The following is a 923,228-nucleotide window of genomic DNA, read 5'->3' on the forward strand; positions in this document are numbered from 1 at the left end:
CCATCACCATATCCATGCAACTCCCAAAGGACACCAGTCTGCAATAGATCCAGCATCATAACTGCCATACCCAATGTTGCTAGATATCCTAGGAAGTCCCAGATGGCTCCAGATGTCTAAGTTTCGGCAGCCAAATCAAGTTCTAGATGTCCATGGACTCCAATGGTCTACAAATATCTAGCTCACAGGCAAATACAGAGATACCTTATTCTACAGGCTCAAGTTCCTTAAATGATCGCTTCTGTCACAGTATTTTCTAGACTATGTGAAAATGATGCAGGATCTGCAGTTCTGAAGGCAAAAGAGTTTGCAACAGATGTGCAAAAAGCTAATTTTGACTAACATTGTTGGAATTAACATACCCACTGACTTTGGATTGAGGTGGTTATTCCATTTTCAAGTCTTACTAATATACAAGCACACCATATATGGTAGGTGTGCTTTGGCACCTTGGAAAAACTGTCTCTCTCTTCTCAAAAGGGCTTCAGAAACAAGACTTCACTTGATTTCCCTTGCATGAAACTGAGCTCTTTGAAGCCACCACGCCATGAAGATGGGTTATATGGCAGCTTAGTTCCTCCATTGTTGTTACTGTGGAATCCCTAGGTAAGAACTTTTCTCTTATCCAGAAGATGGAGACTCTTGATTGTATGCATAAAAGCAAGATGTCTTTCATTTTGTCACGTTTTTTGTCTCTCTTCAACCTGCAACAATTTATATCAGTCAGATGTTACCTTGTTGTAGCCTGAGTGACAAGAATACTTCATTCCTGCTTTCTTCCTTTCCCCCAGGAGGAAATGTGAAATCCTTGGAAAAAGAGCTAAGCACATATCCTATGTTAATTTTCTCTTCTTTTGATTTGAAAGGACTACATAAATTATATTTTCTTCCTCAGGTCCAACCATCTTTTGTGCATAGATCTCTTTTCATGCAAAGTCTGTTACTTCGTGGTCCTTTAGGCAGATAAGAATCCCAGAGGGAATACTTCAGTGTTTCCTTCTCTTTTCCTGTTTCTTTATTATTATTATTATTATTATTATTATTATTATTATTATTATTATTATATCATCATCATCATCATCATTATCATAATCATTATCATTATTACTGGATCACTTGAGCATGAATCTCCCTGCTGTGATGACATGCTTACACCCAGTCCAGTGTTAGTTAATGATAGGCCATTTATAAATTAATTAAAGTATTGAAAAGGATAATTTATGCTTAGGTGAAATAGGTCTGAGCATATTTTAGACTTTTTAAGAATATTTCACATATTTCACCTCAGAACAAAGGACTCCCTCTTTTTTTTTTTTCTCATATTAGGTCAATTGTTCTTTCAAGAGGCTGATCTTTCTGTGACTTCTACTTTGCATAAAGAGGAAATCAGAACATATTTTCTATCCTGCTCAGGCATTCCACTGCAGGCTTGTTGTGTTTTGGGGACCTCCCTGAGGGTACTAAGTTACCAGGCACACAAGATGAAGAATGTTTTCCTCAGGAGAGACACAGTTTCTGCTTCTATTCTAACTCCAGTAAACCTTAAATAACATATCATCTCCAGAACCAGACCCCTTTGGCTCTGCGGCCACAGCTGCTGACATCTGAATGATAGCGAGATGCTAAGGAGAAGTTCTACTTTCATTTAGAAATAAAGAGTTACATTCTGGCCTAAAGGACGGTTATAAAGCAATTACTGGGGTGGAAGGCTTGTCAATGACTTATTGTTTTCTACAGATCACAGACTGTTCCCAGCTACATAACGTTGGCTCTTGTGGTCATTGAAAGATAGACGGGGATCTCTGATATTTTGAGAAGACTCTAGATCAATTTTATGTTTGTAGGGGGGCAGTGACATATGAGCTCCCATGAAAAGCACCAGGGCTGCTGCACACTCCCAGCCAGCTGGCTGCAAGGTGGCCAAGCCAGCTCGACTTCCCAGCAGTCTGTGCAACACAGGCATACATGGAGGCTCACTTAGTTTATGGTGTTTTGCAAACTCCATGGGCCACTTCTTGCAATATAAACCTCCATTTCTGTTCACTATTCTTCGTCTCCATAAAACAGCATAATGATGTTTAAGTATTACATAGATAGAGATCTGGCAATCAAGCAGTACATCTGTATGCATAAATCCAGAATCTCACTAAAATTATAACTACTGGAAAATTTCATCTCCTAACACTTTTGTTGGTGTTGACAGTAAAATTTTCCAAATATTGGCGATCAGATACCCTCATGGGGGAGGAAAAGCATATACAGAAGCCCCTGTGTCTTTACATACTTGAGTCTTATACTTCCTGGAGTAATAACAGTTCCACAAAATCACAGAATTACAGGTGTTGGAAAAGACCTCAAGAGATCATTGAGCCAACTCCTCTGCTAAATAGGTACCCTACAGCAGGTTCATAGGTAGGCATCCAGAGGGATTTTGAATATCCCCAAAGAAGGAAACTCCACAATCACTTCGGACAACCTGTTCTAGTTCTCTGTCACCCTCACTGTAAAGAAGCTCTTCTACATATTTGTGTGGATCTTCCCATGTTCCAGGTTTTGGCCATTGCTCCTTGTCCTGTAACTATACACCACTGAAAAGAATCTGGCCTCATCCAATTGCCTCCCTCACTTCGGATATTTATAAACATTGATCACATCCCCTCTCAGTCTCCTCTTCTCAAGGCTGAACATCCCTGGGTCTCTCTGCCTTTCCTCATAAGAAAGGTGCTCCATGCCTGTAATCATCTTTGTTGTCCTTTGCTGGACTATTTGCAGGAGATCTCTGACTTTTTTTGGACAGAGAAGCCCAGAGCTGGACACAGTACTACAAATGTGGCCTCACCAGAGCAGAGCAGAGGGGGAGGATCACCTCCCTTGATCTGCTGCCGGCCAGTCCCTTTTTAATGTACCTCAGGATCCCATTGGCCTTCTTGGACACCAGGGCACACTGCTGGCTAATGGCCAACCTGTTGCCCATGAGGGCAACCAAGCCCTTCTATGCAGAACTCTTCTTCAGCTGGTCAGCCCCTAACCTGTACTGATGCATGCAGTTATTCCTTCCCAGGTGTAGTCCCAGGTGTAGGAACTCTACACTTGCCCTTGTTGAACTTCATCTCTATCCAATTCTCCAATCTTCCCAGGTCCTGTTGAATGGCAGCACAGCCTTCTGCAGTGTCAGCCACTCCTCATAGCTTTGTATCATAAGCAAACTTACTGAGGGTGGGCTCTATCCTGTCATCCAGGTGCTTCAGGAGAAAACAGCAAACTTTGACCATAGCTGAATGAAAATAGTTAAAAACGTCATAGGTGGAAATAGTCTCCTAGTACTTCTATTTTTTAATTTGGGAACAAATTAATTGTCAACAACTGGACCTTTGTCTAGAGAGGTAAAGATGATCTAGATGCGGATCATCTTCTATCCATGGTGGATAAGGGTAACTTCAGCAATAGGAGAAGAGCAGGAGAGGAGAACTGTTCACTGTCCCACTTCTTTCACCTATTTTTCCTTCCACCTTCTATTTTTTTTTTTTCCATCAGTGCCTTTCTACTTCTACTTCATCATCTTTTCCCTCATTTCTTTATTCTCTATGCCCCATCACTTCCAGTACCTTCCAGTACTCACACAATCCAGCAGAGTACACAGAGAGGGAGAACATGTGCATCAGCTTCCATCTTTTCTAGTGCCACAACTGCCATGTGTGGGTGCCACCACCTTGCTGCAGGGCTGAGTCTGTGCAGAGAGCCCAGAAGGTGCTGCCCTGGTGCAAGGGTGGAGCTCCCTGTGTAGGACTGCAGCGAGTGGCCCTGCTCAGGAAAGGGAACTTTGTAGGGTTATTTTTGCACTGTAGCACTTGGGAATCCCAGTCATGGCCCAGGACTCCACCATGCAAATACCACAGAATCATAGGGTCATAGAGTCATAGAATATCCGGAGTTGGAAGGAACCCACAAGGATCATTGAGTCCTACTGCTGGCTCCACACACCACCACTTGAAATCCAAACCCAAGGTCTGAGAGCAGCGCCTAAACACTCCATGAACTCTGGCAGCATGGGGCTGTGACCACAGCTCTGGGGAGGATTCCATGCCCACCACCCTGTGATGTAGACCCTTTCCCTAACCCCCACCTGTCCCTCCCCTGACAGCTCCGTGGCATTCCCTCAGGCCCTGTCTCTGACTCAGGGAGCAGAGCTCATCACTGCCCCTCCGCTCCCTGTGAGGAGCTGCAGCCGCCATCAGGCCTCCCCTCAGCTCCTCTGCTCTGCGCTGAGCAGACCAAGGGATTTCAGCTGCTCGCCACACACTGTGCTCTCCAGACCCTCTACCATCATCACAACCCTCCTTTGGATGCTCTCTAATAGTTATAGGTCCCTCTCACTCGGTAGCAGCGCTGGGCTTGATGTACCCCAGGGCAGGGTTGGCCCTTTTGGCTGCCAGTGAGTACTTGCTGGTTGGGATTCATCCTGCCGTCAGCTGGAATGCCCAGATTCCTTTCTGCGGGGCTGCTCTTCAGCTTTTGCCCCCACTGGAGCAAACTCAAGCCTGACCAGAACTCTGTGCAAGCATTACACCAGCAGGGACAGTGTCCAGAAACACCGTTTGGGGGTTGATTTATGTGGCCCACGGCTGCGTTGGCCGTTCCTATCACTGAAACCACTTTACGGACAGAAGTCTGTTTTGGGGGAGGGTGAGACTCCAAGGGTCGGGACCCTCGGGGGTGGGGGAGAGACGCGGGAGGGGGGGCTGCAGGAGGAGGGGGTGGCGATCCGCAGCCGCCCGCTCTCCCTGCGGGGCCGGCCGAGCCGAGCGGTGCCGATCCGCTCCGAGTATTGCCGCACGTGGGTACGTGACGGCGAGCCGGGCCGGCGGGGCAGCGCGGCTCCTCCTCCCCCGGCGCCCGCCGGCGACTGGGCGCCGAGGCTGCGGCGGGCGACGCGGGGCGGGGGGTTGTTGCCTCCTGCGCGGCGGAGCGGGGCGCAGCGGCAGCCGGGGCCGGAGGCGAGTGGCCCGCGCGGGCGAGGGCGGGAGGCGTCGCGGGGCGGCGGGGACTGCAGGGCAGCGGCGGGGGCTGCGGGCGGGGTCCGCCCCGCGGCCGGCAGCCGGTCTCTCCGCCTCGAGCCGGGCTTCGCCGGGTGCTGGTGGTGCGCTCTCCCGCCGCGGGGCTGCACAATGGCAGTCGTTCAGTAGGATGGATCCTGCCGTGGCTTTTGTTCTGCAGATCCACCCATCCTCCTAGCAGTCAAGTGCCAGGCTATGGTTGTCTCTTTGGGGATCCTTCTGCCGCGTTCTGCCGGTGTCTCCGATGAGGTTTTGGCCTCGGCCGGGATTTCTCTACCTTACTTTTCGTTTGGCTTCGCGCTGAAAAGGGATTTTTGTTTTTTTATTTTTGTTTTTGTTTTTTTTCTTTTTTTCTTTTTTTTTCTTTTTTTTTCTTTCTTTTCTTTTCTTTTTTTTTTCTTTCTTTTTTTTTTTTTTTGTGCGTGTGTCTCTTCACGCTTTTGGTTATAATCCAATGTTGATCTAAGGGGAATAACCATTGAGCCCGGCTGAAAAAAAAGCATCCATTGAAAAGTCTCAAAGAAATATACCACGTGAAGAAAAAAAAAAAAAAAAACCAACAAAAAAAAACAACAACAAAAACCAACAAAATAAAAACCAACAAAAACTGTGAGAAGATCGGAATACAACCGCCTTTTCTATGATAAAACTGGTGCCCCTCTTCAGGAGAACTGGTCTCAATTTATTATTATGCAACCGCAAGGATCTCTTCTTTCTCAGGGTGTATAAGCTGCTGGATTGCTTTTCGCCCAAATCAATGTGGTTTCTTTGGAACATTTTCAGCAAAGGATCGCATATGCTGCAGTGTCTTTGTGGCAAGAGTCTTAAGAAAAACAAGAACCAAACTGGTAAGCAATGCATTGCACCGCGTTGTTTTCCTTTATGCTGCCCTGTCTGTTGCTCGCCGAGGTAGATCTGCAATCCTGCCGAGAAGGGGGGATAGAGCGAGGCCGGCACGGACATGCATGTATGTGTATGAATAAGCAAGGAGCGGTACAGATTAGCTTCAGCCACTGTCACCACGGAGAAAATGTATAGATATCTATGACCAAAGGCGACCCCAGGCCGGGCTGCATCTCCTAGTTTCGTGGGCTATTTCTGAGGATGAAACTTTTATATCGGAGGGGCAGCCAGTGCATTCTCCCCACTGTCCCCAGAGCCCATCCTCGGGGCTGTCGGCTGGGAGGGGGCCCGGCCTCGTGCGTGCTGCTGCCAGCCGGCCATGTACCTCACTTTGTGCTCGATTTACAGCGCGTTCCCCCCTCCGCACCCACCCACCTCCCTCAGCTCTCTGAAGTCAGGCCCCCCCACCTTAGCAGTCCCCCCCAGGGACCTCGGGCCAGAGTGGGGAGGTGAGGAAAGGGTCACTTTCCTTGGACCGCTGCCCAGACGGACACTGAGGCGCTGTGCCCCCCCCTCCGTCGCCTGCTGCCGGGCTGACCCCTCCACTCGGCCCCGGCCCCATGGTTGCCTGCAACCCGCATCATGAGCTTCGCTCCGGTCCGGCTCCGACAGGGGAAACTTGCGGTGCATTACATAAGAAATGCAAATGCGGCTGCCCCGGGCCGCCTGGCCCGGTGGGTCACGCTGCTGCTGTTGCATCCTTCCCTCCCGCTCGGGGCGGCCGGGATGCGGCGGGCGGGGGAGCCGGCGGCTTTTCAGGGAAATATGGCCCTCCCACCCGCCTCCCCCCGGGCCCGGGTCCCCCCGGAGCCTGCCTGCTCCCCCAGGCCAGCGGGATGTCCGCAAGCACCTGCGGGCGGGGGGAGGCGAGGGATGCTGCGTGTGTGTGCGTGGTGCGGGTGTGTGCCGGCTGCCCTGCAGCGGCAGCTCCCGAGCAGGAGGCTCCTGACGCCGGCACTGCAGTGTAGTAGATCATAGGCTCTCGTTGCCTCTCTGACACCCCAACACCAACAAGCGGCAGCCCTGGTAACCCGCACCCCTCTCCGCCCCCGGCTCTCGCTTTGCCCAGCTCGGTGCCGCTGCGGAGCTGTGGTGGGTGTCTCGGCGGATTTATTGGCTCCCCACCTCCCCAGGTTCTCCTGTTCTCTCCCGGCTCTGCAGCAGCGAGCGGCCACCTCTCAGAATACCAAAGAGGCCGAAATGCCCCGCTGGGGGCTGGGGAGCGGCCGCAGGCTCAGCTCTCGCGGGCTCCGCTCCCCTTTGGCGCTGCAGCGAGCCTGGGGGGGTGGGGGGAGGCAGCTTCCCCCTGAGGCGGCCGGGGCAGGTCAGCCGGGGGGGGGGGGGCGGCTCCTGCAGGGCTGTGAGCGCAGCGCGGAGCGGAGCTGAGGGGCGATGCTCCGAGAAAGGGTTCAGAGCCGGGGTGGTCTGCAGCTCTTCCAGCCCGCATCCCTGGGAGCAGATCGCAGGCCGGGGTCAGAGGTCCCTCTCCGGCCGCTCCGCTCTGAGCGGAGGGATGCGAAATCTCGGCCCCGCGGCTCCTGGGGAAGGCTCGGCCGGGCCACCGGTATTTGGGCAACAGGCGCTGCTGCTCCGCGGCACTTCCCCTGCGCCAGCTCCGCGGTGCCCGCAGGACAGCGGCGACTCTCCCTCTGCCGGCGGCTCTTCCCGGTCCCCCGCCCCCCCATCCCTCCTTCACCCACCAAACTTTTCGAGAGCTCTTAGGTCTCCCGAGGCGCAGCTACTGCTGAGCTAACCGGGTAGAAAATCGGGCAGGTTGGGCAGCTGCGACCGCAGGTTGCTCAGCTATTTTCGGCCTGATGCACTTTTTTTTTTTTTTTTTTTTTAACTCCTTGAGGTAGCTACTTTCTTTACAGCAGTGGGTGGCTCTTGTCCAGGTGCTCTGTACTGTGCCCTCTCCATGTGCCCACCTCCAAGACTCAGCGGCCACTCTGAGAGCTCTGCTGTGGCAGAGTGAGGCTGAAGCTAGGGGAACACAGTGGATGGTGTCTGGGGCTCTGATGGGGCGGCATCAGCTCTGGGCTATCTGTTGGAATGCTTTGTTTCTTTGTTTCAGATTAGAGATCCTGGAAAGTGCCTTTTGTTCCCTATAACTATTCACCTCCATTAGGAGAAAACTTTGAGGATGAAGTGTGGCTTTGCTTGCTCTGATTCTTTTTTGTAGGGCTTAAGGGGATATGGGAAGGAGAGTACCTCTGAGTGGTTTTTAAAGCCAACAGAGGAAGAGCCAAACATTTTTCACCCAAAGCCAGCTGCCCATGGGAGATAGGTTGGTTGGCTGGAGCGGGACATGTCCCCATGGATCACATTTCCCTCCTGGTGGCATCCAGCAGACAGAGGATGTATCACATTTCCTCTCCATTTACCTCCAAGGAGAGGCATCTCTCCAATTCAGTCAGGGGTGCTGACAGGAGAGTAGATGGAAATTGGCATTGCTATTAATATGTTGCTGATAAAGGAGTTTAGTTTCTGGTATTATCAATCACAGATCAATCTCAGGCACAAAACCTATTTAAAAAGAACTTCTGACGTGTGGGTTGTGCCTAAACCGGGATCTCTGTGTCATTCCCATAGAGCAGTCAGGCTACTCTTTCATGGCTGCTCATTGTTTAAAAAAGTTTCTAAGCATAGTCATGCAAAATGAAAACAGAAGCTTGGGTTCTGCTCATAACATCTATGGTGAAAATCGTTATCCCTATCTGAAGTAAACACAGGCCACCCTGCATTTCTAACTCATGGAAAACAAATCTCATACTGAAAGACTAAGAGCCTCAGTAGGCTGCAGGATTGGGCCCTTGCAGTGCATTTCAAGCAGATTTGAAAACATCTCTGACTGCTTAACCCCACCATTCCTACACTGTTATGAGATCCATGGTGTGTTTCTTTCCCTTGGATGTAAAACTGCCTATTTATGTATATCTCACCTACTGAAGTTCTGTCCTCTGTGGAATACATTTTCTAAATTTATACAAATTTGATTATTGTTGATCAAATTAGATTGCATATTCTCCTTGTTAAGGGGTGAAATTTATGCCTGCTCATGAATCCCCCTCCTGTGGTGAAATGCTTACACCCAGCTCAATGTCTGCTAATGATGGACCATTTATAACTGAGTTCAGATATACAAAGGATGACTTACACTTAGAGAAAACGTGATAAATGTATTTACAGATATCATTTGTTCAAATATTTATGTGTATGCAGTTTTCCTTTGAGAATGATATTTATTCTTCTTACCTGCTTAGATTATGCTAAATATATTAATTTTGAGCTAAAATACCCATTGACTGCAAATTTAGGGGAGGAATGATTTAGACATTCAGAATTGGTCCTCGTGCAAAGGTTTTCTGCCTGGTCTATAAAAACATCATCTGAAGAGGAGAATGAGCTTGAAACTGGAAATCGGTTCTTCAAGAGGACTTCATGACATTAAAAAAAAAAGCAGCAGCAAAGCAGTAGAGAATTACAGCAAGTGCTTAGTGGTAGTTTGTGGGGTCACTACTGAGATTTCTGTGTAACTGCAGAATGAGATGCTGTACGTCTAGAAGGTGATTGGCCAGATGAAGCAGCTGTGTGCAGACCGAGCTGTGCTGAGTACTCATAGACGTCAGGCTGCAGTGTGCCTGTAGCACTGCATCCTGCTGGAGCGGGCTGCTTGTGGCCAGGGTGATCCTGTTTCTTTGGGAGCAGTGGCTCATTTCTATATCTCATTCTGATGAAGAACTCCCTTATGGTTTTGGACACACCATTCCTGCCCTTTGCCTGGCTTTTCTGCTTGTTAAAAACTGCAGACAGTTTCTAACACGGCACAAACGTGCTGCTGATGGCTTTGTTTAGCTCATTACGTTTCAGTGAATAATAGCTTTTTAGAGACAAATTACTAGACAAGTCTGCTGAACAACTTACTGAATAGTAAAACCTTGCTTTTAAATGCTAAAATCTCTGTTGTGAAAAAACCTGTTGCTGTGTAGCAGAGGCTTGAATAATTAACGTACCAGGAGCTACTTGCCACTGCATGGAAAGGCTGCATACAACAGACAGAGTACCTGGAAATAGACTTTGCAGGACTGAAACCATATGTTAGTTCAGACAGAGCACACTTCATGCAGTGTGTTTCAGCTGACAGAACACACTGGGAGCTGGGAAGAAAGTCTTCTTTTTGCAGGCCATGTGATGAAATGCTCAAAGGAGTACATTCATCTTCAGACTGGATATTAAAAGAATTATTTATCATGTGCTTGAAGTGGATCCTGACATGTTATGAGCCACTCAGATGAACTGACAATTATAATTGCAAAGAGATGGTGCTTATCTCTGTGATGGGCTGAACTAAGAGTGAGCAGAATGTATGCATGCAGTGTGTCCTTTTGAGTATACTGTACAGTGAAGGTAAATAGCAAACAAAGCTGCTATTCAAATCAGGAACACACTGTCTTTGAAGAGGATCTTTTTGAGGGTGAAGCCTTGGAATTATTAAGTGACAGACTTCTAATGGATAAATGAAATGCAGAATTTGTCTGTCTGCAGCCTACTCTATTAAAAGCACTCACATTAAATAGTATAAAGGGAAGTAAACAGTTGCCGATGAGAGAGTGTTGAGACGTCAGAATAATAGCATCCAGAGTAAAAGTCAGAATAATAACATCTTCTGTACTAAAGTTCAATATTGTGTTGAACAGAACCAGTATTTTAATAATGAGAGAGTTAATACTCGATGGTTGTGTATGATAAACTGGATCAAGTGGCACTCCATTGGTGATAGAAATTGATGATGTAATTTTAATGTCCGTATTCTGTGTTTGGACTCTGACACCTGCTTATTTTACTTTTAACTTCTAACTGGGAACAGCATGAGGAATTGCATCCAACAACTTTACTGTTTGTATGCAGGAGGTAGTAGCCTGGAAATTACTTGGCCTGATCATTTGGTGGCACTGAAATTAGCCAGGTCCCATAGGAAGTAGAACTGTACCAAGGTTAAACATTTTAATTCCACTGGAATTGTTTAGGCTTTTCTATCAGACCATGACACAAAATCAGCTGTAATCCCTGACGAAAGATTTGTTTTGAGGAGATTCCAGGAAGGTATGACATGGGAATAGACTTCGCTGTTCTCTGAGAATTCATCACATCACCCATGTTTTCTAATGTAGCTGTAATTTAAAAAGATAAGAATAGGATGAGGATGAAGAATGTGTAGGACTGGTGCCTCAGCTGTTGAACATCTCCTATCTCCAGCACCAAGCAGTAGTTGGAGTAAAAAAAATATAATAAACAGGGCAAATCTACATTTGATCCTTCCCCTAATATATCCTGCCATTTTTCAATAATTACTAGACTTTCATAAATCTCTTTCTTCAGGCCTCTGTGTTTATCAGGCTCTGAAGGAGCTATGCACCTTTACTTGTCAAAGAGCATTTCTATTTCAACCTTCAAAACCTTTGCATGTCTCCTCATGAGGATCCATGTAACTGTGTGCTGTGCTGTGGAAAGGGCACGGAGGGGTTGTGCTCCTTTTGTCTTCTTTGAAAAAACAGAGGTGGACCCTACTATTCCCAAATTTGCTTTTGTGGTTATTCCTGAGGAATTTTTCAGGGGAACCTTATCTATAAGGTGAAGGTCAATTCCTTTGCAGTGCATTCTTCCTTGAACTGCCAGAACACAAGCAGCATTTCTATAGTCTCTATTCCCAGTAGATAACTTGCCTTTGCTTAGGATGTGAGATGTCTCTGACTTCTGAGAACAGAGATGAGATGACAGCTGACACATCCCTTTGCATGGGGAATCTGCTTTTGTGGTCCTGCTGCAGCCAGTGGATCTTCTAGGCCTATGGGGTACAGAAGCACCTTCCACAAAACAAGTTTCCACAAAGCCTTTCTTTTTGAGGGAAAAAGTGGATATTGCTGCTTGAACAAGCTTTTAAGGAATGAAGCTCTAGTGTCACTGAAAACTAGAATTTATACACTGTTGAACAGTTGGAACAGAAGAGAGAGTCTGCATATAAAATCAAAGTCTTCTGTTTACATAAGAACCTCTTGGTTCTCAGCAGGAAATCTAGAAGAATTTCATTGTCCCTTAATGAGGTTTTGAGTTGAAAATGTTAATTTAAAGAAAACAAGTTTGCCAGACTTGTTACTTTTTCAGTAAATGTATTTCTAAGCGTGTCTTGCTACATTTAAACAAGATGCCCAGATAACAGTTCCCAGTTTCACACTTCTCATCAGAAAAGTGCTTTGTGGAGTACTGCTTCTGCCTGGTAGTTTCAACACATATCATTCATTGCTAAGATAGGTAAATTTACAGACATTAAATGACATGAACAGGAAATAACAGCAAAATGTAGAGGAAAATATAGGAAAAGATGTGGAAAAATTATAAAGTAGGGAGTTCCTTAAAAAAAATATTCCAGAACTCATTAGCATAACAGTATCTTACAAAATAGATTGTCCTATCAGGAATATCTCAATGAAAGTTAAAATAATAGTAATGCTTATTAATTCTTAGGGCTCATGGCATGAATAAAATAGTTTACAGTTTAGATATTCTTGCAACTAGAAAGTGTTTGTGGATACACATAACTGCTATTAGTCCCTGAGAATTTGAACCCAAACATGGTTTTGATGGATTATCCCACTGAGAGATCAACCTAACATTTCAGATGTGAATTAACTTCAGGTCAAATGTGATTTTGTGTCTTGAAGTCTTTAAGCTTGCACTAAAATCTATGTTTTTAAACGGCATTAACAGGTGGATTAAAACTTGTGGAGACTTGTGTCCCCCAGCAACTTCCTCCTAGACCTGTTACTTTGTTTCCACATAGTGAATTTCTGGCTCAAAAAACAAGATTATACAGACTTTCAGTACCAATATTTGGTAATCTCCTGGGTTTACTCAGACCTGTTGCATCTCCATGAATATGACCTTGACCCATCCCAGACACTGCAACCTCCACTGTAGACTTTCGCATCTCTGTTTTTTCAGCAGCTGCTTGTGCAGACACCTCACTTTTTTTCTTTGGATTAGGATCTGTGAGGAAAATTAACCCTTAATTATGTTTTTTTTCTGATGTTTTTAAGTTTCCATGCTTTGAGTAATTAGCTAGCGGCAGTGAGCAGAGCTACCTCACAGGTTATACTGAAGTAACTGATATTTACGATAAATGATGAATTGTTCTCTGTTTTATGGGGCATGAGCTGTATGAGTGATTAGTTTCCCACTTTCTGCTAATTTACAGTAGCAGAACAGTCACAGAAGAACATAAATGTAGAGGCAGCAAAGCAACAGTGACTGGTTAGGAAAAGACAGTAAAGTCAGCAAGAGGACTTGTTTCTTGTTTGAGGATAAAATACTTTACGTGGGATTCTGCAGTTAAAGAAGGGCAACTCAGCTTCCAGGAAAATTTTCTGGATAATATCACTGATCTTTTCTTCCTTGACCTGGAACAGAACAGGTTGTAGGTCCTGGCATTGTCTGCTCACAGAGGTGCCACGTGGCTCCTTAAAGCTGCTCCCAGGAATTGTCAGAGAACTTCACACATGTCCATAACTTCCGCAGGGTACAGACAGAGTGAACTTGTAGTCTGCGTCTTCTTTACCTCTGATTAACCTTTCATTAAGCTTTGATTAACCTTGTTTGCCATTCATTGGACTTCATATTTCATACTGCGGTTTGGAGACATTATTGTATGAGAAGATTATAACTTGCCCTTGTAATGCAATATACTCTTGGGTTCCTGCTGACTGGGGACATTTGTGACAAAACAGGTGACTGTATACATTTTACCTCCCTGTATTCTGAAATATTGAGCTCTGCTTGCATGCAAAAGAATTTGAAACATGTTGAAGATTCACCTTTGAAACTGTTTCTGTGGAACAGCACCTAAAAAGAGTACAGGATAGTTTTACAGCAAATATGTCATTACGTAGCGATAGTGTTGAAGACCAGCGTTTTCTGAGAAAGGCCTTATTTTTTTTTTTTTTTAATGCTGACAATGGTGAAGTTGTAGAAATGTAATAGGAGAAGAAAAGTGGTTGTAGCTTCCTCAGCAATAGCTGTCTGGGTAAAATCAATGAGTTTAATCATGGTGGGAGGAATGGGTGCCAAGGAAGTAGGAATGGATTCATTGTGATTTTGTGTTCAGCTGTCTTTCCTCATTTCAGATTGTCTTTGCAGTTTATAAAAGATGATATTTCTGGGGTGTTTCTGACATGAAGCAGAATGAATACTGTGATTTGTGGGCACACAAGATATTCCCTCTTCACTGAACGTTTTCAATGGAAGTGTACTTTAGAAGACACTGGCTTTCTTAGTACTATGAAAGAACATATCAATTTTGAGCATTGCCATACACCAATGAGGAAAAATGCAATCCAAGGATTTCCTCAAAGTGCTGAATTAGACATGGTGCTTGCTCTTAAAAAAACCCAAATCATTAAAGACAATGAGAAGAAAAAAATAACCTAAGGATATACAGATGAAAAACATGTCATTTTAATGTTTATCTACTTAACTTTGTGACCTCTTAGACGGTGGATCAGAATGATTTTATCCCAGCCGGACCAGCTGCCTATAGGATGACAAAAGAGGTGGCAGTTTAGGACCTTATAACCAGAGCAGAAGTAAACTGTAAGTTGTGCAGGCTAGGTTAAAACCTTTTAATAAAATGTCAGGAGAAATGGCAAAATGAAAGTTTATTACATTTTCTGAGACCAATTTTCTTTTGCTTTCAGTGACTAACTGCAATGATTATGGCTTAAGTTGGCTGCCATGCTAATAAATTTCAGATGGAAGATTAGAAAAAGATAAATACTAAGCCCTTCTAGTTATATATATAGGTAAAGAATTTGGGGGTGGAACTTGATGAAGTTAGAACAAAAGTAAGTCAGAATGTGATGTTAGTACATTAGGTGAGATTTTTTTTAAAGTGCTATATAGATGATACTTGAATAGTGTGGGATGCTCTCTCTCCCACTTATTCTCAGAGGGAGATGAAAAACCAGAATGACAAAAGAAATTATAAAGTAAATAATAAAGGGATTAAAGGAATCTGTAGTCATTTAGAAAGGTTGGCAATAGAAAGTCCTCCAGGCAAACAGTCTACTTATCAACTGAAGAGCAAACAGACCTGAAATTTAAGGACATTTTCATGGAAAACATCTATTTCTAGAAGTGTTCCTTTACCAAGGACACATAAGAGTTATATTTGATAAGAGTCTAGATTCTCTGAATGTATTCCATTTATAGCTATCTTGCTAAAGGTGAGATACCCTTGTAAATGTTGCTTTGCTTTCACAAATGCAGGTACTCTCATGAGTCTATTGTTCACTGTTGCACAGCTCTGAAGCAGTGGCCTCCAGGGTGACCTTTGCTGAGTATCCTGTACTGCTTGCCTCCTTGCTGGCATGTGGATGTCTGCTATCCATCTGCATGAGCATGCCTAGCAGCCCTTGCTGTTCTGAACCTGCATGGGCATGAAATACCCTCCATGTGCCCTAGCTGCCCGGGTTAACACCTACAGGCTCACCAAAGGATTGGCACTTGTATCTGCCTGTGAGGGAGGACATCAAGGTAACCTTAAACTGTTGGTGTATCTGCTGCTGAGAGGAAATATATTCTTTTCCCCACCCAGAAATTTGATTTAGAACACAACTATTAAAATGCAGCATCTATGGTTCTTTGGATCTTTGGCTAGGTGAATCTTCTCATCAGATACCATCAACTGAGCAATATAGATGTATCCAACACTGGAAGCATTTATGTAGCTTTTTTTCTTTACTGAGAGGTTTCAAAGGCATTTCTACACTCCTGTGGGCATTAGTGCAGGTTTGACATTAATTTGAGTTTTTCTTCCCATACTTTTTTATATCCACAGCCAAATAGGCCAAGAAGGTTAGGTGATATTGAGACCAAACAGATCACCATAAATCTCCAGTAATAAGCTTATTCTGGAGATCTTAAAGTAATGTTGAAGGGAAATACAGTCTTTTCTTGTTAACAGTTGACAAGTAATGATTGTACGACCTATACTACTTCAGCTGGGCTTTGATATCCTTCCCCCACCTTAAACTCTTTCTACTAGCTGGGAAACTGAAGCCTCAGTTCATACTATTTGATTAAAGAGGGAGAGGGATTAATCCATGGCCAAATGGCTCTGACTGTCTCCTTCCAACATGAGCATTTCTGTGATTCTATATTGTTTCCATATTGTAGAAATTGTATTGTGGCTCAGATGTGGGATGTTCTCTTATCTTTAAGAACAGGTTAAATCTGATATAGTTTGAGTGTTCAGAAAAATGAAACTGGATTTTCTTATTTTGTGTTGCTTATACAAAAGGACGTGAGGTTCAACTCAGAACTGGAAGCCCGTGGATGCAAATAGGAAGTCCTGAACTTAGTCTTGCTTCCTTCCTTGTGAGCAATATAAAAACATCCTTACTGAAATCATTTATATATGTCAACAAATGTCTCATATAACAGACCTGAATAGGCTGGTAATAAAATAAAGCAAAGTAATTTAGCAAAGAGACAAGGCACACTGGTTTTCCCCTAGTGGTTACCAGACTGTAGTATTTCCTGCTTGCTTAAGTTGCTTATTTGCTCTTGGATTATTATTATTATTATTATTATTATTATTATTTTTGATTGACCCAACAAAGAAGAGTTTTGTTGCAAGAAAATGCCTTCTTGAATTTAGCTGTGTGAACCAACACAACTCAAAGAAATGGAGTTCATTCTAGCTGGAGATGTTTGATATTTTCAGAGCAGCTCTTCAGTCCTTAAGCCAAACATTTAGAAGTAAATGCAGAGTATAACAGATTGAACACTGTTAGATATTTTGGAGGTTAACTGGGGCTTATTATTTAAAAAGTTTGGGAATGATTCAGGAGTTGGACTCGATGATCCTGATGGGCCCCTTCCAACTCAGGATATTCTATGATTCTGTGTCCTCATTTCTAATAGTTACCAGCATCTTTAGCTGATTTGGGTAGAGAGAGCTAGCTGATGCGGTCCGAAACTATCCTGGACCTAAGTAACAAGTGTGGATGATCAAGGGTCTAGCACTTTTATTTAACAGTATAAGCAAAGCCAAACATGACCAGAAAGCCTCTTTCAACTTCACTAAGGCAAGTATGAGCCTCTTCCTATAAAATAGAATGTATTGTTCCAGGGTAAGGAAGAGCTGAAGGGCAGGAATTTTCCTCCATTTCTAAATTAAACCTTTCTCTCCAACTTCACAGACTTGCACTCACTTTCTTTCACACCGATCTTATTAGGGATCACCCTTTCACCTGTGTGTGTATGTGCAGCAAAGCTGGTTGACCAACTAAGTAACATGTTGTTTCACTGCATGTTTATTTTCCATTTGTTGAGCTCTCTGAAATCAATCTGAGCTGCTGCTGCACATGCTTCTTGATGTTCCTTTTAATTAAAAGATATCTATTTCTTCCTATGTGGCTACAAGTCCCCTCTTTTCTTATATAGTTGTGAGGAGTGTGACTAAAGAAATTGCTACTGATTATTGATGTTTAGTGTATTTTAGCAGGCTAAATCTGGATCATGGTCTGATAATTAAAAGGGTCTGACTTATAGTCTGATAGTATGTTTCAGTATATATATGTGCATTTTACCTATATTAGTGAGAATTAGAGATCGTAAACCAGTTGTATATGTGCATTTTAAGGGAAAATCAGTTTGTACCAATTGGAATCACTTAATTCCTTCTTCTGAGGATTCAAAAGGTATGTTTACTCTTGCATTAACTGCTAAATATCAGAAGCTTGAATTTAAGCAGTGGATTTTCCTCCTTCTATGAACTCCCTAAAAATCTTAGTGTAGTCCTTACTTGTACTGTTTCTTTGCAGATTATAAATCTGAAGAAACCCAAGGATCATTACTTAATCTGGGATAAAGAAGAGTGTATATTTAACACAAAAAGAAATGTGTTTGCATTGCCTACAGTAAACCCAACTGTGAAATGCTCTGATGTTAGGATATAGTTTTGTTTTGCCTTAAAACAGAGCGCAGTGGAGGGCAGTGTTCAGCATGTGGACTTGTCACAGAGGTGGGATTTTTGACCGTGAGGCCATTCATGTGACGGAAGTAGCTTTTGCTTGAGGAGGGAAAGGGAGAGTTTTTCACTTCTGGCTGTGCTTTGAATTTTTGTTTTCTTTTTCTTGCTAACTTTAAATATTCAGATTGTTTCTGACTAGTGCACCACTCTTTAGTCTCCATAAGGAAAAGACCCTTTATTTTCTGTAGAAGACAATAATTTTCTTGTACAGATTAAATGGTTCTGTGTCTAAGCTACTCTTATTTCAATAATTCCTACAGCATCATTCTAAGCCTCCTCCATCTTCTTGTCTATTTTGACTTACAGTGGCTAATTTGCAGAACAAGTGTGTCTTCTCTAGTTTGCATCCAAGGGAATTAACACATAATGAAAGTAATCTAGATCTACAGAAACCAAGTAGAGCAAGCAGCAAATGAAGAGCTGAATGAAGAACAACTCTCCACTCTCATGCACATAGTCCTCCTGGGTTTTCCTTCTAAAGAGAATTGAGGGCTTTTTTTTTCACAGAATCTGTAAGTTCTCGTTTTTACCTTTTCACATTTTTCTTTCATTCTGTTAGGAGCAGGCAATGGAGGAAACCAGAACAAACCAGATTTTACCCAAGCAGAAGTCTCATTTTGTCAGACACGATGAAGGGAGGAGAATTTGCATTTGTTTGGACAGAATCATAGATTATATTGAGTTGGAGAGGATATGGAAGGATCATTGAGTCCAACTCCTCGCTCCGCAGAAGACCACCCAAAATTCAAACCCAGTATCTAAGAGCACTGTTTAAACACCCCTTGAATTCCTTCAGGTTGGGGCTGAGAGCCTGCTACATGCCCACTGCCCTCTGGTGAAGGACCTTTTACTGATATCCAATCTGAACAGAGACAGGAGGATGCTGAAGCTCTTCTGTGACCTTATTGTTTATATCAGCCCATTCATTGATCAGCAAGAGCTGATGTTGCCTTAGGGATATTTGGGTTGATGATCTCCCATGAAGGACCTCAAAGCAAATTTTTAAAACGAAGGGCTTGCCCGAGTTAGCAGGAATTTTTAATCCTTTTGAAAAATCCTTCCCCAAAACAAGAATATAAAAGAATGTAATTTCAAATTACTAACATTGCAGTATGCAGACAGTGAGCAAGCTGCCTGGCAGTCCTTTCCACTGATACTCAGCACTGATTTTTTCTCCCTGAGAGGGATGTGCAAAAACAGTACCCCAAGTCCCTGATATAATCTTTTTTTTTTTTTTTAAATCCAGTACAGAAAATTCTGGCTAGTGCAGAAAGATGTGGCATCTGTTGCTATTAACAGTACTTTTCAAAGGGTAGCACTAAGAATACTAATTCCTTGAGAATTAGATTTAATGGTGAGTTTATGAAATTTGTGAAAGAGCACTGGTAGAATGGCTGCCCTGGAGTGTACCAACTCACATTATGGGCCAGTAGGTAACATCCTGCCCAATTAACTCTTCAAACTGACTTCAAAATGAGGGTCCATCACTGAAACAAAACATGAAGATTCTTACTTGATGTTCAGTGCTGTTTGACTTAGGAGGGCAGCTGAAGCAGAGGGCTCCGCAACACTGAACGCACTGTTCTTTGTGTCCTCTGCCTTTTGATCTGAGGTTGCACAGAAGCAGTCAGGCAGCCGAGTTGGTGAAGCAGTATTTTCTGGAGGAACCAGTTATATGAAATTCATTTAAATTAGTGGTGAGCGGTGCTGCATTAACAATTGTCTTAGTGATAATAAGGAGGAGTGCCCAGAGTGTAGTACTTCATGTGCTCAGATTGAATCTGCACTCCAAGAGGAGCCAGATCTTTTGTCACTCCCAATGCTTTCTTTCAGAAAGAGCTGCACCGAAGCTTTCTTGCTCAGATATTTTTACAACATCTTTTTTACATCAGTATGTGTTTGCTTTCTTCTTTTTTTTTCTTTTGTTCATAACTAGGCAAACTGCTAGCACACTCTTTTCAAGGTCAGGAATTAGCCATTGCTTCTACATTTCCTGTCACAGCCTTGTGAAAAGACAACATTTTAGCTTTAGTATTCCACTGCAGATGACTAGGTAGACTGCTGTTGCCCCTGGATGCACAGTAACCTAGTTAGAGATTAGGCAGTGCTTTAATTTGTTATCCAATTACAGAGTACTTTAACCTGTATTTCCTCTCCTTTGCCCACAGAAGATACAGGAAATTAATTTTATCAGCGTTGTGGTTTTTACCACAGTCCATCTGCTTATTCTCTTCCTTCCTGCTTCAGCTCTCACTTTTTATCTTCATTTCAGACAAATTTGTTAGAAGCAGGGTGAAAATCCTGCTTTAGAACAACCAGCTGGTACATTTTTCCACCCGGGAGTGGGTTCTGGAGCAAGGCTTCCTCACCGCTCTTCCCATTCCTGCAGGTGCCCTACAAAGTCACTTCACATCCTGTGCTGCAGTGGAACAATGCATGTTTCTATGCATTTTAAATCCTGGCAGATTTTAAAAAACCTGAGAGCGAGGACAGTACTGCTGTTCTCCATGACAGATCTCCTGGTCTTCTTCTCATCCCTCTAGCAATGGGAGAAAGAACCATGGAGCCTTCTTTTAACACCAGAGTGACAATTTCTGCTTAACCGTGCTGCCAGGTGGATTTAAATGTGGCGAAGGTGTTTTGTAATGTAGGAGAGAAGAGATTTTGAGCTTTTGAGTTAATTTTCCTGTGGGGTAAATAGTGCCCTTCTGAAAGCAAGCTCTGCTCAGAACAAATTGGGGTGAATAACAGATGGAAAGGGAGAAAGCTTCTAAAATTGCTCTGAAGAGCACAAACCTGGCTAGTTGTGGCAGCTAGCCTGTGTGTAGTAGGATTTGCATGTGTGGAGTCAAGGGAGGAAAAACAAAGGCCATTAAATCCATTTATACCCAGATGTCCTCCTGCACATGAACTTTGGTTTTGATCCTGAGGTCTCGAAATATTTCACTATTACTACTAAAAGTTTTCCTGCTCCACAGAAGGTGAAAAAACAAAGTTTTAATTCCAGTTTAGAGAGCCTTCCTGCTCTTCCTCTATTATCCTTGCTGCGTGCTCCTCTCCCTTCCTGCTCTTCCAGACTCATGGGTACCACATGTCTGTTAATGCTTATCAAATTACCTTTATTTTGATTCTTCTCCTACATGCTGCAGCCATTTCAGTTGTGCCCTCTCAACTTCACTCCATCTCTGGGCATACTGTAATGAAGATTTAAAAAGATATCTAAATTAGAGTCAAATAATTGTATTTATGATATATTTAGGATATACAAGGACATGAAAGACCACTCAAAGGCCAACTTTAGTATTGGTGTCCTGATGTCTCAAAGTTTGGTGGGCACAAAGAAGTACGACGGATTTTTCAGTGGGTGATAATTCTACCACATTTTGTTTCTTTGTGGATAAATTTTAGTTTAAAAAGTCTTGCGAGAGGTAAGCAGGTTAACACACATTGTACAAATGCCCATTCTACTGTTAACAGATTGCAGAATATTCTTGAAGGTAGAATGCAAATGTCAATGGAAGGACTGGGGTAGTGGTTTAGCTTTAATGTCTGAGAATATCAAGTGATTCACAAAAAAAGCCTTTTCATTTGGAGCATTTGAGGCCCAGACCAAAGTCCTTTTCACTAAGTGTGATCAGTACTCTTGTCTTCAATGAATTTTTAAGAGAAATTTGTCTTATGCTGATATAATCTGTGGATGGAAGGTGCAATTGGCCTGTTTCTGTTTTAGAGGAAATAACATTCAGTTTCTTAACCAGAGTCTTTCCCAGAGGTATAGTTTTACCAGTGCATTTCAGCATTGTAATAAGTTCAGTGAAGAGCTCAGTCTTTCCAAAGCTATATCCTTTTGGCTCACAGGCCTATTGGTGTCTCAATCTCTCCAGGTGAAGCTGCTACCATCTGATTGTGTTACAAGGATTAATAGCAAAAAGCATGTACAAATTTACTATGATTAAGATGAGTTATTCCTGAAAACAGTGTAAATGTTGTGTTTATCCTTTAAACACCAGGAACTTATTCTTTTCGAGTGTCTTTCCTCCTATCTTTTGGGTTTTTTTGCTTTCTCTTTGCTCCTGGAGACTGGACGAAAAGCACTGCACACTGTTTTCGCTCCCTCCCTGAAGGTTTGAACTCTTTCTGTCTTATATTATCCCTCATGAGGCTAAATAAGGTCTGATTTTACTGCATTAACTGGCTCGCAAAATAGCGTGTTTGCAATGAGCTTCACACTGTATATTCTGTGCCACTGAATCAAATCTCAGGCTGTAGCTTTGAAGAGGTATCCGTGCAAAGATTGCAATTCATACATTTCTTGTGCCTGAACTGGTGCTTTTCGTTCATATCCTGAGCATAAAAGAAAAATACTGCCTACATTAAAGGCTGAGCTGATGCAAGAACCACTGAGGTTGCTGGGCCAAAGTTGTCACTTGGGTAAACAGATGAAGCCACACTGACTTATCTTTTTATAAACTGGCACTCATCATGGTACATAGCTTTCCTAAAAGATCTGGTTTAGGAATAGTCTGGAGGCCTAATGCGATAAACAAACAATGAAACAAAGTTGCTTTTGGGACCTTATTCATTGAGGTGGTAAACATACAGCAAAATAGTTAAGAAAGAAAATGAAAGATATTTAGGGTATTTTTATAGCTCAGAGTAAGAATAATGTTTGTATTTAGTAAGAAGCATGAAAACAAATAAAAATGAATTCCATTTACATTTTTTTATTTAATTCTATTTTAGCCTAAGGTGATTTTACTTATATAAATATGAAAACATACTACTGATATCTTAAGAATGTGCTTTAGAACTTAATGACTACTCTTTGTTTATTCTGTTTAGCTTGATCCTAAAGAAATTTCAGTGTGAATCTCTGTCTAGGAAAATATTCCAGAGATACAAGAAAGATAATGCTTCATTTGTCTTACCAGTAACTTGCCCTCCCTTAGAGCTAAATAGGTCACAGAAGCTATAGGCGTAGAGGCACTGAAGACTTGCTGGTGTACATATTCTCTTTTAGAACTGAGATCGGAAACCTATATTGCCTGAAATACCTTTTCAGGGACAAAGAAAAAAAATAGGAATAACGTCATCGAATGGTTAAAATAGAGTTTTGGACAGTCTCTGTTCTTCATCTGAAGATCACACAATGATTACTGCTGTCTGCCCAGATTCAGCACTGCAGTGGGGAGAACAAAGGAAAGGATTTTATTACTGACTGCCTCTACTTTGTCTACATAGTATTGCCATTATTATGACAAAAAAAGCACTAAAAATATGAGCTGATTCTTCCAGATGCATCTCGGAAAAAAAAAAAAAAAGAAAAGAAAAAAGAAAAAAAAAGAAAAAAGAAAACAAAAGAAAAAAGAATTTAAAAATTCCCTGTACACACTCATTTAAACAGTGCTACTCACATGGTCTGTCATTGCCATACCAAAGATAAGACAATGCCTAGTTCCTTTCCTCCCTTGTTTTCTAGCAGACTGGCAGGCTTATTTCTTCTATTCTGAGCATAGAAAGATGTCCAGGAGGTTACTGCTTGACAAGGTGGGAAAAGTCACAGCTCTGTGACAGCTGAAAAGCTAGAGCTAACCTGGTGGGCTGTAGGATGTGCAATAATCACCCATTTCTCGTCTCAACAAATCTGACTCTGACATCACTAGCTGGTTTCAGCAGTGCTACTGCTTCCAGTGCTGGGCTCCCCATTCCAAGAAATAGGGAACTTCTGGAGAGAGTTTAGTGGAGTGACACAAAGATGATTGGAGGCCTGTAGCATCTCCCTCATGAGGAAAGGCTGAGACACCTGAGAATGTTCAGCCTGGAGAAAAGAATGTTGAGAGGGAATCTTATAAATGCTTGTAGATGTCTAAATGGAGGGAGTCAAGTGGATGCCTAACGGTAGAACAAGGGGCGCAGAATGTTTCATAAGCACACAAGGAAAAACTTCTTTAATGCAAGGGTGATGCTGGAACAAATTGCCCAAAGTGGCTATGAAGTCTGCTTCTCTGAAGATATTCAAGACCTGCTTGGATGCTCTCCTCTGCAATCTACTCTAGGGAACTGCTTTAGCACTGTGTAGGACTTGATGATCTCCAGAGGTCCCTACCAACCACTTATGCTTGTGTGATTCTGTGGTTGAACAGGCTCCAACTCCCTGCTTCCCAGAGATGTGTGGGACACAACCACAAAGTCAGCACAGCTAGCAATTCAAATTGACAAAGTTTGCCTCAGCTGTTCATTGTATCTTTTCAAACTGTTGTTTGGCAGAACTTGAGCTTTTCATTCCTCAAACATTTGTCCCTTTGCAGTAAGGGGTAGTTCTGCTTAAGCTGTAATTAAAATCTGTTTTTCCACATTTTCTCTGATCAGTCAGTATATGCTACTATCATATATTGTGGAAATTAAGAATAACAAGATACAGGATGTTACTTCAAATATTTGACAAATGCTGACTTCTAATGGCTATTGCTTGTGGGTGTAAGCAGGTTAGCTGAATGATGAGGGCTTAGAGAATCTTTCATCTCAGAATTCAAGATGTGACTCATATATGGTTGCTAACAGTATTTACAAGAGGAAAAGCAATATTACCTGTTCCACTGCTTTCTGAGCATCTGTTCAGGGCAGGATGTGCTTGGTATCTGGATGACTCTAACACTACCCATGAAATGCAGACATCAAGACCAGGGTGTATTTTCAGTTGTTCGTGCTTGAGCGAGAGTGACTTTGACAGTCAACTAACTGGGGAAAAAGAGAACCACCTCTTGTTTGCTGCAGGATTGAGATCATTCAATTTTCTGATATTTCTGGTGTTTGCTTTTAAAGATCAGATCTTTAACTATGGCTGTGGCACAAAGTTTGTGCACGGGCATATGATGTAAATAAACATCCTTGCATCAGACTGAGTTTCTAGTTTTCTGGCTCAATTTAGAAATGACTCTTAATACTGACCCCAAGGGGTTCAAATGACAGAGAGGAAGCAAAGAAAAGAAGCTATGCCCCAGTTTCTCCGGCCTTAACCTTCCCTCTATGAAGAAGTGAAAGAAAATCAGCCAGGAGCCACAAGCATTTCTCTATATGATGTGGAGGCAATGTTGACAATTCTATGTTTAAGCAATTGGATCTACAGCAAGATGCCAGCAGCCTCAGGAGAGGAATTAGCCAAAATTTCACCATAGAGCAACATCTCAGCTGATGAAATCTGAACGAGTTGCTTTCACATCAGTGATGCTGTGGAGATTTGTTGCTGTCACAACAGCACTCTCTTCCCAGGACTGCTGTATAATGCAATATCTGAAACAAGAGCATTACTTTTTATTCAGTATGAATAGAATTAATTAAAACTGCTCTAGCATGTTTTATATCTGTAGTGGTTTTAAGGAGAAGGGTAAACCTTGTTGACTGTTTTTATTGATGCTGATAAGCATTTTTATTTTTATTTTTTAATTTTCTTTTCAGGGAAAGTAGTGCAAATAATAATTAGTACTACAGAAACTCTATTACTAGTAGTTATACCCTTCCCCTCTTCCCCCCTCCCCCCAGTATCAGGTCCATGTAACTCCATTCATTCCATGGAGTTCTGAAGGAATAAGGCAAGTCAAGGAGCTCTTATTTTTCTGTGTTCCCTACAGTAGACAGAAATTCCAGTTTGCAGCATACAGATCTTCTCAGATCCACTATAGAAAAGAGAGACAATAAAAATGAATTGTATTAAAGCGATTGCATCCACCTACTATCACGTATTATTCTGCAAATGTTAATTATAATTTCAAAATTTCTGTGGGCTAAGGCAGACTTACTAACCTCTATCTAGAGATAGGAAAATGAGGAATACAAAAGTCTAATGACTTAATATTTTTCTATGATACTCTTCCTAAGAACTCAACCTTATTTTTCATTAATCATAAAACTGTTTGCTCGCTAGCCTTCATGAGCTGGCATCCAGATATCTCAAGGAAAGTAAATTGCTGCTGCAGATGTGAGGCAGGTAAACATGCTGCATGTAGTTGTAATGCTTGTTTTCAACTTGTTTTCATTGCTGACAATTGCTGACTGCTTGACAATATTTGTCAATACATTATTAAAAACAAAAAACTAATTTAAAATACAGAAAAAGGAGCTGCCAAATCCAGTCATTCATGTTAAGTTTAACCGACTTTAGACAGCTATATTTCTTTAACTATAGCAGTAAGATTAAATCTTTTAGTTTGTAGGCAGTTAGTTGTAACAGGAAAGAATAAGTTTCCCTGGTATAAAGCAACCTCCTCTTGGTGTAACTCTTAAATTTGTACTTAACTGATCTCCATTATATGCATTAATTATGATAGATTTGGACTTTAATTACATGATTGCCTGTTGCTATTTGTTTTTCATCCTCACTGCCTGAGCACTGCAGGAGCACAGGAGGGGGCACCTCCCAGGCAGCAAAGCAACTGGAGACAGCCGTCCCTGCCCACTGATGAAAACCCTGGGCTGAAGTATGCTCAGCACAACCAGCATTTCAGAGGCTGAAGCTACTAAATTCTCATACGTCTGTTATAAATACACACTCTGAGGCTTCTGTGGTTCTTTTTCAGCCGTCCGCTCTGTTTCATTGATGCAGTAGACCTTTTCAGAGCAATGGCGGAGTTATTTTTTTATGTATGGGTAAGACATATTTCCAGACAGCTCAAGCTGACACTAATAAGTCTCAGGAGGGCTTATTAGATCAGGTGTGATTAGAAACTGAGCTGTATGTGCATACTTGTGTTGTACCATGCTCAAACTACCTGCTGTGCTGAGAAGTGTTGTGTGGGGATGGCCGAGTGGCTCCATGCAAAGCAATCTGGATCCATCTGAAACAGGTACTCATCTATGACATAAAAACCCTGATGAATACAAACTGATGTCAGGTTGAAAAAAAACAAACATGACACTGGTGCGTCTTGTTGTTTGTGTGAGCCTGACTGCGGAGAAGTGTCTCTTCCATGCATGTCATGAAGTCAAGAAGTCATGATGTCAAGAAGTATGTCATGAAAGTACTAGTTCTTCTGAGATTTCAATAGCCAAACACCTTTCAGAGTTGAGGACTATCACCTAGTTAACTGCATAGCTCCATGGAGGAAGTCTAGGTGTTCAAGTAACATTTGGATTTTGTGTTGAGGGACATGATTTAGTGAGTACTATTGGTGATAGATGGATGGTTGGACTGGATGATCTTGAAGGTCTTTTCCAACCTTGGTGATTCTGTGATTCTGTCACTTTGACAGAGAAATAGTTGTAGTTGTTATTCAAGTTGACAACTACATGAACTGATGGAAGTATGCAGGATTTATAGCTTTATTTGCTACTAGATTGTAATTAGCGTGTTTCCTTCTTTTCCCCTTATGTGTCAACATGACTAGGCACTAAGTATTTCATTTGTGGTGTAACTTTATGCTCTATTTTTATGAAGTTGCATGAACACATTTTTTAAAGTTATAAGAGATAATAAAAAAATGAAAAACAGTGTTTCACCACCAAAATGGAATGTTTCAATACACTGGACTTTCTAAGCCCCTAATAGGAAGTGTTTATGGAAGGCTTATGTTTTTCAAGTGTATGTAAGCACCTACGTACCAAAGTATTGAAGCAAAACCAGTGTAGGCACTATACATTTTTCCTTTGTTATTTTCTGTAGCAGCCTGAGTTTTGCAGTGTTGTTTTTCTAAGCAAGTATTATACAACTTGCTAGACCTAGAATATTGTATGGAAGTCTTGAAAGGAGGCCTAAAAAATTGTTAAATGTTGTTTTGAGAAAGTAGCTTCAGTACGCACATAGTTACACGGCAAAAAATGCAGCATTAAAAATGCTGCTTGAAATATTTTAAAGACAATTTAAGTCAAGTGGGACTATACTTTAAAAAAATATTATTAGTTTATCTGTAGCAGTTTGCACAATGCATATTTATGGAATAAAAGATGTATACCTTTGGAACCACAAGGGAAAATAAAGGAAGATTTTATTTTGGGGTCATGCACACAGACATACATATTTAGTTTTGTGCTTATTGCAGATTTTTGGGTTTTGTTTGAGTGACATGTAATATCAATGGTCATGCCAATTTATGTATTTGATTGTTTTTTGCATGTAACCGTAATCTTGACAGTAGATGGAGAGTCTACTTATATATATATATGTATATATATATATATACTTATAGGGCCATGGGAGTTAGGAAGGTGCTGAGGAAGATGGGATGGGGTTGCTGGGGAATGTGGGATGAAGATAGGAGGCTCTGTCCTGCTGGAAGCTTCTGGTTGTGAAGACCTAGTGAGTGGGAAGACGACTCCAGTAGGCTTCCTGCTGTTTTCATGGGGAGGAAGATTTGAGGCAGCTCTGAGATGGGAGAAAGGTTTCAAGGGAATTTTTGCATGCAGTAACCTGATGGAAAAGGAGTCAGGATTTAAGACTGGGCCCTTTTTCTTGGGAAGAAGGTGGTTGTTCTTAGTTTGACTGTATGAGATGGGATGTGTTGAAGTAGTCTCATATGTCGTGATGAGCAATAGTAAGGCTGCCAGCTGCCTGCCCAGGTTGCTCTGCTGGGTGCAGAAGGGCAGGCTGCAGGCTGAGAGTATATGACGAATCTGCCAGAAAAATGGATGCTTGGCAGCCCTTGTCACTTCATGAAATGCAGCATTCATCATCTGAGACTTCAGAAGCAAAGGTGAAACAGTAGCATCTCATGAACAACCTCTTCTTGAGGTCCAGAAACGTCTTTCCCTAAACCTTTCTTTAACACTTGGTTTCCAATCTTATACAATTAGTCCTACTCAATTTGGCAAACTTGGTGGTGCTCTCCAGGCTTTACAGTCCAGCCTGGATAGCAACTATATTTTTGACCTTCTGATGCCAGCTGTCTAGGCACGCCAGAGCAGCTCCGACATCAGTGCCTAGATCAGTAACATTCTGGCTCCTTTCCTGCACTCCAAGATCAGTAGTTTGAACGATTAGGCTAAGACCGTGTAGGAGGTATACAAAACTGCCCTTGAGACTCTTCTCTAAGCTGTAAATAACCAGTCTGTAGCTTTCTCTTCCAGATATCTTTGGGAGGAAATGGATGGAAGAAGGAGAATGAATTGGAGAAAAATCTCTAATTTCATCCTCTGGCTGCTTAAATAAAGATGAAGCTAGTAAATTCATTTTTCATTCCTATTACTGTTTCTCTCTTTTTGTTCATAACTCCCAAGCAATCCAAAATAAAATGATAGAGTTTCAAAGGAAAATTGGATTATACTCTCTTGGAGGGAGGGTAAAAAGAAGAAAGCAGGCTTTATACTTTGACAGAATTTAATGCAGATTTCTAAAAAATTAAATGCAATACTTTTGCAATATTTTGTAAGACTGTATTCTAAAGACTCAGCTAATCAGATATGCATGCAGATTTAACATGGGTTGCCAACTCTCATGAATTTTTTTTTTTTGCTACAATTATGCGGCGTAAAAATTGGCCTCTTGTGAGAAGTTGCTGACAGCTCAGCAGTTCTGCTTCAGTGCTGGCTGCAGAGGGTGGGACAGCTGCCAAAGTGAAGGGTGGATAAGGCTTTGGACAGAGGTGCAGCGTGCTTCCAGTTGAGGCAGCTGTTGCACAGCTTGTGTGTGTTTCTGCTGCCCTGGAGGTTGTGACCTGTGGGGCAAACAGAGAAGTCTGCTCTATCCCCTTGCATACCCTCTCCATTTACTTGGGGTTGAAGTGGGAGAGGGAGAAGGAAAAGAGGTTGTGTAGCAGGTGACCTGGATCTGTGTTTCTTGGTCTTATAATCAGATCCCAAGAGAGAAAATGTGAGCAGAGAGAGGGTAAGAGATATTAGGACATTAATATCCAGGGACTAGGAGAGCTGATCACCTGGTCCATTAATTAGTCACACTGGGTGGAGAAAAAGGAAAGCAGCAGTTTTATAAAAGATGGGAGACTGGGCAGGAGCAGAGCCAGCCTGGTGCTAGAATTCATGAAGATATAAGGCTAGGAGATTGCCCACTGAGGTGGAGGGTCACAGAGAGAGGCACGTGGAGCAAGGAGCTAGGGGAATTATCCCAGCAAAAACAAAAAGTGAAGGTCCCTATGGAAGGTCTCTAAAATAGTTTGCATGAAAAACAGATAATTCCTTCCAAATTCTGGCCAAGGACAGGCTGGAAGTGCTCTGCTCAACAGTGTAACTGTGTTTGGCTTTGCTTGTGGGTTATGATCTTGTGAAGTTGGTTATTTTATGTATAACTCTGTACAGTATTATAATATTTGCAGTAAGCAAAATCAGGAAGCATTAAAGCATTTTAGAACATTTATCTATTACTGTGTTATTTAAATACTGACGAGGTAGCTATTATTTTATTAATTTAGAGCCTTGTTTATTTGGCTCTTTGACAAAATACCTAATTACTTCTGTAAGGAATTAGTCAATTGATGTTAACAATCCTACACAGAAGCTTATAGCATTTAGAAGATGGATGCAGTATAGTTAATTGTTTTCTTATATTCCATACGCCTTTGTTTTTCAAAAGACAATAGTAAATCTTAGCCAATATTATTATCTGTAGCGAGTCCTGCTGAATGGAAGTCCAAGACAACCCATGAAAATAAGTTGCTTTAGAAAATTGCCAGGTGCTTTGGTTTATGCCAAATGTTGGTTGGGAAACAGAGCTTCGCCAGCTCATTCGTCTAATTACAAGCTCCCATTTTTTTCTGTGGTCAGATTGGAAATTTCAAACCATAGAAGACAGCAAGTAGGAGCAAGCTGGAATGAAGAAAAATTGTCATCTTTAGCAGTCTGCAAATATGTGGGAGTGAGAGCTAGCTGGTAAACAACTTGGAGAAATGTTAGGCGGACTTCTTCACTGCTGTGCACGGTGTGAGGCCTCCTGTACTCGTGCAAAGCATAAAGATGCAACTAAATCTGGCCTGTCTGTTTATTCCGCTCCAATTCTGCATAGTTGTGAGCTGCACAGCTTAGAGGATGAAGGATGATGACTTACTGGTGATTGCATTGCGTACATCTCATATTGAAGCTTTCAAAAATCAGCAGAATTTGAAAAAAAGGTTGCATCACCATAGCTGTATCTGTTGGTAAAACACATGCTGAATATCACTTCATCAGGAAAATAATAAAAACAAAGACCAAGGAACAGGCTCTGTCACCTCATCGAGTTCATACTCCAGCTCAAGCTGGAGATGTGCCACATAGATCCAAAGCAGATTGACTTCAACACCTCATGGCACTTTTGCCACCAGCTCTGCACTGTTCTCCTAAGTCCTGAGTGGAGGCTGCAGCATCATGCTCTCTCTGGCTTCTGGCTCAGAGTCCCCTTCACCCTTGCCGGGAGCTGCAGCATTTCCTGAGCTTCTGCCTGACAGGGAACATACAATTAAGCTAGCATATTGGGTACTGCAGAAGAATGTTGTCACATGTTGTAACTGAAATGGTGAGATTTGTTGCTGGAGCCATAATTCCTTAAGTGTGAATGTTTTCGAGTGCTAATTTTAACTTAAAGACCAAAGACTGAAGGACTATTTTTAACTTAAAGACTTGAATCTCTGTGCTGGGAAACTAAAACCGGGATATATTCAAAAGGCGTTATAAATACAGTGTGCCTATTCTAACTCCTTTCTCTCTATTTTGATCATGTAATGAGTATTCAACCTGAGTGATTCCTATTGTAAGGCAATGTTGACTTTTTTACAAGTTATAATTGAAATTAAAAAGAGAGAGATGGCAAGCTGTAATTTTGTAGTTACACTGTGGTTATACTATGGGTTGAAAAAAAATGGTCCTAAAATCCATGTCTGGTGCTGTGGCCTTGGTACATATTTTAAAAAGCTCTTTGTGGGGAGGCAGCATATCAGAGCTGATGAATATCAAATGGCTGACTTAGGTGTTTGCTGTGAAATTACTAAACATTAATAATGGCATTTACAGAGAGAGAATATCTGATGTTTTCTTCTTTTATACAAATGCAAGAGGAACAGAATGATCTTAATTTCGTGACAAATACAAAATGTTTCTCTCTTTAGGATTTTCTAGTCAGCTCCTTTGATTTGTGCTGAAGAGGAGGAACAGTGCTAAATGAAGCTGTTTCATTTGATTTCTCTCTGTGTGTAGTTTGACTTTTCTCGGGACAACACGGTTACTCATAGGAACAGTTACAAAACAGTATTTTTTATTAATTATTGTGGAATATTCATGAAAAATAAATATGGCATTCAGGCTTATGTATGGATACACTGCAAATGAGATGAGTTACGCTTGTGTAATCAGCAAGAGACATTTGGTTTGAGATCTGTCTACTTTGCTGAAGTTTTGAATTGTGAGTATCTAGTTTATGATGCGTTGTTGCAATCCTAGAATCATAGAATCTTTAAGGTTGGAAAAGACCACTAAGATCATCTAGTCCAACTGTCAACCCATTACCACCTTGCCCACTAAATCATGTCCCTCAGCACCACATCTACGTGATTCTTGAACACCTCCAGGGACGATGATTCTACCACCTCCCTGGGATAGCCTGTTCCAATGTCTTACCACTCCTTCTGAGAAGAAATTTTTTTTAATATCCAACCTGAACCTCTCCTGGTGCAACTTGAGACCATTCTCTCTCGTCCTATCACTAGTTACATGGGAGAAGAGGCCAACACCCTCTTCTCCATATTCTCCATTCTGTTAGTTTTATAGAGTGATAAGGTCTCCCCTAAGCTTTCTCTGGGTTAACGAATCTCAGTTTCCTTAGCTGCTCCTCATAAGACTTATGCTCCAGACCCTTCTCAGCTTCACTGTCCTTTGGGCACACTCCAGCACTTCAACATCTTTCTGGTAGTGTGAGGCCCAAAACTGAACTCAGGACTTGAGGTGCTGCCTCACCTGAGATCTGAGTACAGGGGAACAATCACTTCCCTGCTCCTGCTGGTAACACTATTTTTGATACAAGCCAGAATGCCATTGGACTTTTTGGCCGCCGGACACACTTCTGGCTCATGTTTAGCTGAGCACTGACCCACACACCCACGTCCATTTCTTCCCCGTAAACTTCCAGTCACTCTGGCCCAAGCCTTTACCACTGCATGGGGTTGCTGTGACCAAAGTGCAGGATCTGGCACTTCGTCTTGCTGAAGTTCATACAATTGGCCTCAGCCCAGCTATCCAGCTTGTATAGCTCTCTCTACGGCCTTCCTACTCCCCTGGCAGATTGGCGCTTTTCCTAGCTTGGTGTCATCTGCAAACTTAATGAGGGTGCACTCAACTCTCTCATCAAGATCATCAATAAAGATATTGAACAGGACAGGTCACAGTAATGACCCCTGAGAAACACAACTTGTGATTGCTTGCTAGCTGGATTTAACTCCATTCACCACCACTCCCTGGGCCTGTTTTTCACAGAGTGAATGAGCAGATTATTAAAGTCTGTAGGAGAGAAGCTTCATGCATTAAAATTTGCTCAAAGGTTTTTGAATGATGGATGCATTTGTGGAAAACATGTTATGTTTTTAGGAAATTCTTGTTGAGAAATAAGCACTAAATTTGACTTAATTGCTGGCTATTATTATTTCTCACTGTTTCATGTGGTAAAGCCATTGAAAATGACCCAATTTTTTGAATAAGGGATTAAGTATAAAGAAAGTGAATTAGCAAGGACGATTTATTCTATTGTTTACTGAGAAATGCATTCTAATGCACTTTACAAAAATAAGGTGAGTTTAAAGTAATCTGGTAAATCTTCTCTAATAAACAGAGTGACTTTAACATATTGTAATGGCATGAAATCATGTGGATCAGTCAGGGTGTGAAGCCAGTTGTAAGAATTTGAGTCCTGCTCTGAGTTTGTGCCAAAGACCTGATCTGATCCAGTTCTACCTGCACAGTGGACCGTTGGTGTCTGAGAAGTAAAGGAAATCAGATGCTATTGAAGATATAGGAACTACATTGCTCTCCTGGATTATTCTCTTGGCTATAGAATCCTGTACGCCTTAACCTTAGACTGATATTGTAAAAAAATTACACTATATCTGATTGGTGAACATATCTTTAACTATCTGTTGTACCAGGCTTTTGGGATGTGGGTGTGAGTATGTGTGAATGGGCATGTATAAGCTGTAATGTTGCAGAATGAGAAAATATTACTATAGAAATTTCCATGGTGTCAGAAGGTTAAATTATTTACCAGATCCTCACTGCTTATGAATTATTAGATATCCTGATACTCAACCTTTCAGTGCTTTGAAAATAGGGACTAGGGCCTTGAGCCTGATATTCAGTGGAAAATGCATGCAGTCCAAAGGAAAGTCTGATATAATTGAAATGGGTATGAAGATGTGCTCTGTTAGGCTGTGTCACTTGGTATTTGCTGTTCTGTATAGATTAAGTGGCTGATATGCAGCTGAGTGGTGTTGAACATAAAAACACCCTAGGGAACTCACCAGCTAAAATGTAAACGAAATGCAATTTCACTACAACAAAGAAAATCAAGTAGATTCCAGACAAATAAATATGCACTAGTTTTTTGTGCCACTGGTTTGTATGTATATATATGCCTACACGCACACACGTATGCATTTACATATGCAACATCATTTAAAATCCAATCTGGAAGGCAATAGAAAGCATTTCTTACACTGTTCATGCCACCACATGTGCACATCTAGAGTTCTATGCCAGAAGGTAGACTTCTGTGGTTACACACAGTCTGATTATGTGCTGCTGGCCCTGAATATAATACCTGTATGCTGTTTGACGTGTCAAGGTATGCAATTAAAAGGTGAGTTTTCAGATTAGCTATTTGTACCTGATAAGAATAGGGTGAGTCTTACTTCATTTACATCTGCATGTATACACACCTGAAGTTTTGACAGAAATGAGTGAAGTTAAAATGGTCTTTCTGTAGTGTTCTTTGTTCATGTAATTAGGAGAAGGGTAACCTTTATGTAAGGCTTTCTTCAAAAGTGCTTTTCTTGGGGAGAATCCCTATTTTTGCTCCCAGGCATAATTACAGTTGCATGGAGCCTACATGGCCAACTTCTACTTTTCGTACCCCCTCACCTTCTTATTCATTTCCCCCCCCACCCCCCCGGTAAATTTTGGAACAGATATCTTATTTTGTATATTAAGTGCAAGGTCATAAAATAGAGCAGCATACATCCATAGCTGAGACAGTACTGCAGAAAGAATAGGATTAGAATAAGTAGTCATCAAAAAGACTGAAACACTAATTTTGGATTTCAAAGCCTGTGTCTTTCTTAAAGTGCAGGGATCTCATTAGGCATTGTAGTTATTGGGTTTGATTTAATAACTGGTCTAAATCATAGGAGAGCCATTGGCACTACATCAATGTGCAGCTGACATGAGCAAAGAGAACTTTCAGATTATATGTTAGTCCTTTTTTATGGCCTTGAACTGTTACATTTGAGATTGTCCTATGCAAACTGATAGCACACTAATACTTTAGCTGCTCTGTGAAAATATATTCATGTATTTCTTCTGCTTTATTCTTTGGAAAATACTGTTAAATTGCAAAGTTAAATTCACAAAAGGTCTTGTTTCCTTTTATGGGAGCTAAGGCCTGTACGGTTCAGTTTGTGAATAAGGATCCAATTGTTTCTTGTTGGTTTAGTTCCCTAAGAAACCGTGAAAATAATCAGGCCCTGAGAATGATAACAATACTGATGCCACTCCCGCACACATGAAATCATCCATGGAAGCTTCTTTTTAAAGCACTCTGTAGAGGATAGGTGCAAAAATGTGATTGATTTTCTCAGTATACGAACACATGGTTCCTGTGAGTTCAAAATCTCCCTTTCTCCTGAAGTTACAGTTAATAAGATACTTTTATCAAAAGTCAGTTTTAGTGCCGCAGCAGAGCTCCGCTTACAACATCAGAAGGAGAGGTGGGATTCATACACTGTGATTCATCAGGCACCCAGCATGTTCTTCTCCATTACTGACTGGTGCAGCACAGAGTGGTAAGGTTAAGGCCATTGCATTTCGTTCTAAGGGCTCAAAGTGCACACAATAAGTATACTAGTAATGAAGTTCATGACAGCTGCCAGCTGTAGGTACCCATTGTGTGCCTATACTCACAGGCAGGAGGAGGTTGTGCAGGCTCCATCCTTGGAGGTTTTCTAGAGCAAACACTGGAGTAACCTGGTCTAATCTTTTTATTGGGAACCTACTTTAGCAGGGGAGATTAAGTCAATGATCTCTTGAGGTCTCTTCCAACCCTTACAATTCTGTGCAGTTCTGTGTGTAGTCTCAGAGCTGATCTTGGCCTGAGCAGAAAGATGGACTGAAACCTCTTGAGGTGACTTCCAACCCAAATTCTCTTATGATACTGTTAGGTAGTCGGAAACAGATTGCTCTTCAGCTACTCAGCAGTGTCTTGGTGTAACTAGCATTTCCATCCTACAGGAAGCAGCAGACGCTGGAGGACTCTGTCCATATAACAAGAGGAGTGCCCCAAAGGCACCATGCACACAGCTTCAGCTATGGGGCCACTAGAAGGATAGAGCACATCAGCAGTGAAATGAAAATGTTAAATAAAAAAATAGCCTCTCCCTGATAGTAAGTGTCTGGTATGGGTGTACATTCTGTTGGTACTGTGCCGATGAGGGTGAACTGAATCTTAGCATAACTTGGAAAAATCTCAGGGTTGTTCAAAATGTTATCAGGCTGTCACAGACCTGATCAGTCTGTTTTGGCAACAGATGCTAATGGACTAATATTTCTTCCTAACTTTTTTATTTCTTCTTTTTTTAATCCCATTTTTAGTAACTGGAAGCAGTGGAACATGATTCGTTCTATACTACAGTTGGAAAACTCACATATTGGCAATTAGTCTCAAATTGTTACATTAAGTTAGCCAAAGCTAACTGGTTGCATTGTGATATTTAGATTTATTATTTTTTTTTAATACAACAATCACTTCTATTTGTTATTATTTCCTCATTTGGTTTGATCTAAATTGTATCTTATTTGAAATAAAAAGTTAGAAGTGGTTTCTTCACATGGCTTTCAGATGAATATAAATATGGCGCTATGCCAAAGGATTCTTTGTTTCAGGCCCCAGATCTATAATTTTACTGTTATAAGAAAATCCAATCAATTTTTTTTTTTTGTAATTTAAATGGAAGTATTATGAACTCAGGAATAACATTTTTTCTTTATGCTGATTTTCAGATGGCACTTAGAATTCTCTTCTTTATATACATGACAGTGAAATTTCCCTTTTTCACTTTTCCAAGAGTAGCTATGTTCAGTTAAATTCTTCAAGAATTATTTTGCTTTGATTTGCTTAAAAGCATCATAAATATATCAGGGTCTATGAAATAATTATCCGTAACAGCTGATCTGTGTATGTTTCTCAGTAATTCAGAATAATTTAATTGACTGAAAGTTTCACTTGCATGTACCTGAATGCCAAAAAGTTTGTATGAAGCCTTTCTTATCACATAATAACATCCTTCAACATTTAAAGTTTTATAAAGACTGTTTTAGTTTTTATTACTCAGCATAATTGCTTCTCCTGAATGTGTGGGGAACCAGCCTTTGTATAGATTAGATTCAAAGCATAGCTGTAAGTGAAAATATTCCAGGACAGTATCTATATATTATTGCTGTTGATAACAACAATTAAGTGACTCTAGGCACTGATCGTATACTCACAGGAGACTCAGATACATTTGAAAATAGCACATTAAATTGTTTCAATGTCTAGACTGAATACAAAAGAGAACATCTGATTGCACACCCTCATAAGATTTGCTGAATACTCCTTCTGAATGTTCAGAAGGAATGGCAATGGGATGCTGCAAAGGGATGCTCTGACCCTTGTTTAAGGGCCAAAAATCATGAAGCACTCGTAGATAATGACAGGTTTGTGTCTATGCCTACTTCAACACAGCTTAAGAATATGGGCAGAGATCATAAAGGATGAAGATCAGTTGCAAACTAACTGACATCTTAAGTAAAACGTTCATATAGTGAACATCAGAAGGGAGTGATATGAGTAAGGCTCAGTCTGTGCAGAACCTCATAAAAAGTCTACTAATGTTTGCAAGTGGTTCTTAAAAATTCTGTGGGTTTCATTTCAACTTTGTGAACTGTATGAAAGGTACTAGATCTGGAGGTTTGCATGTTGAACTGCAGATATCTACTCTTATTTGTAAATGTTGCTTTATTGTTGACAAAGAATTTTCAGAATTTGCCAATATCTTCTAGAAGACTTTGATATTTTCCCATGGAAATATACTGAATGTAGCAGACTATATATATATATATATATATATATATATATATATATTTTTTTTTTTGCTATTCATGTGTTATTTATTCACAGGAGGAATATCATCTCAATTTTGTAAGAAACTGAACTTGGATTGACATTCATAGAAGTAAAAGTCACTTAGTACTTTATAACACTCAATATCTTCCAGTATCACTATTTTTGTTGTTGGAATAAAGTATGACAGGATACATTGAACGGGATTTAAACTGTGCATGTTATTACCAGTTCTTGTGCTGTAAAAGGGGATAGTGAGCAAAGATTTGTGTAATGAAGCCAAAGCTTGATTTTAAGAACAATGCTTTGTAGTTCTGATGATAGAGCTGTCCAAAACATGATAGTTCTCACCAGAAAGTACTTGATTGTTCATCAAAGACTTACTGTTACAGTGAGTAGGTTATCTACTGATCTTCATAATCAGAGTGAGAAAATATGAGTGTTGATTTCTGGGTCATTGATACATAAGGCAAGCTGTTTGCCTTATAGAATCAGCAAGCATATTTTAAAGAACCTTTTTTTCACAAGGGCAAATTATAAAGAGAAAGTCAGAGTTGGAAATGCAAAATACAGAAGAAATATACGGTTTTAGATAAGTGTAATTACAATGTGATTTATTGCATACTGAAAACTGGTACATACTCTATATGTAGACAGTGCTTAGAGTATCTTAATGGGATGTTTTCTTAACAATGTCTTGAAGTTTGTAGGTATTTCTCAACATAAGTATGCTGCAATTAAGTAAGAGCAGAGTATTTCTTTAACACATCAACTAAAAGAATTTAGAATGCTTTAAGTTCTGCTACCACGTTGAATTTCACATTTCAAAATAACAATAAATGCAGACCGCAGCCTCCTCCCAGCAAAGTACCTTCTGATAACACTGAGATCTAACCTGCAGGCACAAATGAAAAGAAATTCGGACATTCAGTGCACACAGCATCTTCACATAAAAAAAGTGAATTAATAGCATCAACACAATGGTGCTTATACAGACTGCTATCTGCTTTAAACTGAATTTTCAACTTTAAATGCCAGAAGTGATATTGGATGTTATAGGAAAGATGCTAGCAGGCATCACGGAGGCCAAGTTAGTTAATTTTATTCTGTAGATTCTTCTAGATCTCCATCTAAAAAATGCAGATCTTTACCCCATACTTATGAATAAGTATGAACTAGATGATGTGTGCAAAAGGCATGTGATCTTTACAATTGTAATATGGCCCTAGCAAAGCTTGTGGATTTGCTTGGGTAAAAGAGTGTTGTTCTAATACAGACAAATGCTTATGATTGATTAACATACATGTTTTCAATACAGTGTTTTAAGGACTTTAGTTTCTTACCTTCACACTACAGTGAGCATATATGTGTATATATTTCTTTGCATCAACTGTGAAATAACTTGTGTCTGGAAACCATGTTCATTGCTTGAAATAGAGGAGCAATGCTTGCAGGACTTCTTTGCATCACTTGTGTGTTTTGTGAAACCTGTTTCTGGAAATACTGCCATGCTGTGTTTCTGTGACTGAAGAAATGTCAAAAGAATAACATGACAGAAGTCAGCACTATTATTGGAAACCCATTATGGTAAAATGGATTTTTGTACATTGTATGGTTATCTGTGTACCGACATCATGTTATGAGTTATGTATCTCATTTTGGAATAAAATGTGCCTACATGGGTCATTTAACAACCTTAATCTCACTTTGTAGGAGAGTAATTTATAAATGTCATGATCTCCAAAGAAATGAAATTGGTTTGCATACACTTTGTTTATGTAGGATAAACTGAGAGCCAAAGCATTGCAAGTATTGTTATTTATTAGTGTTACATCTATTATTGACTTATTTAAAGAATATAATAAAAGTAAACATTGCCAACAGCCTTTATAGGAATAAGAAGGATAGAGTGAAAACTAGTGTTTATGTTTTGTATACATGCTTTTTGTACTGTATTCCAGTTGTTACAGGCTCTAGATATCTCTTTTCAAAGCTCAGACAATTTTACAGTTTACTGACAGGTACAGCAGCTTTCAAGTGCATTGAAGGTACTTTGTCTGCATTGGTTTAAGGTCATGCAATGCTGTAAATGTCAGAATAAATTTAATTGCATACATACTGCATATGTTTTAAAAAGACATATCAGTAATCTATTATAATGGCAGTAGCCATGTGATTAGAATTGCAAAGGTTCAATTCTTTTATAGCATTTTATAAAATAATAAAAAAAGGTAGAGGGGGCATAATACCCACTGTTTTATGAGAATAGCATAGTGCTTATTACAGACAATTCTTCTTTATTACGTTTTTAAGATATTTAAGAGTTATCAACAACAAATACATTTCCTATTACTGGTGCTTTATGTTCAATAACCAGCATTTTGAATTTAATACAAGCTTTGCTTCTTGTTGATCTATGTCCCTCTGATCACTCATACTATTTTGCATTCTTCATTTTAGTTCTTTCCTTTAAATTGAATCGTTAGCACTTGAAATACTGCTAAATATTGTATTCTCACACACAGATAAACAATGTCAAAGCAAGTCTTTATGTTAACAATTACACGTCGCGAAAGCAGTGTCTTACACAGCGGGCAGCTAAGCAAAGTATGTGTATTATCCTGATTCTTATTTAGTTACAATCACAATTTCCTTTCTAGAAAAAGAGGCTTTTCTGATCTTCTTTCCTATTGCTGTAACCGCTGCTGCTTTTTTATAAAAAAGCATAATTTTTCTTGTGCTGCCTTTTTAAATCCAGGTTTATCGCTAACAATTAAGGTTTCTGTTTGCACCTGTATGATATAAATAGTATCCTTCAGTTATTCATTATTTGATTATTAGTGAAAAATGCTGTCCCTTTCCTTCATCCCCTGTGTCTATCATTCATTCCTATTCCTTTGAAAAAGGCTGAAGTCTAGTTCTCATCATGTGTTTCCATTTTCCTTAGTGATTGGAGAGGAAGATCAACCACGTATCTGCTCAGTAAATAATACTGCTGAGAAAAAGACCATTAATTAGCCAGGTGCATGAGCATCAATAGACAGCAACCTAGAACCAAAGAAGGGCCAAAATGGTTCAGCATTGGCAGAGCTTGGGCTGTGTTTTTACCTGGGAAAATTTGGGCACAGCAAGGCTCTCCCCAGTGATTACAGTCACACTAAAACCTCAGCTTCTGATTGTTATGTTCCAAAATGTGACCACAGTGCCATGGAGGCAGGAAAAGATGCAGGTAGTATAATACTTTGTTTACACTTTCTCCTTTAAAATAGAGTCTTCCACATGTGGGCTATATTTCTTACAAAGAGAAAGTGAATATATCTGGTTAACCAAAAATTTGTCTGTGGATGCATGTAAAACATTGAATCTGTCATTGGTTTCCAATGAATGAAAAGAAAATTCCATAAAAATCTTTGATAGTAGCAAGAATAAGTGTTGTAATTTCTTCACAGAAAGCTGTAGAACTGAGGAGCCATAAATCTGTGTTAGAGTTTAAATAGAGCATTGTGAACTGCAACAATAGGAACTGCTTTAGTTCAAAACAATGCTATATTAACGGGTCTTTTAGTGGCTTTGAGCAAATGTTGGTTTTGTAGAGTAAAACAGAATCATTCCCACAGCTGTAACTTATGAAAAAGAGTGAAAACTCATAACTATTTTCCTAGTTCAGACTCTGACAAGAAATGTGATGGATAGATATTATTTGTATCTTGCACAGGAAGGAAGATATAGTCAAATCACAAATGTGGCTTGAGCTAAATGACTGACTGCCTTGGCTATGTCCATCAGCATCAATAAAGCCAAAAAGGATGTCTACTGGCATTGGTTTCTGTCCATGTCTATCTATGTAGCCATCATTTTATGCACTTAACTCTTTTATAGTCCATTCAAGAAACTTGCTGTTATACATTGGTACTCCACAATAAGAACAAAATTGTAACTTTGCTTGTGTGTTCATTTCTGTGTTACTTATATCCCAGAACAGTAACAATTGGTCTCTCTTTTCAACTTCCAACATAATATGTTTCCTGATGGACACTGAATTTTGCAATTTTCTCCAAGGGCTGAGAGTCGCTTCACAGAATTAATTCCAGCTCTGAGCGGGATGTTAAGAAAAACCTCTGATAGTTCTATGAATTTCACTAATGAAGACGGAAGTCCTATTGATATAGAGTGATATAGTAGTTCTGATGGATCACGTGAACATAGTTGCATGACAATCAGCTTTAAAATAGGAGTTCTTGATATTGAATTTGACTAATTTAACAGGGCAGACAGCTAGTGATGCACTTAATCACATGCTATTGATTTCTCTGTTCCGACTGAATTAGGTCCTTTAGAGATTAGTAATGTCATAAAGAAAGAGGTGAATTGTGGAGACCACTCAGAGTTGTAGCTATGTAAATAAAGAGTCTTTATATATGAGGCATTATAGTTCAGTCACCATTTGCTAAGATGAGGTCCATCCTTCTTTAAGTTCTGAGAAGTGGAAGATGTTTTCATAGCAATGGCTACAGATATACAGAAGTAGTGATAAATCGAGGTAAATACCCTGGTTTCAGCAATCTCAGGACAGGCATTCATCCTGCAATGTGTTATTATAGAATAATTTGTGTATTTCCATCCTCTTTTCTCCTCATTTAGTTCTTGTAGCATTTGGTCCTTCAGCCAGTTGTTTGTCTCAGTTGCTGAGGATCTATTGTGTTTCATGTGGCCAATAAAATGGGAGTAATTGTCTTAGGCACATGTCTGCTTTTTCCTGTTACTCTATGAGTAGGTACCCTCGAGAATTGGGAAGAAACTCTGCTGGAGTCCCCAGGAGATTCAACTAGCAATGCAAAGTACATTCACAAGGCAACAGTTACTCTGAGGTTACTATGACAATCATACTGATTGGATTATGATATACTTTAGGCATGTATATTTGCTGGAAGTACAATACTTCATAACGTCAAGAGATTTGGTATTCTTGGCTCTGTAAATGCAAGAGTTTCCAGTAGGAATGTGAATATCATAATCCTGAACAGGTTTGCAGTGTAATATCCTCTTTCTGGAGCTCCATGTGGATGAGCAGGAAGAGAAAAAAATACCTTTAGGGATCTAATGTTTCTGGTGTTATTCTTGACAGGGGAATATATTTTGATTTAGTGAGGGAGCTAACAGTCTTTTACCTCTTCCAGTCAGTGATAGCCTCTGATCTGCAATGCAGCACATACTGTAAATATCTTGATTTGACAGACCTCTGTCACGCCTTTTCTACACTGAAGGCTCCAGGATGTGGTAATTCAGAAGCTGGTTGCACCAACTTCATGGCGACTGGACTGTACTGTGAAAGGTTACTTGCTTCCTTTTGTGGATAGACAAAGAATGCAGTGTGAAGTATTTAAGCAATACTGTGGAGCAGCAAGAAATTTAAGGGCATGAAAGTGATCACAGATATGACAAAGTTGGTAGAAATAGGAATTCTGAATTCGTTCATCATCCATCTGATTCCTTTCATGGCCTTGACATACTTGCTTTACCAGAGAAAATAGCAGTAGCTGCAACAGCTTTACCATTATATTTTATAGCCATTGTGCCTAGTCTGATTAAAAAAAACCAAAAACCAAAAAACAAAAAAACAACAAATCCATTAGACTCTTGCACTTTCTTCATTACGTCTATACCACGGGCTTTGAGCGTATGTTGCAACTAAGAATTCAGCTGAGTCACAGCAGTATACTATGGTTAATTCATGAGGATGTGATGCAAGATTTTGTAAATGGCACAGGTGGTACAGTGCCTTGTTATTTTGAAATAAAATTCTTTGCTAAGGATTCACCCTTAACATTTTGTTTGTGCAGTCCTGTTGCTCTCTGGAATACAAAAAAAAAAAAAAAAAAAAAATTCAGCTGAATACAGCAAGTGTCCAAGTAGCCACCATTAACAGCAGGAGAAAAAATTGAAGGCTGGACTTGGAGTTAAACTTAAGTAGCTAGTCAAAACCATATTCATATTGCTTATGCATAAAATATGTCCTAATTCTACACCATACATTTTTTTTTGTAAAAATATAGATTTTGTATCTTGTGTTTGTTTCTTAAAATAAAAAAGAGGCAAAGGTGGTAGGCCCTGACTGGTTGTAGATACACTAATCTGTGACTCGACAATTCTCAAAGTGCCCAGTTCCACTTCTTTGCCCCTCTGCTCCCTCAACCCATGTTGGCACTCATATGCTAGAGACATGGATGGTTTTTAATAAATGTCAGAAATCCTGACTTTTTCTCTGGAGACATACATGTATGTGATATTACTGCTATAAGGACACCCTTTGGCCATGATTTTCCTTCTAGAAAAAACATTATCTACTAATTTACTCAGGAACTATACATTTGCTTTAACAAAAATCCCAACAAAACAACCCTGCTTGCCAAGTTCCATCAAGGACATGTGTAATGGGGAACTAAATAGTGGGCTTAATAGGTTTAATGAAATTAACTGTTTTTCTGAGAACAAGTAAAAGTACAGTCTATTTTGGGATATTGATTTGCTGTTACTGTTAAGAATGTGTCAGCATTTTCACTGTAGAAACGTTTCCTGGTTTAATAGAAAAATATTTTCTATTTTCTAAATCAGTATGAAATTTGGAATGCTAGCTCAGACCCTATTTAGACATCTAGGCAATTGGATTCGTTTTATCAATGTACTTATCATATTAAAGCCAAAATGACACAGAAGTAGAAAGCTCTGCAGCAGGCATTCAGAATTTTTGGAAATATTACACTATGATTGAGGAAGCTGACATTAGGCAATATTTTTTAAAAAATTTGAGGCTGAGTACATAATAATATGTACTACGGAGTTTCTGTATTAGGAAGACTATCTTAAAATAATCTACCAACCAGTTTTTCTAAGTCTATGAACGGTTTGCTGCCATGATGGCCTACCTCTTCCTGATGAAACATTCTAAATCTGGTTGTTCCTTTATTTGAAATACATTTTATCTACCTCTCTCTAAGCAATGTCAAATCTTCTGCGTTACAGCCTGTGCTGTCAAAACATCATCAACGCCTTGACACAGTTTTAAAGTGGGAAATCTCAGCAGCTGAATGCAGATTGGAAATATGAGTAAGATTATCTGGGACAAAGAAGTTAGGGAGAGGTTGAAGGATTTAGGTAGTCTACAATTCTGAATTGGGCTTCAGAAAAAACATGAAGAATTTTACTCACTGACTTTCTAGGTGCTAATTAGCACATACTGGTTGGCTTAGATCTAGTAGTTTCCTAATTGTTCTCAGCAGACCACTGGAGTCTTTAAGGCCACACTAAATAGTACTCAGCTGTTCCACGGAAGCAAACAGCTGGTAGTGTTTGCTGGTATCTCTATCGGCACTAAGATAGCACAACAGAGAGTTTAGGCCTTAAATGGTATCTCAGAGCCTTGAAATTTCACAGTAGATGTAAAGTAGGATATGGAGATAAACAATTACAATCCTAATATACTAAAGGAGTGCAGCAATGACTTCTGGGTACTTTTTAGAGTATGCTGACCAAGTTATTGTCTTTGTGTTTTACTTAGACAAGGAAAGAAGGAGATATCAAAGGAAGAAAAGTGAAAATAATTGCAGGTAAAATATACTAGAAATAATAAACATTTTGTCTGCATACTGGAAATAGGTACCAAAGAAGGTTATGGTTTATGTAACCATAGGCAGTTAGTATTTATTCACATCTTTCATCCTACATAAGAGCAGCTCTAAGACTCTTCAATAAGCTAATAAGTTTTTACTTATGCCTTTCTTTCCCACAATGGTTGTATAACTTTGATTTGTTTGTCATGTTCTGCAATTAGTATTATAAGTAATGGTCTTCTCAAATAAGTCTTGTGGAGTAATTCATTTAAATCTGTACTCATTTGGTGAAAACTTTTGTTTCTCTTCTGCCTGTAACACAATTTGTCCCTTGGGTGGTATTAGGCATGTTGCTTACTGGCAAAGCATTTAGCGGTTCATGAGAAATATCAAGATTTGGCAGCAATCTGTTGGTCCAGAGTGCTTGGAAACTACTAGTTAGACTAAAAAATGTTTTTCTTGGTTTTTCTGAGCTCCTCCTTGCAAATGGTAGTTATGTAGGTTCCTAGTGCTGTAGTAGATCAAAGGGCTGTGCCAAGTGTACAGAGGAATGTGTGGGTACAGAGCTTTTGCAATATCAGGTGAGACTGAGTGGTGAGAACTGCCAGAGTATGCTGAAAGACAGGGTAGCCTGCAACAAATAGTAGATCTGCTTAATGTAATTGCTGATGACTGACCTTGGTTTGCTGTTGCTGAAGACATTATAGCCTATCTAGCATATCAACAGGGTACTTGGGGGAAGGACAAAATGTGATTAAGTTCTGGTGGGAAGAGGCTATAGTTTCAAAGACTTTGATTTATTATATCTTATTTTTTAAAAGTAGAAAATAGTAAATAAAGCATTTTGAAGCAGTAAACTAAGTGCAACAGTGGAAATTTCCTTTTTTAGGTTTGTTCAAATATGAAAGTAGGGAATTAGTCCATATATGAGGAATGTTATGCATTAGGGCTTGACTTTTCATGTAGGATGCTGTAGAGAGCTCTGTCTTGACTGGGCTGCTCTGCAATAGAAGATGGGGAGCTGGTTCTCCTGACCATGAGTGCTTGTCTCTCATGCTCTTTCCTCTAATGGAAGCCAGCTTATTGGTGTTCATGTGAAAAACTCATTTCCTAAGCCCCAAGACAGATTTCTTGTTAATTATCAAGGCCACTATACTGGGCATGAAGGAGGGGGCAGAATGTACATATGTAGTGACAGGTGCTGCCTGTCCTACCCTTTGGGACAGCAAAGGCCAATCCTTTTCACAAAAGAAACACCGCTTCCCACTAAAATTGCTTCTAGTGTATTGCTGCCCAATGCATAGCCACAGCTCTGCTACATTTGCTGCTCTGGAACTGAGAATGCATCCTCTGGAAGCAGCATTGTGGATATTCCTTACAGTATTTGCAAACGAGGCCAGATTTTCTACATGCCTTCTGCTGGGGGAATGAAAAGAAGGAAGACTGATAGGCTTGAGGGGGGCGATGTGCTATTCTCCTCTAACACATGTCTGAATGGTGAAAGAACTTCAGGGCTCAAAGCAGACAGTTCTTGGAGAAAAGGCTGGTTGCTGTAGTAGGCACTATTAACTTAGCCTTTTGTTTTTCATATGGATAAACAAAATGAAGTGTCACTCAGATGGGAAAAATTATGTCAAATTATGTTGTTTTTCCCACTCTTTGGATGAGTTAAAAATGAGGAATCCTTGGATGTTTTCCTTGTTTTATCAGTTTAGCATCTGGTATTGTGTAATCACAAAGCCATGCTTTATCAAGCCTGCATATGGCACATCAATGTATGCAAAGCAAACTATACGTTTCATCTTTTTTCCTCTGTAATTTATGATATATGGTAGAATAGTGCTTCTCTATCCACAAGCACATTCACTTTTATAGGTCTGAAATGCTGTGAGGATGTGGGAAGTCTCTCAGCAGAGTGTGCAGAGGTCATCGCTGGTCACTGGTTACTTAGCTCAGAGATGCCTGTGCTGGAAGGTGAGAGATATTTTGAAAGCCTTTGCCTGGCACTCTGCCTGATATAGCAGAGCAGTTGTGGAGTTATAGATTCCCTAGGCGATCTGTCTACATCTGTGATATGTATGTGCAAGGCAGGGTGTGCATCTTGATATCTGTCAGGCCTCGTAATGCTATGCTTGGTGCACCAGGCAACAAAATTATCAGTGCAGTGTGTGCAGGGCCACAGGTACTGCTGTTAGCTGAATGAATAGAGCTGGGCTGGGGGACAGGGAGGATCCAGGTCTTTCCTGTCCTCTGCTAAATCAGGATGGACCAAATGTGCTGATTGCATGTTAAATGATGGAAATAAAACTGTTGGTAGAAGTTTTAATGGAAATATTGTTGACCTGGAAAACTGACAGTGAACATCAGAGGTCCTTAAATGGGTGGCCCAGGGATGAGTAAAACTTTACTGACAAATGAATCACAAAAGATGATTTTAATCTTGTCATGCCAAACACCAGTGCTTTTTTCTTTTTTTTTTTTTTTTTTTTTTTTTTTTTTTTTGCTACAATCATGCAAATGAACTCATCCACCTCCCTGGGTGCAGAGTGCCAGTGCTGTGTGAGCTGGGAACGGAGCAAGAGCGGGTGATTCAAACAAGTCATTGCCTACTCTCCATTTCCACTGTTCTAGAGACGTTCTCTGTGTAATACAGCATGGCTCTCATGTCACCTCTTCCTTTTCTACTCAGCACTACATAGAAGTGCTGAGAAAGTTCACCGCGTAACTGTGTGTGTGATGTGGAGAAAAGATCAATTTAATAATTTAAAAAGGCAAAGCAACAAATACAGGAACTGCAACTCATGGAGAAAAGAGCACTGCAGACACCCACCTTCCTTTTTGTTTCATATCAAAATATATCTTTGTAGTTGTGCACGCTGTACTTATTTTTGTGAAGAAGTCCATTGTGGTATGTTAGAAAGAAAACAGATTTGAAATGGGACCACGTTTCTGGCTTCGATTATTATTATTTTTTTTTTAAATGTTTCCATAAGTTGGATTTTTCACTTTTTCTTTTCATCCTTTCTGCACTCTCTCTCCTTGTTCTAACCTTTATTTTTTGTATTGTATAGACATAGCCACACTTATTTTTACACAGTAGCTGTGGATCTAATGGTGTTACTGGAAGGTGAGAAGATGAAGCAATGAGCAGTGCGTGACTGGTAGGGTTGATCTCATTTCTTATTAATTCTTTTCTTACAGTATGAGAAAAAAACACTTAGTCTGAAGATGGCACACTTGTGTGCTCTCAGGATGTATTTGCACATATGAAGGCTGCTGAGGAAATCTTGAGTTTTGGGTGCTCATCCCCACATTCCCACCTCAGCTCTCCAGCTCTGTGATTTTACAAGTGGTCTGCAGATGAGTTCTGCATGCCAAGACTGGGAAATAATTTTAGATATAAATATCTTTCCAGAAAATTATGCATCTGAGAACTGTGGCAGATGCACAGGGACCAGAAGAGAGAGTGGGAGTCTCTTAAAAATGACTCCTTCTCCAAGAAGAAATATTTGTGGAACTGTTGACATACAGAAAGACACACACACATCTCCTTAATATGATGCAGTAGAATCTGATCCTTCAGAGAGAACCCAGTTCATCTACAATGCTCCACAAAACAGTTCTGTAGGTGGGTCCCCATGGGACAGGTAAGACAGCCCTTTGCTTTATGCCCCTGGGCTGTGGTCAGTCTGACACTGGGGAGCAGCAGCAGGAGGGAAGGGAAGGAGTATGTTAGGATGCCTACTGTGGGCTGCCTGTGAGGGGTGCTGCCTTTCCTACCTGCCATGCTGTGAGGCTAGGGGCCTGATGGCATCACAGACTTCCCCTTTGGAAGGTGATGTTTTAAATGTTTTAAAAGAGAGGGTAAGGTGATTAGCAGTAGAATAATAAATGTTTGTCATGGGAAAGTTAAATCTTAGGCAAAGCGTGTCTTGTCATTGTTTTTCATAACAATGTGACTTTTTTTTCTGTATGGACTTATACTGTAGAATATATCCTTGAGACCTGATCATACACTGTTTCCTTTAAATTAGGATTGTATGTTCTAAAACTATTAATATCAAAAAAGATCAAGTTAATCAAATGTCTCACCAGACACAGTTGAAGTGACATATGTGCTGTTTTGGAAGACTGGTATACTGAGTGACAGAAATAAAAAAGCTGAAATGACCAGATGATCTTTTCTACTGTTTTTTTTTTTTTTTTTGATGGTGAATGTCAATTATTTTTATACTCAATAAGTTTACCTACTTTCTAAAAATTCTAAAATAATTTATTCATATACAAAATTAAGGCTATACTTTTTTTTTTAGGGTGAATTGGTAAAACATCTTGCAAAGTAATAACAAATTCAGTTATATTTATGGTTGAGCTACTGATGGCAGGGAAACACCTGTATTCCACCTTCATCCTGTGTGGAAAGGGAAAAATAGCAAAGTCACTCATCCTGAGGACAATGCTTTCTTCTGGTAGTACTATGTATTCTCAGGTCAGATTGTGGGTTTATAGCACAATTTTGTGGAGGTTGATGACAGTAGAGCATTAGGCACAAGAACTATGCGTATCACCTTTAGATTTTGCTGAAGCATGTATTGGTAAAGACAAATGGAAAATGTCTTCCCCTTTGTGGCTTTCTTTCATTCCATTTTCATCAGCTTCATAAGCAGAAAATCACATCTAGTTTCAAATCCTTACCATTTCTTAAATTCATGTCTTGAAAGCGCCTTGCTGATTAACTTGCTGTTAATATAAAAAATTTCTATCTTGGTTGTTGACAAAGTGGATTTTTAAAGTACTTCTTAGTATAGTGTCTAGATGCTGAATTTTGATTGGAAAAATAACCAGGAGTCTTTGGCTCTTGTAAAATGACAATGATGATTTTGAATACTGTGTGATAGCATGATTTCATGAGAATAATAAAGAATCATAAATGTTAGTCACTTGAGAAAACAGTTTAGAAAAGAGTTCCTTTTGTACAGTTGGCATAAAAAAAATCATTGGCTTAAACTATTTAAATTTGCCGGAACAAATTTTACCAATCAATGGGGCTTCAATCCCCAAATTATGTAATACTTATTTGACTTTTTTTAGGTTGTAAGAATGAATAAGGAATGTTTGCCCAGGGAGTCTGTGGAGTCTCCTTCTTTGGAGATATTGAAGACCTGTCTGGATGCCCAACTACTGTAGGCTACCTGCTTCAGCAGTGGAGTTGGACTCAGTGATGTCTTGAAATTCCTTCCAACCCCTGCGATTCTGTAATAAACTAAAACCAGCCTGACAGTAGTCTGACTTTTGGGATTTTAGTTGTTAGCTGCTTTCCTCACTCCTTAGCAATTCCGTATGAATAAAGGTTTGAAACCAGAGATCTTGGTCAGGTTTTTCTGAACTCCAGAACCTATTAAAGAGAGGTTACACTGCAGAAACAGAGCCTAAAACTCTTCAGGAGGTGTGGCTAGTCAGAAGGAAGACCACAAACAGGATATGCTGCAGAATCCTCATCCTGCTGGAGTCACCAGTTGGAAAACCTGGCAACTGTCACTTGGGATAAAAAACTTACAGAAAGAATTGGCAGCAGAGTTCGCTGCAATGCTGGCCACAATACAAATTGTTATTAACCTTGATTAAATATAAGTAATGGCTGACTTCTCAGAAAGATTGAAATCTGGTAGCTTTGAATGGGTAACGGCAAGCTGCCTTGCAATTACCAAGAAGCAAACATTATATACAAGATTTAGTATTGTGGTCATCTGATTAGCATTGCAAATATAAGTAATTTATTTGTAGCACCTAATTAAGTTTAAATGTTCTTCAGGTTTTTAGGGAATATTCTTTCTGTTCTCTATCTAGCAATTTTCAGGCCTGATAAATATTTGCAAGATTAAATTACGATGTCAGATAGCCACAAAGCAGGACTTTTAATATGGAGTTTCATTAGTAGTCTCTTCAGAGCTTAAGCTTCTCAGCAGTTTGTTATTTGGAAAATTAAAACTACCTCTGAGAGTAGTTTCCAGTATCTGACAGCAGTGAGTGACTGCACATACTGCACAAACATACAAATGTATTTAATAGAAGTCGCTTAGGAGAAGAGATCTGCTATTCCCAAGCAGGCACACTGCTATCTATGGCTCTGGCTTATTTCACTGGATGTTATTCTCATCTTGTCAGATATGAGTAAGTCTACTAGGAATAGTTAATTCCAGACAGGTTCGCTTTTGGTAGATTTACTGTTCTGTGTATTGTTTACTTCACAGATTTCAAAAGGAAGCTGCACCTTGTTAAATGCAATGACTGTACCAGGTGTCTGTGAAAGAGGGATAACTTTGGCAATGGGAGCAACACAGAAATTATAGAAAAGGCAACTATCAATAGGAAAATGTTTTCCAGAAAATTCAAATCATTCTTGATGCTCTTGAAGCAATGCAGTCTCTTCAGTACAAAAGTTCATGAAGCTCTTTCTGCTAAAACTGAATTTTGAATAATTTGATATAACAATCATGGTGAAGATTTTTTTTTTTTTTTTTCAAAACAAAACTCCACAAAGCTGTCAATCTGAACAGAAGTTCAGAGCCAAGAAATGACTTAATGCATTGTGATGTCACTGCTTGTTTTATATAAATGTTTTATAATTTCAGCACTTTATTTATTTATTTATTTTAAACAAAAGAAGAAAGTTAAAGAAATACTTTCATTCCTTTTATGGATAGTTTCCTCTCTCAACTCTATACTTTCTTGTGTTCATGGGAGTGAAATTTCATACTAAGATCCAGTAGAGACCAATGTTATTTTATATGGCTATAAAATTCTCAAGTTTCACAGAATTCTTAGACTATGCTTTTACTTCTGTTAATGTAAGTAGGAATACTTAGAAATTGGATTCAGCTATTCAACTTTATAACAATTTATGAACTAAGCAGTAGATATTTATCTTGACCATCATAGTTTCTCATTATTTTTTATTTTCAGAGATGTAGGCAGTGAAATTAAAATTGCAGTTACGGACATTTTCTAGTATTTGTAATAAGATACAGAGATTGATACAGCATTACGGAGACTTAATGGTTTCAGTACTCGAAGGATGTAATTCATAATGTTCACTGGAAGCTATCAAAAGTTTTGTTCTGTAAGCAATACAAGATTTTTTCTTAAAGCTGTAAGAGTAGAGTGATTCCTTGACAATTTTTTTTCTGATTTCCCATTTTCTAGAGTCAATAGAGGAGAAAATCATGGGCATTTTTATTGGCTTGCTTATATTACAGGTGATGTCACAAACCCATAAAGATATATATGGCTCAGGAATATTGTACCACATGCAGCTAATGCATAATGGAGATTTAGTCTTCTTAGTTGAAGAAACTTTTGGAATGTCCCTAAATTTAAATGTGTTGATAGCAAATTAACTGATTTGAAAATTAATAATAATTTTATATTCAAATATTTTTATATAGTAGTAATAATGCTAAGTAGTCTTACACAAAAATCTATTTGTAGAGCAGCTGCTATTATGTGATTTTTTTTTAAGTGTAAATTATGTGGAAATTCAAAAAGCTCTAGTTCTGTTTTTGAGAGATGCATTACACAGTTTCTATTAAACTTTTAGCAATTATACATAATTTCATTATAATCATATGAGCTCTTTATACCATTTTCACCTTTTTGAACTAGCATATTTCTGTAATTTCTTTCAACGGAATTTGTAGGTGAAGAAGAACGGGAAAGAATTGATCAGAATTAAATTTCTTAGGCTTGATGAATAAGATATCTTTCCTTGAGAGCTTAGCAAGAAGTCTCTTGTATTCCACAGTGAGGAAATAGAATGGGATGACTCCTTGGCTTTTGTGGGAGCAGGTCATTCAGCGGAGATCACTGAAGGATAAGCAGATGGATTTCCAGTATTTTCCCTTTTCACTTCTTTGCTTTGCTTGGACCAATCTTATGGCAGTTGATTTGTATCTAGAATGACAAGTACCCTTTAAAAGGTTAAGAGAATGAAGAATGTGAATCACAGAATTGTAGTGGCTGGAAGGGACCTCTATATATAACACATTAATATATATTCTAGTATTTGGATAGACATATGAAGATGAGAAGGAGGCTTTGTTCTTGTCTTGCTGTATATGCCTTGTTATTAAATCTCTAAATCTGATCTTGTAATCCTAAATTCATTTTTCAGATGATAAAGGCAATTTCAGAAGTTATTTCATCTGACTTCATCAAGACAGCTTGTTTGTGCTGGGGTGGATTGCTCTCTGGATGCACCAGGTTTCTATTTAATGCAGAGTGCTTAGGTTGCTCAGCACAGACCTGAGTATCTAGAATTAGATTTCTGTGTTCAAGCAGGTGAATTTCTCCTGGATTGTAGAAGGCAGGACACAGTGACCTGGTCAAGAAGAGTGTTTTATCCTGATATCGAGGTTCTAATACATCCGCAGTTATTGCATGAAGAGCAGTCAATGTTTACCTTTCGCATTTTCAAAGTCAGATTGTTTCCTCACCAAAAAAGACAGCACTGAGAGACAAAGAGAAGAAAGGTCACTAGCAAATGAAGTAGTTTCTGTCCAATCCAATCAGAAAACATATAGAGAAAAATGTTCTGTGATGATCCAGTAGGTCATTTCATGAGATTTCACTGTGTGAAGTGACTATTTCTCAAGAGATCCTCTTTAAGTAATTAAGGCTGAGTAGCTCTAACTTACTGAACTATTTTAGTCAATGTGTAAGCCCCTGTGAATGACTGCCTCACATGGCCGTGCTACGGAAGATCAGCTGAATTTTAAAAGGCCACATTCTTCCATTGTCCTAAGGACTGCTTTATAAGTTCAATGCCTGGCTCCATGGATCATTTTCTCTGACATGTAATTAAATTTTAACCTGGAGTCTAAGACCTTGAGAAGCAGAGTTTCATGAGCTATTAAAACAGTTAATATCTCATGAGTTTTCTTCACGCTTTGGTTAAAAATTTTACTGTACTCACTCTTTACTTTTGTCTAATTTGTATAAGTTTCTCCACATATTTATTTAAATATCCCTCTCTGAAAATTAGTCTCACGTTACCTTATGGAATGCTCTCTCTCTAGAGGAAGTTAGACTTAACTGTATTGTGTCACTGTTAATGAGCAGCTCGTCTGTACTTAGTTTGTGCACTGATTCCAATACGTTTTAAAGGAGGAAGCTGAGTGTATCTTTTAGTCCCACACACTGTAAAACAAGCTTTTCTGAGGGGGCATAGTCTTGAGGGTTAAGCATGTGATATCGAGCTGAAATTTCCATAACCACTTGACATTTGGTTCTCTTTCTTTTGTATTTCTTAAGTTTTTGTAAGTGATTTCCTTCTCTTGGTCAAAAGGCTTTTGAAATGGATGTACTATGTTATATATTTATAATACAAGATTATTGTTCAATCATATACAGTTGTAGGTATATCTTTATTTATTCCTTATCCTATTTTTCAGATATAATGCTCATTCTTCCCTCTTTCCTGTGTGCTTTTGGAACAGAATTTACATCTAGCTGCATTTGTAGTTGTTTTCTATGCTTCTGTGACCTTATATCATTACCAGGCAGATTAAATCAGCTAGTTTTGTTTCTCAGATTATCCCACTGCATCTATCTTTTTTTTTATTACAGGTGCTTCAACTACGTGAATAAACCCCCCCCTGTATCACAGTGTGCTACTCCTCAGAATTTACTTCAGATGCTTTGCTGCCATGCATATTAGGAATTCTCACCTTACCTAGATACAGAGTTGTGTGTAATGTGAGGAAAGAGATGCTGATTTTGGATCATGTGCTCAGTTTCCCACGTCTGATAATAAAAGAGTTTTTGAAAAAGGCAAGAAGTCTTATCTGAGCTGCAGTATGTTGCTTCCAGAACAAAGTTGTCATTGGAATGATGAATCAATTAGTCAGTGTACTTGGAGGTGTGGGCTATTTGGGGACCAGAGACTAGCAATCACAATATAATTATGTTCATTACAAGTAAAACCAAAAAATCTCAGTGATAACTTGTTTTGTTCCTCAAAAGAGTTAAATAATCAAAGCTAAGAAACCTGTGAGAGCAAGTAAATATTTCTGAAAGTATAGAAAGGAATAAGTGGTACCTAGGGGCAATGTCCTGGCAAGTATCATTTCTTGAGCTATTGATGTAGGGATGGCAGCAGTTAGAAATAATAAATCAAAAGATAAAATGATGGGGAAAAAAAATAAAGGCGATATGAGAGGTTACAAACTACTAGATTTTTGTTAGAAAGGACAGAGTTGTCAGAGGAAAAATCTATGTCTGAGCTAACTGTCATAGAAGACTTTTTTTTTTTTTTCTTTCCTATCTTATAAGTACAAAAGAAATGTTGGAAACAGTGTCAATCCAGTATAGAACGGCAATGATTACATTGTCACTATGATTCACGGAAAACAAAACTACTCAATAAATATCTTTTTCAATGTAGAAATAGGGTTATGTATTCTTATTACCTGAAAATCATAGAATTACTCATGTTGGAAAAGACCTTCAATGTCATCAAGTCCAACCACAACCTAACCATACTTCCCAAACTCTAACAGCTCGCTGCTAAATCATGTCCCTGAGCACCACATCCAAATGGTTTTTAAATACATCCAGGGACGGTGACTCAACCACCTCCCTGGGGAGCCTGTTCCAATGCTTAACAACCCTTTCTATAAATATTTCCTGATATCCAACCTAAACTTACCCTGGTGCAACTCGAGGCCATTTCCCCTCATCCTGTCACTAGTGAGAAGAGACCAAACCCGCTCTCGCTGTAAGCACCTTTCAGATATTGGAAGAGAGCAATAAGGTGTTCCCTCAGCCTTTTCCCCAGACTGAACAGCTCCAGATCCTTCAGTCTCTCCTTGTAGGGCATATTCTCCAAGACCTTCACAAGCCTTGTTGCCCTTCTTTGGACCTGTTCCAGCACCTCAATGTCCTTTCTGTACTGAGGTACCCAAAACTGAACACAGTACTCGAGGTGAGGCCTCACCAATGCCGAGTACAGGGGCAGTATGACTTCTCTAGTCCTGCTCACCACACCATTCCTGATACAAGCCAGAATGCCATTGGCCTTCTTGGCCACCTGGGCACACTGCTGGCTCATATTCAGCTGACTGTCCATCAGTACACCAAGGTCTCTTTTCATCAGGTGACTTTCCAGCCACTCCTCCCAAACCTGTAGGGTTGCCTAGGGTTGTTGTGACCAAAATGCAGGACCCAACACTTGGCCTTATTGAAAATCATACAGTTTCTTAATAAATTACTTGTTCTGATCTTGGTTCATAAACAATTAGTGTATTAAACGAAGTCTGCCATGGGTAAGCAGTTTTAAATCAGAATAACTTGTATGTAGTCGACTGGGATGGTATCTACCTTCTTAATGTTAATCTTTAATAAATATCAGGAAGATATTGCAATTTGAGAGAACTATCACAGGTTGATATTGTTCCACCATTAGAAAAGGATGCAATTATTAAACTTTTAAAGGATAGGAAGTTCATTAATGCTTGTCAATATCAATTTATGGAAAATAAGTCTTATCAAACAAACCTTATTTCATTTTCGAAGGATTATAAATTAGACTGAAAGAAAACTGCGTAGATAAAATTCCGATTCATAAAGCTGTCAGTTTAGTTCTATGTCATTCTAGCTTTGAGGATTTTAGGACCTTTTTTTTTTATCATAAAATTTCAAAACTAAACTTAGAAGCCACTGTTGATTTAAAACAAACAAAAAGAAAGATTTAAAACAGGAGACTTATATGTTCTATGCAGAATGATAGTGCAACTTGGCTTGCTGAGAAAGTCTGTTTACCAGACCAAATTTACATGGGAGACAAGGGAAGGAAAAGACAGACTGGAAGACTGTTGGCTGAAACCAAAGTCACGTTACTGGGCATCATTTTTTTAATGGTGAAAGTGGTTAATTGTTGGAATAAATTATTAAGGGCATTCTCTGTTTTCTTATATATTTATATCTTATCTTTCTGGAAAACAAGTCTAACTTAAAACCATATTATATTTTTGCTGTTTTTTCTAAAACTAAATTCTTGAATTATCAGGCATCGCTTGGGGGTGTAGACAAGGGATTGTTTTATCTTTATCCCTACTCGGCAAGGTATCTGCATGCTGTCCTTATAGATAGTATTGTGTGTGACCTCTCCTAGGTTTTTTTTTTTTTTTTTTGGTAGGGCATTTAACAGAGCACATAAAGAAATTCATGTTTTGCCGCAGTTCTCAAGTTATTTAAAATAAGGAGTTGATGTTGGTACCATAGGCATTTCCCTGTTAGATATTCTACTCATAGCTTGCCTCCCTTTCTGTTGTCCTTCCATTCTCCTTGGACATTACTAACCCTGGTGTTTATCCAGTACTCTGAGAGTGCAGAATTCTCTTTGGGCATTTCATACAAAACTGTAGAAGAAATACAATTTGTATTATTTAAATGGAAATTTTTGTCTCAAATTGATATCTAAGTTAAGAAGTTCCAGGCAATGTTTAAAGTCATTCTAATGCATTTTCATATTTTACTCCAAACACTGACAAAATTCCATATTTTGGGGTGATGTCTCTCACAGCACTCAAAATTAAAAAAGAAGTCTAGAAGTCAGAGTGGTGTTTTTGTTTTGCTTTGCCTGAAAGAAGCATACTTTATTAAGCACATTTGTTGCCTTTTTTCTTGTTTGATACATTTTACAGTCTACAGGATATTTAAAGTAATGTTTTCCTCTTTGCAAGTTGATCACGTTTCTTCTGACCTTACCCCTTAGAAAATGTCATTATTTAAATGAGGGATCTTTGAGATTTCATAGCATAGCAAATTGATAAAAGACATGTCAGATAACCATTTTGTTGCAGCCATTTCTAGGGAAAATCAGCAAAACTAGGCTCTTTTGATGTTTGTCAGGTGGGTAAGTGAACCTGTCACTTAAGACTGCAACACCTATTGCCAAGAAGTTCTCGATTAGAATTAATTTTGACTGTCTTATCACATCTAATTGAAAACAACATTGAACTCATAGTAAAAAAGAAGAGTGCGCAAAGACATTGTGTTTTATTTATTTACTATTTATTTTTGTGTTTATTTATTTGAGGTTTTCGATTCATCAGAGCATCAGATGGGAGGCTATGTATGTATTTTTTTTTTTTTTTTTTTTTTTGTGTGTGTATGGATTCTGTTATATAATTTTTCCCCTACTTCTACCCAACTGCTAGAATGAAACAAACACCTTAGTAGGCAACTTCTATTTTTTTCTTCCCTAAATGACTTCATTTTGGCAGGGAGGAAGCATCTGCACAGTACTGTAATTTCTTCCCACTGATGTTCTGACGAGAAACACAGAGGACAAAATCAGTCCTTGCTATATGTACAGATTAAGGGGGTGGTATTTTCTTCATTAAAAGCCTCCCTGCTCCAATTTGTTGTAGCTCCGTAATGATAATATTTGGCAGGGATGTAGCCCATGTCTAGGTGACCTTGCCACTTGCATGGGAAGTGATTAGTAACAACTCACACTAACTTCATTTTCTTATGCACGTAGACTCATTTTGAAAAACCTTGTGCAAATATTGCTTGACTCTCATTAATGAACATCAAAAGAGGCATGGCCATGTTAAAATCTATTCATTTTAATTAGAAACCTTCATTCCCTTAATTTTAAATTTCTAAATTGTTATTTTAGATTTGAATATTAACTTCATAGTTTAGAATTAGCCTTATTTAGTCTTTGGTGTTAAAAAAAAAATATATATATATATATATATATGTGTTAATTTCTTCTCTTTTCTCATTTCCAGAGAAGGCTTCCTCTTTCAAGTGATATTTTCTTTCAGCCTGTAAGAAGTTCCATACAACTATTTCTTTCTGTCTATGTACTTAGAGCAAATACTTCTGAAAGTTCAAACATTATTAATCTGATTTAAGATTGAAGATTATCAGATAGTTAGACACTTCCAATGGAAAATACAAAATAAGTTGTTTTCCTACAACTAAGAAGACGTTATCCTGAAATTTAACAAAGGTTGGGACTCTCAAAATCTAAAAACAAAAAGCAGTCTTTCAAGACATGGCTTGACATCTCCCCTTTTCCCTTGAGCAAGAGGTAGGTTCAATTAAGAAAAGAAACATGTATTTCAACATTTTATTCTCACATTGACATTAGATAGCATACAGGTCATGTGCATTTGACCTGAAGGACTCTCTTCAATAGATGCTATCTATAGATCATTGACAACTGCTTCCTTATAGGAAAAAGTTTGAGGTTGCTTTGTTTGTTTGTCTTTGCCAAAAATCTTGCCTTTCAATACTTCCAAAATAACACATTTAACAAAGAAACATCTTATATAGCCATGGAGTAATTTAGGTTCAAAGGGACCTCTGGAGTTCATCTGCTCCAAATCTTGCTCAGTGTGGGCTCAATCAAATTGTTCAGGATGGAGTGTCGAACATGCCCACAGTCTCTCTGAGCAACCTGGTTCAGCATTTGACATTCCTTTGTATGTTAGCAGACAAATGCAAATATATGAAGGAAATGATTTTTTCTTTCTTTTAGACAGTGGTTTTTCTTTTACACAAAGCCTTCATAAGTGACAGAAAATCAAGGGAGTTTTCCTGTCTTACTTTTCCACTATCATATCAATGTGTTCCTACTAGCTCATGGATAAAATGTGTACTAGAGTAACAGAAGTCCAAATAGTCCCTCACTTTTCCTTTTCCCTGTTAATTAAGTCATCTATACACAGGTAGGCCAGACCCATTATAGTTTTGTCTGTCATTTTGTAAGGTATGGTTTTGTACGTTGTCTGTGATCATCAAGGAAGGATTTTCAGCTGTCTAGTTTTTAGTTTGGAGAATGTCTGATCAAAGGAGATAGGTTAAGGTCGATGCAGGAGAAACACTTTAAGTTAATTCCATGATTACTCAAGAGAGTATCACTTAAGAAAAATGTTAGAGTTACATGAAAAATGAGGTGTACATGGCAAATCAACAATCTTTATAATAATTTCTGCAATATGCACAGAGCTAAAATATTTTCCATCATGCCCAAATGGAACAAGCAAAAATACATAAGGAAAAACAGTTTAAATATGTGTTACAAATACCTCTATATATCAACAAAATCAATGGCTGTTGACAAAGAGTTAGAGGGTTAACAGCATGACTGAAAATATAGATTACAAAATATTCAAACACAGATTGGGGAAAATGGAAAAATAAAAATAAAACAACAACAGCAAACCAGTAACTAGGCTGGTGCCTCAACCATGGTCACTGAATTGCATACATGCCAAGGACCAACCTCTGGGATTCTGGAACATTCATTATCTCAATACTTTGAGGAATGACTTAAACTTTAATTTCTGTTGGATTAGGGAGTCTTTTTTCTTCTGAAGTTGTCCTTTCATAATTGCCTTTTTCAGGATTTCTTTTGTCTTCCTTTGAGGAGATCCAGGAAAGATGATATAGGATTCATTACTAGACCAACCAGGTCACCAGCTTACTTCTTATGTACTATGCTGAAGCAGAAGCTCTGTGTGTTTGAAATGGAACTTGAGCATCTTTAGTAGTGCAGTGTGATAATTACAGTGTCACCGTGATGCTCCTGAAATAGGATTTAACATTCTGCAAACTCTCATGGCAGCTTTCATAGGACCAGATGCTACAGCTCAATCTGTGTTGACTCAGCTCAAGTGAAAACTGCTTGAAGTTTTTGCAGTTGAGGGAGAAGTTGCTGTCTCTAGGAAAAAGAAAAAAAAAAGTTTATTTTTAACTTTCTCTTACTGATTTAAGAAGCTTTATTTATTTTATGAAAAATATTTTTTGAGAATACTTTTGGTTTACTGTAAAAAACCAAAGCCTCACAGTGACGTTATAGTCACTGAAATCTGCATAAAATAAAGCTGTTTATACATGTAAAGATTTTTTTAAATAGATTTAAAAAATTTTCTTTTTAATGTTTAAACAAGTATTTATCAAACATGTTTTGACCAGGTTCCAGCTGCAGAATCATAAAAAATATGTTAATGACCTCTTAGTTTTCCAGCTCCATCAGCAAGCTATGTACACGACTCTCACTTCCAGGGGTTTCTTTCAGTTGGAGTTAATCCTGACAAAATGTTCCCCCTGGAAATCTAAACCATGCATAACTCTTAATAACTCAGGCTTTCCATGATTTCCTGGTGCTTTATCTGAGTGGAAAATATAAGGAGGTACCTGTATTATTGTAAATTCAACTATGTTAATTTGCAATTATTGATATTTTCAAAATTTTATATGATTTTTTTGAGGAAAGATTTGTTTGAAAGAAGGTATGATTGTCTTATCAAGTGTAATTAAAATGTAAATCGTTGATTCCTTAGAACAAAAAATGAATTTTTTTTTTTAATGGTGATTCACTCTGAAGTAGATATGACCAATTTTCTCAAAAGAGATATCTTTTCTTCTTCTTTGCTACTGTTTTGAGTTGCTAAAAATTGGGATAATTTTTCTGTGGTAAGTCATTCCAGCTTCCTGACAGTTCGGATAATTTTTGTGGTATACTGTCATCCAAATGACTTGATGCATTTGGTATGAATAGAGATGGGAACATTTTGTAAGTTATAACCACAGGATAATTTATTCATACAGAGAAGGCATTGTATTTGATAACTGATAAATTTCATTCTGTTTTCACGATAAAAGCAAGAAAGGGTGTGTGGATTGCAGCTGCTGGCTTAATAACGCTGCTGATGACTAAGAATGGAATGGATCTTTCTGTGAGTTATATAATCAGTTTAAAAGCTCTCCACATTCCACCTCTGACAATTTATTAAAAAAAAATTAAAACAAGATGCTGTGAAAGAGATTAAAACAAACAAACAAACAAAAAACCCACAACACGTTTACTTGTTATAAATGAATGCAATTGCCAGATAAAGATCAGGTGTGAATTATTTGAACAGTAGCTCCAGGAATATTTTTAAAAGTAAACGCTACATCTTTTCTGTATTAAAATGAAACTAAATATTATGTTTATTTTGGCTCAGAGACTCTCATTTAGAAAACTATGAAGGGAAGTGTTGAACATTTTGCTCTGATTAATTGTGAACTAACTTAGAATTATAATTATTAACAACTGAGAGTAATAGCAAATAAGAGCTCTTTCCTTATTACACTAGGGGTTGGTGCTTCCTAAAGATGGAGCCTTGACTGAAACGATGATAGCCGAAATAAACACAGAGCTCACAGAGCATTCTGGTTGCTTTTTAGCCTGGGACTCATTATTAACTCAGCAAAATATTAAGTATAATCTTCACTTCTGCCTCACTGAAGATCTTTTATATACACAGCATTTATGCCTGCCCAGTTTCTATTTAAATGGAATGCTGTTTAGAAGCCATGGTAGAAAAACATCAGAAAGAAAAGGAGTTGAGAATGAAAACAAACTTAAAATAAGAGAGGAAAAAAAAAAAAAAAAAGAAAAAACTATCAACAACAAAACAACCATAAACACACAGAAGGTATGCTAAATGACATTTTTTTTTTAGGTTTGTTTTTGTTTTAACAAACACAACTTCAGAGTTGAAGACTTTTTTTTTTTTTTCCTAAGCCCAGAGGTTTCTTACCATTTCCAAGGAGGCTTAGGGAGGATGTGCCTCACCTGTTTTCTTCTCTGATCCTAGGAGAAGTTAAATAGAGGGAATGAAGATTTCTGCTTTTATACCCTTTCATGAGAACAGAGTCTGTCACAAGCTGACCAAAAGTCGGAGAAGAGAAACAACAAAGAAAACAAAATAACTGCTTGATTAGGATGGGAAATAAATTTAAATACGTAGCTGGAAGAATCCCAACACAATCAAAGTAGTGTCTGGCCTTTCTCAGATGTCAACCTCCATTCGTGGTCATGATACATACAGGCTGTGTTTGCTCCACTATCTGCATTTTCCTTCACTTTTTCTTTGTTTTGTGTTAAGCAAGTCATACCTTGTCTTGAGACCTTGGCTATCTCAGGTGTAGGATTGAAGAGTTATTCCCATCCTCCTGTAAAGTATATTAGGTCTTCCTGTGAAAGATTCTAGCTCAACACAAAGTGTCAGCACTGTATTGTTGAACATTACTGTCAGATTATTTTTTATCAGGCATTCTAACTTTCTGTGCGCTTTCCAATTTCAATTTCACCTTTATTTCTTCACAAGATGTATTAATCTCTTAGGGTGCTTTTGTATTTTCCATAATCTTTAATAACTTTACACCTTTACAAAAAAGATTTTTTTTTGACTCAAAAAGTATATGTCAGGCAAACCAAAAGTAGAATACTGCAGCATGTATTAGTTTTTTAAAGATCAAGCTTGGAGAGTAACCAATGGAGACTGGCTAGCTATACGGCTCTGCTTGTGTGCAAGAATGATATGTATGTGGCAGGGAGAAAGGTGAGAGAGAAGGAATTTAGAGTCTTAATTTTATGAAGGCCTAAGGGGACACATTAGAAAGAGCAGAAAAATCTATCCATAATGGGAGTTGTGTCTAGTTCCTAAACCATTTTTGCGTATTCCTTCTCCTCTTAGGTAGTTCAGAGCATACCCAATTATCTCTGGCAAAACTGATCATGTATGTGAAGTCAGAAGGACTCAAAACCTAGTAAAGAAGCAAGACCATATCAGTTCTGACAGAAAAAAATAAAGTGACTCTGTGGCAATGGATGGTCTCAAGTACTCTAAGATAGAAGTTAGAAAAACATTATTAGAAACCCCACACTGCAAGCTGAAAGTTTAGCATTATGTTGAAAATCAGCAAGTATGTTTTTGCAACTGAGAGCTCCACCAGTATTATCTTGATGCACCTGCGAACTTAGTTTCTTCTTGACACAGCATTCAAAGTGCAGAGGAAGTCTTGCTGAGCTGGTGACTCCAGTGGTCAGCACACCTGCTGTGTGTGGCCACATGCACTGAGTTCTACAAGCCAGTTCTCAGCCCTATTGTATAAACAGCCACTGTACACATTTGTTTGTGTGCTCAAAAGCACCACAAGAAAGCCAGCACAATCCTTTTTGGCTACTGACTTCTGTATAAATAAATAAATGTAGTAGGATAATGTGTTCGCTGCAAGATTATTCAACATATAGTCAGATAGTTTTCATTTTATAATAATGGAAAAAAAAAATATTGAACTGCATGTTCTTTATACCAAAACACTTACAGCAAAAGAAGAAACTGAATAGATAATATTTTAATGGCCTTTGCTGCTACTGTGATTTCCAGATAACCCTATGATTATGGTCTTGAACAGTGGAGCTTTTCAGAAAAACTAAGATTTGTTACCTTAGTCTCAACTGATGAAACAGTTGAAAACGCAATGTTTTCATCAGATAGATTTTTGAATGGCTACCACATGATTTATTATCTTCTGAGATAATGGGCATACATAGGAAGTTTGAAGGACTTATTGATTCATTGTCATTTGGGCTGGCTGGCTGAGGATTAAAAGAGAAGAAATAGACTTGATCACTCATCTGATTGCCTTGCATATCATACGGTCATGGAAGACTGTATCTAGGGCATCTGCCCAGTAGTAGATTATTGAATTGTTTAATAAAATGATTGTAAAGTGGTATGATTTGCTCCTGATATGGGTGTAAGGTAGACCATTACCTAATGTGATACGTGCATTGTGCTCTGCCTGGTGTTGTGTTGATGTACTGTAAATAACAATAGTACTTTCTAAATCTTTAGGAAAAAAGGTATGCTAAGATATCTCCAAGAGGGTTTGGCTTAGAAGAAAGCAGTAAACGCTGTGATTTTAGGCATTGATATCACTGGAAGGAGTACAAAGGTGAGAAAAGCCTAATTACTCAGATCTGTAGTATTCCTCCTTACTCAAATGGCATTGGTAGGAGAGGATGGTCCCATCAAGAACAGAACTGTTACTGTGGCTACAAGGATGGGAGGATCTGTCATGCTTGTCTCCTGGAAACACAAGGTCAGTCCCTGCATTTCAGTAGGGAATTACAGCATTATTGCAGCATTATTGAAATGATACTCACTTCTGTTTTAAAACCCTCAGAAAATTAGATTTGTATTTCTTCTCCTGTCTGATGATTCTTCAGCTGCATGCAGAGTGTTTTTGTTTTTCTTTTTTAGTCTGGAAATGTGCGTAAATGTGCTTCTTAATCTTAACATTAAAAAAATAATAATAATTACTTTTAGTGTTAAAATATCTCTTTTTTAAAATGGCTTTAAGAGCCCACAAATATTAGGACTTGTCCTACTCCCGTACATAAGCAACTGTTTTGTAATGAATGCATCTAATCCTTTTTCATGCTAAACCATTTTGTACTCCCTCTTATCCTCTTTATCTAATTATACATTGCTGTTTAGATAACACAGTGCCACTAATTGAATCTGATGATTCAAAGGTAGTCATACTGAAGTGCTAAGGAAGGCACGCACCAATCACTATAGGTGTTTGAAAAGGGCAGGAAATGATTCTGTCATCAGAAAACCTGAAAGACATCATCTTTAACTATACTAACTTGAAGTTCATCATCAATAAGCACCTTTCTGTCATAAAAGAGCACAAGTCCACTGAAACAAATGTCATTTTGTCTGTATTCTGAATACTAGCTTTCACTGATAATACTTACCAATTTTAGTTTCGGAGCACTCAGTGGGGCTTATCTCATACAATCAAGTACACCTGATTGATTAAGTGTCCAGGACATGCGTATTTAATTTTAAACATGGGACATGCACTTTAGCACTGAATACTGGGAGGGTTTCAATAGCTTAGATACAAGTGACATGATCACTGATAGTCAACTTACTAAAGTTATACTTTTTTATTTCTTCCAAAATCCAAGACTGTCTGACTGAAAAGTTAAAGGCACTTAATTTTTCCCTACTGGCACGTCCCTTCTCTCAATGTCTTTACAAAAAATCATGCATTATAGTTTAAAAGTTGATTATTTCCTGTAGGTAATCAGTAGATTCTATTAATCTTAATAGCAGTGCTCTTTGATGAAGAGTAACAACAAGGGGATACTGCATATTTCAAATTATTTATTCTTTAAATTTTTTTTTTTAATGAAGACTTGCACTTAGGGAATAAATAGCTTATTGCCTCTTCCTAGTAATCCACAAGCTCCTGTGCACTACATACAGTGTGCAAATTCAGCATGTCTGCATTTGTTTTCTCTGTCTGATATTTTGTGCAGATGAATGCAGTTGAAAATACAAAATGCATATTTTGGCACTGAATTGTTAAAAAGAGATTCTGCCTTGCACCTTCACCAGCTCTGAAGCAGATAAAAACAGCAGTAACAGCTTGCACAGGGAACTGTATGGGTACTGTATTTTTTTCCTGAAGGAAAAAAATAAATAGATAAACCAAATCCATGGTCCTTTTTTTCTTTTCTTTTTCTTCTTTTTTTTTTTTTTCCTGGATGGAAAGGATGAGATCCGTAGCAAAAATAAAAAAACAACAACAAAACAAACAAACAAAAAAACCCAACAGCATAAGAGTTCTACTGTAACCTTAAACAGCCTAAATCATATTGAGGTCCGTTTTAGCACTTCAGAGAACTGCAAATACACAAGTTCCATAAATACAAGAGCATATGTTAGTCCTTTGCAGAATGAGTCTGCTTAATCTAGGATAGCAGTAACTGTATATGTGCCATTTAGTTGATCAGGGCATGGGCAACACCAAAAATGCATCAGATTGACTGCATCCATATGCATGCTGTCTGCTCAGTGCAGAGTCAGGCATCCCAGGAATGGAAGGCTATATGCATATTCACTTGGAGCTGATCTAAATTTATGCAGTGGACATTTCCTTTTGATTTCTGGACATGCGGCAACATGGACAGGACTGCTGCTATTGTACAGATTAGCTTGGTGAACACCAGGACTGCTCTCATATCGCCCATCAGGCTTAGCATTAGTGTAATTACTAGGTGGAAAGAGAGATGTGTGCAAAGGATATAGACTCTGTGATATTTGTGTTTTGCAGAATAGCACTCGGCATGTTGAGTCAGATAGAAAGCTGTTTTGTATGAGATATGGTCATGAAGCAGCACCAATGAAGTGATCGTTCCTGTGGTGGATCAGTTTTACTGCAAATAAATAGGAGAATTTATACTTGGCTGCAGCTCTATTTTGATGATATAACAACTTATAAGCATCACTGTATTTATGCTGAAAATCTAATGTTTTAAAAGGACTCAGCTGCAGCAGAGTTGTTTTGTCTCATTTTCCTCATTTAGTCATTCCTTATTTTTTATACTCAGACCATATTGGTATGCTTTGGTTATAAATGTAAAAAACTGCTGTCACTATCACATATTAAAGCCAAGGTTAACACTGTTCTGGTGAGAATATCAATCTCTGTTCTAACAAATATTTTATATGAAACATTGCTTAGGTAAATGATCAGTGTTTCTGGGGAAGTTTTGCATGCCTACTTGTAAGGCACCTCTTGTATGTATGCTCTTTGCTCCAGTTAAATATCTCCATCACTTTCTCCAGGCAGGAACTGGATTAATCTTCAGGTATTTTTCTAAGAGAACAAATGAACATTATTTTGTTCTAACCCTAAAAAAATATTTTCAGCTAAAGCTCTATTAGCTATTCAAAACCCAACAATTCCTACATTCAAAAGATGTACTGGAACCATTTCTTGTGTTTTCCTATGTCATTGTTTCCCAGATTGGTTAGGTGCTTTAAGTTCACATGTATATTAGAGTGCTTAGTAAGTAAATATTATGCATATAGCTGTCTTACTCTTAGGATATAGAGTATTTCTCATCTTGTTTCATTTGATTTGAAAATCTGAGGGCCTTGTAATAGTATCAGAATGTTTTCTGGAAGTGACTCAAAGCAAGTTTATGCAGATTGTAAGAATAGATAAATCAGGTGTGCAAGAGACTATACAGAACATAAAATGCAAACTCTACAGAAGCTGCATTTTTCCTTCTGCTTCCAGAAATAGCCTATGCATAGATGGAGAGCATGAAAAATAATTGAAATTTCCCCAAATAAATCTTTCTTGCTATGTAGAATAGCAGTACAGGAGATGATTTAAATGAAATGCAACTGAAGTTAGGAAACTGTCCTTCTGAGTCAGAATCACTGCTTTGAGGAGTTCAGATGGTGTTTTACCTTCTGTGAGTGAAGTTAAAAAATGAGAAGTTAGGAAGTAAAGCTTGTTTAGCTCTCTATGTCTTGCTGTGGAGGATGTAGACCAGGCAGGGGATTGACTAGGTAGACCTAGATTGAGGTACAAGAGCTCGTTGAAGAGGTTTTCCACAGAAAGTTAAAACTGGTCTTTGCCATCTAAGAAATAAATACAGCTTTAAAGAAACCCAAATTCAAAATAAGCATACAGAAATCAGAGAATTGCAAACACACAATTTTCAAGAATTTTTTCACGTTGAATCCATGCTTGCCAAATTCAAATATAAGTCTAAAAAAAGTTAGCATTTGGTAAGTGCAGTTTCAAATCTTTACGCAGTCTGATCTAGCAATTTAGTATTAAAGTGTCACGTGCGGATAGAATACTTTTTTATAATATTCCTTTTATGTGTCTTCCTGAAGATAGTTTTTAAAGATTGGGTTGAGTTTAGGCACTTGATTGTCTCCTACATTGTTATAAAACCAATTTAAAGTAAATGATAGAATAATTTTAACTCAAATAGTCTTGATGATTTCATAGGAAATAGGAAAAAAAAAAAAAAAAAAAAGAGTTTATAAATAATTAGATCTGTACAGAGAGATTTTCTGACTTTCCAGGCTGAAAAGTCCTCAGAAAGGTCAGAGTGCATAGGGCAGCTTTTCTCTGACAAAGATTTGATCTGTTTGGCAGTGCCAGAGAGAAAAGCAACATATGCCTACAAAAGGAAATATATATATGATGTATAATGAAAGGTATAATGAAAGGAAATGAGAGCTCGACTAAGTAAGAGAGTAGAAACAGCTTATAAACTATGAGACGATAACAATAATTAGAAGAGCTAGAAGAACTGTGTTCTACTTATTTCATATTTATTTTTTCTATCTTATGCATTACTTAAATGCCTGTCTAGTTAATCAGAAAGTTTAAAAGATGTAAAATAAACCAGGAAAACAGAGAGCAGAGAGGATGGACAAAGATAAAAAGTGTTAAATGGTTCTATGGAAAAGCAATGTAACAGTGATTTGGCTGTGAAATTTTTGATTTACAAGTTCTTTGAGATGGCTTATAAACTGCTTCTTAACTAAGAGATAATATAACACCTCTTACTCTGATTTTTACTTCTTGAGAGAGTGAAGTTTCCTATCAAAAGGAGAAGCTCTTTTTTGTTTAAAACTTTTGTGCTTTCTGTTCTGGTGGCATGAGAACGTCTTGTTTAGCACTTACAAATTTCCCATGCTGTGTTTCCACTAGACTGCAAAATATCTTGATATAACCCCCCATCCATGTAAGAGAATAGGATAGTAAGATTGAGACATGCACACAACTTCTGCTGTTATAGGAGTGACTATTTAATTACCTTTTGTCATGTTAACTGAAGCAGTCAGAAAAGGCAGTGAACTCCTGCACACAAAGTTGTGCACACCCTGGTGCCTGAGGCTGTTCACCTATTACTTCAGACTCTCTCAGGTGCTCAGATAAAATAAACTTTGTCTCCCTGAAACCTGGGCTGTCCTCATGTAATGCAGAGCGGTGATGTAGCCACTACTGCCTTTGTGCTGGGAATTGAAGAAGGTGGCTTCTTGAGTTCCTTTTTGACAGACTCTTCAGGCTCTGAGCTACTTCGAGGTGAGCTTCTATCACATCAGACCACCATGGCACCTTCTGGACAGCTATACAGTGTCTGAAAGTAGTTGAATTCCCTGATACTGCTGACAAACACTGTCTCTGTTTTGCTGTCAAGAAGACCTACACTTGAATTGCTGTGCAATAACTCTTGTCTACTGTGGATACATTATCGCTTACAGACTTAAGAGGATCACTTAGACTTAACAGGAACTGCTAATACACTTATACACACATATCAGTTTGCTTGATTTTTCTGTTAAATCCTCTGCTTTAGTCAGGTGAAGATTATGAGTATTATTGTTGGAATTAACTAAACTTTTACTGGATCAGAATTTGATCCCTATGCATGTGTGAGGCTCACAGTCTTTTGTGAGTCTACCCACTCTCACTGACTACAATGAGAAAAGAACAGATAAGGAACTTCAAGCAACAGACTTTCTCTAATCTGATCTAGTTTGTGTATAAATTGATTTTATTCTGACTCAAAGAAAAGATGATTTTAAAAATTTATCTTTACATAAACCAGATCGGCTCCTTTCTGTCTTGAAGACTATGCATTTAAATAATTTAATAGCCTGAAAGCTGCAAATGTAGGTCTCTTGATGTGCTCAATATGAAGGATGGGGAAGCAGAAAAGAACGAAAAGCACCATGGGAGATACCTCCCTACAGGGGCCATTGTCACCAACTGAGTATCTCCGACTATTGAGGATACCCTAGATTTTGAAGACTTAGTCTTATCAAGACCATTGCAGTGTATTTGGAACCCTAACAAGCTGTTTCAGCAGGAGCCCTAAATAACTTCAGTCCAGGTCTGCCCACTTTGGTTACATTTGGTGCATTAACTAAGCAAAATGAAACCAAGCAAAAAACCATTTCAAAAAGATATCAGTTTCTCTCCAGTCAAATCTGTTTGCGTACAAGTTTCTCAACCCTCCCACATAGTTTGGCAGCATATTGAAAGAGTTTGGACTCGTTTCTTGTGGTGCAGAACTGAATTTATATTCTTCTTCTGTTATGGTGTCCCCTTTGTTATGAGGCAAAATACTACCTTCCTTCCCTATTCTGTCTGTACTGAGGGTCTGCATCCTCAAAATATTGACTTTTTAATATATGACTATATAAAAAGTCAATATGACTATTTAATACACTAAGGATACATGCACAGCTAAAAAGAGAAACTAGGGGTTTTGATATGATTCATTATCCACTTTATTTGGATTAGCTTCTCCACGTCATTTATGTCTGTTAACAGCAGGGCACCTGGACTTGCTTTTCCACAGGGTCCTTGCATGGGGAATGCATCGCTGCCCATCTGACCAGGATTTGGATGCATGAAACCCAGGCTATTACAATCTTGGGGAACAGAATAAGTGCCAGAACTCATGAGTGTGCAAAACTCAAGGAAAAATCACACCACGTGGTGATTGTTATTAATGTCTTTTGGTGCTGTCTGTACTTCATGGAGTGAAGTGTCTCCAGAAAGGTGACCAGGATTTTTTTTGGAGGGGATAGTAAATGGAGGCTTAATCTCAGTGAGGATGTAGCAAATAAGCAGTGAGAGTGCCCAGAAACTTTGGTGACTTAGTAGAGCAGGTGTGCCATGAGAATTTGGCTATGCACAAAGTTCCCCTCTGAACTGTGTTGCTGAGGAGATATTGTGGGTTTCTGGGATATTTAATTTTACTGCAAGCAGATATGTGGGGTGAAGTTATTGGTAGATGAAAAACTAACATGCGTCAGCAGTGTGCGCTTGCAGTCTGGAAGGGCAGTGGTATCCTGGACTGCATCAGGAGAGAGGTGGCCAGCAGGATGAGGGAGGTGATTGTCCCATGATTGTCCCTCTGTACTCTACACTTGTGAGGCCCCGTGTGGGGTACTGCATCCAGGCCTGGGGCTCCAATGCAGGAAGGATGTTGAGCGTTTTGGAAAGGGTCCAGAGAAGGGCCATGAAGATGATCAGAATGCTTGAGTACCTCTCCTATGAAGACAAACTGAAGGAATTGGGCTTGTTCTGTCCGGAAAAGTGAAAGCTGTGGGAAGACCTCATTATGGCTTTCCAGTATCTAAAGGGATATTATAAACTGGAGAGAAATCAACATTTTACATGGGTAGATAGTGATAGAACAAGGGGGAAAAAAAGGAGGAATTGTTTTAAGCTAAGGAGGGAAGATTTAGATGAGATATCAGGTATGCTTTTCACTGAAAGGGTGCTGAGGTGCTGGAACATTGTCCAGAGAGGCTGTGGATGTCCCATCCCTGGAGATGTTCAAAGCCAGGTTAGATGATGGCTAATCTGATCTAGTACTTGATCTAGTGGTTGGCAACCCTCCCTGTGGTGGGAGGGTTGGAACCTGATGATCCTTGAGGTCCTTTCCAACCTAAGGCATTCTATGGAAGTTAATGTAGTAACATAACATTCTCTCTACAACTAGAGTTTCTTTATTCATCAGTCTGGAACTTCAGAGGAATTAGCTTGTTTTGTGTGTGGCTTTGTTTATTTGGACATTCTAGAAGCCCAGAAAAATCCTTTTCTCCTCACTAGGAGAATCCCTTATCCTCTAATAACCTCAGAACTGAGAGTTTGTGGCTAACTTCCTGATGACTCTGAGTCATGCTCTGAGACAGAATTTCCTAATGAAATTTATCTCCAAAGGCAGTTTTTCTCAAATATTTTTTCCCATGTATGCCTGTCTCTCTTGATCTAGTGAAAAACAGCAAGTGGATTTCACTATCTAGATGGCAGGCTTGAAATCTCCCAAGTTGATGCTGTTGCAGTTGAAGAGCCCCTGCCTGCTCTAGGCTCCAGCATCTTTGTGGTTGCCAGTGAGTCCTTACTGATGCTCCTGCTCTGTAACATGTCTCTGCTCTCTCTTCCAGGTTATGGATATGGCCAGTAGTTGGATGGTTTTGCTCAGAGGTATGGCTTTAAAGGGTAAAATATTTTACAGAATTGTCATTCTTTGCTTTCAAAGTGAATGGTCCAGATGGTGTCTGAGTATTCTTCATCACCTTCAGGAAAGTATCTCTGCGGCCATTGAGTTAAACTACTACATTATATACACACTTCAGTTCTTTACCTGAATTCTGTTATATAATGAGGAAAATACAGCTCCTAACATTGAATTCACTCTGTAGCATATCCAGGTTTTCTGCGCTCCTAGGGGAAGTTACAGGACAAACTCAAATTGACTATTAGATCATCTGATCTGACCTTATTTCTTTGACTTAAATTATTTCACCCAGAACCAAACCAGCATTAGGAAAAGGATATGTCCAAAGTTCATATGTGATTGCTCTATTGATTTAGACTTGGTAATTCATTTACAAGAGCCTGGGCCTTTCAAGTATGTCAGCCTTCACTTATATATAGTATGCAATATATTCCCAGCTGCTTGTCCAACTGAGAATTGCATATTAAATCAACAGCAAGAGAGTTAGAGATGAACATTTTCAAAAAATAGATTAAAACAGAAGGCAAATGTGAGATACCAGATCTGGCTGCTATTTCAAGATGATTTACACAGTTGTGTGTTTTCTTTTTAACTGCTATTGTACTGAAACAATATCAAGTGTTTTCCCTGAACACATAAGAGAATCACGAGAAAATATTTCTTAAGCAGAATGCTAAAATTTACTTTTTCCTTTGAGAAAACAGTACCTTTGACTTGATCTTTTCTAGCACAATTTATTGAGATGAATTTATTCATTACTTGGTTTTCTTATTGGAATTTTTTTCTTTATTGGTATTTCTTTCACTGTAGATCTTCATTTTTTTGGTGGTTTCTTATTGTTTTTAAGAGTTTGATTCAATAAAAAGACAAATCAATTCTCTGATTCATGTTTCATACTCAAAACAGTTCAGGATAATCTGAGACACTGTGAGCATCAGAGTTTGTACATGTAGGGGAACAGTTAGGTCACAGCTGAACTGATGATTGAGCACCTGTTAAAGAGGATGACTGACCCAGGGAGCACAGATGCAAACAATTTACATGTGCTTCCAACTTGACTGGAAAGGCCCCCCCCTCCCACCCTGGACTCATTTAGGGGCTAGCCTCTGAAGGGAGACCATCTTCTGGGTGAAGACTGCTTCCTTAGAAGTAGTGTTCCTCAGGTCTTGATTGCTGGCTGGTTGAGTCAGCCTTTTTTCCTGGATTTGATTACTTGTGTTCCTGATGATACTTTACTTGCTATCACAAAGAACTTGTCATAAGCAGTTTCACTGTTTCATAGGTCGGTAGGACAAACAGTATGATTTAGGATAGGTACTCACATCTGAAAATTCTAAATCTAAGAGCTGAGGATGATAAATATACTGAATAACAAAGTGCATTTCAAAAGAATACAGAAGTGACAATTACTCATGTGTCCTGTTTCCTTGTGTGAGACTACTACCAATCTCTCAACAAAAAGCAAGATAAAAATAATAAGTGGGAAATATTCTGAGACCTTGTTTGAAGCATTGTACTCCAAACAAATGGCCATAAATAAAAAAATATGAACATCAACTTATATGATGTAGTACAAAACAGCCCTAGTTATTTTATCTCCTAGGAAGTATTGTCTGAGTGGATGTTTTCCTGACACGGCGTACTACAAATGAAACCACACTTTCCTTTAATCTTCTTTTAGTCTTGATATGCTCTTGTATTCAGTTTTTTTCTTGTCTTTTTCTTGATTAAAAAAAAAAATATATAAAATTCTTGGTTTCCTTATGCTTCAAAATGTGGCTGTTTCGGTTGTGCAATGATCAGCATTAAGTGGATGTGCCCAGATCTTGTAAGCATGCTGTCAGGGCCAGTACCACACAGGGTTTTGGGTTTGCCTTTAGTTTAATGGGGCGCTTGAAGCAACTGCTCTTATCCAGTAAACAATTCAAGTTTTCACTCAAAACAAAGGAAGCATAGATGCAAGATCAGATTCTGTAATTAGTATACTTATATCATATCCTTTCTTTCACATAGTTTGACTTTTTCTTCATTGTTTCCTTTAAGATAAAGTAATGTCCATGTCCATTTTTAAAAATACAGCCTCCTTTTTTTTTTTTTTTATTTAGTTTAGTCTACTGGGGGATGTTGTTAGCTCGATTGCAATTAGTTCTTCCTTGTAATCTGCCAGGCTTCACTTTTCTTATCTATCTTCTTTGATGGTGTTTTCATGAAAGTCTTCTGTTTACAAGAGTCTCCATTTGTTAGTACTATCACCACTGTCTCAAATTTCATATGAAAATGGAAATAAAATTATAGTAAATATATCAGGCCGTTCTTGCATTTGAAATATTAAGCCATAGGGTTACAAAGATATAAAAAGAGAGTTCGTAAAATCGGGATTCACACCTTCATAATACAGTGCTCATATGGCCACACAGTAATTATATTTTATGAACTCCACAAAATCAAACTGTGAACGTGTCTTACATTTCTGCAGATTCTATTACCACCTGTAGTTTTTCAAACAGAGAGACCTAATAAATTATCAGCATAGGGATTCAGGCACTAATAGAAAGTGAGTGACTGTGGAATCCATGCCTTTCTTTGCAACAGTACAAATATCTGGTAAAAGAGTTTTACTACCAACCTACTGCAGAGCTGGGCTTTTCCTGGAGTTAGCCTTTGTGCAAGAAGTTGATGTTATTGACTGGTCTAACGACAGGTCTGAACTGGCTAAGATGATGATTTTGTTCCCTGGATATGCTTGAAATTCACCTAGATTCACCTAGATGCTGTCTTGGGCACCAGAGTGTGCAGCAGTCTTGCTTTGTCTTCTTAAATTTGTATGAGCATGAGATGCAGGCTTCAAAATTACCTAGACTGCCACTGAAAGTATTGCTCTTTTTTTCCCCAAGTGACCTTTTTCATCCTTATCTCTTTGTTGTTTTTCCAGTCTAAGACCTCAGATTGTCTGTACTACAGTAACCCTTGGGATAGACTGACACAGCTTTGTGAGGACTGACTCTGCTTCCAGTTGCAATCAATCCCACTAATTCAAATAATTTATTTTCTTGCCAACACCAGAAGATGAGTTGCTGAAGCCAAAACAACAGCAGATTATAGTGGAACGAAGACTAAAGCAAGTGCTAGATAAAGTTGTAAATCAATGCCTGAATCAATTTTAATCTTATTTCAGTATTACATATAGGTATGCATGTATACAAGCATATACATGTAAACTCACTAAATATATACCCTAATATTTTGGATTTACTATCAATGATGGATTATGATTTTATGTTACAGTACTAGTTATTTCAGTCTGCAGTTTTATAAAATTCTAGCTTGAAGATAAAAGGAAATTTAACTCTTGTTTGCTTTGCATTGGCACTTTAAAAGATTATGTCATTTACTTTAATGGAACATTTTGTGATGCTAGTTAACATTCAGAAATAGTCCGGTTTATATTTCAGCTCCTTGACTGAGCATCTGGGTTGGGTGATGAAGAGCTTTTTGCAGCAGAACACATTTGGGCAGTCTTTAAGCTGCATAATCAAGTGTAAGTACCTAATTAATGTTCATTGTTCTCTGAGAAGATTGATAGAGCTCGCTGACCTGAATGCCCACTTTGTAATTAGGAAGATGTTAAAATGACAAGCCACCAGAAGAAGACCTGACAGATTCCAGTAGCCTAATAGGGCTGCCTTTCTTTGGAAAAGGATTGAACATGAACTGTTATATCTCCAAGTTTGATTGCAGTATGCATCTGGGAAGGATGACTATGAATACTGACTGAAACATTATTTTATCATTTCAGAGTCTTTTAAAAACAGAAAGTATGAATCAGCAAGAATTTTAACTTTAATTTCCAAACAGAAAATCCTTTCTTTCATGGCCTTTTTGAATCTTGAATACTCCTTTTATCTTCCTCAACACCATATCTGTTCTTGTACCATAATAGGTAGCAAACTCCTATTACTGTCCTAGCCTCTGTAACCTAACTGCCTGCTGCTTGTCTCTCCCATGTTATCTCTAATAAGAAAGCCAGACTTGTTTTGGCATCTGTGTTAAAGTGAGGAGTGTATAACACTATTACATCTGGCAAGTCATATGGATGCCTTGTTGGATCACATCAATCGCTGACTTGGTGGCTGAGACTTTTTAATGATAGTACTGAGGGCATTAGAGGAATCTGGCTGAAACAGAAAAGACTGGCCCCAAAAGAAGAATGTCAAAATCTAGATGTGTCTCAAGCAGATTTCAGAAGCCAGTGCAATAAATTGCAATGTGGAAATGTTGCTCATCTGCTCCCTAACCCTGGAAGAGCAGCATAAATTCTTCTCTCTTTGATTATAAAATTCCTCAGGCATCTGAAAACTAACTTCTGTCTATATTCTATTTTCCATGCCAAGAGGTCCTGGAAGTAAAAGGCAGTTGCTGACGGGCAGTGTATTTTTCTCAAGTAACTTTGGATCTCTGCTCTGGATCTCTAGATGTAAGACTTTGTATCATTGTTCTTTTCCATAGCATCTAAATGATTATTTTAAGGCAGAGGCAGCACAAGAAGATTCCTTTGGGTGTATGCTACAGGATGTTTTGTTGCCTCCATCCTTGATCCTTGAATCAGATCTCTGTGTCTTCCACCCAGAGGAAAGTTCCAGAGGAACTGCATCCAGGTCTTCCTTTGCTATGTTTGACCAGACAGTGTGGAAGCTCCAGGTTTCTTCACCTGACTGTAGCCATAAAGCATCTGTATTCTTTAATTCTCTTTCAAGCTTTTAGGTCACAGTACCTGATGTGAGATATGGTAGCTGCTGCTTGTTAGAAGATTATGGGAATTGTGGATGCCAAGAATGCATACATGTGTGGGTGTGGATGTTCCAAGCTGAACACTTGAACTACCAAGCAGAAGCCTACTACTTGCTACCTGCAACCAGTATTGGTTGCCTGTAAACTTTGATGACACCTGGACTAAACAAAAACAACACCTCTCTAATTTAGAGAGACATGAGCCAGAAACAACACTGAGGTAGCTGCTCACATGCTTTGCTTCTGCACACAGACAATTTAGATTAAGAAAGCTGGAGGCTTGAGACACTGGAAAGGAGGGCTTATGCCAGTAAGGATGGTTTCTGGAAAAAAAACAAAAGCAAATCAGAAAAAGAAAACCATAAAGAATCAGTCTAAGAAAGAAGAAGAGAGCTTGAAAGGATAGGAAAATATTTTGTCTACAAGATCCTAAAAGTGATCCTGGATGCCACAGGTCTCGACAAAAAGCTGTGTGGGGATGAATGCCAAAGGACACCCAAGTGCCTTGGCCTGTAAAGCCAAGGCTGGTCGCAGCAAGCAGTAACACAGCTGGAACTTGCTTGACTTGCTGCCTGACAGTTCTGGGCCAGCAGTGACATCTCTGCAAGAACTTGTGACCTGAGCACTTGCAGGAGCAAGGGAATGGGTGCTTGAGGTAATTCAGCAGGGTAAGATTCTTATCTCACTTGTAGTTAAGTAAATCCCAGTATGTACACCTGGTCTGGATTGTCATTTCCTGTTTCCCCTGTGACATTTTGACTCACGAATCCTGAGGCTGCCATGGTCCTGGTGGCTTGGGTAGCCTTACAGTTGTGCAACTCTACCTTCCCTTAGGGAACAGAAATGTCCAAAGGATTTTTGATTGCATCCATTCTCCCTCCATCCTGCCTCAGCAAAGCCTACAGATATTTCAGGCCAGGAAATCATATGAAGTTAGCATTTTCTACTAAAACTGGGTCTTTGGAAGGGCTTATAATTATCTAACTGAATGATGCGACCTGAACTCTTGTAAGACAGATGGTTTTAAATATAAAAATATCCTGCCTGTGGATATGTAATATATTTTTGACTTATTTCTCCTCTCCATAGTGAATTACAAGTATTTAAGGTATGCAGAATCCTCATCACCTCTGTGGCATGGTATTTTCATATTCCTCACCTGTTTTTCCTTCTCTCCAATTTTAATATCCCAGCTTTCTATGTCTTATCTACATTTCCTTTTCACTGTTGTACTGTATGTTCAGCTCATCAGTACATTTCCTTTTCCCTCACTGCTCAAAGAGCTTTCATCAGCACAAGTTCATTGCTGTGGAAGCATCTTTCCAATGCTCATGTACATTTTATCACAAGGAATTGTAAGCAGCAAAATTTAGTGTACCATTAAAGGAGGAAAGGCCTCTATTATCTTATCTTTAGTTGAGGAAAACCTTAAGCAACAAATTCAACTTAGACATAATAATCTCATTAGTTCTACTTAGATTGTTTCAGTTTATTTGTGGTTAAGGTTTCCTGACTGAGATGCATCTAGTAGAAGTCACAGAGCCAGTTAAACTACTGGGTGGGACTCATAGGAGAGTGTTTTTGTACCATAGAGTAGTGTTTTTGTACTAAAATGAGAAGAGAAAAAGGCCATATGGGACACAGCTAGTAATACCACTGGAGGTACTTCTGGCACAGGAAGTGTACATGTGCTGGAATTAGGTCATGCTCCTTGTCCAGTTTCTTGCACAAAATTGTCTGACCCTGGCACTTGCCCCAGTGCACCTGAGGGAGAGCGTTCTGGCCCAGCATCTGTCATCAGTTTTATATCTCGAAGTGGAGATTTATGATAGTCTGTGGAAAAATCAGTGCTTCAAGGAATCTACCATGGGCTGCAGTACTCTCCCTTACGGCGTCTGTGATTCTTGACACACTCTTGGTTGCTTCTGAGTAAAACAGGGAACTGGAAGTATTTTTTTTTTTTTTTAAAGGACAGTAAAACAACAGTTCTTACAAGTCTACCTAAAACAGAACATTATGAGAAGTTATATCTCTATAAAGATTCAGTGTGCCCAAGCTATATACCTCAGTTCTGACTGAGACTTTAGAGATGTTTGCACCTTTTTCTTCAGCATGGACCACAGCATACCAGCTAAAATTATCTGGTTATTTCTATAGTTCCTTGTCATTGCAAGACCCTTAGATGTTGGCCTACCTGTCAAACTATTCTACTACTTACATGTAAATAATGACTGTTCAACCTCTTAGGAGGTTGGTTTTGCTTTTTTTTACTTATAAATAAAATGGGGCAGGCCCTGTAACTGCCTTGTGAAGCTTTTCTTGTATCTTGAAGATGATGTTCTTCCTTCTCAAAACAAAGGTGCACAGAACTAGAAGAAACCTTATCAGAAACAGTAACAATTTAATCATGTGAATGAATGCTTGTAAATGCATGGATGTATCTGTTGGTACCCAACAGATGATAATCTAGCCAAGGTCTTTGGGTATTTTTGGTGTCAGCCATTCTAGGTGCAAAATATTCCTGATGAGCTGTTGTATATCTCCCATTAAAGCTAAGGAGGATGCCAGTGGAATTTTAACAAACACACAACTGAGCAGACTGCAAGCTGTACTGATCTGAAGGTTCAGTGTAGGGTGTGTACTTGGCATGTGACATACACTTGCCTGATATCCTCAGTCAGTATGTTGTACTAGGGTTTGAAAATTATATTCTAGAGCTTTCATGATCAATAAAATTTAGACTGCTGGGAGAGGCAAATGTTGCAAGTTCCTGCTGTATTCCTGTGCAGAGATTTATCCCCGTGTTCTATTAGTAATGCTGTAATCTAGAATTAAGCAGATGTCAGTGCTTTAACTATACAAAAGTTGTAAGTATTTCAACTTTTGTTGCTGTTCTTATTGCATTGTAATGTAACATTTATCCTATTTATTGCTCAAATGATCCTGTGTCTTGCTGTAAAACTGCATGTTCCTCTATAATAGAAAGCCCTTGTGGGCCTGGTGGGAATGATGAAGGTAAAGAATTTCTTTTTCTTACAAAAGGAAGCTTCTGTGCAGGGGAATGGGGGAAAAACAAATGATTGAGGAATTTAGCATTATATACCACTGTAATGTTAGATACACATCAGTGACTGGATAACAGCAGCATGTTACACTCTTTGAAGATGATAAAATGAATGCCTTCTCTGTCTGATGAACAGCTTAATGCTAGAAATAACTTAGGAAGCTCTTTTATTTCAGCCTGCTGTAAAGAGTGGCAGTGTTTTAAGTAGTGCAGTATGTTCTGTGAGTTTGGTGCAGTGCAGCAAGCTTGTATAATATTAGCATCATCTTGATGTTACATTTGGATCTTAACTTCGAGAAATGGAAAGCATCCAGTGTTTTGCCTTTCTTTTCTGCCTCTCTTCCCCTCTTCTTCTGTTTTTTTTTTTTGTTGTTGTTGTTGTTTTTTTTTTTTCCTTTTTAATAAATTGTAGCTCAATGGATGAGTTCCAGTACAATGTTGCTACCAGCAATCCCACCATTTGCTGGGGTTTTATTTTTCCGTAAGACAGATTTAGACTTCTCAAACATTCTACTTACTCTGGGAAGCCCTGTCTCTAAGCCTTTTCTTGCCTCCATGTAGGTAGGAAATAAACTACAGAGATGCTGCTAAGCATTTCTCAATTTTACTTTGGTTGTAAAAATACATTTTAGGAACATACCCACTCATAACTGAATATTGAGAAAAAAAAAAAGCCCTAGAACTGGTGGTCATTTCGTGATCAATATTTTATACTTTGTTTTCCCCAAAATTTTCAGAAACATACAGGAAATACATATTTCACTTTCACTACCAAGTTTGCTGTTTACTCACTCATATCTGTTTCCACATATTAAGAATTAACGATCACTTCCCTTAGTTCCAGAACCATAGGTTCTTTTAGAAGAGCAGAAATCATGAGCTACTTACTGCCTTTAAGGCTCTTCCTGTAGCAAAGGTGTGTGTGTTTTTCCAGGCCCTTTTCTGCTTAGTCTCATAGTAATCTTTTCTGCTTACTCATAAAGGGACAATCTAATTTGGAAGCCTATTTCTCCTGAAAGATAATTTTTTTTATCTGCCAATTTTAGCCTCATTTTTTTTTTGGAATGAAGTCATCTTTTTCACAACTGGGGCCTAAAAATGATGAATGATTTCATTTATTTACCCAGGCAGAATAATGTTTTCTCCCTTTTGTTATTTTTAGATATTAGGCTTATTTCAAAATGAACTCACCTAAAATACAGAGAAGTCATTTTTCTCATTTTGATCAGCTTATTTTATTGATCATTAATTAAATTGTATGTAAGCATACTTCGGCAGACTAAATTGGTTTATGGCCATAACACACATCAGTGTAGTTGCTAGGCTGTTTGTGTGTGGTTTGAGTATCCTGCAACCCTCAGGAAGAATAAAAGTAATGCAGTAATTCATAATTTTATTACAAAAATATTGATTAGTAATCATAAGTTTCTGGTGCTTTCAAAAAAGAAATGTTTTTGCAATTTGTCTTTCCCATAATATTTACTAGTGGTTAAAACAAGACAGGAAAAAGAATAATGGCCCAGGCAAGTTCATTTTGTACTTGGAATATGTGAAAATACATAACATACATAAAAGTGTACCACAAAGCAACATCTCTTGTCAGTCTGCCCTCCCTTGTTTTCTTCCATCTTCTCACTTCCTAGTGCGGTCTATTTCATATCCTACTCTTTTTCTTTCAGCTTCCTGAACCTACTATCTACAGAAGAAGCAGTTTCTGATTCAGTTCTATGTTATATAATTCCTGCTAAAGGAGGGAAGTTCTTAAATGAGAGTTGTAAATTAGCTTTCCGACAGAAAATGAGTCTTGGTGCTGAATGCTGGACTAAAATCTGATGATGCAGAAATCTGGGCTAAGGCAGGAAGAAGAATTAAAACTGGTTTTCTTTTTTTGAACTCATTCTACTGTCACCACTGCACACATGAGCTTTCTCCTTTCTGCCTCCTAGTATGTTCACTATCCTCCTTCTTCAGTCTTAATTTTTATCCTTCAATAAATTTATGAAAACTGGAATCAGAAATCTTAAATTTATGTTTTGTTCGCTGAAGCTCTGGCTGCCCTGTACAGGAAGCGTAGTGTAGCTTTTCTTCAAGGGCATTGCATGTAGTGATATAGAAGAAAAAAATCCCCTGAAAGTCTGTTCAAACCTCTACTCTCTACTTGATAGCTTCCTATTCTTGAAGTTTTCCTTAAAGCCTTTTTTTTTTTTTTTCTCGTTAAAGAGAGGCCTTATTCTCCCAGTATTTTTAACACTGAGTGTAAAGGATGGTGAATTTAATGACAGCCACTGCCCAGATGGTCTCTCTGTTCTGTCAACAAAGAATTTTTTTTTTAATCGACACTACATGTTCACCATAGGATGAAAGCTGAAATCTTTCTTTAGATAGGATGATGCAAAACCCAAGTGAAAATAATGTTTTTTTTATATACTTCTCAAATACAATAGCAGATCAAAGGATAGATTAGGATGGAGCCTTGAAATCCTAATACATCTATAAAAATACCATAGTCTGATCTTCAGCAGGACTTCAACTCAGAAATAGCTACCACAGTTAAAGAGCAATTTTGTCCTGAAAAAAGGGCTACAGGAAAGAAATAGCATCTGTTTCACATTCAGAAAACTGAAATATTAGCAGCAAGAGATACAAAGGCGTGGAAATAGCTGGCATCTGTTATCAAAATTTGTTACTTAGAATGCCATTTTTGAGGGTATTTTGCTCCTTTGTTTAGTGGGGAGAGTCCAGCTGACTAGTTGCAAACCCAGAAAGTGAACATGAGTACAAACAGTATCACTCTGCCGTTTGGAAACATGAAGTCTAAAGGTAACGATAAAAAGCTGTGAAAGTTCCATCAGGTGTCATCCCAAATAATTGTGATTTCCAGAGACTGAATTATTTTCCTTCTCTGCACTTCTCAGTATTATTATTAGTTTCTCCTTTTCTCTTAAAAATTTTTAATTTCCTTCAGTGGAAAAGCATTTTATTCACATTACTTAAGTGAAATAAGCGTAGCAAGGCTTCTGGACTACTAAACATCTGCCACGTTACCTTTTACCTTTGGGAACACTTATTGTTTAAATGGGCTTAAGCATCTTTTCACCTGATGCTCTGTTTTGTTACTTTTTTTTTTTTTCATGCATAGGAAAGACTCAATGGCCCATGATAATCAGATTATAGCACAGTGAGATGATTTTATTTTAAGAATAAAACCTTTGATATGATCTAAGCCATCAAGACATGATAGAAAAGCTAGACACCTTTTTGGCCTTATTGTTGTTATCCCCCTTCAGGTCTTCCTCTTCATCAAACTTGCTAGTAGTCGTTGAAAAATGGGGCTTTAGGTCTTCATATTTTCCCATATTTTATGAAATCCATTTTTCAGTTTCTTTCTAAGAGAGAAAAACTTTAATCATAAGGAGCACAGATTTTCTCAGGTATTTGTCCAGTGAATGGTTGGAAGACACAATCTATCAAACCTTTGTTGAACAGCCCAAAGCAAAGTAAGTACAGAAGGCTTTCTGCCTGTGTTTTACATGGCCAAATTATCTACCTGAAATAAAGATCAGAGATATGAATTTGCAGATGGAGCTTCTAATTATTATGCCAGTAGGGTGATGAAAAGCAAATGAGAGGGTCTCTAGTGATTTGGAGAACAGTAAATCCCCAAGCAGCATTTTACTGAAAAGCTGCAGTGAGTACTTTGCTCTGACATGTGATATATTTCTAAAACAATGGGACAAGACAATTCCTTTCAGCAAAGTCTGGATATTTCTTCATCAGTGTCACTGGGAAATTTTCATCCTATCTCAGCACAGGAATATAGGTAGATAATTTGTATTCTGGCACTGATTTTTTTTTTTTTTTTTTTTTTTTTTCTTGTCTCTAAGGAGATGTTAGTAAAAAAAAAAGGGTGTCAAAGCGGTAAGTAAACTAGATACCCCAAAGAGTCAAAACTGAATATGAGTTCTATAGAATGGAGGTGAAAGACTGTTTCTAAACATTCATTCTCTTCTAAAACTGGGACTAATTTGGAGGCTGAATGACCTAATAAAAGAGACTAAGTTGCCAAGAAAATGTAAGTGTGTAATTCCCCAAATTGGACTTCTGATTTTATTTATTTATTTTCAACTGACCCAACGTTCTCTCTCTCCTCAGGATCACTTCACCGTTTGAGGTTGAACAGAATATTTAGTCTGGAATAAATACAGGGTTATGTGTTGCATAGTTACTTTCCAGCACTAAATTAGTAAAACTCTATTAAAAAAAAAAAGCATAAATTTCTTAAATTCATTGGCAAATGACTTAAATATGAAAAGAATTCCAGAGTAACAGTTAGTAGATTATATAGATCAATATCATTCTGAAAGGATGCAGAATCTTAGCTCTACAGGATGTAAGGAATAGGAGAAAAACCACGTGAAATGATTTTCCAACACTTTAATATTGTAACTGTATTTTAAATTACTCTTATATTTGTATTCAGTGCTGCCATGGTGGTAACATCCCGTTGGTGAGTCAAGGTACAGTGTCTGCAGAGAATAGCAGTAATTGTCATAAGGCTCCTCGTTATCCAAATTACTACATGCCATGAAATTTGCTCTCACCTCAAATGCTGTTTCCACAGCCTGCATTTGAAGATGTATACCAATACTTTACAAGTGGTCTAAGTTGCTTTCAACTTTGTATGATAACTAGCAATTTTAGTATCTTCCCAGGGATGACAAAGATAGAGATGCTGTTAATATCATAATACTAATATCTGTTTAAAGTACGTTTAAGGTTTATAGGAAGCAGTTTGAAAGCTAATAAAAATAGGATTTTATTCATGGTAAACTTCGTGACAGTCATGTGAACAGTGAATTATAGCAAGATGTTCTTAAAGTACTGATAAATAAAATCTTCTGTGGAAATGTTTCATTAGAAAGCAGTGTGACACTGCAAAGATTTATTTCTAGTGTATTACTAGTTATATACCTTTTCATTTTAATTTTAACCAGTATATTTACTTTAAGCTAATGTACCTATTACCTTGTCGATCTCACTTTCTTGGCCATTCTGGAGTTATGAAGCTCAGTCCAGCTTTGAAAACAGCAGTGGAAAGATCACACTGTGGTCAAAGGGAAATAGATTGCAAAACTTGCTGTAAATCAATTCTATTTAGCCTGAGCTTCCAATTAAAATAAAGTTCAGTTTTTTCACATCCAGAGATTTGTGAATAAAGAAAGATGTGTTCAAATGTATTAAAACTGATAAATGCTACTGTGAATTCAGATTGGATTTTTTTATAAATTGAACAGTACATATGGAGGCAGTGCAAGCGTACATTTCAGGAAAAAAAAACATGTTATGTGGTATTTCTTGAAAAGACTTCCATCTCATTGTCTCTTTTCCATCCAGGAAATATAGTACCTTAGTTTTATCCATTATCAGAATAAACATTAATGGTAAATTATTATGCTGGGTAAAATCCAATAATAAAGGGGTAAATCTCCCTCAGTGCTAGCCATGAGAAACAAAAACTGATGTTTAAAATCAAAATACATCAGTATGTTCTTGCTTCAGTAGAAATGAAACCAAACTATGAACTAATGGAATCTGTCAAATATACAACATGATGTTAACGGCAGAAGAACAAAATAATCCCTTTTAAGTAAGTCCTCATTTGCTTCACAGCATTTTAAAACCAGATAATGTAAAAGTTGGCATCACAAATAAGTTTACTTTTGAGATGACATTAAATGCATCTTTTTATAAGCTGCTTCATTTAACTTCCAGAAGGGCTGCTCCAAATGCCATACTTAATTATGCTGGTTGCAACATCAAAGGTGGATATTGGTATGGCAGTGGAGGCTGAACCTTCCTACCAATGCAGTTGCTTTTTTTGCCACACAGCAGATGGCAGCAGAGGGGAAGTCTGACAGATTGGCATCTGATATGGAAGTGTGTATGGAGTAAATAAGAACTGAATTCCCATATGTAGGAAAAATGGCACCCATTGACATTCATTGACGCTTGCTGCATATTTCTGGATACTGGTAGATGCAAGTACAGTAACATGTATCTTAGTGGTGATAGTGGCAGTGGTCCACTTTGAGGAGCGCAGGTTTTGATGAGCATGGCATGCAGGCTCTTGTTCATTGCTGGGGAAAATGCACAGCCAATGGTGGTAGCCATACTAAAATGCGTGTTTTGTAGCTGAGAGCTTCCTCAATCAAACTGTGTTATTGCTCTTTGTATCTGTTTCAGTTTCCATGGAAATAAATAGGAGACATTACTTCTGGAGCAACCTATGTACTACTTTGTTACCAGATTAATAATTTTTGTGACTTTTTCCTGAAGAGATGTAGTGCTAATTTACTTCTTGTAGCAGTACTGTTCAATTAGGCAGTCACCTTTGTCTGCACACAAAATGCTGTCACTTTTTTCAGCAATGGGTTCATTTAAAGGAGTACAAAATAAAAACTTGAAGTAACAAAACAAAATAGTTCTAAAATACAGCTGAGGCCTATTTATAGAGTTTATTGATATTAGTGTATCTCCATTGTGAGAGAAAGTTCCATGTATATTCCTATGCAGAGTATAACAAGTTTTTCAAATTTAAAATTGTTTAACCAGATAATCCTTTTATGACTTGTAAACTCATTGAAAGCTTCATATTTAAGTTTGACTGGATTTTTCTTACTTTGCTTGCGTTAATATCTTTTATCCTTTAAAATTCTTACTGTAATCCCTAAGATGACTTTGAAGGATAAACCAATGTTTATTCTTGCAAGAATATGGGAATTCTCAATAGACTTGAACATCAAGAAAAATAGATGAGTCAGTCTACAGATACACAGTCACACAAAGTCATTGGGAAGGGGTGACACTTAGCATCATCAATTTCCTGTAGAAGGCTTGAGCCTCTAAACTAATCTGCAGCATTCAGAACTTTCTGGGGCAATTTTGGGAGTAAACTCAACAGTAGTGGACCTTTTCTTGAGGTCTTCGGTAACACCTTAATTTTTTGGTGTATAGGAAAAGATTATAGAAACTTCAGTAAGAGCAATAAATATTCAAAATTCCAAAATGTGGTTTAAAATAGGTCATTTTGAAGTACTTAGTACAGATGAGTTTAAAGTTAGGGAACGATTCTGAACACTTGGTTCAGAAGTAAGGGAAGTCATAACCACACAATGCTTAGATGCTTGTGGATTTATAAGCAATGAAAAATACCCCAGAATTATTTTTCATATTCTTTGTTTAAAAAAATTAAATTCAATTTCAAAGAGCAGCAACAAAAAAGAACCCACAAAAAAATAAAACTCAGAAGCAAACCAAAATGCCAGAGCAAACATACAAAAAAGAAAATTTGTTGTGAAAATAACACGCTTACAACTCTTCTTATTTTTTTTGCAACTTCCCTCCCACTTCTTTTTCATGTGGTGTGTAACAATTGGGCAAATCAATATAACATGAGGATCAGCACAATAGAAAGGCACTATAAGGGAATAGAAAAAGGATTGTTTACTTGTATCAGAAGATTCCAGGTTTTCAGGGGAAAGCTCTACCAGGAAAGAATCTTTTTTTGGAGATTCTTCCCCACTGTCAGTCAGCCCTTAAATGAGGTCTAAGAGAGGTGCAGCCAGGCTCCACCCCTTCCTGTTGCAGGTGAGAGTTGCCCTCAGCTGTGCTCTGTGGGCTGACCTGGTCCTTTCCCCAGGGATTTAGGGTTCAGGCTGTGACTCAACAGTTTCCTTACATGGTATTTTCAAGCTTTTCATCGCTATCACAAAGACTAATTTTATAGATATATATGTTTATTAAAGTTTTTTTAACTTTAATTAACTTTCATGATTTCTAAATTAAAAAAAAACAAAAACAAAGACTTTTTATAAAGTAATGAGTGATTGCAGCGCTTGTTTGATGGCTTACTATGGCATTCCTGTCTTTAGGATTTGTCATAGTCTGTGAAAATGGAGGAGTAGAAATCTTTCTATGTTCTTATAATTTACTTGTTTTTTTAATTAAGAATGAAAAAAATTGTGACCATTTAAAAATAAATTGTTCATGCAATTACCTGTCTCATTGAAGTGTACTCTTCTGTTTGGTACTTCAGTAATGTCAGCTTTGCAAAGCTTAAATCTTAGTACAATATGTCCTAGTTATTGGCCAAATTAATCTAGTGCTCTATGTAATTAAAAGATTAGTGCAAATTAGATATTGACAGGGACAGTTGACCTATGTGCAGACAATCACAAAGGCTGGATACCCAAAATTTTCAGAGGAATTCAGTGTATGTAATTAGCACCGTGTGAACTGCCTCTATGAAGTACTGTATAAAAAATAGTTCTTTTGTAGCTAAGAATTGTTTAGAGCACTTTAGTATTTGAACTTCATGGTATTTTAACCCTTTACATAGAAAAGTAGAAGGAACGTGATAATTGACCTCAGTTAGACCTGTTAATGCTATTAAAAAGAATTAAAATGACATTTAGAAGTGAACAATCTCTTTAGGAAAGTTTAGTTTTCACTTTTGTAAGTAAAATAAGTGTCATATGAAAAGAAAGTTAACACTGAACTTGCATATTTGGTACAAAAGAAAAGTTATGTATATTTTTGATGGGGTAAAAGAATTGTTTTTTTTGTTTTTTTGTTTTTTTTTTTTTTAAATTTTGTAACTATTTGGTGGCAAATACTCCATTCCTGGAGGTGTCAGTGTTCAAGACCAGGCTGGATGAGGCCCTGGTCATCCTGATTTAGTGCCTGATGTAATGGTTGACAACTGTGCCTACAGCAGGGGGTTGGAACTTAATCTTTGAGAACCCTACCAACACAAGCCATTCTATGATTCTATGAAATTAACTTACTTAAAACTATTGTCAAACACTGATTACTAGCACAAATCAGAGGGCAGAGCATAGGAATGAAGGACATGTAAATGCTCTTTAGAATACATTCTAATGCCAGTTTGGGTTTTCTCTATAATATCAACCTGTGATGATTTCTTCTAGGAACAAAAGGCTGTGTGCCTTGTTTAAAAACTTATTGGTTGAAATAGTTGTTTGAATTAATTTGGTTATATGTTTGGAACTTGAAACCTTTGCAGGAGTTTCTTACTTTGACTTGCCAGTTTGTTGCATTGCAAACCCAGACATATAACCCACACATTAACCATGCTAGTCCTTACCCAGGCAGGCAATACAACATGATCCACCCTGGGCCAGCAACTTTTAGCTTGCATCTAAAAGCATAACGTACATCATAGGATGCTCTCACATACATTTCACATGTAGTGTCTGATGCTATATGACAGGTGGAATCAAGTCCTGCTTGCTGGAAGGTATTCTTGGCATCTGAAGCTGAAATACTCTTTGTTGCACTTGAAAGTGAACAGCTGAACACTTCAAAGCTCAGACATGGGGTTTCTAGTGGTCATCTTTCATTTTTTGCCCCATGTGTACAGCTTCACAACATGAATCAGAGAGGGATGCTTTAGAATAGGTTTCTGCTGGTTCCCATTTATTTATTTATTCACTTATGTATTTTGCAAAACTCCATTTCATTTGCACAAAGCAGATAAAATTAATTATACTATACTGCAGATAATAGTGCATAAGGTCATCCTTTGAATTGTGTTTTTCTTTGGTATCTTTTTTGTGCTTTGAAGATAATGGTGTGATGTTGTTAGTACGCTGTGGAGTGTGTTTATTTCCCCTGGGGAGCAGATTCAGAAAACAAATACGATAGTTAGAATAGTGCATCATAGCTCTTCTGCAGTGTTTATCCATCCTTTAAATGTCTCTACTGTTACAGGAGTGCCTGATGACAGTGCAGAGGTTCTTTAGTTTGCTAATGCAAAGACATCAGTTTGGGGACTATGAAGGAGATCCATCTGTGAGAAAAAGAATGTGTAGGGCAGGAGATCATTAAATCATTCAAAATGGTTTGCTGCCATGGTGACTCTTTATAAGCCCCTTCCTGTGCAATCTCCTTGCTCCTTGTATCCAGTGCTGGGCAAAGAGTGTCAATTCCAGATGACTTTGTTCTTGTAGAAAGGTGTTTTATTTATCAGTCCTTTTCCCATGCACAGTGCAGGAATGTAAATGAGGTTACTTGGGAGAAATGTGTTAGGTCTCATGTTCCTTTGGACAAGTGCTATGGGCTTACTAATGGTCACAGAGCATATGGTTCAGCTTTTCCACCTTGAGCTGTGAAACAAATATGTCATACAGACAATGAAGATGCAGATAGAAGACAGAGTGCACTCGACACTTACTTTGGAAGAGATTTAATCTTTTTTTAATCTCTGTAGTTGTCACATGATGTAACTGGCTGGGTCCTACCATCATGTTTTGTCATGCAGTTAGCATGTATGTGTCTAGTGCTGGAGGCAGCATGATGGGCCAAAGCACCAGGAACAGGGATGTGCACACCTGCATGAGCACACACTCAGGGTTGTGTGGCCTTGTTGCTTTCTCTGCTGCCTGCAAAGCAGCTGGGTGGGAGTGAATTGCCAGGACTGTGGCACTGATGGGAGTAGAAGGTAATGAGTGAGGAACTGGAAGGACAATTCTGTTGACATATCAGCCTAACATTTGAACAGTGTAGTTGTGAATATGGGTCCTTATACAGAAGTTAAAAGAAAAGCAAATGATATTCACTGCTCAAATTTCAACTGGTGTTGTTAATGGGATAGTTCTCTCTTGGAATATATATGCTATAAGCATATTATTATATAAGCATATATAAGAAATACTCTATTTTGCATTATGAATGAGTCTTACATAGGTCACAGATACTAAATGTGAAACTGTTTAGAATAGATTTGGGTCATCTGCACCCATGGAAGGATGCAGTATATCAAAAGTACCTAAAATAAGCAGCAGCATAGTCTGAACCACCTCTGATGCCTTTGATAATTACCATGTGATCCTTGGCTATTGATAGAAGAATTTCAAAGGTGATACAATCTTGAGGAGGTTTTTAGTGCTGATGAGATCACTCATAATCAGTAAGCGCTTCATCATGATGCTAAGAAGCCAGCTGAGAGAAATGTTTTGGGAAAGCCAGTGATACCCAAAAAGCCTCAAAGAAATGGTGTCAGTCTCAAGTTACTTGTGCCATTAGATGGATTCTCGCCGTAGCTTTTCTTCTGGAAATAACTATTCATATTAAGCAATATTTGTTTTATTAAATGTTTGTACCATGTGGTAGGACTCAGTCTTGAAGAGCTTAAATAAAGGTTTTGTGGAATCACATGTGGAAGCTCAGAAAAATTCTCATTCCTACTGTTTTCGCTGAAAGGATGATAATTATTATATGATGATAAATTTCAAAGAGAAAAAAAAAAAACGAAAAAAACAACAGATAGTGAACAGTTCTTAAATTCCTAAATTTAAGAATCAATTTGTTTTGAATGTGATTGCCTTGCTGACAGATTAAGACTGTAAAGGAAAGGCATGTGTGCTGTGAGAGCCCCTTCAATTTTGGGAAGCGTCTGGCTCTTGTCACATCGGTTACTTAATCTAACGGCAGTAAAAGCCATTATATAATTCTGAGATTCTGTCAAGGACTTTTCAGAGGTCCAATAAACTAACTGTGGATATCCAAGGCAACTTTTCTGAAAGAGTACATTTATGAGTCCAGGCTTACTCATTATTTTCCTTGTAAGCAATTTTACAGTAGGATTCATTCAGGGCAAATCTCCTTTTCTCTGGTTAACTACTCTATGTCTGGAGGATCTGTAGGGTACTTTCTTCTTCATCAACCAACCTTACAATGTATATTATATAGGGAAACTTTCTAATCAAAGACAATGCCTAAAAACATATTCTCTGTCAATTTAGAAGAAATTAAAAAAACAGTCAGTGACCAGATAATGGTTCTACTCAATGCTGAGACACCAAAGTGACTGAGGTTTGCAAATGGGCCAGCTGCTTAACCATAGATTTCAAAGCCAGGCACAAATCTGTCTTAGAGGACCTGGGCCTTGTTGTAGAGGAGGATCAAAGGGTAAAATACTCCACAGATCCAAATGCTTTCTCTCATCAGTGACTTTCAGTGTTGCTGCACATCCTCTGAGAGTGTGCTGGAGTATGTTAACTCATGTGACTGCAGTATTTGATCTCATTTTTCTAATGAAAGCTGGAGGTGAATGAAGGCACACCACTTTCTGCATTAGTCTAGAGCAGATCATATTTAGGCAAAATTTCATTGTTTTATACCCAATAATTCTTGAGTCAAAAGAGAGACAGTAGGAACACAGTATGTTCAGGCCTATTCAACAACACAGGAAGCTGAACTGTTTCCAGAGAGCTTGCTTTGTCTGCTGGCAGACTCTCTGAGACAGAACATTATGGGAAGATACCTCTCTTCCTCCTCCACCTCTCATCTCGTCCTTTATCCAGCGTATTCTGTATTCTTTTGTTTTCTTAGCAAAGGCCTGCTCCTCTGAGTTGCTGGGATGTGGGGTGCTGAGTCTGCATTCAGGAATTTCTTCTTCAGAAGAATATGTGGGAGGCGTGAATATTAAAAACAAGATGACTCATATGAATTGCTTAGAGCAGGGGGCTGTAGGTCTCTCACAGGTGACCTGTGTCTCATCATCCAGCAGGGAACAAAGTAAAACCTTGGGACTCATTCACATAAGATGTCCCCGGAGGAAGAACAAGAGGCAGCAAGCTCATCCCCACAGCCTTTCTGCCTGGAAGTGTTCTCCTTGTGGCAAAGCACAGTATCAAACACTGGGCTCCTTTCTCTAGAGCAGTGATGGCTTTTGTGTGTTTCATGCTGAATCAGAGAGTAGGCCTTCTCACCACCTTTCTTGAGCCATACAGTGTGAATGAGTACTGAGGTTAACAAGCTGGGTTAGGGCTGCAAATATTTTCTTTACATCAGCACAAGATGGGCAGATCCAGTAGTGGGAGGAAATGTGCTGTGAAACTTACCTTATCTCTACCAGTCATGCATATCTGCTGATGCTTTAGTAAGGCATCTGGCTTGTACATGCCTAATCACTTTATGCAGCATCCTGGGCAATATATCTCTTACTGCTGTGAGCTCTGCTCTTCCACTGCAGCACAAAAAGTGCTGAAATCCAGGCACTGAAGCAACCAGACCTTTCCTGAGGTGGCCACAAATAGAAATGAACCTCTTTATGTTATTTCTGGACACTCATAATTCCAATCTGAACTCCTTTGCAGTCTGTTCTTTGATAACAGTGCCACGTTGCATCCTTGAGACTGTCTCTTTTCCTTGTTTCTGAACGTGCTTGGCAGTCGTTCCTGTTCTTATATAGAGCCAGGGAGAGTGTCTGCATCCAGGCATGCTATGATGAGAGCAGAGGGCTCATAAATTCCTCATTTCCTTTAGGACTTATAAGGATGATGTAGCCTTTCTCTGAACTCAGGAGACAGCATCACCTGATCTAGGACAACAGCTTTTGTCAGTACCATCATATCAGCAAACTTTGTCCCTTATCCTTAATTTTAAACACAGATTTACGTCTCAGTGAAGACTTAGATGTCGTAGTTTTCTCCTAAAAGCATCTGTCTCAGCTAGATAAGGCAATATTGAATATTTTAGATTCTGGGAGACTTTTGTGGTTTCTTAGCTAGAAATGTCAAAAACGATCATGATTTCATACTGATTATTGTGTCTACGAATTTGTTCTAATTATTCTTGAACCACAACGGCTATGCTATTACAGATCAGTTACATAAGTATGAGACACACCTTGTCCACAACAGTACTCTACAGTGGCTACTATTTCTGTACCAGAAAGATGTTTGGATAAACTCAGGACCCTTCTGATAGCTGAGAAATATAGAGCTCTGTTTGGAGTAGACCGCAGTGTTCATCACTGTGAGGCAAATTTCCATATATTTCTCAAATTTGGGCCAGTTAGGATTTTCACTTTAACTGTCCCTCTTTATATCAGAAGTTTGGAAAGATAAGTGATTTGGTAATCACTCTAAAATAGTAACAGAAGACCTCTGAATAATAAATAAGAATTACATAAATGTAACTGTAATTCAGCATAAACACCTAATCTAACCTAATCTCTATCTGGAACAGGCTGCCCAGGGAGGTTGTGGATGCCCCATCCCTGGATGTATTTAAGGCTAGGCTGGATGTGGCTCTGGGCAGTCTGGTGTAACGGTTGGCGACCCTACCTGTGGCAGGGGGGTTGAAACTAGATGATCATTTCATCTTTTTAACCCAGGCCATTCTATGATTCTATGATGATGAATTTTCTCACTAAAAAGTCTTGGATTCGCAAATAACAAGATCATAGATGTGACTTCATGCCTACTACAGGCCCTTGACTGGATAGTTGTCACATTGAGTTTTTAAAGGTTTCCATTAGAGGTTCCACAACTCTTCAATATCCTGAAGATATTCACTAGAAGAGATGCCAGTTTGCCCTCCTCTTTGCTACTGCAGTTTACAATTGCAGCCAGTTGCTGAATGCTCGGGGATGCCACACACCATTTTCTGCCACGCACCATTTTCTGCCTATTTACACAAATCCTGTGACACTGTGTGCCGTTTCTTCCAAATACATACCCAGTCCTTCACTGTTTAGCCTTGAAAAATCAGGATCACTCTGTTAGATTGTATAATTCATAGAGAAATTTTAAGAAATGCAGAAGGACTTTTTTTCTGAAGTACTTCACAAGAAGACATGATTCACAAATCTTCCTATGAACTCAATGGCAAAGTCATGTAAAGGTGGATGTACATTTGGAAGATGTTTCTAAGGAACTGTATTGAAGTTTGATGTTGGAAGTTGGAAGTGATCTAAACTCAACAAATACATGTAATGGACTTTACATTTTGTGTAATTGGGATACTTGCTGAGAATCAGACAGCATTAAGAGAGAATTAAGGCATAATGTAGATTTCAGTATGTTTAACCTGACAGAGACCATTCAGTTTCTGTATAACACTAACATTTACAAGCTGATGGAAGTGCTACATGGAAGCGTGCTGTCCAAGTTTTCCTACTACTGTTATGCATATTGACAATAGTTAAATGTAAGTGATAGTGCTTACGTGGTCGCTTTATTGAGAGCATCTGCCATCTATTCTGAGGAGCAAAGAGGTGGAAAAGTAGTGGACTTAGCGAGAAGAAGTTAATATGTGCCCTTGCAGAACACTGCTCTTCCATGGAGTTGCTCTTCCATACATCTTATCACTCTTCTGTAGCTCAGTTATATTCCTTTCTAATGGAACAGAAGAACTAGATCTGTTTGGTTAAAGGAGACAGATCTGAGTTTTGATTACTGTCATGGGAGGATGTCATAAACAAATAATTTCTCTCTATTTTTGCCTCACTCTTTTCAAATTCAGATGGTACTTACCATCTCTTGTAAAGAGATCCATACTGCTTGGGGTGGCAGTCATGTTTGGTTTCATACGTGTTAGTTTCCAGTTGAATTGTCTTGTCCAAGACAATTCTGGACAATTGTCTTGTCCTGTGGCTTTGTTCTCACACTGAAGAACTGCTCTGTGGCCCTAGGTGGTGGAAAATTTGACCTTGACACACAGTTCCTTCCAGGCTTTTGCCTACCCTCTGCAAAAGATACCAAGTGAATTTTTCCCTTTTGGTTTATGTCACTCGTTACAGGCTTCATTGCCAAAATGTTCTCCAGCTTCTGAGTAAGTGGGCCTTATTGGACTGAAGGATTTCATCCAATCTTTCAAATTTTTACATGAAAAAAAAAAAAGGTGAAATTATATTTGATCTGCAAATATTGTCCAAATATCTAGGCACAGCCATGGGCTGTATCTATTGATGCCCAGAAAGGGCAATTGGAAACTGGAAATTGTAAGATAGTGGACTAAGAAAGCATGAAGGGTGAAGATGGTTAATGTGGAAATAAAGACCTCACATCTAGTTCCTGTGACTGCTAAGGTTGTACTAACTGGATTAATGTACTAACTTTTTTTTTGAAAGTCTGTAGGCTTTCTATAATCTTCCCAATTAAGGCTGTCATTTGGCACACTGTGAAACCTCTCACTATCACTCAATAGCAGTCTTCCTATGAAAAGGGTAACAAAATACGGATTTTTCATGCCTTATATGTAAATGCACCCAATCTGGACTTTCTTTTCCAGTGAAGCCCTGCTTCAGTGAAAACAGACTACAAAAACATTACTTTATGCACTAGCATCTCTTCTTTGAGTAATCAACTGATCCCTGGGTGAAGGGGCATTGATGTTAGACCTTTTCCTTTGAAACAAGTTGCTTCAGCTTCTAGAAGTTTTGAAAGAATTTGCACCTACGGTGTTTAACATGTCAAAATATGTAATTTTTTCATCAAATAAAAATGTAGCTCCTGTATTGCATTTCACAGAACATAAAACAAAGTTCTGTTTCATGATTAACTCTTGGCTAGTTTATACTGTTGTTTTTTTTTTTGTTGTTTTTCTTTGTTTTTTTGTGTGTGGGTTTTTTTTTTTTTTTTTTTTTTGAGACTTTATGTACCTTAGCAGATGGTGCTAAGTTTTCTGTGAATAGCTCAATTTAGTTTCTTCCCACTTTCTTAAACTCACCGTTTGTTTTTGTTTTGCTTGCAAACTAGCTAATGTGAACTGGTTGAACAAGCTAATGACAATGGATTGTAGCTGCAGGGTAAACTTTAGGAGGCCAAAAGGTTAAGCAATTAACTCATTTTTAAAAGAAAACTTTTCAAGAATGTATCAACCTCTTTACTGCAGGTTGTTGCGTGTATACATATACAAGTAAAATCTATTGTGACAGTTCTTCTTGTATTTTGAGTATATAGAATATTGGGTAAGTTGGATTACAGTTTAGGCAAATCTAGTTGCAATCACACTGAAAAGGATAAATGCAAAGATAAATTCCAGCTCCACCTCTGCAAAAAATGTCTTTTTGTGCAGGACGCTTCAAGAATCAATTCGTTGTCAAAAACAACAACAAACTGTCACCACAGCAGTAACAACAACAACAACAAAAAAGCATTATGAGAGTTTTTATTCAGAATTATTAAAGAATCACAGAATTGTAGGGGTTGGAAGGATCCTCTGGGGATCATGAAGTGTAAATTATGGTATAACATCTCCAAACATCTAAATAAATAGTATTTTCTCAGATGTACAATATGTTCTATTAGTAGAGAACAAAAATATCTGTAGGCTGATTTCAGTTCTGTGTTTTGAAACTTAAATATTTCAGGCAGGAATCATTTGCCAAAACATAATGTCTTGAATTCTGCTAGCTAATGTAACACAAGATATTTAGAAAACTCTGCCTCATGGAGCTATAGCTAAGGTTAGGCAGGATACTTAACGATGCTCAAAATGGTGTCACAAATTTTAGATGAGATATCTGTATCCAGACATTGGGATCTTTGGCGTATCCATCACCTTTGATAGTCATGCACGTATCTAAGCATATGTCTTGCATAAAAATATCTTGGGGAGTGAAAATTCTCATAATATACTTTTTAAAAAACCATTATTACTCTCATATCTGTTATTAATGGCCATCTCCCCCCTTACAATATTGTATTTTTTGCATAATTTACTGCAGCATTTTGAATGTCTTTTTGCTAACAAACTGTATTTGATATCTGTATCTGAACAAAGTAGTTTTACAAAGCCTTGTTTATGCCAGTGATATCCAAGATAAAAACAACAACAAAAAGCTACAGAATCATGAAATATGATTTTCCTTTTTGCACTCAAAAAGGGAAGAAAATTGTTTATTTGAATTTTTTTTTCCCCAGAACATATTAGAAGTGTCTAAATCCTATGTCATTTTAGAACTCTGCCAGTAATTAACATCTAAGAATTTTGGTTAATTCTTCTGGAGTCCAAAGATTAACCCAAGTGAATTTTAATCAAAATTGAAATACATAAGTTAAAATACATAAGTTAATATATACAGCTAATGGTAATCAGTGAAACTAGCTATCCCATTTTAGGTTTTTAAGACCAGGTGTTCAGTTATTAATGTGTAGAGGAAAGAGAAAGGCATAGGAGTCAGCCTTCATAGAGCTGTCACCGTAATGTTGTTACTGAATATAAGAATGACTAATTCTAGAAATAGTGTTACACTGCACAGTGAGCACACATAAACAATCATTGTTAAATATGTATCATATAGCTATACAAAAATGATATCTTACACTTAAAAACACTGCATATTGGAAAAACATTCAAACATGGCTTTTAACAGTAGGCGTTTGTGCAAAATCAGTCTAGTTTTTCACGGTAGTAGAGGATGAAGTGCCTTTACAGATATACAAGAAGTCCATAAAAGCAGTCAGATAAATAACTTTTGGAAGACAAGGTTGATAAAACTGTCTTAATACAAGTATATGCTTTCTTGCTGGTCCTTTTAGGCAAATTTAGAAGACTGAAACTGGTATGTTCTTCCTCATTTCACTACAACCTGGTAATAAGTAATGAAGAAGAATCTTATTATAGTAAAATCTCCTAATTTTTCTCTATTTTTAGAACTATCTGTAGGTTTTAACAGCCACCCTTTGCTCTGGGTGCAATTTTTCAGTCTCCTCGTCCATAATCACTACACTCTCCCACTCCATCTCAGCTCCATTAAAAAACATCTATTTCACTCAACAGTGAAGTAATAATTTATTTACTGGCAGACTAACATCATTTGCCACCAAACAAAAACAAAAGTTCCAGCTACTTTGATAGATTTGCAAAACTTTCAGGTTTGTTCTTATAAAAAAAAGGAAAAGCTACATTTAGCCAATTACATTTGCTGAACTGCAGCCTGAATTTGTAACTAGTTTTCATTTTGAAGTTCTGTTTGCTTCTTTTTTTCCTTTGAATATTGATCTGTCTTGTAATATTGGCTCTGCAGGAAGAAAAAAAAGACCAAATTCATGTTAGAAGTAGAAATGACTGTCTACAGAATGCTTCAAAATGCAAATAAAGTCATTCTTGCCTCATCCCCTTGTCTGAAATTCTGACTTTAATCTAACCATCTTCACTGCTTAAAATAGCCTCTTCCTGACAAGATGAAATTAATCTCCTTTTGCACCTGTTATGTTAACTAAATTACAGGGCTGTAAACTGTGTTAAAGCAAAGGTATATGTGGCCCTGCTGTATGTGTGATTTAGCTCTAACCTCTCTAACTGGAGCTTTTCTCCCCACTGCAGAAGCATGATAAAGCTATTCCATGTATGCTGGAAATTCATAGGAAAAGATATAAATGTGGACATGTTAGGTGAATGCTTATTTGCCCTAACATTTAAAGGCTGTCAGTAATAAACAAAGCTTATATAGCTGTGAATGACAGAGTCTAGTGTTTATTCCTTATTTTATTTTGCAAGAAACATTGCTCATCTCTTTCAGCCATTGCTTTGTCCTTATGGTTGCTATTATAGGTAAATGAAAGTCATTTTTTTGGCTGCTTCTGGTATACTTCAATAGAGATGAGATGTTTGAGGATTTTGTGCTGTCACTTTGACTTCTTCCACCAGATTTTGCCTGGAGAAAACAAGGGGCTTTTCTTAAGTCTCGGCCTCTTCTCTCAGGCAACAAATAGGACCTGAGGAAATGGCCACAAGCTGTGATAGGGGAGATTTAGATTAAATATAAGGAAAACTTTTTGTCTCAAAGAGTGATTAGGTGCTGGAATGGCCTGTCTGGCGAAGTGGTGAAGTTGCCATCCCTGGCAGTCTTCAAGAGGTGTCTGGATGAGGTGCTGCGAGGTATGGTTTAGTAGCTTAGTAGGTAGAAATGGTGACAGGAGGATGGCTGGACTACATGATCTTGTAGGTCCTTTCCAACCTTGTGATTCTGATTCTAATCCATTGGTAGCACGTATTTTAATAGAGTAATTGCTTTCTTATTTAGAAAGTTTCCCATATATTTTCTGTGAACAAGGAATAGATAAGATTTCTCCAAATAGGAAGAAAAATGAGAACAAATGACAAAGCTTAAATATGTAATAACATCCTTTGTATTATCTAGAAAATATCTGTAGTGGAAGCATTAATTTGCAAAGTTTCCTGTGTTTTGGCATTTTTATAATTTTAACAAAATCTTTATAGGACATTACTTGCATTTTTACACCCACACTTACATTTTACTGCTTCTGCCGTACCTGTTTTGCCCCTTTTACTTGGTCTATTGAGTAGTTATAATGAATAATGTATTTGAAAAATGTCCTTCTTTTCTTCTTTGTGAGCCAATAACATGCTGTTACAGATTTCCAGCACTTATTTGCCTGTGGCTTTTCCAAGACATCTGCACAGTATGATAGGCTTCATCCAAAGTAGAAAATGTATTTTTGTCCTCTTCCTTTTCTTAATAGTTTAATTTAAAATGTCTTTAATACTTTCCAACAAAACCTCTTCTCATTATGTTTTTAAAGTAAGGATTTTTGTACTGCAATCATCAGTGAAACATCACTGATTCAATTCTCTTTTAGTACATTAATTTTCTTTCTTATTCTTATAGTTTTGGTTTTTATGTTTATAAAAGCTTATATTACTCATAACCTTCATGGAACATGGATAAAAATCTTCTAAAATATACACTTATAACCAAATGTTTATTCTCTCCCTTCCTGTCTACTGATTTTCACCCAAGTTTACCAAAGCATTCACATGAGGCTCTTGTCACCAGGTTTCTCATGAATACCAGAATACCTCTCTCTAAATTTTCTGCTCAAGTATGCATCAATAATTGAATGCATTAGCATTACAGAAGTGAATAAATATTTAATTAATAGCTATATCAGAGGTTGGAAGTCAGATTCTATTGCAAGTATGTGTTGCTTCCAAAAGAACTTACTGATGAGGACCTTTAATATAGGTTTCAGGTTTAGACTCCTAATGTGTACAAATGTAGTCTCCTAAAATATTTTGGTAGAAGTGGAAAGATTTAGATATTTCAGAGGTGTTCAAAGAGAGAATCTTTCTGCCCGAATCTGTGTATTTGTGTTAGACGGCCATGCTATTCCCCTGGAAGCATTTCACATTCTCCATTTGCAATATGGGGAACTTAATTATTTCCTTAAACAACTACCTCACTGGCTAAAATTTAAGTGCAAATTAGGTGCTGGAGTTTTGCACATTGAATCTTACTGATAAGGCTTAGCCCAGTTGTAAAATCTTGCTTAAGCAGAGTATAATTTGCATCAGGAAATGTGTGCAGTTGTGTTGTAGGTAGCTCAAGGTTTCTGTTCAGTTCCAGGTCAGCCTTTCATATATAAAATGTTCATTAGTAATTGTACGCGGTTCAAGCATTTGTATTAGAAGTGCCAAGCAGGCTGCCCCATTCAGGAACTGAATGTGGAAGGGAAAGGAATTAAATCTCCCAGTCAAAGAGCAGTTTGGACTCTGTTTTCATCTGAAATTTAGTCCTCTCTTTATAGTTTGGCTTAAACAAGTGTATGTTTAAAGAAAGGCACAAGGGGGAACATTTTAGTTTGGGAAACTCAGCAAGTTGAAAGTATTTAAACAAGTCTTTCATTGAAGTCTAAAATTATGTTCTGGCTTGTTTCCAGAAAATAAAAGCTGAAAGAAATGCCTATCGTTTTATATCCAATCCATTATTTTTGGAATAACAACAGATGAATGAACAACTCTAGCTGAAGATCCACATACATATGTTTTCACACGTGCTCACAGTATCTAGCGCTGTTTTTCAGTCTACAACAGTCTATCTCAACAAATTTTCGAGTATGTATTGACTGGTCAGAGGATCTTATGCTTAAATGAGAAATGAGAACAACTGTTGCAAATAGTTACCATCAGAAAATAACCCCTTTGGTTCCAAGTTGCTATTGCACAATCATAGAATGCCTTGGGTAAATCAGTCAACAAAAATCCACTATGCAAATTGCAGAGATTAAGAAAACTTTTGTTTAATTATTTGTTTGGGTAAATAATAGGTAAAACAAAACAACAATTAAAAAAAAAAAACACAACAAACTGAGACACAGTAGATTTAGGACACACTGAAAATAATAGATAGGCTGGGAAGGACTAAACTGCCCATAGGCCTTAAATTCATTACTGATTAGGAAGTTAGGAGAAATATAAATACCAGAAATGCAGTTATAGTCCTTAATATGTTCTTTGCTCCAGGGCCTGCAAGAAAAAGTCAGGAAAAAAATGACTTTAAATGTTGTTTAAAAATAGTGAAAAACAAGAAAAATAAAGGATCCTAAACTCCATTCTTCCCTTACTCTGTTGCCTTGTAGCTTGTGGTGACCTGACTAAACACTTGGGAATAGAGGAAGGCTTTAGGGAATGCTTCAGCCTTATTTTTATTCTTCATATTATAATTTTCTAATATATTCTATTCTAATATAAAATTTCTGTTCAGAAATAAAGGCTGCATCACAGAGATGGGGAGTTGCTGGTAATGTTTAGGCATGTGAGACTGTAATGCCATGGAGGGAAAGAGAAAACTCTATCTCTTGCTCAGGAGAATAAAACAAATGAAGGGTAGAAAGACATAATCAGTACTGAAGAAAATATCCCTGCTCCTGGGACTTTTGCAGAGGAGATTCATACTATTGTTGAAGAGATAAGTGTTGGCTAGAAATCTTGAACAGCCCTTTCCTCCCTCCTTCCTCCCCTTCCCCCAATTCTCAATGCCATTTGTAATCAACACAATGAATTTTAAGTAATTACTATTTATTGAATGCTGAATGCACTATGTGCTGGATGTTGCGTGGCTTCAGAGAAGCTTCTGAGAGGCAAGTGGGTGAGAAGATGTAGCACAGAAAGCATTCTTTGCTGTTTGATTGCGTCAGGGTTTGCAAATGTGTACAAACAGATTTAAAGTACTGATGGAGAAATCTGAAAGAGAAACTTATTCACAACAAGATACATATCTCTTATGTGCTTTTATTCTTCATGTTATTAAAATGATGAATATGAGCCGAAAGCCCAGGCTAAATGTCTGAAGAAAGGTATATTGATTTCCTTGGCTAGGTGCTGGTACTTAAGACAGTACTTAATAAGACAATCAAAACAAACTCAGAATATCATTATTTCTATTCCCTTTGGACAGATAAATGTAACTGACAGCTAGCTACTTAGAGACAGGATAACTGTATTGGCATGTGGCCACTGGATAGCACTTAACAGTATTATTTTGCTAAAAGACTTATCAGTTGATAAGTTGATATTGATACTGAGACACTCTCATTTCCAAGCAATGTGTTTGGCCAACTGAAATCAATTGCAACCTGATATACTTTTTCTGGTGGCTGCACAAACCATACATGAATTATATTGTTGTAAATGTCAATCTTAACAAATCTGATATAAGCAATCTCTTGCAAAGTAATATCCTTCCAGTTCATTCTTCTTTGTTCAATTTCCTATTTATTAAGACATGAGGATCTCTTGGAAACTCAGATATCTGGCAGAAATGGATCAATCATCTCAAAACTTTTGGACAATCTGTACCTTCTCTTTCCTCTTGTTTCATTGAACTCATCTGCAAACTGGTTCTATTCCACTGCATTGTGAAAGAAGATGCTGACTGTAACATGGATTTATGATAATCTGGAATGTTTGACTATGTTGACCAACATCCCCAGATCCATTTCTCCTACACAGTCTCCCAGTCACTCTGGTGCAAGCTTTCACTATTAACTGGATTTGTTGTGACCAAGGTGCAGACTGGCACTTGGTCTTGTTGAACTTCAAACTCAGCCTCAGCCAAGCTATCCAGCCTACCTAGATACTTCTGTAGGGCCTTCCTATCCCCCAGGCTGATTGACACTTCCTTACAACTTGGTGTCACCTGAAAACTTATTGATGTTGCACTCACTCACTCCCCTTTCCAGGTCATCAATAAGATATTAAACAGGACAAGCTACAGTACTAGTCATGTTTAGTTGCCAGCTAGATTTAACTCTATTCATCACCACTCTTTGGGCCCAGCCCTCCAACCAGTTTTTTACCCAGCAAAGAGTGTACTAATCCAAGCCACTGGCTGCCAGCTTCTCCAGGAAAATACTGTGGGAGACAGTGTCAAAGGCTTTGCTGAAGTCCAGGTAGACTACATCAACAGCCTTTCCCTCATCCACCAGGTTTGTTACTTCATCACAGAGGGAGATTAGGTTTGTTTAGCAGGACCTGCCCTTCGTGAAACCATGATGTCTGGTCCTGATCCCCAAGTTGTCCCACACATGCTGTGTGACATCACCCATGTTGATCTACTATATAACCTTTCTTTGCACTGAGGTCAGGCTAATAGGCTTGCAGTTCCCTGGGTCTTCCTTCTGACCATTCTTGTAGATGGAAGTCATATCAGCAAGCTGGCAAGCCTCTAATCCTCTGAGACTTCTCAGGTTGACCAGGAATGCTGATGGTGAAAAGCAGCTTGGCAATCATCTCCACCAACTCCCTCAGATAGATTCCATCCAGCCCCATGGACTTGTGACAGTCCAGATGGCGTCACAAAGGTCTCTGTCTCCACCTGAATTGTGGGGGATTTATTCTGTTCTCCCTCTCAGAATTCTGGGTCAGGGGGCAGAGTACTCCAAGAACAATTGGTCTGACTATTAAAGACAGGTGTAAAGAAGACATGAGCCTTTTCCTTATCCTCAGTGGTCCCAATCCCTGGCACATCCAGTAAAGGATGGGTGTTCTCCTTAGTTCCCAAACCACATAAGGTTTTGAAACATACTTACTCAAAAAAATAGGTTGTAATCATACAGGAATGTAAACAAATAGTTCCATTTCATTCAATAATAATTTTGATACACAAGGAATTATATATTTATTTTGTGCTGTTTAAACCTTAAATTATGCAATTTTTTTGTGAGTTGATGATCTAGGGATTGGAAAGATAGTGCTTAATACCTCAGAAAAATGTATATGTTATAGAGACATTTTTACATGGTAGCTAGCATTCAGGAACTGGAAAAACTTCACAGAGTTGTTTATTTTCTTTCTTTTTTTTTTTTTTAAAGGCTTTAGTATTCATAGTTTTATTTCTACCTTCATTTCTTGGTCTTTTTAAAGTTTTACATAGTGATGAAAAAGTATTTCAGATCAAAAGGAAAATGATCAGATACTCCTCTTTTCCAAAACTTGATATGTTTTATTCTTCAGAACAGATTTATTCCTTCAGATATTGTAGGAAAATAATCAGTTCTTACTAAATTAAGAATTCATTATATAATTCTTCTTCCTTTATGTGGAATTATCTGTGTTGCTGCTGCTGCTTGTTGCATGGCAGTATAACCTCTTATTTATGTGAAAGAGTTAATCTTTTTTGTTGTTGTTCTGTTTTAGACTGTGTCCCCAGATGGAAGGAAAAAAAAATGCAGTTTCTTCATTCATGGAATGAATTCTATATACTTGCAATGTTTTATTTTCATTGTGGTTGAGCTATACTTGTCACCATTACTATGTTGCTGCAGTATGTGGGGTGCTTAAATACTGAAGAAGACTTTTTGAGAGAAAAAAAATGTAAATTTCTTCTTTCCAGAGAGTCAGAAAACTTTAATTTTTTCCATTGTTTTATTACTTCTACAGATTGTTTCCTTCAAAGGCAATAGGTTAGCAATCCATGTGAAATGAACGTATGCACCTCAGTATGCACAGACTGGATAAATGCTTATAAAAGCACCTGAGGTGGCAGTGGTGGGTAGGGTTTACAGGCTCTTTTAGCCAGAGAAGTGGTTAAGATGGGCACTAGCAAGATAGCAGATGGGATGTTGAAATGCAGCTACAAGGGATAAATTCATTCAGGAGAAGTTTGACAGGTGTGAGAGAGTGCTTGGGGAGATAGGAGGGAATACTAAGAGGAGCACTACTGGAAAGGCATTTGTGAAGTTCAAGATGATATGTGCTTCAGAAAGGTGTATGAAAGCAGTTTCTTTGTGAAGAGGAAGAGAGAAAGATGCAGTTCTGGGAACAGGCTAGAGAAGGCTGAATCTGGCAAGGAGGAGCCCTGGTATCTCAACCTGTTTGTAGGCTCAGCTCTCTCAACTTCAGAAGTCTTCTATATAGTATAAGTTTGTGTTTGAGCTCAATGATGTTGGCCCCTTTGCTGTCAGTGGAAAGAAACAGATGCTTTTAGGGCATGATTCATCTGACCTATTTTGGACACCTGCCTTAGGAAGAGATGAATCATGCACTGGAACTGCTTCTTTCTCTTCATTGACTGCAAAGAGAGCCTGGGGCAACTAGCTCAGATTTAAATACCTGTATGAGATATCTTGGCTTGACCAGATATAAACAGTCCTGAAGAACACCATTTACGTGCTAAGGTAAGTGCCTGAATTTCATCATTTTGGCAGCTTTGCATCATCTCAGTGCTATAACAGTTTATTTGTATTTACCTTTTACTCTGCATCGTTTTTTCTATATGTGATACAGTCCATGGGAGAGAGTGGCCAATGCACCTCTAACAGTGTAATTGCCTGTGTACTGGTATGCCTGGCAGGTGTTGCAAAAATGTATGCCTCTGTCAGCCATCCCATAGCCCCTTTGGGTCTCAGCTATAAGCTTTTTGGTTCTCAGGCTTTGATTCTCTTTGAGTTTCTGGGGAAAATTTCAGGAAGGTGAGAGGGAGTGGAAAAATAGGAACAGATCCTTCCTAAGAATGAAATTTGGCAAACCTATGATGTTTTTCTGTGTGTTAAAATATCTTGCGCTCTACTTGTGAAGCAGCTCTTCAGTGATTAGGAGGAAGACTGAAATTTTAGTTGCAGGAGAGATAAAGTTATCTTCACATCAGATTTTTCTGTCAGACCTGTGGAAACTCTCAGTTCTGCCTGAAGCATGAACACCTGTATATCTCAGTTCACGTAAACCCAGCAGTGGTTGTGGAAACTTCTAATGTTACATCATTGCATCAGTTTCCCAGCTGTGAAGTCATAGGAGAAAGCATCTCCTAAGCCCCTGACCTTTAAGGGAGATTAACTTTCCTGAGGCCTTTGGTTAGCATAAATGATGGCAGCCTTCAGAAAGACCATGATGAAATGTTGGCAGTTGTTCAGACTGGGATTTGAGTCACCTGCAGTAAATACAATTTTGTGCTTAGTGTAGAACAGCAAACTAAAAAATAAATGTTGGATAGCTGCTGATCATATGAGCACTGTCAAGACAGTGCACTTAATAAGACTTAAGCATTGCAGAAAAATATTTTAAAGAAATGTACATGATTAATTTTAGCATTCCTGAGGTCTGAATATGAGTAAATAACTTCTGTAATCATTATAGTATTCTCTAAAAAGGATTGTTTGAAGTTTACTAATCATAACAGTGGATATAGTCTTTGCAAATAACTGTTTGAAACTGTTTTCACTGTATGTAATATTTTGAGGTAAGAACTGAAATGCTTTTTTTTTTTTCTTCTTTTTTTTAAATTCCTGAGTAAAAAATTAAAATAACTGTAATCTCCTTGTGAGCTCAATACAAGCCAAGTTTGGCATATCTCCTTTCCTCTACAGTTGGGGATTGGATAAGTGTCAACACAATGGAGTTGGCTAGAGGAAGTGATCAATCTAGGTCAGACTAAAGATCTATAGTCTATATTTATTCTTTACATTTACAGTAAGCAGATATCTTCAGAGACTTTTTAAAGAATATGGTAGTTTCACAATTTATAAGTGTTAATAGAATTATAATTATTTTATAATTTATAACATTTTTTGCATACTTTTCATATTATCCTTCCAATTACTTCATACTTCTATTGTACAATAGATAATTTTTCAATTTCATCGTTTTCCATTAAACACCTTTAACGGACCAAAGTAAAGAAAACACTAGCCTTTGACTTTTTTTTTTTTTTTCAGTCAGTGTTTTGGATGTTTAGATACTGTGCTTTTCTTTCACAGGTGATTCAGTTGATTCAAAGAACTGAAAAAAATTATCTAATGACAAGTACGTGCACATTTGCAGAATTGAAGCAAAAAGCTAAATTTGAATAAACTGCTATTTTGTTCAACTACTTGGAATTTAAAAGACAGATGGCCTTGATGGCATACTTAGATTATCTCCATTTATTTGGGTATTTCTTGTCTTAATGCTGGAAGTTGCACTACATGATCTTTAATGATTGTTTGAGTTCTGTGTTTTTATCATACTCTAGGTGAGCACTGAAATGACACAAGTCACGTTTGCTCCCTTTCTATGCTTATATGGACACTGAAGCCCTCTTCTAGCTAGGGGAGAGTGCTTCCAGCTCCTATTCCAGTAACAGGCTTAGGAGAAATGTGATTAGGGCAGAATTTCAGAATGGTTCAGAAGAAGTCAGGTAAAACAGATGAGGTTATTTGATGTCATTAATTAGAGGTCAGCGAAGAGGAAAATACTCACAGCCAGCCAAAACCAAATAGTTTAACAAGGCCGCATGGAGCTCAAGTTTAAACTGTCCCAGATTAATTTATTTTCCTTTTGTATGAAAAAAAAAAAAAGACAAAGATGAGGGGGTTGCTAATACAGTTAACACTGCCTTTTAAATTTCTACTATGTTATCTACTCTGAGCTGTTAATTACATTAGATACTCTGACTAATCAAGTATAATTTGAGCCGTAGGTTTAAAAGGAGAACATCAGAAATATGTGGGGAGAGCTGCTGTGAAGCAGAGAAATCAACTTATTCATTGTTGATAAATGTATATGCGTCATTTTAGCTGCACATATTGTGTTTGTGTATTTTCGCAATTATTGAATAGAAGTAATCAATAAGACCTAATATTGTTTCTGAACTCTAGCTGAATTAAGAAAACTTCTGAGGCAAACTAATTTCTTATGTTCAATGTGCTAAGAAAGGATTTGAATAGTGAAATAGGAATGGGAAATGCCTGTTCTCTGTGCGTTAGTATAAACAAATGTTTTAGCATCATCCTGATTCTGTGACCTATTCCTGCATTAAGTTAATAACCATGTGGATGCTTAGTAACCTTTATATCTAGAATCTTAGATGCTTGCTCATGTATTTATATATATATATGTACATATACACTGTACGTGCACTTATATGCACTTATGTGTACACAGTGTATGTATTTTTGTAATTAGAACTTTTGGTCACTGATAAGACTTCTTTCATTTCCAGTATCAGGATTATATTTCTTTTTGCTCAGCCTTTTCAATACTGTATCAGAAATGAGCTTAGTCCAGTATGATCACTGACCTTTTGCAAACTGATGGTTAACTTTTTTTTCCCAGAATTAAGTATTAGCTGCAGTTTTTCCTGTGCTTGCTAAACACTTTTGGCACAGATTCTAGAAATACATACTACATATACATTCTGAGCATACTTCAATAATAATAACAGAAGCAGGATAAGTCTCTCTAAACTGAGGGAGTAGAAAACTTTCTAGGAAAGTAAAAACAAGTATGAAAAATCAATAAAAACAAAAATAAACATACAAAAGAAGCCCGAAACTGAATATTTGTAGATGATTTATATTCTAGGAAGTACAAAGTCTGTGTGCCAAAACCTGGTATAAAGTCATCCTTTTGGGGTGACGGTCATAACAAGTAAGGACAGAGTGAAACAGGTTAAATAAGTCACCGTCCATCTGTTCACCTGAAGAAATTCAAGCATGATTTATTTTTGAGTGGGTTGATTGTTAATTAATATTAAAACATCAGACAATTTTTGTATTTCTATATACTGATTAAAACTCCCTCCCCCTCCTCCCTTCTCCTATCCCCCCCTCTTACCCCCTCCAAGAAAACCCACATCTTGGACAGATAAGCATGTATTCTTAGGTATTTAAGAAGTACTTTGTGGTACTTCTGGACAACTGTACTTACAAAATCATTGTGACAACTTTCATGAGTATATGGGCAGTTCAGGGCTTAATTCTCTCTGGAAGACAGTTATAGTGTGCATCTCTCTGTTCTCTGCCTTGGAAAACCCTTGTTCCTGTGGCCAAAGACTGCAGGAGGAAAATCTGGGAGAATATCCTTAAGAAATTATGTAGATTTTTCTCAGTGAGTTGATGTGGCATTGATAGGCAAGCTGTTTTCCTCTTCCTTTTGTCCTGAGTGTCCAAACTGACAACTCATTTAAAACACATCAATAACTTCAACCAAAAGAAATATATGTTTTAATTACCTTTTCACAGTGCATAGGATAGGTCCATTCCTTCTTTTTTTTCTCTTTTCCAGTTGGTCTGAAGTGTTTCCCTATTAGGTTATGGGAGCAATCACTGTGATCAATACACTGGAATGGGTGAATGGGTGCATAATAACAGCTTTATAGGTATAAATGTCAAACTGCTATTAGTGTTGAGAAATACTGTTTTGGCAATAGGAACAACCTAATTTTTAATAATATAATTTGCTTAATGTTACATATTCACAAAAGTAACAGCCATTGAAATTTCCCTTGCATTTTCTTTCTGAATGGAAATAGTTTTGCTGTCAGATGCCATGTTATTAAAGAACATTAGCTAAATTAAAGTTACACCTAGGCTAAGAGCATTCATGACACTTAATGTACGTTTGCAGTTTACCTCCAAGCACTTGCCTACTAACAATATTAGAGGCTTATTAAGAAGAGTGCATTCATGGGGGAAATTGCGTTCTTAAAAAATAAAACCACTTTCTGCTTTCTGCATGTCTTCTAAGCCATAAATCTATCATACAGAACGGCAAGCTTCTCTTCTGCCATCCTTGCTGCAGTATGGGACAGCACTGAAATGTAAGAAGAGGCAAGTAAAAGGTGTGCTTGCCCCAGGCACTCTGAATGAAGCAGCTTGTAGAGCAGGAAGGGAGATCTGAGCTGCACTGATCCACTGTCCTTGGCAGCAGGCTGGTCACAGACAGTATATGTAAAGATCTGAAGGTGGAAGCATGGAGAAATATGCCCAAGAAAATTCAGCTTCCTTCCCTCTCTTCTTCTCTATCTTTACACCACAATAGTTTTTTAAGAGTTATTTTGCAACAACTTACATTTAATTAGAGGTTTGTTTATGGATTTATGGTCTCGTGCAACTTGACAACTCCTCTAGACAAGCAGAGTAGCCTTCTGCCATACAAGCATATTATTTCCCAAAACTATCAGGGTCCCAGGAGACTTCATCACTTTTTATAAAAGATCTCTAAATGTTCCTGTGAGAGGTGTTTTATATCCTAATAGCTGTTGTGAAAGAGGTCCCACCTTCCTCTATTCCACGTCCAAAAAAGTGATAAACTCCGCAGTGATAATGAAAAATTCCATAGACAAATTTTTTCCTTAAAGGGCCATGCCATACCTGTCATGGGATTCTCCACATTGGTATTAAAATCTTGCTGTGGTAGAATGGAAGATCTATTCAGATAAAAATCACACCCTGAATTATACCTGAAGCTAATGCCAAAACAGAAATAAAATATTTTGGGGTTGACTGAAAGCCATGCAACTTCTTTTTTTTGTACTCTTTATCCTCATCCCTAATTAAATTTCTCTTACCATTACTTTTGACACTTTGTACTGAAAGAAGGAAGTCAAAAGCTGCTTTATCCATGAGACTGTTCTAGCATTTCTCATCTGCAGATAAATCTGCTGGACATTTGGCTGCTTTCAGATGATTTTTCTTTTAATCACTGTGTCACCCTTTGGCTTGCTGCTTGTTTTTTCTTCCATGCAAACAATAACCAGATTTAGTAGCCATTGGCTTAGCTGTGCTATCTCTGGATGGGACAATGGGGATTAAATCATTTTCTAAATTATCTTATGTTTTCTTTGTTGTGTATAATCAAATAGTGCTCTATAGAATACAGGCAACTGGCAGCTGTAGCTGGGTTTTATGTTTTGTGATCATTCAAAGGGAAAGATTTGAGATTATGCTGTTCAGCTTCAACATTTAACAGCCACTTTCTGTAAATGCTGTTTTAGGTTAAAATTAATAGGAGCAAAACATGTAACAAGAGTGTCAGTGACTAACACAAATCAGATACACCACTCTAAGCTTTCAGAAGTCAAAAGCAGAAAGTCAGATTTTAATTCAGCATCTTGGATCGCAAACTTTCATATCAATACTTCCTAAAAATGGATACTGCTTTTCCACTCACTATCAAAGCATTCTGTGTTGAGTGGAATGCATCTACTTTGTACTTGCTTAAATAAAAATTTTCATTTTTTTTTTCATACAAATGCGCAGATTTAAATATGCTACTAACCAACATAGAAATCTTAAAGATGTTAGAGCTTTTTATTAATGATATCAGAAGGAAATCTTTTACTGAGGAACAGGAACAGAATTTATGCTTCCATCTTTAATAATTGTAGGACTAAAATAGGAAAAGTAAAGCTTTCTGGTGGCTATACTGGATTGCCCAGCAAAGGAAAAGTGGGCCCCTTTCCCGTTTTCCCTTATTTTAAGTCTCTTAATTTAAAAATGGCAAAAGAACCTCCAAAATAAATTAGGAAAGGAAAAAGCATGACTTCAACTACTGCTTAAAGAAGCAGGGGGCAACGAGCACAGATGTCTCTCATAAATACCTGGAGCCCAAATTGTGTAGAGGGTGAGCAGATGAGAATAACCAGGATGTGTCCCCTTATTCTGCTGACTGCAGTACTGTAGAAAGGTGAAAGAGCTCTATGAAATGTAGCTCCTTAAACAGTACTTATCTACTATCTAGTAAAAAAACCTGTTCTTCTGAATGCAAGCTGGATGCAAACTTGTCCCTTTATATAAAAACACTCCCTATTGAAACAGACAAGTTGACTTTTGCGTTTTACTAATAATTTACCTGTTCATCTCTGCAGTTGTTTTTATTGCTCTGATTTGTTGTGATTTATGAGACACATTTAATGCTAGATGGGAATTAAAGATGAAAGAAAAAGCCCTGCACTGCACTGTCATTGTGCATAAGCTTACTGCTTACTGTATGTTAGTTATGCCAGATTTTGGAAAATTCCTCTAAACTCTACATTTACATGCAATGCATTAGTTACTTATATGGGGAAAAAAAACAAACAACACCATATAGATCTTAATATACCAAGACACAGAGGATGTGCTTTAGCAACTAAAGGAAAATATCCAAACAGACCTGTAGTCTTGAGAAAACAATAATAAAAATGATGATTTTTGCCCATTTCTGCAGGTGGCATCTGCAACTCTTCATGCAATCCAGGTTAATCCTAATGTCAACCTTAATATAATCTCAAGTAGCTGAAACTGCACAGCACTTTGTAACCCAACACAGTATCAAATTCATCATCTCCTGACAAGATTGCTGATAGGGATTGGAATATAATACTTGTACAAGTTAAGTGGCATCTTTTCACATTTTTGTATGACTTTTCTTTAGCTCATGCCATCAGTGCTTAGGCCTATATATATAAATGTGATTTATGGAAGAACATAATCTGTATGATCTTCATGATAGAAATACTATTACTTCAGTTTTAAAATGTTTCATTTTTCCTTGCAGTGATCAGTGTAAGATAGATTTGATATTTGGTGTGTAATGGTGAAAATACATTTAATCAGAGATTCAACAACCACAGTGTACTCGATTGCCTGTGTCAGTATCTCATATGAAATAAATAGAAAAAATCAGTTATAAATAGATTGCCCTATTTTCCTTTTGATGTATAAATCTTATACATAAGGCTTTTATGTGTATTAATAATGTACAATAATTTGTTAGTTGTCTCATGTAAGCATAAACACGTTTTTTTCTCTTAAGTAAGTTTCACTATTGGATTTATCTCAGAAATGTATTTTTGTGGAGAAGAGAAACAATGTTTCCAATAGTGTGTCCAAAATCAAGGCTTTCTAAGCCTATACTGAATTTTCAAAATAAAAAGTTAAATATGAGTAACATTTCTTTGTTTTAAGTAAAAGAGGTTGGTTAGATAGTGTTGATAACCCTAGTCCTTTAGGGTTAGACATGATTATGCATTTCTCAAATATTCATCAACCAAGACACAAACAATGAGCTGTAAACATTTAAGAGAGTCATTTGGGAGAGTAAAAAGCAAACGTTGTCCATGTGAAGAGTTATGGCATGCAGAGAGGCACTGACTATAATCTAATATTAGCAGACATTATCCTAAATTTGGGTAGCCAGCACTGCATGATTCCTCTTCCTGTGCTGGGTTATGTACAGTCAATAGTGGTGGCCCTCCAGGTATCTTCTCTTCACTGTCTATTGGGACAGGTTGGGCACATGGCTGTGAATGGTTTTGGCTCCTGAAGCTGGGTTTGTGCAAAACAGATCCAGAGCAGAGCAGATCTGATATGCCACTAGTTGTAACCAAGACTATATAACTCACAGAAAGATCCCCAAGTCCTTTTGTGCGGATGTTTTTACATATATGAAAATTTTCAAAATTTGTATATGGCAATTAAAGACATAGATGCTAGTTAATACTGCAATATATTTTCTTTGTAGATATAATTTTAAAATGCCTTTTCATCTGCGAATGTCAAAAATGATTTCTGTTGAAATCTTGTTCAATACAGGAGTGTAGTAACTAACTCCTGTATAGAGGTTAATACGTAACTTTGTATAATACAAGATGGAAAAAATTAGTTACTACTAAAAGATACAAAGTTAGAAGAAAAAGATTTCTGTAAGCTGAGTGTTTGAAAACTTGTCCTTTTCAAACAGCATGTTTCTCGGAATGTTCTGAACACTTCAAGATTAATTAGTGTAGAAGATGTAGTATTGTTTTCATTGAAATGTAAGCTGATTCCTACTAGCCAAATATTATATTTTCATTTTTGGAATGCTCAAAGCAGCTTAGCACAAGATTTCACTGAAAGTAGAAGTAACTGTAAAAAAAGTAACACATTTAATTATGAGATGTATCCCTTCTTTATTATTTAATACATATTTAATCTTTTTAAATTATAGGATCATAAAGGTTAGCAAAAACCACTAGAATCGTCTAGTCCAACTGTCAACCCATCACCAACATGCCCACTAACCATGTCCTTCAGTGCTGCACCTACATGTTTACTGAACATGTCCAAGGACAGTAACTTCGCCACCTGCCTGTGCAGCCTGTTCCAATGCCTCCCCACTGTTCCTGAGAAAACATTTTTCCGTATATCCAACCTGAACCTTCCCACGTACAACTTAAGACCATTACCTCTTGTCATACTGCTGTTATCTGGGAGAAGAGGCCAACACCCACCTCACTACAACCTCATTTCTGGTCATTGTAGAGGTTTCCCTGAGTCTTCTCTTCCCCAGGCTAACCTTCTCCATACTTGCCAATCCCATTTCCCTCAGTCATTCCACATACATTGTACTCCTGACCCTTCACAGTTTCACTGCCCTTCTATGGACAAGTTCCAGGCCTCAGTGTCTTTCTCGTAGTGAGGAACACAAAACTGAACACAGCACTTGAGGTGCAACCTCACTAGTGCTAAGTACAGAGGGATGATCACCTCCCTGCTACTACAGACTGCACTCTTTCTGATAAAAGTGAGCATGCCATTGGCCTTCTTGGCCACCTAGGCACACTGCTGGCTCATGTTCAGCCGGCTGTCAACTAACACTAATATTCTGGAGCAGAAAGCAAGAAATGGGAATGTTGGGGTTGATTTTAAATGGAGTGGACCCTACTAAGAGAAGATTCAGTGGCTAACTGACAGACTTGTAGCTTTGCAATTGGAAAGAATACTTCGTGGCAAAGGACAGAGTCATTAGATGTTTTCACCAATTGATGTGATAGTTATATATCAAAGTAGTTTTTGGATAATTTCTACTTCGTTCATAGGATGAGCTACAAGAGCAGGACTGCAAACCCTAGCATAAGAGTTTCTGAAGTTTGCAAAACCCTTTCATTTCTAGTTGTCCAGGTTTCAGTCACGACGACGTTAGCAGCACACCAGTGTTTGGTTGTTGCTGAGGAATATGGGAGTGTGCTCAGGGCCAGGCTGGGCTGCTCAGTGGGAAGAGCTTCTGCCATGATGACATGTGGCAGAGTGGGACCAACAGAGGTGCCTGAATGAGGCTGGGGTCATTCTGTACCACGTGTCACCATGCAGAAGGGTGTAAATCTTCAGGCAGTTGGCTAGTGCTTGGCTGCTGCATGTCAGTTGGTGGGGTGAGACACTGTGATGTTGGTGAGGTGTTGGTTGGTCAGCAGGTGGTGAGTAATTGTTTGTGGGTATTTATGTATTATTATCATAGCTTTTTTTTTTTTTTTTTCCTTTTTCTGTCTTAGGAAAGAGTTCTATTCTTTTTCCAGTTCTCTCCCTCTTCCTACCTGGGGGGAGTAAGGGAATGACTGAGTGGTACTGAACTGCTGCAGATGCTGCAAAGTTATACCACAGCACTCAGTAAAGGCTAATTTTCAGATTGGTGCATAATGACATCCCTCTGTTCTGAAGTGAATTGTGGATTAGATTGCTCTTTTATCCTTCTTGTCTCTTGATAGGTTGGCCTCTTTGCTAGATAAGTGACAGGATTATTGGCCTGCTATTTGGCTACTTAGTGCATATAACCTGCAGCTGATATCCTAGTAGAGGAATAAAGCAGTGTCAGCTGGATTTTGAGGGGACCCTGCTTTCTGAAAGAGTGTTTTCTTTTGGATAAAGTTGTGTTTGGAGCTGAAGGAAGGAGCTGTAGCAGTTTAGTCATAAATTAGTTGGAGCTGCCATCAAACTGCACACCATGTAAGTTCATTACTCTTCTGAAGGAGTTCCTTTTTCTATTTGGGTTTTGCTTTCTTACGCTTCTCTTGCAAATATACTCATGGAATACCTGCTTTATTGCACTTGAGCAAGTTGGACAGAGTCTGTGACGTGGAGGCGTCACTTTGAGGAATATTGAAATGGAGTAAGGTGCAATTCCATCTGTAGCTTAAATCAATTTACAGTGCTGCTGCTGCCAAAGGAGATTTGTTGATATGGTCACCGACTGTATTGACGTTCCCTCACCAAAACAAAAAACCTTTATCAGCTTGAATAAAAACCTGCAGTGGCCGAGGGAAGTCATTTCACTTATCTAGCTGAGTGGAGTGGGGATGGGCATCACTTGTTCGTGGTTGTATTTCTATAGAAAGATATTCATAGGAGCTGAATGGCAGCTGTTTCTGGTTAAATCTACCATAAGACAGTTGTGTCTACTGCATACTCAGATTGTACTGAATTACCTTGAAGAAGCTGGAAAGCTCTAAATTCACATCAGCCTCATCAGCTTCCTTTTGTAGACAAGTCTGTAAGCCTGTTACAGTACGTTTTTTTGAGTGTAGGGAGAACAATGTGTGCTTGACTGGTGTGTTGTATTCATACATCTGAAAACTTGGACAAAATTCAAATATTATAACCACAAAAATGTTACTGATAATAAAATTGCAGATTTGGAGGTGGTCAGAATGAATTACAACCTACTGACATTTAATGAGTAGAAAGTAAAATCCTTGTTTATGTATATGTTTTATATGGGCTAATACCATGATTCTGGGCTGCTGACTTCCTTAAGTGTATCTGATCTTTAAACTGCCAGGCAGGTGAGGTGAATACAAGCTGCAGCAGTAAATTGCTGTCATGGTGGGCTCACCTTGGTACTCTTTCTTTCAAATCTCAGGCTTTGTCAATGATTCTTGCAGGGTATTTAATATTTTAAAAAGCAGCAATATCAAAAAGAACTGGAAATATTGATAAAAAAAAAAAAGCTGCCCTTTCTTCTTGTGAGTCCATGGGTGTTTGGATGTGGAGAAGGACAATTCTCTTTGTTGGGATGAGCCATAAAGCGATATCCAATAATACCACTTGGGAGTATCTCTTTTCTTCAGTATTACTGCAAGCCAATGTTTAAACCTACTATGTACCTATAATTGCATTGAACAATTTTATTCTTTTTCTTTTCCTTTAATTGCTGTTTTCTTCTTTTCCAAGACTGCATTTTCAATGGTCTGTTTGCTAATTTGCTATTTGTGTCACATCTTGTTTTTTTCTGTCATAGATGAACGTGATATAAGGTAATAGATTTTGTCTGATGAATTTCATCTAAAATATTTGGAATAAATTTTGCCCAAATGTACAGCCACTCAGTGATGCAAAAAGGTCACTTTTCCTTTGTCATAAATAGAGTGAGAGCTGATCAACTCATTTAAAAACAAAACAGATTTGAAAAATATCACATGAAGAAAAAAGATGAAAGATTAGAGCCTTCTGAAGACTGAAGGCTTAAGATTTTTTTTCCTCTCAGTCTCTTTCATAGTATCAAACTGTGTAGACATCATGCTTTAGTATTCACAATGATAGTAAAAATAGAAAACTTACCTGAATAAAGCTGTTGAATGAATTTTTTTGGGCAGGAGGAATAAAGCCCCCTATTCTTAAAAAAGAAAAAAATCAGTTATTTCAGTTTTCTATAGAAATTGCAAGGATGAGAATCAAAGTTTTTTTTTTTTTTTTTTTTTTTTTTTTTTTTTTTTAAATAAGATAGGCAGGTAGAGAAAGAGGGTTGATTGCATTCTATGAGGTGTTACATGACTCTTTCATAATAGATTTTCAAAGTCAAAAATATAAGATAAACATTTGTTATTCTGGCACGCATTTGGAGGATGATACAGCTCCTAATCAGATACCTCTATTGAAAAGGCATTCCAAATGCCTGGCTGAGGTGAACATGAGCTTGTTTGCATGGCAAGCAGGATGAGAACCTTGGTGAGGTACAAGAATAACTTGTACCTCACCATCTAACTGGTAAGTCTATGTCACCCTATGTTTCTCCATGGGAAAGAACAGTCAGTGACTGGTTCTGGAATAGGCAGTAACAAAGGGCTGGCTTATGGGATCATGGAAGTCTTAAGAGCTTCCTTATTAGTTTGAAGATAGACTTGTTGACACAAATCTAGAGGACTTAGAGTGGCCATTAAATAGTGTCAGGACATGGATAAATGTGTTTTTATTACATTTCCAAAAACAAGACTGTCACCAATGTAATCTATGCCGTGTGTGTTCTTCTTTAAAAAGATTGGATGGGTTTTGGTTAATTGATGCATCTTCAGAGAGTGTGTTCTAATTAATGGTGGTTTGTGTAGTACACACGTCATGTTTCCAACAGAAGATTCAGCTGTGAAGGAGTCTTGGAGGGATGTAATATAATCTCAGTTTGCAGTAAGGCAATTCACTCCCTAAGAAAGGAGTGAATTTTGGTTGTCAAGTAATATTTTCATGGTAGAGCTAGCTGGGGGGAGTACATTTTTGTTTGTTTGGACTTATTAGATGATCATGCTTAAAATATTGTTTTTTTTGGAAAAACAAGAAAATGTGGTTATAATGGATATTCTCTATAGAGGAAAAAAAGAGCATAGTTTATACTTTACTATAAACTTTTATGATAGGATGTTTTATTGATTCAAGATCAGAAGATATTGCCTTGTAAAAAAAAAAAAATATGCTTCTTATTTTTGCTAGAAATGTATTCATTGGATATGTACTGGTTAAATTATTTCTGTAATGAACATGAAGGTGATATAGGAAAGTAAATAAGAACTCATTTCTGCCTCTTCTCAGTATCCTGCCAGTAGCAGGAAAATTGAATAAGAATCTTCTCATGTTTTTACTACTTTCTAATAATTCTGAAAATTTGTTTTAAATGCCATGAAGAGGACTAAAAGAGCTGTTTTGTTTAAATTAAAACACAGTAGTTGATTTAGAATGATTGAAATGCTGTTATTTCTCTTGAGTAAGAAATAAAATATTATCAAACTTTCATTTACCATTTTTTAAAAACTGGTGGTTTTTTTGTTTTGTTTTGTTTTGTTTTTTTAAAAAACAGTAGTCATACAGTTCTAATACCAGTGAAAGAAAATTTGCCTCAGCTTCACAAAGAAAGCAGATACAGCAGTAGTTTGTAACTTCTGACTGAAGGAAGTTCAGGTAGCAGGGCAGCTTAGTGATTTCAGTTTGAATTACGAGGCACTTGAATAGGTATAAAATAGTTTTGTTTTCAATATTTTTTAACTGTGGTACTAAGTAGGTACTTCACTCACTTACAGCACTCTGTGACAAGTTGAATGTTCTAGTGTCATCCAAAATTTTTCAGGACGAGTAAGGATCTTGAGAAAATACCTCATTAATGAACTTCTGTGCTTCTAGCTATCACTGGTGAAATTGTACATGTGAATAACTCAGTGAAATGGAAAATGTATATTTTGGTTTACTTTCTCACTCGAATCTACAACCAGGGTTTATTTTATTACTGAGTTATACTACACATAACTGCAGTTTCTAGCACTTCTGACTTTGAGGCTTGGATTAATTTTGTTCTGAAGTTTTTCAGAATCTGAGAAGCATTTGTAGGCTTTTCAAGCTACGTCAAAACAAAGAAACTTTGTTTGAAAACAATTCAGTATTAAAGTATTAGTCAGTTGATTTTGAAAATGTTTTGTTTTGTCTTTAAAACATGGAGATTATGATTTTTTTCGAGTAGGATGACTCCATTTGTTCTTTTACTTATCTAACTCAAAGCAGGTAAAGGCCACTTGAGATTTGAAATTATAAGGCATTCCCATGTATAGTGCAAACCTGTAAAGGGAAGATCACGTAGATAGATGGAAAATTGAGATCAAATAAGATGAAATTTTGAAATATAGGTGGGTAAAGAATGGAACTTAAGGAAAGATGGAATAGTCACTGACCTCGAGAAATGAGGGCTAGATGAGAAAAGTTAGCAAAGCATATCTGGGAGCTCAGATTTACAGCATCTCTGCTTTAAATCACATCCCTGCCTCAGTGCCCAAGAATGCAGAATCACTGAGAGGCAGGACCACATGTTCTTCCATCAGCAACTGGTGTGTGACTTGCACAGCAGCATCCCTGCTGAGCAGAGCAGGGAGGTTACAATTGCTCTGTTAGCCTTCTGTACCCACTGGATATGAACAGACAGCAATGTTAAAAATTCAGTCTGAGACTTATTTATTAAAACATGCCTTATATCTCTTTCATCAGGTAACTTAGAGTTTTTGCCTGTTTTGAATAGGTCTTGGATCAGGTGCTTCCTTGTTGCTGTTAGTAAACAAAGCATTAAATTTATTAGCTCAATATGAGCTCCAACCTTTCGGAACCTACAATTATTCTCATAGCACTTAACATATAGATTGAGCTCTCAACATAGGCTAATAATAATAAAAACTTAACAGCCAAGAATGTTAATGTTGTGGCAGGCAGGAATGCACAAATGAAGTCACTCTTATATTACTTGTCTTTGTGTATGCAGCCTTTAGTTTTCTCACTCCTATTTAAATAAGAGAAGCAAGCCATTGTTCGGTGCCTATGATTAGGGCTTGTGCTCAAGGAGATCTGATTGCTTTCCTAAGTCTGTATGCCTTAGTAAGGCTAAATCAAAATTTGCTCTGACATTAAGATAATAGTACACTGTCCAAGTAGGTTTATAATGACTGCTACGGCAGTGCTTGATTCAAGTGGACTGGGTAGATGGTGTTTATAAGATGGAGTGCTTTAATTGTTTCTTACTAAGCTGCACATTGTTCTGGAATTAATTACGTCCACATCATAGAACCTTAAATACAAACAGGTATGTGAGTCACCTCTGAGAAGGTTTCCTAATGTCTAAAAGAAAAAATAACTTTTGTTGAAGGTGCGACTCAGATGTGACTGATTCATCTGACCTGACATTCAGGCAGGTATTTAAAAGACACTTGGTAAAATTTTTGTTGATCAGAGCATTAACAAAGTGTGGGAAAAATATGTACCATACCTATTCCATTTCCTTGAAAATTTCACTATCAAAAATGATTTTGAACTAATATGTGCCTTGTTTGGAATTAACACTTCCTCTGATCAGCTTTTCTGTGTACAGTTTTGCTCATATAAAAATTTACTATATTTAATCTCCAAGGTGCTAAGAGAGATCCTCAGATCTTGAAAGTTTTTCTGAAGTTCATGTATGCTCATGGTTCCAAATATTTTGCAGTATTAAACTCCAATAATGCTTTTACAGTTGTCTTTGATCTCTGAGGCTAGAATATGTTTATTGAGTAATGTCACCTTTTAGTATTAAGGATTTTTTCAGCTTGCATACTGTTTAGTCAAGGCTGAAGCGAGATGATAGAGGTTTATCCTCTGTCCGTTGCCTTCTGTCCCTTTCCCAGCCACTGTTGCCTATATTGTTTCTTTGCAGGAATTTCCTTTGCCTGAGCAACAACCGAGAAGCAAATCTTTCCATGCTCCTCTTGTGCTAAACATTTGCTTATTGATTGCACTGAAGATTGACATACACAAAATAACAAGCAACCTTTGTTCTAAGAGAGCAATCAGATTAAATTTACATTACTTAAAATGAGCTTTGCATTCAGTTAGAGTATAAGCCTATAAAAAAAAATGTTAACTTGAAACATGATTGCTTGAAATGATCTCCACAATTACCCAGTCCTTTGCTTAATGTTAAGTCTACATATAGAAAAAAAAAAAGTGTATCAAAGATTATTAAGTTGACACATGGAGTCTCACAAACTAGCAGCAATCTTCAAGTCCTCTAGTCTTTGAAAATGTCTTCCTGTTGCCAGACTTTTTCCAGTCTGAGTCTTGTGTGTGCAGGATTGTATAATGTCAAATTCAAAAGGGAAAAGAATGGAAAGCTATTTGGGACATTGAAAACTTTGTTACCAAATTGGCCTAGTGGAATACAGAACCACCTTCTTCCTGCTAACTAATTATCTTTTCTTCTCTTATAGACTGCTTTTCTGTGCTCTTATAGGCTTAAAGATAGGATCTAGTAGTTAAATTGAACTCTCATTTGGAGATGAGCCGCCAGCAGCTGTAATGACTACCAAAAGAATGCTATAGACAATTTGTAAAGATTTAGTTAAAACGGAGTGAAAGTGTTCTCTCTTTGAGGAGGTAAAGATGGGAGAGATGCGGAAATGTTCCTATCATAACATGAACAACTAGAATGGCAAAAAGATGGAATGCAAGCAACCCAAGAGATTTTGAACAGATGTGAGATATCTCTTCATAACACAGGTGCTACACTGGCCAGCCAAGGATAACAGTCTGCTGGATATGCTATGCTAAGCAAGAAAGAATTGATTAGGGATGAGATGATTAATTTATGGCAATATCAACTGTTAGGTCTGTGAAATACTGTAGTTTGGAATCAAAGAGGCATGAAAAAGGCATTTATCTGAACACAGATCCTGATCTTCAGGAAAGTGGTCTTGCTTCTGCAGAGAATTTTTGCCAGGGGAGACTCTGAAGGGCAAAGACAGTATGTAAAGTTTCTTAAGGAGACCATTCTTCATTATGATACTCAGGAAAGAAAGGAGACTGGCTTGATTAAATGGAGAACTCATGAATGCACAAAAAGAATGTACACATGGAGGCAAGGGTAGGTTGCAAAGGAGGAATATGGAAACGCTGCCCAGGCTTGTAGGGATAATGTTGGAAAAGCCAAAGCTCTGCTAGAGTTGGAAGTGATAAGGGATACTCAGGAGAGTTGCTACTTCTATATTAATAATAGAAGGCAATTTATGGAAAATAGGAATTCAAGGGTGAATAGAGTGGGTGATTTATAACATTAAGCACTGATAGGACTCAATGATTTCTTTGCATTAGTCTTCACCAACAAATTGTACTCTGTTCTTAGTGCGGAACTCAGATTATGTCCTCAGTGAATTGAGAAAGGCACATGTTAAACTTGTCTTCATAAAAGGTGAAAAGGACAATCTGAGGTACCAGAGAGGGTCAGCCTTACTATGGCCCCTGGAGATATACAAGAAGTCTTGCAGCACATTTTTGAGTACATAAAGAAGCATTATTTTGGCAGGGACTAATCATATTTGACACATCTGGCTGCCTTTTATGGTACAATATCTATTTGTGGGTGAGGAGAGAGGAGTAAATACAATTCACTCAATTTTAGCTAGGCTTTCAGTGCTATCTGCCACATTCTATACATTCTATACATGCTAAGGCATTAGATTAGGCTAGTGGATTACCAAATGGTTGAAAAAAACACAAATGAGCTCTTGGGGTAAAGATCAGTGATTGTGCTCGAGAATCGAGAAGTCAGTTACAAGTACAGTACTGTAGGAGAGACTTCTGGGTCTTTATTGCATTTAATATCTTTATCAGTTTCCTGGACACTGGGATAGAAGGTATCATCAACAAACTGGGAGGGGGTCAATAACCTTGAAACTAGGGCTGCCATCCAGATGGACTTGGACAGACAAGAGGAATAAGTCAATAGGACAGTCATGAAATCTAACCTAGGCAAATATGAAGTCCCACTGCTAGGCTGGATAATCTCTCTGCAATGAAACAGACTGGGGAACAACTCTACAGAGAGGAGATGAAGATCCTGGCAGACAGTGATCCGGACAGAGCCAACTGAATTCTTGCACAAGAGACAACTAACAACATCCAGTCCTGTGTCATAGAGTTCAAGGCAGTGGTCTTTCCTTTTGGCTCCACATAGCACATGGATTCCTGCCTATGGTTCTTATCCTATCTAGAAAAAAGAAGATACAGACAAATTCAAGTCAGCACAAAGGTCAATGAGTCAGTCAGTGGTGGGGCAGACAGAGGAAGAGAAGTTTGTAAGGCTTGAGGCAGAGATGGCTTCAGAGGACATAAGAGCAATCACATTGTCCATACAGGGAGGGATAAGGGAAGGGAGAGTTGCTATATCTACATTAATAGTAGAAAACAAACCGTGGAAAATATGAGGTTAAGAAGATTGAACTAGACTCTGATGTGTATGATGGATGGACAAGTGACAGTGATCATAGACTGAAAAATGGAAGGTTCCAAGCATTTATAAAGCAAAACTTCCTCACAAGTAGGAGAATTAGGCAGTGGGACAGGTTGTCCAGGGAGGTAGTTCATCCTCCATCCTTGGAGTTTTTCAAGATGCAACAGGGAAAAGACCTGAGTAACTTGATCATATCTCAGAGCCGACTGCTATGAGCAGGCTTTAGATTGGATACCTTCTGAGGACCCCTCCAATCTGAGTGATTCTGTGATTAAATGGAAATAAAAATATATTTTATTTTTACACAATGTCAGGTAAAATATTGATTAGTTAGTTCAAAACAGTATTTTGAAACTGGGACATTAAGTAATGGGATATCTTTATCTGTAATCTGTGTTCTTTCCAGAATTTGAATATCAATATTAACAAGTACTGGGTTGGCAGAAGCAGAGAAGAAGGGAGGGAAATACATCTTCTAAACTGGTGATGTCCTCACTTGCTTTCAGTCAAAAGCAAGTATTTTGCTTGATAGCTGGATTCCATACTCCTCAATTTCTTTGAGATAATGTAAATCCAGTATGATTATTTACTGAATAGTGTTTCATGTTTCTTTTTATTATTGTTCTGACATAAATTTCTTATGTAGACATATAAAAATAAAGGCGGGAGGAGGAAGGGCAGTGAAAGCTTAGATTAGAAGCCCTCTTAACAACAAAATTGTAAATCATAAATCAAAAAGTTGGGCTGCTTTTTCTTTCCCCAAGCTTGACATTATTTTTTTCAGATAAAATTTCTTTCTTCTAAAGAGTGAAGAAAAAAATTGCAACTTTGTTTTGCAAATATGAGAATCTATGACACAGAATAAATTACCAGCTATTGGCTTGATTCTGAAACCTTAATTCAAGCACATGGTTGGTTAGTCATACAAATATTCCCTAAGCCAGCAGCTTATTCTCAGGTGTCAGGTTTTTATAACTGACTAATATGTGATAAACAATTTGAGATATCTTGGGTGGATCTGAATTTTAGAATGATAATTATACCTGGCATGGCTTTATGGTCCCTTTCTGGTTAGTGTGTTTCCAACCTAAATTTATGTAAGTGCTTTGAAAGCACAGACTGTTCTTTGTGTTTTAAAAAAAAATAATAATAATAAAAGTGCTACCACAATACAGAACAATTTTGAAGAGAATTTAATGTATCACTTTGAATATTCTTCTATTCCCTACTTTCTGTTAAAGTAAATACAAAAGACCAAGATCTGGTATATTTGTTATTGCTTTAGATCTGCCCACAGCTCTCCCTTGAGGCACACAAGATTTGATAAGCAAACCTTGCCAGATGGCTAATGCTTGAAGGGAACATTTTGCTTTAAACATTGCAAAGTAAAGAAATTTTAAAGTATAGCAGCAGTCTAACGGCATAGAACTGCACTGTACTTAACTTATATGATCAAGTATCTTGTCTTCTGGAAAAGGGACAGATGGCTGACTTGGCTTTTCAAGTACTCTTGGGCAGAGCTGAGGTTAGCACACGTTTGTGTTACTGTCTGAATTAAAAAGAGAGCAAAAATTATTCAAAAATTAAGTTACCTTCATTCTGCAGATTTCTCGTCCTTTTATGGACTTACGAGATTCTGGACGGAGAGAAAGAAGACATGAAAAGGGATGGAAAATTTGGTAACACTATTAATGTTAAATTGCCACTGCACTGCATATAATGTGAGGGGAGATCAGGATCTTGCTCAAGCTTTGCTTAAATACCGGCTGGTGAGAAAGCAGTCTGCTGTATCTCCTCTGTCCCTGCCTGTGTCCTTGCTTGTGGCTGGTAAGCAAAACAGTATTAGAGTCGCAGAGGCATCTGCTTCAAATGAGTAGGAGTATTTTAAGCAGAGGTGCTCTTTGGTACTTTGATTGTTGTGGATTTGTCATCAAAGAAAGTCTCTCTGGTGTTGCAAGACTGGCTCCACTTGGAGTTATATTAGAAAATGTGTTTCAGGAAAAATAAACTGAAAATGATGTATTTTCCTATATCCTGTCTCAACTGTTTTCTTAGATTTTGAACTTTTGTGAAGAAACAAGGCTGATTTTTAAAACATGAGAATCAAGCCCTTAAGCCATTGGAAAGAGTAAAACACCAAAGCAATGCAGTAATTCTGGATGTTGGTGTTATGAGAAATATTGCATCATTACTTCCTAAAACACCTAATCATGAGGTAACTTTTTTCTTACCAGCCTTTACGTAAGCAACAGCTCACAGATCAGCTGGAGAAAGAATCCTAAGTAGTGGACTTTTACTGTTGCACAGCATCTCTTCCTTTAATGTTCATGAAGAGGAGCTTGATGAGAAGTCCAAATTTGTTTCCTTCATACTATAAACATGGTTATGTACTAAGTGTTATGACACAAGTGCTGTTCACCACCTTTGGATGGCAGTATGTTTGAATTGCAAATGGGTATTGGGAGATACCCATGTTTTACTTTTGGGGGTTGGAACAGTGCCTCAAATGAGTGAGGTGAATTAGCATTCATTGATAATTTGACAGACAAAGGTAGTTAAGTTACAGATAAATTTTCTGCTATATTTCCAAAAACTTTTTTTTTTTTCATATGAAAACTATTTTAAAACACAAAACAGAATTGAAAGATAGTGAAGACTGTGTGTGCCAGGTTTTGAGTGTTAGCTGTTATTGCTTTAGCCTTTCCTTAAGGATTTTTTTTTTTTAAAGATAAAATATCAGGGCAAGAACACTATTTTTCAATCTATGACTTTTGAAGGCAAGAGAAAATATATGATTACCTGCAGTGCTGCCAATTAATGCCTAGTAAAGTGCTATATATAGGGAGAATTATTTGTAGGAAGAGGGGGCCAAATTCTTGCACAGATAATATTGATAAATAATGTACCTCAGCAGTTTCCCTGCAATGCTTAATCCTACCTGTTTTAAAATGTTTTCTGTAATTGTATGAGTAAACTACTCATTATACATGCTAAAGTGGTTTTATTATATTATTTTCTTCCCTGCCTTTGTTATGATCGATCGTGTAGTACACCTCAGTTCTGGCAGACGTGAAATGGAAGGCTTTGTAATGCATGCCAGTCACTCTTTCTTCAGAAGTAAAAATACACTCTTAAGCTGCACAAACTTATGCACACCTGTTGTTGTTCTCTGGAGTCAAGGCTGGATTGGACTGAGGAGGTTTCTGTATCTATGTACAGAAGGTCCTTCTGCATTTCAAGGGAACCTTTGCAGAGGCAAATATGAGGCATCCAGAGCCCCATAGCTCCTGATAAGACTTTGAAGAATGTTCAGTTGATTTGAAGAAGAATATTTCTGCTTAATATAATAAGAAAGGCACTAGCAGAGGATAATTTAATGAGAATAGAGCATGACAAAGGATGTTTGATTTATTTATTTATTTATTTATTTATTTATTTATTTTGTAGCTATTAGGATGGCTTATGGTATGTTTGAAAATTTTTTGGGGGTGGGATTTTTTGGTTGTTTTCTATCTAATTGCATTGAAAGATCCTGTTTAGAGAGGTTTACAACTGTCAGTCAGCCTCAGAGTCTTGGTTGCTTAGTGTTCCTTTTTTTTTTCTATATCAAGTTCAAGAGAAGTGCATATGTTGATTGGAAACAAAAGTTAAATGATTTTGAGGAATTTAAATCTGAATGTATTCTGCAGATCTTCAATTCTTAGCTGAATGTGACTCATCTTAGATCTAAAGTAGCTAAGTGCAGCTTTTTCTGCATCATTCTGCTAATTGTGAGACAACTGTCATGTGTGAAAATGAAAATGTAATTAATGACTGATACAATTTTGCTTGCACAAAAATTTAGAATTTATAGAAAAGTTTTCTGTTTAATAGTCTGACTTTTGCTCTCTGGTTAACTGCAATTTCAGCACGTTCTTATTTAATATTTGTAATGTTAGTTTTATGTAAGTTGTTTGTGTGGATCATACGTTTGTCATTGCAGATTGGTCACAAATCCAGCATAAGCAGAGTATGTTGGATCTGGAAGGGCATGTTAGTCACAGTAGCTGGCTTTTCCTTTTACCAGATGCCAGTCACCACACACACCTTAATTAGAATGCCTTTTCAGTTATTTGCTGTATATATAAATGGATGTGATTTTAAAAAGAAAAGTGAATATTTTTAATGTATTTTAAGCTGAACTTAATGAAACGAATTTGTCAAGCAAATTTAGAAGTAAAATATTAATCCATGGATAAGTGACAGGCAAAGATATCTCAAAGAGCCTAGTGTATGATTCTAACCCAGTCATCACTCCAACAAAGTAATGGGTGTGTAAGCTTTTGCTAAGGTGAGTTACCTTTTTAGAAGAGAAGTACTAGAAGAATGTTTTCTCTGATTTACTGCAGTGAAAGTCAGAGTACTTCACCTGCTATGATCATAGAATCATAAAATGATTTGGATTGGAAGGCACCTGTAAGATCATCTGGTTCCACCCCCTCCCCCCCCCCCCGATATAGGCAGGGACCAGGTTCATAATTCTGAAATCCATTCAGTATTTGTGTGGTGTTACCAATATTGCTGCAACACAATACAGAAGAAAAAGCAGAGTTTCATTATGTTTCTATAAATAAACCTCCTGAATCAAAGATGCTTAATGTTTCTCTCTGTGAGTGATGAATTTAGAGATCATTTGCGGTTTTGTGCAATGAGGTCTGCATCTATATCAGCATTTTAGGCGATGCCAGGCTTCTAGCTGCAGCTGCTTTGCTCTGCAGACCCATTCCTATTTCAACAGTCTACACGTTAATGTAGATGCCAATTGGTACTGTAGCTTCTTTGCTCATTTTAGCAACCTTTATTAAACACTGAGCAGGATAGGTGAGAAAGGAGGACAGGCAGTGGCAAGCAATGAAAATTTTAAACACAAATTGAGACTGACCTTTGCAGTGTTTCTTCATTTTCATCTTTCTTTTTAAACTTCTTTTCTAGAAAGCGTGTGGGTTTGTTTTGGTTTTGTTTTTAATCAGGAAGAATCCTGCTCAACTGTCTTTTACTGTATTTCAAACTATCTAGCAAATATTCTCTGAGGTATTAGGAGAGGAATGGAAGAGAAAAAGTGAGGTGGACTGATGCTTTAAAGCCTTTTTTTCCTCAAGACAAAATGTACTAGAAAAATAGTAGCAAAAATAGAAAAAAGCCACTCTTGTCTCAAGTTCTGGAAAAATATAGGCAGAACACATGGCCTCATCAGCTGCTTTGCAATGTGGCAAACCTGTAGCAGGACTTGGTGGTGGAGAATATTATTGAGTTAACCCATTTGTCACAAGTTCATGAAAGTATGCTGCCTTGTGAAAAAGATGGCCTTGCATGTCAAAGTGGCATTCTCAGATGAAAGAAATAGGAAGCAGTATAAAAGAGACATCTCCCAAGACGTCTTGCTCAAGATTTTGCCAGAGGTGCTGAGCATGGTAGTAAAATCTGTATCTGCTTTTCTGCTAGGTTAGAAATCAGAAGAAGCTGTAATCCACCGTAATCAGTAATTTCTATGAGTGGAACCTCTTTTTCTCTTTTAAAATGAAACAACCTGAACCCCAGTTTCTGAATCAATTTTGCAAGATTAAAAACAAAATAATAAAAATCGAGGGGGAAAGGAAGGAATGATAGGCCACCTACTTAGAGAGCCATTTATCAACTTGCAATCCAACTCATGTACAGAAATAGAGTTACAGCATGTCCCTGCATGGAAAAGCATGGAGAGAATTGACTGTGTCTGGGTGATGGCAGCAAAATCTGGGTTAGAAACTTTGATTTTGAGCTGTGTTCCTTGAGGAATGGGTGGTAGAGGCATTTCACCGGTGAGAAAAGTAGTATGGAGTAAGATGCTCCACTGGCATCTCTTGCAGTGCAGCCCAGCCAGCATCTGAGCTGTCTAAACACTATGGGTGGTCACCCACATCTACTGGGGTGGGAAAATTGCTTGCATGACTGAAACTGGGAGCTGCTTTGTAGGCTTCTGCTTCTGTTTGGAGACTGGCTGGGGGTAGAGGGGAACCTACGGGGATATGATTCATTCCTGATAATGCGTGGGTGAAGCACAGGCAGGCAAAAAAGCTGTGATTCAATGAACCTCCTGAACAAAGAGGATGGGAAGAGAGCAAGCAGCAAGGATGCTTGGAGAATAAGTTAGTGTGTACCGTTTTAAAAGTTGTGCTTATAGTGTTCGCTTGGACTAATGTTTTTAGAGGCAGTTTCTGTTCTTTATAACCAAAATACCTAATGTTGTAATAAAGATAAATATTTCTTCATGAATTAGGATATTTATTTCTGTGATTTCCTTTATTTTCTAGATAAGAGGTTGATCCAGACACCATAAGAAAAACTACAAATAAGAAAAAAATAATCCTCTTCTGAGAAAGTATATTGAAGTATTTTACGAAATTGTTTTTGAATATTTTCTCTTCAGTCAATTCACCTTTTGGAAGTCTGTGTGACTAGAGAAGTAAAAGAATAAGGAGAAATTAGATAGCGTGCTGCCAATTTCATGGATACATTAGGTACATCATCATGCTGCTTCCTTCATTACACAAGTTAAAGAGTGTTTGTCTTTCAAATAAATAAGTAAATTTAAACGCTTTTGTTTTCCTGTGCTCCTCCCACCCTGCTAGCTTCATCTGCAGATTTTCTTTGAAAGCTCTGACTCCTTCTTTATTTCACAGGCAGAAGCTACAGACTATGTAGTCTTATGGCTATTTCAGGGTTTTGGCATGGACCATAAAGTCTAGCTTATGAATTTCAGTGCTGCACAGACTGTCAGATGGCATGCTCTCTAGGGCAAAGATTATTAGCCCTTCATTTGTGCTTTGCAAATCCTGTTCTATATATTATCCCTAGACAGACACGGGCTCTTCTGCAGCAGTGAGGCCCCTGGTGACAGGGCACTGACACTGTGGCAATGATGTTTGATTGCTCTCACAACTCTGGCAGGGAATAAGGAGAGCTGATAAGATTTGAGCCCTGGCTTTATTTCCTGAACTCAGGAATATGATGTGTGTCAAAAGATATTTGCCTGGCATTTTCTGTGGCCACTTTTCTAGTCCTCACCTAACAACATTGTGTGCTTTCTGTCTCACTAATAATAACTGATTGGTTTCTAACCAGGGTTTTTCTTCAAGATGGTAAATATGTCTTAGGAGAATAATTTAGGAGATAGCTGTATAGCACTCATATGCAGGAATCATGATTAATAAAAAAAAAAGCATGTCCATGGATAATACTGCTTTATGTTTAGAAAATTTAGTAGGCAATTCTGAAAGAACAAATTATTTATTCTTTGATCAGTTCTAGGCAAGTCTGTCCTGAGCTTTCCCCTAGGCTTTCTAAAAACTGTCATGACAGCAAGACTTGCACCATGAAGGGAAAGTGAGAGGTCAGATAAAACACTAAAATGTTACTTCGTAGTCAGTACTCAACTACTCATGGGTATAGTTGATGAATTAAGGAAGAATTTTTCCACAAATATTTCTGTATGCAAAGAAACTGCTGTACTAATGAAGGCAGGCAGAAGGAGCAGGCAGAGTATTTTAATACATCAAGTTATATGATCTGATATCTCATGTTAATTTTAACTGGTTAATCTCAACTAGCACAACTGATGGTGAAGCTGAGATCTTCATGAATTGATTTAAAGGTTTCTTCCCTTTTGTAGACACCTACTTTTGAAATCTTTTTATATATACTACGTTACATCTAAACTGGAAAAGTCTGTTTGTAGAATTCCTACAGAACAGTGTAGAAAGGAGTTGTGCCACTTTACATGGTGAGCATATGAGAAACTTAATAGATTCTCTAAGTAAATTGAGAAAATCCTGAGTTGAGCCCAAGGTTTATATTCATGAAATGGTGGCTTGTACCCATGAAATTCTTTCTATTAAAATGCTTTGCATTCATGTGAAAATATATTAAAACTGTAATTATGAAGACAACATAAAAATCTACTAGTGCAGTGTTTTATCCATTTAGAAGGCCTTTAACAGGGTCTCTGTAAACATTAGTCCATACTGAGAATTCATCGTCATATGAAAACTTAGGGAGGGGAGAAAAAAGTTGAGGAAAAAATGATGTTTTTGCAGCCAGATCATTGATTTTAAAATCTATAGTGCAAATATGACTCTTGATGACTGATTTTTCAGAGATTTCATGAGCTTTGCAAGGTATGCTTCAGGCCTTTTTTGTCTTATCTCAGTTATGCTTTCTATTTTAATCAGAACATTTATGATGGCAGACTCCACACTAGGGCTTGGTATGTGTAGCTGTTCTGTTGAGGCATCCTGTTCTCACATTTAAAGTAGAGCCTAAGTGCAAGCATTGCTAAAAACACATTAGAAGGCTTATTTGGGTATACTCTATTCAGGGCATGAAAGAATTTGAAAGAAGTTTCTTCAGAGCAAAGATAAATGTGATCTATGACAAAGGTTCAAAAGGAAAAATGGGAGGAACGGTTACTGAATCTGTTCTGAATGCTAATTCACCTAAGTTCTGCGTACTTAGGCAAAGGTATTAAACCAAGAGTAACCTGGAAAATATAATGTTCACGTGGGACTGCCGAAGTGACTAATAATTTTACACGTACTTGTGGGCAGTCAACATTCCTGTTCTACATGAAGTCCCAAACCTGCTGTGTTAATGAGGACTTGAGTGGTGCTGCACTCAAGGTGGTAGCAGTAAGTTGGGTTGAAAACCAGCAGGATCTACTACTGGGGCAGGCAGAATAATTACATAGCAGTATTTAGTACTGAATATTTCTGATAAGTCACATGTAAATATAGGGGAAGAGTATAACTTCTTAAACGGAAGGAAACATAATTTGAAGGAAAGCTGAAAGAGCAAATATCTACATTTCCACTGACTTCGACAGCTGCATTTTAAGCTTTGAATACTCCTCTAAACAAATCCACTGAGTCATTAATGTTGTTGAGAGTTTTACATCTGAGCATTGTACAGATATGAAAAATAGATGGATTAGATTCAAATAATTAGAATTCAAAAATTATACAATTGTAGAACACTTAAAAACTGTATGTGAGAGGGGAGACAAGGATTTTTCTTCTTTTTTTCTTAAAACTCACTTTAAGATAATTTTTGCATTTCTATGAGGTCTTTCTTGTTCCCATACACTTGGTTTCTCTTCTTTCTGTTCATTAGGTTGCTGTTTACTGAACCTCACAGAAGTCTGCTAAATCTCCGCTCCATTTTGCTGTCTTCAGTGAAGGCTGGAATTATTTGCAGTACAGGGTTAAACTCAGATTTCCTAGTCACTGTGCTCCTTGAGTTCCACTCTTACTATGAGAAGTTAAATCTATCTTTTTCTTGCTCCTGTCAGAACTGATTGTCATAGGGAACACAGTATCTGACAGTGTGCCAGGTGCAAGCATGATGGCTTGAGCAAAATCTCCAGCTTTAGGAGTGAGCGTATCTGTCTTTTGTTGTTACATGAAGAGCGGGATGTGTTGATATTAAAAAAATATCTTAGGTTTGTTAGCCTGTTTAATTTCCATGTTTTCTCCATGGAACTTTACCAACATTTTCAGAAGAGCAGCAATCTTGGATAGCAATCCAATCCCAAAGCAAAAGACAACTGCTGTTGCTGATATCTCCTCACTGCTACATAAGGCAAGTAGAGTACAATGCTTAGGAAATTACAGTGCAGGCATTTTACCATTTTAAATGCACAGAAACTAATGACTCACTTCTTTCAAATAGAGGTTTTCCCCAGAGGAAACTACTAGGACAACTAACTAGGGTTTGTCATTTTGTACGTCTCATTTAAAGTAATCTTTGTCTTGGTTTTGAAAAGGTCAGCAGAAAGATGAGAAAATTATAGTGGTTGAAAGTGAAGTTTTGGTTTTGACACTGTTTCTTTTGCTTTGCCCTTGGTAATACCAATTACATTTCATAGGCAATGTTTTCTGTTTTGGAAATGTACTAGAAAGCATCTATCAAATCCATTGATAATGTCACTGAGAGAGGTCCAATAAAATACAATCATAAGAATGAGGGAAAGCTTTTGACCTATTGAGGGAAGGAATCATAACCCTTTGCCAACAAAGAACTGGTGGTGAAGGTAAGATTGAGGAACTACAAGCCTACTAAGAAAATAACAGTAATGACATCATCAATTGTTATCCTTGCATTGTCAGCTCTAAACTATAAACTATAAAAAGATGTGACACTTTAAAAAGTATCCTGTAATATTATTTTGGAAAAAGGTTTTGATATCTCTACATGGAAAATGTAAAAGGCAATTTAGAGAAGATGGGAGTTAACAGGAAAAAAAATCAAATAATACAGTGGATATGAAGGATAGGCTGGGACAGACTGGGACTGAGAAGCAAGTTTCTAATAGCTGCTGAACTGCAAAGAAACATGCAATTAAATAATTTGGTTTAGATTAAAATAAAGAAATTATTTACTTACTGCAATAGTTGCTGCAAATTGAAGGGAATCTAGGATAGAAAGGTCAGAAAGATGTTGAAATTTGCTGTTTTGGTTTTTCAGTCTGTACTCTTTTTACTTCTGAGAAAAGCTTTGCTCTTCTTCATATTATTTTATAATTCACTCATCTAAGAAAAAAGGTTTCTAAAAAGTCAGGAAACTCTGTTTGGCTTGCTTTTTCTTTGTCCATTTTCTTTCTCGGCAAAGTGACTCGCAGTCTTACCTGAGAGAATGAATTCCTTCATCTGTGATATCACTCATAGTGTTTGAGGATTACAGAACAATGCAAAAACCTATTGAAATCAACGAATCTCAGAATAAGCTCTTCAATATAATGGCTCTTGCTGAAAAGATCCCAAGGTATTTTTAGCTGATGAACTCCAGGTTTGTTTAAAGAAGGCATTACATTGGTGTGGAGTAACTATCTGACGTGAATATTTCTGAGCTCAGAAAATACTCTTAGTATGTCTTGTATAAGCCTGAATCATAGCCAGCTCCAGGCAAGAAACAGGTAATACTTATAGAGCTTCTGGAGAAACCCAATGGAAAATGAACTCTCATATCCAGAGTCTTGTGCCAAGTTTCTAGCTGTTATATTGTAATTGTGGAGATGTGCTCTGCCCAGTCGTCCGTCTATTCCTTGAACAGTTCCTCGTAAGCAATTGAATGCCACTTGTGAAAGATAATCCTGTAGCCTGTATAATTCATAATGAAATGTTGCCTACTCTAAGCTGTATATCTTCAAGTTTTTGGGTTGTTCTTTTCCCTTTCAAAATCTCCCAAACATACCCTTTTTATGGTTGTTTTCTTTTTTCATGTTTGCTGGTGGAACAACAGCACCACTAACTGTATTATTCACATGCGTTACTTAATGAAAACAAGGAGTTATTAAATCTCCATATTAGATCATTTTCAAAGCAGATGCAGAAATAATGCTTTGTTGTAGAATGCTAACTTTAGGCTTCTTATGAATTTAGTTTTCTCAGCTCATCTAAAAATAAAAGTTCAGAGGCTTTATGATCGATTAATTCTTTACTCTCTTAGATCATGATGCACAGATTACTCATCAGTTTTATAGGGTAATGTATCACGCCACTTATAAATATCTCATTACCTTTTCTATTAAACATAACTTGTATCAGAAATATAATTGCTGAACGCATGCATTTCCCTTGGGAAAAATAAAACTTCAGACTCGTAGTATCCCAGCCCTGGTTGGCATACCAGGTTTCATGTAGGTTTCTGAGAGTCTCTTCTAAGCTCAGGACAGTAGTAAAATACACTCTAATCAGAGCACTAGGCAAATATTCAGCTTGCTCTTTGACAAATCAATGTTATGTCATTCTTCATGAGATGTTATTCCTTTCCCCTTGACTTCTTTTGTGAATTAGAAGTTCAGTGAATACATTAAGAAACAATAATGCTTTATTTGTAGGGCTTGTTTCCACATGCAAGATCCATACAAGCGACTTCAACAATTTTGTTATTTTCAATGTTTTCCAATATTAATTTTTCAACCCACAACTTCAGAAAATGTATTAAGAGTCAAAGAATTAGTGAGCTAAAAAAAGAAGGTTTTGGCAAAGGATCCTGGGGAAAAAAAAAGTTTCTTTTTTTACTACAAAAAATCTTTGTATGCAGCTTCAGAGTATGCATCTCACTAAGTAGATAAGAAAAAAATCATAAAGTTTTGTTCAAGGATCCTTATATCTTAAGCAGCATAGGAATTGTTTTATTACAAAGAAAGTAATGTATTTATCAAAACTTGAAACAGTATTTTAGACTGTAGTTTAAGAATTTCAGTCCCCCACTTATATCACAGTGCACTTTGTTAGATTCTAATTTTGAATTATTAATTCAATGAGAGGTTGCATATGAATATAACAAGTTTTCAAAAAATGCTTTTTGTCTTGGTCAAACTATTTTTCCAAGCTAAAATATGTTATGCAGTAAATAAAAATACTATAATAAACAGCCCAGAATATTGGCCTGAAAATAGATTATGCCTTTGAGGCAAGTTTAATGTCTTTCCTTCCATGTATTCCTTCCATATATGTCCTCATCTTTAAAGAAAATGGACTAGAAATGATGTCCTGTCTAAGAGATGATTTTATTTAATGTCTTTCTTTTTTTTTTCTTGTCCCCACTATGTTGAAATACCTTCTTTCTAGATGTTTATACAGCCTTCTCAGAGCAACATTTTCAAAAGAATTATGTTGCTCACTGTTTGTACCCAGATGTCTATTTGTGTGGACAGAACTGATGTCAGAGATGAGGCATTTACCAGGAGAAATCCTTTCTTTTTCCTGAAATAGCTATGTTAGAGCTCTTTATGACCTTAGAAATCTCAGATCTGCCCTGTCTAACACTAGCTATCTGAAAGTTACATTCTTGAATTTCCTAATTAAAAAATCAGTATGGAGGGATTATCTGATCTGGTATTCTGTTTTCATCAGTGGCTATAGTCATCTGTTTCAGGAGAATACAAACAGGTACAACTACATACTAAACTTCCCCTGAGTACTTTCCTGTGCTTTCCTAGTTTCCAAATGTTTTCCACTCAGATGATTTCCAGAGTCTGATGTCATTTTTGTGTGTTTACTAACCCCCAATGGATGCTTCTTCCAAGTAGTTATCTATTCCTTCCTTGAGCATACTCAAAATGTTAGTGCTCAAAACACTTCCTATTCTCAAGTGCCTTTTGTATGCTTCCCATTGCACAAAGAACTATCTTGTTTCTTTGTGAATGAACTCCTAGATTCATCTGATAACTTGTTTCTGTATTGGAAGTGGCAGTAAGCACTCCATCTGCCTCCTTTTGCCATTGCATTCATGATTCCTTCTATAGAAGCTGTTCTTGCCTTTGATTTTGCTCACAATCTCTTCCTGAATCTTTTCCAATTTTCTAATATAACTTTTTTGAGATAAGGGGTAAGAGCTACATGAGTGAGCCACATCTTCGCAAACTTACAACTTGTTCTTTGATTTTCTATTCTCTCCCCATAAACTCATAACAATTTATTTTATGATTAATTTTTAATTTATGATTAATTTTATGATCAAACGTGGAAGAGAAGTTCCAGGTGCCTGAAGAATTCTGAAAAACAGATTTTGAGGGCTTAAAATTTTAATCTTTTAGTGAAAACTGATCTTCCTTTATATAGAGATCAAGATACGAGGAAAGAGAAAAAGGATAAAAAATGCATTTTTATAGTTGAATCACTTTCATGAGTTTTGCATGTAAAAACAACTAAACTCCCTTTAATTTAGAAGACATGCATTATTAATTCAAGTGGTACAGTCCACTTGTATTGATTTTTCTGTAGGAGTAACTTGTTTTGCATAACATATGAAGCTTAATATTGGACAATAGTTAAGTGATGAGTCTAGGGCTATTTTCTGTGAGACCGGAATATGCCATCCTAGTTGAAAAGATGTAGGAAGTAAACCATCTCTCATTTGAAAGTGAAGCTAAGGCAGCCCATGACAGCTGGTGAGCTATCTACAAACACGTAGAAGATATTTCAGCAGCTGGTGTAACTTATCAAGCTTATTTCTATTCTCTCGTGTTAAAAGATAAAAATACAATTTATTTGTGAATGTCACAATAATGAAAGCCTTGTTTTGGTCAGTTTTAGGTTTTGTAGACATTTGATGGAGCTGCAGTATTACTGTCTGAGTTCTTTAATGCTAGGCTGGAAGGAGCTCCTTGTGGGCTTTTTCAGCACAGAATGTGCTGTTTTGTTCTAGATTTTTTTATGGTCATGCTTAGAGAAAATGTTTAACTAGTGGCAATTCACAGGTTTGAAGTCACTTTTCAATATATATGACCCTGTGGACTACATTTCATAAACAACATCACAGGGATTTTAAAGATCACTTTTTGCTTAACATAGAAACTTTTGTAATACATTTACTTTGTGAAAATATTAAATTTCCATTAATACATCCATTCCTGTTTAACAACCCAGTAAAACTGCATGAAATCACAACTCCCACTGAAACCAGAATTATCCCTTAACTGCAGTATCATATACAAGCATTTATATTTGTTCCATTTTATATCATGCAGATTTTTGCACTGTAGTATCTGAGGCGTTTTTGAAGAGTAGAAAGTATTGCGACTAGAATCTATCATTTCTGCTCTTGCGTCCTTTCCCTGTGGGAAAAATGAAAGTAGTGGAGATGCTCTGAGTTAATAAAAAAAAAATTTAAAGCTGAAAATAACTTTGGCACACAGATGTCCTTTGGTTACTCAGGAAACATACTCCACATACTTCTCCCTGGAGTAAAAAATGTTCCTAGTGCAAACAAGCTTCACCCTCGCTATAGAAAATTACAGTATATTAAAGAAACAGTGCTATTGGCAGCATTGCTAATGGTGGCCGTTCAGTTAACCTTGGGTGAAGCAATGACGTACCTTGAAGATAATATCTGAGACCTTGGACAAGGATAAATGCAATACAGAAAATCAGTTTGGGAAGCAAAAACAGATTTACTGCCCAAACTGTAGACCAAGTATTTTGAAGGAAGCACTGCAACGTTTTGAGCTCTTTAGTGTATTCTAGTTGCTGAAGACAGCAAACCAAGTGTGCTGTGTTGCCTTGCTCGCTCAGAGTGCTTCATGCAAATACATGATCAGTACCCACTGGCACAAAATGGAGGACTTCATGTCAGTGCAGAAAAGCAATCCAACTGACAGACTGATGTCACCACTTGCAGGTGCCTTTAGCAAAAATATTATTTTGAGCTGAGTTTTAGGTCTATCCTGATAAAATACCAGCTCTAATGCCATCCTCTGGCTAAATAGAAATACTAACCAGATAAAAAATGAGATCTCACATTTTTCCACCTAGAGGGATTATAATTTTTTTTTTGTATGGGGATTTCACAGCAGACCCAGATATTAAAGCTAACAGAATAATTAGTCTGACACCTTCCCATGTTCTGCAGTTGATCTAAATAAATAAACCCTACCCTTAGATCCATGCAGTGATCTTTTAATGCCTAATGTTGCTCCAAAGCCATATACCTATTGTTTTTTCTTCCATGGGGGCTGTTTGTGTATAACCATGGCTGAATTTTGCCCCATAACACTGAATGTATCATCACTCTTTCTAATGTAGGTCAAGAGAAGATATTAATGATGACATTGTGCTGCTTGTTCTGGCATCTCCCAGGAGCTTGTGTGGTCCCTAGTGATCATCTTGAATCATTAATCAAAGGATAACTGCACTGTACAACCCACAATATATTCTCAGCAGACACATGCATTGATGATGCTGCACCAAGAAAAAGGACTTAATTGCGTTGACAGTACAGTTTTTTCACAGTTTAGAGTGTTTATCAAAATTGTGCTTGTAGCATCTAAAAATACTGTAATTAATGCAGCTTTTGGCCTCTTCACACAGTGTTTTCTCTTTAGTTTCTTCTGTTAAAGAAGGCAGATGTTTGGTAGGAAAACAAATTCATCTCTTTTCCTTCTTTCTCTCGCCTCCTGTTTTGTATTTGAGTGCATCAGTAGGAGGCTCACAGTTTGTTGTAAATGTTCATTCACAGTTTCTGCAGATTCTTACATTTGTATTCAAAAGGCAGAATATTTCAAGATGTCCTTCACATCAAGTTACTCTTACTTTGCATCAGACATCTATAACGAAGAATACAGAGTTCAGGGATTTTGCTTCACAAGGCAAAACAATGATCCTCATGGGAACAAAACACATTTTCCTCAGGGAGAATGTGAAAATTTGAGTAATCATTTGTTCACTTTTAAATTATCTCCTTTCATTTCTAGTTTAAACATGGCTTGCAGGTATTATAATGTAAAGTGTATACCAGAATAAAGAAAACTGACCATCTTTGATCAGACAAAACAACTGTAAGAAAAGGTAAGGCAGATGCTGGTGCTTTTGCTAGTGGAATAACCAGGCAGCTGAGGTTGGTCAAGATGAGGATTTTCTTTTCCCTATTAGGTATTCAGGGTTGTGAAAACAGGGGAGGGCACAAAAATATGAGATTGGTTTGTGTCATCAGCCGCAGCTCCCATGCCAGGCAGCCTGCACATATCTACAAACCTGCAAACCCATGAGAAACCCACCCTGGTTAGCTGCCTGCAGACTGAAGTAAAGGATCTGTGGATGTTGTCCTATCTAGAGGAGAGAGGCAAGAGCAATGGAAATCTGTGATGAAAAGACATCAAATTAAGTGAAAGAAGATACTGAATAGATATCTTTTTGAGCAACAAGAAAAAGGAGACATCATTTTGCTTTCACCTTTAGAGGAAAATATTATTATCATCACTCATTTCCATTATTTATCCACTACTGTTAACTACTGTGAAGTGCTTTGCTCCCTCAAAGATCCACATCAGGTTTTAAAATACAGATTTTAAAATTACATATTTCCTTGTAAATCTTGTATCACAGTGAGGAAGACTGTGTATGCAGCAGAGCTTTGTAAGGCTGAAATTTCACTGAAATTACTATTATTACTTCATAGACTGAAAGGGTAAAGCTCAAGTGGTCACAGTTTATGAAATCCTAAGGTTAAATAATGGACTTTATCGTAATTTTACAGTGGACTTTATACTTCTACCACTGCTGTAGGACTTGCAACTCTGTTAAGACAGGAGCTTATTGAAAATCTTTATCAGTTTCTGGCATAAAAGCCGGCAGTCTGTTCACACATTGAGGGCTCAAGATTGCAGAGGAGGTGGGAGAGAGCATCTTGAGTTCATCAAATGCTGTCTGAATGAAGATACTAAGAGCCAAACTGCCAGTATATGGCTACTTTACAATGAAAGTAAGATTATTTTCGAGTTTACTAGTCCAGGCTGCAGACTCAGAGACCGTTCAGTTAAATGATTGTACGACAGTTTGGATGGCCCAGTATGGGGATCTACAACTGTTCAAACAGAGCCTACTGAGCAGCACCAGAGCTGGAAGCAGCTAACATGAAGGTCCTGCATCCAGTTCAGCCTACGGGCACATTTTCATCTTCAGTGAGGATTGGATGGGTTTGAAAACCAGCAATAAATTCAACAATCAATCAATCTATGAAACAATCAAAACCAAACACACGCATGAATTATTCACATAAATACCTGTTCTGGGGTATAACGGGTGTGGGAAAAACGTGCAACCAAAAAAAAACAAACGCGTTTGAATGGACATTTGAAGTCCAAAAGAGCTGTGTGTGTTTCATAACCTTCCCAATGATGACAGATTTGCTCCTTCTTTCCTTCAGACTCTAACCTGTGGCTTCCTGGCATTCAGTGATTTACAGGGCAAGTAAAGAGAAATATTCTGGGCTGTTTTGTAAAGGTATATTTTTTGTTGTACTTGTCTCAGTTAAAAATGGTTTTATTTCATTTTTTTTTTATATCCTAGGATATGCCATTTTATTTGGAAAAAAAAATCTACATTCATGAAAGTTGAATTATGAATATTTAATGTTTCATTTTCTCCCTCTGTAAATTGAAGGATAATTCAATCTTACCATCACAATAACAATCAAACATTTATGAATTAATAACATATACAGAGCGCTGAAAAATGACATTAATTATAATTAAAGAATAAAATACACATTTTTTAGAGAAAAACTTAATGCAAATAATTATTTTAAATAAGATCTTTATATGATAGTGACTGTCTTAACAGTAGACATTCTCAATAGACAGTAAATGTACTTAAACCTGTCTATCTCCTTCAATATCTTAAAGCAGAATTTTCATAGGATGAAACAACTCAAACATTTCTACAATGTAGTCTTATATATGTGTATATATATATGTATTAGATTATTTGGGCTATGAACATCTATATGCTTGCAGAGTCATTTGATTTTTAAGTTTTGAAGGGAAGGTGCTACTTTCTTCTCCAGTACAAACTTTTGTCTTTGAAGTGCTGCTGTGCAGAGTAAAATAAACATAATGCAATTGGACTGTGAGTCTTAAAACCACTGAGGAAGCAGGCTCCCTAGACTTGATGTGTCGGCTTGAGCTGGCATCTCTTTCCATTCATTACTAAGAAAACATTAAGCTGTAATGATGATGCCACTGCTGCTAAAATTGCATCAGGACTTCCTTTTGAAGGGGGTGAAAAAGCACTGAGAACATATTCTGTACCTGATACTGTTGGAATCAACAGTGGTCTCTACATTGCAAGATTTTTTCTATGTATTATATGACTTAGAGAATGATGGGTGCATCCTATGAATTCTCCTTTGTCTCTGTTACAGAAGCCTGTAAATGAAAAATTCTTTTGTGATTGAATATTATTTTCTGTCTTCAGAAACCGTGGCAGTCTGAGCTGTTAGATGAATAGGAACAGGATAAATCCTTACTTCACAAGGACCTGTTTTGAATTATGACTCTAAGCTGTTGTTGAGGTTTTTCCAGCCTTTCAAAGAGGCTGTCATAATGGATGAGCGTAAGGACATTAGAAAGCCCTTTTACACCCTGATGCTGGGAAATGCTGGCTTCCCTCTCTCCCATCATTTACAGCTTCATTTATTTCTTAGAAATAGGAAAGCTGTAATACCAAGTCACTACAATGATACTTCAAATGCCGTCAGACAGAGAAAACACAACAAAAACAACAACAAAAAATACACTGGCACTACAGTTGCTCCCTTAAAGAAGCAAGTGGAAAAGACATCAGAAAGCAAACTAAATTTTGGGCTGGGATCAACCTGAAAGAAAAACTGCAGTTCACATGTTACTGGTTACAGTTTATTCAGTGTAAGGTGATCTCCATACAGGCAGTCATAACTATCTACTTCTACCCTTGAGCTTTCTGTGATTTGTCAATTTACAGAGCCTTTGATAAAAGTCATCAACTATAAAAATATGCAGGAGCAAAATATCAGTTTATGTTCAACTTTCACTCTCATTTTTTTACTAGATATCTTCATGTAATTTGGCTTTTGTCCTGCACTATTTTAAAAATGCTTAGTAATATCAAATGCTAAAATGCAGGTGCTATTAATAAATTTTAGAACTCTACAGTTAAACTAATACTACAGTTCCGAAAATGCTACTGCTTAGATAGAGTTTGGGTTGAGACTCCATAGGAAACATATCTGGGGAAGAAGAAACCAGCATAACCTGCAAACAGTTCCCATCAAGAAGCTCCAATTGCTTTATACAAAGCCAAATTGTTGTTTTCAACAACTGACTGCTGCACAGTACATCTGATATCAAAGCCTTGTGATAAAGTGATCTACATCTGCTGTCTGTTACACTGAAAAAAAAGTCTGGAAAATGGAATTTTCATGAGATGTATAGGTAAGTACTTTGGAGAAAGGAGTTTTAACCAATTCACTGTATAAAATTTTAGGCTGCTCCTGCTCTTAGAGAGTAATTCTTAGTGATATTTCAGTTGTCAGTAGACTTGAAATGTTGTAAAGGTTTTGTTCCACATTTAAATTTTACTCTAACTCCTTTAGCAGTCACAGGAGTTAAGAACACTGCTGTCTAGTTTCCTATTGTTCTAACACACAATTTTATATTTATAAGTGAATGACATAAAGGCTTCTTTATTTATCAAGGATGTACAGATTTCGAACAAAGCTGAGTAGTATTTACAGAAGCACCTGTGGTATTTTATTACTTCCTGATATTATGCTTTCATTAGGCAAATGGAATTATGTTTCTTCAGAAACAAACAATTTTTTGTCATCCTCCTAGAAAGGAGAGATGTATAAGAGTTGAGGCCAATGACTGGAAACCACTTTGGTCTTTATATTCCTGTGGCATTTTTAGAGTTGGTGCTGTTTGTGGAGTTTACTGCCCTGAAATTCAGACTGCACATCTCTCCATTGTTTTTTTTGTACACTGTTAAACAGTATAAGCTGGGTCACTGAACTAGCACTCCATTATCCAAAGGAGTAATAATAGTGGGTCACAATCTTCCCCTGCCCTGAGCTGGGTGTTAATAATGTTCCTGTGGGTTTGGGTCAGATTTTGTTATCAGTACAAGTGTGTTAAACTTTCTACAGTCTAATTTGTCTTGCTTATGTAGAATCTTCTCTTGATGCCCATTGTGTGGTGCTTCAAGTATTTCTGGGGCTTCATTGCAATTCACCAATGTCTGATCAGGATTTCTATGCGATGTCTATTTCTTTATTACTCCCATAAAAAAAAATTTAGAAGGATATGGAATGAAATCATTCCCTGATTTGAAACCATTACCTAAAATGCCATTTTTTCTGTTTGTTGCTGAACACTACCCTGCTCTTCAGACTTGCCAGTAGGTGTGTCCCCTGGGTACCCAGCATGTCTCAAAACATTAACAGCACCAGACTCTGTTAATGTGATAATTTTTTCCACTACATTTACAGCTATCCCAAAAGATAATAGGTACTATTAGTTATCCCCTGGCTGGTTGTACCTTAGCTAGTAATGCCTTCCAGAGGCAGTGGACATGCACAGTGCTGAAGTCTAACTTCAGCCTGTGAGGCTGAAGCTGATGTTTTCATTTTGCCAAAGATCATGAGTACTGGTTTCATTGCCTGACTATTGGGATCCCCTCCTTCACTTCTACCAACTGATAGATAAAGGCTGTAAGTGGTTTCTTATTCCATTGGCTGCATAATCTCTCAGGCTCTCCATTTGTTTCTTCAAATGTTATTGTTGTTCCAAACTCCATTCTCATGACTCATCCAGAATAATAACTGCATGTATTTGTTTTACTGTTGTATTTATTTACCTTCTCTTTTGTGTTTGGGTTCCTTAAGCTTTCCTTCTTCTTGGAGAATCTTTCCATCCTTCCCAGTCTGTCCTTCCTGGTCTACCTGGTTTGCATTAGTGGGTTTCAGAGGTCCCATAAACACTTGCAATCAACAAGTGAATCCTCCAGTACTATGGTTTTGAATATTAGCTCATAACTACAGACTCCACTTCTATCCAGCACAAGCTTAACAACTACAGACAATAACAGCTTTCTAACAGTATGTAATTCTAGAACCATTTGGTTTTTGTTCTTCCAAATGAAGCTCTACAGGCATGAAATCAGCTGCCTTAACAGATTATAACACTAGCTGCAACCACTGTAATGGCTGCTATTTTTGGGAGTTCAGCATTACAAATGGCCTATTTTGTGGCTGCACAGGACGCCCTAGCCACACAATTTTGATTTAGTATTAGTAAAACCAAGCTGTGTTTTTTAAGATAGCAGCACCCTTGCATAGATATTTATCTTCAAAAGTCCCAATTATTTAGCTAAAAATCAAAACTGGGTAGGAGGTAATAGTATTTTAGTAGTCATGGTCTTGATAGCTTCTCTCATTTGTGCTTTTCCCTGCCCTGCTGTTTTCACTGATACAGGTTTCCCTGGTTTGTATTGCTGTCCCTCATTGTGCAAAGGGCCATAAAACTTTGGGGTATGTCGCTGGCTGAGGACAACTTACTTTCACAAGGAGTAGGCTCTGTTGAACTTGATCATCCCTATGTCCCTGTGTCAGTCCTCAGGATCCCATTATGCTAGCTGTTATATTATTTGTACCACAGTCACTTCTGTTTAACATCTCAGTTATCCTTTTGTAGAAGTCCTGCTTCTCAGCCTCCTGACTCCCCTTCTATATTTTCTCCAACACTATTGTTATAGCTACCCTAGCTTGATCAAACTTATATTTGGCTCTTTTTGCTCTCTCGTTGCTTTACATCTGAAATTTCTCACTCTCTTCTTCTACCCAAACCATCCCCTCATAGCTACAGCTGTTTTTCCCCTCTGCAATCAACTTACATTCCTCGGCCTTGTTCCTGCTTGTGAGTCCTCTACAGCACTTGTTGTCTTCCCCTAATGCACTGCTCTTATCTTCACGTGCTCTCATGTGCTGCTGCCCACTGTCTAACATTCTTCTAGCCCAGACTGCCCTCCCCATTAACTCCTCCTTTCCCATAAGCAATCCACTCTTTCTAATGCCTTTAAAACATCATATAATTTTACTTAAAAGACTTTTTAAGGCCTCAGATGTCCAGGGATCAGGATTTGATTTGACTTGATTTGATTTTTTTGTCCATGCTCTTTCCAAAGTAAGTCTTGTAGCCCTCCCTCAATGGCCAGCAGTAGTCTCCATTCGGCTTGAAAACCCCTTTCATGTCATGCCTTGGGATACACAGGTTATGACCTTTTTACCATCCTTCTATTCAAGCGCTCTTGTTCATTGTTTATGACGATACAATTTCTATTTCTGCTCCACTCAGACTCTCACATTCTTGCTCTTGTAGGATTGGCTTGTTGAGCTGCTTGCATTCCCCATCAATCTGTTACACACAATAAAACAACTCCTTTTTCTGCTTTCACAAGAGAACAGAGCTGACTTTGTTTCTAATCAAAGTTGGAAAAGACTGATAATAAAAGTACTGTGCTTGGCAATACTTGGGAACATCAAAATGTGTATTAACTTACACAAACTCGCAGGGAGAAGCCAATCAAAAGGGAATCAGTCCTTGCCTGGATATTCACATGGTAGGTGGACTCTTCTGTCCAGTGGTGTCACTGTGTTGTCTCTGTACTTTTTTATGTCCACATTTTTCTTTACCAAGTCCAGTTTCACAGGAAAGCATGCTTTATCTAGTCTGAATGAGCTTTGTTTTGTACAATTTACTTTGAAGACATAGTTGCATGTATACAACTATATCATGTATCAGCAAAATTTTGTTTTGTGGGGGTGCTTTAGTTTTGCAGCAGCTTTGCAACCTACTTGTATTGCAAAGCATTTAGTTCCACTAATCTGCTAAGCTTCTGAGAGCCCTTGGCAGTTGCTTTCTGCAGCAAAAAGTCATGGTCAGCTGCAGTGACCAGTATTTTCTATACTGGATACCATATACTTCTTGCAAAAGTTCAGTGTAACTGAAGTGGTTCGTGGATACTCTTTCAGCTCTATCATGTATTGCATTTCTCACTTGAATCCTCAGGAGATGAACAAGTCTGTCAAGTCACTGAAATTGTTAAGAGGTTACATTCTGGAAGTTATAGGCTTCCCTTAGGAGTGAAAAAAAAAAAAAAAAAAAAAAAAGCTTGATAATGGAATATGCAACAAGTAAAAAGGTCCCAAAGTAACCCCTTGGGTTTTCTTTGTTTTGCAGTGAGAAGGTTTTTTCCAGTGAATCTGTAGTGGGGTTGTCTCTTCATCACTTGTCCCATAATGAGCCCAACAAAGGGCCTGGTCATGAGTATTGATGATGGAAAATTAAATTTAATTGTATTTTTCTTGTCTATGTTTTTATTACTTGCTGTCACTAACACATTTAGCTTACTCTAAGCAAATATTATTTGTAGTGTGCTGGTTTTCAGATGTTCCTAATAGGCTTGAAATTTTAAGCCTTTGTTTCCTGTACTCGTTGTAACTGCCAGATTTGACAGGGAGTATATGCTGCATTTACACAGAATTGTGGAATAGGGGTTGGAAGGGACCTCTGGAGATCATCTAGTCCAATCTCTCTGCCATAGCAAGTACCCACAGTGGGATTTACAGGACAGCATCCAGATAAGTTTTGAATATCTCCAGAGAAAGACTCCACAGCCTCTCTGAGCAGTCTATTCCAGTGCTCTGTAATTTTAAAGCAAGTAAGATTTTTCCCTTTTTCATACTGAACTTCCTGTGTTCCAATTTATTTAGTCATGTTTTGATCAGTTAAACGAGTTGACTTTTATATCTTTTTTCTTGTTGATAAAAAGTATGTAATTCTGGAAGCCTCAGATTATTCCATACCTTCTTCCCACTTGCGACTGGAATATTGGTTATAACTCATTGAGATTATTACAGGTTTGACTTGCAGGATCACCGAGTCTTAATGGCCTGTGGGAAGAAGAAACTGAAATAACTGACTGAATTTACCAGAGCATTCTGTTTTATGGTGGCCAAAGTCTGCCAGTTAGCCCCATTTGATTTAGGATTTCCGAATGAATAGTGAAGTTGGTATAAAGCAGATAACTTAGATATCGTTATTAAAACCAGCTTGAGAGTTTAAATGGATAGAATAAAAACTATTCAGTAATGGAAATGGGTGTGAAGCAGTAGCATTTAGTGAAGTTAATATCATTCACTCTTAGTACTGGTTAATCTAAGAGGCTCGTTGTTCAGAACTCCTATATCAAGAGTTATGTAGCACTGTTGTTGGAAAAATGGCCTAATAAGAATGGTCAAAAAACAGTCTCGGACAATCTCTCACTTTCAAAAGAAAGAAAAGAGACTGCAGATGTAGAAAAACTGACAGTGTTGCAGATAAAATCTACATTCATCAGAGAGGAGCAGGAATGTATTTATTGATAGAATATAGTGTTTTAACAAAGCTTAATCATAAATAAAACAGCAAGATCACAGATGGTGAAGTACAATTGATTATTCACAGCATACATAGTTATCCAGAAGGCCCTCCCATTGAATCATGAGGTTCAAAATGTACCTCATTGCTTTCTAAACTCCTTTAGACAGAGAGGTAAGAAGTAGATGTGGGTCAATCCACTCTTTGTCCTAGACTTTTTTGCATTTTAGAGATTAAATATGCACATCTAAGATATAATCTTAATGAAGCTAACAAAGCTTAAAACTATCGGTCATATACCACGTATCTGTATCAGCAAGGTTTCTTGACATCAAGGCATAAGAGATCTCTGTTCAGGTGTAACTTATAAGTGTCTCTGCTTAAGTGGAGATCCTGTCACGCAGTCAGCTTGGGCTGGTCCTGTTTACAGTGTAATTACATTAACTCATAGTCATAGCATTTAGAGCATGCCCAATTGGCATTTGTTCAACCAGCTGTCTGCAATTAGTTCCTTGAGCACCCAGTTTGAGAGAATAGCATGATCATAATCTGTCTTGGTGATACTTTGATTTTTATCAGTCCTGAGCAAGGTGTGTGTCTCATTCTGCACATGAGCAAGGCCTTTTGGGCATAACAGCCAAGGTGAAGGAGAGTGCTGGGGGCAGAGGAAAGCACACTGATACACACAGCTCATTCCTTGTGGAGTCTGTGCTCCTTTCTGGCCTTGTCCAGAATAGAATTCCTCTTTCTTCCTTTAGAAGGCTAAGGTGCCTATGACTAGGTACAGATGTATCACAAATAGTATGGGAGATTACATTTTTTTCTGAATTCCTCCTCTATGAGTCTTGTTTTCCTCTGGATCTACAGGTGGCTTCTGTTCTATAAAAGGATTATACTAATGGATTCACAATGAAGATGGCTTTGAAAATTTTTAGGATTTATCATATGAATAATTACATGTGTCTAGCAACATGACTGAGTTGTTTCCCCTTCTAGTCAATCTGGACACTTTCAACAAGATGCTTAAACACAAATAAAAATTGAGATTGAGAAGAAAGAATTTGATTCCTAGATACCTCATACTCTCATTTTTTATATAAAAACCTGAGAACAAAAGATGTGTTCTTTATGCAACTACCAAAGAAACCAGTAACGCAGAAGAGTGCAAGGAGTCAAGATTGAATGTGTTGCAATGAAAAATGAAATCTGCTATTAAAGTTGACCACATTATTCCTTTCTTTTAAGCTTGCAAAAACCAACCAATCAACAAACAAGCAGAAACCTCATTAGCAGAAATGCATGAATTAAGGTATCATTTTAGGTATCATGGTACCATTTAGAAAAAACAAAACCATATTTTCTTCTGCTTCTCTCCCCGACTCCCTCCCAAAAAAACCCAGCCAATAAATAACAAAAAACAAACACACACACACAACCACCACCACCAAACCATTATAGAAAATAAGAAGTATACGTTTCCTAGTTTTGGTAGTCAGCAGCCTGTTAATTTTCATATTTTAATCACAGGAAAAAAAAAATCTGAAAAGTGTTACTTTCAAAGTATAAGATATACATGTTCAGCTGTGTTACATAAAAAACCCTTATCCCTGACCCATCTCATTTTTAGATATAAACTTGCCAGTACAAGGACATTGGTTGTGTTGACAGTAGATGAGAAACATGAACTTAGTTTTCTGCTTTAACTCTTTTGTGAACGTTGAACGGATTATAACATTTCTTGAACTGGACTGGAGGACAAAAATGTATACTTCAAAAAGACTAAATAGAGGGCTCAAATCATCTGAAAGTGGAAAGCATACAAAATGTTCCTTCTTAACAGTACACACTTGCATTTGGTAATGTGTGTGCTCTTGGTACAAAGAAAACAACATTGAGTTGTCAATAAAATTTCATATGATGAGTCAGCTTTAGGTTTCCAAATATTAGTCATCATCCTTGTTGAAAAAAAAAATAAAAATCACTGTACTTTATAAATTATGTGTATGTTAGAATGATAGTAAATTGAGCTTATAGGTTTTGCTTTGAAGAATACTTGATATCTTTGATTAATATGTCCTATCTCATTGTATTGTAGCAAATTCAGTGTTTCTATGAGAACAACAAAATGTTAGTAAGGAATCTCTTTCTTTGCAGCTGCTGCTACATAAGGTTAGGTAGAGCTACGCACCATTTAGAATATTATGTTTTTCAAAATGGTAGTTGTGAGGTCATTTAACCACCACTGAATGCTGACATAAAACAATGAGACAAAAATAGATTTTGTTTTTTTTGTCTAGATTTTGTTTTTATCTTGAGCATATTCAAATTAAATTTAAAAAATGCTCAAAAATGGATTCGAGTTTAACTATTACCTGAATTTTTTTTTTTTTTTTTTTTTCAGTGAGAATATGCACTTACACAGATAACACATCTAATTAAATGTCTTGTGAAACTTTGATCATTGATCATGCTGCCATCGCTGGCTTTGATCGTTAGAATCATTAGAAATACTATGACTTGAACCCCTCTAATAATTTATTTTATATTTTCCTTTTTTAAAAACAACCTTTGATCCCACAATTTATTTTTCCCACTTCATTTTTTGTTTTATTATTTATTTTTCCCTTTATGTTTCTTTGAGTGAATAGTAATTTTTTTTTGTGACTGTTCATTCAAGACATTTATATGGCACCCTCAACCTCTCAGTTGCTAACCTTAAAATGAGTAGGCATCCCTGAGCAGAGGAGAAAACAGGGTACAGAATGGGAGAAAAGAAAGCATTTATTTCAATATTTATTTTTCAATGTATTTATTTATTTCAATAAATGAGGGAACTGTAAACTAAAAAATCCTCAAAAAATATTCTTACTGCTATTTAAAAAAAAATAAATCACATTCAAGTGTTGTAGCTGTAGTTTCATTTAATGCTTGTTTTGCATTGATTAAAGAACATTAATTTAAACACACAATTGTTTCTACTGCTGAACTACCGAAAAAGAGAAATAATTGAATGAGAACTCTGAGAAATGACCCAAATATTCTTTAATGGAGATGTAAAAAGAAGTCTTGATTATAGGTAGAAACTCTGTCCAGTATGTTTGTGTTCTGTTCAAGATGCTATCTCACACAAACTTTTCTCCTCCTCATGTGCTGTATACTTTATTTGAAAGTATCTAGCAGTAGCCTACTTCCTACCCTGCTCACCCACATATCATAGATAGGGAGATATCTAATTTATCTCTGAGCAAATAGAAGCCCAAATTAAGTAACTGAAGAAAAAAAATGGCAGCTTATTACATCTTTGGTGAAGGAATACTTTGCTTCTTATTTGTTAAAGCGTAATTTAAAAACAAAACAAAAACCCAAACAAGAAAACAACAGCAACAGAGAATTTATGAACAGAAATAAACAAGCAAGAAAAACACCGGAACATAGCATTCCTTTGCAACTTCAATACTTTTACCATACTTTGAGCCCATTATGAAAGTAATGTTTAGAATATCTGTGGCTATAACTGAGTCTTTACATATGATCTTCTTAGCTGGGGCAGGTGTAGGTGGCAGTCCCACCAACCCTATGAAGAACAGCCTAGACATTTACACAGTTTACTCTCTTGAACCTCTATTCACAGTATTTCTCTTTTCTTAAGTTTGACCTTATTTAATCTATTCATTTTTCTCTTCCTTTCTTCTTACTACTCTCTGTGGTTTCCTATTTCAGATACACATCTTTATCATTTTCGTACCCTACTAAACCCAGCTGTAAGGGTGGTTGTAGAATCACAGATCCATTTGGATTGGAAGGCACCTCTAACAGTCATCTAGTCCAATTCCTCTGCAATGAACAGGGACACCTACAGCTAGATCAGGTTGCTCAGAGAACTATCCAGCCTGACCCTGAATGTCTCCAAGGAGGGAGCATCCACCACCTCTCTGGGCAACCTATTCCAGTGCTTCACCACCCTCATTGTTAAAAGCTTCTGCCTTATATCCAATCTAAATCTCCCCTCTTTATTTTAGAACCATCTCCCCTTGTTTTATCACAAAAGATCCTGTTAATAGATCCCTTCTTTCTTATAGCCCTTCTTTAGATACTACTGATAGTCCACTAGTAGGTTTCCCCAAAGCCTTCTCTTCTCCAGGTTGAACAACTCCCAGTTCTCTCAGCCCATTTTCACAGGGAAGGTGTTCCATCCCTTGGATCATTTTAGTGGTCCTTCTCTGGATTCACTCCAACAACTCCAAGTCTCTCCCGTACTGAGGAGTCCAAATGTAAATTCAGTACTCCAGTTTAGGTCTTGCCATCACAGAGCAAAGGGTCAGGATCACCTCCCTCACCCTGCTGGCCACACTGCTTTTGATGCAGCCTAGGATATGGTTGGCTTGCTGGGCTGTGAGGACACATTGCTAGCTCATGTTCAGCTTACCATCCTCCAGTACTCCCAAGATCTTTTCAGCAGGGCTATGATTATATTACAGCTTTCTTCTTCTGAGTATCATTTCTCTTCTCTGTGGTCAGAAGTCCATTTCCTTTTAGGTTATCAGGATCTTTATCTCTCAACATTATTTTCCTTGTGACAGCTTTGTAAAATATTCACTGAGTACACTTACATTAGCCACTGACACAGCTGTAGCTTGTTGAAAGCTAATTGGATATCTCATTTACCAGTAACTGATCAGAATGCAGGTCAACTCTACTACTACTTAATCTTATACATTTTCAGCCCATATATGAAGTTAAGGAGTTCATTTACCTAATCCCTGCTATAAAAATTCCTAATGCTATCTACTATACGTTAAGCACCTGAGTTGTTGATTAAGAAGTTAAAAATTATCGTGTTTTCAGAAAAGAGAAAACAGCTGTGGCCTGTTGTTTCTCTCAGTGACCAATGGTAACACATTTTTGTTTTTAATTTTGCATTTCTTTTCCTTTCTTGCACCTGCACAATATTTATAAACTAGTTACAGTGGCTTTAAGAAATATCACATATAGTTTTTTCATTAGGAATGTCAAATGTTAGCAACACTTTGGCAAACAAACTGCAAGATCTTCTAAAATGTACCTAATCACCTGGGACCTTAATGCCATGTAACAATTCTGACTGCTGTCCAAGGTTGAAACTCTTATTCCTTTCAATTTCTCAGAATTACATTGTCATGACACAAAAGAAAAATAAATTGGTCTTTCCATGCTTTTCTCATGGGATTTCCATGGTACTATTTGTTCCAGTCCAGAAAGCATATCTTCAGTATTTTTATTTATTTCCTATCTTGGTTTGTAAGTTCAAGCTGATCACTGGGGAAAAAACAAAACCAACAAAAGCAAAAACAAAACTTGACCAAAAATAATGATGCACTGTATGCTCATCCATGCATCTATTTTTATTTTTTTAGATTGTGGCGTGGATGAACCAGAAGAACAGCTTTTTGCCAATAAGGCAAATGTGTACCAGGCCATAATTCTGTAGAAGAAAATAGCACTGGGAGATGTTTTTTTTTTTTTCAGCATAAGTTAAAAAATGCAATTTATACCAGCTTATTATCCAGGGGACTAAAGCGTAATAGAAGCCAGACTCTCAGAAGAAGTTTTTTTTCTCTTCTGATATTGTAATATATTATAAGTAAGTGAATGTTATTTTTTTTCCCTTGGCGCTTCTCTGAGTAAATATTGAAAATCTCTTTAACATCCATTTCTGTTCTCTAAAACTGATTTTTATCGTACAAGTCTTGACAATGTTTGCTAACTTTCATTAGGAATATTTTATGCCGTTACAAAGAAAAAAAGAAATTCTCTTAGAAAATCATTTCAATCCCCCTTATGGAGAAAACTCTGTGCTTTTACATGAATTAATGGTGCTATTTATTTTCTTTTCTATTTTACTTTATCTGACTGTGGTTTGCTTCCAGAATCTCCAAGTATAAGGTTTTCTTTAGCGTCAAGTCAGAAATTCCCTTACAAAGACTCTTGTATGATATTTACTAAGTTTAAATGCTGTTAATTGCCATTACTTCATTTCAACAAAAACTTGTGTTTATCAGCATGCATTAGAAATGAGAATTTGTATTTCAGTGCAGCTGAAATGAGCTACCATACAAACTTCAGAAACTTCAGTCTAGACATCTACTGAACATGGTAAATTAAAAAAATAATTATAATAAAAAGAACAATAAGGTCTCAGGAGAGATAAAGAGCCCCTCAGAACAAGAAGATATTCTACTTTTGCAAAGAGACTAGGGAGAGTGCAAGGTGCCTTCTGGGAATGGCTTGTCTCTGCTACAGCCTCCACAGAAAGCCTGAGTCTGTCACAGCTTTCAGACAACCTGTAAGTCATACTGGCTTGGGCTTTTTGTTATTTTAATGGAATGCAGAGCTTCCCCAGGGGGGCTGCAGCATCATCCACCATCAGCTGTCATGCTCTCAGAGTATCTGCACACATTTGCTTTGCAAGGTTATGCTTTATTTCCCCAGATGTGCACCCCACATCACAACTTTAATAATGAAATCAACATTTTCCACTTTCTTTTGGCCCTGGGAAACATCTTACTCTTCTTTCTGATGTGCGGTGATCACTAGGAAGATGAGATTTTTGCAGTTACTCTAAAAAATGTCTCATATTTTCTCTTGGACGGGGACATATTTCCTTTTAGATAGGGAGAAATCTATAACAGCAGTTGATAGAGGATTTGATTCATTTCTATAACTCTGCCTAAAACTACTCTCTGTCCACCAGAACTCAATTGGAATGGTTCCTGGGAAAACTGCTGGAATTAGAGTCACGTGGAACTCAAGTGACACAATGATAAATCAGATCTATTCCTTTTTTAGCTGTTTTTCTGCATTGCTGTTCATATTTGTACTGCTTCTAGAGGTATGCTTAGTAACTATGCCCATTATGAATGCTATCTTTGTGGGCTTTCTGGATGCCTACACGTCTTTGAAAAAACCATCTGGTGAAATTTGCTTGGGGTTGTTATTTACATGGCATTTAACTATGCTTGTGTAAGATTCAGCAATATAATGGAGACCAGCAGTTTCTACTGTGCAACTCGTTGAAATGAGGTTGTACGGCAAGCTATATCCAACCATTAAGGAAAAGGAATCAGTGTGGAACTTTAAGGGAGTTCCACTTAGAAAATATGAAAGTTTTGTCCTTAGTGCAATTCTTGTTTTTTTTTTTTTGTTTTTTGTTTTTTTGTTTTTTTTTTGTTTTTGTTTTTGTTTTTTTTTTTTTTTTGTTTTGTTTTTAAGGAATCATAGAATTAACAAGACTGGAAAAGACCTCTAAGATCATCACTCCCCATCCCAGCAGTTGCCATGAGCAGTACCTTCAATGTTGGATTTTTTATCTTAATCCTCACAACCTTTCTATTTCATGTGATTTTTCTTTGGAATGCTTTATTTTGCTTTCTTTCCAATTAGCTACAGGAATAAAACTGCTAGGAACAGAGTCATATTGACAAGTTCTCCAACATAGCATACAAAGGTTTAAGGCAATGCTGATAATTTTCTCTGTTTCCATTGATGCAATTTTGAATCATTATGACGCTGGCAAAGGAGGCTATTTAGCCACATTATTCTCTTGCTATTTATAAATGGGATCTCATTTATATTTAGAACACAAAACCTTCCTGGGTGGAAAACTGCCATCTTGTGTATCTGCATGCAGTGCAGCGCTAAAGATCCAACACCATCACTGTCAGTACTGCTGCTGTGATACAGAGAACAATAAGAACATTGAACTGCCCACAGGGCTCAATTCTGTAACCTTGTCATGTGCCAATCTATGTCCTCACCGGTACATGATGTTTGAAAGGGACTCCATGGTTAAACACATGCATTTATGAAGGATCGTGGGACAGCTGATATTCTGAACGGGTGTCCATCTAAACTGTGAGAACTCTGAATTCCAAAGAGTGCATCCCAGGTGCACCCCAGAAACACAGTGGAGATGCAAAGAGATGCCTACTCTCTCCTCTTTCTGTCTTCTGTCCTCCCTCTCTTTCCTCCACTAGACAGCAGGCTGGGATGCTGGATAAGGATGCTGTTGGAGAAGGGCAGTGGGAGAGTGGAGCAATAGGTGTTCCCTGAGGCTGCCCTACAGCTCAGGTGTAGCTAAGGAGAACTGGCTTTTCCCAGCTTGTTTACATTGCTACCAGCACTACAAATAGATGACAAAAATAGTCAGAACTGCCATCCTGCTGCAAATGTACAGAAAGGAAACTACGTCACTAAATAGGACTGCTTGTGGTTCAGATTAAATGTTCCGGTTATTGCTTTAATTAATATCCCTCAATCTGTCCGAAGTCTTTCTGATATATGCGAGGGTTGGCTTCGCAAGTTCAGCTCTGCTTTTACTATTTCAGATTCTTAGAATGTGTTATAGGTAGTAGTCTTTATCCACGTACAGCAGATAAATCTGTTGCATTGAGTGATTATTCAAGAACATAGTAAAAGCATCCAGCAGGCATCTTTGTTATTTATATACATATATATATATTATAGCAATTGTATTTAGGACCTTTTATACATCCAAGTAGATGCATTCCTTCTCTCAATTGAGATAATAGTGACATTTAGAAGATTTTTGAAAGCTTTTTCTCTTACCTGTAATTTTTGTAATTTTGCCTTATTTGACAGTATTTGGCATTGCCATTTTTGTGATTTTGTCTTGTCTGGTAGTACTTGGCACTATCATTTTCAGAGCACTTTTCTTTGCAAACATTTTGTAATAAAAGTTATATGAAACGTGATTGCTCCCAATCAGAAATATTCTGTAGTGACGTAGGCATTTTGAGACACAATTATTTTGTGTGGGAGAGGTTGTTTTTGCCATCTTAAGTATCATTTATGAAATAATTATTATTCAGTAGTGATTACATGAAGTAAGTGCATGAATACAAGCTAGCCACATAGTTCATAATAGTTTGAACACTTTGGATTAACAAATTAGTGCCAACTAAGCAGCACTAACTTGCCATGTAACAGTTACAAAGAGGATTTTTATTACAGTTAGTGTAGGTTTTATTAAAATTCTTCTTGGATCGTTCTATAGTAGAGCTGCATTTGTATACAGCTTGACTTGATGTTTGTGTACTTTAACAATTGAGCCCCCACAAGTCACCTATGTATAAGCCTACAATATTTTGGTAGTTGTAAGGAAATTACAATTTTCAAATAAGACTAATAGAGAAAAATAATCATTTATGGTCTTATTAGGAGATTTCAGGACACCAGATTGCATTTTAACTATATATTTTATATATTTTATGTATATATTGAGTGTGTACTTGTGGTTTGAGTTTTTTTGTGCATTTGAAGAATACTTGAGCCAGCACAGAAATAAAAGTTCAAAGTCAGGAATTTAATATTTGTATGAACAAACAATATCTAGTGAAATTCTGTGCTATAGAACACAGACATAAAATTCCTAAGAGTTCAATGGAGCCAAATGTACAGACCTTTACTAAATATATTCCAAGTTACCTATTGCACTGGCTGATCATTTATAGAACTACTAATTTATTAACCAGTGAATGATAGTAAACTGTGGTGACTTCAGAAGTTCTCTTTAGATCTGGAACCTACATATTTTTTTTGTTTCAGCTCTCCCCAGAGTATCACACTGAATTCATAACCCAGCAGTGCAAGGTTTCAGGCTGTAGAAATACGCTTCTGGCACTGATGGCTGCAGAAGCTCTGCTGGTGCTGCTTTCTTTGAAAGGTTTTTCTTTCCATAGGAGATACAGTATTGTTAAAATGACATACTGTAAATTTTTAAGTTGGCTTAACTACAGGATCTGCCCACACCCATTCAGTTTGATTTGTGTCCCTTTTTTTTTGCCTGTATTCATTATGAAGACTCACTTTTCACACACAGATGTGGTGATGAGAGTATGTGATGAGCTGTTCAGCAGAGACTGATTCCCTGTGCAGCAGTGTCTCCTTGAACTGCAATGTCTGCTGATTTCAGAAGTGAAAATAGGACTCTATTATACCAAAATATACCTTGACAAAAATGCTTTTTCAGGACCCTTACAGTAGCAACAAGTCTTCCTGCATTATTCAGCCATCCCTGAGGCCTTCCCTGCCTCGCTTATATCCCACGACCCCATTTCAATCCCAACAAGGCCATAAACATTTCCCAAGAAATCACGTAGCAGTCCTAATGGAGTCCTCATAAAAGAAGGAGCTTCAGAGTTTCAGTCAAGGTCTGTTAAAGTCTTTCAGCTTGAATAACAGTATACTGCACACTGCTTTAACCCACTACTGAAATACCTATTCCAATATCATCTTTCCCTAAGTTGCTAGGGATTTGACATTAAGCTGCTTGTACCTTCACTGCTCTCTTTTGGAGGTACATGCTTAACTTGATGAGTCTTTTAGGACAAGATCTATATTTCCTTCTTGTTAGAATATGCAGTGGCCATTGCTTTTGCACCTTCGAGTTGTCACTGATATTGCACTATTACCAAAGTGCTGAGGCCTATTCTGCCTTTCTGAGTAAATGCATTTGATGGCGAAGTTACTTGTTGACGGAGAAAACAGGTCACTCCCTTGTATCTTCATGTCTCCTTATATAAGCAGAAAAAACAGTTCTGGTGGTTAACTTCTGTCAGTTTTCTATTTTTACCTTTGAGTTATTTTATCCTTAGAGAGCATTAGTTTTATGACTTCTTGTCTCTGTTCCGCTATGTGCTTAGGAATTAGCATTGTGGTGTTTGAGACTGAAAAATCTGTGAAATGCTAAAACCAATGAAAAGTTGGTCTGAAGAAAGGTTTTTCAGAAGGTAAAAAAAGGGTCATGCGATGACCATTATTATATAGACATCATGTTTGGTAAAGTGGGGAAAAGAAAAGAAAGGATACATCTACAATGAGAGGGATGAGAGTGACTCTAATGTTCTAGACAAGGGAAAGGCAACTCATCTTCTTAACATTAAACTTACTAAAACTTCATCTTCAGAGATGAAGCATGAGACATAATGCTGGATTTTCCTAAGCTGGGTACCTGTGAGCACAAAAGTGAGATAAGCTTGCATATCTACTGCTCTTCTTGCTGTTCAGTCAAGCTACATTGGGCCTCAGAAGGAGAACTGGTTTGGAATAGCATCTCAAAAGCACAAACTCCTTCCAAGGACCATCCATTTGGGACACGTAGTGAGATTTATCTAGCTGCTCTGGAACTAAAAAGATAGCACTCTGTTTCTACTATCTGATCCGTCTGTTCCAAAGTCAGTCAGCAAACACTGCCTTGATGTGCTTCGAGCAGAAAAGACATCCTCATATTACAGTTCATCCTGTTTCTAATGAACTTTCCTTGAGAGGTTTAGAGTAGAATCTTGAAGTGAAATTGATGAGGAATGTGACTCAATCCAAGAGGATGCTATTGTGTCTGGAGATGGTGTCTATGGGCCTCTTACAGTCAACACAGATATGTAGGTGGACAAGAGACAGCTTTTCAGCTGACCAGCATGCATGATTGATTATGGTGCAGTGACGCTTCCTGCCCCTGTTGGATATGCTGACTAGATCTGCAGTTATTGTAAAGGAACAACAGGCACTTAAAGTTAGATCTTTGAATAAAGATTTGTACCTCAGTAATAGATGCATAAGTTCTAAATTACGAAAACTAAGTTAAGGAAGTTTACAGCTCAAAGAAAAATAATTTTGTCTTTTTTTTCCTTCATCCTACTCAGGATTTTGAACCTCAAGGAATCAGGTTCCTTCATTTTTCTGCTTTCAGTACAGCATTTGCCTTTATTGTTTTCTCTGCTCTTTCAATTAAAAATGTGCCTATATCCACAAAAATTAACAAAACAACAAAACAATGTATGTTTTTTCAGGTGGTGAGGTGACCGTATTAATTGCTTTAAAAGAGTTAAACACTCCCTTACATGTGATTTTTAATTTTTCCAAAAATTCGGTTTGTCAGTCCTTACCAAGAATATATCTTCTCTTAAACAATTTGCCTAGATACTTTGTTAAAGAGAAGGTCCTCCCCCCTTTCTTCCTGAACATACATTCTCAAAACAGAATGACCCATGCAGGCAATTGGCAGCCTTTTTCTTTCTGCTGAAATATTGACTTAATATTTGAATTTGGATCTTAGTTTGAGAATTGGGCCCTAGTCTTGCAAAAGATGTATGCATGTGCTCTACATTTAATAGCATGAATAGTTCTACTGAGATCTGGGAATGTATTTCAGGCAAAAATTAAAGAGCTATAAATCTTTCCAAAATGATGCTGTTTGAAAGCAAAAATTAAACTGAAAGCTCACAGTCAATCAAAAGAAGTTGGCATGCTACATTAGTAAGATCTGATATATTTACATTCTTGCATTAATGATTTTTTTGAATTAATGAAATAACACATTCTGTAAATTGCCAAAATAACTAACTTGAATTACTTTCCCATATTTTTTTAATGAAAACTGTTTCTTGGCAATCAAACGTTCACTAATGTTATTTCAAAAAAAAGTTATAATTTATTATGCATTAAGTTTGTTGCAGATGACAGATGAAATGCATTTGTGTGTGTGTAAAATTATTTTTTAAAAAGCTTGAAAAATCTTCTTGCTTAACCATGCATCAGTGCTTCTATTCTCAATTTGATGTTATTTCTGTTTGGGTCTAGGTAGAAAACTCTGAAATTACCAACCTTTTCATAAGATTACTGTCAGGTTAAATCTACGTTTGAAAAGGTTACTGGAGTTTTGTTGTATTTTCTTTTGTGCACATTAGGAGTGTTAGCTCTACTGAATGTACTGAATGTCAGAAGTGTTATTTTTAAAAGCTGTTAAAATGCCTAGTCAATGATTTTGACTCCCCCCTCCTCCACCACCATGTTCATGAACAGGTAACATGAACAGTTTGTCTGGTTTTGAAATGTTTTCATCTATATACATTCATCAAAGCATAATGTCAGGGAAGAAAGATGATAGGTTTAGATACCAGGTGAAGAAAGCCCTTTGGAAGGGCTTTACTATCTGTGTGCTCCTGTTCAGGGTAAGTATACTCCAAGTGTTTTTTATATCATTGATAATTCGCCTCTCATGGTTTTATATATAAAAGTTAAGCATATTCCAAAGATAATATTTGTGGTATTATACCTACATGTATGTTTTAGCTTTAGTTTTAGTTTAGTGTATCTGTTATTGGTCAACAAGTTGTTTTAGCTAAACAGGAGAGCAAAGAGTTTTCCTCATGGAAGCAGTGCATGATGAGAAGTGGCAGTCCTACTTTCCTCCTGACAGTTCTATAATTCCCAGTTTTAGGTGGCCTTTTACACAGCACGAGGACTCAGACTTCCTTTAGGTTTATGGTGAGAATATGCCACCCAGAGTTCTAACCACCTTCCATTTCAAACTTTCAGTTTCATTTCAACTTTAACTTCCACAATGAAATTTAGTCATCAATCCCTTGGATAATGTTTTGGAAACTGAAGTAAAATGGTAAATGTCCCTCATCTGTTTTCTTCAGTTTCAGTGTCTCACTTGTAAAGCCTAGAGCCTGGAAAAGATGCAAACCCACAAGGCTAGCAGTCTGCTGCAGCTGTAGTTACCAGTAGCGATGTCTGTGTTTCCCTTTCCAGTTAGTCAACCTTGGAGAAATGTATTTTTTACTGAAAAAGAGGGGATAAGCATGTAGAGGGAGCCTATAAATATTCTTGAATAGATGCAGTACTGAAGAATCGGAGTTCTCTAGTAATTTGTCAAAACACTCTGACTGAAGCAAGTTGTGAGATCATACTTTTTCTTCATAGCTGTGACCTGTTAGTTCTGGAAATGAAGCTGGTTGGCTTGAGGCCAAAGCAAGTCTCCTCTTCCTCCTCCATTTGCTTTAAATGATCCTTCCCTTCCCTTCCCTTCCCTTCCCTTCCCTTCCCTTCCCTTCCCTTCCCTTCCCTTCCCTTCCCTTCCCTTCCCTTCCCTTCCCTTCCCTTCCCTTCCCTTCCCTTCCCTTCCCTTCCCTTCCCTTCCCTTCCCTTCCCTTCCCTTCCCTTCCCTTCCCTTCCTTCCCTTCCCTTCCCTTCCCTTCCCGTTTCCTGTTCTTTTTTCAGATACTTAATGCTTTTAACCTTGTTAGTGTATTCAGTATGATTGAAACACAAAAACCATTTAGAAAGATTTGGTGGCTCCTTTAATTAAATGGATTCTGAGAAGACCACCTTTTTTCTCCATCTATGATGTGTTATATTAAGCTTCCTTATGAAGAAGAAATGTTGCAGCATTAAGTATAGATGATTCTCTGACACCCTGTAGAATGGATCATTTCTTTGATCATCCAAATTATAAAATAGCTTAGTTTTGAAGGTATCTTAAATCCAACCTATGTCCAGTCCACTGCTGAGGACAGGGCTGCCCCCTACCAGCTCAGCTGCCCAGAGCGCTATCCAACCTAGCCTTGACTGTTTCCAGGAACTGTGGGGCACCACAGCTTCTCAGAGCAGCTTGTGCCACTGCCTCACCACCCAAATCCAAGGGAGAAAAAATCTTGTTCCTTCTCCCTGATAGTTTCCAAACACAATGCTTATCATAATGCACTCGATTCAACCTCTTTTCTAAACCCAACATCTTTTATGAAAGAACTGAACCCACACTTGCAGGATGAATTATATCACCTGTTCCCAGATCCTGTTGTCTAAGTGATGGTATTTTGTCTGAGGACCACATTTCAGGTCTTTAAATATATTCTCCAATACAGTGTTATTAAGATTCCAGACTCTTTTCAGCAGTGTGTGGAGACAGGACAAGGGGAAACGGCCAGAAACTGCAGCATAGGAAGTTCTGCTTCTTTACGGTGAGGGTGACGGAGCACTGGAACAGGCTGCCCAGGGAGGTTGTGGAGTCTCCTTCTCTGGAGATATTCAAGTCTCGCCTGGACGCGTACCTGTGCGACCTGGTGTAGGGAACCTGCTTTGGCAGGGAGGTTGGACTCGATGATCTCTGGAGGTCCCTTCCAATCTGTGATTCTGTAATATGCTGGACAGCTACCACTGTTGAAGTAAAGTTGGCTCTGGTAATGTATTTTTTCAGTGACTGGTGGAAACATATGGTGTATAGGTACACAGCTGTATTCGTGTTGAACCTAATAACTATCATACTACAAGCCTGTGCTGTGAACTATGGTCTTCTTAAAATTCTTCTTATGATTTTTACAAATGATTGGTAAATAACTCAATAAGATAAAACAAACAAACAAACAAAAAACAAAAGACAAAACAACACTACACCTGAAAAGGTGCATTTATATATTTATAGAGTAACTGAGCATTATTTGACCATTGAACAGTAATGAGATAATATGTGTAGTGAAGGAAATAATGGTAATACGAAATAGCATTAATAATTGCATAATTTGCAAAATTCTATTCTTCTAGATGGAAATATCACTAGATTTGATATTTAATGATTTTCTTTTGATTGCTGTTTTGCAGACTTTTTATTTGAGAATGTTGGGATAGAGAAGGGAGTTGAGATTTGATGTGAATTAGTCTGATAGGGATTGCTGCTGCTAATTTAGTACTTGGGCAGAAAGTCATGATTTTATATTCTGTATGTTAGCTGATACTGGGTGCAGTTTGGTCTTTCAAGGGAATTGTTAGGATGGTATTTGGATTTGGAATGAAGAATATGTGAAATATCTGTGGAAATTGAAAGTATGCAGTTGTGAGGTTTTCAGCCTTATTGTTTCAGCAGAAATCCCGCTGGATGCTCACTGATCCTTTATGAAGTCTTGAAACAGCTGATGTAGAATTGGTATAGATCACTGTTTTCATTTCATGTCTGTATTCTAGTCTGTGTTAAATAATATTAATTTAAAAAAAGATAAATAGTGAGACATGTTCTATTTTTCTTTTTATGAGAATGAGCATATTTGTGTTGTTGTCACAGATGAAGTGCTATCAAAATAATTCAACGTGCTTGCAGAATTTTCAAAGGGAGTTTTGGAAGGGTGAGAGCTTGTGATTGCAAGTACTATTTGTTGACATGTACAGCTTTACACCAGAATTGCACTTCTCATTTTGTGTGTGTGTGTGCATGTGTACATAGTTTCAAATAATGTGACACATTAAATCTGTACCATGTGTCTGGTGGCAGCAGTACTAAAAATTCAGAACAGAGGCACTGTCCTCATCTTTCAGCGAGCCTGTCATCAGAGTTCAGCAACATCACAGAACTAGAAAATGCAATCTTTTTCCAAGATCTCTCATGTTTTTTACAGCTCATTAAATCTCTGTATAAGCAGTAAAATTAGTGCTGGTAATCCATTCATATAATCAGCTACATCTTACAGTCAGAGTAACAGGGCTTTTCTTAGTATGGGTGTGCATAGGGGTAATTGGGTCTTTCTCAGTGTGTAGATTGTGTGTTCTGCCCCGAATCCTCTTGGTTCACATAATCCCCCTGGATGCATGCGAGGACTGCATCCTCCAATCGACCTTTCCTATGAAGGGAATTAATTTGTTATATATATTAATAAAGCTGCCAAGAAGTCTGAGTGGAAAAATACCCAATGAAGTGAAGCTCTTTGTAGATGATGGCCTTGGTGAAAATGATATTAGTACTTTCTGCATCAGTGTATGATGAATTCTTACTATCCCTTGTAATGTGTGAAAATTGTTTAGGAAAATTAACTATTGCAAAGCATAGAAGTACTGGAGTAGTATTTTTAATGAAAAAAATATTTAACTCTATGTGAACTGTGCATATTATGAACAAGCCTAAATATAGTTTTGACTGAACTTTCAGGATTAACACTGTTCTTATTACAGAATTTACTGTTTTTGTGGTAAATAACAAACGTGTCTGAAGGTAACCTAGGAGAATTGGAAATACTGTGTTTTATCTTCAGACACAGGAAGCCCTATACTAACAATACCCAGTGGAAATGTAATCTTCTTCCCATTAAGATCTCACTGTCATTGTGCCTGAAATGTTCCTTTCTCCAGAGAGGGTGTTGTAGGCATAAAGCTTTCACACCGCTGGGGATGCTCTCTCCCCCCTGAAAAGCATAACTTGCTATTTCCAAGAGATGTTTTCATAGCTTTGAACACCTAGCTTTGCATGTCCGGTAAAAACTGATTTAAAAGAGAATAAAAGCTTAGTCTAGGGTTTGAGAATGCATTTCTTTTTCTGCTGTTCTGCTGTTGTGCTGGACCCAGCAGTGTGAGAATTGATTGTCTCCTGAGTGAATTGCAAAGAAAGTAGAAGAAATTGTAGAAAAAAAATAAAATAGAACTTAGCTTTCCTATATAAGAAGAGAAAGGAATTAAGAAGCACAAAATGCAATGACAGAGAAAATGAATGGAAAAAAGTGTTTTCCAAAGATCTCCAGTTAGAATGAAGACCTACTTTTCATCTAGAAGGGAAGAACTAACCTATCCGCATTGTTTGTGCTCAGAAAAGATCAATGATGAGATCTGAGTGCAAATTTGTTTTTTCATTACTCTGCCAGAAAAAAAATATTTTGCCATTGAAATTCTTCTGAGTTCTATGTGAAGAAAACAGGGTTTGGAGATTGGTTCTTATAAAATCCTAGCAAATACAGACCCAGCCTTGTAATGAGCATGCAGATCTCCACCAGAATTAGTGAAGGCCCCTATTTAAATTTGATATTGAAGCCTAAGTGAGTGCCAATGTGTTTTTTTGTTTGTTTGTTTGTTTGTTTTCTCTACTATAACAGTAGAATAAACAGTATTGGAGATTTAAGTGAGTAACTACTTCAGACAGATTAGTAATAGACAGATTTTTTTTCAGATGACTGTTTCAATGCAAACAGAAAATGCCTTATATGTCTTAGGGAATGTATAAACGGGAGGGGGCATGATTCTTTACAACGGTGGATAGTGATAGGACAAGGAGAAATGGTTTTACACTAAGACAGGAGATGTTTAGGTTAGATATTAGGAGGAAGTTTTTCACACAGAGGATTGGTGACGCACTGGAACAGGTTGCCCAAGGAGGTTGTGGATGCCCCATCCCTGGAGGCATTCAAGGCCTGGCTGGATGTGGCTCTGGGCAGCCTGGTCTGGTGGTTGGTGACCCTGTCTGTGACAGAGGGGTTGAAAGTAGATGATCAATACGGTCCATTTCAACCCAGGACATTCTATGATTCTATGGTTACATGCTTTGTCTCTCTAGTCCAATAGAGCTACAACTTCACACTAAGTTACAGTGGTCCAAGCATGTAAGGTCTCGTGAGTTTCTCACCTTGCATTAACTCCAGACTCCAATTGTTCTAACAGTGTAAGTTCTCCTGTTTTGGAATGCTTGAGGGATAATTAGCTTTATTCTGAATTGACATTTCCGTACTCTTTACATATTTGTGAACGTGATTATTGTAATATGAAATTTCTCTGCTGCAATTATTTGAATTATTGAAACAGAGGGCACTCAAATACTTTTTTTTCTACGATCATTCCTGTAGTACAAGTGTTTGGTACAATATTTGTGAAAAGCTTTAGATTTAACTAGACTTTGTCTATTTGTGTAGCATCTCTCCAAACAATGTCAGAACATTTTTCATATGGATTTAATTTTTAATATCACTTGTTGCCAAAACTCGTCCTCAGTTACTTGCTGCACTAAGCTCAGTGTTCTGACCTCACTCCTTCTCAAACAACCCTGGGTTTAGCAATCAGTGATGTAATGTTTTTTGGAGAGTATGCTTAGGAAGGCAGTAACGATACTCAACCTCATAAGGGAAAGCATCAGTGCTAGTGAGAGAACTGAACTAAGATTTAAGAGAAAATTAATGCTGGAAATGTTTTGTTAGTTTCTTTATTGATCTTTCAGTTCATTCTTAAACTTAAATGTGGATTGAACTGATTAAATTTATTCAGTCTATTGGATTTCTGTGTACATGTAAACACGTCTGTAAGCTTTCAGAACAGTCTATTGTCAATCCATGTTGTGGGGAAGAAAACAAAGGGCTGAGATTGTGTTTTCCAGACTTTCTGTGAGTGAACCAATTGCTTAAAGAAACATCTGTCATTGACTAGCAATGAGCTAATGAGCAAGCCCAGTTTAATCTGGTTTATTTTTTTCTATGCTAAGATGCGTTTTTATTAAAAAATGTTTGCAACTTTCAGTAGTCAAAGTTAAATTAAAAAAAAAATATATATATATATTACAAGAGTAGGAAAGTGAACTGCTGAGTGGTACTTTTTTGTTTCCTGCTTCATCCTGTGGTTATTTCTGAATCTTAAACAGTGTAGAGGTGGTGGGAGGGGGGGGTGAGTTTCATGCCATTCTCCTTTGAGGTAACTCAGGTTTTAGTGCCAGTAGTCTAAAGCATGGGATGTTTGTGAATAAGATAAACTGCAGAAACACAAGCAGTAAGTTGTGCTAAGAAGAATGTACAGGGTTCATTTTCTCATACCTTGGAGATGGGAAGGAGAGAAACAGACTTACCCCTGCATTTAAATGCCAAAGCTGATGTAGAACAGAGGCATGACAGCTCCTGCTGTGCTGCAGTGTTTGTGTGGGCTCCAACAAGTGGAGTAGGCAAGAGCAAGCAGCTTTTCCAGCTGTTTTCCAGAGAGGTCAAGCATTTTCAGTGTTACCCCGCCTAATGGCACAAATTCCCAGATTAGTCTTATTTTTGTATGTTATTTTATATATATATATATATACACAAAATAATTTTGTATATTTGTATATATAATATACAAAATATATATACATATATATATTTTATATATATATACATATCTATTTTATTTTAATATATGCACATCAAGAACAAAAGTGATGTCCTTCCTTAAGTTAGTTTTTGTTGTTGCTATTTGCTTTGTTTGTTTTGGAAACTTTTTTTTTTTTTAAATTGACTATGATTTTAGACTTCCTATAAGCCTTCAAAGGCACAATTTAAATGTAGTCAGCCTAATTTTGAACCAGTGTTTCTCTGGTAAGAAGCATGTATGACAACATTATAACTACTTTTTTTCTTTTAGAAACAGTGGAGGTGTTCTCTCAAATGTTTATTTTCTCTATTTAGTTAGATTTTCCTTACTAAAAGAGAGAGGGGAAGAAATAATCTATTGAGCATACTTTGTAAAACCTCTGCTAGATGTGTGAAACAATCAAATTTAAGAATAGGAAAAAAGAAGGGAATATTTTAACTTTGGATCTACTGGTTATATAGACTGCAGCCTGAAACTGCTGAAACTATCCTTACAGAGATTTCTCCCTGTGTAAAATTACTGGCTCCTGCTTGAACATCTTTCTCCCTAGATGGTGCTGGTTATGCAACAGACAGTTTGGCAGGAGGCTGAGAAAGGTGGATAAGTTTCTCCCTTGTTTTATGGTGTGGAATATACATTTGACTGTATGATATAAGGAAATCCAAAATTTAGGTTTTGAATTTTCATTTTCCTAAATATTTTTCTTTCAATTATGCTTGTTGTTTTTGAACTATAGCTTTACTGGTCAGTGTTAATAATAAATAAATTGTTTTATCTAATGACTGTTTTTGTCTTTAGTCTTAGGAAATAGGAACAAGAAAGTTTTTGGGGCATAGCCAGCTGTTAGGCAGCCATGTTGGGGTCTGGTTCTGTCAGTGCTGTCTGTACTGTAGCTGGGCTTCAGAAGAGACAGCTAAATCTCAACCCATGGCTCTGATCCCATAGGTTGTGAGACACTTCAATCTGGAGTTCACTTTGGGATCTGTTACTGCAACTATATAAAGAAAAGGAAATAACGTGCCCTCTGCTGCTCCTTGTTCATATCTTGGAAAGATTGTCTGTGGACATTGCTGGCAAATGAGATCAGGGCTGTGGGTTTCAAGAAGGCTGGCAGTTGAAGCTCTGAGAAAGATGAACTTACATCTCTTGTTTTTTGTATTTCCTACTGCAAAGCTTTTGGTGAGCTCCCACTCAGAACACGAATCCCTTGCTTTGTCTTTAATTCTCCTTGTGTGTTTTGTGCTTAATATGTGCGTCTAGCTCTGAATTTTCTATTCTGTTCTTTCACTGAGCTTTAACAAATGAGACATTATTTAAACATTGACATTTAGACATGCTTAATTTAAGACAGCTAGTTCTTTTACAACAGCTAGTTTTTTACTGGATTATTTTTTAAGACCTTTTATGAATTCAGGCCCAGATATTCTAAGATTTGGGCTTCAGATGTTTGATGCTATACTGCTCTCAGTTACTTTGTAGATTTGTAACAATAAGTTATCTTGAGTGGTTTATGGAAAAGCAAGAAATGGAGTCTGTATCCAAGGCTAGGGCTCAAGTCAGGAACATCTTCCTGAGGTATATGATCTTCTGAGTTGCTCTGCTTGTTTGATTGATGGGTGTCAATGGATTGCTTTATAACTAAGCATGATTCTTACTGTCATGTTTCTGAAAATAGGATTGATTATCTATACAGCCAAGTAGGATTCATAAGCAGCAGCTCAGTGTAATACTTGTCAAATCATAAAAAATGACTTGAATTTTTTTTCAAGAGTGAAAGACAGTTCTCACAAATGTCTTTGATCTCTTGGCTGATTGGAAAAATCTTTTCTCTGGGAGAAAATCTGGTGAGAACTAGTTTCCATTTAGTGGTATGACCTATGAAGTCAGACTCAGATTCTTGCCATTGTCCAAGGAGATGGACAGCGGAAAAGAAATGTGTAAATGAAAAAATTAGGTCATATATCCATTGATTTATAAGTACATTTTAATTTTTTAATAGTCCTGTTTCTTTTTGAAGTGTGCTCTCCTTGGATTTTGATAAGCAGTCTGTCCATTGGGAAAAACTAAAAATCAGTACAGTGACTATGTTTATGTACAAGATGATACATTTTATGTTCATGCTTACTATGATCAACCAGAGCTGATGAAATCTAACTCAGAGTCTAATCACCACCCAAGCCCCAAAGGAGTTGCAGCTTCAGTCTTCTATTTAATTTTGCAGCATGCAGTTGACTCAGTGATTTCCTTGTAGAGAATTAACTAGTGAAAACTCAGAATGAAGAGAATCAGTGGACAATCAGACTTATCCATTTGTCCTGCAGTTCCATCCATGCTCTCAAGTGTGGTGTGCATTGAGGATTTTTTTTTTTATTTTTTATTTTTTAAATAATGAGAGTGTATAGCCATTTTTTGGTGATGGAAGTTATTAACCACATTAGCCTGTTTAGGTAAAACCTTTCTAAGGCTGTCCTACAAAATTCCACTGTCAGTAGATTTCTTTTAAAACAAATCTTACAAGATAATAAGTCAAGTTCTTGATGAAGCAACAGACCTTTACTTCCTTCTGAATTCTTGCAAGTCTCACCAAGTAATTCTTTCCATAAATGTATTTAGGAATTTAAGGTAGGTTAGAGTTTCTCTCTAATACAGCTGAATTAATATGACCATAAGGACAAAGTTCTTAACTGTGTTTTAATGCAAGGAAGATGCAGGCCACTGAATAAAAATAACTATTTCATGTCTTTCCTCTCATGAGTTTCTATTACTCGGCAGCAGTGGACTAGATTATTCCTGATACCTTCTTAAATGATTCAAAATATGTAGCAGCCAGTGCTGATGTTCTAATGCCTTCCAGAACAACCTCAACCAACTGGGACCGTGTTCAGTGATTTTTAGTATGTGCTACAGAAATAAGTGAATATCATTAGAATTTCTATGCCTGAGAAAACATGAGAATAAAACTTCCTGAATACATGAAACATGGTGATGAGCATTCTCCTGAAACAGGAACAGATCTGCTCCTCATGGGTGGACCCCGTTCCAGTAACTGCAAATGCTGTTGCCTGTGTCTGCACCTCCAAAACGAGTTCAAAAATTGCTATGGGCTATTGTTGGAAAGCCTTCTCAGATTTTATCCCTGTTACACCTGTTTTGGTGAAAAGACACAGTCTAAGAAAACCATGAATTAATGTGGAATCATCCAGGAGTATGGGATACCACTGTATCTATATGTATACTATATATACTATATATATATATATATATACTATATATACTATCTATATGTATATAGATACCACTGTATCTATATGTATACTAGCACAAATGTGAAAGATTAAATAAATGTGAAAACCTTGTCAATTCAAGTTTAAAAGTTTGCTGAATTCTGGATGAAGTTGAATTGTAACAAGGACTGATTGCTATGTACAACAAGCTGAGATCTAAGAATGTTAAGTTTTTCTTCCTGATATCTGGAATTGTACTATTTAAAATTAGTTCTTGCTATGTTGTAGATAGCCGTAAAAATATATGTCTTATATAAGACATAAATTTAAATCTCAGCATAAAGGCTGATGTCTTCTACCTATATTCTTACTTGAGAGTGGAAAAAAAAAGACCACTTCATCAACTGAAACAAATCTTTTCTTTCAAACATATGAATGCATTGTTATTCTGAAAAAAAAAATATATATATATAGTTCCAAAGGAAAAAAAAAAAAAAAGATTTTCATTTACTCTCTCATGGCTCCTGCACTAGGGTGTCTAATTAGAAACTGTCACCCTGAATAAGTCATACCTTAAGCCAATAATTTATGAACCATGTCTATTAGGAAACAATTGTTACTTGGTAAAGTACCTAGCACATATGCTAGACATATGTCAGAATCTGGACATTGGCCAAAGCTCTAAATGTGTGTCAGAGTAGAATAAAATTCAGCATTTCTGTTATAATACAGACAGTTACCTAATGAAGTTTTGATGGCAGAATTAATATATCTGGATTTTGCTTTCAGAAAAAAATATACACCCTTAAATATTGTTCTCTGAAGGGATTTATTTTATCTTTTATTAAATCTTTTTTTCTAAAATGCTTCACATTATTTCCTGAAAAGTTACAGCAGATACATCTTTATTTACAAATAGTGTTAACAGTAAGATTATAATATGTTTTTGTAACAGCTAACATACCTTTATAATCAATAGCCTTCTTCCTTCAAACCCTTCCTCTCATTGCCAAATTCTTTAAAATATTGGGCATAATGTGTATTAAATGGGTCATGGTTTCCTCCTTTGAAAATTCAATTCAGTAAAGATGATCTAAGGCCAGCTGGATGATCAAAGGAAAATCTCTAGATAAATGATTTTATTGCTTTTTAGGTCTCATTCATATGAGTAGATGATTTAAAATAGAGCTTTTCCTCTGGTGTAAATATATCAGATGTGTTGGTTTCAATATTTGTGAGATTTCATCTAGATATTTAATTTATCCTTTTAATTACAATTAATTAATTTCAAAACAAAAAAAATAATAAATTTTGTTATTATTCTGCAACAAAAATTAAAATCTATTGAAACACAATTTTCACATTAAGTAGGACAACTTTTGCTCAAGTTGATCTGTTGCTGACTACAGCATTCAGGAAGATGATCTGTACAGCCCAGTTGCTGAAGGATATAAAGTGGAAATATGCAAATATATAGAGATAAGAATATTTACTTCTCTAGCTGACTGCTCATGTTTCTGTCAGACTTCTCAGACATGGTATCTCAGCTGGATCTGGACAGCTGCACATCTGAGCAGCTTACAGAATTAGCATAGGTTTGTTTTTTGAATTTCAGAACCATGTCTTATGACAGCCGCAAAGTGTAGAATATTTAGTGCTAATGTTCAGACCAAAATCATATGCAAAGTCATATGTGAGCTTTCTGAAAAGGTTTGGAATAAAATAGCACAGTTATATGTGTAATTTTTGCAAATTATTTGACCTAGAAGTTACCTCATGTTTCTGTGAATATTAGCATATCATATCACAAATGCATCTTTTATGCCAACACTTTGAAGCTTGTGAAAAGCTGTTTTTGTAACAACTAACTTACCTTTATTATCAATAGCCTTTTTCCCTCAAACCTTTCCTCTCATTGCCAAATTCTTTAAAATATTGGGCATAATGTGTATTAAATGGGTCATGGCTTTCTTCTCTGAAAGTTCAATTCAGTAAAGGTGATCTAAGGCCAGCTGGATGATCAAAGGAAAATCTCGAGATAAATGATTAGGCATGTTTTACTCTATTGCTAATAAAGTTTCTTTACTGCACCAAGAAGAAAGCCGCTTCTTGTTAGAAAGATTAGAGGTAAACTTCATTCATGATGCAAACCACAATGTTTTGCTGTCCAAGTGTAGGAATCCAGACATCTTAACCATCTGATTACATAGTAATCTCTGAAGTATGAAGACCATGTATCCTTCTGTTAGTTTACATTCAAAGTGTGTTAAAAAGAAACACATTCATTCATTTCTTTTAGAAAAGAGCAGGTCTAAGGCAAAGGAACTATGAAAGATCTTAGAAGTGTGAGAGATACCAAAATTTTAACGACATGTTTTGCATTTGAAGCCATCAGTACAGTGTTGTGAAGCTGTGTGTGCCTTTCTACTAAGAGAGACACAGGACAATGCAAAGATCTCATGATATACAGTCATGGCAGGACTGCTTTCTGCAGACTGTTATGGCTTTTTCCAGGTTTAGAAAACCATGCATATTTCACTGAGAAGACTTTCCAGAGCTGAACAAGATGTGGTCTAAGAACATCCAGTTTTATTACCTTCATCTGAATTAATTATGTTTTGAATAATATTTTAATTGGCCCAAACTGAATTATTTTTCCATATTTAACATGGTTGTTAGTACTGGAGAGATGATCATGCAAGACAGTGTTATCAATTGTGCAATAAATGTTAGTAAATGTCCTCAGCCTTTATTTATGCTAAAGTTTTTCAGTGCTGCTCTTTATCCTTGTCTCAATTTCAGGGCAATTTCAAAAGCAGTACAACAGGAAAAGTAGTACAACAGGAAAAACTAGAAAGAAACAACTGTGTCTTGTTATAGATGTTAGTCTGTTTAGTCAGCATGGGTTCACCAAGGGGAGGTCGTGCTCGACCAACTTGGTGGCCTTCTATGATGCTGTCACATGCTGGGTGGATGGGGGAAGAGCGGTAGATGTAGTCTACCTTGATTTTAGAAAGACATTTTATACTGTCTCCCACGACATCCTTATAACAAAGCTGAGGAAGTGTGGGATAGATGAGTGGACAGTGAGGTGGGTTGAGAACTGGCTGACTGGCAGAGCGCAGAGGGTGGTCGTTGGTGGTGCAGAGTCTGGCTGGAGACCTGTGACCAGTGGTGTCCCCCAGGGGTCTCTGCTGGGTCCGGTTCTGTTCAACATCTTCATCAATGACCTTGATGAGGGGACAGTGGCCACCCTCAGCAAGTTTGCTGATGATACGAAGTTGGGAGGATTGGCTGACACGCCTGAAGGGTGTGCTGCCATTCAGCGAGACCTGGACAGGCTGGAGAGCTGGGCAGTAAGAAACCGGATGAGGTTCAACAAAAGCAAGTGTAGGGTCTTACACCTAGGGAGGAATAATTGCATGCACCAATACAGGCTGGGGGATGAGCTGCTGGAGAGGAGCTCTGCAGAGAGGGACCTGGGCGTCCTGGTGGATGACAGGTTGGCCATGAGCCAGCAGTGTGCCCTCGTGGCCAAAAAGGCCAATGGCATTCTGGGGTGCATTAAGAAGAGCGTGTCCAGCAGGTCGAGGGAGGTGATCCTCCCCTCTACTCTGCCCTGGTAAGGCCTCATCTGGAGTACTGTGTCCAGTTCTGGGCTCCCCAGTACAAAAAAGACAGGGATCTCTTGGAAAGAGTCCAGCGGAGGGCCAAAAAGATGGTGAAGGGCCTGGAGCATCTCCCCTATGAAGAAAGGCTAAGTGAACTGGGTCTGTTTAGCCTTGAGAAAAGACGACTGAGAGGGGACCTGATCCAGGTTTATAAATATCTGAGGTGTGGCGGCCATAGCAGTGAGGCCAGTCTCTTTTCAGTGGTACGTGGAGACAGGACGAGGGGAAACGGACATAAGCTGCAGCACAGGAAGTTTTGCACGAATGTGCGTAAGAACTTCTTCACAGTGAGGGTGACGGAGCACTGGAACAGGCTGCCCAGGGAGGTTGTGGAGTCTCCTTCTCTGGAGATATTCAAGTCTCGCCTGGACGCCTACCTGTGCGACCTGGTGTAGGGAACCTGCTTTGGCAGGGGGGTTGGTCTCGATGATCTCTAGAGGTCCCTTCCAACCCCTACAATTCTGTGATTCTGTGATTCTGTGATATGTTTCTTCTACACTGAGGTTTTATGCATGCAGATTTAAAATAAATAAGTAGATAAATAAAATCTCTAACTTGATCTTCTGTAAGATCTCTCTGGGAATATAGAATTATTTTGACTATGCTGGCTTATTCTGGCTTCCTGGAAGACCTGTAAAAGAAAGGGAGTTACATGAAGGAGTTGCTTTAGTGGATCTTCATTGGTTGGGTTCTTCATTATTCAGGGCATAAAGAGTTAGTTTCATTTATTTCGATTTCTTCTGTTACTAATGACATGGAAAAGTAAAATAACATAGCCCTGGCTGGCAACTTTTTCCTTACATAATAAAAGCACGTGTTTTTTAAACAATGTTGGTTTCTCCATTTTTGTTTAATTCCAGAAAGTAACAGACCCTGACCTTGCTTTCACATGTGTTAATGCAAATGTTTTAATTAAGTTAGTCTATCTCCAGGAACTGAAGATTTATTTAGCACTTGTATGCATTTGAATTTAAATGTTTGTAGAAAATATCCGTTGTATGTAGAATACAAGTTCTAGCAGTATACGTACTACTGCTCTGAAGATAAGAACTGAAAATATTTTACACTGCACTTATTTTTCCTTCTTTGCTGTTGAGAGAGGTATATTGGCTAACATTACCATTATCTCCTGTTTTATACTGGATTTGCTTTTAATATGTTCTTTTGAATACATATGTACATACATCCCTTGTATTCAAGGGACAATGACTAGTAGCACATTGTGAAATCAGAGGAATTAATAATACGGTCAAAAGTTCAGTTTCTTCTCAACCTCTGGACAACTTTTCCCTGACTCAGACTCAGCTGACATAATATCTGAATAATGTCTTTCTAAATGTTCCCACATTTCTGATGAAACAAATTATACCTTGATTGCATGACTTTTGGGAAGTGGCGTAATCATGGCTAAGTGAGAGCATCCTTTAGTACCAAAATAAAGGATAAGTGGGGAATGATTTTTCTCTCAAGCTCTAGTCCTCTTTGGTTCTCTGAAGAATAACTGAGCAATGGTAACAATTAGATAATAAGACTTCATGCGATGCCTCATGGTAAACCGCTTACCACTATTTTACTAACTTACAAATACAATTTAAGGTAGCCAAGAAAATAATACAGAAGAATGATTCAGATGCACAGGTACCACAATAATTCCTGATTTGTTGAAGTCTTTTTACGAAGATATTGTCTGGAATTTGCATTTACTTTTTTGATACATGATCAATATGAAAATGAACCTTTCCCCAGCCATGGAAAAATAAATTCTTACAGCAAGTTAATAGGTACAACAAATATCTTGTGCTTAGCAAGTTGCCAGCATGAGGGCGATTGGAAAGGATTTTTCCCTAAGTACTAATAAATGCAATAATAAAACCCTGATAGCTGCCTTCTCTCGGAATCTCAGAAATGTTACTCTTTGCTCTGTTTTGGAGAAATAGAAGGGGAGAAAGTGAAGGGCCCAAGTAACTAATTTCCTAAAAGCCTCAAGCTGTTAAATACCCATATCATGTGTACTTCCTTACATTCAGGAACACAGTTTGCCTCCTTAAAGCAAGTAAACTCTTTGGTGTCATTGAATGATACCATAGCAGCAACCTTGGGATGTTCTGAGAGGTCTATGGCAGTTAAAAGCAGTAGTCCATGCTTTCCTTCACACTCTGTGCTCTTGCAGAACCAACCCCCTGAATGGTACGAAAGGAATTTATAAATCTTTGCAGCATTCCTAAATTAGCTCTCAGAAAATTGTTTCAAAGATGGCAATAAAATAACTAGGTAGAAACAAAATGTTTTGTTTGTTTGTTTGTTTGTTTGTTTTAATTTATTCTCTGAACACAGTCTCTACTTGGTGGCCTTTTGAGGTTAAGAGTATATCTCATAGGTATACCTCGAATGTCAAGCTGATTCTTCAGGATCCCTCCCACTATCCAGTTTTTTTTTTTTTTTTTTTTTTTTTTTCAGGAATCGTTACTACACATTACTGTTTGGTTTGTCCAAGGTCATCTTTTTTTCCTTTGGTTACTAAAAAACAGAAAAAATGATGTCCTCCCAAAGTGACCCACTTGCCTGTTGTTGAGTCTTTTTGCAGCAACACTTTGATATTAGATGTTATGATCAGAGTTTCAGTTGCAGATACTACACCAAAAATGTCACTTGTGGAGCTACTTGTGGGTAGTGATAGCCACATCAAACTCATGCCAGGGAGATGGGATGAGCTGATTTCTTTCTCCTAGAGGAAGAGTGGCATGTTGTCCCCATAAACTTCATAGCATTGGGCATCACATAATTAGAGATACTCTCTGTTCTGATCTGGAAACAGGATCAAAAATCCAGGCTTTTCTTTGATTCTCTTTGGTTTTCTCAGTTTCTTGAGAAATGTTCCTGAAGCTAAAAGGAAGAGGTTTTGCAATAAACAAAATTTCACTTCCTACCTTGAGGAGTTGAGATGAGAGTGCTGCAGAAGAAAACTGCAGAAAATAGTCTGTAAACAGTGCATTTTCAGCCTATAAATAAGATTTTCCAAGTCATACTGGGAGAAAGGGAAAAGGGAAAACCAAGGCAAAGAGGAAAATCAAGTTCTGGGACTTCTGTTTGCTAAATAAAGGCAACAATTTTGGTTAAGAAACCTTCCCTGAGTAAGCTGGAGGTCAGATCTTTGGATGTGGAGGGCTGCATCCTGACCTGCTGCTGCTTCTGTAATTTCACATAATTAACTGGCAACATAAATAACTTCTCCTGAATGAAGTCTCATTTCTTGCAGTTCCTTTTTTCTTAACAGTTTAATCAAACTAATTGTGACAAGCAGTGTATTTGTATAAATATTTAAATGCAGAGCATGAGGATTGAATTATTTATTCTGCAAATGTAAGCTTAATGTAACTATCTTTGGAAACCATCTCATTCTCATATGGCTGTGCAATTCGGTTGTGCATACCGTCTGCTGAATTCCATGTTTTATGTTGCAAAAGGCTCAAATAAATTATATTATTTGCATAAAAACCAAACAAGATGGCAGAAGAAACAAAGCAAAGGAGATTATCTTGTTTTAGCACAGAAGGAATAGTTATATTTCTAAATCCTAATGTCATAGGAACTTTGTTTCCTGAAAATGGGTTAACACAGATGATGTCTTTTTTTTTTTCTTTCTTTTTTTTTTTTTCTAATCTTCTCTCATGCAAGAAGAGGCATATGTTCTGAGATGGAAAAAAATTTATAACATTGATGGCAGATGCCAAGCAGCACAGAGACATTCTGAGTCTGAATCTCAGAACTGGATTTTTCTCTCACGCAATGTGGTGGCTTGCAGTGCCCATCTTAGGGGAGAATGCAGGACTGCATATAACATGAATAGACGAGTTATGGCTCTCGAGGGAAAGATATAACAAAAACCATCCTGCATCCCAGCAAACGGGGGGCTGGTGGAGTATTTGTCTGACTGCATGCATTAAAGGGTGGCTTAACGATGCATAAAGACTTCTTCCTTACATTCTCCACATTGAGCCTCTCTGGTTGCTGCTGCTCCCATGGGCCAAGGCTGGGGAGCTGTTTGCTGGGAGCTGTTCTGGCAGCTTTACTTCTGAGACACAGCAACGAGGAAGAGAGCAGAAGTGGAGATTTGAGGTTGAATATGAATCAATGTTTTGTGTGCTCTTTTTTCATGTATATTAGGCACTGTTTCTGACCATCAATGGTGAGTGCTTCACCTTGTGCCACTGTCAACGGTTTGCGGGCTGGTTCAGTCCAGTTCTGTGACTAGAAGGGTGGAGGGATCCGTGGATCCGCGCCCCCGGAAAAGGAAAATAAGGAACCCCAAAATAATTGAAAACAGCGGCAACAATCTGAGGTGAAACAAACTAATTTACTAAATATAGTATCAGCAGAATATAACGAGAGAGAGAGAGAGAGTGTGTGTCTGAAAGGTGGATCGGCCTCACCACAATGCTGAGATGAGAAGTGCAGTCCAGTTGAGCCAATGAAGAAGCGCAGACGGAGAAGCGCAGGCGAAGAAGCACAGGCAAAGAAGAGAACATCAGGTGACCTTGCCAGGAGTTATATCTCCTCGCTGACCGCAAAGCCCCCTGGGGAAATGTAGTTCTTCTCCTCCAGACAGGCACCCGGAAGAACTTGAGCATCAGCAGTCAAACCCCCAGTGCATTACATGATGTTATGATGTGGAATACTGATAACCAAAAATCATAAAATCATGACAGCCACCTCTTCACTTGTAGTACTGTGGGGTGGTGGCAGAAAACTTCGGGGATGTTAGCGAGCTGAAACTGGTTAGCAACAGTATAGTCCAAATTCAGCAAGTGAAATGGGGAAAGTGAATTTTTTTTCCCCCAGATCTCTAAAAAAGTGTGAAAACATTTTCTGAGGATAGGATTCAGTTGTTCACCTCCCACTGACAGCCCCCAGTGTTGATATCACCGACAGAAAACTCAGAGAAAGCTTTTATTTTCTGACTTCTGAGACATGCAGCAGAGATGCAGCAAAATAATTCTCTTTGGCTTTTGAAAACACCTTTTTTTAACATCTTTTTATGAAGATTTGCTTGTTTGGTGTGTCAGCTCTACTTCAGACAAGTTTACTGGTTGATATTAACATTAGAAGACTTCAGTGGGAGGTAAATTGTATTCCCAAGTCATACTGGTACAAAAAAACTGGGTATGTGCTGATGCCTTCTGGGCCTATTTTATGTTATTATTCTTTTCTTCCTCAGTAAAATTTGTAGAGATTCCCAGTTTTCCTGCTCAGTGAATGAGAGTCATTTGGCCTAAAACAGGATGGATTTGCAGTTCTATTCACAAGCAGCCAAGTTTGTCTATATTCTTACTGTTTGAAATGTGAGAGAACCATGTGCACACATCTGTGTTGATACTGGGACTGCTCTGTTGAAGCATATTTTTGGATCATAGGTTTTTGAGGGAGAAGTTGTTCCTCTTTCACAAAAAGTCAAAACTAAACAAGAAAAACAGTTTTCAAAACTTTTGGAGGAATTTGATTTTTCCATCTTATGCCTGCGTCCTTCAGATTCTCTGAAGAGAAGCAGTATGAGTATTTCTAGAGACAGCTTCTGAGCTCTATGATATCGATTTCACTAAGTTTAGCAGAACTGCAAAAATTTAAATTAACAAGCTACTCAACTTTGCTCAGGAGTAATAGCTGGATCAGCAAGTAGCATTTTCAGAGAAACTTTTTTTCAAGGTTTCTTTCACTGAAAGGGCCTCAACAGAGTGAAGAGAAAAATTCAGGGAACAGATCAAAGGACACCTAAAAACTGACCATGTCATGGTTCTGGAGGAGATTTTGTTTCTCTCTGTCATGGTTTCTGATCAAGAGAGTGAATATAGTGTTACAGAATCTTTTTTTCTGAACCATTTGAAAAATTACTAGTTCATCAATCTGAAGAATATTTTCATTGTAAATGTGTAGAAATTGCAATCTTGTTTTTTATGATGATAAAAGGAAACCACTAATAAATTCCTCAACTGAGAGGTACATGGTGAAGTAGAAAAAATATTCTGCTGGATTCTGTGCTATTTCAAAATTACAGTAGGATTTTGCTGCAATATTTGTCTCAGTAAGAATATCTGTGGAGTCTCACTGAGATACTGGATTTAAATATTCCTTATGCTCTGCTGTGTAGATCAAAATCAAACTGTTTAAACTTCAAATAAAACTTTTTGTTATAGAAGGAAAAGATGTAAATACGTGAAATGCTAGAGTTTGATCAGTTTTTGAAATGTTAGATTTCATTTAAACTCATTTAAACACCTGAAAAATTCTAAAAACTTGGAGTGGTGACCATAGTTATCTTCTAGAAGGGAAAATGTTAAAAAGCATGTGCTTCTTCTCAACTTATGCAAAAAATATATAGATGCCTAATGAACAGTCCTTCCAAAGTGAACATGTTAAGTATTACTCATCTCATAAGGGATATAAGCTGATGGGATAGATATGGAGGGAAAAAAAAGTCCTTTTGATATCTTCCAGAGGAGGTTTTTCTTCTCCAGATTGGAGTCCTGTTGGCATGCCCATGCTTCACCAAGCACTGTATTTAAAACAGTGTAGGAACACTCAGATGTCTTTGCACAACAACTTGCAAAGTTGCAATGTTGAGTGTTGCATGCTGTGTTGATACACTATGTGGCTGTTTCTCAAATTATAAAACTGAGAGAAATTGATGTCGGCTTCAGAGTATTTATTTATCTCATGAGTGTTAAACCAACATATACCTGTCAAATCTTCCAGCATATTTCAGGGTTAGATACCTTAAAAAATGTTAACTGTGCTGAATGCTGAAAAGTTGTTCTATTTTTTCTTCAAGTACATGGAAAATGTCAAAGTTCTGAAAATTTAAGTGCTTATTTATATCCAGAGTTTTTTGTATATATCCCAGTAATTTAATGGAATATATTCTATATAAGAGTGATAGCTGAGGTGAGTGACATTAACTAGACATTTAGAGAATATTAAATCATGAGAATAAATTCATTTAAGGAGGAAGGAGTGAGTGACTGAAGCAGTCAGACGCTGTTAGACACAGCAGAAAAGACTGTGCATAGCAAGTAGTTCAGTCAACATCTAAGCACTGCCACATCAGAATTTCTGCACTGCTATCCATTTAAATTATGAAGTTATCAAGTGTGATGAAGTAAAGGCAGAAATAATGAATTGTTTTTTCTTTAAGGAAAGTCAGGAGGTATCAGAGCAGCAGTGCCACATTGCGTATTTCAGCAGAAGTTGTACACCAGCTGTAAAACGAGCACTTTTCTATCTGCAGGTTTCATAGCTTGTACTGACGATATTCAGATTAATAGACCAAAAAGCTGTGAGTCAGTGACAAATTTTAATAAATATGATACTGGTGATGCATTTTAGAGAGCTGGAAAAAGTAATGGCTCATTATTCTGCAATTGTTTTAAGTGTGAATACAGATTTCAAACACTCTAACCTGGTTAGATCATCACCAGTCCTTGAAGTCACCACAGGAGATGTGGCCTGTAATATTTTAGCAGATGAACATTCTCTTGAGTCAGTCAGTACAATTTTATGAAAAAATGCAACTTTCACAAATACTTTAGTGTTGCTGTGTCATGCAGAGATGACAACTCTGCCTGGTGGCTGTGTTCCTGTAAGGCATGTGATTCAGAATTACCCATTCTTTATTTGGTGTTTGGTTTTTAGCAGCCTCGTGTTGAGCAGGTTTATTGCACTTACTAAGATTTCTATCTTAACAGGCTTTCTTACAAATACTACAGATCTTCTAATGAATTTCTTAAATTCATGATTATAATTTCAACTACCTTTCCTTTAGGAACCGAAACTGCTGGATGGAATATCAAATAGTAATTGAAAATCTAAAGGAAAAAATGTGAATGTTTTTGTTTAAATGCATAATATTTTCATATTATGTTAGATAATACTGATAGATCTAACGGATAATAACTATTAGATATTTTATGGAAGTGAGGGTTTAATTTCAGTTTAGATTGATTTGAGTTTCCTATTAGATATTAAGTAAAGCAGATATCTGAAGTCAAGGTATAAGCAACGCTTTCTTCTTTTGGCCCAAATACCATCTATATATGTTCACAGACAGTGAGAACAGACATTTGGATGTACTTGGTCATATGGGCACTCTTAGCAACTTTGTTACGTTGGCACAAATGACTTTGTCTGTGAATGGAGGAGAAGCAGCTCAGAGAACATCATCCAGTTGTATGGAAACAGACACAAGGCCAGTAACAGACACTGAGTGATTGAACAGTGGTGTTCTTCCACACACACTGAACCATTGCTTGTGTACTGGGATGGCAAACTCTTCACAAAATCTTTACAAGTTGCCTGATAGGAGATTAAAGTTGACATAGAAAAAGAAAATGTAGTATGTAAGACTAAATAGTAGGCTGAGATCAGCTCATTTTGTAGTATGCTGCCCTGATTTATTTTTCTAAAAATCAACGAAATATATGTCAGTGTAGAAATGCAATTTTAATGTGCTGAATGTTAGCATGTTGCATTATTTTTCCTATGCATCAAGTGTCTTAGGATATTTTTATTAAAGAACTAAGCTATATATAAGTATTATATAATAAATTTTTAGTATAGATTCTGGTTCATGGTACACCAGCTGTCCATATTTACGAAGGTCTTACTAATATGTGTTGATTCATAAGACAGGGACCTTGTCAAATTCCTTAGTCTTCAAGTTGTTACTAAAGCATGAGAAAGGAAAAAGTACATTTCAGAACAGTTCCATTCTTCAGTAATATGTCTGCTATTAAAATGTTTAGTATTCTAAACAGCTTTTATACTGAAAAGTTTTTAAATTTATTTGAGAAACTCCTTGTGGATCAGCATAGATGCTTAAAAGATCATGATCCTAAAGATGAGCACTAGAAAGATACTGTTGATGCCAACCTTTATTAAAAGTGATTGAGATTATCACATCAACATTTGTGCTATAAGACTTGATTGCATTTATTCTTTGCTAATTAAAAGAAAAAAAAAGTTTCATCTGTTTTAATACGCTTCAGAGATTTCTTGAATCTGAAATGTCATTTCTGACAGTCAAATTTACAGGACAGTTTTATTACGAACATTTGGGTGAATCATAAGTAAAATAAGTAAAAGAAATGCAAGAATATAACTTATATCCTCATAAAATAGACTAGGTTTCTTATTTATTTATAATAAAACCTGAAATCATTTGGACAAATAGATGAGTTAGAAAAGGTCATTTTGGTAACCCTGAATGTTGGGCCTTATGACTTGGAGGTGCTTGTGCAACTTTGTGCAGAAAAGGGAAAAAGGTAGAACATCCTCCAAAGCCAATTTAGCCTGTACAAAGTGCAGTGCCGGGAGTGGCTTTTTCACCTGGCTGGTTTCCTCTGTGTTTTTTAAAGTGCTTGAGTCAGAAGGCAAGAGGCAGAAGTGACTCATTAGCTCCACGATGTTTTCAACCCTCTGAGGGTTAAGGCATCCTGATGCCATCCATAGCTCCTCTGGCTATGATTGGCAGCTTTAGGCTTTTTTTCCCCAATGAAAAGAGATTTATCGTATGATGATCCTAGAAGCAATACAGGTAGTATGCTCAGATCCTGTACAAACATACATATAAGAACTATTTTAAAAGTATGATATAGTAATGATTTAATTCTAGAATGCAGTTTTATTATGGAACATAAAATATTTGACAAAATCTAGAATTATTTTGGGATATATATTGTTTAGAACATATGAATTACAAAAAAGAATTGTAAGGGTTTCTTTAGACTGGAATTAACAGGCAAAAGAGCAATGTAAATATAGACAAAAATTAAATAAAAAGGAAAAGAAAAAAAGATGTTGAGTGTCTTGAAAACAATTCTAAGAAGAGTTAGCAATGAATGTATTCCTGTAACTCAGTACTAACCACTAAGTTTGGAAAAGTTAGATATCCACAACATACATCTATACATAACTTATTTGTACTACTGGCTTAGTGAGAGAGGCTAGCATGCTACCAAAATACCATTCATCCGGAGAACTACTGATATTTTCTGGAGTTTTTGAAGTTAGGTTCTATTTTGTTATTTTTTGAAAACAGCCCTGAGATGGGTGCTATGTCTTAGCAAATCTACTGCTTACTAGTATTTAGAACCTTACCAACTCACTAGACCAGACCCAGTCTATACTACACCCGTCATCTCTACAGTTTAAAGAGAGTGAGATGACTTCTGGTTCACTTTAAGCATTACCAGAAAACAACTCTCTGAATTGTGTCTGATATTTCCAGACAGAGAACAGCAAGATTAGATACTTAGAGTTTGTGTTCCATCCAGTGCAAGTTTTACTAACATCACAAGCCTCTCTGCTGCTTTCCTTCAGCTACTGTTTTTTCTATGTCTTTGCCATAAAAATTTACAGCATCTTCTTACTTCCAAGTGCAAAATATTTGGCAGAGTAAATTCACCTGCTCCAAAACTGTGAATTCATTCTCTGCACCTGCATTTAAGGAATTGAATGTCTGCAAACTGGAAAGCCAATATTAGATTGGTTGCTGTGGTAACAGACTCATTTTCAGAAGATTATAATGAATGCTGCTAGAAGGAGGACTGCTATTCTTGAATTTTATTTATGTGTGTTTTAAATACCTTCCTCTCATACTGCATCTTCTACTACTAAATTTCAAGTATGAAGGTATTGTGATTTGAGATTTCTCATGCAGCTGAAATATCAGTAGGACTATTCAGTTGGGTGAAGTTGAAGTAAATTTAGACAATTCTAGAAGACCCCAATTTATCACCCCAATTATTTCTTTAAAACCTACCTTCAGAGCTGACTTTTAGTGGAGCTCTGATCTGCTTCTGAGTTTTACAAAACCTCGTAGAAGAAAAGACCTTATGGCCTCTTGGTTTTTACCCAAATTTTTGGAGAGAGAGAAGGAGATGGCTCTCTGATGCCTCAGAAACTAGGTATATGTTTCAGTTTAATAATGATGTTCTTGGAGGCAGGAACATTGTTCCCTGGATTTCCTGCAAAGTAATAAAAGCTCTTTAAATCACACCACAGAAATGTTAAAAGGATGTTTCATCATTTGTAAAGCCACCAGTACCTTTATGAAATACTTTTGTTTTTCCCCTCAGAGCTTGAATCTCTCTGGAATAACATTTTAACAAATATATCTGTGCACATTTATCCATTCTTAAAGTAATATAATGAAACTTGTTGGCCTGCTCTTCTTTGTCCTGCCTCTTGCCTTAATCCCCAGCACTGTCGCTGTCAGAAAGCAAAGCTCAGAGCTTCTTCTCCACTTCCTGTGAGGAGCTGCAGCTGCCATCAGGCCTCCCCTCAGCTCATCTGCTCTGCATTGAGCACACTGAGGGGCCTCATCTGCTCCCCATCAGATATTATTTTTTTGCTTATTTATGTCAAAACCTAGGAACTAAACTCTCTAGCCATAATCACCTTGAAACAAGAACCAAAATATGCTAATAATAAGAGATAAGAGTAGTTCGAAGCTTAAAACACTGGTGAAAAAGAGATGTAATAGTTGCTGAACACTGTCTTTCTTACAGAAAATAACTTATTTTCACTATATAACAGCTGAATAAAGCAAATAAAATGAGCATAATTCTCAGAGTCAGATATTTTCCAACATAGAAAACATACTTAAGGGGATTTTTACAATCATTATAGAAAGTTAATTCAAAAAAACCCTAACCTGCAGCCTATAGTTTCACAGTGAACTTGGAATGAAAGAAGTCCACCCCTGCAAGGAAGGGAAGATGGAGAATGATATGACAATTGAGACAAGACAGGAATCTCCTAGAAGGAGTCCATCTCAAGGCACAAAGATGATTGTGGGCCTGGAGCGTCTCCCACATGTGGAAAGACTGAGTAATCTGGGTCTGTTGAGCCTGGCAAAAAAAAAAAGATCGAGAAGGGATCTGATTAATGTTTATAAATATCTAAAGGGAGGTAGAAGGCAAATGGATGAGGCTCTTTTTGATGGTGTATAGCACTGGAGCAGGTTGCCCAGACAGGCTGTGGAGTTTCCTTCTGAAGATATTCAAGACCCATCTGGATGCCTGCCTGTGGGACCTATTATATGGTATCTGCTTTAGAAAAGGGAGTTGGATTTGATTATCTCTTGAGGTCTGTTCAAACCCCTGCGATTGGGTTCAACCCATAAAGATTGAACAATCCTGTGATTGTTCAATCTTTATGGAACAAGTCTATCAACATGTCTAGCAAGATTATTTTATTCTCAGTTTGTTGTGAAGAGTTTTTCCTATAAATTAGAATTACCTCCTTTTCATTTAAATATACATCCCTGATATATAGATGCTGTCTGTCCTGGCTGCATCTGAAAACTATGAGAACATATATTAGAAAGATCACACTGGTGATTTGGACACGTTTGAGTAAAGTGTTCTTCAGAGGATGTCTCACTCACTTTCTTTCACATTACTGCATTTCTGTCACAGCCTATATGCACTCTAAGTGGAACAGACAAAAAGAAGCTATGGCTGTATTGCAGCATCTAAACCATGTTTCCTGTCACAGTATGATATTAAATGAATTCAAGCTTTCTACATAGTGTGAGGATGTTTTTGGTTCACTCTGTTGCTTCTCCCATGGAAAGTTCTCAGTACATCTTTTGAACATTTTTTTTCCATCTTTCTGCTCCACTCAAGAGTTAATAATATGCTAATGTACCAGAGGCATGCAGATGAAGTAAAGATAATTAAGTACATGGGATTTTTCTACAGTTTTTTGAAGTGCTGCTAAATATTAATTTGAAATGAGAATTGGACACCATATTCTGTAGAATAAGAGCAGCAAACCATCTGAAAGCCCAGTGTCACTGCCATCAGAGTTCGGCAGATCTTTAAGTTAATGTTTAAAGCTGTGCTATTCTTCTGCTCAGAACAGAGATTTGAAGCAGAGGATAAGGGGATTTAAATATTCTGCAATATTCAAAATTTGTAAGAACCTGTAAAACATGCTCCAAGGAGTGTGGAAGTCTTGGGAAGGATGTTAAAAATTGTGATGGTAAATATATTTGAGAACTATGAGTTTGAATACAATCTTATTTGTATTAATTTTTGGAATTTACCATGTGATTAACATGGTCTTGATGGGTATGGGAATAGGAGAATTAAAATTAAGATGCATCTTAAGCATCTTAGGACGAGGGGGAATGGCTTTAAACTACAAGAGGGGAGATTTAGCTTAGACATTAGGAAGATGCTTTTTACTCAGAGGGTGGTTCCCCAGAAAGGTTGTGGATGCCCCATTCTTGGAAGCATTCAAGATCAGACTAGATGGGGTGCTGGGCAGCCTGAGGTGGTCGGTGGTAGTCTTGCCCAAGGGAGAAGGTTGAAAATGGATGATCTTTAAGGCCCTCTCCAAAATAAGCCATTCTATTATTTTCATTTGCATATAAAAAAATTTCCCGTAGAACCTGTGTATATTAATAAAATATTTATGTATTCATAGAATCACAGAATCACAGAATCACAGGGTTGGAAGGGACCTCAAGGATCATGAATCTCCAACCCCCCCTGCCACAGGCAGGGCCACAAACCTCCCCATTTAATACTAGGCCAGGCTGCTCAGGGCCCCATCCAATCTGGCTTTGAACACCTCCAGGGGTGGACGGGGCATCCACAACCTCTCTGGGCAGTCTGTTCCAGCACCTCACCACTCTCTCTGTAAAGAACTTCCCCCTGACATCCAACCTAAATCTTCCCTCCCTCAACTTAAAACCATTTCCCCTCGTCCTACAGTTATCTACCCTTTCAAAGAGTTGATTCCCCTCTTGTTTGTAGGCTACCTTTAGGTACTGAAAGGCTGCAGTGAGGTCACCCCGCAATCTTCTTTACTCCAGGCTGAACAAGCCCAGCTCCCTCAGCCTGTCCTCACAGGGGAGGTACTCCAGTCCCCAGATCATCTCTGTGGCTCTCCTCTGGACCCTCTCCAACAGCTCTCTGTCTTTCTTGTACTGGGGGCTCCAGACCTGGACACAGTACTCCAGATGGGGCCTCACAAGAGCAGAATAGAGGGGGACAATCACCTCCCTGTCCCTGCTGGCCACTCCTCTCTTCATCTTAGACTATTTCTACTGTCCATAGCAAAGCACTTCAGGGAACAACTAACAGCATTTGTCTTCCCTTTTCATGTTGTTTTACACAAGTTTTGAGATAAATTAAATGATTTTTCCAAAACCTATAGCAGTTAGCTATTCTGACTCCAAAGCTGAAGCACATTCAAATGAAGTATAACAGGTTTTATTCTTTGATAAGAAAATGAGGGGAGAGTTTATTTCCTTGTTAATAAATTAAAAGCAGTTCGTTCTTGTTTTCTCATTTCAAATCCCTGATTTCCCAATTAATGGGAAAGAAATAGTTTGATAGTACTGGTAACGCTATGGTGCTATGGATTATATTAAGCAGGGGAAAAGCTGATGTTTTCACTATTCACTACTGATAAAGTCTTCTCAGAACCAAAATCCATTTCTTCCACATCACTGTTGTGGTTGTCAGAATGATCCTGATTAGAACTGACCTCAGTAAATCTGTGCTTGTTACAGTCATGTTTCTAATTGCACTGTCTGTATCCAGTTCGTAGACATTTATGTAGATATCTCTGTTTTAGTATTTCCCATTTCCACTAGTTAAAGTCAAGCATTCTTGCTTTAAGGAAATGGCTTTATTCACCAGTAAATGACTTTAATCACCACTTATCACAAAGAGTAGAAGCACCAGTACTGAATCTTGCTGGTCTACATAGCTAGGTATGTTTGATATGTGGGACAATGAAACATTAGAACCATTTCCTGGGTTTCACTTAAAGTAAAGCTTAAGAGTCATGATCAGAAGTGCTATAAAAGGTCTGAGAGACTAGAGATGCTAAAGTCATATTTCAAAGACAGTGCAACTTGAAAACTATGATTACTTCTGTGTATCTGTAAAAGCCTTGCATGAGTATCTGCTCCAGGTGACTTCTAGGGTCCTCTGTTTCCAGTGATACATCAGCACGCTCACTTGTCCTGGCTACCAACTTTCAATGTAAAACTTCCTTTAAGAGACACTGAAATATTTCACTGTTTCTGTGGAATGATGGAATGAAACCTTATTGTGTTACAGCACCCTGTGTTCAGAAATAACACTAGAACTAGCACTATTTAAATAGTGTTTTATATCAAATTCTAAAGAGGAAAAATAATTACCAGCTTTCAATACTACCAGTTTCTTGAATTTCTCTCTTTTCCTGATGAAAAAAACTGTATAAGGTTGTATAAACTGGATTTACTGTTTATTTTAAAATCTGACATGTATGACATCTGGCATGTATTAGTAAGACATAAGAATAGATACTTAAGCATTAAAAGTGAGGGCTCCACTGCAAACTGCTTGTTGATAAAGATACATAGTATTTGTTAAAGAGTAAGCCTTTCTTCACTCCTTGTTTTGTGTTTGCTGGTAACAATGCAACATATATTTATAAGGTAGTAATAACTTCCTACATAATGTCAGGATATGCTTGGAAAAAATTACAACTTACTATTAATGTATGCCTTGGAAAATAGAGCCTAGAAATGCAAACGACTAATAAGACCATTGTATTTTCTCTACCAAGTGAGAAGTATGAAATATAAATGTAGAAGACTCAAAATGGGGCTATTTTGAAAAAAGGATGCCTTTAATAGAAAGCATTTGTTTCATTCCTCTGTTGTTCATTTTATTTTAGGATATGTTCCACAGTTTACACCCTTACCTTCTGGAACTTGTACATTTCTTTAAACCAGATTGTTGTGCAACATATTTAGTGCTTTGAGTATTAATATCAAGCTATGTTAACCATCTGAATTTCTACTAACATGCAGTAAATGGCTTAAATTATACTAGCTCAAATAAAATCTGTTCTTTAAAAGTGCCACGTTTCAAACACCTAATTGTACAGTGGTTTGATCTGTTTATGTCGTGATGTTTTAGTTTCCTTTTATCATGCCATTTTCTGAGAGGAGGGGAACACCTGCAACTGACTTTTAAGGGAGTCAGAGTTGTCCATATGCAGACCTGCCTTCCAAGCTCTCTTGAGGCTGTTTGGATGCGTCTGGTGTTTGTGGTGGGTTTGGTGGTATGCACTGACAAACAGGGTGTACACGCATCTGTGTGTATACCATGTGTTAGTTGGGTTGCTTCTACTGATTATTTCTTTTTAGATGATGTCTTCTGTTTTGCTGCAAGGAGTAGTGACTTCTGCTATTCTAGAGCAAATACTTCTTGTCAATAGGTTCAATATGTGCCTGAAAAATATATAGGCATATAGTCAGATAAAGGACATTTCTTTCAGGGTGATTATGATTATCTGAAGACTCCTATATGCAGTAGTGTGAGAATCACTCCAGTGGCTCAAACCAAATGTTCACCTAGCTCTGTATGTCATTTGCACTCACCTGGCACAGAGCAAACAGCTTGTTTGGAAAGAGAAAAACAGAGTGGGCAGACAAGGATAGTTTTCCCAGAAACTCATTTTTCAGTGACAGGAAGCTCAGGGGCATCCATAATCAGAGGAAGCATGTATGGATTTAGCATGACTCAGGATTTTCGCTTGATATTTTCATCAGTTTTGCGTCCTATCTAAACTTTGATTCACGATACCAGTGCTGAAGAGCTAGACTACTGCTTTTGTTTCTGCCACACCTGCCCTCTCCTGATCTCATTTGATATCACACTTCTTATATTCTTGCTTCCTTTTCATGGTCTTGGAAGTAATCAGTGGCTGACTTGAAGGCTAATTTTTCCTTTCCTGTATCAATTGCTTACTGGAGCATTCTAATGTTTTAGATAAACATTCTAACCAGACCTTTTTAAAAAAAAATATGTCCCCTGTACACACAGGACGTATTTCTATATTTCTAGCTGCACCACTAGAAAACAATAAAGGATTAGCTTTCCTTTAAAGTGTGTATGTTCATGTACGAGTGTGCATGAGAAATATCAGCAGTTGCTATGGAAAATAGTGTGTTGAATCATACTTTGACTTTTCTTGAGTAATGACATTCTGTTTGTTTCATAACAATTTTAATTACAAATAATCATTGCAAACTAAAATGCTGGGAATTAGAGTCCGAATACACTTCAAAGGTGATGCTTTTTGTAGTTGATTGCACAATGTGTGGCTTTTTAATTTCACACTATAAAAGAATAAGTATAAAATTGTTTCTAATAAAAATAGTGTATAGGAAGAGCTGGCAGAAGTATTTTCCCTGTCTATGTAGTACATATTTCAATTTAAATGTGTATTCAGTTGCAGTGGGACTAAATATTTGGAGATGATCTGATGGGCATTTGTGTCCATCACAGAATAGTCAATCATCCAATTAAGATATAAATCCGTTTTTTTCTGATTCCAGTATATTCAGTCACTGGACCAAAAAGAATCTGATAAACATCATTTGCTAGGTTATGAACAAAAGTTTAAATTATGTGATGTAACTTTCATAGCAAGTGGGTTCTAAACATCTGCATGTTTACAACATCTGCATGTTTACAACATGTTTACAACAACATCCTTGTTGGCAAAGTTTTTTGAAAATTACTTCTTTAGATTTTCTTTTTTTTTCTACTGTTTTTCTTTCCTCTTCTCAATAATAATAGTAATAATGGATTTGGCAAATCATTATTTTGACATCTTCTCACATCTGTTTCTTCTCCTTTAAAAATAAAGAAAAGGAAAAAAAAGATGAGCTGCATTTAGATCATTAGGTGAAATACCCAAGAAGCATTAACATTTTTGTGCAGTAGCCAAAGCAAGTTAAATAGTAAGGACAATGAGAAATGGAAAATTATGATAGCAGATTAGTACTTTGCAAGTCAGTTTATGGCATGTAAACATTTAAGGTTTCAAAAATTTGATTTTGTCCATCAGCCCCTTTTAGAGAACTTAAAATCTAATGTGATCTTGTGAGGTTTATAAAATGGGAAAAAAATCACAAAAACGGAAGCTGGTATAGCCATTTTTAGACTGTTCTGTCTCCCCTGTATAACTCTTCTTTATTAAAGTTATGTCATGGAAACCTTAATAAGAGATCAGAAATGTTCGTAAAAGGTCTTATTCATTTGGGCCTATTACATTTTATTTTCTTTATGCTTAATATAAAGAAAATTGTGAGTAATTGTTGGCTATTGAAGTAGAGAATTCAGGTTGTCCTAACACTTGTGACAGAGAAGCTATTATAATAAAAGATATTGGACTCGATGATTCTTATGGTTCCCTTCCAACTTGGGATATTGTATGATTCTATAACTATGCACAAGAATAAAGCAACAAATCCCTGGTAGTATTAAATGTATTTCAAAATCTGAAAATATCTGAAAATTTCTGAACTGCAGAAAGCTTTTGTGTTTGTATGTTTAAGATCTTTTTGCTTCCTCATATATTTTTAAAGTTCTTTGTTTTATGTGCACTCTCATGCTAATGGTTTCAGTTCATATTTCTTAAATGGTTTAGTACTAAACAGTTTACATTGCTTAGTAAACTGGAAGTAAATGATCTTATAATTTACTGGCTTTTTTTTTTTTTTAGTTTTTAGTGGAGTCTATGTTTTATCTTCAAATTAAATTACTTGAACAGTAGGTAAATAAAAGGAGTATTGGTGAATTTTATGTATTTATGTATTTATGTATTTATTTATTTATTTTGACAGCCCTGGTCTGTATCTAACAGTACCGTTTCAACTTTAAAATAGAATCAATATTAGGTCTCGAGTTCCAAGTAATCGAACCATCTTTTTTGTCATAACACTTTGTAGTTGTTTGCTACCTTAGATTGTTAGGGTTTTGTTTATTTATTTATTTATTTATTTATATTCATGCATTTGGAAAAGCAAAACAAAACAGAATATCTTGTGGTGGAATTCCTTTAGTTTTATTTGTTCTTTTTGTTCTATGTTATCTAAAAGAATTTCAGGTCAGTAATAAAACACTGTTGAAGCAAATTCAGATGAGTGGGCAAAGTATAGAAAATAACAAAAAGATGGTGAAGCAGAATAGAGGCATGTGGGTGCTTTGTTCTTTGTTTTATTGGTTAGCTTCCCCCAACATACATCTCATCTGAATCATTTTGTTTAGATGATGTTTTGTAGAAAGCTTTAGCGTATTTTAACGCTTGCATTATTTCAGGAATTCTGTATTGGAGAAATGCTGATCTACCTGATGTTGCAAATAAATGTTCTTATGGGATTGCAACATTTGATTAAAGAAAAGTTTGGAATTCTCTTTCACATATGTTGAAAACACATTTTCATTTGGTTATGTTTTACTTCTGTGTGTTTCTATACTATGTAGATGCCATTTGACAAGTAAAACTAAGATATATTTGAGGTTTACTTGTTTCCAAAAAAATAGTGGCTTTTTTCAGGATCCATGCAGAAGTTATAGATATGTTCTTTCAAAGAGACTGAGACACTCTGTCTCTTGAACTTGCCCAAAGACCAGGATTTTAACCAGGAATGTTTCTACTTCATAGTGCCTTCTCATGTTAAAGCTGCAACCCTTAAATCTGCTATGCACATTTCACTTTTTGAAGAGATTTTGGAGATTAAAGTGTATAATGGCCTACATTATTTTTTCCTTTGTTTTCCTTTTTCCTATTATATGGGATCCCAATATAGGAAAATTTAGGAGTCAGACGCACTTTTAGTGCTAGTAGTCTTTCTCATTTTCATAACTCAAACATGGACTTCCAGCATGAAGATTTTAGCATTGACAAGGTTGTTATTTTCCTTATGACCTGAAGAATATGTGAGGCAGTGTATTTCCTCTTACATGCATGCTCAGACTAGCTAGTAAAATATGAAAATGTTGTTTTATTTCATTGCAAAACCCTCCAGTTTTGCAGTGTACCACTATAAGGTTGTTTTGAAGAGGCAAAAACCTATAAAACTTTCAGAAGCATAGGAAAAAATTGTTTTTGAGGATTGGATCCATGATGGTAATAATAGATATTTATAGTACACATAAAAATGTAATGATTTTGCTGCTAGTTTAAAAAAAATACAAATTTTTGTTGTTATATTTTCTGTTGTTTTTTTCCCCCTTGAACTATATTTAGCACCATTCTTTCTTACCATCTCTTCCATTCATTTTCTCTGCTTTCCTTAAGCCTAAAAAGATGAGGTTTTCATTTGCAGAGCTGTAGAGTTTTATATTCTATTCAGCTTTGTATTTTATGGCTTTATTCCATATATTAATGATTTTCTGTGCCTTCTCATAGTAGCTGCATCACTGTATGATCTGCAGGAGGTTAATTTTACTTTCTATCTGATTTTTCTGTTCTTTTCACTTTTTCCATATATTGTTGTATGTAGATAATTCAATGAAAAACTTGAATTATTCTAAGTTTTCTTCATTCAGATGTGCATATGTTTAAATGAACAGTTTAACTATATAATATTTCAGTTACTTATAAGAAACCAAGATCATGAGCTTTTTTTCTCAAGCTTTTTATTGTTATTTTTCTAATATTTTTTCTAGCACTTTTTCTATTTGATAAGTTGCTCTTAGCTTGTGTCAAAGTTTTATTAACCGAAATTAATCCTCCTAAACCTGTACAGCATCATATCTCATTTTTTGCTTCAGTGTGTGTATCAAAACTTTTCCATGTAATTTTCTGCTTTATATACACCAAGGAAGAAGTTTGGTGTGCTAAATTACATTAGTGTTTAAAAAGGGAAACAGTCTAAGAATCTTGCATGTTTCTGATAGCAGATCTGTCTCTAGAAGACTGGTATCTTCTTGTCATCTATCAATAGCATAAAATCTGTTCTATGGTCCTATTCTGATTTAAGCTGGTTTAAAAAAAAAACAAAAACATATATTTTTAAACATGTAGTCGTGTATATATATATTATATATATGAGTGTTATATCCGTGATTTGGCTAGCAATGTGTTTCTTCATCATTATAATGTTCAATTCATGTGCTTGTGTGATGTTCTATTCCCTGTTTTGTGAGCAGCAGCATTGGGTTAACGGGCAACATCATTTCTTAGCAAAGCAGAAAGTGAATTATACATAGAAAAACATTGCTATTGTGCAGTCCATCATCTTTTTTATACTCTTCAACTTATCATTGGCACTTGACTGTTTAGATAACATGGAGCTATTCCAACCTGTGATATCAGTAGTGTTTTTATTTTGTTTTAAAGTCTATTTATCTTTAATACTTGTCTAAAGAAAAACATCAGATAGGTGAATGTGCAAGTATCATGCTGGCAGTACTGAAGGTATAATACTGCTTATTATATGCTTCTGCACATCACAGAAAACGCATATGAATAATATGGTTACTGTGGAAGACAAACAACAACTTAATGCTGTCTGTGATGGTACTTACCTTCTCTCATGGTGGAGATTAGGTGGGTATCATGGGGGTTTCTTGCCGTAAAATGTTTTAGACTGTAATGACATGAGTAAAACTGAAGGCAAAGAAATGTAGAAATACAGGTAAAATTACATGTGGCAATTATGAATATTTTCTATGAATTTAGATATATAATTGATAAATATCACTGCCTCCCTGTTACAGCTAATAGAGATTTCTGGACAGGTGGTTGCAATGAATAATGACCGCAGTTTCAGTGAACTTGTTATACTCATCCAAACTCTTCTCTGAAAAACATTATTTACACAGTATAATTAACCTACTGCCTTTTCATGTTCCTCCTGAATACAAGCAAGTGGAACAAATGGCTCTCTTATAATTATCTTCATGCACTTTCTTCCCTGTCACTTATCTTTGAAAAATTATCATAACTTTCACTTTTTTGTCTCCTATTTTGTTTGCAAATTTTTAATTGTATGTTGACTTCACCAGAGTAATGGAGAATCATTTTGTTTGAACAAAACTGTCAGGAATTTTAGAATACAGTGACTGAGAGGGACTCAAGCAGAGTTTTCTCCTCTTATTATTACATTCAGCACAGCAATACATTTTATAATTCGCTCCACATCAGTAACTGATTTTCTTCTCCATTACTATTCTGGGTAAGATGCAGTACAGTATCACTGGTCTGATATTTGAAAGGTTATTTTCCTTCCGCAATTAATTTTCTCCTCCATAATTTGAATTCATGTTTTTCTTCAATCAATTATGTTTCAATTTTACCTGTAAACATTTTTTTAAAAACAAATACTTTTGTAATATATATATTTTCACAAAATCAAATTCTTGTTTTCTGTGAGAATAACTCAACATTTTGTTGTCTTTGATTTAAAAACAAAACCTGCAACTATTTTTTATTTAGTTTTTTAATGCAAGTACTCAGCTTTCCTGAAGTCATTACAAGGTGCAATTCCCAGTGCAAGACACAGCTGCATCACAAAAGAAAAAGATTTTGTGCTGCCCCCGCAGTGATACCTGTTTTGACTTTTTTTCTTTTTCTTTTTCTTTTTTTTTTTTTCTTTCCATATTTTCTTCCTTTGGAATGGTGACAGTTCATTACTGCTATTTTAACTGAGATTGCTGGGCCTCTTCAGACTTGCCAATCCAGCTTTGTTTTCTAGGAAAAGAGACTTCAAAAAACGACCACATCTGGAAACCAAAACCAAATAACCAAACAAAAAAAGTAAGCAACGGTTGAGAAATTAAGTGTTTTAACATGCCATTTTTTATTCTATCATTTATTAAGAATTTAAAAATATTTGTTTAACAAAGATAATATTCCTGCACCTCTGATCACAAGATGAGGAATCAAGGCAGTGATGTCCAAAATGGCTGTGACTGGCACCCCAGATGCTGCTGATGGTGGTACGTCTGACTTCTGGTGTCCTAATCTCACTCATTGCCTGACCCAAAGCAGCATCAAGCAAAGTTTGGGGAGATACTCTATGTTGAGGGAGTTGCCCTCAGGTAACTAACTACTGATCTACAAGGAGAGTTAGGAGCGAGGAACCACTGAAACTCTAGAGAAAGAAGAACGCTCAGATGTTTTTTCACCTGAAGGTGGCTTTAGACTGTGGTCTCCTCAGCTGGTATTTGAGGCCAAGCTTATAAAGACTTAACAGGGATACGAAGTTTACCATAATTAGTAGTATTTAATCATTCTGTATTCTGAGTGTTCTCAGGAGCTGCTGAGTAAGTGACTGGTGAGCAGAAGTTTGTCTGACTAGCTGTGCTCCTTGGAATATTTCTTTTACATACTCCTGTCAGAGACAATAACTGGAAATCAATGTCTTCCTTTTTTGTGTCTTTTCCCTAAAATGAGTTTGAATTGTGGATGTAATACATATTTTGGATTTTAACCACTCTGTACTACATGAAGTGAATGTTCTTAGGAGAATAAGAATTTCAGTTCTTCTATTTTTCTTTTGATTGCTATTTTTCATGAAGGTGTTGATAACATAACTATAGACATGACACTTGTATCATCTGTTTTGACCAAAATTAATAATTCTTCTAGCTTCCTTTATTCTGAGAACAATAATTTTTAGTCATCTGTGTGATTTTTTCTTTATAATAAACTGATTCACTGTATAATGTTAATAAATAATTTTGAAGCTTCATTGAAGAATTTGTGTTTTTGCTTAGTAATAAAGCAAGAAACACGCCTTCAGCCTAAATCAACAGATACTTTTTTACAGATAGTAAAAGATATCTACTGTCTTAAGCTTTGTTTAATTGGAATTCTGAGGAGTGGGGCAGAAAGGGAGGGATATTGAGAGATACTTTAAATATAAGCAGGTATCACTTTCATTCTTTGTTGCAGAAAATTTACTTAAAGACAATTTCATGCTCAGATAGATTTGAGCCCAACGACTGTGGGGGAGAGCAAATATGAAGTCTCAATTTGTATTTAAAAAAGAAAACATTTCATGAATATTCCTTGGCATTGCTCTAGAAAGAGTGCTTTGCACAGTGAGAAACATTGCCAGTAGTTAAATTCTTCAAATACATCAAGTTTTTCTGATTGTTAATGGGAAAAAAAATCTAACAAGTAGTTGTAATCCTACAGGCTTCATAAATTCTATATAAGATCTTTTATAAGGCTGAAGGATTCATATCCTTATGTTTTAACTGGCTTTCTGGGGTAATTTTGCAATGGGCTAAGTTAGTCCCATGTGGGGACACTGTGTCCAAAATGTTTAGCATTCTCAGACATGCAGCATCCTTGAAATACGGTAGTATCATCCCTCTATGTTAGTAACAGCTGATTTCTACTTGTCCTGATTCAGAAACAGCTGATTAGTCACTCTGCCTGCTGTCAGCTAAGAGGGACATTTCTTCTCAGGAAGATGTTTATTTTATTTTTTTTTTTCTGTGCTGAAGCCTTAACCTGTTGTACAAACTATTCATTAATGTGAAATATTACTTGAAAAAAATAGATTATAAATAATTTTTAAAGTGCACATCAATAAAATAATTAAATGTATAAAATCTAGATTTTTTTTCCCTGTGTTGTTTATTGTCCTTTGTTTTTTTATTAATGTCTGCATTTTAGCCATGCTGATAGACACTGAATATCCATCTATGTCATGATTTGTAAGGTGAACATACATATATCCTAATACATCTCCCAAGTGAATGTATTAGTACAGAGCATGTTCCTTCAAAATTGACTGGGGGGATGGAAAGAAGAGGGAAAGAAGATAGATATTTAGCAGTAAGATGTTAACTAAAATTCTAAGTTGTTCTTTATCGATGATATTACTCTTATTCTAAGCTGGACTGGTGGATGTGATGTGTTTTTAAATCCCTATAAATGAAACCATAATTGATTGAATACAGTCAGATCACTCAAATAATAAAAATATTCCTTTATATTTGTAAGGGGGAACATTCACCTTTTGTGCTTTAAATTTCATGGATCGCTTGATAAAAATATTTGAGGAAGTTTGATTTGATTTTTACCAAAGTATTCCAGCTCATGTGGCCAGGAATACAATGTTATTAAATTAGGCATTTTCCTTTTCTGGGATGTGTTTTTTTGTGGGTTACTCAACATTTACATCATCTGAGATGGGGGACTGGGATCAGTGTTAGAAATATTTTCATCATCTGAGATACAAATGTTAAAGAAGAGATAGACGTTTTACAAGCCGAATAAGACTCTCAGAAGTTTCTTTAAATTGAACTCCAGCTACTCATGTTGGAGAGTGCTGAGAGTCCTTTGAAGTTTGCAGGGAGTTATTCAGTTTGCAGTGTCTGACCCACTGAGCTAAGAAATATGTATGTTCCTTCAGGCAGCCCTCAAAGCACTCTTAGATCAGGGCTTAAATTTCCACTCTGGTGATAGTGTGATGCTGGATTGAATCCAGCTTTTAGTCCTTGTCATATTCGGGGCATTCCAAACTCTTCTTGAGTTAACATCAAACATTTGAACTGAGTAATGGATTTTCGCTTGGTGTATTGTCAGTTACCTGGAGAAGTTTGAGGAAGATTGTGGATAACCAGGTTGCCTGGAATTTCCTTGATTGACAGCTGTCTGTGAGGACAGGAATGGAGATTATAATCATCCCTAAAAAATTTCTGTCCTTTGCTCCTCTGAGGAAATTCTGCAAAGGGAATGTGAGGAGACAGTTTTGCCTTCAGAAACTCATGACATGCAATGACAAATACCATTTCCCTTACTGGTGTGTGTTATCTAGCTCTATCTGTGCGTATTCCCTGGTCTATAAACTACTCACACATGAGGAGTAAGAGGTAAAATATATATCCTATACATATGGATGTGCAAGACTGTGTCATTCCCAGCTGTTTCTAGATGTCATCCATTTTCAAATGATGCGGTGTCAAAGAACTAGGAGGATCACATACATCTTGGGATTAATTCAAGGGAAACTGTGTATCCTACCTTTGCTGCAACAAGTATACAATGTGTATGATCATTGTGTTAATTGATATGAAATTAAATTTTCTTGTGTTTGCGTTACTTACCAAGGAATTTTGAGACTAATTGAGATGGAAATCCAGTCAGATTTTATTTTCTTATTGCTAGACAACTATAACTGAAGACTTAATAGTGGGATCTGGTTCCAGAATGGCTGAATTTAGGAAATGGAAAATTTCAGGCAGACTATGGAAATAAATTGCTTAACCCAGATGAGTCTTCTGTTGTAGAAATTAGGAAATATTCTGTTTTATTCACTAGTAAGTATAGTGTGAATACTTTATTTCATAGCTCTGAGTACATTTGAGTTAGTAGATTCTTCTTTGTATTGTACGTTAACTTTGGTATGTCTCATGGAATCCTCCCTTGTTATTTCAGAAACATTATAATAATGTATAGCAAGCCAGATCTTTTTTCACGTAAAATGTTTGCAGAGATGGAAAATGTTTTTGAGATTCCAACTGGCTTTAGAAGGGGCAGGCAACTTAGGAAAAATCCAAGGATGTTGCTAGGATATACAGAGAAAAATTAGGAAGGTGAACATCTAGCAAGAACTTAATCTGGCCAATGTTGTAAAAGATAACAAAAAATGTTTTTACAAATGCATTGACAACAAAAGGAGGACCAAGGAGAATGTCCATCGTATACTGGATCCAATATGGAACATTACCACCAAAGACAAGGAAAAGGCTGAGGTACACAATGTCATCTCTCCTTCTGTCTTTAATAGTCAGATCAGTTTTCCTCAGGCTACTTCTCCTCCTGAATTGGAAGACACAGACGGAGAGCAGAATTAACTCGCCATGATTCAAGAGGGAATAGTTAGCAACCTGCTGCTTCACCTCGATTGTCACAAGTCTCTAAGTTGCTGAACATTTTGAAAAAATCCTTTAGGCACCCAAATGGAAGTTAGACAATAAAGAAAATTGTCTACAAAGCATTTCTTGATGGCCTTTTCTGAGGCTGACACATAGAGGAACGTTGTAGAAGACTAAGAGAAGGAAAGCAAATCTGATCTTAAATAGCAATTCAGCATAACTTATGAAGAATGAGTCATACTTAAGGTTAAAAAAAAATAGGAATTTAATAAGGTACAGGGGATGTGTAGGTACATCATTTTCTATGGAGTAGGTGATGTGTAGGTACTTTATTTTCTATGGAGTGTGCATTTTTTTTTCTACTTTTGAACCTGTTCATGAGATCTCTCCTGTCCTCTGCCTACCTGTACAGCCATTATCTTTATGTTCTCAAAATGATCTGATTTGATTTTTTTCCCCCAATTTCCTCTACTTTCAAGACAATTGGACATTTCTTCTTCTACACTATGTGCTGCACCCATAATTGTTGGTACAAGCTAGGTACCAATCAACAGCTGTCTGATATGCACACTGGACAAAATGTCAACATTGAATTCAAACTGTTAGAGCACATCCTAATGTGTTATTACTTTAGCACATACTGTTCTCTGAAGAAAAGTTAATAAAGCAATGCATGGTGCATCAACACCTCTACACCAGACATTAGTCAGCTTAGTTCCTATTCTAATCCCAGGAGGGATGCAAGTTTTAACAGCAGTCCAGTTATGTCAGAGTGAACTATTGTAGCATACAAAGAGACCTCAGCATTCAGACACAGTTGTGCAATGTTTGGTATTTAAATTGTACCTCTAAATGTTTGGATGTATTGCATATTTCTTACAGATTCTGAAAAATGTTTTAGGCATTTAGATATTTGTGCTATTGAGACCAACAGAAATACTGAAAGTTTCCTGAACTTGTTGAAGGGCCATTTATTTACTTGCACTCTACTTCCTGCATGGATGTTTCTTTCACATTATTATTTCTTTTAAGATCAACTGTCTTTTCTTAAAATCAATTTCCTCCTCTTTTTAATATCTGTTTCTCTCTTGTTAATTATCTGCTACTTTCATTTCTTTTGATGCCAGTTTCCTCAAACACACACATGTGAATACGTGAGAGCACACACGCACTTTCTCTTACAACACTGTCCATTCAACCTCTATCTCTTCTCTATTCCTTCATGATATTCTTCCTCCTCCAAGTGTATTTCTTCACTCTTTTCATACAGAATTCAGCTTTTGTGGTTGGGAATCATGCCTTATCTTCCAGGTTAGAAGTTCTTGTCATCTCCACTTTTAATTTTCATATGAAACGTACACTTAGCACTTCTCATCACTTGCTCAAGTTCACCTCTCTTATAAAAGTGCTTGCAAGTGCACTTATAGAGGTCTTTCTCTTCTGTCTTTCTTGATGTCCATTATATGATGTTCACTGAAGTGTGTTATTTTAGTATTATTATACTGGATTCAAACTTTGGTGCTTTGTGTTAGAAACAGCATTATTCATTTTGTATTCTCCAATGGAAGAGTATATATGGCTAGCAACTCAAAATATTACAAATATGTCTTTGTCTTGAAGCAGAGTTGAAAAAGAAAGAAGTCTTTTCAATGGATTTTTGGAGTAACAACCATAACTCACTAGCTTTGCACAGATTGTATATTCATACATGCTACATATACATCAGTAGTACTTCAAAGGACTAGCTGTGTTCCAGAAACTGACTGTATACTGTGAAACTGAAAAGAAAGTAAATTCCTGTGCTATAGCTTTTATAAAAGTGAGGAATTACATCCTCATTTTAAGAAACATCTCTTTAAATTTGTTGGTGCAGCAAAATTTTAAATGAATGATTGTAACGCTAATCGGTGCAAAAATGCCATAATTCTAATATTTCCTCTATTAATCTTGTAGAGTAATATCAAAAACATTTTGACTTATTTTCTGGTGTACCTTGCAACCTCCATAATCATATCTTATCGGACCTGAACTTAAGTACAAGTTATGTTTATGTTTTAGGGAATTGTTTCCTTCCCCAAGGCCTTTGTGTGCAAATGAGTTAATATAATAAGTATGGCATTGTCAAACTCCAATTGTTTATAAAGCAAACATGAGATAGGAAAAGGTAGTAATTTATAAGTAAAATAATCTCATTTAATTATACAACTGTATTTTTACAGTTGCAGATAGTTGCTTGACACATTGCTTGTTTACAGTACTGTGCATGATTGGCTGTTGTGACTAGAGAATAATTATAATTATATTTCCGTTTCTGAACTATTATGTATGTATCTAATAACTTGGGTTGTGCTATGAAGACTGTTGGACCAGAAGAGGTTAGTTACATTTCTGAACAATTAGGAAATATTCTCACTGCACGATGTATTAATACATACTGATGCTGATATAGTGAGCTATGTAGTACTAAACCTAATTGACCTAGGCAGTAGATCTTTGGTCTAGAATGTATGTAGAGTATTATTTCCTCCATTTCTGCTTTGAAAATTCCTAGAAGGTATTATTTCATTATGAAAAGGTAACTCAATTTCTTCAAGTTTTAATATAGATCAATTCAGAAGAATTTCGAACAAAAAAAAAAGACATCCGATTGTAAAGAGTAAAATGGTTAAGAAGCTGATAATAAGATAGGAATTATTTTTTATTGATATTCCTGAAACTTGTGCTTCTGAGCTCAAACCTTTTGCTCCCAAATTGCAATGGTGTTCAGGTATTAGGTGTATCTTCTAAATTATATTCAAACATTTGTTGAAATTATTGATCCACATGTCATAGGTTGCCTCCACCTCTTGGAGAAGTAGGTGAAACAAATTTTACCAGCTCTGAGTGCTGCATATTTCTGTAGAAATATCTTGTATCACTGAGCTTTTGGCAGAGCACAGCCAGTTCATTGTCGTCTCATTTCCTGAGTTTACTTTTAAAGACTCCAGTGTTCATTGGTAGCTATTTCAGTATTATTTTTTTCTTTTAATCTTTTCCTTTTGTTTACCAAGCACAATTTCAAGGAAACCAGGACTTCAAGTGTTTGAATGTTATTTTCAAGTGTATGTTTCTTGTTTTAGCTCATGCCAAATATAGACTGCAGATACAGTTGGATAGTCTCTAGAATTTTGGAAGGAATTTCACTCTACATTTTTTTCTTGCTAAATCACAAAACTCCTTTGGCAGCCTCTTCTTAAGTTATTGCGTGTGTTACATAGTTTTCTAATATTTTGGTTAAGGAAATTTTGTGTGTTAGTATTTTTTCCTCACCCTAAGTATTCTGGCAGCTGATATGTTCTTTTACAATAAATAAAGCTGTGCTTCATCTCCAATGCTCAGTAGGTGGACTTGTTGTAACTGTTCTTATTATTGAGTCTTTCTCATTTTTTAGAAATCATTAATTCTGTACTCTTAATTATATGTACATTCACCAGTCGCTCAATAGAACATATCTAGAAAATGTGCTCTAAACAGAGCACAGTTAGAAATGGCTGTCCTTTTCACAGAAATAGCTTCTTTTCTTTGTCCACTGCCTGTTTTTGGACCTACATTATAGCTGTCTTCTACTTAACCTGGTGGGACACATTGTTCAAGTAATGACAACTATATGGATACAAAACTTTATAAAGAAAAAAGTGTTTTGCAAATCTCTAGAACTCACAACTGGAACAGTATTCTTCTGAAACTTTTAAAATATATATATTCCTATTGATTTTGAGATGATTTTGCAAGACAACCTTTGGATTGTGATATTTACCAAAAACAAACAAACAAACAAACAAACAAACAGAAAAACACGTTAATTTCAAGTTTTGATTGGTACAGTGTTTCAACACATATTTCCAACATGTTATGGTTTTTGTATAAGAAAACCACCTGACTCAGGACAGTCTCCATAGAGCTTCTGTAACTTCAGTAGAGCTATTCGGACACAATTTTTTTCCTGAAGGATGAAGAAAGATAAAAAAAAATAATCATCATCATTTCAGTAAAAATGTTTAATTGAAATTAATGTTTCTGTGTTTTTTATTGAGGAGCAAATATTGAACTTAGTTGTGTTGGAGCTATGCCTAGAGAACTGCAGCCTGTGGGAAGGATGGCATGCCATGGGTGGGGCCCCATGCTGCTGTGGGGGCAGAGTGTGACCATGAAGGAACAGCAGAGATGAAGCACTAGAGACTGACCACAGCCACCGTTCCCCTGTGCCACTCAGGGGTAGGCAGTAGAAGAGGGCAGATGGTGGGCAGGTGTTCGTAGTTTGCTCTTTTCCTCACTGTTCTAGTCTGTTAGTAAGAGGTGATAAATCATTTTAATCCCTATGTTGAACCTGTTTTGCCCACCATATTTCCTCCCTCCTGTTCAGCTGAGGAAAGGGAGTGAGAAAGTGGTGTGGATAAATTTAATTGGCCATCAGTATTCCATTTACTGTGCAGGCTTTACTTTGATTAATCTGGGCAGGCATCATGTATCTGGCAGCAAACTGCTTTTAATGATGATGTAATCCGACTGCCAGATTCATTTGAATATTCCTGCTTAATCAATTGTCTCTGACTGAGGGGAGTTTGAATTTGCATGAGAAATCTAGGTATGATGTTCTCCATCTTCAGTGACTAATACACGTAAACAAGATTTGAGTTGAGGTCAAGGCTGCTGTAGGGTCAAAATAAACAATACAGTCAAAAACACGGTGTGTTCCACAGTTCCTGATTCTTCTCCTTATTAGAATATCTACCTGAGATTTTTTCTCCTCTAGAAAATATTGCTCTATGTACAGCAGCAGAGCTGGTGTGACCTCTAGATCTGTAGCAAGATACTGACTTTTATTCTCTTTGAAAATTCTGCCTTTGGTTACTCGGTCAGGAATGGCATATTTAGGAAGTCAGATGTTGCTTGATACCTGCTGGATGTGTCTGTATCACTTGCCTGTGTGCAGTTGCTATGGGATCCATTTTGTGTTGTCCTCCCTAACTCAGTGTGTCGTCTGGTGGTACTACATTCCGCTATTGTCTTTCAATTTGCACCTTTTCAGCTTTCTAGATTGCCTAAATGTGTTATTGTTAGTAAATATCTGTTCTTTTTTACCTGAAAAAGGGAAGTTTATAGCATATTTTTATCTATAATGATGCAAATAGATAATTTATTTTGCTTTCAATATTTTTAATTTATTTGTTCCCTTGTACTGAGAGAAAATTTCATTTATCTCATAGCTTCTCTGACTTCTAGTTTATTGTTTTCTATTTGGTTATCTGGTCTTCAGTCTGTCTTCAAAGTTTACTTCTGTTGATTTTATTCTTGGAAAAAAAGTGGCTTATAGATGCTGAATATTTATTTAGCCATTTAGTCATTTCTTGGATTTTTCTTCTTCCATCATACTGCTGTTCCCTCTTGCTCTGTCCACTCACTGTAACTTAATTATATTATTCTAAAGGAGAATTTTAAAGGCATTGAAGAATTTTAACCTTCATGTGTTCACACCTTTGCATCTGGTGTAGATAAAATCTTGTTTATCATGCCAAAGTTTGTAAGCCCGTAATAATTATCCTAAAATGTACACCTTAATTATGTTCCAGTTACTGTAGCTTAGTGACTGAACTGTAGTCCCTATGTGAAAGGAGAAAGTGACTTACAAGTTTCTGAAGAACAGCTCTTTCATAATCTAAATCTAGTAGCTAAAACAAACATGTTTCTAGCATCAGCAACTGCTTTTCTAAAGCTTTTCCTCTTGTGACATTTGACCAGTTAATGTAGGAGTATATAACTCCTGACTCTTTCCCTTTTGGCTTAGTTTCTGGCTCATTCTTTGAGATTTGATTGTGCATAGGTACAGGGAAATAACATCCTGTAGCAAGGTATTTCAACAAAAAGTCTTTCAATCTTCTCAAGCTTATCTACAGTGAATTATGCCCCACCTACCTTACTCTTTGTAGTAATAATTTCATCAGATTTTTCCTCTAACAATACCAATTTCTCTATATCATTAAATATTGTAGCTGTTTTTCAGCTGTTCAGCATTTAATTTAAGGTAGATTTTTACTGAAGTTATAGGGTGCTAATTCCTTCTTTCAGTAAGGTCATTTAAGAACACTTCTTTGAGCTTAAGAAACTTCTGTATTCTGTATATTCAAGATACAACTTGACAGAATATAACAAAAAGATAGTATTTATTTCAAAACCGGGATATTCCAAAATTTTCCGTCTCTGAATTTGCTCATTTGCTTCTACAAAAACACCCTTTGGGTAAAGAGGAAGACCTGTTTATTTTTCTAAACCAACTGCTTACAGACAAAGCTGTGTAGCTTGTCTTTCTTTCCTTCAGTTTTCAGCATTATATATGATTTGCAGTAATTCTTGGTTTTCATAGAAGCCATCAGGTGGCAGTGGTCAACTTACACTTGCATCTTCCTTAACATAGATCACGTTCATATAAAGAAGACATCTGTTTGATTCTGTGGGAAAGGAAATTATCAGGAATTCTTGAAATGAAGACACTATTGGGTACAGAAAAAACATACCTGTTTGCCTGTCAGTGAGCAGTGTTTTGGAAGCATTTTAATCTTCTGGACCCAAAGGACTGAGGCAGTAACATCTGGTGTACATAAAGCTGAGGTCTGATTCTTCATACAGTTCTTGCAACTACTGCTATCAACAAGAGTTAGTCTGGGTGATTTTGACTGGACAGTTCCTGAGGCTGGCAATATAGGGAAGCCTATCATCTCCTGGTTTCATTTCTTACCACTTCTGCATATTGTATGGAATCTTATTTTGTAGGATGGGAGGAGACAGGACATACAAAAGCATAAAATTACGTACTAGTGTTTATCATAGTCTTGTTTTCTCCCATCCTACCTTCCTCCCTCTTTCTCCTTTTTACATTATAGTGATTTTGTTCATATCTTTATATTTCCTAAGTCTACAGTGATTATTCCTTCTTTTTTTCAAAGACTATAAGGGGGAGAAAGGGTGGAAGTCTGTATTACTGTATGTAATACCCCTGTCTTTTTGCCTCCTGCTTCCTAGTAGGTAGATAACACTTGCTGTATGGGATCTTGTTTTGTAGGGTGGAAGAAGAGGGAGGACTACAACAAACACAAATAGTGGTATGTAATTTTCCCTTTTTCCTTTGTGTCTCCCTACTTACCAATCTTAATACAAAATGTTCTTGATCATATAATGTCTTGTACTGCTATTTGCTGCTTTTTATTAAAAACAAAACAAAACCAAACAAAACAATACGAAAACCACATCTTCCCAGTTTTCGTTAGTTAATTTGCTGAAGCATTTTAAAAAAGAATGAAAATTATATATGATGTATGATACAAAGTTACTGAGATAGACTACAGTCTGAAGTTAAACAGAGCAGATTATATATTCCATTATTATATCTGAAGTCCTCTGGTCATCCGCTATCTTTTAAAATATTTAATAGTTTGCAGTATGTCACATTTTGGAGAAAACAGCTGTGATGAGAAAGGGTAACTATCTTTCTGTTTAAAATAAAATCTACTGTATGCATAGTGTGCTATCTTTTCAAAAAAATTAATCCTCTGGAACTTTCAGATAACCGCCTGATTTTCTGGGTCAAGTTTCATGAAACTATTGTAAAATTAAATTCTGCTTGCAAATTCTTAATTAGTTTGAATGGCACAAGGAGAATCTACTCAGCTTTGCATAACACGATCCTCTAGAGGTTAGAGGGACTTCTCAGAAAGTGAAAGGGACAACTGGTGCTAAACAGAGAACTTGTATTATTTTTAAAAGTAAGCCTGTGCTTTCAAAAGTACTGTACTGTATAGTTTTTGAACATTTTGCTCAAAAGCACAGGATTTAAAATTGTCATTTTTATTCTATTTTGTTTCCCTCTCTCTCTCTCTCTCTCTCTTTTTTTTCTTTCTTTTTTTTTTTTTTCTTGTCATAAGGCTTAACTTCTGCCCATCAAGACTGTAAAAACTGGCAGTGTTTATGAGGCAGATTTATGAAGAATCATAGTGGTGGCACAAAGATTACTGACAAAATGTTTCACTGAATTCAGTTACCAAGTGGAATAGAGAAAAACAAACTTGTTTCATAAAAGATATCAACTTCGTTAGAGCATTTTTCCTTAGTGTTGTTCTGGGTTATCAGTTCACTGTTGTCTGAGAAGGAATGTACTTGCCCTGTGAATCATTTCTAGTTTCTGTGACACCCTTAAGATCTCGGTAGTACAGCTAGATAAAAACAAACAATAATAATAAATCATACTTTCAATTCTTAAAAAAGAAGAATTACAATTATGAACTGAAAGCTGCATTTGTATTTGCTATGGTGATAAGAAGGTTCTTCCATTTCAGCTGAAAACAAGAGAGAAACCCAACTGATTAGTGTGTCTGTACTCCTTTCGATAAGAGCACGTTAGGAATCAGATTCTGTATGTTAACTGATCTGCACAGATTGTGTGACAAGAAAGTCACTGGAAAAAGTGGAATAAATGCTATCTGATACTCAGTAAAATAGTCTCTGCTAGGAGAAAAGCCTGAAACCTATTATAATGGATTATGTTAATTCTCAGTGTGCCAATTTTGTTTTTGGTCTGGCCTGTGATGCCTGTGAACAGGATAATCCTTTTCTTTCTACTGTGAAACTAGAAACATTTTTATTTTTTTTTAAAGATGTATCTGTGCCTCATCTACTTAACAGGAAATTCAGTTTTCCAGTGGAGAGATAATTCCCAATGTAGGGTAAAACCTAAATTCACATTGTCAATGCGGAGCAAAAACTACTTCATCATGCTAAGAAATTAGTCTCCAAAGTATACTTTATGCAGATAATAACCCAATGTTTTGGAAAAATATGAAGTAAGATAATAGAGAACTAATTAAGATGTAGAGGTTTTGCATGTCTTTTCCTTCTGGCATTTGGAAAAAGTTAATTGCTTTTATTCTGAGGTTCATAACATTACCATTAATTGCCATTATAACTTTGTTGCATAGAAATGACATGTACTGAACAGAGCTGTCTGATAGAAACTGCATGGGCTACTAAGATGTCAGAGAAATGGCACTTCTAGAGTTAAAATGGATATAGATGTTTTTGTTGATCAGGTACTATTTGAGCTGCATGTAGAAGGGATTGCTTTTCTTATTTTTTAATTTTAATTTTATGTGCTCATAATTAGTCTGAATAGCAATCAAAAAACCTATGGAAATGATAACCATCATCTCTCTATGTGACCTCGAAGGTTGACCATTTTAATTCAAGAGATGTTCTTGCACTGTGCTAAGGTGATCACCATCCTCTTGTTAATATTGGTACATATTCTCTTCATCTCAGTACTGTGGGTGAAAGATGTTTTAGTGGTAATAGTTTGGACATAGTGGCTCCTATCAGTTGAGGTGGAGAGGAACGTGAGGTCCTCCAAGATTTCTTTGCACTACCATGACACCTAGAAATTCTGGTTAGCAACAGAGACTATAATCTGTGTTGTCAGAATTGTGAGTGTAAAATATATGTTGCCATACACTAGTATTGCATTTGCAGTATTTCCTGCGAACAATATTTGCAGTAACTGTGTTGAATTACATGCAGCAATTTGCTAAGAGTACTATAAACCTATTTGAGCAAAACTTTCCTGTGGACATAAGTAAATACTTAGGAGCAGATGTGTGGGTGTGTTTTCTACCATTTTTTAGATTTTTATAATATTTCTATTGTAAGTAATGAAAGGCAAAGGGCTTATTTTGAGAATGAATACCTAAAGTATGAATTTTAATATATTTTTTTAAAATTCAGATTCTTTAGTCATACTGAAATTTCATAATGTAAATAAGCAATGCTGTGGTTGAAATTGTCTCAGAACATGAAATATGACTTTCAGACGTAGTAAATAAAATTGATAGTAGTTTCCTGTCCATGTCTGTTTATTTTGCATCTGGGATACACTTTTGATGGGGTTTTCTTTGATTCATAGTTTATAATTTTCTTGTTTTATGCTAACTATATAATGCTAATTTTACTGTGAGTATAATGATTTTTCTCCTTAAAAATCACTCCTGGTGCCCCTTTTTTTTGTTCTTTTAGGCTATAGTTACTGTATCATGTTTAGAAATGTGTCTATCCACTGTTTTGCCCATTTTAAGGTATTTATAATTCTCCCCAGTGGCAGTAGAAGAGAAAATTTCACTTGGTAAGCACTGAGAAGGCATTCTGAAAGTAATATGAAAACAGTTAGTTGTGAACTTGTATTGAAGAAAATAGACGTCTGACGAAGGGAAGCAGAAACTTTCTGCATCTTCCTCCTAGGAAAGGAGGATTGCAATATCTTTCCTGAAGGTGAGGCAAGAGAAACCTATACTGAATATGCAATGAAATGAATTCCAATCTAATGCTTGTCAAGAAGCTTGACTTCATGCCATTGCTTCCTTCATGTTACAGCACCACTGACTACTATGAAGTTATGTCTGACATCTCCCTTTAGCCTAAGAGGTGTGCAATGCCTATGTGTTTCTTTTTCAGACTCCATAGAGACTCTGGTCCCAGAACCTGATCCTTCCCAACCATCTTAGATAGATACTTGTCTCCTAGTGTCATGATCATGCTTGGGGCAAGGTGAACTGTTGTTTTTCACATTTCTTGTCAAGATATTTGTAGCACTGAGAGTGCCACTATTTTTGTTCATGTCACCTTTTGATAATTCATACACTATATTTCTTCTGCATTTTAAATATGTATATTAGATTTTCTCTATATTAGATAGAAGAAAAAATTTTCAAGGGGTGATTTTCTCCAGTGAAAAGAGTTATGTAGTTTGTAACAGTTTGTTGTGCAAAGTGAGATTACGATCTCAATAAAAGTGAGAATTCTTTACCTTACAAAGAAGGAAGCATGGAGCTTTATTCTTTTGCCTAAGGAAGAAACTGCATGGTATTGTTTTATTTTCTGATCAGAAAATTGGTATTGTTCTTCTTCAGAGAGCTTTCCAAAGTTATATGCTTCACATGGTAAACATACTTAAAAAAATAAAAGTAGGCATTCAGTAGATAATTTTCTCTTCAGTCATTTCATAAAAGAATTTGGTTCATATTTAGTTAATTTCTTCTATATTTCTTCAATGAGCATAAGAACAATGTGTATAAAAGATGCTTGTGAAGGAATATGGAATCTGCAGTAATATTTTTTAAAAAAGCGTTTTGTAAAATTACTGGTCAGAAAGTATATTGAGATATCAAGCCTAAAAGATGTTTAATCATCAAAGATAACTAGACAATTAGGAATTTCTCTAAGATAACACAAGATCTTACTGAGAAATCAGACTTACTTGATACTGTACAGGTCTTTTTGTGAACGCACACAGAAAGCCCCTTTTTTTTTTTTTTTTTTTTTTTTTTTTTCTTATAAATGAGCCTGTCCTATATGTTCATTGCAGAGAGTAATCTGCCGTCTTATGATCAGGATCTGTGAAGGGAGTGAAACATGCTTGGTCAAGTATTTCCGTCTATGTCTGCTCTGTTCTCTGCTTGCATACTAAAGACATAAATGTATCATAGAATCATAGAATTACTCAGGTTGGAGGGGACCTCAAGGATCATCAAGTCCAACCACAGCCTAACCATAGTACCCTAACTCTAACAACCCTCTGCTAAATCATATCTTCGAGCACCAAATCCAAACGGCTTTTAAACACATCCAGGGACGGTGACTCAACCACCTCCCTGGGGAGCCTATTCCAATGTTTAACCACCCTTTCTGTAAAGAAGTGTTTGCTAACATCCAACCTAAACTTACCTTGGCACAACTTGAGGCCATTTCCCCTCGTCTTGTCACCTGTCACCAGTGAGAACAGACCTACCCCACTCTTACTGTAAGCACCTTTCAGGTATTGGGAGAGAGTAATAAGGTCTCCCCTTAGTTGCCTCTAAACAGCCCCAGCTCCCTCAGCCTCTCCTCATAGGGCTGATTTTCCAAGCCCTTCACTAGCCTCGTTGCCCTTCTCTGGACCTGCTCCAGTACCTCCAAGTCCTTTCTGAACTGAGGTGCCCAAAACTGAACACAGTACTCGAGGTGAGGCCTCACCAATGCTGAGTACAGAGGCAGGATTACTTCCCTAGTCCTGCTCACCACACCATTCCTGATACAAGCCATGATGCCACTGGCTTTCTTGGCCACCAGGGCACACTGCTGGCTCATGTTCAGCCGACTGTCCATCAGAACATCAAGGTCCCTTTCCATCAGGCAGCTTTCCAGCCACACCTCCCCAGGCCTATAGGGTTGCCTGGGGTTGTAGTGACCAAAATGCAGGACCTGACACTTGGCTCTATTGAAACTCATGCCGTTAACCTTGGCCCATCGATCCAGTCTGCCCAGGTCCCTCTGCAGTGCTCTTCTCCCCTCTGGCAGATCAACACTCCCTGCCAGCTTGGTGTTGTCTGCGAACTTACAGAGGGTGCACTCAATCCCCTCATCAAGACCATCAATGAGGATGTTAAACAAAAGCAACTCCAGTACTGAGCCTTGGGGACACCGCTCGTGATTGGCTGCGAACTAGATCCAACTCCATTGACCACGACTCTTTGGGCCTGGCCATCCAGCCAGTGCTTCACCCAGAGGAGCGTACACCCATTCAGACCATGGGCAGCCAGCTTCTCCACGAGAATGTTATGGAGGGCAGCGTCAAAGGCCTTACTGAAGTCCAGGTAGACCACATCGACAGCCTGACCCTCATCCACTAAGCAAGTCACCTTGTCATAGAATGAAATCAGGTTTGTCAGACAGGATCTACCATTTGTAAACCCATGCTGACTGGGCCTGATCCCCTGGTTGACCTTTAATTGGTCTATGATGGTTCCCGAGATTATTCGTTCCATAACCTTCCCGGGCACCAAGGTGAGATTGATAGGCCTGTAGCTACCAGGATTATCTTTCCAGCCCTTTTTGAAGATGGGTGTCACATTTGCCAGTTTCCAATCCCCCGGGACATCCCTGGTTAACCAGGACTGCCGAAAAATGGTGGACAGTGACTTGGCAATCTCATCTGCCAACTCCCTCAGCTCTCTAGGGTGCAATCCATCTGGTTCCATGGACTTGTAAGCATCTAACTTTCACAGCAGGTCCAAAACTATCTTGTCATGGATCATGAAGGGCTTATTCTGTTCCCCATCCCTATCTACCAGCGCAGGGGGCTGTGTTCCCAGGGAGTAACAAGTCTTACTATTAAAGACTGAGGCAAAGAAGGCATTAAGTACCTCAGCCTTATCCCTATCCTTGGTGACCAGGTTGCCCTCGGCATCCAACAAGGGATGGAGATTCTCTCTAGCTTTCCTTTTGCTATTAATGTGTTTATAAAAGCATTTACTGTTTTCCTTTACCTTGGTGGCCAAGCTCAGTACTAACTGCACTTTGGCTTTTCTAATTTTCTCCCTGCACAGCTTCACTACATACCTGTAATCCTCGTAAGTAGCTTGCCCACTCTTCCAGAGATCATAAACTTTCCTTTTGTTCTTGAGTTCCAGCCAAAGGTCTCTGTTCAGCCAGCCCGGCCCCCTTGCTTGTCGGCTCATCTTCCGTGACATGGGGATAGTCAGATCCTGCACCTTTAAAACAATTTCCTTAAAATATTCCCAGCCTTCCTGGGCTCCCACGCTCTCCAAAACTATCTTCCAAGGAACCCTCTCAACCACCTCCTAAAGAGGTAGAAGTCCGCCCTCTGGAAGTCTAAGGTGGCAGTTCTGTTGACTCCCCTCCATGGTTCAACAAGGATAGAGAAGTCTAGCATCTTATGATCACTTTGCCCCAGATGGCCTCCAGCCTTTACATCCCCCACCAGACCTTTTCTGTTAACAAACAGCAGGTCCAGGATATTGCTTCTCCTCGTCGGCTCCTTCACCAGCTGTGTCAGGAAGTTATTTCCCACACATTTTAGGAACCTCCGGGACTGTATTATAGCTCCAGCAGATGTCTGGGAAGTTGAAGTCCCCCACCAGAACAAGGGGGAGTGACCTAGAGACCTCACCCAACTGTTTATAAAGCATCTCGTCCACCTCTTCATCCTGGGTGGGTGGCCTGTAGCAGACTCCCACAATAACGTCAGTCTTGTTGGCCTTTGCTTTTATTCAGATCCATATGCTCTCAACCCTATCATCAACATTATTAATTTCCATACATTCATAGTCTTTTTTAACATAGAGAGCTACACCACCGCCTTTCCTACCCGGCCTGTCTCTTTTGAAAAGCCGGTAGCCCTCCATCACTGCACTCCAGCTGTGGGAGTAGTTTCACCACGTTTCCATGATGGCAACTATATCATGAATTTCTGAACACACAGTGACCTCCAGCTCCTCTTGTTTATTATCCATGCTGCGTGCATTAGTATAAAGACACCTGAACTTGGTCTCCTTGCGAGTGGCAGTAACCTTAGTACCTTCATGACCACACTCAGGTGTTTCCATAGCCACCAGCCTCACACCTGCCCTCATGTTCTTCCTACAAAGGGGTGAGTCATCCTCCTCTTCCACCAAGGCACAAGACCATGGGGTCTTACAAGCACATCCCTCTCTTGCAAGCACAGGGACATTATGTTCAGGCTCCGTATTAGTGACCCCAGTTACACCCCCACCCCCCTTCGTACCTAGTTTAAAGACCTCTGAATAAACCTAGCCAACTCCCGTCCTAAGATCCCTCTCAACCGGTGGGAGAAGGCACTCCTATCAGCCGCTAGCCAGCCCAGTCTCGTGTAAACAGAGCCGAGGTCAAAAAACCCAAACCCCTGCCCGGCGCACCAAGCTCTGAGCCAGGTATTAATCCATTGGTCCATTATATCAAGTCCCTCATTATTCCCTATAGCTGGAAGGATAGAGGAGAACACAACTTGTGCTTCTGAACCCTTTACCTGTCACCCTAAGGCTCTGAAATCCTTTTTCAGAGTCCTTAGGGAAGTTCTGCCTGAATCATTACTACCAACCTGAAACAACAGCAAGGGATATTAATCAGTGGGCCGGACTAGGGAAGGAAGTTTCTTCCTCATATCCTTAACCTGGGCTCCCAGGAGGCAGCAGACCTCCCTGTGTAGAAGGTTTGGTCTACATATTGGCCCTTCTGCTCCCTTCAGCAGAGAGTCGCCAATAACAATGACCCATCGTTTTTCCCTAGTTGATGAAGTTTTAATGCTAGGTGAAGACTGATCAGACTTGGGGAGCACCACCAACTGGGGAGAACCATCATCACCACCATTGTCCAGTTGACCCCGCAGAGCACTGAACCTGTCTCGCAGGGGCAGCTGGGGGGACTGGGGACTCACCGGGAGGCCGAGCAGGGGCCTTATGCCACTGCCCTACATCCCCCAATTCTTTGTCGTTGTTCCTGGGTGGTGGAGAGGATAGTGGGTTCACTGCAGCAGGAACACTGCCTGCATGTAAGTAACCCCCCTATCACCTGTTTGCAAGGCGGCAAGGGGTGACTTACTTCATGCAGAGCCTCACAGAATCACAGAATCACAGAATTGTAGGGGTTGGAAGGGACCTCTAGAGATCATCAAGACCAACCCCCCTGCCAAAGCAGGCTCCCTACACCAGGTCACACAGGTAGGCGTCCAGGCGAGACTTGAATATCTCCAGAGAAGGAGACTCCACAACCTCCCTGGACAGCCTGTTCCAGTGCTCCGTCACCCTCACCGTAAAGAAGTTCTTACGCACATTCGTGCAAAACTTCCTATGCTGCAGTTTCTGGCCGTTTCCCCTTGTCCTGTCTCCATGTACCACTGAAAAGAGCCTGGCCTCACCACTATGGCCACTATGGCTGCTGAGATCTAGGGGCTGATAAGGTTTGGTACCAGCAATCAATCTCCCTCTCACATTCCTTAATGTTCCTCAGTCTCTCCACCTCATCCTGCAGGTTGGCTGCAAGGCTGAGTAAGTAGTTTACCTGGTCACATCATACACAATCGCTGCTTCCCTCACCTAGCACTGCAAAGGCCTGTAGTGCCAGGCTCTGGCACTCACTACAGCCAGAGAACTGCACACCAGCATTTTGGTTTGGGATCTCAGTCTGAGTACCATCATTGTTCTTGGCAGCAGCCTTCCTTTTGTACATGTGCGGGGCCTCAGTCTGCGTCTCCACAGTCCTCTTGGCTGCTGTACATGTGTAAAATGCATCCTAAGCTCTATCATTACTTGGTGGTTACCTATACTCTACTCAAACACAGGAGGATTATTTGGCTGTTTATTATGTAACTTCAAAGAATATTTCTAACACAATAGTAAATAATTTCTCAATCAAATTAATTTTAATAACTAGATAAGCAAAATAGAATGATGACAAAGGGAGCACTTATTTCTTAATGAAAACATAATACTTCTTTTATACAGGTGAGGCAAATAAAATGTTTTCTGCATTACAGCAGAGTTCTGAAGAGTTACAGAAATGCCAAATTGTAGACAGGAGAGAGGTCTGTGGCTGAAGAGCTCTTGCTTTTCTATCTCTTGAACTTAGTATTTTGTTGTTCTGTGTTCTTACTTTATTTATTTTGCCTAGTAATTTTTATTACCTTATTTCAATTTGATCGAGTTTGGAGTATTAACAATGTTTATTAAGGGTATCAAATTCAAATAATTTACCATGGAAACCAAAGATTTCCCAGTCTTCATGTGATATTCTTGGAGCCTGTCTTAATAATGGAATTTGTTTTGCCATCTGCTTGCTGCAGCTGATTTTGTTCATGTGAGCTGAAGCAAAGGCGATGAGATGGACTAAGTGATTCTGAACACATCTCTTCTTGAAAAAAAAAAAAAAGACAAATATACCATATATATGAAAGAAAACTAATTAGCTTTTTATCTCTCTCTTTTTTTTTTTTTTTAATTTTTATTTTCCTGCGAAGTATCCTCTTCATTTATGAGGGCTGTTCTGGAAGTAATGTCTCTTACTTTATTTTGTTGGCCTATGCCATCAGAAGCCGATGTTGGTAGTACGGCATTAGAAGTTGAACCTTCCCACCAATATTCTATTTCATTTTGTTGTCATGTGACATGTGGCAGCAGAGGGGTAGTCTGACAGAATGGCATCTGACATGGAAGTGCATGTGAAGCAAAGGAATGTCATCAAATTCCTTCATTCACTGATGCTTTCTGGATGTTTATAGAGACCAAAGCAGTAGCCATGAGCACAGTGAGACAGTGGGTGGTGTGTTTCAGCAGTGGTGACAGCGACAGTGGGTCAACTCCACCAGTGCATATTTTCAGGAGTGAGACATGCAGACCTCTTGTTCATCAGTGTTGAAAATGCATTGCTAATGGTGTTGACTATGCTGAAAGGTAGTGTTGTGTAGCTGAGGAATTGCCTCTATAATAGTGTTATCGTGCTCTTTGTATCTACTGTAGTTTTCATGGAAATATGAGGCATCACTTCCTGAGTGACCCACCTTAAACCTCAAAGTACCATGACTGAATTTACAATGGTTCTGACTGGCACTCTGCAAGTCAACAGGAGCTAGGACAGTCTGCCCTCTAAAAATACATGCCCTCATTTTTAGAATTTTGAGAAATTTTCACTAAAGCAAGAAAATTGTCACTGCCAGATGGCGATGGAAACAGTACTACAGCAAGGAGATGGTAACAAAGATATACTCAGCAAAGCAAATTGCTACTATATTTAAAGGACGTTAAGTATTTTCCAATAAGTAAATAAAATTAACCTGTATTATTTAGATATCTCAGTAGGAAAAATTAATTTTAGATGATTTTTTCCTTTTTGAAATGGTTGTATTTTATCCATAGTCAACTTAAAACTTTGTTACAATGCTCTTGCTGACCAAGTGCATTTCTTTCTAGCTAAGTACATTTATCAGCTTTATTTACTTTTTATTAAAAAAAAAAACAAAACAAAACAACCCACTACTTACTTACTTAGTCTTTGTCCTTTCAACATTCTTCCAGCACATCTCTACAACTGAACAGAGCATCCTTTTTTGAGAGCATCCTTTAGAATTTTATAGCATAATACAACAAATGCTGACATTAAAGTTGGTGTTATAAAATCATAGAATCATAGAATCATAAGGTTGGAAACGACCTATGAGATCATCTAGACCAACTGTCTTTTCTTTACCATTGCTACCACAAGCTACTAAATCATATCTCGAAGCTCCTCATCCAGATAATAAAAGCTCCAGAATGTCTTCAGTTAGTGACTGAAAGCCCACTGTTGTCAAACTAAAAGGCAGTTTTATGGAACTGTATATGCACTGAAGAATTTAGAATTCATGGTAAGCTATCATGAAGTGAGCTAGATAAAGCTTTAGGTGAGGGAAGAGTTTGTGTTAGGAAAGAATGTTAAGCCAGGAGCACTTTAGTATAGGAAGTAGTGATGAAATATTTGATACCACTTGGTCATGGATAACATCTTTACTGTTGCAGCTGTGGGTTGTGGGATTTTATATGTCTTGTAAATGTTATTTGAGCCAAAATTTTATTTGCAGAACTCTTATAAATCAAAAGATATACATGGAACATGAAAGGAGAAAATGACAGAGAATCATGTTCTCTATCAAGGGGAAAATTATACCGGGTATTTTCCTCTTTCTCTTTTGCTACAGGTAATGATCAGATAATATGTATTTAAATAAAAATTGTGATCCCTTAAGCCAATAAAAATAAAATTAAGGCCAGTCCAGAAGATGTGTAGAAGTGAGAAAACTCCAGTCTTTACAGGGAGCAGTGATGAGGTCTCAGATGTTCTCTTGTGGAGTTATTTTTTTCTTTGTTTGAAAGAGTGTCCTGACAAAAGCCTGAAAAGGTTGAGATGTGATAAATTGAGGTTCTTGAGCTAATTTGACAACTTGTAACTTTATCTTGGAACTGTGGCAGTTATGTTGCCGTTGAGAGCAAATCATTTTCTTTTTAAAGTGTTCACCACCAACTTGAACATATGGAAAATTGGTATTGCTCCCGTAGCTGGGCTCTCCATTCTGCAGGATCACACTGTGTGCTGCATTGGCGCCATCTGTCACTATTTTAAATATTTAGATTAATGGTCTAACACTAATCCAATGTCTCAAACTATTAATTTCTCTAGATCTGTGGAAGAGTAGACAAAGAGAATCTGATTTCCTCCAGGAAAAGTTATTCTAATGTAGTTTTTCACTTAAAATATTTTGTAGATCTGGGCCAAATGCACTAATTCACTTCAAGCAAGCAAAATATTTGGCTGTGAATAATCCATGAATATACATAACAAATCAAACTTAATTACATTTTGAAGTCTGGATAGAAGCCAGTATGTTTTGTCAGGTCTCGCAGGGAAACTGCACGGGCTATTTATGCATCATTTCATACATTGTTCTACCACTATGCTTATTTTGGTTCTTCAGGCGTATTTTAAAGCTGACACAATCGGCTAAGTCCAGCATCATATTAAAAAGGAAAAACAAATTGCATCTTAAAAGCACTGAAGAACATTCCAGTGAAACTTTTTCACCCAAACCATCTGAAGAAGTTTCATGTCTTCTCAGATGTCTTTTCGTACTTCTTTCAGCGTAATGCATTTCACCCATTAAGTGACAGCTGAAATTTAGTTTGTTATATTAGGCAGTCTTAGAAGCTATCTCCAGCCTCCTTTCAAGAGTCAGAAGAGTTAAAAAATCATTTTGTATCTAAAATGTGTCATTATTGATGATAAAAAACCTAGAGTAGCTTTGTTTTACTTACTCACTTCCTGGGATGCAACTTTTTTAAAAAAAACATTTAATTATTTTGTTTTAACCCTTTTATTTGTCTTCTCTGTAGTAATAAGTACTTCATTTTTGGTTGTTTCATAAGTAGATGAAGATTACAAATATATTTCTAGCCAGGCCAAAAGCAAAATCCAGAGGAATCAAGAAAAAGAAAAACTATTTCAAATGTACAAGAATTATAAATTAGCTCCATTGTTACGCTAACCTTTACCTACACATATTTTTGTGATGTAGAAATGTGTGATCATAGATTTATTTGTCTTGGACTAGCTCATCTTTTCTAGGCATTAATTTGCATGAATACTTTGTTTATTATGATATGTATTGTTAAGATAATGCTTTGATTTATAAAAGGTGTTATTTTCTTACATGTGTATAATTTACTTCACTGCAAGGAACAACAATTTAATTTGCCTTTGTTTGTCATACAGGCTTGCAAACCCAAACAAATAAAGTAAATCTAGCAGAATCAAAAATCTACCAGGAAGGATTTGGGAATGGTTGTTAGAACACAACAGTGCTATTCTTGGTTTTGGCCAATAATACTGACCCTAAGCCATGACTAAATATTGCTGCTAACTCAAACCTGCATGAAGCCTTGAAGTAAAGGTGATATCTCCTCTGGAGCATATAGGTATCCATGTCATAAGCAATGTCATCTCTTATGGCAATTATTTCCTTCTGTATGCTCATACACTTACAGTTTCTTGTCTGAAACAGAATCATCCTTCCACTTTAAGGTTCTTCTCCTATTGCATTTACTATTGGCAGACCATTACTGGCAAGATTCACCTGTTCATATCAGTTTTCCATGGCACGTGTTTTTGTGTCCTTCATGAAATAAATTACTTGTCACACATCTTGACATCAAATATTTGAGACTTCCAGTTTGTGAATTTATTTATGAGGAGTTCTTTCGTTCTCTTTTGTTGGAAGCTAACAGTCCATTTGGTGTTAGACTTATATTTAAGTGACCTTCTATTTGATGTTATACGTAATCAAAATAGTTTACAATTAATATAACATTTTATCCAACACAAATTGCTGCAGTTGAATTGTGTTACCTGAAATAATTCCATTAAAAATATCTGCCATTTTTTGCTAAAGAAAAGATTAAATGGGAAGATGTAATATATAGATACATCTGTATCTATAGATACAAAAATGTACATTTGTATATGTATCTAGAAAGTACACAATCTACAGGACACTTGCATCCCTAAAATCTTTGGGGTTCTTGGCTCTTTTGGTGGCAGCAAGATGGGAGGTGGAGAAAAAGGGAAGATGGGAAAATAGGTCTCTCTCTCCCTATATATATATATACTTTTTTTTTTTTTTTCTGAGAACTTAAATGATTAAATAAAAGCTGTAGATGCTACAAAAATAATTATTATAGATATTTATAAGGTAGGCAACTTATTTTAATTTGCGTTTTACCAGACAGTGTTCTGATGATTTGTTTAATGAATACCAACTATTTAATCTTCGTAAGATTCAACAAAACTTACTTGTTTGTATAAAAAAAAAACGTGGAAGGAATACAGTTCAGATAAATGTCTATATTCATACTGAGGAATATCTATTGCAAAATAAGAATGTCTTTTGTTTTTGTAGGTATTTTCTTCTTCCTTCATTGTCTGAGAAGGACTTTTTTTAAAGAATTTTAATCAGAGGAAAAATCTGAAAGAGTGAGGTGTTTCTATTGTGTATGCACTATGCCATATAGTCTTCAGTAGTTTCATAGCATTGAGAAAATACAATATCTTTTTTCCACCACTTATTCTAGCAAATTGCATTAGATTGGACAGTCGGCTGAATATGAGCCAGCAGTGTGCCCTGGTGGCCAAGAAGGCCAGTGGCATCATGGCTTGTATCAGGAATGGTGTGATGAGCAGGACTAGGGAAGAAATCCTGCCCCTGTACTCGGCATTGGTGAGGCCTCACCTTGAGTACTGTATTCAGTTTTGGGCACCTCAGTACAGAAAGAACATTGAGGTGCTGGAGCAAGTTCAAAGAAGGGCAGCAAGGCTTGTGAAGGGCTTAGAGTATATGCCCTATGAGGAGAGACTGAAGGAACTGGGGCTATTTAGTCCGGGGAAAAAGAGGCTGAGGGGAGACTTATTGCTCTCTTGGAATATCTGAAAGGTGCTTACAGCGTGAGCAGTGCTGGTCTCTTCTCACTGGTGACAGGCAACAGGATGAAGGGAAAGGGCCTCAAGTTGCACCAAGTTAAGGTTGGATATCAGGAAACAATTCTTTACAGAAAGAGTTGTCAAGCACTGGAATAGTCTCCCCAGGGAGGTGGTTGAGTCATCATCCCTGGATGTGTTTAAAAACCATTTGGATGTGGTGCTCAGGGACATGATTTAGTGGAGGACTGTTAGAGTTATAGTAGTTTGGTTAGGTTGTGATTGGATTTGATGATCTTGAAGGTCTTTTCCAACCTGAGCAATTCTATAATTTCATGAATTCAGTTATTGCATATCTTAAACCTTAAATCTTAAAATAAAATTATTGTGAAATCATGAACTTTATTCAAAACTTTTAAATAAAAGCCTTATCCTTTTTTTTTTTTTGTTATTGTTGCAATTTGTTGGCTTATGTACTGAGGTAACTAGATAGGAAAAACTACTTCGCTATAGAACAATTTGGTGCTGTTTGTTTAAAATAATTTCATTTACTTCAGTGACTAGCCTTTTTTTCTTCTCTATTCAATGTTTTGAGCTGAAGTTATGCAGTATATCAGTATGATTATCTTTGGAAACATCAAAATATTGAAGTTAAATTAAGACAAAAAATACAAAAAATTTTAAGCAATAGATAACTATTAAAAACAGCACCCAAAAAAACAGTATTTAAACTTCAAATGATTCTGAATATGTAATGTATACATTACTACTTCAGATGCCTGTCTGAAATCAAGCACCAAAATCCTCTACAGCTGCACCTACTTTGAAAAAACAGATCTTTCAGAATATAGGTCTCTTGCAAGATTATCAGCTGAAGTTTGATAATCATAGGGAAAAAGTCTAAGCTAGTATTTTCTTTCCTCTTATCATATCTGAAGTTGTAGTCTGATTCTAGAGCACTGGGCAGCCTATAAAAGTTTCCACATGTAATCTTGTTTGATAATATGAATTTTATTTTCAGGCAATTTTCTTCCAATGTCTATATGCATTATAGATAATTTCTAGGGAATTTCTATTTCTAATAAAATTTCTAGGGAAAAGCTTCAAATATTCTCTCAAGTCACAGTGCTTATATACCAGGTACAAAAAACTTTCCATCTTGGGAATAACTGTTGTGCTATTTGAAATTTTAGTGAGCACACATTTATTGTGCCTTTTAAAAGTTTTTTTTAAATGTTTTTAATGTATCTGCATTTAGCTTGCTCTAAGGTTTTGGTTTTGCTTATAGTGCCCTCATCTGTAACTGGGAGCCAACTGCAGAAGTTTAGCAGTAAAAGTGGCAATTTTGCCTGTATCTTAGCCTGAGAAATACCTCCCTAAATATGTTATTTTGACAGCTGGAAACAGCTAATATGTTCCAACTGACTTGTATTAGTTTGAAAGATTATACTTGACACATTACTGAGGCTTTTAGTGTACCCTAAACACAGTTTACTTTTATACCAAACCTCAGTTGTGTGCTTTGCCTCTATAATGGATCCTGCAAACTACTAAAGAAGCAATTCACTGGCGTTTTAGTTATAGGTAAGACCCTTGATTTTACCATTTATCAAGCTGTCAAACAGAACAGATGAAGTAATTGGGGTAACAGAGATAAAATTAGTTTAGTTGCTTTTTTTGGTTGGCATTGTGCTTCTTTATTTCTTCTTTCCTCAGTTTAGTTCTGAGATTTCTGCAGGTGAAATCCCTCTGAGACATTCACAAGAATTCTAAGCACATTTTCAGTAATGGACTTTATTCAGGAAACTTTTCAGAAACACAAAGAAAACTAAGAAGGACTATCAACTTACTTTGGACGTATTTTATTTTTATTCTTTGTTTGTTTCAAAACTACTTAAACATCCCAAATATTCATGATTTTAAATCTGAACACAAAACGAATAATGCATAGGGTAAAAAGCATTTACAGTTTATACAGTTTTCTCATTCTAAGATCATCTTGATTGGGCATAGGTTACCAATTCAATGTAGGCCACTTGAATTTACTCTGTGACTCACATTTTAGTACACAGTTCCAAAGTATCAATAATATAGGTGTTTTTGTAATGCCGGAGCAAATGAATGAGGTGCAGTATCTTCTCCTTGACAGGGAATTTAAATCTGGCAGGATCTGAGTGCTTGCTGCATTGGGTCACTGAGATTTTGCTGAGGACCTTTCTCCTACAGTCTTCCTGATTGTCAAAGTTCCTGTGTTGCTAATTAGACAACAGAAGCTATTGGATATACAATTGTGGAATATCAGATGAAAAGAGAAAAAGATTTCTTCTTTTAAAATGGAATTATTATCATACAAAATGTAAGCTTTTGGTCCAGAAAGAAATGGTGTGGACTGGGAAGCGGTGGACTGGGGACAAAGCCTGCAGATCAATCTCTGCAAACTCTAAAAGTTTAGGACCATATGCCCTATTTTCAGGGCACAGACAGCTTTCTTTAGGTACATTTTCCTGGCAGAAGCTGCTTGGCGTTTAGGGATACTCTTGACAAGTTCTTTTTACAAGGCTGTATTCTGTCAGTCAAAGCTTGTGCACTTGCATGGTGATGCACCCTCTTTCCCTCTTCCACCTCCCTGCAAACACACGTCTGTTCATTTCGTTCATACTAGACTTAGTATTTCTCTCACAAATCTCTGCACTGTTAACAGTGTATAGTTTAAACTTCGTGCCTAACTAGATACCAGTAGGTTGTATTTAAGGACAAGTACCTGGTCTTCATGCATTTCAGAAAGGTAGATGAGAGAAAAACATATTTAGGTGGATTTTGTATGAATTACTGAATTCCTATCTGCTTTATGTATGTGTGTGTTCATTTACACATGGTTACTTTTCTCCTCAAGTGCCTTGGCCTCTTAAGCCAAGACCCCACTGTGCTGACGCTGCTCCAAACAGCCTTTCTGGGTTTGAAAGCCAAAGTTAATGGAACGTATGGGACCACAGCCAGTCTAAGTTTAGTTTTCACCATATGTATTCCACTATTACAGAAATAATTTTTTCAATTTTTTTTTTATTATTATTTTTTCTTTTTCTTTTTTTTTCTTTTTTGTTCACTTCCCTGTTTTCATTATGGTGCAGTAGATGGACAATGAAAAGGAAAAAATGCTAGAAGCAGTTTGCTTAGAATAAATACTTATCACGTGGCATATTTTTACTGAAATTAGGTTTTCAAAGAATATCTTTTCATCTTCCTTTTGAGACACTTTACATAAGCGACTATTTCTTTCAATAGCATTTATTACAGCATTCATCCTCAAAATTTGCTCAAATATACAGCTCTACCTTATCTTTTTTTCTCTTTTCAAAACATTAGGTTATTTTAGAAATCGTATCTAAGCTGACTATGAATATATATATTTTAAGTGATAAAAAGCTTTGGGAATCTGTGTGCATATAATAGATGGAAAGCAGTGTAGGAATTTTTGTGGCCTTGTAATGTGCTTGACATTATAACCTTGGGCAAAAAGTTTGGTTTGGCCTTCCAAAAAAGAAAGTTAGTAGACTTTGTAAATGTTAGAGGTGGATAAGTTGAAATCCAGAAAGCACAACTTTCGTATTTAAAAGCCTGCTTTTGAAAGCTTTGGCCTAGGTTGAATATTAGGATGACAAATATAGGAGCATCTGGTAATGAAGCAAGCTTCTTGTTTACGTGGCTGAAGAGCAGAAAGATTTCTTTTGAAATATCCTTTAGATCTAGGACCGGAGCAAGCTGTTGCATGATTTTTGTCCAACAGATTATTTTTAAAAGGAAATACAACTGCGAACCTTTAGCCTAAGAACAAGGCGTTCTTAAAGCTGAACAGGGAAAAAATATCCTATTCCCTTGGCTTTAAATAGGGATGTGCAAATCTGCCATTGTAACTACAGCTTTAATGATACATTATTAACTTGAGTTGCTGGTTTGGATGGTGTTTAACATTTCATTTTCTTTACTGCTAGTATGAGTTCCTGCAATTAACAAAATGATAACTGCCTTTTAAATCTACTTTAGGGATGAGACTCTTCCCATGCAGCCTCATACAAATATTGACTTAATTTTAGAAACAGTCATAAGAATTGTAAAAATCTGAGCCAGAAAAAAATATAGTATCTTCACATTTTATTTATTTTTTATTTAAAAAGCACACTTTTCCACTTTGATGACACAAAATGAATTTAGTTTTGATTTTCAAACTTGCCATGTATTCAATCCATAACTAAAATGCGAGTGAAACAAATTAGTCAACATGTTTAACAAAGATCGAGCAGAGGCTTCTGGCATGAATCACATATCAGACAATAATTGTTTTCACGGTTCTCTTGCTGGAAGAAAATAACACATTTCAGCAAAATACATAGTTAAAATTCTTTTGGAAATTATATATTCTTGTATTGATTTTCTGTTTGTTAATTCTTCTGACTTTCCTGCAGTTTGGATTGTCATAATTTTTTTGCACATTTAGTATCTACTGTAAAGCTTCATAACAATAGTGAAATATGGTGACTGAGTTCAGTGGCAGACTAACTTTCACCAAGATTCTGCAGACTTTTTTTCTATTATTTCTAGGAATTGAAAAATTTATGCTTTTATGTTCATGAAGATTTTATTTTCCAGCATATTTCTGGTGTTTTAAGTGAAGAATATCTTCTGTAAGTGGCAGCATATTCTTTCCACTCACCTAAAATGTTCAAACAACTTTTTCCTCAATACAGGATATTAAGTTTTTGATATGTATGTACTTCGTAATCATTTTCAAATCTTGTTTCTTACAGAAGAAAATCATTTGTTTCCTTAATATAATGTCTGAAATCTATTTCAGTGCTATGTGCTTTAGGCAATAATGCCCATTATTAAGTCTGACTTACATTAGAGCAGTTGCTTCCTAAACAGTACTTTCCTGTGTGGTTCCAAGTTTCTTTCTATGTTCCTATATTCCTTGCTATAGGAACAATTAATTAATAATATGCACAAACCAGCAGATATTTGCAAACATTCTGGAAAGACGTATTGTCAAATTTTAAACCTGCCTATTAAATTTGTGATTAAAAAAAAAACAATAATAAACAGCAGTATTGACAATTGTGTATTCACTAATTCCAAAATACTGAGGCAGATATTCAAAGACCAGCTTCTGTTTCCAGCCGTCTAAATTTGTACATATAAAACTGTGACTATATTTTAATCTTTCTGCTTCACTGTGGAAATAAAAAATCCCCAGTGCCCATCTCATGTTTAACTTTTCTGTTATCTGAGTATTTAGGTACATATAGTTAAACTAGTATACAGTTTTATAGAGAACCCCTATGTGCTTTATTTCACATTATTCACAACAAGTAATAAACCATGCTCTTCTTATGTGCATGTACTTATGTCTGGTATGATATAAAATCTTGATGTAACTGCCTAATGAAATTCTGCAACATTTATTTCATTTCACAGTATAGAAAATTGAGAATGAACTCAAAGATAACTTATCACACAGTCACTCTTGTGTACAAAGCCATCAGTGAAGTGCAAATGATCTTAATTCAGCAGAATGCATAGATAAACAATGTTTTTTTTTCTGAATCTCTAGTGTAAGAATGGAGTCCTTTTCTAGGAGCTATTTTTGTTTACTTTTAATTCTTTAGAGGAAATATCTCTTAAATGGAAACTGCATTTGGTTCTAATACCGTTGCAGATGCAAGGAGAACACTTTTTAACATTGGTTTTAATTTCTGTGTCCTGCCTCTGCTAACTCACATGTAAACCAGATATCAGTGAAATTAGAAAGTTCAAACTTTAATTTATGTTTCAGCTTAACTGGCTATTTCAGTAACCATTAAGTCAAACTATATTAAAAATCTTTATCAAATATTTTACTAATAGAAATAGATATGTGAAGGCGATAACAAATAAGAAATCACAGAATCATAGAATCATAGGATGGCCTGGGTTGAAAAGGACTACAATGATCACCTAGTTTCAACCCCCCTGCTATGTGCAGGGTCGCCAACCACCAGACCAGGCTGCCCAGAGCCACATCCAGCCTGGCCTTGAATGCCTCTAGGGGTGGGCATCCACAACCTCCTTGTGCAACCTGTTCCAGTGCGTCACCACCCTCTGTGTGAAAAACTTCCTCCTAATATCTAACCTAAACCTCCCCTGCCTTAGTTCATAACCATTCCCCCTTGTACTATCACTATCCACCCTCGTAAACAATTGTAAAGGAAGCTTTAGCGTTTTTATAATAAATAAAACAATAAACAATTTTCTTAAAGCCGACACTTTAAAAACAGTTATATTAACTTGACTTACATTCTTCATATTTCATATTTTTGTGTAGAAATTTTTCTCTGCTTTCTTTTTTGGGTATATCAGGCTTTTTCTTCCTATTTTTATCCTTAGCTCTTAAGACAAATCCTGCTTTTTACTTATAAACAGCTGGGGTTCAGTGCTTGGGAGTTTAAATTAAAAAAAGCCTTCTTGTGGAGGAAGGTGGCACAGATCTTCTCACTGATCAAGACAACAGTGTTCTACATTTATTGTATAGGGCATTTGTTTCAATTTAGGCAGCTTTTGGCTGTAAATTTCTAATGGGTTTCATTAAACTTATTATGCAATATTCTCTGACCATCACAAAAGAAAACCTACAGACCATGTATACCGAAGTGTTTCATTATGCTTTTTCGTATTTCTTGATGCATAAATAAATGTGAGCAGAAATAACAAGCAACAACTCTCTCTATACTACCCCAACAGAGATGAACATTTTAAAATGCATCCAAAATCAATTTGGAGTACTGTACTTGGCAGCTGTTTTGTGTCCTATCTATCCAAATCACTGAAATTTTGCCTTTCACTTAATTAGTGTTATCACTATAATAAAAATAAGTGCTTGCTATGAAGTAGGCTGGCATAAAAGAGGTTTCAAAGTCATATTGAATACAAATTTCAATTTCTATGTTCTCTCAAACAAGGTAATCAGATGAATCTTTGTGTCTGAAATAATTGGGAAAACAGGTCAGTGAACAGCTCAAAACAGAATTAATATGCAAATATGCTTTCTAGTTGATAAATGATATTTTTATCTAAGGTTGCTTAGATGGGCCAACTGAACCAGTCATTCGTATTTACTGCTGCATGAAAAGGGCAGAGAATTTTGTCAGAATAGAAACCTTCTTTGTGTTTTAGCTTGTCCTAGGGATGGGTGAGCTTAGATTCTGAGTGATGATGCTCAATCAGCACTATAACTCCCATCATGTTCAGTACACTAATTTTCACAATTATGGATTTAGAAATAGCACATGGGCCAATTAATCCAATCACATTCCAAGTGGTTCTTTTTCAAATTCCCTTAAGGAATCTGGCTGAGCCCAATGAGAACTCTCATGGCTAGATTAGGAAATAGTGCAGTTTATTAAATCTACAGATTCTACTGAACTACTGATGATAAATTACTGTCTGCAAAACCTGTGAAGTTAACCAAGATGAATAATATGGCCGACGACAATTATGTTAAAACGTGGAATGACACTATAGAGATTTTTAAGTTCCCCTGGGAAGCCACTTGGTGTAGATGAGGGTGCAAACCTTACCCAATAGATATTCCCGTGGTGGGGAGAAATGTTAAGCCCTTTGGTTCTGGAAATCAGCAGCTTCTTCACAACTTGTCTGTGATGGTATCTTCCCACTTGTCTGTGATGGTATCCTTCTCCCCCAAATTTCTTCTCTCAAGCCATTATTTATACTGTTTTTCTTACTTTCAGGTTTAGCTGGAGTGACTCTAGTCAAACTTACCTTTTTTCACAGTTTTCTTGAAAACCTGTTTCTGATAGGAACATAGAAAACTGCTCAGAAAAACAAGTTAGTTTATCAGTTTGCAGGGTGGTCATGAGTTTTGGATACAGGGCCTCAACCCACCTCCACTCTCCACATTGTGTTTTTCTTAGAGTCAGCTTACCAGCCTCTCCCGGTGTTCACTAACAGATAAGGTCATAGGTCATGCTGCTTAGGGAACAATAAAGGAACAAATTCTCCAAAGGATTCCACCCAGGAGGTTTACCTTCTCTCAAGGTTGTACATTTCAATAAGTCACCTCCAGTAAATAATTCACACTTACTTGTCCAGTAACATCTTTGAAAAAAACAGTGGAAAGTTGATTTGATCTGATTGCTTCTATTTCCAAGACAAATTAATTCTCCAGCACATTGTGGTTTTCTTCTAGATAATACTTTTGATTGAGAGTGAGAAGAGAATTGAATTTTAATTTAATTTAGAGGTCACCAGCCTATGCTGTTCTTCGTCATTTTAATTCACTGCTTGTAGTCTTCTCTTTCAGAGACTGAGATAGATCTTCACAGATATCTACTGCTAACAGTTATGACATAATCTGAAAAGAATTGTATGAGGAATCTATGAATGGTCTGAATGCATTACTAGCTTCCTAATGTCACCAAATTACTACAAGGATGCAAGAACACAGTGCAGCAGATTATCATAGGGCTTGTTTCATGGTGATAGTTCTTGTGTCAAGTGTCAGTTAAATCTGGTGAGGAGTCCATAAGCCTTTTTCATCAGAAGCTGTAACTGAAACTTGCATCATAGTGTGTCTTCTCCGGAAGGAGAACTGGATGAATCAGTAACTTCCATTGATTTTTTTTTTTTTTAAACTTGTGTTAATTAATTATTTTAAATATGTATGGAGCTTTTGTGGAGGAATATTACTATAATAGACTTCCAGTAGCAAAAACTCCCTCTGTGCTAACAGATCTCAAACTTATACGTAAACTTCAAGATATTCAAATATGCAAGGCAACCACCTCTTAGCAAGCAAAGAAATAAGAGGAGACTTGTGTTCTTTGTGGCCTCATACTCCTTTCCCTTGCAATATGAGACGCCAAGTAAGATCAGTATGGTGAACTGGCGGATATAAGCTGCTGAAACTAATTTGTTTTTTACTATCAAATCAGCTGCTCAGACTCCCCCTGATGATGCTGGTCAATGGTAGAGAGAAGTAGCAATCAATGGAGAAAACTGAACACTAGGGTTTAGATTAACATAAAATAATAAAAACTGCAGTTCATCAGAATTTGCCTAAACAGCAAAAGAGCAAATTAAAAAAATGAAAGTGCTTTTATCTCCACAGAAAAGTGGATTAGTGTCTTCAGCAACCAGTAAATTGCATTTCTGTATATCTAAAGATTTGCTTATTTCTTCACTAAAATGAAAGGACCTGTATTTTTCGCTTATGACTTCAAAATGTGAAAAATTTCTCTCATTAGACTACTAAGGGAGTTTCCTGGTCAAGAAAAATCACATGCTTTGTGAATAAAATGTTTCATCTCTAGTTCCTTGTCCTTACTAACAAAAGTGAATTTATTTATTTTATTCTTCAATTGCTTTATAAAATACTCTGGGATTATATGTATCTTTCAGTCTGGTATATACAGCCAAAAAGTCTCTCCAGAGGTTAGGACCTGAATCCTTTCTGTTACTTTAAACATTAGACCTTAGTTAATTTCTACTGCATTCATGCACAGCTGGTGCAGCAGAAAATTATGCTCATTCTTTGATACAGTCTCTGCAGATATACACTTGCTTGCTTGCAGTTGTAGAAATCATGAGACAATTTTACTGTATATCCTTTTCAGACACTGTGAGACTTATAGTTTACAAACGAGGCAATGACATAAGGCACTCTGTTCCTTCTGTTCAAGCGGTATCCTTGCGCTATGAGAGAGGGAAGCAGTGGGTGTTGTGGTAGCCTTGTAACAAAAAATTCTAAATGAAATAAGGGTTTTGTGACTGAATTCTTGTTCTTGAAGCATTCTTCACCCTACTCAGTGACTATTTAGTGCAAAATTAGTTACAAGACAGTTGAATAAATGCAGAATTTAGAATGTTGAAGAACTGTGGACAGAAGGGAAGCAAAAGAGAGAGAAAAGTTGGAGACCAATGGTAGTAAAAGCAAATTATATAATTTCTGTTACTTTTCAGTACAAGAAGCAAGTCTGATCGTATGTGATTCACAAAGGTTAATGGCTCGGGAGATTAATAAGGTATTACGTAATCAAACAAGTGCCACATAATCCTCAAAAGTTTGTACATCATTCTTACTGCTCAGGGCAGCAATAAATATATATATATATATATATATATAAATAAAGAACAAAGAACTTTGATCTTGTTGTATGCAGCATGTAATTATATGGGTGAGCTTAAGCATTACTGTTGTTCTTTGTGCCACCAGTTGGTTGCAGCATATAGAGCAAGGAGAGGAAAACATGCCACTTGTCCTAATGGTCAACTTCTCAGTGAAATTACCTTGTTGTTTATTTGTCATAAACTAGCTACTACTTTCAATTGCAAATTAATTGCTTATGGAAGCATTACAAATGAGATGGGTAGTTCTGACTCTTTATGCTCTGGGCTTGGAAAGAGTATGTCCTGATTTCCTTTTTACACTCATAAAATTTTAATATTTTTTTACATCTATTTTTTATTGTTTTTTGTCTTGTATTTGACATCAGTCAGGATAAGCAAGAGATGTAAGCAAGGAAATTACCTACAATTGATAATAATAATGAGCACGACAAGAATAAACTGTATCTTGTTTCTTCAGATTTCTATTCTTTTCCAATGCTAAGATTATCAATTACTACTATATGAAAAGAGCATATAGACACCAGTGAGATTATACCCCTTTTTATAGAAGAGAGCATGAATTTTTACTATGCATCAGAACTATTTATATGCTCTCATGCTGGCAACAGCACTAATTTCCTTCCATTGTTACATACTATGTGAGGAAGCCATTGCTGGTATGGATAAGTGATGAAATCAGAAACAGTGAAAGTGTGGGGATCATTGATGGTCTTGGAAAAATAGAGAGAATATTTAGATTGCGCTTGGGTTCATCTGGAGCAGAGCAACTTGAAACAGCACTTTAGATAGCCTTTTAATTCAAATGATATTAAAATTCGTTTTCCTATGTACCAAAAGGTACTGCTGGAATGAAGGAATCAAGTTGTCTTATTTCTCAAGAAAATATGTTTCATTTTGCAACCAAACTACATCAAATCGTTTTTTTAATTAACAATTCACTTACCTCAGTGAACATAATTAGCATTTGGCACATATAAAGCGCCAATGAATTATATACTATTTTAAGAGAAATATTCACCTCAGCTAAGATATGCATTCTAAAATGAAATATTCTTTTACAACCAAACTATTTGAAAGAGTTGGATGTTTGTCTTCTTCTTAGAAAATGTTTTGCAACTTGGGAGTGGTTTACAGCAAAGAGCTTCATACTTTCATCTAACGCCCTTCCACAACTACTACCCAAAAAACCTACCACTGTTAACAAAGCCTTTGCCACATATCTGCAAAGAAGCAGTAGAAGAGAGAGCCAACTTTAAACATAAACAGAATTTATACGAACACTGCTATTATTTACTGTTAGCTAGATAACAAATCTCCTAATTTTTAAGTTCTGTTTCAATGCATACATACTAAAGCTGCCTTACGTAATCTTTTAAACAGAACCCATGTTGGCTTTTGTGAATAAATTTGAATGGTCTAAAGATTTCTAGTAAGTATGAGCATTATAAGCACCAAAAAAAAAAAAAATAAAAAAAATAAAAAAATTGGGGGTATTTCAACTGAACCTGGAATGCTCAGTTCAAACAAGATTTATGAAGTACTAACAGTTAATAACTTTTTAAAAACTTTTAAAATACCCTTTTAAATTTCCTTTTTCAAAAGCTTATCTGAATATTTTGTATCAGTTTAAACTCCTGTAAGAACTTAAACACTCTAGTCTATTTTTGACATTAGAGGGGAATGTAAATCCTGTGATTATCGTTAGAAATAGCAGAAGAAAAGTGATGTCTTGCATATAGGAACTGACTCAAAATCTATGTTAGCCAAGTGCCCCAATATATAGGATGTGCAATACCACTATGAAGGTCCCTATTAATTCGAATTCTGTAGTAATTACTGATTACCTTATATTGCCATGAAAGGATTTTCCCATCAAGTCCACTAATACCTCAGTCCTAGTTTTTGTTTGAAGCAGATCAAAGAGGCACAGAGCAAAGCTTTTCCTGGAGCAGTACCCGTGTCTTTTATTAGAAATGATACAATTTCTTCTCTTTTATTCTTAAAGTTGTGATTGAGATCATTCAAGGATTTCTGCCAGCTCTAATTTTATTGTGATTGAGATTTCCATTACAGTAAGATCAAATCTGCTGATTGCTGACAGTGTAATAGCCTTAGAGAATAGATTGTTATGATTTTGCTGACATACTTTTCCACACCTGCTTTTTCCACGCCTGCTGCCATTTATGTTGGAAAAAAATAAAAAGTTCATTTTCAGTCAGCAGAAGAGGGTTTTTTTTGTTTGTTTTGTTTTGTGAATATTTGGAATGAAGAAAGCAAATTGCATGTTTTTACTAGATTTGTTTGGATTATTAAATTGGTCCCTAGTTAATTTGAAGAATATCCCCATTTATTGTTCAGTCTGTTTCATGTTTGTGTATTCTATATTTAATATGCGTATAATGTACTTGTAATTCCTTTGCCCTTGTAGTAAAAAAAAATTCTGAGAATTTTCAAAAATAGATTTAATCTTATGTCAATTCATCTTCATTTTTCCCCTTACATCTGCTCTTGACAAGCTATGAAGCTGTTTGTTCAAGAGTATGCTCTTATATTTCTGTTGGAAAATTATAAGCTCCTATGCATTATATGAATAAATATACAACTTTTTAAAACATACTTATTAAAGAAATTCTTTTTAAGTAAAACTTTATCCCATAATAGTCTTTGGGAAATAAATCTAGTTTTTTGGAGTTTGAGAGCTAAGTTGTGACAGCTTTGCTAAACAATGCTGATAGTCATATTTAAGCCTATGTAGACCACTTGTAGATTAATTTCCCTTAGAGTGAAAGGTTGAATCTTGTGTTTCATAAATCAAGGATATCAGAACACAAGTTTTTGATAGTCTACTGGAAGTTGCTTGTAAATACTGTGTGTGCTGTGGAAAATGTTAAGTCACGTGAATCATATAAGGAACAAACAAGACTTAAATCGTCAACAGCTCATTATTAAATGTGCAGCCTTCTGGTCATAAATAATTTCAGAGAAAAAAAAAAATGTGTCTTGAGAGTTTATAATTAAAGTATTTTAAATTCTTTTCCATGCATTTTTAATTTCAAAAAAAAATCCTCCTATAAAGCAGATGCAGAGTAGAGTTTTGGAATACAGAAATATCAAATTTACAATTTTCTGTATGTTGTTCTGATACAGGTCTGCATGCACAGATTTTTCCTTTACAAATTTTTTGTAGGAGGATGTCCAGAGGTCCCTTTCAACCTAAACCATTCCACAATGAACATAAACTAGGTTTCAGTAAATGTATTTTCTGTACTTTTAATCCAGAAACCTGAAACCTTTTTTTAATAAGTAGAACTCCTGTAAACTTTTTTTATACATTCTTGCAAAACCTTACACAAAATAGATAGCAAAACCCATCATTATTTTAGATTGCTCTTTCTTTGTATTTGCCTAAGCCTATATCAGGGTTCAGCAGGCAAATTGGTTTAGGTGTGGTACAAGTCTTGAAATACTGAAGAAGCAGGTCTGCAAGTTTCTGACATTTTTCAAAGGTACAAGATTGATCGTATTTCCACAATGTACTGGAAGACATTGGTTTCATTCTTTTGGGTTTATTTTAGCTTGCTTTGTTTGTTTGTTTAATTAGGATATTTAAAATAATAAGGATTGATTTCTATGGAAGTTAACCTGCCTGTGTCCAAGGCTTTAGCAATCAGGTTAAAAAATGAGAGTATAATCAAACCACTATTATTTTGTGTAATACAACTTTAAACAAAATCATTAAAAACTTATTTATATATATTATAATTACAGTCAAGTATAGTACCCTATTCCAGATGTGTAAAAGTTCAGTGGTAAATAAATATATTTTCTTACAATAAATGATGTGTAGGTTGCTTATGCTTGAGACTCTAAGGCCCAGAAATGATTGCTTTGTCTTTGAAGAGAGAATATTAGTCAAGGAGCTAGTAATTTGGCTGCTAGTACGTTCCATTTATAATGAGTTCTGTTCTTCCCTATCAGTATAGCATAGCCAGAACCACTCACTTATTATTTACAGAGCACAGCTTTGAATTGCATGAAAGAGAGCTTCCACTCAAGCTGTTTCCTGGTACTAATTTAGATCTTCCTTCCTACATCTGCAGCTAAAGCAAGTTTCCACAGTGCATAAGTTAAGGCTGGAAATAAATAAAAAATATTTGATACTTGGTGAGAAATTTAAATATGTTTTCATACATATATATACATATATATATATACCTATTCATTTTTCAAAAAAAAAAAAAAAAAAGTGCTACATTTCCTAATCTGAGCAAAAAAGGCAAAAGTAACATACACTTGGAGACTTCTGCTAACAAATGAGTCCAAGAGGCTTGAGATCAACAGTAGCAAGTGTGGTTTCAAGATAAATGCATTGAGAAAAGTGAGCTATGGGAAGGAGCTGTGTTCTGCCTACCTGTGTTCAAGGCTAAGGGTATGTAAGAGCTGAGGGCAGTTTTATTAGATCTCTCAGCCTAATCCAATTATTCTGATTATTTGATTTTATTCATCCATGGACTGATGGCTTCTCATTCACTCCTAACCAATTAGTAAGAGGCTGTGAATCAGTCATCAACTCAGTGGATGCTAAGGTTTTTCAAGTATTGAAATACTGCCAGCTAGAAGCAGTGTAACTCACACCAACCCTTCTGAACCTTGCAGCTTTCTGGGAGGCAATTTCAAAATAGTCTTAGGCTGATCTGAGACTGTCCTGCCACTGGGAAATGCATGCCCACTTCCTTGCTTCATATACAACTTTGCCAGCTTTGTATATGGACAAGACTGCATGGTAAACTGTACCAACGCACAATCAAGCTGAAGAGTAACAAGTAAGAAAAAGAAAATGTTGAATCTGTGATTTACTTTTCACATGAAAAAAAAGGTGTAGATCTAATAGACTTTCTGGTTGCCTTCTGAATACATACTGCCTGCAGATTATTAGGCCTTGTATGAAAATTTTCAGCTACATTAGCCAGGTAATGAACATCACGCTATTAAGAGAGCATGTATCCTTAAGTGAAAAGTGCACTTGTATAATAGAGTTAGACTGGTATGAATTTTAGGGGGAGCTTAGTAAGACACTTGAATATTGGGATTAAAAGGTGATTGCTGTAACTTGTAGCTCTAGGAAGATAATTTTTATTATCTGTGATTAAGTCTAAATTAATTTTCCCAAGTGCTTGGATCTTCTTTCTGTCTAAGATGAATGGAAAGCCTCTTTCAACAGGCTAAGTTGATTCATAGCTAATCATTCTTCCTCTCCGTGCTTTGATGTTTCAGTTATCTCTTTTGTCTCCTTAACCAATATCTATGCTTCAGCTTAACTTCTGCAAGCTTAGGAAGTTAGTATACAGTTTACATTTTTTAACTTGTTGATTTTATAGATTTTTTATATAAAAATTTTATAGAAGCAATGCAAAATAGCAAGATATTTAGAAATGTTTACAGAATCATTGTGATAACCATGAATTTGTTAAGAAGTGGAAAGAATTTTAATTTTTTTATATTGGAACGCTTTCTACGAATTAAACTGATTACAGTGAGGGGTGGAAAATCCAACACACGTAAGTCTGTATTCATTTTTTTTTCAGTTACCTTAAAATAACTTTCTTTTGTCTTTCTTTTTTTTTTTTTTCTTTTTTTTTTTAAAGAAAGGCAGAATGTAACTTCTACCATGCAGATGTTGGTAAATATCTCAACCACACAATTTTAACTCAACTTTTAACTGGTACAAATAATTCTAGGTTCTTGCAGCAGTGCAAGTAGTAGAAGGAAAATATACCAATTTGTGTTGCAAGTTATTCCCCAGTCAATATATCTGTAGATAACTAGTGTAACACTGTCCACTGCTGGCAAATCAGATAATTGCACTGCACATTAGAGCAATATGTTGTTGGAATGTTTTGCTGAGTTAACAATCTTGATTGTAAAATACTTAATAGTTCAGGTTTCTAGGTCACTGTAGGATTATTGGGTCACTATGTTAGAGTATTCATGCTATTGCTGCTAATAATAAAGGCTATGATATTTGAGCTAAACAGAATGTCAGCTTAGTATTATCCTGGTATTTTTGCAGAAGATAACATTTTGTTTTGGTTTGGTTTGGTTTGATTTTGGTTTTGTTTGTTTTTGCTTTTTTGTTTTGGTTTGGTTTGTTTTTTTCCTTTATAGTGTTAAGCACGTGCAAAGAAAATCCTTCTGTTAAAGAAAATATTGCAGAATGAAAGAAATGTTAAGTGGAAACAAACAATAGCAGTTAATTATGCTAATAAAAATAGCATTATAATGTCAGATATTTCTGAATATCTAAATCAACTTTAAAAAAAAGAGAAATTTATATTTGTCATTAATTTATTCAATAGAAATAGTAGACAATGCACTAAACTTGTTTGTTTAGAAAGAAGGAAACAGAGCATGCAGCTTTTTCTGAAAATATTAGTTGTGACCGAACCCCTAATATGAACAGATCTCAGAGGAGAACAAAGTTTACCCTATAAATTTACCAAGACTGCAGTATATCTACTTATTCTCCATTCAGAGACTCACCTTGTCCTGGTCAACAGTACCCAGAGATATACTTTATTACTCTGCCTCTAGAACAAGAATATAATGGGATTTTAGTTTTTAGGACTTATTTTTCCTTGTCTCCGTCTGCAAAATAGTACCAAATGCCTTGCAAAATTTGAAAATTAATAGCAGATGAATTATAAAAAAAAGACAATTGTTATTTTAACATATTAACTGCACTGCCAATTTTAGATTAGATAGCATAAAGAAGGCTATTTTTTTCTCTACGTTATTTGCTGTACCTGTGTGTATCTGTATGTATGTATGTATGCAAGTGCACACAGTTGTGTTCCCCTCACCAGTGGGAATCATTTTATTTACTTACAGGATTACTGGATTTATTTTAGGGGGAATTTCTGTTTCTCAGGCTAACAATTTATGTATATCTACCAAGCCTTGTTTTCAGCATTTCCTTTTGCTTATAGTGTTTTGTTTTTTTTTCCTCCTGACTTTCTGTGAGATAGCCAAAATCCAGTACCTCTCTTATTCTTACACTCCAGAGTATAACATTATTACATGTTTTCATATCTGTTCTCAGGAAAGTGAAAATCCCTTATGTAAGGTTTTAAAATAAGTATTAGGAAAGACTTTAAAAAAAACACTGTCTGGAACCTTGATATATATATGTATGGTTTCCTACTAACTTAAGTCAGAAGATGTTAAGTTCAATGTCTAAGCTAGAATTTATACATTGTATAATGAGTGGGCAGATTATTCACTTTAGAATGGTACCCAGAAAAGGCAGGTGAATAAAGTATTCCCATACTAAGCATCCCAAATTCTCTTAAATAGAAAAATCTTCTCATGTTGGTGAGATTTTATATATTCATATATTTTCTACTTGTATATTTTGGGTATTATTTGTATGCGGTGATGTTATTTATTTAACAAATAAAAAGATTAAAGGACCTGACTCTCTTATCTAGATGTTGGCTGGAATATAAGTATGTAATTAACTAGTAAATATTGTGACATAATGTCAAATGTATATGAAACGAATCATCCAATGACTGTATCCATGTTTATATTCCTAAATCACTGTTATCCAGACAGTTGAGATTTTTTTCCTCTCTAGCTGGAAATTTTTGTATGATGGCTACTTATCTGGAGGCCATAAATCATTTTAGAATCATCAAAAATCCAGGTGTGTGAAGGACCATATTTGTTCTGATTCCATTCAAGAGACTGATTTTTTTTCATTGTGATCTTCTTAATTTTTTTTTCTGTTTTAAGAATAGGAATCCTTCAAAGGAAGGTATTAAGTCAAGCATGTATAATATGTATTGTCATGCTCTGTTAACTTTATAGATTCTAGAGGAAGTTCACTGTAGGCTTGGGACTGGATCTCTATTCTCAGGAATAGGGTTTCTTTTGTTTCTGTACAACAAAATAGAGTAGTCTCATATTGTGACTTTCATTTCCTTGAAAAAATGATGGCAATGTCTGCTATTTATTTCTGAACTCACGCAGAAGAAAACACAGTCCTGTTGTAACTTGATAAGCAAATGCAACAGATGTTGATTTACAATGACAAATTACCATAGAAACTCTTCACTGCTAATACTGCTCTATTAGTAGGAGTAGAGATGGATATTATTATTTTTTTTTCTTTAATGACAGTTGTTATGTTTTGTCACTGGAGTACTGTCTAAAGGACACTGGTGGCAAATTTTTGGTTTTAGCTACAGCAGAAGCAAAATAAAAGGCAGTGCATTTCTCATATTAGTACTTAAGAATCTCTCTTCAAGAGGGCTATTTACTATGGAAAGTTAAAATCCTGTGTATGATTATTATTGCAGAAACAATGGTGCATTTCATGTTTAATTACTTCTATGGATTTGTCCCTTAAAGTAATCATGGATTTTATTTTTTTTTCCACTGTTAAATAGAGACATTTGTTGGAGAAAAGTTTTGGGCCCCAATCCCACAGGGCTTCTTATGACCTGTGTGCTGTTAAGAGTATCCTGTCAATCCAGGTGTTATCTTTTATTCACCTAATCTCAGAAGAGGAGGTATCAGAACTAGCAGATAGATGATAGAATGAAAACTGGGAACACACATGAAAGATGTCACTGGAGAAGCATTGAAAGTTAGGAGCTATAATCCTATATCTTATCTTGCTGAATAATTGTATAAACAGTTTGAGAATCTCTTCTCACAATTCTCTGTAGAAGAATAAAGAGTTACACAGTGGAAATGAAAGCGAAAATTTAAACAATTAAAACAGGTATTTTTCTTGACACAGCACTATTTCTTAGACTCATCACTGGCAATATAATCAATGCTAAATTGAACAGAAGGAGGAAAGTAAAGTCACAAAAGAAAAAGCGAGACTAACCAATTTGAAAATTATGTTATTTCTAAAGAATAAGCCAATAAGAAAATTCATTGCTCTCTTATGGATCATCCACTAAATATTTTATTCTGTTTCTTAAATGAATCTGTATCTTTACTAGCATAGACGTGCTTACTCCATTGAGTTGCAGACATATCACAGGCCATGTTTGGAAGAAACTGATTGATGTAAAAGAAAAATATTGCATTAGCTAAACAATTGGCATTGAGCTGGTATAATGACTTAAATGTTATGCATGTTGATGTTTAGTTTCCCATACTTCTCTGCATAATCAGTAATCTAATGTATGACTTTACTGCATGGTGGGTTAATTTATTCTTGCACATATATTATTTATGCATTAAGAGTTCTTCGAAGAACTTAGACACATACAGTCAAGTGCAGAACCTGTGAAAAAACTGTATAAAATATGTGATGTCCTGTAAACAAAAAATATATATAATATAGATATATATATGTAAAACCTAGAACTTCTTAAATAATCAGTAAATTTTAGCAGATAGGAATTTTGCTTCTTGAGTACATTGTGAATCTAGAGACTGAAAGGTGAGTGCTTTTGACACACAGCAGTGTAAAAGCATAGATGCCCAAGTTCTGAACAGTATTAGCATATTTAATAAACTTCATTCTTAGTGCTCTTCAAAGTCTAGCATCAAGTGTTTGAGGCATTCAGGATTTTAAGTTGCTGCAGTTCAGACAGGTTAATAGTAATTTATAAGGAGAATAATAGACAAATTAACATGTGCAAAACAGATAAAATTGAACTAATTCAAACCATTTAAAGCTCACTGCATAGTAATATTCACCTTATTATAAGCATGGAATGCACTTCAACTTTCTGAAAAAAACATTTATTACCATAATTTGTGACTTCATATGTACATACCAGTATGGTCACAAAAAAATAAGACTTTTTATGTCAACAAATGTTTTTTAGATTATACATTTTAAAAAGTGAAACATCTACCAGCATACAGAGTAAGCCTTTGGTACTATTTCTTCTATCTTGTTCAAGTCATGAAGTTAGATATCTTCTAGCTTTGTGCTCCAAGAATATCACATTACAAAATTAAAAGCTACTATTGCTTTCAAAAACCCAGCCTCCTCCATTTGTAAACACATTGCATACCTGAGGCAGATACAAGTTTGTATTTAAATGAGTGATCCTATCTACAGTACTGTACCAATTTTTCTTATCTTTTCATTATGCCTAATTTGACAGGTTTTAGTATATAGAAAGAATTTAGACACTCAAATTATATTCCAAAAAAATTATCAGCAACTTTCAATAACTTTATGATCAGTACTGAGAAGTGTTCAGAAACAAAACCCTAGCTAGAAACAGCACTCCAGTAATCAGACTACTGTCTCATCAGATTCACTGGAAAGTTGATTCAATTAATCAATTGGAACTTAAAAACAAGTAATTTTCACTGCTGAAACGTCTTTTCAAGAATTTACTTTTTTTGTTGTCGTTGTTCAATTGCTCAGAGGTACTATTATGTATACCTTGTAATTCTTAAGCCTAGATTGGTAATTTTATTCCTAGAGATACAAAATGATCTTCAACTCATTAGAGTCTTGAAGAATTTTGAGGTTCACAATATTCAACAAATTCCTTCTAGAATATAAAATAAGATGAATTTGCAGGATCATACTCCAGAGTAGTTAGCTAGACAGGAAAGCTGTGTCAACTTCTAGTAAGCAATTGCAATGAAAACTAGTTCTCATGAAACAAGGATATGTTGAACAGCAATGAAATTGGCATTTTACACTTACACAGCTCTCAGAGACATCATGGTATTTTTCTTAAGGTTTGATTTGGGTTTTGGTTTTGATATAAGTAATGGTTTCAGGTTATCTGGGTGGAAAATATGTAGAGGGAAACATAACAGTAGTAATACCTTTTTGTTTATATTGATTTATGAAAGGAAGAAGAGTCTTCATAGCTTTAAACAATAAGGATGACAATTTTGATTCTGAAAATTTTGCAGTCCAAAGATCTAGGCGAGGTTAGGATATAGAGCATAGAACCTTATTTTTAAAAATGGAAGTTCCTATGAAAACCTATGAATATACACTAACATTAATGGTTTGTTAAGTATATTAAACTTTGATACTTGAAAATGGTACATTATAATTTACATTTAAAATTAGCTGATGCTTTGTTTTCAGCAATATACTGAAAAATAAATATAAGGAAAAAAAACTGTTTCATAGTCTAGTATACGATAAAACAAGTAGTTCATATACATGTTATAACTGGTAAATGTCTTCCTCTAAAATTAATTTAAACAAGTAACTTTAAAAAAACTTTTTTTTAATTTTAGCAAACTCTAGAAATTAAAAATACATTAGTAGTTAGAAATGAACAGATGGGAAAATAAAAAGTATTGAAAATCTCCTCTTTTCTGCTTTTAATATTTTGCTTGCATATCCAGACTTTATTAATCAGAAATGAAATTCTAGCAAAAGATATAACTAAGATATTTCTATTTCTTCTAATGCATAATCTTATGTATTTAGTAGTCTTTAAGATAGTAACTATATTCTTATTTCCACAAGCCATTTGTAAGTCAGAACTTCATTCGGACTAACTTGCACACATTTTTTCACAAGTTAAGACAGCAGATGGCTCTCTTGAGTTTTCTTTGCAAAACTCATGCTGTAAACAACTGCTCTGCATTTTTGAGATGCAAGTAGAAAGCTATTGTTTTTGATCTCTGCAGTAAGAAACGCAATTCGTCCTGTCTGTAGCCTCATCTTCACCTTCGTTCTTCCCTTTGGCTACCACTATGATCATTATAGTATTGAAAAATATTAGGGCGTTTTGGCAAAAGTCCAGTATTCGGAGGAAACCGTGGAAATAGAGTTAGATAACATAGAGTAGATAGTATCGTTGGATAGCATAGGGGAGTTCTTACAGCAAAAGGAACGCGAAACTCACTTTTTGGAGAGAGTCTCATAATAAAAAAACAAAAAAAAACAAAAAAACTTTGGGCTGTTTGTACGCTATTCCTAAATTCCCATAAAAATTCAAGATAATGGAGTGTTTGGCATTGTTTCACTCTGCTTCTTGTTATTCACTCCTTTGTTTGGATCCAGGATCCAGGTCGAGAAGGACATTTCGAACTGTGTGTGTCCCGACACCTCCTCTACTGGTGGTAGGGGATGGTGCTCCAGGGACACCAGTGTTGTCTTACTGCCGCTGTCCATGGTGCTGAAGCAGATATGAGCAGGGAACGGGAGGGCGGGACTGGGCTGGTGGGCGCTCCACTGAGGGGGCATAGAGGGAAAAAAGGCAAATAGAGGACCTAAAGAACACAGGACTATGCCTTCTCTGCTTGCTACGAAGTATGGAAAAGGGAAGCGTACTGCAAAACAATCACAGTGAAATTTAAATTTGGAAAGAAACCAAACAAACACCAAAATCTAAAAAACAGCCGTCTCTCTAATTGCGTTAGTTAAGGTAATTGTAGCAGTTGTAAGGAAATCGCTGCTGTGTAAAAAATGCCAGACAGAAAATCCAGTGCGAGTGTTTTAGCTGAATCTCTTTAGAGACACTTTCAAATAGAATTAAAACCTATTATCCAGATCCGATTGCGCATATTCTGCTCCTAGTTGGTCTAGAATTAATACAAAATCCTTGTATATGGGAGTTCCTTCCATTCACTTCTGCTCTTTGTATAAAAATAGCTCTTTGTAGATTAAAGGATTTAGGGAAATAATGGTCAATACTAGAGATGCTGAAGCTTCTGCTAAAACAAGAACCTAAAATTACCAACAGGTCCCATATTGAAAAGTTGGGAATTATTCTAGATGTGTATTATTCTGGATGGATATTTATGCTTAGGGAAGATCTTTGTTACTTAGGTTCCTTGCCTGGTTCATTTGGTTCCCAGTATTTTATTTTTTAAAAGAAATGTCTAGAAATTAGAGCACTTTAAAAAAATATACATATCTATATCTATCTATCTCTCTATAAAAAAAAAAAAAAAAGCTTTTCCCTACAGAATAACTTTACCTTATTTCTGTGTAGCTACTGACTTCCTTTTTCTGTTTACCTCTGGTTAGTCACAACTTAGGAAGTTTCACCATTATACTGGTAGAAAGTGTGAAAAACATTGAATCCTTATTTTAAATGAGAAATCAAAGAAAATTGATGAGTTGTTGTATTTTAGATAGTATTTATTACGTGTAGTGTATTGTGAACTCCCTGGGGCAGAGACTTGTTAGACTTTCTGTATTTAGTGAGTTTAACTACAAAAAGCATTTAGAAAGAATTTCAAACAGTCCTGGTGATACAGTGGTTGTGTCTGCTCGTGGATGATGTCTTGGAAAACTCCTTCAGCATTTCTGAAACCTTGGAAAAGAGTTTATGTTCTGAGTTAGAAGTCTATTCGTGATCTCCTCTATCAGATAATGGGCACATACTAGTTTCAATGGAAGGTCCCCACAGATGCCTAGGTGTACCTCTACTTCACCACCCCAAATCCTTCCCATGAGGCAGAACCCCCTGGACCGTTGGATTGGTCCCGGCACATTGCGAGAAAGGGCCCGCTTGGGCCGGGACCACAGTCCTCCCTCCTCGCTGACCTCTGCCCTCACTTCTCATCCTTGGGATCTGAGTTTCTCGCGTAGCGCTGCGCAACAACCCCGTTGGCGGCCTGAGACACGGCGAGCGAGAGGGCGGCAGATCCGTGCAGCCCCCGCAGCGGCTCGGGGGGGCAGAGTGAGGTGTGAGTGGTGGAAGGGAGTCGGTGAGAGGGCGTGCCAAGGTGCCTGCATGTGAAGAGGGTGCCTCTGTGTGCAGGGCCACGTGTGCCTCCGGCAGCGCCCGGCGCTGTCCTCCCCTGCCCGCGGGGAGCCCCACACGGGGAGGCCCGGAAAGCTTAAGGAGAGCGGTGATTGCTGGCAGAGGATCCGCTGGGAACTCGCCGTATGCCACCAGAAATCGGCATCGGCGGCACCCCCCGCCCCTCTTCCTTTATTCTCCCTTTCCTCCTCCACCCCCTTTCCCTCGCCGCCCCTCAGCTCGGGAGGACAAAAAAGCTCCAGCGGTGCGCGTGTGTGTGCGTGTGCGCGTGTAGGGAGGCTGGAGCGGGGTGGGACTGAAGGGCTGTGATTACAGCTCTCCCAGGAGAAGGAGATTGCTCTCTCCAGATGCTGATTTCCGAAGCACTTGGCAATCATCAGGCAGGAGCCTGGAAGAGGCGGCGGTAGCCGCCCCAGCCGCGCCGATGGCAGCGGCGGGCGAGCGGGCGGTGGCAGCGCGGGGCTGAGGGGCAGCCGGGGGAGGCGAAGCCGCCGGCCCGACCGGGCGCCGCGCAGCGCGGCTCTGCCCCGAGCACGCCTCGCTCCGCTCCGCGCCGCTCCGCCCGCAGCCGCCGCCCGAGCGGGCGCCCGGCGCCAGGGCAGGGCGGGAGGGGCGGCGGGGCACCCATGCGGTGACCCGCGGCGGGAGCAGCTCCCGCGGGCCGCAGGGCGGGGGGGCCCCGCCGCAGCCGCGCCTCGCCCCGGAGCAGGCTCCCGCGCCCTCTCGCCCGCGCCCCCGGGGATGGGGCCCCGCCGGGGCTGAGCGCCCCGCCGCCCGCCCCCTGCCCATCGCGGTGCCGACCGGCGTGGGCGAGCCGGCGAGCAGCCATGGCAGCGGCCATCGCCAGCGGCTTGATCCGCCAGAAGCGGCAGGCGAGGGAGCAGCACTGGGACCGGCCCTCGGCCAGCAGGAGGCGGAACAGCCCCAGCAAGAACCGCGGGCTCTGCAACGGCAACCTGGTGGATATTTTCTCCAAGGTCCGCATCTTCGGGCTCAAGAAGCGGCGGTTGCGGCGCCAAGGTGCGTGCCTGTGGCCGAACCCACCCGGGGGGCGGGCGGGAGCGGGCAACCTGTGGCCACCAACTTCCCGAGCAGGGCGAGCCGCCGCCGCCCCGCTCAGCTCCTCCCGGGGTTCGCGTTGTGGCTGAGGGAGACGGGGCTCGGGGACTTCACACGGCGATGTAACAGATGTAGCGAGTCATGCTTGATCGCACCCCTATCACCACTTCTCCCCCCACCCTTTTTTTTTTTTTTTCCCTTCCCCTTTTCTTTCTTTTGGTGTGTTTTTGAGGATGCATAGTACGCAGCACGGAAAGCTTTCCAAACGTCCGGTGTCTGGGATGGCAACCTGACGGAGCCGTCGCTAATGAGTCCCCATTGATAAGCTGCCTGCTTGGTTTTTCTGTGCAGTCTGCAGCCGTGCTACCCAGTGCCTGCTCCATGTTGCCCTAAGCAGCTAGAAACAGTAACTTCTGAATTGCCAAAGCAAGAAATATGTCATATTTGGCAGCTTTGGGAGCCCATGCTTGCATCCCTCTCTGTATGTCTGCCTTCCAACTGCTCTTCCCCAGTTAAGGCCTATCAATATAGACAAGGAAATCTGGCAGTTTTTCTCCCGCATGGATCACAAGTAGTCAACATGTCCAAGGTGTCTAAAACTGGTACCTTGAGGACCAGTACATTGTGTCAGGACTCTAGAAATAAAAGGAGTTAAGTGACACTATGACTACTTCCCCAGTTGTTCTTATTTTGTGATATTCAACTCCATATTCAACAGTGTTCAGAACTGGTGATGACTTATTTTGTACTCGTCCTTGGGAAACAAGTAGCTTTAAAACAAAATAATTGTGTCAAAAGGAGTGAAAATCTTAGGTATAACTCAAAACAGACACAGAAGCTATACTCTCAGTAACATTAGAGAATGCCACCATGTGTTGTAGATTGGTATGTATAGTAAATTATACTAAATCACCTCTGTAAGTTGGGTTGGAAGATAATTCTAAGAAGCATAGTTAATGATCTACTCTGAGAGATGCCTCCCGTGCTTTTTTTTTTTTTTCCCCCCCATGCTTCGTATTTGAAATATCATAAATTTATACAGTGAATCCTTTTTTTTTTTTTTTTTTTTTTAACACGGCTTTATTACCTAGGAACTATTCCTCATAACTTCTATTAAATTCTAATCTTGCCTTTTTTATATAGAGCAGTGGTACAGGGATGATGAGTTATCACCATCCCTGCATGTCAGTGGCAAAATCTATGCAGGTTTATTTTTAGGCAGTCGGTATATGAGCTTAATGATAAGACTAAAGTATTTGGTTTATAATGTTGAATTCATGTATGTGATATTTGTTTATGAAAATAAGTTTAGAAAGAGAAATTCCTAACTGAACAATTGTTCTGGGCCACCTGTTCAGTCTTATTTGGTGGAAAACTATGTGTTTGGCTGTGTTTGAGGAGGTGCGCTCCTCACAGCACTGAAATGACAAAAATTTTCTTAAGTAGGGTAGAGCATACAATAGACTTTGAAACACATTTCTTTTCATTTGTTCCTTTCCCATAAGACACCTTGTCTCTATGCTTGCATAAGAGAATTGGATTAGTATGCATCTTACCTTTAACCCATACCATTGATACAGATTATTTGAAAATGGATTATCACAACAAGGACTATCCACGAGTAAAGTCTGTAGTACCAAACTTGTGAGTTTATTTCCTCTATGTCTTAGAGGTCTCAGATGGAGACATCATAATGTTTGTTCATTTGGTTTTTTTTTTTTGTTAAAGTCTTGGAATTAGTGCTCATCCTAGTATTCCTGCTGAAATAATGCTATCATGCTTTTGACTTTGTATGTTCATGACATGTAGTGTGATATTTGGAGTACCTGTAGATTCAGAGATGTGTGTTATATAGGAGGGAAGCTGAAGAAACAAACAGAAGTCAATTGCTTTAAATGCTTTTTTGTACTTACTAGCTTACCTAAGCAGAGTTAAATGATTGTTGAATTCTTCACTGAAATTTACTGTCAAACCCATCCGAACAAGTCTTTGCCAGGCAAAACAGGATGCATTTCTAAACATCTGTTGTCAGAAAAGCACAATGGAATTTTGACAAATAAACCTTATGTGGATGATATACAAGGTGACATGAGAGCACTGTGGAAAATGAGCTAACCGAGATGTGACAAGCAGTCTGCAGCTTTTTCTTATTATTCAGTGGAAGTACAGAAGAACATATTAAGTAGTTGTTATATTTACCAGCAAAAGCTAGGCTCATAGAATGAAGTGCTTACTTGGTAAAGTACATGTAAAATAAATGTTTTTGAAATAATTAGGCAGCAAAAATCAGTGATGCTGCTTTTTAAATTCAAAATACACGTTTACTCTTTTCTGTTAATTTACAATATATGCACACTTACTGCACACAAGATGTTAGCAAACTTTATTTTTAAACTCTTTTTAAAAATGCTCATTAATACTCTTCCTGGGTGTGATTCGTGTACAATTCAAGCAATTATAAATGCAAGACAAATTAAAATCTTATGTATTCATAACTAAGTATTTTTTTATTTTTCTGTCATGATTACTGATTTTTTGTTCATAATTTGTCCTTTAAGGATATAGTAAAATATCAAGAGAAATACGTTTTGAGAGACTAACACTTAGGAAAGGTAGTATTAAGGATAGATCCAGAAGCTTGCTCAGGGTAAAGGTAAAAATGTTTGTATTTGCTTACATATTGGCTCTACTGATAGATGCAATGGGAGTTATAAAAGCTTTTCTAAAACTTCATTAATGAATTTAGCTGTCAAGCAAAGTGATTTCTGCAGAGAACTTATCTGGTAAGCTAATGAGTGAATGAAACCACTTTCATTCACCAGGCAGCTTTGATTTGTATTGTTTAGTATTATGATATTTCAAATTTCTTTCATCTTCTTTTGATTCCTCTTGTCATCTGATGAAGAAGTCACTGTCATTAATTTCCAGGTAGCCATGAAGCCAAGATATTGCTTGACATTGATGCCAGACATCAATCAATTATAAATCATCTGCTCCTTCTAGATGAGAAATTGTTCAGTTCTATTTATTTCCCATCTTATGTAAATATAATCTCAATTGGGATACTTGACAGATGAGATTTTGGGTTGTTACGGGAAATAACCTCATATAACCTGGGACTATCCATTAACAAGAGAAAACAAAACTAAGTACTTTATCTCTTGCTACTTCAGTGCACAGAGATTAGAAATGTATGCTTATTTCTGCTGCCAATTCTGACTTCTTAGCCTATATTTTCATCTACAAATGTAGCTTCTTTGCTCATCTGAAAAAAATCATCATTTGGTTAATTAGGTCTCTTGAGATTATTTTATTGGAAAATATGCAACATTTAAATCAATTAAAAACCAATGGTAATCTTTACTGTTTCTCTGTGCTAATACCAAATTCAGACTAATACATTTATACTTATAGTGTATATATGAATTGAATGAGTTGGCCTCTTAGTTTTTATACTAATATTTATTAATATTTATGAGCAAGAGAGACCCAGGGAACATGTTCAGAAAATACACTGATTAGATTTTACTGCATCTCCAAAGAACGCATTTTTGAAAAATTCCTGACTACAACAAGTGATGTCCTCAGGCAGATGTGGGAATGGTCCATAATCTCAGATGTAAAATAATTCTCCATTTACATAGCATCTGAATGAGTTTTTAGCTCTCCCAAATGTGGGATGAAAAGGAGATTTGTGCATGCTTGTGGAGATACCTAATTTCTTGAAACTCAGGAAAGTGCACAGTATTCCAGTCATTTAACTTCAGTCTTTGGATGATCTGGCTTTTTGGTTTTTCACTGAACCAAAACCTGTAGCTTCACTTTCCTATGTGACTGTATCCAGAGTTAATGATGCTGGCAGTTTGCTAAAGCCCTTTGCTTTTTCTGTGACCAGAAGATGCATGTCTTTTTTACTGGGCATTTAACCGATATTACTTATTCTTGAATGCTTTTATTCTAATGAGATTGATTAACCTACAACCCTTCTGGAATTACAGACCTAATCTTATCAATATATATCTAAAAGATACATATATATCTTTTCTTTACTGCCAATCTATCTGAAGGATTGCATGTTCATCACTAATTAAAATAATGTACAAATGAACCATTTCTCATGTAGAATATTCTAAGCGTATTTAAAACTCATTTTTTAAATATGTATTTTTTAGTTTACTAGACAGTGTCAAGTTTTTTTTCCCCGTGTATTCAGTTTTTCACATAGACTGTGCTTCCTAACAGAGGCTTTAAAAGAAAATATAGTGATGGCTGGACTGTCATTCTCTTATACTGAATTGATCATGGTGGCTCTAAAAGTGAAGAATGAGATGTTTTTGAGATGGGAAAAAGAACTTTAAAACAGCAAACGTAATTTTGGGGACTATTGATTTTTAAGAATATCTCAAATACTGGTGGGAGAATTTGTTGGTCTTTAGCCAATATGTAGTGCTGTACCACTGTTAGTTCAGAACATCTCTTATCTGTGTCAAGGAAGTAGAAAAACTTCACTTAAACATTGTATATCTTAAAATATTATGCTTAAAGTGGAAATCAGACTATTTCACAGAGTAGGAAATATTTTCCATACATGTTTTCTAAATATTCTATTTGTTGATTGTTGCATGTTAAGATTTCTTTGAAATCATAGCTATTTGGGCTTGAATTCCTTGTTTCATCTGTAAAGTACAGGGTGTTTTTGTTTTTGTAGTTTTTTATTTTTTGTTTTTTTTCCTTGATAAACACTTGCCCTCATTTACTTGCCTCAAGAATTTTGCATATCTGGGGTATATATAAAATTGGAGAGAACAACATTTCACTTTTCCTATTAACAGTCATTGCTTTTCACTCTTTCCAATGTGTAACTCCTGATTTAACAATTCATTTGCAAATTAACTCTTTGCTGTTGTGTGATCTTGCTAGATGTCCAAAGTTCAGGAAGTTCTGATCCACAGGTAGCAATCTTTCTTTGTAAAGTGTATCAGTTATCATACCTGCTAAACTTATGTATTATAGAAATAAGATATCTGGTAAACTGAGGTATTAAGGGAGATTTTGGGATAGGCAGTTTATCACTCATAATAATGTAGCGATGGATATGTTTTAGGTGTTGTCAGGTTTCTGTGTTGTTTTTAAAGACTTAATAATATATAATCTATTAGTGGAAGTCCTGTATTTTTCAAGGTATTGAAGTGTTCATTTCATTCAAACAAAAAATGAGTACTTAAAATCATTTTGAATAATGAATTTTTAAGACTGTAATTTATGAATATCAGAAATAAATTGAAATATGAAGCTAATTAAAAGTGTTTACTGCAGAAGATTTTTCTATTGAAGTATTTTTCTTTAGATTCCAAACTTAGAAACTTAAATATATACAGAAGGGTGAGATTAGATGCTCATTTATTTGAGAGTGTACAGAAGCCTATCTTGCTTGGTTGTATGTAAGCTCATTTTATCTTTGGCAAATAGTAGACAGTGGTATGTAGGAAGGTACACCCCAATTCCATTTATTCTCATTTGTGTCATCAGCTTTTTCTGAAAGTCTTTGAAACTGATACTTTTTTGTTTTCTCAAGTTATTAGTGCTTAATCAGATCTTACACTCCTCTACACTCTGAGTGGTGTGAAAATGGAAAGAACAGATGATACTGCATTCAATGTTTGAAAAAAAAAAAAAAAGAGAAAATTAGTAAAGTTCTGAATTTATCTATTGAGACCTAAAATCAGCAACCTACTTTTATTGCATTGTAGACCATAATATTTCTGCACATTTACTTTTGCATTTCAATTGTATTAATCAAAGGATCACTTTGACGTGATGAAGTTCTGATCTTATAGTGTGTTTTTTTTCTGGGAATGAAAATGAAGGAACACACCTCTTCCTGGTGCTAAGACAGAAACTGCCTTTTGGTGCCTGGATTTAATAATACTTTCTTGGAGCAAGAGGCAAACATGTAGTTAAGTTTAGAGCTCAAAGTCTGATTCTGTGTTACAAACATGCTATGATTACAGCATACTCTTAAATAGATGACATCACTTAAATTTATGTTTCAGTAAATAAATAAATATATAAACAAAGAAAGCTGAGAACTCTGCTCTTTCAAAGAAAGACTAACACAAAATTGAAAGAAATAAATGACAAAATGTTGGTATAAATTTTAAATGTATGTAATAAGTAGAAAAACATAGAGAAATTTTGTTACCTTAAGGTTTTCAGTATGCTATTCTCTGTAAAATGGTGAATGCAAGCTAATAAAAATTAAACTGTTCATTTAAGTAAGATCTGTGTAGATGAAGCTGGACAAAGTTGACTGGAAGGGGAACGTGAAGTATATCCCGTCTCTAGGATGAAAACTAATCTCTAGGATGCAATTAAATTATTTAATTAAAATCCATGGTCTTTCTTCTAACCCACTGCCCGGATCTAGACAATTTGAATGGCACTGGAGGTACTTTGCTTTTACAGCATAGGTTAGGATTGCTGATGGGTACTAATTGGCATAACTAAATGATGTAACTCAGTGGGTTTTTTTAAGCATCATCAAGTACATTATTTCATGTAGGAATGTTTCTGAGTTATGAAACACCAGAGAAATCTATCTCTCTAGACATTAATTAAAAAAAAAAGTTAAAAAATAATATTTTAAAGTACTTAACTATCATTTACATTGCAAAGCTTTGTAATTTCCAAAATGTGTAGTTCTCTTTTGTTACTGTGAAACCTGCCTCTACAAAACATGTCTTTTTGGTTGTTGGAATATTTTAAGAATTGGGGCTTTTTAAAATACAGATGAGAGAAAGGAATTTATTATTAGTATTATTTTTTAAACTAGCCCATATTTTAAGGGTTCATTGTGTAGGTAAACCTGAATAGAATTTCCAGTGACAAAGGACTTTTCAAGCCTCAGGATGTTTTTACTACTGATTTTGAAGTCTCTTTGCAAAGAGATAGGTTAGACTGAGTTAAGAAAAGGTCACAAGGTTTCATCACAGTGGAGATTCTTATGAACGATAAACCTAGAAGTAGGAGCTGCTGCTAAGATCTTCTTTAGTGAACTAACGTGACATAGATATTTACCGTTTAGTTTGGATGAGAATGTGCACTTCAAGAGCATTGTACTGATTAAAGTTCTTAATTACCAGTATTTTTACCAAAAATACAAAGCTTTTATTGTAGGATTTTCTACAGTATGAATGAAAATGTTTTTGAAATGCAAATATTTGTTTCAAACTTCGGTGATAATAAATAGTATATTTTTGGTTTAAATGTAACTGTGTGTGTAATCATTATATATCTGTAGTACCTATACTATGTTGGTGCTTTTCTTGAAAAGCGTATTTTATAGTAAAATAGTACTTCACCCACAGTAAGTCTATTTCAGTATGATACTTACATTTTCTTTGAAAAATTTCTAACACATGACAGCAAACTTAATTTTGTGTATGAATTTTATTGGTTATTCAAAAAGGCTAGTCTGTTTATTAGAGACTATGTTAGAGATTATACACAAATTTGATGTTCGTGTGGTTTTTTTTTTTTGTATGTAAGTTTTAATCTATGATTTTTCTTTTTGTGCTTCAGAGTAGTTTTCAAATGACTTGATATGTTCATAATTGCGATGAAGCAGGATTTTTCTCCAGTGATTCTTTCTTGTAACCTAAATTCTGTAATTCACAGGTTATAGTTCATAACTTTTTCAACATTTTGCAATGTTTACTGAGTATTTATTTGCACACTTAACTGCTTTATGCATTGTCAATGTCCCAGCTTAAACAGATGCTTCTCTAATTTTCATCTGCATAGTTTATGTATAACTGAGACTTGAATTCCTTAACTTTAATTAGTACTTTGTATCCCTTCATACAAAATTCTGATGAGTTGAAAAATTTACCTCTGTTATCTGTATTCCATTGACTACAAAATAAATGAACTCTTGAACTTCATTGCTCTATTTCTTTCTTTCACTTTTCTTGCTATGTAATCAGAACAAATACACGTGAATTGTGTAGTATTTTGTTCTGAAGAGCATTTTAAATTGTGATATTTGAACCAACAAACATAAGACCCCTGCTATAGAATCTCTTTCTATATGTAAGAGGTTTGCATGGGAAGATGGCTTTCCTGGATTTTAACTAGGCTCCACATGTTCACTGCAAGCCAGTTTGTCTGGCTTGACTCTGATCAGGCTTGTACCTGGAGTTGTGCTTATAGCATTAGTCCATTATACATGCTTTACACTAGGCTTTTGCTTGCATGATTACAGAATGAAGATTTATGTATGTTGATCTTTTTCTTCACACATTTGGGGATACACAAAAAAGTAATAATGGATTTGTCCTGCTGTTAATCCGTTCCCATGATCTTCTCAATTATCTTGGATCATGACTGTGTCAAGAAATGGGACTGACCATAAGATAACACAGGATGCTTTAGTAATTTGTATATAGAAAAAACTGTTCCTGAAGTTGAAAAGATTGAGAGAGCATCATCTCTAGCAATGGAGGTAGTCTGAAGAAATGCAAGTCTTTCTTTGTTTCTAACACATGTTCTTTAGCTTAGCTTATGTATGCTTTAGAAAATTGAAATACATGAGTTCCACCTAAGGAACAAGCTTGAGAATTATTGCCAGTCAAATACATCAGCAGCAGTCTTCTCTACTGAGCAAATTTTTTTTTCTTTAATAAAATGTTTATCTCAATCTCCAAACAGTCTGGTGCACAGATGATTTATACCCCTTTAATAAATATTAAAAAATAGAGCCTTCATTATTAGCATAGTTTCAGCGTGCTAAGATAAACAATCTGGTTTCTAAGAATCGCCTTTCTCTTCCTTTTTTTTCTCTCTGAAAATGGATTTGCTCAGAAATTCTTTCGCAGATCAAGTCTTCTAAACATTAGATTGGTAAATCCCACCTCGTTATTGCTTCTACTTATTATATAAATAGATAAATACTTATCTATTTTAGTTTTCTAACAAGGAAGAATGAACTACCATTCTAATTCCGGTGTCCAAATAATTGTGCTAAAATAAGTGAGGGGCCCGTTTCCAGAGAGCCTCAATAATGATTTTTACTGGCAATTCTTAAGAAAAAGAAGATGTAAACTTTTTAATTCTAGCTCTACAGGTTAGATGACCCCAAATTTGCAATTTGTATGCAAGTAAGAAAATTAGCATTTTTGTCCTTTTCTTGGATGTAAATTTATTCAGCAAATTCTGTTGTCTAAATAGCTTGTAGGTGTTGAAAAACAGTGAGGATGTGACATTACTACTCTAAAAACAGATCTTTTGATGTAATGCACATGATTCTGGAAATCTTTGTGAAGTTAGAATGTAATGCTCTGTAAATATAAAATATTTTTATCATAATCAATACAGTTAAATCCATCCATCTGCAATATCTGCTTATCAAGGTTTCGTGTTGCAGATATGTTTGAAATGAACGAGTAGCGTAAGCAAATATTTCTGATGGCTTGTTAAGGTTGTTTGCTAGTTCGCTGGATATTACCTGGCAGATTCTAATGTTTGTTGCGGATAAACAGTCATGAATTTGGAAACTGATGTACTAAAGCTCAGTTTCCTTGCAGAATTCTGATAATATCAATTAAAAAATCCAGTATTTGAGCATCCCCAATGGCACATGCATAGGCTACATGGTGAATCTGATCTTAAGAAATAAAATGTTTACACGTAAAGATTCTTAACTGTGTAGGTTTTTTTGCTCATTACTAACTTCGTATCGTGTATTGCATTTTTTGGTGGTTGTGTGGTTGTTTGTTTTTTTTTTGCAGTTGGCTTTTTTTTTTTTTTTGTAACATAGCTAGGGTACATAAATGCAAGATAAGCCTGTTTTCTACCCTTTTCTAACAAATACTTAACTAGTAAAAGGATTACAAGTACTTAAAGGAGAAACACATTGCTAGTAAATATTGGAAATGCTAGTAAATTACTGATGCTGTTATTCCAAAAGCACTCACTGCAATTTTGGCTAAATGTTAAGAAAATTAAACAATGTTGATGTGTGGAAAGAGTATGTTAAATGCATCTAAGCAATTATGTATAGATTAAGTGAAGTTGTAAAGAGAAAGTTATATTTTTTCTAGTTTATCTCCTGATATTAGTATTCATTTAGACATAACTGGAATTGTTTGGAGCAGTTATATTTGAATTTAGGCTTCTTACTCATGTAACTAGTGTGATTAACTTCAGTTCCTAATTATGGTAGTGAAACCAGCAACTTTCAGAACCTAAAGAATCATAAAAGCTTTGTTTCTTTTTAGGTATCTTTGTTGCCATTAATCATAGAAAAGATGACAAGGAAGACTACAGATCAGACTTGTCATATAAACAGTATTTCTTTTCTATTTATTAGCATGTATTTTTTTAAATGACAGTTTATGTTCATAAAATGGTGTCAGTTCCAGTTGATTTCTAGATAGGTTTCTACTATCGTACGCAAATAGTTTTATTTCTAAAACAGTGCAGCTGTGACACCAGAGCACTAATGGCACAACTCTCCTCCTGAGTCCAAAAGACTGTGGCATACAGTGTTCTTTTTTAGAGATATGTCATAGATGTGTAGGAGGTGAAAAAATGTTTCTTCACTTCTGCCATAGTATCAGCAATGTCTCACACAGTGGCTCTAATATGTTGACAGCTCAGTGAGTCCTGAATGCCTTCATTTGATTGTAAAGTTGAATTTAAATCCCTGTGAAGGCTTTTTTTTTTTTTTCTTTTTTTTCCTTTAAGTAGCATGAAAATTGCACAGTTTTGGACTCCACTGCCCACTATCACAGAAACTGAAGTGTCTTTAGGGGACAACTACCGAAATAGCAGGCTATTTTGGTCTTGCATTCTTTGCTAAGATTCAGGAGAAAATTTTCACGATGGATGGACCTTTTTTTTTTTTTTTTTTTTTTTTTGAGTACTGGATGAAATTGGACTTTCTGCATTTGGAAAGTGGTTTGCTATGTTGATTCTTCTCTCTCCACTTGTTCAGTGATTTTTGAACAGCTGTTAGGAAGTTGGTTGGTGAACTCATTTTGAATATTGTTGGTTTGTCTGTTTTTTTTCTGGTATCTAAGCTCCTGTTTCAGTAGAAGATGAGAAAACTGAAATAATTTTCTTTACTGGGGTCATTCAGTTCTTACCTCCCTTCCATAGGCAGAGACATTTCCCACTAGATCAGGTTGCTTAAAGCCCACCCAGCCTGGCCTTGAATGCTTCCAGGGAGAGGGAACCACAACCTTGCTAGGCAGATATCATAGTGATTATGCGCCACTTATACTTGTGTAACTATTTGTCTGCAAATTAAATATGAAAAGTGTTGGAAGGGAGAGAATTTATTTTGACTCTCCTAGCAGCAGAGTGTGACTCTGATACATAACACATGCAGATCATATATGATACTAGATCATAGAATCATAGAATCATAGAGTAGCTTGGGTTGGAAAGGACTTCAAGGATCTTCAAGTTCCAACCCCCCTACCACAGGCAGGGCCACCAACCTCATATCTAATACAAGACCAGGCTTCCAAGGGCCCCATCCAACCTGGCCTTGAACACCTCCAGGGATGGGGCATCCACAGCCTCTCTGGGGTTGCTCCTCTGTATAACTGTGGCAAGCATATATGATGGAGATGTTGCTTTCATAAGCACCTGAAATCTTGAAAAGCATATGGCTCTTTCTCCAGTGTCAGTGTGGCCATAATTATTCTTAGCTCTGCTGTGGCAAAGATTAAATTGCTAGAAAACATGCTACCTTGTGCCTACACTTTGAGACCACTTGAAAAAACCATCCCAAAAATAGAGAAGTGTTTTGCGGTTTGCTTTATAAGCAGCTCCTAACTGTAGAAACATAACAGTGCTTTGGAACTGTGCTGGCTGCCTAAAAGCTGCAGCTTGAAAATCAGAGTAGTAGGAGTATAAACAACTTATTAAACAAAGCTGTCATCTGGGAAAACAAACCGCCATGTAGTTTTGGAGGGTTTCATATTGCTAAGCATGCTCTATTCTCTATTTTGTCAGAATAGTGATTCCAGTAACATTTGATATGCACATCCTGTCTGGGCAGGACTATTTAACTATATTGGTAAGATATCTTATAACACAAGAGAAAATAATAAAGTGTGTATATCTTTCTCATCCCATCTAAAAAACAAACTACAGTAGATTTATAAAACAATGAAAAAGTACTGTAACATGAAATAGACAAGCTTTAACTTCTATTTCACTAGTTGTGTAATTCCTCTTATCTGCTTTGCTCCTACAGTTTCATGTGTGAAAACATAACCAAGGGGAATAATAGTTTGTTTGTGATACAGTACTTAATGGCAATTATGTAATTTTGGTCAGTGGAATGGAGCTGGCAGCAAAGTCAGGTTTCGCTATGAGTGAAGAGGCATTTAATGATGAGCATTGCTGGAAATTGTCTGCAACAGCTCTGAAGTGCGAGCTTATTACTCTATTCTCGGTATATCTCTCTGAGTTTATTTTTCTTACAGCTTTCTGCTATTAAAATTTTCAGTTCTGTAAAGGCAAAATAAACTGTAATTACTTGGTTCTGGTTCTGCAAGGTAGGAAACTGCTGCCAACCCTAACTTAAGTTTATATAGATTTTGATAAACTCAGACATGTTGAACAAATTTCCCTGATTTCTTTAGGTATAGAAGCTATCTTTTAAAACCGAGATTCACATTTTGCCACCTTGAGCTGAAGAATTTGCTTTTCATTCTGTTGCTGTACTTAGCAAAGGAGGCTTTGAGAGCAATTACTGCAAATTAGAAGTAACCTTGGCAGTGGTGTATACATGAACAGACTTTTGATAAAGAAAAAGTGCATTTAACACTTTGGAGAAAAAACATATTTATATGTATTAGTTGCATATGATTCTGATGTCCTTCTGGCCTTCTTTACATCTGTAGGTTTTAACAGCATAGCTTTATTATCACAAACTTCAGTGTTGCTAATGCTCAGGATGTTTATGACACAGTCTTTTATGACCTCTATACCCGACCCCTTTCTACACTACTGCTGAAATATACCAGTGAGCGATGATCTGATAAAATCGCTAATACATCCTCAATATGGTCCATGTTGCTAATTTGATTTTATTTGCTAAGAGCATAGAAGGAATTTAGTGGAATTTCACTATTTAGTGGATATCTCATCACTACCTAAAATCCCATAATCACTTGTTGCTTTCATTTTTTATCAATCTTTCCATTTCCATTTCCAGATTTTTTTTCCTTCCCTGATTTCCTATTTCCAAGTGCACCTAACTGATAATGAAAGTATACTATAATTATTGTTGGTGGTCCTTAGTGGCTTCATGCTGTCTGCAGTAGAATGTGATATTCCAAGGGAGAAGGATCTCACAAAGGGTACATAAGTGATGGTGTAAGTCGATGACTTGTTGTATGTCGAGAGAATATGTCTGCTGTGGTAGACTTCTGAGCAGGGAAGCCAAGCAAGCTGCATAAGATGTAGTGAGTGACAGTCAAAGCTGTATACTGTGTTATTTATTTTCTGTAATTCGTACTTTGAGCAGGGAGAAAGATAATATTTCTGGGAATGTTTGTGTTCGTCCTCTTGAGAAGCCAGAATGACCCTAGCACCAATTTTACAAATTAGTTAATTGAGAGGGACGGTTATAACAAATACATCTTCCCCAGTAATCTTGCAGATAAAAGATCATTTATTTCACAATTTAAAAAGAAGAATAGAATTTTCTACAGCACTAAAAGAGGTAATTTTCTGTTTCCAAAGAATAAAACCAACACAACAATTACTTTTCTTTCTACATTTTAAAGCTGAATCTAAACCATGTCTTCATTTAAGTTGACATTCATTTTAAATATACCAAAATGTATCTACTGATTCTTTAAACTGTAGTCTGTTGCAAATAAATACTGGAGGTTTTAATTTGAAATGTATTTTATTTTTTTCTAAGTGTCAATGATTAAGCTATTATTTGTTTCATAAGAAATTAGACTTCATTTAACATATAACTAAAATCATTCTCTTGGTGGATGTTTTATTGAATTGAACCTAAAACAAACCATGCTCAGCATTCAGACAGATTTCAATACATTGCATTGGTCATCTAGCATACATTCTTAGAGGACTTGTTCTATCAAGTATAGGGTAGCATGCTGAACTTCAGATGTTGAGGTACAGAAACAAACTATCTTTAACATCAAGAGCTGTGTAACTTCAAAACTTTACTCATCATTGCAGTCATTGTGAGGAAGCAGAGCAAAGTATGGTACATAGTTTAGCAGCTTTACATTTAATTGAGGACAGTGATAGTAGGCTTCACCTTTGCTGATGAGAGTGCATCTGTGTGCATGTAAAATTTGAGATTAGCTACTTCTATTATGGCAAATTTGAAACTCTGCCCTGCTACAGCTCTAAAGAGTTTCAATAAGGGATTCTTCAGAAAATCCAGATAATTACTTTTGTGACTTATTCAAGTGGTCTTTTATTGGGCTATGTTTAATTGCATTTTGTTTTGTTCTTTATGTTTGTAACTCATTGCTCATTGGACTAATATTTTTATTTTATCTGAAACAACTTTACTCTTCTGTCAGGTCTGGATAGGTTCCAAGCTTTCATCAGTACAGAACAGTTTTGTTAAAACTTTTCGTTGGAGAAGTGTCTTGTGGCAGGAGAATTTTTTTTTGTTGATCCCCAGGGTGTATCAAACAAATCTGTGGCTAGAGCACTCTTCTTTCTACATAGAAGTTTCAAGTTTAACTTCCTTTTCACTTTGGTTCAGACAAAAGGGCTTTAACATGTATCTCCACTGAGAATACTTACTGCCAGATTGCTAGTTATTTCTCTGTGAGTAACTCAGCTATTGTTTTTCCCTGGATGAAATGAATGCCTGTGGCACTGTTGTACACTGTGATAGGGTGCTAAATGTTTATGCAATCTGCTTATTGCTTTTGAAGGATCACATCAAATTGTTTTTCAACAACTATGTAAGAAAGATATCTATTCAGGATCAGGGAAATAATTATTCTTCTAGAATGCTGACAGTCTGTTCCCCTTCAGGTACATCTTTAGTGAAACATTTACTACTCTAATGTTTTTCTTCAGACTTCCGTTATCCCCTCAGACAGTCATCTTAAGTGCTTTGGAGAGAACCAGAATTACTGAGTAAAGACATTTTCCTTCTTTCCCTAGGAGGAAATAGTTTTCTGTTTAAGACAGCATTTCTTTGAAAAAGTTCCGCTTTTATGGCAGCATTTCAGAGGGTTTTGACATTGATCGTATTCATGCAACTCACATTTTACAGAGGAGATTCAATATTGTCATCTACTACATAATGAATTGTTTGTTGCGGTCATTTAACATTAATCAGAATACTTTTTCTGGGATATTTTTATTTCACTGAAGTTCCAGTATGCTTTCCAACTCACCATAGGTTGGTTGCCATGAAGTTTCTTATGAGATTCACTCAAATCAGTTGTTGTAAATGTTTCCTACATACACAGCCATACTTGATCATCTTACAGGTTCATATTCTGACTATCATGCAATTAATGAAAGAAAAGGTGGCATTACGAAGCAAATGGCTTCAGAGTTTGTGAAGGGAGCCTTGGAGGACTAAATCAGATATATGCTAGACTGGAAAAGTTAATGACTCTGCTTCCAAAGTCTAGTCTAGAAGGAGTTTGCCTGAGGAGAGTTTAGATCCGTGAAAATACTACAGATCCCAAAACCAAGCTCTTGATATCTCCTGGATAGACTCTCTGTTAGAGTGCGAGCCTGAGCTGCTGGTGGACCTGCCCTTGCATTGGAATGGCTGCTCTGCTTCTTAGTGTCCCCAGCTCTGTAGAGCTGAAGAGAGAAAAGGATTTTTCTCTCACAGAGAATCATGGCTTCTAATGAAGAAGGAGTGCTTTATGGTGGAAGAAGTAGATCTTAATGTTAGCTCTTATCACTAACATTTATCTTCATTTAACACTAATAGAGTACGGACATTTTTTGTGGAAGAAACTCGAGGCATATAGTTATTTAAGAGATTCTGAAAACTTCAATATTTTAGACATTTGTTGGTGTCCCAATACTATATAAGGTAATCTTCATATTGATTTCCAATTTAGTTCAGCTTTAATTGTCTCATAAGATTGAGAGAAGTCTTAGGCCTCTTTCCAGTATGTAAACACTGCCACAGAAATGCTTTGTGAGTTTTCAAAGGGGATAATTCCGCTGAGAAATTATCTTTTCTGAACCACACAAATCCAGTAGTTAGCATGAGTTGCCCAAAATATAATTTGAAAGCAGATTATTTTATTTAGAATTGTCTAGAAACTGTTGATGAGGGTGTAATTTATTCTCCTTCCAGTTGCATTCATCAGTACATATTAAAGCACTGAGAAAAGATTTTATAAGCTGTCATTCTGCTACACAGATAGAAGGCTTCTGATAAGTTATGCGTATTTTTGCTGACATCCATTTATTTTATTAATGGTTTTTCCGTATTAAAGCTTTTTCCCCTTGCCTCAACTCCCCTATTTGAAGCTGCTCTATTAAAATCCTTCCATTTCTCTGAATGATTTGAATATTACTGTTATATTACACAAATGAACACATTCAATTTAATGTAAACTCAGGGCAGTAACTGGTCTCTGGCATGCTTGTAAATTGTGGTTTCTGTATATCCACTTGTTAATTGTATCTTTTCCGGTCATTGTACATCCTTCTGTACAGCGTTTTGTACAGGGGCTTCTATATCCTTGACCGAGATGCAGAAAACCTCATTTTTATTGCCACTTTGGACAAAGCGTCCATCCTATTTGTGCTTCTGCTTAGTTATCTATAAAGTGAGAATGATACTGATTCTGGTGTTGAGGATCTGCCTGGGAATCTGTTGGCAGCTAGAACTCATAGCAACAAAAGAGTTTTCAAAGACAAGATTGTGGGACAATTAAGAGAACCTGGAAGCAATCTGGATTAAGCCTTTTGTTTTCAGATAGACATTTTCTAATTTTTAATTATTTTTTCTAGTTTTGAAATAACTTTTAAATTTGAATTATAAGTCAGTTTAACCTTAAAATAACAGTATTGAACACTTTAAATGAAATGTTTGCTCTTTGACTAAATCATCTAGTTGTGATATGAAAAATGACTTATGCTTTTGTTTATTTATTTTGGTGTGGAGAAATCATGCAGCATTGCCCACTTCAGTCCTTTAGAAATGGAGCAGTCTTTAGCACTGGCTTCTCTGTCCATTCAGAAAGAAATTCAATGCACACATTTGTGAAACCTAAAGGCATACAGTGTAAATATTTTCTAGTTGCTGTGACATGAATAGTTTCTGAATGGCAAAGCTTTTAGTCCATTCTTTACTGCTTTTTATTTTATTTTATTTTATTTTATTTTATTTTATTTTATTTTATTTTCCCTTTAATTCTTGAAGAAAAATGTGGGCCTTTTGTTTTGGAAACAAAGACTAGCTGTCCTATTTCAGGCAGCTCCTCGTGATTTGAAGAATCAGATATGTCTTTTTTTCTGTTGCAAATATAGTGGCTAACATCACTGTTCCCATACATCATCCAATTTTAGACTTCTGTCTTTAGCACTGGGTTCTCTGTCCATTCAGAAAGAAATTCAGTGCACGTATCTGTGAAACCTAAAGACATACAGTGTAAATATTTTCTAGTTGCTGTGACATGAATAGTTTCTGAGCTGTGTCAGTCCTGTGTAACATGAGTTGCTACTAATTCTCTACTTCATTGTCACGAGGAAACATCTAAAATTAAAAATAATAATAATGAAAAAAAGCAATAAACATCTCTGTTGCTTTGGTATTACAGTGGGCAAAATCTCAATGATTACCTCAGATAGTGAATGGCCATGATCTTTAGAATTCATTGAAATCAAAGTCGTTGCTCAGCTGCTTTCCCATGTTTTGTGCTTTCTTTGCTGTGTTGCTATGTTCCCTAGAAATAGCTGAAGTGATACTTTGATTATAAAGCAGCAGAGTTCTGGTTTGTTTGCAAAAAAATGCACCAGAAAAAAGAAAAACCTGCTGTAAGTTTGTAGCACAGCACAGCTGCAGTGTGAAAGCAAATGGGGAGTGAGGAAAAAGGGGAGGGTGTTTGCTGCACCAGAGACTGCATGCTGCCATCATGTCACCAGAAGTATGACAGTATATTAGTCAGGGTGATGAGAGTTTTTAACTTCTTTTTCCGCTTTCCTGCTCTTCCTTCTTTGGTAAATCCATGCTTTGCATACCACTAAAAATAAGTTCTTAGAAAAATGAAGTGTAGCCTGCTTGACAGGGCCACTTACATGGATTTTAATGAAGAACTTAATAAAGAATAATCAAAGCCTACATATGCCCTTGCATTCTGTAGAAAAGTGAATGTGGCTTGTGTATCAAATTTGAACAAGGTCTATATCAGGGATTTCTGCTATTTTTTTTGTGTATAGAAATAGAGAACTGTTCCAAAGTCTTCTAAAAAATATCATAAAATCATAGAATCATAGAATGGTTTGGGTTGGAAGGGAACTTTAAGATTAACTAGTTCCAACCCCCCTGCTATAGGCAGAGACACCTTCCTCTAGACCAGGTTGCTCAAAGACCCATCCAGCCTGGTCTTGAATGCTTCCAGGGAGGGAACATCCTCAACCCCGCTAGGCAACCTGTTCCAGTGTCTCATCACCCTCACAGAAAAGAATTTGTTCCTCATACATAGACCAAATCTACTCTTTTTGAGTTTAAAGTCATTTCTTTTTCTCTTGTCACTACCTGCCCTTTTAAAAAGTCCCTCCCCAGCTTTCTGGTAGGCACCCTTCATCTACGGGAAGGCCACTAGTCCTCACAGAGCCTTCTCTTCTCCAGACTGAAGAGCCCCAGCTCTCAAACTGTTCCCATAGGAGAGCTGTTCCAGCTTTCTGATCATCTTCTTGGCACTCCTCTGGAGTTGCTCCAACAGCTCAGTGGCCTTCATGTACTTTACATACCACGGAAGCTCTGGTGAACACGACTGTTTTATGAATTAGAAATATCCTTTCTGTTATTTTTTTTCTGGCTACCTTTAAGTGAGGGAGAGGTTCTAATAATAAATTGAGGTGTTAAGTATTTCATGCTATAGTTAATTGTTATGAGATACATGTAAACATGCATGTGAGATGTGATGTAATGGTAAACCATACCAGGTTTCAGTTATAGTATTGTACACAAAGCACTGCAGCAACTATGGTGAAGATAATGGAGAGTAACCTGCAGGCACTGTACCAAATGGTACAAGTGAGAGCACATGAGTGTTAGAAAACAAAACAAGTTTACACCATGCTATATTATATTAGTGAAGGGGTTTTGAAGTTAGTGTGCCAGTGTGTTAGTGTGCAGATGGGACTAAACCAAGAGGGTGCCAGCTGAGCTCAGCACTGCTGCTGGTGGAGCTGGGCACTGCCTGGCCTGCAGCTGGACTCAGCAAACCTTGCTCTCACCCTTGGAGGTTGAGGTGCCAGATGTGAAACTGAAGGAAGCCAAGGGTAACATTCTGTTGAAGGCTGTCATTTAGGACATGGTGTCAAATTTACGCCAGTTGTTCCAGCTGCTTGGTCATACCCACTAATACTGGAGCTATCACTGGAGAGTAACCTGGAAAAAAAAAAGAGAAATTGCTGTGGAAATCCTGGGTTTGAATTTCCTTGTTTTCAATCTCTATTCTTTCAGCTTCAAATAACACTTAAGTTCTTGGTATAAAAAAGATACAGGAAGCAAGTAGAGAATTTAATATTAATATTCAGAAAGCAGTGTAATTTGTACTTCCTAAGCATACCTTTTTGCCCTTCTGAGACAGTGTCTCAGTCTTTGCTGGGGTTAACAGGATGCTGCTGCAGTACAAACAAATGAATCCAGAGAATGGAATTGATTTCTGTTTAAAACACGCTAGTTGAATGTTGTGTTCTGCAAAGGAGTTTTCAGGACAAGATTCCAAGAGAATGGTGGGGTGGAAACTGTTTTGTGATAATCATCAACAGTTGACAGATTAGGATGCTAAGCAAACTAGTTTAAATTTAGTTGTGCCCATATGGCAGCATTTGTTTATAGTATATGTGGGTCTCCTAAAAACAAAACAAAACAAAACAAAAAAAAACAACACATAAGAACCTGAGAGAGTTATTTGGGTCATATCATAAATTCAATCCAAACAGAATAGTCTGGGAGAGGCTGAAGTTGCTTTAGGGAGGAAAGGTTCATCCAAAAGCTTCTGTGTCTCCTGAGAATGAACAGTGCTGAGCAGTGCACAATGGCTGTTCTGGGTGGATAAATAAGTTCTCTTCGGTGTAATTTCCTTAATGCATTTTTGACCTTTGCTTTATAAAAGAGTGAAATCATACCTTTAGCTGTCCATTTCTGCCCACCAGTATGAAGGTACAAGTGCAAAGTCCTGCAGCTGGGAGGGGCAATCCCAAGCACAGACATAGGTTTGGCAGAGAATGGCTTGAGAACAGCCCCGAGGAGAAGGATGTGGGAGTGTTGGTTGAGGAAAGACTCAATATAAGCCAAAGATGTGCGCTTGCAGATTAGAAGGCCAATTGTATCCTGGAAGCATAGCCAGCAGGTTGAAGGAAGTGATTCTGTCCCGCTACTCTGCTCTCATGAGAACCCACCAGGAGTACTGCATTCAATTCTGGGTCCCCTAACACAAGAAGGACATGGAGTTGTTGGAGCAGGTCCAGAGGAGGACCATGAAGATGATCAGAGAGCTGGAGCATCTCCACTACAAGGACAGGCTGAGAGAGCCGGGATCTTCAGCCTGGAGAAGGCTTTGGGGGGGCCTTATAGTGATCTTCTGGTATCTGAAGGAGGACTACAGGAAGGCTGGGGAGGGACTTTTTAAAAGGGCAGGTAGTGACAAGAGAAAAAGAAATGACTTTAAACTCAAAAAGAGTAGATTTGGTCTATGTATGAGGAACAAATTCTTTTCTGTGAGGGTGATGAGACACTGGAACAGGTTGCCTAGCGGGGTTGAGGATGTTCCCTCCCTGGAAGCGTTCAAGACCAGGCTGGATGGGTCTTTGAGCAACCTGGTCTAGAGGAAGGTGTCCCTGCCTATAGCAGGGGGGTTGGAACTAGTTAATCTTAAAGCTCCCTTCCAACCCAAACCATTCTATGATTCTATGGTTCTATGGTTCTATGATAAGGAGTTCAGGGTAGTTTGCTCAGATGCAGACGTCCATACATGGTCAGTGGAATCTCACTTGTTTGGACTTTGGAAGACACCAATTACAAGTTGTGGAATTTGTTTTGTTTAGTATCTTCATATATGTAATTGGTCATCTATTTAAGAGAGAAGTCCAGACCTGACGGGTAATGATACTGTTGTATCTGTCTTAGACCAAGCAAACAGAGAAGAGGGAAGCCATCATCATTGAATTGTGATTAAGCAGACTTGAGGAGTTTGTTTTGGTTTTAGTTTTGGTTTGGCCAGTTTTATATTACACATCATAGGAGAAAACACATGTTTAGAACTGCCATGGATCTTCATTTTGAGTCATTGTTCTACAGAATGCACTGATGAGTTGTTAGCTGTTTTGGTTTGTTGTATATGGCCAGAAATTACAGACTATTATTTCCCTGGTAGCTACAGGGTGTAGTTTGCATTTTTGGTTAAAAGCATTTTTACCCTAAAGATAATCTGAGCTTTTCCATAATTTTTTAAGGAGAATATATGTGATTGATTTTTTTTAAATTTGTTTTATTTACTTAGGTTTATGGATGTGTTTTATTATTAGTGTTGAACAACAGGAAGGAGTGCAGTTTTATGTCTTCCTGGTTGCTCAACTTAGGTGGAGATACACAGTTAAGAAAAGATACTGGGCTGAAGAATGTAGTAAGCAGGGAGTGAAAGATAGTATGTGAGAATCAGGGCAAAGAGCCTGTCAATTGAATAGACTTTAAAAAGGTACTGGAGATAGATGTATAACCAATTCTTTATGGTAAGGGAGATGGACTGGAAGCAAAGGAAGATTAAAAACATGTCATGAAGTCACTGCGAGAACATCTACATGTGATGAGAGATTTGTTTTTATATCTTATTTCACTTTACGGTTATGTATTTAAAGCTTTTCTTTTTTTTTTTTTTTTTTTTTTTTTAATAAACTTTAGCTGAAAGTCCTTTCAATGGTTTTTGAGGTGTTTTAGGGTATGCTTCCATCAAAACTAGCTCAAAGCTCCTTCAAAGCTCAGCAGACCTTTGCAGTCTTTTGAGATTTTGCAGAATTCTTTTAATTTTTGGAGGTGAACAACAGATACTATTTACTTCACAGAGCTCTTGAGGAGCTGATATAGTCACTACTGACCCTTCACCATATCATCAAAACACTTAGAGCATTTACTCCTTATGAATTAACAATCTGTTTATTTTCCAGTAGGTGCTACAAATAAAATTCTACTTAGTTTCTGGTTAGTAGCTAAACCTTATGGATTAAATAGCCAGAGACGTAATCATGGTGGGACAAATGCTCAATTATTATTTTTCTCTCCAGAGATATTCATTGGCATTAAAGCAGATGGCCATTTGTATTGATTTTGTTCTTACTAAACAGAGGCTTGAAGTAATACTAGTTAGAGAGAAGCAAGGTGACAATATTCATGTGATGGTCTCTCAAATAAGAGTTTGGTAAGTCACCATTTATGGCAGTTTTCTATGATCTGTCATGCATCAGTGTCAAAATCCACTGATTTCCTTTAAAAACAGCTCGTGGAGTCATTTCATAAGAGTTTATTTTCTGTCTACACGTTTCATGGTAGCAGAAATGGAAAAGGAGACAGAAGAAAAAGCAAAAAAATGAACAACAAAACTTAAGCCCAATTCAACCTTGAACTCAAAAAACCAAGCAGGAAGTACCTCCAGTACAGGGACACTGCTTTGAAATACAGATTATAGAAGAAGTAAATCTGCAGTGCTGAATTAGAAAGAGAATAGACTACGTCCTTAAATACAGGGGATTATTTTCTTGTGTCACTGGCTGAAGATCAGTTTTCCAAGCTGCTTCTCTTAAGACTACCAAATGCATTTAATACCACAGATTATGAGATCTTGCAGTCTGTAGGCAGAAAATGATTCTTGTCTTTCTCATATACAGAAATTGGAAAAAAACTTGATCTCAGAAAATTAAAACAACAGTATATTTCTTCCTTTGCTGTCTCTCCACATTTTTGCATTCTTGCAGACGTACAAGTGCTTGTACACAGAGTAGAATAGAGTATAAGGAAATGTCTGCTCTTTCTTCTGCAGGTCCCTGCTTAATTAACACTTAGTTCACTGAAAAAAAAAAATTAAAGAACAACTGAAATACTTTGTACAACTTGCTGTTTTCTGGTTCAAAAAGTTCTCAATAATCCCCATCCTAGAACTCATGACATTTCTTGTGTATATCATTTAAAAAAAAATACAGTAGATACATGATTATACTTTTTGGATATGTTACCTTGATTTCTTTTGTGTTGCTGTTAGGGGTTTCAAGATTAAACTGTATGTAGCAATGCTTTTTGAAAAAACAGTGGAATGTTATAAAAAGCACTAAGTAATTATTAATGGTTCTGCACATAATGATATTAAAAATTCTTTTATAGAGCTTCCACGTGAACTAATGACATTGAATTCATACACAAATATACATTTTTCTAAATAAATTAATCAGTTTATTGATATTAACAGTGCAAACTTAAGCTTGTCTCATGGGAACACTCTAATCTTGCTTTATTCAAAAACGATATAGATTGTTCCTAGCCAATAAATAACAAGTATAGAAATGTATATTTTCCTCTTTCATAATGGGATTATCCTTTTCACATTGGATAATCAATAATTCTTTTACTCAGTCCGCGTATCTTTGGAGTCCTCTTTATATCTCCAGTAATGTTACATGTTCATGAAGAGGACTGAGATGTAATTTGCATTTAACAGTTCTCATTTTTCTGGGACGTTATTACTTTGTAAACAGATCTCTTCAAATCATATTGTTTAATGATGTGGTTTGACAGGAGTTTAATGATCTTGTTCAACATTTTCATCAGTGGCCTGGATGAAGGGACAGTGCACCCTCAGCTGATGATAGGAAGCTGGGAGGAGTGGCTGACATGCCAGAAGGCTGTGATGCCATTCAATGAGACCTGGACAGGCTGGAGAACTGGGTGGAGAGGAATCTGATGAGGTTCAACAAGGGCAAGTATAGAGTCCTACACCGTGAAAGAATAACTGAACATATCAGTACAGGTTAGGTGCTGACCAGCTGGAGAGGAGCTCTGCAGAGAAGGACCAGGGTGTCCTGGTGGACAACAGGTTGGCCAGGAGTCAGCAGCATGCGCCTGTGGCCAAGAAGGCCAATGGTATCATTCAACGGTATCATATCAACAGTGCATTAAAAAAAAGGTGGACAGCAAGTCAAGGGAAGTGATCCTCTCCCTCTACTCTGCTCTGATCAGGCCTCATCTGGAGTACTGTGTTGAGTTCTGGGTTCTCCAGTTCAAGAAAGAGAGGGAACTTCCAGAGGGAGTCCAGCAAAGAGTGACAAAGATGATGAGGGACCTGGAGCACCTCCCTTACGAGGGAAGACTGAGATATCTGGGACTGTTCAGCCTGGAGAAGAGAAGACTGAGAGAGGTTCTTATCAATACTTATAAATGTCTCAGGGCAAGATTCAAGTGGATGGGGCCAAGCTTTTTGGTGGTCAAAAGGACAAGGGGCAGTGGACACAAACTGGTAGAAAGAAAGTTCCATCAGAATATGAGGAATAACTTCTTTACTGTGAGAGTGACAGGACACTGGAACAGGCTGCCCAGAGAGGTTGTGGAGTCTCTTTCTCAGGAGATATTTAGAATCTGCTTGGATGCTTTCCTGTGTGACCTGCTGTAGGGAACTGCTTTACCAAAGGGGTTGGACTCAGTAATCTCCAGAGGTCCCTTCCAACCCCTACAGTTCTGTGATTCTGTGATTTATGTTAAAACATAATGATTAAATAACAATATAGAGAAATAAATAAATGTTCAACCAGGGAAAAGTTTTACATTCTCCACTTGTCAGAAGTTTCTAAGTCAGTTTACTAATTTATATTCTTCATAGTAAAATCTGTCAGGAGTAAATAACTAATTCCTGTTTAATACATTCTTAAACACTACATTAATTCTTAATTAAATTATAATCTTGTAAATTTTTATTTCCTTTTGAGTGTATTTTTAATTCAAATATTAAACATGTTTGGTTTTAGTCACGAGTTAATGTTTTTATGGTTTTATTAATCAAGAGTTTATATTTGTGTACTAAATTGTTAGCGCAGATAGAAAGTGAGTCATGTTTCTGTTGGCTTTCTAATGTATGTATTTCAATCTGTCCTAATCTCAGCTCAGTTCACTCAAGTTAACTGAAATGGAAATAACAATTTGTGATTTTTTTTTGTGTGATTTTATAAATTGCTTATGGTGGTGTCAGTAAAAAGTTAAGAATGCTGCATTAAGAGAGATTTGTAATCCCTACATTTTAAACCTGGAGAGGCTTTTATGTTATTCAGCTACCAAAGAAAGTTGAACCTCTTTCCTCTCCTATGAATCTGTGACATATATTGCAATTCCTTGCTACTGCTTTGCAACTGAATAAAATCTCTTTTATGTCAGCTATTAGCAGTGTAATTTACCTGCTTGCCTGCAATTTCAAGGCTAGCCAGTAGTCAAAAAGGAAATTTTCTTGAAAATAATGCCTTCCTTCAATATTTTGTGCCTCTGGCAAGAAACTAAGAGTATGTAGAACACCCTCTGTTGAGGAGATACAGTTCAGAAGTGATTATACTTCTTATCTAAGCCGAAGGAATATACTGCTTCATTCTGTTTGCTTTTACGTATTCTGTCAAGTATTAAATGAAAATAATAACAAGTTAAAGACCTTTGCCACTTGGCATTATTGAGGAAGATTCCTCTATATAAAAATAGAAAATAGAGTGTGGTTAAAAATATAATATATTGCATTGCAAATTATCCTTCTATCTTCTTTTCATTGAGCATTGCCATGATAATTTGGACTACTTTCTCAATAGATTTCTTAGGCCCTTTCCAAATTTCATTCTAAGTCTATTTGTGAAAGAAATACAGACTGAATTCAAATATTTCATCACTTTGTGATACAGCATGAAAAGAGAATCAAGATTTTAAAAATAAATGTAATGTTTAATCATTTCATTCTAAAAATAGAAAATATCTAGGAAAAGGAGAATCAGATTAATTCTTTGATAAGTCAAAATTTAAATGGTAATAGAACCTGTCACATTGTGTTGCCTTATTATTTTCTAAAATTTGGTTATTCATGAAGCATTTTTATAGGAAGTTACCAAAACCGACTCCACTGCAAAAATGAGGGCACAAAAATTGCTTAACTTCAGTATCCATTATTTAATGTTTCCGTTTTAAAGAGAAATGATAAACAATATTTTCCATGATGTTTTATTGTCTGAATTCAGAAACAAGAATATATTAGTTAGAACTAAGATGTTCAAGTATGCAAAGAAGTCCGAAATAAGATACTATAATGAGGCTGAGTTTTTTTAAAAAGCAAGAAGATTCATTATAACAGGATACTTTTGGGGTTATTCAAAATTAAAATTAATTAATTAAAATAAAAATTCCAAAAGCACAGCTAGTGTAATATAGAATTTAGACAATAGAATTTTCTTATTAGCATTTTCAAATAAATTTTGAGAGTATGAGTACTGTTGTTGAAAGATGAATTTTAGTGTCTGTGGAAGATGATACCTGTCAGGCAACAGTTAAATCCTTGAAGCTGTGTGTGATTAGTGATAGTTGGGTAACATATCACCAGGTTTTTTAGACAGTGAGAAATTACAAACCATTGAATTTCAATGTATTATAAGAAATTGAGCCCCTCACTACAAGAAAGACATTCAGGACTTGGAATGTGTCCAGAGTAGGGCAGTGAAACTGGTGAGGGGTCTGGAGCACAAGTCTTATGAGGAGCAGCTGAGGGAGCTGGGATTGTCTAGTCTGGAGAAGAGGAGGCTCAGGGGAGACCTCATTGCACTCTACAACTTCCTGAAGCCAGGTTGTGATGAGGAGGGGTTTGGCCTCTTCTCCCAGGCAACAAACAGGGCCTGAGGAAATGGACACTAGTTGTACCAGAGGAGGTTTAGGTTAGACATAAGGAAGAACTTATTCTCTCAGAGAGTGGTCAGGCACTGGAATGGCCTGCCCAGGGAGGTGCTGGAGTCGCCGTCCCTGATCAAGAGGCGTCTGGATGAGGAGCTACGAGATGTGGTTTAGTGCTTGTGGTAGCAATGGTAATGGGAGGATGGTTGGACTAGACGATCTTGTAGGTCCTTTCCAACCTTGTGATTCTATGATTCTATGAGTCTATGATTTTAAATATGGATCAACAGTGGTAGGCAGTACTTGGAGAGAAATCACCAACAAAACCATATGTCGGAAGATCGGAGTAATTGAAAATGTACAGTATAGTGCAGTAGGAAGAGAAATGCAAATTATTGAAGAAAGTTACTAGTTCTAAACTACCATGATCTGCCTAAAATTTTGTTTGAAAATCATGTGGTTTCATAACAGTGTAAACCTCTTTCCTTCCCAAGAAATACCCTGCAAAAATAAGATAGCTGGTAGAGGAGACTGTTACCAATTATGCTATAGGCAAGTCTCACTAAATCCAGTCACCCTGTAAATCTGAACAGACAAAAATCATCACAGTGAGAAGCCAAGTTGATGTAATTCTACTCACAATCACGTTTGCTTAAGTAAAACCACACAGCAAGAAGTAAATTTCATGTAGTTGAAAATATATTGTAGATCCTAGAGACATAACATCAGTGCTCAAGAGATCCTGTTTTGCAGTTTACATTAAAAAAAAATCCCAATAGATAGGCAATGACACTAGCACAGAGGGTATGATTCTATGCTTTCAAGAAAAGCAATCATTTTGCAGAACTCTGACTTGCTTTCATAGTTTACGAAGAAATTACATCAAGACAGTGGAAATATGAATGACGGTGCAGACAGATAGGACTTTGTGTCTCTCTTAAATGTGTTCTCAATACGAGGTTCTGCGGGAGATGGGTTTGTGATGTTAGGCATGAATGGACAAAAAGTATAGTTAAAAATAAACACCAAAGTTGAGTGCTCTGCAATCATTGTGAAGACAGAAAAATAAGTGAACATAGAGAAATAATCTGTCTAACAAAGCCACAGCATTTCAGAATAAGTACTATTATTACTTACGGGAACAGGGAATAATGGAAGCTATTGCTTTTCTGAGTTCACATTATGTCCTTTTTCTGTCTGTCCTGAATAGAGCAAAAATTTTCTATGAAAGACATTTTATTTTAAAGACTTTAATTAGGTTTAGTTTTCTGATGTATATTATATTGAAAATATTACTCCTAAAATAAGAGAACACTGATATATAAATGTCCATATTGTATCATTTTCTATTAACAAAGAGAGGAAGTAAAAACAACACAATCAAAAAATTAGAAACAGAGTTGCTGATTGTCAGAGAGACTGACAAGACAGCTATAGGAATAAAAAAGGAGTGTGTAAGGCTTTTGAATGCAAGAGCTGTGTTGTAAGAAGAGTTGCGGGGTTTAACATTCAAAATGAAGGAACTTGATGGCTTTAGATGAACATTCAGTTTTTTGTCACCTTTAAATGCACAAAATCTTCCATTTTGAACTCTTTATCATCTATGTGCTTCAAGAAGCCTTCCTTCTTTATTGTATAACATATTAGAGGACCAGCTTTTCTAAGAGTTGGGGTGATTGTGCCAAACCTGCTCTTTTGCACCACCACCAACATTAGGAGAATGATGAAATTCACTGTATTGACTGTATCTCTCAGAGTGGTGCCAAAAAAAAATAAAACAGCAACAGTGTGCTTGAGAAAAAGACCACTTTTGGAAACTGGGAAAAGTGTTCCAGTAGAAAAAGGAATACTTTAAAGGAGAATCAAAAAAAAAAAAAAGGGAAGTGTCATTTCACATGGGATTTTGTCCCTCCTTCTGAAACTGGAAAATATTTCTAAATTACTGAGTAGTACTGACATGTTTTAAAGTTTGTAAGGTCTTCAGAAATTTATAAGAAACATTAATTAGTTTCTGCAGGAAAATGAGGTGCTGGAAGCTACCTTTAGCTGTGTTCTAATGCATAAGCTCTAATGCTACATGTATTGGCCAGACTGGCTTCAGCCATGAAGACTGCATAATCCAAAACTCTACACCACACTATAATCAGGATACTCTTTTGTGAGAAGGGGACAAAAAGTGGCCTTCTGCACATCCGTAACCTTAAGTACCTTAAGCTGGTAGGTGGGTGTGAGGGATGTGAGACGCACCTATGCTTTGAGTGGGTGCTGTGCTTCACAATTTCACAAGAAACCTGTGAGTTACTTTCCTTTTTTTTTTTTTTTAATACAACAAATAAAATATATTAAGTGCAAGTAAAACGTGAAGGACCTAGATCTACCAGCAGTTAGCATGGGTTTAATGCTATTCTATATGAACAAAGTATACTTCTTGATATTGCCATTTGTGTGACTCATTGAGGAACTTGTGTCAGATTGGTAATTGGCTGGTTAATGCAGTTTATTCTCCATATGAGCGGATAAGAGATTAAGTCAACACTTGCCATTTCTTTGTGAGGTCAAATGTATTTAGGACATTTACTCAAAAGAAAGAGTAGCTAACAAATGGCAGGCCAAAACAAACAAACAAAAAAAACCCCACCACCACCACCATCAACAAAACTCTGGTAATTATTATTGATTTTAAACGATAACTTCAATTTTAATTCTTAAACTTTTGCACCAAAAACAAGACAGAAGGAGCATGTTGTAAAATCAAAACTTCAGTGGATTTTAAGGAATTTCTTGTTCATGATATTAAAGTATGTTGGGTGTCCTTGGCGTTGTTCTTTGAGCATTGCAAATTTATCTATGTCTGAACAGAAAAGTAAAAGCTGCAACACATTTTTATTTTTTTTTCCTTGTTTATTTTAAAACTATAGAAGTTCTGAGGAGTGAGAGAAGAGGAGATGCTAAAGCCATTCTGTTTGTAAATAGAAAGCATTTTGTTTTATTATTTAGCTATATTCTCTTGTCTTTCCCTTTCATGTAGGAGGAAAAAGGCATGTGTGGGATGTTAAAGGCAAGGGTAATTGCTTTTCTGTTTAACTACACAGCTGTGGTGGGAGTTACAAGCATCAGATATCAGGTGCACCTGTAGAAATACATTAATCTTTTGGGTGTGTTTCAGCCACTGCTTTTAGCATCTGTTTTCAAATAGACAATAATAATAAAAAAAAGGTGTGAGCAGGAAGGATTTTGGAAACTCATTTGCAAACTGTTTGAAGTGGAGAGTGTTTCTGTGGTATTATCAAGTGGCAATGGGTAGATGAAATGCTGTAATAATTCAGGGAACAGAGGATTTCTCTGTACTACTTGCTGCCCAAATGTTTCAAAAAGGACCTGAAATAATTGTTTATCTTTCTGCATGGAAAAGGGATGAATTCTTTGCCTAGCAGGCTTGTCTGTTTCTCCCTTAAGATATTTACCTTGAGGCTATATGGAATAGTCTTTCTGACTATTGCTTATTATGAGATTAACAAGCCATTGCATGCAACATCATCGATAATTTGCTTTGCCTTTTTGCTAGGATTAAAGAAATACCATATTTTATTGTTAAATTCTCCCAGTATTTTGAGCACTGTTCAGCTAAAGCATGTAGTTTGTCTCTTACTTTTATTTATAGATTCGAGATGCTGTTTTAACTAAATATGGCAAGCAAGAACAAGTAAAAAAATGTCTGATTCCATTTCCTGACACTTATTACAGTTTTTATTGTGGTAAGGACAGGTAGAATCCTGAAGCAGTAAAGATCCTTCATAGGAGGGTGGGTAAATAATATTCTAATAATCCACAGGAGAAAGGTTAAAAGTTGCAATTGCTAGATTTTCTGGGGAAAAAAAAGACTTTTTCTGCTATGTTTTGCTCTATAGAGATCTACATGGCATAATCAAAATATTAATTAATATCACATTATTAATACTAAATTTCAGTTTCGGATGAAATATTTAAGTGAAAGAGACATGTTTTGTTCAGTTTTCTTACAACCAAAACTTACACAACTCTCTACCTAATAAGATAAAACAAATGACTAGAGTCCTTTTTATTCATGTTTTCTATAGTTCTTATTTTACTGAACTTGAGTGAACGAATAAACGGGGAATTCATGCCCTGCCCCATCACATGAACCCTCAAATGCTAGCTGAAATGCAGAGCTTCTCATCAGATTATTTTCATTCAAATGTAGTTTTTGCCCAGAGATGTAGTTGATGCCCCATCCCTGGAAATTTTCAAGGTGAGGCTGGATCAGGCCCTGGGCAACCTGCTTTAGCTGTGGTGTCCCTGTTCATTGCAGAGGAGTTGGACTAGATGGCCTTTAAAGGTCCCTTCCAACTCAAAGGATTCTATGATTCTAGTTTGGAATAGCTGGTAAAACGTGATTAACTTTAAATAATGCTTCTGGAGAAAATGATTATGTGATTTCTTGTTAGTAGATTTTATTAATAAATTTAAAAAATAAATAGATTGACTATAAAAAACAATGTTGAGCATCACTTCTAAATTTTGTACTTTTCCCTAGGAGCAGTAAGTGTAAGCAGTAGGTTGACCCTAATTAACCTCCTGTGCAATACTTTCTTTAAGCTAGAAGCTGATTTTTTTCATGTTTGTTTGGGTGTAGAAATGGTTTTTCAAAATGCTGATATTTTTCCTGCAAATACTTTCTAAGCCTGTAGTTATAAGAATTTATAGAATTATTTCCTTTAGTCTTTTAAGATGCAATATACACATGTATAACAGAAGTATATTTAACTTCCAGTTTGGAAGTACAGATTGAAAGCATGCATTGGAAGAAGTAACGTCTTTTATTTTCAAATGATGAAAACATTTTTGATTTGCCTGATATAGTTAAGAGAGTACTTTGAAGCAACATAAGTTTTACTGTATTTATATATTTAAAAAAAAAAATGATTTTTTTCTGAGTATTCTTGTACAAAGACAGAAAAACTTTTGCTCACAACAATCCCCAGAAAAAAAAACAAAATAAAATAAAACAAAAACAGACAAAAACTTTTGATGTGCTTAAATGTTAATCACGAAATATTTATATTATTTATTTCCGTGTCCTGAAACTTTTAGTGCTAACATTTCTAATAACAGCTTCTATGATATTTACAGTTTAATTTTATATTTCAAATTTAGATGTGTTTATTGTTTCATATGACTTTGTGTACTTAAGGAAAACTTTCAATTTTCATAAATATTCCATGAACTGAGCGTTTGTACAAAACTTCAGAACATTCCACTTAAAGAAGGGTTTTTTATTAGTGCTTACTCCTTTCTTTCCTGAGGATAGTGTAAGTAATTCAGCTTGACTGATAGTGAGAACAATTATAATCAGATATAATCTGACCACAGGTTTGCATGAAAATTGTTTCTGCCTTACTTAAAAATTCACTATTCATTTTATTACTTTTCTGTCTCAAAGTCTTTATGATTTTAGTTCATTATTGCAAAGCTGTGCATGATGAAATATAGATGCTTTTAATGCCACGTCCCAACATATGTATAGTTTACTGAATGCCTGAAGTTGGGCCTAATAGTTTATGTGTAAAAATATTACTAACAGTATAAAATATGAAGCACAGGTAGTGCTGTTTGTTTTTTTAAGATATGATGCCTTTTCCCTCAGCAATGTACCAATTCTCCAGCATCCTAATAATGTGTTTATGTAAGGCACCGTTCTTGAGATGAACCATAAAGTTGTCACTTGGTAGCCCCCTACTCTATGCTGGACAATGATTTTCACAAATGCAGAGTTTTAAATAGCGTACCTTAAATGTTCCGCCTCCTGAATTTCCCATTTACTTTTAGCTTACTCAGGTATTTTTCATTTTGTTTTCTGCTGAAGAAGGGTTATGGCAACCATCTTGCTATTATTGTAAATGTTATTCCCTGGGGGATTGGAGAGGACAAATGAATTGTATCTGACTCCAGGCTGGTATTTTGGGAACTCTTCAGGTGGGACTATTACAAAATATTATACCAGACAATTATGTGACTTTGGTACAATGTGAAAGAAGGCAAACGTTTTTATGCTTTTTTATGCAAGTGATATTAAAATGTATGTTAAGTATAGTAAGTTACTAACATTTATGAAATGTATGGGTTTTGTTAATTTTTTTGAAATATTTTTTTGATTTCTGCAAGGTTCTCTACTTGTTGCTGAAGTCTGATTTTTTTTATTTTTTTTTTATTTTTTTATTTTTTTGGTAGAGCTTAATGTAGTTTAAGACTTTTGACTATGGGTGCTTGGGTTACTACTCTTTTGTGTTTGTTTTACCACTGTTAATTTTAATTAAGGACATTCAAGGCAGATAAGAGGACATGAAACTGGTGTAATAATAATTCTGTAGAAAGATTTTTCTCCATCTCCATCAGCAACCACCTTGTTCTAGTACAACTTTAAGATGGCAATGGTGCTGCATCAAACTTCCTTCTACAGTGAGAGGAAGTAGGGATAACTCTTGGAAAAAGTTTTGAGGCTAGTGACAAAATATGTTTGTCTTTCAGATCCCCAGCTCAAGGGTATAGTGACCAGGTTATATTGCAGGCAAGGCTACTACTTGCAAATGCACCCCGATGGAAGTCTCGATGGAACCAAGGATGACAGCAGTAATTCTAGTAAGTGACTGCCGTAGGGGAATGTCTTAATCTCACACGCAGATTGAATAATTCAAGTGTATACATGCAGACACAGTTTTAATGTTTTTGGAGGGTTTCTGAATGTGTTTTGTCAAAAGGAAGAGAGTTCTGTCAATTGGAAGCCTAATAACCACCGGCACTTCTTGTACAGGACATTGGCCTAAACATTTTCCCTCTGAAGGTGTAAGTGCCAATGGACCTTGGGGGTGAGATATTTAGGCCAGCTTTTTCTTCCAATAGCTTTATAAAAATGATAAAATTATGTAATGTTTTTGAAATAAAACAATGTATTTAACAAAAATTTACCTTCAAATTAATAACAAAAAAGAAATAAGGAATCCAAAATTATTTACAAATCTGATCATATGAGCCTTGATTCAGCAAAACAAATAAATACATGCTAATCAAAATCCTGCTCTAAGTATATGATGAAATGTCTTGCTGAACTGGGGCTGAAGATTGATCATCCTACAGTCTGTCCCTATACCAGCAAAAATTCCAGTGATTTTGACAGGATTTCTGCCAGTGTAGGGATTGCTATAGTGGGAATTCTTCAAAAATACTCTAAACAAAAATGGTCTTAAAGGATAGTAATGATCACTACGCTGGTGTTATTTTCCTATGATACTGCCAGTCAGTGTATATACATATACACATTTGACAGCTTCAGCTGCAAATGTTAATTAAGCAAATCTATTCTTATTCTAGAAACACTTGAGTTTTAATTTTTCATTTAGCAGAGAATATGTGTATTTTGTTTAGTTTAATGATAATGGAATATTTAAATGATTTATTTATATGTGGTCTTGGGGTCTATTTTAAGCATTTTTAATAAAAAAGATTTATCTGCTTATTATGCTCTTATAAATAAGCCTTTAATTTCATTTTAAAAAATGTTGGAATTAGACTATAGAAATCAAATTTAGGGATTTGAGGTTTCTTCTTGAGACTCCCAGTTTTACCTGTTAATGCATGGCTCCCGTATTTAACATATTTCATCAACAGATAGCATGACCATGTTTTATTATTCTACTTTTCTAGAACTGAGAAAAATAATTGATTAATCTACTTTGATGTGTATTTCTCTCTCTGCTCAATTTCTGAATGTTTCTTTTTCTTTTTTTTTTTTTTTCTGTTCCTTGTTGGTTTGTTTTTTTTCTTCCCTTTTCCTTGGTGTGCTCATGCCTCATGCCCACTTCTGTACTGGACCTAATATCAAGAAGTATTTTAGAGAAACTTTGCCTTTATGAGGTCTAAGAAACATGTCTTAGAATGCAAGCTTCTATTCCTCTCTCTCTTCCTGCCTTTCTTTTATTTTCAGCTTCAGTGAAGAGGTGTGTATGACAGCAAAAGTTTTGGAACATTTTATGTCATTTCTACTTTTGTCTCTTAGAAATCTTCCATCATGCCATAATTTCCTTGTTTCACTGTCAGTTTTACAAACCTCTTTTATTTTTGCTTACTGTGTTATTTGCCCTTTCTCTCCTCTCTTCCTCACCTTCTGGATTTCCATCTGTTTTTGTATCTCTAACTCTTTTCAGTTGTTCCAAAATTCAGAACGAATATTATATATTATAAATATTTTTAAATACAGAACTTGTCCAAAGCCAACTAAATTTCATATTTTGTATAAATGCTGTTAGGTAATATTATGTTTTACTTCAACATTATTTTTTTGGCTAACGTGATTCTTTCTACAGAGGAATTTTTTCTCTCCAGCTAAAGTGCTTCAGTAGTCCACTTCTGTAATAATGTTAAGTAAAGACATATTAGACACTAAAGCTGTATAAAATCATAAAACCAGTGTGTTTGCCAGGAAAACATACAATTTCCACATTAAATTTTGATAATATATCTAGTACTATCAACACTATATCAAGAGTTAAAAAGATTGATTCATTCAATATAGTCATGAATATATAAGTGTTTCTTTTGTGCTGTCAATCTTTCTCCTCAATTCTCTTCTCGTTCCACTCTATTTCTTTCCATGTCTTGTTGAACTTTTTGGTTTTTATCTCTTTTCTTTATTTCAGCATATTTTGTTTTTCCTTTTGTACTTAAAAAAAAATAATTTGCTTGTGTATATAATCCTTAGTCTTCTGATCAGCTATTTTGTGAGCTCCTCATTGTGATAATTCATGTCTGATGCTTACTGGTAAATAAGTTTTGGCAACTGCAGAGGAGGAAGCATGGCCCCATACTGTTGGGTTTCGCTTGGGAATGGGAAAATTTCTTTTGACCACTGAGCTACCAGTCTGCCTATTTAATCCACCCAGTGAGCGAGGAGATACATTAGCTTTCAACAGGACCGACTGCTTACCTTTCATTTGAACTGTGTTTTTTAAAAAGAAAGAGAATTGAGATTCCTGAAGGGCATGCATCTCTGTCAGCCTTCTAGGCGTGTTGTGTTCTATTCAGTGTCACCACAGCCTGTGAAGGAGTCCTCATCACCTTCACAGCTTCCAGGTAGCTTGCCGTTTTGGAGAAGCCAGTGAGTGAATATCAAAAGAGAAAAGAGAAGTGATTTTTGTTTTGAGCAAGGAAACTGAAGCTTAGTCATTCTGCTACTTTCTGTTCTGCTGCAATTTATTGTATCAAGCAGTTAGAAGACTGCTTGAAGTTAAAATTCCCTGACATGTATGTCATTTTCTACTTATTTTATATGTACACTAGTATACATAAAAAAATATAATTAACATACACTATTGGAGTCCCAGCATTATAGAGCATTAGTGTCTGGAAAGACTGAAATGTGGTCTATTCAGATTGTTAGTACTCTTTTTTGTCTTTAAAGCTTCTTGGTAATATTTTTAATGTGGCTTTTTCCTTCTATCTGAAGTCAAAACGAGTTCTACCAGTGTTTTCAGTCAGCTGTTGTAGCATAACCCATTGCAGAGTGTCAGCCATTGCAAACAGAATGATGAGTTTCCATTCATTTTTGTAGTCTCCTTCTATGTATTTTACAAGACAGTGATGTTTTGTGATAGAGTATGATATAATGGATCTATTAGTTAGTATTTAACAACGCTGTTTCCTCAAATCACATCAGCAAAGTAGGGCTGTAATTTTGCCAAACTCTCAGTAATCTGTGTAGGGAGGATTTATTACATTTTTTCTCTTATTTTAGATGTTTCTCTTTTTTCCTTCATTCAGTGCCTCGCAGTTTCTGGTATTTGTTTTGTTTTGCTTTGTAGTGATGGCAGGAGTAACTGTGGTTAAAACTGTAGGCTTTTTTTTACTTTTGTCTTGCTCAGTATAGCCGTCCCTCTCTTGCTTTGATTTTAGAAGGTTTACAGTAGTTCATAGTGTTACTTGTTGCAAGTGGAACTTGCTCTAGGAGTAGGTGCTCACAGTGATCTCGTGGGCCTCACTGTTATTACTTTGGAAAAACAACAGAAGCTATAAAGAAATAGATGTCCTTTTTGTACTTGTAATAACAATCATTACATTCTGCTCCTGATCTTCCACCCAAAATATCTCGATTTCTGGCTTCGGTCTATCTTCAGCATTCTGTCTCATGAGTGAAGGACAGTTTTAGTATGAAGACTAATTATGTTTGGGAAACAGGGAATTCTGATTCTTTAATTTCTGAGATGAAAACTCCGAATCTCTTGGCCCTTGTGGATTATCTATATTCACTTGCAAAGCATACCTCAGACAACAACCACTGAAAAAATTCAACACTGTGATACTTCCTTTGATGCATGGTAGACCTGATTTTAGCACTCAGATGTTGTTATTGGGCCTCTTTTGAAATTACAGTCATATTTAAAGCATATTAAAAGTCCATTGCTCATTTGTAGTCCTTATTCATAAACTGGTAGATATCAGACTTAGGACTATCCAAGCAACTTTGACTTAGCTGTGCTGTGCACATCTGTTGCTTAATTATGGTGCACCATGCTTTACTTCCTTCATGACACTTGGTGCCTAGAAGAGCTAGTATTCAAGAACTCATGCTCCCATTTAACATGCCTTTAGTTTCATCATTTAATGCACGTTCCTAGAACTCCAATTATATTTTCCAAATTGAATATGGAAATTTTAACTTTTTTAATGTCTTTCTAAGGTACCTACCACTAGAATATTTTGGTTTGAAGATATTAATAAATAACCTTCACAGCATCCTGGTAGGATAAAAGAAATAATTAGACAGAAATAAGCATATGGAGATTAAAAAACAACATCTGTAACATATAACACTGTTTAAATATAGATTACTAAACTGAAATGTTTGCTGCCAGATTTTTAAGCACTTTTTTTACTGCATTTTTTCTTCAAAGAATTGCAGAGGCATTTGCCTATCTATTTAACACTACCTTTAGGGTAAGCCCATTTCTCCCATTGGTATACTCCTAGTCAATATGACAAGATCAATGAAGGCCATGTTCAGTCCTGCTGAAGCACAGCACAATTTAATAACATCTTGTATTACATCAGTCAGGTAGAATGTGTTTCTCCACCAGAAATTATTGGCATATCTGTGAATATCAACCTCCCCATAGTCATTATCAACCTAAAAGATGTTCTGGTGGAATCACAGTTTTTGCTTGTGGGCCTGGAGATGGAAATAAATTAAAGAGATAGTTGCCTTGATCTGACTGCAGATTTGGTCCTTTGGGAAGTTTTCTTAACTGATACCAGTGTAAGGCAAATACAGAACAGAGAGCAAATTATAAGCCTTATGCAATTGGTTTCCAGCAAGTTTCTTAAGAAAAACAATAATCTGTAACAGTAATTTTCTTGTAGCAATGAGCCAGCTAAATAGGCTTTCTCAGGGATATCAAAATATCTGATCTCAGGCATTTCAGATCTAAATGTAACTTACTGTGATAAATTTCCAGAAAAAAAAAAAATGGAAAAGAAAAATGTGTTGGGTTTGAGTTTTGCTCAAGGAAAGGAAGGAGTTACTACTTATCAAAAAGTGGATTTTAGATATAACTTTGGCTAAAAATTTTGAAAGATTAGAATTCAACTCAAATTTAGCCCAGCAAACCTTTCTCATGATACGTAATGATGAAAATTCTCATTTCTGGGCAATTGTTGCAGTTAACTTCCACCCAACCCCATGTTCTGATTTTGCATGTACTGTGAATAGCATTGGAGGATTAGGAAAGGGAAGAAAAATCAGTTGTTTTATTTTCATGGTTTAGATGGAATGCAAAAGAAAGCTAATGCAGTGTGCACAGGCTCAGATCTGCACAGGATGAAGGGCTATAGTCACACCATTTCTTTCAGTTGGTTCCCTTGATTTCCTGATGTTCCCACCTCTTATTTGTCAATGGATTTACCAGTGTCTATACTTAAACATGAGATATAGGAGAACTGAGCACTGGGCTGTTGAAGAATATTCTCTCTCAGCTAATATATGGACAAATTTGGCTAGATTTAGGACAACTGAGATGTTCAGTGACCAAACTCCCCACTTATTTTTGGGTTTGGATCATTATTTTAAAGACAGATAGAAGCTGGATGCATGGTTATTTTTCACCACCATTCAGTTAAGGGTATAATTTTGGCTGTGTAGACCTGATATGCCAGCAAACTCTGGAAACAGCTTTCAACTCTTATGAAACAGAATTTTATTAGAGTGGAGGATAACACAAGAAAATCTTAGGCAGGTTTTAAATTTGCAATTAGGCGTGGATGTCCTGCTCTTAAATAGTACTGCACAGCCACGTTCTTGAGGAAATTGATTTTCCTTTGGCCAACTTCAGCAAGTAAAAATCACATGCTGTGCATTACTGATGTGGTGTTTTGCTGATCTCAGTATGAAGCATATCACTGAGCATTTATGAATCAATTGTAGACTAGCCTCCCTACTTTCACTGAAGTCTGAAAGATTTTTAGTAGGTACTGAATATTCAGTATGTGCAGAATTACAGTAATTCAGATCACACTCTAAAATTTTATGGTCTTGCACTAACTATAGCAACTCTGACAATATCTCATTAATACTTGGTGGCAGTGAAATATACATTATGTCCCCTCCTTCCTGCTTTCTAAATTCACTAGCAGCTATAAGATGTTCCATTAATTTTATAGATTGTATAAAACATTGCCATGTTACAGGCCTCTAATTTTCCTTCAACGGTTGTTGGTTTTTTTCTACTTCTGCAATTTTATTTTTACTTGTAATGCAGTAAATGAAATTTGTGTTCCTCAAGTTTTGATTGAAGCACTGTAATTTTGGGTTATTTTTCATCAGCAGTTTGTCATGAATGACTTATTTTTTGTGTTTACCTTTTTTTCCTCATACAAGTATTACTTGGTTTTCCTTCCTAGTGTTCTTAAAATATCTACTGCCCTCCTCTAGTAGAGTGTTCGTATCCAGGTTTCCTTCTGGAACTTCTTTTCTTCTTGAAAGAAAACAAAACTAGCTACTTGTCTCTCCATTTCTTTTCCATTTATTTTTCAGTCCCTTTATCATGAGTAAAATGTCCTGATGTTAATCCCCTCTAGTTTTGCTGTGACAGACTCATCCTCCACCACCCAGGATAGTGCTATTGCTGTTTTTGACATTGTTTCATTTGAGGGCATTATCTATTTAAAAAAAAAAAAACTTTCTATTTATACTTGAATATATGAAATCTCTCAAGTCATGCTGTGTTTAAACAATACAGTCATAGGATATCTTGTCTGCTACTGCTATACTTCACTGATTTATGTTTAACTTTTATAAGCTGAGAGGAAGCCTTTTCTATATACCGTATTTTTATAGAGACCAGCCCAATAATATCCTAAAATTATTGAAACTTTCAGAAACTACTGAAATAGTAATGCTACGTATTTGTGTTACTTCTTATCTGGAGTCATCTCTTCTATTCTTCTTTGTAAATCCATAACTTTATTTTTTGTTCTTCCACACCCCTTTCTTTCTACATCTGTAGAAATTGCTTTACTACAATTTTTAAATTTATATTGGCTATATGTTTTCATAAAAAGGTCTAATGATACATATGATTCTGTGATTCTAGATCCTTTTTCTTTATGAGAATATTCCAGAAAATGTTGTTTTTGTAGGAAAGCTCTTTTGTTTTTTGTTGTTGTTGTGGTGGTGGTGGTGTGTGTTTGTTTGTTTGTTTTTGCATCTGTTTCTGTCTTTAAATTCTAACAGGCAACCCACTTTTTTTTTTTTTTTTTTTTTCCACTTCTAAACATTTGATCAGCTTCATCATAAACTATAATTTTATATCTTGGGACCAATCAGGTGTTTTCGTATCTTATGAAAATGTGCTTAGATACTGTAAATTCACTGTTCTTTTTCTCTTCATTTGGGCTTTGCCACTGGCACTCTAATTACAGGCAGCCTCATAGTCTATGCATTATGGTCACAATTAAATTTTGAGGAATTCACTGTAGATATTACTGTGCTCCTGTAACATGGCTTTGTACAACCATATACTTATGCCGATACTGAACATACAAGTTGTGCTTTTGGTTATCATCCAAGTACTTGTAAATCCATAACTCATCCACAGTGGAAAAGTGCTTTGCATGAACTCTGGTTCATCCAGATCTTTTCTTCAGAGACTGATGTGTACTTCGCATTTGTTTTCTTGAAACAAGTCAGTAAATTTAGTATAGTTGTGTTTGCTGCCATAATTCAAAAAATAAAAATTGATCTATGTCTTATCTGCTGAACATTTGTATTTTTAATGAGTACAGTGGGCAGTAGGGCTCTTCTAAAGGTATCTTTGAGGAATCTTGTAATCTTTTGGCTGTGCTTCTAGTTCTGAATTGGAAATACCATTTAGGGTCCTGTTCTTGTACTGCACTTGAAGCCCAGAAAGCCAACATTACACTAAGCAGCATCAAAAAAAAAAAAAAAAAAAAAAATGCAGCTGTCAGGGTGAGGGAGGTGATTCTTCCCCTCTATGCTGCTCTTGTGAAGCCCCATTTGGAGAACTGCATCCAGGCCCAGGGCCCCCAGCATCTGAGGGACAGGGAGCTGTTGGAGCAGGTCCAGATGAGGGCCATGAAAATGATCAGAGGGCTGGAGCACCTCTACTACAAAGACAGGTTGAGTTGGACTTGTTTGGTTTGGAGAAGAGAAGGTTCCAGACAGACCTTATTGGAAGAAGCCTTCCAGTACCTACCCAGGCCTACAAGAAAGCTGGGTAGGAATTAGTTATCAGGGAGTATAGTGAAAGAACAAGCAGAAACTGTTTTAAACTAACAGAAGATAGGTTTACATTAGTATAAGGAAGAAATTCTTTATTATGAAGATGGTGAGGTACTGCAATGTGTTGCGCACAGAAGCTGTTGATGCTCCATCCCTGGAAGAGTTCAAAGCCAGTTTGGATGGGGCACTTTGGTCTAGCGGAAGTTACCTATGGCAGTGATCTTAGAATTAAGCGATCTTTAAAGGTCCCTTCCAACCCAAACCTTCCTATGTTTTTTCAGGGGAACAGGTTACTTGTTTTTTTGCTATTAAACAACTGGTTTAATATAAAATGTATGTATTGGAAGTAAAAATTTCTTATATTTTTACTTTTCTTTTTCTGTTGCTGTTGTGAGAATAGTACCCTTCTTTTCACACTGATCGTTTTCAAACTAGTCAAAGCTGTGTCTTCTTTTGTTGTTGCAGAGGTATATATCATCGCTAGGGTATCTGCTATTAGCTGTGTTTTTCTAGTTAAATCATGTTTTTTTCCAGATCTTGAGCTTTTGAACATGTTTTATATTCATCTCAATATGATTTATGCACTTTTAGAGTCAAACACATATTTCAGTGCTTTCCTTAATTAGGACAAGAATCTACCATTACCAGAGGCTTGTAGAAAATACATCATTTACAAAACCAAATAATTTTTTTTTGGATTTGAAACCATGGACCCCTTGAAACCAATCATAACAAATAAAAATATCTAAGAAAATATGAACATACTTGGCTGAATCAGAAGATATGTGTTCTGCAGGATATCTCTCAAGTATTGCCCTTATGATCAGTTTATACTGATATAGTGAACAAAATGTTGGACTCTTTGATTATTTTGAGATTGTCTGATATACTTTTGTCTGCAGTGTTTTGTATTTGCTAGTTAACGCTTATGCCTAATACTGTGTGTTGCAGGAATTACTGATACATAGACACTCAGGCTTTAATTTTAAGGGTTAATTTTACTAGTAACAAGACTTTCTGAACTAGCTAAATCTCAAAATCAGAAGAAAGAACCAAAAGAAATAGCTTTATTTCTTAATGTTGTTCATTAAAATATTTTAATAACCACAATATATTCATATCTGGTCATGTTTTCTCTTCACAGCGTTATTCAACCTTATACCAGTGGGACTTCGAGTTGTTGCTATCCAGGGTGTAAAGACTGGGTTGTATATAGCCCTAAATAATGAAGGTTTCCTCTACACATCAGTAAGTACCTTTCTGAACTCTGTTAGAGGCAGAGCTGAAGATGAAATCTATGCTGGAATGTAGATGTGCAGTCACCTGTAAGAAGTACTGTAATGTCTGTATTTTTTATTTATACATATAGTACACCCACCTGTGTACTTATCTATGCATGCAGCATATCTATAAATGATATAAAGTAGAAAACACTGTGTGCTGTATGTGAGAATATATGTGTTAATAAAACACATATTTCCTGATAAGATATACTGGTAGTGTAAATACACCACAAAGATTATTATTTTCAATTAAGTTATCAAAAAAATGCAAATAAAGACCTGAAATTATTTTCTTTCAGAGTTGTTCAGAATCCAGAACCTGTTAAACAGTTAGGTTTATTGATAAGACAATAATTATAATTATAAATTCAGTATAAAAAGTAATTTATAGCCTTACGTTTACCATAATGTTCTAACTGTATGCTTAGCACTGTGGAATTTTTAATGTTTGCTATCAGAAACAATGTGAATTCAATGTGAAGAACAGAATTTTTGTAAAATGATCAAAGTATAAGAAAAATTCTTTTGAGTCATAAGCAATTGCTGTATAAAGTGATTGGAAATGCCTCTGTTTGTTTAGGATGTTTCAAAAGATTTAATGCTAATCAGTCAGTCTGTTATGAATATAAAACCCCTCAATTTTGTGTAAATTAGTGTCTTAACATCCTTTAGAAAACAGACAAACTTTAATAGGAGCAGGCAGTTCTGTCAAGCCTTAAGAAGGGGGCTTAAAGGATTATTCATTACTATTTTGTATTGCCCTCTATGTCAAATTTATTTTAATAGCACTTTTTCCATTTCTTGCGTCACATAATTCTTAATTTCCCACTGAGTTACAATACACTGCTTTGTTTTCAATATCCATTGAAAGGAAATTGGACAGATTAAGTTTCTGATGCCTTCAGGGGAAGTATTCTGTTTGTTTCATAAATACAATTGTTTGGAAAAGCTAATTAGGGGGAAAAATGGAACTAATCTTGAATGTCAATGTCAAGACAAAGAGGAAATTGCTGCTTATAAGAGATCTGTTGGAAACTCCACCAGCCTGTGTAAAACATTTTTTTTCTTCTGTTCAAAACAATAATAAAAAAAAATCTAACACAAGAAAACATCATATGACATGCAATATTTTCTGCCAGAAGGAAGAAATTTAGAAAATAAAATATGGAGCTTGTAGTTTTAGCACATTACTGACTTCCCAGTTCTATGTGGGAAGTTCTTTTCAGTATGATGAATACTTTTTTATGTGTTACGTGGTGGTACTGCTACATCCCTGTCCAGAGCTTTCTGAAATAAGTTCTTCCTTCCTTCAAAAAGAACTGCAAATTTCAGAAAATGTATCAGTTTCCTGGTGGTCATTCTGCTCAAGGAGAGACTATGTGAAAATTTTCTGGTGATTTCCATGCATACATATTTTTCTGAAAATGGCCCAAGTTTTCAGAATGGTGCCATCTGGGCAAGGGAAAGGACATGAAACATCCTGCGAAACATCCTCAGATCATGCAAGGTATTTCTTCTTACATCAGTGGGAATCTGAATTGCCTTCTTCCTATGTCTTCTTAAACAACACAGATTATTAGATTGTGAACAGTCTTGTGGATATAAATAAAAGGTTATGTCAGTCAAAAATGCAATCCACGTGTAATGTTTTGCAGGATTGCATATTTTTCATTGCCACTAGTAGTAAGCCTTTTGTACTTGGTGACTTCTTATAATCCTGTAGTTACTGGAAACTTGTTAGGAACTTTGGAACTTTGTTCTGTGAATGTTTTTATGTTTTTAATGTATTTCATTTAAAGATTTCTTCTTGGGATAGTGTCTCAAACTGTCATTTTATCTTGTGTGAGGTAAGGAAATTAAAATTTTGGGGATGTACTGCTTCCTATTACTTGTGCAGAGAATAAAAAGATGAGTGGACAATTAGTTGACAAAGAGAAGTGACACATCAGAAAACTGAGTGGAAACCTTGAACTTTAGTATGTCTACAACATGATTTTCAACTTATACTTTCGTCAAAGATGAAATGTAGTAATATTCTGGAATTTAATGCAGATTGAAAGATGGTCATTTCCCATAATGCAGGTTCGATTGTTTCATGTTAATGTATTGAAAATGTTGATAATTTATTTTCATTTCCATAATTGCCTGCCTTTAGCGTAGACAATAACACATTTGAAAATAAGAAGACAAAACGTGAGAGAGAAAAGAATCTTCTCCCTGAGGATCAAGGTGAAGAAATGCTGCATGCAGAATGTTCTAAATACTGTCCTTTGCAGAAAAAAATGTTTTTATCCAGCCGCTTTCTATTAGTGCCTTCCCTGATTCTTGGTCACTATGGTGTATCTACTGCATCTACAATGCATATACAGTATATTATGTGTTTTCCCCTTGGCTATTCAGGGGAGGCTTGGAGAAAAAGGTTTTCTCAAGATAAGTTTGGTATGCTATCTACTATCATTGAAATAAGTGCAAAATAATGGGAGTGCTTGTTAAAATTTTCATATATTTAAATATATGAAAATATATAGCTAGAAGAGATGATTGCTGAACTGCTCTCTATCATCTTTGAGAGTTCTTGGAGAATGGGAGAGGTGCCTGAGGACTGGGGGATAACCAGTGTCACTCTGCTCTTCAAAAAGGGCAAAAAGGAGGATCCAGGGAGGTACAGACCAGCCATCTTCACCTCTGTCCCTGGAAAGGTGATGGAACATCTTGTTCTGGAAGCCATCTCCAGAGAGTTGTAAGAGAAGAAGTTATAAGGAATAGTCAGCATGGATTCATCCGAAGGAGTTCATGCTCGACCAACTTGGTAGCTTTCTATGATGTCATCACTGTCTGGGTGGATAGAGGAAGCGCAGTGGATGTAGTCTACTTTGATTTCTGCAAGGCGTTTGATACTGTCTCCCGCAATATCCTTATAAAGAAGATGAGGAAGTGTTGGATAGATGAATGGATGATGAACTGTGTTGAGAATGACTGACTGGCCAATCTCAGAGGGTTGTGATCAGTGGCGCTGAGTCCAGTTGGAGGTGTGTATCTAGCAGTGCTCCCCAGGAGTCGGTGCTGGGTCTAGTCTTGTTCAACATCTTCATCAATGACTTTGATGAGAGGATAGTGTTCACCTTCAGCAAGTTTGCAAATGATACAAAGCTGTGAGGAATGGCTGACACACCAAAAGGCTGTACTGCCATTCAGCAAAACCTGGACAGGTTAGAGAGTTGGGCAGAGAGGAATGAGATGAGGTATAACAAAAGCAAATGTAGAGTCTTGCACCTACAGTGGAATAACTGCATGCGCAAGTACAGCTTGGGGGATGACCTGATGGAGAGAAGCCCTGCAGAGAAGGACCTGGGTGTCCTCATGGACAACAGGTTGACCATGAGCCAGCAGTGTGCCCTGGTGGCCAAGAAGGCCAATGGCATCCTAGGGTGCATTAAAAAGAGCGCGACTAGCAGATCAAGGGAGGTAATCGTCTGCCTGTGCTCTGCCCTGGTGAGGGCTGACCTGGAGTACTGTATCCAGCTCTGGGCTCCCCAGTACAAAAAAGAAAGAGTCCAGTGGAGGGCCTTGAAGTTGATAAAGGGCACGGAGCACCTCTCCTATGATTAAAGGCTGAGAGACCTGAGTCCGTTCAGCCTTGAGAAAAGAAGACTCAGAGGGGATCTGATCAATTTCTATAAATATCTAGTTTGCAGGAGGCAAAGGGATGGGGCCAGACTCTTCAGTGATGTGTAGTGATAGGGCAAGGGGAAATGGAGTCTCCTTTTCTGGAGATTTTCAAGACCCGCTGGACACCTACCTGTGCAACCTCGTCTAGGGGGCCTGCTTTGCAGGGAGTTTGGACTCGATGATCTCTAGAGGTCCCTTCCAGTCCTCACAGTTCTGTGATTCTGTGATTGCTGACTAATTATAAACATTTTGAAAAATGGAAGCGTGAGCTAAAGTTTAAGTGGTATTTGTATTGTCTAAGCTGAGATCAAAGTCTCAATTATTTTTATCATAAGCTTCATTAATTTAGCAGTAGCACTGACAGGAAAGGTATTATGCGTGATCCATCTTTCTCTGATATGAGGTGTATAAGAAGAGGAAAATGCAGGTACATTGATAGAGACCAGTTCTGCTTGCAGATTGTCATATGCAGATTAGCAATGTCTTCTTGCTTTGTTTTTAATTATTTTTTTTTTATGGCTCTTTTTTTGCCAGTTTCAGAGTTGCTTGTTTTTGTCATATTTTATTCTGCCATATTTGTGTAAGACTTTTTTTCCAACTAATTCACAGAATTAAAATTAAAAAACCCAAAAGTCAAATAAATCAGATAGATGACTGTTATGGCAATGTTTCTTTTTTAAAACAGAAATGCAGGGAAACTAAATTGTGTCAGAAAGTGATCTGTACTTGTCTCATATAACAAAAGTTTCACAGAGAGGATATTAAAAAGCACATTCCAGGGAGTATATTCCTCTGTAACTTGGGATGGATTGCTTGAGTGGTAAAAGAAAGCTCGAAATGTTCCAGAAGTAGTTGAAATACAGTACTGGGGAGGAGGAAAATGTCTGCATGGTTTATGCTTATTTATATCTGTGTTTGGAGATAGGTAATTTGTCTCTCAAGTTCCCTGCCAAAAATAAATAGAGCAAATTGCTAATATATTTATTAGCACAGTTTTGCAGAATAGAGCTGTAAACTAGTTTATGGTGATATCATCACTGTGGAAGAGTCTGATGCTTATATTTATAACTCTCTGGAAGTTTAGCATGTAGAAATGGTTACTATTTGAACTACTGTTCATAGTATTTATGTAGTAAAAGTATGCTACTTTTAATACACAACAAAGATCACTAGAACTGCAACAGTATTTTATGTTGGCTCTATCTGTGGCAGCTTTTTCACTCTGCTACCATTTAGACTCTGTAATGGGTTTAGTAACACCATTTGTCTGAAAACTTGTGGTAATGTTTCTTGACATTTAAACCAAATATTTATGTCCTATTCATTGAGGTCCACAGTATCCTTGACAGGCCTTGTTCACAATTTTTTGTTTGTAAGAAAAACTTTTATATTTGCTTAAAATATTACTTTTCCTTTCCTGTGTTAATCCCTCATATGCACATGCAATAATCTCTTGATAATCCCTAAGATTACAGAAATGTGCAATCAAGTAAATCCTGAAGGTTAAAAAGCAGCTTGTCCAAATTTCATGTCAAAGAATGGAAGATTAAAGACTCAACAGCTGCAGTTGAACATTTTTCAATTAACAATTTTTTTTGACAAAGAATAGTATCTGTATGCTAAAATGAGGGCAATCTAATCTCATGCTTCAGGAAATAAGGTGATGGCCACAAGGATCAAGAGGAATGCTTTCTTCATTATATGGCATCCTTTTCTGTAGATGCACTGAAAGAAGTTTGCATCTGAGTTATTTTGCAATTGTCACAGCCAAAGGCTGAGCATGGGCTTGATGGACCAGCAGCCTAATCTAGTCTGTCAAACCTGTGCTTCCAGCATTTCTTGTTTCTCATGGTAAGATCTCTGTGCTTTTGGCCAATGTTTGTTTTGTAACAGAAACACCACTTCACTTTTCTGGATGGTTCTTTATCCTCATTTATGGTCAGAGTCATATGGTCAGATAGTCAGAGTTGTCTGCAATCCCAAATGCTAAATGTTGTACACCATGTAGTCTTTCCATATCCTTATTTTATTCTTTCACTTCCACAGTAATTGTCACCACACAAGCCTATCAAAAAGATCATGTTCAACATTTCTGATTTTCCATTAATTTCTATTCAATCTTATTCACATGTATGGCTATTGAAGATTTAAAATCTCTCAACTTTTAGAACATTATCAAAACCATGTTTTTCATCAAAACCTACTGCTTATTTCCGTTATTAGTTAATTAATATTTAAAATATGGAAGACAATTGTAGATGGATTAATGGTAAGTAGATATCCCTTCCAGAACATGTTTGATGTAATTAAGACTTCTCACTGGATGCTCAAGATTTCTGGGTAAGAGATAAGCAGTATGGAGTAGATCAGACATAAGTGGAGCTGTCTATCACTGGTGTTGCTGAACAGCTAAGGTAACTTCTGTTATTCACTTCTGATTCTGAAAGATATATGTCTAGGCATCAAGATAGCTGAATGTGAATTAATTGTGACTTTTTAAATATAATATCTATTTCCAAAATGTTTGTGGTGGGCTGAAGAATGGCTTTAGGTAGGCAAAATTCTGATTTCATTATCCAAGAAAAGTTCTGTACTATCTTGCCAACATGAAATAATCAGTTACCAGAATACCAATTTATATCCCATAATATTAAAATATAATATATCCCATAAAAGAGGAAAACATTGATTTACCTGTATAATTAAGGAAAGCTTTGTAAGCATTTGTTATCTTCAAGAAGCTTGAAAAGTGCCAATCACATCCTATTAGGAAGCTGTTGTCTCAAGTGTAAGATTATTAATATGTCTGCATATGTTGACTGCATTGGTAGCAGGGCATAACTGAGCAATTTTAAAAATCCCTCTTGCAAGGGTAAAAAGAGATTTGTTTGCAATGTTTTTTTCAACATATTCTATTCACTGTCAGATGAGAAGAAGTCTTGACTGATTCCTGTTGACTTGACAAGGATTCTTGTTTTTTAGCGGAATACAATTACAGCCTTAGGGAAATACTGTCTCCCCCCTGAGGGCATCTCAAGAGAAATCATAAATCTGTAGAAAATAAGCAGTCAAACCTGAATTCTACACTAAAAGCTTTGGAGGTGATTCACCTCATCATGTTTGAATTCAGTTATGAATGTACTCAACATTCTGTTCTACTGATATATTTGTCATTAAACATTTTGTCATAAAAGGTGACATGAAATCACTACCTGGCAAAACACAAATCTCTGGACTTAATATGCAGGATCTGCAGGAAAATTCTGTACTGAAAAGTAACTGAAAAGCTGAATACTTAATTCCATCTGCGCACCTGTGGATTTCTTTTTCCAGTAACACATGATGTTGCAGATAGCTTTGGCTTATTAACAAGATGGTAGAGCTTCTTCAGCATTGCCAAACATTTAGATTACACTACTCAGTTTCTTGTGTGGTTGAGGCTGCAAGTCTGAAAACAGCGTTTCAACATGAAAATGAAACATCAGTAGTTTGCAGCTTTGCAGATGTACTCAGCTAAAGACCTAGAGTTTTCCACAAAAGGGATGTGATTGCCTAATTCACCATGGAATTGTTTACTTATTGCAGAATTGCCTAACAGCTGATGAGTTAAAAAAAAAAAAAAAAAAAAATGTGGAAAAAGAATTTTATGCCACTGGAACAAAAAAGGATTTTATACCACAGGCAAAAAAAAAAAATATATATATATATATATAACCAACATTTCAAAAACATAATACGTTTACTTTTTCATGTCCCTCTCGGCCAGCATCTGACTTCCATGTTATGACTGATGTTCCCTAATGGTTATACCCTGTCACATTTCCATTAAGTCTACAGGCCAAAATCAAACACAGTCCAGATCATCAACAAAGAGAATAATATTATGAAAAGACCAGCTCCTAAAGGTAGCTTAGAAGATATTAAGGGTATGTAGAGGTATAAGGGTTTCTTTATTTAGTTGCTAAGTATTAGTACTGCTACTACTACAGCTTTATTTCCAAAAGCTAGTTGTTGTTGTTTTTTTTTTATAATTTTTTATAATACTTTAATTAAAAATTAAACCTGATGGTAATAAAGCATTTTTTTTTCTTTTTAAACTAGAATATGTTTGAACCTTCCCTTCTAAGAGAAGAGCAACTCACATTCTACTGCAATAATGTGAGGACAGATTGGTCACACAAAAAAGTAAAATGTAATTGATAAGAATGATCTTCAAGTTCTATCTCCATAAATGATTGATGTTCTTAGGGAGACACGAACAGAAAAATGTATTCTGTCAGAACTCAGCAGCAGTAGTAATTTCATACTTTCATAAGAATTACTTTTCTTTTTATAATGGGATAGAATATTTTGTTAGATTTGGTAGAAATTTTTCCATTACTTCCAGTGGAATCTGGAAGTATATGGCTTTACTCCATTAGGTACCAGAAGGATTTGTGTCAGTGTAAGTATCCTAATTCACGTTCATCTTGAACAAATTATAGCAGGGAGAATCTCTGTAAAATAAAATAGAATAATTCAGTTGGAAGGGACCAATAAAAATCATCTCATCCAGCTGTCTGACACCTTCAGGGCATACCAAAAGCTAAAGCATATTAATGATGACATTATCAAAGTGTCTGTTGAACACTGACAGACATGGAGTGCCAATGACTTTCCTAGGAAGCCTGTTCCAGTGTTTCACCACCCTCACTGTAAAGCAGGTTTTCCTAATGTCCAGACTGGGTATCCACTGACGCAACCTTGTGCTGTCCCCTTGCATTCTATCATTGGTTACCAGAGAGAAGAGACTGGTGCCTCCCTCTCCACTTCTCCTTAAGAGGAGAATTCAACATCCAAATGTTGCTAGCAAAAAGTATATTTAATTTCAATGTCTATACCACGTGCAGTTGTTTCCCTCCCTTTTTTTTCTTTTCCTCCAGAGAACTTTTAAGGCTTAGAAAAAGATAGTAGGAGACAGTATTTAATATTCTTTTTCAACACTTAAATTGTTCTTGAAGGGGACTGCTATGACTGTTTTGTTCTTGACATTTAAAGATCGAGAGTGTGCCCTTGTCTCTTCATTTCCAAGTATCTGTTGGCACCAGCAGAGGAGATGAAAGAATCAGCCTTTCAGGCACTGGAAGCAACAACTTCAGAAACATTAACTGAGGCAATTCTATTACCCGTTTAACATTCATTTGAGCATTGAGGGTGGCTGTGGAATAGCCGCTGGGAAAAGAATAAGAGATAAAATTGATATATACTTGTGGAAATTTCACTATATCTTTGACAGCTGACAGCACCTTGTCCTGTGCCATCCTACTCAGACTTGTAAAAACTGCTTTTCCTCAACTGACATGAGTGGAGGAGAAGATAGATCAGCTGAGCTTTGATTTCCAGAGATTATTATATGGAGATAACTACTCTGTAAAGGACATGAAAAATAGTGAGACACTGTCTAAAATACTTTTTGATTCATAACTTTGGATATATAAATATGTCATCGAGGGAAAAAAAAAAAACATGGAGGCAGCAGAATGGATTAGGATGGCTAAACCTCGTCATATTAAGTTCACTTACTATTCTACCAATAATATGAAAACAGTCTCATTAGTATATCATGTGTGAAAATACTCAAGGTGAAAACAATCACACTAGAAACTGTAGGAATTACCCTGGTAGGAGATGGCAGGGGCGCTCAGCTATTAGATACAAACAAGGCAGAAGGCTCACAGAAAGTGTCCTTTAATTCTCTACTGTCACAGATTTTATTACTGAAGTGTCGTGTTCAACTTCATTAGTCTATAGATCATGGCAAACTCAGATATAGCCTGAACCTAGCTGGCCCAGGCTCTGAGCAACCAGATCTAGCTGTAGTTATCCTTATTCACTGTGGGGGAATTGGACTAGATGACCTTTAAGGGTCTCTTCCAACTCAAATGATTCCATAGATTCTGAGAACTGCTGTTATTATAGAATCATAGAATGCCTTTGGTTGGAAGAGACCATAAAAATCATTAGTTCCAACTCCTTTGTATGGTCTTATGGAAAATATTCCATAATCTTATTGACCCTTTCAGAGGAAATATGAGCCAACAGTAATGGAAGGTATTTGGACAGTTTTGTGGAATGAAAGCATGTACATTTCAGGAAAATGTTGATGTTTTAGTTAGGTGTAAAGTCACAAAAGAAGTCCTCAAATGTAACTGTTAATATATAATTGAATGAAGGAAAAGTGAAGAACAGTTGTGAAATCATAGCTGTTCACAACGCTAATTCCTGAATACTAAAAGGGAGCAAAGTTGGTTATGCACAAATATCACCTGAGTCAGCAATAAAGTGTGGGTTTTTTGTTGTTGTTGTGGTTTTTATTTTGTTTGGTGTTGTTGTTGTTTGTTTCGTATCTCATGGAACTAAATACTAAGTGAAATGAAAGACCTTACTTAATAATTATTTTCTGTTGCATACATTCAAGATTAGCAGTAAGTACTGGAAAATCTTGTTGTTTTCTTAAAGCAAAAAAGTAAAAACAGCTTGTGAAAAGCAAAATATTTTGATTTAAGATGTTAACTATAAATTTGAAATATTATGAAAGAGGTACTTTCCAGTTATCCTGGTAAACAGATGATCTATTTAGAGAAATAATTACTAATCAAAATTTTCAATATCTTGAATTGTATTCTGATTTAGTTAGGCTTGAGAAGAGTGCTTAAATCTACCTAGAATTTTTAGTCAAAATTTCAGGAGAATCGCAAGAAAATAAGAGTGTGAGTCTTAACACAGTTATCATGCTCCTAGAGTTTGTATATGAAAGAGGGAAGGTAACATAAAGCATCCCCCCCACACACACACTTAGAAGTAGTGTAAATTATACATAAATACGTAGTTTAATCACAGACATTACAGTAAAACCATTGTGGAAGGCCACAGTGAGGTCTTTTCAGATCCTTCCTTCTCCAGGCTGAACTAGCCCAGCCCTCAACTTGTCTCCATAGGAGAGGTGCTCCGGCCCTCTGAGTATCTTTGTGGAACTCCTCTGTACCAGCTCTAGCAGCTCCACAGAAATCAAAGCAGAAAGCTATGCATTTAAGAATATGTAACAATAACTTCATAAAAATGCAGAGAGCAATAGACAACTGTTTTGCTTCTTAGTTGTTACCATCTCTTTGTAATTCCTAACCAGACTGGATGGCATGTGAAGAAAGGGTCTTCAGAAGTTTGCTAAATACATTTGTGCATGTGTGATGATTTTTCCTCAAAAAAAAAAAAAAAAAAAAAAAAAAAAAAGATGGAACAACTTCTTTTTTTTCACAATCAGCAAAGCAACAAGTCTTGAAAATCATCCACATCTATTTTCTTTTTGTCAAGTCCTATTTGTTAGAGCAATACAGATCTCCTTTATCTCTAGATGAAAAAAAGGAATTTTATTTGGCATTTTATGGCATGCTTTTTTTCAAGGTTTCCAACTCAGTTCCCCTCATTGGTAGGCAGCAGGGGGCTTTCTAGCTCATGCTTGAGATTGTTATTAGTATGTCTCTATTAATGTCAAATTGATACTGCTCTGTGGTTGGAATGACCTAGAAAGCAAGCTCTGCTGGATATACTCCTATTAGGATAGCATATTGTGCTTTTATTGTGAGGTAAATTTCTAGATCCATTAAGGCAATAACAAATACATCATAAAAGGACTAATTTGCTTATTTTACAGTGTGAACAGTTAAAATAAATATAAGTGTAAGCAAATATGTTCATTAGCACATTTTTCTTTGCTATACGCATTCAAATCATCACTACTGAGAGGAAGGCAGGTTTTTCTAGGATGTGTTGTTAAATCAGTAATCTGATATTCTGCTAATAAAAGATTACACAGAGGAATGCCTATATACGTAATCAATTTGATGCTTACAGGTAGCCTCAGTGAGGGGAAAACTGCTGCTTCTTTGAAAAAATCTGTGTGAAACCAGAGCCTGAGCAGTGCTAGCAAATACCAATAACACAGCGACAGAGACTTCTTGTTTTGCTAATGGCTTCCACCTGAGAATCCCACAGAATGTGCCCTGTAGGAATAAAATCAGCTTTATATACCATGTTAGCTGAGTATGAGGCCTTGTAAACAATCTTCCTTTTTCAGTAAATAAATAAATGAAAGTATTTAGGATGCTGTGCAATTTAGAAGCATTTAAGTGACCATGGTAATGGAAGCATGTATTAAGTATATAGCAAAGATTTCAGATATGTGAACACGTAAAGCTCCTAAAGCTACTCTCTGCAGAGTCCCCAGTTCTTTCTGTGCACTGTTGTTTAGCTGGGATTTGAAAAGGTTAGATGATGGGTATCAAAATTTCTCACTGTTTTCTTAAATCTTAAAGTCATAACAAATTCAACGCAGTGCCATGGGATGTAGTTTGAATGCAGTCACAGTGCCTTCTCTCACCTGGATAACTTCTACTTCTAGAATGATTGACCTAGATTCAAATGATTTGAGATAATTTTATGGTAGAATGAATTTAATCTCTGAAATATTTTTTTCAGCCCGCTTGTATGTGGTCTGAAGTGTTGAATGTCTTACTTCCTGCCACTAAACCATGGCAAAATTGCATTTTTCATCCATAGGCTCTTTCCAGAAATGTCTCTTAAGTAGATCCTCTAAGAGGATCCTGTCTCTTTGCCATTTCAGCCGAACACAGTGGCAGAACAGAGAATTAAAAACACAAATATTCCTTCTTCATACTGTTTGTTTGCCATAGTCTAAAACCTCACATACAAAGTTACTGCCTACAGTGAGTGTTTTTGCTTCTCTCTTTTTTCCCTCTGGTGACTGCTTCTTATCTCAAGCCTGTTTTGTAAGCTAACTATATTACCTGAATACTTCTACTAAGATATAATTTCTCCCAGGAGAATTTCATATAGAACCACTTTATCACTACACAGATACAACTCCACTTGCACAACATATCTGACTGGTTTGATCCTGACAGAGGAAATCTAGTTGTGCCAACGTAAGAAAAAGCAGCAGTACCAATGGCCAACCTGCAACTTGTACTATGTCCTCGTACTTCTTGGAAAAATTTTGCTAAATATGACATTATCTTCTGGGTTGAACTTCTGCAGAATAGGAAAATAAAATTAAATAAGACATGAATAATAATTTCAGATATTAGATTAAGCATATAAACTGAAAAATATAGTTCTTTAAAAATGATTTTGGGATAGCAGTTAAATGAAATCCTGTGTAATGTTGCAAACTCCAGGCTATGATTCTGGCATCCCTGCAGAGTGTTTGGAGCCCAGTGATCTTCAAGGTCTCTTCCAACCTAAGCCATTCAATGATTCTATAATCCTGCTAATACTGCTGTTAGATTGGGTCCATAGTTTTTAGTATTAATGGCCCCCTTTACCATGATGAAACCATGGTGATAAATCAATCCTGCAGAATAATTTCAGCAGTCAGAATTACACATGCTGGAGTATTAGGCAGCAAGCAGCATGCCTGAGGGAGTCAAAATAGTGAAAATTATGCAAGTTGCTTATGCAAAACTCATCTACAAACTATTTTCCTGGAAAAAATGCATATGTAACAGTTTCTAGCGTCCAATTTTCTGGTTTTGTTTATTAAGATTGCTGTTTCCAACACAAAGGATGGCTATGTATTTTCATTCTGTATAACCCTAAATTAGAATGGCAGAGCCAAAGACAAATGCATCCTTTTGTAGTATAATTAGTTAAATGTATATACATGGAGTTAGTAAGCTCTTAACAAAAAGTATTTTGATATGTTTTTCATACTTTCCATAGTGTATAATCATTTGCATTACTATTCATAAGAACGCTTTTTTTGCAGGAAAGAAAATCTTTTAAAGGGAATATATCAGAAAATATCATATAACCTAGCCATAGTGGATTGCATGATGCTGGCTAGCTTAAAATAAATAACTGTAATAAAATGTACAGCTTACTTGGAAATGTAAGATAGTTATGTGAATGCAGTTTTCTAGTGCACATCTCTGAGTGGCTCAACAGGTCAATTAGCAGGAGGAGGTAGACGAGTGCACTTCATACCCATAGGTATGAAAGATAAATCGATGTGGAAATTGTTTTGAAATTAGGGAGTCCCACATGATTAAAAGGGTGATGAATCAAATCTGTTACCGGAGGTAAATGATGAGAAAACCTGTGAGTAAATGTCTCATACTGCTGAGAACTGAAAGGTAATTTCTGATTTAAAACTACAAGAATAGAGGTTTAGTTTGTAAACATGAATGCTATCTATAGCACAAATAGAAGCCTTATTAATATGTCATAAAGGTTTTCATTTATTTCTCCCCTTTTCTTTAAATACCATTACCACAACCTGTTACACTCAGGAGGCGATGGTACTTTACCATTATCAAAAATAGAGAAGATTTTTGGAGGACCATTTCTTGATGGAATTGAATGTTTTTGGAATTTATGTTTTTCATATTTTATTCTACAGTGTGTATGGGAAGACATGGGAATATGAGTTATGGAGTCTTCTATCTGTTCTTAGCTAAGAATAAACAATACACTGCAACCATATTTGACATTCACATGATGTCATTTATTTTCCTGTCTGCAACTGATTCTCCTGAATTTGTTAGAATGTGCTTTTTTTTTTTTTTCCCCCTCTGGAAACATATGTATAAACATATATGTGGTAGATAATTTATAACCTTAAACCATAATTCTTTTACATTAATTAAAATGTTGACTAGAACATATGTAATTTTTGAAGGTTAATATACATATAAATATATTAGTTTTGAAGACTTGAAACCATGAGTATAGTATTTTTCCCAATTGTATTTCTTAAGCATTTTTCGATCTTAACCTTATTTTATGTAGAAATATAAAATCACTCAATTGAAATATTTTCTTAAGGTAGATCCTTAGAAGTAAATTTAGCTCATATGTTCTTGATGTTTGATGGTCTTCAAAGCGTTAAGAATAAATATTTTAAGAATTTCTGATAACATAAATTTTTGGGTTCATTTCTGACAAATAAGGTAAATAAAGTATCTTGGAATTTATGAATTATGCCATGAAATGAGACAGAAAAATTCCAAAGAAAAAATATCTTTTTCCTCTAGTTCTTTTAATCACAAGCACCTCTTAACAAAAGTGAAAACATTAACTACACTGTATGTTTCTCATTTGAAAATATGGTTATTTACAAGATAGAAATGGTGTTAAATAGGATGAAAGAAGTGATTTCAATACAAATAATTGTTTTAAATAGTATAGAAGACTTATTTAGGAGGGAATAACATTTACAGTGCAAATTAGTCTGCCATATGTTCTGTTAATTCAGTATCTGCTTATTGATTATCTGATGGAGGTGCTAGATTGTGTTATCTTCCCTCAGAGAAAATAGCTGCAAGTGCTGATTTGCATAATAATACCGTATGCCTGTCATTGCTACTACAACCCTTCCACTTTCCCTCCCTCCACCTCTGTTCCTGTGTAGATAGAAATTATTGTCCCCTTCAATGTCTCTTTTAGACAGTTCTGTATATGAATTGAAATAGGTGTACGGCACACCTCAAACAGAGACCACCTTAATTTCATTGGAGCTTTGTCTGGAAACTTATACGAATACAAATGTGCAAAGGGATAAAAAGGTATCTAAAAACCAGTATCTCAGATACCCTCATCCACTCTAGGCACAAACATTCAGTGGATAAACTGGGATGCAGCTGTATTTTGAACTGGTGGATTGGGGAAACTTGAGTTCGGCTGCTTTTAGTTAAATGTATTCACAAATGATGGAGTTGTTGCATTAAGGAGAGTTGATGGTTATCAAGAAAGATCAGATTAAGGAAAAAAGCAGTCAAACATCCTAACACAGAAAAAATCAGGAAACAGTTATGCAAATTGTAGAACAGATGGAAACAAGGATGTGGGAAAAGTATGGATATGGAATAAAAACAAAAGTAAGAAAAAGAACAATAAGCTACTGGTCTACTTGTAGCAGATTGAAGAGCAAATGAGTGGTCCATTATTTTAGTTTTCACAGAGAGGTTTGTCACCAGATTTGAACCTAATTGGGCCCACAAAACTCAAGACTCAATCAAGCTACAATATTCGTAGACTAGCTACGCGTGTTTGATCAGAACTGCCTGATGTGGAACACTGACCTTTGACATGCCAAGGGGTAACGTCTCAAAAGACACAAAGCAAGGCAAAAGATATATCTAGCTTTGAGAGATAGGGTGGGAGGAGGAGATAGAATCTAGCAAACAATATCTTTCCAGATATCATAGGTAAATTCTTAAAGTATCATTTTATAAGCATGGAAACATAGTAAGAAACAGTCCGTGAGAACTTACCAGGAAGATATTATGTCAAATCAGACTCATCACCGTCTGATAATGTAGTTCACATAGTGATAAGAAAAAAGGTTTGCATGTGCTAATATTGGATTCAGTAGGATTTTGATATTGAAGGAACTGGATTATGTTAATCCGTACTGTAGAGTCACAAGAAAGGCAATCAATTGTTTTTATGTTCACCTAGGATAAGACAAGAAGTAATTAGTTTAATTATCAGCAAAAGTCATGTCAAGAAAAAAATCTGTAACTGCCAGAGAATTTTACTGGAACAAGCTAAAAACTTATTAATGATCTCGCTGGAGGTTTCTAGCTACGAGTTAGACAAACTTGTCATCATGAGCTAGTCAGACTTGCTTCTGATTCAGAGCAGGAATCTTCAGCAGGGCCTGTACTATAACAAAACTGCCTTTTCCAGACGAACGTTGACATTATTGCTCTAGTTTACACAGTCTTTGACTCTTGGCCCTCGAGAGATAATGCAACCAACTGCAACTCTTTTTTTTTTTCTTTTTTTCTTTTTTTTAAAAACATTGAATGTATTGGCATTCAGCCTGTAATACTTAATCAAGCTGTCAAAATAGAAAAAGAAATAGCTAGGGTACTGTTCATTGTAGGATTTCAGTAAGTCCAGTAATAATGAAATGATGTGAAGTTGAGTTTTTTCTCCTAGTAACCTCAGTTAATTGGAAATGTAGTAAATGTATTGTCATTTAGAAGAGGAAGTGTCTTATATTTGAGAAAGTAGTAAGCATCTGCCTTTATTTCCACTAAGAGCTATACAATTCCGAGTGCTAGCTCTGATTTCACAAGATCGATGTGTCTGAGTCAGCATTTGGAGTATTTTCCACAGATTTCTTCAAGTGACACGCATTGCTAGAATAATTCCATATGGTTGGTATTATTTCTGAATCATTCTGGAATCCTTCAGATACTGCCAACTTAGAAATGCAAAGGGATGTGAATTAGAGGTAAGGTTTGATTGCTTACTATACAGTAAATTCAGTCTTTTTGACTGAAGATTGTGAGAACCATGTGGAATTTGGACTTACAGGACTGAAACCTAGAATTGTCTGTTGTCTTACCGAGGAATACTTTTCTAAGGTCAATAACATTCAGTGGTGCTATGTGAACCTTCTTTTGTTTTGTTTTTAGAATTTCTCACAGATGTCAAACTTGTTCGGGGAGGCTTAAAGGATACCAGTGTACTTAGCAGCTGGGCATGCTTCAGAAGCTGAGATGATTTCTGAGGCTGCTTAGTTCCATATGTGTGAGTCACTAGGCAGAGCTTTTAGAAAGAAAAATGAAAAAAGTATCTGTAAAGGAATAATGGTTCAGTTATATAGCATTGGCTTGTACAAGGTATTATTAGGTTGTTGTCAATTTTGTGTATAATACAATTTTCCTCTTCTCTCTTACCTGCGTATGTGAGCTGGTGGTAGACTGATGTATCAGAAATGAAAGTTAGCTCATGCTCTAAAAAGCACCAAAACTCTCCAATGTATTATCAGAGCTTTTTTAGCTTATTAAACCACAGGACTGCCTAGTAGAGAACATGACCAGCAAGGAGCTGCTCTCGGGGCTATGCAACAATCGCTTAGAACTCCTGTCTCCTTGCAGGTGTCTCTTTGTCCTTTTGCAAGATCCTTCCTTCCCCCTAGAAGGAGACACTTCTAATCTAAGACACTCATCTCTCTCCTTCTCTTTCTCTCTGAATTTTTGTGTCCTATCGTCATCACAAAACACGATCCAGTTAAGCTCTTCTTTTCTCTCCTGTACCTAATTTCTTCTAGCCATATCCTTGCTTTATTCCATTTGGAAATTTCTATTCTGTATTAAGGGATAACGGTTAATTGTCACAGCAAGGACTGCACTGTATTTTGTCTCACTTGAGAGGATATTTGTAATGTCTGCACAGCAATTAGCCAAAAAAGAAGATATGTGGCAGTGTTATTAGTGTTCATCGTGCAGAAAAGACTGCCTTCATGTAAGCTGTTGGACTTACAGGAATATATACATATTGCTCTTCCACTTGTGTTTTTCATTTTTAATGTGTAAGTAAGTCTTATAAATCAGTGTAATATTAGTAGTAACAGTGTTTTCCTTGAGTTCTGAAAGCTGTGAATTAAAATCTGCTTTGCTTATTTGGGTGTTGAATTAACTTCAAGGAATACTGTGCAAATATGAATATGTAGACACCTAAATTTACTCCAAGAAAGTAAGGTGAAGTAGTTTGATTTTTATAACATTATTTAAAAATAAAAAATAAAAAAATCAGTCACTGCAACAAGTAGCTGTCATTGTATCAATTGTTATGGATTTAATGTATATAGTTCAAAGACAGTGTTTATACCTTCCTTTTGAAAAAGGACACACTTGTTATGTGACAGCAAAGCTGTTGAATTCCGTGACAGCAAACAAAACCTGGTGCTCTGGAGATCTGCAGTGAGATAGTTACATCACTAACGGCAATCCCCAATTTTTTTTAATCTTGATCCTTCTTACAAAATAGAGCTAGAGCTTTATTTTGAATGTTAGTACAGAAAAAGAAGAGTACAGAAAGCAGATCAGGGATGATTCAAAGTAAGAATTAACTCCAGTTAGAACAACAGATAAAAGAAAATCCTTCCACTGATATTTTGTCCACATCCATTCTTTTTTGGGTTGTTTTTTTTCATGGTTGCTGTTGGCTTTTTTCTAGTTTCCTGCCCTGTAATTTTTGTACTAGAGACTTGCTTTTATTTGAATGTTCAAAGATAGAAATGGGTATAGAAGAGGTTTTACTATCAAATGTCCTATATTTGAGCTTGAACACTCTGGTCTTCAGTGCTGCCCTTTTTTACGGGAAATCTATACTTTCTTTTTTATTTTGGAGGGAGAAGAAATTAAGCAAAAGGATCTAGTTTAAATTATCTATCAGAAAACATTATCTTTGCTCTCCAGCATAGCTTAAAGAAGTAATATGTGGCCTCTGTCCCTCGCTGAAATATGATCAAATGACAGCACAATTTCATGGCTATAGTATAGATAACATCTTCTTTAGCAGCTCCAGTGACCCAAGCATAGAAATGTTCATTTTAGCATAAAATTCTCACTAAATTCAGTTGGAGCAAAAACCAGATAAGGGTGAATACTTCTGAGAACTCTGCCCCTTTTATTAAACAGAATGTTGAAACAATTGCCTATTTTCTTCTGCAATTATGTTATCACAGAAAATGAGATGCTGTGTAATGGAACTGACAAGTAGCTGAATTGCTAACACTTTTTAAAAATGCATTAAATTCTGTGACTTACATTTCAGATTTTCTGACATTAGGTTCAGTTTCAGTTATGATCCGAGCAGGTTTGGATATATTCTTTAGAGGCGGTATTTTTTTGTGTGTGAAATGAAAGACAGTAGAAGTAGCCTGATTACTTTAGCAAGTTAATTAAGAATAAAGTTATATTTTATTGGTTCTGTACTTAGGGATCATTCAAATTTGTTTTCAAGATTTTCAGTATCTTTACTGTGCTGTGATGTGAGCATTTTATTCCAAGTAGCTTTTCACTGTAAAGGGAGCAAATAATGTGCACAGAAGGAATGGCATGATGACCAGATGACAATTCAGAAATTGAGTGAGAATCCTATGGCTTGTGCAATATTTCATGCTACTGGGAGAAGAGAAAAGTTAGGACACTACAGGAAAAAAAATTTGATAAGTGATTCTAGGAGTAGAGAAATACTTCGTTTAAGTCATGGGTGATTTTCAAATACTGCATGACCTTTCATTATTCCACCTCTTCACAAAAGAGAAGTAACCATTCATAGTTGATAAATTATCACAAGTAATAAGTAAGCTAAATTCAGGTTGTCCTATTAACATGCTGTATAACATTAATAGCTTACATTTGTATTCTTCAAGGAACATATTCTGTAAACTTTAAGGTGACATTTTATTACATTCCTCTATAAAAAGCTTCAGTGTAAGCTTGTAGTGTGCATTTGTGATGCATTCTGCAGATTTCAACACTTTCTCATTCCCCTCTTATTTCTTGGCAAAATCTAGAAATAGGTTTAATGCCTAAAAATTCTTCTTGAAAGCAGTTATGTAGGGCATGGATATGCAGTAGGGCACAACCTTTAGAGCTTGCTGTGAAGGTAACACATGCTTCAGTAATTCTGCAGAGACTGGGAAACAATCTGAGAGGTAATTGTGATATGAAGGCATAAAAAGACATGACTCAATAAATAAGTTAATAGATAAACAAATAATAGAGTATTGAGCTCTTTTTTAAGTTATCGAGAATACTGCAAAACTGCAAAAATAAAGATTTATATTGTATTGAGAAGCTACTTGAATTTTCCAGGATAGCTGAAATGATGTGTAGTAAAAGATAAAAAACAAAATTACATGTTCAATCAAAATTTTGGAGCCACAAAAACTACTGCACCAACCTGATCATTTTCTTTAGTTATTATAAGCAGATCTAGAAGTTTTTGAGGTAGTTTGTCATCTTCCTGGATGTTTTGGATTGCTTTAGTAGTACATAGATATAAAAGACTCAAGAAACAAGTATATAAGCACTGGCAAGGAGTTTAGCTATTAACATCTAATTTTTTCTGGGGTTTAAAGTGACTACTGGCCCAATTGTTCTCTCACAGGCTCAGATTGTGAGTTATATTACTGTAAATAAATAAAAGAAGCCAAGTTTTTGCTGTTAATTGGACACTATAATCCAGATGATTAAACTGTCTATTAAATATGCTAAATTTGAATGAAATCTGAGGGCAGGTAGTTCATCCTTCACTGCAATTTAGTCTTTCAGAAAGAGAGTCTCTGTTGTCATTTTTATTTTTATTTAGGATACAGATTCTCCTTATATGATAGCCTTTGTTTATTGACACACAAAACTACATGCAGGGTCAGGTCATGGTGGTGTTACTTTCTTGATTGCTTTGTAAGGACAGTTAATTCAGACTGCGTGTTCACCATAGTAAGTGATAAACATAGACTGTAATTAAGCCATATAGAACAGCAATAGCTAAATGTTTTAAAGATTTTGAAGGAAGGTAGAGGCCGAACATTATATTGTAATTGGAATTTTCACTAAAGAAACAAATTACGTAGAGATTATAGCTACACATGTGTAGTTCAGCACGCTGAACTACCAGACCAGCTTCTCCACTGATGTTCAGCAAGTTGATTTAAGTGTTTAAATGAAAATATGGTAATTACACAATTAGAAGTCCAAAAACAAATTTTAATAGCATTGTACCCTTTATCCAGAAATTATCTTGTTTGTAATGGCACAAGTAAATGCGGTTCCCTGTCTCTTCCAAGATGTCTGTAAAGATAGGTGTGTGTGTTCTAATGTTGTCTTCACTGACAAAGTGAAAGCCTCAGTCCTGCTCCATCTCCCTTGTAATACCTGCAGATATTCTTCCTTTACTTTGTACAAGATAGGAGGGGATGCAACATATGTAAGTAGCACCAACATGCCAGGAACATGCTTGAATATGTTTGTGACCTTGGGTTTCTTTGTTTAAAGACAATAGTCATTCTGGTTCTCCATGTACCAAATGCTTGCTATGATTTTTTTCTTTTATTTCTTTTACTCTTCTTTTACGAATTTGTTTTTGTCCACTGCTGGTGGTGGGTTTTTGCAGGGCTAGACGGACTTTGTTGCTTCTCTGTGGAGCCTTCTATTCACTGAGATTTCAATTGGGTCAGCTGTGCTGTTACTAGCTGCATGGCATGAGGCAGGTGGAGTAACAGCAATATTTAAAGAATTTTCAAGGCATTCCCTTCATATTTTCTTACTAATTCAAGAGCATATTTATTTCCTATTTTTATGTTCTCACAAATTGTATGCTTGTTGTTCTCAGCAACAGCAGTATTCCATTACGCTTGTGGCAACAGAACTACAGTACAAACCAGCAGCCAATATCCAGAACACATATGCTCCAAATCACTCCTTATGGTGCAAAGATATTAATCATATTTTGTAGGTACAAAATTCAGTTTGAAATTTATAAACTTTAGCTTCAAGAGGAAGTTTTAAAAATGCAGTTTCTCAGCTAACAGCCATACATTCTTTTTGCTCTCAACATGAAATATCGCTGCTGTTACTTATTTTACAGTAATTATCCAAGAAGTGTATGAGTGTGTAATTTGCCAGTGCCTGTGTCAAGGTGATGCCATCCTGGCTGTTTCCTGAGCTTTCTGAATCTGGTGAGACCAGTCCCAGGAGACAGGGCTGGATGCCTGGGGATGATTGCTTCCTATTAGGATCTGCCAGTATTCATTATACAGCAAGGCTGGGGCGGGGAGGGGGAAGGGTAGCTGCAGACACAGAGGGTAACTTCATTTATACGCAGTCTTTAAGAAGCCACGCTGACTTCTGTGGAGCATCTATTTTACTGAAACTGCTGTAGGAAGACAGTGTAAAACTGGAGAAGCACAGGGGCCTGTGACCACTCCTGCCAATTGCCCTATCTGGAGACACATTGGTTTATCGCTAGGCACAAAATCTTTTTCTGAGAGGACAGTTATGCAGGTTATTGCCATCCCACCAGGCACAGATCATAGAATCACAGAGTCATAGAATGGCCTGAGTTGAAAGGGACCACAATGATCATCTAGTTTCAACCCCCCTACTACATACAGGGTCGCCAACTACTAGACCTGGATGCCTGTAAGCAATGCATTTTGCTTTTTATTCCTCTTTCTGAGGAGCCATGGTACTGCTGTCAGGCCTGACTGTGCCACTTTAAGGTAGATGAAGCATGTCAGATGCGTAGTTACAGCTCTCTGCACTTGTTCCAGGAAATTCCGCTAGTATTATCAAAACTTTGTGTGGAGGTTTTTAATTAGCAAGAACTTATCAGTCACATACCTACTTTTGTATGTGCTCTCCTGCACCAGAACCACAGTAGTTTAAAGAAAGCTGTGGATAGAAATGTGGCTGACGAACACTACCAACGGAAAGGGGGCTGTTAATTTATTTTTATTTTATATATTTTGTTAACTAGAGCTACTTGTTAGAACTCAAGTCATAAATGAGACCAGACACATGAGAAGTATGTACTGTTAAACTTGGTTCAGTGCATAATCAGTAGTTCGTATTACATAATACAGATTTTGGCTAAAAAAGTAAAGGAGGGATTTAAGAATTGAGGTAGAAATTTGGTCAACATTTACTATTTTTTGCCCCATACAGAGAAAGTATGAAGTTTTATGCAGTAAAATGAATGATTCTAAATTACTTTCTCTCCCACTTGTATGAAATTTTCCATCTTAGAATGGCAAAAACATTAATAGTAGGTGAATGTAGCATATGTAACTATGTGAGGATGTGATTTAATTAAAAAAAAAAGTCATTAACTCACAGAACAAGCAACAACAATGTTATTATGGAACTAATGAAAATCAGTGTTTGCTTTTTGTACGGATGATAATCAATGATTTCTTCTTTGCACATATATAAATCAATGTACCATAGGGAGTCCTTTGGAAGAGTCCTGATGAGTCTCAGTTTGGGATTTTCATAATAATGTTGATTATCATGAAAACTGCTGCAGAGGCAGCAAACTTTGATTAGACTCAGGAATACTTTATTTCCAATAAAAGGACAGATTTATTTTAAAGAATCCAGAATGGTTTTCTGAATTGCTTCTTGTTTAATGAAGGTGCTGTGTCGGTGAAAGAAACTATTATTTCTAGTAGTGATCACTCTCATTTCAAACAGATGAAGGCAGAATTCTGTATGCAATTCAGTGAGCAAAATTTGCAAATCAATGCTATAAAAATGATTTGTCGTGCTTGAGTTGAACAGCTGATGTGTCTGTTGCCTATAAAACTGAGATATAGCACATAGTGCAGTGACGTGTAAGTGGATATGTAGTAAGCACATATTGCTGTTATTTTCAATTCTGTTCAGCATGCATCTGCTTTGTGTTCTTTCAAGGGTATGTTTTTATTAATGATTTAACATTTTGGACAAAACAAATTTACCTGAAACTAAAGCAACAGATTAGTGAGACATTCTAATAACAAGTCCTGCTAGACAGTAGTGAAACAACTGATTTTATATGATTTAGAAGTGAATGTAGGAGTAAAATGGGTGCCCTGAATTTTTTTGTGTATTTGAGGACAATGCGTTCATTTGTTCTCCATTATGCCTTGACTTTCTTCATAAAGATCAGGACCCTTTTACTTGAGTTTTCACTTGCAATTAGTAATCAATGGCCTTTTCAGAATGAAGATTACCTATTTTGATATAATTTTAGCTATTGATTTTGAAGAATCTGGGATGGTTCAAATTTGCTTTAACTAAGCTACCAGGCAGAATTTTTTTCAACACATTCTATGAGAAGAAAATGTCAGTGTTTTCTTTTGTTTTTGAAAAGCATGTCAATCACATGACTGATATCTCAATCAAATTCCGTTTTTAATGGTTTATCTTATTTTTAATGAAGCACTGAAGTTAAAGATAGATACTGAAAAAAATTTATTAAAAAAAAAAAAAAAAACAACTGATAAAAGCAGTCTATATTCCGGTTCTTTTCTTTCAATTTCATTTGTTATTTAGAATAATATGAATCTATGGATTTCTGCATTTTCAAAGAACCTATTTTTGTCATCCATCATGGCTTCCAGTGAGCTGACTATCTTAGAAGTTATTATCTTCCCAAATTCAAAGCTGTCCTATTTTCCTTGTCCAGTGCACTTTGCAAATGTGAATTTGCCAGTTTTACATTAGCATTACCACCTTTACCGTACAGTAAATATTGTAAATATTATCCCTATTTGAGACTTCAGGCCTGATGAGGCTCCAGATGACATAGCCATCACTGGTGCTGCTGGAGAAGCAATGCACCTCCACACAGTCTCAGATGCCATGCTACATTGTGCACTCCTCTTTTCTATGTTGCACAAGTTGTACATGCTTCCTCGACAAGTTCCATTTGGACAAAATACTACATCATTCACCTTCAAGTGAACAGATTGTGAAAGAAGTTCATTTGGGAGATGGTTTTAGGCTTGATGACAGAGTTGGCTTGTTCTCATGTGGTCAAAGTTGCTCTAATTGTAAGTACTTTTTAATTCTGCTGGAGCCAGGATGTTTGACCTCTGCCTTCCTCAGCCCATATGGTTTTATACATCTTGCCTCTGACTCCCTGTTTTGACCTTAGCCCATTCCTGAAAAATGAGAACAGATGTGATTCTATTATCTTTTTTATTTATTTTGTATTCCACTTAAAATGTAATTGTAGCCTAGTCTTGCCTCCCAGGCATAATATACCATTAGAAATAGTTGCATATTAGCTGTGCAGTTTTGAGATGAAGATTGTTGAAACTGAAAAGGTAAATCTTTTCAATTACAGATTTTTTTTTAGTGGTATTTCTGCACTTGTATATTCTTCTTACTGTTATACCAAAAACTGCCTATGCCAGGATCTATCATAATTTACCAATGAAAGCAAAAAAATCACCAACAAAACAAAACAAAAATGCAAACAAATAAAAAAGCAAAACAAAAAACCAAACCAACCAACCACCCAAACAAACAAAAAACATGACGTAAGATCAAAACCAGAACTGAAAGGTGTCTTAAATATATGCAGTGGAGATAATACAATATTTGGCTTTAAGTACAAAGCAATATCTAGTTATTTATCTTTAACTAATCTTTAGTTACAATAAATAGCTTTGGAGCTTTTGTGTCAACATGACAAAACAGATTATTAGGAACTCTAAAAGCATTTAGAAATTCTTTCCTTTTGTGGGCAGCTCTCCACTACTTCTGTATTTTCCACAACTTACAGATTTTCTATATGTAGTAATTTATTTTGCTAGAATTTATAAGTCTAGAAATTCAGAGATAATGTGACCTCATTACAGATGTGCTGAAAAGAATAAGTGTTAATAACTCATTCATATTTCTGGCTGCAGGCTACTTCTTTTTTCAGTCTGCCATGGAACAATTTTTTTATTGTGTTCTGTTGTAAATTATTTGATATATTCAAAATGTTCATAATTTACATCACACTTTGCCCAGGCCTTTGTACATTCTGTAAGTACTTTTAATCATTGACTCCGGAACAGATAATAATGTCTAATTTTTCATATAATCACAGATTGGTATGGGTTGAAAGGGATTTTAGAGCCCACCCAGCCCCAGTTCCGTGCCATGGGCAAGGCTGCTACCCACCAGCACAGCTGCCCAGGGACCATCTAACCTGGCCTTGTGTGTCTCCAGGGATGGGGCACCACAGCTTCTCCGGGCAGCTGTGCCAGCACATATTCCCTCCTCTGAGTAAGGAATCTTTTCTTAACATCTAATCTCTTTTAGTTTAAAGCCATTCCCCCTTGTCCTATCACTATTAGACCGTGTAAAAAGTTGGTATCCCTCCTGCTTATAAGCTCCCTTGAAATACTTAAGGTACAGAATGCAAAATTCAGAATTGATGGAAATGCATCATTTCAGATGTTATAAACAAATAGTGAATTAACAAAGCTGGAGAAGAATTAAAGCCCTAATTGCAATTTCAAAAAATATGTTGTTTTGATTAAAAATTGGGGGAAAATAATGAAACAAAGCACCAGTAAGTTTCTCAATAGTTCTTGTAGTTTTTTTCATAACTAAAGTGAATGTTCCTCAGTGTAGGATGTTTCTATAGTCAATAATGTTTGAAATAATTCTGATTCCCCATACACATTCTATGAGTATAGAAGTGAAAGATTATTAACTGAAGGATATACATTTATATGCAATTTTTAGGAATTCTCTGCACAGATGCTGAAATGAAGAAATAATCACATTTTTGATCTTTTGTGTAAAATTTCATATCCCAGTTTACTCGTGTGCTAAAAAGGTTTCTTCAACATCCGCTAACCTTTTTATCAAGAAAAACATTACATACTCCTGTCTTTGGTGGCAGGTCTGATATGCTTAGATTTTTTAGTACAGCTGTATTCTGGAGACGTCTGTAGAAGCAGCCTACACTGTATTTTACAATTGTTCCTTTGTGTATGATAAGTATTTGAAATCCAATTTAAGCATTGTTCCTCTTAGCTCCTTGGGAGGTTTGTTGCCCCAGTTATGAAGGTTAGCTGCATTCAGCACTGGGATATGTACAGTTATCAGTTCTGTGGTCAACTTTAGGACTATACTGAATTAAGTTTATAAGGCTGTACGTAAAGTGAGATACAAAAATGAGATAGATAGTTCGTCTTCTTGTTCACGGAATTAAATCCCATATGAGTTGTTGAAAGGACTGCATGTGAATGAAGAAAACATGTTTCCCAGTGAGCAACTAAACTACAATTTTGTGCCTTTCATTTGATTTTGTTGTTGAATAGCATCATTTCCTTCAGTGCTGGAAAATTTCTCCGAACATAGAGAAGTTAGTGATAAGCAGTTAACACCATTACAGCTCCAATAAGACAATTAATCTTCTAAAGCCTATACTAGTTGTCCTTTCCTAGTCATTGTTCCATCAAAACAATGTTTATCAAACCTTGACCAACTGGAGAACTTCCTTCCTCAGTACACAGTTAGATATACCATTCCCTCACAGCATATTCATGTTTCATTTTAGCTCACCCTGTATTTCCAGCGGTCTCTTCAGATATGTTCACATCAGGTCCTTAAGCCTTAAGCCTTGTCATACAATTTCCATGTAAATCTGAATGTTTAAAACTTAAAACGACAGAAAAGAAAAGAGATCAGTGCATTTTCTGTCAGGAACTTGATGCAATTTTCTAATTTTAAAGCTTGCTTCATTCAATAAGTGAAGTCTAAAGAAAAAAAAAAAAAAGAATTGATAAATCTTTTTATGGTTTGCCATTAAAGAACATTATATTGTTTTTAATAGCTGGATCTGTTAGCTTTCAGAAGTAAGAAATGACAGATCTTGTTCCCCAGTTTGCAGTTTTGCAGACTGTCAGCCAGTGGTATAAGTTAGACAAATCCCCTTTCAATTTTTTAGGAACAATTTCCTCATTTAGAATGGCAGTCAACAGAAAATATTTTCCTGAACAATTAATATTAGAGATGTAAATGCGAGACAGTTAACAGTTAATTCACTCTGGGAAAATAGGAGGTAATTTTACAGTTTTCATGTTCTTTAGTCCCTGAGTCTATGGAAGTTCAACCCACAGAATGTCTTAATGTATCACAAAGCAAAACCTAGTAAAACCAGTTTCTCAACTATATGCTTTAATACCAGTTTAAAAATTTATTTTTTCTGTGTAGTAATTTCAAGGACTGCTCTTTTAATAGTTTGGGGAAGTGTTGGGCAAGAAGCTTTTCTCAAAACCCAATAATGAATACTAGAGGCAAAATTATGAGGCAGTGTAGGGAAGTGAGCAAAATCAAACTTAAAAATAATCTTCATTTCAGTTATTCCCTGTGTACTGAAGAAGCTTCACGTATTTGAGTTGGGGTAGTATGGTTAGGTTGTGAGTCAACTTGGTGATCTTTAAGGACTTTTCCAACCTGAGCAATTCTATGATTCTATGTAGATTCCTCTGTTGAGATCTAAGCCAAAATAGAGAATTTGAGATTGTCCCCACTAACCTACACATCTCCTGCTTACCACAGGCGGTGTTTGTGATCTTAAAGTTGTTTAAACATATTTTATCTTCTGCACAGGTTTTTAAATTTGCAGCAGGAGGGGGTACAAAAGGCAAAACAACAAAAGTAATTCATTATCTACAAACATAACCATGCTTTCACATAAAATTCACCTTAAATCAACATGCTTTTGCCTTTGCTTTGTGATTGCATTAATGCTTAACATCTTTCGTTCCCGTAATGTATTGTGTCAAGCTTTGGAATCATTAGGTCTCCTGACATATTGTTGCTACTTTCTCAGTGATATATTATCCCATGAGGCAAATGAGCAGTCTGTATTGCCATATTCCCTGGTGACTTTCTATCAGCATAATTAATTCTCGTCTTAAATCCTCTCACATAATATTGAGTGTAGAAAATGATTAAACAAAGCAGGTGTGCCAAAGGCCTGAGTGGAGTCTAAGAAGACAAAATGATGAGTGAAAAGGTTAAGGTATGATCAGTAGCTTTGTTTCTGATTGCAATGTCATGTGTAAACATTGCTACTGGGAATAGGACGTGCCTGTAAGAGATGAGCAGTTAAGAAAACCCTGAAATGTACAGTAATCAACCTCTATGCCAAACCGGTAAAACCCATCTGGCTCTTCCCTAGAAGTCACTTGCAGGGGTGACTGAATCTATGACAGTATCCTTGCCTTCTTGTTCTGCTCACCCTGCAGGGCTGCATCTCTTTGGTGGCAAGTTATACTCAGATACTGTCTGCAGCAATGCTTTCTGCAAATGCACATCCAAACTCTCAGCTGTTGAGTTTTAACCAAATGGTTCTTTAACCAAACAAAAATAGTTATTTTTGGAAGTGAGTTCGGGCTGATAAAACAGTTCAAAAATTGAGGTTAGTTTTTGGAAGAATTATTTTTACACACTAAACTATACCAGGATTCCACCTCACCCTTCTCTCCTCCATCAACAAAAATCTAGTTTGCGTGTGGATGCCCAGGCTTCATGAATTTTAGTTATGTAACTTTTCTCGTACGGAGATTTCCAGCATGAAAGCCCTCTGAAACGAGCTCTGTAAGAAGGCAACATAAGTACTAAAGCTATATAGGGAATGATGATTAATAGAGTCTCCACCTCTCTTTCCTCCCTCCATCCATCTGGAAGAAAACTGTGGCAGACTAGAGAGATACACATTGCTTATTTTCTGTCATTATGATCTTGGGTTTTTTCAGGATCCCTGAAAGGCTTCACAACAAGCACATTTTGATTTTCTCTTTAATTCTGTCAGAGAAATATTTTTTTGCTCATATCCCAAAATATGGCTATAGATTTGCCCAAGACCTAAAGCAAAAAGCAATCACTTTAGGGTCAATAACAACTTTTCTGTAAGTTAAAATGTCATCCCTTCTAAATATCATATTTTACTATTCCAGGAGTGAGAAATCTGGAGGATTTCCAGATTCTCACTGGATCACAGCACTGATCTTAGCCTTTAAAGACATTCAGTATCACTATGCTTTTAAAAGCAGAGTATTGGTGTTCATGCTCAGAGCTATTTGACTGCTGATAGATTAGGCATCTTTCAGAAAGGTGAGAAGAATAGTTCCAGCAAGTTCTATTTAAAATCCCTAGTAAATTCCTGATATATATTTCCTCACTACAAGAGTTGTGTCATAAAATTTGCTCCTTGCATGATATGAATATTTTGTTTAATACTTGCATAAAGTGATGTATGTAACCTTGGCATTCACTTGTCAGTTATGAATTTAATACGAGTATGTGCCTAAATTGAATAATTTGATAATTTGATAATTGAATTTCTTTTTAATTTTCTGTCCCTTCGGTTTTTGAGCAGTGCAGTTGATGCCCAAGGCAGTGAGAAGGTTAATGAAACAAAAAAGGAGCATATTTTCCATCAGGAAGTTGTTCATGAACCATGAAAAAATAAGCCAAATGTTTGTACTACTCCTTAGTTTATTCTGCATATTCTCGTAAGAGAAATCTTGTAACCTCTGCAAGTTTTCCTGTATGTGAAGTAACTGGATTACATGCTTTTAAATTTGAGGATTGTGTCTTGAATGATAATTACAATAATATGTTCAGAAACTGCCATCACAAATCTTGATTTACTTTCATACATTACTGACACTGTGCTATCTTAGTAATCAGTAAAATGTATCATAGTATTCTGCAGTAATTATGCTACATTAAAGCTCAAATTTATATTCCTGAGCAGCTGATAAGTCATTAGTAAATTAACTTCGATATCAATAGGAGTCAAACATGTTAATGTAACTTCTCTCTCACTAAATATTGCTGCTTTTGTTGGAAGACACATTAGAAACACCAAGCATTAATATGGTTGGTCAATATTCCAATTAATGCTAGAAAGTCGAATGCAGGTTTGAAAGCAGCTAGTAGAAGGAAAGCAAGGGTGTCAAAGCACTGGAACAGGCTGCCCAGAGATGTTGTGGGGTCTCCTCCTGTGGAGATATTCAAGGCACACTTGGACACCTATCTGTGCGACCGACTGTGGGGAAGCTTTAGTGGGGTGTTGGACTCGATGATCTCTTGAGGACTCTTCCAATCCCTGCAATTCTGTGATTCTTTGATATTCTTATGTGCCATTTGGTTCTTCACAGAGATAATCTGCTGGAGCCCAGGAGCAAGGAAAGGCAGAAATGTATTGCCTGGCACTTGTCTTTCCGCAATGGAACATGACCACATTGTGTGACACAGAAGTGTCACAGCACCTACTCTTCCACCATCTAAACAAAAGGAAGACTGCTGCTTTGCTTCCTCTCTGTGTTAAGACAAAATATATATTCTTTAAAAAAGTGAGAGAACAGGTCAGGCATTACATCATGAAAGTTTAAATAAGTGTCTGCTAGCATACTAAGGGCTAAATCTATCTCAGCCTTTACAGAGAACAATCAGAACAGAGAACAGTTGCTTCTGTTCTTACATTCAGTAATTTCCACCTGATAACTGAGATGCAGCATGCAAGCAGTTTGTTTTGTACTTGAACTTTTTATCATGCATGGAAAAGAAACGTATTCTTTTCTATAGAACCACAACTTTTGATGACTTCTTCTGAACATATTTGCAAAGTGGTGGAATCCAGGTACTCAATTGTTTCTAGATATGGAAAATGTTTTTTACACTTAAATTAACTTGAATTGGTACTGTTCCCTGTTTTGTTCCTATTTTTTTCCTTTGTGAGTGTTTTAACATTTGATATTAGAAGGCTCTGTTAAAGTCATTTCTTCTGGGAATCCAGTCTTTTTGGCTGACTTTGTTATCTCTTTTTAAAAACAGAGCAAAAACAAAATATCAGGGATAGACTTGCTAGGGACATAATGTTTTTGGTATTTTTTTCATCATAGGTTGTTAGTGATTACCAATTTGTTGCCCTGTGTACCCTCTTTTGCAACATGCATGCCCTACGTACAGACTGGCTACATTTATTCCCTAGCATCTGTGGGGGAAGAAAACTTTTTAGAAATTGTGATGAGACATTGGGAAGGAAATGGTGAGACAATTAAGAATGGGATCATTTGGTTGTCATTTTTTTTTTTTAAATGGTATTCTTGTTATTATTTATGTTTTAATGGTTGTTGTATGGATAGTTGTAAATTACTTGTTTTCTTCTCTTTTTTTCTCCATGATTTTGCTGAGTCTGAAAGAGCTTCTGATTCTCTGTAGGCTCTGCATCTTCTGTCTTGCTTCTCCTGGTGAACTTTGCTAAATTCTGGGAGAACTGTTTTGTAGGAATTGCAGGAGTCGTCTGCACTCATGCACTGATACTGTGTCCCTGTACAAAATGGCCACAGTACCACCATGTGGTAGTACTATCCTTTTATTTTATTATTTTCTTTGTTTTCTTGTTTCAGAGTTGTGCTGTCACTATGTTGTGAAGATCACCCTCCATCACATTTTGTGACTTTTTGGAAATATTTAAAGGGGTAGCTGTAGTCCTTCATCATTTCCTGCAGTTAGATATTCATGATGGTTGGTTTTTTTTACCCTCAGGGTGAAAAAAATTGGATCCTCCAGATCTTTTTCTTTACCAAGGCACAAAGATTTTCTGGAGCATTACTGTGCACTTGTGCTGATAACCTTGGTGAAGGAGGGACTCTTCCAAGACACAGAGATGGCCTCAAGCTCATGAATTTATAGTCATGCAATCCTTAGGCAACAGAGTTGAAAATCTGCACCACAGAGTCCGTGTTGATAATGGCACTGTCAGGCTGATGTCAGAAAGCTGTTTGCGCTGACAGACACCTACACAGACTGCCACAGTGGAGTTGTGCCAAAAAAAAAAAAGCTCATGTAGCTTCAACAGTACTGCTGCTTTACTTGCAGAAGGTCAGGATTCAGCCAGTGGGGCTGAAACTTGGCTAAAATGATAGTATGCCCTGGACTCCAGTAGTAGAAGATGCTTTATAGTGTGTAAGCCATGTTTGATATAGTTTTGGGAAGAAGCCTCTCTCAGAATAAGTCCTCAAATAGTTCCCAGCCTAGATTTCTGTGTTTAGATGTCCTTGGTTGCTTCATGATCTTTCTTTTGGGGGACTGTTTGATACCAGCCCCCAGGCTGCTTGTGTTCCTATCCTACTGATGGCAGCTTTTTTTCAAAGGACATTTGCAGCAGCTATTTAATTCTGTGCAGGGAGCAGAAGCCTTTGAAATGGATGCAGTTCTGGTGAACTGTTAGAGGGGAGCACTGAAAACACAGTTTTCCTGTATTTAGAATATTGTTAACATTTTATATAATTTAAACAGCTGGGAAGTCATGGTTTCTTACTTGAATGCTTCTTACTGTGATGGGTCTTGCAGCAAAGCTGTGAAGGGAGTAGAAGTATTTCAAAGTAACCCAGCTTACTTCAGCTATACTGAATTTTGTGAAAAGAAAGTGATCTGAGAGGATTAGGCTGTGCTCACACATCTCTAAAAGTATTAGAGAACAGCAGCCAGAAAAATATTACTATAGAAAATGCTTCATTTTTGTTTCTCCTCTTCTTTCTCTGCCATTTCTATTAAACAGGTCTGCCCTCACTACACTCCAAGGGAAATAAAGGTTGTCATGGTTCTGAGGATTTTCAGTATTTTTGAAAGCTGTAGGTGAAATTGGGAGGAAGGAAGGAGTCCCAGGAATTTGAGCTGTGGGTGATTTTTCTTGAATTAAGAGTAAACACAAGTGATCTTAAAAGGAATGGACAGTTTTTCTTAAATGTAACTGCATATCTCAAGAGCCTATTCAAAAGTATTTGGAATCTGACATATCAGGGACCTCAGCTATTCATTGTGAGTCAGTTTGCTGCAGGTATTTGTATATGGATGGTTAGACAAAATGCCATTTTATTGTTAAAAATATTTTTCCTTTTTTTTTTTTTAAGTTGAAATTTTTTGTTTTTAAGTTTTAAAACCCTGCCATTTTAGTTAATTGCAGATCAAATTAAGTAGCCTTTTCCTTGGATTCTGATTGACTCTCTTTTTTGTGCTTCTTGGAGAAATTTTGCTCCTGGGGGAGAATGGTGACTGCTTTTACTGTGATTTTAAACAGCTCTCTAGGGAGTTTTTGAACAAGCTTCATGATTACAGGCTTATTAATGCATACTTGAACCTAGAGTAATGGATGGACAACGGGTTTGAAGAAAGCCTGAACTATTTCTGCAAATTTGTGAATTGTGGAAGGACACACAGCTATATTTACCAACACAGTAGTGTGTGTGCTAAGATGTGAAAGTTGGCACTTACTGTACAAGAATGTAGGTATAGGAACTGGAGAGAAGGAGAAAGAGGACTTATGTAACAGTATCCCAGAGACCATCAAATCTATCATCTCCCACACTGCATGGGTACCATCATGTCTGATTTCAGATCAAACCCAGTAGTGATCAAAGTATGTTATTCATGTGACTGTTCAAAGCATGATTTGTCATGTGCTTGCACACTGAGCAACAGATAAGATAATGCTCAGTTTCACCTCAGATAACATCAGGTATCTAATTGGCGTAGTTAACCCAGCAGTTCAGTCATTCTATCTGCCTCTGTAGACAGTGGGAAAGAGAATAGAGAAGCCACCAGAAAGGAACTTAATTGGGTTGAATTTGATTTCTGGGGGCACTTGTCTGTATCGACTAGCCTTCAAACTACACCTCAAACTTGGACATTGTTGTTAGGTTTGGATGAACTCTGGCATAATCAAGGTTTCTGTACGGACAATCCATCATTGCTGAGATGCTGAGGTACACAAAATCAAACAACTTGACTTTTTGACTTATCCTCTTGGATAATGGTGCTCTTTAAACGTTCATTGATTCTTTTGTGAATATCAAACTAAAATTGAAAGAATAAAAAAATACTTTTTTTTCAACAGAATTTCTATTTAAAAAAAAGCGTTAATTAGATTACAGTAGATTACAGAAATAATTTTAGAAAATTAAAATTCAGATGCATTGGTTTTCTTCATTTATCAATTTCAGTTAAGTTACAAACCAAATGATATACTCTTGGCTTTTGGTGTTTCATGTTTGATACTCTCATTCTTCTTTTTTGTGCTGGAAGAAATTGCAGCCTGCTGTGTGCTATCTGATCTGACAGGGTCAACAGCTTCCAAATAGATTAAGCTGTGGGTTACTGTCTCTCCATTACCTCCCTTTGCAGTGGTATCCACCAGATGACTGTGCAGTCCTTCAGGAATGCTCATTCTTTCTTCAGTTCTTCATGCAGTCTCAATATGAAGACTTACAAATTAATAAAATTGTAGTTATCAAGTAGTGATTTGTCTTTGCAAAATGCCACATAACTTTCTATGGAGATCTTGGTTGCCTGGCAAGGATACTCGCTGTATTTCTTGCTGGTTTTAACATGGGCTATGTTATGTCAAGGCACACAGATTAACATGGGGCAAATATTCAGATCAAGACATTCACTGATAAGCTTGGTCTAGCTATATTTGTACATGATTCGAACTTGATTTCCTTCCCTCTTTCCTGGACCCTCAAGTGATTGTAGCAATGAATGCTACACATTCACTGCTGAAAATTTTCTGAAATTGACACATTGGCTATATGAGTGTTTTGTATTGCTTTGTTGTGGTCAGTAGTTGCTCTTTGGCAAAATGAAATAACAGATTGTTATACCTTTTTTTGTTTGTTTGTTTGTTTGTTTTGAATATAGCTTATACAGCTTAGCATTATCACTGGAGTTTCAACAGATCTGTGAGACTGAAGTTCAGACAAGAAACGAAGTCAATTGCAAAACTGCCTTTTTACAAGTCAGCAGACAGATTACATACTTAAAATAATTCTGAAAATATAAACAAAAGGAAGCATTAGCCTATCAATTCATACTTTTGAGAAATGAATACAAACTTTACAGCAAAAATTCTGATAAAGTAGCAAGATCTACCTTGTCTTCTGCCTAGCTGTCCCATTCCTATCTCAGAATGCTTCCTTATAGTAATTCAGTCTTGCCATCACAGCAACAACATTCTTCTTGATATAAATGTTTAAGGGTCTGGTGAAAATTTGAGCACATTTTACATTTCATGCATTAAAATCCTTAAAAAAAAAAAAAATTCAAAATGGATTTAATGTAATCTGAGTTTGATTGATATTTATTATATAAAAGATCTATCCCACGTGCTCTTCTTCTTTGTCAAAGTAAGATTACTCTTTGTTGCTGGAGAATACTTTATTAAATCGGTTGAGTTCATTTAGATATGTACCCTCAGTTTTCCCTGTCATAGTTCTTTCCTTTTGTTAGTTTTTGGCAGCAATAATGGACTAAATATATTTAGTATAAAAAATCTATATAAAATTGGAATGGCAACTGTCCAATACAGCAGTGTAGCTTAGCACAATGAGCAGTAATAGAGCTGATAACAAGTCTGTTAATGAAAATTAATTATTAGACAATGAGTGCAATTAGATGTGCCATAGTACAGATGAATTTAATGGTTGGAATGACATTAGTCTGCCTAGTTCAGTAATGTCTATTTTAGAAATGTGAATCCTGTTATTTTTATTTATGTATGCTTCCTTCTCTTGAGCATCCTCTTCTCTAAATACACACTTAGATGTGGAATTTTGGATTTTTCCTCTCCTCATTATGTTCAGTCTTTCAAGTATATATATATATTTTGAATGAATGAATGAATCTTTTCAACCACTTCTGTTCATTTCCTTCAAGAATCCTCAGACAAGCAGCAGAAAGGAACTTCAAACTGCATATGGTATTCCAAGGGTGGTATGAGCAAAATCATGCAAATCAAGAAATATGTGAATATAACAACATATAACAAAAATCTCAAAGCATTCATAAAGTGTCATATCACAAATACCTCTCTAAGTCATTACTTTCAACCATTCTGTTCCCTTTGGAACTCATTTACTTTGGGAAAAATGTAGTCAAAATCTCCCTCTGTGCGTGTTCCAAGATGTTTTTTCTCCAAAGATTTTTATTTCATGTTTACTCATATATGTGAGACAGGCTTTATTTCTGTGCCATTGGATTATTGTTAATATTTTTATAAGAAATTAAATTATACAAAATAATATACTATGTTGAAGATGACCAGAATCTTAACTTTGAATTAACATCTCATATTTAATACCGGTAAAGGATCATCCTCAGGTCTAGGGAGGAGTTCCTCTAAACAAGCTATCCTTTCTTTTTATTATATCTCCTATCCCAAGCAACTTGTAATTTAGTATTACTTGTGAAGTTAATGTTGTTATCCTATCAGATTACTTGTGAATTTGTTAATTAAAATTGGAGATACCACTTTTGTCTATACAATATAATCTAATGCTAGCTAGGAATATGTGAAATAATTGAGGACTAAAAAAACATTTTAAAAATTTTATATCTTGAATGACACGTATGAATGACCAGGAATACTGTTTTTTTTTTCTTTAAACGCTCTAGGTAGTGACACAGATACTATTTTTTATATTTATTCTGTCATCCTCTGTAATGATTCTGCAGAAATCTTGGATGTCTTTTTCAGTGAAAAAACTAGAATTATGATCTCCGAATTTCTATAAAGCTGAAATTTAAAACTAATGGAAATTTTATAAAAAAGTGTAAAGGAGATAAACCCAAATGATAAGAATGTTGTAAGATTTGGTGAGGCTGATGATTGATTTATGATGGAAATGAATTGATTAATCTGAATTTCTCATTATATGAAGTTTGTTACATTTTTTTGTTTTGGTTTTAGTTTTTTTGTTTGTTTGTTTTTCTCCTGAATTCAGTAGAAATTATCTAATATATTGCTCATTCTTGTTACACCTCAGGAGCAATCTCAGGAGCACAGCACATCTCAAATCTTGAAAAACTTCTCAGGAAATTTTATCTTTTTTAGACAGAATGCAGTGCCTGTAGTCCAGTTGTAATTTGCTCTTTCTTCTCATAAGATAGTCAGAAATAATAGTCAGTTTCTGGTGTTTTTACACATTTTCTGGATGTAGTAAAAGTAGTTAAAACATTTTGTTGAATTTTTGTGGAGTTATGTTTTTATAGCATACTCTGTCATATCAAGTTATTACTTGCAAAGCTATGAAGTACAATGTTTTCTTGCTTGAGTAGATTCTGTATGCCTGCTTGAACAGACTTCTATTCAGAGGGTATTTGTCAGTGGGCACGCATCAGTTATAGAAACATTTCCCAATTTCATGGTATAATGTATGATGATAAGTCATGTTACTATAAGTCACAAAATATTTTTTTACATATGAATGCTTTGCAGTCAAATGAAAGAAGGTGAAGGTCAGCATTCATAGATTCATAACAGTACACTAGAGACTTAGCAATAATGGAATAGGAAAAGGTATGTGAATAATATTTTAGCATTTTACAAAATAATATAAGTAAGGAAGTGTTGATTTTTAACTTAAGCTTATTCAGTGATTTTGGTAGGAATACTTTTTCCCTGTCCACATACGGAAAGTAGTTTTTATATAGCTTTCTTTGAAAAACAGTTTTTGTATATGATGAATGATAGTTTTATCTTGCTATGGGATGCAAAATAATGAACATCCATTCCTGACTTTGCCACTGACAATCTGTTCATTTGCATGCATGGAGGATGGAGGGTAGTCAAACTCAACATTAAATTATAATCTTTATCTGATTCAAATTAATTTCTCATTATATTAATTGTTATACTTACAAAAATATGCTTACAAATGGCTTTCCTCCTTTCCAAATCCAACCATCCCTCCATGGATGTCATGAATGTTCTGTAATCTGCATGGTAGAAGTTATCTTGGTTATATCTCTTCAAGTGACATTGAAATATAGAATGTTCCTAAGCACCTTACAAGCATTTTTGTACAGTTATGTCTAGTAGATATTGTGGTGGTATGTTACTCATACATGGATCTAAATTCACAGTCTAATTTTACTTGGAAGCCTTTCTATGAACTTAAATGATGGAAAGCATACATTGAGAGTTATTTCAGAAAGGTTTAGTTTTGGTTTTTTTTTGTTTGTAGAGACAGTCCAGAGGCACTAAAATATGAAAGAATCCAGTTCAGACTGACTAGTTTGCTTACCAGCTTTCACAATTTATACATTTTAGGATTATGTTTCCCATCATTTTCAACAGACATCCTTGATTCAGTCTTCAGAAATATGTGGTATACATCTATGCATTTGTTTACTCATATGCCTCCACATTTAAAAGCATGAATGTCAGAATCATAAACATTATTCCATCATCAATCTGCCTATGCTGTGTACACAGCTAAAACCACCTTCTCTGAATATTAGCTGGTTATTATTTTATCAAATTTAGGCTACCGATAGTCCTGTTTACCAAGGCATTGTGAAGTGAGAATTCATGTTAAATAGCTTGTCTAAGCTGATCTTATTTTGCTTTTAAATTTAGTATTTTATGTAATTCTTCCTCCATGTTTCAGAAGTGTCACTTGCATATTAGTTGCATAAATGCTTAAATGCCATTTGGCTATATTAGCAGATATTTTGTCTGAATTTGCCCCACTTACTCAACAGTCCATCTCATACCTGTTTTTCTCATCAGCTAACAAATAATTGAGCCATTGATGAGTATGGCAGAACACATATCTAAGACAAGTTGATGATTATTGCTAGGTTGTCTTAGTTTTTACAGGCAATATGCTATGAAGTATCCATTCAGAAGTTTAAATATGGTGCGAACAAATATCTTTGTCTGCTACCAAATTCAGAGTCTTTTTGGATATTTCCGATCAGATATATTTTCCATGATATCATGTTGTATCACCTGATTAGATTCTTAAGTTCTCTCTACTAATCTGTTAATACTATTCCTAAATTCTCTACCAAATTAATATTTTCTATTTTTCTGATTGTTTGTGTTTTGTTCTGTTGCCTGAGATTGTTGTTAACTGATGTGCGTGAATCCATTTGCTCTCTTCAAGTATTGTCACGCTTTAGAAGTGTAATTTCTTCACTAATTCCCATTTGCATTAAAAATTAACAAAGTGGTTAGAGATTCTACCTACACGGCTCTTTCATGTAGGATAGAAAGAATACATTTCATTTCTTTTCTTTAAAATGAAAAAATTGTCAGCTGTTTGTAGAGATTTTGTAGATGGTTATTGTTACCTTTGGTATAAAAAATAAAAAATAGCACAAAACAGAAAACGCTGCCTCAAGGACTTTGGAATATATGTTACTTGTCAGCCATGCACATTCATACACAACATTTTATATCTTTTCTCCAATTGCAGTTTTTGTCATCCATAGGCAAAAATTAGAGTTAGAAAGGAGACTTGCAATAGAAGTCTCCTGCCTCTGAAGTAAATGACATTGTGAGCATTACCTCATGAAACCTAACATGATCCCTATATCTTAGTGGTTTGAGATAGCCATTTGTTTTTTAGTACTTCCTGAGTAGCTTAGTTTCCAGATCTGCTAGCTGGTTTCTGTGCCATTGAAGTTGGGACTTAGATAGGCCCACACTTTCTCCATAGCTGTAAGACAACAGAAACTCAGCAGCCCGTTGGGATCATGTATATTTTATGTCTAGATGAAAGCAGACTTATGCATTTATTATGTAGTTAATTCGGCGATAGGTTGCAATCATTTTGCAATTGTGATTTTTTTGAGAAAAGAAATTCTTTCATCAACTGCTAGCAAGCTTTACATTTGCAGTGTACCATATGGAGTTTGGTATAGATAATCCACACAAGGAGAGGTCTGGCAGACGTTAGAGAAACCAGTAGAAGATTTGGATCCAAAGTGAATTCACTATCAGCTTTAAAAAGTACAGATATATTGTGTCTAATAGAATTAAATAGTAAAGCAGCAGAAGCAGCAGACATGATAATTAGCTTTCCAGGTGAAGAACTTGCGGTAGCAGTGGTAATGAGAAGATGGTTGGGCTAGATGATCTTATAGGTCGTTTCCAACCTTGTGATTCTATGATTCTATGAACTACTGTCAGATCCAGTACTGCATAAAATCTTTATGATATTTCTAATCTAATTGATAAATTCAAATATACTACCCATAATAATTGCTGTGGTAACTAATCAGAACAATATCATGTGGTCAATTTTAAGGAACTCTAAGGGTGGAACTGAGTCTTAGAAACTGCTTACGGTCATTTTTAGTTGCATTTCTTCTAGTAACTCTCTAAACAATAAAATCAGATGTAGCACCTTACCATCTCTTTCAGCTGCCATGTGGTTAGTTGCTTTAAAACTTGTGTGGGATAACTTTCTTTCTTTGCAGTGCTAGCATTGTGTGAAACCTGAAAGAAGAGGAAGGTAGAGGGAGAGCAGGGGCATATGTACAAAACAGTGTCATACTGAGACACTCGTATGAATTCTGCGGTCTTTACTCTTTGTAAATTTCTTCTCTTTGTAAAGTGGAAGTTGAGAGACATGTTTGATTGGAGTGACCACTAACAATTCTGAAATGATGTCCAAATTCCAAATAGAAAGTAGAAAAATTGTATGAAATGTACTATAATTGGAATTGTGCATTCCATAAACATATAAAAATAAGTTTTCTTTACTTTTCACAGTAAATAAATAAATTCTGGAAGATAGCTGTATTCACTTTTTCATCAAACTTAATCAGTTGTACTTTGGCAGTTTTGTTACACATTTGTCAGTTTCTCCTTATTTGAACAAGAAGCAAATAATTTCTCTTTCAAGATCAGAGAAATTATCTGCTTTATTTTTCCACAAACTGCATCTCCAGTCTTTAAAAAAAGAGCCATGTGGGCAGATGATTTCACCTAAACAGAGGTTTAGTCAGGAGACTTTGTGTGGGTGTAATGATCTTACAGTTATGCACCTGTGGACCTCAAGACTCAGGCAATTTCAGGCATTAAGGCCTTTATTTACTTGAGTACTTCCATTAATTTAAGTAAGGATATTCATGGTAATAAGCTCGGCAGTGTTTGCAGGTTCAGCCCCTGCAGTACATAAGTGATTGTGCAATTTGAGCAATCTTGTCACTCAACTTTTCTCTTTTTTTCTTGTGTAAAAAAAATGTTGCACAGAAAAGTGTACATAGGAATAGAGGTCATCTCTGTAGTACAGACGTTTTTTGAAAGGTACTGGGGCATTTATATTGCGCATGATTCTGTAACTGTTTTATTTTCTTTTTTTGCTTAGGAAAAAGCCCAACAGCAGTTACAGTGATACCTGTTGATAAACAGATGATTTCTAGATGCTGACAGCTGTACTGTAAATGTAAATCCTAATTAAAGATAACCTTGCTGACTTTGTAAGCAATGTCTGTCCCTTTCTAAATTGAATGATTGGATGGAAATTGTCATTCTTAATAAGTTTACCTTCCATTTAGTGCAATCCCATTATGAAGGCTGAAAACAATGTAGCCTTACATTCAGGTTTTGTTACAGTTCATCAAAGAAAATATCCTTGCAATGTCAGAATTCCTCTGTGGCAGGAGACACGAGGAGCTACTTACAGCCATCCATGAAAGACGGATTCATTTAAAGGCAATGTGAAAAGATTAAAGACCAAAAATTTCAAACTAGGACTTAGATAAGGCCAGGAAATGCCTCGAGGTACCAACTACAGAATTTCAGTAGTTTGCGCTGCCTGGTAATATATTATATGAGGAGTTCTCTCCCCCAGCATATTTGCCCCCCCTGTTTCTATGACCTAGGCTTCATTCTCATAACAGTCTAAAGACAACAGAAAGACATTTTCAGAGATTTTTGCTTTCATGAAACTTCTTTAACCTATTTCTGCCTTTCCACTGAACGTAAAAATGCTGTTGGTGGTATAATCTTTGCTGCTGAGTGCAGTTTTGAGTGACCCACATTTTATATGGTTAGTCGATTAATGCAAAGAGAAGTCAAATAAGTATAGATGAAAGCTAACATAAAATGGCCAGGGTACATACAACATGCCATATTGTTGCCTGTCTTTTACAATCTGTATTCCAGTGGATGATTTGATGTTAACACTTCTTACAAATTCCATTTCATTAGCAAACTGTGAATATCATGGTTGCAAAAACAAACTGGCAGAGTTGGTAGCTATGGTTTGTTAGGCTTCCTGTCTGCCTCGTAAAATGCTGGGTCTGTGTGTCCTGCTGGTTTCAAGGGCGATCTGGGCTTGATGAGCCATTCAGTAAAGGTCAACATTGTGATTATTTTTCATCTCCTCTCATCTGGAGCTAGCACAATGGTTGAAAAGCCATATGTGGCTGAAGTGTTTTCACTTTGCTATTTATTTCTTGTGTCTCTTGCTTCAGAAGAATTTATGTGATGTTCAGTCTCATTTAATTCCCAACCCAAACCTTTTTTCTTTCTATCTTGCAGAAGTATGAAATCACTTCTACATTTTTGAGTGAAAAAGTTGTTTGGATTCAGTTTTTTTTTTTTTTCAATTGTCTGCAAATTTTTACCATTAAAATAGCATTTTCCACTTCATTTTAAAAAATGAACAGATAATATTTTTTTTCTGTCTTTGTTTCCCAGGTATTACCCTCTTCCTGATCGTACAGAATGTATATTTCCAACCTTTTCTGAAACTTTCGCAAAAATCATAGCAAATCATATTTCGTGAGCAGCAAGACAATAAAATTATTTAACACCCAACTATTGTAACAGATGCACAGATTGACTGGAGATAAACAGGCACTGTGCTAAATTTTTATTTATATCTTGGTATTATTAGTCTGCCCATAGTTAAAATTTATAATGTAAGGATCCTAATTTAATAAAACGAAACAAATTCAGTACTATTGTTTATATTTAGCTACAAAGATAAACTGGAAAATGAGTAAATGACTTTAAACATTCTTTTCCTACTCTGTTATCACGCACACAAGGTGAAATTAGCCATTATAATTAAAGACATTTAGAGACAGAATTACTTTACATATTACTTATTCCTACATGATTCAGAGAACTTTCAAGCTCTTATGTTTAACCTATGTTTTTTCATTCCTAACACCTACTTTTAATTTGAAAAAAGCAACAGCTTCAAAAATTATCAAAGTTTGAAATGAGAGTGAAGAAATACCTTGAAGACTACGTTAGCTTCTAAAGTGCAAACTTAGTATTTACTAGCAGTTTACCTTCCAGTGAACTAGAACTATTTACGACTTGAACTGAAATAACGTCTTTTTTTCATGTTCTATGGAAATCCTCATGTTGCTTCTTGGGGTGATGTTGGATAAAGCAAGCTCAATTATTTTTGTATTATCAAGGGCTATTGGAAATACTAGAGACAGCCAGGTGAGGAGGTTAAAATAAGGATAAAACATTGCTTGGTGAAGCATGAAGGAGAAAAGAAAAAGAAATGAGCTTGTGCCTTATCCAGTAGATCAAAAGAGAATCACGTTCAGTACTGGCGCAGAGAAAATCTCTTGAGGTCAGTAAGAGTTTTTTGCATTATAGTGAGAAAATGAATGTCACCCACATCACCCTACTTGCTGCTTTGTTTGTGGGGTTGTCTGGGGTTTTCGTGGTGGGTCAGGTTTTTTTTGGGGGGGAGGAGGGCAGGGGAAAAAGGGAAGTATTGAGATTTCCATTTACAATGTAATTAGAAGCAGCTTAAAGTGGCTTACAATCCTTTATACCAGGAAAGCAATTTACTCATGCAAAAGCTAACGGAACTGAAAGCCATTCACCATTAGGATATCCAGCTGAGTACTCAGGAGAATTTCTGAATGTGTGCATGTGTATCTTTGTGGTGCTATCTAAAAGAGTCACGTCAGTCTTCTTCCAACTGGAAAATATCTGCAGAGCAATGCCTACATTAACTGGAAATAAGTTGCAGCCCCAGAGTTCAGAAATGTAAGAGCCTGAAGAAGGACTTGTTTTCCCGTTCTTCAGGCAATATTTCTTTCAGTTTCTTTCAAAGACCAAATTTGTTGTAGTAATATAGGCAAGCGTCGTCCACACAGCACACTGCAGGCTCTCTAAGAATTTCTCTCCAAGCCTTATTTGCACTTGCACTCTGGCTGAAGTTTAAATTGTCTTTTCAGTTTTAGTTCTTTTCTGAAGGAGTTAGCAGTAGACAGCTACTCTATGAAGGTGGTGGTCTCATGGCTGTATTTGCTTATTTTATATGGAGTAACAGTGACATCCAGTGGTTGGATATTCCAGCCAGATGCATAAATCACTGTACCAAGCAGTATTTCAGTGAATGTACTCTTGCTGGCATTTCATCTAGAGCCATTTCCAAGTTTCATTTGGGTGGGAGAATGGGGGATGCACAAATAATCTTTATAGCAAAAGAGATTTGCTCTGGGACTTGGAGCAAGAGTTCTGCTGATGTGGAAAAAAAATCTTTATGATTTTGAATCCAAAATATACTTTTTGTGTTTGTTTCTATGACTGAAAAATCTGTTTATGAAGCAGTGAGAGGTTATCACTTGTTGCAGCATGACTTTCTGAGTTCTACTTTGTGTCTGAAGCTCACCTCACACCTAGTCACCTGTGCATATGGTAAAGAGGTTTGCCTTTGCTATCTGCAATTAATGTTCTTGTAGTTGAAGTGGGAAGAGAAAGAAAATAATGAGAAGAATTTTTCATTTCTTTCTGGTATGACATGCTTATTCTAGTCACTCATTAAACTAAAGGTTCTGCTATTATTGAAAAACAAAATCCCTGTTACTGCATTCATTCTGCACTGTGAAATCTGTTGGGGAACTTTTTTGGTTGTCAAAGATTGAATGAAGCTTTTAAATATGAAAAAGAACATTTATTGCTTATCTGAACCAACTACATAGGAGAAGGAAGGTATCTCAGACACAAATTCTTCCTGTGTGTTACTGTGCTGTTTGTCTTGTATTGGTTTCTATTCTCAACAGATCATATGTCAGCTTGCAATGCAGAGTTAAATAACTACTGTTACATAAATGGTTGCACTTGTTTTCAGAGTAATCTCATAGCTTCTTTGTAAGCTTTCAATACTGATGATTTCCCTGATCAGTAAGGCAAAAGAACTCTTTGCACTGGAAATACCCTTTTACACCTTCTTTACTGAATGTTAAAGATTTATTTATTTTTTTTTTTAATTCACTCTGTAAGGAATCTTTGTTCTGAAACATAAAAGGATTTGAGATAGAGCTATGAAAGGTTTGAAGGGCTGGTGCTGGGTTATGGTAGTGGTCATTCCTGAAATAGGGCTCAAACCATTTAAGATAGGGTAGTTGACAACGCCTGCAGAGTAATAAAGAAGTGTTGCTTTATGGTCTCACTTGGTGATATAACTGAAAAAGTCAACATGTTGCAAATCAAAACAAGCTATGACCCTATAATTTCAAGCCACAGGGAAAGCCTACAGATTTTATTACCAGTCAAGGTAAGAAGAAACCTTGATTTAATTACAAGGAAGCAGCAGTATGCTTCTCCTCTTTTTGAGTATTTTCCTGCTTCTCTGTGTTTCTTGGTACTAGTAGTTTTAGATTAAATTTCTTTGGGAGAAAAACTAGACACAGGTAGCTCTTGTTGACCTTTCAAAATTCAGTGATTTGTCATCAATCTCATCCAGAGTTACTGTGAACGATAACTTTCAGTTAGAGGCTGAGAGCTGTATGATTTGCTTTGAAGTACCCCTAGGCTAGAAATAGTGGTTTCAGCTGTGTGTGCAGTGAAGCGTTTATTTTGGAAGTGTCTGAGAAGACATGTCAAAAGTAGTTTTGCAGCAAATATTGTGTCTCTCTGAACCTTTGAAACCATGCAAGATGTTTATTTTAGCCCTCTAATTTATACTGCCTGATGCTTAGTTCAATTTTATACCTACCTTTAAATTCAAGAATTAAGAAGATCACTGGTGTTTGTTGTTCATAGCTCCAGCTGTCACTAGGATGTAAATCACTCAATGCAGTCAGGTAGGCAAATTTTTGGGGAGATGCACCTTAGGGCTGATTTCTGATGTGTAAAGAAGAGAGGTGGCTGGCTTGCTCTGGTACTTCGGCTGTAGATGGAGACATCTGTCTAATGAAATTCTTTTAACAAGAAGTCTGCAAGTTTCTTTGAAAAGTGTTTCACAACATGTAGAACATAGGAACTATATTCTGCAAATAACTAACTAATAAATGTGGTCTTCCATTTTCTAGTTAAATATATATTTTTAGGTAAGATTATGCTCTCCTCAAAATACTATTTTTACTTTTCCTCTGATTTGAAAATAGGTGCAACAGTCCAATACAACTATTTCCTTCAAAGATTTAATTTAGCTAATGTAGAAAAAAATCCGTTTTCAATACATGTGAAACAAATTGCACTTTGCATTTAAAAACAAACAAACAAAACTGATGCAGAAGATAGAAACTGACAAAAGATAATCTGATCTGAGATAATTTTACTGTAACAGCTATGTTGATGCATTTCCTCCAACTGTGTAAAATAGTCCTATGTATTTTGAAGCACGAGTGTCTTAGATAAAGTTTTTCTGTATAAAACTTGACAATTGCAAAGGTTAGGATGATTATCTACTTTGTTTCTATTAATACAAGCACAGTAACACAGTACTACAAATTATTTTGCAGGCCAGTCATTTCACCGGTGTTCTTGGGCAATGAGATCATTTTAGGGTGCTGTATGAAATGGGTCATTGTATTGCTTGCTTTTCAAATAGTGCCAGTACACTGAGCAATCGAATCTCAGTTGTAATATTTCTGAACTGTATGACCTTAGCACACTTGAAATCTATAATTCTTCCTCCGGGGACTGGAGAGACATTGGCTTCCACTGTGAAATTAGGACTTCGCTTTGGCTGTTGGGGATGTTCTGGGATACAGTGGGTAAAGGTAAAACTGCAAAGCCTCTGGTGAACAAAATTAGGGTTATTTTTTCATTTATTTTGACTATTTTTGATGCAGCGAGGCATTTCATCCAATTATTTATTTGCTTAGTAAAAAGTGAAAAGAGTAGAGTGGAAAAGGCTGTTGACATAACAAGAAACTATTTTATGAATTGTCAGTCCTTAGTTTACAATGACTGTGAGAACAGTCATTGGATTTCCATATATCTATACTGTTTTGATTTGTCTGATTTACCAAGAGCTCTTGGTAAACTTTTTCATATCAAAACTATTTTGCCCAAATCTCTATCAGGTTTGACCAGCATTCCAGCAAAAAATCTTAATTCAATTAACATGTTGGGCAATAATGGTATTTTTTAGAATTCCTAACTGGGTTTTCCTGACTTAGAATCATAGAATCAACAAAGTTGAAAAAGACCACTATGATCATCCAGTCCAACCATTCACCTATCATCAATATTGCCTACTAAACCATGTCCCTCAGTACAACATCTTAATTCCTCTTGAACAGAAAACTTCTTTGCCTCTCTACAGCATACATCCTATTATTAGCCCTCTCTATTTTAATGCTGGCACAACTGAAACATAGTTTTGTCTGAACCTTTGCTGTTGTTGTTATGGGAAAAAGCTTCAGCTATCTCTTTCTTATTTTTAACCTTGAAGTTTGATCTTTAGTGACAGTTTAGATTTAAAATCAGTTCCTACTTTATCACATAAGTAGAGTGATTGAAGGGAGTTGGAATGCAAACTGTTTACTTACTTAGCTGTCAGAATTTCCCTTTAAGCTAACACTTTCAATTAATACTATACACACCACAATGGCAGTGGAGATCAGCCTGAAGTCGTATATACATGTGTCAATTAAATTCTGATGTCAAACATAGCTTTTAAATACAGTCCTACAATTGCCAGTCACTGGTATTTAAAACATGATGTAGGTTTCAACTTCACTTTATTGATCCATTACACAATGGATTGAAGTAAAGTAAGAGTTTTCAAGTAAAGGTAGATGCATGCTACTGTGCTTGGAATTCAGAATATGGAAAGTATATTAAACAGACATACGGGAAATACGTGTTTTGTTTTCATTAGACAGAAATTCTAACAAGAAAAAAATATTTCTTGTCCCTTTACTGCATCTTCAAATGATGGAAGTGGCATTCTGGAGAGAGTAAACGTATGGTAAAGATACCTGGGAGGTCTACCAACTCCTCCATCTATAGCTTCTATTTATCTTGCTTGAGACTGAGAGCTCTCCTTTGGACACTCACTTGGAAAGAATGTTAATGTTTGAATGTATCTCTAGCTTTTCTAATTCACCTCCTGTCAACTCACACATTTCAGTGTCATCAGCAGGACATCTCATTTCATCAAAACTAATGTTTCTCAGATTTGTGAGAATAGTTTTTTGATTCAGTGTCAGAAGAAAGTAAAAACACCACGAATTTCAAACAGTAGTGAACACTTTGGCAAGTGGATATTAATATGGTACTATGGGCTTTTCCAAAATTCATTATTTCAAAATTGTGAATAAAATTAAAGAATATGAATTCATCATTCAATTCAGTTGGATATATCTGTTAGAAAAAAAAATATATCTTTCCTTTCTTATTGATTCAGTGTTTTCTTCAGTTTGCCCAATAACAAGCACCATGTTGGCACCCCACTCATAGCTTTTTCATACATATTCCTTCTTTCACAGTATTCTAAGTAGTTGGGAGTTTTCTGTTTACTCTGGAAGGCAGAAAAAATCTTTGGTTTCAATAGTATAATTTTATAGATAGAAATCTGTAATTTCCAATTACAGCCAAGTGTCAATTAGATATTTTAAATTTCCCGGACTTGTTCCCTTTAATTATCCAAGACAAAAATATTTTCTCCTTTGGATGATATACTACATACTATAGTCCTAGTGTCATAACATCAATGCACCTTATTTAAACCTTACCATTTCCAAAGCAAAACTGTAGCTGAAAGCACATCAAACCAGCCTGACATATTACCGTGACACAGTACCTTTGGAAACAAGGGTATCAGTGAGATGTTTTATTGAAAAGTGTAGTCAGTAGCAAAGCAGACTATAAAGCTATAAAGATTGTTCAGTAGCATAACTTCCTGCGCTCTGTTCAAGAAATATTCAAAGACAAGGGTAGTTTTTTTCCTTATCTTATGTAAGGATATTGAAGTCTTTTCAATCCCTTCCTGTCCTGTAGCAAACTGTACTAGCAAATCCTTTTCTCTCCGTAGGCTTATGCCTTCTACTGCTAACTTGGTAGCCAGCAGCCTGCTGCCCCAGGCAGCTTGGGAACACTCCTCCCTAATGAGAAAGCAAGTCAAAAACTGCTTCTGCTGAGCTTTCTGGACAGAAAAATAATTTCAAGTGATCAAAAGTAATTTAAAAAATTGTGTCATTCTAATGAGATGTTGAAACTCTGGCAAACATGTCAATCCAAACTCAAGTGTGTAAAACTGCCTAGAAATTTTCATTGAAGTAGAAAAAGAGTCTCCTTTGGAAACCGAAATAATAATAATAATAATAATAATAATAATAATAATAATAAATTAAAAATTGAAAGATTAGACATGATAGTTTTTGTGAAATGGACCAGAACCTAAAGCTGATCACTTGATAGCAAAACACTGGGATAGAAAGGAGTGAATGCACCAAAGGTAGCCTCTTTATGTTTATTAGAGAAAGTAAAGTTTAAAAATCAGCATCCTCTTGAGATCTGGTCTAAAATCTCTTTGAGGACAGGACCCTAGAAGAGTGAGGCTTGTTATCTGCAACCATAACAGTATGGTCATCAGGAACCTACATCTGTTGCATGCTGGCAGGTGGCTGGAATGGTTGCCTGTTTAAGTACGAATACAGCTTGTTGATCTTTTAGGCTTTGAACCCAGCTCTTTCCTTGTAGCACAGAGTGTTCAGAAGAGTCAGGTGTCTCAGTATCTGCAGGACAACTGCTTCTGAATATTTGTAGGTGTCTACAGAAGCTTTTACAATAAAGCAGTGATTTTTAATATGCATATAGAAAACAATCCTGGAAAGAGGTTGCAGTGGATTTCATTTCCAGTGATAAGAGATTTAAGCACAAATGTTATGTTACATTTTCATTAAAATGGTGGTAGTTGTGTTCCCATGTAGTGCATGCTTCATTCGTTTCTAGGACTTAAAATGGTTTGCAATTTGAATAGTAGTTTTCAGACTTTCTTCCAAAAAGCCCTATTTTTGATATCATGCATTTCATAATTCTAATATAGAGGTAATTTTGGTTTCTTTTTTTTCTGGACAATCTTGGGAGCACCTAGAAATTAAAAGAAGTGCATTATCCTATGTTTAAAAATGTAGTATGTTCTTTTATGCAAAACGACTCATGAGGACTGCTTTTTCTATTTGTCTGTACATGGGCATATATAAGTTTACACAAATGTTCCTTATTGATGAATGCATCTACAAGTATCTGGAGAAGAAGAATCTTTTAAAACTATCAATTATTTCCCATTAATCATAAAAAAAATACTCTGTACTGTTTAACTTCCTAATTACACACAGATGAATATGTTTTCTCATATCTTTTTTAAAATTAACTTGAAGGAGGTGCTGATAAGGGTTAGACCAAGTGTTAATTGGGTTGCATTGTATTTTGAGAGACAAAATTCTTGCTGTGATGAAAAGTATGGAAATGACTGCATGTTCCAGACTTCTCACTGCTATGGTAATATCATTTACTCCAACAAGTTACAGGACATTTCATTTAAGGAAAAGTATAATTAACACCTATTCAAGCTTTTTTTCTCTGATTTAAAAAAAAAAAAATGTAGTTTTTTCATATTTAACTGATTGTTTCTCCACTTAAGATCAATCCTTAGTAGCATCAAGTTGGGACTGATTTTTCTTGCCACACATTTTTCTTACTGAACTATAGTGCCTGTGGGAGAAGCTACCATGATGTAGAGTGGTCTCAAAAGCCACTGGACAGTGGCTAGGTATTTGTGGTTAATTGAAGTTATCCTGGTTTTTGGAAGTTCCTGTTGAGTTCATTTGTTGAATATGGGTTTGGTAGCAGCAGAGTCTGTTAAGATTTTCCTGCCTGTATTCTGATTTAACAGCAAAATACGCAGATTTACTTTTTTTAAGTGGGGATGTTACATTATCAAACTATTTTAAATAAGTAGTGTACTTTGACACTACTGTACTGATATTAAAATTACTGCAAAGATGCCTTAACTTCTGTGTTTGTTTTGTTTTCTATTCTAGATCATAGGTATGTCTATTAGGGAAGTATATCCTCATGTATGCTATATAATATTAAATACATACTAAGAGGAACAAAAGATTATTTTCTTTTCCTGATGTTTCCATTTACTAATAGTGTTTTACATTTATTTATTATACTGTAAAGAACCTTTCTGCTTCCCAGAGACAGCTCTGAAATCTAAGTAAATAAACCAGTTGCAACTCTTGACTTAATTAAGTGCAGAAGCCTGCAGCTGGAATTCTGAATTAGGGAGGGACAAGAGAGGTTTGTCCATGCATCATCTAAACTAGGTGTCCATGTTTCTGCACTGCAGTCTGTTATGTTGTACTGAGCTCCAGCAGGTAAAGCGATGTCCCACAGAAAAGTGAAAATAACATATTCCTCCTGCTGCAGTCTCTACTAACAAAAATGGTATGTCTTTAGCTGCACATGCTTACAGAAAGCATTCTTTGTTGTTGACTGTGGTCTTAGATTTGCATACAGAACTCTCTCACCCAAAACACTCCCATTACTCTAGACTGTAGGTGAATACCAAACTCACTGGATTATCTACAAGTCTGCCAGTGACCACTATAAAAAGGGTCCAGGGCTCAGACCGTCCTTATATAAATTGCCCACTGTACATGCCAAGACACATTCAGAGCCTACATTCAGTCTAAACTTGAGGAGGATGATTAACCATGAAGGGTGTTTTCTATTCTGGGCCACCACACCCTGTTTTCTGCTAGAGCCAAAGGAGAACAGGATGGGCAGTATTCAGGCTGCCAAGAATGGATGATTCATGGAAACATCACAGTTCAATCTGGACATTTATATTTTGAGACTCTAGTGGAAATCTTGGCAATGTACTTTTATTCTTCCTAATTATTAGTGTTGTAAATAACTACATACATTTACACTCTATCAATTTCCTGCAATTATATTGCTCCCCATTCCTTTATGTTTGCTTTGGTTTTATAAATATGAGCTATTTTTACACAATTAAATATATAATGAATTGTAAGGCCTAATGCAGAAATGTTATTAATAGCAAAATATTTTAAATCCTACACAGCTGGGCTGTTATTAAAACATTGTAATGAGACCAAACAGATAATTTTGTTGCTGATTGCTTTTCGTAATAATCTTTATTATGTGTCTTCAAGAAGTACCTGGCCAATCTGTTTTAAACAGATTTTTCAGCTCCCTTCCATGAATATCCTCTGCTAACCTACCCTATTTCCAGACAGAAGTTTCTCCCTTTGATAAAGAAGGTTTTTAGCACGATAGTTTAGTAATCTACTCGTCTGCTTTTCCAGCAACAGAAGGCAAAGGCATTTTTGTTTGGTATGGATTAGTCTTTATTAAACTGCTAAACTTGGTTTTGTCTGAGAATCCAATAATGGAGAGGAGAATGTAACTATCAGCTGAAAATAGATGGTATTAATGCAGCATTTCCCCTCCTGTGTTACTCCTGTAACTAGCAGCATTCAGTAGATTTTACATACTGATAAATTCATTCAGCAGAAAAGGCACTGGTTCATGTTTGGAGTTTCTGAAAATTACATGACAAACATGCAACATGCATGACAAACATGCAACATGCATGACAAACAAACATCAGCATTTGCAAACAACCCATCAGATTAAGCCTGAAAAATAAACAAGAGCCTCATGGACATAACTCATCTACCTCATGGATTTCCTACACCAAGTGAGGTCAAAAAAAATATGGCTAGACATACAAACATGCAAAACTTTCGAACGGCTAAGGACAACTTTTTCTTAGTGTGAAGTTTTACTTTATTTATTTAGTTTTGTTCATAAATAACAGTTAAGAAAAGACTGGTGATAGTGGTGAAGTAGTAACCATGTGGTAATAACTGACTGCTTGAAGAGATTGAAAGGACAAATGAAAATCAGCTAAGGGCCTCACACTGACTAACACTGTGATTTAGGAAAAGACTACCAGGGTTTGTGAGAGGAAATAATGATTGTAAGAAGTTTTTGAAGTGTTTGGCTCTGAAAATTGCAAGACAGGAAGGCAAAAGGTATTGTTAGTAATAAAAGTAGTGAATTAAGGTTACTAACATTGGTGAGATCCCAAGTGAAATAATGTTTGCAGTAAGACAACAGTTGGATTAAGGAAGATGAAGAGATGTTTGAGGAAAGATCAGCAGTTGCTTTTGTTGAAGCTAGCTTTGAGGTTACCAGAACCAGTCAGTGCTGTGCCCCTTGGAGACACTGTTCTTCTAGAGTACTGCATGAGCTGAATTTATGCCTGTTATCATTTCCCTGTATACTTTATAAAAGAAAATGTGCACTTAAACATTTCAGTGTTCTGCTTGAAGTTTCACTGGTTTCTGAGCTGGCCTGCTGTGAGCCATGTTAGGCTACTGTAAGCCACGAGCAAGCATGTGTTTTTTGATAAACTCATAAGCACAAAGATGTGGCATTGAGAGCAGTAGAGAGAGGAAGTGAGACAGATGATGAGGAGGGAGTTTTGTCGGCACTTGGATGTTTGTAAGGTATTTGGATTTGCCACTAAATCTCTTAGAAAACCACATGTACTTTAAAATATACTTACTAATTTTATTTGTCATCATTGTGTTATTTACTTCACTAACCAGAAGATAAACCGTCTGTCCTGAAAGAAACTCTGTTCTGATGAAATCGTAGCATCTTATGGATCTCAAAACACAGTTATTTATGCATGTTAATTTACATGATCACATGCAGCATGGGGATGTGACTAATAGGATGTTTTGTTCCTTTAATAAGATTTATACTGTGCTCATGGCTGTTATTATCAGAGCTGGTGACACTTAGAGTGGTCTTTTCAGAGCAGAAGTACTCATGACAGGCCATGTTTGGTTGCTGCTCATACGTGAAAGGGTTAAAAATATCGTACAGTTGTGAAGTAAGCTTGTGGATATGGCATCGAATGATTGCTTTAGACAGCTCTGTGCTGCAGGTTGGGAGCACGAAAAGAGACTTTTTAGCTTGGGTTCTCTGGTCTGCATATTATCACAGCCCCTGCCAGCCACTGATGCTCTCTGCTTTGCCTGTTCCTTGCAGCATGTACCCAGGCTGTTGTTCAGTCCTCTCTGTTTTCCTTGGGTTAGCTTGCATGTTTTCTTTCCATCTAATTCATGTACCTGAGGAGGAAAAAAAGAAAAGATGCTGCTTTACATCTCCTAGAAAATTAATTGTTCTTAGTATCTTGGAAACACCTCCCAGGCTGCAGTTACTATAGTGATAGATGTGGTATAAAGTGTAGATAAATTGCTTTAGCAGTATGTAACTTCATTTTTCACAAACCCTACCACTGAGATTTTTTGATGCTTTTTCATTTTCTTTTCTACAAACTGAGTTGTCCCTGATCTGATAACTGAAACCATGTGCACTGTTTGAGGACCTTTTCATGGACCCCATGAAGGAATACAGTTTGAAGCAGGAATAAAATTTGGAGCATGAGCCAATAATAGTTATTCAAGTATAACATTTGATAATTCATTTATACCAGTGTATGGGAAATGTACATACCTGTCATTTTGTTAAGTAATACTACTTGCAAAAATTTAAGTTAATGATAGAAGAATAATATTTTAGTATTATTTAAGTGTACATTGCTGGAGATTCCTGAACAGTAAGTAATTCTTACTTAAAAATACTATTTTCCTAAGATGCCTCAGCCTGTTTAGGCAAGCAGAAACATGTAGGGTTTTCCATCTGCTGTTTATGAGTACATTTTTATTTCATAAGTGAAGACCTCTATATCACTTCTCCTGTTCTTACTGTCTATGTAATTAAACTGGAGAATGAGTTGTAAGTCCTGTTGCAACTTTTAAGAGGTCAGGGTAGAACTGGATTCTAAACACCTCTGTGGTTTTTGGCTTTGTTTATTTACTGTTTATTCATTTTTGTTGATTATGGTGTTTGTTTTTATTCTTCTGGTTAAAACTAGGAACATGTCAACTCAGGCATGAGAAATTCTGCTATTGTTGATGTACTTTTTTTACTGTTGCAGTATGTGCTTGGTAAAGCTAGATAGTAAACACCAGCAACACTTCAAACCCTGAGGTTCCTCAATGCTGATTGCATTATAGATTCTTATAACACCAAACAAAATAAGAGAAATGAAACACTGATTTCAATTAAATTATTAATACACACAGTCATAGCACTTGTTCATATACTCCTTATTCAGTACTTTTTCTGCACCTCATGGCACTAGATCTTCTTTTCTTCACCTCATCAATTAGTAAGGAATCAGTCTCCCAGGCATGGGAGATGACTATGACCAGTGTAATAGAATGAGGACCTCAAGGGGGCAATTAAACCTACTTATTTTCAATATCAGGAAGAAATGGATCTCTCTGTGAGGTATGTCCTTCAGCTGGCTATATGGTCTGATTTTGGGGTGGTCCTGTGTGGAGCCAGGTGTTGGACTAGATTATCCTTATGGGTCCCTTCCAACTTGGGTCATTCTATGATTCTATGTTTTTATGATATAAGAAGACTAGATAGCTAAAGATATGCAGAAGAGATCCTCTACATCCAATTCTACTGGCTCTCATATATTCAATGCTAATGCTGATAGCGGGGAATATATATCCTATGTTCCAGAAGTGTGTACTCATAGTAGTTGTAGAACACTGAAGAGATGTGTGCTTATATGTATGTATATGCATCCTTGCCTTGTTTTTTGTCTGTCTGGCAGGGATTTAGTATTTTTCAGAGGTAACTAGCATATTTAATTCCTTTCTTAGTAATTCCAGAGATTTTTTTGAAAAAGGTTTGGATTATTTCATGTGAGACAGAGGGGCTGCAAGACACTTTGAGATATGAGAAGCAGCAGTCAGAGGTAGAGCGCTGCAGGAGGTAGGCAGCCACAGCATGAGAAGGTGTTCCTGCAGCTGCGGCAGCCTGCCTGCCTGCCCTAATGTAGGTCACTGACTGGAATGAGGCTGTTCTGGGGGAATATGTGGAAAGAAATGGCTTGAAGGAAAATGTGGCTGATGTAGATGTAGTCAGATGTGGTATTTCCAGCTCCTCTCATTGAATAGCACCATTCAAGGACTCTCGATATTGTGGTGTAAGTACAGTACTAAATGAATAAATATCCTGAAAAGATTGCAGTTAGCAGTACTGAGAAAAAGTTATTTGTAGCAATGACTGAAGCTGTGCAATTGTAATGTGTTTTTGATGCCTTTGCTGCCAATAGCTTCAGACAGCTGGATAATGACTCATCAGAAAGCAACTTGGAGCAATTCCACTGTCCTGTAAACCCCTCCTAGATTTGAATTTGTTTTTTCCCCCTCCAAAAAAAGAAAAAAATGCCATCAGCTACTCAGTTTCACACTTGTTGTCCAAACAGCATGAATTAGCACAGGCAAATTCAAAATTATGACATGTTTTGTTTTGTCACAGCTCTTCAACATATAGGACAGCTCATAAAATGTGTCAGTGTGCAAAGCCTTGCTCCAGGAGTTCCACGAAAGTGTTGTTCAGTGCACAGTACTTGGCAAACTGTTTTGTATGAAGGCCAGAGTCATTTGCAGCGAGATTAAGTTTTTAGAGAGAGAGGATCCTGATCCCTTCCAAAGTCCACATTTTGGATCTGGGAAATTGTTTGATTAAAACCAGCAGAACTCTGCTGGATAGTGCAGCAGTTCATCTGCGGCTCTCCAAGTCTGAGCAATAATGTTAACTCCAGTTATTCATCCTCATCTGTCAAGAGTGAGATCTGAACTTTAGAGCTGTGAACGAGACACAGGACTGTTATTCTTGAAGAACAACACTTTTAAACTGTCCAGTAGCCCCATAGAGAAACCAATTTCATGTCTTCACGGAGTTAGCAGTGTATTATCCACTTACATTCATTATAGATTTGGGCAGGAGAGCTCAGAAATTTGCAGGAAAAAAACCTCAATGTGCTGCTGATGTACTTTGGCTAGCACTGGTTCCATTTTTACAGTACCCTGCTGTTCTTTTATTTCCTTAACTGTAAATTGTATACATCTGCACTCTGGTTTGCTTCTGACCTGAGAATTTTCTCCTTATGTGCTCCATGAAAAGATGCTCATTTGCTTCCTCCCACGCTTTCAGAAAAACAACTTCAACATTTTGTCCCTGTTTTTGGAATGTTTTGTTTTGCAGTGGGGTTTTCGTGGTTGTTTAGGGTTTGTTGTTGTTGTTGTTGTTGTTGTTTTGGTTTGTTTTGGTTTGGTGTTTTTGTTTTTGTTTGGTAGCTAAATCTGCCCTTGAGTATTTTGGGGTGATTTTCTCAGATAGTCATTGCTCTGAAAAACTGTAACAAAGATTGGCATCAGTCCTGGTCTCTGATTGTAAGTTATTACAGGGCTTATTTCTCTATGTACTGGAAGTGCTGCACATACGTTGCAAAATATTTGACAGGTTTTGTGTCCCAGGCTCAAAAATGATCACAGCGTCACATGCAGGAAGTGGCCTGCACCCTTCTGTTCTAATGATTCCATTTATTTGTTGCTGTCTGCTCAACGTGATAGATAGGCCAGAAGTCTGCATCCATTTTCTTGTTGAATATGGGTAAAGGAAATTTTGTTTGAGAACAGTGGAAACTGCAATCTGCAGTATAGCTAGTGCAGACTAGAAAAAACTGTGTAAAGGCTTATCCTCGATGCCAAGGCAAAGCACTGAGCTTAGCATTTGCATGGGGCTGGGGAAACCGTGAAACAATGCGTGGGACTCACTCAAGGCATGCAATGTACAACTTTAAAAGTGACACGAAGGAAATTGATCAGCACAGTTTGGGAAGCAATGCAAGCATTTACAAGAAGCAAGACTGATGTAGGTAAAAGAGTAAATCAAGGAAGGTAAGGAGACAGTGTTAGGCAGACAAAGAGCTTTGTCTGAGTACTTTGGGAATCAGAAATATGCCTCTGTTCTTATTTGTCATGAGATTCTTAATCTTGAGATTTGCTTTTGCTTGTGTTCCAGCAGAAAAAAAGGGAATAGCGATGTCTGCTCACTTCTATGAAGCAGCCAACAAAGTGCCATACAGAAGTCCGCCTTGCATTTACATATTTCTAATTGAAATACATCAGAATACTACTAATATTTTTCAGTAGTAATTTTGATGGAATTTAAAGGATAGATTAATTTAAGCTGTTATTAAATTAACCATATGTCGTTTTAAAAGCGGTGATTGGAAGTGAAAAAGTAGATTAATTCTGTCTCTATTTCTTATGGTACTATAAAGGGTATTAACAATATGGTGAGTAGGAGTCCTAAGGCTGATATACTGCAAAAGTTTATTGCAAATCAAAACTAAGTGTGGTGTACAAAAAAATGAATTATTTACTATCCTTTCCACTAATTAAATATTTTTCAAGTAATAATTTATTTCTAATGCTATGAAGTAAATCCATAAAACAATATGAATATAATGAGGTGGTATGTCTCTATTGGCCTAAGATTAGTCTTCTGATTTACTTCAGAAGTAGACTGAAACCATGATTACAGATATATAGACCGTATGGATTGCCAAAAAATAAAGAATTTCCTATTTCTTGATTAATTTTGTATCATCTGGAGTTGATTTCATTAAATGTTATTATTTTTTAAATAATATATATTAAATAATATAATAATAATGAAATAAAATAATAATTTTATATATATATGTATTACTGGATCTTTGCCATTGTCAAACCCTGTTTGAATGTCTTTCTAGCTTTCTTCTTCGTATAGGTATATCAACTAAGAGAGGGGATATTTATTACTTAATTTGGGGAAATTTTCATGTTTTAAAATTTCATGTTTTGGAATTTAAAGAGTTTGAGTTGATGGTAGAGTAAATATAATCTGATAAAAACTAATTTAAGTATGTCCCGAGTTAGAAATTACTTTGAGTGTTTTGGGTATATAACCAGTTAGTTGCGAAAACGATCATTCACTGTTCCTCCTAACTTATCAAAAATTGTTGATTCAAAAAATTATGAGATCTAAAAAGAGGTAGTAAATATGAAAGATCATTTCATTTTCTCTTTTCCTCTGAATAAGAGTATTTACTCTTTAAAAGCCATATGAGAGTTGTGAAGACTGAAAGCTCTTCTATTTATTACTAGAGAGTTGGCATTCTCCATTAATTGCAGACCAGTATAGAAAGTCAACTAATATCCAAATAAACATGCTGAATAGCCTTTCTCATAGCCGATTCCTTTGAGAAGAAGGTTGACCCTTCTGAGGTCTCTGTGAACTGTTTTTCTGGGACTCTGTGATAACTACTGCTGGAGCTGATTAAGTTCTAGCAAACCTCCACAGCCAAACAAGCCCCAGGTCCCAGGCACTGGCCTAACACACAACCAATGGCCTGGTACAAGCAGTGAGGCCACCCTTCCCTGTCTCTGCTCTACATATAGGAATCGCAGCTAAGTCTCCCTTTTCTCGAGACAAGAAGAGGAGAACTGATTATTTCAGCTTTATCCTCACACCTGTTGTAAGAGTGAAGGGTTGACTGGGAGATGATGTAGCTTCATTGCTCTTCCTATTCCATGCAACTCCTGCTATTGAGCTCTTAGATCTTAGCTCTTAGCAATATATGGTAATAAAATAATTCAGCTTATCTCTCCCAGGCTTTTCTCGTTACTTCTCTGTGTATACAAGCCTCATTTGCTTCTTCAGGAAAATCCCTGGGGAGGATTACAGTTTTTCTTTGCAACTATACTCAGCAGGAATTTATCTCCACAGGTGTTAAAGGGTATCTTGACCTCACACCAATTCCTGCTATAGGGTTAAATAGAATATTAGGATTCATGGTGCTCAATTGTGTTCATTTTTGGTGCAGATTGGATCAATATTTTTTCTGATAAGAAAGATCTGCAGTGATACAAATTCAGTGCTTGTTGAGTCCCTGTATTTATCTTGACTGAGTAGCTCTAAGCGATTCAGGTTGGTGCATGAAAATACTTTGCCAAAACGTTGAAACCAGTTCGTCTCTTTGAGGAATTATGTGGAATTGTTCAGTTGCCTACTATTTATAATTATAATTTTGACTTCATTCCGTGTTCATCTAGAGGCAGAGATCATCATGTTTTTGCATGCCTTCACTTCAAAGAAGAGGGGCAAGTGACTGAATGCAGTTGTTCAGTGAAACTTAGATTTACCTTTGACAGATGATGCCATGTTTTGAGATAGCAGGAGAATCTCTAATCTAATACATTATCTCTGAGTGTCTTTTTATTATCATGGGTGTACTTAGCTGCTGAGGCATTCAAAATACTAGAGCATAGCTCATGGGATCTGAAACACTAAATTGTACAATAGCATATATTTTCATAGGGCAGGTGAGTTTATCTCAGTGTCTACTTACAGAAACCTCATTGATAAATATCTGGAATGCTTCATCTATCTTCAAATAATTATAATTAATTATAGTTATTCATATGTCTTAGTGTCAAAATATGAGTGTCCTCCTAATGTCAAGTACACTAATTAAGGTTATTAATATTTATAAGTGTTTGCACCTTGGGGCAATGGAGAGTTTTTAAGACAGCTGTTTTACTCCATATAAAATAAATGTAACAAGCATTCTCCTGGGTGCTGCAAGGCCTCTCTATTCTACACAAAGAAGAGTTGTTCTGTAAGTAATGTGTCTGCAGCTTCCTTCCCTTAAAACAATTAGAGAGTGCTCAGGAATAGGGATTCAATTCAGATGAAAGTATCCAAATCAGTAATTGAATGTTCCTGGTTTTCATTTTAATAAAATAAATTATAACATTTTATGTTTCAGTAAGTAATTTCATAAATGAGAGCCATAAATATTATTTAAAAAAAAAAAAAAACAACACATTGATGGTTATAAGTGATTCAAGTGTACTTTTATTTTGCTTTGAAATATGTTCTCTGTTGCTATTCTGCTCTTTGGCCCTGAGGATTGACTCCTGGCAGTGGTTTAGGCCAGTCACAAGAATGTTTGTGCCATTAGAACAGAGAAGATTACGCTAATATTGTAGTTTTTGAATGGTGTTTAGTTTTTCATTTAAAAGCCTGTAAAAAAATAATATTATTAAAGAATTCCTCCCATTTTGTACATTTATTTCTGTTGTTGTTTCAAAACAGTGAATTAAAAGTAAAAGAAAATATGCCTCATGAAGAATGTGAAAACTTATTTGCTTTTAACTTGATAATACCTACAGAATGTCCTTACCTCGAATTTTAAACAAGAACAGACATGTGAGGGAAAAAAAAAAAAAAAAAGTGTTAAAGGATTTAAAAATGCAGTTGCTCAGGGGCATGATTTTAGATCATAAAAACTAATAAAATCATGATAAAGAAATGGCCGCTATAATAAAAGCCTTTACATCTGCTGTATTTCAGTGAAGGGAGAGATATTCAATCCTAATGTTCAGAAACCATGCTGTGACCCAATCAGGACCAGTGTCCTTCACCCACTTACCCACTCCATTGGAAAATCAAAATAGAATCATACAATATCCTGAGTTGGAAGAAACCCACAGGGATCGTGGAGTCCAATTCCTGGCCCCGCACAGGACCAACAAAAAGTAAACTAAATCCTATGTCTGAGAGCGCTGTTCAAATGCACCATGAACTCCAGCACTTGGGTCCATGCCCATCGCCCTGGGGCACCTATTCCATGCCCTCTGTCCTCTGGTGTAGAACCTTTCCCTAACACCATCTTGACCTTTACCTGATGCAGGACCTTGTCTTTTCCTTGCGTCCTATCACTGTCATCCCAACTAAGAAATATGTGATGTTTAGCCTCTGTTACATCCCATCTACTTATCTAGGAGGCTTACGTTACAGCTTACTCCTGTTGCACTCTATGGCAACTTCTAAGCAGATCCCAAAATGCATACCATCCAGAGAGCACCAGGAGAAAAGGCCACATCCTTCCTGTCATTGCAACCAGCCGCAGCCTCCAGTGTTCCCCAGTGCAGCCCCAGGCTCCACACCCCTGGCAGGTTGGCTGGAGAAATGTTCTTCTGGCAGTCCCATAATGACGTCATAGTGTGGTCTGCTTTTGATTACACTTGAGGCCTTACCTGACTAAACTGCTTTGAAGCTTCTTAAAAAGCCCACCCTAAAGGCTGACAAATGCTCATGACGCCATACTCACTCTGAATGCAAGCAATAACTTTTAAGTGATCTCTGACATGTAGTGTAATACACAGAGAGCCGTGCCAGATATATACTGATTGATATTTGGTGATGTTTCTGGCCAGGTGCACCTGTGTGGTTACTCCCTTAATCTCAATCTAAAAGTCGTATTTAACTAAAGAGAACAACCACCTTCTTTTTAAAAAGCAGATATGCTTTTATTAGCTACGCAGAGCTAATTAAAATGTTAATTTTTAACCCCCATTGAAAACCAAAAGTATTTTTATATCAGTTTTCCAATCAGTGTAGTAATTCAAAAATTTTATCTCTGCCTTGTATTCCAGTGTAAATTAGGTAGGAGTCAGGCTTGCATTTAACAGATACATGTCCTGAGACACCAAACAGCTCTTTAGGGAATGGCATGCCAACTGCAGGTGGTGCACAAGTCATGAGCCTCAGGCGAGAGACAGACCCTGTGTGAGTAGAGAAGGCATCTTTTTTTTTGTTGTTGTTATTATTGATAAGAGCAAATAATGAAATAATTGCAGTAGCATTCTGAAGGCAGAGATAGGCTAGGAAAAAAAAAAAAAAAAAAAAAGCTTTTTTCCCATTTTCTTTGTAAGCATGAATATTGGCTTCAACGTGCTGGAAACAATGATGGCAACACCGGAATAAGCAAAGTTAGTGCCAGATGAGTACCACAAATACTCACACAGGAACAGAAAGTCTGCAAGTTTGGGAGGATTTACTGAACCAAAATGAGGCTGAAGATGACAGTTTCTTGGATCGTATCCTTACCAGTGACAAGACACAATGTCACCAGTACGAGCCAGAGTCAAAACAGAAGTTCATGGAGTGACAACATGAGAATGTCCCATAGAAGAAAAAGTTCAAGATGCAGCCTCAGCACGTGAAGTCATGTGAAGTCTTTTGGGATAAGGGATGATCCTTCAGCATTTCCTGGAACCCAGACAAACCATCAATTCTGACTGCTGCATAGTGACAAGCTGAAGGCTTGAAATTCCAGATTCATGCCAGAGAAGAATACAGACTGTCTCTTGCAGCACCAGGTCTCATACCAGTCTGAAGACAATGGAGTACACTGCCAATCTTGGATGGACCGTCCTACTCTACCACACCCTGCATATAGTCCAATTTGGTGCCTTCTGATTTCCATTTGTTTGCACCAATGAAAGATGGATTGCATGGGCAACATTTTTCTAGCAACAATACAATCATAGCAGCTGTGAAATAGTGGGTCACTTCAACTGGTGCAGATTTTTAAAACTCTGACAGGCTCTTTTTCAACACTGGCATAAAAAAAAATGCATAGCTAATAGTGGTGATGATATTGAAAAATAGTGTTTTGTAGCTCAGAATTTGTTCTATCAAATAGTGTTATTGTGCTCTTTGTTGTAGTTTCAATGAAAATAAATAGTAGGCATTACTTTCAGAGTGACCTATGTAATTGAGCCTAGAATATCTGTACTGCCTTTTTTTCTGAATTTCCATAATCTCATCAAACTTCGTCCAAAGACTACTCCATTTGTTTGTACTGGTGCTCCCAGATTATTTCCTGACCTTTTTTTTTTTTTTTTTTTTTTTCAATCTATTTATCTGTATGCTCTCCTGCTTGCAAGCTTTGCCCTCCATACTCATTTTTTAGGCTCTCTTTTTCTAAAGCATTCACTCTGTTAAAACACCAGCAGAAAATCTTTTCCCTGCCATGCTTCATAGATTTGAAGGTTGGTTTTGAGATTTGTATTTTTTTTATTTGTATTTTTTCTGTGTATCTATTTATATGGAAGTTAAATAATGAAGTATCCAGGTCTGTGTTCACCGTTGCTCACTATGTGTTGACAAAACAGTGCTGGGATCGCAGTGGGAACCTGTGGTCAAGTTGGACCCTGTCCACTTCTGGGACTTTCTGAGAAGACACACCATAGGCAAAAATCTTAACTGGCTTGAAAAACAGGACAGAATTTGTGAGCTTGGGGAAGATTGTTTATGAGCAGATTTTCATTGTGTATTTTGGGTAACCAAATGCTTGACCTGATTTTCAGAAGGGGTGAGCATGCTAAGAGTAAAACTGTGTGCTGCACAGCTGAATGTGTGGCCTCAAGTTGTCCCTGCTAAACAGGAACTCCAACATCGGAGACTGTCTCCAAAAATGTTTGCTTTAAGCTCAGTTACCCTAGTATTGTGAGATATAAAATGTACTCAAAGGATTTTTTTCAGCTTCTTTATTGGAAGTGGTGAGTAGATCAACTATTACAGACCTCTGAAGATACATATAAACATGTTAAAAAATGTCAAAAATAAAAGAAGGAAATTTTTGATTGTCTTCTTTCTGTGAAATACCAGATTTGTTTTTGATGTAAATCATGCACAGTGCAAACAGTGTGTTCTTCTGATTGCAGGGATTGAGAACTTCAGCAAACTGTGAACATGATTCACAGTGGCTGTTTTCTCATTACTGATCTTCTGTAAGGAGATAAGAGAAACAAGGCTTATTCTTCAAAAGTTGTTACAAGAATAGGTGGATATATCCAAAGCTTCCAATTTTGTATTTGCTGGTGGCACTGTGCTAATGGCTCCATTTTTTCCATGGCAGGGTTCGATTTGCAGGCTGGAAGTTTTTGAGAAGCAGTAAAGCCACCACACCTGCAAAACCAGCATGCAGCAGAGCATCCCAACAGTGTAAAACTTGGTCAAAGGTCAAGGAGTGGAGGAGGACTTTTCTTTCTCTGTTGAGCCCCCAGTACAGGAAAGATGTAGAGCTGTTGTAGAGGGTCCAAAGGAGGACCACAAGGATGATTAGAGGTATGGAGCACCTCCCCTACGAAGACAGGCTGAGGGAGCGGGGCTTGTTCAGCCTGGAGAAGAGATGGCTGCGAGGAGCCCTCATTGCAGCCTTCCGGTATTTAAAAGGGGATTATAAAAAGGGGAATCAACTTTTTACTCTGGTAAACAGAGATAGTGAAGGGGGAATAGTTTTAAGTATAAGGAGGGAAGATTTAGATTAGATGTCAGGGGAAAGTTCTTCACAAAGGGAGTGGTGAGATACTGGAAGTACTGGAACAGGCTGCCTGGAAGGGTTGTAGATGCTCTGTCCCTGAAGGTGTTCAAGACCTTGTTGGAGGGGGACCTGGGCAACTTGGTCTAGTGCCAGATCTGGAGGTTGGTGGCCCTGCCTGTTTCAGGGCGATTGGAACTTGATGATTCTTAGGGTTCCTTGAAACCCAAGCCATTCTATGATTCTGTGATTCTATGACTCTGTGACTAGGAACTTCTCAAACTCTTATCCACAGCCAAAATGCCTCCTCTGCCCTTGAGATATATCAAGTGTACTGAGCCTGCAAGATGATCAGGAAGGATGACCAGGTCATAAATGCCAAACAGGAGCTACATTGCTGCCTCAGTTTTGATGCAGTTCCCACTCTCTATGAGCAAACTTTATCTCTTTACTGTTATTTTCCCACACCTGTATACTCAGTCCAATGTAGAAATCAGATATTTGAGCAGAGTAATAGGTAACAGTCCATAAGCTCAGTGCTCTTCTTCAGTAGCTATCAAAAATCCTTTCAAAGGAGTTGAAGTGGCATGGACAAAGTCCTTAGGAAGTACCACTAATGACAGGTTGAAAGTCAAAAAAGAAAAAAGAAAACAAGACAGCTTAACACAGAAAATAGTTAGGAAAATCTTCCACATTTTTTGAGGTCAATGTTCCCTTTCTTTGTCCATTCTCATTATTCTTCCAAAAATCACTTTTTTTTATGCCTTTTAAAATCTGTCCATGTTCTGTCCTTGCCTCAGCACTTGGAGATTCTGGATGCATCAAACATGCTGCTCATTCAGTCTTTGTTTCACTGTGGAAACAACTCCTTCTTTGGCCTCCGTCTTGTTATGAGGGACATGTATGTGCTTTAGAGGCCACAGGCAGAGATGTGGAAGGGCAGCCATACTTCTGGGATCACTGTGAGGCAGCACAGATGAGATACGCTGTGACACTCATTAAGTCTCACCAGCCCCCAGTCCTGGTGGAAAAATCCCATCTGTTGCCTCTTCCACAGTCTGGAGTGGAGTTCATGTATTTAGAACTCTGAGCTAAAGGCTACTGCAATATTCAATGTGTTATGGCTACAAACAGAAGAATTTTATTTTTTTTAATCTATAAAGTATACAATGTATTTTTTCGTTCCCAGTATCTTGTACATTTTACACAGTGGGAGAAAAATAGTACTGAATGACATCTTGTGTCATATTTTCTTCAAATGAAAAATCTATTTCAACTTGATCTAAAAGAAATTTTTGATATAGGTAAAATGATTCCACTTTTCTCTTTTCTCTGCTTTTTTTTTTTTTTTTTCCCCCCCCGTATAGTGAAATATTCTTTGGACTTATAGATGTGAGGTTTCTCCTTCTACCCATATTTCCTAAAGAGATGCAAATTCTTTTGTGAAAATTATTCAGCTGATACAATGTCTCTTTTTTGGGGGGTTGTTTGTTTTAAATTTTATTTTTCTGAAGGTATTTTTGAAAACCGTGATTTGCAAGAAATTATGAGCAGCAAAGAAGAATTGCCTGTTGACTGTTCAAAAATGGCAGTATTGGGAATTTGAGGGAGAAGCAGACATTAAAAAAAACAAAACAACAAAAAAAAATACCACCATATCTATCTCTACTATTTCTGCATTTATACAAGATGGAAGATAAAATTTAGTTGTGCTGAGTACTGAAAAATAGAATCCTCTACACAGGCTTTGCTGAGAATGCTTGGATCTGTCCGGACTGTCTGTAAAGGGTAGACACTAAAAGAAAATTGTACAAATTGCACAGAAATGTATCTCTATGCAACAGTGTTTTATCTGCATGGTTGCTTAATTTTAATAAATTGGAATTTCTGAACTAATGTAATTGATTTTAATAGGCCTTTGTAAAAATAGTGTTGCCATTCATGACATAAATTCCTCATACATTTACCTCTCATGAATTTTTGATATCTCTTTGGCATAGACCCTGGTGCACTGTTCTGCTCAGACTAACGCTACACTGATATAGCACAAAGTAATTTATTTCATAAAATTAGCACTGTTTAAGCATTGTTTAAGCATCAAAACCACAAAGTCATCTGGTTAGCTTATTCTACGCCTAGGATGGTGTCATGTAGGAACAAAAGGATCATTCAGATTCAGCACCCATTTGGTTTTCTGTCTCTATACTGAAACTGTAAAATTTACAAAAAATCAGTTAGTGCCAAAATATAAATATTAAATTTGGCAGAAATAACAGACTACTGGAATCTGAATTAGTTTCATGTAAAATAAATAAATAAAAATTTTAAATCTCCAATTCCAAAAAGCCACAAAACCCTAGATCTTAGAATTGTCAAGATATAGTATAGAAGGCAAAGCATTTAGAGCTTAGAAGGGGAGACAGAGCAGTACAGAAATAATATTAATGTGAAGCTATTCCATGGAGCTGTCAGCGAGTGTATGAAAGCATACAAGTTTTATAAACTTATTCTCTTTGGAGAGAGAGAGACCCTTCTTGATTAGAGGCCACAGAATCATAGTTTTTATCTTTTCAGTAAAAGAAGGTTTGTGCATAAAAATTATGGAAAAACAGCTCCAACTTCTTATAAAATGTTTTCTGGTTAATAACTAACCAAAAAAAGAAAAGAAAAGAAAAAAAAAAACAGGAATAAGAGAGAGGTATGGTTTCAACTGTTCTAAGAAAGCATATGATTCAGTGCTATTGGGGCACAGAGGGAAAAAAAACCAAACACCTGGAAGTGAGGATAAAACTGAGGATAATAGAACGGTGAGTTTACAACTCAGAGGATATTAAGTGTCAACCAGAAGTCAAACTTTTGCCTTGTTTGATGTCATTTTAAGGCCACAGTAAACAGATACACTCCTCAATGTATGTGAGCATGAAAACAGATGTAAAAAATGTAGTGACATTTACAGGGAAATAGAGTTCATATGGCTTGTAACAATGTTTTTAATATACTGATGTTTTGATTATTGTGGGAGAAAGAGAAAATACTTTTCAAAAGGCTCTTGAAAGACTTGAAGGAAATGAACAACAAAGGAGCTTTGATTGACAAATACAAAAAGGACAGAAAGAACCACACACAATCAAGGAGACTCAGTCATACAGAAGCGCAGCCAGTGCTTGACAATGTGATGGCAGTCAGTAAATTAGTTTGCATATCTTGGAAAAGTTATTACAAAGAAAGTTGTGATGGAAGAATTAAATGTGGTCTAGTGGTAGGACACCATTTGCTTTTCCTTGATGAGAATATACATACATATTTTTAGTGTAACCTTTCTCTCAAAATAGCAAGACATTTTTTCTTCTGTTTTTGTTGTTGTTGTTGTTTGTTTGTTTGTTTGTTTTCATCATCATTTTGCTTGGCTTGTTTTGGCTTTCTTAATGTCTGTGAGACCCTGTGAGAAAGGACAGAAGACAGACAGATAAGTACATATTAACAACAAGGCAGTTTAAAAGAACAAGCAGGGAGAAATGGCATAAATGAGTATCATCTGAAAAACAAATACAGAAAAATTTGGTGAACCTATAGGCAGTTAATCTAAAGATATATCTCTGTTACCTTTGGTTACTACAGTAAAGCTAAGAATCAAGTTTATAGGATGAGATGTGAGTGTCCTGTGTTTTGAATTTCCCTGCTGTTGCAGAAACCAACAGGTTAGCATAAAGCATGAGGAGAATGTTTTGGCCACAAGACATTACACTTTGACATAAACACATGCTTGAGCGTATTTTCACTATCCTGGCTAAAGAGAAAATAGAAGTTTTAGTACAGGTAATAACACAGAAGCTCTTCAGGTAAATTGAAAGACATGAAAAAAAGTGTGAAGGAAGGTTATCAATGTTATCAAGAAACTCTGGTGTAAGAAGAGCCAGGAGCTATCTGATAAATTTGTACTTATAACCCACAGTTAAAATAACTGCTCTCTGGCTACTGAGATCAAAGTAATTTAAGAGGCATCACCACAAATCAGAGGAGAATAACTTGCTCAATTACTATTTCCAACTTTTCTGAATTATAAACAACAGTGTTTGTTTGCAGTGTGGCTTGATGTATACCTTTCTTGTGAAATTGAAAACTGTCCTCAGTTTTGGTGAAGCCAGAGAAGAATGGTTTCCAATGGACTTGGAACTCAAAATGCTTGATGTTTTCATTCTCATGCTTTATGCATCATTTGGCTATTTTTAAGACATAAAACCAGTAATTTATTTCCATCCAGGAATTTGCTTGTGCTTCTTATAAATTATCTAGAAGGGAACACCTTTATTTGTGCATTCACTGTGTTTTCTCTGCCAGTTGAAGGTGGGTTACAAATAGATTTACTCTTCTGAGTAGATTATAATTTTGACCCTGATCCCTTGCCTTCAATTGTTTTTATATACACAGTTAAGTTGTGATATATGTTTTCTAGATCAATTTATCTTTTCAGCTAGCCACTGAAGCCAAAAGAAAATGTATTCTTAATATCATGTTCATTTCTCAACAACACAGGTGATGTAAATTCATTTTCAAGTAGTAGTGAAGACAGCCATAGGCTTGTATAAAATCTCATTGTTTCCTTGAAACATATTCACAACAGCTGAGCTTCTTTGCAAAATCTGTACTGTGTGTGGCACTGTATAATGAATTCTGTTGGAATACAAAAGTGGATGTAGGGAAGACACAAAACTCCCATTAGAGTTTTGTAGATGCCAAAAAAAGAGGTCATTCTTTTTTCCCTTTTGCACTCAGATTAGTAGGTTGGAAGAGTTAAAAGTCAGAAATGTGTATATCTCTTCTTATACTTCAGGATTCTTTATGATGAGATTAAAACCACTCTAAGATCAATATGTTGTTACCCATTCAATATTAATTTCGATTTTCTACAGGACCGTTACAGGAATGTGCTGTAACAGACAATGATATGGAGGCTTGAGAGCAAGCTGCTAACTGATGTCATTAGAGATAGTCAGATTTCTAAAACCTTGAGCAAATAGTAGCATTGATTACCATTTGTACCATTGATTGCCAGCAGTTATTTCTTAAAATCTTGCTTTGTTTATTGTTCTGAATGCCATTTAGACAACTATGTCCATTTTTTTTTTCAAATCTACAGCATATGTTGCAACCCTGAAACAAATAAAAAGCTCTAATCCTTTGCTACCATTCTGATTTTCATCCTTTCATGATTTTTGCCAGACATATATACATTCACATTGTTCATAATCAGCATTCATAAGCTTGTTGCTAAAAGAGGAATTTTATCAGAGCATCAGGATGTATTCATAATCATCCTGCTGTTACCCATCCAGAACAAAAACAAGCATCACTGCTGGGTGTATGTTACGAGTTGCATATAATCATCTCCTATTTAATGAGGTACATTAAATTTCTGCTTTTTAAACATGTATTGATATATACTAAAGTGTCTAAATTGTTTCTTTTCACCACTTCTGACTGGTTAACAGCATGATGCCATTCCGAAAATACCTTTTAGGGGCTGACATTTTGTTTCCCATTAACTGTTAAGTTAAAGCAGGAGAAAGAATGGATTTTATTTTGTCTTTGGTATTGATTAACTGTGCAGCTTTTGAATGTTTGTCTCTGAATCTCTGCACTTTAACGTTCTTCTAAAAATGGATACTTGAAATAACAGCCATGTAGATGCTGTGAAAATTGAATAAGAACAGGAAAATATTTTTTAGATCTCTAAATGAAGTAGTGAAAACAGATATTTTCTTCTATTAGTGAAAACTCATGAGATACATATATACATATAAATATTTTCTGAAGTTTGACTGCAAAATATTAGCAAGAAAAATAGGATTTTTTGTTTGTATTCATTTGTGATTTAGTTAAAGGATAGAAAACTTCACTCCTATGGTACTTTTTCTGAGCAGACACAGCTACAGTGAAAGAGGCTGTTGTGCTGGACAGCTCCTAAATATGTATTTAGGAGAAAAATATATCTACATAACAAGAGTTAAGTAACAAACATCTGAGGAAGTTGTCTCTTTGCCTCCAAGCCTTCAGTGGGCAGCTGCAGCTTTTCTTACAGAATGGCTTTGTCTCCTCAGGTAGAGCTTTCTCTGGGCCTACCTCGCTCATTGTCCTTACGAGCACCAGCATAAAAAACCTGAAAAGATGACAAAGGAGCATCAGCAAGAAACTCATACAATTGTCCTCAGCTAATTGACTTGTTTTCGTGCTGTCCACTATCTTTTAAAAATGCTGATTCTTTAATCATGGAATAATTCCTGCATTGAGAAATCATAAAAAGAAGACTACAAGCACAAAAGCAATTTCACAACTGTAAAGAAAAAGAAATAAATTAAAAACAGTACACTAAAGTAGGCCACTTCATACAATTTGAGTGTTTTTGCAACTTTTTCTAGCTCCTCAGATTGTAAATTACACCCATTTAAAACTTTCATAAATTCACACATCTTTTGGAAGGAACACACAGAACTGAAAGATTCTGAAGTATATCTTACAAAACACCTCAGAATTTGCCCATCTATTTATGTTTACTTTTACATTTGGAGATACTTATGGAATCATCATAATATCATATGATATTATTGATATTGAGAAGGTAGAATATGTATATGAAAATGTACTGCCCAGCTGACATTACACAACAGTAGACAATAAATGTTGATAATATACTAGTCAAGCAATGGCTGAAACTAGAATCAGATTGCTTTATCCAGCCTTACGGTATTGCAGAACAGCAGAGATTTCATTAATGGCAACATCAGAGAAACCATTATCCTCCTTGGGAATTTTTTTGGTACTTGGTTCTTTTAAAATTCTGCATGTTTTCTTGATGATTTATATTATTTAAGTTGTTTGGGATAAGGTTTGAGGTGTCTGGATAAAATTATTTCAGAACCTGGAGAAAGACAAGTTGGCTTATTTATGTTGTTCTCTGAAATGTTCCATAACTACAGCAGAAGAAAATATTCCCTATAATGCACACAATTTCTTTTAGTCATGACTGAGAGTGTTTGCCTGTCTTACTGATACTGGATTTCTGTAATCACAGATGCTGTAAAGGAGATAAAATGTCTTTTTGTGTTGATACAACAAGGAGTTATGGCTGGTGTTTAAGCTGAAGCTTTAGAGATTTTTACTCCAAATTTAAATTTTAAAGGAAGGTAGGTGCTGAGGATTATGCGGGGAGGCGATTACACTCTTGGGAAAAGAAAGAAGATATTTTACTAGTGCAAGGATTCTGGCTGCATGTTCTGCAAAATCAAGGTTGTTCTCAAGAAAGAGAGTAGACATTTCTGTGAAAGTTCAGAGCAGAACTGAAGCAGAAAAATAATGTCACCTCACTCTTTGTATGTCTGTTGGGATGAAGGAGGATGTTATGTTTGACCACATGCTATAGTGTGTGATAACTGTGGGTGGACTGCAGCCCATTATAAACAGATATTTACTAATTTGGTTTATCATTAGTTTCCATATTGCTTCTCTTATTCAAGTGAGGCAACATTTTTTTATCAGTTCTCTTGAAGTATTCAATTTTTGGCATGTAGACACCACAAACACAATTTAAGCATTAATTTTTGAGGGTGCTCCCCTAAATGTCATTTCAGATATCTTTGAATTTAAACAGCCTTTTCTCGCTTACTTTTAATTTGAGATTCATGATTCAGATCTGCATTGTGGGCTTCATTTCAAAAACATTAGTTCACTTTTTAAGTCAAACTGTACAACTTTAAATAACATGTAACAGAAAAACTTGCATCAAGAAAACCTTGTTCTATTTCATCCATATCTCACTGAGTTGATGACTCTGAAATGTAGGTATCAATCAAAAGAATGTAAATATCTTAGCACTGCTTGTGATATAATATTAATTCTATGTGGATGGGGAGACAAGAGAGATAGAGAGAGAATTCTATTGGTTTCTATAAGTAGGAACTGGAGATCATTCTTGAAGTTATTATTTAAAATCCACTTTTATCTGACATCATTGTTTAGTCTTGCAAGTAGTAAGCTTATGAGATTAATGGCCATGTGTAATGCCTTGCATACAAGACATTATTGCCTGTAAACAATGATATTTTAATATAATCATCACTACTGGTCATAAGCAAAACAATTTCTTTGTTATGAAACTGGGAAGTATTTGTAATCCAAACTGCTTTGCATTCTGTTCCAATCTGGACAGAAGATGAAGTCAAATTCAGGCTGCAATCAATACCATCTTTAACACACAAAAATCTGTCAAGATATTTTTTTGCTTGTTTCTGCATGCTATGGGCCTGTTACTTGTGGCCTTATTGTAGAAACTCATGAATGTACATGAATAATAGAACTGTTATGTTATTAATATTACCAGTTATACCGCCGCTTAATTAGAATGCCAGTTCAAGAATCATAGAATCATAGAATGGCCTTAGCTTGAAGCAGAAATTAAAGATCATCTAGTTTCAATGCCCCTGCTATGGGCAGAGTTGCCAATCACTCTATCAGGCCACCCAGAATCTCATCCAACCTGGCCTTGAATGTTTCCAGAGATGGAGCATCCACAACATCTCTAAGCAACCTGTTCCAATGCCACATCATGAGTAAAAGATGTCTAACCTAAATCTCCCCTCTTTAATTTAAAGCTGTTCCCACTTGTCCTATCACTATCAGAGCAAAAAGTCAGTCTCCCTCCTTTTTTGAAAGCTCCATTCATGTACTGGAAGATTGCAATGAAGTCCACAAATTCTCAATCTGCTCATGATTGTTTTTCAGGGGCAGCTCTTCACAGTTAATCCACTTCTTAACATAGAGAGCAACTCTTCCACCTTTCTACCTGACCCATCCCTTCTAAAAAGCTCATAGCCCTCAGTCATGGCATTTCAGTTATGTGAGTCATCTCTCCTTGTTTCCATGATAGCAACAAGATTGTAGTTTTCAAACTGCACCATGGTTTCCAATTCCTCCTGCTTATCTCCCATGCTGCATGCGTTGGTATAGAGGCACTTCAGTTGGGCTTTTGGCCACCTTACCTTCTTGGAGGAGCACTTCCAAAAACCTCTGGGAAAAATCTGAGGTTTTCGCCCAGTGCTTTCTAAGTGTTAATATTTGGAAGAACATTGATTTACATTACTTTTCACCTAAATTTAGTTGAAAGTTGTGGGGTTCTTTTTTGTTATTTTATGTTTTCATTTTTTTTTAAAGAAAGCAGTGCTAGTCACATAGATGAGTCTTTTAGAAATCCAAGATGGGAGACAGGAATTATAGCTAAAGACTTTTGTCTTTACTGCACTCTCAATGATTCTTCAACCAGCAGGATCATTGTTTCTTTTCTGCAAGATATCAAGTTTGTGTTGCTGGGCTTAAATAGATAAGTCCGTATATTAGGAATCTTACAGAGAACAGAAGCAGCCCTAACTCTGAAAACCCAACATTGATGTTCTCTGACTGTTAGAATATGTTAAGGATATTTTCTGTCTAAAGACTGAAATGTGTGTGCACAGACTTCTGAGCATTTGCTTCTTTCATGATATGCTTGCAGGATTGGCAGGTTCAGCTATTACTGCCTTTTATTTTGAAGTTTTGTTAGTAGTAGTGCTGCAAAGTTCACAGTACAGCATCTAAAGTCTCCTGGAGTGTTCCCGTTCCTCAGTATCTTCCTCTGTTAGTTTGCACTTAGAAAATTCTGCCAACTTTACTCGCTGTTGTTGCTATGTTTAAAACTGAAGTGTGTATTAGGGAACTTTTAGGCCCACATCAGCAGCATCTTCTAAAATATGGGGAATGTTTTTTCAATTTATCTTTTATCAAGAATGTATCTAACCATACATTGCTGGAGTTTCGGCCATTTGAAGAGGAGTTCTTGAACAAGACAATTTTGAACTGTATGTTTTGGCCAGCTTAAGAGTTGGAAAAATTTGGTGGTATTGATGGGGTTTCCTGAGTAGCTCTTTTATTCTCTTATATAAACATCTGTCAAATAGACCTCTTGCAAGACACCAGCCTAACTTATCTAATTCATTGTTTAGAAAGTCGGAGACATACCAATGCAGGTATTTTCCAATTCTCATAAGCAGGTAAAGCCTCCGGATCTCATCATTCTTGTTATATGAATGTGTCCATGGCTTGGCTTTATACCCTTCTACAGTACTGCAACTGTGATCTGGGATATCATCATTTCACACCTTGGTTAATCCAGTGTCTTCCCCTCCTTCACTGATAAATTCAGCACCACCTCCACTGTTTCACTTCAGAAGGCTGCTACAAAGTACAGTTCCCAGCTTCAATATTTTAAGTGTATTTCTCTTCTCTGTTGAATGCCTTCTCCTCATTAAACACAGTCTGCTTCTCTTTAATTTTAAGGTCCTTATTCATGAGTCATTTCCAACCTTATTATCTGCTATCAAAATGTCACTTCCTCCTCTAACACTGCCCAAAATACCTCTGTGTATACTCTGTGCTGCTTTTCTCATTTTGCAGAAATTTTCCATAAGCATCTGCAAAACTAGTGTTGTCCTTTCTCCAGTCTCTCATTTGTCATCTTTCCTACCAAAAATGTCTGATAACCCAATAATAGTATACTGAGAGCATTTCTGGGATGTTTTTTTCACTTATATTCTGTATTTGTATGAATGGTAAGCTGTTCCCGTCAGGCAGATCTGTACTTTCAAAGCACTGATGTCTTGTTTCACTACCCTGACTTATAAGTGCCAGTAATATGTAGGATTAAAACAGGATTAAAACTGGTATTGAGTTCTGAAAAATATCACTAATCAGGATTTTTTATTGTGCTTGATTAGACTGGCTGTTTCTCACCTGACAACCTCTTTGAGTTTGTCTTACTGCTGTGTTTTCTGCTTAGCACCATGGAGCAAATCATTCCACCTGCAGCTGTGCTGTTGTCCAAGTCCAAGTCCAATTGTGCCCCCTTCAGGAGTATCCAATACCTCCCTGTTTGCTTCTGGCTACAATTCAGAAGGTGGACTGCTGGGTGTATCTTCTATGGCTGAAACTAGAACAATATCCTCATTTCCTGTATTTCAGTGTAAAAAGCTAATCTAAAAATGGTTGAAGGATCAGGATGGACAACTTTCATAAGAGCCCATTCCCCCCATTTCCTTGTGGCTTCTTTGATGGCTTTTGACAACTATGATAGAGCCAGGGATTGATGTTGTCCTTCATCATGTTTAATGGAAGGTTATATTTTGTTCGGGCCTGTCAATTTGTTACTGATTTACATATTGAACATAGATATGGATCAAAATTGAAGGTATTCATATAGTTGTTAAATAATATCTAGAAGCTGTATGGCTGGCTCATGTTAGGTTTTAATTCTTAACTCTGTGGTTCATGGCATGAGTGTCTTGTCCATAGCTGCATAATTATTTCTTCTTTCTGATTGCTGTAATAGAAAAAGCTATGCTTTGTGGGATTTGTTTTTTATAGAATCATAGAATCATAGAATGTTTGGATTGGAAGGGACCTCTAAGATCCTCCAATTTCAACCCCCCTGCTATAGCAGGAACACCTCCCACTGGACCAGGTTGCTCAAAGTCCCATCCAGCCTGGCCATGAACACCCCCAGGGAGAGGCATCTACAACTCTTAAATATATATATATTTAAGAAAGAAAATTGCTACAAATATGTATGTCCAGTATTCATAGAATCATAGAATCATTACAGTTGGAAAATGCCTCTAAGCTCATCTAGTTCAACCATCCACCTAACACCAATATTGCTCACTAAATCATACTCTTTTGCACCACATCTACACATTTTTGGAAAACCTCCAGGGATGATGACTCAACCACCTCCCTGGGTGGCCTGTTCCAGTGCCTGATCAACTCTTTCAGAGAAGTTGTTTTTCTTAATATCCAACCTGAATCAATCCTCACTTCACCACCACCTCCTTTCACATAGTTGTAGAGGGCAAGTCTAGGTACCTAGGTAGTCTTAGGGTAGTCTTGGTAGATTTTATCAACAGCTTTTTTCTCATCCACCAGGTGGGTCGCCCATAGAAGGAGATGAGGTTGGTCAGGCAGGACCTTCTCTTTGTGAACCCATGGTGGATGGGCCTGGTCCCTTGGTTGTCCTGCATATGCCTTGTGATCTCACTCAGGATTATTAGTTCCATAACCTTCCCCAGCAGCAAAGTCAAGTTGGCAGGGCTATAGTTCCCCAGATCATCCTTATGACCCTCCTTGTAGATGGGAGTCTTTAGGAGGCCTTATAGTGACCTTCCAGTACCTGAAGGGGGCCTACAGGAAAGATGAGGAGGGACTTTTTTTTAAGGACAGATAATGATTGGATGAGGGAAAATGCCTTTAAATTGGATGAGGGTACATTTAGACTAGATATTAGGAAGAAATTTTTTATTGTGAGGATGATGAGACAGTGGAACAGGTTGCCCAGAGAGGTTGTTGATGTCTCGTCCATGGAACCATTCAAGGCTAGGCTGGATGGGGCTTTGAGCAATCTGATCTTAGAGGGAGATGTCCCTGCTTATAGAAGGGGGGGTGAAACTAGATGATCTTACAGGTCCTTTCCAACCCAAAATATTTTATGATTCTATTATTCTAAGATGGGAGCCACAATGGCAAGCCTCCAGTCCTCCAGACAGACCTGATGCTGAATAATACTCTCCATGGTCAAAAAGGCCAGAATTCTTGTGGTGTCACCAGCCTCTTAGCCACATATATACCTCATATAGGTATATGGTTACACTGTGATGCTAAGCAGAAGGCCCAAACTTCCAGATTCACATTAGCAAGAAAGCAACCTTTCTCTTGAAATATGTAAGACCGGACCCCATACCCACGTGAAGACTGTGAAGCACATTGCCAGTCTTGGCTGGACTGTCCCTGCTACACTCACCGTATAGTTCAGATTTTGTGCCTTCTGACTTCCATCTGTTTGGGCCAATGAAAGATGGACTGTGTGGGCAACAGTTTCCTAGCAATGAAGCTGTTATAGCAGTTATGAAACAGTGGGTTACCTCCATTGGTTCAGATTTTTATGAACATGGCATGCAGAGTCTTGTTCATCACTGCCAAAAATGCATAGCTAATGGTGGTAATATGTTGAAAAATAGTGTTTTGTAGCTGAGAATTTCCTCTATCAAATAATATTTTTGTATTCTTTGTTTCTGTTATAGTTTCAATGGAAATAAATAAAAGGCATTACTTGAGGAGCTACCTACATATTATGCCATGATACTACAATGATAAGTTTTGGCAGCACTTGTGGGAGCCCCAAAACTAAGGACTCCCCAGTGGTAAAACTTTTTGATCCCAAGAGAGAACCCACAACCTGTGAATGATAATACTTATTAACTCTACAACTACCAGGAGAATTATTGCATCTCCAAATATGACTCACATCAAGCAATAACTTGTTAGGAAGCTAGTACAAATGTCCAAGTGACAGTTCTTTCCAGCAAGGTGCAATTTAATCCATCCTTCCCTTCCCTAGGACCCAGGAAGCTGTATATAATTGAAGTTTACAGCCAGAGACCTATCCTGGTGTTTTGGAAATTGGCATCTGGCATGTACTTTATTTTTCAGATGTTGCTTTGACAGAAGTAAACCAACTTTTATGTTAGATTACATGTTAAATCTGGGCACTGACCTTGGAAGAAATATCCTGAATGCAAGTTCTTGTTTGCAAGTCATGTCTGGTTTTGCAATACATAGAGTTCCTAATACAAAATGGAAAGATTGTCCTGCAATTAAAACTGAAGACATCAAGATGTCATTTTTGAAGGGAAGATCTAAATGATTCAAGTCAGCCACATCTCTCAAGATTTATATTCCTTCTGCCTCTAGACAAACAGGCTCTTAGGACTGGCAAAATATAACTGCCTTTTCCTCTAATAATGACTTCAAATAAAATGAAGTGTAAATGATTTTTTAAAGGCAGTGTGGTTAGCCCATGATGCTCACTTTCTGAATTCTTACTAGATTGAGGTTTAGCTATGTAGAACTAGATTTGGCCTAGGTACATGCAGAAGCGGTTCTTTAGGTGCCATGGCTGCTTTACTGGAGAAAATATGGGTGCTAACAGCTTTTTAGCCATATAAGACATTGTCTGCAGCAAAGCAGAAATCATTGTTAGAAATATTCCACTCATGGAAGGTGCTTATTTCAGAAGCCCCTTCCAGAGTAATTCTCAGAGGAATCAGTGGCTATATTTCAGTATTGTTTCCAACAGGTGCTTAGTATTCATGAATGCTCTCTTTCCACAACACTGGAACAATTAGCATGCTTTAATGTAGCATATATTTAAGTTACTTTTTAACTAACTTTATCCTGGGCAGAATTGCATCCTAATACTGGATGAATGAAAACCCTGTCCGAAGTTACCGCAGCACCAAGCCATGTGGAACAGGATAGCTACAATAATTTGGGGCAGGATTCTATCATTCAACCAACCAACCAATAACCACCACCACCAACAACAACAAACCAGGCTATTACTCTGCTTTTTATAACTGTTGAATAGTAGTGATTCCAGTTTGTCCTGTCTATCAGTCTACATCAAGGAGTAGACTAGTAACTGTATTGAAATAGGGTGATGGGTTGTTTTTTTTTTGACTTGGTAGAGCAAAATTGTCCTCTGTTTGTCTTCTGTGCACTGTCAGAGAAACTGTTTTACATGCCAAAGAAAAGAAAGACTTTGATTCAGAGGTGACATACTATTTTAAGGAATATTGTTTAAGTATCCTGATGGATATTATTTGGAAAAACTCAGAAATACCACTTACAGGCAACCAACCATCTCTAGTACAGAGGAGCTGAGAATGACAAATAGCTTTTGTTTATAGCAAGAAGTGACTACTGGCTAAGTAGTGTTTATGGTAATTGAGCTTTACAAGGAAGTAAAATGTAGTGTGAAGCACAGGGGGTAGCTTTTGCAGTGAAGCAGGTAATGAGGAGATCTTTGTAAGCAATGTAGGCAATTCCTGATTAGCATCTGCTGTTTCAACAGCTGAGGAACACGACTTGAATGTAAATGCCTGTGCAAGAGTTCAGCAGGCATTCCCTCTAGCCTGCCACCCTGCATTGTGGCTTTGAGTCTCCTTGAGCCCTGCTGTGATTTGAAATCAGCATAAGAGGAAGGAGAGCAGCACAAATAGCAGACATCTTGGAACAGGAGAAAAACCCTGTAGCAAAGAAGTTGCCGTTAAGAATTTTCCTCTCATTAGTTTTCAGCACTTCTAGTTCAGACTGTATTTGCATTTCTGTATGTATATATAAATATAGCTGCACACATAGGTGGTAAAGTAGTGGTGCAAAAAAAAAAAAAAAAAAGCCATTGCACACATCAGAGAATTTCTTTTGCATCTGTAAATGACTCTGACCTGAGACACTAAGCATACTTGCTCACACAGAGAAAACTACCTGATTTAAGGCAGGTTTCCAGGTTATTTTCTGGCTGCTGTAATAACTGCTGTTAGTAAGTTGTTGAAGAAGATGCACCAGTACTTTTTATTTGAGGCTAAAAAATTCTCCATGATTGAGAAAGCTAATAGTATACCTTGCATATGGTAAGATAGCTTTGTTTACAAGTTATAATGTAAGCCATAACAATATGAATACTGTACGCCCCTTATCATAAGAAGAAAGCTTCTTGGTACATGGAGTGACATGTAGTACAGATACAGAAAAGTATTTCCATCTCTGCTTTCTCTTCTCTTATGGGGATCTGTGTCCTTCCAGACTTTGTTTTCCAGACTTTGTTTTCCAGAAAGGAAACCTGTTGAGACAAAAACAGCTGAGAAATCGTTACAGTATAGAGTCAGCTGGGTCTGAGATAGAGACCCAGGAAACACCTAGTGAGAGTTAGCTCAGTATTGCACTGGGCCAGTAGTAAAAAGAAAGAAAAAAAAAGAAAAAAAGAAACAAAGAAACCAAATTAATTTGAATGAAAGAGTGAGAATAGATGATATTTCCAGAATTTTAATTCTTGGCAGAGGTAACTGAAGGAAATATAAGTACAAAAAATGTATTCAGGGCTAAGATATTTGTGAAGTCACCTTTCACTTTCCCACTTCCACCTCCTTTTATTATGATGGGATTATCATTCACAGGTTTCAACAGACATGTCCAAAGACTGAAAATTATCTACATTCACACGTAATTCTATTTTATCATGATAAAAAGTGCAATTTTTTTTTTTTTTTTCACCTTTGAAAAGAAAAGGTAATTTTATTTGCTTATTATTCGCTGTTTATTTTTCCAAAGGACTCTGGTAAAGTGTTCAATATATGTTCACACTTTTATTACTGTTCATTTGTGTTATTTAAAATCAAACTAATTTCGCTGCTGGGTTCTAGGAGTTTATGCTCAAGTCAACCTTAATAAAGAGTTCAGTGAATGTGACTTCTGGAAACATAGGCAATAATGGGATGAATGCTGAGAAAGTCAATAGGAATAACATTCTTTGTATAGGAATTTGCATATCAAAACAGCACTTTCCCACGGTGCTTCAAACCATGCCTACTCTAGGAAATTATATATTTTTAAATATATTATTAACAGCTATTTTTAAGCATAATATATAATAGCTATTTTAAAACATACGTAGAGGAAGTTTATTGCTTTTATTACATCTACCAAGCATGTTAAAACCAAAAAGTAGTTTTATCATCTTTTTTTTTTTTTTTAGCCAGACATTCTAATTCAAGAAAAACAAGGATAATCTTTCAGAAAAACATGAGAATAATTATGCCTGTATTTTTAAGTGTTTTTATGGTTGTGTCTCTTCTTTACTTTCAAAATATACTATCCTTGTTGCAAGATGGGGAAAGAGAAGTGGTGAGAGGTGAAAGTACTTCACCTGGTAGTCATCTATAGGAAGATAGATTTTCTAGTCTCAAAACAGAACCTAACTATAAGTCATATATTAAACTGATCTAAAGGTGTCTGTGAATTGTCAAAATAGAAGCAGCACTTCAGAGATACCGCTTAACATTTACTTTTCCTCCCACAGGAACTTTTTACACCGGAGTGCAAATTCAAGGAGTCTGTTTTTGAAAATTATTATGTAATCTACTCATCCATGCTCTACAGACAACAGGAGTCCGGAAGGGCCTGGTTCTTAGGTCTGAACAAGGAAGGGCAGGTCATGAAAGGAAATAGAGTCAAGAAAACAAAACCAGCAGCTCATTTTCTACCCAAGCCATTGGAAGGTGAGATGCAGTCCATCATTGGCAGTTCTTCCTATAAATCTCAGGGAAAGAAAAGGGAATAGTTTCTAAAATAATCTTTGTGAATGTGTGTTCCATGCACAGAAGCCATTCCAAATGACAGTCCCCAGGATTCATGGAGCAGTTTTGTGCTTTGGCATAGTTATACTAGAAAGGGTATATCTAAAAACATTCTTTGAAAGGATTAGGAGGTCATTTTACAAGAAAAGAAATCTTTTGTGAATATGTATTCTGTCACCTTTAAGATACTATCTTGCTAGCAGCAAAAAGTGTCATGAGTCTTCCAATCAGAATGAAAAAAATGGACACTGTGGGATAATTCAGAGTTATAAATGGAATGGATGAAGTGTATTTCAAGGTAAAAGCTTTTTAATGCAAAACACAAATGTCTGCTTATAAAACAGATCATACTTGATTACTTAGCCAGTTGATGTAATATACATAACTTGTATAAGTTGACAATTGAAGCAAGGTAGTTGCAAATGAAAGTTGTACAAACCTTACACACTAAAATGATGTCTCACATTCCTTGGAAAAACATTTGCTTTTCTCCTGGATTATGATTGATCTATTTATGACTTATCTATTTATTCTGCAGGCCACCTCTAACCTGCATCACTTTTTGTGTCCTGTCCTGTCAGCACTCCAAATTTCACTGAGATCATTGCCACATATAGCCTCAGTCATTCTAAAAATTACCTACATACTTAACATCTAAAATCACACACTAATAATACTTTAGTTAACAGTCCAGTTTTTTGAGTTTTTTCTTTTGTGTGTGTGTGTGTGCTTTTTTTTTTTTATATTATTATTTTGACTTTAGAAGTTTTGATTAGGAGATGAGGGGATGAGTTTATTAATGTTAGATTGCTCCTTTATTGTGAAACTCTGAACAATGCTATTTTTAACTTTAAATTTGAACTCAGGATGACGCCTTTGTTCTTCCCTTGTTTCACAATGTTTTTGTATTTTCACAAGCTTTCATCACTACTGATATTTTATGTCAGACCCAGTGCATTTTTAAAGTAAACATCCATTCATTAGAAAGGAAGCAACCATTTTCATTGATGTTTGGACTCACATGCTTTCAAAATATCTAGCCCAGGCATAGAAATAAGTTTTTTACATTGCCTAATAGAATTTTAAAATATTACACCTCTGATATATAGCTCCTTGTAGTTTTATCTCATACTATTTGACTTAATATTTTTGTAGGTCATGGTGCTACTTCATCAAGTTCTTTGTTAAGCAGCAAAGAAGCGTTCCTAACACATTTCTGGGGTCTCACCCTGAAGACAAAATCATAATCAGCCTCCATTACTCCAGAGAAGATCTTTAATTTCAGACTTTCATAGGCCACAAAAGGATTTAGATTATGTTACTGGAAATGTTAGAACAAGTATTTGATTAGTTATCAAATTCTATATTTCTTATGAAACCCTACACTACTGAAGACCAGTGCCAGTACTTTGATGCTCCTGCCTCCTACTTTAATAAGCCAAGTGATTAAAGATTTGTGCTCTGTGGCAGCACAGAGCGAAACCCAAAGTCAATGTGGTGATTAATTTCTTTGACTGCTTTGATATCTCTTTTAATACTGCTCTGATATAAATAAAGGCTACTGAAGTTAGATGTAAGTGGAAATATTACCTGAATCACTGACATGGAAAATGGAATTGAATTATCCAAGAGCATTAATCATTAAGGAAGCTGGATCTGTGTAATTGAACACATATATTTCCCTCAAAGGACTTAAACTGGTTACATAGGGAATGAAACCCAGGGGCAAACTTTTAATTCATTTGAAAATTCAGTTAGTAATTTAGTTTGGAGCTCTCTGCACTGCATTCAGTGCAGGTTAGTGTGTAATGCATCCTTTTTTGAAAAGGAGGAACCAAACGCCCAAATTTCATGTGGACTCTGCAGAACAGTCCCAAACACTTCTTCAGCTGTAACCTGAAGAGGTTATAATCATGCTCCTTGGACTTGGGAGCCAGGTGTACAAATAATTTTTCTTAGCTGGATTCAAGACCAGTCTTGCAATGTAGGGCTAAAAAAAAGGCACTTGCATCCAGACAACTCATATTTTACTTCTAAAAAATCATCAAATACTTTTTTTAAAGATTATACATAAAATGAGTATATAAAAATATATGCATCTTTTTGTGTCTCTCTCATATAAATACATATCTGTATTTTCTAATTTCTGAGGTTTCAATAGTTCCTTTTAACAGGTGAGCATACAGTTTCCTGCTATTTTTAAGACATATATGGTAGAAGTGGGAAGTTCAGAGGGTCAAGCAAAGACATCAGTCATGCAAAGTAGCTGTGAAAGTAAACAGTTTCCCATCATGCAAGAGAAACATGGAGTGTATTAGAATCATATAACCATATAATCATAGAATGGCCTGGGTTGAAAAGGACCACAATGATCATTGAATTTCAACCCCCCTGCTATGTGCAGGGTCGCTAACCACTAGAGCAGACTGCCCAGAGCCACATCCAGCCTGGCCTTGAATGTCTCCAGGAATGGGGCAAAAAAAAATATTAGTTACTGTAGATAATCCTGTTTGAGATATGTTCTTAAATAAGACATGTTCTTAAAAATGTCTCTTTCTTTCTTTTCTCCTTTCAGTTGCCATGTATCGAGAACCATCTTTGCATGATATTGGAGAAACAGTGCCAAAGGCTGGGGTAACTCCAAGTAAAAGCACAAGTGCGTCTGCAATAATGAATGGCGGCAAACCACCAGTTAACAAGAGTAAGACGACATAGCCAGATCCTCACAGGTGTTGTGACTTACTGAGTCCCGAGTGCAGTTGAGCGATTTATCCTTGCCAGACTTCCCCTCTGCAGTGTCTGTGGATCAGCTCGCAGCAAGTGGCGTTCTGGCACGTGGCTGGTTCTGAACTGAATCATTGCAAGCGGATAAAGCTCAATGTGTAGCTCCACCCACAATGAGAAGACACCTGGATGAACCAGCTAAACTCAGACCATGGAATGCCCTACCAGATATTGGAATGCCTTTTTAATATCTTTTCTGTGACTGTGACACTTCATGTGAATGACATACTTCACAAGTACACTTGATACCTTGCCTGCTGACGGTTACCCATAATCCCTTTTTGAGTCCAGTTTCAGCAAAATCCATGTGTTTAAGTTCTATTTTGTAGCACACAAATAATCAAGTAATTTCTAGGTAGATGCTGTAAACCTGTGCTATTATGGATTTCTCTTCTTCCCTTTTTTATAAGGCTGCTCGCTCCACTGTCTGTGACCTTTTGCAGGGATTGTGTTTCTCTATAACTTTAAGTGTTGCCGGTGGCTTAGTTTTGAAAGTAATCAGGGAATCAGGAAGCCTTCAAAAATCTATAATTACAAATTATATCTATAAAGAATAGGATCGTTGTCTCTGGCTTACAATGCTGATCAATGTGAATACTCTTTAGTAACAGATACTGTGCTTCTGAGGTTGGCATTATAGTGGAGGGAAGAGTGTCAAACACAACCAACAGGAAGTTTTCTGAAATGAGTGTTTGGCATCCCCCTATAGTTTCTTTTTTTGTGTGTGTTTTATACATATCACAGGCTTACTGGTAATGGTAACATTTGCCTTGCCCAGCGAGCAAGACCCACTTGTTTTTGGGAAAGTGGGTCCAAAGAATTTTGTAGGCCTTGTAGGCCTGAATTAAGGCTCATTTTTCATCTACTAAAGCTTCATTGTTTGAAAAACTACCACCACCAATAAAAAAAACACTTAAGACTAACCAGAATTGCGCTACCTATATCCATTTCGAATATAATCCTTTTCTGTTTTTAAGGAACTGAATTTAATGCCATTGTTATTTTTGGCTGATTTCCACACCTACTTAGCAAAGCATGGGCAAGGATGTTGTTGTGTTCTTTTCTGCAGCACCAATGCAAAGAGTAGTTAAAAATTATAGTTTTTCTGGTGTTTTAAAAAAAAAAGAAAAAAGTTTTACAACTGGACGTATTACAAAACTTTATTTTTATTTTTAGCTAAGCATGCAAAATCCAGTCCTATGTATCTCACTGATATTCCAGTACGTACCTCTACCCAGCTTTCTAGAATAATATCCTCACCAAATTGATAGATTGAAGGTGCCTTGCCTTGATCTCTGTATACTGTACTTTCTTCTACATGAACCTAGACAAAATCAAAATCATTACAAAATTGAAGCCTTGGCTCATATCATGAGAAACACCATCAACACTTTAAGTTTGTCGCTTGTGAACAGTAAAACCAATGTTACAAGGAAAAAAGAATTAGACAATACCACAGTAATGACACTGACGTGTTACATACTTAGTCACATGCTTTCAGACACTAGGACTGTGGGTGCTGTCTGTATATTTACGAAGGTATTTGTTTCTCAGAAAGGGCAACAAGGACCAAACTGTGCCTCTGTCTGGAGAACTGTGTGATAGCACTCTCTTGGCCTCTACCTATTATCTTGATATTTAGAGATTAAAAAAAAAAGAAAAAGAAAAGAAAAAAAGGAAATTGTCCATTCCTTTTTTACTATTGTATTTCTCATATTTCATTTTATCATGTCTTTGTTCGGAAGTGTCTCTAACAGGAAGAGTCTAGTGGTCATTTCAGACTCCCTATCTGCTCAGCTGAGTAATTTATTCAGTCTTAATGAACTTTTCATGCTAGTTTTCAAATGTGGTTTATAAGCAACTTTTGGTTGTTCTTTAACAAGCTACTATAAAGCTACTAAGTTCTGGGTTGTTTTGGTAGGCCAGACTTCCTTGGTTGTATATGTGATACAAGAACAGCAACCTAACATTTGATTCTAGGGTCTTTCCAGGAAGGGAATGTAAATAATAATAATAGTAATAATAATAGTATTGCAAAACTACTTCACTACTGTGATAAAAAAGTGCAAAGAAACTTTAACTTAGACTGTGCCCTTGCCTGCTAGCACTAAATATGTGCGTGTGGGAAAAAGTAAAAATCTCGGTGCACACTTCTCATCCCACCTGGTCCAGTGGGATTTGTGCATGATACCTGAGAAAACAAAACCAAAGCAACTCACATGATGTGATGTGGGCTTGCTCTGCAATTAGGAGGGCCCATGAGAGGCAGTATCCTTAATGCTGTCCTATCTCCTGGGTCCCTTAGGAGCAATGATTCACAATTATTTTGAGTAGAGTAATACAACTGAAGGCCACGTTCCCTTTCTCACTTAGGTTTTTTAAGAGTTCCTGAGGAGGGAATAAGAGTTCATGTCCAATCCAGCCGTCCCTTTACTCTCGCTCGTTTAAGAGCCTAGTGAGAGACAGGACTGGAAAGCTGGCTGAGCTTTGCAAGGAGCCTCTGGTTCATGGCCTAATGCTACATAAGTACTGTCTGATGCCAGGTAATTATAATTTGCAGTTTAGGGGGCTACAATTAAGGCTGGATTTGATTTCGGTAAGCAGTTCATACATACTGAAAATGCACCATAATATTTTTAATTTCTCTTTTTGTTTCTGTGGTCTAAATGCATATGTGTGTTTAATACAATGAATCGTTGTCCTAAAAATTATTTCTTGTTCTACAGTCTGTTTAAACACAGAAGAAGGGTTTCTGTGCTTTGTTTCCTCCTTTTAATTTTGTCTTGTCTCGTCTGTTGCATGGGAAGGGTATGGCAAGGATGAACTGCATGTAATAGATTGAGTGTATTGAAGATTCGTTCATCTGTATTACTGAATTTACATACATATATGCAAAGAGTTTTTCTGCATTGTACAGTTTGTCTTTATTATTATTTGTTGTATACACAGATTGAACATGATGAATAAAACATTTATATGACGGAATACTGAAAAACAACAAAAAAGTTTATGTAAGAAGTAGACTGTGCAAAACACGATTGCACTGGCCACAGTATGGTGAAACTTCATGTAAATATTTTGGCAAACTCAATTCTCCCCTTTTACCATGCCAAAGAAAATTTTAGCTCCTTTAATATAATACCTCTCTTGCTGTTCTCTAAGATGAGATGACACCATTTTGTTCCCTCCAAAATTAATTCTGCTGTTAAGTGAAAGCTGTTTTCAACTATCTATCTATTACTACCAACATACTGTATGGTAAACCTGATGGAATCAATTTGTATTTACAGGTTGAGTGTTTTGTACTTACATGTCCAGATGTCTGTGAATCTGCAGCGTTCCAGATCCTTTGCACGCTTTGTTTGTACTCTGTTCTCCTTCTGGGTTGTAGCTACTCTCACAGATACTGTTTGCAGTGCAATCTAACTTCATCTCACAATTCTATAGTGGACAGATATGTTAACGCTGCTCACAGTCATCTCTTTACATATTTTTTTAATCTGTATTTCAGCTAAGGTTTTATTTGGCAAAACCAGTCACACCTGTGCAGTTTCAAAAATCCAGTTCAGTGTAGCACTGATCTGTTGTACTTCAAATATTTTATAAATACACAGGCATTTGTGTATTTAAAAGATTGTTCACACTGTAGAGCCTATAAAAAGGTTTCTATAGCTTTTAATTTTTATTTATTTTTATTTTTATTTTTATTGTTATTTTTATTTTTATTTTTTTTTTGTACACATATACAGACGTTCCTTCATGTGCCGGTTTAATTTTTACTTGCTTCCAAATCATATTTTTTAATTTAGAGTTGTTTTCATAAATTTAATGTGTGTAGAGTCAGGTTGATCCTTAACAAACAAGCCCAAATATAAATGTAAAGCAATTCTATTTGACTTTGGTATTTACCTGAAACAACACTAAGAACTCTGGCTTTTTGTACATAAATGGGGAAACTTTCCTCTTGGTTTAAGACCACTGTAATGATGAGGTATGAATCCAGGCAGTTTGGTCCATACATTAGAAGTGTGTCTGAACCATCCATTTATTGGTATAAATAAGAAATTATTCAACTCCATTCAGATGGGAATGCAAGTGAAACTAGATGAAGTAAGGAGGTTATCTTTCTTATAAATTTCCTGTTGGATAAACTCATAAGCTGTGCAGTGCATTTTAAAATACCTAATAACATGTTTTTGTGTGTGTTGGGTTTGTTTTCGTGACTCATCCAAGTTCAATGACTTATTTTTAAAGATGCAGTAAAATCTTCTTTCTATTACCTGGAGACAAAAATACTCAGATTTTTCATCCCAGTGCCATTTAGTTACAAAGTGAGATGTTGTTCTGTCAGGAAACAAGGGCAGCACATCAGAAATATCAGAGCGGGTACGTGATTAAATGTTCATCTGTGTGTTTCTGTAAGAGCATTTGGCCAGGGGGGAAAAAAAGGATCAAGAGGGGATCAATCATTTAGAAAAGTAAATCAATCTATGGCTGTTTTAGAGATGATTTTACTGATGTTATGCAAAATAGGCATACTCCTGTAAGTCACCTGTAGAGGAGTTCTGCGTCATTCTGGGTTTTGTTCTTTCTATCACAAGAAAGCAAGGCTATCATTTCTTTTGTTTTAAGCTTCATCAACCTAGCTGTTATGAAATCCCCATCTATCCAGTTTTTTTTCAGCACTTAGAAATGCTGTTTGCCACAGGCCTTGGAAGCAAGCTTTTACAGCTTCATGTAATTATCCAGCCAGTATGTTTCAATCCCGTGCCTCTTCCTGATTTTACTGTTTATGTATCTGGAATTCCTGTCATAGGGAATGGGTTAAACAAAATCACAATTTATTAATCCACTATTATTTTCACTTACACAGAGTAATAGTTGTATTCCTTCTGTATTCATTTTCCTAGGTAGGAAACAAGAAGCAGAAGAGATTGGCTGAGAGCCCCATCTCCAGTTACCTCAGCATGAAGGGTACTGGGGAGGTGTTCAGGCAACAATATAAGAAACAATAAAAAATGGAGAGGAAAATATGTGTTCATTATATTTTTAGTAGTCTTAGAAAATATAAGGTTTATAACGATAGCACCATTTGTTTTGATAACTTACATTTTAATTAGCCACTGATGGTAGTTGTCTTAGAACTTGATGACATTTTTCCATGTGTACCTTAAGAAAAATGTGGAAAATACTTTTTGAAATTCTATGGCTATGGAACTCACTTAGTAGCCAAAATGTTAAAGACCATTTTTAAACCAAAATTAAACTAAATTAAACTGTAAGAAAGATTCATCTTACCCTCCTTAAGTATATAAATTTGAAATGAAAGAAAACTACAAAGTAAAATGCATCAAATAGGATGTTATAACCCTCTAAAGAATTATTTCTTTGTCTGGATACGAGTGCCTGGAATGCCAAAGCTGATCTACAGTATGTACAAATGTGCTTGTCATACCACAAAACAAATAAAAAAACCATCTGAGTCTGAAGAAGAATTTTGATTATCTAATATTTCTGTTGTTACAGTACCAAATATGAATGGAAGGAAATAAAGTACAACTTTCTGTATTTTTCATTGTATACTCTCTGACTCAGCAGATAAACGTATATGTGGAAAAAGAGCAGACTTTAAGAGCATTCAGATGGGCAATACTCCTAAATACAAACCCAACAATCCATGCTATCCAGACAGCAGGGCTGACAAGATGAAATTTTGTTAGATTTTACTTCTGAATATTCCTGTTCAGACATAAACAGTTTAAGGGTTATAAGTATAAATTATAAATAATTATTTCAGTATGAATTTTACTTTGAAGTTCTGTAATATTGTATTAATATATACTTTAGAACTCTATCTGACATTTTGGCTATCTAAAAAGAAGGTAATTCACTGCTCTGGGGTATGTGACCTGGTATTTCTGTGCATAACTCCTATATAAGTTATGCAAAAATGTTTGGTGATTATACTGTGCCACCCTGAGAACATAGGTTTCACAATGTTCAGTTTTAGAAAGGAAGAATCTAGGTTAAGGAAAAATGTGGGAAAAATAAAGCTATATGGGAAGAGGCAATAATGAAAATGGTTATATAAATTCATTTTAAAAAATTTGCATTCTATTATGTGTTCTGTACCATCGTATTTTGCTATTTCAAAATTGTCCTTTCTAAAAGAAAACAGATTTCTAGAATAATAATGAAAATGCCTTTTCAGTTGATACATAGTTCCCTTATTTCTGAATCATGTACCTCTTCAAAAATCCTTGGCACCTAAACCACAATGTTAGTTTGATATTAAAAATGCTTTCCAAACTTTTAAGCAATTTCTTGCTCAATTATGATTTCACAAAATATAAGCATTTTTGAAATTAAAATGTATGGGGTTTTTTTTTGCTCTAAGAAATTAAAGGGCTGCCAAATCTACATGTACTTAAAAAAAAGAGAGAGACTCATATGTAAATAAGTTAGGGAAGTCCCAATAGTTGTGCATCTTTCATAACTCAATGTGAATTTCACACTGAGCAGCATTTCACCATTGGAAAAATAAAAATAAAATTTTGTTCATACCAGTGCTTTGTTTGCATTTATTGTTTTAAAACTTTAATTATTTTGTTGTCACTGTTTGAGCTTCTTTGGCTGAGACCCGGCTACTGTTCAACATAGTTGATTTTTCAAGTCAGTTGACCTTCAGGCCTCTGATTTTAAAAACAGTGAAATTCGGTGAAGACCATAAGTGACAGTGCAATCTGTTCCAAACAGTGATTTCTGATAACATACAGAGTTGTCATCCTAAAAGTTATTAGTAAAACAAATTTTCATTTGCTTTACTTTCAAGAGGACTAGGCAACTATACATATCTAAAACAGTATGAGAAAAGTACATATGAGTGGCAGGATACATATTTGGAATAGCTAATCATACATTTATATGTTTATTAGTTTAATTCCTTATACTTCTATAGGTTATGCATTTGACAGTATTGTAGAATGTTAAAATGGATAACCAACTTATTGACTCTTTAACCATAGTAACTCAGAAGTTATCTTGTGGACAAGGATCTCCTCAAACATTTTGAGTCTTCAGCCAATGGCTGTGAGGTAATGGAACATCAGTTACACAGACTCAATTCTCAATTCTTTGACCAAAAAAAAAAAAAAAACCGAAAAAAAACCCAAATTGATAAATTACTTTAATGCTTCTTCTGGAGCTGGGGCATAATCAGGATGTTTGGAAAGAAAAGAGTCAAACAATGTTTTTGACAAACACCATAAAATATATCAAATGAAGTATCTGACAGATACTTAATTAGTTCTATTCTTCTACAGGAATACTGTTGCATACTGATATGGAGAGTTGAAAACCGAATGTACAGTGTAAAAACAAATGACTTTCTTTCATTTTGCCCGAAGATTGCTTAAGAAACAGACATAATGGGTGCAATCTCAGCCTCACTGAAGTTATCAAAAAAATGTGGAGGGTCATTTTTTTTTAAATGATTTTAGTTTTTAGAGCTTGGACTGTCCTGCTCCCAAATGATTTGTTTGTTGTTGTTGTTGTTGATGTTGTTTTTGTTTTGTTTTGCTATTCATTTCTCTAAGGAGCAGGCATTCACATGACAGTTCGAGAGTATTAACAATCACACACACCCACACCCACACTCTGAGTACTTCCACAGTTAAATGTTCTAGCAGCCTAAAGAAAAATCAAACTAGAAGAACCCTCAGTCTCTGGTGTCCTTTGTTAAGGGTATTCTGTTCCCAGCCAGATTTCACAAGCGTTTCCATTCCATCCTTCCCAGCACTCGCAGTTCCCACAGTTACAAACACCATTACCTAGAACAGAATGAATAAATGGCAATTATAATAATTGAAATGTGCTACATTAAAATGTGTCTTATGGGAAGTAAAAACCATGATAAAGTAGCTGCATTGTGTCTTTATTATTCTCCTACCTTTTTTTTTTTTTTTTCCCAAGGAAGCATAATTACCATGCCGTTGCATTAAGAAGCCACCTCAGGCCTACACTTATGAAGAATTAATAGCATTCTTTCATCAGCAGAATTGCAAGTACTGTAATTATGCTACTACTACTTGCACCCAGCTGTTGAAGCTCACTGTTAACACTGTATTCTAATGTACAAGAAAAAAAAAATTATTACACTTAACTATGATGTGGAGATAAAAAGTTATGAACAGAACAGTAATAAACATTTGAACCTAATAATCTTTAAGCCTAAATTCTCAGAAATGCTGTACAAATAAATAATTTCTCAAGCTCACTATTAGATGAGAAATGCATTTATCTTGTTTTGCAGATAGAAACACTAAGTACTGAGACCCAGGTTTTCAATTTATTTCAGTGTTTTTCATGACTCCAGGATGCTCAGCCAGAGACTTGTACATCCTGGGTTTCCACTGTGTGCTGCTTTTGATATCAGCTTTATGAAGGTCTGTGAATGACCTTCAGCTCAGGATCCTGTTGTCTCTGTACTAGCTACTTGCCCCAGAAAAGGCCACTTGCTAATTGGGTGAGCTACGAGACCGCATTTGTGATCAGCATTACTAGTGTCAACCTGCTTGCTCTGTCTCTAATTATCTCACAGATTCCTTCCACATCTAATAATTGCTCAGCAAAGGTTTTCTAAAATTAAGATCTGTAACAGGAAGTAGCCAGCAAGTTAATTTAATGATTCCCATGTTGCTACTTGTCACAAGAGTTGTCATGAGAGTTTGCTGGCAGCCTGCCCGTGTCTCTTTGCATCTGCCAAGCACTTGGACAGTGTTAGGGTGACTCCGCTTTAATCAGTGGCCGTCACAACGTAAGAAAAACTGTCAGGTATTTTAGCCTCCCACTGAGAGCTGTGATTGCCAGAAGATCCCTCGCCCAGCATAGGTATATCTCTCACCTAACAAAGATCATCAAGCAAGTGAATATTTTCTATTACTTAAATACTTAAATATATTACACACAGAGAAGATTTAAACTTGAAGAAATTTCATGATGACAGTGGTTCTACTGTACATTCTTTGGCAAAGAGGAGTAAACTGTGATCTACTACAATGAAAATAGTTGATGGATTTCATATCTTGTTTGCTTACTCAAATTCATACTCAGACTTTCTACTGTTGATTTGAAACCTTAAGCTGATTATCATACTGCATAAAGAAAGAATTACATTGGGTCTGAATAATCTGAAAACGCAGTTCCTCCATTAGTGGAGAAAGAAGATGGGCTTTGTCTAACATAATTCTCATCATACAGTTTGTTTCTTAGAGCAATTAAGAGTTAGCCTGTACTGCACCTGTGCAAATGAGACCATCGTGTTTGTCGCAGTCTCTGTCATCACATTCACAAAAATCACCTGAAATGTACCATTCCTGTGGTGAACAGATGCACTTTCCACAGTGGCAGGAACCTGAAATCACAAAAATTATTACTTACAGTCCAAGAGCATTGGCATTTTCAGGCTAGAAAATAACATCTCCAGACATACGTGCACACACACGGACACATGCACAAAATTACAACCTGAGAAACTACTGTATGAAAGAAAATAATCAAGCTAAAAGCTTTTTGAGTAAAAGGATTCTTCCAAAGTGACCACGAGAGTGGCAAAACGTTCCTGCTAATGCTTTGATTCTGCTATTTCACTTAATCAGGACTCACACTTTGAAGATTTCCTTTGGTTTCAGACCTACAATCAGAACCACTTTTCACATAAACTGTTCTTTTTTTTTTTCTTTTTTTTTTTTTTTTTGACTGGAGAAGCTCAAATTGTCCCTGACCCACTGTTACTCCTCATCCAATGTCCTTAGGGATGTTTCCTATGGAGGTCATTTGAACCCCCAAAATCTCCATCACCACAAATTAAGATGCAGCACCTCCCATGGAATTGCAAAATTTTTTTCTCTATGCCAAAAAGTGTTTGTGTACATAACTGTGGTTCAGCAGTTTGCTCACTCCTGCAGGGTACGCGAAGGTCCCTGTTGGGTTAAGCTGCTGTCTTCCTCCTTGGGGATTATAAAATTACAGAATCATAGAATCTCTAAGGTTGGAAAAGACCACTGAGATCATCTAGTCCAATTGTCAACCCATTCCCACCATGCCCACTAACCATGTCCTTCAGTGCTGCATCTAAATTTTTCTTGAACACCTTCAGGGATAGTAAGTCCATCAGTTTCCTGGTCAGCCTGTGCCAGTGCGTCACCAGTCTTTCTGTGAAGAAGTTTTTCCTAATATCCAAATCAAAAAAAGTGGAGATGTTGGGGATTGAATCCAGAGCTCCTGCACATCAGATTATACCTCCACAGCCAAAGGAAAGACTCCTCAGTGATATCTAGGTTGTACCACCCATAATCCACCTAGAAGCGGGGTGGAACCAAAAACTTCCCATTAAGGAAAAATTCAGACACCCCAATCGTCGAGAGAAAATTCATGGCTCTAAATCCTGAAAAAGGACAATTGCCATCAGAAAACTGTGTATTTGGAAGCCTGTAGTTTGAGAAGAGTCTGTGGGAGCTTTTCTGTACTGAGAAATTCCACTGGAATTCTGCAACTAGAAATTCCACCTGGCCAATTACAACACTCGGCTGAAGAAAGATGGCTTTTATGGAGCCAATCCCCACCTGTTTGAATCTCCTTTTCTACACAGAGTTCGGATAGTTAAGTGCCAAGATGAGGAGTTTAGTAATTGCAGAGGGAAAATCCTTCGTGGAGATAGATAGTAATTACAGGAAGTTGCAGCACAAAGCAAATTGAAAAATAAACAATAAATAAATAAATAAATAAATGCACTTACACCTTACAGTTATGGAAAATTGAGTTTAAAGTTACCAAAGCTGCTGACCTTTAACAGAACATGCTTATGAGTGAGTTAGATGATGTTGAAAATTGCTCCTTCCTGCAATATTTTCAACACAGTTATAGTACAAAGGCACCAATTTCTTCAATGTATTATTAAAAAAAAAAAAAGAGAGAGAGGAAAGCTTGATTCTGTCATTATGTGACAAACAGAGTTCATGGATGAATTAAAAGGAGCTGAGCCATCTTTCATTTCTTTTCATCGACCTCTGAATAAAATCCATGGTAAAAAATCAAGCATATATATATATCTTATAACAAATCCTCCTGTGGATCTGTTTATGTCAACCAATTTTCCTCATTTCTTTTCCTTAGTCACCAAAGGTCCTCTGGTTGTTGAAACTTAATTCTTTAAAACTGCAGAGCAGAAAACTTATTTTTTTTTCATTTAAAAATATAATTATTTTACATTGTTTATTGAAAAAAAAGGTCTCTGTCTAATTTTAGAGAAATGTTGTTTTAACTTGTAACATATGGAATGTGTAAACATGTCCAGGAAGAATTAATGTTTGGAACATTTGGGAATGGGATTATTTGGTTAAGCATCTACTTTTTATGTGAGTTCAGTGTGCATTGCCTACTATGCCACTGACATGAAAAAGACTGACATTTCCTACAAGCATAAAAATTGCCATTACATAAATAGGCAATGGAGAAATGCATACATGTTGCCTGCTCGCTCTATATGTCTTTCCTAAGACATACTTGAGTGTCATTTAAACCAGATGTCTATGCTTATTAAAGTTAGAAAGTACAAACAGCTGAAAATCATACGGAACAGTATGAGAATTTTAGTGACATTAGAATAGTTAATAAAATCATGGCATTGTTAGAAACCTGAAATGATTCTGCATAAGCAGTCACTGATGCTGCTCCTGTTCATGGTGTACAGAAGATACAGCAAATTTAATGCCAAATCAAGCAAGGAAGATCAGGCTCCAAAATGTAAAATTTGTTATGTATAAGTCTTTTCCCTAAACAGAATGCTACTCTGGGAGCCTCCTCAGTTTAATTAAAATGAGTCTAATGAGTTGCGGGGTGTTTCCTGGGATCCCAGCCAGATCCTCTCGGATGGGATTTGGCTCATTACCTCGCCTGCGTCCTGCACCACTACAGTAGCCATCTGCAGCCCTGTATTTACTGCCAGGGAGGCAGCAGCATGGTGGGTGTTGCTGTTTTCCTTGAGAAGAGCTTTTGCTACAGGTGGCATAGTCAGTGAGCCAAGATTTTCAAAGTAGCCTAGGAATGTGGACACTCAACTTTGCTTACATTAACAGAGTTTAATTTTCTGAAAGTTTTCAGCACTTATCTACTAAAAACCAGAACTCCTTAGACTATTAAATGTGACATACAGAAGTTCAAGTTTCCTCAATCCATTATAGCTCTTCCATATCTTGGCTGGGTCTCCAGCAAGGATGGAAATAACAAACCCTGAAAGAACTCATTAGTGCATGGTTCTACATTCTCTTTCTGACCAGTTTTGGTTAGTTATTACTTAATGCACAGAAAAAGAAGGAACAATTTCTCATTTTTGGCCTCTGGACGTAGCTGGTTACACTAGCTACGAACATTAAGTATGTGCACTCAGTAAGGCATGGTTTCCAGGCACATTTTTAAATATCAAGAATAGATTTGCCTGAATATTAATAAGGAAAAAATAATAAGAGCACATAAACAAAAGTTTTGAGAAATTTCTCTCTCTTTGCCTATGATCCCCTTCCCACTCAGAGACACAAGAGATAGCAGTCTTCTTCACAACTTCATTCTAGTGGATATGAAAGTGCTGCCTGCTTTATTTCACCTCACCTAAAATACAAGGTTTGGGATCCTATGCAGAGGCTTTTTCTCCCTTGAGGGAGTGTCCCATAACTGTCAGTTAGGTAGATTTGATCAGTGCTCCAAGTCGCTAAAACTCTCACATCTTTCAGAAGAAACACAAGCACCATCTCTAAGGGAAACAGATCATTCCCCAAGTTACAGTATAAAATTATAAAATCATAGAATGGTTTTGGTTGAAAGGGACGTCCGAGGTCATCTGGCTCCAACCTTCCTGCTCTAGGCAGGGATACTTCCCTCTCAACCAGGTTGCTCAAAGCCCCATCCAGCCTGGCCTTGAATGCTTCCAGCAAGGGGACATCCACAACATTTCCGGGTAACCTGTTTCAGTGTCACTTCCTAATATCTGAGGGACACTTTCCATCACATTGGAAACTTTGGTCAAAGAAACTTAAGAAAAAAATCCCACTAGCATTCCTGAACATGGATTTAGGGTCAGAATTTTAACTCCTGTAGAAAATAAATGTTCAACAGTGAACTAAAATTGTAGCACATCTGGAACTTTGTTCCCTACATTAATGAAGCCAAGTTTAAAAGCACTTTCACAACTCATGGCAACTTCCAGAACACTCCAGCCTACACCAGTTACAAGATCCCAAACCTCTCCCCAAGCAGACTAGCCAACAGAGAGGGAGAAAAGGTTCTTGATGTCTCTGCAAGTTTCTGACAAGTGATTTGTTCCCAAAGCCTCAATTTACTTTGACATATGCCCTGATATGTGAACTTAAAGTTACTTGTTGATGGAGAAAAACCCACAGGCTGGAAAAAGCAATTTTCAGCCACCCTAAAGGTGGCAGATAATGCAAATATTTTAAAATTCAAGACCATTTTTAATTTTAACTTTTATTTAGAATCCAATATTGCGTATTTCATTGCTCATCTTCACGGTTTATATAAAGAATCACAGGGAGACCATGCCTATGAGGAGCAAAGTTAGCTTCTGTATTGCAACAGAGTAATTTCAGTCCTGCAGAAACTCATTATTCTCTTTCGTGTACCCTAATTTAAAGATAGATAGTTACATCCTCTAGAAGTAATTGTGAAACACAACTTTCTCCTTTTCCATGACTTTGCACCAACTTTAGCAAAATAAATAAATAAATCCAAAAAATAAAATTGTATAACAGGAAGGAATTTGGATAAGCCATAAACAGGTTGAAGAAGATCAGGCTGAAAAATCCATATGCATATACGCATAAAAGTTACCGGAAAGGGCAATTTGAATTCTGCCTTGTAGAAGGTTCTTAAGTGTTTTCTCCAGTTAACAGGTAAGATGATCATTATTGATGCAGTGGATGTATGGACATAGGAGATGGCACATCCATCTCTGAGTGGGGGCATTCCAGCCTCCAGCTAATCTCACCACCCATTTACCATCTCTTCTCTTTTAGCTATATTACATTAAAAAAAGAGACAGCTTGCACTAAAGGGGAGCAAAGAAACCCTCCTTCCAGTAATGCAATTAGCCATCTCCTGAAAGACTGCAGGGTAAGAACCTCAGAGAACAATTTGAGTTAATTATCAAGATTTTTTAAATTTTATCTCTCCCTCTGGCAAGTTTTTATAGCTGGACTGAAGCTGACATAACCACCTTCATAAAAGTTAGGAGGTAAGAGAATGTGTTGGATTCTGCCATGGGGACTACCGATATCTACCTTTCATTTGCTGTTGCACTGGCAGGGTGCAACATGTACTGAACGTTGCTGCTAAGCTCTATCCTCAACTTATTTTTGCCTGAGATATTACATTTTCCATCTTGCCCACTCCAGCGTTACTCCAGGTAGCATTCTGTCCCTCAGACTAGATGGAGTGCTAACATTTGGTTTATAATGTACAGATGCTTAATGCAAAGCATCAGATAAACAGATGAAGGAAATTATAAGCTATTAACAAACTGCATAGAACATTAATGCCATTAAGCATGTATGGCTGCAGTGGGTGTTTGACAAAATGGATGTAAGTGCATGACAGAGCCAAATGTAAATTCTTTTAATAACGCGTGCCTTTGAAAGAGTTACTAAACAACAGCCCAATTTCATGCACATTAGTCTGCCAGAATCTGACCATTTCTTCTGCAGGGGCACTGCTGTGGAGTAGATAAGCTGTCAGTCCTTACCCTTTCCTGAACATAATACACCATCCGCAGACTCGCAGAGACTTCTGCTCTCCTCTTCTGTCATGTTGCACTTCCTTGAATACTGGCACAACTTTCCAAACCACCCTTCCTGGCAAACACATCGGCCGCATGAACAGATGCCATGGCCTGTAATGACACCAAGTTGGGTTATTAGCAAAACAAGCAGAAAACTGTGAATGTGGTCATAGTTGAGATCAGCTCCAGATCTCTGCATTGTAAAGGGCATGCTATGGAGGAAAAGAAAAGGAAACAGGAAAAGGAAAAAAGGAAACAGAAAGAGGAAAAAGTGTCAACAAATACAGACAAGAATACAGAAATGGAAAATGGGAAAAAGAAATAAGAAATATATCCTAGCCAGTACTTCACTTTTCATCACAGAATTGTAATTCGTGTTGGAAAAAAAAAAAAAAAAAAAAATCAGTTAATCAATCTGTAGCTAGTTAATTAGTTTACTGGGCTTAAAAGAAGTGAATTATATATATCAGTGACTTTTTGTCATATCCCGTCTCCTGTGTAGAACACAGGTGGAAATGAGGGAACTGAGATAATCTGGGAGCTGGGAAGTTGGGAACAAGTTGTAGGAGTATCTGGCAAAGCACTAAACTGTAGGATGCAGAGACTAAAATCAGCAATTTTACTTTTCTTATTTGTGTACTTCTTGTGAAACAGCATAACTTGACTTTACAAACTAGGAGACAGACTGTCAGCAGCCCAAAGGAGAGATAACTATTGCAATTTGCTGCAAGTGCTGACAGCCAAATACTTCACTAATTTATATTAGAAAACACTGAAAGCTCCAAAGTCTTGGAGCTGTCCATATTCACAGACATCTAAATGTTCAGAAGAATTTTTGCAGCTCAGATCGTGTATTGATTGTTCTTAATTCTTTTTGGTCTTATTTTCTACACAAATGTAAATGTTCAGTAACAAAGAACATGGCTTTATTAACAATTTTGCAAGTGAGATTTAGCAATTACAAATTTACATATATGCATTTAATATATATCAAATATTATGAATTGAACAAGCAATAAGTGAAATGTAATGCTGCCATAGACTCTTTGTTATGTTTGGAAAACACAGTGATACCACACAGCAAAACAAAAGAGGAGGTAAACAACTGGATATGCTGTCCCATATGCAGCTCCCACTTAGATGCTGTGCATTGTCTACATAAACTTACTACAGATAAGTTTCTCTCAGAGTATTTTTATCTGCCTTATCTATTTCTTTCTTAGCAACATACAGATTACATTTAAGAATATGTCAACTAATGATAAGCAAGATGCTCAACATGATTTAAGTGTCAGAAAATTAGTTGTAGAGTTACAAATATTTTTAGTCATTTTAGGAAAGAAAAGAAAGAAACCTATGATCATTCCACCAAGAAAGTAATTTTGCTTCATTTTTCTTGTATAGTCATTATGATCTAAAGAATGCAGAGAATGATCATGCTTGTAAAGCCTTCATGTAAGTCAAATAAAAAAGTAACAAATAAGCATCTATTTACAGGAAACAAAATTTCCACATAAAATTTTGACATACATTGCATTGGTCATTTCTATCCTCACTTCTGGAGCCAAATGGAACTGTCTGTGTACAACCTAGGGTAGCTTCTCATCTCCCAGAAGCCACAGCTGCAGTCCCCACTGCTTAAACACAATACAACCGTATAAATCCCTAGAGCATGAAGGACTGGTCTGTTTCTTTCTCTGAGGAATCTATTTTACCAAAGTAGCATTTACTATATTATGAGGTGAAATGAGGAAAGAGCCTATGAAAACCTGTTTTATTTGGATTACTTATTTATATCCCACTTGCATTTGTTTGAAGATGTTCAAACAAGACAAACTAAACAGAAGGACCAAAACATTATAAACATTGCTTCTCAGTTGAAAGCAATATTCAAATTATTTTAAAAGTGTCCCAGTTTCATTCAGTGAATGTCAGGCTCTCAAAATTATGAGGAGCAATAGTAACAGAAAGCGTAGAAGTTTTTTGTTCTGAAGATAATTTCCTTCAAGGAGGAGTTTAAAATTCAAGAATATAGAAAAATAGAAAAGAAAAATCTCTAATTGAAGATGTAAAGTTCAAGGGTACTGAATTGGCTAAAGTAATGAGATACCAATTTAACTGCTCAGAATAAACAAATCAACTGGAATGTAATGGATTGTTATCAGATTTAAAATTCAGATTTAAAATAAAACAGTTAAAATCACAAACAAATTGCTTACTGTGATAAATCTTCATTCATAAAAATAATACACAATAATTTTCTAGTACAAAAGGCACCAGTATGTGTGAATTTATTATGATGAAAACAGTAAATTAATCATTTCAGAGGAATGGGCTATTTATGGACTAATAAATGATAGTTAGATAATGTTCAAAAACAGCAAACTCAGAGAAGCCTTAAAGAAAATCTGACACCTCCAGAGAACAAATTTCTCAAACTAATAAAATATATATGAATACAATAAAGTCAACATTGACCATAGATGAGGGAGATAAACCATCAGCTTTTAAAATATGAATTTAACTGTCCTGTATAAAGAATTTGTCTGATAGCCGAATAACTACACTGTATAAGAGAGAAGTCCACTAATAACGGAGAGGCTTTACTAGTTAGGAGTGAGAAAGATGCACATCCAAAGCAACCCATTTAAATGAGAAGTTTAGTTTTGAATAAAACTGACATAACAGAGGGGGAAAAAAAAAGAAGAAAGAAAGAGAGACCAGAAAATAAAAAGCAGATTAACAATAAATTTTAAATGTGTATTATGAACAGGAAAAATCTCAGCAAAGTGCAGGATCCCCAGTTTGGAACAAAATATTAAATGAGACAAATATTTCTCTCTATATTTAAGTATAAACAGGATTTTCTCTTTATTACCTAAGAATAGTAAAGTACTTTATATTATATTATTAGCATAAAAGAATATTAAAAATCATATATCTGGGAGAAATATTCCTAAATGAGCAGGCTTTATTAACCTGCCCAAATATACTAAAACGATTGGTTAAAAAAAAAAATAGTGGATCACTGTTTTTTATTTTTTTGAAAATCAGAATACCAGGAGAATGCCAGCTATGAAAAATAAAGTCAGAGAAACCAAGCAGAAACTGAAAGCAAAATACTTATTTTCTATTATGTTTCCATTATACGTTTTGTCCAAGTCTAATAAAGGTGGACTGTGACTTCAGCTTGAAGCATGGAAGAGACAGGCAAATCAACTGAAATTTCCATGAAGAGGTCTAATGCAATCTTCATATGTATGTAAAAGGAGAGGAATGAATAGGAACAGAGTAGGAACATTTAGAGCACTGAGGAGGTGGAAACACACTGTGACAATCCATGTTTGAAAAGATTTTGAGATACTTGGAAGTCACAAAAAGTTCCAAAGAAAGAATTCAAAGGGCAAAGAAAATGACTTCTTGAAAGATCGTCAAAGATCTGTACCTATTCACCTCACTGTCGAAAAAGCTAACCAAAGAAAGAAAAAAAAAAAAAAAAAAAAAAAAGCAAAACAAATGAAAAAAAAAGACTAAGTGTTTCAGCAACATCTGAACTCCCTTCTTTGAAGGGATTGGAATGGGGATTCTCCAACTACCAAAGAAAGACAAAGTGAGAACCAGAGAGAAAAGCTGGTACTGACAAATTGAGATAATCTGAAAAGTGAAAAAACAGTTATACAGGGATGGTAATTATTGGAGTAAACTATCTAGTGACATTGGTATGGACCAATAGTCTTTAGAGCATGGCTGGATGCCTTTCTCAGAGACAAGCTTTAGTTGCACGTAGTACACAGAATTCAATATAAGGGAGTCCTATGTGTAACATAATGGCTACTTATAGACCAATACATGAAGTTCAGTGTATAAGACCCTTTTGGGCTTTGTGAATTAATATCTCTCAGTCAACTTAAAAATTGATACATTAATAGTCCTTTATTGCTTATTTCAACAGAAAGATTCTGTTAGAAAGCTTAATCCAAACCTCAGTCATGTTTCATGCTGTTTTAAAAGATGAACAAACTAAATGCTTTATGTATGTAAGTGAAGTGTTAACTTTTTATATTTCTGCACAGATGTCTGAGTCACCAGGACAGAAATCCATAATAAATAGAAAAGAAAAGAAAAGAAAAGAAAAGAAAAGAAAAGAAAAGAAAAGAAAAGAAAAGAAAAGAAAAGAAAGGAAAAGAAAAGAAAAGAAAAGAAAAGAAAAGAAAAGAAAAGAAAAGAAAAGAAAAGAAAAGAAAAGAAAAGAAAAGAAAAGAAAAGAAAAGAAAAGAAAAGAAAAGAAAAGAAAAGAAGTTATCTAAATAATTAAATTTAATACAGAATAAACCATGCATGCTTTCAGATTTCTCAATCAAGAGAACTTGGTCCCTGTGCTGAAGAGGTTTCAATAGAAAAGATGAAAAATATGTTGGAGAGGAAAAAAATTTTTATCTGAACACAAAAGGAACAAAAGAGAAATTACAAGTTGAGTTCATATGCCTAGTGCTGATTGACATAATCTAAAGCATCAAGGACTTCATCATGATGGCAGTAACTATACAAGCATCCCTATGCTCTTTTAGAGGCATGCTATGGTTGGATATGGACATCAGAAATCATACGAGGTGCCTACATTTAGATAACTGAAGACTTTCCGTTGATGGTTATCAGCTGATAGTTTGTGAACTCCATAGCAGAGTCAGGAGTTGAATCTATATTTCTGAATTTTCAGGCCAAATACTATCAAAAGCTGTCTTTAATTGGATGATAGACTGATTTTTTTTTCTTTTCTAACTGTTGTTACTAAGCATTTTAGCAACATTATATCTTATATATTTCTTCTATGAATCAATATTACTGCAAGAAATGAGAAAACTGTCTAACAGCAACTGCACCATAATATTAATAGTTAGCTTTGCTTAATGAAGTGTATCATTAATCACAGCTCTCTCATAATGGTTATGAACTTATTGGTCTTATAAGAGCATGCAATCTAAAAATATCGTGGTTCTGCCTCACTATAAAAGAGAATGAGAGAATAAATGTCATTCATGATTTCTGTGGTATGGACCTAGAAATCTTCATTAAGAAGAATTTACCGTTGCTGTTTACCACATAACATACATAGTTATATTCCAAAAAATGAAATCCGCATGTCCTCTGAAGTTACTTAGTCTAGCTGGAGAGTAATGAAAAATTTATGTTCAAAGGAGCATAGCAATTAGGGGTAAGTTATACCAGCCTCTTGGGAGGGACGTCATTCACTGTACATACAGGTAATGTTTATGCGATCCTAAAATCCTTCAGTGATTTTAAGAACATGATTTAGAAGTTTTTGTGTTTGTTCCTGAAGTTTAAAACAGAAAGCTGGCAATTGTAGCTTCAAATAAATGTAGACTTGTGAATCATACTTTTTCCCTTGTTTTCTGCCAATACATAGAGGCTGCTATTAGAAATCTTAATGCTATTGTAAATAAAGTATGGATGGAAATGTTTAGGTAAGCACCAGAAGAAACACCCGAATTAGGTTAAAATCATGGCCTGCATTGGCATCCAACAGCACATTCACATCAGGAAAACTGAGCTATGTGTTGTCAAGACCATGATGACTTGATGTCATCAAAAGACTGAGTGCTCCATAGTAAAAGATATAAAAACAGTGTGCATAGTATAAATATGTCATGCCTTTCCTTTTGATCCCAACAGGAACAATATTGTTCTAGGGATGTCAAGACAAAAATTGCAAGGCCTGTGTGGAAGTAAGCAAAATCCTGAGTCAAGAAAATCATCTTAAGTGGTAGGTTCTAAAGGAAATAAAAGACAACCACCAGGTGGTTGTTCACTAAGAAGAAAAGATCTAGTACGAGCTTGATGACTGGTGTCTCTTGTCCATCTTCCATGTCACACAGAAATGATCTTGACCAAGCACTTAAACCCAGACACTTGTCTGTTTGCAGTTCTGTGAGTGTGAGAGTGTGAGTGAATTAATCAGTGAGAGACTGTGTCTAAGAGGTGAAAATTAATTTACTTGGGGATTTCATTTCATTAAAAAAATAAGGTACATTCTTATGTAGAGTTTCAGTACATGGATTTCCTGCTCTTAGAGGAGAAAGAAGTGTGAATGCAGACCTGAAGTGCTATTTATTAGCTGAGTATTTTCTCCAAAGTACAAAGCAGTTCCTCCAGCTTTTACAAACCTTCAAACCAAAATCAGAATCTCAAAGTAATGAGCCTAGAAGAATTGGGAAAAACAGACAAAGAAGATAGCTGCATGTATTCCTTGATGGAAAAGACTGTGATATGCCAACTATTCAATTACCTGACTGGATTCCATACAGTGTTATGATTAAATTCTGATGTGTTGTGGTCAAAACAAAAAGTTAAGAAGTAATCAAGGCCAATTTGCATGCTTGAAAATACACATATCATGCTTCTTGAAGTCTGATTTTGCCACTAGTCAAAATTTGGCTTACTGGGATGACCGGAGTTTTGGTTGTTTTGTAATGGAATTTCAGTCACAGGCATCTGGGACTGAATATGAAAAGATCCCTTCAAAGTTGATTATCTTGTTTGCACAGTATATAAAGCAGAGACTGAAATATTGACATAAAACAGTATGGGATCATTCCTATTGCTATATAAAGGTCCTGCTATGTGTTGTTACTCATTGTGAGTTTCAGTTCTTGCTATTTGCACCATCAAAGCTTGTGTGGAGTTTCAACCAATTTTTTTTTTTTTTCTTGTTGTTTTTATCATAGAGTTTTTCAGTAGCATAATCCTGCACCTGCTAATAGCATGTTGAAAACCCAGAAGGGCTTCTGGTGCATTTCTTCAATGATTAAGTTTTGCTATGACAAGAACTCACAGCTAAGCCCATCATGGTCCATAGAACAAATCAAAATGAATGGAGTTAAGAGCATTATCAGATCAATTTCAAATTGATCTTTACTGTTGTCCTGAATTCTTTTTGCCTGCCTGCCCTCAGTCGTGAAAGAGAGCAGAACATGTAGAACATCAGTCAGCCCAATGAGGTGGAGCAGCCAACGATGACGTCACTGAAAAACATTACTGGACACAGTAGGGGAAATACTTGTAAGATCAGGACACATCTGCAGTTTGTAGGACAGCCATAACCTCAAAGGAAAAAGAGAATATACCTCTCACCAGGACACAAGATAAATACAAATTAAACCTTTTATACTTCAGTTACACAGCTGTGCCAAGACAGAACTCTTGCTGGCTTCAGTCATGTATGTGCTGTTGTCGGCACTAAAAGTATTTAATTTCCACAAGAAATAATCAAAAACTTGGTAAAGTCAAAGAAAGCATGATGTATAATATTGCTGTGTAGCAGCACTGCAATACCTCAGGGCAAATCTTACATAATCTTTCAAGTCTTTTGATATGGTCCCACATCACATTCCTATATCTAAATTGAAAATACACATGAATTTGAAAGATGGACTGTTCAGTGGAAAAGGAATTGCTTGAATGGTCACAGCCAGAGGTTTGTGATCAATAGTTCCATATCCAGGTGGAGACTAGTGACTAGTGGTATCCTCCAGGAGTCCCTCTTGGGACTAGTGCTCTTCGACATCTTTATCAATTACCTAAATAGTGGAATTGAGAGCACCCTCAGCAAGTTTGCTGATGACACTAAGTAGAGTGGTGCAAGTGATACAATAAAAAGAAGGAATGTCATCCAGAGGGATCTGGAGAAGCTTGAAAAATGGGCCCAGATGAACTGAATGAGATTCAATAATGCCAAGAATAAGATGTTGCACTTGTGTCAGGGTGATCCCAAATACATGAACAGGCTAGGAGAACTCACTGAAAGCAGTCCTGCCAAGAAGGACTTGGGGTTTTGGTGTACAAATGGCTTGATGGAGACTCATCAAGCACTTGCAGCCCGGAAGGCCGAGAGTATCTTGGGCTACACCAAAAGAGGGATGGCCAGCAGGGAGAGGGAGGGGATTATCCATTTCTACTCTGCCCTTGTAAGGCCCCAATGGAGTACTGCATCCAGACCTGGAAATCTAGCACAGGAATGACGTAGGAATGGGTACACAGGAGAGCCACGAGTATAGTCAGAGGGCTGGAGCAGCTCTCCTGTGAAAAAAGACTGAGACAACTGGGCTTGTTTAGCTTTTAGAAGAGAGGGCTCTGGAGAGACTTCATTTCAACCTTCCAATACTTAAATTGAGTTTATAAACAGGAGGGAAATTACTCTTTACATGGGCACACGGTGATAGGAAAAAAGGGAAATGATTTTAAACTACAACAGAGAATATTTAGGTTAGATATTAGGAGAAAATTTTTTACTCAGAGAGTGGTGACGCACTGGAACATGTTGCCCAGAGATGTTCTGGAGGCCCCATCTCTGGAGGTGTTGGAGGCGTTCAAGGCCAGGTTGGATGGGGCCATGGGCAGCCTGATCTAGTCGGTAGCAACCCTGACCACAGTAGGAGGGTTGAAACTAGATGATCTTTAAGGTCTCTTCCAACTCAAATCTTTCCATGATTCTATGATCACTGAAATAAACGGGTCTCCAAGTAATGGGCCCTTAAGTAGGTAGAACATAGCAGTCTCAAAGGCTTCATGAGACACCTCCTCTAGCCATTGTAAGTCTCTGTGCAGAGGCATGGACAAAGGAAGGAGAATCCACAAGTACTAACAGAAGGCTGTGGAATCTTTTCCAAGTCCTCATGCAACTTCTGTCTTTGGGGAGAAGAAACGTCTCTATTCCTGGTATTGCAATGATGGGCAGCTTAATTTTTAAGTGAATGACTCACTACAATCATACAGAAGCATGATAATAAGGTCTCACTCCATTGTACTCTAATTTATCATATCCTTCACCTCATGTCTTTCTACTATTGCATGCACAGCTGGTCTGGAAAGCAAGCTATTAATCAATCTACGCTGGTCAGAGAAGGCTGGTAAAAATTCTTATCCAAATGGTTAAGGTTGTCATTCACATTTCTCATTTCAGAATGTGTTTTATCTGAAAACACTGGTTTTCTTTCTGCGTGCTTACAGGCTCTCAGTGCTCAGTGTCAGACTGCACATTCAGAGTCCATCTTATAGTTCTCTGCATACAGTTACTACCAAGAGTTTACGGCCTGAGAGTGATTGCATAGGTAGTGACAGTGGTAGAAAAATAATCATGAAAAGAAGGGGAAAGTATAAGCAGTTCAGCAAGAGATTTAAGAGGTTTAGGTTGAGATAAAAGGCAGGGCAAACGCATAAGGAACAGAGAGATTTGTGTGCCATTAACACAAAATTAGTGGGAGAAGTTCTGTGAAAAAATAAACTACAAAAGGAGAAATGAAACAAGGCTAAAGGTGATAGAATCTTATAAAAGTGAAGAGATGAGAAACACCATGTATCAAAAGAATTATTTGAAACGCTATCAGAAAGAAAGTTAGAGTCAAACAAAATATTGGACAATTCCTAAAGGATTGGGTTGAAGCTGTCAGTCATATCAGGTGCTGTTGAAGAGATGAAAAAGATAACAACAAAAGTAGTTCATCAGAAACTGTAGGGAGACAAATTTGGCTGGTTGAAAGCCAGAGTGGAAGCAGAAAATGTATATAGAGTAAGCAGCTCATATTATGAGCATGAAAGTGAGAGGATTCCACTTAGTGAGATAAGAGAAAGCTGCAATCAATGGGGACTCTCTAAAGATAATGTAGATATAAACATTCCTGCATATAGAACTTACAGCTCAAGTTCTAGAAACTTAAGGAAGCAGCAAGGAAATCAATTATTGAGGTGAAGCAGTAGTTTCTTGGGCAGGTGGATCAGAAGCATAGACAGACACCGGATGATATAAAAAAAATGAGGTCTCAGGATATGTGACTAGTAAGAAAAGGGAGAAAAATATAGTGAAGGGAACATGAGTGAAGAAGGTGCTCTTGAGCTCCAGCAGCCATGAGAAAGTGGTATATGGGAGAGATTAGTGTGATCAGTACGATACCTATATATATCCCATGATATAGGGACATGCTTCAAGAAGTAAATTACAACCTAATCTACAGTAATCTAAAAATATGTTAACTGATATGTGAAATGAACAGGAAATGGCTGCAAGTTGTTACCAGAAGAGATGTAGGTTAGACATAAGAAAGAACTTTTTCTCTCAGAGGTTGGTCAGGCACTGGAATGGCCTGCCTAGGGAGGTGGTGGAGTCGCTGTCCCTGGTAGTGTTCAAGAGGCATCTGGATGAGGAGCTGTGAAACGTGGTTTAGTGCTTGTGGTAGCAATGGTGATGGGAGGACAGTTGGACTAGATGATCTCTCAGGTTTCCAACCTTGTGATTCTACGATTCTATATGTTAAAATATAATAGAACGAGAAGGAAAATGATGGGAATATGAAAAAATAACCTGCCAATTATTTACGACTGGAATCCCAACAGTTCTACCACAAAAATCCAACAATTTTTAGCAGTCATTATTAACTGCAGTACGGCTTCTAGTTGGGAAGCCTATAACTCCAGAGACCAGCTGTGCCTCATGTAGTTCAGTCAGCTGCAAGTGAGAAAAGATGTTCTGATCTCTCTTGAGGCATTTCAGAAGCCAGCTCAGATCTTGGTGGATTTAATCATCATGTTGTATTTTGCTTGCTTATCTCCCTTTACTTCCAAGAGACGTCAGGTTGACAAGTTGCTTATGTACAGTTTGCGGGGAAAGAATTAAGAACGAGCTCAGCTCTCTAGAATACTAAAATCATAGGCTTGGCCTTTTGAAATTCTGAAAACACATGCTGTGCACTGCAATTAAAGCTGGACACTGGAACTTCAGTTGCTTTTTTCCTGTACAATTCCTTCTCATTTGAAGAGAACCATTACCAATTAAACTATCAGCTTGAGTAAAAGTGAAGGAGTTGAGCTTAAGTCTAACTCTGATTCATAATTTCATGAACTGATTTTCCTTTCTATTTATTGTTTCAAAATTAGGGAAAAAACAAAAAAACAGCCACCCTTAAACTGAATTAGTTATTTTCTGCCATTGGCATGGACAACACCATTTAGACTTAAGGGAAGAGTTTATTTAGATAACAATGTGAATTAGGGTTTTTCTAGCAGAGTGAAAATAGACACTGTTGAGCTGATTATCATTTCAGAGTGAGGTCCTCTAGCCAACAATGAAAGTTAAAATTATCACTATAACTAATAATGGACAATGGAAATTTTGCCTATGATTTCCAAAATGTGCAATTCAATTAGCAGTATTAACACTGAAGCATTGTCTCTGAATAATGTAAAATATGAATGACATAAGTGGAACAGATATTTTTAATTATGGAAGATGATGAATTTTGGTTTCCAGCTATTTAACTTATAACCAATCCATCCCAGGATTTCAGTGCTTTTATCTGCTTTGATATCTTTTAAATAAAATTAAATTTCAAATTATTATCTTTCTACACATTCATATTATTGAATTATCCTGAATGTTATGTACTATTTTTATTGTTGGTTAGAGATTTTAAATCAAATTTTCCATTCTGCTTGGCAGAGCCCCGGAAGAAAGATTCCCTATAGTCAGAAATTTTGTGTGCACAAAGATTATGAAGCAATATGGTTTGTTTGTTTGTTTGTTTTAGATAGAAATAAGAGATATAATAAAATATGATTCATATAATTTTCTATTGTAATGTTAAGATTATTATTAAAAAGCCAATAAAATATAGAAAGAGAGCATTTAGGACAAATACGATTACCGTGTTTTTAAATACTATATGTTATGTATGCATTTACATATCTAAATCTTATTTCTTAATGCCAACATTCATCACTGCAAAACCAAGAAGTGAGGTTTTCATTATCAACACTAAAATAAACCATCTGAATGTACAAGTATGATTACAATATATGTCAAGCATTTAGATTATTTCAAAATATGTTCTACTTTCTAAGAAGATAGAAACATCACTGTTACGGAATATGAAATATTCAAATGTATTGGTGGTCATTATTAACATAAAGTAAAATACAATGTTCTCAGTAAATCAACTACACAAAACGCAAAGGTAAGATTACTTAATTTTTCAAGTTTCATTTAAATATCTTGATTCTTCTTTAAAGAATACTGATGGAATTTGATATATACAATAACACTTAGCATATGTGCTATCAGTTATCTCTAATCCAGTTCACTATTAGTGCTTCTGGAGTTTTTAAATAAATTCAATACTTATACTGCTTATGTTATTTATGTTACAATACTTATATACTTATGTTATATAATCAGGGGAAATAGAAGATTATAAATGGCCAAGATTTATACTAATTATATTATATTAAGTGAATGCATACCCCCACAGACATTGCCGTCCACACTTTCACACAGCCGATCATCACATTCACAGTTTTTTCCATAGACTCTGTTGTCTCCTGGAGGGAAACAAGTGCATTGGCCACATTCACATTTTCCTGTAAGAAGAAAATATTTTTATAGGTAAAATTTCAGTAAAATAAATTAAATTATATAACAAACTTGTTCTACACTCTACCTCTCAAAGACATGTCACTCTGCATTAATTATTAAGTATGCATATAAATTCTATTAGAAAAACCCACAAAATTATCCTTTCTCCATGGCAACAGGAAGCAAAATATATTGTTTTTATGTCCTGTTGGAGACAGCAATAATAGACAATCATTGGCATTGTATCTGCATCATACATCAGTTTTGCATAACAGAACTATGGCACATGTTTAACTGCATAATTAACCTCTGTAATTGATCTAAAATATTTAGCACAAATCTCAGAAACTTGGAAAGAAATTAAATTAGAATTAAATCATTTATGCACTAGACTATCTAAGATGCTATCTTCTTCATTCATGTAGAATCATAACTCTTTAAATTCTCTCTTGGGCATTTGGAAAACAAACAAAATGAAATCTAGACCTCAGGACACAGAAATAGAAAGCATAATCTCTGTCATAGCCTTCCATCAACCTCATCATAGGAAAACTCTGCAGGGCTTAAGGAGTGAACAGACTCAGCAAAGCTCTAGTTCGGATAACAGTGATTTTCTAAGACTTTGACTGCATAGTTATATATATATATATTTTTTTTAAACATCATGATACTATAAGAAGGCACAAAATATGACACAAATCAGGGATAAATGGTCTTCAGAAAAGATAGCACATACAAAGAAAAGCACCACCAGACATATGCATAACATACAGAACAGCCTGTTTCTCTGGATCTAATTTAATCACAGCAGCAGTGTGAGCCTGAACACTACTGATTGCAGAACCCAAATTTACAGTAGGAGCAACTATCATTCTAAATCAAAAAGCCCTCAAGCATAGCTTTTCATGATGAATAAAAAAAAAATCAGCTTTTTTCTTTTCAGCACATGCTGAAATGTTTTCTGCAATGAGAAAAGGACTTAAGGAGAACCTCAGTGGGACTTTCCAAACTGTAAGTTTCATGAGAATAAGATCTTTTACGTCAACATTCAACCAGATCATTTTTAACTCTTAACTCAAATTTGTTACACTTGTTTTTCAACAAAATCAATCTAAATAAACTGAAGTCAGATGGACTTTGTCACTTCTGGACAACATTTCCCACTTATTCTATTGCTGCTTGGCTCTTCAGCCTTCCATGCACCAATGTTCATTGCACATTTGAATGGAAATTAAATGTTCAGGACTCAATCTAGAATCATGCTTATGATCATCTTAAAGTACTATAATTTTTTAAAAGATAAAAAAGAATTAGCAGCAAATAACTCATGATATCTTTATAATATATATTATTTTAAAACTACATTGTATGGGCAATTGTATGAGGATATTAGTTGCAGAAAGAATCATAAAAGAAATTTCATTCACCAAATCATGACAAGTTGTATTTGATAATCTTGACAACATCTAAGATATGATTGGATGCAGAATCGTTGATGTTATTTGCATGTCTGCTCTAATCCACAATAATTTAACAAGGAAAGCATTTGTAACTGGTATAAAACTAATCCTTAAAAAAAACAAAAACAAAAACAAAACCACTTTTAAAGACTTTTAATGTGTCCACCTTGTCACATTTTGGGGATTTCACAGTTTCTTTCTATCCATCCATCCAAGACATACCAGCTTCTTCACCACCACATCACCCAGTTTCCCAAAGCAGAGGCAATCACCCTTAGGCAGATAGGTACCTAACAGATGAACAGGACACACCTGTTGTGGAAAATCTATGAAAATATACAGAAGAACCATCTTTAACATTGGCATCCAGGCCAGCTAACAGTATAATAAGGAGGATGCTTGAAGGACAATAAAATCCACTTGAACAAATTGCTTTGAAAAGAGGAGTCAGCAGAGATGGAAAATTCTCCATAGGGATAAACAAAGGAAGGTTCTGTAATGAGGCTCTCGCACAATCTGTAATTAAGAAATGCCTCCTGGAATGTGTAAATTAATAAGCAAGAATGACTTGAGAGCCTGGTGTTAGGAATGGAAACAGTTCCTCACAGTCCCTGCTGCAATTGACATTTATTTATTTTAGTTCATGTGAAACAGTTCTATCAGGGAAAGACTGAGGAATATCCCATCTTCAAGCAGACAGGGTGTTTTTTGCATTTAAGAAATGCAAGCTCAGCTTGGCTTTGCAAAATCAAGCAGAAAGGGGGTTTTGATCTTCTTATTCTTGTCATCCTAGCTAATGAATGAAACACCAACATTCAAACAGCTCACGTTTCTTCTGGCTAGATCCCCGCTAAGCCCAGTGTCTGCTTTACATCATCTGATCTAAATGCAGATGTGTCTTGAAAACAAACTTTATTCAGTCAGTGCTCTGGAAAAAGATTTCTCTGAGCTGTTTCTTTTGAAATACTCAAAGATACATCCATAGCAGCTTAGTACACTGCTGAAAGTAGCAGTCAGATTATTACTTCATCATTCCTTTTCTTTCTCAATGGGGCAAAATCAGCACTGGAAACATGAGAAGGGGATTTAGTGGTGGCATTAAATAACTGCAACTTTGAAGTGACTTAAAAGGTATATTTTACCTTTAAAAGCACTGCAATTTTCATTAGGTTGTATCAGGTGGGCTCACTCTGTGGAGGTAATTTAACAAAGGATAAAAATCCATTTTGCTTCTGAACAACTAACTACATAGGATGGAGTAAATATAAATTCCAAAGACTTTATTTATCGCCATATAAGTAAATGCAATAGTTATTAGCATTCTGGAAAAATGCATTTCATTTTCTTCCCCAGGAAAAGCAGGATAAGGTATTTGATTCAGAGTAAGCCTGTCCAATCATACTGCTACTTCATCAAATGTGTTGCTATAGAATTAGCGGAAGCCACACCTTATTCTGTACCATTATTCTCTTAGTTACTATGATAAAACACTTACTATAGAAATTCAGTCATTCAAAAGTAATTTGAAGCTCACATTATACTTCAAGAGGGATAAGCACTTCACTAAACACACCCTTTCTTTGTCTGGAATAATGGGTTTCCCATAGCAACCTGATTATAGAGGGAAAGCTACTGCCAAACACATCCTAAATTCTCTTTAAATTCTGAAGCATGAAGAAACAATTAAACACATGAAGATTATAATATTTGGCATCTATTCAACTAGCAGAGCCAGAGCTATGCCTTAATAGTAAGAGACACAAGTGTACCTCCGACATCTAAGAGCGAGTGTTTTTCTCTCCTCAACAGAGGCAGTAAATGTCATCATCTGATGACTTCAGAAGAAGGAAGGTTTCTTAGGGATGTTATGCTAACTATTAGCATCAAAAAGCTATGCTTATTACAATGCAGGATTCTAAAAATGGAATAATTATAAAAGACATTTTTTTGTCTACAGTCTTCATATTTACTTGCACTCTTCTCCCATTGATGTCAATAAAAGTATTAATTTATTACTTACAGTTGTTATTGAAGACTGAAAAAAGACTGGCTCAGGGTTTTCTTTGTTTCTAAAGGGAATTTGCCACATCTAAAACACTTAAGTGTGTTAGGTAACTTACTCTGGAATTTAAAAAAAACTGGGCTGTGACTACTTAGCTTTTGATTTTACTCACCATTTCCTATCATTGTTTTTGTGTTTTGTTTTGTTGGTTTTTCTGCCCAGCATTTCTGAAAACATAGCTAAAGTAAATGGTGCCCAGACTTAAAGATTACATCTTCTGCCATGCAGATTGCTATGACCATTAGCTGTGTGCATTCAAACCAATTGGCAGTTTCCTATACGGACTGAACAACAATCTCTTTTATATAGGTAATTTACATTTTAAAACACTGTGCTATGAGTATATAATTTGTGTAATAAAACATCTTTACCCTGTTACTGATAGCAAAAGTATCAGGAAGACAGAGCGATAGTTTAGCTTTCAACATTAAAATATAATATATGAATATAATAAAATATATTTCACTGTCCTTTCCTGCCCATAACTATTAAATATAAACAATTTTTCTGTACGCAGTGCTGATCTTTAGTCTCACTGAAAATAAATTGTTTGGATTTTTTGTTCAGGTTGCTTTTTTTTTTGTTTTTATAAGTGTAAGGAATATGGTACGAAACCACAACACTATCTTTCAGCCCAAGCTGAGATTGCAGTAAAAGCCAATCAGGTTCATCAGTACATGGGAAGGATGCTGTTACACATCAGTGATAAACAGAAGGAAACGTGCTTTCAGGAAGAACTTTTCTGCCCTGTGGCTGTTCGAGGTTTATAGTCTGAAAACGTTTCCTATCAGAAATTGCAATTACTTTGCTATCAAGCAATCTCAGGCAATGAGAACATTCAGCAAAGCTTCTGTGTCTTTCTGCTGCCAGAACTCACTTCATGCTGGATGGGAGCAGATGATCTGAAATAATGTTCAGAAATGGCAAACCAGTGATGGTAGATGAGGAGATTTGCACAGATCAATCTGTGTTGAGGGACATACTGGGTAGAGGAAACCAGATTTGACTTAAGGAAGTAACACAAAAGATGTTGCAGCTTTAGTAAAGGAAAAGGAAGGGAGGCAAAAGAGACTGGTAAAGAGAACGAATGAGTAAAAATATGCAGCACGTGCCAAAAATGAGGTGGAAAATCTTTTAGTGACTACTCAGTCTGAAGCATTAAGAGCAAGTTTAATTTGGGTGAGTTTATACAATGTTGAGAAATGTATAAACTCCAGTTGAAAACAATGGACACATTGGCATCTCCAATTCCCCAGGTGTCTTGCAATGGCTTCTCACACCTTCAATGGCTTTTCATAAACAAAAATAACTGCATAAAAATATTGTTCTGCTTGGAAAAATAGCACTGCCTTATACTTGAAGGTATCCACAGCTTTTAAAATGTTGATAATTCCTGGACCTAAACAATTATTTCTTAGGTACTATATAAAGGACATTTAGAAACATCTCTAATATGTGGAAAAGTATCCTTACAGCCTCTTCAAACATTGAGTTCTCACAAAGTATAAAAACTTGGGGATTATCTCTGGCAAGGATTTTGGACGGGCAAGAGCAATGCTCTACAGGTTACATTTGAGCAACATCACGTGCAATTCTGTGGTAATATTCCGGGGTAAAAAAAAAAAAAAAAAGTTTTCCTCTCTAAAAAAGATAAATCTTAGTACAATTCTGTTTGTCTCAAATGCTCCAACATACCTGACAAATTGTGACAAAGCAGCTAGGTGGGCTACCATAATTTTGATGCAAAAAGGATTCAACACCTACACGAACAAACAATTTTCCTGCTAAACTTGAAAACTCCTTTCTGCACTGAAGGCCTACTTCTCTCCTCCCCTCCCAGAAATGAAGAACATCAGAGTTCTAAATGCAGCTTGTCCTCTGTCATGAGTGTTCAGCTGTAGCTGCAGAATGAGGAAGGTGCACTGTGCTGCTCACCACAGCATGTATACAACAAGTATACACATAACAAGTGCCAGTGTTGGTACATCCCAGGCAGGAGTGGAGCTGTGCAGGAGATGCTTCAGCAGTGCGTTGCCCTGGCACCCCATTTCTGTGCAAAACAGAGCCCAGGAGATAGCATCTTGTACAACAGCCTCCTGGCATTTGACATATTGGGCTGCAATACTGATGCTTTGATACTGCAACAGAAGCTTTCTTTATTGCATACAGGATTGCTCCATTAGGGTGGTGAACACCTGGAGGACTTTATTTGTGGAGTTTTTCTGATGAGAATTGTTTGTTCCTCACAAGATTCAAACAACAAGTACTTTCTTTCTGCAGTAAATCACTGAATCATTTGAGTCATTAAAATGCACATTTGACTTCTTATAGACAAAAAAAACTGTGCTGCAACTTCTGTGAGAACTATTTGTTCAGATTTGGGTAGGGAACTAACTCTGTTTCTAAATAAATAGACTGAAAAACAAACACGTCTCATGTCTACTCATAAAAAGAGGTTATTTGCAGCATGACTGACCCAAGACCTCAGCTAAAGTTATAAAAGCTCCAGAGATGAGCTCAGCTGAATCATGCAGACATATAATAAAATGAAAATTGCTTTAATAAATCCAAAGTCAAGTTTCCAGACTTCGTATTTGTGAAGTACTTTTCACTTTATGAATTCGGAACACTGAAGTGAACTACTAGTAGCACAATCTGAGATTTTCCGTTGCCTAAATAGCCAGATTTCAACTGCTAAAACTTCATCAGGTATTAATTACATTCAGCACTATTCAAGGGTTTGGAGCAAAATAAGTAAATTAACTACATCACATTGCTGCAACACACTTTTAGAGGTCTTGTATCTACAACTGTTGCGTTCTTGTTCCAGACTGCATTATCTCCCCTTACATGCAGTCTCCAAGGCCAGCATTCTTTCACTAAATGCTGGCCCTTATTTTTATCTGAAGGGATGAAACATGCTTCGAAAACTTACTCCAAAACTGAGCTTAGTGACACTGGGCTATTTACTTCTACGTGAAACATCAAAGTACACTACATAAGTGCTGGGAACAGTGCATTTGCTATGCAAGAAGTACTATACAGAGTTTCACGGTGACTCTGGGGTCTTCTCTGTATACAGGTTTTCTTACCTTTTCCATTAGAAAAGATTATTTAAAGTTCTTTGTCTGCAACTCACCTACAATCATTTTCCTTCAGTGACTACTGGGATCAGGATTTGCAAAAATTCATAAACTGTCACACTCATTCCACTGTTACATGCATGTTTTAAGAGACTGTTCACTGGTACAAAGTACCAGCCTGTACCTCATATCATAAAATATGTGGTGTGTTGAGTTTATTCTTTCTTTGTAAGACAGAAAATGTTTTATCTTTTAATCTTTTTTAAAATTGAGTTACTTTATTATGTGAAAGTGTACTAAAAAAGGTCTCACATTTTAGTTTTTCGTATGGAGAAAGGAAACACACAGGAAGAAATATCTCTAAGACAAATACTCTGAGGAAATAAAAGAACAGAAGCATTTTATCCCAAACAACAAAAGCTTCATGGCGGTGTAAGCAACTGAATATCCAGGACTGCAAAAGGAAGCATTACACAATAGCAATTGTAAATGGCTGAGGCTTGCCCCCTTCTTTAGTACAAGCAGTATGTATAACTAGAAACCTAATTGCACAGTTGGCATATGGCATCTGAAGTAAATGCTCTTCCTTTGTAACAGCTTTATAGTGAATACTTCTTTAGACAAATCCACTCAGCAGCAGCACTTTACAGATTTAGCATCAGATAGTCTTTTACAGCTCTAGCTGATCAACCCTGCTGATTTGTTTCTTCTTTTTCAAGTTGATTTGCTTTTTATTTTATCCTTCTTCCTCTCTCTTTAAACATTAGGGTAAGAAGCACTGCTGTGCTGCTAGGTTCCTTTTCAGAATGTTAACTTGTTGACATCTGTTATCATCATCAAGAAGCATGTCTCATCCATCTGCCTCTTTTCCTTAGGAGTGCTTTGAGGACACCCTTCCTGAAGGCTGCTATCGTGTTCCTGTACTGCCAACAGGGAGTTTCTAGTGGAGCTCGAGGAGAGGAGTTGTCCACAACACTCCTGCCCACTTTGCATGAGCAGGATTTTAGAACAAATGCCTTGCTTCCCCCAGTGACATCTTACTTTGCTCTCCTGCCCTTGACAATTCACTCCCCATATTAAGGGGACGAGTAGGATTATGAAGGCAATTACTTCTATGTTTGAAAAAGATGCGATAGTCAATGTCACCACACAGTGGAGAGATGCATGAAGAAGACAAGATAGAAGGTGGCAAAGCACTTTCTAAAGAAATGTGTTGTTAAGGCAGTGGAGATGGAAGAGGAGGAGGAATTAGCTGGGGGGAAACAGTACTGCAAATGTCAGTCCAAAGATGTAATATTCAACAAATTATAACCTGATTTTTCCTATCCTTCCTTCCCCTCGTTCTTCTCTCTCCAATAAATTAGTTCCTTTCTTCCATCAACCTCTTTCTTTTCTGCTTTTCAGTCAATTTTCTTCTCTTTTCACATAGTCCAGTGGACCATCCCTTCCTTAAAAATGCTTCACCAATGGGTACTATGCATTTTCTCCTTCTACAAATCACTTCAGCTTTTATATCGTGCTCTGTAGCTTGTACTACTGATCTCTGCTTTTTCATCTGTTCACTCTTTCTCTGCAAAATGCTTTCAATAACTAAAACTATCAAAAAAACTACTGTAAAATGATGCCAATAAATCAAGTTAAGGACATAGTATTCCACTAAAACTAACATCTCTACAGAAAAAGAAAAGTAAAATATTGCATTTGATTTAAAAGACCTGGCTTGAAAATGCTTTTCCTTTACCTTGGCAACAATCAGGAAAAATAAGTCCCATTATCCTTTCAGCCCACCCAGTTGTCTGATAATTCACATAACTTGCTATAAAATGTTTTTTAGCAAACTCCAAACTTAATGAAGATCCACAACCTAGTAGTAAAAGATATATGAAACATAAGAACATTGTTCAAGAAGCTGTGATAGCTTTTGAGCCATCTGTAGCTTTAGACATTTGACTACCTTATCATCCAGAAGACTGACTGCTTACCTCCTTTTTACATGATCTGCCGTGTAATGAGTCATAGCACTAATTCCACAGAGATATTTAATTTGCAGATTAATTTACTAGAAAATGTCAACTGCTTTGTGGAAGTTTAATCACCAAAATGTTAACCTTGTTCACTTCCTGCTGATGCCTGTTGTTTATTAGACAGTAAATTTCAAGATATTTTAGGGTTGTAATACAAGCCTATCTATTATAGTGTTTAAACTCCTAGATACGCTGTTCTTTGAAGCTTTAGCCAAGATTGAAGAGCTGTATAATCGCAAAACAACAATATGAAGAGATTCAACTGCATAGCAACCATCAATATTATTTGCAGATAACAGACTGCTGAGTTCAGAAACCATGGCAACAAATGACATCACACTGTATCTACCTTATTGATTAGCTTTCACCTCAACACGTTTTCTAGAAATGAAAGACATTACCTAGCAACTGCATCATCTACCAAGTTGTTCCAAGTCAAAATGTTCTTGCCTACCACTCATAAACAAATTTGTCCTTTTTGTTGCCAGCCGGCCAGTCTGTGCACTAGCCTCCTGTTACAAGGCTTTCCATTTTATCTGTTGTAAAGACACTGCCTTATGGCTCTGAATATCTTTGCCCTAAGTGTAATAATGAAATCTGTGAAATAACACTTCATCCCGGTGCCCAAAAAGATTGGCTTAGAGAAAAATATGCAATCTATAATGGGAGAATTAAAGGCAATATTTTAATATCTTTTTAAATACAAACTTTATCTGTAGAAAACCTCCCAGTCTTCTATTTTTCCTCTCCCTGATTTTAAGTATTAGGAGTAAATTCTTTATTGCAGATTTTCCCTGAGCCTGGGTATTTCAGGAAGAGTACATGGAATAACAAAACAGTGAGCCTAGAGTTATCAAAGAAGACTAACTAGGCACATTACCTATCACTACAGGTGTACTTGCTTAAAGTCCTTGAAAACTATGCCCTTTGATATCTCATCTGCCTTGGTATTGGCCTTTGATTAGACAGGGGCAGGGCACTGTCTGTTAAAACTGGGCTAGAGAGAACAGTTGTAATTATGAGCTTCACATACTTACAATCACCTCCCTTTTGGAAACATGAGCAAACCCCAGCATTTAAAGGCAGTTAGAAGTTTTCAAGCTAGTTGAAACACATTCAACAAGCAATTAAAGCTTGTCAGTGAGGTCACACTCTTTCTGCAGTATCAACCTCAGTGGAAATGTGATCAGTCTCCAGGCCTCCCTAACAAGTACTACAAATAGTAGTTAATGTATTTAATGTTGTTTTATTTAATTTGGCAAATATGAGCAACTGATGAAAAAAGTCTAAGCCTAAAACATTCACCTACATGTTAATATTGATGCTAGTTCTTAGAGCAGGAAATCAGGTTTACAGCTCACAGTACACCCAGAATTTCTTGAAGGGTTGTAGTCACTAAGTAAGATGTATGCTTCTGCCAAGATTTCTGCTTTGGGTGGAACTGTTCTCAGTTTGCAATCATAAGGAGAACCTACTGAATCCAGCTGTCAGCTAGAAAGAGTATGGAGGAGCCCCAGTCACCACTCACTGGACAGGAAAGGAGGAAATGCCACTGATGAACAAGAGATACTTGAAAATGAATGGGAACAAAGGACCAAGAAAATATTTGTCAAATCAGCCAGGGGAATGCTATACTACTGCACAATATAAACTCTTGATAGTGCTAAGGAAGGTTTTTGTCACTTGCAATTCCTCCCTTAATTCCTCTTTCTAAAGAAGAAGAGAGAAGAAAGAGTTTAGCATTCCCAGGAAAACATGAAAAGCCCTTCAGCAGATGGAGAATTCAAAACACATCAAATCATAGAATCATAAAATGTCCTGAGTTGGAAGGAACCCATAAGAATTATTGAGTCCAACTCCTGGCTACAATGGACCACACAAAAATCAGACCATATGTTTGAGAGCACTGTCTAAACACTTTTTGAGTTCTGGCAAGCTTGGGGTCATGACCAAATGAGACATTATGGGTCCCTTCAAAGTTTCAACAAGAGAGTTTTGTGAAGACAAGGTCAAATAAGATGCCAGCAGTATGTTTGATATTACATATTGAGTTTGTTTTGTTTTAAGGATATGACTAATCTTTTAATACTTTAAAAGTTGCTGTTCAAAAAAGGAAAATGTAAAAAAATATTATACATCTAAAAATCTAATATAAAAATAAGAAAAAGAAAATGCTACTGTTTTTTAAAGCCTTTGAATCATTTTGAAGTCAAACGAAGCAAAAATGGAAAAACTGAAGTCTCTTATATAAATCAGAATAAGAGGATCTTTTACAAGTGATTAAAATGTTAAGAAGGCAAAGCCTAAAAGTATTGTAGGAAATTCTGTGCTAAATTGAAAACATCTATCCCCTTCTATTTTGGAAATAAGTTTAGATATTATGCAAAATACTAATTTTTCAGTGTCCTCGGCCATTGCAAAAGCATATATGACAATGCAAAGAGTGCTTTCTCAGACCAATTGGTTTATTGAATACTGAAAATGTTATCAAAATGCAACTGTCAGCTGAAAAAGCAATACTTTCAAGGAAAAAAAACAGTGTTCACTGCAATAGTTTATAGCAAAATATATATGCTAAACTAAAGAACAGCTAAGAAAAGAGATCTGAACCTAGGCATTAGAGTGAGCAGTTTTATCTTCCTGGATACAGAAAGAATACATCAAAGCCAACCTCTGTAGCAATTTTTGTGTCTTTTCTCCCCTCAGATAGTTTGGACTCTAAAACTCATCTTAAGCATGTTATATCTTACATTCTTCTCAGTAGTCAGAGAGGAAATAATCAAGACTCAATCTGATGAATCCTTTTCAAGTACCCAAGAATGTTAATACCTTTGTGGATAGTATGTATTAAAATATTTGTTCGTACTTATTTACATATATATGAAATATTAATAAATATGGACTGTGGTGAACAAAAATGCCAAAGGAAGACACAGCTGCAAAGGATGGGGTTCTGCATCACTTATTTCTGTATCTCAAGGCATCCAAGCACTCGAGTTCATGGATAAACTGAAAATTTTACAGCAGACTTCATCTCATTCTGAAATAAATGTCTAAACAGGTCCCATAAACAGCAGGTTAAAATAACCTTTTCCTCTCCAATAAATACATGGAAAACAGTGTTCACAGAGACAGTAGTCACTGTTACAGAAATCTGAAGGTAGATGAGTCTCTTCCACTCCAGCTATTTAGGGGCAGTTCTCAGCACCTTAGGAGCACAACTACTCCAGAAGAGAGGAATAAAGAACTTAGCTCTTCAGATAATGTAAGCTTGTGAAATAAACCCTACAAAAGCCCATTTGATTACTTCGAAGACATAACAAAAGCTCATTGATAAAACAGCCACTAACAAAGTCTAGAATACAAACACAGTGGAGATTCCATCTGACTTAAATGGAGGGAGATATTGCTAGGAGTTTATTGCTGCTGCTATTAAGAGTAGGAGTAGGAAAACTTAGTTGCCAAAGTGAAGGCAAATGGGACATAAAGAGAAGAGCATTACAGTGACTTGAAACATTTTGGTAAACGTGTTCTAGAACATGTATATATAAAAAGTGTAATCTAACAGGTTACACAAAATAAAACATTTCAAGACTTAAGCCACAGCTGAAGATGAAATCAAAATTTGGATGCGAGATGGAAAGGTATGGGAGAAGAGGCAAGTTAGGATGCACTTACAGATTGTAAAACCCATAAACAAGAAATCTTTGACATAACATCCCTAGATGAGGCCAATAAGAAACATATGGCCAGAAATTAAGAAAAAAGAAGACAACAGATAACAGAGAAGAAAGTGGATTAGAAATAAGTTTGAAGTGCTCCAAACACCCTGAAATGAATAAAAGAAGATGTGAAATGGAAGGAAGGAAGAACAAAGACATCTGCAAATGAGGAACAGAATATGGAGGAAGATGAGTATCACAGCTCATGGAAGAATAAGTGGGAGACAGTATAAAAGCAAAGTAAGGTAACCCACCAAAAATAAAAACAAAGAAAGAGAGAAAACCTGTGACTAACACTCAGCAGGATAAAATAGATTAATTTCAAAAATTCATGAGTATGCAAAAGTAGAAAAAGGATGTCAGTAGTTTTTAGGAATATGCTTCAGTGGAAATCCAGGTGACTCCAGGAAAATTTTTCCAAACTGCCAAATAGAAGTGACATTAAGAGAGAACTAAGGACGACAGCTAGCACAAACAGTGGTGTTAAGAAAGAAAAAAACTATGTTTTCTTCTCAAGGCAATTTAACTCCTGTCCAGATCAAAACATCTTTTTCTACGGAAAATGTAATACATATTGTTATACAGACTGCTCAGTTTAGGGAAATAAATACTACTTCCTGTACCACCATTGTTCAAAACTTTGTCAGCTGAACTTTATTGACTAGGGACAGTTTTGGTGTTACTGCTGTGGCCACCTCTTCTTTTCCATAGCAGCATTATATCATGCCTGAAGTACCATAGCTCATAAGGACTGAATGGTGCCACAGTAGTGGAGAAGCATGGTGGCACAGCTGGAGAGTGTGTACTGACCTGGAGAAAAGTGTTTCCACTTGGATCAAGCTTTCTTCAGTAAAAACACCTGTTCCCATATATTTACTTTATAATTAGAAAAGATATCAGGGATCAAAGTATATGATTGCACCATCTGAGTTTCACTGAAGATTCCACAAGGTACAATCTCATTTGAGCCAAATCACTGGCAACCCAGCTCCCTGTTTGCAGGGAGCAGGATGATAGAACCCAAGACCACAGCACTCAGAGAAACAGTCAGAGTGCAAAGTGATGTTAGGGGAAAAAAAAGATCTCTATTCCTTTCCAGAAGGAAAATTCTGCAAAGAGTATCCCGAGATGGAGGAAGACAACATGGAGAAAACTACCTCTTACAGCTGCAAGATATTTTTAGCAGCTGACAGGAGCTCACATGGTTTTGTGAAAGCTCTCCCACCCTTGTGGGAACCTGCAGACTTAGTTTTCGTGCAGTAGTGGCTGACAGGAGCTTGGCACCAATGATTCCACCAGCCTTGATGCTGGCCTTGCTCAAGGCAGAAGGCACTTGTGGCTTCTGTTGAGTCCTGACTACAGGTGCATCCTACGACAGCAGCAGGATCTAGCCCTGCTCCTAGAGCCTCACCCAGTGTTGAGCTGCATTTCCACAGCAAGTGCTGGAGACCAACCAGGCAGCTTTGTGTAAAGTGACCTTTGTTGTTCTGGGCTTTCACTAAGCAGGATTAAAACAATGTAAGAGAGCAGACAGGAGGTAAATCCCAGTGTGGGAAACTTTGTTCCAGCACTAGGGTGCCATCTCTGATTTTAGCACTGCATGAATTAATACTAAAGCCATATTTGCTTGTGTGGATTTTTAAAGACTATTAAAAATTCATCCCAGCCCTTTTCCAGGAAGTATCAGAGTTCTGTTTAGCAAATAAGAAAAAAGCCCAACAACAATTGCTTCCAAGCAAATTGAACACAATGAGTTTGGCAAGCTCCGTCATACCTGATTTTAGCTGGAAATGAGGCTTAAATGGAGCATTCCACGCTTCTCATAAATGTCTGATTAGAGAAACGAAGTATGTTTGGTATTGTGAGTTTAAATCTGTCAAAATTGCTTTAAACACAGCATGAATGTAGGATTTATTTTTATTACTGTTTTGGAGAAAAGTACTCAAAATTATTCAGCCTAATAAAAACAATAAAAAGCAATTAATTCTGCAGAATTGTTTTCAAGTCAATAAAGTCCTTCTTTTTTAGCAAGTAGTAATGAATTGAACAGCAGTTATTTCATTAAAAAACTGGATTGGCTCTTCTCTGTTAATATAATGGATAAGAAAATTATGTTCAGACCTCCTCTGAGTAGTTCTGTCCGACTGAAAAGCTGTGCTATTAAATTCCCATGTAGGAAGATGTAAGGTCCCAGCAGCTGCTTGGTCTTTAACCCTTCCCCCCAGGATCCTGAGTTATGGCAGAACCCTGAGAGCAGCAAATAAGTGGCTGCTGCTGAAGAATTAGTAATTTTTTTTCTATTTTCATTTTCTCCCTCTTGGAGGGGGATAGGCAGTGAGGTTTGGTGCTGAGGGAGTGGGAAGGAATAAGGAAAATAATCAGCAGAACTCATTTTTTTCTGTGAAAAAAGTGGGAGGCATAAGTTACAGGGGGCGGTAATTGTGGATCAGACATAGGCGGGAACTGATACTCAGTTGTGAGAGGAAAAAGAGCAGTGGAGACATCAGCTGCAAATCAACAGCAACCCCAGATACTATGGAATCATTAGTATGCAAAACACGTCAAAACTCTTGCAATACGCATGCATGCAATCACAGAAATGGAGCATTAATTAGACAAGTCAGTCAGCCCTTGCTGCTATCTCCAGAGAAGCAGTGCCCAGCAATGAGACTCTGTGCATCTCAGTCACTGCTGGAGACACTGGTCTGGCCGCCTCACACAGCAGTAGTTGGCATTTCAGGGGCTGCAAAGGGGAAGGAGCCAGCAGACACAGCAGCAGGCCCAGGCAGCCTGAGGTTGTCACCAACGGGTTCAGGGTTCTGAGAAGATCACAGTGACAGAATTTAATATTTTCCTTGAAACCCCCACGATCAGCTCTGCTGCTTGCATGAATGACTCATTCATCTATCCTGTCTCAAAGATCACAACAGGAAACATCACTCTCATCTCTCGCTGCTTCCCTGCCACTGTATTTATAGCTGCAATTAATGACAATGAAATGTGCTTTCCAAAGAAGTACCACTAAAAAAGTGAAAACTATCTCCAGAGTAAATCGTTTATATAGTGCTTAAAATACGTATAAAACAATACACAGAAGAAATACTCCCAACATCTGAAAGACATTCTAGACTTACTACAAAAAATGCTAAACAGAGGTGCAACATCCGGAAGACTGATAAAAAAGGAATAAACCCCACTACAAACATCAGGATCAGTTTGCACAGCCTTCCTAAACAGACAGGATCCAGAATTCATTTATTTACACAATCACACAGATTTTTAGCAGAGTTTAACAACCTGAGCATTCTGCTATGCTAATGAGGTTTCATGTCTGGAGCTACTTCTTGTACAGCAAACATAACATGAAACACAAGCTCAGGACTTTCTGTAGAGGATGCTATGGACAAAATCTAAGCAATGTTGAGAGGCTGTATTCCTAATGAAATGATATATTTGTCTGAAGAATTTTATTAAGTCCTAAACATCTGTATATGCCATAGAAAGCCCTGAATAGATATGATCTATGGTAGCTAGGGAAATGCAGCTGGAACTCAGACTGTTGTATATTTGAATGCTTCAGACAGATTTCTTTAAATGAAAGTAACCTCATTTTGAAGACACCTTTGACTTCAAATATCTCCGCATAAGATTGCCCTGCAATTCAGCACAAAGGCCAAAGTGAACTGTGGCCTAGACAAAAACAGATACACTATTCCAATACCTGAAATCCAAAAGAAGCCGCTCTCTAAACTCACCCTTGCAGCTCTCCTCTTCCACTGATGCTGTCTTGCCAGTCAAAGGGATTTCCTACTGCGAGGGAGAGGATTATTAAGTGCTTAAGTGATGAGCGTCCTTCTAGAGCATTTGTTACACAAGGTAAAAAGGGCACAAAGTATATTAACAACAATGTCCATGCATCTCTCTAAATCAGTTATGCAAATGAAGATTGCGTCTTAGCTTGTCCTTAACATTAGAATATAGGATTGACTCTACTGTCAGATATTGGCCTAGTACCATTAAATCACACCATCTCAAAATGGAAGAGAGATGGAATAAATGTCTAGCACTGCTGCCTCCTCCACCTACAGGACTGTAATGCCTTATATTTAAATGAAATTAATTAATTATTTTGAATTAATGGGAAAATGAAACTAATGCCATTAAGAGATGCCATAAAACGAAACAGATTTATGTGCCCTTATGAGAAAGGCTAATGGACTGATGTGAATAACAGTGTAATCAATAGGGATGACACAGTAGTACAGGCGAGCAGACACCATTGGAGATCATCTAGTCCTACCCTACTGCTCAGAGTGAAGACACAAAGAGGCAGTAGCCCAGGACTGTGTCCAGTTGCATTTTGAATGACTCCAAGGATGGGGACTACATAAAATGTCTAGGCAATTTCTGTCATTGTGCAGCACCTCTTATAGAAAAAAGTCTGCTCTTCATTCTAGTCTTTTCCCTCCTCTGATTTAATATAGCATCAGGATGTTCATGGATTTCCATTATCCATAAAAATCTCAGAAGTTTGACATAAATGATTGCAATACTGCCCTTGTAGGAGAGGAGAAAAAAAAAAAAAAAAAAAAAAAAAAGTTTGTTGCTTAATTATGTTGTTGAGATTTTCTGGGAAAAACAACAAATGAAGCTGCAATTGATTCCTACCAATGTTACTTAGACAGCTGCCTTTAAAATAATGGTGGATTTCAAATTTTCTGTAAAAGAAGTAGTTAAAGTACATCAGTTTTCTCATCCTGCTGTCTGGGGGTCTCAGAAAATACCTCAGATAGAAGTGAAAGGACATTCATTAAAGCAGGAAGATGTACACTGCTTTTCAGTCTCAGGCTACCAGAACTGGTCTTCACATTGATAGTATTACCTAGTCAACATGAATATTTGTAGAAAGTCCCATCAGAAATGAGCCAATTTTTTAAATGAAACTGTGACAGGACTAATCTTCCTAAATATCCCATCAAGAAATTTCAACTCATTTTTCTATTTTATTTAATTAAATAATCAAATAGTTTGTAAAATTATCAGGGTTCTTATCTTTGAGTCAGTCAGTAGTACTGTCAATAATATCTCATATTTTGATTTAAGCTCTAGTGAAAGATCTACAGTAAGATCTCAAATCCAAATTAGACACAGTGGAACTTTCCATTCAAAACAAAACAAAAAAATCTAATGTACACTACAGTGAGAGATCCTCAGGAGCAGGTCTGTGATTTAAAAGCAAAAAATTTAGAGCATGAAGACTTCCACAAGCATTGCCATTCTCTGCCCCCAGGAAAAGGTGTAGTTCTTTATCAGTGTCTCCTAACATAAATAGGCAATTCATCCTTTCAAAACTAAACTCTTCTCTAGCAAAGAATGAGAGAGAGCAAATATCAAGAATTAGCATTTTTTCTTAGCAGGCAGATGAAAGCATGTGGTGGCGATGTTGTGTACACGGGTTGGCTCCAACCACCATAGAAGGTTATTAAAAAAAATTCAAAATGACAAAAAGCCATATAGTGTTTAGCCATGCAAGGCAACAAGTCTGAAAAACAGATCAACAGATTGCATGTAAATCTAAGTAAAGAACTTATTAGGGAGATTCTAGCAGAAAATGACCACAAACAGCACAATCCATAAGGAGAATAAGTTTAATTACAAAGCAAATGACACGGATTGAAGATAAGTTAGCAATAAAAGTTCCTGAGATGCTTGGAATTTTTAAAATAGATTGCTTTACATCTCTGAAACAATGCATTTTTTTGTGCTTTGTAGAGAGGAACTCTGATATGTGGCAAGAAAAAGATTGAAGTGCGTTCTAAGAGGCACTAACATAATTTCTGGCAAAAGAAGTGTGATAATAATAGGATGAAGTCTCGAAACCACAGAAGTATGAGATATTCAAGTAACATCCCAGATTTCTTTATCTGGGCCCTTTTTCATAGCAGAATATAATATAGCTGAACATATATGTGACAAACTATGCAGCAGTGCCAAGTGTCACTGCTACTGTGTTCATTCACTTACATACACACATTTAGATAACTGTAACTGCTTTGTTTATCATATGCAAAACACAGAACAAGCAAAAGTAACTACATATGGAATACTTGTGATTTTAAACTGTAGGAGATCTAGTCTGCAGACTTTATCATGAGACTCTGCACGTTAAGGACAACAGTAATCTTTCGTTCTGCACTAAATTAATTTCACATCCAGTCTATGTTATCTGAAAAGAGGCTGTGGAAAGATTTATATCCAGAAGTTATTTAAATGAAAAGAATTGGTCATCGTGTCTGTTTTGTTTTGTTTTTTTTTTTAATCTCTGAAAGATTATTCAAGATCATGGGTTAACTCCTGCCAAGTATTGTTTCTGTGGTACCGTTTGTGGATGAAAGGGTAATGGAAGCATTTTTCACTCTCTCTTTCAAACCAATTCTTTCAATGAATTATTCCTTTGGAATACTAGGATGGAATATAAGCACGAGCATTAAAGCACCAATAGTCTAAGAATGAACATAGGGGCGTCCAAACTATAGCCAGTTCAATTAATTGGCAGAGTTAATACTATGAGTCACCAACAGCCATGAGCAAATGAAAGGCCACCTTAGCATCATCTGGTGTACTGAGAAGGAGCAGTGATTAATCAAGTCAAACAAGAAGGCAATAAAGAAGGAAGATAGATATACTCAAAGCCCACTGTCTGTGTAGTTCTGGGCAAGGTAACTTGCTGGTTCCATCTTCTTTCCAGTAAAGGTATTATACCAAAGTGCAGAAAGTTACATGGTCACAGCCCTGCTGACTCATTGCATCATGCTAAGAAATAAAACTGATTCACTAAGAGATGGATCTGATTACACCACCTGTTAAAGGTACAATCAAGCTTGAAACCATTGATGAGTTCCATGAACAGCTATTCACTTCTATTCTTCCTTAGTGTCTTTTCATAATATAGATATTCTAGACTGAAACATAGATAAGGGACAGAGAACAGGAAATTAGCTGTTTTTACTCAAGCCCCATGATTTTTACCCTTGAACTTTATCTTTGCTTCAAATTGAAGTATTTCTGTGCATTGTCTTTCATGAAGATATAGTCTTCCTGATATCTGACTCAATAATTAATGTGTAAAGTTATTGCTTGCATGCATAATCTTCCTCTCATGAATACGTGAAGGAGGAAAGATTATAAGTTGTCAAATGCTTCCAGAGCCTCTCTTCATGACAGAATGATAGATCCCAATGCTGTATTTAAAACACAGCTGAATAGATAAAAATAGTGTTTAACTTTTATAGTCATTATGAGCCACAGTAATTTATTGAACCCTTCAATCAGCCGAAGAAACAAAATGTTGAGAATGGGCGAATGACTCACTTCTTTTTATGCCGTGCACACTGGTTCTCCAATAACTTGATTGTCTGAAGGCTAAATAAGAACGCATAAATGTATCACAGAAATGAAGCAAACAAAATGCATCATAAACAAAAACAAATCAGTGGAAAGCACTGAAGGAAACTCCAACCAGTGACTGGTTTCTAATTAGCTGTATCTGCAGGGTGTGTCTGAAACTGTTAGGAAGATAAACGTGGATTTCACAGTGAATCAAAATAAAAGAAAAAAAGTAAGATTGTAGTAGAAACAATAATTTTAAATAAATAGGCTCAGAACTTGATTATGGAATTCATGCACGTGTTTTGCTCTCTCTTTTTCTCTTTTCCCGGGAGTTCAAGACTGCCTTCGACATACAAGTAGATATAATATCAGGAAAAAGTCAAATGAGAAAATGCTCGTAACATTCATTAACTACAACCATTCTTCGTTTCCTCATAGTATAGAGAAACTCATTTACTTCCAGACACCAAAAGAACAAACTTCTAGACCAAAACAAAACAGATTTCACTGCTTACCTTGTGCTATTCTCAAGTTATTTTATTTTATATTTTGCCCCCAAAGGAAACTAAACAATAATCAGAAAGAACATTCTTAGTATCTTAAATGATGGCCAATAAGTTGAAAGAGGTGTAAGTATTCTTACAGATACCTAGGAATGAAAGTGCAACCATTAATATAGGCCTCTTATGAACTCAGCCATTAATATGCAGCCTTCTGTATGATTTTGAATATACTAATGCCATGGGGTGAACTGTAAAGGCCATTGCCACTGATGCATTTGCACTTTGTACTTGTAAAATGAACATAACTTTTCTTTCAATCACTATCAAAGAGCACTTCAAGAAAAATAACTATGCAAGAATTTGCATTTTCTTTTGAAATTATTCCCATTCCTTAATGTATCCCAATCTTTGAAGTAGCTGACAGAAACTTCCAAGAGGTGAATAAAAAAAAGCCAGATAAATATCCATGTTGTATTTCACATCTAGCTACCAAGCCTCTCATAATTACTAGAAGTACCCGGTATTTCTCTTTATCAAAAGTCTTTATAACATCAAATGCAAACTCAAATCATACAAAATAGAAAGTAGTGTCAATAATTCCAAATAGAGTAAATATGAAACTAACAGTAAATATCTGGTGCAATCTAATTTGTTTGTGTTGTTTTGAAATACTTTATAACACTTGTTATACTACTCTTCTTTGTTCCACTCAGGTGCTAGGAAATTCGGAAGGTTATTCAGCCCCCCTATGGGCAGTGAGAGCGGGTGTCAGTGTTTCAGAGTAAATGTTTAGAATGTTCTTTCATGCTGGTTTTAAGCGCCAAGTGATATGTTCCTTAAGTTCCCTGAGGTGACAGCATTTTCGGTGCTGGGTCCAGTTGTGCCCTGCAGTGGAGCTGCCGGAGCTAGCTGGAACCTACTGTGTCTGGCATGTGGCAGCCCTCACCTCTCATCACAGAAAGGGGCCTTCCGTGAAGCTCTCCTCTCTCCTCTCCTTTTTTTTTTTTTTTTTTTTTCCCAGCTTTATTCTTTTACATTGGATTCAATTTCACATTATTTAGAAGTTAACGTCTTCTTTTAGTACTTCATTATTGAGCTGTATCTAAATACTCAGTTGCAGTAGGATCAACTTCACCTTGCCATAAATGTTTCTGCATTCAGCTAGAAATTTTCCCAAAGGAACTTTAAAAACCTGAGTGAAAAATTGTGCATAAATTATATGATTTTTTTTGTTGTTGTTACTGATGATGGTGATTTACACTGACATTTCTGCCACTGTTAGTCAGATCATGTAATAGAAATGTATCATTAGTACTGCAATTGTTCTGCTAAAGTTTTTGAATGAATGTAAATTTAATTATCCCCCCAAAGTATTTATTTCAGTGAATGAAGAACTCCCTGGAGGCCTCGTACATCTAAAACTACATTAAAAATACACAGCAGAATGCCAGGGTATTAATCCCTCAAAAATTTCAGCTCTGTAGACTTTCCTGTGCTAGACACAAGTATATAGGATTCTGATAAAGAGCTTTAGAAAACATAACATGTTCTCTGTAAAATATAAAGCTATTAGCAATGTACAGTCCTTAATGACATGAAGAAACTCCATGTGAAGACTGCAATTAGGACCTTGAAAGGTTTATTTATTTGCCTCTGGAAGGAGACTGAAAAAATTCTGACAATCTTCGAAATCATAAATGTGAGATTCATTTTCTATAGGTATTTGTGTAAAGAAATCTCATTCAGTCAGCTGATTCCAGATGCAAATTCTCAAAAGGACTCAAGCCAAACAAAAGAAAATTGTTTTAAATTTGTATATTCAAAACTTAAAAAAAAATGCCTATAGTCATCCACTTGGCTTGCTCTTGTGAAAGTTCTTTCAGAACTGATAGTTGTAGTCACAGAGAAATTTCCTTTTTAGAAGTTTTTAACCTGACCAAATCATTTTCATACTCTATCATTAAAAGAACTACTGCTCCACAATCTTTTTAAATAAATGTGGACAAGATTATGCTACTTTGCTGAATTAATTCAGTTGATGTGTAACACTGGAGAGTATAACACTAAGCCATCACATTTAAGATAAGATGGAAAAAAAACAAATCTCAAATTTGTGATGATTCATTCCCAGAAAAACAAAACATTCACCACCTAAGCTGCTCCTCAGAAGTGCAGCTGTTCTTGCTATATCACAAAATGACAGTAAATATAAAACACCATAGCAGTAAGCAGTACCTATAAGGTCAGGTAGTGTGAATTACCATTTCCATCTAAAACAGACTCAGATTTAATGTAGTTGTTAGATAACACTGTCTAAGTTTTGAGCTACTATCTGCGTTATTACTGTTTTTATATTAATTCCGAACTGTAGCAAACTTAAACTCATCTACTTTACAAATCTTTGCTAGAAAGAAAATAAACTTTAATCTTAAGAATTTACAAGAAAAATGAACAAGAAAAACTGCTGAATTGGACTGTGAGCTCTATTAGATTAGTTGTTCCCTACTATGGAGTATCTGATAACTAGATCATCCTTGAATATTTCTCGTCAGAAATAGCCTGCTTGTTCTCAACAGAAACCAATGCATCTTACAAATTTATGTAAGTGCAAACTTCCTACCCCAAAGACTGGTGGTTTTGCTGAGGTGTTTCTAAACCTGAATATGCTAAACATGAAGAATAAGGACCTGTCTCTGAAACCTCTGTGTTCTACTGACAATAGATTTACTGAGATGACCTAAGAAACTGCAGTTAATGTTTAAAGTTTGACATGCTAAATAATTCTACACGTTACAGATTCCTGCACATCTTGCTTTGATTTAGATAAAACTGCTTATCATTATGCACTCAATTTGAGACCTCAGAAAAATCTGTATTAATGTTAATGAATGCATCTGTACTTATATTTGTAATGCCCTCCCATGAGACTCTTCAGAACTATTATTTTTGTTCTTTTGTTTAGTTGCCATTGCCACTCTTGAACTACTAATGCTTAGGAAATTAAAAGATGTATTTACACTACTTATAATTTACCCTCTATCCATCATTATCTTTTTTCTTTTTTGTGTGTGTTAATTACTGGAAATGCTTATTAAATGATCACTAGCTATTTATTATTCAATTACTATTCATCTGCATCGTCATTAAAACTGGAAAAATTTATTTTTGGCCATAACATTACTGGGATATCTCCAGTCAAAAATCAATCACTTATAACTAATGTGTATAAGATGCCAATAATGAAGTTCAATGCAACATATATATGAGGCTGAGATGCATCTGAGTTGATGACATATTGCAAATATATTTATCAAGTGGTAATCAATAGTGCATCACATTTATTTATGAATCTATGATATGAAATGAAAGGGAACCTAACACAAAATAAATGCAGGGTGTTCAAACCAACCTCCTAATTCCTTCTCTATCCAGAAAGATCATCATATTTCTTGTTTATGTAACAGCTTTTAAGTATTAAAACATGCTGAAATTAATAAAACAGAATGATCACTCATTTGGGTAGAAGCCCAAAAAACATAAGTAGAGGTAAAAGCTTAAATGAAAAGAACTAGAATTTAAAACATTTGTATGCCAGCTCAAATTAATTATCATTTCAATGATGATAAAACACAGATTAGTGTGCCTGTGCTTTTTTGATAAAGAATGGATTAACTATAACTCAAATCAAATTTGGTAATCACAGTAAACATTAAAATCCACACAGTTTAATCTAATATATAAGCAGCAAACAGAATTCAAGTATTCTGCTACATACACAAAAAAATATAAATATGTATTTTGATAATTGTGATATTTCTCTTTCTATTAACCATTTCTTACTTTCATCATTGACCAAAGTCTTAAGCACAACTTTGAAGGGAGGGAGATGCTTCCAACTGCTCTTCGAAAATGTTTCAGTGAATTCTCTATATCAGTACAATCTGCACAAAATCTGTGCAATGTAGGATAAACCTCCTCTCAAGCTACAAGAAATTAATGCAATTTCCCACATAGTAAGGTAATACATGGGACAAATTCCTGCATCAGTATCTTCACTAAGAAGCGTCTTAGAACTACATTGCTGATGAAGATTGGATAAATGACTCCATGGAAAGAAGTAGCTGTGATATGAATGGGGATGAACATACGTGGTTCTAGAGGTTTCTACAGGACTCTATGTGAGGGGGATGAGAAGGTGTCTGCATCTGATAACAGTGCGACAGGGCCTGCCATTATTCCAACCCTTATGACAGACCCTGCAGGTGCTCCAACCTCTGTGAAAGATCCACAGTACTACTCTTTTTACTTAGTCCCTGAGTAGCAGGGCATTGCAAATGACCTGAATAGCCTTCTATATGCATTTTGTTTGTAATTGTAAAGATATTTAAAAGACTTGTATTTTTTTCCTGTCTCTCAACTTGATGCTCAACTGCAGTGTTGTGACAAGCATCGCCACTGTCATTATTCCTTTGTGTCTAGTGAATCAGCAGCCAGCTGTAAGCAGGACTTCTTATGCTATTAGGGGTAACAGAAGATTTTGTGCAGTAGGAAAAAGTTGCAGCAAGGTAAAATTGTAATTATTTTGTTTTTTTAATGCTACGGAGTGCAAGCCTATGCAGGTCAGTTGACTTAAATGGGACAGAGGATCTTTCCACTTATTCTTCAGTTTTACGTTACTGTACGCTACTAGTGACTGAAAATCACTGCCATTCAAAGTTTAGAAATTAAGACGCTGCCACTGTGAATTCATTGCTTCGTAGATATATCCAGCATTATTGTTTGGCAGTACCTCCTCCAACCAGAGGAGGCTCATTTGCACAGATTTTCGTAGGTCATTGATCAAAATCACTTTGAGCTCAAATCTTGTTGTCAGTACAGCACAAAATAATATTATGATATTATATTTACTATTATTTATTGCATATTATAGCAAATTTAACCAAGTGTACATTACTTCAGAATCCCAGGTTTTATACTTCTACTGCACGCATCCTTAGGTGCATCTGCTCCTACTTACTGATTATGCTTGTGAAATAAATATTCAGCACACAACAGAGCCACAAAGATCAATATCTGGATTATGCAGAGTAATATATGATGTATTATGATGCAAGGGATCTTGAAATATCTTCTACACTTCAGTGGCTCATTTATCATTGCAAAGGTCATGGATTTCAATATTACTAATGCTCTAAAAATCCTTAGGTTAATGTCCATCAAAGTATCTTACTTTGTGAGCAGCCCTCTCATTTTATCATACATTGAAATAGGGCAAAAATGTTCTGTAGTTAACAAATATATCCTTGGTCTTTGGATTAAATATTCAACAGGAAGGAAGGAAGGAAGGAAGGAAGGAAGGAAGGAAGGAAGGAAGGAAGGAAGGAAGGAAGGAAGGAAGGAAGGAAGGAAGGAAGGAAGGAAGGAAATTAGTGATCTATTAGCTACATCTGGACTTATGTTGCTGGGTTATCCCCTTAGTACTACCACAAGTCATTCCACGTCAGCTACAGAAAAAAAAATGGTTGTGTCAAGAGTCTATAGGAGATGTGAACAGTAAGTAATAGGGACAACAAATACCTCATTAATAGTATTCACTGAATGTAAACAGAGATATTAAATGTTAAGTTCTTCACTAAATATACTTTTTTATCCTCCAAAAAGGAAAAATCCTTTTCTCTTCCTCACAAAACTTAAAATTAATACATCATTTGAACTACTTCCTTACATAAATCTCAAATGACTGCTTCATTTTGCAAATTTTTTTTTTTTTTAACTGAGGAAATAAGGAAATTTGACAAGTGACTTCCATAACTTCCATGAGAATTCTAATAGTTTGAAAAGTGAATGCCTATCAACCTCCCTACCTCACCCCCTCCCTACCCAAAAAAAACACCGGTGAACAAGTTTCAAACTATTAATTACGTAGTTAGTATAAACAATGCCATCTACTGGCAATAGTAATAAGTAACACTTTACATTGGTACAAGTGGTAAAGTTACACTTCCTTGTTTTCTAGTATCTACTCTACAGTCCAATGGTCATTAAAGGAGATAAGTCTTCAGACTTTCATGTTCCATTTTTCTCTTTAATGAGTCATTTTGTCTAATATATTTGGTAATATTCCCTACTAGGAAGGAAAAGGATGAGTTCATGACCGGATTAGAAAGAAGGGTTTCATTTGTATGTATGTTCCACAGCTTTATAAACATACCAACATAGTTACAAAATAAGCATCTTTCAAAATGAGGAGAAAAGCATATTTAGCAAGAAGACATTAGTATAAACTAAGTCCAAACACACAGCTCCTAAGTTAGACTATCCAAAATAGGCAGAATATGCATTTGAAAGATTCATGAGTAAATTAGTAGGGAACATGAACCTATTAGACATACAGAAGTTAATGTTAAGTTCTCTTCTATTATACAGCTTTCCAAAAATGATCACTGAGTAAAGTGTTGACCATTTGAAGCAGATATTTGGACAAAAAGTGACTTATAATGAGCAAGAAAAGTAGATTGCAATTATCATATTATTATTTATTATATTAAAAATATAATAAATTTATTTATGGCATTCCATATAAAAAATAAATAGAATTAGGAATTTGGGCCTTAAAACTACGTCTAAGACGAGTACAAAGCAATAAAGGAATAGATAGATAAATAAATAGATATGTAAATAGAAAAATACATAGATGAAATAAAATCATTAATGTTTAGTAACTCGTTTGCCTGTCCTTCTCCAGTTGCATGCCTCAGAGCTGGCAGATGGAGACACAGAAATTATTTTCATGGCAGCAATTTATTGGATCTGGTATACACCTGTCTTTCTGAAAACCTCTATAGTAAGATAGTTGTTTTGTTTTGCTTTACCCAACACTAAGCTTTCAATTTCAGAACCAGAGAGCTAAAATTTCAGTAAATTTCACAGAATTTATCATTTGATCTGAGGTACTTAGGTTTTTAGGTCATGTCTCGCTTTATTTGTTCTCTGAAGTGTGATTTATATGAGAAAGTAAAAAGAACATAGACAAAGACAAATATGTGTGGCATAAAATAATTTTCCTAACAGGAGTGACAAAGCTGTCTGCTGAAAGTATTGTGAGCACTAGAGAAATGAAGATGGTAAAGAAAGGGGAGAACATTTGAAGTAATTGTTCTTACTAAGAAAAACTGTAGCAGTTCCTGTAAGAGAAATGCAATAGTGATATTCAGGAACCAAATACGAGGTAATAAATTACATCAATTTCTAGTTCCTCTTTGTGAAAACCTATCTCAGGAAGAGATCTACAACTCCTGGGGTGAACATTTTGACTTGGAAGACTTTGTTAAGACTTTCGGCACAAGGGCTGGCTTTTAGACTGACGTCTGGACTATGAACTGTCTTTGAACTTTGAACCTATCTCCTCCAACTATAAGCTGCAGAAAATAATTTTACCTTCTGGCTATTTTCCAAGACTTTATACAGATGATTACTTTTATGTCCAACAAAGACTTCAGAAAATATTTAGGTTCCTAATTGCTAATTATAGTTATCCATTTCCCATTGGTAACTGCAAAAACTCTCAGTGAGACATCAGAAGCCTAAATATTTTCCCCAATTTCATTTCTCCTTAGGTTCCTGCTTCCACTGAAAATATTTATTCTAGGCTGTACTCAGCTCTCATAGTATACTGATCTCTGCAGAAGTATTTAAAAGTAGGGAAATACTTCAAATCTCCCCCTATTTTTAGAGCTTACACTCTTATTTCATTTTTCTACTCAAAGCAAGAATGCAATGGTTTATACCATCACAGGAAACAAATTACTTGGGAAGGACTTTTCATATAAAAAATGTTGCTCAGTTTTTCCAACATGTGTTTAATAAACTTTTAAAACATAGAGTCCTATTTCTTTAAAGAAAATCTTTTCAAAGACAGTGATTACTTAACAGCAACTCATATATTTTTTCCTTTTAGTATCTTCAGAAAAAAAAAAGTTAATCAAATGTTACATGTTTTTCCAAATCAGTCTCTTGTTTCTTTGTATTTTTTTTTCCTTATAAATAGTCACACTGATCTCTGTGCACCTTTGCAACCTCAAAAAGTAGTAAAGTAAAAAGTCAGCTTAAATATCAAATCATGCTGATTTAAATTTGGCACTTGCTAAATGTCTTAACTTCTTAAAAATGCTAAAAAAAATATTGTACTTCTTTTCCTGACAGGAAAGCCTACATACTTGGAAAATGAGATTCACTGACTCTATAAATTAACTCTGCAGCAATCTGACTCTCACAAAATACCCCTATATCTAGTTTATCAGTTAGAATTTAGCTAGATCAGAACATAGCTATTGATGCAAAGTTGATAGGTTACTTTTGCCTGTCAGAGAAATAAAGTTTGCTTAGTTTTTTAATACCTTTCTCCCTAAAAGAATGCAAAGTGCTTTTTAATCTTTGTACCTATAAACTTCTAATTTACTCTAATGATAAACAGTTACTATAGGAAAAGAATAATTCCATAATTACTTGCACCATGAAGATGACATTGCAAAATACCTGAAGAAAAAGCACAAATGCCTTGAACAGAAAACTGTGAGATGGAAAAGCAGGTAAGTATTGATCAAGCTGGAATCTTGTGTGCTGTAAACCTAGTTAAGAAAAGTGTGTGGCTGAGAGGAGGTTGCATTTTTATGTTATGTTTGGGTTTCTGATGTCATACCACACATTTCAGTCTTCCTTTCCAAAATGCAGATTATGAAAAGCAAGTTGTCTCACAATATTCACGAGAAACCCAAACAATTTTGATTCATTATAATTTTCAGGTTGCCCAGAGGGGTTGTGGATGCCCCATTCCTGAAGGCATTCAAGACCAGGCTGGATTTGGCTCTGGGCAGCCTGGTCTAGTGGTTGGTGACTCTGGACATGGGGAAGGGGGTTGATTGAAACTAGACAATTTTTGAGGTCCTTTTCAACCCAGACCATTCTATGATTCTATGATTCTATGACTCAGCTCAAAACATTGCTTCCATTTGATATTTTTTTTTACAATATTTTTAAGTTAAAGTTGTCATAAAAGAAGCACAAAAAGAAGAAAACAAACTACTCAGTCAACCTGGGAATCTATTAGTTTTCTGTTACACTGTGCAAAATAAATTTTGGGACAGCACTGACCCATTTGTTTTACACAAGCTGCTATCTTGGAGAAGGCACAGAGCAGGTAATAGCTGCAGTGAGTTTTTGGAAAGTTGCACAGGCTTCTTTTCTTTTTCATCTTTTCCTTTGGGCTCCACAGATATCCTACCAACCACAGTGCAGAAAGGAGGCCAGTCTTCTTTGTTATAACAACACAACAGTATTTGATAGATATCTCTTAAGTAGTAGTCAGTTAAACAGGATTGGAAATGTTCCCTGGCTCCAGGGCCATTTGGCACAGAAGAACTGGCATCCGTACTGCCAAGCTCTCTTTCTCAAAGGTAGCCTCATCCATTCTGCCTACTGAAGCCAATCACTAGCCCACGCTAATTCCTGAACTATAAGCAGGAATTGTTTGGAAAGACTACTAGCTGGCACAGGCAGAAGTAGACCAGCTACTGTTCTAACCATTTGACATTACAGGAAAGCAAGATGCAGTATCTGGGGATGATCCATAGCGCTCTTTAATTTTCTAGTCTAGACATCACTGGCTAAGGCAGCTTGAAACAGTCATAAACTACAATAACATATTCAGAACAAGGGCTCATGTCTAGTTATCAACAGCAGAGGTACTTTGCCCCAGCCCACATAGATAGCTATTAATTTTATTTATAGTGTAATACAACATTATAGTTGGGGTAGATGATTTCATAAACTGGTGAGATTTATAGAACACAGATGAAGGCATCTAAAGGTTAGCCTGATAGTCACTCTCATTAAGGACAGTAGGGAAAAGTAGAAACAATGACAATTCATTTTTAACAACTCAGAAATACAAAATAAATGGAAATACTGCCTCCAATCTGAAGGTACTCTCTTTCCACTGAAAACAAAGGCTGAAATATCTCAGACTTGAATGCCTAGATAAATTTGAGAGAAAAACTTATCTAGAATACTCTACTGTGTTTACAATAGCTAACATATTTTTAACATGAGGACTTGACTTTGGTTTTACCTACTGTGCAGGTAAACAGAAATGCACTGGTGTGCATACACCAGACAGCTCTGCATTTTCAAATGAAATCAGATTCATGTAGAGATGCTACAGTATACATATACTTATTACTCCAAAAATTTTGGACAATACAGATCTTTTCAAATTTTGTGGCTATAAGCCACCTTATGACTTACAGTCAGACTTTTTACAGGTCAACAAGCTGTGAAATCTAATCAGCTCTCACACATAAACATATCAATTTCTTTTTTCTTTTTTCCTTTTTCTTTTTTCCTTTTTCTTTCTTCTTTTTCCTTTTTTCTTTTTTTTTCTTTTTTCTTTTTTCTTTTTAATTTAAACAGAGATTCTTTTGAAATATGTCCTCTTACTGTGAAAAAACACAAATACTTCATGCATCAAAGCTATCAGAGAGATGATATTTATAGGTACTTTTGTTTCAAACACCTGTTATGTTTCCAAAAATGCAAGATCAACTTTGCATATCCCTGTTGTGCTATTCACATTGCACAAACATTCCTTCAGACAATTGACCTTGCATATTACAGTGAGTAACATTGTCTGCAGTGTGAATCATCCCCATATTTCTGGAAATATTCAAGACATTGATAAATCTTGTCTTTAGTTTAGATAAGAAATCATTTTTGAAGTGAACCAAGGCAGAATGACACTTTTGGAACAGTAAAAATCTAATCTACTTTTAAAATTATTATTAATTTTAATTGATTCTAACTTCTCCCCCTGTACTCAGCACTGGTGAGATTGCACTTTGAGTATTGTGTTCAGTTTTGGACCCCTCACTACGGGAAAGGCATTGAGGCCCTGGAGTGTGTCTAGAGAAGGGCAACAAAACTGGTGAGGGGTCTGGAGCACAAGTCTTATGAGGAGTGGCTGAGGGAGCTGGGATTGTTCAGTCTGGAGAAGAGGAGGCTCAGGGGAGACCTCATTGCACTCTACAACTTCCAGAAGGGAGGTTGTGATGGGAAGGGATTTGGCTTCTTCTCCCAGGCAACAAACAGGACCTGAGGAAATGGCCGCAAGTTGTACCAGAGGAGGTTTAGGTTGGACATGAGGAAAAACTTTTTCTCTCAGAGAGTGGACAGGCACTGGAATGGCCTGCCCAGGGAGGTGGTGGAGTCACCATCCCTGGCAGTGTTCAAGAGATGTCTGGATGAGGAGCTGCGAGATATGGTTTAGTAGCTTGTAGTAGCAGTGGTAATGAGAAGATGGTTGGACTAGATGATATTATAGGTCGTTTCCAACCTTGTGATTCTATGATTCTATGATTCTCAGACTAGAGCAAATAGCTTATGTTATAGCTTATTCTTACAAACAATGCTGGTATATTAAAAGGGCAAGTATATTTGATATTTCTTAGCCATTCTTCAGTAGAAATTAATGACATTTTTCTATCTAGCATTCATAATCCATTGGTTTCCTAGACTTTACTAGCACATACAATCCATCAAAGGTATTGACATGCTGTTGGTCTAGACAAGGTCCAGCAGTTTGAAGTAAAAGAGGTTCCTGAACAAAAATTGTCATCTATGTTAGAAGATACACTGTTTAGAAAAAAGCGGAATTCCACCAATCCGAAATTGGAAGATGTAGGCTAAAATCCTCAACAAGTCTGGACTACAGAAAAGACTGTGTACAGAAGACAGCTATCAGATTGAAGGCCTTCATGTTCTTTCACAGACATCTTTCACAGGTGAAAGAGGTCATCTTCATTTGCAGGAGGAAAGATTACAGTCAAGGAAATTAACAAGAACAAGGAAGACCATTTCACATACAAGAGGAAAATTTTAATGTACCATAGACTGTAGCATTTCAGAAGCACTGACTGAGAGAATAAGGGGGACCTTTCATGGGATAATGCTTACAGCCATCAGAAAAAAAATGCATTGTTCCATGAGAAATTAAAGGAATAATGACCAAACACATGATTCTACACACATGCCAACACGCATGTAGTTCAAAAAGATGCAAGCCAACTTGTTGGGGGGCTTGTGCAGTTTGATCCACCAAACACAAAAATGTACCACTGTATTTTGTCTCCCTTTTCATCTGTGGAGGCACAAATCTCTAAACAGTTGCCAACTAATCATTTACACTGATTTTTTTTTTTTTTTTTTTTTGAGTTGTCAGAGAGTAAAACTATAGCCAATCTGAAAGAATGAAAAAATCAAGGTAGTACACCTTTACTTTTCTAACCAGTAAGCAAAAAGAATGTGAGGCTGAACTACACCACATATTCCAGTTTTCAAAATTCTGAAACAGGATGTCTGCCAATAATCTGTGCATGGGTCATTTATTTTGCTCTTATTTCCTGATAGATGAAGATACATGCTATGATTTAATGGTCATTAATATGATTAAAACTGACATATGAAAAAGCCAACTGATTATTTTTTAAATTTTGTAGCTGTTATTGATCTATGCTCATGTTAGGTGTTACTCTAGTTACTCTAAGGAATTGCTTCTACTCTGAAGTATATAGGCTTTAAAAACAGCAAAAAGATGTACTTAGAAACAAAACATTCCATAAAATGGACAGTTACACAATCTTATCCTAACCTCTTCAAGATTGCACAAAAAATCAAGGCTGACTGACCACAAGACATCTAGTGCACAGGTTGTACCATAGACTGATAGAATCAAATATGTTGAAAGGGTATCTGAGAGGCAAATACCCCAAACTTCTATCCAGACAGTTGTTACAGCAGGTTGCTCAGGGTAAAAACCGACTGAATTTTGAAAGTTGCCATGGATGGAGATTCCAAAATCTCTCTCCATGCCTTCTCCAGTGTTTGACAATCCTAATGGTAAAAAGTCCTTATGCCACACTGTATTTTTCCATTTTTCAGTATTGGTCTGTTGGGTCTCAGACTAAGAGGATTCTGACTTCATTTTCTCTACACTCTCCTGTTATTAACAACAATTAAGTCTTCATTTAACCTTCCCTACTGAAAGCTAATGACTCAGTTCTTCCAGCTTCCCTGCATACTTCACTATCTCCATCTCCTAAATAGTGTTAGAAGCCCCCAGTTGGACTTACTTCAGTAGGGCATATTTCTCATACTTGGAAGTCCAAAACTAGACGCTATGGTTCAAAGGTGGCCTCACAAATGCCAAACAGGGAGGAAGAATCTATTTCTTCAGCATATTTGCGATAGCTTGGCTAATGCAGCATGGTACATAGTTAGTTTTTTGCTGCAATTGTCCAGTGGTGACTTAATTTGCTGATAAGGTCTGCTTTTGCTTCAAAGATTTCTATAAGTATAGCCCCCAGTCTGTATGCTGTGTAGCCTTCTTATATCCCAGATATAGGATATTCCATTTATCCTTGTTGAAATTCTTGTCAGACTGTCATTTCAAGCATGTCCAGGTCCATTGAATAGCAGTTTCAACCTTCAGTGTATTATCTTATATTCCCAATATCCTGTCATACATAAACTTGCCTATAGTGCACTTTGTCACATTACTCAGGTTAACTAAGATGTTGAACAATTCTTGGCCCCCATATTAACGCTTGAGAGGGTTGTTTACCAGAGTGCTTACCAGAGGGAGTTTATTCTTCTGATCACCATTCTTCCTGAACAGCAGACCAGTCAATTTTCCACTATTATGTAATAATCCACTCAGCCAGCCCACATCTCATCAGTTTGACTATAAGGATACTCTGGGAGTCAAAGACCTTGTTAAAGTCAAGTTATACAACATCCACTGCTTTCCTCTTATGCACACAGAAGTCAACTCGTCACGGAAGGAAATCAGGCTACTCAAGCACTGTCTACCCACAGTAAATCTCCATGTTCTCAGCTTATAGACAGTATTTTATCCTTCACACGCTTGGAAATAGTTTCCAGGAGGTTTTTCTCTCCCACCTTACTAGAGACTAAGCTTAGGCTAAATAAATGACCTGTAGTTCCTTGTATTTTCATATTTCTTCATTAATCATTAACCTTCTTCCATTATAATAGTTTTTCAAAGGTGAAAGAGAACAGCTTGACAATGACATTGCCCAAATTCTTCAGCACTTTTATATTCATTCCATCTGGTCCTGTGAATTTCTTTATGTTCAGCTGACTGGAATGTCCCCAAACTGTGCCTTCCTCAGTAGGCAGTTACATACAAGGGCTGCTCCGAAAGCTCGAGTGTCCTCTTTTATTATGTTGGCCCACAGTGTCAGATTTGGATGTTGGTGATACGGCAGTATAGGTCGAATCTTCCTACCAATATTCCATTACATTTTGTTGCTGTGTGACAGATGACAGCAGAGGGGCAGTCTGACACGAAAGTGCATATGAAACAAAGGGGAGTAATTGAATTCCTCAATGCAGAAAAAATGGCACCCATTGACATTCATCAACACTTTCTGAACATTTATGGAGACCAAACAATGGATGTGAGAAAGATGGTGGGTAGTGCATTTCAGCAGAGGTGGCAGTGAAGGTGTAATTTATGCTAGTGCTGATTTTTATGAGTGCAGTGTGCAGGCTCTTGTTCAACACTGGCAAAAATGCATAGCTAATGCTGGTGACTATGTTGTAAAATAATGTTTTGTAGTGAGAACTTGCTCTGTCAAATAGCGTTATTGTGCTCTCCGTATCTGTTGTAGTTCCCACAGAAGTAAATAGGAGGCATTATTTTTGGAATGATCTATGTTGAAGGCTGCTAGTAGCCTGGGAGGCCAGATCTTACTGATTACAAACATGAAAAAAGTACCCCACACTCTTAGTTACTAAGGTCCCTGACCCACTGAGCAGCATGCCCACATCTTCCTTTGTCTTTCTTTTGTTGATATGTTCATAAACACACTTCTTTCAGCTCTTCATGTCTCTTGCTGCTCCAGCTCTATCTGAGTTTTGGTTTTCCTAACTCCATTCTTGCTTTCTTAGGAAGTATATGTTTCTCCCAAGTAATTTATCCTTGTTTCATCCTTCTGCTTATTTCTTTTCATATTCCAGCTCAGATATGTTCAGCAGTTCATACATACTTGAACAAAATAGACTGTATTCATACTTCGAGAAGCTTGTCCTGAATATCACCATGTGTGCTGAGCCCTTTTATTCTTCAGAGCACAGTGTTCTGTCAAATTGCTCCTTAAAGAAGTGAAGATTAGCTCTCCTGTACTGCACTGCAATTTTTCTCAATTCTTTTCAATGCTTTTAAACTCCACTACCTCTGCTGCCAATGCTGTAAGCAGCCATCACATCCCTTATCCTTGCTCAGCAGTAACAAGTCCAGCAAAACATGTCCTACATGTGGCCTACATGTGTCATTAACATGTCTTTTGATTATGCCAGAGATCTTCTGGATTACTTGAATTGTGCTCTCTTGATTATCCAGGAGATATGTCAGTGACTGAATTTGCCACTAAGTAACAAAGATAACAATGTTGAGATATCTCAATATCTCTTTATTTAGATATTTTCTTGATCATGTGGTCTGTACAGACCACATAACATTTGTTAGTTTGCTCTCTGATCCTTACTTATAATAAACAACATAAATAAACACTCATATAGTCGTGTCATTACATAAACATATCATATATAAATAATTATGCCTGCATATTTCATAACCATCGAAACAGTAGAATTTATTTTGTCCTGCACTGTCTTTCTTACAGTCAAGAATAAAATGAAAGATATTTGAATCAAGAAGTGCTATATTGGAAAAGAGGAAGTCATTTTCATTGAAAAGAGGCATCCAATGGCATTTACTCTGCCAGCCATAAATATTATTCTGCTTCTTTTATTTCATAGCCCTAATTCTTAAGTATCATCCTAAAATAGACATATTACTTCTCCTCTGTTCTTTGCCTCTTCAAAGACTTTCCACTCTGAAAACCAGTGGGAAACTTCAGTACATTCATACATACTATTACAATTTTTTTTGAGAACCACTTCACTCTTGTAATATCACACACGTCTCAAACACTGGCGACTTCCATCACATCCTGCTTCCACCAGAAAAGATTAAAAAAGCCCTTAAGTGGAGATAAAGTACTTCCTGAAGTGTGTATTTATTTTTGAGCTATAAGCACTGCAAGAATGGGTTCACAGCAGAAATGAAATGTTCTTTTGACCTACAATCCTCCCTTGGTCCGTCTGCCCCTACTTCCTATCTCCTGAAAAGGCAGCAGTAAAAGGCAAAAAGAATAGCAACCAGTGCTGAAGGTGAGTCACTGACAAATAAGCAGTATTCTCTAGAGGAGTAGTGCAGCATTGGGATCCTGAAAAAATATTCTTACAAAAGGGCAATTGCATTTAAAAAAAAAAAATGGAAATGGGAAAAGATAAAATATTCTTAGAATGTCCAGACTGGCTTTCCTAAGTAAAGGCAGCTTCATGAGGATCTTGCTTCAAATAAAGAAGAAAGGCTCATAGAGTCTGAAGAGCCCAAATCAGAAAAACAGTTTAAAATCAGTGATCTGAACTACTTATAGACAAACCCTTTCCTACTCCTTCAAAAAACAAAACAAAACAAAACAAAACAAAAACAAAAACAAAAAAACACAATTTGCCCATATTTTTTCCTTTGACGTCAACAGACTATACAAGAGGACTTTGGTGTGTCAATCCAGTACATAAGAACATATGAAATTGTATAACAACCACTGTCATGACAGCTCATCTGGCATGAAAGTACTAGTATAGAAGGAGTGCCTCTCTGCTTGAAGCACGCAGATGAATAACAGAGCTCAGTCTCAAAACTGATGAGGTGAAAAATATTGATGCTTATTGGGACTCATGACATGCATTTAAGTTCTGTTCTTGTTCATAACATGCTGCCAGACTGGCTACTATAGTGCTTTAATTAAGACCTCCTTCAGAATGCAGAGGTCATGCAAAATGAATGAAAACAGCAGGCCAAATTCAGATGTGATGTATATTAGAGCAATTTGCACTTCAATTAAACAGTGAAATTTGCAAAGTACTGCAATAAAGTACCAGTAGCAGGGGTGGTAACCCAGATTTTACCTTAGGACTGTTTACTTTTCTACTCTAATTCTATCCTGTCATATGTAAGTAACATATAACCTACATATACATTGAATTACTCAAATGGCAACTTCCCCTAACACCTTTCTTTACCAACTCAATAAGCAACAATTATTAAAAATCATGTTTTTCTATAGATACTTAATAGAAATACTAGAATTTTTTTTTTTTTTTTTGTTAGTTTTAGTAGCATCAAGGAACCCCAAGGTCTTTAACTGATATCTACACTCAGAAGAAAAGAAACTGTGGTAAAGAAGGCTCCAGTGTTAAGAGCACAGAAGAGGTTCCCATGATTTCACGTATTCCAACAGCAGCCTTTCTAAAGCATCATCACTGTCTGTAAAGATTTATGAGCCAGAGAGGTAATCAGCTGTGCATTGCCATATTACAGCTTGTACAAGTTCAAAAATGTTGAAGAACTACTGAACAATGTCCTCCATATATTTCTATGAAGCTATAGTAGTTCAAGATCTAAAACTCCAAATTATTTGCAAGCTGAATGCTATTTATGACCAGTCCTGTAAAACATCACCACAAAGGTCGGAAAGGAATGGTATAGTTCTACTTTTAGGCTGCTAGTTAGCACATATTTCTGTATCTAGTTTCCACTCTCTCCTGTTGGTACACAGATGTTATTAACTGCATGAAGGCTTCTCTTTCCTTCTACATAACACTGTATGTTGTATCAATTAGAATTTACAGTATTTGCTGTGTCCACCAAGGCTTTGATGACTTATATATGAGAGCAACACAAAATGTATAATACACAACAACAAAGCCAGGATGAACCAAAAATGATTAGGACTTTGTAGCAGAGAGTGGGCAGCGGCACTAGTCTTTGGAGTTATCTTAGTGTCCCTTATCCTTAGGATTTGTTTCTAGACTTCAGGAGATGGTATCCTGTTTACCATAAGGCAAGCATTTTCAACCAGCAGCCCTTAGATCACATACGCTTGGCCTGGGCAAACACTCATCTCTCAGCAACAAACAAACCGTCAGTGTGCTATCAATGTTGTCTGAACTGAAACCAGCTCAAGTAATGGCAAATAACTGTATGCATTTTGATGCACTGGCTAAATACTCTTCCATGAATAGCAAAAAACCTGCAGCTGTGCTTTCTGTTGTGATAAAGAAATTTGAGAATAGGTTTCAATACTGCTGAAAAAATCATTTTTTTAAATATATTTCCGACTCCATATTCCTTCAGCGTAAATACATGAGCTGTAGATTTTCAAATTGAATGTATGGTGTTACAATCAGATGACCAATTCAAATATTTGACTCTTTACCAGAGTTTTACACGCCCTCTGTTGCCAGAGAGAAATACTAGTGTGGCAGCAAAGGAAGAACTTTCCCATCAGCGTTCCATTACATTTTGTTGCTGTGTGACAGTTGACAGCAGAGGGACGGTCTGACCAACTGTGGTCTGACATGGAAGTACATATGAAGAAAAGATAAGTCATTGAATTCCTCCATGCAGAAAAAATGGCACCCACTGACATTTCTCAATGCTTACTGAACGTTGATGAAGACCAAACAGTGAATGTGAGCACAGTGAGGTAGTTGGTGGTGAATTTCAGCAGAGGCGACAGCGGCACTGGATCACCTCTGCTGGTGCAGATTTTTACTAGTGCAGTATGCATGCTCTTGTACATCGCTCTTGTACACCATGCATAGCTCATGATGGTGACTGTGTTGAAAAATAGAGTTTTTGCAGCTAAGAATTTGTTCTATCAAATAGCGTTATTGTGCTCTTTGTATCTGTTGTAGTTCCCATGGAAATAAATAAGAGGCATTACTTTCATTGCGACCTACATATATGTGGCCTAGAACAATTCCTTTTCACTCAGTGTGGCCCAGGTAAGCCACAAGCTTTGACACCCATGTGATAAGGAGCCTGTAATAACACCTTGAGCATTCTTACTCTTTCAGTAAGTCAGTCACCCATTCATAACTCTATGTAGAGAAGAAACAGCAAAGTTACTGAAAAGTGACAATGGTCAGAAAACTTTCAAAGTGCTGTATAACTTATGAGATCATAAAATTAATCTTTTGAAAATGAGACTTTAGATAGTTTGCAAAAATAACATAATTTTCAGAATAAAAGAATTGTATTTCAGATATTCAATGCTAGACCACAAGTATAAAGGGAAATTTCATAGATAAAGAAATAGTCTTGTTCTCTCCATATGAAAAATAAATAAAAACCATTATATAAAGGAGATTAAAATGGCAAAAGACAGTACCAATATAGAGATTTGTCATTTATCTGTCTTTGGATCATTGCCACAGTATGGCTGCCTTCACTCAAGATAAGTGACAATTACAAGATCATTAAAAAAGAAAAGAAGAAAGCTCTCATTTAGTATTCTCAAAACCTACTCTTATTATTTTCATTTCTCTTCCTCAAAGCTTTTTTGCAATAATTATTTTGACATCTGACTGTTGCCCAGGGGGATATTCAAGTGAATGATGTGCACTATAAAGATAGAGAAGTGTTTTGCCTTGTCCCTTAATCATGATAAAAATAAACTCTCTCTTTGTTCCTTAACATAAGTTTTTTTTTACTATGTCTTCCCATTTATCTCTGACTGGTCTTATTGTACAGTATATCCTTAAAAGGCATACTATTTTATAATTAAAATATTATATCTATAGTGAAATGTCATGGAGCAAGTGATCAAAAAACACTCTTAGGAATAAAAGTGTAGAGGGCAATACTCATTTTATATGAATGAATCCACCTTGAATCCTCCTCTTCAACATGATGTTTTAAGAAAAGTAATTTTTGGAAATACCTAGTGATAGCGTATTTATATTCCCAAAATTGTCATCTGATCCTTCACTAACTTTTCTCTATTACATATATAACTGGAACTACTGCTGATCAATGTAACTGAGAGCATATATATTTCCTCTGTCTTTATTACATCATTTTAGTGTATAGGAATTCCCACTTACAATCAGCGTGTCAATATAAAACCTATCTTTATCTACTTGAAGCAACTTAAAAATAAAAGACCATGTATATTTTTGGCAGCTTCTCTGCTCTCTCCACATGCTGACCAGAACCCATGAAACAGCTTGTTTTTCCTGTGAGTGAGTCATTAAACAATTTATTTTAGAAAGCTTTCTTTTACAGTGCTTTTATTTTTGATCTCCCTTTATCTTTTATTCCCCTTATCGAGGTTCTGTGACTTATAGTTAACGGAACATAAGATTCTCAAAATCTGGGTATCACATGCGGCAAATAACTTTCTTAGTTTGCATTGCTGACGCCTTCTATATTCCTGCTTATTGAAGAATATTATTTGTGTTCTAGGCGAATAGTAAAAATTTGGAAACACAGTTAACATAGTTCTCCTGTGAGGAAATGTTGAGGGAACTGGGCGTGTTTAGCTTGGAGAAGAGATGGCTCTGGGGAGACCTCATTGTAGCCGTCCAGTACTTGAAGGGAGTGTATAAACAGGAAGGGGAACGGCTGTTTATGAGGGTAGATAGTGATGGGACAAGGTGGAATGGTTTCAAACAGATGAGGTTTAGGTTTGATATTAGGAGGAAGTTTTTCACACAGAGGGTTGTTATGCACAGGAACAGGTTGCCCAGGGAGGTTGTAGATGCCTGGAGGCTTGCATTCAAGGCCAGGCTGGATGTGACTCTGGGCAGTCTGGTCTAGTGGCTGGCAACCCTGCACATAGCAGGGGGTTGAAACTATATGATCATTGTGGTCCTTTTCAACCTAGGACATTCTATAAGGACATCAAATAGCTATGAATAATCTGGATTCTTATAGGAATAATTAATACTAGAAAAATGTTGAGTCACTGACTCATAAGAAAGAGTGAGATTAGATTAATATTCTCTGCCTTTTCCAGTCATTATTGCAGTTGAAAAGAAAGCATAGGGTATAAAATAAGCATTTTCCCATAATGAAGTTTGAAGATGGAATCTTTTGTTCCTCAAACTGATTGACAATTTTTGAAGAGCATAATTTTGCCATGAATTTTGTATTAATGCTATAAAATACTATCAAGTAAAATTAAAGATAAGGTTTTTATTTAACTTCCAATGCCTCAAACCACTGACACGAAAACATGCAATTCCCAAACTTGTATTCATGAAGAATATAGAGGATTTGTGGTTTTCTTTTCATTTTTTCTTTTTTTAATTTATTTTTAATGGTTTGCCTTCTGTAAATATTATTAGAGATTTTAAGGACTGAATCATTGGGAGTTTTATAGTCTTCAAAATCAGAAAAACGTTTCAAAATGCACAAAGAACTGAAAACAGCTCACCAAGGCTTTCTTCAATATCTCACAATACAGAACAGAACGAACAGAACTTCATTTGTGTACTGTTTAAATGAAGAATTATCATATTTTGAAATCATACTTAACATTTCATTAAGAAAATGCTATAAACAAAAATACAAATTATGCTAATCTTAGGAAAAAAGTACCACAACTGAAGTTTCAATCTCCTATACCTGAAAATCTGAGCATATCTTAGCAGTTAGTCAATAGCTATAGAAAATGACTATGAATTATAGCATTGTACTATTTTTCCCTCAAAATTATGGCTACCTATAATGTTATTAAATATCCTAAGGGTGTTTCTTCTGTAATGTCTTTATTCAAAAACATAAAAGTGATTACAAAAGAGCATCGGCTGTCAGAATCACTGTTGGCTAATCCAAAAACAAAAGATACAGATGAGCAGGAATCGTTCTTCAAGGACACAAAATACAAGGCAAAGTCATAAACTACTGCTACATCTCTAGGCTTTCCATTCTACATTCTGCTCCACACATGACCAGCCTTTCTACAAGATCCTATTAAAGAAGGACATTGTGTATCTCTCCAGAAGCACAGTAGATTTACGGTCCTGGTGCCATAGTCAACAGAAAAATATTACAAGAAAATGATCAAAATACTAATGATCAAATGGGAAGAAAATGTTTCTATTTTCTTTGGAATTTCCTCTTCCTTGTCACAGAATGCTCCCTACTGACTTCAGAAGAACTGAGGCTTGTTTTGCAAGTCCATGGCCTTTCCCCCTCCCAAAAGACTCGACAGAAGCTGTGGTTATCTTTAAGTTGTTTCCTTTGCTTGTGTAACTTCTGTTCATGGCAAGACAAAATGACAAGTAGTAGGATTTGCATATTGGCCCAAGGAATATAACCATAAGGGCTCAATGATAAGTTTTCATAGGCATTAAACACATATATTTTTTCAGCTGTACAGGAACTTTTTTTTTTTTTTTTTTTTTTTAATATTCAGAATACACTGGGTAAAAGGGGAAATCAGGAAGGTCAAGCTCAAAAAAAGTCCAAAACAAAACCTAAAGGGCTTACAAACAACAACCAAAAAAAAAAAAAAAAAAAAAACCTATCACAAAACACAGCAAAATACAGATTAGGCTAAATGATCGCCTTCCTCTTTTTCCCTTCTAATATCCTAAACAAAATAATTCATAGAATTAGATCAAGATAACAAATTCCATTTTAAAATTGCATTTTTTGAAACTATATTTAGATTTTTTTTTTCAAAATTTAAACAAACAGAAAAATGTGAATTAAATTGTTATTCATATTAAACTTGTCATTATGATGGTCTTTTTTCTCTGTTATTTGACTCAAAGTGCATGATACTTTTTTTTTTAACTTAGAATACATATTTCAGGCTTTGTTATGCAAATCATCTAACTATCTTTCTCAAATGCTCAACAAACACAACACAGCAAATGAGGAAATAAACATTCAGCATATCCAATAAGAACAGGACAATAGTGAGTCTGTATTAAAACATACATATAAAAAAATAATAAATTCCAGTCTTGTTTCTTTTAGATATAACTAATGCAATCATGAACAATAAAATGTTCAGATGTACACGTTCCGTCTAATTTGTACCCAGTAATTCCTTTGATAATTTTTAGCACTAGCAGAGTGACTTAATCCTGTGGAAAATTCTAACACAATTAATTAAGAAAAAGAAAGCAACAACTGTTGCTATGTGTTTCTTTTAGGAAATAGTTAATGCTGCATTTACTAATTTATTAGTTGTTACACATTTGCAGGAAGATTAAAAATATGATTATTACTGTGCTAACTTAGCTTGACAGCCTAATTTCTGGTTATGTTAAATAATATTTGTGGAAGAAGAAATTGCAAATGAAATGACATTTGGGGTCAAATACAATAATTCAAGACCAGCTTTAGACCTTTCCCAGCAAATACTTAAGTGGGCAGAATTTGTAAAAACTTCAATTATCAGTTCTAGTAAAAGTTAGTGTCATATTTACTTTTTTTTCCTTCTGTTTATGAGAAACACATTTCACGCTTTGACAGATGAAAATTAGCCACAGCATTTTACTGTGACAGACTGAAAACTGGTTCCATCAGAGACTGCAAAGAACAGCTTCATGTTTTTAATATACCCTTAACAAGACTTAACTGCAGCAATCTTCAAATCTTCCTTGAATAATCACAAAACAAATGTTCATTCACTGTAGAATAATAGAATAGTTTGGATTGGAAGGGATCTAAAGATCATCTCGTTTCAACCCCACTTGCACCTTCATATTCTCTACTGCCTTCTAAAAACTGAAAAAGTTATGCAGGTTTTACTTATGCACAGTGATCCAAGAAAGTTTACGTTTTTCAGTACTGGTAATCTTAGATATATGTAAAAATTATTTTATTGGGAGTGTAATTTGAGAGCATGAAAATTCTACCAGGAATGTCCTTACCTCTTCCAGAGCAAGGTAAATTAGAATTTCCTTTGCATTTCTTCACACTTTCCTCAGCTGACAATGGACAAGACCGTGGATGTTCACACTTCTTCCCTGTCCATCCTTCTTTACAGTCACATTTTCCGCAATTACACTGTCCGTGACCTTTTCAATGAATATAACTAAAGATTAGCCTCCAAGGCATTAAAACCTGATGATGAAACAAACTCTATCAAGTTTCTGGTTTCATTAAAGAGTCGGTCTGGCAAAAATACAATCAATTCACTTGATCTACTTTTTTTCCCTACAGTAACTTCCATATCATGTTATCTGAGCTGTATTTCCTTTATTTGTTTTTCTTAAGGGATGTTTACCACTTGTCACAGACTTCTCAATGCAAAAAGGTGTAAAGGAGGTTACAGATTTGCATCTCATTGTCTGGAGACATAGGGCCATCAAAAGCAATATTTCACTTACCTTTATGTTTTTGGTTTTTTTTTTTGTTTGTTTGTTTTTCTACGCAGTTGCAGCATATTCTCCAAGTACTGTTCCAGTGCATCTTTCATATACTTCAATCAATGTGATCCGCTTGATACAAGCAATTCTACACCAATTCCAAGTCTCAACGTATTGCATTCTACTATATAACAATGCGCAAATAATAAAATTCTCAGCATAATTAATCCTCATCTCCATATGAAGAGATGTGGTTTTGGAATCTCCTTAGCTAACTCTTCCTGGCTATGTCTGAACATAACAATATAAACGTAACTTTCACTGTGCTTACTGAGTTCAGGAAAAATAATCAATCGAAACAAAGCCTTTTATGGATAGTTTCTTTAAATAAGGGTGACAACCAAGTAGTTACAGATGGAACCATCCTAAGAATTGAACCTGAAATACCAACTAGCCAATTCGTTTGCTCTATCTGAATGCTGGCGTAACCTGATGAAGCAAACTCAAGTTGCCTAGCTCTCTTCATCATGAGCCTAATGCCCTTTGCATAAAGCTGTGAGATTCTGACCATACAAACCGTTCCTTGTACAAGATGAAGGAGGCTTGGGCACTAGCAAAAAAATTCCTTGCCACAAACTGAAATACTTATTCTTATGAGCAGTGACTGTAGGTTAAATCCACAAGACCTATCTGGAGCAAATGTGGGAACTCAGACTGTTTGGTCTGGAGAACAGGAAGCTAAGGGGAGACTTCATCACTCTACAACTGTCTGAAAGGAGGCTGCAGTGAGGAGATTGTCAGCCTCTTCTCTCAGGAAACCAGAAGTAGAATGCAAGACAGTGGCTTCAAGTTATACCAGGGAAGGATTAGAATGAGTATTGGACAAAATTTCTTTGTGGAGAGAGTGGTTAGATATTGAAATATGCTGTTCAGGGAAATGTTTGGAGTCTCCATCCCTGCACATATTTAAGAGCCATGTGGATGTGTCAATAAATGACATAGTATAGTGCTGGCAATTGGTCGGTCAAGTTGGTGACTGAACTTGACAATCTTAACTGGATGATTTTGAAGGTCTTTCCCTCAATGACTCTATGATCGTCCCTCACACTGTTCAGATAACTGCCATTCACTCGATACAGGACTTGAAAGCACTGATTTATGTGCACTTGTCTATGCAGCGCTTTCTTGAAAATCATAGAAACATTCCTGTCGTATCTCCATCTACCAATAGTTGAAACTTAATATTGCCTTATATTACATTTATTAAACATATTCACATATCAGTTTAAAGGAAGAAAATGGCAACAAGCATTCTACAAGTTGTCAGAGTAGTTCCTAGTCTACATGTCTTATTAAGCTCATACGAACAATTTTTCATTACTTCAGTTATTTGGTTTTCCTTGAAAAGTGTTCAAAGCCTCCATTTCTGTTCCTTGCTTGCATGTGTACCCAGTGGCAGGTTGCAAATTGAACATATTCTCTTATTTAGATATGCAATGACAAATAAAATATGATCAAATTTAAATTGTCCCAATATAGGATATTTATTTTAAAGTTTCAGACATTCTCCAATTGATCTTAGACTGTACCGAAGACAATAGTATTAGAAAGGAATTGTGCACCTAAAAATAGTTCATATTTATGGAGAAAAAAAAAAAGAAGTTTTAAGAAAACTTTCAAATCTAAAAAAAAAGTGTCTATTTTAATAACTTTTTTTTTTACAGAATTATGTCTTTGAGTTGGACCCACCCCTCTAAGACAAACAAACAAAAGCACCTGAAGATTGTTGTAATTAAAGCTAGGGAAAATGAGAATTGAAGAGAAAAGGAAGAACAGGATCAGGCCATTTATGGACCTTTATCGTAGAGATACACATAAATTCCTTGTTGCATTTTTCTTACCTGAACAGAAGTCATCAGAATATCTATCATATACTGCTTTGCAGTTTCTTTCATCACACTCACAAGTATCTCCATGAATATCTCCCCAGTCTCCAGTTGGGTCCACATCATGGCACGTACATTCCCCACATACACATGTGCCTATGAAAAAGAAAATAAGAGAGACAGGGACGGAAAATTAACTGAGTAATTTAGAGTACTAATTTTGTAGCAAAAATTCTCACCTGTTAAATTTTGCTTTCGTGGGATTGCAATGTCAAAACTGCAAATGTTAGCCAAGACTGTTCATTCAACTTCAATGATTTACAACTTTCTATGGTTACTTAGTAGTAATACTTCATACAGGCAAGTTGGCTCCAAGTTCATCTTTGCTGTAGATCCTCATTAGGAGTCAACAAAATATGAAGTACACAGAATAGAAGAAGAAGACATCAACAGTGGTTTGCCCCGACACTAATAAGAATATAAATCAATGCTGTTTAAAAGATTTGGGCTTAGGTAAATAGTGGATGTGAAAGCATAAGCATTTAAACTAGAAAAAAAATCCAAATTTTAATCCAGCTGAAAATGAGTGGGAAGCTTTACCTAACAAGAACACCACCACAGATCTACATGAAAATGATACTTTTTTCACTTTTCCCAAGTCATTTTTCGTGGCCACACCCTGTTGTTCACAATAGGAAGGAAAATCTTATACATGACATACTTCTTCAGCGCAGCCTTACTGATATAGTGAGAACATACTGATTTAGGTAAAGTTAGAACACACATACAGTTTCCTTATTCATTAAATATGATTTTGCTGAGAGGTCAGCAGGTACAAAGTAGGAACCTAACTGTATAGATGTGTGCAGTCCACTTCCTGGACAGAAATGACACTTTCCTGCTATTCCACCAATGCTGTTATCTTCTTATTCAGATTACTCTGAACAACATAATGTATTTGAGAAGAACAGGACAGAGTGATTGAATGGTCGACATGTACACTGTCTCTAAAAAGAGAAGGACTGCACAACTGTGCATGAATGACTGTCATACAAAGCCTGTCAAGTGCTAATGCCACCAGAACGGCTTTCAAGAAATTTGCATCAGATTATTGATTATTTCACAATTCAGTGACCTTACTGAAGGAGGGAGAATAAGACAAAATGAAACCATAAATTGAATAAATACTTCTGGAGAGTGATTTATTCTCACAGAAACAACTTCAAAGTGAATTTGGATCAGATGTTTTGGATATTAGAATGCAAAGCACCATCTCATCAAAGTTTAAAAAATCTGAAGTTCACATCTGGTCTCTGATGGTTGACTAGATGGTTGGTGGAGAGATATAAACAATTTACCCATTTTAGCACTGAGGTAAGCTAAACAGTGAGACGCCTCAATATTTAAGTTTAGAATGGGCAAGTATCTGTGTGTACCTGTATCACAGTGTTTGTCAACACAGAAATCTAAGTAAATAGGACTAAAGAGAATAGAAACACTGGAAAGCAACTTTATGTAGTCAAAAGCCTACATATTTTTTTTATATGGATAAAACCACAAATAGATGAAAAATATATAAATATCACATTAATGTATTTTTTATAAAAGTTTGCAGCTTTTCTGAACAGTACTAGACTATTCACCTTCATTTCTCCCATATACAATGTAAATTTAAAGAAGTACGTATTAAAATGTCATTGTTCTAATTTCAGATTTAATTTGACTAGAAATTATTTTCCTGGTGCAAATAGAATCTGAAACATTTCTATGTTTATTTTTTCCAGAAATACATATATACATATATATTTTTAATCCCAAGAACTAAATGAGCCTGCATGACCTCAGTATGTTAGCTAATCTTTCAATTTCTTCATATTTAAGAGAAAAGAGTTTTCTAAATGCTCTCGGTATAATTAGATGATCACATTATAGCAGGTTTTGTCAGTAGAGATGTTTTTAAGTGTCAATGAGACTTAAACTTATGTTCTACTTTTATTCTGTATTATATGGACAAACAATAACATGCTCTTTTAACTCTTCCCTCAAAAAAAGCCAAATATAGTAGGTGATAAATACTAATCTTATTTTGTTCTATGTTTTTTTTTTGTTTGTTTGTCTTTGTTTTTATTTTCAAAAAATGTCAGAATTAAACAGAATTATAAGATAAAAATTAAAATTCTGGGACTTGATGCAAAGAAAATCTAGCTTAGAAATATATTGTGCCAAATCTACCTTTCCAACTCCATATGTGTTCCACTGCACTGTTACTGCACACTTCTTTGTTGCTCTTTCAAGTAGCATTGGGAGAAAAAAATAGGCTTGTGTCTTTGTTTTCTCAAGTTGTGGGTCCTTATTGTTCTTAAAGAGAAGATTGGCACACTGTTCTGTTGCTTATAGCACTGATCCATTCAAAGACCAATATGTTAATATTTGATTTAGCAGGATGAGTCTCTCACCAGAGCCGGTGCATTGAGAAGTTTTTCTGCTCAGTCTTATTACAGAAATGAAGGATGAGAAGAAAAGAACTTTATTTTCTTGGGTTAGCTCCATCTAAAAATGAGTGTGTAGATATTAGTTCATCTTGAAACAGAGATATCCAGCCACTCACTTGTAAATACATACTCAGATTAAAATAAGTGAGAACAAACTAGAAATTGTCAACAATTCAAATATTCAAAAATATGAATATGTGTAAAAGAAATGCATGAATGACACACCTCTATTACTGCAGATTTTGCCATCTGGAGATGTGCATCTTTTCTTGATCTCCCAAGGGGTGATGTCACACTGGAATTCACATTTGTCTCCATGCCAACCAGCCTCACAGTAACAGTTTCCACAGTAACACTGTCCATGGCCTTAACCCAAAAGAAATTTTATACAGTGAGAAAGAGGCAAGTTCATAAGAAGGATTAGCAGTGTAACTGTTTTGATATTTTTACTTCTAAAAACTTTTACTTCTGGACTCAGAATAGAAACAATTTGTGGACTGCATGTGTCTACTTCAAGTAAAACAAAAGATACCTGCTCTATACTTTTCGGCATGTCGACATCTGCGCAAGTTTTCATTTAATCACAGATCTTTTATCAATAAACACTGAGAAAAAGACTTTTTTTTGTATTTGTATTTGTATTTGTAACCTTTTTTTTTTTTCCTTTATAGGTAAATTCTAAAGACAGCAAATGCAATAGTTAAAAGTTAAGCAGATCTTTTAATATTAAGTTGGGACACATTTGTCTACAATACTATACCTATCTAACAAAGCTCTCTTCATTTTCAACTCTTCAGATAATTCCAAAAGAGACAATTGATTTACTTCAAACTCTGCACTGTATGTGGCTTCTCTTTTTACCTAGCAAGAGAATATTTGAAGATGAATAAATCAGATCAGATCATGAAAGATAAGAATTAGTAAAATGAATGTTTTAAGTGTTCAAAAGTGTTTTTAACAAACCCCTTTTCTCCTAGGAAGATACATGTGTCGTCTAAGACTTTATGAAACAGGCTACCGAACATTTTATTCCACTTCTATCACATGTCTCAATGCCGAAAAACAAAAACAAAAAAAAAACATTTAAATTCAGTTGCTGCAACTCCTACTAATCTTAAAGTTATACATTAATTTCTTTACTAGAAGGACACACGATCAAGTCATCATCTCGTTCTTTTTTCTCTCAAGTATGTTAAGTATAGTAGATGTTGTTGTCTCCTTCAGAATATACTCACCTGATATATATATAATCAACTATCAGAGATTAAAATTAGACCTCTGGGATACATTTTTTTCCTGTTTTTAGAATTACACATAGAATTTTTGCTACAAAAATTTTGTTAGGTGACATGAAACAATAACAGAATACTCACATAACTAAGCAATCAATACAGTTTATAACACTACATATTATCAATAGGTTGCTCGCAAACAGCAGACAAGAAAACAGAAAAAATGATGGAGTGAATTAAGTTATTGGCAATTCTTGAAGATTAAAACATCCCTACTTCATCTTTCACTCACATTATGTGTCCTCAAATATGATCTAAATAATACAATTTGACCCTACCACTTGCTCTTGACTGAAGAATAAACTTGCTTCATTAGAGCACATAGCCTTAGAGAAAAAAAGATCAGGATCAGAATTTAATTTGTTAAAACTTTATGAAAAAATTGCTGTAACTTCATTCCAAAATTTGTGCAGCTTCAAATACCTAGTGAAGCAGAAACAACCAAGTGGCTGAAAAAATTCAAATGAAAAGCTTGATATGTTGTTGTAACTGTGCCCTGCCTAAAAAATGCTTTGATTAAAAATACAGTTCACTTGAGCAAAGCTTAAAATGCATGTTGTCCACATCTAAGATTTCCATTGGAAGCTTTTCCAGGATAAAATTCCAGCTCACAGCAGCAGGCCTTAAAAATATGTGTATAAATATAAACTTCTGATAATTTATTAGCTTGATTCCTCCTGAGTTTGTCTTTTTGAAGTCAATCGCAGTCTTCAAGATCTTCCTATAGCCAGAATGCTTCAAGGGAAATAAAGAGTACGTAGCAACTAAGTTGGTGCTGCACACAGTAGGAAAGCAGAACAGGCACCGATTAGGTTTACTCTCTGTATGGGAGCAACTAGGGACCACTGCTAGATAAGTAACTTTTTCCTGAGTTGGAACACCATTTCTTTTTTACCTCATAAATAAACCTGAATGATTACTATGATGGAAATCCTGTGGAAGGAAAGGATGGATAAAAGATATTAAAATAAACATCCAAGTGGCAGAGAGAAACCATAACTAGATATGGGGGAAGGGTTTGTTTTTTTTCTGCTATATAACTATGTGCCTTTGACCTTTCAGGTCATATGCTACCCATTTTTTCTGATTAAATACATAGTTTATGTGCTGGAGAGGTTCATCTTAGAAAGCAAAGCAAAATCTAACACTCATACACTAAGTGTATAAACTTCTAATCTTACAACAACATAAGCAAGTAAAGGGTACCTATTTTTCTATTATTTTTATTTTATTTTTATTTTGTAATGTTCCAAATAAAGTATAAAAGTTTTACATGCTGATGAATTACACTGACCTTTTTGTCTATGTACATCAACATACTTCGATATCTTTATACTCATAAAACTAATTTTCTTAAGAGATGCATCTGTTCTGTTTTGGAACATGATGGCAGTGGATGAAACAAGGTGAAATAAAATACTAAGAAAAGCCTAACAGTGTCAATCAGCAGCAACACAGACAGAGAAAAAAACTGACAAAAACTGCAGGAGAATTTACTGGAACTAAGTGACGAATTTCTATCACAGTTGGTACCATATCCATTTTTTACAAGCAAATAAATGTAGACTGGATCATTAACACTTAAATACTATTGCCTTTCACTCATTTTATTTCAGGTAATTACTGTCCTCTACTCATAGGTGTGGACTTTAGGGGACTATTCTACATAATCACTTTCATTTACAATCCATACCTAATCCCATGGGGAAAAAATGTAGTTCTTGCTCCCATAAAGGGCACATAATTAAATACCGTTTATTTTGTTCTCTATGTAAGCATTAAGACAGATAAAGATTTCATATTCAATTAGTCCGCCTTTTTACACACACGTACATGCAGAGCATACACTGTTATCAGAGAATGAATATTGTAAGTGGTGTTCTGGGTACAGCCATAAGCACGCAGACACTGCATATGTATAGCTTGTAAAATATTTGTAGCAGCTTTCATTTCAAGAACAAACCTCCCTATTAACATATGCAACAGCATTTGCAGTGCTAGAAATGGTGCGTTTTACATGGTATTTAATTGCTAGGTTCCTAATTTATAATGAAATGAAAGCATCATTTGGATTTTATTTGTACTTCTCACAGCAGAGTTCATTCTATTCTCTTGTGTTTTCTACCACAGATGAAGATTTTCTTCATTTGTTCCTTTCACATTTTACCTCCTGAATTGCTTGTGAGCTCTCATCTCACATTCATTCTCATTCCTTTCTAAATTTTGCTTTCTTGCCTCAAATTCATAATATTGTTTTTCTATTTTTCTTGGGTTTTCTCCCTGACTTTCCCTCTCACCGTCAACTGTGTCACAAAACATTCATGTTACTTATTTTCTGCCAAAGACAGCTGCAGTAAGGTGTGAAGTACTCCAGTAAATTATCTCTCTCAGAAAGAGAAAGATGTCAAAGGATTTTTTCCTTCTCTCAATTCCTCTCTAGCCCATTTTTGCATCTGAAATTCTAACTTAAAATTTGTTAGCAGTACTGTTTTTGTTTTAATTCATACATTCAAGAAAAACATGTTTTAAGTTCATTGAATAATTTTATAGCAAACTACCTTCGTCTTCACCACTCTTAACATACTAAATGAAACACATACCTGTACAAATCTCTTCGGTTTCATCATCTATGCATTCCCTGTCGTCACATTCACAAAATTTACCATAGACCAGTCCACTTCCTCCTGAGTTTACACATTTACACCTGCCACACTGACATGTACCTGCAAATATTTAAGACATAACTCAATGACTAGAGCGTATGGAAGGAGTTTCATCACTCCATCAGCGACAGTATATATTTCTGAGCAGTAACTAGATAACGAATGAAATGGAAATAATCCACGTCAGCAAGAAGTCTAATGTTGTCTCTAAATAGATACAATATTAAAATGATTCACTCTTAATAAGCAGCATCATATTTTAATATGTAAAATTCACTCCTAGGATTGTCTGTCTTAATTCATGTACTTTAAGCATTAAATCAGTTTTAAAAATTATATCTTCAGCAAACTAAGAGGAAAAAAAAATTGCTTAGCCATCTTTTCAAGAATAAAACCTGATTTTGCCCAGCTCCACAGTCATCTTAGATAAGAGTTAGAGTTTTGCTATTGAAGACCTGAAAATGTTTGTATAATTTCAAAAAGTGTATTTGCACTCTAGTCACCAGCCTCCTTTTATGCTTATTATATGAGGAATAGGATTTAAAAATCTTAAGACTCTATGTAGAAAGTTATTAGTGCGCCAGTATATTATACAAGAGACAGCTAGTTGCAAAAAGTGGGATGGATTTGCTTGACCTGTGTCTCCCTTGATTTAACTATCTACAAGACCCCTAGATTCTTTAAAACCACAGAGTTGAATCCTCTCAGAACATAAGCCAGAGCAGAAAACTTTCTGACATATTACAAATGCAGAGAGCTCAGACGATGCAAAACATGCAAATGTTTTTTTAAACATATCTTTCTTCTATCACCACTGGCCTGAACATGTTTGCTTCTTAGTCTTTCATATAAGGTTGCTCCCTCATCTTGGTGGCTGTCTCTCCATAGCCCACTGTCTCAAACACGAAAGTTTTGTTTTGCTGCTCCAAGGGAAGTAGCAATCCCCTCTTTTCTCTCAGAGAGACAGGTCAAACCAAACAACTGCCTTCTCAGTAGTTTTTGATTTGGAAAACAATGCGTAACTGTCCCGGTCTCAGCTGGAACAGAGTAGATTGTCTTCAGAATGTCAGTTTTGACTTTAGGAAAAACTATATTGATAACAAACTGATGTTTTTGTTCATTTGTTGCTGAGCAGTGCTGCACATAGCCAAGGATGTTTTAACTTCACATGCTTCCCCACCAGTGAGGAGCTGGGAGTGCACAAGGAGGGAAGGAAGAATGACATAACCAGGACAGCTGATCTAAACAGTCCAAACAGGTATTCCATAACATATGGTGTCATGCAAAGAGTATAAAACTTGAGGGCAGCTGGCTTGGGGACTGGCAGGGAATTGGTTGGTGACTGGTGAGCACTTACTGTGTTTCACTCTGTAAATATATATAAAATTACCATTACTATTACTTTTCCTTTCCTTCTCTGTTTTAGTAAACAGTTTTTATCTCCGCCTATGATTTCTACACTTTTTTTCCCCCCACTGGGAGGGGTTGGAATGAGTGAATAGCCTTGTAGTGCTGAGCTGCCTGCCCATTTAAGTTGCAAAATTAAAAATAACAGCAAAGAGAACTACCATACCAGAAAGGTAAATATTAAAATACACCATTAAATGGTTCAGTAAGTTTTCCACAACAGCTTTTTGATAATCATTGTCACCACTTTGGCTGGCTACCAGGTAACCACCCAGATGCTCTTTCACTCCCCTCCTCAGGACAGGGGGAAAAATACGGTGAACAAACTTCTCAGTAGAGAAAAGGACAAAGAGATCACTCATCAATTACCATCACAGGCAAAACAGGTTTAGCTTTGGGAAGATTAATTTAATTTGTTGTCAATCAATAACAGAGTAGGTTAGTAAGAAATAAAAACAAAAGTAGAGTCTTAAAACCTGTTCCTGCAGGGGCTCACCAAGGGCTGTGAACTCCTTCAGGCGCCATCCACTGCTGCACCCCAGATTCCTCCATGTCTGCATGGGGAGATCTGCTCCATGTGGTGCCTGTGGGCTGCATGGGGACAGCCTACACCACTGTGGGCCTCTCCTGGGCTGCAGAGAACTTCTCCTTCATGTCTGAATCACCTCCTGCTCTCCTTCTACACTGACCTTGGTGCCTGCAGGGCTGTTCACTCACATTTCTCACTCCTCTCTCCCAGCTGCTATTGTGCAGCTTTTCCCTTCCTTAAATTTGCTCTCCCAAAGCACATCCAGCATCACTCATCACTCATGGCTCTGCTCTGACATGGGGCAGCTGCTGGGCTCTGCTCACAAGAGCCACTCTTACATCTCTCTGTTTCCAAAACTTTGCCATGTAACAAAATATGAGCTCAAAAGTCCTCAAAAAATCGCATAGCTTAAAAACATTCTGAAAAAAATATATATATATATATTGGAAATTGTGATCTAACACACGGACACACACAAAACTCACTTTCTGTTTTAATGCCATAAATACAGCTTATTGATGTGCAGAATGCCTGACACAGAGGCACTTTCATCAACCTGAAGCTATGGATAAACTATAGTTCTAAAGTAAGCATACTAAATAACTACAGACCATATGCACAGGAATGAGCCTATAGGAAAATCAAGCATTTTAATATACGCACAGTTATTTATCAGTTTCCTGAAACACATTATACAAAATTCTTAATCAGACAAGAAACCAGTGGTACTTAAGATAATACACAAAGAACTTCTTAAGCCATCGAGACAAACAAAAGACATCTTACCTGCACCAGAGCAGATGATATCTTGAGAATTCTTACACATTTCATTGCTTTTCTTCCGTGTAAGATTGCAAGTAGTTGGATACTGACAAGCTTCACCATACCAGCCTTCATCACATTTGCACTTCCCACAGTCACACTTTCCATGGCCTAGTAGTGGAAGGAAAGAGTGTGTCAAGTCCTTTTTTTCTCATTCAAAAAGCTATATTTTCTAATCCATTTCTTAAAAGTAGATTCCATCAATTACATTTAAATTTAGATTTAAATGAATAGATTTAAATGAATATAATTAACAGATTCAATTAATATCATTCATATGAATTCATAAATAGATATGAATAAATATGATCTTAAATGTCTAGAGACACCTGAAATCACAATGACTTTGAAGTCTAATGTATGTCTAAGGAAGCCTAATATTGATACATCTACAAAAAATATTTACTTTATGATTGAATAAGGAGCTAGAACATCCTGTATGAACAGTAGTCTTTCTTATTACTTTTACCTCTTTCTCATTCCCATGTTTCTCTACTCTTAACTAATTTACATAATAAAACTGGAGGTTCAGAGACTCCATTGACCCCCTTTGGCCAATTGTTGGCAAAGTATGGACAGAAACCTCAGCCTGAAGACACTGGAATTAGCTTTAGTGACACAAATCATAAAGAGGTGCATGGAGAGGGCCAGTAATGACAGTGCCAAGCAGTAACTCCCTCCTGCAATAGAAACAGCAGATTCCACCTCCACTGAAAGGTGAAAATCTTTTTTTATGAAGCCTCCTCTAGCTAGTAGTTCCTCCAGCTTTCACCTATCTACTTAGAATCCATTTTGTTGTTGCTGCAAAACTGAATTTTACATTTATAAGGTGACAGTATATTGGGAATGTAGCATGTTTTAGTGCTCACAGAACTGTATTTATTTACAATTATTTGCCAAACACATTTGTCTTAAGTGAACAAATGCAGCTGCTTAATGGTATCTTGTTTTTTTATTAACTGAATAGTACACTGCTTAAAATTTGTGATATATCTAATAGTACAAAGAACTAGAACAATAAAGATAGATAACGTTTTTATGAATTCTTTACTTTTCTTTAAATATTGCCAAATATATATCGCACAGACTAAGTGACAATTTACACTATTTCTATTGTACATTATCACCTTCCACATTATATTTTAGGTGCAAATTTCTGTTTCTTAATATTTAAGTATTCCTTTACAATTTTATATAGTAAATGTAAGGAAAAAAAATTGTAAATACTTTAAAATGAAGTATTTCATTTTAAAATAAAAAACAATTTTATCTACTTAAGTGAAGTAAATTATCTTTCAATCACTACATCTGTTTTAAATGCACTTGTTACCTGCGGAGTCAACTGCCTGAAAACAGAAGCCCAGCCTGCTGCTAATGAAAAGGAACTTAAATAACTACTGTAAGTGAAACATTTTTAAGAGAAAAAGGAGTATCTTGTGTTTCTCCATAACAGTTTGTTTGCCTTCCAAGATGGCCCTAAGACAAGATTCAAATCAGTATCTGGGAAAAAAATATAATAGAAGAACACATGAGAAAATAAAGCTCGTTCTTGTTTTAAAACAGGAGCTGCCACCTTGTTAAATTTTTTTAAATAACTGTCAGTAAAAGAAAGGGAAAAAAGAGAGTAGAATGTAAAATATATAATGAAAAAACTACTCCTGTGATTATTCCACTTCACTGACAGGCAGCGGCATAAGCCATTCTGGAGAATTGAGATAAGTCCTCAGGTAACTGAAAAAACCTAAAGATATAACTATCTCCCCATATTTTACTTCTTTTCAAGGATTACTTATCACAGTGACTTTGCATTTTCCATGTTAGATACTCTTGTGATTCAACAGTTTGATATTCTCTGATGAAAATGAAAAAAAAAAAGAGATGATTTAATAAAAGCAGAACAGATTTTCCTGTTCCCATTCCTAAATGAGTAAGGCAGAAGCCAATGCTGGTTAGTACTGTAGGTCCAGCAGCAGTAATTTCTATTAGACATTCTCTAATATAATGTGTGATGCATAAAGGAAAAAACTTAATTTACCTTGCATTTATACAACTATTTACAGAAAATAAGTAAGAGATATCCATGAGAATAGACACTCAAAGTAGATTTTGGCTTTATTCAACAAGAATTAATGAAATTTTAAAAAATTAATGAAATCAAACTGAGAGGAATAATAAATCTCTTGCATGTGACTGAAGACTGCTATAGGGAATTTAACTCGTGAATTTGTGAAATTGTATTCATGATTTTCATCTTGATCACTTACTTAACCTGATTTTCCTCATTGCAAAGTTTTTTAGAGCTGTAAACCTGTAACAATATTCTACTAAAATATAAAATTGGGTGAGAGGACTATACTGCAGTGTAGAAGGCAGTCAATCTACCTGCAGTATTTTGTGTTACTTCTTGCACCTTTCCTGTCATATAAATGATGCAGTAGGTAATGCAAGTCAGTGGCCACAGTAGTCCTTTTCTTGCTTACTTTCCACTTCAGCATGCACCAACAATACCATTCTTTCTCATGACAAAAGTAAGGATGTGATGAACTATTAATCATATATGCTATGGGCTGGAAGAATATTCAGATGGGTACAGAAGTTTTCTACTGGTTTCAGATTCCTTTCACAAAAGTTTGTGTAGGATCTGTTTTGTTGCGTGTAGATTTCTGTTTTAAATGAAATAGTATGAAATGTTAAATAAGGAGTACATAGCGCTGTGAAAGCTGTGAAGTAATATTGTAACTTCCCAGAGGGTAAATTCTACTATCGAGAGTGAGACTCAGGTATCTGAGGATGGGCCACACAAAAGAAAAGTGAAGAAAAGTGAGCTACAAGACCTTACTAAATAGTTGGTCAAGAAAAGCATATCTTAGAATAATTGATGACACATTAGCTGCATTTTACAAAAATTGCTGCAACATAAATAAATGTGAAACATAAATAAATTAGAATTTAACTTAAAAATAGGGAATATGGGAAATAATAAAGTCTAAAAGAAGTTCTAGAATTTCTTGAAGAAAAAGACTGTGTCTGTGGGCTGTAAAAATATCGGATTCAAACATGTGGGAAAACCTTTTATAATAAAGGGATTCATTTCTAACTGGATGAGCAATCACCTCAGAGAGTATATCTGGAGCACACAGAGATCTCATAGGGTGGAAAATGAAACTAATATGCAAGGAAAACTGTCTGATGTCAGAAAATATATGGAGGAAGCAAGAACAGAAAATTTTAGGCAGGGTCAGATCTTGCAAAATTGCAAGTACTAAAATGTACTTTCATCATTCAAATAAAAAGAAAAGAAAAAAAAAGAAAAAAAGTCTTCATAAAGCAGCAAACAGCATTAAGATTACAGATAATTTACAGACAGTCCAAATTGAAATTAATATGGAGATGTTGACCATAGTTGTAAATGCACTGCAGCTAGTGATACAGACTATGGAAATGAAAATTAATTATCAGAGATGAGAACAAAACAAAGACATGAAATTGTTTTAAATGAAATGTCTAGACCATGATTGTGAGACACCATAACTTCACTCCATATCTTGCAATACTTGAATATGAAAGGCCAGTTTAATAACAAAGACTTCTAATGAATCTAACAGACTGATAATCAAATGTCTGAAAAATAACAGTAATAATAAACTCTTTTTTTTCCTTTAAGAAAAAGGAATGTATGTGATCCGGGCAACTAAAAAAAAGTTGATCTGACCTCATGGGGCACTTTGAAAGAATTTGAAACAAACTGAGAAGCATTGCACAACTAGAGGTATTGAAGTAGTGAGAAATGGAATATAAATAATAACAGCTTTTTTCCAAAATTGACTATGTTAAGTTTACCTGTCTTTATAAGATTACTGATATTTCAAGAGAAGGAACACAGGAATGGTCTGAACATATTCACCAAATACGATACCACTGTGGAAAAAATTAAATTATTCTGGATAAGGTATGCTAGAAAAGTGTAGGGATCACAATTTGATTTAAGGGAAGGAAATAACATTAGGATGAATGCAGTATTACTAGAAAGGTAATATTTCAAATAACATTTTTGGAACTAAACATATTTTTTAATGATGTTGATACAAAAATCCACTGTATGCTAAAAACATTTGCCAGTGGCCAAGTGATTTAAGACCTCAGTAAAAAAGTGAAGATGTAAAGTCATACAGAATGAACTGGGCTGACAGTCTGAAGGACTGAAGTAATAAAAGTGGATTTAAATTAGTGTTACAAAGCACAAGGTCACACACAGATACAAAGAGATACCATAGGCTACAGCCTTCCCAATTGGAAACAGCAAGAAGAACCTGAGAATATACTCATGTCAGCTGTGGAAAGATAGTGTGACTAAGTCTTTCACCAAAATTGTCTCAGACATACACATTGAAGACATATCAGGAGGGGCAGAAAATGGTCACAAACCATGAAAATCCTACACATTTGTATATTAAACAATCATGGATCCAAGTTATTCTCAAAAATTACCATTAGGTCTCTAAGCTTCAGAATTTTTTCAGACAAATACTTGTGGAATTGTAACCATTTACAAGATGGATAAAAAAGTTCAACTTCTGGCTCTGCACAGGGCCACTCAAAATTCAAATTTTATGTGACCACTTCCTTAAGAAGCCTGCTCCATGCCTGACTACTCTTTGGTGAAGAACCTTTTCCTAAATGCCAAATTGACCCTCCTTCTCCCCCAGCACAGCTCCATGTTGTTCCTTCAAGTCCTATCACTGTCACCAGAGAGCAGAGCTCAGCACTGCCCCTCTACTCTCCTTGGGAGGAGTTGGTAGCCATGATGTTACTATTAAGAGCAATGACTAGGAGTTAAACCATCTCACTCAAAAATGATAATTAAAACCACATTCCATTGGTTGACTTTCTTTTACTCTCAGACTCTTAACATCATTCTAAAAGCATTCTAAAAATGTTCTTCTACTACAGATATGCATTCCTATATATCTAAGAATGAAGATACAAAGGTGAAATCTCTGACAAAAGGTTCTGAGACCAGAATGGATCTCACTGTCTTTGAGGCACTAATCTGGAAGGATAACTTCACAAATTTCACTTATTTCATATGTAACCCATCATGAGAGATAGGTACTTCTGCTGAATGACTCAGATGCTGCGTGGGCTGGGCAGTCCTCAGAGAATTGATGTCTTTCTTCAGTAAACTACTGGTAAGCATACAGTGACTGGATACACAAGGATAGATGCTGGGACTTTGGAATCTGGAGCAACACTAGACATACACCTGTGCAAATAAAAATTGGTTCATTATTTCTCTTTTGATTCACTTATGTATACAATAATCAATGTCAGATTTAAAGTGTTTTCACATAATTACATGAAAGAGAGAAGGAGATAACTGTTTAAGGGCCGATCTCAATCAGCTTATGTAAACAATTATCTTACATGATTACTGGGTAAACCAGAAACTGAACTGGAACATTGCTTCTATTTCTATCCAGCAGAAATTATAGCGTTCTGCAGTGCAATCGCTTTTCTGTGCCTCCCTCTGGAAAAGATTTTCTCTACTTTTGAGCCATTTTTAGCTTAGATTTCTTTGATTTCCTACTAATGTTCACTGCTACTAAAAGCTCTGCTACATTCTGTTGGTTAAACTTTCTCATTGGGAATAAATAATCAAAACAAATGACTTGTTTGGTCGCCTACCATGTTCTTCCACCTACATGTACCCTTTTCCCTGTAAGATGAAAAGAGTACTTTCTGTCTCGGAGTAACTGTAAAATATAATCATGTACTTCATAAACTGCAAGGACCATGCCTTTAAATAAATTCTTGGTTCATTAAGCAACACTATCGGAGATACTAAAAATGATAGAGTACTTATTTGTGTGGTTGTGTAGGGTTAGTTGTAACGCTCACCACAAGAAAAGTTTCTCAGTAGAGCAAAAAGACTGACCAGACATTAAAACACTCTCGGATGTCCTTCTTTTCACTTATTTTTAATAACTAAAGCCCAATTACTTTATGTAAGAACACAAGTTGTGGCAGTTCTCGTTTTTAAACTGTAATGAAATCAATTTCTTAAAGACAGATGAGATTTAGCTTAAGAATTCCTTTCTACAGCATAAAATCAGCATCAGAATGAAATAAACAGCTGGCATGATAAATGAATTGGGCTTGTTATTATGCATTTTTAGCAGCCACAGAGTGATTCACAAAGTGCTTTTCAAAGGTAAAAAACACTTCATTAATTAGATGAAGAAATATGAAAAACTTGTTATGTATACCTTCTTTAAATTGGGATGCTAGATATAAAGATAGATTGAGTTGTAAGACTTGAAAATTTCGGGGAGTAAAAATGAAAGTATTCTCCACCAATTTCAACCTACACCAGTATAGTGAAGATATAGAGTGAATAGGTCCTTCAATTGGATTATTTTCTTTCCTCCAATTAATGAAGCAGATATTGCTGTTTTACACCAATGTAAATTTAGTGCAAATATTTCAGATTATGCTAAGGTAAGATTAATGATATATCTTATTCTGCTTAGGTGCATTTGAAAATCTCAATAACTATGCTTTGCATTAAGCTGACATATATATCTGTATATCTTTTTTCTTTTCATTTTTATTGTCGCAATTTGAAGAAAAACCATTAGGTATCACCACTTTTTTTTTTTTTTTTCTTTTGTATCAATGCACTTCAAATGAACCTCTCTTTATGTCTTGGGTCTTGGCTGCTTTAGTTGTATTAATTTCAACAAAACCCAACTGCTTTCCAGACTTTTGCAGTATACCATAGAAATTCTAACCATACTGAAATAAATTATTTCCAGTAAGGCAGGGTTTTTCACAAAAATACTGACTCTTCCTTCTCCTTGCAGCTGATTTGTTTCTCTATGTTGGCACAATTGCCCCGTGAGGATAAACTATAGATTGGTTAAGGGAACTGATTCGAATTTAGAAAAAGATCTCCAAAAAAAAAAATAGATTGTGATAGTGTCTGATGAAAGTGAGATTTTTCAAGTCCCTTCATCATCAAACTACAGCCCTGATAGGAACTGCGTCAAAGATTTTCAAAGGAAGACTGTAAGCCTAGAGGGCTATAAGAAGGAAAAGAAACCAAACCTTTAAGTAGTCAGAAAAGGTTTCTAAGAATGCAAGAAACTTTGAACTTAGAAGTTCTTATGTTAAGCCTTTTTTTTTTCTGCTTATTTAGAGTATCCAGATCTTGAAGTAGCTCAGAATAACAGACATGAGCATTCAGCACTGTCCTTTGGCAGAGCAAATGAGCCACTGTGATGAGAGGGTTTGTAACAGTTTGTCTCTCAGTTTTATTTAGTGATTGGATTCCCCTCTTCTCCTTCAAGGCCATTTAAAGTGGACTTTCGGAAGTAAAACAGAAGTAGTGACAAATAATTTCAATTTAGTTATTGTTGAATGAACTTCAAAAATATAATCATAACTTGTGTTAAATCATAATGCCAGTAGGACTATGTATGTTACTGCAAAAGTAACGCCTCCTATTTATTTCCTTGTAAATTATAACATATACAAAGAGCACAATAACACTATTTGATAGAGAAAATTTCAGCTACAAAACACTATTTTTCAACATAGCCACCATTACTTCTACCTTTTCACCAGCAACGAACAAGAGCCTGCATGCTGTACTTGTAAATATCTGCACTGGTGGAGGTGATCCCATGTTTCACAGCTGCTATGACAGCATCACTGCTAGAAAATGTTTCCCACCCAGTGTATCCTTTTATTGGTCCAAACAGATGGAAGTCAGAAGGTATCAAATCAGGACTATAAGTAGGTGAGGGAGACAGTTCAGTCAAGACTGATGATGTGCTGCAGTCTTCATACTGATACGGGGACTAGCATTATTGTGCCACAAGAGAAAGGCTGTCTTCTTCTCTGGCCTGCTACATACACTGTAGGTTTTGCACAGAAATCACACATGATGAATTTGAAGCCATTTTAAATTCATATGACAGTGGGTAAGTATCCCATTACTATCCAGTGAGCGTGGTTGACTAAATAAAAACTCTGGAAGTTCCAGTCTTGAACTGCATCAGTGTCATGACATAGAAGTCAGACTTGATAGTTTGCCCAGGTTTCAGGAAATCCAGAAGGATCACCCTTTTTCCATCCCGAAAGACAGTGCACATCACTTTACTTGCTGAAGACTGTGACTGAACTTTTTCTTTAATGAGGAACTCACATGTCACCACTCCATGTGGTAGAATATTTCCAAGCAGGAAGACTCTCTCTTGGACAACTCATGCCAGTGCTTGGTTACCCTCACAAGTAGTCTTTCCTGATGTTTAGACATCTTGTCTAAACAGTTTCAGTTTGCTTCCACCTCTTTTCCTGTCATGAGAAACATCAAAGAAACCTGGTTCTGCTGTCTTTGTACCCTCCCTTTAGGTATTTACAGACATTATTGAGATCCTTCCTGAGTCTTCATCAGAATGAGAAGTCCCTGCTCTCAGCCTCTCCTCAAACAAGATATGCCCCCATTTCTTAATCATCTTAGAGGCTATAGAATGGACTCTCAAGCACCATCTCTCTCTTGTGTACAGAGATCAGAATAGAACACAGTATGTCAGAACACTTTTTACAGGTTACTTACAAAAAAATAATAATAATAATAATTAAAAAAAAATTGTAATGACATTCTAATTAATTTATTTTAATGTAAACCACAAGATTTTGAGAGATCACATCAATAGGAAACAAAACTGAAAAGAATAAAACATTTTCATTCCAACTGCTTGATTTATACATATTCTTCTATATAGTTTCGTTAAACTGTTTCCAAAATGACAAAATAAAACACATGGTTTCTTGGGTTTTTTTCTTTTTGTTTATTTGCTTTTTAAAGTCAAAAAGATTTTTTGGAAGTACATTTCGTAGCAAATTCTGAAATATTTTTTAATCATTGTTTAAGAAAATTAATGTGCAAAACATTTCCAGATTTCCTAAAGGTTGCTCTGCAAATTTTATTTTGTTGCCAGTTGCAACATACAGCAAGTTTAATGTATGGTTTTAGCACTATCATTTTATAGACAATGTTCTGAGACCTAATTGTCTTTCACAGCTTAAGTCTTTTACTTGAAGATTATGTAAACTGCACATTTATATATGTGAAGAACAATGTGTTGAATTACACTGCACAAGTAATTAGTATTAATAAATTTGTACCTATGTGTACATATACCTGCCTCCAGAATAAAAGACAGTATGCATTTTTCCTCTAGCTGTGCCTTTTAGTACAGGTTAAAAACATAATAAAAAAAATGATACTGCTGATTACTGTCATTTCCTTTTTCCCCCTTTTGGCTATGAATTCAAATTCCCTATAAAGTGAATAGACTCAACTTTAATAAAAATCAATTAGACATTGCGAATGAATAAAATAAAAGAAAGGAACACTCAGTTGAATCTGTTCCAGTTTGTTACCCTGGAGGTGGCACAAGTTGATATAATTTTAAATGTGATTCATGCTGTTTAGACAGATGATATAAATATCTCAGGGAGACAGAGATAATTTAGTTTTATCAATCAAAACAGTCTAGAGTCGAGGTTTCTGTTAATAATTCAGGGGTTTCATGAAAGATTCCTTACTTATTTTTAACCAAATGGTTTCTCATTTTTTGAAGAACAAAAATAATCAACTTTTAAGTAGGAAGGTCTTTTAATAGGCTGAGCCACTATACTTTTTCTTCTCTAGAACAGAGCTTTTTAGTCACATACTTTTGCAATGTTGAGTTTTGTGCAAGTATTCTACATAACAAATAAAATTATACATGAACTATTCATTTCCTTAAAATAGCTTGCAGAGAAGGAATAAATACAAAAGTGCTTCACATACTAAGATATGTAGACACTTTAAAACCATTGACATTGTAAAAACTGCATTCCTGTGGGAAAAAGACTTACAAACCCAGCAGGTTCATATTTGTGTTATTATGCTCAAGAGCAGAAATAACTGAGTTAAATAAACCTGTTTCCTGAGTCTAAGCTATTTTGCTGTGTGCCCTGGGTTCTCTAAAAAATGGCAGCTCAGGCTATGCCAGCTGGCTCAGATACTCTTCACTGCCTTCTTCCACTACACACGGAGCTTTTGTCTCCACAAGCTCAAAAATTCTGATCCAAAATGGAATGAAGCAGAATTTTTGACTTTCCATGAGATTAAATGGTAATATTTGGCTCCCCTTCTCTAAAACAAACAAACAAAAAAATCAACCTCAAATACTATTGTATTTTTATTAAAAAAAAAAAAAAGAACAAATTATTGTTCCCCCAAAGGCCTGCCCAGCATCTAGTTAACTTAATTCAAACCATCAAAGGATTTCCAGAATACCATGAAAAGAACCATGAAAACATGCTTGTCAGCAAGACTGGAAATCTTGGAAGCCTTGTTTTTACTAGACCTCTCAAGTTTTCCAAACATGGATCTTTGTCTCAAGAGAGAGCTATAATCACTGATGTTTCCATTTTCAGAAAGCTACAACAGTGACCTGAAAATTTAAGACACAGTGACTACTGTTTCAGAAAATCTCTTTCTAAAGGTACAATTGAAAAGAAATTTGAGAAAAGCTATTTTCCTTCTGCATTCAACAAATGAGAAGTATACAATGAAGTCTGATTTCATCCCCAGTTTCCCTGCGTGTCTACTGACAGCACCACCAAAATTTAGTGCATGCTGCTATGTGGTCTGCAGAGCCATGGCAAGATGATGGTACCAGGGATCATCCCATTCTCCATCCAACTAAATAACATTGTTCCTACAGCAGAATGACTTGGAGCATTAAGTGTCTTCTCTCAAGAGAGGAAGGACTCCCATAGCTCGACAGGACTCTCCTCAGCTTTATCAGAGGTGTTGGGCTAGATGATCTCCAGAGGTCCCTTTCAATCCCTATGATTCCGTACTTGCTTTCAACAACAGAGGTGCAGAGACTGAGAACAGCTTGTTGAAGAAAAGAGCTATGTAGCATCAACAGTCACTTGCTGCAGTAAAATCGAAGTTCTAAACCCTGGGTACTGCAAGACATTTTCTGGGAAGATCTACTCTTCGTTCATCACTGGATACTGGGGCTGTTTACACAGACTGGATGAAGAACCCTTTGAAAGCAACCCCATGGAGAAGGATTTGGTGGTCCTGGACATGAGCCAGCAGTGTGTCCTTGCAGCCCAGAAGACCTGGCTTACATTAAAAGAGGAGTGGCTAATGGGATGATTGTCCCCCTCTACTCAGCTCTTGTGAGGCCCCATCTGGAGTACTGCGTTCAGGCCTGGGGCTCACAGTACAGGAAGGACATGGAGCTCTTGGAGCGGATCCAGAGGAGAGCCACTAAGATGATCAGAGGGCTGGAGCACCTCTCCTATGAGGAAAGGTTGAGGGTACTGGGCTTGTTCAGCTTGAAGGGAAGGTTCTGCGGAGACCTTCCCTTGTGACCTTCCAGTACTTGAAGGGAGCATATAAACAGGAGGGGGAATGTCTGTTTACTAGGGTGAGCAGTGATAGGACAAACTGAGATAGGGGAAGTTTAGGTTAGATATTAGGGGGGTGGTTATGCACAGGAACAGGTTGCTCAAGGAGGTTGTGGATGCCTGAAGGCATGAATTCAAGGCCAGGCTGGATGTGTCTCTGGGCAGCCTGGGCTAGTGGTTGGTGACCCTGCACATAGCAGGGGGTTGAAACTAGATGATTATTATGGTCCTTTTCAACCCAGGCTATTCTGTGATTCTATGCTTCTATGATACCTGAAAGTATTATTCATGTGAAGTTTTAGCTAAACCTTAAGATCTTAATCACTAAACTCAAGGGTTAGAAAAGTTATGACCACAAAAAAATGTTATAATTAGCGGTCATGGCAAAGGGTTTGCTGGAGTTCAAGGAGCCATGGGACAGTGCTCTGTATAGGTCCCTTCCAACTCGAGATATTCCATGATCCCATAGTTCTATATCCAGTTAAGTACAAACTGATTTTAAAAGTAACCAGTGTATCTGATCATTCTGAAAAATATTTTTTCAGCAAGTCTTTTAAGAAGAAAATTATGTTATGCAATTACAGATTTAAATTAAATTCAGCTAGTACTGAAGAATAAGTAGAGCACAGGTCCACACCACAAACTTAAGGAATGGATGAGCTCATATTGGCTGTAGCAACTGTAGCAATATTTGATTTACTACTTATGAAATGTAGCTAGTACTGTACTCAGTGTCTGGTGAGGGAGCCACTCACGAGTCTTTCCTTTTATCTCAAAATAAAGCTGTATGAACACCATGTTCTATTGACAGTGTCCTCATGCTTGGCACCAGAAATGACCCATGATGTTTAGTCCTAAGAAAATTCTTAAGAGATGAAAGAGCTATAACAATGGTGAACCTTAGCAGGATCCATGCAAACTTCCATGTCCTGATTAAAGTTTTAGTAACTGCTGCAAAGCCTGAGGCTTCCAGGGTCTCAAGGGACTTAAGATTTATCTGTGATATGCCCTTTTTTCCTCATGCTATCTTTGGTAAGTGGTATTTTAATAAATCTACAGACTGAGTGCCTTTCTTACTGGGATCTATAACAAACACTAGCTCAGGTGTGTTACAGTTTTTCATAGCATCACTAAAAAAAATCAGATCTACAGTTTGCCAGTAAGCAACTAATCCAACAAGCTATCAATAAACATCAACTAGGTAAGATAGTTCCATAGAGACAAACAGAAGAAAAATGAGTCTTAGAAATTATTCACAGCATGGTAAACCTGATGTCAAAAATTCCAAATGACAAGCCTGAAAAAACGATGTGTACACAAAAAGCATACACCTAATTCAAGCCAAATCACCGCACAAAGCCTATTTGATGGCTGTATAGTCACCATCAAGTCAGAAACTAATACATTTATGCTACTTCTCCTTCCCATGTTGATCTAGAGGGAAGAATAGAGGACACACCACCATAAAATGAATACAAGTCTCTGACAATGATAATGAATAAGTAAAATTAGCAGCATCATGAAGAGTTATCAGTACTCAATAATCATTCTTGAGGAATAATTGACTGCTGATTCAAGGGCTTTCTTCAAGCCAAGGATCTGCTAAAGGATGTACTTTCCTATTTGGAGTAAATACATTTAACGCTACCTATTAATAATTAATATCTATTAATAGTTGCTATCAAATTTGTGTCTATGCTTTACCAAATATCATTTCTACATAACTCTTAATGACAATTATACTAGTTAAAAGGAATGAAAAATAATTTTATTTAGTGGTGTTTATATGTAAGTAGTGAATTACGGGATGTGTTTGTACATTCTTCCTACAGCTTTTATTAAAAAATTAGTTTAAAATAAATTCTTTGTGGGCATGCTTTACACACCAGTATCTCAGAGAGAAACATAAGTGAAATTAATGAGTTTCCTCCATTTTAAAGCAAGAAATTATTTTTCTGTGTACTGTTAAACAGGAAATTTTTCTAGCAATTTATGAATCCCTAAGCTGAATCATTAACTATCCCCTGTAGAGTTGAGCCTAGTAGGAGATTTGGTTCTTCTTTCTCCAAAACAGTGCAGATACACACTTGACATAGAAAATATAAATGGGAAGTAACAGTTCAATACCTTGCCACAGTGCAGATTTAAATTGGTAAATACCAGCTATTAATACCTGAAACTGAGTCACTTGCCTCTATAAAACTTCTATTAGCACATGAGGAGAATTCATTATAAGGGAAGAAATGTATAAAACTAGATTATTGAAGTGTGTACTAGCTTGCAGTAATATTGAAAGAAAAAAAAAACAAACTTGAGCACTGCACATAATTTCAACCAGATCACCGCAAACACGTAACAGGGGCACACACTAGCATTCCAGTGAAGAGCATGGGTCAAATTTGAAATATAATTCTGAACATACTAATTTATGCCCACTTTTACCCACTCTTTTCAGAAATGCCAAATGTTAAACAAAAGATTGTCAGGATTTATTTTGGCTACATTCTTCCCCCACTGTATTGCTAGATATTAGGTTTTGCTTCTCTTGCTTTTTGAAAGTTACTCATCCTGTAACACAGTCTATTTTTTCACTATGCTCTTAGAAAACATAAACATTTGTGAACTTTCAACCTGTTCAGAGATTATAGGGTTTTTTGTATATTTTTTTGAAAAATCTGAAGTTCAGCAAAATAAGACTGATACCACTTCCTAGAACATGCCTCCAGTCAAGCCAAACCACCTGCAGCACATCCTGTTTTTATCTTTGTCTCCAAAGTACAGAGTTCCCAATTTACAAAGTTGCACACTGGCAAACTGATGAAACTAATAGAGACTTGACTTTCAAAAAAAAATTATGTATAGTATTCAAGAAATTTTACCCCTGTGCTAACAGAAAACTAAAATATTTTACAATTAATCTTTTACAAAGGCTTGATTTGGATTTGTAGCATTCTGCTTTCTATGAATGTTCTAAAATCAGTGACTCAATTTGATCAGATGAGCTCAGCAAGTAGAGTAATGGGAGCATCGGAGAAGGCACTGTAGAAGAAATAAGTTCAAAAGAGGATTCCTTAACAAATCATTGCATCTTCTTTGCAAATAGGAATGCTGGCAGGGAAAAGGAGGGGGAGGGAATTAAAAATAGAATTTCACCTTTTTTTTCAAATATTTATTGAGAAAGGATTATGAAAACATAGACTAGTCTGGGAACTGGGTATTATTAATACATAGCCCTTCAGTTCTTCCCATGGAAAAGAATGCACTTGAATTTCTCAGTGAAGTTTGACCTGGATCATCCCTAGCTCGTCTATACTCAAAGGGAGAGAATAGGTGGTTCCAGTAAGAGGTTGGATTTAATTCACATTAGAAGTAGGCCTACTTATTTTCTGTAGAAAAGATCTCACTTTCTGCTAACCACACCAGGATGTACATCGTTCTTGCTTTCATACCCCTACACCTTTTCTAGTCAGTGCATTACCCTATTCAAGAAAATTCATCTATTTTGTCAAATATGTTTTTTAATGCTATTTCTTCAGTTGCCTTCCATGAAAACTTCATGTATAGTACAATTCCCCTCGCAGATCTGAACAGTACAGCCTGAAAACCTATGCAAGCATTTTAGCAAAGTTTGCTGAGTTCCTAAACAAGTTACCTCTGCTTCAACACCAAAGCAGTGGGTGAATATCTTCAGAACTTTCTGTAGAAAGCAAGGTCAAACAATATAGACAGAGGCAAAGTAATACACATAATAGGCAGAGTAGGCACTACTGTGTTGTTTATTGTTTACATAAGGTAATTTACAGAAGAGAAAAATGAAAAACTACTTGCCTAGAGACACAAGGAGAAAATTGCTGGCAGATGGGAACAAGACTCCAACTGTAATACATGTGGGGATTTCCATCCTTTTAAACAAAGAGTAATCAGCACACTATTATATGTTTTTAAAATACCACAGACTGTAATTCATTGCAAACTGAAATTAATTCCATTTTTATTCCTTGGTTTGAAATAAATCAGAGAAATCTTTTAAGAAGAAGAATATAAAGACTAAAAGGTGAAGAGATTGCTTTATTTGCTCTTAAAACCTTATGTTTCAGTTGCCAGATTAAGAAAACTATTTCTTGGTGTGGGTGGTATAATTGAACTAATCAATCACTTTATGATGTTATTCTCTTTGATTCACATTTAATTGTACAGCTAATAAGTAATTAACGTAGGGGGGGGAAAAATCAAACAATTGAATGACATTTTCCATTCCTGACAAAGTATGAAGAACTGAGAAAAGTATATCTAAGTGTTCTGAAGTATTTTCATGTGAGCCCTGAATTCCCTCCATTTCATATAGATATATAGTTGTATTATCATATCATCTTTGCATATCATTATGTACTATCAGGTGTTCATGTGGCCACTTAAATTCACAGAACCCAAAAACTATGGGGAAAAAAAAATTACCCATGATTCATGGATAGGGAATGAAAGATGATGGAAAAAATACGAAGCAACAAAGTTTAGTTAATGTGCCCAAGATACTTGTACAGCAGGATGGGATGGCCTTTGTCTCCACACTCATTTCATGTCAGTCAACTGTCTTGTCCCTACACCTTGCATTTTTCTCATAGAGAATATACAGAATCCATCCTGAAAGGAAAGAAGTAAACAGAAGAGACTGGCCCATTAAAGTCAAAGGCAATGCTCATATTGATTTTTACTTGTCTGATTTCATTCTCAAATCTAATCATTCTGCTCATGACAAGGAAGACTTTTCATCAAATGAAAAGATCAAGGGATCTTCAAAACGTCAATTATGGCAGCTGAAAGTAAAGTTGTTTTAACAAAGGATATGGATAGCTTTTATTAAGAAATCTTTCACATAGACTGACAAAAAGGCAGACTCTCCGACAGCATTGGAAAAATAAGATTCCTAAGAATTTCAGTGGCAGTGAATGAAAAGAAGAACAAAAACATTGTTTTCAAATTAAGAATCTAGTACATAAGACTTGTATTGTTCCTCTGAGATGAAGATATGAATCTCTTAAAGAAGACAGAAGAAAAAAGGAGTAAAGCAGTTAAAGAAGTGTCACCAAGATAGCTTGATAATAGAAGAGTATTTCATTGGTGTTGTCTTTTTTTTATTGTTTTTCTGTATTCCTTCTCTTAATTGTCCACTTTAGAAACTTTTTGAGGGAAAATGTGGAGGTAGGAGATCTAGAAAAATGAAAAATATCCAATAAGGGAAGTTCAGAAATCAAGAATAAAAAGATTTTCTTTTCAGCTTCTTACTGAGATATACTAATAGGAACTCTAACACAATATTTACTGCACTTGTAACTTTGTTCATGCTGTTTACTCACAGCTTTTCAAGTCCAACATAATCACAAACAAACCTAGTTACAGCAAGACCTTGACTAGTCAGAGAATTGAATGGTTATTGATAGAGTTTTAAATAAAAGGCAAAAAGAAAGTAACTTGAAACAAGAACATGCTAGTCACAGAAAAAAAATAACGTAATCAATAATTGTTAAAATTGTGTCTGGAAAGACTAAAACAACTCCAAGCTTTCCTTTCACCCCTTTGGTGGCATAGCTTTATTTCGTAATGTTTTCAAATATGCAACCTTCACGATCATTCATATTTTGTGGAAAATCAGTTATCACAGAAATTAACAATGTCTGCTTATTATGGATGTGTTATTTGTTCTAGGAAGTAGATCAATTTGAAAGACAGACTGGACAAGGTCAACAAATTCATGCCAACATGCTGAAACTTATGAATATGGACAAATGTAAGACTGACTGTGATGGCTTAGACCAACAAAAGTGAATGACAGATCAACAGAGTTTGCAAATTATACTTGACATAATAAAATGTAGGAAGATAATATTTTTCCTTAAGTATTTAATGATCTCATTAACATGTCCCCCACAGAGGGGAAAAAAAAAAAGAAATAAAAGTGTCATGGTTCTATGATTTTGGATTATTGGTATTCCACATCATAACGTCATGTCATGCACTGGGAGTTAAAGAGTTAATGCTCCAGTTCTGGGTATCTGTCCTAGAAGAGAAGAAGAACTACATACCCAAAGCCCAGAGGACTTTGCGTTCAGAGAGGAGATAAAGCCTCTGGCAAGGTCATGAGACTGGGCTCTCCTCACTGCTGCTTGACTTGACTGCACGTCTCACTTCAGCATTAGTGTAAGGTCTTCAGTTTTTGGACACTCTCGTTTTATTTGATTTATTATCTCCAATTCTAATGATATTTTATTAATTATATTGTATTATAGTGTGTTACCTTGCATTCCAATGTCTTATTTAGTAAACTAGTTTGCTTCTACTCAGATAATTACTGCTGTTTTGTTTTGGGGCCCATCTCTCTATCCTTTATACATTATCTCTTTCAGGGAACAGGATCTGCAGGTCCCTCCACCCTGCTAGTAACGGAACCAGGCCAAACCAGCCCATAAACCACTGACCAAAAGGATAGACTAAAAGAAGAAGAGAAAAGGAGTGGAGAAGAGAGGAGAGGAGAGGAGAGGAGAGGAGAGGAGAGGAGAGGAGAGGAGAGGAGAGGAGAGAACACTGAACCTTCTCAAAATGCCAGCTACATTATTAATTTATTTTGCTACAACCACTCCCATCCCCATGCCATATTCTTTGAATAAGCATGCTGATTTTCAAAAGCCAAACTGTGTGTGTTGCAGAGCAATTGTAATTTTTGTTAATTTGTGCTGAAAACAATGAGCATGAGGGGTGCCAAGGGAAAGGAAGGGGAGAGGAGAGAAGGGGAGGGGAGGGGAGGGGAGGGGAAAAGGGAAAAGGGAAAAGGGGAAAGGGAAAAGGGGAAAAGGGGAAAAAGGAAAAGGGGAAAGGGGAAAGGGGAAAGGGGGGATAGGGGAAAGAGGAAAGGGGAAAGGGGAAAGGGGAAAAAGGAAAAGTTGGTTGGTTTTTTTTTTTCCCACATGGAGCTGACAGCCTACAGAAACAGCAGGGTTTACATTTTGTGGGTGTGAATTATTGGTTAGGAAAATAAGTTCACATTCATTTTGGAAATACATCACAGGCAAACTGTATTAAAAGCATTTTAGCATGCATACTAGTTAAACTGTCATGTCTTTGTTGATTACTTTTAAATGCTATGTTGGTAGGCAGAATTTGCCTAGCAACAAGTGCCAGATTTTATTCTATTTCCTGCACATACAATAGGTATCCATAAATTGCTTCAGGCATTCAGAATTAAAAAAAAAAAAAAAAAAAAAAAAAAAAAAAAAAAAAAAAAAAAAAAAAACAGCTCAGAATGCATTTAGTTATAAAATTTCTTGCACGTAAATATTGTATACAGACTCTTTACATAGATGTACATGATTAAAGATAAATGTGAGGGGATGCCTGCTATGAATTGCTGGTTGGTTTGTTTGTTTGTTTGTTTTCCCAAATGCATGTGTTTTGGAATGACTGCATTCTCCAAAGGAAAAGTTACATTAAATATGAGCAAAAATATTTTTATGAAATTGTTTAGAATGATGACAATAGGTGAATATATCTAAACACCAAGGAGACCATACCAAATGTAGAAATATTTAAAATATCGATGGATCCAGACAAATATAAATATTTATTGAAAGACAGATAGTTAGAATTTAAATTTGGGTGAAAAAATAATGTCTGTTAACTCAAAACAAAAAACCTGGATATGGGAAGAACCAGCAGAATAAGTATCAATTAATAAAGAGAGTCTGTCATGAAAAGAGAAAATGTTAAAATATTTTTGAATGTATATACTACACAAATGTTGGTATTTTGAAAGAAAGGAAAATATCTGTGAATATTTAGCAAATACCTTCAACCACAGAGAAATTAAAATAACACTTTGAAAATATAATCTGGACCAGCAGACCATATTCACCCATATATTAGGTAGGTAAGACTTCTGTTGTTTTGTGATAGGAGTGCAAGATCATACTGGAAAGGACACACTGAGGTTTGTGTGAAAAGAAAGTGAAACTGGAACAGATGGTGGGGAAACAGGTAGAAATGAGGCTGGGGAAAACAATACAGAACAGGAGAGTGCTGCAGGACTATGTTTCTCCATGTTACTGGGTTAGCAGAAGGGACTACATTTTTGCCTTTTATACTCCATAACATTCTAAGGAGGAAAAGTGGAGAGGTAGGTATCGGGTTCTGCTTCATGGTACCTGATTATAGAATTCATAGGAACAGCACAGAGATGTGCCAGACTATATTTATGGAAAGATTTCCTTAGAAAGATTTCCTTACCATGAGGATATGGTCAAATGCTGGAAGAGGCTTTCTAGAGAGGTTGTTAATGCCCCATTCCTGTCAGTGTTCAAGGGGTATTTCAACAATACCCTTAATAATGTACTTTAACTTTTGGCTAACCTTTAAAGTGGACTTGATGGTCATTGTAAGTCCTTTGCAACTAAACTATTGCATTCCTTTCCATTCCATTTGCTTTCATTTCATTGCATTGCATTCCACTCTCTTTCTTATTTCTAAATGTTTTTTTTTTGTTGTTTGCTTTTTTTTTTTAATAATAGTAATCCCATTATATCTTTCAGACTGTAATTTGCAGAATTGTAGAAGTAGAGATCTGAATACTCATTTGTTTCAAATTCACTGCAAGATGAGATTACAGTGCAGCAACTAAATACTTATTGGTAAAGCCACGCACACTATTTATGGCACCTGATTGAGTCTCAACTTTTAGAGAAGTAGAATATACTTTTCTGCATGCTGTAAGTTATTTCAGTATGTATTTTTCCCTCTACTTCACAGCAAGAAGCTCTCACTATTTCTGGCAAAAATATATCAGTGAGAAAATTCTTCTAAACATATTAATCCACTTTGTAGGCATGAAACACTAGGACTTACAATAAAACTGAGAAGCTAGATATCGGCATGATCTTAAGCTGACCTGGACACAGAAAGCTTCCCACATGCTATTGTCATACTTCTAATATAATGGATTTAATTTGCAGTGAGAAAATGAAAAATGAAAAACAGTCTTGGTGAAATCCGATTTCATGTTCAGAATCTTGTGTCACCCATGGTACCAGCACATTTTGTCCTGCTACATACTCTATCCTCCTGCAGAGAGAAAAGAAAAAGCAGCAAGGAACAAATCTCATGCTGTTTTTAGTAGCACTTTCCACCCTAATTTCACCAGTGCAGTATAGAAAGATCTCACACAATATTAGCTTTCCACCACATCAAGAAATGACTTATCTGATGGTCTTAAAGAAACAGAGGTGTTAATTAACATGCAGTAACTTTACAGGCTCCTGTGAGAAAGAGAGAACAGAAGTCAGAACATCTTTGTCTTGAACAAAAACATGAGAGGTCACCGTGATGAAATGTCAATAAGAAAAGCTAGAGGGCTTACATACACTGATTTGAAATTTTTACTTTCTATTAATAGTTTCGCTTTAACAAACATACACAGTTTTTGCATGAATCAGTCATGGACTCCTATAGTCATACAAGATAATGTAGCAGTAACTATATTTCTTGCCCTTGCAGAAACTTGCAAATGCACATGTATCTAAGGCTTACTATGGCCATTCGTTGGTTTTCTCAGCTCTTTAGTAACAATTTGCAGTTTCTGATATGTTTTTCTAAGTGTTGAACAGGAAAAATAATTCCACTGCAACAGGAGACAGAAAACAGACAAATACATTATGTATGTTTGTTTGTTCATTTTTTTAAGCAGGGAAATTGCTTTGGTAAAATGAGTTTGAACTTCAATGTAGTCATTTTTTATTTTACTTCATTAAGTTCCAAGTTGGATTTAAATTGGTGCTGTTTTTATCATCATGATCTTCTCTTTTTCTTTTTCTTTATATTTTTAACCTGAATGTTTATTACAGAATGATTGTGTATAGAGTGCTTACTTTTAATATTTTATTACATATTTATTTTGTAGAACCATCTGAATGGTGCTGTTGGGAACTTAACATCCTTTGGAATTGGCTTTCCAGAGAACAGTCAAGTAACTTTCATGAAGTATTCGCTTCCTACTCACACTGGTTAACTGCAGTTGGACTATGGTATCACACAGAAGTTAACATTTTCTGTATAGGAAGGAGTTCTTAATAGTGATTGTAACAGAAAGTATTTGGATTGAACAAAGATAGTCCTTTTGGATAGAAAGCATTACGTAAACAAATGCTCACTGATGGAGCCAAATGAGCACTACCAGTAATCTCTGAGAAGCTACCTGCTGGAAATAGCAAAATGGGTGTGTGTGCAATAACAGGCTCATTTAGATGGACATTTGCCAGCAGTTTGCTACACAGGTGCATCTTCCTGAATGTATGAGCAGTCAACTTGATCAGACATTACTGAATTTCATTACTGTATTTATGCTATTATCAGTACATATGCTGCTAAAGCAGGAGCTTGAAAAGAACAACTTTGAACTTTATTAGCCATTAAGGAGAGAGTTGAGGGACAATAAAGCCCATATTGCTCTGTCAATTCATCAAACCATCACATTTTATGAGACTAGGTGTTACACAGATGCTAGCAAAATGAAAATGAAGAAGACAGAAAGGAAAAAATGTCTCAAATGTTCATGGATAAATACCTAGCACCAGGATTTTCTGAAACTGGGTGCATCTGAATTTAAAGGGAGAGGAAAGGAGAAAGACGACAGATGCTAGATATATTTTTACAGCTTTTATATCTTTTATTCAGTTGTCTTTGTCAAAAAAGCAAATAGCTATTATTATTATTTACAATAAATAGCAGTTATGTTAAGGTCTTACACAGAACTTAGAAGGCTCAAAGCTCTAGATGCTCTGAGAAGGAGCACAGGTCACCTTTTTTTTTCTGGAAACAGAAGGTCCAACTGAACATAACAGAGCAAGCCAATGGCAAAGCCAGGACCTAAACAAGAATCTCAAGACTAGTTCCAGTTACCTGTCCTCTAAGCATTACATTCTGACTTGGTTTCTCTCTCTCTAAAACCAACCTTTGTGCATATATTTCTTTTATCTTAAGGTTTCAGAAACTACTCTCCTGACTGGACTGATATGGAAAGTAAATCAGAGGCATGGCCCTTTGCATGTCCCATCAGTGGGTACATCTGTCTATGGTTTCCTGTCTTGGAGCACCAGAGCTCTCCAGCTATCACTGGAGATATATAGTCTCAATTGGATTGCAGCACAAAAGGCTAATGAATAAAAATTTTCTAGTGCTAAATGTTCAAAAATGTGCTAATCTGAATGTTCTACTTAAAAAGCAATACAAATAAGACATTCTAAAAAGCCTTCTTGTTTGCTTTACTTTTAATATTTCTCTGGTAAGCCTTTAAATATACTTCAGCTTTGGTATAAATACATCATCCAGGTTTCCATGGAACTGCACTCCATTATGGCTTGATAACACTGAACTAGAAAATGTAACGTAGTATCCTTCCTTACAATCTTCACACCATAATAATACACCATGGCATGCTCCCATCTCAGCAGTCTAATGTCAGTGGATATTTCCCTAACAGTCTAAAAATTATCATTTAAGATGTTAATTGCTTCCTGACTGATGAAAATGATGAGTTAAATGTGCAAGAATTATTTATAAAGTGCAAGGGCACACTAATTCTCTTTTCATATATTAAAAATACAGAAGCCAGTGAGGAATTTCAGAGCAATTAGTAGGGTAGACCATACAAGTATGTGCATGTCAACTTTGCGTAATTTGTACTCTGTGCATTTTTGTCCCTAAGGATAAAAAGCTGTCACATTTCTTCACCTAAGATTTATGATTCTTCTTGCCTAACTTCACCTGCAGTGTAAAAAGCTTGCTGGGTAGAAACACACTCTACCTATTGGACAAATTCTTCTCCCATGTAAACAATGTAGTAAGTTCTAGCAGCAGAATCATGACATCTTAAAATACAGTTATTCTTGGTAGGACAAAAAAATTCCAGCACATAGAGTCTCCTTAAAACAGGATATTACTATTATTATAATGTGGTAGGTTGAGATTAAATGTAGTAGGTTTTCTGACCACCTGACTAGAAAACCTACTGGAGAAATTCACATTCAGTGTTTTTTAATCTTTCAAACTGGATAATTCTCTTTTCTATGGACTCAGTAAGAAAAAAATGATAGTTACAGTGGCATCAAAATTTACACACACACATTCACATAACAAATTTAGCAGTGCTGACATTTTTATTTTGCACTGGCTCATTTTGCACTTCCAACACCTAGAATTTTCTTTGGTTCACACTTTGTAAGAGGATGAATGAAGACCTTGAATTCTAGTAAGATACAGGTTATGCAAGACAGCTTCCCAGAAGTTATACACATACCTATATAATTTTAATGCATGGTCCAGAAACATTGCAGGAAAAAAAAAAAGTAGAAAAAAATTACAATTTCTGCATAACAAAAAGAGAAAATGTGTTTACAAGGAGTGTAAAGTGATTTCTGTGGATTCCCAAAGTACTTCTACTGCATGCTCCACAGTTGCAGCTCTGACTCCTTATTCATTGCTTGGACAATTACGAAAACTTTTTCCTTATCTCCAGCTTTCAGCCTAAGACTCTGTCCAAGCACTACCAGCAAAACTGGCCTACCAGGAACCAATCCTAAGTGTTCACAGAGAAATGTCTTTCAATACTGAGTGACAATCTTTCTGATTCACTATTTGGAAAGTCACAGAAGTCATTGTCTGACTGCCACGTTTTTTGTGACTTTATTTGGGGGTCCACTGATGAAAAGGAATGTGTCCAAAATGCTAGCAATTATTTCCCAAAAATACAGGCAACAATCAAAATATGACAACCTTCCAAATGCCTGTGCTAGCCTAATTTGCAGGGGGGAAATTGGTGAATAAACAAACAAAAGAAAGCAAAACAAAAACAAAACAAGAAGGTGTAATTGTGGACAGCCCTCCAGCTGTCCACAGCACAAGAGGATCACAGCTGCCTCAAAATGAGGCATAGACATAAAATATGATTTATTTCAAAAGAACGTGAAATCAAAATCCATACCTATATTAGGGCTACAATATAAGATACTTGCTGAAAGTGTGTGAACAAGGTGGTGATATGCAATAAGGAGGTAAAAGAATGATACACTGACATTTTACAGTCAGGTTTTGCAAGCAAGTTTCATTTTTAGTGTCATAGACTTCGTTTGAGAAAAAAACAAACAAACAAACAAACAAACAAACAAAGATAAGTGGAATAATTCATTCTTAAGTACCTTTGCTGACTTCAAATTATTAGTTCAACAAGAAACTGGAACTTTGTACACTAACCAACTTTTAGCCTATTCAGATTCAAACAGGAAGGGCAACAGCTGTTTATGAGGGTGGATAGTGATAGGACAAGGGGGAATGGTCTTAAACTGAGACAGGGGAGGTTTAGATTAGATATTAGGAGGAAGTTTTTCACACAGAGGGTGGTGACACACTGGAACAGGTTGCCAAAAGAGGTTGTGGATGCCCCATCACTGGAGGCATTCAAGGTCAGGCTGGATGTGGCTCTGGGCAGCCTGGTCTGGTGGTTGGTGACCCTGCACATAGCAGGGGGATTGAGACTCGATGATCGTTGTGGTCCATTTCAACCCAGGCCATTCTATGATTCTATGATTCTATGATTCTATGATTCAGCTTAGACTGAATTAATTCACCATTAATATTCATTTATACTGAAGTGCCCATGACTCAAAGTGGAACAGAGATATTTTTTTATGCATATATATATATATGTATATATATATATAAGTTAAAAAGAAGGTAGATAACATAAAGGTTCACTCTTTTTAAAAGAGAAAAAAGTAAGTTAAAGCTGCATTTCATTTTTTGGCCATCACTTTTTGCAGCAGTTATGCTAAGGTTGCAATTATTTTGATAGAACCACAAGGAACATATTTTCACGTGAGCAAAATGTTCTTGAATAATTGCTCCTGTGAATTAGGAATAAAAGCAATCAAAAGTGGCTACACAGGGTTACTTTAATCTTTCCCAAATCTGAAAATATCAGACCCTGCTCCAGTATAGCTTTTCTTTTTATTGATAGCTCACTAAAAGAGCAGCACAACATGATCATATACATAAAGAGATGGGAGTGCTGCCAAATACAGTACCATTCAGACAAGTCATCTTTAAGTTAGTAATCTAGATTTATTTTCAAAGCCAGTAAATTTCAAAAAGCTAGTATGAGTTACATTTTCTAAGGCTGGAAGTCTTCAGGTTATCACAAAGCCTCTTTCAAATTTCCTTCTTTTTCAACTGATAGTGTTAACAAACTATTCAGTTATCTCTTTTTAGAAGTTGTCTCCTGTTGAACAGTTTTATCCTAAAGCCAACCATGATCTCAGATGACCAACGTCAGCAGCTAGTGCAACAAACAGCTCTGATGCACGTAGGATCTCCTCATGAACTATATATCAAAATCAGAGAAAAGCAGCAGGGGAGTCACGAATGACATTCAGCAGGCATAACCAGATGAACAGTCCAGCTGTAATAAAATAAGCTATAAAATTACATGCTGAAGAAACTACCTCAAACTCTTAAGTTGCCATTAATACCTAGCCTCAGCACCTGGTCTTCACATGTGAAACAGAATTTGCATCAGAAGTGATTAATATTGCCCCTGGGGTTACTTAAATATATTCTAGCAAGCTAATGTGAAGAAAATAACTCTCCCTAATACCATTTATATGAATGAGACAGAAGAGATCAGCATTTAAACACCCAGCAGGATTATGTTACTCATCTATTGTCTAGGGAAAGAAAAAACTCACTATAGAAATCATCATAATAAAAAGTATGAAAGTAAGCACAGCTCAAAAAGCCATAATAATCTCTCCAGACAAGCAGACCTGACTCATAAAAGCAAATGAGGGTATAAGACACCCAACTCCCAGTGTTTTCCCAAATCATGTAACAGAACAGTATTGGTGGAGAGAATGCGATTATTTAGAGCACTGAGAACTGTAGATGCTAGAAAATATATTTGTTCACTCTTCTTCTTCATGTAATACCTCAAAAAAAGAAAAGGAGAAAAAAAGTGAACAAGGTGAATGGGGAAAAACAACTTATACACATGTCTCACTCCAATTTATAGGAGGGAGAGGAGGTTCTTTGATATATTTATACTTGATGTGAGATTAAGAAACAACGTGTCAAATGTTGGTCCTACTAGTTTATTACAAATCTTAATCAATCAGGGAGATGGGGAAAGGGAGACAAGAGATAGAAAACACAGGAAATAAAAGCAAGGAGTCTTTGTAGAGAGAAAGAAGGAGATAGTCCCTACCATGGGTCCAGCGTGATTCGTCTTCAATAATGATGGGTCACTGGGGGCTGTTGTTCGGTTGACGGTGGTGACCACAGTGATACTTTCCAATGGCAGTAGAAAATTATTTATAAGTCCAAAGTGGTTGAGTTAGTTCCTTTTGGAGTGACAGCTTCCGGCTTTTGGATCTCAGCAGAAACTTCTTTTGTTCCCATCTTCCAGGCCTTGCCAGCAGATAAGAGGGAGCACGGAGGTGCCAACTTGTATCTTGCCTTCACAGAATATAATGGTATCATTCCCCAGTCTCCAATAGCAAGTTGGAGTTATTCGGTCACAGGCCAGATTACCACATAGCAACACCCACCTCCCATCTCCTGGATAAGTCAGAGCCTTATAGCAAGAAATGGCTTGGAAAGCAAGCTTTGAGCCAAAAACGAAGAAGGATTCATAAAACAGAGCATGGTAGATATGCTATGAAGCAACAACATCAATTTTTAGCACTCCCCAGTGTTTTATCACAAACCAAAGGACATAGATACAAACTTGCATAATTCGAAAGTAGGCCTAGATTAGTAATTTTCTTTACCTGAAACGCTGAATGGATCAAAAAATAATAACATTTAGTAAAAAATAGATTAACAAAAGAAAAATTTCACTTGTTAAGTATAAATATTTTATAATTACTTAGAAGACAATTTCCTGATTTTACCATTGTTGTGCAAATAAATGGTTTCAAAGAAGATATTACTCTACAGCAAGAATTTTATTTCAACCAACATTTCTGTTTCTGTGTCCACAAAAGCCCCCCAGGCACACTGGTTTTTGGAACACCAAAAAATATGCACTCCTGCCTCTCCAGTGAGGCCACCTCTGAAAGAGCTCTCTAATAAAAATTGAAGACTGAATTGTTATTTTGCATTTTCATAAAACAGTAGAAAGTTTTATGCAAGTACTTTTAAATCTCTGTTTGTAGATTGTTCTTCTTTTGTTAAAGTTTGTCCACTTGGGCTAGATTAACAGGGCAAATTGTAAAATTTCTTCATGCTCAGAGTCTTACCACATAATAATATTTTTACGTGTAGAGTATGAAAACACTGTCACTAGCAAAATTATCTATTGGTAGATCATTTGTTTGAACAACAACAGAAAATTATAATGGTCTGCAATGTTGAAAAAACACAGCCATACCCATTCTTACTTGTCAGTTTGCACAGAGTGGATGAAGTTTTCCACAGAGCTTGGTATATTTTCCAAGAGTTGTTTATTATTGGGATGTTTATTCCTGATCAGCCTTATACAAAGTACTGTTATCAGGACTTCATCACAGCAAGTCATTCATTTTTACTGAAAAGCTGTTTTCCTTTGTCAGCATACAGGATGCCTTGAGAAATACTGCCAGAAATCCCTTTCTCATGGGGCTTTCTCATGGGCCTTGGTAACTGCAACCGAAAACATTTACATGCAGTATGCTGAGATAGTATTCTATGCAAATACTGGCAGAGCACAATGGTCTCTGGAGCAGTATCATGGTTATCAGTTTTGTTTGGACAGTCCTGACTGGCATTTTCAGCTATTTTATGTACCAAGTGCTACAAGAAAACACAAAATGATATTTTTATTTTTAAGTGAACAATTCAGGCTATCTCCAAACTTTTCTTTCACCAGAGCTCTTTCAATGCTCTTCTACATACTTGTTAATTAACGTAAAGCCTATTAATTATTTCCTTTATCCTAAAAAAGAAAATCACAGCCCCAAAAATGCATTAAGGAAGATAAATCTGTCTGCTAAGAATGACAAAATTGTGGGGCAAATGAGGGGACAACTCTGATGCTGACAACACATTTGTCTGCAGAATCTGCCAATAGCCAGATGTTTCTGCTAGATGAGTGCACCGAGAGCTCAGAACACCTATCAGAGATAACTACAGTACAAAATTAATGAGTAGAGCTTAATTTAAGGAAAAAAAATGTTAATTTCAGACCATGCTTTCACCAGCTGTTATCAAGGAAATCTAGAGTAATTGTGGGAGCAAGAAATTTACCAAAAATCTAATTGATAAATGTATCTCTAGTTTGCTTTAACTTCTGCTACCTTTTACCAAGTAATTGAAACATAAATTCATTTCTACAATATTTCAATAGATTTCTGAGCTGAATCATAAAAACAACTAAATAAAGTTTGTCAGTGTTTATATAGAGAGCAACAGGATGTTTGAATGAACTCTAGATCATACAATTTGCTCATTTAAAGTAGAAAAGTAGCAAAGATGCTGTTGACAGACTTTACAAACCTTACAAAACCTCAGCTTTTACTGATACCAAAGGCAATTGTTTCTCTAACAAAATTGTAGGAGACTCTCCTACAGTCATTCCATCTGAGGCAGAATTACGAAGACTGTGCTAACTTCTTTTTTTTTTTAATGTTTACGCAAAAATAACAGAGTTATAAATTAGAAAAATTAAAACTTCTGGTGGTCACATATGTGCTCTTTTCATTGCTTGCTGCAGCAGGACATGGTGAATATCCTTTGCATACAAAATAATTATGTTAACACAGCCTAGAGCTTAGCTTGAGTACCTATGTCGCTACTTAATATGTAGTGATTATGAAGCTTTTCTTTCTATATTTGAATTTGAAATGCTTTCCATGGGAGAAAAGACAAAACTTTGATTTATATTCTTTTTAGCATTTAAGTATAGCAGAAGTGATTTAAAATAAACATTCATGCAGATCCGCGATGCCCATAAGACAATTTAAAATCTAATATTTGGCAGACGCCTAAATGAATAAAATCTCTCTTAAAAGAAAGTGAAAGAAGTATGGTTTTCCAGCATCCACCAACTGGGACTGTTCTTGTAAGGAATGCAGTATTTTTGCTATTGAATGGCAGACATTAAGTTTAAAAAATATTCAGAAAACTTATTGAAGTTTACTTCTTTTACAAGTGTTCTACTAGCTACAGAAATATTCGCCAGCACTGAATATTGTTCATCAAAACAAAACAAAGTTACTTCTACACATTTTGGAGACCTAATGAAGATTATTACCAAGGTTAATAATACTTCAAATTTTAAATTGTTTTAAGGGAGCACATTTTTTATTTTTCTAAAGCATGTTTAGACACTTACTCCTTTTCTGAAGGGGTCCACAAAAGAGGAGTAACTAGATATATGTGAACTGGGACTTTTGTTCAAATGTAACAATCTTTCCTCCTCCACCAGTAAGGTCAAGGAAAAAGCAACCTGCAGTCCCAAGGCCTTGACCCTGATCCCTAGAGGCATGTAGTCAAGCTTGATGTGCTCCAGGCCTCTCCTAGCTATATTGCAGGGAAGAGCAGCAGAGAGAATAGTCTAAACTACCCTCCTCAAATTCATCTGAGAACTCAGACTCCTATGGCTGAATGGCCTCAGAGAAATAGGTTAATCTTCTTTTATCATCTCTAATGCTGTCTAGTCTGCAGACCACCTCCTGCAGTTCCATCTCTTGATGACAGAATATCCACCAGCACACAGCTCCTATAGCTTTACCCCTGCTACCCCAGTCCTCGAGACCTGCATTATCTGCATGCTCATTCTGTGAGCATCATCTAAGTCGAGACCTCCGATGTTCCAGAAATAGTTGCTTCAGTTGTTGTTGAGGTTGGTTGTACCATGTGATATGTCACCACCACTGCTGAGCACGTGTGCTATTCTCAGCAAAAGTTTGGCCTATACTTCTTCCTACCACTTGAATTTCTTTGCACTTTGCAGATAGCTCATTATCATGAAAATATATCTTTAGCATTCTCTTCAAGCTTTCTGCAAAAGCAGTCCTATTACCATCATTCACCAGAGGGTTGATAAGTGAATCAATAAATTCATGAGTTGCATTGATAATAGTGTACACGGAGTATTCTTCAGCAGAAATGCCTTTGAGTGTCTTAAAGAAAGTCACGATTCTTTGCCTGTTCTTTATAATGGTGTCCCTAATTCATTCACAGTCTCACCACCTTCAGCCTGCCGCGACAGCATTCTCTACTGCAGTTTGTATTCCAGACTTGTTTGAAAAGTTTATTTGCATATCCATTTTCATAGACGCCATAACTCAAAATAGCACAAAGATTACTGGAAGCCCAGTGGTTCAAAATCTAAACTGGTAAATGTAAAAAATATATACAGCATCCATAAACATAAGTTTATTCATGAAAATCTTGTTTCCTGTTTCACTTGTGACTTCCAAGTTTGCATTTACTGATGTCATCAGCTTGTTCAACTAAGAGAAATTCTGAATTGTGCCCTTAGGGACAGCACTAAGACACACCTTCATTCCTTAAAAGTTTTTCATGTTGCATCAGCCATACAAAGAGATAACGGCAACTCCAACAATGCCTGCAGTGAGAAATCTTGTACAAATCTGGAATCTGCAGAACAGTGAATGGTGCAGTCACCTCCAGAGGACCCCAATGTCCTTCCTTCATCCTCTGTTCTGCCTACATCAGGCAAGGGAGCATTGCCAAGCTCAAGCTTTAAAAAAACTCTCTGAGCTCCTGACTTTCCTTTAAGCAAAATTAATTCCTCATCCAACTGTACTGAAAATACAATTTCTCACAAGAACTAAATCCAGTTAAGTGGGAGCTGGATTTCTCTGGCCGTCTGCATACGCTTGTTTATATATATAAATATATATATACTTATTAATTATATATATAATATATATATAAGTATATATATATATATACTTATTATATTAATATATATAATAATTCCTTCTTCAATCCCATAGATTAGGTTGTTCAGGTCTGAAGTCCAACAGCCCAGTGCCATCTGGCTAAACAGTTATTCTTTTGCATCAGCAAGTTTGAGATTTCTTTCTGTGACTTCTCTCCCCTTGCATCAGCTTGAACTCCCTTAGAAGACAGCCTCAAGTTATTTCCCACCTGGAACAACATAGGGACAGTCCTACCAAAAGCCTCCTGCAACTTCTGTCTGGCTAACTTTGTAAATTTTCTGTTCCCTGCAGAAGCTCAGAGGGTCAGTTTCCTCTCCGTGTTAGGAAGTGTTTGCTGACTCTGCCAGGTGCTACACCTCACAGTCACCACTAGGAAAATGCTGATAGTGGATACAATCACAGAAATACTTTACCAGGTATTGTGCTTTCATGTAAATCTACTTGACAAGAGAGATGTAGGTCTGCTGCTCACTAACAAATACTAGTCTCCTAAGGATTCAGCAGATATTTTCCTCAGGCGCCACTCTTTCAGAGCCAATGGCATAAGTTTTATTATTACTATTATTATTTTTTAAGAAACAGTAGGTGCATCTTGGACCCAGCTAGCAATTCCAATTTGCACAAGGAGGATTTTATCTTCTCGCTTCCTCAAATGCACTGAATTCATGCTGAGGCAAGGCTCTAACACCACCTATTGGTGACAATGCCGGCTGCTTTGACCTTTGCAAAAGACAAGCTTTTCTTATGGCAGAACAGCTCTCCAGGAACATTTCACAGCTGAATTGAAACCTGTGCAAAAACGAGATGATGATACAATGAATCTTCCCACAGCCTGTAAATTTCCTCCCTGGGAGGTATCTTTCCATTTGCCTGGAAGGGAAGTGGTTGCTTTCTATCACAGCAGCAAATATCTCCCCAGATAGTGTTTGCTCCTGTCCTTTTTTTCTCCCACTCCCATTAACTGCATTTATGGACTAGTAATTTGTTTCTGCAATATATCACTTATATCATACTCCTGGCCTGTACACTGAAACAAGCTCCCTATTGGCAGATACCACGTTATTTTATTCCATATTCTTAGATATTCTCTATTTAAGAGGATTGAATAGCATTTCCCATCTATTAACCCATCCATGTCATTTATCTAAATCCTTCTGAAGTCTATAAGAATAGCTGGTTATTCACGGTTTGCTCCTGAATCTAATTGAAAAGTACACAAAAATTAGAAAGTGTGTTAAAATCATAGATTCATCAAATCATAAAAGCCTTAGAGTTGGAAGGGGCGTCTGAAAGCCATCTAGTGCAACTCCGCTGCAATGAACAGGGACACCACAGCTAGATCAGGTTGCTCAGGGCCTTATCCACCCTCACCCTGAAAGTCTCCAAGGATGGGACATCAACTACATCTCTGGGCAACCTGTTCCAGTGCCTCACCACCCTCACTGTAAAAGACTTTTTCCTTAAATCCTTATTCATCAGCCTGTTAAACAAAACTAAGTGTATTACAAAAACACTAAGGAATAAATAACAATCTTATTACCTCAATATTATTTTTCTCGTTTCAAATTCAAGGCTAATTTTTCTTCATTTTAAGGCTCATTTTTACACATTTTTATTCAGAGCCATATTCACTTCTAATTTTCCTATTCAATAGTTCATTGTCTCCTTAACTGATTTCCAGCATGAAAACCTTTCTAAATACTCACGGACTGCCTATTGGTAATGGTTAGTTCCAACTTCAGTCAGCATTTTCCTTTCCACTCATACAGCCAGCAAGTTTCACAAAGGATCCCTAGACAGCACATCAGTGAGATGCAATTGCCTCTTCTTGTTACAAAAGGAATTGTTAAATGCTATCTTCTCAACGATCCTTTTACGATTAAGTCAAATGAACTCCCATGCGTTCACCACTTTCCATGAGAAACTCAGAGATATGCAGTTTGTGTATGTGTAATGTGTAATGTGTATATCTTTCTAAAAAGAGAGATCTTAATGACAAAGACTGGGCATTCCCTCCTTATCTCATGTAAGTACTACAAAATTAGTGACAAAAAGAACATGCGGGCATTTATTCCATTATTTTAATGTTCTTGAGATTTCCTGCTGTCCAGGACCTATTTTCCTGTATTGTAAAACGTCAGATCCATTTCTAACATTCAGTGGAAATCCCTTCAGAGAAGATGGATCATGTAGGTATCAGTGATGTCAGTTAGACGTATAACTGTTCTATGCCATAAAGATCATCCTAATATTGACTCACAAAACTTCAGTATTTGTTGATAACATATAAACAGCTCTTGTTATTTCCAAATTGATGCTGTAAAAGTGTTTTCACCTTGTAAAAAGAGTACATTTAGTAGACTCATAAATTTATCGTGGAAACTGTTAATCTTGAACTGCCAGATGTAGTTGTCTACGCACTGAGCCCAAGATCATATTCTTGACTGATCACACTAGTATAGGAATACCCATGCTAATGGCTTGAACAATCTTTTTCTGGATTGGTAAAATTCTCTACATTGGTTAAGAACCAAAAAATAAATAAATAAATAAAAGCTCCATTATTTTGCAGGCAGTTTATTTCAGTTGCTACCCCTTGTGACGTGGTCCTTTGAGCCTGACTCTGCAGAAACAAGCGTAGCCTCATTTACTACAGGAAAGGAAGCAAGCACCCAGCTTAGGCAAGGATATAAGCTAAGTGTAGACAGAGCAGTGCAGGCAAGATTTGAACTATCCCAGAATGCTCCATATTTTGAGATGCTACCTTACATGTGAGCTCAGTCCTGGAGTCTGTGTCTGGAGTCTACTTAAATCAGAAGAATGGTGTAGCTTTGAAGAAGAAAAGACTCCCAGTTCTTCAAGGGACAAGAAGGTTTTAAGCTGTGGGTCACCTTCCCCATTAAAAAAACATGCAATTAGTTACAGTATAGAGTTGTGGATATCAATGTAGTTGGGAAAGATTGTTTTCTTTCCTTTTGGTTTAAAATGCATGGATTTAATTCAACACACAGTCATATCTTAATCATTTAAACAAATCTGAATTTCTTCATTGAATGAGCCTTTAATTCCTAGTACCATTTGTCTAATTCTAGGTCCTTCGACTCAACTTCTCTATTACTTTACATTACCTCCAATTACAAATTTCTTTAGTTCTATTTACAGCTTCCCTGCTTATGCATTAATATTAATGTTAATAAATACATTTATTTGCCATTCTTCCAGTCTTTATGTACTGTAAATTTTAATAAGTCTTCATGGCCTTTTTATAACAGGGAGTGCTATGACAAAAAAAATTGTACAGCGACTCTTCATTCATTAGGTGTTCATTCCATAACAGCAAATTAAGATTTTTTTAATCCATAAAGAAAATTATATTCATCAATACTCCATTAAATTTTAATCAGAAGGATTTCAAAAACAAATTGAATACCTCACAGAAACAGTGTCACAGCTGAGCAACAAATTTCAGCAACCAAATTTGTAATTCCTTCAATGAGTGAATTTAAGACAGCTTGAAGAAAAGTCATTACAAAATAGCACTTTCCATAAAGCTAGGTTGACTGTCAGACTGTTAACTGTTCTTATTCTTTGTTTTTAACTCAATCTCATATTGATCATTCTATTATTTCACCTCAAACTCAGACTACTTTGTAGGTCACCTGGATTATTCCATTTGTTTGTTTTGGCTTTTGTTTGCTTTTCTTTTAATGGTACTATTATATAGCACTCTTCAGTTCTTCAGAAATACTGTATAAACTCAGCATCACCTGCAAACCTTGGAACATAACCTTTTCACTCTTAAATTTTTTGTTTTAATTCTAATTTACAGTGCCAGTAAGCAATGCTTAATTTCACTCTTCCTAATAAAGAAGTGAGATAGCATTTTTCCCCATCTTCAAATGATATCAGCATGTTATTCTATTCAAATACAGAAAAATAATATACATGGAAGAAGTTTTCCTCTTCTCCCAAAGTACAAATCTCAGTACTGTTAAAAACTTCCACAGTGTTCTTAGCAAGAGAATTTTTAAACTTCCATAGCCCAAGAATGGGCATAACACTTGATGAATGTCTTATTTTTACATGCTTTCCTGATGTGGTGGCAACAGTGGTTGTGCTCTGTTTAATTATGTACCAGACTGTTTTCATGTGACAGATGGGCTAGATATAATCACAATAGGACACTACGAGAGTAGATGCTGCTTGTGTTTCCTTTTGAACACTTCATGGTATCACAGAAATTTTTAAAAACAATTGAAAGCCTTACATCTCAAACTGTCTAAGTTTGTCATCTTGCATAGTATTTGTCTGCTTAGTTTTTTATTTCGGGTATTTTAATTTGGTTTTAATAGATAACACATCAAAGCTGTTGAAGCTCACCGATAAGTAATTCAGTATTTATCATCTTTTCCCCTCCTAACTACATTCTGTAAGAACTAATGTTTTGTAATTAAAAGGAAAGAAGTGGAGATGGGGGGAAAAAGATAAGAAGGCAACAGACAACACTGTCAATTCTTTAATGCTTTTTAATTTGTAAGGTACGTACTTGTCATCCAATTTGCCTTTGTTATTTTTATTTAATTAACATTGTGCATGACATCTGTTTTAATTAGGCTGTTGATCATTTTTACTTTTTCCATTCATTTCTATCTAAAACTGAAAGAAAAAATAATTTGTACAGAATAATATTTTAGAGCAGCTTTTCTAAACAGAAGTAGATTTCACTTCAGATTCCAGACCTATCTAAGGAAATAAAAGGGTGGAAGCTTTAAATGATGTAAGCAATGTGGGCTTAAGAAGTATTAAAATCTATTAATATTTTATCAATTAGATAAGAATAGTAAACGTAACTTTAAAAATGCAAATTGCATAATTGGAGGTCTAAGCTGGAAACAGTTTTCTTGGTCTTTATTTGAATAAGCAAGTGAAAAGAGACATAATAAACAATTCCTCTCATTATCCTAGCCATAATGAGAAGTATATTCACAGTAAAAAGTCTTGTATTCAAACAAGCAAGGCAAAATATCCCAAGACAGAAAATATGCATTCCTAAGAAAATAGAGGGACTGGTGAAAGATATAGAATCAGAATTTTAATTTAAGCATTCTTTGTGAGAATAGACCAAAAACTCTGGGGACAATAAAATGCTCTTTATATGTCAGTGATACATTTTCAAAAAGTGTTTTGAGAAGTTCACATCTAATCATTTAAAAGCTCGTAATGACAATTCTGTACAGCAAATTGTTGACATCCCCAAAGAACCATTTGTTCTAAAAATTATTATCAATTTCTTCTAAAATTATTATGGTTTTCTTTGTTTCCTTGTTTTGTTATTAAAAATAAAAAGGATTTTTGAGTGCTGGAGCACAAGAGTAACTTTTACTTTTCTGATCAAAGTTAGGAAAAATGTACCATTGCCTTATTCAACAAATCAAAAATGTTTTAAATCTTTCTATAGAATAACATTAAGGTAAGGGATAAAGATGATCCTAAAAGTGGTGACTTCGTTTGGCAAGGGTATTGCTATACTTTTTCCCCATAACCTTTCCGTATTCTATTTTTAAATCAAAATCCAACACACAAAAAATCCCCAGGAGCAACTTGTCATCCTCAGTAGTAAATTACAGAATGCATTCAATAATGCTAAAGCAAGGTTGACACTATGTGCAAAAATATTAGAGAAAGAATAAGAAAGTAAAGGCAAATATAGAAGGAAAAAAAGAAAAGGAAATCCTTTAAGTCATTGAATTAAATTTCCTATGGGAATACATAGCTCTGAATTAAAAAATGAACACAAAATGTCACTTTGGGATCTTATTCTGCTTTGAAATGCATCATCCTTGTATACTTATAATGGAATTCCTTGTTTCTTAATAGGGAAAAATGAACAGGGTATACCAAGACTTTCTGGTTTAACCATATGCTGTATTATCTGGCCTAAATGTTTACCAGGGTGGCATGTCAGGCCAAAAACCTGGATCTGGTGTCCTCCTGTCTCCTTGGTCAAAGCCTAGCCGCCATCCCTCTGGGTAAAGCCCTGAAAGCACATTTCTCCTGGGTGCAGAGCCTCCTTGGTTCACCTTATTTAGGCCACAAAACTGATTCTGTCCTGGTGCACATCCCAGTAGGTGCATGGAGACATCCAGCAAACCCGTGGGACTCCACATTTCTTACCTTTTCTCTGGGTGAGTGGAAGTTTAATGCTTTGGTCAGATAAGTAAGTTAAATTACACGCAGGGAATCACAGGCTTATAAGACAGACAGTAATCACAGGCAATATGCCTTTCTAGAAAGCGAACATATTTTCTCCATGCCCAGAGCTGGGCTGCATTCATGTGCTTGCTCACCACCTTCAAGGCAGTCAAGGAATCAGCCATCCACTTTAGTCACCCTGGTGACTTCCTAGTACTGTGAGCATCTCTCCCCTATTCACATGCAAAGCATAACGACAAAGTGATAATTAAAAATATACAGGTACATTGTTTAGAAAGATAAAGGTTACAAGAAAATGTTAAAAATCAAAGTGGAACACATAATCATAGAATCATAGAATCATGGAATGGCCTGGGTTGAAACGGACCACAATGATCATCTAGTTTCAATCCCCCCTGCTATGTGCAGGGTCACCAACCACCAGACCAGGCTGCCCAGAGCCACATCCAGCCTGACCTTGAATACCTCCAGGAATAGGGCATCCACAACCTCTTTTGGCAACCTGTTCTTGTGTGTCACCACCCTCTGAGTGAAAAACTTCCTCCTAATATCTAAGCTAAACCTCCCCTGTCTCAGTTTAAGACCATTCCCCCTTATTCTATCCCTATCCACCCTCATAAACAGATGAAGAGGTGATGTCAGAAGATTATCCATCCCACTGAAGCAAGGCTGCCTTATCCTTTCTTATTACCAAAGGAGAGGCAATCCAGGGCTTCCTGCTGTTGCTACCTGCATTTCCTGGTATACATTTTATCTAGGAAATCAGTTTTTAGTTGCTACCAAACTGAAATCTCACACAGCATTAAGTTCTCAGGACTAAGCAGAACTTTATAATAAAGCAAATCTCTAATACCTTTTCATATTTACTAAACAATGAAATATAAATCCAGAATTAAGGGGTGTTTCTGAAAATAGTTTGAATGTGAATCAGAGGATATTTCAGCAGATCCATGGAGTAATTACAGGGTAGAAAGAACAAATAGACAGTAATAGAAAAGTAAGGCAGGCAATCATAGACAAACTGTTTACTTCCCTGCTGATGGATGAATAGAGCAAAGGATCACTCAGGCAGGTTTTTTATTTAACTTTCTGTTGGTAGTTTTATTCCTGATGTCAGGCTTAAAAGACAAGACCAGACTGACTATTTGGAATCAATACTGTCAATATTTTTAAAACCAAAGACCTCTGAAGTCTTTAACTATGTCTAAAATAGATGATAAGCATTTTGTTTCACTTATAGAAGAGAGTATGAGACACATAAACTGCCCTATAGACAAACTGAGCTGGGGCAACATCTTCCAGTTTTTAATCTAGTGTTTAAACAGTACCAAAGTAGTCGCCATTTATAAGGCTGTAATCAAGTGCCAGAACAGACATTCAGACAAGCTTCCCGGAAATCAGAAGTCTTGGAATCACTAAGCATAGAGGGACCACTGACAACTTGACACAGCTGTAAGAACCATGTCACTGCTTTTGATTAATAATGACCTCCTATTAGAGACAAAGTCTGACACATATAGTAGTTTTACGATTTTTATGCTAATTATGTAAATTATGTATTTCCCAAGAAAAAATCAAATATTCTTTTGGTTTTTTTTAGTTGAAAGATGAAATTTTCATGTTTGTTCTTTCAGGTTCATCTCCTGATGAACATTTAAGGTCCTACAACTACAAAAATGCTCAACTGCAGGACTACTTCATGTACTTCATGGAGAAACCTAGGAATAATCAACTTAGTCATTTAGCTTATATTCAGTAGAAAAAGATGTCTACTGAAGGCTGAAGACATCAGAGAAACATAAGATACAGTAAGTAGCCTAGGGCAGATGGACTGACAGCATGCTAATAAGCGAGGCAGAACTAGCCTAATTAACAGCCATTTCTTAAAAGATAATCCAAGAAAAAAAAAAATCTGCTTCTGCTTATTTCAGGAGTTGCTTTTTGTTTCTAATTTGAATTGTAGATTTCTAAATAAAAATTCTCAGAATAAAGGTATTACACTTTTAATAAAGAAATTTGCTAAATAAATTGGTTTGGTTTCATAACCCATCTCTCCTTATGTCACAAAATATTTTTAACTGTTTCTAATTTCTGTTAAGTGAGTCGGATAAATTAAGCACTATTTCAGCAGAAGTGCATTTGTACTTCTTTTGAGTCTTTTTAGCCTGACAAATAGACATATTTTGACTTAACATCTGTGATGACTCTGAGCAACTGATCCCAGTTTGAAGCTGGCCCTGCATTTAGCAGTAGTCTGGGCCAGCTGAGTTGCTCAGGTCCCTTCCAATCTAAAGTAATTCTATTCTAATAGACTGGCTACAAACCATCCCCATCTTCCTACTTTTACAGTTTAACTGACATTGATGGAACAAGATGGTAAAACATAATAGCACTCAGATCAAGCAAGCCTTACTTTGTGATGGCACATATACATGTAAAAATGCATTATTATCTGGTGTTTTTAAGAGGTATATAGAAAAAGGAATATGCCTTGGGGGAATTAAAACTCATGTGTTAATTTCTTTTCCATCAAAATTTCTGCTTGACCATGAAAACTAGCACTTCTGATGGAAATAAATAAAATAATTGATCAATTCTGAAATGAAATAAATTCTTGGTGGAGAGCAGAGTTTAGTATACATCTGGATTTCAGAAAGGAGCATAGAAACTCCTCTTTTGATATGGAGGCAAGTCTGCCTTTTGTGGAAGTGTACAAAATAAACAAAATGGTAACACAGAGGTGGCTATTGCCAATACTAGAGCCCAAAAATTTTGTCTCAGTGTACCTGATATTAATATTCTTCTAATTCGATTTTCCTAAGCCAGTCATTTTTGCTGCCTGAGAAACATATTGCTGTGCAACATCTGCCACTTGTAACTAAGTCTGTGTGTTCTAACTTCACCAAACCACTATAAACAGTGCTCTTTTTTTTTCTGGCAGGCAAAGTAATGAGGAAATATATATGTTGTTTCTAACAGATATTAGCAGCCCTATGCCTATTTATCTCTTCTTCATTTCATCTTCTGTGTTGAAATCCTTTCTTTAATCCTCTGATGAAATCTTGCTTATCCAAGATGAGCAGTTGCCTCTGAGTATACTCTGTACTATTTGTTCCAATACCAATGTTTCCATTACTTTACCAACTCTAATTCTCTATGAGATTAAAAGGACCACATTTCATTACTTAGGAATCAAAAAATATGTCTTGAAAGTTCATGATGATATTAGTTTGAAACACAGACAGAAATTCACAAACCTATTCAGAAAATTGCACAGATCTTTTTCACTTATCATTCCCCATATTTGTGAATTAAAGAATGTTCTCAGTTTTTAGTGCAAAAGAATAAAAGTTATCCAATGTTCCAAACATGTCAAACTACAGAAGGAAAAATGTTTAAGGAAAAAAAAAAGAAAAAAAACATTGAATTTGAGGGTTGGGCTGATGTAAATGGTATGTAATGAGTTGTCTTAAGAGAGCCTTGTACAGTGTATCTTACCATAAGGTGTTTGGAAAGCCGCATACAAAAAAGAACTGAAATCTGAATGCAATACTAGCGCAGTATCTTGCAAAGAAAAAGAAAAATGTAGTTTCAAAACACATTTATAGACCAAGAAACTCCCAGAAGAACTTATGTAATTATATAAGTTCTGGAACTACTTGAAAACCGGGCATATCAAAGTGTGCCTTTGGCCAAAATACATATTCTTCCAGCAGTAAAACTACATGCAAGAGGAGCAGAATGGGTGCTAATTAAAAACATTAAAAATGCTTATAATTCCTTTACTGTACAATGAGACTTTAAGGTTCACATCTCAAAAAGAAGAAAAAATTTCAACCTGACTTGGCACCAACTTGTATCTACAGAACTTGTATCTACAGTACTCAGAAGAATGTTTTTGGTGTTTAGATGGTGAAGTGCTGCTCACAGAGTTGGTCCAGTGCATTTGAGTTGCATCTGTTCTAGTTTTAAACTCATCTCATTTTTTGGTTCTCTCCCACATTTTTTCCAGAGTTCTGTCATTTCTATCCAGTTGTCTAAAACAGGATTTTCCCACCTATCTTTTCACCTGGAAAGCTGATCGTATTTCCCTATAAATTTTTGGCATTCTGCCAGTTTAGTCTCCCCTTCCACATGCACAATGTCTTTTGTTTTTTTTTTCTCTTTCACTTACAGACTAAAAGAAGCCACTGGATTTGAAATTTTGTGAATGTTATCATCATAAAATTAGTTCAGAGCTTAAAAAGTATGGCTGCTAAGGCAGACTTGTGCTTTCCAACTCTGAGAAACACTTTGAAATGCATATATTCTCATACATTCCAGCTGCTGTTTGTATACAAATTCTTTACATTTGTTTTCAACCTTCAAGCCTTTTCTTTCTCTCACTTCCACCACATTAAATTTTCTGTGTACATTTAGATTCTTTTTCAGACAAGCAATAAGCCACAACAGAGTGGAATTCTTGGCTGCTGATGCTTGCCAGAAGGTGTGAGGACGTGTGCAGCCAATGTACGGCTCAGTCTGATCCATTTTTGAAAAGAGATTTAGAAATTTAAACGGACAGTTCGAAATACAAACAATAGCTCAAGACTTTGGCATTACTATTAAAAAAAAAAAAAAAAAAAAAAAAAAAAGGAGGAAATCTTAAGGAAAGTAAGCTCTTATTATAAAATTGTCAAGTAAATGACCAAAAGAAATGGTAGCCATCAGAGAGGATCTGTACACAGTGACATTAAAGTGGAAACAGAATTAGCAAAAGTATCCATCAGCAATACTATATGACTCACTGAAAGACATTTAAAATCACTTCTGTGACTCACATGGGTAGAAAAGACAGAGCAAAAGGGGAAAAAACAGAGTGTGTGGTGGGACTGTCCATTATGCCAAGACAATGTGACTCTTCAGGATTGGCCTTTGTTACTGCTCTTAGGTGACAATTCTGTTGTGCAGCACAGATGGAGCAACATCACACGTCCTCTAAAATATTTTTTCCCAAGGTTACCATAAAAATCCTTTGAAGTACCACAAAGTCATTTGGTTTTAAAGAATACATGGTCTACAATTGCAGATATTTCCATTACAGCATCTTCGGAAGTCATTATTTCTCAGCAGCAGCGAACAATGAATGACTTTTTGCCATTGAAGCCACATAGCTCCATGAAGCACTATAGGGATGTGAGGGACACTGCAATGAAGGAAAAGTTTAGCAGTGATATTTTTATTTTCATTCATGCATGAGAAAAAGAGAAAAGAAAACAGAGAGGTAGAATTTCACATTCCCTTCCCATGAATGTGCAGAAGAACTGTGATGAAGACCACATCCACAGGCAATGGAGGAAGACCTAGAGAGGGAAGTAAGGAAAAAGAAATATTCACATAGATTTGTGCTCATATCTCCCTGTGTATATCCGGGTTCTTTTAACGTGAAGAAGGGAATAGCAGGAGCAATTTGTACATTCACACTTCTATGACAGTAATCAGGTTGATAAAAATGTTATACCCCGTCAATGCCATATCTTTTGATTTGCCATCCATGTTTTCATCAACACAGGATACAGACCATTGCTGTCAAAGTATAATGGACATTCAGGAGGGTATAACTTTGTACTGAGACAATATAGGAAATTCATATCCCCAAGGCAGTGTTCCAAAACATGGTCTATGACTATAATTTTATTAGAAATGCAATCCTACTTTATGTATATATATTTTTTAATTTCTGAAAAAAACATTTTTACATATTTACTTTCAGTGAAATATGCAGAACAGATGGAGTTCATGTTCAAGTAGGAACTAAGTTATTTGCTGTTTAATGGGGCCAAAAAGGAAAAGGAGCTTCTAGAATACAATTTTGTTGTGATATGCATTATCCTACATCAAACTGCAGGCTAAACATTCAGTTTTCCTGCCTGTTTTTTAACATTTTGCTCATTAACCTCAGTCAATCATTAACTAAGACTGCGTGTGGTTAAACAGAGCAAATGAAACAACAGAAATGCTTCCGTTTAATAGTTCCACTATTTCATTCCCATTACAAAGGTTTGATTAAAAAAAAAAAGTTTTCCAGTGACTCCCAACTTATTACAGAAGTCAAACCACCACAATGATTTATGCCTCGTTGTTGAAAGCAGGTTTACATTTTAAACAAACAAACTCATTCCCAGGATTGTTCTTGCTTAAAGACTTGATAACGGTCATTTAAAAATGGGATCACACAAACTGGAAACAGATCTATTTTTTAAAGAAAGATGAAAGTTCACAGTCTCAACAGATTAAAAACTATGATTAGTCATCCCTTTCAACAAATTATTACATTTAGAAACATGATAGCGTGACAAAAAATATCATTATACTACCACAGGTCCTCCTCACTAGGGCAGGACACAGGCCAGAGAATTGGCCTCGCAGCAGCATCAAAGAAAATCAGCCTCAAAGAGATCTCTGGAAGAAATCATCTGGTCCAATTCTGTGCCTGGCGGCACAAACAAGTGGGTGCTTTTCACTTCTGACAGCTACTTGTCCAGCCTGCTCTTGAACCACTCCTTGTGACAGAAATCCCACAACCTCCCTCAGGCAGCCTTTAACACTACGTGCAAGAAATGCTCTCTGGAAGTAAGAAACATAATGCACAAAAAATTTTGGTGTGCTGGGCCACCTACTCCAGCCAGGGAAAAGGGGAAAGTGGGAAAAAATTTAAGCCTATTTTTAGGATTCCGTGGTTTAGAGTCATATCCTACCAAGAGCTTTTACTACTGAACAGCACTCACATGAATAAAGCATGAGTTAACAATAAGTATTTAATTTCATACAACTGTGGTTAACTTCTACAAGCCTGTGATAACCTGAGGCATTCCTCCTCTAGGAAAACATTGCTGAGCCACTGGTACAACAGCAAAGGTAGTTGGTCTGAGAAACAGCCACCAGGAAGTGTAAAGAGAGCCAAAGTGGATCAAACACTCACCCAGGTCTTCATAGAAACTGCTCTTTGATGAGCTAAAAGAATGGATTAGGAAACCCGTTAAAAGTAGTGCCAAAGAACTGGGCCAGATAGAGACCACCCAAAAAGCAGCAAAGACTCTGAGAGCAGGGAGTGGTATTAGGAAGAACAATCTGGCATTTGCAGATAGTCCAAATCTTCAGACTGGGGCTGGAAATCACTGCCTATGCAGAAAAAGATAGAGGAAAAGTCAAGACAACACCTGTAAATCTGAAAGACAGAGGAAGAAAAGTCTATAAGAAGGTCCAGAAATTACATGCTTGTCTTAAAAGAGATTGCTAAATTAAGTACGAGGTTGAATAAGTTTATTTCAAAGTAATCTGAGTACATTTGTTAGACACTGACAAAAGAAAGTGAAGTCTGCGTCTACTGTATTATTTAGATGAATTATACTGCAAGAACTTCATCTAAAACCTTCTTGTGTGACATGCTTCTTTGAAACCACCTAAGGAGAAATAACAGTATCTAATCTGGACAATATCTGTTGAACCTCTTCTAAACTGCATGTAAGTGTAGCAGATACAAATTCTAAGCAATTAGAATTTTCTTATTTACAAAATAGAATCCCACAGAGTTCATATAACAAAAGAATTAAGATGGTGAAGGGAAAGTAGACTGACAACTATCCTGCTCATCCAATTAAAAAATGTTGTTCTAATTGTAACTTTCCAAATCAGTAGACTATTTAATAAAACTTGGGATAGCTCCAACAGTGTCATTTCTTAATTAATACAACGAAGACTAACTCTGAAAGAATTATGTTTTCATTTATCAGAATGTTTTCATACGATAGTCCCATTTCTGTTAAGTCTAGAGAAAAAAATATTTGGTAGATTTTCTATCAATCTGCTGAGTTACATGGAAGTCTTTCAAGTACTAAAATACACAGAAGAAGAACACAAAAACAAAGCACAGAAATTGTGTTAAAATGTTGTTGAGATTGAAAGCATTCTTAACTTTGAAGATTTCATTACTATCGCTACTATTTTACCATTACTCTTTGCAAGTAAATGTCATGGTCTGTATGATGTTGCTGTGATATTTGTCTGCTATTAACTGGAGATTCTGGTCAAACAAAGGAAGGAAATGTGGAGACCAATTTTCTTGTTTATATAGCTGTATTGATTTCATTAGACTTATGTCAGTGGAAAATATAGGTTTCTGTTAAGATAAAAAAAAAGAAGCCTTAGTATTAGCTTTTATTAAAACATCTTTTATCCCCAGCAGTAAAGAGAGTGACAGGATCCACTTCTACATCTAACAAATTACATAACTCAAACTTGGGTTTGCCAGTTCCATCTTCAGTCATTTTTTGTGTGTCTGTGAATCACATAGAAGGCTAGTAGGAACACTGTAAATCTTGAGTGTGAAATTATTTTTTGCTGTGATATAGAAATTTATGCCGCAGTTAAGCCTCTCTGTTTATCAGAGACCACATACAAAGGAAAGTGGTTCCAAAAAAAAAAAAAAAAAAAAAAGCTAATGATACACTCCCATATTTTTCCTCTATGCTTCAATTCATTAAGCAGTCCTGGGGAAAAATGGTGCAGTGGGAAATGCTCCGGTCTCTGTGTATGATGGGCCAGGGAATGTGAAAGGCGTACTTTGGAAAAAGGTGGACTGCATCTTGAGCTTGTGAATAGGTTGCTCAGAGTGATTTGTTCAGAGTAGTTCGCAGATGGGTTTTCATTTACAGAAGCAGGAAGGACAGAGCTTAAAGAATTCTCCAGAGCATACCAGGTTTACAAAGTTAAATAAGGGCTGGGCCAGCTGAAAATTGTACTGTTATTCTTGCTGTTGTTTAGAAATGATCATTGTAAAAACTGATCTTAGGCATTCTGTTTTAAATAAAAAGGATTTTTACAAATGAAACTGTATGTGAACCCACATAAATGGACAGCAGCTGTATTCAATTTCATTTGCTCCTAAATTCTCAATTCCCATTTAGAGAAACTGCCCTTTTGAAGATGATGGGCAATTTTTTTCAGCGATAGCTGTCACTTGGATCTGTTCCTAAGCTCAAACTGGGAGTTATGCTTCATTACACTGGCTGTGTTCATGATGAGGATCATCTGTGGCTTGAAACAGAAGTGAGAACAAAGATAATTCATTCGAAAGATGGTCACTAGAAGTTCCAGTCTTACATTAATATTCCAGCAAAGTTCTTCAACACCACTTTATGATTTTAAATACCTTTATTACTGTTTATCTGCTTTCCACAGAATTTGCCTGGCTACAAAAATAACAGAAAAGAGCCAAGTACATTTGTAGTACTAACTTCTACAATTCTGTAACAGAAGACTTCAGCTTTATCTCTGAAAGTCAGATCATAGTTGTACAACTCATCCATTGCTGCTATTCTTTCCAGTTTAAAAGCTGCTGGAATAACTCTGCCCCCAGGAACACAGTGCTGTGACCAGTTATTCCAGATACAACATCTGTTGCTGCATGCGGCTGCCAGGCAATAGCATGTTGGCTGCAACATTTTCCACGTCATGAAATTATTGCTCAGTCCACTGATTTCCAGACCAGTGTCAGAGTTGGCGTTCCCGGCCACTTTCCCCATAAAGAGACCCAGGTATTCCTTTGAAGAATCTGACTGCCACTTTTCAAGTCACTGATGAGAAAATAAAAAAAAGCACCTTTTGTCAGTGGTGCTTATCAGTTGGATGAAGAGTGTCTTAGTAGCTTTAGGAATTGCTTTTCAAGAAAGGAGACAGGTGCAATTAAACTCTTTTAAAGCCTTATTATTTCTTAAATGAAAACCTGATCATGTGGCTGCTTGAGTTGATGTTTCAGCCCACTCTCCATGTAGCATCTTCAGAATCTCTGTCTGCTAATAAAAACCCACTCACTTAACAGGAAAGGAAGTTTGGAAATAGCCTTTGAAAATATGGTTTAAAGAACATTGCTTTTACTCTGTACTCACACTTGAAACAGAGGAGTGCAGAAAAACATACCTCTGGATGTAGATATATGTTTTTAGATGTAGAACTGTTACTATGGGCAGAAATTGCAAGTGGTTTGGGCTGAAATAAATCCCCTCTTTCCAGGGTGAGTAAAAGCTGAAAGAAACCAAAGGTCTACAATATAGTAGTAGAAGCAATGGATGGTTTGCAGGACCACTTATTAATAATAGAATTTTAAATAAGCATAGAAAAAGTTACAAAGAAAGTCAATTCTTTTATAAAGGCTGTCATAAGAACTCTTACTAAAACAATCCACTGCCAAAGCAGGTTAAGATCATTAAAACACTCTTCTGTAATAGTAAGTACACATTTATTATCTATCATCCATCTTCTTCATATTAATGGAAATGAAACATGTAGCTAGTTCCAATCCCCCCTGCCATAGACAGGGTTGCCAGCTGCTAGATCAGGCTCCCCAGGATTCCATCCAGCGTGGCCTTGAACACCCTCAAAGAGGGGGCATACACAACCTTTCTGGGCAGCCTGTGCCAGTGCCTCACCACCCTCTGTGTAAAAAATGTCTTCCAAACTTCTAACCTAAATTTCTTCTCTTTTAGTTTAAAGCCATTCCTCCTTGTTCTATCACTATCAGACAGTGTAAAATGTTGGTCTTCCTCCTTCTTGTAAGCTCCTTTTGATCTTCCTGGAGTCTTCTCCTCCAAACTAAACAGGCCCAATTCCCTCATGCTTTCTTCACAGAAGAGGTGCTTCAGTTCTCTGATCATCTTCATGGCCCTCCCCTAGACCTGCTTCAACAGCTCCATATCCACCTTTCTGTACTGGGGTTCCCAGGCTTGAACACAGTACTCCAGATGGGGCCTCACAAGTGCAGAGTAGAGGGGGACAATCATCTGCGTTGCACTGCTAGCTACCCCTCTTCTGATGCAATCCAGGATACTGTTGGCCTTCCAGATTGCAAGAGTAATCTGTTTTGAAATCTATGTCTAACCTTTCTCTTCATTCCTCATTTGTCACTGGTATGAATATACACACCGCATTTGCAACTACAGCAGTTGCAGGTGAATCCAAGTCTGCTTGAATTTACCTATCTTGAATATCAGCAACATAAAACTGTGGACAGTAAAGACTCTGCAAGTTCTTTGAATTCCAATCTCAATTTCAATCTGGAAGGGGAAAATTTTTTATCCAATATTAATAATTATGGAAAAAAAACAAAGCTAATCAATTAGCTCTGGACATACAGGACACTTTTTCTTCCGTTGGAATCTTTTCAGCTGTCACAGGGTCATGTCTGACCCCTGATCTCATTACATATGAGCAGTGAAATCTCTGGTGTTCCAGCTGGTACATTCCACATCCATTCTCTAGTTAGTCATGGAAATTTATGCATAGTTTACTTTCCCTACCTTCATTAATCACAGGCATATTTAACAACAACAACAAAAACTAAGACATTTTTAAAAATCCACTAAAATTGATTTTCCCTCATTCTATAAAACCAAAGGCAAATATGTGTCAAGCAACTCTTTGATAGGAATTCAATTCATGCCACATTCTGTTTTCATTTACACACAACACGGGCTCCAGATACACTAAGAAAGCCCAAGGCAATATGAAAGTGTCTGAGGTCAAAAGTACTATTTGCAAATAAACAGCAACAAATACACTTCCTGCCCTTAAAGAGATATAAATGTTTTGAGATTTCGATTCAGTGGTATGCTGTCTTCCAACTTTTATCTCCTACTTTGAAAACTAGCAACAAATGGCAAAATACAAATGTCACCAGCACTGCAAAGAGAATGGCAGTATTGGGATTTCACTCTTCTCTGCACTCTCAAGGTATAGCAGGCGGATAAAAAGGCCACTGAGGAGGACAGGGGATCCAATAGATCACTCTCTTCTTTGTTTCTAACTCCTTGAAAAAATCACCTATTACATAACTCAAAGAGAAAAAATTGGTCACAATTCCTTCCAAAGCATCTGGAAACATCTTGGAAGCGAAATAGGGCAGAGAAGTCTTAAGCAACGGAAATTAAAAGGACAGGAGAGACATTGTATCTGCTTTTCTTCATTACTTATGGAATAATTTATTTTCTATTGCTTACATAATGCAAAAAGAAAAAACAACAGATACAGAAATGGACTTCTATCTTCAGGCCTTCCATCTTCTAAATAAGGGTTTCCAACATCTGGTCCAGAAGGTGGATCTGACCCAGAAAGCATCGTTGAAGAACTGCATACTGAGCAACTAAGTATGTTGTTTAGCTTGGGACGGGAGATGGAAATGAAAGTGTGTCTGAACTGATTGGCAGGGAAACACCAAGATAACTATCTTTGGCACTAGTGACAGACAACTCTTTCTGTCCAACTCTGAATATGAACATCACTAGTGATTACATATCAACCTCTTGAAAAAGCCATCACTCTGGCAGGATGAAAAGTAGCTCTCTTGAAATAACATTCAACTCAGATGCCATGGCTCTCTAGAGGAATATTCAATTAGTGTCTCAAAATTCTGCATGTAGTCCCCCTCAGCTCCAATTTTTATTATGCTTATCAGAACAGACTAGCATGAAATAGTGAAGTATACATAAAATTAAAAATAGGTGGGGGGGGGGGCTAGGGGGGGAGGGGAGGGAAGAAGGTGGAGAGGAAAAAAGAAAGAAAAAAGAAAAAAAGAAAAAAAAAGAAAAGATAAAGAAGAAAGAAAAAGTACAGAAATTCAATAAGACATCTTGGCTATTCATCTAGAAGGAATATAATTTCATCACTGAGTTCAGAAAATTTGCTTTAAAATTCGAAGAAAGGAAGGCATTTCATACATAGGAAATCAGCTTGGTGGCTTAATACAAAGAAACATTGGAAGATACTTTTCAGTGAATGGTCCTTCATAGTCAACATACCATTTTTCTTTCTGATGGAATATTCTAAATTTGCCTAAGAAGAGGAACTAATAGACAAAGACTTAAACTAATAGACAAGACTTGACTGGATGCGAAAGTGGTAAATTCACGCAGTGAATTACTGTAATAGCAGTATCATTGCAAATTTTGTTCTCAGAATATGAAAACAAGATTGTGAAATTCCCCATATGTGGCATACACAGAAAAGCTGGTGTAATGAAACCAAAATATCAACCATGTTTTTCTGTTGTGCTATAAAACAAGACCACAGCATTGAAAGGCAAATAAAGGAAGTCACATTAGTCTTTGAGGATCAATATCTACTGATGCCAACCACATGAAAGGGCAGTATTCCTGCAAATTTACCATCAGAATATTTCTGGAAGGAATAAGGGGGATGTTAGTCCTACAGTGCATGGATAACCCTGTTGCCAGTTACAGTAGACCTGATCAGGAAGGAGTGCATAGACTGGAATATGATTTCCACTGACCAGATCCATACTACGCATCTCAGCCCCCAAAATTTGCCTGGGATCTGCTCTCCTAAAGTGCTGGTCAACTCTGAACTCCAACAAAGTTGATTCTACTACTGACGAGAAATACAAGCCAAACAAGCAAAAAACCTCAGCTATTTCCCTCCCCATAAATGTGTACTGATTTTTTATACAACTTTTAATGCAAATGCGTGAATTTTAGTTTTTGAGAATGCAGTGGTAATGCTGCTTCAATACTCCACCTAGATGAAGTGACAAGTACAAAAATTGCTTTTTGAAAAATTTATCACTTAACATTTGCATTTTTAAACTGATACATAAAGTGTTATACAAACTATCATTAGAAATCTCTTGGGTTTTTTTTATCCTGTCAGCACCTCTTTCCAGCAAAGTACTAGCAAAACTTTCAGCCACTGTTCACGACATTAACAAGAACATAACAACTGAATTTGCAGTAAAATAATAAAATTGGAGGAGCTTTCAGTTAAACTGTATAACTGCCCCAAGAAACAATTGGGGCTGAGCATATTGAGATTACACCTCTGATCAGAAAATTCACCTTTGGGGCAGCAGGCACGGACATGAAGAGCAGTCCTCAGATATTTCTTGTGTAACTAGATTTATACTGCTGACTAGAGAGTCTATAAATCAGTTTCTCCATAAAGTCATTGATGCCAAATACAAATATTTTTCTTATAAACCCATTCTTGATCTTCTCATATTAGTATTGGACTTCTTAGCTACATTGTTGCTAAAATAAGTTGCTCTTTTTTTCCTACAGAATTTGCCAAACCCACTGCTGGAATGCATCTGTATTATCCTCTTACTAGCAGAATTCCTGTAACATTCCCATTGACCTAATTGCAGTTTTTGGCCTGAAAAGATGACACGTTTGTGTGAATCTGGTAAAGCTGTTTAAGCGGGGACACAAGAAATGAAGTGCCCATGTGACCCCTTTCATCAAGATCCAGACTGAATCCCCTTAGGAATGTGATGGCATTTCTTCTTGCTTTTCTCTAAAATCCTATTCTAAGCTTCTTTAAAGAAAAAAACCTCCAAAATCTGACAGAAATAGCCCAGAAACTTAAGTAAAGACAGCTGGAAAGATGAAAGAGTGATAATGTTTAGATGCAAACCAAGTGATGTGTTCCAGCAACTGGCGGGGGCTAAATTTTGTCCCAGAAATGTATGCCATTTAATCTGCCATTAAAGGCTACAGTGTTAGTGGGGAAATCTTAGATACCACAACACAATTACATTGTTTTAAGTCTCTGGACAGCATTATCTCCACTTGGAGTAAAACTGTTTTGGTATTTATACTCTTCAGCGTGATACTTGTTACAGCAAATATTCTTCCTCATAGTAGGAGAAGAAAAACATTACAGGACACAACAAATTGTTTAGCAACAGTTTAAAGCCTTGATAGAAACTGCACACCACTAGTAGGTGAGCAGTTCAAATGCAACAATGTTACATGAAAAAAAAAAGCATGCAGTCTTGCATTTTGTGTTAGATTCAAAATGCACTTTATAGAGTCTCCATACCAATGTGACTCCTACTTTTTTCCCTTGCCGCTAAAAAGTGGGCAAAGTCCCACCTTATGGCAGAGGCAGTTCCTTTGACTTGTGACATTTAATGTCTTCCAATCTGCCAAAAACCCCATTTAGAGTTTTCCCATGACTCTCAGTTAAAACAACTAATTAATGGTTAAAAATTAAAGATCCTAAATTATGGTTGGACTCGATGATCTCAAAGATCTTTTCCAACCTAAATGATTCTATTATCTTACAAAACTGTAAGATGCATAGATGATTGTGTCTCTGCTCTATCTACATGCTGTGTTTCCAACATATTTCCGGACTTGATATAAACTCTTAATTTCCTAAAGCTCCAGTCGCCACAGTAGCTTCCTTACCTGCACAGACCTTCCCGTCGTAGACCTCACACACCCAGTCTTGGCACTCGCATAGCGGCCCATAGTATTTGCCAGCCTCCGTCACTTGGCAGATGCAGACCCCGCAGTCACACCTGCCCCTGCCACTGCACAGTGGGCCCCCTGGGACGCGGCACTGGAGCTCTGCCTCAGCACGGGGCAGGAGACACAAAACAGGGCTGCCCAAGGAGCTCCTGAGAAGGACAGCCAAGAGAAGAAGCTGTGGTCAGAGTCAGGTGCTAATCAGCAAACCACCCCGCTGCCACAGCTTCAGCCATTCCCCACAATATTGTTTTTAATGCCAAAGCTTTGTTTATGCTTTCAAAAAGTCCTGAAATGACTTGTTTTTAACCCTTTTATCAGAAATATCCTTGTTATCTGCAGGAATGCTTATGTTGTATATTAATTACCATGTTAAACTGCATTAGGCTAATCTCTTTCACACCTACCTGGTATGTATGCATATGTATCTGCACATATATATAATACTACATGTATAATTTGATCTTCTGTTATAAAGCATTTTGGTCTCAATTATTCCAAAAACTTTACAAAAGACAGAACTTCTAAGCAGCAAAACCAGAACAATCAGAATATCCAAAAGCAATTTATGGTTGATTCTACTAGAGTTATATTTGTGAAAGTAATCATCTTGCAGTCTTCTGGTTGTCAGAGATAGGGGATCTATGTTTTCATCAGAACAGAAAACAGCAGTAATCACTGATTTCCATGTACCAATTGTGGCTGTGATTTCCATACAAAGTGGCTGTGATTTTATTAAATTCAGGAAAAAACACATGCAAGATCTGAGGATTTGCTGTTCTGCCATGCAGTTCTGCCATGCAGTGGAGCTAAGGACTTGCAGGACATACACAAGGTGAATCAGATGCTACCTCACCAGAATCAGTATTGCAGGAAACAGAACAAAGAACAAAGCCAAGTGACCAGTGCCAAAAACAGGTGTTCACCATGCTAGGGAATGCTGACGACTAAGGTTGGTATTATCCACACTCCTCAGACACTAGATGTTACAGGTTTAGAATAGAAGAGCTGCTGACTATAAGCATAGGCAGGTGCTGGCCCTGATGGAGGCAAAGACCTAAAGGAAAATAAGGTTCATCGCTGCTACATTGAGACAGTGGAGCACACACATAGTTCAGGTCATGCTCCCACTCCATTCAGCAGCAGAATTTGAAGGTTTGGGCATAAGCAGCCATCCCTGTCCAACTTTTCCCTCTTCAATGCATGAAAGTTCTCCATCTCAAGACACAATACCTCACACCTGCTCAACACTGCTTTCTCCATATCTAGACCTCCATCACTCATCCCTTAAGGTGGGTGATAATCCCCCAGGATCACTTCCCCCGTGCACTTACCGTAGGGCTGGGAGGGTGGCAGGCCGCAGACTGGGCAGGGAGCCCACCGACACCATCAGCAGCACCAGTCCCAGCAGCCCCTGTGCATGCATTGTGCCGGCCGTGCTCCTGCTGCCTCCCTTGGATAGATGGACAGACAACGGATGGACAGACGGATGGACGGACAGAGCCGCTGGGCGTGTGGAGAGCTGTGAGTTGGACAAGCCCAGCTCCAGGGCTGCTCCCCCCGCGCTGCAGTGGCGGTGATTAGCTGCCTGGGAGCGGGATTTGGGCAGCGCTCTGGGAGGGAGGCCGGTGCCAAACCCTGAAGTTTACAGTCTAGGCAGGGGAGTAATTAGAAACAGTTGCGCAGCCAGATGGTTTATTTTGATGTTTTAAAAGTGGCCCGCACACAGATGTGAGTGAACTGTCTCAGTCTCAAAGTGCAGGCACCGTAAATATTTGAGGTATGTGTATCCCCACATCCTTTGATGGATGGCTGTTTGGGATGTGCCCTGTAAGGCAGTAGGGAAAGCTGTATGGCAGAGGGGTTAGGACCGATGCCTCCCTGCAGCCCTATTCTGTGAGGCAGTGCAGCAGATCCAGGTCACAGGCTGGCACCAGGCTGGGTGAGCGCCGATGTATAAACATCAGCAGTGAACTGATGCCCAGCAGCTCATTAACACACATAGCACAGTGCTTCAGAGCATCAGCATGAGAGTTTAGAAGTGGCTTAAAACTAACCTAAAAGATGAGAGATACATACCAAATGAGTAAAATTTGGCAGGAATGACCATGTGCATTTCTTCAGAACTGAGAGTTCAAAACGTCTCTCCTGTGAGGAGGGGCCAAGAACTGGGATTGCTCAGTCTGGTGAAGGGGGAGGCTCAGGGAGATCTCATCAATGCCTATAAGTACCTGAAGAAAGGGTGCACAGAGGATGCAGCCAGGTTCTTTTCGGTGGTGCCCTGTGCCAAGACAAGAGGCTGTGGGCAAAAACTGCAGCCCAGGAGGCTCCCTCTGAACACCAGGAGCAGTGCTGCACTGTGCGTGTGCCGGAGCACTGGCACAGGCTGCCCAGAAACTGTTGGGTCTCCTCCCTGGAGCTCTCCAGAAGCTGCCTGGTCATGGCAGGGTCTGGAGCTGTTTGGTGCAGAGCTTCCTGCCAGCCTCAGACACCCTGTGAGTCCATGGTTGACCTGGAGAATTGCTGACTGTCTGATTCATACCTGTAGTGAAAAGCTCATAAAAAAGAAAACAAACTTCCACCACCTAAGATGGTACAGCATAGTTGTCCTTACCTATACAACCACATGAGCAGTTTTGAAGCATTTTGTAGAAGATTTAATTGGTTCCAGAGGGTGTTTTGTAGGCCAAATTCTTCAGTAGCTTTCAAAAAACGAATAACTTTTGTTTTATTCTTATGTTATGTATCTGGAATAGCACAGATTATACTGTTCTAGAAAATTTTAAAATTATGTTAAAAATCTTACAGATACTGCCTTTTCCAAAAGTGTAGTTGGGTTTAACATATTGAACTCAAGTATACAGTTCCCAGAATTCCTGCTAACATAAGTAGTTCTGCCAGCAATCCTTCTGTGAACAGTAAGTCAATCAATTGACTTGGCTCTATTGGTTTTATAGATGCCAAAGAACCTTTTTAAGTCCAGTTTGAGGCCTATAACGTCTAATTTTCAGAATAGCACCCTTTCAATTTGAAATATGCACTTTCATTGAAACACAAAAGAATAGACAGGAAGAAAATCTGTTCTGTCATAATGTACGAGGGCTGCTCCAAAAGTAATGCCTCTTATTTTATAATGTTGGCCCACAGTATCAGAGGCAGGTGGAGATAATATGGCAGTAGAGGTTGAACCATCCCACCATTATTCCATCACATTTTGTTGCCATGCGACAAATGGCAGCAGAGGAGCAATCTCACAGAATGGCATACAACATGGAAGTGTATATTAAGCAAAGATGTAGAACTGAATTTTTCCATTAAAAAAAAAAAAGGCACCTATTGACATTCATCGATATTTGGTGAACCAAATGGAGACCAAACAGTAGATATCAACACAGTGAGAAGGTGGTGCATTTCAGCAGTGACAACAGCAATGTGAAAAACAAGCCATGTTCCAGACAGCAATGCACAGCTTTAACACCACAAAATAGAGAGGGTCTTAATCACTTTATCTGCACAAATCAGCTATTGGTGGTGACATTATTGAAAAAAAACCCTGCTTTTTAGCTGAGAATTTGCTCTATCAGAGCAAACAGACAGTGTTATTATGCTTTTTATCTGTTGCACTTCTCACGGAAATAAATAAGAGGCATTACTTCTGGAGCTACCGGTGTACATTCTTATTCCCCAAAGATATTAAACTAAACCTGATTCGGGTATTAAACATAGAATTTTGCCTTATCTAAACACATTACCTTGAAGTTATGGACTCTACAACATTTCTGTCTACTTATAGTGCATATAATTTTGTCCTATAGGATGAGCAAGGATATTTAGAAGGAAAAATAATTTACAGTCCTGCATCTAGCTGCTGCATGTTGTATACTAAATTTCTAACCGTTTTTCTTCTCTTTATAAGTATTATTGTCCATTGCAAAATTTTCTCATGCAACCAGTAAAAATCCGATATTAAGACTGACCTACATGTTTCAGTCTTCCAAATGTTTACCACTGCACTAAGCTCTTGCATTTAACTTTGATGGATCTAGTGAAAAGGTAAGTAAATTGGCAAGCCTACACTTTTGACAATCCTTGGATGCTGAAATCCACACTTAATAAAGCAATGTGTTTCGTGTTGTAAATAATAATAATTTAAAAATCCTAAGATCTCTAAATTCAAAAAGGCAGCAGTTTTAAGAGCAATGTAGTTATCAGAAGTTCTACTGCTAGAAGTGTAGAGTTTATAATAGGAATAGTAGAAAGCTCTGCATTTTAAATGATAGTAATTCCCTTTTGGCACTAAATTTATCTTTAATCCACACACTAAAATGTTGCCATCTGTTCATCCTTCTCCTTTTTTCCAGTGCAGACTGGTGGTTATATGTGTCTGCAAAACTCTGAGCAGTCTGCAAACTGCAACTTCAAATGTATGAGGAGAAAACATCTGTCATGATATGCTAACCTTATCAGTTCATTATTTTTTATTTATTTACATTTCTTGGGGTTTTAAGTAACGTATATATTTTGACTGTGGACCTTCTGAATTTTGACTGTGGACCTTCTGAATTTTTAGAAGGCACAGCTACACAACTCACAAGTGGACTATTTCAAATGTGCACCCAGAGCTTAAGTATAGTAGTTGTTTCCATATGTACTTGCCTCTATTACAATATCTCAGTGCTTCTTTACCGGATTTTATCTTTTGCTTGGATCTATTATTTACTTATTTAAGCTTAGAATATTTGTGCATGCATATTTGTGCATATACATATACTATGTGGTCTGAGAGGATTTTTATCAATTTAAAAGGAGACAGTCTCTTTCTAAATGAGAACCTGACATACAGACTTGAGGACTGCTCACTACTTTTCAGCCACTCCTGGACATAATAGTAAAGAGCTTTGTTCTCCACTAGATAATGTACACCAACACAAAGTAGTGCTCATAAAATGCTACTTTTTCTACATATTGGAGTTTCAGACTGAGGCTTTAGACCTGTAAGTGCTTGGTAGATGTACACTTAATGCGTCGTTATGTCATCATCTGCAGAGGTGGTAGAGAAGTGGAGAATAGAGATTCAACACAATGCCAAGGAGGAGGAAGAAATGGAACATACTACTAATATTGGACAACCTTCTGAATAGTTAGCAATAGTTTTAAGTAATACTTGTCAGACGAGAAATGTCTTCAAATAAAGATGTGGAATCAAGAAAATTGATGCTGCTAAACATCCTACATCTGAACATCAGTTTGAGTACATCTCTGTTAGTGCTCTCATTAAAAATTTGCAGGATTTGGTATGGTGATAGACTGGGATGAGTTTTTCTCCTGCAATTTTATTTACTAGGAGAAGAACTAATGTAATTTTCTGTCCAAACTAGCGATGGCTATCTTGTGGTTTCATAGCCTTCTGAACTGCCCCAGGCAGCTGGCTTTAGGCAACTCTGCTTTGAGCAGGAGTTTGGACCAAATGACCTCCAAAAGTCCCTTCCAATCTCAACCATTCTGTTTTTCTGTGACTTTGATTACATGCCATGCTGCTAAACCAGATTTGATTTGGTGCAGAGAAGCAGATGGACTTTTCTTACTCTTTTATTATGGCCTCATAGTGGCCAGCTTAGTTTTCCTGTCTCTTTGATTAAGGCATTAGGTTTGCAAACTGAAATTCCATGCTATTTTTAAGGACTTTTTTTATATAAAACAAAACACAGAACATCTAGTGAAGAACCTAAGCTTAAAAATATAACTGGACACCACCAGAACTTGTCAAAAAATCTGCTGGGTTTCCATGGAGCCAGTATAGTAACACCACCAGCTTTTGTATGAAGAAACATTGCAGAGACATTCACTTACACAGCAATTTTCTAAAATTAAACAGAGGTTGAAAATCCCACAACTTATTATTTTTCTATAAAACCTGGAATGAAGAGACTTGGAAGTTCCCAGTGATTCTGTATCGCTTCTGTCACAGACATGCAATCACCAAACTAGATGTTTCTAAAGATCTAACTTGCGACAAGCTGTTTTAGCACCTGCAGACCCAAAACACTTGACAGAAGTAAATCAAATCTAAATTAAACAGTTTGGAAATGCACACAACTCTTGAGATTCATCACTGTGCTAACTGATGGCAACAGAGCTGTACAGAGCAGAAAACTTTGTATTCTTCTTGCTAACATGACATAGAATCTGGGACAGCTGATGTATCACACAGAGAATAGAAATAGCTTTTGGAGTTACAGGATCAAGGTTAGAACAAGATTAAAGCTGAGCTGGCCTGAATGTAGTTGGCCTGGATAGTTGTGAATATAAGCTATCCAAACAGTTCACAGGCCAACATTAATTAAGAGGTTATTATTTTATACCTTAGTGTAAATCTTAGCTTACACTTTCAGGTCTCAGTCAAAACTTTAAATAGTAGGTAGGTTTTTTGTTTGTTTAATATGTACTAGTTAATTCCCCCAAACATCAATACTAACCTTCTTTTACAGAGGCCTTAAGGCAGCATTAGATTTTTAAGCATGAGGTTCCAAGGTGGGTCAGAATACCAGCAATAACAGTATGTTTTTAAAAACATACTATCATGTTCTTAACCATTTAGCACTTAGTTCAGAAAGAGAGTCATGTTCTGATACTATCCATGCTAACAGTATTGTTGAAGAGGCCAAGAAAAGCCATAAACAAGCATGATATTTTTCAACGTAAAACCTCATTCTGCCAAAATACGCTTTATTTTTCAAAGGGAGAATGTTACTTGCAGCCTGGGAATCTTGACAAATCTAAAATAGTAGCAAATACAATAAAAACAATGAATGTCTATGATTTTCATATGTTTTTAACTAGTTATAAGACTGATTTGAAATGAAAGATCATTCTCATCTCTATAAATGAGGATTTGTTCCTGTACATTTCAAAAATAACATTGATGACTTTTTAGAGGCATAAAAGCATTAATTCAGGTTTCATGTCGAAATTGAACATATGCATACCAGATTTTCTAGGTCACAATATCCCCTCTCATATAGTTTCAATGTTCTATCTTGCATTGGTCTTGCTGCTTGTTATTGAATCAAAAATGAAGAAAACAGAAATAAAGAGGGGGGTGACCATTATTGCCCCTATTACCAATTTTTAATTTTAATGCCCCATACCATTTTTTTAAAGGTAACACACATACATACACATTTATTTGTCTATTTAGGGCCCAGCTTAATGCCTAGAAATTTAAAAAGCTTACTCCATGTCCTTTATTCCAGTTCTTCAATGTTGACACTGATCACAGGACAGCAGTTTTACAATCCATCCCCATCAAAATCTCGTGAATTCTAGCCCAACTTCCCTTGCATTCATCAGTCTGAAGTTACTCTGTGATGATTTTTGTTATGGTTGTATGCTTCCAAGTGAAGGCACTTTTCATCTTGAGCCATACCACGCAGGCAGCTGGAAGAATGCTCGGCTTGTTGGACCAGTTTTAATCAGTCAGAATCCTGTCACTGTGATGGTGCTTCACATGTGCTGAGCAGAACTTCAGAATCCTGGGGCTTTGGATGCCTTGGGGCCAGACAGCAACTTTTTGACTCCTATCCCATGCCTAAATGATTAAATTTTCCTTTGGGTCTGAAGTTTAATTCTGAATTTCTAAATGATATTTCATGACCTTTTTTAAAAGCTCAACCATCATTCCAAAATTAATATTTCATGAATTCTTTTACTCATTACAGAATAGCTGTAATCAGATCAAGCCGTGAGTTCTTTTCTAAGTGGTTAATCAAATTCCAACAATAGCATTTCCATTAACTTCATCTCTATGGGATGTTTTAAGATTTTTTTTTCCACTCTCTTCAACTTCTTAATAGACATATATGGATGGTGAGAACAAGAAAAGTACAAATAAAGCTCAAATACATTCAAAATAAAAGTCCACAATTTCATTATTAAAAATGATGTGCCTCTTCCTATTCTCAACTACACAAAATGCATATACTGCTATGGAAGCACATATTTATATATATATTAGCAAAGGAAAGAGCAGCAATTGAGTTCTAGGAAACAGAAGAGTTGGTGCCTAGAATTAGATCTTTCCCTTCTTAACTATCGATCTTTTGCACTGAAAATGGCAAGATGAGAGGTTCACTATTTATCTGCTTTGGTACAGACTAGAAACCCACGACTAATTTTTTATCTATATAGTTGCTTGAGTTAATTTCATTCATTCAAACAAATAAACAAACAAACAAAAACACAAGCCTTGAGATCTATCCAAATTCTGCTGCAAAACACACAAAATCAGTCTTTGCATTCACCCTTTTTCTTCAGGACCTACTGAGAGGGCAAGACTAGAAAGCAGGATTTGTAATCACCTTTTATGCAGGAAGACTTTACTGTGTTCACAGATCATGTTATACAAATTAAAGTGATAGGAAAGGATGAGAATACTCCTCCTGAATTCTTTGTATCAGTCTTTTGGAACTGTCTACAGTTTGCTTTTATTTGAAAGTTTCCTCGTGGCCAGTTTCAATTATGTGCTGGAACTTGAGGAATGAATAAAATTTGTTTTTCTATTCTGGATTTAGAGAGAAGAAAGATAAATCGTTATGGAGATACATCTTTCCTTTTGACTTATTTTACATTATAGTAAAGTTCCACTTAACACCCAAATTCAGTCCTTATCTGTCTGTCCTTATCTGGCTTGCTCAATGGGAATTTTCTAAATCAGAATGAAGCCAAATTATGGCCTTAAAGATAAAACAACTGATACTTGTTGCAAAATTATATCAGCCATTGTATAATATCTAAGTTTTCCACTTAATACTCACATAAGTGCAACTTAAGTTCTGAAGCATACATAGTTGCTCGGTCTGTGGCAATTATCAGTGTAAATTTGTGATTAAATGCCAAACAAAGAAATGACAAATAATAGATCTCAATTACCTCCACAGCTCTTCACAACTCTTATGATAGGACTAGGAGAAATGGTTCCAAACTAAATGAAAGGAGATTTAGACTGGGTATAAGGAAAGAGTTTTTTACAATAAGGTCAGTGAAAAATTGGAACAGGTTTCTCAGAGTGGCGATGGATGCTTGATTCATGGAGACATTTAAGGTCAGGCTGGAGGGGGCTCTGAGCAACCTAATCTACCTGTACCTATTCAATGAAGGCGGGTTGGATTAACTGACCTTTAAGGGATCCTTCCAACTCAAACAATTCTATGATTCTATGATTCTATAAATGAAACACACTACTGTTTTTCCCTTACTCACATCAAAGCATCAAGGGCTAAATCATTTTACCAGCAGTATCACCACTTGATGCAAGTCATGCTCATGGACAGACAATGGAGGAGAACCCAACCCTGTGCTGAAGTACTGGTCTGTCTCTATTAGTAGACTGCAGTTCACAGAAGCTGTATAGAGGTAGGGAGGCAAAACAGTTACCAAATATGAGGTAAAAGCAGAAGTGTGAAATAAGTTAAGGAAGATGGGAATACCCCAGAGCTCAGACTAATTTGCAGGACAGCCAAATGTTTCGCTTCAATTTATAGGAGGGAGAGGAGGTTCTTTTAATATCTGTATACCGGGCATGAGATTAAGAAACAACGGTTCAAATGTGGGTCCGACCACAGAATCACAGAATCACAGAATTGTAGGGGTTGGAAGGGACCTCTAGAGATCATCGAGACCAACCCCCCTGCCAAAGCAGGTTCCCTACACCAGGTCGCACAGGTAGGCGTCCAGGTGAGACTTGAATATCTCCGGAGAAGGAGACTCCACAACCTCCCTGGGCAGCCTGTTCCAGTGCTCTGTCACCCTCACCGTAAAGAAGTTCTTACGCACATTCGTGCAAAACTTCCTATGCTGCAGCTTATGTCCGTTTCCCCTCGTCCTGTCTCCACGTACCACTGAAAAGAGACTGGCCTCACCGCTATGGCTGCCACACCTCAGATATTTATAAAACTAGATCAGGTCTCCTCTCAGTCGTCTTTTCTCAAGGCTAAACAGATCCAGTTCACTTAGCCTTTCTTCATAGGGGAGATGCTCCAGGCCCTTCACCATCTTTGTGGCCCTCCGCTGGACTCCTTCCAAGAGATCCCTGTCTTTTTTGTACTGGGGAGCCCAGAACTGGACACAGTACTCCAGATGAGGCCTTACCAGGGCAGAGTAGAGGGGGGGGGATCACCTCCCTCGACCTGCTGGACACGCTCTTCTTAATGCACCCCAGAATGCCATTGGCCTTTTTGGCCACGAGGGCACACTGCTGGTTCATGGTCAACCTGTCATCCACCAGGATGCCCAGGTCCCTCTCTGCAGAGCTCCTCTCCAGCAGCTCATCCCCCAGCCTGTATTGGTGCATGCAATTCTTCCTCCCTAGGTGTAAGACCCTACACTTGCTTTTGTTGAACCTCATCTGGTTTCTTACTGCCCAGCTCTCCAGCCTGTCCAGGTCTCGCTGAATGGCAGCAAGCCTTCAGGCGTGTCAGCCAATCCTCCCAACTTCGTATCATCAGCAAACTTGCTAAGGGTGGCCACTATCCCCTCATCAAGGTCATTGATGAAGATGTTGAACAAGACCGGACCCAGCACAGACCCCTGGGGGACACCACTGGTTACAGGTCTCCAGCCAGACTCTGCACCACCAACGACGACCCTCTGCGCTCTGCCAGTCAGCCAGTTCTCAACCCACCTCACTGTCCACTCATCTATCCCACACTTCCTCAGCTTTGTTATAAGGATGTCGTGGGAGACAGTACCAAATGCCTTTCTAAAATCAAGGTAGACTACATCTACCGCTCTTCCCCCATCCACCCAGCATGTGACAGCATCATAGAAGGCCACCAAGTTGGTCGAGCACGACCTCCCCTTGGTGAACCCATGCTGACTACTCCTGATAACCTCCTTTTCTCCCAGTTGTCTGGAGATGGTATCCAGCACAAGCTGTTCCATCACCTTTCCAGGGACGGAGGTGAGGCTGACAGGCCTATAATTACCCGGATCTTCCTTCTTGCCCTTTTTGAAGACCAGAGTGACATTGGCTATCCTCCAGTCTTCAGGGACCTCCCCTGTTGTCCAAGACCTCTCAAAAATGATGGAGAGCAGTTTGGCAATGACCTCCGCCAGCTCCCTCAGCACACGTGGATGCACCCCATCAGGTCCCATGGACTTGTGGACCTTAGTACTGCCTAGGCGCTCACGCACGTCCTCTTTCCTGACTAAAGGGAAGTCTCCCATTCCCCAGACCCTCTCACTAACCTCCACGGTGTGGGATTCCTGCAGGAGAGTCTTTTCACTGAAGACGGAAGTAAAGAAGACATTCAGTATCTCTGCCTTCTCAGCATCCCCCGTTACCAGAACTCCCCCTCACTTAGTAAGGGGCCCACATTCTCTCTAGTTTTCCTTTTGCTGTTAACATACTTGAAGAAGCCTTTTTTATTATCCTTTATCACTTTAGCCAGATTCAATTCCAGGCGGGCATTAGCCTTCCTTGTTGCATTCCTGCCGGCCCTGACAACATTCCTATACTCTTTCCAAGTGGTCAGATCCTTTTTCCACATTTCATGGACCTTCTTCTTTCCTTTGAGCTTGCACATGAGCTCCTTGCTCATCCACACAGGTCTCCTGCCACCTTTTCCCGATTTCTTGTTCACAGGGACGCACCGATCCTGAGCTTGGAAGAAGAGCTGTTTAAATGCTGACCAGCTCTCAGAGGCCCCCTTACCTTCTAACATCCTTGCCCACAGGATAGCTCCAAGTAGGTCCCGGAAGAGATCGAAGTTGGCTCTCCTAAAGTCCAGGGTAGCAATCCTACTTATTGCTTTGCTTCTTCCACTCAGGATCTTGAACTCCACCATCTCATGATCACTACAACCCAAACTGACCAGTTTATTACAGATCTTAAATAGGGAGATGGGGAAGGGGAGGACAGACGCTATTATGATTAGGGTAATGGGGAAGGGAAACAGGGCGATAGAAAAGATAGGAAAGAAGAAGCAAGGAGTCTTTATAGGAAGCAAGAGGGAGATAGTCACCACCATGGATCCAGCATGGTTCGTAGTTCAGTCACTGACCTTCAATAGTGGTGGGTAGTCAGGCATTGCTGTTCTGTTGACGACAATGGTGATGATGGCCCCTTTTCAATGGTAATAAAGTGGTCGAGTCAGCTCTCTTTGGAGTGACAGCTCAAATCCAAAGTGGTCGAGTCAGCTCTCCTTGGAGTGGCAGATTCTGGCTTTGGGATCTCAGCAGAAAACTCCTTTGTTCCTATCTTCCTGGTCTTGCCAGCAGATAAGAGTGAGCAGGGAGGCACCAATTGTATCTTGCCTTCACAGGATACAGTGGCATCATCCCCCAGTCTCCCATAGCAAACAAGAGTTATTTGGTCACAGGCTAGATCTTCGGCCAGTAAACAGTTCTGAGCACTGTCTGAAGGTAAACAGCTCCAAAGAAATGCTTTTAAATGTAAAATTGTCCACACAATGATGTCGATTTCCACACAGCAACACCCATCTCTCATCTCCTAGAGTCTTATCACAAGAAATACATCAGAAAGCAAGCTTTGAGCAAAAAAAACAAAGAAGGATTCTCACACCAAGATGGTTCAGCAGATTGGCCACACCAGATGGCCTCCCAAGGTCCCTACAAAACTGAATTGTTCTATCACATATCATTTTTCACTGGTCAGTATATCCGTATATCCACTGAAAAGCAGATGTACGAAATCACATCTGCTTTGCATGTGCTGGTTTAGATGTAGCTTTAAATTTTCTCTCTTTGCAACTATCACTTCTCATTCAAGAGATGCTATCCTCAACAGCATAACACTGCCTAGAAACTTATTCCAACTACTAAAATATAATCAAGGAGGAAAATGATCGAATACGAGGAGTATTACTTGTAAACACATTTATTTCTAAACTGATTTGCTTACTTTTTTCATCTTCATTTTTTTTCTGTATCAGCTGGTCATTTACTATTAGAGACACTAATTCTGCAAACACTATAATTAGGTGCTCAGATTCACTGGAATTGCTAATGCTGTTAACATGGGACACAAGCACTGACAGAACTGCATCCATAAACCTCAGGCCAGCTCCCTGACAGGCTTATTAGCTTTTTGTTGTAAAAGTCACATAGATACAATCTAACAAAACTTAATGCAATTTATGCCATACGTTTCCCATCTGTTTTCTGTGGTATTTTGCTAAGTGTTTCATTTTTCAAATCCTATTCCACATCTTTGATGCTATCATAGCAACTGCATTTGCAGGATTATCTCTTTGATTTTGCTAATTTTACAGGCTCAGTGGGCTATCAACTGGAATCACTTAAAGAGAAAGTATAATTTATTGAAATTCACTTCTTTTTTTTTTTCCTTTTTTTCCCAAAAAGATAAAAATGCAGATTGGAATGTGGTGACTTCAGTGACAGAGGTAGTTTTCCAAAGTATTTTTTGAGGTATTCCTTTACAACAGGTGATGCTGGGCTCTCCATTCATTCACTCGTAGCTATTTTGGGCCTCAATGAGCCAGCAACACACTCCGAAGAGCACCCTATAGGCTCAGACTGATGCTGGGGGCCGAGGAGCGGCACCGGCAGTGGCAGCTGCCCCAGACGTATCATCCCGATATGCGCTCCCAGGGCTGCGTTCTGCTTCCTCGTTGCGTGTTGGCTCTGCATGAAGGCACAGGCGGCCTCAGCTCACCCTGCGGCTCCCAAACCATTGAGCTCTGCGCCTCCTAAAGCCGGAGGATTCAGAACCCGGGGTGGATTTTTTTTTTTTTTTTTTTTTTTTTTTTTTTGGCCTGTCTGTGCGTATGTTGCGCGGGGTTGGCCTCGTCCCCTCCTCGGCCGCTCCCCGGTGCCCGCAGGCCGCCCCACCCGCCGCCGTTGCCGAGAGACCGAGGGCGGCCGCCCGGTTCCGCTCCCCCCGCTCCGCCGCCGAAACACCGCTAGCATCTCACACACCCGCGGGTGCCGGGGCCGGCCCCTCCCGAGCGCGCCATGAAGGCGGATGCTGGCGGTAGGTTGGAGGCATCGGGCGCGGCTCGCAGTGCGGCGCTGGCTCGGTACGGTGACCCCCGGCTCCTCCCCGCTCCATCCCCGGCCCCCGGCGCACCCAGCGCCGCTGACCGCCGCCTCGTTCCCTAGGCCGCCGGCGGAACGCGCGACGAGAGGCCCGGCCGGGGCTCTGCGGATCGCCGGGGCCGTGTCTTGCAGAGCCCCGCGGTGGGAGGGGGCCAGCGCCGGGGCGGAGTGGGAGGGTGGCTGCTCGCCTGGCTTGCCGGAGCCGGAGTGCCGACATTGTGCAGGCTGAGTGCATGGCTAGCGCCGAGCCCGGAGTGGGGCCCGCTCTGCTAGTCTTCGTCAGCCGCCGGGTGCGGGGTGGATGGAGAGAGGCTGAGCTGAAGCGCGTCTTCCCGCAGTCAGTGATCGGTGTCTGGGGTATACGTTGGTCCGGTGGAGAAAGGCATACTTGGGCTTTTCTGTTCGCATCTTTTTGTTTTAGCGCTCCTGACTTCAAAGGCACGTTTCTAGGAAGAGCTGAGATTTCCGATGGCCTTTAGGTACCCATCAACCTATAAGTTAGCTGTGATTTCTTCAGCTGTATTGTTGCATTCTGAATCTCTCACCAAGAAAATATTCACAGGGACGTAATGCCATCTAAATGCTCTTTGGGTCTTTGGTTTTTGACATGACATCTCAACTTCCCATTTCATTTTCCCTCTATTTGTTTCCTTCTACAGCCACCATATCCCTTCAACCCCCTAAGCGACCAAAAAAGAAATAATACCTATTAACAATGAACTATTTTTTGCTATGTAAATCACAAAATTAAGAAACATCAGTGGATGGATTAAAAAAACATCTTCTTTGAGTTGGTCTATCAGCCTGCTGCAAGTGATGAGTGTACCTCTATGAACATCTAGGAACAGCTGAGAGAATTCTTTAATTGCTTCAGCTAGGTGCATTGTTTTTAAAATGAAATTTTAAAGCTGTAGCAATCAACAGTGTTGAAGTATAGATCCATAGTCATTTTGTTTGTTATATTTTTTTATTTTATTCTGAAGTTCAGTCCACCAAAGTTCATTCACATTTAAGATACACCTGGAAATACCAGTTTCTAACATCCAAACTGTTTTAACTTCTTCCTTTTGGACACTGATGTCACAATAAGCACCATGTGGTGCTGTGTGGCATTCATTCCAATCCATGTCTTGAATCACGTAGGTTTTCAGGCCTTAAACCTTTCACCCAAGAAAGTAGTATCAAGCTTTGTTACAGGAGATGTGGGGCTGCAGAATCAAACTCAGGAAGAAGTGAGAAGTCAATGATTTTCCAGAATGAGAATGCCTTCTTGGATATGTATCATGATGAGATACAACCTTCAGTGTCTTCTGGAATTTGGGATTCCCCTCAATGTTACTGAGGAATTTGGGCAGTTGAAAACAAGTTTTTTGATGTGTTTATGAGTAAAATAGAGGCAATGTAATTGTGAAATCAACTTCTTTTTACTGTATTACCAGTAGAGTATTTCCATGGTTTGCGAATGATATGGTTTTCCCGTAGCTATTGAGCTTGAAATCTTTTTGGAAGTAAAGAGTAAAATCAGCCTAATATGCACATTATGGGTTGAATGACATTTTAATTCCTTTTTGGTCCTTCTCTCTCTTTTTTTTTTTTTTTTTTTTTTTTTTTTTTTTTTACCTCTGTATGAAGTTCCCTGTGCCAGTTTACATACTGGTAATAGTCCTGTCTTGGGAGATACTGTCTCCGGCCTATGGTTTCAAACTTCTTGTTCTTCTGGTTTATTTATTTGCCCTTCCTTTATTTTCTCTGATCTATCTGTGATGTATTCATCTTTCATCTCTTTTTCCCCACTGTGAGGATACTCAAGCAGTTGCACAAGATGCCCAAAGAAACTGCACAGTCTCCATCCTTGGCGGCTTTCAGGACTGTACAAATATGGACAGACATCACACTTCACCATGCTTGAGCAGGAGATTAAACTAGAGACACTGTGAATCTTTCCAATCTGATTTAGCCTGTGATGTTGTGGTTTCTTCTTTCCATTTATTTTTTTTTTTCCCAAAAATAAAACTTTCACAACTTTGCCCTTTTATTCCTGGGGCATGACATTCAGTCACTGTGTTTATGAAAATGGCAATACATTTCCAAAGTTTGTAACTGCAACATGCAAGAATTCTATTGCAGCAATGAGATCAAGTATCACAGGTCAATCTGTTTGTCATAAAGAAAAGATGAGGGAAGAGTCTTGATCTTATTTTAAGAATTTCAAGTTTAAAATACATGGATGTTGGCTGTTTTTCTGGGAATTCCTCAAATGAAAGAAAGAAAAGTATTTGGAAAGGGAAAATCATTCAGTTTTTTTAAATAAATACTTCAGCAAAAATTGTAACTATGCTGAAAGAATATAATCACTACTTATTGTATTTTTAATGTATTTCAATTTAAATTGTGAAAAGATGTGTATACAAGGTTGGAGGCTCCATAGCGTGTAATTAGTGGTACAACAAAATCCCAGCAACATTAAAATAATCACTTAAGCAGGCACTATGCCAGCCTTCTGCCTGTAGAGAAACTCCTTTCCACCCATTCATCATACTGGGAAGGGTGCCCTCAAGGCCTTCTTTTAAAATCCTATAAAATGTATCTTCTGCAATATTCATACGAGATTATGAAATGTGGGCTGTTTTAGAAAGGATGGCTTTCTCCCTGAATCCTCTTGAAGAATAACTTGCTACCTGTCCCCTTACTTTCATATAGTGCTAAAATGTGATTTCCACCTAGAGAAGAGCAGACCACAAAAGCAAATCCCAGAACATAGCTCTTATATTTTTTTTCTAGTATGACTCTTTACAGCTCACCGCTGCATTTTTTCATCAGCTTTGGCCTTCTAAGGGTTTTCATATAGACTAGACTGCAGCAGACTAATCTTAGGACAGCAAGTGATAGGTGGGTGGTCTGCACTTGAAATGAACATTTGAAACAATCTAGTTGTTAAATCACACTGTGGATCCATACAGGGAATACACTGCCATCAGTATAATATCTACACGTAACTCCTGTACCACCAGTGGCCATCATTACAACTACAGCATTTGAAATATCATATTCAGTTTTGTTTTTGTTTTTATTTAATGTGGTTCCTTAATTGAAAAATGTGAAAACGCAACACTTTTATATAAAATTATGATGCTCATTGTCTAGGTGGATATGTGTAGGTTCTCTAGAATTGTGTCTTTAGTTGTTGGAAGGCATCCTGTGAAAGGAACTTGTTGCATGACATGGTGGAACAGTAATGGTAGTCTTACATCTTGTTCATGTGAGGTCTGTATTTATGCACAAATTGATATAAGATTCTTCTTGCTGAATGGTCTTAATCATTTTGGCTGTATCTGAAAGGAAGAACTTAAATTTAAGAACTAAATATGGTATGAGCATTGTCCTTAGTCAGAAACAACACAGGAGGAAAGAACTATAGCCTGGGTGCCTGTTGTTTCTTTTTTCAGCCTAAGTGTCCTACATGCAACGCTTGCATCCTTAAGCCAATGTTAAACTTTCATTGATTGTTGAAACCCAGCGTGATAGTTTTGGTCTGGAGTTCCATTAGTTGGGCTCAAGCTGTCACTTCTTTCTTACCTATATCCAAATGATGTGAAATTGTGAATGAAAGTGGTTTTTCAGATATTTCCTTCATTATACCTTTTTTTGTTTTTTAAATCTTCTTTGGTTTTAATAAATCCTGAAATTTTGTCATCTGTTAGCAGTCCGTTGCATGTAAAGTAATGAGGAGGGGTTTTGTACAATTCATTGCATAAAATAATAATACCACACAAAGATAAAAATCATGGACATAAGCTTTTCTTTGAAACTACTTAAGAGTTAAGAACATCCATAGTGTCATGTGTCATGTGATTGTATCCTTTGGAATTCTGTCTTTACCCTTCTAAACTTCAGTGCATCTGTGCTGTCATGCATGTAATTTTCTCACTTCACATGTTCTGATACATGAAAATAAATCTTAAAATATCATGTACATTCAACTGCACCCAAAAGCGTGAATGGAACAGGGACAGGGACAATTTGCTAGGAGGGAAGGAAGATGACTATGGAAAGAAGGAAAACGCCTGTTTTTCCTTTAAGCATATAATGCATAGTACAGCTAAGAACAATTTCTTCCTTCTTGCTGTGCATTTTTTATTTGTTTGTTTTCAATATAATATGAAAAAAATGTTTTATCATCATGCCATATGTATAGGTCTTGATGTCCTCTTCCTGTTGTCCATTTTATCTTCTATGGATAGTAAGAAGTTAAAAGATAATTATTCTATTACAAGTTTAAGTGAACTGTTTGTGTGTTCTGATTCTGGGAAGAGTTGAACTGGAACTTACATCTTCAGACAAGAGAGAATTTGCATTGAAGAGAGTTCTTGCAAAAGGCCAGACATGGGAGGACCTTCAAGCAGTGCTCTCAGGTGACAAAGTCAACAAACTGTGAGACAGAAATATGTTGGAAACCAGACATTGCTGATTCCAAGGATTTATCTGATTTTTTGAACTCTCTCCATAAATTTTAGATAGGGATATCTGCTTTATTTTTCTATTTATTTTATGTGAAGTCATTTTTCAACTGGTTTCTTTCTATCATAATATTTATAAGCACATTTCCCTGAGCTTGTAGTAGGAACTGCTTGAGCAGAATATGCTATATACAGCAAACTTTTTTTTTTTTTGAACAAGACACAGAGTTCTCAGGTTTTGATGTTGGGTAGGATCAGCTACTTTTTTAAATTTGTCTTTTGATTTTTGTAGGAAGTGCAAACTTCCATCAGCAGAGGTGTCTTGCGGTTAGTGTGGATATCACAAACTAGGATTAAATCCTCTTCAAACTTTTTCTTAGCCTGCGTGCACAGTCAGTTTTAAATTTACCAATTATTGTGCTAGTATAGTTTCATTTCAGCAGAAGCTGAAAATTTAGTGTAATGCTGATAAATTTAGTGTATTATTAAATTTAGTTCTCAGGTGGTATAAAAGGTTGTTCACGAGGAGAGAGGGAGAACAGGCTGACCAAATGGATCAGAAGGGGCACAGTGAGTGAATCATATTCTGTTTTGTTCTCTTCCTTTAATTTGTTTTTCTTTCTAAAAATAGAGGAGAGTTTCAAAAGCAAATAGGCTTCATTCCTTCCTGAGAAGGCTGGCATCTGTGCTACAGATTTTTATTGCTATTGTAAAGAAAATGCTCCAAAGAAGTCTGAAGTGGATGTAGCCCCAGAATTCCATGATATTTTCTTGTCTCAAAACCTGTCTTTTCCCTGCACCCAATATTTCTTAAAAAGTCTAGAGCTAGAAATATATCCTAGAGAATTTACAAGGACTTTCATGTTAATAACAGGTTGTGATCAAAGAAGGACCTAATGATGTATGTCAAAATCAATGTGGGAACTGTGGGGGTGGATTTATAGTCAGGGTTTGGGAGAACTGCAACCTCCCCATTAGCACAGCTTGGTGTGGTGCTCACTGTATGGTGCATGCTGGAAGGAGTTCCTGCACAGCTCCCTTCCTCCCATTCATCTTTCAGTTAGTTCCCTTTGACAGGAAAAGGTGCAAAATGGATTGCAGGCCAAGAGTTAAAACAAGATGTTCTTATATTCCACAAATGTTTCCTCTTTTCTGTTGGATTTATAGGCATGGATTTAAGGCTACTTCTTAAAAAGAAGAATTCTGATCCCCTTATAGTTATAACGTTTAAGTATGTGAACTGAATCCGTTATTCACATCTAAATTTCATGTATCCAATAAAGAGATAAACAAATAAAGGTGTCACTCGGTATAAAGGTAGATGGGATTTCTTTAGAAGGATATGTCTCATCTTCCTACCCATCAGATTTCTAAATAAGCAATTCTGAGAAAAGCATAAAAAAAACAGAACCTCTCTAATGGCCATTTGATAATTATTTACTTTCTTCTCCAAATGGGCACTTTAAGGAGTGTTCTCTTTAAAACAATTGCTCATTTTTCAAATTCTGAGACTTCTTTCATGATTCTCTAATTGATTGTACTTGTCTTATTGATCCTTTATTTATTGATAAGTGTTTTCTTAAGAGTATACTGGGAAATGCAGAAATGATAAGCATAAAATTAATATTTTATTGGTTCACTGATTAACTTTTATGTAAGTTTGCAAAGAAACATACATGCAGGAACATTTTAGAGAGCGTTATTTTTTCCTTCTAAGGTTTTGAGAACTTCAGCCTCAAAGAAATTGCAGTAAACTTATTATTGTGCTAAGTGTAGCCATTTTAAGATTTCATGACCTCAAAAAATACACCATTTCCAAGGCTTCAAGCATTTCTAGCTATACTTGGTTTAAACAGAGAAAATAAGTAATTATATTAGGCTTAGAAACAAAGAGGAGAAAGAAGGAAAATTTAGTAAAGAGAAAAAAGTAGTGATGTTATTTATGGGAAGGTAGTGGAAACATGAAGCTTAAGCACAAGTCTTAAAAGAGCAGACAGCTTGTATGGATATGCTTGTATTGCAACCTTCACTTGTTAGAGGAGGACTATAAATCTATCATGTTCATTTTACAATATTTGCATATATTTATTGTCAGCTTGTAAGTTTCACTTGAGGCTACTGTGATTCACTGTCCAACGTGAATAAAGATGTCAGAAGTTGTCCTTTATTTTGTACCTTTACATTGTTTCTTTTTCTTAATTAAAAAAAAAAAAGGACAAAAAACAAAGCCACAAAACAAACAAAATCCCAACAACCCAGAACTGTATAATTTCAGATCTTTCAGCTGAAGACCCTACATTATTATGGTCTATGTAAACTTAGACCAGTAGTTTAGACTTTTAACTAATGGTCCAGGTTTTAAAGTGTTAGACGGCAAATATGAGAAAGATGCATATAGACTGATCACGCTGATCATAGAGTAGTCATAATCAGGAGTTTTAGTTTACTAACAGCTATGAAGGAGTGTAATCCACAAACCTCATAAAGGCTTTCAAAGAGCACTTTACATATGTAAATACACAACTGGAAAAAGCACAAAGCACTCTTCTGAGAATGGAGCAAACCTGAAACAGGAAAAAATAGAGTGGGATAGACACAGAGGGAGCTGGAAGAACATGATTTGGTGATGCTTGCCATATTAGTAAAGAGTCAGCTGGGGGTGTATGGATGCCATGTGGATGAAGAGCAGCAACCTGTGTGGTGAAAAGGCCATTTGAGGCCAACAACACGAGCAATTCTGTAGTGTTGAACTCACTACTTCTTCCAGCTAATCAAGGACAGTTTCTTTGGCATTCCTGCTGCAGTCATCAACATACCTTGTGATATTGATGGACAATTTATAGCTTTCATGTATTTTGTATTAGATAGTGCTGGCAGTCTTTTTGGAAGTGTAGTGTCACTCACCTACAAGCCAGATTTTGTCTGGGGTAAAGGTCTATAACAAGGTCGAAGATCTTGCTTTCTCCTTCCCCTTCACCTTCCTGAAAAACCATGCCTAAGGGACTGCATTTCATGCATGACAGTTTTTATGCAAGCCGTGTGCTCCCTTCTGAGTAGGCTGTGATTTCTTGAGAGAATGCATCATCGTCTCTTTGTGTTTATTCACATTCAGGGATGCATGGTGTCTGGGGGAAAGCCGATGCTAATATCTAGGTTTTCTTTCTGCACTTGTGGTGTGTAGTGGTTGCTACTTGCATTGCTGAGGTCTGCAGAAGGCTCAGACTCCGTGCCACCCCAGCAGGAATGTCCAAACTCTGCTTAATCTTGTGGAAACAGCACGTTTTGCTCTCTGCTCCCATGTATCAACATAAGCCCCAGAGGCAGCCAACTCTCCCACTGTTAGCTTACTAGCATTACTAACATTAAAGAAAAGTATTAGAAAAATGCATGCTAATAGTAGAAGTACATAGCAGAAAGACTCTTTTGATTTCAGAACAGAACAATAACATCTGTTTGCTACTTAAGATCGCCTGTTTGCCTTCGGCTTATTGGGCTTTATCTTAGCCTAGTATAATAAATGAAAGTGTCACCATAAAATTAAATGGCTTCAGGTTAAATCCATCCAATGATTACTTTGGATTTAAGTTCACAGTAATAGCCGCCTTCGCATATTGGTCTGAATTTTCTGCCAGTGCTGCTAGGTTTCTCATAATTGTTTGAGCTGCATACTTTCAAGTAAATTGGCATAAACTGGGAGCCATGTCACTGATTTATATAGGCAAAGCTTTTTAATAAAAAGAAGATCCTTTTAATAAATACAAAATCCGTTTGGCATGAAACCAAAATCTCTCAACATCCTTGTTATGAAACTTAGAAAATGTGGGATAGATGAGTGAGGTGGGTTGAGAACTGACTGACTGGCCGAGCTCAGAGCAGAGAGTTGTCATCAGCAGTGCAGAGTCCAGTTGGAGGCCTGTAACTAGCGGTGTTCAACAGGGGGTGGTTCTGGGTCCGATCTTGTTCAACATATTCATCAGTGACCTGATTGAAAGGATAGAATACGCCCTCAGCAAGTTTGTTGATACAAAGCTGGGAGGATTGGCCAACACACCTGAAGGGCTGTGTTACCATCCTAGAAGACCCGGACAGACTGGAGAGCTGGGCAGAGAGAGATCTGATGAGGTTTAATAAGAGCAAGTATAGAGTCTTTCACCCGGGGAGAAATAACCCCATGCATCAGTACAGGTTAGGGGATGACCTGCTGGAGAGGAGCTCTGCAGAGGACTTAGGAGGCCTGGTGGACAACAGGTTGTCCATGAGCCAGCAGTGTGCCTTTGTGGCCTAGGAGACTAGTGCTATCCTGGGGTGCAATAAAAAGAGTGTGCCCAGTAGGTGGAGGGAGATGATTCTCCCCCTCTTCCCTGCCCTGATGAGGCCACATTTAGACTATTGTATCCAGTTCTGAGCTCCCCAGTTCAAAAACAGGGAAGTTGAGGGAGTCCAGTGGAGAGCCACAGAGATCATTGCGGCCTGGAGCATCTCCTATGAGGAAAGTCTGGGTAATCTGGGTTTGTACAGCCTGGGGAAAAGAAAACCGAAAGGGGATCTGATAAATGTTTGTAAATATCTAAAAGGAGGTGGGAGGCAAATGGATGAGGCCAGGCTCTTCTTGGTGGTGTGTAGCGATAGCAGAAGGAGTAATGGCCTAAAACTTGAACATAGGAAGTTCGGTACTAATGTGTGGAAGAATTTGTTTACAGTGAGGGTGAAGAAACACTAGAGCAGATTGCTCAGAGAGGTTGTGGAGTCTCCTTCTATGGAGATATTCAAGACCTGTGTGACCACTTACCTGTGTGATCTATTGTATGGTATCTGCTTTAGCGATAGGTTGCTTTAGCGAGAGGTTGGACATGGTGACCTCTTGAGATCTCTTCGAATCTCTGTGATTCTGTGATTCTGTGATTCTGTGAAAATGTTTTAGATTAGTTATAAAACTGTTCAAAAGGGCATTATAAAATAGTTTTGGTGAATTAATGCCTTTTCTCTTTTTTTCTCCCCAAGGACATTTCATGATCATAGATAACAAAAGTTAACTTCAGGATGCTAAAAAGGAAACAAAGTTCAAGAGTGGAAGCCCAGCCTGTTACAGATTTTGGTCCTGATGAATCTTTGTCAGACAATGCAGATATTCTGTGGATTAACAAGCCAGTAGGTATCTTTTTCCATAGTTATTAATTGTAAGTTAAATGCAACTTATATTGTTGAAATATGACTTTTAAGAAAAGTTCTGAAATAGTAGTCAGAAACAGTTACTGAGCTGATCTGCAAGTTCTTTTTTTTCTTTCATTTTATTTTTTTCAAAAACTCAGAAACTAAATCAAAAGGCTGGTTTTCCACATAGAGGTGATGGAGATGATCAAATAACATTTGCCAACATTCATCAACTTGGGTCTGTTCAGCTTTAAGAAAAGAAGACTGAGAGGGGATCTTATTAATGTTTATAAATATCTTAAGTGTGGGAGGCAAAGGACAGGGCCAAATCTCTTTTCAGTGGTATGTGGGGACAGGACAAGGGGAAATGGCCATAAACTGGAACACAGGAAGTTCTGCACAAATATGCTAAAGAGCTTCTTCACAGAGGGTGACAGAGCACTGGAACAGGCTGCCTAGGAAGGTTGTGGATTCTCCTTCTCTGGAGATATTCAAGATCCTCCTGGATCTGTGTACCCAGATGTAGGGAGCCTGATTTGCAGGGGGTTTGAACTTGATGGTCCCTTCCAACCCCTATGATTCTGTGAATCTGTGATCTACTGATTGCTATTTTATACAGCCATGTTTTCAACGTCTCTGTTTCTTACGTAGTTATTAAAAGTAGAAGTGAATTTTGCAAAATGAGCTTTTGAAGAGAATGTCAAAAAAAGCATTTCATTGTTGAAATGATAGCCAGCAGTTGATAGTTTGATAGTTTGAAAGATTGTTTCATTAGGAACAAAGCTATTAGCAGAATGGACAGGATTAGGAAAATGCCTTTGCCACATAAATATGCTTGTTATTATTAAATCACTTCAGCAGTCAGTGTGCATCTGGGATTCCTATGTTTTTTGACTGATTCATGATTTTGTAGAAAAGGCATTTTTGTGCTCCTCCTAAAGGAAAATAGAAAATTTTATTCTGTGAAAGTAGAAAGTAAAATATGCTAAAATAAATACTTATTGTTGGTATGACTTTCATTTAATGAAACTATCATGTCCATTGCATTATGGATCCCAGATCCATACTGCTTTGTTCCCAATTCTTAACACGTAAATCATTTACAACACCCATATATTAACTATTCGTGGTAAATAATTTTAAAAAGAATGTTCACATTTAATTTTGTAATTAGCTCAAAATGTTATTGCAGGAATATATGCAGGGTTATTTATATATGTTTCTCAGTGCACAGTATTCAGCTTTTTCCTTGCCATACTGCTAAACAAGGTGCCTATTGCTCAGTATGTACAATATTAAACTTTTACTAAGGCAGACAAGAAGTTTATATATAAGCCAAAATTTACAGTTTATGTTATTTCTTTTCAGTTCATACAAGGCTTAAAACAAGGTTTGTATAAAAGTGACATGAGACAATGCATCAGATGACTTCCACTTTTGGATTATTAATTTGGGCCTTGAATATATAAACAGTAGAGGTATTCAATTCAGGTCAAATATGGTTACATTTAGGTGAGCATTAAACGAAGTAAATATTCTGGCCATTTCTTGATATCAGAAGGTGTGAATTGGTGTAAATGACTGTATAATTTTTTCTGCAAGTCTATCTATACTGATACATTTTGGTTTCTCATTAGACATTCAGTGTGGTTGGCATTGAATACAGCCTTATTAATAATGACTGTTTTGAGACGGAGACCTAAGTAGTTTTAGAAATGAACTGTTCTCTTATAGAAACAAAACTTGTTTTGAACAAAAGTGTATCCTGTTATAGAAGAAGTTGTTTTCTGTGACAGTCTTTTTCTATATTTATTCTGATGATTTTAATTCCTGTGCCTCTCAGTTAATTTTTGGAATTATGAACTGAAATAAAATCAACTCATCTAAAAAAAAAAAAAAAAATCAATTCACCTAACTGTGAAATTAAACTTTTCCACAGATATTTTTATTTAATGCATTCACCCAATTTATAACATCTAATGTCATATATAGTCTGTATATGAAGTGTGTCAAGTTGTCATTTGAAAATAAATAGGATTGCAGAAGTAGAAAGAGTAGAATCTTTACTCTTGGTAGCCTGGCTCTTAATACTTAGTTTATGAATTATACAACCTCCCATATTACATAATTAACAACTTGTTTTGTATATTTCAAAAAGTCAAGAGTGCTTACTTTTGAGATTAGGACCTTAAATACGTGTATCATGATGTAAAAGAAAACCACGAATGTGTGTTTACAAGAAGTGTCAGTACAAGTTAGAGAGGATAAATATTTCAGCTGGTTTTAAACATTAAAGCAACATTGTGATGTCTTTTTTTCTTTTCCAGTGGGTACACTCTTTGTTACGAATCTGTGCCATCATCAGTGTTATTTCTGTTTGTATGAACACTCCAAAGACTTTTGAGCATTATCCTCCTCTCCAGTATGTGACATTTGCTCTTGACACTCTACTGATGTTTCTTTACACTGCAGAGATGATAGCAAAAATGCATATCCGTGGCATAGTTAAGGTAAGTATTTGGAAATTAACCTATATATGCTCAAGAAAATTGAGATGGATACATACCACTGACATCTGATCTTTCTTTCATAACTTCTCAGTTCCTTTTGCAATGAGTGTTCTTAGCTGCAAGAAACACCATGTCATATAAACAGAAAAAACAGATTGAGAAATGTGTGACTTTACTGCATAGTTAATCTCCACCTAAATTTAATACCAACATTCATAATAATTGTTTACTACTAGGAAATAGATAGTTTCATTGTATTAATTTAAAGAATGAAAAGCAAAATAAGCTGCATGTACATTAGCAATAATCTTTTGTAAATGTCTGGTGATGCATATATTGATATAGAACTTGGACTGCCTTTTCACAAGACTGGATATTTTGTTATGTGATTACTTATTTAAGTAAGAGCATTATGCCCTACTGTGAGCTGAATGAAAACATAATCTTGCTTTACTGTATTTTTTTTTTCTTAATGGAATGCATATTGGTAAACAAATGACTCTGTTATCATATATTTAGTGTTGTTGCTGGACTAAGTTTGTATTGGTAGGTATGATATGGGAGAACAGTAACCTGCAGAATTTTTCAGTAGTCATCAATTTTTAGCATTATTTTACTGATCGTTTCTACAGTAAAATAAAAAAATACAAGTTTGTCTTATATATAGTAAAATACATCTGTTGTGCTTGTTAACAATACAATTTTTTCACTACTGCAGAGAGCAGATAATCACTGTGTTGATCTTCCTTTCACTGCTGAAAGGTCTGGTGACTCCAGAGACAAGTTAGCTCTTCGGTTTGTTCTGAGTTTGTGGATAGCACTTTTTGTTTGCTGCCAAACTAAGATATTATGCCACCATATGTAATGAATTTTAATAGTAAAAGTTGAAGCATTATTAATATTGGTATTTAGGAAGTTACTGAAATAAGATGATTCTGATAAAATATTTTCACGTTATGTAAAGCCAAAGTAATCCTTTGTGAAGTGGTATTTCTGACTGCAAGCTATGCTTGCTTATTCATGGAGATATCCATTAGGCAGGTTGTTATGAGGACACAGAAGCTCACAAATGGGGAATTAGTGGCCAATATGAGCATTTGAACAGTGCAAAGTTAATGAGTTACTATTATAGCCAGTATGAACTTTGCAAAGAAGTAGGTATGCAAATACTGTAGCAGAAAGAAAGAGATGGATGGCCAACAGCATGACTTTTGTACAGAGCTTGTTTTCCCAGCCTTTGTGTATGGAAATACCATCTTCACTCACAGTCAACACCTAGAGGCAACGAATAACATATTGATGTATATTCTAACATCTTTCACTGGATTGTTTAAATTGTTGTTTTTGTGGATATTATGAACTTATCTTTGAAGCATATCTGAAGAGTTTGTCCTCAGAGAATGAGTAGCTGTCTGGAGTTTGTTCCACTGTCCTGACTCATGTTATACATGTATAAATGAGGATGCAAATTACTTGATTTGCACACTGACATTTTACTCTTCCTTTATGGGATAGAAGTATGGTAAAATAGATTATGCATAACCACTGTTGTGAAAAGAAAAAGTAGAAACTGACTGCATTTATTCTTACTGCATTTATTGTTATTTTAACAAATGAGTATTTGCTTATGATTAATGTCTTTTAGCATTCATCACTGAATGCAGTTACATTTAAATGAATTACTTTCTTTGATGCTATTTATAGTGTTGTAGAATAGTTTAGGTTGGAAGGGACTTTCAGAAGTCACGTAGTCCAACCTGCTGCCCAGAGCAGATCCTGTTAGATGAAGTTGCCCACAGTTGTGTCCACATGAACTGTTGACTCCTCTACAGATGGAGATTCCACAAGCTCACTAGCAAGCCTGCTCCAGGATTTGATCAAGCTCAGGCAAAAAATATATTTCCCTAGTACTTAAGCAGAATTTCTATGTTCCATCTTGTGTGCATTGTATCTTGTGTCATCATTGTGGACCTCCAAGAGTTTCACACCATCTTCTCTGCATCCCCTGATGAGACAGCTGCAAACAGCAGGGAGCTCTCCCCTCTACCTTCTCTTCTGAAAGCTTAACAAATCCATGTCATTCATCCTGACTTCCTGCTCTTTTCAGTGATCCTCTGCTAGACTAGCTCCATTATGTCTGTGTCTTTCTTGTACTGGGGAGTTCTAATCTCAACTCAGCTCAAAACGAGGTGTGGATGTGGTCACACAAGTGCTGATTAAAGGGAAATGGTTACTTCACTGCTGGCTGCATTACTGATGTGTTTAGGGATGAATTGTAGCTGAACTATGTGAACTTGTATTATATATTGTAATCTTCATAAAACAATGTTAGAATAGGATTAGCATTAATTTGTGTGAGCCTTTAAATTAGAAGTTAAAAATATGCTATCCACATGTTTCTTTGAATGTTAATCAATGAGTAATCCATTTTTAGTGAATTATTTTATTTGCTCTTTGGATTATTGATTCTAAGGAAAATATTGCTTCAATTATTCTTCCTATAACTCTGCCAAGAACATAATTATCTATGGACATAGTGGCAATCGAAGTAAAATACAGCACTGTTTAGAAGCCTATTAACACATGTTAAAGGTATTGTATATGAAACATCTTTATTGGAGAGAAATTGTCTATAAGTTATGGTCCTGATTTAAGTGCATTAAAAACTTTTAGGGAACATGGGATCAATTAATGTATTGCTGTATGATTCTACTGAACTTTACCATCAATCAGTAATTCTGTAGAGCCTTTGGATTAGAAGTGCTAGCAAAATTTCAACCTTGATTAATGCAAAATTTTGGTCCAGAGAGAAATCTAATTTATGGAGAAGATAGGCACTATTCACTTAAGTCTCAATTTATAACAGTATAAGTATAGCTGAGCTAAGAAGATTTTTGAAAATGTTAAGTCTCGTCTAATTAACACCTTCTGAGGACGAATCATAAATTTACGTACTCTGGTTACCAAGGGGTTTAGAAAAGGTAGTTTCTGAAAATTCTAGCCTTTTCTCTGTAAAAAGATTCTCTTTTCCCTGTGTGAACTAAGTGACAAAATAAAGTGATGCATTCATCCAAGTGCTTTGTTACCTCAGAAGGAAAGTTAAACTGAAATGTTGCCATGAGGTTGTGTCTTCTAGTGTTCATATTTCCTCCTGAATAATTATTCTTGCTAATTGAATCTATTTAAAATTTGAGCCACCTGTACCTTGTAAGTAATGATTGTTGCTTGCCACATTTGACAAGACAATTGATTCAGTCAGAGGACTTCATGAATTACAAAGGCACTGCTCATACTGATATCTACCACCTGCAATACTGACATATATTCAGGCAAGGGGCTTGAAATATAGACATTAAAATAATCAGATGAAATCAGGGTCTTGAGGTGCTTTTGTTTTCAAAACAGTATGTTGATATTTCTTATTATTACTGTTATCATATGCTGTTGGCTTCTAATAGGTGTTTGTTATCCTGAAATGGCTCTTCTGGAAGTATTGAAATGGGGATAAATGCACAGTCAGATTATATTATGTATATAGGCACTATCTGGGAAGAAAAGACTGCAGAGCCTATGACGTGATACTAGTATAATAGTTTCTGTATTATAGGCTATTGTTACTTTTCATAATTTTAAACAAATGCTAATAACATCTATACCATAGAAACTCATCTCTGAAAAATGTAGTACAGGCTATAATTTCTTACTGCCTGAGGTCTTCTAAAATACAAAATTCTAGGACCATTTGTGCAATGTTGGTTGTTTACATTATATAAAATGTATATACAAACATTAAAACCATCTTGTAATGACTTGTAAAGTTTTATGAGTTAGAGAATTAGACCAAGTCTGTTTCTTACAGTATAATTTGACACTTGAATTCTAAATAATATTCTGAACTGAAGAATGTTGGCCTCTGTTACAACTCACTGTGAAATAATGTGAAATAGCTCAGAAAAAAAAATGTGCACACAGTATTAAACATATTTGAAATACATTTGAAATTGAAATTGAAGAATAACTTTCAAGAATACTATCTGGTCTCCAACTGACATTAAAAGTTAGGTGTTGATCACTTTGTCAAGTAAATTATTAAGTAGGTATAAAAGAAAATGTTGCAGATAAATTAATGGACTATCTGGATTACTCATGCCAATATTTTTGTAGGAATAGAATATGAAGCATGCTAGCAGGTGGCTACTTAACTGTAGTATGTCTTAAAAAGGCCTAATACTTCAGAAATTAAAAATTATTATCTGATGTGGTATGTGGCAAAAGACTAGGAATTTAACAAAACCAGCTTACTGTGAATTTTAGTAATAGGATATTTTGATTGAAGGAGTTCATGCTTCTATTTTAATCACTGGTATCAGAAGAATACAAACAGTAGGTATCATTATCAAGAATGTAAAGTCTCCCAGTCCTTACACAGTGTTCAATCTCATCATTCATTCAGTTCAGTGAAGAATTCTGTCTGAGGTGTTTCAAGAGGTTACTTAATTTCATTATATTTTTGATCCTCTCACATAGACGATGGAAATACATTAACTTAGGTCATCTTTCACAGCTATGCGTAGGTACATCTGCTCAGCAGATACGGGCTAAATCGCAGTCCCCTGAAACATGAAAATTCTGTGGTACTAAGTTGGCTGCTTAATGCTATGTAGTATCAAAGGGACATCTTTTATGACAGTATAGCAGGCAGTGATGGCTTTGTTATCAACCAGCCTCTAGAAGAATTCATTTTCTGGCAGTAAAGGCAGGGAGACTAACTTCTGATGGAAGGACTATGCTTTTCTTTTCAACAGTGTTAGTGTTAGTGAACATAAAATCAGCAAAGTAAGGATACCTTACTTTAAAGATATTGTTGTTATAAGTTTCTACTCTCAGGCTTTGTATTAGAAGAAACAGTCCATGTAAACTACTTGCATTAGACACAATTGCCCTGGTAGCATTTAAAATAACCAATGAGAAAAATGTGCCAAAGTCCAAGGAACTGCAGAAACTATGACTAGATTGCAAAAGAATTCATATCCATGTCTCATCTGAAAATTCTGTTTGTAAAGAAGAAGAGATGAATGAAATCGGTTTCACTCTGTAAACATTCTGAGAGCATATGGAGTTATCGTCATTATACCCCATACTCATTGCAACTTCAAATCACGGTCACGATGGTATTACACCTAGATCATGTGAAATGGAGGCATGATTCATCTTATTGCTCTGATACCAAAGGAACTCTCTGAAATAAAATGTGTGAGAGTTCCCTCCTCTGTCTGTTAAAAAAGTCTAGTTGACCCTTATTTTGGTATTATTATGGCAGAAATTAGAAATGTCTTTTATGGGATTTAATAGAAATGTTTTTCTTTCCATATGTCAGCTAACAAAGGAAGTTAGAGGAAGTCAGTGGTAATGGCCTTGACATTTCTACTATTGTTAAATCAGCTACATTCACAGCAAACTTTTGTACAAACTAAAGGAGTTGCGACTGGAAGTGTGGGACTTTTTTCAGTGACACAAATTGCTATTCAGTGACTTCAGTGTTCCTCCAAGTCTGAAGTCATACAGGAGCTGAAATAAAGCTTAATCTACTCCCAGCCCCATCACAGAACAGACAGGAGCTGTTTCTATTAAATACTGCTGGCCTGGTTCCTTCATTACCTGAAATCAATGGCTTTCAGCATGTCAGGTGTTGTTGGGCAGTGTTAGTGCTATACAGGCAGCCTGTTGTCATCACCATTTTTCTGACATGTGCTTTGGTTGCCGTAGCTGCTATCTCTGTGCTCCAGGTGAGAAAGATGAGGACATAGCTGGCTGGAGGCTTGTCTAAACAGCATGAACTTGCTGCTATGCTCAGTTCTCTGCAGCTAAATGGGGCTGTGCTCCCACAGTATACAGGCAGCTGGAGGCAGAGCAGGAACTTCTGCCTTGTGATGAATACTCTGGTTGCAATCATCTAAATTAGGCTTTGCCATGCTTTCTAGTTGCATGTTGCCTCTTTTTTTTTTCAGTCATCTTTGCTTGCATTAAATACCTTTTTGCTTCTTAGTTTTAGGATTTAAAATAAAAACAGTTTTAGTAGAACTCATCAAAACTAAGTTGTGGGTCTGTAGTTGTCTGTAATTAGCTGTTTACATTTGTATCTAATAGAGGCTCTTCCAAAAGTTGGTTCAGCTGGCCTGTTTGTTGATTATAAGGGAAGCTTCAAGTAATGAGTCTGAGTGGTATCACCTAATCTTTAGGTATCTTGCAGTGAGTGGTTAAACAAATTCATTAGAGTTTTTTTTTAATTGATCACTACAGAAAATACACATATAGCTGGGTGCCAGCTTGGTCTTTAACTGTGGCATTAGCTCATTTATGCTTAAATGATTTTATTCCATAATAATAATCCTCATCTAGAAGTTTGTCTTGACTCATAGATTAACAAATTGTTAACTTACTGCAAATATCTTTTTTTTTAGCCTTCTTTTCAGTATTTTTAACATTAAGCATTCCACCTTCAGCTAATGAGAGTGGAGTAATTACAAAATCAGTCTAGTCCTTCTGATGACTCATGATGATACAAAGTTATTTTCAGTGAAACCCTGTCAGATCATTCAGTAGCTTTCAGCAACTTGATCAGGTCAGTTTGTCCTGTGCTACACTCTGAAAACAGAAGATGGAAATTCCAAAATGCTTGCACTCTGTGGCTTTAGATAAGCTGGTTACTCCACGGCATTAAATGAATTAAGGATTGGGAAGTTGTATTGTTTTCGAAGGCCAGATGGGAGAACAGAATATGTGGCTCCTGTTCTCCCATGTCAGTGTGCACAGATGGCTTGTGGTGCCTGGTGGTGAGTACTCAGTTGGGTGTGCAAGTCACAGGCAGGATTGAGATCCTCAACATGGAAGGCAGGAAAGTAGCCAGCAGAATCAGTAGTAGGGATGAGAAAATTCTAAGATTCTATGATTGAAGATAGTGTAATTCTGTGGAAGGTAAAAAATAGAGAATATTACTTGCCACTGGTAACAAAAATGCTCATGAAGAAAACGTGAAGCAAAGTTCCAGTTAACTTTAATTTTGAGTTTTGATTATGCCTAGGGATTATGAGGTGAAAATTATTTGTCCTTACAATAAATTATTTTACATATCTATATGGAAGTTTAGAATTTGTCCTATATATAAGGTTATTAGAATCTTAGATGTTTAGTGCAGGTCTCACGCTATTCTATGCTGGGAGAATGTATTTTACAGCAAATTGACTTAAAACTTAAATACTGGAATATCCAGTTAAACATCTGTGACAGCTATGATTGATAGGCTTCAAATTTCATAACAGTGTTGATATTCATTACTAGAATAAGCCTTTCAGTCCTGTGTTGCAGTTCTGCTAAGCACATATCCATTGCAAGGACATTGCTTTCCAGCCTATTGGGATCCTGTTGCTAGCTGAATGCTCTGATGCTGTTTTCAGTCACAGGAAATTTAAAAATTTAAAACTGATTATCACAAGAAAAACACATAGGAAATTGCCCACAGCATGCCGTTAGTTCATTGTTACTGCCTGGGGGCAGGATAGAGCCTGCTGCACTAAAATATACACACCTGTCTCTATGGTTACTTGCTCCTGGTTTTGATGGAGTGTTTATTGCAGGGAAGTAATGACTCATATTACACAGTGTGGCTTTTTGCACAATTTTTGCCTTTGAATACTAGAAAATCAAAAGCATTTAAATTACTTTCTAAGCTTACATAGGCAGTATTTCAAAAATAAAAATAATTTCTCTAACCAGTCAGCGGGTCATAGAAGTTTTTTGTTGAAAATTATTTTGAGGGCATGGATAAACATGTCCAGTGTATTTAGTGAGTTGCTGTGGTGATCATAATTTAACCTTGAAGCTGATAAGAAAAAATATAAAATATATTGACTTTCATAATGTATTTTTAAAATACTTTTTCATATATAGCCTGATAAGATGAATGAAATTTTTCAGTGATGTTACATAAATAAGAGGCATTACCTATATAAAAAAATCATCAAGAAGAAAAATTATAATGGCATCCAAATCTCTGTGCAAGCGAATAATAACACTTTTGTGAAGCTGTATTTTCATGAAAAAAGACAAAATTTTGTGGATTTTTTAAGGTATTAACATCAGTGGAAAAAATGTTTTGTGTATTGTGTTCACCACCACTAATGAGAGTTTTTAAAATATTGCTTTCTTATGGCTGCATTAAGATTGTTGTTTCCATAAACTTTTCCTGGTCATTGTAGAATAAAATGCCTTCATCAGCTTTTAGTAATGCTAATTAACAAATGATAAAATCCTCCTTCTGAAAAAGGCCTCTTCCTTACGTACTCCACCTTTCATCATTGTGGCTGTTTTCTGTTGAAGGAGAGCTGCCAGCGATGGTCGTAGATGCGAGTTTGCCTATCAAATCTCCCAACTCAAATCTCTCAGATCTATCTGATGCTTCCAGGTTTGAGCTCTCAGCTTGAAACATCTGGATCCAAAGCAGCCCGTTGTATCTGGAGACCTGACAGTTTTGGGATGGCAGCACCCTGCCCAAACATCATGTCGCCTTCTCAAGGCATCAGAGTACCTCCAAAAACAAGTAAACATTCATACACATGGAACTGGGTAAAGAGCTGGAGTCTACCCATAGGACTGGCATCCTGAGGAGGTTATGCTAGAGGCACAATGTTGATGATGATTCTGGGTTGGAAGGCAACCATAGAGATTGTAGTAATCTGTTGAAAACAGGGCCTTCAATTTATTTATCCATTGTGCTATGAAGCTGTCATGAGTATTTCCAAGAAGGGAGGTACTAGAAACCTGGGCAGTATAACTGGGCAACCTGTTCCATTTTTTAGCTGTTCTCACAGTAAAGATTTTTTTTTTTTTTTTTTTTTTTTTTGCGTACATCCTGGAAACAGTGCAGTTTCAGGTAGCATATTAATCCTGCTCCTGATTAGCCATTTTAAGAGTTGATGAACCATTAAGACATCCAAGGGAGCTGCGTCAGCAGTAAGACAATCCTTATGGCACTGAATACAGTTGGCTAATGAGCAGATGGAGGGGGAAATGAAATTCAGGTTGTCTGTGTGGTAACCCATGAAATCTCTCTGCAAGATGTGTTGTTGGCACCCATCTGGTGTGGAGCAGTGTCTGTAGAAAGCAGCTGTGTTACACACTGGTGGAACTTCCCACCCCAGAGGTTCTGTAGGCATACCAGGTGCTGACAGGGAAGTATGAGTCCCCTGTTAACTACAGGGGAAGGCCATGCCTGACAGCTCTCCACGTTTAACTGTCCTCATTATTTATGCCTCAGCTGAATCGAGATGCTGTATGCTGATGTTGAGGGTAAAAGAGGGGTGTTGAGGCATTCTGTTCCATTGGTCTGTGAAAACAGCCATTCCCTTTGATGCTTTTGTACTTGAGGGAAGGAATATTGTGTTTTCATGCCTGTTAAACTTCAACAGTTCTGTTTTAAAATACTTTCTTTAATTCATTTTTTTCCACTGTTTTACAGAAAATGATGTTAGAGGATTTCTGGCAGGTAAAATGGACTTTGCTTGACTACTTGAAAGCCTTGAAAGTTCTTAAATTCCCTAAAACTATTCCCTTTTGTTGATTGCATAGGTCTTTCTCTGAACTGCCCAATTAACTATTATATTAACTATATATTAACTTATATTATATATTAACTATTCTATTTCCGATCTAGTCTTTTTTTGTTTTCTGGGTAATTTTTGCTATTAGTGGCAGCAACTGAGATGGTGAATAATATAGATCAGAAGCCTCTGATTATAATATGAAAAGTCAAATGCTAAATTTGATTAACTTCGTTACATAAGTTGACAAAAATCAAGCATGTATTCTGTCTGCACCTGAGATTGTCTTTTTATGAATGAAATATTCATGATAATTCCTAAAGTAAACTGAAAATTTCAGCAAATTCACTTTTTTTTCCCTTAATTTTATAATATGATTAAGTAATGGTGCTGTTGTCGTTATTGCTGTTTTATAATTGTGGATTTCATTTGTGTATGTTTTCTGTTTGTAGCATACATAGACTAACCCTCTAATTTAAAGGACAACAAAAGCTGTGTTTTGTTTTCTCATATTATGATTAGGGCAGCTTTGTTTTGCTTGCTGTAATATCAAGTGATTTTTCCAAGGCTTCTCCAGTACAGAATACAAGATTAATGTAAATACTGCATTGTGTGTAATGACAAAGATAAATTAAACAATTTGTAACATATTCCTTGGAAGCATTTGATGATGGAGCAGTTCAGTGCAGTACACAATTAGATACAAATTGAACTTGTGTAACTTGGTACAGTAATATTACACAACTATAACCATTCAGAGTTATGTTTCACAACTGTAATTCCACTGGCTCTTCCAGATGAACCACTGTTATGTGAATAGATTTTAGAATGAATTTTAAAGAAATTCTAGCACTGTGAATGAAGATTTTGAAGAAAAGAAGACACGCAGAAATGAGAAGTGTTGGCCTGATCTTTTATTATTTCTTCTTTTCTCAAGTACAGTATATATTTTGTTTCATTTTGAATAGATGCTGTCACACCCGCAGAGGATTAAATTTGAAGTTGCCACCCATTATAGAAAGAGAGAAACCAACTAATGTTTGATACATGAACAAATCAGATAAATAATTTTATCTGGAGACAGGACAGGAGAATTCAGAACAGAATTCTCTGTTATGTGTGAGGATGGTTTGGGGAGTATTTGAAAGTTTGGGTGCTAGATTGGATTTGTCCATGTCATTCTTCTACTAGATAAACACATGAACTGCAGGATTTTAAGGAAATGGGAGAAGTTTGGAGATTAGCCAGAAACATATTGGGTGTATGTGTAAGTGGGGTGGGAGTCAGATACCCTGTTGTATGTATTTTTATCTGTGTTTGCAGGAGAGAGAGAGTTCACACGAGATTCTCCCTTGAGATCTGTTTTTTTCTCTCTTCTATTCCCACTCCTTTCCCTAGTGTCCGATAAGGCCGTGGAGGGGAAGGGTGATCCTTCTGTCCCCAACTTAGTTGTGCTCTCTATCTTAGCTCATGCTTTTTGCATTATAGTGACAACAACGTAGGGGGAAAATGGCCCTTCTAAATTATCATTTCCTCTATTCCTTCTTTTCCTTCTATTTACTCCTCTGTATTTATGCTGCTCCTAAAATGCCAGTAAATGTCAGCTTCCACTTGTTAATGCTTATTTGTAGTGCTACATGGAATAGCCCACATGAAGATATGAAAAATTTGCTCTGAGATGTTGATGTGCTTTATTTATCACCACAACAGGCAGGATCAGCAACCATGGCAGAACAAGCTAGCTGGTTGTTCCCAGGCTTGCTTAGGCATCATATTTGTGCCCCCTTTCAGCTACCCTGTTTGTCTGAGGCTGGGTGAATAAGATTCACCTAACAATAGATCCAAGACAGCAGATCTGCTTTCTGGAGCAGATGATGATAAATCTGATTACCATCAGAGCAAATGTCACACCACCTTTTTTATTTCACTTTCCCACAGAGGCACCTGGAAGAGGTGGGAGGAAAGAATTCTGAGAACAGGTTGTAGTAAAAAATGAGAGAGAAAAAGAAATTCCCTGAGGCACAGGGAGGCAGAGGAGGCTTTTCACTTGCAGTGATTTGTTGCTTATCCTGCAGCGTTCCTGAGAAGCGAGGCAGAAATGACCTACGTGACAGACTGCACTATCATCCAGTTAAGCTGTGTGCTTTACCACTGAGTTACTGGAATTGCTTAACAAAATTAGCAGACAGAATCAATCTTCTAGCATACTACCTTTATGCAATTCAGATGTTGATTTTATTTTGTCTTTGGCAAGGTTGATATCAAAATAAACTTGAATTAAAAACCAGTAGTCTAATGAGTCTTCCCTTCTGTTAGACACTAGACTGTTCTCAGGACGTGACTTCCTCAAGTGAGATATGGCTCCAGGCTGTGGTTCCATCTGTATTTTATACTGGCTCACATTTCTGATGAATTAGGTCTTATAAGTGTAGGCTTTTTTGTGAGTGTGTGTAACTGGTCCTGAGGGCACATAATAATGTCAATTGCTGGTTTATCTGTAATATGATGGCTATGACTGAAAAAGTGTTATCATTCTGCATCTCAGTACTGTCATAAGGGTGTTAGTATACCAAGTGAAAATCAAAAATGAAGAAATGAGTAACATGTTGTACTCTGTTATTGTAATGATGATGGTATTAGAGAAAAAAGGATGAGATAAGGAGAGTATAGGGAAGAGTTTGGGGCCTGTTTTCAAATATGCGAAGGAACACTAAGATCTTATGCTGAATTTGAGGTATTCTTTCTTAGTTACAGCTGTATCACCATGGCAGGATTAACATGTTCTTTCAGGGCAGAGAATATTGCAATTAAGACTGTTATGGCTGTTCTTTTGGAATATCAAATTCCAGATTAATTCAGATGAGCATCACTGAGAGCGAAGCAGCCCTCTGATCCATTCCACATGGACTGTTTACCAAGAATGCCATTTCCTTCATTTTGTACTAGTCTGGCAGTGGTGCTGGCCTGGAATAAATAAGTGCCGAGGGAGAAGATTAAAGGGCTATTAGGAGAAACTGGAGAGACCAGGAGTGATGCTTGCAAAACAATGAATAGAGAGTTAATGAAGAAAAGATTTATCCATTTAGCTAAGCTATATTGCGACTTTGACCTTCACATTTTTTATTTTATTTATTTATTTATTTTTTAAGGACTAGCATTAACTGCACTGTCAGAAGCAAAGGATTTTGTTGTCTATGTAAACTGTATGTCTGCTGGAGAAACTTTCTGTGCTTGCTGTGTACATTAAAGAATTCAATGTCCACTGCAGACAATAGAGAGTCAGCAACTTTAATAGCTTTGTGAGTTTGGGATTAAGCCTCAGCATGAGGTTTTAGTCTACAGTACTAATCCTTCATCTTTTGTAGATGTTTAGACCACATTTCAAAAACTTATGAACAGTAATGTTAATGATATAGAATAGTGCATTCACAATAAAATGATAACTTCATTAATAATTCTCCATTTCCAACAGACATCATGGAAAAAAAGATGAGGGGTTAACAATTCACAGTGCTTTAACTGCTTTAAGTAAAAAAGTAACTGCTTGTATTTAATCACACGCATTTGTATTCTTTTCCATTTGTGAGAACAGAATGCTATTCACTTAATGAGCATTTGAACCTGGAGCTTTGTTAAAAGCTGGAATAGAGGGAATGAAACTCACTGCTCAGTGCTATCAATATGTGAACATTAGTCTGTGTTAAATCTGAATTAGATTTTTTGTGGAAAGTCAGTATCCAGGTTCATATTAAAAAGAATATTCTGTTTTTCACATTAAGCAGGATGTGATCCTGCCTTAAAAATTCCTCCAATCTCTAATAACATCCCCCATACACAGTATATACACTTTTAAAGATTTCCCACCATGCCCACTGCCATCCATCGACAAGTGTGAAAACAATTTAGTCAAGATATGCAAAGCAGATAGGTCCAGCAACTCCCCAGAGTGAGTAGTCTCTGTGAATGTAGTCCAGGTGGCCAGTGAACCCCTCCCCTTACTGGAAGGATGTGCTGATACGTAGAAGCAGTATGAGTGGTGAGAAAGCTGAAAGGGGTCATGACATTCTCTTCTGTAAGGAAAAGGATCAGAGCTGATGCAATCATGCCATGTGTATTGTGGAGAGTAAAAGCAATTTCTAAAAAAAGATTTAGCTTTTTGTAAGTACTTGTGGGATTATTCAGAGGAGAGTGAATACAGGAACTCCTGTACAAGCTCATGCTCAAATCTATATAGCACAACTCATGGAAAACTTCTTGCTTAGAGAAATGGTGCTAAGGAGATGAAAGGTGAGCTTTTCAGCTAGAGAAAGACCAATCATCGTCATTGTTCATAGGTACAATTGAAGGCTGCTTGTTGAAATGCCACTGGAGATTTGTTTAGTGAGTGGGAACAGGGATAAGTGGTATCTGCCTCATAATTACTGAGCATAACAGCTGAAACAGCTGTCTGTTTTGCCTTGAATGAAGATTTTCTTAGTTCAGACTTTACTGTGGAACCAGGTCTACTTTCTTCAGAAGGGACAGGTCAAAATTATGATGCAGAGGTTCTTGTTTGGTTCTTGACTTGCAAATTTCCTGATTTGCAGTAGTCCTTGTTCAGGAGCGATTCAGGTTGGATATCAGGAAAAGGCTCTTCATCAGAGAGTGGTCAGGCCCTGGAACAGGCTCCCCTAGGTAGTGGTCATGACACAGAGCTTGCTGGAGGCCAAGGAGCCTTTGAGAAATATGGTCTGATTTTTGGGTGGTCCTATGTTTTGGGTGGTCCAGGAGTTGGACTCAATGATCTGTATGGGTCCCTTCCAACCTGGGATATTATATGATCCCGTGATACTATGATTCTCATAGTTAGTAGGTTGAGGACTTAAAGATGATTATGAGTTAGAAAATATCCTGACTGAAAAAGAGTGTTGAGGTTTTCTGCACTTTATTTTTAATTTGAAAATCACTTACTGCATTACCCTTATATTCTTCTTCTGTTTGCTTCTGCCCTAAATAATTTTTGCAACTGAAATAAAACTTCAAAAAGCCCACAAACATTTTATTTCTATTTACACAATACATCTTGCTGTCACCTACTGCAAGGAATGATAAATCCTCTCCAGGATAGTGTATGACATTGAAAATATTATATTAAAACAAAACTACTTGTCTGTGCTTTTTGAAATGATGAAAATGCTGAGTCGTTTAAAAACAAGTACAGATCAAATGAAATAGCTATCACTGAGATAAGAAACAATGCATATCAAGCCAGGAATCACATTTCTGTCAAAATTCAGTCCAGTAATGTTTTCAAGATTTCTGAGAACTGACAATTATTTTCATTCAGTTATATCTGTGACAAGTGGATGCATAACACTGTAACTGGAGGAACACTTAAACAGAAGAAAAGGAACCAGAGGATGTTTAAGGCAGAGGAGGGTACATTCAATCCGTTGTGAGAAAGTTCATTCGGAAAGGGATAATTTTTACGTACCCTCCCAATATCTCTGCATACATTTTTGTTCCAAGATAGCATAAAACTGAGTTATCCACATTTCTTAGGTCTAGTTTTGTCTGGTCTTTGTTCCAGCAAGCTGCATCTATCTACATGCATTTGATCTCCAACTTCTTCTGTGTTCCATGAGCTACCACAGAATTCTCTAACCTTCAGATATAATCTCCTTAATAAATGATGTTTTGTTTTGTTTTTGTTTTTCCCGTACAACGGTTGAAATAAAGTATGAGCCATTAGCAGTGTTATGTTGTGTTATGTTGTGCAGGGTGTATATTTCATGTCTTTGGGAATGGCATGGAATGTGGGGATACCCAACTGTGCGAACTGGAGCATTAATAGAGTGCAATAGGAAGGAACCGAGCTTTGCTGCAGCCTTCTCTATGCTGCCTTTTAGGAGTGGTCTCTGGATTAGACCATTGCCAAACCCAAGCTAAAGTATTATTTTAGAGAGCTGGTTGAAGGAAGTCTAAAACAGAGCCTGTGAACAGATAGGAAAGCATACACGTGACCAAGGATGCAGTGCTCAGTTTTCTTTCCTAAGTCTCTTTTATTCAGTAGTGCAGAGGTATACTCTGAATACCTCTGTGCTAGACAGTCAATGGAAGTGCCAATAATATAGGAGTTAGAAGTTTCACCATACAGTGTATTATCAAAGCTTAAGAAAGAATCGTGAGTTTGAGATGATGAGGAGTTGCTCAGGAAATGTCTGAAACAACTGGAAAGCCTATGTTGTATCAAGATGCAAGTATCGTACTATGGTCAGAACAGTGTTCATTTTTGTGTATATTCTTTTTTCAATTACATCAGGGTATAAATAACAGGCCTCTTAAGAAGTTCTTTTTGACTCAAGCTGAGGAGATGTGCTGCACAAGAATGAAACTACCAGAGATGGGTTCTTTTTTCCAGCTACATTTGTTTATGATATCCTGACAATCAAATAACCTCTTAGCTTTTATTTCTGTCTTGTAGGGGGATAGCTCCTATGTAAAGGATCGTTGGTGTGTGTTTGATGGATTCATGGTCTTTTGTCTTTGGGTGTCCCTGGTTTTACAGGTAATTATTTCACTTACCTTTTTCAATAAAAAGTTCCTTAATCATGAAAAATATATGGCATAAACAAGTAATTATGAGTTCTGGAAGTATAATTCTATGTGGATCAAGCTGTTTTTTAATAATATGCCAAATTCATTAGCATTTTGATTACACTTTGTGGCATATCTATAGTAGCAATTTAGTTTATCTGTTAGTATTTATCCTGTTTATTTATTTATTTATTTTTGCCATGTAGAAGTTAGACATTAATCTGAAGCTTGTAACTGTAAACTGTCTGCATAGTGAAAAGGAGAGGGGGGTAACTATAGAGACCCATTTGTCCGTTACTCTTTTTGACTGTTATGCTGATCTCCTTCCATTGTACTTAGAAAGATGCAATGGTGGCTAGCTTAGGCAACAAAAGGGAGACTGATTCGCATGGTAGACATTTACCATGATCTTGGCATGCTGATAAGGTAAGTGGAGGGGTTTCATGTAATATGGGCCACAGGTAACAAAACCTTTTACAGAATGGAAGATAAAGCCCAATGGAAAAAAATTAGTAGTAAATACAATTGGAAAGAATGTGTTAAATTTTCATAAGGTAATGAACTTGGACATATTGCAAAAAAAGTCATGAACTGTTAAGGTACAGGTGAAATTGTGTCCCAGTTGGTAGACCTTAACCTTAGCCATTTTTGGAGTAAGAACAAATCAAGGACTGTGAGGGTAGGCCTATAATGATACAAGGACTGTTACAAGTTCCATTGCAATTGACATTTGGCAAAATGTATCCACTTTTGAAAAGTTAAAGATAGACATTGCCATTTTCTACTTCATATACACAGAAAGCATTGGTGTACTATGGACACGTATAGAATGAAAATTGGTCATTACAGATACGCATCAGAGATAGCTCAGCCTGTGCTGAACTATCAGGTTCTGCCTCCATTTTCTTAACACTTTTAGCAAATATTAAATTAAGTAGTAACTCTCAGAATGAGAAATGAGGGTAAAGACAAGACATTTTTACTGATTCATTCTAAAGGAGATGCTTCTTCTGGAGGCACTCCTAACCCATCAAAGTGTTAAGGAAATGGTTCCCTGTCTTGAAGCTTGACTGAGAAATCTGTGTCCTAAGTAGAACATATGCAAGTTCATGCTTCTGGAGTTAAAAGAAGAACCTGTAAGCATACTGGAATATGTAAGGCAATCTGGATAAATCTACTTTTATATCATAGTAAAAGCCTTAATGGTGTGCATCGTTAACAGGTAACTAACTTTCATACTGGAAAGTGTAAATCATTCACTTCTAACAAAAGAGATATAGGACTAGCACACATGCATGCTGTCATGGTTTCATGATTTTTCATTATCGGTATTCCACATCATAACATCATGCAATGTACTGGGGGTTTGACTGCTGATGCTCAAGTTCCGGGTGCCTGTCCAGCGGAGAAGAGCAGCTACGTTTCCCCAGGGGGCTTTGCGGTCAGCGAGGAGATATAACTCCCGGCAAGGTCACCTGATGCTCTCTTCTTTGCCTGCGCTGCTTCGCTTGCGCTTCTCTGCCTGCGCTGCTTCGCTTGCGCTTCTCTGCCTGCGCTGCTTCGCTTGCGCTTCTCTGCCTGCGCTTCTCGCCTGCGCTTCTCTGCCTGCGCTTCTCATCTCAGCGTTGTGGTAAGGCCGATCCACTATCAATTTCACATTCTCTCTCCTTACAAAATTCTGTTGATACCATATTTAGTAAATTACTTTGTTTTACCTCAGATTGTTGCCACTGTTTTCAATTATTTCGGGGTCCCTTATTTTCTTTTTTTCCGGGGGCGCGGATCCGCGGATCCCTCCGCCCTTCTAGTCACGGAACCGGGCCGAACCAGCCCGTAAACCGTTGACATTCTTGGTGGAGAATGCGGGCAACAGTTGCTTTTTAGCTTTTTGAACAAATCTCTCTCTCCGCTCTCAGACAGCTTCATTGGGAAAGTTTATCTGTTTCACCAGTACTGTCTGAAAGCGTGACCTTGAAAAGTCCAGGCGGACGGCCAATACTCTAGGATATTTGTAAACTTTGAGCCTTGCTATCTTGTTTCTGTAAAAGAAAAAAAAAGAGAAAAAATGCTTTCTCTACTGAAACTGCCTTTTAAGGGGCTGCATGCCACTGTCTCTTCTTTCTTAATGCTAAAAACATACTGGGCCTTAATTAAGTTCACCACTTTGCTCTATGGAGCAATAGGTATATATAGCCAATTGAAAACATGGATGGAAATAACTATGTGGCATCTGCATATTATGTGGCATACCATTCCAGAGGGAGCTGCTAATTTTACAGGGTTGGGGATTTTTAAGCAGGTTTCCAGCCTCTCCTTTGAATTCTTTATGCGGATTTTCAATGCTCACCTGATCACGTTATTAATCTCCGTGAATGTACTGCTCACCATTTCACTTATTATTAGTATTTATTATATTTTGAGGAAGTCTGCCCCAAAACCAGTAAATACTGAGTGGCAGGGAATGTGGAGAGGCCTGGGTGAGACTTTAGAGAGATGGAAATCTTCGGTGTCATGGAACTTTACTCCAGAACACCTGAAAGACCCTGAAAATTTAAACAGATATTTGAGACAGGAATGTCGTGGCTCAGGAAGATCTGAGGAGGCCCAAATTGTTTGGGGCCTGGCTAATGCTTACCGGGCCTTATTCAATACTATCCTGGAGAGGGAGAGAGTTTGTGAAATTGAAAAGGAGAGTCTCAGGGAAACAGTGCAAAAAGAGCGAGAGAGTCTCCTGGTCGAGAGAAACAGCCTCCAATCTGAGAGAGATGCCCTCCGAATTGAGAGAGACTCCCTGCAATCCAAACTCAACAGTCTTCAATCTCAACAAGACACCCTCCAATCTGAGCTAGATACTCTCATAATCGAACGAGACAGGCTCCGAGCTGAACTGGAGGATGAGAGCATTGGAACTGACCAACCTGATCAACTACAGGAAGCACCACAATTGATGTCACTTGCCCCTGTAAGAGGACGGAAAATGAAACGAATCTCGACTCAGTTAGAAGAGAAGAAAGAAGAGGAGAGAGGTCCAGAGGAGTGGCTCCAAGATCCACAAGAAGCACCCCTAAGTCCAGGGGAGGGGCCCTCAGTAAGACCACGGTCACCGGCGCCAATGAGGGCAACAAGAAGTCCCGAAAGAGTAAGAGGTGAGCAAGATATCGTTACCATTGTTGATCGATCTCTGAAAATGAATGAAATTCGAAGTCTGAGAAAAGACTTTTCACGTCACCCAAATGAGCCTATTGCCACTTGGTTACTTCGATGTTGGGACAATGGGGCCAACAGTGTGTGGCTGGATAGTAGAGAAGCTCGCCAACTGGGTGGCGTTGCTAGGGACTCAGCCATTGACAGAGGTATTAGTACATGCCAGAACCAGGCCTTTACCCTCTGGAAGCGGATGTTGTTAGCTGTAAAAGAAAGATACCCCTTCAAAGATGATCTGATGCCTGAGAAAAAGAAATGGGCTGATATGGAAGAAGGCATCTGTTATTTAAGAGAATATGCTGTGGTGGAAATGCTACATAGCCCCGATTTCATTCCTGACGAGCCAGACCAAGAGCATGATCCCGAGAGAGTCAGGTGTACACCAAACATGTGGCGTACATTCACAAAGACCGCACCAGAAAGGTACGCCAGCACATTTGCAGCAATGTATGGCAGAGGGGAAAGAAGACCCCTTATAAGTGAATTGGTTAATAAACTTCAAGACTTTGAGTTACATTTAAGCCCTCTGCGAGCTTGTGTTTCAGCCATTACAAAGGTAGCTGAAAAGCTGGACAGAATGGAAAACAAACAAGAAGATATAATAGACAAACTATCAACCGTGCCTGAAGCTGATAAATCCATGGAGGTAACAGATACATCAAATGGGGACCAGAATCCCCAAAACAGCCTATTGGAGGGGCTGATCAACTTGATTTCCTCCCAGCCGGTGGCATCTAATGTCTCAGCTATCAAAAGAAGACGTTCTCCTGCTCGAGCAAGTGACAACAGTAAGACCACATCACGTTTTGCCTTGTGGCATTACCTACGTGACCATGGAGAAGATATGAAGGAGTGGCATAAACAACCTACTCCTGTACTTCAAGCACGGGTAAGAGAGTTACAAGACAAATCAACCACCAAGGTGAACTTCTCTAAAAAGGTGATTGCTCCAGTTGCTGCAGACAGTGAAGGTAACAAATAGAGGGGCCCTGCCCCCAGCCAGGGGGGGAAAGGGATAATAGAGTTTATTGGACTGTGTGGATTAGATGGCCTGGCACATCAGAATCACGAAAATATAAGGCCCTGGTGGATACTGGTGCACAGTGCACTCTAATGCCCTCGAGTCACCAAGGGACAAAATCAATTTATATTCATGGGGTGACTGGAGGTTCCCAAGAGCTAACTATGTTGGAGGCCGAAATCAGCCTCACTGGTAAAGACTGGCAAAAACACCCTATTGTGACTGGCCCAGGGGCTCCATGCATACTTGGTATTGATTACCTCAGAAGGGGATATTTTAAGGATCCCAAAGGGTATCGATGGGCCTTTGGAATAGCTGCTGTAGACACAGAAGGTGTTAAGCAGTTGTCTATTTTGCCTGGCCTGTCAGAAGATCCATCTGCCGTGGGGTTGCTACGAGTGAAAGAGCAACAAGTACCGATTGCTACAAAAACAGTGCACAGACGGCAGTACCGCACCAACAGGGATTCCTTGCTCCCCATTCAGAAGCTGATTCACCAACTAGAGAATCAGGGAGTGATTAGCAAGACTCACTCACCTTTTAACAGCCCCATATGGCCAGTGCGTAAAGCCAGTGGAGAATGGAGGCTGACGGTGGACTACCGTGGCCTGAATGAAGTCACACCCCCATTGAGTGCTGCTGTGCCAGATATGTTAGAACTCCAATATGAATTGGAGTCAAAGGCAGCCAAATGGTACGCCACCATTGATATTGCTAACGCCTTTTTCTCCATTCCTTTGACCAAAGAATCTAGGCCACAGTTTGCTTTCACCTGGAGGGGCATTCAGTATACCTGGAATCGTTTGCCCCAGGGGTGGAAACATAGCCCAACCATTTGCCATGGGTTGATCCAAGCTGCACTGGAACAGGGAGGTGCTCCTGAGCACTTACAGTATATTGATGACATCATCGTGTGGGGCAACACAGCAAAGGAAGTTTTTGAGAAAGGAGAGCAAATAATCCAGATCCTTCTGCGTGCTGGTTTCGCTATTAAGCGAAGCAAAGTGAAAGGGCCTGCCCAGGAAATTCAGTTCCTAGGTATAAAGTGGCAAGATGGCCGTCGTCACATCCCAACAGATGTGATCAACAAAATCAGTGCCATGTCTCCACCCACTAATAAGAAAGAGACACAATCGTTCCTGGGTGTAGTGGGTTTTTGGAGAATGCATGTTCCAAACTACAGCCTCATTGTAAGCCCCCTTTATCAGGTGACACGGAAGAAGAATGATTTTATGTGGGGTCCTGAGCAGCAGCAGGCTTTTGAGCAGATTAAACAAGAGATAGCCCGTGCCGTGGCCCTGGGGCCAGTACGGATGGAACAGGATGCGAAGAACATCCTCTACACTGCTGCTGGAGAGAAAGGTCCCACTTGGAGTTTGTGGCAAAGAGCCTCAGGAGAGACTCGAGGCCGACCCCTGGGATTCTGGAGTCGGGCGTACAGAGGGTCTGAAGAGTGCTACACTCCAACTGAGAAGGAGATCTTAGCCGCGTATGAGGGGGTTCGGGCTGCTTCTGAAGTAATCGGTACAGAAACACAGCTCCTTCTGGCACCTCGACTGCCAGTGCTGAACTGGATGTTCAAGGGAAAGGGTCCCTCCACCCATCATGCTACTGATGCCACTTGGAGTAAGTGGATTGCGCTGATTACGCAGCGAGCGCGGATGGGGAATCTCAACCGTCCAGGAATCCTAGAGGTGATCATGGACTGGCCTGAAGGCAAAAAGTTTGGAACACCGCCAGCAGAAGAGATATCACGTGCTAAAGAGGCCCCACCATACAATGAACTACCCGAAAATGAGAAGACATATGCCCTATTCACAGATGGATCGTGTTGTATTGTGGGGAAACACCGTAGATGGAAAGCCGCTGTGTGGAGCCCCACACGACAAGTTGCAGAGGCCACTGAAGGAAAAGGAGAATCGAGCCAATTTGCAGAGGTAAAGGCTGTCCAACTGGCCTTGGATGTTGCTGAACGGGAGAGGTGGCCAATGCTTTATGTTTACACTGACTCGTGGATGGTGGCAAATGCTCTATGGGGGTGGTTACAGCAGTGGGAGCAAAACAACTGGCAAAGAAAGGGTAAACCTATTTGGGCTGCTGACCTGTGGAAAGATATTGCTGCCCGAATAAAGAATATGGTTATAAAGGTGCGTCACGTAGATGCCCATGTGCCCAAGAATAGGGCTACTGAAGAGCAGCAAAATAACCATCAGGTAGACAGAGCTGCCAGAATTGAGGTGGCCCAAATAGATCTGGACTGGCAGAACAAGGGTGAATTATTTCTAGCCCGATGGGCCCATGAGACCTCAGGCCATCAAGGGAGAGATGCGACATATAAGTGGGCTAGAGACCGAGGGGTGGATTTAACTATGGATGCTATTGCGCAAATCATTCACGACTGTGACACGTGTGCCACAATTAAACAAGCCAAGAGAATGAAACCTCTCTGGGAGGAAGGGCGATGGCAAAAGTACAAATATGGGGAGGCATGGCAGGTTGATTATATCACCTTGCCACGATCTCGTAATGGTAAGCGTTATGTGCTCACCATGGTGGAGGCAACAACTGGGTGGCTTGAAACCTATGCAGTACCCCACGCTACCGCCCGAAATACCATACTAGGTCTTGAGACACAAGTCCTGTGGCGACATGGTACCCCAGAAAGAATTGAGTCAGATAATGGGACTCATTTTAAAAATTCTCTTGTAGGTACCTGGGCTAAAGGTCATGGTATTGAGTGGATTTACCATATTCCCTACCATGCACCGGCCTCAGGTAAGATTGAACGATACAATGGGTTGTTAAAAACTATGCTGAAAGCAATGGGAGGCGGTACATTTAAGCACTGGGAGAAGCATTTGGCAGAAGCCACCTGGTTAGTCAATACCAGAGGATCTATCAATCGTGGTGGTCCAACCCAGTCCAGCTCCCTACATACCGTAGAGGGAGATAAAGTCCCTGTTGTACATGTAAAGAATATGTTGGGAAAGGCAGTTTGGGTTATTCCAGCCTCTGAGAAGGACAAACCTCTTCGTGGAACTGTTTTTGCCCAGGGACCTGGGTCCACTTGGTGGGTGATGCAGGAAAACGGGGATGTTCAATGTGTACCGCAAGGGAACTTGATGTTGAGGGAGTGCAGTCAGTAATTCCTAGTGCGTGTGTTTATATTTTGTTTGTCTATATTAAGCATGATGTAGTGATGTGGAATAAGGGGTGGAATGTCATGGTTTCATGATTTTTCATTATCGGTATTCCACATCATAACATCATGCAATGTACTGGGGGTTTGACTGCTGATGCTCAAGTTCCGGGTGCCTGTCCAGCGGAGAAGAGCAGCTACGTTTCCCCAGGGGGCTTTGCGGTCAGCGAGGAGATATAACTCCCGGCAAGGTCACCTGATGCTCTCTTCTTTGCCTGCGCTGCTTCGCTTGCGCTTCTCTGCCTGCGCTGCTTCGCTTGCGCTTCTCTGCCTGCGCTGCTTCGCTTGCGCTTCTCTGCCTGCGCTTCTCGCCTGCGCTTCTCTGCCTGCGCTTCTCATCTCAGCGTTGTGGTAAGGCCGATCCACTATCAATTTCACATTCTCTCTCCTTACAAAATTCTGTTGATACCATATTTAGTAAATTACTTTGTTTTACCTCAGATTGTTGCCACTGTTTTCAATTATTTCGGGGTCCCTTATTTTCTTTTTTTCCGGGGGCGCGGATCCGCGGATCCCTCCGCCCTTCTAGTCACGGAACCGGGCCGAACCAGCCCGTAAACCGTTGACACATGCAACTAACACAAACTTACACGCTGTTCTTGAGTACTTTGAGATAGAAGCATTATAAACATAGGCGGAGTATATTGAGTATTTTTCAGTTTTCACTGTGGTAACTCAGAAATGGGTTAAAGATTTTACTAATATGTTTCTTTTCAAAAACATGTTTAAAATGAACCAGAAAATGAATCAAGAGAAGACTGAACAATTAAAATAAAAATCATGTATAGTTTTTAGTTCTAAGCGTTTACATGGATACCAAGAGGAACAGGACAGGTTTATCAAGACAAAATAAATTATTTTTTTGTAGGTGTTTGAAATTGCTGAAATAGTTGATCAGATGTCACCTTGGGGCATGTTGCGGATTCCACGACCACTCATCATGATTCGAGCATTCCGGATATATTTTCGTTTTGAGCTACCAAGAACTAGGATAACAAATATCCTAAAGTAAGTAAGGTGGTTATCTAAAGAACAACAGACTTAGAAGACTGAAAATGCAGCTGAGAGAATGATGCTTAATGTATATAGTCTTCCTGAGTTTTATTTCTGGGCAAAAAAAAGGAATTACCAAGTTTTCTATAAAATAATAATACCAAATATTTAGATAAATCTTAATGCATTTTGCTAATAATTTTAGCTAGTGATTTTCAACCAGTTGAAACAAATTCTCTTTGATTAATATGACAGAACAGTAATAAAGTTGTAATGTTATGTGTGTAAGTGTTTCGCTATATGTATACAGATACATGCAAGCATACACACGAATATATTCTATAAAATTTGTAATAGTGAAAGTCATAGTAATGTGAAAGGGTTCTCTTATTTATTTGATATAAGCTTTCTTTCATCATCTCATCTGTGTAATTAGTTAGATACTATTTTACAAAAGCTAATTTCCATATTTTATTTACTTTTATTCTTCCTTCTGTATATTGTTTTAACTTAGGGGTTTAGAAAAATTGTAGCTTCATTTTCTAGCTCTGGCACATAGCAAGAGATCAGTTCTAAGGGCAAATTTTCTGTGGGATGAAATGCTGCTCTCTGTGTGAGCATATTTCTATTCTACAGTTTTTCAGAGATGGCTTCATTGTGCTGTTCCTTTCTTTTGCCAGGCGTTCTGGAGAGCAAATCTGGAGCGTTTCAATTTTCCTTCTCTTCTTTCTTCTCCTATATGGAATCCTGGGGGTGCAGATGTTTGGAACTTTTACATACCATTGTGTGACCGATGACACACAGCCAGGGTGAGTTGTCCTGGGCAGGTATAATGTGGGACTGTTCATCCAGTGGATATGAATAATTTCAGTTAGCATAAATGGATGTAAATGTATGTAAAATGGTATTAAAATAAATTCCCCAGGATAAATTTGGGATACAAAAATGTTATGAATTACAAAAAAAGTGCAAAGTTTAAAGAAGATTACAAATTAAGGCATTGAGTGGCAGGCTGTTTGAGGGGCAGTGTGTAGGGGTGCATGTGGCTAGAGTGTAAGTGAGAGATCAGGGGAGGCTCTAGGACGAGCATTGCTGCCTGTGGCTGAGTCAAATCACTAATGTTTTTCATCAGCTCTCGCTATGTTCTCCTATCTTTTCCCAGAACGTATGTGTATGGGTCAAGACCTAAAGTAACGAGCAAACCTATCCACAGAATCTCACAGTCTTTTTAGAATGGCATGTCACTGAGACCTGATAATTAGATGTAAAGCTGAAAAGCCTTTCTACCCACCCTTTGGATTACACATTATACTATTCTCGTGATCAAGTGTACACCACATTTTTGATTCAGTATATACTTAAGATTAATTTGAAGCACAGTATAGCCCTTTCTTGCTGGGATGACCCATAACATTACACTTCTACAAATGTATCTTGGATATATGCTTGGCCATCATTTTGGGTTTCTATTGAATCTATATTTTTATTGTTGGTGGTGGTTCTCCTGTTTTTTGGGTAAGGAAACATTAGCTCTGGAGTTGAAGCTTTGCTTTGGTCAAAATGGAATCCTTTTATTTCTGTATTGAATTTGTCAAAACATAAATAGAATAGACACTATAAGAAAAGCAAAACATTGCTTAATTTGCTACCGTGATGAATAAAAAGTCAAACTACTGCAAAATGGCATGTTAAAGATTTTTCTAAAATAGGGCCTATAAGCTATGAAATTTAAAATGAGATTATTAAAAGCAGCAGATCAAAAAAGGTTACAAAATTACTTCAGAATATAGTAGACATTACACGGTGTTTTGTTAAATGAAAGAGGTGTTTGAATTTTGGATATTTTCTTATTTATTTAGTCAATATTATAGAACGTGGCTGTTCTTCACCTAGGTAGTGAATGAGATATTTTATTCTAGCTTTATAGCATGGATTTTTTATTTTCCCACAGACAAGGAGGAAAAAAAAAATCTTTGTAAAAAATTTATTTTCAATAATGCAATCTATGTTTTGCCTATGTTGTTTAGGAAAGCAGGAAATGGGATAGGTAACACAGGGAAGATTGGGCATTATGTAATTACTTATATCAGTGGCTGTAGCCTCTCCTTGAATTCAGCTGAAAAAGATACAGCAGGACATTACAAGGTGTGTTTTCAATATAGATTAATGAATATATAATTTTAAGGTTTCCCATAAAAAAAAATCTCCAATTTCCTTCGCATCTAGTGGGATACTCTCTAAATACTGCATTACTGAAAAAAAAATAGTTAAGTGTTTATGGTTCAATTTTAGGTTGTTGAAAAGCTGAATTACAGGGAAAGGCTAAAAGGGTCAAATATCCAGTACATAAAATGAAAATAAAAACTTATCTGAAGTATGTTTAACTTGGAAAAGTCAAGTATACAAACTTAAGGAAATTTGAGACTTGAGGCTGAACATCAGTCCTTAATTTAATCAGTATCATCAAGCCTATTTTTTTTAGCTGTTCAACAGTTCGACATCCAATTTAATTTTTGAATATCTGAGACAGTAATCTTCTGAAAGTCACTAAATAACTTCTCTCTTATGCAAACCTAACTTGTAACTTTAAATGAGGTTGTGTGTGAGGACTACACTTACGCTGCAAACCTCTTTTTCCTTACAAGTGCTGCCTCATTTACTTTGACAAATGAAGGGTGCTCACACAATAAACAATATATGTATTTTTTTTCTCTTTGTCCTCTGAGCTTGTGCCTTACTTGTGACATACTCCTCATTCCTTCCCTGAAAATACTGATTTCTTTTTCTTATAATGTTCATCATTATGCCTTGAGAATACTTACATATATCTGACTGTTTTTCATTTCTGAAGAATGCAGAGCAGCAGCACTGGGTGAAATTATTCTGTCCTCTCCTTGCATAGGTCATGGCTGACCCTACCAGAACTGCCTGCAGAGATTGTAATAACTAACTTGGATTGGGAAAATAGAAATCAAGAATGTAGTAACAGTCATACTTCCAAAAGAGGACAAGTTGGAGGCTGACACTTGTCCAGATTGTAGTTAAGAAAGAAGGCAGCATGCAGCTTGAATCAAGGGAAGTTTGCTAGCTCTGATGTAGTAGAGCACATAAGCCTAGACAAATCTGGCATCTGTTTCTCTACTTTATAATCAGGTTTCAACATACTTTCCAAACTGGAATCTATCTGTTTGTTTGTGTCTCTACCTGCGGTAATTCTGTTCCAAGCCATGGAGAGTGGCTAACGTTGACTGTACTTGGCATTAAGTAACTTAAGAGACTAAAGTGCATCTTCTAATGAGCCACAGCTGTAATACTCAGTATTCTGAAAGCCAGATCCAAGACTTCTAAGACAGTCTTAGGAAATGAAAAGCACACAGTTGTGGCCACCTTTAAGTACTTTAATTTGGGGTGATTTACTTTTTACTAAGCAGAATTCTTTGGCAAAAAGCAAGGATAAAATCTTATTATGGAGGTCAAGACTAAACTATTTCAGAAATCACTCTTAGTAAGTGTACTGCCTTCTGAATTACTATAATAAAGGAGATAAGTGTCTTATGAAAATGACATCTTAAAATCTTGATTTTCTCCCCTGTTTGAAAGGACATGGCAGCCACATCAGACGCTCATTGCCTCTTTGACTGCTGCAAGTTCTTTTATCTTTCCATACTTCTTGACACCCACACTCCCTGACCTCCTGTCTCTCCACCTCCTCAGTGATTTTCTAATGTTAACTCAGACAAACTGAAATATTGAAATGAGCTTACTGTGGTCTGAGTTTTTCATTCCATCTTATTCCATCTGTGAAATCAGCAAAATCTGACTTCCTTCTAAAGGTTGAAAAGTTGAGTTTTTGTTGCTGTTGTTGTTGTTTGATAACTCTTTTTTTTCTCTCATTCGTATAATCTTTTTTTTTTATTTTGCCAGACTTCCTTTTCCCCATGGGGAACGCTGCTTCTTCCCAGGCAATTTTCTAATTCAGTATTCCCTTATGATTATTACTTATCTTTTTAAAACTCTGCTGTCATACCTTTTTCCTGATGATTTCTCTGACTGCTATAACTTTTTTTTTTTTTAAGTCGGTAAGTGGTATAACGCATGGACTTCCTCATTATAGATCTTCTTTATTTGCTTGAAAGACATAGTTTGGTTGTAATGTAATGTATTTATAGACAACTATCTAAATTAGTGAATACATTATAAACTGCTTGACACATTCTTTTGTTTCTTCTGAAATTATTTTCTAAGAAGTGAACAATATGAGGAAAGTAGGCTGTGTTCCCACATCTCCTTTGATTGATTCTTGGGCACCTCCAGTGTACAAAAGTTACTTCCACCAGGACAGAAGCAATTTTTTTTTCTCTTGTGAGAGAGGTTTATATATCTTCATGCACATGCTACTGAGCGTTTTGTTGTTTTGTTTTTTTTTTTTTAATTATTATTTTTAATTTTGTTACTAAGACATGTTTGGCTACATACAAGTTCTTTTGCACAGCAGAATTAAATTATATGTATTCCACAGCAGAAAATTTTACTTCTGTAGCTTCTTTAGAGCTTCCCCCCAGCCAAAGGGAGGTTAGCATGGCTAAGGGCCATAAAATATCATAATTGCCTAATTCTGTATACTCACTCTTTAAGGTTCTGTGTTTATGCTTTCAGTAGAGTGTAGACTGAGTATTTCTGTCTGCCTTATCACCATGGCAGTCAATTTAAAATCCTTCTTGGGAAATTTTCTTGTTCTTCACTTTAAGTAATAACTGCCCTGGAAAACGTGAGAAAAACAATTACCAAGCAACAGAAAGATCTAAGAAATGTTGGCCATCTTTCACTCTATCTATGGATAGGTCCCTTAAAATGTCAGCAAATAGATTCAGAATTGCTAGAGTTGAAAGCTAATCACAATACCTAATAAAAGAAATAAATATAATTAAAAAGAACAAAAGGGATTTGAGATAGTAAGTATGAGTAACTGGGTTTCAGAATGATGGAAGAAATCCAAGGCCATCTTTGAAGAACCAATATAATAAGACTTCTTTAAGAGGATGGATTAATTCATTGATGCCAGTTAAGCAAAAAGCACCCTTTATTTTGTTTGGAATTAATTCAGAATCTCTGCAATAGTGATATGTCTCTGGTATTTCCTTGGGGAAAACAAAAATGGAAGAAATCCTGCTTTTTCCAGTCCAGATGCTATTTAGAACCTATCCAAAATCAAGAAAAATACAGCATCAGACTAAAAAACAAGTAATTCTATCCAGATGGAATCTTATAAAAGAGTGAAGAAAGGTGATAAGGTGACAGCCCTTTTAGAAGTCAAGGGAAGAGGTCTTCATCCTCATTTCCAGAGTATAGATAATTTCTGAGTATAAATCCTGATTTTCTCTAGAACTGTTAGAAACACAGTTATCCAAAGCAGTTGGACTGTTGATTTCTTTCACATAGGCTTCCCAATACTTCTTATTGTCCAACTCTACTTTGAGTAAGGAGACATTTTAACAAATTTCTAAGAAGGAGAACTAAATAGTCCCAGCTCTCGGTGGCTCAGTAGTGGCATATGCTTACTCATATTAAATTTGAGGAGATTCTGTTTATACAGTTTTAGTTCCAGTGGAGACATTGGATTTCTGCTCAGGCTTCCATCTTCATGGGATTCCTCTCCTCTGGTTGATAAGTAGTCCTTTGCGGTAAGGTGGAGCGGATTTTGTATAATATTGTGAAATTGACTGACTATAAATGTGAGTCACATGTAGCCACAGCTCTTCTTTGCAATAGGGAAAGTTCTGTGTGTATCTGCAAGGTTTTTCCCTTGAATTGCCATGCTGATTTAGAGCCTAGAGATTACTGAACTTTCCACAGGAAAACTGTAGGCGCAGAGGGAACTTAATGACAATTTTCTAGTACTTGGTGTGGCTACAAAGTGGTTGGAGGCTCTCATCACAAAGAAACACGTGGATGGAACAAAGGGCAATGAGTACAGGGTACACCAAAAGAGGCTTCTTGAGATAACAAAGAAATATTTTACAGCAAGGACAGTCAAACACTGGGTCATAGTGAAACACAGTGGAGCTTTTAGACATGCAGCTGAAAAGGATAATAATCTCATCTAGGCTTACTTGGACCATATTTTGAGGGCCCTTCCAACCTAGTCTATGATTCTATGATTTATATATCAAGAGGAAGCCAGACAAGTAATGTAGAAGTCTGTGGATATACTGATATTCAGAGGTTAGATGGCAGTTATCACTGAATGGTACATCTATCTTAGTCTGGAAGTGCTGTGAAGAAGGGTCACTTCTGGGTATTCAAGCAGTTATAGGAAATAGTAAGAAAAAGGTTCTAAAAGAGACTCCAGATCTTGTTCTGTGAGCAAACTATCCCACATGTTTTGAGAACCAATTAACTATATTATTTTCAGGTTTTTTTACTGAAAATACAGTTTTCTGAAAGCTGAATATGAATTAAATCCTGTCTTAACAATTTGGATTACTGAAGTTATGGGGGTCTGGAAATAGTCATCCTGAGATACGTATGAGCAAACTGAAGTTATCACAGCTATTTTATTATTTCCAAGAATCTGGGGATCATGACTGAGGAACTGGAAGACAGAAGAATAGCAGAAGTTTAAAAAGGAAGAAAAGATAAGAGACAGAGCAAGGCAGCCAGGGAATTTCATTTTATTTAGTTGGAATATCAGTAGGTTTACCTTTTATACCTAAAAGAATTCTGTAGTAAATAAGCACACAAGAATTTGTAAGCAGCTGGAAGGTAACAAGGAAATGAGAAATAGCTAACACTGATTTGTCAAGAATAAACTATGTCAAACCAGATAATTCTCATCTGTGACAGGGTAACAGATGTGAATTGACAAGAGTGAATGTCATATATCTTTATTTTAGGAATGTTTTTTAACAATCTCATAGGACAATTTTTTAAGCTGACAGATGAAACATTTAAGGTGAAAATAATCATAGAATAGGTGGAAGATGTCTTGGAAAACATTCCCAGTGAATTCATATTAATGGCTCACTGTCACAACGGAAGGAATTGTCAAATGGGGGTTCATATAAGCCCATTTTGTGCCATTTGGAATTTTCATTAATATCCTGGATGATTACAAATAAAGTATACTTAAAGCACTGAAGATGACATGCAGCTGGGAGAGACTGCAGACATATTGGAAGACAAGGTTAAAATAAAAATGATCTTGAGAAATTTAAGACATGGTCAGATTGGATATTAGGAAAATTTTCTTCTTGAAAAGAGTGGTGAGACATTAGAACATATTGACCAGGGAAGTGGTAGAGTCACCATGCCTGTACGTCTTCAGGATACATGTAGATGTGGTAATGAGGGACAAGGTTAGCAGGCATGGTGGGGATGGGTTGACAGTTGGACTGGATGATCTTAGTGGTCTTTTCTAATCTTAATGATTCTATAACAATACTGAATGAAAGTCAACAGGGACAGCATACAGTGTTTGGGAAAAATGATGAATACAACACTGTGAGGTGTCCTTCAGAAAGTGACTTGAGTGAACAGTTGAGAAATAGAGATCAATAGAATTGTGCTTTGTAAAAAATTATAAGTTGTAGTATCAGACTATGTAAGAATTGTTTGAAGAGAGTCTAAAGGTGGTTGCCTTGGGAAAACCAAAAATAGTCTGGGACAGGGATATATATATCATGTTATGTCCGGCCCTATATTTCTACAATTTTCTGTGATTTTTGATGTAAAAAAGTTGAATATCCTTATCCATGGAATCCTAAGCACTATTTGTCTTTGCTACAACTCTTTTAAAGGGGATTACATTGAAAGCTGGAAGGATTGGATGCAGGAGTGGAGCAATTGTGTGTTAGGGCAGAAGTGAGAGAATGGCTTGCTGCATCTAGCTGTTTTCACTCTCTTTGTGTATAACTAAGCTTGGGATGTGAGTGCTCTTGGATATTCATTTAATTTTTCATTATACTCAGTGAACCATGTTGTTTGCCATTCATACAAATACATTACATTCCTTTTTTTTTTTTTTTTTGCAGCACTTAAAATACTGATCTGTCTATCCCTGCTGTAGCAGGCTCTGCTGGGCTCACAGATGCCTAATTTGCCCAACTCTCATCACAGTTTAGCAGTTTACCATCCATCCAGACCCTTCTATCTCCATGTCTGTATCACTTCCCCCCTAGCTTGTCTCAAACGGGTAGTGGTTAATGTAGTTAAGTCCAGTATTAAAACTGCAATTTAGCTCAAATTCCTGTACACTTTCTGCCTGACAGGTTAATGAGAAGAGCTCTTCAGCTAGTAGTTGCAGAAAAAGCTTTGGTTATAGACTGTCAGCATTTAGTTTTCTTAATCTAGATAAACTTGTATGCTTGAATGGTAGATCAACATAGGCGTTAACATTTGGATTTCTTGGACTCTCAGGAGCATTGCAGATTCCATATTCTTAAAATTATTTGACTTTACTGGGAGTCTGCAACCACATATTTTCATGATACTGTTCTCTCTAATGCTGTCAGTGAAGCACTCCCAGCAGCTAAAGCAGTGATCGAATTTGTCCCATAATACTTCCCATCAGCCTGGCAATGCTATAAAACCAAGAGATCACACTGTTTTTTCCTGGTAGAATGTCCAATTCCATCATTAAATGCCTAATAGTGTCCATTTGGGGTTAGCAGACCAGTGCTGAAAGTTTGTTCTGGGGTGCTTGGTGCTAGCAGCCTTCTTCTTTTGCTGTGCCAAGATTCCCAGCTCTTTGCCCCTTCAGATGGCACATTAGTCACAGAACTGTGTATGTGCATTTGATGAAGGCATCCTGTGTGTATTATTCACACTTCACAAGAAAAGCTGTAGGAAGGAATTTGTGTTGCATATAGTTCAGATTTGGAGTCATTTGGCAGTATTGTTTAGTGATGTTGACAATTACCCTGTCTGATGGCTAAGGTGGAAGCTCCCAGGAGTAATGATCTGGAGCTAGGTAAATATACAAATGCTGCCTCGCTGCAGGTATAGAATCATAAAATTGTTTGGGTTGGAAGGGACCTTAAAGATCATCTAGTTCCAACCCCCCTGCTATAGTCAGGGCCACCTCCCCCTAAACCAGGTTCCTCAAAGCTCCATCCAGCCTGGCCTTGAATGCCTACAGGGAGGAAGCATCCACATCCTCCCTGGAAAGCCTGTTCTGGCATCTCTCTATACTTCCTCATAATTTCTTCCTCATATCTAGTCTAAATCTATCCTCTTCCAATTTAGAGCCATTTCTGCTTGTCCTGTCACTATAAGCTCTTATAAAATGTCCCTTCCCAACTTTTCTGTAGACCCCCTTCAGGTACTGGAAGGCTGTTTGCTATAATGTCCCCCCAAAGCCTTTTCTTCTTCAAGCTGAAGAGCCCCAACCCTCTCAGCTTGTTTCTATAGGGAAAGGTGCTCCAGCTCTCTAATAATCTTCATGGCCCTCCTCTGGATCCTCACCAACAGCTCCAGTCCTTCTTGTGTTGGGGGACCCAGGACTGGACACAGTACTCCAGAAGAGGTCTCACAAGAGCAGAGTAGAGGGGCAGAATCATCTCCCTGGACCTGCTGGTCATGCTTCTTTTGATGCAGCCCAGGATACAGTTAGCCTTCTGTGGTACAAGCTCATGTTGAGTCATCAACTGGCACCCCCAAATTTTTCTCCTCAGAGCTGTTCTCAAGCCATTCTCTGCCTAACCTGTATTTGTGCTTGGGGATTGTCCTAATCCAGGTTCAGGACTTTTCACTTGGCCTTGTTGAACTTCATGAGGTGGGCATGGGTTCACTTCTAGCCTATCCAGGTCCATCTGGATCCCTTCCCTCTAGCATGTCAAGTGCTCTATTCAGCTTGTTGTCATCTTCAAACTTGCTGAGGGTGCACTTGATCCTACTGTCCACGTTGCCTACAAAACTGTTAAATAGCACTAGTCCCAACATCCATCCCTGAGGAACGCCACTCATAACCAGCCTCCATTTGGTCACTGAGCCATTGAATGCAACTCTCTGAGTGCGACCATCCAGCAAATTCCTTATCCAGTGAGTAATCCATCCATCAAAACCTTTTTTCTCCAATTTGACAACCAGGATACCATGCAGAGCAGTACCAAATGCTTTACACAAGTCCAAGCAGATGACATTAGTTGCTCATGTGGCTCTGCTGCAGTGAGTAACAGGTCATAGTGCTTGTGAGCTTTGACGCACAAAAATCACAAAAATTAAATTTAGGCATACAATTTTCATATTCTACGTGTCTTTCCCCTGTATCTGGGAAACAGCTACTAAGAAGATATTTAACCAGGTAAGTTTGATATGCAAACGTAGGTGTTTTTTTAAGTGATTCTGAATGTATTTTAAAGTAAAAATGGATCTAGTCTTCTTCTTAGATTTTTTCATACATTTCAATCCATGCCCATGCAATTTAAAAGAGTACTGAGTTGCTTTTACTTTCTTTTTACTTTCTCTGTGGAAGGACTTCACTGAATTTTAATAGACACTGTAGATAACATATAAGTAATGATACTCCTTGGTGAAATGGAGATTCATGCAAGCTAGCTAGATTTGTTTTTGACTCTTCCTTTCTATTTCCTGTGTTTTAGTACTAATAGTAACGGTCTTCATTGTTGTGTGAATTTCATTCATTCATTTTGTTTTAGTTCTTAAGTCTTACATTAGCATACATATCTTGCAGTTGCTATTAGACTCAGCTCCCTCCTGAATGATTGTAGCAGTCACAAAAATGAGCTGCCATAGAGCTGTTATGCTGGATGACATTTGATAGAATTTCAGTGTAGTACTGTTCATAGTGGAAGAACAATTCCACACTGGAACATTTGTATTTTCTTTTCTGAGCCTTGCTTTCTTGTGGCTGGCTGTTCATTCCAACAGTCTGTAGGAAGGATTTCTTCTATTACTCATTTTTCTGTCTTCAGTGGCCTTGTTACTCTGAAGGGTAATGACAGACTGAATTGAATTATATTTATTTCCTCTAATTCTGATAACAAGTGATGAAACCAATGGACTGTCACATTTAAGTAGCTGCAGTCATTCCTGTTCTCCTTTGGTCAGTGACAGCATTGGCTTTGTATAGTGCAAGCTATCTGTCGTGAGTACCAAGTCATCTGGTTTTGATGTCAGCACCTGTGTTAGGAACCTAAATGCCTTGAATTCCCTTTCTGGCTCATGAAGAAAGCTGGTTCTGGAGTATGAGTGTTGTGGTTTAATCTGGCAGACAGCCGAGCACCATGCAACCATTTGTTCAGTCCCCCACAGTGGCGTGAAGGAGAGAACTGGAAAACAGATAAAACTCGTGGGTGGAGACTGTTTAATAGGACATCATTGGTCACCCACTGACCTGTGCCTAGCCAGTCCCCAGGCAGCTGTTGTCCCCCTGACCAATAGCCCCAGTTTTCTTGCTGAGCATGATGTCATATGGCATGGAATATCACTCCAATTGGTTTGCATCAGCTGTCCTGACTATGCATCCCCCAGCTCCTTGCACACTCTAGTTCCTTTCTGCCAAGGCAGCGCAAGAAGCTGAAAAGACTTCGGTGCTGTCAGGAGTGTTCAGCAACATCAATGTGTTATCAACATTATTCTTATCATAAATCCAAAGCACAGCACCTTACCAACCACTATAAAGAAAATTATATCTGTTCCAGCTAAAACTGGGACAGACTGAACCTACCAACCTCCAAACCTCTGGAGATGTCTTTCAGACTCTTCAAAACTGCTGAGAAGTGAATAGGAATAGAGGAAACTTCAAAGACTTGTTTTATATGCTCTTATTTAGGTCATATATTAAGTGAAAAAAAGTCACAATCCCAATCAAATCAAACTTTACTTAATATCACTGCCTATCTAATAGGGAGTTCAATTTAAGCATGCCTTATGACTTAGGAGACTGGATTTAATTATGCCTTATGAATAAGGGAATAAAAACAGTACTTGTGTTAATTTGTTGAATAACCACTTAACCTTTTTTCTTGAAAAATTTACTTAAATAGTGTAAGAAATTCCAAGTTCTATCTACAAATGCTTCAGCTTTGACACTAGTGAATTATGTGAAAGCTACCAAAGGACAGTTACTGAAATCTGAAACTGAACATGAAAGTAATCAATAAAAGATCTTAATTGAATAACAAGAAATAAGAATGTATTTATCATAGGGCATATGTACTGAAATCATCAGATCACTTAGTCTGACTTAATTATGTTTCTCCTTTATGAAATATTATAGCTTGCTTCTGAATCCAGTATCTCTTCTAGATATGTATCTGTTCTTGGTTAGAGTATTAGCAGAATAATAATTTATAAGCAAGGGAACTTCTTATTTTATACTGAAAGATGTTTCACTTTTAAAATTGTGTTCCTAATTCATCATCTTAATTTGTCTTATTTCAACCATTCGCTTTCTGTTCTCATTACACTTTTTCATGCTAGATTACACAGAAATGTAATTCCAGCACCTTCACTGTGTGAATTCACTAACATGCAATAATTTAGGCACCCTTCAATATGCTTTTGAAAAAAACCCTAACATTCTGTTACTGCTAAACATGATTTCCCCTTTTCTCATATTCATATTTCTCTCCTCTTTCTTTAAACTTCAAAACAATTTTAATTGATGAACAAAATCCTGAATGTAATATTAATCATAATTTGTGTGAATGTAATACAGAGAGGAACACTAATTCATTAATGCTTTTCTTGTACATTGTGGGAAACCACTAGCTCTTTCTTGCCCTGATGTTACTGTGACAAATACAAGAGGATGTCCTATTATGCCACTTCATCTTAAATGCTCACATAGCATTTATATTCTATGATGTAGCATTTACATCCTCCTTTATCCCATTTATTTCATAGACTCTAAGCCATAAGGTTTGCTTGCAATCATCTCCCTGTACAACTCTGCATTTAGCTGTATTAAAACCCATTTTGTTTTGTTAGATTCAGGTAACCAAATGATCCTGATAACCATACTTCCCAGTCCTTATTGTCCTTCATTTCTACTCTGCTGTTGATTTTATACCTATTTCTCCTTCATTGGTTATGGTAGATCATGATGGTCATTTCTTAGTTAATCAGTTTTCAGGCCATTTATGATTTATTGATATATACTATATGCTACCAATTTTTTAATCAGCTGTGTTATTGAATGAATTTCTTTGTGAAGTCTTGGGCTAGACATATTCGTCCTTTAAAAATAACATACTGGCATTCTTCCGGAACTTCCCTGCTATCTCAAGTTTTATTAAAAATTAATAGAGAGATGGGAGATGCCTTCAGTTATTTGGCTTGTTGATTTGAATATAATTATCCCTAGCAGATGCTATCTAATATTTCTTCACTTATTGAATCTTGAGTATGGAAATCTGTGCCTATGAAGTTAAAATGTTAAGTATGGAATGTTGCCAAAGCTGAAATTTTGTGCTTATACCATCCCTAAACTCATGAGTCCTTCTAATTAGTTAATGTAATGAAAATAATACTTGGATATCAGAGACAATATCTTACCAGACAGCTTTGAAAGCTCTATAGTTATAATTACATGTATAATTATGAGAAACATTAAATATGGATGATGTTTTCACACTTACAGTTTAAAAGATAAAACAGACTTTCTTCTCTGATTAGAAACAGAAAACTGATTCTGTAAATTGTGTGTGGTACATGATGACTTTAGACCTGAGTTCATCTAAAAGTACACCACCACATTAAAATATCACCCTTTGGGATGACTGTAGAACATAAGAGGGAGAATTATGCCTGGGAAATAATAATCTTTAAACCAAAAAGGTACTCTGACATTTCTTTGGCTACCAGCAGCGATTTTGGATACTGTTAGTGGATTATCTAGAACCTGTGATGATTCTAGGAGCAGCATTGTCCTAAGCTTCAATGAGAAGCACAAATTGGAAAATCTAAGTGAATGAGGTTTTCAATAGGGACCAGTTATGGTATGAGTCTTCTAATGAAAGTTATGGTTATTTGTAAGAATGCTGATGAAAGTAACTAGCTGGCTGGTAGTAAGCTTTTTAAAAATGTGACCAATAATAATCTACTACTGAATTTTTTAGAAATACCAGTACCAGAGTAGTGGGCAGAGAAATATTCAGTTGAACTCTCAGGATGAATTGTTTCTTTGTTCACCTGACAAGTGTTTGGGATTTTATTGAGGCACTCTATTCAGCAAATTACTTAAGTACAAGGGCAGCTCCGAAAGTAATGCCTCCTATTTAATGATGTCTCACAACATCAGAGATGGATGTTCGTGGGATGGCAGTAGAGGTTGAACTTTACCACTCTTACATTTTGTTGCTATGTGACAGATGGCAGCAGAGGGGAAGTCTGACAAAATGGTGTCTGACATGGAAATTTGTATGAAACAAAAGTGTGTCATCAAATTTTTCTATGCAGAAAAATTGTATCCAATGACATTCATCAATGCTTGCTGAACATTTATGGAGACCAAATAGTGCATGTTGGCACAGTGACGCAGTTTTTGACGAGCACAGTATGTGGACTCTTGTTCACTGCTGGCAAAAATGTATAGTTAATGATAGTATGTTAATAAATAGTGTTCTGTAACTGAGATTTTTTTCTATCAAATAGTGTTATTGTGCTCTTTGTATTTGTTGAGGTTTTTATGGAAATAAATAGGAGGCATTACTTTTAGAACTATTCATGTACACATACATTGCCTAATAAAGCTTTTCAGATGCTTAAAGCTAGTTATGTATTGAATCAACACCTCAGTACTTAAGCTGATATTAAGTAGGGCCCATGTAGGAACAAAACATTTAAAATCCTGTTATACTGAAAATAACAGGTGATATTATAGCCAATTATGCTAGTAGTTTAATAAATTCTAGTCCATGTAGACTCGTCTATGCTTAGTACTATCCTGAACCAGAACACAAACTGATTGGTGACATCCATCCTAAAAAGCCTATGCTTGTATAGGTACAGATCTGTACTCAGAGATCCCTCCTTTATAGCGGTGCATGGAGACACATTTTCTTCTTCTTTCGAAGATGGTGTAATGTCATATAAAAATGACTGAGAGAGTGATGAGGCTCTGGAACAGGTTGTTCAGAGAAGCTATGGATTCCCCATCCCTGGCATTGTACAAGGCCAGGTTTGGTGAACCTTTAGACAACCTGATCTAGTAGGAGGGATGGAGCTAGGGAATCGTTAAGGTCCCTGCAAACTCAAATCATTCTGTGATTCAAGAATTCTACATTTCTGATATTCTCTGACCTAGCTTTAAATCAAGCAGTTAAACTAACTGCTTTGCGTTGTGATGATGGATCCATATAAGGGATTTGCTAATGCAAACCATAATGTACAATTAATTAGCTACCAATACCCTGGGTTCTGCATGTTTTAGCCAATTAATTAATTTTAATCTTTGAAAATATTCATAAAATGTTGTCTTTTGATAATCCTATATTATAATGGCTTTTGTATCATAAATCTAAAGTACTTAAAGCACACAACTGGATATGAATTAACGTATTGTCGTAAGAAGAACTTAAGGTGCCCAGATTAAATTTTAAATCCTTGAGTGACAGATGCTGAACATGTTTACAAAAAATGAAATGGATGCACATATGCTTGTGTTATAAGCAGATGGTTAATTTTCAGAGCATTCTTTAAAACTTCAGCTGGAGGTATATGTGTGTGTGTGTTCATCCATGCAGATGTGTGTGGCTCTCAGGTATCAAGAAGAATTTGCTACAGAATGGTGCAGCAGTTATTATCTGCATTTATAATTGCCTGGGAAAAAAATGTGTAGGAAGCTTTAGTTTCACACTGACAGATTTAGAATAATCTGTTGCTATCACGTGCAGTGCATAAAAGCAAGAAAAATAAAGTAATTACAGCTCCTGTTCACCCAATTTAGTTGTCAAAATGCATGTGTGAGTTTGATTAAAGAAAGAGGACTTTGAAAACAACAGTAAGATACTAATCATACTATAGGGCAGGCTGAAAATTGCACCTGTTCTGTGGACAAACAAGATTAATTAAAATGATGAATTTTAAGGCTCTGTGCTGAGGCCTCAGGATAATAAGGTGAATACAACAAGTTCTTCTTTGTAACTTCCCATGATTCTTTTTTCTTGTTTCTATATTAGAAGTCTGTGCTGTGATTATGAAGTCAAAAAGCAACCTGAACTTGAATCATAGAATGGCTTTGGTTGGAATGGACCTCAAGGATCATCAAGCTCCAACCCCCCTGCCACATGCAGGGCCACCAACCTCCAGATCTAATACTGGACCAGGCTGTCCAGGGCCCCATCCTACCAGGCTTTGAACAACTCCCAGAGACTGGGCATCCACAGCTTCTCTGGGAGAAAGCTATGGGCCATTTTTTCCTCAGACCATAACTCACCCTGATTAGTTTTCCAAGCTTGACTTGAAATTGCCCTGGGAATGAACCGAAAAGCAGAATTTCCATACGTTAAAATAGAGAATACAAGCAAGGAGAAAACTGATGCTGCTTAACTGTATGCCTGTTCAGCACACTTGGAATTATGACATATCACAACCTTTCTTATCTTTTTTTCTTTTTTTTTTTAACCAATTGGCTCATAGTACAGGTAGCATAAATTCTCATTTCTGCACTTATTACTTTCCTGTATTGATTTGTAGACCATATCGTGGACCTGTTCAGAATGTGATTTTTGCTAGTTACCTCTTAACTAAACTACTTCTTGAGAAGAAGGATGGCTTTGATCCCATCTCCTCCATGGCAAACAGTAATGTATTGTCATTATCAATGACATGCTGTGAATGCCAATGAGGGATCAAGTGCCTGAGCTTCTCCTTACAAGGGTTTGGGAGTCTTTGGATATATACTTGGATTTATGTAGGTATGCCACAGGCACAGAACAAGGAGCCACAAATTTGCCCCCCCTCTTCCACACTCTTTACAACATAAATCATACTGAGTCAATTCATTATTCTCTTCATCTTTTTTTTTTTTTTTTTTTTTTTACCAAACCCTTATTGTCTTCTTTCAGAACTAAATCAGACTCATTTCAGTCAAAACAGTATTTACATCATAATAGCTCGAAAGGTGTAATGATACGAATTCCTTCCTGCCTGTGACTGGTTATACCTGAGCAAGATTAAGGGCTTGGCTGTCTGTAGTAGAAACCTGACCTAAGTAAGGTACAAGTAACTAACACATATTCATGGCTGATAGTTTATCCATAATGATCATGTTAAAGGATATCAAAGCTAGTTTTTCCTGCAGTTGAACATGTTCTCAAGATTTTCAAAGGAGACTAAAGAAGTAAGTGTCCAAATTCCAATAAAAAACAGTTGGAACACCTCTGTGTTAACTCTTGTATGTCTTCTAGAGTCTCTGTTTTTGCTGAGGTCTCTAGGCATTCTTGTGAAGTTTCTGCTTGTATTTGTATTGTCAGTATGTAAGACTTATGAAATCTTAAGAGACTGTTAATTCATCTTTTACCATAAGTTCTTAATTAATTAAGATAACATACATCAGAAAACATCAGATAGCAAAAATAATAGTTGAAATACTTTTTGCTTTACTCTTCTTACTTTCAAGTATTTAGTTTTGCTACGATCTGAGTTTATATAACACCTTAATTTTGTATTTTTCACAGAAATGTAACCTGGAATAATTTAGCTATTCCAGACACCCACTGTTCCAGAGAGCTAGAAGAAGGTTACCAGTGCCCACCTGGATTTAAATGCATGGACCTTGAAGATCTGGGACTAAGCAGGCAAGAGCTGGGCTACAGTGGCTTTAATGAGATAGGTCTGTCCTACTGGTAAAATCCATTTCAGTATACATTTAAAAATGTTTATGAAATGAGTAGAACAGATAGCTCATGTCTGTTCTGAAGAGATGTTCAGTGAAGTCAGCATTCTGCTCAAGTAGAAAAAACACATGTTGGAAAGAGAAGTTGCTATTTGCTTTGGAATTATGAAGTTATTTATTTTTATATTGCCTGGGATTTCCAATTAAATACCATTACTTAAGAAGAGTTTACTGTTGATTATCATCAATATGCAAATGCAATAACTAATTATTGTGTTTTATTTATGATTCACTTTAGAGTATATAATTCATCTTATTTGTCTAATTTTAGTAGGAATTCCTATGCAAAAAAAAAACACAAAAACAACAACAAAAAAAAAACAACAGAAAACACCACCAAATCCCTCAAAAAATCCAAAACTACCCGAAATTACTTTGATAATTGTCTTGACGCTAAAGAGGAGAGAAAGAAAGTGACATCCTGTGTGTCTATGGCAACCTGGATCCAAACTGCTTAAGCCAGAACATCATTCAACAAAATGACTGAGAGTCAGGCAGAGAGATATTGAACTACTGATGCAATATTTGTTCTGTGAGAAACACTCAGAATTACCTGAAAATTGCAGTCTCTGCAAGCTGTACTGTGCCCATCCCCATAGGGAAATGAGGAGAGCACAGAAAAAATAGTTCAGGAAAGATGGCAAGGGTATGGGCAGCAGTGGGGAGATCCATATCGAAATGGAAAATATGCAGTTATGCTATCAGAATATTGCAGTTATCTCACATTTATTTAGCAGACAAATGTCCAACATGACCTGCAACTGTGCATTTTCATGAGCACAGCTAGGGAATTCCCTTCAAATGAAAAGGCATGCCTACAGCCATGTTCATTCTGATGCCTCTCTCTGACTCTGATAAGCTTATTTTTCACTTTTACTGGCATGAACTCTAGGTAGTAGACTTTCATCCTGGCCACAGCTAAACTTGAATGTAATAAAAAGGTTTCATGACTGAATGACTACAGTCCAAAAGGATTTTTAGCATACCGAGATCCTTTGCAGCTGAAGTCACTTCAGTTGGTTCCCAGGCCACAGAATACACACAACCAGAGAGTTACAAGAATACTCTCCTGTTATAACAGGCACTCTGTGATACCAAATAGTTTCTGAATTGAAACTACCATTTCTGTCCTTTTTTCTGATGGGAAAGGAAGAAAAAAAAATGATTTTAACCAAGCTCCCTTCTATTTCTCCCAGAAGGCACAAAGTGCAGCAGTTGTACCCAGGACTGCTAACTGAACTAGCACTTCTGGTACTAGCTGTCTTTTATATGATATTTTTCTTCAGTAGATGTCGAAGAACAACTTTATCTGATCTCACAGACAACCTCCAGATTCTTAAGTTTGAGGCATACTGCCATGTCTGGGGAAATATGAGCTGAGTTCAACTTGAGGATAAAAACATCCACATGCAAGTTCTCTAGCTTGAGACAGTTTGGCAGTGGAGCGTGGGTTAGGTGCATCATCAGAAAAATTGTGCCTCAGATAGATGGAAATCACCCTTCTAAACCTGACATTCAAAATTAGTGGTGGCACTGAAGGCTGTTATTCTAGCTGCCTACCTGAAACTCCAGCCTCCTCAGTCACAATCCTGGCTTTATCGATATGTCATTCTGATTGCTGTATTTGAAAGATCAAAGATTGCTAATAGACATAGAAGAATTGTCTGTTGTACACTGTTTACATCTAAATGTTAGTAATCAGGATTTAAGCACTTCTCAGTACCATAGTCAGAAATTGATAATTGAAAGCTGATTACTGAATTTTAAAACACTGGGTAATTCACAGCAGCCACAAAATGTTAAATTTCTTTCTCAAATTAGGAATGTTAAAAACAGAGTAATAACAAGAAATTTCATCAATATTTTATAAATCTCTGTTTTGTGATGTACCTGTATGTATAGTTAACAGGTAAGTAATAAAGTAGATCTTTTCTGTGTAATTACAGTATTTTATTGCTTATGTTCATTGATGTTTTACTTCTGCATGTTAATATGCAGCCTGTCCTTTTGGATCCTGAAATGTATCATTACAAAAAAAACAGGAACATAGCACTTTGACAGCTACCATACGATTACTGCCACTTAATCTGTGGTATAGAAGTATTTGATATTTCTCTTTATTCTTCTTTTCTTAGGGAAGAGGGGAAGGAGCAAGGGGGAGAGGTTGTTTTTTTTTTTACAATTTTATTATGGGGTGATCGAACTGTCCCCATCAGATAAAAGTTACTGGAGTTCTTTATGCTGTGAGGACATGCCACGCAGATAACAACATAATTGAAAAGCCCTTTAATTTTGACCGTACCCTGCTCACAATTCTATTAGCAATTTTTACTTTAAAGGGATGGAAATTGAAAAGATAGCATGGGTTTTGGTAGTTGTCAATTTCCAGGTTTTCTGTTTTTAGCTTTGAAGTACTCTGTTCATCCATTATATTTATATTTGTATGCATGCATATATGAATTTTTTAAGGAAGAACATAGTTATAGACCATTGATAAATATGGCTTGAAGTCATTTTGTCAGAATATTCTAGTCTATCCTCTTTCTGTCTGAAGCAGATTTCACAATCTTTCCAGGCAATCTATTGCATTACTTAGTTGTCTGCACTTTCCTAAAGTGTAACCTGAATCTTTCTTTCTCCAATTTAAGATCATAACTTCTTACCTTGTTCAATATGGACATAGACAAAACTTCAAAAAAGCTTTCATAGAATCATAGAATCACAAGGTTGGAAACGACCTATAAGATCATCTAGTCCAACCGTCTTCTCATTACCACTGCTACCACAAGCTACTAAACCATATCTAGCAGCTCCTCATCCAAACACATCTACATCTCTGAAGACCATCATTATTCCTCTAAGGATCTGCAAGGCAGCATAGTTCTAAATGTTTCAGTCTTTTGCTTGTAAAACTTGTATGTATTTTACACCTCAAATTATTCTTTTTGGCCTTCTGTAGACTTTCTCCAGTTGATATACCTCTTTGCTGAAGTGCACTACTGGCAGAATATTCTAATAAAGACATTATTTACTGTGTTTTTAAGCTTTATTATGGTTTCTACATCCCAGTGAGATGTTTTCCATTTTCAAAACAGCATGATGTGGGTGATTCATGTGTTTTTCTGATTTGCTACTGCCTTTGTGTCCTTTTGTAAGAGCTGCCATCACTGTTTTCCAGCTTGTATTCATTTACTTGATGATTTCTTTAAAAAGGTAAAACTTTGCACTTGTCTCTTTTGAATAGCATGCTTTTTTTTTTTTTTTTTTACTATTTCTCCAGTTTGCCAAGTTCTTCTTGAGTTTTATTTCCTTCCTCCTAAGTACTTTCAGAACCTCTAAGCTTACTTTTATCTGAAATCTGATGAATACAATTTATTTTCTATCAACCTGGTAAAAAGTAATCCAGATCAAGAATAGGCTCTTATGAAAACTCATTTGATAGTCTTCCATTCTGAAAATGTGTAATTAGTAGCTGCATGCATTTACAAATCCTGTTTCTGTTCTGTGTTTGTATAGCAATAATACAATAAGATTTGTGCCATAGGTTTCCTAGTGCCTGCAGAGTGCCAGTGTGTATTAATAGTATAATACTTACTCTTGATGTTTGTGGCAATTGCAAACATAGGACGCATCAGCCTTATATCTGTGGCTAACACCTCTGTTTCTCTCCAACATATGTATTTCTAGATCAGATATAGAATGAAATTAAGAGCACCAATCAGCTTTGGCAACTTCATCAGTATAATCTCTCATGTAAAGTTTTTAAAAGCCAGGGCACTTCTATTTGGCTACTTTTCTCGAAGAATTATGATCAGCACTTACAGAGTTGTATCTTAGAATGATTTATGAAGCAAGGCAACAAATGAAACATTGAGTGAAGAATACGTTATCTAAGACCTCTGTACCTCAGATCTGTTCTCTTTCAGGTTCTGAGAGAAAGAATAATCTGCTCCCCATAGGTGAAGTGAGTTCAGATGTTTACAGTTCCAGCTAATGGAAGGTTACAAAGAGTTACTGTTTTTTCTAGCAAGTGGCTCAGGAACTCAATAGAAACTCAAATGCTCTTTCCAACAGTTTGACACACAACTTCTTAAGTAGATGTTGTTCCAATGCAAGAACAACATGCTATCCATCAGGATGCCTGGAAGATTTTTCAACTACTAGCCATGGGGCTGAGTGGGTGTAAGAGAAATGAAATGAATGAAAGTCTTGGCTGACTGTGTGGATGTGGGTGGCAAAGCTCCTTACTACTGACTATACCTGTATAGTACTGTCAAGCTCTTCTCTTTTTCAGACTTCTTAGCTGATTTTGATTCAGACTTCTATAAAAAGATTGATATTTGCTTCATATTAGAACAGCCTTCAGCTTTGACTCACACTCAGAGCATCAGGTGCATTCACAGTTGGCCTGTTTCTCATTTTACTCTGGTCTGTTTCTCTGAGAATGTTTAACTCCACAGTGCGTATCTGATAACATGACAGTATTGTGAAGTGTGTAAATATTTGGGGCTAAATATTGAGAAAAATGACCTTCATTCTATAAATTAACCCCAATAACTGTATAACTCATTGGATGTAATTGTATTTTTGCATATTTTTATCTAACATATCTAAAATCCATAAATGAATTAAATAGGAGTATGGAAGACTTGGGGAACTGTAATAAGTACTTCTGCCTTCCATGTCACTGTCTGTGTGACTGTGTGTCTATCTCTAGACAAAGTGTTTAAAGTGGCAGTAATTGCTGTCAGGTCCATGATAATGTTATTGGTAGGGCTGAATGCCTGGGTGCTGCTGGAAAAGGTGTCATGCAGACAAAAAAGTACAAGACTCCCTTCCACCCCCCAGAACTTATTGTTGGGTCCTGCGCAGTTTTCCTTCTTACCTGTAATTTCCATATAGTATAAATCCTTTTGCATTCAGGTTTTTGTAACATCTGGCTAGTAATCATTTCGTATGTGTCATGGGTGTAATAATCTGTAATCACCTACTGATGTACACTTGAAGCTACTTTACTGATTTTACTCCACACATAATCCTACAGACTTATTTTTTCATTATTTACAATGCTACATATTGCCTAAAATATTTTCCAAAGTAAAGAAAGCCCAGAGTGAAATATCCCTGAAAGTTAAAAAGTATTCTACAAGTTAAGGGAAAGAATTTCTATGCCATGAAAGATCATTCCAGAAAAAGAAGCAGGGGATCTTATTCTATGCTATATTGCAAGTCTGTTGCTTGCTGGGCTGAGTACTCTATTAAGTGATAATAATTACATCTGGTACGTGCCAAAAATGTTCGCCAAAGACTACAACATTAATGTCAATTTTGTGTGTAGGAGATAAACACACAGATTTTATATCTCAAAGAGAACAAAATTCAAATGTTAAGGACTGCTTCAAATTGCATGTTAAACAAAACAAAACAAAAAAAAGTCTATTAAACATTTCTCACCTTATAGTAACAATGAACATTGTTTAATGGCACGAGACAGCAAAATCATCTAATTTCATGGGCTGTGGAACAGCAACAGAGCTTGAGGTCTCAGACATTTCACATTCATATTATAAGGACTTGTCCCTTATGATATGTGACCCAGAATTTGAATATTCATGGCATGTCTACAGTTGAGAGCCTTTTTTTAAACTGGTAATTAGGAAAAAAGTTTTTATATGTCATTGTGAAAAATGTCTGCCATGAGTAGCATAAAAGTTAGCCTTATTTAATATTTGTTAATGGAAACATCATTGTGGGGCCAAAGTCAACTTCCACTATTCACTTATATCTGTTGTTTTAATAAAAGCTTTGTGAAATGATCAAAATAGCCTATTTGTTTAGCCATAAACTGGATTTTTAAATTCCAAAACCGGAGTTATACTGATTCTTTAAACATGGGGAAAAAAAAACTGAGACACTGCAACCAGTTTGAATTGAAAAGGCACTGCTCTTAAGAGTGGGGTGTCATAAGGTCCACTCTTCAGAAGGAAGGAGAAGACAAGAATGTAGAAGTGACATGATACTTGCTTCTTGATAGCACTGTCAGCAACTGCTTAATCTTTCTGGTGGAACCCAGAGGAAAAAACTGAGTTGACTCTTGCCCAAGACAAGAGCTTTGAGTGTTTCAGCTCAATGAGGAATGCTAAAATTCAGATTGATGACCAGAATAAAAATATCTTTAGGTTCTTTGTTCAAAGTAGAAAATACTGATAGCCAAAAGGATTATAGGGTTGTTTTCAGCCTCCTAAGGTGCTGCCTTCCTCTCTACCCTTTCACACAAAAGACTCCACCTGAACAAAGCCGGTGTGATTTTACACTAGTACACAGGGCCGATAATACATGGGTAAGCATCACATCAAAGACTGAATCCCTTGGCTCTTAGTCTGTTGGTATCTGGGATAATAGAAAGCAACAAATGGATGTAATAAAGTCAGGGTCTCCATTTAATTGTACTGGACAGGGAGATGAGCTCTTATGAAAACTGTTGGCTCAGTAATTATTTCATCAAAGCTTGGGGTCAGACTCTTTTCTTCTGTAGAGGATGTGTATGTTTGATATTATGTACTGAATCTTAATACTCCATTTATCTTATCAAGTGTATCACAGTATTAAATACTTCGATAAAAAGATCTAACACAATTCTATTTATACAGCTCTATTTGTCAAATGCTTGCATGTAAAGTACCTAATAAGGAGGCCATGACAGTGGCCAGTGTGGTTGTTATGTGGCAATGTGACAAGTGATGACAATGCTAATGTGTAAAGTTGCCAGAACGCAATCAGGGAAGCCATTCAGAGTGCCTAGCAATGAAATTTAGATTTTCTAAATGTGAACCAAAATGACTTAAAGCATATCCCAATAGTCTGCTGATTGAGAAACCTGTGAAAATAATTGTTTTAAATATGGCAATAGGCCTTTGTTTTTCACACTGGAATTTCTAAGCCTTGCAGATGGAGAGTAATAGGGCCCTGATTCTAGTTGACGCACTGTTGTGGGTAAAACACTATTTGCTCAGGGAATTTCATTTAATTTGTTTTATTGCCAGTTGACATGAACTTTCAATCACTGAGTCAGGTGTTGAGAAGAAAAGAAGACAAATAGGTAAAGAAACAGGGAAAACAACTTCACTCCTTTGCTTGTCTCAATTTCAGTCTGCACAACTCTCCTCCACATGTCCTAGTCCCCACTCCCTACTTTTGCTGCATGTGGAGAGAGGTCAGGCACAGAACCTGGTTTAGGTGCATAGTGGCTTCTTTCTTGCTTTTTCCTGTTTCATACTATTCTTCTGTTGCTTCTTCCTTGTTCACAACCTCTGCTTCAGCATGGGTTTAGCCATGGGCCACAGTCCATTCAGGAGTGGCCTTCCTCTTGTGTGGCCCCTGCTGCCACAACCCCTGCTGCCTTCCTAAACCCTGGCACCTAAATAAACTTAAGCAGGCTAACTTTGCCTTTGGACAGGAAGCTTCAGAAAGTGATGAAGCATTTTCGTGAGCCTGGAGAACTAAGGAAAATGGTTCATTTGCCCCATATACTCAAGGTGAGAACAGTTTAGGATCATTGTTGTGTTTCTCCTCTAGGGAAATAATTCTAGTTACAAAGAATGTGAGTGCTGTGGGTAGTGAGCCAAGGCTATGCAGATGAGGTAAACAATTTAGGTTATACCTTAGATATAACAAACAAGGTGAAAGAGGGTAAACTAGTGAGATTTTTTTTATTTATTTATTCTGTTTTCCACAGTCTTACAATTTTGATGCTTTGTTTATGTATTGCTTCTCATACTTTAATGCCACGTAAGTGGCTGAGTTATCACTTCTTCCTCTCCTCAAGAAAACTGATTTCTGAATACCTTATCTTCCAAAGGCAATTGATACTGTCCTACAAATTGAATGATTAAGACAGTTTCAAACATTTTGGTCCATCCTTCCCCTACTGTAAGTATGCTCAATAGTGTTGTTGGTAACTTAATGTTAAAATAGATAATAAGGATGTCATAACTTTGAACTGACAAAGGTTAAAAATTTATCAATGCGTTGTGCAGAAAATTCATTTTGCTATTACAGAATTACTCAGACTCTCTTTAAAAGCTAAATCATATGTCTTAATTCTCAGATCACTGCACCAAGAGAAAGCTGTCATTTAGGAGCAGAAACAGAAAAGAAGGGTAGGCAAATTTCTTTGAGTAAAATGTGCTTACACAGTTCAATATTTTCAGTCTTGGCAGTGTCCATGGAACATAAATTTCATACATTGCACAGTAAAGCACAGTGTGATAAACAGCACCTTTCAGATGACAGCAATAAGCTGTCCCCTACACACATCTCTACGTTCTGCATAGTGAATTTGATCCTCTTTCTTCCCCTTCTGAGTGAGAAATATTAGAAAAATCGTATTATTAAAAAAAAAAAAGCCACATAATTTTCCAGTGTCAGCAGTTCTGTAGCATACATGGCTGTGTTTTTGAGTAGTGTTGTAATGGTCTTCTACTGTTTTCCATGCTCTGGCAAGGATATCATGTGTTATGCTTGTCACTTGTCCCTCTTAAATGAATGCTCACGTTTTACTGCTATGCCTATACTTCAGCTCCTGTCTCTTGGCTGAATCACAATGCTGTCAGAACATTTGTGCTTCTGTCTTAAGTGGCCTCCAAGATGCTCATGCTGTGTTGCTGCCTCTGAAGTTATTTCTTGATCCAGAGACAGCTGTATCATCATTATACGTGTTTTCTCCATTTAAATTTAAGTGTATTTGACAATTTGTAATCCTCATAATCAAAACACCAATTTTTATGCCATTTCGCATGATAACTGGCCAGCAAACTAGTTTTAGAAATACTGATATCCTCTATATGAAGTTTTCTTCTGAGCAAACGTAGAGTAATTGGCCCTTACTTATTGACTTCCTTTGGTCATAAATGACTTGGTTATCCTTTGTAAGCGACTTGCTCCTGCAGTCTGACAGGATGAGTTTTATACCTTATCTGAACTACACATGTATGAGAATGTTTCTGTATGTGATTGGATATTAGGTTGGATATTAACAAAAAAAAATTCCTAATAGTGAATGTTATATGTTGGAGCAGGCTACCCAGGCAAGTAGTGGAGTCATCATCCCTGGAGGTTTTTAAGAAATGTGTACATGTGGCACAAAGGGTCATGGTTTAGTGGACATAGTGGTGATGGATTGACAGTTGGACTAGGTGATCTTAGCGGTCTCTTCCAATCTTTATGATTCTATGATACTTTGAAAATACAGGTTTTTTTGTTATTTAAAAGTATCGCACTAAGGTTCATGAAAAGCAGACAAATGCATTTGGTTCATTTGTCTTGATAAAGATTAGATGTTGTGGTTACCCAAGTCTGTGGGAAAAGACAGTGGTTTTAGAGGCATGATTAGCTCTGATAACCAAAAATTCTGGGACGCATGGCAAAATTATTATTACTGTAGAAAGACTGAAAAGACCTTTCAAACGTGAGGTCCTGATGAGCCTTCCACTGAAGAGGAGTAGTTTGCAAGAAATCTTCAATTTATTACAATTTCATAATTTAGCATGACAATTCTACCTTAAACAGATGGTGTCATTATAAAATGTTGGTTCTCTAGTGTAAGTCTGTGATAGTGAGGTTGCATGGATTGTGGAGAAAACAAGTCATTTCTTTACTTGCAAGGAACACAGCACTAAAATGATCAGACTACCAGGGAGCATGTTTCTTGAAAATTTTCAGTCTCTTCCAGCGTTTGAAATGTTTTATGTGTGATGTAGAATCGTAGAGTGGCCTGAGTTGAAAAGGACCATAATGATCGTCTAGTTTCAACCCTCCTGCTACATGCAGAGTCTCCAATCACTAAAATGCAGATTAAATTTAATAGGAATACAAATAAGTTTGTAAAGAGCTTTTCATGAGAAATTTGCAGCAAATTAAAAAAGGCTGTGTCTTAATACAGTACAACTAAATAAGAGGCCTGGATTTGGAATTTAAAAAAAAAAAAAAAAAAAAAAAAAAAAAAAAAAAAAAACCTTCAACCAACTGCCTTAGCCATTCAGTGTTTCTGTGTACTTGCCATTTTCCTCAGTGACACCGTTTCACTTGCCTCATTAATTGAGATCTTTTTTTATTATTATTAATGGTTTATAGACACAGAGCAAATAGCAAAAGTAGTATCCACTGAATTAGTTCTGTTACACTAACAAATGATTTGTAGAAGTTGTAGAGTTTGGGGAAATTAAGAGTAGTTTGAGTGGTCCTCAAGAATTTTAATTTATTGCTGTGCTAATCCTGAAGTAATTGAGTCTTGCATAAAACCGAGCAGTCAGGTGAAACTAATGTGAATAGATTAGTACAGTTGTCTTGTACTGACAGTCAAAGAAAACTTTATTGCAGCTAAGCCAATTTGCTGGAACACACTTCCCCTGGCATTCCAGGATATATGAGGTATTAGTTTCAACAGCCGAATAGTTAGCTCTGTAAGGAAGTAAAACAACTTTCCAGAAAGCTTTACTTTTTCTTCTGCTCTCAGTTTTGTCTGAAGATCATGGATCTTCAGTGGTGCCTATCCTATTCTTATATATATAGTTTAATGTATTGCTCATGTCAGCATAGTATTCCATACAGCAGGTAGTGACCTGCCTGACATACATGCTGTGTGCCTTGTCCATTCTCTTTCTTTCTCTTCTGTGCCTGGGAAGAAGGAGAGAATTTTGTGTTTTCGAGAATGTTCTGAGTTAAATACCCTCTTAAGTACTGTCTCCACAGATGACCACTTCATCTTTGCATTCTGCAGTCTTTCTCCAGCACAGCAAGGCCTCCCGGTGTGGTTTTGAGATGACGTGCACTCTTTGAAGGCAGAGAAGGAAATTTGCTTTTGTACTGCTGCTACTGTTTACTTATAATTCCTGTGGGAAGTATAAGTTAAACACTCAGGTCTATCATCTACGAAACGTTTCTTGTTCCTCTAATGCAGAACACTAGGCTAAGGGTCCAATAACTTTGAGAGGCTAAATAAAGCAACCAAGGGACACATGCTAAGAATGCCATGGTCAAAGGAAAATAAATACACATTTAAGACCATCTCCTTAATGAAAATTTACTAACAAAATAAATAGAAATGTCTACTTTGAGTAAACTAACGACTTTTCCCACCACCGTGCATAAGAATTTAAATAAGGCTGTATGGACAGATACTCAACACTCACAGTCTTACAAGGAGCAATCTGGAGGAATGGAAAGTAGAATTGGATGACAGTAGTGTGCACTGCCCTAAAACAAAAGACGTGACTGATTTCAGCCACACTGCAGAGAAGGAAGCTCTTAGACAATAGGCAAAGCATGAAGATAGGCATTTAGAAACCTGTCATTCCATACAAAGAAAATTAGATCCTATCTGCTTAATTATCAGTCCGTGCAATTAAGACAACATAGCTCTGCATAATGAAAGCTGCAGTTTTGGGATAATAGAGGTAATTGTTTTCTCAGTGGAAGATTTTCACTTTCAGACAAGAGTTTCAGTATGTGACCATTTTACAGGCTTTGACCTTCAGTATTTGCATAATGCATGAGATGCATTTTTACCTTGCCCCCTGAGATTTAATTATTTTATCCTAAACAGTACTTTTGTAAGACTTTTTGAAATGAGCAAAAATACACTACAAATAGAATCTATGATAATCATCCAACAGGCCCTTCTGCTATTGTAATTAGAATGGCTTACCAAATCGTCTTTGATTTAAGATTTGATAATGCAGAGCCAGATTGTAGCTTGGTTTTCCCACTTCTGCTGAGCAATACGGGGGAATAATGCAATTCCAGAAAATCTGGGTCACAGATGGTCACTCTAGAGGGGGTACCACACATAGCAGAAGCTTAGGTGTGACTCCAGAACATCAGCTCATCAGAGCTGACTGACTTCACACTGCTGCCACTCTGTAGTGCCCTGTGGCACGTCATGATGGCCTACTCCTTTTGCAGTAAATGGTGTATTCTCAGTTTTATACTGTGTAATTCACATATTTAAATTGTGTCTTTTCCCTACTGTTGGTTGGTACTTTCAGTAGTTGCTTTATGGTATTCTGTGTCATTACAAGGTGACATGAAAAACTTCTTTCACAATATCTATTATGCTGTAGCAGAAATGTTAAGTCATGGCTTGAACCAGTGATTGAGCACCTGGTGGGAAGGCAGGGCCAACCCAGGGGAGCTCATGTGCATGCAATGCACCTGTCTCACTCCAATTTATAAGAGGGAGATGAGGTTCTTTTAATATCTGTATACCCGGCATGAGATTAAGAAACAACGGTTCATATGTTAGTCTAACCAGTTTATTATAAATCCTAATCAGGGAGACGGGGAAGGGAAGGAGGGCTATAGAAAAGATAGGAAAGAAGCAAGTATTGCGTAAAGCGGGGATAGTCACCACCAGGATCCAGCAGCAGTCCAATTGCATGACATTTCGAAGGTCCGAGGCAAAAGCATCAGGGGGGGAGACTAGCAGCATGGCCGGCCAGGCTGCAGCCTGACTTTGCTACCCTGCTATCATTGCTGTGATTTCCATTGCATTATATTGTTGCATATGCGCTGTATTTAGAAAAGACCTAGGTTACAGAGTAGAAGAGTAGTAGAATATTTTATATTCTCCATGAACTGAAATACTTCTTCAAATAGTATTAAGATCACTTAATTACAGTTTATGCTATTTTCATAGGAACTGAAAAAGAGTACAAATAAATAGAAAGATAAATTAATTGAAAGAATAAAAATCAGTATCTAAGGACATTAGATAGCTTATATATTCTTTGCATCAATCTGAAATTCTAGTGATCAAACAGGTAATTAGATTTTGCAGTGTCTAAAAATAAATCTATAACACATCTAATAAATAATAACCATTTCTGTATTTTTTTCTTTGTGTGGAACACACTTCTGGGAAATAAATCTTTATTTCTTTGCCACAAGGACATTTTTCTTCTATGAATTATTTCAATATGCAAATCATTGCTGTCTTAAATCTATAGAGATATTTTCAGTAGGCAGACTCTTTAATGAAACGAGCAGCTTTGGAAGTTCTCCCTAATGCTCTGCAGAACTGAAGACCTTTTGGAAACCTCCTGTTCTATCCCTGAAAGTGGGACTGATCATCTTGGGAAGTGTCGAGGTAACTCCACTTATGTACTGCAGTCAGCATTTTCCACTGTCATCCAAACACTCCTGTGAAGATTTTCTTCTACTTTTCCAATGGAATCAGAATACTGCCTCATTGAAGTACAGAGGATTGCCATAACAATTATTACTTTGTCTCATTTCAGTAAGAGATACAGACCATAGTTGATGCCTCCTAAGAATACTTAGTGTGAGCCCTCCATTTAAGATGTTTAGTTCACCTCTGAAAAGGAGAAAACCATACAACAGTATTGCATTTTTCACTTCACTGTGAAAAAGTTTGCAGTAGCTACGCTCCAAATTTTGGTACTTAATTTAAACAACTGGGATATGATCAGATTAATTTGGGACCACGCTTCCAGCTATATGCTTCTATAATTAATTGAAAAATTAAAATTATTTATTGCAGAGGTTTCAAAAGAGCTGAAAACAATTAGCCAAATTCTCTATCAGGAGGTCCTCTTAGTCACCAATGGGATAGGGTGCACAGATGCTGGGCTAATGTGTACAAGAGAAAAAAACTTCAGAATTCTGCTGTATTTATAAGGAGCTGAGTATGTAATGCTGATTCATCTTGACAGAAGTTACCCAGGGGCTGATAAATTTAAATAAAATAAATTAGTCACAACAGGACTTCTGTATGTCTCTGCTAATAAACTGTGGTATTTTTTTTTTTTTTAATTACCTGCCTATGGCAGGTTTTGCATGTTTTTTTAGTAATGGTATGTGTAGTACTTGCATATCTCTCTGTGTTAGCTAACTTAACTGTACTCTGCATACAAATATGTTCTTTGTATTTGCTTTTCTTCTGCCATTTCCTTATTTTAGGCATTTCACTTACAATTCTCAGGTGAAGTGACAGTTAATTAAATATGTTTATTATCATCTCTCAAACAAAAAAAAAAACAGTTGTTTTACCATCTAATCCCTCTCTCTCTCTCTCTCAAACAAACAAACAAACAAAAAAACTCCAGCTGCGTTTTCTTTTTCCTATTTTCCTGGTTTGTATTTTGTATAGAATCATAATTCTTCCATTACATGGATATTTTCATTTTTCTTCTCAATATCTTATATAGAACAATGGACCAATGGCAGTGATTTGCAGAATGGTAGTGGCAGTAGATCGAAATTGTTTACTATGGAAGTCATTGAATAAGTCAGCATTCAACCATTCACTATGCCATAGATGTGGACATGTATCTCACTGACATTCACATATCAAGGTAACAAATGCTGTGAAAATATCTAAGGATATTGTCTGAGTTCATTGGGGCATAAGGAGAAATTCTGAAGGGAGTTTGGAGTATTCAGAGGGGATACTGTTTTTACGTAGTTGCTCTTGAAAACTTGTACAATTCATTTAGTGGATGTTTGTATGATTATTTCACAATCAGATTAGTTCGTACTATCTTCTTACCTGGTCAATCTTCTGTCTAGTGAAGAATGCTGCTTCTCCAATGCATTCACTAAAACTAGTTAACCTACTTCTACAGTTCTTTTACAAGCATCTCAATCCTAATCAAAAATAGACTTGTTAGTTGCTTTACACCTATCTACTTTCTTTTCTCAAATGTTTTGCCAAATTTTTCAGATATTATGTTTAATCTTATCATACCAGACTTGCTCGTCTCCATCAGCATGTCTACCTCCTGATGTTTTCTGATTTTATTTGTTCCTTAGAAGCGCTACAAGATCTATACCACGCCTGCTTTCATGGAAATACAGACTCTTGGTTTCTTTGAGAGCTATGACTTGATTATTTTTTTCTAAATTTCTGATTAGTTCTCTCTTGTCCTTAAGCAGTCCTTCATTTCAGTTAAATGTTAGTATCGGCAATAGATCCAACTTGCCATGCTTATAGCAGTTTCACAAGTAGTAAGTGCTCAGTTATTTAGGAGTGCCATAGTGAATATTCTTGACCAAAGTAAGAGGATATAGAAACTTTTAAAAGAAATTCACATATTGTGTAAAGATGTAGAATTGCAGCTGTCTCCATAATGTCCTCAGACTGGGAGGGAGGTGCAAGTTAGGAAGAGTTTTCTCTGAAGGATTCAATGCAGTTCAGACTAGACAGGTATTTTGTAATAAAACTATATCTGTACCAATCAGTGACCTTCTCCCGCTATTGTGTATTACCAACCCTATTGCTGAGAACTTCTGGAACAGAGCATGGCTTTAATCCTTCCTGCACAATCTCATTAGATGCATTCTTAGAAATTTCTCATATCAGGAAGTCAATGAAAATGAAATAATTAATGTTTTTGTATTATTATTTGCTAGTTAAGGCTCAACCTCTTGATAATTTTTGAAAAAATAACAATTCCACTCTGTTGGACTTGGACAATTTTTATTTGGGGTGTATATCATGATGTTTACTGACATTAAAAACATTTTTCATGATGATGTAACACAACTGAAAGGAATCTTGGTGATGCTCTTGTCCACTCCTGCTTGAGACCATCAGGAACTGTGCCATCTCTGTTGTTCATAACATTATAAAATCCTAGCTTGGAAAAGTTAGAAGTGGAAGAGGCAAGACAAACAAAACTTTTTCAAGTCTTAAGGACGAAAAAATCTCTTAGGACCCTGATGATTAAAAAGCACCTATAATCAACTTACCTCTTCTTCATAGTCACTTGCTCTGATGTTAATATTATCTTTTATCTTTTTTATTATGGTCAGGGAGAAGTTCTTATTGATATTTTCTCCCTGTATTTTTCATTTTTTGGCAGTCTGAACTTTGGAGCTTCCTATTGCTAGAGGTTATATTTGTTTTTAGATATTTCACTACATGTTTTTGTGGTGTGTAGCACAGCTCAGCCGTATAATATGACGTGATCTGTGGAATTGAGAAAGGGGCAAGATTTACAGTAATAAAAACCATCTGTTTATTGTTGATTGTCCATAAATAACATGATACATATTGCCTCATGTTCATACTGCTCATGCCTACTTCCTTCTTGAGAGAATGGCTATGTATCCATATGTACAACCAAGTTTTAATCTCCATCAGAGCCCATGAATTACCTTCATGGATCAAAGATGTAACCCAAAAATTCTGTGGGATTTTTCAATGTAAAGTTTCTTTGAGCATTCTGTTGCCTTCTTGGAGACACAACCTACTGGGTGTATAGTTTCATAGTCCTCTACTGAAGTTATATATTGCATGGGGACGTGTCAGCCTGTGGAAGATATTAAAGTGTTGAGGCTATTTGGAATAATAATTGAAGATATGTATAGGTTGGAGGGAACTGTACATGGCAGAGGCACATCCACGGAAGCGTAACATCAGAAAATGGAAGATATAAGTGCTCTCAGAACTGCTGGTTTGTGAGAGACTGAGGCTGTTGTTTGGCTTGTGTTAAGACCCATAGTACTGATTGTTCAAGATGTGTCAGGGTATGTGAAATGTCAGTCACACAGGCATGTGATTCTGAATATATTACCAGTTTAGTACCTTTGGACAACTTTATGTGAGTGATAAGAGAGCAGAAAATACCTGCCCTGGCACAAGCTGGGATGCAGACAGACTAGACAATACATGGTACAGTGTGCCACATTTCCGTGCAAAGCAAAACCATCAAAAAGCTGTTGGTTTTTTTTCTTAACTGGCAGTACTTTGTGTAACATGGCAGTGATGCTTTTACCATAGCAAGAGTAAACGAGAGTAAATTTATCATCATGGCGAATATTTTTTTATTTGCAGTGTTAGTTTACATCCCTGCATCCTATCTTGTGTAATCAAAAATATGGTGAAGCTTAACACTTCACTTTTGATTCACTGTTAGAAATGGGATTCACATGACTGTTTTCAGCAGAAGTTAGATCTACAACCCGTGACTTGTGAGTGCTTTCTTAGAAAAGAAAAGAAGGGATTCTTGTGGAAGAATATGATTTAGCTGGTTCAGAAATAGTGGAACTTAGAAAACTCATAGGAGTGTAGCCAGATGAAACTGTAATGCAAGCTACTTTTTTCATTTTTAGCTCTGTTTTTCTTTGTAGAATCTATTTGCAACATTGGAAAAACTCAAGTGTATGATGGGCTGTGTCAAAAACTAATAATTACAGTCAGACAACTCAGTTTAAAATCAAGATAGGCTTTTATCACATTACTATTTTTGTTCTGCATTCTAAAGCAAAGTTGTGTTCTGTTGGCTGTCCAACAAAAATATTGTGAAAATTACCTTATTAAAGAATTAATATGCTTATTAACTGCTTGACTTGGTCAACATAGAACTTTTGAAGACAGGGAAATGAAGATACAAATTAGCACAACAGTTTTGTGTAACTATATGTGACTGCAACAAGTGGCGATTTTTGTTTCTTTGTAGGACTCTTAGGTGTTTACAACCACAATATAGGGAATGATAAAAAAACATTGCTACAATTTACCACTTCAAATTTTGATTCTTTACTTGTTACTGCTACATGTTACTTTTCTTATAGTATGCTAAGGAGACCTGCTAAGGAAGAAGACTTTATTTGACCAGGCCTAAACAAACACAGATTTTTTTATGCATGGTAACATCGTTCTTTTCATAATTACAAAGGATGAGATTCTGTACTGATTTTACATGACTATGAAAAACCTAAGAGGATTTCCTCTCTTCTTCTATCCCATCTTTAATTTCACTGGCTCTTTTTTTTTGGTGACAAATCAGCAGAAGATGGCCTTGCAAAGCTTCCTCTGCTCTTTGCATAGCAAATAATGGGATGTTAAACAAGAAAGCGATCCGGTTGCCAGACCAAATAATTAGCATTGTCAGTACCAGAAAGAAGCTGGGTAACCCTTTGAAGTTAGTGTTTAGAATATTTAAGAAAAAATAAATAAATTGGATGTGTTTAGTCAGTGAAATTCTTTATCACTTGAATTCCCCACAAATGCAGGTTTCACCACATACCTCTTTCACATTACAATTATTTCACTTTCTTCTTCTGTGATTTGATACTTACATTCTCTTAAACTTCTGTTTTCTTCTCTCTCCCTCTCTCTCTCTCTCTCTTTACTTTATCAAAGACTTATTATTAGGTTTCTTATCCCTATTTGATTATTAAACCTTCAGTTCATAGTACAGATAGAAATTTCCAATATTATCAGATAATGAGGGTACACGTTTTTGCTTTTGAATTTTACTGTTAATATTGAGCATGAGACCTCTCTAGGAGCAAATCAGATCATTTAAATGGTTTTATAAAAGAACACAGGAGTTGCAGGTGAAGTTGCCTCAATCGCAAATGTTCATTGTGACACCGTGTTTATGCTGAATTAAAAAAAAAGCAAAAAACTGAAGAAAATTAGTTGAGATGTACATGAAGGTCCAGCTCATTACCTGGTCACTCCAAGACTACATGATTACTTAAAGATCCTCTTCTCATCTGCTATTAAACAGCTCTTGTGAGACAAATTCTACAGTCTTCTCTACTTACTACAGCGCTAGGAGTTTTTCCCTTCTATTTTGATTATTTCTGACCTGAGTGTGTTATTCCTGCTAAAAGTATTTAATTGGTACTTTCACAAGTCTTCTTCGGAAAGTTACAAGAAAGAGTTTTATTGACAGAGCACAACTGTGCCTCATGGACAGTTTCAAAAGCACTTTTTTTTTTTTTTTAGTTTTTCTGTTGCATTCATCTTCATTTAGGAAGCCCATCTCCCAGATGCTGCAAAATAAATGGATCTGGAAACAGTGGTTATTTCTTCTCTGACTGCATCTTACAATCTCTAGCTTTACTTTTAATGTACCAGGCAACTTAATAAATTATTTGAAAACAGCGTATTGATCAATCTACTATTTTCCCAACATCTTTTGTGTTTTTCAGAGACTTCAGTGGTAAAATCGAAGAATGATAGATCTAACTTCTCTACTAAAAGAAATACTAAAATTCCTTCTGGCTTCAGGCATTGGTATTCAGGCCAGGACTGAAAATTTAGAACTTGTGTCCTTCAACATCTCAAAGAATCAAACTAGTTTTAGCTATCATAACATCAGCTCATATGCCTGAATTTGGGAAGTGTGATTTTAAAGTTGCAGAACTTTCAAATTAGGATTTGATTCCTGTTCTGGAAAATATGGATACATAATATAGCAGCATTAAACTCTATCCAAGCTATGGTAAGATGGTAGACAAGTTACCAAGGATAACAAGCTGTGTTGATTATAAATTTTAATAATGTCCTCATTATGCTTTTATTCTGAAGTAAATGATAATTAGAGATACCTTAGACTTCAGTGAGGTGGTGGGATTGACTTCTGGACATGTTTTTCAGGTGAAAGTAAGTAAAGATGTAGACACTGTGAAGTAAATGACTTGCAAAAAATTGTTCCTGGATTTGTACATGTCACTTGTTTGTGTTTCCATATCTAAAAGCTCTGATTTCACCAACTGGAAATTATTTTCACATGGGAAATGAGGTCTGTTTAATTCACCCTTTGATATAAAGCTACTGGGGGTAGATTTGATCTGTATTTCTTGGGGAACTTTCACAGAGCAGTGCCAAAACTTTTTTTTCTCTGAACACTGTCACTTTTTCAAACCACATTTCCATGCGCCTGTGATGAAAAAGCCATATTTTCCTCTTTAGCAAAAAGCTCTGAAGAAAAAGTATTAAATATCATAGGTCTAAAAGAAATCAAAGCATCTTTGAGTCAAAACATGAAGCTGACACACATACACATAAAGAATAAACGTTTTTGCAGGGAAGTTTGATGCTGAAAAAAAGAGAGAAGCCATATCTGAGAAAAAAAGGAAAGCATTTTATTTGACAGCAAAAAATCCAGGAAATTTCTGCTGTGGGTGTGCTGAACTATTTCCTGTAGTGCATAATGGTCAGAAGGAATTTCTGCAGAAGGAGATAATATGGAAAACAAAGTTTAAAAGGAGTATGTTAAAACTTTGAATGTTCTCTGTCCCCAAAAATGTATGGCAGTTTATACAGCTTTTCTTTCCAAAGGTTTTGATTTTCTTCTCCGAAGAGTACTGCCAGCTGCTTAGTCTATTAGTGCTAGATTTCCAATAATTCGTTTGATAACCAGTATATCTGTGGTCATGAAAACTTTAAGTCAATCAATAACAACAGCAACAACAACAAAAAAAAAAAGGTAATTGTTATGATAATTGGTCTGTTTTTCAACACAATCTTTTATTTTCTGAAGGAGAGAGAAAAAAGTAACCGCCTATTCTTGCTTATATACATTTTATTACTAAATAAATTGAGGTTCATTCCCTTTTAACATTCAACTAAAGAACAAAAATTCCGAAAAACCTAATCCGTCTTTTAAAATTATGAATATGTAAGTTACAGTCTCATCTTCGACTTTGCTTCTGTTCGCTATGGGAGGAAATTCTGAGTCTTTAATTTAATATAGTCATCTCTGAAAGGGAATTAACACTTCATTTATCTCACAAAGGTGCTGTGAGCTTTAGTGAGCTAGCAGCACACTAAATACTTGTCTTCTTCTTCTCCTCCTCAACGAACTAGGCTAGTGAGCAAACTTCTCTCTCTCACTTCAACAAATTCCTTTCCCTCCAGTGCTATAAAATGCACAGGGAATACTTAACTCGTGAACGACTAAATCAGTCACTGAGCGGCATTTAGGTTTTCTTTTGACAGTCAATCACAGCTCCTTTGTCTCGCTTAAAGATCGTGTCTTTTTAGTTACACCAGTCTCTTAAGATGCATTTAACACTGCATATTTGCTCCTGTTATTCAGATGTCTGGAGGCTAATGAGATTTCTCACATGTAACCGTTTTATAATGTCTATTTGGCTTTCCAGCTTCTTTGCAAGCTTTAATGTTGTGTTTTATTTTGGTTTTGTTCAGTTTTTTTAAGTCTATTGAGCTAAGTGCTATGTGGCCACTGAGTACTCAGCAGGTTTTGCTAGTTGTGTTTTTCTGCAGTTGCTCTTATTCTCACGTGAAATTCTATGCAGAAAAAGAATAAAGGCTTGCTCAGACATACACTGTACCTGCAGCAAGGAGAAGCAATTAAATCAGGATGCTTTGGGGATTGGTCTGATTCATATCTTATCTAAGAGGAAGGCTGCTTTAATACTGTCTGCAGGATAGACCAAATTTCATGCAATTGCTTTTGGAAATGTTATCTATGAAAAAGAAAGGGGTCAATCTTTTCATTCTAAGGGAGAGATTCTATCCTCAGAGAAATGAATACAGTTCACAGATAATAGTCAGAGAAACTAAGTGATGCTGAAACAGTCTCAGAGCAGAGCCAGATCTTGGCTTGTCTAGGTTCCCTTAAATTGTTGAGTTTCTTACTTCACAGTAAAATAATTAATATAGCCTTCATAAGATACTGGAGTGATATACCATGGAATTTCATCCTTCCTGTCTATCTTTTTATTTAACAAATTTTTACTTATAAGACTGACCAACCAATTCTCACACAGTCAACAGCATTGGTTCTTGTATAGTAAAATTTAAAGCCCTTTTTGGTTCTCCTTTGTCTCTGAAGTCTCTGCTGGGAGTGGAGAGGTTTTTTCCTTTGTAAATATTTAAACATTTTTGGCTTCATTGCCCCTGGAAGTACAGAAACACATTGTTGAAGAGCTCAAATAAAACACACTACAATAGGTTTCAAAACCATTTGTAAGAGGATTTTTTAGTATTTTCTAGATATGATCTTATTTTCTTTATGGTCTGTGCTAGCCTATTTTTCCTACAGAGCTTTTTGTCTTGAGCTTCTTTGACTTTTTTATTTGTCACTAATATAAATATCACACTGGAAATGCTCAACTTTCAGGCAATTTCTTTTATTCCTTACTTCCCAAACACACACACACAATTTTATGGGCTCCTTGCATATCAGTTCCCCCAGTTATTCTTCTCTTCAGCTGAATTGCTTATGGATGTATCCAATAGCTCCTAAATCTTTTCTTTTAGTGCGTTTTTGGTTGTTTTTCTTTTTCTATTTTTTTTTTTCCACCTTCATCCATTTTCATGCTTTTGAGGTAATTTCTGCCAGTTGATCAAACTGAAGATGTGGTGTTATCAAGTACACTTTACAGTCAGGGTTCTCAGTTAACTTTCCTTTCAAGGAAAGTATCATCATGGTCATGCTAGATATGGAAATATTTCTATGTGAATGTCCTCTGATTTCATTTTTCCATACTTTAACAATAACTTCTTTCTTCTTTCAAAGCAGATACATTTTATATTAAGAAAATTAGCTGACAGCTTTGTAGCTGCTAACTTTAACGTTTTGTCTCTTGAAATGAGTTGGAGTGCTCTCTAAGACTATTGGGGAAAAAATGATACAAAAAGTGAATGATTTTGACTGACAGTACATAAGTCAATGCTGAATTTAATACCAGGGAAAATTGCATACTTAGTTTTCTCTCTAACAAAAGGATCCTTCACTATCTTGATTTTAATAGGCATTCCCAATATTTAATATATGGCTGAGTGACAGTCCAGATAACTAAAGTCTGTAGTGTTTGCATGCCTTATTTTTGTCCGTTTAATACCATAACTCCTTAAGCGTTCATAAACTTTTAAATGTAAGAATCTGTGAATTTTTGAATGTTTGGTTTTTGAACTATCACTATTACTGTACAGTCTTAGGGCTATCTACATGCATAATGTATTTTAAAAGAAGAAAAAACAGTCCTATAAAAAGATGGCTCATTTTCAAAGGAATAAGTTAATGTAAATTACAGAGCTGCTTCTGTTTAACAGGTTTTATGTTATGCGATTTTGTCATAACATTTACTGTAGCAATCATTTTCTTTTCTGTGACTGTACTTTAAATAAGAGAAATTATAAAGACTGAGGTGGTGGCAGGCCCATCTTCACAGCATTTGTCACTTTTAAAACCAAAGCCTCAGTATTTCTGTATTCTTGCTTTCTAGGTCTGAAAGTGGGTATTATTAGGGTTTGAATTACAGAACGAGTGTGGTTGGAAGGGACCACAAGGATCATCAAGCTCCAGCCTCCCTGCCGCAGGCAGGGCCACCAACCTTCCCATTTAAACTAGACCAGGCTGCCCAGGGCCTCATCCAATCTGGCCTTGAACACCTCCAGAGTCAGGACATCCACAACCTCTCTGGTCAGCCTGTTCCAGCACCTCATCACTCCCATAGTAAAGAGCTTATTCCCTGATATTCACTCTGTTCCCAGTGCATGAATCTAGTATAAGCTGCTTGTCCAGATGTGCTCCTTGGAGCATCTGGGCTTTGCTAGTGATCCTGACTCCTCTGTGATATTCCACAGGGCTCCTCAAAACAGTAGGTGCAGGTATCACAGAATCACAGAATCACAGAATTGTAGGGGTTGGAAGGGACCTCTAGAGATCATCGAGACCAACCCCCCTGCCAAAGCAGGTTCCCTACACCAGGTATGTGTCTGTCCACCTTGAAACTGTTCCATTTTAATACTGCACATTTTAATACTGCTTCTCCTGAGAGGAGGATTGGCACTTGGCATAATTTCACTGCGCTTACTTCTGGACCACTCACCCAGATTTCAAAGATCTGAACAGGAGAAGTCTGGAGGCCAAGTGGGCCTCAGATTCCAGGCAGTGCCGGCTGCCTGTCAGGGGCTGTGGTGCTGAGCCATCAGTCAGTGCCCAGCATGGCAGTGTCCTACTTTCAGGCACCAGCCCCAGGTTCTTCCAGTTCTGCCGGGGATGGGAGCATGGGGATCCAGGAGAAGTTGCTCCTTAAAAAGTCTCTGTAAGAAGGAGGAGAGGTGGGAGTTGTTGACTGTGCTGCAGAGCTTCCAGGTAGTGGTACGAAGTGTGAACAATTCACAGTTCAGCCTCTCCCTGATCCTTGTCAACTGCCAGTACATTTTTTAAAGTTGCCACACACAAAAAGAGCTGTGATTCTATGAGTGTATATTAGTACTATGGCTGTGGGACTGCAAAAAGGGAAAAGCAGACAGCATTTATGCACAAAAAACCAGTTTAATGAGTTCTGCTGGCATTCTGGATCTCTGCTGGTTTATTTGTGACTGTATAAATGAGGAGCGTTATAATCAACGTATTAAGGAAAAGCAACTGTAAATGCTAGTCTGGTTAAATATTCATACATATTCACACCTAAAGTCATTCTGAAGAATGATTGTCCAATTTACACTACGAACTTATTTACAAATTTAAAACAGATTTCTCTTTCTAAAGTATTAACTCAGGGAACACCAGTAGTACCACATCTAGGACATTAATATCTAATAATAATATCTAAGTGTGAACTGAGGTACTCCTTTTTATCTTGTGCAGCCAATGTACATGCAGACTTTACTTTATTCATATTACTAAGCTAACGCTTCTCAGTAGTGAACAAACTTATTTGCAAATAATGTAGTTGTCTGACTTTCTATCTTTCCATTGCTGTATCTGTAGAACAAATTGCATTCATCCTACTACTTTTATTTGCAGTGTTTCTTTATCTCCTTACTAGTATTTTTCTGTATATAGTCTCCTTGTATAGTATCTTCTCATAGGTAGACTCTTCATCTTCTCATAATTAAGTAGGTTTTCAGAAGGAAGAAACAGTAATGTCACTAGTTATTCAAGTCACAGCATTTTCATGGGTTGAAATACTGTGTTCAGACTGGGAATATTGGTGTTCTTTTTTTTTTTCTTTCTGTTGCAAATCAGTGCTATACAAAGGTTCTGGTTTGCCAGCTTTGACACAGGTCAGTTTCTAACTAATTACAGTACAGATTGGGGTTTCAAAGGAGGAGCAGAGCATTGGTATGGTTTGTTCTTTTTCTTTTCCTCCTCATCCCTACTGGCTTGCAAACTCTGATACAAGTTGCTTGGGAGAGTAAGATGGACTGGATGGCTCACTCAGAGAGACAAACAAGAAAGACCACTAAGCCATCCAATATTTGATTTTTTGCTCAGTTGCACCTATTGCCTACTGCCCATAAGTGCAACCAGTTTTGGTGTTGCATTTCTGGGCAATTTTTATTCATTTCTAATTATATCAAAGCAACAGTGTAAAATAGCTGGAAGATCCTGACTGCATGCAGTGTTTTACAAATACGTCATTGCAGAAAGATGAGACATAATCTAATAGCTGGCTGATCAGTGGGAACATCCAGGAACATTCAGCTTCTTGATTTTATCAGTGAAAGTGAGCAGTGACAGAGACAGGGTCAGCAACATTTTGGCAGCTAGGAGAAGGGTTGTTTTTGCTACAGGCACAACATTTAGCAAGCCATCAGAAGGAACGATACCTTTCAGTATTCAGCACAGCAGAGTTAAATTAGACAGCACCCGAGGGCTTCTTAGTTTCACCAGGAAATAGAAAAATCAATCCTTTCGCAGGCACGCTGGGAGGTTATCAGCCGGAGCTGTCTCGGGCAGCGGCTTTGCGCTGCCTGGTGTTCCAGATGCTCGAGGTGCTGCATCGCCATCTAGTGGCTCTTGGAACGTGCGGAAATCTATGGCGAGATCCCAGCTGGAATCTCAGGCCTTTCCTTAGCTAACACTATAACATATTTTAAGCCTTTAATAAAATCGTATGCATTTTAACATTCCTAAGGGTCCCTGATTAAAAAGAAAAAATAAAAATAAAAAGCCAACCTTATATCATGCTTTTGCAAAACTCAATTCTTCTGGATCTATCTTATTTTTCATACATTTTATTTTTCTTAACTGTGTCTCCTCTAGAGTCTACCCGGACCATCAGGGGTTTGTTTCCCTGGAAGTTCACCTAGTTGGTATGGGCGTCCCCCTCTCCATTAATTGCTTTTATCAACAGCTACAATGAAGGCATAGCAGAACTGAGAAAAAACTGATGTGGTAATCTGAGGTGGTCAGTAACTACAGAAAACATATGCAGAAAATTCTGGAATTAGAGGCATCCATATAACAGTTTTTAGTTTTTGTTTCTCACTTGGAGTTGCTACAAATAACACAAGACTGATGTTTATGAAAGACAACACCTTGGTGCAGTGCATCCTTTTCCCCTAATCTCAAAACAAGAACATAGCATAGAGTCAGAATAAAAGGATTCTGTTTCCAGATCTGGCAAATATTCCACGTGACCTTTTGGCTTGCTTCCTTTAATTCTGCAGTTATGAAAATGACAGTATTAATGCACGCCCTTTTTCATTGTGTCCATTCACAAGATGAGGTGATTATAGCAAGATCTGATGTCACAGAACACAGTGGTGTCAAAGAGGCACAAAAATGGAAAGAAAATCTTCTATTTTTTAAAAAATATACATAAATCTAAAAAGTACTGCATTGAATAGAATCTCCATGTAATGGTGCTATTGTTTCATTCTGTAAGCTATGAGTATTTTTTTTTTAAATAAGTTTTCTTCTTCTTAGGTATCTATAATATAGGTTTTTGGTAGTTCTTTTTTCACTCCTCTGTGGAAAATCATCAGCTATGTGCTCTGATGCCTTTAATTCTTTTTTCTCTGGTACTCTATTCATCTGCATAACATGAAAGACCCAAGCAATTCTGCACCCTGTTAGGCATGGAAACCAATAGAGTTTTCTTCTATTATAATCTTTTATAATCATTTATCCTTTGGGTAGTAAAGCAACTACTTCCTCAATACTCCTTCTGGTCAATGCTCCCAATTGGTAGATTCAAAAGAAACATATGTACTGAAGAAGGCATAAGTCCCCTACATTTCAGTGCTGAATGTCCATGTATGTAAATGAGCATAATTACCAACATTGCTATGTCTCTTAAAATTCATGGTGAGAAAAACAGGGCTGCTGTGAAAGGAGGATCTTTTTAATAACTTGTGCAGTAAGATCTGTACTTGGATCTTAAATGCTGGCAAAGAATAGAGTTGGTTGCTGATTGTCTTAAAAAAATGTAATATTTAGAAGAGCAAAGGACATGAAGAAAGGAAGATGTTAACCAAGAAAAAATTATTGAAAGCAATGTATTTTATGGCATTGAATCCCTTACTGTCGTGTCTGCACTCTATATCCAGTTGAAACTGTATTTACAAAAGCAGCTAGCAGGTAATTCCTGGCACCAATATTGAAAGCAGTGTTTCTGCATAGACACATACATTAAGTAAGAATGCATATTCTTAGAGGTGATTACCTTATAATATACAATAGCCTTAAGTACACTTGTACCAGTTACATACAAGGTGTACTTTTGCTGTAATGTCGTAGATGAACACATACTATTTCAGCTGGGCTAATTCTGTATGTTTTTTTTCCATTCACTATATTGCTGATTGTTGCAGATGGTCCAGTGTATGTGTTATAAATACTTCACATGAAATCTCCACTATTTTACTAGTCTTCACTGTGACTTTCCCATTGGTAATGACTAATTACAATTTCCTAGCCAGCAACTTTTAATAGTTTCCTTCTTTTTCTTAATCTCTGTCTGTCCTTAACAACACTATTTTATTCTGTGTTTTAATCAGTACAGCAACAGTATAATATTAGATAATTAAACCATTACTTTAGGAATTTCTGTGATGAAAAATACTGAACCTGAACTGTACACTGATGAGTATTTCAGTATTGATAAGAGACCAGTTTTTTTCCTGAGGAAGCAGAAATGGCTTTGCTATCTACGCTTGATTATTATTTTTATTCCACCCCTATACAGCAAGCCTTAGAACATTATTCAGTGAACAGGAATTCAATAACCAAGAGAATTAACAGAAAGGATTAACACTTTTGCTAGTCCACAATGACTATATCAACCATTCAACATCAATAGATCAAATTAGTGGTATAAACAGAAGAAATTCCATTGATCCATGTCTCCTCACTTCAATAACAGCACTTCTCAAACTCTCTTTTATGCAAGATTTTTCATGAAACGAAGTAATGGAGGAGCAGAGTTAGGAGGTGACTGTAGAACAATTCCACAATTTCACAGCAATCTGTGAGATTCCACAGTTTGATTTCACAGTTTAATTTTGCTCCTTCTTGGAGTAAAACCATTTGATTTAAGAAGTACATAACCGGAATAGAGCTAAAAGTCCATTTTGGGATTAAGATTTGATTATTTCAGTGTGAGACACTGGATTACTAAAGTTCAGATCCCATGTCTACCTAAATTTGAAGGAGATTTCATGCCAGAACTCTCCAGCTGGAGATAAACTGAGCCTCTCAGCTACACATAGTACGATTGTCATATTGAATCAAACTCTTCTTCCTGAAAGAGCTTCCTACCTTTAAAGAACCTTTACAGAATCAGATACAGATTCCAAATTGCTTTGGAAATACTTTGATGACACTTTATTCAAATGGAGAATGCTTTGACCTCCTCTGCTCATGTGTTTTCATTGTCTCTATTCATCTGGCTCTCAGGATGTGCCAAAGACAAAGAAGTAACCTGATTGATATGATGAATAAGAGCATGAGATAAGCGTAGGAGTGCTGAGATGAGGAGAGGGGTGTAGGAAAGCAAAATTAATTTAGATTCGGTTGGATAGGATGGGAAGTGTGATCTGGAATTGATAAAGAGATTGGGATTGGTGCTCAATATCAAGGTGGTACAACTCTGTAGGAAGAGCAATACTGTATAAGAGACCAGGGTGAAGGAAATTTGGTCTAGCTGGGAAAAAAAGAAATTATGGATATGCCTGTCTGCTCAAGGCATTAGATGTTACTGTGCAATTAGAGAGTCATTGTTTTCCTTTGCAGGGTAATTCAGAACTAGAAATTTCCATATCTAATCATTTTCCTTCAAAACAATTACCATAGATTTTTCATTTTAAGCTATCTAGTTTTTCTTTTGCTTTAGCTTGCTTGTCTCCTTTGTCTGCCAAAGTCCAAAAGCTCTGGTCTGCCAAAGACCAAAAGAGGTCTATGCTGGAGCTCTCCACAGAGAGCTGACAAAACAGTAGGTGCACTCTCCTCCATCTCATCTTACACAGGAAGAATCAGATCTGTATGGTCAGACATTCATTGGCAAGATCCATTTGAATGCAAGTCACACATTTGGTCACATTCAGATCTAACCATGATTATCTGCGTTGCTAGGTGCACTATTTTCTTACCTTCATTTATAAATATGCATTTCTTTTCAAGACTGCTTAATGAAGGGAAGTTAATTATATATATTAATTGTCATATTTTTCAGTACTTATTGAGGACCAAACTCTTTCTTACTGTAACTAATATGACAAGTTTACCATTGAACTTTGGAGATGCTCTCTTTGGGGGGCATTAGCAGAGTTAGCACTTTCCAAGCACAGCAGGTTTATAAATATCTCCACTCTCAGTAAAGCAAAGCTCATCTATCATTACTTACTAGCCACACAGAGGGAAAAATTAGTGGGTAAGAAAACTGATCCCCAGTAAGTGTTTTTATTCACTAAAATATCTCTTTGTTTTTTTCTTTATATTTTCCAAATTTATATATTACATACTCTTTATAGGAGACTTCTTAGTTTGTTCCTTTTATGTGGTAAAAATAGAGATGTATGAATAGTACATGGCACTTTTTTTTTAGTGCTATTGTTTTTTTTATTTTTCCATATATGAGATTTTGAGACCTATCCTTATTTAACCTTTCATACTTAATAGACTTGTCATTAGCAAATACCTAGATAATGAATAGATGAAAACAAAATCAGAAGTACTTAAATTTAGCCTGTGTGTAAAAAAAAATTGTCTACTTAAACAAGAGTTGCATTATAGCTAAAATCTTGTCATTGTCTGAGTGCTGTTTTTCGAATGTTAAAAAATAGAATAACAGATATATTCCCCCTAATGGGAAGGGTGCCTCATGTGAGTGCTGCCAGCTAAGTGTAGGCGGGGGGTGCTGGAGATAAGATTCTTGATTCAGTTTGTAAACTCTGGTACCCAGAGTTCTAGAACGTCATTTAAGCCACAGAACCCTAGCTCCACATAAGTGGAGAAATTGAACTTCTCTCCACATTGTTTCTGTGAATTGGGGCACAGGCATTTTAGCATTCCATCTGGTGCAGGTAACTGTGGCTCCTATGTTGCTAAGCATAATCGTTTCATATCCAAATTACAGCTAGTGATAGAACTGAGAAACACGTGCATCATTTGGCACACTTAAACCTGTTCTCGAGTCTGCCCTGCACTTTGCAGACTAGCCATACAGAGCTTACAGCAGTAATAGTCCCTAAAATTATTTCAAACCAGAGTGACATATGACTCCCCAACCATAATCTCATTTCTAAAATTTCTGTTGTAGAGATAAGGAGGAAGGAGGAGCTGGGTAGAGCACTTTGTCCCTCTGCCTTTAGGATGAGTTTAGATCTTATGTTTTGAATGAAGAAGCAGTAACTTCACAGCTTTTATTTAAAAGTGGTTGCCACATATATAAACCCCTCATAACTTTTCTTTCATCAGACACCATCTTGGCATATTGCTGCTACTTAGTCTTCCTTATGTTAACAGTGATTCCTTTCACCTGCTGACTGCTGAACTTGATAGTTTGAATAAAAGCTACCATTTGTCACAAGTGTTACTAAAGTGGCATAATGGAACAAATTCGGCCTTTGGAGGCATGTGCATATTCCCAGTCAACTAATCCAAGGGATTATGTATGTGAGTCCAGAGAGGTAATGAAGTCTGGTGTGATATTAAATCAATTCAGTTTCAATTGCATAAAGAAGAAACAGAAATGCACCTGAAAATCTTCTCTTTGAAGTGATGAGAGGAGAGCTGATACCTTTTAGAGAAAAGAAAAATCAAAATAGATAAAAGGTGATTGTTTGTTGATATTGAAAACTTTCAGAGGGCTTAATGTAAAACATTTTCATTTCTTTCTAGGCACGAGCATATTTACAGTTTATGAAGCTGCTTCTCAGGAAGGCTGGGTGTTCCTTATGTATCGAGCAATTGACAGCTTTCCCCGATGGCGTTCATATTTCTATTTCATCACCTTAATTTTCTTTCTGGCCTGGCTTGTTAAGGTACTGAAAAATTTGTTCTCTCACACTTGTCTGAAATACAGATCAGAATGAATTTCTCCTCTTTTCTGCTTGCTGAGCTTCATTGCAGCCATTCTTTCTCGTTCTTTTTGCAGAATGTTTTCATTGCAGTCATCATTGAAACATTTGCAGAAATTAGAGTGCAGTTCCAGCAGATGTGGGGATCCAGGAGTAGTACCACTTCAACTGCCACCACTCAGGTGATGAACTCAAACACTGAATTTCTTTGAGGATTTGATTGTTTTTTGTTTAAGAATGAATAATAAGTGAAACATTCCGGTGAATTATTGCATCCAGGTTCAATTATATACAACTTCACACGTTACCACATGTTTCACACTTGTGATATGTATTTTCATATAAAATTCTGTTCTAGAGTATATTATCTTCCTAATAAAAATATGGTAGAGAAGATTAATGTGGTTCTCTAGTCGACTGAGTATGTTGTGGCAAACTTCTATTTTAATTAAATAGGATAGTAGTTTCTTTCTCATCTCGTTGGAGGGTTTGGAATTAGGGTTGCCAAGTGAATGTCACTTTCTGTGCTAACGAAGAAGAGCTGAAATTGCAAACTGTAGCTGGAAGAAGAGAGGTCAGAGTGTAGCTGAAGTGTGAATGAAGTGCTGAGGCAATGAAAGAGCCATGCTCAGATTTGAAGTTGGCATAGGAAGTGAGAGGCTGGGTTTAAGATAACAGGTAGGAAAAAGATATGATAGGAAGTGCACTGAGCTTGGATTGGGTAGTAAGAAAGACCCCAGTTGAAAAATAAGGGCATACAGGTTGAGATTTAAACTCCCTCACTCATTATTGTAACAATCATATTAAATTTCCTGAGTGTCAGGCTTTTCCAGACTAGAGCATTTTGCCATCTTTGAGAGACCAGTACCAATTGTGTGCAAGAAGCTCTTAGAAAGATGGATATGAGAAATATACTGAAGAAAAAAAAATTTCTAATCTCTATAGCTAGAGTTTATTTGTTTTCTTAAACCAGAGGATTTAAGTATCTTCAAAACTGTTCATTAATCTTTCTGATATATCTTTGGATATTCTTGTAATCCTTATACAAATCTGTCATTTTTCTGCTTGTTACTACATTTTTTGCCTCAAATAGACTTTGTTGCATTGTTACTCCATTTATTGCTTTGTCAAAGCAGACTTGTTGGTATCAATGTTATGTATAACAACAAGAAAAGACTTTTTTACATAGTACATACTTAGCACAAGGAATAGTAGTTTTTATTTCACAAAACAAGTTCCTGAACCGTAGAGACTTAGCCTACATCTTCTGGAACAGAAAGGTCTACATAGGGAAACTCAAGAAGCAGCCAATACTAAAGTATTCCAAGAATAAGAAAAGAAATGTCATGATGCTGAAGAATTATGAACATATTGAATATAAATTGTATAAAGCAAAATAAAAATGGTATGTAGGCTGGAGACAAGTAAATGGTTACTTTGTTCATTGAGTCACTGATATAATGAGACATAAAGGGAGTCCCTCTTACTGAACTAAAAAAAAAAACGATTTACCTTCTTCTGTATTAAGGAGGGAAGCAAATTTATTCCAGGGTTTCTTGTTCAAAGCACCAGTTAAATACCTTGATTGTTTTGTGTATGAAATAGCCTTGAGAAAGAGCATTGGTATCTTGCTTTATTTGACCACTTCGTAAATTAGTGGTCCAGAAACTTAGGCCTATGGAAGAGAGTCAAAGTCAATGAAGGGGACTATGGAGAAGGATAAAAGGAAGATTCTTGCAAAGCCCTTCAGCTCTGCACATTAAAGCATGGTACAAAGAGAAGTAAATGCTGATGTGAGTTGGTAACTCTTCCTGGTACCTAAATGCTACACAAGAACATAATCACAACTGAATTTATGTGACGTTCCCCACAGTCTAATGAAAAAGCTTTTAGCTTTCAGCCATGCTGCTGTGGCTGTGTTCTAGAGATGGACTGCTTGGTGCTGAATGTCAAGAAAAGGATAGGAGTGAGGTGGAAACTTTTCCCTGCTACATTACATAACACATGCAGACCCTCAGACAGCAATAAAAATTTCATTTTCTATCCAGGGCATTTTATGGGCAGTGTTAATCACTCCCAGACATGGCTTCTTAACCCTAGCAGTGTACAGCTTTTATGTCTTTTTGTTTCTCGCTTTTTTTCCCCCAGAAAAAAGAGTTGGGAAAATGTGAGTACCACTGTGGTCAAGAGAGTTTTTTCCATTTACATCATAATTGCTGGGATATCATTCAGCTATTTACATTAATTAAAAGCTTTGAGTAGCAGTATAGAAGTACTGCACAACTACTCTTGATGTGCATCAGTGCAAGAAAAATGAAGTCTGATCCTTGGACTAAAATAATTTTGCCAGTGAAAAAGTCAGGAGTTATCTTTTATTTGAAAATGCACTGTGAAACTTAATTTTAGGTCAAAATGTGTTTGTATTTCCTTAGATTAAGTATACTAAGGAACACTATCTGACAGTAGGGATCAGAGTTAAGTTGAATCAGTTTCTGTGTTAGGACTAGCAGAGATACCTTGTGTTTGATGTTACCTGAGTAAAATTCAGAACCTATTCATGTTGGAAAAAGAGCATCTTGCTTGCTTTTCTTCTGCAGCAATAAAAACTATTCCTCTTTCATTTTAAGTTAACTATCATGAAAATGTATGCAGGTCTTTAAGGACCTTCACTTGTATTTATTCTTTATAATATTCTTTTTATTATCCTTTTTATTTATACATCACTTGTATTTATTGGCATGTAAAACATTTCTGACAACTATTTTTCCTTTCAAGATGTTTCATGAAGATGCTGCTGGAGGTTGGCAGCTTGTGGCTGTTGATGTTAATAAACCCCAGGGTAGAGCTCCCGCATGTCTACAGGTATGCATTGCTTTTTAATAAATTACTACGTATAATCAGCATTGCTCAAATGTTGGCATAAGGACTATGGTGAATACTATCAGCTACAGTATTTGTAGTCAAAAATCATTTAAAATGCTTTTAATTCTGCAGTTCTTCAAAATTTATTAGATTAAGAAATAGTGAACGGCACTCAGAGTGAGAAGATATGTATTTCTTATAAACGCTCTGTATTGTGCACTCAAAAGAGAAATATATTTAATCTTTTATATATCTAATTTGTATATATTTACTTTAAGCAACATAAGTAATCTTTCTTTATCTCTCAGAATTGTTGTATAAATCAAATCCAGTCCTAGGTTATTTACCACAGACATTCTTTTTCAGTAATGACAGAATACAGTTACACACACCAAGAAACATGATTAATCATAATGATTACAGGAGTACCTCATTACTCTGGTTCCATTTTGAAAATAGACCCACTGAGGAGGGGAAGATGCATGTAGATAGTGACTATTTCTTTTCCCAAATTTAATTCTTGTTTTTGAAAGCAACAGAAACATCTTTTGTGGTATTCTAAAATAACTATCTTGAGTATGGAGATAAAACACAGCTGAACTGACAATGAAAATGCCTCCACGTGAAAGTTAGGATAGCATTTGATTTACCTGTCTGTCTTTGCCCTCGTTAGAAATCATGTGAACAAATGGTAAAATATGTTCCAGGGAATGTAAACCTCCTGCATCAGTGACTGCTTAGTACTCTTGAATAAAAACTACAGTTTTCTTCTCATCCTCCTTTGTCAAAATCTGAAGGCTTCCCAGTATTCTATGACCTTGCTGGATGTCAGTGACATTCAAAAGAAAGAAAGCAATGCACTAAAATACTGTTTCATTAAAATACTGCCCCATTTCATTCTAGTGAAACAAAGACAAAAATACAGACCAAAGAAAGCAAAACATCAAAGTCTAGATAAACACTCAGAACTTTATTCATCTCACCATGAGTTATTGTTTCAGTTCTATCTGCCCAAAAGTAAAAAGAAAATAGGCTTCTGAAAAATCCATGTATTTAAAGCCCTTGCAGTATTTTGAAGGTGCTCCTTACGCATGAAATCCTTACTGAGTAGTATGGTTGCTGTTTTTCAGGGGTTTGGCTGGCTTTTGTTCCTTAAGAGAAACATGATTTATAAATCTGAATTTAGGAAAGAGTTAATCAGGTTGGAGAATATACATCCTACTTTGCTGTGCATTCAATTCATATGCATTCTTCTGACCTTTAAGGATTTTGTCATTCAATATCCTGTGAAAGATGGATTTCTCAGAACAAGGTAGTGAAGTCTTTCTGTTGTCCTGTATCATTTTAATTAAATTCCATAGCAAGTTTGGTTTTAGTAATTTCTCTTTGGGCTCTTTAAATGTTACTGCTGTGAATGTAAAAGGGAGCACTATTAGAAGTTCTCCTTCAATAGTTGCATGGGTCTGAGTCTGTGCTTTGGTGAAATTTCACTTATTTGATGTATTTCATTATTTAGAATTTACTTTCTCAACAAACTGTGATGTGTTTTGGGAGAGGAAGTATCCTAGCAGCTAAGGAAATGGAGTAGAACTCTGGAGGTCTGGGTTCAGTTTATTGGCCAAGTACACATTTCCTGCAGACCTTGAGAAAACTACTTAATAGGCATCTTTGATTTAGTTCGAATTCTTTAAGGTTGTAAGGTGTATGTATCCCTCCCAGATTTGGCTGTTATGGTGTTTAAATCTACTAACTACTTGAGAGGCACTTCAGTAAGATGAGCATGTACCATCTAATTAAGTACACATCCATCTCTCTAAAGCTGCCAGTGATGGTGGAAAGATTGATGTAATTTGTGTGCAATAATATAAAGTCTTTCAAAGGCAGCTTTTTCAAGACATTTCAGGTCGACTAGCTGGGTCTGTCAGATTTTACTAGTTTTGCCCTTGTCATTCCTAGTTCCCAAAGATTTCTTCAGATGTTTCAGTCTAGAAAGCCTTCCTAGGTTAGACATAACATTGCAGTGACATGTAGAGCAATGGCATTCTTGAATTAGTAACTATTCAGACAAGTATCCTTTGGGCTCTGTGCAGAGCTAAAAATCTTTTACAGTGAGAGTGGTGAAGCATTGGAACAGGTTGCCCAGTGATGTAGTTGATGCCCTGTCCCTGGAGGCTTCCAAGGCAAGGCTGGATCAAGCCCTGGGCAACCTGATCTAGCTATGGTGTCCTTGTTCATTGCAGGGGAATTGGACTAGGTGGCCTTCATAAGTCCCTTCCAACTCTGAAGATTCTATGATTCTATTATTCTATTGTAACTTTGTGTCACTCAAACACATAATTATAGCAAACAACTGCCTAATTAGATCAGACCTAGTGAGAAGGATAGCCACGTCTTTACACTTCTGTCACCATTGTTCTAAAAAAGGGGTTTTCTAACACCTTTTAGAATCCTGTTTCGTGAAAAATGTGCTGGGCAGGTGAGCACTGGAGAGCCCATCTTCCTGTCCAGTCGTTGTATAGAATCATAGACTCACTCAGGTTGGAAAAGACCTTGAAGATTGAGTGCAACCACGACATAACCATACTACCCTAACTCCAGCAACCCTCCACTAAATCGTGTCCCTGAGCACCACATCTAAATGGCATAAAGGCAGAACAGAAATAGATATGGGATGTGCTCTTGTATACAATCTCATACCAGTTAAAAAATGATTAAAATTAAAAGATGGATTTTAACCTGGTATTTTGGAATCTTATTTAACTCATATACCCGTCTACTAAGTTTTATCGTTATAGAGCTGGCTGGAAGTGGCAACATGAGAAATCAGTAACAGCACTGTTTCTGATTTTGACTTGCAAATCTATCCCAACATGGGCCAAAGAGGCTTTTATTTCAGTGTAATAGTTTTATATTTTTTCTTTTTTTTTTCTTTTAAGTGTTTCCAAGGGTGCTTTGTGGTCTTTTGTTACTTGTTCTCACTGCTCCCCATGACTGGCATTGATCTTAAATATTGATTTTCTTTTGTCACTGACAAATATTCTTTGTGCTTGCCATTTTAACATCAACCATTTTGCGTGACTGCATGCTGAGGCTCCCACATTGCCACATTATTTTGCCACTGTTGATATTACTTTAACACATTGTAGTGTGTTAGAACTTCCTGCCTACCATGACTTACTCCTACAAGCACAGTAGAAAGCTCTCAGTTCACAAATAAGGAAAAATTGAGTAAGACTTTAAAAAATATATATATTTAAAAACTCTTTGGGGATGTATTTATCCCTTTGATCCCATGCTAAAAGCATGCTGTGTTTCTTATTCCTTTCCTGTTAATTTTGGAGGCTGTTGATGTTTTTATCACTCCTTCCTTCTCTCTGGCTTCTAGATCACGTAGTCTTGTAAAATGTGTATACTAATTTAAAGCTGAACTGGAAAGCTCCAACTCACACGTCTTCCATGAAACTGTTTGATATTGCTAATACCAAGAAATCACATCTTCAGTCTTTTTAGTAAAGTTTTAATGAACTAAGTCTGGAAATATAGCTCCTCTGGAAAATATAAGAACATAGGTGGACAAAAAATTCCATGTTCCTGCTAATGTTTTGGAGTCACATGTCCAGCAGAAATGAAGCACACTTCTGGTGGTGGAATGGCAATTATAAAAAGCTTGGGAACTCTCTATGCAATGTGTGTAAGTAGAAATGGTCACTTACTCACAAACTGCATATGTACTCATATTCTGATAATAAAATCTTCCACAGATTAAAAATACTGTATTCCATTTTAATTTTAACTCCTCCATCTAGGGAAGAAGTAGAAGGTTGCAAAGCTATGATCTGAAAAAGCAAGATACATTATTATGATTACAGTGCTCTTGATCATATTATTAATGTCAGAAATTTAATCATATTTTTACCTCAAAAAAGTTAGTCCTTCACACTGTGTAATATTAACAAAATGGGTGTATATATTACAGAACTTTAGAGAATCTTGGAGGGAAGGATAAAGAGATAAAAAGTAATATAGAAAGACAGAAAACATATGGAGGGTGGAGGAGACATACTCAATTTTTGATCATTCTTTGATCATTTTAGCAGTTTCATAATGGATATATTGAATGAGAGAGAAACGAGATTAAGCCTTTCTTTAGGGATTTTCACTGCAGGAATAACAAGAGAGCACAAATGGCTTTTCTCCTCTATCTTGGGAAGTAATTATTAATGAACAAGAAAAGCATGGTACTGCTATTTATGTAGTAATTTGCCTTTTACTGTAACTTTGGAATCCAGCAAAAGGTGTGCCTACTCGGTCCTATTCTCTTCTTCCCATTAAATACGTGTATAAATACCTTTCCTTCAGTTAACTGAAGTCCTGTCTTAGAATGAAAAAAAAGGAAAGAAAAATCTCCTCCACAATATGTGAGAAGAAATGGTAAAACTCTGGAATAGAGAGATAGAAATTCTATCACCAGGTTAGCTCTTAAACTGGTTGAGAATTCACAAAATGGAGTAGTGTTCAACATGTACTCAGTTTTGGCTCTATGTCATATCACCCTATAAAAAAAGAAATTGGAACTACAGAAATTTACAGTGACATGATCATAAACTGTTATAATGTGTAGTCAGTAACAAATGAGACACCATGGAATATAGACGATAGGTACTTTATTTTTGTATTTGTATGTATAAATAGAATTAGCAGTGATGAGGAAGTTTCTAAAAGTAAACTAGACTGTGGGTATCAGGAAACACTGCTAACTAACAAACATTAATTAACTAATAGGTTATTAAATTCCTGGAGTAATTTTGTCAGTGCTTCTAATTGTCCACTATTGTCTACACTCATTTAGTGAACTTAGTGAACATAACAAAGTTCAGTGAAGCAAAGTGCAAGGTTTTGCACTTGGGTAACGGTAATCCCAGAAATGTTTACTAACTGGGAGACAAACTCCTTGAGAGTAGCCCTGCTGAAAAGGACTTCTGGGTACTGGTAGATGAAAAACTTAAAATGAACCAGCAGTGTGGAGACCAGAAGGCCAATAGTATCCTGGGCTGCGTCAGAAGTGGAGTTACCACCACGGAGAGGGAGAGGATTGATCCCCTCTACTGTGCCTCACGAGGCCCCGCCTGGAGTACTGTGTCCAGATCTGGGGCCTCCAGTACACAAAAGATGTAGAGCTTTTGGAGATGGTCCAGAGGACTGGAGTACCTCTCCTCTGAAGACAGGCTGATGGTGTTTGTCTTCTTCAGTCTGAACAAGAGAAATCTACAGGAAGACCCTCCTAGTACTTAAAGAGAGATTATAAACAGGAGAGAAATCAATTTTTTACACATGTAGGTAGTGATAAGACAAGGGGGAATGGTTTTAAACTAAAGGGGGAAGGATTTAGATTAAATGTCAGGGAGAAGTTTTTTACTGAGAGAGTGATGAGGTGCTGGAACAGGCTGCCCAGAGACATTATGGATGCCCCAACCCTGAATGGGGCTGGTTTGGATGAGGCCCTGGGCAACCTGATCTAGTAGTTGATCCAGTGGTTAGCAAGTCTGCCTGTGTCAGGAGTTTGGAACTTGATGATCCTTGAGGTCCCTTCCAACCCAAGGCATTCAATGATTTAAAGGAAAAGTCACCTCAAGGATGAATAGAACTGCATGCATATTTCCACCTGAAAAGGCATGGAACCAACTTGCCGATGTGCATGCCTTACTTGCCTTCTCTCTCTTTCTTTCCTATTTCTTTTTTTTTTCTTCCCCACCTGGCTGCCTTCTTTATCCTTTGTAACCACTAAAACTAAGCACGTTAACAAAGCGTTCTCAATTCTTCTGTGGTCATAATTTCTTCTCCATAGTTTTTTGTTTACATAAGCTGTTCTGGTTCACTACAATTAAAATGAATCATTAGCAAAATTTATAGCAGTATAACTGCAGAAGCCAATCAGAAAGAAGGTATATTGATATCCCAGATCTATATTTCAACAAGTAGATTTCATGAGCTGAGGAATTCCTCAGCTTGGACGTGTAATTTTCCTGCAGACTTAGAGTACCAGAATCCCATCACAAAGATTAAACAGACAAGAGTTAAACTACAATTTAAGCTTGTGAGAGAGTAATGGTTTTCCGTGGCAGCATTCTTTGTTAGAGGAGGGCCTGCTGCAATTGAAGACAAGGTCATATGATGCCCTTGACATCTCCTTGGAGATTTAAGATTGAGGATTTGAAATTTTCAGAGGCAGTAAGTTTTCAAAAAACATTTATATGTAAGACTTATGGAACCCTTGTCTGACACTAAGAATAAGTCAAGTCTCTGAACTTCCCCTTATTTTTGGACAAGCGGATAGTAGAACTTTTTGTGTAACCCTAATTTTTCAAATGGAGCCCAGAAAAACTTTCTGCCCCAAAGGTAATAAGTTTCACATAACGTGTTTTTGTTTTTTTTTTAATTTTGTCTTTCTTTTGCAGAGACATTTTTTCATCCATTAAGGGGAATTAAGTAGAGACATTTAATCCTTTCAACATTGTGGTCAATTTAACCTGCAAAAAAAAAAATCTCCTATGATAAAGATTCGCTAGTTGTTATATTTTTAAAAGACTACTTTGGCTGTATGCTTCTTTCTTTAACCTAAGTGTTTTTGCTGGTATCTGAACAGGCAGAACAGACTTTTTTTTTCTTTTTTTTTCTTTTTTTTTTTTTTTCCCAACAATGGACTTCAGTACAGCCGGTACTAATAATTTGCACTTACAATTTGAAGGGCACTTAAGTGTCAGTAAATTATAGAAACTATTCAATAATGCCACTAAAATTAAAGTTCAGCTGAGTTTCCTTTAGAAAATTTTATTTCTGGGGTTAAATGTGTCCAGTGTTTCAAATCCTGTCAAACTGAAAACAGGTATTTAAACTGTCATGTAGCTTTTTTTGTGTACAGCACAATTACAGCAATCAAAGTGCTGAAAGCAGCAGCAGCGGCAGCATGACTTCCTTTTGAGCTGTAACTTGGATGACAAATCTAAGCAAAATGGAAGACTGCAGAGTCTTAGAATAAAACTAGCAGGAATTTTTCACTTTGTGAGAGTTGTTCTTGCCCCAGTATTTTCCATATTTCTAATATTTCTCTAAGAAAAGTCTCTTTTCACTAGAATTATGAAGAACATTGTGTTCTACAGCTCTATAAATTGCTAGATTTAAAACCCCTGATCTTTACAGGATTTTGAAACTCTTAAAATTATCCCTCTGCAATGTTTTTTTGCATTGGGATTCCTCAGTGATCATTGCTGGGATTCCTCAGTGATCACTGTAGAGAGTGATTCCTATCGTGAATCTGAAGGGCACATAATTCACATATGGGGGATACTGAATTTCCTCTTGTGTTTTCTGTACTTCTACTTTGTCACAGGGAGACTACATGAACCCTGTGACTTTCTCAACTCCTCAGTGAAGTTCCTAAGAGTAATTGAGTGAATCTGAGCCTAAAAAGCAGTTCTTAGTAAATCTTGAAATAAGTGGCTATTTTGTATTCAGATGAAAATTTTTATTTACAGAGATTCCTAAGTATACCTAACCTTATTTTTTTCGTAAATATAGTTATGGGAAAAAAGTCTGTGCCTTTTATTATCATATTCTAATTATTGCAAACACTGACCATAATTCCTCTGGGAGTCAGCAGGGTCCCAATTCATCCCAAGTGTCTGTAAGCCCTTAGAAGATGCCAGTGTTAGGATCATGAAGGCACAGGTTTCTCATACAGCCAGCAGCAGGAGGTGGGCATTGCCAGAGGACATCAGAGAATCTGATAGTGTCCATTTTCCTACAGTGTGTACCCAAGTGGAGGGGGTATACTTTCCCATTTTAGATATGCCAGTTGTTTGGGGTAAATATGTAAAGCCAAAGTCTGTATCTTCATCTTCTCCACTAGTCCATAATAATCTTTTAAAATGTTGTGTGTCCTTGGAAATTTAATAAATAATGCAAAAACAGAACACTGTTTTTCTTACAAAAAGAAGACAATATTTCCGCTTCAAGCTCTAAATCACGTTTGTTTTCATAGTGAAAATCAGCTCTTTTTTTGTTTGTTTATTTATTTTGTGAACAGCTTAATTGTCACTGAACTCTGAAACTGTATTATTTCTTTAAAGATGTTGCTTAAAAACATCTCAAGAACTTTAATCTTTTTGAATGTGTGAAAGGCTCCAGATTTGTGGCACTATGGGATATAGTTTAGTGATGGAACTTGGTAGGTCAGGTTGCCAGTTGGATGTGATGATCATGAAGGTCTTTTCTAACCTAAATGGCACTATGATACTATAATTCTGTATATTTATAGTATGCTGCTTTAAACCAAAATAGAGTACTTTTCCTGCAAGCACGCATACTGAAATTTCATATGTTTTTTGCATCTATTAAATCCTACTGAAATCAGTAAAAGGTGCCTAAAGCTTTGAGAATCATTGTTTTATATGAGTGATTTCATTGACATAAATGCAGTTGTTATACCGAGAATTATTTGTGCAGTCATATCAAAACTTTCATCCTTCATGCTTTGTGAATCTTAAAGTATCAGCTGGTGAGAAGAACTGTCAGACTTATGCATTTTTTGCAAGCTAGAAGGCTGCAGCTGAGAGCAGTAAATTCAAATCTTTAAGCTGATTCCCTCATAATTTTTCTTCCCCTTCCTAGGATTACCCTTCTTTCCTGCACTTACCTCAGATCTTTGAAAAGAGGGGCTTTGAGGGCCAGCAGGCATGGGCATTGTGGCATATGGAGGATGACTACTGACTTCCTTGGTGTTTACTGTACATAATACTTGGCTCTTGGTCTTTTCTGAAACCCTGTGGCGTCTTTGCATTCTTCTGGTGCAATTGTTTCTCCGTCTTTATTTCTGACAACCCAAGATGGTATAGGGGTTGTGTTGCAGCTCACCAGTTCTGTGAGATGATGGATTCTTACTGTCAGGGCTGGTACCAGGGCAAGGGAGGTTATTCAAGTCTTCAGGCTTCTGTAATGTTACAAGAGTGTGCAGAATGGAGGGAGCCATGCTTGTGTTTGAAGAGGTCCCACCCAGACCTATGCAGCCTGCTAAAAATTAGGCAGGCTGGTTATGGTAGCCAGTGCTCCTTCTTTGCTTTCTTTCTTTTAACAGAGTAAAAGTACCATCTGGCACCAAAGAGTAGATTTTCACAAGGTGAAAGCTTTTCAACAAATTCTTTCTTAACATGGGGGAAGGATGAAGTACAATCCTTAGATTAGGAAAAGCAAAAAACACGAACATGCCTGATTGTTAATGCTGACTAGAAGGAGAGAGTAGAGAGAACAGACAAAAACAGAGTATACATTATGTGATACAAAGCAAATAAGAGAAAAATTCTAGTAAAAAAAATTTTGTAGGTTCTGTGGAAGAGTTTATGCAGTAGCAAGAAAATGCTTTCTTGTAGTCCTTGTCGGGCTGGACAAAAAGCTAGAAAACAATACTACATTGGTAGGGCTAAGGCTATGATACAGTAGATTATTTTTCTATTTTCTTATAAGATGAGAGAGACAGCAGTAAGCCACAGATGGAACAGTGGCACAAAACTATGTTGGATTTTTTCCCTAACTTTGTCTAGTAGCTGTTGTAAGTTTCCTAAGGAAGTTCCAATTTTAGTAGTTACTAGTAAAGCTCGAGAGTTCGTACTTTAAAAGTTGTTTAGTGCTGCTATTTTATTAATTGTACTGTGCTCGAAGTACAAATAAATCATATCCATTTCTCTAGCATATTCTTTTCAGAAAAGTCAGACTCAGGAAAGTAGATATATAGTTAATGGACTTGATTTCAGAAATCATCTAACTACAAATGCTTTTAATATGGCAGAAGTGGGAGTACATGTGTGGTGCTCCTTTATTTCTAGTCTCTACTTCCCTCCATAGGATCCTAAATATACAGAACAGGAACTGAAACACTAAGTGAAAGCTGACTATATGCCTGATTTCCTTCTTCATGCTCTCTTTATCTGCACTCAGGTTTGCCATTCAGTCAGTGATTCTGTTGGCTATCATTTTGGATGCCTTCTCATTTTTCCTTGGTATCTTCCAAGCCATTTCTGCTGAGAATCTGTCTCTCACTGACTACTTGTGGCTTTTATCCATAGTCATTCAATTTCATCCCTTGTATAAACTAAGGTTTTCTGGTTCCACACACCTTAGAAGCCACCACCAATAAATCCATTCACAGATCTTTAATTTCTTACTTTCTTCCCTAGCCAAGATTCAGTAACCTTTGGTCTGTGGTGACTGTCCTTAACGAAGTCAGTTAAACCTTCTTTTTTCAGGCCTACTTTTCCTTATCTGCCACTCAAGCAGAAATTCTTTGCTCTTGTGCATACAAGTATACACACATTTATGCATAGCAGTTACTGAAACAGTGAAGAAACAAAGGAAGCAAGCATAATGAACCTCTGAGCAAGTTTGTTATGGATGAGCAGTTCTATGTTATGCTTCTGGAGAATTATCTGTATTATTTTTCAGAGTGTCTCTTTTTCCTGCTAAGTGCATGCCTGTTGCATGTTTTGTGGAGCTAGAATAGCTCCTGTACTACTACTGTGCTGGTTTGTTTTGTTTTGTTTTGTTTTGTTTTGTTTTGTTTTGTTTTTGCAGAGATTAAACTTCTTTCTGTTAAAGCAAAAATTTCTGTGCTGCTAGGCATCAGATAGACTTTAGCCATAGCTACCCAGAGTGTTTTGCTGAGATCATAATGTAGCTGCTATCTGAGTACTGATTGCTTGTTGTTGTTCCATAGTAATCGTTCTGCTAAGCACATTCAGTGATAAGCTTGATTGAAAGGGAAGATTTTAGTAATCATCAATTCTGTGAACCAATCTGTTTTTCCATTTCTGTACATTAGCTCTTTAAAGTAAAGTTCCCACTTTCCTGAAGATTGCACACTTTCTTTAAAATGACTTTGTTGAACAAAGGTCTGAAATACTAATAGAGAGAAAAGAGAGATGTACAGTGGAAATAGTAAGGCATATCCATATTGCGCAACTACCTAGAACTCGCTACTCTGCTTTGCTTTTGAAATGCTTGGAAGGACATGGCAGGCAACACACTTGAAATTCGTATTTTTACTCTGTTGATTCAGATAGCTTTAAAATGAGGATCACTGTAATAATGATAGACTAGAAAAAGTTTCAAGCAGCTCGGTTAACATCACAAAGTTTTCAGCAGTTACACACTGAATGCAGTTCCCCAAGAAAATATTTTTTTGTCTTAGTATGAAGCCGTCCTGCATATGCCATTCTCTGTCTCACTCACACCTACTCTGCAGAGGTTTTTATCTACTGAACTATATGCTACTGCTCCTCCAAATTCACTGAAAAGATCGGAAGCTTTGTTCAGAGCTTTTGTGACCACATCACTGAAAAATACGTTGTCGTTTACACATACCACATGCATGTGACCTTAATTCCAACATTTTGTAACTTTGTAGCTTTGCAGATTTGCTTTAATGGGAAGCAATTTTCATCTAAAGCTATTAGGCATATACACCCTTATTATGTTTCCTGAATACCATATCAGCAAAAATTCAATTTAGCAAGCAAAGGCATACGTTTAAATCTCATTAAACTCATTGAAACGTGTAAGGATTTTGTTCCCTGGTCCCCTTACTGGTGCCATTGGGATTGTTTGTGCAAAGGTAAGTATACAGGAATGTGTGGCTGTCTGGCCTACTCTGTATCTTGCTGTACACATTTCTGTACACATTTCTGTGGTTTCTTACTTTTATTTTCTTGCTCCCAGCTAGAAGGGAGCCCTATTCAATTTTCAGGGATGCTTCAGAGCCCACTTCAGACCGAAATGGTTGCAAAGGATGTGGCTGGTGTCTGGCAAGCTATAGGTACACAATCATACTAGGATCTTGCAGCCTGTGTCATGAATGTTTGACATGGTTGTGAGTAGGCATCCTCAGAGAGGTGATAGAAGAAACTTCTTGAGTATAGAGCAGACTGTGCAGAGAGAATGGAGTGGAGAATGTCAGAGTTAACTAAAAATGAACCTGTAACAGTGATCTGCCTACAAGGATGTTTAGATAAGGAGATAGCTGTTTACGAGCTTTTTTCATTCCTATGATTTCTGATCAAGTTGTGGTTATTTTTTTCCTGTTTAAAGAGTTAACTTTCTACTTTTTACTCCAGTAAAATACAGGGCTTATGTTCTTGTCATTACTGCTTAAAAGCTTTTTAGGGCAAATTTCTCTAATGGAAAGATATGAGCAGATCCATCACAAAAGCAGTAGCTGACATGGAGTCAATAAACAAACACTTTAGAGAGAAAATTGATGCAAAAAAAACAAAATCTCTTGAATTATCACGGATGAACATTATTTTAAAGATGAAGCAATGCAGTTTACTTTCCAACTAAACATTGTAAGAATAATATTAAATATTTATGATTAGAAACAATTTTCATTCTCTGTTCAAAATTCTGTCCCCAAACCAGCCTCATGTGATGTCTATTTTTAGATAATAAAAATTAAAAACTAAATACAGATACATCAACTTTGGCTTGTGGGCCTTTCAGTTGAGTGTTTTGAGGCAGGTTGTTATTCAGTGATCAAGCTGCAAACAAGAATGATTTACTGCTCTTGGCTTGGGTTTCTGAAAGGAAATTTGTAAGGAATTCTCAGTGCTCTGCAGGTCTAAGTTTAGTGACCTTGTTTTATTTATTCCTATCCTACTCCCTAAAGAAAAAAATCCACTTAGTAGTAAAGGGCATGTGACTAGTGCAGTTTTTTTCCATGCTCTGTTCCTCCAGATTTTTTCTCTTCCCATTTGAGAGATGTAAGGAAAAGAAATAGTAAAACTGGCATCCAACTCAGCAAGACCGATGCCATCACTGGCACTGGAGAAGAATTTCATCTCTAATGTTCTGAATATACAGAATTGCTTTTTCAGTCTTTAAAAACAGTAGATTGAAATAAATCTAAATGTCAAACAGTCTTTAAACGAAAAAACTAGTATAAACCCATGAGGGAAAAGAGATGTGCTCCTGCAAAATGGTCCTCCATAAAAGCACGGAGATTTAGAGGTTTACAGGAGAAACTAGATTACATATATATATTTTTTTTGGGGGGGGTTATTTTTCCCATCTATAAATATAACAAGAAAAATGGATTTCCTTAAATTTACTATAGCTGTAAGAAATTTACTTTCTTGCATATGTTTAATCTTGAACACATTTTTTTTCCATATTGCCTAGTTCTTGGAATTAATGATGTACTAATATACTTCAGCAATTCCAGGAATTGTTTTGTACTTTATTTTTTCATTGGAACTTATGTGCCTAAATCCACTGGCTGCTTGAAAATCTTGATCTCTAAGAAGACAATTCCAGATGTGATTCTGATGTTTTCGTAAACCAATAAGAAGCTTACGATGAGACAGTTTAGTATATGTACGAGGTACATAGTGAATGCTACAAACCCTTTTCTGTGGATTGTTCTTATGCAAATGTATTAAGCTAAAAACACCAGGAACTTGAAGCATCACTGAAATGAAAGTATAGTAATATAAATGGGTATATATGAAGCAGTGTAGTTATACTTGCAGAATACTTGGAAAATGGTAGGAATACCGACATTTAAGTTCTGTTGTTGCGGGGAAAAAAACAAACAAACAAAAAAAAACCCACAAGCACTGTAAATCAATATACAATTTACATTGTATACACTATTGTCATGACTATATAACCAGTAAGGTTAATCCTACTGGTTGTTCAAGAGAAGAATAACCTATAGTATGCAAAAAATGAACATTATATAACTGTGGTTTAGAAGTGGTTGTGGGTGGGATAGCAATATTAAGTAAAACCTAATTTAAAAATTACTTAAAATCCATGCAAGTGCAAATGAGGGAAAGGATAGATATTTATGCATAGGTGTTGATACAATGTTATACAGAGATGTAGGAGTAATAGAATTTGTTTGGCGTGTCTGAGTATTCTGACAATTAAATGTGCTGATCAGAGTTGATCACCTTAGGTGCTCTATTGTTAATAGAAAGATATCTACAGAAGGTGATTATATTATTCATGTAATTGCATAATTTTGTGATAGTCATTGACGATAGCTCAATGCCTAGAAGATTTAAACATTCAAGATTCCAGCTGAATTACCGAATCCCATACTGAGCTAACACATTTCCAGTGGGCCCTACTCTTCAAATAAGTATATTAATGAAAAGTTTTGGAGCACTTTCTAGTTTGCAACCACACCAGATTTCATCTGCTTAAAATAAAATATAATTTGCCAAAGCTGGAAACTGGACATCTATGTCTGTATAGTTTGTATTACACTGACATTTAGGATCACATATTAACTCAATGTACTGCAGTATAGCATGGATGACAATTTCCTCTGAAGAATTTATAGTGATACAAGTACTATGGGAGTATGTATTTACTGATGTCTTTCAAATAATCCTTCAATTTTTTATGTATTTCAGTGGCCAAGATTAAAGAGATTGGTATTGGTAAAAACAAATAGATTCCTTACTATCTAATATAAATCCAATCTTTATTAAACAATCTGAATTTCTGTAATTTCCTCTTTTTCAGGGACGACTGTATAAATGGGAATATTGCTTTATGATTTATATTAATGTGACTATTTTTAAAAGTGCTGTAGATCTTTTTCCTTGAAAAAATAAAATCAACTGAATGATTTTCAAATGAGAAAATATCTAAATTTCTGTAACTTGCACAGATATTGTCAGATTTGTTATTAGCTTGTTTTATCGTTTAATTACAGCATACTTCTTCTTTCCTCAAGTCTTACGAGGTACCTTATAATTCCATTGAGAATTCTCAAATAAGAGTTACATAGTACAAATATAGGACAACAGAATTTTCCTATCAAAGGATATTCCTTTGTTGCTCAAAAAATGTTTGATGCTAATATTTTAAAGAAACTCTTTGAAGTTAACTTCAATAGAAACTCTTACCGTACAAACCAGAAGAGATTTAGTTTACTAATTAGCTGCTTCGTTTTGATTTAGTGTGTATCAAAATCAATTCACAATTATGGTTGTTTTTTTTTGTAATTAAACTTCTTAAAACAGCTGTGTATGTGTGGATTGGAAACTTTTAACCTGCCATTCTTTTTTATTCAGTTTCCCTTCTTTTCATTTCCCACCTGCATTTAACATTCTACATAATTACACAAACAGTGCACTCATCACTGGAAAAGGAAGAACTGGAAATAAGGCTCATGTAAATAAACCCGTATCCTAGATGAGTTACACATGTCCGTGAGAAGTATTTCCCCTATCACTGCCATCCAAGATTCCATCAAGTATTCTTGCTTGCTTGCCATGGTACTATGTGCTATGTTCTCCTTTGCTTCTCTTCTGCTTTTCTGTCTTCTACCTGCAGTGATTATGAGATGTTTTACTTTCCACTCCATGTGCTCTCACATCAGTAGTTGTGAAGTGAAAAGTCATAAAGAATATATGTGAATAATTTTTGAAAGGATGAGTTGTAGGGAGAAAATCATCATTAAGCTGAAGAATCAGTGGGAAAGGTAATTTAAATATTTTCTTTCTTCTTCCTTAGTCAACCAAATTCTTACGGTCCATGTTGCTTGTCTGTATGGAGGGCATGTCCTGTAAATTTATCATTTTTACCCAAAACCATGCATTACTTTGTATGTCTTTATTGCTTTCCCAATCCCATTTACTTCACTGTAATCTCAAGCATGTCTAGCTGCATTCAGCAAAGCAGCTCTTAATGAGGCATTAAATCTGTCTGTTGCAAATCAGGCCTACCTGCAGCTGAGTAGACAAGCAGATCCAGCAAGTTGTGATGGTGAAAGGAGTCCAAAAATTGGAACTACATGCCCATAAAAATTGTCTCCTTGTCTTATTAAAGTTATTAATACCTGCATTTGATGCATCAGTTGATTTGCCTTTTGTAGGACCTGCTAAGTTCCTACAAAACTAAGTCTGATAAGTATGATGACAGTTGTGAACACTGCATGATATGCTTATCTCTTTTCACATGGCATCTATAATTTTAACTCTTCTTAATCCTGTTTGGAAAAACAATAAAAAGCATAGAAATGGTGTACAGGCTGGGCTGACAAATAGGGTCCTCCATTATTCTCAGAAGGGAGTCTCCTATGACAGTTACCTTTCTTTCCTTCTTGGCAGAGGCAGTCTTTAGGCATGGAGTCTACCACCTCATCCTGGATACCCTTCTGAGTGGACCTTCAACTGCATCCTCATTCACCTCTTCCTCAAGTTCCAGAGCCTCAAACCTGTTACACAGGGGCACCTGGAGAGTTGAGATAGATAGGGATGAGGTTTGCTTGCAGTGCCAAGCTGGGATCTGCTTCCACTCCTCCTCATCTCCTGAACCCTCTACCTCTGCTCAAAAATGGCAGGCTTGGGGGCCCACCACTGCCTGGGAGGTATCACCCTGGTGTCTTTCTTGCAAGTTTGGCAGGAAGATACTCCACCAGTCTGTCTCATGCTAACATCTCGTATGTTGCTTAGTCTCTCCACATCCTCCTTAGGCTCTGCCACCATAATGAGCAGATCATCCACCTGCTTACACCTCAGACAGGTGGAATCTCTGCCAGCCTTCACCAGTAACAAAAGTCTCAGACACTCCCTGCAGCCAAATCAAGAACTGCCACATTTTTGGGCAGGCACTTGGTCTGAGTTGCCACATTCTTTTTGACAAGAACTTTCTGTCTAGTGGAGACCATGGCCAGATTTGTTGCCTGGAAGTCAGCCCATAGGTGAGCCAGTCTCCCAAATGGTTATGAAACTGAAGAGCTATTATGTTACTCATTCAATTACCCAGCTAATTTTGAGTAAATACTCAACTGAATTTGTAAGGGAGAACTTCAAAATAACCAGAAGTCTGCAGTCTCATGTATCCTGATTCCAACAGGCTTCCTGTGTGGTGCAATCCAAATCCAACCATGAATTCATTACCTTAGACTCAATATATTCTCAATTTGAAATACTATTTTATTTCATCCAGGCGACATTAGTTTGAGTTGCCTTTTGAAACCAACACCTTTACTTCTGCTTTGAGGGAAAGATAGATGTCACAGCCATATTGCAGTACTGAGTAAACTTGGAGAACAGATGTTTTTAAAGAATAAGGAAAGTACACAGGAAATCACTTCTCTTTGCTCTCCTAATTAATAGTAGTCAAAATCTCTGATTAGTTCTGCTGTCCCCTAACTCAAGACAGCAGAGTCTGTATGTATTCAGCAGTTTCCAGTACGTTAGGTGAAATGATTCTCTTATATTTTATATTTTATTTGAATGCAAGCTGCTTTATTAGAAAGTAGATTTGAGTCTAAGAGCAAATTCTCTTTTTTCCTTATAATTATTCATCTGATCACTTATTTAATGGAGCGTTTGATTTATTTCAAAGTAATCCGTGCTTTTATATGTAAATCACAAGTTTTTGAGAAGAGTGTGGTAATTAAATTATGCAAGGAAAATGCAAGGAAAAACTAATCAGAAGATGGAAATTCCATGAAAATATTTTATGTTTATTTACATAGCCAAGTAATTCAGTTTAGAAAAACATTATTTTCTAAAATTGAGATTTTCCATAGCATGCTACTATGAGTATGTTAGTTATGTTTCCCCTCCTGTACCTGAGTAACTATTTCTGAATGTTCTAAGCTCTTCTGTGTGAAGCAGATGCGTACATGTTTTGAATCACATTCACTGTGTGCTGAATTTAATTCAATTACCTATTTCCTGACATAAAACTTTTGCCACAGTGTGAAGTTTTTGTTTCTTCATTCGAGCACATAAAAGTCATTATATAAAGGTGATAAAGACCAGAACTCAATGCATTTTGAGGGAGGTAACTCTTGCCTGTCTGAACTATATTGTACATTGTGTTCCTAGGACAATTACATATAGTAACCTAGAAGATTAATGCACTCTATTAGGCAAGGCATTGCAATCAGAAATCAATAATTGATATAAATGACCAGCTCAACTCAGGAAAAGATTTTTCTTAATTGTAGATAAAATTGCCCAAAGCACAAAGTTTCTAGTTACAGAGGGAAGTTTTAAAAGAATTGAAGTATTCTACTACTTCAAATGCTGATCAAGTAAATCTTTATGTTTTGAACAGCTCAGCCATTGAAGAGTTAGAAAAAGCACTGAAATTTATCTCAGCCTTCTTCTAAAGAATTTCAAAGCATCGCATAAGTGATATAGTAAGATAAAAAGCTGCAATAGGATCTGAGAAGTAGTTCTAGCTGAGTTTGAGACTTTTCCATGAAGGAAGGGATTATTATTGTTTTTTCTTATTGCCTTTGTCTGGAAATGTAAATAATAGCACAATTCAATAGTAGGTAAATGAAAACCCCTAAAGGAAATATTTTCTTCCCTGAGGAACTGCTATGAACCTCACTTTCATGCTGTTTTGAAATACTGACAGCAAGATGTCTGAAGAGAAAACCAAGAGCTTCCACACACATATTTTGATGCTGGAAAATAAGTTATTCAGAAGGACATATTTTTCACTGTTCCTACAGAAGGCAGCCTTTGAAACAATTAGATTTCATTTTTGCTTTTTCACCATCACTTCTTCAAACTGTAGAAAATTGTTCCCCTACTTTTTAAGTTTTATTTTCATTTTTTATTCTTATTCTGTGCTAAAACATTTGGCCTTGTTATAGTTCTTCCTTAGTATAAAAGAAGCAAGAAGTTGTTTGGGATTCAAAAGTGTGTTTCACCTCTGTAAAAAGAGGCTACTGGCGAGTATAAACTCAATTTCTTCCTGTCCTGAATTTCTCTGTATGTTAATTTCTCATGAACTTAAAGGAACTACTAGATATGCTTTCAAGTCTTCCTAATGGAAGAATTTATGTTTCCAGTCCTCCAGCTCATTCTGAGTAGTCAGTTGTCTTCTTCTCTCCATGTCTGTCATCACCAAAATACCTACATAAGTCTCTCATGGTATTTGAACACTGTTCTGATCAGAGGTAGGTTACAGCATGTATGCATAACACTGAGCTCCCCCCCTAAAACACTATTTCTTCTACATGATCTATACAGGGTTAATAGATGCCAGCTTTGATATGAGCAACTTGATCATTTGAGTTGGTGCAGCACAAGTCACACTGAAACCGAAGCTGGGCTAAACATTTGAGAAGGTGGATTAAACTGCTGTGGGTGAAAAGGTGTATACATCTCTTGCTCTCTCTTTTTGCATGGGTAATGCCTCATCCTAAGAATTATACTATAAATTCTGATAGTTTTTGTGCTGATCCTCAGTGAGCACAAAATGGAGACTGTGGTGCAATACTAAACTGTTATGGGTGATTGCCCTTTTAGCTCATGAGCTATTCAGTAAAATAAGAGCAATGTTTTCCTTCATGATTGTTAAGCAGCTTGTAAATCATGAGAGCTACTGTAATAACATAAAAAGAACACAGTTCTAATGAATCAAGAAATAAATTGATTCACATCTGGTTAATAAATGACATTCAAAAACACGGATCCTGAATTGAAATGTAAGTGAAACAGTAAGCAGTTTCAGGGAGGTATTCAGGGTGAGGTATTCAAGGTCATCTAATTCAAAGAAACAGTGATAGTTGAAAACTGTTGAAAGCAAGGTTCCTAGAATTTCAAAATGTAAAAGGTACAGAAGTTCTGAAGGCATGGAAAGAAACTACAGCACAAATGGGTGCCAAATTCCTTACCTTTTCCATCACTTTCCCTGCAGTTTGTCAGAAAGTTGAAGCATGTATAATAATCAATTACTTGTCAAGATTACAGTTAACATATTTCTGAAGGAGAGATCAGTATAAAATGTATCACAGTTCATACATGGTACAGCTTTTGAATAATGGCAGATGGATTTAGTATCAGACGTGGAACTGTCCTGCTGTACGGAAAGTAGGATGTTATTAAGTACATTTATTCTTTTTATTGTCAAAATAAAAAGATACAAAAATAAGAAAATGTTGTCGACACACATAAAATAGAAGATAATATCTCGAGGATTCAGAAACAATGTCTAAATACAATGTTGTAAAGCAGATTCTGAAGTAGATCGAGATTTCAGATAAAAAAATTGGAAATATAGATCAAGAATGTGAAATACATTCCATAATAATGTGACCAACAGAGCACAGCATCATAAATCAGCTAGAATTTGGTGTACTCTCTCTATATATGTTTAGACAGATATGTGTACATATGTTTAATGTATTTATGTATATATGTGGTGTATTAATCCATAATGTAACAGGTTAGAGTGTTAGTTTGGGTATTTACCAATTCCTGTACCTGACAATAAGTGCATTTACCACTCTGGTTTTAAAGTAGTTCAGATACTAGGTTGCTGCTAAGAGATCAGTTATAGTTTGAAAATACAGAGTATTTTTTACTGTGAATGAGAAAGAAGTGGTAGGCTTTATTTTTTTGAAAGTACTACTGCAGATAAGTAATTAATTATATCTTGGTAAGGAATAAGGACTCTTCGTCCCTATCTTCGGTAAAGTCTCTAGAAATGATCAAAAATTACTTTGGCCTGTTTCATTTCAGTTTTTATACAGTAATTATTTTGTCTCATTGCATTTGCTGAATTGTTTTGCAATGTTTAGAAAAAAAAGTTACATTAGTATTCAAATTATGTGGATTCTATTTTGCATTTTATTATATGTAGCTTTAAGAAAATTACTGCTAAGGTAATGATATACTTCCTAAAAGGTCTAAAATTTGAGGGAAGGTAAAAATCTTCATGCATTATTGTTGTCATGAACAATTTAAGTAGTATTTTTGGGTTTCTTTTATGTTGCAGCTGCTGTTCTCCATTTCTTTAAGTCAGACTACAGATGTTGAAAGGCAGCTTAGTTCCTCCACATTTTTTACAAAGAAAATAACATAGCGGTGGTGGCTGATTTCTAAACTAGCGAGGAGGAGGAGGTTCATTTAGTTTCAAGAGAACCATTATTTCATGGATTTTTAGGACAGAAAAGTCACCATTGCTCTGACTGACTGTCCTAGAAGTTTGTGGAAGGAGAAAACTGAATACTGTTAGTGGGAGCACATCTGTAGCACTTTCTTCTGCTATTATAGAATGCAAAGTAACAATGCATCATGTCTGTAGAAGGCATACGCAATACTCCTTTGACATATAGAAGAAATAAAACTTTGGCAATCAAATCTGAGATGTAATGGAAAAGAGTATATAATTTATGGCAGACATTTTTGCCATTAGTTTGTTTACTTGTAAAAGTCATGCCTTACAGATTTTATTTTCTGTAAGCTTTCCTTTATTATTGACATTTACTTCCCAAGTGTATATTTTCTCATTCTTCCTGATTTACTGACTTTACATTGTTCCTTTGATCGCAATTCTGTTCACTTTTTTTTTTAAACAGATTTTTATTTTCACTCAAATTTAATATTAAAAAAAAATGGCAGAAGAGTGTGGTACAATATTACAGATTCATGAATTACTTATTTTAATTATTAAAAATAGATTTACACTACTGGAACATAGTCCTTGGCAAATGCTGACTTCTGTGTGATTTTAGCTACAAATAATCCGAAAGTGATATTTGTTGTTTTGAAGAAGATATTTTAATAGCATGAAAAGCAGGCCCATGCTTGCATACTGGAGCATGTATTTGCACCTTCTGTTGTGTCATATTTGCATGTTCTAATATGTTTCCGTTATTCAATAATGCTTCCATTTGCAGCTTATTTTGAGGCCACAAAAGTAATAGACCGTATAAAAACACAGTTAGATGCACTCTCTGCCTTGAGTTTTACTGACTAATCGGATTAAGTAGAAGGTGGAAACAGAAGCACAGTAAAGTGAAGCGTGTACAGTGTTTTTCAAGGTAGGACAGTTTTCTCTCTGTGTTCTTTCTCCCAGGCTACTGTCACCTCTGCAGCAGCCAGAAATGTAGCATTTGGGGAAAGGTTTCCAACTGCATATCTCAGGGAGGTGATTGTTCCTCTCTGTACTGCTTCCAGGTCTGAAGCCCCCAATACAAGAAAGACAGAGAGCTGTTGGAGAGGGTCCAAAGGAGGGTTACAAAGATGATTAGAGAGCTGGAGCACCTTTCCCATGAAGACAGGCTGAGGGACCTGAGCTTGTTCAGCCTGGAGAAGAAAAGGCTGCGCGGTGACCTCATTGCAGCCTTTTAGTGCCTAAAGGGAGCCTACAAACAGGAGGGGAGTCAACTCCTTGAAAGGGTAGATAACAGCAGGGCAAGGGGAAATTGTTTTAAGTTGAAGGAAAGAAGATTTAGATTGGATATCAAGGGGAAGTTCTTTAGTATGAATGGTAAGGCACTGGAAGAGGCTGACCAGAGAGGTTGTGGATGCCCCATCCCTGGAGATGTTCAAGGCCAGGTTGGATGGGGCCCTGGGCAGCCTGGTCTAGTATTAAATGTGGAGGTTGGTGGCCCTGCATGTGGGAGAGGGGTTGGATATTCATGATCCTTCCAACCCTGGCCTATTCTATGATTCTGTGCATATTCTAAAATCTGCAAGAGCTAAGATTTTTTCTGGGGGGCGGGAGGGTTGTGCTTCTTTGAGTATCTCCAGCAACTGGGAGCAAAGTTTCTCCAAGCTGTACAAGTAAAGGAACTATTTTTCATTGCACTATGGATCTTAAAGAGTCTTTATATCCATCTCTCCTACATCACTGCCCTGAGAAGTTCTCTGCCAACAAAAAACGGATGCTAAAGGAACTGTTTCTGTTTCCAAAACTAATGAGGAATTGTTCTACTCTTGTTTCACTGGGATGAGCAGCTTGGAAGGAGGGACTGCCTTCACCAGAATATCTGAGCTGAGGCTACTGATGACTTGCTTTCTTTGCACTGTCTAAATGCCATCCCCGTCAGTGTATGTCAAAAATCACACATCACTGTATTTCCTCACTGAAATTACATTACTTGAATTTGTATCTCATATGGAAGTTTCTCTCAAATGCTATCCTAGATTGACGGTATTTTTTAGTGACCTACACTGATATATAACTGCATCAGTATAAGATATTAGAAGCCTGCTCCCTTAAAATTTATGGTTAACTGTTAATGATTCTCAGAAGTATTCGTATCTGCTAAATTTTTCTTGCAAACAAATCTTTGTCAGGCAGTCATAAAGTATGTTAAAAGCAAAATGGTTTGTAGAAAATTAGTTACACGCCTGTGAAATGCTCTACAGTGTTCTGCAAACAAAGGGGAAGATTTCCTGCAATTTCACAATTTTGTATTTGCTTAGATGGCCATTAGCCAACAAGATGGAATCAAAATTATCTTATTCATGCAATGAATTATCTGTGATTAGCAGTGTATAGAATGTGATTTTCTAAAGCTCCTTTCATAGACAAGGTATTATCAAACATTTTGTAAGAAAAAAAGAAAAAAAGAAAAAAAGAAAAAAAGGAAAAGATTAAATAAAGACTAAGAATATAATAAACCTGCACAGGATCAGAGGCCTTATCTTTTCTTTAGCCCAGGATTGAATCTTTGCTCAGCAATTTTTCAAAATCATGTTGCATAGAATCCTAGAAGGCAAGCTTTCTTTACTATTTCTAATCTTGTTGCAGGACCAGTACCTTACATATCAAACCAATACTGGCTAGCATCTTGAGTGACTATTTCCCCATTTCCCATGTTGCCTTTTTAGTGGTAAGAATTCTGCACATACAACGTAACCTGTCCCTATTGTATAAAACTCATGAAAAGATAAAACAAATGTGAATTTACTGGTAATTCCTTTTAATTTTTAATTTGACTTTCTGTTCTGTGTGCTGTTGTAATGCACTTGACTCATGCTTTGTTAGCTTTTCTCAACCAGGGTTTTGTCTTCTGTGATAGGGTGTGCCAGCTAATGGTGGTCTAAGAAAGTATCAGGTACTGTAAGACTTACAGTACAGTTAGAATGGTCACTAGCAGCTAATCATGGAGGTGCTGTGCACACATTTGAGTTAGAAGTCAGGTTGCCTTCATGTCAGTGCACTGGGGTGATCTACTGTGCAACAGGCCCATGAGCAAAGAAGGTTGTAGTAGCATAAGTGTAACCTTTTTGATTGCGATATGTATGTTAAAATATCACCTCTTTCTTACACATGTGAATAACAACTTGGACAAATCAAAGGCTAGTCTAGCTACGTGAGATGATGTTACAGAAGGCATGTATAGACACAACACTAAGTATATATAAAATACAACTTATTTTTCCTGTTGATGGATACGAAATTCAAGAGTAACAAATTTAGGAGAAAAGCTTCTTACCCATATAGAGAGTCTTTTTAGTTAACTGATGTTTATTCTGCTCATTAATTGATCTGGTTCTTTTAAGAGCTGCTCCTGCCAATCTGACAATTATATACTCTGAGCTTTTCACACACTAAATGGCAAAATAAGCAGAACTTTTCCGTGTGTGAAATTTTCTCCATGGCTTGCTCAGTACTAAGAAACTTGAGGGTTTTGTCAATAATTTTTTATTCTTTGGGCCATTTTGTCATCAGAATTTTTTATTAGGCCATCAGTAAGAGTTAGTTATTGTCAAATGCAGTCTGAATTTCTGTAGATTTGAACTAAAACTACTGCCCTCTTTGAGGACATCTCTTTCAAAATTTCACATGGTGACACTGAACATTGAACTAGTTTTCAGCTAGTAACATCGGGGTAAAATATCCTATATATTCTCCTGTTACAGTCAGACCCGAGAAGTTTGCATGCTTTCTTGGTAAGTAAAGTCTATAATAGACTTGAAATAAAAATCCCATCTAAAGGATGGTGGAATAAGAAATGACTTGATATAAATAGTAAGCGCCAAAAATGGTTTTAAAATTAGGAATGCATACTTCCATCTTCTTTCTTATTCTGTTTTTCATCATAACTGCTTTTCACATGGAGCACTTCTTTCATGGCCTAGGGTGTATATTGCTCTGGGTGTGTAAGGCAGCAGCTATTGTGAATTTTCTCCATGGCAGTGAACTGGCAAAGACCAATTTATGTCACTCATCCTCCCTCTGCCGTGTAGGAAGCTGGATGGAGTAGTAGAGTAGAATACTCTGTTCCTGGAGTAACAAAAGACTGCTTTAGACTCATGCACAGTAATGCTCTGTCAGATTAAGTGACCCAGGTAGTTTTCTCTAGCCAGCAGTTCCAATGTCACTGCTTACTTGAACTTTTGAGTGAATCCACAATGTTACATAGAGTTGATTTTTTTTTCATTAAGAGTGCCTCTGCCATAATAGCCACATCTCCAGTGTATAACAAGAAATAGAATTTTAGAAAACTTCCCTGTTCTCGTGAAATTCCAGTCAACACACAAAGCACATTCTCAGCGTACTTATATGTTTCCAAACACTGAAAGAATCTGGATTGCTACATGTTTGTCCTACATTTATTATTAGGGGCCATTGTATCCTTTATGCTCTGTTCCATCCACATTCACCACAGTATCCTGGACACTGGAAGTCATCATCCTACATGCAGCCAGATGCCAGCTTTAGAAGTGACTCACAGATATGAGAAATTCTTCACTGTTGTAGTTGATTGATGGCAGCAACAGGGCATTTCACTTAAGGCTGCTTCAGCACAGCTAATCTTACATCCAATTTAATATTAGACACAATTTTCCCATCATGCATCTGTGTGACAGCAATATCAGAACACTTCTCTTCTTGTTGGTTCGTGTTGGTTGATGCTTGACTGAACATGAGCTGACAGTGTGCCCAGGTGACCAAGAGGGCCAACGGCATCCTGGTCAGCATTAGAAATAGTGTGGCCAGCAGGAGCAGGGAGGTGATCATCCCCCTGTACTTGGCATTGGTGAGGCTGCACTTAGAATACTGTGTTTAGTTGTGGACCCCTCACGACAAGAAAGACATTGAGGCCCTGGAGTATTTCCAGAGAAGAACAATGAAGCTGCGAGGGGTCTGGAACACAAGTCTTATGAGGAGCCTGAAGGAGCTGGGATTGTTTAATCTGGAGAAGAGGAGGCTCAGAGGAGACCATATTCTTAAAGTCCTGCAGAAATGTGTAAAGAGACAATGAATGCTAATGGTCAAACATTAACATAGAGGTGCAGATGAGCCATTTCAAAGGTACAAGTCCAAATTAGAATTCTGTGATGCAAAAAGAACAAAATCAGGTGAAAATAGAGAAAAAGCTGAGCACAATAGTTGTATGTGCTAGAACAGTGTGATTGATCTCCTAAGGATGTTATAATCTGTCTCTGAGACCCATAGAAATGCAGCTTGTCATTCATAGCATTCCTGACAGGTGAGCAGCCAGACTCTGCCATGCTAAAGACAAAAATAAGAAAGTAACCTATTTGGTGTTTCAGGCACAATAATGAAGATGTCATAAAGGGTCACACAGTTAATCTAAATCCAGTTATTTTATCCTCTGGGAAGAATATTGTGTGTTTGTATGTAATGTGGGTATATTCATCTTTGATACAAATGAGTTGTAGTGAAATATGAAGTGGTAGGATGCCAGTCTGGCTCCCATGAGCAGGCCAGTCTTGGGATTTAAAAATAATTAGTTTCTTTTTTGGGTCTTCTCAGTGTAGTGCTTTTGCTGTGCATGTGCCTGCATATCTCCATCTTGCAGGCCGTTTGAGTTATCCATAAACAGCCCAAAGACAATATCATTATTATCTTGGTGTTGAATTGTTTTATGAAAACATAATACTCTCTATTAGCTGAATTGTTTCCTTTCAGGTTAGCTGAGATGAGAAGGCAACATTTAGTAATTGACAAGAAGCTTTACTGAATTTTAGTGGGCTTATTATACTGCTGTAGGGTATTATTTATGTTATTGCATTTTATTTTCCAGCATAAAATATAGCACTGGAAAATCTTTTATGAGTGTCCCAAGATATGAACAATATTGAGAAAGTATGCATGTACGTATACACATGTACAACAAGATGGTTTATTAATTTTTATTCTTCCTCTGGTACCATATTGTTTCCCTGTTTTTTGTTTTTTTTATTATTATTATTATTTATTTTTAGTGGTTTTTTTGTGTGTGTGATAGGACAGAAAAGTAAATATCATCCTTACATAGCAGTTTATTTTAGCAAATCCTTTCACAGTTAAGACAGCATACTTTGTTACTATGAAGAAAACTTTGACACTATTGAAAATACAGTGTAAAATATGCAGAGAGATGAACTGTCTGTTTAGAACTTGTGTGAAATAGAAAAGTGACAGATAAGATGCTACCTACTGGAATCTCACCACTTACAAAAATGCATATTTGAAACCATGGTTTTTATTACTATATCCTGGTAACTTGCCATGTGAATTAAAAATAAAAGCAAGACAGCATTTAGCCACTAAGTTTTAGTGGATTCATTGCACTTTAAGAATTGTTATTAGCCCAGACTTTTAAAGTAAATTGCTGCCTGTCAGACTTTATCCCCTCAACCTCCATGATGGGAATATATAATAATTTTGTACCACTACGGTTGAAAGGAAACCAGTCTGAAGGAGTAGGGTTGAACTGTCCTCTGTCTGCAGTGCTATAAATGAATCATATATTAAATCCAGATGTTTAGAGGCAAGAGGCTGTGTATGTGTGTGCATGTAGCTTTGTGCATATTCTCCACTCCACTTTGATTTCAGTGGAATTCAACAGAGAATTCAACAGATGAATGCTCCTGTAGGCAGGTACAAGTATTTACCAAAAGCCTGAACAAATGCCAGTTTCTGCAGCCTTCTATATTTATTGTACTGTGTTCTAATTTGAACACATACAAGAAACAAACAAACAAACAAACAAAAAAAAAAACCCACTGTAGTTTTAAAGTGCAGTTCAAGTCCCTAAGCTCCTGGAAGAGTTAAATATAAGTAAGTTGGAAATTTCTTTGTCAACATAACAGCCTTATCTCACTGGAGACTGAGACAGTTTTTTACAAATCTGTATGAGTCTTGTAGGAGTTAATACACGTTTACATACATAAAAATATATGTTACTTAATTTTTGCATTCTACTATAACATCTTTACATTCACAGGCCCAGGTTTTATCTTAACTTCCCTGGTACCTACAGGAAGCAAAACGCAGCAGGGTGTAAACAGTTCAGGAGATTTCTGGAGTGCCATGTTGGTAACTTCCTAACACATGTGATGAGGGCAGGTTTTCTGTCTGGGCCTCTTATTAGCAAATATGGACTGTGAGAATTAAGGAGCATACTTAGTTGCCATGGCCATGAGATGCTGAAGTTCATGATTCCTTCAAGGAGGGAGCAAAACCAAAAGCAGAACCACCACCTTGGAGAATAAACTGTCCTGCTGAGTATCTGCTTGAAAGAATCCTTGGAGAGAAAAGGGTCTAGAGCATCTGGCTAACTTTTCAGTATCCTCTCCAAGCTCATAAAATTCTATCCCCAATTTCAGGAAATCAAGCAAATGTGGCAGGAGTCCCACATTCATGAGCGAGTAGTTGCTGATTTGGCATTGGTGAAGCCATGCTGGTTGCATCGGATCACCTCCCTGTCTTCCATGTGCCTTACCATAGCTTCCAGGATAATCTATTCCATCATAATCCCTGTCACAGAAATGAAGCTGACAGGGCAGTAGTTCCCTGGGCCGTCCTTTCTTCTCTTCTTTTTTTAAGGTGTGTCTTTTTTAGGGTGTGATATTGCCTTTTTTTCCAGTCCAGAGACTTCACCTGACTGCCATGACTTTTCAAATGTCATTGAGAATGGCTTGGAGACTAAGTCAGCCAATTCCCTCAGGATTCTGAGATGCATCTCATTGGAACCCATACACTTATGAATGTTCAGGTTCATCACGTGGTCATGAACCTGATATTTGCTTACAGCAGGAGCGACATCCCCTAATCACCACCTTCCAGCCTATCCAATTGCAAGTGAAGACTAAGATGAAAAAAATTGTTGAATACCTCAGCCTTCTTGTCCATTTTTACCAGCCTGCCTGTATTTTTTATTAGGGAGTACACCTTCTTAGACTTTCCTTTTCTGGTTGATGTACCCGTAGAAGTCTTTCTTATCCTTCTTTGCACCCTGAGCCAAGGCCTTGCCCTTCCTGACCCCATCCTTATACAGCCTAGCAGCATTCCTATACTCCCTCCAGTATACCTATCCCTGCTACTACTGCCTGTGCATTTTTCTCTTGCTCTCCATTTTGACTAGCAGAACTCATTTCAGACAGTCCAGTTTCTTGCCTTCCTCTCCTGGCTTCGTTCACCTGGGAATGGAGAGTTCTTGTGTCCTAAAGAAAGCTTCCTTAAAGATCTGCCCATTCTGTTGTGCATCCTTGTCTCTGAGGACAGCTTCCCAGGGAACTTTGTTTGCTAACTCCTTGAAGAGCTGGAATTCAGCTTTCCTAAAATTTAGAATACTGACTTTACTCTTTGGCTGTCCAGTTGCTCAATAGAGTGAACTCCATCATTATGTGATCACTGCAGCCCAGGCAGCCTCCAATCCTAATGTCACTAGTCAATTCACTTGCATTGGTGAGCAACAGGTCATGTTTGAACAAGTTCTGGTATGTTGGTTGGTGATCCTGTTCACGAGAGAGGGCTTGAAACTAGATGATCTTTGAGTTCCTTTTCAACGCAGGCCATTCTATGATTCTGTGATTCAGTAATGTATTAGAATATTTTTAAAGATAAATAACTTATAATCGTGTAAAAAAATTATAAAACATACTGTTATAGATGATTATGTTTTGACAGTGTAATAAAACTTTATAATGCATGTGGTTTGACTCATTTTGATGAAAAACTTGTTCTTTTGCAGAAAATGATGAGGTCATCAGTGTTTCATATGTTCATACTAAGCATGGTCGCTGTTGATGTTATTGTTGCTGCTAGTAACTACTACAAAGGAGAAAATTTCAAGAGACAATATGATGAATTTTACCTAGCTGAGGTGAGTATGCTGAAACAACTATCTGGATATTTTTCAAGATAAGCTAAATAGGAAAATCTGAATGTCAAGCACATTTTAGCATGTAATTTTTTTTTTTTTAATTCCCTTAAGCATTCCAAGAATTCTTTGCTAACTTGTTCAAGTTTCTCTGTCTGACAACTTTTTGAAAGGTAATTTCCTCCAACAAAATGTCAGTGGTAATGAGCTGAGGCTTAAGTATAACACCTGCAGGCTATATATGTCTGCTGAATTGCTATCTTCTCTAGCAAGAGTATAACATTCATAAGAATTTAACATTTGAAAAAAAAAGGTAAAACTCTGTCTTTAAAGATTACTGTACCTCTTTCTAATCATCTTCATTTGACAAATACGTGTCTTCAGGATGGTCCTTAAGCATAGCGAGAATAGTGTTGAAAATAGCCTGGCTTCAGAAAGCTCAAAAGCCTCAAAAACACATTGTACTGAAGGATTTATTCAGTCCTAAGTTTATTGAAGGAAGAGGCTGTGTTCTTGAACTGGAGGAAAACAGATTCTTTTATTGTGCTTTTCTCATTGAGAACCTGCTTGAGTGTTTAACTGGTCAAGGATTTTACTGTGCAGAATATGCCAGAGTGCCTAGAACCTTGTCTGCATGACTTTTTAGTACTATTTAATTCAGTTATCAGGAACAAAAAAAAAAGAAAAACATTTTTGGAGTCTTTGATATGAATGCATGGGCATGCCTTCAAATATTTGTTTTTCTAAAATGAGTACTGCAGTATTTTTATTGACAGTACTTACTTCAGTGAGCACTATGAGGTGTCACTTCATCCAAGAATAGAACCACCACTGCAGAAATTTACTGAGAATGGCTCTCTGAAGATTCTGATCATAGTTGCAAGCTTTATGGATACTGACAGTGACAACGACATAAGAATCACAAGCCTTTTAGTGCACAATATTATGATACTTTATGCATCTTCCTGTTTTAAGGGAAGTTGAGTTGGTACTCTTCTTCCTTTTTTTTTTTTTTTTGTAATCTATGTTATACTTTAGAGTTTTAATGTGATCTCTTAAAAACTTACAAAGTGCAGATTTCTTAAATTTGGTGGTGACTGAAAAAGAAAAAAAAAAAAAAAAAAAAAAAAAAGAGAAGTTAAAGATAGCACCAGAGTCCAAACACTCAAATAGTGCAGGTTGTAGACATCAGTGCTTCATCATTCTGTTGTCTTTCATGTTGATGGGAATGGCTGTAGTTTGTATGAACACTGAGTAAAGGTTGGTCTGGCCCCAGGAAAAATACAGAAGCACTTGAAATGCAAGCTCTATAGACCAGTGACACTCTGGCTTTGTCTTCTTTTCCTTCGTTTCAACTAGTAACAAAAGTGATTGACTAAACAGCTCCCTAGGAAATTGCTCTGAAATCTAACACTTACAATCTTGTCCCTTCTCTTTGAAAAGAAACTAACTTTCCAGCATTACTAGAAATCAAATTTCCTTTTATGTCTGACTGAGTTCCAGCAAGACTGTATGCTAGACTGAAATTTCTTTAAAATGACTGATAAAATTAGGATGTTTGAACTTCTTAGCTAAGTTCATTCACAGACCAAGATAGGCTATTTTCTGATCAGTTTAATGTTTATTATTATATATTCTAATCATACTTAGATTTAGTGGATTTTCTTACTATCAGATATGACAAGTGTTTTTGGAAGGAAGAGATCTGCACACAAAAAAAAACTTTGAAAATGCATATTTGTAAGAAATCCAATAAACCTTGTTATTGTTAAACTGAAAAATCATCTGTATGAAATCAATCCTTTTCCATATTGTAGCAATATATCCCATACTAGTGATTAGCAAATAGAAGGAATTCACTAAGACCTCAAATATAGAATTCACCTCAAATCTCAAAAAACAAATTCTGGCTTACTTATGCTGTTTAGAACCAGAATTCTAGTCAGAAGGCAATTAAGTGATGGCTTTACATATTCAAATTAAAATCAAGACTAAACAACCTCCCAAGCAAACCTTAAAGATCTTTAGAAGTACTTTGTTCCAGAAAGTAAACAAGTTCTTTAAAAAAAAAAATGCATTTACTATACTGAAGCTATCTGAACTTTTCAACAGTTATTGTGAAAAATACTAGTTTTATTTTATCTCAAGTTCTAAGCATATTCTAAAAACAACATGAATGAACAAGAAGATGATCCTGGGAATAAGACATTGGAATAAAACAAAAAAAACAAAAAAAAAAAAAAAAAAAGGATCCTCTTAGGATATCCCCTGCAGATTTACCAATATTTTCACTTCCGGGAAGTGAAGGTTTTGGAACTCATTTTAATTTCCAGGTTAGAATTGAATAATTAAATCAACATTAAAGCCTGAGACCATGAACTGCTCGTGGTAGGCACTTTTGCTTTATGCAGAAAAAAATAAAAGTAGAGCCTAGCTTCTTAACAAAATAACATTAATTCAACTTATATTCATAATAGGAAATGCTGCATGTGCCATTTCTACTTTGGCACTTATTAACCAGAAATATTCTTTTCCAGATCTATTTGAAGTGCAGGGCTTGGAGCTTTTCAACAGAAATATTTTCAGGGTTTTATTCTTCAAGATAAGTGTTTTTTGTAGATTAGAATACTAAATTTCTGTCCTATGAACGTGTCTGGTTTTCTTTAAATATACATTTTTTCTGTCTCTGAATGGTTTAGATTTATCCTAATACTGTTAGTGTGGAAACTTTCAAAAAATTTGTTTCCTTTCTGCTATTTTGCCTGTTTACTTTTCCATAAACAAGTCTAAAATGGAGAAGAGTATTTTGTTTGTAAGACACACTGTTTTGATGTCCATTTGTCTTTTGTTTGTTTTATTGTTTGTTTGTTTTAATCTTTACTACAAACAATATAAAAATCAAATAATAAACTCCTGCTGTTTTATGGTAGGAGGTATAAAATGCAGCAAAAGAAGAGGTGAAGAGTCAAAAAATCCTAGGAAGAAAAACAAATTTACAAGCTGTTTTCATTTCTTATTCAGCTATTGTGAAACTTATATTTGCAGCATAGACTAGAAGCCTTTGCAGAGACAGGTGGGATTCTTACAAATATGGTTTTAAGTTCTGTTCTAAAGGACCTGAGCAGAACACTGCTAAAGTGTGCATTAAGACCATGAAGTTTTCAGGTGCTGGCTGGGAGGCAGCACTCAGACGTCACCGCATTCCTGGCAGCTCTCCATTTCTTCCCCTCTCTCCCAACCTTATTTCCTTGTATAGGGCAAGGATAAAGCTTTTTTTTTTTGGCAAAGCAAAATTTGCAGCCTGGTGGAGGACAGCTGCTCGTGTGTTACACTGGTTTCCTGTTCTAGTCTGTTCTGGCTTCTTAGGTGAATCTGCTTTTTCTCTATCTTTACAGCAATGGAAGTAATGATTTCAGCTCAAAAAACAATCTATAAAATTCTATTACGTTTCACAATTCAGAAGAAGATCTAGTAAAATAGTCTCAGTCTTTTGACATGAATTACAAGCAAAAATTAGAAGCTCTGTCAGTGGAAGACAGGTGTATAAATGTAATCAGATGTTATGCAAACCATTTGATACATTTTTAAGTGCCACTGGTTTGAATTCATTTCACAAACATGTAAAATGCAAATGATCCCCCCCTTGCCCCCTCGTATTTTTAGAATAAATTAAAATATACTTCACATTGTATTTGTAAGTGTAATTTCCCTAATCGGAAATATGTGTGCTCTGAAGTATGTATGTGTGTATTTAAATAATATTGTTATTCCACCTATTCTGAAACAGAATTCCTGCAGCTTTCTACTCTCATTCCTAATTTGCCCCCTCCTACTGTTTAGGACTTAGTCAGATGAGTTTTTCTTTAGAAATGAACTTTCATTTTAAAGCTTTTTGGTAAAGCATTCGCCTTATGTTTTACAATAGGGATTTTCATATAAAAGAGTAATTTCTTCAGACTTGGCACATGGTTTTCCTTGAGCTCTTTGAACTATAAGGGCTGAAAAACTAGCTGTATTTGAGAATACAAGCATCCTGCATACCTGGAGGTGTGTATGTATGAAATCACACAGATAGTTCTTTGCAGTGTTTCTTTCCTAATCTGACAAAAGATTTGGCTATGAAACATTTTGCCTTGATTTAACCATTCAAAAGACATTTAAAGCCTGATAACTGTTTTACATGCCTTGAAGAACTCACGTAGTTGGCAGTACTGCTCATAAACAGCTGTGTATTTTAAAAGTGTTAGCATAGGATGCAAGCTTCTGTGTTTGATCTCCTTGCTTGTGACAATCCTGCACACATAAAATACATAAAATTCTAGCTAGCAGATTCAAAAACAACCTGTTTAGTGTTGATAAATGTATTATTTTGATGGACTAAATGAGGTAAGCACTTAAGCCAGCATCACAGATATTGTCACTATTGCAGATAGAAAACAGCTATACTATACTGCAGTCATAGGAGAGAAGCTCGAATGTGTTTATTGATACAATATGGATATAATATAGTGATTTAACAAAGCTTAACTGTAACTAAGGCAGTGTCTTAACAGAATTCAAGATAGCTGGATACACTTGATTATTTACTGCACAGAGAATAGGGTAAGCACACACATATAGGAGGCCCTCCTAGTGAGTCATGAGGTTCATAATGGATCCCCTTCCTTTCTAACTCCTTGAACCACAGAGGTAAGGAGCCAAAGTGCATCTGGATCTACTCCTAGCTCTAGTCTTGGTCAACAGTTTATGTCAAAGGGCTTGTATGTTCATAGTCAATCTAAGATACAAACTTAGTAAAGCCAACAAAGTTTACAGTCAATCTAAGATGTGATCTTACTGAGGCTAATAAAGCCTAAAGCAAGCTATTAGTCACTTACCTAGAATCTGTACTGGAAAGGTGACTTGATGCCAAGGTGTAAGGGATGCCTTTTCAAGGGAAGATCCTGTCTTGCAGCCAGCTGCCACATAGGAGAACTTAAAGGGGGGCTCTTTGAGCACAGTATTGATGGGTGTAAGATGATTGACTCATAGTCATCAGTCATCTTTTAGGTTAATGCTCCATTGGTACTCAGCTGTTAAATCAGGAGTCTGCTATCAGTTCTTTCAGCCTCTGGTTTGAGATTGATATTTGTTTTAGCATGAGTATTATCAGTACTGTTATTCACTGTCCTCTTGTGCAGGCCTTGTGAGGAAGACCAGGCTGAAGAAGGTGGTTTAGGGAAGAAGACCAGAGTTGGGGGAGCACACCATCACAGGCGCAGTCAGATTCGTGATTCAAATCTTAGTCTCCAACTTTGTTATTCCCCGCACAATGCAGTAAACCTCATTACCAGCAGTCAGTTAATCTCTCCATCTTCTAACTTCACATTCTGTAACAAAACAAAAAAAAAAAGGCTAATCATTCTTAATTTAAAAGGAGGTTTGAGCTGTACTTTGTTTATGTTTACACAGCACTTTGAAAGTTTTAGCTGGATATAGATACAGCCTAATGTTATTTCAGTGTCTCTCTTAAACCCCAAAGCATGTGAACAGTTAGACAGGAAAACTGCTGAGAGAAGGAGAAATGTCTTTTCCATCTTGAGTTTTCTGGCTGCTGGAAAATGAGGGAGAGAACACCTCATATTATAGACTTAACTGCTTAATAAAGAAGGCAAGTGAAAAAGTGTATCCAGCCAAGATGATTTTCATCAGTGCAAGAAGAAAGAACAAATTTTGAAGATGTAAATCTTTAGAAAATTGTCTCCCTTTTTTCATAGCATTTTGCTATTATTTCAGGAAAGGCGTCTCTAACTCCTCTGTAATTCCCACCTTACTTTCTTTGCTTCTTTAGCACAGTCTCTTTTTAAAATTAAGAAAAATTACCAATTCTTGACTGAGCTTTTAATGTTCAAGTTCCATCACCTTTTTTTTTTTTTTACCTCTTTCAGTTGTCTTACTACTTTGCGAATTGTAGAAAAATTGAGGTAGCAATTTTCAAACAAAAGACCTTTAAACTTTGTCTTCTTTCTTAGATCTCTTAAAACTCTTCAGACAGCTCCTCTGTGTTCACAGCTTCACATTTTGAAAGACTCCTCTCCATTCTTTCCTTGGTTGGATTTATAATTTCATGCCATTCTACATGTCTATGTTAGGACTTAAGAAAATTTAATGAAGTGTACACTTCAATAAGCAACATGAGAAAAAAATAATTTATGAAAGAAGTCTTATCTAAATTGAACACAGGTTTTTAACAATGAATTTTCAGATTGAGCATACAACTTTTGAAAATTTAGATGTCAGATTTTCCAGATATATGAGTAAGACAAATTTCCAACTATTTATAATGGAAGCCGAATAAAGAACTTAAAAAGTGTTTAGGCAGAGTAGATGTAACTCCTTAGAGGAATAGTAGATATGTGACTTGTCACAGTTGATTTTTATTACATTATCAAAATTGTTTATCCAAATAATAAAGTACTCTTATGGTTATTTTTAAGTGTTTATAAATGTAAAAATTCATTTCAGTTCTGTACTATTCATAGTTGATCAGTGAACAAATAAGTGCCATGCAATCACAGACATTTTTAAAAATCATGTAGAAATAAATAAAATACCATGTTTGGGTTTGTATTTCTTTTCTAAATACAGTGGAGATCTTTATTTTTGTCATACAAAACCTTGATAGACTTTATGGCTTAGAAAGTTGCAATTGAATTCAGTGTCCTGACCACATCTTTCTTGTTTTATATATTCATCTAGGTTGCTTTTACAGTTCTGTTTGATTTAGAAGCTCTCCTGAAGATCTGGTGTTTGGGTTTCACAGGATACATCAGCTCATCTCTTCACAAATTTGAGTTGCTACTTGTAATCGGAACCACTCTTCACATTTATCCAGATCTCTATCACTCTCAGTTTACATATTTTCAGGTATGTACAGCTGTTTTTCACATTTTACCATTATACCAATTAAAAATATTACCCATTAATAGGAGCACATATTTCATTTATTTCTGTCATCAGACTACCAATGTTCTCTCAGTATGGACTCCTCTCAAGAATACCTTTAAAATAACAGGTCTGTTCTTAACTGTGTTTCTTGGGTAAATTTTCAGAACTAGGATTATTTCTAACTCTTACAGCTTCCTACTGTCACTTTCCTCTACAAGCCACCACTGCTTTCCTGGCTTCTGTCCCTAAGATCTAAATGTTTTTTCTGTTGCTCCTCCAAATCTTGACATCAGTGGCAGTCACATCCCTAACTGAGGAGAACTGCAGTCATTGTGGGTATTCTGAAGACCTTTAACCAGAACCAGTTTAAGATTTCTCTTATAGCTCTCCAACTATTCCCAATCCAGAGGGAAAGTATGTTTACTGAAGCTGCTGCTACACGTTAACTTTGGGGAAGAACAGAAAAGCAAGACAAGGAAAGACTTATTAATTCAGACTTCTGATTATTCCTCTGCCTACTAGTCCAACTAATTCCCTGTTCAGCCTTGTAAAAGTTCCTAGGGTTACTCCAGCTGTGGAAGAAAGTGTTGAGATTCACAACAAAGTGCTATATTCAACAGTTCTGAAGGAAATTCTTTTTTTTTTAAAAAAAGCCTGGCCATTATTCAGCAGTGGATTGTCATGGTGAATAATTAATTATAAGTAAATGCAAATAACAAGTATCTTGACAGAATCCTGTTCATGTATGTGATTAACTACAATGACACACAGTAATCAAGTAAGTACACTGGGGGTGGCACTCTCTCCAGGTGTGTGTTGCGACACAATGTTTTTTTCAGACTTCTGCAAATCCTATATTCTATTCTTTCTGACTGGTTCTACAAACTTGCTCAAGAAAGATTTCGGAATATCACATTCTATTTCTATTTCACTTTTGATTTTAAGGCTTTTACATGGTTACACCTTTCATTTTGTTGTCTGAATGTGTAAAATTTTGATCAACTTGGCGTGATATACTTAATGTTCAAAAAAGAGTGTTCTATCAAGAGCATGCCATTGCACCCCTGTGCAATCCAAATTCCCAAAGCAGATGACAGTAAGGTCGGAAAAATGCTTCACCTTAGATGCCAGTATGTAAGGAAATAGAATCAAAAGGTTGGAAAGGACCTACAAGATCATCTAGTCCAACCATCCTCTTGTCAACATTACTACCACCATTACTACTAAACCATATCTCATAGATCCTCATCCAGACACCTCTTGAATTCCACCTCCTCCCTGGGCAGGCTATTCCAGAGAAAAAGTTCTTCCTTATGTCTGATCTAAATCTCCCCTGCCGCAACTTGTGGCCAAGAGGTGCACACCATACACCCCAGAAAGTACATTTTTTGGCAAGCTAGAAATACATTTTCAAATCAAGGTCAAAAAGTCCTTTTTACATGAATACACATTGATGTTTGGCAGATTTAAAAGTCTTTAGATATTAATGATGACAGGTTAAATGTGTTCCTTGTCAGCCAACAAAATAGGTTACTGAAAACAGAAGTCATTTAACACATTCCAGGATAATAAGCAGATATATTATTTTCTTTGTCCATTTCTGCTTAGCAGATATTTTATTATTCATTGGTCTGATAATTACCTTTTGCCAACGTATCATTTGTTCTTCTCCACATTGACTACTGCTCATTTTCCTACCTATCTTTCTTAAATTCATTGTTCATTCAAAACACTTTGCAAATTCCTCTGTGAAGGAAAACATCTGTAAACTACAGCAAAGCACCATTCCCTAGTCTAAAGAACATCTCATCTGTAGAGAAATAACAGAATTCTCATATTATTGCAGAGACTTCTAATAAATTGGTATGAAGGGGGAAATTTAAGCAGAATTAGATTGCAGAGACGATATTTGTGATTGGAGAAATACTGCTGAGTCATTTTTTAATAAATTTTATCACTTATACGAGATGTAGCTATTATTTTGACAGAGCTGTGATTTCCCTTTTGTCGTTTTCATTTTTATTTGTTTCTTAAAGTATTTTTATATTTAATCCAGATTGGGCAACATCTACATCTTCTAAATTTAATACATTTTGCCATCCAATTACATGGAATGCATAAACGTTCATTACAGTATACTTTTGCTAGATTTAATTTGCCATATAATGAAAATAAATGAAAAAGAAAAAAAAGACCAATAAGATTAGCGTGTTGCTTAAAGGTCAATTAAAGTTCCCCAAAGGAAGGTAAAAAAATAGTGGGACAGTTAGTAAAGTTCAACCAAAACACAGTTCAGAATACAAAACAGCATTCAGTCTTCAGTCGCTGGGGTCATTATTGGCGCTAGCGTTCATGTACATTTATAAATCAAGTGCATTTCTAAGTAAGAAGGCACCACATTTAAATGTTGGTAATACTTTGAAATCTCACTGATCTTTCTGGCTGCCACTCTCTTGGCAACCAATTTTATGTACTCAGGTTACTTGGAATGTGAAATATGATAGAATAGACTTAACCTCACTTTATTCAAATGTGAAAGTTAGTCTGTCTCATGTAACCTCTCAGCCCCAAGGCCCTTTTAAGTACTAAGGAAAGTGTAGGCACTTCCCATCTCATGAGGGGTCTGGTTTGTTTGGAATAAGTTGCTCTCTGGAGTCGACTTTCTGTCTCCCCTTTGACAGCTGAGCCTATTGTGATCCCTGCCGGACAGTATAGCATATTCTGGGTACCTGATAGATAGGTACCCAGGTGCATAAAGCATCAGCCTATAATTTCACTGTAATTCCTACCTTTCAGTTTCAATATGATTTTTGTATAAATATAGGCAATACCTTGGGCTGGAGAGTCGTCTTCTTTGTAAGAACTGCAGAATTAGATTTGACCCATATCCTCTTGTCAGTTGTCTCCTGTGCCTACTGAGGATGCCACTGCCTCTTTTTGATGCTAACATTCATATTACTGTTTTTGTCACCATCAGTGGCTGGAATAGGAGAATCAGAGCTTTCATTAGCTTTTCAAAAGTAGATTCATCAGTGAGTGGGTCAGGAGTTCTACGTACAATCACAGTTCTGCTACCGCTGCTAATACTGGGATGCATAAAATACGTCAAATTCTTCAGTGGCTCACAATGCTATTTTCTCTGATACTGAGAAATGCCACCCAAAATTTCCCTTGTTGTGTAGCAATGTGTTTATTACCAATCTTGCTAGGTTATACTTGACACAATGTCAAGCAATTTTGCCTTGGGTCGCTGAAATAGAAAGATGAACTGTGGAAGATTTGGCCGTTTGAAGTGCAAGTATGTAACATTCTGTAACAGATAACACACAGTCACAGAGGAGTAGGTTACAAGTGACCTTTTAAAGTGGCCTCATTCAGCCTGCTGCTCAAAGCAGAGTTTTCTTCACAGCCTGTTCAGGATCCTCTCCATTTAAAATATGTGAATTTTTAAGAATGATGATAAGCAAACTTTGGAGCAATTTACTTATGCTGCAATCAATTCTCAGCTGTTAAATCAAGACTGCTGAGTTTTGTCCTCTACTGGAGGCCATTCCTATATGTTAGATGTGACTATGAATCTTCACTGGTCTGTAATTTCTCATTACATTCAAACTCTGTTGTATGTTTTGTGTGTTTCTCTTCCTTTGTTTACCCTCAAAACAGCTTTACTCCCTTGCATTTCTGTGATGACCGTGAGTCACAGGTGAATTGATAACCTGGGAGTTTTCAGTATCCTCCCATGCCTGTATTCTCAAGAAATACGCTGTCACACCATGCCCTGGTGCTGCATTTTTTGAAAGGGCTGTAGATAGCTTTATCTGTGCAAAATTGCTTCTTTTTATTAATGTATGTTAGATCAAAAGATATATGGAGCAATGAGCATTGCTACATATAATTTTCCAAGGCTAAGCAAAATTTAAATATGTTAATAGTTACCCGGTCATTAAATAATAACTGTTAGTAGCTAAAACAAACCTCTAGGCAGTTCAAGTCAAGTACAAAGTCTGACAGGTTCCGTGGCTTATGTTCTTAACCTAACAACTTGTGGTCTGCTGCACCAGTGATAACCAAATATTTACTGTGTTACAAGGCTACACGTTCCTTTTTTATCCTAAAATCTGACAAGTTTTTAATTAACATAATAATCAAATAATTAATGCAGTTGTATTTTCTCTTTCTTTGCAGGTTCTTAGAGTAGTTCGGCTTATAAAGATCTCTCCTGCTTTGGAGGATTTTGTGTATAAGATCTTTGGACCAGGAAAAAAGCTTGGGAGTTTGGTTGTATTTACTGCCAGCCTTCTAATTGTAATGTCAGCGATCAGTTTACAGATGTTTTGCTTTGTGGAAGAACTGGATAGATTTACAACCTTTCCACGGGCAAGTATAACCAGCAATGGTACCTTATTGTGTAGTAAGATTTTCTTATCATTAATATGTATATTCATTCTTATATGACCAATGTTCTTATTCTTCTAAGAACCATGGGGCAGAATCAGCTTATGCAGTTTCAAAAATATGTATTTTCTGGGTGTAGTAGTCTTCCACTAGTACTTCACTTGTGAAGTTTGTATTTCTTCCTGTGAGGGGATATGGGAAAATTATATGTGTGCACACATACACATGGCTTAACATACATTATGGCTTACGATCTAGCATGCTACAAAAAAAGACCCATTTGCAGAACAATAGAAATTACCCACAGAATTTATATAAAAATGTATACACATGATTTATGTCTTCATATTGTGAAGTTGTTGATTTTGATTAGTACAGGAATGTTTCCTTTACACAGGGCTATAAAACCTGTCTGCATTGACAGAATATGTGTCTGCCTTATGGGCATGAAGTTTTAATTCAGAATAGAACACTGAAAATTAGTGGAAATTGGAGCTAATGAATTTATCGAAGCACACTGTTCTGAATGAAATATAGACATTTATTTAATAATGAATTAAAATGAGTGTGCATGGATTGGTTTTAGTCATAATTTATTTGTTTCTGTTGCTCCAGTTTGGTTATCCAATGTATCCATTTTAGAGAAAGTGCATTGGTAGGAACAATTAAATAACAATGAACAAGACAGTCTCAAGGGTCATTCATCTAGCAAACAAAATAACTAGACAACAATTTGGTCTGGATTTGATGTATGGGATGCTAGACACCAAACGTAAGACAAAAATACCTATTCACAAGGAATAAAAATAATGCCATGCTTTCTCTATTAAAAAATGTACTTACAAAAATAGTCATAAAGAATTCGGTATTATTCATTTTTGAAATGCTGAAGAAAGCAAAAAGAAGATAATACAACTCAAACTTTACTTAAAAAAACAGTGCATCTGCCTCTAAATTGGGTGGTACTGCCACCCTATGCTATGCCCAAGTCCTATGTATAATCTCTGATTAAAAAAAAATGAAGTTAAAAAGCTTTAAATCAACAGTGGAGTTTAGTTTCAGAATTTTTTTTTTATTTATGCAAAATGGCAATGATAGACTTGAAGGAATTATTGTAGTATAATTAAAACAAGATACTCCATGAATACCTGGATGTTTTTAACTGAAATAATTAGTATAAAAAACTGAAAAAGATTGACTTGCAGTAAGACATTGCTAAGATATCTCAAGATGTTAGGAAATTTTTAAATTATTTTGAACATTCAGTCTATGGCCAAATAGGCTTTAATAAGAAATTTTACCATGTTAAACTTTTGAAAAAGTTTACAAAACTGAGAAAATATTTTCTCCAGTAAATCTTAGGGTTTTTTTAATATATAAAGGAGAAACTATTCAAAGTTTTTTCTATTTTGTGTTTGTTTTTTATGGGAAAAATGCAAGGCCCATTACCTATAATAAGGGACTGTTCCAATATTCAATTCCAGTAAATTGAAATATTTCTTATAGCTTCTGTATGATAGAGTGCATTAAAGTGTTTGTTTTTTAGTTATTCGTTATTTGTATACTTATTCATCTAGTCATAAATGGTCCAGAAATATATTTTGCAGTTCATTTTCTTAATTTTCTAATGAAACAGCTGTCAGTAGTTTCAGAGTCAGTGAAAATATTATACTAAAATATTTTGTTTGACAGCGTCCCTCTAATGTCTGCTTTCAATAAAGATCACAGAATGCTTTTGCAACAACACAGAAATGAAATATACAATTCTGGATTTGAGTGTAATGCATTCTTTTCACAATGTGACTATGAAATATTTGTATCAGTATATAACATAGAAGAAGGTATAAAGTCTGCATAGCAGCAATTTCCATTATGAATTTTTAAGAGCTTGCACACAAATATGAGCGAACCCCAAATGGTAGCACTGTTGCTATGAGCTTCTTTCAGTTCTGAATCCACAGAGGTCAAGTACACTAACAAAGTGGTGAGTCTACAGGTAAATTTTTACTTTTTGTATTAAAGTGCCTTCTATAGTGAAACAGAAAAAAAACATAAAATCATTTTGAATGCCAGAAGTGCTTTATAAGAAGGAACAGTATGGGTTTGGGAACAAAGAGACCTCCTCCTTTCACTAATGCCTATAAATTGCATGTTTTCACATGGTTTCCTGACAACTGTCAATAGGCACAAACTCAGTGTTGCTATGGTTACAAATTTCACTGTTCTTTTGCCCATTGTAACTTTCCAATTGGACTGGCTTTCACTCTAATTCCAAATATAAAAATATAAATGTTTGCTATCTGCCATTTTAACCAATCTGCCATCTCTATTTTTGCATGTCTTCTTTGGCTGCATGCACTGAGCCATGAGTTCAAAATTGGGTAGTTCAGTGTAGGGCCAAAATAGAGAAAAATCAGATGGGGATTTGTGCAAAGGTAGTAATATAAGATGGCTGCTTGGAAATTTAAACATTGACTGTATGGAAAACTAAGTGTGTTTTTAGTGTCTGACTTCCATATCCCAGTTTCTGTTGACACTACTCAGTGCCTCAGACATATTATAAGGCTGGGAACAGCACTATTCTCTTAAATGTAACAATAAAAAATGGAAAGAAATGAAATGTAGGCCCTGCTGATCTCAACAGCAACAATCCTGTGGTCATCAGCAAAACCAGGACTTGAATTCTAGTCTTGAAAACAGAGGAAGTTCCGCTTATGACCTTTTAATTCAACATAATCACCATCCCTTTAAAGAGCTGCACCATGTCTTAATTTTCTGATGCAATTTCAATCTCAGCGCTGCTGACATTTTTACAGAGCTTCTCGTAGAGCTTCTCACAGTGCGTCATGGAGTACTCATTACTGTGTCAGGAGAAAAAGGAAAGTTCAAGACAGGTAGAAAGCAATGCAAGCACTGCACAGCATTGGCCTAAATCTTGCTAACTTCATTTGCAGAAGTAATCCCACTGATTGCAGGGAAGCTTGCATGAGTAAGTAAATTTTGGAACTGCTTACCAACTACCTCAGGGATTTGGCCAAAATTTCATATGGACAAGCAGCACTTTAAAAGACAAGTATGTTAAAACTGAAAGTAGTTTTTAGAGTGGCACCACCCTGTAATAGATGAGTGGGCTATCAGAACTAGCACTTCTGTTTGTACACTCCATCATACATTTGCCAATCTTCTACTAAAAATAAAAAGGTAGTTTGACTTCCATCATCAAAACAGCTAATTATGTAATAGGGCATAAATAGTTGAAGAAATTGACAGTCTATTCTATAACGTAAATTAATTCAGAAAGTCACCATTTGCATAAATCTCTAAGCCTCATCTTCACAGGTGTTGATTCTGTCAGCTAGGTAGCTGCATTTCAAATTCATTTTAATATAAACAGTGGGAAGTGCACCTTTCAGCTAAAAATAACTTGCTCCGAAGGATATTGACGGATGCAAAACAAACTTACTGTGCATTGCTGTGTTCTCTTAAAACTAATATTCTGTCATATATTGGACTTAATGTAATAATAGAATATTTGAGTGTATTGGAAGGCCATTTGAAATACTCGTATGCTTTATGGACAGCTGATTTAGATAGCAGATTAGATTTCTATGCTGTCAAAAGTGTGTCTTTTCTAAATTAATTTATTTTTTGTACTAATAAGGGGTCCACAACGTAGTTGTAGATTATCTTTATATCTGAAGTTTACTTAAAATACATATTTTTAATAAATATATTTTTATGTGATTCAGTATGAAGAATACTGCACTGGTTCAATTGGCCATTTACCCAGGTATTTTTAAAGCCAGAAGAAGAGTGTTGTATTACTTAATGTAATTAATCACCTAAATTTTACTTCAGCAAAGAGAGTCCCACCCATTAGGTAAGGAAAGACATTACTGCCTCCAGAAGTGCTATACAATTCCAGAGATGCTCAGCAGTTGCCTACTTTAGCTTTATCTTCACCTGATAAGAGGAGGCTGAGAACTGTACTGTGTACTGATGAGGTCATCATCTTAGAATCATAGAATGGTTTGTGTTAAAAGAGATTCAAAGATCATCTAGTTTCAACCCACCAGCACAGGCAATATTGCCAGACCCTAAATCAGTCACTAGATCTGGTTGCCCAGGACCTCATCCAAACTGGCCTTGGTGGCCTCCAGAATTGGGGCTCCTACAGCTTCTCTGGACAAGCTTTGCCAATGCTTCACCACTCTGTCAGTGAAAAATGTCCACCTGATATCTAATCTAAATCTCCCCTCTTATAGTTTAAAAGCATTCCCCCTTGTCCTATCATTATCTAACCATGTAAAATGTTTATTTCTCTCATGTTCATAAGCTCCCTTTAAGTACGAGAAGGCTGCAATGAGGTCTCCCCTGAGACTTGTGAGGCATGATCTGCCTCTGATGAAGACATAGTGGCTGTAGCAGATCACGTTCTCAGCCCTCATGTGCCTTAGCATGTCTTCCATAAGGATTTGATCTGTTCCTTGATCTTCTCCGGCACAGATGTGAGGCTCACCAGCCTACAGTTTCCCAGGTTTTCTTTCTCCCTTTCTTGAAAATAGGAGTGATATTTCTCTTTCTCCAGTCACCAGGACTTTGACTGGCAGGCATCATTTTTGTTATTAAAAATGGCAGTAGATGGGACAGGATGAAGCTTGTCTTTTGTTTTACACTGCTTAGTGCTGGCATTTTGATTTGTGGCTTTAGGTATGGGGTGTCAGAAGTTTCAGATATCTGGATTCTAGGGCTCATCTGGATTCAGACGTTCCTATCACCAAAGATAATTGGTTGAAACATTTCCCTTATTCCTTCTGTTTTTGACATTCTTTCCTAGTCTGAAGGGATTTGAAAATGTTACATAAACCTTTGCACAATGAATGCTGTTGACAAAATACATAGAGGAAGAATCTGAATAACTGAAACAGATGGAAGAACTGGGACCTTGTTTTGTATTGGTTATTCTCACCAGTGGGATGCCTGGAGTGCTTCTGCTGTTAAAATAACATAAATATTTGGTCTCATTTCCTTTTACAATTTATTGTAAGCATATTTATAGAGAGATAACACTGAAATATATGCATAACCAAAAAATTACAGTTCAGTGTTTTATTGTAAACAATAAGCTGTGATGATCAAGTTATTTTTCCTATTGTCTTATCTCGGGAAGAAACCAAAAAGCTTTTCATGTGGGCTAATGAAGCTTGAGCTATGTTTACAAGTGCAATCAAAGGTTAGGTTATTTATTCCTGCTCTTACTCTGAAATAACCTTTCACCTGACTTCAAAACTTAAAATACAAATATTTATTAAGATTAAAAACAACAACAACAACAAAAAAGCAAAGCTAATTTTCAGCTCTGTTAAGTCAACTTGAGTAAAGTGTGTATGAAACTACATTTATACAATTTGTGAAATATTAATATGTATGTGTTTCTTTTCTTGCAGGCATTCATGTCAATGTTTCAGATTCTCACACAGGAAGGATGGGTAGATGTCATGGATCAGACACTGAATGCTGTAGGACATATGTGGGCACCAGTAGTTGCCATTTATTTTATACTGTATCATCTTTTTGCTACATTGGTAAGTTTTAATTTGCAAATGCATTTTGCTTTTCTTTCTTTTTCATCTTGCTTACGTAGTTCTTGTATTATTTATTTATTTTTCTTCTACTTAGAACTGATTGTGATGCTCATGTTCAGCATAAGGGGCTTTGGGTTTATTTCTTTGATGTGGCAGAATTCACCCTTCAGCCATGTAGCGTAAGTGAGGAGCTTTTGTTATGGTGTGAGTTGTTCTTCCTAAGATCCAAATCATGCTGGTAGGCTAATAGTATAATTGTTGACTGTCTTGTGCCTTCACGGTTCTGATGATTACAGAGTGAAGCAAGTGTTTGTATTTCACGTAGAAATGGTCTTCTCAATTACAACTGCATTCTCTTTGCAGTAATAATTAGAGTCAGAATTGTTAAGCCTTGGGATGCAAACTCTTAATAATAAAACAGTGCTTTCCTGTTGTCTGATGCAAAGTCAATGCATCAAAAATATATAACGTAGTAGGCAATAAAAGGATGAGAATTACTAAAGCACTTCCTGGATATGTATGGAAAATTGGACTATATCTAAAAAAAGATGTTTTTCCTGTATGGATTTTAAATGAGATGATGATATTTTTCTATAGAGAAAAAGGTAAAGAAAACAGCCTTTTGGAAATCCTGTATCAATAATGCTGTGGTAATGTATTTTGAATACAGAGAAAATACTATAGTAAGGGGAATAACCATTTGATCCATCCTTAATTCACTACTACTTTTATTTTGTATTTTTGTATTTTGCATTCACTGCAGTTTTTAACATACACATTTTCATTTTCTTCATTCAATTTATTATACTGTTACCTGCTTCTTAAGTTGATAATTATATTTATAAAATCTTCATCAGTTTCCAACTGTTGTTTTTTTTTTTACTTTATGATTTGTCCTGCTTCACTTATAATTGACTGGCTGATCAGTCTGTAATTGTGGGTGCAGTAGATTTCTTCACAATCACTGAAATCCTGACCACTCATAAATGGCAGTAAAGGGCATTTGATTCTCCTGGAGCTGCTTAACTGTATTAAAATATAAGGCGAGCAAAGGTACACTGCCGTCAGTAATATGGAACTTCTATTGTTAAGTCCTTGGGTCTGGAAAAGCAAATTCACACTAGAGAGTTCTTTAAAATTTCTTTGGTAGTGGGAATAAAAAGCAAAGGTAAGTGGATTTTGGTCACGAATTGATTACTGATTTGAGAATTTTATTGTGTTTTTTACCAAGCTGAAATTGAATCGATTTTTTTTCCTCTTTGATGAACATTGAGCAAATCCATAAAGTAGTGCCAGGTGGCCTCAATACTAAAAAATCACAACTTAATTGGAAAGTAAGTTAGTTATAAGATATTTTTGGTATTCTGCTTCATGCTTTCAGAAAGAGTTATCTGAGACTCCTATGTCTGCTTATTGAAGCTACTTATTTTGCTAGTTTCTAAATCACCTGTCTGTATACTGTCCTCAGTCTTTTTCCAGGGCATTTGCATTTTAATTATGTAGCCCTTACTTTGCTCCCTAAGTCTATGCACTTCTTCTGATTCACTTATGCAAATTCTACATGGATGAAGGAGCTCTTCTTAGAGAGCTTTGCAAAACTAGCTGGCCTTATGAAGTCGTTAGCTTCAGTTCTAAGTTTTTCCTCAGACCTTGAAAGAAAAAGCTTCCAAGGACAGAATTGTCTGAAGACAAAAGAAGCTTAAAGAGAGAAAGAAACTTGTAATTGGTAAAGGAGCATGAAAACAGTTGGGCTGTTCCTGAAACCAGAAAGGAGACACTTAAGAATAAACAGCTGTAAGTGAAAAAAAAATCAAAACAACTGAAGTCAAACGGAGAAATGACTTTCAACAGCCAGAAGAAGGGGGAGGTTTAGAATTGAGAAGTGATAATTGCAGGCATTTGGCAAAGTAAACTGTACAGTTTTGGAGTGAAATGAATAGGTTTAGAAAGCAAAGAAAAGCTGAAGCTCAAAAAACAAAACCTCCTTTGGAAGTGAAGACTGTTATTAATTGAGATGGCAGTGGAGAAAGTTAAATAAATAATAAGTTTGCATTTAACTTTTCTTTTCTGGTACATGGTTGTTAATTCTTGTTGAAGAAAGTTGAAAAGGGAACTAATGAAAGTCTTGATGCCTTGATATGATTATGTGCATGAAGCAGCAAGGCTGAAAGTGGTATTTAATGAGCACTGTATTTCTGTTTTGTATGGAACAGTACCTCCCTAACTAGTATGTTTCCAGCTGCAGGTACTAGAGTGTCATAGGCTGTATAAAGTAGCTAAGGAAAGAAAAACCCCATACTGTAAAATCCTGACAAAATGATAGCAAAATCATCAATTAGGGAGCAAATTACTTTGTACCAGGGATTATGTATTTTATAAGAGTTCTGTCCTGTTTTACATTTTTGAACGCCATCATAACATTTACAGCTTGTAATAATCAGATAATAGAAAACAGTTTGAAGTGCTGTTTAGATATAAGAAATATTTAATATGGTTTTTATAACAACTACAGAAAATTTTAAATATTGCTAAAGACAGTTCCCTATTAAAAGATAATTCGTTTTTCTGAAGACTGGCATTTAGTAAGTTTGTGAGAAGGATCCTTTCTTTTCAGTATTGTTGAATGATAGTAAACTTTCACAGTGATGGGCAGATATAATGCTCTGCTTTGGTTGTCAGTTAGTAGTCCAAGACCACAGAAATATTTTAGGCCTGTAACTCTTGTAAAAGAGCTGAAATTCTTGCTGATATCTCTAGGAAATTGATGCTTGCCTATAGAATCTTAATACGATAGTGTATATTTGCCTTCATCCACAGAGACTTAAACCTTGGCAGTAGTTGTAAAGCTACATATATATGTATTTACTACTTTAAGACTTCAGTCATCTAAGGGGAGATGCTGAATGGTAGTATTCTTCTTCACCTACATCCTTTCTCTGCCTCTTCTGTCTCCTTCACAACTATATCAAAAAAAATTTCACATTCTTCTAGTCAGCATATCTACACAAGAAAATTATCATGTGATATACTCATTTTCTTTTTCTGTGATTCTTTCTCCCCCGAAGACATACCTACACAATGTTTAATGGAAAGTAAAAGAAGGTGCGTGAGTTTGCTATGTTGTGGTAAAGCACTCAAATGGAGTTGGCTACTTTGCTTATATCCATTCTAAGCACTGAGCATTAAGCATAAAGTAAATTATTGTCAGGTTTCCTCTGATGATTTTAATTTAGTTTTCCTGCAAAATGTATTTTGATTAGTATTATGTTAAACATATATAAAATCTTGGTTATAAAACCTAGAATTTCATTTTTTAATGTTCATATACTAATTGTATAGTAAACCAGAAAAAAAAAAATCTACTTACAAAATAGCTAGCAGGCATATATCAGCATGAAATATTAGTTCAACAGATGTGATAGGCAGTACATTTTACAATAGTACCACCCTCATTTTTCCATTATATTTGATAGTACTTCTATTACTAGAAATGCAAGGCAATTAAAAAATAGTTTGCATTTGTTTTGTAGATTCTACTCAGCTTGTTTGTTGCTGTTATTCTGGACAACTTGGAGCTTGATGAAGATCTGAAGAAACTTAAACAAGTAAGGACATGTTTTTGCTCTGCTTGAAGATATTTTCAATAAAACATTCGTTCTTCTGGTGCTCCTATGGTAAAAGATGTGAAACATTTTCACCGAGTGTGAAGGAAATAGGAGATGTTGGAAAGATCAGCCCTATTCTCTTAGATAGTTTAGTACCATGCAGTATAGGGTAAAAATTAAGTGATTATAAAAAAGATTTAAAATTGTTCAAATATTCAATGAAAGTCAATTTAGATTGACATGTAATTAAAATTATGTAAAAATCACAGGAGGATAGTATCTTTCCTTATGAACTACATACTGAAAGATAAAATATTGTCTGGCCTGTTATCATGTTCATGAAGGCTTTACCATGTGACTGTTGTACTTCATTTGTACGGCAGCAAGAAAAAAAATGTGAAAATATATAGCGTTCCTCCTTTGACCAAATTAGCTGTGAGTAGGATATGAAGCATCAGCACACCACAGACCCATTTCTTTAGAAAGTAAAATTTTGCAGAATATAGTTCTCGTAGGCTTTTGTAAATAAAATAAAGTAAAATTTTTGATTTAGAGCAAGGCTTATATGCTAATATGTGAGCAAACTGTAAAACCACTGCAGAGAAGAGCACTAGCAAGAGTCAACAGACAGAAAGTGGGAAAGAGGACCAGACTGAATGTGTTAGATGACTCCTAAAGGCACTTGGAAAGTCAGTATGTTTACTTGAGTGTCCATATTTGGGGATTAGGATTACCTAGAAGTCACTGTCTCGGGCTTGAATCCCAGAATGAAAATCACATGAAACAAATATGACTAGAAAGTTCATGTCAGCCATTCTGACCTAGTGAACAAACCACCAAAGAAGAAGGTGTCTGTATGATTTATGTAAACACACTGGAGTGAATTTATGTTTGCAAAGAGGAGCCAAATCATCATCATTTGCCTATTTCATGTATGCAACAGCAAATTGAGAATTTAATGTGTTGGATCTGTTTTTGTAGTATTTGAATTATAGCCCTCTTTCACCTAGCTTCTGTTTCCTCTGCACATCTTTCAGGTGCATCAGCAATTCATGTGAAATCATGTTTTTTCACTTTTTGAAAAGTTATCTCCCAGACAACTTCCGCTGAACTGTTACGATGAAGCTAATGTGCCCTTGGTTTTCCATCCATGTTATTTTGCTTTTAGTTTTAAAACTGAAAGACTGGATTTATTGATTTGTTATGTTTATATTAGTTTTGCTCATTTTCTACAAACTTCTCATTTAAGAATGTTAAATGCGAACTCAGTGACAGTCTGTTTCATGTATGCTCACTGAATACGTGACTTGTTTCAAATTACTCTTCCTTCCCAATATTCCATTATTCAGGGCACTAAAAGACAAAAATGTTATATAGTCACTTCAAGGCCTTCTTTACAGAATTTGATCTAAAAATATTTCTTGCTGTTGTTTCTGCAGTATTAAATATCAGCATATATTGCAAATGAAGTGAATTAAAAGGGCATGCATTTTATGGCACAAAGAAATATAAATGCTAGATATCAGTTAATCAGCTTACATATGTGAAAAGACATATAGTGTAGTTGATTCTGGAATGGCCAGTCTAGAGTATGCAAATTGAGTAAAGCAAATTGAGTTTACTTGTTTTTTCTCCTTATCAGACTCAAGAGGTAAAATCATAGGAATTGAAAATTACTCAGAGATATGATAAGCCATGTCATATCATACTGAAAATCTTCTGGTAAATTTTTCATAGTCTGCATGAATTAGGAGCACATATCATCTTTCTGAAGTGAGGAGCTTGTGATTTGAAATCCTGTGGCTTTTGTGTGAATCTTTAAAAATCTTTAGCTTTGTGTATGAAATAACAGCAGCATGACTTTGTGTTTTAGATGCACCCCTCTGAAACTAGGGAACGAAAAACAATGAGAGGCCACCATTTGGCGTTCTCACCACTGTGACGGCCTAAAATCTTGTTAGCCTGGTAGAAACCCTGTCTCTGTAATAACCATAGAGTATAAGTAGAGCACACTCAATTAAAAGACTTTTTTTTAAAAAATGTCCCCAGATTTCATACTTTTGAGACTGGCCACAGCGCACTGGACCAGAGTAAAAAAGAGCAACTATTGAGCAGACTAGGCATTACATTCACAGAATCTCAGCAGTTGGCAGGACCCACTGAAGATCATCCCATCCAACCTCCCTTCTAAAGCCGGTTCCCTAGAACAGATTACACAGGAAAGTGCCTAGATGGATTTTTAATATCTCCAGAGAACGAGAGTCCACAATCAATTTGGACAGCATGTTCCAGTGCTCTGCCACGCTCACAGTAAAGAAGTTCTTCCTCTTGTTCAGATGGAACTTCCTGTGTTCAATTTGTGCTCTGTAGTGGAAATGCTGTCATGGCCTGAAACAGTGATTGAGCAGCTGGTGTGAAGGCAGAGCCAACCCAGAGGAGCACAGGTGCATGCAATGCATCTGTGACTGGAAGGGATGGAACCAGGATCTCAGACCTAATGTAAGGATTGGTAGTAGAGGTAAGGGTATCTCATTGGAGATCCCTGCCTAGCTGAGGCCTTCCAAAGGTAAGCAGTTTTTCTTTGTTTCTGTATCAACAGATGCTCCATTTGGGCTTGTTCTCATTTGCTGTAGCCTAGTGCTATTCTGCTACTACTGCTCTGTCTACCATTGTGTTAGAGCACTACATGCTCATTGCCCCTTGTTCTGTCACTGGCACTGCAAAAAGGTCCACATGACTCCCACAGTTTAAATATTTATAAGCATTGCTTATAATTGCTAAGATTCCCCTTCAGTCTTCTCCAGTCTGAACAGACCCAGGTCTCTCAGCCTTTCCACTTAAGGGGATGATCTTCGTGGCCCTCTGTTGGACTCTCTCCAGAAGTTCCCTGTCTTTCTTGAACTGAAGAGATCAAAACTGAGCACAGTATTCCACATGTGACCTCACCAGGTCAGAGTGGAGGGGGAAGATCACCTCCCTTGACCATATGCTGGCCATGCTCATCTTAATGCACCCCAAGATAACAAATAGTATTCTAGACCACAGAGCACATTGGTGACTCATGGACAATCTCTCGTCCATCAGAACATATAGGTCCTTTTCTACATAGCTCATTTCTCTGAAGAGCTGGCCAGCTTCTAACCTGTGTGTATATCATTTCTCAGCATTTTCTTTGTTGAACCTCATAAAGTTCCTCTCTGCCCAGCTCTCCAGCCTGCATTGTAGTCTGTTTCCATGACCAAGCCAGCATTTACAGAAGAGCCACATGGCCATTGGACATGACAGTCTGTCTCTGGCATAATGGCATATGCATTATATATATGTCATATGAAGATGTCTAAGGTGGCCGACAATTATTCACTTGTATTTATGGTTTCGAAATATCGTTTTAAATAGTATAGCCTCTCTTCAAAGTCTATTACTCAATGCTACTGAATATATTCTCTCCTGGTGTTTTAGCCAAATTCATATTATACAAAGTATTGCATGATTTAAAAATGCTTTAAATAAAAAGAAATAAGAGATTGGTTCTTGGGGCTGAATCACTGGAAGTGATTGCACAACTGATTAAGTGTCTGGAACAGACAATGTTTCCTGTGGGGTAAACCTGCGATGGTATCACAGGCTCAGCACTGATAGTAGCTGCGCACTATTATACTGAAATATTGGTTGTCTTATCTCAGAAAATAAAGCAGAACAAGTTTAATTCAATGATGTCTTGAATTCTCCATTAAAAATGAACTATAAAGGGAAGGAAGACTGGTAGGTAATTGTTACATTTTAATCAAGACCATTTCTATAAAGAAAGAGATCTGTATCACTGCACAGGAATTTTTTTGACATCTATAATTCAAAGCTGAGTAGTGTTTGAAGGAATTAATCAAATCATTCAAGCTCTTAATGTAAAAGTACATTGATTTGTTAAAGTTGGTAAAATTGTAGTGCTTTCAAAAGAATTTTCATCCTCATGTTTGCGTTTTTTTCACTGCCTTTAATGACTGTAGAACTTGAGGCCCAAGGCGTTTTCAAATAATGAAGTGCTGAAGGATTTTCAAGGAAGAAGGGAAGATATATATAGGCCAGAAATGGTATATAGCTGATAATCGCTTTTGAGGTGTTTCGTTATTAATTATATCTTCATTCCTTAACATGATCTTGATAACAAAAATGATATTATTTTCAGATTATTGAGCAAGGACTAATTAGCTTGCAATGTACTCTAAAATGTAAAGTGACATATAAACACTATACTATCTAGATCAAATATAAAACTTGTAAGAGGTTTATTTTAGTGATTTACTTAGCTTTACAGGCACACATAGGAGTGGAATCTGTTCTTCCAAGATGCCATTCAGATGGTTTAAGAGCAGAATTATTATTTACTTCATTGCAGCTCTGTGCTTTGTTTACATTATGTCCCCATCCTTTGCCATGTGTCATCCTCTTGGCTATGTCTGCCATGACAGCTCAAGTCAGGTGAAAAGAGGGTGTACCATAGCTCATATTCAGCAGCTGTATGTATATTAAACTTGATTGTTTATGTCTCTCCAGACTGACCCTACCATATGCACTAGCTTCCAGGTGTGAGGTTGATCCTGCTTTTTTTACAGTTCTGCCCTCTTCTGCAGTTCAGCACATCAGTTATGCAAAAGAAATCTATCAGCTAAAATCTTAGTTTACTCCTCTTTTGTTCCCATCTTCCATCCTCTCTCCTGAAATTGGTGAAAATTTAAGAAGCTAGAAGGATCTCTTTGAAAGCATTTTGTTGGGCTTTTCTTTTTAGCAATTCAACTACTTTGCATGAGTTGATGTTATCTGACGACTTCAGAGAAGTCTTAAATGGTTGTGAAGCATGGCTTTCCACCACAATAGCCCCATTAACTTTTCCTGTTGTATTTTCTACATACTTTGTAATTCTATATTTTCTAAATTTCTATCTCTCTGCCCAGATAAGCAGTCTGACTCACTGTTTTTTAGTTTCCCGTGCAGCCTCCCGACATTCTTTTTTTAAAGTTAGTGTCTTAAGTGACTCTTCCCTTTATCTCATTATGAAGTTTATTTATGTAATAGATTATTCACCGCTGTTAGTATCTCACCATTGTTGTATCCCTGAGATCGCTTGGAAGTCTCAAGTGAGCCTTATCAGGTCTTGCAGAGTAATAAGTTGGCCTTGTGTCAGTTATCTTTCAAAAGCATTTCACCTAACATTGCTATTGGAAATTAATCTTCCATATTGGTTAGGGTCTTCTTTGACTTCTTCTGTGGTGGATACAGTTCATTTTGCTTTCTTCTTTTACTTTATTTTTCTAAAGTTTCTTAAGTAATATTCTGATTTTCTTTTAAAGTCTTTGCAGATCTTACTGCTTTCTAAATCTTTTATAAGTTTCCTTATTATATTTTATTTCTTTAGAAAATAGTCCTACAGAACCGTTCACAATCCACCATGTAAATGTTTTAAAAGAAGTCTGCAAAAGTTCACGTTCTTCTCTGTATTCTTAGTTTAGCATATAACTTCCTTTTCTAAAACACATCCTTAAATATATTCAAAGTCCTTCTTTCCACTCCAACTGACAATGCTGACCTTTTTGAACTTCTTAGAACTTCTCCAGTAGGTCATCGATGTATTCAGTGCTTCTATAACAGAATATTTATACACTTCCCCTTTCAAGATTCTGTCATTGTTCCTTTTAAATTCTTTTTAACAACCTTATGACTTTGTTATTGTTTTCTTTAACTTAAATTCAATATAATGGACTGTTTCTCTGAATTTAAAGGCATTTTTGATCATCGTTACATAGTCGCTTTTTTGGTATTTATATGATAAACTAGATCTGGGCAACGTGCTCCAGCACCTTACCACCCTTTGAACAAAAAGTTTCTCTCATACATCTAATCTGAATATGCCTTATTTAAGTTTAAAACCACTTCCCCCTTGTCCTGTCTCTATCTTCCCATGTAAAATGCTGATTCCCTCTTCTTTATAAGCTTCCTTTAAGTACCTGAACACTGCAGTGAGATCTCCCCAGAGTCTTCTCTTTTCCAGGCTGAACAAGCCCAGCCCCCTTAGCCTTTCTTTGTAGGAGAAGTGGTCCACTGACAAGAAGTAGATGCATTTGGAGAGCAATTTTTAGAGAGCTATTCTTTGTTTGTAGGGTGCATACAAGAAAATTTGAAGCCAACTGTGAGATAATCCTTAAGCTGACCAAGTTAATGAATCATTGCTCATCAGCATCACTGTTTGTAGCTGCTGATGTAATCATATAGGTGGCACTGCTACTACACCATAAAGTGGATCCCATCTAATGGTACACAATTTTAGAAATATTTTCTTGTGGACTAAAAGATAAGAAACAAAACAGTGTTAAATGATTGTTTTTATGGTGGAGGAAAGTTACCAAGAGTTTCATGCTAATCGTAAGTAAGACCTTTGCTGTTTCACTGTTTGTAAGTTATCTAGAAAGTGGGGTGAATAGTGAAGTGATAGAGTTTTCTGCTGATGAACATTAAGTGAAGGCATCCAAATTTAAAACTTACTATGGAAGTATTCTTATTTGGTCTGAGAAATAAAATTTCAGTTGAAATCTAGATAAATGCACATAGAAAAGAATCCTAAAAAGATATGTAAGAATGGGCTTTGAATAAGCTATCGTCAGTTATTTTTTTCCAGTCATTTTAGATATTCTCTATCATGTCTCTTCATTGCTTACTGAAAAAGAAGGCAAACTGTTAAAAATAATTACAGATGATTGTTAAAGACAGGTGAAAATTTCCTGTTTTACCATATGCACCTATCATATGTCCGTGTGTTGAATACTGCATTCAAATGAATTATCTTTTTTTTAAAAAGAGATGCACTGAACTGAGAAAAGGTACATAAAAGGATAATGAAATTGATTTTCGGCTTGAAAAGGAGATGACACAGTGGAGTCTAAGACAAAGTTACATGAATCACAGAAGGTGTAAGAATTTGAATAGAGGAACACTATTTTACTTCTTTCACTACAAGAAAATGAGTGGGCACTCAAACTGGGAGGAAAAAAACCAAGAAGGTACTTTGTTTTAATTTTGAGACAAATTAATGGAATCAAATCCTATAAGGCCTGACTGTTTTGACATAGTTTTAATCCCCAGAGGTTATCAAAGCTGAGAGACAGTGCAGGAAGTATAATAGCTTTTTATTTAATCTGTCCTTATACTCATTTCCTAGACATTTTTTGCTTGTCAGAGGCTGCACACTGGTGAGATGACCTTTGATCCAATCCAGTGCAATCATTTTTATACTTTTATAATTTTCCATAATCTGAATGGGATTTCAGAAGCAATTTGCAAGTAGCACACTGAGGCACCATTTAACTGTGATGCATTTCCGTAAGGGGAAGATCAGATCTCTCAAGCATTTCTGAGTATAAGCAGAGGCCTAACTTCCTTGGCTCTCTGCACACCTTAAACATGAATACAGATGTGATTCGTTACTAAAAATATTTTCTCAGTACATATGTTACTACCTAGCAACAGAAATTCTTGGACGAATCAACAAAAGTATGAAGTAAGAAGATTTTTCTTCCAATTTAATGATATTTTCAATCTCACCAGTCAAGTTACTTGCCAGATGTACGTGCTCCTTTCCCTCTCCTTCAGCTCCACACAATGAAATACAAACAAAATTATTTCCCCCTGAATCAATATCAAAGCAGCATATGCAAGAGGTGTGTGTATATTTATCTATTTATAGAGTATATATTTTAATAATCTTTTAAAATACACATTATTTTGCCTTTGTGCTTCTAGAAAAAGCAGATGTTCGCTGTATTCATTTTCTCTTTTATATAAACTCATTGTTAACTCTTTGATGTTGAAAACAAAGACGTTCATGAAAATTGGAGATAAAGATAGCTTCTTTGCTTGATTTGTTTTTTGTGATAGATTCTTGTTTTGTTGTTTTTTTATCACAGTTAGTGTCTGAACAATTCAATTTGATATCAGTGTTTTAGGATTTTACGCTTGTAAGTTTTCCGAAAACAGTTTAAGAAAATCAGTAGTCTTGACAGAACATGCATAGTTAAAGCTAAGGAGGTAACTGTTAGGTGCCCTGTTTGATAAGAAGGAATAATTGTGGTAGAATAACATTAACTGGGAGCTGGGTGCCATCAAGTATTCACTCTGTCATGGAATCTAATTCCATAGTACATGTTCCTTTCAGTGGTGGTAGTAGTGATGGAGGAGTGGGGAGGTACTGGTGTTCGGATCTACTGCCACCCAATTGTCAAGAACTATGGCAGAGCAAGGTTGAGAAGTCTTTTAAAACTATGAGGGGGAAAAAGAAGCTAACTTGTTTTTGGGTGTTCGTTAGGTCTTAAAAAGTACCTTGTATTTTCCTTTTTTGTCTAGTTTTGTTAGTAGATAAACAGCAATCAGCCTTGATTTTTTTGTTTGTTTGTATGCTTGTTTTTCAATGAACAGTTGTTTTTGCTTCTTCCCTACTTTATTTGGTACTAAGGTTAATAAAAATCCCCAATTTGTAGTGAAAATTTTGGCCTCCTACTTTGTAAAGGGAGTATGTAGTTTTTCCTGAGCATTGTACAAATTTCTGGAACCAGTATTCTTAATATGAGTTGGTTACTGCTCACCTTTCATGCAACAGTGCTTAATCAAAATTTTGGTCAATGTCAGTTGAGACAGTAAGTTAATCTCTGAATGCTGACTCCTTCTGCATTTGTCTCTAACGTAGAATTAATTCAAAAAAAAATTCTGAATCAGAGATTTATATTAGGTAAATTCACATGCCTGACAATTCTGACTTAGATATCCTGTGGATAGATGCTCCCTTCTATGACTGCTATAGTTTTCAGTATTTATTTCCTTATAAACTGGAGAAGAGAAGCACAAATTGTACCTTCAGTCTTAAGTTCATTTGCAATCAGTTGTTGATTATACAATTACTATTTTGATGAAGCTAAAAATATTTCCAGTGTCTGTGCTTTTCATATCTAACTTAAAGAAATTAAATACATGCTGTTAATCCATGTGAAAGAAGTCTCCGAAGAGTACTTTGTGTACTTTAAGAGGCGCAGTTATTTCTGAAAAAGAAGTAACAGCGTATCTTGGAAGGAAATGTAGACTCTATTCATTTGAAAAGCCAAAGGCATCCTCAGAGGAAAGTACAAGCTGGTCTGTGTGAAAAGAGACATTGACCATTTGTCATGGGAGTATGTCCGTGATGTGACACTCATGTGTTTCAATGTATCCCACTAAGTTTTTGTGGTTATGTTTGATCTTTGAAGATAAACATGGAAATAGTTGCTTCTTCAGAGAATAAAGCTCTAACTGCACCATCAATGATTTTGAGGATATTCACCTCATACACCCTGCAATATTTTGAGTGATGATGTTGCTGCATCAATATCAATACCAAGATTCTGGGATTTTTTTTTTTTTTAATTTTATTACCTGCTGTGCTTAAGCCTTCTTGTTGATGCTATGTTTAGCATTTTTCTAAATAGTGTTATGGTTCCTACTTTTTCACCTGTTTCTTTTTCTTTCATACCTAGTTGCAATAAGAGCGGTCTTTTTTTTTTTTTTTTTACATTAGATCATATACAATCATATACTCCCTTCTGCCTGTATTCACTTCTCCCCATTCATTGTCAAAGGAATTTATCCATCCTCCCATCTTTGAAAATTTTCAAAGCAGTTATTTATTTATTAGGAGAGCCTCCATTAATTCAGAAGTGTAGTACCAGTCTTTTTGAAACATTTTAATCTTTCTCTCCTTTCTGAACTTGGTTGTTGCTCTGGGAATGATCCCTGCTCTTCTTTGAACCAAACTTCCTACTATCAATCAATTATGATTATTTATTTGTCCAAAGCATATGCGTATTCTTGAAGTTTGTGATTTTCAAGAAAGCTTTCACACAAAATATGGAATTCACACTGTCAAGAACAGGAAAAAAAGAGCAGAACACTCATCTTTCCCAGAGCTAAATACAGAAGTCTGTTCTGCAACCTCATCTTTTGTTTGTGTTGTTTTATTTTCTCTTTCGCATGTAGCATGTTTCTACTTTCAGTGCTAGGAAAGGCTTCAGATTTTACCTCATTTTCAGGCTTGGGTTATTTTTGTTCTTCTCTTGAAGTCAGATGAATGGGAAAAAAGGCAAGGGTTCTGCTGCTGTCCTCCTGAGTATACACACATTATGTAGGCTGAGGCAGCTAATCTGTCTATTTAAGCCTTTCCAGTTCTCATTTGTTTTTGTTTTTGTTTTTTTTTTTTTTAACTATTCCTAGGTACTGAGATACAGAACTTGGTTTCCATATGCTTTTGCCCTCCAGATACTCATCATCTCTATGTAAAGCAGTTCTAACAACTGGAACAGCACACTGGTTTTCCAGCTAGTGAAAATACATGCTATTTTTATAGCATCTGCTAGACACTCCTGCTGCTGGCATTTCATATGATTGTGGAACAAATAAAGAAGGCAACTTGAACTCAGCACCATACTTATTTTCCTTTAACATTTCACTCTGAACTTATAATAAATTTTGCTTTGATCTTTGCTTATGTTTTTATCCAAAAATATTCGTAATTAAAAATCTATGAAAACTTTACAGAGGTAAGGGCTAACAAAGTGATTTATTCAAGAGAATTGGTCATAAAGAGAAGATAAATCACAATCTGACTGTCAGCCAAACTGAAGCCTATGTGGACCAGTATGATAAGTGAAGCTGAGAAATTCTTCCTAAGCCTGGTTCCAAAACAAAAAGGAAGTCAAAACTGTACAATGTACAAGATAATTGAAATAATGCAGAAGTTAAAAGCTTTCCTGAATGTGGATTTGGGCATTGTGAAAATATAACTGCATACTGTAAGAGAAGTCTAGAAAGCAATGATTTTCCTCTCTATTAACAAGAAAGCACATAAACAAATCAAGGCTCTACAGTTTAGTTTTTCCATATGTAGAACTCTGGTTTCCCACAGAATATTCAAAGGGCAGCTAGGCAGTATTCAGTGAATTGCTAGCCACGCTATAATGCATGGCTTATTAAAAGTGAAGTTTTTTGTTGTTTTTTTTTTTTTTTAAAGGGAATAATTCCTTTGAAAGCAGGCTATTTTAATAGCACTCTGATTTGGGAGTTCTTGATTCTTCCTTTCTCCTTATCTTGAAAACTAAAGCATAAACAATTCAGCTTTCAGAACAAGGCAATTATATTACTATCTGCAACAAAAACCATCTTTTATTTGTTACTTGAAGTGCAAGAATCTGCATTACTCCAAAACCAGAAACATCTGAAACCAGAAGATCTGCAGCAGTGAAGTGTTAACCAGTTGGCAGCCTTAACAATGGCTGTTGTATTTAATGGGCTACTCTTTCAGTGTGCTCATTGTGTAAAGTGTTTGTCTTAGGACTTTGGATCTGGATAGTCATATCCAGAATGACAGAAGAGAAAAATATAGTGTGTTCATTTATTCAGTGTGTATGTAGGTGAGTTCCTGTATGCATCAAGTAATTCTGGAAGCATAAAAGCCTGCAAATGGTCTTGGAGAATATTTTGTAGAAAATTAAGACTTCAGTGGAAACTGGGCAAAGGAGACTCTGAAGGAGTAGCTGCAAGTAATTTTAAAATCTTGTCAGAGCTTCTCTAGGAACCAAAACTGTTAATGCTGGCTGTCATTTTTAATCTTTGAATTGTGATATCAATAGATATACAAAAAGCTTCTCGAAAAAGATTTCCAAATGTCAGCTCTTATCTCTTTACCACATCTTTGAAAGATATCATAGGCTTAGATTAAAGTCATTCAAGAGGCAAGGGACACCGGATTTTCGTGGTATATATAGGATGAAATCTCACACAGATAAAACAGTGCTTCCAGAACTCTGTTGTTCTGGACTATCCTTTGTCCTTTTCCTTTTTTTCTTCATCTCATTTAAAAATTTGGTGAATCTCTCTCAAAATGAATATTTTTGTAATTTAAGCGATGAGAAGAATATTATCTTTTGGTTCAGTTCCAGGGGAATAGACTTTTCTGCTTCATTTACTGAAACTGTATCTTATACAGAAGAATATAGTTATATAGGAGTTGTAACAAATTATCACTAGAAGATTTTCTCCTTGAGTGCCTTTATGTGATCTTCACTTATATTTCACACCTCTTATATTTTCCTTCCTTACAAAATGAGTTTGTTTTGAAAATCTGAGATGATAGTCTGTAATACATTTAAGTATTCAGTTAAAAATATATAGATTATCAGAGGAAAATTGCTAAAAGTTTTTTGAGAGTTTCAGCAGGCACTTTTTATCCATGCTTAATGTGGTGCAGTGAATGCACTTTTGGGGGGCTTTCCTGGCACCCCCTAAACTGATAGGAACATGGCAATTTGGGCTAAGCATGAAGAGGAGTGGCAGAAGAAAGGTACCTTGTCCTGTTTACAGTGACTTTGAAAAGGAATGACACATGCTCTTACTCTGTACGATACTGTTGTCTCAAATCTTTATGCTGTGAGTGTGTATGTGCATGGAAAAATGTCTGCTATATTTTTTTCTCTTAAGAACTAGCTAAAAATGAACTACACTGCAAAATTCTAAAGCTGACTTACTGGTGCAAGTGAATTTGGCAGGAGCTTCAACAGAATCAAATTATATTAAGCTAAGGTGAACTGCAGTACAATGCAGATAACGATCATCTTCTCTACTCAGTATCACTTCGTGTTGAAATCTAATCTGTTACATCAACTTCTGTTGGCAGCTGAAAAATGAAGCTTCCTATCCACAAGAGAACATAAAATCTAGAAAAATGTGACATAGCCATGGTAATACGTACTGTGTATTGGCCATCATACTGCAGTGATGATGTATTCCTGTAAGTAGGATATATCGATAAAACTTTCACAAAATGATCAAGTAGCAGCTAAGATTTCCAGGTTACATTGCCCACTATTTGCCCATTGATTTATTTATTTTATGTTAGGACAGTGCTGTGTCATCATTACCACTACCAATTTTTAGGACTGTCCTCACAATATCATGATTAGCTGAGCAGAAGTGATCTCTTGCATGGCTTTAAACATCACGAGTGGGCCATAGGCCTGATTTAATCTTTTTGAGCATTTATTTCTTCCTTGCATCACCCACTACCCTTTTCATTCTTGAGCTCCATAAAGACTTTTATAATGCTTGTGAAAACTGGTAGAAAAGCCTTTATTGTTTTGAATCTTGGTTTTCTGTGTTAATCTGAGCCAATCACGAAGTTCTTATTTCCATGGAGGCCCTCTGACTATCACTTCAAAGAATGAACTAAGTTCAGTATGAGTAAAATGCTGGCCTTTCACTTTCAAATTTATTATACAAAGATAATAGCATTTTTTTTTTCCCATAAAGTCTTCCTGTGTCTTGGTGATTTCAGGTTCTGCCACGTGGGGACAAAGGAGACCATTATACAATGTCTTGATACAAATGCATAGTAGTATGATGTGCTACCAGACTCTGCTGAAATCTTTAAGCATTGCTGGTGTGCACATAAAAATCATTAAAGGATGGTGAGAACTTTTGCTAGGAGGTACAACAGAAAAGGATCCTCATCCTTTCTCCTTCTTTGCATTGATGTTTAGACTGTGATGACTGTGTGCTGAATAAAAATATGTGTATGTGCAAACCAAACTTTATTCTCATATAACCAGGTATTATAACTTCCATTTATGTGAATGGCTCCTTTGAAAGCAGTATACAAAATGAAGGTCTCAGTTAGTGGGTTTGTACTGGCATTCCTGGAGTACTGGCATTCCTGGAGACAGTGCAACCAACTTAGCACGCTGAAATGGTATTGATTGTTTGACCAGGCAGACTATTCTAGAAACTTTTCATGGTGTTGCATTTGTTTGTTTTCATTATAGAAACAAAATCAAATTCATTTCTGGTTTGCACTACTAGAGGAACTCTTATGAAAGTACAATGGTTTATCTACTAGGCTGAACCAGTTATGTATAAGATGGAAGTAATAACAAAGCTAATCATTTAAATGTTTAAGCCCTCACCTAACTAAATAGACATTACTCCTGTAGAAGCTGACTTACAAGGTTTGCCCTCTAAATTCTGGCCTTGGTAATACAGTTGTATCCATTCTCTGAACAATGGAGAGGAATTGGCTTCTCCGGAGACAAAGTGAGATCTTAGGTATGCTAAATAGAATTCTGCAGATCTCTAACTCATTCTTTTGTGTAGCTGGAGTCCAAGATACCTATTTGACTAAGTTTAGTGCCTTGGTTAACTTGGTTTACAGTTGAGATAAATTAATTTAGTGTTAGAGTGCAACTTTTACTGTAGAGGTAATTCAAAATTCAGTGTCATTACTTTCATTACTTTCATTTTATGACCTTATACATGAAAGCAGTATGTGTATAGAAATGTGGCTAGTTGACATGCAAGCCAATAGCAATTACTTTTTGACTTATAGATCAGAGGATTCCAGACATTAGGTTAAAAAATAGGATGGAAGAGCAGACTTGTGCAAGAAGCTTGGAGAAAAGATCCAATCCAGTTCCCAACAAAGAATGGAGAGCTCAATTGTCACTTGCACTGACCACATCCTTCTGGAAGGAATTGCGTATTTCAGTCCTGTTTAAAATATTTCACATAAGTTTTTGAAAAAGAGAAAAAAAAAATGAAGTAAGGAATTTTAATATCTATCTTTTTAATCGTTCAAAAAAGACTGAATCAGAATTTTTGGGGGGTTTATACTACCAGTGCCTTGTGGTAATTAGAATGCTTGCAATGTGCTACATTCTGTCCTGCACTAAAAATAACATGTGAATGTTGGGAAGATGTCCTTAGGTAATAGTATAAACAGTTATGTTTAGAGCAAGGAAAGCACCAATCAAAATGTCAGGAAAAGATCTTCTCTTTTCCAGTTATTTTTATGTTATTTGAAAAGAGTAAAGGGTGTGAAAACATTATGAGTGTATTCAGATATATATTTTTCTAGTCATTTAATTATCACACCCTAAATCCATATTTTGGATCTGTTTTCTTGCCAAACAATATAAACATAATATATATTTTTGCTCTCTACTGTATATACATACCTTATGTGACTTCGAATTTATTCACAAACACACACATATGGAATCATAGTTTTCCTTAATTTCTGCTCTTGCAAATACCCTCTAAATACATGCATTTGTGAATGCAGGTGTACACACACACCTACACAAAGTAAACTTGTTAAATATACAGAGTTTTTCAGAGTGTCCTGATTCTTGCAGGTTGCTGAAGAAGAACAGATCCCATTTAAAATCAGGCCAGTTTTATCTAAGTGTTGAATGTATTCTCAAAGTCTGAAGATGTGTATGCATACTTTAGAAGAATGTTACTTCTTTAAAAAATAAAATAAAAAAAAAAATCCTGAAGTTCTAAGAGCTCCAATGGTGCCACAAACCACCTCTAATGAGCTTTCTTTTGTAAAGTACTGTTTTTTTTCACCAGACATTTCTTAATTCTACAAGATTATTTTCCTGCTCTCGGAAATGAAGTCGTGTGCAGTACTTATATACCTTGTTCTTATCTGTCAGTGGATTATCCTAAGTCCTCATTAGAGAACGTTTGCTTTGGTGACCCGAGTCTATCAAGTTCAGCTATAAGTCCTCCTGCACATCTACCCTTGAATTACTGCTCTTTGAGTATGATTGTGCTTGATATTACTCATGCAAGATAATGGCCATTGACATCACAGGAATGCCCCCAGCAGTCCCTTCCCCCAGGAACTCTGGCTTCTGGTTTAGGGGAGTCTGTAGTAACCCATCTCCCTTCTAGCTCTCATTAGATTGTCACCAATTTGGCAGTCATCTGAAAGTAGAACTAAGGCACTGACAGTCACTTGGCAGTTTTCTTCTGACCAATGATTGATAAAATTTCACTAGCTATGTTTCTGGTAATGAGGGGGAAGAAAAAAAAAAAGAAAAAAAAAAGCCAAAGTGCCGGTATTGTGGTTACGCATTTATTATGAAGAAGAACTTGTAGGCTCAGAAACCTACAGGTCTTTACAAATCTTTACTGGATCAAAAAGGAAGGTCCTCCTGGTTCACAGTCTCTGACAGTGGTCAATAAAATATGTTTATGGAATAGCATATGAACAGAGAAAGCACACAGTGAGTAATGTTTCATTCATCAGTGATATTTCATATTTGAATGAAGTGAGGATGACGAAGCACTGGAACAGGCTGCCCAGGGAGGTTGTGGAGTCTCCTTCTCTGGAGATATTCAAGACCCGCCTGGACACCTACTTGTGCGACCTGGTGTAAGGAACCTGCTTTGGCAGGGGGGTTGGACTCGATGATCTTTGGAGGTTCCTTCCAACCCCTACAATTCTGTGATTCTGTGATTCTATTAAGAGCCCCTTTGTTCAGTGAGGAGCAAAAATGTATTCATAATTTATGACCCAGATGTACTTCTCAGTGTGAATAATTTTTTTCTTTCTTTTAACAAAGACTCTTGGTAAATGGAACTTAAGTACATAGCTCGCTATTGCCTTTAATGGAGACCAGAGATAGTGGCAGGTGAAACGGTGGTCTGGATTTTTCAGGCACTTGTCTCCAAAAGCTGTGTTGAGTGGTATATCAAGAGAGACATTTTGTCTGTCGTTATGGGAAGAGATGGAAAATATAGCATTCTAAGCCTTTTAGCTGACGGACTTAACTGTTGTAATGAAAATAGGCACATCTTGTAAACCGTAAGCATAGCTGTGAAAAAAATCAAAGGCTACCCGAAGGGCATTAAGGATCATAGCATTCCTAACCCAGTTTTGTCTGGACTGCGTGGGTCAGAACACAGATCCTGATCCCTGTGCTTTCTTCAGCACTGCCAAGCACTCAGCAGATCTAGGAAGATGCCAATGACAGTTTCAGCAGTAACATCAAACCTGACACTTCCAAATTTTGGGTGCTGAGGTTTCAGCTTTGAAGTGTGAGTTTCAGCATAGGGATTTTTCATGAACATATTGTGCGAACAAGGTGTTATAATTAGTATATCTAATTTAAACACACTCGGCATAACATTATACATATATATGCAATTGTGTGTGTGAAAATCAAGGAGCTTTTTAAAGCTGAGTTACATTTACTTGCCTTCAGAGTATTATTATTCAGGGAGTAGTGCTTGAGATAATTCTAAGTGGGAAATAACTACAAAATTGAATGTTAAGTACTACATAAATAGGATGAAATCCATCTTTTCATCATAGTGGGAAGATGGTAGAAAGTTCACAAAATACATGTTGGTCCTCTATTCACAGGCCATATACAGAGCATTTAAAGTATTCTTATCTAAAATCTATGCAGAGAATATTTCCATTTCTAGAAAACAAAACTGGAAAACGTGATCAGCTGAAAAACTGCTTGTGCAAAAGTCTTCCTTCTAAGTTCTTAAAGTTTTGAAAGTCTTCTGAAGGTTGTAGTTTCCATGTTTATTTTTTACACTTCTTACCTTATCTACCACTTTTTAAAAAGTATTAATGGATCATAAATTCTGACTTATGCATTTCAGGCTCAATACCCAGGTATTAATTCAGAAGTTGCTACTCCCTGACATATGCAGTGCTGTATTATTTGTAAAGAAAACAGTAAATTCAAGAGAATTTCTCTTGGAGAAAGGTTTTATTATATCAAATAAAGCCTTTGAAAATTCTAGTTGATTATCATAGTCAAAGCACACACTTCCAAGGATGAGAGATGAGAGTTAGAGTGGCTATGAATGTGTGAACAGCAGTAACAAAAATATAAATATAAGCTTCTACTGCTTCATTTATGTCACTAGGGAAGAAAATGCTCACCTATCTTTTATATCACCAGGAGTCCATCTAATCTTTTTTTTGTTGTTGTTTTATTTTGTTGATATCTAAGAAAAAATGCAAGTGCTTCTCAGTGCAGATAGTGATTCTAGATGTTTAATTCTCTCAAGTAAGAGAAAATCCTGTCAGTCTTTGGCAGGGAGGAGAACAGTTGTGTAGCAATATTTGTTATTTTGATGGCAATTGCATCCTTGAAAGTTCATGCTGTATTTGCTTTTGGTTTCATTTGTGTCACGCAGGACTGCATTTCCTTTTCTGATTTGCATCTTAAGTCCATAGGAGTATGTGGATTTATGCATTCCTGTACACACCTTTTGTACTCTTATAAAAATAGAGGCCTGGCCCTTCCATGAGGTTTAATTCTTGGTTTTCTCATTGAAAAATCTAGCTATGCAGAAGGATGAATTGATTACATTTTTTTCTTGAGATTTTTGGGTTCCTGATTGTAAGTCACTTATCTTCCTCTTATGATTCAGAGAACTTCTCTTTGCAGACTCTCAAAAACAAATCAGGCACTCTTAAAAACGTGACAGAAGATGAGAAATCACAGGCATTTTTTTTCCTGCATAATATCCAACAAGTGGGAGCACTATTTCAGAATTAAGAGAGATTAGATGTATACTGCTTCTCAAAGAAGCAACTTATAATCACAACATAGAGAGAATCATACCCACTGACTGTGAAATAGGATGTCAGAATGCAGGAATTCAGCCCCAGTTAAATTCCATCAGCAAACTTGCATAATAGAAGGGGCAGCCAGTTTCACCAAACTGTTTGTATAAATTTGTATACTGAAGAAATACTTCAAAATGGCAATAAATCAAAACTCTGGCCACCTGTGTCAAGTTACAAACAATGAAACCACAAATAAGGAGCAGTTCATACGTGCAAAGAGAAAGTCTTCCGTGTTTAAAAATATATACTGAATTTTTGCCTTTATTTATAGAAATGATTTTTTTTTCTCAACTTTAGTTACAGTTTCTCAGTGTTAAGAATATTATATTGCAGAACTTGGTCGACTATGTATGTCTCAAATTTAAGTTACATAAATGACCTTCTCACAGCATCGGACAGAGTGTAGTAATATTCTGAATTTAACTACAGAATAACAAGAGATGGCAGATGCAGACTTACAACAGTGAAATTGAAGGCAATTGAAGAATTGTCTTGGAGCAGTTAACTATCACCACATAATAGAATCACAGATAAGTGCAGGTTAGAAGGGACTTCTGGAATACATCAAGTTGGATATGCTATGTGGCCACACCACTTTAGTGGTGACCTACCTCCATAAATCAGCCTATTCAAATCATGTGATAATGCTTTGGCATGTATGGATGAATTTCTACTCTTCCTATACTTTGATATTAAGAGGGCCTAATTCAAGCTTACATTTTTTTGTCAGACCGTGAGCAGAGACAGGCACATTTAACACAGATTGTTCCTTTTATGACCTCACTACCTTCCTACATCATAGAATGGTCTGGGTTGAAACGGACCACAATGATCATCTAATTTCAACCCCCCTGCTGTGTGCAGGGTTGTCAAGCACCAGACCAGGCTGCCCAGAGCCGCATCCAGCCTGGCCTTGAATGCCTCCAGGGATGGGGCATCCACAACCTCCTTGGGCAGCCTGTTCCAGTGCATCACCACCCTCTGTGTGAAAAACTTTCTCCTAAAATCTCTTACTAATGTACTGAAGAGGGAAATACAACCATCTTCAAAGCAATATTTTTCTTTGAAAACTACCAGACATCTTCAAGATCTACAAAAATTAGACAAGCTTATCTGTAAACCTGGGAATTAAGTCTCTAATGCAGCAAGCATTCAAATTCTCTTTATTCTGACATTTGATTAACAAGACAAAGAGATTTAGATGTGTTTTATATGCTTTCTGATGACATAGCTCAGAATTAGGTACCACTGTGGGGACATACTATGTCTTACCAATGCACTTGTTGCAGAAAAAAAAAGACACCATGGACTATGGAATCAAATGTAAGCATGTGTACAAATGGATGCAAAAGTCTTTAGAAACAACAGAAGCAGTGGGACACCTGGCATGTCTTACAGGTTACTAAGAAGCAGGAATGTTGAACTGACAAAAAGTACTACATTGAAGATTAAGATGACAGAGTAAAGAATCACAGAATGGCCAGGGTTGGAAGGGACCTCAAGGATCATGAAGCTCCAATCCCCCTGCCACACTCAGGGCCACCAACCTCCACATTTAATACTAGACCAGGCTGCCCGGGACCCCATCCAATCTGGCCTTGAACACCTCTAAGGATGGGGCATCCATAACCTCTCTGGGCAGCCTGTTCCAGTACCTCATCACTCTCTCTGTAAAGAATTTACTGCTGACATCCAACTTAAATCTTCCCTCCCTCAACTTAAAACCATTTCCCTTTGTCCTGTTCCCTTTCAAAGAGTTGATTCCTCTCCTCTTTGTAGGCTCCCTTCAGGTATTGAAATGATGCAATGAGGTCACCCCACAGCCTTCTTTTCTCCAGGCTGAACAAGCCCAACTCCCTCAGCCTGTCTTCATAGGGTAGATGCTCCAGTCCCCTGATCATCTTTGTGGCTCTCCTCTGGACCCTCTCCAACACCTCCCTGTCTTTTTTGTGCTGGGGACTCCACACTTGGACACAGTATTCCAGATGGGGCCTCACAAGAGCAGAATAGAAGAGGACAATCACCTCCCTGTCCCTGCTGGCCAGCCCTCTTTTGATGGACCCCAGCGTACCATTTGCCTTCCGAGCTGCAAGGGCACACTGCTGGCTCTGTTAAGTTTTTCGTCTATCAAGACCCCCAGATCCCTCTCCTCAAGGCTGCTCTCAAGGACTGCTCCTTCCAGTCTGTATGGATGCCTGGGATTCCTCTGGCCCAAGTGCAAAACTCTGCACTTTGCCATGCTGAACCTTATCAGGTTCACCCAGGCAAATGTTTTTGTGCTTTTCACTGTCTATATCCTGATAAGAGGTCAAGATTATGACTTCCTTGGTCAATCAGTCTTGTTCTGTTCAGCTCTTTCTTAACTAAATGTGAGCTACCTGTGGTGAGAACCTTGGAAAATCTGACCGTAATTGTAATTTCTCAGATTGACCCTACTTTTCTGAGAATCCAGTATGGCAGTTGAATTTGTGTGTTTTGAGTACAGGTTGGTAAATGCCAGTTACAAAGCTTCAACCACTAATCTTCCTTTGTAAGGGGTCTGGAATGGGCGAGCAAACTTACAAGTCTCTGAATTTTCCTGCAATGCCACTTCCTTTGCTTCCCAGACAGAAGTTTTAATTAGTTTTGCCATATATCTTGAAAGGTTAACGCATTGTGTCTAGTCAGTATTGAATGACTATGTTCGTACAAGAGCAGAATAAATGCATCTTCTGCATTTGTTCATTTGAAAATATTTTAGCTGCTTATTGTTCATCAGACATAGAAGTCATAACAAATAATGGTTCTTATTATACTAGTTTTAGTGAAGTCTCAAGCAGTTTCCTCTGATGAAATGGAGCATATCATGCACTTCTTTATTTTCAAGAATATTCTTTTGTGACTCAGTAACCTTTGTATGGAAACAAAGAAATCTGTGCTATTTATTCCAAGAGAAAAGTGATTAATTTGAAAATGGCAAAGCATCATCTAAATGTGAAAAAGTTATTAAAAGAACAATGTATTGTTTCATTTCATTTATCTTTTAAACTACCCATCCCAAAATGTATGTATCTCTGAATTGTTTTAAAATAGGGGCCAGATTTACCCCCATTAGATTGAACATAAGGTAAAAAATTTTTTACAGTGAATGGTGAGGCACAGGAACAGGCAGCCTGGAGAGGTGGTGAATGCCCCATCCTTGGAGACATTCAAGGTCAGGGTGGTTCAGGCCCTTGTCAATCCGATCTAGCTGTGATGTCCCTGTTCATTGCAAGGGAGTTGTATTAGATGACCTTTAAAAATGCCTTCCAACTCAGAAACTTCTATGATTCTATGATAAACTAATTTTTACGTTGTCTAAGCTAGAGATTCTTCTCTGAGTTAATTATTCAATCTAGCTATATGAAGAGAGAGAGCTGTTTAGAATCTGGTCTCTGTCCTTAAAGCATACTGGCTGGCACAGCATGGCTTTTCCATGCAGTTGAATTATTTTCCCTTTCCAAAAATGCCTCCCACTTAAACAGGAAGTCTCCTAACCAGTTACTGAGAATATTCCCTGACATGATAAACCCCAAACTGTGCTCAGGCATCATCAAGGAGAGTGATAGCTTGACAGGGCAGAACTTTGCCAGCAGCCTTACTAACAGGCTTTTTTAAGAATATGGATAATCTATTTCCAATTTGTGAATTCATATTCCAGTGTATTACTAGTGTACTACTTCTGTAGCCTGACACTTTCTCCACGTTTGGAGAAGAAGGTTCCTCAATGTGCTATTCCATCTTAGTACGAAATGAGCTACAGGACCTGGAGTTACCTCTTCCTGTTAAGTGTAGGAAGTTTCTAGAGGATTAAACAACATATTTCACCTTTGGACAGCTAAAATTAACTGAGGTGAATGTATCATAGGTGTTTGGCCTATGATACCTCTGGTGCAGCACTAGGCATCACACAAGTGACTTAAAGAATATACTAGATGTAAGATCTTTGTTTAGTCAGTGGAAAAAGATAAGCATGTCTGAAAGATGCAGCAAGTCAGTGACCTGTAAGAAGTATCTCTTCATCTCTTTTGGCTATAAAGAGAGACAGTCATCAAGAACATAATTAACTAAAGTAGGTACCTGAGTCTAAAGGCATGAAGAACAAATCTGGTCAGGTCAGCACATTGCTGGGCACTGAATCTGGTCACTGATTGTACAGAACCTCTGATTTGTTTGTTTTTTTTTTCTTTTTAATAAATTTTTGTCACTGGAAAATGGGAAAAAATTGAGAGTATGGCTGATGTGTAGAGAGAGTGGAATAATTGCTCTGAAAAATTCATTTTATTTATCTCAATTAAAGGAAAACTCTGTGACACACAAGATTCCTCTCCTCCATGAAATAAATGGACTAAATCTTAGCCGAGTTTTGCTAGCGGAGTTTTGTCTCATTTGAATTGCAATCACATCTTTTCAGCAGGATTTGTTCATGAAGAACTGATAGGAGATACAATTACTGGAAGGAAGTTATTAAGAAAACACATTTGTGAAACTTTACTCAATATCTTATTAATTTGTGAGACTTCATGCAAAATTGAGGAAAAAGTTATTTAAATGAACAATTGGAAAGCATCAAATCATATTATGTACAGCATATAAGCCCTGTGACACAGAAAAGCTGTTTATAAAAAAAAAAAAAATCTTATACATTTGAGAAATAAATGTGTAATCTTGTTCCTCCATCTGCCAGGAACTTTCTTAGCTTATTTTAACCTTTGATTATCAACAGTGCAGTCTCTGCTGTGAATGCTAGCACTGCTATAATCTCTTTTTTTTTTTTTTTTTTTTTTTTTTTTTTGGTACATTTCAGTGAAAATTCCCCACAGCAGCACGGAATGTGGTTAAAATCAATTTAAGGTCTGTTTTACAGTTGCTAGATGGAAGCATTTCTTACTGCCTGCAATGTCCCCATTTATTTAGGTGAGTCCAAAGGGCAAAATTTGTGGTTGGTGCATCTAGACTCTCAGCTGAAAGACAACTAGAAAGGAACCTTTAGCTCTGAGCCCTTATCTGAGCAAACTGCATAACTGTTAGCTCATAGCTGGCTCTGTCCTGGATGCCTACCTGGGCTTTCTCCCAGACAGTGTTTTAGTGTATTTACGGGAATATTTTACCTGAGGGAGTGCTTTCAGATGAAGCCTGGACAAGGCTTCATCCCGTTTGTCACCTCTAAGCCAGACAATTCTGTCGCACTCTCCCAGCAAGCCTCACAACTTTCAGACAAACTCATGTGCTCTTGTATCTCTCAAAGTAGGCAGTATGCAACCCAAATTTCCTTCCACAGGAGTGTTACTTGGGTGAATAGTACAAAAAGGCTTTCACTTTATTTCAGGTGCTTTGACAAATTGAAAAATCCATAGAGAAATAACTACTGTAATTGTGTCTCAGGGCCCAAAGGAACCAGAAGCCTAATACTGTGAAGTATGATTGAAGTCAGCCAGTATGAATTTAGGCAAGGGTTATACCCTTTTATTTAGCACTATAGACAAACTTGATAACATATCCACAACATAAATAATGTTGTTTTTTTTTCCTGTTGAAAGTGTTTCTTTTACCCAAATTCAACCTACTGCATTTTCTCAACATTCTTTAATTTTCAGATTTTTTTACCGTCCTTTTTGCATACAGTTTGTTCAAATAAAATTGAGCTTCATTTTCATTTTTAATGGAATAACAGATGTAAATTGTATTAACTGAGCAGCTGCTTTGTCTTAAATTTTAATCCAATACAGGTGCAAATATTTTGACATATATTTATTAATGATTGTTTATGAGGGTGGATAGTGATAGGACAAGGGGGAATGGTTTTAAACTGCGACAAGAGAGGTGTAAGTTAGATATTAGGAGGAAGTTTTTCTCACAAAGGGTGGTGAGGCACTGGAACAGGTTGTCCAAGGAGGTTGTGGATGCCCCATCCCTGGAGGCATTCAAGGCCAGGCTGGTGGTTGACAACTCTGCACATAGCAGGGGGGTTGAAATTTAGATGACCACTGTGGTTCTTTTCAACTCAGGCCCTTCTATGATTCTATGATTTATGCAAAGCTGAATGAATCATGGCTATGAAAGCTTACCCGTATGCATGTCTTTTTGTGCAGCGCTCATTCATGTCCAAAAATTTACCACATCTATGTCTTCAGACTAATAATAGAGAAATTTTCTTACTTTAGTGAGTATTATTTTTATTTCTTACTTAAGTGAGTACTATTGGTGATAGATGGATGGTTGGACTGGATGATCTTCAAGGTCTTTTCCAACCTTGGTGATTCTGTGATTCTGTGAAAATAAAAACACTTATTTAGCCTTTCTGATTTTGTTTAATTTAAATGTAATTTACTGCTAATTGGATTTCGTTCAAAGTTGCTATTGGCAAATCAGAGATCATGGCAAATATGATAATTTGGATAAGAAAAAGAGATCTGGACTACTGCTGAATGGGTATCAGTTTGCAATGTCATCTATTTGTATCACGCTCAAAGCATGGTACACATACAGGAGCACGTAGCGTATCCTGTCAAGAGGGTAGCACAGATGTGGTATCATCACAGGCCCCAGGGGACATTTCCAGTGAAAAAATGTTAGTACATAGTAGCACACTGTAATGTACCAGACAATATTAATTTAAAACTATCCTGCAGTGAGACCCCCTGAACTTTCTCCAGTGGCTTGAACTTTGCACACTCACCATGAAATTACTCTGGGCAGCTGGCCATTTCCTAAATCCTAAATAAAAACTCTATGTACATTCGTAGTACAGCTTTTAATTTTTGACATGATTGATCTCAACTTGTTATGTCGAGTCAAATGGAAGAGTTTGAACAATTACACTGAACATTACATTTTTCATCATCATTTAATTTCATTGAAACATTTACACAGCATTTTAGTGAATTTCACAGACTGCAGGAAAAGTGCATCTTTCGTTCTTTACAAACTGCATGTTGCTAGCTCTTCTTTCAATCATAATTAAATGAACAGAGAACAGCAACAACAAAAATGTTAGGAAGGATAGGTCTCATCCCCTGGGATATGATTAACTCTGTTTTTCCTCTGGCATGTTCTCACCAATGTGTCAATGTCCTAGAAACTCAATGACTGTATTAAATTTGAGCTTTCAGTTTGCCTTGCCAAGAACATTATTTCAAGGATGTTTCTGTCTTTAAATGCAAATTGGTGATATGAACAGATACCTCAGTTAGCTCTTTGAACTGTTCAAGTCATCATGCTCACATTACGTGACCCCAGAGCTCTTCTATGCCCCAAGCTGTTAGCTCCTGCCTATCAGGGAAGTTGCTCTACATGCTTGTGTAAAATTGTTACTTTCACCCTGATGACACTGTCTGTGATTAAGATCTGTGAGATGATACTACTACAATGTTTTAAGATAGAAAAGACTGAGATCCACCATTTAATGTTTTATTGATCTCTTCAGGTTCTATATAGCAATGTGTGGCTGAAGTACTTAAATATAGCACATATTTCAATTTTCTTCAATTTCACCACTTTCATTTCTAAAACATAGATGAGAGAGCTTTTGTAGTTGGGATAAATGGTGGGTTCGTGAATGACTTTGTTTGGCTTCTCTGTTGGCCTGGCTAGGGCATGTGATTCCATGGGAAATGCCAGCTTCCTGCTGGGAGGACTGTTATCTCCAGTAGGGCAGTGATTGCTTTGCTGGCCGTCCTGATTCAACTGTCTGACCACCTCCAGTGTGTATATACATTAAAAATCTGACCCTGCTCCTTCTTCCCACTAGTCATTACCTGCTGTCTCTTTTATTGCCCCTGCCACTCCCTTCTTCCACTTTTACCACCATTCATGCTACTGTACTGTATGTACTTAGGACAACTGCTTATGGGTTTCCTCCAAATCTGTTTTGCTTACCAACACAGGTCCCAAACTAAATCTCTAAGCAGTGAGTGCAGATGGTTGGGGGACTCACTTCAAATTGTTTTGAGCCAAATGGAAGCATAGCCATAATGTCATTCTGAAAAAAAGATGTAAATATCACCAGTAAGTTTGCCTTTGTTACAGCTGTCTTCTATATTTATCTGTAGCAATTGTGTGAATCAGAGTTAGAGTTCCTGGTGCCATGAACTTGTATCTGAATGCTACATTGTTCAAGCTACTATGAACAACTGGAATCCCAAATTAAGATTTCCTCCCCACTACTCTCCACCACATTTTGATAAGTTCTGATCTTGGCTCAGAGTAGACAGCAGTACTGTATATATTGTGCCATTAAATCTGCCCATATAAACTTAAGAACCACGAAAATAGTGGAAATAGACATAAATTCTATGGAACTGGGCTAACAAAATGGTGACCAGTGAACTGCTCCCAGAAGGCTCTTTGGAGCTGGAGACCAAGAGACAAGCAAAGCACATCAAGCCAGTATACGCTTCCTTGCCAATAGTAATAATAATAATAAAATAAAAATTATAGAGAAAATGTCCTGAGGTTTTATTTGGGGTTTAGATGTTGCTAGAAACATTCTGCACCATCATCACTACATTTCAGCTTCAATTTTTGTCTTTAAAAATGTGTTATGTGTTAAAGAAAGTTAAAATGTAAAGGATTTAAGCAGCAATATAAAATGGGATGTATGTCATGCAGAGCAACAATTACACCCTAAATGTGTAGAGAAGAACTCAGGGAAGCTATATTCTTCACGGTCCCCAGTATGTAATATTATCACAGCATGTATAATTGGAGAGATTCCGTAATAATGCTTTGACTTTAGGTTATTTTAAAATAACCTAGATAATAAGCCTATCTTGAATCATTCTCCTGGTCAGGTGGGGGTATTACTATTCCCTCACTTGTCACTTTAGCTACACAGTTCCCTGTTTCCAAGCTCTCTTTGATCTGTTCTGTACTGAGACTTCAGGCAGCACTGCAATCTATCATATGCTCTCTGTCTTGCGTACACTGACTTTTGTAAATGTGAGTCCACAGCTGCAAGAGACATAATATATCCATGCCCAAACCTACCTGTTTGTACAATGATTTATTACTAAAAGCAAACTAGCAGATACTCAAAACCCTCTTTTTCCTCTAAAACTTCCCCCTTCTCAAAGATTTTCAATATTATAATTTACATTATAATTATAATTACAGAAGAGTCCTGGCAGGTTATCCAATTCATTTCCTAATACTCTGGCATTTGAAGGGTTCTGTCTAGTGTGAATGAAATGATGAGGTATTTCCCTCAGGAGATCTATCTGAACACTAATAGATTTTCCTGCAAGGATATCAATTTTTATTCTCAGCCTAAAAATTCTCTTTCTTAATTTCATCCTTGCATTCCTATATTTGGGGTACTCCATTACAAATACTTTGTTTTCAGATAGTTCTTCCATTATTTTAAATCTTCTTCTTCTGTTTTACTATCAGTTATTGTTGCTGAAATTTGAATATTGGCCCCCTTTAGTCTTTCACTCATCTTTTCTCCTCTGCCCCACTTGTTTCTGTAACTCGTCCCTTGTTTTCATGTCTCTCTTCTTCACTGTTTTGACTTGTCAGTGTGAGACAGTGAAATGGCATTTAAAATTGAAAGCAGACCCTGGAATAGGCTCCTCATAGCAGCATAGAGCTGCAGATTTCTGAGCCATTTTTTTAAGACTATATCTAAGCAAGAGAAATTGGTTGCAAACATAGCCTTTGTGTGGTAATGTAACTGGTACCCAAATTGCCTTTTTGATGCTGTATTGAAGTAGAAGTTCTGGTATAGCTTCTGCTCTTATTCTTGCTCTAGAATTATTTTCAGTCTTTATTATCCTGCCTCTACTTCTATTTCTGTCTCTTTTTTCAGTTCACTGCAGTATTTGCAGCCTTCACATTTTAAGATCAAGTGAATTTCATTAATGTCATAATTTCTTCTAAAGGTTCATTAATGAAGCCATTAAATAGGACTGGACATAATACAGATTTATGCAACATTCCCCCTCTATTCTGATTCAGTACTTTACCATTAATCATTAGTCTTTGTTCATAGCCCTTCAAACAGTTTCCAATCCACATGTCAACTTGTATACAACCGGATATGAATCGATTTCCAGTTTAAGCTGTCCTATGGCTGGAGGTGGGGATGTTGCTGATAGCATGACAGTGCAGCAGCGCAGTTGTTCTTCTGTGTCATGCTGTGGAAGCATGCACTGCTTGAGGCAGTGCAAATGCTCCATTCGACTTCCATTCACCTTTGTAAAAATCTATAGCTGGTACCTGTCAGCAGTATTCCCTGCAGGTGTTGACTGTGCAAAACTTTTAAAATACAGGCTCCCCAGCTCATGCACAGAAACTGGTGTGGAAAGGAGAACTGAACTTTGCAACTAAATAATATAAATCAGATGTGATTACGGAAACGCTACACAGTATTTGAGTACACAGGATAGAAATTAAATGTTTTATTTCCCATTTAATGCTAAATGTTAAAATGAATGTGTTTCGTAGAATCCTTCTGAGTGGTATTTTGTTGTGGTGACACAATTGTGTTGCTACAGGATCTCAGTAATCAGAATTCAGAAATCACACGTCCATATCAAATTTCTTTCATCTTATATTATTAGATGTATCCATTATCTGTCCATGTAGCTGTATTTGCCTTTTCAGTATTTAGATGTGTGGCAGTCCATGGCACAACCATTTTTGGATACTTACAAATGCAACAGTCATAATTTGATTTAGTGTAGCTCCTTGTGAGAACTGCATTCTTTTGAGTCCTTTTTATTTCTCTTAATACTCACATAAGTGCAATTTTCCTGTTATTTCCTTGTTCTGATGTCTGGATTCCTTTATAATTCCTCTCTTTATAAATGCTACATTCTGTTTTAATATTTTAGAACTGTCAATACATACATAAAAATGTGACTAATAAGAAAAGAACATGGATATTTATTTCCTTCATTAAGTGTTAGGGAATTGGGAAGGAAACACAAGAATAAGCATATTGAATAGAGCAGTAATATGTTTTGTATATTTTAAAAGTAAAATTGTTAGCATTCCTCCTATTTTTTTACTTTCAGCTAAAGGCATGGTATTATTCAATATTTGTCAGCTTCTAGCACAGACTAATAATATACTCCTGAGCTGGAAATGTACCCTCTGTAGTTCTTTGCTGCCATCTTCTGTTTCTTTAAGTGACTGCAATTATTCAAATTCTGAAAAACAAAGCAACAAGACTGCAATATCACAGAGCAAATTTTTTTTTTTTTTTTAATAGCTAAAGCAAAGTGAAGCAAATGCAGATACAAAGGAGAAGCTTCCCTTACGTCTACGCATCTTTGAAAAATTTCCAAACAGGCCACAAATGGTGAAAATCTCCAAGCTTCCTTCAGATTTCACCGTTCCAAAAATAAGGTACTGAAATATTTCTGTTGGTAATACACTATTAGCTGTCTGGTGTCACATAACACCAACAACACTTAACTGTTTTGCCTATGGAGTAAGCAGCTAACAGAAAATCAAAGTGAAGCAAAATTAATATTGAAGTCGAAAGGAGCTGACATTTTATTTTTACCTTAAAAATATTCTATCACTCAGTATAACATATTCATGAAAGGAACTAGATCGACTGGAACCAACACAAATAAAATATAATTGAAAAGTACACTGTTGTCATTCCACTCCCATTCCAGGTTTAGGTTCTTAGCAGACAAGCAGCAGTCTAATCAGTTCTTACTGACTTTTTAAAGATGAGATCAACTGACAGCAAATCATGAAGAGTGGATAACACAGATCATCAAACAGCAGTTACATTGTGATGACCTTGTCCCCTCTTTGGACAACTGCTGTTACCACTTTCCTGCAAAACACACTTCACAGTTGGCTTCTAGATCATCAGTTAATAATACCATTCATTCATCTTGACAAAATCCTAAGAAGGATTACAGAAATCTTAGGGCTGCTGCCGCAGATCTGCAGCTAGCAAATCAAATCTTCGAATCTGAAGCTATTCTACTATGTGAAACTCTCTCTTCAGATAAAAATTAGTTATGATATAGTCAACACTGAAAATTGTAACTACTACTAAGCTATGGCTAAACTTAGAAGACAGCAAGATGAATGTGCATTTGTTGTAAACAAATACTTCTGCATTTTAAACGTGGCATATGTGAGGCACAGAATTGCTGAAGTGCCTTAATACTGCCATTCTGAGCAGTTATATGAACAGATGTTGTTTGAAGTCTTGAAGAAAGAATTTCTTGCAGGAAGTATGTTTCTTTTGGATTATATCAGCATTTGATTTATATTGCAGTAACAACTCAGTGTAATGAGCTCAGAAGAGCCAAAAACTGCAAAAGGCACTTTAAATATTTAGCACTTTAATTAGCAAATAAATAGTCAAAATTCTCATAATTATTTTTAAAAGGACTTAAACTGTTTTCTTTGAAGCTACATGCAAGCCATCTACTTCTTAATTCAGCTACAGATTTATTTAATAACTAAATTTATGTTTTATCAGTTATTTTTTCTGTACTCTGTCCATTTATACATCTACAGTTTAGCATACCTTTTCCTCACAGCTCACCTTGGCACTAATGTGTTGTGACATACTATAAAGAAAACCAAATATTAACTTTTCTGGGGTCTTTAATCCATCTGTATCTTCCGTTTGTTCATAAGGGAGAGTTTCATGAAGCAGTTTATTGACCGCCAGCAACAAGACACCAGCTGTCTGCTGCGAAGACTTCCTTCAGCGTCGTCTTCATCCTGTGACCACTCTAAAAGATCAGCAATTGAGGAAAACAAATATATTGATCAAAAGGTAATTCAAGAGTATTCAGCACTATAGGTCTTCCCTTGAGTATTGTGAAGAGAGATCTCAGATTATACAGTTTGTTGAATTAAAGCAAACACAAGCTAGGGCAACTGAACACAAAATGAAAGGTTATGCTTAACTTTGATAGCCTAAAGCAGGCATCACAGCAGTTCCTCATTTGGTTTAAATTTTCCTCTCTCCTTTAACTTAGAACTCAGACTGTGGTACATAGTTTTGTTCAATGAATCCATCTTATGTGCCTACATTTTTTTAGTCTTGCTGTTAATCAGTGAGAAGCTAGTAGAAAATTAAAGGCCTGTGCATATCACTGTGAATGTGTGATTGGCTTGCTACTTTTGAAGCATTGAAAACTCAGTCACTGAAGCAAGGTAGATTGTTATCAGTGGAGATAAGTAAAAATCTAAGAAATATTCTAGTTACTTAGAGGATATTTACATCTATGTAGGTTTAGGAGTCACTAGAAAACAGATGCTGAACACTTGCATTTGAGACTCATTGTGTTAAATGCTGATAGTCTCCCAGGTGGACTGTCATAGATTTTTGAATTTGAAAAATACCAGGATTCCTTGGAATGATGATGACTGTGCTGCTGCTGCATGAGTAAATGTGTACGACTTCTGGTACCATATAAAATTACAGGGTCAGAAAAGCACTCCATGTGTGTTGTGGAAGAGACTGGTTTCCCAGATTTCTAGAGGCATCTACACTGATAATCAGTTCTTGATCACTTTAAAATTGTATAATTAGTGACATGTGTAAGTATTTTCATAATTAATAATGGGGCGTTCAAATCCTGTTTGAAGACTGACAACAGGTTTGGAAGTACAGTTTAAGAATGACAGAGAGTCACAAGCGAGGAAAGGAAAGGGGACACGTGTGGTTGGGCAATGTATTTGGCTTTCATAGTAAGAGGTTTGCAACTAGAATTCAGAGTAGCGGGCAGAAAGTAGACATATGGAAAGTAATACTCTTCTGCTAATGAATGTCAAGAGACTATTTACAAACTACTGTTAATTTTCATGCCTACTGCAATGCAAGGACTCCTTCCTGTAGAAGGATGTAGTCTATGGCATCAGTAAACAAAGCCGAACAGCACAGCCTGAGAGGGAGAGGTCTGTGGTTCAGCATTGTTCATCAAACAAAGAAAGCTATGGGATAGGATCAAGCCTATATGTACACCATCTAATCTAACAAGCACAGAAGAGTTATCAGATAAGTTATTATCTGATAATCCTAGGGGTCAGCAGAACTATGCCAAATATTATTAATGATGGATCTCAAACACTGAGCCAGGGAAATCAGTGATATTTCTTTCGTGTAACGAAGAGATGAGTGGAGAGCTTAAGCATGTTCCAGCCACACACATAGGTCCGCAGTGTGCAGTGCAGAGCTGTGCAATGATTTAGTAGGTCTGTTTACATGACTATAGCTGAAGTATATTGAATTGTAGTCTTAATTTTGTCTCATTGCCGTTCACAAAAGTTAGTCCTTGCTGGTTGTGTTTTAAGATAGCTGAATAAATGGCAGAGTTTATTCAATGAGATTTTGCAATATGAAAATAGAAGGGTATGCTCTTTTTAACTTTTCCCTTCGCTCCAAGAGCAAATATGACTGATCTAACTTTACGTTTTGAATTGAAATAAGTTTTTCAAATTGTTTTTGGACTATTTAACCTGCTTTAAGCATGTCCTTTTGGATTTTCTATGTCTCAAACGTAGAATCAATTATGAGTAATATTTTTGACAAATGTAGCTAAGAGTAAGGTATTTACACATTCCTATTAAGAGGGAGTAAGCACCAAGTGTGATTTTATGAAAGTAATTACTCTGGCTTTCTATAGCTACAGTTGCCAAGGCAACCTCACTTTTGTATGCACAAATCTTCTTAAAAATATCCTTAAAACAAGCTTGGAATGACTGGTTGTATTTAAATGTAGACCTTGCATGTATACCTTACTTTGCTTTGTAAAGCAAAAGGAAACTTGACCAAACATTTTACAGCTATTAGTGCATAGCAGGATAAATTTCCACTCCTCCAGATGACAATGTGATGGCTTCGGAAACTTTTTACATCTCTTTTGCATTGTAGTTGATGGAAAAAAAATAGAATGGAATCAAAATGTGGGATTCTGCTGGCAGATCTGACTCTTTCCTTCCTTTGTGGTGCTCCTTTTTCTCCTGGATTTAGATAGCATTTCTGTGCTCCATGCCTACTGAGGTGATAGGAAGTGTGTAATATACACTTTTATTTGTAAGGTAATTCATCAACGTTATTTTCTTCTTTCTCCAAAAATCTGCTACTATAAATACGGTATATTTTTGTGTTCGAAATCAATCTGACCCATCATTTGTCACTATCATTAAAGAAAATCATTCTGTGTTCTATTATGTAATGGATTTAGTAAGACTTTTCAGAATTATAGTTGTCTACTTCCTTGGAAAACAGTTTTAAGTTGTAAGAGGGAAGAGTATTTTCATCATATTATTTATTTATTTATTATCCATTTGAAATTATTTTTATCTATGCCAAATCAAAGAACAGTTTAGGAAAACAGATATCTCTATTATATCACTTTTTTCTAATCAAGCCTAAGAATTCCAGATTTATTTCTAAATTAATATCACAAAATAAAATAATCTAAAACTAATATTAAAAATGACTTCTAGATACCTTACTGCCCTTAACCTTGTGTACACACCCTCAATGTGTGTGATTAGGTTAAAAAATTAAATGTGTGGGTAGATATGTGTGGACAGACCACGCCACGTTCATTCTTATGCTTTGCATGCCAGCTACATCTGGACTGTTTCAATTACAGAAATTCGATAGGCACCTTAGCATGATACTTTGGCTGAGCTGTTAATGACTATCTATAACTTCCTGTGCAAGACTAGGATTCTCCAGGGTTCTCTGCTTTTAACACTTCTGGAAATGGAGTTTGGCCATTCTTTGCTCTCTGTTTGATGTCTGCTAAGCAAATTTTCTTAAACCCACTGATCTTGTCACAGAGTTCATCTAGCCTGTTCTGATGTAGTCTGCAGGCCATAATTGAAGTTCTGGGTCTCTCACTGGAGAGACCTGGACTGTCGAGGCTCCTGTTGCAGTAGAAAGTACCACAAAGATATCTATTGGTGGAAGAAAGAAGACTGATTAAACAAAAAGTGCAAGTGTAAGAAGAGAGTTCCATTCTAAATTCATGAGAAAAGTATGTAATGAAAGGGTTAAAAAATAAAAATTATGATATCACATGAGCCTTGTAGTTATGGCAGAAAGATAGCTTTACAGAGACAGAGGGAAATATGAAAACTATTCACAACACACTGGGAAATTTCTTATCTAACCAATATTTCCATGAGTTATTGGGCAAGAGATCAGGTTGAAATATGCATTCACAGATGATTTTTTGGTGTGGGAGGATGAGAAGAAAGGAAATTGAAAATAAAGACATCACTTAGAAGAGAGCCTGAGGAATATTTGCGGCAAGATTCAGGGGACAGAAAACAAACAAGCTGTGAGATTTACAAGAAATCAGGTGTCTAATAAAATACAGCTGTGATAGAGTATTGGCCTTGAGCTATTAACTTCAAGGCTAGAATCAAAAGAAGGCAGAAACATCTCAGAGTGCTTTCTTAAGAGACATACATCTTCTAGCAAGCCATGCTAAAAATTGTTGCTAAGAGGATGCTTCCAAATCAGTTACTTATCTTTGATCACACAACACAGCACATCACTGTTAAATTATAATTCAAAACTGACAGGCTCATGAGATGAACTTTGAAAATGCCTATGGCTTATTATGTAGATATACCCATGTGCATGTTTACAGCTGTGGCACAGCAGGAGTGAATTGCAAAACAAAACAAAAGGGTTTTCAATATATCCACACAGTTTATTGCTCAGACTTTCACTTCTCTCATTTAGATGAAATAGTAAAAACAAGTTGGTCTCTTTATTTCTGCATTTTTAAGATTAATTGGATAGTAGCAAAAATATTTTTTTCTGTCTCCTTTACCATAGTTTTTCCTTTCACTTGTATGAGTTTTGCTTTTAGCTCTACAAGCAGTGAAGTTCATAGCCATTCCTTTTTTCCTTTGGGAATAAGATCCGTAATTAAGGTCTAGCTCCTGTGGAAGCTCAACCTCCCACACCATATGCCTCTCCCGTTGATTTCCTAGTTATAGCAGCAGCTGTATGATGGGAGGTGATGGCCAAAAAGAGAGTGCTGATCTCGAAGGTAGCCACAGCTATTACCATGAAGGACTATGAATATTAAGCAGCAGACCTCGTGCTGGGTTCTGCGTTCTCTGGGGAGTCAGCACACAGAACAGGGCACCGAGGTGATATGTTCATGATGACCTGTGTTACTTACCAGGTGGGCTGCTGAGCTTTGCACCTGGTGGTTGTGTTTTTTTGCATGTGTCTGTTTGGCTTCATTCCCAGATATGATCCTGCTGTTATCTGATATCTGTTAAAGTTAGATGGGATGGGACACAAACGTCAACCCGATTATACGCCTTATCCTGGAAGGCTCCGAGTACCTCCTTGGAGATCAACTCCCCTTGGTTGGTCCCCTTAGAAATCTATTTTCAGCACTTCAGGGAATGTTTATGATTTCATCTGATTATTATTTTGCATACACATTCAACACATAAGACTGACGGTAACTTCTGATGCATGTTGGTTAGCATTATGCATACTCCATTTCTGAGCTGCTGAGACATGCAATCTCTGCTTGGTGTTGTTACTTAATGTGATATTTTGTTCCAGCATGTCTTCAGGCCTGCTCTCAGCTTCTTTCATTAACTATTCTGTTTTTTGCAAAAAGAACTACTTACATTCCAAGGATATTCTGAATGGGCTTTTCTTTGCAAAAGTTGTTTGTAATTTTAAGAGCTGAAAAACCTTTTGGTACTGAAAACAGAATGTCCTAAGATACCTTTTAGAAAATCATCAGGCACAAAGACACTCTTATAGACTGTATTCCTATTTTTAATTCCAAGAAGAGAAACTAAGATGAATATTTATCCATGAATGGTCATTTTCTGAAGTGAATTTGCATTTTTTGTCATAAACTCATGTTCAAGGTTAATCAGCCTCTTCTGAACTTTTCTTTCGATGTTCTATTGTGCAAAGCAGAACTTGTACACAAAAAGTACAATAGAGTTCTGCCACGTTCCTGATTATTGTTAGATATGTGATTTGAAAAAAATAACCATATCTCCTTAATTCTGAATATAACAGAAGCTAATAAATTGTAATTGCACATGAATTCCAAGCAGAAAAGGATAGTAATATGTAAACATTAAGACTATATTTTTTTCTAAGGTATTTTTTGCAAAACTTTGAGAATAAATATCATCAAAAATCACAGAAACTGTATCCTAGTTTCCTCTCACTGAGTATCTAAGTAGTAGTAGAGATAGTAGTATCTCTGTCCACAATGTCACTGTCCTTATTTCTCTTGTTAATTAAGCCTAGACAAGTTCTTCAGTCTTACCTACTTATGTCATCCGCAGGATATTGCCAAAAGCTATTCAAATAGAATGTTCAGAAGAGCCATTAAAACAATCTACCTGATAGGATAAGAACGGCTTGTGAATCCATTATTTCTTAATTATTACAGCCTTGATTTTCAAAGGAGATTATTTTTGTTCATGTCTGTTCTTACTGAGATCTTTCTAATGAAGTTAATATATGGAAACACCCTGATGCATTTCAGGTTTTCTGAAAATTAATTAGGACATTTCTTTGTCTATTTTGCATCTTTTAGAGATTTGGGTTGGTTTTTTTTGTTTGTTTGTTTTGGGTTTTTTTTGTTTTTTTCCAGTTTAAACAGATAAATAAAAATGCTCTTATATCTAAATGATAACATAAAATAATAATATAAAATATATATAAATATCATGTAGTATTACAATAATATAAAATAACTAACAGGAAAAGACAAACTTGTAAACTGTATTCTCATAAAGTGTTTTCACACTTCATCCTGTAATATTTTATTTTCTGACCATATTTCAGAGCAGAGAAGGTAGAACTGCAATAATAACAAGGCACTGTTCTTGTTATGGTCTGTCTCAAGCTACTGACGATTTTAAATTGCTTTGTCACTCTTGCCTCTATATAGTGTGCTAAGAATTCTGCCCAATTTTCAGTTACATTCTGAGACAAAGGTAACTGGGAACTGCATTCTTTGCCATTTTCAATGTGCCATGATTTGTCACTTCTATCAGATATTATCTTTCTATTTCATCAGTTTTGCATTGCATTTACAGATCGAAGGTTTGATACAAGATGCCTTAAAACACAAGGGACTGATCATACTCCTCTTGTTTCTTCAATCAACCAAAATTCAGACATGGCAAAATTGTTACAGCTCCTGTATTATGAGGCCTGCTCTGAAAATAACACCTGGAGTGGACCCTCTTGCTCTACTGCTGTTCATCCAGCAGATTGTATCATGTCTCCATAACAGGTTGGCCAGGAGTCCATCCTGTTGGCTGCCATGAGCTCCCTCTTTAAAATGTTTACTCAAAGTAAAGTCAAGGGACTTGAAGGAAGGGATTCTTCTTCTTCCCTGGAGCTTCCATGTGTTTGTTTGAGATGAACTAAACTATTAGCATCCTCTTTAATTTTTGAGGGGATTTATAACTTTGCTGGTATTAGCTTTGTCCACATTTTCAGACTTTACTGAAAAAGACCCCTGGTTATGAAGAGTCAAGGAGATTTTTCAGACCAATAATCAGCTAATTAGAATAGCTTGACTTTCCTTAAGAAACAGGCAGCAATCAAGATCTACAAAAGGAATGAAGTCTATTTCAGGTCAGTGACTCTAGAGAGCTAAGGAGATTATGCCCACTTCTTCCAGACATCTGATCAAAAGAGACAATAATTGACTCCTTGTTGCACTCATCTAGTGGTAGACCACTTTCATGGCTGTTTTGCGAGCCTGTTTCTTATACAGAACAGCCTTGCCGAAAGACAGATTTTCAAAGTTGAAAGTTAGTTCTACTTTGAGTGGGGGAAATGGATCTCTAGAGGTTCCTTGCATCCTTTATGATTCTACAAGTATTGAGCAAAGTTTTCAAAAGACCTTTAGAAATTGCCCACTGATTTCCTTCTGATTTAGACATTTATCCTATATCAGTTCTTTTGAAAATTTTGTTAGGTGCCTATCAACAATTTGCAGTTTTGTAGTTTGTTTTTCATAACTTTTTAGTTTTCTGTCACATTTGTTTTGATAGAGTCTGGTATCTGCAGGCCAAAGATGCATAAACAGGATGTCTTTGAAAGAATAATTATGCCTGCATTTGAGAGGCTACACAGCAAACTCCTGTGGGCCAAAAATATCTTGTATTTAATGGAATGCTCAAGTCTTGAACAGATTCTGCACAAATAAACGTTATTTCCTCACTGTTTCTTAAATATAACTCTAAAATATCACTTAATGCACTGTCTCCTCATATATTCCCTTGAAAATGTGCATATTTAAATAATGATATAATACTTAACAATCTGTTCATTCAGCAAGCCTGCATAAATCATCAATAGTCATTCAGCAAATTGCAAACTGAAACAGAAGCTTTAGATTATTTTTTTCCCCTTGCTTGGAATTTCTGGCATCATTCAGAAGAGTATTCCCATACAGTCTAGAAGTTGTTTATAAAAGATTGCTGTTAAGAACACTACACTAAAATTCTAATGTTCATATAACACTTATATAACACTTAAGAGATTACCTTTGAAAAATCTACTGTGTTCACTTTTTTTTTTTGTCATTGTTGACTACATTTTTCAGACATCTGTATCTCATTATTTTCTTGTGACTTTGTCTCACCTTTTGCTGCAGAACACCCACCAATAATGGTTTGTCTCTCCTGCCAACTCTGTCATGAATGCAAAAATGTTATGCTATGTCATCACATATTTCAACTCAGTTTAACCTGCTGATAACACAAAATTCTATGTCAAATTCAAGTTGAAAACAATTGCTTTATGCAGTGCTTGCTGCAGTTTATACACAACACATCGCTAGAAAAATATATCAAAGGCTTGACAAGAAATGGCATTTCTCAAAACTTTGAACAAGTGAGATATATCTAAACCGTTACAAATTGTTGCAGATCCCCCTGAAGTCAGCACTCCTGTTCCAGGACACTTTGTTTACGGGACTGATCCACAATCATTTGTCATCTAGCGAAGACACTGTTCTGTGATACTTTCCTTAAAACTCATGCAAAGAATTCTCTCTTTTTTTTTTTTTTCTTCTTTTTTTCTTTTTTTTTCCCCCAGGGTAAAAAGCCTCGAATTTTTAAGTATGCTACTAAAGATTTTCATTTAACATGTCTGCAGTACCTTTCCAAAGCAGCGGGTGGCACTTGCAGAGCAACAATGGTCAGTGATTTAGCTGCCTTTGCAGCGGATACAGTGGTTCACTGCTTTGTCCCTGTCACTTTGGACAAACTATATGGGAATGCAGAATTCAGATCAAGTTCGCACTGACAGGACTGAGTCATTCTGTCTGCCCGAATGAAGGGTGCTAGTATTTGTTGAAGAGGCACTACATACAGATTTCCTAATTCTGTGTCCGCAGGCATGGTTGTATAAATAAAGTGAAAGGAATGCGGAAATCAGGTGATGTTTTATTCATGGTATTATGGAAGCACATGTTTTCCATCGAAAATCATTTCATCCAGGAAGTATTACTGGTACCTTACTGACCTGTCATAGCTGTTCCTTATAAGTCCAAGAAACCCTGAAAATATATGCAAGACTAATAGATGCTGTTAGGTGATCTCAGGACAGTGTCTTATGCTAAGAAAATATTGCTCTAGAGCAGAACGTTATATGTCTCTGTTATTTCTGCTCTGTGTGTGTGTACTTAAGGCCTGTATAAATAAATAAATTTATATGAACAACAGTACATTTGAGGATGCCCTCATAGTATATCACAATCTATGCTAAAAAAAAAACAGCAGGCTAAAGAGATAGGCACTAAAATAACCTCAGTAGATTATAGTACACTTAATTCTGTATCATCTGATCAAGTAATGTCTTTTCCGAATTAAAACTGCCAGTAATTTCCTCTACAACAGTCAAAAACTCAGCAGGTATCACAAGTTTTTAATTGCCAGCCTCCTTCTCCATGCAGCATCTAGACTTTATTAAATAACACAGTGATAACCAACCTCATTTTCTATTTCTGCAGTTCCATTGCATTTGCCTAGTGTGCTATGCAAATTTGAAAAATTAAACAGGAAACAGTCTGGTTCATTTATCTAATGCAGGCACATTTAAAAATCTGTAGTAATCTTTGATTTTGACATATGCATATTGATATTTGATGGCTGATACTTTTAAGTATGAGACGTTGATTTATGTACACATCTAAAAAAACTATTTTGTATTGCTTCTACTGGATATTTTAAATTTAAGATAAATTCAGTGGTATTCCACTGAAACAAGAACTCTTAAGTCCTAAGGAGCAATCATCTTTAAAAGCTGTACACCTGGATTAAACAGCTGGATACCTGGCTTTGGCCTAAACTCTATCACAGTGCACAGGTGGACAGGGTGATAAACCTTCAAAACAGCACCTAAACCTAGAACCATCAAGTATGCTCCAACCATGGTTAAAGCCCAAGGCTGTACAGCTTCAGGTGTGAGTTTGATAGCTAGTTTTCTTCATAAGTCTCACTGACTGGAGAGAGGACTCAACAGACATACATAGCCCTTGCTGTAGACCCATTAGAAGCTTTTGCTTAGATCTTACTCGCTGCCACTGGATGGCACGGAGGGCCACTAAATGTATCTGCACAGATGCACTGCTTTTCCAGAGCACCTTCCCTTGCTGAGAGTCTGGATGAATTTTCTTTTCTGGGCCACTCGCTTAATGCCAATGTGTTTTTACATCTATTTTAAACATCTAAAAGAAGTGGTCTATGGCGGATAGGAAGCTGTAGAAAAAATCAGGGAACTCAATTTGACTCATTTTTTCTGACACTCTGAGCAAAAACTGGATTTGGAAGGAAATAAATGCTTTCTTTGTTCAAAATCTTTTATTTTTCTATGATACATTAGCAAGCAAGTAATTTATATTAGAAATAAATGGACATCAGGCATTAGTAAGCAATCCTTATTTTTCCTTGGTGTTTGATCTAATTGTAATTATTCTATGACAATTATTTGTACAAGCACAAAAAAAGAACTAAAAAAAAAGACAGTTTTCCACCTTCATTATCCCCATAAGTTTAATGAAGCCCTTAAAAAACTAATAATAGCTAACACCTTGCAAAATGATAGATGCTCTGGGGGTTTGGATTTTTTTTTTCCAATCCTTGTGCAAGAAGAAAAAATAAATAGTTCTCTGAGATTCTAGTTGCTAATCACTGACATTAGAAAAAATAAAGCTGTGAAATTGCTTTTCCTAGTGCAAGATATATTTGAACTCACAGTAAGGTACCATGCTAAAGTCATAGAAATGATTTCAAGCCGTTGGAAATATATTTTAATATATGAAATATTCACATCTACAGAACATTTAACTGGCTATTACAAGTGGGGCCTAAAAGCAATAGCTATTTTAGTAGGGGATGTCAAAGTAAATAAGTTTTAGGATATTTTCTAGGCTTCTGTTTTTCCTTACAGTAAGACATCTTCCTGTGAATCAGAGTTGATCTAAGTCTTGAGAAAAATTCTAGCAAAATTGTTGTTGAGTGACTTTGGATTTGTGGTAGCTTTTCAGAAATCTGTAATTAATACATCTATAAATAATCTCAAATCCGTAAGTAATGAATCCTTAAGACACACATCAATTAGACTAGTCCATTATTTATAATAAATAGCTTTAAATAAATGTCCATTTCAGATTGATTAAAGAAAAAAAAAGTGTACATTGTTAGGAGCTCCTAAATCTCTCTAACATTTTATTTAAGATAATGATCTCCAAACAGCTGGCAGAGTTAATTCTTATAAAGTGCTATAGGCTTTCTACTTGTCATAGGTGAAGATCCTCAAATCCTCCATTTTGGAGGAGGGAAGAAAGTTACAATAAAATGTTTTTTCTTGTAACCCAGTATTTTCATTTAATATTCAGGAAGTGTTGAATAGCTTTTGCAAGAATATGCTTAAAATTGGATCAGAAATGGGCAGGAGAGGTATAACAATGACAAAGGTGTTAGTTGGCCAACTGGGGGAGAAAATAAATCTGTAGTAAAGGGAATAATATTAGTGCTAATCAATAAACTTATCTGCTATTTCGTACCAGAACTGGGTCAGGAACACCCAAAGCTGTGAGATAAGGATAGGACTTTATGCAGTCAATAAACTTGCTCTGCAAGTTTTCATCTTTTTCTAGCACTGGTTTCCTCTAGCATCAGGGACACAAGCTGTGAAAAATATCTGTATTATGGAGAATATATTTGTTTAATTTTACGTATTCTCAGTGCTGTGTTGCATTGGTCTATCAATATGCATGCTTTATTTTATGATAATTAAAACATACTTTTTTTTTCTTGACTTTATAGCTCCGTAAATCTGTTTTCAGCATCAGAGCAAGAAATCTCCTGGAAAAAGAGACAGCAATCAATAAAATCCTAAGGTAATGTCAATGTCTTGTGACTTTGTTTTTCATTAATGTTACTGCATGTGTAATATTAATGGTAGTCTGTGTCTTTGTAGTATGTCTGTTACCTTCATTATCAAAGATAAATTGTTCTTTGGTACATTGCACACTAAAAGAGCAGTGATAGAGAGGTTCTTCAATATGTATTTGAGTTCTGTGCTGTGTAGAAAGATTCTGTTTCAACTGTTTTCACTTTTTCCGTGAAAATTAACCCAAAAATAACTCCGTGTAAACAGACTGACTTTATCTAGGGAATTCCAGCCGAGTTCTTACGTAGTTGTGCGAATAAATATTCATGGAGATTGTATGCTTGAAAGCACAGATTACAGGTAATCATCTTCCAAGTAGGAAAAGTACAGTGACAAAGACTCCTGAAGTGTGACTTCTGTAGAAGGGATTCCTGATGTTTTGATAATAATTGCTCATTTTGGTACTCTGTTTAGAGTACGTACTCAGTACTGCAAGCAAGCAGTAAATACCCAAATCTGTAAGACTTGAGTAATGCTATGCTGCAGATTTTCATGCCACTGTCAGTGTTACATTAGAGTGATTATTGTGGATATAATGTGCCTCAGCAATGCCAACAGATTACAGATCACTTTGACTGTATATTTACGTTGTCACCAAAGCAGGTGCATTTTTAGAATGTTATCAATGACTAGTCCTGGGGAAATAATTAGTATAAGTATTAATAATTCACTTGAGAAGTACAGCTGCAGGATTAAATGCTGTAGGGCAAAGTTTTATGAGGAATGGTGCAATAGGTGTTCAGCATGCTTTCTAAATTTCTTGGAAGATTCCTTGGATTTGCGTGCTATTTAAGCAATATTACAGCTCATTAGGTCTTTTTAATACTCTGTAAGAATACTGCACAGATAGAACTGTGGAAGTTAATGTGCGACTTTATCTGTCTTCAAACACATTCTTATGAAACAGAATTACTAATTCCAGTGAATGCTCTCTGTCAAAATATAAGTAAATATAAGAGAAATATAAGTAAAAGACCTAAGTATTCCTTTTTAATAAAATTTAGGGCACTTCAACTACACAAATATATCTTGATTTTTACAAGCATTACTGTTATGGATAGATAAGAGGATTATTTGTACTAAACAAAAATCCTTAAAATTATTCAAGAAACAGATTTCTTGTCAGTGTTTTAGTAAAGCATTTGTAATTAATTTTCTCGTTATAACTGAAAAATATTATCAGTGCCCATAGAGTTACACAAATGTCAAGTTGCTTTAGCATTTTTCTGTACGCTTTAACACATAGAAAACATAGAGACAGAATACCTCACTTTTAAAAAATGTATTCTTAGTTATTTATATAAATATGTATGTGGGGTTTACTGTGTATTTCTTGGTTTGGTGGTTTGGTTTTTTTTGTTTGTTTGATTGTTTGTTTGTTTCTGAATTCATCCATCAGCCCTGAACTTTTTCCTTTTCTGGAAAAGTCTGAAGCAGAGTGGGAGGAGAATCCAAATGAATCTTTGTTTCAACTTATTAAGGTTCTCAGAGGTACCAGGACATAATTGGAAAACAGTCCCTCCAATTTCAATCCCACTGACTTGCATTTGGTCCTTCAGGCCTGTGCCAGGTCTTTGTATCAAGGCGGACTTCTCATTGATTCTTCTCTGAACAAAAATTTCAAAGGCAGAAGAAGAATATTTTAAATTATTAGTTGAAAATAAAATAATAGATTAAAGTAATCTATTTAATGTGATAATTTAATCTACATTTATTGTGCTTTTCCATCTACTTCCTGAGTCATCACTGACAGATTTTTGAGGAACACAGAGAAAATGAGGAAACTTCTGTCACATAAGCAAAATGTGGGACCATACATCTTGTAGTCCTTTATAGGGCTGCATGTAAGTCATTTACAAAAAGCCAGTCTTTAATTTTTTCCAGAGAAATAGAAATAAATAATATTTATTCTGCTATCTATTAAAGCATTCGGCAGTCTGGCTGAGGCGGGCACGGCCCTCTGTGTCCTTGTGTTCCAGCCCCTGCTCCAGCAGCACCACCCAGAGCAGGGTGCCCAGGCCCACAGCCAGGTGGCTTCTGAGAGCTCCAGGGAGGAGACCCCACAGCCTCTGGGCAGCCTGTGCCAGTGCTCAGTAACTCTCATACTGTGGCTTCTTTCTTCCTTACTGCTAGGCTTTGATACGATGCGTTCCTCAGAACGAATATACTAGTTAAGTTCAGATGATGATTATTGTCATCAGGAGAAAATCCAGACTTAGTCACTTACCTTCTGAAATTTCCACAAGCACAGAACATCGCAGGATTTCACCTGCCTTCTGTAAACACAAACAAAAAGAAATACTGACAGGTATCCATCGGTGAGAAGGTACTCTGATTTATGGTTTTGTGCCAAGTGGTAGATCCACTGTGTTATAAATCACTTTGATATAGTTAGGGATCTATGAAGGCTTTTACATTGTAGATACTGAAAAGCAAGTTAGTCAAACATCTACTTATCACAGTATAGACACAATAGATCCTACTTTGGGAGAGGTGATAATGAATGTTGACTCCATGACATTCCTTCTTCTCTGCTGATTCTATCAAGTCTTCTGTAATCAAAGGAAATAACTGGTTAGACGGAATGCTGTAACAGCAAGGCACAAATGACAGTGAGAATACAAGCCTCTGTAATGAGTGTAGCACAATGTATTTTTATAGTGTGATAGTACGATTGCACTTGATGACATTGATAGACACTGTAAGCTTCTCATTTTTGTTCCAGATCTCACTTTGTATCCATACAGGAATCACAGAAATCACAGGAATCACTTCTCATTTATGCATTTTAACTCAAAAGAAGTAAAAACAGGAGAAAAAAAGAGAAAGTCATAGTATAAAAATAATACAAGAAGCCTTTTGCCATCAAGCATGATCGTGCTATGCTGTCAAGAAGAGCATTTATCCAGTCTTAGACTAGTGAACAGAATGGTCACTCTAATATCATGTAGGTTTTTTTGTTTGTTTTCAAAAAAAAAAAAAAAAAAAGGAGATTCAGTTCATTAAAAAGTCTGAAATATCACCAGCTGTGTCTTGTGTGAGTTTCTCTAATTCATTTGCATAGCACAAAATGAGCTCTAAGTAATGTTAATGTAAAATCACAGTGCCCCTGTAAAGTGAAAATATTTTTCCAAGGATGAAATTTTATTTCCCAGTCATCAGAGTTCTTTCTGCTGCCTTTTAATGAAAATCTTTCTTTTCCTTATGCAAATCTTGTAGCCAACAAAAGAAATATATGTCGTTTAGCTGTAGCATGTTTACTGACCAGGTCTCTGAATGAAGCTGATTTCTGACAAAGTAGTGTACGTTATGTGTCAGCCAAAATTCAGTAAAAGCAAATGAAAATTCAGCAAATGAATGGTGGGGAAAAAGCAAGCAAGCAAGCAAACAAACAAACAAACAAACAAAACAAAACAACAACAAAAAAAAAACAAGGCACATAACAAAATGCTGAAATGCCTTCCTGAAAATCTGGTTTTTCATATTACAGGCTATCAGCAATGCATAGCATTTCATTTCAGTGAATATTTGGTCGCACTCAAAGATACGCTGTAAGTCTTGAGCATGTAAAAGTGTGCCAAGTAGACGCCTGAAAGGGAGATACTCCAAAACGACAGCTGCACTTGTACTTTCCCCTCCCTACTGCTGAAGAACTGATGTTACTGATGACTCTTTTCACACTCAATGAATGAAGACTGTAGAGGACATAAATTCTATGGCAAACTGAAAAGACTCTCAAAGATGACAGGATGTGAAGAAGGTTTATCAAATGACTGGATATGTTGCAGAGTGGGAACAGTTATTTTGGAAATAACATTTTTTTATGGAAAGTATTTTGCTGCCTTATTGTTATTGTCTTTCAAATCCTTCACTTAGCAACCAGGTAACCAAGCTGACTTGTCTGAATGCACTACCTCAGAATTTATTGTTTATACTGAAAGTGATACGCCTTTATTAACATATTTCTTTGTAGGGCCTGCACTAGACAACGCATGCTGAGTGGGTCCTTTGAGGGGCAGCCTGCAAAGGAAAGGTCAATACTTAGTGTCCAGCATCACATACGACAAGAACGCAGGTAAATGGACAGAAAGGATGGTTTAAAAATGGTCTTAAAATGAAGGCAATGTACAGAGTTAAATTTGAGCAATACCAGGTATGTGTAAAACTGAAATTACTTACTTCTGCAAAGAGTTGAGTTCTTCATTCTTCACATAACCATAATGAAATTCATTGTAGTGTATAAATGGAAAAAGAGCCTTTTTATTTCAAATGCCATTTCCTTTGCTGACTACAAAGCTATCAATTTAAAGATCAGAAGGAAAGAAATTGACTTATGTTGGACCGGATTGAAAACAATTGAAGAACATATAAGCTTCTGATGTAAGTGAGAAAAAAATGATATGAATTTGAGATAATGTATGGCTGGAAAACAGTGCTTTATAATGGCCACTCTGTAAAGGTCAAAATTTCATCTTGAGATGTATTTTTAAATTGATTATGATTATTTCAGATCGCTAAGACATGGTTCCAACAGCCAGCGAATCAGTAGAGGAAAATCTCTTGAAACCTTGACTCAAGATGTAAGTCCTCACAGAAAAGATGGTTTCAGTTTGGGAGTATAAGAAATCAGAATATGTTTTAAATAATGAATGCTTGTGTAAAGCTAATGTCTGTCTATGGTCTTGATTACAATTTGTCTTTTGAAATCTTGGACTGGTAAAACAAATATTATAATTCCATTATAATTATTTCTCAAAACAATTCATTAGCATGGCTTTATCACTGGTAAACTTACTGGTTTTGAAGCACTTTCTGAGATCAATATCCTGAAGCTGTAGACACTCCATTAGGAAAACAAAAATTGCTACACAGGACACTTCAAAAGACCTTACTCTAGAATTACAAAAATAACTCCAGCTGGTGAAACAGCACTTCCAAATTCCAGTGGAAGTTTAACAGTATTTTTCAAGCATGAAAACTGCCAGACAAAAGGACAAAAACTAAAAGGAGAATGGTAGTCACATATTTTGCTCACAGATTTTGCTGTGATATAGTTTCATGCAGTCAAGCGCATCTTCATTTCTGCAAATTTGTAATATTATGTCAAGGGGAGATTTTAGTCCCTCCATTTCCAACTGTGGTAGCCATTTTCTCAATGCACTTCATATTTGAAAACATTGCTTAAGAAGTAATTACTGAACTACTTTGCATGATGATAGAAAGAAGCTGTGGGTAACATATATCTTCAAGTAGACTATGTCTAATAGTAAGGGTAACACCTGACATTACCCCTTCAGAAGTGCTCCAAAGTCTCACTGAACTCTGAACAGCAATATGTATTGTAATCTCCACTGGATGAGTTCAGACATTTTTCTTCACTCAGCCTCCCCTCTTCATATGTCTGTGCAGTCACTACCTGTATGCTGTGCATAACTGACTGTCTTCCTCTGTTTTGCCAAGCAGTACATACAGTAAATTTTAGAAACTGTAGGTAGGCCTAAAGCCTTTTTTTCTGACTCCTACTCCTTCAGTGGCGTGCATTCAATGGCGTTTGGATATAACAACTGAGCTTATGGGACCTTTGCTTTTAATATTAACAGTTGCACTGAATAGTACTTCACACATGACATTAAAACTGAAATTAACCTTGCTGAACGTAAAACCAACCTTACTGTAGATAGAAAATACTGTACAAATATGCTTGACCGAGTTAACATGCAGTGCATTTGGAAAGAAAGGTTTTTCATTTGAATATTTCCATGTAAAATACCTTATCTTGCTTTCATCTGAAACATTAAAAAATGACCTACAGACCTCATTCAAAAGAGACTGTTTTTCTTCTAGCACTCCAACACCGTGAGATACAGAAATGCACAGAGAGAAGACAGTGAGATAAAAATGATCCAAGAAAAAAAAGAACAAGCTGAAATGAAAAGGTATTTAAAAATGAAAAGTATTACTTTTCTATATTAAATATTCTCTATATGAAGGGAAAAGTATGAAGAAAAAGAATGAGAGATATTTTTGGCAGGTATAATGCATATCATTTAATAATTTACCTTCTATCTTTTAAAAGGAAAGTCCAAGAGGAGGAGCTGAGAGAGAATCACCCATATTTTGACAAACCACTTTTCATAGTTGGTCGTGAGCACAGGTTCAGGAATTTCTGCAGAGTGGTTGTAAGAGCTCGCTTTAATGCGTAAGTTTATTTTGTATCAGCTGTTGATTCAGACAGGTGTTTGTTTTCATGTTCTCCAAAGAGATAGCATGGTATAAAACCACCTTCTTTTATACTTCTGTCCATGGCTGGCACCCTTATTCTGGGGTTCAATACATGTCATCTTTCCAGCCAGCAGTCTCAGACAGAGGATGACTCGCAAGCTTGGAAGCTATGGAAGGCCTGTTTTTCAGTGCATGTTTGGCTATAGATTTCTCTCTGTATGCTTCAACAAATTACTTTTAGGGAGAAAAGGAAGGTTAGATAATCAGTTTTACAACACTCTTTTTAAAGTGTTCTGCCACTTACATAAAAACATATCCTTGAGTTAGGTGCCTAGCTTTACTCTGTAATTGCTAACTTGATTGTGGTCCACTGGCTCATGAAGCAGTTTCAAATTACAGAAGCAAAATAAAACACATAAACATATATTCCCATCCAATTCTGAAACGTCTGTCAGTGCTGTCTAGCATTGTGACTACACAAGGGTAACAAGATATTTATGTCAATAGCAGTTTAACTTACGTGTTTGTCATTACAAGAATAAAACTGGATTTGTTAAACAGTCATTTTTCATTCATTTAAAATGTGCCTACTTTGTATTTATTCTCAGCCAGCTTGCCAAGCAGGATATTCGTAGAGATCTTTTAAAATAGATAGGATACAGCATTTTTTTTATTAAAAAGGCTGAGGAATGCTGCTGTCTGCAATATGGGAACAAGGTATGAGCTTAAGAAGGCATAAAAATCAGCAGGTCCACTGAAAAAAAACACCAAAACAGGTGTATTCTGAATACTGAAGTGTATAAGTGGCTCATTCTGGACTGTGGAGTATGCAACTTGTTCTCCTTGTATGCATCTTGCTTTCTTGCAGTTCATAACCATGAAATCTCCTCTTGCAGTAATGCCTCAAGTCAGGTCAGTCCTTTTTTCACTTTAAACTCAGTGAGGAAGTGATGGCAATTTCACATCCCAATGACTAGAGCTCTCACTTGGGATATAGGATTCCTCAGTGCAGATCCTTTCTCTGCATGATTTGCTACAAGGATTTGAAAGATATGTAAAAAGTGCCCTTAACCACTGGGACAGAGTGGATAGGATTCTTGGGTAGGATTCTCCTGCCGAAGCCATTCTGCTTTATATAAAAAACCTTAATAATTGCTGGAGCAGGATCTTACACTGCATCACCTGGATACATGCTCATTGCATCCAGAGTATGTAAGCCTGTCTCATTGCTGCTGTTTGGATATTGTAGAGAATGAAAGACAATTTCACCCACAATCAGATGTGGGTAGTACAAAATATTCATCAGAAAATGATTGAACAAGTAAAGAAAGAAATAAGGCTTGTGAAAGGAACTTTATGTTGGTTGAAGATAATGATCCAGTTTCTGAGGTAAAAGAAAAAACTCTTGAGAAAGCTTTTTGCAATATGAAATTCAGTAGCAAGTCACCCACAACCAAGACATAAAATTAAGTCTTTTACAAAAGCAAGACTCAAAAAACTAACCATTCAAGGAATCGTTAGGGAAATTGTAGATAGGCCATGAAGTGATACAGCTGTATTGATGTTATAACACAGACATCTGAAATTAAACCAAAATAACATATATATAGTTGACTTCAGTCATGAATTACATTGAGGTGATAGATGTATGGTATAATCATAATGGTGACAAAAATACGATGTAAATGACTATGTCTTTTCTTCTTCTTCTTCTTTTTTTTTGTTTTGTTTTGTTTGTTTGTTTGTTTTTTGTTTTTATAGTTCTAAAACAGATCCTGTTACTGGAGCTGTGAAAAATACCAAATACCATCAGCTTTAGTAAGCACAACAAAAGTAACTTTGCTCGGTCGCATAAGCCTGCAGTATAAGTGTGTGAGCACATGCGTATGTGTGCATGCACTTGCATTTTTTTTTTTTTTCCAGAAACAGATTTTCTTTCCAGGGATTTTTATGGGAGAATGAATAGAAAGAGGATTTTGTTTTTAAGTCAGGCTTTTCTTCTTCTTTACTTGCTTGTAATTTCACTAGTTCTACTATATATTTCTGCAACAATTAAGTCTTTGACATTTCTCAGTTCAATTTATTTTTTCATTAATAAGTGCTTAACTGTGATGTAGCCACAATACAAATGGCATAGTGCTCAATCTTTCTGTAATAGTTATCCTTATGTGTTCTTCACAGTGACCTACTGGGTTTGGTTACCTACCTGGACTGGGTCATGATCATTGTTACTATATGCTCCTGCATTTCCATGATGTTTGAATCCCCTTTTAGAAGAGTTATGCATGCTCCAACACTCCAGGTACTGATATTGAATCTCGTTGCCTTTAATGAAGCACAGCCACCCTATGATTCTCCACTCCCTGTTGCTAAATGTTCTCTGCTTTGATTTTCAGATTGCTGAATACGTTTTTGTAATATTCATGAGCATTGAGCTTAATCTGAAGATTATGGCAGATGGCCTGTTTTTTACACCAACAGCTGTCATTAGAGATTTTGGAGGAGTTATGGACATATTTATATATCTTGTAAGTTTTTATATTTATGGGAGTTTTCTGTAGCATTCTTAACTTTGGTATCTTTGGATAGATAAATGTTTGGGAAGCTAATAAGTTCGGATCAGCAATCTGATGCAAGTGCACTAGTATACTTTCTGTACAAACACAACTTTATCCACATGCAGTACTGTCAGTTATGTGTTCAGACATCTAAAAATACAACAGATGTGATAAGAGCCTGATAACTTAATGTAGGTTTTAGATTATATGATTCCTTCTAAGTGTTTGTTGATCAGATCTTATTTTCATACTAAAGTGACCCCAGAATGTCTGATCTCGCTTTAGCATTTTTATGCAGAGAAACATTGTTTTGTCTTTTTGTCATTCATTGCTTCCATTCCTCTTGACAGTTCTTCTGCTTTATGAAAAATGTTTAAAAGTCTCTGCCATTTGACAAAAGGACACATCTTGGTTGCTGGTTTTACTGTAGCAGAAGGCAAGCAAAGCAATGTTTTTCTGTGTTGAATTTGCATCAGAAATGGTCCTAAAGAAAAAAATATTTCTACTGTTTTCATTTTTCCCTGGAAATTTCTTGCATTCCTCTCATTGTAAGAGAAGGGATTCCATTTCCTCTTCACTTATGACAATAAATACCAGCAAATGTGTCAAAACCATTGTGTGGCATAATACAGTATGAAATATTTTATAACTGAAGAAATTACTAAGTAAAATTGCTCTGATGGGTTTAGATTAAATCTTTCAGAGATTAATCCACCAGACAGATGTGCTGCATAAAGTTTGTCACGATCAATTTGTATTGAAGACTCCATTGTTACCATAAATACAAATGTGCATGCTTCTGCAAAGCACTGCAGTATGCATGATCAGTGAGTGCACTAGTCTTCTGAAATCCCTCTGCATCTTCTGCTTGTCTAAGGAAAATTTAGGTGGTTCACCTTGGTTATTCTAAACATGCTTGTGATCTTAAAGCAGTATAAAAAAAAGTCAGAAGCACTGGCAAATCTTGTTAAGATGGTTGTCTTGTAAAACAACCGCTGTTTTTTTTAACAAATCAAACTACATATTAAATCATATTTGTGATATCAGGCAGATTCTCCATTTTTTAGACACTTACTTATTCTTTATAGCACTCTCGTCTCTATCCCTGTGTAAATAACACTGGCCTTATATTTCTCAAAAATCAGAAATAATTAACAGACTTTCTAATCAATTGCTATCTGTCAAAGATTGTTCAGGTTACAAGATGTAGGTGCACTAACAGAAAACACTTTGAAATGCGTCGTATTTGTGTGGTAAAACAGCATAGTGACAGTGCTATCTATACTTGTAATAAAGTAGTGGGAAGAACTGGTGAGGATACTGTTAATATCTGTTCTGGATGAGAGTGTCTTGGTTTCAGGAGAGTCTCTGAAATGAGGAGAAGAGAAAGAGATTATACTGCCTGGTTCAAGAAAAAAGTTCATGTCCCTACTCTGAATCAGCCAATTTGATTTCCTCATTGGGAACTATTCCATCTACCAAATAGAATAAAATAGATTTTGAGTCAAAGGGGAAGATGGGCTGAAGCTGATGCCCATTAGTTAGACAATCAGACAAGGTATAAGAGATCCAAGTCCTCTTTCTAAATTAGTAATTTCTTTCTTAATCTTCTCTTTAATTTTAAGGAAGAGAAGCATTATTGATCTCCTGTGATCTTTTTATGTCAGATAAAACTCTATAGCCATAATTCTTCTTTGTCTTTTCTACTCTATCTCTTCAAGGTAAGTTTGATATTCCTGTGCTGGATGCCTCAGAATGTCCCTGCCAAATCTGGAGCTCAGCTCTTAATGGTGCTTCGCTGCCTCCGACCTCTTCGAATATTCAAATTGGTTCCTCAGATGAGGAAAGTTGTACGAGAGCTGTTTAGTGGCTTTAAGGAAATCTTTTTGGTATGTAAGGGTTATTTTTCTTGTTAAAAATCAAATGTAGGAGTTAAGAAGATACCATTTTTCTATATTGTTTATGGTAATTTTCTCCACTGCTGTATGTTTACTTCTCACAGTAGCTGCAGATGACCACAGAGCAGTTCAAAAATCAAGAATATAACTAACTCATTTACATTTATACTAAATAACACTGCTGTAATCATTCTTTTTTCAATGCTACTGGTTTTTTTTCAGCAATATTACTTTTTTCAGTCTATATTTGGCCACAATTACATAAAAAAAAAAGATTACTGAATGAAAATCTGCCCTTTATTCACTGTTCTGATTGAAGAAAGAAGGTGAAATTAGAATATGGCAGCTCTTCAAGAAAAGAAGTCAAACTAATTTCTGAACTGAAAGTCTCTGTCTCCAAATTTTTTGAAAGGCAAGCAAAAACAATACAACTACTGGATCTCAAGACTATCTCATTGCTGTTTTTATAATAATCCAAATAACAATAAATATGCATTTATAGTAATAGTAATAATAATAACAGTCTGTGATTGCCTGCTCAGAATAAAATCCATTGTCTTGGGACCCAACTTTCCCTAACTGATATGTGTCAGTCTGAAAAGCAGGCGCTTTATTCCAGAACAGAGTGCTGTGTTAGAACAGGTTGTTATAAGAAGATAAGCTCCCAGATATTTGCAATCAATTAGTAGTAGAGCAAGGACAAAAAGTTTAAAGCTAGTTAGCATTTCACAGGTGATGTATCCTCTTAAAAACATTTGCATCATTATTTGCTCATGCATGACTTTATTATAACTATCCTGGAACTAACTATCTAACAATGACTTACTCAGATTAATTAGTAAAGCCTGATTCAGCAAAGCAAGAGATGCACATATTTTAAGTACTTGAAGATTTCTCTATAAAGCAAATGGAAATTCTTCTGTGTGCAGAATTTAGCTAGATCGTACTCAGCGCAAGAAAGCTTTGATCTTTATCTACAATTCTTAGATGTTATATTAATAATGTTAATCACACAACACCTGGTTACTGGATAAGAACTTAAAGTAACATTATGAAAGCCTTATCTGAAGGCTTGTGCAATGAAATGGTCCTCTCTGCATTGCACAGAAGGATCTGACCCCCTTTCTCAAGTCTAATTTCATCTTCACAGGTTTCTATTCTTTTGCTGACATTAATGCTTGTTTTTGCAAGCTTTGGAGTGCAGCTATTTGCTGGAAAACTGGCTAAATGCAACGATCCTCACATCATCTCTAGGGTAAGAACTGCATTCCTGCTTCAAAATAACAGTATGCTGTGCCATTTCAGCCTGCTAGGGAAAGCAAGTGGGGCAATCAGAACTTTTATATGAGTGATGGAGATCTCAGGCACTTTCATTTTCAGATGCAGGATAAGACTGGGAAAGGTATTAAAGGAATGAGTGGATGAGGGTAAGACTGGGTTTTCGCTTCAAAAAGGAAAGCAATACCAGATTTAGGAGATGTCTGAAAAATCTCTGAAATTCATTCAAATACCCTACATCTCATGGAATTAACCATGACGCCTTTGCATTCCTAAGGTGAAATATCATCATCACTTAAAGAATTCAGTGGCCGTCAGGAAAGAGGTGAAAGGCTAGATAGTTTTGTGACATGATAAGCCCTCTCAATCCTAGGAGAAGGAAGGTGTTGTTTTTTTTTAATTATTCCTAACCTGCATTTTACTTTGGGTAAAGGACCATGACTATTAACTCTAGACCTATAAACAACTCATCATTTCCTGTTATGGCAAGTGCACTCTTTATACTGGCATTCTAACCTCTTGCACAGACCATTATTTAACCTCAAGCTGTGGTTTTTTTTTGCTATAGGAAGATTGTCATGGCATCTTCAGAATAAATGTTAGTGTTTCCAAAAATCTCAATTTAAAGCTAAGACCCGGAGAGAAAAAGCCTGGATTTTGGGTGCCACGAGTCTGGTGAGTTGCTACACTTTGACTTGTTTTTCTTAAAACACTCAGTTGTTGATGTGGAATATGTCTCCAGTCTCATGACATTATACTGCTGGTGGAGGGGTCTTAGTATATGTAAGTAATACTAAGTGCAGGTAAGAATTCTTGTATATTTAGTAATAAGTCAGGCATATGAAATTTCACCAGTGGTAGCCTGAAGTTCTATTCATAAAACAGAAATTAAAAAAAATGGTTAGTGAATCCAGGATTTAGACATACGATTACTGGCTTGAAGCAAGATTGTAACTTCAGTGTAGTTGGTGAAGCTATTAAGACATACTGGAAGCTATTTCTTAATAACAGAACCTATGAATTAATAGGAAAATCTGTGAAGAAAAATAAGTAGAAATCAACATGCCTATAGATAGTCACTAAAACTAGTGAACACATCATTTCTAAAACCTCTTCTATGGCCCTCAGCTACACCATCTACCAACTACCTCCTCTGTCCCTTGTAGGAAATGCTTGTGGTCTATCTGGCAGAGTAGTGCAGTAATAATTATTTAAGAGCTAATAATGTATTTATGGTTAATATTCTGATAAAGTATTTTAATAATTTGTAACACCTGAATAGGCAAAAAAAACCTCTTTAATTGTTTATATTTTAAGTTGGTTGACATTTTGCAAACTCAGCTAAACAGCATCAATTATTTTAATTGACTGTATGTGTGGGCAAAGAAAATAACAGCAGTGACAGATTCAGAGACATCCTACTAACGAAATAATATGCTGTGATTCAGGCAGTGAAACTCTGACATCTGCAGAAGTCTGATTCTGTATGCTTCAGACAAATTCTTTCTCAAGTAAGCAAATTCATTCCACTTTAGCTTGATCCAGAAATAAGCAAAAATTGTCTTCATCAGCATAACTGTAAGCTTTGGGGAATGTTTTGTTATTGTAGAAAAATATTTTACCTCAAGGACATTTGTGCCACCTGTTGGCTGTGTCTGGCCAAATTTTCATGAGATTAACAACACATAAGGGCCACAATAAATGAAAATAAGATACACAAAAACAAGTATGAAGCAGCATCTGAGAGCACTATTTTTCACTGACTGTTCAGATTTTCAGAATGACTCACCACTCATCAGTTCTTCTGGAGTCCAACTATTTCCCTGTATAAGTTGTTGAAAATTAGTTAGGTCTCAGACTGCGGAGACCTAGCTCAAAGAATGTACTTTTAACATTCAGCTGGCTAGAAGAAATCAGAGCATATGGTATGGGAAAGCCAAAATGTGATTTTCTCTCATTAAGTTTTGCTTTACGCCATGGTGATAATGAAATAATGAATAATATTTGCTAAGTGATCTCACTGATTTAGAAGTCTGAGTCATTTATATGGCTTTGAGCTTGATCTTCTCCGGGTAAGTTTATGAGAATGTGACCAATGACATCAGATACTTTTTTTCATGACTCTTGTATTTTGGTTCAATAACAAAAAGACACAGCAACATGTTATAGATTAATTATTTTAATTACTGTGAATCAGGTTATGAATACAGAAATGAAACATATATAGGTATCAAGAAAAATAAAGTTATCCATATTTATTGCTGTAGCTCTTGTTCTCTTATTTCTCGAGACAACTTTTATATATTTCAGAGACTGTCTTTTACACCAACTTTGCAAGATATTTAAATGTTAAATAAGGATAGCAAATAGAACGGCCCCATTACTGGAGTTTACACCTATTTGTATTTTCATTTCAGGGCAAATCCTCGGAATTTTAATTTTGATAATGTGGGAAATGCAATGCTGGCACTATTTGAAGTTCTTTCATTAAAAGGATGGGTGGAAGTCAGAGATGTTATTATTCATCGTGTTGGGCCGGTAAGGAAACACAGCAGAGACTTTGAATTTTGCAACGCGTACTTTGATTTGTTTTAACAATTAATCATGTTTTCTTTCTGTGCAGATCCATGGAATCTATATTCATGTGTTTGTATTCCTTGGCTGCATGATTGGACTGACTCTTTTCGTTGGAGTTGTCATTGCTAATTTCAATGAAAATAAGGTACTGAGTGAGGCGGTTTATCACATATGGAACTGGCTCTGTAATACATACCAAATGTGTTATTACACTGTTATTACATCTGCTCTTGTAAGACTGCCTTTACAACAAACTTAGCAGACTTACTTTCTGCAATCCTGCAAGTATTTCCTCAGACATACCTGATCCATACTTGCTGCAAAACTTGTGCCTGAGATGATAGCAGTCTCTTACACACTCATTCAAAACTCTCTAGTGTGGCCATGTTGACATTTGGAAACTGAACCTAAAGTATACAGTATTTACAGATGTTCCAGAGTCTGTTGTTTCAATTTGGTGTAGGTAAACAGCAGTGGCTGGTAAAAAGGCATGCAATGCTTGTATGTGTTACAACTAGGCTGAGGGAACTGGGATTGCTTAGTCTGAAAAAGAGGAGGCTCAGGAGAGATCTTATCACTCTCTACAATGACCTGAAAGGATGCTGTGGCAAGGTGAGGATCAGCCTCTTCTCCCATGTAGCTAGGGATAGGATGAGAGGGAATGGCCTCAAGTTGTGCAGGAGGTGGTTCTGGTTAGGAAAAATTTCTTCTCTGAAAGGGTGGTCAGGTGCTGGAATGGGTTGCTCAGGAAGGGTGTTGAGTCACTGTCCATGGAGGTGTTCAAGAAACGTTTAGATGTGGTACTAAGGGATATGGTTTAGTGTGGAAAATATTGGTGGTAGGTGGACAGTTGGACTGGATGATCTTGGAGGTCTTTTCCAACCTTGGTGATTCTGTGACTCTATGTGAACTGTAGGAGCCTCAGCCCTAGAGGTGGTGGACTGGGAGAACTACAAGGGACTCTGGTCTGGGTCCAGCAATCCCATCATCATGGCCCAGTACACTCCATAGTCCCTCTGTTGCACAGCCCCATGCATCCCTTGCTGCAGCTCCCGAGCATCATGTGTTCAGATATGATTAACTCAAATTTCTGATCATTTTGAACTGAAGTCAAAATGCAAGTACAACTGCTCCAGCAGTAGCCCCACTGCTGGAGCCCCACTCACAGACCCAGCTGTACTTTATTACCCTTAGTAATAATTCAACTGTTGGACTGGTAGTTTCTGATAAACAGATCACCTTGGCATCACAATTTACACAGTTCCACTTTTTTTTTTTTTTTAATTACCTTTTTTCTTCTTCGTAATGAAAACTCTCCAAAAACATAAAACAGACTCACTCATGTGGATAAATGAGTTGCCTTTTTAATTTAAGCTTTTCTAAATGATATGGTTTTAGACACGACTAACAGGCATCCCAGTATCTGCTGCTTTGTCTGTGTCATGTTTCAAAGTATCTGCTCCTAAGGTGATATCTGGGGATGCAGCTCCATAAAAAGATTATATCCACCTCAGAGGGAGCCTTATTAGCAGCGCAGCCAGCTTCAGGTCCACCACCAACACAGGACAACCATGTGTCCAGGCAAAAGAGTTGTAGCAGTCAATCTGAGAAGATCTCTCTTGTGCCTGCAGTTCCATACTATTTTTGTGAAATTTTACAGTCCTCTGAAGTGATGAGAGTCCAATTTTGTTTCAAGGGTCATTCTGAATGATGTTAAATTCTGCTTTGGGCTTTGCTTTTTTCTTTTTTTCATATCATTACCATCTAACATCACCACCTTGAAGGTGTGTCTCCACCTCTTCTAGTTCTTCTTATGTGGAGAACTCTTGTAGATTCACAGCATACTGTTATTTTATTTCAGTTACACTCCAAACAGAAGAGCTGTGGAGAGCTGCAGCAGGCTCCTAGAGAGCTTGCTCCCATAGAAACTCCAGCAGCACTGATGAGCCACAGGATTTTCTGCAGCAAAGTCCAGACAAAATCGACCACTCTTTAAAACAGTGCTTCCTAGCATATGATGTTCAGTCAAATGGAAGGCCTCCTGCAGTGCCTCGCTGCCTGCACTGGGTTGCTGCTACAAAGAGCAACAACTGTGCCTGCTGGGTTGAGTCCCAGACACTGGCAGCTAATGCATCCAGAAATCCTCTTGAGTGCAGGTAGATACTTTGACTCCTTTCTCCAAGCAGCGTGTATTTTAAGGAGGGCTGAATATGTAACTTCATTTCAGACACCAAAGAGAATGTTGTTTTCATGTTTACAGCATTAAACGCTCTCGCTTTTATGTGACAAAAGATTTATACACTTCTCTTTGCTTGTTAAGGGGACTGCTTTACTGACTGTAGATCAGAGACGATGGGAAGATCTGAAAAGCAGACTGAAGATAGCACAACCTCTTCATCTCCCACCTCGTCCAGGTATCAAAGATATTTTGATTTCATTCATGTTGAACCCCAGTGTTCGTAATTCCCCAGGAGTCTGAGATTCAAATTAAAATTGTAATCGTGAGGCCACTAGGAGGTTGCGCATAAGTTAATGTGGAAACAGGCTCCAACTACATATCTCTGCATAAGGCTTTTAAAATCAACCCAAAAAAGGTTGCACTTCGATGGTTTTAGGATAAGCCTTAATGAAAAAATGAATTCTTAAATGAAATATATTTGCAGTTGGCTTTTAATGATATGAATGGAATGTATTAACCTGACAGCAGCTGAATGGTGCACTAGCCCTACAAGTACCAAAGCCTTCATGCAACACTGGTGTTGGGTATTTGAAATTATATTTTCAGAAGCCCTATTTGATATGGGAAATTGTAGCAGAAAATTAGAAATGTATTTCAAGACTGGTCAAGGATTATGTTGCCACTAATGAACATGGAAAATAAGTCAAGAAATAGAGAAAAATACTGCTGTGAATTTTAACTCTCTTCCTCTACCTTGTACTTTTTCAGATAATGATGGCTTTAGAGCTAAGATGTATGATATAACTCAACATCCATTTTTTAAGAGAACTATCGCTGTACTTGTTCTGGCCCAGTCTGTGTTGTTATCAGTTAAGGTAATTGTGTTTCTTTAAACATTTTATTATATTCTTACAGCATGTGTTGCACATTTCCCAACACCAATTAACGATCAATTGAGCCATTACTGTGATGAATATAGTGAAGCATGATTGCTAGGTACAGTTGGCATAGGTCACAGTAGATTAATTGTAATTTGTGGAGCTGAGTCAATTTCTGCCTTTTTGTGGTCTGGTCTATTAATTTTAATTTCCAGTTAAGCTGTAAATCCATGAGAGGAGAATACATTACAACGCTATTCCTATCTGAATATATATTAACGTGAAATCTATTCATTAATAAATATTTTAATAAAAGTAAGCACTGAATAGGCATTTATTTCTGCTTAACATCTACTCTTCTATGAGCAGATTTTGTTTGCATTTCAGTGGGATGCTGCAGATCCAGTGACTGTTCCTTTAGCAACAATGTCTGTTGTTTTCACCTTCATTTTTGTCCTTGAGGTAAAGTAATATGTTTTATAACTTCTTGAGATTAAGAACAGTATGTATATATTCTATTTTGACTTTAGGAATGCTGTCTTTTTCTTCACTGGTTTTTATTTCAATACATGCACGCTTGGGATTCTTCGTGTTGCTTGACTTGAAATACATATTGTAGAAGTAAACTTTTCATTTATTATAGTCATACAGCTCTGCTATCTTGAGCCTGAAGCCTTTTCTATATACACACTCAACTCTGATCACTTCAACTTGTATTTTTGGTGAACCCAGTGAAAGCTTTTATTTTTATTGGTTTTAGAACATCTCAAATTCATTCTGTACAACACAGTACCTATCTGACAGAGTTCTTGTTTGATTTTATCTTGCCCAGACCTTTGGGATGGGGCATTGTTAACCCTCACTATTCTGTAGCTGTGTCATCATCATACCACTCACAGTTGTTGGTATGATTTCATTGTCAAATATCAGCATTGTCTGTCTTCTGTTGAATAGATTTGAATCCTGTGTGGTAAGTGAAAAATGTGTCATCACAATCAACTCTGCAACTGTAAATAACCTGTTTTTATAAGACTGGAATCTAAGGACTTAAACACGTTTTAAATTCTGTAATTCTTTTTATTTATTTATTTTTTTCTCTGTATAACGATATCCATAGTGTAGCAAAGCACATTAAACAAGATTCTTCCTCTGTGGGTAGGTTAGTACAGAATTCTAAGTTTGTTGTTGAGTATTTTTTCTTTTCAGTCACTGCTGAATAGCTGATACTGACCACTATCATAGACAGGATAGTGAACTAGATTTCCCACCACTCTAATCCAATATGACAGTTCCTATGTTCCAGTGATAGGTTTTGCCAGCAGTGATGAATAGGCAATGAAGCGAATACATTGTAGCAGCTGTAGATAGAATATGCCCATGTTGTTGCTTCTTTTTCCTCTACCCAGGAGAAATCATTGTCTCTTGAGAGATTCAGCAAACATGGAAAAGTTTGATTTGTATCATGCACACACTGATTTTAATTTACCCAGTGACTATGTCTTCAGAAATACTTTTTCTTTTGAACTACCAAGGGAAACAAATACATTTCTAGATTTTAAAAGGGACTTTGTCAGAGCCAGGACTGTCTCAACAGGCAAGCTATCACATTGTGAGTGCACTCAGTTCATGGAGTTAGAAAGCAGCTTTGTGCCCCGAATCATCCCTAATGCAGCAAAGTGATGTTATGGGGTCTGCTGTGCACACTGTATTGTCCGTTACCACTATGGACTTAATACTTGAGGAAGACCAAGCCTTTCTGCCTTCTTAATGGCCCCATGTCCAGTTTAAGGAGTCCTGATTCTGACCTAAACCTTTGTGTATGTAGTATAGAAGAATAGGAAGAACTTAAGAGATCTCGCTTTTGCTGCAGAACTGATGATCACAGAGTAAAGTGATATGTGATTTTTTATTTGCATGCAGTGGTATTCAGGTCAAGATTATAAACACCTGAATGTAGATAAGGTGGGTATTCTGTCTTTGACTCTAATCAGGTGAGATGTAGAGTGACAGGCATCAACAAGAGATGTTCTGTATGTTAGCTGACCTCCTCTTACCTCCCTGAGTTGCTACAGCAGAGTAAGGAATGTTTGGAGGTGATGTGTTATCTCTACCAGCCCCATGCAGCTATCTCTGATATGCCAGGGCACCTCAGCTAACTGGAGAGAGGTGAGGCAAGACACCCTTAGGTACTACTTCAAATGCTAGTTAGAGGTTTATTCTGTAATCAGGCTTCAGAAAATATTCTACTGAAGAAAACTAATTGGAAAATCAGATTTTTTGCCACAACCTACTGTCCTTTTATATAGAGTTTATTTTGCAGAAGTTTAAAGAATACTGCAAAGTGGCAGCATTGCAAGCTGGGGTGGGAAAAAAAAGATCATGTAATGAATGCCTGACAGTTTTTCCCTTTATATAGCAACACTTCAATTGCTTTGATGTTTGATGTGAATTGAGTACAAGAAACACTCTGGCATCCCCTCTGCCTGCCTCACCCCACCTCAGTGTCTGTTACTTCTGACTTTCCTATCAGTATCTATTCTTAAGCTTCATGCCTGCACTTCTGTTACCTATTTTGGAAATGTCAAGCACTTTTGCTGCAGTTTTTACTGGGAACATTGTGAAATGTACTGCCTTTACTTTTTGCTGCGGTTTTTACCGGGAACATTGTGAAATGTACTGCCTTTACTGTTCTTAGTTTTCTTTTCTATACACTTCTGAGTACAGATGGTGCTGGATACAGATCATTCCTTAAAGAAATGAATATTTGCAATATGGGAATGCTTTTTAATTAATTTGATATATAGGAGTTGCAGAACACAACTATACTCTTGTGTTCACATATGCTTTTGTGAATTTAGCAGCTTTTATGGACAGCTATATAGCATACTACTGCCTCCTTTAGCTACATTTTTTTACATGATTACCAGTGTAATCATTTTTAACTTCATAATGCTTAACTACAAGAAGTCTTAAACTCACTTTCACCTCAGCAATTTATACATTGAACATTCTGTCTGGGATGTTCAGCTTTACTCTTTTGGTACTCCATCAGATATTTCAGAGGATGGAAGAGGTCCCTATAGTAAGAAATAATAATTCTGAAACAGAAAATTTGTTTTTAATCTGTAGGTCACAATGAAGATTATTGCCATGTCACCTTCTGGCTTCTGGCAAAGCAGAAGAAATCGATATGATCTCTTAGTGACATCTCTTGGAGTTATATGGGTGATACTTCACTTTGCCTTGCTGGTGAGATTTGAAAAATGAAGTTTTAGTGCGTAAACTTAATTTCATCTGTTAAGCACCAGCAGTAGGATCACTACTGCACTACATGCAGATAAACCCTTGCTTGTTTAATAGGTGTAAGGCTGAAATACAAATGGAACTGTATGCTGCTCTTGCAGCTCGGAAAGCAAATGGTATTTTGGGGTCCATCAGAAGAGGACTGGCCAGCAGGGACAGGGAGGTGATTGTCCCCCTGTACTGTGCTCTTGTGAGGCCCCATCTGGAGTATTGTGTCCAGGTCTGAAGCCCCCCAGTACAAGAAAGACAGAGAGCTGTTGGAGAGGGTCCAGAGGAGAGCCACAAGGATGATCAGGGGACTGGAGAACCTCCCCCATGAAGACAGGCTGAGGGAGCTGGGCTTGTTCAGCCTGGAGAAAAGGTTGTGGAGTGACCTCATTGCAGCTTTTCAATACCTAAAGGGAGCCTATAAACAGGAGGGGAATCAACTCTTTGAAAGGCTAGATAATGGCAGGACCAGGGGAAATGGTTTTAAGTTGAGGGAGGGAAGATCTAGGTGGATGTCAGGGGGAAGTTGCTTACAGAGAGAGTGGTGAGATGCTGGAACAGGCTGCCCAGAGAAGTTGTGGATGCCCCGTCCCTGGAGGTGTTCAAGACCAGGTTGGATGGGGCCCTGGGCAGGCTGGTCTAGTATTAAAAGGGGAGGTTGGTGTCCCTGCATGTGGCAGGGGGATTGGAGCTTCATGATCCTTGAGGTCCCTTCCAACCCTGGCCGTTCTGTGATTCTGTGATTCTATGACACAAAAGAACCTTGTTTCTAAGAATAAGAAATCCTTCTCTTGGACACTGAAGTAAGAAAGTCATCTGACTGGTATGAGTTAGGGTCTGTAACTATGGTAGAAAATTGAAGTCTTTAGAAGGAATGTGAATGAGAAAAGGAAGTAACCTGAAAAGACTAAGAGCTCTTGCCAGCAGGAATCTCATAAGGAGCAAGTAGGAGACAGTGCACAGAATCTAGACAAGAGCAAAAGACTGAAAGAAGGCATAGGGTGAAAACTACTGAGAAGTGTTATCTGCCCCAAACCCAGCAGTGATTCTAGTCTGATGTTGATTAAGAAGACAGAAGAAATGCTTCATGGAGAAGGGGAAGAAATCAACCCTTTCTTCATCCTACCCCAATTGTTTTTTCAAGTTTGCTGCAATGTTGGCTCTTATTTATGAAGGGAGGAGAAGGGATTGTTGACACTTGTCACTAATTTCCAACTGCTGAAGTCACCTTCCTATAATGGCTGGGGTTTCTCTCTTGCCCCAAGCTTCATTGGTGGAAAGCCTGTTCTGTGTGGCTAGTCCTTTTGTTCTGGCATCCTCACTTTACTCCCTGCTGCTGTGTAGTTACAAAGGCCTGAGGAGTTTCTTTAGGCAAGCAGCTACCTAGACAAGTAGACCAGTGCAACTGGGTGTAATTATAGCCAATCTAATGAAGGACCGGATGTCTTTTTAGTTAGACGTGTGGACTCTGGGTCAGTGTTTTTGAAGTGGTAGAGCATCTTCAGTTACTTTCGTACTGCCCCACTGTTCCTATTGAATAGTGTTGCTACTAGTTTGTGTATGGTGACTGCCTTATTTTCCAGGAGATCAGCATGGGATAGTTATGTATTCATGTTTCTGTTCCAGAATGCATACACATACATGATGGGGGCATGTGTAATTGTCTTCAGATTTTTCTCTATTTGTGGAAAGCATGTAAGTATAAGTTCAGAACTACAACCATTGCAATGTTCATATATAGACTAAAAGAGTAGTTGCTATTCACCTCTAGTGCACATTCTATAAGGCTCCAACTTATATGCCAAAAAGAGACTTCAAGCAGCAGTCTCTAATTTTACATGCTTCTTTAAAATGTCAGGGTTTTAATGTACATTATATAATAACAAAACATTGCAATTACTGGAAAAGCTGCCCTTTTTGTAAAATAAATGTGCCTTTGCATTGCTGAACAGAATTATTTAAAATGTTCTCTAAAACTCTGAGCATATATTGTCCTACTTTCACTCTTTTCCATTTCATTGTGTTGTGATGTGCATGCTATATATTTATTTTCTCTGCAAAACTAGTGAAGTGGTGGAAGATCTAGTCACCTTGTTATGATAGTGCTGTGTAATAGAAGTTTTGTCTTCCAGAATGCAGGTCTGTGACTTGTGCCTTTAGCACTGTATCTTTTATAACAGTATAGGATTTCTATTCAATTTTAAAAATATTGGACCGAGTTATTCTTCTGGAAGCACCAGGATGGCTACAAAGCAAGTCATTTCTAAAGTTTTTATTTATTTCATGCTGGGATTTGCTGCGATGTAGTTGAGAGTAGACTAGCAGAATTAGAACAGGCAGGAAACAAGCAAATTTTTTTTAACAAATGATGACATTCTGCATTGTCTAGCTGTGGAACTTGGATTATCAAAACATTTTCTGTGAAGTCTGACATATTAAGGTAAATGTGATGAAAAGTAAAGATCACTGTAGTGGATTGCCAGGTTTAAGAACAGCAAGACAGAGGGCTTGATCAGTAAAGATAAAAAAAAGTTCTGCCATCAAACTACACAGAGCCTGTAGATCTTTGGAAATCAAATGAAAAATCCTTGCTTCTCCTAATGCAGACAGACCAAGTGATTGCTTTCAAAGCTTCCTGATTGATTCTGAAGCTTTTTCAAGGTTTTAACCCAGCCATTTGTGCTTTTATGTAAGGAGTTGCATCAGTCTCACCAACTTATTTGGTGTGATGCAATGCTTGAAAGTCAGCATGAGTTACCAGTTTGGGATGATTCTAAAGAAAATTGATACCTCAGTTCCATTAAAGAGAATTTTCTGTAGCATCCAAAGTGTTTAAGGATTTTAAGGCAATCTAAGGCGATACCATTATAAAGAGTAAAATGTTCAATATGGCTGCATGGAAAAGTAATATATACCTATTGTCTATGTCATTTTCAGAATTACACTATCTTCTTAAGCTCTTTGGCCAACTTGCATGAGAAATTAACTAGTTCAATCAATCTGTTTAATCAATCATACTGATCTTAAGAAAATCCCCCTCTCTGTACATCAGCACAATTTTTTGAGTAAGCTCTAAGTAGTTTACTACAGCACCATTCATACAACGCTAACTTTCATACTTAGGGTGAACACCAATCCATAGTAAAGCTTATTCTGTATTTTTGTCATCTTATCCTATACTGAGTTATTTACGGATACTGTTTGAGGATGGGCTGATATTTTCAACAAGTAGAAAGGCACTGAATTTCAGAGGAGGACACAAAATGTTGATTTTCAATCAGATTTATAATGTACTGTTTCACTGGGTTCTTCCATTAGCTTATATGTCAAAATGGCAACTGCAATGACTCACTTTTCACTCATCTCTCTGATTTCCTGAGTGACACTGTGAATTGCTTTTTCTCTGTCCTTCCAGGTTACACTAAAAATGCTGCTCCTGACTGTGGTTGTCAGCATGTACAAGAGTTTCTTCATCATAGTGGGAATGTTCTTACTGCTTCTTTGTTACGCTTTTGCTGGAGTAGTTTTATTTGGTACGGTGAAATATGGAGAGAACATTAATAGGTACAGTACCTCATGGAGTTGTTCCTGGGAATTTCCCAATCAGTACTGTCATCAGACTTCAAGGAGAGAACAGGGACAGGAAATAGGGTCTGGCTTTGAGTCTTCTTTTGCTCTTTAATAAAATAAGGCAAGATATTCAGACCTGTGCCTGAGCTACATTTCAGTTGTGTCTTAAGTCATGGAATAAATAATTCAACAAGCTCATTCAGATAGTACTGTAACTGTTTTCAGTTCCAAATAATAGAACAGTAGAAAATGAAAATGGTTTGCCTTTTTTTTTCTTGCCATACGTTACTCCTGGGACATCAAATGATCTCTCTCTCTTTTTGTTTAAAACAGACATGCAAATTTCTCATCAGCTGGTAAGGCTATTACTGTACTCTTCAGAATAGTTACCGGAGAAGACTGGAACAAAATTATGCATGACTGCATGGTAAATACAATACTGACAGAGATAAACTAGGCAAGGAATAGGTAACATCCCCGCATCACAGTGTGTTTCTAGTACCTTAGAGGGTACAAGGAGCAGAGTGACTGCCTTTATCTCTTCAAGAGATGCAATGTTCACTAAGTTCAGCACATGACACAAAAATTGCAGATCAAATCACAGACTCACAGTGTAAAATTTCATGGGGGTAGGCTGTTATGTGATTTTAAAATCAAAATATGCTTTCTGAATCTAAAGTGCAGTAAATCACTTTTCCACTGTTATCTCTGCTTTGATTGTGGCAAAAGGACTGCTCAAACAAACTGTAAGGTAAATGCTGGTCATAATGACCTCAGAATTTGTCCTTGAATCATTTTACTCTGCTTAAGTAAATATCTGCCTGTGGGTTCCATTGCAATGAAAATCACATTATTCGCTTCCTTCTTAAAATTAATGTACAGAAAAGCTTTCTGAAAGCCGTATTTCAGAGCACCAATTTGTTTCTTTTCAGCAGTACAAACACATAGTGTGCCTTGTATGTGTTAGTATTATTGACTGACTTTTCTTCTTCGGTTTCCAAGGTTCAGCCTCCATTTTGTACACCAGATAACAGCACCTACTGGAAAACAGACTGTGGAAATTATGCTGGTGCTCTTATGTATTTCTGTTCATTTTATGTCATCATTGCGTATATCATGCTAAATTTGCTTGTTGGTAAGTGAAAGCATGCAATAGAAACGAAAAGTGTCAGTCTGACATGTAATATATTAGACTTGTGCCTGTTGTGCTGTTCAGATATGAAGTTACCTTATACCTACGTAGTTATATTCATAGCATGTTAGTGATAATTCTCTGGCATGGTGTATGTTAAAACTTCAGAAGATTTTTCCACAAATTTTTTCACACAAATTTTTTCAACAAAGGGATATGTTGTATTTGTTGAGTATAATTATGCATGTATTATTTTCTGAGCTTCTCTATCCTCCATTTTACACTTTTCCAGTATTGTATGAATTCTTCTAATCAATTTTATAAAATTTTCAATTAGGCATTTAAGCACAGCTTTTAAAAAAGTAAGCACAGTGAGTATGTATGTACCATGATAACTTATTGCACATTGAAAATGCTCATCTGCTCATTGGCAAGAAGCTTGCACAACAATTCACATTTTGTTGAAATTCATTGCTGCTTTCAGTTTATCAGTTAGAATGTTACTATTGGCTTTATTTATGGTGTATTTTGCTTTTTTCGTTTTTTTTTAGCTATCATTGTGGAGAATTTCTCATTGTTTTACTCAACTGAAGAAGACCAACTTTTAAGTTATAATGATCTTAGGCATTTTCAAATTATTTGGAATATGGTTGATGACAAGAGAGAGGTAAGAAACTTGAAAGTGAGCAGAGAAATCCAATAATAAATGTTTAGGGTGTTGTTTTGTTTTTTTTTTCCATTGAAAAATTGTATGGGGGAAACAAAGTGTGCTGAAGAAACTCACTGAGCAATTACTGTCCAGATTCTGAAAGCTCAGTGAACGTGATCTAACATTGTTGATGATCTATTAAATACTAAGCTCTGTTCTTTACAATAGTAAAGTGCTGATGGTAGTAGACTTAGAAATAAATGTAAATATTCAGAGGATCAATGAAATAGCATTTTTAGTCCCAGCTTCACAAGTGTTGTTCCATTATCTCCAGTTCGCAAGCTCACATCCATTTTTGTCTGATCTTCAGAAGTGCTTTGCTGAGATTTTGATGCTGTCTCCAATAAGTTCCTCATAGGAAGCAAATAAATTATGGGCTGGTTGGGCAGACAGCAGGATGGATTGAAATGCTGTCGAACAGCTAAGCCCAGAGGGTGGTGATCAGGGGCACAAACCCTAGTTGGAGGCCAGCAACAATTTGAATGATGAGCAGAGTGGATGCTTAGCAAGTTTGCAGGTGACACAAAACTCAGGGAGTGTCTGATATGCCAGAGACTCATGCTGCCATCCAAAGAGACCTGGAGAAATGGGCTGACAGAAATCTTATTAAATGCAAAAGGGATAATACATAGTTATGCAACTGGGGAGGAAAATAACAGCTGGGGACTACCCATCTGAAAAGCACCTCTGCAGAAAAGAACTAGGGACTGCTGGCAGACGTCAAGTTGAGCATGAACCAGCAATGTGCCCAGCAGCAAAGAAGGCTGGTGGTATTCTAAGCTGCATGAGGAGTGTTGTCAGCAGATCAACAACTGAGGCTATTGATGAGGCCACACCTGGAGTACTGCATTCAGTGTTGTGCTTAGCAGTATGAGAGACATGGAGCTTCTGGAGACAGTGCAGCAAAGTGCAACAGGGATGACTGAGGACCTGGAGCATCTCTGCTATGAGGAGAAGCTGAGAGATTTGGAACTGTTCATGCAAGGAGAAGAGGGGGCTCAGAGATCGACTCATCAATGCCTATAATTACCTGAAGGGAGAGTGCACAGAGGGCAGAGACAGGTTCTTCTCAGTGGCGCCCAGTGCCAGGACATGAAGCAGAGGGTGCAAACTGTATCCCAGGAATCTCCCTCTGAACACCAGGAGCAGTGCTGTGCTGTGCAGGTGCCGGAGCACTGGTACAGGCTGCCCAGAGGCTGTGGGGTCTCCTCCCTGGAGCTCTCCAGAAGCCGCCTGGCCGTGGGCCTGGGCACCCTGCTCTGGGTGGTGCTGCTGGAGCAGGGGCTGGGACACAGGCACACAGAGGACCTCCTGTCCAAAGATGCACATAGAAAGAAATAGTTTTACAGCTAGATGCAGTTCTGGATGTGAATATGGAAATTCTAGTTTAATTTCAGTTCTTCAAAGGCAGCATTTTGGATGTATAAATCTCATTTCAGATTAATGCAAGTGGGGAAACTAAGTAGCCCAAGGAATTCTGAAAAATTCTGACAAAATGAACAGCACAGATTTTCATTGTGTATCAGTAAAATAACAGCAAAGAATTCCACAAGCTACTAGTAACTGAATGTATGTATTATCTAGTAGTGTATTCTGTTTGACTTAGCAGTCCAGGATTTGACATGGAATCTTTGGAGAAATGGTGTTTCTCTCACTGATCAGATTGAAGGTCTGAGTTGATTGTTCTATCACAATAACAATTTACCATCTACTATGCAATTTTACCCAGGGAGTAATTCCTACCTTCCGAGTCAAATTTTTGCTGAGGCTTCTGCGTGGCAGGCTGGAGGTAGATCTTGACAAGGACAAGCTGTTGTTCAAGCACATGTGCTACGAAATGGAACGGCTCCATAATGGCGGTGATGTCACTTTCCATGATGTGCTGAGGTAGTGTGAAATTTTCTCTAAACTTGTAGAATGCATGTGATGTCGTGTATTTCTCTCTAGGCTAAAAGATACTAATTAGGTTTGGAAAAAGGCAAGATTGGTAGCCACAGAGGCACTACCTCTGAAGGAATCAGCTCTAAATAATTTTAACATTTCTGTTTGAGACAGTTGTCCTAACGAGCAATCCTGTGCTGTCCTTGAAACCCAACCAAGGCAAAAACGTTCTCACACATGTAGGAATTAGACACTGTATCTGACTAGAAATAAAGTAGAAATGAGAACATTAATCATGGAATTATTGAAGCTTACAAAAAAAAAAAAAAAAAGCCCACCAAAACTACAAATGCGTTAGTTGCTTACAGTTCAGCAAATAACCTGCATTGGATAGTTAAATGTAGCTGATTCATTTGTTTTGAGGACAAGTCTCTTCCAGAATTAGCTCAATGTTTTTTAGCTTCAGATCTGAAGGCACATGCCTAAATTATGTATTTTTGCTATAAAATCTTAATTATGAGTTTTGATTTTCTAAACTGTATTGGATGTGCATCAACATTTTAAAAGTGCAATATCTTTTTTTCTTCCAGCATGCTTTCTTATAGGTCTGTAGATATTAGAAAAAGTCTTCAACTGGAAGAACTGCTTGCTAGGGAACAACTAGAATATACAATAGAAGAGGAAGTAGCCAAACAGACCATACGCATGTGGCTGAAGAAGTGCTTAAAGAGAATCAGAGCAGTAAGTCAAGCTAAAACAGAATCTAAATGATTGCAATAAATTGTACATTTCAGCAAAGCTAGAATTTGCTGTCACAATGTTTAATTTACTCTGGAGCCATGATGATATTTATGTGAAAAAGAATATAGCTGTTGCTAACTCAGCAAAAAATTATGCCTACAGCTCAATTCACAGAATTACAAAAATAAGCATCTTTTGAAATCAAAAGCTGTCTTCCTGCCAAAAATTTATCTATCTCTTCAACAGAGCAGGAAGATGTATTTGCAAAGTCCGAAGTCAAAGGAATGAGGAAAAAAAAGCAGTGTAATTTGATGAAACCTCCTAGGTCTAATCCTTCATCTAAATATAGTTTCATTATTTCCTTGTCTCTGCTGGCACAAGCTACCATGAATAAGATACCAGTAGATGACTCTTCAAATGGAATCTGTCTCAAGATACATAATTTGAATGAGCCACAACAGTAACTATATACAAATGAACAATCTGCATATGCAAATCATGTCTACAGACCATGGCACATGATAGCTGTGTCTGTGCTGGTAGATTGAGTAGGGCCAGGTCATTGTGTCAGGACTGGCAAGGGACCACCGATATTGGTTGTATGTTCCTTGGCACAGTTTTGGCACTTGTATGCTCCTGCTCTCCCAGACCACTGTTACAAGACTACCCTCCAAGCACAATTCAAAGCAAACAGAGCAGAAACTGCAGTAAATTTAAAACTATCTTTTGTAGGAGAAGGGGAGTCTGGCCACATCACACAAGTCTTGGCCTGCCTCTTGGCTTCAGCTCTGCAGGAAATCTCTGTCTGTTCAAATCACTTGTATAGACCAAGCTCATGCTTCTGTATTCTGTTTATGTAGCACTCCTGTTTGTCAGAAACATTTTTGCCTTTGTTCTGCATAGCTTCAGTATTTGCTGATCAAGTTTTGTCTTGGATGAAATGTATGTTAAATACTTCCAGGAATTTTGAATTGTCCTTTGCAGTTATTCTCCTCTTTTATTCATTAGAAAATATCATCTTTATATGAAAGGTCTAAATGTAGCTGTTTTGATCAGTGATTTTTCATTTGCTGTGAGGCAAACTGAGTCCATGTTTTGATGCATATATTTTTTTTCTATTATTTTTATAAAGTTTACTTCTTGTAAGCTTGAGCGTGTAGGTTCTCTCTAGAGACCTATGATCATGAGATCTGGCCTTTTCTGTTTGCAAATTTATAAAATCTTAACTGGATGATATGAATGTAATATACGTTCAAGCTGAAACATGAGTGTTCAAGGCATATCCAGATTGATAGTTACATTTTGGTTCCATCTCTATAACAGTAATGACAGTAAATTTAATCTCAGCTCTCAATTCTGGGTTTGTTCAACTCAGTTGTTCATTTCATTATGATATCGAATTACACTGTGTTAAATATGCTGTTCATTCCACTCTCGTAATATGGTTCAGATCATTTCACATTATATGAACCTTTTATAAAGTGAATATAATTATGGAAGTTAAGATATATTTTCTAATTCTCTTGCTAGTCTCTAAAGAGGAAGTCTGTGAAAACTACCCAGGAAAGCAAAACCTTTCCTAAAGGCTGTTTAGTTTAATTTAAAAGCAAATTAGATTGTATGATCATAACGGTAGTGGTTTTGTTTTTCTGTATGTATTGTAAATCTACACTCAGTCTCAAGGTTTCCACTGCTGTTTTATTCATTCTTATTGGAAGCCTGTTCCAAAGTCCATGAAAACAGTCTGAATTTTTTCATTGCCTTCATGTAAATCTTAGTGAATCTCTACCTTGTTTCTTCTTTGGGAGAAATATTAACACTTAAATTCAAAACTTCATATATTTTCAAACTCTAGGTTATTATGAGCAACTCGTTTTCCACTTAATGTGTTTTGTAAGTTTCATCCTTCAAATATTGCATAAAGGCCAGACATATGCCAGGAGTCACTTTATTTAAATGATGGCCATCTGATATGTGAAGCTTTATCGATGCACCTGGAATCCACATCTGGCACTCAATATTTGGTTAAATATTTAAAAGTTTGAGGGGAAAAAATAAGAACACTGACATACGCCAATGAGAACATTATTTTTGTCACATATTGTACCTTGATAGAAACAACAGCAATCGTGCAGCATTATTCATAGTCTACGAGAGAGTCAACAGCAGGAGTTGAGCCGATTTCTGAATCCTCCCAGCATTGAGACAACGCAGCCAAGTGAAGATATGAATGCTATTAATCAAGATAACAGTGCACAGCCGGAGGTATGTTAACCAGGAGACCATCAGCTACTCAGAGCAAATTAAAAAACAAAGAAAAAAAAAAAAAAAAAAGCACACGTTTCTTATTTGTTCTTTTTTAAACATCATTTTCAGTGGAAAAATTGAAGGCAATATTTTATTTTGCTCTGGTCTTTGCCTTCAGGTGTAAAGACAAGGTAGCCTAAGTCAGGAATTCCCTGGCTTAGCTGTCTTGCTAGCACTGTAAAGGGCTAACTTGCAGCACCAACTTTCAGCTCTAGTGTGAGTTTTCTATAGGTTCAGGAACTTGAGTTTTTCCTGTTATGCATTCTGAAGTTGTTTACACTGGGAAATGAGCATTTGGCATAGTGGGTTCTATGAGTAGGAGTTCTGAGCTTTTCAAGGTAAGAAATGAAGAAAGTACTACAAAGGGTTTCCACTGTAGAAGTCTGAAAGCTACATTATATGTTTTAGTGTGCATAATGGAATTGAGTCCAAGTGGTCTTTTCTTTTTCCTTTATCCTTTTAGTGGTAGACTGTTGAGGCAGTAAAGATTGAAAACCATGCTGCCTTACCTTTTGCTAGTATTTGTGTGCAAAGCTTGGAGATGGAATAGAAAGGCTAGATAACCCTTCTTGGAATTATCCTCTTGCAATGGAGACCATTAACAGATTCTTTTTTTTCTCCATTCAGACAAGTAGCCAGCAGCAGCTCCTTAGCCCAACACTTTCTGACAGAGGGGGCTATCGACAAGACACTGCAGATGCTGGGAAACCTCAATGGAAAATTCGGCCACGGTGTTTGCCATCATGTGAGTGAAAAATGCATATCAGTAGAGTACCCACATGACAAAACATTGCTGTAGAATAACAAGACTGTGACAAAGTATGTTAGAGAGTGTTAGAGATGCAAACACACAACTGAGCAAAATTAGAAGCTTCATAATTCACTTTCTACCTCCTGTCTGCAGATTGCATCCACATCAGTTTTTTGACCCTCAAGTGTGCTGAAATATAGCTCTCTCTCCTTCCTTCCAATTCAGAAAGCTTGGAAGATGTTTCCAAATATGGTTATTTGCAGGATTTCTTGGTTTTTGGTTTTTTATTTTTCATACATTAACTTAGAATCTTTGAACTGAGGTCTGTACTGTTCCATATGTTTGCCATATGTTTGGGAACACAAAGAGTTAAAGAGGAAACACGTTAAAGAGGAAACATCGAGCTGCAGCCAACTGGGTATGTTTTGCAAGTGCGAATGAGGAGTTTAGGGTTCACTTTCTTAGTTCTTATCATGGCCACAGGAATCTTGAATGTTCCTTGGTGGCAGCCTCAGAAAAGTAGAGATATGTCCATGCACAGTACAGACTAATATGTGGTAAGTGTCCAACGAATATCGTGAATGTCATCACTGAGCTCAACTGTGTTTCTCTTACACTTACACATGCATTTTTGCGTTCCATAAACCATGTTGGTACTTTGCACTGGCTTCTACCCCTACGCCATTGTCAAATATCACTTTCTAAGAGTAGAAATACTCTTTTCCCTCCATTTTTCTGGCTCTTACCCCTTTCACAATTTTGTTAGCATGTCAGCTCATATAAGTACTACTTAAACCATTTAGTTCACAATTAAACAGGTAAGAAAAGACTTATCATGCCAGTTATCCCAACAGAAGGAAGTCAAGCCAGCTAAACTGCTCTGCCAGCAGAGGAGTGGGAGCAGGGTGAGCAGCTGGAGCATTTTAAAGCTACCCTACTGCAGTTAGTTCTGTATTCCTGAATTCCAAGCAAAAATGTTCAAGAAGCAAAACTAATATAGAGCTTTCTATTTAATTTCATAGCCCCCAAACCAAGAAGCCATCCCGGGTCTTCAGTCAACCTGCGCTCTGGTGGATGTTTAACAGTGAAATCTATTGGATGCAAAATGAATCCCATGTCTGATGCTGCTTCTTGTGGATCTGAAGTCAAGAAATGGTGGACAAGACAATTAACTGTGGAGAGTGATGAAAGTGGGGAGGACCTTCTTGACATTTGAAAGAGACTTGAGTCATATTGCAACAGCATCCACTTCAAATACAATCTAATTTTCTATGTTTAGAATCAAACACGCTGTAAGTGATGTATGATTTATTTAAAATCATTATCATAACATTTTTCAAATGCTTATCCTACTGCCGTATGAAACATAGCACATACTTATACATTAAAATTCACCTCTATAGGTATAACTGTACTTTAGGAAACCTATATACAATAGCAGTACAAATAAAGCCAGAGAGACTGTATTGCCTTTAGCAGAGACAGAACTTTGTGTTCTATAGGTATATAATGAAAATGCATTTTGATATACACATATCTGTTTTTCTTCAACCTATGCTATGCTTTAAAATGGCGACACTTTACAATACAGGGGTAATGTATTTCTTCTTTCCGTGTTATCCTTCAGTTCTTATTTATTAAGATTTCTTTAGAAGAATTTTATTATTCACAAACGACCTGAAGAGGTCAGCACTGACTTCATGTTCAAGGGAAGTATTTTTACAGAGTACAGATTCTGAATTACAAATCTAAGCTTTTTTCTGGACATTTTTTTAAAATATGCAAGATACAGGTTAACTCACTTCAAAATCAGAAGGTGAAGGATTGGATTTAAAATGTAAATATCTTTGTGTTTTTGTTAATTATGCAAAAAGCTTGATTTTCATACAGGAAAAGAAAAAAAAGACATGAAAACTGTGCATTGAACCATCCAGCAAAAGACTTCCATATGACAAATGCGGTTAATGTTTCATTTTCAGATTAGTTACATATATGTATGGCGTCATTATTCTCCTGTTAGCTGGATCCCATTTCCTTGTGTAGTCATAAGATAACTTTGTTTTTGTCTGTGCAATAAAAGTTAGCAACTTGGGAGTTCTCATTAAAGAGCAGTATTGTATGGCTTTTCAAATACAGTTCAATTTTGCCTGTATAGGTAGAAGTGAATTTTACTTGCCCAGGATACTACTCATGGTACAGCCCTGCACTGCTAAAACATGACATGATACTGTGGTTAAGTATCTTTCTCCTTTTTACCCTGATACATCGCATTCTTACATGTTAGCATTCTATTTTATGAAGCAACAATAGCGCTAAATTACCACTGGTGAAAAAAGCAGCTGTCCTTTTTGTAAGTTTTTCTGGTGAAAGGCCAATGCTATAGAGATAGGGAGGCAGAGAAACAACACGATGCAGCAAAGCAGTGTTGCACACAGTTTGTCACATTCAGAATTTAGGCTGTCTGAAAAACGTGGGCTGAAAATTTGCCCTTCCCTCAGGGAAGAACTGAGAGGTAGCAGATTTTATAGCTCGGCCACTGACTAGGTTTTTTAGCATACCTGGGACCTTTCTGTTACCATTGTTTCCTATGGAAATGATAGGTTGCTCTACCACGGACTGATGTGAGATCTTGTACGAGGCTCACAGCTGACATTTATCACCACTTAAAATACATATCCTTTAAAAAGCTGACAAAACCCAGTGCTTTGTAATGTTTTCTGGCCAAAATATTAATATCGGGTGGTCAGAATTCAGAACTGTTTTCACAGATGCCTTCTCCATAAATGCAAAATTAGTTTTGGCCATAAAATGCAGTTTCCTTGGCATCTGTTAGTGTTTTGTTCTCTGTGTATTGTTTAACATTGTTTAGATTTTTTCAAAAATGTCATATTGAGCACATCTGTATTTTGTGGTTTCTTTATTTGCTTTGGAGTATAGTTAAGTTTAAATCTAGTCAACTCTGTCTATAATCTATGTAACCGAATCTGTGCATTCCCTTGTTTACAGGCTAGATTATGAACCATCAGCAAAACCTCACATGCAAATCCATCATTTTGTGTTCTGTTCTGTGCTTAAGTTCGGCTTTTGTATATGTGAAAAGAAAATAATATTGGATTTATAAGACAGTATCTTTGAAACTTCAATAATATATTGAACTGCAGATCTTTATGAATCATTCTTGCTGCATATCTTCTTTTTAAAAAACCTGGCAGACATTTTTTTCTTTGCCTTACAGCACTCTGTCAATAAAAGTGAGTTGCTTTAAGCAATATTCCTCCCTCTGGTTTTCATTCTACCTGAGTTTGCTATGTCTAGCTCATTTGTGATAATGCTGCATAGTGCCTGGGTGCATTGTTTGTAGTGGATTTCTTAAAGCAGCTCTTTCAAACTTTGCTAATTGGAGGGTCTTTGGGTTTTGGGGGAGAACTCCATTGACTGACTTCAGGGGTACTTCCCCAAGGTTCAAATCCAGCAAATGGTCATTATTTATTTCTCTTTAACTCTCTTTGGTTTAGTTCCTAGATGTAAACATGTTTGTGTATGTGTTTAAGTTTCTGGTGGAGGGGATGTAGAGGTTTAATAGCCTGCCTTCCAGCACCTTACAAGACACGAGAGATCCCTAGGCCATTAATTTAATGTGTAAGCTGGTTCTGTGAAAGCAATGCTCACCTGCTGACTCCCTCATTTTGCTTTTGCAAAAATACAGGAAGTGAAATGCAGTTACATAAATATGAAAATAATGTACACTAGATCACCCAGGGAACTAGATTTAGATGAAAAATTTGTCAGTATGATACCCTTGGCATGACTAGAGAAAGTGATAACCTCCTGCTCCACAGCAGAGCAACCACTGCATGTTTGCACATGAAGATGAAGTGGAATTCAAAAACAGTGTGTACAAGCAATGGAGAGAGACAAGGGAAGAATCAGGAAATCAGTCCATCCAGAAAGCCTTGAAGAAACATTCAAACAAGGACAGATCCTAGGCAAAAAAAGATTGCGAGGGGAATATCACTACCTACAGTGCTCTTAACCCATAGAATTAAATTCAGTACTAGCCTATAAAGATAAAAAGAAGAAAGTATTTAGACCTCTTCTTACCCCAAGGACAACTCTGTTTCATAGGAAACAAACTGTAGAACTCTTTGTAGCTTGGGTGGTGAAAAACATGGTTCACAGTACTGAAACAGACTTTTTAGCAGGGTCTGTTGTGATAGGACATGGAGAAATGGTTTCAGACTAAAAGAGGAGATTTAGACTGGATGTAATGAAAAGGATTTTTTTACAATAAGGGTGGTGAGGCACTAGAGCAGGTTGCTCAGAGAATTGGTGGATGTCCTACCCCTGGAGACATTTAAGGTCAGGGTGGACACGGCTCTGAGCAACCTGATCTAGCTGTGGGTGTACCTATTCATTGCAGAGAGGTGAATTATATGGCCTTTAAAGGACTCTTCCAACTCAAACATCTCTGTGATACTATGAAGTCTGAGAACACAGCAGAGATGTAGCTCAATAGCAAAGACGGGTCCTTTTTCAGACAGTTGCATTTCTAATGAAGAAATTAATAATCTGAAACCATTTGCTACTGGACAATATCCAACTGATTAAAGAGCTAAAAGCATAAAGTGCACTTTGTCTGGCAAGCTGAAAAACCATCATTTTAACTAATAAGGACCAATCAGGCTTGAACATTTTCAAAATAACACTACATTCAGTGTTGTCTATATACAAAGACCAGTATCACAGCTTCAGAGAAGCCAGATATTTGGATGCCAAAAGTAAGTGACTTTGGGGCAGTAATCATTTTCATTCTCTTATTTTACTTACAACATGCCCAGAGTTCTTGTTGGTGTGCGGATAAGGATGTCCATGCATCTCCAAAAGTGTTGAGATCTCGTGCTGTTATAATAGCACACTTGGAGCCTCAGCAAGCAAAATCTACGCTAAGCCTCCCCTCCAGAATGCCATTGTTCTCCACCCTCAGCATTTCCACTGATAAAAACAAGCTCTGGCTACGTCTGTCAGTGTTACCAATATGATTAGCTCAGTCTCAGTGATTTCATCTTCAGGAAGCCTAATCCATCCCTTCTACTGAAGGCAGTTCTGTTGCACTATAGATGAACTTGCAGCAATGCATAGGGTGATGCTGGGAAGTTGGCTGCCCTGGTTTGTTCAATTGCTCTGCAACACAAAGGGAGCCTCACTAAAATTCAATTAACCTTCATCTTCCTCCCAAGGGCACTAGTGTCAGACTGCATTAGCAGCTGTTGCCCATTGTTTCAAAGAAGAATCTCTAAGCACCGAGTTATTAACCCATCAGCGAGCAAAGTGTGCAAGCAGTGTCATTTTAGCCCACTTCCACAGGTTTCTGTCTATACAGGTATTTCAGTGCCATTAGAGGTTTCATTCATTTAGCTGACTAGCATTTCTTCACTGAGGAATTTATGCAAATTACTTGGGCACCTACAGAATTGTGTTTCACAGAAGGATGGCTTAGTGGGAGTGCAATAAATGCCTAAATACTGATAGAAAAGGGAAAAAAATGACAATCATACAGCCTGAAAAGCTGTTGGCATTTCTGTATTGGAACAGCAGCCACAAGTGGCACAAGCCTCCACTGTCTCAGTAGGCATTTCTCTGTTTCAGGAAATCTTTTGCTGCGGTTGATAGCAAACTGGTTCATGTCAGATTCGTTTCCTTAATGCGTTCATTACTGAAATACAGCTCAGCTTTCATGTTTTGATTTTTGCTTTTAGCTGAAAATGTTACCAGATCCTATTTGCCGTCTCTAACTTAAAACTATCAATATTTTGGTCAGCCAAAAACTGCATTTCCACATGAATAATCACCATGCACAAAAACTCTGCCCGATATTTCCACTTGTTCACTTTCCTACACATTTTTGTATCAGGCATATACATAATGTCATACAGAAAAAAATGACAGAGAAAAAAGAGAAGTATTGCCTTTGTTATTAACATGCTGCACACACAATCAAAAAAAAAAAAAAATTGCTTTATTTGCTGAAAGGGATTTAACCAAACACTGACCCAGATGCTGGGTCCACTTTGTCATTCCACTGTGGAAAGGAAACCTCCAGCACTGCAGTGCCTAGGCAGCCACAAGCAGCCCATGGGCACTGTGAAGTTTGGCAAAAACTTTCAAATCTGTGATGCAAAATGTGCATTAATACACTCTTGTACTGTGGGTGCTCCTGAGGGACTGATGCAGGGAATAGTTTTAAATGTAAAAAAAAGCTCTCAAGCACGCCTGCTCATAAGCAGCTCTTCTCCCACCAGAAAGCATAATGCCTGAACTCAGCTGGTATAATGCTTCACCCACTTTTTTCTTTTCCTGAGCTCTGTCAAATGCTCCAGGTTTAAAAATCCAAGTATCAAAACCTTCATCTTAATTGGATCAGTAACAGCAAGAGCATTTCTCTGACCTTGGCCTACAAATGTGTTTCAGCTTCATATGCATACATCAGTTCACTATGTATCTATTAGGGCTTATCTACAGGATGCAATTGCAGCAGCTAAACTTAACCTGTTGTTGCAAATTGATTTCTCTAAATAAGTTAGAATACCTGTGGAAATGCTTATTTCAGTTTAAAGTTGTTTTTTTTTCTACTGACTGTGTTAAAAACCAAATAACCTTGGTTTTATTCTTATGGCAAAAGTCCTCCCAGCTTCACACATCAGCTAACTTAACTGATTTTAAAAGCTGCCTCTTCACTTATATGGTTGCAAAGCTTTTGTTGAGAGCAGGTTTATCTTTGGATCTCTGGCTAGGCTCAGTCCCAGCTCTACGGCTAAGCCACCCCAGCTAGGTGGGGTGATGAATTGCCTGACAGAAGGCTTTCTACAATGGAGTGACAACATAGGTGGACAAAGGGAGAGCAACTATTTGGATCCTGCAAGGCCTTTTACATGGTCCCACACTACATCCGTATCTCCATATTGGACAGAGATGGATTTGAAGGGTGGAATATTTGTTGGATAAAGGATAAGTTGGATGGTTACTGCCAGAGGGTTGTGATCAGTCCCTGTGTCCACTGGTGATGAATGGTTTTCTTCTCAGGTCCATCTTGTGACTGGTGCTCCTCACTGTATTTACTAATGACCTGAATAGTGGAATTGGGTGCACTCTCAGCAAGTTTGAGGATGATACCAAGCTAGGTGATGCAGCTGACACTATAGGAGGAAGAGATGCCATCCAGAGGGACCTGGGCATGCTAGAGAAGTGGGCCCACATGAACCTAATAAGGCTGAACAAGGCCAATTGCAAAGCGTTGCACCTGGACTGGGGCAATACTTGATACGAGAACAAACTGGGAGAACTCTGTGAGAGTTCTTGAGACCTGCAGAGAAGAACTTGGTGGATGAAAATCTGGACACAAGCCAACAGTGTGCGTTTGCAGCCCAAAAGGCCAACAGCAGCCTCAAAAAAGGAGTGGCCAGCAGGGAGAGGAAGACAGTTGTCCCCCTCTACTCTGCTCTTGTGAGGCCCAACCTGGAGTACAGCATCCAGGCCCGGGGCCTCCAGCACAAGAAAGGTGCAGAGCTGTTGTAGTGGGTCCGGAGCAAAGCCATGAAAATGGTCAGAGGGCTGGAGCACCTCTCCTACAAAGACAGGCTGAGGGAGCTGAGCTTGTTCAGCCTGGAGAAGAGAAGGCTCAGGGAAGACTTTATTCTGGCCTTCCTATACATAAAAGAAGATTATAGTCAGGAACTAGAGAATTTTTACATGGTCTTAGGATGTCAGAATGGTTTAAAATTAAAAGAGAGTAGATTTAGAGGAAAATTTTTCACTTTGAGAGATTTTTTGCACTGGCACAGGTTGCCCGGAGAAGCTGTGGATGCCCTATCCCTAGAGTCATTCAAGGCCAGGTTGGATGTGGCCCTGGCAACCAGATCTACTGCCTGATTTAGTGCTTGACAACCACATGGAAGGCAAGTGGGAACTAGATGATCTTTAAGGTCCCCTCCAACCTGAGCCATTTTAATTCTATGGTTCTATGATAAGACACAGCAATTTCTTTGAGTAATTCCCTCTGGGACTATCCTCCAGGATCCATTTTGAGTGAGACCATGCTGGGTGTTTCTCCCTCTGCCTTGCCCAGCTGCCAAGTGTGAGCGGCTTTGTACACCTAAAAGCTTCCTGCCATGCCACAGAGCATGGAGCACATCCTCTCTGCAACCTCTCAAGCACCAAACAGGGCTCAGGGAACATTCAGGAGCAAGAGTTGTATCCCATGGTTGTGAAACCCTGTGCAGTGTGCCCTCAGAAAGAGAGGGACCCAGGTCTCCCTTTTACTTCGTTATTCAGACACAGTTTGTACAACTGCTGCTGGCTTGGCCTTGGATTGCTACTGTAAGATCTTTGAAGTTAACCAGTGTTGTAAATCAGGAGGAAAACGTCTTAGTAAAATCTGCACTATTGGTTTTCTGAGCCAGTCCAGCTACAGCAATGTATTTTGATATACTGTCTATCCTACAGACTTATAACCAAATGATGTACTCCTCCTGAGTTGGACAGACAGAAATGCCCAAGACACGCCAACGATTTCCAGCAGCTGAGCCTTCCACTAAGGTATCACTGAATTGTGATGAATGTGAACACTTTTCTAACACTAGAGGGCTAACGTTGCTTTATACTCCCTATCTACACAAGCACACAATATATCAGTAGGTTGTTCATCTTTGTGTCAGAATTAGATTTTGTTTGTTTGTTTGTTTTGTTGTTTTGGGTTAGTGGGTGTTTGTTTTGTTTTGTTTATTTTCTGGTGTTTTTTTTTCTTTTTCTTTTTCTTTTTTGCTTTGCACAGCATTTAGATACCACAGTGCTAAGCAGTATTCATCATGATTTTATGACAAGGGACTTTTCATTAACCTTATAGTACTTACCAGAAAGCTGCTTTATTTTGTTTGTAGATGCATGACTTTTGGGGAAACTAATGACACTAGCATTCCCACTTGTATATAATGTGCACAGACATTGTAATAGAAAATTACATTACCAATAATGTTTCATTTTCTCCATCTTCTAATGCAATATTTGCATGTCAGCTGGAGTGCAGCTTATGTTCATATTTCTACTCCCAGGAAAACTCAGAAGTGACATCGTTTTCAAAATCCAGCCCCTCCAGTTAAAGAACCAAGTAGCTAAGAATGTCAGAAATATTATACCACAAAATAAACACACATTTTAATTTTTTGACCAAATTATGGTCAATAATATGAACTAAGAATATTCCCATGTCTGGATTGGTTTGGGGTGTTTTCTTTTTACATAACTGTAAGCATACGTTCACTTACAAGCTATGATTATATGGGAGACAACATTACAGATGACATTTGTTGACTGGCAGTTTATCATTTGGGGAAATATTTCTAAGTGCTTCTTTTGTTCTATACTTTAACATGAAAAGTAGAGCGTGTTTGGGCTTGCTTCTTCAAGGTGCTTTTTACAGTAAGAGAGAGAGGGAAGAAAAAGCATAGGATAGTGTGCAGTGTTCACTGAAATCAGTGTGAAGTTTCTCTTTGGCTGCAGTGAGGTTGTGGTGCCCCTCTTTAATGGGCCCTTTGAGCTAATGTAATGTTCCACGTTTTCTGATCGGTTACTGTCATGGTTTCATGATTTTTCATTATCGGTATTCCACATCATAACATCATGCAATGTACTGGGGGTTTGACTGCTGATGCTCAAGTTCCGGGTGCCTGTCCAGCGGAGAAGAGCAGCTACGTTTCCCCAGGGGGCTTTGCGGTCAGCGAGGAGATATAACTCCCGGCAAGGTCACCTGATGCTCTCTTCTCTGCCTGCGCTGCTTCGCTTGCGCTTCTCTGCCTGCGCTGCTTCGCTTGCGCTTCTCTGCCTGCGCTTCTCGCCTGCGCTTCTCTGCCTGCGCTTCTCATCTCAGCGTTGTGGTAAGGCCGATCCACTATCAATTTCACATTCTCTCTCCTTATAAAATTCTGTTGATACCATATTTAGTAAATTACTTTGTTTTACCTCAGATTGTTGCCACTGTTTTCAATTATTTCGGGGTCCCTTATTTTCTTTTTTTTCCCGGGGGCGCGGATCCGCGGATCCCTCCGCCCTTCTAGTCACGGAACCGGGCCGAACCAGCCCGTAAACCGTTGACATTCTTGGTGGAGAATGCGGGCAACAGTTGCTTTTTAGCTTTTTGAACAAATCTCTCTCTCCGCTCTCAGACAGCTTCATTGGGAAAGTTTATCTGTTTCACCAGTACTGTCTGAAAGCGTGACCTTGAAAAGTCCAGGCGGACGGCCAATACTCTAGGATATTTGTAAACTTTGAGCCTTGCTATCTTGTTTCTGTAAAAGAAAAAAAAAAAAAGAGAAAAAAATGCTTTCTCTACTGAAACTGCCTTTTAAGGGGCTGCATGCCACTGTCTCTTCTTTCTTAATGCTAAAAACATACTGGGCCTTAATTAAGTTCACCACTTTGCTCTATGGAGCAATAGGTATATATAGCCAATTGAAAACATGGATGGAAATAACTATGTGGCATCTGCATATTATGTGGCATACCATTCCAGAGGGAGCTGCTAATTTTACAGGGTTGGGGATTTTTAAGCAGGTTTCCAGCCTCTCCTTTGAATTCTTTATGCGGATTTTCAATGCTCACCTGATCACGTTATTAATCTCCGTGAATGTACTGCTCACCATTTCACTTATTATTAGTATTTATTATATTTTGAGGAAGTCTGCCCCAAAACCAGTAAATACTGAGTGGCAGGGAATGTGGAGAGGCCTGGGTGAGACTTTAGAGAGATGGAAATCTTCGGTGTCATGGAACTTTACTCCAGAACACCTGAAAGACCCTGAAAATTTAAACAGATATTTGAGACAGGAATGTCGTGGCTCAGGAAGATCTGAGGAGGCCCAAATTGTTTGGGGCCTGGCTAATGCTTACCGGGCCTTATTCAATACTATCCTGGAGAGGGAGAGAGTTTGTGAAATTGAAAAGGAGAGTCTCAGGGAAACAGTGCAAAATGAGCGAGAGAGTCTCCTGGTCGAGAGAAACAGCCTCCAATCTGAGAGAGATGCCCTCCGAATTGAGAGAGACTCCCTGCAATCCAAACTCAACAGTCTTCAATCTCAACAAGACACCCTCCAATCTGAGCTAGATACTCTCATAATCGAACGAGACAGGCTCCGAGCTGAACTGGAGGATGAGAGCATTGGAACTGACCAACCTGATCAACTACAGGAAGCACCACAATTGATGTCACTTGCCCCTGTAAGAGGACGGAAAATGAAACGAATCTCGACTCAGTTAGAAGAGAAGAAAGAAGAGGAGAGAGGTCCAGAGGAGTGGCTCCAAGATCCACAAGAAGCACCCCTAAGTCCAGGGGAGGGGCCCTCAGTAAGACCACGGTCACCGGCGCCAATGAGGGCAACAAGAAGTCCCCAAAGAGTAAGAGGTGAGCAAGATATCGTTACCATTGTTGATCGATCTCTGAAAATGAATGAAATTCGAAGTCTGAGAAAAGACTTTTCACGTCACCCAAATGAGCCTATTGCCACTTGGTTACTTCGATGTTGGGACAATGGGGCCAACAGTGTGTGGCTGGATAGTAGAGAAGCTCGCCAACTGGGTGGCGTTGCTAGGGACTCAGCCATTGACAGAGGTATTAGTACATGCCAGAACCAGGCCTTTACCCTCTGGAAGCGGATGTTGTTAGCTGTAAAAGAAAGATACCCCTTCAAAGATGATCTGATGCCTGAGAAAAAGAAATGGGCTGATATGGAAGAAGGCATCTGTTATTTAAGAGAATATGCTGTGGTGGAAATGCTACATAGCCCCGATTTCATTCCTGACGAGCCAGACCAAGAGCATGATCCCGAGAGAGTCAGGTGTACACCAAACATGTGGCGTACATTCACAAAGACCGCACCAGAAAGGTACGCCAGCACATTTGCAGCAATGTATGGCAGAGGGGAAAGAAGACCCCTTATAAGTGAATTGGTTAATAAACTTCAAGACTTTGAGTTACATTTAAGCCCTCTGCGAGCTTGTGTTTCAGCCATTACAAAGGTAGCTGAAAAGCTGGACAGAATGGAAAACAAACAAGAAGATATAATAGACAAACTATCAACCGTGCCTGAAGCTGATAAATCCATGGAGGTAACGGATACATCAAATGGGGACCAGAATCCCCAAAACAGCCTATTGGAGGGGCTGATCAACTTGATTTCCTCCCAGCCGGTGGCATCTAATGTCTCAGCTATCAAAAGAAGACGTTCTCCTGCTCGAGCAAGTGACAACAGTAAGACCACATCACGTTTTGCCTTGTGGCATTACCTACGTGACCATGGAGAAGATATGAAGGAGTGGCATAAACAACCTACTCCTGTACTTCAAGCACGGGTAAGAGAGTTACAAGACAAATCAACCACCAAGGTGAACTTCTCTAAAAAGGTGATTGCTCCAGTTGCTGCAGACAGTGAAGGTAACAAATAGAGGGGCCCTGCCCCCAGCCAGGGGGGGGAAAGGGATAATAGAGTTTATTGGACTGTGTGGATTAGATGGCCTGGCACATCAGAATCACGAAAATATAAGGCCCTGGTGGATACTGGTGCACAGTGCACTCTAATGCCCTCGAGTCACCAAGGGACAAAATCAATTTATATTCATGGGGTGACTGGAGGTTCCCAAGAGCTGACTATGTTGGAGGCCGAAATCAGCCTCACTGGTAAAGACTGGCAAAAACACCCTATTGTGACTGGCCCAGGGGCTCCATGCATACTTGGTATTGATTACCTCAGAAGGGGATATTTTAAGGATCCCAAAGGGTATCGATGGGCCTTTGGAATAGCTGCTGTAGACACAGAAGGTGTTAAGCAGTTGTCTATTTTGCCTGGCCTGTCAGAAGATCCATCTGCCGTGGGGTTGCTACGAGTGAAAGAGCAACAAGTACCGATTGCTACAAAAACGGTGCACAGACGGCAGTACCGCACCAACAGGGATTCCTTGCTCCCCATTCAGAAGCTGATTCACCAACTAGAGAATCAGGGAGTGATTAGCAAGACTCACTCACCTTTTAACAGCCCCATATGGCCAGTGCGTAAAGCCAGTGGAGAATGGAGGCTGACGGTGGACTACCGTGGCCTGAATGAAGTCACACCCCCATTGAGTGCTGCTGTGCCAGATATGTTAGAACTCCAATATGAATTGGAGTCAAAGGCAGCCAAATGGTACGCCACCATTGATATTGCTAACGCCTTTTTCTCCATTCCTTTGACCAAAGAATCTAGGCCACAGTTTGCTTTCACCTGGAGGGGCATTCAGTATACCTGGAATCGTTTGCCCCAGGGGTGGAAACATAGCCCAACCATTTGCCATGGGTTGATCCAAGCTGCACTGGAACAGGGAGGTGCTCCTGAGCACTTACAGTATATTGATGACATCATCGTGTGGGGCAACACAGCAAAGGAAGTTTTTGAGAAAGGAGAGCAAATAATCCAGATCCTTCTGCGTGCTGGTTTCGCTATTAAGCGAAGCAAAGTGAAAGGGCCTGCCCAGGAAATTCAGTTCCTAGGTATAAAGTGGCAAGATGGCCGTCGTCACATCCCAACAGATGTGATCAACAAAATCAGTGCCATGTCTCCACCCACTAATAAGAAAGAGACACAATCGTTCCTGGGTGTAGTGGGTTTTTGGAGAATGCATGTTCCAAACTACAGCCTCATTGTAAGCCCCCTTTATCAGGTGACACGGAAGAAGAATGATTTTATGTGGGGTCCTGAGCAGCAGCAGGCTTTTGAGCAGATTAAACAAGAGATAGCCCGTGCCGTGGCCCTGGGGCCAGTACGGATGGAACAGGATGCGAAGAACATCCTCTACACTGCTGCTGGAGAGAAAGGTCCCACTTGGAGTTTGTGGCAAAGAGCCTCAGGAGAGACTCGAGGCCGACCCCTGGGATTCTGGAGTCGGGCGTACAGAGGGTCTGAAGAGTGCTACACTCCAACTGAGAAGGAGATCTTAGCCGCGTATGAGGGGGTTCGGGCTGCTTCCGAAGTAATCGGTACAGAAACACAGCTCCTTCTGGCACCTCGACTGCCAGTGCTGAACTGGATGTTCAAGGGAAAGGGTCCCTCCACCCATCATGCTACTGATGCCACTTGGAGTAAGTGGATTGCGCTGATTACGCAGCGAGCGCGGATGGGGAATCTCAACCGTCCAGGAATCCTAGAGGTGATCATGGACTGGCCTGAAGGCAAAAAGTTTGGAACACCGCCAGCAGAAGAGATATCACGTGCTAAAGAGGCCCCACCATACAATGAACTACCCGAAAATGAGAAGACATATGCCCTATTCACAGATGGATCGTGTTGTATTGTGGGGAAACACCGTAGATGGAAAGCCGCTGTGTGGAGCCCCACACGACAAGTTGCAGAGGCCACTGAAGGAAAAGGAGAATCGAGCCAATTTGCAGAGGTAAAGGCTGTCCAACTGGCCTTGGATGTTGCTGAACGGGAGAGGTGGCCAATGCTTTATGTTTACACTGACTCGTGGATGGTGGCAAATGCTCTATGGGGGTGGTTACAGCAGTGGGAGCAAAACAACTGGCAAAGAAAGGGTAAACCTATTTGGGCTGCTGACCTGTGGAAAGATATTGCTGCCCGAATAAAGAATATGGTTATAAAGGTGCGTCACGTAGATGCCCATGTGCCCAAGAATAGGGCTACTGAAGAGCAGCAAAATAACCATCAGGTAGACAGAGCTGCCAGAATTGAGGTGGCCCAAATAGATCTGGACTGGCAGAACAAGGGTGAATTATTTCTAGCCCGATGGGCCCATGAGACCTCAGGCCATCAAGGGAGAGATGCGACATATAAGTGGGCTAGAGACCGAGGGGTGGATTTAACTATGGATGCTATTGCGCAAATCATTCACGACTGTGACACGTGTGCCACAATTAAACAAGCCAAGAGAATGAAACCTCTCTGGGAGGAAGGGCGATGGCAAAAGTACAAATATGGGGAGACATGGCAGGTTGATTATATCACCTTGCCACGATCTCGTAATGGTAAGCGTTATGTGCTCACCATGGTGGAGGCAACAACTGGGTGGCTTGAAACCTATGCAGTACCCCACGCTACCGCCCGAAATACCATACTAGGTCTTGAGACACAAGTCCTGTGGCGACATGGTACCCCAGAAAGAATTGAGTCAGATAATGGGACTCATTTTAAAAATTCTCTTGTAGGTACCTGGGCTAAAGGTCATGGTATTGAGTGGATTTACCATATTCCCTACCATGCACCGGCCTCAGGTAAGATTGAACGATACAATGGGTTGTTAAAAACTATGCTGAAAGCAATGGGAGGCGGTACATTTAAGCACTGGGAGAAGCATTTGGCAGAAGCCACCTGGTTAGTCAATACCAGAGGATCTATCAATCGTGGTGGTCCAACCCAGTCCAGCTCCCTACATACCGTAGAGGGAGATAAAGTCCCTGTTGTACATGTAAAGAATATGTTGGGAAAGGCAGTTTGGGTTATTCCAGCCTCTGAGAAGGACAAACCTCTTCGTGGAACTGTTTTTGCCCAGGGACCTGGGTCCACTTGGTGGGTGATGCAGGAAAACGGGGATGTTCAATGTGTACCGCAAGGGAACTTGATGTTGAGGGAGTGCAGTCAGTAATTCCTAGTGCGTGTGTTTATATTTTGTTTGTCTATATTAAGCATGATGTAGTGATGTGGAATAAGGGGTGGAATGTCATGGTTTCATGATTTTTCATTATCGGTATTCCACATCATAACATCATGCAATGTACTGGGGGTTTGACTGCTGATGCTCAAGTTCCGGGTGCCTGTCCAGCGGAGAAGAGCAGCTACGTTTCCCCAGGGGGCTTTGCGGTCAGCGAGGAGATATAACTCCCGGCAAGGTCACCTGATGCTCTCTTCTCTGCCTGCGCTGCTTCGCTTGCGCTTCTCTGCCTGCGCTGCTTCGCTTGCGCTTCTCTGCCTGCGCTTCTCGCCTGCGCTTCTCTGCCTGCGCTTCTCATCTCAGCGTTGTGGTAAGGCCGATCCACTATCAATTTCACATTCTCTCTCCTTATAAAATTCTGTTGATACCATATTTAGTAAATTACTTTGTTTTACCTCAGATTGTTGCCACTGTTTTCAATTATTTCGGGGTCCCTTATTTTCTTTTTTTTCCCGGGGGCGCGGATCCGCGGATCCCTCCGCCCTTCTAGTCACGGAACCGGGCCGAACCAGCCCGTAAACCGTTGACAGTTACACACATGCTCACATGTGTACCACACTCAGCTGTGTGCAGTGATTTGCTCAGCTGCAGTTCACTCACATTCAGATGCGAGCCCACATCTCTTCTTGACATTACTTTTGAGAAATTTTGGGCTTCCAGCTCGAACATTCATCCAACACGAAACATGGAATTTCATGCTATATTGAAAGACTTGCCAGGTAAGCTGACTCACCAAGGGATTTACTGACTTGAACTGCACATGAATTAATCAAAAAACTTCACCACACATCCACATCTGGAATTTGCTGCGAGTACACTGCATAGTGATGCCCAGGTGCTGCCACGCAGCCATGCAGCACCCTGCTACCTCACAGTGAGGGTTTGGTTGCCAATTGCCATTGTGCTTGCCCATTACACTTAGCATTATGGCTAAACATCTCCTGCACTACTCAGTTTCTGTGCAATATGAGAAGGGTTGCAAAACAGAGAGATTTTTCTGTTCTGTGTGCAACGGGATAATGTAATCTGCAGCACAAAACAGACCAAAACCTTCAATTGTTCTTTTTCATCTTTCCCCAACATTTAGTTGGGAACAGAGTGGGGGTGAAACTAAGAGCAAATACTGGTAATGTCTATCATAATCCTGTTAATAACTACAAGCAGGCTGCTGCAAACACAGAGTCATATTGGAGTCCAGAGTGAGCTCATATAGAAGTCATAGGGCTGATAGGCCAGGAGCCAGGTGCCAGAGGTGCCACTTAGTACTACATGCAGCCATGTGATGAGGGCCATCAGGGTCCCTACGGGACTACAGGTTATTGATGGGCTTGGGACCACTGTTTCTCTCTGTAGAAAGAGTGGGTTCACCACATCAGCTGAACAAGGCTGGGAAATCAGTGACAGTATTTGTCTCAGAGGCATCTCCAGCAGATTCTGTTCAACATTATATTGAGCAGCCCAGGAAGACAGGCACAGTTCTGTCCCCAAAGGTGAGGTGCAGAAATAGGAGGGAAATATGTACTCCAAGTAGGAGAAAAGCAAATTGCAGTGCTGTTTGATATTTCACAGCTTCAACTGGCAGAAGAATTATCTTTACTAATACCTGCAACTGAGTGTATAGTATACTGTACCATTAATAGTCAGAGAGAGAAGGAATTCCTTAGATCTCACAGAAAAAAATATCTTCCCTCTTGCAAATGGTGGTATAGCATAGTATCACAGGCTGCCTTAATGCCAGAGGCATTAATGAAACCAATAGCTGGAGCTACAACACCCTTCTTTATTTTTGAGTGTGAACCTCTTCAGTAAAAGTGCTCTCCTTCTAATGAAGAAACCAGGCCAAAGCAGTACAAGTTTGTTGTCATTGTTAAGTATTGGTCAAATGAATGATACATAAGCACTCTAGAGAAAACTATGACATGTTGATATGTTGTAAAACTGAGAGAGGCCAGTTAAATGCATAAGCAGCAGAAAGGAACTCCACAACATGGCAGCCTCCAAATCTAACGTGCTTACTGCTTCTGCTTGCTCTTGTCAAGTATGCCTCCTGCTGTAGTTTTTCCTAATTAACCTTGACAGTGGGGCCAAGAAGGATCTTCCAAATCTTTCACATTTCCATAATCTGCCTTTGTGCAAATGTTCACTAGTGGCACATGGTGAAGGAGGTGACTGTCCTCCTCTTGTCCACTCTTGTGAGGCCCCATCTGGAGTTCTGCATTCAGCTCTGGGGCCCAGAGCACAAGAAGGATGTGGAGTTGTTCAAATAGGTCCAAAGGAGGACCACAAGGATACTCAGAGGGCTGGAGTACCGCTCCTGTGAAGACAGGCCAGCCTGGAGAACAGAGGGCTCCAGGGAGACCTCACTGTGGCTTTTCTATACGTAAAGGGGCCTACAGAAAAGCTGGGGAGGAACTCTTTCTCAGGTAATGTAGTAATATAAGAAGGAGTAATGGCTTTAAACTAGAAGAGTAGACATTTAGGTTAGATATCAGGAATAAAATTTTTCATTATTAGAGTAATGAGGCACTGGCACTGACCATGCAGAGAAGCTGTGAATGCCGCATCAATGGAGGCATTCAAGCCCAGGTCGAATGGGGCCCTGGGCAATTTGGTCTGATGGGTGGTGTCCCTGCCCATGGCAGGGGGATGGAACCAGATGGTCTTTAAGGTCCTTTCCAACCCAAGCCATTCTAAGATTTTACAATTCCTTGACATTGAAACTTACCTAGAGGTAAATCATGTATCTGAATGCTCTACTTTTCATGTGCTTCACAACACTCAGGGCTGCTTTAGTTCTGCAACAAAACAGCATCCTGCGATGGCTGAGACATCTCATCCATCAGCCAGATCTTCACCCAAGCAATCCCTGTTGCAATTGGAGTACAATGGCCTCATTGTTTAGGCTGACCCTGACAGTCGTTTGAGACCAGGAATGTGAGGGATCAGTAGGGTCGCAACAGCTGTGTCTGCCTTGAAGCAAACAAGTTGTTAGGTTCTTGCAGTTAGATTAATTGGACATTCCCAAAAATGCAATCTGTAAGGACTGTGCCCATCAGCATTTACATTGATGTGTTTTTCCACTATGACATTGTACTCTAAGGCTTCTAACTGTCTAGAACTCAAGGAAGAGTTCTCAAATGTACTGCAGCTTTGGCCACCTGATGTGATCAAGTTCAAAAATCCTGCATCATGCAGAGTAAAAGTATGTAGTCCCAGACCTGCACAGTGTAAGGGGGAAAACTCAGTATTGAAAGGTACATCTCAGTAAGAGGCAGCCACAGGGAATCCCTATTGCAGGACAATGGGAGTAAGTTCAGCACAGCAGTGCTTAGTGCTTTCTCAGGGCTTGACCACAGGCTGTTTAGGCAAAATGCAGCTGGTCTATGGCTCCAGAATTCAAATATTTGTAAATTGGTTTGAGCGTTATCCTCCTTCTCTGCCTTTTAGATCCTTTTTTCTCCTGGGGATCCACCATCATAGCCCAAGCACATCCAGCCAGAAGCTTGATCCCATTCAGATCAGAGGCAAACCAGCACCCTGGGCAGATAACTGGTGCTTGAGTGGGTTACACGAATCTGTAAAACAATTTGAGGGTAGTGAGTACTTTCACAATGGGAACACAGCGAGGGTGTTAGCAGGATGCTCAGTAAACTGAGCTTCAGTAAATCATAGCAAAGCGTGCACAGACTTTACTTCTTTCTCCTACAGTGTGCAAAATTACAGCTTTCCAGCAGCAAAAGTTACTGAGAGGGCTTCTGAAAATACTCAAGCTTCCTATTAATTTTTGTTTTCTTTTTAATTGTCACTTCATCCCCAGGCACCTCCTCACTGCAGGGCAGAGCACCTGCACCCCCTAAGGGAGGCTGTGCTGGTGTTGTCAGCCTGCAGCACATGAGTGGCAGATGCCCCTCTCATGGGGGGGTGCCAGGCAGGAGGGCTGCCCCTGAGGCTGCCCCTCTGAATCCTGTTTGGGAGCCGTTTGAAGGCTGCCCAGCTCCAGCTGGCACAGAATTACCAGGGACCTAATTACAACAACCTGGTGACAGCCCAGCGAGAGGACTCCCTCATTAAATGTGATGGTCTGGATGCCGTGGCTGGCTCAGGGAACTCTTAAACAGTTATTGCTGGAAACAGCAAGTGCATACCAGGGGAAAGATCTCTCCATAAATGCGCTATTTCTTACATTTTTTCTCTGAGCATCTGTTATTGCTCTCTGCCAAAGACAGGATATTGGATCCTGAGCTTGGCTCAGCATAGTCAATCTTCTGTTTTTATGGTTAGATCTGTAGCAGCAGCTACAAGAAAAACTTCAAAATACTTGAGTGGAAAAAATCCTTTAATAGCATTTGTGTCTTTTTGTTTGGCTCCTGCAGTACTAAGTAGTACGAGTGAGATGTGTCCGTATTGATCAGTACATTCCCATTAGGGAACGTATTTGCTTTCTATTTCCATTATATTATTATAATGCTTAATATAATTTATATACATATAGATATTTAGATGTTTATGAAGTTGAAGAAAACCTTTTTCCAATGCTGTTGTGCTGTGGGGAACAAAAGCTCTCACAACATGTGGCATGTAGTGGAAAAGCTTTTTGCCTTTTTACTTTGATCAAGCAGAATAAAGAATGGGTCAAACCAGTAGAAACCTGTCTGATCTAAAAATAAAGAAAAGGGCCTGAAAGAATTGCACTGCATCCAGTGACCTTTAGCAAGGTCTATTCAGGGACTGAAAGCATGGCCTCTACATTTCTGAAAGATGCTTTTCTTTCCCTTACTTACCTTGTTTTATAAGTTCTAGGAGTCAGCTGCCAAGAAACAAGTTTGGTGATTTCTTCTGTAAATGACTCCTCATTGGCCAAACAGAGGAGTAGTGAGAGCTCTCTCTTTTCCTTTGGTTGGGCTCAAAAGGTGTTACATCCCTCCTGTCCATTAGACACATCTCTCTCCATGCCACCATCAACACAAATGGAGCCTTGCTCACTCTTCCTGACCATCTTCACATCTGGCATGTCGTAGGGATTTTCCAAGCACTTGCTTTTCTCTCTGTGTCCAATTCTGCCTCCTGATCTAGTGCCCACGCTCTCTTTCCTTTGATATATGCAATTGTCTGAGTCACTATTGGTTGTGTTCCCTGGGTGTTGAGTTTCCCAGAAGCAACAAAGCGTGTGATCTCAGTGATAATACCACTGGAAGTTCTCTCACAGGAGTTTCTGCTGTGATGGTAAGACTGAGCTATGTTGGTCTGGAATTAGCATTTCATTGCTAGTGTTACAAATAATTAAAAATGACCTGAAGTCACTCCAGCAGTTTTTAATTGCTACTCTTCTACAGTGAATCTCTGCTAGCAACAACTGACAAAACAACAATACAACATAAAAGCATATTTAAATTTCTTTTTTATTATTTTATAGTGCTGTTTCCTACTGATATGGGGCACTGCAGTAAGTGCAATATGAACCACTGAACATGAAAGCCCTGACCATCTGTTCCTTTGCTGAGATGAAGGAGAAAAAAACACAGTTAAAACAAACTTCAGAGTTGATTTACTTTAAAATGACCACAGCTTTGTAAATTCAAGTCTTTCAGGCTCCAAATAATAATTATTTTAACATCTCCTTGTTTTCAAAGAAAGCCCTCCTCTCCAAGAATTGTCAGGTCCATTGTTCTATATTTACCTGGAAATCACACAGAAGCAATGTGTCTCCTTGGTGGCATAAAAATAGGCAGAAAGAGGGGATCTTTGCCTGAAAGACTTTAATTTCTAAAATCGTTAAAGTCTTACAAAGAAAAGCCCAAGGCCACACCACTGTTGGCATGTGGAGCCCCAACTCCATCAGGAAATTAGTATTTAAAAAAATTCCTGTTGTAGGGACATGCCCACCCCATGGTGCATAGCCATCATGTACACAGACATCTGGGAATGTTCTTGCCAAGACCAGCTCTACAAAGCAGTGCTGATGATGTCACATGCCCATAACCCAGTGTCACCCACTGGCTCCTGTGTTATGGAAAGTGGCAAGATTGGTTAAAGATTTAATTTACAGTTAGCTAGAGGCATGTGACCATGGCTATATAGTAGCTGTGTATTACTCCTCTATAGAATGGGATTTATGATGTTAGATTTGACACAGTCCAGTGTGGTAATATCACTTCTTAACAAGCTTGCCAGATGATGCTGCCAGGTGGGAGACTTCCCAGGTGCTATCTTCTTCACATGCCTCTGTCACAAAGGCTCTGCCTCCCTCCATGCTCCAAGTTCTCTTGCTATGTGATTTCATACACAGAAGTATCTGGTGTATTTGGCGCTGACCCACGTTCAGAAGAAGCTCACTCATCTTGAACCCTTGTTTTCTCAACAACAGCCTAATACCATGTTGCCCTCCCCACTAAGCAATAATCAACAGACAGATCCTCATCATAGAATCCCATGTGAAAATATGACTCCACCATGCAAGTCCAGCCATGGACTCCATCTGACATGCAAAATATACATTAAAAAAATGAGCTATACTGTGGGATGCTCATCAGTGACATGCAGCAGCCTGAAACATAATTGCTTAATAAGCTCCTGAATTTCTGAAAGAAAAGTGCCTTACATCTATGCGTAATATCTTTTCTGCTCTTAAAACTGGACCACCAGCTCAAACGGTCCATTCCTCAAAAAGACCTGGCAGCACAAGTCATGGAATCATAGAATTGTTAGAGTTGGAAGAGACCTTTAAAGGCTACCTGGTCCAACCCCCTGCAATGAACCGGGGCACCCACAGATAGATCAAGTTGCTCAGAGTCCCTCGTCCAGCCTGATCTTGAATGTCTCCAGGTCTTCTACCACCTCTCTGGGCAGCCTGTCAAGTGCCTCACCACCCCTACTGTAAAAAACTTCCTAACTATATCCAAATCCTACCATATGAATCTGAAACTGTAGGAGACAGCCTTCAGCAGGAACATCTCTTAATTTTGCTATATGCACTTAAGTAAAACTGTTTATTAGCCTGCTCACTTGCTTTGCCCAAGATAATAAAAACCTGTACACCTAAATATATTTTCAGAGTTCTGCTCATTCTTTTTGATCTGGTTTCACATCCACAGGCAACTATTTTCATGTCCTCTGCATTTTAAAAGCAGAACTTACAGTATAAATTTTAGTAGTTTCCAGAACCTCCCATCCCTGGGCAGTCTTCTAAGGTCCATGACTACCTACAGCAGCTTGCTGCTCATTCTTGTTATGCTGACATATGAGTTTCTCCAAAGCCTCTGAAGAACTGAGTCTTGCTGCACTCATAAATTTCCCAGGAAGTCTGCCAGAGGCATAACATGCTCCCAAGTATCTGAAAGTCATCAGAGAACTCTAAAGGCAATATTTAAAAACAAAACTAACAGTGAATGTTTGCACTTTTTACAAACTTAGTAAAAAAATCCACAAAACAGTTTATTGGAGTACTTTGGAAAGTTGAAAAATGTTCAAAAAGAGTTGAGAAAGCCATAACATAGATAGAAAAAAAAAAAAAAAAACTGCTGAAGAACAACCTCTTCTTTAGCAGTTAAATACAGGCAAAACTGGGTGCTATGAGCAGAAGTCTGTCACATGCAAAAACTGAAAGTGAATCCAAGATGGGGGGGGGGGGGGGGGGCATACCTGAAGGGCATCTGCAGGCTTATGCCTGAAGAACTCTTCTAGATGTGACATTAAGAAACTTTGACTAACTTTGAATCCTTACACTAAATTTTGGAGATATGTTGAACAAGGTGGTATCCCGAGGCTGGGTCAATCAAATCAGAACTTGTTGCTACAGTTATCTTCAAGATTATTTAGCCATATGGCATGAAAGGCAAGAAGATATCTTACCAGAAGCCTGAGAACTGTATTTTGGCCATGCTGGATAACAAATCATTTCATGCTAAGACAAGAAAGATGGTGATCACAGAATCATAAAATGGCCTGGGCTGGAAAGGACCACGATGATCATCAAGTTTCAACTCCTCTGCTACGTGCAGGGTCGCCAACCACCACACCAGGCTGCCCAGAGCCACATCCAGCCTGGCCTTGAATGCCTCCAGAGCATAGAAATTTTGGTGACCATCTTCAGATTCTTTGAGATGATGAGTCCTCTTGTGTTTCTGGTCACATCAATGGGGTGCAGATTGTGTTCTGGTGATGAGGCTGGCTGGTAGCAGAGCTAGTCTTCACTGCCTCCTAAGAGCATGATAAGTAAACATGAGCAATTCACACATTTTTTAAAGTCCACAGATCGGTTCTTCACTTCTTACTGTTCCAGGAGCTGTCATAAAGGTCCTCCTGGGACGAAGCTTTTACACTGGCAAAGTGTTACTTGCTGAGTTAAGCATGCAAGCTGAAGTGATACATATATTTTTTTCATTTAATAAATGCTAAGTTACTGTAGCAAAATACAAAGTTTCAGCTTTATTCTGAAGGTTTTCTTTCTTACTCTGGAAGCCATTCTACATCAGGTGTGGGAGATAGGATAGTTGCCAAAAAGACTTGGCTTCCATTTTCAAGTGAAGCTAACTGGCTTTCACTGTATGTAAAATCCTATATAATAAAGCATTTATTGGTTTTCATCCAGAAATCTTTCTGACCGTTGCTAGTTTCCCCCACCAGCTGAGAATCTGTCTTGCGTGCAGCTCTCTCACCAAGCCATTTCTCAAGCCTTGAAGAGTTCCTTGAAAAATGGATTTGAGATGCCCACAAGTCTGTCTGGCTATGGGGCTCTCCACCAGGGCCCCTGTGCTGCCGCCTGTGAAATAGCTCTTATTCAGGCTAATGAACATCACTAGTGCAAGAATCAGTGGGTAGAAAGTGGCTGTGAACACATTTAGGATGGTAATTAGACAAATATTTCTGAGTCTCAGAAGGGGTCTGTTCCAGAAAAGCCTTTTGTTGTAGCCGTGGTAGTTACATCCTGGACTACTTCAATTAAAAATAGAAAATTTGAGCAGTTTATGTTCTGCCTACAAAATAAGAGATCAAACCTCTGCAACCACTGTGTTTCCTAGCCTACATATTAACATGGGCATATCAGACATCTCCTCACATTACCAATAACAATTTCTGAAATGCCTTTTAGGGGAGTTTGGGCTCCTTCTGTGGCTGAATGAGCTGAGGGGGGCAGCCAGGGAACCACCACTGCCTATGTGAATGTGTGATTGGGTGGGACTAAATCTTCCTGGGATTTGTGACAGAAGGGTTTTCTGAAATGTATAGGTGTGCATTCACATTTTATCAGTTCTGTGGTTTACCAGTTTAGCAGTGATGGGTGAATTGGAAGAAGACTAATGAGAGACGTGCACTGAAAGGATGCTGCCAACCCTGGTGCTCAGCAGAGGTCTCTGCCCAGCTGCAGTTGGACCACCAGCAGGTGTTGCTACAGGCATCACAGCAGAGGAGGATTTTAAGGAGGGACTAACCACCAGAGTATCTTTCTTCTGCTTCCTTTTGTTCTTTTATGTTTTCTCTGCTGGCTCCAGAGCAGCAGGTAAGTAACTAGTGTTATTGTCAGAATTTTTCTTGCTGTTACTGATGATCTGTAGCAGCACAATGAGAATGAGCAGAGCCTTGGAGAGTTAAGCTCTAAAGAGACAAAACGAAGGAAATCAATGCTTGCTAATGGAGAAAACAGAATCACCCACACCGAAAAGAACTTATGATGGAATGGGGTTTATGAGTCCCTGCCTCAGATCCCACAGGCAGTTGTCCTGCTTAAGGAGGGAGAGAAGCGGAGACAGTGGGGAAGGGTAAAATGCTGTTCTCTGAATTAGGGCAAATACTCCTCCCATTCTTGGATGTAACCACTGTGCTTGTAGAGTCTGCTGTAGCCAAAAGCAATTTGTGGGATGCATTTTCATTTTATACCTGAATAGCTCTGTTCACTAGCTTTTCCAACCCTATCAGTTGCACAGTGGCCATGAGGTAGGCTGTATCTAAAGCAGCACCAAGAAGAACTAAAATACTGGTTCTAACTTGTGGTGATAAATTAAAAAGAACCTACTTTTCTTTGTTATACTAGCAATGTGTGAAGCCTGTGTGAATGGGCCCAGAATGGGGTGATCAGTTCTTATTCAGAAGTGTGCACTGTGTGGGATTATTGATTTCTTCTCTGCTTGGAGATAATAATAATAATAAATAAAATAAAAATTAAAAAAAAAAACAGGATAAGCAGGAAACTGTTTTCACACTTGACCTCATGAATGATCAGTGCTGATCTCTTTCCTAGCAGGTTCTCATGCATCCATTTTTAACCTTGGGATGCTGCTGTCTTTACATGCTCAGCAAGGGCACTCCACAGACTGTTACTTCCTTCTCACCATCAGCTAATTTCTTTCCTATATTCACTTAAATTCAACCCCAAATTCTCAAATCCATTGATTTATTTATTTATTTTTTAAACATATAATTAATCATTTCATCACCACTTATCTGCTTGGTTTTGTCAGATTTTCTCCACCCATTCACATACTATACTAAGCTATTGTTTTAAATTATACCTATTTTTCATCTTCTGTTATTAAAATAGGAACAATGATGGTGCTCACAGAAATCTGGTTAAAGAGAAAAATGATTAATTAGAGCATACATCAATAAACCATTGACTTTCCCTTAGTGCAATGTATCTGTAAAGGATTTAGCAGCTCTAGAAATAATAGCCTATGATATAAATATCAGTTCCTTTTTATTCAGAAGTACATTTAAATTATACAATTCTTTTAAAGTATGTGATGTATTTACCTGCTCTGCAATTTTAAAATTGCTTATTTTATAAAAAAACAATTTTCCTTACTTGCAGAGTTGATTCATAATTGCAAGTTATATAGTGTATAAAAGGGTATGGAATAATTCCTGTAACTGGTGATTTTGTTGCAAATTCCTCTTCCACCTGTTTTGTTTTATTGTAAGATCCCGTTGCTAGTTGTTCACAATCAAGTGATTCATAGAATCACAGAATAACTCAGGTTGGAAAAGACCTTAAAGATCATCAAGTCCAACCACGACCTAACCATACTACCCTAACTCTAACAACCCTCTGCTAAATCATGTCCCTGAGTACCATATCCAAATGGTTTTTAAACACATTCAAGAATGGCGACTCAACCACCTCCTTGGGGAGCCTATTCCAGTGCTTAACAGCACTTTCTAACCCAAATACTCTGGATACCAAGCCACATATTTCTTGAATTACATAGAAATTAGTGTTTGATCATGTTATGTGCACAATGACCGTACCTTGTCATCACTACTGCTCACTTTCACATTGGTCAGCCAACCCGGGATAAGTAGCAGCAGTGACTGGTTGTACACAACCAGCAAGAGATGTCTAGTTTGACGTCAATGTACTCTAAGCATTTCTGCCATCATCCTCCTTACTTGAAGGAAAAGTGTTTTAATTATATACTGTGTTGGCAATGCAAAAGTCAGCAATGGTGACAAAAGAACAAAATGTGTCACTGGTGCACTTTAAAAACAGAAGGACGCAGGCTGTTCAGATTAGTGTATGCCCTTTAGTGTCAAATGTGTTTATAGCCTAAGATACAACAAAGGGCTAAGGAAAAATAACAACTTTTTGGACAGCATCCTTTTGACCTTGTATTGCTCACAATGGACTCTTTCTTTCTGTATTGGTACTTTAACTCCTCTACTATTGTAATCTAGCTGAACTCGTCAAGTGTAGATATTTAAAAAGGAAATGAGAATTTGCTGCAGCTAAAAAGCTTATGTTTAAAGCAAGTAAATAATTCCAAACAGCTCCTATTGGTTTTCTAGTGGTGTCATTTCCATGAACAACAGGACATTTTTTAAATTTAAAACAACAATTGAATTGTCACAGTATGGGTGGCATTTCAGTTCTGCAGCACTTTCTCACTGGACCAGAAGATAAAGTGTTGAAATATTAAGGGACATGGAAACAGACGTGCTTCATCTGTTAGCATCCCAGCATGGAACCAGAAATGCACATCTGTGGGGAAAAAATAAAAATTAAAAAAAATTAAATAAATAAATAAAAAGAAAATGAAATCCCTGCAGTGTTAACCCTATCATCACCTTTCTTTTCCTTTATTCCATGCATTTTTCTTAGAAAATTGGGGTAATGCCACCATAAAGGCAAGTGCCAGATTATGCCTTAAGCAATTGGGGTGAAATTGTGTACAAACTAATTTCTTCATGTGGCCAACTCCTTTCATCTCCAAATCTTTTTTCCCCTGCAGATACTTCATCTTTCACAGCAGAAACTGTGGGTCCTTTCTGCAGCCCTTCTCCAGCTCTCTTCCTATGGGCTTTAATTTAGTTGCTGCACTGTATCTCCTCACTAAGAACTCTAACTCCACCGTATTCTGGCAAAAGCAAAACTATTTCCTGCTTTTTGCCTGTTTCTTCTCACCCCCTTTTCTCTTCTGTGAACAGCCTTCTTTGAGGTTTCTGAACTGTGGCTTAATCTCAAAAGGTATATGAATTTTCTTAAGACTCATAATTGAGAGGAATGTGAATGTTTGCCAATTTGCTCAGGAGAATGTGAAGCCTGGAGTTACTCCATGCACTTGAAACTGGTACATTCTGTCTGACATGGTCTAGAAAGTGACACCAAGTTGGGAAGAAGTGTTGATCTGCCTGACAGTAGGAAAGCCCTACAGAGGAATCTGAATAGGCTAAATCACTGGGATGAGGCCCGTTGTATGAGGTTCAGCAAGACCAAATACTGGGTCCTGCACTTTGGCCACATGAATTCCATGTACCACTACAGGCTTGGAGCAGAGTGGCTGGCAAGCTACATGGAGGAAAAATATCTGGCGGTGTTGGTTGGATCTTGACTGAACGTGAGCCAGCAGTGTGCCCAAGTGGCCAAGAAAGCCACCTGAAAGCCATCAAGAAATCCGGCTTGTATCAGAAATAGCGTTGCCAGCAGGAGCAGGTAAGTGATCATTCCCTTGTACTTGGCACCAGTGAGACTGCAACTTGAGTACTGTGTTCAGTTTTGGATTCCTCAATACAAGAAAGACATTAAGGCCCTCGAGCATGTTCAGAGAAGCTGAGGGAACTGGAGTTGTTCAATCTGGAGAAGAGGATGCTCAGGGGAGACCTTATCACTCTCTGCAACAACCTGAAGGGAGGTTGTGGTGAGGTGGGTGTCAGGCTCTTTTCCCATGTAACTAGCTATAGGAATATGGGGAATGGCTTCAAGTTGCACCAGCGGAGATTCAGGCTGGATATTAGGATAAGCAACTTCTCCAAAAGAGTGATGAGGCACTAGCACAGGCTGCCCAGGGAGGTGATGGAGTCACTGTCCCTGGAGATATTAAAAAAATATTTAGATGTGGTACAGACAGACATGGATCTGTGGGCACGGTGGGCTGGAAGATCTTAGTGACTTTTTCCAACTTTAATGATTCTATGAAAGCATGCCAGGCCCTATCCTAACAGCTCCCCAGTGTCACAGTTACATCCCAGTGCTTGAGCTCTTACTCTGACACTTACACTTTTCCCACTGGGGAAGCAGACCAGATTTATTATTTCCATTAAGTTGTCTCTCCTTCAAATCTAGAGTAAAGCCTGTTTGATTTCTAATTGGTTTGAGACAAAAGAACAAAAAATTAAACGCGGCAGACATGTAAACTGAATACTAGGCTTTCAACTGCTTGGAGATCTTAAGTTAGATATAAAATGCTTTTTTAAAAGGTCATGGAGTAGAAACCATCGATTTTAATAAGGCATTCCTCTCTGCTGTTGAGGCAAAAGTGTCAACATGCAACAACCTTGATTTGTGCAAAGATGGTTTATATGAATAAAATGTTGTCCCCACAACTTAATGAATTTACTCAGTATGTTTCTATTATTTACTGACAAATATGGGAAAAATCCATTTAAATATGAAAAAGTAGTTAGTGCTCAATCTGAACAAGGCATTTGTCTCTGCTTATGAGCATGGCTTCAATAGCTGATCATACTCTGAAGCGTACACAAACTTTTAGTACACAGCAGATCGTAGTACCAGTAATAGTGCTTTTAATATCTGTTACTGAAGTTATTGTGCTCTGAGTGTCTGTTTGCACCTACTATCATTATCACCCATGAAGAACATTAAAAAAAAAAAAAACAACTATGAGATAGGAAGATAACAAGGGAGAAGGAAGGATTACATGATGAGAAATTAGCTTCAACATGTAAGAAAGCCTAGATCTTTGTTAGGAAAGTTAAGGTGAACTGCATAAGACAACTTGTCAACAGACGAGTAAAGACAAGACTTCTGTGGATTTTAGTGGGTCTAGAGTTACACTTCAGAAATGCAAGCACAGTCGAAGGAAAAAATGGCAATTCACAAGAGGGTTTTGAAACACAGATGATGTACAATTAACAAACATACAGATAGAAGAGTAGCATAGTTAGGATGGTATTTTACAGGTCTATAGTTAGAAAGATTATCATGGTGGAAAGAGACCATCAAAAATGAAACGCTCACCCATGTCGTAGGCTTGCAGTAAAAAACTCCAAAAGGAGGGATCTCCAAAAAAAAATCCTTCTGACTGGCAGTCAGCCCTTAAGTGGGGTCTAGGAGAGGTGCAGCCAGGCTCCACCCCTTCTGGTCACATATGAATCACCTTCACCTGTGCTCCCATAGCTGATTCAGTCCTTGCCTCAGGTGATCAATCAGTGGTTCAGTTCCCATACAAATGGCATAGATAATGCAGCAGGCACCAAAATTCAGCTACTCCTGTGTACGGTTTGAAGAGAGATACAACTGCTCTTATTCTCGTAAGTTCTAATCCAGAACTTCTCAATGATAAATATTTTTGAAAAGAGATCATATCCTTGGGTCCTTTGGGTCACACACAATCCCAAGCCACACTGCAGAGCTATGGCTCATGTCTTTAAGCAACTACTTCATCACTTACAAAAGGAGATATTATGGCCATTTCAATCTTTATATGCAATTTTTAAAGACCTTGTTTTACAGAAGCTGAGTGTAGGATCCCTGCAGGCTTAATGAACAAAATTCATTCTCAAGATTACATATTATTGCCATCATCCAGCTGTCATCTTGCTGTCTATTTTGTGTGTTGAGTCACTATTTTCTTTCTCTAATTCCTATGATGGGGCATTTTTCAATGTAACAGATGAGGAAAAACATCAGATTTCCCTCTAGATAATGGGTAGCAAAGCTAGCAAGGCACAGCAAGCTGCTGATTTTTAGGGAACAGAAAATATTATTTCCTGTTGATTGTGCTTTCGTAGTACTATGGTTAAAAGTGGACAGAAAAGTAGTAGCAAGGCTGAGACAGGGCTAAATAATGCTCACAGCAACTGTATTCTTCCAAATGCTTTAGAAATAATAAATAGAGGAATGAAGACTCTAGCTTCCTCTTCAGTAGCTCCTTTGATTAGTGTTCTCATATCCAGCTTTTGGAGTGTTTACGCGCTGCACCATCAGAGCTTTCTGCAGCCATGGTACCAGTCCCAGACACCAACACAATGCTCTCAAAAGCTATGTGGCATGGGCAGGGCTCAGACTTGCACAGGATTGTCCGAGACATCAGCTCTGTAGAAAAGTTGAATTCTGAGTTGAGAAAAATCTGCAGTGGAAATCTAGCTCTGCTCACTGTCAAAATAACAATTTAGAAAATAACCTTTTCCTGTTATGAGGTTTCTGTTGCAATTTCTGAGAGCCTAAGCTGCTGTTATTCAACTAATTGAATTAACCAATCTTTTTCACACTATCCTTACTACAACATGATGTATTTGTGGGTGGACAGCTGTTATCATGGTCCACTGTGGGGATTAGAGCAGAAAGAAAGAATAGCATTTATACATCATTCACTTCTCAAGTGGGGCATAATACGTACAAGTTCTGGTGAGAGCTGATTGTCTTAACCAGAAGAAAAGATCATGTAAAAATGTTCCAATTCCTTTGTACAGCAGAATCACGGTAGAAATTTGTACTGGTCCCCAGAGGAAACCTGGTGTTCTGTTCTTCTCTCAGTTAACAAGGACCTATATGACTGTATCCTTGACGTTATTTTTTTCCTATCTTTGCAATATTTTTATGGCTGGCCGACTTCATTCTCAGAGTATCCCTTCTCTCTTCTGCATTTCTCATAGGTACATTTAACTTACGAGATTTCCCTTTCAACCAGGGAAGATTTCTGTTTTATCCCTACAGGGTGAAGTGAAATGTCTCTGCATGTATGTGGGAATGACTATGACATTTCTTACATGAAATATAGTGACCTTCACAGCCACACCTGGAATCCTGTACAGTCTCTGCTTTCAATGGTACTAGAAAGACTTAAATTTGTCTATATGCAGTATCTCAGGATTGTCCAGAATAGGGAATCTTTTTGTAATGGAAGGGGATATTCAGTTATTTCAGAATATTTCCTTTTTTTTTAATTTTTGATCCTGGAATTTACTGGTTTATCCATTTCATCTACCTGAAGGTAATGCACTGTTTTTTTATCCTGAAGATTAATATTGCTATCTGGTATTTCATAAAATAACATTTATTATTTATTATCATGTATTAGCCTTAATAAAAATCAACGTTTGCTGTTTTATCCCTTCAGGCATGGGCCAGTTGTCTGAAGAAATTTCAGAAATTCTCATAGCAAAGCTGTAATACAAAAGTCACAGAGCAGTGTGCAAATTGATGCATGTCCATGTTTTTACACAAAATGCATGTGTGAAGAGACAGACATGCTTTTTGCCACTGAAAACCCATAACATGTTGTGCTTTTCTAACAGTGCATTTGGGAATGCAAATTCCAAAATACATCACTGAACTAAAAAAAGGCAGGCATTCCAAGAGAAAATGTAATAATCTGGAAACTGAGCCCAAATCCCTCCTTGTATTTGCAAGCATCACATTTGACTTTTTCAAAGAGAGAGAATGCAGGTGGGTGGCATCTGGTCATCCAGATACTACTAGTTGAAATATCTATGCAAGTTTTAAGCTGTGTTTTGGTACCTTATAACATAGCTACCTAAGGAAGATTCTGTTCATAGATTAAGACATTTAGCTATATTTTTGTAAGCCAAGTATTTAGTTCTCAGTATAGTCAATGAAACTCTAGGCAATCTTACCCTAGTTTTACACAACTAGAGAGAAAGGCATCATCCCTCCCCCCTGCCTCCCAACAGGTTCGGAGAGGCAACTAAACAGCAGCCATGAGGATCCCTTCACAAGTGTAACTTCTAGTGTTGCTAATGCTTTGGCTTTTCTGCAAGTGAAATGTAGCTTTAATGAGACCTGAATTGTATTATTTTGGAGTCTCACCTTCAATTACAACTAATGAATAAATAAAAGGGATAGGAAAAGACAATGGAGAAGGGAAAAAAGAAGGGAAAGAGAAAGAAATGGATAGGAAAAGTCAAGGCAAAGAGAAATATCTAAACATAACTTTTACAGATGAATCCTTACAATAGAATCTTATGTACCCTAACAACCCATAAGACAGGAAGAAATAAAAAAGCTTTTTCTTTTTTATGTTTTTGCTTAAAATCTCCTGGCTTCTAACTCAATATCAGTTAAGGAACTGTGATCTGCGAACTTTGAACTGTTGGGTCAGTGATATTAAAACACATATGGATCAAGAGTAATGGAAGATAATCAGAACGGTATAATGCGTCTTCAGATTTTACATCTGATGAATTCCTCTTAAGGAGAACAACATTAGAGGGAACACTGCTGGTAGTAAAAAGCTGAGCATTTGGATGCCTGCCATGTCCAGTTCCCTATTGACACTGAAGTGCCTGAGATAATGTGGAACAGTACCCTGCAAGACTCGATTTAGTTCTCCTTTGCTGCATGTAAATGTTTCTTTTTCCTCCTATAGCAATCACTTAAAAAGCTGAGTGGTTATGTCACCCAAGTGTTTCAAATATAAAAACTTACTGTAAGGTTGAGAACTTACTATAAATATCTGCTGACTCTTTGGCCTGCTTAATGCTGAAAATGGATGTGTAATTTCAACATATTAATATGCATCTTAAAGATGAATAAATGGTATTATAATCTGAATTAACACTCCCCTGTGACCAAAGGGGAGGTGATGCAGAAGGAGATATTCCAATTGCTGGGTGCACGAGAAGGACTCCACCACTATGTACAACATAATGTTCCTCAAAAGATTTGGCACAATCTGAGGTAATGCGGGTGTCAGCTTAGCTAACAGGAACAAAAAAGCGGTTAGGAGCTGGACAGGAAACCCCAGAACTTGGCATCAGAGGTCTATACAACAAAGATCTGACACAAGGCCATTTTGTCTTTCTTCTGCAGAGATAAATTCTCAGGCAGGACCAGACTATCATCCAAGATTCTGTTTCCAACCAGATCATTTCAGAGCCCTGAGCTCATCTCCTCATTGCACCTGATGATGTTGTACTTTTATGAAAAATAGAGGATAAGTGCATGCTTGCTCTTCCCATCTCCTTGAAACTGCCAGTCAAGGAGCAACAGACTATTCCTGAAACCATGGATCTCCCTTGGGGTGCATACAGATCATATGAGATGATTTCCACAAAAAATAAGCAATTCTGAACTGATACATCTCCTGTCTTCCTTCTTTGAGGGCTGCTTCTGAAGTTACGACCCCTTTTTGGATGAGTAACCTGTGCAGGTACTTGAATAGTCCATGTCATCAAATTTCAAGCATCATTGCTTAAAGGAGTTCCAAATTTTGAAATGACTTTACAGCAGTTGCTCAAAATAGATATCTAGGAATTTGACAGTAAATTACTGCTATTGAGAGCAGAGAGTTTTTTACTGCTAGAAAACAATGAATGCTTGTTTCCAGGAGATGCAGCATTCTACAAGCCACTCACCAGCACAGGATGACCTAAAAATTAGCTGTTGCCTAGGTAGCAGTAATCATGATCTGATTACATTTGTGTTATACAAACATACATGGCACCAACAGATAATGCATAAATTTATGTGTTTAAAAACACTAATTTTCTAAAAATTACAGCAACTGTTGGCATAGCTAGTATTAAATGTGGTTCAAGAATTCTCTAATAACATAGTATAAATTCCATGGGCAAGCAGTCGGTTGCTTTAAAAAAAAAAAAAAGAAGAAGAAAAAAGAAAAGAGCATTAATCATTAACAATAAGAATGAAATTAATCAATGCATGAAGAGTGGATAAAAGAGAATGCTGAAAAATAAGGAAGGCAAACAACAAATATTGATAAAGATGCTGAGTAGTCAAAATACACTCAGAAGAAAATAAATCTGCCTTTAGCCAAAAAAAACCCACAAATGATAAAATAGAAAGTAATGGTATAGAGATATTCAGTAGATATATCAATTCTACATTTAAAATCAAGAAAGAAAATGTATCCACTCTATCTGATGCTGATGGAAAGTTACTACTGACATCAGAAAGGGTGGTGAAGTAGGTAATAAAGTGCATATTTTCTGCTACATACACTCAGATCATATAAATCTGAAAAGAAAGTAGGTGAGGAGATTTTTGAAACCATCTGTTTAATTCTGAACAGTTATTGGAAGGTAGTGATGTCTTTCAACTGCAGTGCAGAGTATCAAAATGCAAGTTGAAAGGTTATATTTTTATCCTGGACAGTATTGACAGTACTTCAGGGATCTCATACAAACTAATGAAATCTATAAACTCGACCAATCTAATTCCAAGTATTAAATGCTCAAAGGGGCTTACATACCAGTTTGCCTGATGTCAGCATTGAAGAAAATAAACTAAAGCCCCGAGATAAACTCTGCCAATAAGGAGTTAAAGGCTAAGTATGAAACGCAAAAAAATTAATTCAGTACATGAAGAAAATTTAAGAAAAACTTTAGGCATCTACCCTGGGTGTTTGACCCCATATCACTTCTCTGACCACACATGCCTAAAGTGTGAGTATTTTGCTTTATCAGCACTTTCCAAGTCGCAGAGATAGACTTGCAGTCTTAGTAAACTAATCCTTAGTTTAAAAAACGCTGCTTAATAACTTATGAAATTTGTTCCATCCCTGAAGATAGAGATTAGAGATAAAGAAAATTACACTACAGGCATCCTCAGACCTAAGTCTTTGTTTGGATATTAGGAAAATCTTCTTCTCTGAAAGAGAGGCCAGGCATCGGAACAGGCTGTCCAGGGAGGTGGTAGACTCACTATCCCTGGAAGCATGCAAGGAACATTTAGATGCGGTACTAAGGAACATGGTGTAGTGGGCATGATGGTAGGTGAACAGTTGGACTGAATGGCCTTAGAGGTCTTTTCCAACCTGAAAGATTCTATGATTCCGTGATCCAAAGTCAGAAAGATGAGGCCCTTGCCAAGTATACTAGAATCTGTCTTTAAAACCTGAGGCAGTAGAGACCTCAGCTCAAAAACAATAGTACAGCTGCCTTTGCCTCTTGCTTTCTTGATTACCAAGTGGTTAGGGCACTTCTGCAGAAACAAGGACACAGAAGATGGACATCTTCCTGACCAGGTGCAGGATTACTCATCAAGAACCACCCTTCCTAGTTTTTAGGCTACGCAGAATAGCAGGTACTGAGCAGCTGATCTGCTTCTGCATTTTACTCCATGTCAAATACTGAATGAGGAGCAACTTCCAAGTGAAAGTATATATGTTTGGTCACAACACTGCTGATCTAGGTCAAACGTTATTTGTGCCTTTCTCATCAGCTTTTCTTAAAATCTTCAGGTCCCTGATTACCAAGTCATTTCAAGAGGGACAGTGAGATCAAAGACAGGAACTTGGAAGACATTGAATTATCTAATGACAATGGACAACAGTGGCAATGAGGAGAGTCAACACACAGCTTCAGTAAGATCACACTGAAGTGCTCAACTGGGTAACAGTTATTTTTGTTATGTCTTACTTTAAATCATAGAATAGAATCATAGAATCACCAAGGTTGGAAAAGATCTCCAAGATCATCCAGTCTAACCGTCCACCTACCACTAACGTTTCCCTACTAAACCATGTCCCTTAGTACAACATCTCAATGTTTCTTGAACACCTCCTAAGTTGATAACTTGACCACCTCCCTGGGCAGCCCATTCCAGCACTTCACCACTCTTTTGGAGAAGAAATTTTTCTTAATATCCAACCTGAATCTCCCCTGGTGCAACTTGAATCCATTCCCTCTAGTCCTATCACTTTACCCAGGAGAAGAAGCCAACCTCCACCTCACCGCAGCCTCCTTTCAGGTCATTGTAGAGTACAACAAGGTCTCCCTTGAGGCTACTCCAGACAATTACACTATAATGGCTCGACTGTAGTGCACTCCTTCTGACTGACTTCTCACTCAGGTAATCCAAAAGAGGATTTGCCTCAGCTCAGCTCACAACGAGAGTGGAATCACTCTCACGACCTCACCAATCCCACAACCACAGACTGCAGACACCATCGGGAGATGGACAATTGTTGATCTTATTACTCAAGACGGGCTTGTCAGAGCAGTGCAGGAATCTTGTCCTGCTGACTCCTGCGCTGCATCTGGTCTGTGAGTAATGAGAAGACTTCAGACCCAGGACTCAGACCGACTCTTTTGACAAGCTGTAAGTCCCAGGAGGGGAGGTGGGATTTTTTAATATTTTTTAAGCAAACACAGCTACAACTAACTAGCTAGCCCAAGCCATAGTAAATTGACGTTATTTATAATGTGGTTTTCTGCACTGGAGATCTACCAGTAAATGCCAAGGTTGTTTTGCTGATGTACTCCCAGCGTTACAGCCCTGTGTCTCAACTGATGCAACAGCTCTGCTCCAGCGATGACAAATGACACCTTGCGCTGTTGGCATGCAGCCAGGGTATTACCACATGAGTTGTCTCTCCAACCCCATGACTGTGCTGGTGACATCTCACCCCATCTGCATATTTTTTCAGCAGGTCTGTGGTGCCAGGCAGAGGCTGTGTGCCTTTCTCTCCTCCAGCACTATTTTCCTCCTCCCTCCCCCAGTGCAGACAGGTCAGCACTCACCATCCCTCTCCCGGGGAGGTGTTCAGCCTGCTATCTCTCACCCTTCTCAGTATTTTGTTGTTTCTTTATGTTCCCAAGCTGTGAGGAGAGCGGCTGTCTCTTTGTTCTGTATTTGTATAACACACACTGACAGAGAAATGCCTCCTGTTTCCAGCTGCTTTGGTAATACAAATTAAACAAGAGTAGTGGCATGGTTGCCTAATTACCCTGTTTTCTTCCCTATTTCAGCAGCAATTTCAATCAGCTGAATTTTATAATGATGGATTTAAGAGTAGGCACCATACTAAGACTCTTCTTTTGCATTCTGATGTCTGAGAGCTGCTTGGTATGGTCTTTAAAGAGCTAATAACATCATGGAAAGTCCCAGGCCACTGCTGTGTGTTCTTTAGAATGACCTGGTGATATTTAAGACTGGAAAAATCCTCTAAGATCAAGTCCAACCATCAGCCCATCCCCACCATGCCCACTAATCATGTCCTTCTGTGCCACATGTACATGGTTCTTGAACACCTCTAGGGATGGTGATTCCACCACCTCTCTGGGGAGCCTGTTACATTGCCTGACAACTCTTTCAGAGAAGAATTTTTTCCTAATATCCATTGGGAATGGCTCCGTTTGCTCTCCTACTGGGAATGGCAGTGCCACCAGCCATGTCCCAAGCCCAGGCCACTAGTGCTGCACTCCTAGCACCACGCTATGGCTGTTAGATGTTCTGCCATGTTGCAATTTTTAAAATGTGCAACTTCTGCTTTGATCTTGGCAGCCTGAGACACTAATTTAAATGCCTCCTGCCTCCTTTCCTAAGTGAGCACTTCAGCATCACTGACTGCTAAGAAGCGCAGCTGGCTGACAGCTCATCAGGAATTGGCCTCTTGAAACAAGGCCCTGAGAGAGAGAATGTGGTATAGTGTCCTGCTTGCTTCATAGATCCAAAGTATGCGAGGGCTCAAATGACTAATTCTTTAAAGTTTTTCAGTTTTAAACTTGCAGCTTTCTAAACAGGATAGGAGCCCTCAGTGCTGCTTCTCACCAGAGCAGCCTTTAGGTATGTTCCATCCATGACCAGTTCTCCCCACGTCTTTATTTTTTGGTGCTGGATCTCTGGGCAAAGTCTCACTGTGCTCCCTGTGTGATGTCGGCTGCGTGGGGTGCTTGCATAGTGCCTGGGACAACTCTTCTTAATTGGCTTCAAGAACTCTGCAATAAACTCAGAAGTTCCCCGGATGAGAAGTTTGCACCATTACTGAACCAAGCAGCTAATCATCAATAGCAATCTATAATCAGCTCCAAGCTTCCTTGTAATCCAGGCTGCCATTTTGAAGGCATATTACTCATAGCAGAAAAACTTCCACGAATCAGCAAAATAATTGACATTTGTATTAGCTTGGGATATTTAGTAAGGCTGCATAAATAAGTTAATACTGAGATTGGAGCTGTCAAGGGTATGAATTTTCTGCAGAAGTTTTGGTTAGACCCTGGAATGTGATATGATGGCAAACAGGAGTTGTTGAAGAGAAAGCATATGTAATACAAAGTAGATTGCACATTAGAAGTTGTATAATGTAATAAGAAAGTACTAGAGGAGCCGAATGGTTGCAAAAATATTTAATGCAGAGCTTTTTTTCTTTTTCCTCCAGATGAAACTTCTAGGAATTTGTGACAAGATATAATTACCTTTGCAGTATAAAACTTGTCTACTTTGTAGACAAGTTCCCTGACACTACAGACAGCTGCTACAGACCTTTGTTTCTTTATTCCTTCATGTGATACAGACTGTTATCACTGCAACAGAAGAGGCCCAGCAGGGAGAAGGAGGTGATTGTTCCCCTCTACTCTGCTCTTGTGAGGCCCCATCTGGAGTACTGTGTTGAGGCTGGGGGCCCTTGGCACCTGAAGAACATAGGGCTGTTGGATCAGGTCCAGAGGGAGACCATGAGGATGCTCAGAGGGCTGGAGCACCTCTCTTGTGAAGACAGACTGAGAGAGGTGAGTTTGTTCAGACTGGAGAAGAGAAGGCTCTGGGGAGACATCATTGTGGCCCTTCTGAACATAAAGGGAGCTTATATAAAAGACGGGGAGAATGTTTTTACATAGGCAGATAGTGATAGGACAAATGGGAATTGTTCTAAACTAAAAGAAGGGAGATTTAGATTAGATGTTAGGGAGACTTTCTTTACTCAGAAGGTGGTGAGACACTGCAAGAGGTTGCCAAGAGAAGTTGTTGGTCCACTTTTGTTCATTGTAAAATGGCACAGTGTTCACAGGTTAAATGAAACTATACACATCAAGTATGCATTGCATTTTGGAACACAGCAAGCTCTGTCAGGTTCATAGTCTACCTTTTCCATTACAGGTAAAACGTAAGCTCTACTACAGGAATTGCCACAGGAATTGCCACAGGAATTGCTGTACCACACCAAAGTCCTGACTTGTTCATTGTTTTGTCCTTGACAACAGCCAGCAAGCACTATATCACCGGGAGTTATAAATACAGGATAATGTCTCTTACTAAGACAGTAGAAGCTCTTTTTTGCAAAAGGAGTCATTCAGCACCTGACGAGGCTTGCAAGATATGGCTTTCAAGATGACTTCTCTGAATTGCAGCAATCTACCTTACTAGATTTTCATTATGCAGTTAACTTTCCCATTTACATGTGTGCAGTGTAGATTTTAAAAGCTGCATATTTTACATCTATTGCTCATAATTCTGCAAGGCTTATGGCTTGGTCAAATGAAGCCAATTCCCTACACAACAAGCATAAATATTTGTTTTCAGCAAAAGCTGTTTCCCTGCCAAATTCTACTTACAGCCCCAAGCCTTTTCACTCATATTATTTTATAAACAGTTGCTTAAAACAAGGTCCTTCTAAATTTCTGCAAACTCAGAAAAAAAGCCTGATCTATTTTCCTTTCTCCCTTACTGTACCTCTTTAGAGCAGAAAATAAATATTTGACTCAGTTTTGTTTTCCACTCATCTGACTGTGTAGAAGATCACTTGCATAAGCGTTGAACAATGCTCTACTGGGTTACTAAAGGGGGTTCTAGAAATGGCAGTTCTCAAAAATTATCAGTAAATAATAAAAGGGATGAAATGAAAAGTCTTCAGGGACTTAGATAACCTGGACATTAATAAAAAAGAGTTAATGCCTCTCCTTTAATTGTTGAAAGAACCCAAATGTATAAATTAGAAGCTAAAAAAGCAATTGCTTGAGTATGATCCATTGTGGTAACTTTCCATCTCCTAATGAAAATAAATGAATGTTTAATTTGCGATTCAGACACTATCATGCACTGCTAGTCTATGACTCTAATTCTTGTTAGTACAAGCTTGATTTGCTCAAAATAAAGGTGCTTTGAAAGCCAAGAAGATTAGACTTACTTTTTTGTGATGCTGAATTAAATTGACTGGCAAAACAATGAAAGCTTTGAAATGAAGACTGTGGGGAAGTATTATTCTAATGTGCATAAATCTTCTTCTAGCTCTTCATTTTGTTAGAGACTATTTTTTTGAAAATCAGAAAAAGAAATAATGAGTGGCCATAACATACTGAGTTCATTTTGTCATACTCTTTGTTGGAGAGCTACATTATGAACAGATCAAGACAGTGCTCCCAATGTCATAACCTTCCAAACCTTATTTAAAGCCATAGTCAAGCACATTGAATAATTCAGATTTAAGGTAAAAGAGCAAATTAGGGACTGCAGTCTTGAAAAAAAAACTTTCAGTCACTTTCACCTGAGATTGCTTAAATGAAATCTGCCAAATGTAGACTTGGGCAAATCAATCTATCAACCATAGAAACATCAGAGAGCATATCAAAAGTAAGTAGTTGAGCTCTTTGACTATAAGAACTAGTTCTCTAAACTCCTTGATAGCTGCTTTCCACCAAAGAGATATTTTGCTGTGCAATCACAGTGGGAGAAAGATGCTGGAATTATTCTCAGACCATGCTGAATAGAACACAGAATACTTGTTTTAAGACTGATTTCTGTTGAAAAAAAAATTTTTCAATAATGGTAACAAGGTAAGACTTAAAACTCTGTGTCAACCCTTGTTAACCAGTTTATCAGACACTCCAAGAATAAAATTAAGACCCAAACTGAGGTTTCTCTAAACTATTGAATGGAAGTCTTTTGGGTTATTATCTAAATTTACCAGCAAAACAAGGAAGATAAGCTTGTGTATTCATGTCCTGCTTCAGTTTCCTATGACTGAAATGGTTGACTAATTTACTTGTTAACAAAAACAGTTTAAAATTTCATTTCAGTTTTAATACATAATTGATATTCAGTTCAATATTCCCATTTAGGTAGGGAGCTGAATTATGCCATGCTATAATGGAAATTATGAATTGCAAATACTTTCCTAATGATCACTGACAAAGTTTGCCTTTAAAATATTGTTAAAAGAAGGTAAGAAACATACATTTGCTACATTATAAGCAAAGATTGATGTTTAAAAGTGTCCGATAGGTCCTGTCTTTTACCTGAAGATCTGTATCTGGTTTTGAAAGCTGTGGAACACACTCAACACACAAACGCACATTTAAAAAAAAGAAATAGCCATTTTTACAAGAAGCTATATAGAAAAGATAAAGGACAATGTGTACAAGGTGCACCAAGAGAGGATCTGATTGAACATAAGAGGAAATATTTTGTGTGAAAAAATCAATCACCAGAAACCTCAGGGATACTCCAACACAAGAGAAATTTAAGGTTCATCTAGACAACCGTGTCTAGGCCCTACTTTTATCATGAAAGGTTGGACTAGATGATCTTTGAGGTCTCTCCCAGCCTGGGCTTTTATACAAAAGCTTTTCATAATTTCTAACAGCATAGATCAAATTCTACACGCATCTCCTCCAGAGGAAAAGGACTCTGGTTAAGTCAAACCATGTGGTGCCATCTCCCTTATGATCCTCTGAGCCATCACATCATATATAGTGCTTGAGAATCTAAATTATTGCCTCTGTACCTTTCTCACTACATAATTCAAATAAATTTAACTTGGATGACCAGCACATAGACCGAATAAAAACTTTTACTCAGTTTGTCTTGAAGTTGCTGTGGTTTCTTGATGCTGAAAATCAGGCATTTGAGGTACAAAGAGTGTTCATTTAAGACTTTATGGTTAGTGCTCAATACAGCTGCTTTAGGTGCAAATGAAACCAGTAGGGATCTTCAACCAAAAGTTAGTGGAGGTGATCCTGCCCTTCTATTCTACACTGATGAGGTCTCACTTGGAATACTGCCACCAAATGTAGAGTACTCAGTATAGGAGAGATGTGGACTTTCTGGAGTTCATCAGGAGAAAGGCCACAAAATTTATCCAAGGGATGGAACACCTTGCTTGTGAAGACAAGCTAAGAAAGTAGATCTATACGCTCCCATGGACAAGTTAAGAGAGATGGAGCTGTTCAGCCTGGAGAAGAGAAGGCTCTGGGCAGACCTTGAGAGCAGCCTTTCCGTATCTAAAAGGGAGCTATAAGAAGGGGACAGACTCCTTAGCAGCATATGTTGAGACAGGACAAGAGGGAATAATTTCAAACTAAAAGAGGGGAGAATTAGATTGGATATATGAAAAAAAAGAAAAAAAGAAAAAAAGAAAAAAAGGTACAGGTAGTGAAGCACTGGAACCAGTTTCCCAGAGAGATAGTGCATGCCCTGTCCCCGGAGACATTCAAGGTCAGGCTGGATGGGGCTCTGAGGAATCTGATCGAGCTGTAGGTGTCTGTTCACTGCAGAGGAGTTGTACTAAATGGCCTTCAAGTGTCCCTTCCAACTCAAATGATTCTTTGATGACTCTGTAATGAATGGTTCTATGAAATGTCTGGAAGTTGTATATGACCCTCACTGTTGTGTTGCATACACAGCAGCATAAATAAGACAAACTGTTCCCAGAAGAACACACACTTTTCTTCTGTTTTTCTTTAACTAATTAAAGTACCTCACATCCACTGTCAAAAGACCATCTCAACCTCAGTAACAAACAGGAAAATACAGATGAATTGAAGAGATATAATTCACCATGTGCTCTCCATGCATATTGTAAGCATATGGTAGAAAAAGCATTTTTTTCTCTTGTGAAAAAATCATTGATTCTCTTTCTAAAAACAGAGTGCATAAAACCTATAGACTGGCCTAGCTAATAAAAAGCAATAATATATTAAGTTTCCATAGGTTAGCCTTTTATCTTGCGGTTTTTTTCAACTTTACCGAACATACACAGTTTTCAATGAATTGGTGTTGATCTGAACATACATCCTTATTTGACTATAAACATAAAATTAGTGAAGGTTATAAAAAACAAGAACACACTTTTGGACAATTTATCTGAACCTGGATCACCTTCTTGATCCAATTTAGAGCCCTAATATACGTATATTAGTGAAATTTAGAAGGGGAGACTGGCTTGCCAACTTGTCACTGGATTTGAGAGGAGTCAGGAACTTCTTCAGTCAGCTTTATCACCAGAAAAATCATAGCACCCAACTACTCCTTGGTGTTAAAATTTGTAGTTAATACGATTAGACTGGCTTGCCCTCCAAGTGAACTTGTCATCACTACAGAATAAAGACGAAGCAATGAAATGCAGAAAAAATAGTGGAGCTGCTTTTGTTTTAACTGCTGCTTTGTTCCCAGGGAGGAACTGAGAAGTTGATGGATATTAGTAACTATGCTGGAAGAACTAAATGCAAGAGTGCCAGCCCTTTTAATTACTTATAATGTGTTTATACTAAATGTTTTTTTTTTTGCTAGTCATGAGTGAATTTAGTCATGCCTTGTCAAGAGCTTAACAATTGCAGCCTGCTCCATTTCAGCTCGAAGAGGTGACTTGACATTCTTGATCATTTGGCATCTCTAAAATTGGTGAAATGGGACCCGGGCTTATTATTTTTACTGAACTTGCTGAGCTGAGGAAAAGAAGTACCACAAAGGTATTTTCAGTATGATTTTGGAGATATTGAATAGTTCATTTTAGACTGTACTGTAATGTACCTCTAACACATCTTATACATATGATAATGCTTCAGATATAAGAAATCACTGATTGTACATGCTAATTGATGACATCACTATCAACTTAATCCTGATCCTGCTGAAATTAAGAGGAAAGCCCATTTGCAATAGCAAGGCTTCAGTTCACACTGTATCTTTGGTACCCCCCAGTGAATCTTAGCATCAAAACTCTCAAATGCTTATTCCTCTCACAGAATAGATGTTCTTGTTGCTGTAAAGTTAAGTCCAACACTGTTTTTGAATGTTCATTTATAGAAACTTAGGGAGAAGTGATTAATTTAAATTCCTGCCACATTTAACCTGTTTTTCTATGCAAGCAGTCTTGCGTGACCACTATGGATGCAATTCAATCTACCTAACTTCAGATACCTACAATACGAATGTTAATCTCTAGATGTTCTTGTATATACATCTGTGTTATAATTAGTTGCAATTTCTGTGAAATTAGGCAGTTGAGCAAAAAAAGATAGATCCTGTATGTATTCAAACAACGGGAAAGGCTGCAGCTGTAGATCCTTCATTTGCAGACTCCAGAAGAGTCACATAGATATAATCTGGCAGAAATCTCAGGCAGATGGGGTCAGCTAATCCCAAAAAAGAGGCATCTGTCATGGGTGCAAGTGTTGGATAGCTACAGTGAGAGTAAGCTTAGCCTTGGAAACCCAATAACTTTACACTACAGATATCTATACCTGAGATAGTCACCCCAAACTCCCTTTTTAATGGAGAAAAACAAAGACATTCTGGTACTATTCATATGTCCCATCTCAGATATCTGTGTGAAACTGAGAATTGCACCCTCAGTGTATCCTTGTTCATGCATAATAAAGGACATTTCACCCTCAGACTACTGTCAAAGTGAGGATGAACTGCTTTCTTTGGAGCATCTCTCCCAGTCTGTAGAGGGAGATTAGATTTATGCATTTAATCAATAGATGGCTATGATTACTTGAAGAAATTGCATCCAGACTTCAACAGAATGAAGAGATGAGAGAGAAAACAACCACTGTTCTCAGCACGTTCCACCAGTGGAAGGAAGTTATCCTTTCCACTGGGATAAACCAAATGAATGCTCCAAGAAAGCCTCATTTATCTGACATAAAGATTTATTTTTTAATTTTTCCATGACAGGAGCCTGCAATGCTGAGCAGCAGCATTCATGGAGTGTATGCACTGATATTCAGCTCTCCATGCCATGGGGGAACTCTCAGTCAGACACCTAGCCTTGTCCTCATGGATTACACACAGTCTTACCAGCAGAAACTACCCTTTCACTACATTATTTTTTTTACTAATGATACCTTTCAAATCCAAAATTTCCTTCAGCCACTACTAATTGCAACTATAGAAGATATTTACTAGCATTAGATTTGTGCACAGAGACTGTAAAAACAACGTATTGCATTTCTATAAGCTTTAGTTGGCCTTTTGTTATGAAAGTAAATCAGACGTGCATTAGATCCAGCATTAAAAAAAAATCTAATTACTAATGACATAAAAATTAATGCAGTTTAATGATTTCTGAAGCACTATGCTCATGCCTCTCAGATGGATTCTCATCACACTTATCCACATATTCAACATTCTACCGCTCATAAGTGGCTTAACCAGACAGGCAGCACCACACAATCATTCACTCACTCTGCAGCAGTGGGGTAAGGGAGAGAATCAAAAAAAGGTAAAAGTGCAAGAACTTGTGGATTGAGATGAAGAGTGTTTAATAAGAAAGAAGAAAATGGGAATAAAAAGGAAAAAGAAAAAAAAGGCAATGTGCAATTCAATTGCTCTCCACCAGCTGACAGATTCCCAGTCAGTTCCCAAGAGGTGGCAGATTCATCTTGCTCAAATCCCCCCAATGCTATTGCTGATCGTGCTGTCATATGGTATGGAACATCCTTTTGTTTGGTCCGTTTGGATCAGCTGTGCTGGCTGTTTCCCCTCCCAGCTCCTTGTGCACCTTCAGCTCCTCGCTGGCAGGGCAGCACAAAAAGGAAAAAAGTCCTTTGCTCTGCGTAAGTACTGCTCAGCAACAATTGAAACATCAGTGTGCTATCAACATTATTCCCATCCTAAATACATACCTTTAGGAAGAAAATTAACTCTACCCCAGCCAAAACTAGGACAGTTGGTTAAATTGTAATCTCATGGACAACATATTGATTGACTGAAATAGATGATCATCTCATCATCCAGTTCTGGGCTCCCCAGTACAAAAAAGACAGGGATCTCTTGGAAAGAGTCCAGCAGAGGGCCACAAAGATGGTGAAGGGCCTGGAGCATCTTCCCTAGAAGAAAGGCTAAGTGAACTGGGTCTGTTTAGCCTTGAGACAAGGAGACTGAGAGGGGACCTGATCCAGGCCTATAAATATCTAAGGTGTGGGGGGCAGAGTGGCGAGGCCAGACTCTTTTCAGCAGTATGTGGAGACAGGACAAGGGGAAACGGCCAGAAACTGCAGCATAAGAAGTTCCGCACAAACGTGCGCAACAACTTCTTTATGGTGAGGGTGACAGAGCACTGGAACAGGCTGCCCAGGGAGGTTGTGGAGTCTCCTTCTCTGGAGATATTCAAGTCTCGCCTGAACACCTACTTGTGCGACTTGGTGTAGGGAACCTGCTGTGGCAGGGGGGTTGGACTCGATGATTTCTAGATGTCCCTTCCAAACCCTACAGTTCTGTGATTCTGTGATTCTGTGATTTATACTAAGGGGAAAAAAAAAAGAAAAAAAAAAAAAAAAAAGTGAACAAAAATAGAGAACAGAACAGTTGTATTAAATTAGAGGCAAAATGTTGAGGACAAATGTGTCTCAACTAAAGTACCTTAAACAGGGAGACCTCACTGTGGCCTTCCAATATTTGAAGGGAACATTTAAACAGGATTGGGAATGGCTGTTCACAAGATTGGATAGTGATAGGACAAGGAGGAATGGACTTGAACTGAGACAGGGAAGGTTTAGCTTAGATATTAGGAGGAAGTTTTTCACACAGGCTGGTGACACACTGGAACAGGTTGCCCAAGGAGGTTGTGCATGTCCCATCTCTGAAGGCATTCAAGACCAGGCTGGATGTGGATCTGGGCAGCCTGGTCTGGTGGTTGGTGACTCTGCACACAGCAGGGGGGTTGAAACTGTATGATCTTTGAGGTCCAACCCAGGTCATTTTATGGATCTCTTTACTAAACTCTATCCTACATAATCTTTCATGGCGCTTGTGAAACAGGCTTTCACAGAATCACAGAATCACACAGAATCACAGAATTGTAGGGGTTGGAAGGGACCTCCAGAGATCATCGAGACCAGCCCCCCTGCCACAGCAGGTTCCCTACACCAGGTCGCACAGGTAGGCGTCCAGGCGAGACTTGAATATCTCCAGAGAAGGAGACTCCACAACCTCCCTGGGCAGCCTGTTCCAGTGCTCCGTCACCCTCACCGTGAAGAAGTTCTTGCGTACATTCGTGCGAAACTTCCTTTGCTGCAGCTTATGTCCATTTCCCCTCGTCCTGTCTCCACGTACCACTGAAAAGAGACTGGCCTCACCGCTATGGCCGCCACACCTCAGATATTTATAAACCTGGATCAGGTCCCTTCTCAGGCGTCTTTTCTCAAGGCTAAACAGACCCAGTTCACTTAGCCTTTCTTCATAGGGGAAGCTTTGTGTTTGTGCTTCAGGATGCTGACTTTCTGCCAAACCAGACATTTTGCAGCATCTGCTGCCAGTCACACACAGAACCTGGTGTGAAACATGAAGGAAACTAAGGAAGAAAAGTTTACCGAACTTTTAAAAGCTTCCATTCATGTTCAGTTTCATTTTTCTGCAGAAGATATTTCTCTTTATAGATAAATTTGACTACTAGTTGCATAGATGCCGGCACCAGATCAAGTAGTAAAGCCTTGAAATATGGAGACTAAAATAAAGAAACTGCTTTCAATTTTCTCCTTGGAGATGAAAGAAAAACAGAAACAGATCTAAAGCAGAAAAGAGTGAACACTTTGCTGTAGGGCTACATATATAACCCTGTGAAATGCCTTTCATACCGATTACTGGCTCTTTCTTGGTGTTCCTGAGGGTTTAGATATTAGGCATCAAATGAACAATTGTCACTAATAATTCATTTGGCCATATTCCAAGTAATGAGTTCTGGGACAATTGTGGAGTTTTATATGCAAGAAGTCACGGGAATATTTTATTTTCCATTTCAAGAAATCCCTGAAGACATTTTAAAAATACACACCAGAAAAAAAAACACACATGCATGAACAAAAATAAAAACAAACAAACAAACAAACAACAAAAATACAGAGGATATTTGCTGAAGAAAGATCTTTCCCTCACACTGATCAATATCACTGTTTGCAATAAAGAATGAACAGGTAACAAAGAGATATTAAATAAGAAATCTTCCAAAGCATTCTAGGCCAGTACTTTCAAATATTAATAACTATGATCAAACTTCTAAAATCAGCGCCAATCATTCCATTCCTAAATTTTCTCTTTCAGTCTAGACATAGATTCAGAGATTCATGTTTGGACTGCAATCAAGAAGAGAAATAAAAGAAAAAGAAGACAAAATGAAATACTTTTGTTGCATACAGTTTATGCAATATAAATCATTTCATGTGAAGATTCAATAATCTTTCAATAAAGGAGACAAACCAGGAGTTTGACTCAGTGATCCTTATGGATCTCTTCCAACTTGGGATGTTCTGTGATTTCAGGATTCTATGAAATACAATGTGGGTGTACTCAGTTTTAACTGTCAAGCCATTCCTAAAACAGAAAAGTTCAGAAGTACATAGAAAAAATCATAGAAGTGTCTAAAAACTCAAATGCTATTCTCATAAGGTCTGATCCAGAGCATTCTCATGTTAATGAGAAAACTGATTGTCAAAACATAACAAGTTATACTGTCTCAGTGAAGCTATTTCTAATTCTTATAAGGGATGCGTATCTATGGATTTTTTTTTTCTAGTTGCCTAGGCTGAAGAAGGTAAGTGCATAAACTGTAATAGATAAAAGTGAGGAAAAGTTAGCTTGAATTAAGACAAGTAGTGCCCCTACCAAAAATTCAGGTTGAAAAGCTAATGTATTTTATAAATTGATTTAGAGTGCATATGCTAACTTTGGGCAATCTAATGAGACACTGAGCTCACACAGTTCGGAAGGATTTTGACTGTTAATTTATAAGTGATTCCTTAAAACAAGCAACTATGACTTCAGGTCTCTCTGTGCCAAGAAGTAATTAGCTTGAATCTACATGAGTTTGCTAGCAGTTAAAGACAAGCTGAGCTATTTTATATACCCTGTAGAACATAGCCCTTTCAACACTGTGCAAATGAGCTTTCTTTGCAGACTTGCTCAAGTCTGTGGTAAACTAAGACCAGATTCTGTCTCAGAGGAATTTTGTGATATCTGAGGAAAGAATTTGGCCCAAACTTTTTAATCACCTGCAAAATTAAAAAATGCTATATCTTCCAGGCAAAAAATCTTCATCTTTTTCCAAGTCAAGCCTCTAAAATAAACCATAACGATGATACATTATAACGAATATCACAAAAACCTAACATTAATTAAACACATATGTGAATTCTCTCATAGCAGAATTACAGAGGCATTTAAAATTGTGTAGCAAATGAATGCAGAAACTAATGCAAGTTCTAACACCCCCAACAGTCTTTTAACACCTTGTGGGTACTTTGATAAAAGGACAGGTCAATAAACTATTAGATTTTACCTCACAGCTGAAGTGCTGCTTTAGGAAGTCTCGTAGCCCACAATGTTCCTAGCACTTAATAAAAAAGTCAGTGAGATAATGGTACAAGTTTTAGTGAAGCCTTTGGCCTTTAAGGATGTACGCATTCATTGCTCACATTCACTGTCACTGAATTTCTGAGCTGTATCTGAGTCATTCTTACCAATTAAAACGCTGTGAACCCTAAAGGACTTTAGTGAGAAATGAAGAGATCTTTATTTCCTTCTGGAAATAACCAGAAAGCACGTGTGACTTGAACAAAGTTTTCCAGCATATGAGTTGCAGAGGTTGGACTAGGAAATGGTTTTTGTTTTAATCTTCAAAGAAAAGGAGTAATTGTGGTCAATTTTTTAAAATCCCGGTTTCTGTAACTCTGTCCAACTTCCTTAGATAAGATGGTATGCCTCTTTAAAAGCCACGGATCTCAAACCCATGTATATAGAACTTATATTTGAAAAGTAGATCCAAACACTGCTGCCTACATTAAAGCCAGGCCTGCAAGTTTCAAAATATTGGTGGAAATAAACAGATATTAAAAAAAAGAGAGAGAGAGGAAAAAATCTATTTTAAAGGAGATTTCTTCTATTGAAAGTGTTATCTGTTTTTACAGTTTGCCCCATAAGGCAATTTTAAGCACACTCAGATAAAGTGGTATCTAGACTTATTTCCTGTATTATATCTAGCCTATATCTATCAAGGAGACAAAATACCCTTTCTCTCATAACAACATTTTTCTTCTCTTTATCTCTTAAACAATAAAGACTTTGGGAGTTACAGAAAGAGATGCTTGGTAATCAATGACCTGTCAATATTCCACAATTGGCAGAGAAAATTACTGTAAAATATATCTCTGAGAAAAAAAAAACAAAAACAAAAACCTCTTGTTAGTTTATGATTTATACAGAATGTACTGAAATTTCTTTCTGTATGAGTAGACAAAAGAGATGAATAGAGTAAGGTATAAGCCTTCTTGCTGCTCTTTCCAATCTCTTGCAGTTAACAGAATTACATACACTTACTGAAATGCAATTACACAGCTCTTTCATGTATATCCTATATCTAAACAAGGAGATAAAAGGTGTGCTTACGACAGAAAAATAACTTGCGCAAGAAAAATATGGGACTGATATTTCTAAGGTTATTCTTATGACACCTGTCTTGGATTATTTTGATGGACAGTCAGGGTTATCAGGAGCTTAAAGGAGGGACTGTACATCATCCTTTTTGAGAGCATTCCTTATTCACAATAACAGTCTAAAGGACACAATGAACATTCTGCTTTTTTAGGGTATTGTCAATCAAATAGTAGTTTGCTTGCTTGTTTATCTTGAAATCTCTAGCTTGGCTCAAGATTTATAATTTGGCAGTGTTATAGTGCTAAAGTGATCAGGAATGGTATTCACTTTACAGATTAAATGTAGGTGTCTTTGTATAGAAATTCAAATGGATGTATCTGAACTCCTGAAAGAGTCAAGGCTGAAAACATGGCCGCAGACAGCCACAGCCCTTTTGGAAAATGGTGAGCCAGGGCTTACATTTGCATATGTGTCTGAGTAAGCCACAGATTTGAAGTGGATCAGCTCAGATTTTCTATAATGCACTCCTCCCAGAACCTGAAAAACAAATAGACTGAGGATAAGTTAATCTTCACTGGAATAAAAAATAGATACTTAGCTTTTGAAATAGCACTCAAAGCAACTAGGTCAGATAGAATAAAATGGTTTACACACAGCTCCTTCCTGTCCACATCTTTGCAGGCAGATTCCTGTTTCAAGCTTAGTTGCAATTAATTCCATGAGTTTTTTCAGCCATAACAAAGCTTTCCCAGGTCCTCTTTCACCCCTGGAAATTCTTTTTGCCCCTTAACAGATCTTGCATTGAATTTCTGGACATGACTGAAGACTCCCAGGATTTTTGATGGAGATATAACACCTAGCTCTCTTCTATCTGTTCCTCCATTCTCTGCCATTCTCTGCAGTATAAAGAACCTTCTCTCCCATATAACTTGCCTTATAATCTCACTGAGGATCATGGCAAATAAATAAGAATACATAAATAAAATAAATACCATCTTTTAGTTAAAAATTAGCATAAACAGTGCTAATCTATGTAATTAGGAAAACAGTTCTATCAAGTCAGTAACTTCCAGTAAGACAGGTTAATGTGTATCCAGGGTTTTTGTCTTTTTCCTCTGGCTGAGCTGTATCTGGAAACTGACATTTATCTATGCACTAGATTCAGCCCCAAAAAATGAACCTCTACAAAAGTGAGACAGTTCATGACATTTTTAAGATGGTATAATTAGATCAGTTTAAATTCAACATTCTTGGAGATGTGATTTGCAGAAAATGGTAAAGATGAGGGCTTATGGGGATCATTTTCAGTGTTCTGTATTCTACAGAAAGGAGAACTGTGACAGTAAACTCTTCTGGACAGGGATCTCTCCATCTCTTCATTTTCTTTGTGTAATTTTTTTAAGCTCTACTTTTGATGAATGTGAGCGTTTGTAGATGATTGATTTTAGACAAAAGGGAAAAGCATAGTCTGCTCACTGCCAGACACTGCTCAGAGCTCAAGCCAGAACTGCAAATGAGACTGTTTTTGGCAAAGGTTAAAAGCTGAGTTTCTTCAGCAGGAGACACTGCTACTATTCCTTCACTTTCGAAACTTTTCAATCCATTCATGAAGCTAATGAAAAAAAGTGTCACACTCAGACTTCTGTTTTTTTATTAAAAATGTTGACGAAGACTTTGCTTTTTAAAAAATTAATGGTTGCATTCATTGTTATTGCACTGCTTTTTCAGCTCTATATTTTTCCCTCTTTATGTGAAAGTGCATGACTCTGTGTCTCATAAAATTAACTCAAGCAAAAGCTTCTATAACACTTAATTAATTAATCTGTAGCACTAAGTTGGGTGCTTCAACATCGGTTCTTAACTATAAAGTTCATATCAAATGACACCTTGACCACTGCCAGGTTGTTCCTGTATTTTTGGTCTCCCAGGTAGGATCTTCAAATAATCCTCCAGCTGCAGCTGAAATGATAATGTTTCCTTCTGCAAGGTGATTGTGAGCCTGCTGTGATGACTATAACGACTAATTGAGTCCTAATGGTGCATACCACTTTTATAGATAATAGGACCATAGGGACTGCTAGACCATGCCTTCTCAATTTCCATACATATCACAGGCTTTTGAATTTTGCAATGTTATCCTTGCACTCATCAAAGCCAATATTTTCAGACTGAGCAAGGCTCTTGGTGTCATTTAATGGGAGCAATCCCACCTCTGACCTGAGAGAAACAACTTACCTTTTTTGGGACCCCTAGAGTGAGCAATGAGCCTCTGCATCTAACCAGACTATGTGTACGTCAGCCACATGTATCACTGTAGCATCAGTAAATCCATGCCAGTCACTGATGTCATGGAGGCCTCTTATCATTTGGGCTACTGGTCAGACATGCATCATTGTGAAATTCGGGAGAGATATTGCATTGGGCTCATTAACAAAATTGATGTCCTGATTGAATCTTCTCCAGACAGTTTTTAGATGATAAAATCAATATGATGTCATTTAATCATCTATTTTATGACATAGAGGGCGTGTGTACAGTTTTTACATATCTTGGAAAGCCATCCTCAGCCTCTTGCATCAGGCTTGCTACCTCTCTCTGTCTGGTCACCAAAAATTCAATGACAGTGAACATCTGCATTATTAACAATAGCATCTTGTTACTCCATTGTATTGTAGCTATACTAGGCAGCAGAGCAAAAGTAAATAGCACAACTGTCCTCTCCTGATGAGTTTTTCTGGTGTTAAGCAACACTTGTAGGAACAGAGGCAATTTCATCCAGATGGATTCAAGAACAGGGTGCTTTTGCAGGCCTCCTCACCTGCTCTAAGCCTACCTTTTCACAGTCATAGTGGTTATGAGTCAATGAAAGAAATGGCTATGTGTAACACCAGGTCCAGGTCAGACCAAATCTGGTGCTGACAGATCCACCATCCTTGAGGAACAATGCATGACCTGGACTTAAGATTCTGGACAGTCCTTCTCTTTCTTGAGTATCTTTGCTTTTGAAGTACTTTACCTACCATTTACAATCCCTGTGAGCAAGAGCTCAAAGAATTGATGAAAGAGCTTCCACAGTTCAGGCAGTCTCTGCCCTTTTCCCAGTAGAAAAGAAACCGTATTTCCAAAAACATCCTACAAGGAAAGGTAATCATGCCTGATCACTCCTGATGTATACCTAAGCTTACAAGAGACAACTTCTTGTAAGCTGATGTAGTGGAAATGCTAAGTCATGGCCTGAAACAGTGATAGAGCACTTGGGTGGGAAGACAGAGCAAACCCAGGGAAGTTCTTGTGCAAGTGACACACCTGAGTGACTGGATGGGGTGGAGCCAGGATCAACCTCCTCCCAGACCTCATTCAAGGGTTGGCAGTGGAGGTGAGGGTATCATGCTGAAAAGCCATGCTTACTTGAGGCCTTCTGAAGATAAGCAGCTTTTTTCATTTTGTTTCTGCATCACCAACTGTGCACTTGAGTTAATCCCTGCTTGCTCCTGTATGAAACTCTGCTACCCCACTGTCATTGCTGTGTTTTCTATCACATTATAGTATTACAGTTGACTACACATCACTTTATGTGCTGAGGGCAGTGTCTTAAACATTTTGTTTGACAGAGAATTCACGTCACCACTGCATGGACTGCTGTTCTGACTCTGGCTCATAGTGATGACAAAATGTTTCATCACTGGTAATGACGTGAGCCAGGAAACTGTCACCTTCAGCTTCATATTTGTTCAAGAGGTCCTGACAAACTTAGATATGGTGTTCTTTCTGTTCCTGTGTGAACACTCATGAGACCCATTCGGAGAAAACGCTGAGATATTCCAGTGCTGCCTACACTGTTTCCAATGCATTGAAGTCAATATTCAGCTCCATACATAGTTCCCTGGCCATAATCCAACAGTTTGCGTGGATGAGATGATTGAAGTTCTCTTCATTTTGTGGTGTGACAGCTGTGCATGATTGTCTGGAATGTGGCTTGTCTTTTATGTCACTTCACCACTGTTGAAATGTAGCACCCACCACCTCCCTGTGCTTACATTCACTGTTTGGTCTTCATAAATGTTCAGTAAGCATTAGTAAATGTCAGTGGATGCCATTTTCCTCCCACATGGAGGAATTCAGTGACACTTTTGCTTCATACACAATTCCATGTTAGGCACCATTCTGTCAGACTATTCCTCTGCTGCCTGTCACAGGGCAACAAAATGTAATGGTATATTGGTGGGAAGGTTCATCCTCTACAGCCAAATTACCAACATCCACCTCTGGCACTGTGGGCCAACATAGTAACATAGGAGACACTACTTTTGGAGTAGCTCTCATAGCTTTCATTTCCATAAAAAAACATTCATTTTTTACAGCCCCAGGCAGGATATTCAAAGAAAGATGGGAAACATAAAAACAGGCTACCTCCTGGCTTGGCTTATTAGAAAATCAATCATTGGTTTCTGTTAGATTCAGTTGATGTTACTGGACAGGAATACAGGCTCTCCTGCCTTCACAACAATTTTCTTCATTTATTTCTTAATTAAATTTTCAGAGCATATCAGGAACAGGAAACAATCAATCTTCCCCTCTCACTCCAGAAACTATTCTTTAATATTACCCACTGGAGACTCAAGATTTGTCTAGTATTCCACAGTTAAATGAGGAAGGCAGTTATAAAAATGTATTAAAGAAGTTTGAAGTATATCATAACCTAGAAAGAAGGCAATATGCAATTTTTATGGAAGTGAGAAAGTGAGGAAAGCTTTCCAACTTCATAAGACTGACTGGTGTGGCAGGTACCTTTGGTACTGCTTGGAGCCTTCCACTCATAACTTTGCAGCCTGTTCTTCTCCACTGGCTCTGCACCTTCTCATTCAATCTGCTATAGCAGCATTTTCCAGAACCTCCAGGGCAGTACATTCACTTGTTGCTTTTATGCTGTTGCTTTCATGTTGTTATTCTCCCAGCCTGGAGAAGGTTATGCCTAACCAATCCTGTGGTCTTCTAGGATGGGGTTATGATGTTGGTGGACAAAGGGAAGGCAAATGATGTCATTTACCCGGGCTTGAGCAAGGACTTTGGCATGGACCCCCACCACATCCTTATCCCCCATTGGAGGGATGTGGATTTGATGGGTGGACCACTCATTGGATAAGTTGAAAGACTGAAGACAAAAAGTGGTGATTAATGATTCTATGTACATGTGGAGGCTGGTAATGAGCATCATCCCCCACAGGTCTGTCTTTGGGACTGTTGCTCTTTAACATCTTTATCAATGACATTGATGACGGAATTGAGTGCACCCTCAGCAAGTTTGCTGACGACACCAAGCTGAGTGGTGCAGTTGACACAGTGGAAGGAAGAGATACCATTCAGAGGGACCTCAACAGACTTGAAGGGTGGGCTCAGGTAAACCTAATGAGATTCAATACAGCAAAGTGCAAGGTTCTGCACTTGGGCTGGAGGAATCCCAGGCATTTATACAGACTGGAAGGAGCAGTCCTTGAGAGCAGCACTGCAGAGAAGGACCTGGGGGTCCTGATGGATGAAAAACTTAACATGAGCCAGCAGTGTGATCTTGCAGCTTGAAAACCAAATGGTATCCTGGGCTCCATCATAAGAGGGGTGGCCAGCAGGGACAGGGAGGTGATTGTCCCCCTGTACTCTGCCCTCGTGAGGCCCCATCTGGAATACTGCATTCAGATCTGGGGCCCCCAGTACAAGAAAGACAGAGAGCTGTTGGAGAGGGTCCAGAGGAAAGCCTCTCCAAGATGATCAGGGAATAGAGCCTCCCCTATGAAGACAGGCTGAGTGAGCTGGGCTTGTTCAGCCTGGAGAAAAGAAGGCTGCAGGGTGACCTCATTGCAGCCTTTCAGTACCTAAAGGGAGCCTACAAACAGAAGAGGAATCAACTCTTTTAAAGGGTAGATAACATCAGGACAAAGGGAAATGGTTTTAAGTTGAGGGAGGGAAGATCTAGGCTGGATCTCAGGAGAAAGTTCTTTACAGAGAGAGTGGTGAGGTGATGAAACAGGTTGCCCAGAAAGGTTGTGGGTGCCCTGTCTCTGGAAGTGTTCAAGGCCAGGTTGGATGGGGCCCTGGGCAGCCTGGTCTAGTATTAAGTGGGGGGGGTTGGTGGCCTTGCCTGTGGCGGGGGTTGGAGATTCATGATCCTTGAGGTCCCTTCCAACCTGAGCCATTCTGTGAAACTCTACAAATGTCAGTCTTGGTAGGGTAGATCCTCATTCATGCCACTAGCATGAGGATTGCCCCTTCTATCCCTCTTTTTCTTACACTTGGTGGTAGCTTTTGTTTCATATTATGGGAGCCAACAGTATGCACACATGGAGCTTGACAACCAACTGCAGCAACAACCCCTCATTAAAGCATGCTCCCATCAGTGCTAATAGCAATAACTGAGGATAGAAATAAAATATTTGGGCAGCTTTTGATGAAAACTAGCTACCACACTAAAAGTGGTAAGGAGGGATATCTTGCTGCACTGGAGAGAAGACTCTTGTTTGTGTGATTACCCCAGGCGCTTTTCCTGTGTGGCCTTGGGGAAAGGCCTTTCCCTTTTGCTTCCCTCTCTCTCCCCACTCCTCCCACTCTTTTGTTTCTAATTTTCCCCAGAAGAACCTTCATAATTACAGTCAGTATATTTCATCAGTAGAGTCTGCTAACAAATGCACATGTGAAGCTGACTTTAAATCCTTTGCAAACCAGTAACAAAGCTGAGACTCCAGTGTGAGAGATACTTTCTTGGTAGGCTTGTGGAGTTCACAAGTAGAGTATAATGGGGGATAGAGGAAAAAAAAGACAATTAGAAGAGCCAGTACAGAGGAGACAGCTTCAGATCATGATTCAAGGCTCAGAAATAAAATCAAGACAATAGTGAAGTTCACTGTACTATGAGATCATAAACCATTAAGATGATATAAAGCTAGGACAAAGCTTCCAGTCAAAAGCTTAAAAATGCATTGAGTTTGTAAGAAGTGGCATGAAAAACGTTCAAAGGCAAGAAGCATAGACATTATGTTCAGTCTTCAGGCAGCTTTTTTATTTTTAAGAAGCAAAATCATTTTACGAAAGTCTGGAGACGTGGACTGACAGTATGAAAAAGAAACAAAGTGAAAGAGCTATAATAATCTATATCCTTTTTAGAAGATTTCATCAGTAGTTCAGAAGAGTTTTTTTAAGCAAGGAATCAAGAGGATCTCTTGCTAACTGTTTAAGATGCAGCTACATGCAAGAAGTACAGTAACGTAATTAATAACGTTATCTTTTAATATTAGTATTATTAACTTGTTATTATCCAAATGTAATTATTATTAATAAATGTTTTGTAGGATACTTTATTTCTTCTAAAAATTAGCAGTTATGATCAGAGCCTTAATATTGATCATTAAATACACTGTAATAGATAACAGGCTACAACCTTAATGTTTGGAGGTTGAATGTTCTGAAAAACTAATTATTTCAAACACATTTTTCCAAATTTTGTATAATAATCCCCTCTGCCTGTGAAAATGGTGTAAAAACCATTTCAAAGTTACTAAGAGGTAAAGGAATCAAATTTAAACCACTTTGAATTTGGCACCACACAGCAATAGAGCAGTCCATAATTCCAGGGGCTGCCTTCTGGCAAAACATTTTTTTAGATTAAAGCATGGACTTTCATCTGGCTAATAGGTACTGGATTTATAAGCAGAATAAAGTGAGAATTTATATAGCCAACATGAAAAATCAGAGAGTGGATTAAGATCCGAGATCTATAACATCTTCAGTTCCTCTGAGGCACGCAGGAAGGACTACCTTTCAGCTCTTCCCCAAGAGGTAGTGGAGCAGTGAGTCAGTAAGGCCCCTTGACAGAGTGGCTCATTTCTATTTGAAACAGTAGCATTTCGGAGTGAGTTGTCATTATTGGACCTCCAGAAAGACTTAAACATTTATTGTATTTATATATTTTTTTCCATGTATACACTTGGTTACTCTCACAACATGGCAAAACCAGTATTAACCAGTGTCAAGTCAATGTGAATTGCTGCCCAGTCTTCCAGCCACAGTTTTGGACATATAGCCTAGAATTATGCTTGATTTTACAAAATCACCAGGCAGTTGTCACATAATAACACAGCAACACCCAGCTCTTTCTCCTCTTCCTCCTGTTTTCAGCCAGCTTATAAACTCAGAGCAGTATTGTTATTCATCTTTAAATGTCTGATGTTTCACTTTTTGCTATTAAATTTCATCACAGCTCTAACCTTTCAACCTGCAGGGTCATCTACTTTGTACATAATATTCTGTTTCTCTTTGATATTAATAGTGCCAACCAGATTTATAGCAGCAGCACTACAAAATTCATTTGTGAAATGCCAACCTTTTTCTTAGGGTCACTAATGGGAAGGAAAAAAGAAAAAAAAAAAAAAAAAACAGAGAAGATAATTCTCAAGATTAATCTTAGAAGGCAAAAATAACAAAGTATTTTTTCCCCACAGTAACATTTCCTTATGTCTATAAAGAAATTGGGTATCTGAAATTTTGGTTCCTTTCTCAGAGTTGATGGCCATTTCAAATCTTGTTCTATGTGTATCTTATAAATTGCAGAGTTATAAAATGAAAATGTTAATATATGAATAATTACCCTCAGGTTAGGGAGACTTTGTACAGATTGAGAAAGAATTTGGAAGCTCTTATGGCCGTGTTACATTGGCAAAGCTGGGTGCCTTTATATACCATTGTAAGCTATGCATTTATATAAGTCCCTGACTCATAAGATCTTTGAATTTCTGTAAATATAGATATAGGGTTTTTAGACCAAATGACATCAAATAGACCACAAGAAACTAAATAACAAATACCAGAAGACTCACAGTTGATTTAATAATAGCTTTTACTTCCACCATTTGTTTTCTTTTATTTTCTTCTTTCGCATTTTCACTGGCTTTTTCTTGATTTCTATTAGAAATTAAGATTGTCCTTATTATTTTAAATGAGACAACAACAAAAATGCAAACACAAAACATTTTAACATTCTGTGTCTCCTTAATATGAGTATATGACAACATAAAAATTGTTTTCTTTCTTTATTTTTTGCCTGCAAGCCTACAAAGAAGTGACATATATAATACATGTGTTGCTCATGCATTGCCCTCCCACTAATATTACAAAAAGCAAAGGCTGTAACAAAAAGTGCCAGACCTATACTGTCGGTCCTGGAGCAGCCCAAGCCTGCTTGGAACTGCCTTGGCTAAGTCCTGTACTATAACCCATCTCTCACAAGTGCTGCCTTCCTATGTATGTTAGATAATTAGCAAGCAGTGCTCCTCACTAAAATTCGTGATTTCCTTTTGCTTTTCTCTTTTAATTAAAACAACTCCCTATCATATTTTCTTGATTTGTCTGAAGTGATAATCAAATTTTTGCCTGCCAGCAAACAGCAGTAATTCCACAGCTATCTCTGGGAACCAAATGACTTGAGTTAGGGAATAAATCCCTGATATCAGGGACTGTTGATTCATTTGACAGAGATTGACAGTCAATCTGATATAATTTTTGAGGTCAGAGTACATAAATAGCAGCTTATGATGGTTTTCCCTTCTCAAGCCCATATCGTGAATGAATTCATTTCCTACAAATGGGTTCGTAAAATGTCTTTGGAGAATGTTTAGAGACAAATGTTGTAATGGGGATTAGTGCTTTTCTGTTCTTGTGTTTTCTTTCACCATAGCATCTGGACTCTCTGGCAGCATGTGAACATGTTGTTAGTAAATAATATTTTTACCCTTAAAAAGTTTCTCATTTCTGGCAGGCTGTCCTTTATGGTTCTTCATCTAAAATAAGTGACAAACTCAAAATGAACAAAAAGTTTCTGAAAGGCTGAGGTTGTTTTAGGAAATGTTGTTGGGAGAATAGATTTTGAAAGTACAACTCCTCTGCTAACAGTTCACCAACACCTCTACTCTAAAGGGGACATAAGGTCATAGCTGTAGTCACATATCTTTCCTCACATCTCTGCATTTGGCTGAGAGCAAATCTTGGTCACCAACAAACTATTAGATGGATTTTCTGCCTGTGTTTAACATTCCTCTTTAACATGGAAGAGTCCTCACTTTACTGTTAATGCATTCAGAGTCGTCCAAAAGCACAGGCAAGCATGGAATAAGACTTCAGGTTTTTATTCCTCTGAGGAAGACTAGATTTCAGCTTACAAGCCCATTTGGAAGGTCTGATCTATAGGAAGTATAAAATTACTCCATTAATTTTTCAACTGAGAACTTACTTAGCTAGAAGGTATTGCATGTTATTCCTTATTTTCAGATCAAAAATGTGTGAGAAATGTAACCGAGACATACTGTAGGAGGATTTAAAATGGATTTGTCAAATTAATTTTTAAAGGAATACACAGGAACAGAAGTTCGCTTTGAGATTAAGGCAATACATAAAAAGCCAGGAGATAAAGGTTAATCTTCTGAATCTGATATTGCCATAGTTTTGGATGGGATAAAGCTGATTTTCTTTGTAGAGTCTGTGTGATTCTGTGTTTTATATTTCTGATTAAAAGAGTGGTTATAGCACAACGACGTTTCAGATGCACTGGAACAGTGCTTCCACAACACCAAGGACTTTCCGATTCCTCATAATGCCCTGTTAGTGAGGAGCTGAGGTGCTCAAGGAACTGGGAGGGGACACAGCCAGGGCAATTGACCCAGACTGATCAAAGGAATAACCCATAACATATTGTCTTGTGCTCATAAGTAAAGAACGCAAAGAAAGTAAAGAAAGAGGAAGGTGGGGATGTTCAGCTAATGAACTAACTGGGGCGGTCCCTGTGTTCTTAGAGAAGGAGAATGTAACTCCAGACTAACATGAAAAATTACTCTGGGAGATGATGATGTAGACACTTTTGCACATAGTAATTTTAATCACGTAAAGGATCCCTCTGAAGTTAGGTCTTAAATCAATACTACATTTTCTACATTACTGAATGTTCTAAATCTTTGAAAATAAACCTGCAACCAAGAAACAGTCCCTGAGCTACAAACAAGCCCAAGCAAATAGCTGCACGGCACTGGCAAGCTGTGAGGGGATGGGGGGATGCATTAGGAAACTGGTGCCTGCAGAGTCAGTACAAGTGACCTCCATGATAACTGAAAATTCATGGTCACCATTCTTAACAAGAAGCTGTTGATTAAAAACAGGTTGAGAAAGCATTTGTGGCCTGGGAAGAGCTAGGTTGGATGGTCATCTCTGCATACAGACAAAGATCCTATTTATGCATGCATGACTGGGGTGAAATCTACCGCAACGGATTTTGTACTCCAATATATACAGAAGAAAATCTTTCAAAGGTGAGAGGACTTACTGAAATTGACATAGCTAATTAAATAGAAAGCACTGACTCTTAATTGAGGATAATTATTTTAATTAACAGATTTTTTTTTATGTAGTGCTTTTGCCTGATAATTTCCATTTAATCATATTTTCTTTAGACAGCATACACAGAACACTAAAGAAAACTAAGCTGTGAGATCAGTTGTTTTATAATGCAACTGTGAGGGGTCTCCTGATCATTGGATACCCTATTTATTGAAAGTGTGATCAAAGTACTGAAGCTTCATAAAAGCTTTTTTGAGGGGACAAGGTCCAAAAGCTTGACAGTGCAGTGTTGCATTCCTCGAGAGACTGAGGAAATAATATTCCCATTTGTCGTGAAAGTAGTGGCATGTGTTGGAATTATACAGTTGGTGTGCTGGCTGAATTCAACAGTAAGAAAATAATCTGCTCAGTCTGCTGTCAGGTCTGTTCCTGTCATTTGATGTCAATTGGCCGTAAATGACATCACTGTGAATCATCAGATGACATTAGAGGGCTTAATCACCTAAGACATTACTTTGAAATAAACTCCCCTACTATGATTTTTCGCCTCAAATGAAATAACTTGTGATAAGGTAAAGGCATAATTAAAATCTAAGATATTATTTTCTCTCCTGTGGAACCTCTTGGACAACTAGAGGTTTACAATTGATAGATCCATAATGATAACTAAATCTCTGTATAGATGTGAATGCTAAAGTACAAATTGTACTTTGGACTCAATGAACAATTTTGCTGTTCATTCCAATAGGGCTCATTATTGCATTTCAAGAAAATTATATATTTCAAGAGGAAATTTTCTTTCCTTATGAAAACTGAAAAGAAAATTGTGTCTGTGTGTGTGTGTGTTGAGCAAAGATAACACACCTATTTTTCAGTGACTCCCAGGAGAAGGTATGGCAATTATAAACATACAAGTCCCACATGCTGAACTTTAGTGTACAAGACCTAAAAATATTCTTGATCTGCATATGAGTTAGGAAGGATGCTGCTATGGGGAAGGCCAAGAGAGTGGAAAAATTTCACCACATCTCTGTGATGCAAAAAAGTACATGTAGATATTAAAATTTTCTTTTCTGCTGAGCAATTCAGTCTTCCCATCGACATTTTCTTAAACGTGTTTTTTTTCTGTGCAAAGGATGTGTGCATCCAAAGAATTGGCATGATGTAAGCAGCTCTTTTGTCTCCAGCTTACTGTTCAAGCTGATGGAGTAAGCAATGTATTTGTTCATTGCTTGAAAGCATCCTACATGAATTTTCCACAATTATGTCTATAAAGCATTCCATTAATAAATCAGAACATGTTCTGCTTCTAAGTACAAAAGTAAATATTCAGGATATTAGAACACATGTCTGGTACTCTCTGCAAAAGCAATTTCAGTGAAGGCAACCCATGAGGCAACTATCAAATACAGGAAGCAATTATCTCATATTCAGCCTGTCTCAGAGGACCGTCTTCTCAGAGAAGACTGAATCCTGAGTTCCTTTAAAATCAACTATCCACTTTAAAATACAACCAGTATTAATGGGAAAGAAGATAGATTTTGTATTAGTGTATTTTGACATTTGTACTATGTAATCAAGAAATTCTTCCTAAATCTCCAGGAAGTCTTCTGTTCCCATACAACTGCCTTAAACATGAACTAAAGCCTTTATAAAAATTGATTATAAGTGATGTCATGAGCAATAGGCTGGTGTCTATACTGAAATATGATCTTGGAGACTGCATTGATTTCTGTAAAATAACCACATTTTCTTGGTGCTAGAGTACAGAATAAATGTCTGGGAATACACCATATTTACAACAGTGAAACGGGTTTGGAGTTAGTGGCATCAGTCTGAGTGACAGCTTGTGAGGTAACCACAGTTCTCTTCTGGTTTCATAGAATTTTTTTTATTTTTTATTTTTTGACAGGTTCTGTAATAGCTGTTAATGGCTGTTAATAGTGTATCTACACAAGCACTTGGAGAGTTTTTCATTTCACCTTCAGTTCACCTGTTACTTCTTCCGTTGTTGAGCTAGTTTGACAGCAGCAAAGACCCTTTTCCATGGAAATTTCCTATGGCATCTTTTTTCTGTAAAGGTTCAGCTAAGAAGCTATGAGAGTTTCCACACAAATCCACCAAGTGAGAGGCTCCTATCCAGGGCAACTCATCCTACCTACTTTACACTTACCCAAAGAGAAGAAAAGTCATCTTTGGAGGTATCTCTTTCCCTGTATAGACTCATTGGTTTCCCAGAAGACTGATTTTAATAAGCTGTGTCATTTGCATAAAGGATATGAAGGGATGCAACAAAATGTTCTCCTGGACTCCCTCAGTCTGGCTTCTCACATGGAGGGAAGGTGAAAGAAGCAGATATACAATTTTGTATCTATGTCTTGAAGACCATTGTATCTAGCGTTATTAAAATCTTAGAAGTTCAGTTATAGAAGTTGAAGATTGCATTAATTTAATCAAGAAACAAAAGTGATAGCTGTTATACAAAACACCATTGGCAATGTATTGACTTACTGTGCTTTCAACAGAGCTATAGAGCGTTTCCTTCTGAAATAGTATATGAAAAGGTAATCAGGGTAGGTTATTATGAATAACCCTTCTGGAATGCAAAATGAAAGGCATTTACTCCAAATTACCTGCAAATTAGTTTCAAAGAAGAAATCGTTGTTTTTTTTTTTTCCCAGGTAAATGACAAAGCACTATTTTCATTCGTCAGTTGTTTCCTCTTCCTTTTTTAAAGGAGAAAATGTAAAAAAAATAATAATTAAAAAAATAAAAAAATAAAAAATTCAAGTGTTCCCTGCATTTTCATGACAGGAAAGGTAGTGCTGAGCCAATGAAAAAATAAAGTACAGGACCCTGATGCATCCCTAGCGATTTTCACTGGAGAGACACTTGCATTGTCAGTTCAATGCAATAGAAAAAGTATTCTTTCCAAGATGTCTTCATGATATAATGATGCTTAATCTCATTACTTTATGATGCTGTGGTTTGGTTTTCTGTTTGTTTTTAAATAACAACTACTAGAATGAAGAAGGGCGTTATTTGTGCTTTAACAACAGAAAAATTTCTTGACACTATGAACAAGATGTTTCATTTATTAAGAAAAAAAGTAAAATTCAATTCTGATTTTAAATCAGACTTGCTCATGTGAAAATATTCAGTGAACACCAGATAAAAGACAAATTAACGAAAACAGCAACTCTAGAAGATATAACAGGCTGTTGGCACAGGTAGCGTAGAGTAATAACTAAATTAGATAACAGACAGTGAGTTTGAGTGTCAAGATTGGGAAGAGGACAATAACGAAAGTCTCGTGTTCTTAACAAGCTCTTCAAAGCCACTATTTGTGAAAGTCTGGCATCTGGATATAATAGTTTTAACTTTCTCAGTATTAGCAACATTCAATTCTGAATGACTGGTGACTGCTGATGAAACACAGAAAAACTTTGTTAAGAAATACTTGCTTTTTTATCTCCTGTTAGTTAAATTATGTGACTTTGGATGTAGAATTTGATTAAGGTAGAGGCAACAATTGACTTCCTTGGAAAAATAAAGCAATTTTCTCATAATTTATATTATTTTTCATTTTTTCAGCACTGTAAATATTCAATTTTTAATGCTGATCTAGATTTAATTACAATATTCATGAGAGCTATGCCGATCTGGTTTTCTCTGCTTGTTTTAACAGATTTAGAACATACTCATTTTCTTTATTGTGGGCTTGGGATTTTTAATTACAGCATCGCAAGCTTGCATCACGTATAAAAAATATTCTGTTCCTTCATCATTAAAAAAGAAGCAACTGCAATTTGTTTATCCCATCACCACTGCAGTTTTACATTTGATAAATATCAGCTCAAATTTGCAAGTACCATCTCAGCCTTACTGTCTGCAAGTAATCTCAGCAGAACCAACAAGTAGGATTTACAGGATGCTCAGTGGCATGAAAGCAATCTTCCTGTTAACTTAAAAGAAATTCAGGTCAGTCATTATAAGGAAACAGTACAAGGAGTTCCTCAGTCTTTCCTTAATCATTGGTGAATTTTTTACACATCCCATGTCAAAATATTATAGAAAGGAAAAACATTCCTTTAAATGACACTTTGAAAGATAGACTGGGGCCACTAATAGCTCGTCTGAACTTCTCTTTTTCGGCATGGTGTTACACTACACACGGCTTATTACTATGGAGAAAAAAAAAAAGAGTTTTAAACCTGTGTAGATGTTATAACTGAAGCTAGGATAACTTGCATTCATACTGTCATGAAGCACCCAGTGGTGATCACAAAACAATTCTGATTCGACTCCAGTAATTTCCTATATGGGAGCACCATGTGAGGAAACAAGTTAATGTTTTTTTGCCTTTTTGTAGAGGGAAAGGAACAGCAACATTATGCAGCTGCCTTTTTTCCTCATGATCCTTTTTGTTACTAAAGATCCGGCTCAGGCAGCACCACAGCTAACAGCCTGCCTGCATTACTAGCATTCTGCAAATTCACTCATGAAACAACCTGGGCTGAGGAAAAAACCTTCACTAAGCACCTCTGCAGCATCTCTGGGCTGCTGGAAAAGAGCCACAATCTGCTTTGCACTGTTTCAGACTAAAACACTCATTCTGGGTAGAAACCTCGTCTTTTTCTTTGACACATCCAATTGTCTGCTGAGCCTTGAAGAAGTTTGTATTGATTCAACCTGCTGCCAGCAGAACATAGAGCTCCACAGTCGTAAGTAAGAAGAAACAGAACTGAGGCAAAGGCTAACTACTCGCTCAATGTAAGTTATAACCTGAAAACAGACAGTTGTCTGCAGGGTGCCGTGGGAACAGCTTTGCACTGCCTCTGATTGACCAGCTGCTGTCAATACATACAGTTCCCTTCCACAGAGATCTCTCTGCAACATTTGGCAGTCTCAAGTATGACCTGTAGCAATGCCAGCTGAAATGGTGGCTCAAGAAGTTTATTACAATAGTTTAAATCTGCCCCAAGGAATAGTAAAATAAATTTCCGTCTCTCTTTGTAATGTCTCCCTGAATTTACTTTTCATACTCAACAAGCTACAGAGGCTGCTCTGAAGGTAATATTTCGTATTTTATTATGCTGGTCCACAAATTCAGGAAAATGATGGTGGTACGGCAGTAGAGATTAAACCTTTCCACTGTTATAACAGGTGGGAGCAGAGGGCAGTCTGACAAAATGCCCTCTGACATGGAAAAGAATATGAAACAAAAGTGCATCATTGAATTCCTCCATGAAGAAAAAATAACATTCATTGACATTCATCAACCCTTGCTAAACATTGTGGAGACCAAACAGTGAATGAGAGCACAGTGAGACTGTGATGAGATTCAGCAATGACAACAGCAACAGTGGATCACCTGCCTTGCACAGATTCTGACAAGTGCAGTATGCACACTCTTGTTCTTTGCTGGCAAAAACAAACGTAGCAGTGACTGTACTGAAAAAGTGTGTTTTGTAGCTGAGAATTTGCTTTATGAAACAGTGTAATCATGCTCTTTGTATGTATTGTAGTTTCCATGAAAATAATATTCTTTGGAGCAACCTATGTATTTACAACTACAAACTAAGTGAGCAAGGGGATAGAAAAGTGAAGGACAACGTTCTGAAAAGTAGAGAGGAAGATTCATATCTACTCTGTTTTCTTTATTGATGCTCAGCTCTCTCATGTTAACATTCCTAAACAGTCAAGTAGTTCTTTGTCATTAGGAGGGAGCATCCTATCCTCTGTCTATAGAATTTTCCTTTTCTTTATAAGCATTTATCACTTACAGACAAAAGCAGTGAATTAGCCTTGGCTTCAACTAGTACAGAATATTCAACAAAACAGGATTAATTTTTCTGCTTTCTGAATCAGCTTTCCTGAAAATATTAAATGATGTTCAAAGTCATGCATTTCCACTTTAAGACTGTCTGTCTTAAAGTCTGGAATAATTAAAAGCTTTGTAAAGCTGCAGACTGACTACATAGCTGAAAATTCGGTTCTGCAGGCACAGTGCGATTTTCTATTATAAGCTCCAGGACTAGAAACAGAACTCATGTGGATACTAAAGACCAGCACAAAACTCAGTGCCTTCTGCCACTCAGGCTTCTCTTTTGTCACATAAATGTAAACAGAGGATGACTTGCACAGCAGGTTTTCCAAATTCTCTACAATCTCCTACCCAACCTAAGAATAAAAAATTAAGAATTCACATCAAAATGTACATTCCCAACTCAGTCTTCACTGACTTGTCTTAATTCATCCAAAAGAAGTTCCCACACCAAAATCACTGTAACTTCACAAGACTGACAGAGGTGAATGATTTACACACCTTCCACCCCTCAGCCCTTCACCAGGTTACAACACAATTATTGCATCACACTTGAACTCACTAGAAGAATCCTAATTCTGTACTGCCTTGAATCATGAATGCAAAGTAAGTATGGATCATGATGATGCCGTTTGGATCTGAGTTTGGATCTCTCTGCTACAGTAGATGTGACTGAACGAAGGGGAAGAAAATGAAGATTCAGTTGCACTGGGGAAAAATGTTTTGTCATCTCAGTAACCTAAAGCAGTAGTAAGTTTGCCTTGGCTGGCGAGTTCAGCTACTTTCATGACCCTTTTTTTTTTACCAGGATAGCAAAAATAATGGAGGCCAATGCTTAGCCATTTGCACAGGTAAGGAAATCATTTTAAAAAAAGAACAAGAGTTTATGTCACAATATTTTATTAACTGAGTGGAAAATGGTGAATCTAATGTTAATTTCAATCTGTGTGCCTGGAACTGTTCTGGAAAAGTTCTTGGAGGTGCATGTCCTGCAGGTTTGAAAATCTGTGATGCTTGAGCTTTCTTCAGCTTTTTGTTTAGCAACATTTCTGCTTTAAAAAAAAAAAATCAGACTTACATTCATTGAATACATGAAAAAGATTGAACCTACTGTTTTCACTTTGCTTCTTTTCTAATCGTTATAAAACTAGAGTGTATGTCTTTTATATAACTCAATTTTAAACAAAAGTGGTGAAAGCGTTGTTAAAGGCTTGTACTGTTATGTTCTGAATTCAGCCAGTTGCTTTTATTTATCTCATTAACTGATGATGACTTACTGAAATAGGGGTGTGATGAAACCTCAATTGGGTTCCACTCACGTGAAAAGATGAAACTTGGGTCTGTAACCAACACTATAACCAAACTAACATTTATTTTCAGTGGGAGGGCAATTTTAGCAGCCAAGCAGTTTTGGGGATATTGTATATTTTGATAGACCTCCAAGCATGACAATTGCAGCATCAGGGCATCAGGGAACACTATGCAGTGCAGAGCAGCAGTCTGCATCTCACCCAGCCACAACTGATGAGTGTTATATAAACAGTTCAGTTCATCTCTCCCAGACTCTGGATAGCCTGGTCTAGTGGTTGGCAAACCTGCCCATGGCAGGGGGATTGAAACTAGATGATCTTTGAGGTCCTTTTCAACCCAGCCAGTCTATGATTCTATGATTCTTTTAGGACCATCATTGTTAGCTCTCCACACTCACTGACAATTTAAAATAAGACAAGAATGCTCAGCTGCTCCGCCTTCTGAGAGCCCAGCCCTGCTCTCTTGCACAGCCAAATTGTCTGCACATGCTGTAAAGCACCACACTGCATAACTTCTGAGCACTGTATGTGCTTTACACTAGCTTAACAAGCTAATGTTAAATTTGTCATTAAAGAAAGTGAGTAACAGAGATTTGAGATACAAAAGCTCTTCATAGTGGGCAATTACAGAGAGTGATTTTGCCTCTTACCATAACGTGTTGAAATACTAAGCAGCATAACACAGTTAGAGGCTAGCATTGTTGTCAGAATTTAGAGAGCTTTGAAGTTAAACTAAATTTTATTTATGGGGCTACATCATCCTTTGGCAGGCTGATTTGTGCTAGAAAGCAAGAGTTTATTAAAAAGAATTGCAGTTACACGTATGCTGTGTAGCACAGCAGAATTTTACTTGTTTATATCTCATAGCATGCATTAAAGGAACATCAGAGAAATTATTGTGAGGAAAATATCTGTCATATGTAGTTCTCGGATGCATTGGCTCCCCCCTGAGCTGGCTTACTGGACGTCATCATGTTTTAGAGTTCACTATGAAATGTTTCCAAACCAACCTTAGCCCCAGCTGAATGTTCATTTCTTATCTTTTCCTTTTTATTTATGATTCACCACATTTATTAAGATAAAAGCTTGCACTGCAGAAATAGACTAAAGTATACCCCCTACACACAAAATGATCTCCAGATTACTAGCAAAATTGCTGCCTTTGTATACTTATAGGCTGATGTGATAACTGAAAATAACTTCCATTAGCACTATAAAAACTCCAGCTGATACCAAATGAATTTCATTTGATACCAGCAGAGAAAAATATTGGCTACTGAGATATTCTTTGTTCATGGTTATTTACAGTTAGCTAGAATCCATGTGCCTTTCAGGATTCAGAAGTCTCCAGATGTTTTTCTTTACATCATATTCTCAAACATAAGCTTTTCCTTCTAAGACTACCAAGCATTTGTACATTTATGCGAAGTTCTTCTTTCTCAATCGATCTGTACAGCTTCCATGTCTTTGATTGTAAAAACCATTCGTTGTAAAGAGTACATATGAGCTTGTTTATTTTCTAGTTTGTTTTTATCTTATTCCCACACAATTTTCTGAAAAGATTGTCCTCTAGATTCATTGAGTTTATTCCAGGCAATGCAATTTTTTTCCTAGTATCTTGCCAAACCATAATGCAGAACCAGGGTACATTTTCACTAAGACAAGACCATCAGTGAAAGATCTTGCACAATGTTTACTAAAGGGCAAGTCACAGAGACCATGTTACAACATTTTAGGTGATCAGCAAAAGAGATTCACCTTAATGGTGAGTTTGAGTGTTCTGCTATTGTCTGATGGTTCTAGTTGCCTTCTTCCAAAACACAGGCAGAGTTTCAGTGGTCACAAAATTACCACTGTGAAAGAACGTTGCTTAGATCCAGCTGCAGACTGATTTGGGTTTGAAATCACTTACTCAGGTTCTATAAAACAAAAGAAAACAAAACAAAAGAAAAAGAAAAAAGCATGAAAGGAAATTCAAAGAAATTCAAGTAGTTAAAATTTGTTGTCTACGTATTTTTTTATACAAGAATAAGATCGAAAAGAAGAGGCCAGTGGATTGCTTAAATGTAAGGTTCATTGTTGCTGAAAGAATTCTTTAGAAATAGTTTTCTTTCTTAATAGTTTAAGTAGTGCTTCTTGGTTTCTTTCTTAAATTTAACTTTAATTAGGAACTGGACTCCTAGAAAAACACTTTACAGGTTTTATTTTGCCTGTTGTAATTCTGTATTTTTTATTTTCTATATGTTTATTTTTTTTCCAAGTTTTTATTTTTTCTGTTATGTTTTTTATTCAAATCTAACCAAATAATTTAAATCTTCTCTATGTTGAGGTAATAAATAAAGACATTTTCAGAGAGAGAATCTAATCCAGTATAAAGATAGCTATCTATGACATGAGGGAGGAAGAGCTCTCTAGGCTTTGCCTTTTGACTATAGCATGAGTCTAAATGATTAGCTCTTGGCAGACATCTGATTTTCCTGTAGCTCACAATGGATGAGATATATTCTACATAGGACGCAGTTTGTTTCATGCTTTTTACCAATGACTCGAGTGATAGTAAAAATTATATCCTTTGGGCTCAATTGCCAGAATGTTAACATATCATGAATGGCTATTTATGACGGTCTGTGCTATTTCCTTATGAGTTAGATTTTTCTATTTATAAACCCAGCAGGTCCTAAATTGTTTTTTTTTTGTTGTGATGTTTCCTTTTTTTTTGAAAGTGATGTCTCCTATTTTTTGTTGTTCTTTGTCTTTTTTATTAGATTTATCTTAAGAGAATGCTAGATACATATTTACGTTCCATTTAATCCCAGCTATGTGGAGCTCTGTTTCCAGAATGCGTACTCCACTGTGGCTTCTTCTGAAACCAGCAAAGTTTGAATGCATTCTACTTTTCTGAAAACCAAGTCAGAAAATATGGGTAGAGATTATATTCACATTTCCTGAACTTTCATACTCACATTTATGTCTACAAGTTTGAATGATCTGGGTCCTGCTTGAGGAAGCTGACTCGGCAAACATGGCTATGATCATCACACATGCTTTCCTAGTGTGGAGAGCAAGACTATGTCTTCCCAATAAGAAAGAGTGCCCAGATATTTAGTTAAGTGCTGAGCAAACTAGTATCATGGAATATCCTAAGTTGGAAGGGACCCATAACAGTCAACAAGTCCTCATTACAACCCAGCATTAATATCAGTTAGATTTCAAGAATGACACTCAGACAGGTCAAGCTGGCACTATGTCTCCTGATCATCTGGTTAGCTATCCAGATAGCAGTAGGGATTGCAGTGCTCAGCTATGGAGCTAGTTCTGCTGCTGAAAGATTTCTTTGCCATACCACAGCAAGCCAACTTCTGCTATTTCCTACTTGGATGCAGTGGTTGCTACAGAAGAACTATGTTCCCTGGTATGCTTCTGTAACCAGTATGGAAGGAAGAAATGCAATTATTTCAGTAGGACACTGTGCTGGAAAAAATATACTGAAACATCAACTAATTTCTTATATGCATGCTCTGCAGTTTTTATTCTAGGAAAATATGTTTGAGATAAAACTAAACACAATTAAAGTCAACATTTTTAACTCAACATTTATAAATTTCACCTCGAGTACATTAGATGGCAGGCAACTTCCCAATGTGTCTATTTAAATACTTTGTGAAGGAATTTTAAAAACTTTAGGAAATTTTTTCCAGTAAGACTTTATTGAAGTGGCTCTTACTATAAAATCTTCATAGTTTAAATATTTGTGGTTTGGGTTTGTTTTGGAGTTATAGGATAATCTTTCAAGTATAAACTTCTTGACCACCCAGAAATAACAGATGAATTGCTTATGCCATACTCAGAAAATAAACAAATTGTACTATTATTTCTTTACTTTTAAGAATGTTTCTAGGATATTTATTTCTCCAGTCTTCAGGCTTCCCACTTAGATGTACCAAAATAAGAACTTGCTCTGGACATTTCTGAAGAAGCATCTATTGCATGTAGTTTACTTTTCAGTAGGAGTTGGAATTTTTTTTGTGTCCTGAAAACAATAGAACAACAAAGTAAAACAATGGAAAAAATGAAAAGGAGCAGCTTGAATGCAGTTGTTTTCTTTTTTTTAGGATTGGTTCAGCTGGTATGACTTAAGAATTGAGATATTGTTTTGGTCAGCAGTAAAATCTGCTACCTAGTAGAGTGCTACTTACTAGAGATAGTCACACATTTCCTAATAATGGTAATATGAGATCTTGAGGCCTGTATCATTGTTAGTTCTCCTTCCATAGTGTTCTGGAAAATGGGACTAGTGAGATTTTCATCTTATAGTTTTGATATATGAAACTGATAGCAAAAGGGGAACAACCAGAGAACATCAATGAGTGTGGGTCACTCTGAAAGTGATGTCTCCTATTTATTTCCATAGAAACTCCAACAGATACAAAGAGTACAATAATGCTGTTTGAGTAAATCCTCAGTTACATAACACTATTGATGGTTAAGCACTTTTGTCAGCAAGGAACAAAAGCCTGCACTCTGCAGTCATAAAAATCCTCACCAGTGTAGGTGATCCACACTTCCACAGCTGTTATGACCATATAATTGCTAAGAAAATGTTGCTCATGCACTCCATCTTCCATCATCCCAAACAGATGGAAGTCAGTAGTGCCTAATCCAGACCACACAGTGGATGAGATAGGACAGTCCAACCAAGACTGGCAATGTGCTCCATGATCTTTAAGCAGGTAAGAAGCCTGGCATTATCATTTTGCAAGAGAGAAGTTATCTTTTTCTTTGGTCTGATCCGGGAAGTTCAAGACTTCAACTTAGTCGGTGTCATTATTTAGCAGACATTTGATGGTTTGTCTGGGTTCCAGGAAATCCAGAAAGATCAACCCTTTCCTATCTGAAAAGACAGTGCGTATCACTTCACCTACTGAGGGCTGCATCTTGAATTTTTTCTTCAGTGAAGAATTCATGTGTTTTCACTCAACGAACTGCTGTTTTGACTCTGTCACCCCACATCTTGCCAGTGGTAACAACGTGATCCAGGAAACTGTCACCTTAAGCCTTGTATTAGTTTAAGACGTCCTGATAAACTTGTATATGGTGTTCTTCCTGTTCCTGTGTGAGCATTCACAGGACACACTTGATGCGAACTTTGCAATATCCCAGTGTTGCCTCCATCATTTCCAACATATTGAAGCCAATATTCCCTGGACATAATCTTTCAATTCACATGGATGAGCTGATCGAAACACTTTTTGTTTTGTAGTGTGATAACTGTGCATGGTCATCTAGAACGTGGTTTGTCTTTCACATCACTGTTGCCACTGTTGAAATGTAGCACTCACTATGTTCACATCTGTTTTTTGATCTCATTTAGCATCAATAAATGTGAATGGGTGCATTTTTTTTCCACATGGGAAAATTCATTGGCATGTCTTTGCTTCACACACCATGTCAGATGCTACTGTGTCACATTGGCCCTGTGCTACCATCTGTTGCACAGGAACAGCATGTAATGGAATATTGATGGGAAGGTTCAACCTCTTCTGTATACCACAAACATCTGCCTCTGACATCATGGGCCAACATAATAAAATAGGAGGCATTACTTTCAAAGTAGCCCTCATATTTAATACTGGTGGAATAAAGAAATGCCTTTGAGATTGACATGATAAAGTTCAAATAGTAGAATAGAGCAGAGCTGTCTTAGCCTAAAAAATAAATCAGGGAAGTTTTTACTTATTGATCTACTTAGGATTGAAAGGGGAGCGTCTGAAGATGAAAAAAAAGCATGGACAGAAGGATGTATAGTCTCCAGTTTACACATAAAAGTAGATGTAGGAGGACTGTCATGATCAGAAAGATGGAATAAGATTAATTCTTGGCACTTATTTACTCCAGAGCTAGTCAATGTTTGTGCTGGCAAAGCTTCTGCTCTATGCCAGGTAATGACCTTCAAAGCACCTGGCATCAAGGTTCATTCAAGCTGACAACTGTCCAATTTACAAAGGTAATGACAGCAGAGGAGTAGGGATTCATAAGCTAAGGCAGCTTAAGCTATACTTACTGTCAAATAAGTGCTTTGTTTCTATGGAAAGAAACAGAATGTCAGGCCTTTAAGCTCTGATCAGATTGACAGATTGGAAACATAATGCTGAAAGATTGCTTACCCTGCAGCTAAGCCTGTATTTTTAAAATGAGGTTATTCTCTGAAAAGTGACTGAATAAATGGCCCAATTTTTATTTTATTATTTATTTGAATTTATGAGCATATAAAAAGTGGGTAAACTGTGTTTTGACAGTTTAAACCCCCCACAAATCAAAATAAAAAGGGAAAACCAGAAGCCAATACCATTATGTTACCAGACAGCGGTAAGGAGGCAATCCTTATAAAAGATTATAGAACATCTTACTTTCTGATTTTTCCAGCCTGAATCACTCTTAAATCTCAAAATAAAATTATTAGTTCTGTTGTATACTATGTTGTTAAGACTTGTCTGTTACAGACTTAGAGTACACTCACTGTTGCTCTCATCTCCTACCTTTGCTAATGTCTTCGCTGATAGCAGCTCTACCATTACTTTCCACATTTTTATATCAAGTGCTAATATTGATTCTGCACAGTTTTAAAATTCCATTCAGACCTTGTAGAACAGGTTGGCCTCTTTCTAGCTTGTACAGCCACAGGATGACAAACATTACCTAGCACAGCAGGTGATGCCAGAAATTAGTTAATGGTTCTGTTGATGATAGACATGCCTCACAGAGCATGAACTCCCACTCACATATTTTCTGTGGTTCTGCAGTGCTAACAGCACCAAAACAATCTTTGTTAACTCAGAAAGGAAGCAGGTGCGAACAGATGGAAAAAGCCACTGCTGCTCTTCAGAGAAATATTTTTCCTATTGCAAAACTCCACCAATATTCAGTTCAGCAGTTTAGAAAGAAAAGCATCCAGTGTTATTAAGGCTGGATCCTTAAGTGGTCAATGAAGATGAGAAGTTTTGATGTCTGTTGGATGTTGAAGTTGTCAATTTGTGCAAGATAATCATTGTTCTTCTTTCATTGTTCATATAAGCAGAAGTCCTGGGTGTTTTGCATCTCTCTTCCTCCTCTTGAACTTTGCATAGCAGGAATGACACCAGTGGTGACCAGTATTGTATTTTAACTGGCTACTAATTAGGTATCAAGGCTAGGATGATCTTCTAATCAGTGAAGGGGACAGACACCTTCCAGGCCAGAACTTCTCACCTTAGGCAGTTGTTTAATCAATGGATATACAGATGGTATACATACATATATCCAGGAGCTTGGCTAATATAATTTATATTGGAGGAAATGAGAGAAAGTCACTCACCCTGTCCTGGACTCACGAGATGAACTCCTGATGGAGCGGATCTCCAGAGAGATCCTTCCCCACTGGCAGTCAGCTCTTAAATGGGTCTAGGAGAGGTGGAGCCAGGCTCCACCCCTTCCTGCAGCACAGGTGAATTGCCTTCATCTGTGCTCCTGTGGCTGACTCATTGCTCGCCTCAGGTGATCAATCAAAGGTTCAGGCCATGATTCAGCAGCCCCATACAGCAGTTTAGGTGTCTGGGTTACCTGAGATGAATACAGTTCTGGAATTAGAAACACAGAATCAGCAAGATTGGAAAAGACCTCCAAGATCATCTAGCCCAAGTCCAACTATCACCAATATTTCCCACTAAACCATGTCCCTCAGTACAACATCCAGTGCAAATATCTCTTGAACACCTCCAGGGACAGTGACTCCATCATTTGTCTAAGCAGCCCATTCCAGTGTCAGACCTCGCTATAGGAGAAGAAATTTTTCCTATCATCCAACCTGAACCTCCCCTGGTGCAACATGAGGTCATTCCCTCTAGTCCTATCATTATTACACAGGAGAAGAGGCCAACCCCTATCTCATCACAATCTTCTTACAAGTTGTTGCAAAGAGTGATAAGGTCCCCTCAGAGAAGAGCCTCCTCTTCTCCACACTGAACAATCCCAGCTCCCTCACCACTCCTCATAAGTCTTGTGCTCCAGATCCCTCACCAGCTTCATTGCACTTCCCTGAACATGCTCCAGGATCTCAATATCTTTCTTGTATTGAGGAGCCAGAAACTGAACACAGTACTCAAGATGTGGTCTCACCGGTGCCAAGTACAAGGGAATGATCACTTCCCTGCTCTTGCTGGCAACACTATTTCTGATACAAGCTAGGATTCCATTAGTCAACTTGGCCACCTGGGCACACTGCTGGTTCATGTTCAGTCAAGTTCAACCAGCACCCCCTGGTCCATTTCCTCTAGACATTCATCCAGCCACTCTGTCCCAAGCCTGTAGTGTCACCTGAGGTTTTTGTGGCCAAAGTGCAGGACCCAGCACTTGGTCTTGTTGAACTTCATCCCACTGGCCTCAGCCCAGCTACCCAGCCTGTATAGATTGCTCTCTAAGTCCTTCCTACCCCCAGGCAGATCAACACTTGGTGTCATCTATAAACTTACTGAGGGTGCATTCAATGCCCTCATCCAGGTCATCAGTAAAGATATAAACACCACTCCTGTCTGATCGCCAGCTAAATGTGACTCCATTTACCACTACACTTTAGGACCAATTATCCAGCAAAGTGTATACCTGTCCAAGCCACGGGCTGCCAGGAGAATATGGTGGGAGACAGTGTCAAAGGTTTTGCTGAAGTCTAGGTAGATCATATCAACAGCCTTTCTCTCACCCACCAGGCAGGTCACTTGATCATAGAAGGAGATCAGATTGATCAAACAGAACCTGCCTTTCATGAATTCATGCTGCCTAGGCCTGATCCCCCCAGTTGTCCTGCACGTGCCAAGTGATCTCCCTCAAGATGATTTGCTCCATAACCTTTCCTAGAACCAAGGTCAGACTGGCATGCCTGTCGTTTCCTGGATCTTCTTTACAACCCTTCTTGTAGATGGGAGTCAGGCTGGTAAGACTCCAATCCTCTTGAACTTCTCCAGTTGATCAGGAATGCTGATACAAGGTGGAAAGCAGCTTGGTTATCACCTCCACTAGCTCCCTCAGCACTCTCAGGTGGATCCTATCTGGTCCCATGGACTTGTGGCAGTCCAGGTAGAGTAGTAGATCTCTAACTTTTTCCATCTGAATCATGGGTGGTTTATTCTGATCTCCATGCAAGTCTTCCAGGAGAAGAGGTAGAGTACCCCAAGGATAGCTGGTCTGGTTTTTGAAGACAGATGTAAAGAAGGCATTGAGAACCTCAGCTTTTTCCTTATCCTCAGTGGCCATGTTCCCCTTTGTATCCAATAAGGGATGGAGATTCTCCTCAGCTTACCTCTTACTGTTAATATGTTTGTAAAAAGATTTTATTCTCTTTTACCCTAATGGCCAAGTTGAGTTCAACCTGGGCTTCTGCCTTTCTAACTTTCTCCCTGCATATCCTAACAACTTCTTTATACTCTCCCTGAGTTGACCATCCCTTCTTCCACATCCTTTCTTCTCTTTTTCTCCTGGAGCCTCAGGAAAATGTCCTTGTTCATCCATATCTGTCTTCTTCCCCACCAGCTCATCTTGCAGCACAAAGCAATAGCCTGCTCCTGTGCCTTTAAGGCTTTCTTCTTGAGGATGAACCAGCCTTCCTGGACCCCTTTAGTCCTCAGGACTGAATTCCAAGGGACCTTCCCTACCAGTGTCCTGAACAGTTCAAATTTCACCATTTTCCAAGTATCTCTAGGAACTATGAAGAGAGGCAACTTCTTGGTTGCTGAGCCGCCTCCATCATATTTGGAAAACCATGGCTATTTGGTGAAGTCCTCGCAGAAAAAGGGACATATTACTCTCATTTTAAAGAAAGGTACAGAGGAAGTCTACAGGCTGGTGAGCCTCACCTCTGTGCCTGGGAAGATCATGGAGCAGATCCTCCTAGAAGCTATGTTAAGGCACAGATGAGACAAAGAAGTGATCTGAGACAGCCAGCATGGCTTCACCAAGATCTTGCCTGACCAACCTGGTGGCCTTCTGTGATGGAGTGACAGCATCGGTGGACAGTGGGAAGGGCAACAGATGTCATCTATCCAGGCTTCTGCAGAGCCTTTGGCATGGTCCCTCACCACATCCTTCTCTCTAAATTGGAGACGTATGGATTTGAAGAATGGACTCTTCGATGGATTAGGAATTGGCTGGCTGGATGCAGCCAAAGGGTTGTGATCAATGTTTCTGTGTCAGGGTGGAGGCCCATCACGAGCAATGTCCCTCAGGAGTCAGTCTTGAACCAGTGCTCTTCAACTTCTTCATCAATGACACAGACAATGGCATCAAGTGCACCCTCAGCAAGTTTGCAGACGACACCAAACTGGGCGGTGCGGTCTATATACTGGAGGGAAGGAAAGCCATCCAGAGGGACCTGGACAGGCTGGAGAAGTGGACCCACGAAAACCTAATGAGGTTCAACAAGGTCAAATGCAAGATGCTGCGTATGGGCCAGGGCAATCCCAGGTGTTTATACAGACTGGGGAAAGATCTCCTTGAGAACAGCCCTTCAGAGAAGGACTTGGGGGTTCTAGTGGACAAAAAGCTGGACATGAGCCAGCAATGTGCACTTGCAGCCTGGAAGCCCAACTATATTCTGGGCTGCATTAAAAGAGGATTGGCCAGCAGGGAGAGGGAGGTGATTATCCCCCTTTACTCAGCTCTTGTGAGGCCCCATCTGCAGTACTGCGTCCAGGCCTGGGGCCCCCAGCACAGGAAGGATGTGGAGCTCTTGGAGCGGGTCCAGAGGAGGGCCACTAAGATGATCAGAGGGCTGAAGCACCTCTCCTATGAGGAAAGGTTGAGGGAACTGGGCTTGTTTAGCTTGGAGAAGAGAAGGCTCTGAGGAGACCCCGTTGTGACCTTCGAGTACTTGGAGGGAGCATATAAACAAGAGGAGGAATGGCTGTTTGTGAGGGTGGATAGTGATAGGACAAGGGGAATGGTTTTAAACTGAGACAAGGAAGGTTTAGCTTAGATATTAGGAGGAAGTTTTTCACACAGACAATGGTGAAGCACTGGAACAGGTTGCCCAAGGAGGCTGTGGATGCCCCATCCCTGGAGGCATTCAAGGCCAGGCTGGATGTGGTTCTGGGCAGCCTGGTCTGGTGGTTGGTGATCCTGTACATAGCAGGGGGGTTGAAACTGTATGATCATTGTGTCTTTTTCAACCCAGGCCATTCTATGATTCTATGAGTCTTTATTCTACACTTTAGTCTTGGACAATAACAGAGTTAAGAACGACCCCAGCCATGTTAAAATAGTAACAAATCTTGCAAACCATTTAATATTCTCAGACAGATGGTAAGCATATTTGTTCTCATGTCAGGATTAAATTGCTATAATATCATTACCTGAAACAGGCTTCTCTACTGTTTGCTTCTAGAGACATCTTATTTTAATCTATTCACTTATTGATTGGAGGATGTTTCCAAGGGGCCACTGAAGTCAATGAAAATTCTAATCAGCAGGCTTGTATCAAGTCCTTTATGGTTGTGCCTTAAGCAGACCATGAGCAGTACACTTAACTTATACATATAGTCTCAGGTTTAGTATATCCTAACTCCAGTGCTAAAGAATGCAAGAGATACTATTTAACTGGTCAAAAAAAGATTCTTATATCTATTCATTCTTCTAGGAATCTCCTATATAGGATGAGTCCTATAAAATGATGAGTTCAACAATATGTATATTGTTTTAAGCTCTTCCTCTGCCCTTAATAGTGGAAGTGAGAAGGATCCACATGATAAGTAATACCACAAGTCTATAGAATACTTGTGTTTATTTAATATATTTGCACATGGAAACTCAGAACAATTTCTGAACTTTACTATAAATAGTTAAAAAAAAATTTACTTCTTATTTCATTTAGTTTTCTGCTTAGAAATACTTCCATAAATTTTGCTTTTGCCATAGAATCTGGACTGGCTTAGAGTTCAACAGAATTTCCTCAAGATGAGGAAGCCCTGGTGAATTTCTTGGAGTTTGTAAGAATTTATAGGGTAAAGTTTTCCTAAAATTTTTATTATTGTCATTTAAAATTTCATACAAGCTTGGTATCCATTTGGCCTGTCTATCTTGCTGCATTTACTTTGCTTGTTGTCTAGAGAAAATTTCCTCTTCATTTCTCCCTTCTTTCTCACATCTACCTCTTCTTCATCATTGGTGCTCTGCTCATCTGCTTTCTTTGAGATACAGTTGTCTTCTGCCGTCTTCCATATCCTATTTGTTCATCCTATTCCCCTCTCCTATTTTTGCTTTTTCCAAGCCACCAACTCTACTGTCTCTTTGCTCAAAGCATAGAATCCTCCTGAAAGAATAAGGTGCTCCAGTAGTGTGACTGTAAAATCTGCAGTGGTCTAGTTTAAAACTGTCAGGTCATCAACTCACTCCATCGCTTTCTGTATACATAGACTTATTTCTGCTGAACAAAAGGACCTGGATTCTTACAGTACAATAAGAATCTGTATATTCCTCGGAAGGTTTGTGTCTTCAGTCACACAGCAGTTGCTGCACTGACATAGGCGGGCAAAATAATGGTTGCATTTCTTGTTGATACAACAGAGAAAAAGAACATGAGTTTCCACAATCTGCTTATTTTTGGTGCCTCACTTAGGCATATTGGAGCAGTAGCTGAGGCTCTTAACACTCGGTGAGAGGGAATGCTCTTTCTGCCCAGCATAGTTCTCAAAACATTTGGAAAGCAACTGTCATGCTTCTCTCACTTAAGGAAATAAATGTATTTAAAATATATGGTACTTATATTTAGAAGCATCAGGAAAGCTGAAGAGTATCCCTATCTGAGTTTTTTCATGGGAAAACAATATTAAGTTTCTGCACTAGGTCAAGACTGTGTCTTCCTGAGCCCCTCCTGAAAATAAGCAGCTCCCATATGCAGTCCCCAAATTAGTGTCCTGGGATGAGCTAAACAATAGTTCACCATTTTATGGCCAAGGATGCAGGAGACACAGAGCCAGATAAGGAAGCAAGATGCTATCAGCAATCTGCCTTTTCTCTCTGCCATCTCTGGCTGCCCTGGCAATGGTTGTGAAGGGGCATGCCCTCATCTGATCTTGTCTTGGGCCTTCTGGTTGTTTGAGTTTCTCCCATGCTGGATGAATGCTCCAGTGCCTAGACATTTGCAGAAGAGATAGGAGCTGTACTAACGTAAGTTAAGCTAGACCTGAATGTATCCATCTTTGGTTTTGGTTCCCTAAGAATTTAAGCAAGTGCCTGCCTAAAAGTAGAAGAAACACAGAAAGAAAAGTAGAAACTCCTTCACAAAAAAAAAAGGAGGTATCCATCTCCTAGAGACAACCACTTCACAGGCTATTAATAATTAGCACTGTAGACTATAGAGGGAATTTCAGGTTAAGCAGGAAGAGAGCTGAGATACTTAAAAAGCTAAGCAATCCTGCAAAATGAAGGGACCAGATTACCATCTCACCCTAGGGTAGGTTTTAATCAGTACTAGTGAGTGCTTCTTCCTCTGAGGCTGAAAATGCCAGGATAAGGTTTTATCTATGCCTGCCTCTCATGTCAAACGTAGACGTATCTGCATATGGTTTGCAAACACAGGGTAGGTCCTGTGCCTTTGACTGCTTATTGCTGCAACTCTTCTGTGACAGAAGACTGAGTCTGGTACTGAGAGGGAAGTAGGGTTTTTGAGGGGAGAGAAAGAGTGGCTACACCAAAAGGATTGTACAGAAAACAGTGCTTTCCGAAAAACTGTTTTGCTTCAGCTGCAAGCGTGGTCACTGGACACATTTGCAGCACATAGCAGCCTTCACAGTTCTTCAATCCTAATATATTTAAGTGAGAACAATGTCTTGAATAGTTGGAAAAAAACTTGTTTACTTTGCAATGTCGGGATATTAAACTGTGGAATTGCCCAACATATTTGAATCTGTTACAGTTACAGAAATTGTATATAGCCCCGGATTTTGCAGAAATAGGATATACAAACAACTAACAGCATAATTAGAGGCTAGATATCATAGCAAACCAACTTTTTCCTTTCCATGCAGTTCCTTTTTTCTTTGTGCATTAGTTGCCTTTGTTTCTAAGTTGGAAAAAAGGCTAATTTTCTCTACTAAAGCCCCATTAGTACTGTGCAATATACAACAGTGCAGCACCCTGGCGCTGTTACAGAATGATGCCAAATGAAGCCACTATGGAATTAACTTTTTCCATATAGAAAGAAGCATGCACGCTTCACTCACTGTCCTGCACCCAATTTGCATAGGGAGAGTAGGCACTTCTCACCATGTGGAAACTGTTAAGATGATTTGAAAACAAATGTTTTTAATTGAAATTGTCACTGCCGAGCCAGACTGCTGTCTGAGGTATCTTGCTGAAAAGTGACAGCAGCAGCAGGGAAACGATGTAAGAGATTGTAAAAGCAGTTTCCATTCCACACTAATTCAGGGACCACATATGGGCAGCTTTCATCTTGTTTATTTTAAGAACAATCAGTCCCTCAGTGCTACGAGGTGGGAGCTGGGAAGGAAGAATAGCCTGGGCCCAACACTGGTGTTCCACACCACTCTGGCACTGAGCTGCTGTGTTGTTGCATCATCATTCCCTGTGCATCTCTTTCCTTGCAAATTCTGTCATTGTTTTGCCTCTTGACACTGACATTTCACCAGGAAAAGTTACAATCTTTGTGTAATGCATCTTTAAGAATTGCCACAGTAACACTGCAATCAGCACTGAAAAATCAGTGAAATAATACTTTGCCTTGGTACATCAGCTGTGAAAGGCTCCATTTCCCTCCAGTTCAACTCCAAACTTATGACCAAGTGTGTGTATTAGCCAAGTGTGTCTCCAGTGTGTCACCACCAAGGAGCAAGGTCAAACTGTTCCATTCATCCTGACCAGCAGAGATCACAGCTGTGGCACATCCACACCACCTCCAGTTCTCACAGGAATATGGATGTCTGGGCTACCTTCCCTAGGAGTGTGTATCTAAAGTGGATCTTAGCATCTGGATCTGAAAAATAATGCTAAGCTGGTTTTCATGTACCTGCTCTTCAGCACTTCCCTTTCAGCTCCTGCTTCAGCCTTGAAAGCTCCCATGAAAAGCAATGTCATCTAGTTTTCTTCTGATTTCACAGAAATTTACATAGCCAAGTGTGAGGGGGTGAATCTCAGGACTAGGATCATTTTGATTTTGTCAGCTTTTATGAATGAGACTATGAATGAGAATGAAGGCTTTATCTCTTTTGTAGGAGGCAGGGAGAACAACATTTGCTAAAGCCAAGTTGATCTTTCTGAATTCGGAAGATACAGCATTGCCAATTCTGTCAAAGTGGTCTCAGTTATGTGAATAAACATGGTAATATATTCACACAGGCTAAAACTATCTGCAAAAAGCTTCTACAACAGTTCACAGCATGAGCAAACTACATGCAAGCCTTTTCTGTTTCAGACAAAGTAGAACTGAAACCAAAGAACTAGCGCAATTTTATATTCCAGTTCAAAGAATTATATAACACTTGCACTGCTGCTGAATCCATAAATAGCCTTCCTCCTTCTCCCGTGTGTGCTCGCCTCCCTAGTTCTTGAAATATTAAATCCTTTTTGATAGCATCCCTTGGACTCTCAGTTTAAACACTGCATGAGCAAATTAAGTTTGCATGTGTAGTGTAATGTCCATATGAGGTACCCGTTCATTTTACTTGTATGCATTTTTGATGCCAAAATGGAAATGCTTTGGGAATTCTGCAGACCATTTTGGACTCATCCACGTACGGTAACAAGCCAACAGCTGCATCTTCCTCCTGCGATGGGGAAGCACATCTCTGTGCCCTGCTCCAGGAGTGCTCCCTGGGCATGCTCCATGCTGCAGGTTGGAACCAAAACCCAAGTAAATATCATCTCTGTTGTCCCTGTGTCCAGTTTATATGGGAAGGGGAGCTAGCCCCTGAAAACAAAAAGGGTCACTTGCAACATTCCCAGTGCCAGCGGCTGGGGAAAGCAGGACATGGTGCAGCTTACACTTGCACTGCTGTTCGCACATATTCAGGGTCTGATCAGCACTGCCTTCCCACAACGTACTAGGCTTGATACCCCAAACATCTTCTTCTGTCATTGCACCTCAAGTCACATTTTATGCACATATCCCCCTGCCTTCTGAGAACGTTTCCAATTCTAATTCAAAAGTCATCTCCCTTTGGCACAGACTTGTGTCTCCACAGTTTTGTGATGGAAAATTATGAGCTGAGATAAATAATCATGAGCCTGTGGTAGCAGAAAGAATGATGTCCCCTAAAGGAAGGAATCCTCAGCAATTTCAGTTGTCTGCATAATTAATTTTTTGTGTCCCTTATTTGGAGTTTCTGTCACACTTTGCAAATCCACACCAGGGCATTTTAATACTTGCTTTAGGGCATGATCCATTTATATTTTCTCAGACCCATTCTGGGAGCCTCAGTCCCACAGAGTAGATATTATACATTCAAGGAATCTTACTGATACCAAAACGACTAACACAGTGAGTGCAATTCACTGCATCAATAAGCTACGTGACTTACTAGATAAATTACCATTCCTTTGCAAATGCATTGCAGAGTAAGGCAAAGGCAGTGTGTTACTTTGCAGAAGGAAGGGAATGAATTACCTGAAACCTTTCTCTTACTGCTGGCTGAGCTTTGGGGAGAGCCAGGGGATAATTACTGTTCTTTCTTCTGAAAGCTGTGCATGGTTCAAACAGAAAGTATCAACTGTTCAGGGAGTGGTAAGCAAGGGACTAAGCACAAGAGGTGAACTGAATAATCATAGGACAAGTAAATGCCAAGTAGATATGGTCTTCACGTAGAGTGTCCCATTCCTCCAGCTCATATACATATTGCTGTTAATATTAATCTCAGAGTAAAACTCAGTACCAGCCATGAAATGCTAATCATGTAGTGAAAATGGTAGTTTTTATGCCTGTTGTTAAAAAGTCAGACTTGCATGTTGTTAAGGTTTAACCCAGCAGGCAGCTCAGCACCGCACAGCCATCCACTCAGTCCCCTCTGGAGGGATACGGGAATGAACCAAAAAAAAGGTAAAACTTGTGGGCTGAGATAGACAGTTTACTAGGGCAGAAAAGAGAGCTAAATCAATTGTAATAATAGTGATAAAAGAATATACAAAACAAGTAGTACAGTAAGGAATTTCTCACCACCCACCAACCAGTGCCATCCCCAGAGCAGCAGCAGCCCCATTGGCCACCTCTCCCAGTTTTACTGCTGAGCAAGATGCCATATGGTATGGAACATCCCTTTGGCCATTTTAGGTCAGCTGTGCTGGTTGTGTCCCCTTCCAGTTCCTTGTGCATCCCCAGATCCTTGCTGGCATGGCAGCATGAGAGGCTGGAAAGGCATAGACTCTGTGCAAGCACTGCTTTGCAACAGCTGCAACATCAGCGTGTCATCAACATTATTCTCATCCTCAAACCAAAACACAGCTACTAGGGTGAAACTCAAATCTATCCCAGCTGAAACTAGAACACATCTAAAGACACCTTTCAGTTCTCCCCATGCTTCCACAAGTGTCTGTCATGTCTTAACTATTCGATATGAAGCTATATCCTATTCGCTAACTAGAAGTTATAATAATAAGGGATAATAGGCTGGCAATTTTTTATTACTTACATTCATCTCAGAAAGAGCTGAAATGAATTTAAACTGTATTTTCTTTGACCTAAATGACATTGTTTGTGAATTCATACCTATAAAGCGTGTTATTTTTGCCATGACTGCCATATGAAATCTTTCAACTTTTTCCATAACATCTGTTCTATATAGAGCGTGAGGAAATCTTTTTTGTTTTCCTTTGTTTTGACTTCTTGTGTATTGTTTCTTTCACTTTTTTTAACAGTCAGAATGTGTAATGTGTGTTTGGGCCCTGGCAATCAGTGCTCTTGCTGCCCTTCCTCCGAAACAAAATTTATTAACTTGGAGTTCCCTCTGAATTTAATTTTAGTTCCCCTAAAGCTGCTGCTGTACCGTGCCTCCTTTCAGACTGACCTCTGCCATTTCATATGCATTGCCCTCTACCAGAGCTCAGACTTGTTTAAACAATGCAAAGACATCACTGCCTCTCCCACCTGAGATGGCATTCTGCTCCATAATTATGAATAATCCCCCTAGGATGGTATGTGTGATTAGCTTAGCAACTGAGCTATCTGTGGGACAATAAACTGAATCAATTTTAAAAAATAATAGTTTAATAGATTATAAGGCCACAGGGGCTGCTGTGTTTACATGGGTTATATTCCAACAAAACAAATGGAGTAATTCCTGGCTGAATTAAATAGTATGTTTTTGTAAGAGATTCAGTTTTGAATTGAAGATACATCCTTTGGTAAATTGTTCCAGTGATTAATTACCTTTGCTATTTACAACTGCCTATCCCCCTTGAAATGCCAAATGTCAGCTAACAGTTTGAACACCTAACCAGAGTTCTTACTCCTTCCACTGGGTTAACAACTTCTCCAGCCTCAAGGGGTGAGTATTCTCAGCTCAGCAGAAAGCCTTTTGGATTTTGATGGGTTTTTTGTTTGTTTGTTCTTGGTGAACTGTTTTTTGTTGGTTTGGGGTTGGTTTTTTTAACAGGCTGAAGGGATTGCTTCCATAAAGCCTCATGGCAGAGAATATTTTCCATACTTGTAGTCATTCTTGATCTAAAATCTCTTTAGATTTCTCAAATTATCCTTTCTAAAAGTTCTCCTTTTTTGTCATCCCTTGTTTTTCTTCCAAAGCCTGGCACTAGCATGGGGCACAGTATTCTGCAAATGATGTCGTACCTCCTTGCATCTTATCTGCATTCTCAGCCAGTGCATCTCAGTGGGAGCTCGTATTTAGTTTGCTAACCAATAAGACTGCCCAAAAATCTTAAAATGTAGCTGCTTTCCAGTAGAAAATATTAAGACTACTTTTCCTGCTTTCTGTCATGCTTCAACACACACATATATAAAAGACCCAGCAGATAAAATGCTTCAATTAAGACTTGCTGCTACAATGCCCCTTGGGTATGACAGCTTGCTTCTTCTCTGTTTTCTCAGTGGGTTAGGCTTCCTGGACAGGATAAGAGCTGAGAAGCAGAGAAAAAAAGCAGTGACGGGAACCGGAGCGGTGAGAAACAGAGCCTTGTCCCCAGCAAGGCGTTGATGCTGTGCTTCTCCCACCACATAGTGTGTCCCAGTGCCAAGAGGAATGATGGGGGCACAGCACAGTGCTGTCCAATCTGACTTATACAGCAGGGTAGCAGGCCTACCACTACAGTTCTGGTCTTCACCAAAGCTTCTGTTGCTCAAATCACAATCCCCTCCTTCCAAATCCACATCAAGAATGCATGACCCTTCAGAGGTGAGGCTGCAGACTGGGAAATAAGCATACGAACTGGGTGCACAGCGTGGTGGGCAGCAGAATGGCTCAGTGTAGTCACTGCAACCAACCCTCCCAGGCTCCTTCACATAGGGAAGGGACACAAAGCAGCACCAACTCCCCTCTTCTTGGTTTTCCATTTATACTGTCCTGAACTCTTCAGTGATTCATAAAATCATATAATCATAGAATAGCTTGGGTGGAAGGGACTTCAAAGATCATCTAGTTCTATCCCTCCTGCCAAAGACATGGAAGATCCCCGGTTTTTGTTGCGTTACATGAGATGGCAACACAGTTTTCTAAAGCTGCTCAACTTTTCCCTGTTTATCATTTAATGAAATTCTAGTATGATATCTAGGATATAGGTACCAGGAAGGATACTGAAATGGAGGACTGAGAAACTCAGAGAATGAGGGAGCCAAGGTAGAGATAGTGTGATGGGGGAAATGGCAACAGAGAGCAGGGACTGGTGAGGGGACTAGGCAAGGAGCAATAGGTGGAGAGGGTTTATATGGGTGGGAAGAAGCTGGCCATGAAAAGAAAGGCAATGGCAACGAGCATGAGTGGAGAACACTTGGGTCTTCAATGAATGCCATCCCTCTCTTTGGCTGTAACTGACCTGTGGAAAAACCATGGCAACACAAATGAAAGATGGTGAATTCATAAGAAAAATAAAAAATAAAATAAAAATAATAATCACACACACATCCCCCCAAAAAAATAAATAAATAATCCCTCAAGAATACTTCTGCACAGACAAAATAATGCTGTTTGGCAACTGCTGAAATTGGTTTTCCACTGGAAAAAAAATGTAGCCATACCTGTTATGGAAGTTTCAGCTCTAGCTCAGTTTCTGCTCAGCTGACAGTTGGGTGAAGCTCTAGGCACCAGGGAATGTTCCAGTGGGATGCTAGAGAAAATTTCCTCCCCAAAGACTGGTGGTGCATTGGAATAGGCTTTCCAAGGAGATGGTGGAGTCACCATCCCTTGAGGTGTTCAAGAACTGTGTGAATGTGGCACTGAGGGATGTGGTTAGTGGGCATGATGGGGAAGGGTAGATGGCTGGACTAGATGACTTTTGAGGGCTTTTCCAACCTTAATAATTCTGTGATTCCATGACATGGTTGCCACCCAAAAGCAGACTGCCCATGGCCCCATCCAATCTCGCTTTGAATGCTACCAGAGATGAGACATCCACAACCAATCTGGGCAACTTGTACCAGTGCTTCACCAACCACCGAGTAAAAAAATCCACCTAACATCTAATCTACATTCCCTCTCTTTTAGTTTAAAGACATTTTACCCTGTTCTATCATTATCAGACAGTATAAGTTGGTCTCTCTCCCTTTTATAAGCCTTGTTGAACCTTATCAGTATCATGTGAGGCCGATTCTTGAGCATGTCCAAGTCACTCTGGATGGCATCCCCTCTTTCTACTATATTAACTGCGCCACTCAGCTTGTTGTGGTCTGCAAACTTGCTGAGGACACATTCAATGTAATTGATCCCACTGATCATGTAGAGGATTATTTTACCTTTGGAAACCTTAAAACCTGAAGAGAAAATTAATACTCCCTCCTGCCAAGATTTTATATCTGTCTTTCAAATACTTTCCTTTGCTGTCCTGTAGCAGTCTCACTTGCTTTCATTTGTATGCTTTCTTCACAGCTCCTTGTGTCTTTGCTGGCAAATATAAGTATTTTCTAGTAAAAGTTTTGAAAACAGCTGTTCCCTCATGTTGAGTCAGTCACATTGCACTGATATGGAGTATGTATGTTGTTTAAACTTAAAATAATAAAATACTGTATTGCTGCATTTTAACCCAGCAAGCAGCTAACTGTTATACAGCCTTTCACTCCTTCCAGTGGGATGGGGGAGAGAACTGGAAAACATAATACTTAGAACTTGAAGGTTGAGGTAAAAACTATTCACTAATTCATGAAAGGAAAAGTAAAATAACAGTAATGATCATAATACTTATATCGACCTACAAACAAGTGATGCAATTTCTCAACACCCACCAACCAATGTTCAGCCAGTCCCCAGTCAGCAGCTTCCTTCCAGCCATCTCCCCTCAGTTTCATAGTTGTTGTTCTTTTATATTATGTCATATGTTATGGAATACTCCTTTGACCAATTAGTCAGCTGTCCTGGTTCTATCCCTTCCTAGTTCCTTATGATCTCCAGTTATCTTTCTGGCAGGATAGCATAAGAAGCTGAAGCATCCTTGGCTCTGTACAGCATTGTTCAGCAACAACTAAAACAATGGTGTGTCATCAACACTGTTTTTCTCCTAAAGCCTAAACACGGGATCATCCCAGGCACTATGAAGAACATCAACTCTGTTCTAGCTGAAATCGGAACATGCGTACATTTCAAGGTATCTTTTTTATTGACATACTCTGAAGTATATCATATGGAAAGTTAACTTTCAGAACAAACTGAGAAGACATTACAGATCAGTAGTTTCAGATAAAATTATCCCGACTATGATCCTCGGCTGGTGTAACTTGTCAGGATTTGATCTCTCTGTTTTGTATTTGTGTTTATAGCGTACCTTCATATATTACCAATATAAAAGATGCATAAAAAGAAAAAATCAAGTGAAGAAGTCAGAAAGAAACAGACAATTATTTCTGTGTCAAACAACTTACTGAATAGAATGTCCATTCTATTCTGGTCTGATATTGCAAAAGATATTTCATAAGGTTTTGCAAAATCAAAACTATAGTCAGCTCAGACAGGCGGCTGCAGTGTGGCAGAAAAAAGCTTGGACTCTGCAGATGAGGTGGTTTTGATCCCCATCCCTTGCCATTAACTTTCTCTTAGAGCCTGTCTCTACTCACTCCACATATTCACAATAATGTCTGCAAAGTATTGATTACAGTAGAAGATTCAAGGCATTTTATTGTCATTCCTTCTTTATTCACTTCTTCAATGAAATGGGAAAGGGGGCTCTTCAGCCAGAACCTTATTCAGCTCCTCTTACTAGAGGGAAAGAAAAATAGGTTATGAGTACGCCATGCATGTGAAAAGATAGTAGAATGCTGATCATCGCTGAACAAAAGATATATTTTTTTAAATAGCTGATTTTTTTCATTGTGTAGCTCTGGCCACTAATATATTGCAAGGAATAAAGAGGAGCTGAAATAATAGAGCAAGAGCTGCAAAATCAGAATACCAAAATTTGTACTGCTTTTAAGTGCTTTATATTCTGATTTGATGTCAGGTGTTATTTACCGGTTGGCAAGCGAGCTCAGAAGATGAATATTGGGAGTATTTCATCATTTCAAGCTGGAACAGTGGGCTGCCTGACAGCAGCATTATGAACAACTTATAATTTCATAATTAAAGTTCAAGGGTGCCAAAATAAAGAAAATTTCATCAATCAACAGCTGCTAATGGACACCACTGTGTCTTCCATTTCAGTGAAGATATGACTTCATAAGGATTAATTATGTTGCATGACAGAGGTTAAAACTGCATAATAATTGGAAATATTGCCTGATAACAGTGAACTCAAAAAGACCTGGAGACTGTTCTGCTCCCAGAACTTGAAGGAAAGTGAAGCAGAAAGGTAAAGAGAGGTGATCCTTCTCCTCCACTCAGCACTGGTGAGGCTGCACCTAGAGCTCAGTGTCATTTCTGGACCCCACAGTGTAAGAGAGACATGGATATACTGGAGGAAGTCCAATAGGTGGACATCAAGATGATTGTGACAGTCTTCTGAGCACCACCAAAGAGACATCCCTCATGCCTAATTTCATGCAATGAATTGTGTCTACCCTCAGCTGAGCCAGAGAAGTTCAGACAGTCATTCAGCATCACTTGCAAGGGCTAGCCCACTCATCCCTTGTATGTCTCAGATTCTGCTGGTGAGATTCCTGATTTAGTCATTTATCCTTAGGCATCTGATTTCATTTTTAGGTATTATGGGATATTCTGTCTGTCACCAAGATTCTCAGATGAAATAACTCAGGTGACATACTTGGTGACTGCAGAGCAATATCTTGGATATTCTATAGCATCTCAGAAAGCATTAATCACCAACATGTATGCAACAGATCTGACCATCAACTACAGCAGAAGCTTCTAGTCACAGCTCAAATGTAAAGTGTAACATAGAGACACATGAATTTGGGTGACTATAATTCAGATGAATCCTATTCCTGCTTAGCCAGTAAACTTCATCTGCTATAATCAAAATACACATCCTGTAAAAGACTGGTGTTCACTGGCTATCTCTTATTCTTTTAGGCTCTTCAGATTCAGCATACTCTTGGAGATGCTTGTAGATTCTTTTTTGTTTTCTCATTTGTCCTCCAGTCCTAATACTTCAATCTCTTCCCTCCATTATTTTCCACATCTTTTATCCACTACTCTTTATACATAGAACAGCCTTCCTCCTTCAGTTCCTGAACTCTAAATCCTGTCACAAACTTTAGATATTATCTAAGCCACTTGGTCTCTGCAGTGTAGCAATGCACCCTAACCATGGAGCTCTGGAAGGAATATCTACTGCTATCTGAAGTCCATGTTTTGCCAGCTGGGCGATACAAGTCTGACATTCTTCTGCCTGAGGAACACTTTCAATTTAGTCCATGCTTAGCACTGGACAGGTGCTCTGTAACTAAACAAGATGCTATACAAGAAAATAAGCAGCAGCCAGGATTTTGAAGACTGATGGGATTCAGATATCCCTGCTCTTAACATCTACTACTACCTAACTGCAGACAGCAGACACTCCTCACTCTTTGTGCTGGCTGGATTTCATACTATTTGGAGACACTGAACTTGTTCAAATGGTATAATACTATCTTGTGAAGGTAATAATTGAGCCAAGTAGTTTAACCGTAATTAATTTGTTCAGACCTGCTGAGAAAAATACATATATGCTGGAGCAACAAAATAAATGATTAAAAGTTATATGCAAATGTCAAGTGACTGATTCAGTTCTCCATGGAATTTCTGCATTGAATATAAGGCTACTTGTAACTATGTCTAATTAATGAGTGTCCAACCTTCAGGTTTGCCTGAGCTTCATTGAGTGAAGAGGAACTGTCTTGGGTCACATATAAAATACATAATATAGTTAATGTATATAAGTTATACGACTTTTTTAAAAAATATTTTTTTATTAAAACTTAAAAAATAGACTAATGAAAACATAAAACTACTGGGATATTTGACCTTATTTTTGTGAAACATTTATCAGTGTCTGGTTCAACTGAAGTGGTTGCAATTCTTAGTGAATTCTCAAGGTATTCATCAGTGATTTTTTATTAAATGTTACTCTTCCTGTTATTCATCCCTGAAAAAAATTCTTCACAAATGTACTTACTGCCAAAAAGCAATGACATGAATAAGGTATGATTGTGAAGCATGGGATATTTTTTTCTGCTAAGACAAGTCTTGAAGAAGTGTAGTAAAAAGGCATGATGAAATGTTTCTCTGAGTTGAATATATGGGTACAATTCTATACATTCCATTTGAAAATATGCAGATATTTTCATGTCAAGTGAAAATGGAATTGTGAATATATACAAAAAATATATAATTTTTTTCAGAAATCTTGAAATCTATTCTCAAATACCTTTATCAAAAATGAAAGCAAAACTGCATATTTATCACTATTCACAGAACTATATTTAGTTAACACATTAAATTACAAAAAGATTATTTGCCATAACTTGAACTTATCATAATTTAAGTTTCATTTTGAGTGTTGCTATGGTTTGAAACATAGCACAGACAAGATGATTTTCACCTTGAAGACACGTTTAACTCATTTACACAAGTGGTCAAATCCACCAAAATTGCTAAATCTGTGACCCATTTTTCATCTTCACACTCTGCTACAAATGTTCTTTTGGATTCTATATAGGCTTGATTTCATTTCACAAATCATAAAATCTTTTCAGCATTTTGCCCCAGCTTAGTCACTTTCATTCAGAAAAGTAAATGATGACCCCACAATCAGCATCCATACTTTTAAGGAACTTCTGGAACTGGCTATGTTTCAATAGATCGGACTCTCACAGATTTTATGCTGACTTGCATGAAATTATCAATTTTTAAAGCTTTCACATATACATTTTCTTGATGTACAATGCAATGATATTTCATCAAACGTGGGTTGCCAGTGGTAATTGCATCTTTTTTACCAACTATCACTGGGATATCATCAATAGCTATATTAGAAATGTTAACAAGTTTTAAAGAATGTTGCTTTAACACAATTTTTACTGCTTCATACAAATCAAGAGATTTAGTTATGTTTCTTAATGGTACCAAAGAAGCCATTTCTCCACTGACGTTATATTCGTTATCAGTATCACTAACGAAAATGGCAAGCTGAGCCTTATCTGTTGGATCAGTTCTTCCATCTATCACCAAAGCATTAACTCTGAAATTAGCAGCTTTACCATCCAAATTTCTTTCAATATACATTCCTATTTCTCCAAATCTCCTAACTACAGACTGGTTTCAGAAACATCTAGGTTTTTTCAGGACACATTATATCTGTCATACTTTTTATACATTGTCTAATAAACTCACCATCAATAAATGGCTTTGATTTTTTTGCAATCAGATTTGCTATCATGTAACCACATTTTATAATATAGTCCATTTGAGTTTTAACTTTTTTCAAAGACTTTGTTGAGATGACAGGTGTTTTTTCAGTTCCACTATTTTGTCTTTAGAAAGCATTCCCTGATGTGCATCGAATTTGGCAGCACGTTATTGCAGATAATGTATTTTCAAATTGTAATCTTTGAAAGCCAACACCGTTTCCTTACAAATTAAGTATCGTTTATTATTTGTCTTGACAAGTAAGTACTGATTTGTCAATTTTTCACTGAACGCTCTTCCTTTGTCCACCATTTTTCATTTTCTGGGTTCTGTTTTTTTCTAAGATGCCATGAGGTAGGTTGAAATATTAGTCTTGGCATTGTTCTCAACAAACAGCACAAGCACATGCCACGTGTAATACACACGAGGCTTGATGTGATTGAATGTATGCAAAGGGCATGAGAGGCAGAGTCAGCACTGCACTGTGCCTTCCTCTTCCCCTGATTACAGCCAGACAGTGCCAATGGCACACTGATGTATCTAGAGGGCTGGAGCACCTCTCCTACGAAGAAAGATTGAGGGAACGTGGGCTTGTTTAGCTTGGAGAAGAGAAGGCTCTGGGGAGATCTCATTGTGACCTTCCAGTACTTGGAGGGAGTGTATAAACTGGAGGGGGAACAGCTGTTGAGGGTGGATAGTAATAGGACAAGGGGGAATGGTTTTAAACTGAGATGGGGAGGTTTAGCTTAGATATTAGGAGGAAGTTTTTCACACAGAGGGTGAAAAACACTGGAACAGGTTACCCAAGGAGGCTGTGGATGCCCCATCCCTGGAGGCATTCAAGGCCAGGCTGGATGTGGCTCTGGACAGCCTGGTCTGGTGGTTGGTGACAGCAGGGGGTTGGAACTGGATGAGCATTGTGCCTTTTTCAACCCAGGCCATTCTATGATTCTATTAATCTATGATTCTATGTCTGATTGCTGCTGAGTGCACACCCAGGGCAGGGCCACTGCCATGATGGTGTGGAGCAGGGAGCAGCCACATTGCAAGATGTGTCAGGGACACATGCAACCCGTGGCTTGGACATGCCTGATCTAGTTTAAAATGCAGGACCATTTTCTCAGGTAAATACCCCAACATAAACCCAATTTCATTAGGATCAAAAATACTTCCCTAACGTTCCTCCATTTCCACAGAAAATAAATGAATAGTCTGTGCAGTTCTCCAAGTGGTCCAGACAGCAGTGGGCCAGGATGCTGTGTGCACTGCTGCACCCCAAGCTGATCATCCATATGCAAACAATGTCTCTTAACCCTTCGGGTTGTGTCTGACTTTTAATCCCAGAGATCAAAATCTCTCACAGCTGGAGAACACTTTGTGTGCATGCAGTGCAGAGCAAGCTGTCAGTGCTGAGTAAATAATACACAACTAATTTCATAACTAGGATTTAAAGTGTAAAACAGTTCTCTTGCTTCAGCTGAATATTTGCTTACTTGTGGAGCTGAGTGACATTAGAATGCACATGTCTAAGCAGGAAGCTAGTCAGTCAAGGGAATTCTGACATTCTCCTGATTCCAGCATGCAATCTGGGACACAAGGGTGACCCTACATTCCAGCTCCAAGCAAATCTTGGATTTGCTTCTTCAGGAGGAGTTCAGTTCCTCAGGGTACATGAGTGCTTTTCTAATAGTGCTTTTCTAGCCCTGTAGCAACTCTGAATGCACCTATAGCATATATATGCTGTTACACCACTGTCTCTGTCTCTGGGGATGGAGGAGCCCTATGCAAGCTATGTCTGGCAAGAGAAGGTGAAAGGAGCTTCGTCTGTCCCTGAACCCACCTTTCTGAAAACGAAAAAGAATGAAGTAAAATCCTCAAGGAAGGGTAGTATGTGTATTTTGAATCAGTATTAATGTCAGTCCTGCACTTCTCATTGATGTCATCCATATTTTCATTCCAACTGGAGAAACCAGACAGAGTCAAACAGTTTGCCTGGATTTGCTTGGTTTCAAAGCAAAACACTTTTTTTTTTCCCCCCCATAGGAATACTGGCTTGGATGGAACCCACACCATCAGATCTTGCTTCTTGCAACCTCTTTCAGTCATGTCAATTTATCCTTTTCATCAGCTGATTGTGCTCTGTCTAGAATCTACTTAGGTCCTCTGCAGTCCCTGTTCCTAATGGAAAACTGTTCTAGAGTCTCATTCTTCCTCTGGTTATTTGCAAACTTTCCTCCTGTTAATTTGCAGATTATGTCCATTGCTAACCTGTTTATATCACTTAGTTCTGCTGTCTGCCTTTTTTTCTGTTGTACAGAACCATGTTTCTCTGAGGTGCTTTGATGAAGCAATCAATCTCTGTTTCACTTGGCTAAATGAGGTGAGCCCAAGTTTCTTTTTTATCTCATCTTCAGCAAAATAACTTCTAATCCACAAAGGTCCAAGCAACTCTGTTACATTCGCTTCAGGAATTTGTACTCAGGAAGGAAAGCCATCTTTGTAGAAAAAAAGATCATGCCATAAGATAACATTTTCATAGAATCATAGAATCATTTGACTTGGAAGCAACCCTTAGGGTCATCTAGTACAACTCCCCTGCAGAGAACAGGGACACTGACAGCTCAGTCACATTGCTCAGAGGCCCTATCCAGCCTGACCTTGGATGTCTCCAGGGATATGGCATCCATCACCTCTCTGGGCAAGATGTTCTAGTGCTTTATCACCCTTAAAGTGAAAAACTTCTTTATATCCAGTCTAAATCTCCCTTCTTCTAGTCTGAAACCATTTCCCTTGTCCCATTACAACAGACACTTCTGAAGAGTATGTCTCCTTCTTCCTTATAGCCCCCTCTAGATACTGAAAGGCTGCTCTCAGATCTCCCTGGATCCTTCTCTTCCCCAGGTTAAACAGCCCCAGCTCTTTCAGCCTGTCGATGGAAGGGATAGAGATCTACTGAAAATGAAAAGATCTTCTTGCATGAGCTCAGGTCAGCCAGTATAAAGTCCATGCCATTTTTCACTGCTCTTTCTATTCCTTTCCTCTGTTGAGCTATTCTCATATTGATTCTTTCAGCTCCTTAGCTATCTAGAAACAACTTCTGCACTTGGGGTAGATGCGAGAGTGGCTCCATGCATTAGTCAGTGTTCCCATAGATGTCTCATCACTCACAACAAACCAGATCTCTCTGTCCAGAGAGCCCAGAGAGAGCAGTCCCACTGCTCTTCCCACATAAGGGTTTTTATGATGCTGCCCGTTGTGCAAGGCTGTGAAATGAGCGGGCATTTCCTTGTACCCTCTTCTTTACACAAACCAGTGGGAGCCTTTGTTGGTCTTAGCATGTGATTAGACTCATACGGAGTGCCAGCCCTGAAAGATGAACTATTCTGCCACAGGTTATAACCTCGTATTCTTCAACATACAATACAGCTCTGTATATAATGTTCTTCATAAAGACATGACAGCCAAAGCTTTCTTCCCTAAGAAAAATACAATTATGACTTCTTTAAGAGTGTTATTTTTAATAGGTTGTCACAGATATGATCAAACCATTGGAGGCTGTTAAAAATATGACACTCCAGACACTTGAACATGTTTTCAACAATTCATGTTTGGATTGGGAAGTTACCTTTGCAATGCTCATTATTATCAGTCTGTGTCTCAGCAGGTTTATTTCACATCATTACTTTATAGCCTTTAAGTAGTTAAATCTTACACTTTTTTTTTCTTTACCAAGCAGGTACAGTGCAACTGCTAGTAAAATAAAGATCCACTCACTTGTAGGTGATAAAAATTCACAGTAAAGCCACAGATGTAGCAGAGTGAGAATTACTGTAGCAGCAGGAACAGAAGATAAAAGAGGATTACATACGATGAAATGTAGTAATTGACTAGAAGTCACTGAAAAATTCCAGATGGATGTCACTATTCCACACAGCTCTAATATGCCTGTAGAGTTTATTGAGCTTCACTTGAGCTTTGCTTTTAGTATTTTCCTGAGTGTAATTGAGGTTTATTGATATGCTATTACGGGACAGTTTATAGGTGACCATAAAAAATACAGTTTGAGGCCCCTGTACATCCAGGAACACTGCACTATTCCATGTAGCTAAAGACAGTTGCATTAATGACCACAATAAGATAAATTCCTGTTTACTCCATTAAACTTTTGCATAGAGTATGAACAGTAAATGCTTCACACAGCATTTAAATTGCAGGACCATTTTCAGTGAGGGATTGTAGCATAAAAGATCAGGCACGCAATTTCAGATACTGCCAAAAGAAGCTTATAGGGGATTTTGATTCTGGTTTTAAGTAAAAAGAAAACAAATCTACATACTATAATGACTTGCCAGAGACAGTGTGGGGCTCAGATTTGTTATCAAGAATTTATTTTTCTATTTATTTTAGCACTGAAGGGAGAGGAGGAAGGAAATATTTGCATTTTGGCCTGCTTTATCTCTTTCCACCTAGCAGGGGTTGAAAAAAAGAAAGTGAGGGAAAGCTGGCTCTCCATTTAAAGCTGACATATTTCAGCTCTTCTGACTGAGTTAGAGGGTTCTGCCACATTTCCTGTTTTGCTGGCAGAAGGGTGCCTCAGTAGCCAAGAATTTGCTATTAGCAGGGCTAGTTGACGCTCCATCCAACAGTTTCTGCTTTCTTGGCAAGAGGTTAGAGGTGCCACTTTGGAGGTGCCACTTTGGAGGTGCCACTTTGATGTGGCACCTCCAAAACAACAAAACATGGTTATGTCTCAGATGCTGCTCATTGGCTGAGCCAGGAGCCCAGCCCAAGCTCTCATCAGAGAAAACATAGCTCCTGCAACTACATGGATGTGCTGCTCTGAGGACAGTAATAAGGCAAAGAGAGGAAAAGAGTCCAGAGATCTTGGTACTGGGCTGCTCAATGAGGGCATGACTGACTGTCCAAGAGTGAGCCCCTTCCCCCACTCTGGTGCATCAGGTCTGAGCCTTCTCCAGAAAATCAGTTCCTCCACTGGGTCAGCCTCCACAGAAATGCACTCTCCTTCTCATCTTCTTCATCTTCATTGTCTTTCAGTGTTCAGCGCAGAGCAGAGGAGCTGAGGGGAGTCCTGATGGCGGCTACAGCTCCTCACAGGGAGCGGAGGGGCAGAGCTGAGCTCTGCTCTGTGTGACAGTGACAGGGCCTGAGGGAACGGCATGGAGCTGTCAGGAGAGGGGCCGCTGGGGGTTAGGGACAGGGTCTGCACCAAAGGGCGGTGGGCATGGAACGGGCTGCCCAGGGCTGTGGGCACGGCCCCAAGTGCAGGAGTTCATGGAGCATTTGGACACTTCTTTCAGACATAGGGTTTGGATTTGGGGTGACGCTATGCAGAGGCAGGAGCTGGACTCCATGGTCTTATAAGATCACTTCCAAGTCAGGATATTCTGTGATTTTGTGATTTTGTGATTCTGTGATTCCACTCCCCTACCAACTATAGTTCTCCCAGCTTCTTCACTTGTGACCTTTTGCTTCAGCACTGAAATGCCAGATCAGAGGCATGTAAGTTAGAATGAAATGTTGGGGTGCCGGCATTCCAGCCAAGCAGCCATCCCTGAGCCAGGTGCAGATGGGTGGCACTCACAGGTTTGCAGAGGGATGCAGGGCAGGGGGCTGCAGGCATCTGGGGAGAAGCAGTGCAGCATCAGCATGGCTGGCCATGTCAGCAAACCCTGCCAGCACCACAGATGCTTGTCTGTTTCTTTCATTAATTAATTCCTCTAAACTACCACATCAGCATCACTCACCATCTCTCTGTTCCTGGCACAGAGGTTTGCACACGTATCCTGCCTTCAAACAGCTTTCATCCTAAAGAAAAGGAGGAACTTCCCACCCCTTGCAATCTACTTTAAATGTTTCGTCATAATACATTCATTCTTTGATTTTGAGACATCATGTTTGTCATTTTACTTGTAAAGGAAAGAAAGCACTGTTGCTGCCATTTAATTTTAAGGTAATAATTTTCTTTTATCCTCAGTAAAACTCTGTCTCCACTTTAACTCTGGTAGAGAAGGTTGGATATCCAAGCAAACATTGTCCTGCTCGGCCATGTGCTACATGTACAAAATCATGTGCCTTTCTTTTCCTTTCACCCTGCCAGGCGACCTTCACTTCTCACAAGTCTTGATCAGTTCAGTTTATTTTTCTCCTTCTCTACACACAGTCAGCAAGATGACTTTGAAAGTATCAGAAACAATGATAGCAGTTGACCTCGCTCCTTTGATGCACTCGTAACCCTGACTGTGTCACTGACCAAACCACAGTGCACTGTGGCTGTAACCACTGATACTGAGCCTGTAATTAAAATTTGTACTTACTATGGAGAAGATGTGCCCTGTGTGCTGTATATTTTAATCATTCTGCAGCAAAAAAAATAAAAAAAATAAAAAATAAATCATCTTTCTGGGTTTTTTTCCCTTTAAAAACATCTCTAATGAGCACTGGGTTACAGCTAGCATGAGTGCAGCAATTCAGTACTTACTCATTTTTAGGAATTAAACTGTGGGTGCCTGTCACACATTCTTGCTCTTAAGCCCATTCATATCAAGTTTTATTTATACAATATAAAATAATTATACTGTGCTAGAACACATGTAATTTTCATTTATGTAAAAGGAATCTTTATAGGAAAAATATGTTATTTTAGCTGTAATGTTGTCCAGGCTGTGCATGTTGCTACTAGATACTTTTCGTGGTGTAAATCACCATAATATATAGACACTGCTTCTTCTATTTAGAAGAATGGCTTTCTTCTATTCAGGGGAGTGGTTTTAAACTGAGATGGGGAGGTTTAGCTTAGATATTAAAAGGAATTTTTTCACTCAGAGGGTGGTGATCCACTGAAATAGGTTGCCCAAGGAGGTTGTGGACGCCTCATCCCTGGAGCATTCAAGGCCAGGCTGGATGTGGCTCTGGACAGCCTGGTCTGGTGGTTGGCAATCCTGCACATAGTTGGGGGGTTGAAACTAGATAATCTTTGAGGTATTTTTCAGCCCAGGCCATTCTGTGATTCTATGATTCTATGATATTTCTGTCTGTGTACAGTATGAACAGAAATGCCCTTACACGGAATGGTAAAAAGGAGCTTACAATAATCATTTTTAAATGATTTTTAGCATAATTTTAAAAAGTGAAAAGAAATTTACTTAAAAGCTCAGAAATGAAAAATACTCTTTCTGCATTTCAGCTTGGAGCTCTTACCCCAACTCTAGAAAATGAAATAAGTACAATTTTCTAAACAACCTGCGTTTAATGTACATAAAAGAAAATATTCATCGTAACAAATCAGGAAAATAGGTATTTATATTATTTAGATCTTATTTTGTGGCACTTTTTTTAAGAAAATTACTTGGTGATTACAAAACAACTCCACAAAACAGTTTAATGTTATGGAACACACACCACAGCTTTAAGGTGTCTATGTGAACACACACCAACTTACCAACAGGAAAAATGGGATGGAAATTACTTTTGCTTTCTACAATTTTCCCTCTCAGCAAAACATTCATAGCACACTTTTCCCTTGAACAAGCATTAGTTTTTCCTTTGGATCTCTAGCATCTACTTCTTACACATAGAAAAGAATTTTCTGATTGTTTCTCTATCATCAGTTTGCTGCTCAACTGAACATCTCTTGCTTACATATTTAAGAAAGCACCAATTACATCACCAGTAATAAGTTATAAGCTTCCACAGGAACGGATAATAAATAAATATATAGTTCAGCATTTGAAGATGAAATTATAAACACTGGCAAGCTGTCACCTTGATATTTGCTTACATTCATCTACAACCTGACTTAAATACGTTTGGCTGTTTGCTTCAGTATTATGCCACTGTCTTTCTCTGGAAGGATACATTCAAAATGTTATAAAAATAGGGCACAATGGAAAAGCGTTTGAATGTAACACGCAGCTCCACTGCAAGTATCAAATTATGTTCAATAGAAAGTCACGTAAAGAAGTAGATATACAAAGCCTAGCAGAATAACAACTCCTGACAAGGATAAAGGGCTGAACCAGAGCAGTTTGAATATGTCAGATGTTCACTGTCATGTTACAGAGCATGGAAAATAAAAGTGCTTTAGTTAGTTCTTTTGATCCTCTTGTATATATGAGCTCCAACGTAACCATGCACAATCACATGGCATCTGATAAACTGTAGAACGGGCATTTGGTACCAGCTTTAATTACTCCCCGGTGTCTCTGCTGCACCAAGCATTTGCTAATTAGCATGCCGCCCTACTGCCAAAGGATGAAGGAAATAAAAACACAAACAAAAGGAGAGATTAAAGGAGATGAATGGAGGGAAAGGCCTTTCCACTGCCTGTCTCTCTTCTCTCTGAGGGTCTCTCTCCCAAACTACCTTAAGTCAAGTGGCTGACACATGGTTATAATGCTGGAACAGATGCATCTGGCTCGAGTGCAGTTATTTGGTACATTCCACTTTATCTTTACTTCCCACAACCATGACAGGAAGCCAGATTCTCTCACATATCCACACAACTGTAGCAAATGCTCTTGGTTGCTAACAATAGAAATAACCATTTTTCTGAGTTCTGTATTCTATTTGGAGACACTTCTCTCAATTTTAATAACTCCACATTTTCAAAAATGCATGTAATTATCCTTTTCCTGGCTGAACTGAAATAAGCAAAATTGTTCTCTCATCGATCAAAAAGAAGTTAGAGAAAAGAAGGCTGATTACAATGCACACATGGTAACATCTCATCAAATATTCCACTTTATGAGGGAGAGAGGAATCAGACATGAAGTTTATATCATAATCATATCAAATAAATACTTGCCTGCTGTCTCATCTGCAGCTCTGCAGCTGAACTGGCATGACAGGCCCAGTATTTATGAAGTCTGACAGAGGAGCGCAGCTCAAGGGGTTCTGATATATGCTGGCACAGATACATCCTTTTTACTTTATTTTGTTGCTCGGATCAGACAGAAACTTATCACTCTGATTAGAAAGTATTTATGCCAGCGAATTCATAATGCTGTAAAGCATTCCTCTTTTAAATTCTCTGCTTTCACAGCTTTGGAGATTTTCAGGGAAACAGGGGAAAGCTGGAAGGATATGTGTATTTCATAGCAGTCACGATTTTCAGCAAGAACTGTAGGCAAAAAACAACTTGCGAGCTAGTAACCACCATTTAAATGGGTTTGGAGCTCCTTTAGGGAAGCTAAGGGACCCTTCTTTCAGATTGTAATCATAAATATCACAATACATAGCAACCTGATTTTGTCTATATGCCTCACTGTAGGGATAATACAGGGGCTGCTTCTTTATGGAATTCTCTCTGAGCAATTTTGGGTTTCTGTGTAGAAAAAGATATCTTTAGAGTACCCACTGCTCACAGAAATGCCTGGCCTCCATCCTGAGCACAATCAAATCTACAAATAAATACCTGCAGAATGCTGGTGCTGGGGAGATATTTTTGCTGAGATCATCTTAAGCGTTTCATTTTTCCAATACATATTGTCATTAACAACCCACCTATAAAATACCTCATTAGAGCATCAATCCTTATAATTATATGCAGCAGACTTAGGAGCAATTGAATAGAAACATTTCCCTGTTCAGTTCACACCAGTTGTTCCCCTTGTATTTAAACCTACAGTTAGCAATACAGAGGCCCCATGTATTATAGCTCACTGTAATTTTGGCACCAGTCAGAAGCCTGCCTAGCACTTCTGCACTGATCAGATCACATTACTGTTATGGTATTTCTGCTAATAAACCTTTCCCTTTGCTAGTAAGCTGACTAACAGCTTCACAGACCACAGATGAACAAATGAATAGATACAAATTTTGTAATGTTGGCTGCCAAAGTGGTCTTTCACTCACGCAGAACAAGTTAATTCCATGAGCATCAAATGTGACAGAGCCCCCATTTCTTGCCATTTGTATTCTCTGCTATTAGATTTGTTTGCCAAATCACACAAAACTTTTCCATCAACCCCATGAATACACTCAGTGTCTTCCCAAGGAATACACTGGCATTGATCCTTGGGCTGGTACAGCACATCCATTCACGCCAGTAAGACAGAGAGGTCAGACATAAGCTAGGCATGAATTTGCAAGTGTTCATGCTCCCATTCCTCATCTACCTGATAGCCTGTTTGTATAAAACTGGTAAAAATGTAATTACTATTGAGACTTCTGTCAAAAGTGTCTGGAAACAGTCACTGAATTCAGAAGCGATTAAGAGTCATAGAATCATAGAATCATAGAATAACAAGGTTGGAAACGACCTATAAGATCATCTAATCCAACCGTCTTCTCATTACCACTGCTACCACAAGCTACTAAACCGTATCTCGCAGCTCCTCGTACAGATGCCTCTTGAACACTGCCAGGGATGGCGACTCCACGACCTCCCTGGGCAGGCCATTCCAGTGCCTGACCACTCTCTGAGAGAAAAAGTTTTTCCTCATGTCCAACCTAAACCTCCTCTGGTACAACTTGTGGCCATTTCCTCAGGTCCTGTTTGTTGCCTGGGAGAAGAGGCACCCCTCCTCATCACAACCTCCCTTCAGGAAGTTGTAGAGTGCAATGAGGTCTCCCCTGAGCCTCCTCTTCTCCAGACTAAACAATCCCAGCTCCCTCAGACGCTCCTCATAAGACCTGTGCTCCAGACTCCTCACCAGTTTCGTTGCCCTTCTCTGGACACACTCCAGGGCCTCAATGTCTTTCCTGTAGTGAGCGGCCCAAAACTGAACCAATACTTGAGGTGAGGCCTCACCAGTGCTGAGTAGAGGGGGATGATCACCTCCCTGCTCCTGCTGGCCACGCTATTTCTAATGCAGACCAGGATGCCATTGGCCCTCTTGGCCACCTGGGCACACTGTCAGCTCAGGTTCAGCCAAGCATCAACCAACATCCCCAGGTCCCTTTCCTCTTCACAGTCATCCAGCCACTCATCCCCAAGCCTATAACGCTGCATGGGGTTGTTGCAGCCAAAGAGCAGGACCCGACACTTGGCCTTGTTGAACCTCAAGTGCTCCTCGAGTGAGGAGGGAGACCTATGAGCTCAAGAAGGGCTCACCCCAGGCTTGTTTCCATGGGAAATCAAGATGCAAACGTATAGGGAGAGTGGTCTTTAGTACAGTCCATAGCCTGCATGAGTAGAGCTGGGAGCAAACCAGCCTCACTCCAACAGGGAGAGCTGTCAGGCTACTCAGGAAGGGAATGTCATATGGGAGATTGCATGGGGTCAGCCAAAAGAAGGAAAACTGCTGCATTTCCAGAAGAGTCAGCTATTTGCAGCCAAACTTAGCTGCACTGCCTGGACTAATAAAACTGTTCACAGTGGTGTCTGATGAGGCAGAGAGAGACTCCTACAACTTCTGGCTTGGCAGCAACAATAGAATTCCTGGAAATAGCCTCTCAGTGATGCATTCTGAATCCCAACAAAGTGATGGGTTGGGGCAGCAGTTCCTGTGCCATCCTTGTTTCAGTCAGCTAACAAACATTCTGTAACCTTACAATTAGTCTTCGAAAGGACTTATCTCTGTGGAGCTTTGCAGCTATCCCCCACAGGGCACAGGCTGAGGTCTCCTCATTGGCAAAATTTCTCTTCATGTTCATGTTGTAGTGTGCAAGAAAGTGGAAGCTATAAATAAAGCTTTTCCCTCTCTTGGGTATCTGAAACAGGCATCTCTCCTGGATAGGACATTCAGTATACAGTAAGATATAAACTTTTATTTCTGGTTTTAGAAAATAAAGGCTATAAGTGTAGAAACTTCCTCTAATTTATATGTTTTTATAGTGACTCTTCTGATAACTCTTACTAAAAACCTGACCAACTATCTATCTCATTTCAAAATGACTTTGTATAACTCAGAATGCATAATCTGCCTGAGTTTTTGTTTATAATGGCTTAATTTTTAATTTGATGTTTAAGAATACATTTTGCAAGGTAAAAAAAATAAAAAAAAATCTTTGCAGAGTGCTCAACAGTTTGGATCTGCTTTTTTTCTTTTTTTTTTTTCTTTTTTTTTTTTTTTTTTTTTTTTTGGCTAATTAAAGACATTAATCCCAAAAGTCTATTATGGGCAGTAAATCTTTTCCACGTAAATACATTTGTTTGATAATGAATTGCCTGTTACCTAAAAATCTATTCTGCTTTTCTGTGTTGGTTTTTTTTTTTCAGTTCAGAGCCTGAATAATGCATTCACTTTCTCTAATTAATTGTCTGTATGGAATACATTTCCACCTGGTCTTTTAGAAATTTCTCTGTCAACTTTGGCCCTTCTGTCTGGATCAAGCCTTTGACGAGATTGTGCATTGCCCTCTGAGTGCATTCATTACACAGCAAGGGGAATTGCAGGCAAGAGGAGGCCTAATTGAAAAAAAACATGTTTTTGAATCACATGTCATAGTACCAGTTAGAAATAAAATACAGAAAATGTAATGCAGCCTGAAGATTGTCAGTGTTTATGGCATTCACTCCAGTGATGGTACAACTTCTTGTTGTCTACTGTTGAATATCCTTTCATCTTTTTCACTCCTGCCTAGTGACGTGTGCTAAGAGACTTAATCAGTTCTGTCCAGATGGATGCTAATGAAGGAGACATTATACAAAACACTATTATAAATTCTCGTTGACATCTCATTTTCTTTTGTCTCACTCTATTTTTAGAGTTGATTTCTAGAGGTGCAATTATAGTCCCAGTATTTATCAAGTAGGCACCATCTTAAGGTGTTATTTCATGTCCACCCACTTGGATTTTCATCTGTCCACAGCCGATGAACAAATCCTACAATTTTTATTCATCTGTTCCATATTAATATTGGCATAGTGTGACATCTATTAAACAAATGATACCAAAAATACAACAGGCTTACAGATATATGATAAAGATATCTTTCTGCCTATGTGTGGCAATCATTTTTTACAGAGATTATTTGAATTTACACATGGGAAGCAGTATCACATAAATATTCAGAAGAGTGGCTGGAAAATATTTCAGGTTCCAATTTCAGGACATGTTAGGAAGGAATACGTGATGCCATGAGATGCTAATAAGGTCTGATTACTGTCAAGCTTGAATACTGTAGCTGACTGACTTTGGTCCCCAAGAAGCTCTGAGCACCAGTGAAACTATTGTCAGAATTGGGGATATTTATAGATCAACTCTCCTGTTGGATTTTTATGATGTCGATAAAGGATAATGTCACACTGCCAGGACTTCTGTCATCAGTACTCTTGCAAAGTGATTGATGCTTTCAGAGATGTCCAGAAATAATTAATAGGGAATACAGAAAACTGGATGGGCACAGACATAAAGATTTGACAGCCTTGCACAGAATCTGGAAACCGAGGTAAAGTACACTTAGTGAAGTCAGTCCACACCAAGTATACTTCCAAACAGTGCACGTGTGCTTCTCTAACAAATACAAAAACTTCAGTTTTACAGTCTATTCAGAAGATGACATTTTATACAAAAGAGCTTTTGCTCTTCTCAGCATTTGCTGGGATATCTTTTCACTGGCTTAGTAGTGGATATAGCTCTCGAGGACAAAAACTGTGTTTTGTGATGCTCTAACATCTGGGACTGGGGAGAAAAGAAGGAATGGACTGTGCACTTGGGGAAAGATGCTGTGCATCTTTCAAGAAAAATGACCTTTGGTGGTCTAAAGAGGGAGAAATACTAGCTGGTAGCAGTGCCTATTAAAGTTTTCCTAATGCCTTCTCTTTTTTTTTTTTTTCCCCTCTATTTTGTTTCATAGAACTTTGCCAGATTCAAACTCACTGGCCTTGGCTTTTTCCCTAACCAATATCTGCTTTCATTGATGTACCATCATGTTGTGCATAGTGCCAAACACTCCCTCAGTCCCAACAGCCAGGTGGACAGAGAGGATGATTTCATCTCCAGGTAAACGGCCAACTTTTGATTTTAAGGAATCTGTGTGTCTGTGGTACTGAGGATGCACAGTGCCCCATGCCTTGGAAGTGAGCTTGATATTATCAGGTAAATCATCCTGTTGGGAGGGATGTGTCATTTGTGGTTTCTGAATACTGCACCATACTTTTTTGTGTAATGAGTGGAGAAATCTTGCCTTGCCTTTTTTCCTTCAAACAGGTATACACTCCCCAAAATCAGCAAGAAGCCACTCTCTTTCTGTTTCACTGTTGCTATTTGTTAGCTTCAAGCACCGTTGATTTAATATTCTTATTATTTCCTTCCAACATTTGTGCTCCAATGGATGCTGAACAACCTGCAGAACAGCAAACCCCCCTCCCTGGAAGAGCTCCAACTTGAGAAGTAGAAGAAGGCAACCAGACTAGCTGATTTCAGACCAGGGAATGGCTCTCTTGCAGTCTTTAAATTATTCACAAGTTCTCTTTGTAAATTATTAAGTTCCTGGTTCTTAGATTTAGCTCTTTGAGTTTACAGGATATGTTTTCAGATGCTCACATCTGTAGCTGGCTGCTGTTCATCTCAACTCAAATGTTGGCAACCTAGCCCTTCAGAGTTAATCATTCTAGTTTTGCTTTCTTGTTATCATTTTATTTTGGCTTTTCTGCTCTTTAAAAGCATGACTACCAAAGGCAGGCAAGGGAAAGAGAGCAAAATACTTACACTGAGTCTTAACCATGACTCAGACTATTCAGTATCTTCCATTCGTTCAAAGCACCTGCACAACAGTGTACTGAACATCACTGTACCGTAACATAGCGATGCTTTCAGTAACCCAGAGTAAATAAAAATAAAATAAATTTGGGCTCTTAACCAGGACTTCAGACGTATGCTAGGCCATTCTGAACATGGTGTGTGTGCATTCTTAGAACCAGTCACATCAAAGTATGTTCCACAGTTAGCCAGGGTAGAATGGCACCTTTTATAAGTACAAGTTCCTTATCCTCTTTTCTTTAACCATCAGTGCCATCTATCATTAGCCCCCAGTGGCTGTTTTCCCAAACACTGATGTTAGCCAGAAACAAGTGCTTTGACTCAGAGTTCTATCTCCCCTCATATTTCAGTGGTTATTCACATTCTTTAGCTGCTTTTTGCTGTTTTCTGCATATACAATCCCCTCCTTCTTTTCTCTCATAACATCTTTCTTCCTGACTTCATCATACAGCATTGATTGTAACATTTACTATGATACTAGGTCTGGTCTCCTCCCTGGTGCTTTCTTTGCATCCTACAATTCTTTCCATGCTTTCTCTAGTCCCCACCAAGACTGCAAAATAAGCACTGGAAAGATTCAAGACTAAAAGTGAGTGCCTCTGCTGGTTGCTCCAGCTGAAAACAAATGTATTTTAAAACAGAAGTGCACTGAAAAAAAGATGTGAATTAGAAAACTGGAGTGAATATTGCAAAATCCCAGGCTGCCTGAGGTTGGCAGGGCCCTCTGAGTCCCTCTAACTTGACTCCAGTGAGGACACCCACAGGAGTGTGTCCACCAGGCGGCTTTTGGTGTTTTCCAAAGAGGAGATCCTACAGCCTCTCTGGGCAGCCTGTGCCAGTGCTCTGTCATCTGCATAGCACAGAAGTGCTCCGGTTTGTGCTCAGTGCCTCTTGTCCTGGCACTAGGCACCACTGAACAGAGCCTGGCTCCATCCTCTCTGCACTCTCTATTCAGGTATTTGTAGACATTGATGAGATCCACCTTGAACCTTCTCTTCTCCAGGCTGGGCAGTCTCAAGTCTCTCAGCTTCTCTCAGAAGTTCTCCAGTGCCCTCATCAACTTAGTGGCCCTGCATTGGACTCTTTCCAGTATGTCCACGTTTCTTTTGTACACAGTACACCATGTGTGACCTCACCACTGCTGAGGAAGGAGGAAGGATCAGCTCTCCTGATCTGCAAGTGGTATTTTGCCTAATGCTGCCAAGAAAACTACTAGATTTTTTTGCTGCAAGGGCACAATGATGTCCGATGCCCTACTTCATCAACATCTAAATTATATTTGAACTGAGAGAAACATTTCTGAAGGCCAAAACAAACCTTCTAAAACCTCCTGAAAGTAGATCACAAATACTACAGTCATAAATATCAAAACGTTGGTGTATTGCTCATCTACTTTACTTAGTCAACATTGTAACTCACCTAACGGCCACTAAAGATTGCTGTGTCCATTTAGAAACACCAACAGATTCAGGCCAGCATTTGAAATCTGTACATCACAAGTCATATCATAATCAATTGAAATGATATTCTGCAATCTCTTACTCTTGGTAAGGCAAGGACAACAGTGCTGTCCTTCACAAGTCTCTGTCATCTTCCCTGTCCTCAAATCTCCTTCTGAAGCATTTCTCACTGAAAACAGAGACAGACACCACTGCGAGTTAAGTGGATTAGAGATCTGATTTGGTTTGGTGTTTACCATGCTCCTGCTTTTTCAGATGTGCTGTCTTAGTCGCGTGATTGACACTCTTCTGACTGTGCAGATCACCAGCTTTTGCTTCTCTTGTTCTAATTCTCTATATGATACTGACTTTCCTTGGCACATGTATGTTCTTGTCTTTCACTCTGAATGCAGTGGAGTTAATCCTGGTGTACCAGAAGCTTGCTGCCTGACTCAGGCTTACCACTTCCTGCACTGTCATGTTCAGACAATGGTCTAGCTTTGCCATCTCACAGCTATTCTTGCAGATATTTGCTACTCTCTGACAGCTCTTGATAGCATTTATTCTCACCACTCAAACTCATCCCACATGTTCTTTTTATTCTTTGTGCACATGTTGTATGGTTCAACTTCCTTTATAAACTATGATAAAGATTTGGAAATCTGCTGAGTTATTAACCCAGCCCCAGAGCTTCCAAACTGAAACTTCGCCTACATTGCTGCACTACCTTCCTTATCTTTTCAGTGCATAAATGTCACAAAAAGTTTTTTTTCTGTTTCAGAGTTTTGAAAAATCTACCCCCAAATCCACAGCTATGAGCTGTATCCCTGTAGCTGTGGCTGAACAAAGAGAGATAGAATGATAGAATTGTAGAATTTCTCACCATAGTTCATGCCTCAGCAGCATCAGCACTGCTTGACTTAGATTCTGAAGGAGCTGAGGAGCAGCAGAAGGATATGGTAAAATTCTGGGACAGGCAAATTTCCTTACTTCTGACACACCTTCATGCACTGTCTGCAAATAATTTTGAGTTTTTTTCCCCAGGGACTGAAAGCTTTATTCTGGAACACTGGAAATATTTTCCCTCTACCACCAGAGGAGTCTGCATTAGCCTGTGGATGTATACCCTCAGCAGGTCCCAGCTGTGCCAAGCGAAGTGCTCACCCTCCCTTGCTCACATGCACTAGCTTGCCATTACTCTTTCACAGATGATGATGTGCTGATCAGGTAGCCAGCTGAGCACTGGGAGATGAATGCTCCCAATCTGCTCCCAGTGAAAATAAGGATGGGATAGTGAATACGTAGCACTTTATTTCTTTGATCCTGCCTGGCTAATTGTATCTAGGATGAATTATGAAAGAACTACATGAGTAGTGCAGCAGACAGAAGTGACGGTGATCTCCTCCACCTGTCAGGATGGCAGTGACAAGCAGCTCTCCACATTCTGGGCATGACATTCTCTTCCTGGAACATCACTGAAACATTTGTGAAACATGAAGATGTTGTCATGATTTTATCTGGGATAGAGTTAATTTTCTTCATATGAGCTCATACCATGTTTAAACCACAACATTCCTTTTTGTGTTTAAGGTGGCATTGAATGGGTTAAGACAATGACAGGTTTGGTTGGAGTGTGCTAGACTGAATGCACAGAAGTTATAACTGTTTAGATGTTAACTTGCAGGTTTCTGTGCTTGCCAGAGGGCTTGTATGCATGCTATATATTAGAATCTAGTGCTCGTTAGTGGCAAATTTTTCTTATGCTGTTTCCTCTACTTCTTACCATCTTGCTTTGCCATGCCTAGGAACAATTTGAAAATGGCTATGGCTATGACATAGTCTGGCAGATGGCCTGGACATCACTGCTGTTCCCGTGCTGCTCTACTGGACAGGCTGAGACTTCAGTGTGAATCTCAGCCAGAGGGATTGCAACCCGCAAACGAGCCCACGTGGGCTCACATACACCTTGAAGTGTCTCTGGCTATGGATAACTCCATGACACAGTAGGAGATTTCTGAAGGAAATGTGGCCCAGCACAGCAGAGGCCTGTCCTGAGCAGGCTGAGCAGGCTTCAGGATCCAGTACCTCCATGCAACACACTGCCTCTCCTGACCTGTTCATAGACTGAGGGAATGATCTGCGAATTAACCAGGGTAGTTGTTAATGAGGATGTATTGGATAGTATGGCTCCCAGGTACCATATAAATTGTATGGAATAAGGGATTATTATTGTCATGGTCTTGGTTGAGATAATTTTCTTCACTGAGGTTTATGTGATGCTGTAACTCAGATTTTTGATGAAAATAATGCTGATACCACATAGATGTTCTAGTTGTTACTCAACAGTATATGCACAGAGAAAAGACTTTCCTACTTCTTGTGTTGCCCTGCCAGCAAGGAGCTGAGGGTGCACAAGAAGCTGGGTCCAGAACCAGGACAGCTGATCCAAATTGTCCAGAAGGATATTCTATGCAATATGATGACATTCTCAGCAATAAAAGCTGTCAGAAAACAGGAGGAGGGATGTTTTGAGTATTAGTATTTGTCTTCCCAAGTAACCATTACATGTGATGAGCCATGATTTCCTGGAAGCTTGTTGATGGGAAGTAGTGAATGTATTCCTGGTTTTGTTTGAATTGCATGCACAGATTTGCTTTACATATTAAAGTGTGCTCATCTCAACCAAAACGTTCTTGCACTTCTACATTCCCAGTTCCCTCCCCCCATTCCTCTGGAGGAGGATTGAGTGAGCGACTGTGTGGGGCTGAGCTGCTTGCTGGGCTAAACTACAACAGCTGTTTCCCCAGCCCTAGCAGTGCCACATCAGGCAGTGGCAAGGCTTTAGATCAAATCCACTGTTTCTCCTCATCTCCAGCCTAAAAGTGCTGCAGGCTCCAAAAGAAAGATGGGCAATTTGCAAGGAGGCTGCAGTTCCCCTCCCACACCTCTTCCAACAAATGGAGTCAATTAGCAGTTCCTCCCCAGAGCTGTTAGGAGGATTTCTGATCTGATTGTACAATAGTAAACAGTCTGAAATCCAGAACAATATTGTCATGTGAAGCACAAACTGTCATCAACAAACTGATTGCCCAAATATAAACAAAGCCTTTTATAAGCCTAGTGAAATTTTAATTCTCTTCCATTGATTTTCATTTATTACCCACAGCTTTCTATTCTTTTTAGATGTTGATGGACAAAGATGTAGCAGTCCAAAAAAAAAAAAAAAAAGAAAAGAAAAAAGAAAGAAAAGAAAACATATGTTCATAATATTTTCAGTCTTAGAAATTAACAGGAAACAGAGAGGGGGTGCCTCATTACAGATTTTTACAAACAGGCATTTTGGATATGCACGAGTGTCCCTATTTGACAATATTCTGAAATAAACCACTTTTATTATCCATACACGTTGCCAGATGAGATCAAGCATAATGAGAAAGCCAGTGATCAGAGCAGGAAAATACCAGGATTACTGAGCTGTTTCATGTCCACTCATTCATGCTTGTGTCATGATCTCATTTTGCAAAATCCTTAACTCCCTCAGCTTCTACTGAGATTACTGAGCAAGTAGTGGATGCACGTATTCCCTTGAAGAGCAAAGCCGTTAGCCTTTTCCATTTACAGCGTGCTTTGTTTGTTGTTTGGCACAGGAATCCTTTGCAGAGCCATGAATCGATCCTACTTAGATGCTGACCTTCACTTTGCTGAGACATAAACCAGGAAGAGTAATGGATCTACAGGAAAAACACAAACTACATTAGTTTTTGGTTTGTTGGGTTTTGTTTGTTTGTTTGTTTGTTTTTGTTTTTGTTTTTCCTAAGTGACAAAGTTCATAGATATCATTCATTTCCACCTTCAGGCTACACAGAACGTCCTTCCCAGGCAGACAGCTGCAGAAGCTGAGCGTCACTAGCTGAAAAGCACCCAAGAGAGATGCTCTCAGCCCTTTTGAGACATTCCATCCCCAGTGACACTGCATTCCCAAATTAAGTATAAAAACATTTGCGAGTTTCAAGCCAGACACTGTATTTCCAAGTTATCTAGATAGATAGGTGAACTGTGGTTCATCATGCAATGGATTGCATGCCAGAGAATGTTTTACATGCAAGCAAGCATGCTAAAGTAAAAAGCCAAGAGAACAAATACGCACAGAAAGTCAAAGTAATTCTGTCCCAAGGCACCTTTTGTGGGACTAAAAAAAATGGTGAGTACTGAAATTCCAGTGCCTGAGCACCTACATGTAGCTCTGATCTTGGCTTCCTTTCTTCAGCATGACAGTAAAGAGATTTAGTAACACCAATATGATCTGTACCAGTCTTTAATATGCAGCCATTCAACTCAACTGTGAGGCACCCTGGGCAGAGCCAAAAGCAATGTCAGCCCTAAAGTTCTTGCAGAGCTTCTTGAAGTGATAAAATGAAACTGTGCTTCAACAAGTGTGAAAGCTGTGAATTAAGTTACAGATCTGAGGATGGTGCCTCTCCTCTACCTGTTGCTGTAACAACGTGAAGGCAGTGCAACCTTGTTTCATTCCCAAGGCTTTTGTTACATACCTCGAATGGTATGCATGGATTATGTTTGGCCACTGTCAATCCAATTAGGATGGAATCACAGAGGTGGAAAAGGGAGAAAGCATGAGAGAGATCATCAGAGCTCTTAAGAAGTGTTGGAGATAGGGAGTTCCAGTATTTCCATAAGAAGCCAGAAATATAAAAACTCTGCAAGAAAAAAATTATCTTTCTTTAGTTTCTGATATTTGCTTCTAAAAACAAAAGAAGTCTATGATAAAGGGACTCTTACACAAAGAACTTCTGAAAGAATATCTGCTTGCATTTATGAGCACAAGAAACAGAGTTTGGGCAAAATCTCCTCCTCATCAGATAATGAAAAGCAGAGGAATTCATGAGGACACTGACAGAAGGCCTGAGCTTAGAGTGGCTGTGGACTGTTTGCATTTTGTGTTCTTGTTTTAATCACTGAATTTAGACAACAACATTTTGATGGGAAAATAAAGGGCAGGAGTGATCAGATTATTTTGACCTTTTATTTCAAAGTCTGTTCATTTTTCTGTTTCAGGTTTCTGTTTACCCTAAAAGAACAGGCATTTAAGAACGTTAGTTTAAAACAAAATCAACATACATACAAAGAAATCTGAGGAAAGGATCATGCTGCTATGGCTAATAGAGCTCTGTTTGCCTGAGCTTACAGAGATATGGATTGGGGCAGTTCTTTATTTTCTTGCCAGGTCTACCAAAGCATCTTCATCCATTGCCACTTTTCCTCTATTTTTATTTAGGCTACTAATTTTACAGAGTGGCAAAATAGAGGTTGTTTGGTTTTTTTTTTGGGTCTCGTGGTATTAACTTCTCCAGGCAAAAAGAAAATAGTATTTTGTCCAAGAGGTGTGTTACTTCCTTCCTACAGAAAACAAAACAAAAAAACAAAAAAAGCCATTATAGTTATCTTAAAGCCTGAAAGCCCAGTTATATCAGTGCAGGGCTGTACCATTGCTGTCTGGCCAGGGGCAATTGTGATTATCAGTGACAGCTTCCTTCTGTTAACTGTCAGTCTGAGTGACAATAGTGGATCATTGCTATGGCTTGGGAGAATAACAAAGTGTATTTACTGCAAACACCAAGAGATTACACATTATTTTCAAGTTAAATTTATGTCTTTTTTTCAGGCATGCAAAAGTCCTGTTTATATTATTCCATAACAGGGAGTGCAAAGTGCCTATGGGAGCTTTTTATATTCTTGTATTAATCTTCATGGTCATTCAGATGCATTACATAGTGAGCCTCCCAGATGTTGAGTGTGGCCCAGAGGACAGATTTAAAGCCTTCAGTTTTGTAAGATAATTAAATGTTAATGTAATGGGTAAGCCTGCTTTCACAAGCTAAAGCAAAGACTGTTCATAGACCATGGTTTCAGATCAACTCCAAAAATAAATTGAATGAGTGAGTTCACAAAGAAGGTCTTAGGACAGCTGCTTGAGAAAAGTTTCACACAGCAGAACCCTCTAGAATAATTTTTGTGAGGATGAGGGGGGTCATCTGTAATAATAATGCCTGGGGTTAAGTGAATCATAGAATCATCAAGATTGGAAAAGACCTCCAAGATCTTTCAGCCCAATCATCCACCTATCACCAATATTTCCCACTAAACCATGTTTCTTGAACACTCCCAGGGTCAGTGACTCCACCATCTGCCTGGGCTGCCCATTCCAGCACCTGACCACTCTTTTGAAGAATAAGTTTCTCCTAACATCCAGCCTGAATCTGGCACAACTTGAGGCCATTCCCTCTAGTCCTATTGCTAGTTACATGGGAAAGAGGCCAACACTCACCTCACCACAATCACCCTTCAGGTAGTTATAGAGAGCTATGAGGTCTCCCCTGAGCCTCCTCTTCTCCAGAAGAAATAATCCCAGTTCTCTCAGCCGCTCTTCATAAGACTTGTAAAAAAATACATGCTCTAATTAACATTGACGAGTGAAGAGAAAATCAATGAGCAGAACATTGTTTGATAAATAGGATGAGATTTCTTCTCCAAACGTAAACAAAACCCCACATACTTGGAAACAGCATCTTCCCTGTTTCTTGTCTCCCATCCATACTCATTTCATAATTTTGTTCTGCTAAGGGTTGGAGATTCATGATCCCTGAGGTCCCTTCCAAACTGGGCCATTCTTTGATTCTGCCTTATTTGTTTTTCTCGCAGAAAAGTCCATATGTACTAAGATTAAATAATTTATGAACAGAAATATGTAAAAGGCATGAGCTGCTGCTATAATGGCAATGAAATAGAAAGACAAATGTTATTAGCATGATAAGCCAGGCTTGGGCTAATTCAAGTAGGTAGGCTTGCTTCATCATGACTTGTAGTGAACGAACTTGTAAATTGTGTTTACAGGAAGATAAGAAGATCAAAAGCCCCAGAAATACTCAGCTGGCACCTGTATTTTTTGCCTGTTTTCTTTCTTGCTTATCATATTTGAGAAGGATGAGACATCTGAAGTAAAGAAAATGCAAGGAGAGTAACTCATACAGTGACACTCATCCTTTATTTTTAGCTTAAAATCATCATCAAGTCTGCTATGATAAAGAAAAGAGATGGGCTGTGCACATAGTATGGTAATTCAAAGGAATTCAGATCTAGAGTAAACTGAAATTTCAGTGAAGCTGCAAAAGGACTCCAGTCACATTACATAGTGAAATAATTCTAAGTATTTCATTTAATACAATTAGATAAACAGGATGGATAATCAAACTGTGCATGTCAGGCATCAGCAGAAAAATTGATGAGTGTGCTAATATGGAAAAAGGAACTGCAGTCATGCTGATTCTGTTAGTCGTGTGTAAGCGGGTTATGGTGCCAGGACTCATAACACAAAAAGCACCTACCCCTCTTCTCTGAATAGCGATGGAAATTTGGATGTAAATGTGTCTTTATTTTCATTAGCCAGCCCTTTGTCAGTAAGTCCTTGGGTAAGCTTTTGGGTAGAAGTAATCAATGTAACTTCCGTTGTTTGACTCTGTCTATTACATTACCAAATATTGATATAAAAAATAGAATTCAGTGCTGATCAAATTCTTCTGGCTGGACCAAGCAACTTACTAGCTGTATAATGAATCCTACACTGGCTTATTCATTCCTCTCTAACAGTAAAAACACTTATTTTTCTGTCAGATCACAGTCAAGAACTACTAGGGACTCAGTTTTTCCATTGTAACTGTTGGAAATATCCAGATAGTTTTGTCAGGACAGTATATCTGACAAAAGCAGAATTTATTCACAATTGCAATTGTGGATGTCCCACAAGCAGAAGCTCACCTATAGAAGCAGTAGTACAGCTTTTGTACCAAGTCTCCCCCATATCTACCCTTCTCCCTTGTTTTCCCATTGGGTGGGTACCCCAGGTTCATAATCTTATCAAAGATTTGCATTTGTTGATGCATTCTGACACTTGTTAATTCATGTGCTATCTCGTGCCAGTCAGTCACCATCCTGCTGTTTCCAAGATATCTCAGTACTTTTCTTATCATGTTGATATGGTGATTGTCTCCAAGCCTGCTTCCATTCTGTCCAGAGGACGCTTCCTTTGTTAAACAAAGAGCACCAAGGGGGGGATGCCAGGCCTTTCTGATGCCTTTTCAGGTGCTTCCTTGCGCATGTCATGACTTTTTCTCTGGTTTGATTGACCACATGCAGGATATTCTTGCAATGTTTATGACAAAATATTACATATATATTCATGCTGACTAGATATAAATTGTTGCTACCTATACATGCATTTTGCTAATTACTTAACTTCTCCATCATAAATTCTCTATTGCTTGGGTCTTGTCTGTCCAGCACCAAGTATTAGTAAGGCTCAGAGGTATTTCAGAAGGCTGGACAGACAGGAGCTTCAGTTTTTGTGCCCATAATCTCTTCCATTTACATAACCTCTATGATTATATATTACTTTACCTATATACTGAACATGCATTCCTGAGGAAGGTTCATCTAGACCATAAGTGATGAAAATTATCAGAGACCCCCCTCCCAGTAAAGTAAAAAGATCCGCGAAAAGAGCTATGGCAGCGGAGACCATGAAATAAAAATTCTTATATTGTTCTAATGATGAAAAAACATTTGATTCCCACATAACCAAGGTAGTTTGTCTCCTGGAACTACAAGTGTAAGGCAGTGAGAGTAACAGCAGAACAACAACAGCACGAGACCTGCAATAGAAAATACTACCATAGCACCTCAGGTAAAAGGTCGCAGACTGCATGTAAAAGGTAGACTAAAGGGTTGCAAATAGAAGACCTTCAGAGGTTCAAAGGTTAAGGAATTGTGCAGGAATGGTGTTCATAACCAGTGCAAAGTGGGTATTAAATTTCTGATTTTCTTAGTTGGAATAACATCTGAGAAATTCCCAAATGGCAAGGAATTCTTAGGAAACCTCTTGCATTTGTTGGCCAATCATGTCACTGCATTTTAGCTATTCTACACTAAAACTACTTACAAAATATTAAAAGATGAGTACACTATGGACCATTTGAAGAAACAGCAAGTTAATCCAAATCCTTCCCTTATTTGAGTTTGAATTCTCAGAGTTGGAAATGTTACGCTGCACTTGAAGAAGGTAAGCGAGGAGTTGTTCAGAAGACTGTCAATGAAATAAGGAAAGTACCAGAAATAGAAATTTGGGTGCTGTCATGAAAAAACACGCATTTCACTTAGAAGAGTGAGACTGGAACAATGGCAGTCAGAAATGTTGAAAAAAGTAGAAAATAACCTCTGTTTCCTGCTTCCAAAGCTTTCTGTCCCTACAGCAGATGGCCGAGTGCATGCATCATTGGACTGGCACTTTCAAATCATTTTCCTCTCCATCCGGTTTATAGTAAATGGTAGTTATTTCAGCCCTTTTAACATGTCTGGATTTGCAGAAGAAAGAGCTCCAAGCTATATTTACAGAATTTCTTGACAGTTTTAATAACCTCAGTAAAAAGTTGTTTCAATGGCTTTTGGATCCAATGCCAGAATTGCCACCAGACACAAGGCAAGAACAAACCTGGTGTGGAATTTGTAAAAATTGCTATTTTTAGTCATTTTCAGCTGATGTAAAGCACAAAGCAGAGAGACGTTTTTAGCTAGTATGGTTGAAGTTTTAAGGGTCTTGTCAGGATAAGTGTAAGTGTATGCAAGCAAAATAAAAATAGAAGTAAAACCGGACTGTGAAGTGTGCTTTTAGCTTTCCATTGAAGAGTTACTAATTTAGTAATTTATTCTTCTAGAGCCTGGCTTTTCCATTTGCATTTCTACCCCAGCAACAAACACCAATAGCAATTGCCATGCACCAGAGTAAAACTATCAACCAAACACATCTATCTCTTTTAACATGTAAAAACAAAATCTAAACCCATCAGAATGAATGAAAGGCATACATGGAGTTTTTATAGCTTCTACTCTTTGTGTTAGAAATGAAGCATTGCTGAAATTAATGGAATTATGATAGCATTAAATCAGGAGAAAATTAAAATCAAGCCTAGTGCAACATGACATACTGATGTCTAAGTCAAAACTAGAACATCTTTCATTACACTGCACATGTCTGAGATATCGCCCATTCCTTAATTCGGTAACACTCAGCTATTAGAGGGTAGAGATCTTTTTAGCATTTCCAAAATGCTTTGGAAATGCTATCTAATTAAGCCTCACAGAGTCATGTGCAGTAGGTAAATGTTGCAATCAACATTCATAGTGGAAAACCAAGACACAGATTTTTTAATGAGTTTCCCAACTAAAGTCACCCTGGGAGCCACAAATACCATACACTATAAGCAACCAAACCCCTGGAGAATGAAAGTGAAGAATCCCTAAGATAAGAGGTTAATAATAGTTTTATTTGACTGTATTTGGATTTGAAATTGTTGTTTGCATTCTATACACGTGCTAGTCTGAAATAGACACTAGTTCCTCACTCTGGCTGCAGCGCTCACACTACCATGCCTTTTCAAAACCCCTTTATCAGTGGAAACACTTACTGAAATCTACATTTTGGTAAATTGAAAACCATTCTCCTCCTATCAGTGATTTGCCTGTGCTGTGACCGCTCTGTAAAACGGATGAAGCCCTTCTCTAGAGTGCATTTCACAGGAGTGGCACAGAAAAATGCCACACTGCAGTTAAAATATTTAGACATTTTCAGAGTTCTAAAGGTGAAAGATAAATGCCTTGTGAAAGAGGAAGGTCTCACTAGCAAGGTCTCCCATCTGCAGGAGCAGAGTCCCAGTGTGATCAAGGTAAGTGACTTGGCTATTCACTCCATGCCTTTCAAGAGTGCACATACTTATTAGCTCCTTTAGTCTCACAAGAGTGCACAATCTCACACTCTCAGGCTGTCATACTTCTCGTATGAATGGATGAAGAAATGAAGCTGTCTGGGCATTCACTTCTGATTTCCCAGGTGCTCAGCTCATTAAGAGTAACTCCCTTAAGAAGAGCCAGATGTGAGTTGCTTGGCAAGCCACCTGGAGCCGTTAGGCTGCCTCTCTGGAACTGGTGTGAAAGAGGAATTGGAAAGAAGAAGAGGAACACCTGGTTCACTGAGGTTTCCATGTAACATTTATTCTCCTATGTTTACATTTGCAGCAAACAGTAAACAATACTGTAATTTTCCATTAGTACTTCTGTAGTACTTACTTGTGTCCTTGTTTTGTAAGCTTACACAAAGGTCTTACTAGGTATTAATGTGGTTTTTTTTTTTGTTTTTTTTTTTTTGTGGTGGATTTCATAAGACAGTGAGAAATTCTGGGAAAACAGCTGTAAGTAAACTGTAAAGAAACTATATGTTAGTATTTTGTTTATAATTATCTGTAAATAAGGACTACATATTTTTACCCAGCTCACTTGAAGAGCAGAGTTCCTACAGTGCTGGGACCATTCTGAGAAGTGTAGAGAAGGCTTCAGTTTTCCAAAAGGTGTTTTGAGATTTCCTAAATAGGAAAAAGATGTTGAAAAGATTCATTGGAACAGGCTACCCAAGGAAGTTGTGGATGCCCCATCCCTGGAGGCACCCAAGGCTAGCCTGGATGTGGCTCTGGGCAGCCTGGTCTGGTGGTTGGTGACCCTGTACATAACAGGGGAGTTGAAACTAGATGATCATTGTGGTCCTTCTCAACCCAGGCCATTCTGTGATTCTATGCTCAAATGGATGTCTCTCTCAAAATTGAAAGAGAAAAAAGACGCAGCAAATAAAAGATTCACTTGAAAACTTTGAAGGACTTGAGTGACTTCAAGCCAAACGCAAAAGTGCTACCAGGCCAAATGATATTGCAGAAGACTGCAAGCTTCTACAAGGAGAGTTATGAGATGTGTAGGTAACCAAAAAATCATTTTCTCTCCTTTATGAGCTATTTTTACCATGCTGAGAAACTGATCCATTCTCTGGCAGAAATAGTAATGCTTAATTCAACATCCTAATTTCCATCAACTCTGGAGATCAAAACAAAGAATGTAAACAGAAAAGGAGGAAACCAACTTTAATACTACTTTATTTTCTCCCGTAGGTATTCCTCTAAACACAAAGTTCCCTTTAAAGACATCTTAAATGTTACTGCTTAAGATATCTCTTTTCTAAATAGTTTTTCTTAATTTGAAAAGTAATGGTAGGATGAAATATTAGGCTCTGTTAGTGGGGAACATAAAATAATAATAATAATTGTACTTATTGCAAATTTTGACTGCACATTCCAGCGTAGGATAACCAGTTTGGGAGCAAAGGGTGATGTGGATGTGTCTCAGCATTACTGGCAATGATTGAAAATGTAGTTTCCTCTTTTTTGTTTTGTTTTGTTTTGTTTTGTTTTGTTTGAGAGTAGGCAAAAACAAAAGACAATAGTACTGAAATAAATTTGTTTCAATTATGGTGTCTGCTCCTATGGCTGTATGTAATACAGATCCGTCATATATAAATTGTATGTAATCAATTCTACATACGCTCCTTTTTCTCTGCTGTAGCACAGGGTTTTTTTTCTCCCTTGAACTGATTTTGTTAAATAAATAAATAAAAGTGGATTTTCTTGTTGTTCTTGAGCAATTTATTCTTATTCAATTTATTCTTAATTCTTAACCAATTTCTTACCACCATCTTCTTTCTGCTGTCATCCTTTATATCCCAAAACTTCAACTTATTTTAATTTCTATTGCACTTTTTTTTTTTTTTTTTTTTGAGATTCCCCCAACTAAGCATAAAATATAAAGCTGTGGAGCAGCTAAATCAGAAGAACAGCAGAAGTCTGACATGGAATATTGCCCTACCTCTTCTGCTCTTTCTCCATTCAGTTTCAATTAATATAGATTACAGTTAATTAAAGACCTGAAGACACATTGCTTTCTTCCTAAATTCAAACACAGAGACTGGATGGAGGCCATACACGTCATCAATTCCACAGAATACGTCTTGACTCCCAACTGATAAAACTTCTTAATCCTCATTTCTTTGAGTCTAACAGTCACAATGCTCCATTTCAATTGAGTATTCAAACTTTGTTTCAGGCAGGTGTGTAATTTCTTCCCTCTGTAAAAGATTAAACATACAAAAGCAAAGAAGAGCTCACGTATAAACAGTCCATGAAACTTGCCGAGTAAAAGCAAAACCCTGAAAAATTGAGGAAGCCTAGAACTCAAAACAGCAGAAGTGGTAGGCCACACAGGATGTCTGCCACAATATATCAATAATAATAAAAAGTTTGGCAAAAGCAGGAAGAGTTTAATCCTTCTAGTGATGAAAGTCTGGCCTTCAATCTGTGTTTTTGACCTGCCATTCTTTCTTTGAGTCAGTTTTCACCTCTTCACCTTTAAAAACAGAATTCTCCACCCAGACTTTTCATAGTGTCACCACTGAGGAGAAAACAGCATGATGGTCCTGTTTCATTTCAGGTTGGGGAAATACAGAAAAACAGATTGTTAATTTTGCGCATCCACAATTGCTAAAGACTGTTTAAAGAAAAATTGTTTAAAGACATTTGTTGACTGAGCCATATTTAGGTTTGGCTTTCTAATCCCATTCCACACAACTAAAATATATGTATAATGAAATTATGGTAATCACCATACTCATATGGAGAGAAAAATCAGAGATTAAAACTTCTCCATCTCGATCCCAGTCTAATAGGACTCCAGCCTTGTTACCCAAATTGTTTAGGAAAGGTCTGAGAACACAAATAGCTTGAAATGCACATGACAAAAAGATCTTCATAAACCTTAAAAATCACCAAATTTGAATTAAAATAATTACAAAGAAAACTGCAAGGTCTACCAAGCTACAAGACTCCTGAATTCATGGATCTTAATTGTTTACAATACTGCTTCTCCTGAACAACACAGTTCAAAGATGAGCTTCAGGAAGCTTTGTTCAGATGTTAGAAGACATTCATCATTCTGAGACCATGAAAAAGACATCAGCCCTCCACCCAAGTCCTGTATATAGTACTCTAACCCAAATTCTTTCCAAAAAAAGTACTTCAGAAGAGTTATTTACACATTTTGAGAGTGGGTGTTGAAGAGTGACTGCAAAACAAAGGAAAATACAGTTGATTTTACAGGAAATAGTGAGCTAAATGAAAAAAAAAAAAAAACTTTATGGAAGATGTTGGAAGTTTGAACAACAGTTTAAAGACTGTTGTTATATCCTAATAATTTGGCTTTTTTTTTTTTTTTTCCTCTAATAGCTCTTGGGACTAATGTCTATAATGTCATCTTTAATAGTTATGAAGTGGAGCAGACTCATAACAGTGTGCACGAATCCCAGAAAAAATAATCTTCTCATGTTTTATATCATCTTTCACAGTAGTGGCATCTAATAATTAACAACAGAATTCACTGTTCCTAGCTCGTCAGATTTCACCACCTCTCACTGTTGCCTCATATGGCAGTTTGTTTGAATGGACAGTCAAGTCTAAGACTAAGAGGTACAGACCTGAAAAGAATTTAACCTTTCTCTTCATGAAAGGGCGCTTTATTTTGGATATACCTGTTGTATAAACAATTCACCACATATAGGCTTCACAACTGTTTTAATAGATTGGATCTACATGTAAAGGTGTCTCACTCACTTAAGACTTGGAGGCATAACAAACTATATCAAATTTGGTGTAGGACGCCACCACTTGGATTAAAAATATCCAAGACAGTACTAAGCAGGATGCTTGCTGCTATTCTGTTGACTGATGGGTAGTCGATTAACTACCTTCTTACTCCCCATCAAGTTATTTTGTCTCCTGGTCTCCATCCTTCAGTCCCTAAATCCAGCATCCCTGGTCAACACAGGCTTGCAGTTAGCCCTCTCTGTTCAGCTCCTTCACCTCTAGTTAGGGTCCTGCAAGTGTATAAGTGACAAAGCTTCCCAATAGCACTCTGCTTCTACCTCTGTCACTCTGAGACCAGGCATTCACCTGCCCATTTCTCATACACAAGGAGTGAAGACACAGATAGCTCTATTTTTCACCAACTGAATGTAAGTCCTGCAACCAATTCTGTTCTTTTTTAAGGATTTTTTGTTCATTGCTTGTATATATAACAAGATTGCAGTGAACAGTTTTCCATGTTTCTGAGCAGAAGAGAAAGAGGAAATGAACAGGTAGTGATAAAATACCGCCTACTATCTGAATGGAACTGACAAGTAATAAATTGCAAGCAGTGGATGCAAACAGATTATACTTGAGTTCACACCCAGATAAATTTTGAGTTCCATCTCTTAAGGGCATGTTCAGGTATCTATGGGCAAGGACTCTCCAATCTCCTAAATCATTACTTGCTTGAGGTTTCAGTCCATTTTCTACTGGAGGAAGAGAGTGAAAAGAAAAAATAATTCCAAAAATTATACATAATTACCAGACATAGAAAATAGAACGTATATCTCTACTTCTCTTTTTATTCAGAAAGTCTCACAAGACAGGGCTGCCAGCAATCACTCCATGCTACACTACACAGAGTTATTTCTCCTTTCTATTGCCCTTACTTCTCTCTAGCTTACAAATTCATGCAGGGGTTTTGCATCATTTACAGAACTGTAAGTATGAGTGATGCATCTCATAAAGCATAGTCTTAATTTTAACTACAGAGGTTATACTAAATTTATTTGAGTGATAAACAATTATGTCTTCCCAGATTAGTATTTTCAGTTGCCTACCAGTCAGCCATTCTCAGTCAGGTCTGAGACTATTCACTTAAGGTACTCAGGTCTTGGAAATAAGCAACAACTACTATTACAAACTTTTACATCTGCAAGTAGTAGCCAGAACTGGTATGAAGTGCTTCTTTACACAAGGACATAGATAGATATCTCCTTCCAGTCTATGAAACAAAGTTTGGCATGAATATAGCACAACAAATACACTTCAAAGAGCTGTAGCTTTAGAATACAAGACAAACTTTGAAGTAATTAATGGTTTATCACATAACAGTGGGGGTTATTGTAGAGCACCTGTTCCACCGGAAGCATTCATACTGAAAGGTCCTGAAATCTCAGTTAATAGCACACAGAAAAGAAAGCAACCTAGAGGTCAGAAGCAAATTGCTATTATACATCACCAAGGACAGCATGTCAAGTACCATATTTATGTGTGAAGTAGAAAGGAATTAATGAATACAAGTAGAATTCAGAAAGTGTACATTCTCTTGAGCAATATAAATGATGTCTTGCAACCATTATTGAGCTAAATCCATTCAGATAGGAATTACTAACATATTAACATGTTAATTGATTTGTTAACCATTGTGACTATAAAGAGAATAACAAAGTGTTTGCATTATTTTTACTGAGGTTTTTAATGAGCTAAAAACATTCGATTGTCAGGAGGTTGTTCAGCTATCACCGACATTATACATTTAAACTTTGGACTGATAGTACAATATCCAATTTTATACAACATGTACTTTGCTATTGTCTGTGAAGTTGAGGTAAATAATTCATTCCTGAATGCTCAAATATATGTGCTCATTGCAACAAATCAGTAGTGTCTGATTAGATTTGCCACATTATTTTGTTCTTCTGAATATCCTGTTCTTCACTACAGGCCAGATTTTGCCACTCATGCAATTTCAGACTTGCTCTTCTCTTACAGTGTGAGGAACTTTGTTCCCGACCTCCATCTAGTTTTTCAGGGGTGTGAGAGATTTGGGAAACCTGAATGTCAGTGAAGATTGAAGCAAAGAACTGTCTGAGTACCTCAACTTCCTCCATATCTGTTAATGCTACTTCTCATTTATCAAACAGGATACACTCTCCTTTGCCTGTCTTTCATGACCAGTGTAGCTAAGGAAACCTTTCTTGTTATTTTTCATATCTCTCCCCTGATTCAGTTCCTTGGCTTTCCTGATCTCATCTCTGCACTTCCAGATGACATCCTTGTACTCTTCCCAGGCCACTCATCGCTATTTCCACTGCTCCCCTGAGTATCAAAGTCCTGTCTTTGTTTTTCTGCCAGACCTTTATTCCTTGAGGTCACAAACTCAATCAGTGCATGGTCGCTACAGCACAGACTGCCTCCAGTATTAAGCTTTTCAACGAGTTGATTTTCACTGCTGATCACCAGGTCCTGTAATGCTTCTCCTCTGGTCGATTTGTCTAATAATTGGACCAGGATGTTATCCTCAACTCACTAAATCATAGAATCATAGAATTGCGTGGGATGGAAGGGATCTTAAAGCTCACCCAGCCCCAACCCTGTACCATTGGCAGGGTTTCCCCCACCAGCTCAGGCTGCCCAGGGCCCAACCAAACTGGCCTTGAGTGTCTCCAGAGATGGGCACCAAAGCTTCTCTGGGCAGCCTGTGACATTGCCTATCTCAAGAAACAATTAATGCATTTTACCAAAAGTGAGAAACTTAATGTGTAGGCCTGTGGAGGCATAGACAAAGTAGAAAAATTATTTTGTATTCTTTTATTTTTCACTGGGAAGTGAGAAGTTTTAGCAAGAATCAAATTGCCACAGTCTCATGGAGGAAACATTTAGCAAAGGGAAAAGGTAAGTGTCAAAAGTTGTGTGGTGTGTACAATGCTGAGTCAAGCTATTTGTGCTGATGTTATTACAGGGTTTCTGTTTCTGTATTTCCTCAACAGCAACTATTCATTTAAGATAAACATGCAGCATTGACATTTATGCTGAGACGATTCAAAATCTATGGCTTGCTTTTGTGAAACGATGTGTGATAAATCAAAAAGTCTCCCTAGAGCCTTCCCTTCTCTAGGCTTAACAAGCCCAGCTCTCTCATACTGTCCTTGTAGAAGAGATTTTCCAGCCCTCTGATCGCCTCCACAGCCTTCCACTGGGCCTATTTCAACACCTCCATGTCCTTCTTGTGTTGAAAGCCCCAGGCCTATACACAGTACTCTAGGTGAGATCTCACAAGAGCAGAGTAGAGGGGGACAATCACCTCCCTTTCCCTGCTGGCCATCACTCTTTTGATGCATCTCAGGATCCTGTTAGTTTTCCAGGCTGCAAGCACACACTGCTGGCTCATGTCCAGCATTTCACCTACCAGGACCTCCAAGTCATTCTCCACAGGACTGCTCTCAATGAGTTCTTCTACCAGTTTGTACTCATACCCTGGATTATCCTGACTCAAGTGCAACACCTTGCACTTGGCCTTGTTGAACCTCACTAGGTTCATGAGAGCCCACTTAATACTGTCCAGGTTCCTCTGGATAACATTCCTTCCTTCTGTCATATCAGTCTCACCAATTAGCTTGGTGTCATTCATAAACTTGCTGAGGATGCTCTCAATCCCATCAACTATGTTGTTGATAAAGATGTTAAAAAAATGCAGGTTTCTCCATTGTTATATCATCAGAAAGACATTTATAAATAATCAGCATGAATTTTCTCAAGGCTAATGAAGCAGTAGATATTTAAGAAGTAAAGAACAGCATATTTTTTGAGATTCAAGTGAAGAAAAGCAGAGGTTGAAGCTGTCCACACATTAAGAAATGTAATCATAAAATAAGTCAACACTTCCCATCTCTTAAGACAGAGAGTGAGCAAACTGCATTAGCTTATCTGAACCTTTTGTGCTATTCTAAGAACGTTTGTGCATTATGTGAGAATTTTATGAGAAATAGGGAGATGCTGGAATAAAGTAGTGTCTGCTTTCCCTTCTGGAGATTTCCCTTCATGTGTCTTCTAGGCAATGAAGCGTGAGTTCAAAAGGCCAGATTTCATGCTAGTAAGCATGGCAGCAAAGAAAAAACTTCACGTTTGAAGTTATGTCCTTTATAGCTGTTTCTATATGAATGTTTTGCATTCCAGAAATAAAAGCAAGAACAATAAAAACTTTACTTGTCATGAAGGCTATCAACATTTGCTACAACTGAAGATGTGAAGACGTAGCAAACACATTTTACCCACATACATTGTCAAGTATAAACACTGTTTCTGTTTGTTACCCAGTTTTTCACCTCCTGGATATGTGCAAATACGACTTTTTGGCGAAGCATTCTTCCTGAGACAGAGAAAAATGAGAATCAATCCTTCAACAGACTGTAAAAAAATCAATATTTCTCAATACATCTGTCAGTTATTTATGGATCTGTAAAAAGATTAAATAAACTGTAGTATTATTCTTGAATTATTTCTAGATCCTAAGGTATAGGGCTGCTATGTGAGTAGTTCCAAATATCCTGCCAACAAAAACTACTCTAATAGTGAAGAACATTCAAATGCCTCTGTCCTCTCAGGAATTATTTTATTTGCTGGGCAGTATTTTCTCCCAGTCTTCATGAATTGTCCACTCTTTATTTAATATTAATAACATCATTCTGTGTGGTTTTTTTTTTTTTTTGCAAAAACTAGAAAGAAAGAACAATTCTACTCTAACCTTTTGGAACCTGAGCATTCAATTAAAAAGCTTTTGTGTCTCTCAAAAAAAGAAAAAAATAATTTGGCAAGTATCCCAGTTGGAAAATGATAAAGAAAATATCTTACTGCAGACCTGCTTACTAAATCTACAAGACATACTTCACAGCCATGTTTATTTTTGCTTTTCATGACTTTTACTCATCACTGATGTGAAATAGCAATCTGAGCTGTTCTATATGACTTGGCTGTACAGTTCTCCAGCTGCCATAAGCAGAGCACACATAGCTGAAAATTTGTTGGAAGTGGAATTATGCTCTGAGCCAGTCTCACCGGTCATCAATATCATCAATGAAGCTGAATAAAGCCCTAGAGTGCAAGTGCTTATTATAGTCTGTGACTGCTGATGTACTGCTGAATTGTCTTGGGATACGGACTTCAGCATCAATTTTAACTTCATGTTCACTCTAACTTTATGCTGTTTAGGGATGGCTACCCACTGCCACAGAAGTCAGTGGACAGGTGATGACTAACTTTATTTCAGCAAAAGCTTCTTTGTTGATGGCAGGATCGCAGAAGAAATTGTCCTCCTGAACTAATTGCAAATTTATCTTCATTTCAGTTTTTAAAAAAATAATAGCTTTTCATGTCTCATTTTTAGATGGAGGAACTTGAGTGGTAGGTAGGTATCAAGACTCTTTAAGCTAGATAGGCACACTCAGAGGTATGCAGTACCCTTAGCAGAAGTCAGCAGATGTTTCTTTAGAGCATTCTTTCTTTGTCATATGTTTCAGTACAGGGAAGCATGGTATTTAAAGAGTTAAATATTTTTTGCACCAAACCTCTCACTTAACTTTCTAAAAAGTTTTTGAACTGAGAGTACAATTTTTCCAATATGTTGAAGTGAGTCTTCACTATAATAAATACTTACACTAATAACAAAATAAGACTCAAGGGAGAAGGTTTCCTATAGACTAATCATAGCCTCAGGGAATTGGCATCTCTATCTTGCATTTTGCTGTGCCCCACAGAAGAAATTATCATATTCAGCTGCACAGTTTTTTGTGACTGTTAATGAAGAACTAATATATGTGCAGTTACATATTCAGAAGCAGAATCTTACACAGTAAAAGAGCAAAAATATTTACAGATAATTACTTGTCAAGATATATTCTGTAGACCCCGAAACCTCACATATGCAAGTATTGTTTTATAATATTACTCGTGTAAGTAAGGCTGTAGGATTGAGCCCTGACAAACTGAATTGAAGCACCAATTATAATAGCATGCAGAAGTTGTGACTTAATGAAGTGTCAGTTACAGATTGCCAATTTAAATGGGATCAGACAGTCAGATTCACAATAAAAAAATCCCTCTGGGGAGAATCTTGGTCTATTTAATTTACAGATTTGGAGAGAAGAATTACACTGTATAGTAACTTTACGTGGAAAATTTATTGAGGAAATTTCTTCTGAGATATTTTTCTGAAAATAGTGAAAGTTTAACTTTTTAAAAAAGTCAGGTAAGTTCAAGATCCTTAAAAGTCCCAGAGTATGACTGAATGATAAAATACAGATTAAGTTGTCAGTAAATTACTTTTTTAAGTAAAATAAACTATACAGTGTTACCTCAGCATCACCATCACTACCTTTTCTAGATTCAGCCTTTCCATTGGCCTTCAAGTTACCTAAATTCTTTTATTAGCTCCGTTCTCCTCTCCACCCTTCCAATGATGACCTGCATGCTTCTCTTCAACATCTGCCTTTTTGCTACAAGAGTTAAGTAAATGAAGTTAAAAGTAAACAAATCTGATTTTTTCCCAGCTATGGGAAAGAGAATGAAAAATAGATTATTTATGTGCATGAACTCCAGTCTGCGTGAACCAGCACACAAATACATGTGCAAGCATACATACTATCCATAGAGAACTTCAAAGCCAGAATCCTAAGAACAGATGAATTTTGAGTAGATCATCTGTAAGTAGTAAGCTCCATATGTAATCTCTTAATGAGCTACAGTTTTCAATTGCCCAGCACAAATGCATGGCCTTCGCTTTGGATAACGTCTTCAATAATATGCTTTAATTTTTGTTTAGCCCTGAGTATATCAGGTAGTTGCACTTGATGACCTTTGAAGGTTTCTTCCAGGTGAACTGTTCTATTTTATTATTCTATTCTATTCCGTTCCTTTCCATTTCATTCTAAATTTGATTCTGTTCCAAATTCTGTTATTCTGTTCAGATAGAAGTACCAAAAGTCAACAACTTGAATAATTAAAATAATTTAAGATAAAAAGTAAAACAAAGTTAGCCTTCAGATATTAATTTCAAACACATGCACTTTTTCTGTGCTCACTCTTACTGTGTGAAATATTTAGGATTACATCCATCTTCTTCTGCAGTGGACAAAATCTGTATGTCCCGACTCCACCCAAAGCACTACAGGTTATACGGCAATGTAGAGTAAAAGAATCTCTCTTCTATCTCTCTTCTCCCATTTAAGATGTTTCAGTGTGTAGGAAATAAATATATCAGATTAAACATCATCAGTAGATGCTTCAAGTGAACTGAAAGAGGAATCATAGCTTCAGTTTCTGTTCCACAGGATGTTCTATCTCATTGAGTGGTTTGTTCACTTGAATTACAAAACTGGCTTCGCTTTTTTTGCACAACTTTTTGGGCTTCCATTGTTTTATTGCAGGCAGATCTGGCCTCATTCTCATTAACATCCTCATTTTTCATGTCGGCAAGTGCATAAAGTTCACTTTTTATTAAAGACTCTCTTCAAATAACCAGTAGAAAAATTGCATTTGAATCTATGTTTGAGACAACACAATTTTACCTGTAAAATCTGTATAGTTAAAAATTCTATGTGCAATAAAAGATCCTGACCCTAATGTTTTAAAAATGTAATTGCAACAAACAATGACAAACTCTCGTAGCAGTCAGGACATGTTACAAAACCCCTCTCCTCTCCTAAAATAAGCTTAGTACACTAGTCACTTTTCAACAGAACCTCTATATGCTGCATTAGCGTGGATATACAAAGCCCCTTTCACTTCCCCACCTTTGCCAGACTCAGGGCCTGCTCTGCTTGCAACATTAGCATCCAGACCTGACTTAGTGCAAGCAGCTTCTATCTACTTTTGCAAAAGTTGTGAAGCATGCTATCATCACACCAACAGTTTTACAGCCTCTCAAACCAAAGAGGATAAGCCAAAAGAAACTTTATAAGCAAGAAAGAAACTGTACCTTCTGAGTAGAAAGGAACGCTGATGGAAGCTGATGGTCTTGATTCTGGAAAGAACATTGTCTATTCATGCATGTAAATGCCTAATGCCTTCAAAATTTTCAGCCTGTACTTCTTTACCAATGTTTTTCCCTCTATTTTTCCTGCATGGTACTCTCTCGTTTACTGTATGTTGAAGGGCAAGGGAGAAAAAAATAATAACTTTTCAAAGTTTAAATCTTGCATAAAATTTTAAAAGAATGAATTTCTAGAAGAAAATTCAGCCGTTTGGAAATCACAGTCTTTGAAAAACAGATAACCTAGGGGAAGTTCAGGTTTGCAGTACTTCGTATTTAACAATGGCATCACAAAATGCCATGAAGATATATCCCTTACCTTGAGCACTGTCATCCAGTCAAGTAACTTGTCAATCCAAAACAAAAGATAACACCAGGGTGTCCAAGTTGGTTTCAGGCAACATGAGAAATCTGCATCTTGTGCAGCAGGACCAACTATGTTAATAAATAAATGGGTTCAGAAGTAATGCAGGATTCATGACGCCAGGCAAATTACAGGCAGCATGTCTACACAGTGAAATAGTGAAGAGATACCTAAACTAGCACAGACCTGTAACAGTATGTCAAAACCTTGTAACTGAATTTCTTGCAGATTTTAACAGAGTGGATCTGGACACTCATTCAATATTGGCAATATTAATATCATGTCTGCAGTAGGATGTATTGAACTGTGTATAGGCTGCAGTAGAAAGATTCGCTACCTCAGATCCCCATTAGCTCAAGCCTCCTCATTTCATGTGTAGACACAGGTTTGGTGATTAAACAACAATCAATTTAGACTTGCCTTCAGATACGCAGCTCTTGTGTCTTTTACGAAATTGTGGGAAGAATAGTAAAACAAACTAACTGAGGGGGAAGAAGATTGCTTAGATAAATAATTATAGCAACATTCACCTTCTACAGCTAGGTCACTGGTTCAAAATCATTCAAATCACTTGTGACTGAAAATCATTGCTAGTTGACTCCCCTCAATGAGCTTGTGCTTCAGGTCACAGTAATAATTACTGCAGGACTCAAGTTTCCATTAGTGGTTCTGTTAGTAAGGAGAGAGAGAAAAGAAGAAGCAACCTTGCTCCTCTTAGTGCTGCTTCCCAGTCAAGGACAAGAAGAGGAAATAGTCGAAAGGATTACGTACTGCTGAGGACTGTGTTAACTGCCAAAACACAGTGCCATTTGAGATTGTGAAGGATATGACACCTAGCCTGCAGCTGCTTCTCCAAAAGGACACAGGCCTATCTGTCACATCTTCCAGCATCACGTAGGATTGACAAATCTCCTACATCATCTTGGCTCTAATGCTAGATGTCTATCTTTGGATAGCTGGGGGAAGACGTTTCCCTCTCAGCCTGCCTCTGATGAGCCCAAAGAGAAACTACGGTCTCAGAAGTAGTGGAGTTGTTAGAAATCTTACTAATTAAAGTCTTCCTTTGTCCCTATTTTGTCTTTGTTATGTCAAACAAAGCAAATACACAAATATTTGGAAATGTAAGAAAGCGGTGAAGTCTCAACAGACATCCACTTGTAGACCAATTACTCTTGAGATTCTTTATAACCTGAATTATGCCACACCATTCATCACTAACAATTTCTCTTCATGTTAGTGTAGGTGCTTCTTTCCCACAGAAAATGGAAGTTTAAAGAATTTATTGCCATGGAAATAGGCTGAAGAAGCAGAGCTGAGGACCTGCTCTAGGAAGTGCCGTCAGGCTAAGAGGGAGATATAAGATTTACTACAGCTCTGTGTGGCTGGACTAGCAGGTGGTTTTCTGGTGCACGAACTATAGCTTAACATGGCTGAGCTAGGATGTCAAATGCGCTGCTCTGACAGGTCAGTGACAGACACATGCCAGGTGAAAAAGTACAAATTAGCAAGAAAATTACTTGCATCAGGTGAAAGGAAAAGCATGGTGGAAAACAAAGCTTTTAAGAGAAAACACTTTTCTCACGTTTTCTGAAGAAATATTGTGAAAATGCCAAATACTAATGAGCATAAATCCAGAGAGCTGTGATGGAAAAGCAGTTCTTTAAAAAGGATGACAAATGCATGAATACCGTGTTAAAGATTTATTATAGAGCCTCTATCTTCCTAACATTTTCTGATAGTTTTAAAAAATATGTTTGCTTATATGACTGTATTTTTAATCCTAAGTTATCCTCACAATAACTTGTATTCATAATTGCATGAACATAATGATATTTAAAAACATAGCTGATATTTTCAACTGGATCTTTTAACATTGTAACAGTTTTCCTAATGGTTGCTAGTTTAATTTGTCTGTCTCTTTCGAAGTATATCTCTCTTAAATATTTATCTCTCTTTAAGCAGAGTCTCTTAATTCAGCATGAACTCTTGATTTCAGGAGTAGCTTCTTACAACACATAAAGCATATGGTCTCACTTCAGCAATATACATAAAATTAGTGAAAACAAAATACTACCTAATCACCTACAAAACATGTGGTTGCAAGCAATCTTTGCTCAGAAACATCTTGGGACTAATCTAACATGACAAATGCAATATTTTTTTTCTCATCACTCTCTTATCTTTGTAGGTCAAATGGCAACAAAAGACAGAACCTCAAGACAAAGTTCATTCTCTCCGCCTCACTCTGTCCCTCACCTATATTTCATTCAAGGCTGTCTCTTCTTTCAAGATAACAATTGCTTTCAGAGTCTGGAAAATCTATTTTCAGGATTTATATTGCCTTTTGGAATTACAGAAACATATAAATCTCACCATGCGGGTGGAAGCAGAAACTTCAAAGCAATATAATCACGGTATTGGAAACCTGAGATAATTCTTGCTCACAAGAAAGACTGTTTCTATATGAGACAGAAGAAAATGTCTGTGGGAGCATCTAAGTCTACTGCTTGGTTCACTGAGGGAAGGGAGCACATTTGCTAGATCAAGCACTGAGTTCATGTCCACCCATCCTCAAGGTCCTTCTGCCTCACACCAGGGCACAAAATACATAACCTCAGTTTCATGCTCTGAAAATACCACTCTGAAAACACTGTTAATTCTGCCATCAAATTACTTCAGTACCTTTGGACTAGAAATAGGACAGAAAACTGTCCTTGGGTTTTATGGTCATGGGAAAGTTATACTAAATCCACAAGACAGCACTGTATGGGGAGAAAAAAGCTGCCTGCACCAAGGCATAGCTTAGTGGGCAGTGGTAGTGCGGCATGGGCAAGATCTTCATGCTCTTCCCTATCAGCAAGGACACAGCCAAGACAACTGCTCTGAGGGAAGAATGCTTGGCTCTAGGATTTTCCCTTAACCTCCTGATCTGGAGAGGAGTTCTGGAGAGGTACAGCACATGGACCTAACTTCAACACAGAATCAAGGCCCTCAGGCCACCTTTTCTGCCTACCATTTTAAAAGGACATGCAATTCCAGTAGATTAAGCTATGATTCACCATCAACATATGCTGGCATGTAATAGCTGTCAAGGGTTTTAGGCTGGGAAGCAGCCTTAAAGACGACTTTTAAATATAGATACTACCACAACTTCTGCAGCTTTAGAATTATAACTCCAATGTAACTCCAACTCTAATGTAACTCCACGACAGTCTGTAGAGAGTGTTAAACTGTAAAGGGAAGACTCAAAATAACCTTTGACATTCTTGACATGGTGTGAAACTGATATGCAAAAATCAAAGTAAAGATGAGTCTTCATGTGAACAATTTTGAAAGAAAAACAATTTTTCCACACACACGTATTTACTAACATTTTTCACAAGATTTTCCAAGTAAAAAGAATCCAAATATTGTGTTGCTGAGGAAACTAAAATAATGGTGTAATCTTCTGAGAAAGTGTGAAATATAGAATTAACACTGTTGAATTGAATTTAGTAACACTGTGCAACATCAGACCTACTTTTAAATCAATACTTATTTTCTCAACCATCCTACAGATTAGTTATAGCCATTATATTTTCAGATAATGACACCCATCCCATGAAGGGTCACCTTGCTTAAGAAATGTTTCAATGGATCTTCTAGTGGGCAGATATAAAAATATTTTCAAGAGCGCATAACCTCAGCTTCCATACATTTGCTTTTCTTTTTAAGATACATTGTGGAGACACACTTCATGTCCTGTGAAACAGATGTTTTTATCATTTAAGTTCAATGATACCTATGAATTGTATCTCTAAACCAAGGCTAAACATAACCCACTTCTGTAAAGCAAAAAAAAATCATCATCATCAATTTGATTACACAAAAATAAGCTTCTATTGCCACTGCTTTTCAGAAAGCTAATTTTAAATCCAGTTTTTCCTTGGAGAATCTCACAGTCAGGTGTAAAATTAAGAAATTGGATGCACCTTAAGATGCACTTTTACACTTGCCTTAAAAAAATAGTTGGTGAAAGGGCTTTGTTGCAGCAGCAGAGCTGTCACTTCTTGCAAGATGTGCTCCTGTCAGTCAGTCAGGTACCAGAGTATCAAAAGATCACATCAAGTGAGGGAGGATCAGCAGATTTGCGTGCAAGTTGATCTGGGACCCACCAATTAAGTTCATCAAGTACATAAAGTCCTTGAGAAATGGAGTGCAGCAGCTTGATGCTACAGCTCAGCCCTTCTTCAACACTGGGATAGAATGTATCCATGTGTTGCATTATACACAGGTGTACACCAAAGATTTTCTTCAGGCTTTGGCCCAGTGCAGAAACATCCCCTGTCTGCCTGCATCTACATTATGATAGTACAAACTTGTCAGTGCTGAACGCACACAAATGGACAGAAGCATGGCCAAGAAGAGCCCTGTAGCATCAGAAATTAAACAACTTCATTCTGGAAGTAAAATTTCCACAGTCCTTTCTGAATCTGAACCAAAATGTTATTTCATGAAAGAGATTTACTAAATTATTCTAGTAAAGGCAAACACAACAAAACACTTGTGTAGACAGATGCTTGGTGATTCCGATGGAAACAGTCAGAGACCTACTATTCCACCTGGATTGCCACAAGTCCATGGTGGCTGGAAGGGATCCACCTGAAGATTCTGAGGGAGCTGATAGAGGTGACAGCCAAGTCACTTTCCACCACCTATCAGCATTTCTGGTCAACTGGAAAGGTCCAAGAGGATTGGAGTCTTACCAGCCTGACTCCCATCTACAAGAAGGGTTGTAAAGAAGATCCAGGAAATGACAGGCATGCCAGTCTGACCTTGGTGCCAGGAAAGGTTATGGAGCAGATCATCTTGAGGGAAATCACTTGGCACGTGCAGGACAACTGGGGGGATCAGGCCAAGGCAGCATGAATTCACGAAAGGCAGGTTCTGTTTGATCAATCTGATCTCCTTCTATGATCAAGTAACATGCCTGGTGGATGAGGGAAAGGCTGTTGATATGATCTACCTAGACTTCAGGAAAGCTTTTGACAGTGTCTCCCACAGTATTTTGGCAGCCCGTGGCTTGGACAGGTACACACCTTGCTAGATGGCCGGGCCCAGAGTGTAGTGGTAAATGGAGTCGCATTTAGCTGGTGACCAGTCAGGAATGATGTTCCCAAGGGGTTGATGCCAGGGTCTGATCTGTTCAATATCTTTACTGGTGCCTGGATGAAGGCATTGAGTGCAATCTCAGTAAGTTTGCAGATGACACTAAGCTGGGGGAAACTGTTGATCTGCCTGGGGATAGGAAGGCTCTACAAAGCAATCTGGACAGGCTGGGTAACTGGGCTGAGGCCAGTGGAATGAAGTTCAACAAGACCAAGTGCAGGGTCCTGCACTTTGGCCACAAAAACCTCAGGTGACACTACAGGCTTGGGGCAGAGTGGCTGGATGACTGTCTAGAGGAAATGGACCAGGGGGTGCTGGTTGAACTTGACTGAACATGAACCAGCAGTGTGCCCAGGTGACCAAAGCAGACAATGAAATCCTAGCTTGTATCAGAAATAGTGTTGCCAGCAAGAGCAGGGTCATTCCCTTGTACTTGGCTCCGGTGAGAACGCATCTTGAGTATCATGTTCAGTTTCTGGCTCCTCAATACAAGAAAGACATTGAGGCCCTGGAGCATGTTCAGAGAAGTGCAATAAAGCTGGTGAGGGATCCAGAGCATAAGACTTATGAGGAGTGGTGAGGGAGCTGGGATTCTTCAGTCTGGAGAAGAGGAGGCTCAGAGGAGACCTTCTCGCTCTCTACAACTACTTAAAGGGAGGTTGTAGTGAATTGGGGATCAGCCTCATCTCCCAGGTAACAATGACAGGACTAGAGGGAATGGCCTCACATTGCGCCAGGGGAGATTCAGGTTGGATGTTAGGAAATACTTCTTCTCCAAGAGAGTTGTCAAGCATGGTAAAAGGCTGTTTAGGGAGATAGTGGAGTCACTATGGAGGTGCTCAAGAAACGTTCAGATGCTGTAGTGAGGGACATAGTTTAGTGGGGAAATATTGGTGGTAGGTGGATGGTTGGACTGGATGATCTTGGAGGTCTTTTCCAAACTTGGTGATTCTATGATTCTCTGATTCTCTGATCGGTGCTATAAGGAGCAACAAATTCACATAGTAAATAACACTGCAAACTGATGGAAATAAGAATGCAGATTTTGTTTATGTCCTGACAGAAGATAGATTTTGTAGTTTTGTCTTTGTCAGTAGGCTGGTAGTAACCAGCCAGCAGCAAACTCTCATGAAGATATTTCAGAAATCATGTAATAGAAAAATCCTTTTTGTACCATAACCAATTTCTAGCAGTAAATAATTTATGGACTACCTAATAGAGATGTTTTAAGTCTGAACTTTTATCTAATAAAAGATAAACTTATTTCATCAATCTAAATCAGGGATGTATCTAAATATTACAAGGATTTTTGCTGGAGCTGAATAGAGATCACAGAGTACCTACCCATATATCCATAAGTTTTAGACAAGAAGCTTTGTCATTGCTTTGCATAAACTATAAAATTACTCTAAAAAAAGTAATCCAAGTTTTCAGCATAAAGATTTTTGTCCTCCACTCACTTGGCTAGAAAGGAGGAGAGAAATAACAAAAGAGCAGATGGTAGAAAAGGTATACCAATGTGTTGTATGCAACAGTGAAAACTGGAATATTGTAAGGGGAAAAAAAATGCTTTATTTGCTTTAAAATGATATACAAAGGAGATCTTTAGCTAAATGCGTGTGACAACATGAGCTTTCAGACACAGGAAATAAAGCAGTATTATTCTGGGTGTCTTTTTACTATTGAAATAGCTGAAATATCCTTGGTGTGACATGACAAGACAAGTAAGTGCCTTTGTCTAGAAATGCAGCACTGAACTGGAAAAAGCATAACTTTTATCTACTCTTGATGGAGCACTAATATCGTTGCCTTTGGATTGACAAAATTTGTGAATATCTCCAAATAAAAGTCCTGAAAAGAATTAACCTAAGTATCTTCAAGGACTGTAAAACCTGCAAGTATTTTTTTTCGTCCTCGGGGCTGCTTAAAAAGACATGACACTTCTGCTAGTGTCCTGAACATATCTGTAATATAGGACTTTGTAATTACAGAGCAGCTGTGGCAGATTGTGTATCTAAATGTAAGACTGTACATCTGAACTCATCTGTAGACTTTGACTATAAGAAGTGATTTAAATTACTCATGCTACATTTAGTTTTTATATACAATATTTAACAAGCAATCTTCAAGTAACCCTGTGAGTAGCTGGTGATATTGCCATGACAAAATTTGGAAGCAGCGTTAGAGCCTCAGGAGGCAGATATCAGTCCTGAAGATAATTATTGAGGACACAAATTAAAGTGCATGGAAAATTCTTGAAGACTGAGACAAAGGATATCATGCGTAAATGTTCACACTCAGGTAGGTCTTGGCTGGAGAATGTTCCTCTTTCATACGCCTGGGAGGTTACCTCCAAAGACACCTTAATGTCAACAGCGGAGCATCCCTGGTGGAATACAGTCTTCCTTTGCTGTATTTAGACATGGCAGCTAAGGGATTTTTCTTAAGTGTTCATTGTTTGTTCAACCAAAGCACTATTTACAGAATTTTTTGGAGTTTTAGCACTTTCAAGAATTTAAATAGTAATTGTTTTTTTCCCAGTTATACTCTGCTGCCTCACAGGTGAGATAGAAGTACAATCGGTACAGCTTTGATCTCAAACATTTTAAAGAAACTTAAAACCACACAGACTGTTCTTAAGTGTGAAGTTCTTAAGAATACTGTTCTTAAGGTCAAGATGCAAACTGTGTAAATTTTATTTGAATAAAAGAGGGATAACGATGGCAGTAGATTCCTAGTGGATTTTGCAGCATTCTCACACTGACATTTGGAAAGAAATCAGTGTGCAGTGCCTGAGACTCTGAATAACAGCAGTAACCTTGACTCAAGAAGAACTGAGATTGCATCCAGTTCTGCAATCAGAAAAAAAAAAAAGATTTTTTCTTATGATTTAATTATATTTGAATTTGTGCGTAATTCCTCTTGTTGTTTTTACATTTCTAAGACTGGAAGCAAATATATCTGCAGAGAAGCAATTTTAAGGCACACAGTACTTACAAAACTAAGCTGTTACAAGTCAATATTCTTCCTAGATAATGGGCACTAAATGGGGATTTGTTATTTGAAAACATGGCAAACTACTTGAATAAAGAATAACCAAAATTCATCTGTTCTGCAGCAGATATGTGTGGAAAAATGCAGTCTTCATGAAGAGACTGAGGAGGGCTGATTATTGTAGTTAATATATGACCCCAGCAACATTGAAATATATAAAAAAGACAAGAGAAATTACTATCCTTTAACACCTACATTAAATAATGAGATGGGCAAAATAAATAGATGAACCAAAAAAATCTAAGTGTCTGCTACACTTAATTCATATACTGCCTAAGCCCAAAAAACTTAAGAAATGCCAATCCAAACACAAAAGTACCTGAATGTTTTTCAGAGAAATAGTGCCAGCACAAACCACAGTCTTTTATTTTGACATTTTGATGAGAATAGAATGTCTCATATCTTCAAAAACAGACATCTGATTCTCTTATTTAAATAGTTGAACTCAGTGTACACAAACACATCTACCTGGACATTTTCATAATCAGATTAATCATGCTGACATACCTTGCGGCTTTTGGTTTTAGTTCAACACATTCCTGGCAGGTTTTCTGCAGTGGAAATTAACAACTCAAGAACCACATTATAATAAGAACTTGAAGGCATCTTCTGTTTATAGGGCAATATGCATTACTTGGACTAATAGAATTCTTGGCTGATGACCAAAGACTTTATTAGACCAGAATACAATTATTACCAGGTTATTATACTCAATATTTAATTAAATACTGAAATCTTAAAATACAGAAATAGGAAGAAAATTGCTTTTCTTCCTACACCCTCTTCCAGCCATGTCCTTTCATCTCCTGCTGTACTTCCTCCTTGCTATGTCATGCCCATTTTAGATTATCTTCTCTTCATTTTTGTGCAGTTTCCTTTCTTTTCCACAAACGTTGGTGACAACTGAAAAAGGAGTTTAGATTTTATCTTTTACAGTGAGAAATACTTTGAAAACTCAGAACATGTTAGTTTTACCAGAACACATAGATACTAATACAAAATTGTGGTAGAGTTACTTGCATGTTAGCAGTAAAATTACTGTAGAATAATAATTATGTGATTAGGAGAACTCAGACATGGAGAGCGGTAGGTCTGCTGCTGAAGGCAGATAAAATAAATCATCTTCATGCCAGTAAAGATACAGGGCCCTTCATAGAACTAGGTCTGATGTATGCCAAATTTTTAGGAGGCCATGGGATGAGAGGAAGCTCATTCATGCCAAGTTATTTCCTGAGCTTCATTTTCTTGAACTGTAATAAATAGTCTTGAATTCTTATGTTTCCTACAATAACACAGACAATAGAATGCAGCTGACACGACTATGTTCAGCAGAATCAAGGCAGGGGAGATAGGCTTAGGGAGGTGTTATCAGTCATGAGAGACCAATGTGCAATTTCAAGCAGGTATGTTTGAAGTGATGAAGAAGTACTGAACAAGTGAACCTGGTGAAAGAGCTGAAAGTCACTTGGCAAGTGTTCTCTTATTTGCTATAAGTTCACAAGCAGCATCACAGGGATGAAGACAAGTGATCTAGCAACACAGTGATAGGAAACTTCACACAGTAGCACCAAGAGGCTAACCAGTTCTGTCACCATGATGTTCACAAGCAGCTTTTGAGGAACAGTAATTTGATATCAAAATGGTTGTAGATTCATAGTCCATGCTCTTTCACCACAGCCTGGGGTGACTGTATTTCTATGGGAATCAGAAATTGAGTTCCTGTCCTTCCCTTACAAAGATTCACACTTTCTATGTTCAAAAATTTTTGTATCCCCACGATCCTTTGAGCTTATGCCAATATCCAGCTCACATGTCTGGCAGCCATAGAGGTTTAATATCTGGCAAGATAACGGTTTGCTGCCTACAAAATCAGTAATTTGCAAAAGGAAGGAGTGTTTCATAAATGCAATGGAAAAATACATACCAACAGTAGTTAAGTTTCCAAATAATTTCAAGGTTTTTTCTATGTTACTATCAAAAATGCCATATGAGGAAGGTACTGCAAAGAAAAGTATAAAGCATATTTACAGTTATCTAGAGTCCACTGTCCATATGCACACTCTGTAAACTGCAGGCTGCTGGGTTATTTCCAAGCTAAATAGGGAAAGACTGTGTAATCAACAGGGTGTTACAGAGTGAAAACATGGACAAAAACTGTTACTGTAAAGCAACAAATCCTATAAATCACATTCTACCTTACCTTCTCGGACCTCCTCTCTACCTGATAGAAGCTGTTCAAACAAAATTACGGTATTTAAATAACACCTCATGAACAGGAATAGTAGAATTATATATTGTTTTAAATTGAAAAAAACTTTAATGATCATCCAGTCCCAACTTCATGCCATGGATGGGGCTGCCACCCACCAGCTGAGACTGCCCACAGCTCATTCAGCCTAGCCTTGAAAACCTCCAGGGTTATGGCATCCGGAACTTCTATGGGCAACCTGTTGCAGTGCCTCACAGCCTTCTGAGTAAGGAATTTCTTCCTTGGATCTTCAAATTTGGAGGTGATCATGACCTTAAGCACAAGAAAATTCTCATGTAGAGATGGACCATTGAAAAGTTTGGCTGAAGATCTGACCCTTAGCCAACAGTGTATCAATAGGGTAGGTTTTCCTACCCTACCCTTACTCTTCTTTGCTTTGTCTGCTATATGTGCAGTACATCTGTAACCTGACTTGTTCTACATCTCTTCCTTCACTTTCAGAGGACTGAAGAGCGCTCTACAATTCACATCACTCACTCTAGCCGTGCATCTAGACAAGTGAACTCTATTGTAAAACTATCTTGTCAGAAATCTTCCTGGTTATCCGCAGCTGTCACATGTGTGAGTCAGCCTATGCTTCTATGCTGCATTTCCCTTCTGTCTGAGTGAGGAGCCTTATTCTGATCAGAAACCCTTCCTTTCCACCTGACCCAGGTTCACACACAGCAAGAGCTGCAATGTGCAAAACATCTTACCAAGATGCAGGAGCAACAGGAGGAGAGTAGCTGAGTTTTTGTTCACCTGTCACTCCAGTCCTACCAGTTTCCTGCTTCTCAATTTCCCCCTGGGTTTTCCACCTCTCCAGAGCCCTTCTTCTCACCCTGTGACACTGACTACACAGAGCAGCCCTGCTCAGCCATCTGCAGGAAACTTGAAGTGACACAGCAAAACTCTGGCAGAAAGCAAGGTAAAAGGCTTTCTGGTAAAAGGCAGCTGCCGAGGCACTGGGATGATTTCTGTTTTTTAGTTTCAGTACACACTTGTATTTCAAAGTCTGCTCTCTGGGTATTTGACCCACACTGGCAAGTATTCATGCAAAAAGAGAATATCAATTCTATTGTTCATAAATTCTACTTCAGCAATTCTCAGAGCTCAAGCTGAGGGCCAGCTCACGTGCCTGGCAGCCAATGATGTTTAACTTCTGGCAGTGGAGTAGTTATTTGTCTACAAAATCAATAATTTATAGGGAAAAGAAAAGCTCATAAAACTAAGAGTAAAAGAAAAATGGTGAAATCACTGAAATACGAATGCAGGAAATAAATCACACTTTCTTTTTCTGTAGTAGGATTTTTTTTTTCAGGTTCTTACATCCAGTGGTCAGCTTAGTGGAAATAAAATACCCAGTGTATAATTCTTAGTAGCACAAAAGTACTGAGCTCCTATCCAATTGCCTCAGCAAGAAGCTGTTCTGCAAGGGCAAAGTAGTAGATGAGTAATGAAGTTTTACTGTTGAAGAATACGTTGAGACTAAGAGATCTAATCTTTATTTTCCTTGCCTTTAGCTGACCTTGTCACTGTCCCCATAGGAGACCTCTGATTTATTCACTTTGGTCTTATTTGGTTGGGTCAAACAACTTTCTCACACAAAGATCACAGATAACAGCAGAGCAACTTGGTTTGAAGAGAAAAAAGGCAAGGGGTCAGGAAAATAATACTCATGCCCGAGTTTCAACATGGAAAGTTCAAGCTTGTAGTGGCATCACGGATAGCTGGATTTGTGGAGCATGAATCTCTCAAGGATACTGCACAAATTCTTCCCATGCTGCCCTTTAGTGGAAGGTGTATCAGAAGCTCCATGCATGAAAACTCACCCTGCTTCTTCTCTCTTTGAAATTTTTTTTTCTCAATTTAAGCAAAAACATAGCTCAGAGCTACTAGTGCTAGCAATTTAATTGACTTTCAGAGTATAGTGTTCTCTCCAAAATTGCTTTGTCCAACAAAACATGAAACTAAATAATGTGAAAAACAAACAATTTAGCAAAACTGCAGGCACAGAAAATACAGCATTCTGTCAAACAGCAATCCGAATTTCAGACAGCATTCACCACATAAATCTGAACAACTATTTCCAGACGGATCCACTGAGGGAGGGGAAGGCAAATAGTTGATGGTATATACTTCTTCAATGGCTTATGTTGTGCTGGGTATCAGCATAAAAGAAAAGAGGAGGATATGAGTAACAGGAAAAGCTAGCTTATACTGTGCTTGCCCAAGAAGGAATTTCTTGAGTCATATTTTCTCCTCATGCTGTGATAAGAAAACAAGCAATGGGCAAGATATATTTTGAAGGTGAAGACAGTGCATGTCACATCTTACTTGAGCTTGTTTTGTTTTGTTTTACAAGAAGCACTACTGTAATCTACTGGAAGAGGTTGCCCAGAGAGGTGATGGATTCCTTGTTCCTGAAGATATTTAAGGTCAGGCTGCATGGGGCTCAGAGCAACCTAGTCTAGCTGTAGGCATCCATATTCTTTGCAGACAGTTGGTCTAGATGATCCCATGATTCTGTGATTCTAACCTATCAGCTACGAAACAGATACAGACACCTAATGAGACAAAACTGACTCTCCTAAATGCAAGAAATCCCAAATATCACTGGCTATTCAGCCAGGTAGCAGTGCTTCACAGCAACACAAAGTCTGCCTCCACAGCATCCTGAGTAGGATAAGCTTCACCTCCAAAGTGGGAGACTCACACGCAAATATTTGTATGCACTTGAGTATGTTCATACAAGTTATTTTCAGGCTGCATTTAAGACCAAAATGTAGAAAGACTCATCAATTTCACAGTAACTGTTTTTATGAGTACAGTGAGCAGGTTTCTCTCTGTCTGAAGTATCTTTGGTCTGCAGTAAGATACCTGCAGTACCAGCAAAAGGCTAGGCACTAAACAGTATGGAAAGAAAGGCACACAGCAACTCACATTCCAAAGAGAAAAGGAAAGAAAGTATTAAAGATGATTATACATAGAGACTCATGGCCTTGATCATGGTCTGTGTTCTGGTTTCAATCATTTGGATGTAGAAGAAGGCTATAAAACATCTATTTCTGGAAGTGGAAATTATTTTTTGGCAATGCAGCTCTTATGCCCACTATCCCGTCCATTAATGCAGTCTTACAAAGGATATAATCTGACAGACATATAGGATGTCAATGGAAAGAACTGTGTCCAAGGCAATCTGTATTCTAGTCTGCACTGCAAAAAAAGACCATGCTTGGAATACCTAGCACTGCTACAACGTGTATGAATACGTACAGCCTGGTCTAGTATTAAATGGGGAGGTTGGTGGCCATGCCTGTGGTGGGGGAGTTAGAGATTCACGATCCTGGAGGCCCCTTCCAACCTGGGCCATTCTGTGATTCTGTGATTCTGTGAATGTTGCACTGGCTCCCAACCATGCCAAAATCTTAGAGGCACAAGAATAGTACGTTTGTTCTCAACTCCTTATGACAGAACATGGAATCGAAATTAAAACAGAGTCAGGAGTCATACACTACCTACACACAATGCCCAAGTGATAGCTGGTCCTTTTTTGATTCTGCAGTGTTCAAACTGTCTTTTAATTTCATGGCAATATGTAAAATTTATCCCAATTATTTATTAGAAAGGCCACTAATTCTGTTATTCTGTATTTCCCTTAGAGAAAGCCGATGCTGGCTATGAAATTATATACAGTAGGAGAGTTCTTAAGTTACCTAGCAAATGTCAGTGTATGAAGTCGATTTTCAGCAGTGGCCAAAGCACCATTACTTCAGAGTTAACATGGTATTGTAGGAGTATGCTTTATTTCTCATATCTGAAAATACTGAAATTGCAGCTGCATGAGTCAACATAAAATATTCAAACTGTTAATGCATTAACACAAGTGTCAGTACCAGATTGCAAAGCTTAGCATAAAATTACAAATAACTAAATATGGTATACAGCATTTCTCTCCAAGCAATCAAAAACCTTGCATAATATTATAGTGCAGCTGGTTACTAGCTCGTGCAATGCAATTTAAGTCTCTTTAATGGATAAAAAGAACCTTGAAACAATCTCTAATGAAATACCATTTAGCCCCAGTGATATCCTGAATAAATTCTCTCATAGGTTTTGACTCCTTTTCCTAGGCATATTCGTGACAATCAAAGTAATGGCTTCAGTACATTAATAATATGAATTTTCACCTTTAACATCCAGTGTGAAAAGTGGGTGTTACGTATGTCTTTGTGCAGCTGTGCACTGTATGTTTTAGAAGGCCTTGCCTGAAAATCCACAAAAGCAAATGAATAGTCTACACACTCAGAGAGGTGCAAAAGAAAGGGACAGTATAAGTTCCTCAGCTAAAGAGATTAGACAATGCTAACACGTTTGGTTTATTGTGAGAAGTAATACTGCCCCAGAAACAACCTTACTCCCTGCCACGTTCAGATCCAGAACCATAAAATTCTCATCTTCCCCTTGTAACTTCTGACATGTTTGATAGCCCTGGTAATTGAACCACACTTCTGGGGCTTCCTTAGCGTGCTGAGATACCAAACCAGCTAACTACAGACAATTAAAGTCTGTAACTTGAAGAGAAAAAATCATGAATAAATCAGCAGGACATTAGATAATTAACAAATAATAAAAATAGTGCTTTAATGCAAAAGCCAAATTTTCAATAGAAAATGTGTTGTATAACATATGCTAAAATAATGGGGTGGAAAGACTATTCTTAAAACTGGATTCTGGTACGTCTTCTCATACAGAAAATAAATCACATGCATCTTGCTAGCATTTAGATGTGGAAGAACTGCCTGGAGCTATGACAGCAGCTGAATGTTTCATTCTTGAAGAACTAATATTTTCAGCAGCAGTAACCAGCACTTTATGGAGATCAGATAAATCATTGCAATAAATATGGGGTCCAGAGGAATGGACCATATGTTTTCTTAATATATTAATTCATCTATTCACAATATAAATTGTGAATAGCATTGTTGCTAAGACATGTAAAGCAGTAAAGGAAAAGACACATATCTAGGGCTGTAGAGCTTTTGTTCGGTTTTGACCATTAAGTTGTAGCAATAGGCCCAAGATTAGATTATTCACTCACATTTACAGGGAAATGATATGAAAACATTCCATTCTAGAACTGAAAAGTAAATGGTAAATTAATTGCCTCACCAAGCCATTGTGTATCTTCTTTGAGAAACATGTTGAAGACATACAGTAGTTACAGAATACCCTGGAGATCAATGTGTTATGCTTAAGCAATAATGAATTTTATGCTGGCCACTGCATTACCAGTCGGTTAAGTATTTTCTTAGTTAGGCCCTTGAGCATTTAGAAGGTAATTAATGATCATGGCTGATAAGAAGATTCATTACAAATGTTATGCATTTTCCTATATATGTCGTTATTCAGATTTGTCATAAAGCAGAACCTATTATATGAAAAAGTTATACACTAAGGGCTATGGGCTTAGGAAATAAATCCACAACAACTGAAGCACCGAAATAGAAAATGCCGTAACACCACATTTCATAAAGCCATGACAGTCCTGAGGTGGGCTAAGACCAGACTCTTCAGAAGGGATCTAATAGCAGAGCATGCAGTCTAAAAATAAGAAACAAAAAGATTAGAAATGGCAATCCAAATTAGCTCCAAGGTGTGCTAAAGCAGATGATGGACTTAAGTACCTTCAGTAATACTTTAAAAATAAACTAGAGCAAGTGCTTGAATTCATATCTGTAGAGAAGTTCTTCCATAACCCCAATCTGAGTGCCTTTTATCAGATGGAGCAATCACAACAGCAGAAACTAAATCCTGTCTGCCCCACTACACAGAGTGTAACCTTGAGAGAAATTCTGTCTACTACTATTTAATAATAATAATAATAATAAGTATTTTTATATTTAGTATCACTAAATATTAATACATAATACTGAACTGCACCCAAGCCCATCTCCCCTTAAAAAACATCATTTGATTGCATTAAGCAGACAAATGGCCGGGGCCGTTCCTACAAGTGCTCCGACGACCCATCTCTGAGTTAAGACTACTTACATGAGAAATGAGAACCACAGTCAGCAGAAAGAACAGTGTACATCACAACCTTTTTCCTTCCTTCCCCACCTCCTTCTTTTCCTTCTCTGAATAGACTTTTGAATAAGCTATTCTGACTGATTTTGAAACTCAAGAGGCATACTTATTGGTTACATGGTGCTATCATTCCCACTTTTTACTGTGTCTTGATAGACCTCCCAAAAAATCTTTCAAATGGTTAAAATGCTAAAAAAAAAAAATAAATAAATAAAATTACTTCAAGAGAAGGACTAAAAACCTTAAAAACAGCTGCTATTTTCTTAAAATCAGCCTAGCTCTTTGGGGAGGTGAAGGGATTACAAGCCACAAAATACTAACAGTTTGGAAAGTAATGGCTCCAATACACACAAAGCTACAGAAAACAGTTTGGCAGTGTAGCTGAAAGACTGTTTTCAGTTGAAGGAATGACCCTTGGAGAATTACACTCATTGCTTCCTCAGCTGCTGTCATGCTGACTTTTGAAAATGTGGATCACTGTTGAAAATAATGCTGCATTGTTTGTAGATTTTGTCGAAGATTCATGAATTTAATGATAGCCACGCTGTTTTTATCCAAATACACTGAGTTGTTAAAAAAGAACAATTAAGCTGAGAGCTGTTGTTTCCAGTTTGATGCTTCAGAAAGCAGTTATACTATAGAGGTTGTACTTAGTAAAAACTGTTCGTAGGAAATCTCAGCCCAGAAAATGTGTTTGTGTTACACTCCAGTTACATCAAAAAAAAGGCTGATGTGGAGGTCCTGAAAGTCATACACACAGAAATAGCCTGAAAGCCTGACTTGAAATGGATGAGATCATGAGCCCCTTTCTCTAGAGAGATGAAACCATATTCCCTTGAAAATCAAGGCATCAATCTCTGTAACCAGTCTAGATGTTGTATGTTCAGTTGATGTCATGCAGACATAGACAAGTTATGAAGATCAATAACAACAGCAGCTATTAACTAAATGCATAGCAAACATCTCACACAATTACTAATAATTCTCTGAATATATTTACAAGCTGTTCTATATTGGCTGACAGTATGCTGCCTTCCAAGAGCGCTCGCTGAGATAATAGCCTTTGTTCCTACAGGCAGCATCACTGATGTAAAATAGATCTGGACAAAGGGCCCACACACTATGCCATAAATAAGAATGAGAGGATCACCCCTGAAGCTACCCTTTAGGCTAAAATGTCCATGGAGTTATGGAGAAGTTTATAAGGCATGAAAATTAAAAGTCGACTCCAACTTATGTGCTTCTGCAAAGTCTGATAAACAAGTGTGAGTAGTTTCTTTTTTTACCTCTTATAATGCCATATATTTATGGAACATTTATATTGTGCTACTAATTATTGCAGAATCATAGAATCATTGAATGATTTGAGTCGGAAGGGACCTTAAAGATCATTAAGTTCCAACCTCCCTGCTATAGGCAGGGACACCTTCCTCTAGACCAGGTTGCTCAAAGCTGCATCCAGCCTGGGCTATCATCAATCAGTTTACATACGTTTGGTTTGTTTATTTGTTTTTTGTTTTCTTTTTTTATAGTTAAAATTATTGCTTGGTACAGGCCATTTGAAAGGTGAACAAAGTTTTAGAAGGGACCATGGTCTAAGCAAAACATTTGAGTAATGGCTGGCACCAGGAATGATGGGAAGGACCACTAAAAGGAAGATTTCAGTAGAAAACCAAGAAGAGCTCTTTGATCTTTCCTTTACATAATTGTTATGATCTTTGTTATCTGTAAGGGGATTAGAATGGTACTGCAACACTTAGTATTTACTGGATTCCTTAAAAAAATCAGTGTGCATGACGTCTATGTTTCAACTTGTCTGCTGGTCTGAAGAAGAGGCAATGGAATTCCCCACTGCCTTCAGCATATCTCTCACCCTGATGTTTTGCTTACCCTTTACTTCCTGAAATAATTACAGCTTTACTACGTAAGAAAAAATGTTAGAATTAACATGGATTCTTTGATAATTTTACACAACATTTAGATGTGTGCTACAACACTGGCTTAGATCCTCAAACTTCTGTCAGGGTACATGTGTAGAAGAGAGGCCTCACGGACACCAAACTTTTCACCATCATCTACTGTGTCAAAAGTATTTCATTATTTCCTTTCTGACAAGGCACATGAATAAACTTGTTATTTAGATTTGCTTATGATGCTTTGGATGGATAGCTGTACTTAGCATGCGTTTATTCATTATCAGCCAGATAAAAGTTATATTAGGATAGATTAAAGTGACTTTAAGAAACTGACTTGCAAAGTCAGTGGGATTACAATGGGAATAATCATGAGAGCAGTACTGGGAAACCATTTTCTTCTGTTTCCAGAAAACATGTTCTGTGTTGTATGGAAAAAGGGAAAAAATGTAAAATGGTGTAAAGCCAAGCATTTATGATACAATTTTATTAAGAGAAAATGCATAAGATGCAGGTTGTAAAAGATATTTGTGAAAATGAATTTTTTCATCATCTTACACCTACATGAAAAAATAGGTTTTAATTGATTGGATGTGAAAACTGAAATTCCTCCTCTTTCCACACTTTCTTTTAACTGCAGTGCTATTTTTCTTTTATGAGGCCAAAGACAACAGGATATCAGTTATGAAGGAAATATTTTATCTTACACATGCTCGGAAAAAAAAGGCGAGAATAGGCTCCAGCCATTGCTAGGGCAATTAAGTCTTACATGAATCAAAGGGAAAAAGCAGGAAAACATTCCTGTACTACAGTTTATATAGCAAAAAATCTCTACAAGATTTGTGAATAAACATCTCAAAGGCCATTAATGGACAGAGAAGGCAGTACAGGAATCCTAAAATAAAGCAAAATTAATGCATAGCAAGTTGTTAAGGAAAGAAGAATCCAACAAACAAGAAAAAGCATTGTAACTTTTTGTGAGAGACCATTCCACCAACTGAAACTAAACACAATTCCTCCAAAATCAAGAAATGGAGAGACTAGTAAATGGATTGTCAACGGTGACATGGACACACAGGGACTGCTCTGAAAGTAATGCCTCCCATTTTATTATTTTGGCCCACAACATCAGAGGCAGATGGTGATATGGCAGTTCCCACCAATATTCTATTATATTTTGTTGCTCATATGACAGATGGCAGCTGAGGGGCAGTCTGACAGATGTGGAATTCTGTGTGAAGCAAAGGTGTATCACTGAATTCCTCCTTGCAGAAAACATTTCACCTACTGATATTCATCAGCTCTTGCTGAACATTATGGAGACTAACCAGTTGATGTGAGCACAACAAGGCAGTGGGTGGTGCATTTCAGCATTTGCAACAGTGACATGAAAGACAAGCCACATTCTGGACAGCCATGCACAACTGTCACTCTTCAAAATGAAAAGCATCTTGATAAGCTCATCCATGTGACTTGGCTAATGGTGGAGACTATATTGAAAAATGACATTCTGTAGTTGAGAATTGTCTCTATCAGATAGTTTTACTGTGCTCTTTGTAGCTGCTGAAGTTTCCATGGAAATAAACAGGAACACATTAATTTCAGAGCAACCTACTTATTTTAAGCCAGCTTGGCAAGCTTATATTGGCAAGGTGATTGTCATCACTAAGGCTGAACCTCTGATCCACAGTGAGGCTCTCAACTTGTATGGAATTTTATGGACTATTGAGAGAAAGAATGCTCCTTACATAGTCCTGAATAGACCGGACAATTGCAATTCAACTGACTAAAATATTGAAACAAATAATGTTACATTCAATTGTCCATAAATTCTTTATTTTAGAAGTTATATAATAAGCATGTTTCCTGATCAATATAAACAGTCAGCAATTGAGTATTTAAGCAGACTTTCATTTGAAGTTGTAAACTCTGGGTTTCAGTGTCAGCCAGTCACAGAGATGCATGCCATATTCATCCTTCTGAGCTACATTTCAAAGGGTCTTCTGCATCAGATTATAGATGTGTAATATTTTTAAGACCTTCTTTATTGTCATAAATTGTCATTTTGTCATAATACTCATAAATACTTCTTTTACACTGTAGATTTGGATGAAATTTACAATGCTGTGAATGTAGGAAAGAAGATAGGGGAATTTTACGGAGATAGCCACTGGAGCTTTTAGAGATGGTTGTGCTTCCTGTGGAAGGGATGAAGGGTGCAACCTCATTTTTCAGTTGTCCATCTACACACTGGACAACTTTATCTGCAACCAGCAAAGACAAATGTAAAAAATCACTCAGAGACTGTCTGCTATCCATTAGCTGGTGAAATATATCACTGATGGTCTCTTATAACTATTTTACTTGAAAGTGAGTTAACATCTGATATCTGTTGTTATACTGGAAGGATGCATTTGCCATTAAAGCACTGCACTGAACTCCATGTTTAAATTCCCAACAGTATCAATGACTTTCTGTGTCTTGTGAACAGGTAGCCCAAGAACCATTATCTAGGAAACTGACTAAATGTAATCTTTTTCCCTAGTGCAGATGGGAAAAAAACTGTAGTATAAGGTCTTGCCTAACATAAAATATAATTGATGAAATCTGATAGGATTAAATCATCTAAACTACCCTATGTGCAACACAGTTAAAGCTGAGGTTAAATTAGTTTAGGTTGATATTTACCAAGCCTTATCCAGGTCAAACTCAAAAATAAGCCCTATTCTTCTTATACTTTAATAAATAAATAAATAAATAAATAAATAATCCAAGAATAGAGTTTGACATTTGTGCATTTTAAAAAAAGAAACATAAAGAAAAGTATTTTAATGCCCATTCATAGCATTATATTTTAATTTCTCTCACTGAAATCATAGAATAATTCAGGTTGCAAAAGACCTCAAAGAACTGTCAAACCATCACCACTATGCCCACTAAACCACATTCCTAAGTGCTACATCTACACTTTCTTTAAGCACCTCCAGGAGCGGTGACTCCACAACCTCCCTGGGCAGCTTCTTCTACTGCCTGATGCTCCTTCTGAGAAGAAATTTTTCCTAATGTCCAACCTGAACCTCCACTGGTCCAACTTGAGGCAGTTATCTCTCATCCTATTGCTAATTGAGATGAATCAGAGCAAGTGAAAAAAGCACCCAAGATAAATATATATATCCATCAACTTCAAACAAAGTGTTTTATTTCCTTTTATTCTTCAGCATATTTGTAAGGTTATTACTATTAGTCAAAATAATTTTTATTTAATGCATTAATGAAATGTGGTTTTAGAATAAGCAACATAAAAGTGGCACTTTGAAAGCATCAGGACCAAACAATTCAATATTTCAGAAAGAATAACGGTTTCACAAATACTTTACATCAAACATAAATTGCATTTCTCTGCAAAAATACAGTTCACCTAAGAAATACCCTCTCAGCACTCTTCAGCAGATTTATGCCAGGCTGCAAAGAGAAAACTCTGCTGAGCCTTGCATGGCATAGCTGGTGCCTTCAGGGTCCCTATGAGTTTCCCACACAAGGAAGAGGGGACATTGAGGCAGATAAGTTCTAGAGAGGTCCCATAGTACGGGATCAATTTAGCACAAGCTGCCCCTGTCTATATACTTCACGTTGATGTGCACATTGATGTGTATGAACATGTGTGCGTTTGAACACACACACATGTATCTATACGAAGAGCACACATACGAGAGCTGTTGCTTTGTCTATATGTGCAACCAAGAGCATGAAAGAAGAATGTAGTGCCAGGAAACCTAGTGATATCTGAGAACAAAGTCCCATGTACTACGAATAGACAAAGCAGAAGTGTGAGTTTCCATGGTAAATTACATTAATGAAAAATGCTTCATTTCTTAGTTGTACCACAAGAGAGCAATTGTAGTGGAAGTAACAATGAGATATGTAAGTGATAATATTCTTCCTCCTCAGCGTAAAAGAACGGGAGGAACATATCCCTGTTGTGCAGTAAATGCCAATAGGTGCAGCCAAAGTGTCTATTGTTCTGAAGCCCTCAGGAAATTTGGGTAAAAACTAATGCCAATTTTTCTATTGGATCATTCAGTTAAATGAATGTTGGTTATAACACAGAAATGAAGAAATGCAAGGCCATTTTAAATTTAAATGTATTTTTGCAAGTAGAGCAAAGACTGCCACATTATTCTCTCAGTAGGATGTGTGCTGCTGTATCAGTTAGCATCTGTTCTTTGCAATTCCTCCAGTCAGAATACAATGATTTAGTAAATATGCAAAAGCCATACTTCTGCAAATTATCATTTTTCCTGAGGTGCTTGTTTCTAGTTCATATACAGTAGATGGCACTGGTGGAATAAGAAGTCATGATACGTGGCAGCCTGCAGCCTGTAGAAGCTCTACAGCCTACAGCATTTCCACTATTTTTCAGTCAAGATAAACCATTACCTAATTTTTCTATTCTCTTGTCTTTGTTTTGAACAGGAGCCAAAGGAGCATTTTTATTCTCCTTGCTCACAGAACCACAGAATTTTTGCGGTTGGAAGAGGCCTCTGGACATCATCTAGCCCAATGCTCCTAAGAGCAGGGTCAATTAGGACAGGTTGCTCAGCAACGTGTCAGTCAGATTTTGAATGTCTACAAGAATGGGGACTCCATAACCTTCCTGGACAAGCTATTCCTGTGTTTTCTTATGTTTAAATGGAAATGTCTATATTTTAATTCACCACTGAAACGAGCCTGGCTTTCTCTTTGCATTCTCCCTTCAGAAACTTACATGCATTGATGAGAACTCACCTCAGCTTTCTCTTTTCCAGGCTGTGCAGCTCCTGGTCTCTCAGCTACTCCCTCATGTGTAAATCCTCCAATCTCACTGAAAAGGGAAGGTTCACTTCCCTTGACACTAGCAGTGTTTTTCCTATAGTATTCCCAGAAGCTTTTGGCCTTTGCTGCAAGAACACACCGATACATTGAGTTTGATTTATCGTCTAGAAGGACCAACAGGTCCTTTTCTGCAAAGCTGCTTTCCAATCAATCAACTAAGTCTATACTCATGCATAGGGAAGGTATTTAAAAGCATTGCATTTGCTTTTGTTGAACTTCAAGAGATTTCTCTTTGCCCATCTCACCAGTCTATCAAGATCCCCTGAATGTTAGTACAGCTGTCAAGTCCAACAACAAATCCTCCAGTTTTTCTATCATTTGCAAATTTGTCTAGGCTTCTCTCTATCCCACTACTCAGACCGTCAATGAAGTTTTAAACAGTACTGGCATCGGTATTGGTGGTAGTACATTACTGGCCTCGAGGTAGACCATGGGACTTGGAGATTGGCATTTAAGCCGCATTTCAAACCACCTTATCATTGAGGGCATTATTCAGACACTGACAGGCATGGGGCATGAACTACCTCTCTAAGAAGACTGTTCCTGTGTTTGAGCTGCACATAGTATTCAAGGTGAAGTCACACCAATGCTAAATATAGTAGAAGAATCACCTCTTTTGGTTGTGTGGCTGCGCTGTGTTTATTGCAACCCAAAATGCAACTGACCCTTTGGCTGCCAGGGCACACTACTGGCTCATGTTGGGTTGCTGTCAAGTATTCTCAGGTCTTTTTCTGCTGAGCTGTTCTGCAGCCACTCAACTCCCAGTCTGTACTCGTGTTCAGTATTGGAGACCTCCTGGATTACTTGCCCTCTTCTGTGGTGCGCTCCCAGCACTACAGTTAGGTAATATAAATCATACCTTCCTTCTGAATTAATGCACTAATGTAGACGCTCCCCCCAACCAGCTTAGATGAGACATCTCAAAATGAAGAAAAAAAAAAGGCTGTTTCTTTGTTTTTCTCATTTTATCACACTAGAAACACAAGATAGTTACTAAAGGAATTTCTGTCTTCAGTGAAAAAGCTCTCCCTCAGGAATCCCAGACCCTGGAGGTTAGTGAGAGAGTCTGGGGAATGGAATACTTCCCTTTAGTCAGTGAAGTGGCGGTCCAAGAATGCCTAGGCAACACCAATGTTCATAAGTCCATGGGTCCGGTCTTGTTCAACATCTTCATCAATGACCTTGATGAGGGGATAGTGGCCACCCTCAGCAAGTTTGCTGATGATACGAAGTTGGGAGGATTGGCTGACACGCCTGAAGGCTGTGCTGCCATTCAGCGAGACCTGGACAGGCTGGAGAGCTGGCCAGTAAGAAACCAGATGAGGTTTAACAAAAGCAAGTGTAGAGTCTTGCATCTAGGGAGGAATAATTGCATGCACCAATACAGGCTGGGGGATGAGCTGCTGGAGAGAAGCTCTGTGGAGAGGGGCCTGGGCGTCCTGGTGGATGACAGGTTGGCCATGAGCCAGCAGTGTGCCTTCGTGGCCAAAAAGGCCAATGGCATTCTGGGGTGCATTAAAAAGAGCGTGGCCAGCAGGTCGAGGGAGGCGATCCTCCCCCTCTACTTTGCTCTGGTAAGGCCTCATCTGGAGTACTGTATCCAGTTCTGGGCTCCCCAGTACAAAAAAGACAGGGATCTCTTGGAAAAGTCCAGCGGAGGGCCACAAAGATGGTGAAGGGCCTGGAGCATCTTCCCTATGAAGAAAGGCTAAGTGAACTGGGTCTGTTTAGCCTTGAGAAAAGACGACTGAGAGGGGGTCTGATCCAGGCCTATAAATATCTAAGGTGTGGGGGGCAGAGTGGCGAGGCCAGACTCTTTTCAGAAGTGTGTGGAGACAGGACAAGGGGAAACGGACATAAGCTGCTGCAGCATAGGAAGTTCCACAAAAATGTGCGCAAGAACTTCTTTACGGTGAGGGTGACGGAGCACTGGAACAGGCTGCCCAGGGGGGTTGTGGAGTCTCCTTCTCTGGAGATATTCAAGTCTCGCCTGAACACCTACTTGTGTGACCTGGTGTAGGGAACCTGCTTTGGCAGGGAGGTTGGACTCAATGATCTCTGGAGGTCCCTTCCAACCGCTACGATTCTGATTCTGTGATTCCATGATTCCAGGGGAGTATTCAGATATTTTTACATTAGTGACAGATTGCTTGGACAATCATACGTAGGGAAATTTGAGGAATGTTTTAGAAGGAACCTCCTACTGCAGTTTCAGGATGATTGTGATTTTTCAGGCAAGCACATTGGCTTTCTTAAGACAACATTTATTTCGATATCATTGTTCTGATTACCATTGGCCAAATGTTGCAAAGACAATGATATAAAAATCAAGGTAGAATTCTCTGACTGAAGTCTAAGCTGACTTCTGAGTAATAAGAAATTGTCCAGTGCCCTGACAAGGCTATAGACATTTAAGTTACAGAAATAGAAGGAAGAACGTAGATGAATAATTCCCAATCAGTTCACTCTGAATTCAGAAGGCCCTCTTTGATGTGAACAAAGCAAGCTGGAGATCTCAAATTTGATTGATTGATTTCATTCACTGAAAATTTTTACTCTAGAAGACAAGGTAAATTCCCAGAGCTGTTATTGCCAATGCCTGTGAGATTAGCCACTGCTGCATTCACTCTGGGCATAAAATTCTACTTCCGCATTTTCTAGTTTTTATTAACATTTCAAATATTACAGCCCAACAGATTTGTTTTTATTCCAGTTTTAACTATAGTAGTGGTATTAAAAAAGTGAAGCCAAATGGAACCTTTTTCTTCTAAGTACACTTTAAAAGCATTTTGATAGAGGAAGATCTTAAACAAGTTACAGCTTTTTATTCTGACTCACCATGCGTGAATAAAAGAACAGAGCCAGAGAGATTTCACAGCTACTCGGATAAAACGTGGTTGTGATTGTCAAGTGTGGTTAAGAGCGAGAAGTTGTACAATCAGCCTAGGAGAGGGCAAAAAAAACTCATTAAATTCCTGTCAGAGTAAGCACTCTTCTGTACCAGAGGACAGCTGGTAACTCTAATATTTATAACAATACTTTAATACTTCTTAACTTTCACACATGCGCCACACCAGCTTGGAATAATTTCCATTTGGCTTCACACAGGATGCATAATTGGCAGATCTGGGGAATCATTCCTAGATTATTATTCTCCACTGGACTTTGGGATAGCGCAATCTGACCTCCCACTGTTTTACTTGTCACTGCATTGAGCAAAAAAGTGGGCAACCTACTGGCTTCCCTAATACTCTGGTGCCAAGTAACACATGTGTAGTTTCCACAAACACCATTTTGGTAGTTACTTCATGAGCATCTGCTGCCCACAGCCAGGAACAGCCTGGCTTCCCCCGCAGTTGGTGATAACAAAAGTCTGCTCATTCCTTCACCTTCTTCTGAAAGTTCAGCTCCCTCTTCCAACTTGAGGCCTATAGCTTACAGCAATTTATAGCAACTACCACAGAAAAGATGACAGCAGAGCAGTTGTGGTCAGTGTAGTAGTGTAAAATGAAAAATGAGGTTCCACTGACCTTCTCCAGTGCTTTAGTCTGGCGTCCTGGAAAGAGCTCAAATTTTCAGAATCCATGGGACTTGCTGGTTTTGCAAAAGGCTTGACAGGAGAAACAAAGCATGTCAAAAATTTTACCTAAGCCTTGATGAAAAGCTGATGAGTTGTAAGAAGGAAAGAAAATGGCAAATGACAATGGAGGAAAAAAAAACAAGGAATTTAACTGGACATGTATTATAACATGACAAAAAGGGTAGGTGGCATGTCTGAATTCTGGTGTAACAACGTCAGGAATTATGTGGAGCTAAAGGAACACGAAATTGTCATTAAATATAATAATCTACTCAGACTCTCAGAATGATAGCTGGCCACTATCCAAGGCATTCACACAGAGCTACAGAATCCCCTCCTCCTCACAACCAAAACACACAGTAGGGATGTTTGGTGATACAGATGAGAAGTGAGCAAAACCAGGAAAATAGCCCGGGGTATTCTAAATTCATATCCAGTATACGTACCCAACAGAGACGAGCGTGAATCACCAGCCAGAAAACCACATTAATGATCATCCTCCCCATGTTGATTTTGTTTCATTTGCTTTTAAATATGTTGAAGTATTATTTGGTTTTGTTTTATTTCAAACGCCAGAGCCACCGTCATCTGTAAGCTCACTTCTTGGGTTACAATCAAGTTCTTGCAGTTCTCTGAAATGCAAGCCTTATGAAGAAAGTTGTTCTTTGTTCACACTCATAAATCATCATACAACAAAATCATTGCCTGCAGGTGACTGATTGAAAAAAAAACTAGTTATGACACTGAAAAGGTTATGAAAAAGAATAGGATACAAAAATGTTCTGCTTAAAAAAAAACAGAGCCTGATATGGAAAAAGAAAAGGTTAGCTTCCTCCCAATTAACTTCTGGGGCACAGAACTCTAGCTTATCAGCTTGAATCTCATGCTTCATGTCAACACTTTCTGAAGTAAAATAGGATTCACCTCATCTGATACCAGGAAGGAGAGTTTTACAAAGAAGCTGAGATTCAGATATCAGCACTTTTTCCTCTATGCATTATAGAGAGTAGGTTGCCACGTCTGGGTACTGCAGAGTGTTCACTATTTGCTGATAGCTGTACTCACACAAGGACTGAGCTTCTGGTTATTGGACTCCTGCATTTCAGAAGTGTTGGGACATCCTGAGAGCTCATTTCTTTAAGCATTGCAGTATCCAACACTCCATTACCTAACCACAAAACTTAAAAGTGAATTCCAAACTGCTGTGGTCCCTATGCTGTGAATAGAAAAGGAATGAAGGTTATAGGAGTTTTGCAACTACTTTTCCACTGAGTGGAGCAATGTTTGATTTGTACAATGAGGAAAGCCAAGCAAGGAACAGGAAATTTTGCAGAGCTTATATTCTGGATGCAGGAATATAATCTGATATGAAATTCATTCAGAGAAAAAGAACATCTTCTGCATTGAAGTACCTAGGTTACATACGTGGAATCTCTTATCTATGACATCTGTATCTTAGTGACATTGTCCAGTTATATCCAGTGAAGAGAAATGCACTTTCCCAGAAAGATTAATTTGGGTGTTTTTAAGAATCTGTCTTGATATGAAACATAACAGATCACATCTTGCATGTTTCTGAAGACAGTTTCTAGACAACTATTCAGATAGCAACTTCTGTACTGTAGAGTCTGCATTTCAACAGATGTCTCTTATTCATTTGTCAGTTTGAAAAGTTGGCCATTAGAGGAGTTGCCCAACTTCAGGAATAGTTACTTTAACATTTAGATGAAGAAGACATCTGAATTTCATTCTTCCCACAACCAGCAGATTTGAAACTGCCTATTAGCAGAAGGGATCTTCAACTTCTCTCTTCTTACGACATGTGGGCCACTTTTCAAGCAAGAGGAAAGGAGTGACCAAGTGGCAATGCCACTCAGTGGGAATCATAGTCAGCTTGGTTCTTCTCAGCACTTCCAGGAGTGAAGCAATCATTATTAAAAAGATAGTAGTAAAACTTAAGGCCAGATCTAGGTTTCCTATTTCTTCAGCAAAGACCAGAGGTGAGTCTCTTGATGGACTCCTAGCATACACATTTGACCTCATTTAGTCCCGTATTCTCTGTTGTTCATGAAAAATGAAGAGTGTCTTTCCAAAACACAGATGGTAAAGTTCTGCTCTGGTTGGGATACATACCTCTCAGGCACAGAAGCAACTATGTCACTGTACAGAAATTAGGGTTTTCTATGCTGCCTCTATCTGAAGATTTTAAATATGGTAATACTGATTGTTAAAATGTTAGGTATAACTAGAAAATATTCAGAAGGACTACAGTCTTCAGTGAACTTAGACTGTAACTCCAGCCCAAGCACTTTTGAGGCTGTACAAAGATACCCAGGCAGTGGATGAGTTCTTAAGTGTTCAGTTCAATCATAGTAGCATTACTTTCATATACAGAATACTAGCTTTAGTATATAAATATAAATCATAAATCATTCCCAGTTAAAAACTGAAGGATTTTTTGCTTTTCAGGCCAGCAGGTAATTGAACATGTTTGTGGTGTTTTTTTGTAACGCTTCTATTAAAGCAGACGTTTATGTTCTTTGAAAATTGAGATTCTTCCCTCAATGTCATATTTATACTTCATTGTTTCATCTCATTCCCATTACTCTTTCCTTAAGGTTACCTAATTTTTACCATATGACATCCAAATTCTCTTCTGCCTAGTTCTACACTGGATATTATTACTTCAATCCTACCTCTCATGATGAAGCTGATAAAGAAAATACTAAAATCCACTTCAAGACTAATCCATAAAGAATGTTTTTAGAAGTCTCTTTCAATCTATTACTTTTTTTTAACATTGTTCATTGTCTTCTTCACTTTAAACTGTCCCCTAACTACCTGAAAATTTGCACATCTCTCTGATTAATGAACACTTTCCTATAGGCATCATTTCAGATGCTTTATTCAAAAATTAGTCTGTCTCAGTGGAATTACTCCCATTTTACGTCAGCATCTTTTTAGTGGTCATTTACACCTGAGCCACTCACCTCTGGCTAACTTCACAGTCAATGGAGAGAAATAAGCACTTGTAGGTGTGATTCAACTGATCTATTTTAGACATCAACTTTAGGATAGAATGAATCATAGCCTAAAATTAACTATTTTTTGCACTGCTAAAAAGAGAGCCTGGGGTGACTGTTTCAGAAACAGAGAGCAGAAAAATGCTTTTGGTTAGATTAATCTCACCATCCATAACAAAATAAATTAGAAATTTCATAAATTTCTGCTTTATAAATTTTTTTATCCAAAAAACAAATCCAATCATTCTGATATAAATTTCCCCTGGCCAAATATGTTGCATTTTATCCAATTTTCCATTACCTTTATGCCATAAATTATTCTTTCCATTATAAATTGATCTTGCATACTGCTGATACTAGATCACTGTGTGTGTTGTTGTTTAGTACTTTCACCCTGAGTAAAATAACCTTCTCTATTTTACTTCTATCTGCAAATTAATTATTTTATTTTCTATGCATTCATTCTGAACTTACTACTTTTTTTTAATTGTTTATTATTTTTTATATAATTATGTATGATTTAATATATAGTTTTACTAATCTTCCTGTCTTTGCCCTTACTTTTCCATCTTCCACTTAGGTGCTGGATATTTTAAAAGTTAAACACAACCAATGGCATAAGATTGGAATGCAAGAATTTCATTACTAACTACGCTTTGAAAGGATGCACCATTCATATAGAACTCCTCAGTTGTGTGTCTTTACAATAAAAATTAAAATAACCAGTACAGGCAATAAACACAGCTAAGCATGTACTGAATAGCACATGACCCCAGAGCAATGAGCAATCTTCTCTTCCTGACTCCTCTTTGATACGAAGACTCTTTACAAAATGACACACTAAAGCATCTCTCTGCTGCTTACTAAATTACTTTCAAATTGACTTTATTAATATCAAATAGGAGCATATTGTATCATTATTAACAACCCATTATGAATGTGTAAATATCACTAGATTGCCATATTTATTGGAATAATAAACTGTGAACATTTAGCATAACATTAGAATCATTAATACAAGACTATAGTAGGGTGTTTTTCTCATGTTCTAAGCAGAAAAGAAGCATGCATAATTCATACTTTTCAGCTGGGAACAGCAGTCTAGATTGCAGAAATATGTCTTAAATCTTAAATGTGTTTTTACTAACAACAAAAACAGATTTTTCAGCTGATCTAAAGTAATTGCTGAGAGAAAAGCTGAAGAGGCTATCATCATGAAATGTAATGGTAAATGGAGAATCATGACAGAAAATGTCCTAAAAAGCAGTTCTCCTCTGTATTTGATTCATATTCACTGAGGATCTGATTCAAATCTCAATTGAAAGATGGCTGAAAAGCTCCTGCTGAAGCCAATGGATCTTGGAACATTGCTGAAATTATCCACAGGAGTTCATATGAAGATATGAAAAGTCAATGTCCAAGATCATGTATGCAACTGGTGCTAAAACGAGAGATGAGATCAAACTGTGAATCCCATTTGGATGTGGAGATCTTTTGAATAATTTTCCCTGTTCAGTCACTCTCAATGGTCCTGGGGGCTTTGGGTCTCTACTTTGATCCAGAAGCACTTCAGAAACAGACAGCAGGTATGAAGTGCAGTCTTTGGAGTCTTCCGTAAACCCACCAATAAATGTAATACATGCATCAAACCCTAACACCTTAAATACTACGTGTTACAAAATACAAGTAGCCCTTTAACTATACATGGGTAAAAATCACATAAAGGAAATCAGATGACCAGAAAACACTGGTGATAAGAATGCTCATATGCTCAATGTGTCGAGGCCTCCTATGAGCAAAAACAGAGAGGAAAACTCATTCACAAATATAACTCTTGCTTCATGTAATAGTGACATTGTTTTATATTATCAATAGATTCATACATCTACCTACTGTAGAGTAATATAATTTAATATTTTATATTAAACCAGTTTTTATCAGTTAAAATATTAAAAGAAGAATAATGCTCTACAGTGGTATTTCACTGCTATTGAATCAGTGTTCATGCTATGTTTCCCATCCCAGTTCTTCCAAATCCTTCTGTAAATTTTTTATCTTTAAGCTCTGAAAAATTAATTAATTCTTCTTCAGTAGGTTAGTGAACTAATAATAATATGCTGAATAAATATACATTCTGAATACTTTTTTTCTCTCCTTTTTACTTGTTTTCTCTGTTATTATTGTCATAATTACAGATAAAGCACCTCATATTACTGAAGATATGAATTCTTAATGTGCTATCTGCATTGCATTAATCTTTACATGCTTCTTGTACTGTGTATTTAAGATTTTAAGTATTAATATTAAGTTACTCCATTACACTGAGAAGTTTATGCTGGAGGCTGGCTCCTGGAACACTTTGACTAGGAGAACTGGATTCCTGAGAACTGACGTGTGATTCCTAGTGTCTAAGGAGACCAACAGACATTGTCAGGTTAGGATTCAGCAGCTATTATGAGTCCAATTATATGAGTCTCTAAAATAAGTCCTACAATTTAAGATCTAGACATGCCTATTTTTCTCCCACTTGCCTGTAGAGAAGCCTAGAATGAGTAGTTCAGTTGTAAATAAAGAGATGTCTACTTTCAGTTCAGCTGAACCCCATCTCAAGTGAAGGAAATTTACTGCTGTCTGTTATCTGATGGTCTACTTGGAAGGGGCGATATAAATGCCATTCAAAACTCTACTCCATATCTTCAGGAGCAATTCTGTCAGAGAGGAAAAGGAACGAACTGGATGCTTTGTGCACTACAAGATTTTGCAGTTCTACAAATATGTATCTACCATTATTTCCAGAATGACACTGCTTGCCTTGGGAAATGGTAAATTATGAGATGAGGAGAACATTTTTAAGAAGCAACTTCCCAAGGGAGAGTCTTTGCTAAGATAAGGTACACTAAAAGAGGTACTCAGTCTACACAGTCTGCCTAGAGTCTGTCTCTTGAGCTTTAGAACAAGAACGAAAGCAATATCAGACAGCTGTCTGTCAGACAAAGAGTTTGTGTGGTGGTTAAACAAAACAACTGTTATGTCTGTAATGTTGTGTAAGGAGAACACTTCTTAGCATGGTGTATTCTGTCTCCCATCCATTTTCTGTACATATGATAGCTTCCTAGTTCCACGTGGCCCTTTTCAGGACAGATATGCTCTGCTGAGGTATGCTTATCAAGCAAATGTTTGAAAAAATGTAGCTTTCTGAATGATCTGAATGGCACATACATCTGAGCACACACTGACAGAACAGTTTGCATGACTCACAAACTCAGTTTTGAACATTTGCCTTAAAGTCACTGGTTTGCCCTCAACGAACCACATAGACATATTTAGATGTGGTCTTGGAAACAAAAGGCTCTTGGAAATGCTAAGCCCCAGCAGTGTTCATACAGCAAAGAGAAAATTCCTAGCCTTTTTAGGAGTTTTGTTAAGCAAATGATTGTGACACAGAGCTTTAGCTCTAAATCAAGACCAAACTTTAAAGAGAGCAACCACAAACTTGCAGCTTAATCTCCTCTGTAAGCTTAAAAACATTTAGCAGTATGACTTGCTTAGCATCATGATATCTGCTTGAGAGTCAGCAAGATAAACATATTTGAACATTCACACAGAAGACAAAGTGTGGTACACCATGCATTTTATTCTACCTGCAGACTGCATCAAACAAAACTTCCATGAATGTTTGTATTTTTCTTTATTGAAATAAAACTGACTTTGCTTGCATTCAGCCTCTGACAGTGGTTGCACTAAATGCAATAGGAGACACCCTGCCTCCAGGGCAGTTTTTATGTGCAGTTTTACTATTTATGATTCCCACACCATTTTGGAGGAATCCCTGTTCTATTTTCAAGAGCAAATAAAATTCTGCTGTTAAACTGGTTAACCTCCTAACACTTCTGTAGCCATATCCACACCAAGGCAATGAAACCCCTTCGCAGGATACACAGATGAGACTTTTGCAGCAGATGTGTATTGAGCTCATACAGAATATCAAAATCCATTTTGTGGTAGCTGTCTTGTTTTAGTAGCAGCCTATATGGATGGTAAAGTTGCCTTATTGTTCAGCATTATATCTTTAGAAGTCAGCCACTATTTGCTTGTTTCTTGCTTAATATAACCACCCTTATGGCTGCAAACGAGGAATCTGGTGTTCCAGGCGCTCCATGCATGGTATCTTCTGGCAAAGAATTAGTTTGGTCTCATTGCAGATGAGTTTGACAATATGCCTGTGATGGCTCTCAAGCAGAACTATTGAAGAGAACTGATGAAAATCAACACAGATCAGTGTGAAGGACACAGCAGGCACTTCAACTCAAAAGGTAGTACAAATACAGCTGTAAATAAAATTTTACCTGACTGTGCTCCTTGCCACCACCTAGTGGGTGGCTGGACATTTTGTTTATCCCTATGAATTACGGGGCTGTCTTGTAGGAGAAGCCACAGAAATACTCTGCATATGTATTATAGTTAAACGCATTTGTCAAAAATAGAGTCACTGTTAGCTGGTTCAATTATGCCAATCTCTGTGACATATATTCATCATAGATATGCTGCTAAATGTGACATCTCTTTGATCTGTCTTTAGTTTATCAAGCTGTCTTTGAAAACATGAACCTACTGAAATCCCATAGGAACGCATACAATCATCTGTTTTCAGATGGAGCAGGATTTGCTTCAACTTTGCCTTTTATTTTATAGTATGTTGTATATACACCAAACATACATATATATGTGTGTGTATGTAGAGATAGGGAAGCTGGGAATAGAGAAGGAGAGAAGCCAACTCATGATGATTTACTCAAATTTTCTTCAGAACTCCTGGATTTTCATACCCTTATACATGGTTCCCCCACAGCCCTTCAAGACTTGCATTGAACTGAAAACTTAGCAAGACAGAACAAAATGAATGCAGTCTTATGACTACATTTATTGCAAAACTGATTTTAACCTTCTGACAGCCACTATCCCATTACACCAAAAAGCACTATTTTCTATTCTATTCTATTTTCAGCTAGATCTGGCAATACAGAGGAAATCGCCTGTACCAAATCCTGTCCTCCCTAAATCACAGTCAGTGGTGTGATGGACATTGAGTACTGGAAGATCCACACAACTTACACTCCTGCAATGAAGAACAAGCTTAAGATCTCCAATGTCTAAAAATCAAAGCCACAAAAACTGCAATCCATTATATGACTAGAGCAAAAAGAAACAATAAGGCCAATGCTCAAACATAATTTGCTTATGAGAATGCTGCTTTCGTTCCTCTTCAAGATGTTTCTAGAGATTCTATCTTGAGCAGTCATTACAGTCCTTCACTCCTTTAAGTACATAGATATATAAACATATGTATACACAAACATATGTATACATCTGTGTGCAAGTGTTTGTATAAATACGTCTCTATAAATGTGCATATATATTTAAACTTCATCTGCTGTCACCTGCTTTTCCTATTTAGCACTCTGAACTGCTTACTGCAAATTACACACCTGGAGTACTGTTCCACTCTGATAAGCTCTGCCCTCTCCCCTTCTCAGCTTTGTGGAAGAGGTACAGGTAAGGATTACCATGTTCGTGTCATGCATTAATATATCTTTATACCAACAAATTCTGATTATTTTCCAATGTTTTGGGTTTTTTTGCTTGGTTGGTTTTTGTTGTTGTTGTTGTTTCTTTTTTAATGTGTGTAATCTTTACTGATCTGGGATTTTGCTTGAGTAACATGGGGCTGAGTCAGAACAATAAACCTGATGCAGAAAATAGCAAGCTGGATTCAGAAACAGGAACATTGTTTTCATCGTCAGTTGTTTTATCCTTCCTGTAGTTCCTAAGCATAAAATCCAAGAGGTGTTTTCATATAAACCTTACAGCAATGAGCTTATAAAAAAAAAAAAGTTATTCTCACCCTTCTCTATGGCATACTCACATCAGAGAGGTAATTAACTTTAAGGGATAAAAGAAAGATGATAAATCTGCATTTAAATAGTATATTTAAATACTGCTTAAATCTCCCAAATCTCAGCACGGATTCCTTACACATCCCCATTCCTTCTGATAAGAATTTGCTCAAGTATTGCAATTGACCTTGATAGTCTTCCTCCAGTGAGTACATACCATCACCAGCTGAAGTGGCCCTTAGGGACCTCATAGGAGAATACTTTTCTTGCTAACTTATGGCTTAATTGCTAGCAATACGCACTATAAAATAATACTGAATTAATTAACAGAAATTACACCCTAGGTTGTATAGGAACAAAAAGAAATGAAGGAAAAAAAAAAAAAAGGCAGTAATATATAATCCATTACAGTTTTTAACAGACAAAAGCAATGTTTTCTGCTTCCAAAACCTGAGAATCTTCAACAAAGATGAAGTTGATGTACACACCTAAAGACATAGGCAGTTTGGATGCCCTAGATTTTCCTTGAATCAAAACTTGTGCGAGATGACAGCAAGAGCCTTGGGAAGAGCCTAGAATGACTAACTGGCACTTAATTCTTGAAGCCTAATAAATGTAATTCCTTTAGCTTCTACTTGTAGCCTGGGCAGACATACAGGGGACTATAAAGCGAAAGGAAAGTTAGGCATTATGAAAACCTTTCCTACATGCTTCTTTTTTCATTTCTCTTATACAATCAAGATCGTAACTGTCAAGGGGTAATGCTGTACTGATAAAAATCAAGCTGAGATTGGAGAGCTTATTGCTTATCTTTTGGTTGATGTAATGCTATGCAAAGTTAATCCATGCGAATGTTGTCAGGTTCATTGCCCAAGAAAAGGAAATTCCTTTTTCAACATTATTGAGTGTACAGCAGCATGGGAAAACATTGGTGTAACTATATAAATATGTTTTGACTTCTATGTCCTTAGCAATCTTTTTCTATCTATCAACCAGGAGAATCATGTCATGCAACCTCCTAAAGATAATTTCAGCTTTATTTTTTTTTCTCAAAGTTTCTTGTTTTAATTTCCAAGGTGGATAAATATTTTAAACAAATTTAACCTTGTATGAACAGACTTTAGCTTAATACTTAAAGGATTTGATACTGATTATGATGCACCATTCCAGAGCAAGATTTGGTGAACCTAAACACAAAATAATAGTTCATGAAGGAATTGTAAAAACAATGGCATGAGCATAAGTGACATGCACACAAAAAAAAAAAAAAAAAAAAAGTTATTACTGCAGTTGAGAGCTATTAATCTTTCGCTAAATGTTTCTAGACCTGTAACTACACTAAAGCAAATATTTAAAAATTCATATTATAGAACATCCTGGGATAATATAATTGGAATTATTGCCTGTTGTAATTATTGCCTTGGGTCTTAATTTTTAATTCTTACCTTCTACTTTTTTCCTTTCCATTCTTCTAAATAGAGGGCATTTCATTCTCATTTGTTTTTCAGTATATAATTTGTTGATTACTGCCTAGTATTTCAGATATGATATGTTAATAAAATACATATATATATTACTATTTATATATTACTATTTATATATTTTAAAAATTTATATACAAAATTTGGAATTCCATTATCAGTTCTCACTAAATCCAGAATTTAAGAAAAGTCATAAAGCTGAAAATTATGTTAACATTTTTTGAATATTTCAAACAAGTTTAGCAGTCGTTTATCAATCAAGCACTTTCTCCAAATTTATTTCCATTGTTAGTGAGTATCATGATAACCTTTTAAACTCCTCTCAGGTTAATTTGCTCCTTCAGAAGTGTTTGTTCATTAATGTTACACAACTATATTTTGTGGCCTTTCTATTGTGTTATACCAAGTGATAATTTAGCCAAGAAGTCTAGGATTGCATCCTTTTGACACACCAGACAGTTTACATTTGAGCTCAGGGACATGGCATTACCTAGGCTTGATGCTGTGAAATGCAGCTAACTTTCATACAGACAGCTGATACCTTGGAAAATGGTTTAAAACCCACTGCATTTGGGGAAAAAAAAAAAAAAAAAACCACTTTAGAAGATAACATGAATGTCTGTAGATACTAGCAAAGGCTACAGTACTGATCTTTCTTACTGAAATGTTGATTTTCTTTTATACAATTGTTATCAATGCAGTCAACAGACAATAAAGCACTTGGCACCTCTCAGAAATGAGACTTCAGAAGATAAAGAAAAAGCACATATATGCTTAAAATGCACATTGATTGTCAAGGGTTCTTTAAAGCTATATACATCTCTATTAAAAACGACTAATGCCTCAACTATGGTGGAGCATGGAGGCCACTATATCTGTGAGAAATTTCCTTCACATTTTTTACTTGTTTAGAAGGGAATAAATACAAAAGAAATTAATAGAAATGTCCTTTTCCCAAGATGCCGTCAAGGAATCTCTTATGTCTATGTATTGTGCCTGAAGGTAGGTTTCTACAGCAGGTTCAAAGGGACAAACTTGCTGAAAATCTCTCTTTCTATTTGCCTCAGGGAGTGGGATTAGAGTACATTTTTTCATATTTTTACTTCTAGCCTGCAAACTGAAGTTCTTTCTTTTTCTTCTTTTTGTCTTTTCGCCTTTTTTTTTTAATATTAATTAAGCAATCTTTCATGTTTTGAAAAAAGTATGAAAGAAAAGAATGGTAGCTGCATTTTTTTCTCTTTCCTCTGCAGTTAATCTAACCGAATGATTGTAAGTGATGCTTATTATTTGGCAGATCTTGATTTGCAATGCACTGAACCATCTATCTTTTGCTGCAGTTACAAGAACAACTTGCTATGGGTAAGCCAACATATGACCCTATGGGGCATCAACTCTTCTGCTGTCACTGCTTGCATACATGTTGCTATTCTGCCATACCCTGGGGTAGATGCAAGCAAGTTTACCCTTCAGTGAAGTTATTTTCCCTTTATTATCCTGTTGCAGAATCTATCACAGCCCAACAATTCCACAATTGATTTGCTGGCAGCTGAGCCCTGGGGCTTGGAATGTAAATAAGACTCAGAATAAAAGTGATGTGCACTGCAGCAGTCAACAGTGAGTGCAGGTACTTCATCAATTGACCTGATTTCTTGAAAATGTGCTTGCAACCTTGAATCTTGCTTGCAATTACAATCTTTGTGATAAAATATTAGTCTCCATGGTAATGAGAAGTGCCTTCCTAACATATTTAGAATTTTATTTAAAAAAAAAAAAAAGAGGAGATGACAATATCTCTGAGGAAAATGAAATTTTCAGTATCATTTCACAGTTGGACAGCTTCCTGCAGACTTGTCAACAGATTAGTAGCTTTCTGCCCATTTTATACATGGAAAAACTGAGTAATTAATAACCCTCAGGCCTTCCTTGCAAGAAGGAGATTTAATGAGCTTTGTAGCAGTATTGAAGCAGAAGGGCATAAATGGTTTTTTCATGTCCATGCAGAAGAATAACACTGGTGCAAGGATGGTCCTGCCTTACTCCTTACAGGGTCTATGAAATGTCATTTAAAAAAATGCTGCTCTTGTTTAAATTTGGCAAAACTGGGGGATGAAAATAATCTCTTTGAGCAGAGATTCCATCTTTCCTGCATCACGGTACAATGACAGTCACAAGAGGAATCTGATCCACAGGCCCTATCTTATCAGAAAAGAAATATGTGTTAGGGCCCAGTAGGCAGCAAAAGGAAAAGAAAAAGAAAAAAAAAAAAACAACATAGTAGGCTCTGTACAAACCTATGCACTCAGCAGACCAAATATCTCTCAGACTGACTTCTGCATAACAGGGCTGTTTTAGGAGCTACATGAATTGGCTAAAGCTGGTCGTGAAATACCTTTCTGAATAATTTCCCCACAGGAAACAATCAAAATAATGGACAAATATCTTCCAAGCCAGGAACCACAGAACAGAAGTCAGAGTGGGGAGAGAGATGAGAACTATCTTTTCCTCCCCATTAGACAGCCAGAGAGAACCACAGCATTCGGAGACTATGGCAGACTGCCCAAAGTGTTCATACCAATTCTACTCCACAGCAGTCGAAAAACCTTCCAGATGTTAGCTGGTTTGCTGAAAAATTCAGTCTTGTTCCTGCTGAAATAGAGTTCTCTTGGACAGACAGGAGAAGTTTTTCCAAGAGCTCAGAATTCCTCGCAGGAAGGAAAATGCCATATTCTATTCAGCTCTGTAGATTCCTGTTTCTTGCTCTTGATGTTTAATTGCTGTGCAACTAAGGATAAGAAACTTTATCTCACCAATCCCCAGTTTCTCTACCAATGCAGTGAGAAGCTTTCTTTAGCCACTATAAGAGAAGAGGGGAAAAAAAATGAAGGAAGAAAGAAGGAACTATTTCACTATTTCTTCTTAAATGTCTTATTAGTCACCACCCCCTCGTGCAAGAAATGGAAGTAAAATGTTATTTACAAATTGCAGCTAGAAATTGTCTAAAAGTAGCCACTCTAGCTACACTTCACAGTAACTCACACATCTCAAATTTCTCAGTGCTTTCCTGTGTGCATACTAAAACATAGGCATCAGTGTCTGATCTCATGCTTACAGACATACCTGTCTGTGAAACAAAATGATTTTAGTTAAGAATACCAGTTTCATTTCACAAATAGAAGAAACAGAGTCAAAAATTATTTCTGCATTCGATGGCATTGTTGCTGTCTGATGTCTCGATCTATAGTCTGATGTTTTCTAATGTCCACTGGTTAGATGACGATGCTCAACATTTTTGCCTCAAACACTGGTGCAGTTTTAAGGTCTTTTAATTTAGATTTTGTCTTATGAATTATGAACAGGATTCATCTCTTTTCACATCTCTCTGTTCTTCATTATATTATACAGTGCTTCACTGCATATATTTCCCAAGAGGTCTCTCATCATTTTTAGGACTGGCTTTAAAGATCATTTTTTTACACCTACATTTTATATATAGGTCCTGGTCATGGTGTTCTTTACACGTGGCTGAACTCTCAAAATTTCTTGGAACCCATTGTTAGGTAAGTAGGTCTGTAAAAATGAATAAAAGACAAAGCTGGACCTGTAGCTGAAATGCTAAATATAGTTGGAAAGAGAACCTTTACACTGAAAAAAAGTACAGACCCCAACTCATTGTTTCACTGTACCTCATACCATAATTTTGTAGCACTCAGTACAAAATGTCATCTTCTGACTTACTTACTGTGTTCAGCTCTCATATTTCACTTAGGCAAATGACTGCAACTACGTGAGCGCAAAAATAAGATCCAATTTGTTAATATTATGTGATAAATTGAAAGGCAAATAAGTGTCTCGGTTCTCTGATCATGGCTTCAAATGTTTTTCAAGAAAATCTATTTTAAATGCTTTTTGTTTTCCCACTACAGTATTATTTCCTTAATCTTTTAATGTATTGCAGTACAACTTTGTGTAGTATACAATACAATTCCAATCAACTTAAACATAAGATAGACAGAGGTCTTTAAAAATGCCTACTTATATATATATTTAAACATTTATATATATATATATGCATAGATAAAATACTATTAAATTGAAAGGTAAAAAATGATGAATTACAAACTGTCTCTGACAGAACAGAGATGCTTGTACAGACATTGATTAGGACAATACTATTTTTTTTTCATTGTAAAACTCAGAAATATTCTTAAATCATATAATGCTAGCACATACAATCAGCCCTACTAGGTTTCCAGTCTTTTTCTCATATGGCTTGAAATAATTTCAGAAAGGAAATTTGAGTACCTTTGGAAGTGATTTAAGTGTTCCACTTTCCATTTAAATTGTCTTTTTTATCTTCTGCTTCTTTGTGTCAAGCATTGACAGTTACTTTTATTTCAATGTCTGGCAAAGAGAGAGTAGAGGGGAAAAAAAATGTATCCCAGTTAAGTGAAAACTTTGTATTTTCTCTAACAGGACAAAAGTCAAGGCAGATGCAAAGAGTGAAGTAGCTGAACGGTTGACACTGAAGGAGTTGGAGTAACTACGTTGGCACACTGGTTGGTTATCAAGGTACAGTTGTTTATTTTTCCTATGAAAGCTAAAATATGCTTTGTATTATTTCTGAAGTACTGCAGATTCTATGGTTCAGAGAGCAATAGAGCAGCAGAATCTTTGTTATTCACAAGTTTTTGACCTGGTACAATATTGTTATGTTATACTGACAAGAAGACATTTCACAACCACACCTAGGACTGAGGATAGTTCTCTTTCAGGATTGACAATTATTTTATATATGCACACATATATTTGTTAACTATCTATGTGGGGAAAGATAACACATGATTAAATATACTTTTTAATGTAAGACTCCAAGCCATAATCTTTCAAATTCACCCTAAACGTTACATGAATTTAGCAATATGTCTTCAGTGGATCTGCCCATTCTCATCCACTGAGCAAGGATATTTCCAGAGTAGCAGGGCTGAAGTGTCAAACACTTGACTGAACACCTGGCTTCTAAGGAACAAAAAAATGATGGCATTGGCTTGTAAATCCTCTTCTGAAAACTTTTGGCTCACAGATTTAGCTAGGTGCAGGAGCACCAACTCAAGAGTTCTCATATGCTTCATAAAAATTGTAACAGCTCTGTAAAGGGTAGCAACCTGACAGATACATTCACCAAAAAAAACCAATATTATGCTTTCTGTGTGGTGGCTGGATAACCAAGGAGTCTGGGCAGGCCATTCATAGCTCTAGTTAGTCACAAAATAAACTGAAACTGGAGCAGGTGGCAAATAAGAAAGCAAAGCGAGGAATAGAGCAGGTTTTTAATGAAGATGGTTGGCAGGGGCATGATAGGAATGGCAGTTACTAAACAAGGAGATGTAGGAATATGAGACAAATCCCTGTAAAACAAGCCTGCATTCACTCCATACCTCTTGCAACAATCTTGTAATTTCTGCTTCGTTTGTGTTTTGTTTTTACCATTTACAGTTAAACAAGGCTGCAACTATAGAATCATGGAATCATAGAATCACTCAGGTTGGAAAAGACCTTAAAGATGAGTTTGCCTGTGTATTCAAATGTATGTATACACATGCAAATCCACCTATCTGTATAATTGAATGTAAAATAAGCTACCTAAGACTTCCTGCTGCTTAAAATGCCTTGTAGCATAATAAATATATGAGACAGAAGTTGCCTCAAAAGAGATCATTAAATTACTTTTAAGAAACAGCTAGCACATTTGCCTATAATGCTTGTGCATGTCCCAACCATCCGGGAGCAGATTATCTCCTGTTAAAAGCAACAGTGCTCAGTGGACACACCCACATTCACGAAGGCAAAATCCAGTGGAGATGGATTTTGCAGCAACAAAAATGCAGCTTTTAAAATGCAGCTCTGGTAAGGTCTGATATTCTTTTAAGGCTTCTGAAATATTTTGGCTGAATCCCTCATTGCCAGAGTGACTGACATTTTATTCTCATCTACAAAGTCACTGCAATACTTGCAAATGCTGATCCTTTGAAATATGTCTCTTGCACACTCCTTTCTTACAAAAGGAAGATTGGCCTTTGTGCAAATCTGCAATGGCGTGCTTCTAAAAATAAGGATGCAATTGCCTCTTAGGTAGATCAATGTAGCATAGTGAGAAAACTACTGTGTGAGTAGATAGATACTGACCTCAGATATATACCTACCAAGAAAATGCATAGGAAAAGAAAAAAGAAAAAGGAAAAAGAAAAAGAAAAAAAAAAGAAAAGAAAAGAAAAAGTGCTGCATTTAGGAACTGTTTTAAAATGAAGTGCTATAATAACTCTCGAAAGAAACAGACTGGAGATAAATTATGCAACTGTAGCTGATTTAAATCTGATTTTGAGGGAACTAGGGAACAGGTATTAGCTCTGGGTTTCTTCTGATTGAAACAGAAGGTCATAAAAAGAGTAAAACAATTCAAAAAAAAATAAGGAATAGATTTATTTCAAAATTAAAGAAAGGGAAGGAAGGATTTCTGCATGTGTTGTCAATGCCATAAGGAAACGTTAATCAGTATTGTACTGACATGAAGTGATGAGAGATTTATATCTGTTAACCTGGGTGCATGGATTAGATAAATTTCCCCAGAAC

General features: G+C 37.3%; 4 protein-coding genes and 1 long non-coding RNA gene across 32 annotated transcripts; 3 read left to right on the forward strand and 2 right to left on the reverse strand.

The window, feature by feature from the left end:
- The first annotated feature begins 5,065 nt into the window (after positions 1–5,065).
- FGF14 (fibroblast growth factor 14) lies at positions 5,066–383,106 on the forward strand. Of its 3 annotated transcripts, none has more exons than XM_085215548.1 (5): positions 5,066–5,902; positions 284,626–284,736; positions 294,027–294,130; positions 377,352–377,550; positions 380,204–383,106. In XM_085215548.1, exons 1-5 carry the CDS (start codon positions 5,695–5,697, stop codon positions 380,341–380,343), a joined length of 762 nt encoding a protein of 253 aa, XP_085071674.1. In that variant the 5' UTR covers positions 5,066–5,694; the 3' UTR covers positions 380,344–383,106. The 3 variants fall into 3 exon arrangements, with proteins under 3 accessions (XP_085071674.1, XP_085071673.1, XP_085071672.1); XM_085215547.1 differs by lacking the exon at positions 5,066–5,902 and adding an exon at positions 148,924–149,053; XM_085215546.1 differs by lacking the exon at positions 5,066–5,902 and adding an exon at positions 250,237–250,922.
- On the reverse strand, positions 98,474–150,390 carry LOC146545647 (uncharacterized). Of its 22 annotated transcripts, none has more exons than XR_014880849.1 (7): positions 148,328–150,384; positions 136,563–136,591; positions 127,700–127,743; positions 119,669–119,718; positions 111,547–111,617; positions 103,543–103,586; positions 98,474–100,338 (listed from the first exon to the last, which is right to left on the reverse strand). XR_014880849.1 is itself a non-coding variant. In XM_085215555.1 (7 exons), exons 2-7 carry the CDS (start codon positions 147,347–147,349, stop codon positions 100,274–100,276), a joined length of 321 nt encoding a protein of 106 aa, XP_085071681.1. In that variant the 5' UTR covers positions 147,350–147,377; positions 148,328–150,384; the 3' UTR covers positions 98,474–100,273. The 22 variants fall into 22 exon arrangements, 11 of the variants coding, with proteins under 11 accessions (XP_085071681.1, XP_085071677.1, XP_085071676.1 ...); XR_014880847.1 differs by having other exon boundaries at positions 119,669–119,723; XR_014880848.1 differs by having other exon boundaries at positions 147,293–150,384.
- A 205-nt stretch (positions 383,107–383,311) lies between the features above and the next one.
- ITGBL1 (integrin subunit beta like 1) lies at positions 383,312–517,881 on the reverse strand. Its single transcript, XM_085215545.1, has 11 exons — positions 517,640–517,881; positions 516,246–516,457; positions 463,295–463,441; positions 460,510–460,632; positions 456,843–456,983; positions 454,141–454,281; positions 451,802–451,948; positions 407,564–407,680; positions 395,222–395,368; positions 389,711–389,824; positions 383,312–388,241 (listed from the first exon to the last, which is right to left on the reverse strand). Exons 1-11 carry the CDS (start codon positions 517,729–517,731, stop codon positions 388,150–388,152), a joined length of 1,473 nt encoding a protein of 490 aa, XP_085071671.1. The 5' UTR covers positions 517,732–517,881; the 3' UTR covers positions 383,312–388,149.
- Positions 517,882–529,946: 12,065 nt separating this feature from the next.
- NALCN (sodium leak channel, non-selective) lies at positions 529,947–747,442 on the forward strand. 4 transcript variants are annotated; one of them, XM_085215561.1, is made up of 44 exons: positions 529,947–530,362; positions 539,840–539,986; positions 542,317–542,499; positions 558,559–558,642; positions 566,964–567,103; positions 567,769–567,897; positions 584,731–584,885; positions 615,812–615,954; positions 616,068–616,172; positions 618,766–618,852; positions 648,611–648,742; positions 655,478–655,645; positions 659,852–660,043; positions 665,509–665,646; positions 669,177–669,251; positions 698,990–699,126; positions 700,393–700,534; positions 712,075–712,148; positions 716,175–716,276; positions 716,712–716,781; positions 718,046–718,137; positions 718,278–718,400; positions 720,185–720,241; positions 720,605–720,725; positions 720,820–720,951; positions 722,703–722,870; positions 724,030–724,134; positions 724,726–724,832; positions 726,575–726,695; positions 726,781–726,879; positions 729,055–729,148; positions 729,682–729,788; positions 730,179–730,253; positions 732,921–733,040; positions 734,709–734,777; positions 736,498–736,646; positions 736,986–737,079; positions 737,655–737,787; positions 738,336–738,451; positions 740,223–740,380; positions 740,965–741,115; positions 743,231–743,380; positions 744,050–744,167; positions 745,196–747,442. In XM_085215561.1, exons 2-44 carry the CDS (start codon positions 539,879–539,881, stop codon positions 745,387–745,389), a joined length of 5,217 nt encoding a protein of 1,738 aa, XP_085071687.1. In that variant the 5' UTR covers positions 529,947–530,362; positions 539,840–539,878; the 3' UTR covers positions 745,390–747,442. The 4 variants fall into 4 exon arrangements, with proteins under 4 accessions (XP_085071687.1, XP_085071689.1, XP_085071686.1 ...); XM_085215560.1 differs by having other exon boundaries at positions 529,948–530,316; XM_085215563.1 differs by lacking the exon at positions 558,559–558,642 and having other exon boundaries at positions 529,947–530,316.
- Positions 747,443–768,942: 21,500 nt separating this feature from the next.
- LOC146545648 (uncharacterized) lies at positions 768,943–786,256 on the forward strand. 2 transcript variants are annotated; one of them, XR_014881269.1, is made up of 4 exons: positions 768,943–769,410; positions 772,136–772,836; positions 783,506–783,854; positions 784,222–786,256. It is a non-coding gene; the product is annotated as an uncharacterized LOC146545648 (long non-coding RNA). The 2 variants fall into 2 exon arrangements; XR_014881270.1 differs by having other exon boundaries at positions 772,669–772,836.
- Positions 786,257–923,228: the final 136,972 nt, after the last annotated feature.

The sequence above is a fragment of the Meleagris gallopavo genome, chromosome 1, assembly GCF_905368555.1.
Source record: "Meleagris gallopavo chromosome 1, MGAL_WU_HG_1.1, whole genome shotgun sequence".
Classification (NCBI taxonomy): domain Eukaryota; kingdom Metazoa; phylum Chordata; class Aves; order Galliformes; family Phasianidae; genus Meleagris; species Meleagris gallopavo.

Bases quoted from the DNA above. Each gene is read 5' to 3' on its own strand.
- FGF14 (XM_085215548.1), top strand. From the start codon at position 5,695: ATGATAAAACTGGTGCCCCTCTTCAGGAGAACTGGTCTCAATTTATTA. The intron at 284,737-294,026 runs GTAAGTGACTGC...TTCTCTTCACAG, and splicing joins GGATGACAGCAGTAATTCTA to CGTTATTCAACCTTATACCA. The intron at 377,551-380,203 runs GTGAGATGCAGT...TTCTCCTTTCAG, and splicing joins TCTACCCAAGCCATTGGAAG to TTGCCATGTATCGAGAACCA.
- LOC146545647 (XM_085215551.1), bottom strand. From the start codon at position 148,484: ATGGGAAAGGAGGAGTTAATGGGGAGGGCAGTCTGGGCTAGAAGAATG. The intron at 136,592-148,327 runs GTAAGTTGATTG...TTTCTATCCTAG, and splicing joins CAGGAACAAGGCCGAGGAAT to ATTCCCTTCAATTTGCAGCA. The intron at 103,587-119,668 runs GTAAGTTTTCTA...TTTTTCTTGCAG, and splicing joins CATTCAACAGCTTTATTCAG to GCCCTGGAGCAAAGAACATA.
- ITGBL1 (XM_085215545.1), bottom strand. From the start codon at position 517,731: ATGCATGCACAGGGGCTGCTGGGACTGGTGCTGCTGATGGTGTCGGTG. The intron at 454,282-456,842 runs GTGTGTCATTCA...TCTTTTTCATAG, and splicing joins CAAAATCTGCAGTAATAGAG to GCACATGTGTATGTGGGGAA. The intron at 407,681-451,801 runs GTAAGGACATTC...TTCTTCTTACAG, and splicing joins TTTACCTTGCTCTGGAAGAG to GAAAATGTGAATGTGGCCAA.
- NALCN (XM_085215561.1), top strand. From the start codon at position 539,879: ATGCTAAAAAGGAAACAAAGTTCAAGAGTGGAAGCCCAGCCTGTTACA. The intron at 712,149-716,174 runs GTAATGTCAATG...ATTTCTTTGTAG, and splicing joins GCAATCAATAAAATCCTAAG to GGCCTGCACTAGACAACGCA. The intron at 720,952-722,702 runs GTAAGTTTTTAT...TATCTCTTCAAG, and splicing joins TGGACATATTTATATATCTT to GTAAGTTTGATATTCCTGTG.